This window comes from Eubalaena glacialis, chromosome 5 (genome assembly GCF_028564815.1).
Source record: "Eubalaena glacialis isolate mEubGla1 chromosome 5, mEubGla1.1.hap2.+ XY, whole genome shotgun sequence".
Classification (NCBI taxonomy): domain Eukaryota; kingdom Metazoa; phylum Chordata; class Mammalia; order Artiodactyla; family Balaenidae; genus Eubalaena; species Eubalaena glacialis.
Genome location: NC_083720.1, coordinates 102,641,822 through 103,751,122, shown reverse-complemented (window position 1 = coordinate 103,751,122; position 1,109,301 = coordinate 102,641,822). Strand labels below are relative to the sequence as shown.

Below are 1,109,301 nucleotides of genomic sequence, written 5' to 3'. Positions count from 1 at the left end.
GATTTCCAAAACGTCTCCGAAAATTACTCTGCAAAGTTTAGACATAGGTAAGATGGGTGGGTATTGTGGCTGGGTTGCTTCCTGTTACCTGGTAGTGTTTTGTTAGTACACGTGCAGGGCATTACCTTCAGGGAGAGGGCACCTGGTTTCCATTACCGCCTTGGGTTCCTACTTTGTTTCTGAAAGGTGTTTCCGAATATCTCGACGTGCCCACCCGTGGGCCCAGCAGAGCTCACCGTCAGCCTGTCAATCAGGAATCCCGCGGGGGAGCATTCCTTTAGCTCATCTCCTTCCAATAGTGACAAAGGTAGTTTGCCTCCCACTCATTTCCATCTCTCCGCAGCCCTTCGGCTCCTTGGAAACATTTCGATCAGAGGCGGGTCGTCAGGTAGGCGGTATGGACAATTCCTTTTCCTTGATGCAGGGGCGGGGGTGAGTCAGCCCACAGCAGCAGGCACGTGAAACGTGTGCATGAGCGCCCGCCTCCCAGGCGCCCATCCCAAGCTCTGCGTCTGGGTCTGACCCTGTCCTCACCAACACCAGGGAGCAATGATCATGATACTTCCTCTTTTCTGATGCTTTGGGATAGAATTATTATAAGTAAGTGATCCTGACCTGGAGTTCGTGGATAGGTTTCAGAGGACCTGTGACCTCCTGAAATTGTAAGTGATGTGTATTTGTATGTGTTTTGCTACGGTTTTTTTAATTATTTATTTATTTATTTATTTATTTATTTCTGGCTGTGTTGGGTCTTCGTTTCTGTGCGAGGGCTTTCTCTAGCTGCGGCAAGCGGGGGCCACTCTTCATCGCGGTGCGCGGGCCTCTCACTGTCGCGGGCTCTCTTGTTGCGGAGCACAGGCTCCAGACGCGCAGGCTCAGTAATTGTGGCTCACGGGCCTAGTTGCTCCGCGGCATGTGGGAATCTTCCCAGACCAGGGCTCGAACCCGTGTCCCCTGCATTGACAGGCAGATTCTCAACCACTGCGCCACCAGGGAAGCCCCTGTATTTTTTTCTGAAGAGAAATTCCATATATTTCCTAGAATTCTCAGAAGGACTCATAATTCCTCAATGGCCTGTTAGATGGCTTTCCAGAGAATACCAATCTGGTCCTTCAGACCAGTGAGTTACCTTCTTGGGACCCAACTGTTCCATCTGCTAAAAGGAAAAGATGAAAGTCAACCAACATCCACGGAGCATCATCTCTATGCCAGGCAAGTCCATAAAAAGTGGCTCATCTCATCATCTCAACAACCACACAAGGTCACTACCATTCCCCTGTTCACAGATGGGGGAGTGGAAGGCCACAGAGGTCAAGTAACTTGCCCAACAAAACCTGGCATTCAAGTAAGAACATGCAAACTTCGGAGATATTGCGGGTTTGGTTCCAGACCACTGCAATAAAGTGAATACTGCAATAAAGTGAGTCACACGATTTTTTTCGGTTTCCCAGTGCATATAAAAGTTATCTCTATACTACACTGTAGTTTATTAAGTGTGCAATAGCGTTATGTCTAAAAAAAATCAATGCACATACGTTAATTAAAAAATACTTTATTGCTAAAAAAAATGCTAACCATCATCTGAGCCTTTCAGCAAGGGGTAATCTTTTTGCAGTAGTAACATCAAAGATCACCGATCACAATCACCATAACAAATATAATAATAAAGAAAAAGTTTGAAATACTGCAAGAGTTACCAACATGTGACACAGAGACATGAAGCAAGCAAACGTTGTTGGAAAAATGGGCCCAATTGACTCATTCCATGCAAGGTTGCCACAGACCTTCAATTTTTTAAAAAAAAGAAAGCATTATCTGCAAAGGGCAATACAGCAAAGTGCAATAAAATGAGATATGCCTGTATTCCAGACTCCAAGATGCACACCTCAGCCGCCACCCCCATGCACTGATGATCCGGCATCCCGCTTGGCTTCTTTGTCAACTCTACCTTTATTCTGCTTCTTCAGCCACCCTCTGTTTTGTGAAAATCAACCCATTCTTATCTGGCGGGTGTCTGACCCTTTCCTCACTCATTATTTGCCTACACGCTGGTGGGCCTTGGGTCAAATCTGCCCTGCAGGTATTTTTTATGATGAACACTATTTTACCAATATTTAGGAAGTAGAATAATTCACATAAAAGTTTGGATGCCAGACTGCTTTGGAAAAAAATCAGAAGATCCGGCAACACCAAGCCCATGTTCTCTCCTGATCAGCGCGGGCTGGGGCTGAGTAGACAGGCCAGTGTTCTTCAGTTCACCGCGGTCCCCACCACCCACTCTGGACTCTCCTCCCGGCCAGCGCATCACTCCCCCACGTCATCTGCTGGGGGCCTTCGGCATCTGAGTATTCAACTCTTGTCTTCTCCCTTCTCTTGCTTTCTTCTTCTCCCTCCCTCTGGCTTCCATACTCACCCAGCTATGGGCTCTCCCTCCCCACAGTAAACTCCTGGGTGTCTTTGCCTTTCTCTCTCATGCTCATCTCTGCTGTCTTTCCCCTTCTATCCTAATAAAGAACCACAGACAAAAAGAGAGACAAATGGAGACAATGCTGTCTCTCCACTAGAACGTCTGAGCAAGGCACTAAGTAGGGTGAAATGCCCCAGGGCTTCCCCTGGTCAATTAATATCTCCTTTCTAGTGTTTCCCTTAAAAAGAAAAGGAACAACCTGACACACATGAGCATTTTAGATGCCAGTTTTATCCCAACTGTCTTGCCTCTCAAAACAAACCGAAAAAAAGCAAAATGATCAAATCGCAGGTACTGAGGAAACAACTGCAGGTACATTGATTCCATCTGTGCCTCCCATCTTCTGGACCTTGTCACACACTCAGACATTTGTGGTTTCTTGGCTGCTGAAGGCTTTTTCTGGGATGCTGGGTGTGTGATTGATTTTCAACATTCCACTCTCTGAGTTAAGCTTCTCAAGGCTAATGTGATTGGCTGTGCCACTGCGTAGACTCATTTTATGGAGATTTTCTTTAGTGTTAAGTTATGCTCAAGTTCCAACGTGTCACCTTTTCTCTTTTGCAGATCTGGGAGGCAGGAGATGAGGGGGAAAGATGCCCTGGGGGATGCAGTAGTACTAAGGGTTCCCCTCCGAATGGCAAAAGTGCATTTATCAAGTTCTCTAGGGTCAAAGTTCCTGCTCAGTTAAGGGATGTGAAGAGGGGAAGGTCAGTCCCTCGGGGAGAGAGTGGCACATGTTATTTGTGAAGAAACCCACAAGGCCCTGCTGGTGGCTGTCATCCTTGCCCCTGCCAACTTTACACACAGCGTGGCCTTCAGTGCCCCACTCTTTGTTCAATGGACTTGTCCTAAATTGTATGTCATTGCAATGGGTTTGGTGAATGGAAACCTATTTTCCCATTGGCAGTGGGCATCCCACTTCAGAGACGTTTAATCAGAATCTCTGGCTGATCTTTAGTAGATAGTGGCTCTACCCATACCAATGTCTTCATTACATTTTCCATCGTGGTTACACCTCATACGTTTAATGAAATCAGCTAGTCCCATGACTTTAAACTTGAAGACTAGAGATCCCTGAGGGTAGCTAAGTTAGCGCAGGAGGCCAGGATACTAGCACTGCTGGTACTAGTCTGTACTGACTACTGACGGAATGATGAAGGATGGGCTAAACTGTGTGAGAACACAACAAGGTGGCAGTGGGGCACTGCCCCCAGGTGGAGCTCCCCCTACATACCCTGCACCAGCAGAGGACCCCGTAGGGGAATCCTTTGGCAGCAGCCGCTTCACTATGTCTGCAAAATATCATTGGTGGTATTAATCTGAAGCACTCCTTGTTTTCCCGCTCGTTAGTTTCCAGCGCGGTGTGAAATGGAAGGCCAGTGTATGGAGGAGTAGGTAGGGATAGAGAGTTACCTGTACTGTGGTTTCTTCTCATCTGTCTTAACTCCCTTCTCTTCGCTTGTGGGCCACAGTGGACATCATTCTTTTAGCGAACAAAATGTACCTTCCAGGGCTTCCCTGGTGGCGCAGTTGTTGAGAATCTGCCTGCCAATACAGGGGACACGGGTTCGGGCCCTGGTCTGGGAGGATCCCACATGCCGCGGAGCAACTGGGCCCGTGAGCCACAATTACTGAGCCTGCGCGTCTGGAGCCTGTGCTCCGCAACAAGAGAGGCCGCGATAGTGAGAGGCCCGCGCACCGCGATGAAGAGTGGCCCCCGCTTGCCACAACTAGAGAAAGCCCTCGCACAGAAACGAAGACCCAACATAGCCAAAAATTAATTAATTAATTAATTAATTATTTTAAAAAAGTACCTTCCAGGCATTGTGGAGCCTCTCTCTGCTCTCCTAATGCCTTTGACGGAGGCCCTGATATTGGTGTGTGGTGTGTCCAGGAATCGCATGAGACCTGCTAAGATTTCCAGAAGCCCTGCCATCTGTCTGCTCTCTTCTATCTCCTGATGGACCATTGCCCACTGTGAAATCGTACATTCAGGGAACGCTTTACCTGACCTTGAAGAGCTTATTTAAGGTTCAAGAGTTTTGATTTCAACCTGAGACCTGCCACCAATGTGTCCTATGGCCTCGGACTGTTCATTGGGCTTCTCGAGTTCTCTCTTTCACGCACTCATATGTAGGATTGTTAAACAAAGCGTGTCTTTCTTTTTGGAAAATATTAGCTGCTTCTTTTAAGGAATGTAGTTCAAATATTTCATATATCTACCACATGCATGTAAAACACTATAGTAGATACTGGGGTAGGGGAGGAGATGCAAAGCAAAGAAAGGAACCAAGAACTCTATGATGAGGGTGTTATTCCCATTTTACACATAAGTAAACTGAGGCTTGGAGAAGCTAATTAAATCATAAAAGGGCCACCAACCTTGGAAGCTCTGGCATTCAAACACAAGTAGATTTAATATCAAAGGCTATGCGTGTCCTTCTCATTGTCCCATATTTGCTACAAAAATGATTGAAATATGGCTTCTGTCCCCAAGGGGCTTTCAGTGTAGAATGGGTGATAGTACATAAACAATAGCTACAATTCAAGGAATAGTCTTAAGTTCTGCATAACAGAAAAAGCATACAGCTGTGGGAGAATAGTAAACGCAACAATTACTTAGGGTTATGTTTGGGTCTTTGTTATTGGTAGTGTTGTTACCATAGTTATGGCTTGAACCTTTCTTAGAATTCTGAATTAAAAGCCGCACAGATGTCTATGATGATACTCTGACATTAATGGCTAAATCCGTGCCATAGATGACAGCAAATGCTGGTGTCAAAGATGTTCAGGGAGTGGTAAATGTTCCAACAGCTGTGGGGATCAGGCACTGGTGCGTTCCCCCGACTCCACCCTGCCCTTTCTACCCACGGTTCACAATTTAAGCCTCTTTGCAGCACAGTGATGTAGCCAGCTCCTCTAGGAACCGGGGCTGATCGGAGCTCGCCCTGCCCGTGCTACCTAAGGTGAAGCGAACACCACTCCTCAAACGTGGGAATGAAGGATTTCGAAAGTCCCACTGCAACATTCCATAAGGGACCAAACACTCATGCTCAGCAAAGGTTAAACCCCAGGCCGGATTCCAGATTCTTATCCTCTGAACCTCTAGGAGAGAGTTATTACTGCATTCAGAGAATAAGGATCGGGCCCAATAAAAACAAGCCAAGTTATAACTGTGTGACAGACACATTCTGCTTGTAACTCTCCACTAAGAGGCATTCCGCGCTAGATGTGCAGCCCCGTGACCGTTGTTCCTGTCACACCCAAAGCAGCTTCATCTGATCTTTAGATACGGCATTCTTGGGATCGGACCCACCAGGTTTTGCAGCCCCAGAAGGCTGCTGGGTTTGGAACACCTGTAGCCAGTGCACGGGGATTAAGAAGCACTTGTTCCAGCCCTAAGCCTTGCCAAATGTCTCCACACCACAGAAATGGGATCTGGCCTGTGCGGAGGGCAGAGGGCCCCCGGCTCGCATCACATTCTTCCAGGCTTAATCTACCCAGCAACCAAAGTGGAAACAGCTATCCCCGACCCCGTGGCCAACAGAGTGTACAATAGAGTCTACTGTGGCCACAGAGCAGGTTTCATGGGTGACTGACTCTGCCCTGCATTCCCCCAGAGAGCTTTCTAGAACTCTGCTGAGGGCACGATTTGGGGGACAACAGTTCTTTCACAGGAAGGAGAATAACCTAATATGCATCTGGAAGAAGGTGAAGCTTTGAATGGCAATGACAGTTTAGTTCATGTTTATCTCTAAATTTCTTCTTTGATTCAGTGGAACAGGTAAGACGTTATGGATGTGGCACAATAATACAGAACAGGTGGTTCTGGAACTTCTGTTACAACTATGATCTTGTACCTTCAAGTGGGACCCAGCTGGATGGGCGGACATACAGTGTCTTCAGGGCATCTCTCCGTGACTTTATTCCTCAGAGCAGGAACTGGGCAAGGCAGCTTGGCGCTGACTTCACAAAGTGTGGCCAGGTGAGCTCTCTGAATCGGTTCCAGAAAAGGCAGAGCCCAGATTGTGCTTCAGGTTTTCTTACACCCCTCAGCCAGCTCCCCGGAGGAGGACTTTTCAAAGACAAGAGGCAAGTGTCATCTAGTGTTTGTTTAATAGTTTTGTTCATACTAAATCCATAATTTCCAAAAGTATTTCTAACAAGGGTCCCTTTGTCACCTAACCTGTCTCATTTTCATTTCCTTTATCCTGTCTCTTCTTCCTTCAGAGGGAAGATAATGGAGTATCCTGCAGGAGACTTGGACCTGATTTTTTTCCCCCGAAACTCTGATTGAGGAGAAACCAAGAAAAATGTCATTTAAAATTATTTCAAGTATTTCCTGCCTTATTAGAAATGGGAGGTTGGTTTACCTTTGGGACATACTATCCTTTTGTTCTGGGCAAAACTAAAACAAAGCAGAAATACTTTATTGGTAGACCAGTTTCGTCTTGAAAAGTAGCCGTCGCTGTTCTTGGAAGAAAAACTAAATGCAGTAAAGCAACTGAAAACTGAGAAATGAAATGGTCTGTTGGTAATGCAGTCAGTGAAGGTTAGTAACACTGCCTCTCTTATTTCTTGCTGTATTGTGAATGCTGAGAAGGGGTAGTGTCTGTTGCCCAGCAGGCACTCAATGCATATGTGTTGACTGATGGCCTGACTTGTGGCTACAACTTTAGAAGTTATGGGGGTTCCTTTGTTCCAGATTGGGTGGGTTTCTCATCTTGGACTGCAAGAAGGTGGGCCTTACCTTAAGCAAATGCTATGTGTTTCTCAAATGGTGTCTAACTGGAATTCTTACGAAATAATCATTTAAAATGCACCAGGAAAAAAGCATTTAGAGGACCCCACTGTGAAACTTTTGTGGTGATTATCTTATAAAGATGAAGGTGGAATATGTCTTATTTGTTTGCTTTTGTTTTTTAAAGCAGGCCATGTTTGCAATTCGTTGGGATTACTACCACTGATAGAACTGAGAGTTTCTTTCACCCCAAAAACTCTGTGTTTGTTTTCTTCTTACTTTTTTTTTTTTTCCCGCTGCAAAATTTCCTTTTGGTCTTTATTTTTCATTCTTAAACAAGCCGTCCATCCCACAGGCTACTCTCTGGCCACCTGTGTGTTGCCCGGACTGATGTTCCATCAGCCCGTTGGAAATTTCTTACATACAATTCCTTACATTGTTGGAAATGATTATATCTCACCATATCAATTTCCCTGAATATTCCTGCTGAGGTCTTACAGGAAATCTGTTCTGCATGCGTGCAACTTTTGTTCACTGATGGGGAGGGGTCTCCTTTGTGCCCCTCAGGAACATTGAGAGGGGAAGGTTCTGGAAAGAGACTGTGAGTTTTGGTTTGTTCTGTTCTCCAAATAGCTCCTATATGAGTGTAGTGAGAGGCAGAGGGCAAGTGCATAGCAAACCACTCATAAGTCGGAAAAAAATCATTCAGACCCCCAAGGAAGAGAGGACAAATAAAGATAAAGCCCCAGGACAGCTGAAGTCACCATAAATATTTAAAAAATCGTCGTATTCATGCCTAAAGGATATAATGCATTACTAGGGAATGCACTACAGTCAGATGTACGGCATCTCAATTTAAAAGAAGACAAAGACGAAGAGGAGGAGGAGGGGAAAGAAATCCCACAAGCCAAAACGATAAAATTGGTTGCGTAGTACTTATGGTTGCCTAATGTGTTTTTTGTTTGTTTGTTTGTTTACAAGCCAGTCTTATCTTTATTTAAAACTTTGATAGTTTGCTCATCATGAATTTTTTTGCGTTAACTTTTATTTTTTTATTTTTAAAATTTTTATTTATTCATTTTTTATTGGAGTATAATTGCTTTACAATGTTGTGTTAGTTTCTGCTGTACGATGAAGTGAATCAGCTATATGTATACCTATATTCCCTCCCTCTTCGACCTCCCTCCCACCCGCCACATCCCACCCACCTAGGTCATCAGAGAGCACCGAGCTGAGCTTCTTGTGCTTTATAGCAGGTTCCCGCTAGCTATCTATTTTACGCATGGTAGTGTATATATGTCAATCCTAATCTTGCAGTTTGTTCCACCCTCCCTTTCCCCCTCTGTGTCCACATGTCCGTTCTCTGTGTCTGCATCTCTATTCCTGTCCTGCAAATAGGTTCATCTGTACCATTTTTCTAGATGTCACATATATGCGTTAATATACGGTATTTGTTTTTGTCTTCCTGGCTTACTCCACTCTGTACGACAGACTCTAGGTCCATCCACATCTCTACAAAAGACCCAATTTCGTTCCTTTTTATGGCTGAGTAATATTCCATTGTATAAATGTGTTTGTTTTTAAGCACTATTTGTCTTCAAGTACAGAAGGATCTTCTCATAACAGCTATTGATTATATGGGGTCAATACCTTGCAGGTCTGATGTTTCTGGAATCAGGGCAGCTACAGAGGATGATAGCCTAATGGATCACAGTTGTTAAGCTCCTAGGTTAACTGTGAATCCAGTTCCTTTGTCTGTGGCCTAAAGAGTTTCTACTGTGTCTGTCACTTAAAAATACTAATCTCACAGTTTGGTCCTGCGCCAGCCTCGTGGGCTTCCTCCCTCCACAGCCTGTGAGTGACAGCCCTTCGCTCACACCTGACCGGGCCTCTGGAGTGAGGAGGTGCTGCATGAAAGGAAATCTGAGGCACAGAGAAGTTAACTGCCTGTTTCAAGATCACAAAACTAAGCCGTGTAGCTGACAGGGTCTTGGTGCTCTGACCTGGTGTCAGGCCTGAGCCTCGGAGGTGGGAGAGCCAAGTTCAGGACATTGGTCCACCAGAGACCTCCCGGCTCCACGTAATATCAATCAGTGAGAGCTCTCCCAGAGATCTCCATCTCAACACTAAGACCCAGCTCCACTCAACGACCAGCAAGCTCCAGTGCTGGACACCCCATGCCAAACAACTAGCAAGACAGGAACACAACACCAGCCATTAGCAGAGAGGGTGCCTAAAATCATAATAAGGTCACAGACACCCCAAAACACACCACCAGACTCGGTCCTGCCCACCAGAAAGACAAGATCCAGCCTCATCCACCAGAACACAGGCACCAGTCCCCTCCACCAGGAAGCCTACACAACCCACTGAACCAACCTTACCCACTGGGGGCAGATACCAAAAACAATGGGAACTATGAACCTGCAGCCTGCGAAAAGGAGACCCCAAACACGGTAAGTTAAGCAAAATGAGAAGACAGAGAAATACACAGCAGTTGAAGGAGCAAGTTAAAACCCACCAGACCAAACAAATGAAGAGGAAATAGGCAGTCTACCTGAAAAAGAATTCAGAGTAATGATAGTAAAGATGATCCAAAATCTTGGAAATAGAATGGAGAAAATACAACAAACGTTTAACCAGGACCTAGAAGAACTAAAGAGCAAACAAACAATGATGAACAACACAGTAAATGAAATTAAGGGCTTCCCTGGTGGCGCAGTGGTTGAGAGTCGGCCTGCCGATGCAGGGGACACAGGTTCGAGCCCTGGTTCAGGAGGATCCCACATACCGCGGAGCAGCTGGGCCTGTGCGCCCCAGCTGCTGAGCCTGCGCATCTGGAGCTGTGCTCCGCAACGAGAGGCTGCGACAGTGAGAGGCCCGCACACCGCGATGAAGAGTGGCCCCCGCTCGCCACAACTGGAGAAAGCCCTCACACAGAAACGAAGAACAAACACAGCCAAAAATAAATAAATAAATAAATAAAATTTTTAAAAAAGATGTAAGGTAACATTTAAAAGAAAAAAAAATGAAATTAAAAATTCTCTAGAAGGAATCAATAGCAGAATAACTGAGGCAGAAGAACAGATAAGTGACCTGGAAGATAAAATAGTGGAAATAACTACTGCAGAGCAGAATAAAGAAAAAGAATGAAAAGAATTGAGGACAGTCTCACAGACCTCTGGGACAACATGAAACGCACCATCATTCAAATTATAGGAGTCCCAGAAGAAGAAGAGAAAAAGAAAGGGACTGAGAAAATATTTGAAGAGATTATAGTTGAAAACTTCCCTAATATGGTAAAGGAAATAGTCAATCAAGTCCAGGAAGTGCAGAGAGTCCCATACAGGACAAATCCAAGGAGAAACATGCCACGACACATATTAATCAAACTATCAAAAATTAAAAACAAAGAAAAATATTAAAAGCAGCAAGGGGAAAGCAACAAATTACATAAAAGGGAATCCCCATAAGGTTAACAGGTGATCTTTCAGCACAAACTCTGCAAGCCAGAAGGGAGTGGCAGGGCATATTTAAAGTGATGAAAGGGAAAAACCTACGACCAAGATTACTTTACCCAGCAAGGATCTCATTCAGATTTGACGGAGAAATTAAAACCTTTACAGACAAAGAAAAGCTAAGAGAATTCAGCCCCATCAAACCAGGTTTACAACAAATGCTAAAGGAACTTCTCTAGGCAGGAAACACGAGAGAAGGAAAAGACCTACAATAACAAACCCAAAACAATTAAGAAAATGGTAATAAGAACATACATATTAATAATTACCTTAAATGTAAATGGAGTAAATGCTCCAACCAAAAGACGTAGACTGGCTGAGTCGATACAAAGACAAGACCTATATATATGCTGTCTACAAGAGACCCACTTCAGACCTAGGGACACATACAGACTGAAAGTGAGGGGATGGAAGAAGATATTCCATGCAAATGGAAATCAAAAGAAAGCTGGAGTAGCAATTCTCATATCAGACAAAATAGACTTTAAAATAAAGACTATTACAAGAGACAAAGAAGGACACAACATAATGATCAAGGGATCAATCCAAGAAGAAGATATAACAATTATAAATGTTTATGCACCCAACATAGGAGCACCTCAATACATAAGGCAAATGCTAACAGCCATAAAAGGGGAAATCGACAGTAACACAATCATAGTAGGGGACTTTAACGTCCCACTTTCACCAATGGACTGATCAACCAAAATGAAAATAAATAAGGAAACACAAGCTTTAAATGACACATTAAACAAGATGGACTTAATTGATATTTATAGGACATTTCATCCAAAAACAACAGAACACACTTTCTTCTCAAGTGATCATGGAACATTCTCCAGGAGAAATCATATCTAGGGTCACAAATCAAGCCTTGGTAAATTTAAGAAAATTGAAATCATATCAAGTATCTTTTCCGACCACAATGCTATGAGACTAGATATCAATTACAGGAAAAAATCTGTAAAAAATACAAACACATGGAGGCTAAACAATACAAGACTTAATAACCAAGAGATCACTGAAGAAATCAAAGAGGAAGTAAAAAAATACCTAGAAACAAATGACAATGAAAACACGATGACCCAAAATCTATGGGATGCAGCAAAAGCAGTCCTAAGAGGGAAGTTTATAGCAATACAATCCTACCTCAAGAAACAAAAAAAATCTCAAATAAACAACCTAACCTTACACCTAAAGCAATTAGAGAAAGAAGGAAAGAAAACCCCAAAGTGAGCAGAAGGAAAGAAATCATAAAGATCAGATCAGAAATAAATAAAAAAGAAATGAAGGAAATGATAGCAAAGATCAAAAACTAAAAGCTCGTTCTTTGAGAAGATAAAGAAAATTGATAAACCATTAACCAAACTTATCAAGAAGAAAAGGGAAAACACTCAAATCAACAGAAATAGAAATGAAAAAGGAGAAGTAACAACTGACACTGCAGATTACAAAGGATCATGGGAGATTACTACAAGCAACTATATGCCAATAAAATGGACAACCTGGAAGAAATGGACAAATTCTTAGAAAAGTACAAACTTCTGAGACTGAACCAGGAAGAAAAAAAAATATCAACAGACCAATCACAAGCACTGAAATTGAAACTGTGATTAAAAATCTTCCAACAAAGAGAAGCTCAGGACCAGATGGCTTCACAGACAAATTCTATCAAACATTTACAGAAGAGCTAAAACCTATCCTTCTCAAACTCTTCCAAAATAGAGCAGAGGGAGGCACACTCCCAAACTCATTCTATGAGGCCACCAGTACCCTGATACGAAAACCAGACAAAAATGTCACAAAAAAAGAAAATTACAGGCCAATATCACTGATGAACATAGATGCAAAAATCCTCACCAAAATACTAGCAAACAGAATCCAGCAGCACATTAAAAGGATCATACACCATGATCAAGTGGGGTTCATCCCAGGAATGCAAGGATTCTTCAATATATGCAAAGCTATCAGTGTGATACACCATATTAACAAATTGAAGGATAAGAACCATATGATAATCTCAATAGATGCAGAAAAAGCTATTGACAAAATTCAACACCAATTTATATAAAAACTCTCCAGAAAGTAGGCATGGAGGGAACTTACCTCAACATTATAAAGGCTATATATGACAAACCCACAACCAACTTCGTTCTCAATGGTGAAAAACTGAAACCATTTCCACTAAGATCAGGAACAAGACAAGGCTGCCCACTCTCACCACTATTATTCAACATAGTTTTGGAAGTTTTAGCCACAGCAATCAGAGATGAAAAATAAATAAAAGGAATCCAAATTGGAAAAGAAGAAGTAAAGCTGTCACTGTTGGAAGATGACATGATACTATACATAGAGAATCCTAAAGATGCTACCAGAAAACTACTAGAGCTAATCAATGAATTTGGTAAAGTAGCAGGATACAAAATTAATGCACAGAAATCTCTTGCATTCCTATACACTAATGATGAAAAACCTGAAAGAGAAATTAAGAAAACACTCCCATTTACCACTGCAACAAAAAGAATAAAATACCTGGGAATAAACCTACCTAAGGAGACAAAAGACCTGTATTCAGAAAACTATAAGACACTGATGAAAGAAATTAAAGATGATCCAAACAGATGGAGAGATATACCATGTTCTTGGATTGGAAGAATCAATATTGTGAAAATGACTATACTACCCAAAGCAATCTACAGATTCAATGCAATCCCTTTCAAATTACCAATGGCATTTCTCACAGAACTAGAACAAAAATTTCACAATTTGTATAGAAACACAAAAGACCCAGAATAGACAAAGCAATCTTGAGAAAGAAAAACGGAGCTGGAGGAATCAGGCTCCCAGACTTCAGATTATACTGCAAAGCTACAGTAATCAAGACAGTATGGTACTGGCACAGAAAAAGAAATATAGATCAATGGAACAGGATAGAAAGTCCAGGGATAAACCCACGCACCTATGGTCACCTTATCTTTGATAAAGGAGGTAAGAATATACAATGGAGAAAAGACAGGCTCTTCAATAAGTGGTTCTGAGAAAACTGGACAGGTACATGTAAAAGAATGAAATTAGAACACTCCCTAACACCATACACAAAAATAAACTCAAAATGGATTATAGACCTAAATGGAAGGCCAGACCCTATGAAACTATTAGAGGAAAACATAGGCAGAACTCTCTATGACATAAGTCACAGAAAGATCCTTTTTGACCCACCTCCTAGAGTAATGGAAATAAAAACAAATATAAACAAGTGGAACCTAATGAAAGTTAAAAGCTTTTGCCCAGCAAAGGAAACCATAAAAAAATACGAAAAGACAACCCTCAGAATGGGAAAAAATATTTGCAAAGAAAGCAACTGACAAAGGATTAATCTCCAAAATATACAAGCAGCTCATGCAACTCAATATCAAAAAAAAAAAAAACAACCCAATCCAAAAATGGGCAGAAGACTTAAATACACATTTCTCCAACGAAGATATACAGATTGCCAACAAACACATGAAAGGATGCTCAACATCACTAATCATTAGAGAAATGCAAATCAAAACTACCGTGAGGTATCACCTCACACCGGTCAGAATGGCCATCATCAAAATATCTACAAACAATAAATGCTGGAGAGGGTGTGGAGAAAAGGGAACCCTCTTGCACTGTTGGTGGGAATGTAAATTGATACAGCCACTATGGAGAACAGTATGGAGGTTCCTTAAAAAACTAAAAATAGAACTACCATATGACCCAGCAATCCCACTACTGGTCATATACCCTGAGAAAACCATAATTCAAAAAGAGTCATGTCCCACAGTGTTCATTGCAGTTCTATTTACAATAGCCTGGACATGGAAGCAACCTAAGTGTCCATTGACAGATGAATGGATAAAGAAGATGTGGCACATATATACAATGGAATATTACTCAGTCATAAAAGAAAACAAAATTGAGTTATTTGTAGTGAGCTGGATGGACCTAGAGGGGAGGGGGAAGGTTAAGCTGGGACGAAGTGAGAGAGTGGCATGGACATATATACACTACCAAATGTAAAATAGATAGCTAGTGGGAAGCAGCCACATAGCCCAGGGAGATCAGCTCGGTGCTTTGTGACCACCTAGAGGGGTGGGATAGGGAGGGTGAGAGGGAGATGCAAGAGGGAGGGGAGAAGGTGATATATGTATATGTATGGCCGATTCACTTTGTTATAAAGCAGAAACTAACACACCATTGTAAAGCAGTTATACTCCAATAAAGATGTTAAAAAAAAAAGAAAAAGAAAAATTCTCAGTTCACACAAGCTATAGCTAGCAAAGGGTCCAACAAGGAAGTTGAACAATAGATTGGTTCAATTCCTCGGAGCTCAACATCAGCATGATTTTGGCTGACAGGTAAATACTGACTAAAGCAGACCTGAGAGCTGAGAGGAGGCAGACATGCAGAAAAAAATCCCTTCCTCATTCCTGGGGCAAAGACCACAGTTTTTATTTTTCTTAATGATCAAAGGCTGTTGGAAGTCAAGCATCGCATGGTGATGGCAATGTGCTCCCTTTCACCTCTGTAGGAAATGTAGCTAATTCTGTCACCCTTCTGAGGCTATGACAGGAACTCAAGAAAATAGGCAGAGGGAAAAATCAGGGAGTGTGGTGTAGTGGTTTTAACATGTTATAACAAAGACAAGAGTGGAATAACCGGCCAGAGGCGACTAGAGATATGGATTAGGGTAAATTTTTAAGCCAGAGATGTGGAAAGTTATTTCCAAGATGACCATCCTGTACTCACCCTTAACAAATTTGGTTTTACAAATTCTGCTCCAATATAGCAAAGTGTCTCTCTAATCTGTCAATGAATATGAATTAATTTTAGGGTCTGCTGTAGGAATGATATTAAGTTGATGCAGAAAGTGGGAGAGTAACATTTTACAGCAAATTACTTTATGCTTCTGGAAATGAAGACATGCTTCCCTGACTGAATAATGAATACCAATAATAGAGAGCATTATTCAGCCTGAAAGGCAAATTGAGTATACATATCTAATGAAAATAATAGCTAACATTGATTGCATACTTCTGATATAACATGCATTATTCTAAGTGCACTGCATGGATTATGTCAGTCCCCATCTTGTCCTTTGAGGTCCAGTGGCCGAGGTGGATTCGTCCTCCATGGCGCTGCCATTGTCTCCCATGCCCCCTGGCCTGGTGCTAGCCTGCCTCCCCTTTTAAGTATTGGGGTGCCATCTAACTGGTCTTCTTTCCTTCCCTGTACATGCTGTCTCCCCAGTGATGTTCTTGAAGCCAACACAGGTCTTAGCTGGATTAGAAATGGATACTCGCTTAGAACAGTTTAAGCATCTGAGCTTTCCCAGAAAGTAGAGCTAGCTATTGCAGACCCGTGGTTTTAGGCAAATGAGCAGGACTGAGCCAAAAAGATTCATGAGCGAAGTTGTGGGGGGGGGGGGGCCCGGGTCAGAGCAATATGATGGGAAGTGAAGGAGGTGATTTCCCAGGCCACTCAGGACCGTTGTAGTTTAGATCAAAAAGTGCCTTTCTCACACAGGAGATAAACAGGGGGACAATGCCGGGAGGTGGGTGGACAGAGCATTCAGGAGTCAAGTCTGGCAGAGCTCAGAGCTCTAGATGTCTGAGACCTCGTGTGAGGAGGAGCGAGCCTGAGGTGGGGTCTGCCCTGTGGGTGGGAGATGAGGCGGGCAAGTAAAACGGGCACAGTCCTTTGGCTCCCTTTGCCCACAGGTCTTATTTTTACTTCTGTAGTATCTTTTCATCATGGACGTAAGAATGGTTATGTCAACACATTTCTTCAAACACTTGTTGGGAAGGTCCCACATTGGGCAAATATGCCACTCCCTGGTCCCCACCCCGGGCTGCTTCAGTTCTGACACCTGCAGCCAGACCAGAGAAGGTGGCTCTGTGAATGGTCTGAGGACCCGCCCAGACCTCGCCTAGCATGGCGGCCAAATGCAAATGACCATGGCTGAGAGCATGGCCCAGCCCTGGTCCTGATGGGCGGATGAGAAGGAACCAGAATCTGTGCTTGAAAGGACATGAGCTGAAAACCACTTTGGGCTTCATTAGCACCAGGAACCCATGCTCTGAAACTCATCCACTTCTCTGCTTTTGTGTTTTCCTTTCTTACCTTTGGTTGCTCTTCTACTGTTGTTTTGTAGTGAAATTCTTTTAGAAATATTCTAGTCTTTCCTCAGTTGAACTGAGAGGCTGGGTCCAGGTGAGGTGAAGCCACAGAAAGGGAACTGCTTTGTTATCCCCCAACATGGGTGCTTTCATTCAAATGGAGTCTTGATGGTTAGGGTCAAAGGGAGTCCCTTGTTGGGCATCTAAAACCTTTCAAGAGCACTTTGTCAAACATTAGTGAAGGTAGGTGTTGTATCATCAGTTGGAAAAGATGAGCCAGAGGAGACTGAATAATCTGACTCCTGACCACTTCCTGGGTCAGGGGTCACAAGGAGTCGCTTGCATCTAAATTCAGCCCTTAGGAGTCTGAGTTCAAATTTCAGATCCTTCAACCAGTTTACAAGACACGAGTATCCTGAGGAGAGGAGAGAGCATGAGAAAAGAGGTAAGAGCACGGGCTTAGAGTCAGACACCCCTGGGCAGAAACCCTGCCCTTTTATAGCTGTGTGGCCTTGAAAAAGTCCCTTAATCCCCCTGCCTCAGGTCCCTTGATGGCAAACTGAGGATAAGAAGTCACTGTAGAAACATCTTAACAATTAGATGAGATAATATAAGTAAAATTATCATTAGCACAGACAGTGGCCCATAATAAAATCTCCTAAATGGAAATAGTACTTATTTATCTTGTACCTAATTGAGTGTCTGGAATATTGGAGGTATACAATCATTATTTGTTGAATTTAATTGAATCCAAATTTTTTTTTTTAACTGGACACATTCCAGTGAAGTGAAGTGGCGGAAGTTTAATACAAGGTTCTAGGGACTTCCCTGGTGGTCCAGTGCTTAAGACTCCGTGCTGCCAATGCAGGGGGCACGGGTTCAATCCCTGCATGCTGCGAAGCTTGGCCAAATAAATAAATAAAAATAAATTAAATTTTTTTTCTTTTTTTTACAGTTAGTTTGACTCAGGTTTCAAACAAAGTACACCCATTGCATTGAACTTTAATCCTTTTCAATCGGGAGCAGTTCTTAGTCCATCTTGAATGTCCACATTCTGGATATTTCTGTGTATTTTCTCAATGTATCATTTAACTTGATTCTTTAGTTCCTGTATTTCTTGTAAACTGGAAGTTAGTTTTAATCACATGAAGTTAAACGTTTTTGGGGGTTTGGTGCAAAAGTCCTTTATAGGTGGTACTGTGTAGTTCTGTAGCATCACCATGGAGAGGTATAAGATATCTGGCTGCTCTACTTTGATGGTGATTTAATGTCATCTAACTCGTGTCATAAACTACGGCCCACGGGTCAGATCCCACCTACCACTCACTTTTGTAAACGAGGCGTAACTGGAAGACAGCCACACTCATTCCTTCAAGGATTATCTACGACCGCTTTTGCCCTACGATGGTGGAGCTGAGTAGTTGTGACAGAGATGGTATGGTCCACTGAGCCTAAAATATTTATTATCTGGCCTGTAACAGAAAAGTTTGTTGATCCCTGGTTTAGTGTGGTTATGTCATGACAGACTTATCCTCTAAATGAGGAACCTACGCTCTAAATGCTGAATGGATTTGTCGCACAGGCAGGGAGAGGAGGAAGCAGGGTCCTCCGAGCCTTTTTTCTGTAGATTCTGTCTCTGCTCCTTCCTCCACTCTTTGCCCTCTCAATATCCTAAAAATCAAGTGGTCAGACACCAGTAAAAGTTTCATTCTATCCCTGGCCCATCAGCATTCAAACAGAGCTGGAACCCCGCTATTTGACAATGCCCAGAGAAGGACGTGTAGTCTGATGTTTTTAGCTGTAACAGAAATCTGACTCAAAGTGGCTCAAACAGGAAATGTATTAGCTCTCATAATTTGAAGTTAGTGGTGCCCTCATGGGCCTGGGTTCCTTCTACCCCTCTGCTCTGCTCCGTGCCTATTTCATTTTCAAGTTGGTTCCCCTCGTGGTCTCAGACGGTGGCCAATGGTAATCAAGGCTGCAAGCATCCTTGCCACACGCAGCAGGAGAGAGAGATGAGAAACCTTATACTTTCAGAGATGGTGTATGAGTCCTTTCCTGTAGTCTGATTAAGTACCCCCTGTCCGTCTCTGGAATAATAACAGTAGCCGGAGAATTCATTAATTGACAGAGAATAATCAAGAGTCTCCCTCTAGGGCTAGAAGTGGGGTGAACACTTGAACAGCAATTAAGATTCTGTTCAAAAGAAGGGAGGGGAAAATCAGTTTGAGGGAGAGCTGTAGTTTAGGATCTTTGGGGACTAATAAAACTAAATATTTCCAGGGTGATTAAAGGATGTTAATTGTTAACTAAATTTATTGTCTCCAGCCAATTGTGTTACTGTAAATTAGTTTTTTAGTTCAGAAATTCTGATTTAATCACCTCCCCCCGACCAGGTAATTCTAGCCTACAGTCAGCTTTAGTTGGATCTAAAGACAAGCAAAGACCCCACAGAGGTGCCTTCTCTTCTGGGCCTAGACCTTAGGTCTGGTGTCTAAACCTGAGACCCTAACGGTCATATTTCATTGATTCTAAGAGGCCCTCAGCCTCTGCCCACCTCCACCAAATCTAAATATACAGTCTCTGAAATTGGGACGTAGTCAGCCAGGCTAGGTGCTCAGCCTGCCTGAGCGTGTGCATCATCACCTGTGACAGCAGTTTGGAGGAAGATGCTGGGACCAGTACAGTAAGTCCCCTATATACGAACCTGCAAGTTGCCAACTTTCAAAGATGCAAATGTGAGTTCCATCAATGCCAGGTGTGAGTGGAATTGCAGCTTGTCCTCTGTCTCCTATTGCTGACAATCCTTCAGCTCTACCATCTCCCACCTCCTCTCCCTCCTCCAGTCAGTAACTCTTCTTTCCACTCGATGCCAGCCCCTGGATGCCAGCTGTTGTACTGTACCACTGTACTTTTCAAGGTCTTGTACTGTAAGATTAAAAATGTTTTCTTTATTTTTTGTGTTTGTTTTTTTAATGCATTATTTGTGTGAAAAGTGTTATAAACCTACTACAGTACAGAACTATATAGCCGAATTTGTTAGTTGGGTACCTAGGCTAACTTTGTGGACTTAGCAACAAAGTGGACTTACGAACGTGCTCTCAGAATGGAACTCATTCGTATGTAGGGGACTTACTGTATTGCAGTCCTTTAAGAAATGTGGTATATCATGTGCTGCATGGACTCCCATGACTCTCAGTCAAAAAGTGACTCAGAAAAGTCAATTCTCAAAGAGAGGGAATTTTGGACATTCTTTAACCAGCTTATTTTGCATAGATTTTTCTTTTTAGGCATGCACAAGAGCAATGCATAATAAAATCTGTCCAAACCAATCTAAAAAATCTCTTGCAATAAATATAAAAAGAAAAATTCTAAGTGAGCGGAAAACTTTGGGTCATCATTTAATAGGTAGCAATGTTATCTCCTTTCTTGGTGATATAGAATATAATGGTATATCTTACAACCAATGATATCTTAGATTTCATGAAATATGGTATCAATGTAGTGTTGGAATAAATATATTTTCAAAAGAAAAAAATTATTGATTATAAGATGGACAGCATCAAAGAAACACTCTTATTTCTTTACTCTTCCTCCTGTGGTAACAAGATACTTATTTATTTGAAAATCACCTTCTCCTTTTTATCTCAACAAGGTTGTCTCTGTACTTCAGTCAACATGGGGCTGTCTATCCAGATAGTTTTTCCGACCCTGCTTTCAATATCCTTTGTCAACACTGGTTTAAGGGGGAGTCACTAGCTGCTTTGATGGCATACTTTGAAGGATGCTGAGAAGTTTGTCGTAGACAAAAGCACTATCCCTCAGCAACATCCAGACTTTAATAGACAGAGATTCTTTACTTTGGGTTAAGGCATTATCATTAGATGGTGTTCAATATATGCTTGACAGAGGTAGTACATGAAATACCTCTTTCTCGACTAATAACTTAGTAAATTCACTTATTGGAGTATTTCAAGTGTGTGGTCGTCTGAGGATAGGATTTGAGACGGGAGATGGGAAGGGAGAAATAGTAGAGAGATGTGTCCAAGACACTGGTATGCTGGTATAGGTTTAACAACTGGCTGGATCTCCAGGGAGAAAAAAAGCCCTGACCTGTAGCATTTGCCAATTTCCATGGTGTAAATACTCCCACCATGGCTGATTTCAAGCTACAAAGTGGTCACTGAACATGGAGTCGGGAAGAGACTCACAGGGTCAACACACGTGAGCAGGCAGGAGTTGGTTCCAGCACGCCCCTGGGACACTTGGGGGAAGTCGTTCTGAGAATCCAGGAGATAGAAGAAACACAGGGGAACCTGGGAAAGTTCTTCAAGCAGACAGAAAGATAAAGAGGGCAGAGAGGAGAAGATTTTGTGGCTTCCTCAAGCCATGCTAAAGGAATGTGCCTTCTGCCTCAGGATATGTCCTCAACCTATTTCTCTTTCCCAGTTTTTCAAGTATAATGGACACAGAGTTGTAATCTCACCATTATTTTTTTTAATTAAAAAAATGTATGGGGTGTGCTCATGACGTCATAGTTCAATGGAGCGTGGTTTCTTTCTCCAGCTAACACGTGTAGAATTGAGCTGTAAATCTGTGTGTCTGGCATGTTCAGTTAGCTCCAGTCACATGGCGGACATGCAAGTATTTTTGGCTTTAGATCAAATAAATTAGAAGATTCTCATATTTATGGTCCTCTTGAATGGATATACCCCATTATTTGTGGGGAAAAGGCAGATGCCCAAGTACCAATTAAATCCAAGAAAAAAATATTATGTCATTTTTATCTTATTAGCAGTTATTCCTTAAAAGAGGATGTCTGTTCTGCTTTGCCCTTCAAAAGAGAGGGAATCATTGCGAGGCTTATGAGGTGTCAAACATTTCAAACTTTTGAGAAAAAAAATGAAATAGTAAGTACTTGAAATAGGCATTTTAGACTCTAAAGAAAGAATAAACTTTTCCTAGAAAGAGATGTGGGTTAAAAGCTGCCTTTGGGATTTTTTTCCCTAATTATTTCTAATTAGTTATGTGTTGATGGTATGTGTGTCCCACATCAGTCACTTAGTTCCTCCCCTGAGATCAGGCCCTCAGTCATCAAATGTCAGGATCCTCTGGTCAGGAAGAAACTGAAACGATTTTATTTATAATGACATAGTGGATATAAAAGGCATAATAAAAAAGAAGATTTTATGTAAGAGTTAAAGAAGTATAATATAATCCCTTTACCATTTTCTAGCAGAAAAGGGATTTTAAATCTCTAAATTTATGATTCTACATGAAACTTACATATGGGCTCAGATTCAGAAGAGTAGTTTTTGTCAGGTTTTTCTCATTTAATGCTTTTCCTGTCCTTCCAACTCCCTCCTCTCTCCCAGAAGATGAGGATCTCTGTCTCAGGAGAGGCTCACAGACCACAGACAGTCAGTGAATAAATGCTTTCCGGCACCTTTGCTTTCACTGTAGCGACTTGTTCATTTCACGGTCATTCGGGCCCATCAGAAATGTTTGTTGAACTTAGAAAAGTGTCAGGGTTTGGATGGGTCTCGAAAATAATTGTAATAGCTTTTTTTGCCCTTGTTTTTGTTTTTTTAACAAGAATGGCATGTCTCAGCAGCCATTTAATAGAAAAACAAACATCAATAAAACACCCTGACATATAAATTCTGGTGGAATCCCTAACTTATAGATTATGTGTCCAGTTGAGTAAATCTTTGTTTAGTTAATACAAGTAGAGAAAATTGGACTAGGAGTTTTCAGCAGATAAGACACAATTTATGAATAAATAAAACGAATTGTCACTAGTATCAGAGACAGATGGATATCTTTGTTTCTTTAAGTATATAAATTTTTAAAGATATATTTAAATACATATATGTGTATATTTCCAGCCCTCTGAGTTTTATGAAATGTTTTGTTGGCTGGCTTTGTTGGTGAGCACTCCTTAGCCCCGATCTGCAAGCAGACTGACTTCCTTGTCCTCCATTTGGTAATTTTTGTCAATTCTTTGGAAATATAAATATAGTCCCTTGTAACTCTTCGATTGTGCATGCCTTATGACAACAAAGCAAATCCTTCCCCATGATGGCTGACTTCTAAATTGTTAAGGTTTTCCAATACTATGACTGGGTGAGGAATATACAAACTTCACGGAAGGGTGGCTTTGACTATTCGGGTTCGCCTTTTTGAGCTGGGGTCAGTGTTTGATACTTCTCTTTCTTCCCAGGCCACCTCTTACTCTCTTCTTGAGTTACTAACCGTCTCAGCCACGAGGTCCGTATGCCTCCAAAGTGTTTATGGGGCACCTGCACCTGAGAATTTGATAAGGAATTCCTGCTGTGATAAAAAGTATTCTGAGGTCAAATGTGTAGTGGTAAAATTAATTGTTCTGAGACTGTGTGTCTCAAGCCATCTATAAAAGCCATATTATTTACTGCCTAGGATGCCACCTGTATAATGCAGCCGTCTCAACCGTTTTGCACACATATACACACCCACACACACATACAGATTTACAGATTGAGAGAGAGAGACAGAGACAGAGAGAGAGAGGGAAATTATATTCAAGGGGAGGTTTTATTTGGGTTAAAGCCATACTCTCTGGAGGTTTTGCTTTCCCCTAATTGAAAACACCTACAATACTTCTGCCAGAGAAACCAGAACACGGGTCAACCTGGAGATGGGGCCCTCTCGTCTCTAAACCATGAATCACGGATGATCTTGCCTCATATCTAGGCCCAAGTATTGTCCAAGGTTCTACTTATCAAATAAAAATAGTAGCAAACAGCAGGATCACTGAACTGACAGCTACCTGATTCTCAGCCAAAGAATTGTCATTAGGCTTTCAGTCCCCAAATGTTTCTTGGAAGTAGCTGAAGTGAGGCTAATTTTAAATATCTCAGGGAGCTCAGGGAAAGGTCTTTTCTACTTGTACTCCCTGGTGCATGGTTTGTATTGCCATTTGGAATTTTCTTGCCCTCTGTAGCCCAACTTCCTTTCTTCTTATAGATTTGAATAGTAACAAGGCCTCGTTCAGTTCATTTATCTCTATTAATATATGAATCTCAAGTTAACTTATCTCTGAGATCTAGGGCACAAAGAGAGCAAAGACCATTCCGAGGCCAAAAGAGGGGAGGCTGGAGAGGTTACTGTTTCTTCAGCCTAGATCAGGGCTTGGCAAACTGTAGACCACACGACAAGTCTGACCTTTTGCCTGTGTTTGTAAACAAAGTTGTTTAGAACACAGCCGTGCTTATGTATTTGTGTCTATTGCTGCTCTGTCATAACGCAGAGTTGAGAAGGCGTGACGGTCCACAAAACTGAAGATACTAATTTTCTGGCTCCTTATGGAAGGCATTTGCTGACCCCTGACCACTAGGGGGTTAGTGTTTGAGGACTTTCCTGGGTGTTGGAAACAAGCAAGCAAGTGGCCAAACTCTTGAGCCTGTGAAATAAAGTATAAGAGAAACGTCTGGAAAATGACGGCAGCAGGACAAATCTGCCCTTGGTATACATCAGTGGTGGGCTGTCTGTGAGAACTCACCACCCTGGGTGTATCTAAATGTGGAGAGGATATATGGAATTATGTTTCCCAAGCGTTGTTTCGTAGAACCTTCGTGTCCTTCCAAAGTGAAATCATTTCATGGTGAAGGGACTCCCTTGGGGAAGTAAGTTTATTAAATACTTGGGCTAAACAAAGTTCAAGAGTTTTCTTTACTCCAGGACTTGTAATTCACTCATGTGCTGTGGAACACAAGAGGAGTATAATTTGTACTCAAGTCTTACTTGCCCATAGAAACCTTTCTCTGGGGCATCTAGAGATATCTTATGAGCTACATTTTCTCATGGAACACAGTCTAGGAATCCTCTCCAGGGTCCCAGCACACATGAAATCTGAGTGTTTTCTTTTTTCAGAATTAATTGCTCCAATTCTCTTTTTCAGCTGGTAGCACTGCTATTTGCTAGGCACACAACAGTACCATTTGTCCAGTCGTTAAATGTCTTGAAATACATATCAGTTGGCAAATAACAGCTTCTCTGAGCCCTCAGGTATCTCCTGCAGCCCTGGCTATCCTGGCTCCTTCCCTGAGATTGTCCAGACTTCTGCTCATTCTAATAAATAAAGGTTATCATGTGCAGAGTAGTGGGGGGAAGAGGCTCTAGGACCATGTTCTAACACTACCTGTGAGTGTTCTAACTGGTCACTGCCCACACCCTATGGGCTGTTAAATATTTTGAATATCACTATCCAAATTGCAGCACAAGTGGGTCGATTTTCTACACCACTAAGAAATGTCTTGCCTGCCATGATGTAAATGTCACAGCATTGCTGAAGCCAAACAGATTATGGTGACACATCAAGTTTAGCAACATCAGGACCATTGTATAAGTGAGGAACTGGAAGGTTAGAACAATGGCCTAAATTCTCAAGTAGGCATGTTATTTCTCCCAGCCAAGTAAAAGTGGCATAAGTGGTGTGGAAGATATCGTGGGGATACCAGGAGTATTCTCTAAAGTATCAAAAAAAAAAAAAAAAAAGGTAAAGTTTGGAATTTTAATGATTATTAGTAACAAACTGGTGAGACATCTGAAAAGTAATTAATCCGTATCAGTATGTAAGAAGTGTTGGTCTAATGGGGGACTCAGACCAATAAATGGCTATTGTAATGTGATGGATAAAGGTTGTGCTGGCAAGAAGCACGGAGCTGAGTAGCTCAGTGGCACTTAGGCAGAAGAAATTGATCATAAAATGTTTTCTGGAGGAGGAGACATGTGAGCCAAGTCTTAAGGTAGGAGCTGGTTAGGATGGGAAGGGGGTTGGGGGAGGGTGCTCCAGGTAGAGGGAACAGGGTATCCTGAGCTGAATTCTGTTTCTCATTCTCTTCTGTCCCATTCCTGTCCCAGAACCTACCTGCTGTGAAAAGCTCAGCTCAAATGCTATGTTTGGCTTTAGATTCCCTTACGCCCTCAACCTGGTGGCCCTCTGCTTTGTGCTACTGTAGACCTTGGTATTGCAGGGCAGGAAAAATAATTTTCCCTTTACCCTTCTGAGTTCCTAGTTGAGACCCCTGTAATAAAAGACATGTTAACAAGAGAAAAATAAACAGAAGTTTACTAACCTGTATACCTCATGGGCTACCCAGAGGAAAATGAGTAACTCCCTGAGGTGGCCTCTAATTCAGGATCAAACAGCATCTTATAGGGAAAGCAGAGGGAAGATGTAGGACTCTCAGGGGAGAATAAATGATTTTTAGGAAAGCTGAACGGGCCTTTAGAAGAATAGGTGGGAGGTGTGATAGTTTGTGACAAGGTTAGTCAGGCTGTGGTGTCTACTTCTAGACTCCTCTCCTGTGATGAGAGTCAGTCTTCCCCAGTTGATGAAACTCCCTGGCAGGGGATCTGTGACAATTGAGTATTTGGGGGTGGGGCGAGGGGCGAGGAGGGTCTGTCTTTAGGCAGATAAGGGAAGTTCAGAGAAAGCCTCTCCCTACAAGTGCTGTTTTTCAAATGCCTTCAGCTCAAAGTAATCAATATACCAGAGTGGCATATTTTGGGGTGGCATGTCCTGCTACCCTTCCATACTTCCCTTGTAGTGCATTCCCAGACTTCTTAGTTTGTACTGAATTTGTACTTCTTATTTGGTACACTTGTCTTATCTCGCCTATTAAACTGCAATCTCTTAGAGAGCAGAGTCTCACTATCTTTTTACGTATTCACCAGTACTTTGTATGTTGCACCAGCTTAAAAAAACTATTGTAAAATTAAGTTGGGAAAAGTCCCCATTCATCTGATCTCCTGCTTTTCATTTCTTTTTTCATAACCTGCCAGATTCTCTTGCCACGTTCCTTTTTGGAACTCTTGGAGAGAGCTAGATAATGTCTTTTATGTGTAGGGCACAATGGATGGTACCCTTTAATAGAAGGTAAGTATGTTCTTGAGAGGGAAGTACTATAATCGTCTGCATCTTGAGAATCTGATATAATTTCACAGACTAAAAATATTTTTGGATAATTTTATTATTCACTTATTATATTTTGCCCATATTGTTTGGCTAAACATGAATTTGGAAAACAAGGAAGGGATAAATCCCAAATTGGATGAGTCAACATTTCTCATTGTAAACTCGATTTTATTGTCTTAGAATTTTTATCATCCAAAGATACATCTCCATCAATTGCTTTGGCAAACCCACATCAAACCAGTAAAAATGATGTTTCAGTTCTTTCCTAGAGTTTCCTAACAAGCGTCTTAAAGATTTCTAAGGACTTCACACTCAAGCACATAAAGCGGTTACCAAAAGAGCTAATTACCACGTGTTAGGTGCTATTCTAGGGACATTAAGATATGGTTTTAGTCAAATCTCTTTTGAGTGCTAAGTGATAGAAATCTGCTTCCAACTATTTCACGTGTAAAGGGATTCAATGTGAGCCTATTGAATTAACTCCTGGATATAAGGTCAGGAAGCTAGCAAAATATCATGAAGAACAGGGACTAAGAACTGGACAGCTATCCAGAACCCAGGGGACGTGTTCTCTCATTTTATTTTTTCGTCCCCTTACCTCTTTCTCTTATTCTTTGGGCAGCTTTTCCTGCTTTGGCGATGCACAAGGCTAAATACCACCACCCACATTTTATCTCCTCAGCTCAAGTAACCAACCTAGATTTCCTAGGGTTTCTTATTTCTAGGCCAAGAGTGTGGAAAGATTTGTTTGGATAACTTACTTTCTATTCAGTCTTGGAGATGGGGCTACTGTCACACAGAACAAGTGCAGTTCCTGTGAGCATCTTAGGTCCTATGGGGGTGGAAAAGAGGTGTGAAGCTTGTCTATGATGCTTATGCCACTTAGTATAACAGCAATCCTACGAGGCAGCTCTTATTATTTCCACCTTATTGAAGAGGTAACTGCGGTTCAGAGGGACTAAATGACATCCTCCAATCACAAAGTCAAGATCCCAAATCAAGCATATCTGACCCCAAATCTGTTCTCATCTATTTCCTCTCAGTTCCTGGAGAGAAAACAATTTGTTTCAGACGGGAGACCGTAACATACTTGGGCAAAGTAGACTGAATACTTGTCTGATATGACAGGGGTTGTGATGGTAGGCTAGCCATTCCCCACTTTTATCCCCTTTCTCATCTGAGAGCAGAACCAGAGGAAAACAAAGAGTATTTTCCTGGAACTTGTCTTAAAGGGAGGTGGCAGAGTCTTTGGTCCAGAGTGGCATGGACTTGGGTGATGCTTGAGGCATCCATAATACCTTCTGATTTCAGAAACTACCTGTACTCTCAGAGACTGGCTGAATCATGAATATCTTCAGAAGCACGTAAAAACTATATAGATAGAAATTTTAAAAGATATCTGGAAACCAAGATTCAGAAATCAGCCTGATATTTTTCTTGTCCAATGAAATATATCTTCATACATAGAAAAAGTAGAACTGCTTCGTATTATTCAGCAATGCAAATGGGCTCCTAAGATTGCCTTGATACTCTTCATTCTTCAGTCCCTGAAAAGCCTGAAAACAGGTTTACATGTGGTCTCAATTATGGGTCTCACTCCCTCAAAGGTTTTGCTCCCTTTCACGTAAGCAGGATTTTTCAGCAGGTTTGTGACACTCAGCTAGACAAAGAACTACACCTTCTTGCCTGCCCTCACTTTGCCCTCTCTTTGCCCATATTTCCCCCAGAGGAAGTTCTGCTTATTTTCCCCTCTCTCAAAGGGCAATTTTCTCCTGTTTACTTCTCATCTTTGCAATGTTTTTTCCTTCATTCTTTTTAAAATCCAAGGTGTCATAATGCATTAACTTCCTTAAAAATGTTACACTTAGTTCTTCATCCTTATTTAATTAAAGTTTGTATAAAGCGATTCAGGGATGTAATTTGGCAGTGCCGTTGTTAGGCACGTTTCTTCATTCTCAACTAAGCTCCCAGCCTCCCTGGTGAGGCGTTTCTAAACATCTGTCCCGAAGTTCACATTGGTGAATCCTCCAGTGACACCTCACCACTTCTGTGATACCTCCAGACCCTTCAGCTGCCTTGCAAAGCATGCAGGCAGCACATCACAACCACCCAATGATTGCAAAATGCAGACTTTCATCTGCATGGTCTGGGAATTGTCACTCAACAGCTATTGGTTAAGCACTTGCCTGTATGGCCCTCCACACTGTGTGGAAAGCCCTGGAGACTGGAAAAAAAAAAAGAAGAAGAAGAAGAAAAAAGAATACACAGGTCTTGTTCTGAGGAAGTTTACAGTCTAATAGGGACAATACTAAGTCACACAAAGACAAGTAACAATAAGAGGAAGCAGACAGTAAGTGCCAAAAGAGAGGTGTGGTCATCAGTGGGCTTTAGAGACCAGATGCAGGAGGAGAACACTTCTGCTCAGGGTGGGCAGGGAGGGCACAGGGGAGAGATCGGGAAGAGGGAATTTCAAGACAGAAAAGCTCATAGAACGTGTTAAGCACTTTCTCTAAAATGGAGGGATCGACAATAGTGGGAGACGAAACTGTGAAAGTATTTAGGACAACTTGGGAACAGGACTTAGATATAAAAAAAATAAAATCAGGATTTATCCTAAAGACAACCCCAAATTTAAATTCATGAATATTGTACAGTACGATCTGTCATTCTCCCTCTCTCTGTTCTCTCTCTCTCTCCATTTGTTTATACAGTTGACCCTTGAACAGCATGAGTTTGAATGATGCAAGTCCACTTATATGCAGATTTTTTTCAATAAGTAGTTACCACAGTACTACACGATCCGAAGTTGGTTGAATCTGTGGATGCAGAGCCCCAGGTATGGTGGAACCACGGATATGGAGGGCTAAAAAAAGTTGTACGTGGATTTTTGACCATGTGGAGGGTTGGCACCCCTAACCTCAATCCCACCACCTGCATTGTTCAAGGCTCAGCTGTATATGTATAAAGATATAATATTCATCAAATATTAAAAATATTTATTATCAGGTGGTAAGACTTGGGATCATCTGTGGTTTTCTTTTTTTGTACTTTTCTTTGTTGCTTAAAACTTTTTTTGTCATGAATGTGTATCATTTTTATAAAAACAAAGTCATCATTCTAAAAAATTATAGGTGTAAAGTCACTTGCAAAATGATATCCTAAGTGTCACGTAGAACACAAGTTACAGGGAGGCCATGCGGTCTCATTACACACAATGACTCCAAGTGACAGTGGGGAAGTCCAGGTGAATTCTTTGTGAGAGTTTTTGTTTTTTGTTTTTTTTAACATCTTTATTGGAGTATAATTGCTTCACAATGGTGTGTTAGTTTCTGCTTTATAACAAAGTGAATCAGCTATACATATACATATATCCCCATATCTCCTCCCTCTTGCATCTCCCTCTCACCCTCCCTTTGTGAGAGTTTTTAAACATTTTCATTTCTGAGGCCAAGTCAAATGACTGAACCAGCTGGAAAGTGAACACTGAAGTCTAATTCCTTAACACCAGCAAGTCAAATGGTGTCAATCATCTCAATAATTTTCTAAGCTTTTTAAAACAGGTCTGAGATTCACACATCCAGCAACTTTCCACTTGGTTTCTTTCTATCCAAGTGAGAAATAAAAACAATTAATAGGCAAACACTAAATGATATACACATTTAAAACATTTTTTTTCAAAGTACAAATGGCTTTACTTATAATAGAAAACACATATAATTACACACACATGTAACTTGGTCTTATTAATCAGTTTACAAAATACTAAGTTTTTTTTTTTTTTTAACCAAGGACCACATAAATTGCTAATTGGGGTATGACTCAAAATTGCAACAAAGATAAGAGAAACCAAGCTTATCATCACTCCTTTGAACCTAATATTAAACATGACCACTTTGCTTCAAAATGGAATCTTGATGGCCCCGTATTCTAGGAAGTGGTGTCAGCGGTTTTTCAGTGAGTTTTCAAAAGGAAATCACCTTTTCTGCATATTAGTATCAAAAGAACAGATTCACTGCTTCAATAGAAAATGTATCAATTATATGCATTATAATATCACATTCATATCTTAAACATTATCATTGATCTTTTTATCAAGAAATGTTCTAATTAAATTTGCATTTTATTAATTTTTGACTTAAGACATTTAAAACATTTTTACCAGTATCAATTTATTTGGGATTTTGCCACCTACTCATCCACACTATCTTGCAAATGTGTGAAGAGACCCTGGGCACCCTGATAGTGTGAGGAATGCAGACTTTGAGTGCTCGCCCAACCTCAGGAGAATGAACAAGCACTCGACCATTCAGCCCCAAACTAACAATTGCTGCAGACATTACACTGTGCATTGACTGTTTCAGGTCATAGGGAGAGAGAGGTTAACATAGATTGATGTATAGATGTTAAGTCAGAACTCATCTTAGGATTTTGTTCTAATTATAAGGCATTTACAGTTCAGTTGGTTTTTGAGAAAATATACATTTGCTTACAGCAAAGTCCATTATTGCACAGTCTCATTTACATTGTCAGTCAAACATTTCACCAAAACACGCCTTCATGGATTACTATCTAAGTAAAAGCCTGATATATGTACCACTCTCGACCTACGAGGCTAATTCGTCCTATACCCCAATGCCAGCAATTTGTGGCAGTCTGTAGATTTTTAACACTTGATACTTCCTCTGCTTTTTGATAGATATTTAAATTTGCATTAGTCAAACAACACTTTGGTGATTACAAGATTGAGAAAGAAAAAAAACTGAGACACCTCTGGAGCTCACACAGGATTGTGAAATTTAATTCCCAAAGGGTCAATGTATAGACGGACGAGTGAGTAAATCAGCTGGGTATTACATAAGCTTCATAAGGAGATTTTTTCACTCACTGAAAACTTAATATAAAGAAAAACTCTGACCTTTAAATGATTATCCGGATGCTTGTTTCAATTCTTCAGTGTGCTTTGTTAGAAAAAGAGGCCCAGTTATAGAACAATTGCATTTTAGAACTGGAAAGGACCTAAGAAATGATTTCACTCAACTTTTTGAGGGTGAGAGCAAATGACGCATTATTATCTATGATGCTTTCCCAATTCTTCATTGAGACTTAAAAAATCTTATTTATGATTATCAAGCTATTAGATGCACACTAAAGAAAATTTGATGAGTACAAAGTCTTATTTAAATCTGGTCTATTTCCTTCCAGAATTTTTCCCATATACCTATTACATAATGTCTTATCACAATACCCTTAAAAATGTTTTTAAAATTGTTGGGGGACATTCCATCATGTGGATGAACCATACTTAATTTAATACTTTAGTTACATTTTTGGACACAGATTTTTTTCTGAATTTTTGTTATGATAAAGCTGTGCTTACCTCTCTTTGTGTGCACCTCTGATTATATTTCAGGATTAATTTCTAGAGGTGGAATTCTTGTTGAAAGGTAGGGATTGTTAATCTGCTTTTCAGAAAATACAATAGCAGTAGAGGAAGGTGCCAATTTATCTTTCTTAACTGCAGCACTTTATGCTTTCATAAACGTGCAAATCATGTTGTTTCTGGTGCTATAATTAGTTGAGGACATGCCTACATCATTATAGAGATAAGGAAACCAAGAACCAGATTGTGTGGTTGAATTGCCCAAGTTCACATAATTAGTAGCAGAGCTAAAGTTAGAACCAGACTCTCTTGATTTCCAATCTGGTGCTCTTTTGCTATAATTTTTTACACAGTCTTTAACCAAATATATTTATTATCATTATGGCTCTAACTATATATTTTTATTCATTTTAAAGACATTTATAGGTGGACACTAAGACATCAAGGTACTCAGTGTTTTATGCTGTGCTTTTTCCTTTATTTAGGAAATTTCCTTTTCTCCCCCTCATCCAAGTACCAGAGATTCTAAACTTGCAACATCAGTATCGTCTTGTTAGCTTGTTAGAAAAGTAGAATCTCAGGCCCTATCCAAGTCAATGAATCAGAATCTGCATTTTAACAAGATCCCTGGGTAGTTTACAGGCACATTAAAATTTGAGAAGTATTGTGCTAAAACATGTGGGTTATCTTTCCTGCAAACTAGAAATTTTTTTTAATTGTCATATTAGAAGGAAATAAAAACATGTATTAACACCTTGAATTGAATTGATGGATGATATCTTTCCCCAAAATATGACTAAATAGTTCCTGGACAGACATAAGTCGGGCCATAATAAATAAAACCTTTATTTTCTATAGTGCAATAATAAACTTAAGGATTTGTCCCTGGAAGCCAATTTCTACCATAAAAGCAGCAAATCTGATCACAAAATAAAGAAACATAATATAAAACAGAAATTAAAAATTTTAGACTATTAGGGAAAAAATATTTATTTGGTAAAACCAAGCATCTTTTGCTGTCTTTTGAGGTTACTACTGTAGGGATTGAATTGATGATATATCTTAAAGTACACATCCAGTGAAGTTAGGAACATAATATAGGTTTTTATCCCGGGCAACCGTTTGTATTGCAAACAGAGGTATTCTTCATTGCTCCAGACTTCTAAATTTTATTCAAAATTATGGCAATTGCTCTTAAAAAAGTTCTTGCAAATTTGATGCATATAAATGTTGGAGAAAATCTTTGAATGAGAAATGCCAGGGCAGCGCTGGGGTCCTTTGTTACCTTGTGGTGGCCTCCTGCATTCCGTTCTTTGGTTGCTCATTAAGATGAATTTTGTTTTTCCTTTGGATGGCTTGTGTGTGACAGAAAAACTTGTAAGTGGTTCATAGGGTTTTTTAAGATCTAGATCTCTATTTTGATGCACCTCTAGGGGAGGTCCATTGCCTACTGACTTCGTGGGCAGTTCTCTGAGAAGACTGATCTGCTGGCTGTGATGGGGAGAATGGGAGGCCACTGTAGAGGGTACACCCCTATTCACTAAAAGTCTTCTTAAAACTTTCAAGGAGTCAGAAGAAAATGTTAAATTCAAAGCTTTTGACTTTCAAAGAGTTAGTGTAAAAGGACCCTTGAAATTAAAAACTTAATACAGAAATTATAGCAACTGCCGAAATTTAAGTCACTTTTTTGGGTCACTTTATAAGATTTAATGACAATTTGCTGTAGGATACAAAAACATAGCTGAAAAAAAAAGTTTTACTTTCCAAACATGAGATCCATTAATTTGGACTTTATGAAACCAAAGAACTCATTTGATTATCATCAACTTATCTCCCCCCCCATCACCCCACCCCGACCCCCTAAAAATGTACCGCTAGATATTGATTCAATCTTACTTGCCCTTCTAGAGAGAAACCAGTTAAACTGCTTACCCACAAAAACTGTATCTTTTCCATTTCTGTCCAAACTTCTTTAACTTATGGAATAATAGTTCCACTTTCCAAAATGCTCTCAGAGAAAAAAAAAGAATAATTTTAACATAACTTCTTTTTAAAAATTTATTAGCCAAAAGGGATTTTTCTCCCTCAGTCCCCCTCTTGGTAAAAATTGATTTCTTCTTTACAATGTTGATAATCAATAAAAGCCTTTACTTAAACTCCCCAAAGCACAGGTGGTAACCTAGTCCTTCGATAAATCTAAGGCCTCTCCCAGGGGTTTCCAGGCCAAGCCACCCCACCACTTTTATGATGATATATGGGGGTCAGATCCAGGGACTTACCCCACATCCTTTAAATTAAAAGTCATTGGAGCAGGTAGGTTAAGGAACAGATTTATAACAAGTTTCAAATGAAACAAAGGTATTCCTCACAGCTGTGAGCCATATGCAACCAATTTTCTCATACTCAGTGTTTATTGAAGATAAATATTATCCCCGTACCCATCCCACCCCCTCAAGCACACACAGAGACTCGTATAACATGCCACCCAGAGGAAGCTTAACATTTCCGAAGTGTACAGTTGCTCAGCCTCCCTTTGGCCTTTCTCTTGTAGTTCATATCAATTTCAAATCACTACTACACTTATTACGCAGACCCTTACATTGTTGTTGAGCCTGAATACGCTGGTTGGAAACGTAAGGATCATTTAATTGCCACGAAGTTCACTGCTATGACTGATTATTCAATGTGGTGGTGAGTAATATTAGAATCACAGTCTGGATAATTTCCCATAAGAGTGCAGAGAAAAATAGGGATATAGAGCAAAGTATCCCAGTGGTCCAGAGCAGGGCTTGGATCTGACAGACCTGGGTTAAGGCCTTCTCCTAGCTGTGTAAACTTGGCCTCCATTTTCTCAACTATAACCTGGGGATATGAATAGTACCTGCCTCAGGGTTCTTGGGAAGACTAAATATGATAATGCACGGAAAATGTCCAGAAGGTATTTAGCTTCCAGTAAAGATTAGTTATTATTATCTTTATGAATGATAGTATGTCCAAAGTTACTTTTATTAACCATGATGTCATATAATAAAATATGAAAAAGTGATCAGGTGATCTCTTTGATCTGTCCCCTCATAGCACTGCATCCTACACTACACAGCACAAACTGTGTTTATTCCAGCATTTACTTCCCAAGCTGTCCTTCACAGAACATCAGCATCCCATAAGATGTAACAGCTCCCTCTTTCTCTATTGATAAACAAGATAGAGAAATGCTGGGATGAATACAATCAAATAGTCTTTCCTGCCAGAACTTCACAGAGTCTTTAATATACTGATTGTCTGTCAATTTCAGCATGGTGGTGGTAGCAGCAGTGGCTACTTTAACGGGGGGATGGGGGGGATTACATTTTACATCGTTTTCCAATCTTATTTTACCAAAGAACATTTTTTCATTGTTTGTTTTTCTCAGAATATCCATCTAGGTGGTTTATTAAATGGTCTGAATTTGGGGTGTGTATCTTAGTCTGTTTGGGCTGCTGTAACAAAAATATGGTAGACTGGGAGGTTTAAACACAGAAATCTATTTCTCACAGTTTGGAGGCCGGGAAGTCCAAGATCAAGGTGCCTGCAGATTAGGTGTCTGATGAGAGCCCGTTTCCTGGTTCATAGATAACTGTCTTCTTGCTGTGTCCTCACATAGAAGAAGCTTCAAGGGAGCTCTCTAGAGTGTCTTTTATTAGGGCACTAATCCCCTTCATTAAGGATCCGTCCTCATGACCTAATCACCTAATCACCTCCCAAAGGCCCCACCTCTACATCTCATTGCATTGGAGATTAGGTTTCAACATAGGAATTTTGGGGGGACACAAACATTCGGTCTATAACAGTGTGGTATAAACATGAAATAATTTTTTTTTTAGTTACCTTCTTCAACTACATACCTTGTGCCGAAGTGATACGGTCAGATCGCATAGCTTTCTAGTCAGTCTAGTCCAATCCAGTCCAGTTAAAAACTTCAGTCTCCTTTCCAGTGTGGTACTATACACCATTCTCTTCCCTCAGCACAGGCATTCAAAATAGGGAGGGGGCTTGGTTTGCCCTTTCACCTCTTTTCTCTAACTTCTGGGTTCTATTTTGTCTGTGTTGGGATAGGAAAGAAAAATTAAAGGTTACAAAGAGCAAATGTCCTTTCTGTGTGTGTGTAAATGGAAATGTAATTTAATACACTATTGTGTGTCACTTTGGGGTGACCTGCTGAACTGTGAAACCCTATGTGTGACTTGGCAAGACAGACATTCAAATGCTACTTCTCTCATAGGGCCCTTGTTTACTTTCTCTGAGATGTGGATCTTCACAGCATAATGCACTGATGAGCTCTTGGATTGATCTCTTCCAACATTTCTCAGTTCCCATCTGCATGGTAGACCCTACAGCCTCTTGCTTCTGGGGACCCCTCATCAACTGGCTGCCCTCCCAGGTGGAGCCGTGGCTCAAATCCAGTGATCTTCATGGGAGTGCAGGTTGTTCCACTGCCACGTCTCTCCACCCTGGCTCCTCTCTCTCTGCAACCTAGCTCAGACAGCCACAGATAGTAGAATAGCAGGGACTTAGATGTCTAGCCCTCCTTCTAGAAGGATCTGCCAATTTCTAAAGGCATCTCAACTAGCGCCTTCTTTACTTGGTTTTTGGAGTGAGGAAGCAATCATTCTTTTCAGAGGGAGGAGAGGGAAGAGCTAGAGTACTATGGGGAGAGCTTTGGCACTTCATGCCCTTGAACCTATGCCTTCTCTTCTTCCCTTCCTCCCTCCCTATTCTTCACGCATGGAAAATAGGTTTGGGCTTGGGTGATGATGGCAGTTATTGGAGGTAGTTCAGCTGCCACTTACTAAGCCTAGACATAGTAAGAATCTGGTCTCCAATTGCTTACAATTCTCTTTATCCTTTAGAATAAGGATTATTCCTGACTTTGTGTCCTGTTCAGCAGAAAAGTCTGCTCAACATTTTGCAACCATTATTAAGTTCTTGTAGGACACTGGGGACCTGTGAGACACCGTTCAGCAAATGCTGGATTCCAGGTTTCATGTAGACAGGGTCTGTGATTGTTTTGTTCATTTGCATCCCCCAGTATTTTGTAGGAGCTCAGTAAATGTTTGTTGAATGAACATATTAATGACTAAATGATCAAGCCTAGACATTCTTTAAATTTTAGAATAGAATAAGAATCACTTGTGGAGCTTATTTTAGTACAGATGCCCAGGCTTCAATGGCAGAGATTCTCATTTAATAGGTCTGGGGAGATGGGACACACTTTGAGAATTACTGGTTAGTCCATGCACAGCTTAACCTTGTATGGTTAAACACTTACTGGTTAATGATTGCTTCAACACATGTGTTTAATGCTGATTTCAACAACTTTCTCCTGACTGCATATGAAATAATTTGTATATATCCAGACATGCAGGCACAACTGCACACACATCACACATAGGTAAGAGAGGAGAGGAAATAAGATACGGGATTGATGCCTGACTCAATACTTTGGGACTCATGAACACATAACCTCGAGGAAACTGTCCTTGGAAAACCCTGTAACCATTTCTGACTTTTACAAATGGGTAAAAGTTCCTTACCTAATTGTGATTAAATCACATGTTTGTATGCTGCAAATCAAGATTCCTTAATTCCCAGGATCCTTGTCAGTGGTGAAACCCAGGAAGGAGCCATGGGTGGGGCTGTGGTGCTTCCACTTTACAGGTGGTACCAGTTATAAGAATAAATTATGGTTTCCTTTGCTGTGCAAAAGCTTTTAAGTTTCATTAGGTCCCATTTGTTTATTTTTGTTTTTATTTCCATTTCTCCAGGAGCTGGGTCAAAAAGGATCTTGCTGTGATTTATGTCATAGAGAGTTCTGCCTATGTTTTCCTCTAAGAGTTTGATAGTGTCTGGCCTTCCATTTAGGTCTTTAATCCATTTTGAGTTTATTTTTGTGTATGGTGTTAGGGAGTGTTCTAATTTCATTCTTTTACATGTAGCTGTCCAGTTTTCCCAGCACCACTTATTGAAGAGGCTGTCTCTTCTCCACTGTATATTCTTGCCTCCAACAAAAAGGCAACCCTCAGAATGGGAGAAAATATTTGTAAATGAAGCAACTGACAAAGGATTAATCTCCAAAATTTACAAGCAGCTCATGCAGCTCAATATCAAAAAAACAAACAACCCAATCCAAAAATGGGCAGAAGACTTAAATACACATTTCTCCAACGAAGATATACAGATTGCCAACAAACACATGAAAGAATGCTCAACATCATTAATCATTAGAGAAATGCAAATCAAAACTACAATGAGATATCATCACACACCGGTCAGAATGGCCATCATCAAAAAATCTACAAACAATAAATGCTGGAGAGGGTGTGGAGAAAAGGGAACCCTCTTGCACTGTTGGCGGGAATGTAAATTGATACAGTCACTATGGAGAACAGTATGGAGGTTCCTTAAAAAACTAAAAATAGAACTACCATATGACCCAGCAATCCCACTACTGGGCATATACCCTGAGAAAACCATAATTCGAAAAGAGTCATGTCCCACAATGTTCATTGCAGCTCTATTTACGATAGCCAGGACGTGGAAACAACCTAGGTGTCCATCAACAGATGAATGGATAAAGAAGATGTGGCACATATATACAATGGAATGTTACTCAGCCATAAAAAGAAACAAAATTGAGTTATTTGTAGTGAGGTGGATGGACCTAGAGACTGTCATACAGAGTGAAGTAAGTCAGAAACAGAAAAACAAATACCGTATGCTAACACATATATTTGGAATCTAAAAAACAAACAAAAAAATAGTCGTGAAGAACCTAGGGGCAAGATGGGAATAAAGATGCAGATCTACTAGAGATTGGACTTGAGGACACAGGAATGGGGAAGGGTAAGCTGGCACAAAGTGAGAGAGTGGCATGGACATATATACACTACCAAAGGTAAAATAGATAGCTAGTGGGAAGCAGCCTCATAGCACAGGGAAATTAGCTCGGGGCTTTGTGACCACCTAGAGGGGTGGGATAGGGAGGGTGGGAGGGAGGGAGAGGCAAGAGGGAAGAGATATGGGGATGTATGTATATGTATAACTGATTCACTTTGTTATAAAGCAGAAACTAACACACCATTGTAAAGCAATTATACTCCAATTAAGATGTTAAAAAGAATAAATTATAGATTTGATTCTCTATAGTTTTAAGTACAATGTATTTCATAAGCACAGAATAAAAATTGTAATCCCAGTACTTCCAAAGAGTGGTCATCATCACCATACTTGTAGAAAATCTACTTAAACTATATACCAGGGTTCTATGAATCCCAAAGAATCTGATTTAATTCGGAAAGATTTGAATTGTCAAAGATAAATATTTTTAACAGAAGTGAACTCAAACAGCTACAACTTATTTCATATATTTCTTGTAAAAATTTTTTTATTAAATAAACATACATACAACAAAATGGACTTCATACACTTGCTCTTATTTTCAAGTTGTATAACTGAAATTCTGTTAGAAACAGGATAAATATTCTAAAATATATTTATTATTTGAAATGAAGTTTCAATTATAACCATGGAATACATAGTTGTAGAGGTCCATTTCACCAGATTAGATTATTATTTTGCAAGCCATGCTATTTTCACATGTTTTCTAGAAAGTTAGAGGACATTACATGACATTTTACTATTAGATATAGTTGACATCTCAGAGAAAAATCAGGCAAGATATAAAGTGAAGGAGGTCACAATTTCAAGGGTTTAAAGTGATGAACTTTTCAAAGCAAATGTCAGGAAGTACTTCCAGTCTTCAAGCTTCTGAGTTATGAAGTAGCCCCTTTGCCTCAAAGATACTGCTTAGAATGAGAGCTATGATGATAAGGAGAAAACTCAGGGGGATTGATGCCAAAGCTTTCTTAGATACAAGTAGAGACTCAAAGATTCATGACACGATGTAAATCATGGGATTTAAAAATATGTCTCACCAAGAAATAAATCAGCAAAATTCAAATCTTCTATCGTGAAATGCAACAGGTCATTTGTAGCTGGATATTCTGCTATGCCCTCTCCTCCCCTCCCCTCTGTTTCTTGCCCTTCCCTCCCTCCCTTCCTTCCTTCCTTCCTTCCTTCCTCCCTTCCTTCCTTCCTTCCTCCCTTCCTTCCTTCCATTTTGTTTTGTAACTTCAGATTATTAATTTCTATTTGGACAGACTTAAACTCCTTATAAGGAAGAGGCTACAGTATGACATCTACTCAGGGCAGGCTTGTTTACTTGTCCAAAGCATTCCTGAAGTTTTAATTCCTTTCAACATAGAGCTCTAAGTACTTCTAGAGTGGTCATAGAAAACCTAGTTTGATCTAGACTCCAAGGGTAGACTTCAGACATCAACAGAAAATCTGGATAATCTCTGTAGTGTCTCAGAGAAGAAGCTGGGACAAAGAGAGGTCTAGGAGTCCCCAGAGGGCAGGACATGGCTTCTGGGGTCACTTAACTCTGACTGTAATCCCCAATGGCTCAAGTATTGTCCGAAGCTCAGCACTGTTTACAGACCATAGGGTGTGGCATTTATAGAACCTATGTGGTACATTTTGATCTAACCACTTCCAAAATATGTTATGATTAAAATTGATCTTTTATCTTTTTAAAAAGAATAAGAAAATGCAAAACAAAAACCCAAACCTCTCTGCCTGGACATAATTTCTAACACTGAAACTAGACATATTTGCCACTTCATTACCTGACACTGTGTTCAAAGCCCTGCCAGGACCCCAGCTGGTACTTCAGGAAGGTTTTAGCTTACTGAGCAAGGAAAAACCCAACCTCTTGTGGGATATAAAGCCATAGTTACAAACCTAGAGGATTCTTATATCATGCTGACTGATTTATGGATGTGAAAGTGAAATTTTAAAATGTACTCTATCTTTAGAGCTCTCTGTAACTGTTAGGAATGAAAAAAATTCAGGAGTCTAGTGAAATGTTTTAAAATGTTCTCACTGCTGTTTTTTTTTTTTTCTTTTCTTTTTGCTTTGATTCTTTAATAGAAGTACTCAACAGAAAACATGAAAACACATAAAAATGCATGGCATAATTATGACCTAAAATTACAGTTGTGAGTCACTATTAGGCACACATTTATGCATCCTGCATGATGTTAATAGTTCTCTTGCAATGATACCCAGATACTTTTCTGCTGAACGAACACAAAGGCATCTTGTATTTTACTGTAAAATTTCTTTTTCAAGTGTACTATTCCAATCTATTTCTTTACAAATTTTTATGAATTCACGGTTATAGCTCATTTCCTAGTGGTGTACTGTATGTTGATGATTTTACAACTATTCACAGCCTGGGTTATTCCTCCTCATGATATGTTGGAGGAGTTTCTGCCAATAAAAAAAGAGAGGTGCTGGAAACAGGCTGGGAACTGAAACAAAGATCAAAATTGTCCGTATGATTGGGATTGACATATATACACTATGTATATATGTATAAAATAGATAACTAATAAGAACCTGCTGTATAAAAAAATAAATAAAATTAAAGAAAAAAGTGTCTATATGTCTATGTGTATCTTTTTTTAACTGATATGCATCTCTAAAGTTGATAGCCACATATAAATTATTTTTTGGTTATTCACAATCTGAATCCAACAAACAAAGTGAAATTTTATGACCCAAATAATTAAATGGATACTTGTTATCAAACTGTTTTCTGTCTCTTAAGTGGGCATAGCCCAGCAAGCTAAATTGTGCCCAATTTTCAAATGGATCAAATGCTAACCTTTGATTCTTGCCCCCAAGAATAGCCTTGCCAGTGGAGTTGCTCTATACTGACTTATAGGACAGCTTTGTATATCCCAAGTAAAAACACTGGGCAACTAAAGGAATATTGATAAGCTTCTATAACTTACATGTTTATTTGTAAATATATCTGTGTTATGGTCTGAATATTTATGTTTCCCTCAAAATTCATATGTTGATCATATTTGGATGTGGGACCTTTGGGAGGTGATAAGGTCTAGATTGTATCATGATGATGGGCCCCTTATAATGGGATTAGTGACCTTACAAAAGGAGAAAGAGAGAGAAATCTCATTCTCTCTGTGCTAGCAGGCACTGAGGAAAAGCCATGTGAGGACACAGCAAGAAGGTGGCCATCTGCAAGCCAGGAGAGGGCTTTTATCAGACACAGAATCCTTGGCACCTTGATCTTGGACTTCCAGCTTCCAGAAGTGTGAGAAATAAATTTCTTTTGTTTAAGCCATCAAGTCTACAGTATTTTGTTTTGGTGGCCTGAGCAGACTGAGACAATCTGTTCGGAATGTATTACTCAGCTATAACCAACAGAAAACTCTATGAGAATGGGTGAGTGTAAGCGCCTGCCATTAAGCTTGTGATTGCAGAGGCATCCATTTCAAAAGACATCTACTTTGATGAAGCATATCCCCAGCTGTATGACCCTAGCAGAACAACCAGGTAAGGAACTAGGCCACCCACACCCCTGAAGTTCCCTGTGCCGCCTGGATAACAGACCCTATGTGTGATTCTCCCTCTACTCTCCTGAGCCCTGATTCCCCATCATGCTTCATATTAGCCCATAATGAGTGACCCTGCAAAACCCCAGACACCTCACCCTCGGACCCTAACCAAAGCAGAGCCCAGGTCCCTTCTCTCTGTCTCTCTCTCTCTCTGTCTCTGACTCTCTCCTCGTGATCTCGCTGTGTGGCCCTCGGGTGTGCAGTATACTTTCCAGGATCTCTGAGTAATAAATCTTGTTCCTTAAAGTTCCCTGAATTTTTTTTTTTTTTTTTTTTTTACCGAAGTGTCTCCTATGATCCTAAAAGCACTGCAAGTGTGGGCCTAGACACAACCCTGGGCCCAGATGTGGGCTTGGGAATGTCTGTGGACCTTGCTAGGAGGGACAGGGCCCAGGGCAAGTGCCTCAGGCCTTCCTAGCCCAGAGCATTACCATTAATAGGCTGGGACTGACAGGACAGAACAAGGGACTTAAATATTAGGATTCTTTTGACACACAAAGAAATGTAGGGAAGGGAAGCCAGTCCAAGGCAGGTGTGGTGGCTCAGCAGTACCATCAGTGACCCATTCCAGCATTTTTAACACGTAAGCCATCATTTCCATGCTTGTTGCCTCATAGTCACAAGATAGCTGCTGCACCCCCTAGCCTCCTGTTTGTGTTCCAGGTGTGAGCAAAGGGGTGAAAGAAATTTGAATGTTGTCCTGTCTTACTAATGAGGCCTTGTCTTTTTACTTGGGGAAGGTTGCCCTCACCAGGGACTTCTATCTCTCTTTGGCTAGGTCACATGACCACTCTGACCTTCAGAGAATGTTGTATATCTGTCTATAGATTCAGGGATCCTTTAGTAGGGAAAATGTATTTTACCACTTGTACTCCTTGGACAATCTGCCATCCATCCATACTGTTCTTCACATAAGTGCACTTTATACTGAATGCGTTTCCAGCCTCTCCAAGAGAATAACCCCAAGTTCTCTGCCTGCTGCTGTATTCCTCTTCAAGCTCAGGATGTCTAGCTGATACGTAGGTCTCCCTGGCAGATCTGCGTGTGGCCCCATTGTCCTGGGAGGCTCATCACCCCACATGGGCTGCACTGACCACTGACCTTTGGATTGTACCACGGGGATGAAAATGGGAGGCACCAGTGAATCTACGCATTTGTGTCCTTGATGTCATCTATAATGTTTGCACTGTTTTTGCTGCTTTAGTAATAAAACCTAAGTGAAAGCAACCTTGAACTGAGTCCACGTCCGAATTCTTGCTAACTTAGACTAGACTTTGTGGTCAGGCCTAACTCATGGGGCTGGTTTTGCTGCTCTATGAATCGTCGAAATGACTGGTGTGTTTCGGGGAAGAAAATAATCAGTTAAACCTGTCTGACTGAATCATGGGTTAATTCAGTCAGCCTGGTCAATCTTGTAAACTTATGTAGACACAACTTCAGAGTTTTTGTTTTTCTGATACACAAGCTCCAAAAGGGCCCACAACAAACACAATATCTTGAATACACTCACATCTTTCACCTGTACTTCCTTCTAACATGAGGCTTTTTAGAAAATTATTACCAGCCTCTCCATTCTTCCTGCAAAGGCCCCACTCCTTCCCTCAGAGTCAGATGAAAATGCCAGAATTCCTAGGAAGTGGGCTGCATTCCACATTTATATTTCATTGTAAAAACAACAGTGCCGCCTGATTTACATTCCCTCTGGGACATGTAGAAGGAAGGCCTTGCTTGTTAATTGCCACCGCTGTCTTCTCTGTGCACTTTACAGCTTTTTCCTAGTTTCTGATCAGTGGGGGGAGGAAGACTGAGAAATGCTTCCATACCCGAAGCTGATGAAATGAAGCATGTTTCCTTTGGAAGTGTCTTTCAGTCTTTCTGAACCCATACCCCAATCCTGAGTTACTGGGCAGGGACAGCATGTGGTTGCCCATGTGCCATTTAATACAGGCAGGCAAATTATTTTGAAGAATCCATTGAGTGTAGGGTTGACCCTACGTTTGTATGTCTCTGGGCACCTTAAGAGAGCTTCTGAGCCCCTAAGATGGCTGTTACTGCTTGAGCCGAAGCTGCAATTACTTTAGCCACTAGGGGGCAGCACCGCACAGAAAGTGAGGGGCAGGTAGACGACACTTGTCTGATTTAAAGGATGCGAAGAAGCTTTCTGCGGCCTAGGGCAAGCAAGGAGGGAGTCCCCAAAAAGCAAACAATCAAAAAATAACCCCTACAATTTTTTACCTCGTGTAAAAAATTAAACAGATGTGCAAAGATTGCCACATTTCTTTGGAATTCATGGTGGCACTAGAGAAAAATACACGAATATATTTAGATATTTATCTCCCATACCAGTAATGGAAGAAGGAACCGACTACTCAGTTAAACTGAGGGAAAGGTACCAAAATCAGGAAGAAAGTTTAAAGTATACTTTCACTCATTTTGGGGACATGACACTTTAAAGTATTTACACCTAGGTTTATATGTCATTTTTATCATTTGCTGAGCTTTGTGATGCTGGAAAGTGTTTAATTCTCTAAGCTTCAGTTTGTTCACCTGAGAAATGGGGATAATAACAATAGCTACCTCATAGACGGGTTGTGAGCTTAAATGGAATCATGTATTTGAAGAGATTAACTCAGCTAGTTAGCCCTCATAAATATAGGCTCTGGCTATGATGAAGGTCATCCCACAGCTCATTGTTAGAAATAAACTTTGCCCTTCCCAAGTCTTTTAAATCCCAGATTCAGGCTCCTAAGGGAGATACAGGAGCCAGGAATAAATGGGGCCAGCAGGAGAAGGAGGCAGAGGCGACAAGGCCAGTACTGTGGCCAAGACCCTGGTCCTCCCATGGGCTTGGGCAAGCTGCCGTGCTGCAGGCAGGATGCTGTGGCCACTGGTTGTCTGGCTGTGTCCTCCAGGCTCCTTGCAGGAATGAGCAGGCTGGGAGCTCAGCTCAGGGATGGGCTGGAGGGAATGATAGTGGCTGATTCCTACTCCTCGTATCTTTGCCTTTAAAATGTTCTGCTGAGCTTGAAGCCACAATGACGGGTAAGGCGATGGGATGGGTAGTTAAGGAGCCTGCCCAGCCCAGGGGGAAGCCCCTGCCTCTTTTTCTATTCTTACTACTCTTGGGAACTCTTTTCCTTAGTTCCTTCCTCTCTTGCTTCTTTCAGTCCTGCTCTAAGCTTATCAAACCCTCTGTTCTGCCAACAAGCATCTCCTTTATTTATTCATCTATCCAACAAGAATTTATTGAGGACTGACTGTGTGCCACATATTGGGAATACAGTGCTGAATGGAGGTCAGAACCCTGCTCTAATGAAACTCTTTAGTGGGGAAAACATACAGTAAACAAACAAACAAAAAGTCAGATAATTTTGGAACATGGTTAAGTTTCAGGTAAGGTAAAAGTTGAGGTGCATAAGATCGTTCAGTCAGGGAAGGCTTCTCCGAGGAGGTGACATTAAAGCCAAGGCCTAAATGATGAACACAAGCCACCCAGGCACAGGTCACAGCATTCCAGGCAGGGCGAAGGCCCCAAAGTGGGCTTGTTGCACTGGGGGACAGAACCAAGGCCCCTGGGAGGAGACAGGGAGTGGGGACAGATGACATCAGAGGTCAGCTCAGCATGTCAGCCTGTCAGCCTTTGGAGATCAGGTTAGAGTCTGAATTTGCTTCTAAAGCAAAAGAGGAGTGATTTTTATGTCTTAATAAAGCGTTCCCTCCTTCGATGTCATAGATAATGTCTTATGTTTTCTTCTATCTGTTTTGCAGTTTGGGTTTCTACTCAGTAGAAATGGCCTGGGAAGAAGATTGCTTCCTGTGGGGGGAAGAAAATGATGTGCAGAGAGATTTACAAATCAAAGAAACTTAACCAAAATAATTGGGATCTCCTCTCAAGGCCCCTCCTGAGTGAATAATTATACTCATTCTTGCCTTGCAATTTCCTCGCCTTCTAAAGAGAATGAATGTGGAGACTAACACATGAACGGTCTTCTGGGCAACACTGGGGCTGGCTCAGACATGAGGCGGAGCAACGTGAAAGAGTACTAAGAAGTACAAAGACAGCACGTATGTTATCACTGGCAATTTCCAGCATAGCCCTGCCAAACAACAATCCAAACACTACCTAAAAGAGTGAAGCCAGCTGAAATAACTCAGACGTTCCCCCTGCTTGTAAAGTAAAATACACCACAGTAAACTGGGAAAGATGACATCAAAGTAGTCCGCAAAGCCAGGGTCTTCATGGAATCAAAGACATCCCTAAAGCTTTCAGTCATCTGCTCTGTACCATTGCCTGGGCTCCTCCAGATCTGGCCAGTGTATATCTGGAAAGCACACATCTGGAAACAATGTCAAAAGTACTTCAGAAGTTAATTCTTTCTTTGATAAGAATGTTATTTTCTTCAGGATGAAATAGTGCAGGTTTCCCAGTTAGGCAGATTCTTTATCTCCAAGAATAATAAGTAGTTTCCAGGTATAATCTAAAACAATAGAACAGAGAATAATAATAATTATAATTTCCAACAGAACCAGTTGGAAATTCTCAAATGTCAAAGTCCTTACTCGGACTTGTTTTGATTAAGCCTGTACACGGATGTAAGATCTTCTGACACGTTGTGGGTATGTTCTCCTCATATCTTCTTGGGTCCCTTACCATTTCCATGTACAGTGGCCAATACCTACACTGGGCTGCTAGAACCTGCTTTGCCTATTGAAATGCCTAGGAATTAATGACTCCCTAGGGGCATCCTTACAAATTACTCAAGGGTGGGAATACAAATATCTCAGCTCCCCTGCCCCTTGGCAGGATAACTCAGGTGTGTATGTGTTGATGCCTTTTCCCAGAGCCTCTCGTTGGATTAGGCTCTGGTTGCCCCTGAGGTAGCTGGCTTCATTCTGAGCTCCTATTGGCTGCCTTACTTGTTCTGTCTCATCTAACCCTGAACCTCCCAAATAAACCGTGCATTCAGTCCGCATCTTGGGGTCTGCTTCTCAGAGAAACCCGACTAATACACACCCCTGCTGAAATAATTTCTCTCTCCTTAACATTTATATGGAAAGGAAGCACATCTCCTAAAAAACGAGGGATGCTGCAGGATAAAAATCAGCTGAAGTTTCCTATCATCTGTGCAGCTGCAAACTGGCTGCAGATCCATGAAGACTTTAGGTTACCAGCCCTGCCCTTACTCAATCCCTTCCACCTTCTTGTGCCCAGCTCTTCTTGTAGTGTGGGAGGAATTCAAGTTTAGAATAGACCCCTTAGCATGTCCCTTCCCATCACACGAAGCAATGAGGTTGTGGATACCATGAAATACTCCTGGCTAAAGAAACATAGGGGAGGTGGAACTTTTATGTTAAAACAGGAGGTTCCAAGATGATATATAAAGTGTATATTTATCTGTTTAAGAAAAGTTTGAGGTGTCTATTAAAACTAGATTCCCAGCCTCAAGCCTCAGAAATACTGATTCAGTGGGTCTAGGGTAAAATCTAACGATCTGCTTTTTAAATAAGTGTAGCAGCTTTAAAACATGGCCCCATATTCTTTGACGCTCCTGGCGTTGAGGGCTGAGGTCCATGTCCCCTCTCCTTGACTCTGGCCACCCTCATCACTTGACTGATAGAGCACAGTGGATGGGTTGCTGTGCTGATTTCTGGGCCCAGGACTTAAACCAGTAGCTTTTACTTCCCGCCTCTTGGGATGCTTATTGTTTGAACCCAGCCACCGTGCTGTAAGGAAGCCAAGCAGCTGTATGGCGAGGCTCTTTATAAGTGTTCCAGCTGACCCCCCAGTTGAGCGCTGACACTTAGCCACAACCCCAAGTCACGTGACTGAGCCCGTGTTCTGAAGATTTCAGTCCCTGGATATGGGTCACCTTTAAGCAGTACCTACTGACGTTTTGTGGAGCAGAGACAAGCCAAGCCTGCCATGCTCTGCCCAAATTGAGAAACAATTGTTGTTGTTTGTTAAACAGCAATACTAACCAGAACGACAAATTCTCCAGGTTTACTCATACTCTTTTGAAAAATACTCTTTCCGGCAATCGGCTGTGTTGGGAGATTATGCAGAAGTGAATGGGATTAAAAACTATTAAAGAAAATAGTGGTCAGTAGGGAGATGCAGAGGAAAAATATTTTAATATGAGACCTCCATCCATAACGTGGAGAGCATGAATCTTAGTCTATCTATTCAGATGTATCGGAGAAATAACTTTGAAAAAATTTGATGACACAGCTTAGTTTGTTCATTTCCTCATTCCATTCCTTGGCAGTGCTGAGGTACTGGGGACTTCTGATCTTGGCCACCATGTGGTCACTCTTTAGCATCCACTGATGCCTCCTTGGTCCCATGTCCATCAACAGAGATCACTGCTTGGGTTTCTAGTCTCTAACTCCAACTACAAGGTCCCTCAGCATCCAGATTCTGAGCTACATCTGTCCCTCCTTAGGACGGCACAGCAACACACTGTCTGTAGCCCTCTGGTCACTACTCTGTATCGTGTCGCCTTCCTCGGGCTTCAAGGAGAGAATAAATCGGTGAAGTGGACCAGTTCTAAGACGAAAGAGGCTGCCGTTACTTTGCTCAAGCTAATTGCTGCCATGAGGGAATATGGGCTGCGGTGCCAGACATCCTGGTATTTTGAGAGAGTCCTGAGGTGAGAATTGTTATGTAGGCTCTCCCGATATTAACGGTGTGTAACAAAGACACGATTTAAAAATATACTATAAATGTCAAACAACACTTACCTGTGGGCCAGCCATACAGCCTGGCAGTTTGTATGTTCTGACTTAGTTAATTTTATGTGTGTGGAGCTGTGGAGGACACAAAGAACAAAGCAAAGAATAGAAAGAGATATTGGAACTGAGGTCCTATCTGTGAGTTTAAAACAATATTATTCCAGTAAAGGAGAGGAACTAAGGAACAATATAAAACTGGAAGAAAACGAGATTTCAATCTAGTTTCAAATGGGGGCAGTTTCTTACTACGTGTAAAATAATCAGCCACGCAATGAACAGTGTCCTGCCCAGACTTCAGAGCACAAAGAGCCCAGGGTCTGGAGTATTACGTCTGAAAAGGAAAGGGAAGAGGATAGAGAACTCAGTAGGAGCGGGCTGTGAAGCTCAGAGGAGTCAATTTATAGAGATTTAAGCAAGCAGGCTTTCTGATGGCCATTTTGAGCGTTACGTTCATCCTCAGATTCAAAAGCAGAAGCAATTGAAATTTACAGTCAGTTCCTCATTTTGAATACGATCCCATTCTGAGAGTTATCATGCACCCTCCCACTCAGACATAATCAGAGCTAAGATTTTAGCTCCTGAAACATTAATTAAAACAATATATTAAACTTAGGGGTCCAAAAATGAACAAGGGGCAGAGGAATGCAAAGGTTTGCTAGATGAATATGGGTCAACTGAGATCCAAGGAGGAAGAAGAGCTTAGTACAAATGTCCTGCGTGCAGCCAGGTTCCAAGATCAATCCTGTTGCTTTATTGGGGAAGGTCCAGAAGGAAGATTATATATTAGCTGGGAGATAGACAGAAAATTGGTCTAACGTTCTCCATAATATGGGAGCTCCCTTTCCTTGTGGAAGGCACGGATGAGGGCATTTGGAGAATGCATAAGAGTGAAGGAGCATTTATAGTTAGGACTCTCATTGAAGGTGACAAAACAAAACCTCCACTAGTCTAAAACAAGAAGGAAAATATTTGCTCATAGAACTGACCAGTCCAGGGATAGGACTGGTTTAGCTCTCTCTCCAGGACCTCAAATGATGTTACCAGGACTCAGTTACGCTCTTCTCTTGGCCCTGACTGGACACCAGCCCAGAAGCTCCAGACTAACGTCTGAGGCCCAGGTTCAAGTCCAGTAGAAAAGAGAATATCTCATGCTGGTCGCTGAAGCCCAAGCTCCAAGATTAGCTCTGATTGCACCAAACTGAACTACACACCAACTCTTGAGCCAATCATGTGGTCAAGGGAAGACGAACCCTCTGACTGGCTGGGTCTAGGGCAGGTCACACAATCCAACATCAGAGCTTTTTATTTATTTATTTTTTTTCCCCAGTCCTTTTTCTCTCTATGTTTCAGTTGGGGTCCTTTGCTCTGATCTTTCAGCTGATGAATTTTATCTTCTATTGTGTTCCATCGGCTGTTAAACCAGTCTGTAGAGTTCTTACTTTCATATGTTACATTTTTTTTTCAATTTTAGAATGTCCACTGGATTTTTTTTAATGGATTCACCCAAAGCCATGTACAAGTATGTTTTTAAAAAAGCATTATTTGTAATAGCCAAAACTGAAACCAAAAATAATTTCTATCAAAAGTGAATGGGTGAATAAATGATGTTGTATTCCTAGAATGGGATACCATATACTAGTTAAATGAATGAACCCAACTATAGCCAACAGCAAAAAATAAAGTTGAAAACATAAAATTAAGATAAAGACATCAAATGCAAAATATTGTGTGATCACATTTATATAAAGTAATTAGGGAATACTGTTTAGTTAGTAAAAGTATAAATAAAGGCAAGGAAATAATTACAAATAAAGCCAGTACATGCATTTTTGGGTAGATGTATTATATTTTTCAATAAACAAAGAATTAGATAAAGGAAAGGGGTAACTGTGGGTTTTGAAAAACCCATGAGAACATAAGCAGTTCACCTCTGCCCCTTATCTCTGTGGTCCTCTTCTCCTGCTGCCTCTTTTAAACACCATCACAAGCTTTCCACAATGATGATGAACTTTTGTCCTAGAAAAGTGGTAAATAATATTGTCTCCAGAAGTCTTCTGTTAAAATTAATCTAGCGAGGTAGAAAAGAAGTCAGTGTGTGCTCTAGAAGGAGTTATACCAACTGTCTCTACCATCAATCTGATAGGAGGTAGGTTCCAGGGGCCAACATGAGACAAACCTCAGCTGTAGGAAAGGTGGATTTAAGAGACATGAGATGGTACCCTGGGAGTTAAACTATAAAATCAGATAATGAATTAAAGCAGAGATTTGCAAATTTCTACTAAATAATAGGTAAGATTTATTTAGTATTTACTAAGGCTAATGTGCTAAAAGCTTTACAAGCATAACCCTTCAACAACCTTGCAAGTTAAATGAGATTATGTTCTTAATATTGCAATGGAGGAATGAGGTTTAGGGTATTTTCAATAAAGTCTTCAAGGTCATGTGGCCAAGAAGTGGCAGAACTAAAGTCATCTGGCTCCCAAGTCTCTCTTCTGAACCCCCTTATTATAAGCCCTCAGCTGGAAAGGTCCAGTGGCTCCCAGGCCTGAGCAAAACTGGAGGGTACATGCTCTTATTTAACAGCAGAAGTGTGGAAAATCAGAGCAACTTGAGAGGGCCAAATCAGGCACGCTTCAGGGAGAGCATCTACAATGCCAATAGATTCTGGTTTTCATCATCCCTTTGGTTTAAGGCTGTTTCTACAGTGGGGCTGGGTGTATCAAGTTTACTTAGCCTCATGATATTAAACATTTTAGTTATGCAAATAATCTCGTCTTCTGAGGTCTTTGTTAGCAAGCAGCTTTCTGATGATCATTTGACTTTCCAAAAAGAACCCCTTAGAATTTGGAGTCTGTCAATTTGAGTATGCTGGTGTGTGTGTGACAGTTTTTGTTTTTTTCATTGTCTTCCAATGTATTAGCATTCTTATTTATACATTGGTTTCTTGACTTATGTGAATGTGAATTTTTTTCATTAGAAATTGACTTTGAATGCCGCATCTACAAAAATCTGACTTCTGAGTCTGAAAGACTGAGCACGAAGTTCTGAATTCTGGCAGACTCATCAAAGTAGAGTTATCACAGGAAGTCTTTTGGGCAATAAAAAATTGACCTTTTTCTATTCAGATTTTTTTAAATTTTAATATCCCCTGTATCTTTCTTTCTTCCTTTCTTTTTTCTTTCTTTCTTTCTTTCTTTCTTTCTTTCTTTCTTTCTTTTCTTTCTTTCTTTCTTTCTTTCTTTCTTTCTTTCTTTCTTTCTTTCTTTCTTTCTTTCTTTCTTTCTTTTCTTTCTTTCTTTCTTTCATGTCTTTATTGGAGTATAATTGCTTTACAATGTTGTGTTAGTTTCTGCTGTATAACAAAGTGAATCAGCTATATGTATACATATGTTCCCATATCTCATCCCTCTTGCATCTCCCTCCCTCCCACCCTCCCTATCCCACCCCTCTAGGTGGTCACAAAGCACCGAGCTGATCTCCCTGTGCTATGCGACTGCTTCCCACTAGCTATCTATTTTACATTTGGTAGTGTATATATGTCCATGCCACTCTCTCACTTCTTCCCAGCTTACCCTTCCCCCTCCCTGTGTCCTCAAATCCATTCTCTACGTCTGTGTCTTTACCTGTTGTGGAGTTTAACTTTTAAAACTTAACTTCTCTAAGCATATCAGTTCACTTCACCTGGTGAATGATTGTCGTGCTATAAGGCAGAATAAACCACGAAGCCATTAAATTTCAGTGAATTGATATGGTAAAAGGCGGGTTAGAAGGGTGCTGTGGACTGAATTATTCCCCGCCCCCCATATTTGTATATTGAGGTCCTAATACCCAATGTGATGGTATTTGGAGATGGGACCTTTGGGAGGTAACTAGGTTTAGATGAGGTCATGAAGGTGGGGCTCTCATGATGGGATTAGTGCCTTTATAAGAAGAAACACCAGAGAGCTTGCTTCCTCTCTCTCCTTTACTCCACCCCCCAATCCCCTCTCCATGCAAAAAGAGGTCATGATAATGGCCATCTACAAACCAGGAAGAGAGCTCTCATCAGAACCAGAACACGCTGGCAGCCTGATCATGAACTTCTAGACGCTAGACCGTGAGAAAATACATTTCTGTCGTTTAAACCACCCAGTCTATGGTATTTTGTTATGACACGCTGAGCAGACTAATACTCCTTTCCTAAGTGTTCACTGGAAAACAGGCAGGCAGCTCTTCTTTGAGTGACTGAGAGATGTGATGGCTGAGGCAGGACAGGCTCAAGAAACCTGAAAGGCGAGCCCAAGAATATGAACAACCCAGACAGCATTCTTAAAGAGAAGAAATCTGAAAACCTACCTTTGCTTTTTTTAGTACTGTGTTGCACCTGGTATTCCACACCAGGCCTTTTTTCTGAGATTTTTCTTTGTTTCCCGCTTCTGTTTCATTCAGCAGAAGAGTTGCACTAGTGTCATCAACACTTAGAACATTTTTAGAAATCAAAACATTTGACTCAGGAAAAATGTTTAATTATGTCATATTCCTTCTGCAGATCATTCTTTCCTTTCTGGAAAAGAATCAGGTTATACAACCTTGGAAATGCAGTTAGCAGGACTTTTAAATGGTGTTTGATTTTTTTAAAAGGTTAGGCATCTGACCATGGGTTTTCCAAGTCAAACAGTAGTATAAAAACTTAGAGGCTTGGAAGTCAGAGGCCTGTAATGCTGTGGGGTACTTCTCTGTCTCTCTCCTGAAATAGTAGGTGAGATCAGATGAGAAAATTTGTACAGATACTGTTTGTGTTTCTCTACATAGAAGACCATTTCTTAAGAGTCTGCCTTATAAACCTTACTAAGGTTCTATAATACACTGAGCCACTTTTTGGAAATGTATAAGAAAAAAATTCAGTGTGCTGAGGAAATCTTATTTAACCACACTGTTATTACTTTTTAAAAGTGTCATTTTTTTTCTTTGCTTTTCAAATAATGAATGGAAAGACCCAGAGTTTTGGAAGGCCACATAGCAAGCCATAACTAATCCTGATTTTAAACTCACGAAAATAATCTTTTTATTTTTTAAAGTTGAAGTATAGTTGGTTTACAATGTTGTGTTAATTTCTGCTGTACAACAAAGTGATTCAGTTATAAATATGTATACATCTTTTTTTAAATACTCTTTTCCAGTATGGTTTATCACAGGATATTGAATACAGTTCCCTGTGCTATTCAGTAGGACCTTGCTGTTTATCCATTTTATATATATATAATAGTTTTCATCTGCTAACCCCAAACTCCCACTCCTTCCCTCTCCTACTCCCCTCCCCTTGGCAACCACAAGTCTGTTTGATAGAGGTCTTTTTAAAGAATGCAAAGATCTCAGTAGTAATTCACACGCTACTATATATAAAATAGATAACTAATAAGGACCTACTGTATAGCGCAGAAACTCTACTCAATACTCTGTAATGGCCTATATAGGCAGAATAAACATGAGAAAAGAATCTAAAAAAGAGTGGACATGTGTATATGTATAACTGATTCATTCACTTTGCTGTACACCTGAAACTAACACAACATTGTAAATCAACTGTACTCCAATAAAAATTTTAAGAAAATAATAATAATAGCTTAGAAAGGTACCTTTACATCGTAGCTACAACATGCCAGTCACAAACCTTGTCATCTTGGATTATTTTTCACTGTTGCAGGACGTCAGCAATGAAGATATTTATAGTGGATGAAGAAAGTAAGGTTCAGAGTGGTTAAGTAACTGGACCAAGATACATTACTAGTAAGAGGCTGGGTCAGAACTCTCCAACTTCCTGGCCCTGAAGTCCACATTCTTCACACTACTATGCCATGTGACATCCATAATGATATCTGCATTTCTGGAAAGACCAGATCAATCTATTAATAATTAATTTCTCATCCTAGAGTAGTAGAAAACTCACAATGAGAGTAAAATGGATATTGGTGGTCTAGTGACTTGAAGGTTATTTCATTTCTCTGCTTTTGAAATTCTTCCAAAGCAAAGCTGATTTAAAAATATATAGTGGTAAGAGTGTGCTGGAGAAAGGCCAGAGAGACTGAGGACTGTGCGCGTTACCAGCAGGTTCTAATCATGCCATGATGACAGACCATCAAGGTATCCATCTGCAGAGCTTACAGCGATCATAATAATTCACATTTGTAGAGAACTCTATTTTTAGGCCTGAGATAAATTGTCTAGAAAAAGACAACTAACTGGATCAGAGAAGAAGCTGTGCCATGTAGATTAGATTAGCTTTCTTTGTGGATTGTGGGGGGAACCTTGACTGGATCCAAGTTTCTGTGGAGGAGCTGGGGAATTGTAGGTCGCGAATAGTCTCCAGGGAAGCAGTCTACCTACAAAATACAACAAATAGAAAAGTATGAAATTGCGAATTGGTTTATTATAACAATGGGGGGAATGAAGACGGGTGATGAAGTTGAGGTAGTTACAAACACCCTGAGTAGAAAGAGGACTACCTGCAAAAATAGGGGTGAAAGGGCTTCTTTGTGAGCAGTTTCCTGCACTAAAGAAGGAAGGATGTCTAGTCTGCTCGACAGATCTATTTCTGTAGAGAAGGAAGGGAACTCAGTAGTTTTCCCTATCTTCATGGTAATGTTTCCAGGATCATCTAACTCCTGCAACTCTGATTCTGTATTCTCCAAGCAACCTTCCGATGGTAATTGAGGTTCCCCCAATAGATTTCTCTTCTGGGAAGGAAATGAGTGGACAGACTGACATGACTATCCAATCGTCTTGGCAGTGTGATTTCTCACTGTAAAATTAAGACTCTGGCTCCTGCATGCGGTGTAGTTGGGTGACGTGTGTCAGGTTTTCTTCTGTGGTAGGCTAAGTATCAAGGCCCTAGATATTGCTATTAGAAATGCTAATAGCAACTATTTACATTCATACAGTAATTTACAGTTAATAAAGCCGTGTCATCTCATTTAGCTTCCATAACGTGTCCTTGAGGTAGTTATTATGATCTCTATTTTATTAAGATTTGAAAAGGTTAAGTGAATTTCTCAAGGTCATATAGCTAAAGGCAGACAGGATGCAAAACCCAGGACTTCTGATGATAAATGCAGAACTCCTCCACTACAAGGAACAGGTGAGTACACAAATGTGTGGAGACTAGTGAGATGGAGTTCCCAACAAATTGCAGCCTCACTGATCTTTTGCTACAGCAGAGCCGGTGGGTAGAGGATGAACCTTTTTTTATTAAGCTTCTTTAGTCATCATCCCTGATCTCCCCAACATCTCCAGGCTTAGAAAACCACTGATCTACTTTCTGCCTCTATAGATTTGCCTGTCCTTGACATTCCACGTAAATAGAATCATACAATTATGTGCTCCTTTGTGACTGGCTTCTTTCACTTAGCGTAATGTTTTCAAGGTTCATCCGTGTTGTATCAGTACTTCATTGCTTTTTATTGACAAGTAACATTCCGTTGTAAAGATGTACTACTGCATTTTGGTTATCTATTGTATTTATCAGTTGATGGACATTTGGGTTGTTTCCACTTTTTAACTGTTTTGAATAGTGCTATGAACACTTGCGTACAAGTTTTTGTGTGAACATAGGTTTCCATTTCTCTTGGATATATAACGAGAAGTAGAATTGCTGGATCATATGATAACTGTATGTCTTAATATTTGAAAAACTATCGGACTCTTTTCAAAACAGTGATACCAGTTTATATTCTTACTAGCAGTGTATGAGGCTTTCAATTTCTCCCCCTCCTCACCAGCACTTGTTACTATCTGACTTTTTGATTAGAGTTATCCTAGTGGGCATGCAGTGGTGTCTCACTGTGGTTTTGGTTGACAGTTCTCTAATGTTTAATGATGGTGAACATCTTTTCAATATGCTTATTGACCATTTGCATATTTTCTTTGGAGAAATGTCTATTCAAATCCTTTGTCCATTTTTAAATTGTGTTGTCTTTTTATCATTGAGTTGTAGTAGTTCTTTAGATATTCTAGACACAAGACCCTTAAGAGATGTATGATTTTAAAAAATACTCTCCCACTTTGTGGGTTGCCTTTTCACTCTCTTGATGTCCTTCGCAACACAAAAGTTTTTAATTTTGATGTCCAATTTATCTATTTTTTCTTTCATTGCTTATGCTTTTGGTGTATAGATGAATCATTCTGAATAAGAAGAAAACCTGATTAGATGTCTAAATAATGTTAACTGTTACTGTGATATTAAATATCACAGTTACCGTGCTATTAAAAAAAGAACAGTTTCAGAGGATAGGTATCTGCTTTCATGGAGTTGGCAAGGTGATGAAAAGGAAAACTAAAGAAAGAAAGAAGGTAGAAAACAGTAAAAGAAGGATAGAAAAGGTTTTGGTAAGGGATAAATATTGAAACTGAAAATTCAACAATAGCTTATTCTAGCAATGTTTATTGTCCTGTCTTTTTGTAGTACAAACACATTATATCAGCAAAGTATAGCCCTTAAATAATATATTTTACATTTAGATTCTTGGATGTTTTCCTAGAGGTGGAAACAACCATGGCTGTATTGTACATTTGCCTTCAAAACTAGTATAAGTCAAATGAGTTTTGTCCATATATATTTGTATAAGATTTAAATATGTATTTTATTTTATTTATTTTTTATTTTTTATTTTATTTTTTTTTTTAAACATCTTTATTGAAGTATAATTGCTTTACAATGGTGTGCTAGCTTCTGCTTTACAACAAAGTGAATCAGTTACACATATACATATGTTGCCATATCTCTTCCCTCTTGCATCTCCCTCCCTCCCACCCTCCCTATCCCACCCCTCTAGGTGGTCACAAAGCACCGAGCTGATCTCCCTGTGCTATGCGGCTGCTTCCCACTAGTTATCTATTTTACATTTGGTAGTGTATATATGTCCATGACACTCTCTCACCCTGTCACATCTCACCCCTCCCCCTCCCCATATCCTCAAGTCCATTCTCTAGTAGGTCTGTGTCTTTATTCCCATCTTGCCACTAGGTTCTTCATGACCTCTTTTTTTTTTTTTTTTTTTTTCCCTTAGATTCCATATATATGTGTTAGCATACTGTATTTGTTTTTCTCTTTCTGACTTACTTCACTCTGTATGACAGACTCTAACTCCATCCACCTCATTACAAACACCTCCGTTTCATTTCTTTTTATGGCTGAGTAATATTCCATTGTATATATGTGCCACATCTTCTTTATCCATTCATCCGATGATGGACACCTAGGTTGCTTCCATGTCCTGGCTATTGTAAACAGAGCTGCAATGAATATTTTGGTACATGACTCTTTCTGAATTATGGTTTTCTCAGGGTATATGCCCAGTAGTGGGATTGCTGGGTCATATGGTAGTTCTATTTTTAGTTTTTTAAGGAACCTCCATACTGTTCTCCATAGTGGCTGTATCAATTTACATTCCCACCAACAGTGCAAGAGTGTTCCCTTTTCTCCACACCCTCTCCAGCATTTATTGTTTCTAGATTTTTTGATGATGGCCATTCTGACCGGTGTGAGATGATACCTCATTGTAGTTTTGATTTGCATTTCTCTAATGATTAATGATGTTGAGCATTCTTTCATGTGTCTGTTGGCAATCTGTATCTCTTCTTTGGAGAAATGTCTATTTAGGTCTTCTGCCCATTTTTGGATTGGGTTGTTTGTTTTTTTGTTATTGAGCTGCATGAGCTGCTTGTAAATCTTGGAGATTAATCCTTTGTCCGTTGCTTCATTTGCAAATATTTTCTCCCATTCTGAGGGTTGTCTTTTGGTCTTGTTTATGGTTTCCTTTGCTGTGCAAAAGCTTTTAAGTTTCATTAGGTCCCATTTGTTTATTTGTGTTTTTATTTCCATTTCTCTAGGACCTGGGTCAAAAAGGATCTTGCTGTGACTTATGTCATACAGTGTTCTGCCTATGTTTTCCTCTAAGAGTTTGATAGTGTCTGGCCTTACACTTAGGTCTTTAATCCATTTTGAGTTTATTTTTGTGTATGGTGTTAGGGAGTGTTCTAATTTCATACTTTTACATGTACCTGTCCAATTTTCCCAGCACCACTTATTGAAGAGGCTGTCTTTTCTCCACTGTATATGCTTGCCTCCTTTATCAAAGATAAGGTGACCATATGTGCGTGGGCTTATCTCTGGGCTTTCTATCCTGTTCCATTGATCTATATTTCTGTTTTTGTGCCAGTACCAAACTGTCTTGATTACTGTAGCTTTGTAATATAGTCTGAAGTCAGGGAGCCTGATTCCTCCAGCTCCATTTTTCGTTCTCAAGATTGCTTTGGCTATTCGGGGTCTTTTGTGTTTCCATACAAATTGTGAAATTTTTTGTTCTAGTTCTGTGAAAAATGCCAGTGGTAGTTTGATAGGGATTGCATTGAATCTGTAGATTGCTTTGGGTAGCAGAGTCATTTTCACAATGTTGATTCTTCCAATCCAAGAACATGGTATATCTCTCCATCTGTTTGTATCATCTTTAATTTCTTTCATCAGTGTCCTATAATTTTCTGCATACAGGTCTTTTGTCTCCTTAGGTAGGTTTATTCCTAGGTATTTTATTCTTTTTGTTGCAATGGTAAACGGGAGTGTTTTCTTAATTTCACTTTCAGATTTTTCATCATTAGTATACAGGAATGCAAGAGATTTCTGTGCATTAATTTTGTATCCTGCTACTTTACCAAATTCATTGATTAGCTCTAGTAGTTTTCTGGTAGCATCTTTTGGATTCTCTATGTATAGTATCATGTCATCTGCAAACAGTGACAGCTTTACTTCTTCTTTTCCGATTTGGATTCCTTTTATTTCTTTTTCTTCTCTGATTGCTGTGGCTAACACTTCCAAAACTATGTTGAATAATAGTGGTGAGAGTGGGCAACCTTGTCTTGTTCCTGATCTTAGTGGAAATGGTTTCAGTTTTTCACCATTGAGGACAATGTTGGCTGTGGGTTTGTCATATACGGCCTTTATTATGTTGAGGAGAGTTCCCTCTATGCCTACTTTCTGCAGGACTTTTATCATAAATGGGTGTTGAATTTTGTCGAAAGCTTTCTCTGCATCTATTGAGATGATCATATGGTTTTTCTCCTTCAATTTGTTAATATGATGTATCACGTTGATTGATTTGCGTATATTGAAGAATCCTTGCATTCCTGGAATAAACCCCACTTGATCATGGTGTATGATCCTTTTAATGTGCTGTTGGATTCTGTTTGCTAGTATTTTGTTGAGGATTTTTGCATCTATGTTCATCAGTGATATTGGCCTGTAGTTTTCTTTCTTTGTGACATCTTTGCCTGGTTTTGGTATCAGGGTGATGGTGGCCTCGTAGAATGAGTTGGGGAGTGTTCCTCCCTCTGCAATATTTTGGAAGAGTTTGAGAAGGATAGGTGTTAGCTCTTCTCTAAATGTTTGATAGAATTCGCCTGTGAAGCCATCTGGTCCTGGGCTTTTGTGTGTTGGAAGATTTTTAATCACAGTTTCAATTTCAGTGCTTGTCATTGGTCTGTTCATATTTTCTATTTCTTCCTGGTTCAGTCTCGGCAGGTTGTGCATTTCTAAGAATCTGTCCATTTCTTTCAGGTTGTCCATTTTATTAGCATAGTGTTGCTTGTAGTAATCTCTTATGATCGTTTGTATTTCTGCAGTGTCAGTGGTTACTTCTCCTTTTTCATTTCTAATTCTATTAATTTGAGTCTTCTCCTTTTTTCTCTTGATGAGTCTGGCTAATGGTTTATCAATTTTGTTTATCTTCTCAAAGAACCAGCTTTTAGTTTCATTGATTTTTGCTACTGTTTCCTTCATTTCTTTTTCATTTATTTCTGATCTGATCTTTATGATTTCTTTCCTTCTGCTAGCTTTGGGGTTTTTTTGTTCTTCTTTCTCTAATTGCTTTAGGTGCAAGGTTAGGTTGTTTATTCGAGATGTTTCCTGTTTCTTGATGTAGGCTTGTATTGCTATAAACTTCCCTCTTAGAACTGCTTTTGCTGCATCCCATAGGTTTTGGATCGTCGTGTCTCCATTGTCATTTGTTTCTAGGTATTTTTTGATTTCCCCTTTGATTTCTTCAGTGATCACTTCGTTATTAAGTAGTGTATTGTGTAGCCTCCATGTGTTTGTATTTTTTACAGATCTTTTCCTGTAATTGATATCTAGTCTCATAGCGTTGTGGTCGGAAAAGATACTTGATACGATTTCAATTTTTTTAAATTTACCAAGGCTTGATTTGTGACCCAAGATATGATCTATCCTGGAGAATGTTCCATGAGCACTTGAGAAAAATGTGTATTCTGTTGTTTTTGGGTGGAATGTCCTATAAATATCAATTAAGTCCATCTTGTTTAATGTATCATTTAAAGCTTGTGTTTCCTTATTTATTTTCATTTTGGATGATCTGTCCATTGGTGAAAGTGGGGTGTTAAAGTCCCCTACTATGATTGTGTTACTGTCGATTTCCCCTTTTATGGCTGTTAGTATTTGCCTTATGTATTGAGGTGCTCCTATGTTGGGTGCATAAATATTTACAATTGTTATACCTTCCTCTTGGATCGATCCCTTGATCATTATATAGTGTCCGTCTTTGTCTCTTGTAATTGTCTTTATTTTAAAGTCTATTTTGTCTGATATGAGAATTGCTACTCCAGCTTTCTTTTGATTTCCATTTGCGTGGAATATCTTTTTCCATCCCCTCACTTTCAGTCTGTATGTGTCTCTAGGTCTGAAGTGGGTCTCTTGTAGACAGCATATATATGGGTCTTGTTTTTGTATCCATTCAGCCAGTCTGTGTCTTTTGGTGGGAGCATTTAATCCATTTACATTTAAGGTAATTATCGATATGTATGTTCCTATTCCCATTTTCTTAAATGTTTTGGGTTTGTTATTGTAGGTGTTTTCCTTCTCTTGTGTTTCTTGCCTAGAGAAGTTCCTTTAGCATTTGTTGTAAAGCTGGTTTGGTGGTGCTGAACTCTCTCAGCTTTTGCTTGTCTGTAAAGGTTTTAATTTCTCCATCAAATCTGAATGAGATCCTTGCTGGGTAGAGTAATCTTGGTTGTAGGTTTTTCTCCTTCATCACTTTAAGTATATCCTGCCACTCCCTTCTGGCTTGCAGCGTTTCTGCTGAAAGATCAGCTGTTAACCTTATGGGGATGCCCTTGTGTGTTATCTGTTGTTTTTCCCTTGCTGCTTTTAATATGTTTTCTTTATATTTAATTTTTGATAGTTTGATTAATATGTGTCTTGGTGTGTTTCTCCTTGGATTTATCCTGTATGGGACTCTCTGTGCTTCCAGGACTTGATTAACTATTTCCTTTCCCATATTAGGGAAGTTTTCAACTATAATCTCTTCAAATATTTTCTCAGTCCCTTTCTTTTTCTCTTCTTCCTCTGGGATCCCTATAATTCGAATGTTGGTGCGTTTAATGTTGTCCCAGAGGTCTCTGAGACTGTCCTCAGTTCTTTTCATTCTTTTTTCTTTATTCTGGTCTGCAGTAGTTATTTCCACCATTTTATCTTCCAGGTCACTTATCCGTTCTTCTGCCTCAGTTATTCTGCTATTGATCCCATCTAGAGTATTTTTAATTTCATTTATTGTGCTTGTCATCGTTTCTTGGTTCCTCTTTAGTTCTTCTACGTCCTTGTTAAATGTTTCTTGCATTTTGTCTATTCTATTTCCAAGACTTTGGATCATCCTTACTATCATTATTCTGAATTCTTTTTCAGGTAGACTACCTATTTCCTCTTCATTTGTTAGGTCTGGTGTGTTTTGACCCTGCTCCTTCATCTGCTGTGTGTTTTTCTGTCTTCTCATTTTGCTTATCTTACTGTGTTTGGGGTCTCCTTTTCACAGGCTGCAGGTTCGTAGTTCCCGTTGTTTTTGGTATCTGTCCCCAGTGGCTAAGGTTGGTTCAGTGGGTTGTGTAGGTTTCCTGGTGGAGGGAACTAATGCCTGTGTTCTGGTGGATGAGGCTGGATGTTGTCTTTCTGGTGGGTTCGTCCACGTCTGGTGGTGTGTTTTGGGGTGTCTGTGGCCTTATTATGATTTTAGGCAGCCTCTCTGTTAATGGATGGGGCTGTGTTCCTCTCTTGCTAGTTGTTTGGCATAGGGTGTCCAGCACTGTAGCTTGCTGGTCGTTGAGTGAAGCTGGGTCTTGATGTTGAGATGGAGATCTGTGAGAGATTTTCGCCGTTTGGTATTACGTGGAGCTGGGAGGTCTCTTGTGGACCAGTGTCCTGAAGTTGGCTCTCCCACCTCAGAGGCACAGCCCTGATGCCTGGCTGGAGCACCAAGAGCCTTTCATCCACACGGCTCAGAATAAAAGGGAGAAAAAAATGGAAAGAAAGAAAAAAAGAGGATAAAATAAAATAAAATAAAGCAATTATAATAAAAAATAAGAAAAAAAATTATTAAGAGTAAATTTATTAAGAAAAAAAATTTTTTTTAATTTTTAAAAATAGATTTATTAATTTTTTATACTAAAAATAAGAAAAAAATTATTTAGAAAAAATTTATTAAGAAAAAAATTTTTTAATTTTTTAAAATAAAAAATATGAAAAAACTTATTAAAAATTTTTTAAAAAATAGAAAATAAGGAAAAAATTATTAAGAAAACATTTATTAGGGAAAAAAAAATTTTTAAGCCAAAAAAAAAAAAAAAAACGGACGGACCTAACCCTAGGACTAACGGTGAGAGCAAAGCTATACAGACAAAATCTCACCCAGAAGCATACACATCTACACTCACAAAAAAAAGGAAAAGGGGAAAAGTTAATATATCCTGCTCCCAAAGTCCATCTCCTAAATTTGGGATGATTCGTTGTCTATTCAGGTATTCAACAGATGCAGGCACATCAAGTTGTTTGTGGAGCTTTAATCCGCTGCTTCTGAGGCTGCTGGGAGAGATTTCCCTTTCTCTTCTTTGTTCGTACAGCTCCCGGGGTTCAGCTTTGGATTTGGACCCGCCTCTGCATGTAGGTCCCCTGAGGGCGTCTGTTCCCCGCCCAGACAGAACGGGGTTAAAGGAGCAGCTGATTCGGGGGCTCTGGCTCAGTCAGGCCGGGGGGAGGGAGCGGTACGGAGGAGGCGGGGCGAGCCTGCGGCGGCAGAAGCCGGCGTGACGTTGCAGCAGCCTGAGGCGCGCCGTGCGCTCTCCCGGGGAAGTTGTCCCCGGATTACGGGAGCCTGGCCGTGGCGGGCTGCACAGGCTCCCGGGAGGGGCGGTGTGGAGAATGACCCGCGCTCGCCCACAGGCTGTTTGGTGGCGGCAGCAGCAGCCTTAGCGTCTCATGCCCGTCTCTGGGGTCCGCGCTGATAGCCGCGGCTCGCGCCCGTCTCTGGAGTTCGTTTAAGTGGCGCTCTGAATCCCCTCTCCTTGCACGCCGCGAAACAAAGAGGCAAGAAAAAGTCTCCTGCCTCTTCGGCAGCTGCAGACTTTTTCTCGGGCACCCTCCCGGCTAGTTGTGGTGCGCTAGACCCTTCAGGCTGTGTTCACGCAGCCAACCCCAGTCCTCTCCCTGGGATCCGACCGAAGCCCGCGCCTCAGCTCCCAGCCCCCGCCCGCCCCGGCGGGTGAGCAGACAAGCCTCTCGGGCTGGTGAGTGCTGCTCGGCGCCGAGCCTCTGTGCGGGAATCTCTCCGTTTTTCCCTCTGCGTCCCTGTTGCTGTGGGATCCGCGCTGATAGCCGCGGCTCGCGCCCGTCTCTGGAGCTCGTTTAGGCGGCGCTCTGAATCCCCTCTCCTTGCGCGCCGCGAAACAAAGAGGCAAGAAAAATTCTCTTGCCTCTTTGGCAGCTGCAGTCTTTTTCCCGGACTCCCTCCCGGTTAGCACCGAAGCCCGAGCCCCAGCTCCCAGGCCCCGCCCGCCCCGGCGGCTGAGCAGACAAGCCTCTCGGGCTGGTGAGTGCTGGTCGGCACCGCTCCTCTGTGCGGGAATCTCCGCTTTGCCCTCCGCACCACTGTGGCTGCGCTCTCCTCCGTGGCTCCGAAGCTTCCCCCCTCTGCTACCCGCAGTCTCTGCCCACGAAGGGGCTTCCTAGTGTGTGGAAACCTTTCCTCCTTCACAGCTCCCTCCCACTGGTGCAGGTCCCGTCCCTATTCTTTTGTCTCTGTTATTTCTTTTTTCTTTTGCCCTACCCAAGTACGTGGGGATTTTCTTGCCTTTTGGGAGGTCTGACGTCTTCTGCCAGCGTTCAGTGGGTGTTCTGTAGGAGCAGTTCCACGTGTAGATGTATTTCTCATGTATCTGTGGGGAGGAAGGTGATCTCCGCGTCTTACTCTTCCGCCATCTTGCCCCTCCCTTCCTTAAATATGTATTTTAGACTGACTTACTTTTGTGTCTATATCATTACTAAAACAGCACCTTGGTTTATACAAAAGTCTTAAATTTCCTCTGAAACTCTCATTTAACATAATGTAGCTTCTATCTATGACACAATTAGATTTCCTTCCTGGTCTGTTGACAGGTATTTTATGAGTAACGTCTGTAATATCCAGTAATCTGCTGCAAGAAAAAGTGTTGATTTCATTAGAAAATAATTTGCCTTTCAAAACACTTTTTCATAAACTCTAAGAACTCTCTAATAATGCATCTTAATAATAGATCATCAAGGAAAATTCTGGGAACAGTAAAGAAAAAAATAAGTATATTCAGTTCAGTGTTGAAAGGAAAAGTGAGTGGAGAAACTTTCTTTATCTATGCTTTTGTATGTATATATCATTATGATGGTTATAGTTGCTCTGTACCTACGTTTATGTCTAGGTTTAGGTTTATTAACTCATCAGAGTTAAATTTTGAAGTGCTGGTGAGCTGCAAACTCCAGGAATACTACTATGGTCCTAGAATTCAAACAACAAGGCTTAAGTGCTTAATTAAAGTTTTCACTAAACTGTTATTTAGAAAAACATATCTTCATTAAGGCATTTAAAACCTCAGCAAGAGTCAGCAAACACTGTACTTAAGAATGAACTTCAAGGGTAACTTTGAAATAAACCAAGTGTGGGTCATGATTTCTTACCTTCTCCATTTATTTTCAGTTTTTCTCTTTGAATGAATTCTAATTGCATTCTTATGCACAAATGTTTACCAGAAAGTTCCTCTCTGGTTGACCTTGTTTGTTCAATATGAAATTCAAATCTTCCTAGGTATTGGGCCAGTTTCCCAGATTTGGGGATATTTTTGTAACAAAGTGACTTTAGGATTTTTTTTTCTTCTCACATCTAACTGACGAAAAAAAAAAAATTTAACTCCTTCTGCTGCCAGAAATAAACATATGCACACACACACACATAAAATATTATTTTCATTGTATTATATTATTTAATACTAACATTATATAATAATATATATACTCTACATAAAGTCTGTCTTTTTTAAAAAATAAGCTTTAAAAACATATTAGTGACAACACAGTGTTCAACATTAAAGTATCTTTTTGATGTGTTAAACATCTATAGTGAGGATAGGTAAATAAACTATATTAGATTTAAACAAGGGTGTCAATCCAGAGGAAAGTAAAGAAGAAATCGAGTTGTCATGGTTTACACTCTCAGTTATAAGTGTCAAGTGTTTGAACTACTTTAGAGAGGGCCTCTGATATTTTCCATATCAGGTGACCCTTTTGAAATAATCTGAGCCACAGTGACATCGCAGGGTAGTGTACACTGAAGCAGCTCACAGCATTTTAGGATTAGGAAGGTGTTTTGACTTCTGCAAAAGAGATAAAATCTCCCATTGAGGGAAAGGCACCGCTGGTCCTGCAGATCAGTGCCCGTTCCCTTGCTCACACGCTCTACCCGGTCTTGCTAAGGAATGGCATCAGCAGGAGGGGGGTGAGGCCGCCCACAGGGCAGGGGTGAGCCCAGAGTGGATTTGAGGCTCAGTGAAGTTATGACAGCAAATGGCCAGTCTTCTCACACATGTTTTCTCAGGAAGGGGACTCCGAATGTGCCCATCTACCCATGAGTGTTTTAACTGAAACTCAGCCCTGTGATTCTGTGGCCACAGATACCATGTCTGTGAAACAATGGATGCAGAATTGCTCTGAAAATCTGAAGTCCTATGCATTATCATCCTTCTTCTTATTGTCAATTAGGAGACGGCAGATGGGGGACTTTTCCTTCTGCCGTTCCTCATCAGATTTCAGTATTCCATTTCCCATTTAATGTTTTCCTCCACTCATAAAATTCACTGGGGCTTAGATTAGCAGCCCTCTGTCCACAGGGAAAGCCAGGCAAGCTCTGCAGGAAGGCCACCCCTCACTCTGCGCCCGGGTGTCCAGAGCTCAGCTCAGACACCTGCACACTGGTTTATGATAGCACGAATTTGTGGTTTTATTAACCAGCCCAGCACCCTTCAAGTCTGTTTCTGAGAAGTCTTCAGCCTTTTCTTTCTGAATGGCCTCCTTTCATCTTTCTTGGGACTTTGTCCTTAGTCTCCACCCTTGCCTGGAAGCAGAAGCTCTGTTTTCCCATCACTCTGTCATTTTGGATTTGTTCCATGATCAGAGCTGGCTTCATGGGCGTGTGACAATTACATATGGCCATGTGCTCAGAAGAACCCCCTTCTTGGTTTACTGCTCTACTGTCACTGTCTTGAAATTCTGAATAATTTCTGAACAAGGATCCTGGGTTTTTGTTTTGCACAGGATTCCACAAACTGTGTAGCCTGTCTTGTCCATGACACATGGCCATGAGCCAACCTGGCTCACTCTCATGGTTTCTTTCCCCTGATTCGCTAGCACGGCCTGAGACCCTGTGCAGAGGGAAGCCAGACCGATGGGGATGAGACTCCAAATACTTCTTTCCTTGTCTAAATGGGGACAACTGTACCCATAGCTAAAGGGATTCTGTGACACCAGCTGAGGCTGCCATGGGGAAGCCAGGATTTGAGAGCGTATTTAATAAGCAGATGTTGAAAGCTAGGACTGATTTAATCTTTCCTTCTTTCAGACAATGTTTAATGAAGACCAAAGAGAGAGATAGAGAAGCAGCCAGTGCCCCTCCTCCACCTCCCAATCTTATTGCAAACCTAAAGGAGACCTAAGCTTGTATGGCAGAGATTTAAATTGAATGTGAGTTTGGAGTTATGTGGTTACCATGTAAGATGAACTTTTTACTTATTTAAGAGTGACTTACCATTTAATAGTAACCAGGAGAGCTGTGAGACCTGCCCAGCATTCATCCAGGGTCAGAGAAAGGACCAGTTGAGGGAGTGGGTTCAAAGAGTTAGTGGCAGAAAGAAAAAATTTGCCTTTTGCTTGTACTCTATGGAATCCAGCTTATTTAATAAGCTAGACACAAGAGCCTTACGGCCTTAAGGCCAGTGGGAGAATAAGCAAGCAAATCATGAGGACATAACTTATATTAAACCACAAGTCCTATGCTTTTTATTCATGAGGCTGACCCTGAATTAATGCAGGGACTTATCTAGTCCCTACTAAAATAGTAACTACCAAGTTCTAGCTATTTACTATGTGCCAAGCAAAGTAATAAGCATATTTTAGGTATTATATAATTTCTACCTCACAATGAGGTCTTTTAATAACTACATTACATAAATGAGGAAATTGTATGTTAGAAAAATTAAAGCCACTAAGTCATATAGTGGGTAAGTAAAGGAGCCAGCATCTGAAGGCAGCCCCATATAACTCCAACGCTCATGTTCTGAACCACTAATTTATTCTGCTCTTTTTTTTTTTTAATTGATTTTTTATTTATTTATTTATTTATTTATTTATTTATTTGGCTGTGTTGGGTCTTCGTTTCTGTGCCAGGGCTTTCTCCAGTTGCGGCGAGCGGGGGCCACTCTTCATTGCGGTGCACGGGCCTCTCACTATCGTGGCCTCTCTTGTTGCGGAGCACAAGCTCCAGACACGCAGGCTCAGTAGTTGTGGCTCACGGGCCCAGTTGCTCCGCAGCATGTGGGATCCTCCCAGACCAGGGCTCGAACCCGTGTCCCCTGCATTGGCAGGCAGATTCTCAACCACTGCGCCACCAGGGAAGCCCTATTCTGCTCTTAATGGAGCTAAAAGACTGAGTTATTCAGATTTTTTTTAGCATGCCTTTCTGTACAGTCCATTAAAATAGCATCATTTTCAACCAAACAAAAGCAATGAAATTCCTTTCTCATCCCCCTTTCCCTATTCTCTTGCTCTTTCATAATTATACATATAAACTGTGAAACGAGCAAAAACACCCAAATATATTAATTATATTAATGTTAAAGTTCAGCCATTTGTATAGCTTTTGTAAGTCCTATTCTGCTAAAAACAAAAACAAAAACAAATAAATAAAAAAACCCAGGTCTTATCCTAGTTTCTTGTCGATATCAAGTTTCAGATGATGAAGGAAACCATGAGAATCACTGTTCTAGATCAAAATCTGATCAACAAGAAAGAGGACCTGACTGCCCAAGAAGAGGAGGTTGTCCATGGTCAGAGGTATCCTCAGAGTTCAGCAAAGGGCGCAGAGTTAGGATCTCAGATTTCCAAATGTCTGTGAAGATATGAGGAGAGATGTAGCTGTACAGAATTCTCTCTAAAATCTTGGCTTCATAAAATCAGGAATAAGATGCAAAAGGAGGAATATGCTTGTACCAGGAGTTACAAGAACCTGAAAGAACAATAAGAAATAGGCCACTATTCAGAATAAACAAAGGTTTATGGGACCGCTTGCTAATCCTGGTTTAAGTGCCTTACACATCCAACAAAGATATTTAAAAGACTCTAACTCCACTCTTGGGCTGGGGTTGGAGGAAAGGCTACAGACATTTGGAAAAGGGACAGACCAGGCTCACCTTCCCAGAACCATAAATGACAGTGACAGCAGAGGGACTGTCCCCCCACTTTAGGAAACTTGATCTGGCCCTTCAGTGATTCTCCCACAAACTTCAGGTCATCTGGGCCAGGGAAGGCAGCACCTTCAGAACATAGAATAGGATTTTAATAGTTTTTTTTAACAATTAGAAAACAAGCCTATTTCCCTCCATCTGCATCCTTTCCTCTATAGCATGTGGTAGAAAAAATTGTATTTATCAGAATTTCCTTCTAGCAGAGAATGTCATCTTCAGAGAAAATTTTCAATGAGCCCGTTTCGAGAAGGTGAGATCCCAAAGGACCTGCCAGTGGGGATCTGTTCCCTACCTACTTAGAGGGCTGCTGTGAGCATGAGATGTTAAGTCTCGTAAAGCGGGGGTTCCCAACCCTGGGGCCATGGACTGGTACTGGTTCATGGCCTGTTAGGAACTGGGCTGCACAGCAGGAGGTGAGCGGCAGGCCAGCGAGCAAAGCTTCATCTGTATTTACAGCCGCTCCCCATCGCTCGCATTACCGCCTGAGCTCCACCTCCTGTCAGATCAGCGGCGGCATTAGATTCTCATAGGAGCTTGAGCCCTACTGTGAAGTGTGCATGCGAGGGATCTAGGTTGCGTGCTCCTTATGAGAATCTAAAGCCTGATGATCTGAGGTGGAGCTGAGGCGGTGATGCGAGTCCTGGGGAGTGGCTGCAAATACAGATTATCATTAGCAGAGAGGTTTGATTGAACAGAGACCATAATAAATCATTGCTTGCAGACTCATATCAAAACCCTATCAGTGGGTGTCAAGTGAAAACAAGCTCAGGGTTCCCACTGATTCTGCATTATGGTGAGTTGTATAATTATTTCATTATATATTACAATGTAATAATAATAGAAATAAAATTCACAATAAATTTAATGCGCTTGAATCATCCCCAAACCATTTCCACCACCCCCCGACCAGTCCGTGGAAAAATTGTCTTCCACGAAACCGGTCCCTGGTGCCAAAAAGGTTGGGGACCGCTGTCATAAAGGACTGAGAACAATGTCTGCCATGTGGTAAGTATAATACCACGATTTTTTATTACTACTTTTTTAGAATCTTGCTCTGGGTGAATCTCAAGATAAACAGTCTTTTATCTGCCATAGCTACCTTCTCTTCTTTTTAAAAATGAGGACAACGTTTGCTGATCTCGACATTTCATATCTTTTCTATCTTTTCTTAGAAGACCACCTGTTTTCCTGTAGGTGCTCCATGCTCTTTTCAAGCAGGAGGACATAATGTATGGGGGCTAAGGGAACTTGCACAGCCATTTACAATCTCCTCCACTCTTTTGGACTTTGCTCCAATAATCATCACTTTCATTGATAGAGAAACATAAGTGAAACAGGCAATTGGTAGTTATTCATTATATTATCCATCTCCTCCAAGGACCAGACCTGTGTTTTACTTACTCTTTTTCCTTCTCTAAGGTTTAACATTTTCATAGCTCTTAACACCTTGTATAAAGCTGGCTAGGGCTACGTCCACTCTGCCTGTCACTCTACCGCACCTCTCACCCCCAGGGGGCAGTGAGGGCTTCTGTGAGTCTGAATTTGGGCAATGTCCCTTCATACTCACCCTGAAAGGTGTTTTTTTTTTGAGAAACAAGAAGGTGGGGAGGGAACAAAATGAAGAGTTGAAGGACGATTCCCTCTTGGCTCAGATTCTGACACCAGCCCTTTCCCCAGAGCCCACCTCTGTCTCTGTAGTACCTGAGCCTTCACCCACTGCTGGCAGTTAGAGACATCCCATGGTGACTTAACTCAGGCCAATCCCAAATGAAAGACTGAAATCCACTGAAGAAAGGAGATTTGTGAAAATCAATGAAGAATGTGTGAAGGTAAAAGCTATATGAACACCAAACACAAAAACATCAAACCTTATTTGAAGATAGAAGAAATTCCCCAAGAACATACCCTGGGAAATTCAACCTAACATCCAACTGGCAATGACCACTTGTCCCAGGCCTGCCATGTTCTCATTTCATTAACCTTGTCACAATAACACTCCTATTTTACATGTTTGAAAAAGTTTTTGGAGCTCATTTCTCAATATCATCAGTGGGGTTGGAAGGTATTTGTTAATTTATGGATTGATTAATTTTGCGGGCATGCAGTAATATTCCTACAGCAACGTTGTATTTTCCCTGACGTAACACCTTCTAAGCAATATGTTTACACTTAGAGTTTGTCTTTCCCAGGGACCTCAGAATATGACTAGTGCAATGAAGTGTAGGGGGACAGTGTGTTGCTATGAATCAGCAGCTGGGTTCTACGCTCTGCTTGGCCCATAGTCAGCTGTGTGATCTTGGATCAGTCAAATAATCTCTCGGGTTCTCTATCCTTACTTGTAAAATAAGAGGATTAAACTATGATCTAAGATTTTTTAACTATAGTCATCTCATTGCAATGGCTTTGCCCTTTTTTTCCTATTTATGTACATACCTTGATCTATGAATCACAAAGTTCACATTTTATGGCACTGGTTATAACTAATTACAGAATCTTCTCACTTGGTTCCAGTCTTTCCCATATCTCTTTCCTCTTGGAGGAATGCCTATAATGGCGTTTATATGGTAACAGATGATTTAAAGTCATTCACATCCTGATGTTTATATCATGCTTACGTCATTGACTTTCAAGCTATTTAATGGATATCTATGCACAAAAAGAGTTAACATAGCAGACCTGACTCCTGTCTTATGAATGGCTTGGCTAGCATCTGAGAAATTATATTTTGGGATGGATCATTTTATTCTAACTGGTAAGGGTGGCTCACAGTTTCTAAACTGTTTGTATAAACAATTTGGTTTAGGCTGAACACCTGCTTTCTTCTAGAAGTCTAGAATTTTGGTAAGTGCTAGGCAGAGGATGCCTATGTGCCCATCCCCCAACAAAACTCCTGGACACTGAGTCTCTAATGAGCTTTCTTGGTAGAGAACATTTTGCACATGTTGTTCCATCTTGTTGCTGTCTGACTCCATTGGGAGAGGACTCTTGAAAGTCTGCTCCTGGTTTCCTCCAAACTCTGCTTCATGGGCCTTTTTCCTTCATTGATTTTGCTTTGTATCTTTTGGCTGTAATAATTATAACCATAAGTATTTCTATGTGTTGATCCTGTGAGTCCTCCTAGGGAATCATCAAAACTGAGGATGGTCTTGAGAACCCCTAACCCAGTATCCTTGAAATGTTTCCTTTTCCCTATATCATTTCAGGAACTAGTTCATTTCAGGGACATTTCTGGCAGGAACGTTCTATGTTATATACCAATTTCCAGCCCTGCATAGACTAAATGAATGGGGTAGCCATGTTAATTGACCTAGGATGTAAAAATACTGTCCCCTTTTTATCCAAGTGTTCTCATGAACATAAATGTTATAGAAAAGTGATTTTCAAACTTAATTTTTCAGTCATAGAATCCTTTGGGTATAGAAAGACCTTATGGGAAAGCCAGTGTATGTAACATTTCAAAGTAAGGATGCTTTGATTGAGGAAGGTCTCAGAGCCTTGCCTACTCCCTATGCTTCCCCCTTCCTGATATCAAGCTAGGAAATGTGACTTGGAGGTTACTTTTTTCTTTTTATAATATGTATCATAACTGTGAGTAGTCCACAAGTTTACTTCCTCACAGAGGGGGGGAGCTAGATGATAAAGCAATTGCATTACTTACCAGTGAACTTATTAAGTGGAATGACGCAATTAGGTTATGACAACATCATGTTTAACTCTTTAACCAAAAAAACAAAACCTGAGCACTGGAGGAGTCACAGATGTCATAGCTAAAGGCACAGCTGAAGTCACTTCTGTACCTGACTGTTTTCCCTCAGTATATAAAGAGTAGGGGACTAATTGTTTTTAAACCGTCTGTTATGAACACACTACATACTGTTGCATTTAATTTTTAGAAAACCATTAGAGGTATTTTCCTCTTCATTTTACAGGCCAGGAAGCAATGTCTCACACTGGTGCAGAGTTGGGATTTAAATCTATCCCTGACTCTTTTTGCTGAAGCACATTGCATCCCTAGGTGTCAACCTGTTAGGTTGTCTGCTATTTGGCCCAATAGCCCCGCTCTCTAACCTCATGTGCTGTGTTCCTTTCTCTTGTGGCTGCTGAAATCCTTTTATCTGAATGAAGAGTGGCTGCAAGGCTCTACTTCTGCATGCCCTGAGAAATAGACAGGGAGATTAACAGACTGTCATGTGGCCATACCGCTCACAGAGGCGGTGTTGGAATCTGGATGAGCATTTAGCCAAAAATACCCTCAATGGTCTAGCAGTCCTTGCTAAACTGAGCACACAGGAAATGTTCTTTAATTACCACTGGCCGCAGCTATCTGAAAGATATTTTGCTGTTTTTGACTGCTTCAGCCTGAGTTTCCTAATTGTCTCCAGTTTTTCTGTGTTTTTGAAGTTGTGCTTCAGTGAATCCGGAAAGCATTTCCTTTTCCTTCCCAGCTTGTGATTATCCCACTTCAGCCTGCCATACAACAGCTGTCTGGGATCCAGCTGTCACCCTCCAATGCATGTGAGCAGTCCAGCAGAATGACATTACTCTGTATTCTGGCTTCGCCCCAAGACTGGGGGAGGACATCACTCCCCATGGAGGATGGAGGATTGAAGAACGAAGGAAGTTAGGACAAAACTCATAGTTGTAAACACCCAAGCCATCAGCAAGGTGTGGTCCCAACAGGTGATACAGATTTGAACCGGGGAGACAGTATGTATCCTTATTTTTATTCATTCCCTGTCCTGAGGCTTAAAGACAACATTAAGATAGGGTACGCTTCTCAACACTGGCTATGAAGCATGGTGAGAATAAGGGATTCAGCTCTAGGTAGAAGGTGGGTCACTAGGAAACCAGCCTGTATGGCACGAAGGATGGGATTGTAGGCAATAGAAAGAAGTTCACCACTCATTGGCAAAGAATGAAATAATGCCATTTGCAGCAACATGGATGGACCTGGAGATTATCATAGTAAGTGAAGTAAGTCAGAGGAAGACAAATATCATATGATATCACTTATATGTGGAATCTAAAAATATGATACATGAACTTATTTGCAAAACAGAAATAGACTCACAGACATAGAAAACAAACTTATGGTTACCAAAGGCAAAAGGAGGGGGAGGGATAAATTAGGAAATTGGGATTAATAGATACACACTACTATATATAAAATAGATAACCAACAAGGACCTACTGTATAGCACAGGGAACTATACTCAATATTTTATAATAACCTATAATGGAAAAGAATCTGAAAAAGAATAGATATATATGTGTAACTGAATCATTTTGCTGTACACCTGAAACATCGTAAATCAACTGTACTTCAGTATAGTCTCAGGAACGGGGGGAGGACTGATTCCAGTCCTTTCCTTAGTCTCAGAAGAAAAACAAAAAAACCACATTAACTAAACTAAAAAAAAAAAAAAAAAGACCAAGCAGGAGCAAAACGGTTTCAGTTTGGGTTCAGATTGGGCTCAGGGAGGTCTGTAGAAAAATTACTAAAAGGATTACAAATTTAGTTACTATGGTACATTTTAATCCTTGCAATTTAAGAAGTATGTATCATCAGTACCATTTTATGAATGAGAAAGTCACAGCCCTGAGGGTTTAAAAAATTTGCCCAAGGTAAATATCCTTAGTTCATGGTAGAGCCAGGATATGACCCTGGTTCAGCTGAAGTGAAAGCCCTTGCCTGTCAACCGTGCCACACTGGGATCAAAACCAAGGCAGCAGTATCAAGGTGAAACGCCAAAGATGAACTCTTTATCTTCCTCCAGAAATGAGCCCTCCTTTTTTCACTCCCTATCTTGGTTAAAGGCACCATGATTCATGAGCTTGCCGAGTCTGAAACCCCAGATTCATCTTGGTACCTGCTTCTCCCTTACTCTTCAAGACTCAGCTCATAGGTCTCCTCCTGCACAGGTCTTTCTCAACCTCTTCCAGGATCAACACTCCCTCTGCTATGCACCCACCCCACCCTTAGCATCCTGTAACACTGTATGTGCCTGTCTTCCTCCTCCACTATAACTGGGCATCTCCAGAGGTTAGGAACTGTGTTCTACACCTCTTTATATGCCCAGTGCACAGCAAATGCCTGTCACATGGCTGGTACTTTAAATGAATAAGAGAGAGAATGAATGAAAACCAGGATATCAAGGAAAATATGTTTCCTTTTATTTGTAAGTTTTTTCCCTTTAGCACTAACTGGTAGAGAATATTTCACCCAGGAGTGTTGAATATTATAGTGGGCATCATCTTTGGTGGCAGTGTGCAGGAGGGAAATGACTAGCGCCCAATATGTTTATGGTTTTAATAATCACTAATTAAGCACTTTGGATGGACACCACATATTTTTTAAAAAATGGCTTCTCCAAATTAATTCATCAAACATTCAGTTATGGGAAGCTATTTAGGCATTAAGATTTATATTGACCATCCTTTAGACGTGGCATTCATTCATTCATTTATCTATCTATTTGCTTGACATAGATGCTGGATAAATGTGCATCCTGATTCCTTTCCCTTCATTGTACATAGCTTAGCAGAAGTCAACTGGCAAGTGTAGGGCTAACTGTGAGGCTGATCAGCTCCCCCTGCTGGATCACTGGGCTCTACCCGAGTCCCATGTAGTTGCTACTACATGTTTCACAAGGCTGGGGAATAAATATGGTCATATCTCTTGCATTTTTCCCAACAGTCATTTGAGAAGACCACTTTTCTTATTCATTAGAATAAGAAACACACTTTTAATACTTTCACTAAATTGTCCAACAACCTTGAGGGTATAATTAGTTTGGGGAAGGAGGCTGGGATTAGCCCTGCTTCCAAATGCCAGGTACAAGGAGAATTGGAAAAATAAATCAGTCCGTGGCTGCCGTTGTCTCTGGCCACTACAATCTGGTGTCAGATGGTTGGGGAGTGGCTTGCTGTCTGTCCAAGGACTCACTGGAGCCCTCTGCTTAGAATCCTAGGCTAAGGCTCTTTTTAGCACATACCCATATGGCCAGTGGCTGTTACCAAAAGCACAGCCACTGGGCTAAGCTTCAGAGTAATTTCTGGCTTTGGTTACACCCATGTTGGAACCAGTCCTCCCCCCATTCCTAAGACCTTGTGCTGAATGAAGGTCATCAGAATTGACTTTCCTTGAACAATGGGGAGCCTCTAATGATCTTTGCTGTCAGTAAACCCTAGTCAAAGCCCACTTGGCCCACCAGCTTCTCTAAGTAAGTTACACTCTTAGGTAACCATGAGTTCAATCTTCCTCCCTCCTTGCCCCCAAATTCTTTGCTTCAATATGCAAACAAATCCCACCTTTACCTCAGAAATCAATTCTGCTTTTCAGAATATTTTTGAGAAGGAGCTTGCCTTGTTCCCTTCTCCCAGATAAGTGGGTTTTTCAATAAGAAGGTCAATTCCAGTGCTAAAAATAAATATAACAAATATTTTATAACATATATAAATATATATTTTAAAAATCATTCTGTTTTCCTTCTTCTGTAACTGTCTCATCTATGTATTCTATCATATATATATATAAAACCTCTTACAAATAATTTTCCATTTCTCCATTACTCAAGGGAGGAAAAAAGTCACTAGATGGATCTGTTCACGCCACTGCTCTTTGGCACAGATTCTATCACCAGTATCACTGGTCACAGAAAGAATAGCACCAGAGCCTGAGGATAGATTAAACCATGTTCCTATAATTGCTAGAGAAGCCTGTTAAACTCATTAAACTACAGGTCTACTGTTTATGAGTTGAGCATCCGTGAGAAGAATATTTGTATATGGTAAGGACTGTACTTTTCTTCAACTAGTTATTGTTTATCTTATGGACACTCTGAATGCAACATTTGATTGTATTCTTCTTGGGTTGAAAATTCAGAACTAAATGGATGGGACCTTGTGGTATGCATGTATTTATTCTAATATTCCTCTAATTTATCAAAAATAGTTTAACTATACTTCCATATTAACCCTGCTTTCTTTATTCTATTGAGTGAATACATTTTCTTAATGTATCTTTAAACCTTTAAACATATTTGGATAGAGATTATGTTTAAAAACTGAGGGTGGATTTGTAGTATCTTCTTCCTATGCGAGGGCAATTGTTAGTATTATCTAGATCAGATGCTTTTCAGAAAAATAATCAGTGTGATTTACATCCTGTGCCAATTCTTAGTGTATAATGTAATAATATACCCTAATGGACAAAATCTCATTGAGAAGATAATGAACCTATTTACATCTCTGAGGGAAGCAGACAAGGCCATTTGGATTTAAATATAGAAATATCTTTTGCATTCACTAAAGAATGTATTTAAATGCAGGCTATTTAAAATATGCATTCATCAGAAGATGACAACTGATATGTAATGAAGTTCATTTGTTTAAGCATTTCCTAGAACTGGTCAGGAAGTCATCTCTATGTACAGACAAAATTAAGAACAATTTAACGTCTAGAATTCATCTCTCACATGCAGCATTTGGAGCCTGTCTTGGATTATTACTTGAGATGTTAATTAACTAGTTAAAGGGATAAAAAGACTCTTGGTATTCTATCTGCTACTACTCAAGCAATGTTAAATAAAGAATTGAGTTGCTGTGAAAATTCAATACAAGTTTCCCTCCCAATCCAAATACTAAACCCTGGTTAACTCACTTCATTAGCATATGGTTCATTTAATGTCAAAACCAGGCTCGGTAACTTCAAGGGCCAGATAACTGCATGGAAAGAAATAGCCACAAAAAAAAAAAAAAAAAAAAAAAAAAAGAAATAGCCACAGACTGTGTGCACAGAGCCCCAGGGCGAGGTATGAACAAGGCAGGCACAGAGCTCATGGCCTCGGCCTGTGTTCACCAGATCATATTTCAAAGACAGAATGTTTGTTCACTGGCCTCATCATTTAAGTGCACTTCCAAGAACCAGAAGACCTATCCAGATGTGCCAAGCGCTGTACTAGGGGCTTTACATACATTATCATATTCATTTATGAACTCAGAGCTGAACTAGGAAAAAGACTAGAGGCCAGGGTGGTAAGAAAAATGCAAACTATAGGAACTGATGTAACTTCCTCATGTTATCGGATTTCTTGTTACCTTTTTAGTACCCTCAATTCCCTTAGAATGATAAGAACTTTTTTTTTAGGGGCACAAGAAAATTTGGGGAGCCTTGTGGAGAACAGAGTTCAGGGTTGGAGAAGAAGGTGGCAGCAACAAGAAGATGAAAAACAAGAGAATCCCTGAGGCAGTGGTGAACTGGTAAATGTTTTAAAACTGGCTGTGGTGGTAGGGGAAAGCCCTGATTTGTAACGTTTGTGGATTTGCCAGTTCTCCTGGTGTGAATTTTCTCACCACTGCCAATTTCAATACACTGACATAACGTCACTGAACGTGCAGTTGGGAAGAGCTGCATACACTCAGCTATGTGAGCTGGTTGAGAGCTAGCTCCAGCACGTGCCCGCAAAGAAAAGTGCCAGGAATTCCCTTGAGCCCAGAGATTGGAGCCACCTGGGGTTCATTTTAATGTTCCTGCCTTATCTTCACGCTTCCTAAAGCTAAGACTGTGACCGTTCATCTTTATGTCCTTAACTTCTAGCACAGCATCTGACACATAGCATGCCTGTAAATGGTCTGAAAGACAAGAGTCCAGATTCTAAATTCGGTCTCTATTACTGTTTGAATATTTGTCCTTGAGGATGTCACTTAAACCTCATTTTCCTCATTTGAAATATTGGAATTAAATTTATTTATTTTATTTATTTTTGGCTGCGTCGGGTCTTAATTGCCGCACGTGGGCTTAGTTGCCCCACGGCATGTGGGAACTTAGTTCCCAGACCAGGGATCGAACCGGCATCCCCTGCCTTGGAAGGTGGATTCTTAAGCACTGGACCACCAGGGAAGTCCCTGAAATATTAGAATTTAAAGTAATTCTGTTCCCATGTCATTTCTGGCTCTGAGATGTTATGAAAAAAAGTATTTATTTGAAAAAAGTATTAATTTTCTTCAATCAAGATGCATGTGTACTCACTACTATATACAAAATAGATAACCAACAAGAACCTACTGTATAGCACAGGGATCTATACTCAATATTTTGTAATAATCTGTATGGGAAAAAATCTGAAAAAGATATATATATATATATCTGAATTACTTTGCTGTAGACCTGAAATTAACACAACATTGTAAATCGACCATACTTCAATAAAAAAAGATGCAAGTGTACAATGTTTCCCTGATTTCTCAGATTTTTTTTTTTAATTGAGAAATGGTGTTTAGTTTAATAGGAGTTATAGTTTGTAAACTTCTATGGGCTCTGAGCCATAAATGCTTCTTTTTCTAAGTGCTTAAAAGACAGTGGTATGAATTTTATAAGCCACAGCTTAGCTGTACAAAAACAGAACATTTGTTTTCTAAAACTAAGCTTCACTTCATTGTTGAATTCCAATTCTGCTCTCTAGGAGCAAATGTAATCTTGCAAAATCAAAGAAAACTCCACTGAATTCTGCAATTTCTCAGGCAGTTCAGGGGTTTCCTTCATCTTGACACATCCAGGCTTGTGTGCTATCATTTTCACTTCTGCAAATGGATGATCATTCAGAATTCATAAGAGCAGCATCAATTTGCTCTAAAGGCTCTTTACAAAAACACACGGGAATGGAGCAGGTTATCCTGACATAATCAAGTTAGTGACTCCTGTGATCTCTCTGACAAGAGACCCTGGGCCTTGGTCATATCTCCGGCTGAGGTTGATGGGGTTTTTTTCTAGACTCCAGTGGCAGCCTATCCATCCCACTCCACGAGGAACAACTAGGTTGCTCTTGAAGGGGGTGGTGTCCATTGTCTGCCTCGAGGACCTTGTGTAAGGATTTATATATAGACCAGGAGCCTCACACAGGATGTAGGCAGACAGAGCTAACTCAGATATAATCAGCTTCCTCCCTACTGGGAAGGGAGACAACATGGAAATTTCTAAAGTGCCCCCTAGGGCTTAGAATCAACCTCAAGGAGGAAAGGAAGAGAAAAAACCCTGAGAGAGGGTCTTTCTGAATCATAAACCTAAATGAGAAAATGGCTGAGTTGCATCGAGTTCAACTTAGAAACGAGTAGATTGTTTTCTTTATCAGCTAGAATTGTGGCTGGTAGACAGAAATCAAATTTGATTATTGAGTTGGTAATTGTGAAATTCCGACTTGATAAAATAATAATCTGTTTTAGCATTTTGTTAGAAATTGACACCAAATATGTCTATCTCCTCTTTTTTGGAGTGGCAACTTTTCTACTTCCTGATTCTCAACATTGCCTCTGTTTTCTGTAATTATGCAACAGTTACAAAAATGAGCAATATTCACATTTGCAATTCTCAGTTCTTCAGGAAGGAATTCATCTCTGTCTGGAGATTTGTGTTTATTTAAAGCCACTAAGAGCTTTATTTCCAACTGCTTTCCACTTATCCTGGGTTTCCATTCCCTTGCCATCATGCTTGTTCAAGTTTTTCCAGCCTGAAAATGACTGCTCCTTGTGGATTATAATGTACTTTATACTGAATAGATAGATAACACTTACCGTTAGCATGAGCTGTGGTTGATAGATGAAGGGTTATTATAACTAAGTGAAGCCCTGTAGATCATACAGTTGAAGTGAAGTGGGGAATTAATATAAATATGCAAATGAACTTAGCCAAGAACACTTTTTAATTGATCTACATAATACGGTTTTGCAGCTTCAATTCTTTGGATACTTTAAGTGCTCAGGTTTGTCCCTTTACAGCCCAGTGTAGATGAGGCTCATCTACAAAAAAGAGGCGCTGTGGACAGATCCTTAGACAATTAGAATTTCGATTCCCTCCTGATTGGCCCAAGAAAGTCCAAGTCAAAGAATTAAGGGAAGCTTTTGAGATGCTAATAATTTTTCAATCTTTCTGCAGACTCTTCTCTACCACCCTTTTCATGAAGACAGAGGTAGTTCACCATGATACTGAGGAAGCTTCAATTTCAAGGCCCTGAAGCAGCCCAAGCAATGTTTTCCTACAGACACGTGTTTTTGTAAGTTTCACAAAAGTATAATATTTAACTGTAATCTGTTCAGACATCTGAGTTGTTCTTCTCTGACCTCCTCTCTGTCATATTTACTCTCCTGTCAGGAGGCCTTGGAGTGTCTGTGAACATTTTGGGGACTTGAGATGAGAGCAGATTTAGGTTGGTATTATCTATGGGGTTTACAATCAGTTAAATTATAGCTGGTTTTTCCTCTGTGATGTGGTTTTCAGGTGTGGTGTGCGACACAAAGGTGCAGGAATGGAGGTGTATTGTGATACACCAGTACTTAGCACAGGAAGCAGGTGGGTCCTAAGGAGAAACATATAGACTCAAAAGCTAATTTGTGGAAAATTATTTCAATCACTGGATGTGTACAATTTTAAACAGAGGATTTCATTCTTGTTGATTCCTAGTCAAAATAGAAGTTCTCTCATGTTCAGAATATACTCAATAATGCAACATATACAATTGTCAGCCTACTATGCTGTTAATAGGAGCTGCTGAAATAGAATTTATCAGAATTTATCTGTGTTTATTGGACAAAAAGCTGCACTCATTTTTTACAAACAGGGAGAAGGCCTGTGGCAGGGAGGGGCGGGTCATGTAATTTAATCATCTCAACTATTAATTAAAGAAAACAGATTTCAATTAGTCTTATTAGAAGAATGAATTATCTTTTTGTTCTTTCTATAGATTATTTTTAAAAATTAACATATAAAAAGGTGATAAAGGAGCATGCAACCAAAAACGTAGGGAAAAGCTATTACAGAACTATGTTAACAGTTATTTCAAAAAAACCTTTTTGTTATTTTCTGGATTTTTACAATGTCCTAGGTACTTTTCAGCTTCTTAAAATTTATAATTTGTGGTGATTTATTTTCTCATTCTGAACTAATATTCACTTTACCTAATTTTGATATTGCAGTCTTTTATTCTTTTTCTTAACAATGTCTCCCACAAAACTAAAATCTCCCTTCACAAGCCACCATATTTCCAACTGATAAATTCTTTATCATTCTCACAGAAGAACACAGTTCAAGTATTATTTATTGAGAAATTATGATGTACAAAAGCATTTCATAATTATGGTCTGACTTAGGGAAATTTGCTCAGCCTCCCTGAGCTGAAGATTCTTTATCTATAAAATAGAAAGCACAAGTTGGCTCACAGCATTGCTTTCCAGATTCAGTGAGGTTAAATGATGCACATGGAAATATACTCTAAATTATCAAGCGCTATTTAAACAGTTAGCCTGGCATACAGGCCACTATGAGAATGGACCACCCTCTGTTATGTTCTGGCTCTGCTTTACTAGTGACACTTTCTTGAATCTACTCATCTCTTCACTTGTAAAAATGGGGAAAACATATCCAATTCATAGGGCACTTTGTTATAAGTGTTAAATGGGTAATCACCATTATTATTATTGAATTGGAGCTGTTATTCATTACCAAGATCTATGTCAAATAATGCCTCTAAAGAAATACAGGGAGTTACAGAGAGCTTTTTAAATTAATGTATTGTTTTTTATTAAAATGTATTAATTATTATTTTTGTACTTTTCATTTGTATGAGATTCACTTATTTTGCAGCCATGAATATTATACCAGCTTTTAGTTTTGTAACTGATTTTTTAGCTTGAACAATATAAATAAGAAATACAGCAATACATGTAGCAGAGTCTTAAATATTTGGTCATATCACTTATATTGTGAAGACACATCAGGTCAAAGAACAATAGCAGACACTATTAAATATCCAGGACCTTGTAGGCATCATAAAATGTCATGCATGATTTGGCAAGGCAAATTAATAAAGCATCTTTCTTTTCTACCAGGTTTTTTTTTTTTTTTTAAAGTTACTTTTGATTCTGTTTTTTGTGTTTTTTTAATTAATTTATTTATTAATTTATTTATTTTTGGGTGTGTTGGGTCTTCGTTTCTGTGCGAGGGCTTTCTCTAGTTGCGGCAAGCGGGGGCCACTCTTCATCGCGGTGCGCGGGCCTCTCACTATCGCGGCCTCTCTTGTTGCGGAGCACAGGCTCCAGACGCGCAGGCTCAGTAGTTGTGGCTCACGGGCCTAGTTGCTCCACGGCATGTGGGATCCTCCCAGACCAGGGCTCGAACCCGTGTCCCCTGCACTGGCAGGCAGATTCTCAACCACTGCGCCACCAGGGAAGCCCTCTACCAGGTTTTTAAAAAATATGTTTTTCCTTATTCTTTCACTCCTCTATCATTTATTTCAAAAGAATAGAATTCAAGAGTAACCTTTTCTGGATTTCTTTCTCATTTAGGTCACCACAGAGCATTGAGTAGAGTTCCCCGTGCTATACAGTAGGTTCTCATTAGTTATCTATTTTATACCTAGTATCAATAGTGTATGTATGTCAATCCCAATCTCCCAATTCATCCCCCCCACGTTCCCCCTTGGTATCCATACGTTTGTTCTCTATGTCTGTGTATCTAATAAAAAGTTTTTTAAAAATGAAAAAAAAAGAGTAACCTTTATAAAAAGAGCTTTCCCAAACTTAATGCTCTTTTCATTTCTTACCCCGGAAGGGGAGATTTCTCCTTCTTTCAATTAAAAAATTTCTCCCCACTTATAGCTATATCTCACGTATAGTTAATCAGGGAAATTGTCTTGGAGCCATCTTTGAGGTATCTAGTGTAACATCAGAGATCAGACAACAAGATAGAGCCAGAGGATTAGGAGGAAGATGACAACATTTGCTGGTACTAAAAAGATAAGGATAGGAAATGCTGCATACCTGTACAATAAGCACTTGAGTCTGGTTTCCTGGCAACATCATCTTTCCACGCCCCACCCTCAAACAGTGTGTTTCTTTTTTGCAGTGAATTTCCACCTCTGTGGCTTCCCTGTGGCTCATGTTAAGTGTTCCAGTTACTATTGCTGAAAAACAAACCACCTCTAATTCAGTGGTATAGAACAACAACCATTTTATCATGCTCACAGATTCTGGAGGCCGGGAATTTTGACCGAGCACAGTAGAGACCCTTTTAGCTGCTCCAGAAATCTGAGGCCTCAGTTGGGAAGAGTAGAACAGCTAGTGGTGATTTGAATGGTTGAGAGCTGGAATCATCTGGAAGCTTCTTCACTCACATGTCTGACTTCTGGGCTGCAGGGATTCAAGTTTGGCTTCACCTGCAACCGTTGACCAGAAAGTCTATTTCTGGCCTCTGCATGCGAGTTGGGCCTTCTCTAAACAAGGCAGCCATGGCACTTTAGGATCCCGAGAAACAGCACTCCAGGGAACAAGGTGAAAGATGGGAGCCCTTTTATGACCAACCTCAGAAGCAACATAGTGTCACTTCTGTCATACGCTATTGGTCAAAGCAGTTATAAGCCCACCCAGATGCCAAGAAAGGAAACACAGACCCCACTTCTCAGCTGAAAAGGTGTCAAAAAGTTTTCAGCTCTTTTTAAAGAACTGCCTCAGTATACAACTTCACTTTAACAACTGAGGATCAGGGGTAAATGCACATAATTGATTTCCCTGGACCACACATCTCAAGATAGAAAACTTGGTGAGAAAAGCGAGATGAGATCTTATGCAATCTAAGAGAGGCAATATTCTGTACTAGAAAGGGCTTTGCGTGGAAGGGACTGATGAGTCAAAATCCTGTATTATATGCTTGAGCTTTTTGCCTTCAAGGATCCATTTTCCAGTCAGGGCTAATAAAATGTGTTAACATCCATGGTTAACATGAAAATCCACCGAAATAATGTGAAGACCAATATGTGGCTTTTATTAGCATGCCCTATCTCCAAGGCAAACCTAAGGCAGAAAAAGATCAAAATTCAACAGTCCCTTAAAATCCAGTCTGGATTTAGGTTAATGAATCACAGATTACATCTTGAAGGGAAACTGTGACAACCTGATGAGCATTATAAAGTTCAATTTTATGAGAAGCTTTGTGGCTGGCAATTGGAAGTATGTTTCACTGTTTTAAAGATGTAAGTTACCCTTTAGGCCAATCATGCTTTATGACCACATATCAGATTTATCTATGACACAAAGCCATAATAATATAGCAGCAAACATTTATTAAGAGCTTATTGTGTGCCAAGTATTATGTTAAACAATAGATCGTATTGTTATTATCTGCATGTTAGGATGGAGAAACTGAGGTTTATGGGAATTATGTACTTGATGAAGTTCTGGAAGCATGTAAGATATAGAGATAGAATTTGAATCCAAATAGCATATATTATACTGACTAATGATACAAAGCCTTCTTTTTTGATAGCCCTTTTTGGACTATGCCAACATGACATTAAATTAGGCTCTGTTTCAGTCTAATTAATTTAATTCAATAAATATTTATTAGATAACTCTTCAATCTACCTGAACTAATATTTAATGAGAGGTTAATAGCAAACAGGCACTGGCCCATAGAGTTGACAAGATAAAAACTTCACTTTCAAAGAGAGTGCACAGTTTATTAGAAGAAAAGATTATTGCAGTACTTGAGTGGTAAATCCCTGTCTAGTTTTAAACATTGTGTAAGTGCTACTGAGGCTAGAAAAATTAGCCAGGTACAATATCTGCCCTCAAATACTTGTAATTTACTTGAAGAACTGAATTCTATTAACACAGCCCCATCAGATAATCCAGGCAAATATCCACTCTGGTTCCTGGTTTATGGTTTCTGATGACTATTGGTAGTGTCTTTAGATTTCAAGATAGTGCTTCCTGATGAAACATTCCAATTTGTTATGAATGTAGCCAAAACTGTCAGAAAATAACCAGTGATGCTTTAAATAAAAGAACAACCATCAGTGCTTGGATAGATGACTATAGCACCACACAGAATGACTGTCATTGTGGATGCATTGCCTTCAATTTTCAAAATGTTAGTTACAAAAGAGAAAACCCATCCTTGAGAATTTCTTCTTGAATGGCTAGTGTTTTCAGTTAGTTATGTTTTGATCCATCTATTCATCCATCCATCCATCCATCCATCCATCCATCCATCCATCCATCTAACATTCATTGAACTTCACAAGAGTGTGATGGCATGTTAATGTCATCTGTCAGCTGTGTGCTGAATCTGGCTCACACAGGCTTGTGAGTGACAATTGTTAAATTTCCAGGAATTTGCATGTTTTAAAAACAGCTATTTAAAAAATATTAAATTATATAAATCTACAGTGCAATGAATTACAAATAAAGTTAATAAGTACTCAAAACTCGTCATTTCCTAATAATTTTACTACATTTCAGTATTACCTGTGCTCTTAAGGTTATTTAAATTTCTGATATCTGTTTGGTAGAAATATTAGATAATGGTAAATTGCTTTGCCTCTCTTCTCAACTCCACACTCAGTGATGTCATGTTGGTAGCTTGAAACCAATCATAGTGGGAGTATTTACACTTTGGACACTAGCAAAAGTACCTTCATGGGATAAAAATGGCTGGGTTCAGTGTTTTAAGTAATGGTGAGCTCAGAAGGTGTTGATTTGTTTGTTGTTCATTTATTTTGTAATGAATATCTTTTATTTTATTAAACATTTAAAATAGACTAAATATATATGATAGTTTAAAAAATGAATCATCTGGGGAAGCTTTATAAAGGAAAAAAAAAAACCACAAAACCAGTTGAATACAGTCCTACTCTACATGGCAACTGCTTTTAACTCTTAACTGTTTCATCTGGTGGTTATTTTCATAGTTAGAAACAATATATTTTAAAGTTTAAGATGTACAGCAGAATGATTTTTAAAATTGAGATAGAATTGACCTATAAAATTGTATAAGTTTGTGGTGTACAACTTGTTGATTTGATACATTTATGTATTACAACATGGTTACCACTGTGGTGTTAGCTAACACTTCCATCCTCACATAATTATCATTTCTATTTGGTGAGGACATTTTGCAATCCAGTCTCTTAGCAACTTTGAAGTACACAACATAGTCTTGCTGACTATAACCTCCATGCTATGCACTAGATCTCCAGAACTCATTCCTCTTGTAGTTGCAAGTTTGTACCCTTTGACCAACATGCAATATAAGAAACAATATTCTTAAAATGCATACCATAAAATGATTTCAGAGACCAAGATACCAATCTTATATTGTATTTTTCTGACTCAAAATGATTAAATAATCTTCACTTAAATTTTTTTTCAAATAGAAAATAATTTATATTGACTTCATTTTAGTTAATATTTATAACTAATGATGATTTCATAAACTTGTAAAATTATGTCCCTTCAAATCTACAAAACAAAGATTTACTACAGTGAGCACCTAAAATTCCACAAACCATCTCCATTTGCATTTGATTCTAGAATCTGATGTTGAAATTATTTTCTCTTGGAATTTTGAAGGCACTTGGCCTTTGTTGCCTAGTAGCCCATGTTGCTATTGGGATGTCTGCTTTCTTTTACCTTTGTATTTGATCTTTTCCTCTCTGGAAGTTTTTGGATCTCCTCTTTATTCCTAACATTCTAAAATTTCAAAATAATATTCCTTTGTGTGTTTATTTTCAATTTAATGGGCTGGACATTCATTACACCTTTCATTTTCCTTTAGTTTTGTTACAAGAGAATTTCTTGACTTTATCATCCAACCATGTTATTATTATTTCTTTTAATTTTAAGAACTGTATTTTTAAGTTTTCTGAAATGTGTTTCCAAATTACTTTGTTTTAAATGTATCATATCAACATTTATTGGATTATAGTCTATATCCAGTCTAAGAATCTTTTTGTTATTATAGGTGACTTCTAACCATTTGTTCATTGATGTGACATATATATTCAGTCTTAAATTTACCTTTTTATTTAATGTTATGTTCTTTGCTTTTCATTCATTTTGTTTGGGCACTTGATGGGATTCTTCAAGCTGCAAATCAGAGCCTCATAGACAAATACAGCATGGTATTGGCGTTTGTTAATTTCATAACCTAAGGACTGAATCATCTTTTATTTCTCTAGACCCTTCCCAGCTATAGAATAATGCTGAGTTTATGTTATATATGTAATAGATATTGTCTGTTTGACATTCTACAGTGTATTTACTATATAGAGCTTGTCAGGGACCAAATTTATTTAATTCCCTCCAGTGCTTAGTGTTATTGGGCTTTATAAAAATTATTTATTGAATGACTAAGTGGTAAGATTAACCTATCCAGAGAATAGTTTTTTAAAAAATAACTTGTTTTCTCCAGACTAATTTTTATTTGTTCACTATATGGTGCAAATATGTCAGAAAACCCAAACATGATCTATAGGATAGGAGAAAGACAGTTGTGAGCACTTCTTGGGTTATAGAGTTTTGAAAGAAGCTGCAGTCCTCAGTATTATACTATTATTTTTCTCTGGGAATCCTCCAATTTGTAATAGAAGTCAGTAGGGGAAATTTTCCCTATAGAAACTTACTCTATGATCTAAGTCAATTGAGCCCATCTGTTGTATAAATAACACAATGCCTATAAAAAACAATAACAAATATCCATTACACGATTTTCATACTTATCACATTATTAGATCTCTTTTAAATAAGACAGGCATTCAAATAGTTAAATGACACAGCCTAAAGTATAACCTAAGATTTTCCCAGTTTAGCCCCATTTTGTTTTTTTCTGGCTCCCTTTAATTAGCCTGGTGGAGTGAGTTCAAGATGTTAAGTCTCATGTGAGCCTCGACCAAGTTCCCAGCTCATTAATGTCCAAGTGTATCCAAGTTTCTCACAATTTTCCCCTTAAATGTAATGCATATCAAACTCTATAGAAAGGAGAGCTCTAAGATGATTCAGATTTGGCTTTTCGTGAATCCAAAACGATATGCTCTGTAGAGTTTATTAAGGCTTCTTATGTGAAAGTTGATTAGCACTTGTAACTAACTAGGCAGTTTCTGGGTAAAGTCCCACTCAATTGGCTCCAGGATCAATCTAGAAAATTATCTCTCTCTCTCTCTTTTTAATCCCTTATTTCCTTCTTTCACATTTCCTTCCTTCCTTCATGTTTAGATGAGAAGGAACCTGTCTTAGTCCTTGACAATATTTCCATTAGCCTTTCCTGGTTCTCCTGACATTTGACATAGTCTGAAGAGCAGTAGTGAGAGGCAGGGGAGTTGGCCAGGAGATAAGAGTGAGGAGAGAGGGGTTGGTGTGTGCCAGTTCTCAAAGGGATCATCAGTAGCCTATGCCAGGCCTGGCACACAGTTTATTAGGAATTTAAATGGACATTTCAATGTTGAGATTGCCATCTGGTTCTAACAATAGACTAAAAGAGCTCTGAGAAGACCACATAGCTGATAGCACTGTCTGCCTTCCTTCTTTCCCTTGGAACACCACTGTGTGCCAGAAACCATTCTGGTGAACAAAACACGTAGGAGGAAACTGACAAAGAAACAATATACACACTAGGTAATTTACTTATCTAGGATCTTAGAAGGTGATAAGTGCCAGGAAGAAAAGTGAAGCAGGGAAGGTCACAGGGAGAGCTGGAAACGGGGATTGAAATTATAGGCTCTATCCAAATCTACTGAATCAGAATATTCAACGGTTTGTGGGGCAGGTATCTGAATTATGAACGAGCTCCCCATGGGCTCATTTTGCATTCCAAAGTTTGAGCATCACTGATCTAAATAAAATTCCTTATTAGTGTTGCACTATATGTCATAAGAAAGAACAAATATAAACATTCTTCTCCAAAAGTTTCATAGATTTTGTTGCTTATTGAAGCTTTCTTCATTTGCTTTTCCTCTGAACAATTATTGAAAATTTCAGCATCCTCATGTTCTTTTCCATGGCTCTCATGCTGATCTCTGAAGGTTGGCTTTCAGAGGAGATGGTGAAGGTAAGAACACCAGAAATCTGTGTCTATAGGTAAGACGCACTTATTGGTTTCAATGAAATAACCCAGAGAAGATGATACTTAGACAAGAATGAGTTATCATAACAAAATAATTAACTGTCATATTACTTTATTCAATTACATAGAAGTGCTTTTGTTTGGACTTGAGGATGCAATTCAATTTCCTTTTGCTAAAAGCATGCATGGTCATAAATTTTTATTATCTTTATCTATGGAAACAGGCTACTCTGGATGACTGTAACATCATATGACCTGTTGACTAAACATTTGGACAGCCCAATAAATCTTGATGAACTTTGTCCAGTGTTCTTATTAGTGAAAGATTAAAAACTGAGATATAAAGTAAATGATTTAATAAGTAACACCTGCTCTTCAGAGGCAGTGGGATTAGGGCTTGCTGTAGGGAAATGCAGTGGAGGCATAATTCTTTCCTTTCAGCTTCCCGTAGCAGCCTCAGGTTTCTGTCTTAGTGGATCCTAGTGTCCTCACATGAGCTGGATGTTTGTGCAGGACACAAGGAAATGCTTTTCTCCTGACCTCTATCTCAGCCGTGGGAAATAGGATAAAATGAGGACAGGAAATGAGTAGGACATTTCCCATTCATTTTACAGGGAGAGTGAGTTATTAGTTTAACTCTTTTTCTAAAAAAAATTACTGAACACCAATATTGTTGTATATTTTAAGCATACAACTTGAATACACTCCAATTTAACTTTGGTTCCAAGCAAAGAGGGCATACTGGGATTTTAACTGGTGAAGTAAACATATTCTCTTTTCTGTCTAGAGAGCCTAGTCCTTTACTGAATGATTCTTAACTTTGAATTTGCTGGTATTTTGTTTCAGAGCTTGAGAAGTTAAATAAATGAGAGGCATCTTGATATCGTTGAAAAAAATCTGGCGTTAGGTTTAGAAAACCTGATTTTGAATTCATATTACTACTAATTACCTCTGTAGCCTTCACTTTTCATTGGCAAAAATTGGAGTAATATGTAAATCCTAGGACTGTTGGGAGGATTAAATAAAATAACATGCAAAGGCAGCTGGCATAGTACCTAGCATATAGAATAAGCTCAATTGACGCTAGTTCATATAACGTGATACAACATGGCAGGAGGTTTCATTCAATAATCAATGCATATCATTCAGTTGGTAAAGCTTTCTATACCTGCCTGTAGGAGGACTTTCATATGGGAAATGGTAGGGAATTTAGTATCAATGATTTTAGCAGAAATTTTACACTTGCTGGTAACTTTTGAAAGCTGCAACTGCTGGACAAAATCATGCCAACTAAATGTGAAGAACTCTGGGGCAACATGCCATAAAATAGCATCCATGCATTTTAATAATTTTCTTCATAAAGGGAAGATCTGCTTCAAAAGACAACCCCAGGCTCTTCCCTGGTGGTGCAGTGGTTGAGAATCTGCCTGCCAATGCAGGGGACACGGGTTCGAGCCCTGGTCTGGGAAGATCCCACATGCCGCGGAGCAACTGGGCCCGTGAGCCACAATTACTGAGCCTGCGCGTCTGGAGCCTGTGCTCCGCAACAAGAGAGGCCGCGACAGTGAGAGGCCCGCGCACCGCGATGAAGAGTGGCCCCCGCTTGCCGCAACTGAAGAAAGCCCTCTCACAGGAACTAAGATCCAACACAGCCATAAATTAATAAATAAATAAATAAAATTAAAAAAAAAAAAAAGACAACTCCAAGACTCTGTATGCTTGATTCTGTTGGTTCCCAAGAGAAAAGAAAATGCTGGGCAGTGTGTGCGGGTAGGTAGTGGAAGAGGCTGGGGTGTGTGTGTGTGGAGGGGGTGGAGTGTTTATCAGGACTCTGGATTTAAAGGTTTATAAATATGGGGAGAACTAGAGCAAGATCACAATGCTGACCATGAGAATGTAACTGCTCTGCATTAACTCACTTCTTCAGGTCTGGGAGACTGTTTAGCAACTTGGGACCCTGCCCTAGAGAACAGGAGGATTGCTGTCATTACATCCTTCTAGTTTCTGGCTGCCAGAGTACGTATGACAGCAGCAATGAAGTTTATCTCCATCCTTAAAAAGGCGAGCCTTAACAGCTGTAGTCAGGACTTCTAGACAACATAGAATGGATATGCTGTCTTGCTTTTCCTCCTTATTTGGGAAATATACTTGATCCTGTGACAGAACACTCACTTGATTGTGAGGCAGAAAAATGAAATGCTCGCCTTCCAGACCAACAGAACCTTGGTGTCGCTATTACTATCCAGCCGTGATGCGTGCCTTTCTAGTCTACAGATTGCTAAGCTTGGCACCGCACGTTAGACTAAGAAGACAGAGAGTTTGTAGTGTAAGGTCAATTTACAAATTGTTTTCTTGTACAAAGGACAGTCTCAGAGGGTCTTTCATAAAATACAATTCCTTTTCTTTTAAAGTCCTATGTTTACACAGACTTGAGCCAGGAAACCTCTTTTACAATTAGTCTTTACTTATTAAACATTTCATCAACTCTTTCCAATGTGAGGACATAAACTTCAAAAAATTAGAAGTGGAAAATGAAGTAGTTCAATTCTAAAATAGTAATATTATTCCCAAATCAAATAATTTTTAAGACATCACTATTTTCTTTAGCCCATTAGTAAGACAGTTTTGTCCATTCAGATTTGGTTTTTAATTGCTCCTCAGGAGAAATGTTTGTTACAGTTGGAAACTTTTTCGGAAAATTTGCCCAAGGGGCTAGAATAAAAACTTCCAGTGTCACAGAACCAGTTTGTCGTAAGGCATTTTTCCCTATAAAGGAATATGGTCTTACTCAGTAAAGTGATTTATTTCAAAGCAATTCACTTAAATTGTACACAGGATAAGGCACTGTGGGAGGGGTGATGAAGAAGAGGGGAAAAGTACTAACATAGTCTACGATCTGCTCCATACAGGCTCTCAGACTTATTGAAGAAGGTAATGGGTAAATAGGATGCCATTAAATGGTAAAGCAAGGCCGCACTGCAGGGTTCCTGTGCCAGATGAATTGCATAGGCAGAAAGCGTTCTAGGAATGGAAGTCCAGCCAGCCAGATCAGGCTCATGATATGAGTAGAGTTTACATTACTCCCCCTGAGGCCTTTGGACGTTACTTAAAAGGAAAGAAGGAGGGACTGAAGAAGGATGGAATGAAGCAGGTGGAAAGTGGTGTTTTATAGACTTGAACCTGGCGTAGCAACAGCTCTAGGGCTTGCAGATCCCAAATGCCATGGTGGAAGCTTTTCTTCAGCTAGGCTTAACGCTCCTGAGTCTCCCAGACACCTGATACAGTCCCTCATCTACCTAGGTGGGGATCTTTTTCCTTTAACTAAAGTCAAGTTGGTATAGGTGATGAACTGAATAGTCCAGTGACTTTGTTTCTCTGCCTCATACTATTAATAGGGTGAAATTAATAACTCTGAATCAAGTCATGAAGGCAAGCCATATCGGGTCAGACAGACTTTATTTACTATCTCAGAGAGGATTCTGGGTGTAATGTAGACTCTGCCATTGATTACCATCCATATTTTCTCTTTCCACAGATGATGTTTATTACTGGAACCAAAGCACATACTGGAGACTTGTTTCTGGCACTCATTATAACAAAGTATTATAGTGTTTGGGGTGGATGTGGGGTTAGATCTAAGGATGACTTAAGTTAAAGAGAATTTGTAGAGCAAGTAGGGCAAATAAAATCTTCAATCTCAACCCTTTTCATTAAGGCTCCCTTCACCTTTAAGATTCTTTTTCAAAAACAAGGTTTCATTACAAACTAGGAAAATGATTCCTTGGCGTTTTCCTCCTGTGCCAACCATCTGGCAGTACTATTCTTGGTGACAGAAGCATATTTTCCCTATTATTTGTTAATGTTGGGGTCACATGTCACTATCTTCCAGCATTTGGGGGGATGCACCTGTGAAACAACAGGGCTGATTCTCGTCTCCTCCCATTCCAGGCCTAAAAGCAAGTATGCGAAACCATACAGGGCAGTAGGATGTGAACTAGGCAAAGTCGTGCTCTGACAGAGCCCTTTAAAAGTAAGCAAATCAACCCAAGTTACTGTCAAGGTGAAATGGAAACCTCCCTCACTTCATCTCTTATTCAAAGAAGTTTCCTCAGACCAAATCTGGAAGAAATGCATCATTTTCTTCAACTCTAGAGTCAGTGAAAAAAGGTCTATGATTTGATCCATTTCACTGTTAGAAGTTAAAGCAAATCTATAAGGCGCATGGGATCTGAACAAACTCAAGATTCTGTGGCTCGAACACCTGTGGGTCTTTGAAGACTGCTACTACGTGTGCCCTTCGACAAGGGGCCCTCTGCTCTTTAAGCTGTTGAAAGTTCATTCCTTTTGGCATCTGCATCTCTGGGCTCAGCGACAAAACCAGGGGGCCCAAAACGCTTTGTCAGCTGTTATGTATGGGGTCCCCTGACACCACGTGCGACCGTACGTCTTCCCCGTGTGATTTAGCCATGCCACACGGCGGCTGGTGGCCGTTTCATAGACGAGGTGCGAGAGTGCCTCCCAGCCTGTTCTCAGTGATCTAAAGAGGCATCATTTCTATTTAACCTCTCCGGACTCTTCCTTCTCACTTGTTCTGCCCATAGCCTGGGGCTGCGTTACATGGCTAGCCATCCTGCCTGGTGTTTTTGATAACAATGTATTGATTATTTATATGCCATCTAATACAAAATGTTTTTTGAGATGATTTTGCAATGCTCTAGATCCCTATAAAGGTGGCTTCTGCTGAAAGGAATGGGCAATAGTCCTTTTTTTCCAAACTGATAGAGCTTGCCTTCACCTCAACTCAGGAAAAGGCCACAGATTTTTTTTTTTTTAATAATGTAGGCGTACGTGCTGCAACGAACGTCATTATGGAATAACAGAACAAGGTGACAATGCTCCTAGTCACTAAATAGCAACCGAAACCAATGAGAAGTCCTTCTCAATAAGCTACCCTCCTACAGTAACATAAAAGGCGTGTGGGATCCTAGCTCCCCGACCAGGGATCGAACCCGGGCCCCCTGCAGTGGAAGCGCGGCATCCTGACCACTGGACCACCAGGGAAGTCCCCAGTAACATAAAACTTTTAAACAGAGAAGTCACTATCCCCCTAACAGAGTCTGAAATGCTTTGTGGTTGTTTTGCATTCAGAACTTTCCTTTAAATTCTTCTTATTTTAGACATGGTTTCTATTAGAAAACAGGCCTTTCCAATTTACATTCATATAGTACTTAGTCCAGAGTATAGTAAAGAAAATGTATTACTTTCCTCTGTTTAAATAAAGAGGTCCTCCACCACATGAAGAAAACTGAATAGAGTTCAGTGTTCTATTTGATTGAAATTTTAAAAATATATATGTATTAGAATTCAGAAAGAGGTTTCCTGCAAGTATATTCCATTGCCAAGTTCTAGACGTTTTACTTTGCTCACAAGATTTTGGGTCACCATAAGAGATTTGAAACAAGAAAAAACAAAGAAGAGAGAGAGAAAAAATATATCACTCAGTAAACTGTCGAAAGAAAAATTCCATATTTCACATCTAGTTATGTGAAAAAACACCTATTTTCCCCTGTGGCCCGCTGAAACAAATTGTTGGGAACAGGACCTTGCCTTTGTATGAGGAAAATATACATTCCACACTTTAGGTAGAAGGTGAACATGGTAAACAATGTGTGTGGGGAAGAAGTGGGAAAGATTTTGCTGCTTCAGTAAGAAGGGGATGCATGTCCACGCCACAGATTGAGGGTAGGGGGAGGGAAGTACAAAAACAAAGGAATTCCCTTAGTAAGAGGGGTAAGATGGGCACACAGGGTCAGAGGCATTCCTCGGATCTCTCTCTAAAGACACTTACTGACACAGATAATGATGATGGATATGTTGACTCCATGAGCTGTGCTTCTTGGTGAGTTCAGTAAATGCAGCATTTCTGTATGCATTTGCCGCTAAATTTCTGGAAAGTTTACATCCAGACATTAATGATCCATCACATAATCTGTCAGATCAATGGATTTATTTTTCAGTGACTTGCTAGATGATTCTGATTTAAGTCGTCTACCTAAAAATCCTATTCAAAGAGCCAGATGATTAAGATATAACCACTGCATCCCTAAATGGCTTCATTAGTAGTCTCCATAGAGACAGCCAGGGAGACCCCTTTCCCTTTCTTTGCTTCCTTCTACTGGTACCTCTAAGCGCTCTAGCCAGGCCGTCCAAGGATTGATTCTCTCTTGCAATGATACACAGTCCAACAGACTCAAGGGGCTGTGATACCTCAAACCCTTACCTGTCCATTTTATATTAATAGCATATTAGAATTACTAGTAATTCTATATTATTAGTAATTTTAGTAATTACTAATATTATTAATAACTTTAAATAGTATGTTAGAATTAAAGGTAGCAGGCATATTAGAATTATTAGTAATATATTACTAATATAAAAATATATATAATGTATATATTTTACTGAATACATTATATTTACTGAAAGACTAATCTATTACTAATATAAACAGTAGTAATATATAAACTATAAATATAAATATTAGTAATAGATTAGTCATTCAGTAAATAATTTTTGAATACTCATTTGTCAGACATTCTTTTAGATCTGTAAACAAACTTAACAAAACAGACACAAATCCTTGTGAAGGCAGAAGTTTCCATTCTACTGGGGGAAGAAAATGAACAATAACCGTAATAAATAAGTAAAGTAAATAGTTGATGACTGCTACGGAAAAATAAAAAGTAGAGCAAGACAAGGGAAATCAGTAATGCTGAGGGGAAAGAGGCAATTTTAAATGAGGCAAGAATCACCGCAAAGTTGCGTCTGAGCAAGTCTTGAAGGAGAAGAGGGAATACCTGGGGGACAACAGATCCAGGTAGTAAGACCAGCCAGTGCGAAGGCCATAAGGCAACGAGCTAGTTGGAGTGTTCAACAAACAGCAAAGAGGCTACCGCAGCTGGCACAGAGGGGCCTGGGGAGAGTAAAAGAAGATGAGGTCAAGAACCAAAAAACAATGGGTGCAGAGTGGGAAAGCTGATCATGAGTGCCCCATAGGACATTACAAGGATTGGGGCGCTTACTGTGAGTGAAATTGGAAGCCACAGTAGGGTTTTAAAAAGGGGCGTGACGCGGTCTGATTTACGTTTTAAAAGAATCGCCCTGGCTACATGGGGATAGAGTACAAGGGGGAGAGAAGAGGGGCTGAAAGAGCAGTCAGGAGGATGCTCCGATAATCCGGTACAGGATGAGGTGGCCTGGACCTGCTAGTAGCAGTGACGGTGGTGAGAGCTATTCTGAAGTTACTGCCAACAGGATTTCCTTATGGATTTGATTACATCAGACCCTGCAGGACTCCTGAGTGGCATCCTTTGGGACCACTCCTCTAGTGCTATTTGGCTTTGGGTATGTCTGTCATTAGATCAGATTAGGTAAGACTATAGCCCCATTCCTTTGCTCTCTCCTTCTTCATCTATTTCTAATTAAATATTTGTTGTGCATGTTCTTTCTTTTTTCAAAAATTTTATTATAGTTGATTTACAATGTGTTAATTTCTGCTGTACAGCAAAGTGATTCAGTTATAGATATATACACATTCTTTTTCATGTTCTTTTCCATTATGGTTTATCACAGGATATTGAATATAGTTCCCTCGGCTGTACAGTAGGACTTTGCTGTTTATCCACTCTATATATAACAGTTGTGCATGTTATTTCTTGTTAATTATCTTCTTACTTTGACACTTAAGGAAAAAACAATAAGACATAACATGTGTATAACAACTATATAAATCAGGCCTTGTGCCGGGCACTTTAAATGCATATAATGAATTAGCTAATATTTATTGAGTGATTACTAAATGCCAGGCATTGTGCTAAACACTTTTATACAGATCATCTTATTTAACCCTCTCACCAATCATGTGAAGCTACTATTATTATCTCTTCTTACCAGATGAGGATATTGAGGCTTAATAAAAGGTGAATTACCTGCCTAAGATTATCTCATAAGCAGCAGAGCAAGGAATCAAACCCAACTTTGGAGCACTTAAGTATTTTGCTTTCCATTTAATCCTCATTCTCTAACCCCTAAAAGGCTGTGAGGGAAGAATTATTGTCTCCATGTAAGTATAACAAATTTCCAGTCAATTTACTGTTATTTTTTATTGCTAGCATGCATTATGTATGCACTTGCATATAGAAAAATTGAGTATATGCCATAGCATCAAGTATGACGCCTTGAGCATAGTTAGGGTTGAGTAAATACAAGTTGATTGATTTTTGTGCTGTGTTGTTTCATGACATCATCTTACACCACATGCAGGGTCAGATTCTACTTCTTTATGCCCCCAGAGTGTGCATTACATAGTGTGTGTTCCAGAAATCTTATCCACAGCATATGTTTGTTACTTAATCTATTTCTATCTTTACAATTCTGCTATGACTCTTTCAGTTCTCACTCAGCTATTTTGTCTGCTATGACTCTTATGAGAAGAAACAAACACTATTTTTTTTCTGGAACATTTTTATTGTATTCCCACTTGGGCAGATAAAAATGAATCTGACATCAGGGCTCAAACAACAGCAGTGTTCACATGGACTTATTTTTCCTATCTTTACCAATCTCATGAGATCTGTAAATTTATAGTACTCTTATCTTTTTCAACAGGTCCTGCAGGCAAATTGGAAAGAGATAGACAGCAATTCGAGCCAGGTCAAGGAAACAAGGACAGGTGTCACTGGATAATGTGAAGAAAAGGCATGAGCCTAGCTGCTAATCTAGAGGTCAGAAGCTTAGGTTGGGTTCCTCAAGAACACAGGAGATCTTGTAAAGAATTGTATGTCAGTTACACACTAGCTTCTTGCCTTTCATTGAATAGTCTATTCTCGGGCCATATTGGGGAGCTCCACTTCTGAAAAACAAACAAACAAGTGAACAATAATGGCAAGAAGACATTAAAAAGCACATTCACCTACTACTTATCCTAACTTAAAAACGTTGATTTTCTTCACCCATGATAGGGTCTACATAACAAAATACCATAGACAGGGTGGCTTAAACAATAGACATGTATTTCTCACAGTTCTGGAGGCTGGAAGTCCAAGATCAAGGTGCTGGCTGATTCAGTTCCTGGTGAGGACTCTCTTCCTGGCTTACATTCTTGCTATGTCTTCACATGGCAAAGAGAGAGAGAGAGCTGGTCTCTCTTCCTCTTCTTATAAGGACTCTAATCCTAAAATCCCTTATGACCTCATTCAATCTTAATTGTTTTAGTAATAAAAGTCCTATCTCCAAATACAGTTTCATTGAGGGCTTGAGCTTCAACGTATGAATTTGGGGTGGCCAGAATTCAGCCCATAGTAGGGTCTATCTTTGTGATTTATCTTAAGACTAGGTTCTATTTATTGAATAGTTAAATATAAATTTTCTTTATCTATAGAATAGTGTTCTCACTTGTCATTGTTTTACGAGTGATAGATCTATTTCTGGAAAAGCTGAGTGTTGTATTATTCCTATTTTAAGATGAAATGAACAATAACTTTAACAGCAAAAGCAGACGTTTAAAGCCAGCCTTGGGAGCCTGAATGCTACTCTTATTATTGTGTCATCAGAAAATCTCATTAACAATTTAGAAGGTCTCTAAAATGATGAGACAAATCTATTCTACTATTAGCTCTAGGATACAGATCATCCTTTTCAGGTATACTAATTTCCTTCATTGAGCACTGATCATAAAACAATAATATTCCAAGCTAACTTTTAATATCATGTTGTTAAATACCACCATATCCTTGGCTTTATAATTTACACAAAATAAAATCATGTCATTAAACCAGCAATGTTAGGAGGAAAAAGAATATTGTTGATCCCTGGCTTTAACTTACTAAAACCATCTTCATCTTACTAAAGCCATCTTCACCTCAAAGGTGTCTTCCCCTACTCTGCATGACTACATGACTACTATTACTATGTCTACGTGATTTTCTAAACAACAGACAAGTTTTAGCCAATTTAGGGAAATAGCTAGCCAATATAATGAGAGAAAATCAGAGTAGTCAAATTCATTTTTGGGATCACATACATGTCGTCATGACTGTACTATTTATTATCCCACTTGAGTCAAACATATAAATTGTGATTGTTAAAGGCACTTTTGGAATATGGGCTGCAAAGTTCAGATTCTTTTGAAACAACCCTGAAGAAAAGGAGCTTAAGAGATCTTCCAGCTCAACCTCTTTTTGGTGGCTGAAACAATTATTGCAGAAGGAAGGTAAAAAGATAATAAGAGCCCATACCCAGCAGAACCTCGACTAGAACAAGGGGCCAGGTTTCAACATGTTGTATCAAGCTTCTCACCAATATCACCCCATTCTAGGTTTAGATTATTTTCAGAATACACCTCCATGTTCTTTCTCTGCCCAGTAAAACATTCTTCCACCAGCGATACCTGAAACATTTCCAATGAAAGGGTTTGAGATCCATACGTATTCTTAAAAGAGTATAAGAAGTTGCCTTTCCTTGATTTCCTAAGAACCGTGTGGACATGATGTCTGTAAATTGCCATATTCAGTTTTTTTCTTATAAACTTATAGTTTTAGAAAAGAGTTATAATTTGGGGGATTCAAAGAATGTTCCTGAGAGTCTTAAGTTTTTATTTACTAGTTCCATTCCTTCATCACAACTATTTTGCTTCACATTCCTTTCCTGAAATCGTGAAACTTCGTTTCCCTCTCTCACTAGCCTGTAAGAATCTACTCGTACTAACTAGATTTGGTGATTATTGTGGGTGAGAAAATCATGTGTGCCTATGCGTGTATCTTCAGCAGGAATTGGTGAGTTGTCACCATTTGTTTTTGAAGACTCTAGAAATACGAGAATATATCTGCATATCATACTTTTTAAAACATATTGGAATCATTTCCTATTTCTAAGTGGCATGTGATGTGCAACAGCTGAGATGTTTCAAAAATGGGGCAGATATATTAGAAAACACATGTACGTGAAAGACTTAAATTTAGTATTGGGTTTTGATAAATAGCATGAGAACTTCGGAGAGTCTAAAGATTTTCCAGTGTGTGATAAACTGAGGGTGCTGTCATATTTATGTGGCCGTATGGTCAAACTCAAGCATGAGAAATAGCTTGGTTTTCTCATGTAGAGTGAGTAGAGTCAGATCATTGTGTTGTTGAACTGAATTAAGCTATGGTAGATACTCTCTATATGGACATATATACATATATACATTTACATGCATGAATATGCATTATATAACTAAATATAAGTATACTATAAAACGACATATCAATATATAAATAAGATAACCTATATACAAATCAGGGTGCTAGATTCTGTGAGAACTGCAAAGATGAATAAGAGAGTGTGCTTGGGGAGGGAGGCATGTAAACATTTTAATAACATTGGTTAGAAAATGACCAGGACTCTTACAAAGAATCAGGAGACTTTAGACTCTAGGTAAGGGAGTCCTGAAAAGGTAAGGAGACACTGAGATCAGTGCTTCCCAAACAATGAAGAAACCCTCGGAACAAAACAAACAAAGCAAAACAAAAACAAATCCACCCTGCCTCCTTCACAGTTGTTTCTAGGACCCTTGATGAACCTAGGGAAGGCCAACTCCTAGGAATCTTGAATTCCACAACCAGGTGGCATGGGTTCAAATCCGTGCTCCATCTCTTACTTACTGTGCTACCTGGAAAAATTACTTACCTTCTCTGTGCCTTTGTTTCTTCATCTATAAATTGGAGATGATGATAGTGCATACCTCATGGATCTTCATGAGGATTAAGTGAGTAAATATATGTAGAATACTCAGAAACATGTGATATAACCCAGAGGGTAGGCCTCATCTTAAATACAGGTGTTGGGGAGAATCTGGGGTGAGAAGGGGAAAACAAAGTACTTTCTTTTGCTACTCCCAAGGACAGTATGTAATCTAGCTTTAAAGTCTTTAAAAAAATAGAGTGAGAGATACTATGCTGGTAAAATATCAGGCTTGCAACTTCAAAACTAATAGGCCTTAGGAAATCTGAGCTCGATGGTCATTGTCATAGCCATGTCACAGAGGCTCCAAGTTTGCTTTACTGAAGATGAAAATACAATCATTGTCCAAATCAAATTGCAGAGGAACAGATGAGTTAACATTGTATTCTGGACTTTTCACTTCCTAACATTTGGGTCAGAAAGGAGAAAACACACAACCTTTACTTTATATGTTATTGTCTCCCCTTTATCTGAGAACTACAATATTCCTTCTCGAGTCAGTAGGGATCTCAGAATGTGCAAACTGCTCCCTGGGCTGTTGGATACGTTTAGAAGCAGCATTGAGGTTATTATAGCAAAACACAGTGAGATTTTTTTTTTAACTGATGTGCTTTATAAGTAACTGTCAAAAAATTACTTTCTTTTTAAGATGTAAATTAGACATCTTGGACTGTTTTCCTTTCAATATTTTTCTAGAGTACTTTGAAAGATACAACAAAAGCAACTCAAAACCCTCTCAGTAGTTTCCAGATAAATGCCTCCAGTAATGTTTGTGTTTAGGCCTTTGAGCCTACATCATTAAACTGGCAACTCGTCTCTCCTTCAAGGATGCTAGAGTTTTATTGCTCTGTCTCTCTCTCTCTGTCTCTTCCCCCGCTCCCCACCTTGACATTACAGAGTGAAGCAATAGATACCTTTATGCCCTTTAGGTACTGAAAAGGCATAAATTGTTTCTTTCCCTAGGAAGACATATTTAATTTTCATTGATTAACATTTCCCTGGAAGAAGTTGTTGGGAAGGGGAAAATTTCCCTCTTGAGTAATAATAAAATTGACACAAGACTAACAGTGGAAAAAGAAACAAATTTTAATTCATGCGCATGGAGGTGTCATAGAAATGGGACCTAAGAAGTGGCCAAAGCTGGCAGCTTTTATCCTTTTTAGATAGACAAAATATAAATTTGTGAGAAATTGACAGCACAAAGAAAGGTAGGTTTTGAGTGCTCAATTAGTGAAGAATCTAAACAGAGTTTGGGCTTGAGGTAGTAGATTAAAGAAGTAACAGTGTTTGTTTCTATAAGCTTCTTGGCCCTAATTCCCTGTCTCTGGCAATTAAGGGTGCCCTTCTACCTCCAGATGCAAAGAGTGTACCTTTCACATGAGAGATTTAATTCTTGTTTCAGGGCGATGGAAATGAGGGTCAAGGTGTCCCTCTTGTGTTGGCTATTTCTTAAGTTCCGTTAATTCAAAATAATCACTATGCCATTGAGGTGCATTTGGGGGTGGCCTGCCTTGAACCCCAACAAAGTCTTGGAGGGAGGAAAGGTTGAGTGGACATTTTTACTTTAACTATTAACCAAAATGTAATAGTTAATGTGAATAAACAGTGCGATCTTTCTAAAGTCATAGGACACATAAAATCATTTATCTCATCAGCAAAAAAAAAAAAAAAAAAAACCCAGCAAGATTTGAAGCAACAGTCTCAACTTTTAGTTAACTATGAAGAAATGGGAATTCAGAGGTTTTATATATCAGACTTAGAAAATTTGCTTACTTGATGTTTAACAGAAACAAAGTGATTTGTGATTAAAGTCAATATGAAGAGAAAATGTTTGTACATACTTAAGTGGTTCAAATATTTTTCCTCTTTGATTAATTACCAAATGGTTACTACAACCAAGTGAATTAAATTGAATAGCTTATCAGGGAAACAGTTAGCAATGGTCAAGTTTTCAAAGTGGTTGGTTGCTACCAAAAGTTATTAAAATATGCATGCTTGTGAAGAAGCTAGATTTCTATTAACTATCCTCCATGTGATATCTAATTGCATCCCAGACTCCTAACAGAGTCCAACGGGGGTAGAAAAGGACACGGAGGAGACTGACCAGGCCTTGGCAGCAGTGCAGGTAAGTTTGCCTGAAAGATCAGGTAGACAGGTGAGCCTTGGCTCTTCTAGAAAGAGGCACTCAGTGACTTAGAAGAACTAGAGGGATTAGGGAAAGAGCCCAGGCATAAATGAAAGTGAAAGAGGAAGCCATCAGGAAAGACAGAAATTGACTTTTGTAGTAGACAAGTTACCATTTCCATGCACCCAGGCCTGACTTCTAACTGTTGGCACCATTGGTCCTTGCCTGCAGGCTCTCTGACTGCCAGGAAAGGCTGGAAGTAAAGGGGAATTATTGCCCCTCAAAAAGGGGAGTTACTTCCCTCCAATCACTCATGGGAGTTTGTGGACAAAATGCCCAGCTCCCTGCAGGGAAAACTCTGAGCTGAGTCCTCACTGACTCCTAGAGCTCCCACTGGGGATAAGTGCCACTTGCTTGCGGTGGTAACTGGCTTGATCTTTCCTCTTCACTGGCTTCCTTTTCCCTCTTGTTCTCTTCTCTGCACTCTACAGGGTTTCCTGGCACCACCTCCTAGCTAAACTACTTACACTGGACTCTTGTCTCAGGGTCGGCCTCAGGAGGAATCCAAACTAAGACAACTCAACCCAGCAAGGTACTTGGAGAAGAAGAGGACACTCTTTGTCAGAAGATGGAAAATGGCAATGTCCATACATTTCCTTCTTTCTCTCCACAAAGGCCACCTATGGATACAGATGGGAGCAAATTAATACCATTAACAATTCTTCTAAGCTATAGCAGCCCTTCTAAGTCTCTCCCATTGGAAAAAAAGGACTGATGGTCACTGGTGTCATTCAACTTCTTCCTTCTGTGGTTAGTCGGCTGAGGTATGCTTCAGGTTGCCTGCCTTGCCACCAACCAGGAAACCCACACCTGGCTGCCCCTGTTCCTGCTACCATCTGTGTGATCTACTCCAAGTGCCAGTTTCTGCTTCCTTGAGTGACAGGCAGGCACTAGGCAGGATGTACAGGATTTATGTTGCCATGAGAACAAATGTGCATGTGTGTGCGTCTGTGTTTAGATATTCCCCAGTTTAGCACATCTTTATGAATTACCACTATTATATGTTTTATAGGCCAGCTAACAAATAGCATTCACAAAGGGCCTGCCATTCTGCATTTCCATCAATCTCCCAGGAGATGCTGATGCTGATAGGCCAGGTGCCACACTTTGAGCAGCAAGGCATTGAACTATGTTGTTTCTCACGTCAGCTTCTGGCCTAGATTTCACCAGTAGGTTGTGGTCGTAGCACTCTTGAGACAATGGATTCTTGCTGCCTCATCGAATTGCACTACAGGATTTAAAATTGGACCAGAACCTCCCAGTAACCAAGTGCTGACCCTGCACCAGTGGGCTTTTCAGGCCTTAGTCCCTCCAGGTCTATCTGTTCTGTTGCTGTCAATCCTTATGCCAGGCCACACTAGACGGAATGACTTTTCGATTGTGACATGGCTCTGCATTGTGGCCAAGATGTTCTCCTGTCCTCGTAGGTGGGCTATATTTACAGTGTTTAGTAGAGTTTTAGGCCTTCTGGTAATTCTCAGAAATCTCCATCAGATAAAAGCTTTTAGGAAACTGATTATGTTTGCCATAATCCTTATTAATGGGGAAAGAACTATGTTACTGACATACAAGTAGTCAGTAACACAACGTTAGGTTTATATCCATTCTTATTTTCTTGTTTTGATTTTAATTTTTGTTTTGTTTTGTTTTCTTAAAGCTAACCTCTAAATAAACATGCATTCCTGTTTTAGGTGTCAGCTAGATAGTGGAGGGAAGTTAGGCAAGATTTTAAAATATGGTAGCAATTTAATGCTTAAAGAATGACTCCCCTGTGCACCTGTGTTTGGCAATGGATTATAATAAAAAAGCAGGCAAGGCAAATTCCCAGGACACCAGGTCAGGCAGGACTCTAGCTATTCACTTCGCGCTAGCTATTCACTTAGCACAAAAAAGCTAAGACTCTAATTCATGTCTCTGTTAGTCCACCACGGGTGATGTTGCAAACCTCACAATTTTAGGAGCTCTGATATGCAAGTGGCACAGCATTTCTTGAAGTGTTCCATGGTATGGTGAGAGCTATCATGCAATGAAGGATGAAAGAAACAAAGAAAGGAAAGGTAACTAACTAAATTTTGGGAAAAATTAGACCAAGATTAGACTAAAAATTAGACTAAAGAAAGTTAAACAGAGTTCTTTCATGAAGCACACCCTACAGACTTTAAGATGTCAGGATGCAATAGGAGTAGGAATTAGCTCATGTCTGCCTTTCCCAAACATTTTTTATAGCCAAACTTTTTTTTTTTGGCTTGAATTAGAAAAACATATGGCCTGGGTCAATTCTTTAAAATATGCAACTTCCACTGAATATCTGATGAAAGTCATACAGGTATTTTCAGCTCAGATGTCTCTATGAACTGGGTGAAAGCCTGAGGTGGGTAGAGATAGAGTCTGTGGCAAATTGGGAGATATTTTCCCAATCCAAAAGCATTTAAATTCAAATTTCTAAAAGCATCCTTCTGGCCAGGTATATTAGTTGGCTGTTACTGTGTAACAAATAGTCTTAAGGAAATTAGCATCTTAAAACAACACATGGTACAAGAACCTGGGAACAGCTCAGGGTCTCATAAGATTGTAGTCACAAGGTTGCTGTCATTTGAAGCCTTGACTGGGGCTACAGGATCCCTCCCAAGCCTAGGCATTTGGCTGTTGGCTGGAGGCCTCAGTTTCTTGCCACGTGGACCTTTCCATAGGACGGCTCACAACATGGCATCTGGCTTCCTCCGTAACCAGTGATCCAAGACAGACAAAGAAAAGGCAGAACATTTTGGTGCCTTCTATGTTGTTTCCAATTTTCTGTAATTATAAAATAGACTGCAATGAACATCTTTACAATTAAGTATTTTAGACATTCATAGTTTCCTTAACATATATTTTTAGAGATAGAATTGTGCTCACACTGCCATTATGACTCAAATGTCATCGCCTCTGAGAGGCCTTCCCTAACCAGTCTAAAGTAGACCTCTCTCCTGTCACTGCTTATCCAATTATTCTGTTTTATGTTCTATAGGATTATCACTGTCTGAAAGTATTTTAATAATTTATTAATTTCCTTCTTCTCACAGAGTGTGAGCTCCATGAGGACAAAGATTTTGCTTGATTTGATTGTTACTTTACTATATTTCTGGCACCTGGAATAGTGCTTGGCATGTGTAATGTGTTCAATAAATTTTTAACACATAAATTAATGCATATGAGTCTCCATTTTCCTGCCATCTACCTATCACTATCATTAAGAACAAAATCTTCAAATAAGTAAAAACTGATATCTTGTTGATGGTGTCTTTTATGTCTTTGATCAATGTTTAGTTTGAACTTTTTTTAATATGTTTACTGATGACTGTAGTTCTACTTTTAAAAATTGTTCTTTCATATTCTTTCCCCAGTTCAAAACATTGGGGCATCATTTCTTTTCCTATTGATCAGTAACAGTTCTTTATATTTTGACACTTTGCTTGCCATTTATGTTGCTGGGGCAAATTGTTCCAAATTAATTTCTCTATGCAGGCCAGATCACTTGCAGGCATTGACTTTTCAGTTCCAAGATGACAGTGACGGAGACTGATAGTTTGAATCAGAATGGCTGAAAGGACCCATTCTGTTCCTGGAAGTGCAGTTGCAGCTGCTATTTGCAGAATCTGAGCCTTTTGCCCGCTCTGAGTTTCATGTGTTAGCCTAAGGTCTTTAAAATTACTTTCCCATCAGACCGATGTGACAAAGCTGGGCCTCATCATTTGAAGCTGTGCTTCAAGGAATCCTTAAAATAGTCCTCTTGTCCCATCCTGCTTGTGGCTGCCCTACTTTCACTCACAATTATGAAAGTTCCTTGAGTGTCTGGTGGTCATCTGTTTCCCACATGGGGCCAGTTCCATAAAACTATGCCAAGAAAAATGTCACTGTATTGTTGGAGTCCCTGGCAGGCCATTTCCTGGTCCATAAGTTCACAGGGAATTCCACTGGAAATGCTCAAACAAGAAGTGGCTTCTGAGGTAGGTGCGACTCTCAAAACGTTCAGAGTTGGGCTTTAGTCTTTCAAGTCACACTCTGCCTGCTGCCATCTCAAAGGGCTTAGCCTTGTCTGTTCAGGTTTCTTCTTTGTCAATCTGTGCAATATTGGATTGACAACTTCCTGACACATTTTGGAGATTGCTTCCACCTTTGCATGACTGAAGAAACGCTTTAAAATATGAGTATATTCCTCTGAGGCAGTTTAGCCTATCTTGATCTGCTTTATTTATCTCTTTCTCTCTCTCTCTCTTTCTCTCTCTGTCTCTCTTCTTTCTTTCTCTACCTATCTTTCTATGAAGAAGAGGAGAATGGATTATGACAAGTGGCAAAATGCAAATAAATATGGTCCAGTACCTCTGACCTATTCCTTTGGTGATGAGGGACTAAATTACATTATATATTCCTCGAATGGGTTTTAAATGAAACCATTAAAACAGCCCTTTCTTCGAATTAAAAAAAGCAGGGAAATAGTAAGACCTTTAAACTTCAGCTCCATGCTAAGCTTCCAGTTATTATAAAATGGGATGACTGGCATTGGGCAGGGATGGACCAGGAAGTGAAATAAGGTCTTCATGTTGCCATTTAATTGGGTTGACCTCACGCTGCTCACTGAACTTTATAAGGGCATAATTGGAATGTGTAAATGTAGCACCTCAAAATCAAAGTGAGTCTTCTATAAAAGTTCTGTGTGAAAATTCAGAAACACTTTGCTATGTTTTTTGTTTTTATAGACTTGGCCTCCTCGGTTCAACATGTAATTGAATCAGGCCAGTGATAGAATCTTCTACTCACAGATGATTGCAAAATTGTTCTTCTTGAATTGTTAATGCAGATGTGAAATTGAGGTCATGCTGTTAATTCTCTTGCTTTTTTTGTTTTTGATTGGAAACAGTATGACTTTTTGGTGTTTTCTTCTAAGAAAGAGCGGTGCGAGCCATAATCTTTTCATTTCATTTTCTGAGAGAGCACCTTAATTGGGCCATGGTCATCTTCATCTCCACTTGGGCTACAGCTGAGAATCTGAATGGACGCAGACTACAACTTCAGAGGTCCTGGTAGAAATCTTGTTTTTGAAATTACTGGCTCTAAAGAATCCCTGGGCTTCTGTGGCTTGTTGCTGGTACACCCCTCCATCAGCTTGGGGGAAACAACTCCTTTTTTAGAAAATGAACTCTACTAACTTTTCGACTCTGGTCTTTTCTCCTTTGCAGAGGACAAGGAGCTGTGCCTCCAAGTGTGGCTGACGAGCTAGTACCCCACAGTGTTGAGGTACTTTACGCACCACAGCAGCAAATCCACCAAAAGACCCGTGCTTTAAGATGTGCTGCAGTAGGGGCCATTATGGCAAGAATCTAAAACCAGTGGGACTATTGTTTTGTCTTCTTAAAAACACGATTGGTACATACCATTGCTACGAACGATTAGCTCCTTCATCTAGGAAGGCTTCTCTGAATAGCTGATATTTTTTATGTCCTATATTTCCTTTTCATTCCCATTCTTGCTTGTACTTGAGTACTATAACTATTCTTTCTATGCAATTTGGAACTGTTGGAGGAAGGACATTTAATATAAAATAGAAAGTAACAGTACAATAGCATTTTAATTGGACCCATGGTGCAGATTGTATGGCTCTTACTATCACACTTACCACTTCAGTGGTGTCCTGGAGATGCTTATACTGGCTTCTGAGAGCTACTTTGCTCCTCTCTTCCCAACCCCACATTTAGTGGTGTCACGTTGGTAGCCTGAAATTAACCACGGTGGCGAGTCAGGTGTGATTATACCTTTAAAAATCAGTCGTAGAAAGAAAACTACAGGCCAATATCACTGATCAACATAGATGCAAAAATCCTCAACAAAATACTAGCAAACAGAATCCAACAGCACATTAAAAGGATTATACACCATGATCAAGTGGGGTTTATTCCAGGAATGCAAGGATTCTTCAATATACACAAATCAATCAACGTGATACATCATATTAACAAATTGAAGGAGAAAAACCATATGATCATCTCAATAGATGCAGAGAAAGCTTTCGACAAAATTCAACACCCATTTATGATAAAAGCCCTGCAGAAAGTAGGCATAGAGGGAACTCTCCTCAACATAATAAAGGCCGTATATGACAAACCCACAGCCAACATTGTCCTCAATGGTGAAAAACTGAAACCATTTCCACTAAGATCAGGAACAAGACAAGGTTGCCCACTCTCACCACTATTATTCAACATAGTTTTGGAAGTGTTAGCCACAGCAATCAGAGAAGAAAAAGAAGTAAAAGGAATCCAAATTGGAAAAGAAGAAGTAAAGCTGTCACTGTTTGCAGATGACATGATACTATACATAGAGAATCCAAAAGATGCTACCAGAAAACTACTAGAGCTAATCAATGAATTTGGTAAAGTAGCAGGATACAAAATTAATGCACAGAAATCTCTTGCATTCCTGTATACTAATGATGAAAAATCTGAAAGTGAAATTAAGAAAACACTCCCGTTTACCATTGCAACAAAAAGAATAAAATACCTAGGAATAAACCTACCTAAGGAGACAAAAGATCTGTATGCAGAAAATTATAGGACACTGATGAAAGAAATTAAAGATGATACAAATAGATGAAGAGATATACCATGTTCTTGGATTGGAAGAATCAACATTGTGAAAATGACTCTGCTACCCAAAGCAATCTACAGATTCAATGCAATCCCTATCAAACTACCACTGGCATTTTTCACAGAACTAGAACAAAAAATTTCACAATTTGTATGGAAACACAAAAGACCCCGAATAGCCAAAGCCATCTTGAGAAAGAAAAATGGAGCTGGAGGAATCAGGCTCCCTGACTTCAGACTATATTACAAAGCTACAGTAATCAAGACAGTTTGGTACTGGCACAAAAACAGAAATATAGATCAATGGAACAGGATAGAGAGCCCAGAGATAAGCCCACGCACATATGGTCACCTTATCTTTGATAAAGGAGGCAAGCATATACAGTGGAGAAAAGACAGCCTCTTCAATAAGTGGTGCTGGGAAAACTGGATAGCTACATGTTAGAACACTCCCTAACACCATACACAAAAATAAACTCAAAATGGATTAAAGACCTAAGTGTAAGGCCAGACACTATCAAACTCTTAGAGGAAAACATAGGCAGAACACTCTATGACATAAATCACAGCAAGATCCTTTTTGATCCAGGTCCTAGAGAAATGGAAATAAAAACACAAATAAACAAATGGGACCTAATGAAACTTAAAAGCTTTTGCACAGCAAAGGAAACCATAAACAAGACCAAAAGACAACCCTCAGAATGGGAGAAAATATTTGCAAATGAAGCAACGGACAAAGGATTAATTGCCAAGATTTACAAGCAGCTCATGCAGCTCAATAACAAAAAAACAAACAACCCAATCCAAAAATGGGCAGAAGACCTAAATAGACATTTCTCCAAAGAAGAGATACAGATTGCCAACAGACACATGAAAGAATGCTCAACATCATTAATCATTAGAGAAATGCAAATCAAAACTACAATGAGGTATCATCTCACACCGGTCAGAATGGCCATCATCAAAAAATCTAGAAACAATAAATGCTGGAGAGGGTGTGGAGAAAAGGGAACCCTCTTGCACTGTTGGTGGGAATGTAAATTGATACAGCCACTATGGAGAACAGTATGGAGGTTCCTTAAAAAACTAAAAATAGAACTACCATATGACCCAGCAATCCCACTACTGGGCATATACCCTGAGAAAACCATAATTCAGAAAGAGTCATGTACCAAAATATTCATTGCAGCTCTGTTTACAATAGCCAGGACATGGAAGCAACCTAGGTGTCCATCATCGGATGAATGGATAAAGAAGATGTGGCACATATATACAATGGAATATTACTCAGCCATAAAAAGAAATGAAATGGAGGTGTTTGTAATGAGGTGGATGGAGTTAGAGTCTGTCATACAGAGTGAAGTAAGTCAGAAAGAGAAAAACAAATACAGTATGCTAACACATATATATGGAATCTAAGGAAAAAAAAAAAAGGTCATGAAGAACCTAGTGGCAAGATGGGAATAAAGACACAGACATACTAGAGAATGGACTTGAGGATATGGGGAGGGGGAGGGGTGAGATGTGACAGGGTGAGAGAGTGGCATGGACATATATACGCTACCAAATGTAAAATAGATAGCTAGTGGGAAGCAGCCGCATAGCACAGGGAGATCAGCTCGGTGCTTTGTGACCACCTAGAGGGGTGGGGTAGGGAGGGTGGGAGGGAGGGAGATGCAAGAGGGAAGAGATATGGGAACATATGTATATGTATAACTGATTCACTTTGTTATAAAGCAGAAGCTAACACACCATTGTAAAGCAATTATACTCCAATAAAGATGTTTAAAAAAAAAAAAAAAATCAGTCGTATCTCCCCTCTCCCCCCACCACAGGAGGCCCAGTTGTTAAACATTTCTCAATGCATCTTGGCTAATGGTCCACAAATGAAAGCAGGAGGACAAAGGTGAATCATAAAAATCCACCACTGGACGTTTTCATGATGGTGGGACTATTACAGCTACTTCAGTTATACAACAACCCACGTAAACTGAGACTATTCGGGCTGAGCAGTTCTTTTGAACGAGCACAACAGAATAGGGAGATCTAAATGTGTTTCCTTTCAAAATTCCTACTAGGAAAAATGATGCTGTTTAGCTGTCATTGCTCAAATTAGTTTTGAAGCCTCTTCTCGAAATCAGTTCCAGAGAAATGTTTACGAAGCACGTACACGTTTTATTACTTCCTAGTCTGAGACGTAAGATGCAAAAATGCTGAAATATCTCAGTCCTTACCACACTCTGACGTGCAGCTGGTAACATCAGCTGGCATTCGTCCACTCAGTTCTCTGCCCTTGTGCTGCAGGGGTTCCCAGCAAGATTTCCAGTGTCCCATTTTCCTTGCTTGAGTGGCATTTCAAAGATGAGTCAGCTCAGTTCCTAATCAGATATGTAACCAAAAAATGAATCATCCATCTCCACTTCCCAGTCACCGTAAGCCTCATCAGACTTCTTGTGGGGCTGACCTCCTTTGGATTCAGGGAGGAAAAGTCCTCTCGTCCCAGCAGGGGGAGCTGAAGGGAGGAAATAGTTACTTTGCATCACACACTGTGCTCCCCTAAAAGATGAAGTCTTTCTGGCTCCCATTTCTCCTCTTATATTGTTGAGGGGTGAGAAGAGGGGGAATAGAAATGCCTTGTCCTGACACCTCAAGCCTTGGAGAAATGGTTGGACGCAGCTTCTCACAGTTCTCTTAGAAACTTAGCACCTTTTCTCTCAGCCAGGGCCATAATTGTTTAAAAAACCAAAGTCTCATCCAGCACCTAATACCAGGAATCTGATTGTAAAAATAGTGGGGTTTTTTTTACAGCTTTTATGCTTGGAAACTCAATGTGTGAAAAAATGGAGGCAATGCAACACAGCTTTTTAAACACTACGACAGAATAGTAAATGGTGAGGGTGTGTGTGTGTGTGTGTGTGTGTGTGTGTGTGCAAGCTTGTACATAGAGGAATCAGGACTTTCCTCTTTTTAGCAGCTCACAGAAGTCTCCTCAGGGCTGCTTATATTACTGTTCATTCACTTTTTTGATCTATGATTTTTATCTTTACTCTCTAATCTTTTGAGGAACACTCTATCATATTTCAGAAACTTCTCTTTTAGTAGTCCTCTTGCCACTTGGAAAGAAAATGTGGAAGGTCAAGTAAAGAAGAAAAGCTTTGAGAAACTGTGTCATAAGTAACATCCACTCATTTTTATCCCGTTGGGAGAATCACATTCACTTAATGTATGCCACTGATTCGAAACAGATGGACACAGTTGTAGAAAAATGGTAGGAATGTTAGAAATTTGGTTCTTATCACAATTTCTCCCTCTCTGTGCGGTCAGTATCAGCATCTGAGGTACTGGATGCATTTGACTTAGAACTGACTTGAATTTGGGGATGAGATCAGAGCTGCATGTAGAAAGATTAGAGTCAGGAAAGAATAAGAAAGAAGAGAGAGAGGACCTCTGGAGGATGGCAGTGGCGAAGGCAAGGGCAGGTGAGATGGGCTTGAGGTTCACCTGGATTAATAGGCAGGATGAGTGGAAGAAAGGCACTGCTGGGAGGGAGATATTTAACGAAATCGAATTCTATCGTAGCCAGTCCCTGGGAAGTGCTGACACAGGCTGAAGGATGTGTTTGGGGATGCAAACCACTGTATAAATTATATTCAACGAATAACACATGGGAGAAGTCTTAGATGAGTACCTGATGCATAATGGAAATTCAATTAGTATTAGTTTTCCTTCCCTTCCTGCTGTTGATGATGCTACCAGGTGGCACATAAAACACTTTGTGTGAGTTTGGGTCAAAGCATCATTGTGACAATATTGTCTCAGCAACATTTCCAATGCAGGTAAAAGTTGAACTCAATGTGTGAAATGGCTGAGTGAGAAAAACAGCAGTCACGGATCATGATAGAAATAAAACTGCAGCCTTAGCTGGAGTTGAGAAAGAAATAATAGGGGTCTAGTTTCCCTTGGGGGAAGCAGGACTATCTTATATCCCTAGGGGCCCATCCATGAGCTAGTGACCATGACTCTGAGAGGCAAACTAAGCCTAGGGAAAAATGTTGGGAAGTCATAAAAAATCAGGTGATATGGGAGTCCATAGATAACGAATCTTAGCATTTGGACGCATTCAGGAATTAAATCCATTTTCTATCTAAGGAAGCTAGGATGCACAGGGCAATTAAAGGGGCAGAGATAGGAAGCTGCCTGCGTCTATGTGCCCTCTGGGTAGGGCTTGGAAGTACTGAGGTTGGGCCCTTGGAATCTTCTGCTAGCTAACAGGGGTCTATAGTGTCTCAATTGTTTGAGGTGCCTTTTTAGGGTTCCTTCCAATTATGAAATTTACACCTATTTGAGAAAAAAATCAAAATGAAACTTTTCTTCTTACTATTTAATCAACCCTTCAATCTACATTTAGATACTTCACACACACACTACAAATTAAGTTATTAATTTTCCACTACTCTGAAAGCCCTTCATATCTACTGGATCAGATATCACATTATGAAGCCTTCTCTAACTCCTTCCATTAGGATAGTTAAGCTTTCACAATGCACTGTAACACTGTAAAACTTCAGAAAACTTTGGCTTGTGTAATGGACCTGCAACACACTTTTAAAATAACGCTGATTGAATTATCTTTGTATTCATTTGCAGGATAGTTGTTTATTGTTTTCTGCCACTCACAATCCATCACCTCCTCTTTTTTTGCTAATGGTGCCTTATTTACTTTGGGGGAGAATTATCTCTCTTCCATCGTGTTTGTGATCTTTTCCCCAAAAGAACATGTCCTGCCTTCTTCTAGTTGCAAGGTGGGCATATGAACCACGATGGCCAAGTAGACTCTAATGGAACTCTCTCTAGGTATTTAAGCAGAAGGGGATTTATTACAGAGAACAAGGCTTCCAGGAATTACTGGCAGTACAAGATTGGTGTGCAAAGAGAATGACTCCCATCAGGAAGCTGAGGAATTAGGAAGCCACCATGCCAACTTCTGGTACCCACTGCAACCGTGGGCTCCAGGAATATGCCACCTCAGCTGTGACCTGGGGTTAGAATTCACTGCCAGAATTGGTGGTTCCAGAGCCATGACATCTGCTGGTACTGTACCAACAATATGCAGGAGTTATGCCGTGCCTCTCAACACTTATTAAGCTAGTGGCTGGGTATTGGAACCTTGGCTAGAGATGTTGCAGAAAAATCAAACATCTTGATATCCACGCTCTGGAGTAGAAATTGCAGAAGCGGCACGAGTGTGGTCTCTACCTCACTTCTGCCTTTCCAATCTCACAGAAATGCATGTGACTAGCTGAATAATAATTCTCTTCCAGAACACTGGCTGCAAGGGAGACTGGGGAATACAGTTTTTAGCTTTCTAGCCTTTACCATAAGTGAAGGGATCCTGGAATAGGGCAAAATGAATAGAGAGCATCAATCCATCATGTGAACAATGGACTCTTCTCCACACGTGGACTCTTGAGCCTAGTGACTGAAGGACAGAAGAAAAAAGGTTGGAGCCAGTGCAGGGTCCTGGAGATCTGCCACTTAGATCTCCCCAAAGCCCTAGTTCTTGTCCTCTCAGCCTTCTACTTCTTCAGGTTTCCCCTGTGAGCCCCACCCTGACCTCATCATGATTTCCCTTTCACCTGCAATTAGCCAGAGTTGAGTTCTGGTATTTATAATCAAAGACCGTAAATGATACACATATGAACACTGTTTTGCAGTGTCAACAATCCCCAAATTCTTGCTGAATGCATGCGTTAAACTTTGTATTTAGAGGTGACTCTTGGAATTCTAGTTTCCTAGAACTCAAAAGCCAAAGAAGTCCTCAGAGATCAGCTTATTCAAACTCCTTTTTTTTTTTTTAAGAGATGAAGAATTTGAAGGACAGAGAACAGCTAAACTCATTTCTTTTCTCATCAGACACATTCCCTTATTATTAGCATTATAAGGATTCTTCCTGAAATATTTCATCTATATAACGGCACAGTCCTAATTGTAACAGCACGGAAATATCGTTGGAAGAAAAAGGTAGATAAACGCACTTAAAAAAAATTAAAGTAACATAGGCTTTAGGTTGCTCTTGTCATTAGCTAAGAATTTTATTATAGAATTTGTAGCCAGACTTGTGAAAATCTGTAAACATCTTATAGAAGTTTCTTTGATAAAGAAAATCATGCTCAGTGGAAAGGTTTTTGGGGTTTTTAATGCAGCCATTGATCTCCCCTTCTTAAATTTTAAAACTACAATGAGCCCATCTGTCAAAACCTACTGTAATGTAAACTTTGCCTATGGTCCAGCCACAGTCTTACATCCTATGAAGATTTCAAAATATGCTCCATGTCCTCCCTGCAAAAATACTTTCTGATGAAAAATGTTTAACCAGGTTTTTTATAGTAGTGGCCCAAAGACTTTGAAAAACATCCTCAAGAAGCTACTACAGGAACTTCCAATTTAATGAATTTTAACAGCTGTTCTGTCGCTAGGTCTATAAGTAGAATTTAATTTCCCCTTGCGGCAATTCTATTAATTTGTTTTTATTATTTTAGGATAGCTACTACGCTTTAGCTGGCTGGGTTCTGACACTAGAAACTGTGTGCGTGGCAAGGCAATTCTGGTCCTAATCAGTACTCCTCTGAGGGTTTCCGCTAAAGACCACCCAGACAGTGGACAGTGCAGGGCTGTGGTGTGAGCGGTGCTGAGTTGCCCCATCTGGCACAGAGGGGTGGAACACTTCTGCTAAGCACTCTGGAGAAGTTCTTGGAAGTTTTCAGTGCTATTATATGCCTAAGATGTGGAAATAAAGATGAACACATTTTTAAAAGAAACACTTCTTTGCACTTAACAAAAGTTTTCCTTAGATAGGAATCTAATATTAAGCTTACCTAAAAAATTTGTGCCTTATAGATCATTTCCCTCTCCATACAATGAGGTTGAGATCAGGTTTCTTTTTTTTACAATTTTATTGCAAAGGTGAATTTCAAAGGGAAAGAAGTTAGGATATTTGGATTTTTTTTTTGGCCTCACCGAGTGGCTTGCGGGTCTTAGTTCCCTGACCAGGGATTGAACCCCGGGCCCCCTGCAATGGAAGAGCAGAGTCCTAACCACTGGACTGCCAGGCGATTCCCAGGATATTTCCTTGAAGAATCTGAACAGTTTGGTCAATAGGAATTCTCTGAGTGATTTACTTCTAATTTAATAATTTTAGTCCATTAAAAAAGTCTTTACATGACAGTATAAGGCATAGTTCAGTTCTTTTAGCCAAATTAATTTGTTAGCTTCTAACATAATCATTCAAAGTAAGAATGATGAATTTGAATTGCTAACTAAATGTTCAAATAGTTGAATTAATGCATTTTGGCACAATGACATGGGCTTTGTGTGTAAAATACATACATACATGAGAGTATGTAAGGAAAGAATTGAATCGTACAATTGAATTGGCCCCCTGTGGTTTGTGTTGGGTTAGTTGGGTTACATCTCTATCATAACAAGTCATTGCTTGGGTCTGCCTGACTCATAGCACCAAGCTTTACTCTACAATTGATTGAATTGTGAATGATTTCTCAATGAGTAAAACAACTCTGTTATTTTTATTTTTATTTTGCTCTTTGTAAAGCTGACTTGAGTTTTTGTTTGATTATTGTTGCTGAGTTGTGGAGTAGGCAGTCCTGAAAAGATGTGGATGTGGCTAGAAATTTTTAAAAATAGATTTGTTTTCTAGTTTCAAAAAGTGTACATATTCACTGTAGAAAATGTGGAAAATTCAACAAAGCATGAGCAAGAAAGTAGAAATCACCCAAAATGGCACTGTTCAGAGCCAGCCATTTCTATCATTCTGGCATAATTTTTTCTTCTTTTTATTTCCTATGTATATTTTGGTTTTTAAAATATGTACTACTTTGTGATCTATTTTTTCCTTGACATTAAACATTATTCACTTGTTCACCTGATAAGGATTTACTGTCTCAATTATATGTTTTTAAAGAGCTACAAGAAATTCAATATTGTCCATGTTTTACTATGATTCACAAAAGATGGGAAAGGTATGGCTTTTTTTCTTTCTACTGTGTGTGCTGCCCTGATTCACCTAATTGATGTATCTGAATCATACACCGTTGAATTTCTAAAGACTCTAAAATTTGAAGAACTCCTTAAAATCAGGAATTATTGTCATTGTCTCTGTGAGTTATGAACCATTTTTTTATGTTAATCTTTTTTCAATGTATAGAACTGCTAGCCATCATCACTGACTATGGAAAGAATCTATAGTTCAATAAATAAATACCTAACGGCAAAAACTCTCTCTGTACAATTTAAATAAGCTTAAATCATTAAATATTTTTATTAAAAATGATAAACATTGTATCCACCTTTTCCTTTATATTGGAATAAATTCAACAAATATTTTATAGAATCTATAATACACAGACATTGAGCAAGAGGATACAAGGATAAATATAACATGATCCCTACTCACAAACAGCTCACATTCTAGTTGGGGACCCAGTCATGAATGTAATTATCTAACACTTACTTGGTGTTGTACTATAGATATAAATAAATAAAGTGCTATGGCTGCTTAGAGGAATTAGAGATTAATACTGATTGGGGACTGGGGGAAGTTTCACATAGGAATTAGCATTTTAGTTTGCCTTAGAATTCCCTAGACAAGACCCTGATATCTTAGCATGAGGATTTATGTGCAAGTGGTTTATTAAGGAGGTGCTCCCAGGAGAAACTAGTAAGGAATCTAGGGAAGCAGGACAAGGAGAGAAAGAAGCCAAGCACAAGGGCAAGATTTCAGGCAAAGTCTGGCAGAATGTAGCTTCAACTTGACACTGCAGGGTGCTCAGGAGTGTGTTTTATCTCAGAGTTGGCCTGAGTCAGACAGCTGGGTTTTCATGCTCCTGGACTGGTCAGTCAGAGCCAGAGTGATGCCCTGAGAGTGGGGGATAGGAGGTGAGGCAGGGCATAAACTCCCAAGCTCTCCGACCTCTTCTCCTTTGTGCACAATCTCTCCGGTAATTTCAGGACTGTCTTCTGAAGAGTCCTAAGTACAGGCTATTAGAAGCAACACTATTGAATGTCTAACACTATTGTGTTAGACATTCAAAGGAAAAATGTAGAGTTTCAACAGATTTGGAAATAGGGAAGAACATTCTAGACCTGTGCTATTCAATATATCAGCCTTTAGTCACATGTGGCTAGTAGCTACTGTACTGGTCCATGCAGATATAGAACACTTTGCCAACAGAAAAAGTTCTATTGGACGGTACTCTAACTAGACTGAGAATAGGATGAATAAAATCAAGGAAACTTGGAAGAGCAAATAGTTTAATAGGGCCATAATGAAGATAGATGGCTGGAACACAGGCTGTGTTCAAATTTTAACAAGCTTTGGAAGCACTGATCCTATATCCTATATCACCTCCATATCTGGCCTTATGCTGGGTCTCTTTGTGCCCCTAGCTGAAGACCTGGTCTCTACTTTGGTCTCTCTTTTCCTTTGGCTCCTTCTCCAGCCATTTCTCTGTCACTTGTGCCACTGCCTACTTTCTCAGCTCCGGCTTGAATCTTAAATCCTGATTCAATAGTTTAGAGTACCTACCTAGCATTTTAAATTTCCTCCCTCTCTTATCAACTACTTCCCAGTCAGCTCCAATTTGTATATAAAGCCCACATTATACATATTAAGAACTAGGAAAGATAAGAGGTAGACTGAGGAAAATTGGGTTAATGGATTTAGGAGTCCCAAGCATGTTGGGTAGACTGCATGAAAAGAGCCAGTGGGGATGGAGAAATGAAAGAAACAAGTGACAGGGGAGATAATTAATGGAATAAGAAAACGTTAGAGAACAAGAAAGTTTTAGGAAAACAGTCTTCCTTAATTTCCTGGAAAGAATGTATTTCCTGTCATCACTATCTGCTATAAAATGGAGACCAAGGCTATTGTACTAAGTTCTTGTGGTTCCTCAAGCTTTCTGTATAGAAAAATCTTAATTCCATCCTTTCCTCAAACTACATTTTTTTCTACATATGAATTTATAAGAGGAGAAAATGACAAGGCTACAAACTTAAATCATGGAACATTTTATCTTTAAAAAAATTAATTGTGGTAAAATACACAGCAAAATTTACAGTCTTGACCATTTTTGGTGTACATATGGTTTGATAGTGTTAAGTACATTTACATTGTTGTGCAATCAATCTCCATAATTTTTCATGTCGCAAAACTGAAACTCTGGGGGATTGGTTCAAGATGGCAGAGTAGAAGGACGTGTGCTCACTCCCTCTTGCAAGAGCACCGGAATCACAACTAACTGCTGAACAATCATCAACAGGAAGACACTGGAACTCACCAAAACAGATACCCCACATCCAAAGACGAAGGAGAAGCCGCAGTGAGACAGTAGGAGGGGTGCAATCACAATAAAATCAAATCCCATAGCCGCTGGGTGGGTGACTCACAAACTGGAGAACAATCATACCACAGAAGTCCACCCACTGGAGTGAGGGTTCTGAGCCCCACCTCAGGCTTCCCAACCTGAGGGTCCAGCAACGGGAGGAGGAATTCCCAGAGAATCAGACTTTGAAGGCTAGCGGGATTTGATTGCAGGACTTCAACAAGACTGGGGGAAACAGAGACTCCACTCTTGGAAGGCACACACAAAGTAGTGTGCACATCAGAACCCAGGGGGAGGAGCAGTGACCCCATGGAAGACTGTACCAGGCCTACCTGCTCGTGTTGCAGGGGCGGGGGGTAGCTGTGGCTCACCGTGGGAAAAAGGACACTGGGAGCAGAAGTTCTGGGAAGTAGTCCTTGGGGTGAACCCTCCCAGAGTCCGCCATTAGCTCCACCAAAGAGCTCCAGTGCTGGGTCACCTCAGGCCAAACAACAACCAACAGGGAGGGAACCCAGCCCCACCAATCAGCAGACAAGCGGATTAAAGTTTTACTGAGCTCTGCCCACCGGAGCAACACCCAGCTCTACCCACCACCAGTCCCTCCCATCAGGAAGCTTGCACAAGCCTCTTAGATAGCCTCATCCACCAGAGGGCAGACAGCAGAAGCAAGAAGAACTACAATCCTGCAGCTTGTGGAACGAAAACCACATTCACAGAAAGACAGACAAAATGAAAAGGCAGAGGGCTATGTACCAGATGAAGGAACAATATAAAACCCCAGAAAACAACTAAATGAAGTGGAGATAGGCAACCTTCCAGAACAAGAATTCAGAATAATGACAGTGAAGATGATCCAGGACCTTGGAAAAAGAATGGAGGCAAAGATCGAGAAGATGCAAGAAATGTTTAACAAAGACCTAGAAGAGTTAAAGAACAAACACCTAGAAGAATTAAAGAACAAACAAACAGAGATGAACAATACAATAACTGAAATGAAAATACACTAGAAGGAATCAATAGCAGAATAACTGAGGCAGAAGAACGGATAAGTGACCTGGAAGACAGAATGGTGGAATTCACTGCCATGGAACAGAATAAAGAAAAAAGAATGAAACGAAATGAAGACAACCTAAGAGACCTCGGGGACAACATTAAACGCTCCAACATTCGCATTACAGGGGTCCCAGAAGGAGAAGAGAGAAAGGACCCGAGAAAATATTTGAAGAGATTATAGTCAAAAACTTCCCTAACATGGGAAAGGAAAAAGCCACCCAAGTCCAGGAAGCACAGAGAGTCCCAGGCAGGATAAACTCAAGGAGAAACATGCTGAGACACATAGTAATCAAGTTGACAAAAATTAAAGACAAAGAAAAATTATTAAAAGCAACAAGGGAAAAACGACAAATAACATACAAGGGAACTCCCATAAGGTTTACAGCTGATTTCTCAGCAGAAATTCTACAAGCCAAAAGGGATTGGCATGATATATTTAAAGTGATGAAAGGGAGCAACCTACAACCAAGATTACTGTACCCGGCAAGGATCTCATTCAGATTTGACAGAGAAATCAAAAGCTTTACAGACAAGCAAAAGCTAAGAGAATTCAGCACCACCAAACCAGCTCTACAATAAATGCTAAAGGAACTTCTCTAAGTGGGAAACACAAGAGAAGAAAAGGACCTACAAAAACAAACCCAAAACAATTAAGAAAATGGTCATAGGAACATACATATCGATAATTACCTTAAACGTGAATGGATTAAATGCTCCAACCAAAAGACACAGGCTTGCTGAATGGATACAAAAACAAGATCCATGTATATGCTGTCTACAAGAGAACCACTTCATACCTAGGGACACATTCAGACTGAAAGTGACGGGATGGAAAAAGATATTCGATGCAAATGGAAATCAAAAGAAAGCTGCAGTAGCAATACTCATATCAGATAAAATAGACTTTAAAATAAAGAATGTTACAAGAGACAAGGAAGGACACTACATAATGATCAAGGGATCAATCCAAGAGGAAGATATAACAATTATAAATATATATGCACCCAACATACGAGCACCTCAGTACATAAGGCAAATGCTTATGTATTGAGGTATGTATAAAAGAGAAAATCGACGGTAACACTATAATATTGGGGGACTTTAACACCTCACTTACACCAATGAACAAATCATCCAGACAGAAAATTAATAAGGAAACACAAGCTTTAAATGACACAATAAACCAGATAGATTTAATTGATATTTATAGGACATTCCATCCGAAAACAGCAGATTATACTTTCTTCTCAAGTGCACATGGAACATTCTCCAGGATAGACCACATCTTGGGTCACAAATCAAGCCTCGGTAAATTTAAGAAAATTGAAATCATATCAAGCATGTTTTCCAATCACAATGCTCTGAGATTAGAAATAAATTACAGGGAAAAAAAGGTAAAAAACACAAACACATGGAGGCTAAACAATATGTTACTAAATAATCAAGAGATCACTGGAGAAGTCAAAGAGGAAATCAAAAAATACCTAGAGACAAATGACAATGAAAACACGATGATCCAAAACCTATGGGATACAGCAAAAGCACTTCTAAGAGGGAAGCTTATAGCAATACAAGCCTACCTCAAGAAACAAGAAAAGTCTCAAATAAACAATCTAACCTTACACCTAAAGGAACTAGAGAAAGAAGAACAAATAAAACCCAAAGTTAGTAGAAGGAAAGAAATCATAAAGATCAGAGCAGAAATAAATGAAATAGAAACAAAGAAAATAATAGCAAAGCTCAATAAAACTAAAAGCTGGTTCTTTGAGAAGATAAACAAAATTGATAAACCATTAGCCAGACTCATCAAGAAAAAGAGGGAGAGGCCTCAAATCAATAAAATTAGAAATGAAAAAGGAGAAGTTACAAGGGACACAGCAGAAATACAAAGCATCCTAAGAGACTACTACAAGCAACTCAATGCCAATAAAATGGACAACCTGGAAGAAATGGACAAATTCTTAGAAAGCTATAAGCTTCCAAGACTGAACCAGGAAGAGATAGAAAATATGAACAGACCAATCACAAGTAATGAAATTGAAACTAGGATTAAAAATCTTCCAACAAACAAAAGTCCAGGACCAGATGGCTTCACAGGTGAATTCTATCAAACATTTAGAGAAGAGCTAACACCCATCCTCCTCAAACTCTTCCGAAAAATTATAGAGGAAGGAACACTCCCAAACTCATTCCATGGGGCCACCATCACCCTGATAGGAAAACCAGACAAAGATACTACAAAAAAAGAAAATTACTGACCAATATCACTGATGAATATAGACGCAAAAATCCTCAACAAAATACTAGCAAACAGAATCCAACAACATTAAAAGGATCATACACCATGATCAAGTGGGATTTATCCCAGGGATGCAAGGATTCTTCCATATATGCAAATCAATCAATGTGATACACCATATTGACAAACTGAAGAATAAAAACCATATGATCATCTCAATAGATGCAGAAAAAGCTTCTGACAAAATTCAAAACCCATTTATGATAAAAACTCTCCAGAAAGTGAGCACAGAGGGAACCTACCTCAACATAATAAAGGCCGTATAGGACAAACCCACAGAAAACATCATTCTCAATGGTGAAAAACTGAAAGCATTTCCTCTAAGATCAGAAACAAGACAAGGATGTCCACTCTCGCCACTATTATTCAACATAGTTTTGGAAGTCCTAGCCAGGGCAATCAGAGAAGAAAAAGAAATAAAAGGAATATAAACTGGAAAAGATGAAGTAAAACTGCCCCTGTTTGCAGATGACATGATGCTATACGTAGAGAATCCTAAAGATGTCACCAGAAAACTACTAGAGCTAATCAATGAATTTGGTAAAGTTGCAGGATACAAAATTAATGCATAGAAATCTCTTGCATTCCTATATGCTAACAATGAAAGATCAGAAAGAGAAATTAAGGAAACAATCCCATTCACCATTGCAACAAAAAGTATAAAATACCTAGGAATAAACCTACCTAAGGAGGTAAAAGACCTGTACTCAGAAAACTATGAGACACTGATGAAAGAAATCAAAGATGACACAAACAGATGGAGAGAAATACCATGTTCTTGGATTGGAAGAATCAATATTGTGAAAATGACAATACTACTCAAAGCAATCTACAGATTCAATGCAATCCCTGTCAAATTATCAATGGCATTTTTACAGAACTAGAACAAAAAATCTTAAAATTTGTTTGGAGACACCAAAGACCCCGAATAGCCAAAGCAATCTTGAGGGAAAAAAACGGAGCTGGAGGAATCAGACTGAGTTCAGACTATACTACAAAGCTACAGTAATCAAGACAATGTGGTACTGGCACAAAAACAGAAGTATAGGTCGATGGGACAGGATAGAAAGCCCAGAGGTAAACCCACGTACCTATGTTAACTAATCTATGACAAAGGAAGCAAGGATATACAATGGAGAAAAGACAGTCTCTTCAATAAGTGGTGCTGAGAAAACTGGACAGCTACATGTAAAAGAATGAAATTAGAACACTCCCTAACACCACACACAAAAATAAACTCAAAATGGATTACAGACCTAAATGTAAGACTGGACACTGTAAAACTCTTAGAGGAAAACATAGGAAGAACACTCTTCGACATAAATCACTGCAAGATCTTTTTTACCCACCTCGTAGAGTAATGGAAATAAAAACAAAAATAAACAAATGGGACCTAATGAAACTTCAAAGCTTTTGCACAGCAAAGGAAACTATAAACAAAATGAAAAGACAACCTTCAGAATGGGAGAAAACATTTGCAAACAAATCAACGGGCAAATGATTAATCTCCAAAATATATAAACAGCACATGCAGCTCAATATTAAAGAAACAAACAACCCAATCAAAAAATGGGCAGAAGAGCTAAATAGACATTTCTGCAAAGAAGACATACAGATGGCCAAGAGGCACATGAAAAGCTGCTCAACATCATTAATTATTAGAGAAATGCAAATCAAAACTACAACGAGGTATCATCTCACACTGGTTAGAATGGGCAGCATCAGAAAATCTACAAACAACAAATGCTAGAGAGGGTGTGGAGAAAAGGGAACCCTCTTGCACTGTTGGTGGGAATGTAAATTGATACAGCCACTATGGAGAACAGCATGGAGGTTCCTTAAAAAACTAAAAATAGAACTACCATATGACCCAGCAATCCCACTACTGGGCATATACCCAGAGAAAACCACAATTCAAAAAGACACATGCACCCCAATGTTCATTGCAGCACTATTTACAATAGCCAGGTCATGGAAGCAACCTAAATGCCCATCAACAGACGAATGGATAAAGAAGATGTGGTACATATATACAACGGAATATTAGCCATAAAAAGGAACGAAACTGGGTCATTTGTAGAGAAGTGGATGGACCTAGAGACTGTTATACAGAGTGAAGTAAGTCAGAAAGAGAAAAACAAATATCGTATATTAACGCATATATGTGGAATCTAGAAAAATGGTACAGATGAACTGGCTTTCAAGGCAGAAATAGAGACACAGATGTAGAGAACAAACGTATGGACACCAAGGGGGGAAGTGTGACGGTGGGGGGTTGGGGGGATAAAAGAAAAAGAAAGATAAACTTGTTATTTAATATGGTAATAAAGTGTTTTTATGTGGGAAAAACAAAAAAACTGAAACTCTGTACCAATTAAACAGCAATTCCCCATCACCCCCTGCCCCTACTCTTGGCAATCATCATTCTACTTTCTCTTTCTATAAAATTGACTATGTACTCTCGGTATCTCATGTAAGTAGAATCACACAGTATTTGTCTTTTTGTGACTGGCTTATTTCACTAAGATAATGTCTGCATGGTTCATCCATATTGCAGCATGTGACAGAATTTCCTTCCTTTTTAAGGCTAGATAATATTCCATTGTATGAATAAGGTGAGTAATATTCCATTGTATGTATATATCACATTTTGTTTATCCAATTATCTGTCAATAGATACTTGGTTTGCTCCCATATTCCAGCTATTATGAATCATACTGCTGTGTTCATAAATCATGGAATATTTACAAATAGCTCTTTTAGAATATAGCCTTAGCTTGGTGCCAGTCATCATCTTCTTCAACATCACTTAAAATATATATATTAATAATCATAATGGGAAACTAAAAGCATGGCAAGATACTTAAAGGTATCAGAAGCATTGTTTTGGAGGCCAGATTCCCTATTCAGATATTTCCTTTTATATGTTCTATTTCCAAGGCCCTACATTCATAGTGATTACAAATTCAAAAGGCTACTTTTTAAGATATTTAATATCTTACTCTGTTTTTAGGTTACCATTTTTAAAGAAATAATTCAATTATATTCCGTATACTATGAGTTGCAAAGCAGAGAACACTAGTCTAACACATTAGCATGATTCTCAAAAAATAACATTGAAATAAAAATTGATTATGGGTAACATCTTATCTCACCAGAATATTCACTTAATCAGAACATAGTAAGTAGGTCAATGCTTACTGACTATACTGCAACCATAAAGAATTGTGCTGCAAAGGATGTGAACCCTTGTTTTAATCAAACGTTGAAAGACTAAAAATGGCATTTGTGTGTGGTTAATTTGGGGTAGTATGTCCTCAGCCACATGCAAGAACAGCATTTCAAATAGGTCCTTTCAGGACTGAACTTAACCCCAATACATGAGGCAAATCTTTTTAGAAGGATGAAGAATTCCTCAGCCAATTCAGCCAAGTTTCACCAACCGTAATTTTTACTGTTATGAATGCCTTCTCTCAGGATTTTTGTTCCTTTTTTTGGAATCTGTTAAATTGCACGGTGAGGTGAGGTGTTTTTTGCACCACACACTCACTTGCGGTCCCAAGCCAACTAAAGGCCTTGTAGCACATCTGTGTAGCTGATAAACAAGCTCACAGAACAGTCACAGGGAACAACAGAAAGCCCCGATTTTCTAAGTGACAGTGTTCTCTTCAGTGTGGGAGAAGGAATGTGTGATATTGAATGAAATAGCAAATAACCAGGCATTTAAATGCATCACTTGGGCCAAAAAAAATTTAGTCAATCCGTTAGTTTCATTAACTGAAAGTGAATCACAGTACAGCTTGATTCACAATCTTATTTCTTTAGTCCTTTTTGGCTTGTCAAGGTATCGATATTTATATTCGACTTGTAACACCCCCGTATTTTTTTCTCCATCAAGGAGAAAGTGGTTATTATAATATCCTGATCTTCTACCTCTCTGTTTAAACTTCTCAGTGTGAAAATCAGCAGGGCTGCCTTCCTGGATAAAAAAGACTTGGTTTTATATTTTCTTCATCTCAGCACTCTTTAAAAAGAAGCATGACAGAAACAAGGGACCAAAATTCAAAAATCAGAGCCTGCTGGCAAAGCTTGTGATCATGGCCAGCTAGCGTCCATGGTTTCCTACTAAACCCGTCCTTGAGTGGGTAACATCTGTTCTCTTTCATTCCAGTTCCTTTCCGAGGGATATAATTTTGTCACATGGGCGCTGTCGACCAAACCAGCCCGAACAGACGGTGAGTTGTGTGACTGTGTACATGGGCAAGGGCCTCGGGAGGAATTTGAGGCTGTGGTACACAGTCACCCCAAATGGGGAGAGATTTCCTGGAAACTGAACTTTAGCCGAAACCCAGGAGTTTAAAAAAGGTAAGAAAGTAAATGTCAGCTTATACCACTGGAATAAGTTATTGACAGTGGATTATGGGGAAAAAAATCATAGTAATTATCTACACATCCCTATCAACTATGTCTTTCTTGTAATTTAATAATACTTCTCCTGGGTTTTAAAATGGTTTCTCAATGTTCATATTTGTGTGTGTATGAAAACAGAATATATTTTAAAAAATAAGTGAAAACATAAAATATAAAAAGTTTGATTGTCCAGTTTATTTTCCTGCCTACCTTTTTTGGGTTCACAAATTTCAATGGGAACTCTGTAAACTAATTTGTCACATGATTCTTACTGACTTGAGAACTGCAAAGGAAAGATATTTGCAAAAGATGAAGCATATCATTGTGTTTCTTTCTCCTTTTCTCTACTCTGAAACTATCTACTTGCTTTTAGGAAAGACTTTCTTTCTTGGTTTCACCTTGGCCAATGTAACATATATGGTGGAGACATGTATAACTCCTGGTCTACATACTCTTAAAATTCTTTTCCTGAGAACATTCAGAAGAAAGTAGAGAAGCATGAAAAACTATCATTAGACGCCTTTACTCAGAAGATCTGGGTTCAAGTTCCAGCTCAATTACTTAGCAACTTTGTGATCCTGAGTCTACATTCTAAGAATAATGATACCTGTCTCACAAAGTTATTTTCTGGATTAAATGAGATGATGGATGTAAAGCACTGAGTAAGCTGAAACATACCACACGGATTTAAGACATTATCAATATAAGGTCTAGGTAGGTAAGCTCAAAAGACACCAAGCAAAGAAATTCATATTCTGGCCTTGAAAGCACTGAACTGATATGATATAATATGATATATATATATATAAAATATACACACACACATGAATAATTCCTTGAGAGCCTCTAGATACTGTTCAAAACATGATTTTATTAATCTCCTCTATAATCCTCTGAGGTACTATTCTCCCATTTTACAGATATGGAAAAATGCTTAGCTGGGATACCCTGGTTGTATTTCTAATAGGTGGTAGAATCAGGATTCAACCACTGGTCTTGATGGCCTGCTGTCTAGGCCTCTCTACCAGCTACTTATGATACAGATTGTGTTCCCAAGAACTCTGTGAACTATTTTAAGAACTCCAGAAACCGTCTAATGATACTACCATAGGTTCTTATGGCTCATGTTTGTAACAGATAGATATTCACAGGATTTTTGAGACTCAGAGCAGAAGATAATGAGGCAGCGTGCTTTAAGTACTTTCTGTAAGCCAGACACAGCTCTAAATAATGTTTATGTATTGCTCATTTAATCCTTTTAACCCAACAACGTAAGCTGTGCTTTAAGGCCATCCCCATTTTACAAAGGAGGAAACTGCAGCAAAAAGAGGCTAAGTAACTTGCCCAGAGCTGCACAGCTGGTGAGAGGAAGAAGAGGTCCTTGAACATGCAAAGTCTGGCTCCAGAGGCCAAAGTTCTTAACCACGACACTGTGCCTCTGATGGTCTGTGGAAGTAAAAGCATGGACATAGACTACTTGATTCTCATTATTCGATCCTAAGCAATATAACTTCAATTTTGTTGTCATTCTTTTCAGTCATCATTTACTCTGCAGAAGACATATACATTCAGGGTCTCCATGTTCAATCCCGAGATGCTATCTTACACAACATACTTATCATTTGCCTAAGTTCTAGCACACATGGAAAATAAATCATGTAGGAAATATGATCAAAATAAATCAATCCTATCTCCTTGCCTTTTCTTTTTTTGCTTCTGCTTCTCAGGAATCCAGACAAGTACAGCGGAATAAGCATGGCCTTTGGAAGGGGGTCACAGTGCTGGCTTCAGCGCATCAGTATACTAGCCAGGGTGCGCCGTGACCTCACGCAGGTAGCTTAACATCTCTCTCAAGTCTTAGTTTTCTCATTTATAAAATAGAGATGTAAAATTTACTTAAAGGTTTATTATGAGGAATACAGAGATCATTTTGCAACGTGTCTCACCTAGGGTAAATGAGTAATAAATATTGATTCCTTCCACTTTTGCTTCTTTTGGTATGCATTCTAGTTATCTAAGCATTTTTACCTTCTATTTTTTTTAAAAAAAGCCAAAGCCCACCAATTTATCTGAATTTCTGAGGATATCTGATACCTAAAAAGGTTTTCAAGCCATTTTCAAATATTTAGTGATCTTCGTGTATCTAGCGATACAGGCAGTCCCAGGTGGTATCTGATGCCCCAAAAGGTGACCCCAGGACAAAACCTGCCTTAAGATTATTCTGACCTTCAAAATGACTGATTAGTTTAGCTGACATGAGTTACATTTATCATTAAAACTGTCAGAACCATTTATTTAGATTAATGTTCTATGTCCCGGCCCCTGGAGTCCTAGTGACCACAGACTCAGAAATCTATTTTTCAAATGGTAAATCAGGGGAAGGTAAAGGTACAGTTCTGGCTGCTGTTACTGGATACACATTTTATTTGTTTGTCTGTTTTTAGACGAACTGATATTCCTGGACAGAGAAATATTTCTCTCCAGACCTCTGGAAAATTTGTTGAGTGGGAAAGAAGTATTTTCTGAACAGGGGAAGCTGCTGGAAGTCCTGAAGAGGGGGATTCCAATGGCGATTTTTGCAAGAATACAGACACCAATGTCACTTCAACTCAGAAAGTTCTGGAGAAAAAAAATGTCTAATATGGTCTGGCACATAGACTTTCTGCTCAGGAAGGACGACACCAAGAAATGCTTCCTTGTTGATACTGGCAAAATCAAGGAAATTAGATGAGAAAGAGACCCCTGAAGGAGCTAGAGCATTTCCAGAGTAAGGAAGAAAGCAAAGCAAAATTGGAGAACTCTCATGTCCTCCAATATGCAAATATAAAAAGAAAATTTAAAAAAGAAAAAAGACGGTAGAGTAGTTATTACACTACCAGAGATGAAAGAAAGAGGGCCCCAGCCAAAGAAATGATGATTATATGCCAGACCAACACTGTCCAGCTACAGACTATTAAAATGAAAGGTCAAAGCACAAAAGAATTTCTGGGCAGCCTAATGTTGATGGTAAGGCTCTTATCTGGTATAGTCAATTGGCAAGCATAGATGAAATTATCTAGGATTTACTCTATGTCCATAAGCCACATAAATGCTGTATATTAACAAACTGAATTAGAGCCAGGTAGAAAGTAGCAGACTTCCCGGAACATAGGAAATGGCAGATACCCAGTTAAAGCCAATGCAAAAAGGAAAGCAGTGTAACCCTCAAGGAATGGCAAAACCTAGCCATGTCCCCAGATAGCCACAAGGGGAAAATGTTGACGCTTTGAAGCTGAACGGTAACTAGCCCACAATAGAGCGAGAAACTGTGGTGGTGGGAACATAGTGGTACTTTTGAGAGTAGGAGTGTCAAGAATCCTAAAGAAACTAAGCTTTTACAAAAGTATTTTCAAAATAAAAATTAACTTGCATATAACATTGACTTAGGTTTAAATTGCATTTTAGAGCACCAGTAATGTTCCTTCAACAGCAAAAACATATCAGTTCTCAGCATTTTCCACATAGAGTAGTTGCTAAATTCTTCATGAAGTTGGACAATAACATGTGCAATAGGCATGGAAGGGTTTTTGAGTGAGATTAATCCAGTTAAAATTAGAATCACAAATTATCAGTTTCCCAGCATGAGAAAAGTAAAGCTTCGTAACCAAGTAAAACTTTTAAAACATTTTTTGGTCACATTTTTAGCTGTGCTTAAATATGTAGAAAATATTAAAAGAGGAGAATATGGAACTCTAAGTAAAGGTGAATAAACTAGAAAAACTTCCTGCTAGGTGAAGAAACTGCCCTTCAAAGCAACAGTTGGTTGGGAGATTCATAAGAGCTCTGAGATATTGCCAAAAACATTAGGATACCCTGTGGAATACTGAGTCAAATTTGATGACCAAACACATTTAACACTGTCTGTCAAAAAGGAGAATTGCTCATTTTAATATTTACTCAGTTGGGGAAACATTTCTTACATGCATGAAATTTAACTTCTCAAGACTAAGTTTGGTGAAAATATTGGTATTTAGAGATGAACATTACACATAAAAATAAATAAACCATGCTTTCTATCTATGTGAGGGTGCTATGAGGTGTGATGATTTGATTTTTTTAGAAAATAGGCCTTGTTAAACTTGGTTAAGAACATACCTTGAAGAACATACTTTTGGCAGAGATATCGATAGGAAAGTGCTAAATCTGAGTTTGAAGTGATCACTGCCGTTGGAGCTCACAAAGGATAACCTGAAAGAAAAAATTAACTAGTTGTGGTAAATTACAGCTAGCTCATCCTTGGAGTACTAGAGGGATTTAAGTATGTTTTCAGTGAATGTTTATCACAGTTCGTTTTCCATGTAATCAGCACAGCTGTTGTAACTCACTTAGCGATAGCTGGAAAGTCGACTGCCATAGACTGAATGTTTGTGTTCTCTCCAAATCCACATGTTGAAACCTAATCCCCAAGTGATGGTATCAGGAGGAGGGACCTTTGGAAGGTGATTAGGTCAGAGAGTGGAGCTCTCAGGAATAGAATTAGTTCTCTTACAAAAGAGACCCTAGAGAGCTCCCTCACCCTTTTCCATGGGAAGACACAGGGAGAAGATGGCCATCTTATGAACCAGGAAGACAGCTCTTATCAGACACCAAACCTGCCAATGTCTTGATCTTGTACTTCCTAGCCTCCAGAAATATGAGAAATAAATGTTTGTTGTTTATGCCACCCATCTTTTGTTATAGCAGCTCAAACAGACTGCTATAGTCTACAGTCTTAAAACCAAGTAGTAAATGCACTGAAATTCAATTAAATATGGCTGTGTCAGTTAACCTGTGCTGGGTAACAAACTACTCTAAAATTTAGTAACTTAAAATAACAGCTATTTATTTGGCTCTCTATTTTGTATGTCAGCCATTTGGGCTAGGCTGAGCTGGGCAGTTCTTCCTTTACCAACCTTGGCTAGTGTTACAAGCTGAATTGTGTGATTCCCCCCATGTGGCCACTCAAATGCATATTTGCATATGACTGGTGTCCTTGTAAGAAGAGAAAATTTGGACAGGGATGCATACAGAGGGAAGATGATGCAAAGATACAGGGAGAACACTATGTCAACATGAAGACAGCTGTCTACAAGCCAGGGGGAGAGGCCTGGGACAGATTCTTCCCTCAGAGCCCTCGAAAGGAACCAACCCTGCTAACTTCGACCTCAGACCTTTAGCCTCCAGGACTTTGAGAAAATAAATTTCTGTTGTTTGAGCCATCCAGTCTGTGGTACTTTGCATTTAAAAAAACAATTGAAGCAGAGTTGATGTACAATATTATGGTAGTTTCATGTGTACAACGTAGTGTTTTGACACTTAAATACATTACAAAGTGATCACCATGATAAGTCAAGTCTAATCCCATACAGAGATATTACAATATTATTGACTATTTTCCTTTTGCTGCATATTATATCCCCATGATTCATTTATTTAATAAATGGAAATTTGTACCCCTCAATCCCCTTCACCTATTTTTACCTAACCCCCCTACCTCCATCCCCTCTGGCAACTACTAATTTGTTCTCTGCATCTATGAATCTGTTTCTGTTTTGTTTGTTTCATTTTTTTAGATGCCACATATAAGTGAAATTACACAGTATTTGTGTTTCTCTGTCTGACTTACTTAACATAAACCCTCCAGGTCCATTCCTGTTGTTGCAAATGGCAAGATTTCATTCTTTCTTTATGGCTGAGTTATATTCCATTGTGTGTGTGTGTGTGTGTGTGTGTGTGTGTGTGTATAAGCCCTAGCAGACTAATACAGCTGGGCTTTCTCATGCATCTGCAGGCAGCTGGTGGATTGGCAAGGCCAGCTGATTATGACGGCTTCCGCTGAGGTGTCTGAAAGAACTGGGGTCTCTCTCACTGTGTTCTCACCCTCCAGCAGGCTAGCCGAGTTTGTTCACGTGGCATTTGCAAGTTTCTCAGAGAGTAAGAATGAAGCTATAAGGCCTTTTGAAACGGAGACTTAGAACTGGCACACTATCACTCTTGCCATATTCTATTGAGCAAAATAAGTTCCAGGGCCAGCACAGATTCAACAGTTAGGAAATGGACTCCACTTCTTGGTGGAAGGAGGTACAGGGTCTCGTGGTCATTTTTGCCATTTACCACAATAGCCATTTGACATTATGGCACGAAAGCTTTCCCACAGATCAGAAGTGTAGGCACACATTATGCTCCAATATCAATTCTGGAAACCTCTTGAACAGAACTTTCCATCAAGATTATATTGAGACCAATATCCAAAAACTAAGGACTAGGTTGTTAAACATCATAGATGTTTTTAAGTACATTCTATCCCCATAAACCAAGTTCGTTTCAAGTAGATGCTAACATACAAGACTGGATCCCTGATTTAAAAAAAAAAAAAGAAAATTAAACCTCTATCCAACAGGCTGATTATTAGATCTTAATTTTTATAGATAGAATTAAGCAATTAAAGGGGTTATAGGAAGTCATTACTTGCTGAAACCTGCTTTTCCCCAGTTTAGGTTTTTGAAAGCAGAGTTCATCTGCTTTGTTTTATAACCCAATGGCCTATCTGGACTCTTCAGTATTACCTTTTTAAGTGTCTTCCATTGATGGATAATTATTTAATGCATTTGCTTATGAAATAAATAACGGCAAGGGCCTTATTACTTGCAAGGTCCCAGTAACACATCAGTGAACAAAGTAGACTTGATCTTTGCTCCTGTAGAACTTTAGTAAAGTAGAAGAAGACATTAAGTCAATAAAAGAACACATACAAACATAATTAAAATTTTATATAAATATACATAAAGTGTGTAATAAAGGATTACTCATTCAATCAATATGTAGTGAGTGGCTTATTATGAGCCAGTTAATGTGCTAGGCACCGGGAATACCAATGTGAACGAGTCAGAGACACTTCTTTTTTTAAATGGAGCTCACTTTCAGCCCCAAAGACCAATAAGTTAATTAATTACAAATAAACAAAGACGCAACAATAACTTGTGATAAACGTTATGGGAAAGCAAATGAACAAAGAAAGGGACAAAAGTGAGGCCATCTTTAGAGGCTGTGAGCTGATAAGATTTCCATAGAGAAGGTGATACTTAAGCTGAGATCTGAAGATGAAAGAAGCTGTCATTTTAGGAAGAGGTAGAAAATTTCCAGGCAGAGGAAACAGGAAGTGCAAAGTCTTGAGGGTGAAAGATCATGACCGGAGCAGGAACCTTATGGAAATCCAATGACCAGAGCTGTCGGGGGCTGGGGGGTGGGTGGCAGGAGCCAGATCATGGGGCTTTCATGGGACAGCGAGAGAAGTGGGCATTCTATTCTAATGAAGTGGGAAGCCCCTGAAGGATTTTAAGCAGAGAGTGATCTGACCTATTCTAATAGTCTGCTGCTGTGTGGAGAATGGATTGAAAGGGTTAGAAGTTAGAGTAGTGAGACCAGTGATGCAGCTGCTACAGTAGTCTAGGTAAAGGATGATGGCAGCCCAGACCGGGGCCACGGAAGGGAGGAATAGAGGAGCAAGTGGCATTTTAACAGGAGTGAGGTAGAGCAGGAGGGTCAAGAAGGCTTCCCTAAGTAAGGTTAATGGAAGGTGAGACCCACGGCTGGAAGGTAAGGACACGCCTTCATTCACACAGTGAAAGCAGGATTAAATTAAGACCTAAAGAAGACTTAAATTCTGAAAAGACTATCGTTTTCCTCTTCCCCAAGACACACGTAATAGCGATGTAATTCAAAAGCGAAACAGGACTAAACCACAAAATAGGTGGAAGCAAGTTCCACCAGATTCACTGTTTTTCCACCACGACTAGGTTAGTGTTTTCACTTTTGAAATTTCGAATATTGAATAATTTCAAGACAGTTTTGCTGATCTAGATCTGCTGAGCCTTTTTGTTTAATCTAGCCTGTAACAAAGGCCCTGAGAAGGGAAAGTGTTTGGAGTGTTTTTGACTGAAAGTAGGCTGCCTCCTATTGATGGATCTGCAGACCATGCAGTGACCTGCAAGCTGAACTGGGGACTGGAACTTCAGAACAAAGAAGGAGAAGGTGACGCACCTCGGGGTCCTGCCCGGGTGCGGACAGCGGGATGGAGGCGACCTTGAAGCAGCGCCTGGAGGAAACAGTGAAGAATCCATCCACTGTTGGAGTCCTGTGCACAGGTTCACAAGCACTCGATCTGGGCTGCTGCAGAGCCCTGTCAGATGAGCATGCTGGGGCGATATTTGTTCCAGCCCAGCAAGCAGCTGAGCTGACCTCGGCCCCCACTGATATTCCTATGGTGTGTCTAGAATCAGGGAACATTATCATGATCTAGAAACGCGATGGCATTACAACAGCAGTGCACAAAACGGCCTCTTGACATTTCGTATCCGTTCCCCAGCAGCCCGTCACAGGGACTCAATCATACCTTGTGTTAATTATCTTATAGAACTAGGAGAGTTCCAGTAGTTAGGCCAGTCAAGGAATGTGCATTGGACACTTTTCCATTAATTTTAGAGTAAGCTGCTTTTGGACATTCTATGGATTGACTTATCAAAATACTAGTTAAGAAAATAGCATTTTTTTTTTTTTTTGGTCCAATGAGCTGGAGATCAGAGATTCTTGGCTCTTGTCCCACACCATGGTTACCAATAAGCCATGTATGACCTTGGCTATGTCTCTTCATTTCTCCAGCCAATGAATGAGAGTTTGGAAAGTTCTTTCTAAATCTAAAACACTCTCTTTGTTCTTTTCTTTTTTTTTTTTTTTTAACATCTTTATTGGAGTATAATTGCTTTACAATGGTGTGTTAGTTTCTGCTTTATAACAAAGTGAATCAGCTATACATATACATATATCCCCATATCTCTTCCCTCTTGTGGCTCCCTCCCTCCCTCCCTCCCTATCCCACCCCTCTAGGTGGTCACAAAGCACCGAGCTGATCTCCCTGTGCTATGAGGCTGCTTCCCACTAGCTATCGATTTTACGTTTGGTAGTGTATACATGTCCATGCCACACTTTGTCCCGGCTTACCCTTCCCCCTCCCCGTGTCCTCAAGTCCATTCTCTAGTAGGTCTGCGTCTTTATTCCTGTCCTGCCCCTAGGTTCTTCAGAACCATTTTTTTTTTTTTTTGGTTCCATACATATGTGTTAGCGTACGGTATTAGCATGTTTTGAAGGTATAGGTCACTTTGTAGAGAGAAGTTTGTTATGTTTAATAAATCTGGTTAGAAGGGGGGAAAAAGAACAAAGAAGGCTATTAGAGGGCAAGGGAGGCACAGGGGAGTTCAGACTGGACCTGACGGCACTGACCCCAGGGAGAAATGGGTGTGGCTAGATTACAGGTGCTGATGGCAGTGGCGGAAAAGTTTTCTGTCAGTCAAAAGTCAGGTCAGATGATTCCGGAGGCCAGTTCTGATCAGAAAATGAATATCTTAGCTACTCTACTATTTTTTAAAATACACTTATTTGTATACCATTTCTCTATTTTGACTGGAGCAAAGCAGAGTTGAGAGTTACTTTAGTTGGTGTGAATAAAATGTCAGAGGCAATGTATCGGTCTAGTGACTTCTTCTTCAAAAGAATTGAAAAATGTCATCATTTTTATATTTGGAAATTCACTCTCACTTTGTTCTGTTTTGATCTGTATGGTTTGCCTTAAAGATAATACTGTAGCTACCCTGGCCTGTATGTCTTGCAGTGGCTTTTAACCAAACCCATTAAAATTCTGATCTGTAATAATTCACTTTTGACTGTACCAACTTATTTTTTCTTTCTACATTTTTATTTTCCTTGACTCTCCTATTAGGCGATAAGCTCCTTTTCAATGTTTGAATTATCCAATTCTTTGGTCCACAGGTTTCAGAAACTTGAAGTGAGGAACCCATTCATCTTTGTATCTTGAGCAAAAGGACAGTGCATGAAACAAAACAGATGCCCAGTCTGCTTGTGGAATGGACTTTGGACAGCCCTGCCCTCAGGGAGATTGTGGGTGACCTGCGGAGTCAGTTGCATCAAAAATGACACAGTGCTGTTGTAAGTGGAACAGGGGAAGCATGTCATGATACAGAAGTAGAAGAGAGAAAGAGAGTAAGATGAGTTATGCACGAAAGTGTCAGGGAGAGTATGAAAGGGGAGGGGATTCCATGGGAGCAGCGGGGGAAGGAAACACCATGCAAAGAAGAAGCAAGAAATATTCAGAGATTATAAAGTTCCACAATTCTTAAATGGGCTAAAAGGTGCTGAAGGTGGCACATATAGAAGGAGACAAAGTCTAGAGATAAGCAGGAGCAAAAACATCCAAGGCTTTGTAGGGCATGTTATGGAGTTTGGACCTTGCTTGGCAGGCTGTAAGGCAGGGGGCAGGGAAAGGTCTTAGTGTGGATAAGCTGAGTCTCAGTTAACATGAGACTGCTAAGTCTCACAGCAATAGGATCAGACTCGCATTCTGCAAAGAGCCCTCCGGCTGGGTCATTGGAGTGAGTTCAAGTGCACAGGTGGGTTGACTTGGTAAGGTACTGTGACAATGAAGCAGATGTGAGAGGACTAGAACCTTCAGTGAAGCAGAGGCCACGGAAATGAAGAGGCCAGGTCAATTCAAGAGATGTATAAGATGATGCAAGACTTGATGACTAGATATGAGGATTTGGGGAGAGGGAGGCATGGAGGAAGGTAACAGATTCATGGCTTAAGAGACAGGTAAATGATGGTGCTACCTACCAAGGTAGGGAATACAGGACTGTTTGTGGGGGAGTGAGGCAAGTTGATAGTAAAGGGGACAAACCAATCCGTTGGGTCATTTTGAGTGTGGGGTAACTGCGGACCTTTAGAGTAGAGGACACTGCACCTCAGTGTCCTTGCATAACTGCCCAGACAAAGGCAGTTTTTCACAAATACTTTTAATAACATTCATGCTTTTGTTATCCCTGTAGAGAACCCTCTATATTGCATTGTTATTCACTTCACTTTTTAGAAAATCTGCATTTTCTCCTGTGCTTTCCATCCCCATTAATGGTGACATATTCTCCCCACTTAGCCAAGCTCATCACCTCAGAGTCGATCTCAATTCTTCTGTCTTTCTTACTAGTCACATCCAACAAGTCACTCAGAATGTTCCTAATCACTCCCCTCCTCTCCTCTTTCTGGTCACTGTTTGGTCCAGCATACCTGCCCACTGCCATATACACCTGTATCCCCAGCCCTCCCCAGTCAGTTTCTTTCTCCAGACTCTTGCAGTGATTTTCTAATTGCTATTTCTGCCTCTAAGATTTGCCCTGGAAAATTACTCATTACTCACACTATTGCCAGAGCAACCTTTCTGCAACCAAGTCTACTCATATCACTTTGCTACTTAGAAACAACAATAGCTACTGAGTTCCTAAATGGTTATGTACAAATACCTTGTTATCTCATAATAAGCCCAGACTTATTTTCTAGACATAGCAAATTATTCCTCACTTCACAAATGATACCTAAATTGACTTTAAACATTATGAGTCAAAGGCACTCTTATATATTAGTTTTATGACTCTGTATTATTTCAGGTAGGTGTCGGACAGGTGAAAGAGGGGCTCTGTCTCACTCCACCACCACGGACACACACACACACACACACACACACACACACACACACACTGTTAGATTCAGTTCCAAAATTAATTCACCAAGGATACTGTTATGGGTTGAATTATATTACACTGAAAATACATGTTTGAAGTCCTAATCCCTGGTACCTAAGAATGTGACCTTATGTGGAAACTGGTCTTTGCAGATGGGATCAAGTTAAGATGAGGCCATTAGGGTGGGCTCTAATCCAATATAACCGATGTCCTTATGAAAAGGGGAAGTTTGGACAACAGTCGCAAAGGGAGAATGCTACATGATGATGGAGGTCCTGTAGCTACAAGACGAGGAATGCCAAGGATTGATGGCCACCAGAGAGGCAAAGAAGGATCCTCCCCTTCCAGTTTCAGAGCAAGCATGGGACTGCCAACATCTTGGTGTCAGACTTCTAGTCTCCAAAACTGTGGGATGATGTATTTCTGTTGTTTTAAGGACCTGGTTTGTGGTAGTTTTTGAAGGCAGCCCTGGGGAGCTAATACAGATACGAGATTTCACAGGATGCAGAGTGGCCACAAAGCCTAGCTTCTCCCAGCCTCTAGCATTTCTGGTGGGCACAGCTGCTCTGGCGGCACTGTCCCTGCATGGCAGAGGTGCCTTGGATCTGGAAAAAGTGCCACCACTGCACTTTTGTGTGTAAACTTACAGCACCATCCCTGAAGAATTTACAAACCCTGGCCTTCTGTTCAAGAGAATGTTTACAAACGTGGCATTCTACTGGTTCTTGATCCAGATTCCACGTTGAAAAAGCCACAACTTCATCCAAGGGGAGAAAAGACAGTGAGCGTCAGGAATCTCTTAATCATATCTTTGCCTCTCACTCCCTGGAAAGCCCATTTCCATGCAGACTCACTTTTTGATAAAAACTGTAAAATGTTACCTAGGATTATACTCAGAAAGCTACTCCTATTTGTCTTTTTTTTCAGCATTGTGATTTACTTTATCAAAGGCTTTTGTATCTTATTTTTCTTTGTAGGTGGTGTAGGGAGTGATTTTTGAACAAAAGCAATGAAATCCTGACCTTACCTCAATAAGGACCTTGTGGTATTTTACTTGACCAACTTTATCAATTTTGTTCTATTTCATTTGTTTTCAGGACACGCTATGCTTTTTTTTACATCTCCTGGCTTTTGCATGTGTCATTTTCCTCACCTAGAACATATGCCTGATTCATTTCCAACTAAAGAATGCCATCACTTCGCTAATTATGATAATCAGCACTGTCCTGGGTACTACACAGACATGATCCCATTCGTATTCACAACCTTGTGATTTAGACTGAGAGAGGTTAGAGTGACGAGGAGGTGGCATTGGAACCTGGCTCTTTCGGATCACAGAATCAATGTTCCTGTTTCTTAGCCTCTTGCCAAGCCAGAAATCTTCCTTAACTTTCCTAGCCAAATATTCACTTTCTCCTCCAAGTTCCTGGAGAGTTTTGTACTTACTTTTATTGTGATAAGTCACAATAGTTTATATTTTAATTACTTATTTGTGTTTGTAGCCCCAATTGGTTGAATTCCACAAGACAAGAAATGGCTTTTTGCCCACCTGCTTTAATCATGGCTCATAATAGATGCCCCCCCAAATATTTGCTGAATGGATTAGAGCATGTTGAATAAATGCGCACATGGATTATAAAGTCACAGCATCTTCTATTTGACTGTGAACTTCTAGAAGACAGAGACCTTGCCTTTTTAAATTTTGAATCCCCAAAGTTGAATAAAAGTCTGTTGGCAGAATGAATGATTTAGTCAATGAATGATTTGGCTGAATGAATGGTTATAGCTGACTAGAAGCCCAGCATGTGGCAGTTTTCCCTCCGTGCTTTATAAGATTTAGGAGCAGGACTTCCCTGGTGGTGCAGTGGTTAAGAATCCGCCTGCCAACGCACAGGACACGGGTTCAAGTCCTGGTCCAGGAAGATCCCACATGCCGCGGAGCAACTGAGCCTGTGCGCCACAACTATTGAGCCTGTGCTCTAGAGCCTGTGAGCCACAACTACTGAAGCCCGCACGCCTAGAAGCCCATGCTCCACAACAAGAGAAGCCATCACAGCCAAGAGTAGCCCCTGCTCGCCACAGCTAGAGAAAGCCCACGCACAGCAATGAAGACCCAAAGCAGCCAAAAATAAATAAATAAATAAAAATTAAAAGAAAAAAAAGATTTAGGAGCAAGTGATAAAAGATCATACAAATAGGCAAAAATTTGTCTAATCTCTGATTGAATGCAGCTAATCCAGCTTCATAATGGGGACTACAATCTGATTTTAAGATCAAGAAAATGAAAGTACTAAAATTGAGAAACAGTTTCATATTTTATTCATTTATTCATTCATTCACTTACTCACTTACACTTGGGAATTGAAAAAGCACCCAAGAGCTGAGTAATTCACAGCCGCCTTCTTTTTTTTTTCTCCAAGTGTTGGAAGCCTGAGCTTGGGAAGCCAATTGGGCTGAATCCCAAAGACAGCCACTGTGGTAAGATGCCTTTGGGACCATCCATGACATGTACAGGAGTATGGGGCTTATAAATTAGAACAGTGGTTCTCAAAGTGTGGCCTGGAGACCCATGGGAGTCCCCAAGAGCTTTTCAGGGAGTTACAGATCAGAATTATTAGGACAATACTGAGCTCCTATCTCCCTTTTTAATTCCCATTCAGTGGACTTTCCCAGGCACTACATGGTATGTGGTATAACACCAGACTGAATGTAGAAATCAATATGTAAATCTAGCTATCTTCTATTAAGTCAAACATTAAAAAGATTTGCAAAACCATAAGACAATGCTTCTCTTCACTGTTTTTTGGAAACAGTTATTTCTCATAAAATGATGTCATTTATGTTAATATTTAATGGTGTATAGCAGTTATTTTAAGATAAATACTTACAAACATTTTCTCAGTTTTACTTTTGAACATGATAAATGTTGATAGATATAACCCACATAAACAAAAGTATGTTGGGGTCCTCGATAATTTTAAGACTGTAAAACTCATCTGAGTCCAAAAATGTGAGAACCACTGACTTAGACAAACATGGACTCATAAGAAGTTTCAGACCCACTGCCCTCTCAGGAAGCATTGCCTAGAGAGTGCTTCTTTCTAGCTGGTGTGTAGGTCGGGTGTGAAGGCAGAAGGTGAATCATTTACAAGGATCTGGACACCCACCCCCTTCACTACTTCATTCCTCTGAACCTACTCTCTCCACAAGGGCAATGCTATTTCTGCTTCGCCAGGGATCTGCAACTGGAACCAGATATTTACTCTCTGGTCTGAGGCCAAACTCTGACGTCCATTCTCCCTACTGCAAGTCCCTCAAAGCCATCTTCTTTCAGCACCAGGGAGCCTCAACTCCTACAGAAAATCTGTTCAAGGGCGAGTCATTACAATCAGCTCCTGGAGAGCGTGCTAATTATGTACTTTCTGAAATGTTCTCTCAATAAAGGAGCCGTTCAGTGATGGGGAAAAATAAAATAACTCTTAATCACAGTTGCAGAATTTCTAATAAAAATCTATAATTAAAAAAGAAATTGATCCTCAAGCATTTTCACTTTGATTAAATTGCCAGAAAACAAAGTCGTGTTCACCTCTGGTCTTACAGGAAGGAGCCTAGCAACATGTATACATCCACTCAAGAAATAATGATGGACCACCCATTCTGTGTTAGGGACACTGGGAATGTTTGCAAATACCTGGCTGAGAAGATACTGTGTATCCTATGGCCAGCCCCTGATAAATAGTTATGGAAACTTGGCCTTTATAAAATGAAATAGAGATCAGAACAAATGAAGGAACCTGTTTTAAATGGACCACACTGACAATTAAATTGGTGGTTTACTCCCAATTCGGGTCTCCAAAGGGAAGCTGGACATGTAAATTGCCAAGTCGGTAACAAAGAAGAGCATGGTCAGAGAAAAGGAGAGGGTCACGTAGTTTAGGTTAATCTGTGGTAATCCCGATTGGCCAGATCATGAAATAAACAGTGACATCTGACAGTGTGCTAAGACAGAAGACTACGTAGTCTTGTTTTACCGGCTTCTTCATGCAACATGCCGGCTTGATACAGGCCTGGAGATGATTTATTATTTGCTTTCTTTGAGCAGATGATTCTGCCTGGCATTATGGCATCCAATGAGCTCACTTAGCGGCACACTGTTTACACAGACTAAGCAAAATCTGAAAAACAACTTGACCCTCTGAAGTACTGAAACTGAACAGGGATTTCAGTTACCCTTCTTTCAGGGAAATGTTGTTGCTGGCTGATTAAATGAAACCTTTTGTGTCTGGAGGACTTTCTGAGAGGAAGCATCAGTTACAGGCAGTCTGGGTTTGGGAAATAGGACAACTTTAAATCTCCACTGAGGTCCTAATGGCTTTAGTTCCTCTTGAATGGTTACATGGAAAGATAAATATAGTTCAAGCCAGGTTTTTGCTGTTTAAACGATGGGGTGAGCAAATAATAGCCCATATCCACATGGCACAATACTCTAAAAGAGCCAAATGAAAAACAATAATAACACTCGAGCTGTCTTTATCTATCTTTCATTACTTCGGAAGTTGTCACTATGTCTAATACAATTAACGTATTAATAACAACGACATAAACAACAAATGAAACAAACCAATAACAAAACTCAGCTACTATTAACAAACAGTTTATGATATCCCAGTGTAACTGAAAGTGGGGTCTGGCTGCTTGTCACTCAAAAGCCAATAGAGAGGCAAGGTTGGTGGAAAGGAAAGTTTGCTTTATTTTGGATGTTGGCAGCCGGGGGCGGGGAGGGTGGACGCCTGTCCAAAGGCCGACTCCCCGCTTCCTACAACCAGTGGGCAAGAGCTTTTATAGACGGAGGGAGGGGGCTACATGCAGAAACAGTACAGTTGGCTCTGACAGTCATCTTGAAATTGGTCACTGGTGGTCCGACCAGCATCATCTTGATTGGTTCAGGTACGGTTAATCTTCAGGTCGGTTTGTTTCCATTTCTTTGAGGGCAGTTCTCGGAGTTGTGGCAGCTTATGTCATGGCTACAGCCTGCTCATCATGTAGTTAACTCCTTCCACCTGGTGCGGGCTTCAGTATCTTTAAGACAGCTCACAGGATATGGCTCAGAATATTACCTGTATCCCTTAAGGAGGAACTAAAGGTCCTTGACTATGTTTAATGACTAAACTATTATTATTTGGTCTCCTTTGACTGTTTTCCTTTGTTTCTGTATTTTTTCACTTCTCTGATTAAACTCATTCTTTGGCTAAAGTTTTTCCACAGACAAAAGGCAGGCTGAGGACCGGGGGCGCATAGACCATAGGGTCCTGCTCCATTTCACTAGATATTACTAGATAAGCATGGGTGTTGTTTTTAAATTTATAGCTAGGGCTGCCATTTATAGCACTGTTGCTAAGTGCTATTTCCATTTGTTGGGCATTCGGCAACTGAATGTCAAAACAGCCAACACGTCTCTAGTTACTGTACCCAAGGTTGTCCTGTGGGATGGAATTATTTCCCAGCATTCCAGAACAATGTTGCCTTCTGGCTGGAAGTTACACTTGAGTGGGGATTTAACATCCTTCTTCTATTAATGGACTTCTACTGAATGATTACCTTGAAGAAGAACTCATCTGGGCTGCATAGGAGTTTACAGTTTAATCCTAAAACCGGTACATAAACATAGGATTATAAAACTGCTTGATAAAAGCTGTGACACAGGCAAATCCTCAGCCAGATCCTAGCATTAGGGAAACAGGCTTAGGGGCGGGCCCAGGGCTATGTGAGCGTCCAGAGCACAAGCACACACAAAGGTAAGTGTATTTGCTTCTCCTGCTGTCTCTCCCCTCACATTCAGCTGCAACACTGCATACAGGAAAGCGTCGTGGTGTCTCAGCTTCTAATCCTTAAAATCATCTTCTTCTTCCACAAAAATTTTCCATCAGGTGACAAGCATGTCCTAGCCCTTGAACCTCCAGACCAGTTGAGACGCTGTGGAGCTCTTAGCATGACTGGAGTGGCCAGCAGGAGGCGGCAAGGCTGCCCTCGGGGGTCTTTCCACTCTAAGTGTGACTCGTGGACCAGTAGCAGTGGTGTCACCTGGGAGCTTATGAAAAATGCAACGCGTCTCAGCCTCCTCCCAGACCTACCGAGTCAGCACCTGCATTTGAACAAGCTCCTTGGGTGATCAGGTGCACTGGTCTAGGGCTGCCTAGGAGGCCAGTGTATTCCTTCAATATGGACACCTCCCAAGGCACGCTACAAAATTCAGCCTGATGTGCTGGAAAGCCACATTACAGATTTGAGACTTTAGAGTAAGCGCAGTGGGAAGGCCTTGGAGGTAGAAATGTTTGGGGATTTTTATAGGCCCTATGCACGCTGACTTTTGGAGGCTCCACTTCCACAGCATATTAAGCAAATATATTGGCATCATGAAAATGCAGACGTATTTTTTTTTGAAAAAAATAAAAAAAATTAATAACTTTTAAAGTTGTGTTTTTATATGGCTAAATTATTCCTTTTGTTTTCTGCTTTAAAATTGATTATATATATGTATATACATACAAATATACACATATACTCACACGTACACTTGAATTGCTAGTTAGCATAATGTCATCCTTTGTAGATATTTAATTCAACACTTTGTATTTTTCTCTTTTGTAGCACGGGGGGCAATGATTTTTTTCCAGGTCCCATATAATTCCACAGGTCCTTGCTAACATATGGCTCTAAGCACTGTGGCTATATGCCCATTAGATTAATGGGCTTTGAGCCGAGAAGTGACAAAGTCTGCTTTATGTTCTAAAAAGATCACTTTGACAGCATGTAGGGAATGGGCTAGGGCTTGGTGTGGGAGCAGGAGTGGCCACTGAGAAACGATGAGGTGACTCTCTTGGCAGCTCAGGCAAGAGAAGATGTTGATGGTGGTGACGGAGAGAATCTCCTGAATATTAGAGAGGTGATTGTGGCAGAATTTTCAGGACCTTGGGACACATTTCTTATGGGGATTGAGGGAGAGAAGGAGACAGGGATGACTCCCTAAATTCCAAACCAAGAAATCTAACTGGAAAATAGCTTATTGGTATAAGAGACACTGAAGGAGTCATTAGTTCTTGGGGACAAGATGTTCCTTTACTTTTGGACATGTTGATAACGAGTGACTTGTACCTTGGTCCCTGAGTGGAAATATCACAAAGGTGGCTGAACAATCTGTTCTGGATCACGGAAGAGAAGTGCCACGTGGAAATGGAGATTCGGGAGTCACCAGCACGCAACTAGGGATGGAAACGAGGGGTTCTCTATGCTTCTCCATCTTTACTTCAGAACTGAAAGGGGGCACTACTTTTAAGAGGTCGGTCACTGACAAAGAAGAAAGACAACCTTGCTTAGGGGAGCAAGGACTTCAACATTTATGGTTAGAGACAGAGTCATTGGCAAGGGAGACTGGGAAGGCCGAGTCTACTGTTGTGAAGAAGGAAAGAAACTTGGGAGAATACATGGTCACTGAGGCCACTCCTGTGAGAAGTACCTGCATTCAATGCTGCTGAGAGGTCAACTAAGACACACGTATTTCTAAGGAAACTAGAAATTGGTGACCTCTGGGAAAGTATCTTCGGTAGGGTGGTGGGAAGCCAGATTACTGAGTGCGGTAGGCAAAAGGACAGCTCCCCCAAAGTCCATGCCCTAATCTCTAGAACCTGTGAAGATATTACACTTGCAAAAAAGGACTCTGCAGATGTGATTAAGGTAGGGATCTTGAGATGAGGAGATTATCCTGGATTATCTGGGTGGGCCAATTGTAATGACAAGGGTCCTTATAAGTGAAAGAGGGAGCCAGGAGGGTCAGAGTCAGAGACAGCTTTGAAGATGCTAAGATGCCGGCCTTGAAGATGGAGGGGACCACGAGCCAAGGAACATAAACTTCCAGAAGCCGCAAGAGGCCAGGCAACAGATTCCCTTCCACGGCCTCCAGAAGGAACATGGCCCTGACGACACCTTGATTTTAGCCCAGTGAGACCCACTTCAGAGTTCTGACCTCAAGAACTGTAAGAAAATAAGTGTGTGTTGTTGCTTGGTTTAAGCCACTAAGTTTGTGGTAGCTTGTTACAGCAGCGTTAAGAAACTGATACACTGAAGGTCAAAGGAAAGACGGAGGAAATGAAGACAGTGAATGTGGACGCTGGGAAATTTGAGGAGGAGCTGTGTAAGATATAATAGAAGAAGCCTTTGCTTAAGGTGGGAGAAACTTATAAGCCATAAGGCGAGAGAGACTTCAATTCCTAATGTATATAAATTAGTATATATATATATATATACACTAATGGAAAGATATCAGGAAGAACAGGAAGATGAAAGATTCAGAAGTAGAATCACGAGGTTGAGGAACAAAGAGGGGCAGGGAGGGATAAAGAGCACAGGTGGGATGAAGGACACATCATCCTAAGAGGAAGTGAGGGAGCAAAGGACACATCCTGGTGCAGATGGGTTTCTAAATTTGATGTGGGAATACTGAGGTAGCGCCTTACTGATGAGTTGTACTTATTCTCTCCGTGCCTCAGTTTCCTTATTTAAAATAATAATAGTAAGTAATAATGATAATAATAGTATCTCACAGGGTCTTCATGAGGATTAACTGCCTTAGCACGTGTCAAGTGCAGTGCTCATATGCATTGTATGGGTTCCACACCTGTTAGTTATTATTATTATATTCGTTTTTCTAGGGCTGCTGTCAACAAAGCACCACAAACTGGGTAGCTTAACAACCACCCGGGAGCTTTACTGTCTCCCAGTTCTGGAGGCTGGAAATTTGAAACCAAGGTGTTGGCAGGGTTCGTTCCTTCTGCGGGCTGTGAGGGAAGGGTCTGTTCCAGGCTTCTGTCTTTGGTTTGTAGATGGCCATCTCCCTGGGTCACCTTACATCATCTTCCCTGTATGTGTGTCTGTCTCTGTGTCCAAATTTCCCCTTTTTATAAAGACATCAGTCGTATTGCGTTAGGGCCCACACTGTAGACCTCATATTAATTAACCACATCTACAATGACCCTATTTCCAAATAAGGGCATGTTCTGAGGTACTGGGAGTTAGGACTTCCACATATGAATTTGGAGCGGGGTGGTGGGGGGAACGACACAATTCATTTCATGACAATTATTATTACTCTTTTCTTTGCTAAGAGTCAGTGAGGCTACCCGCCATGAGTAAGAGTGGTGAGAAGAAGGTTTAAAGAAAGAGGAAAAAGTTGGCCATTTTTATTATAATAGAGAGAAAGAGCTGACCAAGTAAATTCAGCAGGATTGCTAGGGAGTCATTAGCAACCAGAAGTGGTTGGTATCAAGAATTTACAGTGGCCAAAACCCCTAACTTTTTATTAGTGCCTCCAGGGCCCTATGCAATCTGACTCCAAGCTTTCCCCCACTGACTTATCCTGCATCACACTCCTCCAAGCTCACATGTTCCAGCCACCATGGCCTTCTTCTTGCCCCTGCACCTCACCAAGCTCCTTGTGGCCTCTTGGCCTTTGCTCTTGCTATCCCCTCTGCCCTGCATGCACTTCCCCTGGAGCATCCTATGGTAGGTTTTATCTCATCACTTAGGCTTCACTCAAATGCTCCCTCTTCAGGGAGGTCTCCTCTGACCACCTCTTGGAAGTCGTCTTCCAAATCCAACCTACGTTCTGTTTTATAGTCTTTATAACACTTGTCAATATTGGAAAATATGTCTCTTAATTCTTTGTTTCTATTCTATCATCTCTCCTTCTCCAGAGTTTTTTCTTTTTGCCTTATTCTTTCCTTTGTTCAAATATTCTACTCCCATTCCCCTTCTCCCACAGAGGCAAATGTTCCAATGTGCTAATTTTGTATCTTTTTATTTGTATGTGTTTTTGCAAATTATTTTATGCATATTTTTGATTTATGCAAAGAGTATTGTGTTATATATATACATATCTCATATTTCTTTCATTTTTCTATTAGATACTATATATTTAAGGTATACCATTTTTCCTTGTGAATATCAAATCTGTTGTTCTAAGTCCTGTATAATATTCTACAGCATATCTCCATGAACAATTTACATATCCATTCTCCTGGAGATGGATACCTAAGTACCTTCCCTAACCACAATAACACAAAAGAAGCTTCAATAAACATCCTTGTACGTGTCCCCATAGGGACCTGTGTGAGAATTTTTCTGGGCTATATAGTATACTCAGAAGCAGAATTGCAAGTGAGCTGTACCTAATCTTAATTTGAGTAAAGATGGCTCTCCAGAATGGCTTTACCAGTCTAATATACTACCATTGACCCAGAACTTAAGTTCCATGAGAACAGGGCTTATATTTACCTTGTTCCACTAGCACTCACTGTCCAAGTATAAGAAAAAGAAAATTAAAAAAGAAAAAGAAGGTGAGAAGTGGGATTCCTCCAGGAAGGGGGCTTCATCTGGCTGTTGCAGAATACATCGTTGTGGAGAAATACCAAGAGTGTGAAATAATGGACTGCACACTAAACTGAGTAAGAAGCAGGGTAAAGACAGGGAGGAAGAAAATAGAGGGTCAAAGAACTAGAGGTCACTTTAAGGTCAAACACACATGAAGAGAAAATAACTGAGCAAATAAGCTTGAAGGATGGAAAGTTGTGGTCGCAGAGTATAAGGGCTTATCTTAGCCTGGGTTCTCTAGGAAACAGAGCCTGAAGCAAAGCTCACGTGCTAATTCTTAATGAGGGGGTGTTATCCTAAGGAAACAGGAGTGAGGGAGAAAGAGAAAATGATGGAGAGGAGAGAAAGCAGATTCAAGGTGTTGCATTACCAATCTGTCACAGCTTCTCTAGAAAATAAAGCTGGTTGCTGAGTCATGCTTGAGTAGCCAGAAGTACAGAACCATTGCATCTCTGAACAGCTCCTGGATGGGCAGGAAGGGTGAGCGATTACCTGCTGGGTTCTTCCTGGCTGTTGTCTCTCAATGGTCAGAGTCAGCTCCACAGCACATTAATTCCACTATATCTCTAGGGTGAGTTTTGGGCCCCACCAGGCAGCAGCTAGGGAAGCCAGAACTTCTGTGGGTCCAGCCAGGTCAGACCTGGGAGCTGGAACCACTGACGCTCCCTCTCCGGTGGGTGTTATGGAGGCCATGCTGGTCTGGTCCTGACTCCAGAGGAGGCTGAGGTCGGTGACAGCGTTCACAGGGGCTTTACAACCACGGGAAAGGCATGAGGCCCTGCTGAGACCACTGTGTCTAAGAAGAAAAGCAAAGGGCTAAAGCCTTGGGGGCAGGGAGGGCCAAGCTGTTCTGGGGTGCACAAGCCTCCATGATTTTAGAGGAGATTCCAGGTCTACCTGTGGCAGTGAATGGCTGAAGCTGAGCGGACATGAAGATTATTGGATACGAGGTCTAAGGAGTTGAGAGGCCAAAGTGCTGGATGGATGGTCCACATGGATTTTGAAATAGTACAGGATGTGGGATGCCAAACACCGTGAGCCTAGTGCATAGTCAGTGCACACTGGCTACACCCGTAACTAGAAAAAAAAAAATCACTATTTAGGAACGTCAGTGCACTAGCGACTAAAACTCAGTATGTGCGGGTAGAAACAGAACATAAAATGTATTTGTATGTTGGCCTTTTTGTAGTAAAATTTACTATTACCTGCTTGCTAATTAGGCAGATTATTAATTTCTAAATTGTGTCATTATTCCAAACAATTGTCTTTATTCCAGAAGGAAAATCAAGAACACATTTCAAATTCTTTCTACAGAATTTCAGAAATCTAAATACAATTCTTCGAGGTAGTAAGTCATAACTCTCTCTATCCCTAGGATTTGGACCTTCAGTGGGTGCTGTGAGAGACACAGCAGAGATGAATCAGATGTGAACCATGCCCTCCAGGTATTTACGGTCAAGTAGAGGAGATAAGCAATGTAGATAGATAACAATAATACAAAGTAGAATGTGATAAATACCACCAGAAGGGCTGAGATAAAGTGCAGCTCTGAAAAAAGGAAGTACACTGATAAGTGATAATTGAAGCTATGAGGAGAGGGGCAGTGGTGAGGGGTGGGGAGAGAGAGAGAGAGAGAGGGAGGAAAGGAAGGGAGGGAGGAAAGGAGGAAGGAAGGGGCTAAGGACAGACTCCTGGGAAAATTTAGAATGAGTGGGAGTGGGGTAGAGGAGGAAGGTCTTTCAAGGAGAACGTGGGCAAGAGACTGGTCAATTCAAAATAGAAGGCACTTGTAGGCTCCGGCTGCTGCCTGGAAGGGCCAGGAGACTACCCTAATGCACTGTGAGTTAATGCACACAGGGCTCACCCTCCTCCCCACCAGGAATCAGCAGGGAGGGATCTGGCAAATGAGAAGCCATTGTCCCCTTGGAGAGACAAAAGTGGAATGAAGAACTCAGTACTACGCCCAGAAGATTGTGTGATGTGCGTAATGGGCTCCCATAGGTTTCTTTCTCAAGTCTCTAGTATCTTGGCAAATAGTTTTTGTGCTTTTTGTTTGTTTTTTAAGAAAACAGAGACAGTAGATTAAAGAGTGGAATTGGGGGGCGTTGTTTTTTGCATTATGAAAAGACTTCAGCTATGTATGTTCTGAAGATATAAGAGTTAAGACAACAACGTCCCTGCTCTGATGTCCAATAAAGGACGGAGACAAGCTGATGAGCCTTTGAGACTTGGGGCAGCACGCTCCTGTGGGGTCACAGAACCACCACTCTGCAGAATCAGGGAGACTTCATGGAAGGAATAAATGGCTTTGAAGTGAAGAAAGGGATGGTGGGCTGCAGGGAGGTTAGACAGCAGGTACACGGTGGTGGAATCAATTGGTCCCATTTCATAAGCATATTGAGGATGCCGGCCCCTGGACAGCAGGAATGCCAACAGCAAATGGTAGTATTTCTCCTGGGTTAAGGTTTGGCAAAGCTGAAGTGAAAGAAGGGCACAGTGACCTAAGGTTCTGGCTTTAGAAATTGAAATGGCTTCTTACGAGGTCAGTCTGGTGAGATAAATAAGCATGCAGACAAATGAAAGAAGACAAGAGAGAAGGGAGCAGAACCAAAGAGACAGGGAGAAACAAGTGGGAACCAGGACGGTGGCTGTGCCCCTCTCGTGTCCTCAGAAGAGCTTCTTCTGGTGACACATAGGAGAGAGCTCAGCTTGCACCCCGGGGTGCTCTGAGCTGGGCTCAAACGTTGTGAGCACAAAGGCTGATCTAATGGGGTGGCCAAGTGCAAGGGCAACTACAGAGTCTCCTGTGAGGGCATTTATCCCAAGAGAATAGTATTCCGTCTAGATGAACGGGAACCAGAACTCAGTTATGCAGGGCTTTGGGAGTCTGAGTTCAGGGGAAGTAACCTGTTCCCAGCTTAGTCCCTTAGATGCATGCCCATGTGAGAAAGAAAGTACGAGAAACAGATTTCTCTAAAACACCAAGGCTGCTTAAGAACTTCTAGGCGTGTTAACACAAAGATGGGCATTTTACTCTCCACATCTCCACAAGCCATCTCTGAGCTTTGACACCATGAGGGCGCTAGCGCTCTGGTGACAGTGCTTGGTGGGGACCATGACACCCAGTGGAGCAGAGGTACACCCAGTACTAGAGGATTTATTCATGAACACGGGTCCTGCACTACCAGTGGGCCCAGAGAAACCTTGCAGAGGGGGCCTGGAGGTGGCGCTCTGTTCCTCAGTCAGCGGCCGGGAAAGGCCAGTGAATTCTGGCTTCTCACCATCTCCATAGAGGCAGAAGCCAAGATTTTAGGCTCTGGAATTAGATTGATTGGCTCTGTGACTTATAAGCTCTGTAAACTGGATCACGTTATTTAACCCTTTGAACTTGCTTCCTCAGGTACACTTACCTTTTTGGGTCGACGTAGTAAATGAGGAATTGCAGGTACACCTTTAACACGCGGCACAGTCAGACCACACACGCGACTCCCTCTGCCTGAAGGTGCGTCCTCCTCACTCCTTGCTGACTGTTACTCATCTTAAGTTTAAATGTCATTTTTTTCAGAGGCGTCATCCCTGAGCTCCTGTAGCAGACTCTGGACTGGCTACCCAGCATCCATTTCCACCTTCTCCTTTCTGTTTAGGTATCGACTCCTCAAAGAATGCAATCCTGAAAAGTTCAAGGGCAAATCCTGAAGAGCCTTGACCAATTACGGTAATCCTCAACTCCCCGCCATCGCCGCCCCCCCCATTCCCAGCATTTAGACGTGCGTGGGTATGTGACTTAGTTTGGATTGATGACGGGTGAGAAGTCTGCTAGAAGCTTCTAAGAAAGATTTTCCGGGGCTTCCCTGGTGGCGCAGTGGTTGAGAGTCTGCCTGCCAATGTAGGGGACGCGGGTTCGAGCCCTGGTCTGGGAAGATCCCACATGCCGCGGAGCAATTAGGCCCGTGAGCCACAACTACTGAGCCTGCGCGTCTGGAGCCTGTGCTCCGCAACAAGAGAGGCCGCGATAGTGAGAGGCCCGCGCACCGTGATGAAGAGTGGCCCCCACTTGCCACAACTAGAGAAAGCCCTTGCAAAAAAAAAAAAAAAAAAAAAAAAAAAAAGAAAAAACTCTTTAAAAAAAAAAAAAAAGATTTTCACACTCTGGAAAAAGGACATACTCTGCTACCATGGGGCATTGTCAGGATTGTCTGTCCTAGCAGGAGCTGCTCTGCCTTCCTGGGACCATGGGTGGGGCAGACCCAGTACCATGCTGGCATGCTGGAGATGGCACGGGGAATAACGGAACCGGCCCTGGGCCTTCCTTGACAGCACTGAGCTGCTGAATTCACCACACAGAGCCTCCTGACCTTGGGACTTCTTGCCATATGAAACAATAAATTTCCTTATCATTGAAGACATTTTAAATTGGGTTACTTATTAATTGTAGCCTCCCTCATCTAAATTATGACACCATCATTTTTGCTCTCATATCGTATTTTCCTTCATAGCATTTATCACATATATAGTTACTTTTGTGTTTATTTGATTGCTTTCTGTTTCCCCCATGGGATTCTAAAGTGCTGAGATCACATGTTGACTTTGCTCACCATTAAATTCCCAGATTTTAGCACCGGGCCTAAGGCATAGAAGCTGCTCAAGCATATTTGTGGAAAGAATGAATAAAGAGCTCAAACATGGTCACTTTTCTCCTCCTCTTCATCACCCTCCTCCTTGTTCTCTATAACTCTGCATTGTTGACAGAGCACAGGATCCCTAGGAAGGAACCTAAGTTCTCCCTCAAACTCTGACTCTGGGCAGCAGCCTGCACTACATCAGTGCCTTTCGAGTTTTACCTCAAGGAACAGTAAGAAAATACATATTACACGGTTGACCCAGTACACACACATTTACATATTTAACCGAAGAGAAAGGTTTATAGAGCATATTTACTTGTACTATGTGTAATATCCCTGATATTTTTATCCTATTCTATTTCATTTAAAAAATGCAAGTTCTGGCCCAATACATCAATTTTTGGACCCATTAATTAGCTACCCACAGCACCACTCCCAGGTACTAAATTAAATGTAAGGACTTCGAAAATCTCTGATTTTCTCTTTTTTTTGTTGTTTAACTGTTCATAAAAATGCAGGCCATTGACTTAAATGTCCATTATTACAGTGACTTAACAATGACTTAATTATTTTCCCTTTTCCTGTGGAATTCTTCTCCATCCCCATCTCCTCTAGTTGGGCTATTTCGAAGGCCTGCGTAAAATGTAAAGACTCTCTCATGTGTTCATGAAAAAGTACTTTGTACTTTTGCTGATTTTTTTCCAGTTAGCACACACACACAAAAACCAGGGCTACATTTTCCCTTCTTTGAAATTGAATGGCCCTATTTAACATATTTTACGTGGGCCTAACTTCTATGTAAGTTTATATATGTACTAGTGCAGACCGGCGTTACATGAGTCCCACTGCCACCCTGTGGTTTAAAACCCAAGGGAGCTGGGTTCTAACATTCTCTAGAGGCACAGTGAATAGACCCTCACTGTAGTTCCCAATCCTCCGCACAGAAACTGCCCTTGTCTTCCGAGGATTTACCAGTGAAATTCCTCTGGAGGCAGGAGAAAAGGGGACAAGCCACACGGAGATCTCACAACTCCAGGGCACAGCAAATAATGCGGTGGGGTATATATATATTTAGAAAACCATAATGCGAGCCTCAGGAAAAAACATGTAATCAAAAGGCGACGGGGAGAGGATTACCAGCTTGGGTGATCAAGAAAGCTCCCTGCCAGAAGACCTACAGATTCCGAAGGTCCCTTGAAACTCGGTTCAAACCACTGCCCCCAGCATCATGTGAACTGGCAAACTCGATGCAAGTTATGGCTCCAGAGTCCGGGAAGAGCGCGTCGCCAAGCTGCTCCAGGGTCACATGTCTTCTAGAAGGGCACCGGTGTGACAGAGGAGAGCACGTCCAGGGTACGTGCGCCTGTTTGCGCTCTGGGACTGAAGGCGAGGTGGGCGAGAGCTTGCAGTGAAAACGGACCTGGGGGCGGGGGCGGGGGCGGGGGCGGGGGCGGGGGGAGAGAAGGAGGGGAAGGAAAAGACGAACACCTCCCTGAACTTTCCTCTAGCCTCGTCCCACACACTTGAAATAGAAACAATAACATGAAAAAAAAACGCTTACAACCACGACGCTATCTCCCTACTTAAGTTGTCTCACTCCGGGGGATGCTGTCGTCGCTAGCGTGTCTCGGGAGTAAAGGCTGGGGCCGGTGCGGGTGCGAGGGCGGGTGACCCCACCTTTAGGGAAGCCGGCTCCCTGTTCTTCCACGCCATCGCCCCGACTGACCCCCGCCCCCCTCCCTTTCGTCCTCGCCTCTCCTCCCTCCTTCCCCCCTCCCTCCCTCTCTCCCAGCGCGTCTCCTCTGCACCGGCCCCCGCGGAGGAGCCAGGCGGCAGCACCGGAGCCGCCGCAGCCTCTGCGCGCAACGCCCTCGCCCGTGCCCCCCGGTCCCACGTAGCCCGAGCGGCGGCGCCGGCAGCCCCGGGCCCGCGCCACGCGCCCCGCGCCCCGCGCCCGGCCTCGCTAAACTGACCTGCGCCCGGCTGGGGCGCCGCGGGCGGCTGGGGAGGGAGGACGGCGAGAAAGCGGACGCGGAGACACAGGGGCGGCGGCGCCGAGGGGACGAGCTGCGCACCTAGAAAGTTACCGGCTCTCTGGTGAGGCTCGCGGGCTGGGGGCTCGGGCACCGAGGGGCGCTGGGGGGCCGCGGCCGGGGTCCGCGCGGTTGTCGGCTGGGCGCGCGGTGCGCCTCCGTTCCACACCCAGCCGCTCTCGTGCCTGTGCTGCTGGCGTGTGGACGTGTGCACGCGGTGCGTTCGCTCGGGGTGGCAGCCAGCCGGGAGCTCCGGGAGGCAGGGGGAGGCTACTGGATTTCCAGAAGCTCGGCTGGGGGCGGGAGGGGCGAGCTCAGCCCGGGTGGGGAGACGTCTGGTTCTCATTCCTTTAGCCCTGGCGGCCGGGGAGACCGCTGCTCCGGGCTAGGGGCTTGGCAGTGCTCTCAGGGCGTGCGCTCCCGGCTTCGCTTCGCCGAGCTCCGGGGAGCTGCTAGGAGACGAGGACTTGTAAACTTGTGTGGGTGTCCTGTGTCACTCTCGGCACCGTGAGGCGCTTTCACATTTCTCGCTCTGTTTTTCCTGGTGAAGAAGCAAGAGTAAACAAACAAACAAAAACGAATCCGTCACTTTGGGGATGAGAGAAAAAACAAGGGGTTCAAGTTTGAGAAGAACTAGGGTACGGATGCATAGCAGTTGAGACCCTGCAAAGACACAACGCAGGCAGAATGAACAGGTAGAAAGGATGACGCTCTGGTCTTCATCTCGTCGCTGAAGTTCCCAGGGGCTTCTCTATAAAGGAAGAGAGCAACATACACCTGCCTGCGCTCCCCACCCCGAACAGTGCCTTAGAAATTGTCTCTTTTCTTTGCAAGTTTCCATTTAACTCTTGGAGAAGGCGATTACCTACATAACATACAGTAGGTGTTGCCAGTACTACTGTTCAGTTTTACGCAGGAGGGTAGGCGCTAATATAGTGGAGAATTATCTTTGGAGCATTAGAGGCCATCTTCTCCATTGGAACATTGTGTGACTAAGAATAAACGACATAAAAAGATGGTACACAGAGATCTTTCTCTTTTACCTGAAATGCTCCATTTCAGTCCTCTGAAATCCTTACAAGTGAGGGCTAATTCACCTCACAGTGAAGGCGTATGTTGCCTGGATGCTGCCCAAGTCTTTTGAGCCCATATTGTCTTGCTTCCTCTAGGCTATTTTCCTATCAATTATCCCCTCTTCTCCTATGTTTTCATTTTCTCTATATTCACTGATTCAGTATTTTGGGCTTACAAATACTCTCAAGTTTTCACTATTCTAAAAATCCACTGCGTGAACCATGGTACCATGTTGAAGTCCCTGCTCTCAGTGTCAGCTCTTCCCACTGTCCTTTGTAATCCGGTTTCTATCCCAACTCTTCTGTGAAAGGCTAAATTCAATATATTTCCCTCATGTGCTTTGATATGTCTCTGGGATGAACTGCAGCTTGCTCACCTCTTGAAAATCTTATCTTTATGGCTTCCAGTGTACTTCTAGATCTCTTATTGTACAACTGTTCCTTCTCTGCTCTTGTTATTTGCATCTCCTCCTCCTCTTCTCCTATGAATAATATCCACAGGTACCATCTAAATGTACATACGTAACCATAGAGGCATTCCTTTCTTTTTTCCCTCAGTGATCTCATCTACTAGTGGGACTTCAGTTCTTACCTATGAAGTGTTCTCTTGCTTTGACCTTTCTTCTTTGCTACCACGTGTTAGACATTTCCACCTTGATGACTCATAGGCACCTCAAACTCAACAATATAAATCCAGACTCATCACTTTTTCCATAAAGCTTGCTTATTCTCTTGACTGTGGTCAGTGTCACAGTGCCTAACCCAACGATGGTGCTCTATTCATTTTTAATGAATGAATGAGTTCATAGTACTGCCTTCCTCCCCGCCTGCCAAGATCAAAACATTGGAATCTTTTCTGACTCCCCTTTTGTGTGCACCCATTTAATTACCACATTTAGAGATTCTGCCTCTGCAGTATTACTCCCACCATCTTGTCTTATACAATTAATCCCTCCACATCCTTTCTCCAACACAATAGCTTCTTCTTACCGTCTCTAGTTTTTCTCTCAAACTTCATATAGACCTAAACACTTTTCTTCTCTTCATTGCCAATCTACTGGGCACTTTTATCTACTTCTTCAGCTTCAACCCTATGATTGCTAGGTATTTTCAGCTCCCCCTTTTTGATTTTCTAGTCCCTTGTTTCTTACTGCCTACTGAACTTCTTGACCTTAAACTTTCCACAGTTTCCTCAAACTGTCCAAAATTAAACTCACTGTCATATCCCTCAAATCTGCTCCTTGGTTCGGTTAATGACATCTTCTCTTACCCAGTTGCCACAATGGAAACTTCCAGATCTTTATCTTTCTTCTTAACGTCACTCAAATTCCATCAGCTACCATCTCTGGACCTACACCTATATAATTACATTTGTGTGTGTTTGCCTCCTTATCTGCTACTATGGCACCGCAAAATAGCTGAATGGAATGCCACTGCATTTGGCAGTGAACATATGGGATATGTGGCATTTATGACTCACTGTAAACATTTTGCGGGGTGTGTGTGTTAGGGCGCCATTGCAAGGAGATAGCCTCAGGAGTAGCTGAAACTTTGGTACAATAAAAGCTCATATGACTGCCTGACAAGAGAGAATTACTCCACAAGTTAAAATGCCATAGACAGAGAAAACAAGCAGTAGATTCAAAACTGAGCCCGAGGTCAACAGTCACAAGGTCAGATGGACAGATGCTTTTAATTGTGGAATCAATATGAAATTGAGCTGTTTCTCACAAGGACAACTCTTTGTGGTTGCTTCAGGGAGGAGCAGCAGGGGTTTATATACTCAGTGATGGTTAATTATTTTCTAAAAGACATTTGGTGAGACAAAGTTAAGAGTAACACCAGATGCATCGGTTTCATATGTACTTAGAAAACTATCTCGAGAAGGCTGTGTAATTCATTTGACTTCAGGCTAACCTGCCCATATCATGAAAAAGAATCTATTCTACTTTTCATGATTTATTGAAGGGAAGGAAATTGCAGAGTTGCCTATAGCCATAGCTTTTGCCAGATCCCCTATGATAGTGTTTTTCTCTTTTGGCTACCATGGAGATGGTTCATTTTTTCTTGAGTTCAAGATATTAGAATAGGGTTGGGACGCTTTCTGATGTTAACTCTGTCCTCATCCTCTCTTACTTGGATTGGTGCAGTAGCCTCTTATAGCCTCTTATTTTGTCTTCCTCTAAGCTCTTTTCACTCCGTTCGATATTTATTGCCAAAAAAAGTTGTTTATTTTTCTAAAGGACAAATCTGACCATATAACTTGAAAAAAACTTGACCTACACTAAAATCCAGACACCGTAAATGGCAAATGAAATTTTTCAGTATCTCATTCTAGTATCTTACTTTTTTAGCTTCACTTCTCATCACTCTCCTTCACCCATCATGCATTTCAGCCTGTTCCTTAAATATGCCATCAGCTTTCTTGAATTCACTCCTAGTACATGTTTTGTTTTGTTTTTAATTCATAGAATTTCTTTTTTAGAGCAGTTTTAGGTTTACAGAAAAATAAAGTGAAAAGTATGGAGAGGTTCCATAGTCTCCCCTCCCCTTCCCTATTCTTAACATCTTGCATCAATGTGATACATTGATGGGCCAATACGGAAAAAATTATTAACTGAAGTCCATAGCTTACGTTAGAGATCACTTTTTTTGTTGTTCAGTTCTATGGGCTTGGACAAATATATAATGACATGTATCCACCATAACAGTATCATACAGCATAGCTTCACTGCCCCAAAATTCCCCTGTACTCCACCTATTCATTCCTTTCTCCCTCCCCAATCTCCTGGAAACCACTAACCTTTTTACTGTCTCCAAGTTTTGTCTTTTCCAGAATGTCATATAGTTGGAACCATAAAGGATGTAGGTTTTACAGATTGGCTTCTTTCACTTTGCAATATACATTTAAAGTTCCTCCATGTCTTTTCAGGTCTTGATAGTTATCACTTTTCATCACCAAATAAGATTCCATTGTCTGGATGTGTCACAGTTTGTTTATCCAGCCATCCACTGAAGGATGTCTTAGTTGCTTCCAAGTTTTGGCAATTATGAGTAAAACTGCTGTAAACCTCTGTGTGGGCCTGTGTTTTCATATCAGTTGGATAAATACCAAGGAGCATGGTATCTCATTGTTTTAATTTGAGATTCTCTAATGACATAGGATATTAAGCATCATTTCATATCCTTATATGCCATGTGTATATCTTTTTGGTGAGGTGGTTGTTTAGATCTTTTGCCCATTTTGCAGCTGGATTGTTCTTTTTCTTGTTGTCGAATGTTAAAGAGTTCCTTGTATATTTTGGATAGTAGTCCTTTATTAGATATGTGTTTTGCAAATTCTTTCTCCCAGTCTGTGGCTTGTTGTTTCATTTACTTAACAGTGTCTTTTACAGAGCAGAAGTTTTTAGTTTTATTGAAGTCCGACATCAGTTTTTCCCTTCATGGATTGTGCTTTCAGTGTTTTATCTAAAAAGTCATCACCAAACTCAAGATCACTTCCATTTTGTCCTATATTGTCTACTAGCAGTTTTATAGTTTGTGTTTTACATTTAGGACTTTGACTCATTTTGAACTAATTTTTGTGAAAGACGTAAAGTCTGTTTCTAGATTCTTTTTTTTTTTTTTTTTTGCATATGGATTTCCAGTTGTTCCAATACAATTTGTTAAAAAGGCTATCTTTTCCCCATTGAATTGTCTTTGCTCCTTTGTAAAAGATCAGTTGACTAAATTTTTGTGGGTCTGTTTTTGGTCTCTCTATTCTGTACCATTGATCTATTTGTCTATTCTTTCACCAATACCACGTTTTCTTGATTGTTGAAGCTTGAAGTCTGGTAGTATCAGCCCTCTAACTTTGTTCTCCTATAATGTCCTGTTGCTTTAGTACATATTTTTTGATCAATAAGTTTTTCCACTAAAATGAGTTGTTTTATTGGCTAAATAATGTTAACAGTAATAGCAATAATATTTAATATTTATTGAACACATACTATACGTCAAGCCCTGTGCTAAATGCTTATCATGGTTTATCTCATTTAACCCCCTAACAATTCTAAATGATATGCAACATTATTTTATCTATCTGTCAATCTATCTATGTGTCTATCCACCTCTTCTATTATTCACATTCATGCCCAATGTCAAGGCCTAGGGCTTATAAATACTAAGTGAAAGTGCTTGGATTGGGACTCTGGCTCTATAACATTAGCCAGCACTATACCATCTCCTGTATTTATAGATATATATATCAGAATCCAGATGGGTAGAGAGAAAAATAGATACTATCTAGATCAGAGCCAAGATTTTGGTTTCAAACTACTTGAGAGCTGGAGGAAAAACAGACAACAAAGGCTAATTCCTCCCACATTGGCTGTCCGGTGTTAATCTGCCTGCAAGAGTGTCCACAGTCAGTTTTGCTTTTCCTGTGTCTTTTCTAGTTACCGCTTGTATATGACATTTCCTAAATCATGGTTAAATTAATGTAATAATAATTTATAACTTTATATAATTTTCCTCTCTTTTGCTAGATGCCACTGCTCATTGTATTCCTCGCTCCTGTCCCTGGCTGCAGAAGAATATCCCCTTCAAAGTGAACCATGTTTTTTGGTTGCCTTTGAAGATAATTAGGTGGGCCCTTTTGGTTTAAGGATTTCAGTGTAATATGTGTAAATAGATAGAGGCTACATGAGGGAATTACAAAGGAGGAGTCTTTGCAGTCCTGGAACCTGGGCTGGGTTGCTTATGAAACTTTCTGGTCTTCATCTTTTGGTGGGGCTTCCCTTAACTGGGAGGGTTTCCCAGGTTGTTTGTTCCAGAATGACTTTTTGTCTTAATGAAGACAGAGTAAGGATACCCCTCTCCCCCACCCCCAATAATTTTCATCTTTAAAGACCTCTTGTCCGGAAGACATCCAGTCTACTAGACTTCTTCCCCACCCAGTAATGATGCCCTCTGGGCATTTCCTCATACCAAGTCACTTAGTGCCTTGCTAGTCACATACTATAAGCGCTACTTGGTGTGTACTACATGCCTGACAATGCACAGGATACCTTACAAACATAATCTTCATAATAAATCTATGAGATGGGCACAATTATATCCACTTTCTAGATTAGAAAACCGAGGATTCTAAGTAATTTATAGAAGGTTACACAGCTGGGAAAAGGCAGATTGTTTTTCTACCCTGGCTGGCTTGACTTCATTGTTTATGTCAAATCCTGACCTTCGTCTCCATGCTCATTTCTTGTTACTTCACTATACTTTGAAAACAAACAAACAAACTCATAGAAAAAGAGGTCAGATTTGTGGTTACCAGAGGTGGTGGTGGGGGGGGGGATTGGATACAGGCAGTCAAAAGGCACAGATGTCCAGTTACAAGACAAATATTAGGGATGTCAAGTACAATATGATACATATAATTAACACTGCTGTGTGTTATATATGAAAGCTGTTAAGAGAGTAAATCCTGAGCTCTCATCACAAGGAAGAATTTTTTTTCTATTTCTTAAATTTTGTATCTATATGAGATGATGAACGTTCACTAACTTGTGGTAATCGTTTCATGATGTGTATACATCAAATTATTTTGCTGTACACCTTAAACTTATACAGTGCTATATGTCAATTATATTTCAATAAAACTGGAAGGAAAACTACCCTGATCTTTATCTCCAAGCTCATTTCTTATTACTTTGCATGCTGTTCTCTGATTACAAGAATGATTCTAAGAACCTATAGTTGCTACATTGATGGAACAAAATCCTGTGTTTCAGTTGTGACTAGCAGTACATATTTGAGAAATAGCTTGTCTCTCTTAGTGACTGATGCAGACAGGAAACAGAGGGAGTCTAATTAGGTTTTATGAAGCCAGACACTCGAAGCCTTGGCTTGAGGGACACCAGAATTGAAAGGGGTGAACGAAGTAAGAAATCAGACTTAGGTATTGAGTCATACGGTAGCCCTTACATATCTTAAATTAGTGACTTGAAAGATGGGTTAGTTACTCTCATTTCATCCCTCTTTAGAATTCTAAATAGCTCGAAAGATTTATTCAGCTTCCAAACTGACTTCATTAAAGTCAGAGAATAGCTGGTGTTTTGGGAGAATTTAACCACCTCTGCCTAATTGTGTTTCAGGTTTGTAAAATTATTGGATTGGTACAGAATGTTTTGACTACCATACATAGAGCAAAAATGATTCTAAGCCTTTTCATATTTAGAATGCTAGAACTCTTCTCTGTGTCGAATTTGACTGCAAATTCATGGAGCTATGCCCCTGGTATAGTACATGACACTTAGTTTGGTCTTAGTAAACAATTGTTCTATGAATAAAGAATGAGTTGCTAGTTTAATATTAGATTTAAAAATGTTTGTGCTTACTTTTGTTCTTTATAAGGCAATTTCTTTTCTTCCACCCATTCCCCTCCCTCTATCCTGCCTTGGATTAGGAATGCTTGTCCATGAACCAAAAAAGCACATCTAGGAGATGTCTCATTGCTGCATGTTAAAAACTTGTGCACACATTAATTTAAGATCCCTTTGGGGGTACCCTTCTCATGCCTGTCATTCAGAATCTCATTCAAGTTTATTCTCAGGTCCCAATCTAAGATCTTCTGAATTGCTTATTCAGGTTACCACGGTGTCCTGGGCCACTTCTTTGAATTCTAGTCTCCTTAACCTTTTTATATATTCCTAATATATAAGAATAGTAAATGCTGCTGAGTCAACAGAAACTTAAAGGTTAGACCTGCCACATCTCTGCAACATATTACGGCAGTTCCCTGGAGGCTAATGTTTATTAACGACTACTGTGAACCTGAATTCTACGAAGAATGTCTGGGTATTGCAAGATTTACTTTTATAAGTGCATTTATTTTCTGTTTCTACCATCCATCTTAGGTGACCTGCATTGATTATTTGGTTGCATCTGTTTGAAACTTAGAGGCTGTTTATGTCTTTGTCTTTGTTGTAAACGTTCATGATGATTCCGGTAGAGCTAGTGAAATCAGTCTAAGCTTTTATTTCTCTCTGAGTTTGAAATTTGGAGAGAGAGAGGGCCAAGAATGTGTGAGATTTATAACTTCAAACTTCCGTCTATCTCTTATTAGATAATAAGTGGTCATTCAAACTTAGTTTACAAGTTTCTTGGGTTATGGCTGTCAAAAATTACACGTGCAAAGGTATGAAATTTAAGTAGCTAGCTTAAAAAGACTTAAACCTTATGATAATTAATCAAAACAGTATTTTCCAAACTTCAGCCTTTCAAGTTCTTTTTGATTTTGCTCGTATGTGCTTATTAACTGCAGATGATTTCTTTTCTATTTTCACTGAATTGACTCAGTAAATCTAACTATCTTACTGAACCTCAAAATTTTGTGGTGCCAATTATTTATATTTCTAATGAATGTTAAAATAAATACATAGCTATTGAACTAAAAACCATTTTTTAAAAAAATAAATTTTATTTATTTATTTTTGGCTGCGTCGGGTCTTTGTTGCTGCGTGCAGGCTTTCTCTAGTTGCAGCGAGCAGGGGCCACTCTTCATTGCGGTGCGCGGGCTTCTCATTGCGGTGGCTTCTCTTGTTGTGGAGCACGGGCTCTAGGCGCGTGGGCTTCAGTAGTTGTGGCTCGCGGGCTCTAGAGCTCAGGCTCAGTAGCTGTGGCGCACGGGCTTAGTTGCTCCGCGGCATGTGGGATCTTCCCGGACCAGGGCTCAAATCCGTGTCCCCTGCATTGGCAGGCAGATTCTTAACCACTGCGCCAGGGAAATCCCTAAAAAACATATTTGAATCAACTAAAATCATGCCACATAATCCCCAGTCCGCCTATTACATCCTGAGACTCACTGGATTAGTAACTACTTTGGGACCTACACTGAGGATATTCTTTACAGGAAAATAATAGAGCATTGTACCATAGGTTGTCATTTTTTGGACAATCTTGGCTTTAGGATATAAAGTAAAGGATGTAGAAGAACCCCCATGCCTCTGTTTTACCTTCTGGTAATTGCCATCCAGAAGTTTGTAACAGCGAGCGTTGTCAGAAAAGCCAAACTTAACAGGCACACACGGCTGGAGAAAAGTGCCAATACAGCAACACCAACTGTGCCTCCTCCTCCCGAAGTGCAGATGTGTCATTTTCTAAACCAGGGGGAGGTTTCTTAGTGTAGCCACTCAGGGAGCTGTGAGAGTTGTGACATTAACAAGCCTCTGCTGCGGTAGCTGCTCGTTGGCGTTTTATCTTTGCCATGCTGACATCCGAATCGCAGTTTTGTTGTGATGCTTTTGACAGCTGTCCGGAGAGAACGACCAAGGAGAAGAGCAGGTAACGCAGGCCGTTTGTGCAAAACGCTTATTAGGTGGGATGCTTGGGCCAGCAAAGGGATGGGGAAGAACGAAGCCAAGTGCCAGCTCCTCCGCATGGAGGGACAAAGGGAATCAATGCGTAGCTTTCCTTCTGGAAGCGTGGGGGAATTGATTGCTTACCAAACAGCGATGAGCGCTGTGTTTCTCTTTATGAAACAGAGCGGATTGAGAGGAGCGGTGCTGGCCGTTGGGAAGTGAAACTCCACTAGGGAATCCCCAATTCTCTGCCCTCTCTCAGGTCCTTGAGCAACATGGGAAATGGTTCCGTGAAACCCAAACATTCCAAGAATCCAGATGGCCACTCCGGGAACCTCACTACCAGCGCCCTCCGGAGCAAGGTGACAGAGCTGGAGAGAGAGCTGAGGAGGAAGGATGCCGAGATCCAGGAGCGGGAGTACCATTTGAAGGAGCTACGGGAGCAGCTGTCCAAGCAGACTGTGGCCATTGCAGAGCTCACGGAGGAGCTCCAGAACAAGTGCATCCAGCTGAACAAGCTTCAGGATGTGGTACACATGCAGGGAGGAAGCCCGCAGCAGGCGTCTCCAGATAAAGTGCCTCTTGAGGTCCACCGCAAGACCTCGGGATTGGTCTCCCTCCATAGCAGGAGGGGAGCGAAGGCTGGTGTGTCTGCTGAGCCCACCACCCGAACCTATGACCTCAACAAACCCCCTGAATTTTCCTTTGAGAAAGCGAGAGTCAGAAAGGACTCCAGGTAAGGACTCCCACCCGCTTTTGGACTCAGGTGGCCTTAAATATTATGAAACATTAGAACGCTATTTATTGAGTCTCCTCCATGGGGAAGCGTGTATTAACCCTTTCAGATTTGGGGATAGAGGGGCTTCTAAAAGGGTTTTGTTTTGCAACAGGGTCTCCCTTTAAGTAGAGCTTCTCTTTAAAGCAGGACTCGTGCTTTACCTGGACTTTGATTTGTGATTTGTATAACTGAGGAGCCGAGTTTACAAAAGTCATTTCTGTTATCTTGAAAACCCTAGGGGAGTGAAGAGGTGGCTTTAGGAAGTCTGCCCTTCTCTCTTCCAAAGAAGTAGACTTAACGGTGTACACAAATCACACTGAATTATGAATATGTATATCAAAAGCCACTTCTCAGCACTTAGTCTGCAAGTGTCATGAAAAAGGGATAAGCTGTTGCCTCTGAGGGGGGTGCATTCATTCATTCATCCCACAGTTTTAGTTAAGCACTGCCTTCTCCCAGCCACTGTGTTAGATGCTAAGTATATATCAGTGAATAAATAGACACAGAGCATTTCCTGTGGGAAAATAGTATACACAGAAACAAGTAAACATTGTGTAATTATTAATTAAGATGAATGGTGTGATGAAACTGACAGTATAGTGGGTGGTGTCTGGGAATTAAGGGGGAGAGAAGGTCAAGGAGGGAACAGAATTGGGATTGTCATGGAGACCTGGTTGAGGAGGTGACCTTTAACTGAGACCCAAAGGAGAAAAAGGAGGACAGACCAGGTAGAAAGGGCACTTACTTCAGGCAGAGGGAACAATTAAAAGCTAGAATTAATTTTAAAAATAAGGATTTTTAAAAGAACGTGTAAATATTTCCCACAGTATTCTTGTGTGTGTGTGTGTGTGTGTGTGTGTGTGGGTACGTTTCTTTTCTGGCTCAAGTTTGAATTTCCTAACCAGGAAAGATCGATTAGAAACATTATGAGTTAGGGTCTCCTTTCTGCGCTATTTTTAAATGAGTAAATATTTATTAGTTGAAATTAGATCTTTTGCCTTGATAATGTCTTGGCTGAGCCTGGATCCTTCTTGCAAAATCCAAGATTTGTGAAATTAAAACAACTTTAATTTATTCACACACATAAATAATATAAATCAAGATAAAACATCTGACTTAAATAAATGATTAATTTTGATAACAGGATTATAAAGGGAGGTTTAATTCATCAACTTGTTGACAGTGCTTGGCACATAGTGAATGAGCAATAAATGTTTGTTAAGGAAACAAGTCATGCCGGTTTATAAACGCATAATACTCTGTGGTTGAAAGAATCTGATTGACGTTAGAGTTCAGAAGACTTTTTTTAAGCCAAGAGTTTATTTATTAGTTGGCTTAGAAAGGTCTTATCTATTCCCATTGCAAAAATAATAATTATTTAATTTTAATGGTGTGAATTCAGAAATTATAAATGTTGCTTACAAACTTACGCTTGTTTTTCAAAAATTGAACATCATAGTGTTCTCTTTTGATGTATAAGAGATATATGCATATATAATAATTGTATTATGCAGTCTCTCTATATACGTACTATACACATACATATGTTATACATACTATATATGTATACATAAAACAATATATTATTTACCCAGAAAAATTCTTTCAAATAACAATGTGCTTATATATCTAGGAGAAGTGCGAGAGAATTTACTAGTAATTCATCTTCTTTGACCCTCTTCCTACATATTCCGCCAGATTTCTCCTCTTGAATGAAGATTATTTTCAATTATTTTTTCCAAAGAGTTATGCCCATCTTGAGGCAAAACACTATTCTCCTGGTGTTAGGTAACAGAACGATCCAAGATAAGTACATTCTTCTGTATTTTTTATTAGCTCTATTATAACGAGGTAAAGGAAATCAATAGCTAAGCACAGTTAGTTTTTGGGCCAAACCACCTGTCTGTAGTGAGTGGGACACAGGAGAGGAAAGATATTATAGCCCTTGTAAGGATGGATGAATAAGGATGAGCAATGATTCCCCTCATGCATCATAAAGGCAGGCCCAGTGGGTGCAAGTTTGTGTTGAGGATACGATGAAGAAATGGGATAACTGATTCCTTAATGATTAAATCCTAAAGAGACCAAATTAGATTATTTATGCCTTCATAATCCCTTTATGCTTTCATAGAGCCTTTTGGTTCTAAATTGAAAAATTAACTAGAATATGGGAACCACTCTTTTTTCATTGACTGGTTTATGTCTTATTTCCCCTTGCAGACATTTGTACCTGAATTTTCCCTGCAATTTCCCTTACAAAATGTCTTTCCCCTTAAGTCTGGAATAAGTGGCTAAACGCAGAGAGCTAACATCAATTCAGAGATTTAAAAATGTCCAGTTCTTTGAAAGTGCCCAATATTACAATTCATTTTCCATTTGCAAATAGTTCCAGTTTTAGAGAAAGTCTGTAAGTAAAGTTTGGATAATTTATCCAAATTTATCCTTTACACAGTCTATCAAAAATTTTGTAAGAAAAAACTTTCTGGAAGTTAGAACATTAGAAAAGATGAGAGCACCATTCACTGATAAAAGGATGATGGACAATGTCCATTGGTTTGGCTACTTTTCCAAGCAGTTCCTGTTAGATATTAAAGAATTTAAGGTAGCAGTCAAAATGGTGCCTTCATTTAGTTTTAGGTTCTCATGATTTATTTGTTTATAAAGTTTATAAAGTTTCCTGGCTGACTTTATGAATAAATTTGTTTTTACTAATACGTGTCAACTACATTTTGGATCAGGTTCCCCCTCCACACTGGATCAGAAAGTCATTGAATGGTTTTTTAGTCTTTTTGTTGAACAGGATGTCTCTGATGAGTACTTAACAATGAGCAAGAAAGTGGGGGGAGATTCCAGCCCTCCTGCAATCAACAGCGTGGGGGAGATATGAAGTACTGAGAGAAACCAGAGAATAACATTTGGGGGGGATGATAGATTTCGAATTTGAGGATTCAGATTCGGTAATTGATGAGAGACTCTCAAACGCATGCCACCCCAGTCTGGGAGTTTGCTGAGGCCCCTGTGCTCAAATGTGTTGTAAATGGCAAGTGAACCTCAGCAACTGCCAGGCAGCCCACTCATGCCATCTTTGTTGTCTTGTACCCAGCAAGTGTACTTGTAAGGTAGGAAGGGGGAGCTTAAATAGTATAGTTGCACCTCCCTGCTTTATTTGGAGGAACTCATATGCTCTGATGGCATTGGAGAACTCTTCTCATTTGTCTCTTGCCAAATTCAAGGGGCTACTTTTTAAGATCAGGTTCTAGAATAACTCAGTGCTGTTCAAGAGGATTTTCTGCAATGATGGAAATGTTCTGTAATCTGTGTTGTCTGATATGGTAGCCAACAGAAGAATGTAGCTGTGGAGCCCTGGAAATGTGGCTAGTGCCACTGAGGAATTGAATTTTTAATTTCAAGTTATTTTAAAATTAAATAGCCACATGTGTCTAATGGCCACTGTATTGGATATTGCAGTTCTAGATTATGTGGCTTTGACTGTAACCGCTATCTTTTGAGGTGGGAATTGTGACCGTAGTAAAGTTTGAGAGAACTTACAGACAAAATAAGACCTGTGTTCGGTATTAGGACAATGTCACAGAAAATGAAAATGAGCCTGTCAGATTGAGGTGGGCAAAATGTGGAATCCCTCTTCAGCTGAATGAAACCTGCAGTCTATCATAGCCTTTTGTAGGGACTTGGCTTTATGCCCACTGACCGTTTTAGATCTTCAGAAGCATACAACCATGTGGGCATGTAGCCCGTTTTATTATAGGTACTCAGCCTTTCTGAAGTATCATAAATCATGATGAGTCAGAGCATTCCAGCTTATCAAATGCTCTGATTTCTGATTTAAATCTATTACAGTAACTATCAGAAGACTTTAGAGCTGGAAGAACCTTGGAGATTGTTTCAGGCTTCTCCCCTATTGGAGAAGTGAGGAAACAGGTTCAGGGGAGTTGCAGAATAGGCCATGGTAGGTGGCAGAGCTAAGATTAGAACCCAAGATTGACTTTGAAACCAGTTCTTTCCCTCTACAATCCCAAAAACGGTTGCCCAAAGTCTGGATTTGCCTCTGGGTAGGTATCAAGCCAAAAGACACTACCAAACCAAAGAGCAGGAGAAGGAAGGATTTATTTCTTGCAGCAAGTAAAGAGAATACCGAAGATATTTCCCAAAGCAGTACGTCCCTGAACAGCAAAATTGGGAAAGTTTTAAGCTAAGGGTGCATGCATATTTATGAAGGAGCTTGGGCAGTGTCTGCATATTCATGGAGGAGAATTCTGTGTAGAAATGGGGCAAAGACTGACAGAGTCCTGGCTCTAGTTGATTGAAATCAATAAAGGTCAGCATGATCATTCCTTAGGTTCCAGTTAGTCTGGTGGTTGAGTGCTTGAGGGGGTTTTGGATCCTGCAGAATAGCTGAAGAATGTGCTTCAGACTGATCTTTATCTTTGAAACAGAACTGGGAGTCTTTACAACTGATTTATTGTCTCCAATATGGTTATTTTCTGGCCTGATCAAGAGCGAGCATTGTGGCCAGACTTAGATCACAAAATGGCTTAGGCCTAAAATGGCTTCTCTTATGTCAAGAAAGATATGTCTGGTTCTCTTCCTCTGGGGGTCCCCGACCCTATCTACCTATACAAGTGTTCTTAACGCACAAAGATCAAAGGGCTCAAGTCAGGTTAGTTTGGGCACCAGTCTGCTTTATTTTGTTACACTGTATTGATTGGTAGGAAGAACAATGCTGCTTCCTGGCTTCTTCCAAGCAGAGTTGAGCAGAGCTTTCCCATTTCATTAATATTCACCAAGTGCTAGATCCTCAGAGCTCAGGCCTGTGTGAAAAGGACACAGAGAATGGATTTGATCCATATGATGGTACAGACTGATATATATGGAGGGGCACGAATGGGTTCTGAAACAAGTACAGAGCTTCTCAGGGCTGAGAACTGAATATCAGTGGCAAATGTAGGCGAGAAAGAGCTCAGATCACATTTCTGTCCATGTCTGACCTGCCTTGAACACCAAGACAGCCATGCCTGCAGAGGTCAGACCTTTTACTGAAATTAAATTTTCTGTTGATGTAGACATTGTTTAGCAAACTTCAGCACCAGGAGAACAAAATTATGAGCTCATGCAGAATGTCTGGTGGAACACAGGCAAATTAATCAGAGACATCTGGCAAGTCACTGGTATGACTTCCTTTCACTGAGAATGCTTTAACTATCATCTGAAACTATTGTTCTTCTTTGAAAAGGAGAGGTAAAACAAAGACTTGCCATCTGACTTCAGATGTTGACTCTAGTTTTAGGAAGGACAATGAGTCTGATTTGTCACTCCCACCCCAGGAGCAGAATAGGTAAAAGTGGAAAATGCTAGTGAGTAACCCATTTAAACAAGATGTGGAAAAACAGCCAGGAAGAAAGAGTATGTTTGTTATTATTTGTTCTTCCTTTCGAAAGCAGTGCCGAGCATTTGAATGTGCATTGTAGAAATACAGCTCTTTTACTGAGCAGAAGTGTTTGCATGGAATAATAATGATAATAGTAATAACAACATTTATACATCGCTAATGATGTGCCAGGCACCACTCTGAGTGCTTCACAAATACTGAATTATTTAATCCTCACAACAAACGCATGAAATAGATATTATTATCACAATCATAATAGATGTGATTATGTGTCATTTTATATATGAAGAATCTGAGGCTTACAGAATTAAATAACTTTGCCTAAGGTTACACAGCTTTTAATATTGGAACCGGGATTCAAAACCAAGAAATCTGCTATCTAAAGTCTGTTCTAAATAAAGACTGACTGTATAGCACAGGGAACTGTATTCATTATCTTGTAATAACCTATAATGGAAAATAATCTGAAAAAGAATACATATATATAACTGAATCACTTTGCTGTATACCTGAAACTAACACAATGTTTAAACCAAGTATACTTCAGTAAAAAGTCTGCTGTAACAACTGCAATATCCCACTATACCAAAATGAAAATTAGAGGAGGATTCTTCATATTTTAGTTGGGAAGCCTTGTAAAACATTAAATAAATAATTAGAAATAGATACAATAGCTCCTTGCTATTGCTGTCAGGATGTTTGAAATCAGAATGTTTTATAGCAATAATGTGCATTTAGACATCGAGATCAGAGCTGGCTACTCAGAGATGGGGTGAGAAAACCAAGTGTTTGGGCAACTGCTAGACGTCTGTTGGGTGCACGACTCCTAGAGCCGGAGCAGCCTGCAAAGTGAATGGCTTCCCTTGGGGTTGGAGAGGGGTGTGGAGGGGATAGGCAGTGCTGTTAAACTTCAGAAAAAGGAGAGGTTAGGAGCGCGGAGGAGTTGAAGAACCTGCCTAGAATTCAGTGGCAGCTGCCTTGACGCCTCAGAGAAGTGAGATAGATTTTGGATTTTCCGAGTCCTGGCACCCAGCGCCCGTGACTTCCTGCCCCTGCCTTTTCTTCTTTCTCTCTAGAAGCCAAAGGGCCTGGGCTCTCTTCACTCTGTACCCCACCTAAGCCCTCTCTCAACCTCTCAAATTACCCTCTGCTTGGTTTATAGTCGCCCTCTGTTCCTTCTCACTTTATCCTCACATCTTCCAGTCTGTGAGTTGCTAGGTGTTAGGAAAAATGTGTAATTAAGCCTCCGGAAACGCTCAGGACTCAAGGACTAATCGTTGTGAAAATCAAAAATCGAAGTGCTTATTTTAAGTTCCCAGCCGACTCGGAACCACTCTTCCCTTGCCTGGTGGTCGGCGTTCCTGAGTTACAGCATGTTCTGTGATGTTTTTATACTACTGCACAATAACCACAGCCATTTTTGACCCCATAGCCTTGGCTAGAAACATTCCCTTTACGCCTTCAGAAGAACACATTCAGTTCAACAAATGTTTATCGAATATTGAATTCTTTAATTTTGTTTTCTTTCCTTTCTTTTCTGTAGTTCTGTCTCCTCTCCCCCATTTCTTTCACTTATATGTTTATTTTGTTTGCTCCTAATTTTCCTCCTCTCTCAGCATCAGACTAGTCAAGGGCCATCAGTACCAATTTCTAGTACCTAGTATAGGCCAGACACAATTTCTAGTACCGAGTATAGGCCGGACACAATTTCTAGTACCGAGTATAGGCCGGACACAATTTCTAGTACCGAGTATAGGCCGGACACAATTTCTAGTACCGAGTAGAGGCCGGACACAATTTCTAGTACCGGGTAGAGGCCGGACACAATTTCTAGTACCGGGTAGAGGCCGGACACAATTTCTAGTACCGGGTAGAGGCCGGACACAATTTCTAGTACCGGGTAGAGGCCGGACACAATTTCTAGTACCGGGTAGAGGCCGGACACAATTTCTAGTACCGGGTAGAGGCCGGACACAATTTCTAGTACCGGGTAGAGGCCGGACACAATTTCTAGTACCGGGTAGAGGCCGGACACAATTTCTAGTACCGGGTAGAGGCCGGACACAATTTCTAGTACCGGGTAGAGGCCGGACACAATTTCTAGTACCGGGTAGAGGCCGGACACAATTTCTAGTACCGGGTAGAGGCCGGACACAAGTTCTAGTACCGGGTAGAGGCCGGACACAAGTTCTAGTACCGGGTAGAGGCCGGACACAAGTTCTAGTACCGGGTAGAGGCCGGACACAATTTCTAGTACCGGGTAGAGGCCGGACACAATTTCTAGTACCGGGTAGAGGCCGGACACAAGTTCTAGTACCGGGTAGAGGCCGGACACAAGTTCTAGTACCGGGTAGAGGCCGGACACAAGTTCTAGTACCGAGTAGAGGCCAGACACACTGAGTTATCTCATTTATTTTCATAACAAACCTACCGGGTGAATATTATTGTATGAGGCTTACCAAGCGTAAGTAACTAGCCCATGGTGGTCCTCAGTAGTGCCTAAAGCTGGGCAACCTCACCTAGATACCGAGACAGCTGCCACTTAATCGGAACAACTCTGAAACCTACACTTATTATATTTTGCCTGCTCTCTTACTACTTTATGGGATATTTATAGCAGTTTGTGGATCTGCTTGCCTCTAAGTAAGTTACTCCAGGTGAATATAGCAGGGCTGGCTTTGAACAGCTGTCCTGGGAGCCTGGGCAGAGCCTCCAGCTCTCCTTACTTATGGCTTTTAAGTGTCCTCTGAAATGGGTTACTCTTTCCTGACCCATTTTTTCCCTCACACACATTTCATGCCATTCTGGACGCTGTCCATTTCCTTGCTAGATTCCCAAGAAAGAGTGTAGTAGAAATACTATGGTTGAGAAGACAGTGACCTTTTCTCCTTGCTTGTCCAATCAGAGGGAGGCATCATCACTGACCTCTGCCAGTGCGGTCAGTTTCCAGGGAGCCTCCCCTTTCTTTGCAAAGCCTGAGCATCTCAGCTCATCACCTGACTTTTTCTAGGGTTTAAACTGCTTCTCAACAAGGGGGAAAAAAATCTAAAGCCAAGGAAAAGCTTTTCAGTTTTTAGACTCTGGAAGTACCTTCTGTGTGAAAGATATATTTGTTGTAATGATCCTTTAACTAAACCTGTTTTCGTTCTTTAAAGTCTCATTTTAAGATAATTTGCTCTCCTCCATGCAGACTTTCCTTAGAAACATTGGTGAGTTGTAGATTTTTCAGTGCAGTCTTGTTTGACAGGTTTTTGTTTTTGTTTTTGAGATCTATGGCCAAGAATCCCCAATTTCCTTTGAATCCTTCCAGGAGTGTTTGTTTGTCATGACAAATTAATTTGAATTAGTAAATTCCAAGCATCAACTTTCGTAGTCTTTTTGGGGTTTACAAATCAAGCTCTGAGAAATATGAAGGAAAGAAAGATCTGTAGCTTCCAGTCTCTTCTCTCCAGATGAGGTGAGAAAAAGGGAGGTAAAAAGTGAGCAGGAGAAGATACTACTTGATAGTCCTTGGAACCAGAAACTCAGGGAAACCCAGGTGTGTTAGTTTTCTATTGTTGGATAACAAGTTACCACAAACTTAGCAGCTTGAAACAATGCATATTTGTTATCTCGGCATTTCTGTGGGTCAGGAGTCTGGGTGAGGCTATTTAGGTCATCTGCTCAGGGTTTCAGCAGGCTGCAGTCAAGGTGTCAACCAGCTGTGTTCCTTTCTAGAGCTTTCTAGTGGAAGAGGTCCTCCTCTAAGCTCAAGTGATTGTTGGCAGAATTCAGTTCCTTGTGGTGGTAGGACTGAGGTCCCCATTTTCTTGCTGGCTGTCAGCCAGGGGCTGCTCTCAGCTCCTAGAGGTCTGCCCAGAGTTCCCTGTCATATGTCCCCCTCATATGACAGGGGCCCTCTCACAACATGGCTGCTTACTGCTTCAGGGCCAGCTGGAGAATCTCTTTACTGTTGGCTAAGATGAAATCTTACACAACATATGCTGGGTGACCCTCCCATCACAGTTGCTATATTCTGTTGTCAAGGAGCAAGTCCCAGGTTCCATCTCCACTCAGGGAGAGGGGATTGTATAAGAGCCTGACACCAGATGGGTAGAGACAGTGGGGCCATCTTAGAATTCTGCACACCATACCGGCCCCTTTGCATCTCTGGTATGAGATTCTCTGACTAAGAATCTGGCCATGCTAGATATGTAAAGCCATATATAAAAAGCCCAGAGTCTTGTACATGCATATTCATAGCATATTCACAAGATGCAAATACTCACTGATGGATGAGTGGGTAAATAAAATGCAGTATATACATACAATGAGATACTATTCAGACTTAAAAAGGAGGGAAAGCCCTTCCTTTTTCATGCTACAATATGAATGAATCTTGATGACTTTATGCTAAGTGAAATAAGTCAGACTCAAATTATTCCACTTTATATTAGGCACCTAGAGCAGTCAAATTTCTAGACACATCAAGTAGAATGGAAGTTTCCAGGGGCTGGGAGGAGCAGGGAATGAGGAATTATTGTTTAATGGGTACAGAGTTTTAGTTTGGGAAGATTAGAAAAGTTCTGGAGATGGGTGGTGGCGATAGGTGCAAAATAATGGGAATATACTTAATGCCACTGAGCTGTGCACTTAACAGTAGTTAAGATGGTACAGTTTATGTTGTGCATTTTACCACAATTGAAAAAAAAAGTCCTGGGGCTGATTTGACAGCATGCCTGTAAGTGCCAGGCTGTTTCAGTTTCCATATAGGATGCTGGAAGGAGGTAGAGTGATGATTTTCTCTTTTTTTATTTTTTTTTCTCTTATTGGTTATCTTGTAAAGGAGAATAAGATACAGCAAAGTCTTGTGACAAATGAACGTCAATTGATTATTGTTAATTAATCAGCCATTAATTACTTAATAGTAATTGATTGATTGCTTGTTGAGCCTTCAATGGAGGCTTGTTCCCAGTGCTGTGGGAAAATAGAGGGAAAGAACAACTTCAAACTCCCTTGTGTTTTCTTGTTTACAGCTGTAATTCTTAAGCTTAAGTGCACATTGTAATCACCAGGGAAGTATTAAAAAATATTGATGTCCTGATACGACCCCGAGGGAGTCTGATTAAATTGGTTTGAGGTAAAGGCCCTGGGTATCAGGATTTACAGAAGGTCCCTTGATGATTCTAATGTGCAGTGACAATTGAGAACCATTTTGTTATAGGAACAGGCTTCCCTGCAGCTGACTCTAGAAATATTCAGTTTGACACTCTAAGAGCAATGCTCATTACAGACATCTAAGAGAACTATTTACCATTTCTACCTAATTACCGTGCAGCGCAATGATGATTATGCATGTCACTGAGTGTGTCAGATTAACTTCCTTATATGTTTTGGTTTTCAACATTTCATTATTAAACTCTGTTCTTTGATGCTCCCGGGAATTGGATCATCTGCACACATTTAAGAAAGGGAGAGAGAAATGTTTGTTGTAAGCATGAAGTAACAGTAAACATGATTCAATTACAACTGTACTTAATTACGTGGGCAATAGGGTAAGAGAGTTGACAGGACAAAGTCATGCTCATTTTCTGATTATTCATGGAATGACCTCATCTTTTCATGCTGATTTCTCAAATTATAAACGTGTGCATTTATTAGCTATTTTTTTCTTGCTGGTTTATTACTCAAAAAATTGGGGGGAGAAGTAAATAGATGTTTATCTTGCTTATTTTCTGTGCCTGTTTAGTGGGTGATGGACATTTCCCACCTCCACTCTTGTCTCTACCCAGGATTTTTAAGCTAGGAGAAGGAACTTGAATGTCCTTTGGTATTAATTTTGTTGAGTCCCTACTTTGTGCCAGGTGCAATTCTGATTTTAGGTAAGAGGATGAAGAAAGTGTTGTCACCCTTGAAGATCTCGGTCTCTTTGGGGAAATTAAAATGTATTGCAGTCTTGTGTGATTGATATTCTAAGAGATGGGTGCATAAAGGAGGGAGGGAGCATCCTGGGCTTGGTGGGATCAGGGACACCTCCATAGATGAGCCGACGTTGAGCTGGGTTTTGAGGAGGAATGGATGGCTGGGAGACAAAGCGGCCTGGCACATGTGGGGACCTGCAAGCAGTTCAGTGGGCCTGGGGCACCCCGAGCACGGGGAGGCTGGCCAGGCGGGGACCTGGATTGTCAGGAGTTTTACTCACATTGTGAAGGAGTCTTCCTTAATAAATAGTGGCGGTTCGCAAGTATAGAGTTTTTAGAGCTATTTTAACTGGAAGGTTTTAAAGTTGCTGGTAATTTGCTGACATATAATAGTACAGCTATTCCTTCTGTAATATATTTTATGTGCCAGGCCATGTTCTCAGTGCTCACTATTGTTAACTAACTTAATTCTCATAGAAATCCTATGACCTGTGGACTGTGTTTATTGTCATTTTATAGCTGAGAAAACTTGAGATTAAGTGACTTGCCCAGAGTTCCACCGTTCGTAAGTGGCAGAATTAGGAATCAGACCCTGGCATTCCAGCTTTAGATCTTGGGCCCTCGACAAATATGCCTTCTAATATACTTTCTATGTGTATATATAATTAAACTATGATATGCCACACAAGTAAAGTTGCCTCGGCCTTTGTGCTCACAGGAAATTCTTGACAGATAAGAAAGTAGGTGGAGGTCCCTGGTCCCTGCTTGGCACTGAGCCCTGTGCAAAGAAGTTTGCAAGACACATGCTTTGTCTGACCTGACAAAAACAAACAGTGAGAACACAGGCTTCTAGTAAACAGGGCCAGAGAAGGAAGATTGAGGGCCCAGCTTAACAAGAACTGTCAGTGGACTTTGACAAGTTAAACTTCCTGAAGCAACTTAGAGGACAGGAATTTATTGCTTCAAAGAACACTGATTATGTAAGTAGGGGGTGTAAAAGGATTATGGCACACTACTACCACTAATGTACATAAATTCGAGATCCAGCCCTACTGGAGGAACTTTGAACTAAGCAGAGAGTCTTGGCAGTGCCTCTTTCTTTCATCGTGGTTTCCAGAACTTTTCATATCCCACCCTTCCCCACAAAAAGCATACCATAACCACTACTATTGCCAACTACTACTATCACTGCCATTTATTAGGCATATTATTAGGCATATCTGAGTTCATGTGCATGGTATCCTTATGACGCAGGTATGATTACTAAGCTCTATTTGCAAAGAAGAAATCTGAGGTTCAGAAAGGTTAAGGTCACACAGCTAGGAAGTGGCAGAGCTGGGATTTGAACCTAGGATCTTCTGCCTCCAAAGCTATGTACACATTTTATATTTTAAATGAATTTTTTATTGACGTGCACAAATCATAACGTGAACACGCCCATGTAACCACCAAACAGATCAGGAAATAGAACCTCACCAGCATCTCAGAAGCCCCTTTTGCTCCCTTCCAATCCCTATCCATTATCTACTTCGAAGGTAACCACTATCTGCACTAGTATTATCATAGATTACTATGCCTATTTTTGAACTTTATGTTAGTGGAATTATAGAGTATGGACTCTACAGACTCTGGCTCCTTTAGTTTATATAGTGAGAGTCATTTATGATATTGTGTGTAGCGATGGTTCATTAATTATCGTTGCTCTATAGTGTCTGTTGTGACTATGCTACAACTTATCAATTCTACTGTTGATGGACGTTTGGTTGATTCTGGTGTTTAGCAATTCTGAATAATGCTGCCATGAACATTTTTGCACTTTTGATTTATATATGATTTATGATAGGTATATAACTAGGAATGGAATTGCTGGGTGGTACATTTTATCTAAGTTCACATTTTTGTTCTATAAATTTATTTGTTTTTTATTTATTTATTTTTGGCTGCGTTGGGTCTTCGTTGCTGCGCACGGGCTTTCTCTAGTTGCGGCGAGCGGGGGCTACTCTTTGTTGCGGTGAGCGGGCTTCTCATTGCGGTGGCTTCTCTTGTTGTGGAGCACGGCCTCTATGCGCGTGGGCCTCAGTAGTTGTGGCACGTGGGCTCAGTAGTTGTGGCTTGTGGGCTCTAGAGCACAGGCTCAATAGTTGGGGCACACAGGCTCAATAGTTGGGGCACACAGGCTCAATAGTTGGGGTGCACAGGCTTAGTTGCTCCGCAGCATGTGGGATCTTCCCAGACCAGGGATTGAACCCGTGTCCCCTGCACTGGCAGGCAGATTCCCAACCACTGTGCCACCAGGGAAGTCCCTAAGTTCACATTTAATATAGATTGCCAAATAGTTTTCCAAAATGGCTGGACGAATATATACCCCCCACCAGCAGTATATGAGTATTGCTACTCTCCATCCTCTCCAGCATTTAGCATTGTCAGTCTTTTTCATTTTAGCCATTCTGGTGGGTATGTTTATGTTGTGGTATCTCATTGTGGTTTTGACTTTCTTTTCCTTGATAATTAACAAGGGTGAACACTTTTTAATTCGTGTGTTTTCCATTGATGTCTGCTTTCCCTCTGTAGCTCTGTAGTACAACCGTTGTCATAAATCAAGTATCTATATATGTTTAGGTGGGTTTTAGTTCTTTCTATTTAGGTCCAAAGGTCATTTTTGTGCATCCTTGTGCCAAGAGTATAGTCTCTCAATTATTTTGATTAATAATAAATTTTTTTTTTGGCCGCGCCGTGTGGCTTGTGGGATCTTAGTTCCCCAACCAGGGATCGAACCCAGGCCCTCGGCAGTGAAAGCGCAGAGCCCTAACCACTGGACCGCCGGGGAATTCCCAATAATAATTCTTGATATCCATTACCTTAAGTCTTCTAGTTTGTTATTGTTCTTCAGTGTTGTGATGGCTATTCTTGGGCCTTCTTATGATTGTAAGAATTTTAGAATTAGCTTGTCAATTTTCATAAAAAATTTTTTAGAATGTCGATTGAGATTTCATTGAACCTGATCAATTTGAATAGAATTGACATCATTAAAAAATTGTCTTCTCATTCATGACTCTGCTATATGCCTCCATTTATTTAGCTATTCTTTCATTTCTCTTAATATTTTGTAATATTGTTTATAGAGGTTTTACACATTTTTGTTATATATAATCTTATATAGTTGATATTTTTGATCTTTTTAAAATGATGTCATTTAAAAATTAGCATTTTCACTTTGATACTGAGATATAGAAATACAATTGAATTTGCTTACTGACCTTGAATCCAGTGAGATTATTGAAATCACCTATTAATTTTGATGGTTTTACCCTGTCCATTCTTGAGTGTTCAATTTACATAATCATGTCTTTTGGAAAGAATGACAATTTTATTTCTTCTTTTACTGTGTTTATATCTTTGATATATTTTTTCCCTTTTGTTTCTTTTTTTCTCAATTTATTAAGTTTACTCAGACTTTTTATTCAGGGTGGAATTGAAGTGTCCCATTTCTGATATCTGGAGGAAAGCTTTCAATATTTAACATGTGATATGATACTTTCTGTTTTTGTTTTGTTTTATAGATTTTTTATCAGGTTAAGGAAATTCCCTTCTATTTCTAATTTACTAAGTGGTTTTTTTTTTAAATTTAAAACTCATATACAGGTGTTTAATTTTATCAAATACTTTTTCCTCATACAATAAGATTTTGCTATGTATTTTTCTCCTTTATTCTTTTCATGTGGTTAATTACATTAATTTTCAATCTGGTCTAGACTTGTTTGTTTTTGACTTTTGTACCTATCTTCATTAGGAATATTAACCTTTAATTTTTCTTTCTTGTAATATGGGTTTTTGTTATTAGGCTATTCTGACACTATAAGTTGGGAAAAATTTCTTTTTTCTATTTTCTGGAAAAGATTATGTAAGATTAATAATTTTTTTCCTTAAATGTCTGGAAAACTTAATGGTAATGTCACCTGGGTCTAGAATTTTCTTTGTGGGATAGTTTTTATTTTTTATTTCTTTATTGCTAATCCGATTTTCTATTTTTTTCTTATATAAGATTTGGTATGCTATATTTTTCTAGGAAATTTTCATTTAATCTAAATTTTTAAAATAGTTATTCATACTGTCCACTCATTTTTCCTATCTGTAATATCTATAGTGATGTCTCTTTTCTCATTTCCAACATTGGTAATTATTCTTTCTCCCCACCCCCCCCATTTGCCATGAATTTTTCAGTTCTATTTGGCTTTTCAAATAACCTATTTTGGGCTCTCTTGATCCTCTTCATTGCACTTTTTTCTTTCTGTGTTATCTGTTTCTATTTTGTTATTTCCTTTTCCCTTTTTTGAGCTCAATTGCTTTTCTTTTTCTAGCTCTTTGAGATAGACAGTCATTCATTTTTAATCTGTTTTCTTTTATGATGTATCTATTTAATACTGTAAGTTTTCCTCTTAGTATTGATTTAACTGCATCCCACAAGTTTTGATAATCACATTTTTATCATTTATTTCAAAATATTTTCTGACTTCCCTATGATTTAATCTTCCTTTGATCAATGAGCTGTTCAGAAATATATTACTCAGTTCTCAAACATTTGAGGATTTTCTGATTATTTTTGTTACTGATTTTGTTATTGATTTCTAGCTTAAATTTTTAGCTTCTATTGTTTTCAAAGAATATACTCTGTATTATGCAATCCTGTGAAATTTGTTAGGTTTGATTTACAGTCCCCTTAAGGTCAGTTTTCGTGAAGGTTCCACGTGTACTTGAAAAGAATGTGTATTCCAAATTGGTTGAATACAACCTTTAAAATAGCTATTAGGTCAAGAGATTAAGTAAAGTTTGATAATCAAGAGTTTAGATCTTCTATCTTCTAACTAATTTTTGTCTGCTTATTCTATTATTTCTTAGAGAGATGTTTTAAATCTCTCAAAGTGATTGTGGATTTGTCTATTTCTTCTTTTAATTTTGTCAGTTTTTTTTTGTCAAGTTGATGGTATCTAACTAGATGGATACACATTTAGAATATACGTATTTTCCTGAACATATCAATATAATATTCCTCTTCATTTCTAGAAATAATGTTTTTCTTTAAAGCCTACTTTCCTGTATCAAGAAAAATTTTCTTTATACAAGCGTACCTTGTTTTATTGTGCTTCACTTTACTGCACTTTAAGGTATTGCATTTTTTACAAATTGAAGGCTTGTGGCAACCCTATGTCCAGCAGATCTATAGGCACCCCATTTTTCTGACAGCATTTGCTCACTTCATGTCTTTGTGTCATGTTTTTGTAATTCTCACAATATTTTAAACATTTTCCATTTTTACTGTATTTGTTATGGTGATCTGTGATCAGTGATCTTTGATGTTACTACTATGACTTGCTGAAGGCTCAGACGATGGTTAGCATTTTTTAGCAAAAAAGTATTTTTTAAAGGTGTGTACATTGCTTTTTAGACATAATGCTATTGCACACTTAATAGTCTACAGTATAGTGTAAACATAACTTTTATATGCATCTGAGAAACCAAACAATTTGTGTGACTCACTTTATTATAATATTTTCTGTATTGTTGGGATCTGGAACTGAACCCAAAATATCTCTGAGGTGTGCCTGTAATTGGTGTTAACATAGTATATCTTTTTCTGCCTTTTTACTTTGAACTTTTCTATATCATTATCTTTAAAGCATACCTCTTATAAGCAACATATACTTGGTATTTTCTTTTTTATTTATTTATTTTATCAGTCTGACAATCTGGTCTTTTAATTGGGGTATTTATTACATTTATATTTAATGTAAATACAAAATATTTGGGTTTAACGTTAACATCTTACTATTTGTTTCTTATTTGTTCCACTTCTTTGGTTTCTTTTTCTCTATTTTCTTTCCATTTTCTTGAATTAATTAAGTACATATTATTATTCCATTTTCTCTTCTAGTTAAACATTCTTTGTCTAATCTTGTAGGGGTTACCCTAAATTGTAACATGCATCCTTAACTTGTTCAATTTCCAATATAGATTAGTGCTTTTAAATTATGTTAACTAACTCCATTTACTGACCATGCAGTTTTGGCTGTTTGTTTTCATACATTTTGTTTATCACATATTTCAAACTCTACAAGGTATTATTATTACTTTTTTATAAAGATGAGCTTCCTTTAGTCACCCACATATTTACTTTTCCCATTCTTTCTTTCTTCTAACATCTACTAGTTTCCATCCAGGATCATTTTCCTTCTCTGTTAAGTCTGTTGCCAACAGAATAACATTTTGAAAATATATTCATTTTGCTTTCATTTTTGAAGGCTGTTTTCACTGGGTAAAGATATTGAAATAGGCACTCTGAAGCACTTTGAAGATATTCCACTGTCTTCTGGTTTCCATTATTTCTGTAATGTAAGTAAGTCAGTCCTGTTGTTGGTCATTTGAAGGTAATATGTCTGTTTTCTCCAGCTGCTTCATAGATCTTTCTTTTTGTATTTGGTTTTCAATAATTTGACTATGATGGGACTAAATATTTTTTTTATGTATATATTTTGTTTGGAGTTTATTGTCTATGGCTTGAAAAATTTTCATTGATTTAAGAAAATTCTTGAATATGATACCTTCATGTATTGTTTCAGACCAATTCTTTCCCTTTCTTTGGGGGTCCAGATTACATATATGCTCAACTTCTCTATCATGCCATATATGTCTCCTATGTTTTGTTTTGTTTTTGTTTTTATTGTTCTATTTTCTATCCTAGATCTTCTACAGTCTTCTATCTGGATATATTCTACCTGACCATATTCAGTTTGTAATCATTTTCAGCTGTGTCTTATCAGATTTTAAACCCATCTGTTGAGGTCCAAGCTTCAGATATTGTATGGTTCAATTCTATAATATCTACTTGATTTTTAAAAAGTTCATGTTCTCTGTTGACATTTTCCATTTTATCCTTGATTTTCTTAAACCTATTATAGTTGTACTAAAGTTTGTGCTTGATACATACAATTTTTTTAATCTACTGTGGGTCTGCTTCTATCGTTTTTTTTCCCTCTTGGTCTTCAGTCATTTGATCTTTTCTCCTGGTATGCCTGGTAGTTTTTGATATCATGCCAGATACTCCTTATGGAAAAATTATAGAGAAAATTTGAGTCCTAGATTTTGTGAACATCCTACAGAAAAGATTCACCTTTGCTTCTCACAGGCAGTTAAACAGGGGCAAATAATTTTAACCAAAATAGGAATAGTTTCAAAGTTGGTTTGGGGCTCTTTTTGCCTGTTTTTTGTTAGTCTTTACTTCTAGTTTACAGCCCTTTAGATATCCCATCTGAAATTCTGGGTGTTTACCAGGATCCTCTTTCATGGTGTGTCTTGAACACTGACTTGTGTCTTCCCAACCCTTTGAGACTGCCAAAACTCTGCTTAATGCTGTCTACAAATCAATAAATGCCTTGAAGGAAAAAGCAGAGGTGAATGTCAAATTCACGTTCTCTTGTTGATCATCATTCATCAAGCTGTTGCTAAGTTGATAGGTCTCCAATGCTGTCAAACAGATTTGTAAATATATATTTTAATCAACTTTTGTACTTGTTTTCTGTGAGCAGGGAGAGTTGTGCTTATAATAGCTGGCCTATATCATAGTTATAGGAGAAGTTGCAAACTTTATACTCTTAATCACTGCTGTATGCAGCTTTGTAAACAGAAAATTACAGACAAGACCCACTCCTCTAAGTATTTATGATTTAGTTTGGAGAAAACCTCATAGAGAGAACTCTTTTCTTTCTTTTCTTTTTTTTTTTTTAATAAATTTATTTATTTATTTATTTGGCTGAGTTGGGTCTTCATTGCTGCACACGGGCTTTTCTCTAGTTGTGGCGAGTGTCGTTGTGGTGTGTGGGCTTCTCATTGTGGTGGCTTCTCTTGTTGCAGAGAGACTCTAGGCACGCGGGCTTCAGTAGTTGTGGCACGTGGGCTCAGTAGTTGTGGCTCATGGGCTCACTAGTTGTGGCTCACGGGATCTAGAGTGCAGGCTCAGTAGTTGTGGTGCACGGGCTTAGTTGTTCCACGGCGTGTGGGATCTTCCCAGACCAGGGCTCGAACCCGTGTCCCCTGCACTGGCAGGTGGATTCTTAACCACTATGCCACCAGGGAAGTACCAAGAACTCTTTTCTAATAGAATACTACAATGTATTTATGGACTAAACTAAGTTAAGAGGATCTGGGAACTCTTTGAGGCTATGGGCCATGCTTTACTAATTTTTATGTCTTAAGTATTTGCTTGATATATTTGGTGAGTTGGATGGACATGAAAACGAGTACTCTAGGAGTTTAGGGTAGAACAGAAGGATTGTGTGATCTACAGTATCCAGGCAGGGTTGAGTAGGTCATAAGGGGTTTCTTGGTAGATGTCTAATGTGTGGGTAGGTTGAGGGGAGAAGAAGCTAAATTCAAGGAGAAAACATGTGCCAAGCCTGAAGGTAAAGCTGGCAAGCATAGGAGACAATGAGGAGACCAGTCTATCTGTAACAAAGGATTTGTGTTAGGGAGTAAGTGCTAGATGGATAGAGTGGAGGCATGTGGTGGGAAATGGGGAATACCAGATTATGGGAAGTTGATTGTCTTCTAGGGCAAAAGGGTTTTCATAATACTTCCATAGAATGTTAATAGAAGTTAAGCCAAAAAAAAGAAATAAATAAAGAAGACACTGAGGTTTGGGAAACATTGGTTTAAACAGATTTGTTTATTGCAAGATTTCTTTGAACCTTTAAACTGTGCATGGTGAATTTCCAAAATTGTTTAAACTCAGCAAACTTTTGATTATAAAGGAACAGTGATTCTTGGAACATATTTTGGGAAATTGGGATATGTGGGCATTGAGGAAACTCTTGCTGGAATGTTACGCTAGCATGAAAGACTCGTGAAATCTGGAACTTTTATGATGTTGTTCACAGTTCTACCCTTGAGAAGAATATCTTGCAAAAGTATTTTTTCGATATATCTTAATTGGATGAATCATTGGTTTTAGCGGATGAAGAATGAGATCAGGGTGAAGTCAAGATGAATTTACCAATGTGAATCTGATAGTGTGGTATAGGATGGACTGCAGGGGGAAGAGGCTAGAAGCTGAAAAACCAAAAAGGAAGCTGTTAAAATTATCCAGACCTAAGATTTTTTCTTGGATGTGGTGACCCTTGAAAATGGAAACTAAAATGGATAACAGTGATATTTTGTAAAGAGGACTGACAAGACATAGTGATAGATTAGATGAAGGAGGAAGGAAGTTCTCAAGGAACCCAGAGAGTTCAGATAGCTCTGAGGTTGATGGAGTAGGGAAGAAGGAATTTCTGTACAAGACTTCGTTCTGTTTCCTTCATGAAGCCTAATGATTTGATAGATAGGATCATAAAGTATCTAATTCCATGAACTTTTACCTTGTGTTTGAGAACTTTTTTTTTTTTTTTTTTAATTTAGCCGCGCCACCTGGCTTGTGGGATCTTAGTTCCCCGACCAGAGGTCGAACCCAGACCCCAACAGTGAAAGCGCCGAGTCCTGAGTCCTAACCACTGGACCACCAGGGAGTTCCCTTGAACACTTTCTGTGTAGAAAAGATCACAAGTTTTTAAGCAGCAAAGCTATGTATGGGAGAGAGTTTGAATGAAAAATACAGGAAAATACCCATATTTTAAAAGAATCACACTGAATTTGAGTGAAAGCAAATATATTGTGCAAAGATTCTGACTTAGGCAACTTTTCTTCCAGCTCGTAATTCTATGATATCTACATATAAAGTATGCTAATTAGAACATCAGAAATTTAAGGTGATGCAGATTAGGCAATTATTTTGAGCTACTTCTTTTCCAAAAGAAACTGGAGTCTTCTAGGATTACCAACAAGTGGGCTTCTGATTTGGGGAATGAATAGGCTGGGAGATTGGAAATGTAAGTTCTGTCTAGTCTAGACATACTAAGAGTCAAAACACAGGCAAACCTGAACTATCACCATCACCCGCTATGTCTGATCAAACCTTATGAGTCGCAAGGGAGCCGACTTCTCCACGTCAGAAGAAGCAACAGTTGGAATGGTAGCAGCACAGACTTCAGACTCACAGACTTAGATTTAAATCCTAGGGGAGAGTAAGTTGCTTCTTAGCTTTTAGTCTACTTATCTATAAAGTCGGAATAGTCATTATCTCACAGGATAGTAGTGAGGATTAAATAAGATATAAAATGACTAGGACCGTAGGAATTAGGCACGCGTGTATACATCAGTGAATGAATACTGTGTTACAGTCCCTTAGATACAGCTTCTACCTACCAACCAGACTGGCTTCCCATCTAAAAATCATACGTCCATTAGTATTGCATCTAGGGACCTTGAAGGATGCTACCTTTGTGATGATGACAATCAGGAGTGATGGTAAAATTGATTTAATAATGATTACCAGAAAAAAATATTCAAAAATGTTTTCAAAGGATTTCCAAGTAAAGTAGGGTAGTTCTAAGGGTCAGGTGTTGGTGGAGCTAGAAAAAATTTTTTCCTTGCTGGAAAAGTTGTAAATACATAGGTAGTAATATCAAGAATAAAAATGAAGTGACTCTAAAGAGCGAATCATGGTTTTCACTAATTGTAACGAACATCTTCCTTCCATTATGCCAGTGAGAAGAAGCTCATTACAGATGCCCTTAATAAAAATCAATTTCTGAAGAGACTGGATCCTCAGCAGATCAAAGACATGGTGGAATGCATGTATGGGAGAAACTACCAGCAAGGGAGTTACATTATTAAGCAAGGAGAACCAGGAAACCATATCTTTGTACTGGCAGGTGGGCTTCACAGATTTTTCCAGTCACCATATAATAAATATTTGCCTATAGTTGAACGATTTTTTGCAAGCATTTATAAAAATGCAAAATTGGTTGCTCTATTTGTAGAAAACATAACAGATTGAGCTCATGAAATAGTAACCTTGTTGATCTAATCATCATGTTGCTAATACTTAATATTTACAGAATGCTTTCTATATGTCCAGCATCCTACTGAGTACTTAATAGAAAGATCTCATTTCAACTCACCGACTCTGTTAGGCAAGTGCTACTGTCTTCATGTTACTATGTGGACTGTGTCACAGAGAGGTTAAGTAACTTACCCAAGGCCACACAGCTCATTAGTGGTGGAGGTAGAATGCAAATTTAAACAATCTGATTAGAGAGTCCATACTTTTAATCACAGTGCCACTCACTCAACATATACAAGAAGGTGTTTCAGAGTATTCAAAACACTGATGCTTGTGTTGACCGTTTTACATTGTTGTACCATGGAAAAGAAAACAATTATTTTTGTGACTTTGTAAAATATTTTCGTTATATACCAGTGATTTCAAAAGACAATTTAGGTACAATTAACCAACAGATAAGTCAAATGGAATGCCTTAAGGTTAAAGCTGGTGTTTTTAGAACCATTTAAATGGCTTCCTCCATACATGATCACTTGAACATGCTTCCATGCTGGGTAGATTATAATGGTTAGATAGGAAAAGGATTTATTTCTCAAATGCTTATCAAATGCATAAATCTTATACTGGAATTCAACAATTTTTTTTTAGATATAGAAACAAGAAATTATCTGAACAGAGCTTACGGTTATTGAATGCCCTGTCAAATTCTGAATTGCCCCAAATTTTTGAGTTTTAGGGAAAAAAGTTAACTGGCTTGCCCAGAGGTAGTGGTAACCTGGGATGTGCTGTGGCCTTTTGTTTTGCACTGTAGGTCCTGACGATCTAAGCAATGCTTTATAAACTTTATAATTTTTTATTGATGGCCAACTATGGTCAAAGCCCAGTGCTGAGTTCTGAGAGAGACACAGGTGAATAAGACATGATTCCCGTGGGAGGTTATATTCTGCTAAGTGGCCTGCAACTTTAGACAAATCCTTGTATAGAAAGGAGGGGTAAAAAGAATCACAGAAACCAAGAAACAAAGTTAAGCAATGCTTTTATGATTCTTGTTTCCTTGAGGCCTTAGGTGTGGAGCAGAAGTTGCCTATCCAAACAAATTAATACACATCTATTGACAGTGTATAAAAGATTGTTTTCTCTATTTTGATTCTTTAAACATGCCAGTTGCATAATTATTAGTGTATTATTTGCCGTATACGTCTTTGTAGACGACCTTAAAACTATAGTCACCCTCAAGTAATTATTCTCCCCAAGAAGTGAATTACAGTCTTAATTTAGCCAGCCTTCAAGTTTTAGGGACAGATGACCCAGAGCAATTTCCCCCTCTTTCAACTCTTCTCTTCGCTCTTTCACTTCTACTTTAGCAACACTAGAACATTCTGGCAAGAGAAGAAGATAGGGCATTAAGTCAACCAATATTTAGGAAACCTGCAAGGAAGGATGAGAAACTCATGTCAGCTCATCTTGTTCTTTGCCAGCAACTCTGATGAAAGGCTTGGGGAGAGAAGGGTTTGAACAGAAGTCAGTATCAATATAGTTATTGAAGTCAGGGCTATAACACACATGGAAATGAAAATTGGACGCTTTCTTATTTGAATTAATTATGATGTTATCTAAGAATTGAATTGTGTGATTTAATTGATCGAGCAAATTAGTTTGTTAATTCAAAATCTCCCCTTTATAAAATACAGCAAGAATAGCAAATAGTAAAAGCATATTTAGCTTAAACTTTTGGTGTTCCATATAATTGTTCAGTGTTGCTCAAGTCCCATGTGCCATAACGAAGTAGAAAAAAACTTGAAATGCATAAAGTTCCATGATACTAACTCAACAGTGCAGCTAAGTAGTTTTGACAGAATAGAATTTAGTTATAATGAGAAATTATTAAATTGCATAACTAATATATAAGATTCGGAGCCAAAACAGAATTTCTTTCTTACTAGAATATAAGTTCTAACAGGATAAATATCTTTTCTGTTTTGTCTACCCTGTCTCTCTTTCACCTGGGCTAGTTCCTGGCACAGCATAGGTATTCATATCAGATGCATTGAATGAGTGGGTGGACAGAGATGACCCAGAGCTACTTAGTGGTGAATTAGGAGAAGGAAAGACCAGTTCTTCAAGGGAAAGAGAAATAACCCCACCATTTTCTTCCTCTAAGAATATAGGTCTTTTTTGCAAATGCTTTTGATTAGCTAAGGTTTTATTTGCATTTGTTTGAAGGGAAAAGAGAAGAGAATTGCCAGGGCAGAAGCATGGTGAGGAAGTTGCCTCTCCCTTCCCCCAAACTCTGCTTAGCCAAAGATTGGTGTCAAGCACTCATCTTTTTCTTTTTTATGACTTTAATTTTTAGAGCAGTTTTAGGTTTACAGCAAAATTGATAGGGCGGAACAGAGATTTCCTATATACCCCTGCCCCCCCCACATCCACAGCCTCTCCTGTTATCAGCATCACTCACCAGCAAGGTACAGTTTTTTTTAAACCAAGGATGAACCTACATTGACACATCGTAATCACTCAACGTCCATACTTGGTATTGTACAGTCTCTAGGTTGCGACAAGTGTATAATGACATATATCCATCATTATAATATCAAGCAGAGTATTTTCACTGCCCTAAAAATCCTCTGTGCTCTGCCTATTCATCTCCTCCCCAACCGCTGGCAACCACTAATCTTTTAATTTTCTCCGTCGTTTTCCCTTTTCCAGAATGTTACATACTTGGAATCATATAGTATTTAGCCTTTCCAGATTGGCTTCTTTCACTTAGTAATATGTATTTAAGGTTCCTCCATGTCTTTTCATGGCTTAGTATCTCATTTCTTTTTAGCACTGAGTAGTATTTCATGGTCTGGTTGTATCACAGTTTATCCATTTACCCACTGAAGGACATCTTGGTAATTTCCAAGTTTTGACAATTATGAATAAAGCTGCTATAAACATCTGTGTGCAGGTTTTTGTGTAAACCTAAGTTTTCAGCACCTTTGGATAAATACTGAGGAGCACAATTGCTGGATTGTATGGTAAGAGTATGTTTAATTTTGTAAGAAACCACCAAACTGTGTTCCAAATTGGCTGCACCATTTAGCATTCCCACCAGCGATGTATGAGATTCCTGTTGCTGCACATCCTCTCCACCATGTGGTGCTGTCAGTGTTCCAGATTTTGGTCATACTGTTAGGTGTGTAGTAGTATCTCGTTGTTTTAATTTGCATTTCCCTGATAAATGTGATGTGGAGCATCTTTTCACATGCTTATTTGCCATCTGTATATCTTCTTTGGTGAGCCTCTGTTAACGTCTTTGGCCACTTTTTAATTAGGTTGTTTTCTTACTGATGAGCTTTAAGAGCTCTTTGTATATTTTGTAAAACAGTTCTTTATCAGATGTGTCTTTTGCAAAAATATTTTCTCTCAGTCTGTGGCTTGTCTTTTAATTCTCTTCCTAGTGACTTCATTTATTAATGCATTTCAATGAATGAGGGGTTAGGCAACAAGCAAGGCATGGTGAAGTAACGTACCCAAGGTCACATGGCCAAAGACTAGTCAGAGCCAGGCAGCCTGACTCCAGGGCCAGCATACTTCTCAGTTATGACGAGTTAGTCCTTCCGCCAGTGTGAACACCTGTGCTGTGTTTTCAAGACATACAGTGATTGTTGTGTTCCTTGTGCAAGAGAAGTAGTTTCGTGTGCTACATTTTTCTTGGGGTAGAATGAATTTTAAATGAAACACTTGCCATCCACTGCTTCAGGAAAGAGCTTTGTAACAATCATAATAATAATAATATGGGATTTTGTTTGTTTGTTTTTGTTTTTTGTGGGTTTTTTTTTGCTGCACTGCACAGCGTGCGGGATGTTAGTTCCCCGACCAGGGATAGAACCTGTGCCCGCCTGCGGTGGAAGCGCAGAATCCTAATCACTGGACCGCCAGGGAATTCCCAATAGCTAACACTTACATGTGCTAGCCATGGATCTGTGATCCTTACCTATAGTAACTTATTTACTTCTCACAACTGTATGAAGTAAATATTATTAATATTATCCCCATTATTGATGAGGAACCCAGGCAGAGTGGGTAACTCTTCAGGCTAATCAGCTAATAGAGAGTGGGCTTCAGTCTGCATTCTTAACCACCTTATTATAATGAGAATCACAAGATATCTTACCTGTATGCTTTGTATACCTTCTGATTGTTTTTTTTAACTTATGGAATCCAGGTGGATTTTGATTACTTGTGTTTTCTTACATTCTACTTGATAGAGGGTCGACTAGAGGTGTTCCAAGGGGAGAAATGGCTATCATCCATTCCTATGTGGACGACGTTTGGGGAACTAGCCATTTTATACAACTGTACAAGAACTGCCTCTGTGAAAGGTAACAGGAGATGAAATGCTGTATTTTTAAAATTGTTACACAACGTTAAAGATAACCTAAGACACTCTTGCATCCTGAGTCTTTTTGTCTGCCATTGTGCCCCATATGCTCTTATTAATAGAAAGGCTATGCTTATAAAAGGATTTATATTGAAGCCCTTGTCTAAATGATTCAAGCTTAAAAAGACCTTTCCGTCAGATACCTGTATATAAAATATGAATATGGCTTTAAACAGAATTGATTCCAGTATTTGCTATCGTTGCCACTTCAATTTTTTATTATGTAGACATTTGCCTTTGGCTCATCCAGCATGTTTGCTTTCTATTCTCCATGAGGTTCTGACCATATTACAAACCAGAAAATTTAATTAAACCAATAAAAGTGTATAAATATCAAAAAGGATATGAATTAATTAATGAGAGTTTTCATGAGTGACTTTTGGGATTAGTTCAATTGCTTCTCCTTAGGGTTCTTGTTTTTATCGACTTTATTCATGGTAATATCGGGTTTTCTTCTGAATTACTTGGATGTGGTGTTTCTCAGAGTTTGGGACGAGGTTATATGTGTCAGCATTGTTGCAGTATTTGATAAAAATGCAGATTCTGAGGCTCCACTCCAAATAATCTCTGACAATGGGGCCCAGGGATCTCTATTTTTAACAAGAATGTCAAAATAATTCTAATTCACTCTAAAGTTTAGTAAACCAGAGATTTTGATTTTGATCTCTTCTGTAGGCTCTCATCACTCCTTTAAAGAATATCTTACTACAATAATTTCATACAGATTTTTTAGAGCTGCTACTTCTGTTCTTCTTCCTTTTTAGATTTTATTCTTGATTTTCATGTCTTTCCTATGAAAAGGTTGTCCCAAAAACTGTCTTGCATAATCTCTTTGAAAATGATTTTATATAGTTTATGTAAAAGTAACCATAGAGATTCTTAAAATATATTGGCTCCCGTTAGCAACAGTGTCTAAACAACATAAAAAGACATAAAAACAGACTCACACGCAGAGATCTTTAACTTTCAATTATCTGCTTGTGAATTCTTCAGTCTCTGGATTAGCTACAGGCTGGCTGGCTTTCTTTTGTATCACAGCACAAATCTAAAATACCTCCTGATGATGTAGTGTGTAATTAGGGATTGCAAACTAATTTTAATATCATCCTAAGCAAAACATAATTAGAATGGAAATCTTTTGCTGCTCACTTTCAAATCATCATTTATTTCAAAGCCAAAAATGATTTTATAAAATTACCTACTCTTTACATCACTACTTCCTTCCATTTGCATGCTTAAATAATGCATTGTCCAAGAAATATCATTTTATGAGAGTACATGAAAAATTTATTGATTAACATGTTGGAATGTTTTCTTAATCTAAGCGCTAAACGATATTTTATTATTTTCTTGATTTTTCTAAAGCTATTACCAATGTTAAAACATGGGCACTAGATCGAGAGGTGTTCCAGAATATAATGAGAAGGACAGCTCAAGCTAGAGATGAACAGTACAGAAACTTCCTCAGAAGGTAAGAATAACACGTTGGTGGCAGAAAGAGCTGAAGGTGGTGTAGCCATATTGTGGATATGTTGGTTTTATCAGAGTAATTATTTTACTACAGTCTTTCTTACTTAAACATTTTCCATATGATTAAGCCAAAGGAACAAAAGTATTCTCTTGCAGTAAATGCCACTATATATATGAAGAATTATGTTTCATTCCCATTAGCCTTGTTCACTGATTTATTTCTTTTGCTAATTTTGCCCTTGTGTTGATGGAGTCATTACACATAGTATAGAATAATGTGCATAAAATCCTAAAATATTCACTTGGGTGGCTCAGTTGACTTTGAAAGATGTCCTATAATTTGGAAGTAGATAACAAAAGATAATAATGCTTTGCTTAGAATAATATTAAAATAAATTATTTTACTATCCTTACTTGCTTTACCTGAGACATTTTTTCTCATTGGCATAGCCACACCATCTTCCAAATTACTATTATTTGCAGCAAATTAACTTGCCAAAAATGTTATTATGCTTGCTATCATGACATGGATCCTTGGAACATACACATTTTGTCAACTGTTCTGAACCCCCAACAACTTGGAAGCATCAAATTACAGAGAAACAAGTACCTATGTAACTGAAAAGGTCAGCTACACATTAAAAACATTTTTTTTGGAAAGTATAAGTTCCTTATTTAAACTATTTCTGTGTCTTTTGTGGGAGATTTGACAGTCTCTGAAACTGCAATACATGCTGTAATGAAATGTAACCTTTGATAAGTGGTAATAACAATAAAATATCCTGTGGTTTCCAAAAATAAATTCTAAGTTCTTTTTAAGTATAGTGACTTTATCTTGCATAACTAGCCTGCAAAGTCAATGATTTTAGGGCTGTGCCGTGCCTAGCATATAGTGAGGACTCAGTGAATACTGAATGAAGGCATTGTTAATCAGTAGAACATTGCAGGCACTGAGGTTTTTCATATGGACTCTTGCTGATTTACTTTCCCGGAAACAATAATGCCTCCTGGAAGAGAGCTGCAGTAATGACAAGAAGGTGCCTTACCTATATGACAATCAGTGCCTTAGCCATCATGTTGTGGGGTCTACCTGAGTATAGGTAATCTCAAAAATCCAGCAACTGAGCAATGCAGGTCAGTATTTAAAGCTAATAAACTGCACTTATGCAAGGGCCAAAAAAGGATGCATAAATAAACCGGTGCCCATGGGTTGCATCACGTCTGAGATAAAACCTGAGCCACTAGGTTTTCCCTTGGAGTCTAGTGTATTCTGCCTTAGTGGAGGGAGCTCAGAGAATTTACTTGTACAGGTTCCTTCCCTCCTTTTCTTCCTTTTGTTATTCATGCATTCGTTCAATGAATACTTATTGCCAGGCGTAAACATTGTGGATTCAGTGATGAACAAGATAAACCTGATCTCTGCCTTCATAGAGGGGAGACAGACAAAAGATTTTTTCTCATATCAATTTCCTCACCAATCCCCAAAGGTGATAGGCTTACAGGAGAGAATTTTCACTAACGCTACAGTGCCCAGTTTGGACCCGAAGTAGAACTTTCATGACGGGCATGTGTTAGTCAATTAAACCAAAGGAATAAAAAGTATTCCCTTTTCTTCTATGTGCCACTATATAGAAAAAAGTTCTGGTTAACCCTTTTACCTTTTCATCCATAAGGAGACATATTAGAGAAATACATTTCTCTTTGTTTCATAATATACAGTAAGCTCTTTTCCATTTACATCTTTTTATCATGAAGTATCTGACATGTATCAAATGATACATAGTACATATGTAAGTTACAATAACATAATAACAAAGTGAGCCCCATTAAGCTACGGCCCAGCCTAAGTAGACAGTTAGCAATGTTGTTGGCATTCTCATTTGCTCCCCTATGTCATTTTCTAGCCTTCCTTGGGGTACCTCCTCTCCTTGGAGTAGTCTGTATTCTGAAGTTTGGTAATCGTAACCTTGCTATTCTTTATTATTTTGCCTGTAGCTTGGTTTAGCCTATTTTTGAACTTTACAAAATTGGTGTTATTTTTGCAAGTCAGTTTTTTCACTCAATACATTTTTTAAGGTTCATCTACTTGGTTAGTGCAGTCATTTCTCCTGTTGTAGAGTTCTGTTATCTGACTCGACCACAGTTCATTTATCTGCTCTCCCATTGGGCATGTTCCAGTGTTTTGCAATTACAAATGATTCAGATGCAGACATTCTTAGACCCAACTCCTGGTGCATGTGTTCAAGAATGAGTCTAGAGCTCTCTTTTCAAAACTCAGATCCAATCATGTATTTATGGAAGAGCATCATTTTTTCCTTAGGGGTGTCAAATTTTAGATGGTAAGAAAGAAGTATCTATCTTATAGAAATTATTTCAACAGTCCTGAGTGAAAATGGGTAAAGTAGAAATTTCTCTAAAAGAACAATTTAATCATACTGATGGGTTAATCATACTGAGTGGAATTTTTTGATTTGTTTCAAACAATTTCAGTATTCTATCATTCTCTGTATATTATTATTATCTGTAAAAATGTTCCTATTACATGCCTCTGGCTATCATTAATTTTAAAAGACAGTACAATATGACTAATAATCAAGATCATTTCCATGCTAATTCCTACATTCCCTCCTGGATTCAGTCTTTACTTAATTACAAGGATTTAGATGAAAATCTGATTCTCCTCTGGAAGCAGAGGTCCTCATCCATGCTAATAAAAGAGATATTGAGATGTGGAACACATTTCTGGATGTGATTCACTTCGAAAGCCAACAACAAATGTAATTTTTTTTTCTCCAAAGAAACAAAATTAGATTTTTTTCCTTTCATGGGGTCTTACTATTTTTATTTATTTACCTGTGATAAATGTCTGCTGTTATATGTGATTATATAATTTCATTGTATCTGAAATTCAGTTATTTATGTGTGATATATTTGGAGGTTTACTTTGGAAAAATTAAAGTGCATTATATTTTTTAAATACATGCATAAATCTATGTAGATGTGTATATTTATAGTTTAATTCAGGATGATAATTAAATAAAGGTTTCTTTTTAATTTTGCAGCGTATCCTTGCTGAAGAATTTACCTGAAGATAAATTAACCAAGATCATTGACTGCTTGGAAGTGGTAAGAAATTTTAAAGTAAAAACTATATTTCATTAAAAGATTATATAATCTAGTCATTATTAGCACTGTAAATGATTAAAAAGGAAAAGATGGTGATCACCAGTCCACAGAGACCAGGAGCCTTTTTCTATTGTGAAAACTCACACTGAATTAAGGGGCTGGGGTGGGGTTCGGGCACTCTTCTGAAATATATAAAAGAAAATTGGATTTGCATGTGTAAAGTGACATTTGATTTACATATTTTAATCTTTTTAGTATATTTTATAAAACTAATCTGCCTCACTCAAGAGGCATTTGATTTTCTGCAATTAACATCACAATCCCTTACAGAGTTTTCGTAGTATGAAGGAGTCAGTGATGCATAATTAGGTAATGGAGTAGAGAAAGGGTATATTGGGACTTTCGTGAACAGGCTTCTGAATCAAGCTATGAAACACTCCATACTTGAACACTCTAGGCTATGAAAAGACATTAAAAAACAAAACAAAACAAAAAAAACCCTGTACTTAAGAAGCACTTTACCTATTTTAACATCTAGGGGAAAATGGCGTATTGGAACGTGTTCAAAAATTCATATTAGGCATCACGCAGATGGTTGGTTCTTGTCCGAGACTAGTCAAGTCATTTTGTGAATAATGCTTTTATGACATGTACCTTGGATTCTAATAATATGCATTATACGAAAACCTCTTCAGAGATTAATATTCAAAGTAAATAACCTCTGTCTAATTTTTTTTTGGTGTGTGTGGGTCAGTTTCATTGAAACCAAATTGCTTTTCGGGAACTTAAAGGAGGTAAGGAATAGTAAAGGAGTCAGATGTAGACTTTAAGATTTTATAAAGCTCTTCTCAGTGGGAGACAAAAAATACCCTGCAAGACTGATTGTTGACAGATTCATGCCTCTGTCAATCTCAATATACAATGTAAACTAATACCTGTTGAGAAGGGAGCACCAACCATTTTATCCTTAAGTGTAAGTGACACCAGGAATGTTTCCATTTACAATTCATGGAACCCATCCAGCGGTTTATCAAGGACAGGCCATGATGACACAGTGCCTGGCCTTGTGTCTCCAGAGCGTTCAGATATGAAGTCATTTTCAAGAGGACTGCTTGCCCTGCATCTCTTGGGATTTTCTCAGTGTAACATAACCCAATCACAGATGTTACAAATTAATAATTCATCCTAATTTCTGAGTGTTTTTTTTAAAGCTGGAGAGGCCCTATATTTTTTTGTTAACCGAGGAAATCTGTTTTTAATATAACACTAATAGAGTAGACTCACCAGGGGGGAATTCCATGCTGACAGAAAATATTAAAATTTAGTATCATTAAAAATAAATGGTAAATTAGACATATTTATAGTAGCCACAGGCAATAGCTACAGAATATATAGATGGGGGCTCCAACCTAGTATTAATTAACACACAATTCGAATTTGAAAGTCTCATCTTTTAAAACACCCTAGAAGGCTTTATTATATATTAGCATTTGCAGACAGCAGCGTGGTTTATAAAGGGCTCTTTATTCATACCTGGCAAACAAATGTGTCTCTGTAATGTGTGAAAATTCACAAATTCGAAAGTGATTAACAAGGGAGTAATGGGATCTATTTAGCGCCTAAGAAAAGCACATAATTTACCAGCATAGCTTGGACTAATGACCCATCAACCGGGTCCTGACCACAGCCAATCACTAATGCATTGGAGTTATGACAGAGCACCTGCTGAGCTCCAGGGCCAGCTGTCCCACAAACTGGCTCCATAATCTTCGAGAAAAACAGGCTGAATCTGGCATGCTATTTAGGAGTTGATTTGGGGTGGTTTTAAGTTTTTGTGCAGGGGGCGGGGAGGGAGTATCAGAATTTCCCATCACCAAGCAGGTGGTCTGATGTGTTTGTTAAGACTTGTTTGTTGAAGTCCTAGACCACATGGCCCGAATGTGCAGTGTTCCAACAGCATTTCTTGCTTTAGCATAAATCACCCAAAGTGTTCAGTTCTGGAGGCAGACATTGCCTTTAAACCTCTTCTCGTGGTTTAATGGGAAAAAGAGGGTGGGAAAAGTAGCAACATATTCACTGGTGCACTTTAAGAGTTAACCAATGAACACCCTAAAGCATAACACAGATTCCAAATGCAGTGTGACTATTAATGATAATGAAAATGACAATGTGACTTCTGTACCTGGCAGTTGTGTAGTACGGAAGACAAGAGTGGGAAGAATTTCTGTTTCTACTCTCAGTGAGAGATCCGGGAAGCCTGGGATTTGACTGTGTGGTGGATAGAAAAGTTACCGAACTCTTTGTTACAAAGATTTGGTATTTGACCCAGTGACCCTCTGCACTGCCACTCTGACATGGCATCTTTCATGAAACTGGAGCTCTAGTGGGAGTGGGGCTAGGGTGGGGAATGTGAAATGTCCTTGTCCTTAATCAGATCACCAGTGATGCTGCTTGAAAGGCAGATTCCCAGATACTACCTCACACTTACTGAATCAGAAACTCTGGGGTAGGGACCCGGAAATCCACATTTTAACATTTTAACAATACGATTCTTCAAGTTTAAAGTTATGAATTGAATACATATATTTAGGGTTTTCCATAGTCTGCCTCCTTTAGTCACAAGTTTTCCATTTTTCATCATTTTTTGAAAGTCTAGTCTTCCTTTCTTATAGTTCCTGCTAACTCTTGCATAAGCCAGAGGGTTTTTCTCATTTTAATGGTTACATCTAGAACCATAAAAAAGTTGAGATAATTGTGGATTTTGCCAGTTTATGGACCTGTTCATTAAAGGGGGGGCAGCTAGGTGTCCTAGGAAGTTAGCTAGTCCAAAGTCTGGAGATTAGGGTTTATGGTCAAGCCTCTGTCCCTCGCAGCTGTCAGTTAATTGTGGTGGGCATCATCTCGTCTATAAAATAAGAGGGTGCTGGCTCACATCTCTACGGGCTGTCTCAGTGTTTCAGTTACAAAATTCTGTACAGTTGGCTCACCCAAATGGAGGAATTTCTGTTGATTTTCATTTTTTAGGCTCCGGTTCCTTAGAAATAAGCAATCAGATACTAAATTATGCTGGAATGGTTGATAGGGTCCACCTGATCCAGGTGTGTTTGCTTTAAATTTTCTAAGGTGTTTTAACTACTGTACTTGGACAAACAAAAATAGCTGGTAACAAACCCCAATAAATGTATACAGTTTTTTAAACAATCAACTTAGGGACATGGTCACATGATGCAGGGTTTGTGTGTGTGTGTGTGTGTGTGTGTGTGTGTGTGATCATACATCTGACTGTGTTTCATCAATTCTTCTTTGTGATGAAGATTTCTAGCCGCACACTAAAGAAACTAAGGAAATCATAGGCTTGCTTCTTTGTCTTCGTCCTCCATCACCTTAGATTTTAATTCTGGTTTCATATATTCTATTTACAGGCACTCAGGCTCTATCTATCATTTTGTTAGCTTCATAGAATGAGCATTTTCTTTACATGAAAAACTCTTTCCATCTTTAGCAGTTGCTGATGTATGGTTTTCTTCTTCTTTTTTTTCCAGTGTATGGTTTACTTTTAACCTCTGTCTCTCAGTCTGCCCTGGAATTGATTTCCTAACTTTCCTTTTTGCCATATACTAAGTACCTACTCTCAGTGTTTCTAGATATCTTCTTTTTCAGACTGTGGGACACAACTCATTAGTAGGTCATGAAATCAATTTAGAGGAACACTTTAAAAAAATATCAGAGTAGTAATCATAAGTATTGTTTAGATATGTTTCAGTTTTATACAAATATGTGTGTGCACGCTCACATGTGTGTATGTGGGTGTATATGTAAAATATATTTCTTACTGTAGGTCAGGGTAAAAACTGCTTGAAAACCATCGCTTCACAGGGTAGGGTCTATGGCTTCTTAGTCCTCTAAGGGACCCCTTTGCAATGTAACCACAGGACAATAAACCACACTGTTTGCAGTTCTCTTTTTGGTCTTGGTGACCACCCTGGCTAGACTGGCTGCACTCCCCAGTTGACAAACACTGGCTAGTCTGGCATCGTAGCCAGTACTTACCACTATATATTTTTGGTCTGATCTACATCCACAGCCTTTTCTGATCTATGAAGTTACCGTCAACACACTGGGAGGTATTATTTATCTTCCTCCCATGGTTTTGGGTGACAAAGACTCATCCCTGGGAAAAATACCACTAGGAAGCTTGCCCCTTAAGGAACAACAAAGCTCTTTCTCAGTGTTCCCTTTCCAGCTTCTGTCTTTTGGCTTATCCGACCGACAGAAATTAAAGCTGCACATCTGCACAGACCAGAGGCTGTATAATAACTGAAGAACAGCCTATAAGCAGTTCAAGAATTCTCCAGATTCCTTCTGCTTCGTATGGGTAATGGGGACTGAGATTGAGATAGGAACAGGAGAGCCTGAGGGGCAGACCGCCTCGCCTGAAACTGGAACGTCTACCGTGACCCTAGCAGTTCTAGTAAAGAGAATTGAACATTAACTATATCATGAAGACTCCTGGACTGCGGTGTCATGGTCACCCACTTAACCTTTGCGGGTCACAGTCATCTCAATGGTAAAATCGCACTTGAATCGAGTGAAGGTTTGTGATAGAGTGATAATGAGAAAAAATAGAGAGTTGGAGTAAGCAGCTTGTGATGTAAAAACTCAAAATATTATTTTCCAAGTAGAACAGAAGCATGTTTCTTGCTCACATAACAGTCCAAGGAGGATGGTCCTAGGTGGCTATGCAGAATCCTTCAGGAACCCAAGCTGATGGCTACTCTGCCATCTTCCACATGGTCCCTCTCCCAAGATTTCTCTGGGACATGCCGTTACAGGGGCACAAGTATGAAGGCACGTGTCTGGAATGGTTCATGGGCCTGGCATGGAAGTGGCATACATGGCTTCTGCTCAGACTCTTTTAGCTAGAAGTTAACCACGTGGCCACAGCTAACAGCAGGGAGGCTGGGGAATGCACTTTACCTGTGGAAGACATTGATGACCAGCTCACAGACTCTTTCACAGGAATTAGCAGTCACCAGGTGACTATCCCACCTAGTCCTCACACATCGTTAGGTGTGGTAGGTCATACCATCTTAATTTTACAGAATAGGAAACCGAGGTCCAGAAGATTTAAGTAACATCTAAGCAAACCATTCTCATCCTCCCCCTTAACATGGCAGTCATTAATTGAGTATTTACTACATTTCAGGTGCTTTTAATGCATCAAAAATTAATTGTCTTTAATTGACTTGGGTTGATAGGCAAAAATGGACCCCCTCCAAAGTGTCCACATCCTAAACCCTGGAATGCATAAATGCGTTATGTTACATGGCAAAAGGATCTCTGCAGATGTAATTAAGGTTTGGGACCTTAAAATAAGGGAGATTATCTTGGACTATCTAGGTGGGTCAAGTATTATTACACGGGCCCTTAAAAGCAGAGAATTTTCTCTGGCTGGAATCAGAGAGATGCAGCAGAAGTGGAAGTCAGAGAGATTCCAAGTGTATGAAGAATTCCATGTGCCCTTACTGGTTCTGAAATATCGGGGGCTCCGTGCGAGGACAGGAGAGAAGTCTCTGGGAGCTAAGGGGGCAGCCCCCAGCTCACAGCCATCAGGGAAATGGGACCTTATCCTACAACCGCAAGGAACTGAATTCTGCCAACAACCTGATTACACTTGAAAGCAATTTTTCCCTGGAGCCTCCAGAAAGGAACACAGCCCTACTGACACCTTGACTTCAGCCTTGAGAGACCCTGAACAGAAATTCAGGTGAACCACGCCGTGCCTGGACTCTCTGACCCACAGAAACTCAGATAATAAATGGGGGTAGTTTCAAGCCACTAAGTGTGTGTGGTTATTTGTTACAGCAGCAATAGAAAACTAATGTGCTTATCTTCTCTCAATCTTTGAGTGTAAATGTTCTTATTTGAATTTTCTGGATTGATGAAAGTGAAATTCAAAGCAGAACTGAGATTTGACTCTAGATTTCTATGGCTTCAAAGTGCTTTTTCCCCTGAGATATTCTGCTTCCTTCCATGAGATGTTGAATGCCTTGTAAAATGTACATAGTGCTATGCAAATAAAAGGTAAGTTTATTAGTATTAAGAGTAATGTTTATTCCATAAATGTAAATATGTTTTAAGAGTAAATGACCAAAAAAGATACTGAACTACAGCAGACACAAAAGTAGTTTTGTTTGGATTTTATTTTCAAGTCTAAAGTAAAAATAAGAGAGAGCTATTGTGTTGTTCTTTATGCCTTTTACGAAAATTAAACAAGCCCATTTTTGTTTGTATAAATAATTAAGAGATCCATTTTAGTTCTATGACTTTGTGGCAATATCAAATTAAAGCAAAGTAGGGATGGAAAGTTTAATCCATCTTTTATTTTCTAAGAGACTGAATTGCTTTTTGGTTTGACAGATGGATGAATTACTTTTCCCTGCCAAGAATTCTCTGATTACACACACCTATATGTGGGAAACGAAGAAATAAGTGACAGTTTAGGATTCCATGAGGTTAAACTTTGTTGAAAAACAGAATTTACATGTAAAAATTCTGATGTCAACCTTTCATGATGATAAATCTTTGGAAAGAATCCATATGAAAGAGCTCCTTACTGTGTATGTAGAATTTTCCCAACCATTGCTCTGAAAGAAATTAGGAATTGAGGCTGATATTCCTCATATCCATTGAGGATGATATTTTCAATTTATTAGATAATGTTTGTCCTTTTTCTAAACTCTAGCGCCAGTTTCAGACTGTTGCAGATCACTGAAGAGTTTATATTTAGATTATTTGGGTGAAGCCCACCTGTGGATCGGTGATAATTGCCTTGCTCTCGTTTCTCTTTGTGTCTTCAGTGTCCATGCTTGAAATTCATTATTCCAGGTGAATTATTTTTTGCCATGAAAGATAAACATAAATGCAGATAAACAAGCAAAAGTCTCCTTACTTTTTCATGGTTTAAGACTACAATGTTTAAGAAGATTACAATTACAATAAGCAAAAAATAACAGAAACAGGTGTGGAATGCTCATTTCTAAGACACCAGGAGTTCTATTTCATTTGTGTCATCCGAACATCTCCGCTGCATCTAACTTTTTCTTTTTCTCTCATCCCCATAGGAATACTATGACAAAGGAGATTACATCATTAGAGAGGGCGAGGAAGGAAGTACCTTTTTCATTTTAGCAGAAGGAAAGGTAACTATTAGTTAAAGCTTACTTAAAGTAAATCAAAGAATCGTATCAAATCTGTTGGCCATAAACGCAGCAGTGTTCTTCATTGCAGCCTAAGCCCTCTGTCTGCAGTGACCAGTTAAAGGAACTTCTGCTCAGAAGAGTCCTGGGGAAGTGGCGGGGGGCGGTCTGAGCACTGGCTTTGGGCCCACAGGAGACTTGTCATGGGTTCCAGCTGATTTAGTAATTTCTTAGTGACCTTAGTCAGGTCACTTGGCTTTCTTTGGATGTCGTTTCATTGTGTATAAAATGACTGGACTATTTCTAATAATCCAATGAGTGTGTGATTCTCAGCCCAAGGGTCTAAGATCAAGGGCTGGAACATTTCCCCATCCCACTGATAGGACAAACAACAGGTGGAAGAGAATGAACTAGACAATTGAGGACAGAATGATCAGGCATCAAGCTGTAGAACAATATGGCTCAGAACTTCAATTTGTACACTATTGCTCAAGTTGACTTAGATGCTGATGAAAATTTTATGCTAATATAGACAATAGATCTTTTTTTTTACCTAGATGTTGAGTGGATAACATGTTGCTGGTTATTCCCAGCTTGACACTTTACAGTGTTCCTCAGAGACAAAAAGCATTTGTGGAATATTGATGGAAAGATAAAATCTTGAGCACCTGTGTCTATAAACTGTCAGATTTTTACAAATGCTCTTTCTTCCATGGAAGAGTTTATCATCAGAGAATCAGACACTGCCCTTTGTAAACTGGTTTGTGGTTGAACTTTGAACTGGGCCCCCAATGATGGAAAAAATGTTTTTAACATAATAGTTTCAGAAACTCTTCAGCACTCAGACCACTTTTTAGCATTTCTCCTCAACCTGGACCTCATGCTTTGAAAGAATTCTGGTTAATAAACAAATTGCATTTATCATTTAAAAATTTTTAAATTTATTGTGATTTCCATAAGCGCTAACCAGAATTTCTAATCAGAATGATGCAGTCCTTCTTACCATGTTGAACTGGAATAATTCTAGCCACAAAAAGGAATATTGAAGTTTTTGTTTGGCTCTGCTCTGGGGGTTCTTGAACCTTCCTGGGCTGTGGATCGCATTGGGACTCTCATAAAAGTTGTGGACCCTCCTCCATATCCACATTTTGCCTTCAGTTTTAGAGGGTACACAGGAATCAACCAGTCAGTCATGGACATGAGATTTAGAACTCTTGATACTGAGTCTTATTCTTGATTGATTTGTCAACTCCATTTGGCTTTTTGAAAAAATAAAGTTCCTACAGGACCATTATTATTTGCTTTGAGCATACTTAGGAAGGAATAACTGGATTCACGTAAAAAATTATAACTTTGAGTGGTGAGGTTTGGATGGAGAAGCTTCCTCTTATAAAAGGTGGATTGTGTTAAATCACAGGATTTTCTAGTCCATCCAAATGAGGTGACTATAGTTAGATTGTCATAACTACTGCAAAATTAAAGCAAAGGCTTTAATTTTTCCTTGTTGAGTCAAGTTTATACAGAACAGGAGGGTCTGGTTGAATGGGTATGTGTTCAGATTTTCCTTATTTTCTTCTCTCTCTCTCTTTTCTTAAATTATTTGACATCATTTAGGTAAAAGTCACCCAGAGTACTGAGGGCCATGATCAACCACAACTGATAAAAACTCTGCAGAAAGGAGAATATTTTGGAGAAAAAGCTCTTATCAGGTGAATCCATGAATTTATATTCCATACTTAAATAATTCTTTGGTTGTTTTGCATGTGCACCTACCCGTTGAGAGTTGTCAAACTGAGCTACCAAATTAATGGCAGCCATTATCCAGGAAATAAACAAAATTTTTAAACTGAATTCTTAAAAAATTCATTGTTAAGCAGGAAATAAGTATACTAATTTTGCACAGGAAATAATTTAGAAAGTCTTAAGTCTGTTGGTGAAAATAAAATTGGTGTTCTCTTAGAATTTTTAGTTTAAAAGAGAAAGAAATTAAAGACATGAAATTTTTAATTTTCCCATAAGAGTGAGTTTTTATATTCTCAAGGTTTGAAATATTGTCCTGTTTTACCCTTTAAGAAATGATCAAATAATGACTTTACGTATTATTTGTGTTTTTAAATCATTATGTCAAAGGTAGTATTTTCTTAAGAATTTTTATTGGCTCATTTTGCAAGCTTTAGAAACAACTCAAAATAGTGTATTTGACATTTCTACCTGAACCTTAGGCCTTTTGAGATATGAGTTTATTTACTGTTGATCTAAGTTATGGAAGAAACATTTGTAAAGATTAATCAAATTGCTTCCTGGAACTCAGAAAACAACCTCAAGTCTGAAAAAAAATTTTCTTAAATATAAATAACTTTATAAAAATTCAAGTTAGAATTTTGAGCAACACACTCTTTTTTGGAGTTACATATGTTTTTAAAGGAATACTTGAAATTAATTAAGAAAGCACTTAAAATTTATGTTATTACTAAATGCTTTTTATTTCATATTTATGCTTATAAAAATGAGTAGTGTGTCTGCTCATTTTTCTTCCTTTTTAATTTTTGTCTGTGAAGCCCTAGTTCTGCTGATTTACATGTCAGGATTACATTTTAAGTACAGAGCAAAGAAAAAGTGTTCATATATTACCTGAAGACAAATTTGATTCTTTAAAAATCATAAAGCTCTTATTTTTTAAAGAAATACTTAAAAAACTACTTAATCCTAGTAAGTTAAGTTATAGCTATTTTGTAAACAATTTAAAAATTGAATTTAAAGACAAGTTGAATTTTTATTTCCCATTTTCTAGCTGGTAATGAACTTGTTTCAATAACAGGGAAATTGTCCTCTTTTGTTTGCTTATTTGTGACAGAATATGAATTTGTTCATGTAATGCAATCATGTAATACCATTATTCAAGACTTTAATGTATTTGTTCTTAACATTAACACATTATTTTTCTCATACCTTCAAGCAAAACTATTAAAGTTTGAAAGTGCAGAGAAATTATTTATAAATGCACTATAGACTCAAAATAGCTCTGGAAAGGAAATATGCTGTCTGGTTATGCTGGATCTGAAATAATTTGTGCTCCCTGTTGCAACCAGCCAATTACAGTGTTTTCCCATGAGAAACATGGGAATTTATATTTGATAAAGACACAACTCCCCAAAGCATTTAAAATGTAAAGCTAAAATCAATGAGGAGGAGAGTTGGATACAAATATTTTTACATTTTTGTGCATTTTTATGCTATCACTTTTTAGGGCCACTGACTGTGACTCAATGTTCCTTATATTCTGTGTATTTTCCATGTATTTCCATTAAATAGTCCCAGGAGTTCTTTCATCATTTTATGTGCAAAAATAAATCCATGGCACTTACACAGTTATTATGAAAGAAACAGATGTGTATTTGTAAACATCTAATACTTGTGCACTGTTTGCAGAGAATATTCCTAGTCAAAATCATGACACTGACAAGTGAAAGGGATGCCATACCTCTTTTTTTTTTTGAACTAACAAAGCAAATAGCTTACCCATATCCAAGATCATATCATATAGATATCTACACACATACAAGTTGAGTGTAAACTACCCAGCTCCCAACTCAAAAGCATATCAAGCTGAAATGTTTCACCAGTGTCTTCTAGCAAGGATCCTGTAAACTCGGGAGGGACTGTAGGTTATGTCAGAAGGTTTCTGGATGCCAGCTATGTGGATGGGGGAACCTCTCTGGAATGAGAGATGGGCTGCCAGGGTTTTCCCTGTCCCATCGCTAAAGGAAGATGAAAGAACTATACTTCTTGTGATGCTGTTTTCGATGAAGTTGCTTAGAGCAGTCTTAATATGATTGCTGCTCCAAGTTACCTTAAATAAATCTCAGAGCACTGAGTACCATATGGATGTACCTTTTTTTCAGGGTCTTTAGTTTGTAACTAATAGAGGGAGACAACTAACATAAATAAAGGTCTCTAAAGAAATACTTTACCTGGTGTTTGACCCGTTGGTATTCATTAGGTAATTAAATTTACCATCATTAGATCATATGCCGTAATTCATTGTATCTAAGGGGATTATTGTAAGATGCACTATTACATTATGTACCCCTGAGAAAGAAAGACAGTGCTATTAATTACACTATGACTCATCGTCAATTGTAAGGCATGCTCTGATTTCAGAGATTTTAGTGGAAAATGTACGTCTTAGACTATGAAATGAAAGATTTTACTATTTCTTTAATTCACTGGGTGATATGACACTAAAAACACTTTCTTAAGGTTTTATTCCTGACTGGTTTGTTAGAAGTTAATTACTTCAATGTTTTTCTTATAAATTTCCTTGATCAGTTCATTTCAATTTTGGCTGCTTATTGATTAGCAATTCCTGTTTGATCAGAGTAAGGCTATCTTATTCGGGCTGACACAGAGCGCAGAATGAAATTCCATACACAGTTGCACTCACTGATTCCTTTACATTCCAGTGCATTTAGCTTCTTCTCCTCTGGATTCCTTGTGTGCATGCCCTTTATTAGGACACATTTCAAATCCTTTTTTTGGGAAGGGGTAGAGTATACATTATGATTTTTAAAAAAAAGCATAATCTTTGGAAGGTTTAAGTGACGGTGTTTCATACCAGTAGCAGATTTCCCTAATAAAAATGGATATTTAATTTCTCACTAGAAAATTGACTTTCCTGTTTTTGTCTGCAGTGAAGATGTCAGATCAGCTAACATTATTGCTGAAGAAAATGATGTTGCATGCCTGGTTATGGATCGTGAGTGAGTATACTGATGTTGTCGGAGAATGCAGGCTACTGCCACCTTTGAAGACTTGGCCTTCTGTTACTACAAGGGCCCATCTGTCTTCCCTTTCATCACCACTTGGAAACGCTGGCCAATCCTCAGCTGCGAGTACATTCTATTAAAATTCATGGGAAGGAACTGGGCCTTCTGATCTGAATCTGTCTGTGGCAGTGGCAGATGCTGGCAGGCTAAATATTTTGTGTGCAGGGTTTGTACATAAATATCAGCAATAGACTGGTTTAAATTCTGCATCTTACGGAGAAATAAGCTTATTAGTACTCTCATGGATTTTTCCCCATACAATGTAGTGAACAATTTCATAATTTATTTGCTAAAATGCTCTAAGCCGTCGAAAACCTCTCTCTCTCAAAATATAAAATGTTCATTAGCTAGATGTATTTCCAGAGACGTTTTAATTTAATGTTTGTAGTAGTTTGCAAAAGATGTGTGTCAATATTAATCTCTAAATGTCTGAGGTTATTTTTCAGAATATTTCATTTTGTGTCCTTAACTCACTTCACATCAAATTTGAATCTGACTCCTTGGATCTCTCATTAATCAGTTGAATATTTATTGACTATCTAGATATAAAAAAGGAAATTCAAATATACCGAAACTAGGCCATTGTCTGACAAAAGCCATGTATAGTCAAAAGAAATAGGGCATACTCGTATGAAATATTAACAAAAAATAGTAAAATGACAATAGGTATCACAAGAGTATGTAGATGATTGCTAATTGAATACAACATTTATTGAACATAGAATCATAGAGATTTAGAGCTGGAAAGAACTTTGGAATATTTTACAAAATCTTTTTATTATGGAAAATTTCAAACATATTAAAAAATAGGATGATATTATGGACCCCATCATGCAAGCTCAAGAATTATCAATTAAAGCCTTATCTATACCACTTCGCCATCCTCTCCCTGCCTTCTACACACTATTTGCAAGCAAATTCCAAACATAAAATTATTTCATCTATGAATTTTAGTAGCATCTCTAAAAGCTAAGTATTATTTATAATACATGACCACAATAACATAACATGCCTAAAAACTTACCAATTCCTTCTTTCTTTATTATTTTTTAATTGAGGTGTAATTGACACATAACATTATATTAGTGTCAGGTGTACAACATAATGATCCAATATATGTATACATTGCAAAATGATCACTACAATAAGTCTAGTTAGCATCCATCACCACACATAGGACAATAATTCTTAGTATCACTTTGAGTTACTTTAATCTTTCCCTTACAGATAAAAAAAGTAAGTTCAGATCAGTTAAAGAATTGCCCCAACAGTGTCATCTGTGATGGAGCAGGGGCTCCTGCCCAGGTCTCCCAGTGCCTTTCAGCAGTCTTTCCACCATGCCATTTGGTTCCCATAGCATGTGTTCAGAAGGGAAGCAATCACAATACTGTGAAGTGGGAAAAGTTTTACTTTATTTTTTAAGTGTGGAAATGGGGCTTAAAATTCACAGGAGTTTTCTAGGCAAAGAGGAAATGTGGAAGTCTCTCCAGGTGAAGTAAACCTTAAAAACAAAGGCATAGGGCTAGGAAGTGCAAAGCTTGTTCAGATGAAGGTAATCTTTGGTGGCAGCTCTCAAATGGAAAATATATTGATATGGTATTGCCCTGGCAATGCATTGTTTTGTATATGAGTTCCTTAAAAATATATGCATGCACTAAATAGCATTAACGGTGTGGTAAAATCTTATAAATTGCTTCAAAATGCAAGGACTAAAAACAGGATAGAAAGGAAGAACCCCTCCCCCTTTTCTTTATTATAATCACATAACCAAATATTTATACAATATCTCATGTATTCATAATCCATGTAAAGGATGCAATGGTTTTTATAGAGTTTATAAATTATTTGGAAGTTTATAATTTTAAAATGCTTAATTTACATGTGCATAGTTGAGATTCTTATAACATAGAGAGTACTGTCCTGTTAGACGCAATGAGACATTAAAAGTTACATGAATTTATTCTGCGCATAAGAGAAACTGAATATCAGGTATGACTGGGTTGATCTACATCCTGGATTTCCTGGGACAGTTCTGATTATTCCAACATGTTTATGATTGGCACTCCCCTTCACTCTGGAAAACATTCAGTTTGAATGATAAATTATATGATCATCGTAGCTATCACTTATAAAGCTAGATTAAGATCCCGTAATAATTCTCCCGTAGTACCCTTACATCATTGTTCACACTTTATTTGATTGCTTTATTTAACATCTGTCTTCCTACTCTTCTGTTTCCTCATGAGGACAGAAACATTTACTTTGTTCTCTGCTGTTGCTGTGCCAGCATTTGACATAGTCCTTGGCATACAGGAAGCGATCCAGATGTTGGCTGAATAAAGGGCACCATCCTTGCAATGAAATATAGTGGCTGAAAGCCTATGGCTCTTTATTTCTTCTTTCCTAATTCATCATTTTAAAAATGCATACTTGAATGTTACGGCTAGAATGTTGTAGCCGTTTAAACTTTAGTTTGTGGAGAATTTCTGTAGACTGTGACACCAGTGTCACATTTAAAAAAAAAAATTTGTTTACAACAATACTTCAATTAGTTTCATAGCAAGCAAGATAATGGTGACATGTAGAATAAATAAAATCAATGGGATAGGGAGGGTGGGAGGGAGACGCAAGAGGGAGGGGATATGGGGATATGTGTATACGTATAGCTGATTCACTTTGTTATACAGCAGAAACTAACACAACATTGTAAAGCAATTATACTCCAATAAAGATGTTTAAAAAAAAATAAATAAAAACCAAAAAATGAAAGAGACAAAAAAAAAAAAAAGCAAAGTACAAGAAGTATTTCCTTTTACTTGAAAATTTCAACCATTGGGAATTTGAAATTGCATGGCAATACTCTTTTGTTTCTCACTACTGTACAGTAAGCAAAGGACGGTCCACAGAGCAGGGCAGAGAAGAGTGCAGAGTAGATCTGAAGGGGGAAATGGAAAATACCCAGCACAGTGCATAAGATATACTTAATAATGTAAGTATAGGTTGGTGGTCAGTTAAACGTGGGTAGAGGTCTTCAGGGCTAGGCAGGCAGTAAGTGCCAACAGTACGCTAATGAGGTGAACTCTGGTTTGTTAGTTTTGAGGTAAATTTTCATTCCTTTCATTTTTTTGTGTCCAGGAGCTTAAGATTTACTGAGGTGATTAAAGCATGGTTTCTAGAAGGATACTGTTTTGTAGTAGGGAAGAGAACTACCCTGAAAATCACGAATCCAGGTAGATTGTCAAGTGTGGGGTGCGGAAAGCACTGGAAGGATAATCCAGAAAATAGGTTTGTTTGGTGAGGAAGGGGATTATTTTTTTCTCATGGGCAGTGCCCTATGTAAGAATTCCCAGAGACAAGGGGCCGGGGACAGGCAGATTGGATGGGACACGTAACAAACCTGTGATCCGTGAGGGTGAGGGAGGTCAGGGGAAGATGCTGGCTAAGCCTCAGACAGGGAACTACTAAGTTAAGGTAAACAATTTGGATTTAATTATGAAGGAATGTGAAATGAGTAGTATTATCTAGAGACAAAGAAGAGATAAACTGTATCCTTGACTTTAAAAATAAATAGCTTAATTAATTTGGTTAAGCAAAGTTAGAAAAATCTGGAACCCATGTAACCTGTTGATTCAGTAAACAGATCATGTAGCCTATTTCCTTTTCACTGTCTTCTTTAAAAAAAAAAAAAAAAAGAACAATATTGGTAAACCTGAACCACAAGGGGGAAAATTACAGAAATGGTGTCTCTTCTCATTGATAGCCTCTTTGCTTTCAGAAACTCAAAGGATTAATTTTATAGCTTCCAATAACTATTCTACAGGTGACAGCAATTTTAATGTAACAAAAATTATTGCAAAACAATTTGCAAAGCTGTGAATAACCATACAAATAGTCTTTTATGAGCTTAAGAAGAATGGCAAGTTGCAATGGTAACTCTCAGTGCTGAGCTTTTTATTTTATCTTATCTTATTCATTTAGAACATTCAACCAAACAGTCGGGACTTTTGAAGAACTCCAAAAATACCTTGAAGGGTATGTGGCAAACCTGAACCGTGATGATGAAAAAAGACATGCGAAGTAAGTGGGGGAATATTTTCCTAAGCCGGATGTGACTTCTGGCAGTTGATAAAGAAGAGGACTGAAGGGTGTGATTTGCTGTGGCGTAACTTTTAGTGTGTTGCCATTAGAAAATTTGGGGGAGTTCTTTTAAATTGTTCTTCCACAAAGAGGATACCATTTGCCTGGTATCCTCTACCAGGATAATAATAGTATGGCTATTATTTTATCAATAAATAGTTTATTTTCGGTGATGAGTAGTAATGTTAGGAAGAAATTTCCTGATAGGGAACCTTGGGAAAGGGATTCTTTACATTGACTGGTGACTTAGTTCAAAAGGACATTAATTCAGAAAGGAAGGCTCTCTTGCCCATGGAAATCAAACAGGAATACCAAGGCATAGCATAGCCCATTCATTCTGATTCCAGGTAAAGAGCTAGGGCTAGAGTCTGGGTTATTTCAAAATATAAGGGAGCTATTATTGCCCATGGTCTTGTGTGTTGGGTTCTAAACGTAGTAATACTGATGAAAATGGTTTTTTGTTTAATAGAAACAATACTTTGTAAAATTAAAATTATTTGAAAATCCTTTGCTAAAACATTTTGTAGAATGAATACTTAAGCATATATTCACCAGATAGTACCATTAAAATTGAAGAGTCAAAAGTTCTAGAAGACCGACCTTTGAGTTAAATTAGAGCATTCAATCAGGACTGCATAAGTTTTTTTTTTTTTTTTTTTTTTCTTGCAGGGAGTATACTTGCAGTTCTTATGCCAAAGGCCTTTTGTAGTGAGAACAATTTATGGATATGTAACCCAGAGCAGTAAACTCTAATTAAAAGAGAATTGAGTATTTCCAAGTAACAATACTTAGACATAAAATATGAACTGTATTTTTCATGTTTCACAAAGCAGTTATTCTGGTTCAGCCAGAGAAATCTTCAAGATCTGACAAAAATAGCAAAATATGGCAAAGATTCTCAGTGTGGAATCCTCCTGTATGTGCAGCAAAGGAAATGGCTCTCTTTTCTGGTTTTATTTCCTCTCACTGATTCTTTGTTTTTTAAACAGCTTTATTGAGATGTATTTCAAATACCACACAATTCACCTGTTTTTACCTCTCATTGATTCAGTTTGACTTTTGTCTATTTTTTATTGTGTGTGAGTATATCTGTTTTTTTACTTGTGTAGTCTATTGTTTTTCTCCCCATATGTAACTGAATCTGATCCTATAAAAGTTGAGATAAGCTCTATGGTAACTATGGGCAGTAATTACTGGCAGAAATAAGACTGTTGTAAGGGTGGAATTTATGTGTGGCATGACCCCTGCTTGCCCAAGGGAGCATATGTAAAGTTTCTCTTATCTCCTACAGGAGATCCATGTCTAGCTGGAAGCTGTCCAAAGCACTCTCTTTGGAGATGATTCAGCTGAAGGAGAAAGTGGCCAGATTTTCCTCATCATCCCCATTCCAGAACCTTGAGATTATCGCAACACTGGGCGTTGGTGGGTTCGGAAGAGTTGAGCTTGTAAGGGGTTTACGTTTCAAGCATCTGAGAGAAGCCTTTTGACTTTCTTTTGTTTTGTATTCCAGTGTATGTCGGAGGAATATATGCATTGTCATTGCTATCTAAACGTTGCTTTGAACAGAAATTGAGAAAGTACACTTTTCACTCTTTATGTTGTATAATAGCAAGTCTGTGCTAGTAACTTATAGTAATATAGCTGCTATTTCAAGCCTCTTACATCACACCCTTTTGTGATTTTTCTTTTTTTCTTGAGGGCAGTTATTGGAGAATGTACCAGTAACCATACCCAAAGGCTACAAAACATAAAATGTGTTTCCTAAGAGCAAAATGTAGGTATACATACGTTCACGATGCATTAACTCTATGCTAAAACAAAGAAGAATGTGTCCAGTGCAAGTGTCATAGAAATGAAATCTTTACTATCATAGCTCCATTTCTTAAACAACTCCCCTGCCATGTCTGTATTTGGCTTTCATTATTCTATTTTTGGGTTGCCAAATTTTCTATCAAAAAAAAAAAAAAAGCTGAATGCAAGGGGATGTTTGAAGAGCAGCCTTCTGTAGTGCTGGTCAGGACAGCTGGGAACTTATGGCCTGATTTCGGCTGCATCTTCCACATCACCACCTCTCTGAGCTTTATAATCAGCTTCCAAAGAGTAGCAGAGCGGTGCTGTCAGATCAAGTGCTCTGAGGAAACGGTAGAATGGAGATCTGTGACCTTACTGAGTAGAGATGGCTCTGAACCCTTGGCAATTACCAAGCCCTTCTTTGCCCAGCAGATTTGTAACAATTCACTGTACATTAACCTTGGGAACTATGCTGGCACTTCCGTCTGCTGGGTGGCCTGGGTGTGAGCAGATCTGAAATGCTGCCAGGAGACTCTGGATAGTACACTTTACACCCAGTCAATACTTGGGTAAGGGGGGAAGAAACGATTTCTTAATAGGCCGAAGAGTATTTGTAGTATTTCTTCTGCCATATGGAGAGATAAGGGAGAGATCCATCTGCTGTATTTTTCATCAAAATCTTGGCAAAAGGATTGAATTAACAATGCTGAGGTTTCTTTTTTATATAGTTAGATAATAATAATTGAAACAATAATTCCACCATTGATTTAAAAGTCATAGGCAGCAGTAAAGGCAACTGTGAGCAAAATGTGGGGTGCAACCATTTCTGCACAGTTTCATTACTTGTCAAATACAGTCTGCTAATGGAGTTTTAAAAGTCTATCTGAATAAATGCTTATTAAATTTTAAAAATTTCCTTTTAAGGGAAAATCCTGTTTGTCCATCTAGAGCATGGTCTCCAATAGAGCTTTCTGTGCTGATGGAAATGTTCAGTATCTGTGTGTCCAGTAGGGTAGCCACTGGCTATACGTGGCTGGAGAGCTTTTGGATCACGCAACTGAGGAACTGAATTTTTAATTTTAATCAATTTAAAATTAAATAACCTTATGCGACTAGTGGCTATTATATTGGATCGTGCAGATATGAATCTTGATTTAATATGTTTTGTTTTGAAACTCAAAGAAGTGACTATTAAGAAAGAACAATTTTTGGCAATTCTGGCCGAAGTTTTTCATGTCACATACTCAAAACTGAAGAGATTTCTAAACATTCAGTCTTCTAACTAGAGTATTTTTCTTGTTTCAATACAAGCATTCTAGAGCCATGTTCCAGATACATGAACTCTTTTGGAAATTACAATGAAAAGGAAGTGTGTACACCTGGATAAAATTCAGTTCCCGGAGGGATAAGTGGTTAAAAGCTTACATGCTATTTAAATGTGAAAGAATTCGAACTCTCATTAGTTAACATGTTTTACCTAGATATTGCAAATCTTTCCTAGTAAGTTCATTTTGAGGGCTTGTTCTCTTCTTCCCTAGGTTAAGGTAAAAAATGAGAATGTTGCTTTTGCAATGAAGTGTATAAAGAAAAGACACATAGTTGACACAAAGCAGCAGGAGCACGTCTACGCAGAAAAGAGGATCCTGGAAGAGCTGTGCTCCCCCTTCGTCGTGAAGTAAGCGAGCGTTTCGCTCCCAGAACTTAGCACCTTAGGCTCTCCTTTTGAGTGTTTCCATGCAAGAGGACAGAGGAGGAAGAGGAGGCCCCGCTCTGAATTCTCCAGCCCAGTCACAGCGATGATACATAAAATGTTAGAAGTTTGAGATCTGAAGTCAAGAGTCCAGATTTTTTTATTCTTGGATAAATCTCAGGAAAGCGTGTGGGGTGTATGTGTGTGTTTGTGTGTGTGCGTGAATATAAAATTATTGTGGCAATAATTTGAACTGCTTATTTAATTCAGACCCAATGCAGAATTTGGGAAGCAAGAATTCATTCAGAACCCCTCAGGGGACGTGCTGCTGTTGAATTTCGACACGAAGTGGCATCTGGACATATTTAGGCTGTTGAGGAGCTGGTCCTAGCAGCGCCTAGATGCCAAAAGGTCCACCTCCTTACAGTCAGTGTTCTTTCTTTAGCTGTCACCAGAGTCTGCAAGAGAAATGCATTATTCTAGGCCATGGCTCTCTTGTGAATTCATGGGTTAGTGGTGTAGGCCAGTTAAGGCATATTTTTTTCTTACCTGTCTTAATGCTCCTGGAGTGTAGCTTTAGAGACTTCTGGGTGATGTAAAGTGCCTCTATAATGAGTAGAATCTATGCTTTTTGATCAAAATGCCTTGAGAGAGTCTTTCTGCCTATCCATATTCTCAGACCCATTTGTTTTCAAGATAAAAAGTGTCTGAACCCAGGCAGTGCTGGCAATAGAGTCATCCAATTATCTTTGTCTGACTCTGTGCCCCTCCCCCCCTTTTTAATCAGTAATTCATTAAAAACTATCATGAGCAGCTTCAGGGCATGGATTAGGTTTTATTCATTTTCTCATTTCCAGCTCTTTGCAAAGTGTCTGGCATAGAGTAGGGCAATAATAATATTAAGAATAAACATTAATGGCAGCACTTACTGTTGAGAAAGTAACATGTGCCAGGCAGTTTTCTAAGCAAAAATTTAAAAAATCTTATATATATTATATATAATATATTTATTTAAAATATGTTGTATTTATATTATAATTTATATTTATTTTATATTATAATATTTATATTGTATATAAAATAAATTAATACATATAATCAATAATATGTAATCAACATGTAATCAAATGAATATATGTATCTCTTATGATCCTCATAATAAAACAGGTAAATGTTATGATTGTCCTCATTTGAACAAAAACAATGAGAAAACTGAGGTTGCTTAGCTAATAAACAGCCAATCAGGGATTCAAGCCTAGGCAGCTTGGATCCAGAGCCCACGCTGAACCACTTACTAGATTACTTCTGCTGTCTGTATGTGATATGGCTGCTCTGCTGTCTGCATTAGCCTGGGCGTGGTGCTAGGGAGATGAGGACATCTCTTGAGTAAGACGCAGAAACTGCTTTCATCCAACGTTGAAATATGGTACCCTGCCCAGATCCCACATCCGCACTGAGGCTTTCATTCCTCCAGCTTTTGGGGGTCTTGCCAGCTGGGGACCCTAGCTCATTCCCTCTCCAGCCGTTGATCTAAGGTGAAGAGAACCACATGGCCCAAGACCATACTGTTTCTCCAGGTACATCCTGCACCCAGTGATGGCAGAGCTCCTTGAAGCTGAGGCTTTTGTAAAATTAGGTTATAGCCCAACTCTCCCTCTGCCCAAGTCTGCTTCCTTCCTCCCCCGTGGATGTTGGTCCCAAGAGCATTCCCCACTAAACTTACTGCTTACAGATTTCTGTCTCAGAGTCTATTTCCTGAGACCAACTAGAGGACATAAGACATGGGCATGAATAAGTGTTAGGCAAGGCAGATCTTAAAGGAGACTATGCAGAGGTCTCTTTGTCTGGGGAGGAAGGAAGGGCCGTATCTAGTAAGTGGGTTAATGAACAGCTTTATCAGGAAGGAGGACCCTGAGCTTGGCCTTGAGGGACGGATAACACTTTTACAGTGAAACTGAGATTAAGAATTCAGTCTGTGGGTAGCGGGAGAGGAGTCCAAGTAAAGGGGTCAACAGGGGCACAAGTACGGGAGGAAGAAAGATCAGAGTGTTCAGGGAGCAGCCCGCTGTAGCCGGAGGATGTTTGGAAGGAGATGAGGACCATCTTCCAAAGTGTTATTGATGATGCTCTGAAGCAACTTGGAAGACGTTTTAAAACTGGGTTTCTAATAATAACTGTGCTTTTCTTTACCTACACAGATTATATCGCACTTTCAAGGACAATAAGTATGTATACATGCTTCTGGAGGCCTGCTTAGGTGGGGAGCTATGGAGTATATTAAGAGACAGGTAATGAAAAAGAATAATAAACAATAACTTTTGTCTCCTCCTGTCTCATCTAAAAGATGCTATGTTCATGATCATTTAAAGAGGCATGAAGAAAGTTATTAAGAAATGAGTCTAAGAACATATTATCACTTGATAAAAAAGTAGTAATAGTGATATTTTCTTAGCTAACATTATAATCATGTAATAGGCACCCTGTAAAGCAGTTATTGTCATTCTCATATTAGGGATTAAAGAAGCCCAGGCTTAGAGTATGAACCCTCCATGTCACATGGTTAGTATGAGGCAGAGAAAGTATAAACCCAGATGTTACTGATTCTGAATCTTGAGAAGAGAGATGATGAAAGGGGTGGAGAGTGGTGAAGCCTGGACTGAAAGGCAGAGTGAAATGTCTGCAAAGATTCAGTTTTACAAAAGGGGTGATTTCCACACAATCAAAACCACAGGTATTTACTAAGCTCCACCTACGTACAAGGCTCCATAGTAGACAGTGTAGGAGTTTTCTAAACAACGTAAACTGTTCTAACCCCTCAAAGTATAACGTTTTCCTCCAATGAGTTTAGATTGTATTTTGGGAGATAATGTAATGTGCAATTCTAAAACATTTCATTATTTAACGTGAAAACCAAATATGGCAAAGAAGTTGGCAGTTTGTAACTAAATGTCCAATGAGTGTTGTGGATAGTGAGCTTGGAGAAGAGGAAAGATAGAAAAATGTGATGGTCAGGGAAGGACTTGAGCTAAACTCTACAGACAAAATTTGGAAAGGCAGAGAGGAAGGCAAACCGCAGGAAAGTTAGGATAGGATTAAGTGTCTTACTTGCTGAGTAAGAGCAGAATTTAAATAGAGGACAAGGGCAGCAGAAAAGGAGATGGGAAGGTGGCTTTGCATTAGGCTGTGGAGGTTAATGCCAGGCCAAACATTTAGACAGCATTCCCTGGCTTAGTGGTTCTCAGCCCTGGCTTCCCGTCACAGTCTCATGGGGAGCTTTTACAAAGTAAAAATGCTGGGCCCTAATGCCAAAGGCTTTGATTTGGTTCAGCTGCAATGGGTCCAGAAAATGATTTTTAACTGCCTTTCAGGCAATTCTAATGTGCATTCATGGTCAAGAATCACCGACCTAGGTAATAAGAGACTTTTGAGCATCTGAGTAGAGATTCATGTGTTGTACTAAGAACATATTGTTGGATGGATCTGAATGGGGGAAACCTGGAAGGGTTGAGGAAACTTGCATGATACCTGCAGAAGCATTTGCGTCTTCCATCTTCCCTTCCATAGACAAATCTTTTTAGAAAATATAAATCTATTTAGAGGTGGGAGTTCCTACTCTAGTGTTAGGCACTTTACCTGATCCATAAAACAGCCTTGTTAAGTCAGTAGTAAACCCATTTTACAGATATGAATCTGAGGCTCAGAACAGCCAAACAACTTGCCTAAGGACGCAGTAAGTGGAAGAAGCAGGAGTCAAAGCCAGTTTCTCTCGTTCCAAAGCCACAGCCTTCTATTATACCATGCAGCAAATCACCACCACATTTTAATAATTCAGTATGTAAACCTACACACAGTACTGACACAGGGCAACTCTAATATCATCAAGGTGCACTAAATAGGAAAGAGTTATGACCCCGTTTCTACATGGGTTATTGTTACGAGCTATACAAACAGGAAATGAAAATGATCACTTGAGTCGTTTTTAGTCAAGCAATCAATTGCAGAAGTCTGGTTCAAGCGCTCCATTGAAATAGTTGCATTTTCCCCAGAGTTTGCCAGAGATGTCTTTGAAAAGTCTTATTTTCTTGTCTTTCCATTTTATATGTTCATATATGATTGCCAGAAACAATTGTTTGGATGTAGACACTTTAATTTTAGTGAAGTGGTTCTTGTTTTCATCAAGTATCCCCCTAAGTTTCTTTATAATCAGTGGTCTAATTCATTGGTAGCATGAAGTATTTTTTAGTGCTAATGCCGTACAAAACATTTATATTGCATAAATTTACTATATAATAATTGACACCTAGAATCTACAACAAGGATGTGTGTCTAGCGTATTAAGAGGGAAAATGATTTCATTGCAGAGGCAGCTTTGATGAACCCACCTCCAAGTTCTGCGTTGCTTGTGTGACAGAAGCATTCGATTACCTGCATCGACTAGGTATCATCTACAGAGACCTGAAACCAGAAAACTTAATTCTAGATGCTGAGGGCTATCTCAAATTGGTAAGACAAATTCTGCAACTTACAGTATCGTATGAGATATTTCTAAACACAAAGCTGTGTTATAGTTGCAATTCTCTTTTAATTTTGGTACATTTGTTATTTTCACTCTGGGGGATATGGCCTTTGAAATCAGCACACTTAACACAGGGAGTGATGCTACAAGTACATTCTTTTTGGCCTAGGCATTGAAGGTTTCAACCATATTTGTGACTTCTACTAAGGATTCAAATAATAGAATGCCTTTAAAATTGGATTTTGTTAGCATTTTTGTATAATTTCAGGTAAGTTTTAATAAATTCCTGCTACATATAGGGATTAGCTATGAGGAATAAGGAAAGAAGATAGTACGGCTTCTGTCCCAAGACAGCCACTGTCTGTAGAGGGAGAAAAGATACACATATGAATGTTGGTAGTTTAAAAAAATATTTGTGAGTGATTCTAAGGTACAACCAGGGTTGATAATCAGAACACAAGACTGTAGTTTCCTTGAGGACAGAGACTTTCCTTGCCATGCATCTTTGTAATGGATAGAATGTCTAACGTGAATCCCCTTGCATGTCACACAACAGAAAAAAATGCTACCAGTCATGTAAACTGCTTTTGGTGCAAAACTATAAGAGAACTGGGCAGTCATAATAGTAGAAAGTGGGCATTTTGGATCTCAGGAGGGAACCTCATCAGGATGGGGAACCCAGGATGAATTTTCCCTGAGTCCATTTTGTCAGGAGCTCAAGGACATTAAACCATCTCTGAACTGAACATTTACAAAGGTATTAGAAGTTTCTCATAACAGAACTTTTTTTATATGGAAATAATAATAGCTACCATTTAAAGTGTAAAGTTGTGCTAAATAAACATTTTGCAGTTAATATATTTAACAATTGATGAGATGGGTTTTATCATCCACATGTTATAGTGTTCAATTTAACCTTAGGAATTAAATTCACAGTGTGTAATTGCTAGGTGATTTCTCTCCATAGTGAAGGAGTAAAGTAAGTCCTTTCATGTGAAATCTGGCTAACTTCCAAGAAACATTTTGATCCATTCAAGCTTTATTTTAGCCATGAAAGACAGCTTTGGGAACTGGTGAGGTACTAACACAAGGCCTTAATCACTTGTCTTCTTCACAATTCCTTCATTGGCTATGCCTCTTACAGCTCTTTAGAAAAACCTTTTGGAATATTCTAGAAGTAAAACCATCATAAAGGATGTAGATTATCCATTAAATGCATTCTTCTTTTTCTATTCAATTATTTTTTTTTTATTGGAGTATAGTTGCTTTACAATGTTGTGTTAGTTTCTGCTGTACAACAAAGTGAATCAGCTATATGTATACATATATCCCCTCCCTCTTGGACCTCTCTCCCACCCCACTCCCATCCCACCCATCTAGGTCATCACAGAGCACCGAGCTGAGCTCCCTGTGCTATACAGCAGGTTCCCACTAGCTATCTGTTTCACATATGGTAGTGTATATATGTCAATCCTAATCTCCCAATTCGTCCCACCCTCCCCTTCCCCACTGTGTCCACATGTCTGTTCTCTACTTCTGCATCTCTATACCTGCCCTGCAAATAAGTTCATCTGTACCATTTGTCTAGATTCCACATATATGCATTAATGTATGATATTTGTTTTTCTCTTTTCATACCTATTTTTAAGAAATCAGGTAGTATATTTAGTATTTATAGGCATAGACGTCCATAACCATCTCTTCTGTTAGCCATTGTTATCCATCAGCTAACTCATTTGACAACCAGCTAAATGAAGAGTAATAACTAAAGCCTTTAGAAATTAAAAAGTAAATGTTGAGTATTTCCATTTCTAGCTATATATCAAACCAGATATATTGAAATTCTCTTACTACAAAATGTCTCAAGTACTGGAGGAAACATGAAAAGCAGTATTATATGCCTGGCTGACTTTATAAGACAACACTGGGAGTCCCCTGAGGCCGAGAACCAAACTTGGGCAGTAGTGAAGGGTGGAACTCAAACATTGAAGCTGCTGTCTTGTGGGCACCCAGCAATCCTAGGTGGCCTAGAGGTTTTATTTTAATTGCTGTACCCTCTGGGAACCGGAGACCAAGTTTTGGACCTGGGCAGTGTGGAAAGTTGAATCAGAGAACATTGTCAAGAGCCAGGAATCATACAGAGAAATAGAAAACAGCGGAAAAATCTAATGTCTAAAGGCAGAGTACATGTAAGAAAACATGCTTTTCTCATTACTGGGCTCTTGGTAGAGGAACAAAAGAGTCTAAGAATACTTGGCCGCAGGCTGGTCTTCATGGGGTTTTGGGTGCCCAGTCTTCAAGGATGGAAAACCCCAAGAAAAAATTTAAATGAAAATGGATCCATGTTGGTATCATGCCCAAGTTTCCATGAATCAATGTATATTCTCTCTGGAAGAATGTTCTCTCAACTCAGGATATAGAGAACTCCCAGAGATAAACTTCCAGGGAATATAAGCTCACATTAAAAAATAATGTTTATATGCATGAGGAAAAAAGGTGCCAGGAGCATTATTTGGCAGGCACATAAAAGTCTCATATATTGCAGTAATCAGATACAAAATGTAAAATAAATACATCTAAGTCTTTTAAAAGTAAGAGAGGGACTAACAAATGAGTAAGGAACAGAGACTCTCAAAAAGGATATAACATGTTTAGAAAAAAAATAACAAATAAAACTTCTATTAAGAAATTAAGAATATAATAATTGAAATTAAATATTCATTGGAAGTTTTCATTAATGGTGGAGTAGCTTGCACTGGACTAATCTTGCTGAGGTTAATTATAATATATGTATAAAAATGTGTGAAAGCGTTGGAGAGCAACAAGAAATAGACATTCAAACCTTGAAAATAGGGAACCACACTGGGTGAAATCCATATTAATACAGCTGTTCATTTCAAAGCACTCTTTATTGTAGAAGGTATGAAGAATAAACTTTAGTTAACATCATACCTGACAGTGAAATATTGAATATTTCCATTTAGATTATGAACAAGATTATTTTCTTTCACTACTTTTTTTCAACATCGTAACAGAGGTCTTAGCAAAAGAAATAGAACACAAAAAAGCAATGAAAGGCCAAAGATTAGAAAGGAAGAAGCTACCTGTCTTTATTTGCAGACAACATGATTGTTTATATAGAAAAGCATGAAGAATCTACCAACAAGTTCTGGAAAGAAAAAGTAAATTAAGCACGATTACAGGTACAAAGTCAATATACAAATAAAATTTTAATTTTTATATACTAGCAGTAAATATATATAAATGAAATTAAAATGCCATTTGTAATATCAAAACATAAAATAAATTAAATGTGTAAAAATGTGTAAGACCTCTACCTTGAAAGCTACAAAGTTTTGTTGACAGAAAAATGACTAAATGGTAAAATACACTATGTTCATAAATCATATAACTCAGTATTTCATAAGATGTTCAGTCTCGTCCAGTTGATCTACAGATTTAAGGCCATTGCAATAAAAATTGGAGCAGCCATTTTTAGAAACTGAGATGTTTATTCTAAAATTTACACAGAAACGCAGTTTAGAAGAGTCAATAACCACTTTGAAAAAAGAAGAACAAAATTGACGGATTTACAATATCTGATGTCAGACTCACTATAAAGCTACAGTAATCAAGGCAGTGTGATAATGGTGTAAGGACAAATTACTTAATCTAACAGAATGAAGTCCAGAAATAGACATACACAGTCAACTGATTTTTAGAAAAAATGGAAAGGCTAGTCTTCTCAACAAGTATTGCTGAAACAATTGGATATATGTGGCCAAAAAAAGGAACATGACTCCCACCCCACACCATATAAAAAAATTAATTCAAGAGGGATCATGGACCTATAAAGCACCCAGAAGTAAGCATAGAGTAATAGCTTCACAACATGGGCTAGGCGGAGATTTCTTAGAACACAAGTAGTAGTAAGCTTGAAAAGGTCAGGCTACTATAGCAAAAATACTATAGACTGGGTGGCTTAAACAACAATTTATTTAGTTCTAGAAGCTGGAAAGTTCAAGGTCAAGGTGCTGGCTGATTTGGTGTCTGGTCAGGGCCAACTTCCTGGCTTATAGAGAGCTGTCTCCTCTTTTCTTCACATGGGAGAGAGACACAGAGAGAGACACACACACAGAGAGGGTTCTCTACTATCTCTTCTTATAAGGGTACTAATTCCATCATGGGGGTTTCACCCTCATGACCCAATTATCTCCCAAAGGCTTTACCTCCAAATTCCATCACACTGGGGATTAGGGTTTCAACATATAAATTTGGGGAGGGGAGATACAAACATGCAGTCCACAATAATTGGACTTCATCAAAATTAAAACATTCTCATCATCAAAATATACTGTTAAGAAAATGAATAGTCATGCCATAAACTGGTAGAAAATATTTGCAATATATCATTACATGACAAAGGACTTGTGTCCAGAAATATATAAAGAACTCAATAATAAAAGATAAACAACCCAGTTTTTAAAAATGATCAAAGATCTTGAAAAATCACTTTACAAGAGAAGACATAGGCATGATCAATAGACAATATCAATAGTCATTAGGAAACACAAATACAAACCACAAAGATGTGACATTTCACACCCACTAGAGTGACTATAATTTAAAAGATTGACAATACCAAGTGTTGGTGAGGAAATTTTCCTAAATTTCGAGTGGGAAAGCAAAATTATAAACTGTTTGAAGAATAATTTGTCAGTTTCTCATAGAGTCAAACATACCCCTATTCTACAACAAGAAATTCCACTCCTTAGTAGAAATTCCACTCCTTGTTATTTATCCAGGAAAATTGAAAACGTGTTTTCAAAATTCTTGGACAAGAATCTTCATAACAACTTTTTCCTGAAAGCCCCGAAATCAGAAAGAGCCCAAATACCCATCATCAATTCAATGTATAAACATATAGTAGTATATTCATCAATGGAACTCTCCTCAACAGTATAAAGCAATGAATTACTACAGGCAACAACATGAATGAAGTTTAAAAACTATGTGGCGCAAAAGGAAGACAGACACGGAAGACTATCCCTCTTTATGATTACATCTATTGTACAATAGATCGTAGAAATTAATGCAACGGTTGCCTCTGGGAGGAGCATTCTACTGGAAAGGGGCATGAGGGAACTTTCTGAGATAATGCAAGTGTCTGTCTCTTGACTATATATGGTGGTTGTGGTTACATGAGTATAATCTGCATCAAAATTCAATGAACTGTACACCAAAACTCTGTGCATTGTATTGCTTATAAATTATACATCGATTTGAAAAATGTAATGGAAAGGTTAAATAGTGGATGATTCACAAGTGAACAGAAAAATCAGTGAATTTAAAGATAAACTAATTTACACAGAATGAAGCATAGAGACACAAAAAGATGGAAAATAAAAGAAATTAGGAAACTTGGGGAATAGAGTGAGAAGTTCTTAAAATGTTCAATTGGAGTCCAAGATAAAAGTATAGAGAATGAGAGAAAAGTATTTAAAGAAAAATGGCTGAGAATTTTCCAGAAGTTATAGAAAATACCAATCATCAGGTAGAGGAACCCCAACAAATCCCAACGGAGACAAATTGTGTTTATTGTAGCTTCTGTCTTTGTGTAACAAATCACTCCAAAATTTAATGGCTTAAAATAACAAGAATCATGGACGATCTCTCACAGTTTCTGCGGGTCAGAGGTTTGGGAGTAGTTCGATTGGTTGGTTCTGACTCAGGGTCTCTCAGGAAGTTCTGTCAAGTGTCGGCTAGGGCTGCAGATCCACATTCAAGGTGACTCACCCCTCTGGCTGGCAAACTGGTGCTGGCTGTTAGTTGGGGGTCTTAATTCTTTTCCATATGAATCTCTTTCTGGGTTGAACGTCCTCATGGCGTGGCAACTTGGCTTCCCTCAGAATGTGTCATTCAAGAGACCGAGGAATAGCTACACTGCCTTCTAAGACTTACTCTCAGAGTCCCACACTGGCGCTTCCACTGTACTCTGTCGGCCACACAGGGCCAGCCCTGATTTGAGAGAGGACACCTCCGAATACCAGGACAAGGGAATCACTGAGGCTGTCTTGGATGTTGGCTATTGTAGTGGCAAAAGTGCAGAACAAAAGCAAAGTCTTAAAAGCTACCAAAGAGAAAGGACAGTTTACATATAAAGGAGTAAAAATTAGGCTTTCAGTTGACATCTCAACAGAACCATAGAAACCAGAATGCAGTGGAATAATAGCTTTAAAATTCCGAGAGAAAATAACAGCAAACTTGAATTATAAATCAAATCCAGAGAAATGATCTTTCAAGAAGGGTGAAATAAAAGCATTTTTAAACAAAGATAAAGAGTGTTAACCACCTACAAAAGGATGTGCTTAAGGGAGATGAAAAATCCCTGATGAAGGGTTTGAGATGCAACAGGGAGTGGTGACTATAGAAAAATGGTAAATATGTGGTTAAATCTTTCAAAATTATGGTATAAAGTAGTAATTCTCACTCTACTATGTAGTATTAAAAGTGAAAAAATGCTAAATAACTGAACAACAGCAGCAGGTAAACTGAGAGTAGGTGTAATTGGAATAAAAGTGGGAGAAGATGTCAATCATTTTAAAAGAAGGCAGCAGAGGAGAACAGGAAACCTAGAAAAAAAAATCAAAGAGAAAACACAAATTGAAAGTAGAAAGAAATTTAAAATATGTAAACAGACTTAACTCTTCAGATAAAAGCCAAACACTGTCAAATAGATTTCAAAAATAAAAATGATGTTTACAAGAGACAGACCTAAAACATGGGGATGCAGAAAGGTTGAAATTAAAAGGATAGAAAAGAATGTGTCTGGGAAATATTCAGCAAATTGAAATGCAGGTTTCATTATGTTGGTATCAGGGAAGAAGTATTACTAAAGATAGAGAGGGTTACCATATGATGATGGAAGGTTCATTTTACCAAGATAATGTAACAATCCTGATCTTTTATTTACCTACCAAAATGCTTCAAAAATAAGAAGCAGAATTTGACAGAACTAGTAAGGAGAAATGGACAACTGTTGGAAATTGTAATACACCTCTTGCAGAAATTGATAGAACTTTCCGACCAAAAATCACTAAAACTTTAGAAGATGTGTACAACACAATTTATAAACTTGATATAATTGGCATGTAGGATATTCCCAATATTTAGAGAATGCACAAAATTTGATCATATGCTAGGTCATTAAGCAAGTTTCAGCAAATATAAAAAAACAAATAGGAATTGGCCTGGCAGCTGGCAGCCTAACAGTGCTCCTGCCTTTGAAGGTTCCTGAGGGGGTCACAGTAGAAGTGAGGGCAGTGAGGATGCCTGGTCCAGCACATCAGGAATGCATGTCTGGGTGATGGACACTGGGCAGTCCAGACTTGGACATGAATGTCCTTGAGGATGAAAGACTCCTTGAAAGGATGACCTTGGTCTCATTCTTCAAATTTTCATAAGTGGTGTTTTCATCTTCCTTTATCATTTCTTGGCAATATCAGTGAGAGGTCAGATATCTAAGGACAACGATAAGGAAAGGCTTTTTTCCCCTCAACAAAGAATAACCAGCAAAAGCCTGGAAAAAAGACCTAAGGAGGAGAAAGGTCCGCATTTTGAAAGTGTCTCTCTAGAGGCTATAGAGGTTTGCTCTTTAGTGATAATTACAGAAGATGCGTTTGTAGTGAGGGATGAAGACTTGATTCTACTCTTCTTCCCCGATTCATGATCGAGAGTGCCAGACTGGTTCAGTCCCACATGGAGCCCACCTGGTCTAAGCCGTCTCCATCAGGAAACATATTAGGTGGAGATGAAGCATTAGCAGATACTACTAAAGGACGATGGATATTCTCACATTACCATCTCTCATCTGCCCATCCAATAATTTCCTAAATTTTTCTTCACTTTCAAGGCCAGGGAGAGCTGATGAAGGCAGTCATGGTTATGAGTCCTCCTTCTGGTTATCATGAATGAATCTGGGGTGATATTAAGATGTAGGACAGTACTTAAAGAGTTAAAAACTGACCTTGTTCTCAACCCAAGCAGAATATATATAGTAGCTAGCCTTCTTGGGGTTGCACAGGAGAAAACTTGGTTGTAATCCAGTAAATCTCAGCCATCACTCATCAATAAATGTTCTATATGACTGTGCTATTAATTCATGTGAGCAATACACCTCATGTGATAACAGAACACCTTAATCTTACATTGAGTATTGTATAAGAAAATACATTAAATGTTGATATTATTGCCTGCTTCTTTATGATCTCTGTGCCCGTCTGTGCTGATAGCCCCATAATGGCAGCAACTGTGCTATGGTATTTACTGCTGGGCATAACACACAGAAGAATGAATGAAAGGTCGATGAGGGGACTTCCCTGGGGGTCCAGTGGATAAAACTTTGTGCCCCCAATGCAGGGGGTGCGGGTTTGATCCTTGGTCGGGGACCTAAGATCCCATATGCTGCACAGCACAGCCAAAAAATAAATAAATGAAAAATATAAAATGACTGAATAAACAATTTGTTAAAAAAAAAAAAGTCATTGAGGTCACGTCCTCTTCACTCGCCAAATATTTAGGAACATAAAGGTTTTGTTCAGTGACATCGAAGTATGTAAGGTAGAAATCAATAACAAAATTTAAAAAACAGGACTCCAATAAAGATGTTAAAAAAAAAAAGAACAGTACAGCTGACTTAAAAATTGCTTCAAAATTTAAAAGGCTAGATCTCATGTTGTGTTCTTACCATAATAAAATTTTAAAAATTTAAAGTAAAAAAATAAATAAATAAAAAACAGGAAGAAATCACTAAAAATTTTTGAATTCATCTCATTGGAATTTAAAGGATATTTCAAAATAACTCAAGGATCAACAAAGAAGAAATTTTAATGAATATTATAAAACAGAGTTGCACAGTAGAGAATACTACATACCAACACATGTGGGTTGCAACTAAAATGATAGTGAGAATAATGTTTATAGCTTTTAATGTTTCAACTAGGAAATAAAGAAGGCCAAAAATTAATGAGATAAGTATTCAACTTAAGAATATGGAAAAGGGGGAAAAAACAAAGAAAAAGAAGGAAAAAATAAAGTTAAGAACATGAATTAATAAAATATAAAAGGATATGAAGTCAGGATGTTTTGAAAAACTAATAAAGCTAACAAACTGTGAAAATATTGATCAAAAGAAAAAGAGAAGCGGTACAGATAAATGCTATAATGAGTGAACACAACTACAGTTATAGTAGAGAGTTACATGATTAGAAAGTATTTGGGCAACTCTACTACTACATATAATATAGTATATAGTATAATATGTATATAAATGGTTGGGCTTGGGTGAGAGCTCTCTTCCTGGTTTGCAGGAGGTTCAGTATTTTATAGGAGGTTCTACCCTATGCAGAAAGATATAGATAAAATTAAAAGAAAGATTGGAACATAAACAACAAAACCTATTTTCCCATGTGATATGATTAACTCTATAGAAATCCAGAATGTAACAGCAAATTATTAGAATTTACTAGAGAGTTCAGTATGGTTGCTGGATGTAAGGTTAAATACCAGAAACATAGTTGATAAATAGGAATACAACTGCTATTTACAAAAAAGCATAAAAATATAATCTATATACTTATATAATATAAATATATTGTATCTAGGAATAAATCTGACAAAAATATGTGAAAGCTTTATTGAGAAACTTATACAAATTTATAGAAAGACATTAAAAACACCTAAATTAGTAGGTTCATTCTCATTTCTTTTGGGCACAGAGCCAGCAAACTTACCCCAGCCTTCTTTGTGGCTAGTTGTGACCATGTGACACAGTTCTAGCTCGTGAAATGTGAGGTGACATGCTTTGCACCACTGTCAGACCTGGGCTGATGGTGATCTGTGCAGCTGATTTCTATGCAGTCTTTCTGGCTTGTGGCCGATGAACACAGCCGATTTGAAGTCGGCAGAACGCTAAGATGGGAGGATCCTGCGTCCCTGAACCACTGCTTGGAGGAGATTTCCCTGCTGCTCAGGAAAACCCATTATGTGAGGAAGAAGTAAATTAATGGAGAGTGTAATCTTCTATACTTTCTTGGATATCTTTGTTGCAGTAGCTAGCATTACTCTAATTAACTCAGAAAAATGTATTAGGCTTAAAAATAGGAAGACTGAACATCCTAAAGGTATCGATACTTTGCAAAATGATCTGCAGATTTGATCCACTTCCAGTGGAATTCCAGGAGAGCTTTCCATGAAGCTTGGCAAGCTGATTCTAAAGCTTATACAGACTGACCAAAGGCCAAGAATAGCCAAGACATTTCTGAGGGCAAACAAGAACATGGGAGGGAACTCTCTCAGATATCAGAACTAATTATAATGCTATAGCTCAAAATAATTGCCAATGGGAGGTTGCAAATTAAAACCACAGTGATTTAATACTTATAGATGGCAAAAAATAAAAGTTGATGTCACTAAAAGATGGTGAGGATGTAGAACAATAGGAACTCTTTACCACTGCTGTTGGTGAAGGGGTTGGTAATATAGGACCTAAGGAAAATAATTTGACAATAAGCAGTGAAGCTCAACATACCATGTCTTTGACCCAGAAATTCTACCTTCTTACACATGTCCAGTAGGCAAGATGGGAAATGATGTTAATAGAAGCTTTTTGTGTGATAACACGCTATTAGATATAAGACAAATTTCCATCAATGGCGTAATGGACAAAAACTTTACACCATTTACAGCATGTTCTTTCAGTGGTGTATGATACAGCAATGTAAATGTACTGCAAAATGGATTAAATTCAAAAATAGGATTTTAAGTGAAAAAAAGCAATTTGCCCAAGAATAGATAAGATTTATCTAAAAATTTTAAAAATGAGAACTATATATCATTTAAGGATATTAGATATGTGGGAAAATTAGAAATGAAGGCAAGCAAATGATAAACACAAAAAGTCAGGGTAATGGTGACCTCTTGGCAAGGGGTAGAAGGACAGTGTGGAAGGAGCACAGAGGACTTCTGCATTGGTTCTGTTCTAATTATTAAACTGGTGGTGGGTACTGGGGTGTTTTTATTCTCATATTTTGTAACTTGCATGTATGTCACATTATTTTATATGTGTCAAGTTTCCTTCACTTGAAAAATAAAAGTAATCATTGACTCTAACTATATTCTTTTTGACAGACCGTTATTAGCTGTACTTATTAAGTGACAATTAAACTTTTCCCACTAACATGCTTTTTCTGTTGCTCCTTTTCCCTTAAAAATCTACTTACTAATGAATTTACCTATAATGCGAAGGTTCCTTTGGAACCTGGTTTCAGTCTCATCTTAAGTCTCCATGACCTTGCTAGACTTTAATTTTGTCATCTTTAACATTGAGATATAGTCCCTAACTCATAAAGTTGTTGTGAAGATTATACATATACATCTTATTGAAACGGATGTTAACAGTTATGTCTTCATTCAGATTCTTTCATCAAACACATGTTGACCATCTGCTGTGCTACAAATGCTGTAGGGGGTACAAAATGAATAGGATGTAATGCCTCTCCTCCAGGAGATAGATTTATTCACACACAACTAGACAGTGCTGCCGTAAGGGAGGTCATTGTGGAATAGAAACTGTTAAAGAACCTCATAAGAGAAAGGAATTGGTTCTGTAAATTCAAGGGAGGCTTCAAGGAGGCGGTGGCCTGTGAGTTGAGCCCCCGACAATCTGATTTTTTTTGTTTGCTCCTGTGTATGCAAAGCTCCCCATCATCGTTCCCAGTTTCCACTAAACACTCTTAAGTATTTCAGGTGAGTCACCACAGTCCCCTAAAGAATGGGGTGTGGCTGTGAAGGCCTCGTCCATCCCATACCTTTGCCTCTCTCACTTGCTGTTGCCTCCAGTGGAAGCCATCCACAGTTGTCCATTTTAGTAGATGGACCTTAGTATCACAGGGACATGAAACCCTCCTTAGTTGTTGGTGGATAGGATAAATAGATTCCACTTTACCTTTGTCTAGACTTGGGCAAAGTAAGGGCCCTAAAAATGCCACATAAATATTTTTTGGGGGAATGTTATGTCTCCATGAATCATCTGGCTTAATTAGACTGGTCATTTTGTATCCTTTTTTTATGTGTCCAAGAGAACCAGTAGCTGACAAATTTACTGACCCAGAGAGAAACTTCTGGGAAAAAGCTAATACTTACTGGATACCGGCTCCAGCAAGCCACAGTGCTAATTTTTCTTTCTGAATGAACCAATCATTGCTTCAGATATAGAAGCATCTTATAACCTTCTGATTTGTTAAAATCTTTGGAGACAATGTTTTTAAGCTTTCAGCATAGTGTAAGCTGTCTTTCATAATGGAAATTTAATAGAGACAAGGGAAAACTGTGTGTAGCTTCTCCAGAGATTCTTCTTGAAAGCTCAGTTCTGCTAGGAAAAAAACATTTTTAAAGGAAGGTGTCTATTTTCTTGTCTTGTAGAATGAGCCCTTTGAAACATTAGTCAGGCCATGCATACCCCTTCTCTTAATCCTCCAGTGGCCTCCTAGAAAACAAATCTGAAACTCTTTCTGTGGTTTACTAGACCACTCCACGATCTGCCCTCACTTCCTGCCACTTCCCCTCACACACTATGGCCCAGACACAGTGGCCTTCTTGCCAATCCTTGATCTTCACCTCACATGTTCCCGAAGGTTAGGGCCTTTGTGCTAGCTCAGAATCATCCTTGCTCAGATTTTTACAAAGCTCTCATTCTTATTTCATGCAGATTTCTGCTCCAATCTGCTCAAATGCTACCTCCTCAGAGAGACTTTTCTGATCACCCCATTTAAAGTACAATTCCTGTTGATCTCAGTACCTAACTGCTGTATGTTTCTCCATTGCATATATCACTATCTGGCAATATTACATATGCTATGATATATTTTTTGATTTTTTTAATGAAGTATAGTTGATTTACAATGTTATGTTACTTTCAGGTGTACAACAAAGTCATTCAGTTATATATATACATAGGTATACATGTATGTATACACACACACACACATATATATATACATTCTTTTTCAGATTCTTTTCCCCTATGGGTAATTACAAAATATCGAGTATAGTTCTCTGTGCTACACAGTAGGTCCTTGTTGGTTATATGATATTATATTTTTTATGCATGTTCTCCTCTTTCTCTTAAATGTAAGCTCTAAGAAGACTGGGGGCTTTGTCTGTATCCTGGTGCTTGGTACATAATGGTTTTCAATAAATATTCATTGAATGAACAAAGGAAAGAACTTACATTTCTATTGACTAGAAGATAAAGGGTTAAAGAAAAGATTGAGGCTTCATGGTGGTATCCATGCTAGTACGAGACAGAGGTAGTGTGAATTTTTATAGAAAATACACAGAACTTCACATCAGAAGATCTGGGACCTTCTATATTTGGCACATCACTTTGAATAGGTCTGAGCATCAATTTCCTCCAACCAAATGGATTAGACTAAAGTTGATAAGATCAAAGGAGATAAAGGAAGTGGTAAGTTTTCATAAATCTTAAAATCTTAATATAATTATTGCCATCTCTTTGGGTCAAATGTAAATACAAAAGCAAAATCAGGTACTCAAATTAAAATTTCTTACTTTCAGAACTAGAAAAGCTCTCCTAAACATCTAATGAACTTCCAGTCATCCTTACATGGAAAACTTAAGTGCAGTTTAAAAAATGAGTTGAAAGGCTCTTACAGAACAACAAAATATAATATTTCCATACATGCATGGATGCAAATGCAATTATAAGCATTGCTTTCTTGTCTCTTAAATTTCAGTCTTTATAAAATTGGCTGAGATTTTCATATTGGTTCTTTATCTGAGGAATAAGTAGATATGCTAATTTCAGCTAGTTACAAATTTTAATTTCATAATATTCCCAGCCATCTCTTAGGTACAATCTTTGCGAGTCATTCTGTGTAGATAAAAGAGTAGAAGCCCACTTCAAATTAGGTTGTTTAAATTCTCTTTTTTCTAATAAGGATATCCTTGCTGTTATGTGATAAATACCAAAAAGCCTTAGTAAAAAGGTAAATTTCTAAGAGATTTTTAAACATATGACAAATATTTTAAATATTAATATTTGAATAAATAAATGAGGGCTGGATTTTATAGTTCGCTGATTCATATTTTTTTAGGTGAGGGCCTATTTTGATGTGTTAACCTGATTTATTTAATTTTTTTAGCCAAGATTATTGCCATATTATTGAGATAGTCCGTGTGTAATGAATCTATTAAAATGTGCATGTTGAAGCCCAGCTATAATTTATGTGTCTGTTTACTTGTGGGAGGTGGAGGGTGGTTTCACTAAAATAATATCTTTATGTATTAGAGATGAAAAGTACATGCTAAATCACCCCTGTGGAAGGAAACCAACCGTTTGTTTTGCAGGGCAGGACTTCAGTCATATACACTGCCTCGATTTAATGAGCGGATCTTCTGTTGCTCCAGCTTTCTTTCCTGTCTTTATTCAGTGCACGGAGTTCATTGAATAGAGTCTCAGAGAAGTGGAAGGGCCTATCCTGAAAAGACAGAAGAGGGTAGCACCCATTCATCACGCTGGGAGGGTTCCTAATCCTCAGTCAGTGCTGAGCTCAGATGTCACTTCTTAATGACGTCTTTCCCCACCATCTTCTCCCTAATGTTCCAGAAGTCTATGTCTTTTGGCTCTTTGAGTTTATACTTTGCATAATCTTCTACTATATCCTGTCTCACATGGCAGTTTTTTAATCACATCTGTTTAAGTATTCCCAGTACTCTGAGCTTCTCCTAGTCAACACTGTATCTGTAGCGAAGCTCAAAGGGCACAAGGGTCTATCACTTCCCCCTTCTCTATCACTTCCCCCTTCTCTCTTCTTGCCAATGAATACCACTATTGATTTGCAAGTTACTTGTCTGCTTGCCCTGAGCTTCACCTTGGTTGTAAGGGTCTCTCCTTGCTAAACCATCCCTCTCGTCCTCTAAGGGTCGTGGGCATAGAGGTGTGTGCATGGAATTTTCTCCAATGTAATGAGATTTACACTTGGCCCTGCAAAAGAATAAATGAGAGGGTCAGTGGAACGTGTGTGTGTGTGTGTGTGTGTGGTGTGAAGGGGAGGATGGAGATGTTGAAAGAAGATTGAAGAAGTTAGAGGAAGACTTAAAGAAGAACGTGAGTTTTATGGTCTCTGAAAATTTCTTTGATCTTCTTTTCCAGGTTGACTTTGGATTTGCTAAGAAAATAGGATCTGGACAGAAAACATGGACTTTCTGTGGAACTCCCGAGTACGTAGCTCCTGAAGTCATTCTCAACAAAGGACATGACTTCAGTGTGGATTTTTGGTCCCTGGGAATTCTAGTGTATGAGCTCCTCACGGGCAAGTAAGTACCTTGTGTTTAGTCTCTTCTTTAGAGAAGTGCAAAAATAACTTACTCATGATAAAAAATATATGATTTAAGAATTTAACATTTTGAAAGTGTTTTTGATTAAGCATGATACCGTTTCCTCTTCACATTATGTCATATATAACGTGCTTGCTAGCTTGTAACATGGTGAAAAGATTCAGGAAGGTGCAGGAAAGGAGTACAAAATTGCTATGGTTTACCTAGAATGGCAAGGTCCGTTATTATAGATAATATATCAAGTGTGTGAAGGTTTGGGGAATCCATCATAAAAATAAGAAAGGAAATTGAAGTTGTGGGCTGTTATTATTTCCTCATATTTTTTTTTGTAGTCGAGAAAATAGCAATCATAGTTCCATTAAATCCATTGATCAATTAAATTTAGCCGTGTTCTTCCATCTTCCCAATAAATCATTAACCAGAAATGCTGAAAGAAGGCAACATTGCTGGATTTAAATTTTAATCCCCTTGTCAACTGCTTTCTAGAGGTGCTAATGAACAGAGACAAGACACAGCAGGGGTTTTACAAGTTAAAATTGGATTGCCATTCCTGAAGCGAGTAAAGGGCTGTATTAATGAGTCCAGGATCCCAAATATTCAACCTGCCTGCACACACATACACACTTATACACACACATGCACACACACATATTACTTCACATTTGTAAAGCCCTTGACAGCTTACAAAGCACTTACATGTGTATTATCTAATTTCGTTTTCACAAGCTTGTATGGAAGTTAAAGCAGGAATTGTTTATTATCTTATGATTTAAATTTGTATTATGATTATTTTATGATTTAAATCTTATAGATTAGAAAACTGGGTCAGAGAGCTACTTGCCTAAGATCAAGGATTTAATCTCAGGTCTCTGACTCTAAATATGACACACTTTTCATTAAACACATGTGCCTTACACATAAGAGTTTTTAATATAATGCATGGCTGTACACACAGGATTCAGATCAGGTAGTTTTCTTTCCGGTTTTCTACCTCCATTTCTCATTAACTGATTTGGTCATTCTTTTAAGCCTTTACAACCAAATATTCTCAGTCTTGATGTCAGGGAGGATTTGCATTTGAAATGGCATAAGAAATGCTGGAATGAGCCCAGTGACGGGGATTCCAGTCTCAACACCTGCGTTACAAAAGGAGAGCTTTGTAGAATCTTCTTGAACTTTTTACACTGCAGATTTCAAAGTTGGGTTACCCATGGCTCCATTCTTTTTCCTTGTCCACATGAAAGATTATTTGATATTATCTGTAATCATTTTCAAATATTCATTGCTTAAGATTTTGAAGTGAATAAGAGAAAAATTTCCAGGTAGTCATTCAGAGGTAAAGTTGCTTAAGGTCTCAGGACACAAGGATTTCTATTTCAAGAGTTTGTTTCCTCATCCCTGGAAAGTTTGTCAGCTGCATTTCTAAGAGATTCATGATGGCTCTTGTAGGTAACTGGAGAATATGCATTTCAGTCTTCATCAGCTGGAATAAATTGTCACAAGAAGTAGGGAAATAAAGTGAGGGAATAAGGAAGGGGAAAAAAGTCCTCAATAACTTGGAGTTGCTGAAGTGGCCTTGAGTTGTCATGAAGAAGGTGCGAAATTGCTGTTATAAAGGCTTTCGGGGTAGGGCGTGAGAAAAGTTCATTTTAAATGCCCTAAAGTCAGGAGGTAAAACAAAAGAACTAAAAAACCAAACCAAAACAAAACACGGCCAACTTGTAAATATATAAATAAGTTGAAGGAATTGTAGCAATGGTTTTTGTTTTCTACCTCATTTTCTTTTCAAGTGAAACATAGATTATTGAAAAGTTGGTGCACCGAACTTGTTTCAGGTTCATTACCAAGAGTGGGAACTCTCGGTATCCAAAGGTCTCAAGCGTGACCAAGATAGAACAGACTCATTCATGAAAATCATCTTTAATTTTCAAAAATTAAATGACACAATAGAATAGGTATGAAAGTGTTTTTAAAAGCAGAGTTCATGCATGAACATGTTATCCAAATCCAGTGGTTAATTTCCAGTGCTTTCTTACTCATCTTAGCAACAGTTGCCTTGAAATTCTCTCTTCGTGGTTTCTAGGACCTCCCTTTCTCTCATTTCTCTTCCCATGCTAGGGGCTCCAACTCAGCGTCTGTTGCTGGATTCTTCTTGTCATCCTGACCTTCTTCAGTGGTCATCGGGCCACTTCAGTCCTTGACCTCTTTCCTACCCACTCACTCCTTGGGTGATAACATCAAGCCCCATGGCCCGTAGATACTGTCTGATGACTCCCCGGAATCATACCTCCAGCCCTAACCTCTTCCCTGAACGTCAGACTCATAAATGCAACTGTCTGCTTAGCATCTCTACTTGGATGTTCAAGATGCAACTCGATTCTCTTCCTCAGAACCTGCTCTGAACCTGCGCACTCCCAGCCTAATCTCCACACCAGTCTTAGTAAACAGTAGTTCCGTTCCATAGGTCAAAACACTTCAGCATCATTCTTGAATCCTTTCTTTCTCCTGCGTACCACATTCACCCCAGTAGCAAATCCTGTTGACTTTATGCCATCGAAATAATCCAGAATCCCACCATTTCTCACCACCTTCACCACTACCGTTTGAGTCCAGGCTACCAGGCCTGCCTTCCCCCCACCGCTAGTACCATCACAGTTTATTTTCAACACATTTTTAAAAAGCTTAGTCTGGCTTCTGTAAATTAGATCACCTGACCTGAGCGTATCCCCAGGTCCTTCCTATAGCCCGCTAGATCGAGATGACCATACTGCCCTCACCTCTTATACTCTCTCCTGCTTACTCACTCCACCAGCAGCACTGCCCTCCTTTCTGTTCCAAGAACAACCCATGTCCACTCCTGACTCCTGGCCTTGTACTTGCTGTCTTGGAATCCCTTGCCTGTGTGGCTCATTCACTCCCACCTCTGCTCAACTGTCAACATATGAGAGATGCTTTTCCTAGCCACTGTGTCTAAAAAAACCACACCTCCTCTCTCTCACTCTGTCCTCCCCTTTATTTTTCTTTTTAGTGATTATCACCACTTGACAGATTACCTCTGTGTGTATGTGTGTGCGTGTGTGTGTGTGTGTATTTTGTTAAGTGATATGAAATTATTTTCTAGCATATATCCAGATTTGCTATAAAACAACTCATGAGAGGGAGGGAGGGAGGGAAAAAAAGAAAAGGAATCTAGTTGTAAATGTGTCTCAGATGCTGGTCCTAGTGTCCTATTTTGGCTTTTCTCTAGCCCACCCTTTTCTGGGATTGACCAAATGATGACCTACAATTTGATTCTCAAAGGAATTGAAAAAATGGATTTTCCCAGAAAGATAACCAGACGACCTGAGGATTTGATTCGGAGGCTTTGCAGGTGAGAATGACTATTAAAAACCCCTTGTTCTTGAGGGAAGATGTGAAGGCTTCTCATTTCTGCTGCCACACATTTTAAAGTTAGGTGTATATTTACTTTTTGTACTTTTTAGGTAGTTAAATTATGTTTAATGAAAATCATTTTCTATTTTGCTGTCTGTGCTAGAAGTTTGAGTTTCCTTCATGTAATACACAGTACCTACTTATAGTTTAAAAGAGATGCAGATTGTTCAGGTTATCTTTGAGAATCATCTTTGTCTGTTAGAGGAAAATAGAACCACAAAACTTAGCTTAATAAAGGAGTAGTTTACAGCCTTGTTATTTTGAGAGAAAATTAATGGCGATGATAAAGTGTTACTATATGTCCTCTTTCAATCTTCATTAAAAAAAAGTACTCCTATTTTAAATTACTCCAAATTTCTACTTACCACTAAAAATAATTTATTGGAGAACAGAAGACTTCTAGAATTTTGTTTAAGCTTCATTTTGTCACAGTTTTCTTGCACACTTGAACTTTTTAAAAAGCTTTAAAATTTAGTAAATTTAGAACATGAAACCTGGCTGTGAGTTGCCCACAGAAATTTCTGCATGCTTCTAAAATTTCAGCTCTGTTATAAACGATTCTCTAAAGCTTTCCCTGGTTTCCTTAGCAGACTTGGTAAGGTGGCATCCTCCTGTTCTTTTAAGCATTTATTCATAGCTCATTTAAAGCACTGGGAGATACCTATATCTATATATCCATATGTATATACCTATATCTATATACTGGAATATATAGATATTGAATACATATATTCATATTCCTGACTGTAATTTGACTGTGGCTCCCCCAGAGAGGGCATGTGTTTTCCATTTCCTTACACTCAGATGTGCCTGGTCTATGAATATTGTTGACAAAATGAATGAATGAATAAAGAAAAATTGTTAAATTTTAATGTAAAATTCACTCAAACATAATTATTATAAATTGACTTAAAATTTTTATTTTAGGCAAAATCCAACAGAAAGACTAGGAAATCTGAAGAATGGAATCAATGACATTAAGAAACACAGGTACATAGTTACTTCTCTGCCCAGAAAAATCTAGAAATTTATTTTTAAAGTGTGGTAATCTTGAAGCTTCTCTCAGTCTGTAAAGATCCCTACACAGATGCTCAAGTTTTCATTTTTGGTGCTTTATTTTTAATTTGTGTTTTACTAGCTGTGATGAAGTTATAAAACAAATTACAAAATCACATATTCAAGTTATAGCAACTTAGCTTTATATCTGCTGCAATCTCCATTATTATTTTTTCATATTAACTTGGATTCTATAAAGGAATCAAGTTCTAATTTTGACGTTTGATTTACAATTAAAGTAGGATAGTTATTGTTCTCAATATTCTAGAGAATGGGTCAGCTAAACCAACTGTTAAATAGTATTCTATTTCAGTTTTAATTAATATTATATATTTATTTTAAATATAATTTTCCTTTGACCAGCTCTCCACATTTTGAAGCTTCCTATCGTATTTTACTTTTGGGGTAAAGTACATTGATTTCCACAAAACCTCAAACAGTGTTTTATCCTTATGTAATAATCTAACAAGCACCTTTTTCAGGTCTGTGAATTTCTAAAGCTGGTCTTTAAAACCATCAATAACTTCCATAATATAAACTCTCTGATTTGTTCCATATGTGGAAGTTCAGGCCTTGGAGTTTTTTTTTTTAAATCTGTGCCTAGCTAAATCCTGCAACCCTTGAGATGTTTTGATTTTGCTTATGATTTACAGAAGTGAAACATCACCTATTGATAGTACAAAAAATAAATTTGAGAATTTCATTACTGAAAACCTTTGAGCACACTGCTGTGTTCACGTTCAGAAAGAAAACACCTCTCAACATTTTATTCCTCTCTGGATATTTTTACTGAAGAATTAGGGGCACATCAACACAGTGTGAAAATAAAGGGAGAGATGCTGCTGAATAGAAACACTATTCGTTTTTCTGAACAGTAGTGGTGCAGCTCAAAAAAAAAAAAATTCCCCAAGCTGCCAGCCCTGCTCTATCTATTCATGAACTTTCTTGAAATAAAGCCATGTATTCAACATTGTAAATTCATATCGGGCTCTGCCATAAGGATATATCAGGACGGGGATGGGGAAGCAGGGAGGGAGGAAGAGATGGAGACAGACAGACACATCTGTGGATTTTATAGACATCAAAATACGTATTTTATTGTTCTTTGTCATCTTTTGGATTGTCTTTAGTGTAAAGCTCATTATTTGTCTTAGATTCCAATTTCTCTCTCTTCCTACGTGCTGTTATCACAGTTTCTTTTCTCATGATAAAATGACACATAAACACACCATTCATATTGAACAAACAAGTGTCCAGTCAATTAAAGTCCCCCTTCCAATGTATTTCCTCTTTTATCTCATTAAAGAAGCGTCTTCATGTTTGCTCTGGGGTAGTTGGGAAATAGAAGTGATAGAATCGTTAACAGGTTCCCGTTTTATCTCTTACTTCTTATTTACCTGAGGCTCATTTAAATATAGCTGTCAAATTGTGATTAGATGTACATGCAAATTCATGCTAAAGGATTTTCTCACTTCAGCATGGTAATGAAGAATTTTGAATTTCCTTCCCCATAGGGATTAATTTGCCCACTCTTCTTAACAGACAGGATGTTCTTTGCCAAGTAGCTGAAGCATACAGCTGAAGCTGCTGTGTGCAGGGCAGAGTTCACTAATAAGATGTACCAAATTTACACAGTGCCTTCCGGTGAGCTCAGGGAGATCAAAAACATTACTTCATCTGATTTTCATAGTGCTTCTTAACATACAAAGATGGGGCACGGGGGTCTGAAAAATAGAACTCTCTTTGCTTTCAAATAGGAGTGTTCTATAACCTTCCATAAGTCTCCAAGGCATATATAGCTTCACTACCCAGTATATTCTTGTAATGTTTTTTAAAAAAACATTCTTTCTAAAATTTGCCATCAGATTTTCCCACTCCTCTCTAAAGTAAAATATCTTGTTTCCTTGGAGAACCATTTACTTCAATTTTGTATTTAAAAACAATACAGTTAAATGTGGCATATTGTTATATGTTTGTCCAGTCTGTGTTAAATCATCTTTCTTAAAAATAGAGTTCCTCCCTCTCCTATTTATAAGTTAACTTATAAACTAGGTACCAGTCATGTCTCCCGACACCTCTCTGAAAAGAGGGATAATATATTTGTAGGGTACAATTAAATCTTTCCTGCTAGGTAGAGGAGTAATTTGTTTCAGGTCTTTTAATGTTACCTTTAATATTTCCAGTCTCTAGAATTTTACTCTCAAGAATAGCTACTACTCTTCTAAAAATGAAGAAGCAATTTATGTACAGTTGCTGCTAATATTTCTTTAGTGAATATTTTTCACACACGACTGCATGCTGGCACTTGGATTACTTAAAATGTGGTTAGTGTCAAAAAGGCCAGGTGTTAAGTGAATAACCACTCATGTTAAGTAAATATTGCCATAAGTCAAATTGTAACAAGTACTCAGCAAGAAACGCATAGGCTCTTTGATTCAGTAGAGTAACAGTAATGATTTTTATTAATATTTATGGAGTAGCATCTGGGTAGAGACCATTGTAAAATATGTGAAAAGGAATTGTGTCAGTCATCGGTGGCAAAAGAAAAGAATCCACAGAACTGTGTGCCTAGAAATCCCTAAAAATGGAGCCTCGGTCTATGCAAAGAAGGTGATGGGTGGATCAAGGAGAGGACTTCTGTGGTTTTGCAGCAAGGACAAGGGAAGTCATACATCTAGGATTGCTGTCTGACTCTCACTCTTTGCTTAGAGACTCAACAGTGTAGACCAAAATGGTACTTTGGGTTAAGAATGGCATCTGAAATGGAATGTACTAAGAGCCCGCTCTCTCTGTTTTTAGTACTTTTTCTCTTGCTAAGCTTAGACTTGCAATGGGAAATCCAGTCAAGGAGTGACCCAAAACCAACTCCATGAGAGGGAGGAGATTGAAAAAGGTAGAAAAGGGTAACTTCGGATACAGTTGACAGGCCGATGAATACGAGGGCCTCCTAAAATCTCCCAGCCTTCATTCTCATACCTCCCACCACCACCCTGACCTATCAAGCCCCCCTGCGGTTATTCTTCACATAGCAGCCAGAATCGTCTTCTGAAAACATATTTAGATTGCATCACTTCCTTACAACTTTCTACTGGCTTCCCGATAAGCATAAAATCTTGATTCCTTGTTGTGTTCTACAAGACCCTATAGGATCTGGCCTCTGGCTGGTTCTCAGACATCATATTTTCCTCTCATTTCCCCTCCACTCACCACACTTCAGCTCATTCCTATCACTTTCTTCCATTCAAAAGATCATTGCCACAAATCTTCCCATGGCTTCTCCCTTCTCTTCCTTCTGGCCTCAATTCAAATATCACTTCTTCAGATAGCACCCTAGCTAAAAGCAGCACCTCCCAACCCATCATTGCCACAAATCTTCCCATGGCTTCTCCCTTCTCTTCCTTCTGGCCTCAATTCAAATATCACTTCTTCAGATAGCACCCTAGCTAAAAGCAGCACCTCCCAACCCATCATTGCCACAAATCTTCCCATGGCTTCTCCCTTCTCTTCCTTCTGGCCTCAATTCAAGTATCACTTCTTCAGACAGCACCCTAGCTAAAAGCAGCACCTCCCAACCCACCCCTATCCCAGTCATCATCCACCATTTTATTCTCTTTTATCTTCCTAGTACTTATTAGTATATGAAATTAATGTAAATGTTCGTATTCTTTACTTTTTTGTTTGATTACTTGTCACCTCCTGCCAAAATAAAAATATCTTAAAAGCAGGGTCTTTGTTGTTTTTGATGCCTGGGACCAAGTTGACTTTCCATAAATTTTTGTTGGCTGGCTGACCTGACCTCAGTGTCCCAATAGAAAAAGATCAGTGGATTTAAACAGTATTATTCCAGGTTCTTTATAAGATTCTGAGAGACAGAGTACATTGTTTCTGTCTGAGAGGAGCAAGTCCTCCACATTTCTGGTGCTGCATTTCCAGCTCACCAAGCCTGATACGTATCCTAAAGACCAGATCAGTCCTTCCTTTTAGATTAATAGTTTGGAAGCAATAAATGAAAGAACTTCATCTGGCCATCAGCCTCCTCTCATTACAGGTAACTGTAAAATACTTTTTATCTTGGAGCCTCTTATATACATTTCACCAATAGCATCACCACCATGGCAGTGTGATACTGTAAGACATGATAGTTAGAGGTCCTATGTAAGGGTGTTCTCTTGTAGAGTCATTCAGTTATTCAACAGACATTTATTGGAGCCCCTGTTTTGTTTTTTTTTTTTTTTTTTTTTTTTTTTAAACATCTTTATTGAAGTATAATTGCTTTACAATGGTGTGCTAGCTTCTGCTTTACAACAAAGTGAATCAGTTACACATATACATATGTTGCCATATCTCTTCCCTCTTGCATCTCCCTCCCTCCCACGCTCCCTATCCCACCCCTCTAGGTGTTCACAAAGCACCGAGCTGATCTCCCTGTGCTATGCGGCTGCTTCCCACTAGTTATCTATTTTACATTTGGTAGTGTATATATGTCCATGACACTCTCTCACCCTGTCACATCTCACCCCTCCCCCTCCCCATATCCTCAAGTCCACTCTCTAGTAGGTCTGTGTCTTTATTCCCATCTTGCCACTAGGTTCTTCATGACCTCTTTTTTTTTTTTTTTTTTTTTCCCTTAGATTCCATATATATGTGTTAGCATACTGTATTTGTTTTTCTCTTTCTGACTTACTTCACTCTGTATGACAGACTCTAACTCCATCCACCTCATTACAAACACCTCCGTTTCATTTCTTTTTATGGCTGAGTAATATTCCATTGTATATATGTGCCACATCTTCTTTATCCATTCATCCGATGATGGACACCTAGGTTGCTTCCATGTCCTGGCTATTGTAAACAGAGCTGCAATGAATATTTTGGTACATGACTCTTTCTGAATTATGGTTTTCTCAGGGTATATGCCCAGTAGTGGGATTGCTGGGTCATATGGTAGTTCTATTTTTAGTTTTTTAAGGAACCTCCATACTGTTCTCCATAGTGGCTGTATCAATTTACATTCCCACCAACAGTGCAAGAGTGTTCCCTTTTCTCCACACCCTCTCCAGCATTTATTGTTTCTAGATTTTTTGATGATGGCCATTCTGACCGGTGTGAGATGATACCTCATTGTAGTTTTGATTTGCATTTCTCTAATGATTAATGATGTTGAGCATTCTTTCATGTGTCTGTTGGCAATCTGTATCTCTTCTTTGGAGAAATGTCTATTTAGGTCTTCTGCCCATTTTTGGATTGGGTTGTTTGTTTTTTTGTTATTGAGCTGCATGAGCTGCTTGTAAATCTTGGAGATTAATCCTTTGTCCGTTGCTTCATTTGCAAATATTTTCTCCCATTCTGAGGGTTGTCTTTTGGTCTTGTTTATGGTTTCCTTTGCTGTGCAAAAGCTTTTAAGTTTCATTAGGTCCCATTTGTTTATTTGTGTTTTTATTTCCATTTCTCTAGGACCTGGGTCAAAAAGGATCTTGCTGTGACTTATGTCATACAGTGTTCTGCCTATGTTTTCCTCTAAGAGTTTGATAGTGTCTGGCCTTACACTTAGGTCTTTAATCCATTTTGAGTTTATTTTTGTGTATGGTGTTAGGGAGTGTTCTAATTTCATACTTTTACATGTACCTGTCCAATTTTCCCAGCACCACTTATTGAAGAGGCTGTCTTTTCTCCACTGTATATGCTTGCCTCCTTTATCAAAGATAAGGTGACCATATGTGCGTGGGCTTATCTCTGGGCTTTCTATCCTGTTCCATTGATCTATATTTCTGTTTTTGTGCCAGTACCAAACTGTCTTGATTACTGTAGCTTTGTAATATAGTCTGAAGTCAGGGAGCCTGATTCCTCCAGCTCCATTTTTCGTTCTCAAGATTGCTTTGGCTATTCGGGGTCTTTTGTGTTTCCATACAAATTGTGAAATTTTTTGTTCTAGTTCTGTGAAAAATGCCAGTGGTAGTTTGATAGGGATTGCATTGAATCTGTAGATTGCTTTGGGTAGCAGAGTCATTTTCACAATGTTGATTCTTCCAATCCAAGAACATGGTATATCTCTCCATCTATTTGTATCATCTTTAATTTCTTTCATCAGTGTCCTATAATTTTCTGCATACAGGTCTTTTGTCTCCTTAGGTAGGTTTATTCCTAGGTATTTTATTCTTTTTGTTGCAATGGTAAACGGGAGTGTTTTCTTAATTTCACTTTCAGATTTTTCATCATTAGTATACAGGAATGCAAGAGATTTCTGTGCATTAATTTTGTATCCTGCTACTTTACCAAATTCATTGATTAGCTCTAGTAGTTTTCTGGTAGCATCTTTTGGATTCTCTATGTATAGTATCATGTCATCTGCAAACAGTGACAGCTTTACTTCTTCTTTTCCGATTTGGATTCCTTTTATTTCTTTTTCGTCTCTGATTGCTGTGGCTAACACTTCCAAAACTATGTTGAATAATAGTGGTGAGAGTGGGCAACCTTGTCTTGTTCCTGATCTTAGTGGAAATGGTTTCAGTTTTTCACCATTGAGGACAATGTTGGCTGTGGGTTTGTCATATACGGCCTTTATTATGTTGAGGAAAGTTCCCTCTATGCCTACTTTCTGCAGGACTTTTATCATAAATGGGTGTTGAATTTTGTCGAAAGCTTTCTCTGCATCTATTGAGATGATCATATGGTTTTTCTCCTTCAATTTGTTAATATGATGTATCACGTTGATTGATTTGTGTATATTGAAGAATCCTTGCATTCCTGGAATAAACCCCACTTGATCATGGTGTATGATCCTTTTAATGTGCTGTTGGATTCTGTTTGCTAGTATTTTGTTGAGGATTTTTGCATCTATGTTCATCAGTGATATTGGCCTGTAGTTTTCTTTCTTTGTGACATCTTTGCCTGGTTTTGGTATCAGGGTGATGGTGGCCTCGTAGAATGAGTTGGGGAGTGTTCCTCCCTCTGCAATATTTTGGAAGAGTTTGAGAAGGATAGGTGTTAGCTCTTCTCTAAATGTTTGATAGAATTCGCCTGTGAAGCCATCTGGTCCTGGGCTTTTGTGTGTTGGAAGATTTTTAATCACAGTTTCAATTTCAGTGCTTGTGATTGGTCTGTTCATATTTTCTATTTCTTCCTGGTTCAGTCTCGGCAGGTTGTGCATTTCTAAGAATCTGTCCATTTCTTCCAGGTTGTCCATTTTATTAGCATAGAGTTGCTTGTAGTAATCTCTTATGATCGTTTGTATTTCTGCAGTGTCAGTGGTTACTTCGCCTTTTTCATTTCTAATTCTATTAATTTGAGTCTTCTCCTTTTTTCTCTTGATGAGTCTGGCTAATGGTTTATCAATTTTGTTTATCTTCTCAAAGAACCAGCTTTTAGTTTCATTGATTTTTGCTATTGTTTCCTTCATTTCTTTTTCATTTATTTCTGATCTGATCTTTATGATTTCTTTCCTTCTGCTAGCTTTGGGGTTTTTTTGTTCTTCTTTCTCTAATTGCTTTAGGTGCAAGGTTAGGTTGTTTATTCGAGATGTTTCCTGTTTCTTGATGTAGGCTTGTATTGCTATAAACTTCCCTCTTAGAACTGCTTTTGCTGCATCCCATAGGTTTTGGATCGTCGTGTCTCCATTGTCATTTGTTTCTAGGTATTTTTTGATTTCCCCTTTGATTTCTTCAGTGATCACTTCGTTATTAAGTAGTGTATTGTGTAGCCTCCATGTGTTTGTATTTTTTACAGATCTTTTCCTGTAATTGATATCTAGTCTCATAGCGTTGTGGTCGGAAAAGATACTTGATACGATTTCAATTTTTTTAAATTTACCAAGGCTTGATTTGTGACCCAAGATATGATCTATCCTGGAGAATGTTCCATGAGCACTTGAGAAAAATGTGTATTCTGTTGTTTTTGGGTGGAATGTCCTATAAATATCAATTAAGTCCATCTTGTTTAATGTATCATTTAAAGCTTGTGTTTCCTTATTTATTTTCATTTTGGATGATCTGTCCATTGGTGAAAGTGGGGTGTTAAAGTCCCCTACTATGATTGTGTTACTGTTGATTTCCCCTTTTATGGCTGTTAGTATTTGCCTTATGTATTGAGGTGCTCCTATGTTGGGTGCATAAATATTTACAATTGTTATACCTTCCTCTTGGATCGATCCCTTGATCATTATATAGTGTCCGTCTTTGTCTCTTGTAATTGTCTTTATTTTAAAGTCTATTTTGTCTGATATGAGAATTGCTACTCCAGCTTTCTTTTGATTTCCATTTGCATGGAATATCTTTTTCCATCCCCTCACTTTCAGTCTGTATGTGTCTCTAGGTCTGAAGTGGGTCTCTTGTAGACAGCATATATATGGGTCTTGTTTTTGTATCCATTCAGCCAGTCTGTGTCTTTTGGTGGGAGCATTTAATCCATTTACATTTAAGGTAATTATCGATATGTATGTTCCTATTCCCATTTTCTTAAATGTTTTGGGTTTGTTATTGTAGGTGTTTTCCTTCTCTTGTGTTTCTTGCCTAGAGAAGTTCCTTTAGCATTTGTTGTAAAGCTGGTTTGGTGGTGCTGAACTCTCTCAGCTTTTGCTTGTCTGTAAAGGTTTTAATTTCTCCATCAAATCTGAATGAGATCCTTGCTGGGTAGAGTAATCTTGGTTGTAGGTTTTTCTCCTTCATCACTTTAAGTATATCCTGCCACTCCCTTCTGGCTTGCAGCGTTTCTGCTGAAAGATCAGCTGTTAACCTTATGGGGATGCCCTTGTGTGTTATCTGTTGTTTTTCCCTTGCTGCTTTTAATATGTTTTCTTTATATTTAATTTTTGATAGTTTGATTAATATGTGTCTTGGTGTGTTTCTCCTTGGATTTATCCTGTATGGGACTCTCTGTGCTTCCAGGACTTGATTAACTATTTCCTTTCCCATATTAGGGAAGTTTTCAACTATAATCTCTTCAAATATTTTCTCAGTCCCTTTCTTTTTCTCTTCTTCTTCTGGGACCCCTATAATTCGAATGTTGGTGCGTTTAATGTTGTCCCAGAGGTCTCTGAGACTGTCCTCAGTTCTTTTCATTCTTTTTTCTTTATTCTGCTCTGCAGTAGTTATTTCCACCATTTTATCTTCCAGGTCACTTATCCGTTCTTCTGCCTCAGTTATTCTGCTATTGATCCCATCTAGAGTATTTTTAATTTCATTTATTGTGTTTTTCATCGTTGCTTGGTTCCTCTTTAGTTCTTCTACGTCCTTGTTAAATGTTTCTTGCGTTTTGTCTATTCTATTTCCAAGACTTTGGATCATCCTTACTATCATTATTCTGAATTCTTTTTCAGGTAGACTACCTATTTCCTCTTCATTTGTTAGGTCTGGTGTGTTTTGACCCTGCTCCTTCATCTGCTGTGTGTTTTTCTGTCTTCTCATTTTGCTTATCTTACTGTGTTTGGGGTCTCCTTTTCACAGGCTGCAGGTTCGTAGTTCCCGTTGTTTTTGGTATCTGTCCCCAGTGGCTAAGGTTGGTTCAGTGGGTTGTGTAGGTTTCCTGGTGGAGGGAACTAGTGCCTGTGTTCTGGTGGATGAGGCTGGATGTTGTCTTTCTGGTGGGTTCGTCCACGTCTGGTGGTGTGTTTTGGGGTGTCTGTGGCCTTATTATGATTTTAGGCAGCCTCTCTGTTAATGGATGGGGCTGTGTTCCTCTCTTGCTAGTTGTTTGGCATAGGGTGTCCAGCACTGTAGCTTGCTGGTCGTTGAGTGAAGCTGGGTCTTGATGTTGAGATGGAGATCTGTGAGAGATTTTCGCCGTTTGGTATTACGTGGAGCTGGGAGGTCTCTTGTGGACCAGTGTCCTGAAGTTGGCTCTCCCACCTCAGAGGCACAGCCCTGATGCCTGGCTGGAGCACCAAGAGCCTTTCATCCACACGGCTCAGAATAAAAGGGAGAAAAAATGGAAAGAAAGAAAAAAAGAGGATAAAATAAAATAAAATAAAGCAATTATAATAAAAAATAAGAAAAAAAATTATTAAGAGTAAATTTATTAAGAAAAAAAATTTTTTTAATTTTTAAAAATAGATTTATTAATTTTTTATACTAAAAATAAGAAAAAAATTATTTAGAAAAAATTTATTAAGAAAAAAAATTTTTTAATTTTTTAAAATAAAAAATATGAAAAAACTTATTAAAAATTTTTTTAAAAATAGAAAATAAGGAAAAAATTATTAAGAAAACATTTATTAGGGAAAAAAAAAATTTTTAAGCCAAAAAAAAAAAAAAAAAAAAAAAAAAAAAAAAACGGACGGACCTAACCCTAGGACTAACGGTGAGAGCAAAGCTATACAGACAAAATCTCACCCAGAAGCATACACATCTACACTCACAAAAAAAAGGAAAAGGGGAAAAGTTAATATATCCTGCTCCCAAAGTCCACCTCCTAAATTTGGGATGATTCGTTGTCTATTCAGGTATTCAACAGATGCAGGCACATCAAGTTGTTTGTGGAGCTTTAATCCGCTGCTTCTGAGGCTGCTGGGAGAGATTTCCCTTTCTCTTCTTTGTTCGTACAGCTCCCGGGGTTCAGCTTTCGATTTGGACCCGCCTCTGCATGTAGGTCCCCTGAGGGCGTCTGTTCCCCGCCCAGACAGAACGGGGTTAAAGGAGCAGCTGATTCGGGGGCTCTGGCTCAGTCAGACCGGGGGGAGGGAGCGGTACGGAGGAGGCGGGGCGAGCCTGCGGCGGCAGAAGCCGGCGTGACGTTGCAGCAGCCTGAGGCGCGCCGTGCGCTCTCCCGGGGAAGTTGTCCCCGGATTACGGGAGCCTGGCCATGGCGGGCTGCACAGGCTCCCGGGAGGGGCGGTGTGGAGAATGACCTGTGCTCGCCCACAGGCTGTTTGGTGGCGGCAGCAGCAGCCTTAGCGTCTCATGCCCGTCTCTGGGGTCCGCGCTGATAGCCGCGGCTCGCGCCCGTCTCTGGAGTTCGTTTAAGTGGCGCTCTGAATCCCCTCTCCTTGCACGCCGCGAAACAAAGAGGCAAGAAAAAGTCTCCTGCCTCTTCGGCAGCTGCAGACTTTTTCTCGTGCACCCTCCCGGCTAGTTGTGGTGCGCTAGACCCTTCAGGCTGTGTTCACGCAGCCAACCCCAGTCCTCTCCCCGGGATCCGACCGAAGCCCGCGCCTCAGCTCCCAGCCCCCGCCCGCCCCGGCGGGTGAGCAGACAAGCCTCTCGGGCTGGTGAGTGCTGCTCGGCGCCGAGCCTCTGTGCGGGAATCTCTCCGTTTTTCCCTCTGCGTCCCTGTTGCTGTGGGATCCGCGCTGATAGCCGCGGCTCGCGCCCGTCTCTGGAGCTCGTTTAGGCGGCGCTCTGAATCCCCTCTCCCCGCGCGCCGCGAAACAAAGAGGCAAGAAAAATTCTCTTGCCTCTTTGGCAGCTGCAGTCTTTTTCCCGGACTCCCTCCCGGCTAGCACCGAAGCCCGAGCCCCAGCTCCCAGGCCCCGCCCGCCCCGGCGGCTGAGCAGACAAGCCTCTCGGGCTGGTGAGTGCTGGTCGGCACCGCTCCTCTGTGCGGGAATCTCCGCTTTGCCCTCCGCACCAATGTGGCTGCGCTCTCCTCCGTGGCTCCAAAGCTTCCCCCCTCTGCTACCCGCAGTCTCTGCCCACGAAGGGGCTTCCTAGTGTGTGGAAACCTTTCCTCCTTCACAGCTCCCTCCCACTGGTGCAGGTCCCGTCCCTATTCTTTTGTCTCTGTTATTTCTTTTTTCTTTTGCCCTACCCAAGTACGTGGGGATTTTCTTGCCTTTTGGGAGGTCTGACGTCTTCTGCCAGCGTTCAGTGGGTGTTCTGTAGGAGCAGTTCCACGTGTAGATGTATTTCTCATGTATCTGTGGGGAGGAAGGTGATCTCCGCGTCTTACTCTTCCGCCATCTTGCCCCTCCCTCCGAGCTAACAAAATCTCATTTTCTTACTGAAGAAGTCTGTTTATCTCTGAGCGTAAACCAGGACCACCCTGCACAGTTGTGCAGTATGTGTACTGCACAATGGCATCTTATGGAGGGAGCCTTCAAGGGTAAAATTTCATCTCTTCTCCCATCACCAAGACACGTGCTCCTCAGCTTAGCCAACTCACCGGAGCCCCTGTTTTGTGTCAAGTACTGTTGCAAGTGTTAGGGACACAGAAGGAAAGGAAACAGACAAAAACCCCTGCCCTCAGGGAGCTTTCATTCTAGTTGGGGAGACAGAAAATAAAGAAAATAATTAAGTCAAGTGTATAGTAGGTATATTAGAAAGCAGTAAGTTATAAGGAGAGAAAATAAAGTATGGAAGGAGGATGGGAAGTACGTGGGGGGGGGGGATGGGGAGGGGTTGCCATGTTAGACTGGATGGCCAACGAAGGCCTCTCTAAGAAGATGACCTTCGAGAAAATACCTGATGGTGTTGAGGAAACAAACCATGTGGAAATCTGGGGAAAGGACAATTCAGCTACAGGGGCTCAAGTGCAAAGGTCTTGAAGTGGGAACATCCCAAGCTTGTTGGAAGAATGTTGAGGAGACAAAGGAGCAAGGGGGAGAGAAAGAGAAAAGTAGGGCAGTGGCAGGGTGGGGGAAGGGTGGTGGTGGAAAGGGTGATAAGGCCTGTGGGTTTTAATAAAGACATGGTAATGACTTTGCCTTTTACACTGAGTGAAATTGGAAGCATTGGACAGTTTTGAACAAAGGCATGATGTGAACAAAGGCTGCAATGGCTGATGGCTTCAGGCAGGCGACATTTAGTGTTTACTGGAATGGCAGGCAACAGGTTTTTTTGTCCGCAGTTGATACAGCGATTAGATTACTCTTTCAAGTTTTCCTCCAAACTTAAAATGTTGGAGGAAACATTTCCTCCAAATGACTTACATTTTAAATGATCACCCTTGCTGCTGGGCTGTTTCCAATGGACAAAAGCAAGAGGACCTGTTAGGATGTTATTATACTAATACAGGCAAGAAATAACTGTGGCTTGGCCCATGCTGGTAGAGTGGAGGTGTTGAGTATTGGCCAGGTTCTGAATACCAACGTATTTTGAACGTAACAGACTAGATTTACATATGGACTGAGATAGGATGTGAGAGAAAGGATAACTCCAAAGTCTTTGGCTTGAGCAACTGGAAGAGTTGAGGGAAGTTTGTTGGGGAAAATTTGGAGCTTCGATGTGGACCTGATACAGCTAGATGCCCGTTAGACATCCAGTGGGGAGATGGTGAATAGTACTTGTAGCTAGCAGCCTGTTAAGCTGTGTGTGTGTGTGTGTGTGTGTGTGTGTGTGTGTGTGTGTGTGTGTGGAGGGGTGCAGGGTGGTGGTGGAAATAGCAGTTTGGGAGTAATCAGTTTATACATGCTATTTAAAGCCACAAGAGTGAATGAGATTTCCTAGAAAGTGGGAGTAGTTGGAAGAAGAAGAGGTCCAAGGACTGAGCCCCAGAGCATGCCAACTTCCTATGGAAATAGCAGTGGAAAATGAGAGAAAGCACCCAAGATGGTAGGAAGAAAGCCAGGACAAGGGCATGTCTCCAGAGCCAAGTGAAGAAAGTATTTCGGGAAGTGTGAGTGATGAACTGTGCTAAGAGTAAGATGAAAACTGAGAATTGAGGGAATTCGCTGGAGTGGAGAGGGTGAAGCCTGATTGCAGTGTGCCCAGGAGAAAATGGGTAGTGTTGACTGAAGAAAAACACACAAGCTAAAAGTTGCAAGTTATGTTTTATTCGGAGACCTTACTGAGGACTATAGCCCAGGAGACAACCTCTCAGCTCTGAGGAACTGCTGCAAAGAGGTAAAGGAGGAATCAGGATATATAAGAGTTTTTGCTTTAAAAACAAAAACATGTAGTAGAATATTGGAAGATTACTGCTGAAGTGAGGAGGGGCCATATAGGGGTAGGGGAATAAGAGGTACAAAGTATTAGGTATAGAATGAGCTACGAGGATATATTGTACAACACAGGAAATATAGCCAATATGTTGTAATAACTATAAATGGAGTGTAAGTTTTAAAAATTGTGCATCACTATATTGTACACCTGTAACTTACATACTGCTGTACAGCAACTGTACTTCAGTTTTAAAAAGAAAAAGAAAAAAAATTTACCGCTAATCACAAATAAAAGACATCTCAAGTCAACGATTTTACTGCTTCTCTATATATGGGAAGATGCAAGAGTTTGGGCTCCTTGAAATTATCCCTTAGATATGCATGTTAACTATCTAGGACCAGTATTCAGTTTTTCTCCATCCTGAATTCCCCATCAGGTGGCTGCAATGGCTGATGGCTTCAGGGCAGGCAACATTTAGTGTTTACCGGAATGGCAGGCAACAGTTTTTTGTCTGCAGTTGATACAGTGATTAGATTACTCTTTCAAGTTTTCGTTCAATGGGAAGAGAGAAATGGAGTGAGAGTTGGAGGGGAGTTCAGGTCAAAGGAGATTGCTTTGTGGTTGGAAGAATTTAAATGTTTCCATATTGATTCGAATGCCCCAGGAGAGACAATGTTAAAAGATTCAGGAGAGAGGAGAATTTAAGGAGCATGTCTCAATAGAGAATGTCTACAAGATCAAATACACAGCAGAGGAGCTGACCTTAGCGAGAAGCAAGGGCAGTTCATTCATGGTACAGGAGAGAAAGGAAACACACAGATGTGGGTACACAGGCAGGTTTGCTGGTGGAAAATTGTAGAAGTTCTCTTTTCTGCTCCTGGTTTCTTAGTGAAATAGGAAGTCAGGCCATCATTTGGGAGGGAAGATGGATAGGAGGTCTGAAAGTTTGAGGAGAGAGGACGAATTATGGATTATGAGTCTAAGGGAGTGTGACGAGGGGAACAACAGGGAAATCTAGACTGACTGCTGGGCAGCATTAAAGGCCCCCCTGAAGGTAGTGGGCATGGATTTAATGTGAGAGACACACATGTGTGTGGGCATGGTTGAGTATTTTCCTCTGATCACTTGCAGCTGTACTGTTGCAGGCAGGGAGCAGGCAACAAAATGGGTGGACAGATAACTTGACATGCTAATAGTTTAACAGATAAGTAATATTTCTCTGTACTTTTCTGATTTCTCAGGTGGTTAAATGGTTTTAATTGGGAAGGACTGAAAGCACGGAACCTTCCATCACCTTTACAAAGAGAGGTATGGTATCTACTATATTACTCTCTTGATTTTTTTCTAAGTATTTGTTTTTGTAAACAGATTTTAGGGGTGTGTGTGTGTGTGTAGAATAGATTAAAAAAAATTTTTAACAGTTTTTAAATTTAAGTGAAAATGTCTTTGCAATTGTGACTATATGGTCTAAATAGTATTACGTATTCAATGGACCTTAGCTCAGCTCTTAAGAATGGATTACATGTAAATCTAAGTCCCAAGGTAGCCAGTGTTGGTCAGGCTGACAGATGGTTCTAAAAATACAATATGAACCTATATGTAATTTAAAATTTTCCAGTAGCCGTATTAAAAAAGGTAAAAAGAAATGGGTGAAATGAATTTTAATTATCATAATACATTAAAATATTATTTCAACATGTAACAAACACAAAATATTAATATATTAATAAAGATGTTACATTAATTTTTTTCATACTAAATTTTCAAAAATCCCAAGTGGATTTTCCACTTTGAGCCATCTCAGTTCCAACTAGCTATATTCCCAGTGCTCAGTCCCCATGCATAGCTGGTTGGACAGCACAGCTCCAGAGAGAGCAGAACATCTGCTAAGTTGGGGAGGGAGGGAGATGGCTCAGGAATAATCCAGCCAACACCCTACAAATGTTATGTTGTGTTCTCTGTAGAGGAATTTTGAGGATCTTTGTCTTTCTTTGTACCTTTTTAGATTGACATCTGAATTTTTATTACACGTCTAAGTCATTGTGGAGAATGTAATTTCTAGTATATTGTAAATATTGACATTTTACAGTAAAACATTACTCTTACTTTGCCCCTTTAAATATATCCAGTGTAATCTAAATGCCATTGAGATATGAAACCCATCAGCCATTTAAAAAATAGACAGAAATATTACGATTACTTATTCTCTCTAAACTCCTATTTTCATATTTCCATTAGATTTTCTCTATAAAATTTCATCCTAATGTAAAAGATTTTTATACTGGATGGTCTTCTATTAATCATTCTTTAAGTGCCTTTCAATTTTAGTTTTATAAAATTAAAAATTTTTGTGAGAATAAAAATTTCGCTGGCAACACAAATATTTCTTCTGGATTCAGTTATAATTACATTTTTGTAGCACGCAGTATCAAACAACACACATATATTATAAATTTTTAAATAATTATTAAACAAAAATGTTTTGAAAAGAAATTATTTGATGTACTTGTGGATGAGTGTTATTTATTAAAAAATGGGATCAGATTCCACATCAATTCTATTTCTTTTTAAAATTATTTTTCTATAGATGAAAGTGCTAAGAGTTGTGTTCACATAAATAAGTAAATGAGAGTGGAGGATTTTATAATAGCAATGTCACTTTGAGCACCTTTTGAGTAGTCTCCTTATCCCCCCAAAAAACTCATTATGATGGATCATAAATAGTATTTTTAGTGATCTATCAGCTGATAATTCAATTAGGTACTAATGAAGATTGTTTGAAAGCAAAGAATTGGAAACCACTTGATTTGCAAAGTAATTTAATACCAGAGTCATTTCACTCTTTCAACAAGGTCACTAATATTTTGAATTGTCCCTTTGTTTGACATTCTGGAGAATTTATATGGGTCAATTAACCCTATAAAAATTCAAGATCAGTGAGAAACTTTATTATAAAGTGGAAGAAGGATTCTGGCAAATTTTGATTTTTTTAATATTTCCTTTTAAAATATTTTCCAATTTGAAAAAAAAGAGAGACATCATTTCTGTCACCTTTTCTTTCAGAAATAATTCCTTAAGCCAGGTAGCTACTACTGCATGTAATTCTGGGACCCAATCCATTTGTTCTAAAGGGGAGATCTCATGAGGCTGAGAGTGTGACTCGAAAATGATAACTGGTAATCTTTTCCTTATATGTACATTACAAGTGGTTGCAGTAGAAAATCAGTGTTCAGGTACAGAAAGCATTCCCCATATGTTCTAGCATGCTTCGTCAACTTTATCCTCACCTTTGGTTTAATCCTTTTTCTCCTAGCTAAGTGGACCCACAGATCACAGCTACTTTGACAAGTATCCTCCCGAGAAGGGGGTGCCTCCTGATGAGCTGTCAGGCTGGGATAAAGACTTCTGACAGAAGAAAAGATGATTACTGCCCTACATACACAAGAGGACTCTAAGGACCAACAATCCAACACTGATTATTTCTCTTCAGAGTATTATACTATCTTTTAGAAGACCATTAGAGAAAAGAAATCCCTGCCCATGAGCTGGGGGTGGGAAATAGTGGGTGCGGAGGCGGTTCTGAATTATAATGTCTCATTTAGATGCTGTGAATTATTCATGTGTTCTGTTCTTTGCTTTTCTTGAATGTTGAAGGCTATCCTATTCCCCTCTCCAAAGTCAGAACCATTTTTTGTCAAAGGGACATCATTTTCTCTGCAATCTGTTGCTCCGTCCCAATTATATTTGTCTCCTTTGAGTCCTAGTAAGGTTTAAAAAGTGTCTTGCCCTTGAGCAACTAAGTCATTCAAATAGAAGGAAGAACAAGGGTGAATTTTGGAAGATTTCCCCCATTCTCAACAATCCCACGTAAGCATTATGGCACCTTGAAGTCATGGCTTGCAGTAAACTTGGTAGTCAACAGAAGTTCTTGATTTTCACCTGTGTTCAACCTAGAAATATATTGATATGCTTCTGAACCTAGTCTGGGGAAAGGCAAATTTGAGTATTAGTCATTGGTACCACTTTCTAACATAGATGAGTTAATTAATCCAGCCAAGTAATTATATTCTATTGGGGAACTTAGAAAAAATAAACAAAGCAAAAAATATTTTTATTCTCCTGTGACCAGCTGTGATACCTCAGAGACTTTTCAGAAGTCTTGTTAAAGGTGGTTATAATGTGTGGTTAATTGATAGGCCTTTGGAAAGGTTTTATCTTATATATTAAATATTTTCACAATCAAATTAGAAAACATGCAGGAACTACATTGTGAATGCTTTTCCTTCCCATTACATATGGAGGAGAAAAAATTCTAAAAGGTATAAATGCTGACTCTTTGAAACTCTGAGATATTTTGGCCAGTTCTGTGATTGTTGCTATTAATAAACCAAGAATATAGAAATAACCCCAGTTAATTTTTAATGGAAATCCCATTGGCAAATATTGATGCATGCCTAATCACTGCTGCATTAATAACTTTAAGGAGACATTTGAGTCATGGGAGTGTTTATAATTCTAGATTGTTAAGGCAGGCAAGCCGCTAGAGAAGTGATGGGACGGTAAAAGGACATCCAGCATCTGTCCCCCTCCTGGCTCCTCCCTGCAGTCTTCCAAATAATGAATAGATTTGTTTCAATAGCATTGGACACGAGTAACCTAAGAACTTTACTAGTAGAATGTTTTTATGTATCGATCATGATCATTCTCCCACCCTCCTTCCCAAATGGATGGGAAACAGATTTTCTCTCTGTCTTTTTGATCTGGCAGAGTAAAAATAACGTTGAAGTTCCTGCATTATTCAAGCTTCTGGTTATACTTTCATATGCTAATGTTCTATAGGAAAAGCATCCTCTGTCCACATCCACCCATATTTTCAGCATTCAGAGAGTCATCTATTTGCTTCTGAAGTGTTAAACCAGATAAATGAGGCCCAACCCAGGAAGGTGCATCCTTAACAAATTAAATTTCCACATTTAGAATCCTTTTGCTGAACCAAAGAATTTTTGTTTCCTGTAGTAGTATTTTTAAAGTTTATGTATTGTACATAGAAGAACCATTTTTAATAGGATCTACATAACCCGCTTAATGAATTTCTAAGATTTTTAAAAGATTTTTATTTGCATTTGGTTTGTAAGCACTGTATGTTTTTCCATGTATATATTTTTAAATTACCCACCTATAAATGTAGGAAATTTATGTATTGGGTGGATATTAGAACTGTACAGTTATACTAGCAATGATATTCTCAAAGGTGATCAATAGTTGTAATTCCAAAAAGACTTACATATATTCAAATAAAAACCAACTTAGGGTACTACAAGTTTATTTTGGCTATGACTGGCCATGTCAATATATAATCCCCACATGTGATTTTATTGTGTTTCCTTTGGAGTACTTTATAAAGATGGAGAAATGAGAGACTGAACCATTAATACAATCCCATTTCTATTTTGTAGCTGGGCGACTTTGGGAAAATGACTTCACTTTTTTGAGTACTAGCTTTCTCACCTGTAGACAAAAGCACAGTAAAATAATACCTACTTTAGGCGCCTGTTTTGGGGAGTAAATTGATACCTAGACAGCCCTTTGCCAATTTCAATGAAATAATGCTGCATAGATGGGAGCTACTGTTACTATCTCTATTAGAATTAAAGGGGCCTTAATAACCGTTTAGTCCTGGACCTTATGTATCATTGGTATCTGTATGCACAATTGTACCAGTTAAATCCAGGATCAATCTTTTCTTTTTCTTTTAAATCATGAAGTAAAGATGGTTAATCAAATTTTAGTGCATTTGATGAAGCGTTAACCCTCACCAAAATGAAGTGCTTTATTAAGAGTTCACTGCTCACCTAAGTTTCTAAGTTTTAACTTTTTATAAATTAAGGATATATATGTATATGTATATGTACATATATATATTCTTAGAAAATACAGAAAATTATCCCCCTATATACAGACCCATCATATTCCTAATCATTAAGTCATTCCTAATCTGTCTTTTCTGGGTGCAAAGTTAATTTTTCATTCTTGAGCCTCTTCTCTGCGGTGCCAACTTTTCACAATGGTAGTTTCCTAATATGTTCTCTAAATATTAAAATGTCTGGAGGGAGGAGAATGTAGTGGTGAAAAGTAAGATTTGGAGTCAAAAATTATGGGTTTCAATTCTTGCTCTGTCCAGGTTTGTGTGACATTGAGTAACAAACCACATCTTTATTCACCTATAACTTAGAGATGGTACAGATAAAGCTTTGGAACACTGGGCCAGAATATTATTACTTGTAGGTCATTGATAATAACCATTTGGAAATACGTCTATTTCTTTTTTGGTATAATAATAAATCCTTGTTTTTTTTATTGCCAGGTATTGTACTAAGAGTATTTACATCCATTATCTCATACACACAAGATTCTAAAATAATTATAAACACACTGACTATTGACTGCCTTCAAAGCTAAATATTGGCCTCAAATATGCCTTTCATTCTCAATTTAGCTGTGATGGTTTTACATAGCTTAGATCCAGTTGCTATAACAATATAACAAATTAACCCACAACTTAGTTGCTTGGAACACCATTTTATTCTTCTGGATTCTGTGGGTCAGGAATTCAGACAGCACATGGCAAAGATGGCTTGTCTCTGCACCACAGAATCTGGGGCATCAGGTGGAAAGATTCAAAGACTGGGGTGACTCAATGGCTGGGAGCTAGAATCACCTGAAGCCTTGTTCACTCATGTATCTGGAGCCTGGGCTGGGACAACTCAAAGACTAGGACTGCTGTTCAGTGTGCCCACACACATTCTCAACATGGTTTGAATTCCTCACATTATGGCATCCTTAAAGTAGACTCCTTTCATGGTGGCTTGGGACTTCAAGAGCAAGTATTCCAGCCAACAAGGAGAAGCTGCACTAAACTTTATGAACCAGCCTTGGAATCACATCATTTCGCTTCTGCCATACTCTATGGGTGGAAGCACAAGCCCACCCAGATTCGTGGGGAGGGAACATAGGCTCCATTTCTTAATGAAGAGAGTTTCAAAGAATTTGCAAGCAAGTTTTAAAACTGCCACAACCCACTTTCTGGCCACAGACTACTTACATTACTGCCATATGCAAAATAAATTCATTCCCTCTCAAGAGTCTCCCTAAAAATATCATCTCATTACATCAGACTCAGGGTCAAGGTCCGGGATCTTGTCATCTAAGTTTAGTTCAGGTGTGGATAAAGACTCCTGAGGTGTAATTCCTTGGATACATTCTTTTAAGTCAGAAAGCCTGTAAACTTAGTTAACAAGTCATCTATCACCACACTCACAACACTGAATGGCGAGATGACCAGTGGATAACCACAACGGATTCTTGCATTCTGAGACGGAGAAGATGAGAGGCACAAAGCAGCACTGGTCCATAGAATTCTGAAATTTGGTGTGACGCGTGTTACCATTTCACTGCTTACGGCTCAGTCCTACTCTCTGTGAGTTGTTCTCTGCAGCTCTTGGCTCCACCATGTAGAATCTGGGTTCTGCCTCTGAGTTAGCCTTTTTGTTTGTTTGTTTTTTCTATAAGATATGGCTGATATTTGCAACTGAGTAGACCTCTTAGCCTGTTTCCTGTAAATGTTTGGCGGTAGAGATGCCTTTTAAAAATTTGTCTCTCTCTCCATTGCAAGCTGACACATTTCTTTTATAAACTTTGTGAATTTCCAATGTATGAATTCCTGATCCACTCCATTAGGCAAACGCTACACTCACAAATCTTCTCTGTGAAGATGCTGTGGAAATGATGATTCTTAGAAGTTCTATTTTCTTAAAAGAGAGGGTGTGTACAGCACGTGCTTAAGATGCTTGGAAGGTCTTTTGCCTTTTGAAAGGCTCTGGTAGTCAGTTTCAAAGATGCCTTCCAATGGTCCTTGCTTATGGTGTCCATGCTCTTTTATAATCCTCTCCTCTTGAGTGTTGACTGAATCTAGTGACGTCCTTCTAACAAATAGAATATAATAAAAGTGATGGGAAGTCACTTCTGAGATTATGTTACAAAGTGAATCTGCTTCTGTCCTGTTCACCTTCTCTTGCTCCCTCATTTGCTTGCTCTGATAGAAGCCAGCTGCCATGATGTGAACTTCTCTATGGAGAGGCTCATGTGGCAAATAACTAAAGGAACCTCTGGCTAACAGCCAATGAGGAAATGAGGCCCCCAGTCCCACAACCTGTGATGAACTGAATCCTGCCAACAACCGCAGGAGTGAGCTTGGAAGTAGATCCTCCTTCACTTGAGCCTCCAGATGAGACTGTAACCTTAGCCAATACTTGGTCAAAGCCCAGTGAGAATCCATGAGCCAGAGGAGCCAGATAAACAACTCCCAGATTCCTGACCTGCAGAAACTGTAAGATAAGAAATGCGTGTTGAATTAAATTACTAGGTTGGGAAGGAAAGACGGACATGAAGTAAGGGAAACAGGAACCAAATGGACACAAGAGAACAAACTGGCAAGCCAGAACCCAAGAAGACAAACTTTTGAATCTGTGTCTGTCTTTCATGGTTGCCAACCTTGGCCATATGGGTGGCTTGCAGGATAAGCTGACACCTTTTACATGTACCTGGCTCGGGATGTGCAGATGCCAGAGGAGCAATCTGGCTGGAGCTAAAGGAACCACAAGCCCGAATGCTGCCCTTCACCACCAAGGTGAGGCAGCAAATCAACAAAAATGTGCATGAGCTCCAACTGTGCCTGGTCTTGTGCCGGCGTCTGGAGTATAAATATGGCTGCTATTCACGTTGGCATTTCAGGTCTCATGCAGATTTCTCTTGTGGCAAAGCCAAACTCAGAAGCACACAGAGAAGAAAAATCTGGGAACATATGTCTGGCTTAGCTGAATTGACACAGTACCAAGTCACTCAATTTCAAATCTATATATGTCATTATTTTTATGTAATTTATTTAGAATTTTTAACTAATGAGATTTGCTTCCTGTCTTTCTACCCACTTTCACTTATCAAAGTGCACATAGAGCACAGGCCACATTACTCAACTGAAACCAGCAATATCAATTTGTCTCAGGTGATTTACAGGCAAGCTCTAAATTGAGTTCGAGCTCGAGCATTTTCAGTTTTGGAAAGTACAAAACCAAGATATTTTTGCTTATTTAATGTTTGTTATAAATTTAAAATGGTGTAATAAAAAGTAACATGAAATTTGTTTTGACAAATATAAACTTCCTCAGTGAGGAAAAACCAAGTGGACATGCATTGGGAAAATAAAAAGCAGAAGAAAATATGATGAGATCAAGGAAGGATACCAGCAATGCATCAATCCTGGAAACCAAGTAGAGCAAATGGGGCAAGGAGAGTTAAAATATTAAGGTATGCCTAGAAATACTTAAAAATTCGATCCATGAGTCAAGGCCAAAGAAAGTAAAGAAAGGCTAGTAAAAATATTAAAATATATATATTTTTTCTTTATCAAAGGGAGTAAGTGGAATCATTCTAAGGAATAGTGAAGGTGAAGAAAAATATTTAATGCATGTCTTAGTAGATTCATTCAACAATTATTAATTGAGCACTGTTCCAGGCACTCTTCTAAGTGCTGAGGATACAGCAGAAGGACAAAAATCACAGTCCTAATATATATTCATACTTATTGGATGACTAAGTGATGAGATCTCCAGGTGGTGTGATCATGGATATTTTCTTCTATCTCTAAGTTTTATACATTGAACTTATATCTTATAATAAAGAACATTCACTTTAAAACATATACTTGCGTCAGAGAGATAGGATAGATACCAGAAAAATTATTGGAAAAAAAAGAAGGACTGGGGAACATCAAGTACAGATTTCACTATATCAAATCACTTTAAAGGCAAGTGACAGACATACCCTCTCAGGCCTCTCCAGCATTAAGCTCTTATTTACTTAAATCTTTGCATCAAACTTTTACAGACTCTTTGTTCCTTACCTCTAAATTCTGACCTATTTCCACAGATGCAAATTAAGGCTTTCACTTGTTAGCAACAGGTGATTTACTTCACTGGGTGTTTTTAGCTGTTTTTGAAAAATATCTAGTTCTGGTTCTGCCAGATCTCCTATGCCTTGTTCCCCCATCTTCTCCATCATCCCCAGGCAGAGTATCTTCTGACACCAAATTCTCTCCTTTACATGCATATGCATAAATTCATTAACTAGCTAATTAACCAACTGATTGATCGATTCCCTCCACAAATATTTGTGTGACTACTCTGTACCAGACCTGGTGTTTAGCAGTGAACAACATAGACAGGACCCCTTCCATCGTGAAACATATGTTCTAATTGCAAGAGGATGACAGTAAATTGTTGAACAAATGGAGGGCATTAAAAAATTTAACTCAACATAAAATCTGGATGTGCATAGATAAAATACAACTTAAAAAAATTATCTGTAGTTTATCTCATCTCCTTTGGGCTTCCACCTACTGGTTAGAGGGAGATACATGAAAAGTCTCATCTAGTTTAAAGTTAATCCAATGAAATAATTTAAACAGTCCTTTTAGGGCAGTGGTTCTCAAATTTTGGTAGATATCAACTTTTGATGGGAACTAGTACAAGTATAAAGGCCTGGGCCCCACTCCACTTCAAGGAGCCTGGGTCACTGTGGGCTTTATAAGCTCCCCAGGAGGTTCTGATAAACCACAGAGTTTGAGAACCATTGCTCTACAAAAGGTTCAGTCTCTCTTAGACAAAATTTCTCAGATTCTCCTTTAGAGAGAATCTAATTACGTCCCTGAGCAAGATGGAGGATGAGTCAAAACTCTAAGGCCAGATATCTACTTGGTTGCTGTGTGTTTGACTGATGTTCCTGGCAGAAGTTTATGGCTGGAGAAGCTCGTCATTTGTCCTCTCTGGGCTGAGACAGGGCCCAAGCCCTCCCTCGATGATTCAGCTTCCCCGTGGTTACTACTGGCACTAAAGACCTTTGGGGATTGACTGTGGTCCCTTCCAGCTCTAGCTGAGACCTGCTCACTGCAAAGCCACCTACTCTCTACTAAGGTGATGCCCTCTGATGAGCGACCTAGCAGACCTTCAGAATTATAGGTCCTGTTTTTACAATGCAGAAGCCTAGGGGACTTAGGATGAAATAGCTCAGAGTCTCGTACTGCAGGCTACGCTGTGTCCCCAAAGTTACTATGCTGACGTTTATTCCAGAGCAGCCTGTCATGAGTCCCAAACATGGGAAGGAGCGCCTTCCTCTCCTCCCTCTTTCCTTCCCTAAGGCTAGAAAAAGGCAGGCTTCCTCCTCTTTCTCGTCTGTCTGGCCTTTCCTTATGTACATAAAATTCTCTGGTCTCTTCCACAAAGCCTGATCCTTTATAAGCTAAAGGAGATAGAGGAATTGAGATAATCCTTTCTCAGGACCAAAGCTTGACTCTTGAATTCCAAAAGCATAATGTCACCTAAGACTTTCTCAGTTCTACCCTACTGGAAGTAATCCTAATCGACAGGTGGATGATTCTAGAAAAGAACCAAGATGTATTCTCAGGAAGGCAAAAACAAGATCACATTAATAATTCAAAAGTAGAATTATTCCCTCTTTGCAAAAATAAATAAGAAATTTTCATCACAGCAATAAACTCTATTAATACAATTAAGTAGGTTAATGTGACAGAGTGAGGCTGAAGAGAGGTGAGAATGGATTTGAATAAGTGGTAAGGAAATGCTTTCCTGAGTAAGTGACATTTGAGATGAGATTTGAATGGTACAAAGGAAACAACCTTGAGACTGTCTAGGAAAAAGTGTTCCAGGCAAAGAAATTAAATGCAAAAGCTGTTGGGGGTATTAATGAATTTGGCATGTTGGAGAAACAGAAGTATTGTAAGTTTCCAGAATAGTGACAGCTCAGAAAGGTAGGCAGGGCCAGATTAGGAGAACCTCATGGACCACAGGCAAGTGTTTGGTTTTTATCCCAAGAGAAATGTGAAGCCTTTTTTTTCTATAGAGCAAGAGAGTGACTTGAGCTGATCTATGTTTTCAAAAGATCACTAGTGACTGTGCTATGAAGGCGCGTAGATGGGGGAGTAAAGGAAGCAGGCAGATCAGTTAGCAGGCAGTTGAAGTGTTTAATTCAGGGGAAAACTAATGGGAACTGGTTCAGACTAGAACGTCAAATGGGTCACATACAAGGAGTGATATTGAGGTTGTGTTTTGGAAAGAGGTGACGGGTGAAAGGACTGGATGCAAAGAATGAGATAACGAGAAGAAGCAACAAGAATGATTCTTGGGATTTTCAAGATTCTAGGTGAGTAAATAGATGTATACAGGTATATCTATATGTGTGTATATATGTATATGTAAGTATATGTGTATATGTATATGTAATTTTTAAAAAAAATTCTTTCTTCTTCTAAGAACTATTTGTGGTCTCAGTTATCGTTCAAGTAGTGTTGCCAGATATTGGTGATTACATTGTTCAAGTTAAAAAAAAAAAAAAAAGGAAAGAGATTAACATTTTCAGCACTTATGTGACAGGCAGTGTGCTAAGTCCATTATAAATTTTATCTCAGTTGAACTTTATACCTCAACTTTATGAAGTAATACTTTCTACTACTTAATAGACGAGGAAATTTTACCCTGGAGGGAAAAGAAACTTACACACTTCAAACATGTATTCAACCAACATTTTTAAAGAAACTTCTGTGTGCATTTTATTCATAGTTGAAGGTCAGTATGGATAAATAACAGCATTCCCATTACTATGACCATCTACTAGGGGAAAAAAAGGTCTTAAATCCTACTCATTGTGTGGTATATTTTCTGGGTGCAAAACTAGTTAAAATGAAAGACCTTGCCTTTCATGTACTAATTTAAACCAGACATAACAGTAGTGCTCAAAAATACTATCAAGCATATGCTGTTCCAGGGTGTCAGTCAAAATATGTATATTATATACAAGTAATGTTGTAGTGGTTTTAGATGGTGGAGTGTTTTAGCTTTTTATCCCTCTTCATGCTAAGTTCAATTTCTACTATCTTTTTAGTTTTTCTTGGAATGAAGCAGAGTTGGGATTCCAGCTGCTCTAACAATCCTCTTCACTTCTTGGATTCATCACTTCTTTCTTTTGTAGGAGTCTACATTCCTCTCTTCTGTGGACTAGATCCAATCCACAGACTCCAATGCAGCTTTCTTAGTTCTCCTTGGTTAGTTTTCTAATTTTTTTCCAACTCAAGCTCAATTCTGGTTATTCCTAGCAGGGTTGTCCCATCAAATTTATCTTCTAGCTTTCACATAAGACTTGATCTTTTTTTTTTTTTGCTTCTATGACTTGCATTCATGATACGCAAGTATGAAAATAAGGAAAAAGATTATTTTTAGTGGGAAGAAGTATATATTCAAAAGATTCTTGGCTACTCAGGGAAGTCACCTATAGAATGATGCTATGAATCAATTTATCCTTTACTCCAACTTCTCTCTACATGGAAAGGGCAACCTAAAGATATACGGAAACACATCAGAAATCCATGCCAGCCAAGTGTAAAAATATAGACTAATAGGAATGATAAGCAATACCATTTTGGTTCAAAATAATGTGTTGCTCTCAAGAGAAGAAATGTACTTTCTTGTAACCCAGGGGATTGCCAAAATTTTTGAAGTGTGTAGCCTCCCAAGGAAATGTCTTTAGGCATGGAGTAAAGTTCTAATATGCTTGCTAAATATTGGGTCATACCACCCTATCCACACCTTCCTCTTCCACTTGCCAGGTTTTATTCATCTTTTAATTTTTTTTACTACCTGAATTAAAGCTCACTGCTACTTCTACTCTTTAGTCAAACTCTGGACATTTATTTACTATATTAGAAGTTTTTGTACTGGTTGCTGAACATATCTAAAACACAATTCCTCTTCTTTCATCCCCCAAATCCTGCTCTTCTCCCCACATCTCTCGAGAGAGGGTCAAAGAGCTGTCAAACTCGGCCTCTGTGGCCTATACAGGCCAACTAGCCTATATAAAGATACAACTATCAATTCAATACTTTGGACTTAATCCTCTATTCAGGACTCTGGTATTCACTTTCTCTTCATTCCTCACAACTGCTCTCTATCAAATCAAACCTTCAACACTTTTCTCAATTCCTTTGGCCCATCACTCCTTACAAATGGCTCCACCTCCTACTTTATATTTACTATTACCTGTGTAACTGTAACTCCAATTTCCTACCTCCAGACCAGACCTTACAGCTGAGCTGCAGGCCAACAGGACTCTGATCGTATCCCCTAAATTTTCTAGCTATCATAAAGTCAGTTCAAAACGTAACTCCTCATTCTACATCTCTCATCTCTGTTCAGCCTAACAGCATCTCTTGCTGAGATTATTTGAACTCTTTAGGATTGTTCTCCTTGCTTCCATTCTACATCTGTATCAGTAACCATTTGTACTTCTGTTAGAGTATTTTTTTCCAAGGCACAAATTTAATGACAGAAAATTACTTTGTCTAAATTCATTTTTCTTAAAAACACTTCAACCAAATTAAAATTGTTATATGTTAAATTAAATTTTAGATAAAGGGTCTTTAGATTTGTCAAAGATGTACTTATTGTGTTCAAAAGTAGATTGGAAAAAACAACCAAGCATGCAAGGCAATAAAACTAGAACCAATAATAGGATAGCTCCCAAACGACTATTGAGTAGGAAATTACTTTTTCTCCAAATGACTCTAAGTTTTAAAGGTGACTTTAAAATATAAAATTTCAAGGTAGAAATTAATAAGAACATGAGTAATACATTTCAAAAACTTGTGAGATATAGTTAAATAGCACTCAGAGGAAAATGTTTATTCTTATGTGAGCTTACTAAACCACTGTAAGAATTGAAAATAAGTAAACTCCATATTCCCCATAAGAGGGTAGAAAAATGAATAAATAAATCCAAGGGAATTAGAAGAAAATATTTTGTTGATTAAAACGCTACCTAATGAAAGGGGAAAAAAGCTGATTTTTTTTGAAAAGATCATTATAATAGGAAAAATATGTAAGATCAACATGGGGGAAAGAGAGAAAACATAAATAAATGATGGTAGGAGTAAGAAAAGGAAAAACTACAGATGTGGATTAATTTAAATGATAAAATAAATTACAAATATAGATAAAAGGATAATTTCCAAGAGCATGTAAATCACTAAAAATCAACTCATGTAGAGGTATAACATCTGAATTGATCAAAATGAAATGGTAACTCCCTACGCCCACCAAGCAATCAGCCCAGATCCTTTACTAGCGTTCAGACCATTCTTTTGATACTTAAACTCTTTCTGTACAAAGAAAGAAAAGTACTTACAAATTCATTCTCTTAGCTAGTAAAACCATGATATCCAATTCTATCAATACTATATAACAACAACAAAAAAAGTGCACCAATCCTATTTATAAAAATAGTTGCCAAGTCTTAAACATCAGCAAATCAAATCCAAAACTATATCAAAAGATTCATTCACTGTAACCAGGTAGAGTTTAACTCTTAACTATTTGGAAATGCATTAATGGAATTTATAAGATAAATAGATTGATGGAAATATATTTAATCATACTGATAAATCATTTTATAAAGATAAAATTTAGATCCAATTTGGAAAAATCTCTTTGTAAAAGAAGCTATATATATTTCTAATGAACTTGGCAAAATGTTTCTGAAGTTGATCTGGAATAGTATATGAAAAAGAATAGGCAAAAAATTTAAAAACAAGAACATGATTACTATCACATATTTGTGAAGAAATTTACAACTTCCAAATCATTGTCATCTGAATTATTAAATTTGATTTGAGATGCCAATAGCACAGGTACTGCTGCCCTCCCCTTTCAAGCCACCATTATCTTTTACATAGATTATTGAAATAGTCGCCTTGCTGGTCTCACAGCTTCTACTTCTGCCCCCATTTTATTAATTCCCAATATGGCAGCCCAAGCGATCCAGTCAAATATAAGCCAGACAAGATCACTTCTCTCTACAAAACCCCATGATGACTTTCATCACATTCAGAGGAAGAACCCAAATCACTCATTTCCTGTAGTCTAACTCACTCCACCTCCATCTCTACAATCTCCCTGACTTCCTGCCCCACTTCTTTTTCCCACTCACTCCACTCCAGTCCCACCAGCCTTCTTGCTCTTCCTCAAACATGGCAGTTCCACTCCCACCTCACGCTCTTTGCACTGGCTCCTCCCTCTGCCGGGAATGTCTTCCCCCCCCCCCATTTGCCTTCTTTGATTTTGACTCAAATCTCACCTTCCAGTGTGTTTTTTCTTGATGACCCTACTTAGCATTGCAAATGCCTTGCTACTCTTTATCCCTATTCCTCTTGTTACTTTGTTCCACAGCACTTACCATCCTCTAATATAATCTACATTTAATATATTTACCTATGTATTTTGCTGATTTTCTCCTTTCCTCCAGTAGAATATAAACTTTATGAAGACTGTGCTCTATCTGGTGTCTAGAATAGTGCTTGGCATATGTAGGCATTTCTTGGATGAATGAATGAATGAATGAATTGTGGGTGAGGTAACTGAGCCCAGAAGATTTATGTAACTTCACTGGTGTTAGCAAAACTATTAGTGCCTCAGTCTTCTGATTCCCTAATCCAATATATTTTTCCAGTATACTCTTTTACCACTATGATATTCATATATTGAATTAAATTTGAATTCGTTTGGTTGTCTGTTACCTTTAAATACTTCCAAATGAATAGGGTTTGTTTTCATTCACAAAAATCTCAGAATTTAAAGCATGGCTTGAATCTGTTGATTTCACAAATACTTTCTTTTTAGAATTCAACTGCTTTTTTAAAAAAATCAAAGCTATAACCTAACACAGACCCTAAAATGTTCAGATTATTATGTTAAATAAAAGAGCACATTAGACCAAGTTGCACAAATATGCCAAATTCTATTTTTATGAATGCAATGAGATGTTGATACATTATCCAGAAATGCCAACATTTACAGTAAATTCAGGGGATGTCATCTTTAAATTTTTATGGACCATCAACATTATCCAACATTCTGACCTTCACATCAAGCTGCAAGACCCAATCCAGCCTCATACATTTTTGCTTGAGAATGTTACTGTTTGTCAGAGAACTAGGAAGAGAGAAAATAGATATTAGATTACTTTTCTGCCTGGAGGGTATATTGTACATTAAGAGAAAACCTACAGAGATAGGAAATAATATATATTTTTTTAAGTAACAAAAATATACCAAGGAGTTTTGTTTTAACCTGAAATCTTCCTCTGTCTTGTAAGTCATACTTACGGTGCTCTATTACTGTCTGGTTAAATGGTTGATTATTTTCCCAAGCCTCTTTTAAATGTCTCAATCATTCTCAAGGTAAGTAATATGAAGGTTGATGCGGGGGTGGGGGGGGCTCTGTCACATTTGTTACCCAGCTTGAGCTGTTTAGAGGGGAACAATATTAGACATATTAGTATAAACCTGTAAGGAGTTATTTTCTCTATTTCTAAATGAGGATTAAGTTAACGGATGGTAAGCCTCCTAGGGAAGCTGGGGCAATCCGTTTTTATACAAATGAAGCAGAATGATTTTGAATTTTAAAAAGCACGAGTGCTCAGGATTAGAACTGCCACTTGGGGTTTTGTTTGCCCTACTTTCAGCCACGTCTGATTTGTGTTTATATTTGATAGGTCAGGGAAATGCAGGTGGCTGTTAAAAATTCTGCAAATTTAAGCAGTATTCAAAGCTTAGAAAAGGATGGCAGTTGCAAAATTTGCCACCTCCTCTCTGAAAACTGATCAAACGATAATGTGACAAAAGGCACTCCTAAGTATCATTTCCTGCAAAGTTGTAATTGAACATGTGCTCAAGAGGAATTCCATTCCAGATCATTTGGCATTTAATCCTTTAGATTACATGAAGGGGTGAAACTATTTCTCGATTTTTTTTTTTTCTTCTTTCAGTGCAGCAATATTCTCTCACCAGGCAAATCTAATAACTCAGAATGCTTTGGGAGCATAAATATCTGACAGAGGACAGATATCTGCCTGAGGGATGCACAGAATACTCTCTCTTTAAAAACAATAAAAAATAAAGGAGAGGGAGGGAGGAGGAGAGGGAGAGGAAGTGGAAGTCTAGGAACATTTAAATGCAAACTCGAAATTCTGCTGAAGAGCCTCACAAAAGGATAATTAATTCACAACAAAGAGAAAGACAAAACACTTTGATCTCCGGACTTATCTAGAATTGTCCCCTTCTGAAGCAAGGGCTGTCACAGAGGCTTCTGCACAGTGGCGGGTCACCTTCTGGATGACCATGGAAGCTGGGATGCCCTTCAACATGCAGTGTTGTCTCGTTCACACTAATAACTGGACTCCATCTAGTGGTCATAATGACAAACCGGGATCTAGCTGCTTCCAGAAAGAGACTTTACACCAAAGCAAACAGACCAGTCCTGATCTTGAGATTTGACTTGCTGCTGTTGTCCGAAGGGGCTGTCATGACCGAATAAAACAACAGCAACAACAAAGCACAAAGCCTTAGGCCTCTGTGTCAGACATTCTGCTACCCTCCTTTTGCAGGTAGGAGACCGTGTGTGTGGGACAGATTCTGCAAGTCTAGGGTGACAGCGTGAGACGCACAGCTTTTCTCCACTCGTCTATTTAGTACCGGCCAGATCCTCTGCTGAGTGCTTTGCGGGACTCAAAAATTTTAAAGTTCAAGAAAGAGATAAGTGTTTAAAGTAAATATCGAGAATACATTCTAGAAGGTACTAAATTCCATAGCAGAAGGCCACAAGAGAGTTCCATGTAGATATCTGAGGGTTAGATAATTATTCATAGGTGTAGGAATGAGGAGGTGCCATGAATATTAAACTGTATCTGTGTCTGCGACTGTCCTTGGCTATATCCTTGTCCATATCTATTCTGTGTGTGTGTATACATATGTAAATATATACACATATAAATATATACACACATACCTCACAGTCGATTTTAAAAATTCACAATCAGCCAAAGACAGATGACCACTCAGGGAAAACATTTGGAACATGAACAACAGATAAAATTTTATATCGTTAATGTATGAAGAATTTTTACCAATGAATAACAATAAAAATAAAACCTCCTTAGAGACAAGAGTAGCAAAGTACATAAACAAGTCATTCTCAGAAAAGAACTACAGATAGTCAAAAATCCGTTAAAAATACATTTAAGCTTACCAAGCAAATAGATAAATTAAATCAACTTTTAAGTAATGAAATTAGCTTTAATTACTATTTAATTATGCAGTTAACTAAAGTTAACTGTTAATAACAATAAATTTTAAAATTCTTGTTAGAGCAACAGAATAATCACTAGTACTGAATGGGCCATGGAGAAAATGTGCTTTCATAGAGTGATGATGGAAGTGTGTATTCTAATCTATATGGATAAAGCCTGACAATATGAATCAAGATGGAAAAGAGTCCACTTTTAGTATATCTAAAAGAAACAACTGGATGGACAGCTACACACAAATGTATTTCTAATAATCTTTGTTGTAGCATTTTGTATAACAGCAAAGGAAATAGAAAAGAACCAGCAACAAGCAACCAACCCTAAATATTTTGCTATTTAGGAATGGTTAAATAATTGGGATAGAGCCACATATTAAACTGTTATACTATAATGAAAATTTTTATAGATCTACATTTATAACATAAAATATTTATAATACGTTAAGGACATCTAGCTTACAAAAGAATATATGTATGTCACAATTTTATTAAAATAGTGAATTATGTATGCACATGAATTACCATGGAAAAATATCCAGCAAGATATAAATTAAAATGCTACTAGTAGTTGTCGCTTGGTGGTGAAATTACAGACAATTTTCACTTTCTTTTTATACCTTTCTCTGTTGTCTGTATTTCTCACAAGTATGATAAATTACTTCTATTATCAGATAGATTAAGCAACTTTTATTGAAGATGGGAATAAAGCCTGAGCAACTGGGGCAAATTTCCACAAAAATCTCTAACTACGCCTTCCACAGTGTTTCCTAATCTGAATGTATAATTTCCTGCTACAGTTTATTGCACTACACAGCTAAATAAAGGAACTAACAAGAGAGATGTATCTTTCACAGACCATAAAAGTTCCATTTCACTGGTAAAAAAATTCTCTCTTCTCATATCCCTTAGGCACGACATTAAGGCTCCATATGGAAGGAGGTAAAAAGGAAACTTGCAAAGACAGAAAGGCGGTCTCTGAAGGAGGCAGGGTAACAAAGAGCTTGCATGGTCAGGACACATCCCTTCTGCCCGCAGTCATCCCCCCACGTGGTGGTGTGTGTGCTGTGGTCAGAATCAGGTGTCAGAGCCGAAGAAATGGCCAGTGAGAGATGAGTGTAGACAAGGGAGTGGTGGGGATGACTGAGGATACAGGCCTTTCCTGGGCTCACTGGTGACCACAGTGGTGACCATCCTGTCTCTATACTTATGGGCCAGGTCCTGATTGTCTCCCATCTAAGCTTCTCTGAGGACAGTCTTCCTCTTTAGTCCTTAATATTGTTGTCAAACTTACTCCATCGGCTGCTACAATGAGCCCAACAGCACTTGTGTTGAAATCCTGGCATTACCATTTAATATCTCTGTGATGCTTGGGCAAGTAACTGAACTCTCCAAAATTTTATTTTCCTCATCTGGAGAGCAGGGGTAATACCACTGCATCTAATTCTTTTTTTTTTTTTTTTTTTTTTTTTTGGTTTATTTATTTATTTATGGCTGTGTTGGGTCTTCGTTTCTGTGCGAGGGCTTTCTCTAGTTGTGGCAAGCGGGGGCCACTCTTCATCGCGGTGCGCGGGCCTCTCACTATCGCGGCCTCTCTTGTTGCGGAGCACAGGCTCCAGACACGCAGGCTCAGTAATTGTGGCGCGCAGGCTCAGTAATTGTGGCTCACGGGCCCAGCTGCTCCGTGGCACGTGGGATCTTCCCAGACCAGAGCTCGAACCCATGTCCCCTGTATTGGCAGGCAGATTCTCAACCACTGCGCCAGCAGGGAAGCCCCGCATCTGATTCTTGTGATGGGTTAGGTGGCGATAGCTGCAAGAACTATGATTGCACATAGTCAGTGTTCCAGAAATGAAAATTAAGCCATTCACTGTGTATTAAAACGAAACAAGTATTAACCTCCATTAGACATAAGGTGGGCAACCATATAATTTATGAGAGTAAAAGGAGATGCTTAATTAAGCCAACACAAGATGTAATTTGGGAACTGACTTGGGCAAATTAAGATGGATGATCATTCTGGATATAAGGTTCTTAATTTGATTCCCTCGAACTGTACCGCGTTCACAATGGCTGGTGTTTTATTATCAGCACCGAATCTGGATGGTTTCCTTATGGGACGTGGGTTGGGAGAATCCGATGGTGCCCTGAGTCCACGTCTATGGTGCATGGATGCCGCATTCCTATCATTTGCTTGCACGTCAGTGTCCCCGTGATGTATTATGTGACTTTTCATCCCTGGTGCCTAGCATATTGTACATGCTTAATAAATGTTTATTGAATTTATGACCAGATGCCCTGGAACAATTAGTCTCAGATGCCAGGAAATGGCTCCTGCATTTTCTGGGTGGTTCCTGGCTGTAAGCCCAGCTTTCTAGCAGTTGGATAATTGTACTGTGATGGCCAGCCTGAGGCAGCAACAATCATCTCTACTGCCTGTCAGGTCAAGAATAGAGGTTGCTGACTGCTGCTCTCCATATGATGTGCTGGGAATTTTTGAGGGGGTAGGACACCACCTGGTATTCTTGGCATCCTGGCGTGTCCTTCTGCTTTGCTGGCTGAATCACCTGTCCACTAGACTGTGAGCACTTTGAGAGCAAGCACCAAGATAATCTTGTTTAAACTTGTGTTCCCAACTTTGACACAGTGCCTGGCACAATGCTCACTGAATAACTGTGGAATGGAGAAATAAATATGGTAATAATGAAATAATTACAAAGTAAGAGAATCAAAAAATAAAAGGTGGAAAGAGTACCGTAACTTGCCATATACATTTAGAAAATATTATCTTTCAGTCTCATTTTTAATATTTATAGAATTGGAGTAATCATATCTCACAGAATGGCATCCTCTTTGTCAGTTGTCATAAGTTGGAAGCACTATTAATAGAGCAAGTCTGTCAGTCGTAATGGCTATGCTGTTAGCTTCGCATTCAGATTTGAATCAGAGTTCAAATGGAATCTATCTACCTTTTCTTAACTGTAAGATCTTTAACATTTACTTACCTTTTCCAAGTCTTGGGTTCTGCTGTTGTAAAGATTAAACTAGATGTTATGAAAAGAAATTAGTATTGTCCATTGCTTAAAAAATGAAAGATACTATGAATATTATTATTCATACTGAGGATCTTAGAATTTTATGACTTTTGTTTTCATTATCTATGTAACACCTGTAAAATAAAAGAGTATTCTTAACATTCTTATTCACACTTAGAAAGTCAGGAAGATTTATTAGGTTTAGGTTATTGGGAATTGAGAATGAATTGATAGATACAATGCATAGAAACCAATAACCACTAAAAGTTATATTGTATTTTATGGTGCACAAAGTATTCCACAACAAAAGGATTCACAACGCTGGAATAAACTATGGGCTGTTGATAGGTTTCCATGAATTACTGTGGATTGCATTTATTCCTCTCCATATTATTTGGGAGTTCCCATGAACACTAAAAGCCATGTGTAACTCATTTACCTGGCTGATTTAAGAGGCGTTTGATAGTTTCCGAAAGTTTCCACTCTCTCTTTCCTAGCCAGAAAATCAGAATGCAGGTGCATCAGAGAGACGGGAGAGAGTTTAATGTAGATTTGTTGAGTGGGGGAGAGTAGTTGGAAAAACACTTTTTGTAACTGTATGTGTGTGTGTGTGTATGTGTGCATAAACCCACTCTGTCTACACACCACAAAAGAGAAAGAATAACGACAGGGGAAGAGCTCTTCCTGCATGAAATGAGAAAAAGACTATGATAAAGAGAAGCATGACAAATTTGTTCTGAGCCATGGAAGAATTTCAAAGCAAGTTCTTTCCTCTCCAGTCTTTCTAAAACTCTCATTTAAATCTACTTAGCTTTGTAAGTAAATAAGTATACTAATTTATGGATTTCTCAATCAGAATTTATGAACACTTCTCAACCTTAACACTTTATATATCCACATGTTATTATATTATCATCTTGATTACCTATCATTGCTCAGCTTCCACTTCAAAAATCTTACTTCAGTTATGAACTTTTTCTCTAAACTGACTAGTAAGCAAGAATGAAAAAACTCAGTGCTCATTTTCATTTACCCATTCATCTCTGTAGATGGGATATTGAGAAAAAAATCCTAGAGCTACCCACACATTTTGAGAACATAACTAAGATATATATTACACACATGATCCCATTCTTAGTCCAGAAACATTAACACTTGCAGTCAGTTGACACAGGCTTGTGTACCCTGGAAAGTTAAACACAATTTTTAAAAAGGGTTTTAGAGGGACATAAGTCCTTCAGAAAACAGAAAGCAAGTATATTCTCTCTGGGTTATAGAGACTGAAGATTTCCCCTCAGCATCACATGGAAAAGAAACTGGCAAGTCTGAAACTGACTGCTTTTGTCTAGTTTATACCCACAACTTTCTATTTTAGCCTGGAAAATGGCTACCTTTAGGACATAATTATTTTTAAATATTTATTACTTATTTTAATAGCAATCAATCTGTCTCAAAGGAAGGAGGACAGACAAGAAATTTGGAGAACCATTTCACCTTTTTATAAGATACAAATATATAATTTTAACAATACTGTGATTTTTTTCTATAACATTTTACATGGTTGTCAAATCATTTGCTTGTAGAAAAATTAATGAGCAGAGTTACTATCAAAAAGGAATTGAGATTACTGTTGATGAAAAACAGGGTGTAATGGTTTAACAGTATTTAATGTATCTATTCACCTATCACCCACACATATCCCAAATGTTCAGAAAGGGCTAAAGACCAATTTCTCACAAAAGTGGACTGAATAACCGGGGACAGATCTAATGTTATCTTACGAAGTTGTTTAGAATCAAGGGAAAGGCGTTGGGAGCTTTCTGTGGGGAGTAGTGTAAGGCCGGAAAGCATAGCACAGCTGGGTTTGGTAATTAACATCTGTATCATAAATAGCACGTGAGTAAAAACTGGATCCAGTGCCAGGAGAAATGACCTGAGGCAGATTTTAGGTTAGAGGGTGATTAACATAGAATCTTAAATAAGTACGGGTTATAAACTACACATTGTAATAGTTTTTTTTTTTTTAATGTTAGTTAGCCAGGAGGGCCCTGCATCTTTTATCGTGTTTCAGAGCCTGCATATTGGCCGAGGATCTCTGTCTTTGATAGTGCACTTTGTCCAAATGAGAGACATAAAACAGACAACATTTTTCTGAAGAGTCAAAGTGAAACTGCTTCCTGTTTATCCCTTAGATTAGCGCTATCCAAGAGAACTTTCTGTGATGATGAAAATGTTCTGTATCTGTGCTGTTCAATAAAGTAGCCACTAGTCACATGAGGCTATTGGGCACTTGAAATGTGGTTTGTTGGACTGAGGAACTGAATTTTTAATTTTATTCAGTTTTAATTAACTTGAAGTTAAACAGCCCTGTATGGCTAGTGACCACCGTATTTGTGCAGCCTTAGATTCAAGCTCTCCTAACTCTTTGGTCCACTGAGGGAATTTTTCTGAATGGTTTAGTATCAGATGCTAGACCTTTAAAACCTGAGCCAAAACTAAAATTTAAGTTTCCTATCATTCAAACTACTGAAGAGCCTCTTATTTAGGGTCCCTCCACTCTCAGCCACTACTATTTATATGGATTAATGAATACATTACTACTCAAGACTGCTTGTCATTGGTCATGTAACACTCTTCAAATTCCCAGTGGTTCAAAACAGACATTTTTATTTTCTTTTTTTGAGTAAGAGGCTTTATAAGCAAAATAATTATTTTTCATCAGTCATAAATGTCTAGGACTTGATGCTGTCATTTTCCCAGAAATACAATAAATGTAAAACAAAATCCTTTCAATCAGTAAATATTGAATGTGTAGATTCAATCATTCTACTTTGCACTTATTTTTTTTTCCTTGTATCCTAATTCAGGTTTATAGACCATCATCTATTATGTGCCTGATAACAATTCTTGGGGCTATTGAGCCTTCTCACAAATTCAGATTTTATTCCAGAAAGCTGCAAGCGGCCTAAGAAAGAATAATAACACAGTCCAATATTCTTTAAGATTTTTAAAAATATAAATAAAGTACAACATTTTAATTTAAATCAATATACTCATGTCTGGGTGATTTCTCCCTTGTTCTCAAACCATGGTGTCATTTTCTTACATGTCTAATAGGTAGTTCAAAGCAGAATGTAGTAGGGGGGTCTGCCTTCTACAAGACGGAAATATCTCATCTCGATGATGAGTTCTAGACCTTAATTCTGTAACTAGTTGGAGTGGGATAGAATTCAAAAACAACTCCCATACATAATAGTTTGCATCTGCTAATCCCAAACTTCTAATATAGAATGGATAAACAACAAAGTTCTACTGTGCAGCACAAGGGTAAGGGTAAGCCATAATGGAAAAGAATATAAAAAAGAATGTATATGTATGTATAATTGAATCACTTTGCTGTACAGCAGAAATTAACACAACATTGTAAATCAACTATACTTCAATAAAAACAAAAACAAAAAACCAAACCAACAAACAAAAAGCAATTCCTATACCACTCTGCTAGCAGAAATGGGAACTACTGATGACTTTAGCGACTTCAAAGTGCTCTCAGCCCAATCTATCAAATCTTAAACTTCGTAATATTTGTTGTTGTCCCTTGGAAGTGTTACAAAGTGAGCTTCAGATCAAAGGAAGTAGAAAGCACAGCTCCAAAGGGCTCCGTTATCTCCTGATGTATGTTCCCTCGCCAGGCAGGCTAGCCACCTCTGCATTGTAAACTGCCCCAAACACTACCAACAGCTCCAAGTTTCCCAACTCATGTTATTGACACCAGAGTATGGGCTCCAGTTTCCATATAGTGTTTGTCTATGTGACTGTTTTCGACTGCCAAAATTTTGATATTGTGTCATTAATTTCTCCCATTTCTAACAAATAAGATGACTTAATGAAATTACATATGCTGGACCCAATTTTAAAAATCCATGCATGTTCAGATGTATGTATGTCAGTGTTTATAGTGATGGAAAATCTCCAGAAAGGAGAGCTGAAGTCCTATAAACACCAAAATGTTTCTCTTAAGTAAGTCCATTTTGGGAAAAGCTCTGTCACATGGTTCTTGCACATAACTGCCTCACCTCTGAACTGCTGCATTCACATCTGGCCTGAGCCCCCTTGAGGTGGGGCTTGCTTTTGCCTGGAACCTGATGGCAGTTTGCCTGTGTTTTGAGCCTGAAAATGCAGTTGGCTAACATTTTGAGTCAAGGGGTTGGAATATAACCATACTTCCCTCCCTGCTTCAGTGACATTGCAGTGGAGCTAGCATCTGTGTGTGTGTGTGTGTGTGTGTGTGTGTGTGTGTGAGAGAGCAAAAGATACTGGGCAAGGGGCTGGGATGAAGGGAATGGGGGGGGAGGAAAAACACCTGCTACTCGCCAATTTAACTTTCTGTGGGACTGGATTTCTTATTGCCCTCACAGCAGTGTTTCAATGCCCCAGATGGAAATGAGGACAAAATGAAAACCAAGTTGTCACAAACTAAAATCGACACCCTTAAGGGTGGGGGCAGGAGTATGCTTCATATTCTCACCTTGTTAATTATCAGCAGCCTCCAATTGTCTCACAGGATAGACATCTCTCTCCCTACAGGCTAGAGCTCAAATACCCAGACAACCTTGGCCTTGAGGCAAATCAAAGATGGGTTTTCTTTTCACATTCCCTGATGGGCCTGGAAAAAATCGGCATAATAAACAGGATAGGGGAATTCTTTTTTTTTAATTTTTTTATTTTTTTGCTGCGTTGGGTCTTTGTTGCTGTGCACAGCTTTCTCTAGTTGCGGCGTCTACTCTGCGGTGCGCGGGCTTCTCATTGCGGTGGCTTCTCGTGTTGCGGAGCACGAGCTCTAGGCGTGCGGGCTTCAGTAGTTGCAGCACACAGGCTCAGTAGTTGTGGCACGCGGGCTCTAGAGCGCAGGCTCAGTAGTTGTGGTGCACGGGCTTAGCTGCTCCAAGGCATGTGGGATCTTCTTGGACCAGGGCTCGAACCCGTGTCCCCTGTATTGGCAGGCGGATTCTTAACCACTGCGCCACCAGGGAAGTCCCCAGGGGAATTCTTAAAAAGCAAATCGTAACAGCTACCTGAAATGATTGCTGTATATTGTGTTTGCTCCTTTTAGGTTGATGACAAATGTTCATTATCATTTAAAAAGTGATGGAAGACAGTTCGGATCACAATGTATGTTAGAGGAGGCACTCTACCCCATTCCTCACCTTTCCATAAATGAGGCTTTACTTCTACCCCACTTGGCAAGAGGGAACATAGCAGAAGACACGTCCTGGGGAGGAGCGGCTTCCCCAGGGGAAGAGGAGCAATGATCCTAGTGGTGACAGAGTCAGAACCGGCCATTCGCCAATTGGTCCCTATTTCTCAGTGGGGACATGTTAAAATGAAAGATTCCAGTCACCTGTGCTCTTGTTCTCTTGGGCTCTCTGAGCTGAAGGGGGTGTAAGGAAGTGCCTCACTTCCCACGTGACTGCGTTACGGGGATTGGAGAAGGAGGCTCTGAGTAACACCCCACCTCCCTCTTGTGTCCCACACAGGGAGCGATGGGTCCTTTGTCCTCTCTGTGAGGGAACAGTGTGGGAGCATCCTTTTTAGTTCCTGTCTCCATCTTTTCTTTTTAAAGGGAGCAACTGATCTGATTGATGTTGTGAAGAAATGGAAATTGAAAGTACACAGTTCAGCCCCTCTCTGACTTTCCCCTTTTCAGAATTATCTGTTCGCAATACACATTTTTCCACGTTCCAGGATCTCAACTCATGGGACTGTCTCTACACCACTTGGAGTTCGGCAGGGAAGTTCAGCTCCAGCGGAAAGGCCTCAGATCCAAACACTCGTCAAGCAAAACTTATTTTTTGCTCCCTATCCAATCCCCTTATTTTCCCCCAATTTGTCAGAACTCCAAGGGAATACATATTCTGATGGCTTTTTTAAAGTAGAGGCGTCTAAAGCAAAGTGGAAAAGAAAAGGACAGGGTGAGTCAACCACTGCTTGAATCTCAGCTCTGAAGCTACCATGGTTCTGACTTCAGTTAAACCAGTGATTCTCCTTGGTCAGTAAAATGAGGATAATCCCTGCGATCCTACATCTCAGGATCAAATGAAGACTCATTCATGGAAATGTATAAAATGCATTTAATAAATCAAAAAGCTGATATTCTAGAACATTTACTTTGTGCTGTAAACATTTCTAAGTGTTGTTGCATGTGTAATAACTCAAGTAATCCTCACAACTCTGTGAGGTAGGTTCTGTGTTTTGTTCTTGTTTTACACATGAGGACATGAAGCACAGAGAGGGTTAATAACTTGCCCCAGGTCACACAGCTAATAAGAGACAGAGTTGGGATTCTAATGCAAATAGTCTGGCTCCAATCCTGAGTCCCTAACTCCCATGCTATCCTCTCTAATTAATGACAGATGAATCTAGTTTCAAAAAATTATTTTCCTATTAAAATGAGAGAATGAGTGCTTTAAGTTAAATACAGGCATGAAAGGTAGAGGCATCTCAAAAGCACCATCATATGATAGAAGTGCGATAGAATCTCTGATCACCTAAGTTGAGGGCAGGTTGACCCCCTTTCCTAGTTCTTTCTCACCTGCTTCCCACTCTCCCTTTCATCAGTACTTTGGCTGTTTCTTCCTAAGACATGATCAGGACAAAAATGCTTGGGAGTTGTGATTTAGTAAGAATGTCTGGATCGTAGAATCTGGTACACTTGAGAAGGAGGGGATTTTAAAGACCATTGAAGAGAAAATTAAGGCCACCAGGAGGTGAAGGAACCTAACAAAGCACACAAGCCCAGAGCTTAGCAATGCCAGGGCCAGAATCCAGGGTTACACCAAATACAACTTAAAAAAATGAATATTATAACCCAATTTAAGTGTGAAAACTCATACCATGATAAGATCCTTTTTTGTGAACATAAGTGCAGGAAGAGAAGACCTGTGGATCCTTAAATTTTGTGTTGTGGATCTAAATGTATAACCCTGTGGCATTGTGGTTTTTCCCACTGTGATAATGTTTTAGCATTACTTGTTGATATTCATTTGATAATAGTTACATATACCTAATTTCCAGTTCTGAGACTGTGGACAACTTAGACATTGATGTTCTATATCATCAAGCACATCTCCGCTAAGATAAGGTTTGTTTTTTTGTTGTTGTTTGTTTGTTTTTGCAGGGACAATGTCATATTTATTTTTACATCCTCTAAACATCTGGCATAGGACCTTCTTCGCACTGAATAGATGCTTACTAGGTGCTTTCTGTTTTATTTTTTCAGTTATATCTATACGCATATAAATGAATAAGCAATATTGCCAAATAGGTATAACATTTTACAATGTTCAAAGAGCTCTCCCACCCATTAGCTTGTTTGATTCCTGCAACATTTCAAAGGTAACTGGTTTTGTGACTTGGCAGCAAGCAAGCCAACAGTAACTTTATTCCAACTCACCACTGTTCCTTTAAACCTAACACTGAAGAATCAGTCTTCTCTGTCGCTGGATGAAATCCCAGAGAGTTCTTGTAGCTTTTCCCACCACTTCAAGATTTTGAAAGCCCCAGTCCAGTCTAATATTAAAGTTTCAAACCCTCTCTCATTATCTAATTTCTCCCCTCCCCGAGCTTGGGTTTGTGCCAGGCTCAAAAACCTACATCGGGGAGTTGGAGGAGCATGGACAATTCAGCTCTGGTTTCGCTTCGCCTCCTTCTGCACTGACCGTTTCTGGCCTCTCCAAAGTCAGGTAAAGGGAAGGAAAAAGAGATAAGAAGGCCAAGGAAAGGTCACTCTTGTAGGCACAGGTGTAATCTGGTGTTACTGCCCCTCCCTGGGTGTGGCAGTTGTTCACACGTGGACTTGATTCTTTCTCTTCCGAGACCGCCTTTTTTAAAAACTTTATTTTATATTGGAGTATAGCTGATTAACAATGTTGTGATAGTTTCAGCTGCACAGCAAAGCAACTCAGCCCTACATATACGTGTATCCATTCTCCCTCAAACTCCCCTCCCATCCAGGCTGCCACCCAAGGGATTAGTCTCCAGAATTTAAAAACAGCTCATGCGGCTTAAGATAGGGTTTTGTACAAGCTGAATAGTCTTTAGGAATACAAACATCCCATGTTTTTACGCTTCGCAGATACTGTGTTTTATTACAAATTGAAATTTTGTGCAACCGTACCAAGAAAGTCTGTCAGCACCATTTTTCCAATAGCTTCTGTTTACTCTGTCTCTGTGTCACATTTTGGTGATTCTAACAATATTTCAAAGTTTTTCATTCTTATTATGTTTGTTACAGTGATCCGTGATCAGTCAACTTTGATGTTACTACTGCAAAAAATCACGATTTGCTGAAGGCTCAGATGATGGTTAGCATTTTTTAGCAATAAACTATTTTTTAATTAAGGTCTGTACATTTTTTTAGAAATAATACCAGTGCACACTTAATAGACTACAGTAGAATGTAAACATAACTTTTATATGTCCTGGAACGCCAAAAAATTTGTATGACTCACTTTATTGCAGTATTTGCTTTATTGTCGTGCTCTGGAACTGACCCCATCTCTGAGGTGTGCCTGTACTAAGTGATTTATAGGATGATATGGATTTGTACTCAGAGGTCTTATTCTCAACCCTTACCTCCACCATATCTTCTGCTGATAGCAACAAAGTCTTATCCTAAGAGGTATTTCAAGGCAATTCCTCTGGCATGAGAACTGAGTCAATGAATTACAGCAGCGACTCTTTTGGAAGTCTTCATGGGTCACAGAACGGACCACCCTGATGGCATGATGACCTGGTTATTATTCCTCAAGGGCACATGTCACCCTGGTAGTAATTGGCAGTGCCAGGATTCTAATGTAAAGATTTTTTGACCTCAAAGGCATTGCTCTCTCATGATGCTCTCTCTCATTCATGATATAACGAAGGGTTCTAACACCAGTTTTCCCAGTAGTTTGTCAGATGACACTGAGCATACTCAACAACTCGATACAGCGTAGTCAAGATTCTTTTGGGGCTTCCCTGGTGGCGCAGTGGTTGAGAACCTGCCTGCTAATGCAGGGGACACGGGTTCGAGCCCTGGTCTGGGAAGATCCCACATGCCGCGGAGCAACTGGGCCCGTGAGCCACAACTACTGAGCCTGCGCGTCTGGAGCCTGTGCTCCGCAACAAGAGAGGCCGCGATAGTGAGAGGCCCGCGCACCGCGATGAAGAGTGGCCCCCGCTCGCCGCAACTAGAGAAAGCCCTCGCACAGAAACGAAGACCCAACACAGCCAAGAATAAATAAATAAATAAATAAATAAATAAAGTAATAAATGTTCAATTGGTGTCTTTAAAAAAAAAAAAGGATAGGGATCCCTATCATTTAAAAAAAAAAAAAAAAAAAGATTCCTTTGGCTGCAATTTGCAGACATGGGCTCAGACCTGCTTATGTAAGAGTGAGCACGTTAGTGAGTCTGCAGGGATATCTCATGTCATCCAAGCACAGAAAGTGCAGTTTCTGAGAGACAGGAGCAGAACTGGAATATCATCAGGAACAAGGCAGCTATTCTCCTTACTCTGTAAGGCTCAGTGTTCTATCTGCGCCACATTCATTCTTCTCTCTCTGAACTGTCAGATGCCCGTCTTTGTTAGTGTCAAGGAACCCATGTCTGTTGGTGGGAGCCAGTTTTCAGAAGAGGGCATGATGAGTAGACAACCAAATAGGTGTAAACCGCAGCATGTCTACATTTCCTCATTTGGAAAATGAGAAGACTGGATTAGATAATCATAATAATTGATAGTAACTAAATCTTTATTCTGCTTCAGGCGCTTGGCAACATAATTTACGTGTATAATCTCTTTAAACCTTGTAACAACCCTATAAGGCAAGAAGTTTATTTTAGATAAGTGAGGCATGGAGAGATTAAGGAACTTGTTCAACATGATCTTTAGAGTGCCTACTAGTTACAAAATGCTATGGTTTTTAATTAAACAACACAGTCTGAATAAATGTAACAGAGGTAGATTAAGTGAGTGAAAATAATATGAAAGTATATTTTGTTTCTTAACCTCAGGTCATTTTTCTTCTTAAAGAGAAAGGTATAGCCTAAACAAAAATGGTGAAATACATCACAATGATCAGATTAATTAAATTAGATGCTTATCATCCTAAAATGGACAGGACATGGTAACAATGACAGATGAAATAAAGTTACTGTCAAATAGCAGGCATCCAGAAAAAATTTTTCTAAGTGGAGTTTGTGGTTAAACAAGAAATGCCGAGAGAGAGAGGGAGAGAGAGAAAGAGAAGGAAAATATGAAACAATTCAAATTGAGTTTCTCAAGTTTGGAAGACATAAGAGTTTTCTTCTTATGGGTATATTTCAATATTGTTTCACAGTATTAATTATGTTTCATGTTATGTTGTTTGTAGGTTGTGATACTCCATTCATGATACCATTTGAAAATGTTCAACTCTGTGCCCAAACTTTATTATCTCTTTTCAAATGCAGCACAGTTTTTCAACTTTTTCAAGTTTTGAAAATGCAGTCTTTCCCAATGATAAGTAGAGGAGAATGGGGAGGCGTTCAGTTAAGCAATTTTATTTCCAAACTGTATAGTGAAAAGCTCTCCATTACTGGAGGAAAGTGATACAAAGCCAGCAAGCTTACACATCAGTAGTGAAGCGTCCTTCACAGTTTCACTGCAATACGCCCCTTTAGCAAATGTACTGAAGAACCAAATGTCATTTTGCATGTAATAATTGTAGTAAAAAGAACTTTTTCTCACCATCTAAGTACGACAATTATTACCATTGTAGATAGGAAGGCAACAGTCATTAAATAAATTAAAAGCATCTTTAAAGTTTTTCCATATACATATATAATATATATTTTCAAAATTGCCATCAACTGTACAAGCATTCAGTTCTCAACTAAAACATTTACAGAAACTACTGTGGAAAGCCAAAGGGAAAGCTTGGTTTTTAGGAAAAGGGGATCATTTAAGCACCTATAAACTACATTAAAATACAATTCTCAAGGGAAAAAAGATATACAGAGAAGTCAGACTTACCCAAGGTATCATATTTAATCTCATATTTAATCTTACACATCAGGTGTGCAAAACTATTTTTTAACCCAGCCTTGATACAACCAAGTCAATATCCAGACATTTCTTACTTGCTAGCACAGAGAAAAGTGAAAGACTAAACTGAATAATGTAATTATATAAAAAATTTTTATAAGCCAGACTGATAATAGTATTATACACATATGATTGTCTATGAAAATAATAAATGGGCAAAAAGGTTTTTTTTTTTTTCAGAACTGTTAAGGTAAAAAATCTTAGCTTAATGAATAAATGATCATCAGTTAATATATAGCTAGGTAAGTGCCAAAATTGATCTGGAATATTGTAGTCCTGAGATCTGGGGAGTCCAATCTTCCAGTTTAAATTCTACAACCCCAAATCCTGTAAATTGCATATTATTTACACAGATTACAACAAAAAACTTTGAAAATACAACATCGACATCAGCAGTCCCTGAATTTGAATTCAAGAGAACAGTTACTGAAAAAAAATTCATTTTTAACTAACTGTGTGTGTGTGTCTCATATGTAGGAATGGGGGTGGGAGGGTGGTTGGAAGAGAAAGAGAGAGGAAGAGAAAGAGGCATGATTTAGGAAATGGCAATATAAATATAATTTCCCTTCTCATTAATGCCACTTTAATATCAAGACATTTATAAAAAGTTTATATAGTAACTATATAGATACTAGTACCTAACAAATTGTGAAATAATCACTCAATTTTCCAACTATTTCATGTAAATTTTTATTAATTAAAATATTAACTCATTTATTTCAACCCCTACTTCAACCCCTTCAACCCCTTGAAAAGTAATCTTCCTTTACTTTGGGGGACTAAACATTTTCCCATTTAAACCATAATATTTGCTCAATATGGTAGAAAATGATGGTTACAAGGTCACCGAGAAATAACTACTGCTCAAACCCTTTCATTGTGTTGTAATTTTGTCATATCAATTGTTCTTAAAGATAAAATATTATTTAGAGAACTTTTTTTTTTGGCCATTGTAGGATTTAATCTGTAACAAGTGGGCATCAATTTAAATGAAGAAAGGTAACAAACAGACATCAGGGTAGAAGAGGGCTGAGAAGTACAACTGGGCATTGCTAGAGGTTTTGGTTGATACATTTCTAGAAAAAACTAAATTAAGAATTTCATCCAATCTACCAATGAAAGAAAAGTTTTCTTTATTGAAAGACACTATGACCAGGATAGGGCAGCCATACACTGCCTCACTTCTATTATATAATTTTGCTTTCAAATTTTTGATAAAATTTAGTAAAAAATAATTTCATCCCTTGTCTCATTTTGAATCTTTAACTTTATGCTACCAGAACAAAAAATGACTGGAAGAAACCATAGTAACTCAGGCACCAAGACTTAATTCATTATTTAGAACAGGTGTGTCTCATTCATGGCGTCAACACACACTCCAGAAGTGTCAAAAACTTCTTTTCATGGTACTTTTTTAATGGGTTTCCAATAAGATAGAAATACTACTTAAACCATGGAGGATGCCATACTCACTCATAAACACTGAAGAGTAGGATGCTTTTTCCTTTGGTTTATGAATAGCTATACTTGCAGTGTTTTTAAGCTCTATTGCTACCATCCATTCAAGGAAGATGTGTGTGACATAGCGAGTACTGTATTGTAAACCCAAGCTTTCGGTGGCAGAAGAGACTTCCAGCTCAACTAGTCAACCTCTTTATTTTACCAGTGAAGACACTGAAGTTAACACATGTCTTTCAGAAAGTAGATGCTCAATTAGTATTTATTAAATTATGAACCACCATAGATAGCTATAGGCAGAGACAGAACAAAACCCCGTGTCTTCTGACACTTCGCAGCCTCTGAAATGGCTTAGTTGACTCTAATCAGGTCAGACTGAACTGAGATAAGGATTAACCACAGATAGAATATCAGCAACAATCCATGGTCTGAAAACATTTCTGTCACACACATAAATATAGTGAGGAAAAGATTTTTGAAACAATTTCTTGAAGGCAAAAGTGTAAGAGGAGATATTTATGACAAATAGAAATGGGAAAACACCAAGAAGTGTCTATATTTGACTCCCATTCTTGTTGGATAATTTTTAGTGAGTTTTGCTAAAATGTAGATTCCCCGTCTGAGCCAAAGGCCTTGATCCATGTGAAAAAGTGCCTGGACCTGCACGTGGCTGAACAACAATATTGAATGTGTGATTGTGATTAGAGTGGTCACTTAAAGAAATCTCCGACATTCCCTCCACTTCTGAGCCTTGGCATCTACTGATTACTTCATAGGAAGTAAAGGCATACCAAGAGAATTAAACATTTAACTGAATTTTTAAGTTCCATTTAAAAGAACAAATGAAAGCACTCATGGAAAATAGATATGGAAGAAAAATTACGTCTGGGTTTTTGAAAATTGGGTTGCTGGTTCCCTTTCCTGGGAGGCCATGAAATGAAAACATCAGTATTTCCAAATAAATGGCTGAGCCAAGTGGTAACTCTCTGCATATGCTTTTGGATCACTCTATTCTTTTTGGTAAAGTTCTCATAACTGAATGGATCTTGCCAGAACATGAAATGAAAAAAAACAAGAATCCTGTGCAGACTGAATTATAAAGCCATGTTAAGCAAACCTTCCTAAAGAGGGCACAGGCCCCTGGCAATGTGCTCACGTCCATCTACACTGACAGCACACACTCTGCACTCAGCTAGTCACACGATGACCTGTAGAGACAAACACAGGTAAACAAGTCTCCACAAATTTTAAGATAAACATCAGAGCTGATTGGATTATTTAGCACTTGCTGCGTTGCTCAGGAATCTAAGGCAATAAGCCCACTTTAAGATATGAAATGGTTCTATTCTCTGTGAGCAGAGATCAATGATAAGCTATTGGGTTTTTCCAATCTATTTTCAAAGCCCATTACAAAAATAAATCAGTGTGTTCTCTAATAGTTCTAAAAACAGTTTGATCACTTTACTTGCGTGATTTTTTTTTTTTTTTTAAAGAAAGAGATGTCCATATGTTCTAAAATCTTGCTTTGAGTTACATTCAGAAACACGTATAGTCCAGTTCTCCCTGGTGGAAATCATCAGTCTATTTACTCATTCTCTTTTGACTATTAAAAAATCTTTTGAAATGAAAGGCATTGGCAGTGCAAAAAAAAAAAAAAAAAAAAAGCCATAAAAATAAACTAATGATTGAATTAAGCATTCAGATGAGTTCTTTGCCGGGTTATCTGCAAGCACAAGACTCTACCGTCATGTTTGGATATACCTTAAGTACCACATTCTTATTTTCATCAAAGAATAAGATGCTGAGCGAGGACATCTTTTCTGGCACACAGCAAGGCTCAGGAATCCCAGGGACGACGCCCACAGCTCTCACTATACTCTGGATGGTAGCATGATTTGATGGCTTCAAAGACTGCAAAAGAAAAGGGAGAACACCAATTAGGTGGAACTGCTTTTCCTCTCTCCAGCCCTCATCGCTAAAATGTATATATTATGAATTTGTTTCAACAGCTTACTAAAGCCCTGGCATCATTACACATTCAACCCAACCTCCAATATCACCATCACCAAAACGGTGACTTGTCATTTACTAAGTGCCGGCTCAGTGCCAGGCGTGTTCTGTGTAGTATTTCTAATCCTTACAACAAAACAACTATCTCGTACATTTTACAGGTAGAGACATAGACTCAGAAAGCTTAAAAGACATGTCTAAAGTCATGTAGACATGTAGATTGAGGATTTTAATCCAGTTTTTAAAGCAAGAATCGTTTAATTAAAAATGACTTACTCCCCAGAGGATTAATACACCCTAGGTTGTTTTGGATAACAGGATTGCAACGGAAACAATTTGATCTTGATCCTATGCTAATCATAAAGAACCCTTAACAAGAACCTATTTAACATAGATATTTTTGCCACTGCTATAGTGAAATTTATACTTTGTTTTAAAAATAACACCGGCGTGTCGAGAGGCATTAATTTATTTAATGATTACCACCAGGATGAATTGATGGTGATTACACAATTGGCCACTGGGGGTCACTGTTGCTCAATGGGTTCTGACTTAAAGGTTGTAGCGTCTTCTAAGTCTGGGGCATATCCTCAGGGAATAATCTAGAGGGCCTGAGGTTATCCCATGGCTGTCAGAAGTTTGACCAAAGAAACCTGGGTAAAAGCTGTTCCCCAGAAATGCCAAATGGGATCATTAACATCCACGGGAGACGTGTGGTTTTATCTAGAGAGTATCATCCAGCTCTGCTAAGCATTGAAGACTGGTCACTCTTCCAGGCCCAGAATGCTTAGGTATTGCCAGAGTGGTAAGAACTTCTTCATGAGCGGTGCCACAGTTTTCAACATTAGTTCTCCCCAATGTCTCTTTTAAGCCGATGAAACCAGTTTTGTTTCAAACAAATTTAAAAACAGGAATTTGGTAACTTGCCAGAGATCATGTGTCAATTCAGGAGTGGGATTTAGGCCAAAACTCTGGTTTTCTAATGTCAAGATTTTGAGCCATGTTTCAGAGGCACCTCTGCCCCCAGTGAATTAATTGGTATTCTAATTTTACACACCTAAAACTCCCAGTATGGGAAACTGGAACAAGTTAAAAGTTTAAGAGTATATACAAGCCAAGGAAGAAGCAAATAATATAGAAAGCTGGCACAGTGTAAAAAAAAAATAGGATTGGGGGAAGGCGGGCAGAAAAAGGGCAAATCTGATTTGTCTCATTTCATCTTTCAATCTTAGTGAAAAAAAATTATCCATACATTAGATTTCAACATTATTGCTAACAGGCACAAATTATTTTAAAATTAGTCTTGATGGTGGCTAGCTGCCTTATTTACTCTTTCTTCCTAGAGATTTTAAGTGTATGTTAAGAAGAGTAGTTAACTTACAATTAAGTAGCATTGCAAAGAAAGGTATTCTCTCCCCTTAAGGATAAGAAGTCTATGTTGCTCTATTTTGCATATCATGTGCCCTGTGGCATCAATACTATCTGTGTAATTGACAAACTGCAATCCATATTGTACAGCAGGGCTCAATGGCCACTGTTTGCTATTTCATTAGTATTGGTGATTTCTAAAGAAAACTTTTGCAGCTACACTTTTCTCTACTAATTTATTTTTAAGATTCCATCATCCAAACAGCATATGATAATGCTCCAAAGGATTTTTTTAAAACCATAGATTTTATGACAATATTCTGTTATTGTTAATGTTTTACTGACTCCTATACTATTTAATTTTCATATAAAGTAGATGTATTTAAGTAGACGAGGACTTGATCCATAAATCCTGCTGTGCAAGGCTAGTCCTGAAGCAGAGCAGGCTCTCTAGGCACTGAATTAATACTTGCCAAATGGATGAAATACTTATAAATAATAACATACCCTCCATTGTACCAATTTCTGTGGAAATAATTCCCATCAACAAAAATAAAAGTTTCTGAGCAAATGACCTGGCGCAGATATGGAAAATATTCATGGGTGTTCCCTAGGAAAATTCCTGTCATTTTTTTTTTTTTTTTTTTTAAGCTCTAACTCGCAAATGATAGATTCAGGAACTATGAGCTGTCTCTGGTGGGCTCACTGGAATCCAGGTGCAAGCCCTTGATTCCCTGCTGGTGTGTCTTATCAGCAACCTCTCTGTTTTCGAGTGAGTTGTCCCCTTTTTTCTCACTGTGAAGATCTCTGATCAAGCTGCCATGACCAGGAATAATTATATCATGCACAAAAGATCCATGCGGTCATTTGCTAGTGTGGAGCATTTGCCAGTTTATCATTTTTGTTTGTTTTTGAGCTCCGATTACATTTCTCAGGACTCTCTTTACGTAGCTTAAGAAACCTAGCGATGACAAATGCAAACCTGTGTTGTTTTTCTCCCCAGTCTCCCTGTTTATTGAAGGTGAAACATGACATCGACATTTGTTTAGGTCATTTTTTAATTTTTTGCTTAGGTAACTCGGTACATCAAGATTTAGGATTTTTAGAGTTCATCTTCATGATCAGAGATTGGAACTGGAAACCTCAGGAAATTAAATGAGGGCACATCATTTTGACCTCATCCATGTGAATTTCTTCTTTATATAGGATGCTTGGTTCAAGGTGTTTAGCTTCTTTGCTCCTTAATTCTGTGTCTTTGCTATTCCCAGCTTTTGCACCATTCCATGCAAGAAGTCCTTCACTCCTCCGATCCTTGCTGGTTCCCTTGGACCTCTGTCAGCAACAATGGCTCAATCATTCTCATCTGAAATCTCTGTTTTCCATCTCTTTTATGGTGGTGAGGGGAGGCAAAAAGCATACGGCTTGGCTAAAGCTACATGGGTATTTCTCATCTCATGGCAGAATGCCAGGGGTCTCTCTCCCTGGGAGGACAGATTGGCTGTAGGGGCTAGAAATCAGAAAAATTCAAGCTGCCGTGTCTGTGAATGAAACCTGCAGTGGTCAGGCCCACACGTGCCAAGCTGTGGATGATGTCCTCGAGTTGAATTTGATTACAAATGCATTAGCAGGGGAGAGTATGTCATCAGCTCCAAGCCTTCATTCCTGACTCAGGCCATGGGGTTTTGCTCTACACTCTTCTAATCCAGCCCACATGGGTGTGATAGCCCAGAAACTATCTAATTGGAATCAGTGAAAGGGCAAAGCCTGGAATTTGGGAAAGGCAGAACACAGCTGTTCTGAATTACAGACAGGTTGTCAACTTTTGCAGACAAAGAACCCGCTCTAGAGAGCAGGCCCTCACTCAGGAGGCCAGAAGGAAGGAGGGCCAGCAGAGGAGTCTGGCCTGGGAGAAATTTTCTCTGGGGCAAAATGTATATCTACAGTCTGAAAGTTCTTTGGCACCTCACTTATTCCACATGTGTTTGTACTGATCTGGTCAGAGACCTTGTTTTCCTCTGTTGCTCAGACTATATTTTTATTGAAATAGTTTACTCTGCTTACCATGCTGGACACTGCTGATAACAGCAACACTGATTAGTTACCCCTGATGTCACAGCTTCACACTGCTTCACGCTTCCCATCCTTTAGGTGACTGTACCATTTGAAAGACACAAAGCCTGGAACACTTAAAGGGAACCACTAAAAAGCTTGAAAAGCAGATCCACACAAGGTGATGAGAGACTGAGAACTCCACATCACAGCCAAACTTCTACTCTCAACTTGGCAGAAGGAAATCTCCAACTCAGAGAGAAAACACCCTTATCCCTGTTAGGTCTCCCTATAGTTCTGATGCCATCTCAAGTTGTGACAAATATTATCATGAGTTCAGTGCTGCAACCAATGCCCTCCTGATTCTGTTACCCTCCAAAGAGGTTATGGACTATTGGACCGAAGGGAGAATCCAGTTTGAAGCTTTGTGATGTTTAAAAAGGGGTAAGAGAGGGCTTCCCTGGTGGCGCAGTGGTTGAGAATCTGCCTGCCAATGCAGGGGACACGGGTTCAAGCCCTGGTCTGGGAAGATCCCACATGCCGCAGAGCAACTGGGCCCGTGAGCCACAACTACTGAGCCTGCGCGTCTGGAGCCTGTGCTCCGCAACAAGAGAGGCCGCGATGGTGAGAGGCCCGCGCACCGCGATGAAGAGTGGCCCCTGCTCGCCGCAACTAGAGGAAGCCCTCGCACAGAAACGAAGACCCAACACAGCCATAAATAAATTAATTAATTAATTAATTAAAAAAAAAAAAAAAAGGGAGTAAGAAACATATACAAAACTTTTTCTTGTCTTACATCTTTTATTCTTTTGATCCTTTTTCCTAAGTGGTTTTTCTTCAGTCCCCTACATTTGATTTTCTATTCTCCTCAGTCCATTGGCCATTAATACAGCAATAATAATAAACAATTGCCATTAATAATCATGTCAATGGCAAAAATTTATTGAGTGCCTACTAAGCACAAGGTGACCTATGATCTCATTTTCCCACTGTTTTCATCATGTAGATACCATGATATTTTTATTTACTGCAGTAACTGTTTCAAAGATGAGAAAACTAACACACAGAAAGTTTGAGTAACTACCCCCCCCAGCAAAAAAAATACAAAAAACACAAAGCTGGTAAGAGGTGGAACCAAGTTTTAAGGCAAAAGAATTTGACGGCTCAAAGTACGATGTGTGAACCAGTAGCACCAGCAACATCTAGGGGCTTGTGAGATACGTAGAATATTAGGCTCGAGCCTCAGAACCACTGCATCAGAACCTACAGATTAACAAGATCCTGAGGCAAATTGCAGGCATCTTAAGGTTAAGAAACCCAGCTATGGGGCTTCCCTGGTGGCGCAGTGGTTGAGAATCTGCCTGCTAATGCAGGGGACACGGGTTCGAGCCCTAGTCCAGGAAGATCCCACATGCCGCGGAGCAACTAGGCCCGTGAGCCACAACTACTGAGCCTGCGCGTCTGGAGCTTGTGCTCCGCAACAAGAGAGGCCGCGATAGTGAGAGGCCCGCGCACCGCGATGAAGAGTGGCCCCCGCTTGCCGCAACTAGAGAAAGCCCTTACACAGAAATGAAGACCCAACACAGCCAAAAATAAATAAATAAATAAATAAATAAAAATAAAGGAATTCCTTAAAAAAAAAAAGTTAAATAAAAAAAATTAAAAAAAAAAAAAAAGAAACCCAGCTATGATCGAGCATGCACATTTAATCATTCTGTTGCACTACCACACTTCTTTCCTTAAACTTATCTCTTCTATTCTTAACTTAACGCTCATAAGTTTTTGAATTATTATTCTTTAGATCACTGAGAGCCACAATGAAGATCTATGGAAGCAAGGTTTTTGAACAGGAAAAGCAAGCGGAGCCAACAGGAAATGGGAGAGGTAAATTGGGGTAATTGTGGAGACCAGGCCAGGTAAGCTAACTGACTAAGTATCTCCACGTTATCATGGCTCCCTGGGTCTTAAAATCTGGAGTCAAGAGGAAAGAGGGAAACTCCTTCCCCAGGCTACCTAGAAGAAACCACAGTTTATGAGAGTGAGAGGAATTATTTGCAAGACTCAGAGACCCACTTAAAATCAGTCATCCCAGGTTTAGAGACAGTTTGAATCCATTTCTGCCTCTCAATGCCACAAAGCAAGCCACACTGTAAAATATTCATCACTGCCTGTTGTATTTGGCATCTTTGTTGTGTGTTTTAAATGCTATCCCAGTTTGACCAAGTTTCGTTTGATCAGTAAAATGTCCTTTATAAATATTTAGACAAGATAAGGCAGTTTATGTCATTATAAATGTATATAATGCTTACTTTGTGTTTGCGTTGACAAAACATGGAATTCACAAGGTCTAGAAAGTGTAGAAAGCTCATCTTCCTGAGACATTGTAACAGGAAAATGGGATTTCAATCAAGGTCCTGGCCCTGAAGCTGACCTGGTCTTGTTCAGTCGGCCCTTTGTTTTATGGGTGTGTTGCCCTTAGCATCCCAATGATCACAGGCCTGTAACATGAACAAGCTGCTTTAAAGATCTGTAAGCAGAAGTTGGTCACTTTTTGAGGCAAAGGGTTTTTTTCCTCCATCAACATACAATAGCAGAAGTTGATTCACTTCAAGTTTTGCAACAAACAAACAAACAAAAACAAAACGAAACAAAAAAACACTCTTATTCTTCCTCTGAATTCTATTTCTAGGAACACTTTTCATTGTATAATTCAAATTGTTACAAGCTAAGAATGAAAGTGCAGCAATAAGCTTAACGGAAGGCAAAGGGGTACAAATATGTTTTATTAACTCTAAATTCAAAGAGAACAGTCACTGGGACTTGCTGTGCAAGACGGAGGTGGGGTTGGGAAGGCTTCTGAGAATATATCTGTCAGGATTCTGAGTACTGATAGGAGGAAGTTCAGTCCACTGATTTTGGAAGAGGCACAGGTAAGCTCTGACCGGATGAAATGGGTCTTAGAAGTCTACAGAGTCATCGTTCTCTATTCTGACTCCTGTTTTGATATTTATCAGAGAAGCAAATGATATAAGCATCTGGTGGATTTCATGAGGCAAGTTTTCCTAGCCCAACCCTGGTGCTAAGCCCCATGACAATTCATCTCACAAGAGACTATCAAAAATGTTCTGAATCAGGGCATCAGTCCAATTAGTCCTTCCTTTTGCTCTCATGACATTCACTCATTCCCTGAATACCCCCTCAAAGATCAGCCTTCTACCATTTGGGGCTTGCTTGTTGTGGACCGGCACAGATTCACATGTGACCAGGTAGCTGAATATGCACTGTGTTTGGAAACAATGCAAAAAACATGTTTTACACATACATTTTTTTCTCATATCCTTCTTCATACCAATATTGACTTCGTATTACTTTAACAACCATTAAAGAAAAACCAAGCATAACCATGTTACCTATTACACTTCAGAAGGCAAGAATAAAGGTCCAGATGGATTTTGTAAATGAAAACACACACTCAACTTGTGCCTTTCTACTCTGTGGAAATAGGAAGGACAGGACAAAGAACAATGGCTACCTTTGGCATGGGGAATTGGCATGTTCCGGAGCAATAATAGGCATCAAAGGACTTGGGGGAGATAATCCATTCACTCCAGCCAATATCTGCAAAGTCCACTTTAAGGTACCGCCTGGCACAATTGCGAGGTTCAATCCATTGCTTTCTTCTCGCCTTCTTCAGGGTCTGTTCATCAAACTGGAGCGTCTGGCTCTTCTGGTGAGGTCCCTTTCTCTGTTTCTTTTTGTTCTTACTCTTTTCAGGGGGCTGAGTCTGAAGAGTCTTGTAAGGTTTTCTCTCCTCCCATACCCCATCCTCCTTATACTGATATTCTGCCCCAGGAAGCTCATTGTTCTGTAGAGGTAGCAGGACCCCAGTAGAGCGCTTCTTCCTCCGTTCAGTAGAAAGGGCAGCCCCGATATGGCTATCCAGTTTGGGCACAGCTCCAGTGGGGAAATTCCGGTGTCCTTGCAAGCTTGATACCACACTCTCGGGCTCAGAAATCGCAATATCGTTGGCATACACCAAGATATAAGGCTCGGGAAAGGGTGTTCTCTTCTTTGGCAGCTGGTGTCCTTTGGAAGTAATGTTAAATCCTATGAGGAACTCCTCATTTTCTTTGGCTTTCCTCAAAAGTTGAGTGATGTCTTTAGACAACCAGGAAACAAAATCTCGATGACGTTTTGCTCCATCTACTGAAAGATGACCCAGGAGTTGACTCTGGTTTCTGGTGGATTTGAGGATCCATGTAGAGAGATCAAACTGAATGTGTTTCCTTTGGGTATGATGTGAGCATCCTTGGGACACAGGACAACTCAGGCTGATATTTATTAGCTCTCCAATATAGAAATACAGTGTGGCAGATAAAATGTTTTCAGACTTGGTTAGAGAAGTCAGGTTAAAAATATGCAGTTTCTCATTTTCAAGGGTCCCTAGGAAGAAAAAAAAAAAAAAGAAAGTAAACAGGAGTAAACGTGATCCCTATCTCACATCATATACAAAAATTAACTCAAAATGAACGAATGACCTAAACATAAGCACTAAAATCATAAAATTCTTAGAAGAAAACATAGGGGTAAAATCTTCATGGCTTTGGATTTGACAGTGGATTTTTATATATGATACCCAAAGTGCAAGTAAGAAAAGAAAATAACATATAAATCAAAAAAGTAGATAAATCCATAAAATTGGTAAACTGGACTTCATCAAAACTTAAAATTATGTGCATCAAAAGACATTATCAAGAGAGTCTGTACAACCTACAGAATGGAGAAAATATTTTCAAATCACATATATGATAAAATCTAGGATTCAGACTATAAAAATAACCCTTACAACTCAAAACAAAAAGACAAACAAACCAATAAAAAATGAGCAAAGGAATCAAATAGACATTTCTCCAAAGAAGACATACAAATAGCCAACAAGCACATGAAAAGATACTCAACATCATTAGTCATCAGAAAAATGTAAATCAAAACCAAAATGAGGTACCATTTGACATATACTAGGCTGGCTATAATAAGAAAAACAAGATAACAAGTGTTAGTGAGGATGTGGAGAAATAGGAACACTTTTACATTGCTGGCTATAATGTAAAATGGTTCAGCTGCTGTGGAAAACAGTTTGACAATTCCTCAAAGTTAAACACAGATATATCACATGACCCCACAATTCTACCCCAGGTATAAACCCAAAGGAATTGAAAACAGGTGTTCAAACAAGTACACGTACATGCATGTTTATAGCAGCACTACTCTTCACAATAGCCAAAAGGTAGAAACAACTCAATGTCCATCAATGGGTGAATGGATAAATAAATGTGGTATAGTCATATAATGGAACATTATTCAGCCATAAAAAGGAATGAGGGACTGATAATACTACAATGTGGATGAACCTTGAAAACATTGTGCTAAATGAAAGAAGTCAGACACAAAATGTCCCATGTTGTACGATTCCATTTACATGAAATATCCAGAACAGGTAAATCCATAGAGACAGAATGCAGACTAGTGTTTGCCAGGGGCTGGATGTGGAGAAATTGCTTAATGGGTAGGGGGCTTTACTTTGGGATTACAGAAATATTTTAGAACTAGATAAACCTGGTGGTTGCACAACACTGTGAAGATACCAAATGCCTCTGAGTTGTTCACTTAAAAATAGCTATGCTTAAATTATGTAATTTTCACCACAATTAAACAAAAGGAGTAATTTTATAAACTGGATGAAGATGAAAGCAAGGATCAGCCATTTTTACTAATTTTCTCTTTCCTTTACTGAAACACACTTGTAAACTTAGTGGTATGAGAGCTGAGAGTTCTGGCTTTTAATTATGAGACTGCCAAGAACTATTCCTGTAATTTTGGCACAGTGTCATGATAGCATCTTATCTGAAGCAACGTCTAGCCTACTGGTTACAAGAATTAGTGGAAGTAAATTCACTTTGATTCAATTCCTGGCTCAGCCACTTATTAACTATGTAACTCAGCCACTTATTAACCATGTAACTAGTGTTCTCATTCATTAAATGGAATAATACTCCTGTCATCAGAATTATGAGATGTGCATAAATCAGTTCAGGGGGTCCAGTAAGTGTTTCTTAAGTATAAATTATTATTGTTATTAGTGCTGGTGTTAACCGTAATACAGGGATTACCCCTTCTTCCATCTTCCTCACAAAGTTAAGGGTGCAGGATGAGGGTGGGTAAGCAAGACCATATAGCTCCATCTTCAGATAACATCTGAAAAAATGAGTCACACATTCGAAAGTGTCATGAAGAATTAGTGCTGTTGTGGAGCTTGTCTAAAGTTTATGACATTACATGAATATAAGAGTTGAATTGCTTCTGTAGAGTGCAACAAAATTATTGAAACTGGGCAATTCATATTTCCAAGTCTTCAGATGCAGAAATGAGAGAGAGTAACAGAATGGGCGATTGATTAGTAAGGGCAGAAATTGGTTCCTGTTCTTGAGATCATCTAATGAGCTAATGGTAAGGCTGAGCTTAGGCTCAAGAATCCCCTGTCCTGGGATCGGTCACCAGAGCCTGGGCCCTCCTCCATACACTTGTTTCATATACATATTTGTTTCAGAAACATACACGCAATCGTGAAATTATGCTCTTGATCAAAAACATATTTTAGTAAAAACATTTTTATAAAGATCTGGAAACTTAAAATGAGTCCATTGAGTCCCCATGAATAAGGGAAGTGCAGTGGGAAACATATTTTACTCATTTCTAACATTGTGTGAGGGAAAAGGAGTAAACTGTCATTTGTGAATGTTTGTATAATCCATGACACCAGCATAATATTTTACAGACCTTTATAACAAAGCCATGGCATCAGGCTTGTTCAGACTCTAGCTTTAATTCATACTTTTAATTCATACATTCAAAGAGCGTGTACTTTTACCCAGATGGAAGTTTTAAATGGAAGGAAGAGAAGTCACTCTGTTCTAAGTATGTGGCAATCAGATGGTTGCCAAACGAACACACTGGCAGGGAAGAAATGAACTCCGAGGGATGTGGGTGGTCGTGTCTTATTGGGGAAACCAATCCTACTCCTTTCCCCTACTTTTTGCTTCAAAATATTTCCTTCTTTCACGCACATTTCCAGACACCTTGTGCCCTGCTGTTAACCAGCCTCCACCTTGTGTCTAATCGTCAATATCGTCTCATAAATGTCACAGAACTCGCCATATTGCCTCTTCTGATGGCTTTAATTTTAATTCAGTGCCTTCGTTTGAAGTCAAAACCCTATGGCCCAGCCTCAGCTCCACCACACCCAAGAGCTGTACTCAGGCAAATTACCTAAACTCTTCAAGTCTCAGTTTGCTCACCTGTAAAATGAACCCAATAGTATCAACGGCTGAGTTGTTGTGAGAATTAATTGAAAGAATGCAGGTAATGCACATACCCTTAGGAAAAAACTCAATGAATGTTAGCTAACTAGACCCGCAATGTCCACTAGGATAGCAACTAGTCACTTAAGTTTGAATTGAGATGTGCCGTAAGTGTAAAATACACACTGTATTTCAAAGCCTTAGTATAAAATATCACATTAATATATTTTATATTGATTACGTGTTGAAATCATAATATTTGGATACACTGGGTTAAATGTTGTGATACTGTGATTTATAATAAGAAATACATATTTGGTCTTCATCTCCGTCTCCGTTTCTGGTCTAGAACTCCGAAAACTCTAGGAATTTCCTAAGTGATGAGAGCCATAAGGTGTCCTTTGTTATGTTAATGAGGTGACTTTTGGAGGTCACCTAAGAATGGGGTCTGGCTGCCTGGGAACCAACCCTGTGATTGGGGGTTTGCACTTTCAGCTCTAATCCCCACCTCTGGGGTGGGGAGAGGGGCTGAGGGTTGAATTAATCACCAATGGCCAATGATTTAATCAGCCATGCCTACATAATGAAGCTGTAACAGGGAAGAGCCAAATCTGACTACATATCTGATCTGTTTCTTTTACTTTAACCTTTGCTTTCTGCTGCTTTTGTTCACTAAAAGGATACTGTCTATACATAATGGCCTGCCTCAGGGAACGCTGCCCCTCTGCCTGAATGTTAAACCAAAGTGCCTTTGTTCAGGGAAGCATCCTGACCCTGTCCACCTGTGGATGGCTGCAAGAAAGAAGAAATTAACACATCCCCTCCCCAAGGCTGGTCATTCCAGGGGATATTTGCAAAACTTTCGGCCTTTTTACTTTACTTCCTCATCTCCTCCCCCTCTCTGTGCTATAAAAGAAACTGGCATCCAAACCCTGATAAGACGGTTTTTCAGAGACACTAGTCTGCCATCTTCTTGGCTTTCCAAATAAAGTCGTATTCCTTGACTCAACACCTCGTCTCCAATTTTTTGTCCTGTCCTGTGGCGAGCAGAGCGAACTTGGACTCGGTAACAAAGCCTCCATAAAAATTTTAAAAAACAAGGTTTGGAGAGCTTCTGGGTTGGTGAACAAATGGAGATTGGGGAGAGTGGAATGCCTAGAGAGGGCATGGAATCTCCAAGCCCTTTCCCCTACCTTGCCCTCTGCATCTCTTTTATCTGGCTGTTCCTGAGTTATATCTTTTTATACTAAACTGGTAATCTAGTGAGTAAATGGGTTTCCTGAGTTCTGTGAGCCACTCTGGCAAATTAACCAAACCCAAGGAGGAGGCTGTGGGAAACTCCAGTCTGTAGCTAGTTTGGTCAGAGGCACAGGAAACAACCTGGGTTTGGGGCTGGCATCTGAAGTGGAAGACAGTCTTGTGGAACTGAGCCCTTTACCTAGGGAATTTGATGCTGTCTTCGGGTAGATGGTGGCAGAATTCAGTTGAATTCTCAGACCCCTTGCTGGTGTTCAAGAATTGCTTTTTGGTGTGGGTGCAGAACATTTAAAATGTAATATATTATTGAAATTAATTCCTCCTTTCGCTTCTCATATTTTTTAATGTGGCTACTAAAATTTAAAAATTACATATGTGGCTCACATCTGTGGTTCAAAGTAAATTTCTCTTGGACAGTGGAATGACCACCATTTTTGTGGTCATATAGTCCAAAAGGAAAGAAAAAAGGCATTGCTTTTCAAAGGCGGTGAGGAATTAGGAATTTGCTAAACATGAATATGCAACCCAAAATGTAAGTTGAGCAAAAGATTATTTTCTTGGAATGCAACACACCTTCCTTTATTAAGGACATATTATATCAAGATAATTTTGGTGAATACTTTTAAATTTTCCCTCCAGCTGTAGCTAATCAGTTCAATCTGCAATCAAAAGTCTAAGACCAACAAACTGCTCTAAAATAGAGTTAAATGGGCAGTTGAGCAACAGGGCTTTATGGCAAAGCAATTATACACATAGCTTCAATTGTGTTATTTGTGTATTACACATATACAACCACTACAACCAACAAAGAACAGGAACTAAAGCAAAACAAATGTTTTACTTTAACAAATATGAATTGAACACCTATTAAGTGCTGGACCCTTGGCTGGGTCCCAGGGCTGCCCAGTGGCCACTGCTGTCCACACCAGGACAAGGGGAAAAGATTAATATGCAGGTAGCTACGCCGTGATGATGCTACTTTCCGTCAAAGGTGTTAACTATGCTTTTGGAGCACAAAGGAGGGAGCAATGAACTTTCCCCATGTATGGGGAAGAGGGACATATGGGGAAGATGCAACCTTTAACCAGACTTTTAAGAATGAGGAGAGAAAGACAAATATCATATGATATCGCTTATATTTGGAATTAAAAAAAAAAAAGATATAAATGTGCCTATATACAAAATAGCAATAGACCCACAGACACAGAAAACAAACTTATGGTTACCAAAGGGGAAGGTGGGGAGGGATAAATTAGGAGGTTGGGATTAACAGATACACACTACTATATATAAAATAGATAACCAACAAGGAACTACTGTACAGGGAACTACACTCAATATTTTCCAATAACCTATAAGGTAAAAGAATCTGAAAAAGAATATATATATATGTATAACTAAATCACTTTGCTGTATACCTGAGACTAACACGGCATTGTAAATCAACTATACTTCAATTAAAAAAAAAATGAGAGGAAAAGGGAGTGTTGAGGAGGAGATAAAAGCAGCACATTCTAGCCACAAGCAGTGCTGGACATCTGGAAGATTTTGCATGAGCAATATTTCCAATATTTAATGGAAACTTATAAAAATATCCCAGATTAACGTAGTTATTCGAAGTCCTTACAGACACCTAAGCTGCCGAAATTCAGAAAAGGAATGGCCAATTCACATTTAGCTCCTAACTAAAGGTGTTGTATGATACGTAGCACTCGATGCCTTTGCTATTTCCACCCAGATGAGGAGACGCATTACCTCTGCTTGTCCTAGATCTCCCTCCTCCCTATGTCTTTCAAAACAATGAGCTAGAAGTCTCAACAGTTCCACAAAACATTCCTTGATTTCTTTAACCCATACTTTATTTTTGCCTTCCCTGACTTTAAACATTTCATTTCCGTGCAAGTCAATGCTCTTTTCCCTAAAGCAAGTCAACAAATAATTAGTCTTTATAAACGGACAAAAAGAGTAGTGAGAGAGCTGCATGGAGTTGAGTAGATGAGTGCAGTAGAGTATATAAGATAAGATAAATACCTCCCTGCAAGTTGAAATATGTGGTAATAATATCTATTCAATTACTCTCGTGCTTTTTTAGATTTTATATTAATTTAACTTTTCAAAAAAGCATCTTCTTGTATACTTAACAACAGGAGTTTTGCAGTAGCCTTCTCTCTCTTCCCCATGAGTAGCAGACTTATCTGTGAAGAAGATATCTATGTTGAAATATCAGTGAATGGAAAATGCTTTCATGTTCACTTTTTCTATTCTTCTGAAATATTCCGATACTTACCTATTTGGAATCGATGAATCCGGAAACGGAGGTATACTTTCTGGTTAATAAGAACAAACATATAATAATAATATTAAAAAGCAATGGCAGATGTTATCAGGTTACAAAACAATAGTTTATGTAATTTAGGCTCTTGGTAGTCTTCAGGTATTAGAGAACGTAACTGTGCCACGCCAATCCAATTCTATCTAGAGTTGCATGCTTAATTCTGGGTGCTCTCATTTTAACTAGTTCATTGATATAAAAGAGAGCAACTAGGAAAGTAACCAAGATGTTGGTCTTAAAGTTATTTCTTACAAATTTGAGTTAAATAGAGAATACGTGCTCTGGAAGAAGAAAAAAAAAGAAGGTTAATCGGTGACGTGAGAATTGTTTGCAAATATTTGAGAGGCTGCAGAGAGATCAGGGTTTTTCTTGTCAGTGTCAAAGATGAGAATTAAGTCTAAAGGTGATAGCTGAATGGAACCAGAATCAAGGTCAACGTAAGTAATGACTTTCTAAGTGTCTAGCCTGAGGGTGAGACCCCTGTGGGACCAGGCAGACAGAAGAGAGATGATCATAATTCAAGACTATTACAGGAGGATCTCTTTATGGTAGGGAAGGTGTGAAAAGTGAACTAGATAACCTCTCAGATCCCTTGCAAGGAACTACGATAGGCTATATTTCCAGCTCTTCCTAAGGAAATGTTTTTGATGCCAAAATATAACTACCAATAGGTGGTGCTGTTTTCTTACTGTTTGCTGGCACTAGCACAAACTTGGATTTTCCTTGCTGAGAATACGTCTACTGTGGTCTAGTTAGATTATCATGCCATTGGCATGATAATCTTATTCTGAATTTTCTAGAGTCATAATACCTGTGAATTGGAAAGGGGTTTAGAAGTCAGGTGAGTTTCGGAACAAGCCATACTTTCCTTTGCACATCTGATAGGATGTTGCGGCTGCTGCCACTTCTCCCTGAAATGCTTTCACCCAACGTAGTTCTCCTTGATTATTATCCGGATTCAATTTTTAAGGCAAAGCAGAGGCAAGCTTGTCACGACAACCCACTCCTTCGGTTCAGACCCCTCCTCTATTACTATTTTCATTATATTGTTATTCCTTCCTAAGACCATAAATTCCTTAAAGACAAGGCTCTGTAGTAATTACATCAGACTCTTCAGTCCCAAGCATGAGGCTTAACTCTTAAGCGGTACTCAATAAATGCTTCTTTTGTGAATAAACAGATTTAGTCCAACCTATTCATTGTAGAAATGTAAAAATGAAGGACCATAAAAGCCAGCCAGCTGGTGAGCATTGATTTTGGAGAGGAACCCAGGTCTTGTACTACCCATATAGACTTTTTTAGGAGTTTGGTTATTAGATAAAGGTAGAAGATCTATTTCTGTTTTCATCTGAAAAGAAAGCACCTGCACCTCATGAAACCAAGGGCTCAGCAAGGAAACTGTGACTTGGGACCAGCTGTACTATTGCGACAGTTCAGTTCCTCTCAGGGAGCAGCCAAGGCAGTGCCCAGGGAGTGGTGAGTGGAAGGTCACCTTCGTGCTGGCCCACACAGAACGTTTTCAAAGGGAAATAGAATATACAATGGAAAGCTTTCTATGTAAAGTCTGATTTTAAAACCAATAGACTAAATGAAATCTTGATGATTTGTTAAATCCCCAGGAAGCAGGGAAAACATTTTAGTCATACAGAAAATATGTAACTAAGAACAACTCTTTTTTTCCTCCTCTTTCTCCAAACAAAGCACAGCTGCTAGAAATGCAGGGGTGCCTAGGACAGGGCCATATACGCCCACGGTCACTGGCTGAATATTTGCTGTAGATTATGGAGTCAAGGCTGCAGTTCCTCTATGCCACCTTCCGTTTCCGGGCAAAGGTGAGATGGAGAGATTCTAAATAGAACACAAAGTCAGAATGTGGTTTTTCTTGCAGGGTTACAGTCAAATGGCTGACTTTTATGCGATCTCAAAACAACCATTCTCTATGTCCAAAGTAAAACATGGCCAAAGATGGTACAATGTATGTTTTTCTAGAACAGCAAAATGTTCACTGATCAGTTTATCTGCTCTTAGCCTCCACCCAAGGGCATTCCTAGACTGTGAGCTCTCGGAGGGTAGACCCACGTCCAGATAAAGTTTTGAACTCCTAGTTCTTTGCACAGTCTGGAGCATTGATATCCTGAAAAATACTTGTCAAATTTGTTGAATGAGCAACGGTATAAACTTACCAGATTCTAAAGTGTTTCCTACTTCACACTAAAGTGAAAAAGCTTTCAAGTGAAAAAACTTTCAAGTCAGCACAAGGCCTTCTTGGGGATAAATACTGTATGGAGTTTCAGTTCATCAGAAAAGAAGCATTACAAGAACAGTGGTCTATAAAATAGAATAGTTTTGCCATTCAACGTATATGTGGTAAAGTGCCTCGTGGGAAATTCTTTCATGGCAAGTTTCTTTTTAAAGGATCCTTTGCCTGGCAAATAGCTTTTCTACTATTTTTTCTTATCTAGTCCTCTGAACATCTAATTCAGGTCAACTGAAATATTTACTGAGTGCCTACTGTGTGGCAAACTATGCCCGGCCTTCAGAATACAAGCATGACATGAGCTACGCTCTTTGCCCTCCAGAGACTTGGCCCCTGCCCCATCATCCTCTTTCTAGCAATCCTATCAGGCCCCAAACTCTCTGCAGCTGTGAAAGAAGGGTAAGACGTCTTTATCTACTTACTTTTGAACTCCTCCCCAGGGTAAAACTGTCATAAAGACATTAATATACCTTCCAAAGTGAAAGAAAGTTACCCTTACATAAATTAATAAACCATTTGTCTGGGGGAAAGGCCCACTAAAAGGACCAGATGAGACCGGAGCTAGAATGTTAATCAATCCTAGATTTCAGACGCTGGTTATAAGATACTCAAAACTCCAGAGACGTGAGCTTAGAACAGAGTGTCTCAAACATGCATCAGAATCACCTTGATGGCCTGTGAAAACAGCGATTTGTGTGCCCCACACTCAGAGTATGATTCAGATGGTTTGGGTGGGCTGGAGAATTTCTAACAATTCCCAGGTGATGTTGTTACTACCAATCCAGGGACCATACTCTGAGAAAAATGAACTTCAAGAAATCACTATAAAAAGGTGCAACTCTGCTGCACGCAGCCACCAAGGTCAGGATAGAAACAGTAATTTCTTGAATGTAGGTTTGGCATAGCATAGACTGTATTACAAGAGGACTACTACCGCTTCGTATTTACATTGCTACCCAGGTATATCCTTTGTGCTACAAACAATTGCAATTATTAATGTTTTACGTAGGTTTAAGGTTTTGTGGGAAGCTAGAGAGAAACAATATCTCCAAATATTAAGAATACCTCATTTATACAGGGCTTCCAAACTTTTAATGCATTTTCACACTCAATTTGTTTCAATTAAGTTGCACCATCTTTCTGTGAGACTAGCACGGTAGGTGTGACTTAAGCCATTTGATAGACGTCAAAACTAGGCCTAGCAATATTAGATAACTTTATTAATTAGCTATTCAGCCAAGATTAGCATTTAGATCTCTTAATGCTTAGCCTCAGGAAATAGAAAAACTGAAACTCTAGGAATTTATTCTCTTCTTGAAAACCATTTATCTTAACCCATGCCTAAGTGCAGCAATTATACTCAATTCAAACAGTCTTTAGATTAATTCCATGCAATTAAATTAAAATTTTCTTTGAAGGAAAAACAAAGAGGATCATGTTGGGCCTCAATAGTTTTAATTGTAAAATCAGAGGACTGGGCAAAGAAGCTTTCATTTCTAAAGCTATTGGATGCAATTATTTTATAAAAGGAATATTTAACACTTACTATAATATTTAATAGGAATATTTAATATTTACTCACTCAATAAAGGAAGAAGAACATACTGAAGTTGGTAATACAGTAGGATCAGTTTGTCCAAACACTTTTACTTACAGTGTGCCCAAATAAAATCAAGGCACTGCATTTACTGTGGTTCTATTGCCAAGAAACGATGGGTCGTAAAGGAAGGTAGATCATTGAAGGAGTCAATAAAACACCATGGTCAATTGGCTTCATGACTTACATGCCGATGTTTCAGATGAATAAAGAGACATTCGTGCCTTTAATAATATCATCCCTGAAAATATTCTAGGACACAGCCACTACTAACATATGAATAGACTAGCAATTTTATGGATTTTTAAATATATTCCATAGATGAGGGCTCTTCGGTCATACTGCCATGGTTTACTATGGTCCAAAGTAGATATTATCCTGGTATACTTGTGTCACTTGATTAATACTATGTCAGTGTTTCCATTACAAAATTCTATTTTCATGTGTTCATAACATAATCCTAAAAATTCACTCTGAATTGAAACTTGGCGTAGGAAAGTTCAAATAGAGACTATTTGTGATGCCAAACTTCTTTCCACCATACCAATGAAATAAAGTTATTAAGATACTGATTACTAGGGTATACACATTGGATATATGAGAAAACCATTAAAATTTTAGGAGAAAATTTCTGACGTAGGAGCACAAAAATCCTGAATAGCGAATACAAAGTATATGCAAAGTTGCTCAATAATTTTCACTAGGCTTTTTGATAGGTATGAGCTTTATTATATCTAATAAATACAGCAAACAAATTGGGATTATATAAGAGATTTGATAGGTATCTATAACCAAGGATTAATTGTGGTAAAACATTAAAGCAGTGATGTGCATGATCTCTAGTGAATTTTTCCACAAATAAAGTAGCTTTTCTTTTAAAAGAATAATACCAGATTAGATGTAAAATAATAAATATTAATCCTATAGAAGAAAACAATGAAGGAGAATTCATAGGGAAACAGGCAAAATAAAATTTAATGACAGAAACTCTAAAATTACATTCAGAGAAGTTTAAGATATTTAATCAGGAAGATGGTAGAGTCGGCCCTTGGTATTCGCAGGGAACTGGTTGCAGGACCCCTGCAGATACCAAAATCCACAGATGTTTAAGTCCCTTATATAAAATGGCATAGTAACTGCATATAACCTACCACATCCTCCCGTACACTTTAAACCATCTCTAGAGTATTTATAATTCAGCAAAATCAAGTTTTGCCTTTGGGAAATTTCTGAAATTTTTCCCCTCAAATATTTTCAATCTGTAGTTGGATCCCTGGTAACCAGGGATGTGGAGGGCCAACTGTACAATGCCAACTGGACTCAAGTCCAAAAACTAACAATGTAAGTAAACATCCTGAATAAACAAATGAGAAACGAGACAGTTTTCAGTCATAATATTCACTTGAATTTTGCATATCTTCTTTCTTGAGAAATTAGGAAGACTCTGAACCAATGTTTCCCCAAATAGATATCTTAGAACCATAATTCTCTAAAATGCTCTCTTGGGGAGAAAGTGATCCACTCTTAAGAGGGTCCACTAACATTTAAAGGACCTGAAAGGTCCCAAAGCAAACTGATCATTTTTCCCAAACTTATTTGACCATGGAACGCAAATTTATGTAACACCTGTTAACATCTTTTAAAGACCCTCTTTTAAAAAATCTTCTCCTAGAAAATAAGATGATTAGAAATCGTAGGTTTTGAGATGAGCTCAGTATGTCTGGCAAATACATCATGATGCCCATTTCTTCTTCCATTTAAGTAAGGGGTTGGTCTTGCTTTCTTCAAAGCCTCTTCCAAATACAAAATTGTATAATTCCAAAATGCTTAAGAGCAGGTTTGACATCTACATCTCTATTTAATTTTTAGAAAAATCTGAACTGGGTCAATCAAGTGCTTATAAATTTCCACTGCTTAGATAAAATGCCTGTAACCCTTTTAATATATTCTTAATTATGTATATATTTTTAATGTACAAATATTCCCCGAGTGAATTATCTGCTTAGGGGATGTTTTTCATTGACGCTCGTGGTCTCTTTGTCTCTTTGAGTATGTCTAAACTATACTTAAAAGCTAAATTTAAATTATTTTCTATGTAATACATTCTCTTTCTCTTTTCCATTAGCATAGATAATCAAGAATTCATGGTATTATGGATTTTTAAATGTCAGAGATTGTAAAGCTGTCTTGCCTATTACAGTAAAAACTTCATTAAGGGCTATCATGTATTCAAAGTAGTGTGTAATTCAAAGCAGCTGCACATCCAGCTCCCCTTCTCCAGATGTACTATTGTTCTTGGAATAAAAACATCAGATAATCTAAGTACGCTTTAATTTCAAGCCTAGTTTCTAGGTGCCAGAAATTTCAAGGTAACTGTGTTTTAATGAAGTTATTACAGCCCCTTGCCATCAAATCCATCAAAAATGATGCTTTCCCACTGGCCCATGCATTTTACAGGACTGGCTCCTATTGGAATGATTGTTTAGCCCTTAATTGTATCTTTTCTAAAGCCTTACATCTTAGACTTGCACTTCAGAAACATGTCACTTTATAGTCCTTCATTTTTAAAGACTTTTGGTTACAGTAGGAAAGACTCTCCCCTTTCTCACTGAAGGAAAATATTCCTTTTTGGGTCTGACTTTCCTCAATTTTCTTTTCTTTTTGTCTATGAAGTCTGTGTGATTTTTTTTTTTAAAGGTGACATAAATCCACTGAAATGCAACCATTTTTGTAGTTACATGTCATAAATTAAAATAATGATAGTTTCCTAATAAGAACATCTGTGCTTTAATTGCTTTCCCTAAAGAGGTTAAATTTATGATTAAGAAAAATAAGATTAAGTGACTATGGAAATGATGAGAAACTAATGAACACAAAGTATGCATCTTAAAGGATCAAGCCAGGAGAAAACCTCATGTAAAACACTCTTCTTTTATTACATAGAAGCCAAGGACAACTTAAGCTAAGATTAAAATAAAAGCTGATTTCATATCCCTCTTGTCTTCCTTTAAGACGGTGTGTTTTTCTAAAGCCGAACTTCTCTGTCATCAATAATTTTGCAAATTACCTTTTACAAAGGGAAAGATAAAACATATCTTTATGTAAACCCTTACACATCACAGAAAGACTTATGAGTTCTCCAAACTTACGGTTTTGGCACACCAACTGCACACCATTGAGGGAGGAGAAAAGGGTTAGCGGAAAGTGTATTTAGGATGAATGCCACCCACCATCAAGTAATGGTTTAAGTAGAAAGTAATCAGAGGGAGACCACAGCAGCTAAATTTCAACCAAAGATATTCTAGGTTTAGAACAATAAATAATTTTAATCAGGTATGTTCCAAGGAGCAAATAGGGATCTAAGGCTATAACTCAGCCTGAATAAGCACTGGGAAAGTCTGCCAGAACAGCAGCCACTTCATAGATACAGCACACACCTGACCTCCCATTAAAATCTGTAACATCCTTGGTACGGGGAAGCCCATACGTTGTGAAACTTAAACACTACGGACTAGAAAAAACATATCTAATTTATTAATGCAGACAGCATCTTTCGCCTGCATCAGAACAGATGTCACAAGATGAAGGATGTTACAGAAATGCTGTTATGGACAAAGGAGAGAGACACACACGAAAACCTTAGCACCTTCCTGGAGCCCTGCCTTATTAAAGCCAGAACTGCCTCATAATAAGGTTCTTCTAGTGTGTTAGTAACTAAACACTCTTGGAAGGGGTCCAAGGCGAACAGTCTCTCCACGAGTCTCCGAGGTAGTAACAGGACACTTGAGCTTCCATAAAAACCAGTGTCTACAGTTGATGAATAAGTCATTAAGACAGTCTCTAGGATGTTAAAGGAATTACTTTTCTTATCAGGGCACGCAGCCTTGTATATATGCTTCAAGCTGCAAGTCATCATTTCAAGGGAACTTCTGGCCTCTGTATCAGAGTTTATCATTTGATGGTATAAGAGTACAGAGAGGCTGATAAGGGACACTCTGAAATTATAATGCATGGAGTGAGTTGGACCCAAAAGGTAAATGGGGCCTGAGTTATTCAAATCCTTATCCATCTCCCACTCATGGTTCCTTCAGTCTAAAACAAACATACAAAAACACTATACAATAGGTGTGAATGAAGCAAACTCACATGCTACCTCCAAACTTCGTGATTCATACTAAAATGAAATTTGCTGATACCAAAAATACTATTCACCTTTTGGGTACCTCAGCTACTCCCTAGGAATAGTACCAAGAAAATGAATATCGAGATAAGAATGATTCAAGTATCTTCGTTATTGCCACCTGCCTTGCCCACCCAACTACCCTTGTTTCTCCCACACTACTTCTTCATTGAGCTCTGCCCTTGGAGTTGCACTAAAGTAAACAGGGCATTCACTGGTGTGGTCAGCTGTCAGGACAGCCTTCTCAAGTGGCTGACACACTGTGGATGAACCAGAGCAGGTTTCTGTTTCCGTAGCAAAGGCCAACTCCTTATAGATCATGCTCGTGGTTTTAAGAAGAAAGTGAAATCTGGTTCAGCTCAGACTATAGCTGAAGACTTCTGCATTAGAAAGCATAATTCACGTTTATTGTAAATGTCATCATGCCTACGAGCTCTAGAGTATATTTACAGTGTCAACCTAGGGCTTTCCTTGATGGATGCTTTCGTGTTCCTCTTTTCCAGGAGTCCTACATATCAAAGCTTTGGGAGATTTCTTTCTAGTGATTCTGACAGAATTGATAGAGCATGAGGCATGGCCCCCTTACTTGAAGTTCTTGGCTATTTTTCAACGGTTCACTGAAGACAGGTCCCTTTATCGTGAATGTAGTGAACAAAAAAGCCTGGTGCATCCTCAAAGCACATAAAGCGTGTTAGTGTCCAGGAAACGTTCCCTCAAGCTGTTAGCACAAGGGAGGCAGGCTGTTAGCATAAGTTATTCGCTTCACCGCAGGGGCCAGGAGAAACCTTGTTAAGCCATGAATTTCAGTCCGCAGTGATCTGTGTGTTGAAAAACGGGATGAGCAGATTTTCATCGGCGGATTCCAAGAGGTGTTTACATCCACGGCTGCTCCCCTCCCTCCCAGCTCCTCCCAAGGTGGGTGGTACAGCCCCTATTTGCCCAGATGGGTTTTAAATAATCAAAACACGCAAGCACCTGGTTTAGTTTGTGTGTTTGCCACCAAGGGACTATCAAGTAGAAAGTGTCAAATATAGTAACACAGAGGACGCGAGTTAAGAGGACGTGCAAGGTCTGGAGAAGCGACTGTCTAAAAGCCCGAGGGAAGGCATCTAGTCCAGGTGTGACTTTTCTCTCTGGTGCCCCCGGGGTTGGCATAAAATGACATCTGCCTCTAGGTAAACACGGCTAAAGCCCAGTCCAAGGGAATTTCCGCTGACCGACTTAAGAAACATCAGCACAAGGTACCCCAGAGAAGCTCCAGACACCAGGGCAGGAGGACCCTGTGGGCGGGGTGGGGGGGGGCAGCCACTTCCCTTCTTTCACGCGCTTCCTCCAGCCGACCCCCTCCAGGGTTCGGCGCCCTTCTCTCCACTTCTCCCTCTCAATTCGGACTCTACCATTGGGCTGACTCACAGGCGGAATGCGGGGTGTGACAGGACCGAGGGGCTCGGAGGGCAGCTGGAGGGCGAGGGAAGGTCTCTAGGTAACACAGGGCAGACGAGGAAGCCGTGGGGGTCCCGGAAGACACCTGGGGCGGGACCGCGGAAAGGGGGCGCCTCGGGCACTCACCTGCTGCTCGAAAGCTGCGAACCGTGTTGCCCTCGCGCAGGGGCTGGGGGAGCAGAGGCGGCGAGCCCCGCTCCGAGGACCCCGGTGTCCGCGCCGCCTCGGCTCTGCCGCCGCCGCTGTACCTGTCGTAGAGCCGCAGCATGTGCTCTGACACCTTGTCGAGCGGCTGCGGGAGGGGGTCTGGGCCGCCACCTGCCGCGCGGTCGCCTGGCACAGGCTCGCGGAGCTCCGGGAAATGCTGCTTGAGTCTCTGTCCGTGCGCCAGGCTCACGCACAAGCAGCCCAGCCATAGATGGAGCAGTCTGCGCGCCCCAGCCATAGCGAGGTCCGCGTCCGCTGCTGCGTCCTGGGGGGTCCCTCTGCGGTGCGCGGGGCCGGCGGCAGAGAGGAAGGTTGAACTCCCAACGGGCTGGGCGAGGGCGCCCGGAGCCCGGACGCTGCCTGAGCAGGACAGCGACCAGCCGCACTTTTTGCGCCGGTCGATCGCGGACCGGCAGGTGGGCTCTTCCCCGGCAGCGGCGCGGACCTCACCAGCGCAGGGCGCTGCCGGCGCAGTCTCCACTCGGACCCCAAGAAAGAGCTGAAGTCGTGGCGTGTGTGGCCGGGGTGTTTTCGGATCTGTCTGTACCCTCCCTCCCCGCTTTATTTTCGGGAACACCCGGCCGAAGTTGCCGCGCTGGGCACGGGGACTAGCGCCGCGTCGGGCGCAGAGACTGAGCGGGGTTGAGTGCCGCGGTCCTGAGGGCGCTCGCTCGCCTTTTGCAAGGATTGGAGCAGCCGCGGTGCGGCCAGTCCGAGTTTTGAGTGTATGCGTGTGTGTGTGTGTGTGTGTGTGTGTGTGTGTGTGTGTGTGTGTGTGTGTGTGTTGTGTGCGAGAGAGAGAGAGAGAGAGAGAGAGACTGCCTTCGTTCTCTGGCTGATCTGTACGGTCCGCAGCCAATCTTGCTGTATCCCTCGCCCTCGCAGACAGCTGGGACCCCGCTATAGCCGGGAGAGAAGGGAAGGGGGAAGTAACTAGCAAACCAGCAGGGGGAGGGAGAGAAGAGGAAGCAGGGTTGGGGGTGGTAGGGGAGAGGAGGGGGGAAAGGAGAAGATCGAGGAAGAAGGAAAGGGTAGGAGGGACGGGGTATTATTTTTTTAATCCCTTCAAGAACATTGGCTATGTCCCGGCCAACAAGAGAGCAGAGGAAAAATAAACTTCTTCCTGGACACTTTCGCTTCTGATTCCAAACAAGATCAAGATGTGAACACCATCCTCGCTTCCTTTCGTGGGCCTCTCGAGACCCAGGTTGCGGACCCTGCACCTGTGCCGGGTTGCCATCTCTCCCTGTCTCTCTGAGAGCTTACCCATCATCGCTCCTTCTCTTCTGCATCTTCACTTTGCATCCACCCCTCCCCACCGCCCCCCAGGAGAAAAATATGTGCGAGTGGAGTCAATCCCGTCTTAAAACAAATAAACAAGCAAACACACTACAAACCCCTCCCCTCCCACCCCCACATTCCCCCTCGAGAGGATTCTCTGCAGGATTGTGAGCGGTGGTGAAACGGAAAGACTTCTGGGACACGCCAGAATCCAGAGCGGGCTCTCAGAGTTAGCACCTCTGAGGTCCTTCCTCACCCTGTCTTTCCTGGCTGTAAAATGGCAATTAAACTACTAGCTAACTAACATTTTACCCCACACTTATCACGCCCTAGGTACTCGCTGTTCTTTTGATTTCAAGTGTATTATCTTTAAAGGATTTTAACGAGAAAGCCCATTTTACCGATGAGGAAACTGAGGCCAAAGGACACTCCTAGATGGCAGACCGGAGCTCCAAACTCAGGGAGTCTGATTCCTGGGCTCAAGCCGTTAATCATCACACTATTGATAATGAAACTAGCATTTATTTTATTTATTTATTTTTAACATCTTTATTAGAGTATAATTGCTTTACAATGGTGTGTCAGTTTCTGCTTTATAACAAAGTGAATTAGTTATACATATACATATGTCCCCATATCTCTTCCCTCTTGCATCTCCCTCCCTCCCACCCTCCCTATCCCACCCCTCTAGGTGGTCACAGAGCACCGAGCTGATCTCCCTGTGCTATGCGGCTGCTTCCCACTAGCTATCTATTTTACCTTTGGTAGTGTATATATGTCCATGCCACTCTCTCACTTTGTCCCAGCTTACCCTTCCCCCTCCCCGTATCCTCAAGTCCATTCTCTAAGAAACTAGCATTTAAACTGAAGTTTCAGGGTGACAATTCAGGTACATGTTCTTAGCACAGTGCCTGGCCTGCTGCAGTAAAGACCTCAGTAAATGTCTGTTGCAGCGTATCTATCTGTTCCCTCGGTGGGAGCAGACTGGGGTTTATGGAGAAGAATATAGGCTGTGGGATCACATTGGGCTTCCAAATCTCCCTTTCTTCTTTGAAGGTGAATAAGGACACATTCCTTTTAGAGTTTTGTTTGGATGACAGTAGAAGACAGTGCTAAAGTGACTGGCACACTGGCTAGCCTCCAGTAGGGGCTCAATCTCTTTGTATCCCAAATTTATCCCAAATGCAGACTACAACCTCCCCACTAAGTCACTTCTCAACCCTTTGTGGTTTGGATTTTGCCCTTGGCCACCCCTGGAACTGTGCTGCAGATAATAACACAAACTTCTAGGCTGGTTGTGAGACTTACGTGAGATTGTGTGTGTGATCTTTGCCTGGCATAAAGAACATAATAGCTTCTGTGATTAATAATGAAGACCCAATTGCAAAATTCAATAGGCCCTGGAAATTCTCTCCCTCTTTGATTTTTCCCTGTGAATCTTTGGTTCTTTCCCTCTGCTTCTTGCTCTCTCTCAGTTCTGTGAGCTGCCTCCTCTTTCTTGTCCTGCCTTCAGTGTTTCTCACATGTTTATAACCTGCCTTGAGAGGATACCAAATTGAGAAAAAAAATCTCCTGCTTTGGCGGTCACCTCTGACCTATAAATATATAGTTCTGGCACTCTCCCAGTCCCAGTCTGCATTGCTTAAATTTCACCTTCCTCCGTTTTGAAACCATCCCCAAGACTTCCCTTCCTTTAGCTCTAGTGCATAGCTCCATTGCTACTTCTGCTACTTCGTACTCGATGTAATTTTTCCAGTGTAGAAGCTGTGCTGTGACTGCTGGAGTTGACCACATGTCTTCAACGTCTACCCTTACTTCTTCCTAGATGTAGATACTTTCCCTTCCTTGTGTTTCCATTTTCTTATTTGAGTCGTAAGTATAAAGTCATAGTTCCTGTTGACAGGGTCGTTGTAAAAAATCATGGGACAGCCCATGTCAAGAGATTAGTACAGTGCCTAGCACATAACAAATGCTTAAGAAGAATCAGCTCTGAGCTAAGAGAGAATTGCTTGTATGTTTTTGTCTAAAGCAGAGGTCAAAAAAAAAAAAAAAAGCAGAGGTCAAGCCATACTCATCTTTATATTTTAGTGACCAGCCATTACATTCAGAGTAAACAAAGTGACAAGGAGATATTAAGCGGGTAGACTAACCCCTACCTGGGACTCTCACCTGTAATTGCAAGACCAGATAAAAAAGTGTGGATAAAAGCTGGCAAACTGAAGAACACTTGTAGCAGCCAGATCCTGGACCAAAAGTGCCTCATTTACAACTAACCTACACCTAACCTTCTTCAATGACAAAGAAATGACACTCATGTCAGACCCTCTGAGTGACCTCCTGAGAAACTGAATTGAAAGCAAATTGAATTGGGAGTAATAGTTCCCTCATCAGAGTACCTAGAGATGCCATCTTATGATACTTCACAACCGTAGCACAATGTTCCTTTTATCAAAGTTCACAGAATCACAGATCTGGATGGTCTAAGTTGTCTCAGAATGCTGGCATCTTTAGATGCCTTCCCCCAAAAGGGATGAAAAGTGGGATTCATAATTCTGGCTGAGCATCTGGCTTACCTGATACTTGGAGGATTTGTAGCTACGCAAAACAAGGAACGTCTGAATTGAATCTAATGGTGGTACATGGTCTGATTTCTTGTTGAGTCTGGTTAATTAAAATCTGTCTTATATTTTAGTAATAGGAGTTTCCTATTTTTATCTTAGCGAGTAGCTGTTACTGTTACCGCCAACCGCTGAATCAGAGGACGCTTACCAGTCTCTTTTCCTAAACACAAGGATGGTTAAAGAAAGACATTTCTGTAATCTAACAGCAAATGCAAATTAGAGATTTTAGTGGATTCCGTTGAGTTGAGCTCTACTTTTGACCACAAAATCATGTCTCTGTGTGTGTGTATATGTATATATATATATGTATATGTATATACATGCATGTATATGTATATACATGTATATATGTGTGTATACATGTCTATATGTATATGTGTGTATGTATGTATATGTATACACATGTATGTATATGTATACATGTATATGTGTATACATGCATGTATATGTATACATGTATGTGTGTATATGTATATACATGTATATGTATGTGTGTATACATGTATATATGTGTGTATACATGTATATATATATATGTGTGTGTATATGTGTGTGTGTGTATATCTATATATATAAAAAATGCATGTCCTCTTATTAGCCTTCTTAAGCACTATATACATTTATTTTCTAAAAACATCCCATGGACAATTTTTATTGAATACTTACATAAGGCTGCAGTAGCAATTGTGGGGAAAATATATAAGAAGATTGTGTCTTAGGCTTGGAGGAGTTTAACCTTCTAGTAGGTGAACCAAAGAAACCCACATGGGACAACTAACAAATAATGGGAGAAGTAGTGTTCAACCATGTTTTGCAGACTGTGTCACAATTTGCTGTGTCAGTCAAAAGGAGGAAATCAATGGGAGATGGAGTAGCCAGAGAAGACTTCCTGGAAAAGGTGTGTCTTTTTTTAGCCTTGAAAAACGAGTAGGACTTTAGACAAGTCAAACATAAAGGGCTTGTAATATAGGAAAGAATAGCAGTAAGAGATGAGTTGCAAAAGTCAGAATGAGCTTGCCCTGTTAATAAGGCTGTGCCTGTTGGGACTAAGGTTGATCTGATTTGAATAGAGCATGTATGCTGGAGAGTACAGGAAACAGAGATGGATTGTTGGCTCGAATGAGTTTATGGAGGACCTTGAATGCTAGATCAAGGGGAAAGTAGGGAACCATAAAATGTTTTTGAGAAGAGAAGCCTTTCTAATGGTCCAAACTCTCCAAAATGGTCTGGAAAGTTTTAATAACTAATAAATTTCCTGCCTCTGGAAGTATGTAAACATAAGGTAGATGACAACTTGGAGAAATTTTAGAACTGATTCAAATATCAGAAGGTTGATTAAAGATATTTAAAGCTTTATTAGTCGCAAATTTACTTGACTGCAAGGATATATATTTATCTATCTGATTCACAGCGGCTTAAACATATAGGGATTTATTCTTCATCCTGTTGTAAGAAATCTGCAGATAAAGAGCTGTTGATATTTATTCAGTGGCTTGACAATGTCATTAGTAATGTTTAGGTGACTCATCTTTTCTCTCTTACTGCCTCAGGGTCACCAGATGGCTCCTGCAACTCCAGCCATCCAGCCCTTGCTCAAGGAAGAAAGAAGGAGGAAAGGGGAGGCACCAGCTATATCTCTTCCTTTTCATCAAGAAAAGCAAACGCTCTCTCAGAGCTCTGGCTGTTATCGCTTATATCTCACTGGTCTAAATCTTATCTCATGGCCATCTTTACCTGCAGCCATTCAAAATTATCTGAATGAGGGGGACTGGAGTATTTTGTCTCAGCCTGGGCACATTGCCATTGCAAATAGAATCTGAGTTCAGCTGTCAAGGAAGAAGGGACAATGGAAAATGTAAAGTAACTAACAGGGTTTGATATAAGGACCCTCCCAATGTTGAGAGTCTATGAATCTTCAATCCATTTATTAGTTATTTTCTATTCTGCCTGTAAACTTGTTTAGTTTTTCTCCATTCTAAAAACAAAAACAAACATCAAAACTCTTTTCCGTATCTATTTCACAAACTATCATCCTCTCACTTTATTTTCTTTGATCTCTGAACTTGTTTAAAAAGTAGTCTACACCTAATATTTCACTTTCTCACTACCTATAATCACGTCACTTCATTTTATTTCTTACCATCTGTAACAAGATCTTTGTACTCTACTGAAACTGTCCTTGTATTAGGCACTAACCTTCTAATCACCAATCCAACTGCCACCCTCCTCCCACCCCAACCCCCAGGCTTCATCCTTATCTGAGTGTTTGACACTATCTACCACCCTCTCCTTGAAACTCTCTTCCTTTTTTATCTTACCTATTCTGGTTTCTTCCTATCTTTTTGATTACACATATTGTTGTTTCATTCATTCAACAAATATTTAGTGTCTACTGTGTTTTATTTATTTATTTTTTGGCTGCGTTGGGTCTTCGTTGCTGTGCGCGGGCTTTCTCTAGTTGTGGCGAGCGGGGGCTACTCTTCGTTGTGGTGCGCGAGCTTCTCATTGCGGTGGCTTCTCTTGTTGTGGAGCACGGGCTCAGTAGTTGTGGCTCGTGGGCTCCAGAGCACAGGCTCAGTAGTTGTGGCACATGGGCTTAGTTGCTCTGTGGCGTGTGGGATCTTCCTGGAGCAGGGCTCAAACCCATGTCCCCTGCATTGGCAGGTGGATTCTTAACCGCTGTGCCACCAGGGAAGTCCTCTTCTGTGTTCCTGATGCTTAGTTTGGTATTGAGAATACAGAGATGGAATGAAATGGTCCCTATCCTCTGGAAACTTCATCTACTGGGGAGATAGGGATATTATCCCTTAAGAAACCTTAAGACAATTTTGAATGGCTGAATAAAGCCAGAAGTGCTACATGGAGGAGATGATACTTGAACTGAGATCTGAAAGTTAAATAAGTGGTTTTCCAGGACAATTTCAGATACGATATTCCAGGCAGAGGAAGTATACAGAACACAGAAGTAGGAGAGGCCTTTCTTCTGGGATCGTCTTCCAACTTCATACCAATCTCTCTCTCTAATTATTTCCTTGGTAGTTAAGTCACTTTAGCTATGTACTTTTATTTACTTTTCAGAAACTACCCAAATGACTTTCCTAACCTACAAAATTTCAGACTCCATTTTTTATAAATTTGTGGATATTCTGTCTGTTGGCATCATAAATTCTGTGCATCTGTAATGAAACTGATCATCACCCTCCCCACCATCTTATTCTTGGTTTCCATTCTTCTGTGAATGGCACCATTATCCTTATAGCCATCTAGGTTCCAAGTCTTAGAGTCACATTTGCCTTCTCTCTCTCTCTGACTACCATATCTAATCATTGCTAAGTCCCATGCAAGCTATCTCTGTGATATCTCTGCCATCTGTCCTCTTTATTTTTATTGCACTCTCTTTCATTTAGTTGCTAATATATTCTAATCTAGATGAGTTGTCTCCCAAATGGCTTCCGGTTCCTCGTCACTCCAACTGTTTTTGATTTCTATTGCTGCATAACAAATTACCACAAACTTAAAGGCATAAAACAACACCCATTTATTATGTCACAGTTCTGTAGGTCAGATCCAGGTGGGTTCATCTGGGTTTCTGCTCAGGGTCTCAGATTGAAGGTGTTGGATGGGTGGTGTTTTTATCTGCTAGCTCTGAGTAAGAATCTTCTTCCAAGCTCATTCATGTGTTGACAGAATCCAGTTCCTTATGGTTGTAGGACTGGGTTCTCATCTTTTTGTTGGTCTTGCTATCAGCTCCCAGAAGCCACTTGCCATTTCTACCATGTGGTTCTCTCCATCTTCGAAGCAGCAATGGAGAATTTCTTGCACGTTTTATACAGTGCTTCTAATCTCTTTCTCCAGAAAGAGTCCCCATCCTTTTAAAGGACTTGCCTGAGGTCAGGCCCACCCACCAAGGATAACCTCCCCTTCTGAAACTCAATTTTGCCATATAGTATAATCACCAAAAGGATATCCCATCCTATCTATAGCTTTCTCTTACGTTGAAGATTGTACAAATGACTGGGAGTCAGTTTAGAATTCTGCCTACCATAGTAATCATCTAAATACTGCTACTAGATTTATCCTCCTAGAACTTACTTCAGTAGTATTATAAGCTTTCTCAAAAACAAATAAGTAGTTGCTCATTACCATCTAAACTTAAGCAAAACAAGATAAATCCTCAGTTTGATACTCATAGCCTTCCACAGTATGTCCTCGGCCCAATTTTCTGGTGTATCTCTATTCTTTCCCACATATTCCCTATGCTCTAGCCAGAGTAGATGGTTCTTTTCCACTTTTTTTCACTTGCAGTCTTCCTTTGCCTGGTTTGTAATCTTCAAGATCCATCTGAAAATGCTACCTTTTCTGTGCAGTGATTCCTAATCAGTCCAATGGCTTGTGAGCTCTTAATCCTTTAAATCTTCATAGCATTTAGTACCTCTTATAACACTTAAGAGATTCTGTCATATGCTGCTTTTGTTTACTTTTATAAAGAAATAGCTGCTTCTCTAATAAAACCCAGCTCCCTCAGTGCTGGCAGCAATGGGAGAACATCCACCTGCGGAAGAAGTGGCTGGACCGCTCGTCTGACTCTTCGTCCCCAGAGATTTTCCATCTGCCCCATCTTTCTCTGGCTGCTTCCTATTTTTATTACTGCACTGCACAAAAGGATTCTGCTACACCTTTCTCTCTCATTCTAGCTAAGCCTGAACACACAACTAATTTAATTTTGGATTTTTGTCACATAGTTGAAGCAAGCCTGGAACTTGCAAACAATAACTGACTAAAGGTTCATGGAAATAAACACACAGATATCAACACACAGCTCCATAATCTGACTTATACCACATTTTGATTTTCTCCTTTTTGGGTCTTCTTCTTCCTGGCTCCTGTCCTACCATCATTTTTGCTAGCAATTATTTAACTGAACATCCATCGTGTATCAGAAATCCCTCTACGGTGCTGGAGAGGCAATGGGAACAACATGGTTTTTTTTTTTTTTTTTAATCTGGGGTCAAGATAGTAAGACCCAGAGAGGCAGAGGCAAGTGTTTCCTCATCTATTCATAAATATTTATTGAGCGTACGTTATAAGCCATACACTATTCTAGAAGTTGGGGATATAGCCACACAAAAGACCACTGAAATCCTACCCTCATGGAGTTTATATTCCAAGAGAAATGGACAATAAAACCAAGCCGAAAATTTAAGAATTTCACAGAAGTATCATGAAGATAATGCAGCAAAGTAACAGGATCTAGAATGGTATGTTTGTCTGGAAGGGGATGCTGGGGTATTCCCGGACGATGAGGTGGTCAAGAGACATCCTCTGAAGACCCAGCATTTGAACTGAGACCTGGAAGTGTCCTTACATTGATCCGACTTCTTATTAGATGCAAAGGCAGGGAGAGTTATTCATCTTTTATGCCCACCGCCTTCCTCTAATTTCCTTACACTTCATTACATGCTTAACATAATATTTGCGGAACAGAATCCAACTGAATAGTGACAAGATGAAGGGGTGTTGCACCAGACATCTCCCACCAAACACATGTGTTTTCCTATGTAAATACATAGAATAAAACATGTTTATCTTCCTACAACACAAAATAATTTGATTTTAGCTGTTGCTTATTCCCTTTTTTTCTGAATTCATTTCAACTGCTTTTCAACTAAGACATTCCTTAAAATTTGAACGATGTGAAAATTAAAGATGACTAAACAAATATAATAAGGAAAAAGAATTAGATCCTTAAGGGCAGAAACAGTATTTTATATACTTTGACATTACCTGTCGTCATAGGACCGAAACAAAACCAAAATTAGCATCTTGGGATATAACTTCTCAGTCTCTCTTCTTCTGTGCCTAGGGCATAGAATATTTCCACGTGTTAATTATATCTTTAGAATCACACAGTATTTTGACTTTTTACTGTTTAATAAAAAAATAAAGAAATTATATTGTGAGGGGACTGGATCCTTTTTTATGCTTGACGATGTTGATTCTGCTTCATAATCAACATATCAGAACCACATGTACACTAAGGTTTTATAACTGACATGCCCAGTCATATTCTCCCTTGTATTATTCAATTCCACCTATACTGAAAATTTCAACTGATAATGATGCTATGAGAATATGCCATTACACCTCCCCCCTCCCCCAAGAAAAAGGAAAGAACTTTACTTATAACAACTGATGTTTTTTTCCTTGGTAGAATGTTTTGTGTCATGCTTGAATCACAGCATGAGAAATTTTGCAAGCCTGTCTCGAAGCTTTCCTTCCACTGGCTGTTCATTTAGTCCTTGTGATTTGATAGTTGGAGTGTCTCCTCAAGTGCTGGTCCTATTGTTTTCCTAGTGCATGTGGAACTCTACCTGCCATCTTAATCAGCTTCTTCCTGCAGGCAGTTCAGGTGGCATCCTTCCTCTGGAATTCGTGTTTTAATTCTTAAGGCCTCCTAAAGATCTTTTTATCAGCAGATTTCTCTCTCTTGGGCTTAGCTGTTTCTGTACATGGCAGTTTACTGCGTTTGATTCTTTTGGGAAAAGCCGTTACTTAAAAAAAAAAAAAAAATCTCCTCTTCTTAGACTTCATCTTTCTGTTCTCCCTCACCCTTTTGGTGATTGTTTCCTAAATTGAGTTTCTAAAAGTATAACAGTTAAATTATTTTGTGCCCTAGCAATTGTTCCATGCACAATTCAGTGAACATTTCCATTCATATGTCCATAGTACTCTCCCAGGTAGTCATGCCTCTAAGCCCCCAGAGGTGAGGATGAGCTGGCAATGCACAAATACATGTGGCTGCCCCATTCCTCTTCTGCTCTCAGGCTTACACCTCTCTCTCTACCTTTTCCCACTCTCTTAATTCTACCTCCTTTTGTCCCTCTTCCTTCCCAACTGGCCCTACCTCTAAATGCAGTCCATATGATGGTTGGCAGTAGGACTGTGGATTGAAAAGGTTACTGACACTCCAGTATCTGGAGGGAGGTGATCTCATTTGTCACCTTGGCAACCCAGGGATCCAATCACTGGCATGGCTGCAACCATCTGCCTTTTCACCCTGCAAATAAATTTCCAGGCATAGCTGCTCAGATGACCCATGTAAAAACCTTACCAGGATCAATTAAAGTTGCTTAGGTATGGTGATGAATCCTTTAAAAATATGGACAGATGGGGGGTGTAGAAATGATAAATATCATCACTGGGAACTAATTTTATTCTCTACTTTCACTTTAGGATTTCCAGGTGTTTTTCTGTCATTTCTTCCTTGAGGGAAGTCATTTCAAACTGCTCCTGGATATCTGCCCACAGAAAAGCAAACAGCTTTCTTTGACCACAAATGATCAGCACCAACAACTCCACCCTGTTTTTCAATTTTTGAACTCTGGGGTAAATTCTTGACTTATAAAATTAAGATCTAGATAACTCTGGCAAGGAGCCAGCCCCTGCAAGCCCGTCTTTGCTAGGCAATGAAGAGTGATTGCATAAATGCTATATAAACGCTTCAGGTATCCATGTCGTCAATCCTGGTAACCATTGCTGAGCTGTAAACAGAGCAGGAGTATCTGGGTAGTGCTGGGCGAGCTAAGTAGGATTTGGCTGGACTGGAATTAACAATGAATGGAAGCTGACAGATCCTGAGCTCAGCAAGACCAAAGGCTGCTTCTTTTGCATCTTTGTCATCCTACATCTATACTAAGTATACATTTTTATTGAAATCCATATTTTGAAGGAAGTATAAATAATTCAAAAGAGATTCGTGATGATCTTTGTAGCTAGTTCAGCATATATTTTTGAATTCTAAGGAATGGACAAGGACTACCCTCAAGGAATATGCTGCTGTCCTATGGCAGCTGTTCCTGCTTTAAAACACTCTGGTGCAAATTTCCTCCTAATGTGACACCCAAGCCAAACCACAATGTGAATCTTCTCCAGATCAGCATACTTCAGATTTTATTTTTTTTCATAAAGCTTTCCTGGATGACTTCAGGCCATTATTATCTGATACATAAACATATGAGAAGTTAACTGACCACATAAAATGGGCATTTGTGTACATTTGCGTCTCTATTTAGAATGCATCCTCCTAAGAACAAGAATCACGTGTAGTGCCTGAGAGAGCTTTTTGACTACAGTAGGTATTCAGTAGCTACCCTTTAGAAAAGTAACTGAAATAAGAACACTGAGGCACAAATAGTGATATCCTAGTTCTGTCACCTAAGATGGCATAAAGATGAAAAAGAGAAGCTTTAAACTTGGGATAGTCTCTTATATCTCCAAACCCCACAGGGCTGTATACAGAGGAAATTCATGTTGATAGCAGAAATGTGTTTCCTTTTTAGAGAAAAGCAGTACTACTCTTCCAGTGATGAAAAGATTGGGAGAAAAATTGTTTTTCAATATTTTTCTCTGTTCATTCAGCACGTATACATAATGTGAGTGTAACTGCCTTCTCCAATATTTGTAAATGACGCATGTCATAAAAGATATGCAAGTGATCATACAGCAAACCTCAGCCCCTGAGTGCCTATTTCCCACTTTCCTTTTGAATCATGTGTAATAGACTGACTATTTGAAACTAATTTAGGAAATCAGATATAAGCTCCAATAAAGGGCAATAGACAACCAGGTATTTTTCTAGTGGTTTCAAATTGTTCCAATTTTTCCCCGTTTAGGTAGGAAAAGGTCTTAAATGTTGCTGATCTTGGAAGTGCTGTGGGAAATGTCTGTCCTGCTAGGTGAAAGAAATCCCAGCTGGTGGCAGTGTTTGGATTGTATTCCCAGCAAATGTCAAGGCACAATTCTCTTACTAACAATATATTCGGGCACAAAGAATGGAGTGACAAAATGTTTTCAGGGATCCTGCTGCTTAATGAGGAGGTGGCTGAGACAGAACCAGATGGGTCCTGATGTCAGAAACTTCTGGGCACAAAGATGATTCTTTTGTTTCCACTTCTGTCCTTCAGACAAAGCAAAACCTCAAAGTATACTGGTTGATGTAGTAGGAGAAGAGGTTTCTCTCTGGAGATGGTCTCTGGGGTGGCAGAGCAGGGGGTGAATGGTCCCCTGGGCAGTACACATTGTGAGCCATGAGAAGGGAACAAACTCTCCATCAGCGGTTCAAAGAGCTCTTCTCCTTGGTTCTTGAAATTCATCCAGGCTTCAAGAGCTCCCTAATAAAAGGTAGGTATCCCCGGGAAGGCTAACACTTTGAGCATTATCAACTGGTATCAGTTAACACCTTGAGGGAAACTTGGGAGAGTTGCCAGAAATTGGTAGAAAAAGAAAGGGAAAATAGAAACAGTCCCTGGGATAAAGTATTATTTACTACCCTCTTTGGTCCAGGATGGGCCCTGCTTTAATCTCCAGAACAAGTGGACTTCTGTCTTACCTCAGTGGCCTTGGGCAAGTCATTCAGCTAAGCTAGTTTTTGCTTTATCTGTTAGGGGAGAGTAATCATTCTTTATCTCATGAAGGGTGTTGGGAGAATTTATGGTCTATAAAACATTTGAGATTTTTCAGTGTGAGGCAATTCATAAGTACAAAGTATTATTAGTGGCTTTATTACAGGACTGTAAACTTGATCTATGTAGTATCATAATGGTAATATTTTGTGGAAGTACTTATCTCTAGTTCTGCAGAGAGGTGGACCTGTTTGTATCCCCTTGCCGGGCCATGGTAGAAGTCCTACTAACCACTGATGAATATAGAAGTCCTGATAGAAAGGAGATGTTGTTGACTTTTATTACCTAACACAGGTGTTTTATAGTATTTCTTATCGGAGAGTGATATCCGAATGCGTAGCTAAGCCCCGTTCAAAGCAGTTTGGATAGATTTTTTTTTTTTTTAATCCCGTGAAAAAGTGGAAGGCCTTCTTTTCCATGTCCACAGTCATTTCTATTCTCCCCCTCTTCCATGGCAGCCACACTCGTCTTCATGCCAGCTTAGAAGAATCGCTTGCTGATGGCCCCTATCTCTGTCCACACAGAAACAGGACAAGAACAGCCGAGGATTTCCTGGTTGCTTCACGTTTCGGGAATCTACAGTGACTGTCCAGGGCCTAACAGAGTTAACACTTGAACTCCTCGGTCCAGAATTCAAGGGCTTCTAACTTCCATCAGCTTCATTTCCATTTCCATTTTTCCATGAACTCAGTACATCCAATCATTTTGCCACTAATGGCTGACCCTCTGTGACAACTCCATGACTCTGAGGACAATTAGAGCCTCAGTACTATGAAAAGCATCTGGTTCATAGTAGCTGTTCAATAAAGAGTTGCTGAATGCGGGAATAAATGATTTAAACCCCGAAACACTTTTCCTTGTTCTTTCTCATAATCTGTGTTGTTGAGTCATCAGGCTCAAAACTCAATTCCTTCAGGCAGCCTTGTAATTCAGTGTGATATATTTGCCAGAATAGGCAAACTCATGGAGGCAGAAAACAGATTAGTGGTTGCCAGGAGCTGGGGAGAGTGACTGCTTAATGAATATGGGATTCTGTTTGGGGTAATGCAAAGATTCTGCAAGTAGCTAGTGGTGATGATTGTACATTGGTATGTGCACCTTTATAATGGTTTAAACGGTAAATTTTGTGTTATGTGTACTTTACCATACACACACGCAAGCTAGTGCAGTGCTAAATTAATATAGTCTGACTTGTGATTGGCTAGATAACTTGTGCCAACAATAATTGGAAAGATCCTGCAAATCTGTGTAACACTAATATTTCTTTTCGCCATGCAATTTACTGCAGGAAGAGACACTTTAATGTAGGATGATCAACTTGTCTTGGTTTGCCCAAGTCTATCCTGGTTTTAGGACTTAAATCTCCATGTCCCATTTAATCTCTCTATCCTGGGCAAACCACGATGGTTGGTCACTGGATTAGTCAGGGTTCTCCTGCTCTCAAGACCTTCAACTAATTGGATGAGGCCCACCCCACTATGGAAAATAATCTGCTCTATTTAAGTTCAACTGATTGTGAAAGCTAATCACATCCACAAATATCTTCACAGCCACATCTAGACTAGTGTTTGATGAAATAGGCACCATAGCCTAGCCAAGTGGGCACATTAAATTAATCATCACAGTCATGTCACTTTAAATGCCTCTTGAAAAATTTGATGTCTACAATAATACAATCTTGAGGAAGCAATGGAAATAAGACATTTCAAAAAGAAATCTCAAAAACTATTGATATTGACAGTATACTTTGCAGGGCACTAAACGTGAAATGAGCTATTTTTTTTTTTTTTATAAAACTGACATAGAATTGTGAATAATACTTCAGAGTGCTGAAATAGTTGCATTTGCATTTACAGAATTTCCAATTTATCTGAAATTGAATCTAGAAGCACAGAGCAGGTGGAAGAGTGTAGCATGTTATGCTATGGTGCACGTCAACCCAGTGAGATAATTGTTCTTCAAATACAGATACTGCAGTGATGGACCAAAGAGACAGTGGGAGGACACATTAAAAACACACTGGTTGGAGTCAAAGAGTTGAATTCAAATCTTGGTTTATACACAGTACTATATATAAAAAATAGATAACACACAAGGACCTACTGTAGAGCACAGGGAAATATACTCAATATTTTGTAATAACCTATGAGGGAAAAGAATCTGAAAAAGGAGATATATATATATATATATATATATATACACACACACACACATATGTATATATGTATACACATACATATCTGAATCATTTTGCTGTACACCTGAAACTAACACAACAATGTAATCAACTATACTTCAATAAAAATAAAACAAAACAAAATAAATCTTAGTTTCTCTACTAATGGCTTAGGGGACTTGAACAGGTTATTAAACCTCCATGAGCCTCAATTTACTCATTTACAAAATTTGTTGTAAGGTTGTTGGAAGGAGTACACAAATACCCTTTTCCTGGTGCAGTGTTTGACTCCGTTGACACTCACTATATGGCAGCTACAGAGAGGGTAAGAGAGCGTTTAAGTGGTTAACAGTCATTTCATACGCTATGAGCTGTACTAGTCATTTTACAGGCATTATTTGTTTAATCCTCACAATCACCAATTATGTAGTGATTGTTATCGGTCCTCATTTTACCAGTGACATAATCAGGCTTGGAGGGGTTAACCAATATCCCAAGGTCAAACACATAGTAAATGGTAGAACTAGGATTTGAACCCAGCCACTGAGATTCTAGAACCTTCTAGCCTAATCCTTCTAGCACATTGACTGTTTGAAAAAATTAGTTAAGGTTAAAGTCCCTAGATGAGGCTAAGTTTGAATAATTGTTGAGCCAGTTATTTCCTAGATGGATGTCCTTGGGCAAATTATTTCAGCTCTATTTCTCTATTGAACAGGAGTAACAATAATTATGGTCAATCCTTATTATGTGAAGATTCTGTATTTGCAAATTCACCCACTTGCTAAAATTTATTTGTATCCTCAAAATCAATATTTGGCACTTTTGCAGGCATTCATGAACATGTGCAGTGTGGTGAAAAATGTGAGTTGTCCACCGTGTACATCCCCAGCTGAAGTTGAACAAGGCAACCCTCTGCTGTCTTACTTTGGCTCTCATACTATAAACAGGTGTCCTTTTCACAGTCTAGCTGATGCCATGGTTTTCACATTTTTGTGCTTTTTGTTGCTGATTTTGCCTCCAATATGGCCCCAAGCATAGTGCTCTAGTGTGTCTAGTGTTCTTAAGCACAAGGCTGTGATGTGCTTTATGGGAAATAAGATAATGTAATGGATTTAATAAGATAATGTAATGTGCTTGACACAAAGTAGAAACTCAGCAAATTATAACTAGATTTTTTTTCTCTTTCAAGATACTGTATCACTTCATTCTAATTTAGAGATTATTTAGTACAAATTTTACTATGTTGTCCTAATATGTCATTTCTAAAAGTTACCTTTAAAAATACATGTTGTAACCCATATCTCAAAGAAACAACAGAAAACATTTTTTGAATATTACAGTAGGAGGCAAAAACTGTTGCCTATTAGACCTACTGTGAATCCTCATGCGTGGATGCACAGAACTATGGGATAGAATCAAGTAATTACTTTTTCAAAAGACAAACTCTTATTGCCTTGATTCTCCCAATCATAAGAATAAAACATTGATTAAAAAAAATCAGGAAGCTTCTATAAATGCTCATACAATTGAACAGAATCCTTTACTTGGCAGGATTTTTTTTCTTTACTAAGGTCTTTTCAGTAGAACAAAGAAGAATGAAACACATCAAAAAACCTGTAAGAACTCATGTACTTTGTAAAAAATATTGAATGAATAGGTCACTATTTTAAAACATTTTTATCTATCTCTGTTAGATTATATGGAAATGTTAATCTTGTTCAGCTGTTTTTGAGACTTTCATAAAATTTCTTAATTTCTCTCAAACAGGATAATTTCTTTACATCCTATTAACCTCTTCTCAAAAGAATATGTATTATTCTCTGGAAAGAAAACCTTTTAAGTTTAAAATTTACAAGATTGGTTTCAAAATCATTTAAATGTCAATACAATGGGTTTTAGTTTTCTGATTACTAGTCAGTTCTTTCTAGTAGGAAAGTCATCCACAGTGGAAACACGTGGCAAACGCTTGTTCGACATTTGAGAGAGTTCAGATTTTACTTCCTTTGTGAAGTCTCTCCATAGCCAAGGGGAACTTTCCAGTCTTCTCTGGAAGCATTCCCAGCACACTGTGTTGTCTTTTGTTTCACTATTAGTACCTTATAATACCTCCTCTGCCGTCCCCCAGGGTGGTGAACAGTGCCTAGTACAAAGAGGATGTTCAATAAAAGCTTGTTGAATGAATAAACGAATGAATCACTGCCACTAACTTCCCAGTGTTGTGTGTGCGTGTGTGTATGTGTGTGTGTGCCCGTGTATGTGTGTGTATTTAGCTACAGCGTGTTTGTTGTTTTTCTTATCCAAGGCACATAGCTAGCAAGTAGCAGGGCAGGGTTAAGAAAAAAAAAGTTCTTCCTGATCCAGTGTTCTTTACACTTTATCCTTAATCTTTACCCTCTAATTTTAAATTTGGGATCCTTGAGACCTAGTGTGTTCTGACAAGGAGGTCTTCTGGTCTGCGAAACGAGGTGAGTTGATAAAGCCACGTCCTTAAGAATAAATAAGAGGTCATTCTCAAATGTGTTTTTCTTCCTCTAGCACTTACCTTTTTTGGTGTAATGCATGATATCTCCACCAACTGTAAAACAAACTTAGCTCTAATGCAGCATATGTTAACATTAAGGATCTTACTGATGAAGTTAAGATAAGAAACCTAGAAATCTAAGAACCACTCTTGACCCCGTGCCTGGAGAGCTGTGAGCATTTTGACACGTCTTATCAGTTACCACCGGTTTGAGGAAAACTTACTGATTTCTTGGTTTTCTATGGTTCTTAGAATGACTTAGCTCATTTATATTAGGAAATTATTCCTTTTCATGTGGAATTTCTCAACCAAAAGCTTCTCATCATTTTGCAATCTTTCCTTCCTCTTTTACCCTCTGTCTCTAATTGTTCTCAAGTTTTGCCAGTTTTTCTGGTAAAGATCTGATCCTTTTAAAAATATTCTCATTGACACCACTCTAGTTTACATTTCTGTGTCCTGAGGACTGTTTATGCAGCAACCTCGCTTTCCCGACCTTTCAAATTCTTGATTCTCCTTCCCATCCATCCATTTTTGCATACAAGTAATGCATCATCTTTCTGCAGTTCAAATTGATTCTGCCTTTTTTTTTTTTTTCTGATAAAAACACATCTAATGGTCCCTTTTGTCCATCTGATTAAGGATAAAAGGCCTGGGTAACTTAGGGGAGCTTCATCATCACTCTTATGTTTCTGTGACCTGGACATAAAGTTTATGCGCTATGCCCATCTTTGCTCACGGCTCTGTCCCAGGACTCAGCAGGGCATGTGGCATAGAGGAAGCACTCATGCCTAATTTTTGATTGAACAAATCAATTTAAAAAAAATGGTGTTTAGGGGCTTCCCTGGTGGCACAGTGGTTGAGAATCTGCCTGCCAATGTAGGGTACACGGGTTCGAGCCCCGGTCTGGGAAGATCCCACATGCCGCGGAGCAACTAGGCCCGTGAGCCACAACTGCTGAGCCTGCGCGTCTGGAGCCTGTGCTCCGCAACAAGAGAGGCCGCGATAGTGAGAGGCCCGCGCACCGCGATGAAGAGTGGCCCACCGCTCGCCGCACCTGGAGAAAGCCCTCGCACAGAAACGAAGACCCAACACAGTCAAAAATAAATAAATAAGTAAATAAAATTTTAAAAAATGGTGTTTAAATTCCATTTGACTTGGGTTTAACCTCTAAATGAAATATGTAGTTCTGTGACATTTCATATTAATGTACATGGACTCACATACAAAGGCACTTTGAGTCTATAGGAGACATAAAGGTATGAATTTAGTTCTAGTTCTTGCTTCCCAGCCCACCTGTATGTATTCAAGTTTCCTTAGCATTTTGCCTTTATGTATTAAATTATCCAGAAATAGCAATAGTTCTTGGATGAGTGATTTTGTCTAAGACTAGTTGTTGTTGTTTTTGTTGTTTTTAGCTGTTGTTTTTATTCATATTCCAGTATGGTTTAAGGTGGGACAGTGATGAAACAATGGGAGTTTGATTATTCAGTTTTTCCCTATTTCTTCCAGACCCATTCCTAATAGTCTTCAATTTTCCTCTCCTATCACCATTTCTGGGTAAAAAAGATTAGTGGGAAATCTCTCCAATAAATATTATGGAAGTTCAGCCTTTTCTGCCTCTTCTCTATTTCATCTCTAGTGATATTGCTATTCTGCTCCATACTTGGGTTCTCTAAGGCTGCTTTATTTCTAAGCCAACTTTTACGCTAAGGAGAGGGGAGATCTGGTCCTTATCATCTCACCAGGAGCAGATGTGTATCATTTCACATTATTAAGGCAGTATAGATCAGCTTGACCATATTTACTTCTAAATACAGGGGGAGAGTGTTTCAATCCTTAGTAGTTGACCACTCTACCCACTAAACCTTGTGAATCCTTTCTTGGATTGTGACAAAGTCTGGGCTCAGCTGTGACTTTTTTATCAGCTTTCATGGGATGTCCACACTGGCCTTTTCTACTTCTTCCTGGCCCTTTTTCCCCTGCCTCTCCTCCCTTCTTCCTGTCCTCTCTGCCTGTTACTGCTCTTGCCCAACATCTGCCCTTGGCCCAGAGGGCAATTTCCAGCTCTGGGTATTGTCTACTTTTTTTCTTTTTTACAACATCTCCTTCAGGGCAATAAACACACATTTGCATTTCAATAGCAACTCCTGGCTATGTTTAAAAAGTACCACCCACAAATAATTAATATTTTAACACAAGAAACCCTGATTCCCCTTTCTGATCTGTCTCCTCTCTGCTTTCAGCAAGGGAGAGGGGGTTGGCCTAAGCTTCTCACACACTGCTTGCTTTGAGTGCAAGTGAAGCTTAAAATAGTCATGCTTGACTAACTGTGCTTTTCACACTTTGAACTTGTGATGACTGTTCGTCCATTTATGGTTGTAACTGCTCTCACCTTTTTCCTTGGGGACTCACCACACCTTGTTTCCTATAAACCATCCAATGTTTGACTTACGGAGGGAAAAAATGGAGACTCCCTTCTCTCATTCACACCTTCTACAGACAATCCCTCTCCATTACGGAGAAAGATGATTGAAGACTCTACAACTTCTTTTGTACAAATGCTCACTTCTCCCTTTCCCACTCTACACTTAATCTCACCCCAACCCCCCCTAGATAATGTAAAGGTAGATTGAAAGGGACAAAATCTGTGGAAACATACCAGGGACTTTTCACTTTTTTCAAGGAAGTGAAATAAAAACTACTTAATTGTGTAGAGCATTTGTAAATTCCAGAGTGCACTCATTTGAAAATTACAATGACCCTTTGGGGTAGGAAGGATTATTCAATTTTAACATTATTACTATATACATTTTCCTAAAGAAGAAACTGAGGTTTAGAGAAGTAGGTTACTTGATCACCATTCTGTCAAAAACCAAACAAATAAAAAAAAAAACAAACCCAAAACCCACAACATATATTAGTCTGCATTTCCTATCCTCTTACAGTCCAAGACCAAACTCATTCATTTATTCATTCATCCAGCTAACATTTCTTGAATTCCTACTATGAATGAGGCTGTGTCGACTGCAAGACTGGGAGGTGCTTATATTAGATGATGTGGTTTAAAGTTGTTCTACAAATGTCTTAATAAACCTCCTCCCCCTCCCGCCCCCCTCCCCCGCTTGGTGCTTTGACACTACTTTAGCACTACACAGTTGATTCTCACATATTATGCCATCCATCCTTCCCGTAGTGGACCCATGGGAACTGGTTTTCTGCAACCTTCAGTTAGAACTTTTGTGATTGTTTATTGTAACATTTACTTCTCAAGAATTAATGGATTCTTATTTGTTGGACTCAGATTCTCCTGCTCATGTGCTTTTCCAGATTATTACTTCTATTTACGTTGTTTTTTGGGGGGAAAAAAATGTCATGTATAAATATTTCTTATCCCAAGTTAACAAAGGTGCCATATAGATATTTCATTTGACAACCTTCTATTAGACATTGAAAATAAGATATATGATTTTTAAAATATGTATCAATGCTTAATAATAGATGAATCAGAAAAGAAAATAGGAAATGAGTATATCTTTGTTGCAATACTTTAAATAATTTGGTCCTGGTGTAACAGGCAGTTCCATTCATTTGAAAATGTATGGAGGCAGGTAATGAGGAAGATGTGCTATTGTCATCCTAAAGGGTTTTTCCTTTAGTGAGCAATTAAAGTAATAACTTATTGGCACTAAAAAATTGACAAAAATATTTTCTCACATTGTAAAGGTACTTATACAACAATACAGTAGTTATACACTATAAATTAAGAGCAAGGTAGAAGGTGAGACAATTTTCTAGGAATGGGTTAAATTATATCAACAAATCCGTAGTACAAATTGTACACCCTTCTTATTGTACAGAGCCATTTTTGAGGTAAGATGGCAATATACTTGTGTTGGCATCATCCAATGGTCAATTAAATTGATTAATAGTCAGCCTAGATAAAATACTGAGTTAACTTTTATTGAGAACTTTGTATGTGCTAAGGACTACTCTAAGAACTTTATGTTGATTACCTTACTAAATTATCTTAACCCAATGAAATGCGTACTATTATTATTCACTTTGCAGATGAGGAACCTAAAGCTTCATGGGGTTAAGTTACATTCCCTAGTTCACACAGCAAGTGAGTAACAAATAGGGACTGTGCTATGAACCCAGGCAATCTGGTTTCAGAAACATGAACTCTTGAAATTAGCTCATTCAAGTCCAAGTTCTATCAGATACATTTTGAAAGGTCAACCTCATAAAGCCCATTGACGATAGAGAAAGCAAAAGTCTATTCTAACCATATTTTCCAAACAAAAAATTAGGACACACAGTTGGACAAACAGTAATATACTCTGTATGGCACAGAGGGGCCACTCAGTAATTGCCTGGGGTGAACATGGCAAGATGTTTGAAATCAAGGTTGTCTTGGAAACCCTTGGGAGATTTGGTGTTGTATACATGCTCTTCAAGGGGCCAACCATAGACCTTATGCATAAGGTGAATATGTGATATTCCTCCTCTAGAATGAAAGACTAGTTGATATTCTTTTTCAAGGTCTGTTGGTATCCATCTAGTCATTCACCTAGAACTGAATCATTTAATCTTTTGTTGACTGGTAATATTTAATCCGTGGTAATTCAGGTATTGATCGAATACTTGACTTACCTGGTAAAGCACGAAGTCTAAAATCTTCTTTGTATTATTTATAATTAACTTTAATCTAGGTTTGATGCAGCATTATAGAATTTTTTCCTGTTCAACTGGGGTAACTTTGCTGGGGTTTTTCTTAAAAATGAAATAGTGTACACTGGTTACTATTTAGCAACCAAACATAAAATCAAAACAAGGGCAGGGAAAAAGAAAGAGGAGAAGTGTTTTCTCCTTTAATTTGTTTATAAAAATAAAACAAACATTTCAAGAAGGAGGATTGTCCAGTTCCTGTAAACTTTAGGAGGTTACAGCTTCCTAAATCACTTTGGAAAATTCCAACAACCCTGTCTCTCTATGAGACAGAGACCCAGCAGCGATATCGGTGAGTACAGAGTGGAAATTTCAGGATACTGTGTTAAGTCAGGTCTTTACATGAAAGAGAAGAAACAGTATAAACAGCTTGTATCTGGCCTGTTATCATTCCTGCAGACCCTCACCTCCTGATGCCATGGAGCTTCAAAAGAATCTTTCAAAAATAAATATAAAAAGTAGGACTTAGTTCAACTGACTTGGAAGACGTCTTCAGCGTCAGCAGGGATGTGGTAATGGTAGTATTATGAAATAGAAGGTGTAATTAACTTGAGTTCTCGTGATCCTGAAATAGCGTATTAGTGAAAACATCTAGACACACATAGGAGGGCTGATAGAACCATAGGAGAGAAGTGATGTATTATTTACATTACACTGTTTCATCCAGTTGGTTTTATATTCCCAGTGACAATTTGTGTGTAGATTTTACATTATGTAATTATACGTTTTTTTAAATTGATTTGTTCAGTCAAAATAATCCCTGAATGGGAATGGGTGCTATGCTTATGGGAAAGATGACAAATGGATATTTATAAAGACAATTGAGTTTTTTTCAGGTATTCTCCTGTGTGTGTGATATATATAATGCTGAGTCACTTGTACCTTTAATTGTTACATTCACAATCTTCTCTTTAAAATGTCACCTGAATGTAGAGGTTTTGTCATCATCAAAGAATAAAAATAGTAAAAATAAGCATGTGAAGTATTCTTAGAAGCAATATATCAGGGTGGATAAGAGAATGAACAGGGGCTCGGCTCCATGTGTTCAAATACCAGTTCTGCTGCTTAGAGCTGTGTGACCCTCAGAAATTTACCTGACCTCTTTGTGTCTCTGTTTCTGCACCTGTAGAATGAGGACAATTAACAGTACTTCCTTCAGAGGGTTGCTTAATTAATTAAGATTCATGAAGATCACACAAGTCAAGTCCTTAGAACACTGTATATATGTGCTAGCTACTTAAATTAACTGCAAATCCATTCCCTGCTGAAGAAATAGTTTGCAAAAGTGTAATCAGGAAAGCGTCCCATTCTAACTGAGGTACCTAAGCTGCTTCTTCAGGAGATAAAAACAAGAACCATAGCCTCATCAATGTCACTGCACACCAACTGATGGTGTGTATCAGTGGAAGATTGGAATTGGTCAGGGGAGACAAGGAGCAAGAATTTATCAGTGCAGACTAGATCTGGCCAAAATAGAGGTTCCCCTGTCAGGTTAGGCCCATTGTAGACCGAGGCATAATGATGTTACTCTTGACTTAATCCAAACCCCTTTGCACCTACTCCATGCTCACTCACCAGAGCCCTTCTGAGAGGAGTTTAGTTTCTCATGCGCTGGGGACAGAATAGACCCAACCAACCCGAGTATTACCATTTTCTTGGCATCTATATTTCTTTTTATAATTCTTTCTATAATTACATTTTGGGTCATATCAGGTTCTGTAAGTTTTACTTCGAAAGGTAACATAGTATTGTGCAGAAGTTCTCAAATTTGAATGGGTAAAACAATCACTTAAAATTTGTTTAAAAAAATTTAGATTTCTGCCCCCCTTCCCCAGCAACACACACACACACACACACACACACACACACACACTCTTTGTGTGGAAGGTCCAGCCTGGGGTCCAGGAACCTACATTATAAACAGACACCCCAAGTGCTTCTCATGCAGGTAGTCTTTGGACCACACTTTGTATTGGCATATCAGGGAAAATTAGCTTCATAATTAGAGAGACCAGGGTTTGAAACCAAGCTCTGCCTCCTACAATTTGTATGATTTGGGGCATTTCTCAACATTTCTGAACTTCAGCTTCCTCATCTTGTATAAGATGGGACTGATAAGGCTCTAGTGAGTACTAAAATACGTATTGTGGGGAAAGTGCCTGACAGGGTCCTTGTGTGGCAGTTATTATTATTTCATCAGTGTGAGGCAGGCTCTAGGAACCTATTCATCTCAAAGAGAAGTGAAGCACCTATTAATATGCTCCAAACCATGAACGCTCGAGACTAGACCAGAGAAAATGTGACCCCACCAAGACGCTACCAACTTAGTGTACTTACTTCAAGCATCTAACCCACTGTGGGTGCTAAATGGAAATCAAACTCTTTCCCTCCTGCATAGACAGGTGGCATCCCTTCTTGAGATCTTTTACTTATATATCCTTTGTTTCAGAATTTCCAAGATGACCAAGCAAAGTTCCAAAGCACACACTGGTACATCACATTTTGTCTGTTTGGGACAAACATCCCCAAAGTTAAAATACTTTATTTTACTTGTAGAATCCCTGAATCTTATCTATGAAGTTAAAAAAGTAAACTACACCCTAAGGGTGCCTTTATTTATGTTATAGAGATTTGAAGCTGGAAACGACCTTAAAATCATCTGGTCCAGATCCTGTCTAATGTAAAGATGAAGAAACTGAGGCCTCTAGACACTCAGAGCCAGGTCTCAATTCCTGTTTCTTGTCCCTTCGGTTCCTCCAGTTTTTAGTGGTTCTCTAGGTAGATGTGTCACAGCTACTCAGAGAGCTCTGTTCCTTGAGTGTGGTTCAGGAGGGGCAGGTTTCTTGGAGGCTGAGTTCTGGTCATTGTAAGGAGGTGGCTGTGTGAGTGACTTTAACAGCTTTGCTTTGCTTCCCAGATGAGAATCTGACAAAGTCCAGGCACTTTGGAGACTGCTGTGTGCTGACAAATGGCTTGACAAATGGGAGACGTGAAGAGGGTGCTGGTGGGTGGGAGAGGGGCTGATTCTTCCCTTGGGAATACTTTAGACCAAAAGCCAAGGGCTACAAAGTGATTTCTGAGTGTGTGGCCTCATTGGATTTAACTGGAAGGCTTCTTTTTGTCATGAGTAGTTTTGAGACTTGATGTGCAATGTCAACTATCAGAGAATTGGTCCTTTTTATTATAAAGGCTAAGTTAGAAATTCATTTTGGTGTTAAACAGTGTATCAGGCAGGTTCATTATGGGAATAAAAGGAAGTGTACTTTGTGCGTTCTTTATAGTACTATAATCTTTTTTCTCTTTAAGATATTAAGATCTGAAAGTTATATGCATGAACATTTAGACCTTAACCTTGGTTTGTACATACTGAGAAGGGTCAAAATTCAGCTGCTTATCCCAGAAATTAATTTTTCACTCCAAACTTTCAATGGGAGTGTTTTATATGCCTCTGGGTAAATTTATTTGACCCTCATAACACACTTTTGTCCACTCCATTAACAGATCCTGACTCTGTGACTACTTTTTTGTATCCTATTTGGCCAAATGACTTTTGCAGGATGAATTATATGTGGTATACATCATTGGTAAACAGTGTCATATATAATTTCAGACTTGATAACCAAAGAGCAATGATAAAATAGTGTTAGGGAAAGAAAGAAATGAGGAAGAGGGGAAGGAAGTAAGAAAGGAGGAAAGAAAGGAGTAAAGAAGGAAGGAAAGAGTGATGGGAGGGACAGAGGGAAGAAATGAGGGAGGGATAAAAATGCAAACTACAGGGAGAAATTCACTGTGTGACTAAGTTAAGGCCTAAAGGAAAGTAGTGTGTTTCTATGAAAATGAAGGGCTTGTAAAAGTAGAGGGAAGATTATGTGCAAAGGCAAAAGCTCTATTCCTGCTCATCCCTCTCTCTTTCTTAGAATCATCACTGTATGCTACCAGATATTTCTCCCCTGTTGAAATATTTTATTGAAGACTTGTCTACTGTGTGACTATTCCTTTGTGTTCTGCTTCCCTACTTCTGGTAGAAGCATCAAGAGACTGAGAAGTGTCTGTGTTCAATGTCCTTAATGCCATCACTTATTGACTCTGTCCAGACAGTCTGCTCTAGCAGGAAAGAATGGAATTTGTAATCTTACATATCAGACTAAAAGCACATGTCTTCAATATATCTACAAGGTGGTCTTGCACAAGTTATAAAACCTCTCTGACTCTCAGTTTCCTCATCTGCTTAATGGGGATAATAGGCTTTTAGAGAGGTGTGCTGGAGGGGTTTGTACCAGCTCCTAAGAGCCTGGTGTGCATAACTCTTCTAACTCTGTGATCAGAGATGTCATATCAGTAGTTTGAAATTGAAATAGTAGTAGCAGAAATATTTACACTAAATAAATTGGCAAAGAGTACACATCAAGGCCCCCTTTTTATTTCAGAGAGCCTATTGTTAAACATTTATCAGTACATCTCTGCTTATGTATAAAATGAGATAATGAATAGGTTCTCATCAATTGTAGGGAGGCAATATGAATTTTCCTTCACCTGAGCCATCCCTATAGAGCACATGTGTCTGAAAATCTTTGATTTCAACATCTCTAGACAAAACAGAATGATAATAGATTTTTACTTGGAAACTTAATTTCATATTATATTATGTGACTCAGTTCTCTACTCTCTGTTTCTCTCTCTCTTTCAACCCAGCTCAGACAAGATCAGAAATTCAGCCTCTTTTCTCTAATTCTCCTTACATATGCCTAATACAGTGTCCCATGGAGATCATTATAATATTGCACTTTGGTGACGGTTTTCAGTGTGGGCATAGATAGTTCAACATCACCTTTAACGGATTAAGAGGCACAAGTTTAACATGCTAAGAGTTATAATGGATTTAACACATAATAAATGTGGAGAAAAGATTTCACTAGGGAGATGGTATTTGTGTTGATTTGCAAAATATGGTAAAATTTCCCTGGGAGAAGGGCGAGAATAAAGGGTAAGATAGGTAAGTGAGAGAAGCCTTAGCTGTATGAGGAAGGGCAGAAACCCAGAATACAGCTGATACAGGTCAGGCTGAGACTACATCTTAAGAGGCAGACAGAGCAGTTTGTACTTCCTTGACTAGATAAGGGAAGGGCTGTGGAGTATGAAATAATCAGAATTTTACAAAGATAAATGAAGTAGTGTGAAAGATGAAATGAGGAGAGGAGAGATTAGAGAGTTGTGGAGAGTATCAGTCTCCCCTAGCTTCAGTTTCTTTGCCCATCAAGTGTGAACAGCAATGTTCTCTTGTAGGGGTTATGATGATGATCAAATGAAGCTTCATCTGTAAATGATGGACATGCACCTGGCACAGGGTAGGTATCAAGAGGGCCCTTCTCTCTTTCCAAATTCCTCTTCTTATAGTTGACTTTCAGTTCCCCAATTTCAATTTGGGGAAATAACAGCATGTTTCAGACAGAACTGGGAGCTGATAACATACAACTGGATGGGAAAGATGCCAGGAATCTATATAGAAGCAGATGGAAACTGTTTTCCTTAAAAAGACTGAAGACAAGAGAAAGATGTGTGAGAGGCAGACAGGCTATAGAAAAACGGTTCTAGTGTGTAGTCTCTGACTCTCAGCATTCACGTAATTAGCACGTCTTGACGGGGGGAGAGCGGCCACCCAGCCTTTCCCTTTGAAGGGCCAGAGGTCATTGACAGCTGCTGCTTGGGCCTTTGGGGGGATGTGCTGCTTGAGACCAGCTGGGGGAAATAGATCCCCAGGAAGAGTGGTCACTCAGTGATGAGAGCTCTGTTCCTTTTTCTTGTGAACAGTGAACACCCTTGAAGGCCCATCTGCACTGCTCCAATACATTTTGCACCTGGGTTTTTGTTTCCTTTGCTGAAGAACAGTTGCCTGGTATGCATCAGGAGTTCCCATCTGTCTCACAGATAGTCATGGAGCTCTTGACTGTGTGCATTTTATCTGAGAATGAGTGACTCAGTTCATTCCCACTCCAAAACAAAATCTCATCCTGGCCCCACATCTCAATATTATGAATGTTTCAGTGGCAGAATAGGATTGTAACATAAAATACAGAATTATATACTTACATAAGACTTAGAAATGATAGACTTCTTGCCTGTCATTTAATGAAAGTCTCGTTCTTCTTCAGACTTCAACTTCAGAATTTTTGGCAAACTGCAGTGTCTGCAAAAAGACTGTTCCTCTGAAAATTCCCAAACACTTTACATTTGTCATTTGGTGAGGAATACTAAAATTTGTATTTTATAAGTTAAAAAGAGCAGGAAATGAAGGAGGAAAATACTTGCCAATACCATTTTTGAAAGCCAGAGAAACAAAAGGGCAGATAATTTTTTTTTAACATCTTTATTGGAGTATAATTGCTTTACAATGGTGTGTTAGTTTCTGCTTTATAACAAAGTGAATCAGTTATACATATACATATGTTCCCATATCTCTTCGCTCTTGCGTCTCCCTCCCTCCCACCCTCCCTATCCCACCCCTCTAGGTGGTCACAAAGCACCGAGCTGATCTCCCTGTGCTATGCGGCTGCTTCCCACTAGCTATCTATTTTACATTTGGTAGTGTATATATGTCCATGCCATTCTCTCACCCTGTCACATCTTACCCTTCCCCCTCCCCATATCCTCAAGTCCATTCTCTAGTAGGTCTGTGTCTTTATTCCCGTCTTGCCACTAGGTTCTTCATGACCTTTTTTTTTTTTCCTTAGATTCCATATATATGTGTTAGCATACTGTATTTGTTTTTCTCTTTCTGACTTACTTCACTCTGTATGACAGACTCTAACTCCATCCACCTCACTACAAATACCCCCATTTCATTTTTTTTTATGGCTGAGTCATATTCCATTGTATATATGTGCCACATCTTCTTTATCCATTCATCCCATGATGGACACTTAGGTTGCTTCCATGTCCTGGCTATTGTAAATAGAGCTGCAATGAACATTTTGGTACATGACTCTTTTTGAATTATGGTTTTCTCAGGGTATATGCCCAGTAGTGGGATTGCTGGGTCGTATGGTAATTCTATTTTTAGTTTTTTAAGGAACCTCCATACTGTTCTCCATAGTGGTTGTATCAATTTTCATTCCCACCAACAGTGCAAGAGTGTTCCCTTTTCTCCACACCCTCTCCACCAATCACAAGCACTGAAATTGAAACTGTGATTAAAAATCTTCCAAGAAACAAAAGCCCAGAACCAGATGGCTTCACAGGCGAATTCTACCAAACATTTAGAGAAGAGCTAACACCTATCCTTCTCAAACTCTTCCAAAATATTGCAGAGGGAGGAACACTCCCCAACTCATTCTATGTGGCCACCATCACCCTGGTACCAAAACCAGAAAAAGACATCACAAAGAAAGAAAATTACAGGCCAATATCCTGATGAACATAGATGCAAAAATCCTCAACAAAATACTAGCAAACAGAATCCAACAGCACATTAAAAGGATCATACACCATGATCAAGTGGGGTTTATTCCAGGAATGCAAAGATTCTTCAATATACGCAAATCAATCAACGTGATACACCATATTAACAAATTGAAGGAGAAAAACCATATGATCATCTCAATAGATGCAGAGAAAGCTTTCGACAAAATTCAACACCCATTTATGATAAAAGCCTTGCAGAAAGTAGGCATAGAGGGAACTTACCTCAACATAATAAAGGCCATATATGACAAACCCACAGCCAACATTGTCCTCAATGGTGAAAAACTGAAACCATTTCCTCTAAGATCAGGAACAAGACAAGGTTGTCACCTCTCACCACTATTATTCAACATAGTTTTGGAAGTGTTAGCCACAGCAATCAGAGAAGAAAAAGAAATAAAAGGAATCCAAATCGGAAAAGAAGAAGTAAAGCTGTCACTGTTTGCAGATGACATGATACTATACATAGAGAATCGTAAAGGTGCTACCAGGAAACTGCTAGAGCTAATCAATGAATTTGGTAAAGTAGCAGGATACAAAATTAATGCACAGAAATCTCTTGCATTCCTATACACTAATGATGAAAAATCTGAAAGTGAAATTAAGAAAACACTCCCATTTACCATTGCAACAAAAAGAATAAAATATCTAGGAATAAACCTACCTAAGGAGACAAAAGACCTGTATGCAGAAAATTATAAGACACTGATGAAAGAAATTAAAGATGATACAAACAGATGGAGAGATATACCATGTTCTTGGATTGGAAGAATCAACATTGTGAAAATGACTCTACTACCCAAAGCAATCTACAGATTCAATGCAATCCCTATCAAACTACCACTGGCATTTTTCACAGAACTAGAACAAAAAATTTCACAATTTGTATGGAAACACAAAAGACCCCGAATAGCCAAAGCAATCTTGAGAACGAAAAATGGAGCTGGAGGAATCAGGCTCCCTGACTTCAGACTATATTACTACAGTAATCAAGACAGTTTGGTACTGGCACAAAAACAGAAACATAGATTAATGGAATAGGATAGAAAGCCCAGAGATAAACCCACACACATATGGTCACCTTATCTTTGATAAAGGAGGCAAGCATATACAGTGGAGAAAAGACAGCCTCTTCAATAAGTGGTGCTGGGAAAACTGGACAGGTACATGTAAAAGTATGAAATTAGAACACTCCCTAACACCATACACAAAAATAAACTCAAAATGGATTAAAGGGCAGATAATTTAGGAATCCAGAAGCACCCAACTTCTAATTCAGAGGACTTCACTACTACGTGGCAGATCCTCTAGATAGGAGTAGGATTCCTATTCCCTCTTCCCGGGTCCTATCAAATTGCGTTCGCTGTGTGAAGTGGAAATCTGGTGGAGTGCCCTCAGCCAAGACACAGTGATGCCAAAGTGCCTCAGGGAGATCAGCTCGGTGGTTTGTGACCACCTAGAGGGGTGGGATAGGGAGGGTGGGAGGGAGGGAGATGCAAGAGGGAAAAGATATGGGAACATATGTATATGTATAACGGATTCACTTTGTTATAAAGCAGAAACTAACACACCATTGTAAAGCAATTATACTCCAATAAAGATGTTAAAAAAACAAAGTGCCTTTTTTACAGTGATGGGGTGCCACTGAAAAACAGTTCAGAACAGGTTTTGGCATTTACTGCCCAGTGTGCTTAGATGAGCAAACTAATTCCACAAAGATATGGATGACAGAACACTTATGTGTGCTTTTGACAGAACTTTATTTGGTTTGTCTCTGTCCAAGGATCTTTACCCTTAAAATGGGGGATAATGTGTAACTTGCAGTGTTGTCTCGAGAGTGAGATGGAATAACCCTTGAAAGGTTACCTGGCACATACTAGTTCCTCCATAAATATTTGTTCAAATAGTGACTGAATTAGTCAACAAGAAAATAGAGGTAGATAGTTTTCCTGAAATGCCCTGAGTTGAACATGGCTTTGTCCAAAGAAAGGGAAACTTAAAAATTATCTTACAAGAAAATAAAGTAGACAACATCTTTTTATAAAATACAAATATATATACATATAAATATGAAATACAAATATATATATAGTTTAAAATACACTCTTCCAGAAATTTCTGCTAAAAGGTGACCTACTGTCTGGTAATACTATGAGAGAAGAGTGGGTTATCACTCTAGGTCCTGGATGAGGGTCTATTCCAAATGCAAGGACCATGGTAATTCACTAATAGTATATCCTTTTTCCTTTGAGCTGCTATTTCTTTGAGGACTCTGTAGTTGCAGATGATGGAAAATAAAGTGTAAACTACTCAGTATTTTTTAGATGTTTAAAAAAATTGTCGACAATAATATAAATCCATGTCTATGTATTTTGAATAATTAAGTAAGTCCATTCTAAGCTTAAGACAGCTTCCAGGATTGACATGGTAAGAAGCTTTCATTCTATCATTTAAAAAGCTATACAAATAGAAAGAGTAGGATATATGATGAATGTACAGTCTTAAAAAAAAATTCTCCAAACTCTGTCATGTTAAGATACTTAGACATGTTCAGACACTTAGACACTAACAAAATCCACTAAAAACAAAATAAACACACACAGTACAGCCCCAACTATCTCAATTCTGCCATGTGATTCATTTTGTAGATGGCATAACTGCAGTATAAGTTTTCATGTATTTCAAAACAAAGTCTCCTAAAACATCTCACGAGTGAGTCAAATTATACACATTTTTTGGGTTTACTTGTTTCTTGGATGATAAGATTCCCTTTCATTTGACTCTTTATTTCATACACTATTTTCACTACATTTCTCTTTTCAACATCCCTGTAAGTTACGTTCATTATGAAGATGAAGACTCTGAGACTCCGAGAGGCTATTTCTCCTCAGCCACACAGCCATTATTACTCAGCAAAAACAGGATTCAAATCCAGATCTTCTGACTACAAGTTCAGTGCTCACTCAGTTAGCAAGGCCGTAGGTTTCTCTGTGGTTTTAGGAAACTGAATTTGGATCTGAATTAAGTGAGTTTTAGCTGTAAAGAGGATTGCTGCTCAAGTCCTATGTCAATTCCAACTGTAGCAAGAGTAAAGGAACTAATACTAGGCAGGTTGGGACAAGAAAAAAAAAAAGAAAAAGAAAAATATTTGTAATAAGATAAAAGATAAAAAAAAAAAAGAAAAATAGAGGAGAAAATGAATGGAGACATGGGGAAGAAAGCCACACATGAGTTTTCAGATCACTTCCTTGGAGTTTGCTCCCTTCCACACCCACAGATCCCATGACACATTTAGTTACTTCTGCCACGTACTTCTACAGAATACTGTATCTCTCAATTATTACCACATTATATTATATTACTTGTTTAATCATTTCCTTGTTATTTAGTAAGCCCCATAGAGGTGGGTGATATCTTTCACACCTTTGAAAGAGGTATGTGATATGCACTTACTAGATGTATTTTGAATGCATTAATAAATAGGTAGGGGATAGTCTAATACCTTGGGCTGCTTGGATGCCACTAAATTTTGCCCATATATATTCTACAGGGAAGGGATCTAGAAGCTGGAATGTTTGCTTGAAAGTGGATCACAAATGGCTGGATCCTTAAGGAGTTGCCGTTTGGACTGACTAATTTGGTATTATTCAAAAAATGTAATGGATATTCAACACTTTAAATACATTGAGAGAACAAGTTCTCCTCTTTTGAATTTTGGATTATTTTCTGAATGAGTGCTGATTACACTCTGTTTCTTTTGGGTAGAGTTTTCAAATTACATAATTGGACATGATTCATGTTATACTCATATTAGAAAGTGAATTTATTCCATACTACCGAATACCATAATTGGGCAGTGGAAAGTTTATTTCTTTTTCTTCACTAATTTGATTAGGAAGCCCCTGTTTCATTCTCTTATAATAATAATGGCTGTAATGTTTTTGATCTGTGCCCGAGGTCATTTATACCTCAAGAGATTTATGCGTCTTCTCTATGTTGTTTCACTTCCTGAGTTTAAGACTGTCTCTATTAAAATATTAGGTAATTAAATAATAGGTAAGGGAAAAATGTCTCTCCAGGAACAAAAACAATTTCTTTAAGTTTTATGTTATAACTAATAAGAAATATTTGAACTTTATAGAACCCTAGAAAAATTCTCTCTCCCTGCTATTTAAATCTTCCTTAAGCTGGAAAATAGGCATGTGTTTTTAGACCACAGAAAATCATAAAATGCAACTCTTCAGCTTACTCTATGTGTTAATTACTTTGATTAATTGTATAATATGGATCGTGTTGTTAACATCAAACTTAAACAAGTAAAGGTTTTGTTTTTTGAAGCTTAGAACTCCTTTAAAATTCTGAGTTTCTGAGACACTAATCCTAATCTATCTGGTGAATAGTTCAGAAATGTCTTGGTTAAGAAGTCTTGAAATTATATTAAGTTTAAGGTCAAATACAGCTGTGTGTATGTGTGAGTGTGTTTATGTGTCCTTTTCTTTGACTATTGCATTTTCAGTTGTAAATATGTCTTTCAATGGGCATATTCTGACTATGCGTGCTAATATAGAGTCCTCTACATGGAGGCAAGGCAATTGCTTAGGCTGGGGACAGGGTCTGGAATTTCTGAAAGGGAAGCAAATTTTATAAATAAGATTATTTGGTTTAGTGTATCTTTTATCAAGAGTTTTAAATCTTTATTTGGTCTAGTGTTGGTTCCTTCCTCCTCCTCCTCTTTCTTTTTTCTTCTTTCTTCTCCTCCTTCACTATCTCCAAGTATTTAGTAAAGGCTATTTAATGTGTTGGCTTATTGCCAGGCATGCCAAGAGCAGGCAAGGGAAGTCATGGATGAACATTGAGGCCACATTGACAAGAGAGCAGTGGCCCTGGATGATGCTGTGCTCTTGGCAGCCATAATTAACAGCCTTTCTCCCATATGGAGGATGCATTTCCAAGGAGACAAAAGTTAAGGTTACAATGCCTACTGACTTTTTCCCATGTGGAGATTATTTTGTATTGCCAACCTTGAAAAAATCTTAATTTATATTCAGTAAATAAAGATAACAGTCCTGTAATTGGGTACTGAGATAATGGTTGGGGAGTATAGAAAGAAGAAGAAAGTGTAGTCCCAAATTTAAAGAATTTGAAATAATAAGAAAAAAATATTAATATTTGCATCCTATGTTAGATTTTACAAGGCACTTCAACACACATATATCATAATTTTGCCATCTTCTTCATTTTACAAATGGAGTGGTCACTTGCCTAAAGTCTCTGGTAGCTCAGCCTGGGTGACAGAGGGTGGCACAGAACAGATTTGCTGTTGTTCTGACTTAGTCAAATGTTTTAAAAACTATTACAGCATCTGGTGTTTTAATTTTTATCTTTTCCTTAAAAATTACAAATTATGAAATATTTATACGTACCAAAACCTCAGAAAATAACACATACATATATACTACTATTAAGTCAAAGAAGATATTCATTTTCCCCCTATATTTGTTTCAGCTTTCTCCTTTTCAAAAACTCTCATTTTGAACAATGTAATACATTTAAAAACCAAACAATTAAAAAAAAATACGTTGAAGAGCATTATTGCAATTCCCATCTATCTCATACCCACCAACTATGGGTAACCACTTCCACTAGCTCCCGTTTTTCTGTCTCTCATTTTTGCTTCAGCAAAGAGCATCTACTAACTGCTTAGTGCCAGTGATACACTAGTAAAAAATACAAACAGTCCTTGGACACTACAGTCTAGAGAGAGAGGCAGACAGTAAAAATATACACAAATAGTGGAAGTATTACAGATTGCAGTAAGTTACTTAAACAAAATAATAGATACTGAGATGTCAGTGGTTCTTAAAACTGAAAGGCACCAGAGCCATCTTGTTTTTTTTAAAACAGAATATGTTAATACATCCACCTTGTAGAAATAAACTACATACAACAAAAAACTATATAGTAAAAAGAATATATATCCCCCAAATGCTTTTCCTCAGAGGTTAAGTTGTAATAATTATATGCATTGCTCAAGTTATTTTATATATTAATTCAAACATATTTATAGGTACATATATAATAAGATGTTAAATATGACTTTTTTATCTCAGAATTTCTGCTGAGGCTCCAAAGCAATAGAGCTATTGCTCCTAGAGCAATAATAGAGGTACCAAGTTCTCCTTACATAGTAAAGCAAGATGCCAGACTGTCTATACAGGATGTATTGAGAAGCCATAAAGCTTGTGTGGCTGCTATTGGCTCATTATCCATCACAAGGCTATAAAAAAAATTGGGAGAACAACATTTTTGGAAAGTCATTTTTCTGCTGTATGGATTCCTTTCCCCAATGAGGGGCACTTGGGTGATCCTTCCTCTTCACATTAGCCCACTTGGGAAAGGATGCTTCAAGAGAATTGCTTAGAGATCTTGCCTTGTGCTATCTGGGGTTTGGAGGACACAGTGACCTTGACTCATGTTTGCAAAGTCAAGGGCAAGAGATTCTTGAGGGACAGAGCAGATTGAGGACTGCAAGTTCCCATTTTCTGAAGGAGAAGATGCAGGGAGAGGCAAATGTAGGTGAGTGGGAGGGATTCTATTGGGAGTCATCTTAAAAGGGATCTTATCTAAGAGGACTGCCTGGAAGGGCCATGTAACCTCAACAAAAGGCTGGACTGTCTGAATCCAGAGGCTGAAAGAATGACCTAAGCAATCAGCCATAGAAGTAGCCAGAGACCATTTGGAGGTCTCCAGCCTGAAAACTCTGACCTCAAAAGAAACCCGTAGGAGAAGAGTTATAGTGACTGAGCAGCCACTGCAGTCATGGGGCACCAATGCCAGGTTACAACTGCACCAGCTACCTAAAGCTGTGTCCTTTCTCCTCACGCTCCTTCCATCTGAAGCCCCACCTTAGAAAGATCAGGAACAGCAGGTGCTGAGTGGCAGAGTAGAACTACGAAAGTAAGAAAGGAGAATAGATAAGATGCTTGTCATGGTTTCCAAGCTAGGTTTCCAAGCCTAAAGCTAGCCACAGTCTTGGGGTTAGGGGAATGGGGTATTATTATATTTTAACTTTTTTACTACTTTACTTTTTAAAAAACTTTTTATTAACATCCGTTTAGTGTAACATTTATGCTTATAGTATAGTGCACAGCCTTGGGGAGGGGGTAGTTTTAAGACAAATTTTATATTATTCTCTTTGACTGGTGTTAGTAAAACTATATCCCCTCCCCCCAATCCTGATTTTTAGCATTCACCAATTTTGTGGTGTAAATACTCCCACGATTGCCAACATCAAGCTACCAAAACTTTAACAACTAGCATGAAAGGTCTCCGAATAGTAGATACATTTTAACCTCAACTGAGTTGGTGCAAACTAGTTGAGATTGTTCTGTGGTAAACAGAGAAGGGAAAAATTATAGGATAAGTTCTTCCTCATGGAGTCTAGGGTGGAGAATTGGTGTGGGTAAGAGAACAGGCCAACAAAATCAGTTTAACAGGGAGTGTTGAGAAAGAATTACATATCTGTATGAGGGTTCTCCAGAGAAACAGAACCAACAGGATATCTTTTTATCTATCTATCCATCTATCAATAGATATCTATCTATCGATCGATCCATCTATCTGTGAAAAGGAATTGTCTCAAACAATTATGGAGGCTGAGAAGTCCCAAGATCTGCAGTCTGAAAGATGGAGACCCAGGAGAACTGATGGGTTACTTCCAGTCTGATTCCAGGTGAGAACCTGGAGAGCCAAAGATAAAAGTTTCAATGCAAGTCCAAGTCAGAAGACAAGAGAAGACCCATGTCCCAGCTCGAAATCAGTCAGGCAGAGAGAGAGAGAGAGAGAGAGAGAGAGAGAATTCTTTCTTACTCATCCTTTTTGTTCTATTCAGTCCTTCAATGGATTGGACGATGCCCACCCACATTGGGGAAGGTAATCTGCTTTGGTGAGTCTATTGATTCTAATGTCAATCTCATCCAAAATCACTCTCAGGGTCACACCAGAAATAACGTTTAACCAAATATCTGGGCACTCCATGGCTAGTCAAGTTAACACATAAAATTAACCATCACAATATTTTTATTATTGAACTCAGCTGACTTGAGTTTAAATATCTGTGGAACAGGGTGTTAAAGCGACTTCCTAAATGTTGGCTAAGGCTGAAAGTGGAAAACAATAAGAGATAAGTATTTCCCTATTCTAAAGAGAATTACTAAATTTATCTCCTCTTTTTGCATGGTGAATGAGCTTGTCTCTTAACTAGCAGGACTCATCTAAAGCATATAGGAAAGAAAATTACAATTTGGAAAAATCAATTTCCTAAAGAAATGTGTCACAGTAGGAAATATTTTGACTTTTCTCTTCCCAGAGAACAGAAGAAGAGGGTACTTCTTTTCTCAGCAAAAGGAGAGTCTCTAAGTCAAGAAACACTTAAGAAGATTGGGCAGGCATGCACCAGATATTGACTAGGCTGAAGCACAGCTATGGGCATGGACCAAAGCATCAGGTATGATCTCAATGCATGTTCTCTAGGGGTCGGGAGTGTATGTAGTTATAGGGATTAGTGGTTGCTTCCCACCTGGAGAATTATGAAAGTGGGAAGCTAGCAAGGTGAGGAAAGCAGGCCACAGTTTGGTAAGCTGCCCATTGGTGGAGAAATAGAGCATGCCATTTCCTGAAGATCAAGGGACATTTCGAATGGTGGCTAGGTCTGAGCTGTCTTGAAAGGAGCCTACCCCAGAGTGCTGCCTGCTGGGCTGGGCCATGGCACCCAACTGAAAGGGGATATTCTCATGATTTCTAATGACAGTATATGAATGTGCCACTTCCTGAGATGTTGATTCATTAGAGCTAGGATGTAGCTTTATTTTTAAAAGACTTTCCCAATTACTGATTCGAGTTTAAGATCCACTGGATTTTTAGATGATAACCTCTGTGAACATCCCTCCACAACCACCTGCCTAACTATCTTCATTGCTGCCTCCTCACAAGTGTAATAAACAATCTAGAAATAGTATACATTCAAACTTTAAAAAAACTGCATATGTAACACGTAAATGCGAATATACATGTAATTAAAAAACGATGTTTTACTTCCCTTACTGCTCAAACAAATGCATACTCTCTTACTTCTAAACAGAATCTTTTTCTTTAGCATATTGCTGTTACGTTGCTGTATACCCAGAAACTGCTAATCGCTACTCAGAGAAGATATAACTATCCTCAGTTCCACCCTGTTTTAGAAATTAGCGGGATTAAAATCCAATAAAATAGATTAGCTTTCTGATATTTTCTTTTTAACCTTAAGATGATTTTGATCCCATATTTCAGCATCTTCTGTAAATTTCAGCAATCTCAGTTAAACTCACATAGAAATCATACTATACAGCAGAAGATAACACTTGAATGATATACACATATTATATGCTTTTTGCATGGGAACAACTTTTTGCTGTTAGTGGTTTTTGTTTATTTTAAGGTATAGTATTTTCCCCCGTGTTTCATAATATCACTTGCACTATAAAGAGAATGACAGCAGAGTTTAGGAGAGCAAGCTGTTATAGATGAGTACACACCTGCTCCTGAAGCAGGTTCAGCTTTGACAGCTGTTCCCAAGAGCTGAGCTTCACCAGGTGCTTTTGGTTATTACCATTTTGAGACACTGGCCAGGGAAATGGCCAAGATCTGTGCTTTTATACACATGGCTGGCTTCAGGAATTTATTTATTAGCTTTGATTTCTAATCTATTGTTAAGATCTAGCTCTGAAAAGTTGGAGAAACTGGGGAATTTTCCTAGAGTATGAACCACCGAGGGACCTGGAGTATGACTTTCTGAAATTGTACAAGTCTGGCTGCAAGTCACATCCTTGAATCTCTCAAAACAAACAAACAAAAAACATTAAAACAAACACCCAGCTCTATATTCCTTCTTTTAGACAGGGAAAGTCTTATACATGCACAGATAAATCAGATAATGAGTCCCTTCTGCCTCATTTCCACATACACTCCTTCTCCTTTTGTCTTAATACCAAACTCCAGCCAACTGACACTGTTCTCCTCATCTCTCCCGCCTCAAGTTTCTAATCTGGTGTTATGCTGCCCCAAACAGATCCATATGATCACAGATTCCCCAATTTTGGAGACGTGAAACATATTCACACCCAGACCACATCCATTTCAGAATATGTTCATCAGACGTGAATGCTGCAGAATTATTGACGCTCACATTTTGCACTGGGGCAGAAATTATTTGAGTGGGTTCAGCTTCTTAATTTCACTATGAGAAAACTTAGCTCTTAGCCTCTTGGAGTTAATTTACTGTGTATATCGTTTCCTTCGTTAAGGATAATATGATTGACCTGTTGCAAGTATTTGGATGGACTGACTGGCAGGTTTAGCCAAATTGGCTTTTCTATTTTCTATTGGCAAAAATACCATACAAGGCTCAGAAAGCCAGAGACTGAATAGGATTTCAGAAATGAAGATTTATCATGTAAACCCGTGTAAGACTGTCCCCAACATAGGGAAGTAGACTAGCCTGTTTATAATATTGCCATCCAGTGTCCAAATGATATATTACAATTTTAACCTTTCACACACCACAAGACCAAATGGGTTACCACTTTACCAAAGATGTACAAAGCTAAGTGCCCTCAAAAGATAAAGTATTATTCTGTCTATGGCCTACCTTTGTGCTCAGAAAAGAAAAGCATTTGCTAGTCTGTGGCCCTGGGCACAGAGAGCCTATAACTTACAAAGTTAAGGTTTAGGCTATAGTTGGAGATGACTACCTCTAAGTTTCCTGAACTTTCCTGGACATCATTTTCTTCAAGTTTTGAGAGTATTAGAGGACATAGTATGCAAAAATACTCTAAAACAGTCCCTGCATATAACAGGTATTTGGCAAATATTAATACCTTTTCCTTTGGCCAAGTAAAATTACATAGAAACGACTCTGAGAGTGGTACAAAAGCCACTTCTGTGCATCTTCTTTACGTATTAATGACATGTTTGGGCAACATTTTAGAAAACATTTTAAATGAAAAATCATACTAAATTATAAACTTTTAGTTCTTGGATAATTTTCAGCTGCTCCATGAAGATGCTGGGCTAATGTGTGCGAGTCAACATAATAAATAAAGCAAGCTTTTCTCCCACCTCCGCCATGAACTCTGTGCCACTTTCACTAGGTTTACTATCGTTTAATGCCATCATCACTTTCCCAGTTTCCCAGGCTGGAGATCACTAGGTCATCTGCAATGTCTTCCTCCCTCATAGCCAATAGGTCTCTAAATCATGTTAATACCACTTCCCCAATATTTCTCACATCTGTTTTCTTCTTTCTAGACCTCTGTCACCCCCTGATGATTCTTTCATGAATTATGGCAAGTGCCTCCTAAGTGACCTTCTTGTCTCTCATCTCTTCAGCTCCAATGTTTCCATTACACTGAGCGGTCCAGTCACATCTCTGCAGAAGCTCAAGAACTAACCAAGCCTCTCTTTTTCTCTCTTCAATCCCATGTCATCTAATCTACAAATTAAAATGCCCCTTCTTCCATTCTGTCTTACCTCAATCCTATTGATATTTCAGGTTTTTCTGTCTAGTTTTCCCAGGTTTGTCAATACAAAATACAAATGCATGGGTAGCAGGTAGGAGACCTTTCATGATCTGGCTGTTGTTCACCTCTCCTTCCCATCTCGCCGGGCACATCCTGCTGCAGACACTTTGTTCCAACAAGCCTCATTTATGCAGAGTTCCTCAAACACATCCTGTTCTCTCTCTAAGTCTTTTCCTGTAGATGTCTCACCTTTGCCTGGGTCTTTCCTCTCCTTCTTTAGGACTTATCTTACGTATCACCTCATCCAGAAAGCTGTCTTGGTGCGTCTTCTTTAGACTATCAAATAATCTTGTGAAAACTTCCGTCATACTCTTTACCCCATTTAATTAAAATCATTTATTTATCTATTCCTACTACTATGTTCTCAGTTCTCAGAAATTCTTAGAATTTCTCAGAAGCAGGTTGATTCACCAAAAGTTGAATCATTGAAAATAAATCATGGAAAGCCCATTAGCCCCTTAGTGAATTAAACAAGTACGAAGTGGCTGAGAATTTAAGCTTCCTGAGGGCAAAGCCTTATATTATTAGCTTTGGTGTCCCCAGTTCCTACTCTAGTGCCCAGCAGAGCAGGCATTCAATACACAATGTCCCCAATATAATTGAATTACTTCTCCCTTTATGTCTCCTAAATGTTGTTAGTTCCAACAACACTGATTTTCTTGTTTCATAGAAATACCATTTTCCAACAGTGCCCTTTTAGAAGTAGAGTCAGTATTATGTAGGAATAATGAAGTTATTTTCTATGTCAAGAAGGTGATTCTCTTATCTGAAAATATTGAACCAGTTTCCTTATCCCTCTGTATGACTCCCACTTCAGCCCATATAATTTGCACTTTCTTTGGCGAAAAAGTCCCAAAGCCAAGGAGGACATTCTTAAAACTTTTATGTGGTTATCGTTTCTGGGAAAATCATTGCCCTGTCATCCATATGTTTGGCACATTTGTCTCACTCTGTCTGCCTAGGGCTCTGGGCTGACATTGCTTAGAGACAAACAACATTGTCATTTTCAAAATATGGAAAAATAAGGAAATCAGAGAATGGAGAAACAAACATTGGAACATCATTAAAGAACCATATCAACCGTAGGGAAATTGTTCAGACTACAAGAATGGTCATGGTCTAAAGATTATCTACAATGTTTATTGCATTGTATGTTACAGAGAGACCCAGATGATACTGTTGTATCAGAAGATTTTTATTATGACTGCCTTCTAAAACTGTAATATGATATTTACTCTTTAGTACCATAAAGATAATTCAATAAAATTAGTTTTAAAAATCTAAAGTGTTCCTTTTAAAGCAGATCAGATATGTTATACCAGTTCTTTAAACTAGTCATGAGGAAATGACATAAATGTATGCATTTTCTACACATTTATTTATTCATTCTTTAATTCTTTTTGTTCAACAAAAAAATTCTTGAGTATTTATTTACAATGACCTGAACTCAGAGCATTAGGGGTTCAAAGATAAAAGTCAAGATTTTTGTTCTTGAAAAGCTCATAGATTTAATAAGGACAAAACAACATTTCTGTATTAAGAAGTTAGAAGGAACTAAAACAAAATTAAGAGACATAAACAGGGTAAAGAAAGCACAGAAGAAAAATGATTCATCTCCTGCTAGAGAAATCAGAAAAGGCCACTTGGAGGAGATGGCAATGGATTTTGAATTTGAAAGACAACTAGAATTTCAGCAAGTGGCGATGAAGAGGAAGCAATTCCAGACAAAAGATGTGCAAAGGCACAGTGGTGGGAAAGTGAAGGATCAATTTGGAGAGTAGCTTATCGACATTTCTTAGGTATGTAATGGTGAAGGGAAATAGTGGAAGATGTCTACAATAAAATTATAAATTCTTTTATATATAATGTTGACTCACTGGAGTTACACTTGACAGGCGAATGGTTGTTACAGAGTCTTGAGCTGGAATAAGAGCGTAGGGATGTTCTTAAATTGATTAAACTAGGAGCACATGAGTATTCATTTTCAATTGCTGCTGTACCAAATTAACACAAATTTAGTGTCTCAACACAAAATTATTTTCTTCTAGTCCTTTATAAAGGTCAGAAGTATGATGTAGGTCTTGCTGGACTAAAATCCAAGTGTCTGCAGGACTGTGTTCCTTTATGGAGACGGTAGGGGAGAATGATTCCCTGCCCTTTTTTATTTTTTGCTCTTTCCAGCTTCAGAGGCTGCTTGCATTCCTTGTCTCTGGCCCCCTCCCTTCATCTTCAAAGCCAGCAACCTTACATCCTCTGACCTTTTCCATTTAGTCACATTGTCCTTGGATCACAGGAGGAAAGCTTCTCTGATTTTAAGAATTTGTGATTAGGTTGGGCCCACCTGAATAATCTGCAATAACCTCCCCATCTCTAGGTCCTTAAACTTAATCACATCTGCAAAGTCCCCTTTTGCTGTGTAAGGTGACAAAGTCACAGGTTCCGGGAATTAGGATGTGGCCATCTTTGGGGGACATTATTCTGTCTTTCACAATGTAGGTGGATTGAAACTGGGAGGAGGCTTGTCTTAGGAATTAATTAGGTGGCTTTTGATCCTCCCTAGGTAAGGAACAGGATGGACTTGGGCCAGGGCAGTGGCACTGAGAATGTAAAGAGGAATTGACACAGGATTGGATATCTACCAGACAGACTTTGAACTAAGTAGAAGTTCTTGGATATCGTAGGATATCAATGGGAATGGAAGTATCAGGAGAAGGACAAAGTTTAGAAAGAAATATTATGAATTCCATTTTGAATTTGTTGAGCTTAATGTGCCATGACTTATTCAGGCAGAAAAATTCAACAGGCAGTTGGTAAAATGCATCTGAGTTTTGGGAGACTGGCTGAGGCACAGAAATGTTATAGTAAAAATATATGTTCCTGTATCAGGGGGCTATGCATACCCCTACTGACTATGTGATATAACAACTTAGATGAAACATCCTTATATAATGTTCATTGTAAAAATAAAAAACAGACTGCATCTTGTCAAATGAATACAATTAATGGAGGAAAATTGGTAGTCCTCAAATTGAATTCTAATCTATAATATTTTCTCATTTTATGTTGTCAGCTTTCAGACTGAAATGCAAGCATTTGACTTGGCATTTAATATTTCCACCCTAAATTTCATTATGTTTAGTAAATTTCTTTGGCATTTTTTAAGTGGGTTGCATCTATTTCAAAGAAACATATCAAAATATCAAGCATTGGAATCTCAGTCTAATATCAGGGTATTGAGGTTTGCATCTCAAAAATGCTAACAGTTGAGATAGAATCATCTGTATTTAATTTGGGGTTTAGCCACCTCTTTCCTGGCCCTGTGCCCGTGTTGTTCTGCCATTGCCTACTGATGCTCTGCTGAAGCTAACAGAACATCAGGATATGTTTTACATTGGGCAACAGGAAGAATTCTACACTTTTGGGTATTTTTGAATTGTTCACTAGCCTTAAAAAGGACAATTAAAAGAAGACATAGCACTGAAAAAGAATGTACTTTTTGAAGATGACTTTAACCTTATAAATATGTTTCTCTTTTTCAATATTTTATTGCAAGGGGTTGTTTCAGGTCTTATATCAGTTAATTCTAACAAAAATGTATATGATTATCGCTTTTTTTCATGTGAGGAATCTGAAGATTGGAAAATTAAATTGTGATTTACTTAAAATAATTCAGCTAAAAAGTGAATAAACTGGCACACAAATGAAGGTCTCTTGAGTCCAAAATCATAGCTCTTTATATTATGCTACAGTTGTTCCTCAATCTTCAAAGCACAGTTGAAAGTTATAGAATAATGCTATCCTTGGCTGTTTCTTTGTCTATTTTCTGTGTTCCTCACTGGAAGGTAAGATCCCTGGGATCAGGGGCTTTGACTATATTGTTTACTGCTTCAGTCCCGGGGCTTAGAAACTTGCCTGGCACATAGTAGGTGCTTAGTATTTCTTGTATGAATAAATAAATAATACACACTTTAACAACGTCATTGCTTAGGTAGTGAATATTTATATTTCTAGGCACTTCACAGTATGTGACAGTGTCAGATGCAGCCCTTCAGGTTGATGCTATGAGGTGCATGCAGACTCTCATCAGGAGATAATTGGAGGAGTGCCCACAGACTCTTCCTAAACCCATATGGGGGGGGGAGGGGCTCTGTACAATATTCTAAACTGTGTTTGACTGCAGTCAAGGAATTATGACACGTGAGAGCTGCACTGCTGAAGAGGGGTCCAGAGCAGTTAAAGAACTTACTCAAGTAAACTGCAGGGGGTAGAATATCAGAAAATGAACTTGGATCTTCTAAGACTAAGGCTGGTGAAGGTTTTTGGGTTGTTGTGGTATGTATGGCGTGGGAGAAGTAAGTAAGGGTACCTTCTTACTTGCATTACAGATATGGCTGGGCAGAGTTACAGTCAACAATAACAGTTGTAGAATTTGGCAAATGTGCGTTTAGGTACAGCAATGCAAAATCATAGGTTTTTATCACTTACATTTCCAGGAGTCTCTTGAAGGTTTTTATTTGTTTGATTCCACGCCGCCACCCCCCCCAACCCTGACATTTGTATCTGATTGTCTAAGTTTTCAGCTTCCTTAGTACACTTTTGGACTTAGACTGGAATTTCTCATCATTATAATAGTTAATCCTTCGTACAGTGATAATTTGAAAGAAACACTGACCAATTTAAAAATAATTGGCAGGAATTCTGGGAAGGACACTGCTCTATACACCGTGCAGCCTCTTGGGAGTTGTAGCCGCGGTCCTGAGGCAACTGGAGAGTGAGCGTGTTGTTTATTTGTCTCTTCAAATCTCAACTCGCAGAAAGGAGGGGGAATGAAAAAGACACTGAAGCCATGTGGCTGACAGGGTCTTGGTGCTCTGGCCGGGTGTCAGGCCTGTGCCTCTGAGGTTGGAGAGCTGAGTTCAGGACATTGGTCCACCAGAGACCTCCTGGCCCTACGAAATATCAAACAGTGAAAGCTCTCCCAGAGATCTCCATCTCAACTCTAAGACCCAGCTCCACTGAACGACCAGCAAGCTACAGTGCTGGACACCCCATGCCAAACAACTAGCAAGACAGGAACATAACCCCACCCATTAGCAGAGGGGCTGCCTAAAATCATAATAAGGTCACAGACACCCCAAAACACACCACCAGATGAGGTCCTGCCCACCAGAAAGACAAGATCCAGCCCCACCCACCAGAACACAGGCACCAGTCCCCTCCACCAGGAAGCCTACACAATCCACTGAACCAACCTTAGCCACTGGGGGCAGACACCAAAAACAAAGGGAACTATGAACCTGCAGTCTGCAAAAAGGAGACCCCCAAACACAGTAAGATAAGCAAAATGACAAGACAGAGAAACACACAACAGATGAAGGAGCAAGGTAAAAACCCATTAGACCCAAATGAAGAGGAAATAGGCAGTCTACCTGAAAAAGATTTCAGAGTAATGATAGTAAACATGATCCAAAATCTTGGAAATAGAATGGAGAAAATACAAGAAATGTTTAACAAGGACCTAGAAGACCAAAGGCAAACAAACAATGATGAACAACACAATAAATGAAATTAAAAATTCTCTAGAAGGAATCAATAGCAGAATAACTGAGACAGAAGAACGGATAAGTGACCTGGAAGATAAAATAGTGGAAATAACTACTGCAGAGCAGAATAAAGAAAAAGAATGAAAAGAATTGAGGACAGTCTTAGAGACCTCTGGGACAACATTAAACGTACCAACATTCAAATTATAGGGGTCCCAGAAGAAGAAGAGAAAAAAAAGGGACTGAGAAAATATTTGAAGAGATTATAGTTGAAAACTTCCGTAATATGGGAAAGGAAATAGTCAATCAAGTCCAGGAAGCACAAAGAGTCCCATACAGGATAAATCCAAGGAGAAATACGCCAGGACACATATTAACCAAACTATCAAAATTAAATACAAAGAAAAAATATTAAAAGCAGCAAGGGAAAAGCATCAAATAACATACAAGGGAATCCCCATAAGGTTAACAGCTGATCTTTCAGCAGAAACTCTGCAAGTCAGAAGGGAGTGGCAAGACATATTTAAAGTGATGAAAGGGAAAAACCTACAATGAAGATTACTCTACCCTGCAAGGATCTCATTCAGATTCAATGGAGAAATTAAAACCTTTACAGACAAGCAAAAGCTAAGAGAATTCAGCACCACCAAACCAGCTTTACAACAAATGCTAAAGGAACTTCTCTACACAAGAAACACAAGATAAGGAAAAGACCTACAATAACAAACCCAAAACAATTAAGAAAATGGTTATAGGAACATACATATCAATAACTACCTTAAATGTAAACAGGTTAAATGCTCCAAGCAAAAGACATAGACTGGCTGAATGCATACAAAAACAAGACCTGTATATATGCTGTCTGCAAGAGACCCACTTCAGACCTAGGGACACATGCAGACTGAAAGTGAGGGGATGGAAAAAGATATTCCATGCAAATGGAAATCAAAAGAAAGCTGGAGTAGCAATTCTCATATCAGACAAAATAGACTTTAAAATAAAGACTATTACAAGAGACAAAGAAGGACACTACATAATGATCAAGGGGTCGATCCAAGAAGAAGATATAACAATTGTAAATATTTATGCACCCAAAATAGGAATACCTCGAAACATAAGGCAAATGTTAACAGCCATAAAAAGGGAAATCGACGGTAACACAATCATAGTAGGGGACTTTAACACCCCACTTTCACCAATGGACAGATCATCCAAAATGAAAATAAATAAGGAAACACAAGCTTTCAATGATACGTTAAACAAGATGGACTTAATGGATATTTATAAGACATTCCATCCAAAAACAACCGAATACACTTTCTTCTCAAGTGTTCATGGAACATTCTCCAGGATAGATCATATCTTCGGTCACAAATCAAGCCTTGGTATATTTAAGAAAATTGAAATCGTATCAAGTATCTTTTCCGACCACAATGCTATGCGACTAGATATCAATTACAGAAAAAAATCTGTAAAAAATACAAACACATGGAGGCTAAACAATACAATACTTAATAACCAAGAGATCACTGAAGAAATCAAAGAGGAAGTCAAAAAATACCTAGAAACAAATGACAATGAAAACACAACGACCCAAAACATATGGGATGCAGCAAAAGCAGTTCTAAGAGGGAAGTTTATAGCAATACAATCCTACCTTAAGAAACAAGAAACATGGGCTTCCCTGGTGGTGCAGTGGTTGAGAATCTGCCTGCCAATGCAGGGGACACGGGTTCGAGCCCTGGTCTGGGAAGATCCCACATGCCGCGGAGCAACTAGGCCTGTGCACCACAACTACTGAGCCTGTGTGTCTGGAGCTTGTGCTCCACAACAAGAGAGGCCGCAACAGTGAGAGGCCTGCACACCACGATGAAGAAGGGCCCCTGCTCGCCGCAACTAGAGAAAGCCCTCGCACAGAAATGAACACCCAACACAGCTAAAAAATAAATAAATTAAAAAAAAAAGGAAACAAGAAACATCTCAAATAAACAACCTAACCTTACACCTAAAGCAATTAGTGAAAGAAGAACAAAAAACCCCCAAAGTTAGCATAAGGAAAGAAGTCATAAAGATCAGATCAGAAATAAATGAAAAAGAAATGAAGGAAACAATAGCAAAGATCAATAAAACTAAAAGCTGGTTTTTGAGAAGATAAAAAAAATTGATAAACCATTAGCCAGACTCATCAAGAAAAAAAGGGAGAAGACTCAAATCAATAGAATTAGAAAGGAAAAAAGGAGAAATAACAACTGACACTGCAGAAATGCAAAAGATCATGAGAGATTACTACAAGCAACTATATGCCAATTAAATGGACAACCTGGAAGAAATGGACAGATTCTTAGAAAAGCACAACCTTCCAAGACTGAACCAGGAAGAAACAGAAAATATAAACAGACCAATCACAAGCACTGAAATTCAGACTGTGATTAAAAATCTTCCAAAAATCAAAAGCCCAGGACCATATGGCTTCACAGGCGAATTCTATCAAACATTTAGAGAAGAACTAACACTTATCCTTCTCAAACTCTTCCAAAATATAGCAGAGGGAGGAATGCTCCCAAACTCCTTCTATGAGGCCACCATCACCCTGATACCAAAACCAGACAAGGATGTCAAAAAAAAAAGAAAACTACAGGCCAATATCACTGATGAACATAGATGAAAAAATCCTCAACAAAATACTAGCAAACAGAATCCAGCAGCACATTAAAAGGATCATACACCATGATCAAGTGGGTTTTATCCCAGGAATGCAAGGATTCTTCAATATATGCAAATCAATCAATGTGATGCACCATATTAACAAATTGAAGCAGAAAAACTATATGATCATCTCAATAGATGCAAAAACAAGCTTTAGACAAAATTCAACACCCATTTATGATAAAAACCCTCCAGAAAGTAGGCATAGAGGGAACTTTCCTCAACATAATAAAGGCCATATATGACAAACTCACAGCCAACATCATTCTCAATGGTGAAAAACTGAAACCATTTCCTCTAAGATCAGGAACAAGATAAGGTTGTCACCTCTCACCACTATTATTCAACATAGTTTTGGAAGTGTTAGCCACAGCAATCAGAGAAGAAAAAGAAATAAAAGGAATACAAATTGGAAAAGAAGAAGCTAAGCTGTCACTATTTGCAGATTACATGATACTATACATAGAGAACCTAAAGATACTTATAGAAAACTACTAGAGCTAATCAATGAATTTGGTAAAGTAGCAGGATACAAAATTAATGCACAGAAATCTCTTGCATTCCTATACACTAATGATGAAAAATCTGAAAGAGAAATTAAAGAAATACTCCCATTTACCATTGCAACTAAAAGAATAAAATACCTAGGAATAAAGCTACCTAAGTAGACAAAAGATCTGTAAGCAGAAAACTATAAGACACTGATGAAAGAAATTAAAGATGATACAAACAGATGGAAAGATATACCATGTTCTTGGATTGGAAGAATCAACATTGTGAAAATGACTATACTACCCAAAGCTATCTACAGATTCAGTGCAATCCCTATCAAACTACCAGTGGCATTTTTCACAGAAATAGAATGAAAAATTTCACAATTTGTATGGAAACACAAACGACCCTGAATAGCCAAAGCAATCTTGAGAAAGAAAAATGGAGCCCAAGGAATCAGGCTCCCGAACTTCAGACTATACTACAAAGCTACAGTCATCAAGACAGTATAGTACTGACACAAAAACAGAAATATTGATCAATGGAACAGGATAGAAAGCCCAGACATAAACCCATGCAAATATGGTCACCTTATTTTTGATAAAGGAGGCAAGAATATACAATGGAGAAAAGACAGCCTCTTCAATAAGTGGTGCTGGGAAAACTGGACAGCTACATGTAAAAGAATGAAATTAGAACATTCCCTAACACCATATAAAGAAGAAGCTCAAAATGGGTTAAAGACCTAAATGTAATGCCAGACACTATAAAACTCTTAGAGGAAAACATAGGCAGAACACTCTATGACATAAATCACAGCAAGATCCTTTTTGACCCAGCTCCTAGAGAAATGGAAATACAAACAAAAATAAACAAATGGGACCTAATGAAACTTAAAAGCTTTTGTACAGCAAAGGAAACCATAAATAAGACCAAAAGACAACCCTCAGAATGGGAGAAAATATTTGCAAATGAAGCAACTGACAAGGTATTAATCTCCAGAATTTACAAGCAGCTCATGCAGCTCAATAACAAAAAAAAAACAACCCAATCAAAAAATGGGCAGAAGACCTAAATAGACATTTCTCCAAAGAAGATATACATATTGCCAACAAACACATGAAAGGATGCTCAACATCACTAATCATTAGAGAAATGCAAATCAAAACTACAATGAGGTATCACCTCACACCGGTCAGAATGGCCATCATCAAAAAATCTACAAACAATAAATGCTGGAAAGGGTGTGGAGAAAAGGACACCCTCTTGCACTGTTGGTGAGAATGCAAACTGATACAGCCACTATGGAGAACACTATGGAGGTTCCTTAAAAAACTAAAAATAGAACTACCATACGACCCAGCAATCCCACTACTGGACATATACCCTGAGAAAACCATAATTCAAAAAGAGTCATGTACCACAATGTTCATTGCAGCCCTATTTACAATAGCCAGGACATGGAAGCAACCTAAGTGTCCATTGACAGATGAATGGATAACAAAGATATGGCACATATACACAATGGAATATTACTCTGCCATAAAAAGAAACGAAATTGAGTTATTTGTAGTGAGGTGGCTGGACCTAGAGTCTGTCATACAGAGTGAAGTAAGTCAGAAAGAGAAAAACAAATGCCGTATGCTAACACATATATATGGAATCTTAAAAAAAAAAAAAAAAATGTTTCTGAAGAACCTAGGGGCAGGACAGGAATAAAGACACAGACGTAGTGAATGGACTTGAGGACTCGGGGAAGGGGAAGGGGAAGCTGGGATGAAGTGAGAGAGTGCCATGGACATATATACACTACCAAATGTAAAATAGATAGCTAGTGGGAAGCAGCCGCATAGCACAGGGAGATCAGCTCGGTGCTTTGTGACCACCTAGAGGGGTGGGATAGGGAGGGTGGGAGGGAGACGCAGGAGGGAGGAGATATCGTGATGTATGTGTATGTATAGCTGACTGACTTTGTTATAAAGCAGAAACTAACACACCATTGTGAAGCAATTATACTCCAATAAAGATGTAAAAAAACTCAAAATTGTCAAACTAAAAACTAAAAATTTGGTTTATAAGCTTACTGACCTTTTGACTTTGACATGTGGTTATAACTTGCATAGTAAGCACATTTTTTCCCCATTATCACATGCCAGCTATGGAATTAATAAACTGCCAAGAAAAAGCAGAAATTATTTTTCAATTTTAAATATTACTTATTACATAATGAGATTAGCAAACACCTACTTATTTGATTTCCTGAAAGAAATAACCACAACACATTACTGGCTGAATGTTCATATTTTTTGGAAGAAAATTATGTCTGAGAAGGGGAAGTCTTTCAAATAATGTTCTTTTTTTCCATTATGAGCCATTTGAAAATGAAATAAAATATCTTTTCTTCAAAATTGACAGTTATGATCTTTAAAAATAGATATTATTAAAATAAGAATCATCAGTGGCAAGGATTGGGAGAAACAAAAGGAAGATTTGAAAGCTGGTAGTATTCACTCAAGTGTTTTCCAAAGTGTAAGAACAGAGCAAATGAAATATTGGAGAAATTGAGGATCCAAACCGGTTCGGTGAGAAAGAAGTGAAAGTAAAATAAAGGCTGATTCAAGGTATCAGTTACCAGGTATCCAATTCTTATGCATGTTTTCATGGGCTACTGGAGGCTGAAACCCACCAATGAGAAGACATTGCTTGATTTATGTTTATTTGCTGTTCATCATTAACTAATAATTTTCTGATTACTATGGCAGTACCATACAATCTAAAGTCTTCAAGGAGGCTGGTATTAAGTGCTATCACACTAGGAGGACTTGATGCAGTTTTCCTAACCTTATAAACACTAAATTACTAAATCTAACAGAGCCTGGAGGGAACCCTTATTAATTAAAGTCTGATAAAATGGATTGAAAAACATAACTTGTTATCAAAAGCAAACTTGTCAAACTGAAGAAAGATATGAGGTGCTTCACACACCCACTATTATGGCCTCAAGATGCAAAGGCATGATCTATACCTGTGGTTCTCAGCTGCTGACGATTTTGCCAACCATGTGAGTTTTGGCAATGTCTGCAGACAATTTCTTCTATTACAAGTGTGTAAGGATTGCTACTAGCTAGAGGCCAAAGCTGTTGCTGTACATCCTACAGCTCACAGAATATCCCCCTCTACAATAAAGAAGCTTGTAGCCCAAAACTTCAGTAGTGCTGATGCTTAGAAACCCTGGTCTATACTACCTAGAGGGTTGGATAGGAGTCTCTCTGCTGTCTTGTCCTCCCCTCCCTAACATTTATTTTAAAAATAATTTCATCATTTGTCCCAGTGAAGTATTTCTTGAAACATAAAGAGCTGTTGTGGCTGAAAATGCACAGCAGTCTTGGAGCTCCATTAGCTCTGCCTTCTATTGCACTTTGAGATGGTCCTTAAGGCTTTTAACCATAACTTCAGGGTTCTGAAGAATACAATTTAAAAACAGCCACTATGGAGAACAGTATGGAGGTTCCTTAAAAGACTAAAACTAGAACTACCATATGACCCAGTAATCCCACTCCTGGGCATATACCTGGAGAAAACCATAACTCGAAAAGAGACATGCACCCCAATGTTCATTGCAGCACTATTTACAATAGCCAGGTCATGGAAGAAACCTAAATGTCCATCAGCAGAGTAATGGACAAAGAAGATGTGGTACATATATACAATGGAATATTATTCAGCCATAAAAAAGAACAAAATAATGCCATTTGCAGCAACATGGATGCACCTAGAGACTGTCATACTGAGTGAAGTGTCAGACACAGAAAGACAAATGTCATATGATATTGCTTATATGTGGAATCTAATTAAAAAAAGGGTACAAATGAACTTATTTACAAAACAGAAGTAGAGTCACAGACGTAGAAAACACACTTATGGTTACCAGGGATAAACTGGGAGATTGGGACTGACATATACACACTACTATATATAAAATAGTTAAGTAATAAGAACTTGCTGTATAGCCCAGGGAACTCTACTCAGTACTCTGTAATGGCCTATATGGGAAAAGAATCTTAAAAAAAAAAAAAAGAGTGTATATATGTATACGTATAACTGATTCACTTTGCTGTACACCGGAAACTAACAGAACATTGTAAATCAACTATACTTCAATAAAAATTAAAAAAAAAAAAAAGCGCTGCTCTCTCACATGTGTACCATTATTTTACCACTCTTAAAATAACTGCACAAGGAGAAGAAGGAATCCTTGCAGTAGTGTGTATGTATGCCCCAGGTACAAGACCCTTGAGCAGATAGGAAGAATCTTGGTAAAAGTGCATGCTGGGAATATCAATTGTCACAGTATCTTTTGGTGCTTGGCATGATGAGCATAGGAGAAAGTCCTAACTCAGCCTAGGACAGATACACAATATAAATGACTGCTAAGGACAGCTGCATGCATTCTGCTGTGGTTGAGGAACATATGTGAGTAGAGAATTCAAGCAACATCCAAGTGCAGAGTGAGTGGAGACAGTGGAAATGTCAGCATCTTCTCAAGGTCTAGATAGATTTTACTTCATTGGACAATTAATTTAAGTGGCTAAAATTTATTGAGTATTTACTATGTGACAGATATTATTCTAAATGCATACATTCCTTATATGCCCTTTTGGAATTTGAAAATGATATTAAAGATAATGTAAAAAAATTATTGTGTGAGCTATAAAAAATGTAATGAAGATGAACTTGCTCTAAAGGACATTAAAAGCTATTATAAGAAAAAAGAAATTAAAGCATGCAATGACCCAGCAATAACATGAGTTAGAGATACTAGAAATGAACTAAAAAATGGGTGAATTTATTATGATAAATTTGGGATTTTAAATTAGTGAAGAAAAAGTGAATTATTTTGAAAAATACTGGGACAAATTAATAGCTATTTGAGAAAAACATTATGTTAAATTTCCTGCATCATCCCTTATATCAAAATAAATCACAAATGTACAAAAATGTACATCTAAACAACGATAAAAGTATCAGAAGAAAATTTTAAATGTTATTACCATCTTGGAGTGGGGAAATCTTTCTGCCATTAAATGCAAAAGCTAAGCACAATTGAACTTGGCTACTTAAAAATTAAATCCTTTTGCCCAACAAATGTTACCATAGAAAATCAAATAACAATAAACTGAGAAAAACATTTGCATCACATATTTCAGAAAAAAAGAATTCTTTATATATCCCAAACTTTGCCAAATCAATTAGAAAATAAAGAACATCAAAATAAGAAGTAGGTAAAAATGCAAAAATACATAAAGGTATTCAATAAATACATAAAAATATGTTTAAACTCACTTATGATTAAATAAATACAATGAAACTACAATGGAAAACAAATATTTACCTATTAGTGAGGCAGATAATGAAAAGATGGCTAAGATGCATTATCAGTGAGGAGAAAGATGCACCTTCATATGCACTTTAGGGTTATGAATTGGTGTACCATTTTGGGATGGCAATTTGATAATACCCAGAAACATTTAGACATACCTTTTGACCCAGCAGTTCTATGTTCAGGAATTTCTCCTACATGTAAATTCACTCCATGGCAGAAAAATACATGAAAAAGGATGTTAACAAAAGTATAGTTTGTGACAACAAATAGTTAAATACCATAAATACCAGACTGGTTAAAAACATTATGGCGCATTTCTACAATGGAACAGCATGTAGTACTTGGGAAAACTGAAATATGTTCACGTTCTCTTGGTCTTTGTCTTGCGTAAATGCCTACAACAGCAGGCATCTTAATATTTATTGAAGTGAGTGGGTGACCTTCATTCTAAGTGTGGAGCAATGAGGAGTGGCATGTAGCAATGATCCCAAGTATTTAGGGGGAAAAAAGCTACACATACATATACATGCAACCACAGACAGTTTCCTGGAAAGAGAGAGAAGAAACCATTAGCAGTAGAGTCTTTTCTAGAGAGGACTGAGTACAAGAAAGCAGAGCCAGACCTACAGTGAGGTGAATGAGGCACCTAGGCTACAGGTTAGAGGAAGCACCCTGAGATTAAGTACCTCCTTAAATTTTGTGCCCAGGCATCTAACTCACTTCACCCTCCCCCTGACCTATGAGGGAGGGGACTTGACTTCCAGTTTTCTATTTTTCAATCCTGTTTGAGTTATTTGCCATGAGAAGGTAAATGTAATTTTGGAATTAAAAAGAAAAGAAATTACTTGATAAAATTAGAATTTAAGAATAGAGATTTCATTCTATAAAAACTTCAGTCCCTTATAAAGGGACTGAAGGTGACATGCAAGCACTTTAAAAACAGAATCGAGAACAACTATCATAAGTATTGCTACAAAACTGATTTTAAATTTCAGTAAATATTATTGAAAGAGAGGCTATATTAAAAATGAAAATAATATAGCCTTATACCTTAAGATTACATTAATAAGTACTGAAAAAGTTGGGAGTGGTAATAAATTGGGCACTTATTTATCAGACAAATAAAAACAGATATAAAGTAGTGTTGGTATTTTAAATTTCAGAAAAAAATAGGATGCAGGTTAAAAAAAAAAAAAGGAAATTGAAGGTTCTTTTCTTTTAGTAAAGGTAAAACCCATGCTGACAATGCCCATGAAGAACAGCAAAAGAAGAGTTTCAAAATTAATTAAACAAAAATTTTTAGATTTACAAGGAATAATAAACACTTTTTAGTAGAAAGCTTGACTATATCTCTGTTAGCCTCTGATAGGCCAAAATATATACATTCATACATATGTACATACATACACAGATATACACATAAAACTAGAGATATAGGTACTTGGATAATATGTTAATAAAGTTTAAATGCATATTAAAACAATACTCAGTTTTTTCAACCATCTGTGGAACACTAAACTAAAAAAATAAAACTAACTGTAAGCTAAGTAACAAAAGAAAATAGCAATAAAATCCCCAAAGTAGGAACTATAAAGGCAAGGTTCTTTGACAACAATGCAGTAATATTAGAAATCATGTTCACAACCTTAGATAAAAGTAATTAGGGTTACTTTGAAATTAAAAAAGGATCCAACAAAAATTTTGTGCTAAAGGCAAGTGCAAATCTACAAGTGTGGAGTACTTATAAAATAAGAAAAATGAGAACACTAATTCTCAAAATTTGTTGATTGTGGCCAAAGCTGTTCGCAGAAGGAAAGATTTTGTGTTAAAAGCTTTCATTATTTTAAAAAACAGAAATAAAAAATAAATGACTAATCACAACTCAAGGAGTTTGGGAAAAACAACAAAACATACCTAAAAAGGCATAAAGAAGGATGTGGTGAAGAATAAAAATAAAAATAAAATTAATCAGAATCAGAATCAATTAAAAAATAAAATGGTAAGTGCTTTAAAACCAAATATCTTATGAATATAATTAAGGGAAAAGGTCAACACAAATTTTAAAAATAGGAATTAGATATTTGATATCACAAAAAAGTATAGAGGAAATATACTATGAAGATATTATATACTATTCTATGAAAATATATTAGAAAATTTCAGTACAGTAGATATTTGAGAAAAATTTAACATTCAAATTGGCTCAAGAAATAAAAAGCATTATTTTCTCTTATCAGAAATAATCAAAAATTTTTTGTGAAAAGCTATGAGCCATGTGGTTTTACTGTTGAGAATTATGTCAAACTTTTTAAAAAAGATAGTCCAAATTCTACATAAAAACTTTTCTCAAATATGGAAAAAGCCAACTTTGATTTTTAAAGAGTCTTTTAAAGATAGTATGAAAAAACTATACTGTATACTTTAAGAGAATGAAAAGAAAAGACACAGATTAGGAAAAAAATATTTGCAAAGCATATCTGGTAAAGGACTTGTGTCCAAAATATACAAAGAACACTTAAAACAATAAGGAAACAGCCCAATTAAAAAGTGGACAGAGGGGAGGGGCAAGATGGCGGAAGAGTAAGACGCGGAGATCACCTTCCTCCCCACAGATACATGAGAAATACATCTACACGTGGAACTGCTCCTACAGAACACCCACTGAACGCGGGCAGAAGACGTCAGACCTCCCAAAAAGCAAGAAAATCCCCACGTACTTGGGTAGGGCAAAAGAAAAAAGAAATAACAGAGACAAAAGAATAGGGACGGGACCTGCACCAGTGGGAGGGAGCTGTGAAGGAGGAAAGGTTTCCACACACTAGGAAGCCCCTTCGTGGGCAGAGACTGCGGGTAGCAGAGGGGGGAAGCTTCGGAGCCACGGAGGAGAGCGCAGCCACATTGGTGCGGAGGGCAAAGCGGAGATTCCCGCACAGAGGAGCGGTGCCGACCAGCACTCACCAGCCCGAGAGGCTTGTCTGCTCAGCCGCCGGGGCGGGCGGGGCCTGGGAGCTGGGGCTCGGGCTTCGGTGCTAGCCGGGAGGGAGTCCGGGAAAAAGACTGCAGCTGCCAAAGAGGCAAGAGAATTTTTCTTGCCTCTTTGTTTCGCGGCGCGCAAGGAGAGGGGATTCAGAGCGCCGCCTGAACGAGCTCCAGAGACGGGCACGAGCCGCGGCTATCAGCGCGGATCCCACAGCAACAGGGACGCAGAGGGAAAAACGGAGAGATTCCCGCACAGAGGCTCAGCGCCGAGCAGCACTCACCAGCCCGAGAGGCTTGTCTGCTCACCCGCCGGGGCGGGCGGGGGCTGGGAGCTGAGGCGCGGGCTTCGGTCGGATCCCAGGGAGAGGACTGGGGTTGGCTGCGTGAACACAGCCTGAAGGGTCTAGCGCACCACAACTAGCCGGGAGGGTGCACGAGAAAAAGTCTGCAGCTGCCGAAGAGGCAGGAGACTTTTTCTTGCCTCTTTGTTTCGCGGCGTGCAAGGAGAGGGGATTCAGAGCGCCACTTAAACGAACTCCAGAGACGGGCGCGAGCCGCGGCTATCAGCGCGGACCCCAGAGACGGGCATGAGACGCTAAGGCTGCTGCTGCCGCCACCAAACAGCCTGTGGGCGAGCACAGGTCATTCTCCACACCGCCCCTCCCGGGAGCCTGTGCAGCCCGCCACGGCCGGGCTCCCGTAATCCGGGGACAACTTCCCCGGGAGAGCGCACGGCGCGCCTCAGGCTGCTGCAACGTCACGCCGGCTTCTGCCGCCGCAGGCTCGCCCCGCCTCCTCCGTACCGCTCCCTCCCCCCGGCCTGACTGACCGGAGCCCCCGAGGCAGCTGCTCCTTTAACCCCGTTCTGTCTGGGCGGGGAGCAGACGCCCTCAGGGGACCTACATGCAGAGGCGGGTCCAAATCCAAAGCTGAACCCCGGGAGCTGTACGAACAAAGAAGAGAAAGGGAAATCTCTCCCAGCAGCCTCAGAAGCAGCGGATTAAAGCTCCACAAACAACTTGATGTGCCTGCATCTGTTGAATACCTGAATAGACAACGAATCATCCCAAATTTAGGAGATGGACTTTGGGAGCAGGATATATTAACTTTTCCCCTTTTCCTTTTTTTTGTGAGTGTAGATGTGTATGCTTCTGGGTGAGATTTTGTCTGTATAGCTTTGCTCTCACCGTTAGTCCTAGGGTTAGGTCCGTCCGTTTTTTTTTTTTTTTTTTTTTTGGCTTAAAAATTTTTTTTTTCCCTAATAAATGTTTTCTTAATAATTTTTTCCTTATTTTCTATTTTTAAAAAAATTTTTAATAAGTTTTTTCATATTTTTTATTTTAAAAAACTAAAAAATTTTTTTTCTTAATAAATTTTTTCTAAATAATTTTTTTCTTATTTTTAGTATAAAAAATTAATAAATCTATTTTTAAAAATTAAAAAAAATTTTTTTTTCTTAATAAATTTACTCTTAATAATTTTTTTTCTTATTTTTTATTATAATTGCTTTATTTTATTTTATTTTATCCTCTTTTTTTCTTTCTTTCCATTTTTTCTCCCTTTTATTCTGAGCCGTGTGGATGAAAGGCTCTTGGTGCTCCAGCCAGGCATCAGGGCTGTGCCTCTGAGGTGGGAGAGCCAACTTCAGGACACTGGTCCACAAGAGACCTCCCAGCTCCACGTAATACCAAACGGCGAAAATCTCTCACAGATCTCCATCTCAACATCAAGACCCAGCTTCACTCAACGACCAGCAAGCTACAGTGCTGGACACCCTATGCCAAACAACTAGCAAGAGAGGAACACAGCCCCATCCATTAACAGAAAGGCTGCCTAAAATCATAATAAGGCCACAGACACCCCAAAACACACCACCAGACGTGGGCGAACCCACCAGAAAGACAACATCCAGCCTCATCCACCAGAACACAGGCACTAGTTCCCTCCACCAGGAAACCTACACAACCCACTGAACCAACCTTAGCCACTGGGGACAGACACCAAAAACAACGGGAACTACGAACCTGCAGCCTGTGAAAAGGAGACCCCAAACACAGTAAGATAAGCAAAATGAGAAGACAGAAAAACACACAGCAGATGAAGGAGCAAGGTCAAAACACACCAGACCTAACAAATGAAGAGGAAATAGGTAGTCTACCTGAAAAAGAATTCAGAATAATGATAGTAAGGATGATCCAAAGTCTTGGAAATAGAATAGACAAAATGCAAGAAACATTTAACAAGGACGTAGAAGAACTAAAGAGGAACCAAGAAACGATGACAAGCACAATAAATGAAATTAAAAATACTCTAGATGGGATCAATAGCAGAATAACTGAGGCAGAAGAACGGATAAGTGACCTGGAAGATAAAATGGTGGAAATAACTACTGCAGACCAGAATAAAGAAAAAAGAATGAAAAGAACTGAGGACAGTCTCAGAGACCTCTGGGACAACATTAAACGCACCAACATTCGAATTATAGGGGTCCCAGAAGAAGAAGAGAAAAAGAAAGGGACTGAGAAAATATTTGAAGAGATTATAGTTGAAAACTTCCCTAATATGGGAAAGGAAATAGTTAATCAAGTCCTGGAAGCACAGAGAGTCCCATACAGGATAAATCCAAGGAGAAACACACCAAGACACATATTAATCAAACTATCAAAAATTAAATATAAAGAAAACATATTAAAAGCATTAAAAGGGAAAAACAACAGATAACACTCAGGGGCATCCCCATAAGGTTAACAGCTGATCTTTCAGCAGAAACGCTGCAAGCCAGAAGGGAGTGGCAGGATATACTTAAAGTGATGAAGGAGAAAAACCTACAACCAAGATTACTCTACCCAGCAAGGATCTCATTCAGATTTGATGGAGAAATTAAAACCTTTACAGACAAGCAAAAGCTGAGAGAGTTCAGCACCACCAAACCAGCTTTACAACAAATGCTAAAGGAACTTCTCTAGGCAAGAAACACAAGAGAAGGAAAACACCTACAATAACAAACCCAAAACATTTAAGAAAATGGGAATAGGAACATACATATCGATAATTACCTTAAATGTAAATGGATTAAATGCTCCCACCAAAAGACACAGACTGGCTGAATGGATACAAAAACAAGACCCATATATATGCTGTCTACAAGAGACCCACTTCAGACCTAGAGACACATACAGACTGAAAGTGAGGGGATGGAAAAAGATATTCCATGCAAATGGAAATCAAAAGAAAGCTGGAGTAGCAATTCTCATATCAGACAAAATAGACTTTAAAATAAAGACAATTACAAGAGACAAAGACGGACACTATATAATGATCAAGGGATCGATCCAAGAGGAAGGTATAACAATTGTAAATATTTATGCACCCAACATAGGAGCACCTCAATACATAAGGCAAATACTAACAGCCATAAAAGGGGAAATCGACAGTAACACAATCATAGTAGGGGACTTTAACACCCCACTTTCACCAATGGACAGATCATCCAAAATGAAAATAAATAAGGAAACACAAGCTTTAAATGATACATTAAACAAGATGGACTTAATTGATATTTATAGGACATTCCACCCAAAAACAACAGAATACACATTTTTCTCAAGTGCTCATGGAACATTCTCCAGGATAGATCATATCTTGGGTCACAAATCAAGCCTTGGTAAATTTAAAAAAATTGAAATCGTATCAAGTATCTTTTCTGACCACAACGCTATGAGACTAGATATCAATTACAGGAAAAGATCTGTAAAAAATACAAACACATGGAGGCTACACAATACACTACTTAATAACGAAGGGATCACTGAAGAAATCAAAGGGGAAATCAAAAAATACCTAGAAACAAATGACAATGGAGACACGACGATCCAAAACCTATGGGATGCAGCAAAAGCAGTTCTAAGAGGGAAGTTTATAGCAATACAAGCCTACATCAAGAAACAGGAAACATCTCGAATAAACAACCTAACCTTGCACCTAAAGCAATTAGAGAAAGAAGAACAAAAAAACCCCAAAGCTAGCAGAAGGAAAGAAATCATAAAGATCAGATCAGAAATAAATGAAAAAGAAATGAAGGAAACAATAGCAAAAATCAATGAAACTAAAAGCTGGTTCTTTGAGAAGATAAACAAAATTGATAAACCATTAGCCAGACTCATCAAGAGAAAAAAGGAGAAGACTCAAATTAATAGAATTAGAAATGAAAAAGGAGAAGTAACCACTGACACTGCAGAAATACAAACGATCATAAGAGATTACTACAAGCAACTCTATGCTAATAAAATGGACAACCTGGAAGAAATGGACAGATTCTTAGAAATGCACAACCTGCCGAGACTGAACCAGGAAGAAATAGAAAATATGAACAGACCAATCACAAGCACTGAAATTGAAACTGTGATTAAAAATCTTCCAACACACAAAAGCCCAGGACCAGATGGCTTCACAGGCGAATTCTATCAAACATTTAGAGAAGAGCTAACACCTATCCTTCTCAAACTCTTCCAAAATATTGCAGAGGGAGGAACACTCCCCAACTCATTCTACGAGGCCACCATCACCCTGATACCAAAACCAGGCAAAGATGTCACAAAGAAAGAAAACTACAGGCCAATATCACTGATGAACATAGATGCAAAAATCCTCAACAAAATACTAGCAAACAGAATCCAACAGCACATTAAAAGGATCATACACCATGATCAAGTGGGGTTTATTCCAGGAATGCAAGGATTCTTCAATATACGCAAATCAATCAACGTGATACATCATATTAACAAATTGAAGGAGAAAAACCATATGATCATCTCAATAGATGCAGAGAAAGCTTTCGACAAAATTCAACACCCATTTATGATAAAAGTCCTGCAGAAAGTAGGCATAGAGGGAACTTTCCTCAACATAATAAAGGCCGTATATGACAAACCCACAGCCAACATTGTCCTCAATGGTGAAAAACTGAAACCATTTCCACTAAGATCAGGAACAAGACAAGGTTGCCCACTCTCACCACTATTATTCAACATAGTTTTGGAAGTGTTAGCCACAGAAATCAGAGAAGAAAAAGAAATAAAAGGAATCCAAATCGGAAAAGAAGAAGTAAAGCTGTCACTGTTTGCAGATGACATGATACTATACATAGAGAATCCAAAAGATGCTACCAGAAAACTACTAGAGCTAATCAATGAATTTGGTAAAGTAGCAGGATACAAAATTAATGCACAGAAATCTCTTGCATTCCTGTATACTAATGATGAAAAATCTGAAAGTGAAATTAAGAAAACACTCCCATTTACCATTGCAACAAAAAGAATAAAATACCTAGGAATAAACCTACCTAAGGAGACAAAAGACCTGTATGCAGAAAATTATAGGACACTGATGAAAGAAATTAAAGATGATACAAATAGATGGAGAGATATACCATGTTCTTGGATTGGAAGAATCAACATTGTGAAAATGACTCTGCTACCCAAAGCAATCTACAGATTCAATGCAATCCCTATCAAACTACCACTGGCATTTTTCACAGAACTAGAACAAAAAATTTCACAATTTGTATGGAAACACAAAAGACCCCGAATAGCCAAAGCAATCTTGAGAACGAAAAATGGAGCTGGAGGAATCAGGCTCCCTGACTTCAGACTATATTACAAAGCTACAGTAATCAAGACAGTTTGGTACTGGCACAAAAACAGAAATATAGATCAATGGAACAGGATAGAAAGCCCAGAGATAAGCCCACGCACATATGGTCACCTTATCTTTGATAAAGGAGGCAAGCATATACAGTGGAGAAAAGACAGCCTCTTCAATAAGTGGTGCTGGGAAAATTGGACAGGTACATGTAAAAGTATGAAATTAGAACACTCCCTAACACCATACACAAAAATAAACTCAAAATGGATTAAAGACCTAAGTGTAAGGCCAGACACTATCAAACTCTTAGAGGAAAACATAGGCAGAACACTGTATGACATAAGTCACAGCAAGATCCTTTTTGACCCAGGTCCTAGAGAAATGGAAATAAAAACACAAATAAACAAATGGGACCTAATGAAACTTAAAAGCTTTTGCACAGCAAAGGAAACCATAAACAAGACCAAAAGACAACCCTCAGAATGGGAGAAAATATTTGCAAATGAAGCAACGGACAAAGGATTAATCTCCAAGATTTACAAGCAGCTCATGCAGCTCAATAACAAAAAAACAAACAAACCAATCCAAAAATGGGCAGAAGACCTAAATAGACATTTCTCCAAAGAAGAGATACAGATTGCCAACAGACACATGAAAGAATGCTCAACATCATTAATCATTAGAGAAATGCAAATCAAAACTACAATGAGGTATCATCTCACACCGGTCAGAATGGCCATCATCAAAAAATCTAGAAACAATAAATGCTGGAGAGGGTGTGGAGAAAAGGGAACACTCTTGCACTGTTGGTGGGAATGTAAATTGATACAGCCACTATGGAGAACAGTATGGAGGTTCCTTAAAAAACTAAAAATAGAACTACCATATGACCCAGCAATCCCACTACTGGGCATATACCCTGAGAAAACCATAATTGAGAAAGAGTCATGTACCAAAATATTCATTGCAGCTCTGTTTACAATAGCCAGGACATGGAAGCAACCTAGGTGTCCATCATCGGATGAATGGATAAAGAAGATGTGGCACATATATACAATGGAATATTACTCAGCCATAAAAAGAAATGAAATGGAGGTGTTTGTAATGAGGTGGATGGAGTTAGAGTCTGTCATACAGAGTGAAGTAAGTCAGAAAGAGAAAAACAAATACAGTATGCTAACACATATATATGGAATCTAAGGGAAAAAGAAAAAAAAAAAGAGGTCATGAAGAACCTAGTGGCAAGATGGGAATAAAGACACAGACCTACTAGGGAATGGACTTCAGGATATGGGGAGGGGGAGGGGTGAGATGGGACAGGGTGAGAGAATGTCATGGACATATATACACTACCAAATGTAAAATAGATAACTAGTGGGAAGCAGCCGCATAGCACAGGGAGATCAGCTCGGTGCTTTGTGACCACCTAGAGGGGTGGGATAGGGAGGGTGGGAGGGAGGGAGATGCAAGAGGGAAGAGATATGGCAACATATGTATATGTGTAACTGATTCACTTTGTTGTAAAGCAGAAGCTAGCACACCATTGTAAAGCAATTATACTTCAATAAAGATGTTTAAAAAAAAAAAAAAAAAAAAAAAAAAGTGGACAAAATATTTGAACAGATACCTGACCAAAGAAGATATACAGATGGAAAATAAGCATATGAAAAGATGCTCAATATCATATGTTATTAGGAAATTGCAAATTAAAACAACTGAAATACTATTACACACGTACTAGAAAGGCCAAAATCCAAAACACTGATAATGCGAAATGCTGACAAGGATATAGAACAATAGGCACTGTCATTCACTGTTGGTGGTATAGCCACTTTGGTAAACAGTTTGACAGTTTCTTGCAAAGCTAAACATAGTCTTACCATATGATCCAGCAATCACAGTCCTAGATATATACCCAAATGAGTTGAAAACCTGTCCACACAGAAACCTGTACATGGCTGTTTATAGCAGATTTATACCATAACTGTCAAAACTTGGAAGCAACCAAGATGCTTCAATAGGTAAGTGGATAAATAAACTGTGGTACATCCAGACAATGGACTATCATTCAGCACTAAAAAGAAATGAGCTCTCAAGCCATGAAAAGACATGGAGGAACTTTAAATGCATATTACTAAGTGAAAGAAGCCACTCTGAAAAGGCTATGTACTACATGATTCCAACTATATGACATTCTGGAAAAGGCAAAACTATACAGACAGTAAAAAGATAAGTGGTTGCCAGAGGTTAAAGGAGATAGAGGGAGAGGGATGAGTACCTGGAGTACAGGAAATATTTAGGGCTCGATATTTGGATATCTGCTTTGATAACTGTTACGGTGGATACAAAACAGTACTTATTTGTCAAAATCCATAGAACTGAATGACAGCACAAAGAGTGATCCCTAATGTAAACTATGGACTTCGTTAATCATTTTTCAATTTGGTTTATTAATTGTAACAAACATAGCACATTAATGCAAGATGTTAATAACAAGGGAAGCCATGTAAGTATGGGGAGAAGAGGTATATGGAAAATATACTATCTGCTCAATTTTTCTGTAAACCTAAAACTTATCCAAGAAAATAAATTAATTAAAAAAGTTACATAAAATTCAATATCCAGTGTCCATAAATAAACTGTTATTGGCAAAGAGGAAAACTACATACATAGAAAGCACTCTCATAAGTAGAATTGCAGAAATCTCAAATAATAGATGAGCAAAACAATTTGGATGATCTATTGAAGAAATAACTCAAGAAGCATTTTTACCTGGAAGACATCTCAAAATTTATACACATAGCACACTGTATAACTTAATTTTATTCATAATAATAATTTCAACTGATGGCAAAACTGCATTTGGAAGGAAACACTGACATCCATTCCTGGTTAAGTCTCAAAGCAGCATTAGGAATAGGAGTATATTTCCCCCCAGATTAAAATATTAATATTAAATCAAGAGTCAACATCACACTAATGGTTTTTAACTAAGTGTGTTGCTAGTTTCAAGAGATTTCATAGTAGATATTTCTTGGGTGTCTTCCCAACTTATGATAATCTCCCCCTCTCTAGAAACAGCCCTTGAGACATAGGGATGAGCTTCTAAGTGTTAGGTCTACCATCTGACCTTAACCATTGCTGACTGATGCAGTGGGGGACACCTGACCCTTCTGTGGCTGATCAGGTTCCATCTCCGAGAATTTGAAATTTGGGATTGGCAGAGACTGGGAAGTAGATGGAGCTCTGCTTTATTTACTGACAGTGTTTGACAGAGAGGCTTCCAGAATTCTTTAGTCTTTCTTTCCTGAGTCTTGGCTTTCAACCATTCCTTGGATTCTAGTATACTCCTATATCTGCTTAAATGTGTGAGGTTTGTTTTTGTGGCTTGCAAACAACAACAGAAAGCCTCCGGTAACTCAGACACTAATAGGTGTTTGATGGTGAAAATGGAGAGGTGTTGATCAGTGGACAATTTGTGTGGGAACTTAAACAAACTTACAGAGCTGTCTTTATTTTGGAACTTCTCAGAGTCAATAAAATGTCACATTGTGAGTCTCTAGGAGAAATCTGTGGTATGCAATTTCTCAGCCTTATTCGACCACAGAAAATTTTATTTTTTGGAAGATACTTTAAAAAGACTAGTGTGCTACAGAACATACTTTGGGAAATACTTCCCTAGTGGTATTCCCAATAAATCAGCATGGTCATCCTCATGACTTCATATGGTTCTGGAAAGTCTTGGCCAATTCATGGAATACCTGTAACAATCTACTGGTAGCTGTAATGAGGAGGAAATCCATCCATAATAGCAGCAGCATCAGCAACAAAAATAAAAGCATAAGATCCCTCAGATTTCTTTTTAATCCAAGCTGGTGAATTTCTTGAGGGAAGCACTTATTCACTACTGTGCCCCTGGAAGAGTATCTGGCTCACAAGAAACAAACAAATGAGTAAGTAGTGTGTCCTCTATAATTAAATAAGTAGATATTTCCTTTTAATTTCCTTGAGATTAAGATAGTTTCTGGTTATTGTCGACTGTTTAAATCATATTATTCTGGAAAATACAATAAAATTTGAGGAGGTTGGTCATAGATCAGGCAGTTTTAATCGTATAAATTCTTATCTTAGAAAGTTGTGTTATAAAGCAGGAATCATACAAAAAGAATATTCATCCAGTCACATTGCCACTGCTGCTTTTCTTGCTTTTGTCACCACCAGTGAAAAGAGGAAGAATGAATTGCTACTCCAATGACTGAGTACCTTAGCATCCCAGACTTCTCCCTTTTCTCTCTCCTACACTCTCTCTCTACTCCATTGAACTGGATGCATTGTTTTGTCACAGAATTACCTGCTTTTCTGAAGATTCTCATTCATTCACAAAATTGTTATAGTTGTAATTAAGGAGAACATAAATCTGCACATCCTGACCATTCTAGATTTTAGTGGGGCTTGGCTCCCGACTGATGCTGAGTCAAGTTTCCCTTCTCTGGGAAAAAAAAAGAGAAGGACTTGGGGAAAAAAGAGAAGGGGGAAGGGAGGGAAGGAGAGAGGGAGGAAGAGAGAGAGGAAGAGGGAGAGGGAGGGAAAGGGGGAGAGGAAGAGAGAGAAAAGTGTGTCTGGAGAAACAGAGAGCCTGTTTTGTTGGAAGAGAATAATGATGCACAGAGAAAAATACAGTAATGAGATAGAGCGGGACGTCTGATAGTGTTCAAGGGTTTGATTATTCCTGGGATGCAGACATATTCCTTTCTTTAGTTCTGGGAGACCCCTCAGTGTTTTTATAATAAAGCTTCAAATTGGATAGCCATCACTTGCAACTAGAGTCTTGGACAATGCGCTTAAACTATCACTTGGAGACAATTACACTTACCTAGCAAGGTTATTCTGTTCATCTGAGGGAGTCTATAAATAGATTAGAAGAACAGCAAGGAGAAATCATAGATGTTTTGGATTTTGAAGGGACCTTCAAGAGCCAGAGTCTGGAGAGATAAAGTGATTTGGCCAATTACCAACATCAGCTTGCCAAACAGTCTGGTTCTTAATGCTCTTTACTCTGTATTGCATTGCTCGATTTCTGGTTTCATTTCCTTTCTGTTGGCTAGCTCATTCTTTGGTCCTGTGTCTTTGGCCTGCTGTTCTGCTGATTCTCACATTCATTTCACATATTCCATTTCCTTGGCCCTGCATTCAACCATTAACTTCAAGTTAAAATTACTTTCTTCGTGTACCCTGGACGCAGGCACAACAGCTTTCTAATTGCTCTCTCTTCTTTACTGGGTAAAAGTCAACCTAATGAGCTTCCATAAAAGGAATTTCCAATTTCTAATAGTTGCATTAGTTTGACCTCAGTACTGCGACCACAGCGCAAGGTAAGATGTGAGAGATAAGCTCGACACGATGGGATGTTATTTAAACATTTATAGGAATTGTGACTCTGTTGACAGAAAGAATATGAAAAAAAAATCAGAAATAGAATGAAACCTTGAATATCAGTCAACCTGGGTGGGTGCTGCAAACTTAAATCAGGCTACAAAACTAGGCAACATGACATCTGAATCCAAGGCCATCCACATTTAAAAGACATGAACCTCAGAAGGAACCCTCACAAGTCTAGACTTGGCTTAGCATTGAACGAGAGGTTCTAATCATGAGAATGTGCTGGGTATTTGTAGTCCACAACCCATGTTATGGGCCGAATTGTGCCCAAATTCATAGCTAAAGGTCCACCCCGCCCCCGCCCCCCGGTACCTCAGAATGTGATTGTACTTTGAGAAAGGGTGTTTAAAGAGGTAACTGAGTTAAAATGATGTCATTATGGTGGACTCTAATCCAATCTGACTGTTGTTCTCACAAGCATAAGAAATTTTGACACATAGACAGACACCAGGGACACCTGCACAGAGGAAAGACCATGCAAAGAACAGCAAGAAGCATGCCATCTGCAAGCCAAGGAGAGAGGCCTCAGAAGAAACCAAACTTGTTGATACCTTGATCTTGGACTTACAGTCTCCAGAAGTGTCAGAACGTAAATCTCTGTTGTTTAAGCCACCCAGTCTGTGGTATTTTGTTATGGCGGCTCAAGCAAACAAAAACATCCCATAACCCAACTCAAATCTCTGTTCAGTATTTACTGTCATTAAATTCAGTTCAGAAGGTAAAGTAAAAATTACTTGTGATGACATAATTAATTTTTGTGTCTTAAACCATGGGACTAAATATAGGAATAATCTGTAAATATACAAAGTATTTTAAATATTTGAAATACCAACACTTAAAAATATTTAAAATAGTTAAAACATTTAAGAAACACCGGCATATTAGAGGATAGAGTATTTAATAGGTAAGCATTATTTTTCCAGTTTAAAATATATACAAAACAGAAACAGACTCACAGACATAGAAAACAAATTCAGTTAAGTCCCCTACACACGAACAAGTTCCGTTCCGAGAGTGCATTTTTAAGTCCAACAAAGTTAGTCTAGGTACCCAACCAACACAACTGGCTATATATTACTGTACTGTAATAGGTTTATAATACTTTTCATACAAATAATACATAAAAAACAAACAAACACAAAAAGTAAAGAAAACATTTTTAATCTCACAGTACAGTACCTTGAAAAGTACAGTAGTACAGTACAACAGCTGGCATCCAGGGGCTGGCATCGAGTGAACAGGCAAGAAGACTTACTGACTGGAGGAGAGAGAGTTGGTGGGAGATGGTAGAGCTGAAGGATCGTCAGCAGTAGGAGATGGAGGGCAACCTGCAATTTCACTCATGCCTGACGTTGATGGCACAGGTTCTGGTTCCTTGCTGGATTCTATTCTTTCTACTCTTTTGAAAAAATGACCCAGTGATGTCTGGATAGTAGCTCTTTTTTTCTCATCATAGATGACACAGTAGCACTGGATTGCATTCTGAACCTTGCAGAAGGTAGCATTGCTTCAACCTTTGTGTACCATTCTACTTTCGGTTCCTGTGCCTCAAAAACTGACAGTGCCTCCTCAAAAACTGACAATGCCTCCTCAAATGAAGAAAATCCCCCGGCCATTTGTTGCATCGTGAATCTCTTCAGTTCTTCAGTTACTTCTTCTTCCTCTTGTCTCTCTTCCTCCTTGCTATGCACAGGAAGTTCCATTGTTATTGCTTGGCGTTTCTTAGCAGTACCAGCTACATCACCACTGCTTTTACGCTTGCTTCTGGACATCCTGGGCTTGAAATAAAGATACTGTACTACTGTACTCTATACAGTTCTGTACAGTAAAGTACACAAAAGCACAACCACTTGTAGAGGATGCACACATATGACAATGTACGCCAGACACGTGAACTAACTTACGTGATTGGAGATGTGAACGTACTTTCACGTCTTTGAAAGTTTGCAACTTGAAGGTTCGAATGTAGGGGGCTTACTGTTTATGGTTACAAAGGGGAAAGGAATGGGGAGGGGAGGGATAAATTAGGAGTATGGGATTAACAGATGCAAACTACTATACATGAAATAGATCAGCAATAGGATTTACTGTATAGCACAGGGAATTATATTCAATATATTGTAATAACCTATAATGGAAAATAATATGAAAAGTATACATAACTGAATCACTTTGCTGTACACCTGAAACTAATGTAACATTGCAAATCAACTATACTTCAATAAAAAAAAAGAAAAAAAATCTAAATTAGATCAGCTGAGAGGCAGATCCTAAAAAAAGGGATTAAGAGAAATTTAAATCTTGATAGAAGTTACTTTTATTTAAAAATAAAATAAAATGTGATATTTGAATAGTTAATTCAGATTATTTTAAATTGAAATTTTATAAATTTGTGAACTATATTGAAACTTTACGAGAACATGAATCATTACAATTTTAATTTATTAAATTTATGACAGCTATTTAAATGTGTATGAAAGCTTATTTGTTACTTGGAAATTTGAAATCATTAGAAAATTGAATATAATGAAGTTCATAAATAAAATGTAAAATGTTTAAAGGAATTTAGTTAACTGAACTATAGAAGAAATAAAAATGATTGCTAAAATTTCATCAAATCTATAGATAGAACAAACTAATTTGTGTACATACTTAAAATATAAGTAGAGTTTTGAATTGATAAATATAATAAATCAAATATTTATTTTATTTCAAAAACAATCTCAGACTTACAGAAAAGCTGCAAGTACAGCACAAATAATTTTTCCCCGTAAAATTTTATAAATAATTTGCTGACATGATGCCCTTTGACTCCCAAATGCTTTAGTGTAATTTCCTACAATCAAGGACATTTTCTAATATAACCACAACAAAATCATCAAAATCAGGACATAAACATTTTTATATTACTACCATCTAATCTTCAGAAATCATTCAATTTTCACCAGTTGTCCCCAAATTCCCTTTATACAGTACGGATGAAACTCAGAGTCTTGTGTTGCATTTGATTATCATGTCTCTCTAGTCTCACTCAATCTGGGACAATTTCTCAGTCTTCTACTTTGATGATCTTGACACTTTTGAAGATGTCAAGCCAGTTATTTTGTTTAATGTCCTTGGATTTGGGTTTGTCTGTGTTTTCTCTTGATTAGATTCATGTTATGCAACTTTGGCAGGATTATTACAAAGGGGATGCTGAGTTCCTCTGTTGCATCTTATTCGGTGGGGAACAAATTCAGTTCACCTCATTACTAATCATATTCTCTTTGATCACTTATGAAAGTGGTGTCTTTCAGGCTTTTCCATTGTTCCCTCTGTAATTAATAAGTATTTTATGTGAGATACTATGTAAATATCCCATTCCTCATCAATTACTCATTTACATAGATCAGTATAGACTCATGGTTTCCTATTTTATGCCTGTTGTTATCACTATTTATTTTGATGCTCAAACTGTCCCAGATTTGGCCAGTGGGAGCCCTTTCAAGGTAGATTCTGTGTCCTTTTGATAAGTCCCCTTCATTTTTCCAGAACTGCTTTGCTTTCTGGCACAGAAAGAGATTCCAGACTCTTTTCTTTTCCCTGCCTCAGCCCTGGAATCAGTCATTTTTCTAAGGATCCCTTCTTCCCTTTGGTAGAAAATGGTGTTGAGAAACTAAGATCTGGGTGCTAGGCGTGCTCACTGATATTGGGTGCTGCTGTTCCAAGGCCCTCTCAGTGGATGGAGTATTGGAATATGCAGACATACACACATTAACATATATTCTGTACCTGTTGTATATATTGAAAATGATGAGATCACACCAATATATTCAATTCTAATTTAACACCACTCTACTCACCTAGACTGAGATCTGACACCTCGTGCCAGACCATCACCTCCACCATGAATACAGCCTTCTCACCCCATTGTATCTGGGGAAGTCCTGCTCCGGGATCTCCCACCCCCATACCCACGCTGAGCAGACTTCTACCTTGCTTGGTTCCACCTAATTGCTTTAGAACTGGATTGTTTAGAAAGGGAAGAAAGACAATGGGAAGGAGAAGAGGAAGAGCCAAATATGAATCTTAAATCACAAATGGCCTCTGAACATCTTTTCTGCACAAAAGCCACCTGCAGGGGCATATTAGGAAAATGTGTTCTTCACTCTTCTGAGGTCCTCATTTCTCTAAAATCTTCCGGTTTCCTTTAGATTTCATTTTCTCAGCTTTATTGTCATGGGGTTCATATTGTCCAGGCACATAAACATATCAAACACTTCAATCATTTTATACATCATCTCATAGGATATTTCAGATTATATTTACTCATGCAGTGCTACTAAAAACCTTGTATTTATATTTCCTTATGCCTGTCCTCCAGTGATTTTGGGAGATAGCACTGCCATGTGGTATAAGGCTTGGCCTGCTATATTTGGCAATAGTAGGACCTAGAACATTTTTGGAACATTTGGAAACATGTGGAAAATCTGAGGTACAAAAGAAGTCACTAATTACTATATCTTTGAAGTAGCAACAAGATTTTCTCCCATGAACTATTGCAATCAGCTTCAGTGTTTAGGGGAAAAAATTTTAGAAAAAGCTCAAATCAGATTAAGAAGTTATTTGCACCACAAAACAGATAGTCAAGATCATGATTTTCTTTCTAATTTCTTTATCAACTTTTATTATTCTGATTTGCCTTATAGCTACAGGACTCGTTTATTATTCTAATTTGCTTCTGTTATAGGAGTCATTTAAATTTAGCAAACCATTAGGAAACCATCTAACATGTTGGTAGTTAAGTCTTTCTTCTGGAAACGTGGTCAAAAATGACAGCTTGTATGTACAGCTTTGTCTGGATAGGGGTTCTAGTAGAGTTGTCACCTGGTTGAGCCTAAAATACATAAATCATAACGTTAATCAGTCCAGTCCATGCAAATAATTAGCATTAAATGAATTTTCTTCATGCTTCAATGTTGTAGCAAACAGAACTAAGAAGGCTGTGGCCATGGAGATATGTTTGTGTTTCCCCCCAGATTCTTTTTCTCAGGAGCGGTAATAATTCCAATCAGGAGCTTTGAGGCCCTGGGTTGTGACATTACTGAAAATATCTAGGATCAAAGCAGTGTTCCCCAGGTTCATGCTTGTCTAGACTCTGCTGAACCCCATGGATCACTAACTCTGCAAAGTTCCCAGGGAAGGGTTTTGTAAACACATGTGATTGCAGGGTAATAAGTCAAAAAGAATGCTATCTCAATTTCAAGTTTGTCAAATAAAAATGTCTCAAGTTTGGAATTGGTTCAGACTAGTGGAACTAACTACCTGTCCCTCGTGGGTTTCATAAAAAACTTCTTATCAGTTTAAAAACTATTTGATCTACTTTTTTTCCCCTTTGTATTGTAATCTGTGAAAAAAGGTTTGGTCCTTTTGCCTTTATTCACGATAGTCTGTCATGCTTACAGGCTCCTAGGGAATGCCTATGGGGGCAAGCGTTCACTAATGTACTGGTAAGAGAGAAAACAGATGCTAAACGAGTCAGACGGTATCTACAATTGCAAAATATTAGTCATTGGGCCTTTTCTATATTTGAAGTACAAAAGAATGATGTTACTCGCTCTCTCTCCTTCTCTTGTAGGAAGAGATGATAAGAAATTTAGATCTGGGACTAGAGAGAAGCTTTGATATTGCCTTTTCCCCATAGTATTCATTTTCTTACACTAGTGAGAAAGAATATATTTGACCCATCTTTGGTTAAATAGAGTTTGTAAAATTGTAAAGATTTTGAAATGGGTTAAACAAAAAGAGTGGGTGTCTCGAGTGGCTTACCCGTCCACATTTTTGCGCCATTTTACAAATCTTTAAGTTGGAGAAAACTGATAATAATGCAATATATTCTTGTCTACAAAGATGCAAATTAATTGCGCCCAGTGGCATGCAATTGATTATTGCCCTGTATTGGGACCTGCTTTGTACCAATTTGTAAATTAATTTTATTTAACTTTGTTGATCCTCTGTTTCTTTACATATTTTCCTTTTCGCTATTTTTGCATTTTGTTTGTGTTTTCAGAACTTTTACAATGAATAAATTATTCCCCATTGGTGACAACAATGATTCAAAATTTGATTTTACGTCTTAACCTTAGTGATCTCTGTAAATAGATTAATAGATCACCGAGATTTATTCTTTCTTGAGGGAGAGATAACAGAGAATCTGATTTGTTAGCATTTTTTCTTTATTTGTTTACTTGTCTACTTTGAAGAAATTAAGAATCCCATGCGCATCAGGAAAGAGGACAACTCTTTGATATATGGACTGGTAACTTCTTTGCATTTACTTTTGAACTGTGGCTAATGTTTAGATTTGAAGCTATAAGTTCCCTACATGTCTGTATGTATATATGCTTAGAATTCAGAAAGGCCTTTACATCTTTATGTGTGAGTATATAATATTTTCCTATCTTTGGAGGAATTCATAAATTAGATTTAAAAGTCTCCTAAATTAAAGAAACTCTGTTCTGATTGGCCTATAGAGTTCTTATACAAATAAGTTCTTATGTAAGTCAAATATTTATAAAATTCCAGGAAAATATGGAAATTAAAGTTTGGATACTTTAAATGTGCTATCCTTAAAAAGTTATTCTCACAGAAATGTTTAAACAACTTAAGGTCATATAATTGAGATAAATATTTGGTAAATCAGACTACTGTAATAATTTTGGTTTAATGCAAACAGCTTGTCCTCTGATTTATCAATGTTAGGTATAACATAAGCATATACATTTTATTCTACTGTACTTGGGTTTATTTTTTTAAACTTATTGAGATATACTGGTCAAATAAGCTAACGTTATTCCGACACAATCTTTAAGATAATGAGAAATGTAAGTCTGTATTCAACAAAATCAAATCATTATTCTGACAACTTTATGTCAATAGTAATTTTGTTTTTTACTACGTCAGCTTGAATATAATTCCCCAGATCTTTAAGTAACATAAAAACTTAGACGGCTATTAGGTTGAATTACATAATGAATATTCATATGATATCCAGATAGTTTCTAATTATGATAGAATACTGAAAATTTGATGCCTAATTATTAGGCATAATTTTAAGTTTATATACTTTGCTTATATCCAATGGAAAGTTCCTATCTTGGGTCATGTTAATGAAATGTTCATTTTGTCTCTTTAAAAAGATCTGTGTGTGGCTGTACAAAGATGTAATATAAACTTTGCTTGTCTGTTAAAATGCTTTTGGGAGAGAGACAGTACTTAGTTATCCACCTCTAGTTTTCTCTATGAAATAGAAGTTACTTTGGTTAAAAATCACAATTAATATGAATGGTTGAGACTACATCATAAGCAATAGGGACAGACTAATACCACTGTCTCTTTGCTTTTGTGTTTCAAAGAGAAAGTAGTTATATCCTATAGTGGAGGCTTTATAACAGTATATAGTAGTAATTATACATATCTATATACACATATAACACATTTATATATAACTTATACATTTATATATTTATAATTTATATATTTATAAATATAATTTATATAAATGTATAATTTATATATGTTTATATATATAAAATCACTATTATAGGAACTTCCCTGGTGGCGCAGTGGATAAGAATCTGCCTGCCAATGCAGGGGACACGGGCTCAATCCTTGGTCCAGGAAGATCCCACATGCTGCGGAACAACTAAGCCCATACACCACAACTACTGAGCCTGTGCTCTAGAGCCCACATGCCATGCCACAACTACTGATCCCACATGCCACAACTATTGAAGCCTGTGCTCCTAGAGCCTGTGCTCTGCAACAAGAGAAGCCACCACAAGGAGAAGCCTGCGCACGGCAACGAAGAGTAGCCCCCGCTCGCTGCAGCTAGAGAAAGCCCATGTGCAGCAACGAAGACCCAACACAGCCAAAAATAAATAAAATTAAATCTCTAAAAAAAAATCACTGCTATACACTGTTATAATTTTTTACACAATATATATTAAACATAACTATATAATGTATATATAGTAGTGCTTTTCAGGTTTTTCTTTTTTTTCTCTTTTGTTCTATCTCAGAACCTCTGTAAAATCTTGGGACTTACTGAAGCCCACAAAGAACTTTTATGTGGATTATAACTGTCAATATTTACCATACTGGAAGTGGAAATTGAGCAAATTTAAAATACTGATTCATTTGATCATAGCTATGATGAATATAATTGAAATGTTAACAGAAATAACATCTTACTATTAATATAAAAATTATTTTCAGTTCATGGATCTCCTGAGAATTGCTGTGATATGAAAAAGCAAAATGAAGGACAAAATTTGGAAGTAAATTTTCCTTTCCTTGGTTTATAGTACTTGAGTCTGAATAGAGGTGATGAAATGTGCTAAAATTTTAGTTAAGTTTGCCCTGTCTTGATGGACTTGATTACTGGCTAATTCCCTTGCCTACTATATGAAAGTCTTTTCTTTTCTTTTCATTTTTTTTTAAACCTTCTGTGTAATCTGTCTAGGTAGCAAATTGTGTCTTACAAGAATAATTTTCTGTGCTTTATGATGAATTTATCACATCCTTGATTGTTTAAGAGAAAGAAAAAATAAGAAACAAATAAAAGAAAGCAAAGAACAAAAATTCCCACTTATAAAGAGCTAAGGTTCTTTACAATCATGTTAATGTAATGTTTATTTTTAAATGTTTAATTAGTTAACTCAGTATTATTTTTTGTAGCACCCTGATGCTATCTTAATCAAGTGTCCAAATATCTTCTGATAATTTTTTTTCCTGATTTTTGACTTTCCATAATTGGATCCTAAGTATAGAAAAAATTAAATAAAACCTTCCAGATATATTTTACACCAGAAACTATATTTGTGATTTCCCAGAGGGCCCCTGGAAAAATCACAAAGATTTATTTTTTCACCTTTGAAAAGAGGTGCCAGAAAGAATTAGATTTTTCTGCAGAATTCTGTGGGAAGAGTGGTTAAATCATAAGAGGTGCTCAGCCTTGCCGAGGTTAGATTTGTATAGGTATAATGTTATTAACATAAATATTTCAGATATTTTGTGTGCTTTTTGGGAAGTCCCTGGAGTTATGTCATTGCCCTTGCTGTCTTATAATATGGTTTTACCCTCAGGGAAAACACTGATTGTAACTCTTAGGAATATTTCCATCAGGTTTTGCTATATTTAGCAGAGTTCTGGTGGTACTGAGCCTGATGATATTAGACAACAGTAGTATAATGTTATCTGTCATAATTTCAGCTCTTGTTTTTAAAGATACAAATGTTTAGGTCTTACTGCAGACTTACTGAACCTCTTACTTGATGTTGCTGGTGTAAACAATTATATCTCAGGATTATTTTACGTCATATCTCAATAGTTCTTCCTCTATAAAATTATTTTCATCCATTTTTCCGAATCAAATACAGCACTCACAAACTTCTTTTAAAATAAATTTAATCATTATCCTTAGATGGTTTGTCATATTTTTTTTGCGGGGGCAGGGAATGGCTTTATCATCTTTGTTTTGTATGCCACAGAAAGCACTAACCATTTTGTTTTCTGCATTATTCTTATTATGAACCCTCATCAGACTGTTCACATTTGAAAATTATTAGTAATAAATCACTCAGCCATTTTAAGTCCCTATCACCTACAGATGGTATTGTTTTACTCTGATGCTTCCTTGAAGTCTCTCTTATAGTTACAGGTGAGAATCTGTGTCTTCAACTAAGAAGAAAAGTGTCAGAATATTGTAGAAAAGAACTATACCAGGTACTTCAATTATTGACACTTCAAAGCTGAGCTGACATAGATTAGACAACTTCCAAACGGCACCGCCGATGGACTGAGTCAGGATTTCCAGGTCCTGTTTTGGCCAAATGAGAGGACTGCATAGGACAGCTAACCAAAGATCCAGTGGAGCAGGAATCAATTATAATAAGACTGAATGAACTAGTAAGAGAAATTATATTGTGGCTATTTGTCTGGAATATTCTTGATATTCTTTTAATGTTCTATTTTCAGATATATAAGAACTACCCTATCTCTCTCTTGTTAAGCAATATGTAACCCATTGCAATTTAGTAAAATCTGCTTTTGTAAGCTGAAGTGAAATATTTTTAAATGATATCTGATTCCCATTTCTCTTCCAGGATTCAGAAATTTATATTGTCTCCTTACTTTCCATGGCCATTTAGTTATTTGCATAGGTTCAATAGTGCTCTGTCATCTATAATTGTACATAATATAATTGTACAAATTATAAAATCAGGGCCTTGCCTAGAATGTCATACTTGAAAATAATGCTTATTTAATCAGGTAGAAACAGCCACTCTTTTCAGGGATTAAGTTTGACTTTACTTATGGAAGCAATGCCTACGAAGCCCTGGCCTATTTCTTGGCTTAAAAAGTCCAAGAATATTATACATTCTGTGTAACTAACTTTAAAATATTTGGGAGACCTAGTGAAGAGAGGAATTTACCCAAATTTATAGGTATTTCAGGTGAAATATGGTAGAGAGCATTCCTTGGGCTTGGTTTCCTAGCCTCAGGTCAACAAATAATAGAGGTTTTTAAAAATCCAATTTGAGAGTTCTTATGAAAATTTCCAAGCACAGTTTAATTTAGTATTTGTTCACAATTGTATGGATTTAGAGTTTACATGGGCAACTTAAGGTGTCCAATATGGTAAAATAAAATTTTTACTTCACCTATGTAAAAAATCAGTCAACTCTAATGAGACCAGCTTTATTTTATAAGAATAATCCTTCTTTGAAATTATTATGATAAAAAGAGGGGAGGAGACTGTCAGGGAAAATTGTGAGAGACTGTGAAAGGGCAAAAAACAAATGGTGACTATCTTGACTACTCACTAATTTAGGTTTTCTCATCTTTGATTGATATTACAACTCTGTAAGTTATAGAAATCTGATAATAACGCAAATACTTCTTGTCTGTATAAATGCAAAGCAGTTGTGTTTGATGGAGTGCAACTGATTTTTGCACGGATTTTGATAGACCTGTTTTGCATCTAGTTGTAAATTCATTTCAGAATTTCTTTTTCCCTTTATATGTCTCTGCTCTGAATTCTTCTTGGAATCCATAGTAACATCTACCAGTTCCTCATTAATTAATGAGTTAAAAATCTTTGATACATGCTCATTTTATATCTATATCCTTAACGATAGATAACAAGAATGCTAGAAATAATCTCACATATACAACAACAAGCAAAGCAGTTGGTTGAGAAAATTCTGCACTTAGAAAACTCCGACTCCAAGTTCACAGCACTGTAAGGAGTTGCTAAAAGACTTCTGCCTGAAGTCACTACTAGGTCCCAGGAGAGATGGGGACTCCAAGCCAAATATAAAATATGAGTAAAACAAGACACTGGGATAAGATCATTGGTTATAAATTACTGAAAAAAGAATAATTGACCAAACAAAGTAAAAAGACTCTAAACTTACTCTACAAAATCTGAGAAAAGTTACAGATTTAAATGTATAAAGGAAACCATAAACCAATCTACAAGAAAATATCATTAAATACTTGCCCATTCTTAGTATGGGAATCTTTTTAAACATAGAAACATGGGAAGAAATCAGAAAGGGGAATCAATAGTTTGGGCTATATAAAATTTAAAATTTGTATGCTAAAAATATCATAAATGTGAAAAGATAGATATCTAAATTGGAAGAAATATGAAAGCCAAAGATTTTCTACCTTTCATACTTTAAATTTAATGAAAAAAAAAAAAAACCCTACTAAAACTCCATAGAAAAGTGTGTAGAGGGCAATATACTAACATGCATGTGAAAGAAATGTTCATCCCTGATAATAATTGAAAATGAAAATCAAAGTGACCCTCAATTAATCTGAACTATAAAATTAACAAAGCTTCAAAAGTATGCAAAATAAATAGAGCATGGTTTGGGGGCAGTCTTAAACAGTTCAGGTATAATTGTAAATTGATATGTGTTAACTGCCAAGTGATTTGACTATATCTCTCTAAAGCTTTACAAAGTATGTATCTTTTGACTAAGCAATTTCCTTTTTAGGAGTCCATCTTAAAGAAAAAAAATCAGAAACTTGGTTATAGAGAGTTGTTATTTAAACCTAGGGAGAAAAACAGAAACCAACCTAAATGTCCATCAGTGGGAAATTCTTACATAAATGATGAGTACTTTATAGGGTAGAATATTGTTTTACAGCTTGCTTTTTCCATTTAATAGTGTAAACAAACATCTATCCATACTAGCACATCAACTTCAATAAGTATAGCTTTAACTCATTTTTAAAGCTGCTTCATACTATTTCACTGTGATGATGTATCATAATTTATTTAATCATTGCCCAGTCATGGACATATGGATTATATCCAGTTTTTAACTATTCCAATAAAAAATGAAATTCCTTTAGAACTTTCATTTTTTTCTAAGTTGATACACCACCAGGAAACAATATCTATTCAATAGCACATTAAACACGTTCTCTCATTTAATCAGCACAACAACCTCGCGTAAAATGGTTGTTTTTTACAGATTTAACAGATGAGAAAACCGAGGTAGAGAAGTGCTCCGAAGGGATTAAGTAATTTGCCCTAATCACGAAGCGGATAAGATCTATTTAACTCCAACTCATTTTACCTATTGCCCCTCTTAAACAGCTTTTCCCTGCCTGAGTCCTGGTGGTTATTCCCCACACTTTCCCACTTGTGTTGTTCTTCTAGCCCCTTTCAATTGATCCCAGGCATTCTGGAGAGCCCTTAGGTCTTCAGTTCTTAAGTGGAATTCATTAAGAGACTTACGCAGGTCTTGTGAATATCCTAAAATATTATTATATTACTCTGTGTGTGGCCCCATGTGTGCATTTTCTTTTCTGAGCAAATCCATAAAATGTATCAGATTGTTAAAATAAGTTGTGTTTCCCTAAAGGTTAAGAACCTATTCCCTGGAGAGCAGCCTCACGTGCTTGTTAAGGTAGTGTTCTGGGTTACCAAGTTGGGGCTGCCATTTGTTTGTTTGTTTTATTGTGTTTTTTAGTCTTGCTTCAGCTATTTGAGGCTATGTGTATCACTGAGGCCACCAATATTTATGCTGAAGACATCCTAAGCAGCAGTAACCATTTAGAAGTTATCAACATGAGATTTTTCTCTCTTGCCAATGGACTTGATCACTACTCATGCTAGTGTGTTCCATGTTCCAATATATTTCAATATCCCTCAACCTGCTTTAGGATTTCAGTGACTCAGAAACTGTAAGCATCTGCTGGGGTGGTGAATGGTTAAGGAGCTGACTACGTGTTCAACTGTTGAGACCCAGAAGAAATCATGCTCTCTTTGAATTAGAAATGATCCATTAACTGTGGTCTTGCACCAACAATGACTCCACGCCTGACTCAGTGTTTCTGGTGCCTGCTTCTCTGTCATTAGTTATCAGTCTTTGAAATCATGAAGGAAACAATTATTTTGTTATTATTTAATCCTTTCATTTAGCCAAGAAACTAACCTTCCACTCTTTCCTTCCTTGTCCTGATTTGTGACAAATTTTGCAAAAAAGTGAGCATGAATTGGGGCTAAAGCTCTCTTCCTCAAATTTCTCCATTCTCATTTCTGTTTTGGTCTGTTTTACCATTGGCATAATGTTTGATTAGGCTGTCCTAGTCAGAGGCTTAAAACAGCAATTTTCCTTTGTCATGTATGTTTTATTGAAATATGTACTTTTCTTTTCACAGCAGATATTCAACTTGGATGGTGAAGGGTTATCATTCATACTTTCATTACTAAGCATTGATATATATATATATATATATATATATACACAATAATTTTAAATTATATATTTAAATTTTTTCTTTGCTCCAGCTCACCTTTTCTGTGCTACATCTTATATATGAGTTCATATATTGGACACTTAACAACAATGTGCTTATCTCTAGGGGTTGTTGCATAATACTGCATAAAAATTAAAATCAGTTTTCCAGGTCGAGAAGAGGTCATCGCATTTAAGTTTTAGGAGTTTTAATTCATAAAAGCCAAGCTCTGTTGTGTAATTTTTAATGTATTCCTCAAGGCCATTGATTTTAGCAGTTAGTTGAGTAAATACTTAACTTATATGCGGTGGACTTTCAGTTCAGGTATACCAGGTGATTGCCCGGGGGAGAAAATGTTTAAAAGCTTCTTAGCATGCAGGTGTTTTAGGGCTATAATCAACCAAACATTCAGTAATTTGGGCAGCAAAACCAGAAAGTTGGCAAGGCCTCAGCTTTACTTAATAACTGTGACTGTGCCACAGTTAAAAAGCAACTTTTACAAGAGCCCTCTGAGGAAAATCCAGGAGCCAAAAAAGTGGCGCTGGCGATTCAGTAAGTGTCCCCTGCCCCATTAATTCAAGTTTGCGTGGAGTTGAGGGAACGCTGTTGGAGACTTTGAAGAAATCATAGCTTCTCTTAAACCTATTCTAGTCAATATGGGTTCTTTTTAAAACTATCCAGTAGGAAATATACCTGGGCCTTGTAAAAAGACAGACCATAAAACTGAGGACCTTCAGTGAGGGTGGAGCTTCAAGAGAATAAATTCGAACCATCTGTGGAAAGGATGTAGGAATGTTATGGGCCACCATTTTGAGAAGAGAAACTTCAGCCTGTGACAGGCTTCAGACGATTTTAACATAGTCATTGAACTGGGAGGCAGCACTAGGAGGCAATTAACACCTTTCCTACTAATAGTAGCAAGTGTTTGGGTGGGGGGTTGCTTGGGAGGAACGGAACAGAGGAGAGAGGAGCTGTGAGGAGGTATTGCTGGAATCGTCCTCTAAATTCAGCAAACAAACAAGCAAAACCCCCCAAAACAAAAACATATGTTTTCATTAGTAGAAGTTATTTTTAATTTTAAACCTTGTTCACCTAGATATTGTTTTGCTCATAGAAAAAGAAAGTAAAATTTGGCTTTTTGATTTTTTGTCTTTTTGCATCTGTATCATATACAATAATGACTATACATTCATTTTAAAAAATAATAAAATACCAAGAACCTAACACAGCGCCATTGCCCTGGACACCTAGAATCAGCACTCCAAAGTTCAGCAAAGGACCCCCAGGGTTAACTCACCTACCAAGGACAGAAAAGCACCAGAGTCAATTACTCTGGCAATTTTCAACTCTTTAAAGATAGCATTAACTCTACATATGTTTCAAATGTCTAAGATCCTAAAATATTTTAAAGTTAACCTCAAAAGTTTCCAGGATATTTTTGGCCCTCCTATTCATTCCTTTAGCAAATATTTAATATTCAGTTTATTCATTCCACAGATGTTTACTAAGCACCTGCCATATGCTAGTACTAGAGACCAGAAAGGGTTTCTGCCCTACATTTCAGTTTATGCTTTATAAGTCTCTGTCATGTATGTTTCATATAAGCCTCTGGGCAAACCTACCTGACAAAATGATTCTTGATGAGGCCATGACAGGAGGAATGAGTACCATCACCCTCATTCTATAATGATCCAAGTAAGTAAGGAAAAATAGCGGTGATTTATCAGTGGAAGCATCTATTGCGGTCATTCATATTACTGTGGAGGTTATCCAGAAGCCTTTGGTGTATGGTTTGTACTTTGTAGTCGGTTTGTGCAGTCTCAGGAATGTGTAATTTAGACTACTTAAAATTAAGACTATTGACTTAAAAGGTGTTTTAGAGGAATGAAGTTTGATTACCTTACATATGGTAAGGTGAAACAATAGCTAATAATATATCACTATGCAAAGCAGTATATATCAAATCCAGCTAATCTTTAAGCTCACCTGAGGAGACATTTAAAAATACTCCTGGGCATATATCTGGAGAAAACCATAATTCAAAAAGATATATGCACCCCAAGTTCACTGCAGCACTATTTACAATAGTCAAGACATGGAAGCAACCTAAATATCCACTGGCTGATGAATGGATAAAGAAGATATGGTATATATATACAATGGAATACTATTCAGCCATAAAAAAGAATGAAATATTGCCATTTGCAGCAACATGGATGGACTTAGAGATTATCATACTAAGTGAAATAAGTCAGACAGAAGACAAATATATGATATCACTTATGTCTGAAATCTAAAAAAATGATACAAATGCACTTATTTACAAAACAGAAATAGACTCACAGGCATAGAAAACAAACCTATGGTTACCAAAGGGGACAGGTAGGGTGGGGCATAAATAAGGAATTTGGGAGTAACATATACACACTACTATAAATAAAACAGATAAACAACAAGGACCTACTGTATAACAAAGGGAACTATACTCAATGTTTTGTAATGACCTATATGGAAAAAGAAAAAAATATATATAAATGTAGAACTGAATCACTTTGCTATACACCTGAAACTAACACAACATTGTAAATCAACTATACTCTAATAAAATAAAATATTAAAAAAATACAAATTCCTGGGCCTTGCCACAGAACGATGCAGTTTGAACCTCTAGGGGGTGGAGCCTAGTGTTCTCTTGATTGGCTGGTGTGAGGAGAGAGGAAAGGGAAATGCTATATAGAAGTGAAGGAAATTCCTACTAATCAAGCCATGGTGGGCTGGATGTTGATGAACAGCTCTTGTGATAACAGTCTGAATTCCAAAGTAGCACATTTTTATGTTTGAACAGTTGTGATTTTTCAAAAAGAGGAGACTGGGTTGGGGAGCGCCTGCTGTATAGACAGGAGTATTGATATGTAAAGAGAAAAGAAATACATCCTGCTAAATCAATGCACAGTCTGCATTGCATAATGTCCAAGTTCTGTGACATTCAGGGTGAACCAGGAAGGTTTATGCTATAATAATGTCTTTTGTTTCAATTTCCTACATCTAATAGAAACCACGCAACTCTAAGATCTTTTAACATTTTTGTTTGTTTGTTTGCTTGTTTTGTTATCAGCTATTTATCAGGGAACTATATTCAAATGCACTCTATTAGACACTAAACAAAGTAACAAAAATGAGCCTCTGTCTTACTGAATTTTACATTTTTCATACAATTGATTTTCTTTTGCACACCAACTGGAGTTTAGCCGACAGAAAAATAACCTCCTTTCAAAATGCCTTAATCATTTTTGTACTCAGAAATTTTGATTCCAAGTCATAACACAAATGGTACAGATTTTCATTGAACTGTGCAGAATGTCAAAAACTCATTAGATTTGGCTTCAACTCTTGGAGTTCAATTTTCTCTCAAAACTTCTCTGCTATTTCTCTCCTTCCTGTACCTTGGTCTCAACCCTGCTTGCAGTTAAGAATCACCTGAGAGCTTTTAAAAAGTATGGATGCCCAGGCCTTCCACCCAGACCAATTAAACTAGAATCTTTGGGGATGAATCTTTGGGCATCAAATATTCTAAAACTTTCTGGGTGATTCTGATGTCTGGCCCATGCTGAGAATGACTCTTCAGCCAAAAGGAGCTCCTCTCCCTTCCCATGTAGCCACATGCTCTGTGCTTCCACACCTTTTATGTGATGTTCCTTCCTATCAGAATACTCCTTGGCTCCAGTCCTCATGTTTTCACCATACTCATCCTTCAAGATCCAGTTCAGATGCTATCTCTTTCATTAACTTTTTTTTGAACGCCTTAGGTCTAAAGTAACTTCTGCTTCCTTTGAATTCTTAGAGCATTTTCTTTCCTCTCAGGTCACTTTCCAGCTTGCCATTTCTGTGCATATTTTATGTTCTCACCCACCCACCAATTAACCTATAAGCTTTTTAGGGCAAGAAACCCACCTTTCTGGTTCACTTTTTATACCTCACAGTGCCCAGTAGTTACTCAGTAAACATCAGATGAGGAACAGGAGGATGGAAGGAAGAATGAAGAGGCGACAGACTGACTAACATCCATCCAGCTCACCTGTTTCTCTATACTCATCCAGCACTAGAACTAACTCTCTTTCTGTTTCCTAAGTGTTGGAGTAAAGTGAGATCTCTCAACCACTTTTTCTTCATTGATATATTCTCTAAGTTTTGTCTTTACCTGGATGGCCAGGTAGTTGCGATATTAAAAACGTAACTCAGAAACATCCTAACTATGGTAGGGCCCCTAATTCTGGTCCTCTTTGCTCTTCACCTGGATTACTGTTATGCTCTCATCTTCTCCAGTCTTTCTCCCTAGTCTGTCATAATCTACACCCTCTAATCTCCTTAAAACACAACTTTCTTCCTGTTATTTCCCTGCACAAGAGCCTGGGCATATTTCTCCATTTCCTGTCAAGTCTACTCCAAGGTCCTCATCAGTCTTGCATTCAAGGCTTTTCATGACCTTTCCATGCTCAATTCCCATTCTGCTCCTTCTCCAAACCAATTCAGCAGCCAAATTGAACTATTTAGGGTTTTCTTTGCCTTTGTTTTACACTCATCAACCTTATCTTTGTTAATAGGTTTCATTCCTGGCATTATCTTCTTCTCCATCTCTATGAGTTCAATTCTTAATCATTCTTCAATTTCAGTTAAAAGATTACCTCCTCTATTAATAATCACCTAATAATCCCCAATGCTGTCCCCTCACCATCCCCTTTCCACTGGCTCCTGCCTCAGATCAAAAGTCATCTCTTCTTCCACTGAATCCCCAAAGCATTTCTCTTTTTTGCAACATATTACTTTCTTCCTTATGTTGCAGTTATATTTTTTACATGCCTGTTTCCTTAAAAATCTTTCAAGCACTTAAAGGGCAAGGGTTGAACCCTTGCTCATCTTTACATTCCCTATGGTGTCTCAAATTTATGTTTAAGCTCCATCACTAGATTCTACTAATGATGGACTCTGTGACATTGAGCAAGTCATTTTACCTGTTTGTGTCAATTTGTTCATAAATCAAAAACATATTCTAATTTAACAGTCTTAATTTGAGACAACTTAAATTACATATTCCTGGGACTGCACAAGAACACTTGAAAGCACATACCAAAATAAAGGTTTCTGCATAACCTCAACAAAGCCTAAAATTACGGCCACACTAGCTGTTTCCACCAATAAGTTCCTGTAATTTGTTTTCTGACTTACTTGGATCAATACAGAGCGGTGTGACTGTACCCTTTCTAGCTATCACTCTTACCTCAAGCATCAGTGACATAATCCACTCCTCAACTTTGAATTACTATAGCATTATATTTGTGTGTTTGGAGGGAATCATTCATTTAATCATTTGTTCCATGAATATTTATTAAGTACCTATTAACCAGACATTTTTCCAGGTGATGGGTTCTCACATTAGTAAATAGAAGAGGGGAGGGGAAAGGAAAAAAGCTGGTGTAACTGTGGAAGATTTTTTCCTATTTTAACCATTTTATACATTCTCTCATCTTATTAGTAGATCATGAAGGTTTTAGACCACCTATGTTAGGCTAAGACTCAAAGCAAACTCTTTCAGGTTAACGTTTCCTAAAAGCAAAAGAAAAATGCCTAGTTTTTCTCATTTGTCCAGATAATGCAGAGGAGTGAGTGCAAAGTGCGTCCCCTCAATCCTTCTAAAGATAATACAATGGAAACATTTTGGTGGGTGTGAATCACTTAGACAAGCATTCTTCACTCAAAAATAGAAACTGACCTTATTTGTTCCAGATGTTATACAGCTGCAAGGAAGTTAAAGCCAGTGGTCCTGTTTTCAGTGCAACCAAACTCTTATTGCATTGGGAATTTCTTAACCAATGAACTCATATTACTTGTTCTAAGACCTGCACAATTTTCTTTTTTCCACTCTTACCATTCACAAACAACTATGTTTCATAGGAACCATGCTTCAGAATTAATGAGTCTACATCTGTGTTGTACAAAGGAAACACATCCTGTTTACCAGTGTTTCCGCTTTTCATTTATCTTGACCCCTTTAATTTTAAGCATAAAATATTTCAAAGAGAGTACTTGAAGGAAACGAAAAGGAGAGTTGAGTTGTATTGTTCTTACAACATTTTATAGCACTTTAACTATGGAGTTATTAGAAGGCGTTCATCTTAGGAAGAATTGTCATCAAAATTATTAAGAAGAATACGGACTATAAAAATGTAACTCGTATCATTGTTTGTAGTTCAAAAAACTTGACATATTAGCTTATTTCTTGACTCTCCTGCAGGCCTGTAAGAGCTGCTATGTGGATGCATGAAATGTAAAAGGATCATGGCTCTTTGACGAGGGTGAAAAAGCTAAGAAATCAGGTAGGTGATGTACATGCTACTTTTATATCTAGTCCATAAAAATGAAAATATATGTGTTATATTTTATTTGAGAACACTTGTGTTTGGGAACAGAGTACCAGATCTCTTGAGATTATTGTGTTTTTATAGATAAGACTTTTTCAAATTGTGGTTCATGGCAATCTACAACAGAATCACACTGGTCACTTATGAAAATATGTACTTCTGGGCCCAGTTGAGTCAGAATCTCTGTGAATCAGCTCTGAGCCTGTAGAGGGACTCCAGAGATCAGAAAACAATGATAACAACAACAAAAACAGACTCTCATCTTCCAGTTGTGAACAGTAACGCCTAGGGAGGTAAAGTGAATTTCTCAAGGCCATGCAGCCAGCTAATAGTAAAGTAAGGCCTAGAATTTTGTTTATTAATGCTGAGACAGACATCTTTTCCAGTAAGTTTTTATCTTTAAAAAGATAAGCTTAAAACAAAATTTAAAGAAATAGAAGTACCCAAATATCATTGGATGTCTCACCCAATAATTCTTTACTTTTATCATTAATTAACCAAATCCTTGTTCATTCTCCAAGATTTTGGAAGTAACTTTCCTTCAGACTCATCATGAATCTTTTGAGTTACAATTAAAATCTTCCAGGAAAAAAGAAGAAGATGTTATATTCCATGGATTGTTGACTAAGTCTTTGAAAGATCATGATTGATTATTTTGTAAATGCGTGTTTTAGTTAAAGTTATTTGAACCAGTCAAGCAGCAGTTTGGATTCAATAATGATTCTTCAAAGACATAGACAAAAACTCTAATGCATGACATACATTCTTGATATATGTATATGGCATCAGTTAAAATAGAGCCCTAAAAGAGTCTGTGTGATGTCATTCAAAACTGATTCAAAAATTTGTTTCATACATATTAATGATGCTATAGATCAATTTATATCTTTTCTTATGTACATAGTTTAGCCTTCTAAAAGGAAAAGACTCTGTGAATGCTATTTATTAAGTTTTCTGTAATTTGCCTCAAATGATAACATTTTGACACCCATCTATGATGAGTATAGAGGCACCACCAGAGAGAAGATGCACTCATAAACTCTGCTATTCATAGATTCATAATAAATATGGCCCTACTGATGTTCAGGTCCAGTCCCTCATCTTACTAATGAGAAACCTGACAACAAAAAAAAAGAGTAGTGTTCTTTTGAAGGAGATAGCATTGTGTCAGAAACTGTCACCATGGTTGTTAACTCTAACTCTCCCCCTCCCCTGAGGGAATGTAAGCTGTGGGGAAGTGTTATCTTTGTCTCACAGGAAACCACCAGAAGAGAAAAACAGGAGGCCACCAGAACTGATTAGAATCGGCCAAATCTATGATGACCTGGTCTTCAGTAGACCTCGAGCCCCATCATACGCTCATTGTAATACACAAGCATGCTAAGTGACATGCCTGCCGGTGGCCATAACAGAAGGAAAAAAAGGAGGTGGCAACCAGTTCCAGGAAGAACCCCGCCTATTCATGGAAAGCCAGTGCATATGCCTCCCTGTCATTAACCTTACCATTAAAAATCTTGCCTAGCTCACTCCCTGACTAGAAGTTGATTTGTGAACTAAGTTCCGGCTTCTCCATTCTCTGGCCATTGAATAAAGCTTGTGTTATTTCAATCTCAGCATCAGTTTTGTTATTGCCTGTGCAAATCTGAACAGGAAAAGAAGCTCCCCTGCCAAGGCAGGAGTCTTCAGCCAGGCTAGGGCACAAGGGTTGGGGGGGGGGTCCATAAGGCCAATCTAGGAACAAAACTGCTAGTTGTCTACCCAAACCTCTCTTCTCCCTTTTGTAGAACTCTTGTTTCTAGCTGGACATATGGCTACCGAAATAAAGATTACATTTCCTAGCCTTCCATGTAGCAAGATATGGCCATGTGACTAAGCTCTTGCCATGGAACATAAGTGACCATGAGTGTGGTAGCTTTGGGGAAACTTCCTTACAAGGCAGTGGGGGCATGTTCTTTGTACCTACTCACCTTCTTCCATACATTCTGTTTAAAAGGTGTTTGTTTTGGCTGGAGATCTATGTTGGCCTAAGAGGATGAGGGCCACCTTGGCCCAGATGACAGTGTAGCTGCCACTCCAACTTTGGACAGCCACTATCTAGACTTACAAGTGGGAGAGAAAGAAGTCTCTGTTCTCTTTAAGCCACCAGCTTGGGGTTTCTTGTATTTGGAGCTGTATCTGATTCAGACAAGAATCTATTTCTTGCTACAAAATTTCCTTTATTCACTTTTTGAGCACATAGTTACTAAGTACTGTTTATGAGCAAAGAACTACATTAAGTGGATATGAAACAAAATATTTTTTGTTTTGAAAAACTTTTTCAAAAGTTTTTAGAATCAGACTCCCCTTTACCTTCGGTCCATCCTTTACCTACCCCAGGCATATCACACAATTTCTATTCTTTCACTATGAAGAACTATTTTTCTTGACTTTGGATTTTAGACTGATACTGTCATGTGAGTAACATGTTTTTCAAAAGTTAAAAAAAAAACCACCGAAGCAATCCAAGCACATACGACTTTTACGTTTCAACATTCGACCCCAGCTATATGACAAATCATGATTAAAAGTCATGATGTAAATGTAGTCTTTGAAAATATGTAAGATGTAAACATTTGTCTTTGAACAAATTCAAAATATCATGGGACATGTTTTTAAAATATTTAAATCAAATGTATTTTCTAAGTTAATACTCAGAAATGCACTAAACACAATACTGTTTTCAGTGTTAGTCACATAAAAAAAGGTACGTGTGTGAGGTGAGAGTCTCTCTTCCCTAAATGACTCATCTCCCCATTCAGAGCAGAAAGTGACTGGACTCCCCAGAATCAGAGCAAACAGATTTGCTGCCACTGGCTCCCTGACCTAATTCTGCTGTCAGGCATGGAGAAGTGTTCCCACATGTGAGTTCCATTTAAATTCCCCCCAAATTCTTCCTTGCTGATTTCTGATAATTTATTGCTTTGAAGTTTTTTTCTTTAAGGACAGTAGATGCTCTAAGTTTCCACATAGCTTTTCACTTCTAAATTTAAAAGCTTAAGATCAAATATTTAATAATTTTTGAATGATGGTAGAGATACAATAAAATTTGAGGAGATACCTAAGTGTAAAAGCAGACTTACCTTAGGGTCCACGTTGAGAATTTTTCTGTCTCTTTTGTATTTGAAAAGTAAGCCTTCTGGATTATCAGCAATCACTTGGTAGTTGGGAGTTGAATTCCAAACAGCAACATGACTGTCCCAGTTGTAAAAACTATAGAAATAAATATTTATTAGGAATTAATATGCATAATGAATTAAATTGACAAATATATTTCAGAAAATATTTGGGGCAGTTCAGCTTCAAAATAAATGGATAGGATCACAGTCTATACAACCATGTAGACCACATGTGTGATTAAAATTCTTGCAGAAAAGATTAGACTGGGTTATTTTCAAATCATTTAGATACATATTTATGACTGTTTTGCATGATTTCCTGGTTTGGACACTCTAGCACCTAGGACCTATTCCAGTATCATATTCCCAGGAAGTCAAGAAGAAAATTGTTGCAATTTAAGGCTATTTCTTCTAGTTCAGACCCTTCAGGATATTGAGTATTCAGGGTATTAAGAGACTGTTTACTGGAAGGAAAGGCAGGCTAAGTCACTTCTTTTCATTCAAAACAAATTAATTCATTCCTTTAAGGTTCTATTTTTCAATAATATGTTTCCCAGGCAGTAAGAAAACTACTTGTGTTTGAGAGGTTACCAGAGGCCAGGCATGATGTGATGTATTCTACAACAACACCCATACTAATTTGCTCTTATTTCACAAACAAGGCAAGGATACTATGGGAGTTCAACTAGCATAGTTAACACCCTGCAACTAATACATCACAGGGCTAATATTTCAACCCAGATCTGTGTGTTTCAAAGCATACGCATGTTCTTTCTACTGTTCAACACTGCCTGTTCAATCCCTTCTTTGGATGTTCGTCTATGGAAACTTTCTATTTTTTTCCACCTCTCATTTTATACCTACTTGTCAAAAACAAATATAATGCTGTTATGTGCATTGGAAGTATCCTCAATACACTTATCTTTACATATCTTATTCCCATTAACATATTTCTAATATTATGTTTGCTTTTAAAATGACAGCCACAGAGATAAGTCATGTAGAGCTCACAGCCCAGTATGCCTCTCAAATATTTGTAATATTTATTTTTAATCATTTTCCCCTTATCCTATTTCTGGGTTGTTTTTCCCTCTATTACTCCTCTTCTTCATCTTGAAAGAGTAGATTTCATTGATTAAACTCACTCTGAATTACATTGTTTTCTGAGGCATCACCTTTTTGCTACTACCTGAAAATGTAATATGTTTGCCCTCAAATTTTTTAATACTCAGAAAAAACTGATTATATAGATCATATATTCATATCTTTGGGGGTGCATATTAGTGAGAACTATTCTCTCTCTTCCCCTCTTACTGCTTCTATGGCCAAGACATAGGAGTGTCTGCCCTTTCTGAGGCACAGAGTTAGGAAAAGTGGTTTTCCAACCATCTCTGTCTGTTTAATCAAGCCTCCACAAGAGAGCAGGAATGACTATCTGATTAGTGAATTGAGAAAAGGAGCTGAACATTCATGGCTTTCTAGGTCCTCACTTTAGCTAGCTTTCATGAGTGAAGTTTATCATGGCAGGCTCAATGCCCAATAGGGTGATGATAGGAGAGCAGCCTATAGTACTGGTGATAAATTCAATCCAGTGGTAAAAGTATTACAAGCCAATTTGACTATGCACCCAAGCTGGGTCCCCCAATTCAGTTTAATTCATAATAAAGGAGATAAATTGACCTCCATCCTCCTGGCTGTTCAGTTAGGAGATTCACAAATTGGAATAGGGGACATGGGTATGATCCTCAACCTTACATATATATATATATATATATATATATATATATATATATGTACACACACACACATACATATATTTCTGAGATATATAGATATACATAATCCCAATAAAATGCTTGAGTCATAGTTATACTCAGAGTGGCAGGGTTTATATCACACATTCTTATCTTGTTGCTCAGACCTCAAATTAAAAGCCTTATTGAAGTACAGGCAGATTTTATATATATACACTTTATCTAAAGAAGTTAATTTGTGTAGCACGTGGTACTTTTGATGAACTGATTTGGATTGTTAGTCAATACTTTTGTTTTCCTAGGCTGGGAAGGGAAACAGGTTTCATTTCACATGCCAATTCTGATAGCTAATAATTATTAGTATTTAATAAAGATAACTAACACTTATTTAATAAGCACCATGTGTTGGGTACTGTTCTGAGACTAATGAATCTATTATCTCATCAACCTTATTGTCAACACCATGAGGTAGGCATAAAACTATCCCCTTTTATACAGGCAGAGCCCAGGTGATCTTGAAGTGTACTTGTGGATGAAGATGAGGGACTGGATTTGAGAAGACACTGAAAAGTGGATTTAATGGTTATGAGAAAGACATCAATGAGATAAGAGTCTAGGATTACTCTTAGATTCTGGTTTGAATACCTAAGTGGATGGAATTATTTACTAGGAAATAAAATACAAGGTAAGGAACAGATTGCAGGAGGTGGGGTGGGGGCGTGTAGCTCAGTTTTAGACGTCTTGAACTTGAAATCCTTAAGAAATATCCAAGAAAATGAAAGCAAGGATCTTGGTTTGTGTTGTTTACTGCCCTATTTCCAATTCCTTTTTTCAGCCCATGCCTCACAATGGTAGATGCTAAATGCATATTAATGGAAGAAATAGATAATGGATGAATTTCTGAAGTTAGAGAGTTTTCTTAGATGGAGTAATGTATCTAGAAGTATCAGCAGTATTTAAATTCAAAGAGGTGACTGAGATGGACAAAGGAGAAGATGGAGATAAGAATGAAATCTGGAACATCAATTTTATCGGGTAGGAAGAGGAATCAGCAAAAGAGAGTAAAAAACAGTGACCTGAAGCATCAGAAAGAACCAGGAAGGAGTTACTTTGTTGCAAAAACTGAAGAGAGGAGAATATATCAAGAAATAGTACTTTAAGAAAGACAATAGTGCCAAATGCCTCATATATTAGATAAGGAATGAAGAGAGTTCATCGAAATTTGCACTTGGAAGGATATTACAGGAAAAGCAGTTGCAGTAAAATGGTGGGAGCAAAATTCAGTTATAGAGAATTTAAGGGAAGATGAGAACAGATTGCTGAATAAAAAATTCCTTTAGTAATTTAGTTATAAAGGAAACAAGAAAACTAGGGCAGCACTGGGGATACAAAAAATTAAAGGTCAGCTTTTTTTTTAAAAAGATGAAATATTCTTGAATATGTTTCCATGGTGTGAAGAGGGAAAAGTAGAGAAAGCAGGATCCTAAAGAGGCAGGAGCTACAAAAAGGCTTTGCCATAAAAAATTCTATATGAGAAGATGTATCTAATATACAACAGAACTATGATATTCCTATATCTATGTAGGTTAATTTGATTTTAGTAAGAACCCTGCATATTATTTATTACTATTCCTATTATATAGACGAGTGAACTGGAGCTAAGAGAAGATAATAAAAAATTTGAAGTTTACATTACTAGTAAGTACTAGAATACGGTCTCAGACCTAGTCTATAGAATCTAAAACAAGTACGTTTTCTAAAAATTTTTATTTTATTGTGGTAAGAACACTTAACAGGAGACTTGCCCTCTTAACAAATTTTTAAGTGTACAATACATCATGTTGACCGTAAGTACGATGCTGTACAGCAGAGCTTTATAGCTTATTCATCTTGTTTAAGTGAAACTTTATGCCTGTTGATTATTAACTCCTCAATTCCCCCTCCTCCCCAGCCCCAGGTAACCACCATTCCATTCTTTGAGTCTATGAATTTGACTATTTTAGATACCTCATATAAGTGAAATCATACAGTATTTGTCTTCCTGTGACTGGCTTATTTCACTTTTCATAATGCCCTCAAGTTTCATTCGTGTTGTCACATATTGCAGAATTTCCTTCTTTTTTAAGGTTGAATAATATTCCATTGTATGTATATACCACATTTTCTTTTTCCATTCATTTGTCAATGGACATTTAGGTAGTTTCCACATCTTGACTATTGTGAATAGTTTCTTTTAGACCACATATAGTTGAGTGTTGTTTTTTAAAATCCATTTAGCCACTCTGTCTTTTGATTGGGGAGTTTAATCCATTTATACTTAAAGCAGTTATTGATAGGGAAGGATTTACTCTTGCCATTTTATTAATTGTCTGTTAGTCTTGGAGTTCCTTTGTCTGTCTTTTCCTCTCTTGCTGTCTTCCTTTTTGTTTTGTTAATTTTTTTATTGATATATTTTGAATACTTGATCTTTTTCTTTTGTGTATCTTCTATAAGTATTTTTTTTGTAGTTACCTTGGGGTTAACATAAAATATCTTAGAGTTGTAAATGTTAATTTTAAGATGATAATAACAAGTTTAATCACATACACAAACTTTACATTTTAACTTCTCCCATCCATGTACTTTATGCTATTGTCAAAATTTATATCTATTCATGCTGTGTATCTTTAACTTTTTTGTTATGATTATTTTTTAATACTTTTGTCTTATAATTTTTATAGTAGAATTAAAAGTGATTTACCCACTGCCATTACAGTAATACACTACTCTGAATTTTTTTATATATTTACCTTTATCAATGAGTCTCATACTTTCTTATGCTATCATGTTTCTTTTTAGCATCCTTTCATTTTAATTTGAAGAACTCCCTTTAGCATTTTTTGTAGGGCAAATCTAGTGGTGGTGAACTTTCTGAGCATATTTTCTGCATGGGAAAGTCTTTATCTCTTCTTCATTATTGAAGGACAGTTTTTCTGGGCATATTACTCTTTGGTAGTAGCTCTTTTCTGTCAGCAGTGTGAGTCTATCATCCCACTCTCTTCTGGCCTGCAAGGTTTCTATTGAAAATCTGTTAATTGTCTTATAAGAAGGGGAGGAGGGTCCATAGAATGTGACAAGTTGCTTTTCTCTTGCTTCTTTCAAAATTCTCTCTTTGTCTTTGATTTTTGGAAATTTAATTATAATGTGTGTCTTGAAGTAGATTTCTTTGATTTATCTGATTGGTGTCCCTTAAGCCTTTTGGATTTGGATGCCCATTTCCTTCCCCAGATTTTGGAAGTTTTCAGTCATTATTTCTGTGAATAAGTTTTCTCATCCTTTATCTCTCCTCATTCTGGGAATCCCATAATGTGTGTATTGGTTCCTTGATGGTGTCCCATAACTCTCTTAAGGTTTTTTCACTCTCTTCCATTGTTTTCTTTTTGCTTCTCTGACTTAATTATTTCCAATGACTGGTCTTTGAGGTCATTGATGTTTTATTCTGCTTAATCTAGTCTGATGTTGAAACACTTTAGTGGGTTTTTTTTTTAAGTTTAATTATTGTCTTTAGCTCTATGATTTCTGTTTTGTACTTTTTAATATTTTTTCTTTGTTGAATTTCTCCCTTTGTTCATGAATTGTTTTCTTGACCTCAGTGAGCACCTTTATGACAGTTATTTTGAATTCTCTTTTAGGTATACTATCAGTACCTCTCTGTAGGGTCAGTATCTGGAGATTTATCTTATTCCTTTTTGGGGGAACATTCTTGCCTGATTCTTGATTTTCCTTGACTTTCTGTGTTGCTGCCTGCATATTAGACAAAGCAGGCACCTCTCTCAGTCTTCATGGACTGGCCTTATACAGGAGAAGACCTCCACCAAGCAACCTGGACAGAGATTCACTGGCCTCTTCTAACTTTTTCCCTCCCCAGGGAGAAGCAGGCAGCTGTGGGTTTTGTCACTTGCTCTGTGATGAGCAGGGAGTAAGATCTATGTATGATGTCTACCAGCCCAAGCTGCTGTCGGCATTTTCCTCCAGGTGCATGGAATGTGCCTGGCCCACCAGAACTCCAAGACTGGCAAAATTGAAGTTAGTCCTCTGGGGACCCCCCTTAGAAGAGCTGGGAGTCTGGATACACAAACCAACCCCTGCCTCCCTTGGGGGAAGCTGAGAGCTAGGGTGTTTCTTTTTCATAGTATGGTGCTATGCTGGCAGTAAGGATTCCAGTAAGAGGGTATCCCAAACCTCTCTACTGGCTTTGGTGAGGCTTGCTTTGCATTTGCCTGGGGGTACAGGGACCTTTCAATTAGTTTCTGGATTTCTCACAAAGGGAATTTGTCTAGGAATTCTTGCTGAATCTGTGTATTTGTGGGAGGAGAGTCCAGGGCTTCCTACTCTGCTATCTTGCTGATGTCACCAATCCAAATGCTCTTTTTAATCTGCTATTTCTTGATTTCTTTTATTTTTAATTAATTTTTATTGGAATACAGTTGCTTTACAATGTTGTGTTAGTTTCTACTGTACAGCAAAGTGAATCAGCTATATGTATACATATATCCCCTCCTTTTTGGATTTCCTTCCCATTTAGGTCACCACAGAGCATTGAGTAGAGTTTCCTGAGCTACACAGTAGGTTCTCATTATTTATCTATTTTATACATAGTATCAATAATGTATTTATGCCAATCCCAATCTCACAATTCATCCCACCCCACCTTTCCCACTTGGTATCCATACATTTGTTCACTATAAAACTTTTCCTAGAACTAACAAACATATAAATTTCAGCTAAACAAGGAAAAGACAGAAAGAAAGAAAAAAAGAGAGGGAGAGAGAAAGAAGTAAAAAAGGAAAGAAAGGAATAAAAAGGGGAAAGGAAAGAAGAGAAAAGAGATTTAAAAACTTCCCCAAACTTAGATTCTCTCCAGGTCATCACACTTTTCTCCTAATATATTATAATTAAATCTATCTTCTCTATGCCAACTTACCCCGACCACTGTTCCATCTCAGTTCTCTCACCTGAGCTGCTTATCCACATGACCTGCTCAATTGTAAATACTTACTGGGATAAATCATAGACTCCTCAATCTCAACATATCAAAAAATGAATTTTTCCCACCTTCCAAACCTGTTTAAATTTGCTGTACTGTCTCTATCAATAAGTGGCACTCAATAAATGTTCATTGACTAAATTAATGATATATGTCCATTCTTATTATTATCCAGTTGATTACAGTATTTTTAATTATTACAGAATTAAAATAAAGAAGTAGCAAGAAAATTTATTTTAAAATGTAATTAAGAGAATTGATCTAGAACATTGATCTGGGACTTAGGAAGTCTAAACCCTCATGCAGTGGTTTCAATTTTATCTTATCTAAAGTTTAGAGGTTGAACTATATATTGCAAAGGCTCTTTACAATGGTAATAGACTGTTATTATGAAAGCCTCCTTTGATTCAATGAGTTCTTACACGTTATTTTAATTTATGTCTAAGTGGTCACATCTAGAAAATACTTGTAGAAAAGTTCAAACATACTGTATCTAAAATAGATAGAAGAACTTAAGGGGTAACTTATGTGAAATTATTTAAGGTTTAGGAATACAAGAACAATTTTCCATTTGCTCCCCATGAAAAACATCCAAGGTTTGGGCATTTTGTTGTATGAGAGTGTACTTATACACAACTTATACAAATAAGTTGGGATAATGAATTGAGATAAATATGTGTAAAATCTGTTCACTAAGTGATAAGAGGGTCCTCATGTATGTTTTTGGAAACAATTACTTGTTTGTCATCTATTTTACATGATAACTCCTGATACCAGAGAAAATATTTTTATGACATTACACGACAACAGAGCGTTGGACCACCAGGGGGAGTAAATTTCAAAGCCGTGTCTCCAGAATACTTTGTTTGCCCTAGTTTTGCTCAATATCTTCCTTCAAATGGAGTGGAAATGGCATATTTAGGGAAATTATGAAAGCACAAAATGGACAAAGCTATCAAAGATTAGAAATATTTGCACATAAAAATACATTTAAAGGCAATCCAAGGCCTTAGGGGTGAATACAGAACAAAAATAATGACTATAACAATTGTAGTCTCCAGTACATAAAGCATAGGGAAAAAATAAGATCACTACCACAAGAACAGGAAATTTGAAATCACAGAGAACACATCACTGAAATAGAAGCTATTACCATCTAAGAGATTTTCCCCATGAATATAACCAATAGTTCATAATGATTAGGAGGGAGTTGTTTCAATCTCTATTAATTATGGAATCTTTTTGGGTTTTAAACAGTTGGACCAGTAGGCATTTACAGTACCTAATACTTGAATATGCTTATAAAGTTAAAAAAACATTTCATTTGAGAGAAAAATAAAGAATATTTATAAGATATAATTTTTAGGACAGAGAGATATTCACATTTAAAGGAAATTTGTAAAAAACAGAAATAAAAACCTACAAAAACGGTTTTTGGGAAATCAAAAGATTTTTATTGAGGGACTTCCCTGGTGGTCCAGTGGTTAAGAATCCACCTTCCATTGAAGGGGACACGTGTTCAACCCCTGGTTGGGGAACTAAGATCCCATATGCCGTGGGGCAACTGGGCCCATGCGCCACAACTAGAGAGCCTGCGTGCTGCAACTACTGAGCTCATGCACTCCGGAGCCCCCATGCTGCAACAAAGAGCCTGCTCGCAGCAGCGAAATATCCCACATACCGCAATGAAGATCCCACGTGCTGCAACTAAGACCTGATGCAGCCAAATAAATAAATAAATAGACACACACACAAAAAACAAAAAAACAACTGACAGTGGTTTACACCAATAGTTCATTTCTTTAAAAAAAAAAAAGATTTTTATTGAAAAATGAACATTCAGGGGATTTTATGAGAGTCATGGGGACATTTAAGCATTAAACATTATTGTCTCCTTTTTAATCTCCGTGTAGACAGTCTGTAAGTAGGATGGCTTTACAATTTTACTGTCCAAACTAGGCTCCTTCTGTGAAAGAAGAAAGCTGCTACTAATTGTGCCAAGACAATAAGAGTAAGCCCAGACGATGCCAGGAAAACTGAGATGTGTGGTCTCTACACCTACAAACCATTTAAACACTGCTGTTTTAGAGCTGATTTATCCAATGTTTGTGCAAAATGTTTCCAAAGTTTTGCCATGGATTTGCCAAAAATATGATAAAGTTGTTTAAAATAATGCTAAAACATGTTTTCTTATGGTTGATACTTTTTATTTTATTTTATTGCTGTGGAAAAATTATATTATATGAAATTGCAATTGTGGTATAGAGACATGAAATTTAATCTAGAATAATAAACACTCCTGTTCTTTTTCTATTTTTCAAATAATATCAAAGCAGTAAAACATTCTATAACAAACTAATTTCCTGAAATATCATATTCCATGTAAAAATATAGGTTTGATCAGTTATTTTTGTTGGTAAGAATATGAAATCTAAAGTTTAGTGTTTCCATAAGTTAGTTAACTTGGCTCCTATTCATGACTATATAATGTATCTCTAACTTCAATCAGCTATTTAATAAATGCATATGCCAGTTGGGAAAATATAAATAACTGTTGAACAACCTACTGTAATTATTAAAATAATTGAGAACATTAAAAGCCCTAGTGACAGGTAGTCAGAAGGGTCATTCAATTCAATTCAGCATGTCAAAAATGCAAACAAAGGATTATAATACAGCATGAAAAATGATACAATAGAAATTTGTGTGAGGTATTTTTGGACTGTAGAGGTCAAAAACAATACATATCTTGCTGAAATATATTTCTAATGAGATTTTCCTGATGCAAAGAAGCAGGGCCAAGCATTCCAGGTAGAAAGGATCGTAAAAGTTAGATTAGATAAGAACTGAAAAATGTTCATAATCAGTGTTAACATTTATGAGAGATATTCAGTAGTTTACTGCTAATGAAGCAGAAAGCAAATTGCTGCGGATTGAGAATTAAATGTGAAATGTGATTATTAACTGTCTTCTACCAAAGTGCAGAAAGTTTGGGTGTGCATTCCCTTTGGGGCCAGAGAGGCTCAGAGCAAAGGAAGCAAGGAGAGCTGGTAAGGTTGGCTTTCCTATCCCTTTAAGGCAGTGGATAGAAGGGAGTGTTCATTGCCAGCAGGCTATTGCTCCTAATTTTCATTTGAGTCAGAAAACAGATGGGCACCTGTCTAGCATGTTCATCATATTATGTGCTCTGAACCCAAAGTGCAATGTCAAGTATATGGACTGGTTATGGAAGGTGCTAAGGGAGAGATGAATGTAATATAATACCTGGGATACTTGACTATTTGTGATAAGTCCCCAACGGTAGAGAATAATGTAACCCTTGTCAAGAGGAACCCTTCTTACAGGGAGAGATTCTGAGGAAGTATTCCATAACTGCTTCCATACTCCTATGCTGGCCTCCTCACTGAAGGCCCTAGCCCTCTGGTGGGATGTCTGGAATGCTTCATTGCTAGCTCCATGCAATGGGAAAGAAGCAGGTGATAATCACAGATGTACTTATAACCATATCTCCCCATAGTAAGGCTATGGAGATAGATTTATGAGTTACACAAAGCTCTTTCTGATTTTGCAATCAGAGCAAGTATTAGAAACATCCTGAGAAGTATTTGAAACTTCTCAGTTGCAAATCATAGAGTGAGAACCTCAAGGTCAAGCAAGAATGCCAGTAGCTAGTCCTATAGTAACTGGGCTCTGTGGCCATTCCTGGTGAAGAGACTGCAAAGGAAGCACTTTCCCAAGGCAGAAACCTGAAGGAATGGTGCAGGGATGGGGTGGGTGTCCCAGAGAGCCCTACCTTAATTTCATTCTCTTTCTGATATTATTACTGAAACAACTGCCACTAATGTTATTTTACATTGGTGTAGTGCTTTGTCATTTACAAAGAGCTTTCACCTATGTACTCTCGTTTAATGTCCAGAATAATGATGTATTAGGTAGGGTATTTATTTATAGCTTATTACAAAATATTGAATATAATTTCCTGTGCTATACAGTAAATCCTTGTTGCTTACCTATTTTATGTATAGTAGTTTGTATCTGTTAATCCCATACTCCTATTTTGTCCCTTCTCCCCTCCCTCTCCCCTTTGGTAACCATAAGTTTGTTTTCTATGTCTGTGAGTCTGTTTCTGTTTTGTTATATGCATTTGTTTGTTTTATTTTTTAGATTCCACACATAAATGATAACATAGAGTATTTGGTTTTCCTGGTCTAACTTATTTCACTAAGCATAATACACTCTAGGTCCAACCACATTGTTGAAAATGGCATAATTTCATTCTTTTTTATGTCTGAGTAATATTCCATTATGTGTGTGTGTGTGTGTGTGTGTGTGTGTGTGTGTATACACCAACTCTTCTTTATCCATTCATCTGTTGATGGACACTTGGGTTGTTTCCAAACCTTGGCTACTGTAAATAGTGCTGCTGTGAACATTGGGGTGTATGTATCTTTTAGAATTAGTGTTTTCATTTTTTTTTTCCATATACACACCCAGGAGTGGAATTGCTGGATCATACGGCATTGTTTTGTGGAACCTCCATACTGTTTTTCACAGTGGCTATATCGATTTATATTCCCACCAACAGTGTACAAGTGTTCCCTTTTCTCCACATCCTCACCAACGTTTGTTATTTGTAGACACATTTTATGTTTTTGATGTCACAGTTTACACTGAGCATACATAAGAGACAAGCCTCAGAAGGAGACAGAGAATTGCATACAAATGTAAGAGGAGTAAGACAGTGCCATGAGAACCAAAAGGAATAGAAGGCATGAAAAAACAATGAGGAGATCCCCCTTGTCAAATGCAAGGAAGGAATGAGAAAATGACCAAAATTTGATGGCTATTATTGGTAACTGTTCTCTTTGGGGTTAGCGAGCATTTATCTTAGGCTAAGGAGATTGTATAGATAAGTAATCTCTGTTGCTTCTACTGGAATTACAAGATTAGAGTTCTGTTACTTAAAAATAACAAACATTCTTTCACTTAACATACTTTTTCTATCTGGAAGGTCTTGACAACTCAAATTTTGTGAATATGAAAATATTTTGAACTACTGCTCCACTCAGCAACCTCACACTCATTTTTACATTATGAATATTGAGATGTTCTTTAGGTTTACTGATCTTTCTATGAGTAGTATGCCAATTCTGCCCTGTAATCACCATAGTTTTCCTTCATATCTGTGGATATATTTCTAGAATTAGAATTTTCTAGTCATGACTATGTGACAAGGCAAGGCTTTTCATTAAAGAAATGTCAGTATATTAGGGAGAGGAAATCATGGTGGGTCTTGGGTCCTAGGGACCAGGGAAAGAAACCAGAGGGGAAAACTGGAGTGTAGGTATGTCGTGAGGGAGACTGGCTACTCCCCCAGGCTCAGGCACTGTAATTGTGCTTTGAGGTAAAATGGCTTTGAATTTGTGTAAACTAAAAGAGATGTGCAATTTAGAACTATATTATAAGTGAGTTTAATGAAACAAGGTTTAGGCAGCATGAAGCTATGATGGAGGAATTTAATGCTGGAGGAGAGAGACTTCCTTCTCTGCTGCTATACTTGGAGACATCGCCCAGATTAGCAGTAGAACCCCAGGTCATTAAAGTACTTTTCTTAAGTGGATAGGAGTTTTACTAGGCATTATCTGCCTGGTATGGTATGTTTGTCTAGGAAATGGGATCATTTGGCAGTACAAGTAAGATGATTTTGAGAACATTAGAGTTTCTGTGCTTAAATCACAATTCTCTAGAAAGGGAAGGCATCTGAGCTTCTAGGTGGCTGGGTTTCAACAGGGACAACGTGTTAAAAGGGGGCTCCTTGGCTACTGAAGATGGTTTTGTGACTTTGTGTCCTTCAAAGGATAGTAACCAAGATTTACTCACTTTGGAACAGGTAGGCTTGGTAGGCAGAATTCAAAATATCTTCTGCGATCTCTGCTCTTTGGGGTTGGATCCGCAATATGTTATGTCACTTGGCAAAAAGGACTTTACTAATTGTTTGACCTTAAAATTGGGAGAAAATCCTAGATTATCCAGACGGGCACAATGTAACCATAAGAGCCCTTAAAAACAGAAAAGGAAGCCAGAAGTCAGAGAAATTCAAAGCATGAGAAGGATTTGATGCACTGTTGCTGGCTTTAAGATGGAGGGACCACGGGGACCTCAGTTCTATAACTAGATAGAACTGAATTCTGCCAACAGTCTAAATGGGCTTGGAGTGTATTCTTCCCCAGAGCATGCAGAAAGGAATGCAGTTCTGCTGACACCTTAATCTCAGTCTTGTGAGACCCTGAACTGAGAATCCAGCCACACTGTGCTGACCTGTGGACGGTGACACGAGTGTTATTTTAAGCTGCTAAATTTGTGGTAATTTGTTACTCAGCATTAGAAAGCTAAGATAGTAGGTGTTGTAAGAGCTTTGGAGTTAGCTTAAGGGAGTATGTTGAGGATGAAATAAACATTTTGTCACAGTTGGGAGGCTGGGATGGATCGGAGGCTCAAAATTTATTTTGAATATTAAAAGGAATGTGACCTCATTTTGTACTCGAGATTGGTGAAGCAGAATATCAGTTATAAATAGAATGTGATCAGGGAGAAATAACAAAAATAACACTGAAACAACACAGATGAAAGCAATGAGAATCCATGTAGTAGAAAAACAACCTTAGGCAGAAAGAGAAGCCAAACACTTCATAGCCTTTGACTTTTCATTGGACAATTTTGTATTTCTGTACATGCTATGGAAAACTATCTTCAAAAAAATGTATGTCTGGGGCTTCCCTGGTGGTGCAATGGTTAAGAATCCACCTGTCAATGCAGGGGACACGGGTTCGATCCTTGGTCTGGGAAGATCCCACATGCCGCCGAGCAACTAAGCCCGTGTGCCACAACTACTGAGCCTGCGTTCTACAGCCCATGCTCTGCAACAAGAGAAGCCACCGCAATGAGAAGCCCGCGCCCCACAATGAAGAGTAACCCTCGCTCGCCGCAACTAGAGAGAGACCACACGCAGCAACGAAGACCCAAAGCAGCCACAAAAAAAAAAAAAAAAAAAAGAGTATGTCTGCCCAACTGTACAGAGCTAAACCAGGAAAAGTTGTGCTGGCTCTTCTGGGACAGAATGAAAATGGGAGCAGCTATTCGTTGGGGCCCATCGTGGTGAAGGTAGTAAGAATTGAGGGGGCAAAACATTAAGTGGAAAGAATCAGAGCTGCTCATTCAGCTCTCCTTCCTCAATGGACATATCTCCTTTGAAGGCCTTCTTTATTTAAATAATGAAGTGTTTAATGATTTATATTTACAAGTGAGACCATTACCTTATACTTGTTCTTTTATACCAGAACTCTTTCTACTATACTACAATGTTACTCAGTCTTTTTCCTGCAAACGATTCTCCTTCTCCTTCCTTTGATATTTTTTAACAGTGAAACAGAAGAAACAATGTCTTATCACGTTTATGAGCCATGATCTGATGAATGTGAGTCATCAGTAAGTGACACTACTACCCACCCTGTCACCCAATCTAGAAATGTGGGTCACCTCAGGCTTTTCCTACTTCCTCACCCTGCATCCTGTCTCCCATCAAGTCTCATAGATGCTATCTCTATAACCTCTCATGTCCACATACTCCTCTCCAAATGCTGCATCATACACCAATTCTTACCTGAATTAATACAATACCTTCACAATCAGTCCCCCTCCCCCTTTTGTCTGCATCCCCTATCATCTATCGTTCTTGCAATCACAGATATCTTTAAAAATATCACATCAGATATTACATCCCTGCTTAAAATATTTTCCTGACACCTATGGCTTTCTAAACACGCTCTGTAGCTTAGCACACAAACTCTCCCAAACCTGGAAGCTGCCTCTCTGGTCGCACCCCACAATCCCAACCCCAGATTTCTCTTAAGCTTTTCCCACTATCTGCATTTCTTTAAACATGTCATTCCAGGCCCTGCCAGTGCCTCTCTACCGTTGGACATGCTGTTTTCTTTGCCTGGACTGTTCTCTCCACATTTCTTTTTCTCACCTAGTTAAGTACTACTCATTCTCCAAATCCGATATCACGCAATACCTCCCAAGGGAACCTCCAACCCTCACCTAGCCTAATTTATATTCCAGTCTCTGGGCTGAATAGTTACCTACTAACAGAAACAAAAGTTCTGTCCTGTAACAATTGATTTACTATTCTGTCTTCTCAATTAGCCTGTGAGCCTCATTAGGGTAGGAATCAGCTTTATCTGACTACTCCTAGAGCTTCTTGTGGTACCTGGCACTTGGTTATTTCCAACAAATGTTTAACCTTTCCCTCCGCTACCACGAGACTGCCATGAGGGGTATGACTTGACTTTCATCTTCAGCATCAGCTTCTCTTTTGCTCTTGGGTCTACTGTCACCTTCTTTGTCCTTTTGTCTTCACTGCTCTGCTAAGAGATTTGAGTCAGGACATTATGAACTACTCATACATTAGCACAAAATAAAATGTGACTTCTTTCATTTGCCAATGTCATGGATCTCTAATTGTCGGGGTGTATGCTCTGTCACTTTTAAGAGGACACATTTTTGTGTGGGAGGTGAGGCAGTTTCCTGACTGTCCTTCAACCACATCACATACTCAGCAACCTCTTTTGTTTATACAAAGCATAACTCTCTTGTCAGTATGACCGGAGCATCAGGCACCCCATTGGAAATTGAATGGCAGAGATCACTATAGTTGGGTAAAACACACTGCATTTAAAAATCCATTGTTTCACCCTTAAGAAAGCTGGTAAGATATGCCTTTGACAAGTATTTGAACTTGATAATAATGACAAAATGTAAAAAGGTAAATTAGCAATATTTTGTTCAGTAAAGATAGAGTAAGAAGACCAAAAGAGACTACATATTGAATGTTATAAAGCTTCCAGAGTATATGAAAGGGAAGACATGTAGGTTACTGTTTATTTGATTGGCACATACCAAGGGATTTCCCAAGCTTAAAAGTAATGGAAGAAATCTTAAAGGAAAAGATAGATCAGTTTAACTTCATAACAATTTAAAATATTTTTATGTCATGAGAAGTCATAAATAAAAATAAAGGCAAACAAAAAATAAGGAAAATATGTGCTATAAATATCCTTAAATTATAAAACTCTCTTATAGAGTAATTTTTAAAATTTCAATGATCCTAACTTTTAACGTTGGGAGAGACCAAGGATAGATAGGTCATGAAAATAAAATAATAACCAAGAAATAATTGAAATGAGCATAAACTTTGCTAATAATAAAAGGAATGTTTTTGACTTTTAAAATGGGGAATAATTAAGAAGCGTGTAATACTTCCTACTAGCAAGGGTGCCATGAGACCAGCATATGCATTGATAGCTTGTGAGAGTGCAAGTTATTACATTTTTGGAAAGCAACTTGGCAATGTGCATAATAAGTCTTGTAAGTATTTATACCACTTGACCCAGCAATTCCACTTCTAGGTACTATAGACAAAGATGTATGTACATAAAGACTCTTCACAGTATTATTTATAATAGTGATGGTTTGAAATCAACTTATGTGGTCCAAACTCTTATTCTAGGCAATCAGGAGGCCAAATTCTTACTTAAACTGGGTCTGCAACTAGTAGTAGCGATGAGGAGTTAGTAGTGGGAAAAGGCAGACTGGGAGGTAGAACATGTAGAGAACAGTGGTTTTTAAACAGCAGCTATTGTGAGTCATTTTTGAATTGCAAAATCAATTTGCTGGGCCACAGTCAGAATGAAAATCCAGAATGGTGTAGAATGGAGTAGAAAATATCGGAGGGCACTTTACTGCATAATTTTTACAAAATGTTTATCTAGAGTATTTATTTAGAGACTCAGGGCATCTCCTCTTCCCCTTTAAAAAATGTTTTTTGAAACATTTCAAACACACCTAAAAGTAGAGACTAGAGTGACAAATCCCCATGTACCCATTATCTAGCATCAATAATTATCCACAAAGTGTCCCTCAGTTTCATCTCTCCCCTCCCACAAACTCACTCTCACCAACCAAATTAGCAAGTTCTGGACTTTATATCATTTCATCTGAAAAAACTTCAGTATGGATTTCTGTGATATTGTGATATAATAAGAAATATATATTTGGTCTTCTTCCCATAAACCCTTGTAATTTCTTGAGCAGTAGGGGTGAGAGGAGAATGTTTTGTTATTCAAAATAAGCCCTTTTCAACCATCCCTGAGTGTATGCTAATGAGCAGACTCTTGGTGGGGCCCTAGATAGCTTCAGGATGGGGGTTGGTTGCCAGAGGAACTGACCTTGTGATTCAAGGGTTAGAACTTTCAGTCCCACCCTTGGACTTCTAGGGAGGGGAGAGGGGCTGGCTGGAGGAGCTAGAGATTGAGCTGATCACCAGTGGCCAATGATTTAATCATTCATGCCTACATGATGGGACTTTTATAAAAACCCCAACCAATGGGGGTTTGGAGAGCTTTTGGGTTGGGGAACACATCTCTGTTCCAGGAAGATGGTGAACCCCAAACTCTATGGGACAGAAACTCCTGCACTCTTGGACCCTTCCAGACCTCACCCTATGAACCTCCTTCTCTGGCTGTTTGTCTGGGTCTTTTATAATATCATTTATGATAAACTGGTAAACATAAGTAAATATTTCCCTGACTTTCATGAGCTGTTCTAGCAAATTATCGAACCAGGTGGGGGAAGTGGGTGGTGGGAACCCCTGACTTTGCAGTCATCTTGGACAGAACCGTGGGTACTTGGGGACCCATTACTTGCAACTAGCATCTGAAGTGAGGGCAGTCTTGTGGGACTGAGACCTTAAACCTGTGTAGTCTGACTCTAACTCTGGGTAGTTAGTGTCAGACTTGCATTAAATTGGAGGAGATCCAGTTGGTGTCCTGAGAGTTGGAAAATTCGTGAGGGGAAACCCCGCACCCCATATCAGGTGTCAGAAGTGTCATAAGTAGAGAAACAGTTTTCCTTTAATCTCTAAAAGATAGCCCTTTTAAAAAATATAACTACCAGTTTTTTATCATACCTTAATATGACAATAATTATTCAATACCACCAAGTACCCAGTTACCATTCAAATTTCACCAATTGTCTTACTAGTTTCTTTTTTACATAGAGTTTGCCGAAGTCAGAATCCAAACAAGGTCCATATTTTGTAGGAGTCATGAGACTTCAACCAATGGAGGACAAAGAGCCTTAGAGGGCACTCAAATTATTTTGAAATAATGCTTAATAATTGAAAATTGGTTAACTAAAGACAGCACCATAAAGTAAGACACTGGCAGCTGTTGTAACTGATATCCATGAAGAATTTTCAGAGAGAAGATAAAGTGCTACTATATAAGATTCAGAGTTGCATATATACAATAAGACAGCAAAAAACACATCCATGAACACACCTACACATACGATTGACTACTTGACAGTCGCCGCCACCTTTGATAGAACTTTTCCCTCTTTATAGTAACATCACAGTAAAAAAGGGCAAATATGTTCTTGAATGCTTACTGGCCCTTAGAGCGACATATATACTATACATACTGTTTTGTATATATCCTGAGAGACTATAATGAAAGGCAAAAGTGAAAGGTTGTAGTGGAAGAGATAGTGGTAGATGTGGTGAGAGGTACACAGTTTGGGACCCAGTTAGATTCAAGTCCAACTCCACAAACAGGTGTGCCTGAGAATGTCTGTAACCCCCTCCCTGATTGGCTAGGGGCAAACTTGTATTAGCAGCAGTCCTTTGAAGGCAAAGCCTGTAACAACCAGGAAGGAAACCCTCCTTGAGCTAGTGATGTTTTCCCTCTTGGAATAGGTTATTTAAGAAAAATGTAAATGTTTTGCTGCTCTTGCTTTTGTTTAGCAAGTAGCAGGCATGTAACTGATTACATGGCACACATTCGACCTACAGTCACCGAACTGAGCAGAATTTTGCCCAATAGCCAATCTTCTATTTCTTCCTAATATATATGTCTGTGTGTCTATGTATGTTATATATACATATGTTATATATGTTATACATGTATGTATATTGTTTATATTTATAACATTTAAAATAATTGTAAAATTTTCTGTTTATAACATTTTAACATTTATAACACTTCAGGATTTTGAGTTAGGAGAGATTTTGATTTTCTCTTTTGTACTTTATATGCTTTTATAGTTTACATGTTTTCCACAATGAGCATACAATATTTTTAAGTCCAAAAAGAGCAAAATGTTTCTTTTTAAATACAGGCAAAAGAAAACTCTTTATTAGAATATGTGTATTAAATAGATAAGTAAAATACGTGGTTTTCTTTTGGTTCCAAGTATGTCTGGATGTGATACGCTTTGCAAGATTATATGAAAAATCTTGAAGTATAAACTGGGGGGCTGATTTTGAGAAAAAGAGTATTCTTGAGTTTTTATCTGGGACACTAAAAATTGACATGAAATCCATCTATAAACAGTAAGTTATTGTTTTATTTTTGAGAAAAATATTTAAAATTACCTCTCAAGCTTTTAGTCATAAAATCATGAAAAAGAGTTGTACCTGTTTCCTTACCTTTTTATATTTTAATTTGAAAGTAAAAGTTAATGATATTTGTCAACTGTCTATCTCAAAACATATGTGCTATTCACATATACACAAAATAATAATAGTCATTCTTCAAAAACAGTAAAAAAAACTGGTACTCCTATAAAAGGAGCATTATCACTGCTAATAGTATAAAGAATGACCTCCTTGGATAACTTCATTTTCTCTCATTGTGTTAGTTACTACTTATATTTTAAAAATTCCACATCCATTTCTCTGCCTGGACATCTCAGAGATTCAGAATTATATATCTATCTACTGTATTTTGGATATTTCACTGGCACTTTAAATGCAACATATCCAGAACTGAGTCCTTGATCTTCTCCTTGAACTACTGTTGCCCTGAATTTTCCTTCTGTCATTTGTTGGTACCTCTGTTTATAGAGACATTCATGTTTTAGATCTGGAATTGGGCTTGACTCTCCTCTCTCCTCTCTGCATAGCCCGTTTCCACTCAGTTCTGCCAGTTTCCCTCCATTAATATTTCTCATATCAGGTCCCTTGTCATCCTGACTTCCTCATTACTGCCCTAATCCAGGCCCTTAGCTTGTCTGTCTCCTTTCTTCCTGTCTTATATCTCTTCAGTCCATCTTCAACACAGCCTCCAGGGTGTTTCTCATACTCAGATTTAACCACGTTGCTTCCCGATGCAAATCCTTTTCAATGACTCACCATCACCTATAGCATAAATTCCAAACTTCTTAATTTGGTTTGCATGGGTCTTCATGTCTTATAGCTCCCAGTTTGAGGTTCATGCTGTAGCAACCTTGAACTGTGAATAGTTTCTTTCCTATGGCATTTGTTGTTTTTTAGTTTTACGCCCTTGTTCATGCTGTTCCCTCTGCCGAAATGCCATTTCCCCATCTTCCATGCCTGGAAACGCCTATGCATTCCTTAAGAATGAGTTCTGTCGGCCCCTCCTCTAGAAAGCCCTGTCTTTTCCCCACATGAATTCTTTCTATATTTTCCTGTATAATTGGATATGCCCTGGGCATATCTATATCTTTCTATTTCTAAACTGTTTTATAATTGTTTCTCTATGTCTCTAACTTTTTATTGGACAACGTGTTCCTTGAGGGAAGGAACTGTATCTTATCTATCTTTTATAAAATCACTTAACGCTATGCCCAATGCATAGTAGGTTCATAAATAGAAATTTAGAAAATAAAATAATAAATGATACATGGAAGGATAAACTAAACTATTTAAAGATTAAGGATATGAGAACTGGGCTTGGTGCTTGCATTTGTCAATTAATATGGGGGAAATAGTGTCATGAAAATTTAGACTGGAAGGAGACAAATGTGCATATTAATAAATAAGAAAATGGCTATTTAATTCATGAGAAATAGAATAAAAGTCAGGTTAATAGAAGTACTTTGTGGGTTTTAGAATGATTAGGTTGAGTAACTCTCGATAGGGAAATAATATTTTATTGGTAAGTTGGGTTTACTTTCAGTTACTTTTAGAAAGTCAGCCACAGCCCAGAATAGAAGTCCTCACCCCTACCTTAACCACATCTCAACCTTTCCTTTCCCAAATCCCCGTGTATACTCCTAAAAGTATTAGAAACTGAGGCCAGAGCTTCTCGCTTCCGGTGGCAGAAAGAAGTCATGGATATTTCGGGGACTTCTGGACATTATTAAAAAGTAACATAAAGAGACTGGAGGCTGAGGCATCACTATTTTGCAGTAAAAGTCACGTATCTTAGGGCAGGCTGGCTCAGAGACATCACACAGAAAGGAGCTAAAAGGAAGATGCATTATGGGAAGAGAAGGTAGGAGAAGGGGCTAGAACTAGAGGGTAAGAGGACATCCAAGTGGCATACCCTCTCAAGACCTAAAGACATCATGTGAAGACATAAGTCATGAATCTTGGCCTCTTCTGCAGTCCAGGAAGCAGGTTAGGTACACTGACACTACAATCTGGCTCCTATTCTATATGACCCCCCCCCTTTGATTTGCTTAGCATTGATTCAATTTGGTTTAGTTAGGAAATACTTTCATCTCCAGTGGGATCCAGTGTGTATTCAAAGGAGAAAAGATAGATGAGTCACATTCAGAGTGAGGAGCTAGGAGTCCAGCTCCATATTCGTTTGATGGATATTGAAAAATTCTGCTTATGACCTTATTTGTCAGGAAGGAATTTTGACCAGGATTATTGGTCTTGCTCTATAAGTTTGAAAGGGTATGTATAATTGTAATTGAAGTAACTTCAGTGCAAAATCCCGGGGTGGGGCTGGAGATGGAGAAGTGCATCACACAAGAGTAGTCTTTTGCATAGAGGAGGTTTTACAAGTCCAAATTTTTACTAAGAATTAAAAAAAAAAAAACAGGTTAGATAATTCTTTAAGAGAGAAGTTATGTTTGTGGCCTGTATTGTGGAGCTGGATGCGGTATCCTAGAAGGCCCATATACACTGGGGCACGTCAAACCCTGCCTATGCAAATGATCTGGGGTAGGCATCCTACTTTTGACACCTGAGGGAGTTAGGTTCATGTAAGAAAATTACAGCTCCCTTTGATTTTATCTGGATGGCGATCTTTGCAATAGTAGTATCTAACATTGGTCTGGAATTATAGACACAATAAATTTTCCTTTAATGAACTTGATGTCCTGATTCTATGTGAACCAGATAAACTTGGACCAAAACAATAGAAAATGATGCCCACCTAGTAATGAAATGATCCAAACATTGAACTTGTGAGTCATGGATTTGGCTCAGAGGGAAAATAGTTTCTCATGTAGCTTGGAAAATGAGAGAACTGCTTAACTTGAAGTAATGGATAATTCAATTTCACCTGAGGATCTCATACTAATAGCTGAAGATGGAAAATATTGCAATAGCCTGAAATTATAACAGAAAATTCTACCCATTTGAATTATAATGTGCTGAGAACTGCAGATGACTGCATTTCTGTCTTAGACATGATTGTGACCTGAGGCTAAATTCTTGAACTTCATGTACCACATTTGTCCAGTAAGTTGAATTAGAGGGTTGCATGGTAATTCAACATGGTTATTAAAACATATGGAGACTAAATACTGATATAATACATTGGATTATAACCTGAATTGTGGAATCTGGAAACCATTCTAACTAGGAATATTCTGTTTTGTAATTTGCTCCTTGTAGTATGCTTTAGGAATTAACATTTAGAACTAAATGTGCATTTACTGAAATAGTAAGAAAATAAATGCAAGTCCTCAGGGTTTTGGGTTCAGTGCCCAATTGTGGAAACTACAGACAGTCCCTGGCTTTTGCCCATACAATTTACAACCAACAGTTACACATGCTATTGTGTGTGGGCTCTTCCTTTACCCTCCTGATTGACAGAAGGGCTTGTGCTGCTGCTGGAGACCTCAGCCACATCACAGTCTACAGATCTTTTACTTCTACTTAGCTTCCTTATAGATGGACACTGTAAATAGAACTTACATCCTCAGAAACCACTTCCCTGAACCCAGAGTTTCCCCTGATTTAGGGGAAGCTGCTATTGAGGCAGCCCAGACACTGCCTGTAAGATTCCATCAGCCTCTCTTCCTTACCTATCCCCCTCTCTTCCTCTACTGGAGCTGGATTGTGACGCTTGTGCCTGAGTAGGGTAGGAAATTTTTTACCTTTAGGGTGGGAAAATTATGTTATTGGATATTATATATTATTAAATTATATTAGATATTATATTAGATATTAGATATAAACATTAGAACTTGTAAAATGTTTTTTACATAAAACCACTACTACAGATAAAAGACAGTTATCAGTTTGCCATTAAAAGTTTACAGACACCCACACACACACAACACACTACAGAAGTAATAGTATCATTGAATAGATCTGACTTCGATATGTAACATTGTTGGAAAAATACAGTAAATGTTTCTAATAGCCAGTTTGCAAACTTCTGGAATATAAATCATTTGTAAATTGGGGTCTACAAGGATAAGCTAGATATGATTAGTCATAAATTAGATTCTATCATTTGTTAGTTTTCCCCACCATTTTAAAGTGGGGGGAAAATTTACTTTGTTATTCATAGCCATGGAAACTAGAAATTTATCTCGTAATTAGAGTCAAGGCATGCAGTAACAAAAGAGATATAGGCAAAATGCTTGTTTTAGATGTGTTGTGAAATCAACTGAATCATCGTAGGTCAATTGGAGATTACCCAGGGTTATCCAGTTGCTTTATGAGTGCAATAGAAAACCAGGGCAATGTAAGATACCGACATTTAAGGTGAATAAATCAAAAAATCATGCTTGACTGGCATCTTCCTATCTTAAGAGAGGCTTTAAAAATATTTGCAAGGAGCAGAGCTAATGGTACAGCATGTAGCACTGAGCAGACATCACATTTAATTCTAGTTCTAACTGTGTCATTAATCTGGACAGGAAAGTATACCATTTCCTACCGACAATTTCTATATCTATATAGGAAAGCATCTGGAGTTGGTGATTTCTAAAGTCCCCTGGAATGCTATAATTTATGTTTTTGTCTAATGATTAATTTAGAGTAACAGTGGTGAATGGATTGCTACCCTAGGAAATTATACAGAACAGAAAATTGTGTGATGTATTCTGGAAGTTGTCTGTATTATGAAATGAGCAAAAGAATCATCTATTGTGTTTTTAGAGCCTATTTATGCTGTATGAAATCCTTCCTCAAAGCACAAAAGGCTCAGATTCTTTGGGAAATGTGCCATGGAAAGGAAATGAAAGCATTAGCCTGGCAACTGCTGGTGGTGACTATTGAACGATTTGGAGGCTTGTTTATCTGAAGGTTAGCCAAAATTCTGGTAAAGAATATGAGCTGGAGTTCCCTCAAACACAACATTTTATGTGAGGCTTCCAATACTTGTGTAAGTAATTACACAGAAGAATAGCTTCCCTTGAATTATTATGATATTTCTAATTCCTTTTCAAATCTAGAAACCAAAAGACATTCAAAATCTAAAACAGAGAAAATATTATTATTAGTTTTTCTTTTACCAAAGCAAGACTGACATGAGGATAGAATTTTGAAGGGTAATGCATTTGAGAAGCGACTAAATTCATCCATACTGACCATGTCATGTTTTGTCTAGACTTAGGTCTCCTGCCCAGATCTATTATCTGTAACACAGTTGTCTTTCAACAGCCTCCAGGACGTGGTTACTTGGATGTGCCACCTTCATCAGGAAACGCAAGTCCAAAACTTGCTCATCTTCTCCTCTTGAAAGCTATTTTTCCTTGCCCATTTCTTTTAGTATCACCCTGGCTAGAAATCTTGGAGTCAGCTTTGACTTTTCCCTTTCCATTCCTAATATCTTATACCCAGTTTGTCACCAGGCCTTTCCTTTCAGATAATTTCTTCCTTCCAAATGTTGCTCATAGTAACCATCTCCTCTCTACTGCTCCACACTTATCACTGTTGGGAAATGCTGGATTCCTTAACTTCCTAGCTGGTCTCCCTATTTCCACACTTTCTTTCCTTGAATACACAACACAAATTACTTCACCCCAGATTTTATTCCCTTGTATTTTATCAGTTACCTTTTCAAAAACCAATAATAGTTCCATCCTTACTCTTGAATTGAGTTGTAACTTGGCTGCTCAGCTAGACTTTCAATGTCTTTTATAACTTATTTTCTCCTAATTATATAATCCCAGCAACCATTATTCCCTTTCTGTTAGAATTTTCTGGAACCTGTCCTGGCTGAATTGAAAAATAAGGAATTTATTAAAGTATCAGAGGAAGAGTTACCAGAACTCACCCAAGGGATGAAAGTAGTTCAGGTTCCCTTCAGCTGGACTGTAGGTATCATAATATCTGGGTTCTTGGGCAGAGTCATTGCTCTGAATCTGCCCAAACACAGCTTGAAAACAAATGTCAGAAGGATCTTACTGATTCCATATAACTTAATTACATTTCAGGATAAAGTGCTACACTCTTTAAAGGAATACAAAAATATCCAGCACCCAAAAATGTAAAATCCACAATACCCAGTTCTAATCAATATACTAGATATACAAAGAAGTAGGAACATGTGATCCACAGCCAGAAGAAAATATCAATTAATGGTAATATACTCAAAAGTGACAAAGATGATGGGCCTAGTTTATAAAAGAGCCAGTATATATGTTTTAAATATGCTTAACAATGTACCTGGTAAAGAGAGAACATGGAAAATATGAAAATAACCCAAATGAAATTTTATAGAGAAAAAATATAGTATTGGAAATAAAAAATAAATTTGATGGAATTAATAGCAGATTAGACATTGCAGAAGGAAAAACAATACCAGTGAACTTGGAGACACGGCAATAGAAGCTATCCAAAAACACTTAACAGAAGCTCAGTGAGCTAACATAGGTGTAATTGGAGTTCTCAAAGGAGGTTAGGAGAGAGAGGGAGGATCCAGAGGGGATAGTAAAGAGGGAATTCAGAAAAAAATACTTGAAAAAATAGAGGCCTAAAATTTTCTAAACTTAGTCAACACTACAAGCCTGCAGCTGTAAGAGGCTCAATGAACTTCAAGTAGAAAACACATTAAAAAAAATATACCAAGGCAGCAATCCACTAAAAATTGTGGAAAATATACCAAATTGTAGAAAATCAGTGATGAAAAGAAAAATCTTAAAAACCAGAGAAAAAGATACATTATGTGCAGATTAAAAAAAGGGATAAGAATGATAGACAATATCTCATCAGAAACTATGTCTGCTAGAGAAAATGAAGTGACATCTTTAAAGTACCTAAGGGAAAAAAAAAAAATCTGTCAACCTAGAATTCTATACACAGTAAAAATATCTTTCAAAAATGAAGATGAAATAAAGATGCTTATAAAGATAATTGAGAGAAATTTCCAAACATTTTAAAACAACCCACAGATCAAAGAAAACAATCGCAAGAGCATTTAAAAAATACTTTAAATGAATAAAAGTGAAAACAAATATATAAAAACTTGTAGGATGAAGCTAAAGCAGTGCTTAGAGAAACAGCAATAAGTACTTATACTGGAAAAGAAAAAAGATCTCAAATCAATGATCTAAGAAAAAAAAGGAAATAATAAAGATAAAAGTGTACTTTTATCAGTAAAATTGAGGACAGAAGAATCACAGAGAGAAAAATCTATGAAATTAAAACCTTGCTCCATGAAAAGATCAATAAAATTGATAAGACTCCAGTTGGCTTGACCAAGAAAAAAGAAAGTAGACATATCCTACAGATAGTAAAGAGGATAATGAAGGACTATTATGAATAACTTTCTGTTAAATAAATTTAACAAATTAGATGAGACTGACAAGTTCCTTAAAAGACACAAACTGTCAGAGCTCAATTGAGGAGACAGGTAACCTGAAGAATCCTATATATATGCTCATTCAGAGATGCTCACGGCCTTCATCATATTCAAGTAGTAAAAAATATAAAGTCAATTGGTAAAATAGATTTGGATTCACAGCCACCACTCTAGATATATGTTTTAAGTAAGTGTTTACAGGTTTTGCATTTGGAAAATTGGGGAGAATTGTGAGAATTAACAGAAACTCCTTCTATAACTCTGGGTTTCAGAACCATTCAGCCTCTGTCAAAATTGGGAAGCCCCCTGCCCAAATAGGAAGCTGCCTCTACAATTCCAGTTCCCTCTACCCCTTTCAGAGCCATAGTTCACGCTCCCAAACTGGATGCTTACCACCCACCTCCCTCTCCATAAACACACATCCAAACTGAAGTAGGGAAACCTATTTCTCAGAGTCTAGCTGTACTGGAGTCTAAGCAATGTGATTTTTAGCTCCAGATTCCATAGCACATTAAGGCATATTAAATGGAAGCTGGAACCAAAAACAAATGAGCCAGTCCAAAGTGTTCACCACAATTCTTCAGCTCACCTTGAAGTAGTGACTGGCTAGTCTCTTCCCTGCTTCTCACATGTAATTTATTTTCTTCTTTCTCATTTGGGATCTCTCTCTTGCTACCTTCCAACCTTTCTCTCTCACTTACTGTCAAGTCCTTCTTTATTCTTATCTGGATCCTTACTATCTTTCCAAGCCTAGCTCCAGCCCTTCTTTCTGACAATACTGCTCCTAGACCCAGGGAAGCAGGGCTTACATATCAGGGGCCCCAATTCTTTGGAGTGCCCTTCTAAAAAAATGTCAAAATACCCTTACAGTGGTACTTAGTGGTGGAGATCAACTGTGGTAGGCAGTGCTGTATGGGTGGAGAATCAGACCACCAAGACCTATGTTTTCCCTGGTCCCCGTTTTCCCCCTTGAAGGTCCTCTCTGACCCTCCCTTATCCCTAACTCATGCTTGTGGGATCCACCAGAAGACTCGAGGAGCTCTAGGCTTCATACTTTCAGAGTCTTCCTAGACCCAGTAGCTGGATCCTCTAGCATGAGATCACAAGAGATTGTGCTGCTAAGACTGGGGATGAAGTTGATTTTGAGTGAGCCTCACTTATGTCTGACACAGGAAGTATTCAGGACACCAGGTTACCCCTGATGGATGTGTCAACTTTCTCTGTCTGTTAGGATTGCAGCCCTGCTCAGGTCTACAGCACGCTATGGCCTCCACAGGTCCCACGCAATGAAGAAGGCAGTGTTCCAGGACTGGTCATGTCTATCCTCTCCAAGGGCTTTCAACACTGTTGCTCAACTGTGCCAATTAGCTTTTCCGATTGATGTTCTCTCTTGACTCTGACTAATAAGATGACATATTGTTCGCCTAGGTCTGTCTTAGGTCATATGGATCTAGGGTTGTACTTTCTTCATTCCCACTGACCATGAGTCCCTTGCCTGTCTCCTGATAAAGACAGGTGTGTGGTGATAATCTGATGCCCAGGTATTCTCTAACTGCAGCCTAAATATTAATTATGCTGGTGGAGGTAGAATAAGTTCTTGGAGAAGTAGCACTGTATCTTACTTTTCTTTTGCATTTTCACTGCATCTAGCTCTATTAGGCACTAGCATGCCATTACTGTTGTATGTTTGTTTGTTTTTTCTCTGACAGATTGAAAGGTCCACAGAATACTTAATCTCAATAAATCAAACATTTCATTCAGGGGATCAAATGCTTAATATTTTCTTTGAAAAAAGAAGCTATTAAATAATGTTGGCATATTGCCTTGAGGTCAGCATTCCTTAAATTAAAAAAAGGAAAATACGCATTTTTTTCTTTAGATAATTCCAGCCAAATTCTGCTTTTGAAATAGAGTTCTATGTCAGTTATGTCACAGACTAAACCATTTTGCATGGTATAAAAAAAGACCGAGTAAATAGACACAGGTTTCTTGAATGTAAAACAAGTGCCTCTTCCTTTTTTTGTAAATCATTTTCCCTTTCAAGAAGTACTTCTTATGGCATTATGTTGATCCTGACAGAAGCAATTCTAATTTCCTTCCTCTGGTATGTGGTATGGTTTTAAAGGTTGGTGTGATGTGCTTTGGTATGACATGAAAGTTATCATGAGATTTATGGAATTGACCAGCATCTTATTGCAGCCAGATTTTTTCCTAACAACCTAAGCGTGACATCAATTTGGATGATGAATGTACTCAACTTAAATTTCTTTTTAGCATACAGACAAATAAATGGTAAAAAAAAAAAAAAAAAAAAAAAAAAAATCTGCCATTTGGAATAGATACCTGGTTCCGAATCTATCCAACACCTGTGTTGGTCATAAAATTAAACCAAAAAATGTTTTGATTCTCTTTCTTCTTTAATCAACACATTCACTAGTATATTTGATATGAAAATTCTTGTAAAACCAATTTGTATTTATGTCAGAATAATGTCTTCAGAAATGAGTTTGGCAGAATAGAATGGGAGGAGTGTATGAGTGAAAAAGATGGGAAAGGTTAGAAAAAAGAGTGATTGCAATAGAAAAGGAGATATTTTATATATAAGATGGCTTAAAAAAAACAAAATAGAGCAAAAACTTTAAATAATGGATCTGACCAGAGGCAGAGAAACAAAAAAGGAACAAACCACTTATGTTTCATTTTATTTAGATACTCTTGAAGTGCTCAATTGTAAATGTATAAATACTTTAAATATAAATACTTATTTTAAGAATAAAATGTTAAGTTTGGGATGAGTCAAAAAACTGAAAGCCAAAGATTAGGAAAAGTTTGTAAGATAAAGTGTTACTGAACATTTATTAAATTATCCAAATTGCTTTTTTTTTTTTAAATTTGGAAGCACTTCTAGTAATCTATCTTGAGGACTAGAGAGGGTGGTACAAATCTTGCAGAGAACTCTGACTTTATATTTCCCAGACTATTTTACTTTTAGAGTAGAAAATGATAAAACTGACCATTTTAGTTAAGTCAATAACTTATGTAAAATAAACTGTCTATTTGGAGATAAAGTTCAGATGTAAATTTTGGTGTGCTAATCTGCTGGGCTAAGAGGACTTTATGTGATCAAACATATATTTAGTTATTCTGAAACTTTTCCTTGCATAGTGAATTTAGATGTAAATATCAATTTGTGGACTTTTTAAAGTATGAATTAATTCAAGCAACTGTTATTAAAAACTTAGTTAATAGCAGGTTGTTTGAATTCCATTTATGGTTTTCAAAAATTCAATTATTTGACTAAATTGAACCATTTAAAAAACCTGTTTTCGTTGCAAGCCTGCTTCAGAAATTGAATAGAGAGTTTAAAGCACGCTGTTTTCTAAATTTTACATAGGCCATTTTTTCCTTTTAAAATCACAGAGATTTTATTTATCGTTTTGGAATACTGAAATGAAATAACTTGTAAAAATGAATAAGAATTTAAAAATTACGGTAATTTCTCTTTCCACTTGAAGTTTAAGAAAGGCAAGGCATAATAAAAAAAACTTTCTCAGAATGAAAAATTTACAGCAGCAAGGCATACAATGTACATCAACTTTAAATGTTTCCTGGGACTCTAAAATACATATTACTGGTATGCATTCCTTTGGAATCATTAGACCATTACATAATAGATTCATTTTTCATATCTGTTTAGAACAGCTAATTATGAATTTATCATTAAGATTGTCACAATTAAATTACAAATTTTAATCTGGTGCCATAGCTGGAAGGAAAGTAAATCTTGTAACAAATATCCAGATAAATTCTAGAAAATACTGAACCCTTTTTTAATGCAACCATGAACTAGCTCAAGCACTTGCTAAAGTTTGGTGACTATTGAACAAAATACAGTTAATTTTTAGTATTCAAGTAGTAAAAAATATAAAGTCAATTGGTAAAATAGATTTGGATTCACAGCCACAACTCTAGATGTATGTTTTAAGTAAGTGTTTACAGGTTTTGCATTTGGAAAATTGGGGAGAATTGTGAGAATTAACGAAGTTGTGTATATATTTGGTAGAGTAAAAAGACTTTACCATGCTATGAGACTTTCCAGAAGTTTGGGTCATAATGTCAGCATCAGGGCATGACTCTCATTACCTGAGGGCTCAAATCAGGTGGGACTAAGGCAGAATGTGAGTTCATATATGTGTTTGTGCGCACACATGCACGTTAATGTGTGTATGTTTAAATTTATATTTATTTATATATTTTTGGCTGTGTTGGGTCTTCGTTTCTGTGCGAGAGCTTTCTCTAGTTGCGGCAAGTGCGGCCACTCTTCATCGCGGTGCGCGGGCCTCTCACTATCGTGGCCTCTCTTTTTGCGGAGCACAGGCTCCAGACGCGCAGGCTCAGTAGTTGTGGCTCACGGGCCTAGTTGCTCCGCGGCATGTGGGATCTTCCCAGACCAGGGCTCGAACCCGTGTCCCCTGCATTAGCAGGCAGATTCTCAACCACTGCGCCACCAGGGAAGCCCTGTGTGTATGTTTAAAATGCATTTTCAAACATTTGCATTAGATCCAGTTATATTTTTGGTATAGATCATGCACAAGAGTAAAGTGGTGATGAAAGAGGTGAGCATTAACACCTAAAGATAACTTCAATGAACTTGCAAACTGCTTCAGAAAATATGTCAATTGACAATCTGAACAACCTTAGTGATATTACACAAGGTATAGTACACCAATACCAACAAGGCAATTTGGCTTGCACACTTACTTCCAAAGGACATTTTAATCTGGAGATGTAATGAGAATCAGCCCTTAAAGAAATGCTTTCTCTCTCCTGAGTCTAATGTGTAGGGGCAGGTGCATCACCAAAGCAAAGTATGGAAAAATAAAATCCTGGCATGGGAGCAACTCTATCTTGGATCACTTCTCCACTAATTTTTCCCAAACCTTGTTACTTAAGCAGGTAGGAATGTCATGCTAAACCCATATTCTCAAAATATTAAACAAAGAAGCGGTGGAGAACAAAACTTGAACTCAAAAAATATTCTTAAAGTTTAAACTCTATGGGACATCCTATCAGCAAAATAAATTAAGCGTACTTTGTGTTTTGCGGCTGTTTTCACAGCGTTGATAAATGTAACCCGCAGGATTTGTCCACTACCTGCAGTCAAGTCATCGTCATGTTTCAGTTGAGACACTTTACATCTGTATAAGTGTCTCAACTGAAACACCAGAGTTCATTACACACTCGCTAACAGTGACTACTGGGGACCATTGAAAAAGTAGTAGAAGCGTTTGTGAGAACTGAGAAATTCCAACACCAATGAACAAGACACTTCAGGCTCCCTGAAGCAAAGTTTGAAACCATTTTGCATTTGCCTGTTAATCTCAAGATGAAAAAGCATGATGAAAAATTGCAAGGACGAGCCCTTTGCCACAGGGAAACTGCATTGAAAGCTAACGGTAACTAAAAGAACCGTTTCTCCACTGCAGCAACAAGGTGATGGGGCATGAGCTCCCTTAAGCCTCCTGGCAGGTTTCTCCTGGTGAACTTGATGCATTTTTGGCAACCTTTCTGGGTGAGGGAGATTCAGTGTAAAAACACTGTCAGGAGATTTTCTTTGAGTACTAAGAATATTACTGCCGTGTACATCCAAGTCTTTAGAATTTTAGTCTTTTTAAAAAAGATATATTTTCTGGTTAAAAACTATTTTAGTGATTAGAAGGAACAATGGAAAGCAGCCCAGCAGTCTCCGTTGAGGAGCGGGAATTAGATGGCAGTCCTTATCTATGGGCAAACTCACCAGTAAGTTTGGTTTAATAGCTGTTTTCCTTTATTCCTGGCTTTTTTCACTGAACGGACTAGATTCAAATATAGTAACCATTAACTTGATGGACTGAAATGATCAAATAATTGAAATGATAAAAGTTGGTTGGCAAGTAGTACATAGGTTTGCATTGTAACCAAGGAGTGTTCTTTTAGTGTAATTAAGCATTTCCATTTATTCCCAATTTAAAGAAATGGGGAACTTTAATTTAAAAAGTATGGGGAGTGGGAGTACTGTGTCTTTTAAAAATTGTTTCAACTTATAAAATTTTGATCATGTCTTTATTACAAACTCATGTAGAATTTCATTATCTCACACATACTTTTAAAATATCATAAAGCTGGATATTCTAACAACAGCCTATCATATTGCAAAACCATTTTGTATTCATCTCCCACCGTACAATGCTTTTTTCCTCATATTTAGCAGACAGCTTTTATCACCTGTGACAAAGGCTTAAGATACTCATGTTTGCTTCTTATGACACATATCACCTCACCGGCTTCCCTGAGGATCAATATCGGTTTTACTGCGTATCAAAAGATTCACTTCTTCTCACTAAGATGTATACGTGGATGATTTTTATTATTAGGCTTTTGTCCCAAATTCCAGTGCATTCTCTTGAGAGCTAGGCTGAACCATGGATGGCTTTCCTAGACCAGGTTGACTTAAGGCCTATAAAAAACATGCTGAACAGCCTCCTTGTTCCTTTTATCTTGGCCTGGTCTCCAATATAGGTTTCTCCAGATATTGCCACACCAATTGTGAGGAAAGGCAAAGCCCAAGGAAAAGTCCTTCAAGGAAAATGAGGGGGAAAAGAGCATTCCCTTAACTAGGGTATGAAACAAAAAGATGAAATTATCCAATGTAGAGCTTCTTAAAGCGTTCCCCATAGCATCCAAGCAAAAGGACCCTACCTGCCAATCTGACCAGGACCTTGGGGTGGGATGGGGTGGAGAGAGGCAGGTGTCTTTATGTCGTTACTGCAGCAGGCCTCACTCATTGACTTGCCAATATGCACTCCACAACTCTAAAAATAGTTGAAGCTGTTCCCACCTGACTTTGAACCATGTTCTGAGATGAATTGCTTGGATTCAGGGTTCCTCAGACCAAACATGTCATTCCTCCAATTGAATTGCAGGATTAAGCCAGATAACACTTAGCATCATGCTTGGCAGAGAGCAATGAAGGCAACATTTCCAAAAACGATACACTTGAAACTGCGAAACCTTCAATTTTACTTTAAATCCATAGATAATTAGCTAACTGCATTGCACATGTATTGCTCTAAGTAGAATCTAAAGCACACAAGTATGTCATATGAATCATTTCAAAATAATATTACCTCTATGAAGTGTATTGCCAAATAAAAAGTGATAGAGTTTCTACTAAGTAAATGTGTCTTTGGGCAATTCAGAAATGTCTCTCTATGCTCCTGATTAAGTATAAATTTAAGTTTAACTTTATTTTTCTATGAATCCCTGTATAAGTGCAGGGAATAATAAAAATTTCTTGAGACTAATGACTATGTGTTACACTGCTGTGTATGTTACAGATAATCAAAATTATTTAATGGGTTTCACTGAATTGACTGATAGATGCCTCTCAGATATATGTTTGAGGAACTTCCTTACAACAAATGAAATAATTACAAACAGTCCCCAACTTAACGATGCTTTAACTTACAAGTTTTCGACTTTATAATGGTGTGAAAGTGACACGCATTCTGCAGAAACTGTACTTTGAATTCTGAATTTGGATCTTTTCTTGGGCTGGTGATATGCAGTATGATACTCTCTCATAATGCTGGGCATTGGCAGTGGCAGCAGCCACAGCTCCCCGTCAGCCATGTGGTCACAAGTACATATGGATAAACCACCCATATGCTTACAATCATTCTGTACCCATACAACCATTATTTTTCACTTTCAGTATAGTATTCGATAAATTATGTGAGATATTTGACACTTTATCATAAAATAGGCTCTCTGATAGATGATTTTGCCCAACTGTAGGCTACTGTTAAATCAGCAGTCCCCAACCTTTTTGGCACCAGGGGCCGGTTTTGTGGAAGACAGTCTTTCCACAGACCAGGGTGGGGGATGGTTTCAGGATGATTCAAGTGCATTACATGTATTGTGCACTTTATTTCTATTATTATTATTACATTGTAATATATAATGAAATAATTATATAACTCATCATAATGCAGCATCAGTGGGAGCCCTGAGCTTGTTTTCACTTGCCACTCACTGATAGGGTTTTGATATGAGTCTGCAAGCAATTGATTTATTATGGTCTTTGTGCAGTCAAACCTCTCTGCTAATGATAATCTATATTTCCAGCCACTCCCCAGCGCTAGCATCACTGCCTCAGTTCCAGCTCACATCAGACATTAGATTCGCATAAGGAGCACACCACCTAGATCCCTCATATGTGCAGTTCACAGTAGGATTTGCACTCCTATGAGAATCTAATGCCGCCGCTGATCTGACAGGAGGCGGAGCTCAGGCAGTAATACGAACAATGGGGAGCGGCTGTAAATACAGGTGAAGCTTTGCTTCCTCGCTTGCCACTCACCTCCTGCTGTGTGGCCCAGGGGTTGGGGGCCCCCTGTGTTAAATGTTTTGAGCAGTTTAAGGTAGGCTAGGCTAAGCCATAATGTTTGGTAGGTTAGGTGTATTGATGCATTTTTAATTACAATATTTTTAATTTACGATTGGTTTATGGGGATATAACCACATTATAAGTTGAGGAAGATCTGTGCTCTAAAAAAGAATTTACTAGAGCAATTGAAATAATCTTGTATGACAGCATTATTCAAATTTTGAAAATACCTGTATTAGGATCTACATAATTATGTGTACCTATATTGATATCAATTTTGCTATTGCTAATTATATATCTTCACAGATAAAGGAATACTAGAAGGAAATATCAAAATAATAACAGTAATATCTTGGAGTGATAAAATTATGGATGATTTTAACTTTCTTTATACTTTTGTATACTATTTGTCTTCACTAAAGGTAAATTATCTTTATAATTACAACCAAAATAAGGGTTATGATAAGAACACTTATGAAAATAAGGGTTACGATAAGAACACCTAGGAAAAGTTCTTTGTATTTGATTTTAATTTTTTTTCTATGTAACTGTGATAGAACTAGAAATCTGCCTTCTGGATAATAAATAGAGGTAAACTTCTCCCTTTTCCGTTCCCCAATTTCTCTTGAATTTTAGGTTCTTTGTTGGACCACTAGGAAAAATCTCTCCTTTGGCTATGCAGACCAATGATATACGGTCATGGGCAACACCAACACTGAGGATTTCTTACCCTTGACACATCTGCAGACAGACATGTGATTTGAATTCTGAGGTCTGGGTGTCCCAGTGGGGCAACAGCTGTCAAAATGAAAGATGTTTTGTAACATTCCATAGTCTCCTCTATCCAAAAATGTAGGAACTTTCAATATCATCTCACCAAAGATTTAGGTTTTCCCACTTAGTCTTTGTCAATAAATTCATTTAAAAGGCTTATCTTTGACTGAAGATTCCTAAGAGTCTAGTAAATCATGATGACCTGGTTATAGTGTAATGCTTTATATGAAATTATGCCAAAATATTGAAATAATCTCAATTTATTTGAAGCATAATATTCACTGATGATTATTTATAATATGTATACATAAATGGCATATTTATGTGTAAATGTAATTCAATAATCCATTACCATAATGTCCTATATACAGGTATAGCTCAGAGATATTTCAAGTTTGGTTCCAGACCATCAAAATAAAGCAAATATCACAATAAAGCAAGTTATATAAATTTTTTGATTTCCCAGGGCATATAAAAGTTATGTTTATACTATACTGTATTCTATTAAGTGTGCAATAGCATGTCTTCAAAAAGTGTGTCTTCAAAGTGTGCATAAAACAACGTACATACCTTAATTTAAAAATATTTTTTTGCTAATGCTCATAGCAGCACTATTTACAAGAGCCAAGACATGGAAACAACCCAAGTGTGCATCAACAGATGACTGGCTTAAGATGTGGTACATATATATACAATGGAATATTACTCAGCCATAAAAGAGAATGAAATATTGCCATTTGTGGCAACATGGATGATCTTAGAGAATATTATACTTAGTGAAATAAATCAGAGAATACAAATACTATATGATATCATTTATATGTGGAATCTAAAAAAAGAATAAAAATGAATCTACATACAAAACAGAAACAGACTCAGAGACATAGAAAACAAACTTATGGTTACCAAAGGGGAGAGGGAAAGGAGAGGGGCAAATTAGGAGTATGGCATTAACACATACAAACTACTATACATAAAATAGATGAGGAACAAGGATTTATTGTATAGCACAGCGAACTATATTCAATAACTTGTAATAACCTATAACGGAATATAATCAGGAAAAAAACCCTGAAACACTTCGTTGTATACCTGAAACTAACACAACATTGTAAATCAACTATACTTCAATAAAAAGTAAATAAATAAAGTAGTAGGATTTTTAAAAAAATGTTTTTTGCCTAAAAATGCTATCATCCATCTAAGCCTTCGGCAAGTTGTAATCATTTTGCAACAGTAACATCAAAAACCACTGATCACAGATCACCATAACAAATATAAAAATAATGAAAAAGTTTGATATATTGTGAGAATTACCAAACTGTGACACAGAGACACGAAGTGAGCACATACTGTTGGGAAAATGGTGTTAATTGACACGGTGGGTACAGTGTTGCCATAAAACTTATATTTGTAAAAAATGCAATAGCTGCAAAGCACAACAAAATGAGGTATGGAGATTGGTTCAAGATGGCAGAGTAGAAGGACGTGTGCTCTCTCCCTCTTGCGAGAGCACCAGAATCACAACTAACTGCTGAAAAATCATTGACAGGAAGACACTGGAACTCACCAAAAAAGATACCCCAAATCAAAAGACAAAGAAGCTGCAAAGAGACAGTAGGAGGGGTGCAATCACAATAAAATCAAATCCCATAACCACTGGGTGGGTGACTCACAAACTGGAGAACAATTATACCACAGAAATCCACCCACTGGAGTGAAGGTTCTGAGCCCCACCTCAGGCTTCCCAACCTGGGGGTCCAGCAATGGGAGAAGGAATTCCCAGAGAATCAGACTTTGAAGGCCAGCAGAATTTGAATGCAGGACTTCGACAGGACTGGGGGAAACAGAGACTCCACTCTTGGAGGGCACACACAAAGTAGTGTATGCATGAGGACCCAGGGGGAAGGAGCAGTGACCCCATAGGAGACTGAACCAGACCTACCTGCTGGTGTTGGAGGGTCTCCTGCAGAGGCAAGGGGTGGCTGTGGCTCACCGCAGGGACAGGGACACTGGCAGTGGAGATTCTGGGAGGTGCTCCTTGGCATAAGCTTTCTTGGAGTCTGCCATTGGCCCCACTGAGGAGCCTCTATTCTCTAAGGCTGGGTCACTTCAGGCCAAAGAGGGAGGGAACTCAGACCCACCCATCAGCAGGAAAGTGGATTAAAGTTTTATTGAGCTCTGCACACAGGAGCAACACCCAGCTCTACCCACCACCAGTCCCTCCCATCAGGAAGCTTGCACAGGCCTCTTAGATAGCCTCATCCACTAGAGGGCAGACAGCAGAAACAAGAAGAACTACAATCCTGCAGCCTGTGGAATGAAAAACACATTCACAGAAAGATAGACAAGATGAAAAGGCAGAGGGCTATGTACCAGATGAAGGAACAAGATAAAACCCCAGAAAAACAACTAAATGAAGTGGAGATAGGCAACCTTCCAGAAAAAGAATTCAGAATAATGATAGTGAAGATGATCCAGGACCTCGGAAAAAGAATGGAAGCAAAGATGGAGAAGATGCAAGAAATGTTTAACAAAGACCTGGAAGAATTAAAGAACAAACACCTAGAAGAGTTAAAGAACAAACAAACAGACATGAATACAATAACTGAAATGAAGAATACACTAGAAGGAATCAGTAGCAGAATAGCTGAGGCAGAAGAACGGATAAGTGACCTGGAAGACAGAATGGTGGAATTCACTGCCGTGGAAAAGAATAAAGGAAAAAGAATGAAACGAAATGAAGGCAGCCTAAGAGAACTCTGGGATAACATTAAACACATGAACATTCACATTATAGGGGTCCCAGAAGGAGAAGGGAAAGAGAAAGAACCCAAGAAAATATTTGAAGAGATTACAGTCGAAAACTTCCCTAACATGGGAAAGGAAATAGCCACCCAAGTCCAGGAAGTGCAGAGACTCCCAGGCAGGATAAACCCAAGGATAAACACACTGAGACACATAGGAATAAGGTTGACAAAAAGTAAAGACAAAGAAAAATTATTAAAAGCAATGAGGGAAAAATGACAAATAACATACAAGGGAACTCCCATAAGGTTAAGAGCTGATTTCTCATCAGAAACTCTATAAGCCAGAAGGGAGTGGCACGATATATTTAAAGTGATGAAAGGGAAGAACCTAAAACTAAGATTACTCTACCCAGCAAGGATCTCATTCAGATTTGATGGAGAAATCAAAAGCTGTACAGACAAGCAAAAGCTAAGAAAATTCAGCACCACCAAACCAGCTCTATAACAAATGCTAAAGGAACTTCTCTAAATGGGAAAAGCAAGAGAAGAAAAGGACCTACAAAAACAAACCCAAAACAATTAAGAAAATGGTCATAGGAACATACATATCGATTATTACCTTAAATGTGAATGGATTAAATGCTCCAACCAAAAGACACAGGCTCACTGAATGGATACAAAAACAATACTCATATATATGCTGTCCACAAGAGACCCACTTTAGACCTATGGACACATATAGACAGAAAGTGAGGGTATGGAAAAAGATATTCCATGCAAATGGAAATCAAAAGAAAGCTGGAGTAGCAATACTCATATCAGATAAAATAGACTTTAATATCTTTAATATAAAGAACGTTACAAAAAATAAGGAAGGACACTACATAATGATCAAGGAATCAACCGAAGAAGATGATATAACAATTATAAATATACATGCAACCAACATGGGAGCACCTCAATACATAAGGCAAATGCTAACATCTATAAAAGAGGAAATTGCCAGTAACATAATAATTGTAGGGACTTTAACACCCCATTTACACCATTGGACAGATCACCCAGGCAGAAAATTGATACGGAAACACAAGCTTTAAATGACACAATAGACCAGATAGATATAATTAATATTTATAGGACATTCCATCCAAAAACAGCAGATTACACTTTCTTCTCAAGTGCACACAGAACTTTCTCCAGGATAGATCACATCTTGGGTCAAATATCAAGCCTCAGTAAATTTAAGAAAACTGAAATCATATCAAGCATCTTTTCCGACCACAACGCTATGAGATTAGAAATCAATTACAGGGAAAAAAAAGTAAAAAACACAAACACACGGAGGCTAAACAACACATTACTAAATAACCAAGAGATCACTGAAGAAATCAAAGAGGAAACCAAAAAAATACCTAGAAACAAATGAAAATGAAAACACGACAACTCAAAACCTATGGGATGCAGCAAAAGTGGTTCTAAGAGGGAAGTTTATAGCAATATAATCCTACCTCAAAAAACAAGAAAAATCTCAAATAAAAAATCTAACCTTATTGGGGCTTCCCTGGTGGCGCAGTGGTTGAGAATCTGCCTGCTAATGCAAGGGACACGGGTTCGAGCCCTGGTCTGGGAAGATCCCACATGCCGCGGAGCAACTAGGCCCGTGAGCCACAACTACTGAGCCTGCGCATCTGGAGCTTGTGCTCCGCAACAAGAGAGGCTGCGATAGTGAAGAGGCCCGCGCACCGCGATGAGGAGTGGTCCCCGCTTGCCACAACTAGAGAAGGCCCTCGCACAGAAATGAAGACCCAACACGCCAAAAATAAATATAAAAATAAATAAATAAATAAGACCCGGCACAACCAAATAAATAAATAAATATTAAAAAAGAGGAGGTTTGGGGCAGAAGGTGCTCTGTCTCATTTAAAAAAAAGAAAAAAAATCTAACCTTACACCTAAAGGAACTAAAGAAAGAAGAACAAACAAAACCAAAAGTTAGTAGAAGGAAAGAATTCATAAAGATCAGAGCAGAAATAAATGAAATAGAAACAAAGAAAACAGTAGCAAAGATAAATAAAACTAAAAGCTGGTTGTTTTTTTTAAATTAAAAAAATTTTTTTTAAGTTTGTTTTGCTTATTTCTTTTTCCTTATTTTTTTTATTATTTTTTTAATAAATAGGTTTTTTCTATTTTTTTTTATACAGCAGGATCTTATTAGTCATCAATTTTATACACATCAGTGTATACATGTCAATCCCAATCGCCCAATTCATCACACCACCAACACCACCGCCCCGCGGCTTTCCCACCTTGGTGTCCATACGTTTGTTCTCTACATCTGTGTCTCAATTTCTGCCCTGCAAACCAGTTCATCTGTACCATTTTTCTAGGTTCCACATATATGCATTAATATATGATATTTGTTTTTCTCTTTTTGACTTCACTCTGTATGACAGTCTCTAGATCCATCCACGTCTCAAAAAATGACCCAATTTTGTTCCTTTTTATGGCTGAGTAATATTCCATTGTATATATGTACCACATCTTTTTTTTTTTTTAAGTAACAATTCTTTTTTTTTTTAAGAGAGGGGTTGTTTATTTATTTATTTATTTATTTATTTATTTATTTGTGACTGTGTTGGGTCTTCGTTTCTGTGCGAGGGCCTTCTCTAGTTGTGGCAAGCAGGGGCCACTCCTCATCGCGGTGCGCGGGCCTCTCACTGTCGTGGCTTCTCTTATTGCGGAGCACAGGCTCCAGACGCAAAGGCTCAGTATTTGTGGCTCACAGGCCCAGCTGCTCCGTGGCATGTGGGATCTTCCCAGACCAGGGCTTGAACCCGTGCCCCCTGCATTGGCAGGTGGATTCTCAACCACTGCGCCACCAGGGAAGCCCAGTACCACATCTTCTTTATCCATTCGTCTGTCGATGGGCATTTACTTTGCTTCCATGACCTGGCTATTGTAAATAGTGCTGCAATTAATTTTAGGGTGTATGTGTCTTTTTAAATTGTGGTTTTCTCTGGGTATATGCCCAGTAGTGGGATTGCTGGATCATATGGTAATTCTATTTTTACTTTTTAAAGGAACCTCCATACTATTCTCCATAGTGGCTGTATCAGTTTATATTCCCACCAATAGTGCAAGAGGGTTCGCTTTTCTCCACACCTTCTCCAGCATTTGTTCCTTGTAGATTTTCCGATGAAGCCCATTCTAACTGGTGTGAGGTGATACCTCATTGTAGTTTTGATTTGCATTTCTCTAATAATTAGTGATGTTGAGCAGCTTCTCATGTGCTTCTTGGCCATCTGTAAGCCTTCTTTGGAGAAATGTCTATTTAGGTCTTCTGCCCATTTTTGGATTGGGTTGTCTGTTCTTTTAATATTGAGCTGCATGAGCTGTTTATATATTTTGGAGATTAATCCTTTGTCAGTTGATTCATTTGCAAATATTTACTCCCATTCTGAGGGTTGTCTTTTCATCTTGTTTATGGTTTCCTTTGCTGTGCAAAAGCTTCTAAGATTCATTAGGTCCCACCTGTTTATTTTTCTTTTTATTTCCATTACTCTAGGAGGTGGATCAAAAAAGATCTTGCTGTGATTTATGTCAAAGAGTGTTCTTCCTTGGTTTTCCTCTAAGAGTTTTATAGTGTCTGGTCTTATATTTAGGTCTCTAATCCATTTTGAGTTTATTTTTGTGTATGGTGTTAGGGAGTGTTCTAATTTCATTCTTTTACATGTAGCTGCCCAGTTTTCCCAGCACCGCTTATTGAAGAGACTGTCTTTTCTCCACTGTATATCCTTGCTTCCTTTGTCATAGATTATTTGACCATAGGTGCGGGGGTTTACCTCTGGGCTTTCTATCTTGTTCCATTGATCTATGTTTCTGTTTTTGTGCAAGTACCATATTGTCTTGATTACTGTAGCTTTGTAGTATAGTCTGAAGTCAGGGAGTCTGATTCCTCCAGCTCCGTTTTTTTCCCTGAACACTGCTTTGGCTATTCAGGGTCTTTTGTGTCTCCATACAAATTTTAAGATTTTTTGTTCTATTTCCATAAAAAATGCCATTGGTAATTTGATAGGGATTGCACTGAATCTGTAGATTGCGTTGGGTAGTATAGTCATTTTCACAATTTTGATTCTTCCAATCCAAGAACATGGTATATCTCTCCATCTGCTGGTATCATCTTTAATTTCTTTCAATAGTGTCTTATACTTTTCTGAGCACAGGTCTTTTACCTCCTTAGGTAGGTTTATTCCTAGGTATTTTATTCTTTTTGTTGCAACAGTAAATGGGAGTGTTCCCTTAATTTCTCTTTCAGATTTTTCATCATTAGTGTATAGGAATACATGAGATTTCTGTGCATTAATTTTGTATCCTGCAACTTTACCTAATTCATTGATTAGCTCTAGTAGTTTTCTGGTGGCATGTTTAGGATTCTCTATGTATAGTATCATGTCATCTGCAAACAGTGACAGTTTTACTTCTTCTTTTCCATTTGTATTCCTTTTATTTCTTGTTCTTCTCTGATTGCCAAGGCTAAGACTTCCAAAACTATGTTGAACAATAGCGGTGAGAGTGGACATCCTTGTCTTTTTCCTGATCTTAGAGGAAATGCTTTCAGTTTTTCACCATTGAGAATAATGTTTGCTGTGGGTTTGTCGTATATGGCCTTTATTATGTTGAGGTAGGTTCCCTCTATGCCCAATTTCTGGAGAGTTTTTATCCTAAATGGGTGTTGAATTTTGTCAAAAGTTTTTCTGCATCTATTGAGATGATCATATGGTTTTTATTCAATTTGTTAATATGGTGTATCACATTGATTGATTTGTGTATATTGAGGAATCCTTGCATTCCTGGGATAAATGCCACTTGATCATGGTGTATGATCCTTTTAATGTGTTGTAGGGTTCTGTTTGCTAGTGTTTTGTTGAGGATTTTTGCATCTATATTCATCAGTGATAATGGTCTGTAAGTTTCTTTTTTTGAAGTATCTTTGGTTTTGGTATCAGGGTGATGGTGGTTTCATAGAATGAGTTTGGGAGTGTTCCTTCTTCTGCAATTTTTTGCAAGAGTTTGAGAAGGATGGGTGTTAGCTCTTCTCTAAATGTTTGATAGAATTCACCTGTGAAGCCATCTGGTCCTGGACTTTTGTTTGTTGGAAGATTTTTAATCACAGTTTCAATTTCATTACTTGTGATTGGTCTCTTCATATTTTCTATTTCTTCCTGGTTCAGTCTTGGAAGCTTATGCCTTTCTAAGAATTTGTCCATTTCTTCCACGTTGTCCATTTTATTGGCATAGAGTTGCTTGTAGTAGTCTCTTAGGATGCTTTGTATTTCTGCGGTGTCTGTTGTAACTTCTCCTTTTTCATTTCTGATTTTATTGATTTGAGTCCTCTCCCTCTTTTTATTGATGAGTCTGGCTAATGGTTTATCAATTTTGTTTATCTTCTCAAAGAACCAGCTTTTAGTTTTATTGATCTTTGCTATTGTTTTCTTTGTTTCTATTTCATTTATTTCTGCTCTGATCTTTATGATTTCTTTCCTTCTGCTAACGTTGGGTTTTGTTTGTTTTTCTATCTCTAGTGCCTTTAGGTGTAAGGTTAGATTATTTATTTGAGATTTTTCTTGTTTCTTGAGGTAGGCTTTTATAGCTATAAACTTCCCTCTTAGAACTGCTTTTGCTGCATCCCATAGGTTTTGGATTGTTGTGTTTTCATTGTCATTTGTCTCTAGGTATTTTTTGATTTCCTCTTTGATTTCTTCAGTGGTCTCTTCATTATTTAGTAATGTAGTGTTTAGCCTCCACGTGTTTGGTTTTTTTTACGTTTTTTCCCCTGTAATTCATTTTTAATCTCATAGAGTTGTGGTTAGAAAAGATGCTTGAAATGATTTCAATTTTCTTAAATTTACTGAGGCTTGATTTGTAACCCAAGATGTGATCTATCCTGGAGAATGTTCTGTGCAAACTTGAGAAGAAAATGTAGTCTGCTGTTTTTGCATGGAATGTCCTATAAATATCAATTAAATCTATCCGGTCTATTGTGTCATTTAGAGCTTCTGTTTCCTTATTTATTTTCATTTTGGATGATCTTTCCATTGGTGTAAGTGAGGTGTTATTAAAGTTCCCCACTACTATTGTGTTACTGTTGATTTCCTCTTTTATAGCTGTTAGCAGTTGCCTTATGTATTGAGGTGCTCCTATGTTGGGTGCATATATATTTAAAATTGTTATATCTTCTTCTTGGATTGATTCCTTGATCATTATGTAGTGTCCTTCCTTGTCTCTTGTAACATTCTTTATTTTAAAGTCTATTTTATCTGATATGAGTATTGCTACTCCAGCTTTCTTTTGATTTCCATTTGCATGGAATATCTTTTTCCATCCCCTCACTTTCACTCTGTATGTGTCCCTAGGTCTAAAGTGGGTCTCTTGTGGACAGCATATATATCAGTATTGTTTTTGTATCCATTCAGCTAGCCTGTGTCTTTTGGTTGGACCATTTAATCCATTCACATTTAAGGTAATAATCGATATGTATGTTCCTATGACCATTTTCTTAATTGTTTTGGGTTTGTTTTTGTAGGTCCTTTTCTTCTCTTGTGTTTCCCGCTTAGAGAAGTTCCTTTAGTGTTTGTTGTAGAGCTGGTTTGGTGGTGCTGAATTCTCTTAGCTTTTGCTTGTCTGTACAGCTTTTGATTTCTCCATCGAATCTGAATGAGATCCTTGCCGGGTAGAGTAATCTTGGTTGTAGGTTCTTCCCTTTCATCACTTTAAGTATATCATGCCACTCCCTTCTGGTTTGTAGACTTTCTGCTGAGAAATCAGCTGTTAAGCTTATGGGGGTTCCCTTGTATGTTATTTGTTATTTTTCCCTTGCTGCTTTCAATTATTTTTCTTTGCCTTTAATTTTTGCCAATTTGATTACTATGTGTCTCGGCATGTTTCTCCGTAGGTTTATCTTGTATTCGACTTGCTGTGCTTCCTGGACTTGGGTGGCTATTTCCTTTCTCATGTTAGGGAATTTTTCGATTATAATCTCTTCAAATATTTTCTCTGGTCCTTTCCCTCTCTCTCCTCCTTCTGGGACCCCTATAATGTGAATGTTGGTGCATTTAATTTTGTCCCAGAGGTCTCTTAGGCTGTCTTCATTTCTTTTCATTCTTTTTTCTTTATTCTGTTCTGCAGCAGTGAATTCCACCATTCTGTCTTCCAGGTCACGTATCCGTTCTTCTGCCTCAGTTATTCTGCTATTGATTCCTTCTAGTGTAGTTTTCATTTCAGTTATTGTATTGTTCGTCTCTGTTTGTTTGTTGTTTAATTCTTCTCAGTCTTTGTTAAACATTTCTTCCATCTTCTCGATCTTTGCCTCCATTCTTTTTCTGAAGTCCTGGATCATCTTCACTATCATTATTCTGAATTCTTTTTCTGGAAGGTTGCCTATCTCCACTTCATTTAGTTGTTTTTCTGGGGTTTTTATCTTGTTCCTTTATCTGCTACATAGCCCTCTGCCTTTTCACCTTGTCTGTCTTTCTGTGAATGTGGTTTTTGTTCCACAGGCTGCAGGATTGTAGTTCTGCTTGCTTCTGCTGTCTGCCCTCTGGTGGATGAGTCTATCTCAAAGCTGGTTCTTTGAGAAGATAAACAAAATTGATAAACCATTAGCCAGACTCATCAAGGAAAAAAGGGAGAGGACTCAAATCAATAAAATTAGAAATGAAAAAGGAGAAGTTACAACGGACACCACAGAAATACAAAGCATCCTAAGAGACTGCTACAAGCAACTCTATGCCAATAAAATGGACAACGTGGAAGAAATGGACAAATTCTTAGAAAGGCATAAGCTTCCAAGACTGAACCAGGAAGAAATAGAAAATATGAAGAGACCAATCACAAGTAATGAAATTGAAACTGTGATTAAAAATCTTCCAACAAACAAAAGTCCAGGACCAGATGGCTTCACAGGTGAATTCTATCAAACATTTAGAGAAGCGCTAACACCCATCCTTCTTAAACTCTTGCAAAAAATTGCAGAGAAAGGAACACTCCCAAACTCATTCTATGAGACCACCATCACCCTGTTACCAAAACCAGACAAAGATATTACAAAAAAAGAAACTTACAGACCAATATCACTGAGGAAAATAGATGGAAAAATCCTGAACAAAATACTAGCAAACAGAATTCAACAACACATTAAAAGGATCATACACCATGATCAAGTGGCATTTATCCCAGGAATGCAAGGATTCTTCAATATACACAAATCAATCAATGTGATACACCATATTAACAAATTGAAGAAGAAAAACCATATGATCATCTCAATAGATGCAGAAACAGCTTTAAACAAAATTCAATACCGATTTATGATAAAAACTCTCCAGAAAGTGGGCATAGAGGGAACCTACCTCAACATAATAAAAGCTAAATACAACAAACCCACAGCAAACATCATTCTCAATGGTGAAAAACTGAAGGCATTTCCTCTAAGATCAGGAACAAGACAAGGATGTCCACTCTCACTGTTATTATTCAACATAATTTTAGAAGTCCTAGCCATGGCAATCAGAGAAGAAAAAGAAATAAAAGGAATACAAATTGGAAAAGAAGAAGTAAAACTGTCACTGTTCGCAGATGACATGACACTATACATAGAGAATCTTAAAGATGCCACCAGAAAACTACTAGAGCTAATCAATGAATTAGGTAAAGTTGCAGGATACAAAATTAATGCGCAGAAATCTCTTCCATTCCTATACACTAACAATGAAAGATCAGAAAGAGAAATTAAGGAAACAATCACATTCACCACTGCAACAAAAAGAATAAAATACCTAGGAATAAACCTACCTAAGGAGGTAAAAGACCTGTGCTCATAAAAGTATAAGACACTGATGAAAGAAATCAAAGATAGCACAAACAGATGGAGAGATATACCATGTCCTTGGATTGGAAGAATCAATATTGTGAAAATGACTATACTATTCAAAGCAATCTACAGATTCAATGAATCCCTATCAAATTACCAATGGCATTTTTACAGAGCTAGAACAAAAAATCTTAAAATTTGTATGCAGACACAAAAGACCCCGATTAACCAAAGCAATCTTGAGGGAAAAAAACGGAGGTGGAGCAATCAGACTCCCTGATTTCAGACTACACTACAAAGCTACAGTAATCAAGACAATATAGTACTGGCACAAAAACAGAAGTATAGATCAATGGAACTGGATAGAAAGCCCAGAGATAAACCCATGCACCTATGGTCAACTGATCTATCACAAAGGAGGCAAGGATACACAGTGGAGAAAAGACAGTCTCTTCAATAAGTGGTGCTGGGAAAACTGGACAGCTACATGTAAAAGAATGAAATTAGAACACTCCTTAACACCATACACAAAAATAAACTCAAAATGGATTAAAGACCTAAATGTAAGACCGGAAACTATAAATCTCTTAGAGGAAAACATAAGCAGAACACTCTATGACATAAATCACAGCAAGATCTTTGTTGACCCACCTCCTAGAGTAATGGAAATAAAAACAAAAATAAACAAATGGGACGTAATGAAACTTAAAACTTTTGCACAGCAAAGGAGACTATAAACAAGATGAAAAGACAACCCTCAGAATGGGAGTAAATATTTGCAAACAAATCAACGGGCAAAGGATTAATCTCCAAAATATATAAACAGCACATGCAGCTCAATATTAGAAAAAAAAATAACTAACCCACTCAAAAAATGGGCAGAAGACCTAAATAGACATTTCTCCAAAGAAGACATACAGATGGCCAAGAGGCACATGAAAAGATGCTCAACATCACTAATTATTAGAGAAATGCAAATCAAAACTATAATGGGGTGTCACCTCACACCGGTTAGAATGGGCATCATCAGAAAATCTACAAAGAACAAATGCTGGAGAGGGTGTGGAGAAAATGGAACCCTCTTGCACTATTGGTGGGAATGTAAACTGATACAACCTCTATGGAGAATAGTATGGATGTTCCTTAAAATACTAAGAATAGAACTACCATATGACCCAGCAATCCCACTACTGGGCATATACCCAGAGAAAACCATAATTCAAAAAGACACATGCACCCCAATGTTAATTGCAGAACTATTTACAATAGCCAGGTCATGGAAGCAACCTAAAGGCCCATCAACAGATAAATGGATAAAGAAGATGTGGTACATATATATAATGTAATATAAATAGGAACAAAACTGGGTCATTTGTAGAGATGTGGATCGACCTAGAGACTGTCATACAGAGTGAAGTATGTCAGAAAGAGAAAAACAAATATCGTATATTAACACATATATGTGGAATCTAGAAAAATGGTACAGATGAACCGGTTTGCAAGGCAGAAATAGAGACACTGATATAGAGGACAAACGTATGGACACCAAGGGGGGAAAGCGGGTGGGGTGGTGGTGGTGGTGGGATGAATTGGGAGATTGGGATTGACATATATACACCAATATCTATAAAATAGATAACTAATAAGAACCTGCTGTATAAAAAGATAAAATAAAATTCAATAAAATAAAATGAGGTGTGTCTGTATACCATTTTACTCTGTAAAAATAACTTACTCTTGTATTTGAACAGTTATAAAATCTAATTGGAAGTAAAAAGTTGTTTATCAACTTCTTTAAAAATTACTTCCAGAAATCTGCATTTATAAAAAGTAATGTTCTCTTGAAACCGTTTCTTCTGTGGTTAGCAAACCAACCACCCTTTTTTTTTTTTTTTAACCAAAGGCTGATGATGTACAGTCATCCCTCATCCACATCCTGGAGATAACAAAATCTAGGGATGCTCAAGCCCTTTATATAAAATGTAGTAGTGCAGTATTTGCATATAACCTATGCACATCCTCATGTATATTTTAAATCATCTCGATTCCATATAATACCTAATACAATGTAAATACTACGTAAATAATTGTAAATACAATCTAAATGCTATGCAAATTGTGGCCAGAGTATGAAAAATTCAAGCTTCACTTTTTGGAACTTTCTGGGGTTTTTTTTTCTGAATACTTTTGATCCACAATTAGTTAAATCCATGGATGTGGAAACTGCTGATATTGAGGGCTGACTGTACTGCAGTCCTAACTAGAGATTACCTAAATCAGATTTGAAAAAAAAGAACAGTACTGAAAACCAGGAGCCATCTTCTGCCACATATTTATTGTAGATATGCAGATGGTTGAGACAGCTCTTACTTCCATCCTGGCCCCAGAGAAAGAAAAGGCTCTCTGGGTTACATGTTCTGCAGCTTCTCCTTCCTTAGGGAAATTATTCAAACTTTTCTCACAGAGAAATGTAACTTCAGGGCATCTCACAATGAGAAAGAGGGAGGAACCTGACTCAGATGAAAAATATCACAGTTTTACTATTGAAAGTGCCACTCTTGAATATGTGTAAAAGTGTGTAACTTTAGAGATGGGGAGATCAAAGTATGGGGAGAGGGAAAGCAAACATTAGCCTAAGGCAAAAACTTATTGGCCAACTCAGGAAGAAGGGGGAGAATTTACCTGGCAATCTTTGAGAAGGAAAAAGGAAAACTATTCTAAAACTTTGAAAGAAGATTAATTTAGAGTTCTCTTTGGAAACTGTCGGCTTAATAAGCCTCTAGTCATATTTAAGCTAAACTAGGTATCCATATCTGAAAGAAATGAGAGGGTTGGACAAATAGCTGACAGTGATTGAGCCAAGAGGATAATATGTTAATAATTATTAAATCTGTAGTCCAGAAACCTGTCATTCTAGACAGTGGAATAAGATGAATATTTGCACAGTGACCCAATTTCAGTGGGTTTTAAAGTTCCAAGCAGATAAAACAAGCTGTCATATACCTGTGGCAATACCTAAGGACCATAAGCATCTTAGAATTGACAAAGTGAAGCCAAACATCTTTCTTGAAAATGTTTGCTATGATGGAATATGAGAGCAAATAATTTCTGTTCTTTTTTCACCCTCAGAAAGACCCAGAATGTTTAATAAGAATATCCAGTAACATCCATTAAATAATTATACTGCTTCATCCAAGGGAGAAGACAATGTCTCTAGCAGATCCTGAGGGCTGCTAAAAAAAATCAACCCTTTGATAAAGCAATGGATTTCAAAAATTAAAATTGCTTAATATGTAATGTGTTCGTGTGTGTGTGTGTGTGCACGCACATGTGTGCATGTTCTAGTCTATGCTACAGATTCTATACTTGAAACTGTTTTATTCTGCATTGGGCATATTTTGTTTACCCTTCCACATTCCTTCTCCACCCCTTCATGCCCCAAGGGAGAGTCCTGCCTCAATACGCAACCTTGCCGTCTGATTTGTGCATAGTTGCTTACTATGGTGGTGACTTGTGATTTTTCTCATGCTGTTTCACAACTGTCCATTTTCCAGTTTTAGAACCAAAATTATTCTAGCACTTCATGTATTTTTCTCAAAGTATATTCCACATGATAGGTGGTCTATGAAATTTACATTGTTACTGGCCTTTATAAATTCCTTTTAATCCCACATTTTTTAAACCAACTTCACTACTCATTGACACTCAGCACTTAATGAAATAATTAACAATGCCTTAATATATTAAGCATCTCCTATGGGTTAGTTTTCATGCTAGGTACTTTACATGCGATACCATATGATCATATGATCCTCTATCATTTGAGGAAGATATTATTTATCAACTTTTATAAGATGTAGAAGCTAAGGGTCATAGAAGTCAAATGCTTGTCCAAGATGACAGAACCAGAATTAGAAATGAAGGTTGAGTGATTCCAAAGCCCAGGCTCTTTAAATATAAGGCATATAACCAGACAAGGACATTGCTATTTTAATACCTCCCTATTATAATCATTGTGTAGTTATAGGAAATGGGCATGTATACATATAACAGAAAAATATAAAAGAATTGATTTAGAATGACATAGGATGGGATGATTTGAATGTCATTCCGTTTCCTTTTTGCTTTTCTATCTTGTCCTAAAGAACTTTTTTAGTTCTCATATCTCTCTTCCTTGATTGACTACTATTCTCATCTATCCCTACCAACACACACACACACACACACACCCCTGCAATTTCTTCCACTTTGATTTCTTTTCTCATCGAACTTCTAGAGTTTTCTACTCATGCTGTTTCTCTTTCTCCACCGCCAAGTCGCCTTTCAATCCACTACAATACAGTTTTCACAATACCACCACCATGTGACAGAAACTGTTCTTATAAAGTTCACTAATGTTCTCCACATTTCCAGACACAATGGACTTTTTAAAATGCTCATCTTAATCAATAGATGGCACTTCTTCATTCTTTTTTCCCTAGCTTTACTGAATTATAATTGACATATAACATTGTATAACTTTAAGGTATATACTGTGTTGATTTGATACCCTTATATACTGCAAAATGATTACCACCAGTGTTAGCTAATACCTGAATCACATCACATAATTAATATTTCTTTTTTTGTGATGACATTTAAGCTCTACTCTCTTAGCAACTTTCAAGTATATGAGTGTTATTAACTATAATCACTGTGCTGAATTCCATCATATGATTGGGCTCTGCTTTTCCTTCTATGCCACTGTACCTTCCTTCTGTTTAGTTTACTGGGTTCTTTTCCCTTCCCAACATCTAAAATTTGGCATTTTCACATTATATCTCTTCTATTCTTTTCCCTAGTTAGCAACATTCCTTCCCAGAGATTTAAATACTAATTTTCTGTTGAATACTTTCAAATTTGTATCTCTAGACCTATCTCATAGATAACTCAGACTTAACATGTTGGAAAAGTTAATGATAATGACAACCATTTTTACTGTACATATTATGTGTCAGTCACTTTTGTAAGTGCTTTACACACACTAAATCATACAATCCTCACAGTAACCTTCTTTGGTAGGTATTATTATTATCTTTGTTTTATAAAGAAGAATAACGAGAGAGTTTGAGTAATTTGCCCAAGATCATAAAGTAAGCAAGAGGCAGAGAAAGTTTTTGACCCAGTTTGGTTCTAGAGATCTCACTCTTTACTAGGCTCTATATATCTCTTTGCCTAAAATCATCTTTCCTCACTCTTCATGTGGAAAGTTAGGAAGCACTCTCCTCTTTTAGGAATAAGCCTACATTTTACCTATTCAGAAAAGCTGTCCTTACTCATCCTATCTAGAGCAACTCCTGCCTGCTTGTTCTCTCTTAGCCTCCTATTTATTTCTTTGAAATTATTTATTACAAATTGTAAGTCATGCAATTTACTCATCACTTTTGTCAGATAACATGGATTGTTTTGCTCAATACCCATTCTAATCCCTTTCTGGTGTGCCTTTCTGAACTGCTGAGGTGGGAGGCCTAAAATCTACTTTTCTAAAATTACCTTGCAGCTGGGTTTTTCCGTGTGATTTAGTTTCCACCAATTAGAAGCTCTCACAGGGGTAATTAATTTAGAACTAAGTTATGTGGGGAGAGACAAAGGCCACAAGGAAGAGTTTTGCTCAAACAGATTTTGGCAGAAAAGGCACAGTTCTAGAAGTGGCAGGTGTGGCAGAAAATTCAAGATACTGCAGCTCCTGATTGTTGCAGAACCAGCATGGTTCTGGAGCTGTCAACAGTGGTAGAAGCTTCTTGATAATGTAGTTTCCTGATTGTGGTGGAAGTTGCAGCTTTTTGTCAGCTCAGTTCTGCAGTGTGACTTAAGTGTAGAAACTCAATCTGGAGTCTGTTTCTTCAGTCCTCCAAATGATTTTGTGAACTATTTATAGTCTTATTAAATCTCTTTGTGCTTAAAGCAGCTTTAGTAGACTCTGTTGTCTGCAACTAAGAACCTTGGTCATTATATCTAATAATTTTTGTTTCTGTCTTATCTGCCAGAATATAAGCACTTCAAGAGAAGTTAGCCTTTTACTGTTGATTGCTGAATTCCCACCATCAAGTAGAGTTTAGCTCATAGTAGGTGTTAATATATTATTACTGAATTTCATGACAAAGATTTAAAAATGTTTAATTTCTTCTACAATTATAGAAACTGCTTTGGAATACCAGCTAAAAAACTTCCTGCCAGCTACTTTCCTCTTTCTCTATGTGTATTATATTTCATTTCAGCTTGGTCCTAGAATATGATGTATCAAGGAGACCAAGATTGCTGAATAGGTATCAGTTACTCACTGTTCCTAAAATTTGTCATGGTCTCTCATGAGCTTTTGCTCCTATTTGGAATACCCTATCCTCCACTTTTCTACTACATAGACTCCTACTTGTTTTTCAAGGACAAGCCAAATTATTTTCTTGCAGCAGCCTCTCCTGTACTTCCCCCAAGTGATTAATTAATCACACCTTAATCTGTGTTCTTGTAATACATTGTAGATATTTTATTATAGTATTTATAACATTTTAATATTATATGTTATTAATAATAATAACATTTTATTATTCTGAGTCGTGTTATAATTACTAGGTGAAATAAAATGTATGGGTGATTTTAAAACAACAAAATGCTTGTGAAAATGTGCTATAGGCTCACAAATGTAAGTTATTTTTTCTTTCCATGTGACCAAATAGGGTTTATTCCAATAGCACACTCTCAGGAACTCTAACAACATAATTTTTATTCTTTCTCATTTGAAATCATGTCAAACTCACAGAACAGTACAAGAACAGTACAAAGAACTCTCATGTACCCTTTACCCAGAGACATTATTCAAGTTTTGCCAACTCTCCCAGTAACGTTCTTTAGGAAAGGGATCCATCCAGGATCATGTGTTGCAACTAGCTTTGTCTAGTCTCTGGGAACAGGTCCTCAGCCCTCCCTTGACCCTCATGACCTTAATATTTCAAAAGATCACAGACCAGTTATTTTGTAGACTCCACAAGTTTGTGCTTGTCGGATGTGTCTTCACAATAACATGAAGATTATGTGTATTGGGCAGGAACTACATATTGATAGAACGATGTGTGATGCTGCATCCCCTTGAGGGGCACTTGAAGTTGATTTGCCCCATGCCTGGTAGTTTGCTCACTAGAGTAAGGTGGCATTGCCCAGATGTCTCCACTATAAAGTTTCTGTTTTTCCCTTTGTAAATAATAAGTATTTTTGTGGGAATATACTTTGACAATAGTAAATATCCTGTCCCCTGTCCAACTTTCACTCCCTAGTTTCTTTTTTTTTTTTTTAACATCTTTATTGGAGTATAATTGCTTTACAATGTTGTGTTAGTTTCTGCTGTGTAACAAAATGAATCAGCTATATGTATACATATATCCCCATATCCCATCCCTCTGGTGCTTCCCTCCCACCCTCCCTATCCCACCCCTCTAGGTGGTCACAAAGCACTGAGCTAATCTTCCTGTGCTATGCAGCTGCTTCCCACTAGCTATCTATTTTACATTTGGTAGTGTATATATGTCAATGCTACTCTCTCACTTTGTCCCAGCTTACCTTTCCCCCTCCCCATGTCCTCAAGTCCATTCCCTACATCTGCATCTTTATTCCTGTCCTGCCCCTAGGTTCATCAGAACCAATTATTTTTTAGATTCCATATATATGTGTTAGTATACGGTATTTGTTTTTCTCTTTCTGACTTACTTCACTCTGTATGACAGACTCTAGGTCTATCCACCTCACTACAAATAACTCAATTTCATTTCTTTTTATGGCTGAGTAATATTCCATTGTATATATGTGCCACATCTTCTTTATCCATTCATCTGTTGATGGACCCTTAGGTTGCTTCCATGTCCTGGCTATTGTAAATAGTGCTGCGATGAACATTGTGGTACATGTCTCTTTCACAAATGTAAGTTATTATCTTTATTTTTACATGCAGAAGCAGAGGAAAGTTATTGCTCAATTTCACTTATTTCTCTTTCCAGGTAGGTAGACCTCCAATTTATTCCATTTATCTTCTTTTTGTGGACTGACTTACACATAACCTGACTTTTGGAAGCCCAAGAAAGAAGGGCCAGAAAGCCTTTGGCATACACATGCTAATTTGTATGGTTGACTTGAAGTGTAGAAGCCTCCCTCAGAGTAATTCCTCAGAAAATTAAGAAACAATTCAGTTTGGAGCTAGTTCATTCCTGCATACAAAACATTATAATACTGTCCTCAAACAGATAAACACAAGTGAATCATTTTTACTTTCTTTGTTCCTTTTAAATGATTTACACTCACTTTCAAAATCATGCTGTTTTGCAAGTATACCAAAATGACTACTTCTCTGGTCGTTTAGAGAATTTTCTTTCATAGCATTTAATATATTAGGTGACTCATATTCAAACAATAAAAAGGTTTATTATTTCCAATATTTTCAATTTTCTTTTTAGCGGCTTTTGTTAGCACATGTTAGAAAACAGGTATTATTTTGTATTTTGAATATTTTATTTGAAATATCTAGCATTTGTAATATTAATACATCTCTCCACTGATTTTTATTTTATTTTTGTTAATAAACAAAAATTTACATCAAAAATAAAGTAAAAAATCAAAGAGGTAATATTTACAATATTAAACATAAGCCAGATGTGGAAGCATGCTTTTCCAGATTAAACATTTACTGAGTTGGCAGAAAAAGACTTTCTTCCTCATTCATCCAAGTTAAGTTTTGTTTGAATGGATTCTAATTTCTTATTCCTTTACCCTTTTCACCATCTTTCTGTTGCTTTGTTTACCTAATAGTGATTTTTCCTTACCACTGTCTTCCACAGTTCTGTACAGCTGCTTCCCAGATGAGCTAAATAGCTCATTTTCATCTTTATACAAGTCTAAACTATGGTTTAATCCTACATGGCTTTCACAGGCACAGTGACTGAAATCTCTTTGTGACAGTTCTCATATATACATGTATGTTTTTATTTTCTGCAGGTATTCAAGTAAACTTGACTATAAAAAAGCACCGAACATCATTATCTGGTTCTGCATCCTTCAAATCTTACGTATTCTTTGAAAACTATGGGAGACAAGGTCTCAAATTATGAAGAACATAAAGTATGCATTTGGAAATAAAGAAAATGGACGTTTCCAGCAAATTGAGAAAGTTTCTAATTTTGTTCTTTTCTACTAAAGGTTGATTAACTAATTTCTACAGAGTATTTCACCCAAATGCCTTTAAAGTGGCTTCAATCAACATGAGCTGATGAACTAAAGCAATAATTTCTTTTCCTTTCTTTTCTGTGTTCATTTTTCTGCACTTTCTTGACAGTTCATCACAGACAAAGGACTTAAGCACCAGCATACTCTCCAACTTAAACAGTAAAATCCCAAGGATCGGACATGCAGGCTTCCATTCAGATGGATGATAATGGATAGAGCTTATGGGAACTAATAAGAAGGATTGTTGGCATTCCCAATGACTTGCCTTTTCATGTTGGACTTTTTATTGCTTTCCTTATTTGAAGGTAAGGGAGGGAAATGAGAGGTTGAATTCTGGGTTATGACTAAAGACGCTAAACCATTTAAAGTGCCATTATTCCATTTCATTAAATTTTGGCACAGAAGTGCATGTACATGTTACCGGATTGTAAGGTGTGTTCATGAATCAGAATTACACAGCGTGAGGGCTTATCTGGCTCACATTCTTTCTCGAAAAATGATTATGTAAGAATAAGTAAAAATCAAATATAAATGTAGATATAAAGTAAAGATCCTGAGAGTTAAAAGAATAAAAATGTTGGTACGGAATTTGTAGATGCATGTCATCGAGTTAACTTCCCTTCTGTTGTGCCTTTACAAATTTATGTGTGATGGAACATAAATGACTCAGAATATGAATGTGTTAACAAGCCTTTACAATATTTGTGTGTGTGAGAGTTTGAATATATATACTGTATTGTTTCCATAGCTAAATAACATCTAATTGTGCTAATGTGGGAAAGTCAGGAAATCAAAGAATTATATTAATTGTTCCTGAATTCAAATGCTCAGGCAAACTGCAGTTGGGTTTGCCTTCTTCAGCTGAGTGTGCCTAGGGCGAGGTGTGAAATCTTTGTATGTTCCTGGATCCTCTTATAGAAATAGACAAAGGTAAGACACAAGTGAATCAGGATTTTGATTTCATTCTTCTCACTTGCTCATGAAAACAAATTGAGAAGTCAGCAAATTGAACTGAATTATTTAATTCTTTTAAAATAAGCAGCCTTACTCCTAAAAGTAGGGGTAGGGAAAATAAAAAATAACACACAGAGTGTTCTCTTTACAACAAAATCTTTAAGATCAGCTTGATTTTTCAAATTGTTGTTCTGGTTTTGAAATTTATGTGAAAAATTTTGTAACATTTGAAAATGAAATCATATATTGTTTAAAGAAACTGTTCTCACATTGCTCCATTCAATTTCATAAATTAGTAGAACTGGAATGAATTTTATTTTATAAGTAATTTGGCAGTTCAAGTTCTAAATTTTATACGCTCTTGTATCCCAACTTATTGCCCAACACACTCCTTTTATGTAACAAAGTAGAACCAAATGGAAATTTGATAATATAAAGGAAATCATTTCTATACAAAAACCAGAAGGAAATTCAGACACTTTGTACATATCACACTCTATATTCTTGGATATTTATGAAAACAGTGAAAGATTATACTAAAATTTTAATTAGTTTTTGAATAAAAGAGGCAAGAGTGGGCATCCTTGTCTTGTTCCTGATCTTAGAGGAAATGCTTTCAGTTTTTCACCATTGAGAATGATGTTAGCTGTGGGTTTGTCATATACGGTCTTTATTATGTTCCATCTATGCCCACTTTCTGAAGAGTTTTTATCATAAATCAATGTTGAATTTCAACAAAAGCTTTTTCTGCATCTATTGAGATGATCATATGGTTTTTATTCTTCAATTTGTTAATGCAGTGTATCACATTGATTGATTTGTGGATATTGAAAAATCCTTGCATCACTGGGGTACATCCCACTTGCTCATGGTATATGATACTTTTAATGTATTATTGGAGTCGGTTTGCTGGTCTTTGTTGAGGAGTTTTGCATCTATGTTCATCAGTGATATTGGCCTGTAATTTTCTTTTTTGTGTGTTATCTTTTTCTGGTTTTGGTATCAGGGTGACGGTGGCCTCATAGAATGGTTCTGAAGTGTTCCTTCCTCTTTAATTTTTGGAATAGTTTCGGAAGGATAGGTGTCAACTCTTCTCTAAATGGTAGAATTCACCCTGAAGCCATCTGGCCCTTGACTTTTGCTTGTTGGGAGTTTTTAAATTACTGAATTAATTTCAGTACTGGTAATTGGTCTGTTCATATTTTCTATTTCTTCCCAGTTCAGTCTTGGGAGATTGTACCTTTCTAAGAATTTGTCCATTTCTTCTAGGTTGTCCCTTTTATTGGTGTATAGTTGTTTGTAGTAGTTTCTTATGATCCTTTTTATTTCTATAGTGTTGGTTGTAACTTCTCCTTTTTCATTTATGATTGTATGATTTGAGCCCTCTCCCTTTTTTTCTTGATGAGTCTGGCTAAAGGTTTATCAATTTTGTTTATCTTTTCAAAGAACTAGCTTTTAGTTTCATTGATCTTTTCTACTGTTTTTTTGTTTCTACTTCATTTATTTCTGCTCTGATATTTATGATTTCTTTTCTTCTACTAACTTTCTTCTACTAACTTCTACTAACAAACCAAACTTTTGGGTTTTGTTTGTTCTTCTTTCTCTAGCTGCTTTAGGCATAACGTTACGTTGTTTATTTGAGATTTTTCTTGTTTCCTGAGGTAAGATTGTATCACTATAAACTTCCCTCTTAGAACTGCTTCTGCTACATCGCATAGGTTTTGGATCATTGTGTTTTCATTTTCATTTGGCTCTAGGTAATATTTTATTTCCTCTTTGATTTCTTCAGTGATCCATTGGTTGTTTAGTAGCATATTGTTTAGCCTCCACATGTTTGTGTTTTTTGCAGTTTTTTTTTTCTTGTAGATGATTTCTAGCATCACAGTCTTGTGCTTGGAAAAGATGCTTGATATGATTTAAGTTTTCTTAAATTTACTGAGGGCTGCTTTGTGGTCCAGCATGTGATCTATCCTGGAGAATGTTCCAAGTGAACATTGAAAAGAATGTGCACATTGAAAAGAATGTGCATTCTGCTGCTTTTGGATGGAATGCTCTATAAATATTAAGTCCATCTGGTCTAATGTGTCATTTTAAGGCCTGTGTTTCCTTATCAATTTTCTGTCTGGATGATCTGTGCATTGATGTAAGTGGGGTGTTGAAGTCCCCCACTATTAATGTGTTACTGTCAAGTTCTCCTTTTATATCTGTTAACATTTGCCTTATATATTGAGGTGCTCCTATATTGGCTGCATATATATTTACAATTGTTATATCTTGTTCTTGGATTGATCTTTTGATCAGTATGTAGTGTCCTTCTTTGTCTCTTGTAACAGTCTTTATTTTAAAGTCTATTTTGTTTGATATGAGAATTGCCACTCCAGCTTTCTTTTGATTTCCATTTGCGTGGAATACCTTTTTCCAACCCCTCACTTTCAGTCTGTATGTGTCTCTAGATCTGAAGTGAGTTTCTTGTAGGCAGCAAATATACGGGTCTTGTTTTTGTATCCATTCAGCCAGTCTCTGTCTTTTGGTTGGAAATTTAGTCCATTTACGTTTAAGGTAATTATCGATATGTACATTCTATGGCCTTTTTGTTAATTGTTTTGGATTTGCTTTTGTAGCTCTTTTTTTCCTCTTTCTTCTTTTGTTCTCGTCTCTTGTGATATGATGACTATCTTTAGTGTTATGTTTGGGTTCCTTTTTCTTTTTTGTGTGTATATCTATTACAGATTTTTGTTTTGTGGTTACCATGAGAATTTTGTATAGGACTCTGTATTTATAAATGCTTGTTTTAAGTTGCTGATCTCTTAATTTCAAATGCATTTTAGATACCCTGCATTTGTACTCTCCTCCCCCCATGATTACCATTTTTGATTTTATATTTTACATCTAATTGTTTTGAGTATTCCTTAACTGTTTATTGTGGATACAAATGATTTTTACCACTCTTGTCTTTTAACCTCCCTATTAGCTTTGTGTGTGGATGATTTCCTACCTTTATTGTATGTTTGCCTTTACCAGTGAGCTTTTCCATTTTGTAACTTTCTTGTGTCTAGTTGTGACTTTTTCTTTTCTGCCTAGAGAAGATCCTTTAGCATTTGTTGGAAAGCTGGTTTGGTGGTGCTGAATTCTTTTAGCTTTTGCTTGTTTGTAAAGCTTTTGATTTCGCCATCAAATCTGAATGAGAGCCTTGCTGGGTAGAGTATTCTTGGTTGTAGATTTTTCTCTTTCATCACTTTAAGTATATATAATAAGTATATCATGCAACTCCCTTCTGGCCTGCAGAGTTTCTACTGAAAATCAGCTGATAGCCTTATGGGAGTTCCCTTATATGTTATTTGTTGCTTTTTCCTTGTTGTTTTTAGTATTCTCTCTTTATCTTTAATTTTTGTCATTTTGATTACGATGTGTCATGGTGTATTCCTCTGCGGGTTAATCCTGTAGGAGAATCTCTGTGCTTCTTGGACTTGGGTGACTGTTTCCTTCCCCAGATTAGGGGAGTTTTCAGCTATTGTCTCTTCATATATTTTCTCAAGCTATTTCTCTCTTCTCCTTCTGGGACTCCTGTAATGTGAATATTAGCATGCTTGATGTTGTCCTACAGGTTTCTTAAACTGTCCTAATTTCTTTTCATTCTTTTTGCTTTTTTTCTGTTTGACAGCAGTGATTTCCATTACTCTGTCTTCCAGCTCACTGATCCGTTCTTCTGCCTCATTTAGTCTACTATTGATTCCTTCTAGTGTATTTTTCATTTCAGTTACTGTATTCTTTAATTCTGTCTGGTTGTTCTTTATATTTTCTAATTCTTTGTTAAAAACTTCTAATTTCTCACTATATGCAACCATTCTTGCCACTTTTATTCAACACAGTTTTGTTAGTCCTAGCCACAACAATCAGAGAAGAAAAAGAAATAAAAGGAATCCAAATTGGAAAAGAAGAAGTAAAACTGTCACTGTTTGCTATGCAGATCCAGCTTTTCCTCAGGCAGCCCTGATGCCTGGCATTGACAGGGGGAAGTAGAGGCATCCTCTAGACCAGTGGTTCTTAAAGGGTGGTGCCTGGACTAGCAGCATCGGCATCACTTGAGGATTTATTAGTAATACAATTTCTCAGGTCCTACTTTAATTTTACTAAGTTAAAAGCTCTGGGAGTAGGGTCCAGAAATCTGGTTTTAACAAGTCTTCTATGTGATTCATGTGTATGCTGAAGTTTCAGAACCCATGATTAGACCAACTTTAACAGAAAACCCAGTGTATGGAATTACTGGACTACCATTGAGAAAGTTGACATTTTAGATCCAGTAGCCTCTGTTTTTCTCTGCTTCTATCTTTACTCTCTCTATAGTTTCCTCTTAATTCTATAGACAGCATGATCATGTAAAAATTTAATTCACATCACTTCTACTACATTTACTCTTTTGTGCTTAAGCAAGCCATTAATCTTCTTCTCACTTGTGAGATTTACACTTAAGTATCCTTAGATATTTAGATTTTCAATCATCACCAGATTGATAGTGTTCCCCAAGTTATGAATGTTGGACTTTTGAACAGAATCTACCCAGAATGTATTGATTTACATGTATTCAAAGAATAGGAACTGATCTTGCCTACTACTCCAGAGAGCAAGATGTGTTCCCTGAAGCATGTTACCTTCCTTTTTTGATTCCATGATGGTCACAGATATGTTATCTGAAGGAAGATTATCATGGTGTGTCCCTATTTATTTAATTAACCCAAATGGGATGGTCACCATATACGTGAAGCAGGGAACTTGCAAAAGGGTGGAGACATTTATTTGCTGTCACAGAGTTTCTTCTTGTTACATAAAACAAAATTAAATTTTCAAAAGAAATAATGGGTTTGGCATTTTGTGAGTTGACCTAGGAAATGGACTGATAGTTTCTCTAGGAAAATGGTTCTGAGTTCCATAAACAAGTGCAGTTTTGGTGCACAGTTTATCTACATATTGGAAATTGTTTATGATTTCTGACAGCTCTACAGTATAACTTTATTTGAATTCTGTTATAACAAATACTGTCTTTTATTCTGATTTAGAAAATTAAATGAAAAAACTCTGGCTATCAAGGTTAATTTGCTACTAATAGTCTTTCTTTTAAAAAACATAGATTTTAAATAGGAAATAAACAAATACATAAATGTTAGTTCATACTAGTTTGGCTACTATAAAATTTTCCCAAGGAAAATAAAATGTAGCTTTTCAGAAGAAATATTTAACACTTCTTCTTTAACTAAGGGGTCAAATTGAGCATCACTAACTATAAGACAACTTGACATTAAGCACCTTCTGATATGATGCAATACATAGTTGTCACCAATAAAGAATTCTTACTGAAAAAATTTTTACACTTAATACAATCAAGCTTTTAGACTTATCTCCCAGTTTAAAGAAAATACAGATATGAGAGAAGCAAATCAAATAATACTCCAAGGAAACAATCAGACAAATCCAGAATACAGGACAATGTAAAAGGCAACTGGCCTTATCTCTTTAAAAAAACAATGTCACGACCAAGAAAAAAATACCTTGTTGGAAAGTAGGGGAGAAGGTGCTATCTTAGAATAAAAGAGAGTCAAAATACATAAGCAATGCAATTTTTGTACACTGTTTGGATGATGGTTCACAAAACCAGCTACAAAACACTTTTTAGAACAATTAGGAAAATTTGAATATGAGCTGGATATTAGATAATAATAGGAAATAATTATTAATTTTCTTATATATGATAATGGTAATGTTATATAGGAGAATGTTCTTATTCTTAGGACATGAATGGTGAAACATTTAGGGGTAAAATCTGCAAGCTACTTTAAAATGGTACACACACACATACACACACACCAACATACTAAAGAGAGTTAAAGCACATTTGGAAAAATGTTAACAGTTGTTTAGTGTAGGTTGTGAGTATATTGGCATTTACTGTACTGTTATTCAAACTTTTCAAAAATTTTTAAAATTTTGTAATAAAAGTCGGAAGAGTTGCACAGTTTGAATGTACTTAATGCCACTGGACAGTACACTTAAAAATGGTTAAAATGGTAAATTTTATGCTATGTATATTTTACCAAATTTTTTTAAATGCTGGAAAAAATCTTGTGTAAAGAATAATACTGTCACAACCACAGTAAATGTTGTCAGTGAACTAGAGGTTGTCTCAGATCTCTAATTATTCACTTAAGGTTTACCCAGAGACATAATCTTCAGGGAAACACATTCTAGACAATTAAAGATACTACCAGATAATTGTTCTGGGATTCTGACTTTTTTTTAAGGCAATGAGCCAAACAGCCTAGATAGAATTCTACCATAGAATAATGTAGACAGATATTTCAGTAGGAATTCAGTAGGAACTATTCTAGTATATTTGGGTTTTATAGACCAACAGAAGGAGGTCCATCTTTCAGATCTCTCTTCTGCATCCTTGAGTCTTCCATGAGAGATAGTAGTTAATGTTTACCTTTGGATAAGGAAAAACTAAAATGAGTTAAGTATTGGAAAATTAAGTTTATTTGTAAAAGAATTCCATGTAAATATTACAAAAATTATGTGAACCACAGTTCAGAGGATATGAATAGATTCTAAAAGTATCCTGGAACATAACTGAGGTTCAACAAGTCAGGGCCAATTTTTCCCTAAAGATTTTTAGGCTGAAGCCACAATTAAAGGCCACTTTAAATTCTGTCCCGAGCTCTTCCACACACAAAGCTGTGGGGCACTATAATTCTTAGTCATAGTGACTGAAAATAAAAGCCTGGTCAAGTACAAAGAGTTGTTTTCTGCCAAGCTCAGTGAAAGGAGGAAGTGGCAAGGGTGGGTACAGGATGGCTGAAATTCCCCAGTCTTAACCATGGATAGCAGAATTGCTTAAAGTTCTGAAAAACAACCCCAAATTAGGTCTTGTCAAGTCAGATACACATCTGCAAAAGAAATATATGACCTGACAATGACTAGGATATGGATATAAGACCAAAGGGGAAAATATCTTTTCATGACAAAGTCCTAAAGTAGAATCATGTAGCATCGATTAAAAAAAATCATGGCATCTGGGGTTCCACAGATCTCTATTTGGTCCTGGATTGTGAGTGCAACTGTCTATGTGTAACTTTGGTTAAGCCAGTTAACACCACTATGATGCATGTTCTTTGATGTTAAAATGTGAAAAATATTCCTAACCCATAAGGTTGTTGTAAAGAGTAAGTGAAATGATGTATATAAATTATTTAGCACAGTGCCTTGTGCCCGGTAAGCTCTCAGTTAATTTTTATCAGCATCATAATCATCTCAGGCTTTGACTCAGACCAGTCACAGTGGTATGGAACAACCTGAGAGAGCCCAAGGGCTGAAGTTAAACCCACCCAGAGGGGTCGAGCAAAGGAGATCATGACTGGGCTAACGGCAAATATGACTTTAAAAACCTAAGGTGGGAATTTAGACCTGAAGTCACAAACTCAAATGCCTAGAAGAATCTGATAGGTGTTATATGAATGAGTGACTCAAGGATGACAGTGCAGTTATCAATAAGTATGAGTGGGCAAGTCTTTGTTAATCTGGTGAGAACATACCCCATCTCACGGAGCAGCTTCTATTTAATTCAAGATCATGGCTGGAATGAGAGAATGCAGGCTCAGTGTGGCCTTAAAACTAAAACCTTATTAGTTTTTAGGAGAATCTGCAACTCAAAGATATTTTATGTGACATTTCCTGTTTCTAGAACATTTACATTGACACAACTTTTCAATATATTGTGCAGGCCAAATAAAACATGCCTGCAGCCAGACACTATTAAATGGTGATCTCTGGTTTATGACTTCTTGTATCACACCTACCTAAGATCAGTATTGGTCCTAAAGATCAGGATGGGAGTGAACCTCTGGGTTGGGGACCAGCAGACCAGAACAGTGCTGTGTGTGTGTGTGTGTGTGTGTGTGTGTGTGTGTGTATAATATGAGCCATAAACATGAGCCATATATGTCATTTTGAATTTCCTAGTAGCCACACTAAAAACAAGTAAGAAGAAATATGTGAAAATAATTTTAATAATATATCTCATTTAACTCAATATATCTAGCATATTATTATTTTAACACATAGTGAATGTAAATTTATTAATAACTTATTTTATATTTTTATGATGTCTTCAAAATCAGGTGTGTATTTTACACTTACAGCACATCTTAATTCAGGGTTAGTTACACTGAAAGTACTCAATAGCCATATATGGCTAGTGGCGACCCTACTGGACAGCACAGGTCTAGAGTATGCTTCTCAAACTTTAATATGCATATTGAAATTTGGGGGATCATGTTAAAATGCCATTTCTGCTTCACTGGTTGGAATAGAGCCTGAGATCCTTCACTTCTTACAGGCTCTCAGGTGGTGTCCGTGCTCCTGGTCCATGGACCACACGTTGAATATCTAGGAGCTAGATGGCTATGGCAAGTCTCCTTCCATCAGCACTTTCCCCTCCAAAGCACTCCCTTCTCTTTAAAATTTAGCAAATATCAGTTGAAGAGACTAAATTGATATTCTAATGTTTGGTCACCATATTTAGATGTGGAATAATATTAATAACTTTAAAATAGGCAATATTTTATATACCACTTGTAGAAGCACTGAGTCATTTACTCCCTTTTTTTTTAAACTTTAGAACCTGCCAATATGTTACCAGATGCTTTTATGAGAATGCGTTTAAGCACAGGATAAGTGCAACTTTATAGTTCTAACTTCAGAGATTTGGCACGTTCAACGTTTTAATAAAACAGACAATGGGACGGGAAGGGAAATTTGACAATAATACCTCTCTAAGCTTTAGTATTTAGGGGCATTCCTCGGTCAAGGGTATGAATATTTCATGGACTCTCCAAAGAGAAACACAAAGAGAACTTTTTCATTTCCTCCTGACCATTCTATTTGAGGGATGGGTAGAGCTCAACAGGCAGACCTTAGACCTTTGTTCAACAATACATAAATACAGAAATTTAAGCAGCTAAATGTGGGGCAGAATGTAACTCAAGGATTCTACATAGTGCAAATGTCCTCAGGATACAAACACTTTTAAACCTAGAAGAGTGTTTTGGAAGTGAGCAGTGAGCAATTCCTAAGAACTTGTTCTCACTTATCACTGTTTCACTTGTGAACTTTAGCAAGTGATTTATCCTCTTTTATCCTCCCTCGGATGTTAAGTATAATGCTTGTTGAACCTATTTCACAAAGTTGTTCTAGGGAAGTGTAAAGGAACTTGGTAAACGGTAACATGCTATTTGCTTATAGTTTATTCACAATCATGCCCAAAGGAAGGTACTGAATTGTAAACACATAGTCAAGATGAAGTCTGAATTGACAAGATGATCAAGCTCTCGGCCCTTTCTACTGCTGCATTTCATAACAGTTGCAGCTGTCTGCTCATATTTATGTTTTCCACAGTAAAAATGCAAGGCAGGATTCTAATCTCAGAACTACTGTCTCTTCCTACACAGAATAAAACAGCATGTCAAAAGATAAGTAAATAGAAAGGGACGTTTTGAAAGCTTTAAAAAGTCTTTGTTTTAGTTCTGAATCAAACTAAGTGTGGAATTATGGATACCAAAGATATTTTTTTCCTCTAGTAATAACTGTTTTAAGTCATTTAATGGCATGAAATCTCTTGAGTGAAAAATCTGAAGTCTGATTCTGATGGATGGCTTAAATTAAACTCAACATGGTCAAATTTTACAGTAGGGTCTTCGTAATAGAGCTAATTTTGTTTGAAAGCTCAGAAATTATCTGGCACTGAGGAGGAAAAAAACCCCAAAATGACAAAACTCTCTAATTGAGAAAATTATAAAATATTATTAAAAGACATTAAAGAGGGCATAAATCAATGTAAATAAATAAATGGAAGACTTAATACCATAAAGATGTCAATCAGTGGTACATTGGTCATAACTTGACAGCAATTCCAATCAAAATTACACCATTTTTTGTGTGTGAATATTTGAAGTTGACTAAAATTTATATGACAGAGTAAAGGACAAGCATAGACTAGATACTCTTGACAAAGAAAAACCAGAGGGAGAAATTGCCCTTCTTTATATTAAGAATTATTATGAACATATAACAAATGAGTAAGATTTTATTATTTTAAGGAGAGACCAGTAAAACAAAAGAGTGAGCCCAGAAACAACCCAGCACATACAGAACTCAAATTTTGACACAAATGGTGTTGCAGATGTGGGAGAAGGGATAGTGGACTTTTCTTTTTTTTTTTTTTTTTTTTTTTTTTTTTTTAAAACATCTTTATTGAAGTATAATTGCTTTACAATGGTGTGCTAGCTTCTGCTTTACAACAAAGTGAATCAGTTACACATATACATATGTTGCCATATCTCTTCCCTCTTGCATCTCCCTCCCTCCCACCCTCCCTATCCCACCCCTCTAGGTGGTCACAAAGCACCGAGCTGATCTCCCTGTGCTATGCGGCTGCTTCCCACTAGTTATCTATTTTACATTTGGTAGTGTATATATGTCCATGACACTCTCTCACCCTGTCACATCTCACCCCTCCCCCTCCCCATATCCTCAAGTCCATTCTCTAGTAGGTCTGTGTCTTTATTCCCATCTTGCCACTAGGTTCTTCATGACCTCTTTTTTTTTTTTTCCCTTAGATTCCATATATATGTGTTAGCATACTGTATTTGTTTTTCTCTTTCTGACTTACTTCACTCTGTATGACAGACTCTAACTCCATCCACCTCATTACAAACACCTCCATTTCATTTCTTTTTATGGCTGAGTAATATTCCATTGTATATATGTGCCACATCTTCTTTATCCATTCATCCGATGATGGACACCTAGGTTGCTTCCATGTCCTGGCTATTGTAAACAGAGCTGCAATGAATATTTTGGTACATGACTCTTTCTGAATTATGGTTTTCTCAGGGTATATGCCCAGTAGTGGGATTGCTGGGTCATATGGTAGTTCTATTTTTAGTTTTTTAAGGAACCTCCATACTGTTCTCCATAGTGGCTGTATCAATTTACATTCCCACCAACAGTGCAAGAGTGTTCCCTTTTCTCCACACCCTCTCCAGCATTTATTGTTTCTAGATTTTTTGATGATGGCCATTCTGACCGGTGTGAGATGATACCTCATTGTAGTTTTGATTTGCATTTCTCTAATGATTAATGATGTTGAGCATTCTTTCATGTGTCTGTTGGCAATCTGTATCTCTTCTTTGGAGAAATGTCTATTTAGGTCTTCTGCCCATTTTTGGATTGGGTTGTTTGTTTTTTTGTTATTGAGCTGCATGAGCTGCTTGTAAATCTTGGAGATTAATCCTTTGTCCGTTGCTTCATTTGCAAATATTTTCTCCCATTCTGAGGGTTGTCTTTTGGTCTTGTTTATGGTTTCCTTTGCTGTGCAAAAGCTTTTAAGTTTCATTAGGTCCCATTTGTTTATTTGTGTTTTTATTTCCATTTCTCTAGGACCTGGGTCAAAAAGGATCTTGCTGTGACTTATGTCATACAGTGTTCTGCCTATGTTTTCCTCTAAGAGTTTGATAGTGTCTGGCCTTACACTTAGGTCTTTAATCCATTTTGAGTTTATTTTTGTGTATGGTGTTAGGGAGTGTTCTAATTTCATACTTTTACATGTACCTGTCCAATTTTCCCAGCACCACTTATTGAAGAGGCTGTCTTTTCTCCACTGTATATGCTTGCCTCCTTTATCAAAGATAAGGTGACCATATGTGCGTGGGCTTATCTCTGGGCTTTCTATCCTGTTCCATTGATCTATATTTCTGTTTTTGTGCCAGTACCAAACTGTCTTGATTACTGTAGCTTTGTAATATAGTCTGAAGTCAGGGAGCCTGATTCCTCCAGCTCCATTTTTCGTTCTCAAGATTGCTTTGGCTATTCAGGGTCTTTTGTGTTTCCATACAAATTGTGAAATTTTTTGTTCTAGTTCTGTGAAAAATGCCAGTGGTAGTTTGATAGGGATTGCATTGAATCTGTAGATTGCTTTGGGTAGCAGAGTCATTTTCACAATGTTGATTCTTCCAATCCAAGAACATGGTATATCTCTCCATCTATTTGTATCATCTTTAATTTCTTTCATCAGTGTCCTATAATTTTCTGCATACAGGTCTTTTGTCTCCTTAGGTAGGTTTATTCCTAGGTATTTTATTCTTTTTGTTGCAATGGTAAACGGGAGTGTTTTCTTAATTTCACTTTCAGATTTTTCATCATTAGTATACAGGAATGCAAGAGATTTCTGTGCATTAATTTTGTATCCTGCTACTTTACCAAATTCATTGATTAGCTCTACTAGTTTTCTGGTAGCATCTTTTGGATTCTCTATGTATAGTATCATGTCATCTGCAAACAGTGACAGCTTTACTTCTTCTTTTCCGATTTGGATTCCTTTTATTTCTTTTTCGTCTCTGATTGCTGTGGCTAACACTTCCAAAACTATGTTGAATAATAGTGGTGAGAGTGGGCAACCTTGTCTTGTTCCTGATCTTAGTGGAAATGGTTTCAGTTTTTCACCATTGAGGACAATGTTGGCTGTGGGTTTGTCATATACGGCCTTTATTATGTTGAGGAAAGTTCCCTCTATGCCTACTTTCTGCAGGACTTTTATCATAAATGGGTGTTGAATTTTGTCGAAAGCTTTCTCTGCATCTATTGAGATGATCATACGGTTTTTCTCCTTCAATTTGTTAATATGATGTATCACGTTGATTGATTTGCGTATATTGAAGAATCCTTGCATTCCTGGAATAAACCCCACTTGATCATGGTGTATGATCCTTTTAATGTGCTGTTGGATTCTGTTTGCTAGTATTTTGTTGAGGATTTTTGCATCTATGTTCATCAGTGATATTGGCCTGTAGTTTTCTTTCTTTGTGACATCTTTGCCTGGTTTTGGTATCAGGGTGATGGTGGCCTCGTAGAATGAGTTGGGGAGTGTTCCTCCCTCTGCAATATTTTGGAAGAGTTTGAGAAGGATAGGTGTTAGCTCTTCTCTAAATGTTTGATAGAATTCGCCTGTGAAGCCATCTGGTCCTGGGCTTTTGTGTGTTGGAAGATTTTTAATCACAGTTTCAATTTCAGTGCTTGTGATTGGTCTGTTCATATTTTCTATTTCTTCCTGGTTCAGTCTCGGCAGGTTGTGCATTTCTAAGAATCTGTCCATTTCTTCCAGGTTGTCCATTTTATTAGCATAGAGTTGCTTGTAGTAATCTCTTATGATCGTTTGTATTTCTGCAGTGTCAGTGGTTACTTCTCCTTTTTCATTTCTAATTCTATTAATTTGAGTCTTCTCCTTTTTTCTCTTGATGAGTCTGGCTAATGGTTTATCAATTTTGTTTATCTTCTCAAAGAACCAGCTTTTAGTTTCATTGATTTTTGCTACTGTTTCCTTCATTTCTTTTTCATTTATTTCTGATCTGATCTTTATGATTTCTTTCCTTCTGCTAGCTTTGGGGTTTTTTTGTTCTTCTTTCTCTAATTGCTTTAGGTGCAAGGTTAGGTTGTTTATTCGAGATGTTTCCTGTTTCTTGATGTAGGCTTGTATTGCTATAAACTTCCCTCTTAGAACTGCTTTTGCTGCATCCCATAGGTTTTGGATCGTCGTGTCTCCATTGTCATTTGTTTCTAGGTATTTTTTGATTTCCCCTTTGATTTCTTCAGTGGTCACTTCGTTATTAAGTAGTGTATTGTGTAGCCTCCATGTGTTTGTATTTTTTACAGATCTTTTCCTGTAATTGATATCTAGTCTCATAGCGTTGTGGTCGGAAAAGATACTTGATACGATTTCAATTTTTTAAAATTTACCAAGGCTTGATTTGTGACCCAAGATATGATCTATCCTGGAGAATGTTCCATGAGCACTTGAGAAAAATGTGTATTCTGTTGTTTTTGGGTGGAATGTCCTATAAATATCAATTAAGTCCATCTTGTTTAATGTATCATTTAAAGCTTGTGTTTCCTTATTTATTTTCATTTTGGATGATCTGTCCATTGGTGAAAGTGGGGTGTTAAAGTCCCCTACTATGATTGTGTTACTGTCGATTGCCCCTTTTATGGCTGTTAGTATTTGCCTTATGTATTGAGGTGCTCCTATGTTGGGTGCATAAATATTTACAATTGTTATACCTTCCTCTTGGATCGATCCCTTGATCATTATATAGTGTCCGTCTTTGTCTCTTGTAATTGTCTTTATTTTAAAGTCTATTTTGTCTGATATGAGAATTGCTACTCCAGCTTTCTTTTGATTTCCATTTGCATGGAATATCTTTTTCCATCCCCTCACTTTCAGTCTGTATGTGTCTCTAGGTCTGAAGTGGGTCTCTTGTAGACAGCATATATATGGGTCTTGTTTTTGTATCCATTCAGCCAGTCTGTGTCTTTTGGTGGGAGCATTTAATCCATTTACATTTAAGGTAATTATCGATATGTATGTTCCTATTCCCATTTTCTTAAATGTTTTGGGTTTGTTATTGTAGGTGTTTTCCTTCTCTTGTGTTTCTTGCCTAGAGAAGTTCCTTTAGCATTTGTTGTAAAGCTGGTTTGGTGGTGCTGAACTCTCTCAGCTTTTGCTTGTCTGTAAAGGTTTTAATTTCTCCATCAAATCTGAATGAGATCCTTGCTGGGTAGAGTAATCTTGGTTGTAGGTTTTTCTCCTTCATCACTTTAAGTATATCCTGCCACTCCCTTCTGGCTTGCAGCGTTTCTGCTGAAAGATCAGCTGTTAACCTTATGGGGATGCCCTTGTGTGTTATCTGTTGTTTTTCCCTTGCTGCTTTTAATATGTTTTCTTTATATTTAATTTTTGATAGTTTGATTAATATGTGTCTTGGTGTGTTTCTCCTTGGATTTATCCTGTATGGGACTCTCTGTGCTTCCAGGACTTGAATAACTATTTCCTTTCCCATATTAGGGAAGTTTTCAACTATAATCTCTTCAAATATTTTCTCAGTCCCTTTCTTTTTCTCTTCTTCTTCTGGGACCCCTATGATTCGAATGTTGGTGCGTTTAATGTTGTCCCAGAGGTCTCTGAGACTGTCCTCAGTTCTTTTCATTCTTTTTTCTTTATTCTGGTCTGCAGTAGTTATTTCCACCATTTTATCTTCCAGGTCACTTATCCGTTCTTCTGCCTCAGTTATTCTGCTATTGATCCCATCTAGAGTATTTTTAATTTCATTTATTGTGCTTGTCATCGTTTCTTGGTTCCTCTTTAGTTCTTCTACGTCCTTGTTAAATGTTTCTTGCATTTTGTCTATTCTATTTCCAAGACTTTGGATCATCCTTACTATCATTATTCTGAATTCTTTTTCAGGTAGACTACCTATTTCCTCTTCATTTGTTAGGTCTGGTGTGTTTTGACCCTGCTCCTTCATCTGCTGTGTGTTTTTCTGTCTTCTCATTTTGCTTATCTTACTGTGTTTGGGGTCTCCTTTTCACAGGCTGCAGGTTCGTAGTTCCTGTTGTTTTTGGTATCTGTCCCCAGTGGCTAAGGTTGGTTCAGTGGGTTGTGTAGGTTTCCTGGTGGAGGGAACTAGTGCCTGTGTTCTGGTGGATGAGGCTGGATGTTGTCTTTCTGGTGGGTTCGTCCACGTCTGGTGGTGTGTTTTGGGGTGTCTGTGGCCTTATTATGATTTTAGGCAGCCTCTCTGTTAATGGATGGGGCTGTGTTCCTCTCTTGCTAGTTGTTTGGCATAGGGTGTCCAGCACTGTAGCTTGCTGGTCATTGAGTGAAGCTGGGTCTTGATGTTGAGATGGAGATCTGTGAGAGATTTTCGCCGTTTGGTATTACGTGGAGCTGGGAGGTCTCTTGTGGACCAGTGTCCTGAAGTTGGCTCTCCCACCTCAGAGGCACAGCCCTGATGCCTGGCTGGAGCACCAAGAGCCTTTCATCCACACAGCTCAGAATAAAAGGGAGAAAAAATGGAAAGAAAGAAAAAAAGAGGATAAAATAAAATAAAATAAAGCAATTATAATAAAAAATAAGAAAAAAAATTATTAAGAGTAAATTTATTAAGAAAAAAAATTTTTTTTTAATTTTTAAAAATAGATTTATTAATTTTTTATACTAAAAATAAGAAAAAAATTATTTAGAAAAAATTTATTAAGAAAAAAAATTTTTTAATTTTTTAAAATAAAAAATATGAAAAAACTTATTAAAAATTTTTTTAAAAATAGAAAATAAGGAAAAAATTATTAAGAAAACATTTATTAGGGAACAAAAAATTTTTAAGCCAAAAAAAAAAAAAAAAAAAGAAAACGGACGGACCTAACCCTAGGACTAACGGTGAGAGCAAATCTATACAGACAAAATCTCACCCAGAAGCATACACATCTACACTCACAAAAAAAAGGAAAAGGGGAAAAGTTAATATATCCTGCTCCCAAAGTCCATCTCCTAAATTTGGGATGATTCGTTGTCTATTCAGGTATTCAACAGATGCAGGCACATCAAGTTGTTTGTGGAGCTTTAATCCGCTGCTTCTGAGGCTGCTGGGAGAGATTTCCCTTTCTCTTCTTTGTTCGTACAGCTCCCGGGGTTCAGCTTTGGATTTGGACCCGCCTCTGCATGTAGGTCCCCTGAGGGCGTCTGTTCCCCGCCCAGACAGAACGGGGTTAAAGGAGCAGCTGATTCGGGGGCTCTGGCTCAGTCAGGCCGGGGGGAGGGAGCGGTACGGAGGAGGCGGGGCGAGCCTGCGGCGGCAGAAGCCGGCGCGACGCCGCAGCAGCCCGAGGCGCGCCGCGCGCTCCCCCGGGGAAGTTGTCCCCGGATTACGGGAGCCCGGCCGTGGCGGGCTGCACAGGCTCCCGGGAGGGGCGGCGCGGAGAATGACCCGTGCTCGCCCACAGGCCGTTTGGTGGCGGCAGCAGCAGCCTTAGCGCCCCACGCCCGTCTCTGGGGTCCGCGCTGACAGCCGCAGCCCGCGCCCGTCCCTGGAGTCCGTTTAAGTGGCGCTCTGAATCCCGCCTCCCCGCACGCCGCGAAACAAAGAGGCAAGAAAAAGTCTCCTGCCTCCTCGGCAGCTGCAGACCTCCTCTCGTGCACCCTCCCGGCTAGTTGTGGTGCGCTAGACCCTTCAGGCTGTGTTCACGCAGCCAACCCCAGTCCTCTCCCTGGGATCCGACCGAAGCCCGCGCCTCAGCTCCCAGCCCCCGCCCGCCCCGGCGGGTGAGCAGACAAGCCTCTCGGGCTGGTGAGTGCTGCTCGGCGCCGAGCCTCTGTGCGGGAATCTCTCCGTTTTTCCCTCTGCGTCCCTGTTGCTGTGGGATCCGCGCTGATAGCCGCGGCTCGCGCCCGTCTCCGGAGCCCGCCTAGGCGGCGCCCCGAATCCCCTCTCCTCGCGCGCCGCGAAACAAAGAGGCAAGAAAAATTCTCCTGCCTCTTCGGCAGCTGCAGTCCTTTTCCTGGACTCCCTCCCGGCCAGCACCGAAGCCCGAGCCCCAGCTCCCAGGCCCCGCCCGCCCCGGCGGCTGAGCAGACAAGCCTCTCGGGCTGGTGAGTGCTGGTCGGCACCGCTCCTCTGTGCGGGAATCTCCGCTTTGCCCTCCGCACCAATGTGGCTGCGCTCTCCTCCGTGGCTCCGAAGCTTCCCCCCTCTGCTACCCGCAGTCTCTGCCCACGAAGGGGCTTCCTAGTGTGTGGAAACCTTTCCTCCTTCACAGCTCCCTCCCACTGGTGCAGGTCCCGTCCCTATTCTTTTGTCTCTGTTATTTCTTTTTTCTTTTGCCCTACCCAAGTACGTGGGGATTTTCTTGCCTTTTGGGAGGTCTGACGTCTTCTGCCAGCGTTCAGTGGGTGTTCTGTAGGAGCAGTTCCACGTGTAGATGTATTTCTCATGTATCTGTGGGGAGGAAGGTGATCTCCGCGTCTTACTCTTCCGCCATCTTGCCCCTCCCTCGGACTTTTCAATAAATGTTGCTAGGACACATTATTAGTCATATGGAAGACAAAAACAGAAAGTGCACCCTTACCTAACCACCATATACAGTCTTAAATTTGGGTAGGTTAAAGATATAAAATAAAAAGCAAAACTACAGTACTTTATAGGACAATATCTTTATGACTTCCAGAAAGGTAGGAATTTGTTAAACAAAACACAAAAAATGCAAACCTCTGAGGAAAAGATTAATAGAATGAACTAATCTATCAAAACTTCTGACTTCTGACCATCAAAAGTCCATGTAAAGGAAGTGAAAGGAGAATCACATACTGGAAGATTATATTTTTCAATATATATAAGAGGCAAAGGATTAATCAATATTCAAAAAAATAAAAGGAACTCCTGCAATTTATAAGAAAAGGAAGAATAAATAACCAATAGAAGAAATGAGGAAAAGTCTTAATAGATACTTCAAAGAAAGGAAATCTGAACAACCAATAAAAGATGCCCAATCTGACTAGTAAACACAAAAATAAACATTAAGACCACCATGAGAGATCAATTATAACTTAGCACAGTGGAAAAAGAAGTTTGTAGATGTCATGTGTTGGTAAGAATGAGGGCTAATGAGAGCACTGATATAGTATTTTTGGTGGATATAAAATAGCATAACCACTTTGAAAACAATTTGGCACTATCTGTATACTCTTGTGCTTTCGGCTTTGCATTTTTTCATAAACTTAGGAAAATAATAAAACATTTATTTTGTCTTTCTGCATGAATTGAATTCTATTTCAGGGCAATCAAATAAACAATGAGGAAAAGTTATTCTCTGTGGAAGAATTCTAGCTAAAAAATGCAGAATGAATGATAGAATTAGAAAATCACCATTATACAAACCTTAGGAAAAACATTTAGGTAGCCTTCGTTATTGTATGCTAAAACCACTGGGTGAAATTTGATGGGAACTTTATGATAGAGTCATCAGACTGACACCACCTGAACCCACTGATCAAACTCACAGAGTTTCACATTTAAAAAAATCTTACCAAAAAAAAATTGAAACTGAATTTCATCAAGCCAGTTGACAGGAAATAGGAGGATAGAGGGAGTGTGTAACAAACAACAGCATCAGCACGATCAGTCACATTTAGAATATGACATTTCTTAGGACAAATGACCTAGTTTCTCCAACAAATCACAGCATAAAAGATAAAAAGAAGGAAGGGGGCTGTTATAAAGTAAAAGAATAACACAGTATTATTTGGATTTTGATTTGGTCAAACCAGCTATGGAAAGATAACTTTAAGATAGTCAATGAAGTATGAATAAAGACTAACTAAGTATTAGATGATATTAAGGAATTATTTTGTTAGGTATAATGTCATGATGGTTTCATTTAAAATGTTATCACATGAAGATTCATACTGAAGTGTTTACAAGTGAAATGACATATTTTATATTTGCTTTAATATAAACAAAGCTGTTAAGATAACAGAATCTAGTATTTTTAGTAAATCATTAGTTATAGAGGTGGTGGTGATGGAGAGGAAGAGGTCTAGGATAACATTTGGATTTTGCATTGGGTTACCAGGGTGGTACTATTTGCCAAGAAAGGGGACACAGAAGCAACAGTAGGTTTTACAGATAAAAATGATTTTAATTTTGAAAATAAGTTTTAGATGCTAATGGGATACCCAGAAGGTTCTCAAGTGAGCAATAAGATAATTGAGTCTTAAATAAAGAAGAGATCTGTGCTGGGGTTATAGTTTCAAAGACAACTCCACTCCAGAAAAGTGATCAAATCACTCAAGAGAATGCATATGATAAGAAAAGAAGTCCAAGGATGAACCCTGGTGATTACCAACATGCATGAAATAAACAAGGGGAGAGTTCAATGAGAGATTCTGACATAAAATGTTAGAATATTTGAATAGTTTTGAGAAGAAAGAATTAATCAGCATAAGGATTAATCAACAGTAATTAAATAATGTAGAGAAGTTAAATAGGATGAGAAATAAAAATAGTGCATAAGATTTTGAAATTGGCAGTCACTGGTGATTTTAGTAGGAGTTGTTTCATTTGAATAATGGTGGCAGAGGGCTAATTACAATGGGTTAGCACCTACATGAGAAGTGAGAGTTGGAGACACTTGTTCTTTTGAGGAGCTTAGCTGGAAACTGTAAGAGAGGTAGAGGATTTCTTTTCTTTAATATAGAAATGGTTCCAGCATGTTTAGAGGCAAGATAAAAGAGCCAGTTGGGAGAGTCAGTTTGAGAATGTATATAAAAAAAAGAGAGAACAATAAATGAAGTATGGTTTCAGTGAAAAGAAGGGTGAAAAGGATAAAAAACAAGTTGAATAAATTAGCTCTAACCAAGTCAAGGAGTCTTTTTCTCTCTGAATCTGGAAAAATGTGGTGAGAGTAGATGCATGTATAAAGGAATATTTCACTTAATAAAAAATGAACTACTAATTTTTTTTCCAGAAAAAAATTGTTTCAAAAAGTAGAGAGTGCAGCCACTTATTTTATTTCAGAAATGTCACCAGAAAAGCCTGAGTCACTCTGAGGGCATATACACCCTCGTGGTCTTTGTGGAAGCCTAAGCCTTGCTGTGTTGGGGGAATGTGGACAAGTGTGCAGCAAATTGGGCCTCTGAGAGGTGGGCTGAGGGAAGGAGGGCATGTGGTGTTCTAAGAGTTAGGGGCGGATGTGTTCTGAACATAGATGGTGGCCCAGGGGCCAGTAGCAGCCAGAATGGAATTGTGATTGGGAATAATCAGAAGGGCACTCTGAGGGGGGCGCCAGCTAGTGAGGAAGCTGATTTTGGTTGACAGAGAGACAGACAGATCAGGTGTTGGTTTCTATGTTTAGACTCAATGTTCTCTGTGAAATGTGAGGCAAATATGGACAGGAGTCAGGGTCAGCAGTTGAGAACAATGGTTTTGAGAGAGTGGTGAAGCTTCAGAATATTTTGGGGGGAGAATGGTGAAACTAAGAATTGAGAAACAGCAAATAAATGGGTGGCTGAGGGCCAAAAAGGGGCTGGCTGAGTTTGGAGACCATAAATTATTGGTAGCAGCCATCCACACCTTTGTGAAATTTCTTAAAATTTCCTTCTGCGTTACGCAGGGGTCAAGCTAATGGTGCAAGCAAGAGGATAATTGGGTCAATCTGCTTTTGAGGGTTATCAGGACAGATACAACCAAAGCACAAAAAGACATGGGCAGCTGGGATTATTTGTTGCAAGAGGCAAGTTAAATGATTTTTCTACGCATCTAGGTTGGATAGGAAAAGGGGTATGTCCATGAAATGGTGATGGGTTATGAAGTCTTTAGATAATAGCAAGAAGGATGGACACAAGAGGGCAGGAATGTCAGAGGAATAGTGTTGTTAAAAGTGTCAAATAATCTGCTGTACAGTGAAGTGGAGTTCCCTGTGCCATACAGCAGGTTCTCATTAATACCCTAATTTAAAAAAGTGTTAAATAATCTGGATACAGCAGTGGAGAGTTAAAGCAGAATGCTGCTACTACTTTTGTGTTCTATGATAAGTGAGAGGTGTAGAATAAAAAGTTTAGCTTGAGAGCTATTCAGGAGGTGGTAGAAGGATCGGGATCTATAAATATGTTGACTTTGTAGAGTAGATCCTATGTGGTGGTATAAGGGTTACAGAGGAAAGGATAGGGGTCAATAGTAAAAAGAATCATGAGTAGAAGAAATCCCCAAATAGGCCAAAAAAACAAACAAACAAACAAAAAAAAACGGGAGGAGAATGTGTTCCATGGACTGCTCTTGAGGCTTCTAGACAGACGAAGTCCCAAGTGGTGCAAGAGCCATGTGAGAGTAGCAAATTTTAGGCTCTACTTATCATTTAAAAGTAATGTCACTGAGAATTTACTTATCTCATCTCTGAAGAGTTCCCTTCCTCAGGCTGTTAATGGAAAATATGCATCTACGTTCATTCCTCGTTTTAAAATGTATTTACCTTTTATTCAAACCACTCTTACCACATTCTTGCTATATATACATTAGTGTTCCAGAAAATAAAATAAAAATCCTTATCTTTACCTCTGAGAAGCTTGTTCTCTTACTGAAGGTGTGAGAAATGTGCACAACTTACCTCATATCTGTGGGTCTTGGAAGAAGTCTTTTTTTTCCACTAAAGTAGACTTCAAAATCTTCAATCTTTAGCCTGTGGGCATAGTCAATGTATCCTGATACCTCCTGCCCATGAGAATTTCTGTCACGAATAAAGATCACAGACTAGTACACAGAAAAATAGAGAATGGAGAGAGTAAATGAACAAAACTCATTTCAGTAAATTTTACATGATAATAAAATCCACAGTTATTGAGTGATACGTGTGTTATATCCTATTCTAAGTGCTTTACGCTTCATACTTACCATGATCCTATGGGGTAGGTATTATTATTTTCTCCTGGCAGTGAAGAAATTTATGAAAAGTTAACTGAACACGCATATAATGTTTATATATAGTAATTGTATATAACATTATCAATAAATAACTCATAGAAGTCTTCCTAAGGACAGACATTATTTTCAGTATTTGAAATACATTATTTACTTTTTTCCCAGTCCCATTGTCTTCTCTTTGTCATCATTTTGCAAGTTAAAAAACTGAAAAACAGAGAGGTTGAGTACCTCACACAGCTAGTAAATTGAGAAGCTCAGATTAAAACCCAGGCTATGTGTTTGTCCTTCTAATTGTTACATTCTTTTTCCATTTAAAAACCTATATATTTTATGTTATATATAGAGAAATGGGGTCCCTTCTTTTTATTATCATAAGAGTCAAAAAAGTCTCTACAAAATTAAAATCTCTTTGCAAATTAAAATCTCTTGGGACTTCCCTGGTGGTCCAGTGGTTAAGACTCTGTGCTTCTATTGCAGGGGGTGCAGGTTTGATCCCTGTTCAGGGAACTAAGATCCGCATGCTGCACAGCATGACCAATAAATAAATAGTTAAAAAAAAAAATGAACCACTTAAAAATCTCTTTACAAATTAAAATCTCTTTACAAAATTAATTCTATAGGTCAAACCTATACAGAAAGTACATATTTCTCCTTTGTATCAATTCCTTCACAAATATCTTTGAGCAGCTACTACATGTGAGACACTGTTGAATGTGCCAAGGATACAGTGATAAGCAAGACAGTAAAGGTCCTGATCTCTTGGAACTTATGTTTAGGTAAGCAGAGACAGACAATAGACATGAAAAGAAAACAATACTTACAGTGAGGGATAAGTGTTATAAAGCAAATAAAGAAGATGGTTGGCTAGAGGAGTTGGTGGTGGTGAAGGCTACTTTAGGTAGAGTAATCAGAAAAGACCTTGAGGAGGTCTTCAAGCCAAGACTTGAAGGCTAAGAAGAGGTAAGCCTTGTAAGATCTAGAATAGGAGCCTATCAGGCAAAGGGAACAGCTGGTAGAAAGGCCCTAAAGTGGAAACAAGGTAATGCAAACAGAAGAATTGTAGTCTTTTCCTGCTCAAGCCAATAGACATTGATCTCAAGTTCTAGGAGGAAAAAAAGAAAAAGAAAAAAACCCTAAGTATAATTGGAAAAGCTCATAATGTATTCATTTCCAAATCTAGATCAAAATGTAGAATTTCATGGAGAAGTTCTATATTTGGAAGAACCTGTAAACAAGCCTTCCTGCTCCTCTTGAGCAATTACTGGATTGTTACTTGTTGGGTCTTTGTGTAGTCAATTATAGGGAGCACTAACACAGGTCACCTTAGATAGCAGAGTTTCCAAAAGGGTGAAGTTAGAAAATTGAAATAATTCTTTTTCCTGCTACACCTATGAAAACAGGTTGCTAACAATATGCCAACGGAAAAATGGAGGAACAGAGACACAATTTACAATTATTTGTTATTCTGCTGATGCTTCATCTTCCAGCTTACTATGGAACAGCATTGGGTGCTGAGAAGACTGTGCTAAGAAGAATCCTGAGGCACTTTCTTAGCTCAAGGGGAGGGAGGGTTGTGCTGGATTAGTGATGTTTCCTATAGATATGCCTGGATGAACTAATAGTCATTGTTATTCCTGTGCCCAGTTGTGTATAAACTCAATCCATAGTCCTTCTCGTTTCCCCCATGTAACTCCCAGTTAAATTTATATAGATTTCTCCATGCTTTTAGTCACCTAGTTTTTAGTTTATACAGCACAAAATTTAAATGGATAGTAACTTAGACTTCTTGAGATTCTCACACAACTAAACCAATAACTAACTTTGCTGTCCCTACTTAAACAAGGCCATAAGCTATACATATTTCATATGTAATACGAAAGGTGCTTGTAATCTTTATTCAATCAAGGCTGCTCCTGATGTAAGGCAAATCATGCAGGGACAGAGAGGGGGAGAAAGATCCAAAATAAGTCCTTTACTTTCAAAATGGAACTCTATTAACAGAAAAGAAAGCTCCTCTGTCTCTGTCTGTCTCTGCTTTTGTCTCCGTTTCTCTGTCTTTCTCTCTTTAAATGAGAGATGGACCAGCCTTATTCTTCCAGCAGAATAGCATACCAGATATTGTAACTGACCTTCCTGCTGAAAACAAATACGAAATCTGGATAAAATCTAAAAAATAACTTGTAACATGCATTGAGACACTGGCAAGAAAATGATGAATACTCCAAGTCCAAAAAATAAATGAAAGCAGGAGCCCAGAGAGGAAAGCAGAACCCTAAAGTCATCCTTGTCTTGCAGGTATTGCCCAACCTTAGAGAATCTCAGCAAAGATTTCATGATTATGTCAGGTGGGGGTGACAGGAAACAAAATCCAGTCTTTCAGATAGAGAGACTAACAGGACATATTGCAGCAACATAAAGCTGAGAAACAAAAAAAGAATGAAAAAATATCTCCACTGTGTTCAGAGAAAAGAAGAAGAATCATTCCAGAGTTACATCTAGAGAAAACACTTTTATGGTGAACAATATACAGATTTTTTAGACCAAATAAATAAATAAGAGACTTGGCTAACAACAGCCTCTTGCTCAAAGAAATTCTGCAGGATGTACTTCAGGCAAAAGAATGTGACTCCAGCTGGCAAGTTAGAGATAAAGAGTAGAATAATAAGAAAAAATAGAATAGATAAGGAATATAATCAAATATTATAAATATATAGGTAAATATTAAAAAATGTTGACTGTGTTAAATAGTAACAGTATCTTCTGTAATAAAAATAACAGTATGCCTAAAATTTTTTATATAAATGTATGTTTGGAGAAAGTTGTCAGAGTTAAAGTTGGAGTGTCTAAACTTTTTAGAATGAGGGCAGCTATACTGATTAATTTTAGAATTTGCTAAATATGTATGTATAAATTTGGGTCACAACAGGAGATAGTGTATATCATCTTTAAATTATTAGAGGATAAAACAAAGTGAGGAAAAAGCAATCAATCAATGAAACAGAAGGCAAGAAGGAAGAGGAAAAATTTGGAAGAGGCAGGACAAATAAAATACACAAATGTAATGATAGTATTATGGGCTGTATTGTGTTCCCTCAGAATCCATATGTTGAAACCTAACCCTGAGTACCTCAGAGAATGTTTTAGACAAAGGACCTTTAAAGAGTTAATTAAGTAAAAATGAGCCCATTAGGGTAGGCCCTAATGCAATCTGACTTTATAAGAAGAGGAAATTTGGACACATAGAGAGACATTGGGGGGTTGTGTGCACGGAGAAAAGACCATGTGAAGACACAGTGAGAGGAATCATCTGCAAACAAGGAGAAAGGCCTCAGAAGAAACCAAATCTGCCAACACCTTGATCTGTTTTGGACTTCTAGCCTTGAGAACTATGAGAAAATAAATTTCTGTTATTTAAGCTACCCAGTCTATGGTATTTTGTTATGGCAGCTCTAGCAAATTAATACAATAATAATAAATTAAAATAATTAAGTAATTACAATAAATGTAAATGGCCAAATGTTTAAGTTAAAAGACAAAGATTATTAGAGTGAATACAAAAATATGAAGTAAAATATAAGGTTGAAAATTAAATAATCAAAGAATACACATAAGAAAGTTCCTATCCAAAAGAGAGCTGGTATTGGCATATTAATATTAGGCAAAATGGACTTTAAGGCAAAAAGCATTACTCGAGATGGAGAGTCACTAGATAATGATGAAAGATTCCATTTACAGAAAGATACAATAATTCTAAACTTGAATAAACCTTTGAAAAGATAGCCTTAAAATATCTAAAGCAAAAATTGATAGAAGTGTAGAATAAGTCATCATCACTGTGGTAAATTTATCTCTCTCATTAAGTTCTAGATCCAAGAGAATAAATACTTAAATATTATAGAATAAATATAGATTGTAAAGAATTAAAAAATACAAGCTTGACTGTTCAGTTTTTAACTTAGTCAAGTACCTAAACATCTTTAGTCTTTAATGTTCTTGTGGATAAAATGACTGATTGTCTAAAATGATATATATTTGACCATAATTTCACTATTTTACATTATTATATATATATCCTTCCCATGTGTGTTAAAGCCCTCTGTCCATGGAAATCTGAATAAATTTCAAATCTCACTTCTCTAGTCTTGTGAGAGTTAAGTGCCTGCTCTGTGATTTTTGTGAATCCTGAGATTTTGGGGTTTTCTGAAGCTAGATAACTTCAAGTAAGGCCAAACTGGGTATAAGTGTGATTCCCGCCATGTTCACTGTGTGTCTTTGGGTGGGTTGTTCAAACTCTTAATGCCTCTCTATATTCATAAGTCCTATGGCCTTAAGTAGGTTCCTGCAAAATCCAGCAAGTCTCTACACCAAACCAAACTGAACACCCCCCAAAACAAAACAAAACACACCAAAATAAACAAGAGGCCAAAATCCTGCTTGGACCTAAGCATTTAGTTACTTAAGCCTCCTCTTTCTTTTTTCTTTTTCTTTTTCATTGAAGTATAGCTGACTGATTCTGTATATTTTCACTTACATGTGAAATCTAAAAAATAAAACAAATATATCAAAAACCAGAAACAGACTCACAGATACAGAGAATAAACTAGTGGTTACCAGAGGGGAGTGGGGTGGGGGAGGGGCAAAATAGATGAAGGGGATGGGATTAAGAGGTATAAACCACTAGGTATAAAATAAATAAATTACAAGGATGTAATATACAGCACAGGGAACATAGTCAATGTTTTGTTATGACTTTGTATGGAGTATAATCTAAAAATATGGAATTACTATGTGGTACACCTGAAGTTGATATAACATTGTGGTTAAGCCTTCTTGCAACCTCTCCCTTCTACCTGTTTGTCTTTCCACTCTACAGAGTAACAGAATAATCTCTTCCTTTTGTCTTGCATGAAACTGCTAAATTCACATTTAGGTGCTGTCAAAGCCTTACCTTCTGCCCTATTCACCCAATTTGTAAACAACATGCAAATACTGTTTATTTCCCAACAGGAATTCTGGTGATCATTGTATCAATGATTCCTTTTATTTTCAATAAAAACAAAATGTTCAACTAAAATTTATATAATTTTAGACCTAGGAAAATAATCAGAAGGAGCTGTTTTCACAAAAATCTGTACAGACCAAATGAAAATTACTTTATTCATATCTTTCCAAGTATGGTTACATATGTGTAAAAGTATATTTTTAAAAAAACTTTTTAGTAAAATTTAAAAAAAAATTGCTAAAATGAAAAATCTTCCTAATGAAAAACATGCTTTATGAAATTATTTTAAAAATCTGATTAGAACTGTTGATGTATAGTAGTAATTGGTGATAGTCAGGAAATCACAAATTTCACTTTAGAAATGCATCATTGAAAAAGCACAGTGGGGCTTCCCTGGTGGTGCAGTGGTTGAGAATCCACCTGCCAATGCAGGGGACACGGGTTCGAGCCCCCGTCTGGGAAGATCCCATATGCCGCGGAGCAACTGGGCCCGTGAGCCACAACTACTGAGCCTGCGTGTCTGGAGCCTATGCTCCACAACAAGAGAGGCCACGATAGTGAGAGGCCCGTACACCGCGATGAAGAGTGGCCCCCGCTTGCCGCAGCTAGAGAAAGCCCTCGCACAGAAACGAAGACCCAACACAGCCAAAAATAAATAAATAAATAAATTAATTAAAAAAAAAAAAAAAGCACAGTGTAGGGACTTCCCTGGTGGCGCAGTGGTTAAGAATCTGCCTGCCAATGCAGGGGATATGGGCTTGAGCCCCGGTCCAGGAAGATCCCACATGCTGCAGAGCAACTAAGCCCGTGTGCCACAACTTCTGAGTCTGCGCTCTAGAGCCCGCAAGTCATAACTACTGAGCCCGCGTGCCACGACTACTGAAGCCTGTGTGCCTAGAGCCCGTGCTCTGCAACAAAGATGAGCCACCGCAATGAGAAACCCGTGCACCGCAGCGAAGAGTAGCTCCCGGCTCGCTGCAACTAGAGAAAGACCGCACGCAGCAACGAAGACCCAGCACAGCCAAAAATTAATTAATTAATTAATTAATTAATTTAAAAAAAAAGCACAGTGTAGGGTAGTAGAAAAACAGTGAGATAGAAGAGGTGAGAGGTAGAGAATTAGAATGAAGTTAACTAATGCTCTTGATTAATTAATTTAATGTGTTCATTTATAAAATGTGTATTTTCCTCCAACGTGAATACTAATTACTCCTACCATTAATACTACTATCTATCATCTATTAAGAACCCACTATGTTTTGAGCAAAATATTAGCTTTATATTTATCATCTTATTTAATTCTCTAAAATATATATATAATGGCTAGATAGCATTATTATCCTCATTTTATAAATGTAGGACCTCAAAGCATTGAGAGTTTGAGGAATCTCCCAAAGGACATGCAGCTAGAGAGTGGGGCACACACACTCACACATCTACTTCCCATGAAGCCCATGCTCCTAACCACCATGCAGTGGACACACAGACCTGGATCCAAATGCTGACCCTGCCACCTACTTACTTTGTGACATTGGTAAGTTAGTTATCCTTTTTAAGATTCAGTTTCCTCTATTACGAAATGGTCATAACACTTGCCTCTTAGGGTTGCTGTGTGAATTAAATAAGACTATTTTTGCTAAGCACATAACAATGCCTAGTACATGATAAAACCTCAGTAAATATTACCTATTGCTTAAAAAAATTTTTACTATATTGTCACTACTGTAGTCATACTGTGTTAAGAGTTTTGTCAGTTCCTTTGGGATAAGGCAATGGAACGATCATATCAGAATTCCATTACCTAAGTATTGTATTATGTTTAGGTTGCAGTACATGGTTCAATTCATTTGTTAAATTCAGTCATCCTCAGTTAAAACTTTGGATGTATTTTGAAGTTAAAATTTAAACAATCTTCCCAGGTATTATACAGGATGGGCCTAATTGACAGTAAAATCATGATTCTGGCATCCAGAATGGATACAATAGGTTAATGGAGCCCCTTTGAAGAATCAGGTTTATTTCAGCTTGAGTGTGACATATTTTAGTAATTGAAAACTTTCTTATTTGGACACCTCTGTCATTTCAATAGGAATTAGAAAATGTTATAAATAATTGTTTTAAACTTCTCTACTAACCTTTCTTTTTCTTTTAAAAAATATAATAGCTTTATTGAGGTATAGTTTATGTAACATAAAATTTATCCTAAAGTTTTAAGTGTATAATTCAATGACTTTTAGTAAATTTCTAGAGCTGTGCAACACAATGTAGCTTTAGAATATTTTCATCACCCCAAAGAGATCCCTTGTGTCCATTTGCAGTTATCCCTGTTCCCAGCCCCAGTCCCAGGCAATCACTAATCTACTTTGTATCTCTATAGACTTTCCTTTTCTGGATTTTTTTTTCATATAAATGGAATCATACAATATATGGTCTTATTCATTCTAATAACTTTTTAATCACAGTTAATTTCCCAAAAGACACATGAAAACTCTATACTTTAATCGAAGGGCTCTTTTAAATGATGATGTTATGTTTATAAAAGGAAAACTTCCAAAATGCTCATTGTCCTTAGATAAGACCCTTTAATCTTTTCTAGAATAATTAAAGTTACAACCAACACAAGTATTTCAGTAAATCAAATGATACTCATTTGAAACCATGAATAACAGTCTACATTTATTTGCAACCTAAGCAAAAGACACAAATTTTTTTTAAGTAACGAAAACAACAATGAAAAGCACAAGAACAAGCTATTGATCAATATCAAGATACAGGCATTCCTGATATTGAAGTGGGGGGTCAGACACCAAGGAGCATGTGGAACCTGAGATTTTACTGAGATGGTCTGTGACCGCAAGTGTGAATCAAAAGACTTATGGAATGCTTAGTTAGGTCCTCATTACTTCTCACGTGTTGGGAAAAGATGAATTAAAGTACAATTTAGACCATTAATATATCATTTGGATCTCTGGCTGCTTGTCTTTTCCCAGAAGTGGATTAAAATACAAATTCATAAACTTGTTATGAGTTGAGTACATGTGTTGCCTGATTTTTCTTGCCAAACACTAATGAGGAGGCATAAACCTGATACATCGAAATGGGACTTTTTCAACCGTGAAGCCAAAGTCAGTTAAACAAAAAGCGCACTAAGCAGTATGTTGCTGCACAAAAACTGAAACATCCATTTCAGGGTATGAAAGCTGTCAGACAAGCTAAGTACTGGTGACTATCCCCCTGAGACTGTCAGCATGCCCCCTGATAAAGACAAATGAAGAAATAATTTTATCTCCTAGAATTTTAAGACTCTGGAATGCCTTTATGAATCATTAGTTTTGGGGAATTGTTTTGTTTTGGAAGAGAAATGATTTTGCAAATGGAGTCTAAGTTTGGACAAACAATTGTTTTCTAACATTTCAAAAGGTCTGTCATTATAAATTTCTCTGATACAAGTTATTTTACAAATTTTTTACGCTGATAATTATTTCAAAATTCTGTATCTTCTTATTCATTTGCAATTAGACATATCTTTTCACTATTCACACACTTCTCAGGGTTATGTGAAAGACAGCTTTTGTCCTCCCTGTTGGAGGCTTATTCTCAGAACCAGCAGACTTTTCCTTCCACATCCTGTTGCACAAAGCAGGTCACAAGCCAGCTGAGATTCAAGAGGCAGGCAGAGTGACTTCTCTTCTTGATGGGAGCACCTGCCAAGTGTCATTGCAAAGGGGCATGGATAAAAGACAAAGTGAAGAATGGTGGCTAGTTTTTGCAATCTATAAGTATTTACCATAAAGAACCTAAGAGTTTTGCTCATTTTTCGACAGTTGGAGATTTGATTTCTGAAGGGAATCATTGACTTTATTAATTTTTTTTCTCTCCCAGCTTACAAAAATGTCCATATTTAAAAAGGTTTTTCTTTGCATTACCAGTGAGGTTAAGAGCTTAGGAACATCTGATCTCACTGTTAGTATCCAAAACGTTCTGGAAATTTTAATGAATGAAAATAATATTAAAAGTATATATAAGCTCTAAATACTGGAAAGGAGAAAAAATATCATATTTGTATATAGACTGATAATTTACTTAGAAAATCAGAGACAGCTAACTGAAACCAGTACAAAATATCTATACAAAAAAATAATAGCTTGGTTTCACACTAAACTATTAGCTATTGTTCATGCAATCTTTATTTGCATTATGCTTTTTAAAAATTATAACATTCTTCCAAACATTTTTTATGAAAAACTTTTCTAAAATAACATAAAAACTAAACAAAGACGCTACATTGTTGAAGGAAATATATTATTATAAAATAAATGTATTAAAATTTTAAGCAAAATACCAATGGGGTACTTTTGATTCCTTAGAATTTTACCTTGAAGATCGTGGCTAACATTATCTAAGATAATTTTGAAAAGGAAGAATAAACAGCAGAACTTGCATTATTAGATATGAAGTTACAATAATTAAATCTTATATCATTGGTACAGTGCTAGATGGATAATGGAAAGTAATAACTTCAGAAACACACCCTTACACACAAATGTGTATGCCCATAGTGTATATGTTTTTCTATAGCACGATATTTTCTAAATTTTCTATAATGAATGTCTACTCTTCTTTAACTACATGATTCCAAAATCTTTTCTCCAAACATACCACTCTCTGAACCTCCACTTCCTCTTTTTCTAGCTCCCATAATCTGGAAGCTCTTTCAGATCTTTGGAACTGCTGATCCATTAAACTACCATGTTTCAATGTTTACTACCCTCTTTATATACTCATTTTCCGCTTTATACAGCTAAGATTCCATGGTGGAGCATCATAATTGTTCACTTGCATATCTCTTCAAATTCCTTGCACATATCCTGTTACACTCATTGAAAAAATTCCAGTACGGTTTCGACCCAACTTTCCTTTTATTGTTTTTGCATAGCTATGACTGAGTTTGGCAAGAAAAGAAGAAAACTATAATGACTCGTCTCACAAATATTAATGACCATAAACTCCTTTGGACCTATAACACTTGCATAATAATTGTCTATGATAAGCTCTTCCTCTCTCCCACACTCTCATTTTTTTATATCTTCTCTCCTCAAACTTTCAACAATACCCTTTTTTTCCCCTCACATTCAATGATCTTTCCCTCTGAAAATAGAAGCATCTTGGGAATTTCCTTTGCTTGTTACCTGAGCTCCCATAACAGTTTTAAAAATATTTTTCTTTTTGCACTTACTATTTTATATTGTAGTGTTCAAGGTCCTTGGAGACTGGAGACTATATCTTTATCTAACTTTGTATGCTTAATATCTCCCCTGGCCCTTGGTTCAAAGAAGGTGTATAACCAACATGGTTTTGGATTTGAGGTGATTAAACAAAGTCCAACAAGATAAACTGCCAGCGTGCTATTTATTTAATCATGCTTCACAGAAAGTGTCACCACGTAACAAAATAATACTAGTGCTAAGAGCTAACTTTTGAAGAGTGTTTACTAAGTGCCAACATTTCTCTCATTTAATCCTAACACAAGTCCCATAATGTAGGTAACATTATTAATCTTATTTTACAGATAAGAAAACTAAAGCAAGAGGAGGCGCTAGGGCCCAGGCTTATATGGTTAGTGTGTCAGTCAGAATTCCAACAGAAAACAATGGCAACATTTGTGTATGTACGCAGGGATTAATGGATGGCATATAGGGTCATCACAAGGGATACTGCATGAAGCCAGGGCTACTAGTACTGAAACTGACACTATCCCTACCACAGGCCTCTCCCTCATCCCCAAGTGGGAGAGTTTATCAGAACCCAAGAGGGAAGGAGAGATGCACAGGCTGAGAGCATGCTGGAGAAGAGCAGATAATTGATGTCAAAGGACATAGATAGCAGTAGGTAATCTCACAGAAGGAGGATCAAGAGAATTAATACCTTCCTGCTGGAGCCTCATATTGGTCAAATCTAACTGGGTCCAGATCCCTGATACCATGCATGTTCCCCATAGAAGCAGCCTCCCTAGGTAGAGAGTATGGTGGAGAGAAGAATGGAAGAGGCTATGAAGAAACAAAACCAATGTATGTGGAATAGTTAGTGATAATACTGGAAGCCTCTGCTATGCTCGTGGGGTGGCAGGCAGGAAGGGAGGTTTCATTTTCAATTCAGATTCCAAAAACAAAGTGATTCTTATGAACAAAGGGATTTTTACTTCCTTTCCACCATTAACATTGATGGAACATTCATTTTGCAGGGATAATACAATTGCTTAGGAGAATAAGAGACAATCTGGGAATAAGAGAAAAATGACTATGACATCACATATAGATTCTTTTTAGCAAGCTGATGGGCACTTAGAATTTTGCATGGTGTTATTGGTTTGGATCAAAGGGCTTCAGGCATGATCGAAGACTGAGAAATCAGAAATAAGAGAGGCTGACAGAACGTGGTCATCCCAGTGGGATAACTGCATCCTGACAATGAAGATATGACAAAGCCAGAACATAGTCTCTTCAATTAACAAGACTAATTGTGGGTTAAAACCACTTCCTTAGTGAGGAGAAACTATAAATTGATACCTGAACTCATTATATAGTGAGGTTTTATAATTCATTGAATATGAATGTGTAGTAAATTATTTATCATTCTCATTATAGACTGGATTCTGTCAACCTCAAAAATTTTTTTCATTGTCTCCATACAATTCGAAGTTAAAAAACTCATCTATATCTTTTAATATAGGCTTCTGAACAGAGTTAATCATACTTTGCTTTGGAGGGGTTCATTCAAATATACTTATTGAAAGACCAGTGTGCACCGGGCGCTGTCCTAGGTGCTGGAGATACAATACTGAATGAAATAAGAACCTGACCTCATGGAGTTCACAGTCTAATGAAGAAGACAGGCAACTTCTCCATATGGAAATCTGGAAGGAACTTCTTCTCCTTTACCATCTGGGCATTTTCTCTTATTCTTAGAACTCATTTTCTTGAAGGATTTTGTGGACCCACCCCCCTGCCCCTATGCAGTATCCCCACAGAACCCATTTCTTAGCTCTCCTCTCAACTATCATACTGTATCTTATTGGTCTCTTGACTGTCCCCCTGTTAGACTGTAAGCTGCTTGTGAACAGGGATGTTACCATCATGTACCTTTGTTCCTCCACAGTCAAGCCTCATGCCCAGCACAGAGAAGACATATGATAATGTTTATTGATTAAATGCATAACTGAACAAAAGAGAGAAGAAAAATATCTTTCTTCTACCCACTTTCCAAACATTAACCTCAAAATGGGCATGGGTCATATGCACACTTGGTGGTGAGAAGTATAAGAGTCACAATTTATTGATAGTCCTCTATGTGACAGGGGCTTTACTTGCATTTCTATTAAGTAAGTTAGGCATTTCTATTTTCATTTTTTTAATCACATAAGAAAAATATTATATTTTGCCCAAGGACTCACAGCTAGTAAATGGCCGAGTTGGAACTCTGAATGAAGGTTTCCAAACTCAAGTCTTTGCTCTCTCCAACACCACACTACATCCCAGAAAGCATGGAAGAATGTCTCAAAATTAGTTGTAAATTGTTGCTATGACAATGAGCACATTCTCTAGTAAGATGTCCTCAACCCTATGTATAAATTAGGAACATGGTGGGATTGTAAAAACTCACACTGCCATACTTTGCCTTCTATACAAGATTGTGCATGGTCTAAAGGATATTGCCAATCAACATTGCCTGGAAGTGAGTACCTTCTGGAGGAAACAAGGGCTTATCCAAGGGTTTAGTAAGTGTCCACCTCTCCGTCCTCAGCCCCCAAAGAGAGGTGATGGTGCCCCACCCAGCAATCAGTAAGCTAATGAACAAAGGAAGCCTGTGCAGCATTACCTGGAATGTGAAATGCAGGGTGACCATGTGGACCAGCGGTCCCCAACCTTTTTGGCACCAGGGACCGGTTTTGTGGAAGACAATTTTCCACGGACGGTGGGGGGCAGGGTGGTCCAGGCGGTAATGCGAGCGATGGGGGGGGATGGTGCAGGCGGTAATGCAAGCGAGCAATGGGGAGCGGCAGATGAAGCTTTGCTCACTCGCCCACCGCTCACCTCCTGCTGTGCGGCCCGGTTCCTAACAGGCCAGGGGGTTGGGGACCCCTGATGCGGAGAGTTAAAGGGATTAGGTAAAAGCTAACTGATATAAAAGTAGCAAAGTCCTAAACAATATTACTCAATGCTGAATACATTTCAGAGGTATGGGACGGGGAGTCAGTGGAGACGAGACTACTACCAAAGAAAGATTTCAGGTCATTCATTCATTCATTCTCACGTTTAATGAATATTTATTGAGAATCCATAAGCAAATCACTGTTCTAAACACTGATAATAAATGGTGAATAAGATAAGGTCCCTGCTCTCACTACAATGCTTTTCAGTAGAGAAAGAAGAATCATAAATACGTAAACAAATAATTGTAGGTATAGATACTGTGCTGTGAGAACAATGAAGTTGATATTAATTGGAAAGGACCTAGCTACTTTAGATAGTGAGGTTGAATCAGGCCTCTCTGAGAAGGAAATGTTTTAATTGAAACTTGAATAATAAAAAAGCCATGGGAAGATGCTAGGTAATAACATACCAGGCAGAAGGAATAGCAAATGCAATGGTCCTCTTACAGGAAATCGCCTGGCTTGTTCAAAAAAATAGAAAGAAGGTCATTGTGTCTGGATTACTGTGAGAACAGAGAAGTGGGTGGGGAAGGGATGACATGAGATAAATTTTAGGATTAAGTAGGACTCAAATTTTGTAAGCTAAGTGGGCTCTAAGAATGGCTTTCAATTTGATTTAAATGCGATAGGTCTGCGTCTTTATTCCTGCCCTGCCACTAGGTTCATCAGTACCATTTTTCTAGATTCCACATATATGCGTTAGCATACGGTATTTCTTTTTCTCATTCTGACTTACTTCACTCTGTATGACAGACTCTAGGTCCATCCACCTCACTGGGGAGGCTGGGACGAAGTGAGAGAGTAGCACTGACATATAGACAATACCAAATATAAAATAGATAGCTAGTGGGAAGCTGCTGCATAGCACAGGGAGATGAGCTTGGTGCTCTGTGACGAACTAGAGCGGTGGGATAGGGAGGGTGGGAGGGAGGCTCAAGAGGGAGGGGATATGGGCATATATGTATATGTATAGCTGATTCACTTTGTTGTACAGCAGAAACTAACACAACACTGTAAAGCAATTATACTCCAATAAAGATGGGAAAAAAATGCAATAGGAAGTCACTGAGTAGATTCATGTAACAGAGCACCATGAATTTTAATTTAAAGACGTCGCTGGAGAATTTAAAAGGTCTCCTGGAGAGGAAAGTATGGGCTGGAGCAGACGGTGCTGTGATAAGAATTGAGGATGGAACAGAAAAGACAACTGAGATGTATAAGACTTTGTCCCAACCTTCAGGACTAGAAGGCTGCTGCAACCAGTATGAACACAACAGCCATAAATTCTAGTTAGTCATGTTTTAGGCAGTAAATTGGCATTTAACTTATATTATTGTTGAAGAAGTGATAGTAAGATTGGATTTAGCAAGAATACCCCAGACCCTCAAACCCTATCCACTACCCACTCCTGCAAAGAGTCTGAAGGAAATGAAGACTTAAGGCTAGTGAACATTCATGATTACTCAGAAGTTCTGTTGGCAATACCTGGTGTCATAGCCTAAGGATTTAGGCTGAATCACGTGAAAGGGCAACTAAGACTAAGATTAAGGTGGCTACGTCTAAGTCTAAGATTATAGGTGGCTGAAAGGCATCCTCTTCCCACATCCCATTTAAGCTCACATCCAAGCTTCGGCTATTGTTATTAAAATCTAATATTTATTAAACGATCAAACTGGGTCATGCACTGTGTAGACTGGGCCATGCACTGTGCTAAACACTTCACATGCATTATTTCATCTAGTACTCACAATGAACTTACTAAACAAGCACACTTATCACCTCCACTTTACTGATTAGAAAACTGTGACTTGAGAGAAGTAATTTCCCCAAGTTATAGCTATATGTGACAGAGCTAGAATTAGAAGCCAAGAGCTTCCTCTGGTTTGTTTTCTTGCCAAGATTTTCTCATTAGCCTGGTAAACAAAGAATTACAGAAGATGGCTTGGGTGGAAAGGAGACAAGAAGTTTCTCTGAGTCTATTTCAAGTGTTTTGGGTCACTTCGGACAAAATCTAGTACAGACAAAAAGGCATCCTTCGTGTGGTTTAGTTTCGCTCATCATGGGATTTGGGACAAAAGTCTCATTTTAAAAGAGGGTACCCATTTGCCTGGATTATTATCTTAGCATTCTATTGGGGAAGTTTGTTGTCACACAAGTTTTAGTTGTCTGGGGATCAAATATAATTTTTTGGATTCAGATTGAAATATAACTGTAATACTACCTTAGATGTACCTTACATTACCAAGCATAATTTTATAATATTTTAATTACTTTCTTGGTTTCTAAAAATCTTGTTTAAGGAGTATATTATAATAGAAATTTCTGAGCCTGTGTGGATTTGTCTGCTCATCTGGGCAGCAGAACAATACAGTAAGGGACCGTGTTGGAACATCAACTTGGGGGCGCTGTAAAATGTTATTTGCACAGGGACGTTTGTATGGTCACTTTGAGCATTAAGATCTTCAAGACCAGTGCTCTAGAGGTTATTTCCTTCTAGAGAGGAAGAGTTTGTGATCTTTATTGCCTATGAGACCACAAAATCGAGGCTAATTGAACAGCTAGGCTTCAATTAAGATGCCTACCTCAGCCAAAGACGATGCACTGATTCCACTGCTATGTGATAGAGCAAAATGAGCACTGGTCAGCACCTCCACTATTCAGTGTATGTTTATAAAGTGTTTATTGTTATTGTGTGCTAGGCACATGGATGAACAGGACACCATCTTTGCCATCAATCTTCCTCCATTCTAATGTGTAATGACATATTTATCCTTCTTGGAAACATTTAGTTGTCATGAGTGGCAGTTTGGGATAGTGGAAAGAGTCTAGACTGGGTAGGAGGGAAAGCATCAAGGGCTCTTCTAATTTCTGCCTTTAACCAGCTATATGACCAGAGATAAGCAACTTAAGCATTTTGTGACTTATTTTCCTCACATGTAAAAGGAAAGTGGCAGGAATGATTAGACATCTGAATCTAAAAATCTAAGAGGTAAACATTTTTTTGGAGGCTATTTTAGTTTGGTGTTTTCCAAAAAATTCTGGAATAACTTGTATGCTTAATAAATATTAAATAAAAATCAGATCATCTTGATCCTCTTCTTCCTTTGCTCATAAGTCCAGAGGATCTTTAAAGAACATAAAACTCTTATGTATCATGCTAGAGAAAAAAAATCAAAACAAACTCTGAGAATAAGCATAAGATAAAAAGAACTGCCCTTAATCCTAAACTCTCTGAAATTCAAAACATGCAGGATGTGGTTTAAGGGTAATGTGCAAATACAACATTGTGATCTCAAGATTAAAAAAATAATAAATGTGTGTTTATCTTTGTTATCTGCCCATTTAAAATCCTTTTGTTTTTAACCATGATAATTATGCCAAAATAACCCAATAGCATCTACTTTTAAAACAAAATACCAACTTGTTTACTTATATTTACATCATTTAAAAATATCAAGTCATCCAAGTCCTTTCTGTCTGTATGATTTGTTTAGGCACTTTAAGGCTATCAAACATGTAAACATTTTTGATAGTCATAGCCATAGAAATAGTTGATGCTATTTATTAATGAAGATTAACTAATGAAGATTAAAGCATAACATACAGCATCTAGTTCAAATCACATATTTTGATTATGAGAAACATGAATTTGAATGTGGATCACTCAAATCTGAAATGTCAGATTTGTTAATTTTTAATAAACATGAAGTTATTAACATCAGCAAAGCAGATAGATTAATAGATGAACTTTTTAAATTTTCCTGAGTTAAGCACCTAAAAACAATGTTTTGCATAATCGTTTTCACAAAAATTTACTCGTTTGCAACTCACAACAATCCTGTAAGGCAGTTTCATCATCTGTAGAATGAGTACAATCTGTAGAGTGGGTACAACAATAACACTTCAGATAAATTAGGCTTCAGCATGGGCTGGGGTTTTCCTTGCTGGGACCTTGATCATTTCTTGGACGTTTCCAGAAACTTCAAGGTCTCAGAAGCAAGGAAGGCAAGTAAATTGCTCTAGTGTGGAGCCACAGAGCAGAGGAGGGGCTTTTATTACCTTGAAACACATTCAGGGGATTTTTAAAATGCGAATTCCACAGAGAATGTCTTTTAAAAACCATTTATCCCCTTGGGAATTCCCATTTGAGAATGTGATTTTAAGATGACAATGAAAGAGAATTTGGTTTTTATGAGAAATATACCTTTTTAAAATAAATTATCTTCTATTTTTTAAATATACCCACAGTATAGCCTAGTGGTATATATAGGAAAGAAATTGCTACAGGGGCAAGTTTGTAGGATGAGGAAACAGCACAATGGCCAAGATAACTTAACTTGCCTAGAGTTAGGCTGCTAGTGAAGGTCTGAAGGAGTAGGAGGCAGATCTCCTGATTTTTTTTTAATCCCTTAAAATGTTCATTAGATCACACAGCCTTTTTGTGCTCATAACTGGCCCATGAATTCACCAGTACAAGACAGTATTTCCTTTCCTGTGTATGATGCAAGAAAAACATGGGTTAAGCATTTCTGAGGACATTCTTTGCTGTTCTAGACAATGACTTGTCATTTTCTCAGTAAATGCTTACTGATGATGCTGATAATGATGATGACGATGGGGATGTGATACTGCTGACCAACGAACAAATGTGCTATAATTACCTACAATGGGCAGAACAGTATGATAAGCACAAGAGGAATATGAAGAAACATAAAGAATATCATTTGCCACCAAGTAGTTCACAATTCATTTGGAAGAAAATGTTTATCCATAGAAAAAGTAATGCATAATTCAAGACAGCTCACATGTACCAAATGAACAATATACCAAAGAAACAGTTTAAATCTTTGGAAGAGCCATATCACTGCGGACTGGGATAATCAGGGTAGGCTCATTGGAAGAGAGGGATATGAATACATTTTGATGAATTTGTGGATTTGAGACAGGCAGAAATGTCCACATACCTAAAAAAAAAAATAGGCAGATGAGAGTCTGCTAGTTTTCTCTAATGTTTAGGCAACACATTCAGTTATCGTGTTAGAAAAACACAGTGAATCAATAACTTGGTTACAATGGAATTTAAAGAACCACAAAAAGGATTATAGGTAAAATATTTGTGACCTTTCATTTTAGCTCTATTTTTCCCTTTTGATAGGCACTGGTAAAATCAATATCTCCATCTCAGCTTGCTAATTTATAAAAATAGGATAATTCTTGTCTTTCACTTCAAGAAAGATCATCTAACAAGTAACTAAACAATATATTTTAAATAGTACTACTAAAATTATTATATATCTCTAATTTAGGAAAAATAATAATTCCAGTATAAAAACTACTCTAACGGGCTTCCCTGGTGGCGCAGTGGTTGAGAATCTGCTTGCCAATGCAGGGGACACGGGTTCGAGCCCTGGTCTGGGAAGATCCCACATGCCGCGGAGCAACTGGGCCCGTGAGCCACAACTGCTGAGCCTGCGCGTCTGGAGCTTGTGCTCCGCAGCAAGAGAGGCCGCGGCAGTGAGAGGTCCGCGCACCGCGATGAAGAGTGGCCCCCTCTCGCCACAACTAGAGAAAGCCCTCGCACAGAAACGAAGACCCAACACAGCCAAAAATAAATAAATAAATTAATTAATTAAAAAAAAAACTACTCTAACAATAATGATTCTCAAAATGGCTGAAAGCCTGGCATTGTATTTAGCAGCACTATACAAAGATAAAATATTTGGATGAGTAATGTTTTAAGTAAGTATTTTACTTAAAGTGAGTGACTTTAGAAAATAGTTAAGATTAAAAAATCAAAAAGGCTCTTTTATTTTCTAAAAGTAAGATGAAATATTAAAATCTCCTACATCATCAGAATTAGGTTGTGGAACTAGAAAGGCTAGATCATGGACCCCAAGGATATCCATGTCTTAGTCTCCGGAACCTGTAAATATGTTGCTTTACATAGCAAAGGGACTTTGAATATGTAATTAAGGTTAAGAACCTAGAAATAGAGAGGTTAGCCTAGATCATCTGGGTCAACCCAATGTATTCGCAAGGGTCCTGAAAAGAGGAAAACGTTTCCCACTGTGATCAGGGGAGAGCTGTGACTCTTGAAGAAGGGTCATCAGATAGACACAACACTGCTGCATTGAGTAGAAAGGAAGGGGGCCATGGGCCAAGGAATGTGGGCAACCTCTAGAAGCTAGATAAGAAAACTAATTCTCTCTATAAATCTGCAGAAAGGAACTCAGCCCTGCTGCCACTTTGATTTTAGCCTGATAAAACTCATGTCAGACTTTCGAACTATAAACTGTAAGATAATAAATTGTGTTGTTTTAAGCTTCTAACTTTGTGGTAATTTGTTATAAGTTGCATAGAAAACAATGCAGCAAGAAATTTAGACTACTTACTTTGCTTTTACATTAGAAGGGGTTATTCAATTATTAGCTACAACCAGGGATTATTTAGAAAAATCAAATCCTATCATTAATTATACACAGGCTGAGGGTAAAAGTGCTAAATCAATTTAAGAACTACAATAATTAAGAACTAAGTAAATAGGGCCAGTAACTGAGATACAGAAATTTCTCAATGCTAAATATGTAACCGTATCTGAAATTGAAAAGTAAAATGGAAAAAAAATGAGCAAGTTATGTCATTCAGTAATATGAAGATATCAGACAGGGACTTTTCACTCATTTTGTTCAGGTTCCCTAAAAAGTGTTCTCAGAAAAGTATATGAGTCTTAATGGCACCAAAGGATGAGAGATATTTCATTTAAAAAAGAATTAAAGCTGGTATATTTATTTCCCTCTTGCGGCTATGAAAATTACCATAGACTTGGTGGCTGAAAGCAACAGTTGTTTAATTCAATCTCAGTTCTGGAGGCTGTTAAGTCCCAAATAAAGGTGTCGGCAGGTCTTCACTTCCTCTGGAGGCTCTAGGGGGAGAATCTGTTCCTTGCCTCTTTAAACTTCTTGTGACTAAATTCCTTGGCTTGTGGCTACATCACTCCAATCTCTGCCTCTGTCTTCACATGGCCTTCTTTGTGTGTGTTTAATCCCTCCGTCTCTCTCTTATAACACTTGTGATGGCATTTAGAGGCTGCTTGCTTAATTCAGGACAATTTTGTTTCATTTCAAGGATCTACTATAATTATATCTACAGAAACTTTACAATATATGGTAACATTCACAGGTTTCCAGGATTAGGACTTGATAGTTTTGGGATCACCATTCAGCCCACTACAGCTGATTTCTGGAGTGCTGGTAATAATGTTTTTTTTGTTTTTGTTTTTTAATCTGGATGCTATACTAAGTTGCATTTAGTTTATGAAATATGTCTGACCCTAAGTCTTACCGAAATCTGCATTTTAACAAAATCCTCAGTTGATTTCTATGCACATTAAAATTTGAGAAGCACTATTCAATAAATAGTTGAAGGTGACATTGTCAGAACTTGAAAAGTGATTGGCTGGCAGTGAAGAGAAGTAAGGAGTAAGTAAGAAGGCAGTATGTAAGACTTTAGCCAAACTTTTATATTTTAAAGGAATAAAGTTTTAGGCTAAAGGAACAATGATTTTTGGTTCTGATGAACACATTTCCAAAATGAGAGAAGAATGGCAGAGATATTTGAGTCAGTCTGTCACTGAAGTCTCTGAAATTATTCTCTGTAGGTGGAGGCCCATTGTCCAGAGGTGCAAGTCTCTCCTGTAAGTACTGATGACAGCCTCCAGGCTCATCCAAAATGTTCCACAGCTAACATCATACTCAGTGACAAAAAGCTGAAAGCATTTCCTTTAAGATCAGGAATAAGACAAGGATGTCCACTCTCACCACTATTATTCAACATAGTTTTGGAAGTTCTAGCCACAGCAATCAGAGGAGAAAAAGAAATAAAAGGAATCCAAATTGGAAAGGAAGAAGTAAAACTGTAAGAGGCCATCAGAAAACTACTAGAGCTCATCAATGAATTCAGTAAAGTTGCAGGATACAAAATTAATATACAGAAATCTGTTGCATTTCTATATGCTAACAACAAAATATCAGACAGAGAAATTAAGGAAACAGTCTCATTTACCATCGCATCAAAAAGAATAAAATACCTAAGAATAAACCTACCTAAGGAGGTAAAAGACCTGTACTCAGAAAACTACAATACACTGATGAAAGAAATTGAAGATGACACAAACAGAAGGAATGATACACCGCGTTCTTGGACTGGAAGAATTAATATTGTTAAAATGACCATACTACCCAAGGCTATCTGCAGATTCAATGAAATTCCTATCAAAATACCAATGGCATTTTTCACAGAACTAGTGAAAATTCTTTTAGTCATAAAATTCAGAGCTTCCAAAACACTTTGGCCTCACATGAAGCATCAGCCATTGTAGCACTGGTAACAACATAATTGATACTTGCAACCATTAAGGGCTTATTTGATGCCTGGCACTCTCTCTGAAAGAGCTTTATGGTCTCAAATAATGTTTACAGCAACCCATGAAGTAAGGGAGGCACTTCGCAGATGAGGAGACTATGGCCTTTCTTGTACATCTGGCCCCCGGTTGCTTCAGGATGCCTCTAGCTCACTGGCAAAGTGTCTTCAATCACAAGTGAGTATTAGAAATACTCACTAGTTCATTCATTCAGAAAATATTTATTGAGTGCTAGGTAATGTGAATGAGCTGGGGTATACATGCACTCTGAGGACAAAACAAAAACCAGAAAACCAAAAAACTGAGCTTCTTTAGATGCATATACAGTTAGGGAACAGCAACTATTTTCCGTATGAAATAACTAAAAGAGCTTTACCTTTTTACTCCTCTATAACTGTGAACTTGCAAACTTATCACTTCTATCTACTATCTAATATACCACTGATTTGGGACGTTCTTAGCTGGCTTCCATTTCTTACTCTACTCTGGGTCAAAAATTAATCCCTGGAATTCACTGAGAAGGTTGATATGGGGTTGTCTGTGTATCACTGTATCAGTAATGTTAACGCTAGAGAGACCATATGTTATTTCACATCTACCAAGGAAGATTTTTCCTTCATTAGAATAGGCACAGTCTGGTAGACAGTTTTCCATGCAGGGTAGGTTCCACTGTTTGCTTGCATTTGAAATTACTTATTCATTAAAATATCTCCAATAATCAAGCAGTCATACTATTGGGGGAGAATGAATGGATGTATGAAATACAGAGAAAAATCTTTAAACATACTTTTAATCAATAATATCATGTATTTCCTTATTAAGCTTATTAGAATTGCCAAGTGGTAATAAAATTGTCTCATTTATGTTTTGCCTCTTTTCCTTCCCTCCTGATTTCCTAAAAGTACCTGCCTCACACACTGTGTGGCACATAGTAGGTCCAGTACATGGTGTTTCTCTCCCTCCTCACAGAACTGTTGATAATGCTATAAATTAACGATGAAGCAGGTAGCTGGGGAGGGCAAGATTATTGTTACGGGGGTCTCATGGGTTCTCAGTTCCCAAATAAGCAAATGTTGATTTTAACTGTCAATATTCAATATACTTTCAGGTTTAAGAACATGAATATATTTGTCTTCACTACAGCACTCTGAAATTAAACTGATAGTACTTCATAGAATAGGTTTATGGGCTTGTAAATTATGCCTTTTATTATCTGAAATATTTGACCCACTTTTGGTTACTATGTTCAGTAAATACTGCAAAGTCTGTTTTGCATAATCACATGTTAATTGAGTAAAGTAAAATATCATTAAAATATATGGTTAAGAAAACATAATTACTATAAACTCACAAAAGTTCAAGTATAATACTCTCTTCCAGGTATGAATATTTCAGGTTTAGACTCTTTTATAATACTTGGATTTAGAAGATTAAGAAAGCAAACAACAAGAGTAAAAGAGATATGCCTGATTTTTTTTTTAAGAATAAGAATTTTTTAAAACTAGGTATCTCTAAATGGTAATAATTATGTCAAATTTCTTGAAATTTTGAGATATGCTATCTTCTTGCTTCTAATGTAAATGTAAAGTGAAAATGTTAATATTTGAATCTCTGATAAAAACATTTACTTAATCATTATATGTCTGTAATAGAAAAACACATTCTCTAAGTGGGGCCTCAGGCTTTGTGATAACAAACACTATTGCTTTGCGAATGAATTTAAAAAGCAGTTTATTGTTTACATAAGCAGTCAAGATTAAAATAAACAATCTTAAAGCTTTATATTTTAAATTAAAGCCAAATTAAGTAAAAATTAAAACTTTACTTTAAAATTTAATATTTTTGAAAAATTGTATGAAATTTTTTTAACTAGCTGCAACAGTTTTTTATAATTTTTTAAACCAAATTATCAATGATCTTATTTTTGGTGAGTACATGTCTTACTTTTATTTACCAATGTACTTTCGAGCTATTTTAGTCTAAATGTACATGTACCATTTCAAGTAAAGGACATATTTCCCAATGTGATGCCATAGAAAATAGTAAAATAAGACTTAATTTAGAATTTAAAAATTTCTTTGGGATTTAATTACTGCCTCTGAGAGTTGTCACCATGTTGCACATCATAGACCATAGTATGTATGCATGGTGTCCCCTGGAGTTGTGCAGTGCACATCCTGCATCACTGTACATGACAGCCCTAACTAATAGACACACACACACACATGGGAAGCCAATTCCTGGGGAGATTCAAAGCCCATTAGCATTAAACAACAAATATTTTGAATCATCAGAGGAGTAAAAATCCATTCCTATTGTGCTCTTTGTTCTGACACAGAAAAACAAATCTGACATGTTTTCTGTGGAAGTGTTATTTGGAAACAGCTCCTGTAACCTTGCCGTGGCCTAGATTTATTATGAATGGGCATAGTACAGTTCTGACATGCAAAATTATTTGGAACACCATTATGGAGTACCAGTTCCTACTGATTCAAGGATTTGTGTTCTCTCTTTCACACAACAGTGACTGATTTGGGAATGATTGGAAATGGAGTATTATACTTTTAAAAAGTAAACAAAGAGGAACAGAGAATTATTAGATGCTAAAATGGTATGTCCTCAATATATAGTTACACATTTGGAAGATTAATGGTATAGCTTTTATTATTAAAATACCTCTGTAATATGAATGCAGATAAATACCACATACTATTAGTTGTCAAAATTTATGGTACATAACTGTCTCTTTTTTTTTTAAACTTTGCGTTTATTTATTTATTTATTTATTTATTTATTTATGGCTGTGTTGGGTCTTCGTTTCTGTGTGAGGGCTTTCTCTAGTTGCGACAAGTGGGGGCCACTCTTCATCGCGGTGTGCGGGCCTCTCATTATCGCGGCCTCTCTTGTTGCAGAGCACAGGCTCCAGACACGCAGGCTCAGTAATTGTGGCTCACGGGCCTAGCTGCTCCACGGCATGTGGGATCTTCCCAGACCAGGGCTCGAAACCGTGTCCCCTGCATTGGCAGGCAGATTCTCAAACACTGCGCCACCAAGGAAGCCCCATAACTGTCTCTTAAGAAGCCAGTTAAACTGTAGTTTCTGAGCCACACTCCCAGAGATCCTATATAGAAGCATGGGAGGGGACCTAGGATTTGCATTTTTAAGAAGTACTCATGAATTCCTAATGCCAGCAGTCTTGCTCTCCCATTTTGGAAAACACTGCCATAAATTGTATATAATGGCGGTTCTCAGCCCTGGCATCTCTGAGAAGTTTTAGAAAAACACAGATACATCTCCATATATTTATTCCATGGGGTGAAGTCCAGATATGCCTTGATTTTAAAAATGCTAAAGGTGGGAGGTTGGGAGGGAGGGAGATGCAAGAGGGATGAGATATGGGGATATATGTATATGTATAGCTGATTCACTTCGTTATAAAGCAGAAACTAACACACCATTGTAAAGCAATTATACTCCAATAAAGATGTTAAAAAAATTAAAAAAATAAAAATGCTAAAGGTGATTCTGACTCGCGGCTAGGCTGAGAAACAATGGGGTAAATAGAATTAACTTCTATTGGCTGTTCATTATTAAATGCTTTTAATATTTGACCTGTTTAGCTTAAGAGAAATAGTAAAACTTCTTTTGATATTTAGATCATGAAACTAATAAATTATATATAACATCCATTTCCATTAAAGTGTTTAAAAAATATTTTCATTATCTTGACCCCCTTCCCCAATACACCCTCTCCCATCATTCTTCAGTAAATGGCCATACCTTCTACCCAGTTGGCGAGAGACTGCCTAGATAGTGGTTATGAGCATGGGTTTGGGAGTGAACCGTCCTTGATTGCAGCCCTAATTCTGCTATTTCCAATCTGTGCAACACTGCACACGTTACCCAGCATTTCTAAATTAGTAAATACCTCATAGAGTATTGAGAGAATTAAGTGAGATGATTTATGTAAAGTGCTTAATACAATGCCTGGGCCATGATGAGCTTTTTTAAAACTCAGTTGTTGGGAATTCCCTGGGGGTCCAGTGATTGAGTCTGCGCTTTCACAGCCGTGGGCCAGGGTTTGATCCCTGGTTGAGGAATTAAAATAATCCCACAAGTCGTGCGGCGCAGCCAAAAAAAAAAAAAAAAAGTCAGCTGTTATTATCATTCTTAATTCCTTGTTCTTCTCATAGGTAGTCACCATTTTCTGACTCTTTCACTTGTTAATCAGCTTGAATATTGTCCACTTGTATCCACTCTTGTTGCAATTACCCTAGTCCAGCCTATATCACCTCTTACCTGGATTACTACCATAATTTCCGGCCATAATGAACATTTTCATTCCTGGTATGTGCTAGATTCTCTTTTGCTTCTGGGTCTATGTACATATATTTCCTCTGTCCAAAGCACATATCCATCTCTCCTCATCTTCTCCTCATTCCTCTGGAGGGTTATCCTTCCCTTCAACTAGGCTTGATCACTTTTCTATGGATTTGCCCCCTTCATAATACACATGGTATTTTATTGTGATTATTTGTTCATTTGAGTGCTTTTCATGCTGGGATATGGGAATCTGGATGGTCTTCACATGCATTATTTGACAACTGTGAATCCTATAACAAATTAAAAAATTTGATGACTATCTATAAAAATAAAATAAGCATGTTCTGGAATAGCTGGATGACTATGCATTTTAGTGTCTGTATTTATTTTCAATTTTTTTAAATTGTAAAATACATATAACATAAAGTTTGTTATGTTAACCACTTTTAAGTGTACAGTTCAGTGGTGTTACATATATTCATATTGGTAAGTAACCATCACCATCATCCATCTCCAGAACTCTTTTCATCTTGCAAAACGGAAACTCTATATCATTCCCTCTTCCCTCCAGCCTGTGGTAACCACCATTCTACTTTCTGTCTCTATGATTTTTCAATACTCTAGGTACCTCATATAAGAGGAATCATATAATATTTGTCCTTTTGTGATTGACATTTCATTTAGCACATCTACAAGGTTCATCCATTTGTGGCATATGTCAGAATTTCCTTCCTTTTTAAGGATAATAATATTGCATTGTATATACATGCAACATTTTGCTTATCCATTCATCCATTGATAGACACTTGGGTTGCTTCAACATTTTAACTGTTGTGAAAAATGCTGCTATGATCATAGGTGTACAAGTACATTTTTTTGAGACTCTACTTTCAATTCTTTTGGGTATATGTTCAGAAGTGGCATTGGTAGATTGTATGGTAATTCTATTTAAAAAATTTTTGGAACTGCCATATTGTTTTCTATAGAACCTATACCATTTAATTTCCATCAGCAGTGCACATGGGTCCAATTTCTCTACATCCTTCTCAGCATCTGTTATTTTCTGGGTTTTCTTTTTTTTTTTTTTTGATAGTAGCCATCTTAATGGTGTGAGATGGTATCTCACTGCAGTTTTGATTTGCATCTCCCTAATGATTAGTAATGTTGAGGGTATTTTTTTGTTTTTGTTTTCACGTGCTTGTTGGCCATTTGTATATCTTCTTTGGAGAAATGTCTATTCAAGTCTTCTGTTGATTTTTGAATCTGGTTGTTTGGTTTTTGTTGTTGAGTTTTAAGAGTTCTCTATATATTCTGGATATTAATCCCTTATCAAATATGTGAATTGCAAATACTTTCTCTCATTCTGTAGGTTGCCTTTTTAATTCTGTTCATAGACTCTTTTAATGAAAAAATGGTTTAATTTTCATGAAATCCAATTTGTCTATTTTTTCTTTTGTTGCCTGTGACTTTAGTGTCATATCCAAAAAATCACTGCCAAACTGATTTTCACTGCCATAATGTCATGTCATGAAGCTTTTGTCCTATGTTTTCTTCTGAGAGTTTTATAGTTTCAGCTTTTACATTTATGACTTTAATCCATTTTGAGTTAATTTTTGTATATGGTGGTAGGTAAGGGTCTAATTTCATTCTTTTGCATGTGGATATCTAGTTTCACCAGTACCATTTATTGACAAGACTGTCCTTTCCCCCATTGAATGGCCTTGGCACCCTTGTTGAAAATCATTTGTCCTTATATGTGAGGGTTTATTTCTGGGCTCTCTATTCTATTCCATTGATCTATATGTCTGTCTTTGTACCACACTGTTTTGATTACTAGAGCTTTGTAGTAATCGGTTTTGAAATCGGAGAGTTTTCCAACTCCACTCTTTTTCAAGATTGTTCTGGCTGTTTGAGGTCCTTTGAGATTCCATACGAATTTTAGGATGGATTTCTCTATTTCTTTAAAAACTTCATTGGGATTTTTACAGAGATTGCATAAAATCTGTAGATCACTCTTGGTAGTAAGCACACTTTAACAATATTAAATTTTCTAATTCATGAACATGGAAAGTGTTTCTACTTACTTATGTCTTCTATAATTTCTTTCAGCAATGTTTTACAATTTTCAGCATACAAACTTTTTACCTCCTTGATTAAGTTAATTTCTGAGTATTTTGTTCTTTGTGATGCTACTGTAAATGAAACTGTTTTCTTAAATTCCTTTTCAGATTGTTCATTGTTAGCATATAGAAATGTGATTGAGTTTTGTGTGTTGACTTTGTATCCTGATCTTTTGCTAAATTAATTTATTAGCTCTAAGAGTTTTTTTTGTGGAATTTTTAGGGTTCTCTACATATAAGATTGTATCATGAACAGACATAATCTTACTTCTTCTTTTCCAATATGGGTGCCTTTTATTTCTTTTTCTTGCCTAATTGTTCTCAGTAGGATTTCCAGTACTATGCAGAATAGGAGTGGTGAGAGTGGGCATTTTTACTTTCTTCCTGTTATTACAGGAAAAGCTTTCAGTTTTTCACCATTGAGTGTGATGTCCACTGTGGGTTTTTCATATATGGCTTTTATTATGTTGAGGTTGTTTCCATATATTCTCAGCTTGTTGAGTCTTTTTATAATGAAAGAATGTTGAATTTTGCCAAATGCTTTTTCTGCATCAATTGAAATAATCATGTAACTTTTTTCTCCTCCACTTTGTTAATATGGTGTATTACATTAATCTATTTTCATATGTTGAACCATCCTTGCATTCAGTAATAAATCCCACTTAGTCATGATGTATAATTCCTTTAGCATGCTGTTGAATTCAGTTTGATAGTATTGTGTGAAGATTTTAGCATCAGTGTGTATGTTTACACTTACTGAGATCTTTATTTCCTCATATGGCTTCAAATTACTGTATAGTGTCTTTTCATTTTAACTTGCAGAATGCCTGAGCATTTCTTACAGGGCAGTTCCAGTGGTCATGAACTTCCTCAGCTTTGTTTATCTGCGAGTGTCTTAATTTTGCATTAGTGTTCATAATGTAGCTCCAAATATCGAATATCAAATGAGTCACAATATGATATATCAAGGAAAGCTTCATGGAAATGAAACTAGAAGTGATTTTACTCTTGACATTTTATTATGAAAATTTACAAACATGCAGAAAAGGTGAAATAATTATACAGTGACTCCTCACATACTTGGTGCCTAGATCCTATAATTAACATTTTTGAAAGCAACTCTATTCAAATATTAATTCTATAACTTCTTAGCTGGGTAACCTTGGGCAAGTTAGTTAACCTCTTTGAACTTCAGTTTCCTTATCTAGAAAAGGGGGATAATGACAGTACTTACTTTATGCATTGCTGCAAAGTTTAAATGTTATGATCTGTGCAGAATATTTAACACACTATCAGGCACAAATAGATATATGCAGTCAGTGAAAGCTCTATAGTATTTGTTGAATAAATGAATGAACAAATGAATGAATGAATGAATAAACAAAGGCATAATAAATTTCCTGAATCTTCTAAAGGAACTTTAATATCTATATTTCAGCTGCTGGATGTACAAAAGTGGTGAATCTATTTAAGAATAAGCATTCTGAAGAATATGAATATGGAAATTTTTTTTCTTTTTTTGTTTTTGGAAATTGTTTCTTAATAGCTGAAACAATGTACCTAAATAAGCATTGTACCAGCCAAGTTATTTATTATTTAAATTCTGGTTACATGCAGTGAAAGAAAGTCCCCAATATATCCCTTGGATTTCTTTCATAAAAACAATAAAAAGACAATATGAGGGAATTGCTACAGTTTCTGATTTATTAATATGTAGCAGTGATTGACTACTGGCTATTCTGAGTTTCAATTATCTGCTGGAGCAAAGAGGAGAGGTATGGGAAACAGGAAATGGAAGGGTCCTGGGAGCAATCTTGGCAACACAAACCAAGCCTCTTGCTCTCTCCAGGTTTCATTCCTGTCCCTGAGGAGTCCAAGGGCATGTGTTTAGGGTTAGGGCAAGGGAGGAGGTGCTAAGTAGGTCCAGGTGGAATTTTTTAAGGCAAACTGGCTTTTCTCCAGCTTCAGGTTTTGCTCACATACTTTCTACAGCTGCATTGCTCTTAAACCGCAGCTGGTGCGTTCGCTCTGGTCCAAGAATGGTTTTGACTATTCCTAAGATTGATGTAAGTTATTTTAAAGACCATCAGAGAGATTGTTAGTGAGAAAAAAATGAGACAAAACCAAAAGATTTCAATTTGCTAGAATCTCTAAACAATTTGAGATAGTACCCAATTTTTTACTCATTTTTTTTTACAGAAAATTACTGTACCATTGACAAATACCAAAGGAAGACATGCACAAGATAGGCTGTACAATATTCTAGAAAGAGTATATTGTATTAGAAGTTTGAAATCTAGTTTCCATGCTAACTCTGTGCCCCTTCTTATGTGGCCCTTGGTTATGTTATGATACATCTTTGGGTGCAATAATTTTCTATTTTTATGTCCTCTCATAAATACTATCCAGTTTAAAAATATTATAAGTGAATTGAATCTTAGGTTTTTGAAGCCAAATAATTATAAAAATTAGCTTTCCTTTATTTCTCCTGTCATGAATAAGCATTAATCAAAAGCATTGAGTGTACTGAATATTTAAAATACCAAGCAGGCTCCTTAAAGATATTAATTATTGTATTTGAATATATTTGAAATATTTCTTTCATAACATGATAAATGTTACTACATATATTCCTCTTTATTCATTACCAACTTAAATCATATTTTTTGAATTATTTAGAAAAATATTTCAAACTCGAATTCATAGAAGAAAAAAAGACCTTTGTTGTCAATTCCAGGAAATCCAGTTCTGAAAAGTTTTCAAATGTTAGTGAAGGCTTTTCAGGTTACGTGAATGCACCTGCTTGATCAGACCTTCAACTAAGTATTTTCATTGGCAAATATGTAATTTATGAATAAATAAGAAGTTGGATCCTGAGAAAGTGGAATAATAAGCTCCACGCCTTCAAGTCTTTGTGTAAACTCTTGCATGCAGTTTCTACCCAACTTCTGCAAAATTAATTTCAGCAAGTCCAAGTGCTTGGGATACAAGGGGATGACTGCATACAGAGGCCTTTTCACACATGGCTCTTCACAGTCAGTGGTTCTTTTCTATTAGCCCTCTTGGCAGGCCAGCAAGCCCTCAGGAGGGTCCTTGGTAAACTTCTTTCAGGTGTGTGTGTGTGCATGTGTGCGTGTGTGTGTGTGTACTGAGCCAGAAGATGGTTACCCATCCACCCTCAGTCCAAATGTTCCCCCTTGGATGAACAATCCTCCACTGTGAGTGTTCTGCAGGTGTCTCTGGTGTCAGCCGGCCTCTGTTTATTATTGGTGTGCTGTGTACAGGGAGGCCTAGTGGGCCATCAGTAACAACTCTTGGCAAATGGGTCAAGGAAATGAAAATAAAGCCTGTGCAGCAGGAACTTCTAACGTCTGGGGTTTTGCTGGCAAGCTCTGCCTGAGTTCCTCTTTAGGTGCTACTTTAAAATTGCTACTTGTTTGACTTGGACGAGACTTCACATGGCGAGGCCGTGTGAGATATGTGACGGGGGGACCAGCTGCGAGCAGGTGTGCTGCTTTTCCATTTTAGCTTTCACCAGAACACATCCTCTGCTTGGTCCTGAGGCAGTTCTCTTCTTCAGAAGTTTGTTTGTATAATTTGCTTTCCAAAAGTGAGGGAGGGGGGGTTACTATTAAAAGAGCTAAGAATCATTCACATGATTTTGAACTATTTTATTTTTCAAATCTATTATGCACAGTTGAATAAAAAGAAATAAACATCTTTTCAAATAGGAAACCTTTTCCTCCTCAAGTTACATTTTCAGAGACCCAAAACTAAGAATGGAGCTTCTTACTGTGATTGTTCCGTGATGAATTTCCAAATGCCCCTTCATACATGGGAAGGTTACTGGTTTATTTTCTAGGCTCACTCAAAGTAAAGTGTATGAGGTTTACTCTCTTAATTACAATATTTAAAACCAATTTCTTCTGAAGGAATTGCTAATTTGTAGAAATTACTTAGCATAATTGTTTTATGATAATTCAGTTCTGTGATCCTCTTTGCCATCTTTCCCCATAACTACTCTAATAATATTGTGGACCCTATTCACCACATTTAAAGGGATGTGGTAAAGTTAAAAGTGGCTCAGGATTATTAGGCTGGGAATCTTTTAACTGGTTCTCAGTGCTTAAAATATTCCTCTCTGTCTAATGACCTCTATTATTCCAAATGACAGCTTATATCACTTGAGAAGTTGCTATTTATTATATTCATAAAATCTATCATCAGTCATAAATATCTTCATTCATTCATTTACTCACTCAGTGAACACTGACTGAACCATCAATGTGTGCCAGGCAATGTGCCCGGCAAGGCAAAGTGAAACAAAGAGAATGATGGTGTCTTTCCAGCCCCTTCTCTGCCCGCCCATCACACTGAACCATAGCGTCCACAGGTACCCTTTAAAAACATGAGTCAGATCACATCGCCCCTCTGCCTAAAACTGAGCTACACCTCTAAGGCTAGCACCTCACTCCCTCCCACCTCATGCCCTGTCCCACTCCTGCCCTTAGTCTGCTCCAGCAGCAATGGCCTTCTTGCTGTTCCTCAAACACACTGCCCCCAACTTCCTGTTCTACAAATTGTAGCTGCATATTTCTTTATTAACTCCATGGTATTTATCTCCTGATCTGATCCTGTTCTCATTAATCTCTAGCTTTGGTCTGATCTCTTATTCAAGTTTCACGAGGTTAGAGTTTTTTGTTGTTTCCCTCTTGTATACCCTGGGTCTGGAACAGTCCTTCCTATAGTACAATTTCAATAAATATTTGTTCAATAACTGAATGAATGCATCAATACGTGGTCTTTAGGCTACTTAGAGATATGTGAAAAAAGAACCCTAATATATCACCATAAATCTTTAGTGTTATCATATAAGATGTTATAGTGATCATATACCAGTCTATATTTCTTAAAATGGAAATTTACTAAAGTGTAAATCCACATGCTACTAAAGAAGTGTTTAGAAGTCAAGGAAAGCATCATTTGTTTCAAGCTTTATTATATTACTAACATTTCTTTCGGCTACTGTGATACAGCTACTTTCATCTGTAATTCTCTTATCACTTCTCAAATTGTCTCGAGGCCAAAAAAAGAAAAAAAGGAAAAAAAAGAAAAGAAAGAAGGAAGGAAAGAAAAAAAGGAGGGAGGGAGGAAGGGAGAGAGGAAGGAAAGAAGGAAGGGAGGGAGGGAGGGAGGGAGGGAGGAAGGAAGGAAGAAAGAAAAGCTACTTTCCGAAAATTTTCAGCTGGTTCTCAAGAACTTTGGCTAGTTAGACTTTCGAGTTAGTCTTACGAAAACTCATCACACTTTGACTGTCCATGACAATGGAGCCTTTTAAAAGGTCTCTAAAATAGTAGGAGCCTGGTGTTGACAACATTGTTGTATTTGTTTTTGTCAGTTTTATATTAAGACTCTCACAGTACTTACTCACGCTAAAAGCTTTTTTGGATTTTATGAGTTGGGATGTTTCCCAATAGACTTTTTTTAGATTAGGTAATTAGAAAAGAAATGGACATCGTTCCTGTAGCCTGGAAATGAATAATTCTATTGTTCTCTTACTTATCCTTATTGAGATTGTAAGTTACAGCAATTTCCTCCTCTATACCAGTTAGCTGCTTTTTTATTTCTTTTTATTTGTCTAGACATCAAGTTAATTTTGACCACTTCCCTGGATTACTTGACCTGGAAACTTGTTTCTTGTGGACTTGGTTGGCTCATTAGTACAACTTTTGTGTGAAGCCATTCTCAACAGTCTCCAAAATCTACCAGGTGGTTTGATCTCTTTTTTCAACTAACACTCTTAACACTCCTAACCGTAAGTCTTAGGCTGCCTGCACTCCCTGATGTGGCTTGCCTTTCGTCAGTATTTTTACACCAAGACTGTTCTAAAGACCTCCTGTGACTTTTCTGAAGCCCACAGACAGTTCGTTTTTACTCTCTGAAATTTTTCTCACATACTTGAAGCCCTCATAAATCCTACACAGCTGCTTCTCCTAGCTGAGGAGTGACTGCTCAAATGTTATCATTTTCAGCTTTCTCTTGCCACACATGAAATCAGTTTCATATACAATGACTTCCTAATATACCTAAGTCAAAGAAAATCACATTCCTCCAGTTCTCCTTGTATTGCACGTGTCCACCAATTCATATAAGCAGTCATTTGTCTCACTCTGAGTTACATGTATACACTTTCCAAACCTGGTTTATAACACTATGAAGTGAAACTATTTTCGTTCCCCTCCCGGGTTATTTTCTGTTGAGAGAGAACCTCTCAGCTTACCTCCCCTTCAGTGTGCTCCAGTAATTTAGGTGTTACTTTCCCTTCTTTCTTTTTTATTTTTTCTAAGATTTTTAGTGAGTGAGTTTTATTTAATTCAATTGAATCATACCATAATGACTTAATAGCAGAAATCTTAAAGATGGGGTAAAAGGACAGCATTTCAAATAGGCAATATGAAGCCTGAGGGAGGGGGAGAAGCAGAGAGAACGGATGGTCCACCAGCCACCATTTTACCAGGACAGTATATTATCCTGTTTGGTTTGACGGAAGAGGTTTTTATGGGTAATATATTTCCCAATCCCAAATCAGGGACTACTAGTTTGTTGTTATTGTTGTTTTTGTTTCAGTAAAAATCATATGTACTTAAGGTATACCATATGATTTTATATACATATACACAGTGAAATGATGACATCTACATCACATTTTAATGTGAAACTCATTGTTTTTAGTTCCTTATGTCAAAGTGTTACCAAGGCTCTCCAAATCTCTATTCTAATAGTTCTCTTTGATCTGCTTTTTCCAATTTCAGCAAATTATTGTACATCTAGATTATTTTTTTTGGTGGGTGAAGGTGACTTGATACAACAGCTCCTTATATTTCCTTGAGAGAATGTAAAAGAATCTAATGATATGTTAAAGAGAAGAGTAATGATGCATTCACAGTTGAACTTTAATATTCTACTACCAGCTAAGATGTTGTAAGATAGAGCAATGGAACCAAACATAATATAGTAGACATAAGTACATATAAAATAATTTAGTATATGAAAAAGTAGTGTTTTGAAACAGTGGTAAAAGAACAGTTTATTCAATAAAACCTATTGGAAAAAGAATTGGCAAACTATTTGGATCCAAACAAAAGAAAATTTTTAAAAATTATTTTCTAAAATCAAAATAGATTGCATATCAATTAAAGATGATTAAAACATAAAAGGAAGACTATGTAAGCACTAGAAGAAAAATAATAGCACTAGAAGAAAGTTGGGATGATGATGAACATACCGAACAGGCCACCAAAGCCATAAATTTAAAAAAATTATTCCATGATAAAAAGTTTTTTTAAAACCTTGATTTTAAAACACAGATAAAATTAAGAGGCAAAGAAAAGTTTGGGAAAAAATATTTGAACTTACCTATAAAAATGTTTTTGAACAAGAAATAATACTAATTACATACTACGTGTCAGATTTGTCCTATATGTGAATCACTGATGGCCCTTGCTCTCATAAAGTTTCTAGTCTAGTGGAATTAAACATATTTTATTATATTAAACAAATATCCACATGGGTGAATATACAGTTAGAATCTATGACAAGATCTGTGAGGAAAAATTGCATGATGGTATAAAAAAATAATACCAAGGCAATCTAATTTGTATTTTGGGGTCAAGAAGGCCACATTAAGGTAGCTGGATTTGTAATGTAATTTTAGTATATTCATATTAATACTTTAAAGCCAATTAATTTTAATTTATTCATATATCAATACTTACAAAATATATAAACTGTGAATATATACATGTAAATTATATTATCATTTATATATCAGTCTGTATATTAATATACTATATATTATATTCCATGTATTCTCATCACTTGATGAGAAGAAAGGGAATGGATTCACATTAACACAATTCATAAGAATGATATGCATATCAAAACTCCAATCTATTAATTTTCACAGAGTATATAACTGACATGAGGACCAAAATATTTGTCTTGGCTGACAGTTGAAAAAAATCTCCTTGTGAAAAGAAACTGACACCAGAATGTTTCTTGATTTGTATTGTATCAGGGAAAAAAAGTGATGGTACTAAAAGATACCTGCTTTCAAATCGAAATAGTCCCATTATACCATTTTCTATATTAGAAGGATGCATTTTCCTTTACTGTTGAAGGTACAATGATACATTTTTTTTGCAGACTTAATGTAGATTCTACACTTTATTTTATCTTTCTTATAGTTTATTTATTTTGTTCTAAATTTGGAAGAATCTTATCCACAACCATTCACAAATCATTTGCAGCATGAGTTGCTCCTGGGGAAATTTTGCATATATTTTATATGAATTATTATCCTAAAGAGGGTGACTTTTTTAAAAACCTTATTCTCTAATTCTGATGTACTCTACTAATTCATTGACTTTACGAGTGTCTTTGTAGAAATGGTTTGTCAGATAGGAGTTATATGATTATGTCGTAATAATTTTTTTCTGATTTCAAAATGTTTTTATTGATACAATTATCTTTGGAAAGTAGCAAAATATTTCTTATTTTCAATGTTACAAGTATTGTAAAAATATTTTATTGGTAAAAAATATTCACTGCAGTTTTCCATCACCACTCCCAACCCTAGTTCAATTCCTACTCAGAGGGAAACAATGTTAAAAATTTGACATATACCTTTCTAACACTTTACCTATGCACTCACATTTAATCATATGCACTATACACAATGTTCAAACATAATTGTGGTCACAATTTACACATTGTTCTGCCACTTGCTATATTTTATTTTTATGATTGACTTGGAGAACGTTTTAGGGCTCTACAGTATGCTTATAACAAATTGATGGCTATAGTACCTATTTTAATAGATAATTGTTATTAATTAATGTTTATTGTGATTAGCAATGTCTGCTACCTTATTTTTCCTGCCATCTTATTAATTTTTAAACAAATGCCTCATCACTCAATACCACTGTTTATTTAGTTTGATGTCTTCCTCTTTGTTGAGTTTTTTCATGTTTATTATTTAAACCTTCTTATATATTAAATATAATTAGAACAGAAAGGGTCTGTAGTTAGTGACTTTCTGAGACCTGACTCTGAAAATTATTTTCAATATTGGGAGTTTCTTTTATTTCTTTATTTCTTTCATTGCATTTTCTCAGTCCTATCCTTCTAGAACTCCTATTAGACAAATAGTGGAAATCGCAAATTTATATTTTGTGCTTTGGCTTTTCTTTCACATTTTCCATCTCCAGGTCCTTTTGTGTTACATTTTAGAGATTACTTTATTTTGATCTTCCAGCTCATCAATTCAATCTTCAAAATGCATCTATTTTGTGCTTCAACCCATATATATATGAAGCTGTATTATTTAGATTATCACATATATCAATCAGGCTTCCAGTTGCCCTCTGGCTAGATTAGGTAGAAAAAATTTAATAGATTAAATTAGATGTTTACAAAATCATCTGAAGGTCAGGAGGAGCAGTCCATAATTGGGAAGCCCTGGAACAACTCCCAGAGCATGATAGAACTGGCCAGGCTGAGGGCTTGTGCTACTGCGAAGAATCTGCCACCACAACTGCTGGCTCCATGTCTAAGTGCCTCAGTCCCAGCTCAGGGATAAGGTGTCATTACGTTACATCTCTGCTGGCTACAGAACATGCAGCCTCAGCCCTGACATGTACCAGTAAACAGATGTCACATGCTGCTTCTGAATGCCCCTGAAGCCAGAGGACAGACACTTGGACCTCTGCTATAGCTGCCTCAGAAAAGCCAAATGCCTCCCTGACTGTACTTGCCAGCAGACACAACAAAAGCAGCTCAAGTGTGGCCTCCACCTCAGCATGTTCACGTCTGCCTTCCAAACTTCACACATTGCATTCTCCTTTTAAGAATCCATCTAGGTCCCACGCAGATCCCTAGACGGAAAGGAGTTTGAGAAATACAGACTTCCCAGTCTCTAGCACGCAATAGGGTATGTTACAAAGGGGTTGGAACAGAGTTGAGAAAGGAAATCTGCTGCATTTGCCACCTCATAGTTTTAATTTTACAAAGGTTTATTTCTCTTTCTGAGTAGCTTAATTTTATTTTATAGATGCAATATCTTCTCAACTCTAAGTACATTAAATGCCAATTTTAAAGTTTTTCTCTGTTTGGTTGCTAATTCTTCTGTTGAGTTTGGCACTTCTCTTCGGCTATTGGTTTTCATCAAATGTTTGGCAAGTTTGTTTATTTGTTCATATTTGTACTCAATAATTCCAGTTTGCCTTTGGGCAATGTAGGTGCTGACTGCATTGGCCAACTTCTTCTGACTGGTGTGTGTGTGTACATTTGTATGTGTGTATGTATACGTGTTGCATAGAACATGTATCCATTTGAGATGTATGGGTGGCATGTCTTCTAGATTTTATATGTCTTGGGTGGCACGTCTTCTAGATTTTATGTGTCTCGGAGCACTATCCTGATACCTGGGTCAGAATTTTCAATGCAAACTTTATCCTAGGAGCAAATTTTATTCTTTATTTTATTTTTTCTCCTTTACTGTCCTTATGCAGATAAGAGGTTACCTCAGGCTTTGCCCGGCTTACTTTTCTAGCATCAATATTCACTAGGGACTTCCTCTCAGCCAAGCTGTTTAATTTGTTAAGAAAGAAAATGAAGATTATTTTTAACCTTCATTTTAAATTAATAGCTGAAAGCAAGTAAAAAGAACTCTTTTTGCTAAATACTCCAAGGAAGTATTTTAAATCACGTATGTAGAGCTTAAACTAGTTGGAGACATTAAAATGACCCCCAAATTACAAAGAATCTTAGAAAAAAATCATATGAACACAAAACTCACTGGGGAGTTGATTTCTTGCATATTTTTCTGTGGAATGTGTGTTCTGGCACAAGTATTCCCCTTTCACTGAAACTATCTAAAGGCCTTCAAAATCCACTATAAACATGAAAAAAATGCCTCTCTATGGGTTTACTAATGACATGATGACACTCATGTCCATCTGGGTTTGATACCAAATGCCAACATCAAGTACACTTCCAGAGCATGAAACAGGCACGTGCTTTTAACAAGTTTGGGGGTTCCTGAGGAACACGTGTGGATGTCTCAACAACATTTTAAAAGGAAGGAACATCATTAGCTTACTTGTTTAAGGGAAGTGATGAAGTGTAATTGAATTCAACTTATTCAAACACACTTTACAAAGCTTTGAGCAGTAGAAGTCTGCTTCTTAAAGTTCTGGGATAGCGCAATGACAAAAGACAGAGAAAGAAAAATAGTTGTGCTAAATAAAACTTTCCAGTACTTTTGAGAGATAGCTAACATATATGAAATCACAGCAGATTGTAATATGTAGAATAATGTACACCAACTTTTAAAAACATAATTAATTAGAAAAGAGAAAATAAACACAATTAAATGCAACCTGTCTTTACTTAGCAATGATAATAAATTCAGACAAACTGACCAAACTGATTTTACAATAAGCTAAGGACTTTTCCAATACGCCTTCAAATTTGATTTTTTTTTTCTGGGTAAGAAATTATACCAAATTTTTGGCTGCATTGGGTTTGGCTTCATATCTATACTTATATTTCTGACAATGATTTTTGTCAGAGTGATGATGTTATTTTCATTTATTTGTTAGTTTCATAAACCCATTATGGCTACTCCACATATCCCCTCCCCACCCAATAGATGTTTAAATAAACTCCGGTTTCCTAAACTTCTGAATTCTGTGTGAATTAAATCAAAGTCTTGATTCATGTAAGTCTGTCTCATTTGGTACAGATTTAGTTGATGAGCCACAGGTTTTATTGACAAGCCCAGAAGACTTATTATTTGGAACAGATACCTACTGCCAATAAATATACTAGGATAAAAAGAAGAAGATGTCCTTCCTGTAAATACATATAGAGAGCCACTTTGCCTCATTGCTTGCTATCCTATATACAACGCTCCTTGATTTTCACAAAAAAATCCTTTGAAGAATTTAATATAGTTTTAAGAATAAACCTTTAAACTCCAGAAACATTCCTTTGTTCATGGAAACCTACCTTTCATAAACCTAGTTGTTGAGTGATAGAAAACTGCTTCTCAGTTTATGTCAAAGACCCAGTATAATAATTTTCCTCATCTATTTAATGACAATCTGAACTTTGGTAATATAAACTTTTTCTTCTGTGTTAATAAGTATACTTTAAGCATGTGGATTTTTACTTGCTTATCAACATTCGTGCATACAGGTAGAATAAGCATTTATATGGATCCTATAATTTATTATGTGATGAGAGGTTTTCATATTAGTCTTATATTATGAAGTGTTCAGTTAAAATATTTTAAAGTTTTAAAGCAACACAGTTTTCTCCTCTAATTTAACATTTTCTGAAAGTTAATAGAACACTAAAATAGAAAATAACACTTCATGTGAAAAGTCAATAATCTCTTAAAGAAATGCCTGCAGACTTTAATGGGTATGCTTGTAAATAAATATATTAGTGATATTGTTAGATCCAAATGTGAAATATGGAACCAACATACATTGTAATGATTAATACAGAAGTCTCAACCATATTGTAGCCAGTCTTTAGGATAAAGTGATCTGAAAATTGTTCATGTAAATTATGATTAACCGAAGTGTTTCCTCTATAGCCATTCCATTTTTAACACAAATGCTCTATTTTTCCTAGGTGAATGTTTTATTGGTTTGAAAGCAATGTAAAAACTATTCCTGCTAATTTGACCATATTGGTTGTCTGCACTGGACTGCAAGGTCCAGATTAGGTTGTAAAGCTCTAAAGGTTTTTCAAGCCCTCTGCAGTGCCTTGAAAATAGTAGGTGGTTCAATAAGTACTTACTAACTAAATAAATGGAATAAATGCAAGCTACTTTTCATGATAAATTTTAGTGTTTCCACCACTTTTTAGAGCCTCCTTCTTCAGTTTAAGTGCCATTTCATCTTGGAAGCTTTCCTTGCTCAATTCCAAAACAAAGGAGGGGACTCTTTTATGTAATGTGTAATCCCACTACATACAAATTTCTATCAAAACATTTGTCACCTGTACTTTAATAGTGTCAGTACATCCAACCACCTCTGCAATCTTGCGGAAGGTAGGGACTATGTGTGCAGAGAAGCTTATGGCACCTAACAGGTGATCAATAAATGCTGAAGCAAAAAAAAAAAAAAAAAATCAAGGCAATCAGAAAACCGTTCCTTCCAGCTATGACTCATTGGTCAACTCAGCTTACTGGGTACAGATGATAGACACATACTAGCCGCCATTTTTACAAGCTTAACTTTTGGAATTTTGGAATGTATAAATACATTACTGACTCATTAAAAAGAGACTTTATCTCCCACTGTTGAAACTATGTGGCTGCTATTGCAATCCCCTTTCACATAACTTTGTTGTTCTTCAGCTACTTCATACATTGCATTTTTATGTATTTATGACCTCCCATAATCCTGCTTTATTCTAGCTTTTTTTGATTCCCTGATTCTTTCCAAATTTCTGCCTTTGTGTTTTGTTCTGCTTTTACACCTGCTCTCCTTTTCATCCATTTTTGGCTCTGGGCCTTCAGTTTACAGCAAGATTAACCTCTCAAGTCTAAAGTGCCAGATGCCTTATCTTCAATCTTTGATGCCCTTTACAACCAGCTCTCCAGTAATGCAGCTTCTCAACTCACTGCCCTTTGAACACAAAGTGGACACATCTGACCCAGTGTCACAAATTTTTGAGTCAGCCAGCTGTGGTAAAGGGGACAGTCTGTAGCTGCAAAACTAAGTAGGCCATAAGGAGATAAAACCCATGGCCTTAGTTACGGTCTGTGAAGCAGTAACTATGAACAACTCAATGAAACAGTCACTAATACATCTGTCATATTAACTTACATGGCAAATTTGGATTACATGTTTTCAAGCATGCAAACATTTTCATCTAAAGAATTTACATGAGAAACAAATTATTATCATAGCTGATCACAATGTATACAATTAAGTCATATGTTAAAGAATAGCTACACCGTGATGGCCATATACTATATATAATATTTGTATTTGTTTTGGGAATATATCATATTTTTTGCAATTGATGATGGATACATATGCTTCTGGCTATCAATGTGACATGTATCACTGAAAAGGTATTTAAATATACATTTTGTATATTTTAAATATATAATTTGTATACTAACAATATCTTGATAAAAGATGATTGCAATTTAAATGAATTGTTTTTACTGGCAGATTTTCCAATAAATTTAGAGAATCATATTATTCATAAAGTTCAGAGGTGATTTGGATCAATCAATTAACATTTATCACAGCCTATGGCATTAAAATTGCTCTAAGGGGTATAAAAATGTGTAGGGATAAGATTTCAACCTTACACGGTTTATAGTCCTTCATGTGCAAAGGCAAAAAGGGAAGACAAGATAGGAACCAAATGAGTAGGGCTGATGGCCTTTCAGTGAAGGTTCAGAACAGACAGTGTTTGTGTCAGGCTGGAGTGATTTAATCAGAGAAGGTTTCACCACATCGGGAGGAATTGAACAGACTTGAAAGCTGGATAAAATGATGCTTACATATTGGCTTCCTGAGGCTATCATAACAAATTACCACAAACTGATGGCTTAAAATAACAGAAATTGATCACAGTTCTGGAGCCCAGAAGTCTAAAATCAAGGTGTGGGCAGGGTTAGTTCCTTCTGGCAGCTCTAAGTGAGAAAGCATCCCATGCTTCCCCCTAGGCTCTGGTGTTGCAACAATCCTTGGTGTTCCTTGGCTTGCAGATGCATCCCTCTAATCATTACCTCTGCCTTCACATGATTTTCTTTTCAGTGTCTTTCTGTGTCCTCTCTTCTTAGAAGGACACCAGACAAGAGATTTAGGGTTCACTGTAAATCCAGGATGATTTAGCCTCAAGATTCTTAAATAATTACATCTTCAAAGCTGCTATTTCCAAATAAGGTCATATTCTGAGGTTCTGGATGAACATGAATTTTGGAGGGACACTATTCAACCCACTGCAGATGGCTAGGTAGTGCTCACAGAGGTAGGGGACTCTTATTATATTTCTTCAAGGACTTGGAAGTAACAAGTAAGTTACTAGACATCAAGATCAGTCTAAAAAATTGCAAATTCAAAAAATAATTAAAACATGGCTTGTCAGATAATATACTTCTGGAGGAAAGATTTAGCCAGAGGATACCTGGTGTGTATTCTCCAATAAACAACAATAGCAATAAAAATAGCTCTCAATTTGAGAGTGCTTACTATATGCCAGGCACTGTTCTAAGTGTTTGACATGTTGATTAGTATTTGGAATTTTCACCAAGACCCTAAAATGCGGATGAAATTATTAGAGCCACTTCGATGAAGATATTGAGCCCCCGAGTTGTTACATCACTGGCCCCCAGTCATGCAGCTGGTCAGTAATGTGACTAGACCTCAAACCTGGACAATCTGAATTCAGTAGGCCATGGGCATTTCCAAACACAATATTGATGTAGCCCTATAGGAAGGGATACACCAAGAAGAGGAGTTTGGGAACAGCTTTGGAAGTTTGTGAAAGCCAGGTATGGGAAGTTCTGCAAGGAACAGAGTCACTGAAGTTTTTGAGAGGATGCATAACATGATAGAAACAAGGAAATGGGAAGATTGTGCCAATGGTTAGTGTCTGGGAGAGACTGAAGAATGAGGATCTTGATGTAATCTGTTAGGAGCCACTTGCACTAAGAATCCTTGCAATCAACAGTCAAGAACTAATAAGGGCCTGAACTAGGGCAGTGGTAATTGACTCATTTCAAATATACACTTGGAGGGAATAATCCTGGCTGTGTAGAGATCTCTCATTCCCCTTCTCTCTTTCTCTTTCATAGAATTTAAAGAGTCTCTCTATGAAGTTAAGAAAAAGTATGAAACATTATCGTAGAACACTTTCATGGTTTATTCTGTGGACAATTTTACTTCCTTAAAAGTTGCACCTAGATCGAAACAATGCAATCGTCCTGTTTCCACCCAAAGGATTTAGCTATAATACACTATCAACAAAATCATGAGTGATCCCTTCCCATATAATTACAGGGTGTGCCACGGTACAGATGTATCCATGCAAAGCAGGAGTAGCCTGCAATTAGTCAGAATTCTGCAGCAAATGTGGTTAGAGGCAAAAGGTTTACTCTAAATTTGACAGCTTGAGCTATAGCTATAAATAGTTTGTTGGGTTAAAATTTTTTTTTTTTTTGGTCTTTGTCAGGACATTTTTGCTTCATCTGAGCATTTTCTTCAAAATAGTGAGTGTTACAGCTATGGATGCCATATGTAAAAGCTGTTTTTGCTTTGGATTGTTTTTCTCCCCCCACTCAAAATGGTCTGAATAATCCATTATGAAAACGTCTTTGCATTTTCCCTGCATCTGGAAGGTATGCGTATGAATTTACAACGCTTATGTGAGGCATAAGTTAGTGGCTAATCCATCTGATTGTAAATCCTGTGACTATGTACCATGACCACATTAAAACTTAACCACAAATAAAAAGGGAGAATGGGCTCTAACTTATAATTGTGGCTCTTAGAATCAAGACTTTTACAAGCGTTTAGTCCTAAATGTGTCACATGTAAGAGATGCTTGAAAAATCATATTCGTTAATGTCTAACATGTGCAGCACATGAAGTGACAGGTTAGCAGCTTTTGTAATGCTTATGTTATGGAAAGAGAGAAAAGGATCACTACATACTCAGTGCAAAGGCAGTAGGGTTGACTACATAACATATACTGAAATCAAAGATCTTTACTTCACAAAACTCAATAAATTCCCTGCACGTCAGAATTAACACTGTATTTTAGAGTAATGTGGAGTATACATTTGAATTCAGAGTTAAGTGTAACAATTTTTTTTCATGACATCACAGTGCGATTCTGCAGGAAAATAACTTAAAATACAGACTGACAACACATCACTATGTTTGGTATTTCACGTTAAACTAATGCTTCCACTGTTGTGCATGCAAATGCCTTCACAAAGGTCATCCAAGGTAGCAGCATATTATGATCTATGAATGCCAAATTCCTTCTTCAAATAGAATTTTGATTAGTAACCGGCGAATCTGGTTTTGTCATAATGATAAACATATGGATCTTAGAAAATTTTAACAGCCAAATTAATTGGTTTGACTCTTCAGTATTTCAGTATCAAAATGGAAATACTGAAATATAATCTTGTGAACTTTTGAATATTTATATACGGAATCCTTTGATTTATGCATAATATTTTTTAAAGTTCCATATTAAAAAATTAAATGCTTGTGTCCCCCTTTGTTTTCTTTGCTCCTGACGAACAGGGTTTAAATCGCTCACAGTCCCTAGGCAGGTTCTCTTCCTGGTTTTTCCTGTTCGTGACGTCTGCACGCAAAGTTTTGAAATAGGGCGATTCAACCAATGAGGTCCCCTCACCCACCTCCCACCCTCAACCCTGACTTTTAATTATGACACAGTGAAATGGGTTATGTTTTCATTTTAACTCCAAGATCCACCATTACTGAACTGAGGCTCCCTAGCATGTAAGCTTTGAACTGTCTGAAAAATGTTATTCGTCAGGAGAATATAATAAATTACTATCAGAATTTTTTTTTAATGCATGCTCTTTGTCATGGTTATTGAATGTGAAAGCCCTTCTTTAAACCACTTAGAGCAAAAGAACAGCATCTTTTCAGTTCATTGTGCCATAACCTAGGATTGATACCCAGGGACCTTTATTAAAGATCAGATTTTAAGAGTGTATTTTCCTACTAAAGTCCTTTTATTAAAAATTAAATCATTTTTATGTATTGTACCTGAGTCACTGAATTTTTTGAAGGATGAAATAAATGTCTCGAATACTTTCTGATTTTTCTCTGGTGCTTCTTTGTGACGAGCACAACCTAAAATGTGCATGTTATTGCGTAGTTCAATATCTATTAGTTACTTCGCAACTGGCAGATATATTTATTAATTTTGAATTTAAACAAAATTAACTCCAAAAATTGCAATGTAATTCTATGTTTTGATTCGTGAGATGGTTATGCATTTACAGCATACATATATTTCACTGTAAAGATAACTTTTCTTTAAAAATTTTGGCTTTATCTGTAGGCAAAATGGAGGACCAAAGTGTTTTATATTTATTCATCACCTGCATTATAAAAAAGTTTATATATATATATATATTTTTTGGCTGCAATGGATCTTTGTTGCTGCACGCGGGCTTTCTCTAGTTGCAGCGAGCGGGGGCTACTCCTCTTTGCGGTGCGCGGGCTTCTCGTTGCGGAGGCTTCTCTTGTTGCAGAGCACAGGCTCTAGGAGCGTGGGCTTCAGTAGTTGCAGTGCGCGGGCTTCAGTAGTTGTAGCACGTGGGCTCAGTGGTTGTGGCTTGCGGGCTTAGTTGCTCTGCGGCATGTGGGATCTTCCTGAACCAGGGATCGAACCCGTGTCCCCTGCATTGGCAGGCGGATTCTTAACCATTGCACCACCAGGGAAGTCCCAGTTTATATATTTAAACAAAAAAATCAGTCTTTAAAATAGAGAACACTGTTTAAGGGGGATAATTTACTTCTAAGAGAAGAAGCACAACGTTACTTCTATAAACTGCCAGCCTTCCTTCAGTTGACAAGTTTGACACCTCATGAATAGGTCCCAGGGTAATTCTTTCTTATCTTCAAAGCATACTTAATATGACTCAGCCTATACTTTTACAATTATTAACAGAGAAACTGATGTCTTCAGATGATTAAAAATCAACAAGATACACCCTAGAGATATTCTGGCATTTTCTACCATCTAATAGGTTTTAGATTTCCTTAATATATTATCATCTAAGAGGAAGTGAGTGCTGTGTGTGAACAGATACCTTGGAAGCCCTGTCTCCCTCAGGACCTTTGAAAGCCTTCAACTTCCATTAGCGATGTCTGACACCTCCTTGTTAACCCAGCAAATTCCAGTTCATCCTTCAAAGCCTACCCTAAATGTCCAGGCCCTCTGTAGTTTCTACTGACTCTTCTCAATCACTGGAATTAATTATCTCTTCATTGCAGGTCCAATTGCACTGGAAAATGAACTCCACAGGGCAGGGATTTTTGCTGGTTTTGCTTGTAATGTATCTCCAGTGGTACACCTCTAGAACATTGCCAGGTTCATGATAGGAGTTCAATAAAATTTGTTGAATGAACCTCTCTTTGTAAATTCCTTAGTATTTTCACATTATATTTTGGTTCTGTATCTGACTGCCATAGGAAAGTTTTTCAAGGACATCTTTACAACTCCAGACCCTAGCACAGGGCCTGCTACATAGTAGATGTTCAATAAATACCTAATGGATTAAAGTTTAGTAACACGGTTTTAGAAAGCAAGCAAAGGGTCTTCTTCTGAAAACATAAACAGAGGCAGAAGATGCGGAATTATGAATTAACCTCTTTAACAGGACTTGATGTTAAATGATAACATCGGCAGTGTGCTCATCAATGACTGGCACATAGAATATATTCAAGAAATTGTGCATTTTCAATCATTAAATCAATCAGCATGATTTGACTTGCCTCATTTTTAAGAATGTGCAAAGAGAAGTGAGTCCACAACCTCCCTTAGTTGCTATTTAGTAGTTTACTGTTCTGGAATTTAAGACCTCCTTCTTATATCTGATTTATTATTATTTTACATGTTATTAATTACTATAGTTCTCCCCAAGTATGTTATAGGATTCTTGAGTGCAGAGATTATTACATTTGTTTGTATTCTCAGAGCTTTTAGCACATTACCATGCTCTGGATAGCTATTCAAAGATTATTTGCTAAAAGTATTTTTGCTTTAATCTAAAATCACTTATTTTATGAATTAAAGAGATATAGTCCCTGCTTTTGTGAAGCATTATAATTCAGTGGGAAGACCTTACTTACATCACTTTCCTCTGAAGGTTTGTGGTTCTTTTTTGTTTTTAAATGTGTGGTGACAAAAACTGCACTCTGATAAGCGTTAGAGTTACAGAGAATAGTGAAAACTTGCAAGTGTTATTTTTGTATCTTTTAATATCATCTATAACAGACGCCATTCTCAAAATTTCTTTAACTTAAACACTGCACCCTGAAGTTTCTCTTGTGTTCCCAAAATGAAAATTTTAATAATGAAAATATAAAGTTAACTTCTCTGTACCTTACTTTCTTTTATCTGTAAAATGGAAATGATAATAATGGGATGACTGCAAAAATTAAGTGATAATATAGTAAATTCTCAAACATGGCAACACTCATTTCTTTACATCATATTTTCTGTAAGTTTGACTATTCTCAATTTGTCAAGGTCATCTGGAATTTAATAGTACTCTGACATAGTATCATTCCAGAGATCAAGTATATGAATAAAGACGATAAGGAGCATGTATAATAATAGCAAATCAGTAGAAATAGTATCTAGAGAGTAGAGAAGAATGAAAGAGGCAATGGTTAAATGCTTAAATTTATGTACTATCTGCATGAAAATTTCACAAACCACAACAGAAGTCTGTGTAACTATATGGATAAGAATAAAGTAAATTTTCTTAAGTTCAGTCACGTTTGCTAATATACTGACAATATGTATGCCTCCATTATACTCACAAGTTGATTTACGATACCATTTTAGAGGTATTTTTCCTAATATTTCTAATGATTCCACTGTTAGATGTAAAGGTAAAAAACAAATCAGCAAATTCTCATTTATCTAGATGGGTTGTGGGTGTTCCAGTTAATTGAATATTTTGGTTATAAGAGTGTTATTACCTCATAATTTATACATAAATGATCAATTTTCAAGAGATTAAAGTTATAGCTGACACATAATTTAATAGTTCACTAACCACTGCTCTAAATGCTTTACATTTATTAACTCAGCTAATCCTCACAACAACCCTCAATTACAGTTTAAGTAACTTGTCCAAAGACTCACTACTAGTAAGTGTTCGAGACAGGATTCACACCCAAGAAGACTGACTACAGAGTCATGGCTCTTAACCCTTACATTATGTTGCACAGAGTCAAGTATAAAACACTTAGGTTAAGAAGACAATCAACTAAGACCTTTCTAGAACAGAAACTATGCGTCATTCTTGGAACCTCCTGCTCCCTCATACCCACTATCAAGTTGATAATGTCCATTCAGTTCTACTATCAATCCCCCTTTCCATGGCACCCCCATGATCACCACTTTAGTTCAAAACCTCAAAACCTCCTTACAGGGACTACTGCAATAACTTCTCAGTTAGTCTGTTTGCTTCCAATCTGTCCACCTTAATCCATCTTTCAAACTGCCAACAGAGTGACACAATTTGGTCATATTATTCCCCTGCTTAAAATATTTCTTATTGTCTATAGCTGGATCAGTCACTGTGGTGGCTCTGTGGCTATTAAAGCATTTGAAATGTGGTTAGTCCTAATTAAGATGTGCCATGAGAGTAAAATACACATGGGAATTTGACAACTTAGTATAAAAAGTGTAAAATATCTCATTAGTAATTTTTATTTTGATGATATTGAAAGGTAATAATTAGCCATATTGAGTTAAATAAAAAATATTTTATATATTATGTATAAAATGCAATGTATTATATTCTGTACATTAAGTATCACTAAAATTAATTTACCAGCTTTTTTCCTTCTTAATATGGCTACTAGAAAATTTTAAATTACATATGTAACTGGTGTTGTTTTCTACTGGACAGAACTGACCCATAGGATAGGATAAATGTAAGCCTCCCCTTGCTCCGGTTTCCACCTTCCTCTCCAAACCCTTAGCTGATCATTGAATCAGCCCATGGTCCAGGCTGTGATCCAGTTTGGTATACACTCTGTGACCCAGCCTGTGATACTTTTACATTCATTCAGACTTCTAAATACCCTAATCTCTTTGATGGAAAGCCTTTCCATTTTTTTATTCCCTTGGTGAAATCCTAGTAACCTTGCAAAACTTATTTCAATGCTTTTCTCTACGAGATCTTCTCTGATCTATCCAGCTAACATTGACCACTTACTTCTTCATTGATGATGTTCCCATATCTATATGTATGTTAATAATTCCCTTATTGTACTATATTGTAATCATTGGTATACACCTATCTCCTGTAACAGGCTGAGAGTTCTCCCACAAACTCTAGATGCACTTAATAAGTCTTCATAGGATAAAAGAACATAAATGAAATTTGGAGTAAAAAATTATTTTGAATTATGTCCTCAACACTGATAACATGGGTGAATTTTAAACTTTTATTTAAATTCTAATATGCAGATAATGTAAGAGATTGAGCTGAATCTGTTAATTATTCGATTTTATGCCATTTGGCACGCCTTTAAAAAATATATCCTTTATATCAACTTCCTTGTCATTAACTTTTTTTCAATAAAGGATATTTCCAGGTTCTATAAATAAAGATGTTTCCAGGTTTTGGCTTAAGGTTAATGAGAGATTTCAGTATAAAAGAGTTACCGAAATCATACAGATTAATAATGCAATAATGCATAATTTAGAATGGCAATTTGTTACATATTGTATTTTTTTAACCTTAGGAAATTCATTATAGTTAAATGAACAAAAATTGCTTGTATAGAAGCAAGGCCAAGTGAAAGACAATATAATCTTTTCAAATTATACCAAGTGAGGGAGATGGAAAGAAATGAAAGAAGGCATGGTGGGGCTCATTTCAAATATTGACCTTTTTCCCAGAATTTCTTCTAAACACTGGAGGTTTCAAATATCAAAGACTGTTTTTGATGGCAGAAAAAGTGGCGTGCATCTGGGAGCTTCTAAGATGGTGGAGGGAAAATCTGGGGTGGTCATAGATGACCACTAATGAACCGACATCATAGCAGCTAATAATAAAACCAAGTTGAAGGCATGTATTAGAGAACCCATAATTCTATTATTCTTTTAAAATGAAATATGATAGAATGAGAATAAGAAATGAAAAATAAACAATACCACAATCATATATACCACAAATCAAAGCACTCACCCACTTCTAAAAACATATATCTTGAGTAAATCCAGGCCTCAAAACGGATAGGCTTAAGTGTTCTAAAACCTCTGTCCCACTGCATTCAAAATACATTTAAAATTAGTTATTTACTCCCTCTTTCCATTCCTACATTCCCTACATCTAGTCTTTCTGTTGTAAAAGAAGACAGGTGTTGGAGATAAGAATGTTTCCAAATCCTTTAATTAAAATGATGAATAAAACAATCCTATTTTGAAAGTTTTAGGCTAATTCATTTTGAACATTTAAATCATGTTTTGAAAAATACAGTGTTTTGTTCTTTATGCTAATTTGTAACTTCCTGCTTCAGCAAAAATGGCTTTATAGAAACACACAACATGCTTCTCTGACATAAAAAAGTGCTTGCAAAACATTGTTGTGCTGAATTAGTTGAAAATGAATCAGAAACATAAGAATTGCATTTCTACTGAACGTCACAGGAGCTTGAATGTGAGAAAGCAAAGAGTGCTTTGGGCAGAATGGTTTTGAGACTTTAGTTAACCCATTCTTGTGAAAGTCAGAGACATCTTTTACTGCACAAAGGTTTGCCTATTCCAATTTGATGGACAATCTACTTTGCTCTCTTTCGTCCTTCCCAGTTGATGCTATAACTCTACAGAGCTTGAGAAGAATCTGAAAACAATCCACCAGTGATAAGTGGAACATGACTGACACCCCTTCATAATTTCTTCTGCTAACCATGAGTAATAAGAAGCAAGATTCTGACTTAATTCATAAAACTGATTTGGAACAAATGCTTTAAAATGCAGCCTTTATTCTCTCTTATATATGTAAATTTAATGAACAGCCTATCAACTTCTTGTCAACCATTTTTTTAAGTAATGACTAACAATACATTTTTCTCTTTATTTGGATTTCACTTCACAGAAAATTACTCACAAAAAATTTTAGAGTAAAGGGATAAAAATCAATACATTACTTATATTTGTTAGTCAAGAATTTTATTTCATAATGCTTTTTTGGGGGGAGGAATGACTATTGCAGGTAGAAAATTCTCAAAAGCATTGTTTCAAAAATTAATCATTGAGCATAAAGAAAATAATTTTTGAAGCTCAAAATTCATTGTTTTTGTTGTTGAACAAGAAATAGGTGTTCCTCAATTACGTGGTCAGGAAATAAGCAAATTGGATATCATTAGTTCCCTACTTTCAGATAAATATTATGGGAGGACCAAGCTCAGAATCTCCCTTTGATCCATAGCTAAATATGCCCAAAACATAAGATGACCAAGTTTTTAGTTAGACCTAAGAGTTGTACATGGATATATGTTGATCTTGCAAAATTCAAATTGCTTACACAAATTGGGTTGTGGAAGGGATAAATGCAGAAAATCTATCTGAACAAACGTTTCAAAATACAGATTTTGTTTATGTAGGGATATAAAGAAAAGAAATTCCAAGTGTGGTTTACTTAACAACCTTCAACTATTTGCCTAACAATACTGTCTCAAACCCACAGCCACTGAAAAATATAACATTTTCATGATTAAATAAATAACATTACACTTAAAATTCATAATCACTATAATGACAGCATCATATATTAACACTATGATTCATCCAGAATTTCTAGAGTTGTAACGCATTTCTACATTTTCTAAAGGTTGTTTAATTCTTTCAATATCGCTAGGAGGCATTTTCCTACTTACTTGTCTGGTCTATCACTCATGGTTTATGAATTTAATCCAAAAGAATACTAAATCCTACTGCAACTCAGTCAGAAAATTCAACTTTCTTATGAGACCAAATCAACCCAGATATAATTTTGCTGTACAGTACTACCAGATGCCTACAAAAGCTTTACTAAGTCAATAGTGTGAAACAGAGATCACATTCTGTTTTTTTGTTATTGAATATCCAACTTGGTGCCACTGAGATTAGATCTTTTATTTAACTTTAAATAAATATTAATTTTAATAGTCACATGTAGTAGATGACCATATTGGAAAATTATTACCTGATAAAAATTTCAAGCTACAGATATAAAATTATAGATAACAATTTGATAACACTATATAAATTTTCAGATCAAATTTATTGTAACATCCAGTTATTAATTTCAACGATTTGGTGTGTTTTCTGTTTAGTAGCTCTTGGTCAAAGTTGTTTATATTTGATAACCCTGCTCCTTGATGTTGTCCGCCATGATTCTAAGAACATGTAGATAATTAAGATTTTACGCATTTTAAATATATATTTGTCAATATTTCCTTGAGAGGGAATATGGTCTCAATTTCCTTTTTCAGTGAGCTTCTATAGTTTATATTGATCATTTATGTAGGCAACAATACACCTTAACTCCTTGAAATCTTTACTCATTGGTCATTATGTCCAGGCTCGTTTTCTTTCTAAAGTCAGCTCGCACCTATTTAAGGGTTTGCAAAAGTGCAGTAAAGCGAAGACTGGGGGGAGGGGCGGAGTCAAGATGGCGGACTAGAAGGACGTGGAATTCACATCTCCACACAACTAGGGCACCTATCAGGCACTGGTGGGGGAACATGGACACCTAAGGGGACGTGAGGAACCCCCAGCGACCAGGTAGGATGTGGGACATGGGAGGGAGTGAGAGGGAGTGAGAGGGGGAGGAGAAGTGGAGGCAGGAGGGGACTGGCGCCCCTGAGGGGTGGCTGGGGGAGGGGAAGGGATCCCATGCCTGAAGGGGGAAATTGGGGGACCATTGGGAGGGCAGAGGATCAAAAGGGAGTGTGGCGAGGTTTCCCCTGCCCACTTGGGCCCCCCGGGAACCTGCTGAGATCCCGGGCCTGATCCTCTGTCCACCAAAGCCCCCTCCAGCTGCCCACATCCTGAGGGAGGGAAGGGGAAGCAAAAGTAAAGGCCAGACCTATGGGACCGGCACCTGTGAGGGGTGGCTGGGGGAGGGGAGGAGTTCCTATACCCCGTGGGACCCACCCATGGTTAGGGGTCGAGCAGGGATGGGGGAGACCCTGGGTGGGGGGGTTGCAGAGGAGCAGAATGTGGCCAGTGATTTCCCTGTCCACTTATGCACTGGGGAACCTGTTGGGCTCCCAGGCCTAATCCTCTGCCCTCAGAGCCTCCCTCCTACCATTCAGAGCCCAAGCCCTGCCCCTACACCCCCACCCAGGGCCCTACCTCTACATTCGGAGAACCACTCTGAGACCCCCTCCAACCGTGCTGGGCCTAACCCCCACCCACACACCCTCACCCAGGGCCTTACCTCCAAACTCCAGAACTCCACATTCCAGAGGCCCCCCCTTTAGACATGCTGCCTCTCCCCTTCCACACACATCCTAAGCAGAGGCCCTGCTCTGCACTTGAACGTAGCCCTGCCTAGGCCCCGCCCCCAAGGCTTTTTCCAGCTGCATGGGTCCTGAGCCAAGGCCCCACCCAGCCGCCTAGGTCCTGCCCTACCCTAAACCCCACCCCTGCCTAAGTTCCACCCCTGCCTAAACTCTGCTCCCATACCCAAGGCTTTTTTTTTTCTTCTTTTAGGTTGGGGTTCTTTTTCCCTTGTTGTCATTGATTCATTTATATTTTTATTTTTTCTAATAAATCTTCTATTGTTCTAATTTTATTTTATTCTTTATACTTTGTTATTGTTCTGCTTCTTTCGGCTTGTGCCCACCCCCACTTTTTTTTTCTTTTTTCTGTTGTGGTTTTGTTTTACCTTGTTGCAGTTGTTTCAATTATATTTTTATTTTTCCTAATATATTTTTTATCTTTCTAATTTTATTTTATTTTTATTCTTTGTTATTGTACTGCTCCCTTTTATTCTTTTTTTTTTTTTTTTTTGCCGTGCCACACAGCTTGTGGGATATTGGTTCCCAGGCCAGAGGTCGGCCAGAGCTCCTGTGGTGGGAGCACAGAGTACAAACCACTTGACTAACAGAGAACCTCAGACCCCAGGGAATATTAATCAGAGTGAGGCCTCCCAGAGGTCCTCATCTCAGCACCAAGACCTGGCTTTACCCAACTGCCCGCAAACTCCAGTGCTGCACACCTCAGGCCAAACAACCAGTAAGACAGGAACACAGCCCCATCCATCAAAAAATAAAATGAAATGACAAAAAAATATGTTACAGACGAAGAAGCAAGGTAAAAACCTACAAGATCAAATGAATGAAGATGGAATAGGCAACCTACCTGAAAAAGAATTCAGAGTAATGATAGTAAAGATGATCTAAAATCTCAGAAACAGAATGGAGAAAATACAAGAAATGTTTAACAAGGATCTAGAAGAACGAAAGAGCAAACAAACAGTGATGAACAACACAGTAACAAATTAAAAATATTCTAGAAGGAATCAATAGCAGAATAACTGAGGCAGAAGCATGGATAAGTGAGCTGGAATAAAATGGATAAAATGGAAGAAATAACTGCTGGGGAGCAGAATAAAGAAAAAAGAATGAAAAGAATTGAGGACAGTCTCAGAGACCTCTGGGACAACATTAAATGCACCAACATTCGAATTATAGGGGTCCCAGAAGAAGAAGAGAAAAATAAAGGGTCTGAGAAAATATTTGAAGACATTATGGTCAAAAAATTCCCTAACATGGGAAAGGAAAGAGTCAATCAAGTCTAGGAAGCACAAAGAGTCCAATACAGGATAAACCCAAAGAGAAGCATGCCGAGACACGTATTGATCAAATTATCAAAAATTAAATACAAATAAAAAATATTAAAAGCAGCAAGGGAAAAACATCAAATAACGTACTTGATGGAATGTTAAGGGAATCCCCATAAGCTTAACAGCTGATCTTTCTGCAGAAACTCTGCAAGCCAGAAGGGAGTGGCAAGACATATTTAAAGAGATGAAAGGGAAAAACCTACAACCCAGATTACTCTACCTGGCAAGGATCTCATTCAGATTTGACAGAGAAATCAAAAGCTTTACAGAAAAGCAAAAGCTACGAGAATTCAGCACCACCAAACCAGCTTCACAACGAATGCTAAAGGAACTTCTCTAAGCGGAAAACACAAGAGAAGAAAAAGACCAACAAAAACCAGCCCAAATCAATTAAGAAAATGGTAATAGGAACATACATATCAATAATCACCTTGAAGGTAAATGGATTAAATGCTCCCACCAAAAGACACAGACTGGCTGAATGGATACAAAAACAAGACCCTTATACACGCTGTCTACAAGAAACCCACTTCAGACCTAGGCACACGTACAGACTGAAAGTGAGGAGATGGAAAAAATATATTCTATGCAAATGGAAATCACAAGAAAGCTGGAGTAGCAATACTCATTATCAGATGACTTTAAAAAAAAGAGTGTTACAAGAGATAAGGAAGGACACTGCATAATGATCAAGGGATCATTCCAAGAAGAAAACATAACAATTATAAATATTTATGCACATAACATAGGAGCAATACATAAGGCAAATACAAACAGCCATAAAAGGAGAAATTGACAGTAACACAATAATAGTGCGGGACTTTAACACCCCACTTACACCAATAGACAGATCACCCAGAAAGAAAATAAATAAGGAAACACAAGCTTTAAATGACACAATAGACCAGATAGACATAACTGATATTTTTAGGACATTCCACCAGAAAGCGGCAAAATACACTTTCTTTTCAAGTGCACACGTAATGTTCTCCAGAATAGATCACATCCTGGGTCACAAATCAAGCCTCAGTAAACTTAAGAAAACTGAAATCATATCAAGCATCTTTTCCAACCACAACGCTATGAGACTAGATATCAATTACAGAAAAAACTGTAAAAAATACAAACAATGGAGGCAAACAGTGCACTGCTAAATAACCAAGAGATCACTGAAGAAATCAAAGAAGAAATTAAAAAATACCTAGAAACAAATGACAATGAAAGCATGACGATCCAAAAACCTATGAGACGCAGCAAAAGCAGTTCTAAGAGGGAAGTTCATAGCAATTCAAGCTCACCTCAAGAAACAAGAAAAATCTCAAATAAACAATCTAACCTTACATCTAAAGCAACTAGAAAAAGAGGAACAAAGAAAACCCAAAGTTAGTAGAAGGAAAGAAATCATAAAGATCAGAGCAGAGATGAATGAAATAGAAATGAAGAAAACAATAGCAAAGATCAATAAAACTAAAAATTGGTTCTTTGAGAAGATAAACAAAATTGATAAACCTTTAGCCAGACTCATCAAGAAAAAAAGAGAGAGGACTCAAATCCATAAAATTAGAAATGAAAAAGGAGAGATTACAGCTGACACCGCAGAAATACAAAAGCCCATAAGAGATTACTACAAGCAACTATATGCCAATAAAATGGACAATCTGGAAGAAACGGACAAATTCTTGGAAAAGTACAACCTTCCAAGACTGAACCAGGAAGAATTAGAAAATATGAACAGACCAATCACAGGTAATGAAATTGAAACTGTCAATAAAAACCTTCCAACAAACAAGAGTCCAGGACCAGATGGCTTCACAAGCAAATTCTGGCAAACATTTAGAGAAGAGTTAACATCTATCCTTCTCAAACTCTTCCAAAAAATTTCAGAGGGAGGAACACTCCCAAACTCGTTCTATGAGGCCACCATCACCCTGACACCAAAACCAGACAAAGATATCACAAAAAAAGAAAATTATAGACCAATATCATGGGTGAACATAGATGCAAAAATCCTCAACACAATACTAGCAACCAGAATCCAACAACACATTGAAAGGATCACGCACCATAATCAAGTGGGATTTTTCCCAGGGATGAAAGGATTCTTCAATGTATGCAAATCAATCAGTGTGATACACCATGTTAACAAATTGAAGGATAAAAACCATATGATCATCTCAATAGATGCAGAAAAAGCTTTTGACAAAATTCAACACCGTTTATGATAAAGAGTCTCCAGAAAGTGGGCACAGAGGGAACCTACCTCAACATAATAAAAGCCATATATGACAAACCCACAGCCAACATCATTCTCAATGGTGAAAAACTGAAACCATTTCCTCTAAGATCAGGAACAAGACAAGGATGTCCACTCTCGCCACTATTATTCAACATAGTATTGGAAGTTCTAGCCACAGCAATCAGAGAAGAAAAAGAAATAAAAGCAAAACACATTGAAAAAGAAGAAGTAAAACTGTCACTGTTTGCCAGTGACATGATACTATACATAGAAAATCCTAAAGTTGCCACCAGAAAATTACTAGAACTAATCAATAACTTTGGTAAGGTTACAGGATACAAAATTAAGGCACAGAAATCTCTGGCATTCCAATACACTAACAATGAAAGATCAGAAAGAGAAATTAAGGAAACAATCCCATTTACCATCACAACAACAACAAAAAATACCTAGGAATAAACCTACCTAAGGAGGCAAAAGACCTGTACTGAAAAAACTATAAAACACTTATGAAAGAAATCAAAGATGACACAAACAGATGGAGAGATATACCATGTTCTTGGATTGGAAGAATCAATATTGTGAAAATGACTATACTACCCAAAGCAATCTACAGATTCAATGCAATCCCTATCAAATTACCAATGGCAATTTTCACAGAACTAGAACAAGAAATTTTACAATTTGTATGGAAACATAAAAGACCCCGAATAGCCAAAGCAATCTTAAGAAAGAAAAACGGAGCTGGAGGAATCAGGCTCCTTGACTTCAGACTATATTAGAAAACTACAGTAATCAAGACAGTATGTACTGGAATAAAAACAGAAATATAGATCAATGGAACAGGATAGAAAGCCCAGAGATAAACCCCCTCACATATGGTCACCTTATCTTTGACAAATGAGGCAAAAATATACAATGGAGAAAAGACAGCCTCTTCAATAAGTGCTGCTGGGAAAAATGGATAGATACATGTAAAAGAATGAAATTAGAACACACCCTAACACCTAACAAAAATAAACTCAAAATGTATTAAAGACCTAAATGTAAGGCCAGACACTATAAAACTCTTAGAGAAAAACATTGGCAGAACACTCTATGACTTAAAATCACAGCAAGATCCTGTTGACCCACCTCCTAGAGTAATGGAAATAAAAATAAACAAATGGGACCTACTGAAACTTAAAAGCTTTTGCACAGCAAAGGAAACCATAAACAAGATGAAAAGACAACCCTCAGAATGGGAGAAAATATTTGCCAACAAAGCGACTGACAAAGGATTAATCTCCAAAATATACAAGCAGCTCATGCAGCTCAATATTACAAAAACAAACAGCCCAATCCCAAAATGGGTGGAAGACCTAAATAAACATTTCTCTAAAGAAGACATACAGATGGCCAACAAATACGTGAAAAGATGCTCAACATCACTAATCATTAGAGAAATGCAAATCAAAACCACTATGAGGTATCACCTCACACCAGTCAGAATGGCCATCATCAAAAAATCTAGAAACAATAAATGCTGGAGAGGGTGTGGAGAAAAGGGAAACCTCCTGCACTGTTGGTGGGAATGTAAATTGATATAGCCACTATGAGAACAGAATGGAGGTTTCTTAAAAAACTAAAAATAGAACTACCATATGACCTAGCAATCCCACTACTGGGCATATACCCTGAGAAAACCATAATTCAAAAAGATACATGTACTACAATGTTCACTGCAGCACTATTTACAATAGCCAGGACATGGAAGCAACCTAAGTGTCCATCAACAGATGAATGGATAAAGAAGATGTGGCACATATATACAATGGAATATTACTCAGCCTTTAGAGCAACGAAATGTAGTTATTGTAGTGAGGTGGCTGGAGCTAGAATCTGTCATACAGAGTGAAAACAAATACCGTATGCTAATGCATATATATGGAATTTTTAAAAGCGGTACTGATGAACCTAGTGGCAGGGCAGGAATAAAGATGCAGGTGTAGAGAACAGACTTGAGGACATGGGGAGGGGGAAGTGGAAGCTGGGATGAAGTGAGAGAGAATCATTGACATATATACACTACCAAATGTAAAATGGATAGCTAGTGGGAAGCTGCCTCATAGCACAAGGAGATCAACCTGATGCTTTGTGACGACATAGAGGGGTGGCATAGGGATGGTGGGAGGGAGGCTCAAGAGGGAGGGGATATGGGCATATATGTATACATATAGCTGATTAACTTTGTTGTACAGCAGAAACTAACACAACATTGAAAAGCATTTATACTCCAATAAAGATGTGAAAAAAAATGCAGTAAAACACGTGTTATTTTACTTCTCCTTCACCAATAATGTATTCATTCTCTGATTTCAGTATTAGGTTCTAATGTGCATGAAGGGTTAACTTCTAACTTATCAAAATATGTACCACATCTCAGTAATTGTTGTAACTGCTAATATATATTGAAGACCTCCCATGTGCAAGAATGGTACTAAATACTTTCTGTGGATTATCTCACTTAATCCTCTCTACTGTTCTTGAAAGTAGGTATCATTATCCCCATGGTTATCCCCTCGTCTAAGAGTCAATGAGGTTAAATATTTGTCCAAGTTCACACAGTTAGGAGACAACAGAGCTAGGAATCAAATCCAGTCTGTCTGACTTTAAAGCCCACAGACTTAAATTGTTTTTTCCCCTGAAACTCTCATCCGTAACAGGGAAATTTTATCTTTTATGTTCATGAAACAAAAGACTTGCTAAGTAATGTATTTCCTTTCTCTAGAATAATCATGAAAATTGCAACCAGTCAGAAAATTCAACTTCAAACTTTGTTAATGCTAAGATCTAGTTAAGATTTAGTCATTGAAAATTTAAGAGTTTTTTGGTTTTTTGTTTTTCTTCCCCTGAGGGAGAAGGCATGCATGTTTGGCACTATATCATTAGAAATTGCAAAACCTCACTTATATAGTTCATGGTTTGAGATATATTCAAAAATAAGTGTCCCATTAGAATTTTAACATGGGAACCATTTCTGCTATTTAGGATTTTGGATGGAATATTACTAATCTCATCCTTAATTAAATGTTCTTTGCTCACATGTGATAGTTGTGATATCTTTAGCAGGTAAATCTCCTAGTTTATCATCTGTATGCTGATTGTGGTTCAAGATGAATCCCAGTGTCTATGAAAAAGAAAATCATACTGTGACAATTAAGACAGGGACTTCCAAACCTTTTGGAGTTTGCGAAATCTGTGTTGTACTGCAAAGTGGTAGTGTGAACTAGAAAACAATGGAGAACATCCTTTGGCCACAGGTAAATTCATATTTCAAGGAAACCTATGCATTTAAAATGCAACCTGGTGGTTTTCAAACTCGTAAATAGTAAATGAGAATAATGCTTCAATAAAAATGATAACACTTGATCCTACTTTATGCACAAAAGAACTATAACAGGACTTTGCATGGAAATGCAAAAAAAAAATGGATTTGTGGGGAGAGAATATAGTGATGTAGACTCTGAGTTATTTGATGGATGATCTTGAGCAAGTCTCCTACTGATTCCTACTAAGGAAATAAAATACTGGTATATTAGTACCTACCTTACCTAGCCATTATGAGTAGAATATGTGAGGGTAGAAAACACATTTTCATTTTTTCGAAAGCAAATTAACTCTTAGGTGAGGGGTCTATATCAGCAAAATAATTGGATGGCTAACATACAGAGAAAGTTAATGCAGTTTTAAAATGTGTGAACAGGTGAATAGATTTTCATCCTTGATGAGGAGGATTTAGCTGAAATGTAGTAAATTCTAGATTTGCAGTCAGGAACTGGTCCCACATCTGCTTACTAAGAGTTATTTTCTTGGGCAAATCTCTCTTATTTAGAGGTTCTGTTTGTTCATCTCCAGGCCAGTGATAAACATCAGCCATGTGAAGAATAAACGCATGTCAAAGAGCCTAAACATAGTATACGCTTAATAATGTTTGGTTTTTCATTCACAGATGGTGAAAGTAACTGTGCACTGATTTATAAGGATATTTAGGATAGAATGATTTATCAGCGTTTTAACAAACTCATAATAATCCTATATCAGGTAATTTTCTATTAGTATTAACTTTTACCCAAGTTAATGAAGTTATTTAAAGTAAGTAGAGTAGATTAGGTTCTAACTGAAATCAATTCCAAAAGTTCATTCTGCTTTCCTCGCAAACCCCCGCCTAAGTATACTAAGAAATCAGTTTGGCACTGAAGTCACTCCAACATAGGAGTAAGATATTTCTCAGTTTTCAGGATTTTGGTTTTAAGAATAGCTTCAATGACATTCTAAAGACCTGACAGACTGAAGCACCTTCCTTCCTGCCCAACCCTGGTCAGAACAGGCCAGTTGTATATTTCAATCAGATGATAGCTGTTCACCTATACTTCCTAGAATTTGAGACTTTCTCTTAGTCAAAATCCCTTCGTGTTTTAGTGTACACACATGCAAAATCTCCAGATGGAAAACTAACCTCACACTATATGTTAATCATTATTCAAGAACTGTATTTCAGCAACCCTCAAGTGACTTGGCAATGTGCCAAGGAGAGCAGATATAGGAGATGAAGAAAGTATTAGATGTTTATGTTAAGTTAACCACATTTAATTTAAAGGCTTATCCATTCCAATGAAAACCAAAGCTTTGAAAATTCAAGAACATATTGTCTAACCCTAAACCACTTTTTAATAAACAAGGACTTTCCAGTTACCACAGAAAATCATGTTTCAGAGACCTATCATGTGTCCTCTTGTCCTCTATGTAATAGCTTTTTTCGTCCTCTTGCTTCCACTGCTCACCCCCACCCCTCCATAGAAGCTGACCAGTACAAACTGTGCAGTTAATATGGTTAGTATCCAGAAGAGAGAGACTTTTCAAACAAATTTATTCATAATTCTAATAAGATACTACTTACTAAGTACTTAAGATGCACTAGCAATGAGCTCATCACTACACATACACACACACACACACACTTCAAAACCAATAGAGAGGATTATATCAAACATATATTTATATATGTAACATACATCAATACATTTCATTTAATAAAATAACCAGATATGGGGTATCCTAGTTTTTAATTCTTAAATATAGATGAGGAAACTGAAGGCTTGACAGCTAAAATTAGATACCCAAGTTACCAAACAGCTAGTTCAGCTAGTTGCTGGTATAATAAGATGCATTTCTGCCTCTCTCCCAAGTCTATAAGATTTTATTTCTCAGTACTGATTGCTTACTGAGTGTCAGGCACTGTGCTCAGGTACTGAAAGTACATACAGTTGCCCCTTGGTATCTGCAGGGGGATAGGTTCTAGGGCCCCCTCGGATACAAAAATCCCTGGATGCTCAAGTCTCTTATATAAAATGGCTTAGTACATTAGGCTCTCCTCATCTATGAGTTCTGCATGCACGGGTTCTAAACCAAGTCCTTTGCCTTCAAAGAGTTCACAGTTGAGTTGGGGAAACCCTACATTGTCTTATCATTTTCTATGTTTGACTAGAACCTGGAACAGTGAGTCTCAAAGTGTATCCCTACATTACCAGTATCAACTTCTCCTAGAGACTTGTTAGAAATTCAAAATTTCAGGCCCCACTTCAGATCTACTGAAACAGAAACTCAGGAATCTGAACTGCAACGAGGCCTCCAGGTTTTGGTGCACACTGACGTTTGAGGGCCTAAATACACAGGGATTAGAAAGAAACACACGGGAGAAAAGGGAACCCTCCTACACTGTTGGTGGCAATGTAAATTGGTGCAGCCACTATGAAAAACAGTATGGAGGTTCCTCAAAAACTAAAAATAGAGTTGCCATATGATCCAGCAACCTCACTCCTGGGCATATATCTGGACAAAATTATAGTTCAAAAAGATACATGCACTCCAATGTTCATAGCAGCACTATTTACAATAGCTAAGACATGGAAACAACCTAAATGTCCATTGACAGATGAATGGATAAAGAAGATGTGGTACATATATACAATGGAATACTACTCAGCCATAAAAAAGAATGAAATAATGCCATTTGCAGTAACATGGATGGGCCTAGAAATTATCATACTAAAAGTGAAGTTAAGTCAGAAAGAGAAAGACAAATACCATATGATATCACTTATACGTGGAATTGAAAATATGACACAAATGAACTTATCTACCAGACAGAAACAGACTCACAGACATAAAGAACAGACTTGTGGTTGCCAAGGGGGAGGGCGGGTGGCAGAGGGATGGATTGAGAGTTTGGGATTCACAGATGCAAACTATTATATACAGAATGGATAAACAAGGTCCTACTGTCTAGCACAGGGAACTATATTCAATATCCTGAGATAAACCATAATGGAAAAGAATATGAAAAAGAATGTATATATGTGTATAACTGAATCACTTTGTTGTACAGCAGAAATTAATATTGTAAATCAACTATAGTTCAAGAAAATAAATTAAAAAAAAAAGAAACACAGATGTTAACTTGGAGGTTAACTGATACTTGAGCTGTGGGGAGGATTTATAAATTTTTTTCCAGGCAGAATGGACAACATTAACAAAAGCAGAGAGGAAAGAATGCCATTTGTTTGACATTCCTAGAAATTGAAAGTAAGAGGCAGGGGATGGTAATAGATACACTGGAATTGGAGTGTATGTGTATGCCTTAAATATTGCAGGTCTTGTCTCATACAGTGATTGGTGTAAGGGCTGGAGCAAATAACTTCAGGGACCCACTGTGAAAAGGACCTGGAATTGATGTAAGATTTGGGTTTCCTGTTTGCCATCTGTTACAGACCATGGCTTTCCGGAGCTTCCTCAGGATGCTCTTAGGCAGTGTGAGGAAGACACTTTGCTGTCCAGTGCTGGGAGAGAAGGAAAGAATCAGAAGAAGGGAGGGAGCCTCAGACTCAGGTGTTTTCATATAGGTGCAGAAGCTCATGGACCCAGCTGGGCTGTGACAGACGTAAGCAAAGGTGACTGAGCTGGAGTAAAGAGAGGGAAGAAAAGGGGTGGAAGGATAGCATAAAGTGCTTTTAACTAAAGTTCCCTTTATTCTAAATAAAACAGACACACACAACAATAACAGAAACAACATAGGGGGAATTTAATTAACCACATAGATATGTATGGCTATTATATAGTTACTATAGATAGTTCACAGACCAGGAGATAGAACATTATCTGTACTTCATCATTATCTAAGATACTATTGACGATGACAGGGTCAAGCATCAGCTCTGCACACTTTCATTTATTCCTTCTGCTAGTTTCCCAGCAATCTGTTATTTACAAGTTTGGGAGTGTTATTTTATAATCATCAAGCCCATTTTATAGGGACAGTCTCTGAATATCTTACCTGTCCATTTTATTGATCCAGTGTGTCAGAGGGACAAACTTCTTAGCACAAACGGTATAAACATTTTGAGCAGCGAGGGATTACATTTAAAGTGAATATTTTGTATCAATCACTGGGGAATCTGAGTTACAAAATGTGGCTGACTTGAGAATTGGTAGCACTGCAGCAACCCAAAAGCACTTTCGAACTCTGGGGCCTCCAGTGGCTGAGGCACAGCTACAAATTTAGCATTCCCTCATTTTAAGCATTCCAAAATATTTTAGTGATTGTCTTGATAGGATTCCAGTAAAAAACAGCTGTCAAAATGTATCATATATTTGCAAACCTCCTACACAGCACTGTTACTATAATTGGTTGAGGGTTTTTTGTTTTTGTTTTTTGACTTTAAAAAGGTTGGGGAAAGCGTAATTTAGGTTTGGTCAAACTTTTATTAATGTTCACTGGAGGACTATAGTCCATAATTAGATTTCAGTTTTTAAGTATTTCATATTTGAAAAGTAAGCAAGCATAGAGGTGGCAATTTTTCTTTACAGCTTCATTAATCTGAAAGTCAAACCCTCTTGGACTGTAGTATGTACATACTATTGCAAATCACCACTTTTTAATCAGATGTATCTGCTCCATCAAAGAGCCAACGTAATTTGGTCAGCAGTGTTTTCATTGGTTTTAATATCTCCTTCCCCACCCCCTTTCCACTCCAAACTATGACTTAATTGCACTAGGGTTATCCTTTTAAAGCCCTGACATTAAAATAGCCTGGAGTACTATAGTTCTTTCTGCAGAAACCATAGTCCACTAAACAGAGGGTCTATTTCACCAGCCACATGTCTATCACGAGGTCTTAGAGTTTAGGGTAACTAGTTTACTGGTTAAATCAGAGCCAAAGACAATAGCAATTCCAGATTGCAAGATTTCTAGAAAATATGTGGAGGTCCTTTCTGACATTGAAAGAAAAAAAATTAAAACTTATGAGGGGTTTTTTTTTCATTATTCCGTTCTGCTTGGCCCTGAGCATTGAGCTTTATTGCCAGACTCAAGAAGCGTACCTCAAAAATATTATTTTAGTGCTCTGAGTTACTTTAACTGTGTTTTGAAGCAAGGCACGTTCCTACATTGATGAAACCAATTATAGACTCTTTCAGTTAAAAAAAAAAAGTTACACTGTGAAGAATATTAACTCTAGTAATCACTGGGAAAAATATCTATTCATATGGCTTCAACAAGCAGCTCTATATGCCTCATGATCAAAACTTCTATCCTGACTTTTTATGCTCCATGTGGTCTAATGACTCTTACTATCTACAGACGTTGCTGTGTCATCATTATCCAAAACAAGTGTGTTTATATAAGACTCCATAATTTCATATTTTCACTTTAGTAAATGAATGTTTGGTGCATTTAATGCATGAGCCCAGCAGAGTGTTACTGGGGTGATTAGAATATGGATTGAAATTTTGACCATGGAAATGGAAAGAAAATGGTGATCCTAGGGATGCTCTGCAAGAAAAATTCTAGACATGATGGAGAAGAAAACACCTTAGCTCAAGGACAGAAGTACGTGGGATACCATTGGTAAAGGTGGGAAAGTAGGGCACCATATATAGATATCCCTGAAAGTATAAACTTTTGTTTTCATCAGGAAACTTTTAACACATGTAAATAAGAATCTTAGCTTTAAATAAATAAATAGTGACAAGCTAAAGATGAAGTGCTAAAGCCACAGTGACATGGAAAAAGAGGTTTCTTTTTGTCGTTAGGGTATTCACAAATACTTTCTCAAAGAAAAATGATACTAAAATTTGGCAAAATGTATCAGCCAACTTGATTCTGTTAAAATAATGTTTTAAATAAAATTATTGGATACAACTTGTCTTCTTTATCAATCACAAAGCATTTACCTGTTCTGTAATACGGAACATGCCATATGAACAGCAGAGCATAAGGGTATTTGTACAGTCATTCAACTCTTGACTTTATGAACTGGGTAAAGCCTTCTAAACATACTGTTGGTCCAAAAAAAATTCAATATGAAAGGATGAGGAAAAACAGGCTATTTAAAACAAGAAGAAAGAAGGAATATGGATGAAATATTAACCATTCAGAACATTTTGGTGAGCTAAAATTTTCTGGAAAATCCCCTAAAACTGTGCTCTACATAGGGTTAATTTTTCACTTTACTTACAATTTGCTTCTTTCCAAGTAAGTTATTTACTAATTAAAGGTGTAGGGATGTTGGGCTTGTAATTCTCTGTTTGCCTCAGTGGAACTTCTTTGCCCATTTCTGCCTGGCTCCATTCCCTGAAGACGGATCCTGAGAAGTGCACTCAAGGCTCCCAAACTGGCTGGCTTCTGTTTGGGTTTGGCCAATGGAGATGCCAGGAAAGTTGTTCCAAATGCCTTAATATACATGAAATCTCTTTGAAACAGCCTTTTGCAAAGATATATTATTTTAAGCCTCACTAATATTTACTATAGTTTTAAAACAAAGACATGTTTCAACATTAAAGTGAGAGAGACATTGTTTTACATTCTATAGTTTTACATCCATTTATGAAGGAAAATGAGTTGCTGAACACATTATAATTAAGTAATAAAGGATAACTTTTACTGAGACAGTTAACTAAAAAGCATTGCATTGTGATTAAGAGAGCAGATTCTGGAAAAAGACTGGATAAGTCCCAAATCTTGGGTTTTTTTGGGTTTTTTTTAAGTTTTTAAAAAATTAATTAATTAATTTTTGGCTGTGTTGGGTCTTCGTTGCTGCGTGCGGGCTTCCTCTAGTTGCAGCGAGCGGCGATACTCTTCGTTGTAGTGTGCAGGCTTCTCATTGCCGTGGCTTCTCTTGTTGCAGAGCACGGGCTCTAGGCGTGCGGGCTTCAGTAGTTGTGGCACGTGGGCACAGTAGTTGTGGCTCATGGGCTCTAGAGCGCAGGCTCAGTAGTTGTGGCGCATGGGCTTAGTTGTTCCGCGGCATGTGGGATCTTCCCGGACCAGGGCTCGAACCCGTGTCCCCTGCGTTGGCAGGCGGATTCTTAACCACTGCACAACCAGGGAAGTCCCCAAGTCATGTTTTATCACTTAATAGCTATGTGACCTTGGACAAATTACTTAAATATTCTGTCTTAATTTCTTCATATTTAAAATAGAGATAATAACATACTCTTGTGTGGTTAGCTAGTCTCCAAGGTGGCCCCTGATGGTCCCTGCCTCCTGGTATTCACGTCCTTGTGTAGTCGCCTCCTACACTGAATAGGGATAACTTGTGTAAGCAATAGGATGATATGCGAGTGGCAGAGTGTCACTTCCAATACTCAATCATGAAAGATAGTGAAGCTTCTGTCTCTATCGGATCATTTACTTTTCTCTCTTCAAAGTGGATCCTCCAGCCCCAGTCAAGTCTTCGGGCATCTGTAATCCCAACTGGCATTTTAACTGAAACCTCAAGAGAGACTATGAGTCAGACTAGCATCAAATAAGCTGAGTCCAAACTCCTGACTTACAGAAACTATGAAACAATGAATGTTAAGCTTTGGTGTAATTTATTATGCTGCAATAGGTAACTAATATACCCTGCCTGATAGGTTGTAAGATTAAATGAGATAATTATGTGAAGCCAACAGAATAGTATCTAGAATATAATGAATACACAGAAGTGTTTGTAATATTCCTGAGCACCAGTGTGTTTTAGAAACTGGGAGATATATATATATATGTATATATAGATAGATAGATATCTCCTATCCTCTATCCTAGTTCATATATATATACATATGTATTGTCTCATTTAAATCTCATATGGTTAGCATTCTTTATGTTTCAGGTGTCCAAAGACCCAACTCAAACTGGCTTAACTGAACCCCCCTCCCCTCATAAAATAAGGACTTTTTTGGTTGGAGTAACTAAAAAGACAAGGCAAGAGCGTCTTTCACAAATTGCTAGATTCAGGGGCTTAAACAATGCCACCTTGTCTCTCTCCATCCTTGCGCTTTGCCTTCTTCCCATGTTATTTTAGTTCTCAACCTCTTCCCAGCAAAGGCTCCCAGCAGCTTCAGCCCTACATTCTTCTCGGTTCCAGTCCAGTAGGAAAGAAAATGCCTCTCTCTCCCAACAATCCCAGCAAAATTCTCATTGTATCACTGTTGCTCTGACTGGACAACGTAAATGTCTCTGACCAAATCACAGAGCCAGGGGAAGGACACCATAATTGGTCAGGTTAAATCACATACTTCCTCTGACGAACATAGGTTAAAAGTAGGGGAGGGGTGGCTGCCAGAGGAAAACAAGGGTACTAGGGTCTCATGATTAGAAGAACGGTAAATGGATACTGGGCAAAAATAATAAATATCTCCCATACCTCACAACAATTATATGAAGTAGTTGATATGATTATTACATTCCACAGGGGACACTGAAGTACAGAGCTTGAGTGGCTTGCCTGGAATTGCACAGCCACACCTGGAAGGGCCAGTCAGATTCCTGATTCCCTGTGCTACACCACATTATTATATTACCTCTCTAAGTGATCCTATGAATTATTATTTTGGCTTGGTGATTATTGTGGCTTGGTGATTTGAGTTATTCAGACACTACACCTGTTCCACTCCCTCTCTTCTAAATTATACTCCTACCCTGTATAATCTGGTCAATGTCTTCAATTATCCTATATACTCAGCTATGAAACCTAAATTTTTGAGTCATGGTCTGGGCTATAGAAAATCAGTGTACAATCTTGTTAATTAAACCTTCCCTTGTGGTTACTGGATGAACAAGTCTTAATAATTTCCCCTCAGGCCTTGCAAATGGTCTTATTCTAGCTTTCAGCAAACCAAGATCAAGGGCTGTGACAGGCAAGTTTTTATTGGCTATCTTTTCTGCTCTTTATGTAATCTAACCCTTGAAGATTAAATCTCAAAAACAATCTACCGTTCTAGAATATTATACAAAGATATAGGTGCTTACCTATTCCTCTTCATTTAACATATCAATATTGCATATATCTGTTTTATTTGACATTCACTCTTATCCCAGGCTCTTTTGAAGTACCACTTTAATATTGCTACTGATTATTAAAACCATTCTTAAGTTTTTCAAGATCAACGATATTAATCAAACAGTTCTGCTGATGATAAAACAATTGCCCTCTTTGTCACTTTCCCTGAAACAAAGAAAATAGTATGACTTTTCCCCCAAAATAGGATTCTTTAAACTACTCAACAATAGCAGATATTTGAAGGCATCAGAATTTTCTTCTTCCCTTCCTTAATATCTCATACTATGACTTTTTGAACTTGATTAATTATAAATCTCCTTTAAAGAAAACAATATGGTATGATAATGTCTAAATATGAAAAGTATACAATTATGAATGTGATAATTATGTAATACACATTTTATATAAATTTCTTATGGCTGAAGTTTGTCACAAAGAATCAGCATAAGCATGAAAATACATGGGTTTGGGGTCCAACTCATAGGCATAACATATTTAGAGAAAAAAATTAACTTAACCCTTTTTTATTTACACCAACTGTATTTCTACCATAAACATAGATTTTTATTTATACATACCAACTGTATTTCTACCATAAACATAGACTGTGTGTATTTAGTCACTGACTGTGCAATCACTGACAGGCTTAGATATTATTTTTACATATGTTTCTTTCCCAGATTCAGTTGTATAGGCATATAAGCAAAACTATTTGAATTTTCATTAGTATAAGTCATTAGGAATAACTCTATGCATATGATCAAAGACAAACATTTTTCTAACTAAAAGTCTGTAGCAACAGATTTGAATGGGATTATTGGTTTTAAGTGAACTATGAGGCCAATGAGAATCATTTGCTTGTTTCTAAGGTATTTAAATATTTTCCTTAAACACTGTGTACCTCATATAATTTCTATACCCCAAGCTATGATGTTGTAAACATTTCAGTTATTCATTTAACGAAAAATGTCTCTGTAGGCCTTATATGTAGTATGCTGTGCTAATTACTATGGGAATGCAAAGAAGTACTTTGCCTGATTATGTAGTGGCAAAGATGGGATTCTGAGAAAGTTGCACTGCCATTCAAGAACTTGTAATTGCACAAAGAGACCATCAGAAGTCATAAATCCCAACATAAGCCAACATATTATTAAATGCCAAAAGGATGCACTGGTACAGGCAATAGCAGCCAAAGAGATGCTGGGGAGCAAAACAAGGAATGGGAGTGGAGTGAGAAAAGGAGGCAGTGTCTTAGACAGAGTTTGTTTGGAGAATTAATAAGAATTGCAAATGTGGAGGGAAGGAAAGAGAACATTTCAGGTAAGGATAAAAAAGTATGAATCAAAGCAAACAATGAATAACCATGGCAACAAAAATGGAAATGTGGAGAAGAGGAGAGGAAGGTCCAGAGGGGTGGAATGAGTTGTATGAAATAATGTAAAGGTGGAATAAATAAAAGCACAGGTGTTTTTAAGCTGTGTTCCACAGAGCCTGGAGCTTTTATTCAATGGGATTCTGGAGACATTTTTTTTTTTTTCAATACCTATTACATACTGGAATTTCACATATGCTTTCTTCAAAGAAGAGTACTACTCTTCTCACAAATAAATAAATAAATAGAAACTGACAGCCAAAGATTGAGAAGAAGACACTACAATGCTGAGTAGGGGAGTGACAAGGTGAAGATTTAGGAAATGATGTGCCAGCTGGATGAGAAGAAGAAGAAGTGTCATTGTGGTGGGTGAAGAGCGGAGGCAGGGCTGCGAGAGGCCAGAGGAAATAAAAAGGCTACAGTCTGTTACAGTATATATATGAACAGTGTCTGAATATCTTAATTTATTATCTTGAGGAATTCCGGTGTGTAATGACAGGGTCTGGACCCAGCTGTGGTGAAATGAAGAAGGAATAACAGATTCAAAGGGAAAGAAGGCAAAAAATTCTTGTTATTATCTCTCCAACACTGTGCTAGACAGTTGACTTTCTGGGTCTCATTTAATCCTCATGCCACTCCAGTAAAGTAGGATAGATAGCTAGCTAGGTGCTGGGCCGGCTGTGACCTGAACTTAGAGTCACAAAAAATAACTTTTCTGTCTCAGAACTAGATGACATATTGAAATAGAGATGTTGGCTCAAAAAATTCTCAATTAGTAAGCCCATTTAGAAAGTATGGAAGAGCTGAAAAATGAACTAATTTGTCAGGGTAAATCATACAGTGTAAAGATTAAGAGCACAGACACTGGATCAGAATGCCTAGCTCAAGTTTGCGCTTTCCCCCTGGTTTGCTATGTGACACAGGAGTGAAGTACTTAAACACTCTGTGCCTCAGTTTTTTCATTTTTAAAATGGAGAGAATAAATAGTGCCTACTTTCTAAGTTTGTTCTGAGTACTAAGTGAGTTAATATATGTAGGGTGCTTAGAACACTGTTGGGCATATATTAAATACTGTATGTGTTAGTTATTTTTATGATGGTTCAGTTAACACATGGTATCTGTACAAAAGCATACAAGTGAAAATGTGTGGGTTAACCTATACATGCAGCAAAACTGCAAAAACCAAGTACATATACACAAATAAGTACAAATAAAATTGAGGAAATCTGGATAAGATTGATGGGTTGTATCAATATCAATTTACTCGTTGTGATAGTGTACTATAGTTTGTAGGATGTTAGCAATGGGGAAAACTATGCAAGAAGATATTTCCTACAACTGCATGTGAATCTACAAGTACTCAGAGTATAATTTAAAGAAGGTGTGGGTTGTTCTCTATCCCTTTATAAATCTGTGGAAGAATGGCTGTGTTGCAGTGCACTGGTTTATGTGAAGGGGAGGATTTCATGTAATATGGAGAGAACAGTCATCTTTTAAGGCCTTAAAAGCAGTCTGCACCAGCAGTGTGAAAGAAGGTGGTAGAAAACCAGTGAGAGGAGGAGGGGGTACTTAATCAGTAATTTTCTACGAAAAAAAAAAAATCAGTTTGAAAAGCAGAGCCTGGATGATGGAGAAAATATTCCATAATCCCAAGCCTGTCTCAAGAACTTGTTTAATTTGTTCATTAAAGAATAATGCCCAGCTGAGGGATCAGCAAAGGCTGAAACCCAGATCCCAAACAAGTGGCCTCCACTAGGACCTTTTTTCTAATTCACACAAAGGACCTCTAAGGACCAGTACAGGTATACAGTAAGACTTGCTCCTCTCCAAATTGGTGTATAAAGCACATTCTGTACAGGTGGTTTATAAATATCTGTTGCATTTTAGCTAGGAAGTCTTGAAGCAGTGTCTACATCACAAATTTGAAAGAAAGAAGAAAAATTTTTTAAATGATTCTAAACCTCTATAAAAGGACTGAAACTTTGGAATCTAGAATTGTTGCTTTGACTTTTTGTGTTTCTGAGGAAATACCTGGGACTTAGGTATAATAAAATAATTCCACAGATATGCCTTTTTAAAATATCAATTGTAATCTCATTTTGTTCAACTCAAATAGCTAAAAGTAATTTCTTTCTCTTTTTAAAGTTTTGGCTTTTTTATTATAGAAATGTTCTAAAACACAAATATAGGTATAGTAGTATGATAGATTTCCTATATTCATCAACAAGCTTCAAAAATTATCAACATGGTAGGACTTCTCTGGTGGTGCAGTGGTTAAGAATCCTCCTGCCAATGCAGGGGACACAGGTTCGAGCCCTGGTCCAGGAAGATCCCACATGCCGCGGAACAAATAAGCCCATGCGCCACAACTACTGAGCCTGCGCTCTAGAGCCTGCGAGCCACAACTACTGGGCCCACGAGCCACACCTACTGAAGCCCATGCGTCTAGAGCGCCTGCTCTGCAACAAGAGAAGACACCGCAATGAGAAGCTCGTGCACCGCAACGAAGAGTAGCCCCCGCTTGCCACAACTAGAGAAAGCCCGCATGCAGCAACGAAGACCCAACACAGCCAAAAATAAATAAAATAAATAAATTAAAAAAAAATCATCAACGTGGTAAATCTTAAATCTTAATTCTCCACTGAATTCTATTAAAGTAAGTCATGAATATCATATTATTGTGTTTGTAGTTTGGTACATGTCTCTAAGAGTTAAGGGCTTTAAAAAAACATATCCAAAATAGAATTATCACACCTACAATTCCCCAATTGTTTCACAAATGTCTTTTTTCAGTTTATTAAAATCAGGATACATGCAAAGTTCCAGCACTGCATTAGATTAATATGCATTCAAGATAATTTCTCCTTCTCCTCTCCCTCCCCCTCCCCTTCCCCCTCCTCTTCCTCTTTTTCTTCTTCTTCTTCCTTCTCCTCCTCCTACTTTTCTCCTCTCCACTTCTCCTCTTCTCATTCTCCTCTTTGTTCTTCTATGTGTCTCATGCAGAAACTATATGCCATTAGAATTTTCGACATTCTGGATTTGGCTGACTTCTTACCTGATGACATTTAACATGATCTTCTATATCCTTATGGCTTTTGTAGTAATATTTATAACTTTGATCAGATTCATCTTGTTTCCATAGTTTCTGGTTCATAGTTAGGTGTTAGTCTTACTACAGCTGCATTGAGGGAAATGTTTTTTTTTTTTTTCTTTCTCTCTCTGGCTGTTTTTACAATATTTTCCTGTCTTAAATTTTCAGAAGATTTTTTTATGGGATACACAGGTGTGGGTTCTTTTCATTCATAGTCTTTAGGATTAATAAGGTTTTATTAATTTGTGATGACATCTTTAGTTTATTATTTTTTTAAAACTAGTATCTCTTCAAATTGTACTTCCACCTCATTATCTCTCTCCTGTATATTAGAACACCTGTGACAGGTATATTAGGCTTTTTCACTGGGTCCCATGTCTCTTACATTTTTTTTTTTATGTACCTTCCATCCTGCTTTCTTTCACTGCTTTAGTATAGTTTTTATCTGCTGCTAAACATATCTATTGTGCTCTTAATTTCATTAATTGTATTTTTCACTTTCAGAATTTTCAATTTTTGCATACATTATGACTGTGGCGAGTTATCAATACTGTCATTTATTTTCTTAAATATATTAATCAGTTGTTTTAAAGTCTACACCTGGTAACTTCATTATCTTGACACTTTCAGGTTCCCTTTTTATAATTTGTTTTCTTCTCTTGCTTTTCACTTGTCTTTGTCTCCTGACATTTCTGGTAGTTATTGATTAAATGTCAGGCATTGAGTATGAAAAATTATAGAAGTTTTGGATAAAGTTATGTTCTTCCAGAGAGGCTTTACTGCTCTTCAAGTTGTCAAGAAGAGTTGGTAAAAATCAAGGACTTTGATCCAATCAAGGGCCGAGAGGTATCAAAGATGGGAGCTAGGTTTTATGGAGTCTTTCTATTTTGAGTTTGCTCTTAGTCATAGAGCATAGTCTTTCTGAGGTCTCAACTGAAAAACATGTATTTTCCAGGGCTCTTTGATACTTTTAGGTTTCCTTTCTATTATGGCACTGGCAGCCCTAAAATCCAATATTTGTCCCTCCATTTCTGTGAGAGAGACATAAAGTCATGTCTGCTTTACAGGTTAGACAGTCTCTGAGAAAACCACTCAACTCTGCCCTTGTCCTGCAGAGCAGCCACAGACATTATGTAATCCAATGAGCATGGTGTGTACAACAGGCCAGATCTGGCCCTCGGGTAGCAGTTTGCTGACCCCTGCTTTAGGTTATTGTTTTCTGTTGCACCTCAGTGCTGTGACTAAAATTTGGCTAATATTCCATGGGGAAAATGGCAAAGAAAGTTGAGTCACCTAAATTTCTTTCTGGAATGTGGAGCCCTCAAATGCTGGCTGCTTTGTTTGTTGTCCACTGATTAACTTTAAAACATTGTATTTATTTATCTATTAATTTTTTTATCCTGCCTTTATAATTATACTCAGTAGAAGGGATGGTCTGATGATAGAGATTACTCCATAGTAGACAGAAATAGAAGTTTCATTTACCTATCATTTTTCTTTTTGATTATGAAACTGTCTTCCACACAACGCTGGTATTCTTTGAGAGCTTCCTTGATTTCTAGCATGTCAGGATATTCTAGGTTTATTTCCTATGTTTGGAGGAGGGCAAGTGTTGCAATCCTGACAGGCTGGCTCCACTTGAAAAATAAAGACATGAAGTAGGAGATAAGAAATAAGAAATATGTTTTTAACTGGGGGATGGGGGAGGGAAGCAGGGAGCAATCCAGCTAAAGTGAACAGCAAATCAAAAGCCCTGAAATGGAAGTTTGTGTGGAATGTTTTAGGAACAGTAAGAAAGTCAGCATGGATAAAGCTGAAGAATAAGTGGCGGGGGTGTGGACAATAGTAGAATACGTTAAAGGGTAGAGGGATGCATAGGGTATAAGGCCTAAAATTTGCTAAGCATTTACTGAACATTGTTCAGTTTTCTACATGTATATAATATAATAAAAATATAAACGCTGTTAAAAATTGAATGTAGAAAAGATGGAAAGAAGAAAGCTGTTCTAGAAAAATATGTAGAGATAATCTTTTCTAATTCTTATAACACTATGAATTGGATATTAATATTTCCATTTTATAGAGGAAGAACTTGATGCTTTGAAATGTTAGATAAAAGGTCCAAGATCACACAACTAATAAGAGATAGAACTAAGAATCAAACTTCAGTGTTTAACATCTGTCTGACTTGTATTTCTCCATACGCCATGCTGGAAAATGTAGAAGCGTTAGTTAAGATCAGCACTGATGTAATTAAAGAGAACCTTGCCTAGTCTGAATGAAAAGTCAAAGCAAGCACATGAGTGACTTAACAGAAGGTGAGGCCAAACAATCAAATGTCCTAGTGATAGAAAAGAGTAGATGAAGTAGGTGTGGGGGCTGGAGTAGAAATGGGGGATATGCAATTTCATTATACTTTATGGAATTGTAGCAAATATTACATCTGAATACATGAAAAATTATTTGATTTTCAAAGATGAAAAACATTTGTTATGGCTCCCTCCCAAAGGTAAGCATTTCTCTATTAATATAAGATGAGGGTACAGAATAGGAGGAGGATTAATCCTCTTTGGTGTGTGTGGTTTAGATCGCACCTGAAATTTGCAAGCTGGGAACCACACTTGAAGAAGCAATAAATGATCAAAGTGGAGTATGTATTAAAGAGAGTGGACATGGTGATGGGGCAACCAGTCTTCAGAAAGGAAATGTTTAAGAAAATAAGAGTGTTTAGAGTGGAGGAGATTTTAGGAGTAAATTGTGAATTATTTGTTCTATTAAAGGGTTATAATCAGCTCAAATGACTAGACTTATTCTGTTTTGTCCCAGAATGAATATGTGTGTGTGTGTATTTTTTAAGTACTTGATCTATTTGAAAATGTAATCAGCAACCTCTGCAATGGTTTTTAATTCTTTTGAGGATGCTGACATTTTTGGCAACTTAAGATATGAAAAATAACACATTTGCATGTAACTTCAAGGTGTTATATGATCCCTAAAACTCGTTTAGGTACTCCTATGGCATTTGTGACCCCAAGTTAAGAACCTGGGAGAGATTGAGAGTTCTCTGTTCTAGAAACATTTAAGTAGAGGCTCAGCAACCACTGTGGCCTGACATTGTAGAGAAGCATGCTTTGTTGAACTTCTGGCTACGGTCCTAAAATAAGTGTGAAAATTGCCAAATTAGCATGATATATCTGTATGTTCCCTCTCTTGATCACCTGCACAAGGGTATCCTTGTATCCTAAACAGTCATAAAAGCCTCATTACCTTGAAGCATTTCATCCATTGCACCTTTTAAATTATTTCCATGGTGTTAGAATTGGCAAGAGAATACTTTGAACCTAGTGGCAACGATCTCAATCCAGGGGGACAAAAAAAGTAAGAGATGCAACCTGAGCCAGAACCACCATCTACTCTACAAGACAATTTCTTTTATAAAATGCCAATATCCTCAAATGGCATCAAATTGTCATATTTATTTTGTTGACTCAGTCCCTAAATTGCAATTCAAATCACTTACTGGAATATTCCAATGTGTTAAAAATAATATCGAAGCAAACAAAGACTCATGCGTTTCTCACTTCATACAACCATTTTGTTTATGAATTTACATCCCAGACAAACTTGTTTTATTTGGATGGCCAGTGTTTCAGAAATATTCTCCAAAATTCTCCCAAGCCCAAGATTTTAAACTTTTATACAAACATATTTGCACTGATTTTTTTTTTCACTTTTAGTGTTCTGGTGCTTCTTTTAGTTAATTTTCAAATTATTTCTTGTTTTGCAGTGTAGTCTCAGTCAAAGAATGCTTGGTTGGAATTTGGAAGACTGTGCTCTAATTTCATTCCCTAAACTGATGAACTAGATGATCTAAAATTACACCAACTAAACAGAGCCAAATAGCAAGAAAATAAATATGGTGTGTTACAAATGGAAGAGGCCTAGTCATGAATTAGTGAATAAAATGAATGAATGAATATATAAAATTGAATATCCCTTATTTTTGTTATTAAACTTTATATAAGTAATGTATTATGTATAATTATTAAAGTAATGCATAACCATTGAGGAAAACCTGGATATACAGAGAGGCATAAGGAAAATATATTTTAAAGTCTAGCAACCTGAGATATTGAAATTATGTTGTAATACTTTCTTGTCTTCTTTTATACCTTACAAATATATCTCTCTATATTACATATTCATTTTGATTAGAAGCATATTTATACATAGGTTTATAGCTTAGTATTCCACTAAGCAATATCCTCATGAAATTGTTCTGAAACAAAGTTTTTAATAGCTACATCATAGTTCACCAAATGAAGACAACTTTTTAATGAGTCTTTTCTTTGGATGTTTAGTTTTATCCAATTTTTTAAAAAATATGACTGTGATGAATATCCTTGCCTGTAAATATTTTGAAACAGAACCAATAGATCAAAGAATGTGGATGTTCTAAGCATTATGACATATATCACCAAGGTATCTGCCAGAGAGTCTGCCTGTTTTCCGATTCATTTTACCAGGACACCATTACCCTGATACCAAAATCAGACAAAGACACTACAAAAAAAGAAAATTACAGGCCAATATCTTTGATGAATAGAGACGTAAAAATCCTCAACAATGTATTAGTAAATTGAATCCAGCAATATATAAAAAGTATCATATAACATGATCAAGTGGGATTTATTCTAGGAATGCAAGGATGGTTCAGTATCTGCAATCAATCAATCAATGTGATATGCCACATTAAGAAAAGAAAGAATAAAAATCACATGATCACCTGAACAGACACATAAAAAGCACTTGATAAAATTCAACATCCATTCCTGGTAAAAACTCTCTTCAAAGTTGGTATAGAGGGAACATATCTCGACATAATAAAGGCCATTTATGACAAACCCACAGCTAACATTATATTCAACAGTGAAAAGCTGAAAGCTTTTCCTTTAAATAAGGAACAAGACAAGGATGCTCACTCTTGCCATTTTTGTCTAACATAGTATTATTGGAAGTCCTAATCACAGCAACCAGACAAGAAAAAGAAATAAAAGGCATCAGAATTGGAAGGGAAGAAGTAAAATTGTCACTATTTACAGATGACATGACGCTATATATAGAAACCCTAAAGTCTCCACCAAAAAACTATTAGAACTAATAATGAATTTAATAACATAGCAAAATACAAGCTTAATATACAGAAATCTGTTGCTTTTCTAAATATATACTAATAATGAACTATCAGAAAGAGAAAGCAAGAAAATAATCTGTTTAAAAATCACATCAAAAATGTCTAGGAATAAACTTAATCAAGGAGGTGGAAGACCTATATTCTGAAAACTATAGAACACTCATGAAGGAAATTGAAGATGATACAAAGAAATGGAAAGATATCCCGTGTTCACAGATTGAAGAATTAATGTTGTTAAAATATACATATTACCTAAGGCAATCTACAGACTTAATACAATCCTATCAAAATATCCATGACATTTTTCACAGAACTAGAACAAATAATCCTAAAATTTATGTGGAACACAAAAGACCTCAAATAGCCAAAGCAATCTTGAGTAAAAAAGAACAAAGCTGGAAGTATCACGCTCCATGACTGCAGACTATACTACAAAGCTACAGTAATCAAAACAGCATGGTACTGGCACAAAAACAGACACATTGATCAATTGAAGAGAATAGAGAGCCCAGAAATAAACCCACACAAACCCACACACTTATGGTCATTAATCTATGATAAAGGAGACAAGAATATACAATGGGGAAAAGACAGTCTCTTCAATGAGTGGTGCTGGGAAAAACTGGACAGCTACATGTAAAAGAATGAATTTGGAACATTTTCTCTCACCAAATATAAAAGTAAACTCAAAATTGATTAAATACCTAAATGTAAGTCTGGAAACCATAAAACTCTTAGGAGAAAACATAGGCAGAATACTCTTTGACATAAATCGTAGCAAAATTTTTTTGGATCTGTCTCCTAAGGCAAAGAAAACAAAAGCAAAAATAGACAAATGGGACCTAATTAAACTTAAAAGCTTTTGCACAGCAAAGGAAACCATTGCCCAATCAAAAAAACAACCTACTGTATGGGAGAAAATATTTGCAAATGATATGACTAATGAGGGGTTAATATCCAAAATATATAAACAGCTCATACAAATCAGTGTCAAAAAACAATCTAATTAAAGGATGATATGAATAGACATTTTTCCAAAGAAGACATACAGATGGCCAACAGGCACATGAAAAGATGTTCAAAATCACTAATCATCAGAAAAATGCAAATCAAAACCACAATGAGGTATTATGTCATACCTATCAGAATAGCTATCATAAAAAAGACCACAAATAACAAATGTTGGTGAGGATATGGAGAACAGAGACCCTAGTACACTGTTGGTGGGAATGACATTGGTGAAGGCACTATGGAAACAGTATGGACATTCCTCAAAAAACTAAAAATAGACCTACCATATGATCCAGCAATTCCACTTCCGGGCATATATATGAGGAAAATGAAAACACTAATTTGAAAAGATACATGAACCTCAATGTTCATAGTAGCATTATTTACAATAGCCAAGACATGCAAGCAACCTAATTGTCCATCGACAGGTGAATGGATAAAGTTATGTATACTACTCAGCCATAAAAAAAGAGTGAAATTTTGCCATTTGCAACAACATGGATGGACCTACTGAGTAATAAGCTTACTAAAATAAATCAGAGGAAGAGAGACACTATATGTTTTCACTTATATGTGGAATCTAAAAAATAAAACAAATGAACGAATATAACAAAATAGAAATGGACTCACAAATATAGAGAATGAACTAATGGTTACCAGAGGGGAGTGGGAAGTGGAGAGGGACAACATAGGTATAAGGGATTAAGAAACACAAACTACTATTTATAAAATAAATAAGCTATAAGGATATATTGTACAGCACAGGGAATATAGCCAATATTTTATAATAACTTAAAATGGAATGTAGTCTATAAAATATTGAATCACTATGTTGTACACCTGAAATTAATATAAATTGTAAATCAACTATACTTCAATAAAAAATCTTTGTCCAAAGAAATGTGTTTTACTCAAAAAAAGAGAAAATAAACTTTAACTGCTTATACATATAAATGTATGTATTTATATTAGCAGAGAAAAAAATGTGAAAGGATATATGCTGCTGGAAGAGAATGTTTAGAAGTGCACAAAGATACTTAGTTTTTTGTTGTTTTTTTTTTTTTTTACTGGGAAAACTTTTAATTAAAAAAATTTTTTTTCACATCTTTATTGGAGTATAAATGCTTTACAATGTTGTGTTAGTTTCTGCTGTACAACAAAGTGAATCAGCTATATGTATACATATATCCCCATATCCCCTCCCTCTTGAGCCTCCCTCCCACCCTCCCTATCCCATCCCTCTAGGTGGGCACAAAGCATTGAGTTGATCTCCTTGTGCTATGAGGCAGCTTCCCACTAGCCATCCATTTTACATTTGGTAGTGTATATATGTCAATGTTACTCTCTCACTTCATCCCAGGTTCCCCTTCCCCCTGTGCCCTCAAGTCCGTTCTCTATGCCTGTGTCTTTATTCCTGCCCTGCCCCTAGGTTCATCAGTACGGCTTTTTAAAATTCCAAATATATGTGTTAGCATATGGTTTTTGTTTTTCTCTTTCTGACTTCACTCTGTATGACAGATTCTAGGTCCATCCACCTCACTACAAGTAACTCAATTTCATTCCTTTTTATGGCTAATATTCCATTGTATATATGTGCCACATCTTCTTTATCCAATCATCTGTTGATGGACATTTAGGTTGCTTCCATGTCCTGGCTATTGTAAATAGTGCTGCAATGAACACTGCGGTACATGTAAAAGATACTTAGTTTTTATATGCACTTTTGTTTTGTTTAAATTGGTATTACTCTTATTTTTCAAAATATAAGTATTACTATCCTTCCCCCTAAGAAAGTATTTGTCTGTGTCAAATTTTGGTGACTGTGAGGTTAACTCTTGTGCCTGGAAAAATTAATTATAGCTATTTGGATTCTTTAAATACTAAATTTAATAAATTCACAAAATCACAGATCTATTTTACCTAAGACTTTAACTTCAAATTTTAAATTATCTTATATTTTTCTTCATTATTCTTTTCATAAATTGAGTAAATTTTAACAATATCTTTCAAGAGAGCCTTTGATTAATGTTTAACCAGTCTAATATAAACAAACTGAAATTTCTTAACAATCTCTACCATTTACAAACTTAATTAAATTTCTTGAAACACTTTCAACTACAGCTCATGTATAAATTTGTGATTAACTTTCTTTTGAAGTAATTCAGTTATTCCAAGTTAGCAGTTTGCTAGAGTACTTAAATAACTTTAGTAACCCAAATATATTAAACTCTGAAGTATGACACCTAAGACTCACTAATAACATGAAAAATTCTTTTATAACTTTTGACCTACAAATTGCAAATCTCAAAAAATTACTCAGGTACACATTTAATTGAAATCTAAGGCTCACCTGCTAAATATCACTTCCAATTTCCTTATTAAAATATTTAAAATATCAAATAAAGTGACTGATAAAATTATTAACAAAAATCTGCATTTCTAGATTTAACAAAAACATAATAAGGCCATGCTTACAATTTACTCTTTATCACTTATATTTGCAATTCTAATACTTCTGGAGTTTTAAAGAAAATTATCCACCAAGGAAAAATGAAAATTGGGATCACCATTTTTTTGCAGAATGAAAGAAAAAATGGACTGCAGACAGCCAGAAGGATTTTTTCCCTTGCCAATGAGGGACACATTGGGCCACTAGTCACTATAACAACCATGGATTCAAGTCCATACCTTCCACATGGTGCTGGCTAACATCAACTCAGGGCTCTCAACTCAGGAAACTTTAGCAAAGAATATCTTCTGTCTGGTTTGAGTCATACCCTACTCACTTTAATACTTACTAGGATTCCATGAATCTATCCCCTGCTTCATGCTATTCTGAATTTGTTTCATATTCTTACAGTATGCCAGGTCACAATTCTTAAAGGATATTTAAATGATATCCGATTATATTCCCTATATCTGAGCTATGCTGGTTCTGTGGTTATATCATTAAATTCATACTAATGACAGTTATAAAGAAAAGAGTTCATATTAGGAAAATGTGCTTTCTCAAGTGGTTATAGACAAATATTAACCTAATTGTATGTGAGATTTTAATGATTTATATAGAGTCACTATTTTATCCAGCCTAGAGATGAGTTCCCTGAAATGGGAACATCCTCTGAATAGAGCTGAATGAAATTAATAGCACTTATTCCCCCACACAATTGTGTTCCATGTCTTTATATGTCAGTCATATCCTCTTTTCCTCACAACCTCTGAAGCAATCAGATGCCTGCACCACACGTTTTTCTGGCAACTCTTGACATTTTTGCCACGTTTCTTCAGGCTCCATTGATGTTTATAATGTCCTTTGTAAAGGAAAAAATTTCTACTAATTTCTTATTGACCACTGATTTTTACCATTTATTTGGTTACTATCTTAAATGTGCTTCTCTGCCCAGAGTCAGTAAAACCTTAGATTTTCACATCCTATGTGATTTGCCTACCACTGGTTAGCCAGAAATGATAGGTCAAAACCAGTCATAACAACCTGAAGTACTGGCCAACAACACTCAGGGCAGCAATTACAAAATATGTGTCAGTCACTGCTAATGGTCCTCTGATCTTCATTTTCCTTTTTTCTATGATAATAAAAAATTTTGGCTGAATCTGTCATTGTTCATCAAAGACTAAATTTCTTAGAGTCCTTTGCAGCTAGGAATGGCCATTTGACTAGGCTCTATAAAAAATGGGATGTGAGAGAAAGCAACTGTTAGTCATTCTCTTAAATAAAAATGCCCATGGACATGCCCTCTCTGTTCTTCCCCTTGTCCATGTTAGCTAGAGTTACAGCAGGGGTCAGAGGAGCCACCTTAGAGTACATAATGGACATAATGGAAGACATGTTTTTAGGATGGTTGAGCAACAACATGGAAGGGGCATGGGTCTCTACCATATAAGACCTAGTTGCTTATAGTTAGCCTAATACTTAAGTGAGATTAAAAAAATCTATCTTATACTTTACCATTTATTAGTACTTGAATAGACTTCTAACTAATAATATAAGCTGAAAAGATGAAAACAAAAGTGCCAAAGCAGTTTTTATTGGTTGAGATCGTGTAATAGATTTTATTCAATTGAATTGACTGGGTATGAGAACAAATTTAGTTATATTAACTGTACTAACCAGTATTGTAATTAATGTTTATATATGTAAGGTGTTTCTGTATCAAATACCTATACTTCTGAGCAAATATGGATTTATCTTTTTATGGGTGGGAGGTAAATAAATTTGGTCTGTGCCTGATACTTTGAAAAAGCATGTACATCTATCCTGGCTTTAACATATTAAATTATGAAATATGCTTCAAAATAACTCTAGGAGATGGCAGTATAAACTAATATTAAAAGAAGGAGCTTTAGAGTAAAAGAGGTCTGGATTTAGATTATGGCTATTTCAAGAGATTAAGAGTTGTCTCACACACTTCAATCAAACTAGAGGACCTCTAAGAAGAGGAGCCAAAGAGAAAGGAGTTATCTCACAAAGATTTGTGAGTATGGCTTTGCCTAATGGAGTGAATATCATGGAAATCCATGGAAGGCCCAAAAAGTCCTTGAAAAAATTCTATTAGTACAAACATCTCAAGCTTGGCCTGAAAAGGACAGAGGAAGTACAAAATGAAAGGAGGCTGTCAGACTGCTCCTCCCCCACCCCCGCCCCAAAATTCTACTGCCAGGAAGCAGGCAGATAAACTACTCAACTGCAAACTACTTTTCACAAAGAGAAAGGATGACTCAGAGGGTGAAACCTAGAGCCCAGAGGGTGGAATGAAGAGCCACAGAGAATTATTCACAGCCTTTACAAAGTAATCAAGAAACTCTGGATTATAGAACTGTTTTGGACCAGTGACTCCTTTTGACCTTCCATTTCTCTGCTTTTGAACCAGAATGTTTATAATCTGATATGCCTGTCTCACCTTGTATGTTGGGAATGTTGTGAACAAACTACTTTTCTGTTTAATTTTATAGATCTACAGATGGAGGGGAAGTGTGCTCCAAGAGTTGTATTTATGGATTATGGTAGGAGCCTCATCTATACCCCATTAAGATGATTTGGATGATGAAATGTTTTTACTTTAAGCTAAGGAGATTTATGATACAATTTTGGACTTGACCTGAATGGATTATGAAATTTTTGTTTAGATGATGAGATTTTGGACTACAGCTGTTGGTGTGATGGGATGAGTCTTTGGGGGACTTCAGAAGGGGAGTGAATGTATTTTGCATTTGTAAGGGCAGACAGCTCTGAGAGGGCCGCCAAGATTTTGGTCCCCTGGTGTATCCACCTTGTATAGTCACCTCCTTTCAAATGTGGGTGGAATCTGTGAATATGATGGAATAGTCACTCATTTTCAGGTTAAGTTTTATGCCAAACGGTGATAGGATTGTCACTCAGTGATTACTTTGCATTATATAAGACTCCATCATAACAATCTATAAAGGTATTTAGAAGTCAGAGGGATCAGTTTCTCCTGGCCTGGAAGAAAGCAAACACTCACACTGTGAACTTCTTATGGGCGTCAGCTGGAAAGGAACTGTGGGCAGCCTCTAGTTGCTAAGAGCAGTCCCCTGCCAACAGCCAGCAAGAAGACAGGGACCTTAGTCACAGCCACAAGGAAATGAATCATGCCAACAACAGATAAGCTTGTAGGAGGTTCTTGAGCTTCAGATAAGAATCACAGGCTTGGTGAGACCCTGAACAGGGGACTGGGCTAACCTGGACCTGTACTTCTGACCTATAGGACTATGAGATAATAAATGGGAATTGTTTTTAGCCACTAAGTTTATGGTAATTTGTTGCACAGCAATATAAATCTAATATAGCTACGAATAAGCTATGCCACACTCAGTAAAATTCTATAACAGACTCACTAATCCTGAGTTAGAGAATCAGGAAAATAGGATAGTAATACCTCTGTCATACTACTGTGTATTGAATGAAATAATTCTCTTTAAGCCAAAGCAAAATGTCCGGCACCTAGCAAACAATTAACAATATATATATATATCATTATTTCCAAGAAAATTATAAAAACCTTAAATTTTTCTTTCAACTGACTATATTGACTTCTATCAAACGCTTAACCTAAGGTTATCCAATCTGCTCTGCTTACCTACTTATTCTCCATCTTTAGAAAGTATTGCTGTACATCACAGATCAAATTAATATCTCTTGCTGCCTAAAGCATTACTTGAATCCTCTCAGACAGCATTAATCAGTCCATCCTTGGAGCAACCACAGTATTTGTTATTTGTAGTTCTATTTAAGGCATACTTTATCCTACCCTCTATCTGGATGTTTGCATGTCTATATTCCCCTTAAATGGCAGACTGTTTGAAATGTTTTATTCGTCCTGGTATCTCTGTCTTCAACCCTTGACCCCAGAATCTAACAAAGCATCTGGTACACAGTAGAAGCTTAATCAATATGTACTGAATTAAAATGAATCATCAGAAGGAAATTCTACATGATGTATTCAGTTAATAAAACACTTTGAATTTCCCATAACAAAAAAAAATGGTGATTTTCTGTATACTTGTGATGGTTAAATATTGGACCTACTTAGGCAAAGCAATAGAATAGGCCTGCTGAATAATAAATTTATTTTCTTGTTGCAAATATGAATCTATCTTTAACATTGCTAGTAATTACATCCTAGTCTTTATATAGTATGGAACAGCCAGAAAATTTATAAAGTCCAGTTAAAATCAAATGTTTTGTTCAGTAGATATGAATAAAATATCATCTGGATAGATTGGATTTTTTATATTTCCACTGATTTTTTTTCTCATTAGAGATTGTTGAACAATCTCTATCTCCTTGACTTTAGGGTAAGCCATTATACTTAAAATAGTAAACAGATACAATTTACTATTAGGTGATGCCTTCTTACTTCTCAGGTGTATGCATCGTACGACTTCTTGATAACATCTGTGGAAACCTCTACACTTTTTAAAAGCTGTGTTTTAGAATCTTAGGTAGCATTTTTAAAGTTTGGTTACTGATGATTCAGCCTTCCTGAAAGGGGAAAAAATGGGTGCTAATAATGTTGACGGCACTCTGGACCTCACTTATTAAAATGCTCTCACTTGCAAAACTGAAACACTAAATATATTTTCAAGTCCGAAGCAAACATATTGTGTATAACTAGAAATAATACATTTTACTAGAAATTATAGCACTAGTTTTAAAACATCAATGCTAATATTAATTTATTTGACAAAGATGTACATAGGGTAATTAAAAGGAAATGATAATTAACTAGTGGAACAAAAAATAGAGATTCTACTTTGATGAAGGAGAGTTGTATTCGATAAATAATAAATGGAAAAATCAACTTAAGTTCTTCAAAAGAATGAAAGTCATCCAATAATAGAGCAATAAGTCAGGTGATAAAAGTCATAAGAAGGAGATAATTGAATACTGAAAATAATACTAAGTCTGTTATTGTCCTTATTACATCATTCAGGGCTTAACAGAAATGCAACAAGACTCATATCTGCTTAAAACTAAAATCTACTCCTTTAAAACACATACACATACACACAATCACACACAGTTTTTAACAAGTTGACTCTCCACTTAAGATTCTTAAATCAAGAGGTTAAATAGGAATGAGGAAATGGCTTTATAGCAATTTGCAAAGCAAAATTTGATGAGATCTGGCAAAATTTCAGTTACTTAGACCTCAAATACAAAACGTCATTTCTAGCATGTTATCTGGCACTCACAAAATCCCAACTTTCATGATAGTTCTTTTTTTGTTGTTTTTTGGTTGCTTGGTTGGTTTTAATTTGTGTGGCATAATAAAGAGAGCGAAGGAATGGGTCAAAAACGTCTGAAGAAGTCTCAAAGTATTTTAGAACCTCAGTCTCACTCTCTGTAAAAGAGAAATGGTACTCCTGTCTGATTTAACTCTGTGTGTGTGTGTGTGTGTGTGTGTGTGTGTGTGTGTGTGTATGTATGTCTGAGGGCTATGTAGAAATGTTGTCAAAGTGTTGTATTAGCTGAAAAGACCCCATAAATGATATAAAACTAGTCTTTGGCCATTGCTAATGATTTCATATTGCAACTGTGTAGAGAGGATAAAATTCAATTATCTTAAGTGCTTAAAAATGAGCAAATTATTTCCTGTATATATTACACATCTGTATAAGTAGAATCTTTTACCTAAACAACAGTTTAGATTCTAGTGTAACATTTATTGTCCTTGTGAAAGTTGAAGCTATTTTCTCATTGTCTTTTGATTTCTATTGTTGTTGATGTTTCATACTATTGTGTACATTTTAACTTGTCAATCTGTTTTTCTTTGGTAGATGACCTGGAGTTTTTCTATAGTTATTTTGAGTATTTTCTCTTTGTTCTTGGTGTTATACATTTCACTATGTTCTGTCTAGGTGATGGTTTATTTTTATTTATCCTGCTGTTAACTCATTATGCTTCTCAAGTCTTAAGGTTCATGACTTTCATCTATTCAAAAAAATTGGGGACTATTGTTTTTTTAAATTTATTTAAAATTTTTTTTACTTTTAAAAAATTGAAGTATACTTTAATTTACAATACTATATTAGTTTCAGGTGTACAACATAGTGATTCAAAATTTTTATAGATTATACTCCTTTTATAGTTATTATAAAATATTGGCTATATTGCCTGTGCTGTACAATATATTCTTGTAGCTTATTTATCTTATACATAGTAGTTTGTACCTCTTAATCCCTTACCGCTCTCTTGCCCCTCCTGGCTACTGTTTTTTCAAGTACTGCTTCACTGCCATTTTCTCTGTTCTGTCCTTCTGAAACTTATAGTAGATGTGTGGTCCAACATCTCATTTTATCATTTGTGTGTCATAACCTCTTTGTTAATTACAAAATATTATATCTCTATACTGCATTCTGGGTAATTTATTTAATTCTATATTCTGAATTACTAATTTTCTCTTCTATTTCTTTAATGTTATTTAATCTGTCCATTGAGGTTTTCCCCTCCTTTAATTATAATACAATGTTTTTATTACATTTTAGAAGTTCACATTAGTTCTTTTAAAATTTAACATTTTCATAGTGTCTTGTTCTTTCTGATGACCTATTTATTTTATTTTTTTAATCTATTCATTTAAAAACACTAATTTTATTTTATTTTATTTTATTTTATTTTATTATTTTTTTTTTTTAAACATCTTTATTGAAGTATAATTGCTTTACAATGGTGTGCTAGCTTCTGCTTTGCAACAAAGTGAATCAGTTACACATATACATATGTTGCCATATCTCTTCCCTCTTGCATCTCCCTCCCTCCCACCCTCCCTATCCCACCCCTCTAGGTGGTCACAAAGCACCGAGCTGATCTCCCTGTGCTATGCGGCTGCTTCCCACTAGTTATCTATTTTACATTTGGTAGTGTATATATGTCCATGACACTCTCTCACCCTGTCACATCTCACCCCTCCCCCTCCCCATATCCTCAAGTCCATTCTCTAGTAGGTCTGTGTCTTTATTCCCATCTTGCCACTAGGTTCTTCATGACCTCTTTTTTTTTTTTTTTTTTTCCCTTAGATTCCATATATATGTGTTAGCATACTGTATTTGTTTTTCTCTTTCTGACTTACTTCACTCTGTATGACAGACTCTAACTCCATCCACCTCATTACAAACACCTCCATTTCATTTCTTTTTATGGCTGAGTAATATTCCATTGTATATATGTGCCACATCTTCTTTATCCATTCATCCGATGATGGACACCTAGGTTGCTTCCATGTCCTGGCTATTGTAAACAGAGCTGCAATGAATATTTTGGTACATGACTCTTTCTGAATTATGGTTTTCTCAGGGTATATGCCCAGTAGTGGGATTGCTGGGTCATATGGTAGTTCTATTTTTAGTTTTTTAAGGAACCTCCATACTGTTCTCCATAGTGGCTGTATCAGTTTACATTCCCACCAACAGTGCAAGAGTGTTCCCTTTTCTCCACACCCTCTCCAGCATTTATTGTTTCTAGATTTTTTGATGATGGCCATTCTGACCGGTGTGAGATGATACCTCATTGTAGTTTTGATTTGCATTTCTCTAATGATTAATGATGTTGAGCATTCTTTCATGTGTCTGTTGGCAATCTGTATCTCTTCTTTGGAGAAATGTTTATTTAGGTCTTCTGCCCATTTTTGGATTGGGTTGTTTGTTTTTTTGTTATTGAGCTGCATGAGCTGCTTGTAAATCTTGGAGATTAATCCTTTGTCCGTTGCTTCATTTGCAAATATTTTCTCCCATTCTGAGGGTTGTCTTTTGGTCTTGTTTATGGTTTCCTTTGCTGTGCAAAAGCTTTTAAGTTTCATTAGGTCCCATTTGTTTATTTGTGTTTTTATTTCCATTTCTCTAGGACCTGGGTCAAAAAGGATCTTGCTGTGACTTATGTCATACAGTGTTCTGCCTATGTTTTCCTCTAAGAGTTTGATAGTGTCTGGCCTTACACTTAGGTCTTTAATCCATTTTGAGTTTATTTTTGTGTATGGTGTTAGGGAGTGTTCTAATTTCATACTTTTACATGTACCTGTCCAATTTTCCCAGCACCACTTATTGAAGAGGCTGTCTTTTCTCCACTGTATATGCTTGCCTCCTTTATCAAAGATAAGGTGACCATATGTGCGTGGGCTTATCTCTGGGCTTTCTATCCTGTTCCATTGATCTATATTTCTGTTTTTGTGCCAGTACCAAACTGTCTTGATTACTGTAGCTTTGTAATATAGTCTGAAGTCAGGGAGCCTGATTCCTCCAGCTCCATTTTTTGTTCTCAAGATTGCTTTGGCTATTCGGGGTCTTTTGTGTTTCCATACAAATTGTGAAATTTTTTGTTCTAGTTCTGTGAAAAATGCCAGTGGTAGTTTGATAGGGATTGCATTGAATCTGTAGATTGCTTTGGGTAGCAGAGTCATTTTCACAATGTTTATTCTTCCAATCCAAGAACATGGTATATCTCTCCATCTATAGGCATAGAGGGAACTTTCCTCAACATAATAAAGGCCGTATATGACAAACCCACAGCCAACATTGTCCTCAATGGTGAAAAACTGAAACCATTTCCACTAAGATCAGGAACAAGACAAGGTTGCCCACTCTCACCACTATTATTCAACATAGTTTTGGAAGTGTTAGCCACAGCAATCAGAGACGAAAAAGAAATAAAAGGAATCCAAATCGGAAAAGAAGAAGTAAAGCTGTCACTGTTTGCAGATGACATGATACTATACATAGAGAATCCAAAAGATGCTACCAGAAAACTACTAGAGCTAATCAATGAATTTGGTAAAGTAGCAGGATACAAAATTAATGCACAGAAATCTCTTGCATTCCTGTATACTAATGATGAAAAATCTGAAAGTGAAATTAAGAAAACACTCCCGTTTACCATTGCAACAAAAAGAATAAAATACCTAGGAATAAACCTACCTAAGGAGACAAAAGACCTGTATGCAGAAAATTATAGGACACTGATGAAAGAAATTAAAGATGATAAAAACACTAATTTTAAATTCTCAATCTAATTATCTTAAATTCTTGAAACTCTAGTTCTTTAGTATATTTATGTCTACCAATTAATATAAAGTGAATTTTCTTGATATGTTTTATAAAGCATAAGGCTTCCTGAACCATGTGGGTAGAGTAAATTTGGACCTCAGCGTGGGCTAGGCCCACATCCAGCAGTTAGACTTCTCAAATAGTCTTTTTTTTCCCTTCCTATGCAGTATCTTGGAAAAACAGATAGCCCTCCTGTGCCATTAGGCAGGTTACCTGTAGTCCACTCTTTCACCAAGTGTACATGTCACGGATTGGGTTCTCTGAAATACAGACTGAAAAAGAGTTTAGTGTTCAAGCCATTTGTTAGGAATGCTCTTGGGATTAACACCTCTGGAAGGAAAAGAAAGGAAATAAGATTGGACAATGGAAGAAGTTAAGCTGTATGCAATTACATTAAATGCCTCTGCTGACCTTATGTGTGGCTTTGGAGTTGGGATGGCCCTTTATAGTTGTTTCTCACTGAGGAAACAGGGCCAGGTCTTGCCCTGGGAAAGGGGCATGGCTCTGGTGAAATAGCTCTCTTTAGCTGAGGCAATTTCCAAAGGGGGCTGGTAGCAAAGGACTGTCTGCCAGGCACTCCTAACAACTGGAATAATAAGTATTTTATTGAAAGGGGATCTAGAAGTATGTCATTCACTACAGTACAGACTTTAAGGGCCCCAACTCCCCTCCTCTGGTGGGCTCAAGACCACATCTCCTATTCCTACATGAGCATTAAACTTATGCTCTAACTTACTGACATCAAAACTACAAACTCAATTCTCACCATATTCCATCCCCCACACCAGGACCAGGTGCATTAACAGTTCATGAGCTTCTAGTTCCTGTTTACAATTAGTGGAGTCATCCAAACCAAGATATTTTTGGAAGTCCACTTACACTTGGACGGCAGGACTGTCCCAGGCAAAAGGAAAAGTATATCATTTATTTCATGTATCTTTCTTTCTTGTGATTTTTATCCACGAGATCAACATTTTTATATTTCATCCCCAGCATTTCTATGTATATGTGGGAAGTTTTTGATGTTATCTTAGTCCATCAACTTGCAAGAAAAGAAACGTAGGTTTTCAATTTTTAAAACTTAACCTGAATTTATCAGAATTGCATCAAATTAATATGTTCATATACTGTTATATTTTATACCAAGTTAAAATCCAGCACCATATATGGAATAATTAATCATTTTCTATTGATTTAAAATGATACTTTATTATATTTGAACCCCAAACACACATAAACCTGCACAAAGATATTCAACCACATTTCTGTTCTTGTGTTTTCTATTCATCTCCATTAATCTGCTTATCTACTTCTGTACCAATATCACATTACTAGATATTTGTATATTCATATTTTTTTTTTACTATACAGGATTCTCTTATGCTCTCCTAACATAGGTTGACTATTACTTAAAAGAAATATTAAAATCGCCTTTGAAACCACATAAACTTGCATTGGAAATTTGATCAGAGCTTATTAACATTATTTAAAGTCTGAATTTTTTTGTTAAGCTATTTCTCTAGTTATTGTCTAATTATTTTATATTTATTATTAATTTTTGTCCTTTACAGAGTTGGCTGTTGTAGATATAGAGGAAATCTTTTGCCTTTTTTTCTGTATACATTGTGTAGGCATCTACTTTATTGATATATATTTTAGGTTTTTTTTTAATAAATTTATTTTTATTTATTTATTTTTGGCTGCGTTGGGTCTTCGTTGCTGCACGCGGGCTTTCTCCAGTTGCGGTAAGCAGGGGCTACTCATTATTGCGGTGCGCGTGCTTCTCATTGCGGTGGCTTCTCTTGTTGCCGAGCATGGGCTCTAGGCACGTGGGCTTCTGTAGTTGTGGCTCGTGGGCTCTAGAGCGCAGGCTCAGTAGTTGTGGTGCACGGGCTTAGTTGCTCCGCGGCATGTGGGATCTTCCTGGACCAGGGCTCGAACCCGTCTCCCTTGCATTGGCAGGCGGATTCTTAATCACTGTGCCACCAGGGAAGTCCCTATATATTAGTTTTTATAGCCTGGGTATTTGAATCTAAGGTGAAGCATTCTCTCTTTTCCCCCGATATTGATACAAACATATAAATTTTTCAGTTTTGAATAGTGCCGCGCATCATTGTAACTAGAGATTGACTATGCTGATAACAACAGGAAGTAATGCACCCATGATTGTGGTTTCTTTAGTAGTCTAATTCTAAGCAAAGTTCCACTGTGGTTTAGTTTACAGGAGAGTCCTCTTATATTTTCCTTTGGAAAAACAAAGACCACCAATAGTGACCACCCAGAAGTAAAGGACTTGTTGCTAAGAGGATACGGAGAGAGAAAAAAACGTTTTCTTAAACACATGTTCTTGTTTATATTATACTTTTAGACAAATTTAAATTGAGATTTTTAAAATAAAATGCAGTTTCTATCTGATATAATTATTTCTAAAACATCTGCTGTGAGACAATAATACCAACTAAAGCACACTCTTATCTAGGATCAGAAGAACTTTTAAATGACAATCCTCAGATAACTGAATTACTATCAAAATGAGTATGGGGACAGGAAAAAATTAAATATATTTATAACAGTTTACCAAAGAAACAGCAATGTGTTCATCACAGGTTATGCAGTCCTCCTGGGGACTCAGCATTCTATTGATAGTTATCCTGAACTTTTTTCAGTTCTCCCAAGACACCATGATATCTCTTGGTTCTGGGGCATTTCACATGTTACATTCCTTCCTCTACTTCTCTCCCCCATCATCCATCACATCTGTTCATCCATCAGGTATTAGTTTAGATGTCTCATTGCCCAGGAAGTCTTCTCTGGTGAACTCTTTTCGAAAGGCCTCTGCCGTTCCCATTTTTACCGGTACTTCTTGTTACACTTTTATTTTGTTTCTTACATTTTTGTCCCTGAAAAAAGTTGAATTTTGAGGAGAAGTGGCATTCTTGTTTAGAACTGTATCTTCAACAACTAACAAGGGGCTTGGAAACTTGTAAGTGCTTATTAAATAACCGTAAAATAAGTGAAAGTATATATAAATGATTTTTTAAAAAGAGCAGTGTGGTAGTTTTGTACTATGTCAACTTAGCTAAGCTGAAACTGTTTCTCAGAATCCCCTTCCCTGGATAGTTCCTGGCTAAAGTTAGGCAAAAGAGAAATTTGCACAGGGTTTGGAAATTGGAAATTACCCAGTGGCCATTGTGCTTTGAATGTCATTGTGGTTAGATATGGTGGAAATAGATGCAGAGGGGGTAGTGGGTCTCAGTTTGTTCTATCTCTCCCTTGCTCTATGTCCAGCTCTTCTTCCTTCCAGACATCTAAATTATTCCCCAACTTCTTGCACAGCTATGTAAGATCCAGTTCCTACAATGGGTCCATTATTCCATAATGTTCATAGTAGAGTAGTTCTGCTTTGTGATGAAACCCTGATTGATACAAAAAGTAATAACCACTCTTTCTCTCTCTTTCAGGTTATCTCATACTTTGTTAAACATGCTAAAGATCAAAATTCAGGTTAGTGATTTCCTAGTAGATGTTCATTGCAGAAATAAATTGAACCAATATGAAAATTTTAAAAAGACAGTCTAGCTTTGTGAAGAGTTTATGAAAGCCATAAAGTTGACTAAATCAGGGTAAGCTAAATAAAGATTTTTCTCCGTCCTTGGACATATTTCTTAGACTTGTAAAAAGGTTGTCTGCAGCTATGGGCAAACTTACCCATAACACAATCCCAAATAAAAAACTGCTGTGATAAGATCTAGAGGATTTTTTTAATATATAAGAAAAAAAAGAAGCTTAAGGAGAGTAAGTCCATATTGAGGTGAATAAAGCTATGGAAAATCAGGAATAAAATATGGAATAAAGTTATGGAATTAATTAAGTTAGTAAATAAATTCAGTGTAAAAGTTATGTAAATCATCATTATTTCTATTTTTGTTAAATCCCTGTAACATTGACATCAAATAGTTCTGGTTTTCTATGTTTATGGAAGTCTGTCCTATACTCTAACAACAAGAACAATAAAATAATTCCACAAAAAAACTATAATAATTCCACAAACAAATGAAATAATGGTGGTGTCAAAATTGCCATGGATATACAATAGTCAATACTATTAATTTGATATTTTTTCCCATTTCTTAACATAGGTCAGAATAGTTGTTAAAAGGAGCAACATAAAACAACAAAACCAAACATATAAAAAAAAAGACAACTTTGCTCACATTTTTCTTCTATGGTTTTTAAGCACAACTATAATCATAACTACCCTCTACTCAAAAGTTTTTAACGAGTACAAATGAAGTTCAAAGTATAACCATGGTATTCAAGTTTTTCCCTTTAATAGGATCTCAGACTACCACTTTAAATCTTTTTTCTCATAACCTTATCTGATACACATCTGGCCATGTAGGAATTGTCCAAATTCTACATCAACTGTTGGACTGTGAGTACCTGGAGAATCAGTCTACATACTGACCAAGTTTATATCCTCCTTCAGAGCCTAACACAGTGCCTGGCACATAGAGGCATTCAAAAAGATTTACTGAAATAAAGTGATTCACTAAAACCACACTAAAAAAAGAAATAGGAAGTTTTAAGCACGAATATTACATAAATCAAGTTTTATGTCTTTTTGTGGTCATGACTTTTATTTTTTATAAAAATATAAATATATTTTTCAAAGTAATTTGAGTGAGCTTCACCACTTCTTTTCCAGAGTTAATTTTAAGAATAAGAATCCAGGACAGTACAAAAAACATTAATAATGCTTTCCTGCTGTTTTAATATTTAGAAGATGGTAGGAATTCTTTTTGGCCAATACAATTTACCCTGATTTTATCCATATTTGAGGAAGTTTACTTCTGCTTTCTGGACATCTTTGAGACATAATTCTCTCTGTTTTGCTAGCCTTAGAAAATATACCATCTTTACATGCCTGACATACATTTTTTTTGCAATCAATTTAATAAAAACTTTGAAAAGGGCAATATTATTATATCTGTATTAATATCATTTAGGTCCACAAAGTTATGTCCTTTAGAAATTCTTTATTATCCTTTATTGTTTATATAATGCATATGTTATAAAACATAGGTCCAGGAGGAAACATCAGTTTAATTCAACTTAGATTGGGAAAATTAAAAAAGTGATTTTGTGGAAAAGGTAGAACTAATGTTTAACAATGAAAAAATGTCTACATTAACTTGCTAATATCTAATACTAAGCTAGCAATATGAATAAGGGAATCTTAGCTCTGGTAAGAAACTATAGAAGCTTTCAAGATAAAGGTGACAAACCCAATTGTTTGTAGTCATGAGAAATACAATTTTAAAATTATTTTTTACTGAATTTTGAATCTTAAACAAACCTTTGATTAATAATATATTTTTAAAATTGAACTTTCAGTAGTTATCAAATATCCGATATTTTACTTCTAATTATAATTTTGCTTTCTCTTTTTAAAAGATTCTGTCCAATGTCTCATATAAACTAATGAAGAGAGATTATAAAAACTGACTTACCAGAACATAAGAAAAACCAAACATTGATGTGTTATGAGAATAGAAAAATAGTACTGATTTCTAGGTGTGGTTTGAGTGATTATTTTCATTATTTTAAAACTGATTAAAACCCCAACCATGGTGTGGGCATTCTTGGGGAGGAATCAGTATTAGCTGCATGTAACCACAAATATCAACTACATTATTTTGTAAAAATCCAATACATTTTAGGACGTCATGAATTCTAGGTAATGATAACAATGATAACTCCTTTGCGTCATCTACTGTTTGGCACACTTCTTTCTCCTAGAAATATTCTTGATCTTGATCAATCTAGATACTTTATAGACAGCACAGGCCAACAAACATTTCCTGTTAATTGGCAGATCAGTATTTTAGGCTTTGTGGGCCATACAGTTCTGTGGCAACTACTCAACTCTGCTCTCATAGCAGAAAGCAGCCATAAATATTTCAAAGACAAATGGGTGCGGCCGTTCCAATAAATTTTTGAAAAATACTAAGCAAATAAAGTTCTAATAAAACTCGATTTATGGACATTGAAATTCGAATGGCATAATTTTCATGTGTCGTAAAATATTACCCTTCTAATGATGTTATTTTAAAAATAATTTAAAAAATATGAAAACCATCCTTAGCTCCTGAGTGTACAAAACAAGTGATGGGCCGGATTTGGCCTGTGGGCCATAGTTTGCCAACTCTTGACACTGAGTACTGAGGAGCCTGTCAACTGAGCTCAGCTGTGGGATAACAATCTTAAGACCACTGACGGTGGTCATACATAGGAAAATAATCACAGGTTTTCATACTTAGAGAGTAAACTGTAATATATTTGTATGAAGACAAATAGATGCAGTGACACTGTGCAAAGGCAACCAGCCAAATATCTAAACCATACTTTCTTCAAAGAAAGAAAAAAATGAAAAACTTGGGGCACAGAAAACAAAACTAATGAAGCCTCACAGATTAATCTAACATGCTATTTGATTGTCTAGTTGGAGAACTACTACAATTGATTCAAAGTAGGCACAGTATTTTCTATATTAAAACTACCTAAATTGCAAAGCAGAAGTACATGGGCTCCCTCTGAAAATGAGACAGGCTGGGACCTGGGACCTGGGACCCTTTGCTGCAGTGATTGCATCTAGACAAACGTCTCTTCGAGCAACAGAATACAAAGAAAAGATAAGGGACTAAAAACAACATACTGAGTTGGAGCAAATTATGAACAACACGATACAGAAAGACCAAAACCCAAGTGCCACTTGTGAGATGTTGGGGGCAAAAGCAGGGTCCTGCGTAGGATCCCTGCACACAGCGCCACCAAGTGGGTGAGCAGGACACCCAGGCCACCCCTCCTGCCTGACCCCAGGACCTGCCCTTACCCTCACCCTACTTAAGGGACCAGCTTGCCCCCCACTCAGGGAGTAAGCAAGGGAACCTGTTACCTGTTTTCACTCCCTCGTGTTGCAGCATGAGTCCCAAGAAAGCCTTGCCTGAATATCTTGTCTGGCCTCTTATCAATTTCTATTGATTAAGGAATCCAAGAACCCTGGTCAGTGACAAAAAGATGAAATTTTGAGGGACAACAAGGGGTCTAATGGAGGACGTGTTTTTCCCTTCATTTCACGAACTTGGGTAACATGTTTTCTTGAAGGTGGAGAGAGCAGAGTCCACACAATATAGCTCTCAGATATCTCTAATGAGAGAGACCATGGGCAGGATGGGAGGGCTGTCCTAAAACTGACACTAGCCCTTTGTTACCAAAAGCACCAAAGGAAAGAAACAGGCCTGATTGAACCAGTCTTTTTTATTTATTTATGTAGAAGTACAAAAATACTTGCTAGTAAAATGAACTAAGCAGATGTTTCTGCTGGCCACAGAGTTCTAATGAAAACTTCACTGCTCACTGCACAAGAATTAGAAAGGGAGCCCTTGAGTTTCTCAAGCATTGACAAAGACCTATCTAGGACCTATCTTGGATTATGTTGGATTTCCACTTCCCATTTAGCTCAACTTCTACTTTCATTATTCATTATCACCCTGAAGAGTAAAGGGTGAACTTAATAATTTAATGAAATCATTTTCTACACAATCTTTTAAGTATTTGTTCTACATGATTTATGGTCCTTTAATTTCATTCTCAAAGTATTTTGTCATAATATATAATTGAGAAAACATTGAAGAATGGTTTCAAAATCAATCAAATGAAATGGAAAGTACTAGATTTTAATGTCTTACAAAGAGTTCAGCATTTTTCACCCATGATTTGTTTGGTTGTTTCTTTTCTTTTGTTAGATCTGACTCCAGAGCAGGCAATTTTGTATTTAGCCTAATGCCTATTGGTTCTACTCACCTCTCTCAAAGAGCAGACCAAACAATGGTACATTATGACTCTTTCTATAAAACTATCAGGCAACAATAGTAGAGAAATAAAACCACTGCCCATGTATCTATCTCTTCCCTCTTCACCCCGTCCATAGACTCGGCTCTATCTCATTTGGTTACTATCGACTTAGAAAACCTCAGACTGCCTGGACCTCTAAGACTAAGATCCTTGTTGCCGATTGGCCACTAATGACATAGAAATGAACACCTGGTTCCACACAGGAGGTAGACAATACTACAATACCTTCGACAACCTGCAAACACAACTTTTCTTGAACTCATCAGAGTTGAAGTCACAAACTAACTAACGTGAAGTCTAAGGAAAGGCAGGCATCTCCACAGACAGAATACAAGTTTTCTTGCTTACCTAGAGTGGATCCCAGTAAACATCTGGAAGAATTCAGCTAAAAATTTTAACAAACTGCTGAAGGCTGACTGTGGACAGCAAGAGAATATAGAACACGTGAGAACCACAAACACAAGGGAAATTCACACAAGCACTCAAGTTCTTCCTGCAAAAAAAAAGACCAATGAGAGTCATGAGAAAGTATATGTAAGGCACATGCCTAGGGGAGTTGAAGAGTGACCACTTTTAGAAAAGGCGCAACACCTGACCAGATCTTCCTCTCATTTCCCTAGGGGGAAAAAAGGCCTTAAAATGGTGGGGGAATGCCCAAAAACACTGTCACCCTTAGGGACCTCCTGAAAACTCACTGCAACTAGAAGAATGGAACTAAGAAAAAGTCCACTTTGCCCCTGAAGGAGGAGAGAGGAGGGGGATACATGTATGACCCAGACCTGAATCCGGGATTGGGACAGAGTCACTGAGAATGCCCTATTTCAATACCCATTGACAAAGTGCTTACCTACACCTAGTTCTTAATCAAGAAAAAATGCCCCTGTCCCCCACCCCAGCAGGATGGCAAGCACTGGGTAACAGCAGTCTTCTTACTCTTGGGAGAGGGACAAGAGGTGGTAGGAAGACAGTCTAAGGCACTATGCAAAGGGAAGACCTAAAGTTCAAGGTGGAGCAGCCTAAAATACGTATATTAGAACAGAAAAAAAAAAAGAAGAAGAAAATCAATAGTCCCTAAGTATTCATCTCAGAGAGACAGAAAAACAATAAAAAATAAATGAAGAAAAATACAATGAGGGGAATATAAAAGATAAAAGCAATAGAGTGGAATCTCATAGAGAAATTTAGATCTTTGATAATAATAATAAAAATGTCACCTGGTGATACTGACTGTTCAAAAAAAGAGAGAGAGCGAGAAAGCATAATCAATTCCAAGAATGAAAAAGGAACATTACTTCAGGTCATACAGACTTTAAAAAGGTCGAGCTTGGTCTGGGCAAGATGGCGGAAGAGTAAGACGCAGAGATCACCTTCCTTCCCACAGATACAGTAGAAATACATCTACACGTGGAACTGCTCCTACAGAACACCCACTGAACGCTGGCAGAAGACGTCAGACCTCCCAAAAGGCAAGAAAATCCCCACGTACTTGGGTAGGGCAAAAGAAAAAAGAAATAACAGAGACAAAAGAATAGGGACGGGATCTGCACCAGTGGGAGGGAGCTGTGAAGGAGGAAAGGTTTCCACACACTAGGAAGCCCCTTCACGGGCGGAGACTGCGGGTGGCAGAGGGGGGAAGCTTCGGAGCCACGGAGGAGAGCGCAGCCACAGGGGTGCGGAGGGCAAAGCGGAGAGATTCCCGCACAGAGGATCGGCGCTGAGCAGCACTCACCAGGCGGAGAGGCTTGTCTGCTCAGCCACCGGGGCGGGCGGGGGCTGGGAGCTGAGGCGCGGGCTTCGGTGCTAGCCGGGAGGGAGTCCGGGAAAAAGACTGCAGCTGCCGAAGAGGCAAGAGACTTTTTCTTGCCTCTTTGTTTCGCGGCGCGCAAGGAGAGTGGATTCAGAGCGCCGCCTAAACGAGCTCCAGAGACGGGCGCGAGCCGCGGCTATCAGCGCAGATCCCACAGCAACAGGGGCGCAGAGGGAAAAACGGAGAGATTCCCGCACAGAGGCTCGGCGTCGAGCAGCACTCACCAGCCCGAGAGGCTTGTCTGCTCACCTGCTTGGGCAGGCGGGGGCTGGGAGCTGAGGCTCGCGCTTCGGTCGGATCCCAGGGAGAGGACTGGGGTTGGCTGCGTGAACACAGCTTGAAGGGGTTAGCGCACCACAGCTAGCCGGGAGGGAGCCTGAGAAAAAGTCTGCAGCTGCCAAAGAGACAAGAGACTTTTTCTTGCCTCTTTGTTTCGCGGCGCGCAAGGAGAGGGGATTCAGAGCGCCACTTAAACGAACTCCAGAGACGGGCGCGAGCCGCGGCTATCAGCGCGGACCCCAGAGACGGGCATGAGACGCTAAGGCTGCTTCTGCTGCCACCAAAAACCCTGTGTGCGAGCACAGGTCACTCTCCACACCGCCCCTCCCGGGAGCCAGTGCAGCCCGCCACGGCCAGGCTCCCGTGATCTGGGGACAACTTGCCTGGGAGAACACACGGCGCGCCTCAGGCTGCTGCAACATCACACTGGCTTCTGCCGCCGCAGGCTCGCCCCGCCTCCTCTGTACCGCTCCCTCCCCCCCGGCCTGACTGAGCCAGAGCCCCCGAATCAGCTGCTCCTTTAACCCCATTCTGTCTGGGCGGGGAACAGACGCCCGCAGGCGACCTACATGCAGAGGCAGGTCCAAATCCAAAGCCAAACCCTGGGAGCTGTATGAACAAAGAAGAAAAAGGGAAATCTCTCCCAGCAGCCTCAGAAGCAGTGGATTAAAGCTCCACAAACAACTTGATGTGCCTGCATCTGTTGAATACATGAATAGACAACGAATCATCCCAAATTTAGGAGGTGGACTTGGGGACCAGGATATATTAATTTTTCCCCTTTTCCTTTTTTTGTGAGTGTATATGTGTATGCTTCTGGGTGAGATTTTGTCTGTATAGCTTTGCTCTCACCGTTAGTCCTAGGGTTAGGTCCGTCCGTTTTTTTTTTTTAACTTAAAAAAAATTTTTCCCCCTAATAAATGTTTTCTTAATAATTTTTTCCTTATTTTCTATTTTTAAAAATTTAAAAAAAATTTTTAATAAGTTTTTTCATAGTTTTTATTTTAAAAAATTAAATTTTTTTTTCTTAATAAATTTTTTTCTTAGTAACTTTTTTCTTCTTTTTTATTATAAAAAATTAATAAATCTATTTTTAAAAATTAAAAATTTTTTCCTTAATAAATTTATTCTTAATAATTTTTTTCTTATTTTTTATTATAATAGCTTTATTTTATTTTATTTTATCCTCTTTCTTTCTTTCTTTCTTCCTATTTTTTCTCCCTTTTATTCTGAGCCGTGTGGATGAAAGGCTCTTGGTGCTCCAGCCAGGCATCAGGGCTGTGCCTCTGAGGTGGGAGAGGCAACTTCAGGACAGTGGTCCACAAGAGACCTCCCAGCTCCACGTAATACCAAATGGCGAAAATCTCTCAGAGATCTCCATTTCAACATCAAGACCCAGCTTCACTCAACGACCAGCAAGCTACAGTGCTGGACACCCTATGCCAAACAACTAGCAAGACAGGAACACAGCCCCATCCATTAACAGAGAGGCTGCCTAAAATCATAATAAGGCCACAGACACCCCAAAACACACCACCAGACGTGGACATGCCCACCAGAAAGACAAGATCCAGCCTCATCCACCAGAACACAGGCACTAGTCCCCTCCACCAGGAAGCCTACACAACCCACTGAACCAACCTTAGCCACTGGGGACAGATACCAAAAACAACGGGAACTACGAACCTGCAGCCTGTGAAAAGGAGACCCCAAACACAGTAAGATAAGCAAAATGAGAAGACAAAAAACACACAGCTGGTGAAGGAGCAGGGTCAAAACACACCAGACCTAACAAATGAAGAGGAAATAGGCAGTCTACCTGAAAAAGAATTCAGAATAATGATAGTAAAGATGATCCAAAATCTTGGAAATAGAATAGACAAAATGCAAGAAACATTTAACAAGGACGTAGAAGAACTAAAGAGGAACTAAGCAACGATGAAAAACACAATAAATGAAATTAAAAATACTCTAGACGGGATCAATAGAATAACTGAGGCAGAAGAACGGATAAGTGACCTGGAAGATAAAATAGTGGAAATAACTACTGCAGACCAGAATAAAGAAAAAAGAATGAAAAGAACTGAGGACAGTCTCAGAGACCTCTGGGACAACATTAAATGCACCAACATTCGAATCATAGGGGTCCCAGAAGAAGAAGAGAAAAAGAAAGGGACTGAGAAAATATTTGAAGAGATTATAGTTGAAAACTTCCCTAATATGGGAAAGGAAATAGTTAATCAAGTCCTGGAAGCACAGAGAGTCCCATACAGGATAAATCCAAGGAGAAACACACCAAGACATATTAATCAAACTATCAAAAATTAAATATAAAGAAAACATATTAAAAGCAGCAAGGGAAAAACAACAAATAACACACAAAGGAATCCCCATAAGGTTAACAGCTGATCTTTCAGCAGCAACTCTGCAAGCCAGAAGGGAGTGGCAGGATATACTTAAAGTGATGAAGGAGAAAAACCTACAACCAAGGTTACTCTACTCAGCAAGGATCTCATTCAGATTTGATGGAGAAATTAAAACCTTTACAGACAAGCAAAAGCTGAGAGAGTTCAGCACCACCAAACCAGCTTTACAACAAATGCTAAAGGAACTTCTCTAGGCAAGAAACACAAGAGAAGGAAAACACCTACAATAACAAACCCAAAACATTTAAGAAAATGGGAATAGGAACATACATATCGATAATCACCTTAAATGTAAATGGATTAAATGCTCCCACCAAAAGACACAGACTGGCTGAATGGATACAAAAACAAGACCCATATATATGCTGTCCACAAGAGACCCACTTCAGACCTAGAGACACATACAGACTGAAAGTGAGGGGATGGAAAAAGATGTTCCATGCAAATGGAAATCAAAAGAAAGTTGGAGTAGCAATTCTCGTATCAGACAAAATAGACTTTAAAATAAAGACTATTACAAGAGACAAAGAAGGACACTATATAATGATCAAGGGATCGATCCAAGAGGAAGGTATAACAATTGTAAATATTTATGCACCCAACATAGGAGCACCTCAATACATAAGGCAAATACTAACAGCCATAAAAGGGGCAATCGACAGTAACACAATCATAGTAGGGGACTTTAACACCCCACTTTCACCAATGGACAGATCAGCCAAAATGAAAATAAATAAGGAAGCACAAGCTTTAAATGATACATTAAACAAGATGGACTTAATTGATATTTATAGGACATTCCACCCAAAAACAACAGAATACACATTTTTCTCAAGTGCTCATGGAACATTCTCCAGGATAGATCATATCTTGGGTCACAAATCAAGCCTTGGTAAATTTAAGAAAATTGAAATCGTATCAAGTATCTTTTCTGACCACAATGCTATGAGACTAGATATCAATTACAGGAAAAGATCTGTAAAAAATACAAACACATGGAGGCTACACAATACACTACTTAATAACGAAGTGATCACTGAAGAAATCAAAGGGGAAATCAAAAAATACCTAGAAACAAATGACAATGGAGACACGATGACCCAAAATCTATGGGATGCAGCAAAAGCAGTTCTAAGAGGGAAGTTTATAGCAATACAATCCTACCTCAAGAAACAGGAAACATCTCGAATAAACAACCTAACCTTGCACCTAAAGCAATTAGAGAAAGAAGAACAAAAAAACCCCAAAGCTAGCAGAAGGAAAGAAATCATAAAGATCAGATCAGAAATAAATGAAAAAGAAATGAAGGAAACAATAGCAAAAATCAATGAAACTAAAAGCTGGTTCTTTGAGAAGATAAACAAAATTGATAAACCATTAGCCAGACTCATCAAGAGAAAAAGGGAGAAGACTCAAATCAATAGAATTAGAAATGAAAAAGGAGAAGTAACCACTGACACTGCAGAAATACAAAGGATCATGAGAGATTACTACAAGCAACTCTATGCCAATAAAATGGACAACCTGGATGAAATGGACAGATTCTTAGAAATGCACAACCTGCCGAGACTGAACCAGGAAGAAATAGAAAATATGAACAGACCAATCACAAGCACTGAAATTGAAACTGTGATTAAAAATTTTCCAACACACAAAAGCCCAGGACCAGATGGCTTCACAGGCGAATTCTATCAAACATTTAGAGAAGAGTTAACACCTATCCTTCTCAAACTCTTCCAAAATATTGCAGAGGGAGGAACACTCCCCAACTCATTCTACGAGGCCACCATCACCCAGATACCAAAACCAGACAAAGATGTCACAAAGAAAGAAAACTACAGGCCAATATCACTGATGAACATAGATGCAAAAATCCTCAACAAAATACTAGCAAACAGAATCCAACAGCACATTAAAAGGATCATACACCATGATCAAGTGGGGTTTATTCCAGGAATGCAAGGATTCTTCAATATACGCAAATCAATCAACGTGATACATCATATTAACAAATTGAAGGAGAAAAACCATATGATCATCTCAATAGATGCAGAGAAAGCTTTCGACAAAATTCAACACCCATTTATGATAAAAGCCCTGCAGAAAGTAGGCATAGAGGGAACTTTCCTCAACATAATAAAGGCCATATATGACAAACCCACAGCCAACATTGTCCTCAATGGTGAAAAACTGAAACCATTTCCACTAAGATCAGGAACAAGACAAGGTTGCCCACTCTCACCACTATTATTCAACATAGTTTTGGAAGTGTTAGCCACAGCAATCAGAGACGAAAAAGAAATAAAAGGAATCCAAATCAGAAAAGAAGAAGTAAAGCTGTCACTGTTTGCAGATGACATGATACTATACATAGAGAATCCTAAAGATGCTACCAGAAAACTACTAGAGCTAATCAATGAATTTGGTAAAGTAGCAGGATACACAATTATTGCACAGAAATCTCTTGCATTCCTATACAATAATGATGAAAAATCTGAAAGTGAAATTAAGAAAACACTCCCGTTTACCATTGCAACAAAAAGAATAAAATATCTAGGAATAAACCTACCTAAGGAGACAAAAGACCTGTATGTGGAAAATTATAGGACACTGATGAAAGAAATTAAAGATGATACAAATAGATGGAGAGATATACCATGTTCTTGGATTGGAAGAATCAACATTGTGAAAATGACTCTGCTACCCAAAGCAATCTATAGATTCAATGCAATCCCTATCAAACTACCACTGGCATTTTTCACAGAACTAGAACAAAAAATTTCACAATTTGTATGGAAACACAAAAGACCCTGAATAGCCAAAGCAATCTTGAGAACGAAAAATGGAGCTGGAGGAATCAGGCTCCCTGACTTCAGACTATATTACAAAGCTACAGTAATCAAGACAGTTTGGTACTGGCACAAAAACAGAAATATAGATCAATGGAACAGGATAGAAAGCCCAGAGATAAGCCCACGCACATATGGTCACCTTATCTTTGATAAAGGAGGCAAGCATATACAGTGGAGAAAAGACAGCCTCTTCAATAAGTGGTGCTGGGAAAATTGGACAGGTACATGTAAAAGTATGAAATTAGAACACTCCCTGACACCATACACAAAAATAAACTCAAAATGGATTAAAGACCTAAGTGTAAGGCCAGACACTATCAAACTCTTAGAGGAAAACATAGGCAGAACACTCTATGACATAAATCACAGCAAGATCCTTTTTCACCCAGGTCCTAGAGAAATGGAAATAAAAACACAAATAAACAAATGGGACCTAATGAAACTTAAAAGCTTTTGCACAGCAAAGGAAACCATAAACAAGACCAAAAGACAACCCTCAGAATGGGAGAAAATATTTGCAAATGATGCAACTGACAAAGGATTAATCTCCAAGATTTACAAGCAGCTCATGCAGCTCAATAACAAAAAAACAAATAACCCAATCCAAAAATGGGCAGAAAACCTAAATAGACATTTCTCCAAAGAAGATATACAGATTGCCAACAGACACATGAAAGAATGCTCAACATCATTAATCATTAGAGAAATGCAAATCAAAACTACAATGAGATATCATCTCACACCAGTCAGAATGGCCGTCATCAAAAAATCTAGAAACAATAAATGCTGGAGAGGGTGTGGAGAAAAGGGAACACTCTTGCACTGTTGGTGGGAATGTAAATTGATACAGCCACTATGGAGAACAGTATGGAGGTTCCTTAAAAAACTAAAAATAGAACTACCATACGACCCAGCAATCCCACTACTGGGCATATACCCTGAGAAAACCATAATTCAGAAAGAGTCATGTACCAAAATATTCATTGCAGCTCTGTTTACAATAGCCAGGACATGGAAGCAACCTAGGTGTCCATCATCGGATGAATGGATAAAGAAGATGTGGCACATATATACAATGGAATATCACTCAGCCATAAAAAGAAATGAAATGGAGGTATTTGTAATGAAGTGGATGGAGTTAGAGTCTGTCATACAGAGTGAAGTAAGTCAGAAAGAGAAAAACAAATACAGTATGCTAACACATATATATGGAATCTAAGGAAAAAAAAAAAAAAAAAGGTCATGAAGAACCTAGTGGCAAGATGGGAATAAAGACACAGACCTACTAGAGAATGGACTTGAGGATATGGGGAGGGGGAGGGGTGAGATGTGACAGGGTGAGAGAGTGTCATGGACATATATACACTACCAAATGTAAAATAGATAGCTAGTGGGAATCAGCCGCATAGCACAGGGAGATCAGCTCTGTGGTTTGTGACCACCTAGAGGGGTGGGATAGGGAGGGTGGGAGGGAGGGAGATGCAAGACGGAAGAGATATGGGAACATATGTATATGTATAACTGATTCACTTTGTTATAAAGCAGAAACTAACACATCATTGTAAAGCAATTATACTTCAATAAAGATGTTTAAAAAAAAAAAAAAGTTCAGAAAAGAATTTTACAAAGCTTATGCAAACAAATTGGAAAGTCTGTGAAGATATAAAATTCCTAGAAAAGCACATCCCACTACATTGACATAAGAAGAAATAATTACATTGAATACATAAATAAAAATCTTTCTTACAACAAAACTCTAGTTCAGATAGTTTCATCAGTAAGTTTTATTAACCACTTAAGGAAGAAACAATGTTAATCTTGTAAAAACTCTTCCAGAATACTGAAAAAGAGAAAATACATCCAAATTTGTTTTATGGGGCTAAGATAATCTTGATGCCAAAATCTGAAAAGAACATTACAGGAAGAGAAAATTACATGCCGATCTCGTCGATGAATATAGCTACAAATATTTATGTTCAAAATATTAACAAATGAGGGAATCCGCCTTCCAATGCAGGGGACACGAGTTCCAGCCCTGGTCCGGGAAGATTCCACATGCCATGAAGCAACTAAGCCCGTGCACCACAACTACTGAGCCTGCGCTCTAGAGCCCGTGAGCCACAACTACTGAAGCCCGCACTCCTAGAGCCCGTGCTCCGCAACAAGAGAAGCCACCGCAATGAGAGGCCCGTGCACCGCAATGAAGAGTAGCCCCCGCTTGCCGCAACTAGAGAAAGCCCGCGTGCAGCAACAAAAACCCAACATGGCCAAAAATAAATAAATAAAATTCTATTTAAAAAAAAGAAATTGACAAACGAATTTTAGTCATATATAAAAAAAATCCGTCATTGCCAGGTTAGGTTTATTAATATTAGAAAATCAGTTGAGGTAATTCAACACATTAAGCAGAATAAAGGGGGGGGGGGAATAAAATTATTCTCTCAAATAACATCCAGAACGAAGCATGTGTAAATTTGTAATTTAAAATATCTCAGCAAAATTAAAATTAGAAGGGAATATTCTTAATTTTATTAAAAAATCAACAAAAAAATCTAAGCAAATCTCATACTTAGTGGTAAATCTTTCCTTCTGACACCAGGGGAAAAAAATGGATGCCTGCTATTAGCAATTCTATTCAAATTGTAGTGGAAAGCCTCATCAATGAAATTTAAAAAAAGGAGAAAAGAAAAAAAAGCAACATCTATGAGTTTTAAAAGAAAAAAAATAATAGTTTATTTGTATATAATATGATTGTGTATATAGAAAATGCAAAAGATTTTCTTAGAGTAAATGAGTTTAACCATTTGGCTTGACAGAAAGTTAATATTTTTAAAAATCAATCATATTTCTATTTAAGAGCCACAAAGAGTTAAGAACATGACATTTTCAAGTTATCATTTATGATAATAACATCAAACACTTAGAAATAAATCTAGTAAAAATTTTAAAACATTATCTTGAAAAATGAATAGAAGGAAATATCATATTCAAGAATTGAAAAGGTCATTTTTTTACAGGCTCCCGATTTTCTCAAAATGGTTTATGAGTCAATAAAATTCAAAATTCCATCCAATATTTTTGTGAAAATTGACAAAATGACTGTAAAACAGTTATGGACGTGCAAAGGTCAAATAGCTAAGACAACCTTGAAGAATAACAAGATGGGAGAACTTATTCTGCTTAACATCAAGGTGTGTTTGTGCAAGTACAGACAAATAGATCAATGGAACAGAGACAAAAGTAGAGACAGTTCTATGGAATCAATCATCTCATTTACAAGAAAGGTGCCTCTGAAGGGTAGAGCGGAAAGGACAGTTGTTTCAATAAATGGTCCCAAATCCAAGGGATATCCATACAGGGGAAAAAAATAAAACCTGACTTCCCTACCTCATTTTATGTACAAAAACCCATTCTAAGTGTTTGGTAAACATAAATATGCAAGATAAAATGGGATAACATGGGAGAGTATCTTCATGTCATTAGGACAGGGAAATATTTCTTAAACATGGTAAGAAAAAGGCATTAACCATAAGAAAGAGATCCATAAATTGGAGTACATTCATTTTGGGAGCTTCTCTTCATCAAAGACACCATTCAAAGAATGAAAATGCAAGCTATACGGCAGAGATGATATGTGAAACCCATGTGTATTAGTTTCTAAAGCTTCTCTAACTGATTACCAAAAACCAATACAACAGAAAGGTATTCTCTCACACTTCTGGGTGACTGAGGTCTGAAATCAACATCACTGGGTCAAAATCAAATTGTCAGCAGGCCCTAGAGGGAGAATCTCTTCCTTGCCTCTTCAGGCTTCTAAGGCTGCGTCGACAAGGCTCTAAGTCCTTGTTGCGTTATCTTCTATGTCTTCGCCAAATCTCCCTCTGCCGCCCCCCCCCGAAAATGATATTTATGATTGCATTTACAGTCCATCCAGATAATCCAGGGTCATCTCTCCATCGCAATATCCTTAATTAATCACTTCTGTGAAATTTTTGTCACATAAAGTAACATTTATAGGTTCCAGAGATTTGGACCTGATATATCTAGAGGGCTGTTATTCAGCCTACTGCACCGTGTAACCAACAGAGGGCTCAAATCTAAACAATATAAAGAACCCTTACAAATCAACAAGAGAAAGGCCAAGACAATAAAATATGAAGCACACAACTTCACAAAAGAAGATATCTAAATGGCCAATAAAGATTAAAAAAAAAAGTAAACTCTATATTAGAGTTTGCAGGGAAATGCAACTCACTAGAATGGCTAAAAAAGAGACAGAGAGATCTCAAATTTTGCTGAGGCTCTTGAGCAGCTGGAAGTCTCACACATTCCTGATGGGGATGTGTTAAAACTACTATGGAGAACTGCTAATATTTTGTACTACACGAGGAGCTAACGACAAAGCAATTCCACTGCTAGGTCTATTTCCTATATTGATGTACAGAATGTATAGACAAGTATAGAAGTATAGATGTATAGAGAAGTCCACCAAAAGACAAGTCAAAGAATGTTCAAAGCAGCATTATTCATAATAGCCAAGGGTTGGAAACCAACCCAAATGTCTGTCAACCGTATAATGGATACATAAATCCTAGTGTATTTATACAATGGTATATTATTTGTAACAGATCTTCAGCGCTCCATCCGTATGTCCTTGAACTCCTTTGCCATCTTCCTTGGTGTACTTTCATTTTCAGCAGCCAACACCTGTACCTAGATCAGAAGGCTGTCTTTAGACTACAGGAACCTAATTTATTGTGCACCCAGAGAGCCAGAAGTGCCTGAAAATTTATGTACCTTATGGGCAACCCTTAACCAATGAGTGACAGGTGCAAGAGTCTAAGTTTCCCAACTCCTCTAGCCCCAATCCAGACAACTCTGACTTCAAGTTACACTCTGCACAGGGCTCCCCTGTGATATTGGGCACAATTCCTCCTGGCAACTTTGCTTTATATTGTACTTACCTTGCTTGGCCTCTAACCTTCTCTATCCCCCTCCCACAGTCCCCTACCATTTTTTCCCTTGGGATTTTATTAGGAACGATAAAATCAGTTTAACATAATCTGTTATCCCAGGTTTTGCTTCTGGGGAACATAATCTAAGACATTTTCAAACATGAAAATGAATAAACTATTGCTACACACAACAACATAAATCCCACAATAATAATACTGAGCAAAATAAGCCAAACACAGAAGAATACATCCTGCATGGTTTATTTACATAAAATTCAATACCAGGAAAAACTAATCTATATAGCTATAAGTCAGGATATTGGTTTGCTTTACGGAGGAGAATAAAAAGGAGGAATAATGCATCGGTGATGAAAGAGATAAAGGAGGGCTTCTGGGATGCTGGCAATGTTTTATTTCCTGATCTTGGTGGTATTTATGTGGGTGTGTTAACTTTGTGATAATACCTTGAACCACAGCTTGTGATTTGTGTCTTTTTTTACATTGAATAGAATATTTAAATAAAGGTTTAAAAAATTAACAACCGCATACGTAACTATCATAATAGCTATAGCATGGTCTAAGCTATCAATGAATCCTCTATTTCTAATTTATGTTACAGCAGAAATAAATTTCAAATTTAAAAATATGTAGAATGAATTATTTAATATATGACCAAGAAATTGGATCATGTCTCAATCATAAGTAATTATTCAAATCAAAATAATAAGCTGGATGCATATATAAACTCTGTGATATAAAAGACCAATTTTAGGTAATGGTGTAATTTAAATACACTTATTTTGCTAGCCTACCATTTTGCCTAAAATTAACCTTAATAATAACTCTTAGAAAGTTCTTCTTAATACCAATTTCAGTTACACTGAGAATTATCTTGGTAGTGTAGCAGAATTGAGAGGTAGATAATATATTTAGATGTAGAGAAAGTATAGATTTTGAGAACCAGGTGCTAGATAATGGACTTTCAAAAATGTTTAGCATTGCCTGTTTCCTCTGGACCAAAAGTGATAAAGGGGAATCAAAGACAATTTCCAGCTACTTAATAATTTTGGTTATTCATCACCATTATCATCCTTGTCCTAATTTTCAACTTTGTCATAAGTAAGTACTTCTACTTCATATTCTTAAGTAAAGGCTCCATAAATCACAGTCTGCATTATTTTAAGAACGTATTTGATTTCATCTATTGAGATTTTTCTTATTTAAAAATGCTGAAATGGCTTTTTCCCCCCTAATGACAGATGCATTTCTTGAAGTTGTTCTTGGTATCCAACTTTACAGAGACATTGTCTGTAATACCACAGACTGGATGGCATATAGACAACATAAATTTATTTCTCACAGTTCTGGAGGCTGGGATGACTAATATCAAAGTGCTGAAAGATTCAGTGTCTGGTGAGAACCTGCTTTCTGGTTCACAGATGGCTAGCTTCTTACTATGTCCTCATATGGTGGAAGGGAGAAAGGAGCTCTCTGGGTCTCTTTTATAAGGGCACTGATCACTTTGATGAGGTCTCTGTCCTCAGGATATAACCACCTCCCAAAGGCCCTACCCTACTTCCAAATACCATCACACTGAGGATTAGGTTTCAACATATGAATTGGGGCGGGGGCTCAAGCATTTGGTCTATAGAAGACATATTAAATTAGTATGTGGAAAAAGTAATAGTAATTATATTGCAAATAGAATGCTTCATCTTTTCAGTATAGGAATAGTTGCAAACAATAGAAATGTAAGCTGAACTTAAACCAGTCTGATAATGTTTTACAAAAATATAACACCATTTCTTTCAAAAGAAGATTTAATATTTAACAAAAAGAAGACAACTCAAATTAAGATGTCTGCATACCTTTATAAATTTTCACTTCCTGGTTTACAACTTGTTAATTTTTTAAAACTTAAATTTAATTAAAAAATGGTCTTTTTTCCCCTTTTAAACTAAATATACCTAACTCTTTTTCGTTTCAGATTTTTATTCCAGAGTGATAGCAAAGAGGTAAAACTATAGGGAAACGTATTAGGGCACATACACTTGGAAATAATTTTGGAAAACAGACCATGTATACACTTATAACTAAAACAATCTTTAATATAGACTATTTCTTTGAATTGAATGTTAATGCAGAGGGCTTGGAATGTTTCAACATTTCTCTTGCATAAATAGCAGCTAAGGACATTATACTTACTTTGCTCCCTGAAAAATTAATCCTACTCATGCATACAATATTATTATATTCAATATACTAAGTATTTATTGAAAATGACTATAGCCCTAAAATTCAAACCTGTCATCATGTGATATGTATGTGAATTTAAGAATATATATTCCCTCTACCATGAAACTTTCCCAAATTTCTTTGGCTGGAATTAATTGTTCTACTCTTTTTGTATTCTAATTTGCTCAAAAGCATACTATAGAGATGTATATTGTGTTCCCCAAAATTCACACGTTGAAGTCCTAACCCTCAGAATGAGTGGATTTGGAAATTGAGCTTTAAAGAGGTAATTAAGGTAAAATGAGGTCATGTGGGCTGACCCTAATCCAATATGACTAGTGTCTTTACAAGGAGAGGCAATTATGACACAGAAATACACAGAGGGAAGACCATGTGAAAACACCAGAAGAAGAAGGCCATCTACAAGCCAAGCTCAAGAGGCACCTTAGAAGAAGTCAAACCTGCTGACACCTGGATCTTGGACTTCTAGCCTCCAGACTGTGAAAAAAAAAAAAAATTTCTGTTGTTTGAAGCCACCCAGTGTGTGGTATTTTGTTAAGGCAGCCCTAGCAAACTAATAGAGTACATAATTTTACTCTTTAGTTAGAGATAATTGTACAGGTGAATATTTTAGACATTGGAGAGCAGGGATCTCATCCCTTTCCTCTTGTTCTGCTTCCTCTTCCTGTCTTTTCTTTGTCTTCTTGCCATTCCTTCCCATCTTCTTCTTCTTCTACTCCTTCTTCATGGTATTTCTTACAGTCCCTGTTTATTTGTCAGTTAAATTTTTAATAAATAAAAATTGGTGAGCAGCAACTCTGATATTCAGAGAAGGCAGAGTAGAGAAAATCATGGAAACACTTTTGGAAAAATGAAAGTAATAACACTAACCTGAAATTTTCAAAGAATAAACTTTAAAAGATAAGAAAATTGGAAAGACAATTCTCTCTTTTGAACAGAGCTCCTCACTTCCTTCAACTTTTACTACTCTGAAGGCATGTACTTGATAAGACTTTGTGTTTGGAAATTTATCATGCTGTCTGGAATCCATGCTTTCCTTTTCTTCCCTCCTTTCTCAGGCCTACATTATAAGTTGACAAGTAAAAGGTGAACCAAACTTCTGAAACTCTGAACATGGTATTAACTTGCAGCATTCTTTATGATTTTGTCTTTCTTAAAGAATAGTTTAAGCAGAGCCTGACATAATCCAAAGCAAGTTTTGTTTCTGATGTCGTCATAACATGATCAAACCATGATATTGCGAAAGTAACTCACACAGGGGCTGCGGCTTTTAACATGACTTAAACACAAAGAATTCTCTTCCCATTTAAGTATGCAAAGCACTTAACAATGATCTAGATGTGTCAAGCACATTATGAATACTTTAAAGTGATATCCTTTAATTTTTTAAAATACTACTTTCAAATGTAATTCAACAAGGGTGGCAGAGAGACTTTTCATTATAATACCATTTTAAACAGTTTAAATGAGTTGTCATGGATTTGTATAACTTATTCATACAATATTAGAAATTTTACATTAGAAAAAATAAGTATTGGCATGTGTCATATTTTAAAATATATTTTACAGTATAAGCAATAATTTAAGACAAAAGATTTATCTTCTTAAGTTTTACTTTAGTAATTGCTAAGATTTATTAATTGCTTACAAAGTGCTAGGTACTGTGATAAATGTTTCTTTTTTAATCCTCACAACAGCCCTATAAGATGAGATTTTATTTCCATGTTATACATAAGGAAACCAAAACAAGTAGCTTGAACAGCTCCTATGTGGTGCAATGAAGATTCAAAACCAGATTGTACATTCCAAAACCTTGTACCTCATACTCAGTATTACCTCCACGCATTGAACACCATGTAGCATTATTATTCATGATTCCCTAACGATTCAATAAATGTTTTAAAATAAGTGGATGAATGTTCTTTTTCTATTTAATGACATGAAAATAGAGCCCTACCATATATGTCTGCACAAATGTTTCCTATTAACTAGTGAATGTGAAATGGTTAAAGAGAAAAAAATCATATCATTCTATAGAGAAAGAGAAAATTAAGAGAGTTGTTAATTAGGAAGTAGTATGGTAGTCATGCTGCTGTATTGTATATATGGGCAGAAGTTTACTTTTAATATTGGACCCCAAGTGTTTACCAAAAAGAAAGAATGAACCCCATCCATTGTTGCAGTGTGGCAAAAAATACACAGTCTGAACACATGGGCAAATAATCAGAATGTACAATCCTTCCAAGAGGGCAAAGCCAGTCCCAGGTCTATAAGCAAATGGTGGCAGAGCATATGGATGAGAAGAGATCGTCTAAGGGTTATGATGAATAAAGACACTGTATTAAAATCAATTTGAGCAAATTCACAAACAGCAATAACATCTAAAACCAAAAAAGGGATATTCCAGCATAAATGAGAATGTGGAAAACACCATGATACATTCTATCCATTCAAGAAAAATATACTAAATAGTTACTAAGTGTCAAAAAAGAAAAAACAGTTACGTTTTCCTGGAGTTTACAATCTAGTAGGGAAAACAGACACTCATCTAGGACAGTGAAAAGAGATGAGGTTGAATAAGTCAACAAGATGAAATTATGCCCGATTGTTTAAGCTACTTTAAGGGATATAGGGATTTTTATTACCCAAAAAGCATGGGAAATCACTGAAGGGGGTTAAACAAGGGAATGACAACTTAATATTTGAATTCTATCTTTTTTTTTTTTTTTTGGCTGAGCCTCGAGGCATGTGGGATCTTAGTTCCCTGACCAGGGATCAAACAGACTGTGCCCACTGCAGAAGTGTGGAGTCCTAACCACTGGACCACCAGGGAATTCCCCTGCATCCTAAATAGATTACTCTTCAATGTGAAAAAGGCACTGGGGCTACAGGGTAAATGTAAGGGTACTAATTAGAGAGCTGTTGGTGTAATCTATGACTTGATAGTGGCAGAAAAGAGAAATATTTAATAAATAGAAGGCATGATTATGCAGGCAACAGTACATAACAGTTGAAAAAGAAAAGGTGGGTATAAAGGATGATTCCCTAGAACTTGGACAATAGGTGTGATTTACCTAACAAGAGAACATTGGAGAGTTGTAGAAAGTTCATGAGTTCATTTTTGGACATATTTGATTTCAAGTGCCTGTAAGCTGATAAATCAGGAGTTCAGGAAAAATGTTTGATCTGAAGACATAAATGTGTAAGTTTTCAGCATATAGCCATGAATACAGATAAGAGCACCTGACATAGAATAAACAGTGAGAAAAGAAGAAAGTTTATGAGTGAGAGCTCTATGAATTTTACCATTTCAAGTTGGATATCATAGAATTAGACAAAAAAGACTGAGAGTAACAAAAAATCAGCTAAGTACTAGCTATGTCAGGGCAGACAAAGGAAACTGCTAATTGAGTAAAACTAGCATGCAGTCAACTATGCGGAATGCTACCAAGACATTATAGAAAGTGAGAATGTAAATAACACAAAAAGAAATCATAGAAAATCCTAAAGATGCCACCAGAAAAATACTAGAACTAATCAATGAATTTGGTAAGGCTGCCAGACACAAAATTAATGCACAGAAATCTCTGGCATTCCTATATACTAACAATGAAAAATCAGAAAGAGAAATTAAGAAAACAATCCCTTTTACCGTCACAACAAAAAGAATAAAATACCTAGAAATAAACCTACCTAAGGAGGCGAAAGACTTGTACTCAGAAAACGATAAAACACTGCTGAAAGAAATCAAAGATGTTATAAACAGATGGAGAAATATACCATGTTCTTGGATTGGAAGAATCAATATTGTGAAAATGACTATACTACCCAAGGCAATCTACAGATTCAATGCAATCCCTAACAAACTACAAATGGTATGCTTCAGAGAATTAGAACAAAAAATTTTACAATTTGTATGGAAACACAAAAGACCCTGAATAGCCAAAGCAAGCTTGAGAAAGAAAAACGGAGCTGGAGGAGTCAGGCTCCCCAACTTCAAGCTATACTACAAAGCTACAGTAATCAAGACAGTATGGTACTGGCACAAAAACAGAAATATAGATCAATGGTACAGGATAGAAAGCCCAGAGATAAACCCATGCACATATGGTCACCTAATTTATGACAAAGGAGGCAAAAACACACAATGGAGAAAAGACAGCTTCTTCAATAAGTGGTGCTGGGAAAACTGCACAGCTACATGTAAAACAATGAAATTAGAACACTACCTAACTCCATACAAAAAATAAAGTCAAAATGTATTAAAGACTTGAATTTAAGACCAGACATTATAAAACTCTTAGAGGAAAATATAGGAAAAACACTCTTTGACATAAACCACAGCAAGACCTTTTTTGACCCACCTCCTAGAGAAATGGAAATAAAAACAAAAATAAACAAATGGGACCTAATGAAACTTCAAAGCTTTTGGACAGCAAAGGAAACCATAAAAAAGATGAAAAGACAACCCTCAGAATGGGAGAAAATATTTGCAAATGAAACAATGGAAAATGGATTAATCTCCAAAATATACAAACAGCTCATGGAGCTCAATATCAAAAAAACAAACAACTCAATTAAAAAAATGGGTGGAAGCCCTAAATAGACATTTCACCAAAGAAGACATACAGATGGCCAAGAGGCACTTGAAAAGATGCTCAACATCACTAATTATTAGAGAAATGCAAATCAAAACTACAATGAGGTATCACCTCACACTGGTCAGAATGGCCATTCTCAAAAAATCCAGAAACAATAAATGCTGGAAAGGGTGTGGTGAAAAGGGAACCCTCCTGCACTGTTGGTGGGAATGTAAATTGATACAACCACTATGGAGAACAGTATGGAGGTTTCTTAAAAAACTAAAACTAGAACTGCCATAGGACCCAGCAATCCCACTACTGGGCATATACCCTGACAAAACCATAATTCAAAAAGAGACATGCACCACAATGTTCATTGCAGCACTATTAACAATAGCTAAGGGGGAGACCTTCAAGATGGCAGAAGAGTAAGATGTGGAGATCACCTTCCTCCCCACAAATACATCAGAAATACATCTACATGTGGAACAACTCCTACAGAACACCTACTGAACGCTGAAAGAAGACCTCAGACTTCCCAAAAGGCAAAAAACGCCCCATGTACCTGGGTAGGGCAAAAGAAAAAAGAAAAAAACAGAGACAAAAGAATAGGGACGGGACCTGCACCTCAGGGAGGGAGCTGTGAAGGAGGAAAAGTTTCCACACACTAGGAAGCCCCTTCACTGGTGGAGATGGGGGGTGGCGGTGGGGAAGCTTTGGAGCCAAGGAGGAGAGCACAGCAAGAGGGGTGCAGAGGGCAAAGCAGAGAGATTCCCACACAGAGAATCGGTGCCGACTAGCACTCAACAGCCTGAGAGCCTTGTCTACTCACCTGCCGGGATGGGTAGGGGCTGGGAGCTGAGGTTCCGGCTTCCGAGTTCAGACCTCAGGGAGAGGACTGGGGTTGGCTGTGTCAACACAGCCTGAAGGGGGCTAGTGCACCACAGCTAGCTGGGAGGGAGTCCGGGGAAAAGTCTGGAACTGCAGAAGAGGCAAGAGACCATTGTTTTGGGGTGTGCGAGGAGAGGGGATACAGAGCACTGCCTAAACGAGCTCCAGAGGCAGGTGCGAGCTGCAGCTATCAGCACGGACACCAGAGATGGGCATGAAGTGCTGAGGCTATTGCTGCAGCCACCAAGAAGCCTGTGTGCAAGCACAGGTCACTATCCACACCTTCCCTCCCAGGAGCCTATGCAGCCCACCACTGCCAGGATCCCATGATCCAGAGACAACTTCCTCGGGAGAACACACGGTGTGCCTCAGGCTGTTGCAATGTTATGCTGGCCTCTGCCACCGCAGGCTTGCCCCGCATTCCATACCCCTCCCTCCCCCTGGTCTGAGTGAGCCAGAGCCCCATAATCAGCTGCTACTTTAACCCCGTCCTGTCTGAGCAAAGAACAGATGCCCTCAGGTGACCTACATGAAGAGGTGGGGCCAAATCCAAAGCTGAACCCCAGGAGCTGTGTGAACAAAGAAGAGAAAGGGAAATCTCTCCCAGCAGCCTCAGGAGCAGCAGAGTAATCTCCACAATCAACTTGATGTACCCTGCAGCTGTGGAATACCTGAATAGACAACGAATTCATCCCAAAATTGAGGCGGTGGACTTTGGGAGCAACGATATATATATTTTTTTCCTTTTTCTCTTTTTGTGAGAGTGTCTGTTTATGCTTCTTTGAGTGATTTTGTCTGCATAGCTTTGCTTTTACCATTTGTCCTAGGGTTCTGTCTGTCCATTTTTTTTTTTTTGGTTTTTTTTTAGTATAGTTTTTAGTGCTTGTTATCATTCGTGGAATTGTTTTTTTGTTTGGTTGCTCTCTTTCTTTTTTGTTTCTTTTTCATTACTTATAAATTTTTAAATTTTTAATAAGTTTTTTATTTTAATAACTTTATTTTATTTTTTTCTTTCTTTCTTTCTCCCTTTTCTTCTGAGCCACGTGGCTGACAGGGTCTTGGTGCTCTGGCCGGGTGTCAGGTCTCTGCCTCTGAAGTGGGAGAGCCGAGTCCAGGACATTGGTCCACCAGAGATGTCCCGGCTCCATGTAATATCAAATGGTGAAAGCTCTCCTAGAGATCTCCAACTCAAAGCTAAGACCCAGTTCCACTCAATGACCAGCAATCTACAGTGCTGGACACCCTATGCCAAACAAGTAGAAAGACAGGAACACAACCCCACCCATTAGCAGAGAGGTTTCCTAAAATCATAATAAGGTCACAGACACCCCAAAACACACCACCAGAAACAGACCTGCCCACCAGAAAGACAAGATCCAGCCTCATCCAGCAGAACACAGGCACCAGTCCCCTCCACCAGGAAGCATCACAACCCACTGAACCAAACTTAGCCACTAGGGGCAGACACCAAAAAAAACAGGAACTACGAACCTGCAGCCTGTGAAAAGGAGACCCCAAACACAGTAAGTTAAGCAAAATGAAAAGACAGAGAAACAAACAGCAGATGAAAGAGCAAGGTAAAAACCCACCAGACCAAACAAATGAAGAGGAAATAGGCAGTCTACTTGAAAAAGAATTCAGAGTAATGATAGTAAAAATGATCCAAAATCTTGGAAATAGATTGGAGAAAATACAAGAAACGTTCAACAAGGACCTAGAAGAACTAAAGAGCAAACAAACAATGATGAACAACACAATAAATGAAATTGAAAATTCTCTAGAAAGAATCAATAGCAGAATAACAAAGGCAGAAGAACGGATAAGTGACCTGGAAGATAAAATAATGGAAATAACTACTGCAGAGTAGAATAAAGAAAGAAGAATGAAAAGAATTGAGGACAGACTCAGAAAACTCTGGGACAACATTAAATGCACCAACATTTGGATTATATGGGTCCCAGAAGAAAAAGAGAAAAAGAAAAGGACTGAGAAAATATTTGAAGAGATTACAGATGAAAAGTTCCCAAATATGGGAAAGGAAATAGTCAATCAAGTCCAGGAAGCACAGAGAGTCCCATACAGTATAAATCCAAGGAGAAACACACCAAGACATGTAATAATCAAACTATCAAAAACTAAATACAAAGAAAAAATATTAAAAACAGCAAGGGAAAAACAACAAATGACATACAAGGGAATCCCCATAAGGTGATAAGCTGATCGTTCAACAGAAAATCTACAGGCAACAAGGGACTGCAAGATATATTTAAAGTGATGAAAGGGAAAAGCCGACAACCATGATTACTCTACCCAGCAAGGATCTCATTCAGACTCGACAGAGAAATTAAAAACTTTACAGACAAGCAAAAGCTAAGAGAATCCAGCAATACCAAACCAGCTTTACAACAAATGCTAAAGGAACTTCTCTGGGCAGGAGACACAAGGAAAAGTCCTACAATAACAAACCAAAAACAATTAAGAAAATGGTAATAGGAACATACATATCAATAATTACCTGAAATGTAAATGCAGTAAATGCTCCCACCAAAAGACACAGACTGGCTAAATGGATATAAAAACAAGACCCATATATATGCTGTCTACAAGAGACCCACTTCAGACTTAGGGACTCATACAGACTGAAAGTGAGGGGATGGAGAAAGATATTACATGCAAATGGAAATCAAAAGAAAGCTGGAGTAGCAATTCTCGTATCAGACAAACCAGACTTTAAAATAAAGATTATTACAAGAGACAAAGAAGGACACTACATAATGATCAAGGTATCAATCCAAGAAGAAGATATAACAGTTGTAAATATTCATGCACCCAACATAGGAGCACCTCAATATATAAGGCAAATGCTAACAGCCATAAACGGGGAAATTGACAGTAACACAGTCATAATAGGGGACTTTAACACCCCACTTTCACCAATGGGCAGATCTACCAAAATGAAAATAAATAAGGAAACACAAGCTTTAAATGATACATTAAACAAGATGGACTTAATTGATAGTTACAGGACATTCCATCCAAAAACAACAGAATATACTTTCTTCTCAAGCGCTCATGGAACATTCTCCAGGATAGATCATATCTTAGGTCACAAGTCAAGCCTTGGTAAGTTTAAGAAAATTGAAATTGTATCAAGTATCTTTTCCAACCACAACGCTATGAGACTAGATATCAATTACAGGATAAAATGTGTAAAAAATACAAACACAGGGAGGCTAAACAATACACTACTTAATAACCAGGAGAGCACTGAAGAAATCAAAGAGGAAATAAAAAAATACCTACAAACAAATGACAATGAAAACACGACAACCAAAAACCTATGGGATGCAAACAGCAAAAGCAGTTCTAAGAGGGAAGTTTGTAGCAATACAATCCAACCTCAAGAAACAAGAAACATCTCAAATATACAACCTAACCTTACACCTAAAGCAATTAGCAAAAGAAGAACAAAAAAACCGCAAAGTTAGCAGAAGGAAAGAAATCATAAACATCAGATCAGAAATAAATGAAAAAGAAATGAAGGAAACAATAGCAAAGATCAATAAAACTAAAATCTGGGTTTTGAAAAGATAAAAAAATTGATAAACCATTAGCCAGACTCATCAAGAAAAAAAGGGAGAAGACTCAAACCAATAGAATTAGAAAGGAAAAAGCAGAAGGAACAACTGACACGGCAGAAATACAAAGGATCATGAGAGATTACTACAAGCAACTATATGCCAATAAAATGGACAATCTTGCAGATATGGACAAATTCTGAGAAAAGCACAACCTTCTGAGACTGAACCAGGAAGAAACAGAAATTATAAACAGACCAATCACAAGCACTGAAATTGAAACTGTGATTAAAAATCTTCCAACAAACAAAGCCCAGAACAAGATGGCTTCACAGGCGAATTCTATCAAACATTTAGAGAAGAGCTATGCCTATCGTTCTCAAACTCTTCCAAAATATAGCAGAGGGAGGAACACTCCCAGACTCATTCTATGAGGCCACCATCACCCTGATACCAAAACCAGACAAAGATGTCACAAAGAAAGAAAACTACAGGCCAATATCACTGATGAACATAGATGCAAAAATCCTCAACAAAATACTAGCAAACAGAATCCAACAGCACATTAAGAGGATCATACACCATGATCAAGTGGGGTTTATCACAGGAATGCAAGGATTCTTCAATATACGCAAATCAATCAATGTGATACACCACATTAACAAATTGAAGGAGAAAAACCATATGATCATCTCAATAGATGCAGAAGCAGCTTTTGACAAAATTCAACACGATTTATGATAAAAACCCTCCAGAAAGTAGGCATAGAGGGAACTTACCTCAATATATTAAAGGCTATATACGACAAACCTACAGCCAACATCGTTCTCAATGGTGAAAAACTGAAACCATTTCCACTAAGATCAGGAACAAGACAAGGTTGCCCACTATCACCACTATTATTCAACATAGTTTTGGAAGTTTTAGCCAGAGCAATCAGAGAAGAAAAAGATATAAAAGGAATCCAAACTGTAAAAGAAGAAGCTGTCACTGTTTGCAGATGACATGATACTATACATAGAGAATGCTAAAAATGTTACCAGAAAACTACTAGAGCTAATCAATGAATTTGGTAAAGTAGCAGGATACAAAATTAATGCACAGAAATCTCTTGCATTCCTATACACTAATGATGAAAAATTTGAAAGAGAAATTAAGGAAACACTCCCATTTACCTTTGTAACAACAAAAAAAAAATACCTAGGAATAAACCTACCTAAGGAGACAAAAGACCTGTATGCAGAAAACTATAATACACTGATAAAGAAATTGAAGATGATACCAACAGATGGAAGGATATACCATGTTCTTGGATTGGAAGAATCAATATTGTGAAAATGACAATACTACCCAAAGCAATCTACAGATTCCACGCAATCCCTATTAAACTACCAATGGCATTTTTCACACAACTAGAACAAAAAATTGCAAAATTTGTATGGAAACACAAAAGACCCCGAATAGCCAAAGCAATCTTGAGAAAGAAAAACGGAGATGGAGGTATCAGACTCCCTGAATTCATACTATACTACAAAGCTACAGCCATCAAGACAGTATGGTACTGGCACAAAAACAGAAATATAGATCAATGGAACAGAATAGAAAGCCCAGAGATAAACCCATGCACATATGGTCACCTTATTTTTGATAAAGGAGGCAAGAATATACAATGGAGAAAAGACAGCCTCTTCAATAAGTGGTGCTGGGAAAACTGGACAGCTACATGTAAAAGAATGAAATTAGAACACTCCAAAACAGCATACACAAAAATAAACTCAAAATGGATTAAAGACCTAAATGTAAGGCCAGACACTATCAAATTCTTAGAGGAAAATATAGGCAGAACACTCTATGACATAAATCACAGCAAGATCCTTTTTGATCCACCTCCTAGAGAAATGGAAATATAAACAAATGGGACCTAATGAAACTTAAAAGCTTTTGCACAGCAGAAGAAACCATAAACAAGACGAAAAGACAACCCTCAGAATGGTAGAAAATATTTGCAAATGAAGCAACTGACAAAGGATTAATCTCCAAAATTTACAAGCAGCTCATGCAGCTCAATATCAAAAAAACAAACAACCCAATCCAAAAATGGGCAGAAGACCTAAATAGACATTTCTCCAAAGAAGATATACAGATTGCCAACAAACATATGAAAGGATGCTCAGCATCAGTAATCATTAGAGAAATGCAAATCAAAACTACAATGACGTAACACCTCACACTAGTCAGAATGGCTATCATCAAAAAATCTACAAACAATAAATGCTGGAGAGGGTTTGGAGACAAGGGAACCCTCTTGCACTGTTGGTGGGAATATAAATTGATACAGCCACTATGGAGAACAGTATGGAGGTCCCTTAAAAAACTAAAAATAGAACTACCATACGACCCAGCAATCCCACTATTGGGCATATACCCTGAGAAAACCATAATTCAAAAAGAGTCATGTACCACAATGTTCATTGCAGCTCTATTTACAATAGCCAGGACATGGAAGCAACCAAAGTGTCCATTGACAGATGAATGGATAAAGAAGATGTGGCACATATATACAACGGAATATTACTCAGCCTTAAAAGGAAACGAAACTTAGTTATTTGTAGTTAGGTGGATGGACGTAAAGTCGGTCATATAGAGTGAAGTAAGTCAGAATGAGAAAAATACCGTATGTTATCACATATATATGGAGCCTACAAAAAAAAAAAAGGTTATGAAGAACCTAGTGGCAAGATAGGAATAAAGATGCAGACATAGAGAATGGACTTGAGGACACAGGGAGGGGGAAGGGTAAGCTGGGACGAAGTGAGAGAGTGGCATGGACTTATATATACTACCAAATGTAAAATAGATAGCTGGTGAGAAGCAGCTGCATAGCACAGGGAGATCAGCTTGGTGCTTTGTGACCACCTAGAGGGGTGGGATTGGGAGGGTGGGAGGGAGACGCAAGAGGGAGGAGACATGGGGATATATGTATATGTATGACTGATTCACTTTGTTATAAAGCAGAAACTAACACAACATCGTAAAGCAATTATACTCCAATAAAGATGTTAAAAAAAAAAAAATAGCCAGGACATGGAAGCAACCTAAGTGTCCATTGACAGATGAATGGATAAAGAAGATGTGGCACATATATACAATGGAATATTACTCAGCCATAAAAGGAAACGAAATGGAGTTATTTGTAGTGAGGTGGATGGACCTAGAGACTGTCATACAGAGTGAAGTAAGTCAGAAAGAAAAAAACAAAGACCGTATCCTAACACATATATATGGAATCTGTACAACAGAAACTAACACAGTCTTGTGAAGCAATTATACTCCAAAAAAGATCTATTTAAAAAAAAATAAAATTATTGCTTAAAAATGCTGAAAAAAAAAAAAAAGAAAAGAAATCATAGCCAGGATTATTCTTATTGTCCATGGCTGCCGACAAGATAGTCAAGAAAGGGAAGTGAAAATTGGCTTCAGAACTCTACTATATAACTATTTTATATATACCTATAGTCTCATGAAGAAGAAGATTAACAAACTGGACTACATTCATATTGGGAGTGTCTGCTCACTGACAGCCCATTAAGGAAATAAATGTAAAGGCACGGTATAGAGTGAGAAATCATGTTTACAATCCATGTAATGGACAGAAGCCTCAATACAAAGTATGTAAAGAACACTTACAAATCAACAAGCAAAAGACAAACCAATAAAAAATTCACAATTGCTTCCACAACCTCACCAAAGAGATATCTAAGTGGCCAGTAAACATATGAAAAAAATTGTCAACTCCATTAGAAATCAAGAAAATGCACATTTATAACACAATGTGGCACCTCTATAAACTCACCAGAATGGCTATAAAAGGTCAACAATCCCATGTTTTGGTGAGGTTGCAGACAAACTGCAAGTCTCACACACCAGTAGGCACATAAACTGTTAAAACTACTATGGACACCTGTTAATATTTTCTACTAAATGTGGGCCTAAAAACAACCTATGGCCCAGCAATTCTACTGCTAGTTCATACACACACACAAACACGTATATATATATATATGTATATTTCCTATAGTAATGTTTGCACAAGTCCACCATAAAAGAATGTTCACACCAGCATTATTCGTGATAGCCCAAAACAGAAACAACTCAAATGTCTGGCGTTTGTTTCCTCTGTCTGTTATTGACCCTAATCTTTCTCTTACAAAGTTCTGCCCAATTTTAAATCATATTTCCTAAGAACTATGTCAACTCTCATATATATCACATCAAACTCACTGAAATTAAGGAATCTCCCTATCCATATCAGAAATAATTTTAATTAGGTAAAATTTGTGTCCCAGTGGAACAGACACATGCACATAGAAACAAAATCATCACTGGTTGGCTAATAGCTGCCTCTTGCTATCCCAAGACAAACTACAGGGCTGAAACCTGTGGAAATCTGGGAAGTGTCATTATAAGAATGAAGCAAAGAGATGTGGAAAAAGGGAAAGAGAAAGAACATGATAGACATCAATCTTTGCTTGGAATATTGATTTTTAAGAAATCCAGACAAGGGCAGTTAAATCCCAGCAACTCTATTCAATGTGATAAATCTTTATCACTCCATTAATATGATGTGTACCTACTAACTGCTGGGTGCTAAAGAGCAGCTCCCCTTAAACCACTGATAATCCCAATAAGCAGATTAGAAAGCCCTCAGCTAACAATTCCATAGCTATGAAGGCATACCACTGTGCTTAAGGTTAAGTACCAACAGTCTTGGCACCCTCCTTTTTTTTTTTTTTTTTTTTTTTAAAGTGACTTCTCCTTGTCAAAGTAATTTGATTAGTTGTGAAATCACAGACTCTGACGGTTTAGAACTACTGCCTTGCTTTAGGGAAACAGAGCTGGATGCTTGGGATATTGTCCATAGATATGCTAATGGCATCTGTAATGGAAGAAGAAAACTGACTCATCTGTAAGCCAGCTGAGCTCTAAACACAAGGTTGCCATTTGTTTGCTCACTGATTAATTTCATTGAGGCTTTCTAGTTCCACTATGCTCCTCCTTAAAAAAAATTAAAATAAAATAAAGCTTGGACGCAAGAATATTTCTTTTTTGTGCATGTAGCCATTCTTTTTTTCCCAACTTTGCAAAATGTGTTCAGAAATATTGGCTATATTGAGAGCCTCAAAGTTCATTAATTTTAATGTTGTTTTGTTCTCTCAAAGCAGTAAACAATTAGACTACCAAATGAGTCTGTATTTCCTATGATTATAATTATAATTATTATCTACAAATATGTTCAGTGTGAAGGCTGTTGAATGTGTTAACTTGGGAAGAGCACATGCCTTTAACAGAGACAATAATATTTGCTTTCGATGGCATTTTACAATTTTCTAAGTGTTTTCATTTGGAGCCTATACCAGATTCAATTAATCTGCACCACAATGTTATTTACAGACAAAACAATTCCAACTTATAGATGGTCCCAACATGAAAATGTTTGTTAAAAAATAGAGATTTTGGGCTTCCCTGGTGGCGCAGTGGTTGAGAATCTGCCTGCCAATGCAGGGGACACGGGTTCGAGCCCTGGTCCGGGAAGATCCCACATGCCCAGAGCAGCTGGGCCCGTGAGCCACAATTACTGAGCCTGCGTGTCTGGAGCCTGTGCTCTGCAACAAGAGAGGCTGCGATAGTGAGAGGCCCACGCATCGCGATGAAGAGTGGCCCTCGCTTGCCACAACTAGAGAAAGCCCTCGCAAAGAAATGAAGACCCAACACAGCCATAAATAAATAAATAATAATAAAAAACACATCTGGGATTAACTAAGATGGCGGAGTAGAAGGACGTGCTCTCACTCCCTCTTGCGAAAGCACCAGAATCACAACTGGCTGCTGGACAATCATCGACAGGAAGACACTGGACTTCACCAAGGAGGATACCCCACGTCCAAGGACAGAGGGGAAGCCACAGTGAGACGGTAGGAGGGGTGCAATCAGAGTAAAATCAAATCCCATAACTGCTGGGTGGGTGACTCACAGACTGGCGAACACTTATACCACAGAAGTCCACCCACTGGAGTGAAGGTTCTAAACCCCACGTCAGGCTTCCCAACCTGGGGGTCCTGCAACAGGAGGAGGAATTCATAGAGAATCAGACTTTGAAGCCTAGTGAGAATTGATTGCACGGCTTCGACAGGACTGGGGGAAACAGAGACCCCACTCTTGGAGGGCGCACACAGAATACTGTGTGCATCGGGACCCGGGGGAAGGAGCAGTGACCCTGGGGGAGACTGAACCAGACTTACCTGCTAGTGCTAGAGGGTCTCCTGCAGAGGCAGGGGGTGGCTCTGTTTCACCGTGGGGACAAGGACACTGGCAGCGGAGGTTCTGGGAAGTACTCCTTGGCGTGAGCCCTCCCAGAGTCTGCCATTAGCCCCACCAAAGAGCCCAGGTAGGCTCCAGTGTTGGGTTGCCTCAGGCAAAACAACCAGCAGGGAGGGAACCCAGCCCCACACATCAACAGTCAAGTGGATTAAAGTTTTACGGACCTCTGACCGCCACAGCAACAGTCAGCTCTACCCACCACCAGAGCCTCCCATCAAGCCTCTTAGATAGCCTCAACCACCAGAGGGCAGACAGCAGAAGCAAGAAAAACTACAATCCTGCAGCCTGTGGAACAAAAACCACATTTACAGAAAGATAGACAAGATGAAAAGGCAGAGGGCTATATACCAGGTGAAGGAACAAGAAAAAAACCCAGAAAAACAACTAAATGAACTGGAGATAGGCAACCTTCCAGAAAAAGAATTCAGAATAATGATAGTGAAGATGATCCAGGACCTCGGAATAAGAATGGAGGCAAAGATTGAGAAGATGCAAGAAATGATTAACAAAGACCTAGAAGAATTAAAGAACAAACAGAGATGACCAATACAATAACTGAAATGAAAACTACACTAGAAGGAATCAATAGCAGAATAACTGAGGCAGAAGAACGGATAAGTGACCTGGAAGACAGAATGGTGGAATTCACTGCTGCGGAACAGACTAAAGAAAAAAGAATGAAAAGAAATGAAGACAGCCTAAGAGACCTCTGGGACAACATTAAACACAACAACATTTGCATTATAGGGGTCCCAGAAGGAGAAGAGAGATAGAAAGGACCAGAGAAAATATTTGAAGAGATTATAGTCGAAAACTTCCCTAACATGGGAAAGGAAATAGCCACCCAAGTCGAGGAAGCGCAGAGAGTCCCATACAGGATAAACCCAAGGAGAAACACGCCGAGACACATAGTAATCAAAGTGGCAAAAATTAAAGACAAAGAAAAATTATTGAAAGCAGCAAGGGAAAAACGACAAATAACATACAAGGGAATTCCCATAAGGTTAACAGCTGATTTCTCAGCAGAAACTCTACAAGCCAGAAGCGAGTGGCATGATATACTTAAAGTGATGAAAGGGAAGAACCTACAACCAAGATTACTCTACCCGGCAAGGATCTCATTTAGAGTTGATGGAGAAATCAAAAGCTTTACAGACAAGCAAAAGCTAAGAGAATTCAGCACCACCAAACTACTACAACAAATGCTAAAGAAACTTCTCTAAGTGGGAAACACAAGAGAAGAAAAGGACCTACAAAAACAAACCCAAAACAATTAAGAAAATGGTCATAGGAACACACATATCGATAATTACCTTAAACGTGAATGGATTAAATGCTCCCACCAAAAGACACAGGCTGGCTGAATGGATACAAAAACAAGACCCATATATATGCTGTCTACAAGAGACCCACTTTAGACCTAGGGACACATACAGACTGAAAGTGAGGGGATGGAAAAAGATATTCCATGCAAATGGAAATCAAAAGAAAGCTGGAGTAGAAATACTCATATCAGATAAAATAGACTTTAAAATAAAGAATGTTACAAGAGACAAGGAAGGACACTACATAATAATCAATGGATCAATCCAAGAAGAAGATATAACAATTATAAATATATATGCACCCAACATAAGAGCACCTCAATACATAAGGCAACTGCTAACAGCTATAAAAGAGGAAATTGACAGTAACACAATAATAGTGGGGGACTTTAACACCTCACTTACACCAATGGACAGATCATCCAAAATGAAAATAAATAAGGAAACAGAAGCTTTAAATGACGCAATAGACCAGATAGATTTAATTGATATTTATAGGACATTCCATCCAAAAACAGCAGATTACACGTTCTTCTCAAGTGCGCACGGAACATTCTCCAGGATAGATCACATCTTGGGTCACAAATCAAGCATCAGTAAATTTAAGAAAATTGAAATCATATCAAGCATCTTTTCTGACTACAACGCTTTGAGATTAGAAATGAATTACAGGGAAAAAAACGTAAAAAACACAAACACATGGAGGCTAAACAATACGTTACTAAATAACCAAGAGATCACTGAAGAAATCAAAGTGGAAATCAAAAAATACCTAGAGACAAATGACAATGAAAACACGATGACCCAAAACCTATGGGATGCAGCAAAAGCAGTTCTAAGAGGGAAGTTTATAGCTATACAAGCCTACCTAAAGAAAGAAGAAAAATCTCAAGTAAACTATCTAACCTTACACGTAAAGAAACTAGAGAAAGAAGAACAAACAAAACCTAAAGTTAGCAGAAGGAAAGAAACCATAAAGACCAGAGCGGAAATAAATGAAATAGAAACAAAGAAAACAATAGCAAAGATCAATAAAACTAAAAGCTGGTTCTTTGAGAAGATAAACAAAATTGATAAACCATTAGGCAGACTCATCAAGAAAAAGAGGGAGAGGACTCAAATCAATAAAATCAGAAATGAAAAAGGAGAAGTTACAACAGACACCGCAGAAATACAAAGCATCCTAAGAGACTACTACAAGCAACTTTATGCCAATAAAATGGACAACCTGGAAGAAATGGACAAATTCTTAGAAAGGTATAACCTTCCAAGACTGAACCAGGAAGAAACAGAAAATATGAACAGACCAATCACAAGTAATGAAATTGAAACTGTGCTTAAAAATCTTCCAACAAACAAAAGTCCAGGACCAGATGGTTTCACAGGTGAATTCTATCAAACATTTAGAGAAGAGCTAACACCTATCCTTCTCAATCTCTTCCAAAAAATTGCAGAGGAAGGAACACTCCCAAACTCATTCTATGAGGTCACCATCACCCTGCTACCAAAATTAGACAAAGATATTGCAAAAAAAAGAGAAAATTACAGACCAATATCACTGATGAATATAGATGCAAAAATCCTCAACAAAATACTAGCAAACAGAATCCAACAACACATTAAAAGGATCATACACCACGATCAAGTGGGATTTATCCCAGGGATGCAAGGATTCTTCAATATATGCAAATCAATCAATGTGATACACCAAATTGACAAACTGAAGAATGAAAACCATATGATCATCTCAATAGATGCAGAAAAAGCTTTTGACAAAATTCAAAACCCATTTATGATAAAAACTCTCCAGAAAGTGGGCATAGAGGGAACCTACCTCAACATAATAAAGGCCATATAGGACAAACCCACAGCAAACATCATTCTCAACGGTGAAAAACTGAAAGCATTTCCTCTAAGATCAGGAACGAGACAAGGATGTCCACTCTCACCACTATTATTCAACATAGTTCTGGAAGTCCTAGCCACGGCAATCAGAGAAGAAAAAGAAATAAAAGGAATACAAATTGGAAAAGAAGAAGTAAAACTGTCACTGTTTGCAGATGACATGATAGTATACATAGAGAATCCTAAAACTGCCACCAGAAAACTGCTAGAGCTAATTAATGAATATGGTAAAGTTGCAGGATACAAAATTAATGCATAGAAATCTCTTGCATTCCTATACACTAATGATGAAAAATCTGAAAGAGAAATTGAGGAAACACTCCCATTTACCACTGCAACAAAAAGAATAAAATACCTAGGAATAAACCTACCTAGGGAGACAAAAGACCTGTATGCAGAAAAGTATAAGACACTGATGAAAGAAATTAAAGATGATACCAACAGATGGAGAGATATACCATGTTCTTGGATTGGAAGAATCAACATTGTAAAAATGACTATACTACCCAAAGCAATCTACAGATTCAATGCAATCCCTATCAAATTACCAATGGCATTTTTTACGGAGCTAGAACAAATCATCTTAAAATTTGTATGGAGACACAAAAGACCCCAAATAGCCAAAGCAGTCTTGAAGGAAAAAAACGGAGCTGGAGGAATCAGACTCCCTGACTTCAGACTATACTACAAAGCTACAGTAATCAAGACAATATGGTACTGGCACAAAAACAGAAACAGAGATCAATGGAACAAGATAGAAAGCCCAGAGATAAACCCACGCACCTATGGTCAACTAATCTACGACAAAGGAGGCAAAGATATACAACAGAGAAAAGACAGTCTCTTCAATAAATGGTGCTGGGAAAACTGGACAGCTACATGTAAAAGAATGAAATTAGAACACTCCCTAACACCATACACAAAAATAAACTCAAAATGGATTAGAGACCTAAATGTAAGACTGGACACTATAAAACTCTTAGAGGAAAACATAGGAAGAACACTCTTTGACATAAATCACAGCAAGATCTTTTTTGACCCACCTCCTAGAGTAATGGTAATAAAAACAAAAATAAACAAATGGAACCTAATGAAACTTAAAAGCTTTTGCACAGCAAAGGAAACCATAAACAAGACAAAAAGACAACCCTCAGAATGGGAGAAAATATTTGCAAATGAATCAACGGACAAAGGATTAATCTCCAAAATATATAAACAGCTCATTCAGCTCAATATTAAGGAAACAAACACCCCAATCCAAAAATGGGCAGAAGACCTAAATAGACATTTCTCCAAAGAAGACATACAGACGGCCACGAAGCACATGAAAAGATGTTCAACATCACTAATTATTAGAGAAATGCAAATCAAATCTACAATGAGGTATCACCTCACACCAGTTAGAATGGGCATCATCAGAAAATCTACAAACAACAAATGCTGGAGAGGGTGTGGAGAAAAGGGAACCCTCTTGCACTGTTGGTGGTAATGTAAATTGATACAGCCACTATGGAGAACAATATGGAGGTTCCTTAAAAAACTAAAAATAGAATTACCATATGACCCAGCAATCCCACTAATGGGCATATACCCAGAGAAAACCGTAATTCAAAAAGACACATGCACCCGAATGTTCATTGCAGCACTATTTACAATAGCCAGGTCATGGAAACAACCTAAATGCCCATCAACAGACGAATAGATAAAGAAGTTGTGGTACATATATACAATGGAATATTACTCAGCCATAAAAAGGAACGAAATTGAGTCATTTGTTGCAACGTGGATGGATCTAGAGACTGTCATACAGAGTGAAGTAAGTCAGAAAGAGAAAAACAAACATCGTATATTAACGCATGCATGTGGAACCTAGAAAAATGGTACAGATGAGCCAGTTTGCAGGGCAGAAGTTGAGACACAGATGTAGAGAACAGACATATGGACACCAAGGGGGGAAAACTGTGGTGGGGTGGGGATGGTGGTGTGCTGAATTGGGCGATTGGGATTGACATGTATACAGTGATGTGTATAAAATTGATGACTAATAAGAACCTGCAGTATAAAAAAACAAACAAAACAACTAATACTAAATTTTCATTGGGTTATTTGTATGGAAATATGTTAATATAAATGTTTCAGACATTACATGAAGTTTCTAAAAATCTTATATGTTCTGGTATAATGTTATGTCATAATCCTAGTTATTACTTTAAAATGTATATCTCAGAAATAACTAATTTTCTTGTCAACTGCATTATTATGAACTTTCATCAAATCTTTAACCGTGGTCATTTTTAAGTCTTTTGTCATTTACAGACAGTTCTGGGTGTACTCTGATGCTTTTGCAAATATGTTCCTATAAAAGGGTTTCATCTTCAAGAAATTCATGGAAAAGACTCTGACAAGTACAGGTTTCTGGTAACTGACTGTACTGCTGAACTGTATGAATAAGCATTTTCAGAACTCTAATGAAAAACTGATGAACTCATAAAAGTGCTAACAAAAGATCAAGATGAAAAAAAAATTTAATTACATGGGACTGAGTAAACTGATGAGGATGAGTATAATTTTTGTGACTTTCTGTTTGAATTAAAAAAAAAAAAATCCCACAAGGACTCAGAGGCAAAGAATATACAAATCAATTTTCACTGCAAAGTAAAGGAGCTGTTACAGTGGAGGATTACTGGACTGAATGTCAATATTATGACATAGTATGAGTGTGTTTCATGTTTGGTAATTGCAATCATTGTTGCTTTTGTTGTGGTCATCCATGTACAATGCTTGGTGTCAGTCTATTTATCTCTTGTAAAAATAAAATACAGTGTGTGTGTGTGTGTGTGTGTGTGTGTGTGTGTGTGGAAAAAAATAAATAAATAAAATAAAACCCTAAAAAAAAAAAAAAAAAGACACATGCACCCCCCCCAAAAAAAATAAATAAAATTAAATTTAAAAAAAAATTGAGATTTTAAGCAACAAATCTAGCTGGAACTCAGGATTCTGGTCAAAATACCTTTTTCTCCAGTTTCAATTTTTATTTTGTATTTAATAGTGATACTTTTAATGTGCCAAACTGCATTCTTTAGAGCTTAATTATATAATCAACTCATTAGGATATAATAAGCATCACCTTAGCATCACTCGATTATTCAGTTTATTAATTGCATATCTTCTTTGTTATTTTTGGTTCCTCTTATTCTATTTGTGAGAGCTCTTCCACTCAAAAACGGCAACCCCAGTCCCTAGAGCTGGAAAGGAATTATTTTGTGCATCATCTACTTATGTTCTAAAATTTCATGAATTTAATTAATTGTTGATTTGAGATATTCTGCCAATTGTTTCAATCGATTTACTTCTGAGTCCACCTTAGGCTTTGGTGTCTGGAATTGATGTGATAATTATGATGCCCTTTGCTTAAAACAGAATTTGACTACATTTAGTAAAATTAAGATCACTATCAAGCTAGCATTTACATTTATTGAAAACTTAAAGAGCCGTGGAGTAAGTTCATTTGTAAATTTCTTAGTCATGTACTGTGTATATATTAAACTATAAAGTTTCTTCCATACCTGATATATTCTGAAACTTTACTTAGTAAAATCTTAAAGAACGTTTAACCATAGTACACATGTACAAATAACTTCTATATACTGCTTGGAGCAAATAAATTTATATTCCTACTGGATGTATTATTTCTAAGTCCTCTTTATATTTAGATATACTTTACAAATATATGGAACCTATTTCATGGAACTGTTGTCTAGAAAATCAAACTATTCCAGTGCTTTTTTGAGATTAATACAATTCTCTTACAATAATGGAGGACAGATTAGCTAAACTATGAAACAAAAACAATCAAATATCCAGCTCACCCAGGCAAAAGCTATAAATCTCCTTTATATTACAGAGCATCAAATTCTATCTGCAAAGATTTCGACGGTCTCTCTGACATACACCAGTGGCGCCCTCTCCTTTTTTTCCTGTATCTTTCTCTGCTTCTCCATCTCAGTAGGCTTAAAACCATCTTCCACCTGCTTCAGATAAACTTAAAATTGGTCTGTAAATAGAGATTTCTTCCAAAACCAAATTAAATAGAAAGCAGAAAGAAGAAGCAGAGAACATTAAATTTCCTTTAGGCTCCTTGCCTAATTCTTCTTGGGCTCAGAGCCCAATTTCCATTGAGGCCATTCTGGTTTCTTTAAAGCCGTGGATACAAAGGCCAGTAGTTATTATCATGATCACTCAGTCTTACCCAGCTTGTCATATTCTGACGACCATTTCCTAGTTTCTAGTTTGTTTTTCTAATGGCCTTATTTGTGCACACAAACTTTGAATGGGCTTGATTAGGTTACTTTTTACAGGCTAAATAAAAAATGCATTTCAGTTAGACTATATACTATCTTTTTTCTATTTTCACTATCCACTTGAATAGAAGTCTATAAAAACAGCCGTCTATCCCAATACTAGATTATTTTCACTATAGAATTAACTCTTGTTTGACTATGAATGTAATTTTAATCATTAGTTACTCAAGGGTGATTAGACACTAAGGAGCTGACCTATCTCTGCTCCTGAAGGAAGTCACGACAACCTGACTGATATCAACCTCTAAATTTGATGAACAACGAAATTTTGGTACCCTAAAAGCTGAATAGATTCTAGTGAAACCAAGTGCAAAAAATGTTACTTCCCTTAGTATAACAGTATATATTTCCAAATTAAATATTTTCACAAATTAAGTAGGTTTACTTCTCAAGTCACTCATTTTTAATAGATTCTTATAAAGCCCTGTGCTGTGCCCAACTCTTTACATGTGGTATCTAATAATATTTTTAAAGCTACTACTTATTAATAACATTATGTCAAGGAACTATATCAGAAATGTAGCATGCTTCATTTATTTTAATCCTTAGAACATCCTCTAAAGTGGAAGGTGGCCCTTTACTGATGAGTAAACTGGCTCTAGGAGATTAATTTATTTGCCTCAGTACAAAAATCTAATGAGTGGTCGAACCAAGACTCAGGCATAGGTCCTTTTTGTTTTCTGTGATATTTCCAATTTTTCACTTGCAGAAAAGCTCCAGGTCCTAAATTGCTTGTACCTTGGGTTTTTACAACATGTCTACCTCAACTCAGATAGGATTGATAGCCAGAAGATTCTAGGAAATTGGGGTAGAATTTGAATTCCTTGGGAAATTTCTTAGCTCAAGACACATATCAGGCAAATGAAAACACAATCACACAAATCCCTACTGAGGGATGTTCTGACCAGTATGCCTCAAAATTGTCAAGTCTTCAAAAACAGAGAAGCCAAGAAGAGCCTAAGGAAACATGATGATTAAATCTAATGCAATATCCTAGATGGGACCGTGGAGGAGAAAAAGGACCTTTGGTAAAAACTAAGGAAATCTGAATAAAGCAGGGACTTTAGTCAATAATAATGAATCAATATTGGTTCATTAATTCTGATAAATGTTTCAAACTGATGTAAGACATTAATAGTAGTGTAAACTGGGTATGTGGTATATGGGAATTCTATATTACCATCACAAATTTTCTGTAAATCTAAATCTATTTTAAAATAAAAAGTTTACTAAAGAAGTTACAAAAATGCTACCCTATACTTCATTTTTACTAAATGAGACCTATAAACACAATTCTCAAACTGAATGCAATCTTTTTGAAGACTTACTAGAAACATATAAAGGAAATTTTATTTGGCGCATCATACCCACATGCAATATTACAACCTGTAACTTAATTAATTAAGGTTTGGTTCATATTATGTTGGATCTGCTGGTCACTTTAGTAATATTATTTTTATACAAACTATGTCATTAATTTCATACATACCATCAAGGCATAACCTTTCACAAACTCCTTAATTCATCTCATTCTGTTTCTTTTTTTTTTTAACATCTTTATTGGAGTGTAATTGCTTTACAATGTTGTGTTAGTTTCTGCTATATAACAAAGTGAATCAGCTATATGCATATGTATATCCCCATATCCCCTCCCTCTTGCGTCTCCCTCCCACCCTCCTTACCCTATCCCTCTAGGTGGTCGCAAAGCACCAAGCTGATCTCCCTGTGCTATGCAGCTGCTTCCCACTAGCTATTTTATATTTGGTAGTGTATGTATGTCAATGTTACTCTCTTACTTCATCCCAGATTACCATTCCCCCTCCCCATGTCCTCAAGTCCATTCTCTACATCTGTGTCTTTATACCTGTCCTGCCCCTAGTTTCATCAGAACTATTTTTTTTTTTTTTTTTTAGATTCCATACATATGTGCTGGCATATGGCATTTGTGTTTCTCTTTCTGACTTATTGCGCTCTGTACGACTGACTCTAGGTCCATCCACCTCACTACAAATAACTCAATTTTGTTTCTTTTTATGGTTGAGTAATATTCCATTGTATATATGTGCCACATCTTCTTTATCCATTCATCCGATGATGGACATTTAGGTTGCTTCCATGTCCTGGCTATTGTAAATAGAGCTGCAATGAACATTGTGGTACATGACTCTTTTTGAATTATGATTTTCTCAGGGAATATGCCCAGTAGTGGGATTGCTGGGTCATATGGTAGTTCTATTTTTAGTTTTTAAAGGAACCTCAATACTGTTCTCCATAGTGGCTATATCAATTTACATTCCCACCAACAGTGCAGAGGGTTCCCTTTTCTCCACACCCTCTCCAGCATTTATTGTTTGTACATTTTTTGATGATGGCCATTCTAACTGGTGTGAGGTGATACATCATTGTAGTTTTGATTTGCATTTCACTAATGATTAGTGATGCTGAGCATCTTTTCATATGTTTGTTGGCAATCTGTATATTTTCTTTGGAGAAATGTCTATTTAGGTCTTCTGCCCATTTTTGGATTGGGTTGTTTGTTTTTCTGATATTGAGCTGCATGAGCTGCTTATATATTTTGGAGATTAATCTTTTGTCAGTGCTTTGTTTGCAAATATTTTCTCCCATTCTGAGGGTTGTCTTTTCATCTTGTTTATGGTTTCCTTTGCTGTGCAAAAGCTTTTAAGTGTCATTAGGTCCCATTTGTTTATTTTTGTTTTTATTTCCATTTCTCTAGGAGGTGGGTCAAAAAGAATCTTGCTGTGATTTATGTGATAGGCTGTTCTGCCTATGTTTTTTCCTCTAAGATTTTTATAGTGTCTGGCCTTACATTTAGGTCTTTAATCCATTTTGAGTTTATTTTTGTGTATGGAGTTAGGAAGTGTTTTAATTTTGTTCTCTTACATGTGGCTGTCATTTTCCCAGCACCACTTATTGAAGAGGCTGTCTTTCCTCCATTGTATACTCTTGCCTCTTTTATCAAAGATGAGGTGATCATATGTGTTTGGGTTTATCTCTGGGCTTTCTATCCTGTTCCATTGATCTATATTTCTGTTTTTGTGCCAGTCCATACTGTATTGATTACTGTAGCTTTGTAGTATAGTCTGAAGTGTGGGAGCCTGATTCCTCCAGCTCCGTTTTGCTTTCTCAAGATTGCTTTGGCTATTCGGGGTCTTTTGTTGTTTCCATACAAATTGTGAAATTTTTTGTTCTTGTTCTGTGAAAAATGCCACTGGTAGTTTGATAGGGATTGCATTGAATCTGTAGATTGCTTTGGGTAGTATAGTCATTTTCACGATATTGATTCTTCCAATCCAAGAACATGGTATATCTCTGCATCTGTTTGTATCATCTTTAATTTCTTTCATCAATGTCTTACAGTTTTCTGCATACAGGTCTTTTGTCTCCTTAGGTAGGTTTATTCCTAGGTATCTTATTCTTTTTGTTGCAATGGTAAATGGGAGTGTTTCCTCAATTTCTCTTCCAGATTTTTCATCATTAGTGTATAGGAATATAAGAGATTTCTGTCCATTAATTTTGTATCCTGCTACTCTACCAAATTCATTGATTAGCTCTAGTAGATTTCTGGTAGTATCTTTAGGATTCTCTAAGTATAGTATGTCATCTGCAAACAGTGACAGTTTTACTTCTTCTTTTCTGATTTGGATTCGTTTTATTTCTTTTTCTTTTCTGATTGCTGTGGCTAAAACTTCCAAAACTATTTTGAGTAATAGTGGTGAGAGTGGGCAGCCTTGTCTTGCTCCTGATCTTAGTGGAAATTGTTTCAGTTTTTCACCATTGAGAACGATGTTGGCTGAGGGTTTGTCATATATGGCCTTTATTATGTTGAGGTAGGTTCCCTCTATGCCTACTTTACAGACGGTTTTTACCATAAATGGGGGTTGAATTTTGTCAACAGCTTTTTCTGCATCTATTGAGATTATCATATGGTTTTTATCCTTCAATTTGTTAATATGGTGTATCACATTGATTGATTTGCGTATATTGAAGAATTCTTGCATTCTTGGGATAAACCCCACTTGATCATGGTGTATGATCCTTTTAATGTGCTGTTGGATTCTGTTTGTTAGTATTTTGTTGAAGATTTTTGCATCTATGTTCATCACTGATATTGGCCTGTAGTTTTCTTTTTCTTGGGACATCTTTGTCTGGTTTTGGTATCAGGGTGATTGTCACCTGGTAGAATGAGTTTGGGAGCATTCCTCCCTCTGCTATATTTTGGAAGAGTTTGAGAAGGATAGGTTTTAGGTCTTCTCTAAATGTTTGATAGAATTCGCCTGTGAAGCCATCTGGTCCTGGGCTTTTGTTTGTTGGAAGATTTTTAAACACAGTTTCAATTTTAGTGCTTGTGATTGGTCTGTTTATATTTTCTATTTCTTCCTGGTTCAGTCTCGGAAAGTTGTGCTTTTTTAAGAATTTGTCCATTTCTTCCAGGTTGTCCATTTTATTGGCATATAGTTGCTTGTAGTAATCTCTCATGGTCCTTTGTATTTCCGCAGTATCAGTTGTTACTTCTCCTTTTTCATTTCTAATTCTATTGATTTAAGTCTTCTCCTTTTTTCCCCTGATGAGTCTGGCTAATGGTTTATCAATTTTGTTTATCTTCTCAAAAAACAAGCGTTTAGTTTTATTGATATTTGCTACTGTTTCCTTCATTTCATTTTCATTTACTTCTGATCTTATCTTTATGGTTTCTTTCCTTCTGCTAATTTTGGGGGGTTTTGTTCTTCTTTCTCTAATTGCTTCAGGTGTAAGTTTAGGTTGTTTATTTGAGATGTTTGTTGTTTCTTGAGGTAGGATTGTATTGCTATAAACTTCCCTCTTAGAACTGCTTTTGCTGCATCCCATAGATTTTGGGTTGTCATGTTTTCATTGTCATTTGTTTCTTGGTATTTTTTGATTTCCTCTTTGATTTCTTCAGTGATCTCTTGGTTATTTAGTAGCATGTTGTTTATTCTCCATGTGTTTATATTCTTTACAGATTTTTTCCTGTAATTGATATCTACTCTCATAGCATTGTGGTTGGAAAAGATACTTGATATGATTTCAATTTTCTTAAATTTACCAAGGCTTGATTTGTGACCCAAGATGTGATCTATCCTGGATAATATTCCATGAGCACTTGAGAAGAAAGTGTATCTGTTGTTTTTGGATGGAATGTCCCATAAATATCAATTAAGTCCATCTTGGTTAATGTCTCATTTACAGCTCATGTTTCCTTATTTATTTTCATTTTGGATGATCTGTCCATTGGTGAAAGTGGGGTGTTAAAGTCCCCTATTATGACTGTGTTACTATTGATTTCCCCTTTTATGGCTGTTAGCATTTGCCTTATGTATTGAGGTGCTCCTATGTTGGGTGCATAAATATTTACAATTGTTATATCTTCTTCTTGGATTGATACCTTGATCATTATGTAGTGTCATTCTTTATTGCTTATAATAGTCTTTATTTTAAAGTGTATTTTGTGATATGAGAATTGCTACTCCAGCTTTCTTTTGTTTTCCATTTGCATGGAATATCTTTTTCCATCCCCTCACTTTCCGTCTGTATGTGTCCCTAGGTCTGAAGTGGATCTCTTGTAGACAGCATATGTACGGGTCTTGTTTTTGTATCCATTCAGCCAGTCTATGTCTTTTGGTTGGAGCATTTAATCCATTTACATTTAAGGTAGTTATCAATTTGTATGTTCCTATTACTATTTTCTCAATTGTTTTTGGTTTGCTTTTGTAAGCCTTTTCCTTCTCTTGTGTTTCCTGCCTTTAGCATTTGTTGTAAAGCATGTTTGGTGGTGCTGAATTCTCTTAACTTTTGCTTATCTGTAACGGTTTTAATTTCTTCATCGAATCTGAATGAGATCCTTGCTGGGTAGAGTAATCATGGTTGTAGGTTCTTCCCTTTCATCACTTTAAATATGTTTTGCCATTCCCTTCTGGCTTGCAGAGTTTCTGCTGAAAGATCAGCTGTTAACCTTATGGGGATTCCCTTGCATGTTATTTGTTGCTTTTCCCTTGCTGCTTTTAATATTTTTTCTTTGTATTTAATTCTTTATAGTTTGATTAATATGTGTCTCGGTGTGTTTCTCTTTGGGTTTATCCTGTATGGTACTCTCTGTGCTTCCTGGACTTGACTATTACCTATCCCATGTTAGGTAAGTTTTTGACTATAATCTCTTCAAATATTTTTTCAGATGCTTTCTTTTTCTCTTCTTCTTCTGGGACCCCTATAATTCGAATGTTGGTGTGTTCAACGTTGTCTCAGAGGTGTCTGAGACTGTCCTCAATTTTTTTCATTCTTTTTTCTTTATTCTGCTCCCTGGCCGTTATTTCCACCATTTTATCTTCCTGCTCACTTACCATTCTTCTGCCTCAGTTATTCTGCTATTGATTCCTTCTAGAGTATTTTTAATTTTTGTTATTGTGTTGTTCATCACTGTTTGCTCTTTAGTTCTTCTAGATCCTTGTTAAATGTTTCTTTCATTTTCTCCATTCTGTTTCCGAGATTTTGGATCATCTTTACTATCATTACTCTGAATTCTTTTTCAGGTAGACTGCCTATTTCATCTTCATTTATTTGGTATTGTAGGTTTTTACCTTGCTCATTCGTCTGTAACTTTTTTTTGTCATTTCTTTTTTTTTTTTTTTGATGGGTTGCTGTACTCCTTTCTTACTGGTTGTTTGTCCTGAGACGTCCAGCACTGGAGTTTGCAGGCAGTTGGATAGAGCTGGGTCTTGGTGCTGAGATGAGGACCTCCAGGAGGCCTCACTCAGATTAATATTCCCTGGGGTCTGAGGTGCCCTGTTAGTCCAGTGGTTTGGACTTGGAGCTCCCACCACAGGAGCTTGGGCCTGACCTCTGGCCTGGGAACCAAGATCTTGCAAGCTTTTTTTTTTCCTTTCCTTTGTGCTTAGTCTGGTTTCACTTGCTCACAGGGTGCTGTGTGCAGAGGCTTTGCTCCCAGCACCTCAGACCAGAGTTCCTGGTGTGACGTGGCTGTGCCTGTCACTTCAGCTTCAGGACCATGGGCAGAAGTTGCAGACAACACCCAATTCAAGACGGCAGTCTCTCATTCTGTTTCTTTGTGTGTAAAGTGGGGATAACAACTGATAACTCACAGGATTGCAGTTGGGATGAAGTGAGATAATGATATCCATACTAGCAGTACAGATGAACCTATTTCCAGGGCAGGAATAGAGACGCAGATGTAGAGAACGGACATGTGGACACAGTGGGGGGAGGAGAGGGTGGGATGAATTGGGAGATTAGATTTGACATAAATACACTACCATGTGTAAAATAGATAGCTAGTGGGAACCTGTGGTATAGCACAGGGAGCTCAGCTCGGTGATCTGTGATGACCTACAGGGGCGAGATAGGGATGGGGGGAATGGGAAGGGAGGTCCAAGAGGGAGGGGATATATGTATACATATAGCTGATTCATTTTGTTGTACAGCAGAAAGTAACACAACATTGTAGAGCAATACTCCCCAAAAAAGACTAGTGGAAGATCTTTATATGTTAGCTCTTAAAATATATTGCACTCTATTCAAACATTATTTTTGTTGAGTATAGGACATCATATTTTGCTTCCTTGCCTGTAACCATCTGAACACTTTCAGAGGGCATGTGGAGCAGATTAGAAATATCCCTTTGAGATTTCACTACAAGATGGGCTAAGGCACATGGCTTCTGGATGAATCACCAAACGTGAGTATTGAGGTGTTACAACACAGTGATGTGCAGTCACCATTTCTGAAGATTTGCTGTGTCACTGCTTCGAGGTCATGTCCTTCTCTGTGACTTAATGACTGCCTACACTGTGGAGTTAGCTTAGACACTTTGTATGTTTATGATCTTCATTTTAAAGTCAGTGTTTATCTGTCTTTTTCAATTTTTTTTGGCCAGATGAGTCATTTGGCTTTGTCTTGGTTGAAACAAATAATACATTGGAAATTCCTCTTTGGTAGAGTAAGCCTTAGTTCAGAATGCTTTTATTCATCTATCAGAAATGTTTTCTTATCCCTCACTGCCACATATAAGGTGACCAACCCAACTTCCCAACCAGTGGAGTAGTATTTTGCATAATTTTTGAAGTGATCCGTATCTGAGATGATTTGGATTTCTTTCAATCATGGAATTCACTTTCTCAAGTTGAGGAGAAATTTGAGGCTTATTATTATAAAAGGTGGTCAAATTCTTTAAAAATCAATGTACTTCCTGTAAACTATATAAATGCATAAAGGAATAATTTATATGCTGGGTAGATCTTGTGTGTTAATAGGAATTAATAAAGTGAACAGCCTTTAAAAAGGAAAACAAGAAAACCATAAAAGGTAAGAGAAAGGAGGTGCTCATAGGCAGGGAAGCAGGATTATTTGCCAAAAATGGTGCCCTAACATGCAAAATGTCAGGGCTGACCTGCATTAGTAAAATATGTATATCAAGTTTTTCAAAAGTGAAAATAAGTGCCTATTCATCTATTTTCCACTATTTTCCCCCTGTTCTTATGAACTATAGTAAACATCTCTGAGTTGGCTGGTCAGGGTTACAAACAGAGACACAGACGTAGCAGGGATTACAACTAGGACCTAAATGAGGCACAGTGTCCTTGGATTCTTTCTAGGACATCTGGACAATGGAAAGACAGCAATAGCACTTCTTATAAGGTCATTATATTGCTGTCTTTAAAATGAGATGTCTCTGTTGTGAAGAAACTGCCATCTTATTTTCCTACCCTTTTCTTCTATTATCTTCTTTCACAAAAAAATCATGAACATTCAGTCCTAACCTGAATTACTTAAGTAATGTTATCGTATACCTTTTAGAGATAAATGAAATAATCTAACTTACAGTTTGTAGCAAAATACAAAGATATTATCTTTATGGAAAACTCACATCTGTAAAGAGTTGAAAACAGATTGAACTAAATTTCCCAAGGAACAGCCTGGGTCCATATTTACAATCTGGCAATAATCATATTTACTATAAATGATGAAAAAGACCACTTGTGTTATACATGTAGGCATGAAAGACCTTTAGATACATTTGCTTTTATGGCTTCTGACATGTGGCAAATTAAGTCATATTTTATAGATTTCAATTCTACTCATTCTCAAATACCACTGAGAAGCTGAATAGTCTCTTTTAAAGATCCCTACTTAGGCTAACCCAGAAAATAGTTCATGAAAACCAAGTCATTATATATTGTAGACTCAAAATTCAATTTAACATTATTTTATATTTATAAACATTTATATGCATGTATTAATGGCTATCATAAAATGCATTTCCTATTTTATCAGAGGTCAAAAGCTAACCACGGGATCAGATGAACCTGTGTGTGTGTGTGTGTGTGTGTGTGTGTTTGTGTGTATGTATGTGTGTGTATATATAGAAAATAGTATAAATAAATATAAATTATCTAAAGAATTAGGTTGGGTTATGATGTTTAAAATTTTCCTTCCTTTTTTGTCATTTCTAGCAACACGTTATATGTGTATAAGTCATAGTTCTACAAATACTTTTTGCTGAATATTTCTGTGCTGGTTTGAGATTGTTCCTTTACCATTTACATTCCAAGTTACAGGATTAGCATAGGAAATTCAAGGAATTATGGACCAAGAGTGAGCATTGCTCAATGTGGAATGAAGCTTGGCTTCTGACCACACATGACAGTACATTAACTTTTTGAAATCAAGTGTATTTTATGAATTTAAATGCATATTTATCAGTTATTTTTATGATTTTTTGGTCAAGGATTTAGATCTCCTCTATAAGGAAGAAATAAGCATTGTTTTATCTATCTAGATATATTCTTTCAAAACCTATTTCCTTGTGTAATCAATATCTCACTAAATGGGAGTAAAACAGTTTGATTTAATTTTAGGGGCAATACATTCTCTCAGATCCAACTCCTAACGGCTGATGAAGAGAACAAAATTCTATCTTGTCTGAAAATGTTACCAGCTACCTGAACTTGAAAAAGAAACCAATGACTTCAACCTAACTTCTTCCTAGAGATAAAAATCATACCCGACTGTTTGCTATTAACTAATTACCTGCCAACATACCTCAAAGAAACCCTAATAATTTAATGATCATTTACAAAATAAGTTTGAAAAGTTGCTTGAACCTTGTTATGAATGAAACACAGTATTATATAACAGACACATTGGGTGTGTAAACACACACTATATATATAATCACACAATGTTTCAATGACATATAAAATAAATATCAAATTTGACAACAAGCTACACAATCAGGTTGAGTCAAATACAGAAGTTGTTAGATGCATATATTCTTCAAAATTATCTCACTTGTAGAAAACCTTTTCAGATCCTGATATCATCATTCTGATAAAGAGCTCTCCTCTTACCACCTATCAAAATAGCCCACTCATTCTCTGACCCGTCAGTTTTCTTCATAGCACTTATCAGAGGCTGACATTATTCTTTCTATCTGTCTGTCTGTCTATCTATCTGTGTCTCTTTATCATTAGTATATGATAGATTTGTTTATGGTCTGTCTCCACCACTACAATTTCACCTCCCTGAGGGTAGGGAATTTGTTTTCTCTCCTGCTACAGCTTAGAACTAGAATGGTGCCTGGCGCTTTTTAGAAACTCAATAATTATTTCATGAATGACTAAGGAAATGAATACATAAATTTAATGACTTGTATTAGAAACTGCCTTATTTTTCCTATAAGAGCTCTATCTATACACTTCTTATTTTATTCCCTTTCTAATGCCCTATGTTAAGCTGAGACAAAATTAGCTGTTCATTAAAATTGGCATAAGTTCAAAAAGTAACTTGGTAGTTCATTAAACATTTATTTGCATGCCTTTACAAGTGTTAATTTATATTTAATACCCATTCATAGATTTTCAGTTATAGTTCAGGCTAGTAGATTTATGTAAACTTCAAAATTATTATATGCAGAACTTAATATATTATTGTCTCAAAATTATAGACACATGCAGATGATAAGCAACCATAATCACATTACTGATGTGGGCCCAATTAATACTGATTTAGTAGTATACGTGTATATTCCAGGGAGTTTTAAAAGTAACCCAGGCCAAGTGCTTCAATAAGGCTTATAATTCATCAAGAGTTAGAAAACAATGCTAAATTTATTGTCATAGCTCTTGGCAAACAATGAAAAATTTATCCTGAAGTTCGTTCTTGCTGCCTTTCCTCAAAATATTTGTTGAGAGTCTATTATGTAACAGACTCTTTTCTAACATGAGGAATACAGAGAAGAATGAGTCAAAGTCTAGAGTAAACAGAAAAGAATACTGCAATGTGACAATTACTCAGCATGGGGACTCAGGAAAGGGTATCAGAGAATACTTTTCTCAAGTTGATCTTGAAGTTAGAAGAGGAATTCGTGGGGAAAAAGGAGAATAATGACCCTTAGGGACAAATGCTACTCTGCATCTAAAAGTTGATTGGAACAGTAATAATTAAATATTACAGTGTTGCAAAATTATTCTTCTACAGTTGCTGTTTCTTTTCTTTATTGGCTAAGTAGATGAAAACTCGTATGCATGTCTTAACTAACCCTTGTATGTGGTCTCACTGTGTTCTGTATTTCCAGTCAAAAGGGAAGATAATTTCTTAATTATTGAAAAGCTGAGGAAGCAAGGTTAATGTGTAATCGAAGAATAAGCAGCAGGTCATTCTATGCATCTGGAAACAGCAAGGAGAGCTAATAGGTCAAGGTGTGTGATTCTTAAAGCAAATTCCCAGAGTATCTATGGCTTTCCTCCAAGTAAACAGCAAGATTTATGAAGGAAAACCATGAAACTGAATGCTTTCTTTCAAATATTACAACCTTCCTGGAACGCTTCCAATCAGATTGGTCTGTTTCCTGCTTTCAGTGTCTACACTCAAAACATACAATATATATTTTTTTAATGCAGGGAAATATTTGCACAGCATTTTAAAGGAGAAATCACATAACAAAAAGAAAAGTTTATGAAAGCTTTCAGAAATGAGGCAATTTGGGGTTATAGCATGGCAAACACATGAGAAGCTGATAAGAAAAATTATGAATTATAGAAATAAATCAGTAAAGAACCACACTGAGGGTTGATGAGAATTTAAAAAGTCAGGGATTTTTTAGAATTCTATACCTAGGAAATGAACTGGTCATAATCGTGACATTCATTATGAGAAAACGCATGAAAAGCTGATGAAAATCAACTTGGCCAAAGGCTTCTATAGTTTTAGGCCAATGAACTTAGCAATACAAGGTCACTCACTACTAGATTATGGTGAAATCAAGGAACTTTTTTCCTTTCCATTGGTAAACTGAGCTAGCCAAGGCAGTGCTAAATGAGTGAACGATGAGGGCGAACAGATGGATTGGGCGCTGGGGTAACAGCCAGTGATAACGGGATTAAGTAAAAACAAAAACATGTTAAGAACCAACCACACCTGCACCCATTAAAGCTTGGTAATGGTCACTGGGCCCTGACAGAAACCAGAACGTTTGACTTCTTGTAATTTGAAAGCTACTTTACAAGCCATTATTGTGCATTTCCTCATGCATGCCTTCCTTTTTATTGTCAGTGGAGGTTTCTAGGAAAATTGCCACTGGGCATTTTCAAAATGCAGAAGATATGGTGATTTTACTGTGTCTGTTTTTTTTACCCATATAGTCTAACTTAACGTTTATTCCAACAATGTGGAACTACCTTGTACCTGCTTCAATATGTGATTTGATTGGCATTTTGAAGCTTTCAAAAATTAAAAAAATAAATAAATAAACCAGGGACCTACTACTCTCACAAAGGTTTTACTTTATATGTTCCAAGAGGAAAAGTAGGTGTCATCTTTAAACACACACACAGAGAAAAGAGGCACACAGAATTAGGTTATATGTTTATGAGTCAGAAGATCTCTCAAATCATTACAATAGAAAGTCAACAGTAGGTACAAAGCATAGAAATAATAGAGAGGAAGTGCTATGTAAGTTTACCATCTCAGGAATCTCAGAGTAAGACTAGAAAACAAGTGAAGATGAAGGGCAGATAGGAAGAAGAAAGGCATGTGAAAAGGAGGGAAGAAATGAAACAACTCGGTGTGTATGGGAATTTCTAAAGTCGTTCAGTACTTTAGCAGTGTAATTAAGCTAATGGCAGCCAATGCATTGCATGGAGGTGAGACAGTTGTAAGGAACAGTGTATTGGTTATTTACTGCTCAAATGACCCCTAAAATTTAGCAGCTTAAAATAACAAACATTTATTATTTTACAGTTTTTGTGAGCTAAGAATCTGGTCCCAGCCAAACTGTGTGCCTCTGTCTCAGGGTCTCTCAGGAGACTGTAGTCAAGCTGTTGACCAGGGCTACAGTCATCTCAAGGCTTGACTGAAATAAAGGATTAATTCCCAAGTTCACTCAAGTGGGTTTCTTCCCAGGACCGCTCAAACCATGTCAGCTTGCTTCCCCCAGAATGAGCCATCTAAGAGAGAGTGCTCAAGAAGGAAACCACAGTCTTTTTATAACCCGATTTCAAGAGTGACATACCATAATCTCTGCTGTATTCTATTTGTTAAAAGTGAGTCATAAAGTCCAACTTATTCGAGGGAAGGAGGTAGCATACGTGCACGAATATCAGGAGGAGAGGACCATTGGGAGCTACCTGCCTAAGAGGCTGCCGATCACAAACATATGTAAATTTCCTTCCAGGCAAGCTTAAGGTGGCATTGCTGAGGCTGAGGGGTCAGCAACCTATAAAAGCTCTGAGGTGGCATTGGTGTAAGCCAAAGCTTTCACACAGAACCTTATATACTGTTCTGCCTGTGAGACCAAACTGGTGGCCTCAGTTCCACTGATGACTAGGAAATCTGTGAAAGCTTTGTGGCAGCACCCAGAGTAGACACTTATTAGGATAAAGATGCGTCTACCTTCCATTCTTTTGTGTAATCTCAATCTCATCATTAAAGGGGGACAGCCTACAACAGCAATCTGCAATCTTTTTTTTCCATCTATCTAAGAAACTTTGTCTTGGTTAATCGAACTCACTTTTCCTGATCACAGGAAAAAGGAGTAGATCTCTTTTGGTTGTATGTGGGTTGGGGGGAGCAAAAGCATCCTTTAAAAACTGAGTGTACATTGGTGCAAAGGTCAAAGCAAGATACTGAATAGGTAGGCAGGAACCAGCAAAAGTAGGCTTTATCTCTCACCCTAAAAAGCCTAGATTTGTCCTATGGGCAATGTGTGACTTCTGAAGGTATTACGTTTTATAGAGATCACATTGACAGTAACGTGGAAAGAGTGGGTTTGAAGGCTATGTTTCAAGGATGATTATTTCTTCAAGTCCTCATATTTGGGACTGGTACAGGAACAAAGATGGGGACAGAAAAGACAGAGAGAGAATGGAATTGAGAGATTTTTTAAAAGCAAAATGAATGAGATGATGATTGATTGAATGCAGAGTATATGGAAGAAGGAAGGATTTAGGTTAGTTCCCAGTCTCCTAGTTTACTTGATGAGATCAATTGGGCAGACAGAAGGAAATGTAAGTTTGAAAGAAATTATAACAGGAAAAGATAAATATAGAATATGGCTCTGAATAGTTTCATAAATCTGAGGTCAAAAGCAAATGAAGAAAGAACTAAAATAAGTGTTGCTCCTGGAAAAAGAGTATTTTTTTAAAGAAAACAGAATCTATAGTAACATTCTTCAGTCTACTGTTTTTTGTTTTTCCACAATATTTTTAGCCTATTACTCCACTGTCATTGTAATATGTGGAAAGTGCTAAGCCAAAGTTTTTTAGACTCAGAATTAAAGAGAAAATCACTAAGATTAGAGGAAATAATATTCTACAGGTTTGGAAAAATAAGGGGATAAAAAAAGAATATCACTATTGTGCAATAAATCATATCAGTTTTAAGATTACTTACTGAGGTTTGAATATGGAGATATTAAGGATAGTTTCCTTTCCAAAACCAACTGGAACTTTGTTATTGCTATTAATTTTTAAATTGTAATATGTTCTGAAGGAAAATCCCTGACATTCATGGTTTTAGACATAGCAATTGTTCTTTTTTTATTCATTAAATGCATAATTGACTTGAGCTTTTCTTAGACTGCCAATTAACAGTTGCAAAAAGAAATTCTATTTATAAATTTATTAATATTGCTGTCACTTCAAAATAGGGTGATGAATTTCCTAACATATTTTACCAGTAAGTTCACATTTGTTTTCTATACCATTTTCTGAAATATATTTTGCTTGTCAATGGAAGCCTAGGAAGTCAGGACTCAAGACCTAAAGATCTGTCCCAAATCTAACAACAGAATATTCTTGGGCAACATCTTAAAATGATCTTCCTTGATTTGGTAATAATGATAATAATAATAATATTGTTACTAGTTTATGATAATAATGACAATACATAACATTTATTGAGTTTTTACTAAGTAACTGGCCCTATGTAATGTTTTTTATGTCTTACCTTTCTTTAAATTTCTTAACATTTTTATGTGGTACTATTATTAGCCTTATTTTTAAAATGAGAACATCAAGGGCCATGCTTCCACAAGACAATAAGTGGTGGAAACAAGATCTGAACTCAGGTAGTCTGGCTTAAGAGTCCATTACTCTTAACCACCTCTACATATTTTTCCAGGCATTTGTTGTCCTTAAAGCAATAACACATGATAGTGTATGTAAGTTAATACAATTCATATTTTACATTCTTTATCCTCTTGGAGGAGTAAAGTGAAGTACAGCCTAGTTAAATAATTTTCAGAAGATATTCTAGCTATTTTAAAATATTATAGCAGTAAAGTAGTAAATAAAATGTTCCAGAAGGAAAATAAGAACATGTAGATACCTTCGTTAAATGACCTGGAATGCTGACTATGTCATATTTTACTAGCGAGCTGAAATAAAAATATTTTTTCTAGAAAGGATACATAGACGTTCTTTCACACTGAAAGTAAATATTTTCCTTAAAATATCTAAATGTTATCTTGGAACATATAGGACATTGCCCTAACTCATGGCGATCTATTTTCTTTTATTTATTTTTTACTTTATTTTTCCTGGAAGGCTGGGGGTGGGGTGTGGAAAGAAGAAACCTTTAGATTTTCTCTGAGGGAAATTACTGAACAGAAAGAAAAACAATACAATCATGAAAAGTATTCCTAGATGAGAAAAGACCAACTGATAAACACATATCTGCATCCAACTGATTATATAATACCTCAAGGGTGTTGTGGTAATACTGTCAAAACATGGTTTGTATCTTTGAAATATCAGATTTAATTTAAATCAATTTCAAGCCAACTACTTTATTCCACCATTGGTGAGTAATACAGCCAGTCCCCACAATGTTTAAGTTAGTGAAGAAATGGAAAATCAGGAAAAGAACATATGCTAGTTTTGATCTGCTATGAATGTGAAGTGCCAAAAGCATTACAAAGAAAGATAGCTCATAACACATTTTAACACCAGTGAAGTGTGGGGAAAAAAAGTTAATCTTCTTGATACATTTTGTTTTTTCTTTCCTTTTAATTCTCATTATTTGATAATTACTTATTCAACTTTGAACACAGGTTGTATAAATATATTTGTTTTATTTTTAAGTATATTTAAAGTAAGTATACTTTAAATATACCTACATATTTAAAGTAAGTATACTTTAAATATACCTATATATTTAAAGTAAGTATACTTTAAATATACCTACATATTTAAAGTAAGTATACTTTAAATATACCTATATATTTAAAGTAAGTATACTTTAAATATACCTAAAATAAGTATAAAAAATTTATTTGGAGTCTTTTTAAGAGACATTTTCTTCTCTCGTCTAAGTTAAACTTACCAAGTATTAGTGATCACCTAATGGGACAGTTTTTTAAAAATGCAAAAGAAAACCCACCCAAACACTTGAAAATTACAGACAGCTTCAGTATATAAATTTTAATGTTATTATTCTAATTATGTCATACAGGAAGAGTCTTATACATACAAGCTTCTGGTTAAATTTGACAGATTGAACACACTCATTTACCTCTGCTCCCTCTGGAAAGCCTAATGAAACAACAGTAAAAGGATACAGATTGCATACACTCACAAGAGCAAAGACGATTAGGGAGGAAATGAGTGACAAAGAGAGAAATCCACAAAACCACAGAAGATATCAAGCAGATTCTTGAGCACTGGTTAACAGCAGAAGAGGTTGATGCCCAAGTGTTCTCTGCAGAGGGGAAAGAAAATTAGAGGCACTAGGTGTAAGAAGGTTCCTGTGGGAATGGGGCAGAAATCAAAATGACGTGAAAGCCTAAATGGATACCACTTAGAACTATCTTCCATCCCCTCCCTAGGTTTGGCAGCCAGGAAAGTGTCTCTCCTTCCCTTACCAATGCAAGAGTTCAGAGAAGTTGAAAAACACAGGGTCTCTGGAACTCAGAGATCAGTCAAGCAGGAGGATCAGAAGCCACAGTTAAAACAGGATCATGAAGTGAAAGACAACAAACCAGAAAGTCTGAATAAGAGGACGCCAGCCCCTTGTTCTTAACTCTCAGGTTAGCAGTGAAGTCTACAGTTGCCCCCTTTTTAATCTCCATTGTGGGCAGAAGATTAGAGAAGTCCTCGCTGGTGCTGACCTCTGGAGAGAAAGAATCTGAGTTGGGGTAGGGCTCCCATAACTAATTAGGTTCTTCTCCACTCAATACCTCCATGGTGAGATCTACTTTTGTACCTTTGGAAAAACTCAGCCACAGGGATAGAGACTTTCCAAATGGCCTTTTCAGTGCATTTTCTTAAATATAAGTAAACCAAGGATCTCCAGACACTGGAGGGAAGTTTCTAACATAAAACAAAGGTGATAAAAAAGACAAACTGAAAATGAGACTCAGGGGAAATATAGTCTCTTCATGCTAATGAAGAAAGCAAAATAAAAACCTCAAAATATATAAAATTAATATCCTCAAAGAGTTAAAAGAAAGAAGTTCATCCATGATATAAAAAAGAAACATTCAGAGAATAAGGCAAATCTTTTGGGAATTAGAAAAATAATGAAAATAAACTATTCAATAGGAAATATTAAGAAAGTAGTTGGATGTAGTTGTGTATCAAGGGTGGGATGATGGAAATGGTCTTACCTGGGTACAGGCAAGAAAGGGGTGCACTGTGTGTAGAAAATTTTAAAAGAATAAAACCAACTAAAAGTAGTCTGCTTTTTATTAGTATCATGAGCCAACAATTCTAAACTGTGTCAGTGATAAAATAGTCTTACCCATAACAAGTTTGTGTGCATCTAACTTCTAAACAGTTGTTGCAGTTGCTGTTGAGTCTATGAAGAAATGAACTCAAGGAAACAAAGATATGGACGGTACTAAAATTTCTGGAATTTATTGTGAAATGAAATGAGATATTTATGTTTTAACAGAGATTTATGTATTATCATTTCTTACCTTGTATAATTTTCCTTCCCTTCCCTTTTTCCTTACGAAATTAGCTGGTGGTTTGTCTATTTTCTTAGGTATTTTTTGTAACAACAAGGTTTTGAATTATTAGTTAGGTAGGTTATTTTTCCATTGTCTACTTCATTATCTCTACTTTTATATTTAATAATTCCTCCTTTGAGCTTCCTTTGATTTGTTGTTTTTTATCTAGTTTTTTTGGGGGGGGGGGCTGTAGGTATTCAATCCATTTATTCATTTTATTTTTATATTTTAATAGGTACCATTGACATACATTAAAATATGCACACATATAAAGTGTACTATTTATGTTTTACCTGTGTAAAATCTGTAAAACTATCCTGACAATATGGATAATGAACATACCCATTACCCACAAAAGTTGTCTTGTTGCCTTCCATACCCTTCTTCCTACTTCTCCCCAACCTCTCATCCCGAGACAATCACAGATTTGCTTTCTTACACTGTAGATTAGTTTGCATTTTTAGAATTTTGTATAAATGGAATCATCTATGGACCCTTTTATCTGGTTTCTTTCACTCAGCATAATCATTTTGGGATTCATCCATGTTGTAACATGTATCAGCAATTCATTCCTTTTTTGCTAAGTAGTATTCCTCTGTATGTCTATACTACTGCTTTTTTATCCTTCAGCCTGTTAATGGATATATGGGTTGTTCCCAGCTTGTGACTGTTATGAATCATGCTCCAACCATTCATGTACAAGTCTTTGTATGAGGATATCTTTTTGATAACTGACTAGGAGAATAAGTCATATAGTAGGTGTATGTTTAACAGTTAAGAAACTGCCAAAAGAGTTCTCCAAAGTGATTGTACCATTTTTCATTCCCACTATAGAGTACGAGAGTTCCGCATCCTTGCCAACAGATGGTATAATCAGTCTTGTTTATTTTAGACATATTAATAGGTGTAAAGTGGTATCCCGTTACAGTTTTAATTTGCATTTCCCTAGTGAGATTAGTAACATTGAACATTTTTTCAAGTGTTTATTTGCCATCCATGTATTGTTTTTGGTAAGGTATTTGTTCAAGTCATTTGCCTGCTTTTATTGTTGCATTGTTTGTACTCTAATAATTGAGTTTTGAGAGTTCTTTATATATTCTGGATACAAGTCTTTTATCAGATATATGCTTTAAAAGTATTTTTCCCAGTCTGTGGCTTGTCTTTTCATTCTACTAAGAGCATCATTTGAAGAATAACATTCTAAAGTTCTATAAAATACAATTCATCAATTTTCCTTTTATGGATTATGCTTGTACATATGTTAGAAAACCCACAACTTGTCATTATTTTTGCTTTAAACAGTTCATTATATTTTAAATATATTTAAATAAATTTAAAAATCTATTTACCAATGTACTTATCATTTCTGGTGTCCTTCATTCCTTTGTGTAGATCCAGGATTCTATCTGGTGTAATTCTCCTTCTGCTTAAATGACTTCCTTTAACATTTCTTGTAGTACTGGTCTGCTAGCGATGAATTATTCCAGCTCTTCTATGTTTCAAAATGTCTTTATTTTGCTAGTTTCTTGAATAATTATTTTGTTGGGTAAAAAGCTCTAGTTTGACAGTTTTTTCTTTCAGTTGTTTAAGGACATTTCTCCACTGTCTTCCCACTTGCATTGTTTCCTACCAGAAATATGCTGTCTCCCTTATCTTTGTTTCTTTGAATATAATGTATCTTCTCTCTCCTCCCCTTCTTCCTGCTGCTTTTAAGATTTTTATCTCTGATTTTTATCTCTATCACTTGCTTTAAGGAATTTGATTGTGTTGTGCCTTAGTGTAATTTTCTTCATACTTCTTAGACTTGGGGTTCATTGATCTTTTTGGAACTGTGGGTTTATAGATTCCATCAAATTTGGAATTTTTCAGCCATTATTTCTTCTCATTTTTTTTCTCTATCCCTGTCTTTTCTTTGTGAACTACAATTGTATATATATTAGGTTGTTTGAAGTTATCCCTCAGCTTTCAAAATTGCTATATTTTTTTTCATTTTTCTTTCTGTGTTTAATTTTGGATAGATTCTGTCATTAATTCAACAACTGCATCTTTTTTGTTAATATTTTTTCCTCAATGTCTAATTTACTATTAACCCTATCCAGTAAATTTTTCATTTCAACTGCTATAGCTTTTATCACTAGAAGTTCAATTTGGGTCATTTAAAAAATATCTTCCAACTCTTTTTTTTTTGCATTGTACTCGGTATTCTTTTTTTTTTTCTTTTCTTTTTTTTTAACATCTTTATTGGAGTATAATTGCTTTACATTGTTGTGTCAGTTTCTGCTTTATAACAAAGTGAATCAGTTATACATATACGTATGTCCCCATATTTCTTCTGTCTTGCGTCTCCCTCCGTCCCACCCTCCCTATCCCACCCCTCTAGGTGGTCACAAAGCACGGAGCTGATCTCCCTGTGCTATGCGGCTGCTTCCCACTAGATATCTATTTTACATTTGGTAGTGTATATATATATGTCGATGCCACTCTCTCACTCTTTACTTAACATGTCCAGTCTTTTCTCTAATTTCTTGAACATATGGAATACAGTTATAATAACTATTTTAGTATCTTTGACTATTAATTCTATCATCTGTATCAATTCTGAGTCCGTTTTGTTGGTTGATTTTTCTCCTCATTCAATAGAATCTATTATGTGTAGTATTTTTCTGTTTCTTTGTATTTTTGGTAATTTCTATTAGATGCCTGAGATTGTGAATTTTACCTTTTGGAGTGCTGGATATTTCTGTATACCTATAAATATTCTTGAGCTTTATTCTGGAAAGTTGTCTAATTACTTGGAATTAGTTTCATCCATTCAGTTTTGTTTTTAAGGTTTGTTAAGTGGGGCCAGAGCAACATTTAGTCTAGGGTTAATTTTTCCTGTTACTGAGGCAAACCCCTTCTGAGTACTTTACCTAATGCTCTGTGAATTGTGAGGTTTTCCACTCAAGTTAGTGGTCCTGTGTTGGCTTTAAAGATTGTTCTTTCTCACCCTTTCAGGAAATTAATTCCCCCCAACTCCAGACAAGTTGTTCACATGCATCACTAATACTCAGCTGATTGCTTGAGACAGACCCTCTACAGATCTCAGATGTTGTCTCTCTGTGTAGCTTGCTCTTCTCCAGTCAACTGCTCGGTGAACCATAGCTGCCTTGGCCTCCCCAGGTTACCAATTTCATCTCTTCATCTCATGGAGACTTCTGGGCTCTGCCTGGTTTCCCCCTCCCTGCATTGCAACCTACACACTTTCTCCAGGCAGTAACCTGGGAAAATTGCAGGGCTCATTTCATTTATTTTCCATTTTCAGGGGTAACTGCCCTTTGTTTTCTTGATATCCAATGGCAGGACAACTGTTTTTTCATACATTTTAATCAATTTCTTTAGTTGTTTCATGAAGAAGGTAAATCTGGTCCCCATTACCCCACAATAGTCAGATATGAAAATATCTTAACTATTTGTAAACTATCCAGGGCTGGTATCTCATTCACCTGCTTCTCCCCCACTTCTCCACCTATGCACTAAGATGGTAGCAGCAAAGGTCTTAATTCAATAAGTTTTTGGATTTTCTTCTGATTACTGTTTAAATATATGCCATTGGTCCTGATATGTAGTATTTTTAATTATTATTACTGTTTGCAAATTCTGTTAGATCAGTTTATTTTTCCCTTTTTATCTGAAAGTTGTTTAATAGAAGATTTTATTTTTAATTTACAGATGGAAGGACCTTTTTGGTCTTTATTTTATGAATAATTTCTAATTTTATTGCCTTGTGATTGAAGAATATTTTTTGTAATATTTTTACATCAGGATACTTACTGATGTTTTATTTGTGACCTAATATATAATTGACTTTTAAAATACAAATATGTTTTTAGAATTATTTTATCTTTTGTTCTTATTTTCAGTACTTTTAAAACCTTCTCTTCCATTAAATTCCTAAAGTCTCCCTACCATCAATTGTTTACTTGTTTTTTTTTTTTTTTGGCTGTGCTGTGTGGCATGCAGGATCTTAGTTCCCTGACCAGGGATCGAACCTGTGCCCCCTGCACTGGGAGCACAGAGTCTTAACATTTGGACCACTGGGTAAGTTCCCAATTATTTACTCTTGACAACTGTTCCAAAATACTATACAGAGAAACTGCTACTGTATGTTTGCATGAATGAAAATAACTGTTTTAAGCACATTCCTTATTGAAGAGATCCTTTCCCCCTCCACCTGTATATTCAATTCACAGAAACAGTGACAACTGTTCCAAAATACTAAACAGAGACATGGCTCCTATATGTTTGTGTTGATGAAAATAACCATTTTAAACACATTCCTTATTGACGAGATTCTTTCCTCTCCATCTGTATATTGTTACTTTTATTTTTTTTAATTTTTTAATTTAATTTTTATCTTATATTGGAGTATAGTTGATTTACAGTGTTGTGTTAGTTTCAGACCACCTGTATATTCTTCAGTTCACCAAAAAATTGAGCATAATGTGGGTACCACAGATACCAAGTTGAAGACTTGGTCCCTGTCCCAGAGGAAGCATGGTAATCTGCCATGTCTTTTTTTCTCCTTGAGTTTTGCTAGAATCACTCATGGTTTTGTTCCATATTTTTAGGTACAATGTTCCAAAGAGTTAGTACTGCCATGTAATGTTACTCAAATTATTGTAGAGTCTATCTAGAAAAACTATATTAATGATCACTATAGCAATATTGTGTATCATCTTCACCTCTTCATGTTCTCGCTTACCCTTCCCTGAGTTATAAAGACTCTGGCTTCAACAATTAGTAGGGCATTACTATTACCAAGTGTAAAATTAAAGGAGAGGGCATAGAAAAATAATACATACTGGAGAATTAATACACAGTTAAAATTATAAAACTAAAAATGGTCAAAAATTTATAGTGATTAATAATAAGAAGGTATTTGTGAAATGGGGAAAGTCAAATGCTTTAGCTAGCACACAGTTGCACATGTAATATTTTATAAAAGTAAGATTTCATGATTAATAGAATAAGAATTAGACAAACTGCACCTCAATTTTTATTTGCACAGTATGTTGATAAAAATATCAACTTATGGGGTTGTTGATAAGATCAGAACTAATGAATGCAAAAGCTTTCTTGACACACAGCAGGCGCTAGATATATGGTAGTTCTCGTTTTCATTATTAGTGCATTCTTATATAAACATAGACATTTAAAAAAATTTTTTAAACAGTGATCCTGAGACATCAATAACTTAAAGGCCTTTCCAGAATACATTTTGGGGGAATTTAGATATTTTGTCTACCAGTAGTTGGAAAGAAAGAGTAGTAGTCATATGTGATTTCTGCTGACCTGAGTTTATTTCCAGTAACACACAGTGGTCACAACAAAGCATTCAAATATGACTTTGTATATCTCAAATGTCATGGGAGAAGCTGGAACTACACAGAACAAAATCATTGCCAGACTTCCTGGTTCTCTTCTCTCATTTAAAACAGCTAACTCAACTCATCCTTCGGTTTTCTGCTTAAACATGCTCACTTCCTTAGTGAAGCCATTCCCTTTAGGCTAGACTCCTCTAAGTGTCCTAACCTCAAATCCCCGTATCATAACATTCATTGCATTTTTTCATAGTTATTTTTTAGCTGTATATCTTCTCAATATATTGCAAACTCCATAAAAAGAAGAGGCCTGTCTGTCTTATTCATTGTTGTTGCCTCAGCACTACACAGACTGTTTGGCACAATGTTGGCAACTCATTATTTATTGAGTAAATGAATAAATTCCCTAACAGACATGGAAATTTCAATGTACAGCCAGAGATAGTTCTAGAATCTGGGTCTGAAGCAAACACCAGAGAACATGCAAGCACACTCCTCCAAACGTCTTGATAGAATGAGAAAATTTTATCTGCATCCCCAGGGTAACTTCTCTATCATTGATAATGATGGCAGACCTTCAGAGACCTTCTGGATTGGCATTGCTTTGGAACCAGCAAAGATTCCTTAATCCACAGCTATGTGTTGATTGCTTACATATTCAGATTCAACTAAACTAGATTGTAGAGAACTAGCTATGTACTAGGCTAAGAGCTGTGTGCTTTATCATGCCATTTTACTCAATGGCACAAACTATAAGGGCGTAGGATGATCATTTCTATTATAAATAAGTAAACTGGCCACAAAATATGTCATAACTGATCAAAGTCACGTAGCTTGGTAGTAGAAGAACCGGGATACATATACAAGATGTAAGCTTACATGTTGGGAGTGAATGTTTTAAGGTAAGACACAGTGAAGTGATTACATTCAAGTTGTTTTTGCATGGGTGTAGCAGGTGCACATGTCACCAATGGACTCAACTGAAGCTCAAATTAACGTAGTTATATCATATATTAGGAGCCAGAGTTATCCTTATGACATTCACTTGCTGTCAGACATTAGATATTTTAGCTTTCTAAGCTTCTTTTCCTTATCTGCAAAGTGAAACTATGTGCCTTGTTTCTCTCACAGGATCGGGAGGAACAAATAAGACATCCATATAGAAGCCACATTGTGTTAACATATCACTTCAAAGTTTTAAAGGGATTGTTAACACACCTATCATATTGATTTTCTTACTCTATTTTACTGAACAAGGTCTGCTTTCTTCCTTATTTCCATTTGGAGTTTTATAGCGTTATAGGTTACAACTCCTGCATTCTTTCAGTACCATGAACATTATCCTAGTAAGTTTACAAATAGGAGAATTATTTTCAGTTTCTGACATAATGAAAATCAAATCAGGGTCCCAGAAAAATAACAATTGCTTACACTAAAGGTTTGCTATCTCTTAGTTACACCAAAATGGGTACAAATTCAAGGTTTGATGGAAACACTGGACATGACTTTTAAACATAACTCTGCATTCATTATCATTGCAAGCATTAGTTTGAAATCCTTGACAATAAAATGGGGATAATAAACTCTAAACTTCTTAAAATCATCAAATGCCATCAAATTTTCTTTGATATTTGAATTTTATTTAATTTATTTTTTATACAGCAGGTTCTTATTAGTTATCCATTTAATACATATTAGTGTATACAGGTCAGTCCCAAACTCCCAATTCATGACACCACCCCCCCTCCCTCCCGGCACTTTCCCCCCTTGGTGTCCATACGTTTGTTCTCTATGTCTGTGTCTCAATTTCTGCCCTGCAAACCGGTTCATCTGTACCATTTTTCTAGGTTCCACATGCATGCGTTAATATACGATATTTGTTTTTCTCATACTGACTTACTTCACTCTGTATGACAGTCTCTAGATCCATCCACGTCTCAACAAATGACCCAATTTCGTTCCTTTTTATGGTTGAGTAATATTCCATTGTACATATGTACCACATCTTCTTTATCCATTCATCTGTGGATGGGAATTTAGGTTGCTTCCATATCCCGGCTATTGTAATAGTGCTGCAATGAACATTGGGGTGCATGTGTCTTTTTGAATTATGGTTTTCTCTGGGTATATGCCCAGTAGTGGGATTGCTGGGTCATATGGTAATTCTATTAATAGTTTTACAGGGAACCTCCATACTGTTCTCCATAGTGGCTGTATCAATTTACATTCCCACCAAAAGTGCAAGAGGGTTCCCTTTTCTCCACACCCTCTCCAGCATTGGTTGTTTGTAGATTTTCTGATGATACCCATTCTAACTGGTGTGAGGTGATATCTCATTGTAGTTTTGATTTTCATTTCTCTAATAATTAGTGCTGTTGAGCAGCTTTTCATGTGTTTATTGGCCATCTGTATGTCTTCTTTGGAGAAATGTCTATTTAGGTCTTCTGCCCATTTTTGGATTGGGTTTTTTTTTTTTTTAATATTGAGCTGCATAAGCTGTTTATATATTTTGGAGATTAATCCTTTGTCCATTGATTCATTTGCAAATATTTTCTCCCATTCTGAGGGTTGTCTTTTCGTCTTGTTTGTAGTTGCCTTTGCTGTGCAAAAATTTTTAAGTTTCATTAGGTTCCATTTGTTTATTTTTGTTTTTATTTCCATTACTCTAGGAGGTGGACCAAAAAAGATCTTGCTGTGACTTATGTCAAAGAATGTTCTTCCTATGTTTTCCGCTAAGAGTTTTATAGTGTCCGGTCTTACATTTAGGTCTCTAATCCATCTTGAGTTTATTTTTGTGTATGGTTTTAGGGAGTGTTCTAATTTCATTCTTTTACATGTAGCTGTTCAGTTTTCCCAGCACCACTTATTGAAGAGACTGTCTTTTCTCCATTGCATATCCTTGCCTCCTTTGTCATAGATTAGTTGACCATAGGTGTGTGGGTTAATCTCTGGGCTTTCTATCCTGTTCCATTGATCTATATTTCTGTTTTTGTGCCAGTACCATATTGTCTTGATTACTGTAGCTTTGTAGTGTAGTCTGAAATCAGGGAGTCCGATTCTTCCAGCTCCGTTTTTTTCCCTCAGGACAGATTTGGCTATTCGGGGTCTTTTGTGTCTCCATACAAATTTTAAGATTTTTGTTCTAGTTCTGTAAAAAATGCCATTGGTAGTTTGATAGGGATTGCATTGAATCTGTAGATTGCTTTGGGTAGTATAGTCATTTTCACAATATTGATTATTCCAATCCAAAAACATGGTATATCTCTCCATCTGCTGGTATCGTCTTTAATTTCTTTCAACAGTGTCTTATAGTTTTCTGCATACAGGTAGGTTTATTCCTAGGTGTTTTATTCTTTTTTGTTGCAATGGTAAATGGGAGTGTTTCCTTAATTTCTTTCATATTTTTCATGATTAGTGTATAGGAATGCAAGAGATTTCTATGCATTAATTTTGTATCCTGCAACTTTACCAAATTCATTGATTAGCTCTAGTAGTTTTCTGGTGGCATGTTTAGGATTCTCTATGTATAGTATCATGTCATCTGCAAACAGTGACAGTTTTACTTCATCTTTTCCAATTTCTATTCCTTTTATTTCTTTTTCTTCTCTGATTGCTATGGTTAAAACTTCCAAAACTATGTTGAATAATATAGGCAAGAGTGGACATCCTTGTCTTCTTCCTGATCTTATAGGAAATATTTTCAGTTTTTCACCATTGAGAATGATGTTTGCTGTGGGTTTGTCATATATGGCCTTTATTATGTTGAGGCAGGTTCCCTCTAGGCCTACTTTCTGTTTTCATCATAAATCGGTGTTGAATTTTGTCAAAAGCTTTTTCTGCATCTATTGAGATGATTATATAGTTTCTATTCTTCAAACTGTTAATATGGTGTATCACATTGATTGATTTGTGTATATTGAAGAATCCTTGCATCCCTGGGATAAATCCCACTTGATTATGATGTATGATCCTTTAAATGTGTTGTTGGATTCTGTTTGCTAGTATTTTGTTGAGGATTTTTGCATCTATATTCATCAGTGATTTTGGTCTGTAATTTTCTCTTTTTTTTGCAATATCTTTGTCTGATTTTGGTATCAGGGTGATGGTGGCCTCATAGAATGAGTTTGGGAGTGTTCCTTCCTCTGAAATTTTTTGGAAGAGTTTGAGAAGGATGGGTGTTATCTCCTCTCTAAATGTTTGATAGAATTCACCTGTGAAGCCATCTGGTCCTGGACTTTTGCTGGTTGGAAGACTGTTAACCACAGTTTCAATTTCATTACTTGTGATTGGTCTCTTCATATTTTCTATTTCTTCCTGGTTCAGTCTTGGAAGGTTATACCTTTCTAAGAATTTGTCCACTTCTTCCAGGTTGTCCATTTTATTGGCATAGAGTTGTTTTAGTAGTCTCTTAGGATGCTTTGTATTTCTGCAGTGTCTTTTGAAACTACTCCTTTTTCATTTCTAATTTTATTGATTTGAGTCCTCTCCCTCTTTTTCTTGATGAGTCTGGCTAATGGTTTATCAATTTTGTTTCTCTTCTCAAAGAACCAGCTTTTAGTTTTATTGATCTTTGCTATTGTTTTCTTTGTTTCTATTTCATTTATTTCTGCTCTGATCTTTATGATTTCTTTCCTTCTGCTAACTTTGGGGGTTTTTTGTTCTTCTTTCACTAATTGCTTTAGGTGTAAGGTTAGGTTGTTTATTTGAGATGTTTCTAGTTTCTTAAGGTAGGATTGTATTGCTATAAACTTCCCTCTTAGAACTGATTTTGCTGTGTCCCATAGGTTTTGGATCATCGTGTTTCCATTGTAATTTGTCTCTAGGTATTTTTTGATATCCTCTTTGATTTCTTCAGTGACCTCTTGGTTATTTAGTAACGTATTGTTTAGCCTCCATGTGTTTGTGTTTTTTACATTTTTTCCCCGTCACTGATATCCAATCTCATAGTGTTGTGGTCAGAAAAGATGCTTGATATGATTTCAGTTCTCTTAAATTTACTGAGGCTTGATATGTGACCCAAGATGTGAACTATCCTGGAGAATGTTCCGTGTGCACTTGAGAAGAAAGTGTAATCTGCTGGTTTTGGATGGAATGTCCTTTAAATATCAATTAAATCTATCTGGTCTATTGTGTCATTTAAAGCTTGTGTTTCCTTATTAATTTTTTGTTTGGATGATCTGTCCATTGGTGTAAGTGAGGTGTTAAAGTTCCCCACTATTATTGTGCTACTGTCAACTTCCTCTTTTATAGCTGTTAGCAGTTAACTTATGTATTGAGGTGCTCCTATGTTGGGTGCATATATATTTATAATTGTTATATCTTATTCCTGGATTGATCCCTTGATCATTATGTAGTGTCCTTCCTTGTCTTTTGTAACATTCTTTATTTTAAAGTCTATTTTATCTGATATGAGTATTGCTACTCCAGCTTTCTTTTCATTACCATTTGCATGGAATATCTTTTTCCATCCCCTCACTTTCAGTCTGTATGTGTCCCTAGGTCTGAAGTGGGTCTCTTGTGGACAGCATATATATGGGTCTTGTTTTTGTATCTGCTCATAGAGCCTGTGTCTTTTGGTTGGAGCATTTAATCCATTCACGTTTAAGGTAGTTATCGATATGTATGTTCCTATTACCATTTTCTTAATTATTTTATGTTTGTTTTTGTAGGTCCTTTTCTTCTCTTGTGTCTCCCACTTAGAGAAGTTCCTTTAGCATTTGTTGTAGAGCTGGTTTGGTGGTGCTGAATTATTTCAGCTTTTGCTTGTCTGTAAAGCTTTTGATTTCTCCATCAAATCTGAATGAGATCCTTGCAGGGTAGAGTAATCTTGGGTGTAGGTTCTTCCCTTTCATCACTTTAAATATGTCCTGCCACTCCCTTCTGGCTTGTAGAGTTTCTGCTGAGAAATTAGCTGTTAACCTTATGGGAGTTTCCTTGTATGTTATTTGTCATTTTTTCCCTTGCTGCTTTTAATAATTTTTCCTTGTCTTTAATTTTTGCCAATTTGATTACTATGTGCCTCGACGTGTTTCTCCTTGGGTTTGTCTTGGGTGGGACTCGCTGAGCTTCCTGGACTTGGGTGGCTATTTCCTTTCCCATGTTAAGGAATTTTTCGACAATAATCATATATTTTCTCAGATCCTTTCTCTCTCTCTTCTCCTTCTGGGACCCCTATAATGTGAATGTTTAATGTTTAATGTTTAATGCTGTCCCAGAGGTCTGTTAGGCTGTCTTCATTTCTTTTCATTCCTTTTTCTTTATTTTGTTCTGCAGCAGTGAATTCCAACATTCTGTCTTCCAGGTCACTTATCCGTTCTTCTGCCTCAGTTATTCTGCTATTGATTCCTTTTAGTGCATTTTTCATTTCAGTTATTGTATTGGTCATCTCTGTTTGTTTGTTCTTTAATTCTTCTAGGTCTTTGTTAAATATTTCTTGCATCTTCTCGATCTTTGTCTCCATTCTTATTCCGAGGTCCTGGATCATCTTCACTATCATTATTCTGAATTCTTTTTCTGTAAGGTTGCCTATCTCCACTTTATTTATTTGTTTTTCTGGGGTTTTATCTTGTTCCTTCATCTGGTACATAACCCTCTGCCTTTTCATCTTGTCTGTCTTTCTGTGAATGTGGTTTGTTTTCCACAGGCTGCAGGATTGTAGTTCTTCTTGCTTCTGCTGTCTGCCCTCTCACAATCAAATTTTAAATAGCAATGTTATTAAAAAAAAGTATGTAAGGAAGACATCCATTCAAGGGAAAAATATGTATTTTTTATATTTAGAAGCAATTTTTCTTTTTTAAAAGACAAATGCTTTATTTCTGAAAAGCACTTACCCATAATGTTAACTAAACTGATGAACAATGGAATATATTTCTTTGACATCACTCTGTAGGCTCATTTAGGTGTTTCAGAAGTGCAATATTTATGACAAGCCTCAGAAAATTAAAAGGTATGCTATTTCTAGATGAGAAACAAGAAAAATAATTTATGCCATCACAAAACAAAGCTTTTTGTGGAAAATATTTCTTGATCTGTTATTATCAACAGCAACCAGACCTAAGTATTGCCAGGCTTCGCAGGGATATCAAAATATATCTGTGGTAAGCCAACTTGCCTTTTTTTTTTCTCCTCTCTTAAAGTTTGGGTCATACAGAGGCAGCAAAATGTTTTGTGTTTCTTTTTCTGTGTTCTACCTAAATCATACATCCAAGTTTCAGTACTATTATGTTTATATAGTGAACTTCAAATACCTATTTCCTAATTTGGATTGATCAGAACATCTTCAAAACATCTGCCCAACTTGGTACACTGCCCAGGAAGTCTAATGACTTTTGAGAAGAGAAAATGAGATTTATTGGCTAAGACAGGGAACTACCTGGAAAATTATGAGGTTTTAGTAAGACTATCAGTACTACTAAGTTTGCCAAGAGTCAGCCATGTGGAATGCAGTAAGAACTCTAGGCAGCCTTAAAATAAACTCTTTGATTAAATGCAATTATAAAAAATTGTCAGCTGTCAGAATTGATATTTTTCCTTGGAATAATGTAAGAAGTCATGAATGTCGGAAGTATGATTAGTAGATTTCTAAAACGGGCTCAATTTTCCTACATGATATGGTCTGGAGGTAATGGAAAAGCCAGCTTTCTCAGAACTCTATCTCCCTCCCAAGTCCTAAGATGGAGATGCTTACAATTTGAGTTTCTAAACAGATCTTGTAAAACTTTCCAAAGGGAAGGGACATATAGCCAAGTAAGGGTGTAACATAGGAAGACAATCTGGATTATTGCCAAAGAGCATTAAAAGAGAGCATTTTCCTTGATGGAGTCACCATTACTCCAAGCCTATCCTCAGTGTGTCAGACTTAGAATTTGATCTGGGAGCATTCTGCAAATGGATTTGCATCTCAGAAACTGACTCACATTAACCAAAGGTGATAGACATGTAACAGATAAAACCAGCTGCTATTTTAAGGATTAAAATTGAGAACTATAACAGACTGTGTATCCAGGTACTTCACCTTTACTCAGAGCACCCTCTCCAGGCAGTCCAACCACAGTGAAAGTCATATTATAATCAGACGTTTGCTTTGAAGGACAGAATCTGAATACGGATTTTTTTACTATGTAATTTGCATGCTTATATTCATCATATAGGATGAGTATTTTAAAATTAGAGTTAGTCCTTCTAGGAAGCAACCCATTCCAAGTACTTCTGAAACCTCTCTCTTTACCTTCTATCCTTGTATAGCCCACTCTTCATATAAAAACATCTTCTAGGAGAAATATCCCACTGAGTCACTAACAATCACAGATGTTAAAATCAGTTTCTCAGATAACTTTTATCCCAAGAGGTGGGAAAGACAGCATTAAATCACAGATAACCTAGTGAAGAGGATAAAAGTCAACAAGAGCTGCTTGTAAATTTTGGAGATTAATTCTTTGTCAAACAACCCAATCCAAAAATGGGCAGAAAACCTAAATGGACATTTCTCCAAAGAAGATATACAGATTGCCAACAAACACATGAAAGAATGCTCAACATCATTAATCATTAGAGAAATGCAAATCAAGACTACAATGCAATATCATCTCACACCGGTCAGAATGGCCATCATCAAAAAATCTACAAACAATAAATGCTGGAGAGGGTGTGGAGAAAAGGGAACCCTCTTGCACTGTTGGTGGGAATGTAAATTGATACAGCCACTATGGAGAACAGTATGGAGGTTCCTTAAAAAACTAAAAATAGAACTACCATATGACCCAGCAATCCCACTACTGGGCATATACCCAGAGAAAACCATAATTCAAAAAGACACATGCACCCCAATGTTCATTGCAGCACTATTACAATAGCCGGGATATGGAAGCAACCTAAATTCCCATCAACAGATGAATGGATAAAGAAGATGTGGCACATATATACAATGGAATATTACTCAGCCATAAAAAGAAACAAAATTGAGTTATTTGTAGTGAGGTGGATGGACCTAGAGTCTGTCATACAGAGTGAAGTAAATCAGAAAGAGAAAAACAAATACCATATGCTAACACATATATATGGAATTTAAAAAAAAAAAAAAATGGAGAACCTAGGGGCAAGACGGGAATAAAGACACAGACCTTCTAGAGAATGGACTTGAGGATATCAGGAGGGGGAAGGGTAAGCTGGGACAAAGTGAGAGAGTGGCATGGACATATATACACTACCAAATGTAAAACAGATAGCTAGTGGGAAGCAGCCGCATAGCACAGGGAGATCAGCTCGGTGCTTTGTGACCACCTAGAGGGGTGGGATAGGGACGGTGGGAGCGAGGGAGATGCAAGAGGGAAGAAATATGGGGACATATCTATATGTACAACTGATTCACTTTGTTATAAAGCAGAAACTAACACACCATTGTAAAGCAATTATACTCCAATAAAGATGTTTTAAAAAAAAAAGTCAACAAGAAATAAGGGTGAAGAGACAAGAAGGGCTGAAGATATATTGTACTACTTCATAAATTTAATAGGGCCTGCTTTGCAGCTTACTTCTGTTTGGGTATGAGCAGACTCCTCTGGAGTTTAAGCACCTGTCAAAATGACTGCAAACTTGGAAGTTAAATGCCTCTTTGAAGCGTGGGCAAAAGCAGTCACAAAGCCCACTTACTTGACTACTTTAGTAGACAAATTTATTTAGTTTTTATTCTGAAAGTCATTAGTATTTTATGCAAACTTAAAGTTATAAATAAAATAAGCTTGGTTGCATAGCATAGTAGTTAAGACCATAGCTCTAAAAAAGATCTGGCTTTGAGTCTCAGTTCACCCAATTCCTAGCTGTGTGACCTTCTCTCAACATGGAGATAATGAGTACTTAACTCAAAAAGTCACAGTAAGGATTGCGCTGGAGCATATAAAGTCTTGGCAGAGTGCCTGGCACCAAGTAAGCTCTCCATAAATTCTGGTTGCTACTGTTGTTGCCACTGATGTTACCGTTGTTGCTATTGGTGGTGTCTTTGTGGGATTCTTCTGATATCCTTGAATTCTTCCTACATTCTAGAGAACGATTTATTTTCTATGGAACAAGAACAGCCTACTTCAGACCATCATCATCTCTTGCTTGGCCTCTTGCCTTAAAGTCTGATAGTTCTCTTTTCAAAATTGCACACAGCTGCCTGTTGCACAGCTGGATATGCAATTCTTCTGACTTCAGCTCTTCAGTGGCCTCCCTTCAGGGGCTCAAACCCGTTAACAGAATCCTTGTAGCCAAGGTTTTGCCCAACTCTCCAGCCTCTTCTTTTTACTTTATGCTCCATAAACACCATTAACCTTTAGTCCTTTATACTTCGTGCTGTCTCTCTCCTCCATGCCTCTGCTCCAGTCTCTCTGCTCTCTTGGAATGCACTCTCATGCCCCATCCATCAGGTTAACTCCTGCATATTCTGAAATAGTCAGTTCTTACACCTTCTCCTAGGCTCCCAACTCAATGGTTGGCTCACCACTATTCCCTAGCACCCAGAACAGTGCTTGGCACACTGTTGGCTCTCAAAGAATGAATGGATGAAAGGATACCCCTCTGATAGGGTACCTCCCCCCCGTACAGAGAGATGACGAAATGGAGGCATACCAAAGCTTCTGTTTGCAGGTTCAAAGTACAATATTGTTCAGAGTGTACAAAACAGTCTTCATGTATATGAACATAGCAGAACCTTTAGTACCATTTTGTTAAATCTAAAGGTCAACAGATCATTTTTGGACTAACTATTCACTGATTTGTTGAATTAATCAAGTTATTATGGAAAGACAAACGATTCCAAATCATTTCTATATCTGATTTTTAAAAAGTCTTTGGCTCTATTGTAATACATTTGGTTGTTGATTTGAAAGTTTACAGTTTACTCATTTTAGTGAAGAAAATAATTAAAAATTGTTAAGTATGGATCATACAATTAGTCATCATTACTGACTTACAATTTTAATTTGTTCAAGTCAAAATGAGATTTTTTTTGTACAGCCAGCACTGCAAGCTCAAGCTAGTAGCTAAGAAACGAAGATTGCCATTGTTAGCTGGTCTTCGTCATACTTTATGTTATCACATATAACCTAGATTCTGGACTTAGTACTTATCTGAAGTTTTTGTTGATACATGAGGTTAAATGAAGCCAATCTACTCTATCCTGGCTGTACTGGCTTTGCAATATTAACAGTGGTACAGATGTAGGGTTTTCTTCTCAGTATGCTAAACAGTCATAATTCAGATAGTACTTAAGGATCAGATGTTAGGAGATAATGGTTCACAGGGCAGTATGGCTGTTGAGAAGTAACCAAATGCATTAAATACATAAAGGGGGCATGTTGTCAGACACCTGTACCTTTAGCTTTCAAGAAGTATGGTTACCTCATAACCACAGCCTCAGCACGTGTGAACTTACCAGAAGTTTGGCTTCATTAAACTTTTGAGGACTTTTTGAACAACATTTTAAACTAGATAACTATTGCCTCTTCATTACTAACATGAAAATTTAATTTTAGTAAAATTAACATTACAGAATATCCTGCATTTTAGAAATGCAAGCAAAATATAACTTTAAACATTGGGATGATAACTGCAACTTTACATTTTGATCTGCTCTAAGAGAACAGAATCAATTCTTAGAATTTGTGTTCTACAATGCCTGGTCAAAGAAGTATCTCTTAAGCCTACTGGGAGGGTCTATCTTGAAGTAACCTTATTTGATGAAAGACAGCAACTCATTTTTACAGCATAATTAGAAAATATGTCACTCTGGATGAGAACATCTCCAAGATGACTAAATACTTCCACTTTTTAGGTTCATAATTTAAAAAATAGCAATAGTGAACAATAGTTTAAGGAAGTATGGTACAATGGGAAGACCTTCAATCTTGGTTCCAGTTAGGTGAGAATTAGGACCGTGGCCCTGCTACTCACAAGGTATGTGGCCTCAGACAAGTCATTAGCATCCCTTAGGCTCAATTTCATCATCTGTAAAATAAACATAATGTTACTGACCCTATAAGGTGGTTCTGAGGGTCACTGTCAAGCACATAAAAGGAGGCCAAAAACTAGCCAGTATTACTGTTCATTCTATCATTATCTGCAGAGATTGATGAAATTTTAGAGCCAACAAAAAACAAAAAAAACCAACAGCAGAAGACAATACAAAGAGAAGTAGAGAGGCTTCATATTCAAACACTGTCAAGGGCAAAGCAAGTGCTTGAGCAAGGAGGACAAAGAGTAGAGGAGGGGAGTCCTGGTAGAATCAGGAAATGTATAAAAGCCTCTTTAAGGCTTTAGATTCAAATCTTTTAAACATCATGGACAAAAAGTCTCACTTCAGTTCTTCAAATTAGAGACCAGGCCAGCAATCTGTAATGCATGATATTCCAACATAATTATTTTAAAAGTAAGAAAGTCAATGCTCAGAGAGACTGTTACTTGTCTTAATCACCCAGCAGCTTAGCAGAAGAGTTAGAATTAGAACTTGCTTCCCTGGTAGGTTTACTTGAGCTTCTTTCTCTCAATCCCAAGTTTGTCCCTTTTTGGCATCCGTAAAAAAATCTAATTTCCTTTTCTGTTTTCTGTATGTTGCTTTCCTTAAACAAAGGAAACCTTTTTTTCTCAATCATCCTTGCCAATGAGAAGACTTCACCTACCTCCACATTGGGTCTCAAATAATGAAGCTCAGATAAAATGCTCTCCCAGTTCACATTCTTCTGATTTTTTGACCTTGAAGATAGCTGGCTACAGAGCTTCCTTCCCTCTTTGAGCCCCAATTTTTAATCCCATAAAAATTTGTTCAGCTACTCTATTAATCACCACGGCCTTATATAATTCAATCTTGATTTATCATTCTCATCATTCTGAGATCAATTTCTCCAGCTGGCATTCAAATAAATTTGATAGTTTCCTAATAGCCATTGATTTTTATTGGTTATCAGAGATATGAGAAGTCAATCAATTGTGCACTACTTACTGTATATGCATAGCTGTAAATATTAAGTATATGTGTCATAGTGTGCTCTGGCTGAATAACTGTGATAGTTGTTAACATTCATTATGTGCTTAATAATTGTCATAGGGACTTTAAAGTTAAAATAATTTTAAAGAAAATGAGAGTCCCTGTTATCTACTGGCCCAAGCTCCCTCCTTATCTTCCTACCTTTCTTCCCCAGATATGTCTTGAGCTCCTACAATGTTGAAGCAATGTGTTTAAGCAAAAACCAAGATTTTTCCACACTGCCACCAACATGAGTGAAATCTAGATCACTGTATAAGTGTTGACTTAGCAAAACACACTTCTTGTTCAACCAGTCTGATCAACCCTGTGCCTGATGACCCAAAGGAACCAGGCTGTGTTTGTGTTGCATTTTATCTAGCTTACAGATGACGGAACACCATGGGCCTCTACTGAAACACACTGTCCAGCATCTGAACTACTAGAGGGTAGGTGAAGCACTAAAACACTCAGATTGAAGAAGAAATTTAAACTTGGGAAGAAACTTGCTCAATAATTGTTCTTAATCATAGGGGTAGCGATTTATATCAAAATATAAATGAGGATAGCAGCAATATATAACAGTGCTTCTGACAACCGTGATATTTAACCCAGATTACATATACGTTTTACAGGCTTATACTTGTTTGCAACCTTGGCAAATTTTTCTTTTGTCTTTATACTTTACAACAGCATCATTGACTTTCATATACCCATACAACAGAGAGGCTGTAAGTTAAAACGTCTTTCAAAGAAGCCACATCCTTTAACAAATGTAAAACATGTGGAAGAATCAAACAGCTAAAGTCCAAAAAGAAAAATGGATTTTTCTAGCTACTGACCGATATCTAAACGCAAAGGCTATAAGAATATATTTGCCTTCGTTATAACGTTTACTGGGCTCACTTTGGTTTGGTACACTTTTTCCAGCTATTGAAAAAAAAGCAAAAGTGTTAATAGCTATAGTATTTATAATAGTAAAAACAGAGCTGACATTTATTTTGTGTGACTTTTACAGGTTTAAGACTGATACTCTACAGATCAGATGTCAAATTAACCATACCCTGATTCCCTCTTTAAATATAGTTTTTCTTTACATTTAAAACAATGCATATAGTCATCTATTTTAATATTTTAAGTTGTGCTCTTGGTTATTAGTAACTAAAAGTTCAAATTCAAGGGCATTTTCTTATGATTTATAGTCCTTACATGTTATTTGCTTTTTAACCACATTATTATTGCCTAAGTGACTCTCTCCACTGAAAAAGCTATTTGAACACGTCCATATGTACTTCTCTCAGTATGTTAAAAATACTAACATCAAAGGCATTGTTTCATAAATATTTTACACTAATTTAAAATAGAATCCTAGCAAACCTTGTAAGAAAACTACCAACTGACAGCCTTTCCCAATTGAATATCTCTATAAAGAGAATAATTTGAACTGTAAATAGTACATCAAACCCAATAAAGAAAATGCCAGACATCAGGTGGAATGTTGGACTCACTTTCACTTATATTCAGTAAAGTAAAAAGAATCTGGAGTACATTCACATAAAGAGCAAAAAGGTTAAAAAAAAAATCTATTTCCTACTAGGATTGGATTCTTTTCTAGGTGGTCTGCAAAGACAACAAGAATGTAAAAGCACATAAATAAGTCACAGGATGTTATAAAAACAGAGGAAATACAGTGAATAATATTGTAACAACTAGTGATGGATGATAACTGGTCTTACTGCAGCAATCATTTCATAACATATGAAAATATTGATTCACTATGGTGTACCACTGAAACTAATATAATATTATATACTAATTATAACTCAATAAAAAAGTGTAAAAGCATAAAGCATAAATTTGATCAGTCCTTTTTTTCCTAGCCAGCTCAAAAGGAGAACTGGTTGAAATCTAACAAGAAAACATGGTGCAAGCATCAAATGATCAAACTGTGAAAATCATATCAAGTGAAACAATTTAAGTGAAAAACTTGCCCACAGTTGGGTCTGCTGGTAAGAAGCTATCGCTCAGATATACTAGTAAAGTTAACATTCCTGATTGCTATTGATACTGGGTCCAGATTTCCTGATTTGAAACCAATAGTGTCAAGATTAAACTATCTGTCCCTCATGGATGAAAATAATTGAAAGCTCCTGATTTGTATTGCTTAGACCTTCAGATAGTCCCTCATCAGATTCCTGAAATTTTCCTTCCTCCGAAGACCACTTTCTCTAATTCATCACGGCGAAAGTGGTGGTGGCAAATAGCCACATGTACAATGATACTTTCTTGAACTAGAAGAAAATGCTCATTTACTACAATTTTGTGTTTGCTGCACAGATAGTTAAAATTTAGTAACATGTGTGACTCACTCAATGAAGTTTTAAATATTCAAAGTTGGAAATAATGGGATTACTGTCCAGAAAAGAGACAGAAATAAACTTGAATGAAACATTTGGAACTTTAGAATTTATTTGCAATGCCTAGAACAGGAAGAGTGGAAATTAAGAAGTGTTGTGAAATAAATAAATACTTGGCAGGTTGAGCTATTGATCTGTAGTAATGGTGAGGTTGTGTATGCCCTAGAAGTTACACAATTCTAATACACAAAATAAATGATAATTAGGGCATGGACTAAAGTAAAGGTGATCTAAACATCAAAGTGAAGAAGTACATTATTGGTGATTATAAAGATTACCAGGAGAGAAAGATACAATGAGGTTGTGTTAGTTGAGAGACTGATAAAATGGCTGATTAACCAATGTAGCTAAAAGAAGGAAACAAGCTGCATAAGAATGAAACTGAAGACACGATACACTGGTGAGGAAAAACTGGAGGCTGCTATGGCAAGGTAACCATAAATAATGAATGAGAATGAGGGGAAGTTGAAAATATTGGAGTTTCTTGTTTTATAAATTTGATAATGCTGGACATGAGCAGTTTTGAATGACACATGAAGCAGTCTTGCAAGTGGATAACTGCCATGCTGTACCAATGAAACTTAAAAGAGCCAGGAAAGATGAGAAACTGTAAGATCAGAACATTAAGACAGTCATTATGTAAATGTTGAAGTTACTAAAAGTAAATATAACTAATGGGTAAAAGAAAAAAGTGTGAGTTTGCTATTAATATACTTGAGGAGGATAAATTCATTCGCTCTTTCATATAACCATCTAACATTTATTGAGTTCCTTCTGCTTTTCAATGACACTGAATCAAGTGCAAGAAATTACATATTTTTTTATCTTAGAGATAAAGGTGGGAACCAAATTTATATGGGAGTAACATGAATATCAAAAGAAACTCAAAAGAACTTAATTCTTCTTTCATCAATACTAAACCAACCCTAAAAGAAATGTTAAAGAGCCTTCTCTAAGTGGAAAAGAAGTAAAAATCTATAGGAAAGAGAAAATCCCACAGGAAAAGCAAATATATAATAAGGACTGAGGATCAAACACTTAAGCCAGTATAAAGATTGTAAAAGACAAAAAATTGTAAAAGCAACTACAACTACAATAAACAGTTAAGGTATAACCATGAAGATGTAAAATATAACACCAAAAACACAAAATGTAGGGGGAGGGAGTAAAAAATTGTAGATCTTTTAGAATGTGTTTGAATTTAAATGACTACCAGTTTAAAACAAATAGATATAGTTATAGGTCAAGGTATATGAACCCCATGCTAACCACAAATTAAAACCCACAATGGGTACAAAACTAAAAAGAAAGGAACACAAGCATGCTAACAAAAATCATCAAACCACAAGGAAAGAAACACAAAGAAATGAACAATGAAGAACTACAAAACAACCAGAAAACAAGTAATAAAATTGTTACTTGCAGTAGGTAAATACTTATCAAAAATTACTTTAAATGTCAATGGACCAAATGCTCCAATCAAAAAACATAGGGTGGCTGATTGGATAAAACAAACAAACAAACAAACAAAACCAGGACCATTCAATATGCTGCCTGCAAGAGACTCACTTCAGGGCTAAAGACACACACTGACTGAAAGTAAGGGGATGGAAAGAGATGTTTCATGCAAATGGAAACAACAAGATAGTTGGGGTAGCAATACACATATCAGACAAAATAGTCTTTAAAACAAAGGGTATAACAAAAGACAAAGAAGGGCATTACAGAATGATAAAGGGATCAATACAAGAGACATTAAGCTCATTAACATATATGCATTCAATACAGGAGAATCTAAATATACAAAGCAAATACCAACAGACATGAGGGAGAAACTGACAATAATACAATAATAGTAAGGGATTTTAACACCATACTGACATCAATGGACAGATCATCCAGACAGAAAATCAATAAGGCAACAGTGGTCTTAAATGACGCAATAGACCAGTTGTACTTAATAGATATCTGTAGGACATTACATCCAAAACAGCAGAATACACATTCTTTTCAAGTGCACATGGAACATTCTCCAAGATGGGTTACATAATAGGCCACAAAATAAGCCTCAACAAATTTAAAAGGATAGAAATTATATCAAGCATTTTTTCCAACCATGAAGATATGAAACTAGAAATCAATTACAGAAAGAAAAAGGGGAAAATAACAAACACATGGAGACTAAACAACATGCTACAAAAAAAAAAAAACAAAACAATGGGTGATACTAAACAACATGCTACTAAAAAACCAATGGGTGAATAAAGAAATCAAAGGGGAAATCAGAAAATACCTTGAGACAAATGAAAATGGAAATACAACACTCCAAAATCTATGGGATGCAGCAAAAACCGTTCAAAGAAGGAAGTTTATAGCAATACAGGCCTTCCTCAAGAAACAAGAAAAATCTCAAATAAACAACTTAAACTACCACCTAAAGGAATTAGAAAAAGAACAAAGCCCAAAGTCAGCAGAAGGAAAGAAATAATAAAGACCAGAGAGGGAATAAATAAAATAGACATCAAAAAAAAAAAAAAAGAAAAGATCAATAAAACCAAGAGTTGGTTTTTGGAAAAGATAAACAAAATTGAAAAATCTTTAGCCCAGCTCACCAGGAAGAAAGTAGAGAGGACGTAAATAAAAAAATAAGAAATGAAAGAGGAGAAATAACAGCTGATACCAATTGGACAACCTAGAAGAAAGAGCAAATTTCTAGAAAGATTCAACCTGATGAGACTGAGTTAAAAAGAAACAGACAATTTAAACAGACCAATCACTAGCAGTAAAGTTAAATTTGTAATAAAAGCACTCACAGCAAAGAAAAGTCCAGGACTGGAGGGCTGCATGGGATAATTCTATCAAACATATAAAGAGGAGCTAATACCTATCCTTCTCAAACTATTCCAAAAAATTGAAGAGGACAGAAAACTCCCAAATTCATTCTACCAGGCCACCATTACCCTGAAATCAAACTAGACAAACACTACAAAAAAAGAAAATTACAGGGCAATGTCTTCGATGAATATAGAAGCAAAAATCCTCAACAACATATTAAAAAACTGAATCCAGCAATATATAAAAGGATCATACACCATGATGATCCTTGGAATTTATTCCAAGGAGGCAAGGATGATTCTATATTCACAAATCAATCAATGTGATATATCACATTAACAAAGAAAGAATAACAATTACATTATCATCTCAATAGACAGAGAGAAAGTATCTGACAAAATGCAGCATCCATTCATGATAAAAATGCTCATCAAAGTGGGTATAGAGGGAACATATCTCAACATAATAAAGGCCATTTATGACAAAGCCACAGCCAGCATCATACTCAATGGTGAAAAGATGAGAGCCTCTCCTTTAAAATCAGGAACAAGAGAAGGATGCCCACTCTCTCCACTTCTATTTAACAGAGAATTAGAAGTCCAGCCACAGCAATCAGACAAGAAAAAGAAATAAAAGACATCCAAATTGGAAGGTAAGAATAAAACTGTCACTAGTTACAGACGACATGATACTTTATATAGAAAACCCTAAAGTCTCCACCATAAAACTATTAGAACTAGTGAATTTAGCAAAGTTGCAGGACACAAGATTGACATACAGAAATGTGCTGCTTCTCTATACACTAATAATTAACTATCAGAAAGAGAAAGTAAAAAAAAAAAGAATCTTGTTTAAAATTGCATCAAAAAAAAGTAAAATACCTAGGAATTAACTTAATCAAGGAAGTGAAAGACCTATACTCTAGGAACTACAGAACACTGATGAAGGAAATTGAAGTTGATACAAAGGAATGGAAAGATATCCTGTGCTCTTGAACTGGAAGAGTTAATATTGTTTAAATGTCCATACTACCCAAAGCAATCTACAGATTTAATGCAATCCTTATCAAAATATCCATGACATTTTTCACAGAACTAGAACAAACAATCCCAAAAGTCATATGGAACCACAAAAGGTCCCAAATTGCCAAAGCAACCTTGAGAAAAAAGAACAAAGCTGGAGATATCATCGTCCCAGACTTCAAATTATACTACAAAGCTACAGAAATCAAAACAGCATGGTACTGGCACAAAAGCAGACACATAGATCAATGTAACAGAATAGAGAGCCCAAAAATAAACATACACACCTATGGTCAATTAGTCTATGAAAAAAGTGGCAAGAATATACAATGGGGAAAAGACACCCTCTTCAATAAGTGGGGCTGGGAAAACTGGACAGCTACATGTAAAACAGTGAGATTAGAACATTTCCTCACACCGTATACAAAGATACACTCAAATGGACTAAATACCCAAATATAAGACCTGAAACCATAAAACTCTTAGAAGAGAACATAGGCCAAACACTCTTTGACATAAATCATAGCAATATATTTTTCGATCTATCTCTCAAGGCCAAAGAAATAAAAGCAAAAGTAAGCCAGTGGGACCTAATCAAACTTAAAAGCTTTTGCACAGCAAAGGAAACCATTGACAGAACAAAAAGACAATGTATGAAATGGGAGAAAATATTTGCAAATGATGTAACTGACATGGGGTTAATATCCAAAATAGTTAAACAGTTCATACAACTCAATATCAAAAAAACAAACAACCCAATCAAAAAGTGGGCAGAAGACCTGAATAGACATTTTTCCAAAGAAGACATACAGATAGCTAAAAGGCACATGAAAAGATACTCAACATCGTTAATTATTAGAGAAATGCAAATCAAAAACCACAATGAGGTATCACCTCACACCTGTCAGAATGGCTATCATCCAAAAGTCTACAAATAACAAATGTTGGTGAGGATGTGGAGAAAAGGAAACCCTTGTACACTGTTGGTGGGTATGTAAATTGGTGCAGCCATTATGGAAAATAGCATGGAGATTCCTCAAAAAACTAAAAACAGAACAACATATGATCCAGCAGTTCCACTTCTGGGTATACGTCTGGAAAAAACGAAAACACTAATCCAAAAAGATACACACACCCCAATGTTCAGAGCGGCACTATTTACAATAGCCAAGATATGGAAGCAACCCAAGTGTCCATCAGTAGATGAATGGATAAAGAAAAGGTGGTATATATATATATATATATATATATAATGGAATATTATTATTTATGTATAATGGAATATACATATAATGTATATAATATATATACATTATATATATATATAATGGAATATTACTCAGTTGTAAAAAAGAATGAAAAGTCTGCCATTTGCAGCATCGTGAATGGGTCTAAAAAATATTATGCTTAGTGAAATAAGTCAGACAGAGAAAGACAAACACCATATGATATCACTTATATTACGTGGAATCTAAAAATGAAACAAATGAATGTATATAGCAAAACAGAAACAGACTCACAAATACAGAAAACAAACTAGTGGTTACCAGTGGGGAGAGGGAAGGGGCAAGGGGCAGGACAGAGGTATGGGATTAATGGACACAAACTACTATGAATAAAATAGAAAAGCAATAAAGATATATTGTATAGTACAGGGAACTATAGCCATTATCTTGTTATCTTGTAATAACTTTTAATGGCATGTAAGCTGTAAAAATGCTGAATCACTATGCTGTACACCAGAAACTAACATAATATTGTAAATCAATGTACTTCAATAAAAATCTTAATTCTTATAACTCTTAATTTGATACAGAATTTTATTTTATAACATCACCTATTTTTCTTATGTTTTTATTTTAAAATAAATACATCAGATATTTACCACCCCCAGTCCTTGACCTTTATGAAATATCATCTTATTTACAGCAGAATTGCTGGACTGATTCAGTATTTTTAAAAACATAATCTGAATTGGAATCTAAACTCAGTATTTTCCTCTTTTTCTATCCAAATACACTTATCCAAATTTTGATGACCACAACAGTGAAATTTTTATAAATTTTAAATTTTATAAATTTTATAAGTTTTTATAAATTTTAAATTTTTATAAATTTTTATAAATCCACCAGAGAGCCTCCTGGAAATTACAGTTGCTATTAAAAAGTAATATTAACTAAACCTTATATTAGAAGATAAAATGTTTCATGGTTTTCTTTATTCAGTCAACATTTTCTGAATACCTACTATGTTGCAAGCACAGTGGAAGAAGAAGATAGAAACATAAGTAAGATTTGAAGCCTGTATTTGGAAAATTCATGTTAAAGTCATTGGAGACAAATGCTAACATGTAATATAGAATACAATAATATCAAAGCTATAAAGAACCTGCTGGGGTGGGAACAACTAAATCTGTTAGGAGAGTGAGGAAAGGCTTCAAAGAATAGTTAGTAATGAAGCTGTGTCATGGAATGCTGATAGGGCACAAAATGTTTAGGGAATGACGTTAAATGTAGTTTGGTTAGACCACTGAGTGAAGGAGAGGATCACATGCGGTGGTGGTGAGTGGGAATGATGTAGTAAATTACTTTCTCAAAACATGCATGTATGATTTTATCCTTCACTTAAAACTCTTTTATGGCTTACCCTTCACTTTGAATAAATCTAATTCCTTTTAAAGTGTGAAATACCTTGAATAATGTCTTTCCCTCCATCTTATGCCACTCTTTTCCTCACATGCTATGCTACACCCCACAAAAACAAATTTAGAAACATATTTACTGAGACCTACTGGGTGCTGGGGGTGCTGATGACCAAAACAGGCTCTGTCTCAGGATCTTTGCACACATTGTTCCCTTAATTAGAACACTCTTCCTTTCATTCTTTGTAAGAACAGCTCTTATCATTTAGGTTCACCACAGAAAAGGATTCCCAATTCTTCGATATAATGGCGACTGATCATTTATTCTTTTTCAATTCTTGCTTGTTTCTTCTACTAGAATGTAAACTCCATTAGTAAAAGGATTTTTGACTATTTTTTTTTTTTCTCCAGTAAATCTACAGTGCCTAGAATAGTGCCTGGCTCAGAGAAAGGAACTCAGTAAGTATTCTAAATGAATGAATGAATAGCATTAGCTACACTTTATAAATATTTCACACATTTATTTTTTACTTTATTTTACTTAATTTTATTTTATTTTTGTTCTGCTATCTAAACTAGAGTGAAAACCCATGAAAGCAGGAATTAAGCCTGTCATTCACCCTGTACCTTCTCACCAAGACTAACACAGCACCTGACACCTAATAGGTGCTAAATATTTATTAGATTAATAAATGGAAAGAAATGAAGGAGTTGAGGAGGTTGAGTTTAGTAACTGCAAAGATGTAAATCATAGAGACATTCTTGATGAAGGTGCTGTATAGCCAATACTATATACGACATCACTTAGAAGCACACACCAAAACAGACATCACTATCATCATTGACCCACAGATAGCTGCACGATTCTAAAGCAAGGAAACTTTTCCTTTAAAAGGACAGATAGTAAATATTTTAGATTTTTGTTGGTCAAGACACAAAATTGAGGAAATTATGTACTTATGTAATTATAACAATAAACATTTTATTGATGAAATTCAAACAATAGTAATGATAAAATTCAACTTTTTATAAGACAAGCCTATTACCAAAAATTGAATTCCTTGTTTTTTTTAAATAATAGTTTACTTAATTAGAGTTCAAATATATTGTTCAAATCAATTGCAAATGCTCATCTGTTAATGCTGATCTTCGATGAGATTTTATGTATTTCATATTTGAGAATGTCTTTTCACAAGACAGGTATTGCCAACTACTGATATCAATCTATAAAAATATGATTTTAATTGAGCATATTCATTCCTTGGAAGGAATTTGTTTAATTCTACTACATTAATCTTTTGATATTTTCCCTTAAGCATGTTATTACACTGCAGATGAATCACTTCTAATTGAGAGTTATGTCAAAGCTTCTCAATGGCACAGTTAAATGGATTTTTAATTATTGAAATTTTCTTTGTACTTACATAGAGGTCTGAAAAACACTACTGGATCTATAGTTTGAGTTCAGAAAATATACCCATTGCAAATTTGTGTGGAAATGGAGATCTTGCTTTTCATTTTACCATTCAACAGCAATGGAAGTGCATAAACCACCTTGACATCACTAATGTGTGGTAGGCAGAATTCTAAGACGACTCCCAATATCCCCACCCTCTGTGTACACACCCTGTATAATCTCTGAGACTGTGAGGGGATGGAATTTACTCTCATGATTAGGCCTGACCACAGGAGCCTTTCAAACCTGTTCTAGAGGTCAGAGATAGAGGAAGTCTGAGATTCTAAGAATGAAAAGGATTTGATGCACCTTGCTGGCTTGAAAATGGAGAGTACCATGTGGAAAGAAATGTGGGCAGTCTCTAGATGTTGAGAGTGGTTCTTTGATGAAGCCGTCAAGGAAATGATTTTTTTTTTGTCCTAAGACTAAACGGAATTGAATTCTGCCAACAAAAAGAATGAGCTTGGAAGTGGGTTTTTCCCTAGAGCGCCCTTAGGAGAACTCAGCCTGGCTGACATCTTGATTTCAGCATACAGAACTGTGAGTTAATAAATAGGTTTTGCTTTAAGCTGCCTACTTTGTAATAATTTGTTACACACCAATAGAAAAGTAATATATTTAATTCAAACAACATAAGTCATTGTTGAAATGACTTTACTGCAATAAAAATTGCACATATAAGCACTGTTTTGCTTATAAGTTTAGGTTGAATCCATTAAGAAACATTATCAAGTCTGAAGCAAAGCTAATTTCCAAAATCATTTAATATTCAAAAATAGTCATTAAAGGTTGTTCTTCCTATTCAGAAAAATTTCAATCTCAGCCTTGAGTTAAAAAAGAAAACTATAATAAAACTTGACCACTGTTACACCATTGAACTGCCACATGGTGGGGCAACTCAAGATATTCAGTCTCTATTTCTGACAAAAAATGCCTGGAACTGACAGTGGTTAAAGCCACAAGAGTGAACGAAGTTCACCACTAACACAATTAGCTCAATAATACACTATAGATTCAAATATTTTCCACAAAGTCCCTGGTGATGAATAATAGTTTAAACACCTTTTCATTTTCACAAACTTTGTAAATTTGTATAACTAATCCTTCTCTACTCGATACATATCTTCAACACTATTATAACGTCTTAGCTGATTCTGCTTCAGGTTGTACTGAATTAGTGTTTTTTCAACTTCTTTACAAATTAATTGCCTATGGTCTATTCATAGGGGCTAATTCTTCTGTTACTTTACACTTGGAATTGACTGCTCAAATTAACAGCAGTATCAGCAACATTCGTGGGCTGATCAACAGCCAAGGAAATCACTTGTTTTGTTTTTCAGTTGACTATTGATGTTCCTCCCAACATCCTCAATTCTTTCAGCAACTGTTCTTACAAAAAAGCTAATAGTCTTAAACAAGTTTATTTTCTCCCGATAAATTTCTTCAACTATGGCAATCAAACATGACTTAACTCAACATCAGCAAATGACTTTCCTTGTTTAACAAATGAATGATTCAGAAACTTACTATGGTTGCATCTTCATTCTCATTTTTATTTTTGTGAAGGAATTCTGCTATGGTGAGAAATTCCATTTTAATTTTCTAATTTTTTGACTATTTTCTTATCAATTGGGAATATTACTAGTGAGTGCTTAATTTGGTGATGTTGAAATATTTTATTATTTTAGCACAACCACAGTGCCACTGCTTTGCCAATGATGTGATATGACCATACGTGTGGCACTTGAAAGACTACACAGAATTATAACTGTGTCATTGTGATTTGAAGTGCACTGAACAGCAATGCAAAGTGATGAGAGCATACCATACAGTGGTTGCTACTTAATTTTGTCATTATAGTGTATGAACTGCCATAGGTGATATGTAAACAGATGAGCATAAATAAAACTAAAAAAGCTTTATTTTATGGGCACTGAAATTTGAATATAATTTTCACGCATCATGAAATATTCTTTTGATTTTTTTAAACCATTTCTAAATGTAAAAACCACTGAGCTTATAGGCCCAACAAAAACAGACAGGCTAGATTTGGCTCACAAGCCATAGTTTCCCAGCCCCTGTTCTACAGCTTAGATATTTCATGTTCAAAGGGAAACTGGGTGGGTTATTAATCAGGAACTTCATGTGTCACTACAGAATTCAGGTTAAATATGGGTGGCACAAAATATTCATTTCAGAAACATCATTTTGCATAAGGCTTGATGTAAGATGCATGATAAAGGAGTTGAACATTGAAATATTCCTTGAGTCACTCCTTAAGGCAGTGTTTCTTTTTTTAGTTTTTAACATCTTTATTGGAGTATAATTGCTTTACATTGTTGTGTTAGTTTCTGCTGTATAACAAAGTGAATCAGCTATACGTATACTTATATCCCCACTCCCCTCCCTCTTGTGTCTCCCTCCCACCCTCCCTATCTCACCCCTCTAGGTGGTCACAGAGCACCAAGCTGAACTCCCTGTGCTATGCGGTTGCTTCCCACTAGCTATCTATTTTACATATGCGTTGACATATATACACTACCCAAGGCAGTGTTTCTTGACATGTGATCCATGGAGCAAGCACCTTGGAGGGGGTGCTTATAATAAATGCATATTCGTGCCCTTCTAATTTTATTTCATTAGAAATCTACACTTCTATTAAGCTATCCAGTTAATTTTTGTGTATACTTAAGTTCAAGAACAACTTTCTTGATATGGAGATACTTTGGTAGGTATTATTTAAGTGATGAAATCAATGTTTCATGCTTATTACTGAAACCAGAGAAGCCCATATGTCTATCTAATTATCCATAGAAATGTTGTCAAAACTGACTGTAGCATAAAACTATTCAGTAAATCTCACTCTAACGAATTGGTATGAGAGCAAAGGGAAACTGGAAAACTCAGTCTTACATGCATGCTAAACATACACACATGGTACACACACAGAGACATACACATTGCCACACAATCTTCTGTCCCATAGCAGGAAGAAATTCAATGTACCTACGAAATTTTTATAAATTTCTCCTTACAATTATTCAGGCTATAATTCCATATATGATTTCATTAATGATTATTAGGAATTTGTATATTTGCATGTTGGGAGGGTATTAGGAGAGAAGAGAATAATAATTTCAAATATGATTTGAATTCATGTTTTTCCCAGAAACCTTTCTTTTTTGGGAAAACCTTTATTCTCTGAAACTTTGAAGCTTGTGCTAACTAGTGAGGCCAAGACTTAATATAAGTAAATTTTCCTTTAATCCTTAGACAATATAGGGATTATGGAATATTCTCATTTGTTTTAATTAAAATTTTTAACATTTTAAGATATGTTCACACAAACCCAACTCCCAAATATGAGAAAAAATAAACAATATTTTCTTAAGACATAGCACAGACCACAAAGTAACAAAGGCCAATAATCATGACAATTTTTTAAGGAATGCATCTGGGCATACTTGCTAATGAGAGCCTACATTCAAAGTCAAGTTAAGATTATAAGAGAATTATAATCTGAATTTTGAAAATTCCATAGTAGGCTTTTAAACATAACATATACATTAACATAACATAGGCACTTAAACACATTTGAGAAACTTGTACTCACCATTTAAAAAGCAAGAGTTTTTATTTATTGCGTAAACAGTATTGAGGCAATAGCAGACATTTTTAAATGAAAAAAAAATTATGTAAAACCCAACTACTTTAACAAATGAATATTATCATCCTCTTTAGTCAAAATGCACTCATTATTTTTACAGTTGCCAATCACAGTGGGGATAAGACTTTGTGTCCTTGGAAAAATAAGAATTTTCCACATTGCCTCATCATCAAGGGTCATGTATAGTAATGGCACTGAGCAGGTGAATTCTAAAACTATTCAACAGTTTTCAAATGTTGGATAATGAGGTTAATTGCTGATTTCTTAATTTTTAAAATGTATTCAAACAAGGTCTAACTAGAAGGAAACCAGCCACGTGTTCCCAAACATTAAGTGGAGATTAGCGTTAGGTAAGAGATAACCTTCCATATTACATTAATGTACCAGTTACTGTTGTCACAATGCCTACTAAGCAGTTAGCATGGCACCAACTGTGAGTTGTTCTACACCCCTTTTCCTCTTCTCCTAGGCACACAACTAGATTACATTCTCAGCTTCCCTTACAATTAGGTTTGGCCACATGACAAAGTTCTGGATAATAGAACAAAATTTAGCACAATCAACGTGCTACACTTCTATATTGGCCCATCAGACTTCCCAGAAGCCAATATCCAGGATCTTTCTCATTCTTTTATTGGAAGGAGACTATACAACCTTGGAAGCCATGTCTTGAGTATGATAGAGACTCCATTAACCTGGGTTCCTGAATGACTAAGCGGAATGAAACATTCCTTACTTTCCACTAAACTGGAATAGCTCAGGACTGTTTTGTGAGCAAGAAATAAACTAGTTGTTTAAGCAATTATAAATGTTGTGGCACATTTTTTATAGCAGTTACTATTACCCTATTATTATGTAATTGGGGATATAGGCAAAGAGGAGGTTACATTTTCTCTCTTTCTTCTTTCCAAGACAAAACTGCTAGCACTCCTTTCAAAAAAAATTAAAAAAAGAAGAAGAACACTGCTAGCACTCTTGTCCCTCCAATGCCTGTCAAGCACTTCTGACTTCATTGTCATTACCATCTCTAGTTTCTACTTGAACCTGTAGTAGAGTCTAAAGCCAATGGTTCTATGATCTCCTATTTATACAAAAACTGGGTGAGCCTTACCCAATTACTATCATCGAATCTAAAATGGCAAAATAACCATTTAATCCTGTAGTCTTAGTTCTTCTTAACTGACAGCTCCAGTAATGTAAAACCATGTATATCAACATTCTATAAAACAGAATTTTATATTTATTAGAATTGACTGAAACCTCCATAAGTGCTTGGTACATCTGCAGATATAGTTCTATCTAGGACAGGCTGGTATTACGTTAGATTATTTTAGCAACCAATAGTTATCCATTTTGTTAATATTAAAGGCTTGAAGAAAGGCATGCTGCTTCTGCAATTTCAGGAATGTCTGATCTTTTGCCAACAATAACACTGACATGTAATTATGCCTTTTATCTGCTATGTCTATCAGGAACCTAATCATAAAATGTAACTGTACTGCATCATGCCTTATTCTTAGAAATGAACAAAATATGAGATTCCTTAATTGCAACTTGCATCATCTTTATATGTATCTAATCTCAACTAGGTCTTCAATTTAACTTTGCATTCCTTAAATTCAGCTGACAACCTATCTTATTTCCTATGATAGCCCTTCCAGAACTTTTCTACTCTTCTTAAGTGTCCATCATCTCCAACCCTGCATTTCTCATTTTCAGCAGTTATGTTACTGAGAAGATGCAGGCCATCATAATGAGTTCACTCAAATTCTTCACCTTTCACCTATCTATATCTTTATATATATATTCCTCCTTACTTCCTAAAGCAATAAATAACTCTCCAGCATCTCTTTGAAGCCTTATCATGCACTACCTCCTAGACTCTAGATACAGCCCCATCTTTACTCTTGATTCAGTTTATTTTCATCTCCTCCAGGTTTTCTCTATCAAGCTTCCTCATTTTCCCAGGACATACAATTTTCTCTTCTTCTCTATTAATTTTCTCAGTCTAAAGCAAAATTCTAGGGACAAAAAGAAAAGAGAAAGGAAATCTTCCTCAGGGACTCACAACATTATTTCACCTTTCTCCTTTTTACTAACAAACTTTTAAAAGGATAACCTACATTTTCTGCTTCTTTTCCTTTCCCAGCTGTTGGTTTCTTATCGGTTTTAATCTAGATTTATGAGGAAGTGGGCTGGATATTGTCCACTGAAGATGGACTAAGATAGGCATAGAAATAGAAGAGCAAAGTTGAGACAAAAAGACAACGTTTTTGGAGGGAAATATATTTATCTTGTTGGGTGGTTGCAGAGAAAGAAAGGGAGAAAGGGCTGAGAAAGTAGACTATGATAGAGTGTAGAGGGTCCTGAATATCAACATCTATGTAGCATATTCAGCAGTTTCATTATAGTTATTTTTAAGCAAATAAATATTTCATAACCTCTAAAACCGCCAAAATATGAGAATACACTTTAAATTCAGGAAAATGGGTAAGTAAGGAAATTTAGCTACTCTTCTTGGTCCCAAATCCTTGTATTTTGCTACCTCCTATCACTTATTCCTTGCTATTATATTCTTCTGCCTTTAGACCAAATCTATCTACGTCCTTATCACATTACAACAATTCACAGCTTTCTTTGCCACTATCAGAACTGACATTTTCATATTTTATATTTCACATAATAAATGAAATACAGTGAAGAGAAATCTGAGTGTGTAAATAAGCCATTAACACAGGATATTCTGGTTAAAAAATGAGGAATAACTAACCGTTTACCATCACTTCCAGTATTTCTTATGGGCTTTTTGAGATATGATTCTTTCACAAGATTGCTGTGACTATAATGGGGAACTTATTGAACCACTAATTTAGTCTTACAAATAGATTTACTCTTTCAGGAATATATACAATTGTCACTGTTCCTTCTAAGCTTTCTCATAGAGTTATGGTGTGTAATGGGTTTTGGGTGCCTGCTGAAGCAAAGTCCATGGGCTGACCTGATATGTGCATAACTACTTACAGGAATTGATTTATTGATTGTTGACTTGTTGATATTTTCTGTGTTCCATACACTGTTCCATATGCTTTACATTTATTAACTTAATTTTTTTTAAAAAAGAAAGGTGGCTCGGAGAAGCCAAGGGTTTGAGTTAAAGTAGAAGAGACAAGATCTGCCCAGGTAGATGAGTCGGTGGCCCACGCTCTTTTCATCACATAGCTGGGACTTTTCCTAAGGCACCAAAAGCTGCTACTGCTATGTACAACCTTTCCCAAGTCCCAGTAAAAATAGTTCATACAGACAACAAAGGCAAGGAGTGTTTTCACAAAAATATCACAATTTAAGGGAAAGTGACCTGAGAAAGAGATGTTCTATTTTCTCCCAATTACAAGCAAACTTGTGTGCATCAGTTTACCTGGTTTTCAGATTAGATATTGCTCTGTAATAATTAAATAGAAATTTGATTATTTTTCTGTATGGAAGTGAAGGGTCAAGATTATTTATTCACTGTTGATTACAGAAGGACAAATGGGCAGTAACAGAGAAGACAGGGGCAAAGACCAGAGAGAATTCTGTAGATATTTCTAAAAATTTCTATAGATATTTCAATTTTGTTTATAGGTCTTAATTTCCCAGGGTTCAAGTCTTACTGTTTAAAATTTTCATCCTTGGTCACAAGAAAGTTGCTGTTATTCTGTACAGAGGACAAAAGATATGCTGATATATTAACACTTCATTGTCTTTAAGGAGATATATAGGGCAAGCTAGACTGTTCCTTCCTTAGGTCTTCAAAAATTGACATTTCCTCTAAGGTCATAGGGTGTTAGTTACAGACAGCAGTAGGTCAGTAGATCCAGGTCCAATCAAAGACAGTCTTCGATCACAAAGATTTCAGTTTAATGAATAAGAAAACTACAAATGTTAATTGGGGTTAACCTGAAGCAACCAAGACCTATTAACTTCTTTATTAAGAAGACATGTGCTATGTTTGTGTTAAGGGGCAGGAGTAGATTCCCCTCCAGTCCCACTAAGACAAAACAGGTCATGGAAGGTGAAATAGACGTAAGTAGGAAGAAGACAGCTGAGTATATGTCGAGCTGGAGGTTGATCTAACTATGAAGGATGGCATTAGCACAGTTTATTTCCATAATATCTTTCCAGAAAGTTAAGCATTTTTTCTTCCATTATGTCAATTTTTCCAAGGATAGTTCTGAAATGCTCCATGAATCAGAATACAGACTCAATTGGAATAGTTTCCAGTTTATCTGATGAGGCTTATTTGTTATATGATACAAGATTTTAAACCCCATTAGCAGTTAACTAGCATGAAATACTTAATATAGGCAAACTTAATTGAGACTTCATATGTTTATTTTTAAAAATATAAAATGTAAAATATTTGCAGATTCATTTCTTTCTTACTTAGCAGATGTTGTGAGGCAAAATGGCCAGGAAAAAAATATTCAATGAAATTCCAGAATTTACCCAAATAGCAAAAACTTTAAAAAGGGACAAATAAAAGTAGTTGTATGGTCTTATCTGAGTACAGTTTTCTAGAATGACCTAATATCCATCACAGACATGCAGATTAGCTTGTACCGATGCCAACATTTCAGACATTTGGTAAGATATTTATCGCCATTCCACTAAGGAACAGCTTAGTGCTGTATATTAAAGCAGAAAAATAAATTATTTCTGCAGCATTTCCAAGAGAAATTTTCTGTGCCATAAGTTTTTTTAATTGATAAATGTCTTTTAAACAGATGGGAAAAATGCAATAAACCAAGTATGGATTCGTGAAATGTATGGAAAAAGAGTTTCTGAAAAATGAATATTTACAAACATTGAAATACATCTTCTACATTGTGTTAAGCAAAAGAAAATACAAGGTAATGAGTATTGAGAATGAGAATGAGAACGTCCTAACCTTGGGATTAACTTGAGTAACTGAAAAGGGCTGAGAAGATTTTTGAAAGGCCATTATAAAAATAAATCTATTTATGCATCTCCTCAAGCATCACTGTAGAGTTTTTCCACTCCACCTCATTCTCCCACCTGTTTGGAAAGATATGTCCTGGCAGTGTGTCTAGAACCTAATATCATTCCTAACCACATACAAATTGAATTCCAGCCTCATAGCATCAAATCTCTGGGGAATAAAATCTGGCCACATACAAAGAACACAAACTGTTCCTTAACAAGATGGCAGGTATTTGGCACATGATTTGGGTTTTGTTTAAACAAGCTGATTAGCAGTATCACGTTGGCAAGTTCATTGTTTATAATCATTCTATTTCATTTGCCTATTAAAAGTAGAAGCACACATTCTGTTTTATAAGCCTGGTATGAATCAGTACGGATTTTTTTTCCCCTCAAGTAAATACTGCATAGATAAAATAAGGAGGAAAAAGATAATTTAAGTACAAGGGATTTTAAAGCCCACCAACATTGCTGTAAGGAAAAGGTTTCTGCTAACAATTACCCCATTAACAACATTCAAACTATTGTGGAAAAAAAATAGACAAATAGACACACCAGTAAATCTCACTGTATTTCCTGCCTAAAATCAGTTTAGGTAAATGGACTCATATCTAGGATTATTATTTTTAAATATCACTTTCAAATCCTTCTTGCCAAAGGAGTCTTAGCACTTCCTCAAGAGAACCAACAGATTTAGGTATTCTGGAAAAAGCAGTAAGTTCGTTAAACTTGTTTGATGACTGGTGTTTGACAACTGAATATTAGGATTTAGACATTTTTAATATAAATAATATTTCTGTTTTCACAGTGTCCAAGGTATGAGAAATCTGTTCTCTATATCCTCTCACTCGTTTAATATCTTCCTTTCTAACACAACCCAAAGATTCTTCAATCATATCCTCAACTATTTGATGCTCTTGATTTATCCATTTTTTAAAAACAATTATTGAAATATAGTCGATTTACAGTGTTGTGTTAGTCTCAGGTGTACAGTAAAGTGATTCAGTTATATACATATATATAAATATATATATTCTTTTTTTACATTCTCTTCTATTATAGGTTATTACATTGACTTTTCCATTTTTGTTCTCAATTCTAACCCCTACTCTTGTTTTTAGGATCACTGTCCATTATCCCTTTTATTCCAAGTATGGGAAGCAAAATAGTACAGTGCTTAGAGACAATAACTTTAGTAACAGGTAGTCCTGGGTTCAAGGCCACACAGTCCAGCTTAGCCTCTCAAACTCCAAGCTTCCTCATCCAGTACCCATCTTGCTTGGTTCTGAGGGTCCAGTGGGATAATGCATGTAAGTACTTAGAGCGGTGGCTGACACAAAATAAGTATGCCTTTTCATTAGTAAATAATTAATATTAGTTTTTATTTTGATTTTTATTAAGCATTTTCCTTTCCTTGCTATCTTCTGGCTTTGTATAAACTCAGTCTATAAATATATTAAATCTATTTTTTTATTTAAAATATTTTAAGATTTTATTTTTAAAAACTTTATTAAAAAATTCTTCCTCTCTCTGACTACTGCCATACATATTTTTCTCTCATCTACAACTTCTTGAAAGAAAATGCTAGACATCCTATCATCACATTCTCATTTTATTTATTCCTGAACAAATTGGTTTCTGTTTAGTTCCCAAACTCTAGCACGGTTTTTTAGAAGGCAATCTTACCTACTCACATTCTTCTAGCCAGACCCCTTGCTAGAACTGCAGGCTCATCTTCTGGTAGTACGTTGCTACCTGAACATATGACTGGCACCCCAGACTCAATAAGTCTAAATTAAAACATTACCTTAGTTTTCAAGTATACTTTGCCTCTTCTATTGCCTATTCCAATTAGTGGCACCATTACCATCCATTTGATAAAATAATAAGTATTATATTAACTACAAACTATAACAGCAATAACTAAAGCTATCTGAATGTTTACTGTGTGCCAAGCACTGTTCTAAGTATTTACAAATATTAACTCACTAGTGGTCCAAAAAATCCTAGGAAGCAATTACTACCATAGCTGATGAAAAGCAGGCTTAAGTAACTTGCCCAAGGTTACACAGCTAGTAAGTAGTAAAACCAAGTATTCTGCATTTGGAGACTGCATATTTAACCACTTTGCTATACTGACCTCAGCTTAGAAGACAGAAAGATGAAAGTCACCTTCAACTTCTCAATTTCCTTCACCTCTTTATTGGACTAGTATACCAAATTCTACACATTCTAGCTCCTATATACCTAACAAATAGATTGTTTCAGATTCTCATTTTATCTCACCTATATGGTTACTACATTCTTTGCTTCTAGTTCTTTCCAATCCATCTACCCTAATCCTGCCAAAAGGATCTGTCGAATATTAAATCCTGATGAGTTACTTCTCTGCTTCAATGGTTCCCAATAACTTTGAGGATAAAAACTAAGTTTCACTATACAGATACTGCCTACCTCTTCAACGCCAACTCTTGTCATTTTTATCCACACATATAACTAGGGATCCCAAGTTGAGTATAGACTGTGTCCAGAGTGGAAGTTCAGGCATGTGTGATAACCTAGCAGTCTATTGAGTCAGGGACTTAGGAACTTTCTGAGAGAATTTAAACCCAGGGACAAAAAAACAAACAAACCCAGTAAACCAAGAACTAGCCGAAAAAAATGGGACAGGAGATTAGGATTCACGGTAAGTTTGAAAGGTAACATAATGAGTTAAATTTTTGAAATATTGAGTTTGAAGAGCCAGTGGCATATCCATATGGCAATGTACAATAAACTAGTGTAAACTTGCACTAACAAAGCCCTGGTTATCAGAGGTAAGGAGTTATTTCATATATAGCCATTGACCATGTCTTCAACTGTTCTCTGGAACTTGACTACCTGTAACAATTGAAGAAGCCGTAAAATATTAGCTAACAGCATTTCTCAGGCAACTCTAATAAGGTATAAGTCAGAGGAAAGTCACCTTCCTATTGTCCATTTTGCCACAGATTGCTTCCCATCTTGGGCACTATGGGGATTCAGAGTGTTTCTGGTACTGTCTGGTGGAATAATAAGTATGCTTTCTGCATCTGGGGAAAATGTGGCAGGTGGTTGGGAATTATGAGGTCTGGAAAAGCAGCCATAGATAACATGGTATCTGTTGGAGCAGCAATGAAGTTGTAGAGTGAAATGTTGACAGGCAACCCATAGCGCAGCAGAGAGCCTGTCCTGCCCAACAGAGCAAATGCAGAACCTATTTGGAACAAAGCTTTTTTTATAAACACGTCTGAGATAATACTGACTAGTCTCAGACAAAACTAAGTTGCTGGGGTGAAGGGATGTATCAGTTATACCCCTTTGGGGTCTGCGAGCTTAAGGCACTTACTGCAAAGAAAGAAGTTGCAAAATTTAATTATCACTGTTAAGTGATTTCTTTGGCACCAGTAAGCTTATGAGGACTGAGGAAATTCAAATTGTGCCAGAAATATTAAACATTTAGTAATTTTCCAAATAAGCTTAACATGCTTAGGATTCTAATTCTTATCTGTGTTGGAATTATTTTGTGGCATATGTTGTGAAGTCTTTGAAGGCAATGATCATCTAACTAAGAGAGTGCTTAATATGTAGTAGGCACCTAAAAAATATTTACTGGATTGAACAAAAGTTGAGAAAGAAATCCAATTAATTTAACTTATTAAGAAATTCAATTGCAGTAGAGTCATTCATGTATTCATCCATTCTTTTATTTATTCAAAAACATTCATTGACCACCAGGCCACTGGGCTAGATTCTAGAGATGTAAATGTACTAAAGAAAATATTTGTCCTCAAGGAGCCTATGGTGATAGAAAACAGTAATGGCAACTGCTAATTTGGGGGTACTTACTATAGGACAGACACTATGTTAGTGTCTGTAAATGAATTATTTCATTTAATTCTCACAAAAATAATGATGAAATTTGGAATATTCCCCCCATTTTATAAGAAGTGGTCCCTCAAAGATTAAAGTGATTTGCCAAAGTCATACATTTAGGAAGTCAAAGCACCAGAATTTCAATTTTGGTATCTATGTTAGGTCAAGGCTACCATTCCTCAATCTTCCATCGTTCAGCTATGATGTTGACAATTTTTGTCATATAAGGTACTATTTCCATTTAAATATTACCTGTCTAAAGCAATATTGTCTACAAAATCCTTAGTTTGATTTGTTATAGTTCTTTTCTTCATAATATTCATTAAAATAAATATATTTCTAACAAAATTAAAAGTTTGTCCTCATACAACCACAAGTTATCTTGACTGCCACTTTGTATGGACACATCTTGAGACATACTGCCCCATGTCATGCATGGTAAATTGGAGGGCTAAAGTGAAGCTGAGTAGTAGCATCCATAAATCTTGCTCTTGTCCACTTCCATTGTGAGAAATCTAAATGTTATGATCACGCTTACCTTTCACCCTGGTCCAAAGCCACAATTCTACAAATCTAAGAGGTTTCCATGACCCTTCCCAGGGAGTGGTCCCTAACACTGTCACCTGATGTCACTGCTGAGGTTTAGCCTAAATTGTGTAGGTTCATAACACCAAGTCCAAAAGGCCAGGAGCCACTTGATTCTTGTTTCAGTCTGTCTTTTGCAGTTGTGGTTTATTCTGTTTATTTATTCATTTGTTTGGAGATGAGGCTAGTCGTGGCTCCTGTACTTGATTGAATAGACTTGGAAAGCTGAGGCAATAGGGTTCTATTATGAGAGTGACAGCAATTAAAAAGACAATAAAAACAGTGATTGCACAAACACAATTTGCTTCTAAAATTACCCCCAAACCTTAGGCTATCCTATAAAGAAATTCATCCTCCTCAAGGTCCCCTTTAACCAGGATCTCCATTTCTGAGATAGATAATTTTCTTGGTAACTAGAAATAACTGCTTTAAGGAATGTTTAATTTTTAAAGATTTAAGTACTTTGATTAAAATCTTTTTAAAAGCATCAGTCTTTATATGGTCTCAAATATACTGAACTTCATTTTTTTCCACTGACACAACAGAATATAATCCAAATTGCTTCTCTTCACAAAAGGTCACATGTGATTTGTGTCTGACTACCTCTTGCCACCCTCATCTCATACCACTCTTCTCAGCGCTTACATAGTCCAAGTATACTGGCCTTCTTACTGTTCTTCATGCACGTTAAATTCATTTATGCCTCAAGGTCTTCACATTTACTATTCCTTCTGCCTGGAACACTTTCATCAGTTCTTCCTTTTGCTCTTCCAGCCGTTCAGCCCTCCTCTCAAATGTCACTGTCTCAGATAAGCCTTTCATAACCACCCTTTGAAAGTCTTTATCATGCCTTGTTTTTATTCCCATTTGTATTTTTCCCATGAAATGATCAAGTTTATTTTTATTTATGTGTGTCCCCACATAGAACATAAATTACATAGAAAGAGGAGCTTTGTCTGTTTTATCCTCTGTTCTACATTTTCAGTGTCCATATCCTTACTCGCTGTTCTATATCCTTATTCACCATTCTGTATCCTTACTATATAGAACACAGAAGACAGTAATTATTAAAGAAAGAAGCATTTTAGAGACCAGGTGATGAAGTCTGTAGATTCACTGTACTTTCACAGATCATGTGCTGCTTTCTTTATTTTTCTGTCTCTTATCTTGGTATTTGATTGTCATTTGTCACTTTGAACTGCTGTCAGGAGGTTCTCCTCTCACATGGTGCAGGAAAACCATACTATTCTTCATAAATCCAGCTTCTCCTCTTTCCTATATGTCCACTGAACAAATGACTCATTTTAAATTAGTAAATTTAAGACATAGTGACTCAAATTTTTCTTCTATAGTTTTAAAAATCCTATATACATGAGGGTTTTGTCTATTTATGCCCAAGTTTTTGTACCATTTAAGATGATAAAAATGTGGTTTGCACTGGTGGATTTCTGATACAGTCAACTCTAGCTTTATGAAAGGAGAGGAACATTTGAGGATGTGGTGGTGGGGAGTAACACAAACAAAATTTATACAGGTGCTCACATCCATTTGAGCCATATTTTCATTCTGAAAAAAAAAAAAAAAAACCAAAACACGTGGACGGATAGAATACAGCTTGTCCCATCTGGGTAGTGAAGGTACCTGCCAAGGATGGCAACTAGACCTCACTGCATGTGAGGAAGCTGTCCCTGGAATAAGGTAAGTGGGAAGAAGCTAGGTGATAAAAAGCAAAAACAAAATCAAAAACAACAACCAAAAAAACCCAAGAAGGTTCTAGCAGTCCATATATTATCACTAGACTTAACTGGTAAGATATGCTAATGAAATCAGTTTTATAATATACCTAGGATTATCCAGAATAGTCCACACTGCCTATTAGTTAACAACACATCAAATATTTCCCCAAATGAATGATGAGGTATGGATGTGCTATTGAAATATTATCCTGTGCCTAAACAAGAAAACCATGTGCACATTCATATTAATGTGGCTCTCATCACATATACGTGTATACTTAGTTTGTTTAATGATGCTATTTTGAGACATTTCCAAACACTACAGAGTGTATAGGGTTTGTTAGCAAACCTAAATGGTGTGATAACCACTAGAACAATTTTAGCACCCCAAATTTGGCCCCTGCATCTAAAAAAACGTCAAGTTATGGAGACTCATCAAAGCTAAACAAATGAAGCTTTCGTTTCTGCTTTGGACTCTAAACCTTATAATGCATTTGTTCTGCACAATTAAATCACAGTAGTTTTTCTTTATGTTACTTTAAAAAGTGTCAAATTCAAGACACAATGAAAACAATTTCAACTAAATACGTGTTGTAAATAATCTGAGATTTCTTAAAAATAGTAAACATGTTTTCCACCCACAATTGACATTTATGAATAATAAACAACAATTTCTAATGAAAGTGAAACTTTTTAAAGAGCTATTGCCAAGTTAGAATTCAAAATATCAATTAAATATTCATTATTCTGGCAAGTAATAATTAAATTCACAAACACTATGCAGATACTGGCAACTCTTTTGCACACCTGTTTTTACATATTACAATGAAATTTAAATATTCATTGTATTTGGCAAGTCATCTACTTTGAAGCTATGTTGGTAGATAAAGTTGAGAGCAGTATATAGATATACCCTGTTCCTTCCTACTGAGAAAACATTACCATATATAAAACTACTGGTGACCAGCATCTGGTCTTGCAAAATAAGAATAAAAAACACAGACTCCTCCACTCTCAGTCAGGTGGCACGAGTGCTGAGCTTTTTGCTTTTCATTAGAACCTGCAGGAAAGAGCTGAAGAACGCCTGTCTTGTGAGACATATGTATTGACCTCAAAGGGTGAAATGCAGGGCACTATTTATTCAGGTGAAAAAATACAAAGCTTTGCGTGTTGTTCAGCAGTGATCAAACAAAGAAGATTCCAAAGAATGTACTCCATGTGTGACTTTCAGAACTCAACTGTTGTATTTCCAATATTAAGTGGTGAGGCAGAAACACCAGTTCTTAGGGCAGTGACAATTTTATTCATAGTAAACTTTAAAATGGAAGTTTTAAAATAATTTTTATGTATAAATAGTAAATACTAGGAATGACTCCCTCTATGATTAAATTTAGCTGTTTATGACAGCTATAAGGGCATTAATCTGCTGAGATGAAAGAATGATTTTTACAAATTATTGTGTTGGCCAAAAAGATCATTTGGATTTTTCCGTAAGATGTTACAGAAAAACCTGAGCGAACTTTTTGGCCAACCTAATATTTTTGTTGCAAAGTTTCTAATGATGGAAGCCAATACTCTACATTTTGGATAGCCTTTAGATGATGAAAAGTGGTCACTGTTTTCTAGCATGTAAATCTGATCAGGATGTCATCATCAAATTATTTACAAAGCACCCGTTACATACTTGCTAGGTGATGGGTATGAGACCCAAACTCTGATCTCAAAGAATTTACAATTGTGATGCCCACCCACCACCCACCCCCTGCCCCAGGGATAAATCCTTCCTCTGTGTATCTTTAAAGCTTTCTTCAATAGCAAGCTATTAATTTTATCTTCCATGGCTCTCAGTTTTCTTACTTATAAAATGAGCTTATTAAAATAGGTCACTTATAAAGCTCCCTTTAGGTATGAAAATTCTGAGATCCTACAATAACTAATTTCAAGAGTTTTGAGGCTGAGGAGATCAAGGGTGGTAGAGCTGGAGTTTGAGATAAGAATGTGAAATATGGAGGTTTAATAAATAGAGAGGAGGGAGGAGCACATTCCAGGGAAACGGAATTGGGTGAGCACAGATTAGAGGAGAGTTGACATAATAGTTTCAAAAGTCCAGTGATGGGTCAGATTTGTTCAAGTGAAGACACACTGGAGGGTGGCAGGAGAGAAAGTTGACTGGTAAGTTGGGCCAGATGGCGTAATGACTTAATTATCCAGCTCAGGTTCAGGATTTATTTTAGAAGCAAGAATGTTTTCTAAGGAGAAGGGGTAACTTTTGCAAAGTACATTTTATAGAGATTTATGAAACTGATATGTGTGGGTATTTTAGAGGTGATAAGTCCAATTAGCAAGCTATAGGGATATAGAAACAAGTATATAAGGAGCATAACTCAGGGGGTTTCAGCTGGAAGTGTAAAGAGAAAAACAGAAATGTTATACCATGCACATGGTCTCCAAATCACTGCACTGTAGAGTGGAGATCAGTTTTACATGCAACTTTGGAGGAAATTAGTCCATATTTTCATTTGGCAGGGCAGATGCTTCACATTGCGGTAGAAATCTAGGCTCAGGAAAGGCCATATCCTGGTTAAGTGCCAAAGATATGATCAAAAATTATATTCTCTGGAAATCTTCTTGCTCCTCAGAATTAAGAATGGCATCTATGTGTTGCCACTGTACCATAAACCTTGCCATTGTGCAATAGCAATAAGACCCATGAAATAGTGAGACCTGGGGCAGCATTTCTGTATCCAGTAGGGTGACAAAATTTTTCTTCACATGCATTTGTATGATCATAATGAACTCAAAAATTACTCAGCTCTAACGATTCTTTTAGGAAGAGAATAATATTTGCAATGCAAATAAAAGGATTTTTATAACATAATCTCAAAAAGGAGCAAGAAGAAAGTACAAAAAAGCTAGAGAGGCATATGAGCAACTGGAGGGCAGAAGGTTGCAAAATGTGGATTTCACTAGATAGGTCAACAATCTAAAAAGTTCTCTTAGGAGTTGATCCTAATAGCATTCAAATGAAATTTTCACCAAAGTTCTCATGGATTTATTTAATCCTCAATATGTAGGCTATATTTGGTTGGTTTGGGCAAATTTGCAATTAAATTGTGAAAATGGTTCTTAGCATGTTACCTCTGGGGTCCTTTTTTCTAACTTAGTTCCCACAAGAAGATGAAAAATATTAAGAACCTGAATCACTCAGTAATACTTGTGCCAGATATACTATGTAGATCCCATGGCAGGCATACTTAATGAGGGAGTCAGTTGCTGCCTCAGTTCTAATTTGGCCTTTCCCAGTGTCCAATATGTTTCTCTCAGATGAACTGGTCCACTGGGAGCTTCAAAAAGTCAGGGTGTATGAAGAGAAGGAACAGGAAAAATTTCAGCATTATGACAGTTTTCTGCAAGCTTTATTTTTTACAGAGTTATGTTAATTGATTTCCATGTTTAAATTAACCAGAGCATAGGCACCTTAATTAATCAAAAAATCCCCCTTAATATCAATTCACACACATGCTACCATTCCACTGTAGAGTAACATATTTCTTCATTGTCCTACATATGGTCCAAATTAGCACCTGCATAGTTCAGTTATTAAATGAAAAACAGCCCTTTACTTGACCTAGAGAGTTCTTGTATACAAGAACCTATCCAACAGCATTATGTCTTCCCTTATCAGATGTGTGTGGTATGACATAATGAATGTAACACTTCAGTGCAATTGGCAAGATTTCAATTCCCAAGCATGGGGTCACATTTCCCTGCTCATTGTTTTGAAAGCAGACATTATGTGTTGGGTAGCTAATGGTGACGCACTGGAGTTTTCCCCTCAGAGATCTCAAACCAAATCTAAGAAACTAGTAACCTAAATTTAATAACATTTTGAAAATTCATTTGCTGAACAAGAGCTTCTTAGAATAAGTGATGAAAACTACAGAGAAATGTTAGCTGAATGTGTGAGGCCAGCCCCAAAGTCTCTTTTATCTGAAAATTTTAAAGGACAATAGCATTGTATAGAGTATTCAATTCTGGCTTTGTGGATAAGTTTCCTATTTTTGTCGCCTTGATAAAGCAACATCCAGACACGAATTTTAAATAATTTTCTAATATCATTTAAATTGTGTATAATTACACAAATAATACATATCGATATCATTGTACTGTTTATATGAACTTTAGTATTTTACCATTTCTATTTTTAAAATTTTTTCTGAGGCGTTATTGGGACAGACATAATATACATGTATGTGTGAAGTGCCTAGGCTTCAATGGAAGAGAAACAGTTTTGAGACTGTGTAAACAGACATAATAGAATCTACAGAAAGATGTACTTTTACTCAGAAAAAGAAAAGTGTGAAGGTAATTGTAATAAGAGTTTTTAATAATGTAAAGCCTAGTAGTCCTGGGTAAGAGTGGCTAAACCTTATCCACTGGGTGAAGAACAAGAAAAATGGAATTCATTTCAAAGAGAAGGGGTCTAGTTTAGATAATATTAATGACTTCCTGATTCTAAAGAATTAAACCGGGGGCTTCCCTGGTGGCGCAGTGGTTGGGAGTCTGCCTGCTAATGCAGGGGACACGGGTTCGAGCCCTGGTCTGGGAAGATCCCACATGCCGCGGAGCAGCTGGGACCGTGAGCCACAAATACTGAGCCTGCGCGACTGGAGCCTGTGCTCCGCAACAAGAGAGGCCACAATAGTGAGAGGCCCGCGCACCGCAGTGAAGAGTGGCCCCCGCTTGCCGCAACTGGAGAAAGCCCTCGCACAGAGGCAAAGACCCAACACAGCCAAAAGTAAATAAATAAATAAATAAATAATAAATAAAAATGTTAAAAAAAAAAAAAAGAATTATTCCAGCATATAATAGTTAGAAAGATTAAAAAATAGATATCTCAGGATAAATGACAGAAATAAAACAAAGAAAAACATCTTAAGATGCCCTGGAACAACAGATAATGGTCACTCATACCTAGAAGCTTACATTCTGATTAATCAGTTGTGGAACAGAGAAGATACAACTACTCTGGCAAAGATTCAGAAATGGACAACTGCAATTAGCAAGGATGGTATGTAGCTCTCATACAAGATTATATTAGAAACAACTGGGACTCCAGTTTAGAAAGTGAAATTTAAAAATAGATATGATTAAAGTCTATAAAATCCTAAAACTTATAAAAATGGACTACTCCCCCAAATATTAAGACTAGAACTAATGTGCACTCCTTGACACTCAAAGAAAGACATTTTATAATACAGAAAAGAAAATACATGAGATTTCCATAACACAAAAGCTCTTTAAATAAATACTTATTGAGCACCTGTTATGGATAAGGCACTGTGTAAATAGTATGTACTCAATAAATATCTCATAAATTTTGTGCTATTCCTATTTTTCAAAACTAAAATTATAAAAAAGTTCTAAAATACTTATTTTAGGCAGTTCAGTAGTAAACATATGGAACTCATTAACCTTAAAAGTAAAGCTAAAAATACAAATATGTTCAAGAGATATTTCATTAAATTCAATGTGGATAGATCCACATTAGGTTAGTTAAAAGAAAATGGAGATTTTCCAGGTAATCCTGTAGGTTTTATGTTATAAAATAAATACCAGTCTCCTCTATTAAACATCTTTTGGTAATGATAAAATAAGAAAATATTAGATAGAATGGTCAAGGGGAACTTCTGTAAGACTTTTGAGTTTATGAAAATTTAGACATCAGGCACTAGGTTTTGTTACTAAGAAGCATGAGGACTTATAGATATTTAAGAAATAAATAATATAATTATTAATGTATTTGCATGGAGCAGAATGTATTGGGAGACCCCGTGAGATATTTTCACTTTGTGAACTTAAAAATAATAGTTTATAGAGGCTTCATATTTACACTGTATTCTGCCCACCACCATCACCACATCAGCCCATAGAACAGCAAATTCATTCTCATATTATCTATAAGATAAAGGTGTTATACTAGAGAAGAAAAAAGAATTTGACAAAACCTGTGGACCAGGTTTTAAAAAATGGGCTGAATGAGAGTTAGTTCACAACCTGTAAACCAGCAGCCTGCATAGAACATTGAAGGATGAATTGATACAACGTAAGAACTGCTCTCTGGCAGATGACCTCAGGGCTCTGCTCTTGGTACCAATCTGTTCAACCATCTTATCAACAATTGGGATGATGACGGGGAAGGTTTTATCCATTGGCAGCCTTCAAGAGCTAGGAGAAAGGGGTAGGATGTCAGAAACATTGGAAGGATCTCAACGGGCCAGATTTGATAGAGTGAAACTTGAAAAATGAAATCTAAGTGATATGCATAAAATGCTGCCTTAGTGGGGAAGATCTAGCCTAAAAGCAGTGAAAATATGACCTTTGAGAAAGGGACTTCACCTTCTCAGTCTCAGTTCCCTCATTTATGTGATGGAGGCAATAATATGGTTGTCACAAAGAATAAACGTGCTATGCACATAGAATGCACAGCTTAGCACTCAAATTTTAGCTATTCTTCTTCTTATTCAAAAGAATATGAAATAAACAACAAAACAGATCACAGTTCCCTACCCCAAATGTAAGGTGAGACCTTATCTGATAATAATAATTGTGCATTAGACTAAAAGTTTGATTTAGACTGGACTGGACTTTTAAAAACTGAAAGTGAATTTGAATTAACCGTAAGACTATTTTTAGTGGGGAAAAAAATAGAAAACTAAGCCTGTGATATTGTCCAGGGAAAAGGAAGGCAGATTCCACAGGACAAATCTAAAAGCAGTGGTTGGAGAAGAATAAAATTGACCTTTTTTGTATATCCCACTGAAATCAGCCCATTCAACAGCTAATTTCTCCCTTTTCTCTTTCACTTATATTCCAATATCATCTTGTATCTCTTTTCTCCACCAGTTTCTAAACTTGTAAGTTTCCAAGGCCTTCCCCAAAGTTCTGGGAACTTTTGGTGGTCTAATAGTCTCCAAGTTCTTGAATTCAAGGGCTGCCTTTGAATTGGGCTACATGGATGCAGGCATGAGAATTAGCCCTTTGGCAGTTTAAACACACCAAAATGTTTCTCACACAAAGCATTCATGAGCTTAGGGGACTTTATTGAATATTTTGTAGTTACTGGTCAGGATCACAATTATGCATCTTACACATCTTGCCATCTGTTAAATTACCTTTGGCTAATGCTATGCTACATTACATTCTCTTTCTAATTTAACACAGTTTTTATTCTTCACCCTTCCCTTTCAACACGTCAGGAAGAGTTCTCTCCTTTTCTCTGCTTCTATATCTCTAGGTCCCTGGGCAACTAAAGATGTGGGTAGTCCTAATTCTAGTTCAGATGCGTAAGTGGAAATGTCCTCTACTGCCCCAGTTTCCAGCATTCCAGTCCCAAACTTTCCAGTTCTACAAGCTTCCCACCTCCTTTCCTCCACTGGCCTCTCCTAATTGTTTGCTTCTGGTGCTAACCCTTTGTGATTTTTTCTTGTTTACCCAACTTACTCCTTTCTGCACACCTGGCTACAAGTTGTCTTTCATCCTTTGTTAAACTTCCACCTCATCAACCTCCTGATTGATGGGGCATTAACAAACATATGCATGTACAGAATTCACAAGAGATTTCCCTTTGCCACAGGAAGGGCTACACATACATTCGATAGAGAGAAGGACTATTTTTCGTAATCATAATATTAGCTAGGAGTAGGTAGGGAAAGGAACTAAAATGCTATCATGCAGAATTTCCAAAGATTATATTTTTCACAAAAATTTCAGAGTTAGAACACATCTAGATGTAATCCATTTCAATACCCTCAGTATAAGGATAAAGAAACTGAGGCCCAGATGGATTAAATAGCTTGCTGATGACCACATAGCTAGTTAGAGGTAAGAACCAGAATTTCTCAACTTCTCAACTGCTATCCAAGGTTGTTTCCATTACACAATAATGTCTTCTTTGTATTCTAATGGTTCAGGTATTATTAATATCCAAAAATATGCAATATTCTCCTGCACTAAAAAAACTGATGGAATACTAATTGCTTTTATTCTATGCCCATTTGTGTGGCTGAGCAAAAAGAGGACAAAAAAATGTGGTTGATAACTAAAATTCATATGAAATTTCAAGGCACCCCAAATAGTCAAAACAACCTTGAAAAAGAACAAAGTTGGAGGTCTCACATTTCCTGATTTCAAAACTTACTACAAAGTAATCAGTGTGGTACCAGCATAAAGAGACGTATAGACCAAGAGAATGGAATATAGAACCCAGAAATAAACCCTCACATGTATTCTCAAATGATTTTCAACAAGGGTGCCAAGACCTTTCAACAGAGAAAGAATAGTCTTTTCAAATGGTGTTGAGAAAACTGGATATCCACATGTAGAAGAACAAAGTTAGACTCTTACCTTAGAGCATAATCAAAAAATGAACTCAAAATGGATCAAAGACCTAAACATAAGATCTAAAACTATAGAACTCTTAGAAGAAACAAAAGGGGAAAAATCTTCATAACACTGGTTTTGGCAATGATTTCTTAACTATGACACTAAAAGCACAGACAAAGAAATGTAGATAAATTGGACTTTATCAGAATTACAAATTTTTATGCATCAAAGGATATTATCAACAGAGTGAAAAGACAGTCCACAAAATGGAAAATATTTTCAAAACATATATCTGATAAGGGATTAATATCCAGAATATATAAAAGAACTTCTATAACTCAACAGCAAAAAAACAAACAACCCTATTAACAAATAAGGCAAAGGACTTGAATAAACATTTTTCCAAGGAAGACATACAAATGGCCAATAAGCACATGAAAAGATGCTCAACATCCCTAATCATTAGGGCAATTAAATCAAAACCACAAAGAGACACCACTTCACACTCACTAGGATGGCTACTATCAAAAAGCAAGCAAACAAACAGAAAATAACAAGCATTGGCAAAGATATGGAGAAATTATAGCATTGCTTGTGGGAATTTAAAATGGTATAGCCACAATGAAAAACAGTAGAGCAGTGCCTCAAAAAGTTATATATAGAATTGCCATATGATCCAGCAATTCCACTTCTGGATATATGCCCAAGATAATTGAAAGCAAGGACTTGAACAGATATGTTTACACCCATGTTCACAGCAGCATATTCACAACAGCCAAAAGGTGGAAGCAACCCAAATGTACATTGACAGATGAATGGATAAACAAAATGTGGTATATACATACAATGGAACACTACTCAGTTTTAAAAAGGGATGAAATTCTGACCATGTGACAACCTGGATTAACCTTAAGGACAGTATGTAAGTGAAATAAACAGTCACAAAAGGAAAAATACTGTGTGATTTTACTTGCATGAGGTACCTAGAGTAGTCAAATTCATAGAGGCAGAAAGCAGAAGAGTGGTTCTGTGGGGCAGGGGCTAGCTATTGTAGAATGGGAAGTTTTGGTTTAATGGGTACAAAGTTACTGTTCGGAAAGATGAAAAAGTCCGGAGATGGATGGTGCTAATAGTTGCACAGCCATCTGAATATACTTAATGCCATTTGACTGTACAGTTTAAAAAAGTAAAATAGCAAAATTTATGCTATGTGTATTTTACCACAATATAAAATGTTGGTCAGTAATTCCATTCATATCTCAGTAATCCTTAATCAAAACCATGCATACACTCAAAATATTTAAATATTCAAGGTCTAAAAACTGAAAGCTAAAAGCTGTGGGGATACAAAGAAAAAAACATAAACTGTTTCTTAAAGAAAATTACAAAAGAGGAGAACAGAAAAAAATCATCATGTAAATAAATGAATTCCAATGCATAAAATGATAAGAGAATAGAATTTGAGTGATCTAGGAACTGGAAGATTACATTTGTAGGGGTGAGGTTAGGGCCGATTATGGGAAGAAAATGCAGAATAAAGGCTTGACCACAGGAAATTCTGGTTTAGGTATGAATAACAAAAGCAGTCCTGTTTGTCTGTAGTACAGAGTAATGGAAGGACAAAACGAAAATAAAAGTAGATGAGCTGATCTTGGAGAGCCTTGAATGCCAGACTATGGAAATTGAAGGCAAGTCAGTCATAAGAAATGTTCAATCACTCTTCATCCCTTGGGAACTTTGATGTTAGGGTTTCTGCTTCAGCTGTCCAAAATAATCAGATGGTACCATCAAGGTTTGACAGAAGATATGGTGCTTGGTGAGTGTGACTACTGAATCTTCTTGCTTAGCTCCTCCCTATTTGGAGGTATCTATGTCACAAGTAGAAATCTAGTTGCAAGACAGTCTAGAAATATGTAATTTTATTATTTTCCAGCATCTAGAATTTGAGAAGTCAAAATAGAAAGGGGGGGCTTCCCTGGTGGCGCAGTGGTTAAGAATCTGCCTGCCAATGCAGGGGACACGGGTTCGAGCCCTGGTCTGGGAAGATCCCACATGCCGCGGAGCAACTAGGCCCGTGAGCCACAACTACTGAGCCTGCGCGTCTGGAGCCTGTGCTCCGCAACAAGAGAGGCCGCGATAGTGAGAGGCCCGCGCACCGCGATGAAGAGTGGCCCCCGCTTGCCGCAACTAGAGAAAACCCTCGCACAGAAACGAAGACCCAACACAGCCTAAAATAAATAAATAAATAAATAAATAAATAAAGGAGTTCCTTAAAAAAAATAGAAAGGGGCTGGAATGGCTGTTGAATGAGATACTCTGCTATCGGTATTGAAAAGCTAAAATTGATAAGCCTTGATGAGTATTGTGGGAGATTAGGTAAGAAGGAAGATATTATCTATAGGATGATGTCCATGCTCCTGGCCTTTTCAAGTAGTAGTGGGGAAACACGGGGCTTGGAATAGGGGGAAATGAAAAATAATAAGTTCTGTTTTGGAGAAACTGAGTTTAAAGTGTCTGTAGAACAACTCAGTGGAGATTTCCAGCAGCACTTGATGATATGGTTCTGGAGTTCATAGGAGAGAGCTGAGATGAAGAAAGATCTGTTAGCCTTGAGCATGAGGTGAAAACTTGGGGAAAAAAAGAAGTACCCAGGGTAGAGTAAGTTTAATAAGAAAGGAATATACAAACATGAATAAAATTCAGACATATTTAAGAGGCTAACAGTGACATGAGATGCTGCTATGAAAAAGTACCAGGTCTGGAGTAGGAGGGAGAGTTAGAAAAAGGCAAAAAGCTTGGATGACTAATACTATCAAATGCTGAAAGAGAATTCAATCAAGTCTTAGAAGTGAGCAACAGATTTAGCCACGGTAAACAATTCTAACCCCAGATGTCTCATAATTTTGAGACATACAAGTAGTATTTTAAAAAAATATTTTAATGATACTTTTGCATTATCAATATTTAGAAAATATTTTTAAAATATTGATAATAATTCAAAATCATTTTTCACTTCAAAATTCATAATAATGGGTATCAAAACTATTTTTATGCTTTAAGTGTTAACTTTCCTTCCAAGGAATCCTTTAGCATTTAGAATCTTCATGGAATAAACAAGATTACTATAGATGAAAGTTACATGTTTTCAGCATTAGTTTAAATAGTAGATGCTGACCCCAAATACAAATGCTAATCAACATTTTTCTTTTTGTTTGGAGATTCTTTATGAAAAAATCCAAAGCTATTTTATAAATAAGAAATTAAAATTTAAGTTAATAATAACGTATGCTCAGAGAGGTAACATTTTCAAAACGTTAAAAATTTTAAAAAATTAAAAAAGAAATAATTTAAAAATAGAAGAAATGTATGGCTGGACAGACACAAGAATTGAATAAAAAAGTGAAAGCTAATGAAAAGTCACAAAGTTCTAGCTTTGTCCTAATAACAAGAAATATATGGCAGGGAGCACATTAGTTATTTCACATGGCTTTGATAAAAGCAAATGACTATCTTCAATAACCCAAAATTGTATTAATAATTTTGAGGGGTAATCATAAAAAAAAACTAAATAGAATTTTTTGGAAACTTTGAAAAGGAAAAATTTCTCTAGCTTTTGTCAAAGAATTTTCTAAAAATTTTCAAAGTGTACATTAAGTAACTTAAAATATATCTCAAAGGCCCCATAACAATAAGAGTCCATTTTGTACAGTATCAAAATGCAACAATAATAGTTCTGCCTTAAAAATGTTCAATGCAAACTGAAATAGCCAAGAAAATAAAGTCACACTTTCTCTTTAATCAGAGCTGAGCATTGGTCTACGCATATTCAAAATGATGTTGCACAATTTAGTGCAGCTGCTTGTTTTGAGCAGCTGAGAGGAAATCATTAAAGCAACTTCAAACCACCTGACTTCCACCTTCAAATAGAAGAAGTACGTGGTAGAGAGCAGGGAGATGGTTTACATGTCAGCAAAGGGAAGAGGGTGACAAAATGTAAATTTCTTTGTGATATCTGCAAATGTTTTCATAAAACGCAGCTGGCAGCTTTCCAGCTTTCCTTGAAGGGTCCCCACGTTTATAATTTCAGTAGCTAAAATCCACATAATTACAATTTCAATTTCACTTTGAGGATATTGTTGGGCTTCTTTTGCGCCTGATCAACTGAACAGCTGTATCTTCAAGTTGAAGTGTCTACTCACTGTTTCAAACATTTTAAGGAAATAAAATGAAGATAATATTTGGGACTATTATTAAAAGGAAAAAAATATTCTCATGCCCTTGGAAGATGAGGGGACTGCTTTATTATTCGCTCTTCAAGAATGACACATGCAAAGCATTTGTGAAGCCAACACAGCTGCAGGACCCACTTACCATACCAAGTGTGTCTACCCAGTATCCTTTCTAGCTTTTATATAGGTTCAAATTTAAGACACATGAAATGTATTTCCTGCCATGATTCCAGAATATTGGTTTTTAAAATAAGCATTTCAGTGATATTGTATCAGGCACCAATGGAAGATAGTTTATCTTAGTACTTTTCAGTGTCACCTTTACTTCATAGTAAATCCTTCCTTTCTATCCACTATGCTAGAGAGACTGTTTAGCAAATAATTACTGGCAATGATAAATGGACAACTGATATGTTATCAATAATTTAATGGAAAAAACCTATTCAAGTTAATCAGTTTCACTGAAAACCTTCACTGTCTTTCATTAATTCTGTGCAGAATACAAACTCCTAGGATATTATTTTTATAAATAAAAGTAATAAGTTAATATTGATAATTAGGTGGCATTGCCTAGAATTCACCCTTAATGTCTTTTATGAAAATATTCCCTTGGTTGGGGGGGCTCTGACTAAAGGGACTAGGAAACAGAAGTCTTGGAATATTTCTTACTTATATAAGTGGAAGTATCTATTATTTTTTAAAAACAATATTTAGAATAATGAATATAAAATGGCACAAATTAATAAATCAGTGCAATATAGGCGGTGTATCTGTGAACACTCTTACAGTTGTGTGCTTACTTTAAATTTCTATTGACATTTTATCCCCGGATAATCATTCATTTACGTCAGAAAAACGTCACAATGAGATTAATCAGACCTGAAACACAGCGTGACCAAAAAGCTGAAAAAAGGAAAGAAACCAAGAACCATAAACACATTATTTAGTATAGAGTCTGACAAGACCTAATAAGAACTATCAGGTCTTTGGAGCACTGCAGAATTTAAGAAAATTCCATGAGTCATCTACACTGACCAGTAAATACCACCTAAATACTTGCCATCTAACTTTATGCCTTTTTTTTGTGCCTCTCTTTATCCTAAGAACATAATGAATCACTAAATATGCTTCATCTTCCTTGAACATCAGCAATTAGAAAGATACACATGAACCCAATAATGTATTAATATTGTTGATCTTCTTAATCAGCTTTCAGAAGATGCCTATCATTCCCCAGTACTCCAACATCATGGAGCTTTATAATCAGGTTAGCCACAATTTGAAGCAAATCTTATACCTGAAATGGAGTAATTGCAACGAGTGAGCATCTGAAAAAAAAACAATCAGCTTAATGCTTGCCTATTGCATTCGTATATAAAAATGAATTCTCCTTAATTAGCACACTATGCATACCCACATCTACATAACAGACATTACTAGTATGTGAAAAAATTGGACACAGACTTCATGGCAGTGAATAATTTCATAAAACACTCACATGAAATGTCCAGCAAGAAAAGAACACTACATGGCTGTCTAATTTATTGAGAAAAAGTATCTTAGACTATGAAAAAATTTCAATACTGGAGTGTAATAATTCAAGTGATAAACTTCAAATAATTTTAGTGAAAATCAAAACCATTTTAATATAAAAATGAAGTGTTTCTTGATACCATCATGAATATCCATCTTGTATTATGTAAAGTATTATACAACTGAGTAACCACTTTTGAGATAGTTCTTAATTTTCCCTTTGCTTTCAGGATGTCAGCTGTCTCCTCACATTTTTTTTGCCCGTGCCTACCTCACAAGTACTTTCCTCTAGGAGAACTGGGAAACCAGATAGTGAAATTTATTATACACTATATTTAAATTAGATGGTCAGGATTATGAATAGCCCTATTTATCTTGTCAAAACTTTTAATTTTACTTTTATCCTGCCTTTCCTAAATAGCATATATTCCATAACTATCCTAAATTTATGCTATTTTATTAACCTTTTAAAGAATATGCACTATAAGTAAAAATAAAACACAGTATTTTAAGTTTGTGACTTTTTTGTTTATTATAAATAGATAAATATATACATATATATTTATTACTTTACTAACATGGATGTATGTTTAAACACACATCAAATATATTTTTTAAAGGATGCAATAGAGATGAAATATAGAACTTTTTTTAACATCTTTATTGGAGTATAATTGCTTTACAATGATGTGTTAGTTTCTGCTTTATAACAAAGTCAATCAGCTATACATATACGTATATCCCCATTTCTCCTCCCTCTTGCATCTCCCTCCCACCCTCCCTATCCCACCCCTCTAGGTGGTCACAAAGCACCGAGCTGATCTCCCTGTGCCATGCAGCTGCTTCCCACTAGGTATCTATTTTACATTTCGTAGTGTATATATGTCCATGCCACTCTCTCACTTTGTCCCAGCTTACCCTTCCCCCTCCCTGTGTCCTCAAGTCCATTCTCTAGTGGGTCTGCGTCTTTATTCCCGTCCTGCCCCTAGGTTTTTCATGACCTTTTTTTTTAGATTCCATATATATGTGTTAGCATATGGTATTTGTCTTTCTCTTTCTGACTTACTTCACTCTGTATGACCGACTCTAGGTCCATCCACCTCACTACAAAAAATTCAATTTCATTTCTTTTTATGGCTGAGTAATATTCCATTGTATATATATGTGCCACATCTTCTTTATCCATTCATCCCATGATGGACACTTAGGTTGCTTCCATGTCCTGGCTATTGTAAATAGAGCTGCAATGAACATTTTGGTACATGACTCTTTTTGAATTATGGTTTTCTCAGGGTATATGCCCAGTAGTGGGATTGCTGGGTCATATGGTAGTTCTATTTTTAGTTTACAATATTTTTTAAATAAACATGCTTCATTCCCCACCCCCCAAATTTACATCTAACACTTTGTAAAATAGTGCTTTAAAAATCTGGTTCTAAATTTGGATTAGCTGCCCACTTGCTCTTGATGTCTGTCAGAAACAAAAAAAGATAACTCACAAACTTACTTAGATGCAAGTAGAAAAGTTACAAACCAAGATGCACTCACTAAATCATGACACTCATTTTTCAATTACATCCACAAATTAAACAATTTTTTTGGTTAAAATTCAGCTAGCAAATCTTCATCTTCTCTAATGTTATTTTTTTTTCCAGACAAATTAATTGAAAGATATTAGATATTACAGTTTTTATTTATTTTTTAAATGTCTTTTATTTAATCTAGTCTCCCTAAAGGAAGATTTTCCTCACTTAGAAAATTTATTCAATAACGTGTGGGAAAGACAGTGTTTAAAGAATACAGTTTTTATTTTCAACAAATAGTTCCCGAAAATCACAAAAACCTCTTCATTTAAAAACAATCGAAAAGATTTAAAGATTTATTTTCTAAAATTTTAAATGCATAGATGATTATTTGGAATTGTCCTAAAATTATTTTCAGCAATGAAATAATATAATAGTGGAACATATTCAAATCAGTTTTCAAATGTTCTCTCCTATAGCAAGCAAGAGTTTGCTTCAAAAATTGGTTTGTCTTCAGGTTCTAGGTCCTTGACTTGGCAAATCGTTGGAGCCTCATATTTTCATTACTAATAGCTGAAGCCTCAGTATATACTTCCAGTAAGATTTACTGTTAAAGATAGTGGCTGTAAATCCACATTTCCAACTGTCTTCTTTCTAAAATCTAATTTAATTTAAAATTTAATTTAGTTTGGCCAACTTCTTATTCTAATTAGCTCACCACTGTTTTTATCTCCAATGTGAATTATTTGAGTTTGTACCACATGTAGAAGGGTCAGCTCTGCCACTTGCAAATTATTACTTGTGTGTTCATCATTAGTATTATTCCTAATCAGCAGGCTTTCTTTCTTTCCCACCCTCACTTTCTCCTTTCTTCCATCCTCCCAACCTCCCTCCCTCCCTCCTTTCCTTCCTGCCTTCCTCTCCCCTCTCCCTTTCTCCCTCTCTCCTTTTCTTTCATTTTGCAGAAATATTTGTTCATTTCTTGTCCATTTTCTGAAGGTTAGTTTAATTAAAACTAGATATTATAATCAGTAAATCCAATTAACTTGGCACACATGAACTGCAATACGTTAATATATGCTGAAAGGAAGAAAATAAGTAAAGGTACCACTAGCCAATTGGTAGAGTTTTTAAATTCCCACTTGCTCCTCAATATATCTTGTTACTGTTCATAACCAATGGCCATAGACTATATAGATTGAATGAAAAAAAAAAAAACAGTGCCAATCCAGCCAATACATATTTTAATACTAATAAAGATTAATTTCTTCCTAATTTTATATATTCACAACAAACACAAAATGTTCTCAGCACAAAAAAGAAATTATAATTATGTGATGTGATAGAGGCATTAGCTAAAGCTACAGTCTTAATCATATTGCAATATATAAACGTATCAAATCGACTTGTGGTACACCTTAAACTTACACAATGTTATATTGTCAATTATACCTCAATAAAAAATAAATAAAAAACCAAATATAAATATAAGTGTTAATGTTTTCTTCCTGCACTACACTGGTTTGTCTTGCCCACCCTTAAGGTTTGCACTTTGGAGACCACTGATACAGACATTGAGGAGAAATGGTTTTTGAACAGGAGGATGATATTGATAGATCGATGTTCTAGGATGTTCACTCTGTGTAGAGAATAAATTTGAGTAGGCAATATGATAGGTCAATAAGGAGGTCATTTGTAATTTTTAATTTGTTACTACATACATAATCTAGCTGAGTAAAAATGAAGCCCTAAAACTATAGCAGTGAGAGGGAAGGAGGAAAGGAAACAGATGGCCCGGGTGGAGTCACTGGAAATGAATGGGGGCACAAGTTCAGGGTGCCTCCTATGACTCTTATCTGCACCATTTGGCAGCAGCCCTGCAATTCATCAACACACAGCACAGGAGGAGGAGGTTTAGGGTAAGTGTGAGGAATTATGCATCCACTTTATTATATGTTTGCTATACAAGTAGGGCATGCAGCTGAATATAGAAAGTGGAGCTGAGAAAAGAGGTTTGGGATAAAAATTAAACATCATTTCACAGTTTTAAGTGGACAGCAGAAGCGTGGGCCATTGTCTCTGAAGGCCATCGATAACATGCAACAAAGGAGAGAAGAGGCTCTATGTCTTTTATTAACAATTTTCATATAGTATTAATGTTTTAGACTTTTCAATTCACCATTTGGAAAACATGGGGGCCTGAATCTGAGACTCTATGGCAATAGGGCACATGTAAGATAAGTAACTTGGAAGTGAGTCAGGTTTAGAAGCTCAAGCTCATTAATATGCTTCTTGGGGAGAACTTACCCAAGGTATTCTGGCAGAGAAAACTGAACAGCCATATCAGGAGGGCATCCACCAGAGAGCAGTGAGAGAGCACCAGAGGCAGAACAGAAAAGCAAGACAGGTAGGAAGGAGGTCAATACAGTGTGGAAACGTGATGGGGGAAGGTGAACCAGACATGAGGGAAGTACCTGGCACACAGGACACATTCAGAAGTATTGACTATCATTGTATTTATTTTAGATATTTTTGTGACTTCAAAAATTATTAAAATATTTTAATAGCTTCTTCAAACAAAGCCTAGGCATAATGTATACATAAGGGATAATAATGATAATAACAACTTGTGTAACCACCACCACTTTGAACATTCTCAGTAACTTGTTGCCCCTATTTACCCTATTCACACTCCCTTTCCTCTCTCCCAAAGGTAACTACTAACCTAAAATTTATGTTTTTCATTTTTTACTTTTCTCTATAGTTTTGCCAAATATATAAATACATATTTTCTAAAATATTGTTCATAAAATTTTTGTACTTGGTGAAATTTAACCGCATGCAGAGAATTCACTTGATGAAATATTTTTGGCACTGTTGAAGTTCTATATACATTAACAACAGTATTTCATCATCTAAAATGTACAGTGTCCCTTCTAATGGGAAACATTTATTGGCAACCATGCACTGAGTTTCAAGTTCTCATCAGATGAAAATTTCATTGTGACAATCACAGCCTAATTTGTCTTGAGTGTTTTGAGAGACTTAATCATACCACTGACTTTTTATCCCCTAGAGTAAGTGTAGATTTTCATCTTCATAGGAATTCTCTCTTCTGTTCTATTCTCAAAACCACCCAAGTACACTAATTTTGAGTAGAGTATGTCCTAGATTGTAAGAGCATTATCTTTCTTTTAGAGAGAATTCATTAGCCCCAGAACATTTTTAAGGCCTTAACCTTGCAACTTAAGTGAATCCTCAAATTCATAAATATATGGACTATTTAAATAGGCTTTGACTTTGTCCTGAATGAAATTGAATAATATGTAGTAGATTAATACTTCAAAATTTATCTGAGTGCTTTTTCCTTTTATGTGCCCATTTACAGCCCCATACCACACACAGACCGAGACACACACACACACACACACACACGTGCATGCACCTAACAGCCTAGACAAGGAAGCAATATATTTAGACTAGACTAATCAAATTATAAATATCTGCATTTCAAAAATGCCATAAACAAAATATCAAAGCAAGGGACAGGAGGAGGAAAATATTGGCAACCTAAATGACAAAAGGTACCATATAAATTCACAGAAAAGTACATTAATGTGCAATTCACAAAAATATAAATAGCCAATAAATGTAAAACATGTTCAATACCAAAGACATGATTTTTAAGCAGAAAACTACAAAGAATAAAAATAACAAAAATAATGATGCTACCTAGGATGGGAGAGTTTAGAGAAAGTAGGCATTTAAATTGGATAGCCGTTTCACACTACGAATCAAAAGCCTTAAGACTCTTACTGCCTACATCCTTGTACTGTCCTCTAAGAGATGGGCACAAATATTTAGGTCTCAGGTAGTTCACCTTCATGGTTACATTAGAGGCAACATGAACAGTGTAAATGCCCACCACAGATGACTGACTAAATAAAATATGATATATCAATATGATAACATTTGTGTAAGCCTTAAGATCCCGTTCTTAAAAACTGATTTAGAATATCAAAAAGATGTTAACGGGATATGCTAAGTAAAGAATTGAAGTTTAAAAAATGATATATCAATATAATTTTTGTAAGAAAACAGTAAAAAAAAAAATAGGTTACATAGTTTTATGTAACCATAAAAGATATATCCTACAAAGTATTTTGGGGGGATGGTAGGATAAAAAGTAATTTTTTTTGTCTTACTGATGTTTCTAAAAAGTTTTTCATTGAGTATTAATTTAAAATTGTTATTTTAAAAATAAATACCTAATACACAAAAATTACAGCTCTCAATATGTGAATACTATGAATTCTGCAAACGCTTGCAAATATTAACCTTCCCAACATATTTTTAAATGATTCTATATATGAACTGTATTCATATTTCTTATACCACATGTATTATATAAGGCATTTCTGTATTATGAAGCTATTTTGTCACTATTTTGCTTATTTACCAGCTAACCTCTCAAATGAAAGCCCGTACAGCACTGAAAAAAAAAAAGACACAATTGTACTTCTTTCCCTTATTAATCATGAATAAAACTGAAAGTCCATTTCACAAGGAACATATTTTTCAGTGATTTATGAAAGGAAACTCCTTAATGCCTAAACAAACATGAAACTGAACCATATGACAACAATTAGGAATCTTTCAAAAACATTTAAAATCCAATTTTAGTGGTCTTTTAATAATAATACAATTTGAGCAAACATTTCATTTTTCTACACAATAAAATTGTATTTTCATTTTATATTTCATTTTATTTAGAAATAATGATCAGTTTTGATCTAAAGGTTTTTTAAATTAATTTTTCACTTCAGTCAAATACCTCCAAGATACTTAGTGGTGGACTTTCTGAATGTAAGAGAAAAGGACAAATAAAGCAGAAGGAAATGATAATTTCTTAATTTAAATTCTGCTAATTTGGAATTTATTTTTAAACTTCAACAGTAATTACCTTAAAATGAAGGGAAATTGTTTGACTAAAGTTATAAATTATTTTCCATTGCACCATATCAGTATCACTGTCTCTGCCTCTGGTCTCTACCTCCTTCAAATTATGCCCAGTAAGTAGATCCGAAATATGGATTCATCAAGTTAAAATGAAGTGTCATCTCCTCTACGAAGAAGATTCCCTACAGGAAGAATTAGTCATCGTTTCACAGTTTCTCCCATATTACTTCATACCCTTCTTAACAGATGTTCCATAAATTAACAATCAGTGTCATTTTCAGACTCAGGCAACGTCAGTGGCTCAAAAAAGACACTTACTTAAAAGGTCCAATGCCTTGGCCTTCAGGCAGCTCCCTCCCTCCCCTGATTCCAGGACCAATTGCTTCTACCCTTCTTTATAAGTACTTTGCACTTCTCTTGTACCATCCTTTGCTGAGTTTCCTCTCTGCATTTACCTTTCCCTCTATCTGCCAGAAATTTTTAAGGCTGAGTTTAAACTTACTTCCTATGTGAAGTCTCCCCTATTCCCTTACTGGGAAGGAAGCCCACCATCCACTGATTTCCTTTGTATCAATCTGATATTGTCCTGTTCTTACTCTTCTTTCTAGAGAGCCCAGGCAGGATCTGAATCACTTTTGAACACTCTAAAATAGAGTATTTGAAGCATATTTTGATAAAGAAATACTATTTTGATGAAAACTTACATAAATCTCCCAATATATTAAAATGTGCTTTAGAATTTCTTGTTTATGTTTGCATTTATGATCTTTACTTATTTTGTAGTTAATCAGTGAAAACAATGAGGCTGTTTTGAGAGACATTTGAAAAGAGAAGCTGAGTAACATTTATTTTCATGCCTAACAGCTGTACTTTTTCACTTATTTCTGAATTTTCTCTAGGTTGTACAATATCAAAAAATCATGACTCACACAATTAAGTTGCAAATGGTAATAGATTTTTAACTCCTTATTTTTCAGTCTCAAGATCTTTCAATAACATTGCCCCAAAAGCATGAAAGAGGAATAAAAGGAAATGTCAAAATTGAATTATGGTAGAAGGCCTCTTCACTGACACAGTTAGACTGGTAAGTAGTCTGTATGTCAAAAAAACAGTTAAGGAGAGGATTATGAAAGGATACAAACAATTTAATTTTTCATGTAAAACATACAAAGGTCCACATAGTGGCCGTTCAAAAAAATTTTTTATTGCGGTATAGTTGATTTACAATGTCATATTAGTTTCAGGTGTACAGCAAAGTGAATCTGTTATACATATACATATATCCACTCTTTTTTAGATTCTTTTAGATTCTTTTCCTATTAGAGTATTTAGTAGAGTTCCCTGTGCTATACAGTAGGTCCTTATTAGTTATTTATTTTATATATAGTAGTGTGTATGTGTCAATCCCAATCTTCCAATTTATCCCATTTTAAAACTATGGATAAGCCTTTTCTAAGTAAGCAGCTGCTCCTCAGAGCTTCTTATGCATCATCTATAAAGTCTAGTATCTGTTTCTTTAAAACATGACAGGAACTCAAAGATATTTAGAAGCAACTGGCACATGAAAATCATCTAGATTTTTATGACTCTTTTTCCAATAATTTATAATTATTTTTTCTACACCTAATGTAACTGTGATTTTAACCAAAACTTTCCAAAGCATTTACCTTACTTTTCTTAGAAACAACATTTCTTTTTGCTCCCGTATTTCATCTCCTTACGTAACATTCAATTACGTGAACAATTAAATACTAAATTTAATGTAATAGTAAATAAGAGAACAACTAGCATACACAGGTAGGGAAACAAAAATAAATGGCTCATGATTAGGATACAGCACAGCTAGGGGGAGCAGGAGTGCACAGGGCTGCAGCCAAGTATTTCACTAACTTTGAACACCCATCCTACCATGGGCTTTCATAGTCCAGTGAGTCATGAAACGTAGATTTAGAGGCTTTCTACTGTACTAGTTGCTTAACAATATTTGGAATCCCTGTTAGAAATATAAAATAGAGAGGAAACATAAAATACATGTGAAATCTATCTGTAATACCATTTTAGTACTTGCCATTAAAACATTATTTGACGTTATTCAACTGACAACAAAGATAAGAGCATCCACCAAACAAATGTATCTGAGACTTAACTGATTTTTAATTGAGTTCTATGCAAGTGAGTTGAATTGATTAATTAATGTTCATTGACTCCCAAAACATGCAATAAACTGTGCTCAGTTCAAGAAATATACTGATAAAAAGATCCATTCCTTTATAGAACCTATATTCTTGAGTTGTAGTCTCTAAACTTATTGTTCACACATCTCTACCAGTAAAAATATTTGAGGATTATCTATATCTCTTTATTTATAAATATATGCTTATCCATATACTTATCTATGTACATATATGCATATATACACATATATGCATATTTATATATGTATATTTATAAATTATATGATGTACATCTGTACATATTATGCTTTATGAAATATTCACAGTCAACTTTGGATTCCATGGTTCTTAATGTAGGAAAATTATTTGTTACTTCCACCATTTTACATAAGGGGACATGCACAGAAGTGAGTTTTTCTTTTTAACATGACCAGTGCAAAGATACAGTCATCCATTTGATAAAAAATTTATCAGATGAGCCAACTGCACCATGATTGAGAGTTTATTCCATGGTCTACACCAGGGGCCCCAACCCCGGGGTCATGGAGTGGTACTGGTCCACAGCCTATTAGGAACCTGGCACACAGCAGGAGGTGAGCGGCGGGCGAGCGAGCAAAGGTTCATCTGCCCACCTGCCGCCCCCCATTGCTCGCATTACTGCCTGAACCATCCCCCCTACCAGCCCCGTCCATGGAAAAATTGTCTTCCACGAAACTGGTCCCTGGTGCCAAAAAGGTTGGGGACCGCGGGTCTACACCAGAAATAAATACACCTGTCTTCATAAGTAAACAAACTGGTGGACCTAAAAAATTTTACAATGCACATGAGAGTTTTTTAAATTATATTTTAGGGAATGTTCAGAGAGTTTCTGTGAAACCCTAGCATTCACTAGCACATGGTTTGAAGGACACTGCTCTCTGGTCTGGGGCACGCAGGTCCACTGTCTGGCACAGATGCTCTCTCCATAATATTTATTATTAGACACGTTATTTTAAGGAGAATTGTTCATATACTTTAATAACAAACTATTCTTGCACTTCATTTTCCAGCGCTTGGAAATATTTATATATTCAAAAAACTGAAAAACCTAATTGAAATCCAATTTCAAGTCTTTTTTTTTCACTCTATATATTTCAAAATCACAGTGCCAGATTGGAGAATATAATATAAAACCAAAACATTATTAAATATTATTACATAATAATATTTAATATTATTAAATGTAATTATTTATATTTTTAAATATTATTAACCCATTCTGCATTGATATTACTTTATTAGCACACAAAATATGGCTTATAGTTTGGAAGGAGAAAAAAGAGGGAGAGGGAAGAGACAGGGGCAGGGAGAAAAGGGAAGGTGGAAAGAAGAATAAAACAATATCAAGAATTTCCACGTTATCTGGAGTCTAGGATTTAGAGAAGACAGTGACTATCACCAGTCAAAATGCATTGTTTTCCAGGAATGAATATGATAAAAGTGTGACACATGACCTTGTTTTCTGATAAAACTTTCAAAATGATTTAGATTGCTTTTTTTCTAACCTTTCAAAACACTCAAAAATTAAAGTGGCTCACACAGGAGATAATTAATTAAATGTAGAATTTGTAAACATGAAACTGAGAATAAGACTTTTTTTGGAATAAACTGCAGCACTCATATTCTGGACAGTAGATCTATTGTAATCAGCTGATGAGAAATTAGGATAATAAGTCACCAGCAATCAACAATTTAAATTGGATGCAGGAAGCCAGCACTGGCATGGTGCTGTTTGGTGACAGGAAAGACATCATGGAAAAATGTCCAGGCTGACTAAATATCACATCTGGGTGAAGCATGTCCACTCCTTTCTTTTTCTTTTTTTTTTTAACAAATATTGCATGGGATGAAGGAATGTCAAGGCGAAACTTTCTAATACAGATGCAGAACACATGCATCTGTGCCAGCTCAAAGCAAGATTACAGACACTGGCGGCACTGTTGTGGTTTGGCAGTTGAAATCATCCATTTTCATTAACTTGTGGTTCAAAGATACGACCACGTTTAGGAAAGGATGCTGCCTTTTTGGTGACTGTGTGTTAAAAGCTCAGTCCTAAAAGCTAAAGAGTGAAACAACCACATGTTTGGAGATCATGCTAAATTTCAAATATTTTGGACTGAAAGCAATTCAACCACAGTAAAAACACAGGTTCTAAACAAAAATTCTTTGCAGATAATGTCTACCAAGCACTTTCCTCATTTTTACTTGCTGTTGTTTGTGAGAAAAGGCACAACCAGCACTTAAACTTCCGAGTCATGAAGGCCTTGGAAAATATGCCAAGTAATAGAAAGAACCCCACACAGTAGAAGCCAAATGTCTCTTCCCCACCTCAAAAATAATCCAAGTGATGGGAAGACATTTCAAGCACCCAGAGAGCTATTAGTTCTCCCTTTTTTCCTAGTTATTTTACATTTCATAAGTTAGATGACTTGCAACTGACTGTTGCAGGGTGACCTAAAGAAATAATTAATTCAGCTTCTGAATATAACATTAATTTAAATCAGCTATAATTCTAGGCAGTTACTTGCATTATATAAAGTCAAACCTCTTGCTCTCAATGTCGTCTACTTGGATAATGGCATTCTAATCTTTCAAGGCAAAATAAAAGTCAGACTACCTCTGCAATATAGAGGGGAGTTTTCCCTGGCAATATGATTTTTGACTAGTATGGACCATAAAAATCATAGGGTTGGGGAAGTGGAAGAGAATTTTTCATTTTCTAGTTGGGGACACAGGTCATAATTTGCCAAAGAAAGGGAGCTAATTAAAGGTGGGGGCACCACTCTGCTGTGGGATGCTTCCCAACTGCATAGCTCCAGCCACACTGAACAAGTGTGGCATCAGGAGATTCACTGTCACAAGTGGCCTAGACATGGGGGAAAAAATAAGCACTAATTATGTCCAATAACCAATTTATTTTATTCTCTTAAGTCTCCTGTGTTTCCAAACTCATACACTAAACTCTTACTGTACAAGTGTGATTTTATTGGAACACCTAAGAACACATCAGAAGAAAGGATATTCCTGACCCCGTAGCCTCATGCTACTCATATCATGTTTGCTTTCACATTCTCTCACTCCAATTACTATATAAATACTTGACACCCCACTCTACTCTCTTTTTGTTGTGTGTGCGTCTAATTTGTATACATTTTCTAGGGTGAACCCATGTGTTAGGTAGAATAGTGGCCCCAAAAGACACTCACATCCTAATCTATAGAACTCAAGAATATGTTGGTTACTTGGCAAGGGGGAATTAAGGTTAGAGATGGAATTAAGTTTGCTAATCAGCTGACTTTGAGATGGGAAGATTAGCCTGGGTTATCTGGGTGGGTCCAATGCAATCATAAGGGTCTTTATAAGTGGAAGAGAGAGGCAGAAGAAAGTAAACACAAGAGATGCAGCATGGGAAAGATGCAGCCCAACATTGAGAGAGGGATCACAAACCAAGGAATGCAGGTGGCCACCCTAAGCTGGAGATGGCAAGGAAACAGATTCTACCCTTGAAACTCCAGAAGGAATGCAGCCCAGCCAACACCTTCATTTTACCCCAGTGATACCTGTTTCAAGCTTCTGACCTCCAGCATTTTAGAATCATGAATTTGTGTTGTTTTAAGTCACTAAGTTTGTGGTAAGTTGTTACAGCAGCGAAAGGAAACTAATACAGTTGGAAATAGAAAAGACCAAAGTGGATAAAAGATGCTAAATATCGGACTTTCTGAAGGCTCAAACTGGGGAGAATCCACTTCCAAGCTCATTCTCACAGCTTCTGGCAGGATGAGATGAAGTAATTCATGGGCTATTGGACTGTGGGCCTCACCTCTTTGCTTGCTGTTGAAGTACATCTCCACAACTGAATAAATGATAGATATCTCTCTGGTTCCCCCTCTTCTGCCTGTTCTTATAAGAACTATAAGTATTTTAAGGATGCTCAACATTTGTTGAGATGGCAAACATTGGAGAACAGTGATGGGAAAGATGGGGAATTCAGCCTGAGCAATGTCACGTTTCCAGTTTTGATCTAATGAAGAGCATCTGTATGTAAAGTAGGTACTCTGGAACTCAGGGAGGAAGTCTGAGCTGGAAGACATAAATGGGGTAAGATTTCTGTGGGAGAATGTTGTGTCACAGAAGCTAGGTTAATAAAGTCTTTCAAGAAGGAAAGCTTGACTAAAAGCAACAAACACTGAAGAAAGATCAGTGAGAGTGGAGGTGAAAAATACTTCTGCGTCTAATATCCTTTTTTCTTTTTTTGCTCACAGTTTTGCTATGAATTAGGCATTTTAAAAATTATTTCAGGGGCTTCCCTGGTGGTGCAGTGGTTGAGAATCTGCCTGCCAATGCAGGGGACACGGGTTCGAGCCCTGGTCTGGGAAGATCCCACATGCCGCGGAGCAACTGTGGCCCGTGAGCCACAACTACTGAGCCTGCGCGTCTGGAGCCTGTGCTCCGCAACAAGGGAGGCCGCGACAGTGAGAGGCCCGCGCACCGCGATGAAGAGTGGCCCCCGCTTGCCACGACTAGAGAAAGCCCTCGCACAGAAACGAAGACCCAACACAGCTAAAAATAAATAAATAAATAATTTTTTAAAAAAATTTCATTTCATAATGAAGCATGAGAAATATTGCCCTGTGAAGTTAGGCAACAGACCCAGAGTCATACATAAGCCCATTATAGGGACAGCAGCTGCCTCAGGCATAAAATTCTTCCAAATAGGGTGCAAAATTCACTCAAGGAACAGAAGTTGGCATTCTCTAAACTTCTGAATTAGGCTTCATAGAACACTTAGACAAATACTTATTATTGTCTCCTTCAACCCAATTAGCAACCGATCTGTAATTCCATGGGGATACAGGAAGAAGAAAATAGGATAGTAGTATGAAAAGTCCAAAATATGAAAAAAGTCAATATAGCTTTTTTTCATAAGAAGAACCATAAAATGGAATTGTTAAGTTTGGTTTCTGGTGTTGGGTGTGTTACTGAAGGATGATATTGAATAATTCACAGTCTCTACACCTGTTTGCCCTTTAATTTTTAATTAAAGTATATTCATTATCATCAGTGAAACAGTGAAAAGATATGTAAAAATAAAGCTATTAATCCCTCCATCACTCTTTCACTCTCACTCCCCAAAAGTCAATTAATGCTAATAGCTTACTATGTATCCTTTTGCATTGCTTTTTCAGATTAATAACATGATATACAAAAATATACACAAGACACATGTTTTGTTTTTATAAAATCTGGGATCATAATAACTACATTACCCTGTAACTGGCTTTTCTCACCTGACAAAGATATATTGGCAATACCTCTAGTCTAGTAGCTGTAGAGCTAACAAATTTATTTTCTAATAACTACACAGTATTCTCTAGTGTGGATGTACCATAATGCATTCAACTACTTCCCTATTGATGGACATTAGAGCTATTGACACTATATCTTAGAATTTGCATGATGCAAAAATCAATATCTCATACAGATACTAAAGCAGCCTGTACTGCCTAATGTTACAAATATCTTTCAAAAAGACATATTACATTGTAACATGAAAATTTTCTCTTTTTTCCTTTAAATCTATTATAAAATAATATGTTTCTGATTATTGATGAGAGTTACACAAAAAACTCATTCTCAGCTAATTTCCTTTATTCTTATTTTTCTGAAGCAAAGAGAACTGAAGCAGTAAGAACAGAACTTCCATATGTTCCCTCAATCATACCTACCAATCCCTTCATCTGGACCCCAAAACTCTGTTTTCCCTTATCATGCAGGATGAATCATCCATCTTCCTACCCAAGAGCCAACTCTCCAACTTGCATGCTGGATGCCACTGCCTCTCACCTATTCAAAGACATTGCTCTAGAATTCTTCTCTTTACTTACTTTATCATCATGTTTCCTTCTCTAGTGGATTTTCCCATCAATAAACAAATATCCTACAATTTCATCCACTTCAAAACAGACAAGCCAATGACTCCATGACCCCTCTTTCCTCTCTAGCCACTGGCCTCTTTCTATATTCTTCATTATGGCAAAGCCTTCTGATAAATGGTAGGGTCTTTCACACTCATCCCCTCTTCTTCTTCTTTTTATTGGTCCCACTCCACTCAGGTGTCTATCCTCATCCTTCTCTTCAAAGCAGTTCTTCATGAAGTCACCAACAACTTTCATCTTGCCAAATCTAATGACCATTTGTTTGTCTTCCCCTTCCTCTACCAGCAGCATTTGACCCAGTAGGTCACTCTCTCCTTCTTTAAACAATTCCTTTACTTCTACTCCAGTTTAGCCTCTCTCTGGATTTTCCTCCTATTTCATTCAAGTGTCCTTAGCTGTTTTTCTACCACTAAAATGTAAGCTCCATGACAGGAGGGTCTTAGTTTCTGTCCCTTTTATTAACTGCTTAATATCCCAGCACTTAAAGTAGGGTCTGGCATGTTGTAGCCCATGTAGTAGGTCTATGGTATGCTTGCACAACTATTGACTTTTCACCAAATTACCAAGGTAGATACTGGTAATTTTGGCACAGTGAACCTCAAGAGTTCCTACTAATTTGTAAAATGCCTAAACAATTGATTATATTCTCTCATAAATCAACTTTTCTCCTGACTTTCCTAGTTCAGTTAATAATGCCAACATTCACTTCCCTGGCTGGCTAGATTATTCAGAACAGTACTTAAATCCAAATTTAGTCAGTTGCCAACTCCTATGAGGTTTTATGTTTACCGTATCCCTTCCAACTGGATCCCTTGGCCTCTATCCTTCCATAGTTTAAATTACTCTTCACACTGTTAATAGATTAATTCTCCTAGACAGAAGATTTAGAATGATACTTTGCAATTTACAAATTTTTTAACTCCCTAAAAACAACAGATTAAGCACAAACTCCTCAGACTGGCCTTTAAAGGCCCTATTAAATGCAAACCCATCCCCCCTCCATTAGCTTCATTTAGTTACCCCTAAATATCCATGAAACAGAACCATCCCTTTTTCCTGAAGTAGGTACCTGTCATTGATTTTACAAGTTCCTTGCTACCCTGAATGACCCCTTCATTAAGTACTTGCCGAATTGTACTTTGCTTGATTTCAGCTTACACAGATTCTCCCTATCCCATTTGCTTAACTCATATGATACCTTTTCCTGTTCAGCTCAATGATATGTGAATGTCCCCCACTGTGTGGCCATAACCATGTGATGCCCTTTCTACTCTTTCTTGTTACAATCATTTGTACTCTCATATGAAATGTAAGCTGCGGGTAGATTTCTTATTCATGATTAAATTCTGTATAGCACCTAGCACAATACCTTGTACAAAGTATATACTTAATTTTAAAAGTAATTAAACTAAGGTGATAAATAGGGCAAAATGTTGTGCAATCTCTGGATAAATACCACTGTGATATTGGATTTAAAAGAGAAACTGTTTATGTAGCCAAATATGCTATGATGAATACATTAACTTTGCAGAAATGACTTTTAAGTTATAGATATGACGATGTTATATCTGCATAACTATACTGATTTAGTTTTTAAAATGCTTTGATGATCAAAAAATCATCTTTCAAAATAATACTCTGTATAATAAAATTTTTCAAATTCATGTAATTCATCTGATATCATATTTAGCAGTTATTAAATTTTTCTATCTATAGTGACAGACTTACCCAGAAAATTTAGCTAATGGACATAGCATATTTATTTACATATCCCATTAATACCTGCATGGAAATGTAAAATATTTTCATCTAGATTTTGTTGAGCAAAGTATGGATGATATTCCCTAATGATTAACTGCAGAGGTTGTCACTTTCTATGCACAGGGGGCCACTAATTAATCTTGCGTAACCCGCTGAGACACAGAATGTAAGCAATGTGCACACAGGAGGAAAACAATAATTCACCAGAAAATAGACACAGAGAAAAAACAGACTACATTTAAACAAATACAATGAGTATTACGGGTGATATCTAGTGTCACTACTGGAGTTCACTTTGGGGGAATTATAAAATTCCCAGGACTAATCCTGAAACATGATTACATGTGTTTCCTAGCACTCCATGGAGGAAAATATGTGAAGATGAATTGGGGCTGCTGCTTAACTAACCACTGGCAATGGGAATACTCTGAGTACTGCTCTGTTTTCACAGGCTAATCAGTATTAAGCTCTGAACTTGAGATAGGGTTACTGTGCCCAAGGGCACAAGACCTGAACAAAACAGGTGGCTAATTATGAGGAAAGAAGGGTAAACCTCATTGGGTAGGCAAGCAATGCTACGGGCCAAAATGACCTGGTCTCAGTCTACTGCTCCAGGTCTCATCTCCTCTCAGCCCTGACACACCCACATATATGCCTCTGGCATTCGAGCAGATCTAAGGACTCAGCATTTTCCTAGCTGCTGCAAATCAGAGCTGGATTCATGGGCATACCTCCCAGCTGTCACATAGTGCCCTGGACTCAGAAAAGCCCCACACTTGGTTTATTTTTTTATTGTGGTAAAATAGACATAACAAAATTTACCATTTTAATCATTTTTAAGTGTACAGTCCAGTGGCATTAAGTACATTTACATTGTTGTGCAACTGTCACTGCCATCCACTGCCAAAACTTTTTCATCATCCCAAACAGAAACTCTGTATCCCTTAAAAAGTAGCTTCCCATTCTCCCCTTCCTCAACCCCTATAGCCACTTGTCTACTTTCTCTTTGAATTTGTCTATTCTAGGTACTCCCATATAAATGGAATCATACAGTATTTGTCCTTTTGTCCATACTTGAATACTTCACTGTCACTGCCTTGAAATTCTTAATAATTTTAGAACAAGAGCCCCTCCAGTTTCATTTCGTACTGGTCCTCTCACTAGTTATGTAGCTAGTCCTTCTGTGAATAATTGTAATTGCCTCCGTCTTCTTCACACCAAAATCATCTCCATGTCCTTCTGAGCTTGACTTAAATTTCATCTCTTCTATGAGATGAATAACAGATGATACAGCCCACTACACTCCTTAGAGTGTTTGTATTTACTCACTGATGGCACTCTTCACATTGTATTGTGATCCTTTCTTCTTAAATCTGTCTTCCCTGCTAGAGGAAATGTCTTACTTATCCCTGTATCCTTCACGCCTGGTGTAGCTCCTGAATTGTGCCCCGTCCCAAAATGCATATGTCGAAGCCCTAATCCCCAGTATGATAATATTTGGAGATGGGGCCCTTGGGAGGTAATCAGGTTTAGATGAAGTCGTGGTAGGGGGTTACTGCACTCATGATGGGAATACTATCCTTATGAGAAAAGACACCAGAGAGCTTGTCCTTGTTCTTTCTGTTGTGTGAAGACACATTCAGAAAGTGGACATATGCAAGTCAGGAAGAGAGTCCTTATCAGAAATTGACCATGCCAGCACCCTAATCTCAGACTTCCAGTCTCCAGAAAATGTGAGAAAATAAATTTCTGTTGTTTAAGTCACCTACTCCATGATATTTTCTTATGGAAGCTCAAGCAGACTAAGACAATCTGATACAAACGGAGTGCTCTAATATGTTCACAGAATATAAGAATGGCTGCATGCGCCCATAATGGATCACAATTGGCATTGTTATAGGACTTTAAATTTAGTAAGAACTGATGGGGAAACGATAGAACACTGGGAAATGTGATAGCTTTGGTGTCCAGAAACTCTAGTCAGGGACTTGGTCTAGTCACTGAAATTGTGAGCTGTAACCTCGCACTTATATTCTCAGGAAAGTGTGATCCAAGTCTTAGACTCCATGTGTTAGTCATCCAATAGGCGTGCCCTAGTGCTTCTGATTCTGGAAGTCTCTAGCTCCCTTTTTTTTGGAATAAAAAATAAGAATAAGGTTACCTTACCTGTTTGTATCTTTCATGTCCACCTTGTATTCTCATCTGGGGACCTATGACTAGACCTAAAAAGGATGGCTAAATAGGTTTCAAAGCTTATAGGACCACAAGCACACGTATCAGTAAAGTGCACGATAATATTTAAATGTTGAAGGAAATGTCCTCAAATTGGATCCCTTTGGCATAACTTAACTCCTTGCCACACCTCAACAGATAAACTGAATAAAAGTTCTCCAAGTAGGGAATTAAAGTGGTACTGTGCAGAGTCTATGACAGAAGGTTGGTGTCATTTGTTTCTAGTCTACCAGCCACACTCTTACACATTGTGTAGCTCTGGAAATAAGGCTCTCTGAGCCTCAGTTTCCTTATCTGTCAACACAAGAGGGTTTGGTGAGGTGAATCTCCCTGAACTCTAAACACTACAAAAGTCACCAGTTTCCCTCCCATCTATATAAGTGCAAGTAGAAAGTTAAAAAAGCATTGTCTTTATTGCTAGAAATCAACCATGATACTATAAATTAAATATTATTTTAAGAGAGTCAACTATGTGTGACAAAAGAAACACATTGTACTGACTCTTTACCAGTGGCTTTTCCAGTGAAGACTGGGAAGTCAGGCACCATGACCTTTGGTTGAACTGCTGCTTGGACATGTTATTTTTTTAAAGGACATGATAGAGATTACAGACTTTTGTTAATTACTCTTTTGTCATTCTTTTAAGTCATCTAATCGGCTCATTCTAGTGTTTCTGTTAGCTCCTTTTCTATGGAATGAGACTACCTTACTTGTTTGTATCTTTCATGTCAACCTTATATTCTCATTTGGGGACGTATGACAAGTAAACGAGCCTGGCTGGTGAAGAGCTTTACATAAAACGAAATGCTATAGTGCTGGGAATTCTTCTTTAATTTTAACTTTAAACTCGATCTTTCGGTTGCATGACTGACCACCTTATTATTACCTGTACTGAAAAAGGTCCCATCAATACTGAATGTCTTAGGTCCACAGACCAAAGACAAATGCTGCCATTGTGCACCATGGTATAATCTGTCAAGGAAATGCACAGGCATTGACAACCATTTCTTTCCAAAGTAAGGGAGTTTCACAAGAATGAAAATGCACGTCTATCACTTCTCCTTTTTACTGTACATTATATCTATTATACCTTGCTGACAATGACTTTTTTTCTCATTTACCCTCTATTTTGTTGGAATACAATTTAGAGAATATTATCCATACCTTTTATATAGCCTTTCCATACTAACATTTTATGTTCATTAAACATAATACAATGGGTTTTAGATTCTTGATCTCTAAAAAAGGAACAAAAGTAATTTATGAAAGACCCAGGCTTTATAACATCCATGGATGGCTATAATCTTTATTTTTGATTGGAGATTCAGAGTAAAGTTTCAAACTATTTTTTGATAGGCACATTGAACAACACTTTTTAAAACACTGCAATTGTTCTCTTTTCTAGCACACACTCATACCTTAGTTCTCTATACCAGGGGTTGGTGAACTTTTTCTGTAATGAACCAAATAGTATGTACTCTATACTTTGGGAATCATACAGTCTGTGTTATAATTAGTTAACTTTGTTGTCTAGCACAAAAGCAGCCATAAACAATATGTTATTGAATGAGCATAGATGTGCTTCAATAAAATTTTATTTACAAAAAAAAAACAGGCTGCATTTGGCCCACAGGCCATAGTTACTGACTCCTGCTCTATCCTATGCTATATATGGTGTTGTGCAAATCATAAATATAGGATGCCAAGATATGTTCATTTAGAACAAGCTTTTTCATCAACTATGTCACTTTGGGCATGTCTCTTAGCCTCTCTGAGCTCCCTAATTTGTAATGTGAAGGTGTCTGGTCGAGGTGAATGTTAACAAACCCTAACATTTCAATAGTCACTTGAGCATCCCATTCACTACTCGTGGACAAATGCTAAAGAAGCTAAATGCTACAACTTGTGAACAGTTTTTTTTTAATCTTAAAAAAATTCCTTTTTGCAAAATATTTTATTTTTTATTGCTTTCCTTTGAAAAGTAAACTTTTAGAACCACTCAATAAAATTTCTGAGTGGTTATAAATGAAACGCTCCATTCATCCATAACTGAACTTTTAATATTGAAAAGGAAGGGTCTGAGAAGGATCTGGCTGTGACGTCTGATACTGCTCGAATGGCCAAGGCTAAGGCTGCTGTTCTGTCCTCTTTCTCCCTCTCAAATTGCTGTCTGTACCCCTGAAGAAGAGAGTGAGCTTTCAGGAGAAGGAGGGGCCTTTATTTTCTGAACTTTCTGAGGAATATTAGTGACCATGATCCATGACAACTGCAGTAGTATCCAAAAGGTTTGTCATTTTGGTAATAATATAGTACTCCTATTAACTAGCCGAAATGCTGATACGACTTGCTTTTCATGGTACATTTACTTTGGGTATTAGTGAATTTATGTGAAGTTTCTTCCAAGAAACATATAATTTATAATTCTATCAGAATGTAAAACTATCCAATTATCAGTGGGCCATATTTAACAAAAGATCTAAGATCTCCAAATTTTCTGCAGTTGCCTAAGGTAGTAAAGTTGAATAAGTGAGGGCCCATGGTTGTTAGAACACTACAAATTGACAGATGAATGCCTGCTGCTACTTTCAATACTAACATGGGTCATAAAAATCCACTTCCTAGCAAATTACTGCTGTATTACCTGAGGGGAATCTGACGGCAGCTGTGAAAACGTAAATGAGCATGTAAAATAATGAAATAACCTGCTTATTTTACCTTTACATTTCTCTTTTATTAATTTCAATTCTAAGTTACAGATAAAGAGTAAATAGCAGTCACTAACATACATTAAATTTATGAGCAATTTTGTTTCAGAGAATTTACCTTAGCTTTTAATAAAATGCTGTACTTTAACAAAATTCAAAATGTAAATCTATTTTCTTTTAGTATTATTTATTTTGTCTAAATGTAATGGAAGTAAAGTAGGAAAGTGAAAGCGGCTGTTAGTTATAGGATGGCTGTTTGCAGCAGGAAGAAAAAAGGAGAAGGAAAAGCAGATTCTAGATCTTTACTTCATGGTAGGGAGATTGCATTCCAGATTCAGTATTCTGGGGGGGAAGTTCTCTCTCATGAAACACACTTCCTGTGGGGAAAGCTGCATATGACAATCACTTTTTCAGCTATTTTCAGCTTAGTTCCATGTATGTTAAACGTCAACATGAGCTAAAATGTTATAAATGAAAATTTTCCATAAACATGTATGAAATTCATTTCCTACTTTATAATTATAAGTAGATCTTGCCCAAGAAGTTGACAGCAGAGCTCATTTGAAGTGAGCTTAATCTGGCTCTAACCCCTTCACCTCTACTCTTCACCATTATTCTGTGCTATCTCATGAGTTTTCCTCTCAGTGAGCAAGAGTTTACACTCAGTTTTTTGTTTTAATAGTTTCATGGTTCTCATTCTCTGCATATGTATAACTGATTCACTTTGTTATAAAGCAGAAACTAACACACCATTGTAAAGCAATTATACTCCAATAAAGACATTAAAAAAATAAAAATGTTTAAAGAGGGAAAAAAATTAAACCATGAAGAAAAAAATCTGTAATTAAGACTAATTATTTTCAGGAAACATTGCTTCTCATACATTAATGCAGTTGGTATTAGTGTACAAATTTGAGTAAAGTAAATAATCAGTACAGTTCAAAATAAACTATTCTCCCGTGAAATTCAGAAACAAAGGAGCAAGATTTAATTTTTTAATGGTAGTTATAATCTTAATTAGACTCAAAGAAAATTCAAGAAAGAAAGTATCTACATTCCTGATAGTATCCTGCCATATATAAAACCCTAAAGCCATGGCATAATCTAATAAAATGTGTCCTAAGAACAAAAAATTAAACCAAGTAATAAGGTCTATTAAAATTAGCAAAGTAATTTTTAAACTCTAATTTAAAAAGTTAAGTAGTCATGTTCACGTTTTGAAAAAAGAAGATTCTACTACCATAATGTATATGATTTACAAGTTTCCCAATTTTAGGAAGTGTTAAGATAAACATTTAATTTTTTTCAAAAATGGCATTTTAAAGAGATGAAAGATAATCATGATTAATATATGCCCTTTCAGCAAATTTTTATGTCTTAATTGTTATATCAAATAAAAGTCACTCATATAAAATTTTTTATTCATCATATTGTGAGTTTTCAACACAATATGGATTGTGCTTATTAAAATTACGTTGTTCACATAGATTATTTTTACGCTCTTTTCTCTCTTCTTTTACAAATCAGGTAAATGGGTTTAAAAAATTTCCACTAGTGAGAGCTTAGGAGATATTTAAATTTCTATTTACTTGATAATACATTTTCTCTAGTTCAATTATCATTGTGTTGAATATATACAAAGAAACTTGCAAAAAGGCACCTCCTCACCAAAAAATGATTTTACTTCTCATTATATGCATGAAAAGTGATAAGTGTATGTATTCTCATAAGCATGTATATGTAAATTAGTCTGCCCCACATAAGTCATTATTCTTGTTCTTTGTTTTCTTCATAGTATTGTAGTTACCACTCTACATTTACTTATTGTTTATTGTCTATCTCTCCTAGGGAGCATTAATTTCCACGATATCCAGGGACTTGTCAAGTTTTATCACCAGCAGCTAGCATTTGCTAAGCACATAAAAGATGCTGAATAAACGTAGATTCATTGAATGAATGAATAAATGGATTAACTAATATGGAGAAAAGAATAAATAAATAACTCAGTGCTAATAATAACCAGGAGTATTTGGCCTTTGTGAAAAGAAAGTCATATTGTTATAAAAACAATTTTGATACAAGAAAATGATTTTTTATTACAAAATGTTCATATCATAATGAAATAAATCAATAAAATGAACTACAAAATGAAACCTCAGATAATGTTCTGAATAACTCTAATTTTCCAAAATGCTTTTACTATTGTTAACATGACAAAAGCAATCATAATCCATGATGATATGGGTTAAAAAGAAAAAAATTTGAAAGAAATTTTATGCAAATTGATTTGAAAACAATACATACAGTCAGAATTATTCTAGTATTTGAACATTGCAAGAGGCAAAGTGAAGTGCCTTCTCATTTTCAAAATGGAACAGATAAATACTTGAACACCTGAGCTACTAGGATTATAATATACCAAAAAGCATAAAGGAAAGGATGCTAACTTAATGGAAAATTATTAAAAGGGAAGAAATGCATATGGCCAGGAATCCCACCATATATATTTTTCTTTTTTAATGTTTAATCTTATCAACTACTAATTTCCAGCCCTAGTGTTTAATTCATAATTTGTGCTTCATACTTATATGAGCATCTATTTTAAGTATTTGCGTTAAATCTTATGATGTTTATATAATTTATCACTTAATAATGTATATGCGAATATAATTAACAAAGCATATATTACATAATACAATATCAACAGATATTTCATATAAAATCAATTATAAAATAACAATGCAGCTTACTATTCATACCTACTAATCTGATAACATTCAATAATCACAAAATCAACACTTTTATTGTGTTTTCTTTATTAAAGTACCGTTGTATCTTTTATTAAAGTTAAAAAGATAATCCTAGTGACTATACCAGTTTAACATATCAAAGACTGGGCCAATTGATGTGAACACAATGTTAGTTTATAGTTAATTTAAACAACACTATTCTCTAATACAGGAAGTAACTGTATTTTATGAATAGCCCTACAACTGATCATACTTCTCTTATACTTTCTAATTTTAATATTTTAACAGTCTAAATGGCATCTTCCTGTCATTAAGGGGATTTGGTGAGGGTCTATTCTCATATTAGACCTAATTAATCTCTAAAATATGTTGTGCTAAAGTAATATGTTAACATAACTCTTAAGTATGCTTGAGTGAAAAAAATAATTTACAAGTCTGCCTATATTTGGCATTGATTTCATGGAAAATCTACCATGAATCAAGTAATATCATTTAAGTTCTTATAAAAAAATATCATGCAGCTATGGTCAATATATTACTTAATAATAAATGGATCATTAATTTCCATCTATAGTACTAACATGTAATGAATAAATAATTTAAATGTCATGTACTAAATAATTAAGTGTATATGCTGAAAACTTTATCATCATAACTTTGTCCTTCTTTGAATGAGTCCCATGGCCCTAAAGCAATGCATTTTCCAGGTCCCTGGGCTATTTCAAACTTTTGACAAGTTTATCCAAGTAGAAGAAAAATGAAAGATTTTCAAGGAAGAAAATCAAAATACAGAACTATTTCTGTTTCTAAAATATAAAGACAATTGATATTTTCAAATACTATACCAAGGAAACTACTTTATAAGTTGTAAAGTTTTAGGAAACTAGTGAAGATACATTTATAAGCAAGCCCTTAAAAGAAAATAAGAATCCTGAGATATTGATTTATAGTTGTGATATAGTGTGTGTGTGTATATCATATATCTTAGCAAAACTGGTACATTTACAATTGCATTATTAATATGGTCTCAAAATTTCAACATATTGCATCACCTAATTTGGTGGTTTTTTAAATTTTCTAAGAAATTGTGTAATTTGGAATGTGTTTAGAGTCAGGATTATGATCACCAACTATCACTGAACTGTAGATCTAGTGAAGTGGTGGTTATCAAAGCTTTTGCTATTAAAAAATAAGCTTATGTCTTTCATTTGCCTTGAACAAAATATGACTAGAATAATATCAATGTTATAGTTGCCACTAAGGTCTTTTCTAAAGCATTCCAAAACATAATACTTCTTAAGTTTATTATCTCATAATTTATTTAAAAATTGCACTCTTCTAAATTTAGTTATCACTCAAGCTACAGTTTTTAAAACAATGGTATTCACCAATTTACAAAGTAGAAGACAAATTTAGAGCATGCTGCAAATTTTCATTTTAAGATATCTTTAAAGACAGGACTTTTCTGATAACTGCTATAATGTCTGGCACATGCAACTTTCACAGATGCAGAGTGATGAGGTTGAATTTGAAATAATTTTACTCTACCATTATTCAGTGTTTTCCTTTTCTCTGCCACAAAAAAAAAAAAAAAACAGACAAATAACAAATATTGCTTTTGTTCCATTACTGCCATTAACTGCTGGAAGTCCTATTGAAAATATGTTGAGCCTCTCAATCTATCCTCCATATCTCTTGGTTGTTTTATATTTCCCATCTCTCTGCCTCTCTGTGCTACATTCTGGGTGAGTTCCTGAGTCCAGTCATCCAGTTCACTAATTTTCTCTTAGATGATGTTCAATCTAGAATTTATTCCATCTAATACTTTTATTAACTTCAATAAAAATAGTTGTATTTCCAAAACTGTAACTTGGCTCTATTCATATCTAATTATTTTTATTTCCTTTCTGCCTTTTTTGTTTCTTAATTTTTGTCATGAATATTATTATCAGACTATTCCTTAAAATTAATTTCATCTTGGGTGCATTCTTGTGAACATTTACCTAGTTTGTTGGCTGTGTTTCTTAACATTAAGTTTGCTCATATACTTTGGAATCTTGGCTTGCAAGTTCATTTGAATGAAAGGAATCCCCTCTCTCCTCCACCTTTTCTTTCTCACTTCTCTCTCTCTCACCTATTATAAGCCCTTCTTATTCTTCTGTATTTTAGTTGTTTCCACTTAGGCTCCTAATGAGTTAAGTCCAGAATCAGACAATAAAATAGGTCTTTCTTTGTGGTATATCAGTGATAACACAGGCTTTAACCACTAAGCCAATGAGCAACTTGGCTCATTTTCAATTAAAAAAAAAAAAAAGTGATGTATTGTTATTCTTGCCTACTTTGACCTACAGTGTCTTATAATGCCATAGTCCCAGGCTCACAATCACAACCATAATTCTAACCTCCTTTCCTGAGTGGCACCAGAATAAGCAAGAGTCATTCCCATCCCAGACATGAAGCAGTAAGCCCACTCTCTCTAGTTTCAAGTATTACATAGAGATTTTTAGACCATGTGACTCAAACCATGTTTTGGGTCTATAGAGATACTGATCTTGCTTTTGAGCCCAGCTATATCTTTTAGATATTCTTTATTTTCATCTTTCACTGCTATTTTTTGAAGCAGAGGTGGTGCTTTAAATATGAATTCACTGTGCTATCCCAACCTGAAATGCAAGTTATTGTTAAAAACATATCTATAAGAAAAATTATAAAGACTGGCAAAGTTAACATATTACGAGACAAGATGGTTTTAGAAAACATGCCTATGTAAAAGTCTTTATCTAAGAAAGAACATTTTGGCATACTGAGATTTGAAACAGAATGCTGATCAACATTCTCTGATCTAACTCATCTGAGAATGGCCTGATCCAGATAGTAGGGCCATGGTGCAGGCAAAATCATTCCATGTTGATGTGAAGAAGAAAACAGAAGCTCCCCCGTATAGGTCACAGTACACCTGGACTGTTGTATTCCTATTCAATGCCCTTCCTCATCTTACATCCCCTCTCACCTGACTATTGCCACAGTCTCCCAATTAGTCTCCCACTATCAGTTTCTCCTCTTCCATGACCAGAAGAATTACTATTCTAATAAAAATGATCATGGCAGATCTTTGTTTTAAAGAACCCAATTGTTCCCCAATCTTACAGGAAAAAGACTGACTTTCTAAGCATGACACTCAAGGCCTTTAGCATCTGACCCCAACTTACTTCTGCATTCTCAGCTTGTAGTATTGAACTTTAAGTGCCTTCTTTGTCCACAAAAACATTCCTAACACAATGCTTCACTCTAAGACTATAAAAGTGTTTTTCCTTAATACATTCCCCTCAGCAGCCCACACTTCCCCCAATGTCCTAGAAAATTCTCACTTCCTTAAAGATCCAGGCCAAATATCTGCCTGTTCTGCATGCCCCAGCACTGGGTTGACACCTCATTTGAAGCACTTATCATACTGTATTAATTATTTATAAGCAAATAATTACAACTAAGATCTTCTAGAAAGAGTCCTTATCTCCTTCACCCCAGGATCTTCAATGTTTGTCTAACTATTAGTTGAGCTTTTTACTCAGTGAGTCCAAAAGCAATTTTTTTAGAATCTGGTATTTAATCTTTCATAAGTCTTCATAATGTAACTACTCTCTTAAACAGGTTCCAAGCTTACTCTTTGGGAAAAGGGAAGAAGTCATCTTCAAGTGGCAACATTCACAGCACACATTTCAAAGCATCTTGGATAAAACTGATGTGGCTTCAGACCCATAACTGGATCCCGGAAAAAAATATTTTTCATAATATACCAAATATTTAAGGCAATAATTGAAGGAGGGAAGCTCTCCACTGGAAATACTCACGGGGACCACTAGAAAAGGGTGTCAGTGACTTTACTAAAGGTCACTCACTTGATGAAGTAGATAGAGCTGTTGAGACAGTTCCAGAGCCTGGAAGTAGCAGTCACAGAAATAGCTCCAATTTACCTAAACAATGTAGGCCAAGTGCTCTAAATACTTGTGTCATTTAGTCTTCATCACAACCCAACCCCCAAAGGCAGACATCATTTTTCTTATTTTATATACTAGGAAAGTAAGGTTTATAGAGGATAAATAGCCAAAAATCTCACAGCTAGAAAGTAGCTAGGCCAAAATTTGAACCCAGATCTACTTTGCTGTAAAGCCAGGGCTCTGACTTCCTACAGGGCACAGATTTAAGGATACAAAAGAGACAGGAGAGACTATCAGTCAGTCAGTGTAAAGTTGATTAAACATGACCTCAAAGAACTAATTAAATCAAGGGATGAGAATGATGACAGGAATGAGGAGTCCAGCCTGAATTTATCAGTATGGCATCAGGAATAAAGCCATCCCCCTGAAGCAATAGTAACGTAGTCTAAGTTCACTCAATCGTAGATCAAACAGAAAATACAAATGAAAGATTTATTAAATTCATTTCAAAACTGTTTTATGAACATCTTTGAATAAAGTCACAATAGCTCTCAATCACAAAGCCCTTTCAGAAGTCTTCCTGTGCTATCTCTGAGAGTAGAACAACACCTCCTTCATTACCAAGACATCCCTGGCACCTCTGTAGTCACCCCTTTTTCAACAAATTGTTCTTTTCATTCTTCTCTGGAGTCATCCACTGATAAGCCACCCATAAAAAAAGTTATACATTGTATTACTGCCCTTATCAATAAGCAAGGGTAATGGCAAACATTCAACTCCAAAGATTCTTATCTATAAATTCACTGCACAGCCTTGACCACTGAACTCTGCCTACAGGTGTTGAGACAAGTGTGTACTGTTGCATGGATTTTTTTGTATCTTTTTTCATAAATGTAACTCGTGAAAATACATAGCATTCAACCTAAGAACAATAACAGTAACAAAATGCTTTGTATTTTATATCACATATTTTAAAATTGTTTCCACAACTCTATAGTATCTCATTCTCTCAATGCTTTTGACCACTAATGGCATTTTTCATTAATATATCAAACTGTTTATATGGAAATTGGAAAACAATAAGTTTACAGATCATTTAGTCATTTTTATAGTAGAAAATGGACTGCTAACAGCACCATGACAAATTCTCTCAACCTCAGCTTAGCCCATTGCAATAGAGAAAAAATATTACAAAATCATTGTATTAGACGCAATCGCCCTGGAATATATGCCTAAACATAAAATGCATATGTGGACAGATATTTTACGTCAGCAAATCAAATCAACTGTCACAGAGAGTGATAGGAGCTTAGAGAGTGAGAGGTTTAATAGGTGCTTAGTAAAGATCTGTTTGCACTGTGTTTTGAGATGAAGGAAAATATACTGTATTTCAGTCCTTCAGGAGTACTAAATATCTGCTGAATATTTAACTACATTCTAGATACATAATATGTGTAAGGCATCTAGTTGGGTGGCTGGCACATTAAATATAATATTTTCTTCTTTCTTTCTTTTAGGATTGAAGAAGATAATAAAGGTTAAGGAAATGAGTAATTAAATGTTTTCCAACATTAAATGTATTCAGAAAATGCCATGTGTCTAAACAGGAAGTTCAATTATCGAAAAATACAAGATAGAAATAGAATGTCAACTCTAAAGGGCCTTCAGTGCCCTCTGAAAGGCCACTGCCTTGAGCAGGCCACTGCAACCTTGTGGCATTTTGATTCAACGAGTTTTGATAAGCGATGTATCCCTAACATATCACAATGAAGTGTAAACTGGAGTAGGGATCTTTCCCAATTATTTCCTTTGGTGGTAAACTGATTCTCACTGGATTTTAATGCTGTATAGGTAATTCTTTTCATATCTAGTTTGTATTTTCACAGGTTCAAACAAGTCAATCAATTACCTTCTAATAAAATATTCAACAACTTAAAATTGTCCCTGAGTTCTGAATGACTTTACAAAACTGAAAGGTAACCAAAGATCACTTTAGTAATTGTGATATCATGATTTATAAGAAATAAACATAGACTTGGTCATTCAGATGACCAAAATATATTTCTCATATATATTTGATCTTCACCCACGGTTCCTGGCTCACAGCTCCCAAAACACCTGGAATTTCCTAAGCAATAGGAAGAATAAGAACAACTTTTATGACAATATTTGGTCTCCTATCCTCAGTCCCTGAAAGTGCCTCAGAGCCACAAAGATGAAATGGGTGTTTTGTTATTCTTGACAAACCCCTTTCCATCACAATTGAGTCTACATTCATATTATGGAAGGTGAGTTTTGGAAAGTACTAAGGATGAGGGCTGGTAGACAGGAGAACCAGCCATGTGATTAGAGGGTTGAAAATTTCAGTTCCCCCCCATGATTTCCAGGGAGGAGAGAGGAGCTTGAGGTTGAATCAATCACCAATGGCCAATGAGTTAATCAATCATGCCTATGTAATGAAGCTTTCATAAAAACCCAAAAGGAGGGGGTTCAGAGAGCCTTCAGGCTGGGGAACCAGATCACTTCCAGGTGTCACTATGCCAGGCCCCAAGCTCCACGAGCATGGAAACTCTTTTGCCTGAGACCTCACCCTATATATCTCTTCATCTGACTGTTGATCCATATCCTGTAATATCCTTTGTAATAAATCAGGACTCTAGTGAGTAAACGGGTTTTCCTGAATTCTGTGAGCTGTTCCAGTAAATTAACCAAACCCAAGGAAGGGGTCATGTGAACCACTGATTTATATAGTCAGTGGGTCAGAAGTACAGGTAACAAACTGGACTCGTAATTGGCATCTGAAGTGAAGAGTGGTCTTGTGTGACTGAGCCCTTTACCTGTGTAATCTGATGCTATCTCCAAGTAGATAGGTCAGAATTAAGTCAAGTTCTTGGACATGTACTGGTGTCCAAGAATTGCTCATTGGTGTGAGGAAGCCTACACACACACACAGACACACACACATGCTGGAATTGGGTCCTCCTGGAATAATAAATTGGGTCCCCCAAAAGAGTAATAAGTATTACATATATAGATGTCACACTTCCTCTATTTTTAATAAATAATTTTTATTATGAGTTTCACCTGTGTTTTAAATAAAAATTTTATTTCATTTCTGCTATTAGAAGGTACTTATTTTAAGCCCTTAACTAGTAGTTTGTTCTATTTATAATATAGTAAACCCTACTCTAACTACAATAAGTAAAAATCTACTTGTTATTAGCTATCTCCTCTTCAATTGAATGGGGAAAAATTCATATTTTTTTTAGTTTATTAGTAATAAAAATCATGGAAATAATCAGAGTTCATGTGACTGATCTGGCTGCAAGACCCTTCAGAAAGAACTCCCTTCCTGCTACTTCAACTATTTTTATATGATTTTGGTTTGTGCTTCCATTTTATCTTCTAAGACTTCATGGATATTTACCTAATATGATTTCACCTCTAAATTACTTTTATATATCTCTAATTCTTTTCTAACACAGCAGAGGTCCTTAACTTTTTTGTATCCATGGTACAATTTTGAATATAAGAACACTTGATCACAAACTTGAAAGACTTAATATTTAACTATTATCAAATTACCTATTTGCTTGGTTGTCCTTCAGTTCTGTGTCTGTTTAAGAAAAACGGTTTACTCTCTTTACTTACATGCTCATGAGATAAAAATCTTACATGTTGCAGATAATACTTTTTTCTTTAAATATAACTTGACTTCATACAATACCTCCTACCTCTTAATTCCAAGAGTAAACCTTGCTCGACCTCTTATTTTTTCTTCAAAAACCTGAAAGAGTAAAAGCTTATTTTTTCCAGGCTTGACCTTCATTAATATAACAATAAGATGCTTATAGGTTATAACAGATTCTTAACCCTTCATTGTAATTTTTTATGTTTGGGGGCAGCCAGAAGGCTAGGGCTCACAAAAAAGAGCTACTTTGGCCTGGTTCCAGTCTTCACACCCAAAATGAATAGTTTACAGTTTACCTGGGAAGACACACAAACAAAACTTACATGAAAATAGAATATGATACAACATAATACAATACAATGTGATATTTGTTATAATTTTACGTGAGGTTAACTCTTAGACATCTGAGGTTGTATTAACCAATCAGAGGAAATAGCTCCCCTTTCCTGGAGAGGGTTAGTAACTAAGCAGTGGATAATTAAGGCTAATTACCAGCTCCCAAGCAGCTGAAGGAATGGCATTGAGAGAAACCCCCAGACTGCTCTACTTTGAAGGAGATAGTGAGGGCCCAGATACCCACCCACCTAAACCTACTCTACTCCATGCCCACAGCAATAATGTGGTTTTTTCAATAATGTCCTTCAGGTCTTGTAAAGGTTGCTGAGTGAAACAGGGGAGACAGAAATTACTTCTAAGCTAACATTGCTGAAAATACCAAGATGCATGCCCACCTAGGGTGAATCAGTGGTGTCAGTTTTCTATTCTAAAGTAGACACATTGCAGTTAGGCATTAAAGTATTCCTAAAGATTTACTTTGTAAAGAAGTTTGACTTCCAATAACCCATAATACTTTGTAATAAATAGATGGAAATATTAGAAAAAAGTAAACACATTGTTATTTACTTTGCACTTGTACAAGTTTGCTTCCATATCATTATTTACCTAGCCAATGAACAATGTTTGACCAGTAAATAGTCAATGATTTCTAAATTCTGCACTCTGTTTACAGTTCCCTAAGCTCAAATCAGGATTTCTAAAGCCTAGTACAATAATTTGTTCATATTAGTAAATATTAGCAATTTCAGTTCTCAGTATTAGCCAAAATTTGACTACACAGAGAGAAGGAAAGGGTTAACGAAATAAAAATACAGAGATTTTCAAGTAGAGTATACTATTAAAATACAAATGAACTTTTAATACTCTTTACCATTGAGGAAATCCATAATAGAATATGGTATTTAAAATATAATTAGTTGATAAACATTTAAATATATTAATAAAGAAATGGGAAACTTGAGGCTATAGTTAAAAATAGTTCATAAAGTTTTGATACAAGTGGAAGCAAATGTGTCTTCTTCTTGTTGACCTTAAAATCATGTTTTTCTCTTCTGATCAGAAAATATTTCAAAACATGTCAATGTCAAACAACAATTTAATAGCATGCGTATGCAATGCTTTTTCAAAACTTTTGGTAAATGGGACTAACTCATCTACTTTTTTATAGGCAGGGTATAACTAGAAATTTTATTATTTAGTTTTGAAGTAAAGATCTATTAATGCTGAAATCCAGGTAACTGACATTCAATGCAATAAGATAACACATTACTGAAGTATAGCTGAGTTACAATATTACATTAGTTTCAGGTGTACAGCATAGTGATTCAGTATTTTTACAGACTATGCTCCATTAAAACTTATTACAAGATAATGGCCATAATTCCCTGTGCTATGCAATATATCCTTGTTGCTTACTTATTTTATAGATAGTAGTTTGTATCTCTTAATCCCAAACCCCTAATTTGCCCCTAACTCATTTAAATTTGACTTGTAACCACATTTAAAAAGAGCCACATTGCCAGAAATTGACAGCATTTATTCTTACAAGTTAAAAAAAAAAAAAAAAAAGCATTGTCCCATATTACCTAACTTCTCTGTCAAACAAACTACATGAACTTTGCCTCCTAACTTTTCAGGAGTGCAGCTAGGCTTCCAAGGACACAGTGACACATGCTTTTCCAGCAGAAGACCTGACCCCAGTTCTTCCCCATCACCCACATCAAATCAGAGCCATTTTCTCTAATTAGAGTATCTGTGATATCTGCTACATCAAGATCTCCTTTTTCAGTAGAAGTGCCTTTAATTTAGAGACAATGCCTCCCCACTGCCATGTACCTCTGTCATCTGTATTAAGTATAGAGCTACAGGGACCTGGTCACTATTAGTCATACAAATGCACTTCCTAGGACACTTTCTGTCAGGAACACTCTATGTGTTTTGAATCACCCCTTGAGACTTAAAATATTCTAAGATAGCAGTTAATTTTAATCAAAACTCTTCTCATTAAGAGAGGAAGAATATCATAATTTCAGTGTAAACTGACATTAACAATCTGTTGGGGTAAACCTAACTTGTAAATGGATGATTTGTTATATATACAGAGAGAAAAAATGGAATACAGATTACAACTGTACTTAACAAATAAGACAGGGGCCCATTAATAATAGCATCAATTAACAAAACCCAATTCCATACTAATTGGGAAACAACAGTAATAACTTAAAATAATTGGAGAGAATGAATCAAATATGTTCCGGCCTGCTTTTTTTGGCAAAGGAATAGGAAGAGAATGGCCAACCGTGTTCGGAGTTATAAACCAAAGACAGACATTTGTTTTCCCCATCACTTCTGTTTCAGTTAACAGCGTTTTGGGCAAGCATTAGTCTTTGTAGGTGTAGATGGATTGTAAAATGCAGTCAGTGCAAAACACCACCATCGTATGTACATAGGGAAATGATGTTGAACTGAAAGACAGTGGTTCTCAGATTTAAGTGCCTAAGCCCCCATCCCTGATGACCTAATTTAGCTTTCTACAAAGAGCAACACAGGTGATTCTCATAGAGGTGACCTGTGGATTGCATTTTGTAAAATACTGCTACATGGTAGGGGTGCATATCAGTAAAACATAAAAGCCAGCTGAAATGGGGCAGGAGACAAGTGCTTCTGTTTATCCTGATTGGCATTATGTATGTGACTGAGTTTTGGAGAGAGAGTGAAGGAAATAATGTAATTTGGGATTATAATGAATTGAGTTTAAGGAACTGAGTTATTTAAATTTATTTGAGACACCCGAGGGGCCACATCAGTTTTAGAGTTAAATGATTCAGGCAATGACAAAAAAAATATGTAAAATAATGTATTAATTATCTTTAGAAAATGAGAGGTTCCACAAAAGACATGATACCAATGACTTCAAAGCTCTGCATATTTTAACCATTTCTATGGATCTCCCTAAAATGAATTCTCTACTTCTTGCTCTGACAAACACTAGACAACATTTACACTCACTGTATAGGTGACTTATGTCATCCTTCTGACTTTTCCCCACTGGTTTAAGGTAAAATATCCTGAGTTAATATACCAATTCTGTTGCTTACTATCCTTGAGGAAAATTGCATGTCTTATGCCTTAGCCTACTTATTTGTGAAATAAGTAATGTACCTCATGTACTTATTTGTGAAATAAGTAATGTACCTCATGTAAGGTTGTGAGCATTAAATGTGAAAGAGCCTAATAAAATGTCTAGCACGACATTGTTATTTTCCTTTCTCTCCTTCGCAGTTAGTTTTTACTTTCTCGCTATTGTACTTAATTGTTTTGTGTTGGTGCTTCTTATCTTCTAAAGGTGAATAAAACAGAAAAACAAGCTTCTTAAGAACCATGCATTAAATGGAAGAAGACATGGAGTGATAGCCCAAGGCCGCAATGTTAGGGTTTGGGGTGTTCAGAGGCAATTTGCACCTAATTGAGAGGATTGTTCAATAGCTATTTAAGTGGAAATAGTATTAGAACACTTTAAACCACAGAGAATTATTTAGTATAAGGATTATCTGGGTAAAGAAACAGGAATAACTCAATTTTCACAAATTATTTATATAGATAAAGAGATTCCACAGAACACAATACATTTTTTTGGAAGTCCTAGCCACGGCAATCAGAAAAGAAAAAGAAATAAAAGGAATCCAATTGGAAAAGAAGAAGTAAAACTGTCACTGGTGGCAGATGACATGATACTGTATACAGAAAATCCTACATATGCTACCAGAAAACTACTAGAGCTCATCAATGAATTCAGTAAAGTTGCAGGATACAAAATTAATACATGGAAATCTGTTGCATTTCTATACATATAACAATGAAAGACAATAAAAATAAATTAAGGAAACAATCCTATTTACCATAGCATCAAAAAGAATAAGATACCTAGGAATAAACCGACCTTAGGAGGCAAAAGCCCTGTACTCAGAAAACTATAAGATACTGGTGAAAGAAATCAAAGATGACACACACAGATGGAGAGATATACCATGTTCTTGGATTTGAAGAATCAATATTGTGAAAATGACTATACTACCCAAAGCAATCTACAGATTCAATGCAATCCCTATCAAATTACCAATGGTATTTTTTTGCAGATCTAGAACAAAAAAATCTTAAAATTTGTGTGGAAACACAAAAGACCCTGAAAAGCCAAAGCAACCATGAGAAAGAAAAACAAAGCTGGAGAAATCAGGCTCCCTGACTTCAGACTATACTATAAAACTACACTAATCAAAACAGTATGGTACTGGCACAAAGACAGATTTATAGATCAATGGAACAGGAAAGAAAGCCCAGAAGTAAACCCACATACTTATGGTCAACTAATCTACAAAGGAGGCAAGAATATACAATGGAGAAAGACAGTCTCTTCATTAAGTGGTGCTGGAAAAACTGGACTGCTACATTAAAAGAATGAAATTAGAACATTCTTTAATACCATACCCAAAAATAAACTCAAAATGGATTAAAGATCTAAATATAAGACCGGATACTATAAAACTCTTAGAGGAAAACATAGGCAGAACACTCTGACATAAATCGCAGCAATGTCTTTTTGGATCCACCTCCTAGAGTAGTGAAAATAAAATCAAAAATAAACAAATGGGACTAATTAAACGTAAAAGCTTTTGCACATCAAAGGAAACCATAAACAAAATGAAAAGACAACCTACAGAATGGGAGAAAATATTTGCAAATGAAGCACCCAACAAAGGATTAACCTCCAAAATATACAAACAGCTTGTGCAGCTCTATATCAAAACGACATACAACCCAATTAAAAAAAAAATTAGCAGAAATCTAAATAGACATTTCTCCAAAGAAGACTTACAGATGGCCAAAAAGCACATGAAAAGATGTTCAACGTCGCAAATTACTAGAGAAATGCAAATCAACACTACTATGAGGTATCATCTCACATGGGTCAGAATGGCCGTCATCAAAAAGTCTACAAACAATAAATGCTGGAGAGCATGTGGAGAAAAGGGAACCCTCCTACAATATTGGTGGGAATGTATATTGGTACAGCCACTATGGAGAACAGTATGTAGGTTCCTTTAAAAAATAAAAATAGCGCTACCATACGATCCAGAAATCCCACTCCTGGGCATATATCCGGAGAAAACCATAATTCAAAAAGATACGTGCACCACAGTGTTCATTGCTGCACTATTTACAATAGCCAACACATGGAAGCAACCTACAGATAAACAGAAGCAATTGACAGAGGAATGGATAAAAAAGATGCGGTACATATATACAATGGAATATTACTCAGCCATAAAAAGAATGAAATAATGCCATTTGCAGCAACATGCATGGACCTAGAGATTACCATACTAACTGAAGTAAGTTAGACAGAAAAAGAGAAATATCATATGATATCACTTATATGTGGAGTCTAGAAAAATGATACAAATGAACTTATTTACAAAACAGAAATAGACTCACAGACTTAGAAAACAAACTTATGGTTACTGAAGGGGAAACATCGGGAGGGAGGGATAAATTAGGAGTTTGGGATTAACATGTATATGCTACTATATATAAAACAGATAATCAACAAGGGCCTACTGTATAGCACAAGGAACTCTACTCAATATTCTGTAATAACCTATATGGGAAAAGAATCTGAAAGAGAATAGATACATGTATATGTATAACTGAATCACTTTGCTGTACACCTGAAACTGACACAATATTGTAAATCAGCTATACTCCAATAGAGAATAAAAATTTTAAAAAGAATCAAAAAACACATCACATTAAATAATAGTAATTCATTTTTAGCCTTATATGTGGTTGAGGTTGTTTCTATAAATAGGATATTAGTTGATAAAGCTTCAAATAGATACTTCAGATTTTTTCTCATCAGAATCTAATGTAATCATTTCCAGACAAATTAAATTTGCATTGTGCCTTTGGCATAAATTTTTTAGATTAGTAACATGCTGAGTCAATCCACCCTTTTGACTAAGTTTTAGGTTCTGCTTTTTAATTTACTGTGTTTTTTTTCTCCTTAGGGGAAATAAGAAAATGGACAACACAGGGTAAGAAACAAGGTACAGAGACAGAAGAATTATATATTTCCTTTGTCTTCTGAAAAAAGTAAAATACAATTTTTTGCTAATAATTGTGGTGGATAACTGTATTCGTGTCTTCTTCACAGTATCACTAATCTAAGAACAACTGGCACATACTTTCTCCTTGACGGATAACAACAACTACAACAAAAACTCTTTACAGTATGACCATTATCAGTGACTTGTGAAGTTCACACAATATTCATTCATTTACCTAGTTGAGTTTTAGGACATTGACCCAAACTGTTTCCCTCACCCTCATGTACATCAGACCAAATAGACTTGTATTTCAAGAATTCTCTACCTGGGACAGTGTATGGAGTTCATGGTACGGGCAATAATGACACAATTCGGTTTTTCTCATTGCTTAGATCCAGACCTACCATAGAGAGTGGTAGCACTACGAGTAATATATTCAGTCTCCCGGCTTCCCTTTCATCCTTCAGTCAATGGGGAGTTAAGAGACCAAGTCCTCAGAACTTTCAAGAGAACTCAAGAGAGTTTGCTCAATGGAGTTCAAATATCAGGCTGAAAGCAAGTTGCTATTTTGACTTGAACCCTGCTTCCTACTAATGTCTCAACCCAGGTGTGACCTGCATTTGATAAAACATTAACTTTGTTCTCTATGTAAATAAAATGGTGGCTGTCCAGGTGCACCTGCTGTATGGTATTACGGGCAAACACAAAGTTATCAGAGGGTAAGGTAGAAAAAATAAACAGAACAAGTGTGCTAAGGGACACATTTAGATTGCCGTTGTAGATTATGTATACAGTTAAATCTTTCTGTAAAATAAGTTTAATGCAGTTACTGAATATAATGTATAGCTCACATGGAAGCTGATTTCCTCAAGGTTCCCCGATTTAGGGGAATATTTTTAAAACCATCTTACGTGAGAATGTTTTAAATTCTCTCAACAATTACATAACTGGAAGGTATTGAAAAGTACTGTGGAGAAACGAAAAAAGTGTTGCTAACTGAATTTGGAATAAGCTATGCTTCCTTTTAATATCTTTTGTGAAATGACAGAATGATAGAGAGTACTGGGCACATTTATTACTGACAGGTGTAATTTCACCCCTACTTGAAAGGCCATGACTTTAAAAGGAGATGAAAGCCTCCAGCTGATGAATGAGGGAAGAAAAGTCTGACAGGAATAACATGACTGTCTCAAGGGAATTGAGTCATGTGGTCCTGTGGTTTACCATTTGGCCATGAAGTTACAAAGATTTACAGTGTGCTCTGAAGGGGTTTGGAACCCGTTTATTTGCATTTACTTCTGGAGAGCTGATAGAACAACTTAGTGAACCTACAAATAGTGTGACCAGCTCATCCTGCAGCTGATAATGACATAATGCTTATAGGCCACCCAGAGCAACTGAACCATGACTGATGAAACCCTCCTGCCAGCAAGTTTCTGGGCTAATCACAAGATTTAAGACAGGGACCTGGGTATAAAAAGCCTTTATAATTATCACTGAACACAAACCATGGGTTTACATTTAGAAAGGATCTTATGTCACTTTTTTAGATCATATAGTATTGAGAATAAGGTCCCAAAGGACTTTTTAGCTTTAAGTCCATTCTGATAAAAGGTCTTTAAATTGTATTGATTAATTAGACCAACATACATTCTGTACTATTATCATTAAGGCACTGGGCTTAGCAACAGTGAGTTTAAGAAAAATTTTAAATGTGAAGGAGAGAAGATGTAAGTGCAAATTACTATAATGTAAGGAAGAATGTAATGAGTGTCACAGGAAAGACATGGGATAGAATGGGAGACAAAAACAAGAAGTGGCTATTTCTCTTTAGATATCAAATTAGCCTACCATTTTGTTAGAATTTACTCTTTGGGGAGAAAAATAATTTCAAACTATATATCTGATAAGAAGTTCATACCCAAATTATATGAGGAGCTCATGCAACTCAACAGCGAAAAAACAAATTATCCTGTTAAAAAAAATGGGCAAACAATCTGAACAGACATTTTTTAAAACAAACATACAAATGGCCAACAGGTATATGAAAAGGTGCTGAACATCACTAACCATCAGGAAATGCAAATCAAAACCACAATAAGCTATCACCTCACACCTGTTCAAATGGCTATTATCAAAAAGTTAAGAGATAAGTGTTGGAGAGGATATGGAGAAAAGGGAACCCTTCTACACTGCTGATGGGAATGCTGTATATATATATATATATATATATATGTGTATATATATATATATATATATAATTATTCAGACATAAAATTATAATTATGAAATATTATTAAGCCATAAAATAGAAGGAAATTCTGCCATGTGCAACAATATGGATGAACCCTGGGAACATTACACTAAAAGAAATGAGCCAGACACAGAAACACAAGTACTGTATGATCTCACTTATATGTGAAATCTTAATTAAAATAGCCAAACTCACAGAAGCAAAGAGTAGAATCGTGGTTCTAGGGGCCGTGGAGTGGGGGGTGAGGGAGGAATGGGGAGATATTAGTCATAGAGTATAAGACAAATAGTTATAAGATGAATAGATTCTGGGGATCTAATGTACAGCATGATGACTATAGTTAACAATACTGTATAGTATACTTGAAATTTGCTATGAGAATAGATCTTGTGCTCTCATCAAAAAAGTATGTGAGGTGATGGACATGGTAATTAGCTTGATTGTGGTAATGATTTCATAATATATATGTAGATCAAATCATCATATTTTACATTTAAATAGATATGATTTTTATTTGTCAATTATATCTCAATAAAACTGGAAAAAATTGCTCTCTTTTCCTTAAATGTGCATCTTTTTACTACTTCAGCACTATGTCCAGTTGGGGTGGATTGGGGGTTCAGATGAGTTCAGGGGTATTCATTCCCGTGAAACCAGTGTAATGTCTTCTGTGAACAGAGAGCAGACTCTCATTTCCCTCTGCATCTTGCTGATGTTATTTATTTTTATTAGAGCTTCTATTAAATCAAAGAAGTTAATGTGATCAGAAAGAGGCACTACAAAGGGGAACTGAAATCTCTTCAATTAATAAATTAGAACTACCTCATAAAATATAAAGATTAAATAAATATGCAAATTACCTGAAAATCCACAGATATTAATGAGTATTATTCTGCCTTTTGTAAAGTTTCAAGAAACTTCCCATGGGTAAAATGTTGGCTGGATATGATTCAAAGAAGGAAATAACTACTAAAATGCATTTGGTTTGTTCAAAGACAGTTTAGAATTTTTGGCTTCTTTTCACTTTATCATTTTGAGGGTCATTTATGAACTATTAAAACAAAAGCATTATTTTACCAGACAAAAATCCACTAGTGGCACAGGGATACAGTCACAAAAAGTCACAGAAGGTAGCATACAAACAGGCAAATATATAGACAGGCTAGGTATCACTGAAAATTTACCAAAACATACTCTTATACATAAAATAGAAATTATAAAAAATTCCACTAATGCCATATAAACAAAAAATAGGGAAAGTTGTAAACATTCAAAGCACCATTAAAAAATCATCAGACCACTCCTTGATATTTACCCAAAGAACTGAATGCTTACATCCACAGAAAAACCTGCACACAGATGCTTGCAGCAGCTTTATTCACAACTACTAAAACTTGGAAGCAACCAAGATATCCTCCGGTAGGTAAATGGATAAATGAACTGTGGGATATTAGTCAGTACTAAAAAGAAATGAGCTATCAAGCCATGAAAAGGTGTGGAAGAAACTTAAATTCATATTGCTAAGTGAAAAAAGCCAATCTGAAAAGGCTACATACTATATGATACCAACTATATGACATTCTGGAAGAGGCAAAACTATGGAGACAGTGAAAAGATCAGTAGTTGCCAGAGGTTGGGGGGCAGTGGAGAGTGATGAAAAGGCAGAGAACAGAGGATTTTTAGGGCAGTGAAAATACTCTGTATGATACTATAATGATGGGTACATGTCATTATACATTTGTCCAAACCCATAGAATGCACACCACCAAGAGTTAACCATAATGCAAAATATGGACTTTGGGTGATCACAGTGTGTCAATGAGGTTCATCAATTGTAACAAATGAACCACTCTGTTGAGGGATATTGATAATGGGGAAGGCCATGCATGTGTGGAGGAAGGGGACATATGGGGAGAAAGTAATAACTATGAATATTGTTCAGATTTCACTGTAAAGTTTTGCTAGTATAAATAATTATACACAAGGCAAGAGTCCTATTGATTTACAAAGTCATGTTATATAACAAAATGTAAACTTTTTTTTCCCCCAAAACAACCTTAAGTTTCTGGATATAGTAAGGTGCTCAAATAGCAAAGAGTATAGTTATACAAAAAGCCCTTGGAAACTTTTCCAAGAAATTCATCCCTACATATCTTTATATTGAGTTATAAGCCCTAATTTAAAAGTCTCACACACTTTGTGAAACTCAAACAATTGAAATAAACTTAAATGTAGGTAATCCCAAATCATTTGTAGAATTAAATTTTATCATGAAATATTTTCACACGACGTTTCCTTATTTTCATCATCCACTCCCTCTCAACCTCTCTCTCTTTCTTTCTCTCTCTCTTTCTGCATACATGCCCACAGATACACACACACACACACACACACACACACACTGTTAGCTTTACTCAGTTGTATATAAGAATTCTAACCCTTTTCTGACCCTCAACTTGATTATTCTAACTATTATTCCTCATTAAACCTCCTGGCTTCATCCCATTAGGTAACACCGGCTTTCTATCAATGCCAAGAAAGACAGGTTCTTTAAATAAACTTTCTTTACAAAATAAGAATAAAAATGTAGGAGTTGTATGGATCTTTAAAAAGTAGAAATCTAGGTTCTTTTATTACATCCAAAATGAGTTTTTCTATATGAAAGCCCTCCATTTACTTCATGAAAATTGTGGAAAACAACAACATCTGTGTATTGCAATAAAAGCACTACTTGTAACTGCCATTCATCAAGCCAGTGAGTAATTTGGAAAACGGTAGCAGTAGGCCTTGGAGTGTAGTATATGTAGGATGAAGCCAAAATGTTTTCCTAACTTGTAAAGGAAACTTTTCCACGAGCACTACTTTCTGCCAGTTGCTTCTTCAAGGTATGAGCAGCATCAGCCTCCTGTTGATTTAACTCCAATAAATTGAGAGGAAATCCAAATGAGGCATGTTCCATAGGTTAACAAATGGTCCTATTAGAGTATAATTTGAATCTCACCTTCTGTTATTGTTGGCATCAGTCATCAATCAGGCATATTGATAAGTATGAGAATACTGATAAGTAAAATGAACAAAAAATGTGCAACCTGCTATTAATCATTTAAATATTTCATTTATTTTCCTTTCAAGAACCCACTTTCCAATGTTGGTGAAAACAGACATATGGCCCCAAAAAAGGAGAGTGAAACAGAAAAAGCAAGAAGCTTATAAATTGAATAATCTACTTCCTAATTTTTTAGGTTTAACAACACTTATGAATGGTATTAAATTTAAGATGGTTCATTTGTGAATGTGAATGTCTCTATGCATTATAATTATATTTTGTATGTATATATAGACATAAAGAAATACAGATAAAGAGCTATATAATTATAATGTAGTAGATTCAAGAAGAAATTTCAGCTAGGAAATGTTTTATAAATGTCTCCACTACATTACACTCTAATCTAAAATAAAAATAAGCAAAACTACCTCATATAACCTTCACACTCTTACATTACATGAGCTTTGAGTCCAGTGCAATTTCCAAGTGGCCCCTCTATGATGGATTCATGATCGTAATTATATTCCTATTCCCACAGCATTAGGAATAGAAAGCAGATATTTCACCTTTACAGTGTTACCTTTCCCAGTTCTCTTTGCACCACTTCATGGAAAAACAAGTCCTCCAAACAATCCTTCTCATTCTGGACCTTCCAACACTCATAGCTTTCACTCTGCAGTCAGAAACCAAGCTATGGTCAACTCCTTTGGTTTGCTGAAAAATGACCCAGTGTTTCCCGATTCTAGTCACAAAATACTGAGATTCTTATATCTGTGAGTTTTTCCTTTCTTACTATTCATTTTTACCTATTTCTCCCATATTTACAGCTCTAACTCCTGGCATCATCAACCTTCTCATCTCCCTCCTCTCCTCCCTCCCTCCATCGCTCCTTCCCTTCCTTCCTTTCTCTCTCTCTATTTCTCTCTCTCTGTGTCCATTTCTCCCTATCTCTCTGTCTCCCTCTCTCTACTTCTCTCCTCCCCGCCACCTTTTTGCTTGTAACAAACACTGAACACCTAGACATCCTCAGGTAGAGAATACACTGACAAACAAGACAGACACGGCCTCCATCCTTATGGTGCTTTTTGCTTCTGATCTAAGGAGACAGACATTGAAAGAAAATGCAAGTGTGATGAAGAAGTTTAGGGTATGACAGGACCATACAATAAAAATATTTAACATTCTATTTGTTATATTCTTCCTGAGAAAGTAAGAGTCAAGCTGGCCTCTGAAAGATATAAAAATTACATAATATTTTTAAAGTATGCAAATACAAAGATATAAAGCATAGTAGAAAACTTGTAAGTAAAGGCAATCATAATCTTGTCTGAAAGGTCCCTCTTCTTCTTCACTTAGGTAAAGGAAACTGTCCCCAAGAGACTAGCCTTCTTTACTTCTTTCCCTCCTTTTCTACCTCCTTCCCTCCCTTCCTTCTACAAATATTTACTGAATGCATACTGTGTTCCAAACACAAGAAATACCAAATAACCATTATCAAAATTATTTAACAATTATTATCACAATTTAAATGCACAAATACCCTGCTAGAAGTTTATTTTACGGAAACTCAGTTAAGATAAGGATATTTGTTAGTTCTGTAACAGCAAAAGGTAAAAAGAAAAAAATTAAATACTTATCATTTGTAGTATGGATTAAAAAATTATGGCATATACACACAATGAAATATTATGCAGCTTTTAAAAAGATTGAGGCAGATCTATATGGCCTAATATCACAAGCTAATTCAGATATATTGCTACGTGGAAAGAGCAAGCTGCAGAAGAGTATATACAGTATAATCTCATTAGACTATATATGGAAAAGGATTTCTAAATCTATATCTGTAATTCCACTTACAAGTGTATTTATAATTCTATATATGCCTATAACTATTGGGTTGGCCAAAAAGTTAGTTTGGGTTTTTCCATAACATCTTGCAGAAAAACCCAAACTAACTTTTTGGCCAACCCAATATACACCTATTGCTATAGTGATGGCCATGCATCTTTGTACATCCGTAGAATTTTTCTGGAAAGATTTACCAGATACTTTTAGTTGCAGAAGGAGTAGTGAGATTGGAAAATGGGACTTTCACTTCTAAAATTTATACCTATTGTTAAGACTTATTTACTTGCTAACACATTTATTTATTTATTGTTTTTTAATTTATTCAATAGGTAGAATAGTTGGGAGCTTCACTGACTCTTCTTTCAACAAGTGGAGTGGCCCCTCTTAGAATTACAAAAGAAAGGCAATTTGGCTCCTGTTGCCCTAAGAGGACTTGTGTGGACTGGCTAGAGCTGTCCTTCCTGGAAGCAGGGATGCTGCCCATGAAACACACAAAACAATGCAGCATGACTAACTTTTGTTTAAGTACTCAATATATTAAAATTTTGAAAAGTGTCATTAAAAATGATAGGTAACAATAGGTGAATCTGGGTAAAAGGTATACAGATGCTGTCTGTATTATTCTTGTGTCTTTTCTATAGTTTGACATTATTTCTCAAGAAAAAGATTCAAAAACAAAAAAAGAAAGCTGGCATAATGAAGTATTATCAAGCAGGTGACAAAACAAATGGTTTTTGGGTTTCTATAAAAACAAATAAATGTCCTCTTTTCATTTCATTTGTAGGTTATGTTTAGAGCCAGAATGAAATACCACAAGCATAAAGCTCATTCTTGAAAGAACATTCCTAACATTTGTTTCTATTTCTTTTATTTAAAAGGTAATGTAGTAAATCAGTAGGAGTATTTCATAATGTTATTTCCTCTTGGCTATATAATCTAGTTTTTCAGTTTTCCAGTCTGTATCTAGAGTTAGATGTATTAGTGTAACTTCTTTTATGTTTAAGGAAAAATTATTATGAAAACACATTAGGAAAATCATTCTGGTATTTTTCTTCTCCCATTAGGCCACTTTTTACCCTTGGAAAATAAAGTCACAGATATACTTACTAAGCATTTGTTTGAAAAGTAAATGTTGTTCAAAAGAAAATGTATTTGCACAGAAGTATCTCTTCAATGAAAATCATCTAACTCCCACTTTTTAAAATATGAATAAATTATCTTAACATGACCTCAAGTAGGATACAAATAACAATTTCTCTTTTAATTGAGGTATGAATTTTACATAACTCAGCTATGAAAAATGAAGCTTTAAGTTTCTTTCTGTATAACTGAACTTACCTTGTGAGTCCCCATTTCAACTGGTGGCAGAATATGTAATTGTGCCAGTGTAAAATAAACTCAGTTACTTTAAACACACTTTCTCTGAGAAAAATATTCTGACGGCTGAGAATTCTCCTCCTCCCTGTTCTCTTTTTGATCCTCCCAGGGTTAAATTTTTCCTTCTGGTATCACACTGGCCTCGGGGAACATGTGTCCAATCCAAGGTCACTGACATCTACCCATTCTGCCTTTCTGATGTGATGTGCAATTCATACTTTTGTACGACACATACTTTGATTATTGATTGCTTTCCTGTGTTCACCTTGAAACATGGGTGTCCCTCTTTGCTTCCCAGTTGACAGTCATGGGCAAACGCCACCAACACTTTACAGTGCAGACAGAACATGGGGATTATCAAGAGAAAACTGACACGCAGAGAAGCAGTAGAACGCACAGCATTCCCAACCCTCAACTCTCATCATCCACTGCTCATATCCATGTGCACATGGCCAATGTTCCAGCAGAGTGGAAGTTCGCGTCAGTAACACCGCACATATTTGTAAGGCTAAGGATCAGGGAAATCTATGGGATCCGTATCAGTAGAAACCTCCTCATCAGGGGATGGCCCTGTTAGAAAGGGGTTGCCTCTGGACCCCAGTGACTGTTCTTCTGTTGAACTAACTTACACCTTCTGAGCCAGTTCTCTGCTAAGCAACCAAGAGAGGAAAAGAGGTTAGTCACCAGGGCTGCTGGATTTGTCTCTCATCAACCTAAATCTAATGATTAATTACTTTTTATATTTAAATTTTTATCCTGGAATTCTCTGGCAGAAGGCAAAGATCTGATATTTGGTCTTCTTACCTAGTAGTTTCAATAATTTTTCATTTAGTTCTCTTGAACTTTGAAAAAAATGACATCATTGTCCACTATTGAGTCTTTGAATTCTTCCTTTCCATGTTTACATATATGTTTTTTATTTCATTAGGTTATTTCTTAAGCTAGAGCCTTTAGGATAATGATAATCTTACACAACTGCAGTGACTGCCAACATTCTTGCCAGGTAGTTCAACTTTAATAGGCCTGCATCTAGGGTTTCATCCCTGCATTCTCCTCATCTACACTTACTTGGAACCTCTTGATTTTTAAGAAAACTGCCTTGTTCTACCTCTTACTCCTCCCTACAGAAATGGACAAGTTAGTAATCCTTGTTTCTCTCAGCTAGGTGGAGCTAAAAAAGCTGTAACTGTGAAGTGGTGTAGTGATCCTAGGTAAATGAAAACTCCACTCTGTAGAGCGAACTTTCCCTTTAGGCTAGTTGCTCCAAAATCTATCTTGGGAAAAAGAAAAGCAATGGCAAGCCCATTTGCTTTCATCCTAAGCCACCCATTCAATATACATTTATTTATCTGTTTGAAGATCAATATCATTTTCCCATTCTGTCTGATTTTAGGATCTTCTCTCAATCAAATCCAAATGTAGGTGAGGAACAGAGAAATCATATATAATGTCCTCGAACTCCAACAGTATTTATTGTTTATTTATTCATACCACTTACATCTCAAAATGCACAAAATACGGTATATTTTCCATTAAGGAAATTTCATCAAATGAACAATTTTAAGTATCCAAATCAGATAAACTCAAAATTTAGGCAAAAGTTAAGTTATACTAGCACAAATTTCCACTTTAAATAATGCTGTATGATAAAACAGTGAGATTAAAAGTTTAACCTCTTCAATTTACCTTGTTAGGTAATTAAGATAGCTATAATAACCTGTCACATCTGAGTCTCAGTTTCATCACCTGTAAACAAAAGGTAACTGAACCTTATTAATCTTTCCTAATGATGCCATTCTTCAACCCTCTGGAAAGGTCACTACTTTATATAATAATCTTGTGTGTAAATCTTAATAATAACTAATATTTATTTATTGAGCACTCACTAAGCACATCACACAGTCTATCTCATTTAAAGCATTCCGTAATCCAATGACTGAGAGCCACTATCATCCTTATTCCATAACTGAGGAAACTGAGGTACAGAAAGGGCATATCATTTTTCCCAAAGTGCTCAAACTAGTAAATATCAGAGCTCAGCTATAAATCTAAAACCCTGAGTCCAGCACCTACTATTTTTTTTTTTAATCACAGAATAAGTCTAAATCCATTTATTAGAAAACTTCTTCCTTATATTTTGGAAACCCAGAACCATTCCTTTAGGAGCTGTCCATTCCCATGGAAAAACATCTTAATTTTTCAATGATGAAAAGAAAATAATCAGCCACAGTATTTAATAACTGTCATGAGAGCTATAGTACAGACTTGATGAAGCAGTCTTAATTTTGCCACTTTTTGCAGCTATAAAAGACTTTAAGACAAAAGCTTATTTTTTGTTTCAAAACAGCACAGGGAGGCCAGTCTGTATTATCATACATTTGCATTTGGAAAATAAATTTACACTGTCAAAGGAGAAAACCGACAAACAGAAGCTGATTAAATACTTGAAAATAATTCAAGTCACTATACCACTGAAGTGATTCCAAAAAGTGACATGGATGTAATATAAGATCCTGAACTACATCAGAACTTCAAGAATTAGCAAAAGGGTAAGAGGGGAGTTCATTCACATAGAGGAAGAGAAAATTTTCTTTGGACTAGTTATATCAGATAATATGTTTGTTTAAGGAAAAATAAACAGGTGGGAAAAAGTTCTGCGTGCCTAACATGGAAGGAAAGCATACTTGTGCCTAATATATTGCAGAAACTGTTTTAGTACAGCTCATTCTTTCAAAAATACTGCTCCCATACAGTGGCCAAGGTCAGTTTGAATTTAGGTAATCTGCTATATATAAGTGCGGATCATATATGTTAAACTGATCTCAGAGGTATTCTGACACCCTACCTTTTAAAAATATTTTCTCTGTTTATTATTCATGGATTACTAATTTTTCTCTTTGAGATCTGGTCATCTTTAGCTTTTTGTTTTGTTTTGTATCCCAATTTCAAGTGTATAACATCCAAGTTTCCAACTGATAATCAACAACCTTTATTCCTTCATCACTAAAGGCACATATTATGATTTGGTCACATGCCTTATAAAAACACTACTGTAAATGTTTCAGGAGTAAATGATCCCTTGTAATCTAAACACAAGTTTCAGACCTCAAAGATTTCCTAGGAGTGTAACAGTAGTAGCATGCAAGATCAGGAGCGGCAGTACCTCATTTTACATGAAATTCACAACAACACGGTCATGAGGTACACCCAAGAGAGTTTTGAGTCTGTATTCATTGTTAATAAGGGTCCTTAAATTCAATGCCTCTGCAATTCTGAAGTCCCACTTTGTGGACTAGTGAAAAAAGAATAGAACTGGACATGAGGGCATTTATTTTCTAGACCCCGCTGGCCACAAACTACATGATATAACCTCTGAAAGACTCAGTGTCCTTATTTCTCATTACCAATCCTCTGTATGACAGTAGAGAATCAAAGGATAGGAATATTAGGCATGTGGCTGTAAAGAGTCAAATACTGCCATTGCTGGAAAGAACTTAGAAAAGCGCCTTGTAACAAAGAGGTGTCTCAAAGAAGCAATGATATCACAGGAAACGATCTGGGAACAAATTACGTGGAAAATGAAGAAAATTATAGAGTTGTGGACTCACTAGCAATATAAGTGACAGACCTCTAAATTAGATATATGGTGTGATGGCAGGGATCCATAATTCATGTTACACTCTTCATAACATCTAAAACAGTGCATTGCACAAAACAGGCACTTCGTAAATGTTGCAACTGAAATGAATGCATGCTCAGGGACTTTTTCTTCTTGAATTTGGCTGAATAAAAGCTACTCTGCACAGTTTTTACTTTCACACTGTTGTAGGTTGCTAGAGGCCAAATGTGACATTTGGGCATGCATCATACCATCTTGTGGATATTCCTTCTTGCAGAGGTGAAATAAATTGACACCGGAAGTAATTTACTCTGACAAGAACGTAGGCAAGATTTCAGCATTAGGTGCCCCACTCAAGACTACCTAAAGTGAGAATTCAAACAAAGATGGCTTCTCTCAAGATTTCCTTCCCAGAAAAGCTGAGGAAATATGATCTGGATGACAGTAAGTTAGACATAGTTGAACAGTTTTGCTCAAACAAGGTTTGAGATTGGGAGCAATGTCAGCTAGAGGAGGAACGTTTCTAGTGTACCAAAGATTTCAAGATATGATCCTATAGTATCCAATATTCCCTATTAGTCCCTTGCTTATCAAATCTATAAATGTTGAATGTCTGTATGTATGACAGATAGCTAACATGTTGGATTAATTATTTAGAATTCCAAAATATCCTGATAGGTTGAGACAAACAACCTGGATAACATGAAAACCTCATAAAATGCTCAAGAAAAAAATATAAATTGTTGCTTTTATATGCCAACTAATTAACTCCATTAGTGCAGAATGAAGCATTTGGCTTAACAGTTCATATTAAAAAATATGACATTCTGGCTTGCCGTAACATTGAACTAAGTTTATGTTCTGCCTTGACTGTGGCATAAGCCAACACAATCATGGGATGCACTACTGAAGGTGGTATCCAGATGGCCAGAATCAATAGTACACTCTGCCCTATGTTAGTATGCTATACTCCACACTAACATGTAGCAGAGTACTGAATGTAATTTTAGGTGACGTGTTGGCATGCCCCTGGGCTCTGTCTTCAGGCTTCTTCTCAATCTATGCTCATTTCTCTAGCAACAGCAATCAATCTCATAACTTTAAGCAGAATCTTGCACACTGAACACTCCTAAAACTTTAACTTCAATGCAGACCTCCACTTGGAAATCCAAATTTTATATCTATGCCTGCTTGGCATCTTTGTTAGGATGTACAATAGGTATCTCAGTGGAACTTGACCTCTACTTCACACCATATTTGAAAAAGTAATTGCAGGTAAGATATACATCTAACGTAAACATTAAACAATAAAACTACTAGAAGGTAACATAGGAATATATATTTATGATCTTGGAATAGCATAGATATCTTAAACAGGATAAAAAAAAAAGCTCTAGCCATAAAGGAAATGATTAATAAATTAGACTACATTAAAACCAGGAACTTTCATTAAGAGAGCAAAAAGTCAAGGTACGGAGTGGGAGAAGATATTTCCAGCACAAACAATCAACAAAGACTTTTTATCCTGAATATATGGAAAATGCCTTAAATCAATTAGAAAAAGGCAAAAATATACAGTAGAAAAATGGAAGAGTCTTGAACAGACACTTCTCAGAAGACCAATGAACATATGGAAGACCTCATCAATAATCAGAGAAATGCAAATTTAAACCACAATGAGATAACATCACACACTTATTAGAATTTCTAAAATCAAAAATTAAAATAAATGAATGTTAATGAGACTGAGGCAATAGGGACTCTCATACACGGTTGCTGGGAATGTAAATTGGCTCAATCACTTTGGAAAGTGTTTGGCATTATCTACTAAAGCTAAACATATATATAACTTATGACCTGAAAATTTCATTTATAAGTATATATCCAATAGAAATAGAAATGTTCATGCACATATGCACACAAAGGCATGTGCAAGAATGTTCATAGCACCATCATTCTTAGCAGCCCCAAATTGTAAACAATCCACAGTCCATAACAGTAAAATAGAAAAATAAATTGTGTTATCATACAGTGAAAAACCACAGAAATGAAATACTATATACTACAACTACACACAACAACATGGATGAGTCTCACAACAACATATTGAGTGAAAGAACTCAGACAATCTCGTTTTATTTACATAAAATTTCAAAAATGACAAAACTGTTCAATGGTGTTAGAAATCAGAATATGATTATATTTGGGGGTAGGAGAGTAGTGAATAAATGGGCACAGAGGGGGCTTTTTTGATATCTGTAATGTTCTTTTTCTTATTCGGGGTATTGATCAAAGGGTTTGTTCATTTATGGTAATTTATGAAGCTGCACATTTACAAGTTGTGTACTTTTATATGTACATTATAATTCAATTTTAAGAAGTTTGTTAAGGGACAGTGAAAATCAGGGAGTTTCAAGAAAAAATCAATCAGAATACTGAATGTTCAAATAAAGAGTGATTGAAGGAAATAAAAAATTTAACTTAAAAAGGCCAGAAAATGTAAAAGAAAAAAATGAAAGCTATCCTCAAAAATCAGTGTGGCAGCAGCATTATTTTATATTGTTCCAGAAGACAAGTAACTAAGAGGAGGCAGATTTTTCCCAGCTCTATCTGTTAGACTCTGAAATGTAAATGACAACCTACAGAGAAATGAGCTCCCAGCCAATGAAAGTATTTAAACTATTCTGTCAGAGAAGCTGAAAAAGGGATTTCCATATTGCAAAAGGGCTGAACAAGATGCACTCTGCTCCCTTCATTTCTAAGATGCTATGGTTCATGATGAAATTGGTGTCAAATGTGTCTTGTCTTTCTCTCCTCCCTCCCTCCCTTCTCTTTGTCCTCCTTCCACAATCCCTCTCTGTCCCCCTGACTCCAAAAAGATAACAATAGAAAATGAGATCTTTTGTTTTCCTAATTCTATTTCCTTCAGGTGAATCACACAAAGACTGGTAAGTGTGATGGGAGCCCTCACCACGGGCCAGATGTAGAGTGCTACATAGTCCATGCCCTGCCAACTTCGCTTCTCCCAAAAGAGAAAATATTTTGGAACTGGATGTTTCTTCTCCCCAAATATTACACCAAGAATCTTTAAGAACTCCACTACCTCAGAAAATACTCAAGTAAATACATACATAATAAATATTTCAAACCTGACTACAGATGCCAAAATGGTATGCAGCATTCTTTCAACAATACCTTATCCTTTAGGTCTTCAGAACAACAGCATTTGGTTGAATTTTATATTCATTTCAGCATATTAGTTCTCAAATAATTGAGATGTCATTTTATTTTTAACCCCAATCCAATAAGGTAGAAAGCATTTAATTAAGAAGTCATCTTAGTTCTGGCCTATCAAATGATGCAAAGCCACACATACACACAAAGTGTTGAACAAGCCCCCTCAACATAACGCCCAAAGAGTTCCTATATCACTTGGTGCATATATTACATTTCTTAGTATTCCTAGAAATCTTTAAAATATGGGAAAATCTGCTTTACCAAAAATTACATTAATAAATGAACAGAACATTTTCTTGTATAATTTATAAATTATACATCTATATGGGCACACTATGCTCATATCAAACGTTAGATTCTTGGTGATGAGGATACAATGGCATAATTCTGTTTTAAAAACTAAAGCTCTGTAACTATCAAGGATTAAAATATACCTGTCATTATTAAGAAAAGAGAAGCAGGTATAACTGGGCCTATTCACAAAGGAGGAAAGGAAGAATGGATGGCAGGAGGGAGTGGGGAGAGGACTGCATCCAAGTAGGAAACCAGTTTTATCAGCCAAGCCTTGGAGAAGCTCAGAACTCAGAGATTCCACTTACATAAGTGTCAAAGGCTAAGAAGTGAGCTAGAAACAAGAAAGCCAATCAAAATATACTCCACCTGCATGAACAGAATTATCAGTAGCTAGACAGTCATGACCCTCAAACACCCAGACAAAGAATTGAAGACTAATATCTAAAGAAACTGCACAAAGTCCCTGGGGAGAATCAGAACCGCCATGGAACAAAGTCTTCCATATATAAGAGGGCTCCTGCACTACGGTAAGCTCCTTGACCAATCACAGGTTAACGCAAAACCCATCAGAGCTCACAGTCAGTTTTTTTTTTTTTTTTTTTTTTTATTTATTTTTGGCTGTGTTGGGTCTTCGTTTCTGTGCGAGGGCTTTCTCTAGTTGCGGCAAGCAGGGGCCACTCTTCATCGTGGTGTGCAGGCCTCTCACTATCATGGCCTCTCTTGTTGCGGAGCACAGGCTCCAGACGTGCAGGCTCAGTAGTTGTGGCTCACGGGCCTAATTGCTCCGCGGCATGTGGGATCTTCCCAGACCAGGGCTCGAACCCGTGTCCCCTGCATTGGCAGGCAGATTCTCAACCACTGCGCCACCAGGGAAGCCCTCACAGTCAGCTTTTATGCTGCCTTTTTCTTAAACATGAATGAAGAATCTTGCAACATGACAGACAAAAATACATACAAAATGATTTCTCCCAGAGGACAAAGAAGTAATTTAGGCAACAGAGAAAATTAACAAACAAAAAACCAAAACCTCTAGTCTCCTAAGGGATCACATAAGAACACAATATTAGGATGAAAGAACATCAGCTAGAACAGTGATATATTAGCCTGTTGATCTCAAATGATAAGACCATGGCAGTAAAGGAAGAAGAGGCATAGGTAATCAAAGTTAATAAATTAATCTTAGACCTTGGGGCAATCTTAGAAGCTGGAAAATACCCAAATATTTGGAAACTAAATAATAACTTTTAGATAACTCATGGGTCAAAAAGAAATCCAAAGGGAAATCAGAAAGTAATTTGTACTGCATATCAAATGAATTGCATGAAAACGAAAACATGACCTATCAAAATATCTGCTGGAGCTAAAGCAGTGCTTAGAGAGTAATATATAGCACGAAAACACCTGTATTAGAAAAGAAAAAAAAAAATCTCAAATCAATGACTTAAACTTTCATCTTAAGAAACTAGAAAAAGAACGAATTAAACCCAAAGTAAGCAGGAGAAACAAAATAATAAAGGGCAGATATCAATGGCATAAACAATACAAAATTAATAAAGAAAATCAATGAAGCAAATAACTGGTTCTATAAGGAGACCAATAATATTGATAAACTTCAGGGCCAGACAGCTCAGGAAAAAAGAGAAGACACAAATTACCAATAACAGGAATGAAAGTAGATATCACTATAGATCTTACAGATGATAAAATAATCAAGGAATATTATGAATAACTTTATGCTAATAATTTTGATAAATTACAAGTGCCAACAAAAAGTGAACATTCAATAAAAGACAATTATCTTAATTGTAATTGTAATTTGTAAACACTGCAAAGGCTCTATGTTGATCAAATATGAAGAGGAATAGAGATTTCTAAAAAAAAAAAAAGTGACAGATAAAATGATCCTTCTGAGATTTTTCTTCCATCTCTCAAGAACTAAAGCTGAGTAAAAATGTATTTGGCCCCTTACCATGCCAAAGGAAGCAGGTATTCTTGCTATCTTGAGTTTAATGAAGACATTGGTACAAATCTGGTCCCTCCCCTGGAACCTCTCTACCCAAGATTAGTAAATATAGAGACCAGCAATGGTCAGACATGTAGAACTGGTCCAAAGAAAGGCACCCGGCAACACTACACTGTTTTTCTCATCTAAAGGAACACAATCTTGTCATGTGTTTACAGCTATAATATATACCTTTCCTTGGACTGGAGAACGTGGGAAAAAAGAAGAGCACTTAATTAATTCACCACATTCTGGAGTTAAAGAGGAAAAGAGAAATCAACATGGTTGCTAAGTTTCTGTTTGTGATCCAGACCTTGCTAAGAACATATCTACTAATCTCTTAAAGTTCTAAGTTATATTCAATTGAAAAATCAAAAGAAAAAATCTTTTGAATATGATATAAATAATTTTTTCCTAACACCACAAACATTAAATTAGAATTATTAAGTATTACAACTTTCTGTCAAATTCACCATCACGTTTTGCAAATTAGGTTGAGCAAAAGTGTTAATAAATTTTAAAGAGCAATCTTTGTTATATCCCTCTATTGTTCTGAAGGTCAGCTCTATTATTTATTATAGTAAACAGCTAATTTTCAGTAGAAACTTCTTTATGAGATCCTCTGTTAATTTCAGGAAGTGAAACTATCTGTTGACAGAAGAGCTAGTTAATTCATTCATTTCTAAGAGCATATTTTATGTATCAAGAAATTTTTTTTTCCTGTTGTTTTTGTATCACTCACTTTATGAAAATCATCGTGTTTGTTAACATTAAGCAGCCAGAAGTTTTTTCTTAAAATTTATGGATTTGAAGAAAGAAATATTACTATATGTTGCATCAGTGGTCAAACAGCCTCATGAATATACTGGGCCTCCACTGCACATGTCCAAATACAAAACAATCTGTAAATGTTTCCTCACTTATATAGAGTATCAGATGTATAATTTAATTAACATATAACATTTAAAAAATAAAAGCCCTTGTGTATATCACCACAATTGGCACATCCATTAATTTTACATTTCACTGGACTCACAGCATTTTGCATTGCATCTCTCCAAAATTTGTTTCAATTAACCTTTGAATTGCTGTGTGAGAAGTAAGTACACAGAACTGGGATTAGAGGAAGCAATAGGTTTCTTAGATTCACATGGAGCATGAATCCATAGATTCCAACTCTACCAATGCTTTTGGAGGTTTCTTCTGGATGAAATTGGAAATATTATATTCCCACAAAAGGATTCTGCTAAATGATTATCCCCTCTCTATCAGAGATAAACTTTACTAATTTTAAGATTGTAGGTTCCCTTGCTGTAAGCCAGGAATTGGACTCTAATTTAAGCAAAATGGAGGTTTTATTGGAACAGTCCTGCAATATCTCCCAGATTCAAAGGCAGGATTGAATGTTCAAAACATAAGAGTAGATATATAGGCAGCTCAGATAACTCAGCAGTTGGAGTCCATGGACCATTTCTCTTAGAGTCAATGACTTCTTGGTTGTGTATCTCAGCATTTCTAATGTCACTTCCCACCGGAGAACATCCTATTGGCCCAACATGAATCAGTCATCTGGATGGAAAGGGGAAAGCAGGACACCTGTGGCCTCTGGAGGCCCTCTTCTGGATCTGGGTTCCATTCTCAGAGGAAAAAGAATTGTGAGCTGTCACCCCAAAGTTTGCTCTGTGTGTTTGACCTCTTGGCTGCATTTTTTGTTTATTTCCTTATAAAAATTTAAACTCACTCATTTCAAATTTTTTCCAAAAATATTATAATCTGTTTTTCCTTCCATTTATGACTATGAAATATTTCAAACATAAAGAAAATTACAAAAAAATTAACATGAATAATACTTATTAATATAACTACCATAACTAATACACCTTAGCCAACATCCAGCTAAGCAACTTGCTTAAATCTTTACATTCTCCCATACTGGCATCATAAATTTTAGAGAAATAAAACATTACATAAAAGCCTGTTTTTCAATTCTATTCTTTTCCCCTCTTTCCTTTCCAACCTCTTCTTACCTTGCACAATATAACCACTTTCCAAAATCTGGTGTATATTGACCCCACGAAGTTTTTATACAATTAGAACATGAGTATATCCGTAAAAAATGATCAGTGACTTTGTATGTTTTTAAAGCTTATGTAAATGTTTTTAATAATGGTATTTGTTGAGAATTTACTGTGCTCCAAATAGAGTTCCAAGCACTTTGCTTGTGTTAGTTCTTTTAAACTTCACACCCATCCTACTAACTTCATACTGTGATTAGGTCAATAGGCAGATAAGGAAACTGAGACATAGAAAGGAACAGAGCTTGTCAGTGACTGAGGGAGGGTCATCCTGCACATGTCATTCTGAAACACACTTTTTTTTCTTTTAACTTAAAATGATGTTTTTAAGATGACTCCATGTTGATATACAGAATACACCTAGCTTTTCACATTGACTGCTGTACAATATCCCACTCCATAAATAGACTACAACTTGTTCTCATGTTTATGAACATTTAGGTTATTTTGCTATTCTAAGCAATGCTATAATGCACTTACTTGTAATTATCTTCTTATATATATGATCGACAGTTTCTCTTAGATATATATCTACTAGTTTAAAGATTGTGTACATATTTCTTTCAACCAGATATTGCCATATTGCTCTCTGAAGTGCACTTAACAATGCACTCTCCTGCCATCTCTGAACATGGTTTCCTACTTCTTCACATCCTCACCTGCATTTGGAAAGATCAGTCTTTTTAATTTTTGCCGATCTTATGGGCATGAACTGTAACTCATTTTAATTTTCATTTCTCTGATTACTAGCATAGTTGAGCGTTCTATCTTTTCACGCTCCAGTACCATATTGACTTAGTAATGATAGATTTTTAATGTGTATTATTATCTGGTAAAACTGGTTACCCACACCATTATTCTTCTTTTTCAGAGTTTGCCCATTATTTTTAGAAATGTAAACGTCATTCATTTACTAAAGATCACTGATGGCCTTAATTAAAAAATAATTTTTCTGTGAATAAACATTTTGGGAATATGACACAACAATATATATATATATAATATAATGTGTACATATGCGTATGTGGCAGATCCCAGGAACACCTAGGAGCTCATCAATCACATTTCCTTTTCCTCCTGTCACTCAGCTAGACTGCATTTCCCAGTCACCCCAATTAGGTGAGGCCATGTGACTGAGTCCTAAGCACAAGAAGTGGGACAGAGTACTGTAAACAACACGTCCAGGCTTGACCCATAAAGAAACGTCTGCATGATTCTCCTCTCTCTCTTCCCTGAGCGGATTCTCAGTATCAAGAGCATTTTCAGAAGCTATATAATGAAGATAATAGAGCACATCCATCAATATAGGTTCCTGAATGAATGCAAGAAACAGGAAAAACACTACTGTGAGTTTAACTTGGACAAGAGACTGAGCATAAAATGAGAGAGCAATAAATTTTTGTCGTATTAAACCACTAAGATGTGTTTTGTTTTCTTATACAGCTCACTGCACCATAATTAATACTTTGTATTATATGTATACAGGTTCATAACTTTTATCTGAAATCTCTGGAGCTAGACTTGTTTTAGAATTCAGAATATATGGACTTTGGTAAGGTAGCATGGTGGATATTCAAATATCAATCCACATTCCCACATAAGCCTAGGACAGCATCCATTAACCTAACGCATTAATTTTTCTGTGATGAACTAAAAGGATAGTCTCACTAAATGAGATAAACTCCATAAATAGCCTCATGTCAGGTCAGGTTTCAATGCCAATTTACTTGATTTCAAACTTTAAAAGTCCTTTGGTTTTCAGAACTTTGTGGATTTTAGATTGGTGGTTAAGGGACTGTGGACTTGGAAATTCACAAAATCTTTCATATCAGGGCACTTGCTGTCAGTAAACTGGCGCTTTTTTAAAAAACATTTTTAGCTCTATTTTCATTTATGGAGAAAAGTGATGCATTCTTAGGATATTCAGACCTTCGTTAATATCTAAACAATTCTACTACATTTCACCATTAGACAAAGAACCAAGGTAACTGGTTTGCACAGAACATTGGGAATATAATTACTCCATAATGTGGCAAAGAGATTCATTTTCAAATTTTGGTAACCATATATCAACTTTACTCTTTTTCATATCCCACAAGCAACCAAAAGCATCCAAAAATATTGTACTAGATCTGAAAATGCATTGTGCTTAGCAGGTAATAAACTGTATCTCCATTCCTTATGATGACTTTATTTCTTACTATATTCACAAACATATCTTTGGTGAATGCACTTGAACGTGAGGTTGGTTGCTCACTCATGAGTAGAGCCACTAGTCATTGATTCTGTCAATCCTAACAAAACATTCTATCTATATGGGGACATGTACTAGTGGAAATAAGACTTAAATGGAAAAACTTATTAATATATGCAAAATTTCTGGACCTGAAAACCATGTTTGAACTTCTGATTATTTGTGAATGAAGAGGCCTTTGCAGTATAATACATTTTATTTTAATTCAAATGATTATGGAAAGGTAACACTAAAGAAATAACTTTTTGTATAAAAGTGATTGATAAATTTAAATATTTTAAAAATATTTTTTGTCTATAAGATTACATTATTGAAAGAGGGGCATTCTTTTCTTTCAAAAATGGCTGAAACTAAGCTTTTGCATCTGAAGAATATGTTGGTGGGGTCCCTCCTAGATCCCCTTTCCCAGGCTGGTACACTCAGTTCCAGATGCTGCAGGTGTTAATGGCTAATGGTTCACACTTGTACTCCCTTCAGAAAGGATTGTCCTTTGGTGACTGGAGCCACTTTCCCTCCTCTCCCAACCCCTGTGGCAGCTGAGAATTAACTGATGGAGACAGGAAAGGGGACAGAGAGTGTATATAAGCACATCCCCCTTACCTCAAGGCAGAACGAATCTGATAAGATTCATGCTCCAGAGCCCCCTGTGTGATCAGACTGAGGCTAGATTTCCACTGAAACCACATCTCTGCCTACCTTTTTCTTCTATACAATCATGTATCCCTCATTCCCTTAACAGGTTTCACATGAGAAAACTTTCTCACATAATCACTTGCACTAAAATCTGCATCTTAGACTCTGCTTCTAGAGGACCTGAACTAACACAACACATACTATTTATAATTTATTAAACACCTACTAAGGATTAGGCTTATTTGTGCTTTAAACATGGTATAATTTTATTCTAGAAGTATCTGAACTATATGAAAATTATGATCCCCATATGGTTGGTGGGGAAACTCAGATTGTAGAGTTGAAGAACTTAGTGTATAATAAATGGGAAATCCAAGAATCAAACTCAGCTGAATATGGCTCCATAATCCCTACTCTTTAGAATTTCTCGCTGCCTCTGTATCATATTTTTATCCAGGAAATAAAAAATTAAAGATCTACTTGACTATACTTTTTTTTAGTGAAATGGAAGTTGATGTGCATTCTATTTTCCAAACATTGATGTAATTTGTTCAAAATGAAGGTAAGATTGTATGAGTCATATAATTTCCATAGGGTTTATTAGTGGACAAGTATGGATTCAATTAAAAAGGAAATAAACATCTGTATAATACCTTCATTTTCTTGAAAGGGAACATTTTATGTAAGTTGGAAAACAGCAAGGAGGGAAAAGATCATGTCAGCACAATGTTACTGGTCATATACAACGCAATCTTATGTTTCATAGAGATTTCAACACAGGAAATGGGTATATTAGGAACTGCCTAATTCATAGGTTTTCCTGCCCCACATACAGTAGTTTCTTTGAATGACTCTGAAGGAAAACCTGTAAGCAGTGCTTTTATACCAGCTTCAATAATGCATACTTCAAAGCCCAAACTAGTCAGCCATGTAACTGTTTACACAGTCAACATTCAGTGGGAAAATAAGTGTCAACAGGTTCTGTTTTCCCAACCCATAACAGCTGTGACCCTTCATTTCAATCTTCATCAGTCTCTGATTAGGAAGGGACTTTTTACTTTTGTTTCCATGGAATCAATAAATGCAGGATTCTTTGTTTACTACCATCTGAAATATAACAACTCCCCTCACCCGCCCCTACCCAGCCCCTTAGCTGCTTAAAAAAGTTATGTAATCCTATCACACTAGAAACCCTGTAGGGAAGGCCTGTGTCTTTTTAGTCTTTGGAAAACAGCAAATATTATGGCAAAGAGCAAAGTGGTTTGCATGGAGCAGAAAACTAATGAAAGGGACTGTGGTTTCCTATATGGTTTCCTATAACATTAAAAAAAATCCATAACATAAAGGCTTTTTAAAAATACTCTGATTGCTATAATATCTTGCCAATGACCAACAATCTTTAGATCTCTAATAAAATCTATAAGTATCTATGGTCTCAAGGAACCCTTTCTACGATCTTTTCTAAAAAAGGATTAAAAACTATTCAACAGCTAGCCGGGAGGGAGCCCGAGAAAAAGTCTGCAGCTGCCGAAGGGGCAAGAGACTTTTTCTTGCCTCTTTGTTTCGTGGCGTGCAAGGAGAGGGGATTCAGAGCGCCACTTAAACGAACTCCGGAGACGGGCGCGAGCCGCGGCTATCAGCGCGGACCCCAGAGACGGGCATGAGACGCTGAGGCTGCTGCTGCCGCCACCAAGGAGCCTGTGGGCGAGCACGGGTCATTCTCCACACCGCCCCTCCCGGGAGCCTGTGCAGCCCGCCACGGCCAGGCTCCCGTAATCCGGGGACAACTTCCCCGGGAGAGCGCACGGCGCGCCTCAGGCTGCTGCAACGTCACGCCGGCTTCTGCCGCCGCAGGCTCGCCCCGCCTCCTCCGTACCGCTCCTTCCCCCCAGCCTCACTGAGCCAGAGCCCCCGAAGCAGCTGCTCCTTTAACCCCGTTCTGTCTGGGCAGGGAACAGACGCCCTCAGGCGACCTACATGTAGAGGCGGGTCCAAATCCAAAGCTGAACCCCGGGAGCTGTACGAACAAAGCAGAGAAAGGGAAATCTCTCCCAGCAGCCTCAGAAGCAGCGGATTAAAGCTCCACAAACAACTTGATTTGCCTGCATCTGTTGAATACCTGAATAGACAACGAATCATCCCAAATTTAGGAGGTGGACTTTGGGAGCAGGATATATTAACTTTTCCCCTTTTCCTTTTTTTGTGAGTGTATATGCTTCTGGGTGAGATTTTGTCTGTATGGCTTTGCTCTCACCGTTAGTCCTAGGGTTAGGTCCGTCGGTTTTTTTTTTTTTTTTTACTTAAAAAAATTTTTTTTCCCTAATAAATGTTTTCTTAATAATTTTTTCCTTATTTTCTATTTTAAAAAAATTAAAAAAAATTTTTTCTTAATAAATTTTTTCTTATTTTTAGTATAAAAAATTAATAAATCTATTTTTAAAAATTAAAAAAAAAATTTTTTTCTTAATAAATTTATTCTTAATAATTTTTTTCTTATTTTTTTTATTATAATTGCTTTATTTTATTTTCTTTTATCCTTTTTCTTTCTTTCTTTACATTTTTTCTCCCTTTTATTCTGAGCCGTGTGGATGAAAGGCTCTTGGTGCTCCAGCCAGGCATCAGGGCTGTGCCTCTGAGGTGGGAGAGCCAACTTCAGGACACTGGTCCACAAGAGACCTCCCAGCTCCACGTAATACCAAACAGCAAAAATCTCTCAGAGATCTCCATCTCAACATCAAGACCCAGCTTCACTCAACGACCAGCAAGCTACAGTGCTGGACACCCTATGCCAAACAACTAGCAAGACATTAACAGAGAGACTGCCTAAAATCATAATAAGGCCACAGTCACCCCAAAACACACCACCAGACGTGGACGAGCCCACCAGAAAGACAACATCCAGCCTCATCCACCAGAACACAGGCACTAGTTCCCTCCACCAGGAAACCTACACAACCCACTGAACCAACCTTAGCCACTGGGGACAGATACCAAAAACAACGGGAACTACGAACCTGCAGCCTGTGAAAAGGAGACCCCAAACACAGTAAGATAAGCAAAATGAGAAGACAGAAAAACACACAGCAGATGAAGGAGCAGGGTCAAAACACACCAGACCTAACAAATGAAGAGGAAATAGGTAGTCTACCTGAAAAAGAATTCAGAATAATGATAGTAAGGATGATCCAAAATCTTGGAAATAGAATAGACAAAATGCAAGAAACATTGAACAAGGACGTAGAAGAACTAAAGAGGAACCAAGCAACGATGAAAAGCACAATAAATGAAATTAAAAATACTCTAGATGGGATCAATAGCAGAATAACTGAGGCAGAAGAACGGATAAGTGACCTGGAAGATAAAATGGTGGAAATAACTACTGCAGAGCAGAATAAAGAAAAAAGAATGAAAAGAACTGAGGACAGTCTCAGAGACCTCTGGGACAACATTAAACGCACCAACATTCGAATTATAGGGGTCCCAGAAGAAGAAGAGAAAAAGAAAGGGACTGAGAAAGTATTTGAAGAGATTATAGTTGAAAACTTCCCTAATATGGGAAAGGAAATAGTTAATCAAGTCCTGGAAGCACAGAGTCCCATACAGGATAAATCCAAGGAGAAACACACCAAGACACATATTAATCAAACTATCAAAAATTAAATATAAAGAAAACATATTAAAAGCAGCAAGGGAAAAACAACAAATAACACACAAGGGCATCCCCATAAGGTTAACAGCTGATCTTTCAGCAGAAACTCTGCAAGCCAGAAGGGAGTGGCAGGATATACTTAAAGTGATGAAGGAGAAAAACCTACAACCAAGATTACTCTACCCAGCAAGGATCTCATTCAGATTTGATGGAGAAATTAAAACCTTTACAGACAAGCAAAAGCTGAGAGAGTTTAGCACCACCAAACCAGCTTTACAACAAATGCTAAAGGAACTTCTCTAGGCAAGAAACACAAGAGAAGGAAAACACCTACAATAACAAACCCAAAACATTTAAGAAAATGGGAATAGGAACATACATATCGATAATTACCTTAAATGTAAATGGATTAAATGCTCCCACCAAAAGACACAGACTGGCTGAATGGATACAAAAACAAGACCCATATATATGCTGTCTACAAGAGACCCACTTCAGACCGAGAGACACATACAGACTGAAAGTGAGGGGATGGAAAAAGATATTCCATGCAAATGGAAATCAAAAGAAAGCTGGAGTAGCAATTCTCATATCAGACAAAATAGACTTTAAAATAAAGACTATTACAAGAGACAAAGAAGGACACTATATAATGATCAAGGGATCGATCCAAGAGGAAGGTATAACAATTGTAAATATTTATGCACCCAACATAGGAGCACCTCAATACATAAGGCAAATACTAACAGCCATAAAAGGGGCAATCGACAGTAACACAATCATAGTAGGGGACTTTAACACCCCACTTTCACCAATGGACAGATCATCCAAAATGAAAATGAATAAGGAAACACAAGCTTTAAATGATACATTAAACAAGATGGACTTAATTGATATTTATAGGACATTCCACCCAAAAACAACAGAATACACATTTTTCTCAAGTGCTCATGGAACATTCTCCAGGATAGATCATATCTTGGGTCACAAATCAAGCCTTGGTAAATTTAAGAAAATTGAAATCGTATCAAGTATCTTTTCCGACCACAACGCTATGAGACTAGATATCAATTACAGGAAAAGATCTGTAAAAAATACAAACACATGGAGGCTACACAATACACTACTTAATAACGAAGTGATCACTGAAGAAATCAAAGGGGAAATCAAAAAATACCTAGAAACAAATGACAATGGAGACACGACGATCCAAAACCTATGGGATGCAGCAAAAGCAGTTCTAAGAGGGAAGTTTATAGCAATACAAGCCTACATCAAGAAACAGGAAACATCTCGAATAAACAACCTAACCTTGCACCTAAAGCAATTAGAGAAAGAAGAACAAAAAAACCCCAAAGCTAGCAGAAGGAAAGAAATCATAAAGATCAGATCAGAAATAAATGAAAAAGAAATGAAGGAAACAATAGCAAAAATCAATGAAACTAAAAGCTGGTTCTTTGAGAAGATAAACAAAATTGATAAACCATTAGCCAGACTCATCAAAAGAAAAAGGGAGAAGACTCAAATTAACAGAATTAGAAATGAAAAAGGAGAAGTAACCACTGACACTGCAGAAATACAAACGATCATGAGAGATTACTACAAGCAACTCTATGCCAATAAAATGGACAACCTGGAAGAAATGGACAGATTCTTAGAAATGCACAACCTGCCAAGACTGAACCAGGAAGAAATAGAAAATATGAACAGACCAATCACAAGCACTGAAATTGAAACTGTGATTAAAAATCTTCCAACACACAAAAGCACAGGACCAGATGGCTTCACAGGCGAATTCTATCAAACATTTAGAGAAGAGCTAACACCTATCCTTCTCAAACTCTTCCAAAATATTGCAGAGGGAGGAACACTCCCCAACTCATTCTACGAGGCCACCATCACCCTGATACCAAAACCAGACAAAGATGTCACAAAGAAAGAAAACTACAGGCCAATATCACTGATGAACATAGATGCAAAAATCCTCAACAAAATACTAGCAAACAGAATCCAACAGCACATTAAAAGGATCATACACCATGATCAAGTGGGGTTTATTCCAGGAATGCAAGGATTCTTCAATATACGCAAATCAATCAACGTGAGACATCATATTAACAAATTGAAGGAGAAAAACCATATGATCATCTCAATAGATGCAGAGAAAGCTTTCGACAAAATTCAACACCCATTTATGATAAAAGTCCTGCAGAAAGTAGGCATAGAGGGAACTTTCCTCAACATAATAAAGGCCGTATATGACAAACCCACAGCCAACATTGTCCTCAATGGTGAAAAACTGAAACCATTTCCACTAAGATCAGGAACAAAACAAGGTTGCCCACTCTCACCACTATTATTCAACATAGTTTTGGAAGTGTTAGCCACAGCAATCAGAGAAGAAAAAGAAATAAAAGGAATCCAAATCGGAAAAGAAGAAGTAAAGCTGTCACTGTTTGCAGATGACATGATACTATACATAGAGAATCCAAAAGATGCTACCAGAAAACTACTAGAGCTAATCAATGAATTTGGTAAAGTAGCAGGATACAAAATTAATGCACAGAAATCTCTTGCATTCCTGTATACTAATGATGAAAAATCTGAAAGTGAAATTAAGAAAACACTCCCGTTTACCATTGCAACAAAAAGAATAAAATATCTAGGAATAAACCTACCTAAGGAGACAAAAGACCTGTATGCAGAAAATTATAGGACACTGATGAAAGAAATTAAAGATGATACAAATAGATGGAGAGATATACCATGTTCTTGGATTGGAAGAATCAACATTGTGAAAATGACTCTGCTACCCAAAGCAATCTACAGATTCAATGCAATCCCTATCAAACTACCACTGGCATTTTTCACAGAACTAGAACAAAAAATTTCACAATTTGTATGGAAACACAAAAGACCCCGAATAGCCAAAGCAATCTTGAGAACGAAAAATGGAGCCGGAGGAATCAGGCTCCCTGACTTCAGACTATATTACAAAGCTACAGTAATCAAGACAGTTTGGTACTGGCACAAAAACAGAAATATAGATCAATGGAACAGGATAGAAAGCCCAGAGATAAGCCCATGCACATATGATCACCTTATCTTTGATAAAGGAGGCAAGCATATACAGTGGAGAAAAGACAGCCTCTTCAATAAGTGGTGCTGGGAAAACTGGACAGGTACATGTAAAAGTATGAAATTAGAACACTCCCTGACACCATACACAAAAATAAACTCAAAATGGATTAAAGACCTAAGTGTAAGGCCAGACACTATCAAACTCTTAGAGGAAAACATAGGCAGAACACTCTATGACATAAATCACAGCAAGATCCTTTTTGACCCAGGTCCTAGAGAAATGGAAATAAAAACACAAATAAAAAAATGGGACCTAATGAAACTTAAAAGCTTTTGCACAGCAAAGGAAACCATAAACAAGACGAAAAGACAACCCTAAGAATGGGAGAAAATATTTGCAAATGAAGCAACTGACAAAGGATTAATCTCCAAGATTTACAAGCAGCTCATGCAGCTCAATAACAAAAAAACGAACAACCCAATCCAAAAATGGGCAGAAGACCTAAATAGACATTTCTCCAAAGAAGATATACAGATTGCCAACAGACACATGAAAGAATGCTCAACATCATTAATCATTAGAGAAATGCAAATCAAAACTACAATGAGGTATCATCTCACACCGGTCAGAATGGCCATCATCAAAAAATCTAGAAACAATAAATGCTGGAGAGGGTGTGGAGAAAAGGGAACACTCTTGCACTGTTGGTGGGAATGTAAATTGATACAGCCACTATGGAGAACAGTATGGAGGTTCCTTAAAAAACTAAAAATAGAACTACCATATGACCCAGCAATCCCACTACTGGGCATATACCCTGAGAAAACCATAATTCAGAAAGAGTCATGTACCAAAATATTCATTGCAGCTCTGTTTACAATAGCCAGGACATGGAAGCAACCTAGGTGTCCATCATCGGATGAATGGATAAAGAAGATGTGGCACATATATACAATGGAATATTACTCAGCCATAAAAAGAAATGAAATGGAGGTATTTGTAATGAGGTGGATGGAGTTAGAGTCTGTCATACAGAGTGAAGTAAGTCAGAAAGAGAAAAAGAAATACAGTATGCTAACACATATATATGGAATCTAAGGAAAAAAAAATTAAAAAAAAAGGTCATGAAGAACCTAGTGGCAAGATGGGAATAAAGACACAGACCTACTAGAGAATGGACTTGAGGATATGGGGAGGGGGAGGGGTGAGATGTGACAGGGTGAGAGAGTGTCATGGACATATATACACTACCAAATGTGAAATAGATAGCTAGTGGGAAGCAGCCGCATAGCACAGGGAGATCAGCTCGGTGCTTTGTGACCACCTAGAGGGGTGGGATAGGGAGGGTGGGAGGGAGGGAGGGATACGCAAGAGGGAAGAGATATGGGAACATATGTATATGTATAACTGATTCACTTTGTTATAAAGCAGAAGCTAACACACCATTGTAAAGCAATTATACTTCAATAAAGATGTTTAAAAAAAAAAACTATTCAATGCTTACCTTAAAAACTATAAACAAAAGTATTGCATACTTTCTACAATTTCTATTTCATTTACAGTTTTAGCTTTAGCAATGCTATATTTTCTTTTACTGCAGAAATCACATTATTTATTTATTTCTATTTTATTTATTTTTTTATACAGCAGGTTCTTGTTAGTTATCCATATTATACACATCAGTGTATACATGTCAATCCCAATCGCCCAATCCCTCACACCACCACCCCCACCCCGCCACTTTCCCCCCTTGGTGTCCATACGTTTGTTATCTACATCTGTGTCTCAATTTGTGCCCTGCAAACTGGTTCATCTGTACCATTTTTCTAGGTTCCACATATATGCATTAATATACGATATTTGTTTTTCTCTTTCTGACTTACTTCACTCTGTATGACAGTCTCTAGATTCATCCACGTCTCTACAAATGACCCAATTTCGTTCCTTTTTATGGCTGAGTAATATTCCATTGAATATATGTACCACAACTTCTTTATCCATTCATCTGTCGATGGGCATTTAGGTTGCTTCCATGACCTGGCTATTGTAAACAGTGCTGCAATGAACATTGGGGTGCATGTGTCTTTTTGAATTATGGTTTTCTCTCGGTATATGCCCAGTAGTGGGATTGCTGGGTCATATGGTAATTCTATTTTTAGTTTTTTAAGGAACCTCCATAATGTTCTCCATAGTGGCTGTATCAATTTACATTCACACCAACAGTGCAAGTGGGTTCCCTTTTCTCCACACCCTCTCCAGCATTTGTTGTTTGTAGATTTTCGGATGATGCCCATTCTAACTGGTATGAGGTGATACCTCATTGTAGTTTTGATTTGCATTTCTCTAATAATTAGTGATGTTGAGCAGCTTTTCACGTGCTTCTTGGCCATCTGTATGTCTTTGTTTGAGAAATATCTATTTAGGTCTTCTGCCCATTTTTTGATTGGGTTGTTTGCTTTTTTAATATTGTGAGCTGCATGAGTTGTTTATATATTTTGGAAATTAATCCTTTGTCCATTGATTCGTTTGCAAATATTTTCTCCCAGTCTGAGGGATGTCTTTTCGTCTTGCTTGTACTTTCTTTTGCTTTGCAAAAGGTTTTAAGTTTCAGTAGGTCCCATTTGTTTATTTTTGCTTTTATTTCCATTACTCTAGGAGGTGGATCAAAAAAGATCTTGCTGTGATTTATGTCAAAGAGTGTTGTTCCTTGGTTTTCCTCTAAGAGTTTTATAGTGTCCGGTCTTACATTGAGGTCTCTAATCCATTTTGAGTTTATTTTTGTGTATGGTGTTAGGGAGTGTTCTAATTTCATTCTTTTACATGGAGCTGTCCAGTTTTCCCACACCACTTATTGAAGAGACTCTCTTTTTTCCATTGTATATCCTTGCCTCCTTTGTCATAGATTAGTTGACCATAGGTGCATGGGTTTATCTCTGGGCTTTCTATCCTGTTCCATTGATCTATATCTCTGTCTTTGTGCCAGTACCATATTGTCTTGATTACTGTAGCTTTGTAGTATAGTCTGAAGTCAGGGAGTCTGATTCCTCCAGCTCCGTTTTTTCCCCTCAAAACCACTTTGGCTATTCGGGGTTTTAGTGTCTCCATAAAAAATTTAAGATATTTTGTTCTAGTTCTGTAAAAAATGCCATTGGTAATTTGATAGGGATTACATTGAATCTGTAGATTGCTTTGGGTAGTATAGTCATTTTCACAATATTTATTCTTCCAATCTAAGAACATGGTATATCTCTCCATCTGTTCGTATCATCTTTAATTTCTTTCATCACTGTCTTATAGTTTTCTGCATACAGGTCTTTTGTCTCCCTAGGTAGGTTTATTCCTAGGTATTTTATTCTTTTTGTTGCAATGGTAAATGGGACTGTTTCCTTAATTTCTCTTTCAGATTTTTCATCATTAATGTATAGGAATGCAAGAGATTTCTGTGCATTAATTTTGTATCCTGCTACTTTACCAAATTCATTGACTAGCACTAGTAGTTTTCTGGTGGCATCTTTAGGATTATCTATGTATAGTAACATGTCACCTGCAAACAGTGACAGTTTTACTTCTTCTTTTCCAATTTGTATTCCTTTTATTTCTTTTTCTTCTCTGATTGCCAACACTAGGACATCCAAAACTATGTTGAATAATACTGGTAAGCGTGGACATCCTTGTCTTGTTCCTGATCTTAGAGGAAATGCTTTCAGTTTTTCACCATTGAGAATGATGTTTGCTGTGGGTTTATTGTATATGGCCTTTATTATGTTGAGGTAGGTTCACTCTATGCCCACTTTCTGGAGAGGTTTTATCATAAATCGGTATTGAATTTTGTCAAAAGCTTTTTCTGCTTCTATTGAGATGATCATATGGTTTTTCTTCTTCAGTTTGTTCATATGGTGTATCACATTGATTGATTTGCGTATATTGAAGAATCCTTGCATCCCTGGGATAAATCCCACTTGATCATGGTGTATGACCCTTTTAATGTGTTGTCGGATTCTGTTTGTTAGTATTTTGTTGAGGATTTTTACATCTATATTCATCAGTGATATTGGTCTGTAATTTTCTTTTTTTGTAGTATCTTTGTCTGGTTTTGGTATCAGGGTGATGGTGGCCTCATAGAACGAGTTTGGGAGTGTTCCTTCCTCTGCAATTTTTTGGAAGAGTTTGAGAAGGATGGGTGTTAGCTCTTCTCTAAATGTTTGATAGAATTCGCCTGTGAAGCCATCTGGTCCTGGACTTTTGCTGGTTGGAAGATTGTTAATCACAGTTTCAATTTCATTACTTGTGATTGGTCTGTTCATATTTTCTATTTCTTCCTGGTTCAGTCTTGGAAGGTTATACCTTTCTAAGAATTTGTCCACTTCTTCCAGGTTGTCCATTTTATTGGCATAGAGTTGCTTGTAGTAGTCTCTTAGGATGGTTTCTATTTCTGCAGTGTCTGTTGTAACGTCTCCTTTTTCATTTCTAATTTTATTGATTTGAGTCCTCTCACTCTTTTTCTTGATGAGTCTGGCTAATGGTTTATCAATTTTGTTTATCTTCCCAAAGAACAAGCTTTTAGATTTATTGATCTTTGCTATTGTTTTCTTTGTTTCTATTTCATTTATTTCTGCTCTGATCTTTATGATTTCTTTCCTTCTGCTAACTTTGGGTTTTGTTTGTTCTTCTTTCTCTAGTTCCTTTAGGTGTAAGGTTAGATTGTTTATTTGAGATTTTTCTTGTTTCTTGAGGTAGGCTGGCATTGCTATACACTTCCCTCTTAGAACTGCTTTTGCTGCATCCCATAGGTTTTGGATCATCGTGTTTTTGTTGTCATTTGTCTCTAGGTATTTTTTGATTTCCACTTTGATTTCTTCAGTGATCTCTTGGTTGTTTAGTCACGTATTGTTTAGCCTCCATATGTTTGTGTTTTTTACATTTTTTTCCCTGCAATTTATTTCTAATCTCATAGTGTTGTGTTCAGAAAAGATGCTTGATATGATTTCAATTTTCTTAAATTTACTGAGGCTTGATTTGTGACCCGAGATGTGATCTATCCTGGAGAATGCTCCGTGCACACTTGAGAAGAAAGTGTAATCTGCTGTTTATGGATAGAATGTCCTATAAATATCAATTAAATCTATCTGGTCTATTGTGCCATTTAAAGCTTCTGTTTCCTTATTTATTTTCATTTTGGATGATCTGTCCATTGGTGTAAGTGAGGTATTAAAGTCCCCCACTATTATTGTATTACTGTTGATTTCCTCTTTTATAGCTGTTAGCAGTTGCCTTATGTATTGAGGTGCTCCTATGTTGGGTGCATATATATTTATAATTGTTATATCTTCTTCCTGGATTGATCCCTTGATCATTATGTAGTGTCCTTCCTTTTCTGTTGTAACATTCTTTATTTTAGAGTCTATTTTATCTGATATGAGTATTGCTACTCTAGCTTTCTTTTGATTTCCATTTGCATGGAATATCTTTTTCCATCCCCTCACTTTCAGTCTCTATGTGCCCCGAGGTCTGAAGTGGGTCTCTTATAAACAGCATATATATGGGTCTTGTTTTTGTATTCATTCAGCGAGCCTGTGTCTTTTGGTTGGAGCATTTATTCCATTCATGTTTAAGGTAATTATTGATATCTATGTTCCTATTACCATTTTTTTAATTCTTTTGGGTTTGTTTTTGTAGGTCTTTTTCTTCTCTTGTGTTTCCCACTTAGAGAAGTTCCATTAGCATTTGTTGTAGAGCTGGTTGGGTGGTGCTGAATTCTCTTAGCTTTTGCTTGTCTGTAAAGCTTTTGATTTCTCCATCGAATCTGGATGAGATCCTTGCCAGGTAGAGTAATCTTGGCTGTAGGTTCCTCCTTTTCATCACTTTAAATATGTCATGTCACTCCCTTCTGGCTTTTAGAGTTTCCACTGAGAAATCAGCTGTTAACCTTATGGGAGTTCCCTTGTATATTATTTGTCATTTTTCCCTTGTTGCTTTCAATAATTTTTCTTTGTCTTTAATTTTTGTCAACTTGATTACTATGTGTCTCAGCATGTTCCTCCTTGGGTTTATCCTTCCTGGGACTCTCCGTGCTTCCTAGACTTGGGTGGCTATTTCCTTTCCCATGTTAGGGAAATCTTCGACTATAATCTCTTCAAATATTCTCTTGGGTCCTTTCTCTCTCTCTTCTCCTTCTGGGACCCCTATAATGTGAATGTTGTTGTGTTTAATGTTGTTCCAGACGTCTCTTATGCTGTCTCATTTCTTTTCATTCTTTTTGTTTATTCTTTTCCATGGCAGTGAATTCCACCATTCTGTCTTCCAGGTCACTTATCCGTTCTTCTCCCTCAGTTCTGCTATTGATTCCTTCTAGTGTATTTTTCATTTCAGTTGTTTTGTCATCTCTGTTTGTTTGTTCTTTAACTCTTCTAGGTGTTTGTTCTTTAATTCTTCTAGGCCTTTGTTAAACATTTTTTGCATCTTCTCGATCTTTGCTTCCATTCTTTTTCCGAGGTCCTGGATCATCTTCACTATCATTATTCTGAATTCTTTTTCTGGAAGGTTGCCTATCTCCACTTCATTTAGTTGTTTTACTGGGGTTTTATCTTGTTCCTTCATCTGGTACATAGCCCTCTGCCTTTTCATCTTGTCTATCTTTCTGTGAATGTGGTTTTTTACCCCACAGGCTGCAGGATTGTAGTTCTTCTTGTTTCTGCTGTCTGCCCTCTGGTGGATGAGGCTATCTAAGCGGCTTGAGCAAGTTTCCTGATGGGAGGGACTGGTCCACATTATTTATTAAATACTTGTCATGTATCATGCAGTGTGCCAAGTGTTTAACCTTTATTTTCTTTTCAATACTCAATCAGTATTAGGATGAGGGTATCCTTTTAATCTCTACATTACTGAGCAGGATATTGTGGTTTAGGGAAAACTAGCATAGTCCTTTAGAAATTTGTAATACTGGGTAAATAGTAAATCTGGAACTTTAGACTAGTTACTGTCTACTCCAACTTCTCTAAAACTACACTAAATCCTCTAAAGCCAGGATCACACTTCTCTTCCCATAAATAAAATTATTGTCAGCTGTTTATATGCTCCATTGAATCCCCCAAACTGAAATACATAAACAGTATTCAAAACTTCCTCTCACCATTTCCTTATCAAAAAAACAAAGTTATCTCCTGAATTACACATATCCATCCTTTCCCACCACTCAGTCTGTCATTTCTTTATCCCAGCCTTTTATTATCTACCTGAAATGTTACAGTGTCCTCTCAGTTGATCTCCCTGTCTCATATCTCATCTCCTATCTCTATAGACACATGCTTTTCCTTACATCCTGCCCCCGATGTACTCTTAAAATACACATTGGATCACATGGACCATTTGTCTAAATTCTTTCATGGATAGCCATCATCTTCAGGGCATTACCCACGGTACTGAGCACACCAAAACAGAGCCCTCCGAGCTGTCTGTCGCCCACCGCTTTGGCTTTCTTGTCACCTCTCCCACATTTATTTGAGACATATTTACAAGGTAGAGTTGACCAGGTTTGGTCACCAACTGGGTGTGATAACTGAGGAACAGAAGAGGAACAGAAATTTGAATTAGCTATAGATTAAATGTAAGTATCTGAGGTATAGCAATGTGGAGATAAACATTGGAATAGAGTTTAGATCTTCTTCTCCAGCTCTCTACTTAACACCTCAACAACTTCTTTCGTCAAAGACAACTCAAACTCAGTATGTCCAAAATCAGACCCATGATCTCTGTACCCCATTCCCCTATCTTTCACTGTCCCATGTCTCAAAGAGTAGCAGCACATTCTATCCAGCTGTGAAGGCCAATTATCCATGGCCACTCCCTTTGCCTCAGCCCCCTCCGTAGCCATATCCTGTCACCAATTCCTGCCCAGTTTACCTTCTAAATAACTCTCAAATCTTCTTTATTTTCCCTATCATCTTTCTCATCCAGGCTACCATCTCATCTTCTCTTATCAGATCTTGCAATGCATTTATTGCATTGCAAAAAATAAAGCATCTGCTTTATGCTTTCTATAAATTATTCTCTATATTGATAGCACACTGATTTTTTTGTCTAAAAATCTGATTATATCATCTCTCAACCTACTTAAACGCAATCAGAACTTTTTGTGTTTTTCATTCATAGCACTTATCACAGTTGCAGTTTTACTTTATCTGTATATTTACTTGATCATACACTTTCTTTTCCAAGCAACTCTAAGCTCTGTAAGGCACTTGCCGTCCACTGTATCCCCAGAAGCTCATACAATGCCTTGTACAGAACCAGTTATCACAATTTACTAAATAAGTGAATAAATTAATAAATAGATGGACAGCAAAGAGCTAAGCCTCTGTTTTGGTAGAAAGAAGCACACAGTTAGTGAGTTCATGGGTCTGGGTGATTCACCAAGGGAAAATGTGTATAGTGGAAGAGATGCAGGTCAAATGGAGGTATATGGTGGTCAGCCCAAGAAAGAGACTGAGATCAAAATCAGAAGAAAGTTGGAAAACTATAAGATAATCATGTCATAGACACCACGATAGGAGAGAAAAAAAGATGAATCAACTATATAAAAAATTCAGAGCAGTTTAGAAAGAAATTGGAAACTATTGTCTCGGAAGAACTCATTTTACCTCTTCACTCTGTTGTCTATCTAGTCTTTTCTTTATACAATCATCACATCTTGACCTCAAATATTTTCCTTAGTCTCTATCATGAACATGAAATGCTCTCAGGATGTAACATCTTCATTCAAGCATCCTCTGTAATTCAACCATTTCTATTAAGACATTTCTGGAAATTGTAAAAAAAAAAAAAATTACCTTTAATCTCACTCTCATTTAAATATTTAATTATTTAACATTTCCACTGATTTTTCTGAGAAAATGCATTTTGCACTATCTCATATGTTCACACAATGTGTTCAGTTCTCTGTGAATATTTTTATGTCCACTAGCATCACTATGATTTGCCTCTGATCTGAGTTTCTGGATGTCTAGAACCAGACCTGTTTAATGTGCTTTTCCAAGCACTTGTTATAAACATACACTTAATAAATGGCTCATTGTGGTGGCAGTGTTAAACACTTCATAGAATGAGCAATCAGAAAACTATGCTTTCCCAGGAAACAAATCTGCTTACCAATGAGAAGAAAATGGTTAGTCATTTTAGTCTTTTAAAAAGTTTTAAATCTGAAATACATGAGTCATGAGGTAGAAATGTTTTCTTACATGAATAGCTCACATTTGAAATAAAATTAAATAGTTATATTACTAGGAAAAAATACTCATTGTAGCTGTCATTTGAAGTACTACACAATTAATCCTTTCAAACATTTTTGTACATGAATTACACATAAGGCTCAATGTTTTGTCTAAACAAAATTCATGGAGCATCATAGTAATTTAAAACAGAGTATTTTGGAAAAGATGTAAAAAAAGAAATGTGTGCTTATACATACATATATATATATGCTTATATATAGTGCTTGTATATGTGTATATATATGTTATATATACATATTCATATATTATACATACACATTATTTTGTATACACTATATACAAAATTCAGAGGCAATCATGAAATAATACTAATTCTTGAATTAAATTGAGTTACCTCTGGCTTACTACAAGCTTCTTAAAAAAGGGACTTATCTAAACAATATCTATATCTAGAACATCTGACCCACTGAGCCACTGAAAGCCTTAAAGGAAGTATATTTTCAAGAATTTTTACTCTTTAAATGGCAGCTATATAAATTTCTAATTTTCATAAAACCCTATTCTCTCCCAGGGCATAGCCCAAGACTACACACCCAAGCAGCAGCTTTGTGGGAATGGTATAAATGTATATAATAAGCAAATAATCCTATAACTTGCACATTGAAAATATTAGGGTGGAGGCCCCTGGAGATGGGAGACAGAGAGGAGTGCTGTTTTCCTAAGCTCCAGGCTCTATAGCAGAGTAAATTCAAAGCCTAAGTGGAGAAAACTAATAAATCACATTTGCAATTAGTTGACCAGAGGGAGAAAGAGGACACTCAGAACAAGATCCAATTACACTAAATAGCATTTGAAACCTGGGATCACCAAACTTAAAAATAAAATAAAAAGTTATGAGTGTGGGAAAGTAAATCCAATCTTCTTCTAACTTCCTAGCTACATTTAAAGAAAATTACCTAGGAAAATTGCTATGAAATTAGCCCTTCAAACCTTATTAGGCCATGGAGGTCAATTCAACTACATCAGTTCTAAAACTCTAACATAATTTTTTCTAGTACGTACTTTCAATAAGATGGATCAAAAAGAGTAGCAAATGTGCCTCTGGGTTGAAGTTCTCCATTTATTTTGCACCTACACATTATGTAGAGAAATCTCAATGCTCAGGAAATAGTCATTTCCCTCAGAGAGTTCAGACCTCATAAAATTCACATATAATTTCTGCTGACATTAAATTAATATAGATTCAAATCTCATGAATATTGTATATTTTATAGGACTACTTCTTAAAAAGCATATCCAGTTAGTAAATGGCTTTTAAAGTAAGCCCATGATCCTAATAATTAGATCTTTCTAAAATATGTTGTATTCTGCTGTAAATTGTTTGCTCTAAATCTATTTGGAGTCTTCATTAAGACAAGACTAGGATATAGAAAATTAAGTCTTAAATGCCACCCTTGATACAATGATATGTAGTCTGCTGATTATAATAGTATCACAAATTCAAAGGCCCAAATAAATGACCATATGTTATTTTCAAAGTCACCAAGCAAGCTATGAATCTAAAAAAGATGCTTGTTTCCAAATCAATGACAACCTACCCAACATTAAATGACTCAAAAAAAGTTAAATTTATATTTTCTAAGGGGAGAAAAACCATAAAAATGTAATTAAAGGTCATTTGGAGCAGCAATGTAGAAAAAAATAAACTCACAGCAGAGCTATCTCATCTTCCCAAATCTAAATCCACCAACCTATTTGGCAGATGTGCCTATATACTCTTTCTTCCCTCCTGCTAGTGGCTTCTGCCCCTCTCAGAGACAAACCCTTTCCTGGTGCTCTGAATCCCAGCAAAGATCCCCTTTGTCCACTGTGCCATCAATATCCCTCTCTCTACTGGGTCATTCCCGTTAACATAAACTTGGTTAATATTATCCATCTTAAAACAAACTTCCTAGACCCCCAGCCCTGTACCAGCTGTCATTCAAGGTCTAAGTTAGACTTCACTGCAAAAATCCTCAAAAACAGTTGACCTCCTTATCTTCACTTACACACTTTCTTCTTTTCTATACATACTCCAACAAAACATTTAACCACAGCCCTCCACTGAAACAGCCCTCATCAACATACTCAATTATATTTACTTAGCCAAAAACAATAGCAAACTTTTCATCATTTGTATGTCCCCCCCACCCCCGCTCCAAAAGATATGTTGAGATCTTAACACTTGGTACCTGTGAAAATAACCTTATTTGGAAATAGGCTTTTTGTAGATGTAATGGAATTAATATTAAGTCGTATTCAACCAGGGGAGGGGGTGCTAATCCAATGACTGGTGTCTTTATAAGAAAAGAAGACAGAGACACAGATACATAAGGAGAATGCCATGTGATGATGGAGGCAGAGGTTAGAGTGATGTCTCTACAAACCAAAGAACACCAATGACTCTCAGACACACCAGAAGCTAAGGGAAAGGCATGGAATAGAGTCTCCCCTAGACGCTTCAGAATGGTTCCGCTGACACCTTGATTTCAGACTTCTGGCCTCCAGAAGAACTGTGAGAGAACAAATTTCTGTTGTTTCAAGCCACTCAGTTTGTGATAACTTGTTATGGCAGCCATGAGAAACTAATAGATCATCTTATTTAACCTCTCAGCAGCATTTGACATGGTGAGCATTCCTGCCTTTGAAATTTTTTCTTTTCCCATGTCTATAGCATGGCTCTCACCTGATTTTTCTCCTACCTGTTACTTCTCAGGTTCCTTAGCTAGTTCTTTCACACATTTCAGATCTCAAAATGTTGGAGTGTCCTAAAATCTGTCATAGAACCTCACTCTCTCTACCCACACTCTCTGCCTGGTAAACTTTTGCAAGCCCATGACTTTACATACCATTTAGATGTTGATAGCTTTCAGATTTATATCCTAGCCAAAACTTCTCCCAAGTTCCAAACCAATAAATAACCAATCAACTTCTCCACTTGGATATTTAATAGGAATCACAAAATTAATATAGCCAAAACAGAGCTACTTCATTATTGATTCCTGAAATAAGTTTCCCTGTCACAGTAAGTGCCACCATCATCCCCACCTGTTCAAACTAAAAACCTAGAAGTCATCCTAATTTCCTCTTTTTTAATATTCCACATCCAATCCATCAGTGAGTCCTGTCTGCTTTGCCTCCAAAACATAGACACAATTCAGTAACTTCCCTCCATCTCAACTACAACCATGCTGTTTTGAGAGTTTCATCTCTTGTTGGTTGATTACAAGAGCTCCCTAACTTATCTCCTTGCTTCTGGCTCTAGACTTCTTCACCACATTCTCCTACCCCACACAGCAACAATGAGATCAATCTTTCTAAAGTGTAAACCAGATAGGGTCACTTCTCTGCTAAAGATATCTGTCCATCAACTTTCTATCACAATAATAAAAGAATAAATATAAAAATTTAAAAAGAATAAAATCAAAATTCCTTAAAACCTACATGATCTGGCTGCTGACCTCCTCTCTGATCTCATCTGTCTTTCTAATTCCCTTCAATAGCTGCCTTCCAGCCATTCTGGTCTTCTTACCATCTCTTGAATATGCCATGATTGCTGTTATCTCAGGAGATTTTAATACATGTTCCTTCTTCTTGGGATATCTCTCCCTCTCAAATATTTATCTCTTTGGGGTACCTCACCCTTCAAACTCCATGGCTATCTTCCTCATTTCATTCAAGTCTCAACAGATGTCACCTCCTTAAAGTAATTTTTCCTGTATACAGTAGATAAAGCAACCAACCACTGTCTATTCAATCTCTCTATATTCCATATTCTAATTCTATGTTCTTCATAGCACCTATACAGAGCTGAAATTAATTGTTCCATTTTTATTTTGTTTACTAATTTTTTATCTCCCTCTCTAAAATATAAACACTTTAAGGTCATAGATTCTGCAGTGCCCCAGTGTCCCAGCGACTAAAACAGTTCCAGGCTTGAGCAGGTACACAAGAAATATATGTTGAGTGATTGGAAAGTGGATGGGAGTTGGCCAAGAAAATACACAGGTGTATCATTTAGGAGGCTGTTAGAGTAATATATTTAAGATATGATGGGTGTTTGAATCTAGATGAGAGAATAAAGAGTTTATTATGGGATTTCCCCAGTGGGCCAGTGGTTAAGACTTCACCTCCAATGCAGGGGGTGCAGGTTCGATCCCTGGTCGGGGAGCTAGATCCCACGTGTCTCGTGGCCAAAAAACCGAAACATAAAAAACAGAAGCAATATTGTAACAAATTCAATAAAGACTTAAAAAAAAAAAGTTTATTATAACTGACATACTTCCGATCTGGGTAAATGAGTGGATGATGCCATCATTCATTGTTAAAGGAAATACCAATAGGATAGAAAGGTTAAAAAGACATTTTTGAGAGGAAGTACACCATTGCAGTAAAAAAAAACATGGGCCTAGCGTCTCTAACACTGTTTGTGTTTGTTGATGCTACTGTTTAACCATGGGCCATTTTTTTTTCAACCCTAAGAAAACTTATTTCTATCCTTCCTATGAATGGAATTTGTTCATGTCAAATTTTGTTTTTCTTTTAAATGTGCATGTTCCCAAATACAACAGATCCTTTTTCAGTTCTTATCCTGCTTGATCACTGATGATCGTTTGTTCCTTCTTGAAAGTCCTTACCATGGATTCCTATGTCACCACATTTTTCTGCCTTTCTTCCTACCTTTCTAGCTGCTCCTTATATTAATGGTCAGGTAAATTCCAAACTTTTCTGTTGTGATTGACAAAGTCCTCTAAGTCTAGTCCCCACCCATATTTCCAACCTCACTCAGCCCACTTCCACCAAGAAACTTTCCCTGCTTTCAAGTCCAGGATCATTCTATACAATTCTCTAACGAAGGCATGCTTTTTTTTTTTTCTTTCTGAAGAACACTGAGGATTTTATCTGCATGTGAAATTTTCAAGGGACATGATAGTGAGAAAAATGCCAACTTTTTTATTGAGAAAATTTTGGTAAAAATAGACATCCTTATAACATATTTTTCTGTTGCTCTAAATTTTTCATTGTACTACTTCTGATTATTTTTCTGTAATTCACTATTACAGTTTCAGCATGAATATTTGTCTATTTTTATCCTTAACTTGGAACATTTTGAGACTTTCAGAAGACTGTTATCACCAATATTATATTAGCAAAGAATGAAAGCAAATATTCCAAATAATATTAGCAATTTTAAATATTTGATCTAGCACATATTTTAATAACGCAAGAGCATGCTCTCCTTGTATGATTCAAAATCATATCTCTCCATTACGTGGTTTCTATCACACCTCCTCAGATAGGACGACTATAGGGCAGACTCTATCTTCTATAGGTAGCGCGAAATCAGGTAGGTGGGGGAAAACCTTGGGGATGAGTGGATGACATGATTTGAAGAAGTGCAGTAGGAGCTTGGGTTGAAAAGACGCAGGAAGTTTCAACATAGGAGTAGCACAGAGTTGGAGATGACAACCAGTCTGCCAAATACAGTCATTTTCTCCACAACAAATACATAGAATACTACTAACATTTTTCATCATTTGGCTACTTCTACAGATGTAAATTGGAAGAAATTTTTTTCTACATATATTCTTATAATATATAAATAATAAAGAGCTATATTACATCCCTCATGAATTACCTTTCAGAGACAGTAGTAAAAGTTATATTATTAACTAACTATATATTATATACTAACTGTGCCTTTAAGGTATACATTTTTAGCCTTTGAATGAAATGTACTCACGCTCACTATTCCACTGCGATTGTCTTCTTCTCTCACTGCCAGAGCCTTCAGAAAATTATCATGCAGGTCTTTACCAGCACTTGTTAATGTCCTGTAAAAAGCAGGTCTTCAGTTATAATATATCAGATAAACAAATATGCTGAAAATACTCTGGGTACAAAAAACAATGCTTCTTTATTCCAAGTGACAATTCCTTTAACACTAAAACTATATATACACATTATACAAAATCATTATAAACCATACACAATTATTATAATCTATTAGATTCTTCAATTTAATTTCAAACAGTTATACAGTCTTTATTTACAAATAATTGGAATCAAGTTTATAAATAATGTCAATACTCACACCAGATACAGTTAATTCCATTTATGTGCCCATTTTATTCTTTTTATCACGCCATGAAAATTCAATATATTTATTCCCCTCACTACAAACAATAATTTTAAATTGCCTGTAATTTAAGTATAATTTATTAATTCAATATAAGAAAACTAAAATATTAGCCACTTAAGCCAATTCAGTTATTGGAACAGAGCACTATTTTAGTTTTATGAGTGGAGATAATCAAAGCAAGATAGGAAACTAGGTTATCTTTGCCAGATAAAAGAAAGCATTAAGCATTCAAGAGAGAAAGGGCTTTCTCTGGAAATAAATTTTAAAGAAAATTTATCACAGCGATCTTGATCAAGCAACACTGAACCACAAAATAAAGAGTGAGTTCAAGAGTGATTTGCGAAATAATAATCATTTCTTTATTTAGCAATTTTCTATATATTGAACAAACATTTCTATTGCATGTCTATTATGTACCAGGAACGGTACTAGGGACAAAGATGAATGAGACATAATTCCTGCTTTCAAGTTGCCTGTGGTCCCATAGAGGTGAACAGATACAGGAACATTATAATATCATACCATGTGATAAGTGTAATAATAGAGATATGGATGGATATTGAATCATAAAGAAATATCCTACCTATTCAAGGAAAAGTCACTTAATCTTTCTTTTTTTTCACACACACACACTGTATTTTATTTTTACAAGAGATAAATAAGTCACTTACTCTTAAGTTTTAAAGCCATCGTTGAACTAAATGTTAAAAGATGAGACAGCATTAGCCAGTTTGGGGGTGAGGGTGGTGGGAGAGGGAAAGAGTTACGAGTAACATCAAAGGAATTAAAGAACAGAGATGAAAAACTGCCAGGTGCCCTTGGGTAACTGCAAAACAGTCAGAAAGTAAGCACAGGAAGTGAAGGAGAAACCATACAATATTAATAAAAGCTAACATTTTTACAGACATACTGTTGTAAATATTTAGTTAAGGCCACTCAGCTAATCGGAGCAGACCTGTTTTCAAACTCAGGCAGTCTGGTTCTAAAACTCATTCTCATAACCACTAGGCCATGCTGCCTTTCCAGGAAGGCCTTGTATGCTACATTAAGGAGCTTGAGCCTTATCTTCTAGGAGATGTTGAACCACAAGGGTCGTATGCGAGGAAATAAGATGGTCAATTTTGTGTTTCAGTAATACTATCCAGGCATTGTGATAAACATAGCCTGGAGGAGAGCCACACTGGAAAGATTAATTAGGGGGCTTTAGTAAGAGATGATGAAGACCCGAGTCAAAGAAGTGGTGGTAAGACTAAGAGGGGATAGATTAACGAAATATTTAAGAGGGAAATAGACCTGGTGATTTCTTTTTGCGAGGAGTTAAAGAGAGATTACTACCAGGTTTCTTTAAATCAATATAGGCATGTACAATATGTAACCTACTGATTACTTTGTTGAACTATAAATTCAACTCGTTAAGTTGATCACAGCTTGTCAGCTTTTCCTTTTCTAGTTTTATGTGCCTTGGCTTATAGTATCAATATCAACTAATAATCAAAATATCTAAATATACATAAACTACTCATTGCTACCAATGCAGAGAATCAGATATTTGAGAAACTCCTCAATTTATTGTTCCATTCAAAAGTGAGTCTTCCATATTATAATATACCTATGCACTGCTCTGACATTAAATCTCCAAAATATCAAATTTATTTTGTCAGAAGCTTGCCCAGAAAACATGTATTGTTTCTCCATTGCTCACAGGTTAATCTTTTCATCACTGGTCACTTTCTACCTAATTTCCTGCTTATGGTCTATATTTAAAACCAGAACGAGTTAGAAATTCTTTGTGAAGTTTGAACAGAGAATTAGTTTTACAAGTGTATCAATCAGGACTGGTTAGGTTATACTATAGTAACAAGTGGCCCAAATGTCTGTGGTTTATAATTATAAAGGATTATTTCTCAATAATATTATGCATCAATAGCAGGTTGATTGTGGCTCTTCATCTTGAAGGGGTGAACTGGGAGGCTCATGAAATAGCCTCTATCTGAAACATCTTTGGTTATTGTGCAGAGGGAACATGGTCGCACACTGGCTCTTAGAGCATCTGCTTGTAAGAGACTCATGTCACGTCCACTCACATTTGATTGGCCAAAGTAAGTGCCATGCCTGAAATCAATGGGATGGAAAAGTATAATCCTGCCCAGGGAAGAGTAGCAAATATCTGTAAACAGTACCCTATGTACCCCTTGCTTCTATAGCATAACCAAACAAAGGCTGAGAGTAGATAGCTCATTAAACAAGAGCAATAAAGAAAACAATTTCTGAGTAAAATTTAAAGGTATACAAAATGTGTTAAATAATGTGGTTCAGGGGGTCTGGGCAAGACGGCGGAAGAGTAAGACGCGGAGATCACCTTCCTTCCCACAGATACATCAGAAATACATCTACACGTGGAACTGATCCTACAGAACACCCACTGAACGCTGGCAGAAAACGTCAGACCTCCCAAAAGGCAAGAAAATCCCCACGTACCTGGGTAGGGCAAAAGAAAAAAGAAATAACAGAGACAAAAGAATAGGGACGGGACCTGCACCAGTGGGAGGGAGCTGTGAAGGAGGAAAGGTTTCCACACACTAGGAAGCCCCTTCGCAGGCGGAGACTGTGGGTGGCAGAGGAGGGAAGCTTCGGAGCCACGGAGGAGAGCGCAGCCACAGGGGTGCGGAGGGCAAAGCAGAGAGATTCCCGAACAGAGGTTCGGCGCCGAGCAGCACTCACCAGCTGGAGAGGCTTCTCTGCTCACCCGCAGGGGCGGGCGGGGGCTGGGAGCTGAGGCTCGGGCTTCGGAGGTCAGATCCCAGGGAGAGGACTGGGGTTGGCTGCGTGAACACAGCCTGAAGGGGTTAGCGCACCACAGCTAGCCTGGAGGGAGTCCGGGAAAAAGTCTGCAGCTGCTGAAGAGGCAAGAGACTTTTTCTTGCCTCTTTGTTTCGCGGCGCGCAAGGAGAAGGGGATTCAGAGCGCCGCCTAAATGAGCTCCAGAGACGGGCGTGAGCCATGGCTATCAGCGCAGACCCCAGAGACGGGCATGAGACACTAAGGCTGCTGCTGCCACCACCAAGAAGCCTGTGTGCAAGCACAGGTCACTCTCCACACCGCCCCTCCCGGGAGCCTGTGCAGCCCGCCACTGCCAGGCTCCGTGATCCGGGGACAACTTCCCCAGGAGAACGCACGGCGCACCTCAGGCTGCTGCAACGTCACGCCAGCCTCTGCCGCCGCAGGCTCGCCCCGCCTCCTCCGTAGCCCTCCCTCCCCCCAGCCTGAGTGAGCCAGAGCCCTGGAAGCAGCTGCCCCTTTAACCCCGTCCTGTGTGAGCGAAGAACAGACGCCCTCAAGCGACCTACACGCAGAGGCGGGTCCAAATCCAAAGCTGAATCCCGGGAGCTGTACAAACAAAGAAGAGAAAGCGAAATTTCTCCCAGCAGCCTCAGAAGCAGCGGATTAAAGCTCCACAAACAACTTGATGTACCTGCATCTGTTGAATACCTGAATACACAACGAATCATCCCAAATTCAGGAGGTGGACTTTGGGAGCAGGATATATTAATTTTTCCCCTTTCCCTTTTTTTGTGAGTGTATATGTATATGCTTCTGGGTGAGATTTTGTCTGTATAGCTTTGCTTTCACCATTTGTCCTAGGGTTCGGTCCGTCCATTTTTGTTTTTGTTTTTTACTTAAAAATTTTTTTTTCTTAATAATTTTTTCCTTATTTTTTATTTTAAAAAATTAAAAAAATTTTTTTAATAATTTTTTTCTTAATAATTTTTTCTTACTTTTTATTATAAAAATTAATAAATTTATTTTTTTAAATTTAAAAAAATTTTTCTTAATAAATTTTTTCTTAATAACTTTTTTCTTATTTTTTATTATAATAGCTTAACTTTATTTTATTTTATCCTCTTTCTTTCTTTCTTTCTATTTTTTCTCCCTTTTATTCTGAGCCGTGTGGATGAAAGGCTCTTGGTGCTCCAGCCAGGCATCAGGGCTGTGCCTCTGAGGTGGGAGAGCCAACTTCAGGACACTGGTCCACAAGAGACCTCCCAGCTCCACGTAATACCAAACGGCGAAAATCTCTCAGAGATCTCCATCTCAACATCAAGACCCAGCTTCACTAAACGACCAGCAAGCTACAGTGCTGGACACCCTATGCCAAACAACTAGCAAGACAGGAACACAGCCCCATCCATTAGCAGAGAGGCTGCCTAAAATCATAATAAGGTCACAGAAACCCCAAAACACACCACCAGACGTGGACATGCCCACCAGAAAGACAAGATCCAGCCTCATCCACCAGAACACAGGCACTAGTCCCCCCCACCAGGAAGCCTACACAACCCACTGAACCAACCTTAGCCACTGGGGACAGATACCAAAAACAACGGGAACTACGAACCAGCAGCCTGTGAAAAGGAGACCCCAAACACAGTAAGATAAGCAAAATGAGACGACAGAAAAACACACAGCAGATGAAGGAGCAGGGTCAAAACACACCAGACCTAAGAAATGAAGAGGAAATAGGCAGTCTACCTGAAAAAGAATTCAGAATAATGATAGTAAAGATGATCCAAAATCTTGGAAATAGAATAGACAAAATGCAAGAAACATATTACAAGGACGTAGAAGAACTAAAGAGGAACCAAGCAACGATGAAAAACACAATAAATGAAATTAAAAATACTCTAGAAGGGATCAATAGCAGAATAACAGAGGCAGAAGAACGGGTAAGTGACCTGGAAGATAAAATAGTGAAAATAACTACTGCAGAGAAGAATAAAGAAAAAAGAATGAAGAGAACTGAGGACAGTCTCAGAGACCTCTGGGAGAACATTAAACGCACCAACATTTGAATTATAGGGTTCCCAGAAGAAGAAGAGAAAAAGTAAGGGACTGAGAAAATATTTGAAGAGATTATAGTTGAAAACTTCCCTAATATGGGAAAGGAAATAGTTAATCAAGTCCTGGAAGCACAGAGAGTCCCATATAGGATAAATCCAAGGAGAAACACACCAAGACACATATTAATCAAACTATCAAAAATTAAATATAAAGAAAACATATTAAAAGCAGCAAGGGAAAAACAACAAATAACACACAAGGGAATCCCCATAAGGTTAACAGCTGATCTTTCAGCAGAAACTCTGCAAGCCAGAAGGGAGTGGCAGGATATACTTAAAGTGATGAAGGAGAAAAACCTACAACCAAGATTACTCTACCCAGCAAGGATCTCATTCAGATTTGATGGAGAAATTAAAACCTTTACAGACAAGCAAAAGCTGAGAGAGTTCAGCACCACCAAACCAGCTTTACAACAAATGCTAAAGGAACTTCTCTAGGCAAGAAACACAAGAGAAGGAAAACACCTACAATAACAAACCCAAAACATTTAAGAAAATGGGAATAGGAACATACATATCGATAATTACCTTAAATGTAAATGGATTAAATGCTCCCACCAAAAGACACAGACTGGCTGAATGGATACAAAAAAAAGACCCATACATATGCTGTCTACAAGAGACCCACTTCAGACCTAGGGACACATACAGACTGAAAGTGAGGGGATGGAAAAAGATATTCCATGCCAATGGAAAACAAAAGAAAGCTGGAGTAGCAATTCTCATATCAGATAAAATAGACTTTAAAATAAAGACTATTACAAGAGACAAAGAAGGACACTATATAATGATCAAGGGATCGATCCAAGAAGCAGATATAACAATTGTAAATATTTATGCACCCAACATAGGAGCACCTCAATACATAAGACAAATACTAACAGCCATAAAAGGGGAAATCAACAGTAACACAATCATAGTAGGGGACTTTAACACCCCACTTTCACCAATGGACAGATCATCCAAAATGAAAATAAGTAAGGAAACACAAGCTTTAAATGATACATTAAACAAGATGGACTTAATTGATATTTATAGGACATTCCACCCAAAAACAACAGATTACACATTTTTCTCAAGTGCTCATGGAACATTCTCCAGGATAGATCATGTCTTGGGTCACAAATCAAGCTTGGTAAATTTAAGAAAATTGAAATCGTATCAAGTATCTTTTCCGACCACAACGCTATGAGACTAGATATCAATTATAGGAAAAGATCTGTAAAAAATACAAACACATGGAGGCTACACAATACACTACTTAATAACGAAGTGATCGCTGAAGAAATCAAAGGGGAAATCAAAAAATACCTGTAAACAAATGACAATGGAGACACGACGACCCAAAACCTATGGGATGCAGCAAAAGCAGTTCTAAGAGGGAAGTTTACAGCAACACAAGCCTACATCAAGAAACAGGAAACATCTCGAATAAACAACCTAACCTTGCACCTAAAGCAATTAGAGAAAGAAGAACCAAAAAACCCCAAAGCTAGCAGAAGGAAAGAAATCATAAAGATCAGATCAGAAATAAATGAAAAAGAAATGAAGGAGACAATAGAAAAGATCAATAAAACTAAAATCTGGTTCTTTGAGAAGATAAACGAAATTGATAAACCATTAGCCAGACTCATCAAGAGAAAAAGGGAGAAGACTCAAATTACTAGAATTAGAAATGAAAAAGGAGAAGTAACCACTGACACTGCAGAAATACAAACGATCATGAGAGATTACTACAAGCAACTCTATGCCAATAAAATGGACAACCTGGAAGAAATGGACAAATTCTTAGAAATGCACAACCTGCCGAGACTGAACCAGGAAGAAATAGAAAATATGAACAGACCAATCACAAGCACTGAAATTGAAACTGTGATTAAAAATCTTCCAACACACAAAAGCCCAGGACCAAATGGCTTCACAGGCGAATTCTATCAAACATTTAGAGAAAAGCTAACACCGATCCTTCTGAAACTCTTCCAAAATATTGCAGAGGGAGGAACACTCCCCAACTCATTCTACGAGGCCACCATCACCCTGATACCAAAACCAGACAAAGATGTCACAAAGAAAGAAAACTACAGGCCAATATCACTGATGAACATAGATGCAAAAATCCTCAACAAAATACTAGCAAACAGAATCCAACAGCACATTAAAAGGATCATACACCATGATCAAGTGGGGTTTATTCCAGGAATGCAAGGATTCTTCAATATACACAAATCAATCAACGTGAGACATCATATTAACAAATTGAAGGAGAAAAACCGTATGATCATCTCAATAGATGCAGAGAAAGCTTTCGACAAAATTCAACACCCATTTATGATAAAAGCCCTGCAGAAAGTCGGCATAGAGGGAACTTACCTCAACATAATAAAGGCCATATATGACAAACCCACAGCCAACATTGTCCTCAATGGTGAAAAACTGAAACCATTTCCACTAAGATCAGGAACAAGACAAGGTTGCCCACTCTCACCACTATTATTCAACATGGTTTTGGAAGTGTTAGCCACAGCAATCAGAGAAGAATCAGAAATAAAAGGAATCCAAATCGGAAAAGAAGAAGTAAAGCTGTCACTGTTTGCAGATGACATGATACTATACATAGAGAATCTTAAAGATGCTACCAGAAAACTACCAGAGCTAATCAATGAATTTGGTAAAGTAGCAGGATACAAAATTAATGCACAGAAATCTCTTGCATTCCTATACAATAATGATGAAAAATCTGAAAGTGAAATTAAGAAAACACTCCCGTTTACCATTGCAACAAAAAGAATAAAATATCTAGGAATAAACCTACCTAAGGAGACAAAAGACCTGTATGCAGAAAATTATAAGACACTGATGAAAGAAATTAAAGATGATACAAATAGATGGAGAGATATACCATGCTCTTGGATTGGAAGAATCAACATTGTGAAAATGACTCTACTATCCAAAGCAATCTACAGATTCAATGCAATCCCTATCAAACTACCACTGGCATTTTTCACAGAACTAGAACAAAAAATTTCACAATTTGTATGGAAACACAAAAGACCCCGAATAGCCAAAGCAATCTTGAGAACGAAAAATGGAGCTGGAGGAATCAGGCTCCCTGACTTCAGACTATATTACAAAGCTACAGTAATCAAGACAGTTTGGTACTGGCACAAAAACAGAAACATAGATCAATGGAACAGGATAGAAAGCCCAGAGATAAACCCATGCACATATGGTCACCTTATCTTTGATAAAGGAGGCAAGCATATACAATGGAGAAAAGACAGCCTCTTCAATAAGTGGTGCTGGGAAAACTGGACAGGTACATGTAAAAGTATGAAATTAGAACACTCCCTGACACCATACACAAAAATAAACTCAAAATGGATTAAAGACCTAAATGTAAGGCCAGACACTATCAAACTCTTAGAGGAAAACATAGGCAGAACACTCTATGACATAAATCACAGCAAGATCCTTTTTGACCCAACTCCTAGAGAAATGGAAATAAAAACAGAAATAAACAAATGGGACCTAATGAAACTTAAAAGCTTTTGCACAGCAAAGGAAACCATAAACAAGACCAAAAGACAACCCTCAGAATGGGAGAAAATATTTGCAAATGAAGCAACTGACAAAGGATTAATCTCCAAGATTTACAAGCAGCTCATGCAGCTCAATAACAAAAAAACAAACAACCCAATCCAAAAATGGGCAGAAGACCTAAATAGACATTTCTCCAAAGAAGATATACAGATTGCCAACAGACACATGAAAGAATGCTCAACATCATTAATCATTAGAGAAATGCAAATCAAAACTACAATGAGATATCATCTCACACCGGTCAGAATGGCCATCATCAAAAAATCTAGAAACAATAAATGCTGGAGAGGGTGTGGAGAAAAGGGAACACTCTTGCACTGTTGGTGGGAATGTAAATTGATACAGCCACTATGGAGAACAGTATGGAGGTTCCTTAAAAAACTAAAAATAGAACTGCCATATGACCCAGCAATCCCACTACTGGGCACATACCCTGAGAAAACCATAATTCAAAAAGAGTCATGTACCAAAATGTTCATTGCAGCTCTATTTACAATAGCCAGGGCATGGAAGCAACCTAAGTGTCCATCATCGGATGAATGGATATAGAAGATGTGGCACATATATACAATGGAATATTATTCAGCCATAAAAAGAAATGAAATGGAGGTATTTTTAGTGAGGTGGATGGAGTTAGAGTCTGTCATACAGAGTGAAGTAAGTCAGAAAGAGAAAAACAAATACAGTATGCTAACACATATATATGGAATCTAAGGGAAAAAAAAAAAAGGTCATGAAGAACCTAGTGGCAAGACGGGAATAAAGACACAGAACTACTAGAGAATGGACTTGAGGATATGGGGAGGGGGAGGGGTAAGATGTGACAGGGTGAGAGAGTGGCATGGACATATATACACTATCAAATGTAAAATAGATAGCTAGTGGGAAGCAGTCGCATAGCACAGGGAGATCAGCTCGGTGCTTTGTCACCACCTAGAGGGGTGGGATAGGGAGGGTGGGAAGGAGGGAGGGATACGCAAGAGGGAAGAGATATGGGAACATATGTATATGTATAAGTGATTCACTTTGTTATAAAGCAGAAACTAACACACCATTGTAAAGCAATTATATTCCAATAAAGATGTTAAAAAAAAAAATAGTGTGGTTCATTGCAATTTAACCAAATAAAGATGCTTTTGGAAATTAAGATCACTAATCTTAGCTCCAAAGCATAATATTTTCCCACAGACCCACAAAACTTCTAAAAATTATGGTTGAAGGAATGAAATAGACTTTGGTATGTGGTCTTCTGTGATAGTCATAGACACCTGTTGGTTTTGCCTCCCTGACATCCCTTCCCACTTTTGATAACAGAACCTAATTTTTATTTGGAAAATTGTCCCTCCCACCTTCTATGCTTTGGTAACACAGTCATTTAAGGTACCCACTCACTCACAACTCTTACCTCCCAAATCCCAGTGAATGAATATGCCTCAAGCTTAACCAATATCACTTAACCTCAAGAGAACGTACATCATAAACAGAGAGACACAAGGATGAAAAGCAACTGGAATTCCTACTACATAACCTCATCATTCAACTGTTTCTTCAAATCTATGATAACCAGTGCTCCTCCAATAAATCTCTTTTTTATTTAATTCATTAGAATTGGTTTCTATCGCTCACAACCAAAACCTATAATTGATACGATGGTTATCTAGCTAAGATACTGCAGAGCTCCTAAAGGTTTCCATATAGTAAGTCTACTCCTCACTCCTCCCACCTCCCCAAATACACCTTACTTTGCTGTAAATCTTTAGAACATTACAGATAAGTTAAAGTCCAATTTGATCACCAACCCCAGCCTCAAAACATCAAAGGTAACCATCATTATCATTTCTGCATGCATCCTTCAAGGTTATTGTCTATTGTTTACATATATACTTGTGTACCCATAAAAGCATATATAGTATCATTTGGTGAGTTGTTCATTTTATCACATATTTTTCAACTTACTGTTTTGTTGCATTTTTGTTATTGTTCCTGGGAGTAGATGTTTATGAGAGTGCCAAGGAAGATCAAAATTATTCCCAAGTTTATCAGACATGAAAAGTCAGAAGAATAGATTTCTAGGTACCATTCACTAGCAGGGAAGGAACTCCTAATATTCTGCCAGGCCTAGCTCACTTGCAAACAGCTGAGGTTTTTAGCAGGTATCTGGGCAGGGCAGGAAAAGGAAATAATTGCAGTAGAATTTTTTGCTGTCCCTGGACACTTACTTTGACCCACACTGTTTTCCCTTTTTCCATAAAAATAAAACCCCGGTTTTCACCTGAGCATGTAGCTTCCTGGAATAAAGACTACATTTTCTAGGCTTTTTTGCAGCTATTTATGCCCATATGACTAATTTTTGCACAATGGTATCCAAGTGAAAATTACATACAACTTCTGTACTTAAAGGGGGTGGGTGCCATTTTGCATGTAGTTGGAATGCCATATAATGACTGTTGCTCCAGCTGCCATCTTGACTTAAGTGGGAGGCCACTTTTATGGAGAAACAAGAGAAAGAAGGAGAGTCCCTGACACCCTGGAGGACCAACCCAGCCTTGATTGACACCATCTGGACATCTGGAATATGAGACTAAAAAGGGTTTATATTTGGTTTCAGCCACTGTCATTTTGGGTTTTTCTATTATTTTTAACTAAACTTAATCTAAACAGATACGTTCACCATATGAAATTGCTCACCCTTCCGACAAAGATGCTGTTGTGGGATTGGCTTGGTGATCAAACTAGACTTTAACCTTATCCGTAATATTCTGAGGATATCACAGGAGACTGTATTACTTATTAATTAAAATGAATTGTTTTTTAAACAGTCAAAATGTTAAGTATTTTAAATGGAAGCATGAGATAATGGAAATTAAACTGAAATATAAGATGGGACATCAGTCTTTAATTCTTATCCATTTACCAACTGATTAGTCCAAGTCGTCATGTTTTTCTGAACCTGGGTTTCATGACGGGCTAAATAATCTCTAAGCCCCCTAGCAGCTGTACAACTTGTAATGTAAAATGATCATACTCTATCATCAATCACCAAACATCATTAATTTAAGAAATGTGACTGTCACACTGACAATACATTAAGAGCATATTGTTCAAGTCTTACATACACAGACTTACATCATTTCTTATAACCTCTATGAAGAAGATAAAAGTATTTTTGTTATATAAATTGGGAACAGAGAGGATACAGTCTATATCCTCTAAGCTATTTGCAGCAGAGCAATAAAAAGTTATATAAATAATCAATTATTATAACATGCTACATCTGAGAACCTGAAACTTCTCAGCAAGGAGAAATATTGGAAAAGAAAGGTAATACCGAGTGTGTGGTAAGGAATTCTTAAATCTTTAACATGCATTACTCTTACTTAACTAGATTTATTTAACAGCCAGTGACCTGAGAAACCTTGCTTAAGTAAATATTACAAAAGGAGTCACTTCCTCAAGAAGTGAAGTAGTTCTGTTACAGAATCTGAGGGTTATAAGTTTTATAAAGGCAAATACTCCATCTTTGTTGTTTACACTCCACCACACTTTCAAAATGGCATAAAAATCATACGGATGAGTTAATTTTTACCAACCTTGTTTAATCATTAGCTAAACGTATTTATATAATTCTACATGAATGACTCTAAATATATTCTTAATCCTCAAAAATTAGGCTACTGGCTTTATGATTTAATTACATTGCTTATATATCCCACATTCACATTTCATATTTCTAGAATTTACATTCAACTCATTAGCACTTGTTTCAATATGTAATTCAACCTCTCTGTGCCTCAGTTTCTTTAAAAGGATTTTTAGTAACTCACTTTGGAAAAATTAAATGGAGAGTATAGTAAAAAATAAAGTAAAAAATAGTAAATGAGTAAAAAATTTATTATAAAAGCTCTATAATATTATCTTCTTAAGAAACAAGCACACTTTTATGAAAAAGTAGTTTTCATAAACAGCTTTATTTCCCATGATGAGTTTACTGACAAAACTATTTGTATGTATGTGTATTTGTACGGTCTCAAATAATATAATTTTGATTTTTTTCGAGGCCAAAATGGAAAAAATTGTTTTCAAAGTTGATAAAAAAATATATAATTTTAGTTAAAACAATGTGTGAATTTTTAGATAAGTCATTTGAGTGTTTGAGTATGAAACAGGGAGATATGTTTTTATAGTCCTTTATCACAGGGCATCTGTTGCTTTGTCAGAGAGTGATGATCTTGCACATTTTTTCCAGGACAACATGATACCTTTTGTTTTGTCCTTTACATAAATTAGGAGGAAAAAAATCTTATTTTTCCCCCAATAAAATGTTTTATAAATATCTTTAAATTGGTAAATCTTCACATTCCTTTTCTTAATTTGTCATTGTATATTTGTTCTGTATTAATCAGCTCAGGCTGCCATAGTAAAATACCATAGTATTTTATTATGCCCATAGACTGGGTGGCTTCAATAACAGAAATTTATTTATCACAGTTCTGGACATTGGAAGTCTGAGGTTAGGGTACCAGCATGTTCTGTTTCTCTTTAGCTTGCAGCTGGCTGCCTTCTCGCTGTGTCCTCACAGGGCAGAGAGAGAACAAGAGCAAACTCTCTGGTATCTCTTCTTATATGAGCACTAAACCCATCACGAAGGCCCTACCATCATAATCTCATCTAAACCCAACTACCTGCCAAAGGCCAGTCTCCAAATACCATCCCACTGGGGGTTAGGGTTTCAGAATATGAATTTGGCAGGGTGGGAGTGGGGTGAGAGGTGCACACAATTCTATTCATAGCATATTCTTTCTCCCTTCAGAACTCATTTCCCACATTTTATTTTTTTCTTGCAATATTCTGTCTTGCTTGCCCTATCACTTCTTTGGTACAACTTTGATATTTCAAATTCTCTTTTATCATGTGGGGTAACTTAGCAAGTTTTTACCTCTTGAGATATGCTAGATTAAGTTACTGCAGTCAGCTATTTGTTCCTCTCCAGCTATCCTTAGCAAGGTGCAAACAATTTCAAGCCAGATAACCACAGAAAAACTCCAAATGCCAGACCATAGGAATTTGCCTCAAATAGCATAGAGAAAAACTTCCTGTTCCTTATCTTGAATGTGAATTTAGATGAAAATAATACACGCATTATAGGACTATTTTAACTTTTATATGTGTGGAATATAACTAACATACATAAAAGCAGCATAAAACTTAGAGTTAGTTAATCCGTTAGGACAAAGCCAACCCCTGTAACTCATCACTTAGTCAAGAAACAGAACAATGATGACACTCCAGGACCCCCGCTTACTCCTTCCTGCTCACAACTCCATCTCCCACCACCATCATCACCACAGGTAACCACTTTCTTACTCTCATGAAATCCACTCCCATGCTTTTCCCTTATCTGTCTTCAACTTTCATGATCATCATTACCCTTTATCACTTAAGTATGTATCCCCAAACAATATAGCTTACTTTGCCTGTTTTTGAACTTTCTACAAATGGGATCATGAAGTGTGTATTTTTAACATACTGTTTCTTTCATTAATATTTTTGATGTACATTTTTGCATACATGCTGATACATGGGGCTGTACCTCACTTTCACTGAATTCTTTTACATGAATATACAATTATTTATTTATCCTTTTTATTAACATAGACCTCAAAGTTGTTTCTCATTTGGGTGTATTATAAACATGCTGCTAGAATTTCCTGTACATGTGTCCTGAGCCTAAATTTCTCTAAGATATGTAGCTAGCAATGGAACAGCTGTGTTGTAGGATACTTGTAACTTTAACTTTACAAAATAATGCCAGCTTCTTTCCAAAATGGTTGAACCAATTTACACTCCTACTACCAGAACATGAGAGTTCTTTTTGCTCCATATCATTCCCAAAATGTTGCATTTTAGGACTTTTTAATATTAAGCAACTCAGTGTATTTGTACTAGTATCTCATCATGCCTTTAATTTGCATTTCCCTGATTACTTTTATGTTTTGTATGTACATACTTTTATGTCTGATTTGTATGTCCTCTGAATACCACCAGAATGAATACCAGACATTGTGTAGAAGGAAAAAAGCAACTAGTGAACAATTTCAAGTCCTTTCCTTTGAGCATAAATCCACCTTTAATACTGGAGGGATGATTTTTTGAAGATCCAAGAGGAAAAAAATAGTGGAGCTAAATCCAGTGTGTGGTTTTTGAGTCTCCTGTCTTTTCGTGTAAGCTATTCTTGGTGGCTTTTCTTTCTTTCTTTTCTTAAAATGTAATTGAAACAATGTTCCTTAGGAGTCAAATCAGTCAGGAATACATTTGGAGACATTTAAGGTTTAGGAACTTTTATACCATACACTGTGATTCCCACAGACTTTCCAGGAGGTCATCAGTTTATATTCTAATAAATTTCAGAAAAGGAGACTACTTGAGAAATGAGATTCATTTATTGGTGAGAAGGAATGAGAATCAAATTTCCATTAAGAAGATGAATGGCACCACCTTCCCCACCCTTTTCTGTGTGAAAGAGTTTTTAAATTATCAAATGTACAGTAAAGCTATCAACATCTCTGGGAAAAAACTTCAACTGTCAGAAGCACACGGACGAAAGACAAGAAGTGCTAACATGCACACTGGACAGCTGTTTCTTTTCATTTTCTATTTTGAGAAAAACCCAAGTGGGAGTCCTGAAAAATCTGCTGTATCTTCCATCAGTCAAACTCCACTTCGCCTGGATGAAAATTTGTGCTTTTCTTTGAGGGAACAAAATGGTTTGGCTTCTGTGTGAGAAAGTGTCAATGAACTCCTCAGTTTTTGGTACATTTGGCAAGTTTCTCTAGTTAATTCTTAAATATGGTAGGTTAAGATGTTCTCACACTTTGAGGAGAAAAAAAGTTGCTTAGAGAGAAAATAAATGCTCTTAGTTTCTGAACGTGTTTGCTTTTATTCTGTAAACACATTAATATATAACTTTACTTTTACTCTCCTCTGAGAGGTAGCTAAATCTTTTATCTGGTTTGAAGTATATTCCCTCATCTTCTGGTTATATTTATACAGTGAGAGCCAGTGAGAAAATAGAAAGCAAGGAAAGTATCCCCTGGTTTGATATGCTTGCCTCCAAACTCCTCTCTATCTGTGGGAATCAGCCTTATTGCTCCATAGAACGCCGAGGTTGTCATGCACATGAGGCTTTAGAAAGCTGAAGGTCTTGAGGTTCAACATCTTTATGCTATTTATACCTAGTCTTTATGTGTGTGTCTCTTGTTAATAATTTTTGAAAGATTCTATATAAGGAGGAAGACAATATGATACAATGAAATTCCAGGGGGCAATTCCTCACCAGAGAAAAGCAGTCTAAGCAGAAGCCCACACTGTACTTCTCAACAACTGTATGAGGCAGTAAGGTCTGTCACGTATTGGCAATAGTGGACATATGGGTGCTCAGAGCAGAAGAGTATACAGACGAGGGGGGTGCTGTATGGGAGGAGAGGGGTATCCATGTGGGACCTTAAGGAGAAAGATACCTAAAGAAGGCTGTTAGGAAGGTTTGCTGCCTGATGTCCTCTGTATGAACCCGTGTTAGCCCTTTAATAAAAGTTGCACTACTGTGATGCAAGTCTGACCCTTAGTGATAAAGAGAGTTTAGGAAAGATGGGACAATATTAGAAAGAGGAGACAGAAAGAGAGACCTAAACTGCTATGCTTAGGAAGGTTCAGCTAAGCTCTACGTATGTCCTTGAACCAAAGTCAGCCAATAAAGAGTTACAGCCCCCAGAAATGGATCCACCCTTAATATCCCTGCCACACTCAGTCGCTGAGGGAAAGCAGCCTATGGGAGGTGTGGCCTGGGTGCAAATGCACAATAGGTTTCAAAACCATCTGATGGGGCCCTCAGTTAATTACACTCCTTATGTGAGGTACATTCTCCTAACAACCACGATCTCCTTTCATCCAAAACAAAAATCTGAGGTTCAAAATCACCAACACAATAATTCACTTGCCTTATCACAAATAGAGTCTCAAAATAAAATTGCCAATATTATCATCAACAATATGCTTTGAAAAAACTGTAAGACTTTTTGCAGATCTTTTTTTCCTTAGGGTATATCCCAGTAGGGATGCATGACCACGTTACTGTGTTGTAAAGTCACCACACTTGAAAAAGATCCCTTCTTTATAGCTATGATTCCAGCTAGATACATAATTAGGTTCATTTATTAATTTTATTTCAGTTTTTAAGCTATTTTAAAATTTGCCTTATAATTATAGAAAATATTCTTAGAATTCTAAAGTCAAATCTACAATTTAGAGATTTAAAGAAGTCTAGCTTGTATCTCCCCCAGTTCCCTCTATCCTGTTCTATTACCTCCCTTCTATATAGATCATCATTTTAAACATAAGGATTAGTTTTATATTGCCTTTTTTACTGTTATTTTTTAAAATATAAGCAAATCTATCTATCATCTAGCTAGCTAGCTCTATATTTATTTTGTAAATAGTAGCATCCTATACTCATTTATCTCAACCTTGCTTTTTCACTTAGCATTACATTCAGGGAATTATGCTATAGCAGTAAGAGACATTTTCACTCCTTTTTTAGTTGCATAGTACTCTATTATAATATAGTCACTTAGCTACTTATGGTCATTTGGGTTGTTCTCTGTTATTTGTTATGACAAGTATTGCTTATAGCTTTGGGCATAGGTCATTTCATATTTTTCACCAGTATATTTTTGGAATAAATTCCTCGGTGCAGAATTCCTGGTCAAAGAGTGCATGAGTATTTTATTTTGTTAAATATTATCAAATTCTCCTTCAAGGGGTTGGGCTATTTTGCAGTCCTCCCTGTCATTTATAAGAGTACCATTTATAAGTTTCTGCACAGACTCGCCAAAAAAGTATGTTCCAAAGCTTTTAGATTTTTGCTGATTTGATAGGTGAGAAACTATCTCAGTACACTTTTTGTATTTATATTATTTTTTTTTAAAGTGAACATATTTTCATATGTTTAGACTATTTGCATTTCTTTTTCTGTGAACTATATGTCGATACCTCATTTTTCTATAATATTCTTGGCCTCTTTTCTATTTTCTTCTTTAAACATGAAGAATTTTAGCTATTCTCTGTGATATGAATTGCAAATATTTTCCCAGTTTTTCATTTGTCATCCTACTCTGCTTAGAGTGCATTTTACCAAGAAAATGTTTTATTTGTGTTATCAAATTATCAATCTTTCCCTTCCTGACTATGGATTTTGAATCACTTACAAATTATGGAGGAATTCATGTTGTTTTCTTCTAGAACTTGAATGGTTTCTTTTTTTATTCGTTTTAACATTTATATTTCTAATTCCTTGGAATGTACCATAATTGTCTGTGTGATAAATTGATCTACTTCTAACTTTTTCCATTTGCCTATTCCCAACACCATTTACTTAAAAGTCCACCTTTGTTTTCTACACTGATATGAGATGATGTCTTTATCAAATAATGAATTTCCATATATGCCTGAGTCTATTCCTATGTTTTATGTCTTGCTCAGTTGCTTTGTCTGTTCGTGCATTAGTACCACACTATCTTGATTACAGAAACTATATCTTTTAATATCTGGTAAAGTTACCCCCTCTCACTGCTATTCTTTTTCAGGGTTTTTGTAGATATTCCCGCTTATTTGCTTTTTCCAAAGCAAATAACTTTTTAATTTTATAATTAAATTGTCTAGTTCCCAAAAACCCTCAAAAACTGATGATCATTTACCAGGATTACTTTAAATTTCTAAATGTCATAGCTTATGTTTCTAAAGATGGTTGCAACAATATCCCCCATCTCATGCATTCTTTTTTAATTTTATAACATGAGTTTTGCTCTCTCTAAGAGGTAGAATCTACTCCTCTCTTTGACCTATACAATATAGCAGAAGCGACATTAAGAAATGACATTAAAAAGGCCAGAAAGCTTCCACTTTTGCACTTTGGGGAAGCCAGCCACCATGTGTAAGAAGTCCTGCTACTCTGAATCTGTCCTATTATATGAAATCCCAAGCTAACTACTTGGAGAGTCCACATGAAGAGAGGGGGATGTTTGGCCAGCCCACAGCTGTCCCAGATGAGAAGACATGTAACTGAAGAAGCCATCTTGGATATTCTAGTTCCAACAGATGTCACACAGAGTAAAGATAAGCTATCCCCACTAAAATATGCCCAAATTGCAGAATCATGAGCAAATAAATAAATGATTACTATTAACTACTGAGTTTTAGGTGGTTTGATTTGTAGTAATAAATAACCAAAATAGAAATGATCAAGATTTTTTGCCTTAGCATTGTTTATATGATGGATTTTATTGTTTCCTATCTACTTCTATTGAATCACCCCTGTATTCTTAGGATAAACTGCACTTAATCATGATGTATTATTTTTTGATGCACTGTAGTATTTTATTTAAGATTTTTGTATCATATTCATAAGCAAAGTTAGTAGATATCTCGTTACATATAAGCTTTGTAAGGTTTGTGAATCAATGTTAAACACACTTCATAAAATGAATTTATAAGTTTTCCTTCTTTTTCAGTGTTCTGAAGTAGTCTAATACCTGGGACTATTTGATATTTAAAAGGTTGGTGGAATTCCTGTGACACCACTGTGACTGGAACTCTTTTTTGGTGCAGCTCCTTAACTAGTCTGAATCATACTAGTTAGCCATAAAAAAGAACACAATTTTGCTATTTGTAGCAACATGGATGGACTTGGAGGGCATTACGCTAAGTGAAATATGTCAGAGAGAAAGATAAACACTGTCTGATATCACTTATATGTGGAATCTAAAAAATACAACAAACTAGTGAATACAACAAAAAATAAGCAGACTCACAGATATAGGGAACAAACTAGTGGTTACCAGTGGAGAGAGGGAAGGGGGAGGGGCAATATAGGGGGAGGGGAATAGAGGTACAAACTATTAGGTATAAAATAAACTACAAGGATGTATTGTACAACACGGGGAGTATAGCCAATATTTTATAATAACTATAAATGGAGTATAACCTTTAGAAATTGTGAATCACTATATTATATACTTATAACATATAATATTTTACAGAATTATGCTTCAATTAAAAAAAAAAAAGTTAATTTCAGGCCTGTGTCAATCCAGGCCTGCCTAAGAGAACAATCTCTAATCCATTTGCACGGCACTGTTTTCTTTAGAACTACAGAATGGAGATAGATATGGAATTTCTGTCTGCTCATCTGCTGTGTGGGACTGCACTGAATTGAGGGAGCTTTAAATTGAAATGTAGGCCTTGACTAGAACAGTGTAAAAGATTGGCATGAAACTAGAATCGCAGCTTCTCTGTGTCATGGTTATCCACATGTATCCTGGCTCCTGTAGATGCTGTGTACCTGAATTATTGCTATGCCTTTCAAAGTGAGTAAAATGCTCCACTGTTTTATCTCCAGTTCTATATTTTCCATTAATCCAATAAATGTAATATTAGATTAAAACCATGTGTTTTCATGAGTCTGATCACCAAACTGAACTCATAAATACTATCATACTGTGCACCATCTACTTCATTTCTGTCTATAATAATTGATCTATTCACACAGTTAATCTCTTCCGTAACCAATTTTGGATAGTTGTGTTTTTCTAGAAAAATTTATCTATTTCTTCTCTTGTTTACAAATATAAAGTAGCCTCTACTGATTTTTTTAAAGTCTTTTGTTTTAATAGTTAAAACCCCCTACCATTTCTCATTTTATGTACTTGTATTTTCTCCCTTTTGTCTTAGTTGGGTTAGCTAGTTGTTTGACTATTCTGTTAATTTTTTTTTCAAAGAACTGGCATTTGGATTTATTATTAATTCTACATTTTTCTCACTTATTTGGATTTTTTAATTAATGTCTTCCTTTTACTTTTGTGGGTACTCTGTAGTCCTTTTTCTACCTTTTGAATTGGGTACCTAGTTCATTTGTTTTTATTGATAGAGATATTTAATGTTATACATTTTTCTCTGAAAACTGCTTTAACCGTATCTGTAGATTCTGATAGTTGTATTTTCACTATTTTTATTTTGAAGAAATTCTGCTATTTCATTTTCTGTTTCCCCTTTGACCCAAGAGTTCTTTAATAATATGATTTTCAAAGTCTCACTTTAAAGTCGTTTTTATTGTTGTTACTATTAATGTCATTTAATTGAATTGTGGTCTGATAATGCTCTTTGTAGTAATCAAGGGAGTGAAATTTATTAAGGGGATTTTTTTTTTTTTGGGTGCACATGTGTGGCAAGATATAGTTCAATTTGGAGAATGTTCCATGTAGACTTGAAGAGGTGAAGTCTTTGTTATCAGAGTTCAGAGTTTACTATATACTAATAAAAATGGACTTATTAATTACATTGTCTTTCATCCCTCTAGTAAATATTTGTCTGCTTGTTCTGATTTGGATTGAGATAAATGTGCTAAAGACTCCTATTATTAGTGTGTTTCTGCCATTTATCATTTCCTCTGCTGTGTTTCTGCTCTATCAATTTGTGTTCTTGGGTAATTAATTGGATAATATTAACTCATAGCTACAATTGTGAATTATAGCTTTAAGCACTATACTTTGTCCTTCATTGTCTGCTAATGCTTTTCTATTTTAATACTAATTTGTTATATGTCAAAATTATAACTCTTTTATTTGTGTCTGGAGTATTTGCATTTTTTTTATTTTTACATTTCTGTATTTCTCTAATTTATATATTTTATATAAAATATGGACCATTTTGTTTTTATAGTTGAATTAAGTTCATTTACATATACTGATGTAATGATAAATTTGGCCTTAGTTTGTGTCATAATGCTTTGTATTATAATATGTCATACTGATTCGTATTGCATATAGCACACACACACACACACGGTTTTTCCACTATGAAGATACATCTTTTTTTCTATGTATTCCCTGGCATTATGAAGGGCCTGTATTTTGTTCAAATGATTACCTTTATATGAACACTTTTATATAAAACTCTTGCCCATCTCTTTTTCTCTTTAGCTAATGTTCATTGTTCCTACTATGAAAAATATTGAAATTAGCTAGCAGCATTTTTTTCTCCCACTCTTTCCTATCTCTAAACATCTAATCTGGAATCATATGCCTTTTCCCCTCAGTTAATACCTATAAGGCAGTTAGTGAATTTACTTTATTCTTTGTATACTTTCCCTTATTTTTGATAGCTAATTCTATCTGTATTGCCAGTGTATACAACAATGTTATACTATACTCCCTCACTTATATTCCATTTAGTCTTAGTTTTACAGATAAATATATATTTATTGTTGACCATGAGTCCTTTGGTTTATCTTTCTGGTCATCTTGGTGGTCTGAGGTGTCTTCTTTAGTTAATTCCTCAGGAAGGCTCATGGGAAAAATATTCCTGAATTTCTGCATGCCCAGGAAAGCGTGTTTGCAGCTTTTGTACATGAAGTTTAGGTTGGCCGGAAAAAAAATCCCTGGCTCATAATTTCTTTCTTTGAGTCTCTTAAACGTTCTCCATTATTTGCTGCATAAAACACTGAAAAGTCTGATGACAATCTGAGATGCTTTCCCTAAGAAGTCTTCTTTGCCCATATATCCAGAGGCATTTTTTTTCTTTTTCCTTAAATTCTATTTTACATGTTTTATAGGCTATTCTGTTTTTTCCTGGAAAAGTAATGTGTCCTTCCAGTCTTTTATTTCCAAAAATTTCCTTAAAGTATAATGCTTAGTTCTAATATTATGTTGTTGTTTTGTTTTTTTTCTTCTCCAGGCACTCCTACAACGTATGTGTATATGTATATGTATATTTGTTATTCATGTTCTTTATCCTTGTTGTGTTAGCTCTTTAATTTTATAATAATGGGAAACCAACATGCCTGTTTTTCTTATTAACATTATCTATAAGATAGAACTATATATCTTACTCTGCTTGGTGAACTCACTCTGATTGACATAACCAAGTTAAAAAAAAAAAAAGTAAAAGACATTAGACAAATGCAACATTGATAAAAATGTCTGCTGCCTGTTAGCAATTCTTGGCAGCCCAGAATGAAACTAGAATGAAAAAAGATCGTTGATAATAACAGTATATAATGCAGTAGTATTGCTGTGGGCTCTAAGATAATTTATGCAAGGCCCTTAGTACATTGCATGGCACATAGTAAGTGCTCAGTAAATAAAACTCTTTTTGTTATCATTATGATTATTATTGCCATCATTTGATGGAGGATCAAAACGGAGAAAGAGATAGCTGGTATAGTAAAGTTATACTTTAACATTTAAATTTTGAGTCTCTTTTCTCTTCACCTGCCTCTCTCTATGATCCAATCAAGGAGATATGTGAGCTTTCCAAATAGGTAAATCATAAAGTATCCATCTAGACCACTGCTTTTTAAAAGATTTATTGGACATTGTGTTAGACTGTATTTTTCAAAATGGCAGCAATAGTATCTCCCATCCTACATACTCGTATGCATTGCACTCATGCCATCCCTCCCAGCAGAAGGAGTAGTCTTTTTTTCTCCACCTCCTTGAATCCGATTATTTTGAACAACAGAATATAGGGAAATAACACTGTACCAGTTCTAAACCCAGCTTGTACTTGAATTGGCATCTTTTCTCCTTCTCTCTTGGAACATACTGTCTCAGAAGCCAACTGCCATGTAAGCTAGCTACACTGAGACAACATCCATGCTGTGAAAAGCCCAAGCCACAAGAAAAAAACCCTGGAGAGGGAGCTGTCACTTGGAGAGAAGGAGAGGGACAGACAGACAGACAGACACTGGTAGACAGAGTACTGAGGCCACAGACATATCAGTGAAGAGGCCATGTTGGAATTGGACCCTCCAGCTCCAGCCCCCTCAGAGTCTACTGAGCAAAGACCAGCTTTCCAGACAAGCCCTTCCTGAAGTCCTGACTCACAGAACTATGAGCAAAACAAAACAGATATCTAAAGCTGTGGTGTGTTTTGCAAAAGAAGGGATAACCAGAACAAATATTTATTTAGAAGATGTAGAATGAAGTTTATTTCCTATGGGAAAAATATTATAAACCTTCATGTTTATGTTCAAAATAAATGATTCTCACATTCAATGAATGGAAAACCACATTTTAATTTATCTTTCGTTTCATAAATTTGTCTACCATTCATAACTGGCTATTCATTCACATATGTTCTAAGAATAAAGCTTCTAGATGTAGTAATAAACTCTTGTTCAAAATATATTTAAATCTTTGTAAAGTCAGCTTTCATGTTAGCAAAATATTTCCCTTTTTCTTTTCCTCTCTACGGCTTCCTTTGTAATATTCTAGACCATATAAATACATAGGAGACATATTAGAAGACTTTAAAGTCTAGATAATTAAATATACCACTCACTTCTAATAAAAAGCACTATGGCCCATGCTGTTCTGGTTGGGAATTTCACCTGGCTGGCTCAGAGTTGGTGGCACAATTATACATACGTTACGAAAGCATTTTACAGGTCAGGGCCAGGGAACAGACATTTTTCTTTTTCATTTCCTTTTGATGGCACTTTCTACTTCATCAAAAGCAGAATCTATTTCTATTTCCCCAAATACAAAAGCAATCAAGTTGGTCACCTGTGTTACCAGCACCATATTCCAATTTAAACCAGCAATATTTTAATACCTTTTATTAACTGATGTTCCAAGCAGCATGTACTTGTTAGGTTGCCCCAATAAGGAAAACAAACAAGAGTCTATTATTTAAGTGGTTATTTGTATCTAAATACTACCTTGAAAGGCAAAGAATTTTATTACGTTCTTATCTTAAGTAAATAAAATGGTTTCAGCTCCTTTAAAAACATTAGTAGATACATAACTTACATGAAAATCTTTTATACACCAAATTTCAAGTATTAGTCATCGGAAGAAATCTTAGATTTAATATTGGAGGAATTGTACACATAAATTTCCATGTATAAAACTAAAACCCACTCCAAGGGAAAAAAGTTTTAACACATGATATTACTTATAGTACAATTAGTTGATATCTGGACTTAGAATATATATGAATTAGAAATAACAATGTATATGTTGTCAGAATAAACATATTTTATTTATGTGTACCCTATCTTTCTATCATGTATTTTATTTCTAAGTTAAAGATACGTTTAAAATGTGCTATCCTTTATAAGAAATAATTGGATTAGGAAGTCAATTTTTAAAGCTTAGACTGTTAGTCATTTTGACATTGTTGGCATGTTGTCAGCTGAAAATTCTACCATAAAAATTTGATTGCTACTTACATAATCTAATGTACAGGAAATGCCTTTGTAAGGATCTTAATACCGCATTTTTATTGTTTAATAAAATGAACAAGTAATTGTAAAAACTACACTTAGTATATGATATTTGAAACTCCACAGAGTAAACGATTTAAAAAATATTATTATTGCTCACATACTTCAGTTGAACAGTTTCCATGCTTATGGGAGTTTTGGCTTACACTGGAAGTCCACACCTGACCAAATATTGGCACAAATGTTTCAAACAGTTAACAGAGCTACCAGCAGCATGTCCCATGTCACTTACCCAGCGTTAACAACATATATATATATATATATATATATATATATATATAAAATTTCTTTATCAGCTTTCTGCTAAGTTTGTAAAACCCACCACTTCCAGAAAGGGGAAAAAATTATAACTGAGAAGCTCTTCTTATGTGGTTATAGCATAGCCCAGTATATGTGAAGAGGTAATTTTTGCCCTTCATATTTCATATTTAGAAGTGTGTGTCTGTGTGTGTATCTGTGTGTATTTGTGCATGTGTGTGTTTTGAGTGATACTTTTAAATATTTAAAAAATATTCTAAGTTATATACGTTGCTCTGAATCATATGAGACGTTAAGTTAGGAACAATGTTAATTTTAGGATAAGAATGGTAGGGATTAAAAGAAGAGGGATCAGGGTCAAACTCTAACTTCATTTTCCATATGAATAATTAATAATAGTAAATAATAAAACAGAACCTATTTTGAAGCCACTTAAGAAGATGATATTACCCAGTCAAAAATCTAAAGACATTTTTTTTCTTAACATCTTTATTGGAGTATAATTGTTTTACAATGGTGTGTTAGTTTCTGCTTTATAACAAAGTGAATCAGCTATACTTATACATATGTCCCCATATCCCCTCCATCTTGCGTCTCCCTCCCACCCTCCCTATCCCACCCCTCTAGGTGGTCACAAAGCACCGAGCTCATCTCCCTGTGCTATGCGCTGCTTCCCACTAGCTATCTAAAAAATCTAAAGACATTTGAGCCTTAAATTGAGACATGGCTATGAAAAAGTAAAATTTGCCCATATCAGATCAGCCCAACTTATGTGGATAAATGTGTACTTAAATGTAGGAAAGAAAGAGTTGGATATGGTGACTCAGGATTCAGATGATTCAATTAAAATATAAAGGGATACTAGCACTTAATATCAATCAATAAATATTAACATTGGCTAATTTTTTACAAGACATAATTTTCATGTCTTATTTATAATTTTATATGCAATACATGCCTAATATAATATTTAGCTCAATAAATGATTGTTGAATAGACAAATAAAATCTCCTGTGATAGATTAATGCTATATTGTGTAAAATTTTAAGTAGCTGCATGTTTTTAATTTCTACAATCACATATAATAATTATAAAATATTAATTAGAATGGCATTTTGTAGATAGTTAAATTTTGCATAATATAAAAATAAATATGTTATTTAATGAACTGGTAAAGTTTAAGGAGTTTGAATGAACAGAGGAAAATTTTGACAAAGGATAATTTCCGTAGATAAATTTTCATTTTTTCCTCTTACTTTGCAGCAATGATAAAGTGCATTTATAACATACAAACTTTTTTCTGTCTAATAAACTTATCAAACATTATATTCTGCTTTCAATGGTTTTTCTAAAATCCCTTTTTTTCTCAATTCCTAACACACATAAATATTCTTAATCAGCTAAAAGAAAAATTTATTAAAATTCAGAATTTAATATGAACAATTAAATATGTTTCTATGAGAGCTCATTTACTCCTTTAAGCAGCAAATCACAAAGAATGTTCAGGAAAAGACTAAGTCTACAAGAATTTCATCAAATACAAGAGTTTTTATTGTCACCCTGCTGAAAATCCACAGTGCACATTAGTGTATTAAAGACATGGAAAACTCTTATAGTAATCTTTTTAACTTTGCCTAAACTCAGTATTTCCAAAATTCATTTGACCACAGAATGAGTTTTTGTCATTTCACAGAACATCTATTAATATATGTGTAACAAGTATATATATAAACATATAAAATATGTTTTTGGAAACATTGTAAACATTTCAATAGTTTAATCATGTGGTGTCCTTCCCTCTCACTCTTCACCAAGTCTTGCTAAGTCTCCCTCTATAATATATCTAGAATCCATTCAACTTCCTCTGTCTTCTTTGCCACTATCCTAAATCCAACCCATAGTCATCACTTATGTTCAAAATTACAATAGCCTCTTAGCTGGCATCTCTAAGTTTACTCTCCAGTCAATTTTCCTCATTGAAGCCAGAGTACCCTAAAAATAGGTGTGTCTGTATGTGTGTGCATGTGTGTGTTGCTTGCTTGATTAAACCCTTCTAATTAATTGTTTCCTGCAGAACTTAGAATAAAATATAAAAATCACAAACCTGGCCTGAAAAGCGTTGCAAGATTTTTCTTGCCACTCTCTTCCTCTCACTACTTTGACCGTACTGGTCGTGTACAGTTCTTGAAACATGTAATGCTGTTTCCCATCTCAGGTCTCCCTACAAGATGTTTCCTTTGCTGAAAATACTATTTGGAATATTCTTTTGTCTCTCTAATTCCTGCTTATCTATAATATATCAGCTTAAATGTCACATCTGCAGAGAGCCCTCCCTGACCTCCTTTCTAATTTAGGCAGTTACACAATTTCAATGAAAGATAATTACAGCACTTGAAAATACAACAGATTAAAACTAAGGTTTTATTACAAAAGAAAGTACTACTAAGGGGAAAATGAGTTCAGCAAACCATCATATCCTGATCAGAGCCTTAATTCACACAAACTCACACAGAGTGAGGAGATTGGTAGGGCCACAGTTTCCCTCACAGGGAAAAGACAAAACACACTGCAGTCATACAAACTGAATTTCTCATATCTTAGAGTTTTCATAATTAATTATGTAGATGGATATTTCTAGCCTAGCTCTCATGTTTTACAATGGCTTTTTCTTATTTTTCTTGTGAATATGCCTTCAAACTTGATTCCCTTGCCAATCCTTGGCCAATGGCTCAGTAGTGGCCTAGTACCATGATAATAAATAAACTACTTGGAATTCCTGCCACATTATTTTACAGTTCCCACAAATTCACACGGAATCCTTTTCTTTTTCTTTATAGCGCTTATAACATTTATTTTTGTGTTGAATTGGGAAATGTCTATTATCCTCACTGGGCTGAAGCTGGTGAGACCAAGAATCTTACCTACCTTGCTTAACTCTGCATACCCAATGAGCAGCAGAGTGCTTCAATAAATGTCTGTGAACTGAGTGAATTATTATATGAATTACCTACTGTATCAGTTACTTTGATTAAAACTAGAAGAAGAAATGTGATAATATAGCCTTCTCTTAAAAAGTTATAAATGCAATAGAAGAAGACAGAATATTAAACAGAGAATTAGAAGTTTGATAAAACCTATGAGGTACAACGAGTGCCAAATAAACCTGTAGAAATGGCATATAACACTACATCAAAAATATCCTAACGTTCTCTTAACTAATGTAAAATGTTAAGAAGAAAAATATTCATAATATGCATATGTAAATATATATATATATATATATATATATATATTTAATGCATTTATAACTTTGATTGAACTAACCCAACTGTCTCTTGGAAGAAATGTTTAATCCTTATAATGGTCAAAACTACCAACCACAGTGAAGCAACATGAAAACAAAGTGTTCAAATAAACATAACCATGTTTATGTGGAATACACATAAACAGAGAAATTATATTTCTGCAATGTCTAAGGAAAGTTAGAAAAAATAGTATGTATATTATTTCTCACAATAATCTTTCCTGTCATACGAAACATTTATTTTCTGTTCATATTATGTCTAAATCACATAAAATAATATCTCCATCATGTTTCTTGGAAAAAGCAACATACATTACTAAATGTCTTAGAGGAAGCAAATTTCTTTTTTGTAACAAGGTTTTAATTTGACTAGGACACAAAGATCAGAGCAAGAAGTGAATCATCTGCTTCTCTGATCCTTCTCTGTGGTTAGCAGCTCTGATAATTATCAAGAATAAAAATCTCCATCAAAGAAACATATGAGAGTTTTGCAAGAATTGAAAAAAATTGTTAGATAGCCCCCTGCTAATCACTACAAAGGTTTCTTATATGACATAGGAAAAAAATTACTTGGGGCCATTTCTGGCACATTAAGAACTCTTCATTTTTTGTAAGTTTCAAGTATACATTATCTACTTTACATCATGGAAATAAAACCTACATATACAGAAAATACACACTTCATCCTTCTTATTTGAACCAGAGGTTTTTAGCTTGCTATCCATGGGTAGGGGTGTGCTGAACATCCTGACGTATGATCGCCAACTCTGTCTTTCCTCTCTCTGTTCCACATAAACAGACTTTGTTTTGGTTTCTAACTAAAGTTGTTCATTGTAAAGAGTTGTTTGCCTCTAAATCTCTTTGTGTCATCAAAATAGTCATAAAAGTCTGTATTTACAACTGAAGTTTACAAGTTAATTTGCCTACTTTTTATTTCCTGTCATTGTTTGCGGTATTGGAATTACACAATCTTGCAACATATTATTTGTTTAACCCACTTACAATTTCTCCCTTTCATCATATGGTTCAGTAGATACTTAAGTTTCAAGCCATAATTATTTTATTGATATTCATGTTTAATTAAAACAGTTAAACATATTTTCAACTATTCATGTCTGGATTCTCTATTTATTAAAAGAAAATTCAGGAAAATGTAGACTCCTAGAAAGTCACTGTATATCTCAATGTTCTTAGTTGCAAACAACAGAATTCACTCTGGCTAGGTTAAGCATAAATCAAATTTAATCAAAGGATCTTAAGGAGATCACATAACTTTGAAAAAGGGCAGAAATCCAGAAACAAAAGCTACTCAATTACTTTGAATTGATAGCTTTAGCAAAAACACTTAGCCTCTGCACTTAGCCAAGACATTGTGCTTTTATAGACTCCATAGCTCATATCAAAAATACTAAGACTAGATTCCAGAAGATTCCCCACTGCAGGCCCCAAGAACTAGATGCTTTACTCGCCAAAAAAATGTATTCCCAATGTCTTGATTCCCTCACCTTGGACACCTCCAAATACAGATCTCTTGCAAATCAAGAGATTTGTAAGTTGAAGTCACATGTTCATGCCCTAGAAGCAAGAGAGGCTAGGATAATGATCCTGGCTTCTACTTTGAGGAAGCATTCTGTGTTTTGTTTTGTTTTGTTTTAATTCTGTATTGGTCTATTTGGCACTGAATAATCACAGAGCTAAATTAACAGCTAAAATTGTTTATATCTCCCTTGCAATCCAGCTTTTGCAGGTATATGAAGATGATATTATAAACCCTCCAGCCAATCAAGACTCCATACTCCCAACCAACTCCTTTACCTAACTCTCACACACCAAGCCAATATTCTTCTTGTCCTAAATCACCCAGAGCCAGGTACCAAACAACTAGAGACTACCCCTATTGCCCAGAGCCGGCTGACATTATTCAAACTAGCCAACCCTAAGTTATTTCCCTTGCCCTGCCTTGCCTTTCCCACAGAAAACATGATAAAGGCTCTCAGCCACACTCTCTCCCTCACTCCTGCTTCTGCCTCCTGACAAAACCTGGTGTTTCTCCATGTGGCCCTCTGGGGCATGGCATGTCCTTTCTCTTAGAAAATGTAAGTAATAAATTCTTTTTTCAAAGGCAGATGTCTCCTTGCCTGTCACCTTACCATATCTAATTAAAACAAAATCCAGGGTACAAATCTTAAACCATGAGTCCAAGGCATATAATCTGAAGAACTATCTAAATACAGAACAGGTGTTTCAAAGATGGTGCAAAGCCACAAATATGATAAATGACCAGTACATCTAATAAGTAAATGAGATCATTTTATTAGTAGAAAGTTTTCCAGTTAATTAAATTTAGTGAGAGAAATTATAGACAAATTTCAATTTAGGATACTTCCCTGGAAAACCACCAATATGTCCTTTAAACTTGTCCTTAATTTGAAGATGTCTTTAGCACTGTGAGACAAGTAAAAGCCTACTAAGGAAGTCACAGTGTAGAAATGTGAACCCTATTGTTTATACGACACATTTTAAAGTACCTTAATCTAAGAGTTGTGGATGATGTAGCACTCTTCTATGAGTTTTTGTTAATGAAATAATATTCATCTAATGAATCTCAGAGTAGTATAATTAAAAGATCTTTAAATGATACATGTATTTCATGACTTAGAGTTACCTAGTGGAATAATTATGCAGATTTGTTTATGTAGAACAAAACTAGAGTCATAAAATCAGAGAATCTAAGGATTCCTACCCAGTGTAGGAATCCACTTAGTGACATCCTCGAAAGGCAGTAATTTGGATTCTGCAGCAATATTTTCCACAGCAGGAAATTTCTAAAGGTCAGCTATCCCATTGTTGAGCAGTTCTAATGATTAGAAAATGGTTCCTTACACTGAGTTGAAATTTTCCTCGCTGTAATTACTACCTACTGCTTCTAGTTTTGTTTTCCTAAGCCTCAAAATTATGCCATCCATCAGGCATACATTTAACTATTTGAGGATAGCTTTTCTGTGACCACCTTATGCCTCACCTCTTTATGCTAAATATTACCAGTTCCTTAACAACTTCAACACACATGGTTCTAGAGCTCTCATTAGTTGACGACCCTTCTCTGAATAACCTCCAATTTTAAAGTATTTCCTATAAAATAAAGTTCCCACAATTCAGAACTATACTCTGCAGGTGGTTAACTGAGAGTACAATGGGGAAGCATTTCTGCTCTACACTTGTAAGCACTTACATCATGCTGTTGACACAGACTGATTTTAACAAATCTTAAAGTCACTTTTATCTAATTGCCCAAGGTATTTGCAAGGTTCAGTCATACACCATTAAAGCTCAAGGCTAAAAGAATGACTATCAACCTAGTAAATTTATCAAAACAGGAAAAGAGTTTGTTAAAATTCCTATTCCTAAGAATCAAGGTTCTCTTCTAGTGTTAATATCGCCCCTTCACTAAGTGTTCACAATCAGTTGTCTATTTATATGTTCCAAAACAGGGCTAGGGATTGACATGAAGCTCCTCAGTCTACAGTCTCTGAAACTGAATTCTTTTCCCATTTGGAAAACTAAAGTAGGGTCCCCTGTAAGGTCTCTCATTTTTAGAAATGACTCTGAAAACAAAATGGCTACTCTATTCTACTCCTAACATGTGAGTTCTGGGGGCTAAAAAATGGGACTTAGAAAATATGATTCACGCTTAACTTTTTATACGTTTATGGTATGTGCTTTGCCCTACCCAGGTTGAAAATGATTCTCCTTAACGAAACAGGCACACACACAAATTAGCTAAACTATGAGTCTCTTTCCTCTGTCATGTAGTTATAGCCCATTATCTCACCCAGAACTGGCATGAGTGGGACGAAAGTTCTCTTTTAATCCTTACTATTTTTATTGTTCAGAAATCAGGTAAAAAAAAAACCCTGTGGAATCTAGAATTCTTAGAAGACTTCTTGATAGTCTTACAAATTTCTCTCTGGTTATTCCTATCATCCAAAGGTTTCAATCATTCCTACATTTAAAAAAAGAAGGGAAAAAAAATCCATGTCCAATTAAAAATACTGATGAATAATGAAATCCATTTATTTTTTTTAAATTGGAGATTGTCATTCATAAACTTCCCAGCATGATCCTTAAAATATCTTTGTCCTATAAATGTGTTAGTAAAAGAAAATGTCTTTATTTTAATAACAGGAGCCCATGGCTTACTTTCTTTCTGGTTTTTCTGTTTGTTTTGTTTTTGTTTTTGTTTTGTTTTGTTTTAATTTTTCTTGGAGTATAGTCGCTTTACAATGTTGTGTTAGCTTCTGCTGTACAGCAAAGTGAATCAGTTATACGTATACATATACCCACTCTTTTTCAGACTTCTTTCTCATTTGCCCATGGCTTACTTTCTGAAACAAGAAGAAAATGTCTTTATATTCCCGACATAAAACTATAAATTAAAAACCTTATTTTTTATATTCAACTGATTACCAACCGTGGAAGTAACCAGATAAGGCACAAGACGGGCTAGCGCATGCTAAGCCCCATATCAGCAAACCCAAACTTATCTATGTACCTATGCTTGACTCTCTCAGAAAGGGAAAGACTGAGTCAACCACTCAACACCTGCCAGCTCAGCACAAGTGACGTGACCCGGCTCTAATACTTCCCGTTGCTCCACCCAAGGAAAGTAACCCTGCTTTAACTAATCAGCAAATGCCCAGTGTAAATTCCTTCTTCTTGCTCACTTTGGTCTATAAAACCCTCTCGCCTTATACAACTCTTTGAAACACGATTGTATTTTCTCGGCTAGATGCTTCTTGATTCACTAAATAAAAGCCAACCGGATCAGTAAATTGTCTGTGGAAAATTTTCTTTTAACACCACAGTAAATCATTTTGTTTCTGTGGATAAATAGAACAAAAGTTAAACTTGTTAAACCCTAAGAAAATCATCGAAATCTTAAGAGATAATTTTCTATTTCTAATCATCAAGATTAATTGTGTGTTGTACTTAAAGTACATTTAACTACTGAGACCAGGCCAGCATACATTGCCAATGGAATCACCTCACATAGAAATGTTATAAAAGTTATTTGAACTTTCTAAACCTTAACAAAAATATATCAGAAAAATTTTGGTTCATTTCTTTATGAGTTTTATGTTTAATTTGCAGATAATTTGCTTTTAAGGAAAGAGTCATAAAAAAATGTTTTTGAGCTTTTTTTAATGTTATAAAATAACAAAGTCATTTCTCAAAGGTTCAAAAATCAGAGATAAACAAAAATAGAAAAATAAAATAACCTTTAATCCACCTCCCAGAAATGATCACTTTTACTGTTTGGGGCAAGAATTTTAAATATATAGCATCCTTTTCTTTACCTATGGCAGTTATCAATAATTAATCTTAGTATTCTCTCCCAGTGATGATAATGTTTGCCTCATAATTATTGTGAGCACAGTGCTGGATCTAATCAACATTTATGTGTATTCCCATTATTTTTACATAATACAATGCAATGTATCTGGGGTTTTATTTCTTACTTAAGAAGTCAAGAACATATTCCTAGGTTATAAAACAGTTTTTTTTTTTTTTACAATATTACTTTAAAGGACAACTTAGTATTCAATTGTATGTGGGTTCCACATTTTACTGTAGAAAGCTTCCCCGGTTTTGTCTTATAAATCTCCCTATGATGAACATCCTTGGACCATGTGTGCGTGTGATGTGAATTCATTGACATTAAAATGCTTCTGATATGTATTGCTAAATTGTTGTTAGAAGGTTTTTTGATTTTGTTTTTGTTTTGTTTCAGATATTGAAACACTGTGAGAAATGGCTGGACCTTACATATTTAGTTCATAGAATCAGCCACAATCCTTTTTTAAAGTTTCCCCGAGGCCGGAAACCCAGTAGCTTTGTTTTGCCAACTGTTAAGGCTCTTCTATAATTAAAATTGCAAAAGGTACCCACCCTGAAAGGAAAAAAGTATTTAGTGGCAAAAACTTCCTTTCTAGCTAGAGGAGTCAAAAATAAGGTTTAACGAAGAGACTGCGACATTCCAGTAAAAGAATTTATAAATAGGAATCCTAGAATTCCACACCTGTGCATACTAATAAATGTTAACAACATTCACTAAAGTTTGTAAAGACTAAAAGGTAGACAGCTTTAGGGAACCATGCTTGAATACCGTGTTTTTATCTTTTGTGTTTGGCCAGGTAACCACTGACAGCTTCAATTACCCAGCTACTATTATGCAAATGAAATTGAAGCCAGAAGTCGTGCACCTGTGCTTGCCTCTGGATTTAATATTTCTAATGAGTTCTTAAATCCTGTTCCACAGACAAGCATGTGAGATTGCTCAACTCAGATTACAGTAAAGCAGGTAAAAAGCTTTTTAAAGGAAGACAATACTTTCAAGGAATTCAATAAGGCATAGTACACATAAGGTTTAGACATTGTCAGATGAAAAACAGACACAACAAGAATATAATAAATTATTAAGTTTTTTAGTATTGAGATGCTTGGCCCAGTGACATTAAAGTAATGGGAAGAAAAAGGTAAAGAACAGTACTTAGCTATCCACTAGGTTTCTCCTTGTAGGAGGTCCTTTGTACTCGCTTGGCAGACAACTTTGGTGTAACTATATCATATCTGTGGTCTCTCTAGCTTTGTGGAGTTTTCTTTCTGCTTTATAAACAATGTGTTCAACTTAAAGTTTATTTGCCAAATTTTTTACTGTGTTACTCAAGTAACATATAGATTTCCAAATATCAATGAAATAACAACAATAATAGTAGCAGTTAACATGTAATTAGCTCTTACCATGTGCCAGACATAGGCTGCGGAATTTCATAGGATTTACAAAATTTACCAATATTATGCCATTTAATCCTCACAACAAATTAATCAGAAAATAACTATTAATCTTATTTTACAAACCAGGAAACTGAACCTTAGCCGACCCATAATGATTAAGGGACAGAGCAGAAGACAATTCTAAATCTACCTGACACTACAGAGAATGGGCAAGATAAATATGGCTTTCCAATCTTACATTCCATGTTACAGAGAAATGATCAAAAAAGTCAAGAAGTTTATAATGGACTAATAACTATTTTTAAATATCTTGTTCCCTTCTAACAAACCTTTTCCCAACACTTAGCAGTAAATATCTAGAAAAGTGTCACATTCTTCCTTATGCTTATTTCTGTTATTTAAAAAAAATAGAAGTATTAAACTGTGATAAGATATTCCCAAAATAGCCAGGTCTCCAAGATACTCAATTGAGATTTTAAGATAGCTCAAAGTAGGAAGAAGAAGAAAAGGCAGTAGGAAGAAGCACCGTGTCATCTTCGTCTTTATACCTTAAAAAATCTTTCCCAGAGTCTCATCACCTGTGCTTGCCTCTTACATTTTAATGGTCAAAAATGGGTCACATGGCCATGTCTAGTTGCCAGGGAGGCTGAGAAAGCAAGTATATTTAGCTGGGCACATTTCCACCTTGAACTAAATCAGAGATCTCTCTTTAATGAAGAAAAGAACGGATATTCAATAGGTCACTATCAGTTGCTTCTCACAGACTAAAATAGTCTTTCTGGTTTTTTTTCTGTAGATTTTCAAAGATGATAAAAGACTATAATTTAGTATTATAATTAAAATATTAATTCTAAATTGGAAAATTGTATCAGTTGCAGGTGGAGTAACATTTGAAAACAAATCTTTGAGCCACAAGCTAAAATAATAAAAACTAGTAAAATTATCAAGCACTTCATTTTGCACCTTAAGAATTATTTAAAATTATGTTCTAAACATTAAAAAGCAATGTTTAAATTGAAATATAAAGGTAGGTAACAAAACTATAATTTGAAAAGATACATGTACCCCTATGTTCATAGCAGCACTATTTACAGTAGCCAAGACATGGAAGCAACCTAAATATCCATTGACAGATGAATGGATAAGTAAGATGCAGTATATATATATAAATACACAATGGAATATTACTCAGCCATAAAAAAAGAATGAAATAATGCCATTAGCAGCAACATGGATGGACCTAGAGATTATCATACAAAGCAAATTAAGTCAGAAAGAGAAAGACAAATACCATATGATATCACTTATATGTGGAATCTAAAATACGATACAAATCAACATATCTACGAAACAAAAACAGACTCACAGATATAGAGAACAAACTTGTGGTTGCCAAGGGGGACGGGCAGAGGCAAACTATTATATATAGGATGGATAAACAACAAGGTCCTACTGTGTAGCACAAGGAACTATATTCAATATCTTGTGACAAACCATAATGGAAAAGAATATGAAAAAGATTATATATATATCTATATCTGAGTCACTTTGCTGTATAGAAGAAATTAATACATTGTAAAAAAAAAACTACACTTCAATAAAATTTTTAAAAATGATAAAAAAGAAATATAAAGGTAAAAAAATTTAAATAATTCACGATTTCTTTCTTTCACTCACATTTCACATCTAAGACATCAGGAAGTTTTTTGAAAGCTACCTTCAAAATATATCTGGAACCTGGCCATGGTTTCCTATTTCCACCCTCTTACCATCATGGTCAAGCTATCCTCAACTCTTGCCTAGATTATAAAACTAGACTTTTAACTGGTCTTCCCACTTCCTCCTTTGCCTCTCAACACAGCAGCCACAGTCATATTCTAAAATGTAAACCATTTTTGCCTCTGCTTTTAACCATCTAAAAGATTCCAATCTTTTTCCGAAACAAAACTTCAAGTTTGTATGTTGACATACAAACTTGATCACAAGGCCCTATGTGATCTGTGCCATCACCCACTCCCACATCACAGATCTTGAATCTCATTTCCTATCGGCTCTACTACTTATCCACTGTAGCCACTCCTGGAAGCACACGTTCACCTCAAGCTCTTTGTACATGCTTTCACTCTGCCTGGAGCATTTTCTCCCCCAAATTTGCTTGGCTTTCTTCCTCAATTTCCTTTCTTCTCTTCTTCACTCTCATCATATTGATTAGGCATTGCTGGGGGACACTATGAAAAATGGCAGCCCAGCCCCTCTCCTCCAGCATTCCGTATCCTACCTCTTCTGCTTTCTTTTTCTTCTCTGCATTTATCATCCTTGTAACATACAATACATTGTCTTGTTACTTATTTATTGTCTCTCTTCCCTCCACAGAGTAGCCTCTATCAAAGTAGGGACTTTACTTTTTGTTAACTGATGAACCCTTGTGCCTGAACATTGTTGGCACATAGGAGATACTCCATAAATACTTGTTGAATGGCTTGATAGACATCATTATTTAATAAAAAAGAAGAAATGCCTTATAGATCAGAAATAGAAAAAGAAAACTAGATTACAGCTTAATTAAATGACTCTTTTTTGCATAAGATTTCTACAAATGATATTCTCTAGAAAATATCAACTTGGTAGCAGGGTACCCATATTATCTTAAAAACATTTCACTTGACTGTTTCAGGAAGTATTTATATCTTACAAATAAAATCTATACTATTTCTGAAAGAAATCACCAATATTAACATGATATATTTTGCTACTATTGGCATTTCAAATTTTGAAACACTATGATCACAGTTTCAGACATATTTTCAAATATATTGTGATGTCATTGCAATCACATTCCAAAGCAAACATCTAGAAGTTGAAACCCCTTGTGTATTTCACATAAATATTCTCACCATACTAGTGAACGTGTGACTTGCTTTGCTAACTCACATGCATTTTAAAAATTAGTATTTATAGTCTGTTAGGAAAATATTTCAACTTGGTGATTTATACAATTTCTTCCCTCAGGTCACATTCTTTTTCCCTCATTGTGTTCAAATACTGCTTTCAAAACAAGAGATTAAGTGTTTAAAAATTTTGCACCATATTAGAAAAAGGAAAATCTGCTGTCTTTTAATTCAGTTAATTTGTATGTAATTCACTGTCCTTCCTTTGGGTCCACAGGTCCCCTCACCTCCCTGGGTTTTTCTTACAACCTACCTTGTTTGCCAATGAAAGGAAGGCCCTGTGTCTAAACAGGGAGTTAGCAAGTACAGGTGAGCAAGAAGTCCTTAGACTCTCTCTATGCACACAGAAAAGAAAAACAAAAACTAAAACTAAACACAGCAGTTCCAAAATAGCTCTTTAAAATGTTTCTCTGCTAAAGTTCAGGATAAAAATGTGTTCATGTGAAATACATGACTGTATTCCAGCAACGATTAAACCACATTAGGGTGACCCAAATGGCCAACTAATTTTACTGTAAATGAGTGAAACTATCAGCACAGATTGAGAGGAAATAAACAATCCAACACAGAGATACAAAAGCATTGAGTACTGTTTTGAAAATTCAATTATGCTAGTTCATGTTTAGAAAATAAGAACATTATTTGTCTTATACAATGCAGTATACTATAAAAATGAACCAGGAAAGGTTTCTCAAACTGTTCACATGACTAAACTGAGACCTGAGACATGAGTCATATCTATTCTCAGGAAGGAATTGGAAGAGAGCCTATGAGCAGAGAACACAGCACATGCAAAGGGCTGGATGTAAGAGAATATGGTTCAGGCAAAGGTGTAAGAGACCGGGGCTTGAAGAATCCAGCAAGAGAGAAGAAGACTGTTGCCAGATCACAGAAGTCACTGAAATGTTTCATTGAGTTTGAGAAAGATTGTTTTGGCTACATGCAGAGAGTAGATTGAAATGAAGATATTCTGAAGGCAGATAGAGAAAGTTTGTGGGAGTAATCCAAACAAGGTAGTTCCATGGCCTGAAATAAGATAGTGAGTGAATAGAAGTGAATGTATTTGATATCAGTAAGGTATATCAGTAAGGTAGTAAAAGTGGCAGGATTTAGGAATTGTTTGGGTGGACCAAGAAAGGAGTAAAAAGTGGTCAGAATAAGCAAGAGATATTGGGACACTGAAATTTAAATACCAGAATGAGAGCTGGAATGAATAAGATGAGTTTAGTTTTGAATACACTGTCTTTAAGGTTACTGTAGAATATTCAAAGCCAAAATCCAGGAGGAACCCTTGTCTCTTCTCATCTAGTCCATGAGCAAAGCCTACAGGCTCTAACTTCAAAATATATCCAGAATCTGATCTGACCATTGCTCACCATTTGCTCTTCTCTTATCCTAGTCCAAGATAAGGACTCTCTTGGGATTATTGCAACAGTCTCTTAATTGGCTTCCTTGTCCCCTTATAACTGATTTTCAATATAGCAGCCAGAGTGAACCCTTTAAATTTAAGTCAGATTGTGTCATTGCTTGGCTCAGAACCCTCCAAAGACCTCCCATCTCACACAGAATGAAATCAAAAATCTTTAGATATGACCTTGGGCATAGCCTCCAAGGTCATGCCCCTCCAACTAGCCTCTCTGATCACATCTGTAACTATGCTGTCACCGTTCTCCTTGCCATTTCTCAAACAAGCCAAGCACACTCCCATCTCAAGGCTCTGTACATGTTCCTCTTTCTGCCTGGAACACTCTGCCATCAGATATCCGCATAGCTCGCTGCTATACTCATTCACTTTATTAGGAAGGTCTTCCCTGATGAACCCATCCTGAGCCTATCTAAAATATCACCCTGCCCCTTTCTAACTGTTTAAACATTCTTATTTTTCTTCATAATATAGTACTCATCACTACCTGAAATTATACTCTGCATTTATTTATGTGTCGATCATCTATATCCTTGTATGGAATGGAAAATACATGAAAAAAACTGGTCTGTTTTGATCACTATTCCTATCACTTAGAAAAGTTCCTGGTCATAGTAGGTGCTCAATAAATAAATTTTTAATGGATTCAAGAGGAGATATCTAATAGGCAGTTGGATATATGGGCATGAAAAGACCCTAGTCAACTTGAAATAAAGCTTTGGTGGTCCTTAGTTACAGTAATTAAGGACATGAGAGTAAATGTTTCCCAAGGAGAAGGAACTCTAGCATTTAATTGCCAAACAATCACAGAACAAAAGTGCTAATACATGTCTCCCAGATCTGGATGCGGGGGTTCCACCTTTCTTTTACAGGTTTTATTCTCCTATTTCTTTGATTCTTCTAGATATCTCTACCTGACTATCACACAAGTGTACCGATAGATAGCTCCTTTCTTTCCCACAGGCCCACAGTTATGAAGCTTTATCAAATCTAGTGCCTAAATTATCTCTTGATTCTCTCTCCTTCTCTCCTCTGCCACTGCATTCATTCATCCACTCATTCAAAAAACATTTATTAGCTATTACACTCTAGATACCATACTAAGAGCTGGGAATGCCAAGATAAATAAATCAAGAAACACACAGTTTAATGAAGATGATAGGAATGTAAATAATTATAATACAATGCGGAACATTGTGATTAAAAACACAATGTTGCACAAGAGAGAATGCAAATTCACATTTTTGGAAGTGGGTTGGCAGTGATTGTGATCTGGGTCTGGAAGATAATGAGAACTGCAATGCAATGTGGGAGAGATGTGGCATTTCTGAAGGGAAAACAAAGGGCAAGTTCAAAGCCAGGGAGTGGGAGGTGTGAAACAGCCTGAGATGTTTCTGGAACATGAGATGCTGTTAACTGTGTAAGGCTCTAGTTTAGGGTGTAAGGTAGTGAAGTGACAGGAACAGCAGAACTTAATAACTATCAGCAGAAAACAGGAAAGATTTTTTTCTAGAAGAAAGGAATATTGCCAAGAGTAGTAGGTTGAATTCTCTGAGAATCAGACTTTGAGCTTCTAGGATTATGTGTATGAGGCTTATTGGTGAGTGTTCTCATCATTGCTGTAAAGGAATGTGCAAGGGGAAAAGTTTAACTATACTGCGGTTGCAAAAGGGGTCTCACAGAGACGTTATAGCTCTTCAGAGTTATTCCAATTCAAGGCAAGAAGACCAGACATTTATATCCTGACATCAACTGGTTATTGGATGTGGGCTGTGCGTGAGGTCTGGGTAGTAGGCCTGGGAGGTGAGCCAGGCAGCGTCCTTCTGTAAGGGCAATTCCTGGAGAGGAGCTCAACTGTGAGGCTATAGCAGCCAATAATCTCCCCGCAGCTGGAGAAGAAGGGCCTTGATCTGAAAGGGGGTTGCTATAGACAAATGTTTATGTTCCCCCCAAATTCATATGTTGACATCTAATCCCCAGTGTGATGGTATTAGGAGGTAGGGTTTTGAGGAAGTGATTAGGTCATAAGACTGAAGCCCTCAGGAATGGTATTAGTGCCCTTATGAAAGAGACCCCAGAGAACTCCCTCGCTCCTTCTGCCATGTGAGGACAAAGTGAGAGACAGCCTTCTATGAACCAGGAAGCAGGTTCTCATCAGACACTGAATCCGCACAGCCTTGATTTTGGACTTGCCAGCCTCCAGAACTGTGAGAAATAAATTTCTGTTGTTTGCAAGTCACCCAGTCTACGGCATTTTTGTTATAGCAGAGTGAACAGAATAAGACAGGGATCTAACCATCTCTCCATGATGTCCACTACAAATGGAAACACTTAGACATTAGACTCAGAAGGTTCCATGAACCATGACTCTAAAGAAAAATGGCTGGAAGGAGACACAGGAAAGTACTTGCCTTTTTCTTTTCAAACAAAGTGGCATAAGCATGTTGTAGGGAAAGATCCAGTAGCAGAATGAGGTTGCAAATATAGGAGAGAGGGTCTAATGGGCTCAAAAGAGGGCTAGAGGAATTCTAAGGATTGGCATTAAATTCAAATATGGAAGGGCTTCCAGTAAGATGAAAACTATCGAGCAGCTTCCGATGTATCTCCTTCCATTTATTTATGAGAATAACACACAACAAAGTGAAAAATGCAGCCACACGAGAAACCAGAAATCTTAATAAATAATCTACCAGACTGCAAGAATTGTCCATTAACCAAAATGTAGAAGGGGCTCTGAATCAGGAAATAGGAGAAGGAAGTTAGGGGTGATAGCCACCCCCAGCTGCTTGCAAGCCTAATGCAGAGATCACAAAATTTGTCAACCAAGAAGACAACAATCATTCTCTTCTTCAAGGTCTGAGATGGCTAAGTTCTTTAACCACCCTTCTCCAACAGTTCTTTTCTTTATATAACAACATCACAGAGTATCCCTTCTTTTCAAGCATACACACAATGTTGGCAAAAGCAATCATAAGAAGCCATAAAGACTTAATAAACTCTGAAACAGAGGGGGCACACCAGGAAAGGAAAGGGCATGAATGGCAGTGCAGATGTGAGAATGGTTATGCAGTTCCAGTGAAATGGAGAGCAGACCAATCCTGCTAGGGCAGCATGTACAAGAGAAAGAGGAATCACTGGCGAAAGATGGGGAAGGCCTGATTATAGAGGGACCTTCACTCTCTGATTTTGGCTTTGCACACTGTCCTCTAGACAACAGAAAGTCGTTAAGGGCATTTGTAAAAGGTGGATAAATGAAAAAAGTGGTATTTTAGGAATACAAATAAGGCCCTATGCCCTTCTTTTGCTTCTTCATTGCCAACACCTACATAGGCAAACATTGTGAGGAAAGATGCAATAAACAGAAAAAGGTCACAGACAAATTCTTATAAAACCCTCCAAGTCTCTTCCTATGCTAATCTGTCATGAAAACTGCTTCTAATCTGAGTAGGATAATATTTTTTACAGAAACAAATGTTACTGTTAAGATTAAAAATTTTTACTAGCAAGTCCCCAATGATTCCATGACAAGCAAGCATGATGTAGCACTGAGGAGCACATTTCTGAAAGATGATGATGAATTTATATAAAGAGCAAATAACAACTGCTAATATTACCTGAATATGTTTAGTATGAACTAGGCATTCTATTAAGCACTTGTGTGCTTTATCTCATTTGATCCTCGCAATAATAAATGAGGTAGGTACTGGATGAGGAAAATGTAGCTTGAAAAATTTAAGTAACTGCCCCAAGGCCACACAGCTGATATCTTGCCCTCGTACACTGTAATTTGGAAAGAGATGGAAAAAGTTCAAAGTGCACTTTTTGTCTAATTAATTGTAACATCTCAAAATAAAGGCCTTATATACGTGTTTATTCAAAAACTAGATATTAGGCTCTTAGGATGCATACAGTGCTGGCTAGACTGGGAACTAAAAGGGATATAAGACTCTTCTATGCAATAGAAGAGCTAAGTAAATCCATTCTGCTTGTCTATTTGTCTATTTGTTTATGTTTGTTGGTCAGTTTTAATTAGAATCACAGTACATACCTTACAGACTGTAGAATAACCTTATTTACTAAAACAACAAAGTACCAAGAGAGCCCATTAAAAAATGGCAATACCTCATTTGATTTTAAAGTTATAAATTACAATTGTAGGATTGTACTAATGCAAAAAATCTATACTCATTATTAAAAATCATTAGAATATTTAGAAGGTTTCACTTCCCCTTTAATTGCTAAGACAGAATGATACTGAAGAGATGACACAGGTTTTTAATTTAAATTTGCTCTTTAATAAATATACATTAGCATAAATAGTAGAAACTATGTCACTAGTCTCTAGAGATTTATGATTTTTGATTTACTATGTATTAGTCGAATTTGCATGAAAGACTTTTTTAACTGGGCAGTAGAAAGATTTGGGGCCCTAAAGGAATAAAAAGTTATTTTTCACTTTGAACTTCTGTTCAATATTATATAATGAATTTTCTATTTTCTATGCCAAAATGTAGTCTTTCAAGCTACTTTCCAAATGAATACATTTTCTTAATTTCTTGATTAAAATTGCTGAGCAATTCATCTCAGTTGAAGTTTTCAGAGTATTTAATTGCAGTCTATCTTAGTCCATTCGGGCTGCTGTAACAAAATACCACAGATTGGGTAGTTTATAAACAACAGAAATGTATTTCTCATAGTTCTGGAGGCTGAAAGTTCAAGATGAAGACACCAGCATGGCTGCATTCTCTGGAGAGGGCTGTCTTCCTGGTTCATAGCCAGCATTTTCTCTCTGTGTCCTCACATGGTAGAAAGGGCCAGAGATCTCTCTGGAGCCTCTTTTTATCAGGCACTAATCCCATACATGAGGGCTCCATCCTTATGACCTAAGCACCTCCCAAAGGCCCCACTTCCTAATACCATCATCTTTGGAGGTTAGGACTTCAACATATGAATGGGGGGTAGGGTATAAAACAATCAAATCACAGCACATCCCAAGCAGAGGACCCAGCTGAGCTATGCCCGGACTCCTGACCCTCAAAAACTGTTAGATATATGACTGCTAAGTAGTACATGTATATACTGTTCTCATTCTAGAATCAGCTGATATTAAAAACCAAACAAAGTATCCATATCTCCTATATGATTGCAATTTCCTGAATTATCTCTCTGATCAACTATTCATCTACTAAAACAAAAAAAAATTTAAATGCCTATCATGTGTCCATCAACAGAGGAAGGAATGGATAAAGAAGATGTGGTATGTATATACAATAGAATATTACTCAGCCATAAAAAGGAATGAAACTGGGTCATTTGTACAGACATGGATGGACCTAGAGACTGTCATACAGAGTGAAGTAAGTCAGAAAGAGAAAAACAAATATCGTATATTAACACATATACGTGGAATTTAGAAAAATGGTATAGATGATCTTATTTGCAAAGCAGAAATAGAGACACAGAGGTAGAGAATAAACGTATGGACACCAAGGAGGAAAGAGGTGGGGTGGGAGGAATTGGGAGACTGTGATTGACACATATACACTATTGACACTATGTATAAAATAGACAACTAATGAGAACATACTGTATAGCGCAGGGAACTCTACTTAATGCACTGTGGTGACCTAAGTGGGAAGGAAATCCAAAAAAGCGGGGATATATGTATATGTATAGTTGATTCACTTTGCTGTACAGTAGAAACTAGCACAACATTGTAAGCAGCTATACTCCAATAAAAATTGATTATTAAAAAAAACAATAAATGTCTATTATATGTCAGACCTAGTACTTCATGCAGAGGCTAAAAAGTAAGCAAAATCAGACACAGTCCCTGCCTTCATAAAGCTTATTGTCTAGTGGAAGAGAGAGACATTATTCAATTAACCATAAACTCATTTATAACATTGAGACCGCTATAAACTCCAAGAGGAGGAATTTGTCATAAGAAGAGTTTATATACATAGAGGTCAGAAAGTTTCTCTGAGGAAGTGAGCTGGGTGATGGATGATGAGAGGTAAAATCTTTCTAGGTGAAGGAAGAAAATGTATACAGAGATCCTGTGGCAGGAGGAAGAAAAGGATCTGAAAAAAGCTGAAATGACTGGAGCAGACACAGTGAAGGGGAGCAGTGAGGGAGGAGACCAGGGATCTTGATAGGAATGACCAGTTAGCAGGAGCCCTGGAAGTTTTGATAAGGAGTTTTATCCATCAAGAATTCTTGAAAGCCTTTGGAAAGCTTTAAGCAAAAGGGGGACATGAACATATTTGCATTTCAAAGAGATCACATTGGCTATATGGTAGAGAATGGATTGGAGAAGACCAGAGTGGATGTAGACAAACTCATTAAAGAAGACACTGCAACAGTCCAGATAAATGATGACGATACACTGGAACAGGTTCATAAGAAAGGCTGAGGAGGAGACAGATGGAAGCTGGTAGATATAGATAAACATGTTAAGATAAAATTCACGTGTTGGTAATGGACTGATTTTCTAGGGAGGCAATAACACCCTAAGATGACCCCCAATGAGTCATGTTCTTATATAATCCCCTATCCTTGAATACAGGTGGGACCTGTGACTTGATTCTAACGAATAGAATATGGCAAAGGTAGTGGGATTTTACTCTTGATTACATTATGTCATAGAAGGCTGTCTTAACAGACTGGAGAGAGATTCTTTTTCTGGCCTTGAAGAAGCAAATACCATCATCTGTGGCTTATTGTCTGCCCAGAATTACAATAATCCTATATTTGTGACATCTTAATCACCTCCACAGCAACCAATTGTGAGGGTAGAAGCAGAGGATTAAAACTTCAAGTGGGAAATAAAAAGGTGGAATTGATGAGCTCTTAAAAATCAGGTGTTTTTTTTTTTTTCAAAATAAATATCCTGAGGAAAAAGAAAATATTTTCAAACAAGGACTATAAAAAATATAGAGAAAATACAGCAGAACTGTTTATCAAAGTTTCCCTTGGTATGTCAGCAGGTCCTTTAGAACTGACAGTGCTGATCTAAATGTTTTGATAATAATAGAAGTGTTAACAGTGACAGGAACAAATAATATTAAACGCTGTAGACTATAACATTTCATTTTCACTGGCCTGATGTCACTGCTGCAAAGAAGAAGGAAATGAGAAGAAAGAGACTTAGCTATTGAGTCATTGGAAATAAGGCTCTAGTAACAATATTGGCAAAGGTCATGTGGACGTTAAAAAGGAAAAAAAAAAAGGAAAGAAAAGAAGGAAAGAAAGGGGTGAAGGAAAGGATGGAAGAAGGAATGAAGGAAGGAAAAAAGGAACCCAGTCATGATCTCTGACTGTAATAGTAACTGTAAATTTTTTTATGGGATATATAGAAACAAATGTGTAGTAGAGAAAAAAATTATGTTTTAATATTATTTAAAAAGACAATCTTCTTACAAATGCATAGGAACTAGATGTTGATCTTTTAATGTCAGCCCCATCTCCATCTCATTACCATGAACAACAACAACAAAAAAAAACCCAGTCTATTTACTGAAGAGAAATATGAGGCCTTGGAACTGGATTTCTCAGCCTTATCCTAGGGGAACATACGTTATTCACATAAACTTAGCATAATTGATTGTTCAAGAACAATACATTTGCTCATTAAATATTTAAGTCAATTGTGATATTACATTCCACTGTAATATCCATTATGAAAGTGTATATTGTTACAAAGCCCATAAATAGTTAAATTGTAATATTTGTCTTGATGTCATTATGGTATTCCACAATTAAAGTAGAATATAAAAACATATGTAGTATCAAGAATCAAAGATATGCTCCCAAATATATGGATGTAAGATTTTCACTAATTTTTCAATGGGATAATCAAATAAATGATGCTTTGTGCCACTTTCAATATGTAAACTTTCAAGATATAGATTAAACAGTGAAATATTTTATGTATATTAACTTTATTAATTTAGGTACATGCACCTATTTGTACTCTAGTAATTCAGACATACATTTACCACCCTTCAAATTTCAAACATTTTGTTTTCTTAAATTACAAAGTCACCATCATCCCACACATCTATTGAGACATCTAGCATATTATTCATATTATTTAAGATAAAATACTTTTTGAATTCAAGTATGTTCTCCTAGAAATTTTATCCTAAACCACAAGTACGTGATTATAAGCATTAAACAATTATTAAAATAAAAAAAAAAAAAAGAAGCAAATACCAGATACCATGAACTGCTTATCGAGACGATCATAGAGCAGGGAACTGTGGGTAACCTCTAGGACCTGAGGACAGCCTCCAAACAACAGCCAGCAAACAGTCAGGGCCCTCAGTCACACAGTCACAAGGAAATGAACTTCAACAACAACCAAAAGGAACTTGAAGTACATTTTTACCTAGTCAAGCCCTCAAACGAGAATAAAGCCCTGCTGCGGACTTCCCCGGTGGCGCAGTGGTTAAGGATCCGCCTGCCAATGCAGGGGATACAGTTCTATCCCTGGTCCAGGAAGATCCCACATGCTGCAGAGCAACTTAGCCCGTGGGCCACAACTACTGAGCCTGCGCACCACAACTACTGAAGCCCGCACACCTAGAGCCCGTGCTCCACAACAAGAGAAGCTACCACAGTGAGGATCCCACGCACCACAACAAAGAGTAGCTCCCACTCACTGCAACTACAGAAAACCCACACACAGCAATGAAGACCCAATGCAGCCAAAAATAAATAAATAAAATAAATAAATTTATTAAAAAAAAAATAAAGCCCTGCTGCCACTTTGATCACAGCCTTGTAAGATCCTCAGCAGAGGAGTCAGCTAAGCTGTGTGCGGACTCCTCCTGACTCACAGAAACTGTGACATAATAAATGTGTGCTGTTTTAAGCCACTAAATTTGTGGTAATTTGTTACACATCAGTAGATAACGAATACATCTAGAAAAAGAGAGATATCTAGGTTCTGGCTTGCATAGCCAGAGGGTGTGGTGCTTTTCATTGAGTAAGCAAGGATTGGTAAACACCCAGGTTTAGAGACAGGAGTTCCACAATTAGTTTTGTTTGGGGCATGTTGAATTTGAGGCTCCTTGAAACACTCAAGAGGCATGGTAATTAGATATTTGTATATATGGGGCTAAAAGAAGCCTTAGGCTAGATCAACGGTGATTTTGCCCCTCAGGAACATTTGACAATGTCTAGAAACATTTTTGATAGCTACAAATGGGGGTTACTACTGGCATCTAGTGGGAGAAGCCAAGAATTCTGCCAAACATCCTAAAATGCACAGGATAGATCTCCAAGCCAAAAAAAAAAAACACCCAAATTATCGATCATGCTAAGGTTGAGGAACTCTGGGCTAGATATATAAATGTATACATAGGTGTGTGAATAATGTATGAATCAATGGACATGGTATTAGATTATCCAGAAAAAAAGCATAAAGTGAAAAGTTGAGACAATTTAGAACTGAGCCTTCAGTAAGGTCAACATTTTATGGCTGGAAAGAGAAAGATTAACCTGCAAAGGAAACAAAGATGGAGTTGCAAGAAAAGTAGAAGAGAGTACTATATTAAATAGAAGTTTGAGTTCTTCCAGAGTTTGTCCTAGGTATTTCCCCTTCTAGGCTGTATTCTCCTTCAATGATCTCACCCACTATTGCGTTTCAAGAGAAGTGAGTGTTCCAGGGTTAATTCCAAGGTTTGGCTGTTGTAAAACTCAGTGGTATATGACTTGATTCCTATGTTCTCAGATACCTGTGGATTAGTGTAAAAAAAAATCACCCAAGTCCATTTCCATTCTTAACTAACAGGCCTGCCCAATCAAAGCATTCACCCAATAATGAACACATTATAACATTTCATCAGAGTGAGGAAGTTTATGTTCAATTTATCATAGTGTCCACGGTCTTAGAAATTTAAGTCAATTCTTCTCTCAGTCTTTCCTTGTCCAATATGAATCCAAAATATTTCATCTGTTCTCAAATAAATATCTACACATCACTCTTCTTTCATGCCTTAGAGGGTGTTTGAACATGATCTTCTAGGCATAGATAAAAAGAAAGTCTCCTGGAGGTCAAAAGACATCCTTGAATTTTAGTGGTCTTAATTAATGATTACAGTAATTTGAAAATCGTTGATCAATTTTCTTGTCATGAATAAATATGTGAAAAGTTGCTCAACATCACTCATTAATAAGTACGGTTGACCCTAAAACAACGTGGTTAAGGATGCCAACTTCCCCCAGCGTAGTTGAAAAATCAGGGTTTAAGTTCATAGTCAGCCCTCCAGCCCTCCTTATCGGTAGTTCTCCATCCACAGATTCAACCAACCGCAAGTCTTGTAATACTGCAGTACATATTTATTGAAAAAAAAAATCCACATATAACTGGACCCACACAGTTCAAACCTGTGTAGTTCAAGGGTCAAATGTACAGGTAAAAATATAGTGGGGTATCATTTTTCATTTGGGAATTTGAAAAGATAAAAAAGAAGTTTGATAATAGCCTGTGGTAGCTGAGTACAGTAAATCTCATAGCCCATTTTTAGGAATGTAAGTTGGTAAAATTTGGGGAGGACTATTTGGAAATATCTATTAAAATTTAAAATATACATAGTTTAGCCCAAGGATCCACTTCTCAGAATTTACTATACTAATACACTAATAAAAGAAAGCAAATATATTAATATATTCACTGTAACATTTTTAAAATTTATTTTTTATTGAAGTATAGTTGATTTATAATGTGTTTGTTAGTTTCTAGTGTACAGCAAAGTAATTCAGATATATATATCTGAATGGTTTATCTCAGGATATTGAATATAGCTCCCTGTGTTATACAGTAGGACGTTGTTGTTTATCCATCCTATATATAATAGTCTGTATCTGCTAATCCCCAAATCCCAACCCATCCCTCCTCCACCTCCCCCCACCTTGTCAACCACAAGTCTATTCTCTATGTCTGTGAGTCTGTTTCTGTTTCATAAATAAGTTCATTTGTATCACATTTAAGATTACACATATAAGAGTACACATATATTTGTCTTTCTCTTTCTGACTTACTTCACTTAGTATGATAATCTCTGGGTCTATCCATGTTGCTGCAAATGGCATTATTTCATTCTTTTTTTATGGCTGAGTAATATTTCATTGTATATATATACCACATCTTCTTTATCCATTCACCTGTCAGTGGACATTTAGGTTGCATCCATGTTTTGGCTATTGTAAATAGTGCTGTTATGAACATAGGGGTCCATGTATCATTTCAAGTTATAGTTTTGTCCAGACATATGCACATGACTGGGACTGCTGGATCATATGGTAGCTCTATGTTTAGTTTTTAAGGAACCTCCATACTGTTTTTCATAATGACTGCACCAATTTACATTCCCACCAACAGTGCAGGAGGGTTCCCTTTTCCCCACACCACCTGCAGCATTTATTTGTAGACTTTTTAATGATGGCCATTCTGACAGGGGTGAGATGATACTTCATTGTAGTTTTGATTTGCATTTCTCTAATAATTATCAATGCTGAGCATCTTTTCATGTGTTTTGGCCCTCTGTATGTCTTCTTTGGAGAAATATATATTTAGGTCTTCTGCCCATTTTTTGATTGGGTTGTTTGTTTTTTGATATTGAGTTGTATGTAATGATTATATATTTTGGAAATTAAGCCCTCATCATTCACATTATTTGCAAATATTTTCTCCCAGTCCATAGGTTGTCTTTTTGTTTTGTTTGTGGTTTCCTTTGCTGTGCAAACACTGTAGCATTTTGATAAAGGTAAATAATTGGGAAAAATCTAAATGTCCATCAATAGGAACCTGGTTAAATAAATTATAGGACATCCATATATTAAAGTAAAGAGGTAAATCTATATCCACCAAGTGAAGTGATATTTAAAATATATTGATAAATGATTAAAAAGGTCACAATATATTATTCCATTTATATGTAGAAAGTACATGTATGTGTACATATATAAAAATCATATTCATTTTCTATTAAAAAATGTCTGAAAGAATGACTACCATAATATTTTTAGTAGCTTACTCCAAGGAGTGTATTAAGGATACAGACAGAGAGACTTTTGCTTTTTATTTCACACAATTTTATTTTTTAACTTTTTAAATAAATATATATTGTTTTGTAATAAAAATATTTTAGAAAAACTATAATACAAAAACTTTCAATAAAAAATAGCAATAACTTCAACCTGAAAAATTCTAGTAAATAGTGCTAGTTTCAAAAAAAGATTAATTATATTCTCTCTACATATATGTATATATCTAAAATTCTCCTCAAAAATAGATTTAATAACATAAAATAAACTTTCCAGTATGAATGACATATAGAAAATAATATAGAAAATTTAATGTATTTTTAAAATATTTCCCTTAAAAGGACTTGAATATGGTTGAAGGACAAACTGGATAAAAGTCAGAATAAAGAAAAGAGATTTAGAAGAATGCAATATGATTTTTTTTTTTAAATAAAGGGATGCTTATGGGGTAGTTTGGGGAGGAGGATCCTAAGGGCCTGAATTACATAGACAGAATGTGGAAAAATAAAGGAGGTCAGAACAGTGGTAAAGAAGAGTGCAAATAGGGAAATGGCATTGAAGATGGATAGGAAAAAAACGCGTTCTGGATATATTTATGAGGTAAAATAGGTAGATGTTAGCAATTGACCAGAAATTGGGAGCAAGACTATGGGAGGAGTCCAAGATGACTCCCAGTTTCATGGGAGATGAGAGTGAACTCAAATAATGTAATGAATATTGAAGAATCTATTTCAAGCAGGACATACAGTCATTTTTTAATGGATTTAAATATTAAAGTAAAGGAAAATTTGGGGGATTCAGTAAATAAATTCTGGGAACACTGGGCAGGTGGTAGGTGATCATCCTGGGGTAAGTGATCATCAATGAGAGTCTTAATAATATTACCAAAGTTCTGGCAGACAGTCAGGCAGCAATCGCTGGTGGGAAAACTTAGTAAGTTCTAGTAAGCAACAAGCTTTAAGATCCAGGGTTCCAGGGCTGGCATCCTATCTTTGGCCACATAAAGCAGGACCTTAGGTTGAGAGAAATGAATACTGAGAAGGATATCACATAGCACTCTAGCTTTCAGAATCTGTTTTATGTGCTTTTCTGTTCTTCAAGGTCATATTCTTCCTCCCATTACCCCAAGATTCTTCACTTGCTAGGACACCAAAAATTAATACTAGAAAATCATTAGATCTGAAGATGTTAAATTTCCAAGACATTTGTGTTTAATGATTAAACTGCCATTTAACTCTTAATAACATAAAAGCCTTTGAGACATAAAGTGATAGTGAGGGAGATATTTTTGAGTAAAAGGTATCTCTTGGCAGTCTTCAGCTCATATACTAGCAGTAAAAACTTACTTTGTCTACTTAAAAAACTCTTCATACTTAAATTCCCCCTTCTCCAACTCCTCCTTCTTCCTGAGCTTGCTTTAAGTCTCATTTTAATACATTTGTATTAGTCTAATTTCTGCTATTAGACTGTGAGCTCCTTGAAGGCTGGGAATACGTCACCTATAATTTTATTTTTGGCACTGAAAATAGCACAGTGTTTTGAAGCAGACATTTATTAAATATTTGTTGAATGAATGGATTGGTTTTCAAGGTACCACTGTCTAATAAATAAAAGACTGGGTCAGCAAATTATCTGATGTCTTATTCATTTTGGATGAATTTCAGCTGCTTCTACAGTGACTTAGGGCAATCCTTGAAGTTTACTTAAAATGATAAAAAATCTCTAGTTTAAATACCATAATGGGTATTTTTATCATTCTCTCTTTTGAAAATATCATCTCATGTAAGGCAAGATGGATTTCTATTGTATGAGCATAAATTACAGTACAGATAGTCCAGATTTGTTCAAGAGCATACTGTGATAAAAATCAGAAGTGGGTATGAGATTCAAAATTACAGGTTCCTGTTCTGCAACCACTAGACTACTTATGAAAAATGTCCCCTTAATTTATTGTATCATTTACTTCTTGTATTTACCTTTTATTTCAGGGAAATTTCTGAAAGTGGTAAAATAACTCTTTAATATTTTAGTTAAGTAATTTACTATTTTCAGAAAAGTGTATAAAACATTTGGCACAGAACAAGACATTTTATGCCTGTTAAAATAAAACCATTCTCTTACTTTTGTCATAGCCAAAGACTACTTGTCATAACATTCAAGTATAAAAACATTAGTTTCAATATAACAGAAATAGAAACCACTTCAATTTAAATCAAGGAGTAAAATATTCAGGTGAACATCAATTTTGTGATAGTCATATAATAATTAGAATAAAATTTATCTCTTATTGTGCCTAGGGAAAATCTGTACCAAATCTGATATCATTTGGTGAAAGTTTTACTTAGAACAATACATACAAGAACTGGTTTTTGTCAGTTTAATCCTTCAGGAATGAACCTAAAATCTCCATCATTTCAGTTATTAATATCTAATTTTTTGTACTATTTTTAAGTTTTCAAGTGATCCTAAGACTTTCTTTTGTCTACATATTTGGTGTCAGTGCTCTTATGGCAAAAGTTTTCTCTATTTCTTTACGTACATAATTCCTTTGTCCTATGAGTTCATCTTTTTTTTCATTTTTATTTTTTATACAATTTTTAAAGTTTACTTTTCATTTACCATTTATTACAAAATATGGGCTATATTTCCTATGTTGTACAATACATCCTTGAGCCTATCTTACACCCAATAGTTTGTACCTAGCACTCCCCCACGCCTATATTGCCCCTCCCCCTTCCACACTGGCAACCACTAGTTTGTTCTCTATGTCTGTGAGTCTGCTTCTCTTTTTTTCACTGACTGATAAAAAACTTAAATTGGTGGCCCACTATTCACAAGCATGGCACACTGTGGTATGTGTTTTCATAGACATCATAACCCTAGCTCCATATATCTTTATTTTTTCTTCATTTTCTTTTTTGTTTCTAAATTATATCTGCTTGCTATAAGGTACCTTAAATTATTTGTAGGATAAGTTAGAACATAATTTATAGTTTTTTAAAAACCACCATAAAGTCTTCTTAACCACAGTTTTAATTTTTAAAAATGTGTCTACTATCTTTAAAGTCACTTTTCTGAAAGTATATATGACTTGGGTGTTTTCTGCTAGCACAACCACTTACGCGTGAGTAGATATGAATCATCAAGGTCTTATCTTCTCACGTACAAGGCTGATCTCAGTACCTTGAACTTGCACACTAGTGGGGCATAATTTGGTGAAGGTGTATTATAGCTGAGCTACTGCTTGTAGGGAATGTTTAGTGATGATCCATGGGAAACTTTTTCCCACATTTATTGGGATGTAATTGACATATAACATTGTGTACATTTAAAATGTACCAGCTGTTCATTTGATACACTTACATATTGCAAAATGATTACCACTGTAGCATAAACTAACACCACCATCACATCACGTAATTACCATTTCCTTTTTGTGAGGAACACATTTCAGATATACTCTCTTATTTTTCAAGTATATAATACAGTACTGTTAACTATAGACACCATGCTGTACACCAGATCCCTCAAATTTATGCATCTTCTAACTGGAAATTTCTACCCTTTGGCCAACATCCCTCCATTTCCCCCAGCTCTCAGGCCCCGGTAACCACCATTCTACTCTCTGTTTCCACAAGTTTGGCTTTTTAAAATTCCACATATAAGTGATATCATACACTTATTTATCTTTCATGTCTGACATTTCACTTAGCATAATGCCTTCAGCTGCATCCATGTTGTCCCAAATGGCAGAATTTCCTTCTTTCGCATGGCTGAATAATATTCCATTATATATGTACATACCACAACTTCTTTATCCATTTGTCCTTGATGGACACTTAGGTTGTTTCCAAATTTTGGCTATTGTGAATAATGCTGCAATAAACATGGGAGTGCAGATACTTCATTGGGATTCTGCTTTCATTTCCTTTGGCTATGTACCCAGAAGTGGGATTTCTGAATCATATGATATTTCTATTTTTAATTTTTTGTAGAACCTTTATACTATTTTCCATAAATGCATCAATTTACATTCTCATCAACAGTGTACAGAGGTTCCCTTTGTTCTGTATCCTTGCCAACACTTGTTATTTCTTGTCTTTTGGATAAGACAGGTTTGAGGTGCTATCTCACTGTGGTTTTAATTTGCATTTCCCTGATGTTAGTGATGTTGAGCACCTTTTCATGCACCTTTTAGCCATCTGTATGTTGTTTTTAGAAAAATGTCTATTCAGATCCTCTGCCCAATTTTTATTCAGATTGTTTTTGTTATTGAGTTGTATGAGTTACCCTTTTATCATATATATGGTTTGCAAATAATTTCTTCCATTCCATAGGTTACTGTTTCATTTTGGTTTTTTTTTTTTCTGTTAAAAACTTTGATTTGTGTAGGGAGGTATCTTATTGCTCTTGAACAATGGGGCTGTCATATGAAAATGAAGATACATTTCAGAATACACTTTTAATAAATTTACTGATACTTCACGTGTACTAGATAATGTTCTAAATTATTGAATAATAATGCTTGAAATAGGTCATTACTACTTATCCTCATTTTATAGTTTAAGAAGCTGAGGTTATGTAATTGCCCCAGTTACAGAGCTAATAAATATTAAAGCGGGGCATCTGAAGATAAGCATTTACTATGTGATAATATCTGCTTGTAGTGAGAAAACACATACCCCTAAAAGAATGCAGCAGTATTTTTAAATTAATTTTTATTGGAGTATAGTTGATTTACAATGTTGTGTTAGTTTCTGCTGTACAGCAAAGTGAATCATATCCACTCTTTTTTGGATTCTTTTCCCATATAGGTCGTTACAGAGTACTGAGTAGAGTTCCCTGTGCTATACAGTAGGTTCTTATTAGTTATCTATTTTATATATAGTAATGTGTATAAGTTAATCCCAGTCTCCCAATTTATCCCTCCCCCCCTTTCCCCTTGGTAATCATTTCCTTTGTTTTCCTCTGACTGGTTATTTTCAAAATTCCTATCTTCTAAGGCACAGATCTTTTTCTATTTGGTCTATTCTGTGGTTGATGCTTTCTATTGCATTTTTTTATTTCATTCACCAAATTCTTCAGCTCCAAAATTTCTGTTTGGTTCCTTTTAGGACTTCTATCTCTCTGTTAAATTTCTCATTGTGTTAATGATTTCATTGAATTGTCTTTCTGTGTTTTATTGTAGTTCATTGAGTTTCCTTAAAACAACTTTTTAGAATTCTTTATTGGGTAAATCATAGCTCTCCATGTCTTTGGCTTCAGTTACTGGAAGATTATTGTGATCTTTCATAATGTTTCCTTGATTTTTCCTGTTCACTGGAGTTTTGTATTGCTGTCTTCACCTTTGAGTTAGCAGTCACCTCCTCCAATCTTTATTAACTGACTTCAGTGTAACAATACCTTCCATCAGTCCTGGTAGACATTGTGAGGCTTTCTCAGACCTTGTATGACTACGCCTGCTCCATACTTCTTGCCCCCACTGTGGCATAATTCTTAAGCTTGTATGTCTTCTCTCAGTCCTACAGTGCACCAGGCTGGTTGCTGATAGCCTCTCTTTGTTTTCCTGAATGTAGCCCTACCATGGGACTTTTTAGTGGTTTCCCTGTGGCCCACAGAACCTGGCCTGCTTTCTGTGCATGCTTACTAGCCTCCTACCAAAGCTCACTCTCCCTGCTTTCTGGAGTGACCATAAGGAGCCAGCAGCAGAGTAGGGGGAAGTGGGCGAAGGCATGCAGGGACTGCAGGTACCCACGGGCCAGTTGGGGGAATGCACGCATGAGGCTTCCCCAGTGGCTCATGGGCAAGCTTCCTAATGGAGTCCACTATGCAGCCATCAGAAACTGCATCCCTTTAATACCCTCTCAGAATCATATCTGCCTCTTTCCCAATCTCCTTCTTCCTCCCAGTCATGAAGCTCTCAGTTTAGGACTCTGGATGCTGGAAGAGAGAAATGAGTCTCTTTGGCAGCATCCCACACAGCTGAAGAAGCCTCACATTCATTCACCAGTTCTCTCTTCTCCCATGGGAGACATCTCAGGCCAAATGGATCTCATTTAGGCCTAAGCTGTGCCACCTGGGGGATGGGTGATGTGGGCAAAGTCAAGTTATTCTCCTTATCCACTCCAATTCATCCAAACTCATATTTTTTTCTCTCCAGCAGAGTGCTACAACTTCTTCTCTGGAAACCTAGACTCCCACAAAGCCTCTCTTGTCCCTCCATGGGTAACTGCCCAGGTCAGTGTTCTCCAGGTGCTCTGGACCACTGCCGAGAGGGCTGGAACTGGTTCACAGGCTACTGCAGGGTCCACAGCTGGTACTGAGGTCTGTCAGTCTATTACCCGATGCACAGGTGGGCGAGACTCTTTCCAGGTCCCTTGGCATATGGTACTGGATCCCACAACTCCCACAGAGGTACTTTTATTTATGGACGAATAAACACCAAATTTTTGTTGTTATGGGGGGGACAAAAACGAGGAATGTCTTATGATACTGTGATGGTGATGTCACTACCATCTTGGGAAATGTTTTGACAATTCCATATTAAAGGTAAAGGTAAAGGAGGAAATTTTAAGGAAAAAATTCTTAAACAATCAGTAGATTCTTTTGGCAGATCAAAGTATAGCCCTCCCTAATGTGTCAGAGAAGGTAATCAGAAAAAATGCTCATAGAGAACAGGACCAAGTGAACTAACTCTAAGGTATGCTGCTAAATATACCCCAGCTAGCTGGTAAAAGTCAACATTTTGGTGCTCAGAGGAGATAAAATGAGTTAAGGAATGCCCCTCCCAGAACAATGTTTTAGATAGGCTTATTTCTCTCTGGTTGTGTCACATGATACAATTAAACATACTAAGTACTCAAAACAGAGTGAACACAGAGAAAATTAAATAAAGAACTTTTAAAGAGCTTTAAAAGTCAACATGCGCTTCTTTCATACTGTCTTCAAAGATCTGTTGGCAGCTCTCCAGTGAGACCCCCAGACTCGTGGTTGCCTAGAATGGAGATGGGGAGGCAGGCAAAGAGTAGAAAGCCTGTATCTCTTTCTGCCCTGGCCCATCCCAATGCTCACTACCTATAGTTCTTACACTATATGAATCATAAAATTATGTGCTCAGAACTCAAAACAATGCTCCAGGTATGGACTAACTTGTAGGTTTCTGGGCTCTTACCCACTTTGCTTTTGTAACTTCTAGTGAGCGACATATATTTGGGGATCCATGATTTGGGTCCTTAGTATGGCAGTGTTGACACATATTTGGCTATGGTCAGTTAAAGCCCCTACATTTTCCAGTCCTAAACTGCTCTTCAGCTCGGCTTACCACCACACCACCACACCATTCTGCACTTAGTTGGTTGACTTCTTGAACATGAGGCTAAAATTGTATATTGGTCCCGATATTAAATTACACCTTAATGTTTTTGGCCCATTCCAGTCTGTTCTCAATTTTTTTTGAAATCTCATTCAAATGTGTTGATTCCTCAAAGCTTTAGGTAACTGCAAATGTATTTGTTCAACAAATAGTAACAGAGTGCTTTCTATGTGTTAGTAACTATGCTAGGAAGTGAGGTTACAGAGATGAGAAAGACAAAAATAGTTTTTATTTAATCACCAGTATTGATAAAACTTTTTTACTCCTTTACAATCGAGCCTTATGGTCTACTACTCCTGCCCACATACGCTGTGGCTCTATCCATACTGAACTTTACAGCATTCACTTCACTTGAAAAGTACTTTCATAGTTGTATTTCTTAGTGTGTGCTATTCCTTCTGCCTGTTACAGCTTCCCATGCTTTTTTTCTAAGCAAAGTCCTACTCACTTCGTCAAAACCTAGCTTAAATGCCAAACTAGGCCATCGGTGACTGTTCTGAGCAAGCTGAGGGTCTCACAATCCCATTCACCAGGGCAGGAAATCTGATGCATGTTAAGTCAGCATGCCTCTCTCAGTCCTGTTATCTTTCCACCCAAGGTGTAACCTTCGTCGGCCATTTTCTCTCTCTTAAATTCATATCTCCATACATTTCTGTAATTCCTCTCATCTGACCAAACATTGGTTTTCCTCCCTCTAAAAACAGAGTAGTCCCAAAAAAGTATTTCATGAAGAACAAAGAGACATGCATTCTGAACATTTTCACTGAATATCTTTTCTATGTCCTTGCCTTGATTCAAACCTGGTTTTCCCATATAGAACTCATGGGTAAAATCCGCTCATTTCCTCATATTCTGTTTTACGTTAGAGTCAAGATGACTAGTTATCATAATCCCAGATCCTCAGTGATGCCTCTAGATCTTTATGCCTACAGAATTCCATGAGAACCTTTGATCTTTAAAGGCTTAGGCTGCATTCCAGCTTTCTACCCTCTAAATCTCCTTGTTACTACTTATCTATCAATCTCTTAGCCATTGTCCCACATTCACTGAAGGCGTCGCGCTTCTCTCAGCATTATCTCCTGTACACCAATTGCTAATATCACCTTGAGTATCTTCAAAGTCCAAAAGCACAAGCTTAATCTCTCATGCTTCCTCATCTTCAGTGAACCTCACTTCTACTCCACTTTACCATCCAACTCTTTTTTCTGCATCCTGGTTCTTTTCATAACCTGCAACTGGTCCACTGCCAAACTCTGAAACTCAAACAACCACACCTGTCCATTATCCTAGCTCTATAACTCAGCTTTTCTCCCCCTTGCACCAGGTCTTAGATCTTAGTAAGGCACCCAATTTCTAATGCTTCTACTTTCTCCCTCTCAAATACACTAATCATATCTCTACTTTATCTCCTCTCATATTCAACTCCATAGTGCACCGTATCAATTGCTCTTACTATGTCCTCAACTCCCTCGCTTATCCCTATAATACACCCTCACTGATTTAAACTGAATGCCTTCCTTCTAAACCTGCAAAGCTGTACCTTGCTAGAGAAAATAAGTAATGCATGTCAGAGTCACTAAATATCTGTGGCCTCCAATATCAACAGCTCACTCTGCTGTCTAGGACACTTCTAGGTATCACTAGCAAATGCTCTCTTTCCAGTCCTCATGCAGCCTTTTCAAAAAAATCTCCACTCATCTCAAAACTCTGGCTATACCCTTGCTCAATATAAAATAATAACCTTAGCATTACACAACAAAAATTAAAGCCAACAGCCTCCCCTCAATTTTCTGCCATCAGACCTACAAACTTAGCTGCATCAACATGCATGTTTTCTGTCTTCTCTCCTGTTACAGTGGGAGAGGGGTTTGGCCCCCCAGTAAGGGCAATTTTTTACTTATTCCAGCAATTTCAATATGTAGTTATTGAACTTTGAAGCAACTATGCTTTTATCTCCAATAGATTGTTTTTTTCTTAAAAAAGGACATAAAATGATACTCTTTTTTAACAACTAAAAGAGGTAGATGAAACTAAGAGAAAGGAGTGAGAAAGGTAGGGAAAAAATCACCAGGTATACAAAAATGTGGTTAGGAATGAAAAGAGGATATAGAGCTTAGTGCTTTGATGGGATTCAATTGCAACATCAAGGGACTAGTGGGCTTCAAACAATCATTTTAATTTGATAGTGGCTTGCCGGTCACCTTTTGGTAATTCATCTGAATTAGCCCATTTTTATGCCAATAATTCTCTTCCAATTGACTTGAAGAATTAAAAACTTTTAAAACTCTGATCCACTCTGATCCTTTCTTTTCCCATCACATGCTATTACAGACACTTATAGTTTATTGTAATTATTGACTACCTCTTAGTTTAATTGTAAAATTGGCTTAAGTGTTATTAAATTCCTGAAAGATTAATAGCATGATCAAAGAGCAAAGCCCATTCCTTAAAGTGCAGTTCTCAAACTCTGCTTTCAAATTACCGGCCGAAAAGTTCACGGCCTACTGATGTCCCAAGCTTTCCTCCTCTGTAATATGGTGTATTTTTTAAATTGATGTTAGGCTGAAATCACAAGCCATCTCTCTGAACATGAAAGAAATTTGTAACATAACATGGAAAGTATATTTTTAAGGGGCTCCAGAATAATTATTGATAAGCTTCCAACAGCAAGTCTGAAGAAATTCATGGGACCACCATTCACCATGACAAGAAATTCAATTATTTCATGGGTACTCTCCCCTCCACATTGTTTTTTTCTTCTTTCATATTTAAACATATATGGGTTAAAGTTTCTCAGTTAATATCTCACTTGGGGTAATTTAGTTAATTCTCCTTTAGTGTAACCTAATAAATGTGGATACTAGTGACTGGCAATTTTTCAAATAAGAATTTTATTATTTGCATTGTAGCTTGGATGACTTGAAAAATAATGCCATTAACTTAAAATAAATTAATATATTTTTAAAGTTTAGAAAACTATCATTGCTACTCATTCATTCATTTAACAGATATCTATTAGGTGCCTACTGCATAGCAGACAATTATGCTACATCCAGGATGATGTTTCCAGAAGCCAAGAGTTTACCTGAGGATGAAGTTGACTAATGAAGCTATAGCTTCCAAAAGATCTTTCCTCTACTGAATAATAACACAAACTCCTAAGTACTGCACAAATGAAAATATTAACATGTTAGATATGTTAATATGTTAGGGGAAAAAGTGGACTTGCATTTTTGAATGTTTTCAATAAAACATGTTAGAAAGGAGTAATACTTTTTTACTTTAAAGAACATGGCAAAATATTTGGAGGAATGCCTCATAAAGCAGCATTGGTAAGAATGACCAGGCAGAAGAACTGATGTTTATTATGACTGGAAACAATTTGCACCACTACATGTGAATCACAGCCTGAAAAGTTCCAGAATTTTTTAGATTATAAAAGCACATCACAAACAAATTATCTCTACTAGGTAGGATGTACATATGCTGTATCAATCAAAGCACAATATTGTTGAGAGTCAAAGACAGTGTTATGAATTATTATGCTGGGACAACTGACACAATCTGAAACTATCCATACAAAGTCACAAGCAAAAATGGTCTCCTTAATATCAGGGGACCAAAGAATGAATGTATAATTCTTCCATACATTTTTATTTAAATGGAAATTCAGCGAAGTTTAAAAATTTGAACTCAGCTTGGGGTATAATTGGAAATATTATTGATCTACTATTTATTTTATGCCTTCAACAAAATTTAAAACATGTAATTTATTTTAATTATTATCAGTGATCATTTATGTGGAGACAGAAAGAAAAATTCTAAAAATGTCAAATATGGTACTAGATGTAATTGAAGTTAATCCTCTAGAGACAAGTACAAAGTATTGTTTTCCTCAATATTATTATCACTTAGTCATCAAATACATTTTTTACATTTAAACTTTCTTGGTCTTCACATCCAGAGATTATTCTTGCACAAAGGCTCTAATGTAATTTCTCTGCAGCTGGATAATGAGAAGTTACTTAACACATTGGTTGAGAACTGATTAAAGGTGCTTATCAGGTTACATTACAACTGTTTGAAATCATTTATTTATTGATTTATTTAAATATTATTGCCCAACTACTTCCCCCTAAAATGGTTCTTGTTGTGAGGTTATATTCTGAGTACTCTTCAAAGGAGCTGTGGGTATTTCCTAGGTCTGGCTATCCCAGAGAAGGTCAATGAAACACCTCTGAGAGAGGAAAACTGGTTAAAACCCATTTGTATTGCTCTGGCTTTGCTACCACTTAAAGCTGTGTTAGCATCTTTTGTGCATTCCCTTCAGGCTCTCTCTAGGCCCCAGGAATAATGTCGCTGCAATTGGTGTATATGTGTATTTTAATAGGGTTGAAAATGCAGAGTTGTGTTTGAATAGGTTTTAAAAACTTCTCTATTCATTATCAATTTTCATTTAAAATTCACAAAAATTCAATTTTTATTTTTTAAAAAAATGTCTGTTGAGGCAAGTAAGCCAAGAAGATGTCAAAAGGAAATAGGCCCATTCCTATTTCTTGTAGTCAACATGCATTTATTGAGCATCTACCCTAGGAGATACAGTGGGTAAACAAGACCCACAATATCTGTGTTCTCATGTCTCCCCTTCTCAAAGTTATTCAAATACACAAGACAATTTTAGATAGTGGCTTAGGAGCTGTAAAGGAAATAAATAGTACTCTAAGTAAGTGAATGAAACAGAGTGACTCTAAATAAAGACTGCTTATGTTTACCTACCTTAGTTTCTAGATTCTTCTCTTTACCTTTCCATGACACTTACTTTCACTAAATATTAGCACCGAGGCTATCTACTTCTCTTTACAGTTAGCTTCACCCCAAGGGTGTCAGCCACCTCTCCAATCACTCATACCCACTAATACAAATCAAAATGCAAAATTCTAATTTCACTACTCCAGTGCAGGGGCACAGATTTTTTTCCGTCAGAGGAAGGGAGCCACAGGTAAGGCTATTAGTAGGTCACACCTTAGTGTGTATTTGCCAGTGGGTGTGGTCTCAAGTGCTGATTACGTAAGAAAAAAGTTTTGAATTGATGGGAAGGGGCAAGAGGGTAAGAAGTTATTATTTTAACACTTTGTGATAAGGCAGACACAAGAAAAGCACTAGAGAAATGGACTTTAGAAAACCAGTGTGGGCAGCTTAAAGGCATTATTTTTTAAGAGTGGCTAAAAAGAGAATATTGAATACTGGAAAAGAGACAAGAGTGCAGAAGGGGAGATGGAATGCTATAAAAAAACAAATTTCAACAGTTTCATTATTTTTCCCAGGCCAGGCGAGTAAAGGTGTTATTGAAAAGTCTGATTTCTCTCCCCTTATACCTAGAGAAAGGCAGCAAGAGTAACAATGGTTTAGGAGAAAGCCAAATACAGGGACATGGAAATTCTTCAGCTATATATTTTCTATATACATATAATATATATAGACACACACACTCATATATATACACACTTGTGTATATATGTGTGTGTCTATTATATAGAGAGACACCTTATATATATATACATACAATATATACAGAATATATACATTCTGTAATCCTCACAGAAACCCTATGAAGTGGGTACTGTACTAGCATAATTTTTTCACAGACGAGGAAAATGAGGCACAGAGAGGCTAAATAATTTCCCCAAAGTCAAAGTCACACCGCCAGCAGGGATATGAGCTGGGATTTGAACTCATGCAGCCTGTCCTTTCTGTTTGGACTCTTGACCACTATGATATCCAATATTGGGACTAGTGTCGGGGGCTGTGGGAAAGGTACAGTTGGTTACAATATGTTAGCACTAAAGTCTAAAATTTAATTTTCAAATTTGTACTTTGTAAACTATAACTTCAAATGCTCCCTGATTGAACTTAATAAAAATTTTAATTACACTGAATGTTCTTTATCTAAGCATGCAAGTTTTTAAATAAAAATATGAAGTACAAATCAACCAATTTTGCACTGTATTTTCACAAGCTGGCTTTCAGCATGGATTTAAACACTAGAATTGTGTTAGAATGTAAATATGGCCTTACTTCTGTGCTTTCAAACTTATGTATCCTTCCATTACAGTGGCTCTGGTGAGCTAAATATTTGTGATTGTATTTAGGTTAAAAAATCTGCAATGGCTTTGAAGCTATATGTTAAAGATTCATAGCATCTGGTTCCTATTTACCATCTTTCAGTCTTCCAGGATACATTAATGAGGAACACAATGAGGTAAATTGGATTTTTACAGAGTTATGCTTATTGATAAACATTCTCCCTGATGTAGACAGACATGACCATACCTAAAAATTATATGGATTACAAAATATTTCAAATTCCATACTTTTAAATAATGTAATGATAAGCATAGAAAACAGGTACCAAAGGGCAAGGAATCCTGAAATATGTTAACAGTACTAATCACTACAAAGTAGAAATCAAATAGGAAAGTTTTTTTCTTAAATTCTCTACAAAATTTATTACTAAATTGCCAAATAATAAAATTAAAAATAGTCAGCATTTATTGAGTGATTATTAAGTACTAGGCATTGTTCTAAGAATAATACTTACTCCTTATAATAACTCCATCAGGTAGTTATTATTATTCCCACGTTTCAGATGAGAATACAGAGACAGTAAGAAGTTAAGCAACTTACACAAAGCCCCACAGCTGCTAAACAGTAGAGCTGGGGATTTGAACTGAGGCAGTCTGATCTCTTGAGTTTAACTGGTAGCTTCTATCCTATAGTACCCCACTACTAAATGGCTCTAGTTGTCTTGTTGGGCAGCTCACACATATAATATATAACTTACTCAATAAAAGCCTTGAGGACTGCATCCTCATCTGGGTCCAAAATATGTGTCACTATACTGAGTAGTGCCATTTAGAGCTGTTCTCCATGTGTGCTCCATAAGCATACTGCTGCTCTATAAGCTGTTCGTTAGAAGTTGAGTACAATTTTCTCTTGCAAGACACAGCTCTTCCTAGCATAGCAAGTTGCATCACTTTCTCCTATTTTCTTCCAATTAGTAGATATCGAGGTAATCAATCAGGGAGATGGCTGATGGGAAAAGATGTGCTCTATTTTATACATACATAAAAAACTCCCAAGGTACTAGTATATAGTGTGTAAAATGTGTGCCTGCCATCTCTAATAAACAGAATTGACCTTTTTATTATTTTCCTCTTCTATGGTTGTACTTCATCTTCATTTTAATCTGATTTCACACATATAAAAGTGTTGGGAGTTAGAGCTGAACAATTTGGTTTGTCCCAGGTCCTAAAAAAACTGAAGGGGGCTGAGGGAACACTCTCTTAAAAAAAAAAAAACTTATATATGTTGATCAATAATTAAACTTAAGAATTTTTAAAAATCAACTTCTAGGCCTCTATGAATCTCTCAGGATTTCATATGAAATCTTAGCCTCAATCCTTACAATGATCCTAAGAGAAATTAGCATTAAGGCAATTCCTGAGTTAATATAACTTTAAAGAGAAGAGGACCTGTTATTTTATGCTTGGTTTGACTACAGTTATTGGACATACCATTAAGATATATAAAGATTCTCTTCAGTCAATCTTTAGGTCATATGATGGGCCTGGGGTCAGTAGCTTTATAAATGTTGCAATATGGTTTGTCTGAAGATTTCGGTCTTTAATAAATTCAAGAAAAAGAAATACACCCTAAGTGCTGCACAATGACTAATTTCATTATCACATCCATAGCCACTAACTTCATTGTTAGTAACTACTGACTTACCAAAAACCAGATATTAAAATATCAGTCTCTTCACTTTAGTGTAAAAATATGAACCGGTAGTTTTGAATACTTCAATATATTAGTTATATTAAACCATTATCTTATTTCTTCATAGAAAATATTAGCCAAATTAAGATATTAGTCATTTTATCAATTAAGGAAAAATCATTTACAAATCAGTATTGACTATAGCTGTAATATACTCAAACATAAATTATCAAATGCTATGGGCATCTCCTGTATTTCATGTCAAAAGTAACAATCACCAACATCAATAGAATGTTTCCTATGTGTCCTCAGTTCTAATCATTTTATACGTACTTAGTTTATTCACGAAGTAGGTACTTCTACTATAGTTACGGAGAGGCACAAAGAGGTTAAGTAGATTGCCCAAGATAATATACAGATAAGTGAAGCGGAACTTGAACTCAGTCCAACTTGAGCAACCATGATCTTAGCTTCAGGATGGGGGCTGGCTGCCAGAAGAACCAACCATGTGATTAGAGGGCTGGAACTTTCAGCCCCACCCCCAGAACTCCAGGGAGCGGAAAGAGGCTAGAGGTTGAGTTTTATTACCAACAGCCGATTTAATCAATCATGCCTGCATGATGGAACCTCCATAAAAATCCCTAAATGATGTAGTTTAGAGAGTTTCTGGGTTGGTGAACACATTGAGGTGCTGGGAGGATGGTGTGGTCTGAGGGGGCATGGAAGCTCTGCACACACACACACCCCTCCCCCCATACCTTTCCCTGTGCATCTCTTCCATCTGGCTATAATTTTCCTGGGTTCTGTGAATTGTCCTAGTGAATTATCAAACCTGAGGGTAGGTCATAGGAACCCCTGAATTTGTACTCAACCATGCAGAAATGTGGGTCTCCTGCGCACCTCACTTGCAACTGGTGTCTGAAGTGGAGAAAATCTTGGGACGGAGTCCATAAACCCGAGGAGACTGACACTAATTACATATAGTTAATATCAGAATAAAGCTGTAGGACATTTGGTTGGTGTCAGGAAGGAAAAAAAAAATAGAATAGGACACACATTTAAAAAGTATCAGCAGGTCCATTTCATCAAGGAATTTTATAATTATAAAAATATCCAATATATTTTATTATTTTTTTGAATTTTATTTATTTTTTATACAGCAGGCTATTATTAGTCATGTATTTTATATGTATTAGTGTATATATGTCAATCCCAATCTCACAATTCATCCCACCACCACCACCAACCACCCCCGCTTTCCCCCCTTGGTGTCCATACGTGTGTTCTCTACATCTGTGTCTCTGTTTCTGCCTTGCAAACCAGCTCATCTGTACCATTTTTCTAGATTCCACACATATGCATTAAAAAGTGATATTTATTTTTCTCTTTCTGGCTTACTTCACTCTGTATGACAGTCTCTAGGTCCTTCCATGACACTACAAATGACCCAACATCGTTCCTTTTTTATGGCTGAGTAATATTCCATTGTGTATATGTACCACATCTTCTTTATCCATTCGTCTGTTGATGGGCATTTAAGTTGCTTCCATGACTTGGCTATTATAAACAGTGCTGCAATGAATAATAGGGTGTATGTGTCTTTTTTTTTTTAACATCTCTATTGGAGTATAATTGCTTTACAATGGTGTGTTAGTTTCTGCTGTATAACAAACTGAATCAGCTATATGTATACATATATTCCCATATCCACTCCTTCTTGCCTCTCCCTCCTACCCTCCCTATCCCACCCCTCTAGGTGGTCACAAAGCACCAAGCTGATCTCCCTGTGCTATGCAGCTGCTTCCCACTAGCTATCTATTTTACATTTAGTAGTGTATATATGTCAATGCTACTTTCTCACTTTGTCCCAGCTTAACTTCCCCGTCCCAGGGTCTTCAAGTACATTCTCTACGTCTACGTCTTTATTCCTGTCCTGTCCCTAGGTTCATCAGAAACATTTTTTTTTCAGATTCCATATATATGTGTTAGCATATGGTATTTGTTTTTCTCTTTCTGACTTACTTCACTCTGTATGACAGACTCTAACTCCATCCTCCTCATTACAAATAGCTCAATTTCATTTCTTTTTATAGCTGAGTAATATTCCATTGCATATATATGCCACATCTTCTTTATCCATTCATCTGTCGATGGACACTTAGGTTGCTTCCATGTCCTGGCTATTTTAAATAGTGTTGCAATGAACATTGTGGTACATGTCTCCTTTTGAATTATGGTTTTCTCAGGGTATGTGCCCAGTAGCGGGATTGCTGGGTCATATGGTAGTTCTATATTTAGTTTTTTAAGGAACCTCCATACTGTTCTCCATAGTGGTTGTATCAATTTACATTCCCACCAACAGTGCAAGAGGGTTCCCTTTTCTCCACACCCTCTCCAGCATTTAATGTTTGTAGATTTTTTGATGATGGCCATTCTGACCAGTGTGAGGTGATACCTCACTGTAGTTTTGATTTGCATTTCTCTAATGATTAGTGATGTTGAGCATCCTTTCATGTGTTTGTTGGCAATCTGCATATCTTCTTTGGAGAAATGATTGTTTAGGTCTTCTGCCCATTTTTGGATTGGGTTGTTTATTTTTTTTGATATTGAGCTGCATGAGCTGCTTGCATATTTTGGAGATTAATCCTTTGTCAGTTGCTTCATTTGCAAATATTTTCTCCCATTCTGAGGGTTGTCTTTTGTTTATGGTTTCCTTTGCTGTGCAAAAGATTTTAAGTTTCATTAGGTCCCATTAGTTTATTTTTCTTTTTATTTCCATTTCTCTAGGAGGTGGGTCAAAAAGGATCTTACTGTGATTTATGTCAGAGAGTGTTCTGCCTATGTTTTCCACTAAGAGTTTGATAGTGTCTGGCCTTACATTTAGGTCTTTAATCCATTTTGAGTTTATTTTTATGTATGGTGTTAGGAAGTATTCTAATTTCATTCTTTTACATGTAGCTGTCCAGTTTTCCCAGCACCACTTATTGAAGAGGCTGTCTTTCCTCCATTGTACATTCTTGCCTTCTTTATCAAAGATAAGGTGACCATGTATGTGGATTTATCTCTGGGTTTTCTATCCTGTTCCATTGATCTATATTTCTGTTTTTGTGCAAGTACCATACTGTCTTGATTACTGTAGCTTTGTAGTATAGTCTGAAGTCCAGGAGTCTGATTCCTCCAGCTCCGTTTTTCTTTCTCAAGATTGCTTTGGCTATTCGGGGTCTTTTGTGTTTCCATACAAATTGTGAAATTTTTTGTTCTAGTTCTGTGAAAAATGCCAGTGGTAGTTTGATAGGGATTGCATTGAATCTGTAGATTGCTTTGGGTAGTAGAGTCATTTTCATAATGTTGATTCTTCCAATCCAAGAACATGGTATATCTCTCCATCTATTTGTATCATCTTTAATTTCTTTCATCAGTGTCTTATAATTTTCTGCATACAGGTCTTTTGTCTCCTTAGGTAGGTTTATTCCTAGGTGTTTTATTCTTTTTGTTGCAATGGTAAATGGGAGTGTTTTCTTAATTTCACTTTCCAATTTTTCATCATTAGTGTATAGGAATGCAAGAGATTTCTGTGCATTAATTTTGTATCCTGCTACTTTACCAAATTCATTGATTAACTCTAGTAGTTTTCTGGTAGCATCTTTAGGATTCTCTATGTATAGTATCATGTCATCGGCAAACAGTGACAGTTTTACTTCTTCTTTTCTGATTTGGGTTCCTTTTATTTCTTTTTCTTCTCTGATTGCTGTGGCTAAAACTTCCAAAACTATGCTGAATAATAGTGGTGAGAGTGGGCAACCTTGTCTTGTTCCTGATCTTAGAGGAAATGGTTTCAGTTTTTCACCATTGAGAATGATGTGGGTTTGTCATATATGGCCTTTATTATGTTGAGGTAGGTTCCCTCTATGCCTACATTCTGGAGAGCTTTTATCATAAATGGTTGTTGAATTCTGTCAAAAGCTTTTTCTGCATCTACTGAGATTATCATATGGTTTTTATTCTTCAATTTGTTAATATGGTGTATCACATTGATTGATTTGCATATGTTGAAGAATCCTTACCTTCCTGAGATAAACCCCACTTGATCATGGTGTATGATCCTTTTAATGTGCTGTTGGATTCTGTTTCCTAGTATTTTGTTGAGGATTTTTGCATCTATGTTCATCAGTGATACTCGCCTGTAGTTTCCTTTTTTGGTGACATCTTTGTCTGGTTTTGGTATCAGGGTGATGGTGGCCTCATAGAATGAGTTTGGGAGTGTTCCTCCCTCTGCTATATTTTGGAAGAGTTTGAGAAGGATAGGTGTTAGCTCTTCTCTAAATGTTTGATAGAATTCGCCTGTGAAGCCATCTGGTCCTGGGTTTTTGTTTGTTGGAAGATTTTTAATCACAGTCTGAATTTCAGTGCTTGTGATTGGTCTGTTTATATTTTCTATTTCTTCCTGGTTCAGTCTCGGAAGGTTGTGCTTTTCTAAGAATTTGTCCATTTCTTCCAGGTTGTCCATTTTATTGGCATATAGTTGCTTGTAGTAATCTCTCATGATCCTTTGTATTTCTGCAGTGTCAGTTGTTACTTCTCCTTTTTCATTTCTATTTTTATTGATTTGAGTCTTCTCCCTATTTTTCTTGATGAGTCTGGCTAATGTTATATCAATTTTGTTTATCTTCTCAAAAAAACAGGTTTTGGTTTTATTGATCTTTGCTATTGTTTTCTTCATTTCTTTTTCATATTGTCTAATGTGTCATTTAAAGCCTGTGTTTCCTTATTTATTTTTATTTTGGATGATCTGTCCATTGGTGAAAGTGGGGTGTTAAAGTCCCCTACTATTATTGTGTTACTTTCAAGTTTCCCTTTTATGGCTGTTAGCATTTGCCTTATGTATTGAGGTACTCCTATGTTGGGTGTGTAAATATGTACAATTGTTATACCTTCTTCTTGGATTGATCCCTTGATCATTATGTAGTGTCCTTCTTTGTCTCTTGTAAGAGTCTTTATTTTAAAGTCTATTTTGTCTGATATGAGAATTGCTACTCCAGCTTTCTTTTGATTTCCATTTGCATGGAATATCTTTTTCCATCCCCTCACTTTCAGTCTGCATTTGTCTCTAGGTCTGAAGTGGGTCTCTTTCAGACAGCACATATACAGGTCTTGTTTTTGTATCCATTCAGCCAGTCTATGTCTTTTGGTTGGAGCATTTAATCCATTTACATTTAAGGTAATTATTGATATGTATGTTCCTATTACCATTTTCTTAATTGTTTTGGGTTTCTTATTGTAGGTCTTTTCCTTCTCTTGTGTTTCCTGCCTAGAGAAGTTCCTTTAGCATTTGTTGTAAAGCTGGTTTGGTGGTGCTGAATTCTCTTAACTTTTGCTTGTCTGTAAAGGTTTTAATTTCTCCATCAAATCTGAAGGAGATCCTTGTTGGGTAGATTAATCTTGGTTGTAGGTTTTTCCCTTTCATCACTTTAAATATATCCTGCCACTCCCTTCTGGCTTGCAGAGTTTCTGCTGAAAGATCAGCTGTTAACCTTTGGGGATTCCCTTGTATGTTATTTGTTACTTTTCCCTTGCTGCTTTTAATATTTTTTCTTAGTATTTAATTTTTGATAGTTTGGTTAATATGTGTCTTGGCATGTTTCTCCTTGGATTTATCCTGTATGAGACTCTCTGCGCTTCCTGGACTTGATTGACTATTTCCTTTCCCATGTTAGGGAAGTTTTCAACTATAATCTCCTCAAATATTTTCTCAGACCCTTTCCATTTTCTCATCTTCTTCTGTGACCCCTATAATTCGAATATTGGTGCATTTAATCTTGTCCCAGAGGTCTCTGAAACTGTCCTCAATTCTTTTCATTCCTTTTTCTTTATTCTGCTCTGCAGTAGTTATTTCCACTATTTTATCTTCCAGGTCACTTATCCATTCTTCTGCCTCAGTTATTCTGCTAATGATTCCTTGTAGACAATTTTTAATTTCATTTATTGTGTTGTTCATCAACATTTGTTTGCTCTTTGGTTCTTCTTGGTCCTTGTTAAACATTTCTTGTATTTTCTCCATCCTATTTCCAAGATTTTGGATCATCTTTACTATCATTACTCTGAATTCTTTTTCAGGTAGATTGCCTATTTCCTCTTCATTTGTTTGGTCTGGTGTGTTTTTACCTTGCTCCTTCATCTGCTGCATATTTCTCTGTCTTCTCATTTTGTTTAACTTACTGTGTTTGGGGTCTCTTTTGCAGGTTGCAGATTCATAGTTCCCATTGTTTTTGGTGTCTGCCCCCAGTGGGTGAAGATGGTTCAGTGTCTTGTGTAGGTTTCCTAGTAGAGGGAACTGGTGCCTGTGTTCTGGTGGGTGGGGCTGTATCTTGTCTTTCTGGTAAGCAGGGCCGTGTCAGGTGGTGTGTTTTGGGGTGTCTGTGAACTTAATGTGATTTTAGGCAGCCTCTCTGCTAATGGGTAGGGTTGTGTTCCTGTCTTGCTAGTTGTTTGGTATGGGGGGTGCAGCACTGGAGCTTGCTGGCCTTTGGGTGGAGCTGGGTCTTAGCATTGAGATGGAGATCTCTGGGAGAGCCCTCATCGATTGATATTACGTGGGCCGGGAGGTCTCTGGTGGACCAATGTCCTGAACTCAGCTTTCCCACCTCGGAGGCTCAGGCCTGACACCAGCCTGGAGCATCAAGATCCTGTCGGCCACACAGCTCAGAAGAAAAGGGAGAAAAAAAGAAAGAAAAAAATAATAACAACAAAAAAATTTTTTTAATAAATAATAAATTACTAAAATTAAAAAAATAATAATAAAAAACAAAGAGAGCAACAAAACCAATAAACAAATCCACAAATGATAACAAGCACTAAAAATTAAACTAAGATAAACATAAAAATCAAAAACAAATTAGTCACAGACAGCAAACCCCAAGTCTACAGTTGCTCCCAAAGTCCACCGCCTCAATTTTAGGTTGATTCATTGTCTATTCAGGTATTCCACAGATGCAGGGTACATCAAGTTGATTGTGGGGATTTAATCCGCTGCTCCTGAGGTTGCATGGAGAGATTTCCCTTTCTCTTCTTTGTTCGCACAGCTCCTGGGGTTCAGCTTTGGATTTGGACCCGCCTGTGCGTGTAGGCCACCCTCAGGCATGTGTTCCCCGCCCAGACAGGAGGAGGGTTAAAGCAGCGGCTGATTAGGGCACTCTTGCTCTCTCAGGCTGGGGGTGGGGAGGGGTACAGTAGTCATAATTGGAATGTGGGGTGAGCCTGCAGCGGCAGAGGCCAGCGTGACATTGCAACAGCCTGAGGTGTGCCATGTGTTCTCCTGCGGAAGCTGTCCCTGGATCACGGGACCCTAGCAGTGGTGGGCTGCAGAGGTTCCCAGGGAGTGGGAGGGGTTGTGTGGATAGTGACCTGTGATCGCACAGAGGATTCTTGGTGGCTGCTGCAGCAGCATTAGCGTTTCATGTCCATATCTAGAGTCTGAGCTGATAGCCACGGCTCGCACCCGTCTCTGGAGCTCGTGTAGGCAGTGCTCTGCCTTCTGTGGGCACACAGGAAAGGAATCCCCTCTCCTCGCACACCCCAAAACAATGGTCTCTTACCTCTTCAGCAGCTCCAGACTTTTTCCCGGACTCCCTCCCGGCTAGCTGTGGTGCACTGGCTCCCTCAGGCTGTCTTCATGCAGCCAACCCCAGTCCTCTCCCTGGGATCTGACCTCCGAAGCCCAAGCCTCTGCTCCCAGACCCCACCCGTCCCAGTGGGTGAGCAGACAAGCCTCTCGGGCTGGTGAGTGCTGCTCGGCACCGATCCTCTGTGTGGGAATCTCTCCGCTTTGCACTCCACACCCCTGTGGCTGCACCCTCCTCCGTGGCTCTGAAGCTTCCCCCCCACTACCCCCCGTCTCTGCCAGTGAAGGGGCTTCCTAGTGTGTGGAAACTTTTCCTCCTTCAGAGCTCCCTCCCAGAGGTACAGGCCCCATCCCTATTCTTTTGTCTCTGTTTTTTTCTTTTTTCTTTTGCCCTACCCAGGTACGTGGGGAGTTTCTTGCCTTTTGGGAAGTCCGAGGTCTTCTGGAGTGTTCAGTTGGTGTTCTGCAGGAGTTGTCCCACATGTAGATGTATTTTTGATGTATCTGTGAGGAGGAAGCTGATCTCCATGTCTTACTCCTCCGCCATCTTGAAGGTCCCCCCCTCCAATATATTTTATATCTTAGAACTGGCTGTACATGAATAACTATCTTATAACAAAGTGTGAACATAAAGTTCCCACATGAAAAATGAACTCTATAGGCAATTAATAAATTAGACATTAACACTGCCCGTATACTGAATAAGACTTTAAACAAAAATATTTAAATTTATAATTAAAGTTACCATTCTTTGAATTTCTTCTGGCTTATTATTGAGATAACTTTTTATTAATTATTGACTTTTCACTTGAGAAAATTGTAGGTTCACATGCTGTTAAGAGATGTAATACAGAAAGATCCCTTGTACACATTTTCCAGTTTCCCCCAATGGTAGCATGGTACTATAATACCATTATAGTATAAAATCCTAATCAGAATATCAATATTGATACAATCCACCAATATTATTCAATTTTCCCATTTTATTTGTACTCAGGTATGTGTGTGTGGATTTGGTAGTATACAATTTTATCCTATGTGTAGCTTCCTGTATGTACCACCTAGCCAAGATACTGAGTTCCATCACCATAAGAATCCCTCCTGTTGCCCTTTTGTAACCACATTCATCTCCCTCCCACCTCCAACCTTCCCTTGTTCCTAACCTCTGATATCCACTAATCTGTCCTACATTTCTAAAATTTTGTCATTTAAAAAATGCTATAACTTGGAGGGTATTACGCTAAGTGAAATAAGTCAGACAGAGAAAGACAAAAACTCTATGATATCACTTATATGTGGAATCTAAAAAATACAACAAACTAGTAACTATAACAAAAAAAAAGCAGACTTACAGATATAGAGAACAAGCTATTGGTTACCAGTGGCAAGAGCGCAGGGGAGAGGGGCAATATAGGGGTAGGGGATTAAGAGGTACAAACTATTATGTATATAATAAACTACAAGGATATATTGTATAACACAGAGAATATAGCCAATAGTTTATAATAACTATAAATGGAATATAACCTTTAAAATTTTGAATCACTATATCATACATCTGTAACATAATATTGTACATCAACTACACTTCAATTTTTTTAAATGCTCTATAAATGGAATCAAGGTATGTAACTTTTGGTGATTGGCTGTTTTTCACTCAGCATAATTCCCTGGAGATTCACCCAATTTGTTGTATGAATCAGGTCCTTTCTTTTTATTGCTGAGTAGTAGTCCATGATATATATGTACCACAGTTTGTTTAACCATTTATCTGTTGAAGGGCATTGGGGGTCATTTCAGCTGTCGGCTATTCCAAAGAAAGCTGCTATGAACATTGTACAGGAGTTTAAGTGACCATAAGTTTTCATTTCTCTGGGATAAATGCCTAGGAGTATAATTATTGGATCATATGGCAATTGCATGTCTAGTTTTATAAGAAACTGCCAATTTGTTTTCCAAAGAGGCTGTACCATTTTACATTCCCACCAGTGACAGACCTAGTTTCTCCACATCCTCTCGAGCACTTGGTATGGTCACTATTTTTTTTTCACTTTTGCCCTTCTGATAGCTGTGCAGTAAAAACTCACAGAGGTTTTAATTTGTGTTTCTTTGATGCTGAACATATTTCCATGTGCTTATTAGCCATCTGTATATCCTTTTCATTGAAATGCCTCTTCATGTTGATTTTCTATTTTCTGTTTAGACTATATTTTACTGTTGAGTTTTGAGAGTTCCTTATATACTCTACATTTTAGTCTTCTCTTGATAAATAGCCTGCAAATATTTCCTCCCAATCTGTAGCTTTTTTCATCCTTTTGACATAGACTTTCACATAGCAAAAGTTTTAAATTTGGATGAAATCAAATTTACCCAGTTACCTTCTATGGGTCTTCGTTGCTGCTGGCAGGCTTTCTCTAGTTACGGCAAGTGGGGGCTACTCTTTGTTGCGGTGCGCGGGCTTCTCATTGAGGTGGCTTTTCTTGTTGCAGAGCACAGGCTCTGGGCACGTGGGCTTCAGCAATTGTAGCACACAGCCTCAGTAGTTGTGGCTCACAGGCTCCAGAGCGCAGGCTCAGCAGCTGTGGTGCACAGGCCCAGCTGCTCTGCGGCATGTGGGATCTTCCTGGACCAGGGCTCGAACCCATGTCCCCTGAATTGGCAGGCAGGCTCTCAACCACTGCAATCCTGCATTTTTTAAGTTAATATTTTCAGGTATACCTTTTTCTGTCTTTTACTTTCAACCTAACTATGTCATTGAATTTGAAACAGCACATGGTTGTGTTATATTTTTAAGCCACTCTGCCAATTTGTCTTTTGATTGGTATATTTTGATTGGTATCATTGAGGTGTCAATGCTCTAGAACTTAAGTCTTCCGTTTTTATTAAATTTTTTTCTGTTTCTTTCTCCTGGAACTCATTCTTCTGTTTCTCTTTTCTTGCCTTTCTGTGGGTTAACTGAATATTTTTTAGGATTCCAGCTTGATTGATTTATAGTGTTTTTGACTGTATCTCTTTGCATAGTTTTCATAGTGTTGCTCAGAGAATTACAGTATACACATGTGACTTATAATACTTTACTGGTATCATCATTTTTACCACTCCTATTTAAGTGTGGACACTTCACTTCCATTTAAGTCCCTTTACTTTCCTCACTTTTAAATATCATTGTCTTGTGTACCAGATGGTTACATCTGATAATTTATAATTTTGTTATGATCATCAGAATAGGATTTATAAAGCACAGGAGAAAAAGGATAGCCCATTATATGTAACCACACCTCTGATCTTTTCATTGTTTCTTTTCTTCTTGCTTCCTGAACATCTGAGATTTTTTCTTTTACAATTTCCTTTCTGGATATTCTGTAAGGCTTCTCTCATTCTAATATTCTATGAATTCAAAACTTTTCCAAAGAAACTGAGTTTAAAATAGGCAATCAAAGAAATAAACATTTTAGAAGTCTGAGATTGGAGTCAGAGATGGTCTAGAGCTGAGGCCCTTACTGGAAAGACCACACCAGGAAGCTAGAGGGAAGTATATATCTATGAAGGAAGATTAATTTATACCCTCCACAATTATGTCTTGGACAATACTAAAGTAAAAGAAATTTACCACTAAAATAAACCATCCTAGAAAGGCCTTTCATTCAAACATTATAGAACACCTATAATGTGTCAAGAACTGTGCAAGGTGGTGGAGATGCAGAGATGAGTAATAAATGGTCCCTGTCCTAATCAGTGATTGACTCAGACAGAGGTACCTAGCAGCAAAGCCTGAGTCAGGGATTCGGGTACTTTTGTACTGTTAAGGGACTGCTCAGAGGAGAAAAGCAGTGAGGGAAGCAGGATAAGTCAGAGGACAGAGGATGATCAGGGAATCAGTTTTGTGATAAATCCATGTTTTTTCTAGGGAACTTTATCATTACTCACCTCAATGAAACAAAATGTTCAATCTTCAAAATGTATGGTGATTTTCTGTTGCTGATTAGTTAATTCTAACATCAGTAATAGTCAATTCTATGTGAAGAAAGAATAATTACGTATCCCTAATGTATATGGCCTAATAAATTCTGTTGCTAGTTACTATTTTTTTCAGAAATAGGCAACTTTATAAGATCACAATATAGAGTTCCAATGTTCATACTTAAAGGTCAAGATTGAAGGTTTGACTAAGGAAAACTGCTATGAGTGTATATAACAATATATTTTTGACTACAAGCCACATTCACACGTGTTTATTCACACATAACAAAAGATTTGGTGTTTACTCAGCTTTCATTTCATTTTAAGTAAAAGCCTACTTCATGTGAAAGCAAATACATCTTAAAACTTTGTTTCCGGGCTTCCCTGGTGGCACAGTGGTTCAGAGTCCACCTGCTGGGCTTCCCTGGTGGCAGCAGTGGTTGAGAATCTGCCTGCCAATGAAGAGGACACGGGTTCGAGCCCTGGTCTGGGAAGATCCCACATGCTGCGGAGCAACTGGGCCCGTGAGCCACAACTACTGAGCCTGCGTGTCTGGAGCTGTGCTCCGCAACAAGAGAGGCCACAACAGTGAGAGGCCCGCGCACTGCAATGAAGAGTGGCCCCCGCTCGCCGCAACTGGAGAAAGCCCTGGCACAGAAACGAAGACCCAACACAGCCAAAAATAAATAAATAAATTTATTTTAAAAAAAAAGAGTCCACCTGCCAATGCAGGGGTAACGGGTTTGATCCCTGGTCCGGGAAGATCCCACATGCCGCGGAGCAACTAAGCCCATGCACCACAATTACCAAGCCTGCGCTCTATAGCCCGCGAGCCACAATTATTGAGCCTACGTGCCACAAGTACTGAGCCCACGTGCCACAACTACTGAGCCCACATGCTGCAACTACTGAAGCCCGCGTGCTGCAACTACTGAAGCCTGTGCACCTAGAGCCCATGCTCTGCAACAAGACAAGCCACCGCAATGAGAAGCCCATGCACCACAACAAAGAGTAGCCCCCGGTCACTGCAACTAGAGAAAGCCCATGCACAGCAATGAAGATCCAATGCAGCCAAAAATAAATAAATCAAACAAATAAATTTTAAAAATCTTTTTTGTTTCCTCTGTGTGCAGAGTACTACTGTCTATAAATACTCACATTTAATTCCACCTCCTCTACTCAAGCTTGTTCTAAAATGCTTTCACATAAATTCAAGATTTAACAATATATTTTAGCATGCTATAGACTAATAAAAATAAAGGGTGCCATGCTGTTACTTTTTATAAGTTGTTTAAAACAAAAATTACATAATTTCACATATTTAGAGTACATGAGCAAATGTGTTTATTATTTAATTTATATAAGCCATAATTAGGTATTTAATTCCAACCATACCATATCCTGTGGTTTAAACATCTTCCCTCATTCCCTTCATTAGTCACCAAGATCATCATGGAAACACCTGGGGTCAGGAAGTTATCTTCCAGATTTATAGTCAAGAAAGGCTAAACTTCTAGAGCTGAACTCCAGTTCTAGAAGTTTGTGGTTCTCTGTCTAAAATGTAACCTCAACCGTTTCCCATATTGCTCTGTTGGCAAATTGTCATTTGGCCTGTTCTGGTGTCTGGAGAGCTGTGTTCCAGAGAAAACCTGTAAACACTGAGGAGAGGAGGCAATTCACCATGAACTTGGAAATTACTCAGTGTTGGATCTGGAAACCTGAAAATCTCTGAGGGTGGCTTTTATTTACTTATTCTTAAGCACAACAGATAAGAACTTATTTACCCATGGTGCTTTTGTATATATGATGTAGAGTATCTGGATTCTCCTCTTGTATAGATCTCAAATGTTCGCAAGGTCAGGGCAACCCCTATTCTACAGCTGTGTAGAAGATATTTTTGCCAATCAGAGCTGTATAAAGAGCTCCATATACCAGCCGAATGCCCACTGAAATGTAGGTAAGAAAGCAATTCTCCACTGTCATCATATGAACTGTGGTTGTCTATTGAGTTAAGGATACATATTAGTTAAAACTTTCAGTATATTTGAAAAAAGAGATGTTTGAAGTAGGTATGAAGCTCTACCCACATATTCAGTTGTAAGGGAAAACAAAACCTTTATTTTTCTATAACAATTTAATTTCTGAACTCACCCAAACTCCAGCTATTTTGCTTAGGATTGAGTCTACATTAGACCCATTAGATTGGGTCTAATGTAGTATTAAAACATAGGGTTGGGAGTGTTCCTTGGTGACACCTGCCCAGGCTCACACGTTCTGAATCTTACCTAATCTGTGGTCTGGTCCTTGGAAGTCAGCCTACTGAGGTTACAATTCTGTCAAACCTAATTCTTATTCATTGGATCTTATCCAGAAATTCTCTCATTTATTTTCATGACCCTTCTGGGTGCCTGAGGATTTTTAGTCAGTGCAGAGAATGGTGGTCCATGGGAAAACTATGGGTTAACCTCAGGCCAGTCTGCTTAGACGTGTTATGTAGCCATCTCTACTCGCCAGGTCTCCAGGTCCCAGGCCCTTCCATAAGGGTAAGGTCTAGGTCTCCTCTGCTCTGGGATCTCAATTGAGATCTCTATTGATCTTCACCTGGGGCTCGACTATTAGAGGGAGGCAATCAGGGTACATGACTCTTTTCTCAAGGATCCCCCAGACTGAGATAAAGCCTTTATCAATTCTCCTTTGAATTTCTCCCCAGCCCCATTCCTATACCCTCCTGAAGCAAGACATTCTCTTGCTTTTCCCTTTATTCTCAACTTTTTTCTGAGTATTCCCTTCTCTGGAGAAATGAATAAAGACTTCCCCAGCATACTGAATAGCAGATGAACCAAGATCCACCAAAAATCTGGGAAAGAAAAGTGGAATATACTTTAAAATACTATCGGCTACAAATGATTTCATTTAATGTTTATAGGTTGATTCACAGTTATTTATTTTTAATAAAGGACTGTTGAGCCTAACTCTTAAAATGGATGTAACTTGCATATAATACCTTCTTAAAACGATTACACTTAGGTTAATTTTTTCATGTGTATCACATAATTAATTAGAATAAAAGTGTAAAATGACATCTCCTGTACCCAACATAATCTAGAAATTATAGCTTTATTTATACACATTTTTCAGACAGCCAAGTGACTATAAGCATTTACAAATCAAGTTTATTTTAACAATTTTATGAAGGTCTTCTAACATATATATTTTTACTCCTCCTTAAATAAGGAATAAGACTAGACATGAAGACGCCTTCTAAATTTTTTTTCCAAATACCCATGTTGCTTCAAAATGTTTAATATCTTGATAATTTATTATAAAGTTTAATCTCTGAACAATACATATGGTGCTGACTGTAGGACTGACATTGCTATTCCAGGCTATCAACCTTCCAACAAATTTATGCAATGTGTGGTGGTCTATTTGGAGACTTTATGAGACTTTTAAAAATATCTGAAAATGTGAAACAACTGGACTTTGTTAAAATGATATTCTGTTGTATATGGTGTCAGGAATAAAATAAAAATTAATTCTTACTTTGTTTTAAACTTTACCAAAAGTATAGTCAACATTTGGTTTTCATTATTACACCTAAGTTCTAAATGAAGCCAGTTAGCTCTTAAGGAACTGTTATAAGAAGTTAGATTCATCTAAAGCAACTTACTTGACCTCTTTCCTTCCTTCAAAGAGAAGCAAGATGTTAAAATACAGATCATATACAGCAAAGGAAACCCTAAACAAAATGAAAAGAGAACCCACAGAATGGGAGAAAATGTTTGCAAACGAAGCCACCAACAAGGGATTAATCTCCAAAATATACAAACAGCTCGTGCAGCTCTATCAAAAAAACAAATAACCCAATTTTAAAAAATGAGCAGAAGATCTAAATAGACATTTCTCCAAAAAAGACATACAGATGGCCAAAAAGCACATGAAAAGATTCTCAGCATCACAAATTATCACAGGAATGCAAATCAAAACTACTTTGAGGTATCACCTCACACCAGTCAAAATGACCATCATCAAAAAGTCTATGAACAATAAATGCTGGAAAGGATGTGAAGAAAAGGGAACCCTCCTACACTGTTGGTGGGAATGTAAATTGGTACAGCCACTATGAAGAACAGTATGGAGGTTCCTTAAAAAACTAAAAATAGAACTACCATGTGATCCAGCAATCCTACTCCTAGGCATATATCTGGAGAAAACCGTAATTCGAAAAGGTACATGCACCCTAGTGTTCACTGCAGCACTATTTACAATAGCCAAGACACGGAAGCAACCTAAATGTCCATTAACAGAGGAATGGATAAAGAAGATGTGGTATATATATACAATGGAATACTACTCAGCCGTAAAAATAGAATGAAATAATGCCATCTGCAGCAACACGGATGGACCTAGAAGTTATCACACTAAGTGGAGTAAGTCAGACAGAAAAAGACAAATATCATATGATATCACTCATATGTGGAATCTAATTTTAAAAATGATACAAACGAACTTATTTACAAAACAGAAACAGATTTACAGATATCAAAAACAAACTTATGGTTTTTACCCTTACAGAAGGGAAATGTGGGTGGGGGGGATAAATCAGGAGCTTGGGATTAATATACACACACTGCTATATATAAGATAGATAACCAACAAGGACCTGCTGTATAGCACAGGGAACTTTATATTCTGTGATAACCTATATGAGGAAAGAATCTGGAAAAGAATGAACATATGTATATGTATAACTGAATCACTTTGCTGTACACCTGAAACTAACACCACATTGTAAATCAACTACACTCCAATAAAATTTTAAAAATAAAATAAAATAAAAACAGATCCTAACACTAATAAAGATTATTGAAGACACTGAACTTGGATTTTATCTAGGATTTCAATCTGATAATGGGCAATAAATCAACACAATTCCCCGAGAGAGAAAATACGGTTTAAAAATTAATCAAAGAGTAATGAGGGTATTATTTAAAACATTTACTAATGAATAGTCAAGTTGTCAAGGTTGCCAACAGTATGTTTTAAAATTTAATTCAAAAGGTACCCATGTACTATTCATTTAAGAAGAAGTTTGAAAGCATCAAACAAATCTTAGCATACAATAAAGATAATTATTAGATATACAACAAATACTATTTCTGCGACACTGGTAGAATCCCAATAGAGAATATATATGTGATTCATTTATTCAACAAATAATTATTTGAATACCTATTATGATACAGTTACTGAATGTGTAGTGGTAAACACTTGGTATTTGCCCTCCATGACGGCACATATGAAAATAGGCAGGGTGATAAGGTGCAAAAATATGGCTTAGTATAGGATGCAATGACTGCAGCTAAGAGGTGCAGCTAATTCACTCTTGACATGGGGGCAGGAGGGGAAATAAAGCCTTCCCAAAGGATGTAAAGTATAAAATAAGATTTGAAGAATGAATAAAATTACAGGGTGAAGATGGAGAACATTTGCATTGTGTTTCATTCATTCATTCATTTAATAAGCATTGTTATAACCCAGCCAGGCACTGTTCTAGGCACTTGAAAATCAGCAGGGAGAAAACTAGACTAAAATCCCTATCCTCCTGGAGCTTATATTCCAATGTGGAGATAGACTATGACCACATAAGCAAGTAAATATATATGCAGTCATATGGTAGGTGGTAGGGTTGGCCTCACTGAGAAGGTCATGCATAAGCAAAGGTGCAAAGGAGGTAAGGGTGTGACTCACGAGGAAGGGTATGATCTGGAAGAAGAGTGTTCTAGGCAACAGGAATAGCAAGAGCAGGGTCCTTGAGTTAGGAGTTGCGTTAAGGTCAGTGCGGCTTCTGTGAAGTAAGTAATGGGGAGACTGGTAAGAAGTAAGGTCAGAAAGGTGAAGAGAAGCCAGTTTGGGTAGGGCTTTGTAAGCCATCATGCAGACTTTGGCTTGTACAGTGAAGGAAAAGAATATGTACTGAAAGTTTGGGGTAGAGAACTAAACTGATCTAAATTAATATGATCATTCTGACTATTGAGTTGAGAAAAGAAAGTGGTGGGGAAGTAGGAAGGGCACAGAATCAAGCAGACCAGTTAAGAGGCTATTGTATGGTATATATATTCCAGGCTAGAAATGGTGGTGTGTAGACCAGAAAGGTAGTAGTGGAGCTAGTGAGTAATGATTCAATTCTGGATATATTGTAGAGGTAGATCTTACATGATTTGCCGACAGATTTGATTTGGGGTGAGGTAGGAAGAGAAGGATCAAGGTAACTCAAATATTTTTTGGTCTGAGCAACTGGATGGATGGATCTTCCACTTCCTGATATGGGAAAGCCTGTGGGAAAAGAAGGTTTGGAGATGGAGTGAGAGGTCAGAAGTTCAGCTTTGGACACAGTAAATTTAAGTTGCCTGGTAGACATCTAAGTAGAGATGTCCAATAGGCATCTGAATATAAAAGTCTGGAGTTTATGGGAGAAGTCTGGAAGTAACAACATGTAAGTGGATATGAAGAGGTCAAGATCTTAGCTCTAGAATACTCAAGCATTTATAACTATGGAATATTAAAAGTAACCAGTCAGTGAGACTGAGCAGGAATTACCAATGAGGTAGGAAGGAAACTAGAGGAATATGGTGTCCTGAAAGAGTCTTAGAAACCAAGCGGAGACGTTGTTTCAAGAAGAATAAAGTGATTGTCTCTGTCAGACCAGGACTGAGGATCAGCCATTGGAAAAAACAACATGGAGATCAGTGGTGACCTGAGCAAGAGTAGATTAAGTGGAGAGAGGTGGGGATGGAAGGAAGCCTGGTAGAGCAGGTTCAAGAAGAAAAGCATTGCAACTTTATGATAGCAAAAACACTGGTATGTGTTTCAAGTCATAGCATCCTGCAGTAAGACCATACCAGAGAGCATTGCTAATAAACTATCTTTCTTGCTAGTGAATATAGTCCCTCCAAGATAAAATGGTAATTATCATGTCACAAAGGTAGGTACAAAATACCCCATGAATTTTTTAAAAAGTGAAATGTCACATTTAAGTATCTTTTCATTAGGAATTTTAAAAAGGGAGACTACTTAATAGCCATGTTTTTAAGATGATAGAAAGCAAAAAGGTTTTAATAATATTAAATGTAAAAATTATATAAAACTCACTGGTTCAAGAAATCATAAAAGAATAGAACAGATTTTGTACACTACATGATGCTAATCAATAAATCTGAATACAATTTTTTCTAAGGTGAGAAATAATAAGAGGAGAAGACTTGGATGCAGAAAGTATAAATAACTATCTCAAGTAGTTTTGCTGTAAAGAGAAACAGAGAGATGGTATGATATCTAGAGTGAAATATGGACTAAAGATTGGGATTTATGAGATGAGAAAAATTACAGTAAAATTTTCCACTGACATGAATGACCTAATAGTGAGAGAAAAGTTTATGTTGAAAGAAGAGAGGGTGCCTGGAGAGATGTCCTTAAGTTGGCAAGAGGGGACTGGCTCTAGTATATCAGTGTGTGTGTGTGTCACCGTATTGTTTTTCCAGTAAATTTACTTTAGATAGTCAATAGAGCTGATTAGAATTGAAGAGATAAAGGGAATCTGAAGACAACACCTACTTGATACAGGATAGAGTCATTACAGGGTTTATACAACTAAGTGCTTACTGCAAAAGTTTCTTCCTTATTTTGTTTATTACATTAGACAGAAAACAAATCAAAACAAAAAATTGCTTTTACGGGACCATCTGTTCCATAGAATTGGTTGAATCAGAAAAAAAATTATACCTTTCTACCACATGATAAAAAAATAATTGTTATACCGAACTATATCACAGAATAATATCTTTACACAGTCCTTCTCTGTGAAGAAAGTTATTACATGGATGGTCAATTTATTTGGATATTAATATTAAAAAGGAAGAAGTGTGGAAATTTCAGAATATAGGTAAATGAGTAGAAAAAAATCAAATTCATACTAACTGCTTCCTCTAAAGAAATAACACCTTTCTCAGTATAATCTAAATATAGGTTTTAAAAATTTTTTTTTCCTAGGGTGCAGTAGACATGACATAATTTTAAGGTCTCAATTATGTATTATTCTTGTATACCAGCTGAGACCAATTTTAAAAATGTGTCTAGCTAGTATAATTAAAGTTATTCTGGTCTAATTATAGTGTACAGTATAAAGACAAAACTGACACAAAAGTGTCATCTGTCTTTATATGGAAATCAGTTGTAATTTATTGTTTTTGAATCAAGAAAAGATAACATAAATCCCCAAAAAGTGAAGCTTCTGGAACCTGAGTCCATTACGAAAGTTCCTAAGGCTTAGAGTTTGGCACCTGTAATGTGTTTCTGCTGTAAAAGCATCAGACAGGGGGCTTGTAGAGAAGAAGAGCCAAACTGCAAGCACCCAGACCAGGTAGGAGGCCAATGTGGTGGTTTTCTACGGCGGAAATGATGTGACTGGACCAGGACAGTGGCAGTGAAAACTGGCAGATGTCAATAAATTTAAGATCTCTTTTTGAACTGGGAGCAACATAATTTGGTGATCGATTAGATTTTAATTAAAAGTCAATCTTCCAAAAGAATACTTGTGAAAGATCCAAGAAAGTAATGCTTCTAAAGCTAGTATTATAAAATTAATGCAACACTCTGAATGTAATACTTAGAAAATTGCCTCAACTCCTGTTATAGGATATAGTTCCGAAGGCTCCCAAACACATTAACAATATTTTCAAATAAGTATAATCAGGATCTACCTTAGGAGCAGATGGAGTGGGAAGACCATGTGATGCTCCAAAGAATGCCCCTCCCATCACATTGCCCAAGGCTTGTTACTCTGAAGTTTAACTATTAACAATGCCTTCAGGAATCTGTGGCAACATGATGACCTAAGATGATAAGGACAGCTCCTTTCCCCAACTACTGACATAAAAACACATATATGTTTCTTATGAACATGAAGAAATAAACCTCCGTAAAAGAATGTGAGCAGATATGAGATACAGGAGAATCAAAAACTCTAGAACTGGAAATAATAGGACAATCTGATACTGAGTTTTAAATGACTAAGAGATGGATTCTTTGAAGTAAATTCAGTTCTCCATTAAAATGCAAATAACTCTGGAAAGTACTGTAGCCTTATCATCTAAAAATGGAAAATATTGTTAGATAGACTTTAGTTCATAGAATTGGATTAATCACCATGGGCCATGTATGATCAACTTTTCTTTTTTTCTGTATTTTATACTGAACTTCCATGAACTGAACAACCAACTCTGGAACTAGAACACTGACAACAATTCACACCAATCTATGTGTTATTTTCTTATATCCCACTGCTTTTGAGACGCTTATCAGGTAATTGAGAGTTGAAGTTTATGAGGCAGATAAAGAATGCTAGGAATAGCTAGGAGATTAGGAATAGGAGAAGAGCTTTGGGGAACTAATTCAGGAAAAAAGGACAAACTTTGTCCAGTTCACAATTCAGTCAAGGGCTTCCTGAGTATTTTTTTAATTTATTTTTTTATTTTATATTGTAGCATAGTTGATTAATAATGTTGTGTTAGTTTCATGCATACAGCAAAGTGATTCAGTTATACATATACTGAGTACTTCATATCAAGACATCAGTCAATATATTGACACTCATTCAAGTGACAGAGAAATTAGTTTGTTACCCTAATTCTGTTTCCCTACAAAACCATGAACAGATATAAAAACAAAGGTGGTAGTAAAAATTTCATTCGAAGAATTTCATAGAAATAGCAAACCACAGACTTTCATTTAGCTAGTCTAGCCTCAGTGAGATTTCCCCTCTGACAAGTACACTTTCTCACTATAGTATTATTATCTCTGCATGTACACAACCTCCATGGATTCCAATAGTCACATTACTATAAAAAAGAATATTTCCCACATCTAGAAATCTCTTTACGTAAATATGTGTCTCAAACAGTCTCACCTGGATTTACTACAACCAAAAATTCTTAAAATGAGGACTGATGTTAAAAATGTATCTATCTACCATAACTCAGTCTAGAGATTTATGAATAGTAGAATTTTACATTTAAAGTCACAAGAAATTCAATGTCATTTTTATCACTTACATCTAAATGTCATCTCCCACACCGAGTCAAGAAAAAAGCATAAAATAAGTACATTCAAATTTATCCACAAGCACAAAATGCCAAGCAGACATTAAACAAAACAAAACAAAAAAAACCCCACAAAGGCATGACCCATAGGATTTCCTTTTGAGGTAATAAAAAATATCTTTTCTTCATATATAATAGACTTTAACCCTTCAGAAAAAGTATCTTCACATGTATTACTATACATACTTATATCTTAATAAGCACCCTTCTTATATCACTTAATATCTAAGTGTCTTGGGAAATAGGCTAGGAAAATAAGAGGTAGTTGAACTTATTTTTCGTAATGATATTCACATTTTATACGACTTCCACTTTTAAATTTTTTACAGTAATAGTCATTTTCATATTGTCATTTTTAACAGTTTTATTGTATCATTCCTAGCCTCTGTCAAAACAAATACAACTGCACAGGAAAATGATAAAAGCTTATGTCACTCCCCTGTAATAAAAGGATATCATTTCATACATCAATTAGCACCTACACAAGCGAATTAATGGAGAAAAGAGCATTGCTTTAAAATGTAACAAGTTTATTCCTCCATTCAGAAAATAACTGGATTAAATTTTGGTCACTAGACATATAACTTAGCAGTACAGTTCAATATTTCAAAGAATATAAAAGAAATAAAAGTTGCAAATCATAAATACTAAATATATTACTACTCTAGAAAAAAATTGTGAAAAGATGTATTTCCATCTCTTTTATATATATATGTGTATATATATATATACACATACATATGCCTTCTTCATCATATATGTATCCTATATACATATATATCCTTTCATATATATGTGTGTATATATATAGATATATATACATATATACATACATACACACACACACACATATATATATAGAGAGAGAGAGAGAGAAAGAAAGAGAAATCCTTTCATATATGCCCTTCTTCATCTTCCTCTTCACTCCTGTTCCTTTTAGCCTTAGTAACCACATGCTACCCTTTTCTCAGCCCACTTGCCTTGACCTTGCCAAAAAGTGCCATGTAATCTCTCATTTCTAAAGTGCCTTCTTATCCTCTATTTTCCACAAACTCCCCAAAATCTTAGAAATTGAGGTCTTAATAAACAAAAACTAAAATAATTTAATGTATTTCCTTCCCAGTAGTGCATATGTTTTTAAAAGGGAAGCTTCATTTTATTCTCTGAATGGAATTTTAGAGAGATGATCCATTCCAAAGGAAAAAAATCTATAATGCTGGGATTTTAAGTACAATTTAAGTAAATATTTAAGTAAAAATAAAAAGGTAAGTTAAAAAAAATCATAAAGTACAAAATTTTAGTAAAAATGCTGGGTAGCTGGCTACTTTGCTACTTTGTATGTTTTTTAAGGCTTTCCTTGGACATGAGCTCCAGGAAGGACTACCATGTATGTGATACCATCTCTTTGTTTTTTCAAATCCATCCAAGTCTCTCCATCTTCCTAACGTTACTTAATCATCATCAAACTAATGGAAACATCTCATCATCGTCCTAAGATATCAATTTAGATCCTTTCTAGGCCTATCCATCTGCTCTTCACATTGCTGGCAGAGAATTAGTTTTTTTTAAGTGCAAAACTGATAACACCCAGTATTTAAAATGGTTTCCCGTTATTCTCACAATACAAAACAAACTCCTACTCTACAAAGACCTACCTCTATTGTGCCATCTCCTACCATGTTCTCCCTTGCTCTCTCTGTCCCAGACACACTGGCATCTTTCCCCCATGCTTACCAGGTTCTCTCTACCACCAACTTGATCATCCATCCCATCTCAGAACATCTATCAATTCCTCAGGGAAGCCATTCATAACTACCTAAATCAAGTCAACCTCCCCCCGATGATAAGCACAAGAAATGCCACATACCACCCCTTCATAGCACTAGACAGTTTGAATTATATATCTATTTGCATGATTATTTGTTTAGTATCTTTCTTAACCACCATCTATAAAATTCACAAAGGCATGAACCTTGTTTCTTTGCTCACCATCTCATCTCTAGTTCCTAGCAGTGTGCCTGGCACAGAGTAGGCTATCCATAAATATTTGCTGAATGAATGAATGGTTCTGATGCATAATAGGAAATACCACCCGATCAACTAACTAAAGCCTGAACTTTAATGCCGTGGCATCCCTTTCAACTCAGTCTTACAAATATCTATTTTTTCATTTATTTTGTGGCCAGCACAAAGGTGAATAAGACAGCTTCTGCCCCCAAAAGGCTTGTCATTTGAACATACAGGTTGATATATAATAAAAAAGTGACAACTAAGAAAGTGACTGCTTAATACAAGTCAGCCACTGTTCTAAGAAATAAATACCTACATAGTGGACAAGTAAGTTCTTTATATGAAATATCTAGTCTTTCTAGAAATTTAGAAATGCTTGATGTATTTAAAAGTAGAAGTAGTGGAATAATGCTTCTTGTAAATAGCTTATAAAAACTGATGGGAAATACTGTCTTTGGAAATGGAATTGTTAAACCTCCTCTCTGAACAATATACTCTGTGCTTGTTCATTGGGTTGAGGGAGGTGGGAGGGAAGACTGCAAAAGGCGTTTTGCTAGTGTGTACTAGAACATTTCAACTTATCTATTGCTCTATATGTTACATGCATTTTGTTTAACTTTATGTATTACGTATATATTGGACAAATGGGTCCCAATTTTATAATATCTAGTCTCTAGATATTAAAAAGGTTGCCAATGTATGAGAAAAGTAGAGTCAGTAAACTAACACATTTTGTACACTTTGTGTTAAAATTCATTGGAAGGCCGTCTTCTGAAAAGACCTTTGGAAGTGAAATTGTAAATCACATCTAAGCGACACACGTGCCTGTACTCGCCCACTGTTGGATGGATGGCGGAATGGAGGAATTGGGAGAAATGAAGGGTTCTAGACTAGAATGTTCCCATGTAGAAGACACTTTCAGATATAACCATTGTTATGTGTGTAGTTTATTCAACACTACCGTGTATACAGTGGATACACTTAAGTCCTTATTTAAAACATCTAGTCTTTCTAGATGTTTAGAAGTGCACAAAGTATGTTAAAAGTAGAGGTAGTGAAATTGCACATTTCATAGATATGTCCTTTTGTTAAAATTCATATGAAATACTGTCTTCTAGAAATGGAAAGATCAAAATGACCAAACCACCTCTGTGAGCAGTACACATTATTTTATTTGTGCTGGTTCAGGGAGAAAAAAGAAGGTGCAAAGGGCTTTATACTAGTATGTTTATAGTTAGGCAAGATTAACCATTGTCCTGTATGTCTCTGCATTTTGTTTTACTTAGCTGTGTATACAGTGTACATAAAGGACAAACGTCCAAATTTACAACATCTAGTCTTCCTAGATGTTAAAGAGGTGGGCAGTGTATGACAAAAATAGCAAATAAATACACTGTGCACACTTTTGTGTTAAGATTCATAGGAAAGACTTCTGAAAACAACTGGAAGAAGTGAAATTGTTAAAATCCTCTCTAAGCATTACAGGTGCTCATTACACTTGTCCACGGGGTTGACAGAGATGAGAAGGGGAAGGGTTCTAGGCCAGAGTGTTCCTGTTTAGAAGACACTTTGAGATTATAGCTTTCGTGTGCAGTTCATTCAATGCTACTACGTGTATGTGTAGTGGATAAACTTAAATCCTTATTTGACATATCTAGTCTTTCTAGATGTGTAAAAGTGCACAACATTAAGTTGAAAGTAGTGAGTTAAAGTAACACCTTTTAAGTATTTTTTTCTGTTAATTCATAGGAGTGGTTGTATTTGGGGAGTGGAATTATTAAACTTGAGTCTTGGAGAGTAAGCTGTTTACTGGGTAGTGGGGGAGAGGAGAGGGGACAGGGAAGGAAGTACAGAGAGAAGGGTTCTGTGCCCATGAGTCTTTAGACAAGTTCAGATTGTCTAACCATTGTTCTATTCATGCATTTTAGTTAATATTGCTATGTAGTAAAGAATAAGCAAGTCCTAATGCCCAAAGTATATTAAAAGTAGAGGTAGTAAAATAATCCCTTAATAAATGTCCTTTTGTTGGTTTTTAGGAAGGGCTGTGTCTTCTGGGAGTGTCTATGTTAATCCACCTCTTAGAGCTAGATACAGTCCTGTACTTAGTCACTGGCTGATGTGCTGGAGGCGGGGTAAGAGGAAGAGTGAAGGGAAGGGCTCTTGGCTAATATCTCCATATCTAGAAGACAGTTTTAGGTTATAAACATAGGTCTATATGTGTATTTTTGTAAAGTACCTATCTTTATTATAGCCAAGGTTCATTCTTTATTTTGCAACATCTAGGCTTTTTAGATGTTCTGAGGTGACTATGTATTATAAAAAGTAGAGCTAGTGAATTAACTAATTTGTAAATATCTTTGTTATAATTGATAAAAAAAGCAGTATCTTGGACATGGAATTGTTAAACCATCTCTGAGAAATGTACATCAGGACTTGCTCATTAGGTTGGCAGCAGAGGGCAGTATAAAGGGAGGGATGTATGTGGATGTGCTCGTATTTATATTTTGATGATAACCACTGATGTGTGTGCATCTCTTGGCTGTACTATAGGAATACATTATTAAGTAATTCAATGGAAACATACATCATTGCTAATACTTTAATAGTTTAGATCAGATAATGAATCCTCTTAGAAGCATTATACTTTGTGTACTCTGTTGCTTTATGTCTCATTTTTAATTGAACTTTAAGGGAATGTAGTATTTTAATCATAACTCTGCCAATATCTTTATCTAGAAGCCCATTGCCATTTTTGTCTTTTATGAAATTTTTGTCACCAAGAAAGGCAGGATTACATTTTTTCCTTCCAGATTGAGTTGGTGTAGTGTATTCTTGGTTATCAAAATACTCATAGCTTTGGGACTTTGAAATGGTAAACATTCATGATGTGTGAAAAAACATGATACATAACTGTATGATTTTAATTACATACAAATGGATGCTTACTTGTATAGATACACAAACGAGACCTGGAAGGACACATCAAACAGTAACTGCTTGTGATTATGGATGACTTTGTTTTTTGCTTCTTGTGTTTTTTGGTTTCCTATTATGCACATGCTAACTTTTAAGAACAAATGTTATTTTAAAAACCTTAAGAAAAAAAAAAAAGAGATACCTATGGCCCTTACAACAACCCTATGAAGTACTATCATAAACATGTACAAGATCACACAGGTAACAATCAGAGGAATCAGGATACTGATTCCAGGCAGTCTGTGACCTGGGTCATTGCTCTTAGCATCAATACAACACTGCCTCTTGTGAGCATGATACAATGGGAACATAATAAAGTCACATAAAAAGTTCTATGAAAACCCGTTGTGTAGGAAACTTGCAGAGGCGCAATATTTCATTGGACTTTGAATGATGAGTAAGAGATGCTCACCAGGAACAAAATGTGGAAGAAAAATGACAATCTAGGTAAAGAAAACAGTGGAAAACAAATGACAAAGTATTAGGTGTACATTTATGTTTAGGGACCAACCAAGTAGATCAGAGGGAGTTCTAGAAATTAGATGAAAATTAACTTGAGATATGAGGGACTTCAAGTCCTAGACTGAAGGGTTTTAACCTTATTTTGTAGATGATAAGATAACACTGAAGGATTTTAGTCAGGTATCGTTACCATGAGAATGATGTTTGGCAAATTCAGTTTTAGACAGGATGCAAGAATCTTGCTTGTTCTTCTACCTCTTCATGACATCATTTCCACCACTGCCTTCAAATTCCACCTCAATTATCAGTTCCTCCGGGAAGTCTTCCCTCACCACCCTTTCCCCAATGGGTCAGATTCTTCCTTTTATTTTTCTAAATTATTTGTTTATTCTCATAGCTCTAATGGAGCTTTATTCTAACACCTACCACAGCTTGTAATTTTATGTTTCATGGGTGATCCAGGCTCATGAGCTAAGAAAGGGTTTGTATGCATATAAAACTGGGAGTCATCAGTAGTTGAAGCCATAGGAATAAATGAGATGGACAAAGTAAAACATGCCAAAAGGAGGACAAAAAAGCATATGTGAGAAACCTAACTAGTAAAGTTAGGTAGAAGAAGTAGATCTGGGGAAATAGCCCAAAAAAGGATCCCAGAAGGCAGAAGATAAATTAAGAGAGAAGTGTGACATGGTAGTAAGAGAGAAGTGTGACATGGTAGGCAGAAGCTGAGATATTATCGAGGAGGTGTTGGTCTCAGTGACAAATGCTATCAAGAGATTGGGTAAGATGAAGATAAAAAACAGTAGTGGACTTAGATTTTTCCAGAAGAACTCACAAAATGCTGGGAGGAAATCAGATTGAGATTTAAGGACTGAGAAGTAAAAGCAGTGAATACAGACTTATATCTTCAAGACATTCTGTGGTAAAAATAACCATAAGGATGTCTTGGCGAAATCAAGAGTTGAGAGTAAGCTTGTTCAGACATTAAAGGACAAAAATCTCAGTTTGCCAGTTCCATGTAATTCCTTCGGTTTTCTGTGATAACTCAGTTTAATAATTCCTACCATGGAGGGCAGATGTTCTTTCAAAATCCTAGAGATCTTTGGATCTCACACTTTCTCTCACATGCCCTTCAGGAAATTAACAACACGTTTCTACCCTTCCCTACCCTTGTCCACTTCCCTACCTAAACTTTTACTCCCCTCTAGAGTTTGATCAATTGTGCACCAGATTAAATTCTCAGTAAATGAAAAGCGTTTAGTCAGGATCTCTTATTTGCCAGTTTCTATCTGGAACCACCTGAGTAAAGGAAATTTGCAAATTTAATTTACTTGATAAGTGGGTACGTGGGGCAAAATTAAAGAAAGCATCAAATTTGACTCATTCATCTAAGCATTTCATAAAATAAAAGTAGTAGGAGAGGGATTATATCATGGCCTTTTATAAAATCAGTCTTCTCGATCAAGAATAATTAAAATGGACCACCCAAAACATAAAAGTATTTCAAATTATTTACCGTGGGGTAAAATATTGGGCAGTTGGGCAGAACTGAGCAGAACCAAGACACTGAATTATAACCTTAGTAAAATGATCAGAATAATTAAAATTCATCCTAAAAAATGAAAAACCATATCTTCCAAACTACTAAACTTTATATGTTTCATTTCCTCTATTATGTTATAAACAAGAAAAAATAAAGAGAATAAATATTACATCAAACATAGTGCCATCTGTGAACACCGTAGAAATATTTTTCTGGGTTCAAAACTGTGGAGACAAGTTCAAACTGTTAAGACAACTCTTAGAAACCTACTCAGTTACATGAATAGAATTTTTTTATTTTAAGATTAATTTTAATAAATTAATTGCAACATGTTTATATATTTATATACTATAAATATACACTTATTTCTATTTATATATAAATAGAAATTAATAAAGAATACATTATTTTAATTACAAAAGAAAGTGCCTCCTGAGAAAAATTGAGTCCACTATTAAGCACAATGTACCAATTCCATTTTTAGTACTTTTGTTCTCATTTAAAATAATTTCAATTTCAATAAACAATAACTCATATTGTAAATACAAATGTCCAAGAGCAGTGATAAGGTAAGCTAGAGTTATGAAGGCCCATGTTACCTTACAAATTATCAGGAAGGTTGACCATTAATGTACCAGTCTGTACGTCCTGTGACCACACATTTTACAAGCTTCAGTGGGCTTTATTAAAACCCCCAGTTTCAGAAGAATCAGACTTAGACAGCTATCATTTTAGTTATATGTCCACATTTTATTTAAGTAAATAAGATTGCCTTCCACTTGGTTATTCCAGTAATTTTGAGTACTTAGAAGATCCAGGAAATCTAAAGTGCCACAATGAGCACGTAGGCGGCCTGCTGGAAGGGAAAAAAGGTTTTAAAAAAAGAACTAAAATCACTTCCTGTGGTTAACGTTTTAGAACCTAGTCCAGAACAGTCTGTACCAATATTGTGGGTTTGTTGGTATCTTATTTATGAGCATCGGAAACAGACTTGCACTGGTGCCATACTCTGAGTAGGATGCACGTGTAAGACAGATGGAACTTGTATTTCTAACAGATATAATTAAAGACTTGTTGAATATAGTGCCAAATACCACAAATATTAAAACATTTTAGAATAAATTTACCATTGCTTTGGCAGCAGTTTCAACAAAATAGCTGGTTATTCCAACAAATGAGAAATTGGGTATATGGAAATAGCGAAATTATTGCAATTTAAAATATGGTAGCTTGGTATAGTCTAATTTTACTAATACTGTACAATCTACACAGATTTAAATGTAAGGATTTTATTATAATAAAATATATCAGGCTCTTGTATGTGAAAAATTAGGAAACAACTTTTAAATGAGCTCTCCCAAGGAGAAATTAATAATCAGAAGAGAACAAACTCAAAGACTAAACACTGAATGAAACTACTTTCCATACATGGAAGAAGGCGACCCAAAGGAGACTGCTCATTAAGACACTACTCTCTCACAGTTTCTCACCATATTTTTCTGGGAACCCCTTTTCAATAATGCCAAAAGCATCAGAGAGTTTAATTAGGATAGCAGTATGAAATGACCAATGGATTGATTAACTAGAAGTCACTGGTGATGCTGACAAGGGCAATTTTAGTTGAGATGGGAGTTCAATCCAGATTGCAGTGGTCTGAGGACTAAATGGGAGTGTAGGTAATATTCCCCCTGACCAAAAAAATCAAGTGTTAACATTTCAAAATGCAAATGCATAGGCCTGTCATAAAAAAAGAGCAACAACAACAAAATGAACTCAATAAAATAAGTAGGTTTCTAAATTCCTTAGAGCTAGGCTGGCTATTAATGGCTATTTTATGTAAATAAAATATGAGATTTAAAATGGCAAGGCTTAATTAGAAGTTATGAGACATTTTACCATCATACTCTAGAATGTGGGCTTTAATCAGAGAAATATTGACTTTATGTTTATTATTAAACTTAGAAAAAGAGCTATCAAAAGGAGGTAGAGGAAACAACCTAAGTATGCATTGATGGACGAATGGATAAAGAAAATGTGTGTTTGTGTGTGTGTGTGTGTATATACTCAGCAATAAAAAAATGAAATCTTGCCATTTTTGACAACACAGATAGACACTGAGGGCATTAGGCTAAGTGAAATAAGTCAGACAGAGAAAGACAAATATCATATGATCTCACTTATATGTGGAATTTAAACAACAACAAACCTCATGGATATGGAGACCAGATTGGTGGTTACCAGAGGCAGGGGATGAGGAGTGGATGAAACAGGTGAAGGGAGTTAAAAGATAAAAACTTCCAGTTATAAAATAAATAAGTCATGGGGAGGTAATGTACAGCGTGGTGAATATAACTAATAATACTATAATAAATATTTGAAAGCTACTGTTAGAGTAAATCTGAAAAGGTCTTATCACAAGAAAAAAAATTTTTGTAACTATTATACATATGGTGATGGATGTTAACTAGACTTATTGCAGTGATCATTTCGCAATATATGCAAATATCATATCATTATGTTGTACACATGAAACAAATATAATGTTATATGTCAATTATACCTCAATTAAAAAAAGAGGAGATAGAACTAAAATGGCTGAAGTAGCTCATGGACGTATACTGCACCCACCCACTAAAATTAACACAAATTAAACAAAAATATTGAAAGTAGGCTAAAATCTCTTCTTAACTATCAGAGATTTTCCACCCAGATGAATATATTTTTTAAAAAAATACGTGCACACTGTTAACAAGAGACATACCTATATCAAAATTCCAAAAAAAAAAAAAAAAGGTAAAAATTAAAGGGATGAAAAAAGTACATGGGGCAAATGCTAGTGGTATGTACAATAATGCAGAAATGTTAATGTCAGAAACATTAGATTCAAGGTTAAATCATTACATGGTAAAAATAATATCTATTAGTGTTCTAGTAAGCAAATTCAAGTTTGAAGCATATTATCATTATTTTATTATATTACAAGAAAAGAATAATGTGAAATATAAAGTGCAATAAAAATCCTAAACTTGGTACATCCATCTTATGATATTGCCATTAAAAATTATATTACATGAAATCACTATCTTGAAGAGTTATTTGTGCTCGCATGTTCAATGAAGCATTATTTATCTTATCCAAGGTATAGAAACAACCTAAGTGTCCTTTAACAAATGAATGGATAAAGAAAATGTGGTTTACATATACAATGGGATATTATCGTGTTAAAAAAAAATCCTGGCATTTGCAACAACATGGATGAACCTGGAGGGAATTATGCTAAGTGAAGTAAACCAGACAAAGAAAGATAAATACAACTGTCCCTTGGTATCCATGAGATATTGGTTCCAAAACCCCCCACAGATAAACAAAATCCACGGATGCTCAAGTCCTTATATAAAACGGTGTCATATTTGCATATAGCCTATGCACATCTTCCTGTATAATATAAATCATCTCTAGGTTACTTATAATACCTCATACAATGTAAATGCTATGTAAATAATTGTAAATAAAATATAAATGCTATGTAAATAGTTGCTGGTGTGAGGCAAATTGAAGTTCTGGTTTTTGGAGCTTTCTGGAATTTTCTTTTTCAAATATTTACCATCCGTGGTTGGTTGAATATGCAGATGCAGAACAGATAGGGAGGGCAGACTGTACTACATGGTCTCACTTACATGCAAAATCTTAAAATACAAAACAAAAAAACTAGAACTCATAGAAACAGAGTAGAAATGGTGGTTGCCAGGGGCTGGGGTGTGGGGGAAGTAGGGAGAGGCTAGTTAAAGGGTAAAAACTTTCTGTTATAAGATAAATGTGTAACATGGTGACTACAGTTGATAATGCTGCATTGTATAATTGAAATTTGCTAACAGAGTAGTACTGAAGTGTTCTCACCAAAAACTAAAAAATAAAAAAGTTAAATATGTGAGGTCATGGATGTGTTAATTAACAGTGGGTATCCAGAAATCCTTTCACAATGCATATGTATACCAAAGCTTCACGTTGTATGCCTTAAATATATAAATTTTTATTAAAAATATATTTATAAATAAATAAACAATAAGTTACAAAAAAATATGCAATGATTTTGAACATTGCCCATAATATACTATTAAGTTAAAAAGCAAGTTTCAAAATGGAATGTATAGCATGATCCAAATTTTAAATAATATATAAAATATAGATTCACATATATATATAAATAAAGGGAAAGAAATATATCAACATACCAAAACAAGGTGACAGAATTACAGGCAATCTTTATCATTTTTGCTTATTTTTTAATTTTCTATATTGAATATCATTTTTATAAAAGGTTACTTTTAGAGTAACAAGTATTGACTTTATTTTATTTGATACTCTATTCCTTACCTTTTAAATTAACATATTTCTGTTTTACTTCAAGAGTCTCATTTATCAAAGCCACTTAAGGAAATCTACGTCAAAAGAAATGACAGCAAACTACTGGTTCCCAGTGCGGGGCGGGGCGCGATACAGGGTTGGGGAAGTGGGAGGTACAAACTACTGGGTGTAAGATAGGCTCAAGGATGTGCTGTACAACACAAGGAATATAGTCAATATTTTGTAATAACTGTAAATGGAAAGTAACCTTTAAAAATTGTATAAAAATAAATTTTTTTAAAAAGTAAAAAGAAGAAATGGCTAAAGTCACTTATTAACTAACGAAACTTGCATTACTGCTTTAAGAAAATTAAACAAAAAAATTGATATGAATTGTATAATTACTTTGGTAGAAATTAAAGAAAATTTTCTTCTAAATAAAGAAAAACTATAATTTTTTTACCCACATTAAAAATTGCATGATAACCAAAAATTGACAGCTAAATGTGTCTGTGATGTTTATATGATTTCTTAAAATGATATGTTAAATATATAGGTAAAATTTGTTCTTGCTGCAGATGCTTTTCTGCTAGTAAAGTAAGTGATATAAGGATACATTTCAAGAAGGAAATTAGAGTTTCAGCCAAATTAAATAGTTTTTCCTTCTCCTTCCTCTTGCTACCTTCATTGTAAAATGTAAGCTAATACTGAATTTTCACATTGTGGACGAACACCAAATCCATAAAATCTAGCCTACCTTTATATGCCTTAACAAAACAAAATAAAATTTAGCATATAAGTTGTGATGATTTTCCTTTAAAACATGAGGTAAAACAGAGACATCTCTCTTTAGATTATAATTCAGAAATTGCTGGACTTGGAGTCAAATATACCGGAATTAAGACTCTTAATTGCCACAGATGATCACTTTGATTTTTCTGAGTCTACCATATATATTAATATATTGCTTTATTCCACAAATATTGACTATGTGTATATTCTAGTCACTAAAACATAAGGGTGATATTAGAGCAATGGGAAAGAGAAAGAGACTGGGTCTCAGCCATCTTGAGGGTTTCAATTCAGTGGAGTAAAAGACAATAAATAGCTGAATAACTAAACATAATTATAAATTGTAATTTTTTTAAAAATGCTGTGAAGGAAATAAAATTGACATAGGGTTAAGGAGCAGAGGATGGGTTAGTTAATTCAAGTGATCAAGGAAGACTGCTTAACATAACTGCCATAGGAGCCCAGACCAGAAGGATGAAGAGTCATACATGTAGAACATGTAGCAGAGCAATCCAAACAGAGGAAATACAAGTAAGGGAAACAAGAATGCACTTGGGGTGTGATGAATGGAAAGGAGGCTATCATAGCCAGAAGGTCATGAGCACATGAGCACAGGTAGAGTGTATGAAATACAGATAGAAAGCCAGGCAACTGTCAAATCATGTAGGGACTGATAAGCCACAGTAAGGAGTTTAGATTTTACTCTCTATTTAAAGGGAAGCCAAGCAAGGGAGTTACCTGATCAGATGTATGTTTAAAAAAAAAAAAAAAAAATCGTACTGCCTATTATGTGAAGTACTACAGGAGAGCAAAACATGGGAACAGTTAGGGTACTTTGATAATGACTTGGTCTAACATAGTGGAGTTGGGGATAATGGGAAGAGGAGCAGTTTGGGATGAAGGATGGGTTTGGAAATCAAACAAAATGTTAACTTCAAGAATATAATATAACCAGGTATGAGATGTTGATGACACAGTTCAGGCTCAAGTTCAAAGAGAGGCCAGAGCTAGATATAAATTGAGTCATTAGCATATAAGGAATTTTAAAGGCATGAGAATGTGTGAAGCATGCAGTTAGATGAAATAAATTGTAAATACTATATCGACCTTAAAGGTTGATGAGAGACTTGTATTAAGCATCTCTTTATTCTGATGCTGTGACAACTGGGGCCTCGCTGACCCTGAAGAGTTGGCCCCTCCTTGGGCTAGCCAATTTCCTAGAGACAGTAAAGGACTCTTCTCTCCATATACCTTTCATGTATAAACCAATTGATTCAAAGCCCCAACTATATATATTCCCAACCATACCTTTTATCAGGCTCTCACACCCCAAGCTACTATCATCCTGCCCCAATCACCAATCCCAGGTACCATACAACTAGAGACAGCCTTATATATACTCCAGAGCCTGTTGAAACTATTTAAACTAGCAACTAGCATTATACTATACCAAGGTGTATTTCTTCCTGACTCCTTTACACATACTTGCAAGTCCCTCCACTTTATCCTACATAAAACCTCTCTGCCTTTGACCTCCTATTGGTTACAACTATTTTCCCTGCATCCCCCAAAGAACTAGTTTATCATGAGTCACTACACGCTTATTTACTTTTACAAACATCTCTATCGTTAACCCTTCTTGACACTGGATTGTCAAAAATATTAACTCATGAAATCAGGTGAGAATGAACAGAAAAGTAGAAGTTTTTCAGTTACTACACACAGATATGGGCTGTATAATATCGTGTTTACCTGACTACAACAAAACATTTCCTTAACTAAAGAAAGAAAATGGCTATATTACTCTTATGTCCTATTTATGAACGTTAACTATGGTATCTGTATGCATATCATATGTGTTGTCCTGTATAACATATTTTCCAGATGAGTTCTTTTTTAAAGTCTGAGCAAAACTCATTATTGTTTAAGTGCTTTTATCAAATGGCATTCAGAATTCTAAGTTTAATTTTCTACCTCTATTTTTATGAACATATGAAACTTACAAAAAATCTGGTATCCAGCCTATATTAATTCTATTTTTAAACCATGAAATTATCCTTAGAATTCTTTTTAAATCTTGCTCATTAAAATAATCGTTACATAAAACGTGTGGTCTTTCCTGAAAAGCAAATTACAATTATTTTCATTAGAGTTAAATAATTTTGATCCACAGCTTAATGACATCCATATTAGACAAAATTAAACATATTAAAAAAGCATTTCATGTCAGAATATTTTTACTCTTGGCAAACACTGTTAAATGCTAAATTGAACGTTTTGCTGGGAGAATGACAAGCTACTCAGGCACTGTTAAAACAAAAGATTTGCCTTTCGTAAAATGGAGATGCAAACAAGATTAATTAACCAAGAAAAACATCCTCTTTATAGAAATACTAGAGAAAATGAAATTTATATAATAAAAAGTTATGAGTAAAATTGTCTTTAAAAAGGCAGTAAGCCCTTCTGTAGAATATTTTACTGAATTATTGGAAAGTTGTAAGGGTTTAAATTTTATACATAATGACTATTTAATGCACTGGATTTAAAACTATGAGATCTCAAAACAAATGTGTTTGATTTTTTTAAGTGCTAATTTAAACCAAAAAAAAAAAAAAAAAAAAAAATCCAGGAAAGTTTTGTTAAATGTGAAGAACGTAATTGGGAATTTCCAGAATATATAAATTATATTACTTCTAGAAGAAGAAAAATCGTATAAAGAGGCACTTGGTTCAGCATTTATATAATATCTAACCTCTGTTATAATCCAGGAACAACTCAGGGTATTAGTGAATGAGGCAGAAGAGGTTTCTGCACCCATTGGTCTTATACTCTATAGGGTGGACATTGATAAAGTAGAACAAAAGTAGATGGTGACTTGTTAAATCAAAGTCAGGAGGCTTTGTAAGAGAGGCAATATAGGCAGGCTGAAACAGAGAACTGAAACAAAGAAAGACCAAGTACCAAAGAAGCTAAGGTTTAGAAGAGTCAAAGTCAGGAGGCATAGGTAAGTATTCTGAAACCCTCCGCTGACACAGCCTTGAGAGGCTTTACCTAAGGCAAAAAGATCCATATATTCACCACGTGAAAAACAGTAGTGAGAGGATGAAGAGACCCTTATAGACTTGTCCAGGATCCCCTGAGTTGGGTAGATTATGTTAAATTTCACAGAGCGATATTCAGTAGAACAGAAAGAGATATGTCAGGGAAAAAAAGAATGTACATTACTATTTTTAAAAACCTAAGTCATCATAGTTGACAAAGATCACTGTTGATAAAGTAAACGTTTTTTTTTAATTTTATTGAATGAAAGATTCTTTAAATTCTACAGTGCTTTCCAGTCTTCAAAAGTTTCACACACATGATTTCATATAATCCCATAATAACCCTTTTTCAAAATCCCCTATTCCTATATTGCCCCTCTCCTCTTCCCTCTCCCCACTGGTAACCACTAGTTTGTTCTCTAGATCTTTGAGTGTTATGTTGCCCTATTTTTATTTTTATTTTATTTATTTTTTTGTTTTTTAAGTTCTTTTTTTTTTCACACACACACTGTATTTTACTTTTACAAGAGATAAATAAACTGACACCAAGCATTGTAAATGGATGACCACAACAAAAGCAACAATGATTGCAATTACCAAACATGAAACACACTCATACTATGTCATAATATTGACATTCAGTCCAGTAATCCTCCACTGTAACAGCTCCTGATAAACATTTTTTAAAAAATTAAATGCATCTTCCATTATTGCTAAAATAATGTACTAAATAATAGTTTGGAATTACCAAATTTATTTTTTGCATGCCTTTGGTGATACAAGTTCTGTACATTTTCCCAAAGTATTGACATAATTGAAATAATGCTACACTACAGCAGCACCTAGAAATGGGGAGAAAACAAGCCAACCTATATAAAGTGCCCAAATACACTTGGGACTTGACATTCAAGAAGAAAGTTCTGCTTACTATAATGTTATAGTCTACAGGAGATAGTATAGATCTAGAAAAATATAAAGTCAAGTTGCAATGAGGACTCCAAATGTCTGAAGCAGTTGGCTGATCACACAGGCAGGTTGTCACATGTAAACAGGCTCAGGGGATACTGATTTCTGCTAACCAAATCCCCAAGAGATTGCTATAAAACCAGACAGCTAATCTGCATTGGGAACTGTAACTGCCAAAAAGAAATTCTACAAAGAAAGCATATTTAAAATCAGAAGGTGGCTTCAATGGTCATGGATTCCAACAAGAGCAGATAGTTGAATAATCTTAATGGTCAATAAAAATAAAGTTATAATTCGTAGCCTGATAGATCATAACTTTAGGATATATTTGCCAAGTAGTCTGACAAGTTTGAATGCTATGGTAGAATCATCAAAGGAACTTGTTTCAAAACTTCTTATACAAAAGCAGTACCTTATTACAGTTAGGTAGGTCGAAAGGTGGGAAAATGAACTCTGATTCCTAGCACCAGAGATAAAGAGGAGGTCAGCTGTCTGAAATAAAGTAGGTTTTTATATGTAACCATGGTTACTTGTACCTCTCCAGCTAGACGAATATCCCAATGCCTTACATGACAGCCCAGCTAGATGAAGGGCCATCTTTGCTTTCTACATTTGCCTTCCTTAGCTTCCATATTATCTCTTGTCTTCTTGTGACACTGACTGAAGTTGAAACTTCATCTAGTAACAGACTCTTAATTTTCATGCTGCCCAAAGACCAATTGCTGGTACATTCAACCCTACCTCCCTCCTTGGTCAGCAATTGAAGAGAACTGCCAACTTCAGGGCTTACCAAGATGAGCCAATAAGTGAGCAGCGGCCATCTGAATGGCAGCTCCCAATTCAACAAAAGGATACATGAAATCGTTTTTAAAATAATAGTAAAAATACCTTTAGATGCGCCTTGTTGGAGAAATCTATGTTGTCCAACTAGCAGGAATCTAACTCTGGACCCATCTCCAAGAAGAAACAGAAAAAGTAGAGAAGAAACATTCAGGGAGGCCACAACACCTTTGGCTCCAGCTGACCCTTTCTGTTAAATCTAAATAAATATCATTGTTCTTTGAAGACAAGGAAAATGGAGTAATTACTTTTGTTTCAGGCAACCATTAAGGTGAATCTGGGCAGTGCCAAGAAACACATTGACATAAGCTTGCCATCTGATTCCAGATTCCGTGCTGAGCATCTCCTTTTCTTTCAACAGAGTTTTTCCTTTGCAAAAGATATAATAATATATTCAGTTGATTAAGAGCCGTTACCATGGTATTTTGTTTGTTGCTCTTTTACCTAGCACAGAGCCTGCTGCATAGTAAGGTACAGTCAATAACCACTAGTGAATAAATGAATGGATGGTTTTAAAATTTCTCAGCTGCAACCACAATCCAGCTCTACCTTTCTGAGACAACATTCCAGTATACTTGATTGGGATTTGTACGTGTTTCCAAAACTCCTCAGGATACATTTACACCCACTCTCCTGGGTTACTTCTGCAGGGAGTTGTTCCAGTTAAGTCTTCATTTTACTACTTAAACATACAAAGGCTCAAAGTATTTTAACATTCTTAGAGATCTCTTCACAGGTTCATCTATATACCAATTGGAAATAGTATTTTGTCTAAAATTATTATTTTATATTTTATGTATACTAGTAAATTATATTGGTATTCTGTCCAAAATTATTACTATTAACTTTTTAGTGTCAAGCTTATTTGAAGTCAAGATATTTAAAAATTAGCAGGCATAAGAGTTTGAAGTTGCTATAAGCTATATCATTTTCCAACAGAGATACAGAAAACAGACAAGATACTGAACCATTACTACTTTACCATCTATTGCACTTTCCCATGGATGAATAATTAGAAGACAATGTCAGTCCTCAAATAATGTCATTTTTTTCCCCCAAATGTTTCTACAGGTATTACAGGAAAGTAAATTTGCTTACATAATTATAATTACTACACTTAACAAAATTCCATTAATATCATTTAATATCATTCCTATTAAATTTATCCCAATCATCTTCAAAAATATCTTTTAATAGTTGGCTTATTAAAGTTGGGATCCTAACAAAATCCACACATTTAATTTAGTTTTTTAATTTTCTTGTAAATAAGAACCACCCCATTCCACCCACCTATCCATGCCATTGACTTGTTGGAGAAATTGGGTTGGTTGTCCTGAGAATACTCCATGTTCTGAATTTTTCTGATTGCTTCCTCTTTTATAATTCAGCTCGTTCCTTTATCCTCCATATCTCATAGAAATTGTACTTAGAGCTAAAGGCTATATTAGTCAACTTCAACTTTTTTAGCAAGACTACATCATAGATGGTGCTGTGAAATATATACAGCATCGTATGAGGAAACACATAATGTCTCATTGCCTCCATTTAGTGATGCTAAGCCCAGGTGATTACAGCCCGGTCCTTCCATTACAAACTTCCTTGTCACTCTTTCTCCTAATGGTTTAAGCATTCATCGCTGCTACTAATTCATTTATTTCAATAGGATTGCAAAATGTAATTTGCTAATGCTGTCATTCCTTCTATGGTTCTTAGCTGGAATTTTCCTATAAAAAATGTTCTCTCATCAACTAGGGCCATTTCTACCCTGAAATATAATTTGTATAGGACAAATAGGAAATTTTTTTTTTCCTTTATCTCAGCTATATAAAAACATATGCACTAAAAAAGAGCAGGAACACTTACAGTGACTGGGTTAGTAGGTGCTGAAATTTGCAATAATTTTTCTTTATATTTAAAATTTTTTATAATAAAATTGCATTCATAATGGTAAATTAAAACTAAAATTTGTTATACAAATGTTTCTGATGGAGGAAGGCAAATCGTATAAGAAAAAAATGTTTAGCTTGTAGTCCTGTACTTTAAACAATTTCTGCCATCAGTATTCACTTCATTTATACTCATTCAGATAAAAATATTATTAAGTTACAGTTATCAAATACATTTATTTTAACACAACAGTGCATCTTGTTAGGTATCTTTAGTGAATATGATTTAGATGTTTTTAGTAGAAATCAATTTTTTATATTTGATCTCTTAAATTATTCATTTTATTGAGGCATTACAGTTATAGAGAAACTGAAATTAATAATATTTAGCAGACAAAGTTTGTTTACAAAGCTACATTTCACTAAGACCAAAAAAGCAGGCAAAGAGAAAGGTAAACATATGCAAGTTGAAAGCAAGTCATTTATTATTTTAAAAATCACTATACTATTTCAATACCTCTTCCATATTTGAATAAAATGATCTTTTCTCTACCATGTTTAGCATTAAGAATTTGCTCTTTTAAAGAAAATTTTTGAGACTGTTATAAAAACTAATGCTTTCAATACGATTGCCAAAAAATCAGGTATTACAAGTGGTATAGAACAAAACAACAATTTGAACATTCAAGTATCCTAATTATTTAATTGTAAAAGAAAATGTTTTAACAAGAGATTCGAAGTTTACTTAAATAATTAACAGCAACAACAAGAGTCTAGGTCTTTGATTCACAAAGGTGTTTGGGACAAAAGGAAGAAGGAAGGAGGAAAGTTTTAAGAACACTACTTTTAAAATATTTTTAACATTTGATGTACACAGTTTTGAACTGACTACTACAAACTACTCCTGAAGGTTTTTTAATATTTTCATTCAGATTTTTAAAAATTGACCCCATACTTCATCTAGTTATAACTATACTTTAATCTTGCTTAAACACATTTTAAAAGACTATGGAGAAACTTAGTATATAATGAAGATAAAATTGAGAACGACAAAAAGATTTTTAAAAATATTTGTATCTATAATCCAATGAAGAGAATAAAAAATAGGAAATCATCAATGTAACTCATCATAATTAGAAAGAAAGAGAACGCTAAAACTGCACCTGGTGTATTAGTTTTCTATTGATGCTATAACAAATTACCACAAACTTCGTGATGTAAAACAAAATATATGTATTATAGTTCTGTAAATTAGGGCTCTAGGGGAGAACCCATTTCATTGTCTTTTTCACATTCTAGAATGCACCTGCATTCCTAGATTGTGGCCTTCTTCAATCTTCAAAGCCAGAAAGCAGGTCGAATCCTTCTCACATAGGATGCTGTGATCACATGACTTCCTCTTCTGCCTCTCTCAGCCACTTTCAAACACCCCTGGGATTACAGTGGGCCCACCAGGATAATCTAAAATAATCTCCCTACGTTAATGTGAGCTGATTAGCAATCTTACTTCCATCTACAGCTTTATTTCCCCTTTGTCAGACAGGTAACATTCACAAATTCCAGGGATTAGGACATGGACATCTTCGGAGGTGCATTATTCTGTCTACCTCAGTTCTCTTTGAAGTCCCTTCTTTGGAATTTACATATACACTAATAAGTATATTTAAAAGGCAAAAGTTGAGGCGACATTATCATTCACCAAGAGCTAGTGTTCAGAGAGACACCTGATTCAAATTTCAGCTTCAGCATTTAATGGCTATTTGATTTAACATATTTTTGAAATTATCTGGGCAATGCTTTCCTTATCTAACAAAATGAGACAAAAAATATCTCATAGGATTATTGTGAGGATAAAGGTAAATTAGGTAAAAGATTGGACACAATACCTGACTTAGTATAATCAGTCCTTCAAAAACACTAGTTGATATTCTTAGATTATTGAAAACAATATACTATTTGCTACCTCCTCAAATTTCTGCCCAGAGTTAAGACTTTTTTCCTTAATTTATTCTCTACTGCTTTGTTCTTTATTGTTTTACTAACTTCAACAATTGCTAAAATGCATATGTCATGAAAGCCTGAATGCCAAGATATTTTATTAAGTGCATGTGCTAAAACTTTCTTATTTCTTAGATGACTTAATAAGAGATTTCTTAGTAGTGTTACAATCTTGAGTGGTATTTTAATCTTTCCAAAAGGAATACTTTATGGGTAATATTATTATTAAACAAATGATAGAAATATCATCTAGACAAAAGTGACAGTCCATGAGACTTCACTCTGAATTTCCTCTCATGCTCTAATGTCGCTTCATGGTCAGAGAAAAGAGAAAGGGCAGTTAGAGCCAGTACCGATATTACTACAAACAGTAATATGTACTTTCTTATTGATCTAGTACACATTTCTGGTAAAAGAATTTCAAGCATCATAAAATCTTTCCTTAAATTCTATATTCCCAGATAGAGTTGCCACCTGTGCAGTTACAGAACCATTTTACACTTCCACTTCTTTTATTATTATCCAGTTTTAGATAGTAAGCCTTTCTCATATATTCACTGAAAACATGTGTGTTCCCATATTTTCAAATAATGCCATATATACCAGAACACAAAATATTTTGTCTTTCCACTTCTTGGAATAGGATTTCTAATTAAATGTGTGATACTGAGCATTAGCCATGTACCAGGTCCTAAATATAAGCCAGGCAAAATTCTTAGAGGAACAGAATATAAATGGGGGAAAAAAATACATGGTAGCACCGCTATCACCATATGTTAACTGGTAACAATAAATACATACTCGTTCAATTATATTTTCTATTTTCAGCTTAGAAGTAGGAACACCTGTATTTTAGCCCCAGCTCTGCTACCAATCAGCATGAAATTTTTAAACAAGTCACTTTTAAGCCCTCAGGGTCAGGCATGGTTTCCTCAACCTGTAAAATAAGGAAATAAAGACTAGATCTCCAAGTTTCCTTCTAGTTTTAAAATTTTATCCACATTTAGTGGCTACAGTCAGTAATCAAAATTCTCTAAAGAAAACAAAATTCATATTAGCAAAATTATTTCATATGTACTTTGCAAAGCCAGTAAAATAGGTGAATTTACTCTTTCAACAGAGTTTTTTAAAATGCCTTAAGCTGAGTGCAGTCTCTACAGTGAGTTTCAATTTTGTTAACTTAAAAAAATCAATAGCTTACTAATACACATAGATCTTAAAATATGTTATTTTCTATGCCTTTGGGGGGATTTAAGTGGTGGTAATTAATCATTTTAGCACATTATTTTGTTTTTGTGGCATAAAGAGATTTTTCAGAAACAACCAGCTACGAAATTCACAAGAGCATCTTCATTTCAGTGAAGTACTGGCTGGCATCCTTGTCTAGACTATTTGTCTTTACAAGTCAGACCCAGAATCCTCAGAACATCTGTTGGCTGCCTCTACTGATACTAAGCCTTTTCAACAAAGCGCTGCCTCTTCTTAGAAGTATCTATGACTATGCTTTCCCATCTGCCATACATGACGATGTCATTGTCTTTGAACGTGCCATTTCTGCTTTCATGGCTTAAAGAGACTAATAGTCTAAAAATATGTCTTTGGGGCATTTTGATACTTTTCCAGGGATAATGATTGACTTTCTGGCCATCAGTTGATCTTTAACAATAGCACATACTTGTTCAGATAATTTATTAGCTAAATTAATATAGAATGATTTTTTAAAAAAATACTTCATGGACAAATGCATATTTTATTGCACTCTGTAAATTGAGTAGAGCTATGAATAATAAGAACAAATCCAATACCAGAACTTCAGAGGTTTTTCTACACATACTGTAATTGGAAATTTATTTTGATTGGAAATACTATCTTGAAAATGTAATTCTTTGAAACAATCCATCAAATAAACAACCAGAAGCATCTTTACAATATCCACTTAGACACTTTTATCCTTGGAGTACTATGCAATCGATAAGGAAGCATGGGGATAATACTTGAACAAAGAACACAGTTAAAAGTTTTGTATTAATTTGTTTTTAAGGAAAATGCCCTAGTACATTAAGGGAAAGAATAAATCAAATAGGTACTGACCAGGTTCACATTTAATTGTTATAGCTGGGTATAACCATTAAAAAGAAAATCTGGATACAACGATTAGCAGATATTTGGCCAGCATAAATCAGAACACGTTTTAGCTCTATGGCAATAGGCTGTGAGCTTTCTGTCACTTGGTTCTCTTAAGGCTTCCCAAAATGTGTTAATGTTCCAGGTGTCCACTTAATTCAGTTAGTACTGAATAAGTACAATATAAAGATTTTTCAAGATGTAGTCTAAATTTACTGAACTAACCAATTTCATTGGACTAAAGTGATGTAGCACTTTCTAACGCTGCAGTAAGTTCTACATGACCACTTAACATTAAAATATCTAATTTGAATTTTTTAACTAATGGATTTTTTTACAATGCCATTATTCCAAATAGACCAGTTTTCATAATAAATAATTCATTACTTTATCAGTCTGGGGCAAATATTTGCACTTTTGACCAGAAATATGTCCTAGTCTTACCTCACAGTTGTAAAAACCAATTAATGATAGAAACATTTATTTAAAGTCTAATTTGGTGTTTTCCCAGAGTGTGTTCCACCAAATATAAAAGTATTTATCTGCTTTTCTTATGCATGTTAGCATATTAAATGATCTGAGAAATCTGGCAAAAAAGAAATCCGTTTGATTTTCTTTAACTCGGCATTTCCCAAATTTATTTGACTATGGAATCCTTATATCCGATAAAAGATATTAACTTCATGCAGAGAGTACTTTAAAAGGCTTGGGATAGAAAAGATACCTCCAAGTTTTCTTTGCGTACTTCATTTCTAATTCTTAAATAATTTGTTTTCAAGTCTTTCAAATCTATATTTTTTTACTTTGAGCCCCCTATGTCTCATTCTTTTTTTTGTTTTAATACAGGCTATTGATAAACTGGCAACCTTAAACTCAACTTTTACATAATCCAACTCAATGCAGTAAATATTCACCAAGGTACTGTGCTTGGCATTGTAAAATTGTTATATCGCTCCTTAGTTTTCACTTTGGTAGACTAAATAGACCAAAGTTCTACTATTTCTTTTTTCCTTATAAATCACAATTTATACCCATTTGACCATTCTTCTGGAACCCTACCTTTTCAAAAATATCTACAATCATTTTGAATTGTGATGATCGACACTAGGCATATCAATCTAATGAAGACAGCATACTCCAAGAATCAGGAACCACTTTACACATCGAGACCTGTCTGATATTACTGCTGCACATTCCCTTTTTAAAGTAGGCTTCTTTGAAAATTTTATGTGAAATCACCACATCAACACCCTCCACTCCCACCCTCATCCCCCAAAATATGGCTTTTTTTTGCCAGGGCACTCCACTACAGCCATGTCTTTCTAAGCAAGGATTTTAAATTTCATAAATAAATGATAATAAATTAAATGATAATAAATATATTAAGACAGGGAGTTAAACTTTCAATCTAAGGAACATGCAAGGAAATAGAATCAACTCACACCCAACTATTGCATTCAGAAACAAAATGGTTTCATTTGGGTGCATGTATTTATTGGTGCTTAAAAATTGTCAGTCTCTTTTGACACTGAACTTCCAGTAATTTTTTTTTTTAGGCTTATTATTGTTTTATGAAATACATAAAAGATTATTTATTTGATCAGCTACTTACTAAAAATATTTGTACTGATAATAATCCATTAACTACTTTAGAGGCTAGAGGACTATGCTAATGGAATACAAAGAATTTGTAAATTTTTATTTATAGGCATTGTTATTCCAGATAAGTATGATAGGGGCATAAATGAAAGGCTATCAAACACAAAGAAAAATTCATTAGAACAAAATAAAATTCTGTAGGGTAAGTAGAATGGAATTAAAGTCAAACATTAGTGACAAACATTTTGAATTGTTATGGAACAACTTGTCTGGGTTTTTAAATGGGAAATAGTGGACATATCTGCTATGGCATTTAGTTCCCATTGGATACATTTTAAAAGGTGGCATACAATATACCAGGCGTGACATCCTTTGTAATAATTTAAATTATGGTGAAAATATTAGATATAAACTTAAAAAATACATGAGGAGTGTAGAGTTTTTCAAAATTCTTCTAGGAGTAAATGAACATTATGTTTGAAGACTACTGATTTAGGAAAGTGGGGGAGTAAACAAATGCACTAGGGAAATATTGTAGGATTGCGTGAGCACTAAGGGTTCATGTAGGTTAGTTCTTAAGAATTCAAAAAAAGACCAGTCACTTTTGCAGGATTTTCTCCAGCTATGTTCAGGTCTGCAAGTGCAGGTGTGGGGGGAGAGGAGAGTTGGATTTAACCAGAGTTGGAGTTTTGCCAAGCAACAATAATAAAGCAAAAAATAGAAGCAAGTGAGTTGACAATGTCTGCAAGGGAGGGATTATAATGATGCACTATGGAATTCAAACTAACTTGGGAGGGAAATGGGAGAATAGGGACTTAAGGGATAGTTTTTAAAAGGTGTAGGAACAGTGGGCTATAGGGCTCATGAGAGACAAAGAATAAATCTAGAGAACTAAAGAGAGACCTGTGGAAATGTTAGTGGTGGTGTTGAGAAAATGAGATAATTGAAATCGAGATTATGGAGGGACTGCAGATATCCGTAATGCAAGATCTAGGGTCTGATGGTGGGATGAGATGGATAAGGTTTCATTGGTGCACAAGCTCATTGGAGGAGAAAAGAGCCAGGATCTGAGTAGCCAGACTGAAAGGTTTATCTCCATGCTTATTGAATCCCCAAGAGTATGATGGGCATGGGGATTGTTAAGTTATTTAAACAACAGGCCGTTTGACTGAGGTGACTCTAATGTCTTAGAGGCCTATATAAGTAAGCAAACCAAAATCTAAGCCATAAATTCCGCAAGGTTACAAAATCGAAACCTAAGGACAACCTATCAGAAATAGCCAGCAAGGCTTTAAGCTGTAGTCAATAAATAATTTCCCTGCTTTGCTTCTGCCTTTTCTCTATAAAAGTCCCTCCCTGAGCTCCTGTTGGTGGAGCTCTCCTAACCACTTCTGGTTTGGTGTTGCCTGACTAAAATCGTTTTTTGCTCAAATAAACTCCTGAAATTTTTCATAGGCTTCAGTTTATCTTTTAACAGTTCGAAAAGACTGACAGATCCAAGAGGTTAAACTGAAGTTTGTAGAGAACATCAAGAAGCAGGGGTGGTAGATGATATAGTCTGAAGACTTTTCAAAATCTGTCTCCCAGATTTTCAAAGCTGGGAGACTGGAGCAGGCAAAGGAAAATTGTCCAGAAACAGCAGTCCCAGGGGTATGAAAGTGTAAAATTCATCATCATTCAAGAGGGCTGCAGGGGAGATAGTGTCCTTGAGGAAGAGCCAGTAGGCAGTGAAGAGAGTGATCAGACAAGAGCTCCAGAGAGCACAGTGAAAGGGATCCAAAACTTGGAAAGAAATGGAAGATAGAGTCAGAAAAGGAGATGCATAAATGGAATGAGATTCCAGGGGATAAGGACTCCTGGAAATCTTGAGTGTCTGTATAACTGACAGTGAAACAGAACATGAGATTAATCCTGATGCCATTATGGGAGAACCACTTGGACCCCAAGAGTTGGTATAAAAATTAATTTAAGTGAAAACATTTGAACTATAGAAGATGCAGAAAGAAATATTATTTGAATTTCATCTATCTGACCTGAAGTAGAGTCTCCCAAAAATACAGCTACTTTTAAACCCCCTCCAAGGGAGTTTCCTATGAATTCAGCTACCATGAAGACAGACTACTCATTCCCGTTAGCATCAAAAAGCCCAACAAAACTTTCCATACCTTCCCAGTGAAACCCTAACCCAACACCCCACCCTTGTGAAGTTTGGTATATAAACCTTTTATCTCTGGCTACTGAGTTACTCATCACTGAACACCCCGCATATACCCCATACCTGTGAATGTACAAATGAACCTTGTCTTTTCTCCTGTTAATCTTTCTATCGTCAATTTACTTGCAGGTCCCCAAACACTAGACCCAAGTTGGAAGAGGACAAGTGTTCATCCCAACACTATCAAGGCAGACAGAAGTGGTTGGTGAAGTTGTGAGTGTTAAGAAAGAAGGGATCTTTCCAGGAGCTTGGAGATTCAAGAGCTCCTTCATTACTCCTGCCATTGATGCTTTAGTGGTTGGAGGAGGGACAGCCTTATTACAGCACTTCATCCATTAAAAAAACAGACCACTTGGTCTCACCAGGGACCAGTAAGAGTTTAGCAGCCTCTGTCAACTAAAGAATGTCACTCGCCATCTGGCTCCACAAGGATTGAGTCATTAGCCACTGCATTCGCTGACCTTCAACACATCCTGAAAGGAGTTCAGGACAGAAATCAGGAATGAGGCACTCTGTGCTCTGGGAAAACCGCCAGAACACGTCTTCAGACAGATATTTTCAGGAGAAAATTTTGTGAACCCAATTTCTTGCATCTTCTCATACTTAGAAAAGCACTAAAATCATTAAGTAAGATATCTGTGCCTTGTGACTAGCAGTAACCTTCTACCAAGATGTGTGCTTGATTGAATGTACCCCTTTTCTCTAAAGGTACTCTTCACATATATGCTGACCTCCCCGCTTACCTCTTTGGAGCAGTTCCTCAGAGCTGTCTGAGAGGCTGTATCCTGGGCTATAGTGCTCAGTAAGTCCCCAGTAAAACGGAACCTCACAGCTCTCACGTTGTGCAGTTTTATTTCAGTCAACACCTCTTTCTTTACTGACCTCTGGGACAGCACATTCTCCTGGCTTCCACCCTGCCTCACTGACTCTCTTTCTCAGTGTCCTTGCTAGATCATCCTCCTCTCCTAATGTCTAAATTTTGAAGTGGTCTAGGACTCTGTCCTTGGCCTTCTTTACTTCTATCACTTTCCCTGGAGGCTCTCAATTAGGCCCACTAAGTTCGCTTTAAACACCTGTGTTCTCATCACTGAACACCCCGCATATACCCCATACCCGTGAACGTTCATTTGTCCGTTCATTTGTACTGCATCACCTCAAGTCAGCCCAGGCACCGTGTTCTGCTTCATTTCCTCATACTATCAATTAACACTTAAACCTGGATTTCAAATTGATTTGTTTACTTCCTCACTAGAATATAAACCCCATGAACACAGGCACCATGCATGTCTTTTTCATCTCTGTATCCCCAAAACCTTGAATGATAGTTCCATGACCAAATAATATTGCTGAAAGAATTGAGGAATAAATGAATGGTCAATTTATAAATATATTCTTTACATTCTCATTTTTTTTTTTTTTGCTTTATATACTAAATCTCAAATTCTACTGACTTATACGACTCAGTTTAATTCTTCTTTGTATTCTGCAAAATATTTCTAACCTGACCCATTTCCTGCATCCCATTATATGATATAAAGCCATATTTAAATAGTTGTCATAGTATATTGATGGTGAGATGCAGGGATTTTTCTTTCCTTTTTATAACTGAAGTATAATTGACATATAACTTTATATTAGTGTCAGGTGGGCAACATGATGATTCAATATTTGTATACACTGCAAAATGATCACAATAAGTCTAGTTACCATCTGTCAAGATGCAAAATAACAAAAATTCTTCTTCTTGTGATAAGAACTTTTTAAGGTTTACTCTCTTAGCAACTTTCAAGTTGTTTGTTTTTCTTGTTGAGTTGTATGAGTTTTTTATATAGTTTAGATCTTAATCCCTTATTGAATATATGCTTTGCAAATATCTTCTCCCACTCTGTACCTTCGCTTTTTCATTTTGTTGATAGCTGCCTTTGCTGTGCAGAGCTTTTTAGTTTGATGTTGTCCCACTTGTTTATTTTTGCTTTTGTTGCCATTGCTTTTGGTGTTAAATATGAAAAATCACTGTGAAGACCAATGTCAAGGAGCTTGCCATCTGTATTTTCTTCTAGGAGTTTTATGGTTTCGGTTCTTACATTCAAATCTTTGATCCATTTTTAGTTGATCTTTGTGCATGGTATAAGATAGTAGCCTAATTTCACCTTTTTGTGGCTGTCCAGTTTTCCCAATACTATTTACTGAAAAGACTGTCCCTTCCCCATGGTGTATTCTTGACTCCTCTGTTGGAAATTAATTGAGATTATATATGTATAAGTTTATTTCTGGGTTCTCCATTCTCTTACAGTAATCTATGTGTCCATTTTTATGCCAATACCATACTGCTTTGATTACTATAGCTTTGTAATATAGTTTGAAATCAGGACGTGTAATGCCTCCAGCTTTGTTCTTCTTTCTCAAGATTGCTTTGGCTACTTAGGATCATTTGTGGTTCCATACACATTTTAGGTTTATTTGTTCTATTTCTTTGAAAAATGACATTGGAATTTGATTGGGATTGCACTGAGTCTATAGATCACTTTGGGTAATAGGGACATTTTAACAATATTTATTCTTCCAATCTATGAGCACAAAATATCCTTCCATTTATTTGCATCACCCTCAATTACTTTCATCAATGTGTTATATTTTTCAGTGTACAGGTTTTTCACCTTATTGCTTAAATTTATCCCTAGGTATTTTATTCTTTTTGATGCAATAGTAAATGGCATTGTTTTCTTAATTTCTCTTGCTGATAGTTCAATGTTACTGTATAAAAACACAACAGATATCTGTATATTGATTTTGTACCTGCAACTTTACTGAAATTTTTTTATTAATTCTAACAGTTTTTTTTTTTATGTACTCGTTAGGCTTTCTATATATAAATAATTTCATTTGCAAATAATGACAATTTTACTTCATCCTTTCCAATTTAAATGTCTTTCATTTATTTTTCTTGCCTAATTGCTCTGGCTAGGATTTCCAATATAATGTGGAATTAAGGTAGTGAGAGTGGGCATCCCTGTCTTATACTTCATCTTAGAGGAAAGATTTCAGCTTTTCACCATTGAGTATGATGTTAGCTGTGGGTTTGTCATATATAGCCTTTACTATGTTGAGGTATGTTTCCTCTATGCTCACTTTATTGAAAGTTTTTTTTTATCATAACTGGATGCTGAATTCTGTCAAATATTTCTTCTGCATCAATGAAGATTATCATATGATTTTTTATTCTTCATTTTATTAATGTAGTGTATCATGGTAATCGATTTGCAGATGTTAAACAATCCCTGCATCCCTGGAATAAATCCACTTGATCATAGTATATGATCCTTTTAATATATTGTTTAATTTGGTTTGCTAATATTTTGCTGAGGATATTTGCATCTAGGGTCACCTGGGATATTGGCCTATAATTTTCCTTTTGTGTGGTGTACTTCTCTGATTTAAGTATCAGTAATGCTGGCCTTGTAAAATTAGTTTGGAAGCATTCCCTCCTCTTCAACTTTCTGGAAGAGTTTAAGAAGAATAGGTAATAAATCTTTGAAAGTTTGGTAGAATTCACCAGTGAAGCCATCTGGTTCTGGACTTTCATTTGGGGAGAGATTTTTGATCAGTGGTTTAATCTCCTTACTAATAATTAGTCTATTCAGATTTTCTGTTTCTTCATGATTAAGTTTTGGAAGAGTGTATGTTTCTAGGAATTTATCCATTTATTCTAGGTTGTCCAATTGGTTAGTGTATAATTATTCATGGTAGTCTATTATGATCCTTTGTATTTCTTTGGTACACGTTGTAACTTCTCTTTCATTTCTAATTTTATTTATTTGGGTCCTCTCTTTTTTGTTCTTAGTGAGTCTAGCTAAAGGTTTGTAAATTTTGTTCATCTTTTCAAAGAACCAGCTATTAGTTTCATTGATCTTTTCTACTGCATTTTAGTCTCTTTTGTGTATGTCCACTCTGATCTTTCTTATTCCCTTCCCTCAACTAACTTTGGGCTTCATTTGTTCCTCTTTATGTAGTTCTTTTAAGTGTAAAGTTAGATTGTTTATTTGAAAAATTTCTTGTTTCTTGAGTTAGGTCTGTATCACTATGAATTTTCCTCTTAGAACTGCTTTTGCTGCATCTCATAAGTTTTGGTACGTGTATTTCCATTTTCATTTGTCTCAAGGTATTTTTTTTTATTTCTCCTTTGATTCCTTCACTGACCCATTGGTTGTCCGGTACCATGTTGTTTAATCTCCACATATTTGTAATTGTTCCAGTGTTCTTATGGATTTCTAGTTTCATACCATTGTGGTTAGAAAAGATGCCTGATATGATTTCAATCTTCTTAAATTTATTGAGACTTGTGTGGCCTAACATATGATCCTTCCTGGATAATGTTGCATGTGCACTTGGGAAGAATGTAGTCTACCTTTTTTGGAAGGAATATTCTGTATATATCTATTAAGTCTATCTTGTCCAATATTTCATTTAAGGCCAATGCTTCCTTATTGATTTGCTGTCTGGATGACCTATACATTGATGTAACTGGGGTGGTAAAATCCTCCACTACGGCATTGCTGTCAGTTTCTCCATTTAGGTCTATTAATATTTGCTTTATATATTTAGGTGATCCTATGCTGTGTGAATAAATATTTACAAATGTTATATCTTCTTGTTGGATTGACCCCTTTTCATTATGTAATGCCCATCTTTGTCTTTTATTACAGTCTTTGTTTTAAGGTCTATTTTGCCTGATATAAGTATAGCTACCTCAGCTTCCTTTTGGTCTCCATCTACATGAAAAATCTTTTTCCATGCTTTCACTTTCAGTCTGTGTGTGCTTACATCTACAGTGAGTCATTTATAGGCAGCAGATAGAGGGGTCTTGTTTTTTATCCATTTGGCCACTCCACATCTTTTTTTTTTTTAATTTGATTTTATTTATTTACTATTTATACAGCAGGTTCTTATTAGTTATCTATATGATACATATTAGTGTATATATGTCAATCTCAATCTCTCAATTCATCCCACCACCAACACCCCCACCCTGCTTTCCCCGCTTGGTGTCCATACATTTGTTCTCTACATCTGTGTCTCTATTTCTGCCCTGCAAACCGGTTCATCTGCACGAGTTTTCTAGATTCCACATATATGTGTTAGTACACGTATTTGCTTTTTGCTTTCTGACTTACTTCACTCTGTATGACAGTCTCTACGTCCATCCACATCTCTACAAAAAACCCAATTTTGTTCCTTTTTACGGCTGAGTAATATTCCACTGTATATATGTACCATATTTTCTTTACCCATTCATCTGTCGATGGGCATTTAGGTTGCTTCCATGACCTGGCTATTGTAAATAGGGCTGCAATGAACATTGGGGTGCATGTGTCTTTTTGAATTATGGTTTTCTCTGGGTATATGCCCAGTAGTGGGATTGCTGGGTCATTAGGTAATTATGTTTTTAGGTTTTAAAGGAACCGCCATACTGTTCTCCAAAGTGGTTGTATAAATTTACGTTCCCACTAACAGTGCAAGAGGGTTCCCTTTTCTCCACACCTCCCAGCATTTGTTGTTTGTAGATTTTGTTGATGCCCATTCTAACTGGTGTGAGGTGATACCTCATTGTAGTTTTGATTTGCATTTCTCTAATAATTAGTGATGTTGAGCAGATTTTCATGTGCCTCTTGGCCATCTGCATATCTTCTTTGGAGAAAGGTCTATTTAGGTCTTCTGGCCATTTTTTGATTGGGTTTTTTTTTTAATATTGAGCTGCATGAGCTGCTTATATATTTTGGAAATCAATCATTTGTCCATTAATTAGTTTGCAAATATTTTTTTTTTCCCATTCTGAGGGTTGTCTTTTCATCTTATTTATAGTTTCCTTTGCTGTGCAAAAGCATTTAAGTTTCATTAGGTCCCATTTGTTTATTTTTGTTTTTATTTCCATTACTCTAGGAGGTGAGTCAAAAAAGATCCTGCTGTGATTTATGTCAAAGAGTGTTCTTCCTATGTTTCCTGCTAAGAGTTTTATAGTGTCTGGTTTTACACTTAGGTCTTTAATCCATTTTGAGTTTATTTTTGTGTATGATGTTAGGGAGTGTTCTAATTTCATTCTTTTACATGTAGCTGTCCAGTTTTCCCAGCACCACTTCTTGAAGAGACTCTCTTCTCCAATGTATATCCTTGCCTCCTTTGTCGTAGATTAGTTGACCAAGGAGCATGGGTTTATCTCTGGGCTTTCTATCCTGTTCCATTGATCTATATTTCTGTTTTGGTGCCAGTAACATATTGTCTTGATTACCATAGTTTTGTAGTATAGTCTGAAGTCAGGGAGTCTGATTCCTCCAGCTCCGTTTTTCTTTCTCAAGATTGCTTTGGCTATTCAGGGTCTTTTGAGTCTCCACACAAATTTTAAGATTTTTTGTTCCAGGTCTGTAAAAAATGCCATTGGTAATTTGATAGGGAATGCATTGAATCTGTAGATTGCTTTGGGTAGTAGAGCCATTTTCATGATATTGATTATTCCAATCCAAGAACATGGTATATTTCTCCATCTGTTTGTGTCATCTTTGATTTCTTTCATCAGTGTCTTACAGTTTTCTGAGTACAGGTCTTTTACCTCCTTAGGTAGGTTTATTCCTAGGTATTTTATTCTTTATGTTGCAATGGTGAATGGGATTCTTTCCTTAATTTCTCTCTCTGATCTTTCATTGTTAGTGTATAGGAATGCAAGAGATTTCTGTGCATTAATTTTGTATCCTGCAACTTTACCAAATTCATTGATTAGCTCTAGTCGTTTTCTGGTGGCATCTTTAGGATTCTCTACATATAATGCCATGTGATCTGCAAACAGTGACAGTTTTACTCCTTCTTTTCCAATTTGTATTCCTTTTATTTCTTTTTCTTCTCTGACTGCCGTGGCTAGGACTTCCAAAACTATGTTGAATAACAGCGGCGAGAGTGGACATCCTTGTCTTGTTCCTGATCTTGGAGGAAATGGTTTCAGTTTTTCACCATGGAGAATGATGTTTGCTGTGGGTTTGTTGTATATGGCCTTTATTATGTTGAGGTAGGTTCACTCTATGCCTACTTTTTTTTTATCATAAATGGGTGTTGAATTTTGTCAGAAGCTTTTTCTGCATCTATTGAGGTGATCATATGGTTTCTAGTCTTCAATCTGTTAATATGGTGTAGCACATTGATTGATTTGCATATATTGAAGAATCCTTGCATCCCTGGGATAAATCCCACTTGATCATGGTGTATGATCCTTTTAATGTGTTGTTGGATTCTGTTTGTTAGTATTTTGTTGAGGATTTTTGCATCTATATTCATCAGTGATATTGGTCTGTAATTTTCCTTTTTTTTTTTTTTTGTAGTATCTTTGTCTGGTTTTGGTGTCAGGGTGACGGTGGCCTCAGAGAATGAGTTTGGGAGTGTTCCTTCCTCTGCAATTTTTTGGAAGAGTTTGAGAAGGATGGGTGTTAGCTCTTCTCTAAATGTTTGATAGAATTCACCTGTGAAGCCATCTGGTCCTGGACTTTTGTTTGTTGCAAGATTGTTAATCACAGTTTCAATTTCATTACTTGTGATTGGTCTGTTCATATTTTCTATTTCTTCCTGGTTCAGTCTTGGAAGGTTATACCTTTCTAAGAATTTGTCCATTTCTTCCAGATTGTCCATTTTATCGGCACAGAGTTGCCTGTAGTAGCCTCTTAGGATGCTTTGTATTTCTGCGGTGTCCATTGTAAGTTCTCCTTTTTCATTTCTAATTTTATTGATTTGAGTCCTCTCCCTCTTTTTCTTGATGAGTCTGGCTAATGGTTTATCAATTTTGTTCATCTTCTCAAAGAACCAGCTTTTAGTTTTACTGATATTTGCTACTGCTTTTTTTTCTTTCTATTTCATTTATTCCTGCTCTGATCTTTATGACTTTTTTCCTTCTAGTAACTCTGGGTTTTGTTTGTTCTTCTTTCTCTAGTCTCTTTGGGTGTAAGGTTAGATTGTTATTTGAGACTTTTCTTGTTTCTTGAGGTAGGATTATATTGCTATAAACTTCCCCTTTAGAACTGCTTTTGCTGCATCCCATAGGTTTTGGATTGTCATGTGTTCATCATCATTTGTCTCTCTAGGTTTTTTGATTTCCTCTTTGATTTCTTCAGTGATGTCTTGGTTATTTAGTAACTTATTGTTTAGTCTCCATACGTTTGTGTTTTTTATGGGGTTTTTTTCCATGTAATTTATTTCTAATCTCATAGTGTTGTGGTCAGAAAAAATGCTTGAAATGATTTCAAATTTCTTAAATTTACCGAGGCTTGATTTGTTACCCAAGATGTGATCTATCTTGGAGAATGTTCCATGTGCACTTGAGAAGAAAATGTAATCTGCTGTTTTTGGATGGAATTTCCTATAAATATCAATCAAATCTATCTGGTCTACTGTGTCATTTAAAGCTTGTGTTTCCTTATTAATTTTCTGTCTGGATGATCTGTCCATTGTGTAAGTGAGGTGTTAAAGTCCTCCACTATTATTGTGTTACTGTTGATTTTCTCTTTTATAGCTGTTATGTATTGAGGCGCTCCTACGTTGGGTGCATATATATTTATAATTGTTATATCTTTTTCTTGGATTGATCTCTTGATCATTATGTAGTGTCCTTCCTTGTCTCTTATAACATTATTTTAAAGTCTATTTTATCTGATATGAATATTGCTACTCCAGCTTTCTTTTGGTTTACATTTTCATGGAATATCACTTTCAGTGTGTATGTGTCCCTAGGTCTGAAATGGGTCTCCTGTAGACAGCATATATATGGGTCTTGTTTTTGTATCTAATCAGGGAGCCTGTGTCTTTTGGTTGGAGCATTTAATGTGTTCACATTTAAGGTAATTATCAATATGGATGTTCCTATTAACATTTTCTTATTGTTTTGGATTTGTTTTTGTAGGTCCTTTTCTTCTCTTGTGTTTCCCACTTAGAGAAGTTCCTTTATCATTTGTTGTACAGCTGGTTTGGTAGTGCTGAATTCTCTTAGCTTTTGCTTGTCTGTAAAGCTTTTGATTTCTCCATCGAATCTGAATGAGATCCTTGCTGGGTAGAGTAATCTTGGTTGTAGATTCTTCCCTTTCATCACTTTAAATATATCGTGCCACTCCCTTTTGGCTTGTAGAGTTTCTGCTGAGAAATCTACTCTTAACCTTATGGGAGTTCCCTTGCATGTTATTTGTTGTTTTTCCCTTGTTACTTTTAATAATTTTTCTTTGTCTTAAATTTTTGTCAACTTGATTACTATGTGTCTCGGCATGTTCCTCCTTGGGTTTATCCTGCCTGGGACTCTCTGAGCTTCTTGGACTTGGGTGGCTCTTTCCTTTCCCATGTTAGGGAAGTTTTTGACTATAATCTCTTCAAATATTTTCTTGGGTCCTTTCTCTCTCTCTTTTCCTTCTGGGACCCTTACAATGAAAATGTTGGTGTGTTTAATGTTGTCCCAGAGGTCTCTTAGGCTGTCTTCATTTCTTTTCATTCTTTTTTCTTTATTCTGTTCTGCAGCAGTGAATTCCATCATTCTGCCTTCCAGGTCACTTATCTTTTCTTCTGCCTCAGTTATTCTACTATTGATTCCTTCTAGTGTATTTTTCATTTCAGTTATTGTATTGTTCATCTCTGTTTGTTCTTTAATTCTTCTAGGTGTTTGTTCTTTAATTCTCCTAGGTCCTTGTTAAACATTTCTTGTATCTTCTCGATCTTTGCCTCCATTCTTTTTCCAAGATCCTGGATCATCTTCACTATCATTATTCTGAATTCTTTTTCTGGAAGGTTGCCTATCTCCACTTCATTTAGTTGTTTTTCTGGGGTTTTACCTTTTTCCTTCATCTGGTACATAGTCCTCTGCCTTTTCATTTTGTCTATCTTTCTGTGAATGTGGTTTTCATTCCAGGATTGTAGTTCTTCTTGCTTCTGCTGTCTGCCCTCTGGTGGATGAGGCTATCTACGAGGCTTGTTCAAGCTTCCTGATGGGAGAGACTGGTGGTGGGTAGAGCTGGGTGTTGCTCTGGTGACCAGAGCTCAGTAAATCTTTAATCCGCTTGTCTGCTGATGGGTGGGGCTGAGTTCCCTCCCTGTTGGTTGTTTGGCCTGAGGTGACCCAACACTGGAGCCTACAGGCTCTTTGGTGGGGCTAATGGCAGACTCCAGGAGGGCTCATGCCAAGGAGTACTTCACAGAACTTCTGCTGCCAGTGTCGTCCCTGTGGTGAGCCACAGCTACCCCCAACCTCTGCAGGAGACCCTCCAACACCAGCAGGCAGGTCTGGTTCAGTATCCCACAGGGTCACCACTCCTTCCTGATGAGTCCCGATGCACACACCACTCTGTGTGCACCCTCCAAGAGTGGAGTCTCCGCTTCCCCCAGTCCTGTCAAAGTCCTGCAATCAAATCCTGCTATCCCTCAAAGTCCAATTCTCTGGGAATTCCTCCTCCCTTTGCTGACCCCCAGGTTGGTAAGTCCAATGTGGGGGCCCAGAACCCTCACTCCAGTGGGTGGACCTCTGTGGCACAACTGTTCTCCAGTTTGTGAGTCACCCACCCAGCAGCCATGGGACTTGATTTCACTGTGATTGTACCCCTCCTACCATCTCACTGCAGCCTCTCCCTTGTCCTGGGATGTGGGGCATCTTCCTTGGTGAGTTCCAGGGTCTTCCTGTCAATGACTGCCCAGCAGGTAATTGTGATTCTGGCACTCTTGCAAGAGGGAGTGAGCGCCTTCTACTCCACCATCTTGAACCCGCCACTCCACATCTTTTGATTGGAGAATTTAGTCCATTTACATTTAAAGTAAGTTTGATAGATATGTACTTATTGCCTTTTTGTTAGTTGTTTTCTGGCTGTTTTGTAGTTCCTCTCTGTTTCTTCTTCTCTTGCTCTCTTCCCTTATGGTTTGATGACTTACTTTAGTGTTATGCTTAGATCCCATTCTCATTATCTTTTGTTTATCTACTGTTCATTTTTTAGGTGTGGTTATATGAGGCTCACATATAATAGCCTATGTATGTATATTTGTGTATGTATAGTAAGTTATTTACATATGAACGAGTTCTGTTCCAAGAGCACATTCATAAGTCCAACTTGTTCATAAGTCCAACAAAGTTAGTTTAGGTACCCAACTAACACAATTGGCTATATCGTACTCTACTGTAATAGGTTTATAATACTTTTCACACAAATAATACATAAAAAACAAACACAAAAAAAGAAACATTTTAAATTTTACAGTACAGTACCTCGAAAAGTACAGTAGTACAGTACAACAGCTGGCATATAGGGGCTGGCACTGAGTGAACAGGCAAGAAGAGTTACTTACTGGAAGAGGGAGGGGAGGTGAGGGATATAGCTGAAGGACTGTCAACAATAAGAGATGAAGGGCAAGCTGCAATTTCACTCATGCCTGATATTGATGGCACAGGTTCTGGTTCCTTGCTGGATTCAATTCTATCTACTGTCTTGAAAAAACGATCTAGTGATGTAGTACTAGGTACTACTGTACCAGCTACATTATCACTGTTTTTACACTTGCTTCCGAACATCCTGGGCTTGAAATAAAGATACTGTACTACTGTACTCTATTCAGTACTGTAAAGTACACAAAAGCACAACCACTTGTAGAGGATGCATGCACGTGACAATGTATATCAGACATGTGAACTATCTTATGTGATTGGACATGCGAATGCACATTCGCATCTTTGAAAGTTTGCAACTTGAAGGTTCATATGTAGGGGACTTACTGTATATATATCATTCTATTTTAAGTTGTAGCAATTTAAGTTTGAACACATTCTAAAACACTACACTTTTATTCCCCCTTCCCCACATTTTATGTTTTTGACGTCACATTTTACATCTTTTTATTCTGTGTAACTAATTATTGTAGTTATACTTATTTTTACTACTTTTGTCTTTTAATCTTCATACTAGCTTTATAAGTGATTAATCCCCTACCTTTACTGTATATTTACCTTTACCAGTGAGATATTTATAATCATATGTTTTCTTGTTACTAATTAGTGCCCTTAATTTTCACCTTAAAGAAGTCCCTTTAACATTTCTTGTAAGGCCAGTTTAGTGGTGATGAACTCCTTTACTTTTTGCTTGTCTGGAAAACTATCTTTCCTTCAATTCTGAATGATAATCTTGCCAGGTAGAGTATTCTTGCTTGAAAGTTTTCCCTTTCAGCACTTTGAATATATCATGCCACTCCTTTCTGGCCTGCAAAATTTCTGCTGAAAATCTGCTAATAGTCTTATGGAGATTCCTTTGTATATAACAAGTGTTTTTTCTCTTGCTCTTTTAAGATTCTCTCTTTATCTTTAACTTCCACATTTTACTTATAATGTGTCTTGGTGTGAATCTCTCTGGGTTCCTCTTATTTGGAACTCTCTGAGCTTCCTGGATCTGGATGTCTATTTCCTTCCCCATGTTAGGGAAATTTTCAGCTATTATTTCTTCAGATAAGTTTTCTGCCCCTTTCTCTCTCTCTTCTCCTCCTGGGACCCCTACAATGCAAATGTTGTTCTGCTTTATGTCGTCCCATAGGTCCCTTAAGCTACCTTCACTTTTTTAAATTCTTTTTTCTTTTTGCTATTCTGTTTGGGTGAGTTCCACTGGCCAGCCTTCCAGACCACTGATCCTTTCTGCTTCTTCATCTAGTCTGCTGTTGAACTCCTCCAGTGTATTTTTCAGTTCATTTATTATATTCTTATTCTTATTCAACCACAACCTCCGTTTGCTACTTTCTTGTATTTTCTATCTCTTTGTTGAAGTTCTCATCTTTATGACCATGACTTTGAACTCTTTATCAGCTAAATTACTTATCTGCGTTTCATTAAGTTCCCCCCCCCACCCCGGGGATTTATCTTGTTTTTTCATTTGGAACATATTCCTCTGTTTCCTCATTTGCTTGACTCTCCATGTTTGTTTCTATGTATTGGGCAAAAAAGCTCACTCTTCCAGATTTGAAGGAGTGGTCTTACATAAGAAATGAAACTTATCATTCAACCTTGCCCTAGTTCTTAGTTGTCTCTCAAACCTTTGTGATTGTTTAAGCAGCCTGATTTATTCTTGATAGGTCCCAGTTACTGAGGGTGTGCCAAGATCTGTCAGCATTCCAGAGGGAAGGATCTCAGTCAGCACAAGTTTCAGGCTGAATGGAAGCCAGACCCTCAGGCAGCAGCTTTTAAAGTATGCACACATATACAGTCCTGTGGGACCTCAATCATAAACCCTGCTGGCCTCCATACCATGTGATCTGGAGGTGTCCTCTTGATGAAAGTTACAAAAATCAGGGGTCCAGACAAGTGTATAAGCTCCTTTCTGGGAAGTACTGGCAAGTTGTAGCAAGGCCAAGGGAGAGTGCAAAGATGGTTCCCCTGGCCCACATACCCTGAGAGCACCTCAGTAGGCTCTAGATGTATGAAGTCTGTTGCTCAGGCTGAAGCTCCAGGACAAGTAAATAGGCCTTTTTCACAGGATGACTAGGGATGTGTTTCAGTCTACTGTCTGTGCAAAGCCTGCCAAGAACTGTCTCTCTGATTGTTGTCAGTTCTGCAGGGGACAGAAATGCACAACCTGATGGCAACAAGCATCACCAGCTGCATGGACTGTGTGTTCCCACGAGCTTTAGCAGAGTGACAGGACAGTGTGAGGCCAGTGTGCTCCTGTTGACTTTAGCAGGTCCACAGGTGAGCACGAGGCTGGGGCACACCTACCAGCTTTTGTGGGACTGTAGGAGAGTCTGGGGCCAGGGCATGCCCACTGTTGCTAGCAAGGTAGATGGTGAACACAGAAATGGCACCCAACAGCACCTCTTTTCCCAGAGAGAGTGCCAACAGGCTCCTGCCACTCCAACAGATGCTTTAAGATTAGCAAATGAATCTCCTTCACATATGATCTATGTGCTTTTCAAACTGCTGCTTTTGTGCTGGTTCCCAGGGTGAATGACTCTGTGTGTGAGTCCTTCAGGAGTGAAATCTCTGTTCCCTATAGCCCATTGGGTCTCTTGGATGTAAGTCCCTTTGGTTTTCAAAGCCAGACATTTTGGGGGCTCCTCTTTCCAGTGCAGTTCCCAAGGGTTGGGATGCTTGACGTGGGGCATGAACCCCTCACTCCTCAGTAAGAAGCTCTGTATTTGTGAGATCCCTCCTGACTGTGGGAGGGTCGAATGTTTGGTGAGACCACGTCTCTGCCTCTCCTACCATCTCAATGTGGCCCTTTTATCCTTTATTGGGGAGGAGCCATTCAGCTAGTTTTCAGGTCTTTTTCAGAAGGAATTGCTCCAAACGTAGAACAATTGGTTCTACACAAACAATTTGTGTGTCCATGGGAGGGGGTGAGTCTTCAGGATCTTCCTACACTGCCATCTTGAATTGCCCCTCAGAAAATTGTTTTAAAGTCATATTTGAACATATATACTCTTCATCCCACCCTACCATGTCAAAGAAGAAAACTGAATTTGTTTTAGATTGCTTGCTTTTTATAGATGAACAGGGAATTATTCAATACCTCACTAACCTTAAGTGTTCCAAAACTGACTTTATTGTCCCATCCAGGAAATTTCTAGGTGGATAAAACATTTTCTAATTACAATCACTTTCTTACTTCCATTTTAAAAATAAGGAGTATTATTTGTCAGATCTGTAAACTCACTGCTCAGCTTTTTGAAAAGAGTCATAATTCGGTAAGTTAAAACTATATATAAAATCATATTTACCAGATAAATTATGTACCCAAACATTATTGTTCAAATAAACACATTTTTCTTATTCTATTATTCAGCATGTTCCTTTGCTTAATGAAAATGCTGATAATACAAGATTGGAGAAACCTGAGACACAGCCATAATGTGATGAAAACAAATTTTTTTCCAGCTCCCTTGAAATATATAATTGAATATTAATGTTATGTAAGTTTAAGGTGTACATGTTGATTTAATATACTTAATATTGCAAAATGATCACCACCATAGTGTTAGCTAACACCTGCATTATGTCACATATTTCCATTTCTTTTTTGTGGTGAGAACATTTAAGATCTACTCTCACAGCAACTTTCAAGTATATAATACAGCATTACAAACTGTAATCACTATACTGTACCTGAGAGCCCCAGAACTTATTCATTAAATTTCCATTTTAATTTCAACATATTCATTAAATTATTCAATTAAATTAAATTTATAATTTAACTTTATTCATTAAATTAATTTAATTTCAATTTTAAAATCATAATTTTAAATGGTTAAAACATATTTAAATAGTAAAAAGAATGATTTATAATAAACTTTTTTAATAGTGGAAATTTTTTAATAGCAAAAAGATTTTTAGTTTTAATGTAGTTTATAATCAACCTCTTTTTGGTAATTCATGGACTGAAACAAAATTTCTAATTTTTTTGAACAGGCTGTGCTCTTTCTATTTTACTCCCAAAGGGCACAAAATATATAAATAAAAGAGATATTCCCTGAGAGACAGTCCACCTCCCTAAAAAAAGTAGCCCCTTGGAATTTTTTTTTTTTTAAAGCATGGGATTATTTAAGCCTATCGAAAACTATAAATTTAAAATTAAACCTTAGAACCACTTGGGAAGGATTAATGATACTGGCCTCAGACTCATTTTACTGAATTTGTTTTGTAGAAATATGTTTTTGGTTTTGGGGATTCATACATCTCTACCTTCTGCCTAGAATATTCTTTACCCAGATCCTTACCTGGCTGGCCTCTACTCACCTGTCAGGTCTCAACTTGGCTGTATCCCCCTCTGTGTACAGGCTTTCCTGGTCCCACAGCATCTGGGTTAGGGGTCCCTCCTGTGGATTTCCAGGACATCCTGCACTTCTCTTCTTATTTATTCTTATTGTAATGGTCTATTTGCTTGTCTCTAACCCTTAAACAAGTTGAAGCTCCTTGTGGGCAGAAGCTGATTATCTTCTTCAGCAATGAACTTTTGGAAAGCATAGTTTGTTTCATGAATCAATTAATCACATCAGTCACATTCACTGTAGTTGAATATAGCCACAGTACCTGCTATTTCCCAAGAAATCTGGAGGTCAATGCACTCCACTCACTATTCATTCATCAGGTTCTGAGAGCAGTGGCATATATTTTGATGAAAAGATTAACTATGCATCAAATTTTTCATGAAAAGTAACATCTAAAAATTTTAACCATCACTGCAGAGTTGTATTGTTATAGATTTCTTCTGCTTTAATATCTTGTACCTGAAACCTAAGAAGCCTCAAAGAAACATTATCCCCCTCCTGTCTTGCTATCTATTTTGCTAAATAACTAACTCATTTTAAGTCCATGATCCCTATTTTTCAAGAGTTGCAAATGGAGAGAAATATCTTAAGTCCATATAGAAGCAAAAAGTTACATGAAAACAACTCCCCCCGCCCACTCCCTTTTTAAAGTTCAACAGTATTTTCAAGACATAATCAATTCCAGTTTAGGATTTTAGAAAATGTCTGTGTAGCATTCTAAAATGAGTGAGATTCAACAAACTGATTTATATGAAATTCCAAGCTTAGGACTCCTGAGTCAACATTCTAACAGTGCTAGCTAGTGAAAGTGCAGGGACAGTGCGGCCTGCCATGGCTGAAAGCAAACCGAAAGCTGTGAGTGAGGGATGGCTGCGGGTCATGTGCTGCCAAGGCCTCAATGTAAACACAGGTGTGTGGGAAGGCGCGCAGGGCTCTCCCATGTAGCAGCTAAAGAAACACTGGTGGTCACGCTGTGGAGTCTGAATGTGAAATTCTGAAAATAGACCGTCTTTGTAAAATTGCTACATCTTAATGTGCAGGTTAATACATCCTCAACTTAAAGGGTTCATGAAGCACACCTGAACCTCATATCATTGTTTTACATTGAAAATTTTAAGAGATGGAAAGCAGATCTTTTTTTTTCCCCTGCTGAGCATCTCCCTGCTGAGTAAAGTAGTTTGAAGTTATTACCACCTCATTTGCTGGCATTTAGCAAGGATTCTTTTTATGGTTGCATGGAATTAATGCCACAAGAGGATTGTTCTTGCCAAAGTCTGTTAAATGGCATAGCAGTGCTTTTTAAAAATATATTAGGACTATGCCATACATTACCAATAAATGTATCAATAAAAATAACATTTGTTAATAGGTTTGGGTTTGGGGTTTCTTTTCTTTCAGTTTTTAGGGTTTTGCTTTTTTGAAGTTGTTTTGGTTTTATTTGGGGTTTTTTTGGGGGGGAAGGGGTGGGTTTAGTTTTCTGATATCTCTGTCTGTTGTTATCAAAAATAGTGTTAAAATAGTGTAAAATAACTTTTAGGGTAGCCAATGGTTATAAATATAGGTTGTAACACACCATTTGCAAAGCAATTATACTCCAATAAAGATGTTAAAAATATATATATATATAGGTTGTGAAGGCAGACAGTCTCAGTTCATATTTTAGCTGAACAACCTATGAGGCTAGAGCAGATTATGTAAATTCTCAAGCCTCAGGTCTTCCTTTACAAAATGGAGATAAGTGTGATAGCTCCCTGTAGGGGGTTATTTTGTTGGTTATACAGTGCCTGGTAATAGTGTAAAACAACTATTAATCTCATTATTACCACTTTTTAATAATATCAACGTATTTCATTTAGAATTTAACTTCATTTGATATGGTTCCCAAACTGCTTGATTGTATGAAATGATTGACTATAAAATGCAAATAAATAAGTCTGTAATTAACTTCTCTGCTAAAATATAATCTCTCTCCCCTATTCTATTCTATTTTCTCAGTTTTGAACATTTCTCTTGAGTCAATTTTCTGCTGTATGAAAGATGGCACTTTGGTAAGAACTGTCAAAATGCATCCCAGGATTTCATTAACAACATGTCATGCTATTATTCCTGATTCACAAAATAACTGACAAATTTTAAGTCAACATGAAACTGAGACTACTGTCATATCCACAACTGAATCTAAAGAAAATAAAAACAAGTACGGGCTATTAAATGACATCAAGTGACTCAGTAACAATACATATAATAACAATTACAGTTGTATAAGGTACTTAAAAGTATCACATTTCCATTTGAGGTGATATCTACATGAACTGAATACCATGTTCTTAATGACAAAATGAATTTCATTTATTAAAACATTGCCCTAAACTTTGTTCTGGAAGCCAGTATACTCAGGCACAGCAATAGAAAGAGAGGGAAAGAGAAGAAGGCAGATGCCGAATCAATTCATTCACTGTTTCTCCATTCATTTAACAAATGGTATCTATGTGACCAAAATTTTGTATACATCAGCTTCAACTTGTGTAGAGCTTTGTTATTTACCAAGCATTTTTACACAGATTTTCTTATTTGATCTACATAATCCATTTAAGAGATGAGGGAACTGAATATATGACATGTACAAGGTAGCAGAGGCTTGTGGTTGGTTTTCCTGAATACTGGCTAGTGCTCTTTTCACTATGTGGTACCGGAAAATCATTTTTCATTATGCAGAGGAGAGACTGAGCATGAGAAAGCTTATGACCACAGAAAGAACACAGAGGCATTCCTTCAGTATGGAGACTTTTCCTGGTATTCCTAGCATTCTTAAGTAAAGTTATTTTACTAAATCAAATGATACTCTTAGGTTTTTCCTTTTTCTCTTCTATTTTTTACTAAGACAAAAAAAAGTAAGTGTGAAGGAACTTATAATTAGGGACTTATACAAAATAAGGTGAATTTAAAAAAAAATAGAACCAAGGAACTAAGGGAAGTAAATGTATTATACAAGAAGTCTTGAGTAATTGATGGGATTGAGTATCAAATTGGGCCCTGAGCATCTTAGCAACCAAAGTAAAAATGAACACATGAAAAATTATATAATTCTCATTAGCAGAAATGAACAAGGGCACTTATTTCTTGGGGAAAAATAAAATATTTTTCCTGCCATTAAACCTTTAAAGGAAATTTCTCACCTGTTTTCTTTGATTGGACACCCACAGATAATATATTAAATGATGCCCTTTCCTAACATCCTAACCCAGCATCCTCCTATATATTGTTAGCTATTGTTAATACTATTATTATTAATATTAAATGTATAATAATGCCAAATTTTTATGTGTTTTCACACAGAATATCTTTTGAATTAGGTACTGTCATTATCCCCACTTAATGGATGAGAAAACCTTTGTACACATGAGAAAACTTAGTAGCTTGCCCCAGGTCACATAAATAGTAAATACTCATGCATTTCATCATAAACACTTATGCACATCCTGTTACTCCAAATCCCATGTTCTCCTTCAGATAAAAAGACAGCACCACATTGGCAGTCAACTCTGTGGCCACAGCCCAGAAGAGTGGTTCTCAAAACCAGCAGGCATCAATCACCTGGAGGGCTTGTGAAAAACACAGATCACAGCCCCCCCACCCCCCCACTCCCCCCACCCCTCCCCCCCTCCCCCACCATCAGAGTTTCTGATTCAGTAGACTTGAGGTGTGGCCAAGAGAATTTGCATTTCTAACGAGTTCCCACATGATACTGATGTTGCTTGGTCAGAGACCACTTACTGGGAACCACTGGCCTAGAATTTTAAAGCTTCTAAATATATACCTCACTGAGATAAAGAATAATGATAGAGGAGTATCAAGAAATAACATCCCTTTCTTTTTTTTTTTTCAATTAGGGTATTTTTTTATTGTGGTAAAATAAACATAACATAAAATATGCTATTTTAACCATTTTTAAGTGCACGATTTAGTGGTATTAATTATTCACAGTGTTGCGCACCATTACCACCATTTACAAAACTTTCCATTATCCCAAACAGAAACTCTGGACCCATCAAGCAATAACTTCCCATTGCCCCTCTCTCCAGCCCCTGGTAAACATTAATCTACCTTCTGTCTCTATGTATTTCCTATGATATTTGTCCTTTTGTGCCTGGCTTACGTCAAGGTTCATCCATGTTGTAATATGTATCAGAACTTCATGCCATGTAATGGCTGGATATTATTCTATTGTAATTAACATCCCTTTCTAAACCACATTTACCTACGAGTTTTCTAAAGCTAACAAAGGAACCATTGTTCACTTTGGTTCTCACTATCTTCTTTTATTAAAGACATTTACAATGGTCACATTTCTTTTGTTCAATCTTATTTTATAAGAGAAAAATCTGGATTACATATAAGGGCAAAAAAACAAACAAGCAAAAGACAGGTAACACAATGCCTATGTAGTATCAACTTTTTCTTTCTCTCATCCACACTTGTATCATATCACTTAGCATTAAGATCTACATTATTTAGTCTCTACTACATATTCCAGCGTTGGAGGGCACATGAAAGGAAAAGATTCTCCCACATGTTGAATAAGAGGGATGCAGGTGCAGGCAAAGTTGTGGACTTAGAAGCCTGCCAGACTGAGACAAGGCAAAGAATTGGGGAACTCTCTGGGAAGAGATTCAGGAGGCAGATGATTTTACAAGAAAGGGAGAATGGGAAAAGTTGGAGAGGGGAAGTGGATTAGTCTGGAGAGGAAATCTAGAGCAAAATGAAGATGAGAAAAAAGCAGAAAAACGAAGCAAGGGTTGCATTTTAGGAAGTGGTTAAGACAGTGGTACCACCAAGGCATTGGCTTAGAATGGCTTTAGCTGCTCTGCTCCAATCACTATCAATATCCCCAAACCTGGCTGGGGTGGGGTAAAGGAGGGACAGAGGCCCTGATTGATAGCATTTGCCAGTATGAATGGTGTAAAGGTGTAAACACTCCCACCTTGGCCAATTTCAAGCTACCAACTGATGGCCTATCTGGGAAGAGAAGTGCCCAATGGTCTTGCTAGTTTGTGAAAGCTGGCTCCAGCACACCCCTGCCCCAAACCCACACAGGAAAACACAACCTAAGAGAAAATCAGTGGACCCACTATTCAAACACACCTTCCAGACAATAGCTCTACAGCCTTCTCCACAGCCCTCTGCTAGAATGTTGACCCTAAAGTCCGCGGTAGAATGGAGAACTATCTCTTCTCTGTAATTGAGAGAGAGGCATGGGATTACCTTCTTCCAAGTTTCTAAACAAAGCCTTAGCCTGCAGATATTTCATCTTTTGGTACTGACATACATCTCTAGTTGCTCTCATTGTACATATACCCTGCAGTGCAAGGGTCTGAGGTGATGCAAGACTGCAGCAGCCTGGGGTGACAGAGCATTTGACGGGGTGGTAACGATTACTTGCGGTCAGCTTCAGGGGCTAGATCAGTGAAAACAGAATTCAAGAGCTGAGGGATGAAAAATGCTGCCTTCAGCTGACTCTCTGTGATGTGGGGTGGGCTGGTAAGGGGAATAAGGCTCTCTACCACAGTTGGCTTCAAAGTAACTAGAAGGAAAGCAATCGTCCAGGAGTAGAAGGCCTCCATGACCACCTACCATAGTTCTAGTGCTGGTCAACAGTCCATAACAGGGACCATACCTCCAAACTGAGCCTTCAGGTTAAACATTTTGAAATATGGTTCTAAATGCTTTGTACCTATTTTAGATTTTTAGGCATATTTATTTTAAAAATACTTTGAGAGAAACTGTCGCATATTTCGTTTCTTCCAACGTTGATAAGCAATTCACAGAGAATTTTTAAAACCTTAAAATACTTGGTTCCTTTTGTTTGAAGGAACATAACAATGACTATCCTGGTGGTATTTCCATGACTTATACTTGTTATTCCTTTTTTCAGAAAGGGTCTAGAAAGATTTGGGCTCAAAAAGGGCTTCTAATTTGCACTTTGTGCCATTTTTTTTGTACGTTAAGTCGATGCCATTCCGGTCTGAGATGACATTACATAAAAACTAGATACTTTTCCCTTGATTATTAGCTCATATACATTTTAAATTACTAGAAAATTATTTGAGTTTTTTAAGGTACCCTGAATTATTTTCAGGCATCCTCATTTAAATTAGAAAATTGCAACTGGGGACCTCAAAAACTGGAAATTCTGTGCTCCTCTGAACGTGTGCGAGGATCGGTTTCTTCCCAGAAGTTATGGCCGCTGAATGAAAGAGGAGTTTACATTCGTCTGTGTGTGAAATACAGCTTGAGTTGCCCGGCTGCAATCCTCAGGGTTGTGAACATTAATCACACAAAGTGTTTATTCATTAGGCACTCCTTTTTTGTTTTCTTTGGGACTGCCAGTCTCAGGAGCCTTGCTCATGTATGTCCAAGGAAAGAATAGTCTTCAGAGGGTGAAAACATGAAGGAAAAGCTCCAAAACGTGTCGAAAGGCTGTGATTTGTTAGTTTGTGTGTTGGCTGGGTTTGTTTTTTTCATTCTGTGTCACTCACTCCATTTCTTCCCTTGGTTTCTTTCTCTTTCACTCTCCCAAGGGGAGAGAGGGAGGGACAGGGATCTATTTTAATTTCCTCATAATATAGCAACAGTTTTTAGGGTGTGGAAGGGATGGAAGGGCAGTGATGGATATAGAAAACTGAAGTATTTGGTTCCCTCACTCCAGTCCCGATGCATAATCTCAGGTTGCTCCCGGGATCTGTGGGGCATTTTGGAATCTTTGTCTCTGCGACCCTCTACCACCTCTTTTCTAATGCAGTCCACTTTGAACCTTCCTGTCTCTCCTTTCACAGGGAATTATGACCTCCCAACATCACCACCCTCCTCCCCTGTCACCTTAGTCTGTTATCTCTGGCATTTTTGTTATCTAAATTAGGGTACCATATAAAACAGAAATGTCAAATTCTATTTTTGTCTTTTCTTGACTTATGTCTGCTGGAAAATAAGGTCCAGTACATACAATGCATGGTAATTTAATAAAATAATCCAGATCATTTAGGTTACACACACACCCAGGAATTGTAATTTTTATTGCATTATTAATTATAAATCAAATTTGATCAATACCTGAAAGCCACTTAGCCATGGGAAAATCATTTTTACATGGAATTATGAACTAATTTATAATTTTAATGCCATTCTTAATAAAAAAGTTTAGGCTCATCATAGAAGAGAAAAAAATACTAGCTAGTTTTATCTTGCCAGAGTAGAAAATTAAATAACTGAAAAAGTAAAAGACATAAAAGTGTTCTCTGCAGTTCACAGGATCCTTGTTTTTCTATTAATCAATAATATGCCAGGTACCTTTTTAATATGAAGCTCACTAGAAGATGTCAAAATATTATGAGAAGGTAGAAGAAACTATAAAATCTCTGGAATTTACATTTTTATGTCATTTGGTACAACTCACAGAAAGTTTAGCCCATTTAAAATTTATTAAAAATGAATTATTTCAGTACTACTAACTTTATCTGCAAATGGCAAATGCAAGAAAAAGTGTGTTTAAAAGGAAAGGTTACAAAAATAATGGAAGTAAACCAAAAACAAAAAGTTTGCTAGTTTTGCAGTTTATTTTTTAAGCCTTTGAAGTTTGGAATCCTGGACGATATACCTCATCTGTAAAGCTCTAAAATGTTAGGAGCAAAGTTTTAAATATTGGAAAATTGAAAGACAGTGCTTTTAAAGTTCTGCATCACACACTATGGGTGTACCATTTAGCACTGCAACATTTTGAGTGGCCAATGAATGTTACCTTTTTCACTGCTTAGGTAAAAATCATCATTTTCTTAGTGGATGTTGAAAAAAGTAAAATGCACAGAAAACACAGCATATAGTTTCATGTGTCTTGAATTAAGCAGCCACATTCAGTTTCCTTTAGCTTAAGGACTAGTAATGTAAGTAAATGTTACAGTAAGCAATTGGCAGCACAGTAATGTTAAGGTTCTAGCAAACGTCTACGTTTTAGGGAGTTATAATTTGGTTTTAACATTGGCTCCGGGCTTAAACTTGGCATGGAAGTTCTTCACTAGAGTGTGCAATTTTTTTTTTTTTCTTTTACCTTACAAAATAAAGTCAAAATTAGTTTTCTTGTTATTTAGTCAAAGGTGGCCAAAAATAACATGATCTTGGCTAGAATTTAGATACTTTTATGCATCTCTAATTTAAAGTCAGTTTTAACTTTAAACATGAAATGTTGCAGACATTTGTAGATAATGAAGACCAGGTCTGACTGGCAGAGCTTTAACGTTTGTGCACATGAGTCTATGCCATGGGAGTAATAATATTACCTAGTAAGCAAAATATCACTTCAGTGAACCTCTACTGTGTTTAGTATAATGTTATGAACTGAATTGTGTCCCCCTAAAATTCATATGTTGAACCCCTAATGCCCAATGTGACTGTATTTGGAGATAGGGCCTTTAGAGAGATAATTAACATTAAATGAGGTCATAAGAGCGGGACCCTAACATGATAGGGTTGGTGTACTCATAAGAAGATATGTTTAATCTCTTTAAGGTCATTTCCTTTTGTTCGTGAAATTCTTCAGAGCAGTTTCTTGATCATACCTCATGTTCTTTCTTCATATAATTTATAGCATTCATTCCTAATTGGTTCATTCCTATGATAGTGTTTCTAAAATAGCCATTTGCTATACATGATTTTCACAAGTTTTGCTTTTCTTCTGAGTGTTTAGTCCCCTGTTTCTTTTCCTCTGTTATATAAAAGTTTTAATAAGTCTTGTGTTAAAAAGATTTTTTTTAATATTTAATCATTTTATTCTGACTTACTGTTGCCAAAAGATAGATTTTGAAGATTTTTCCTGTCCCACTCACTATCTGAGGGGAGCAGGTGATTTCTTTTCTCAGATGCACAACTTCAAAACAACCTGACGTGCATACCTTCCTCTTCTACTTCCCGTTTTGCTCAGATATTCACCTGGTCCTATTCTGTCATCCTTAGGAGTCAACTTCTCCTGCCCTCACAACCTCATCCTCCAATACTCTAGACTGAAGTGGTATGTTGAAGAAAAAAAGAACTAAAACTTCCAGTATAGGCTGTTATTAGGACTCTGTTATCATTGAAAAGGGAAATTTAGGAACAGGAGGAAGTTTCCCTGGGTGATAGGTTGATGCGTGCACTTTGAGACATGTTGAGTTTGAAGCATCTGTGGATCATCCAGTGAATAGTTGAATAAACAGATCTGAAACTGGGCAGAGGTTGGGACTGTTGTAAACTGGGAAAGCATGGGTAGGAAGAGATCACTTAGAGTCTATAAAGAGAGAAGAAAGCAAATCAGTACCACCAGCATGAATAGATAAATTGATGGTGGGAGGGCAAGAGCAGAGAGATAGGAAGAAAACCAAAACTATGTGTCAAGGGAACATGTTGTGGTGGGGGTAGGGGAGTGACAACAGTGTGAAATCCAGCAGAGAAATCAAGGAAACTAAGACAAGAAGAGTGCTGATGTACTTTTAATTTAAGAACTACAAAGTCTTGCTTAACAAACAAGCGAAACAGCTTAGTGAAGCGATGGAGACAGAAGTCTAGCTATGGTGGGCTGAGGAGGAGAAGAGTTATGTAGATAGCTCTCCCAGAAAGGATGCTCATAAAAGAGAAACAGAGCAGGAGTTTGAGGAGTTTAAAGGTTGAGGAAGTTTCGTTTACTTCTATTTGTTTTTCATAGGGACAGAATCGACTATATGCTGAGGAGGAAAAGTATCAGTAGAGAGGATGATGTTGAAAATACAATAAAGAAAATACAATTATTTTCTCACTCAAGAAATTTGTTTTGAACACCCACTATGTATCATGTACCATGCTTCATGTTGGGGATCCAAGGATGGGTTAAATTAGCATGGCTGCTGCCCTGTTGAGATTCCCAGATGGACCAAAGGCTCTAAGAAGGTAAATGAGATGAATATCCAAATGGAGCCATTAGCCTCAAGGAGAAAGAGAATCAATTCTTTCATAGAACTAGGGTAAAGTGATGAATGCAGGCATGTTTGTAGATGGAGGGAAGAGCGGGATAGGAGTTGGGTAGGAGTTTGAAAAAGTTCATACATCAAGGTCTTTCCTATTTCTATAATACAGGATGCAAATCATATACCCAAATGAGGATGTTCATAGTAAAATAAATAAAATAATTATTGAATGAAATGAGAAAAAGAAGAAATATGATACACAGGGTGATCGAGCACAACTGACAATCCAGCTAAAGTTGAAGGTGGTAGATTTTGGTACAAATCCACACGATGGTGAGAATTTCTCCAGTACCAATCAGTGACAGAACAAATGTGGGGAAGAAAAAAAAGGCAGAGGTGTGGATCTATCTTTGGTTATGATAACACCAAATGCTATAACAGATTAACTTAGAAATTTCAATTGTTTAACACAATAGAAGCTTATTTCTCATTCATTTGAAATTATGTAGAATAGGAGTAGGGATTTATTCATGAAGTCATTTAGGGAGTCAAGCTAGTGAAGGCTCACCCATCTTCAACATGCGACTTCCAAGAACACCTTGAGTGTTGTCACCCAACCAGCAGATGGGACTGGGGGAGAGATGAAGGGTCATGCCAGAGGTTTATTTATAGACCAGGCCTAGAAGTGGCACACATTATTTCCACTCACAGCCTATTGGCTAGACCTCAGACACATGCTAAAACCTAACTGGATGCCTGTGTGCTAGAAAGAAATTAAAAAAAAGGTTTTCAGTGAAGAGCTAGCCAAGTTGCTGACATAAGGGGTAGGTTTCAGTAAGTTAGGATGGATGGATAGATGGATAGATAGATAGATAAAAAGAAAGATAAAGAGGAAGATATAGATGAAGGAAGGAAGAAAGGAAGGGAGGGAGGGAAAAGTAAAGAGGGAAAGACAGAGACAAGCTAAGAAGTTGAGAACACAAGCAAAGGAAGATTTAAGTAGTAAGAGAAAAATGAAGTTAAGACAAAAGGGGAAGGAGAGATGGAGTATAAGCAGTTAAGGAACTGGAGATTAAGATTACCAAGTAGGGAAGAGAAAGCTAGAAATATTAGAGATTGTGACTAGAAGTAAAGATAGTAGAATTTTGGAGTCCAAAGAAAGAGGAGTACTGGAAATGAGAGGTTCCAGGATGTAGCCACCTGGCAGGTTATCGTAAGAACTGTGAACTTGCAGAGCTGTGTGAGCCACAGGAAGAAATGGTAAAAAATGAAGGCACTTGGAATGACAAGTAAAATTTTGACCTAGGTGCCAAAGTCCTTGACTAACACAAGAGATGGATTAATATGTCACAGAAGGATGGAGATGGATGTCAGGAATAAGTCTCAAAGTAGAAGGAGGATTTTTACTGGAAGATGCAGGAAATGGTATAGAAAATCAACAGGGAACTACAAGCTCTGTGAAACACAGGATGGATAAACAGTCTCTCTTGCAGATGGCTGCCAGAAAAATCATATCCTCAGCAGGGGCGCCTAGTTTCAGTTAGGGCAAAAGTGAAGTGTTGTATGAAGCAGTCTATGAAAAATGAGTGTTAAAGTAGAATGTAGTTAAAGAAGGCCTGGAAGGCATTTGAAAATGACCCATGGGGCAGGGAAGAACCAGCAAAGTTAGGGTTGGCTCAGGAGAAAAGCTATGACTAAAAAACCTTAAATTTTTGAGCAGTAGCCTATGAATCAAGGGCAAAAATGAGATGGTACTGTATGATGGTACTATACGGAACTCTTGCACATAAATTTGTTCCAGTGCCACCTGAAGATCACAGAAGAATGACGTTTGTTGCCTCTAGCCACAGAGGCCCTGGAAGCTGAAGGTTTCCCCTGTGTCACACCTGGTATGGCTAGGACCCTCCATTCTTGGGGACCAGGCTCCCTAGGCCCACGTTGAAAGGTACTGCTCTAAGGTGGGAATGGATTCCCTCCTACTCAAAAGATCTGACAGCCTCTATCCTACTGAGTCAGGAAGAAAATCTGTTCTGTACCTCTCCTTACTTTCAAAGATTGGGCTCTCTCTGCCCTTCAGGACTCCAAGCAGAAGCTCTAGGAAAATATCAATAAATGAGGGAAGGAAATGCAAAGGACCAACAAATAATATCTCAACAAGTTAACATATATTGCTGTATCAATATTTATAATAAATGAAGTATTAACAGCACTCTAGGCACCCAAAGAATATATTAAAAGCAAGAACTTTTCCTGCTACCCTGCCAATGCATCCAAGCCAAAGCGATTCAGTGGTTAAACATCTATCACTCCATTTAATTTTGCGTAAGTGAGAAAACTCAAAGAATATGTTTTAAAATACCACAAACAGGGTAGCCTCTTTGACTCTCTTCTCCAAACTAGGGAAATTACCAAAAACAACTTTCCAACATGGCCCAATAATGATTTCAGGTTTCAGAGATGCTATCAGGGCATAGGCAAATAACAAAGACAGTTACTCAATGTCCCATGTGATTTATTGGGGGGTTGGGAGGGAATGCTGCCTGTGGATCATCAAATAGTGTAACCCTTCCCTTTCAATTTAGTGGTTAACTCAATAATTTACTTCTACTCTGCTTACTTCAAAGTTGTATTTGAAGTGGCTACTTTTTGGTATAGTGTAAACTACTTGCACAGTATAACTCTCCCATTTTCACTTATTCTCATAGCCTCATAAAATAAGAAGAACACTATCACTACCCATTTGCAGATGAAAACATTTTTATAAAAGCATTTGGAATGACTGACTACTGCCTCCTCCTCAAAATACTTTCCTCTCTCGGTATCCAGAACACCATACTCCCTTTGGTCTCTTCCTGGCTAACCCTTCTCTGTCTCTGCTAGGAAGTTCTTCCTCATCACACGGACCTCTACGTGTTGGCATGTGGCAGGGCTCATTCCCTGTAACTCTTCTTTATCTTATCCATTCACATGACTGTAAATACTACTATACTTGAATGACTCACAAATTAATATCTCCAGCCCAGACCTCTCCACTGAACTCCAAAATGATTACCCAACTGCCCTCTCCATCTCCACTTGGATTTCTACATGGCATCTTTAACTTGATATGTCTGAAACACAAACTCTATAGATTCCAACCCTACATAAAATCCTCCTCCCAACCCCACACCCAGCAGCACCTTTCCTATCTCCTTTACCTGCTTTATTTTTTTCCAAAGTACTTATGACCATTTATCATACTATATATTTTTGGTTTTTGTTTATTGTCTATCTTTCCCAACAAAAACATAAGCTCTGTGGATACAGAAATTTTTGTACGTTTTGATCACTGTGTCAATCACTACTTGGTACTTAGAGTAATGATAGGCAAATAGTAGATGCTCAATCAATACCAGATAATGAATGAACAAAGGATAATTCATTGATGTGTGAATCACTGAATATTGTATACTGGTGACTGTCAAAATTTATATCTGAAAATAGTAACTTAAAAAATTTAAAGGCATTTCAAGGAGGTGCTTATTCCCTTGGGCTATATGTTATAAAATGAAATAGGTCAGTCAGTGTATTTTTTTCCTGCTCTCTAGGAATTTTCCTCAACTTTACTGGTCCTACATTTGAAATCTTTTATTGTGCCTATATTTTTTAAAAAATCTTTCTTGTTCTCCAAGTGTTGTTTTCACACAGCATTGTATCCTTGTTTTTAAGAATACTGAATAGAGTGTGAAAGTGTGTATGAGTGTGTGGTGGGAGAATTCACTAAAATCCCCATATAATTTGAATAAGTATCTGTTTCATTTGTGACTGTGTGTGCATTTGTAGGCATTTTTTAATATGTTTACCTTAGTTTTTCTTTCTTATGTTTCAAGTTTTCCTCAAATATCTGTTGAACCTTAGTCATCTTTTCACACTTAGGAATGAGGCAATAAAAACCTAAATAACGTGGCAATGTGTGCACGGATGCTGGTGGAATTTTTCAGTGATGAGCTGGTCCTTATGCTTGAGAACTCCTACCTCCCAGAACGCTGAGGTCTTTGATCTGGGCACCAACTCCCACACCAGCTGTCCACATCCATTCAGACAGTCACTTATTTCTAAAAGAAGGAATCTTCCAATATTTTGCTTAAGTGGGTTGATGGTCATTGTTGGTATTCTGTCCACCATGTGAAGTATAAGATTATTGTGACCTTCCATATATAGATCTTAATGGTCTTGTTTTTTCAACTCACTCTTCACTCCTGTTGTTCATCAGAACTGGCATTCCAGAATCTTGAGGCTCTCCAGGATTCAGCAGGGTAGATCAACCGCCTTCCAGGTCCTGGCCCCCTCTATCCTGGTTCTTCCAGTAGCTCTCCCCAAATTGCTTTCTGTCTGCCAGAAAATTGCTGAAAATTGTCAACCACTAATGGTCACCTCCTATTATCTTCAAAATGATGTATTTATATGTTTTAATCCCTTTGAGGTGTCTGAAATGGTAAAGGACACAGTACCATGTGATTAGTGTGCCATCATGAACCAAAAATCTTCTCTGACCTTTAAAGCTCCTGTAAAGCTAAAATGCTAGGAAAATAGCTAGTTGGGTAAAAATGAACATCAGGCTTGTGGGATTATTTTTAAGGAATAATTTGAGGATTAGGTATATGTGAATTTTTTTAAATTATTCTTTAGAGCATTTCTAAAGCTTGTTAAAAATTTAGATTACTGGGCCAAAATACTGACTAATTACATTAAGATGTATAGGACAGGATACATGCACACTAAAATTTGGGAACAAATGAATTAAAGGGATGATATATGAGAACACACCTCTTAGTATGAGTACTCTTTTTTTTTTTTTTAACCTGGAATTAAGGGGGGAAATTCTCAGCCATTAAGATACCAATTTCATTTTTTTTTTTAATTGTGTTGGGTGTGATAATGGTATTGTGGTATGTAGGAGAATGACTTTCTTTTTTTCTTTTTTTAATTAATTAATTAATTATTTTTGGCTGTGTTGGGTCTTCACTTCTGTGCAAGGGCTTTCTCCAGTTGCGGCGAGCTGGGGCCACTCTTCATCGGAGTGCGGGGGCCTCTCACTATCGCGGCCTCTCTTGTTGCGGAGCACAGGCTCCAGACGCGCAGGCTCAGTAGTTGTGGCTCACGGGCCCAGTTGCTCCGCGGCATGTGGGATCTTCCCAGACCAGGGCCCGAACCCGTGTCCCCTGCATTGGCAGGCAGATTCTCAACCACTGCGCCACCAGGGAAGCCCTATGAGTACTCTTAAAGGAGTGTAAATGCCTCTGCCTGAATGCTCAGAGAAAACTGTTGTCTATTAAAAATTGGAGTGTTTGTGATACGCAAGGTTCATTAGACAAAAGCATGATCTCTCCTAATAGTTTTTATGATTTTAAAACCTTTTCTTAAACATAAATAAATAAAAGGGATTGAGTTCTCACTGCTTACTCTATAGCCTTGTAGAATAATAGGTGAGTGCATGCTATACCAATCATATGAAACTTGATAAGATTGCAGTTTCTATGAGACTCTACTCAGGGCTTACGTTGACTCCTGAGTCAGGCATTTTAATAACCTGTGCCAATTTTAGTTTCTCCTCTGCTCTCAAACCCTATGCAAACACCAGGGGCTGCTTTAATGTAAACATTCTAACTACCAAATACATCATCATGGCCATGTGCTTTTACTACCATTTCTCACGGTGTCTCTGACTTCAACTAATAATGCAAACATCATTTTCAAATTAATCATCAGCAGAGTAGTGTGAATTAAGTTAAATTAACATCTCTGAAGATGACTAATGGAAAACACCAGTGTGGACAGATGTTTTCATTTGGAGAAATGTGTTATATCCTTTCAAACAAATCCCATAATCTAACCCCACAACTCCTACTGCTTAACAAGTAATCAAGTAAAATACAATAATTTAATTACCTTATTTTTCAGACTTATTGTTGTTGTACCATATTGTTCTCATTCAGCTTGGTTTGATGGCCCTTTTAACGTTAGTAGTATTAACAATAATAGTTTTAGCTCCAAAAGGCATTAAATTTCTGTCATCTAAAATCAATCACGAGATGTATTTTACAATAGTCTTTACAGCAGCATGTTAACATAACTCAGCTAGTTCCATATAGGATACCCAAGGCCTTTACAAACCTGAGAGACCAACAATTCTCAGAAGAAATTACAAAAGTAATTTTATCCACTTCTCTTTCCCAGAAATGACAGTAGCCAGAAGAAAACTAATTTGGATTCACATATCCTGTAACTTATTCTGCTGGGCGTTCCTCTGTATCAAGAGGAACAAGTGGGGAATGAAATGAATAGCTGAGGGCCTGTTTGCCCCAACAGGATGATATAACTGACTAAAATATACCCACAGAGCCATGCAAGGACTAAATTGCTCCTTTAAAGTAAGGAAAGAATTCAGGTTATGACATACAGCTTACTGTATGCACCAATCATGACGTGGCAGCACTCCCAGGCAGAGGGCAGGCTTGCCTGCCTCAAGCCGCCAGCAAACATTTATCAGCAGGGTCATGTCTCTTCAGGGTGAAGACCTCCTAAGGCCTTCTGGAAGTTACTTGTATATTTCTTCCAGTGTGTTTATATTTTTACCGTCACCAACTGTTCTTGTACCCATGAGGCACAAGTTAACAGGTAACATCCCTAGCATTTTTCTGAGCGTTTACTGCAGGACCTAAGTGTTTACTGGTGCACCATCACTTTTCTAGGAACAATTTTCCAGTTAACAGGCTCAGGATTTAGATATGACGGGATCTAGTCTTTCACTGAGTAATTATCAGATCAATATAGACAGTCTTAAATGAGGCTCCATCTTCTCAGTAGCATAGTTTGTTAGAGTAATGGGCAAAGGTGAGGAGGAGACTAAATTAATCTGAGCCATCTATCACTGACATTTCTAGCCTTTGTATAATGTTTTGTATAACTGTTGTCAAAGAGGAAAGGAAATGAATGGATTATATTGTCAAAAGATTGAAAACAAACACTAAATCAAGCATTAAAAAAAAAGTTTAAATGAAAGCAGTTATTTCTGTAGATAATTAACTATATTAATTGTATACCTGACAGAACTATGTTTCCTTTATCATTACGGAATATCATGAAAATCATTCCTACACTGAAAGATATTAACTCAAATTTTTAAAAATGAGCTCTTACAGAGTCTCAATTGCATTGCTGGACCCCTATTATGGGCTGAATTGTATCCCCCTAAAATTCATATGTGAAAATCCCAAGCCCCAGTACCCCAGAGCATGATTATACTTGGAGATACACTGTATAGGCAGACCCTATTCCAATCTGACTGGTGTCCTTATAACAAGAGGAAATTTAGACACACAAAGAGACACCAAGGATGCTTGTGCACTACAAGAAAGCAGCCACCAGTAAGCCAAGGACAGAAGCTTCAGAAGAAGCTAACCCTGCCAACATTTTGATCTTGGACTTCCATCCTCTAGAACTGTGAGAAAATGAATTTCTATCGTTTAAGCCAGCCACCGAGTCTGTGATACTTTGTAACAGCAGCCCGAGCAAACTAATACAACCCCCATTCACTCAACAAATATTACCTGAGCACCATCATGGGCTGGGAGGGCGCTAGCTGCTGGGCTGGGTACAGCACTGGGAGACTGGTCCCATCCCAGCTGCTCAGTGCATTACAGAAACACTTCACATAATTGAGAAGCACAGTTACTAAAACACTGTATAAAAATCGACAAAGATCGTCGTGTCTCCATTGTCATTTGTTTCTAGGTATTTTTTGATTTCCCCTTTGATTTCTTCAGTGACCACTTCGTTATTAAGTAGTGTATTGTGTAGCCTCCATGTGTTTGTATTTTTTACAGATCATTTCCTGTAATTGATATCTAGTCTCATAGCGTTGTGGTCGGAAAAGATACTTGATACGATTTCAATTTTCTTAAATTTACCAAGGCTTGATTTGTGACCCAAGATATGATCTATCCTGGAGAATGTTCCATGAGCACTTGAGAAAAATGTGTATTCTGTTGTTTTTGGGTGGAATGTCCTATAAATATCAATTAAGTCCATCTTGTTTAATGTATCACTTAAAGCTTGTGTTTCCTTATTTATTTTCATTTTGGATGATCTGTCCATTGCTGAAAGTGGGGTGTTAAAGTCCCCTACTATGATTATGTTACTGTCGATTTCCCCTTTTATGGCTGTTAGTATTTGCCTTATGTATTGAGGTGCTCCTATGTTGGGTGCATAAATATTTACAATTGTTATATCTTCTTCTTGGATCGATCCCATGATCATTATGTAGTGTCCTTCTTTGTCTCTTGTAATTGTCTTTATTTTAAAGTCTATTTTGTCTGATATGAGAATTGCTACTCCAGCTTTCTTTTGATTTCCATTTGCATGGAATATCTTTTTCCATCCACTCACTTTCAGTGTTTATGTGTCCCTAGGTCTGAAGTGGGTCTCTTGTAGACAGCATATATATGGGTCTTGTTTTTGTATCCATTCAGCCAGTCTATGTCTTTTGGTGGGAGCATTTAATCCATTTACATTTAAGGTAATTATCAATATGTATGTTCCTATTCCCATTTTCTTAAATGTTTTGGGTTTGTTATTGTAGGTGTTTTCCTTCTCTTGTGGTTCATTGCAGCTCTATTTACAATAGCCAGGACATGGAAGCAACCTAAGTGTCCATCATCGGATGAATGGATAAAGAAGATGTGGTACGTATATACAATGGAATATTACTCAGGCGTAAAAAGAAACGGAATTGAGTTATTTGTAGTGAGGTGGATGGAGTCAGAGTATGTCATACAGAGTGAAGTAAGTCAGAAAGAGAAAAACAAATACAGTATGCTAACACATATATATGGAATCTAAGGGGAAAAAAAAAAAAAAGGTCATGAAGAACCTAGTGGCAAGACGGGAATAAAGACACAGACCTACTAGAGAATGGACTTGAGGATATAGGGAGGGGGAAGGGTAGGCTGTGACAAAGTGAGAGAGTGGCATGGACATATATACACTACCAAATGTAAAATAGATAGCTAGTGGGAAGCAACTGCATAGCACAGGGAGATCAGCTCTGTGCTTTGTGACCACCTAGAGGGGTGGGATAGGGAGGGTGGGAGGGAGGGAGATGCAAGAGGGAAGAGATATGGGAACATATGTATATGTATAACTGATTCACTTTGTTATAAAGCAGAAACTAACACACCATTGTAAAGAAATTATACTGCAATAAAGATGTTAAAAAAAAAAAAATCGACAGTTTTCAACTTCCCAAGAACAGTTATCTTCCCTAATCTACTTTAGCTTTACCTCATTTGTTTTTTTATTCTGATGAAAATTATCTAACTCATTTAGTCCAATCTTTTAAACCACTACCATCTTCACTGCCTGTTTTCAAAGATGCTGCTTTTTTCAGCCCTGATAATTTCACCAGTTATTGACTCACTATTCTCCCTTGTTGCATTATAAAGAAGTGACTCACAGCCTTTTTTTCATGACACACATAGAAATAAAATTTTCACAAAACTGACTCTGGGAGCATCTATATAAGACTTAGAGGAAAGAAATATTACATTGCCTTTGCATTTTATGATTATAATATAAATAAAATACAAAGTATTAGGGAAGATTTAAAATATCGACTATAAATGCACTTTCCAAAAAATGTTTTCTAACTTTTAATAAGAAACATGAAATTTCTTCTATGGACATAATGCTTTAGTATACGGTTTTACGTTCGAAATAGCTATACACAAATCCTTATCAAAACTTTTTAATGATGATCTCCTTAAATTTTTCATAGTGATATTAATGACAAATTTTGTTCACACAAGTAGGTGGTATCAAATGAATATACGTTGCTTGTATTTAAATTGCTTTCTTACAAAATTACCAGAATTCAGATAATTCTGTTTAAATTATATCAATATTTCATGGGAGCAATCAGTCCTTTAAAATGTCTTCCCTCTTTTTTGTGTGTGACAAATTTAACAGTGAACAGTCTGGTGGTAATGCTGACTTTAAACCTTCAAGTATTTAAAAATATTAAAGATTTTCCTCAATCCTACACAGATGTTGCTTTGCTCATCTTAAATGTTTAGGATTCAGATTTTTCCATTAACTCTATCAGTACCTGTTAAAGTACATTAATTAAGCTCCTTGGAAGCTGAAAAAATACAAAGTGCACTATTTTGAAAGCCAACAACAATGGCTTTTAAAAATATGCAAAGTAAGAAACCAGCCCCTCCTCTTCCTTATACTCCTTCATCTCTCTCTCTCTCTCTTTCTCACACACACACACACACACACACACAAAATTCGTCAATAATTTTATAAATTCTTGCGTAACTCTCCTTGAAGAACCAATGCACTTCAGTATGAAATTGTGTTCTGATCACCTTTCTTTGAATAAAGATGAAAAAGATATTTTAACAGCTTGGATTTAATTACCATTATATATATATTACCCTCATTTTTTATTACCAATCACCATTTTAATAACATCTTTTAATATGCACTGTAAATCTATGGACAAACACTGACAAATGTAAATATATCTAATGTTAATTAAATAATGTATTTTTGAATTCTAGGCTTTAAAAAGAACTTTTGATGTAAATCTCATACGTTTTCCTACAACCTAACATAACCTTCAATGCCCAAAGATATTTTGGTGAGTGCTTCCTTAGTATGTTATTGGTTTCAAGTATCCCTTTACCACTTTGAACATTTTATTCCCAGATGTTTGATATAGAGCTTCTTTGGAACAAATAATATTCTTCCAAGCATTTCTCTTCAGGGATTCCAAGCTGTGTGATATTAGTAAGTATATTACTTCTGTGGAATCATCCACGTGTAATGAAACTTTATGATGTACTATTCTTCTGGATTCATGTTGTCTCTCTCATATTTGATATGAATGTCAACGTATTTACTAATAGCATTGTTTGAAAAGGCAACTTTTTTATTCTCTTCCCCTCTTTGGTATCAAATACAGTATTGATAAGTTTTTATATAGGCTGGTAAAATTAAAGGTTTGCAGTTATGTGAGGAGTCTTTTTTCCTAGCACTAGGACTTAATTCTAAAACTAGCTTCTTGGGCTTGATTTGTTGTTATAAGCAATCTCAAAATAATGTTTTTTTTTTAATTTTGTGCCAGCATAATGTACTTTGCTCCACTGCTTTATTGCATATCTTTTCCAGGCAAGTAAGACAGGTGGGAAGAGGAAGAGAGAAGAGAAGAGGAAGAGAGAAATTATTGGGGAACCAAAAAGCTATTTGAATTAGTAACAAGGTAGTCTACCTTATGAATCAGTAACTTTCTAGCTTTGAGAAAGAAGTTGTACATTTTGGTGAAAAATTAATATCTATAAGTATTGAACTGAATTAAAAATAAAGTACTGAAGGAGACTGTGGGACTTTCTAGCTTCAGAAGATAAGTTTGTCAGTGCTTTTTAGATGTTGGCATTCTTAGAAATTAAACAAAACAAAATGGATTGAAAACTTGATAGTTAAGCACATGGTTAGCAAAGTAGAAAATATTATAAATTATTTAATTTCATTGTAATCCTGGAAAATTCAAAAAATATAATTATCAATTATGATCATTATTTTAAATGTTTTTAAAAAATAGATTTCTGAATCCAGTAAGACACACAATCATGTTTAATAAAATTATTAAATTATTTTCATTTATTTGCTTTTAGAAGTAAACCTTTTCTACCTCTACATGAAAAAAATTATGAAATTGCATCAAGAATCAGGCTTGGCTAATTGTTAATATCAGTAGCCAATAAGGAAAACAAGAATGAAGCTAGAGATAATTTAAAAAGTAATTCTGTTTTTATCATAAAAATAATCAAATTAAGCATGAAACAATTTCATTGTGAAAATTCAGAGCAAAATAAATCTTAAGAAAAACTGAATATTTTACTTGTACCCACAAAACAAAGAACTTTACTGATAAACATCATGACTTAAATAATAATCAGACTATGGTAGGAAAGTGAGTGGGATAGTCTCCATGCCATCATGCAAACTTTGACTAAAAATCAAAACAAAATAGAAAAATGCAGGTGGTATATCTTCGCCCCATTGGGATATAAGACCATCTGCAAAATGACTCTATACTTTGTAGACTGTACCAGAGGAATATGTGGATCTTCTTGTCTTGACCTAAATCTCCAATAAGTATATTAAGCTGCTTTGCCTGATGTTTTTAATTTAGCTCTATCCAGGGGAAGACAGAAGATTAGATGATCACTTGGGGTATGTTTCTGTCACAGGATCAGTAACTGCCTCATCATTGTTATATACGCAAAGCCCAGAACACCAAAACTCTCACTTAGAAATATGTTTGATAACTTTCTATACTTTCTATACTGGATATGTCATAATTTCATTAGAATAATAAACAAAATAACTGAAACTTGAATTCTAAGAATTACCTGAGGCTGACAATAAAGCATATTAACTGTTAAAATTGGGTCCGGAGATGTGTATTTCTCTATCATGTTCAATGTTACTAACACCTAAACACAATTGAAAAAAAAAAGGCCTAAGTATAAACCCAATAACCAAAAAGACACATTATTGTACCTTAAAGATCTATTAAGGAGTATAAAAGAATATTTAAATAAATTAATAAACAAATCACATTCTTGTATGGGATGACTCAGGTGCCATATTCATTTATCTATTTATCTATCTGTCATGTATTAAGTGCAATATAAATTAAAATACCAAGAAAATGTTGAAATCAGACATAGGGATTATACATTTCAATTGGAAAAATAAGGAGGAAAGTCTAGAAATTTCTAAAAAAAGTCATATAATTAAAATAGCTTCTTAATGAATTTTAAAAATTGATAGATGAATGCAACAGAAGAAAGTAAAAAAAAAAGCATAATTCAGATAAGAATTTATTTTAATTCTTTAAATGACAAAGGTAACGTTTCAAATCAATGGAGAAAGAAAAAGATTACTCAATAAATTATCTTAGAAAAACTAGACAACCTTTTGGAAAATTCTCTACCTTAACTCTTACAAATGGATGAAGCATGTCTCTCTCTCTCTCACACACACACACATACACTCACACACATAAAACCATAAATTTGTAGAAGAAAAAAAAAATTAAGTTTATATTGTCAGAGTTAGGATGACCTTTGGAAGCTGAACAATAAACGGATAAGTAATAGGACACTTCCTGCTATTCCTCAGACACACGAGGCCTACTATGGGCTCAAGGCCTTGCATTTCCTGTTGGCTTTTCCTAGATCTCTTCCATCCACCCTCAAATAGGGCTCAAACAGCCTCAAGGTTTGCTCACTTATTTCAGATTTTTATTCAAATGTTACTTTCTCAGAAAAGCCTTTGTTCTCAAATGGCAATCCACTGGAATCTTCCTATTCCTCTATTCCTTTACCTTGCATTAATTTTCTCCTTAGTACTTGCCACCACCTAAAATATTATATATCATTTAATTTATCTCACTTATTATCTGACCTCCCCTACTAGACTGCAAGTTTCATGAAAGCAAAGGTGCTTTTTTTGTATTATTCCTTCTCAGTGCCTACAAGACTACCTGAAGCATATGAAGTGCTCAAAACATATTTGATAAATGAAGAAAAAATGAATAAAAAGTCAAGGGAGTAAGAAGAAAGCCTAGAGAAAATGGTGTAATTAAACCAGAATGGGTAAAATGACAATAGAGCCGCAAGCTGTAAGAGATCAAGTTAGATAAGCAGACAAAAGTACACGTTAGAACAAAAATTAGAATGTCACTAATGACTTTGGCAAAAGCAGTTTGGGAGACAATTCTCCATGGATCTCTCATTTCTACACCTGTTGCTAGTAGGGATACTGACTGTCCTTTATTCCAGAAGATCGTTTCAAGTATGTTTGTATCGTGAACAGCCTTGGAAGATGTGGTATTTACTCCGCAGTAAGAGACACATTTGTTTACAACTTTGGAAGATAAAGATATTGTCTCCCCTCTGTAGCAAAAGGCAGGATGCTTACTACCCATTATTAAAAATTCTGGGCTCTGTATGCTCTGGATTCTTCTCCTGTAATGCAACCCATAGAGTGTGCAGGTATCAGCTCACCCTCTTTGTGTTTCCTTATGGGAGCTGGAGCCCAGAAAACAGGTGCAAAAAAATGCTGATTTTCTGGTTGCTGCTAATGTTGTGAATAATAAATTGTTCATCATCTCTGACCCAAGAGTCTTGTCTCCCGTCAGCATCTATAAAACTATAGCAGGCTAACTTATTAGTGTGCAAGTAGGGTAAAATCCCAGGCCTTTTTACAGTTCTAGAGAGATGGCAAAATAACAGAATTTTTGTATAGCTACACTAGCATTAGCACTGATATAGTAATTTACTTCCACTCAATACAGTACTAAATTACACCTTCAAAACTCAAAACCATCATTCAACTTCTCTTTCACCTACATGATATTCATAAATGCATAATAGTTCACTATTATGTAGGAAAGTTCACTACAGTCATTTATCTGGCTCTCATAACTCTTAGCTACAAACAGTATACACACTCATATGATCTTAGGAGAAGTAGGAGAATATGAAGCAGAATTTACCATTCTACCTGAAGTATGAAACAGAACTGTTCCAACCAATTCATGAGCAAGAAATAAATGATTATTTTTGTATGCCACTGAAATTTTTATATTGTTTGTTATGCAGCAATAGCTGACTGATACAAGACCCAAATATCAACCCTCTTAATGTAATAAAAGTTTACTTCTCCCTTGTGAAATATTCTTAAGGGGAGCAATACAGAACTAGTATGGGAGCTCTGCTACACAAAGCTACCCAAGGACAAAATCTCCTTCTATCTTATTGGTCTACCTTTCCCTCAAAATCATCCTTAGTTCTTGTTCCAAGATAGCTCACTACCTCATTTGTGTTCGAAAAAATGGGATAGAGGAAGGGTGACAGGAATGCAACACACTTACCTTTTAAAAACATCCCAGATTCTGCACCCACAAAGTCTCCTTACATCCATTAGTCATGTGGCCACACCTAACTACAAGGAAGGTAAAAAAACTTTATTTTTGGCAGTCCTGCACATAGCCAAAAATCAGGGGCTTTACAGGCATACCTTGTTTTGTTGTGCTTCTCTTTATTACACTTCACAGTTATGGTGTTTTCTACAAATTGAAGGTTTGTGGCAACCCCGTATGGAGCAAGTCTATTGGTGCCACTTTTCCAACAGTATTTGCTCACTTCATGTCTCTGTGTCACAGTTTGGTTAACTCTCACAATATTTCAAAATTTTTCATTATTATTATATTTGTTGTGATAATCTGAAATCAGTGATCTTTAATGTAACTACTATGACTCAACTGAAGGCTCAGATGATGGTTAGCATTTTTTAGCAATAAAGTATTTTTAATTAAGGCATGAACGTTGTTTTCTTAGACACAATGCTATTCCACATTTAATACACTACGGTATGGTATAAACGTAACTCTTATATACACTGGGAAACAAAAATAAATTGTGTATCTCACTTAATTGTGATACTCACTTTATTGTGGTGGTTTAAAATTGAACATGCAACATCTCAGAGGTATGCCTGTGTCTCTGTTAAAGGAGAGAATGGACATTTAAATACAACTAGCATTATTTGCCACAGTCTATTCATGTGGCAACCCAAATATCCATCAAAATCTCTCTCCTTCACATAGAATACATTGATTACCTCCACAAGGGAGAAAATTCCAAAGTCCCACTAGTTACTGTACCCAGCTAAAAGTGTCTCCTCTCTGGATGATGTATAGCTCTTTCCCTTCATTAATCATGGATGTGGAGCCTCATGATTTGGCAACCTACAAACTAAAACAAGTTTATCTGTCCCCATACACTCAATACACACGGCTTGTGAAGAAGTAGATATTGCAAACTAAACTGCCCCTATTGAGCAAAGAGGGATTGGGAAATTTATAGCAGTCACTGGGCCATGGCAATAATCAAATCCTACTAAGTAGGCGTTACAAATATTCCATGAACCAACAATGGATTAGTCTCATCTGGAAGGCCCTGATTCTGCTTTCCTGGAAGAAATGTGCGCTTTCTTCCAAAGCCTTTGGTTCTACCCCCTGGCGGGTGCTTTCCTATCTTTTGTCCTCCCTTGCCATGAATCAAGCAGGTGGTACAAAGATTGCTCTTCTTGGAGACTGTGATATTTTTGTAGCCTTCTCCTTGCTGGTCCAGATTTGGCGGCCCAGGAATTTTCTAAAGGGTTGAACAATTACAGGCTTTTGCAGGCTATGTTGTTGTTCTGTAGCCATACAATTCCCTCAAAACCTTAGCTAGCTTCCAGGCAATTTGTTTTGGAGTAGTTCCATATGTAAGTAACTATAGCCAAAGATTTAATCTAGATGTACTCTTTAAGCTTAAAGATGCTTGTCTTTTCCTTATTACCCTGTGTGCTTTCCTTACCCCCTTCTCTGGATGGAAGCTACATCCAGGCTATCTAAACCATTTTGTTTGGGTGGAAAAGCAATACTCTTAATTTGATTTTGCTTCTTGTCTGGCTCCCAAATCTGGCAGGACATTGAATTTATCTCCTACTAAGGCAGTGGCTTTGAAGCTACCAGTTATAATTGCTTTGGTTTGGAATACAGGAGTTGACTTTTTCAACCCTCAAAGGCCTCAAATTATAGGACTCTCAGTGAAATTATTTTGCTAACCTGGCACAAAGAGCCTTTCTTAACAGAACTATATGCCCTTCCACCTTTGCTTGCAGACTGGTTAACTCTAGCCTGAGTTCATCTCTGTCATAGGATTTTGCTGGAAGAGCAAGAAGCTGCCAACACACATGAAGATCCTGCAGCTTTCCAGTGATTTCCCCTAATGTTATATATGGCCTCCGTCACCATTTAATCTGCCTTCTAAAATACTGTAATCAACAGTTATATCAATGCTTTGCCTCAGCATATCAGGGATCAACCAGCTTTTCAACTTCCATTATCTGTGTCTGTGCTTCCTGCCTCCCAAGTGCTAAACATATTATGCCACAGATCTAGGTTATGCCACTTCATGCACCCCATTTCTGGTACCAAATTCTGTCTTAGGAAATGCATAACAGAGATTCAAATACAGTCCATAAAGAAAACAGAGGTTTATTCCTTTCACATTACAGTATGGAAATGATAGTCTAGGGATTTTATGGAGGACCCAGGCTTTTTCTATCACATAGCTCTGTCATCCCTCAGATACTGCTCTTATCCACATGGTACAAGATGATCCATCACCACAAACACTTTTCAAAGCAGCAGGATGGGGAAAAGATGGCAGAGGGCCAGCTCTTCGTCCTTTAAGGAAAATCTGGAAACCGCACACATCACCTCCAAGAGAGCTTAGAAAATGTAGTGCTTACTCTGTAGCCACATGTCCTGCTACAAAACAACAGTCCTTTCATTATAGGAGAAGAGGATCATTGATATCAGGGAGCAAAAAATGTCCTTGCTACAGCCTTAAAATAAGTGACATTATTGGGATCTAACATGGTGTTTTGTGAACCAGTATTTATAACAATAAGAACTAAGGTGAATAGAACATTATTTTAAGAATAACTGCTCACCTAATGATATTTATAGAATATTTTCCAAGGTATAACCTCCAAAATATAAATTTTGATATAAATAAATGTAAATTTACAGTTTACCTTTTGCATTAAATATCTGATACATAATAGGCATTTGATAAATAATTGTTGAATGAAAGAATTAATGAACTGACTAAGTAACAAGTATTTACTGAATCCCTGCAATGAGGCCATGACTGTGTAGACACCAAAGACATATTAAAAAAGGTATGACATATGGAAGGGGTTGGCAGCATTTTACTTGATGATACTGGCAACGTGAAGAGCTATACACATCTAATAAACATATAAAATAATAATAATATATAAATAATAAATATAATAAAGAAATTTTCTACACAATTCCCAATGATTAAACAGAAAAATAAAACTTCCTAAATTAAATTTTTCTTAAAATAATTTTATAATTTCAAATAAGATAAAAAATTGGGTATCCTTTTTTCAACTCACTCTGAGTAAGAAGGTTACTCTAAGAGCAACTGAATTAATTGGTATTTATTTATGTAATTTTTATATTATACTGAATCTTACACTTAAGATTTTAGTAAAAAGTAACAACATATTTAGCATGAAATTGTGACATGTAATTATTTGCTTAAAATTGGAATGGTTTTCAAGTAATTTAAATCAATGACACATACATGAACTATTTCTTTATAACCATCAAAGCTATTTGTGCTTACATACAAAGAATAAAATAATTCATTTGTAGTTCTGACAAACAGAGAAAAGAAGAACTTGAACCAGTACTTTCAATGAGGTAAACTGTTCCTCTCATTTTTTCACAAATCTTTCTCTTTTCTATTCTTCCATTCCTAGAAGCAGCATTTAGTTATCACCATGGATTATTTTTAGGAATGCATTGCTATAGACTATTGGGATATATTATTTAGAAGGTTGTGCACACATTAAGGGAAATGACCTGTTTACAAACATATTTAAAATGTTTGTTTTATAATCACTCAGGTACATGACACACCCAGATGTTTCTACAGAATAACACCTCAGGAGAAATCACATATCTTTAGCCTTTTATAACTTTTTTTCTCTGTAGTTTTGCGTATTTGGGAATGAAGAGATGAACAGAAAAAATTAAGGACAATAGGTGCAGGAAAACAACTGCTCAATACCTGCCTTGTCACACAAAGAACAGATTTTTTTTTAAGTCTCCTTGATGAGAATAAATTTTTGTTCTTTGAGAGTGGACAAAGTCATTTATTGCTCTATCAAGCATATAAGGTGAGTAAAAAAGCTGAGAAGTATTTTTCATTACAACACATTTACTAAAAAACATAAACATTGGTGAAAATATTCTGGGAAAGATGGCAAGCTAGGCACACTTATTCCTCTTCATCCAGCTCCAGATTCCCGTTAACATGAATGAAAGTATATAAAAAAAATAGGGTGTACACTGTATAAGAACTGGAAACATTGTGCCAAAAAACAACAAAGACTTTTTTTAGAAATAGCATAGATAAAACAAATGAAAGAAAAAACTATGTGCTTATTACCAATATTTTATCATCATAAAATAGTTTCCATCTTTATTTGTTTTTAGATTTTTCTATCTATAAGTGAAATTTAGACATTCCTTCCTTTATTCAACAAATATTTATTTTCATGACCAAGGCAGTGTCCTAGATCTTGCTATTCAAAAAATGTTCCTATTCTCATAGAGCTTACAATTTACTGTCATGGAGAACAATAAATGAGTCTGTGAATGTAGCACAGTATCATAGGAGGTACTAAAGGAGGGTTATCCAGAGCCACGATGGTGGGCAGCAGCTCGGACACTCACTAGAAGAACAAGCCACTCCCCAAACAGAACTTTTGCAGCCACATATCAATGGCATTCAATGACTGCTGAGCTGCCAGGAGCAGAATTCAAATTATAGGGTTAATAGGCTGTGACCCTGATAGATGCGCCACGGCTTCAGTAGGGACCGCTCCTCTCTAAGGGTCTGAGCCACGCCACCGCAGAATTCAAAGTATAGGGTTAATAGGCTGTGACCCTGATAGATGTGCCACGACTTCAGTAGGGACCGCTCCTCTCTAAGGGTCTGAGCCTCGCCAGCCTCTCCCCCAGGAGACCGTTGCAGTCAGCCAGCCGCTGCTCTTTGGTAACCATGTGTGACCGAAAGGCCGAGATCAAAAATGCCGATATGGTGGAGGAGATGCAACAGGATTCGGTGGAGTGTGCTACTCAGGCATTGGAGAAATACAGAGAAGGACACTGTTGCCCATATCAAGAAGGAGTTTGACAAGAAGTAGAACCCCATCTGGCACTGCATTGTGGGGAGGAACTTCGGTACTTATGTGACACATGAAACCAAACACTTCATCTACTTCTACCTGGGCCAAGTGGCCATTCTCCTGTTCAAATCTGGTTAAAAGCATGGACTGTGTCACACACCCAGTGATCCATCCAAAAACAAGGACTGTAGCCTAAATTCCAAATACCACAGACTGAAATCTTCAGCCTTGCCCAAGGGAACACCTCGATCTTTATTGTGTTGCTTTGTACAGGGCATACTCTGTACTAGTTTGTTGTGGTTATAAAGCAATTAGCAAAACAAAACTACAAAAAAAACAGGCCATGACCCTGAAGATGAAGAGGCTTCTATGATGTCCAGGCAGCCCACACCTCAGGAAGACTAGGCATGGATTTCCCACATAACCAAGTGACTGCCAATCCAAACAGAGAGCCAGAAATAGAAAACTGGCTTTAACTCAGCAGCTTCTCCAAGCCTATTAAGAACAATGAAGAAAGAGGAGGAAGAGGAAGGGGGCCGGGCAAGGGAGGAAGGAAGGGAGAGAAAGAGGGAAGGAAGAAGGGAAGGAGGGGAAATGGTGAGGGAAGAAGGAGGGAGGGAAACCCTGCAGAGATGTGGTTCCTCTGCTCTGGAGCCCCACATTCCACTGAGGACTTACCGCATGCCAGATACCATTCCAGGTACAGAGCAAAACATGAAATTTCCTGCCCATGGAGCTCACATTCTAGCAGGAGAGGAGCTAGCAAAAGTACAAAGGAAGTAAAATACATAGTATGTTAGACAGGAATAAATGCAATAAAGAAAAACTTAGTAAGGAACATAAATAAGGGGTGTATAATTTTTCAATAGATAGGTCAGGGAAGGTTTCACAGAAGTGAGTTTGGGAACAAACCTGAAGGACGTGAGGGAGTGTGCAATGAGTAAATCTGGGAGATGAGATTTCCAGCAGAAGTCCCTCGGGCTGAACCATATACGGTGTACTGGAGGAACAGCACGGAGGCTAGAATGGCTGGAGTTGGGAAAATGAGGGGTAATGAGATCAAAAAGACAATGGACTAGAGATGTGTTAGAAGAGAAAGAGAAGTGAGCGATAGCTCTTAGATTTTTGGCTGGGGTTACCATTTACTAAAATGGAAAAGCCTGCAGGACAAGCCAATCCAGAAGGTACAGTCAGGACTTTATGTGTATCAGATATTAAAGAAGATATATGGAGTGAACAATTCCATACTGAACCTGGAGATCAAGGGAGAGGTCTAAGTTGGAGACTAATGAGTAGGCAGTTGTCAGAGTAGAGAGTGTATTTAAAGCCATGCTCATAAATACAATCATCAAGGATGCAAAGAAGACAAGGAGAAGAAGTTCAAGGACAGCCCTGGAGCATGTCAATATTAAGAAATCAAGAAGATAAGGAGGAACCAGCAAAGGAAATAGAGAATGAACAGACAGAGAAGAAAACCTGGGGAAATCCCAAAACTAAGTAAAGAAAGTGTTGCAAAGTATTGAAAAAGATCAGCTGTGTTGAATGCTGCTGTAAGTCAACTAAGATGAGAACTAAGAATTAGCCATTGGATTTGTTTGTTTATTGTCTTCTCTCCTGCTATAATGTAAACATCATTATGGTAGGAAGTTTTATCCTGTCTTAGTCATTAGTAAATTCTGAGGGACTAGAACATTGTCTGGTACATAATTCATGTTCAATAAATGCATATTAATAAATGAATGAATCTCTGTTGTGAATATAAACATAAAAATAAAAAATAAAATGAAAAATGTTTTATGATGGTGAAATGCTTGTAAACATTGTTAGATAGAAAAAAGTAGAACTTTGCTATAAAGCTTCAGGTTCTACATAGCACCAATTTAACTACAAAATGCAGAGAGAGTTGAGAGTATACAGGAAGGAAAACTTGGAAATAAAACAAAAATTTGCATCCCTAATTTTTGCTTTAGCATCCAAATTACTTATTTTACCTAAACCTTGCATGTTTACAAACATGGCCATTTTACATAATGTTTTGCAATGACACATTACAAATTACAGCTCTTAATCCCAAATCAACTTCTTTCAAAAAGCAATATTTAATTCTATTGGAAGACACTGAAGAACTCCACTAGAATTACATTAGTTGTTCAACATTTCACAGCCTGCTTGAAATCAAGCAGGACCCTGTGGGGCCCTCCCAGGTACAAAAGCCTTTTCATGTCCCCACTTTCATTTGTAGGGAAAAGACTTCAGCCTCCTAAACCTTTCCTGAGTTTCAAAGGTCAGATTCAAACAGTTACTAAGCAGGGAAGTGAAGGAATGCAGAAACAAAGGAAAAGCAGTCAAACAATAGTGCAGCAATAAGGTCCTAGCTCCTCCTCAAGGGATGTACCTAACTATCTTTGAGTTCTTCTGCAGGAAGTAAGGACTCCACCCAGATGGAGGATGGTAACTTCAGGCTGAGCACAAGATCCCTGGAGCACCGCCCTGTTACCTCACTGCCAACCAATCAGAAGAAAATCACACACCCTACAGTCCGCACCCCAAATTCTGCCTTTAAAACCTCTTTCCTGAAAACCATCATGGAGTTCGGGCTTTTTTAGCATGAGTTGCCTGTTCTCCTTGCTTGGCCCTCACAATAAACCTTTCTCAGCTCCAAATTCTGGCATTTCAGTTTGTTTGGCCTTACTGTGCATCAGTCGCACAAACTTGGATTCAGCAACATGCTCACACTCTTAAAATCAAATTTTAGACTCACACTATAATAGCTAATCTGAGTCTATACTCTCTGAATACCACTATAATATTTTCCATGAGGCAGAGTCTATAGTTCAAAATGACATAAAATTTCAGCACTATAGCCACCAAAAGAAATTAACAAGTGAAAATGTTGATGGCATAGTAAGAGTTCAACAGTAACATGTCATTAAATGAAGTCAGAGCAGAAACATTTCTAAGAAGTTCCTACTTAGATTTTATCCTGAGATATATAGATATTTCTATAACTTACCAATAATATAATTATCATATTATCAAAGATACAAATTCAACGTATATTTTCTCACCAATTTTTAGGCAAAAGAATATTTGAGTCTTTCAATTAAATGTGTCCTATTGTTTCAACAAGTCTAATGGAGAGTCATCTTATTCAGATAAATAACTCTAGAGCAATTAGTTAGTCCCAGCTGATGACTGATTTTATAATATTAGTTGAATATTGGGTGGGATGCAAGGAAACCTACCAGAATTTTCCTAGGCAATTTGCCAGAGAGAATTCTTGTCAAGAAAAACAGTGTTGTGATTTCAACTTTGAACCCTGAACTGTACATTGTGTGAACATGTCAAATACTCATCCCCCAAATAACCTCATGCTCTTTCTGAAAATCTTGCCAAATGCAATGAATCTGATTTAGTGGAAAAAAAATTTTAAGGCCAAGAAAAATATACACGTTGTATATGGAGTGTCAGTAATTCCGGAAATATTAGTTTACCTCTATTTATGATTTCAATTCAAAAGAATGCAGTGTTGTTTCTGCTGAAAATTTTTTACCATAATTAATTCATTTTTCTCCCAAGGAAACATTTTCTTCATATGTTACTACATTTGTACATTATTTTCTTAGAGTAATTAATTCAGCTTTTTCAAACATGATGCTATTAAGGTCAAGGTTTCACATTTTGCACCCTCAGCCATTCCCCATTCCCAGGCGGATCACTTAAATTATTAAAATTACACGCTGGGACCTAAATCCTGCCCACATCACTTTATAGAATACAGATAAAAAATGGTCCCTTCCTGTTTTCAATACAAAATAGACTTTTTATAAAAAGATGTTGGATGGATAGGAATAGTGGAAGAATGAAAATAGAAATTTTATGGAATTAAGAATCAAACTAGAAATAAAAGGACAGTCATTAATGGGAAGTTCTGTGATACAGAGCCAAGGAATAGCATCAGAACAGGTGTCTGAAGTAACAAAACAGGAGTAAGTTTGGCTGTTCAACAAACTGCTAAAAATGCATCCCTTCAATTTCTGTTGTTTTTGGGGGAGGAGGGGGGAAACACCTGCAATGGCCTGCTCTCTAGCATATTAACCTTACTAATTATTGTCCAAGAAATGTAAAGTTCAAATGAAGACTTATCCTTTAAAATCACCTGATGATTCTTATTTTTATTTCATAATATCTAATATATGGCAACTAGTCGCTATTTAATAACCATCTGTGAATAAATATAAACAGACAAAAAAAACACATCAGGAAACTAAAGCAACAATGAAAAATAAAATTTGAATCTGCTATTTAATATAAAAACATAAAGAGTGTGACTTCCCTTGCCCTTTTATACAAGTTATAATCATTATAGGTAGTTGAAATAAAAACAAAATGTCCTAAATGCCTTCACCCACATATTATAATGTATCTTTATATCTTGTTTAGATACCTAAATTGCTGTTTAATGCAGTACCTTGAATTGGGAAAGGAAAAACTACACAAATGGTGGCAACCACCTCCTATAGAAGAGTAGGTCTTAATCTTACAAGGGTCACAAACTCTTTGAAGACTGAATTTTAAAACAATGAGCCTTTCTACAGAAATGTGCACATCTTACACAAAATACCATACCCAATTTGAGGACTGCTCATGCCATTCATTGGAACCTGAAAAGGTCCATTAGATGCAGACTAAGAGAACTTTCTATAGAGGAGATGACAGTAAAGTTACAGATTTGTTATTAACTTTAAAAAGCCAAGAAAGATTAATTATATCAGTGCATAGTATAACATCCCACATATTGTATAAACCAAATAAATTATTTTTAACTTATATTTCCCAAGCTAAAATTGGTTTTAATAGGCATTAATAGACTATAACTTATTAATTGGTGATATGCAAAGTAAAATAAAATGAAATATATTGGAGAGGAATTATGTAGTTAAATAAATTTGGATTATTTAATTATGTAGAATTATATAGTTAAATGCTAGATTAAACAAAGTTAAGCAAGAAGTTCTTTACTACATAACTTTTGAGAGTTGTTACTATATAAATATACAAAAATGGGATAGATTATGTACCATTTTCTCAACTTATTTTGACCATGAAGTCCCCTTTTCCTCAAAACACCTGTTACCTGTTGCTGGAAATTACTTACGACGGGTATGGTAAGAGCTACAATTGTTTTTATTAATACTGAATTTTGAATAGAAATAAATCTACATTTAATTTACATTTTATTCCTCTTGAAAGAAACCAAGATAACAGAATAAAAGAAAAATAATATATCTGAGCAGATTTCTTAGAAAATTTCCTTAGATCAAAACATGAGAGAAATTCAGAGAGGTAAGGCAGGGTCACAGGTAACAGTGAGGCAGGTTGAGCCCAGCAGAGAGGGACCCTGCTAAGAGGGTGAGGGTAGAAAATTCAGCCCACATATTGTGGGGCTAGAGCAGCCTTAAAAATGGCACCTTTTTACAATTCTTCCCCCAGTGGGAGTATTTTCCTCTACTTTTCACAGACACTGTGTGTATTAGCAGGAACCCTGAAGCAAGGATACAGATATTGAGAAACAAAAACTAATTTTTTAAATGTTATATTTGGTTTTGGAACACATTTTGCACTTCTTTCAATAAGCATTCCAAATTTCTTACCATTAATAACTGAAACAAAATGAGAAAGAAACTTAATGAAAACAAAAATGACAAGAACTAAAATATTGCCCTACTGGCCAATGAACTTGACCCTACTCCCATACCTTACACCTGAATGAAGATGGAGACTATTTTGTAGTTCCTGTGCTCAGCAGAGTGGCACTGATATTACCCCCATCTACAGCACTTTATCTCTGATTTATATTTTATAAGTAATAAGTGGGGCAGATGAGTGGTAGTTAAGCTAGAATGAAACAAGGAAGAGGTAAATGAACTATTAGGTAACTGATGTTGAAGTAAAAATTGTAACACTGTCTGATTGATTAAATGCATGCAGAGGAGAGGTTTAAAACAATTATGTTATAAACAAAGGAAAATAAAAGGATTAAATGGTAGGTAAGGCTTCTATATTTAACTCAAATGAGAAAAACGATAATAGCAGCAGATTGTGATAAATTACGTATATATCAATATAATTAATCTAGAGCAACCACCAAAAAGCTATGCAAAAAGACACACTCAAAAACAATAAAGATGCTGGACACCCTATGCCAAACAACAGGCAAGACAGGAACACAACCCCACCCATTAGCAGAGAGGCTCCCTAAACTCATAATAAGGTCACAGACACCCCAAAACACACCATCAGATGTGGACCTGCCCACCAGAAAGACAAGATCCAGCCTCATCCACCAGAACACAGGTACCAGTCCCCTCCACCAGGAAGCATACACAACCCACTGAACCAACCTTAGCCACTAGGGGCAGACACCAAAAACAACGGGAACTATGAACCTGCAGCCTGTGAAAAGGAGACCCCAAACAGAGTAAGTTAAGCAAAATGAGAAGACAAAGAAACAAACAGCAGATGAAGGAGCAAGGTAAAAACCCACCAGACCTAACAAATGAAGAGGAAATAGAGAGTCTACCTGAAAAAGAATTCAGAATAATGATAGTAAAGATGATCTAAAATCTTGGAAATAGAATGGAGAAAATACAAGAAACGTTTAACAAGGATCTAGAAGAACTAAAGAGCAAACAAACAATCATGAACAACACAATAAATGAAATTTAAAATTCTCTAGAAGGGATCAATAGCAGAATAACTGAGGCAGAAGAACGGATAAGTGACCTGGAAGATAAAATAGTGGAAATAACTACTGCAGAGCAGAATAAACAAATATGAATGAAAAGAATTGATGACAGTCTCAGAGACTGCTGTGACAATATTAAATGCACCAACATTCGAATTATAGGGGTCCCAAAAGAAGAAGAGAAAAAGAAAGGGACTGAGAAAATATTTGAAGAGATTATAGTTGAAAACTTCCCTAATATGGGAAAGGAAATAGTTAATCAAGTCCAGGAAGCACAGAGAGTGCCATACAGGATAAATCCAAGGAGAAACACGCCAAGACACATATTAATCAAACTATCAAAAATTAAATACAAAGAAAAAATATTAAAAGCAGTAAGGGAAAAACAACAAATAACACACAAGGGAATCCCCATAAGGTTAACAGATGATCTTTCAGCAGAAACTCTGCAAGCCAGAAGGGAGTGGCAGGATATACTTAAAGTGATGAAGGAGAAAAACCTACAACCAAGATTACTCTACCCAGCAAGGATCTCACTCAGATTTGACAGAGAAATTAAAACCTTTGCAGACAAGCCAGAGCTAAGAGAATTCAGCACCACCAAACCAGCTTTACAACAAATGCTAAAGGAACTTCTCAAGGCAGGAAATACAAGAGAAAGAAAAGACTTGCTATAACAAACCCAAAACAATTAAGAAAATGGTAATAGGAACATACATATCAATAATTACCTTAAATGTAAATGGATTAAATGCTCCCACCAAAAGACACAGACTGGCTGAATGGATACAAAAACAAGACCCATATATATGCTGTCTACAAGAGACCCACTTCAGACCTAGAGACACATACAGACTGAAAGTGAGGGGATGGAAAAAGATATTCCATGCAAATGGAAATCAAAAGAAAGCTGCAGTAGCAATTCTCATATCAGACAAAATAGACTTTAAAATAAAGACCATTACAAGAGACAAAGAAGGACACTACATAATGATCAAGGGATCAATCCAAGAAGAAGGTATAACAATTGTAAATATTTATGCATCCAACATAGGAGCACCTCAATACATAAGGCACATACTAACAGCCATAAAAGGGGAAATCGACAGTAACACAATCAGAGTAGGGGACTTTAACACCACACTTTCACCAATGGACAGATCATCCAAAATGAAAATAAATGAGGAAACACAAGTTTTAAGTGATACATTAAACAAGATGGATTTAATTGATATTTATAGGACATTCCATCTAAAATCAACAGGATAAACTTTCTTCTCAAGTGCTCATGGAACATTCTCCAGGATAGATCATATCTTGGGTCACAAGTCAAGCTTTGGTAAATTTAAGAAAATTGAAATCATAACAAGTATCTTTTCTGACCACAATGCTATGAGACTAGATATCAATTACAGGAAAAAATCTGTAAAAAATACAAACACATGGAGGCTAAACAATACACTACTTAATAACCAAGAGATCACTGAAGAAATCAAAGAGGAAATCAAAAAATATCTAGAAACAAATGACAATGAAAACATGATGACCCAAAACCTATGGGATGCAGCAAAAGCAGTTCTAAGAGGGAAGTTTATAGCAATACAATCCTACCTTAAGAAACAAGAAACATCTCAAATAAACAACCTAACCTTACAGCTAAAGCAATTAGAGAAAGAAGAAAAAAAAAACCCCAAAGTTAGCAGAAGGAAAGAAATCTTAAAGATCAGATCAGAAATTAATGACAGAGAAATGAAGGAAATGATAGCAAAGATCAATAAAACTAAAAGCTGGTTCTTTGAGAAGATAAACAAAATTGATAAACCATTAGCCAGACTCATCAAGAAAAAAGGGAGAAGACTCAAATCAATAGAATTAGAAATGAAAAAGGGGAAGTAAGAACTGACACAGCAGAAATACAAAGGATCATGAGAGATTACTTCAAGCAACTATATGCCAATAAAATGGACAACCTGGAAGAAATGGACAAATTCTTAGAAATGCACAACCTTCCGAGACTGAACCAGGAAGAAATAGAAAATATGAAGAGACCAATCACAAGCACTGAAATTGAGAATGTGATTAGAAATCTTCCAACAAACAAAAGACCAGGACCAGATGGCTTCACAGGTGAATTCTACCAAACATTCAGCGAAAAGCTAACACCTATCCTTCTCAAACTCCTCCAAAAAATTGCAGAGGAGGGAACACTCCCAAACTCATTCTACGAGGCCACCATCACCCTGATACCAAAACCAGACAAAGATGTCACAAAAAAAGAAAACTACAGACCAATATCACTGATGAACATAGATGCAAAAATCCTCAACAGAATACTAGCAAACAGAATCCAACAGCACATTAAAAGGATCATACACCATGATCAAGTGGGGTTTACCCTAGGAATGCAAGGATTCTTTAATATATGCAAATCAATCAATTTGATACACCATATTAACAAACTGAAGGAGAAAAACCATATGATCATCTCAATAGATGCAGAGAAAGCTTTCGACAAAATCCAACATCCATTTATGATAAAAAATACTCTAGAAAGTAGGCATAGAGGGAACTTACCTCAACATAATAAAGGCCATATATGACAAACCCACAGCCAACATCATCCTCAATGGTGAAAAACTGAAACCATTTCCACTAAGATCAGGAACAAGACAAGGTTGCCCACCCTCATCACTATTATTCAACATAGTTTTGGAAGTTTTAGCCACAGCAATCAGAGAAGAAAAAGAAATTAAAGGAATCCAAATCAGAAAAGAGGAAGTAAAGCTGTCACTGTTGGAAGATGACATGATACTATACATAGAGAATCCTAAAGATGCTACCAGAAAACTACTAGAGCTAATCAATGAATTTGGTAAAGTAGCAGGATACAAAATTAATGCACAGAAATCTCTTGCATTCCTATACACTAATGATGAAAAATCTGAAAGTGAAATTAAGAAAACACTCACATTTACCATTGCAACAAAAAGAATAAAATACCTAGGAATAAACCTACCTAAGGAGACAAAAGACCTGTATGTAGAAAATTATAAGACACAGATGAAAGAACTTAAAGATGATACAAATAGATGGAGAGATATACCATGTTCTTAGACTGGAAGAATCAACACTGTGAAAATGACTATACTACCCAAAGCAATCTACAGATTCAGTGCAATCCCTATCAAACCACCACTGGCATTTTTCACAGAACTAGAACAAAAAGTTTCACAATTTGTATGGAAACACAAAAGACCCCAAGCAGCCAAAGCAATCTTGAGAAAGAAAAATGGAGGTGGAGGAATCAGGCTCCTGGACTTCAAACTATACTACAAAGCTACAGTAATCAAGACAGTATCGTACTGGCACAAAAACAGAAATATAGATCAGTGGAACAGGATAGAAAGCCCAGAGATAAACCCATACACATATGGTCACCTTATCTTTGATAAAGGAGCCAAGAGTATACGATGGAGAAAAGACAGCCTCTTCAATAAGTGGTGCTGGGAAAATTGGACAGGTACATGTAAAAGTATGAAATTAGAACACTCCCTAACACCATACACAAAAATAAACTCAAAATGGATTAAAGACCTAAGTGTAAGGCCAGACACTATCAAACTCTTAGAGGAAAACATAGGCAGAACACTGTATGACATAAGTCACAGCAAGATCCTTTTTGACCCAGGTCCTAGAGAAATGGAAATAAAAACACAAATAAACAAATGGGACCTAATGAAACTTAAAAGCTTTTGCACAGCAAAGGAAACCATAAACAAGACCAAAAGACAACCCTCAGAATGGGAGGAAATACTTGCAAATGAAGCAACTGACAAAGGATTAATTTCCAAAATTTACAAGCAGCTCACGCAGCTCAATAACAAAAAAACAAACAACCCAATCCAAAAATGGGCAGAAGACCTAAATAGACATTTCTCCAAAGAAGATATACAGATTGCCAACAAACACATGAAAGGAGGCTCAACATCATTAATCATTAGAGAAATGCAAATCAAAACTACAATGAGATATCATCTCACACTGGTCAGAATGGCCATCATCAAAAAATCTACAAACAATAAATGCTGGAGAGGGTGTGGAGAAAAGGGAACTTTCTTGCACTGTTGGTGGGAATGTAAATTGATACAGCCACTATGGAGAACAGTATGGAGGGTCCTTAAGAAACTAAAAATAGAACTACCATATGACCCAGCCATCCCACTACTGGGCATATACCCTGAGAAAACCATAATTCAAAAAGACTCATGTACCACAATGTTCATTGCAGCTCTATTTACAATAGCCAGGACATGGAAGAAACCTAAGTGTCCATCGACAGATGAATGGATAAAGAAGATGTGGCACATATATACAATGGAATATTACTCAGCCATAAAAAGAAACAAAATTGAGTTATTTGTAGTGAGGTGGATGGACCTAGGGCCTGTCATACAGAGTGAAGTAAGTCAGAAAGAGATAAACAAATACCGTATGCTGACACATATATATGGAATCTAAAAAAAAAAAAAAAAAGGTCATGAAGAACCTAGGGGCAAGACAGGAATAAAGACGCAGACCTACTAGAGAATGGACTTGGGGACACAGGGAGGGGGAAGGGTAAGCTGGGACAAAATGTGAGAGTGGTAGTGTATATATGGACATATATACACTACCAAATGTAAAATAGCTAGCGGGAAGTAGTCGCATAGCACAGGGAGATCAGCTCTGTGCTTTGTGACCAGCTACAAGGGTGGGATGTTGAGGGTGGGAGGGAGACGCAAGAGGGAAGAGATATGGGGATATATGTATATGTATAACTGATTCACTTTGTTATAAGCAAAAAGTAACACACACACACACACACACAACAATACAGATAAATCAAAATCAAGTTCTAAAACAGGTTTAAGAAATACATAGGAATATAGGCAAAAGAAAACAAGAAACAAAAAATAAAATGGCAGACTTAAACCCTAACATATCAATACATACATTATATGAAATGGCCTAATATACTTATTAAAAGACAAAGATTGGCAGAGTGAATTAAACACCATGGACTAACTATACGTTGTCTAAAGAAACTCACTTTAAATGTAACCATATAGGTCAGCTGGAAGTAAAAGGATTAAAAAAGATGTATCATGTAAACATTAATCAAAGGCAAATAGGAGTGGCTCTATTAATATCACATAAAATAGACTTTAGAGCAAAGAAAATTACCAGAAACAGAGAGACACATTATCTAGTTATAAAAGGGTAAATCGACCATGAAGACATAACAATCCTAAATGAGTATGAACCAAATAACAGAGCTGCAAATTATGTGAATCCCAAACTGCTAGAACTGAAAAGAAAAAGAAGTAAATTTCAAAGTATACTTGTAGACTTCAACACTCCTCTCTCAACAATTGATAAAACAATCACCAAACAGAAAATCAGCAAGGACATAGAACTTGACAACATTATCAACCAACAGAATCTCAACATTTATAGAACAGTTCACCCAACAACAGCATAATACACCTTCTTTTCAACTGCCCAAGAAATATACTCCAAGATAGACTATATTCTGGGCCATAAAACAAGTCTTAACAATTTAAAAGAATTCAAATCACATGCAGTGTGTTCTCCAAAAAGAGATTAAGCTAGAAATCAACAAGAAAGATAATGGGAAAATCTACCTACACTTAGGAATTAAACAACACACTTCTAAATAGTAAATGGATAAAAAAAGAAAGGTTCAAGAGAAATTAAAAATACATTGAACAGGATGAAAATGAAAATACATCATCAATTTGTGGGAGACTGCTAATAGTGCTGAGAGAAAAAATTTATAGCGTGAACTTAATGTAGTAGAAATGGGGAAAATTCTCAAATCAATAATTTAAGCTCCCACCTCAAGAACCTTGAAAAAGAAGAACAAAATAAACCCTGAGCAAGCAGAAGGATGAAAAAAAGTAGAGAGCAGAAATCAATGAAATTGAAACAGCACAGAGAAGCCAGAATGGGCCCACACAAATATAACCAATTGATTTTTGACAGAAGTTCAAAAGCACTTCAATGTAAAAAATTCACCTTTTCCATAAACAACGCTGGACAATTAAACATCCATAAACCAAAAAATAAAACTCACCTAAGTCTCATTCTTTATACAAAAATTAGCTCAAAATAGACCACAGATTAAATGTAAAATATAAAACTATAAAACTTTTGGAAGGAAAAAAAAATCCTGAAGATCTAGGACTAAGCAAAGTGCTCTTAGTCAACACCAAAAAGAAAAAATGATAAATTGGAACTTATCAAAATTAAAATCTTTTGTTCTGCAAGAGATCATATGATAAATGTAAAAAGACAAGCTATAGTCCAGGAGAAAACATTTACAAACCACATATTTACCAAAGGACTAGCCTAAAATATCTAAAGAACTCTCAAAACTCAACAGTTAAAAAAAAAATCCAATTAGAAAATGGGAAAAAGACATGAAGAGACATGTCAACAAAGAAGATATACAGATGGCAAATAACTACAAAAAAATATGTCCAGCATCATTAGCCAGTAACAATGCCTTAAAACCACAATGAGATACACCTGCAAGAATGGCTGAAATAAAAACAAGTAACACACCCACATGCTGGCAAGGATACAGAAACTCTGGATCTCTCATACTTTGCTGTTGGGAACGTAAAAATGATACAGATACTCTAAAAAGTGTGGCACATTCTTTAAAAACTTAAATGTGACTACCATATAACCCAGCAATTGCACTGCTGGGCATATATCCCAGAGAAATAAAAAATTACATTCACCAAAAAACCTGTACACCCATGTTTATAACAGCCTTACTCATAACAGCCAAAACAACCCAGATATCCATCAATGGGTAAATGATTAAACAAACTGTGGTACATCCATACCATGAATAACCACCAAGCAATAAAAAGGAATGAACTTTTGATACACACAATGACCTCAATGAAGCTTCAGAGAATTACGCTGAGTGAAAAAAAGCCAATCCCAAGGTTACATATTGTATTACTCTAGTTACAAAACATTCTTGAAATGACAAAATTATAGAAATGAAGAACACATTTGTGGTTGTCAAGGGTTATAAGGAAGGAGTGGTAGTGAGTGGGAGTGGCCATGGCTATAAAAGGGCATCAGGAGGGATCCTTGTAGTGATGGAAATGTTCTGTATCTTGACTACATCAGTGTCAATGTCAAGGCTATGGTGTGTTACAGTTTTGTAGAATGTTGCCATTGAGGGAGAATGCGTAAAGGGTACATGGGATCTCTGTATTATTTCATACAACTGCAAATAAATCTACAAATATCTCAAAATAAAAATTTTAACTGAAGAACATTTACATAAAGAACAATAAATACGCTACCAATCTTTATTACCAACAGAAAATTAAGAGATGCTTGTGGAAATTAATACAAGAACCTTAGTTTCTTTATTCAGCTCCATCACCTGTCTTGATTTTATCTGGGTTTTACCTCTGAATTTCGTCTAAAACCAACCTCTTCTGCCAAAGGTCCAGACCAATTCTGTGCTTCTAGCTGGCTGTATTCCACATCGTCTCCCAGCAATGCAATGTGGTCCAGAAAGAAAGCAAGAAATTTATGAGCTTTTTAAGTATTTGCTGCCCTTTATCTTCTATGCAAAGGTACTATTCTGAATCTTTTTTAAATCCAGTGAATCATGAGTACAGACCTGTCAGAATGGACACCAGACCATGAAAGCCTAGGTAAATATTTAGCAAACAGCTCTGGGGTGGGGGTGGGGGAGATGGTTGGGGAAGTTTGTGGAGTTTACCAACTTGTGAACATTCCTGCTACGTTCTATTTCAAGCTACCAATGAACCTGGAAGAGATATGCAGAATTGCCTCTTTTGAGTGAATATATGATACCAAGGATTGAAAAACGAATACTAAAATCCCTAAGATTTTGACCTTCAACCTTTAAAACTTGCAATGAAACTAGGAGGTATGCGTGAATTGAAGTAAACTTACGTGGTGTTAAATTAAGTAAACAAAGAAGCCATCAGACTGCGGTGGTACTAATGTCTGGGTGGCCTATGTAAGCAAGCCAAAATCTCAGCCTGTAAATGCCTCATGGTTTTGAAATCAAAATGCTAAGCACAACCAATCACAAACAGTCAGCAGGGCTTTAAGCTATAGCCAATCAATAATTTCCTTTCTTTGCTTCTTCATCCTCTCTAGGTAAGTCTTTCCCCTGGCTCCTGTCCAAGGAGTGCTTCTTCATCCTCTCTAGGTAAGTCTTTCCCCTGGCTCCTGTCCAAGGAGTGCTCCTAACCACTTCTGGTTTGGCACTGCCCAATTCAAATCAATTTTTGCTCAAAAACACTTTTAAAATCTTTAATATGTCTCAGTTTATCTTTTAACAGTGGTCACTCAAAATTGGTCACATTTTTTTTTCTGAGTATCTCTTGCTTAGTAGCTTTAATGATCAAAGGCAGGTGAGTGCTGCAAGTGTCCTTTTCTACAACTCACCACCAGAATATGTGAAAAACAAAGTTAGCTTCACAGTGAATTCCGCCACATGTATAAACATTTATAGCAAGGAGGCACAAACCCAGGTCTGTAAGCGAGATGAAGTCCTCACTTGCCCTTGGGCTCTCCAGGAAGAGCCTCATATTAAAGATTCAGAGACAAACACAGCATTCTGTGGGCAGGATGAGCTGATCTGAGTGCCTAGCTGAATCACACAATGGCCCATCCTTTAAGTGCTGGGATAAAGGACTGAAGGAAAGTCAACATATCTGTATCAATCCAAAGGGATCAAGCTGATGGATGCTCCTAATTTTTCTACCCCAACCATGCAAAAGTGGTGGTGCTTTATAGTATCTACCCAATCCACGTAAATTGAAAGCTCCCATTTAATCAATGAAAATTTTTGTCTAAAATCACTTATGCTAGTTAATAAACCCTCTCTTGCAGATTCAGATAATTGTCTCTTTGAATGCTAACTAACTTCCTTTAGCCCGTGGATTCCTGATTAGGTCATTTCAAATGTTAACAGTTGTGGTTTAAAAACAATTTACAGGACTTTCCTGGTGGTGCAGTGGTTAAGAATCCGCCTGCCAATGCAGGGGACATGGGTTTGAGCCTTGGTCCGGGAAGATCCCACATGCCGCAGAGCAGCTAAGCCCACGCGCCACAACTACTGAGCCTGCGCTCTAGAGCCCTCGAGCCACAACTACTGAGCCCGCGTGCCGCAACTACTGCAGCCCGCATACCTAGAGCCTGTGCTCCACAACAAGAGAAGCCACCTCAATGAGAAGCCCGCACACCACAACGAAGAGTAGCCCCCGCTCGCCGCAACTAGAGAAAGCCCGCGCGCAGCAACGAAGACCCAACGTGGCCAATAAATAAATAAATTTATTTAAAAAAAAAAAATTTACGCATATATATCACACTTTCTATGCATAAGTATTTAAAAGTAACTTACAGACAATACAACAAAAACCACCTTTTAGATCTGTTGCAACATTTTACTTCAGGAAAATGCTGTATTTTTTAAAATGCCAGAATATATGTGGCATAAATGTGCCTTTTTGTTAGGGAAAAGCTCAAAAGACTGAATTAGCTTCAAAGAGCTGAAAATAGCATTTTGGTTCATTTGATTCTCACATTAAATAGCAACCAACTTATTTAAATAATCAGTGTATTTCATAATTTCTTTGAGAAAATTTATTTGAATATGTACTAAATATTATACTACAAATGATAGTAGCTAATATTTATTGAACGTTTACCTAGTGCCAGGCCTTCTACTAAATACCTGACACAATTTACCATCTCATTTAATCCATACAGCAACCCTCTTAGTAGGCATTACCACTTCCCCCATTTTATGTATGAGAAAACTGAGGCTTAGAACTTTTAGTACCTTCTCCATGAATAACCTGTTAAAAAATGATGAAATCAAGGTTCTAACTCAGATATTCTAGTCCCAAACACCTGCTCTTAACCACGACCCAATGTTTTGTATGTTAAACAAGCACTCCAGGCCCTCTCCCTGGAGATTCTGATTCTGCAGGCCTGGGGGACCTAAGAATCTACATTAGCAAGAAGTCCTCCTGTAAGCAGATGTGATAGGGGGTCCCTGGAGAAAGAGAACCAGGCATGGCTTTCTTGACATAAGAGAAGCTATTTTGGGCCTGAGCCATTTTGTGATCTAAGCCGGGCCACAGTGCTTGTCCTTGAACAGATCTCAGTAATTAATGATCCTTAGGGAAGTGAGGGAATTCAGGAACAAAGGAAAAGCAGTCAAGAAACAACAGATCAGTGATAAAACAGAGTCCTAGTTCCTCCTCAGGGATATAACATAACAATCTGATACATATATTTGAGTTCTGCAGGAACTAAGGTCCTCACCCAGGTTAAGAATGAATGATGATGTTGACCTTTCCTGACTTCAGTCAAGCTAGAGCTTGGCCTCTGAAGACCTTTGCCCCACTTCTATGCTGAATTCTCCTCTGCTGAAACCCCTTCATGAATATGCATGATGTTTAGTTTAAAACTTCCCCAATTTTGCTGTTCAGGAAGACATTACTTTGGGAAATATCCCTGGTGTTCTCCTTACTACTGCAAGTAATAAATACTTCTGCCTCCTGATCTTTGGCTTGGTTGTGCCTTTTGTCTTGACACTCACCAAGGTGACACACCCAGATTCTTATGAACAAGCAAGTTTGGGAAATCCCCCACTATGTTATGCTGAATCTCTGAAAATTCTAACATATACGTAACCTAATTTCTGACATATATTAACCTAAATTCATACATTTTATTTGTTTTCTTTACATCTTTATTGGATTATAATTGTTTTACAATGTTGTGTTAGTTTCTACTGTACAACCAAGTGAATCAGCTATATGTATACATATATCCCCATATCACTTCCCTCTTGAGCCTCCCTCCCACCCTCCCCATCCCATGCCTCTAGGTCATCACAAAGCACGGAGCTGATCTCCCCGTGCTATATGGAAGCTTCCCACTAGCTAGCTATTTTACACATGGTAGTGTATATGTCACATATATGTCAATGCTACTCTCTCAATTCGTCCCACCCTCCCCTTCCCCACCTGTGTCTACAAGTCCGCTCTCTACCTCTGCGTCTCTATTCCTGCCCTGCCACTAGGTTCATCAGTACCACTAAATTCATACATTTTAGGTTTTTTGTGTACTTTTTTACCTGAGGATGAAGAACAGCAGATACTTTTTCATCTTTATATATTCTCCACCTTTTGAGAAAAACTCCATATTAGAGAACTCCATATTCCAATATAAAGAAAATATCTAGAGTCTTTCAGAAAACATAGAAAAACATAATGCATTGATCATATTAAAATATACAGTAAAAAAATAAAGGCTAATAACTTTTTTCCGTTTCATAATTCCTTTTAAAAAATAACTGAAATAATCTCTATTAAATAAGCATTGAATATGTTCAGGTAAATAAATGTGGAAACAGTCAACATGAAACAAGTCTAATATTTTTAAAAAGTCAAGTAACAAGAAGAAAACTGACAGCCCTAGGAACTCTGTTAAACTGTCTTTGGTTGTGTTGGGGAGGAAGTATCATTTACCCTCCACCTTTCCAGGTTCTCAATTGAGATCACCTATAATAAAAGACAGATTAACAGGAGAAAACAAACAGAAGCTTAATACTATGTATACCTTTTATAAATATGGGAGATACCCAGGAAAACTGAGTACCCAGGAAATGGCCCAAGCACTGCCTTAAATACCATCTCCACCTAAAGACAAAAATGTTGGGGTAGGGGAACCAGTTATGGGAAATCATCAGGCAAAGCACAATAAACAAGGCTAATGCTGCTATACAGATTTAAGTCATAGCTTTCTCCATTGATAAGTTTCTAGAGATTTGGTCATCCTCCTCCTCCTGTTACAGCAGGGAGACACCCTTACAAATGGAGATTTCCCTTATAACTGTCAACATCTCTTACTTCTATTCAGTTTTTGAAGCTTTTCTGTTTCTGCTGTTTCTTAAAAAATAACCAGGTAAAGATAACCCTTATGCCAAACAGGCATATTTTGGGGTGGCAAAATCTGCTCCCCTTCCCTTCAGTGGTCAATTTTATTAAATATATTGATGTTATCAAAATTTTAATATACATAGCTGTTGACTAAATGATCCTTTTCTGTGTGTTTAGATAAAAATCCAACTTCATCTATAACTTTAAATACACACACACACTTGAAGCATTTCTAGTGAGCACAGCTTTCATCAAGCATTTTTACTAGTTTTTTTCACTTTAACCTAAGAGTCTGATATTTTTACACAAGACTGTAATCATTCCCCAGTGTAAAATCACTCCCCAGGCCATTCAGTGGTTTAACTGGCAATACCGCCTTTTTACTAACAACTCCACAGTAAAAGAAATGTTTTTAAACAGTGAATATGTAACAAGGCAGCATGTGATTAAAATTCAATACATTATCTCTCTCGAATTTTATCACTGCAGGTGCAAAAAACAACTGTTCAGAGGCTTGCTAAGGGCAAGGTTCCCTTTCATTGAAAACAATTCTATTTATACACCTGTTTTACAAGGATTCTAAATGAAAAGACCTAGGAACAGATAATGGAACAAGAAAACACTAAACATTTTCTTCACAAAGCCTGAATCAGTTCTCCCCAAGGACAAGAAAGGGTGAGAATAATCCTTGGTCTAGCAAAGGTATCCCCAGAGCTATGTAAGTATGTTCTCAGAAATTTATCTGTAGTAGTAAATGACAGGAAAATATTTTTTATTACCCCCCAATGGAGAAATAATTACCAGGAGTAACAGCTAAGCATTTTCTCTGTGCCATTTGTTATACACTTATCCTTTTCAATTCAACAGGTATGTATTAAGCAGTTATTATTCATTCAACAAATATTTATTGAGAGCCTACCATATGTCCTCAGTGTACAATGTGAAAAAAAAAATCATGTGAGAAACTATGGGCTAGGCCTTGCAAGAGGTAAAAAATGACTAATAAATAAAACAGTCTCCAGGAACAGATGGTACCATTCCTTCCAAACAATCCATGGACAAAGTGCTGATTCTGGCTAGGCTGCCCCTAGAGTGTGTAGGGTCCCTGTCTATATAAACTAGTTGATTAAATAATGTATTTTAAAAATTCATGAATCTATATGCTGTCTAGTGATTGATAACAATTTAGTAAAATGGGTAGAAAACAGGTACTTAAGTATTTTTGTATTGTCCAATCAGTGTATGTGAAACCAAGTACCCCTAAAACCGAGTTTCTCTGTCAGGTTTACGATTAACTTCTTTATCCAAAACTTTATTCTCTTTCTTGCCCTGTCGTCTGTTCCCATCAGGATTGAGAAATATCAAAGAAAAAGAAGGGTTGAAACCAAGCAGGACCATGCGGGGCCTTCCCAGGTATAAAAGCCCCTCTTTGTCCCCAGTTTTTTATTTGTAGAAAAAAGCTTTAGTCTCCTAGGCCTCCCCTGAATTCCAAAGAGCAGACTCAAGCAGTTACTAATTAGGGAAGTGAGGGAATGCAGAAACAAAGAAAAAGCAGTTAAGCAAGAAAAGTAGCTTAAACAATAATTCAGTGATAAAACAGAGTCCTACTCCTCCCCAAGGGATATACATAACAATCTGATGCATGTTTTTGAATTGTTCTACAGAAACTAAGATCCCCCTGCCACCCAGGTGGAGGTCAGGACACACTGACCACAAGCACCAGATCCTAAACTGGTTAGAACCAGAAGGTTGATGGTTAAGATTCCTAAAACATCACCCTGTTACCTCACCACCAATGAATCAGAAGAAAGTCCATGAGCTGCAACTCTCACCCCAAATGTTGCCTTTAAAACACCCTTCCCTGAAAGCCATCAGGGAGTTCAGGTCGTTTGAGTATCAGCCACCCATTCTCCTTGCTTGGTGCCTGCAATAAATGCTATACTCTCCTTCACCACAACCCAGTGGTGTCAGTAGACTTGCTTGGCTGCGTGGTGGGCAAGCAGACCCAAGTTCAGTCCAGTAACAGATGTGACAATTCCTCCTATTGTCTAGGTAGCATCCCCTCTTGAACAAGTCCGGGAACTATCTCTTTGTGTTCTTTATTATCAAGTGTGCTATTCTTGGTTAATTTCCTATCCCCTTCAGCAAGAAAAAGTTAGCAGCACTATTATTACTCATAATGCCATGACTCTTTGGCACTTGTTTGTATTGAAACAATATACACCTTCTTGCCTCTGCACTTCCCTAATACCAGTTCTTTCATGCTAATTACATCATTCCTTAGGAACCTGCCTCATCCCTCATGCCACTCGTGAATGCTGGCATCCAGTGACACTCAAAAGATTTTACTTGCTTTACTGATGATAACCACAAAAGCAAGTCTTACCCAGAGCATGCAGGAAAGTGTGAATGATAATTCCTTTTCTGGTCATGTTAAATTTACCTTTGGATTTTTATAACACAGAACAAACATCTTTCAATAGTGCCTCTTCCTGAAGTCTTCTGGTTATAATCACTGCATTCATAGAATGTGGATTCTTTTGAAACCACAACCCTGCCTCCCACACACTGCCACTAGTGTCCTGGTTAGGGGAAGAGCCATGGTCCGCAAGAGAAGAGTCCCACCAGAGTAAGGAATGTTCCTCTTTTCCGACATGGTTTAAGATTGACCAGGAGAACATGCATCTACATAGATCAGAGACAAGAGAGGATATCAATCAGTAGGGCCCACTGGTGTTGAGAGTAATGATTTCTAAAGTTCTCAGAGGCAGGGGCATGCCCACTTTGGAGGAACACCTGCAGAGAGGTGGGTGGCTGCCCTGGATGCCAGCAGTGGGAGGGGTGGGCGGGGGTGGGTAGTGCTGAGAGTAGACTCAAGGCAGCACCACAGTTGGAATACACTGACAATGCCTACACCTGCCCAAGTGGTTCAAGCACAAGGTTCTTTCAGTCTCCCAGAGCCCTGAATCTGTTCACTGACCTGCATGGGTGAGTCACCAATAATCTGTATGTCAGTACCATTCTTGTGACTCAATCTTGCCCAATCAGAGAAAGAATTACTGCACCAGTGAGAAGAGGGATCTTCCCAGCAGACTGCCCCCCAGAACCCCAGCCCAGCCATGGTGGGCTGAAGTGACCCCAAAAGCTCAAGTCCCAGAGCTCCCGTGACATCTAATTGGCTTCATCCTCAAGGTAGAGAGTTGGAGAGCTCCCCCAGCAGGAAACACAGGGACTGCAGCCCACACAGTCCAGAACTTGCCAGGTTCTGCTCCAGAACCCACCACTGGTCTTAACAGGTCCCAGGAACCAGAAGAGAACTCCAAACATTTGAGGAAAGGGCTTCTGGCAACCAAACTTAGCTGGGTGTCCTATATTTTTATTTGTTAAATCTGGCAATCCCAACTATATCAGGCTATTCTAGGGATCACCAATAGTCCAGTTATTATGCCATGATTTCTCCATTATTAATTTTGATTAATTTTTGTCATCTAGAATATTTTTTTGATGGTCTGAATATTTTTCGTTGCATTTGATCCCAGAAGTTCTGAAATCCAGCCCATCATAATCCAGTTAAATTTTCAGAGTTCCTTTTCTCCTTTCTGTCCATTTATTCAGGAAACATTTATTGAGAGACTATTCTTGCCTGGCACTGTGCTCTCTTCTTTTTCCACTGTTTTCTTATTGTCATTTTTACCCCCAGTTTTATTGACATATAATTGACACACAGCACTGTATAAGTTTAAGGTGTACAGTGTAACAGCTTGAATCACATATATCATGAAATGATTATCACAGCAATTTAACATCCATCATCTCATATAGATACAAAAAAAAAAGAAAAAGAAAAAGAAAAAAACACTTGTCTCCTTGTGATAAGAACTCTCAGGATTTACTCTCTTAACAACTTTCAAATATATAACACAGCAGTGTTAGCTGTAGTCATCGTATCGTACATCACATTCCCAGGACTTATTTATAACTGGAAGTTTGTACCTTTTGACCACTTTCCTCCAATTCCCCCTCCCACTTCCACCCAGCTCTGGCAACCACAAATCTGATCTCTTATACTATGAGTTTGCATTTCTTCTTTTTCTTTTTCCTTTTTTTTTTTTTTTTTTGGTTTTAGATATAAGTGAAATTATACAGTATTTGTCTTTCTCTGTCTGCTTATTTCATTTAGCATAATGTCCTCTAGGTCCATCCATCTTGTCACAAAAGGCAGGATTTCCTTCTTCTTAATGGCTGAATAATATTCCATTATATATAACACTTTTCATTTCCTTTGAACATACTCCCAGATATGGAATTGCTGGATCATGATAGTTCTATTTTTAATTTTTTGAGGAATCTCCATACTGTTTTCCGTAGTGGCTGTACCAGTTTACAATCTCACCAATATTTCACGGGGGTTCTCCTTTTCTCCACATTCTCACTAGCATTTGTTATCTCTTTTTGGTGACAGCCATTCTAAGTGGCATGAGCTGATATCGCATTGTGGTATTTATTTACATTTCCCTAATAATTAGTGATGCTGAGCACCTTTTCTTATACCTGTTGACCATTCATATAGCTTCTTTGGAAAATGTCTGTTCAGGTCCTTTGCCTATTTTTAATTAGATTATTATCATTTCCTTTTATTTTTTGCTATTGAGTTGCATGAGTTTTTTATATATTTTGTATATTAACACCCTATCAAATATATGATTTGCAAATATTTTTCCCATTCTGTAGGTTGTCATTTTATTTTGTTGATAATTCCTTTTGCTGTGCAGAAGCTTTTTAGTTTGATGTAGTCTCACTTGTTTATTTTTTATTTTGTTGCTTGTGCTTTAGGTGTCATATCCAAAAAATCATTGCAAAGACTTAAGAAGCTTTTTTCTTATGTTTTCTTACTTGGAGTTTCATGATTTCAGACCTTACATTTAAGTCTTTAATACATTTCCAATTCATTTTTGTGAGTGGTATGATACAGGAGTATCCAGTTACGTTCTTTTACATGTAAATATCCAGTTTTCCCAGCACCGTCTATTGAAGAGATTGTCTTTTTTTTTTTTTTTTAAGGCTTTATTGAATTTGTTACAATATTCCTTCTGTTCTATATTTTGGTTTTTTGACTGCGAGGCATGTGGGATCTTAGCTCCCCGACCAGGGATCGAACCCACACCCCTTGCATTGGAAGGTGAAGTCTCAACCACTGGACTGCCAGGTAAGTCCCAAAGAGAGTATCTTTTCTCCATTGAGTATTCTTGGCTCCCTTGTCAAAAATTAGTTCACAATATAGAATATTTCTTAAAATAATGTTTTCAAGAAGGGCACATAGGTAAGAATGTGTTAGTAGATGATCAGTATGTTTGTCTGGTATACATATACAGTACAAGTATCCAGGCAGAAAAAAATAGGTTCTCTACATGAAAATGTATAAATGACTGTGAAGGCTATTTTACATACATTTTAATGCATATAAAATGTATATTGATCATCTACTAATACTTTATCCTATCTAATTACCCACATGGCCAGGGCAGGGTATTGGCTGCCTGAAGACTATATCTTACTTATCAGTAAGTAAGATACCTGGTGCTCAGTTCTGGTACAGGGTACTTACTCAATAAAAACTGGTGGAATAAATAATTGAGTTAACTCCTTTTAAGGAAAAAATAACAGGATGAGGAAAAGTAAAAAGCTGAAAAAGTGCAAGGCCCTGCAAGTAATCTCATTTGTAAGAAACTTAGGTTCTATGTATGAAGGTCCTGGGAGATGCAGTTAGAAATGCAGCTCACTAACCATGCTGTGGAGGGCTAAGCTGAAGATTTTTTTCTTAATTTGGGTAGCACTGGAAAAACCAATGCTTTTAGATTAGTAAGGAGGAAAACTATTTATTTCCTAAACTACAGAGGACTTTTCCATCAGGTATGTAATACCATTGACTTTATAGGATACTGAATTATGGTGGATAGTTATGAGTACAAATTCAATGGAATGAGAGTGTCATTCCAGAATCATTGCATTCTCTGTTTCCTTAAACCTCGGCCAGCTTTAAGCAAGGCAGCATTTTTTCACTCTTTTAGTATTTAGGGAACAAATCACATGCTCTTTCATAATAGTACACCAGCCCTTGGGACTGCTGTATTCACATTTTTGTATCTTATCTCATTAAGAGAGGAAAAAAAATGACTTTGGCATTCACTTCTCTAAGTCTTACTAATGAATGGTCTCTTAGTGAACTATACTAAATAACTGTTCTTATCACGTGGACTTTTGCTGACAACCATAATGTCTAAAACTAATTTATACATAGAATTTAGTTTCCAAAAACCCTTTCATATATAGTGACCTTTTTTGAAATGCCGGGATAAAGTAGAAGGATGAAGAAGACTAATTAGAATGGTGGGGTTCTTTGTTCTTATTGTTGTTGTTTTGTTTTGCTTTTGTGTAAAAGATGCCTTTGAGAATTGGATAAAAACTACTGACTCACCCACAACAAGATCTGCATATAATATCATGGAGTTCCCAGACCCTCTAAAGGCCATTCATCGAATCCCCTCTTTAAGGAGTTTGGGGAACACAGTTTCAAAACCTGATTTGGTCTACATTAAATTATTTTCTTTTTTTTTTCTTACTTATCTTTCTTATCCAAACATTTTAAATAAGAGAAAGACAAGACAGAGGGAAATAAAAATTCATGGGACTATAAGATAAGTAATCAGTAAGTGCTAATTATTTAGAAAGCTACTGTACCAAGACCACAAAATGTCATAAAGTAGATATATCAGTCTCCTAATTTCTCAACACGGAAATCAGTTTGAATTAAAACTGGTCTAAAATCTAATTTCTGTTATTTATTCCGCAAATGCCTATGACAATCTACAAAGTACCACGCTAGGGCTTATGGAGAAAGCAAAAGGACTAAAACATAGTCTATGTCCTCAAGGAGACTATAATCTAATAGAAGCTCTAAAAGCCTTACATAAGTAATGATAATGCAAGACTGAATGTGATTTGTCATGAGCAAAATACAGATAATGTGACAATATGTCATAAGCTCCCAGAAGAAGAGAAGAATAGGGCTATCAAGGTATATCATGGAAGATTTCATGAAGTGTCGCAGTTGGGCTTTGAATAATGGATAGGATTCTACAGCATATGAGGAGGTTAAGAAAGACAGGTGCCTGGCACGAAGCAGCCCCAACACATGGTTATTCAACAAACAAAGGAATATGAAAAGGCAAAGAAGCAGGGCAGTCCAAGGCCTGTGTGAGCCATAAGAAGCATCTTATCTTGGTGAAAGTAAATAGCAAGAGGAGAGGTGAGGAATTAGATAGGAAAAGTAAGTTGGAACAATGAGTGAAGGGAAGCTGTTAAAGGGTTTTGACCTAGAGCGAAGCAAAACCAGAGCTCCGTTTTAGTGAGAGGAGAGTAGGATATAAGATCTAAGGGCAGAGATGAGGGCTGGGAGCCACAGAATCATGGGGCACATCATAACCAACCCCTTGTCAAAACCTCCCTAAAACATAGCAAGGCATCACCCGGCATCTTAGGTGCAAAGCTCTGGAAACACTCTTCAGTGTAATGAAATATAGAATATAATTGGATTTCAAATTGCCACCCAATAGTGAAACTAATCCTTCTGTAATAGTAAAAATGACCTAGTATTGCCAAAATAGAAACACAACATGCTGAGTACCACCTCAAGGAAAGAGCCACCAGCACAACATCTGAGCATTTATTCTTGATCTCACATGCAGAATGGGGCTATCTTACTGTTGGTGAGCTGTTGTGATAGAACTCCTGCCACGGTGCCCTCCTTTTCTGAATGTCAATGTTATGCGCCTTTACCAAATCCCCAGGTTTCAACATCTATACACGGGAGATCATTTTAAATTAATTTTTAAGTCAGTAATTATAACACAATGATGCAATTTATAAAGTAACTTCATGTATTTGGTTTGCTCATTATAATAGCATCTTTTGAGAACTGTCCTCATTTTACTCAAATCAGTGAATGGTAGGATGAAGTTTATGGAAATGTCATAGAGAAACTTGCTATATTTCTTTTATTTCTGACGAGCAGGAATGTGTGGATTTACAAGTTCAGACAAATAAGTAGTGCTGCCATTTACACCTATGGTGAGATACAGACTATGCAGACAATGAAATAATCAGCACTCAAAAGAAATGAACTATCAAGCCATGAAGACATGGAGGAAACTTAAGTGCATATTTTACTAAATGTAAAAACCAATCTGAAAAGGCTGCATACTGTATGATTACAAAGATACGATATTCAGGAAAAGGTAAAACTGTGGAGACAGTGAAAAGATCAGGGATTGATAGGGGAGGAATGAATAGATGGAACACAGAGGATGTTTAGGCAGTGAAAATACTCCATATGATACCATAATAATGGATACATGTCATTATACATTTGTCCAAATCCACTGAATGGACAACATCAAGAGTGAACCATCTGTAAGCTATGAATTTGGGGTGATTACAATGTGTCAATGTCAGGTCATCAATTATAACAAATGTACCCCTCTGGTAGGGGATGTTGATAATGGGAAAGGCTATGCATGTGTGGGAAGGAGGCATATGGGAAATCTCTATACCTCCCTCTCAATTGTGCTGTGAACCTAGAACTCCTTTAAAACGTAAAGTCTTAATTAAAATATTTAAATATATATACACATATATAAAACAAAATTCAAAAATTTATTTCACTCAGATTCAATGTGTTGAGGTAGGATTATACACAAATTAATAATCCACTATACAAGTGGCAGTAATTTTTATGCAAGTGGTAAATGTTTGCAAGAGTATTTTTTTTATTTGACCTCCTTTACAGTATAGAATATTTTGGGGGGAAAAACTCAGAAATGGAAAATTAGTAACAACTTTTAAGCCTCCTAAGTCATTTTTTTAGGCCTGAACCACACCTTAGTTAATCCAGAAAGACTGGCAAATTTTCACTAGATATGTTATCACAGCCACAACTGTAATACTACCAAGCAGCATTAGATAGAGGTTCTATTTTTATTTTTAAGTTGACTTAATTAAGCGAATATTTATTGCACAACTACTAGACTTTTGTTAGGTGAATGGCTTTTACAGTGTGACATGGTCCCTATCTTTATCATTTTATTAATTTATCTATATTCATTCAATACAACTATGGCTTCAGCACATCTGTGTTACAGCCAGGGGTCTGGGTTGGTAGGGTCACCCTGGTGAACCTAAAAAGTTCAACAGTCCCTTCAAGGTCCCTAACATAAACGTATATGAAACTATTCACATAGAATGCACATGCGAAAATGAAGAGTATGTATAATTAAGAAGTATGTATAATTAAATACATATGTATAAAAAAATACAATTAAATAAGAGTATATATAATTAAAATAAATATGTCAAGAAAGATGAAATTCCTCTATGGTACACCAAGGGTAGTTTCATGTGGATGCTGGACATGGAAAAGGGTCTAGAAATAGAAGATGGAACCTATTAGGATATAACATATATTTCAGAGAATGGGGCCACGAGGGTTCCATGTCCCTTGACAATACTTCTGCCACAGCACTCCACCCACATCTGTTCTATCTTGTGGAGTTGCACATGAGATTTCATTTGCAAAAAGATTCTGCTGAAGGAAAAACAAAAAAACAAAAAAATTTGAAAATCACTGACCTATTTACTATGCTTCATTTTGTTCCTTAAACTTGATGAAAAACTACTTTAGAACTATGTAAAAATCCTTTGATTATCATGGATAAAGTTTTGAACTGGTTTCTATTAAAAAATTAGATTTGGAATAATATTCTTCTCTAGCTGCGTTTTCCAGACATATCCCACTACACCAGAAATGCCCATCCATTTCCTGCATGGCCTTCACACCCCACTCCAAGACAATGACTGGGTCTGCTTTTCAGAGAAGATATTCATGCTTGTTAAGAGGACAATGGACCATAGACTTTGCTCCCTTAGCCAGAAGTGACTGGACCTGGGTCAATCACACTTTTTGCTCCTAGAAATTTGCAGTTGTGACTCACGACTTTTATGAGTTTCTGATTGCTTGAACAGAAAGATATATAAGGCTGCATCCATCATTTTATGGCATAAACACAGAAATAGAGAAGCAGGTTTGTAGCTAAAGACAGAAAAGAATGACACAGATAGGCAGACAAAAGCAGAAGTGAGTGACCATGAGACACTGGAGAGGCAGAGAAAGAAAACTTCATTCCTGACTTTTTAGTTCCTGGGTTCTGGTGCCTTATGAGACCCAGCCATAAAATGGGCTTCTGTTCCTTTCATCCAGAATTCTAAGGCACCCACCACTCTCCACAGTTCCTCCAGTTTCTTGGTCCCTTCATTGTCCCAGACTTTTCTTCCTCTTTTTTTACTCTTGTAGAGTGAGTTTCAGACTCAGAAGTCTGTATATTACAAACAGGGTTTTACTAAAGGTAATAAGCTACATTTGCAGGTGTTAGCCCCTGTCTGCATAGCTGCAAGCAACTCCAGCTCCTGAATCTCACCTTGGGAGGTGTCACAGGTGAGCTCATGCACAGTCTTGTCATCTTTCCCCACTCTGGTCCCTCTCAGGAAGCCTGCTACTTGTACAATCATTTAAGGGTAAGACTTCAAAGCTGTGGCCAGCACCACAGTCAACACCTAAGTAATGACACTAATGTCTGGGTCTATACTTGGGTCTATGCTTGCTGTCCAATTCCACTCCTCCCATTCTCTCTTAAACCCATTCCAATTAGACTTTTACCCCTATAATCGATGTCATCACACAGGCAGTTTTGGGATACAAACGTAACATCTTTTCTAGCCTTTTAAACTCTGCTGATAAATCTTAGTTATAAGCCTAGAAATTTTTAAGGGTCTGTTTAAGCAGTCTTTGATTGACATTTTGTTCCATTTTTAAAATTAAAAACCTTCAAACATATTAAAGTGCATTCATAAATTCAATATAATCAATTTCCTTTTTAAATACTTCAATTGTCTTATTGGAAAAAAAACTTTCCAAAGTATTTAAGTATTTTTTATATATTTAGTAAATTAAACATATAAAAAGGGTAATCTTAAGTTCTCTTAAATGTTCTAATACAACATATAAATTTAGAAATATTTATACATAAAACCACAAGTTGAAACTACTTACTCAATTATACATTTTAATTTGAAGCTACTAGGTTATCATTTTAAAAGCTTGAGATCTGCTCATTTTAAGCAAACATGATGCTAATTATGAAGATTCTTCCTTAACACAGAGATATTAATGCTCTAAAATTTTGAGTCTTAAACACTTTTACACTCATTTTAAATCTTCTTGAGGTTGAAAAAATGCATACTTATTAAGGAAGACAATCACCATCCCAATTAACTGATATTACTTTAACCAGAGATTTGATAAAAGAGTGAATAGCCAGATGGATGGATATGTGTGTGTGTCAAAGTGCCATTTCTGATGTTCATAATCCAGCAAATAATTGAGAGATATATCTACACATTGCTGCATTTCCCCCAGTCCTCAACGGGCATAAGCTGCTGGAAAGAATGTCTCTCTTTCCCGTACTGCACATCATCTGTGCCCACATGTCTCGTAGTTACCCTGTTTAATACATATCCTTTAGCTCTCTCTCCCTGTAGCAAGCTCCATGGCACTACACTTGCCAAATGAGAATGAATCTCTCCCTCCTCTGTGCTTCTGGAATATGTTGTTTATACTTCTCTTATACCAGTTAGCACATTCTGCTTCAAGCAATATATTTAATTGAATTTATGTGTTAATCTCTCTGAACTATAAGTTCCTTAACAAAACAAAAAGAGCTTTTTCATGCTTAACTTTTATCCTAAAATATGTCATGCAAAACGCATTCATTTTAGTCATAGCTTAGAAGAAACAAATATTTATTTGAATTGTAAAGGTTTTATGATTAGTGTTTAATAAGCAAAAAAATAAAAACACTATGTTGATTCAAACTATTAATTAGAAATAAGGTACAGAAAGCTTGGACTATTGAAATGACGGTTATGAGATTTTCCATAGACAAGTGGTCTCAAAAAGACAGGCAGCACGGTATGAGGCCAAAAGCATGGTCACTAGATTGCCTGAGTATGAATCCTTACTCTTCCATTTACTAGCTGGGTGACCTGAGTCATTAGCTAACCTCTTTGCGACTGTAGTCTACATACCACATACTCTGTTTCTTATTCCACAAGAGGAGCCTAATCAAAGTCCCATTCATAGGATGAGTATCAGGATTAGATGAGATAATACCTGCAGAGCATTTAGATGATTACCTGTCATACAAAAAAGAAACCACTGCATAGACTGTACCATAGATGGTGCCCTCTGTGGCACTGACAGTAACTGTTCAATAAATGTTATTTACTATCTTTCTTTCTCTTTACTAGGAAGTAAAAGAAATCTAAATTATGGAATACAAAAGAGAACTTGGGCAAAGAGAAATCTTATCCTAGAAAATAATATTCAAGTGCTCTTAACATTATTTGCCTGATAAGCTTCCCAAGAATCACAGCAATGAAACAGTAACAAAACAGGGTGAAAGACTTCACATTTCTACTACCCTAACAAATTAAGACTGCATAGTACATAGCCGCAGGTTCTTTAAAGTTTATCATTGGATAGATTAATGAGAAAGGTATTATTTTTTCTAAAAACAAGATAAATACTGTAGTATGTTAATTGCTAACTTTTTAATTTAAAAAATAGATTATTTATATCCCTTTTATCTATTTGGATTTTCCCAGAAGTATTTTTTACTAGAAATACAAAGAGTCAGATTAAGTTAACTCTAAACAAACTTTAGGCAGTGATAAAATTAAATGAGGTATTGATTGAGGACCACTAAGAATTAGTAAATCAAACATCAAATTAAACATATACCATTTGATTTATTTAAATTTCCTCTATAATAGTTATATTATCATTTTGTGTTTAACTTAATGGTGGAAGTTTGCAATATCCCATGCCACTCATGTCTTTAGGAAGTATAGATGCTCAAACTTCAAAGCTTATTTGAATTGTAAAGTTTTTATGATTCATGAGGCCACTATTCAATTGTCCTAACTATAGATCAAATAGCCAAAGTAAATAATCATCTTTGGTTACATAAAGTGCTGCTTTAGTGAAGGGGAGCAACTTAATTATGACATATATCACAAAACATCACAAATTTTACTTCAAATCTAAGTCTGGGTCATCATTCATTCAACACATATTTCCTTATATTCTCCTAATGATGATTATTACTTTTGTACCCACATTCTATTCTTAATAATAACAGAAGCTGCCATTATCAATGAAGAACACATCTAAATGTGTCTAACCTCTCATTAGAACAGAGACAAACAAGAAGTCCGAACAAGAATTCTGCCTTTGTCACTAACTCATTGAAGGACCTTAAGCTAATGACTAAATTCTTTAAGTCTTGGTTTCCTTATCTGTGAAAGGAGAAACACACCACCTGCCTGTGACTGAGATAATTTAGTGCAATGCCTGACCTTCCATATCACAGTAGCTAGCACAATCCCTGAATTACCATTGCATATTCAGAAAGCTCTGGGAAGAAAGAACATATATACTATAGTTCTACAAATGAACAGGTTAAGAAATACTTTCTTGGGCTTCCCTGGTGGCGCAGTGGTTGAGAATCTGCCTGCTAATGCAGGGGACACGGGTTCGGGCCCTGGTCTGGGAAGATCCCACATGCCGCGGAGCAACTAGGCCCGTGAGCCACAACTACTGAGCCTGCGCGTCTGGAGCCTGTGCTCCACAACAAGAGAGGCCGCGATAGTGAAGAGGCCCGCGCACCGCGATGAAGAGCGGCCCCCGCTTGCCACAACTAGAGAAAGCCCTCGCACAGAAACGAAGACCCAACACAGCCAAAAATAAATATAAAAATAAATATAAAAATAAATAAATAAATAAATAAAAGATTACTATTTAAAAAAAAAAAGTTAAAAAAAAAAGAAATACTTTCTCCTCTCTGGTCCAGTCACTAATACCTATGTAGTTAGAAGGAGATCAGAGATACTCAGGGGAGCACCGGGTAGCCCTTGATCTCTGCCTTTGCTGAATTCTAGCTTCTATCCTGGGATAGATACTACTAACTGACTATCTTCCAGGTAACTCTGAAAGAGTAGAAACAACATGCATAGAATCTCAAAGTGGGAAGAGTTTCAAAAAGAGAAACAGGGTAGCTCCCTGCACTGAGGTGGAAGACACTTAAACCATCCTAGGCAGATGGCTGTCTATTCCTAGTTTTAAAGATCTCTAAGGACTGGATTTCCCTATACTCCTTGGTTACCTGTTTCAATGTTTAATCCCTTCTTCATAGTTATGTCCATCCTTATGACCAACTGAACTTTTTCTCTGGCTACAATTTAAAACTATTTCCTTTTATTTGCTCTCCTGTGGAAGTAAAGAACATCTGTTCTGCATCTTCCATATAATAACCTTTCAAATACTTGAAGACAGTTAAATCACCCCTTAGTCTTCCCTTCTCCAAGTTAAACAGTCCTGATCCCACTGAGCCCTCTCTTAGGAGCTAGTCCCCGCTCCTTACATCACTTTTGCTGATCTTCGCTGGACCTTCTCCAGAGTCTCCATGTACTTTGCCAAATGCAAAGACCAAAATCGAACACAGCAATAATGCCAAATAAAGCAAAAGGATTACTTTTCACTTCTGTATCCCTCTCTTGATAAAACATTCCAAGCGGTGTGCTTGCCCTTTTTTCCAAAAATATATTGCTCTTTCTAATCCTCCTTGCTTTGTAATCATGTATGCTATCATCTTGTGGTAACATCCTCCAAGGCTCAGATCAGATTTCGGGTGCTTCAAATAATTCCTCCCTGTCAGTAAGGACCAAATTTAGAAGCACACAGCTTCAGAACATTTTTCTACCTTCTATCAAAGCTAAAGTAGAAAAGCTGTGAAAACAAAATCAAAATTCACACAATCCATGAAATAACCATCAACATTTACATCTTGATGACATTTAAGAAATATGTTCTCTTCACATGTATGTAGAAATCCATTTTCTTCTAATTTAAGATGACATATTCTGACAGATTTTATAGGAGTAACTTGTAAACAAGTAATAACAACACCAGAAACAAAAAGGTTAAAATTTACAGATGAATTTGTCAATAAATTTGTAAATAATGGTGAGGTCAGCACATTTTAAACCTGATTTGAGTTTCATAATTTTAATCTAGACCCCATCTTTTAATGATATACATTAAGCATTTTCAGACATATATTGCTTTAAATGTTTGAATGTATTTATCAAGGGATACATTTCAGAGGGTGTTAAGAGTTGCCAGTAACTCTAATTTTTTATTTTGAACTATTATAAATAAATATACTTGAAACCAGCTAATATTTCTCATGTTTTTTCTGTTTACCTTCATGAAGCTACCAAACTGTGTACAAATTCTCACTTCACAAACATGTTAAGCCAGAATTATACAGTTCCCTAACACATATATTTATCAGTTGTTTATATTTTTAAGACATCACTTGACCACTTTATTGTTTAGGAATACTAAAACTGAAAGACGTAAAAAGAAAAGCATTACAATGATTTGAAGAAAAACAGTAAAGGCAATGTTTTCATTTTAGAAATTAATTTTTTAAATAGGGAATTTTCTTCCCAATTTGTTCCATATTTTCAGAGCCTCTTCTGGGTGCCTGCCATTCTTAACCATTCCCTCAAACAGCAGTACACAATCTAAGGAATGTATGGAAGAGAGGACAATATGCATCTCTGTTTTGTGTGTGACAATGCAAATGTATAACTCACTCCATGACTCTTCATAACCTCACAGCCAAATTAATTTCATATTCCGACTATCAAAAGACACCTTAAACTAAGGGAGAAGACAAATTACAGACTAGAAGGAACTACTTGAAGTATACAATGCTGAAACAAGTATAAATAAAATATTCCTGCAAGAAAATAAGAAAAGCACAAAAGAGAAACCTATATGGCCGATAAACATATTGGTATTTTCAATTCAATTTCTTTCGTGATTAGGGAACACAAAACTACATTGAGAAGTCACTTTAAAAACATTCAAGTGACAAAAATAAAACAAAATTCTGACCATACAAGTATTGGGTGGGATGGAGAGCCAAAAGATATTTTATTAATTGGTAGTAGGAAGGCAAATTGGCTCAACTACTTTGGAAGTAAAATTAAACATTCACATACTCTACAACTGATATATTCCAGTGTGTGGGATATGCCCAGGAGAAACATGCATTAAGAGATATGTTCACAACAGCAAGACCTATAAGCAACCCAAATTCCTATCAACAAGGATGTTTAAGACTCAGTGCTGATACCATCAAAAGAATGCAAAAAAATAAAATAAAATATAGCAACACACAACAACATGAATTATTCTTAGTAATAAAATATTATGTGAAAAAGTAAATCCCAAAAGAGGATATTTAGCAATACCATCCTTTGTAAAGTCAAAACAATTAAAATTAAAAATTTACTTTTTAGGAACACATATAGATATAAAATTATATTAAAAGGAAAGCAAGAGGATAGTGCATGCAGAATTCAGAATGTTGGTTAATTTGTGATAATAGAAATGAATCAAATTATTACAAAAATGGGCTCAATCTTTCATACCTCTCCCTACAACTACTCCCTTTGCAATATCATTTTGCACCTTCTTCCATCAAGAGGCAGAGTCTGTTTTTCCATCCCGTGAGTCTGGACTGGCCTTGGGACTCACTTTGGTGAATAGGATGGTACAGAAATGATAGTGTGCTGGTTCCAAGTCTGGGTCTCTCTCCCTTAGATCCCTGCCTCCGCCAGGAGAACATGCCCAGGACCCGTGCTTCTAATATTTTGGAAGCAAATATACAAGATCATTAAATAATGTGTGCTGAATATATCGACATCCCTATGCCTCTTTAAAATTATTCCTCTTGGGTCTTTCCTGTGTGTGATTTACCTTTTTTATTTTTCAGTTAAGACATGGCATATCCTGATGGGTAGGTATAATAAAAAATATCACCCATAATTCTGCAGTTTTTGATCAGCCTATTTAAAAAAAGCATGTGAGTTGATAATAATTATTGTCAAGGCTAAATATAATAACTATATCCAGGATATAGTTAATACTTTTTCAGGAGCTGAAAAAAGACTAAAATGAAAAAAATAATAATATGCTCTTCAGAAAATGACAAAGGAAATTCTGACACATGCTACAACATGGATGAACCTTGCAGGACATCATGTTAAGTGAAATAAACCAGTCATAAAACAGAGAATACAGCAGGATTCCACTTACATGAGGTATCTTAGAGTAGTCAAATTCAGAGACAGAAAATAGGTTGCCAGGAGCTGGGGGGAAGGGGAAACATAGGGAGTTTTGTTTAACAGGTATAGAGTTTCAGTTTTGCAAGACCAAAAAGTTCTGGAGATTGGCTGCACAATAATGTGAGTATACATTTCTGAATTGTACACTTTAAAATGGTTAGGATGGTAAATCTTATGTGTATTTATACCACAAATATAGAATTTATATTATATATATTTATATATTATATATGTTATATATTACATATAATTGTTACTTAACCGTTGACTTGTTAATCATTGCCATTGATTCACAATCTAAATTAGGAGCAATTTGCCTAAGTACCTAATTGCACATAGACGTAAGTTTTTAAAAGATATATGGAGGTATAGGTTTTGGCAGTGTGATTTATTTTAATAATGTAGGTTCAAAGTGCATGTGTTAAGTTACTGAACTCGGGTGAAGCTCTTGGGTGCCATATCTGGGACTCCACTGTCAATGCTGGATAAACATTAGTGTTGCAAACTGAATGACAAACCGTTTTAATGCTACCTTGTCCATAATACATCCAGCACCTGGCACTCTCAAGTCCTGAATCAAAAAGTCATTTATTCAACTAGTAGTTGAGAACCTACTATTTATCAGGCACTAAGGTTGACTTTGGTGAGACAGTGGTGAGCAAAAGAAAGACACCTGTTCATACAGAGCTTACATGTAGCTGAGGAGAAAGACTGCATATTATCAATCAATACAAACAAAAACCTATGAAGTTTGTTTTTTTTTTTTAATTTATTTTTATTTATTTATTTTTGGCTGCATTGGGTCTTCATTGCTGCACGCAGGCTTTCTCTAGTTGCGGCGAGAGGGGGCTACTCTTCGTTGCAGGGCGCCAGCTTCTCATTGCGGTGGCTTGCCTTGTTGCAGAGCACGGGCTCTAGGCGCGCAGGCTTCAGTTGTTGTGGCACACGGGCTCAGTAGTTGTGGCTCGTGGGCTCTAGAGCGCAGGCTCAGTAGTTGTGGCGCACGGGCTGAGTTGCTCTGCGGCATGTGGGATCTTCCCGGACTAGGGCTCAAACCCATGTCCCCTGCATTGGCAGGTGGATTCTTACCCACTGGGCCACCAGGGAAGTCCAACCTATGAAGTTTTTGACCTCAGAGAAGAATAAAATAGAGCAATGTTGAAGCAAATGACTGTGGCCAGATTAGATTGACAGTCTGGGGATACCTCTATTGAGATATTGAGATATGGACTGTGCTCTGAATAACATAAAGAAGCCAGCCACATAATGATCAATCAGGCAGAAGAGTTTTCCAAACAAAAAGAACAGCTAGTGCAGAGGCTATATCAGGAACAAGCTTTATGGTCACAAAAGAAGCAAATCAAAACTGTCAGTTAATATTGAAACACAAGCGGAAAAGGATTCAAAAGAGCAGGATCCTTTTAAACCTATGCGTAACAGCTTTGGACTCCACAAATTACTGCCTCCAGCCCCTTTTGCTTGAAGATTATTAACTTATTGCAAGTAGAAACAATCCCTATTAAAAGGAAATGTTTTGTTGCACCTATGTAAACAAATTTTATTTATTTATTGCTGCAGGGTTTTCCAAAATTATTTAGATTTAGACTATTTTTCAATCATAGAAAAAAAATTTTAAGGAGTCCAAATTTATTCTTAGGCTGAGAAAGTCTGTTATCGCTGTCCAAATCCAGGTGCAAAAACATTTTTGCTAATGTTACAAATTCACTACTAAGAGAGAAAAGCTACCCAAACACACCTGCACCTTTTCAGAACTGATTTAATATTGTGTTAAAGTAAACATATTAAGGACATGAAGTTTAGTCATCAAAAAGCTCTACTGCCCAACCTGCTACTTAAAGTGAATTAAACAAGCTACTTGGATTCTGATAAAGATAAACCTTCGCATTTCGTGACTTCCGTTTCAAATCCAATATTATCAGGTGGTACTTGGTGCTTATAATTTCACTTTAGTATTACCTTGGTCATAAGACATACATGATTAAGAATACACAGAGTAATGTACTGAATATAAGGAAGAGGCTATGTACTGAGGATATGGCATTTAATGACATATTTCATTACATGAGGCAAGGAGTGTAGTAGTTAAGAATCCAGGCTCTAACACAAGACTGCTTGTGCTTTCATCCTACATCTGCCTCTTAATGGTTGTTTAAACTTGTATATAAACTCTATGTACTGAGTTTTTCCACTGTAAAATGGAGATAATTATACTTATATCCACGAAGGTGGTTGTGAACATTAAATAAGTTAAAACACATAAAATGATCTATGGTGCCTGGCACATATCAGCAAATGATAGCTACAATACTACTAATTATTATTATTATATTATACACAAAATACACTCAGATCACTATACTGTCAAACTATTCACTGCCATGAAAGTTTGTTTCTAAATATATATATATGTATATATTGTTGTTCTATGATATATGGATATATCATTCAACATACAGACATAAAGAAAAAGATAATATATAAAGTCCAAAATTAAAAAGTCATAACATTAGCCCAACAAATAGGGAAATTAAATTTTAATGTTAAGAATCTAGTAGCTTTATGATGATAATTTGTTTCAAGGATGTGCCATACAATCATTTAATGTTATGGCAAAAACAAACAAAAAACCCCTCTGGTTTAAAAGAACATCTATGTTTTCTAGAATGTATAAGTTGTGTCAAGTAAAGAAATTAGCTCACATCTGGAAATTATTTCAACATTTTAATTAAAAAAGATCACTTACAATCATCTTGATTGGGATAATTCTACTACTAGGATTCTGTACACTTGAAAAAACTTAATGCTTACTACCTGTCTCTAAAATTAATACTGAGGCTAATAAAACTCATAGTATAAAATTTTAGAAATCATTATCTGAATATCATATATATGAAATGTTTTATATATATATATAAAACATATATTTTATTTTCTCAATGAATGTTTGCAATTACCCTTGAAAATATGTTTGAGGAAAACAAGGGTGTTTACGATATACTGAACTGACTCATGAGAAACTGGAAGAAACTCTGTTTACCCCGCTCCTGACACCTCTCCTTATTATACACTGATTACTGGAAATGAACATCTCTAACTCTAAGTAGACCAAAGGACCATTGTAGTGAGGTTTTGCTATCCTTCTCTCAGATCAAATATATGGTTTGATGGTTATAAAGAATTTTCCCATCAAATAAAAACTAAAACAAAAAAGAAAAATAATTTGTCAACTAAGCAAACTAGTTAATCGAATATGCTAAAAAACTTGAGCGCAACATATAGCAACGTGGAAAGTATCTATTGTTCCGTTTACTTATTTTCCCTCAGTAGTGACTCTAAACACATTAAAAGAGAAAGGGAGAGGAAGAAAAGGGAAAGAGAGAATACGTGTGTGTGTGTAGAACATAAGCATTTTTTAGGATCTCCAGGCTCAATCTTAATACCATTTCAATGTTAACCTATTATAATAAATACAGTAACCAGGGGTTAAAGGAATTAATAGATCGTTAACATAGTAAATTATTCAATGACTTGATAAAAAATGAACACTTTCATGGGCTTGAATTTAGTTTTAAAACTTCATTCAAATTGATAAAGATAGCAAAAAGCTACATGCCACAGGTTTATTTAAATCATTCCATTTCTTTTTTCAAAACTTTTACCTAATAACTTGTAATAATCAGGTTAAGACTCATTAAACTTCTCACTTAAGGCATGATACTTAGAAAATGTTTTAAAATCTCTAGTAATCAATTCTTAAACTAGAAAACCACTGTGGGCTCTGGCCTAGATTTAAATCTTCAGCTACATACCAACTGAAGGACTTTGGCCATGTTTCTTGATTTCTCTGTGCCCAATTTCATCATCCATGAAATGGTTTTAATAAGTAAATACTAATAAAAGCATTTTAGTACTAAATATATGAATGTTATTACGGGTTCAATAATGTTAGCTATTTTCATTATCAATTAAACAATGGAGGCATAAAGTAAAAATGCCTCTAACTAGCTCAGTTAGCCAATGAGTTACCCAGGTAGTAGATCTTGATTTCTTAATGACAGAATCAAGCTCCTGTCTTCAAATAAACATTTTCTGCCAAAGTCTTATCATTCTACTCATCCCTGTTCCCCTGGTGCAGTTAAAAGCAAAAAGTATTCTATTTATCCTTCATCCCTCAGATACCATTGATTTTCTGCTCTGGTTTTTTGTCCTTTCCAAGCACAGGTCCCTTGCCTGGACTACAGATTTAGAAACAGCTGGGGACTGCCTTGTTTTTTAGTTCCATGAGGACCAGACCTATGTTAATTAAGTGTGTTTTTAAAAAATCCTTAGACTCTTAAAATGGGGCTTATAAAAGATTGATTTAACCCCAGAGGGGAGAGGTAGGGGAATGAATTAGGGAGATGGTTAGAAGGTAAAGCCCTGAAGAGAAGAGTTAGTTTGTTATGGTGATACCAAATAAAGTGATTAGCAGGTAATATTGGTAGAAAAATCCAAGAGACAATCCAGATAAGTTACTATTATCTGAGTCCAAAAATGAATAATAAACATGACCATCTTAAGTTTATACCAGGAATGCAAGGATAGCTCAGTATTAGAAAAACCGTAAGTATCTTTCTCTACTTTAATAAAGGGGAAAAAAACCATATGATCGTCTATCTCAGTAAACTGCATATAGAAGGGAACTTTCCAGGTCAAACACATACAAACACACACATGTGCACACACACACACGCGCACACACACACCACTATAAACAGGGAAATAGTAGACACCATCCCTTTAAAATCAGGAACAATATAAGAAAGCCCACTATCAACATTCCCATTGACCCATGTACTTGAGTGCCTTACAAGGACAATTAAAAAAAGAAAAACAAATTAAGCAAAATAATTGGAAGAAACAATATGATATCATTATTTGCAAATGATATGATTACCTACATTGAAATCCCACTGCCCCAAATAAACTACTAACAAATTATAAGAAATATAGTATATATAGTGCAATTCATATTTCTGCAAAAATTTAAACATGATTTTTCTAGAAAGCACACATTTAAATGTATGAAAGGAAGAAAGCAAGGGAAATAAATTAAATATTCTAGGGTAGGTATATTAGGAGGAAGAGAAGTTCAATTGAAAATGGGGGATAAAGAAGGAAAATTTTTTCATTAAAGAGGAGCCTAGTAAGGACTCATGGAAATAGCATGCAATGGAAAGAAGAGCACAATCAGATAAACTCTGTGTTCTGAGGTCCTTAAATTAAAAAGGGACTGGGAAGCATGACATCAGCTTTGCTTTCTGAAACAAATACCTTCAATGTTCTTGGTATTGTTTTTTAATTTTTATTGAAATATAGTTGATTTACAATGTTGTGTAAGTTTCAGGTGTACAGCAAAGTGATTCAGATATATATATATATGAATATATAATTTTTTTTTACATTCTCTTCCATTATAGGTCATTACAAGATATTGAGTATAGTTTCTTGTGCTATACCGTAGGTCCTTGTTCGTTATCTATTTTATATATAGTAGTGTGTATATGTTAATCCCAAACTCCTAATTTATCTCTCCCCCACCTTTGGCAACCATCAGTTTGTTTTCTATGTCTGTGAGTCTATTTGTTTGGTAAATAAGTTCATTTGTATCTTTTTCTTTAGATTCCACAAAAATATAAGTGATATCATATGATATTCCTTTTTCTCTGTCTGACTTACTTCACTCAGTATGACAATCTCTAGGTACATCCATGTTGCTGCAAATGGCTTTATTCCATTGTTTTTTATGGCTGAGTAATATTCCACTGTGTGTGTGTGTGTGTGTGTGTGTGTATATATATATATATATATATATATATATATATATATATATATATACTACATCTTCTTTATCCATTCATCTGTCAACAGACATTTAGGTTGCTTCAATGTCTTGGCTATTGTAAATGGTGCTGCTATAAACACTGGGATGTATGTATCTTTTCGAATGATGTTTTTCTCTGGATATATGCCCAGGAGTGGAACTGCAAGATTATATGGTAGCTCTATTTTCAGTTTTTTAAGGAACCTCCATACTGTTCTCCATAGTGGCTGTACCAATTTACATTCTCACCAACAGTGTAGGAGGGTTTCTTTTCCCTCACACCCTCTTCAGCATTTATTATTTGTAGACTTTTTGATGTTGGCCATTCTGACCAGTGTGAGGTGATACCTCATTGTAGTTCTGATTTGCATTTCTCTAATAATTAGTGATCTTTTCATGTGCCTCTTGGCCATCTGTATGTCTTCTTTGGAGAAATGTCTTTTTAGATCTTCTTCCCATGTTTTGATTGGGTTGTTTGGTTTTGATATTGAGCTGTATGAGCTGTTTGTATATTTTGGAGATTAATCCCTTGTCAGTCACAGTGTTTGCAAATATTTTCTCCCACTCTGTAGGCTGGCTTTTCTTGTTTGTTTATGATTTCCTTTGCTGTGCAAAAGCTTTTAAGTTTAGTTAGGGCCAGTTTGTTTATTTTTGTTTTTCTTTCCATTACTCTAGGAGTCAAATCCAAAAAGATATTGTTGTGATTTATGTCAAAGGGTGTTCTGCCTATGTTTTCCTCTAAGAATTTTGTAGTATTCAGTCTTACAGTTAGGTCTTTAATCCATTTTGAGTTTATTTTTGTGTATGGTGTTAGAAAATGTTCTAATTTCATTCTTTTACATGTAGCTGTCCAGTTTTCCCAGCACACTTACTGAAAAGACTGTTTTTTCTTCATTGCCTCCTTTGTCATGGATTAATTGACCATAGGTGCATGGGTTTATCTCTGGGCTTTCGACGCTGTCCCATTGATCTATATTTCTGTTTTTGTGCCAGTACCATACTATTTGATTACTGTAGCAATGTAGTATAGTCTGAAGTCAGGGAGCCTGATTCCTCCAGCTCCGTTTTTTTTTTTTTTTCTCAAGATTGCTTTGGCTATTTGGGGTCTTTTGTGTTTCTACACAAATTTTAAAATTTTTTGTTCTAGTTTTGTGAAAAATGCTACTGACAGTTTGATAGGGATTGTGTTGAATCTCTAGATTGCCTTGGGTAGTATAATCACTTTGACAATATTGATTCTTCCAATCCAAGAACATGGTGTATCTTTCTATTTGTTTGTGTCATCTTTGATTTCTTTCATTAGCATCTTATAGTTTCAGAGGACAGGTCTTTTGCCTCCTTAGGTAGGTTTATTCCTAGGTATTTTATTCTTTTTGATGCAAAGGTAAATAGGATTGTTTCCTTAATTTCTCTTTCTGACCTTTTATTGTTAGTGTATAGAAATGCAACAGATTTCTGTATATTAATTTTGCATCCTGCAATTTTACTGAATTCATTGATGAGCTCTAGTAGTTTTCTGGTAGAGTCTTTAGGATTTTCTATGTATAGTATCACGTCATCTGCAAACAGTGACAGTTTTACTTCCTCTTCTTTTCCAATTTGGACTCCTTTTATTTCTTTTTCTTCTCTGATTGCTGTGGCTAAGACTCCCAAAACTATGTTGAATAAAAGTGGAGAGAGAGTAGACATCCATGTCTTGTTCGTGATCTTAGAGGAAATGGTTTCAGCTTTTCACCATTAAGTATGATGTTAGCTGTGAGTTTGTCATATATGGCCTTTACCATGTTGAGGTAGGTTCCCTCTATGCCCACTTTCTGGAGAGTTTTTATCATAAATGGATGTTGAATTTTATCAAAAGCTTTTTCTGCATCTATTGAGATGATCATATGGCTTTCATTCTTCAGTTTGTTAATGTGGTGTATCACACTGATTGATTTGCAGATACTGAACAATCCTCGCTTCTCTGAGGACAAAGAAATGCCAAGAAGAATCCTAACAAACAGACCTTGCTAAGTTTCCCCCAATTTACTATAATTACCTCATACTCCTTAACCTGTTATATTCCTTGATAACTGTCCACTTTTCATCAAACCTAGTATAAAATACTCAGGTCTGTTTCTTTAGGTCTTTATTTCCTCTTGAAGGATCCTGTATCATGTAAAACTTATATTAAGTAAATTTGTATCCTTTTCTCCTGCTAATGTGTTTGTCAATTCAATTTTCAGATGCATCCAGGGACCCTAAGTGGGTCGAGGAAATTTTTTCCTTCCCTACAGCTCTCAGAACCAGGAATATCTACACTTTTTGTCAATGGTTTTGTTGCTCCAGGTGTACATAATGAATTATGTAATGTAAATATTTACCTCTTTGCATTATCTTCCCAAATCTGGCATACATTTTGGGCACTAAGCTCAACCTCAGCTTCACTGCATTTCTTCCACCTTTACTTTTTCTTCTCTACCTTTTAAAGTCTTGTTGCTATGAGATATTTCCCTTGTAAACTCATATTCATACCTCATATTCTTTTGTAGAGATGAAGATTTAGATGCTGATAGAAAGAGGAAGGAATGGAATGAGGAAGGGACAGGATGAAAGAGATGTTTTGAAAGCTGTTTCACAGACGTATGATCTGGCACCATGGTATTAGAGAATGAAGAAAGTTGAGATTGAGCAATCAGGTAAGACATCGCAATAAAAGTCAATCTGAAGAAAAATTGGATTAGCAACATGTAAGTAGAGTGAAAAATGTATGAACGTAGGAGCAAATCTGAACAAAGGAGTCAACAGAAATCCATTGTTAATTGCCTTTTAGAATTGCTCACAAGTAGACTTTGAAGATATTGTAAAATATAACACCTATAGAGTTTTTTAAAAAATGGTATTACCAGCATTAAAAAATGGAATTTTTGTATGGGGAGTGGATCTGTAAGAGAACAATAATGAGACTTTTTTACTATTTTGTTATTGGTTTGACAAAACAGTATTAAAACAAACATGGAGTTAAAAGCCCAGGAAAGAAGTCAGGATTGGAGATCTGATGCAGGAAAACTGGAAACATAAAAGTGGTTGATATATGAAAATAGTGGAGTATAAAAAGGGTGAAAAAAAACAAAGAACTGACCTTTGGGAGAGATCCAAATTAGTGAGAAGGAAGAAGATACAGCAAAGATAGTGGACAACAGCAAACAGAAGAAAATGGGAGGTTAAAGGTAATAAAAGTCAAAGATAGGGAACATTTCAAGAAATGGATAATTCCAAATTGCTGTTAAAGGAATCAGTAGACGTCAACTAAGCAAAGTGAATCTGAGAAGAAATCCTTGAATTTGCCTACAAAGGGACTATGAATGAGTATTGAATGAATCAACACAATTTAAACCAAGAGCTAAATTAAGAATAAAAAACAAACAAATCTAAATAATATTCTGAAGAAAAGGGCTATAACATTTTTAAACATGTGAATTTCATTTGCTTTTGATTAATCATTAGCTGAACTATCATCAATATTGGATTTTGTCTACATAGTTTTCTCTGTGACTATTTTTAGATTTATTTTAAGCTCAAAGAGGCTAAGATCTATAAATGTGGCAATGTTAACAACTTGCCAAATACAAAAATAATCAATTCATCTAAGCAATGGGTCCATTTACTCTCTGAGATAGAATTAATTGCACTTATGAGCACGTTCATATAAGTACTCAACTAAAGAATAATATGGATACACCTGTAGATAGATAGATAGATAGATAGATAGATAGATAGATAGATAGATAGATAGATAGATAGATAGATAGATATAGATAGATAGATAGATAGATACACATAATATGATGTTCCTTGAAAAGATCAACACCATCTGTAATTACTTGCTTGTTGGAGAGAGAGGGAGGGAGGGAGAGAGAAAGAGAAGGAAAAAAAGGGTGAAAGAGAGGCAGAGGGAAGGAGGGAGGAAAGGAGGAAAAATTCAGTGTGTAATCTCAGTGATGTTACAATATCCAACTAGTTGAGAGTGAGCATTTACCAATACCATATATTGCAGACTCAGAGGTGGAGCTAAACCTCAAGAATCCAGGGACTTGTAATTATTATAAAGACCAACAAGCTCAGAGTCAAGGACCCTAACTTTGAAAGTCATGAAGTTGGTTTACTGAACACGACATCCCTTGAGGCAAAATAGATAGGCGGTCAACAAAGGAACTACTCAATCTGTATCACAACAAGAAATCAAAGTTAATTATCTGAGGTTGAAGGCAGCCATCACAATAGAAAGTCAGGATGTCTTGCCCAGTATCTCTACCTGATCCAGTTCTCAGACTAGGAACCTGCTGACTAAAGAAGTTACCCTGTCCTAGAGGAATAGACCTGTAACACTATATCAATTATCCATTGCAATGATTCCCTCTGTTCTTCCCCCAAGGGATCTTTAACCATTTACTTAAATGAGTAGACACTAAGGAAAGGAGAATAGCCAGATAGTTGATAGAGTATTGGGTGCAGGATCATAGCTGAGATTGGTATCTGGAGATCCAAAGCATCATCACGGTCCCACTATTAGAGTGAAGGCATAGGAGGGTAAGATAACACATGGAATCCTGGCCAAGGGTTGGTTTATAATAGGTCCACTGTGTCCATGGATCTACCCAGGGATCATTGATCCGAATATCTGCAATGATCTTATTCCCAAATCAGGTCACATGCTAGGGTACTGGCGATTAGGATTTCAACATACCTTTGCTGGAGAACACACTTCAACCCATAAAATTCAAGGATGGCCTTAAATTACAGTAGGGAAGAAAAACTTTCCCAAATGGGCAGAACTTCAGGTGACACATCTGATCATCCACTTTGTGTAGAAGGATAAAGAAAAAGAAATGTCCCAAAGATTAGAAGAGACTCATAAGCAATGGTGAATGGTCTGGCTGGCTGGGCAGGAAACTGTGAAGAAAAAAGGTGGAGACTAGGAATGTCTGAGTCACGTGGATGGACATAGGGGAATGAGTACAAGTGTGAAGATTTTTATAACACCCGCCAAAAATGATGCACTAAACAACCCAAACAGACAAAAAGGCTCAGCCAGTTGATGTCAGCCAGGCTTGTCAGCAGTCTTCTCAATACTGGCATGACTGACACATGAACAAAGTAGAGCAGATGAAGGCTATCCAAGGACCCAACAGCATAGACTCCCACTTGCCAAGGCCAATCTAGCTACTTCTACTTCTCCATGTCCAATTTGCCAGCAACAGGGACCAATGTTGAGCCCCTGGTAGGTCATTATTCCTCAAGGAGAACAATGGACTCAATTTGACTACACTGGGTCCTTTTTATAAACCAAGAAGGGACAACAGTTCATTCCCACAGGAATACTTACCTATTCCAGATATGAGTGTGCCTTTTCTGCCTCCTTGGTCTTAGTTGGCCCCACTATCTGGATGCTTACAAAATGCCTGATCCACAGGCATGGAATCCAACACAACATAGCACCCCAACCAGGGAACCCGCTGTACAACAAAAAAGGTGTGGGAGAGAGCTCATGACCATGGGATCTTCTGGCCATATCACACAGTGCCCCATCAGAAGCTGTCAGCCTGAAAGTGTTGGAATGGTCCACTTAAGGCACAGCTGAATCACCAGCTTAGAGGCAACATTGTTCAAGGATAGGGCGCCATCTTTTAGAACACTCTCACCAGGGAAAACGGCAAGTGTCTCACTGAACTACAAACTATGGCTGCCACGTGAGCACTTTGGGCTTCTTGTGCCCAGGGAACAGCAGGCAAGACAGAGAGACACTATCTTGTGAAGAGTAATTGCTGCTGATCAGCAAGAGAGATAGGACTGTTGTTACAGAATGGGGGTAGAGAGTAACAAGTGACAAACTCGAGTGTCCCACCCAACTACCTCTTGGTACGCCCTTATAGAATTTTAAATGAGAATGAGAAATGCAACAACCCCAGCCTAAGGACAGTAGGATTACCAGGGCCTCCACCATCTTATGATTGAGACTCAGAGAGGTGACAGCTGAAGGCAGAGCATTTAGGATGGATAATGGAAGAAGGAGATGATGAGAACCACCTCTGGCCCCCAAACCAACAGCAGTGATGGGGACTAACTTTCCTCTTCTGAGTATCCTGCCCAGGAGAAAGGCCCTCGGTGCTCTGGAAGAACTGCTCCCTGCATGCACAAAATGGATCTGTATGTCACAAGGGGCAAACTGTGGCAGGCATGTGGACACATCACTCAGATACCCCTTGGAGGAAGGCCTCTCTGCCTGGCTGTGAGGAGTTGCTGAGCTGACAGCCTCCAGCTGTGAACCTTTCCAGGGTCTGCCTCAGTTTCAAGCTGAGATCACACTTTTGGGGGCAGCCCTCAGGCAATGACTGGGCACAGAAGAGGTACCAGGGCCTGAACATTTCACCCAATGTGGGACTTCTTTAATGGACAACCTTTACCCTGGAGCTTTCCACTGTGCTGGGAGAGTCTCTGTAACTTCGGCATCAAGATTCTGACCCTGCTTAGTCCTGTTTCCTCACTTTTCCTTTCACAGGTGTTACGTCCCCATCAAACCTTCTGCACTCTTAACCCTCACTGTCTGCTTCCTGGAGCAGCTAGTCTGCGACAAGCCACAACTCCACATTTTTTGTTTAAGAGCTATAAAATGTATGAGAATAACTTTTAAAACATAAAATATTTGAAACAAAGCAAAAAGTTGAAACCATTTCACAGAAGTCAGATTTTATCTAGCAGAACATTTTAAACTTACAGAAATTCATTTAATTCACTAGCATATGGTATTCACTTTTGATCATAAAGTGAATGGAGTAAAGTCATTTTACATGAAACAAATTTTGGCCTTTTATCCAACTTCATCTTCATAAAATTAAAAGAGCATATTATCAATTAATAGATACTTCCAACTCCTATTTTTAAAAACAAATTGAAGAAGAATACTCCAATCATACCAGAAATAATTGACAGTTGATAAACTGACTAGATTGGCTAGAATAAAAAAGGTTGGGGACTTGTCCAACTTTTTAAATTTAGTCCCAGATATACCAGAGGATAAAAGGACACAAGAGCCTTCTCCTTAATCACCACAGATATCCTCTTCATTTCAGCAAAAAAGATCACAGGGATCCCTATATATTCAGCATCTGAGACTCCTGTCAAGCTCACTTTACAAGAATTCCCAAAGGCTCATCACAAAGTCTCTTGAGAAGATAGCAACAGCCAAGCAGTATAATTATCAGTTCCACCAGGGCTGCCATTTATTCCATCTATGTTTCAGATTCTGTGTTTCAGTAAAATAAGGTCATTATCTCAGAAGCAGTTTTAAGAAGAGCTAATTCATCTCCTAAAAAGATAAGCTGACCCAAAGTGAAGAGGCCAATGGTCTTACAAGCTCATCCAGGAAAGTGTTCCGCCTGAGAGATGACTCAGTTATAACTACTAACTAGATCCCAAGAACCCAATATTCAACTTCTGTGCAAACAGTCAAAGTCTATCTCTCCATCACCCATAGAAATCAACTGAACTTCTCACTGCAAATAGAAATTCTCCAGGACTTATGATGGGAGCTACCTCAGTAACCACCAGCTAAACTTATCCCATCCCTTCTTTCCAAACTTTATAGTCTCTGCCTTGTGGCTACTAAACCCAGCTGGCATGAATCTCAGGGGAAGAGAGATGAGAGATGCTGTTTATGTGATAGTGAAGCAGAGATGGCTTTGAAGCAAAGCTTCAAGAAGCTAGGAGAATGCAGAGCCCACCTACCACCACCACTGCCACCACCACCAATCCAGTACATGTGGAAATGAGTGGCTTCTAGCTGGCACAACTTTAGGGGGGAAAAAAGTCTTAGCAAGGGAATAGGCACAAGTTAAAACAAAGAGGTAGAGAGAATGATTTGTGAAGAAGAAAAATTTATCATAGAATTGAGGCAAAGTAAATGTGTCCATCTTCATACCCTTGTTTGCCTGCTTGGCTCCTACTTATCCTTTGAAGGTAAATTTAGCAGTCATGCCTTAAGAAGAGCATTCCCTGTTCTCCACATCCTTCAAATCTTGACTTAGTACTACTTTAGGGTGTTGCCACAACACCTATGATAGCGTATGTTATCTTCCGTTGTAACTGCCTTTTTTAATTGAGATATAATTCACATACCATAAAATTCAAACTTTTAAGGTATACAATTCAATGGCTCTTAGTATAGTCACAAAGTTGTGCAGTCATCACCAATATTTAATTCCAGAACATTCTATCAGCCCAGAAAGAAACTCCATACCCATTAGCAATCATTCTTCTTTCACTCTTCCTTCTAGCCCTTGGCCACCACAAATCTACTTTCTGTCCATATGGATTTACCTATTCCGAACATTTTATATAAATGGGACTATACAATTTACAATCTTTTTGTCTGCCTTCTTTTGCTAAGCCTAATGTTTTCAAGGTTTATCCATGTTGTAGCAGGTAAGAGTACTTCACTCCTTTTTATGACTAAATAATATTCCATTTTATCTATGTACCACATTTTTTTATCCATTCATCAGTTGATGGATATTTGGGTTGTTGCCCCCTTATGGCTACTATGAATAACGTTGCTAGGAACACTGGTTTTTAAGTGGACCTCTGTTTTCAATTCCCTTGGATATACATCTAAGAGTGGAATTATTGGGTCATATGGTAACTCTATGTTTAACTATTTGAAGAATTGCCAAACTATTTTCCATTGTATACTCCCACCAACAATGTAATTGTCTTTCATTTATCTAACCCTCAAATTTCTTGAGGTCAGGGACTAAGTCTTATATTCTATCGTACCCCCAGCACCTAGCATAGTGCCTAATGGAGTATGGTTGTCTATGAGTATTTGTGAAGTTAATGACTAAATAAAGGGTCAAAATAATTCTTTTCACTTTATGCCTTCTTCTGGCAAAATACTTATCAAAATACCCCCTCCCAATATCTTTAACCAGACTCTTTTTATCTATGAAACTATTCTAAGTAAGTGACATACTCTTAGGTGCCAGCACTTCTTGAAACGGGTGCTCTATGATTGCTAGTGAAGAGGATTGTGATCTACTTGGGGCTGCTCACCCACACATTAGAGAAGTCAATGTAAGATAATCTGATAGTAGAATCACATGTTTCCAAGTTGGTACCAGTTGGCGGGCAGTCACATGTTCATGCATATTTTCAAAGTGATCCTCAAGCAAATATAAGCACAGGACATATTTGGTGTCCACACTCTGCTGGCCCTGCTGCCAATAACACTACAATGGACCTGGCAGGGAAGGAAAGAGGAAACATATGGGGCCCACCCCACTACAAAGGCAGATGAGAAGATGCGCAGATGAAAAGGCTTTCCGATTCTAGCAGCTCTGGGTGGGGATTAGTCTCCCAAGACTGGCACTTAAGTAGTCTGATGACTTCCAGCTCTGGCCAGTTAAAGAGACTATCGATAGAATAAATACTCATTTTGAGCCAAACACAAAATGGACATGTACATGGATAGAATTTATATGACCAACATGACCAACTCCTCTTGATATAAAATAGGATACAACTCTAATAAAATATGAATATACATTAATTCCTTATAAAACCTCACAAAAATCTCTATACTTCTGCTCCTGACTGATAAACATTTATTGATTAAAAACAGAAAGAGAAGACTCCCCTGATGTTTTATATGACACATCACATGTACACATATATTTTGCATCATTTCAATTTTCTACAAATAGAAGCCAAGTATACTTGTGTTGCATAAACTAGTGAAGTTTTATATAAATTTACCTTTGGTAAGAAGAATGGCCCCTTCAAAGATCCCCATGCCTAATCCTATTAGTATGTTACAGTACATGACAGAAGGGACTTTGCAGATGTAATGAAGGTTATAGACCTTAAAATAGGGAGATTATCCTAGATTATCTAGATGGACCCAGTGTGATCACATGAGCCCTGAGAAGGAGAGATCTTTCTGTGGCTGGAGTCAGGGAAGACTTGCATAAGGAGAAGTCAGAGAGATTTAAAGGTTGGCAGGATCTTGACCCATTCTTGCTGGCGGGCGGCCACATGGAAAGCATGAGAAGGAATGTGGGCAGCCTACAGGAGCAAAGAGGAGTCCCCAGATTGACGGGTGACAGGGAAATGAGACCTCAGTCCTATAATCACAAGGAACTGAATTTGGCCTGAATGAGGGTGGAAGCAGACTCATCCACAGAGAGTCCAGAAAAGAACTCAGTCCAGCCAACAACAGGATTTTAACTTTGTGATATATGTAGCAGAGAATCCAGCTGAGCCACTGTACTCTGATTTCTGACCTACAGAACTATGAATAAATACGTTTGTGTTGTGTTCAGCGACTACGTTTGTGGTAATGTGTTATGACAGCAATAGAAAACTAGTATATTACTGAATGTTACTGTATTAAATGACAGTATTCTAGGGTTCTGAAATACAAGAACCACTAGAACAATCAATTAAAATTGCACATTCCCAGAACCAATTCACATTCCACTACCAAATGTTATTTTTATAATAAATACATGGGAGACTTCTACTCATAATTACTGGATATTTTTTAAAATGTTATCTAAGAACAATATACCAATTTCTAAGTAATTTTTCTCACCAACATTTACAACTTTAGCATTCATTTTTAAAAAGTAAATAGATAATTACTTTGTCAAGTCTTTTTCAGTTTGTCTTAGTTTGATACGGTTCACTTTAGGTGTACATCTCTTTCCTAACATACTTTATTAGATTCATATTTTATATAACCACATATGAGTCATATTAACAAAAGCCAGTGATCGTTAATAGAGGTCAATGAATCAATGTTTGCAAAAATGTGAGAACATAAATGAAGCCAAAGATTTACAGGCCTCAAAAGTACAAAGAACTCTAAGACAAAAGTCACTCATACTTTTAGTATATAAATGTGTAAAGCCAATAATATTGAGCTATGTGTAAACAGAACTTTATTGGTATGATGGCCATATTTTGGTATTTATATTTTTTAATTTGTAGCTCACAGTTGCATGTGGCTTTATCGCAACCATATCACAGTTCCTCCAGTTCCTGATCTGCAGAACACATGCTTAGAATATTCCAAGTTCTACCTGCTCCAACCAATGTTTCTAAATTACAACAATGCCAACAAAATTGGATTTTTCCAGAGACTCTACAATATAATATAAAATCCATTTGGAACATGGACACTTACTTTTTCTGAGTTCTTTCAGCCAACCTTGCAATCTCTATCGCTGCCTTCCTTGCTTCGAAATCTTCCCTTTTCACCACCTCTCCAGTCCCGCGGTAGCCTAGCTCCACCAACTGGCGGGCCAGGCCTTCATCCTAAAAAGAAAATCAATTGTTACATTTGTGGATTAATGAGACATCTTATTTTATCTAATGTACACTGAATAATTGTTTTAAATGAAAAATCAAATGGAATATTTAAATATGAGACAAGATCTATTAGATATGAAAAGTTAGAATTCTTTCTAACAATAATTTTATAAACATCTGATTTGTCATCTCTTTCCCAGAGATGTAAGATGAAAAAGTAATAACATCAAGCACTAAATTTTCTCTAAGGGATTGCAGGACAAAAGTCTGTAATGTTTTTAATCAATTTATGAGAACAGCTTTAGATAATAAAGTATCTTTAAAACAATAAAACTATAGACAATAGTATTTATACAAGAAAGACTTTTTAAAAACCAACTGCACAAAAAGAAAATTGGGTTGCTTTCAGCAAGTTCAACATTTCAGAGACTTACTTCCTTGAAGTCAATTAACTGATGACACAGAGCATTATAACTTCAAATACAAAACAAAGGACAGATGAATTTCCTATTTGAGTAGAAAGATATTGTTTCCATATAATGTTGGTACCAATAAAAGCAGAGAAGTAGAAACCCAAGAAGATGACAAGAAGCTTCAAACTGAAAAAATAAAAATTTCCCCACAGTCCTTTAGACCTTTTATATTTCAGTTACTTTAAGAACTGTCACACACATTTTTGTCACTTGCATAGCATATTCAAAAAAGAACAGCATTTCCCCAAAACTTGAATAGGTGACGTTTTACTTGAAGTTACTAATATAAAGGCTTATGTATTACATAAAAATATGTATATTAACATATTATATTATCCTTACATTAAACATGAAATGTCTGAAATATAGACAAAACAGCATATATTTTATTGTTACAGACCCTTACTTACTACATCACTGCTGAATGCAAGAACTGTCTAACACAATTAAATAAGAAAACTTAAGATTTGTGGTTAATAATCTATACAACCCATGGTGGTTATTTTAAAGTTCCAACTATTCTAACAAAAAAATTTAGACACCATCAACTTAGAAAACTTTGCTACTTTGCTTTGCTAAACACTAAAAGCAAATGCTGAACTCTGTGTAGCAACATGGATACATTTGCCAAGTTAAGGCAAAGTACCAGGCTTTACACAAGGGCGCTTTGCCTTCTTTCTGACTTGTTCCCCTGCTCACTATACTTGCTATCCCAGGTTGCTTTAGTGCAAACAACAAAACTGAGCAAATGCCTCCACCTAGTGGAGTTAATATTTAAATGAAAAAGCGATGCAGATTTCCGGTTTGATTTACAAAAGTGGAATGATTTGAGTGTAAATCTTCTTAAATACGTTACTTAAAGTGAGTTTATGGGAAGAACTCGCAGTGAGCTCTGCTGAGACTGTGGGGTTCTTCTAGTGGAATATAAGTTGCTTGTGGTCAACAGAGTATTTTACATAATAAAGACCATTAAAAAGTTGCTGTACTAACTTTGTATATGGAATGAATTATGCATTTCTGTGTGCCTTACCTGAGCCACACAGAATCATTTGGCTAGTTCTGCACTCACTGACACTCATGTATATTGCAAAAAATGACAAGATCAAGTACAAAGTTGAAGTTGTTGCCCCACTTAACCATTACCATGTTTTAACTGGTGGAATTACAAGCCATCTCTCTACTGTAAATGGTCAATAATCTTTAAAGAATTATCTTTAAAGAAACTGAGAAATAAAATACTTTTATTTATTCACATATTTAACATTTCTGGTGATTTTCATTCCTTTGTATAGACCTAAGTTTCCTACTAATATATGATTTTCCTTCTACCTAAAAATCTTCAACAATTCTTATAGTAAAGGTCTGCTAACAACAGAAGTATCGTGGCTTTTGTTTTACTGAAAAAAATATTGATTTCACCTTAATTTTTTTCTTCCAGTTTTACTGAGATATAATTGACTTATAGACATCACGAAATGATTACCTTAGTAAGTTTAGTGAACATCTATCATCTCATATAGATACAAAATTAAAGAAATAGAAATATATATATATTTTTCCCTTGGGATGAGAACTCTTAGGATTTACTTTCATATATAACATAAAGCAGTGTTAATTATATTTATCATGCTGTACATTAGATCCCTAGTACTTATTTCTCTTATAATTGGCAGTTCAATACCTTTTCAATGCCTTCATTCAATTCCGCCTCCCTCCACACCCCAACCTCTGGTAACCACAAATCTGATCTGTTTTTCTATGAGTATGTTTGTTTGTTTGTTTTTGAAGTATAATTGACCTACAACACTGTTAGGTCCTATCACACAACATAGTGATTCCATATTTCTATACATTGCAAGATGATCACCACGATATCTAGTTAATAAATATGTCACCATACAAAGATATTACATAGTTATTGACTATATTCCCCACACTGTACATTTCATACCTGTGACTCATTTACTTCTGTGCAACTGGAAGTTTGTACCTCTTAATCTCCCTCACCTATTTCTCTCCTCGCTCCAATTCCCTCCCCTTTGGCAACCACCTGCTTGTTCTCTGTATCTCTGACTCTATTTCTGCTTTGTTATATTTGTTCATTTGTTTTGATTTTTTTGATTCTACATATAAGTGAGATCATACAGTATCTGTCTTTCTCTGTCTGACTTATTTTACTAAGCGTAATGCCCTTTAGGTCCATCCATGTTGTCAGAAATGGTATGATTTCATTCTTTTTTATGGCTGAGTAATATGCTATTGCAACCACATCTTCTTTATCTAATCATCCGTGGATGGGTGCTTAGGTTCCTTCTATATCTTGCCTATTGTAAATAATGCTATGATGAAAATAGGGGTGCATGTCTTTTCAAATTAGTGTTTTTATTTTCTTTGGATAAATACCCAAGAGTAGAACTGCTGGATTGTATGGTAGTTCTGGTTTTAATTTTTTGAGGAATCTCCATACTCTTTTCCACAGTGGCTGCAGCAATTTACATTCCCACCAACAGTACATGAAGGTTCCCTTTTCTCCACATCCTCGCCAATACTTGTTATTTGTTGTCTTTTTGATAATAGCCATTCTGAAAGTTGTGAGGTGATATCTCATTGTGGTTTTGATTTGCATTTTCCTGATGACTAGTGATATTGAGCATCTTTTCATATGCTTCTTGGCCATCTGTGTATCTTCTGTGGAAAAATGTCTATTCAGATTCTCTGCCATTTCTTTAATCAGGTTGCTTGGGGGTTTTTTGATGTTGAGCTGTATGAGTTCTTTGTATATTTTGGATATTAACCCCTTCTCAGATATATCATTTGCAAATATCTTCTCCCATTCAGTACGTGGCCTTTTTGTTTTGTTGATAGTTTCCGTTGTTGTGCAAAAGCTTTTTAGCTTGATGTAATCCCATTTGTTTATTTTTGCTTTTGTTTTCCTTGCCTGGGGAGATATATCCAAAAATATATTACCCAGACCAATGTCAGAGAGTACACTGCCTATGCTTTCTTCTAGAAGTTTCATGGTTACAGGTCTTACATTGATGTCTTTAAAACATTTTGAATTTATTTTGGTGCATGGTGTGAGAAGGTAGTCCAGTTTGACCCTTTTGCATACAGCTGTCTAGTTTTCCCAACAGCATTTATTAAAGAGGTTGTCTTTTTCCCATTGTATATTCTTGTCTGCTTTGTCAAAGATTAATGTCCCATTAAAGTGTGGGTTCATTTCTGGGCTCTCTATTCTGTTCCATTGATCTATGTGTCTGTTTTTGTGCCAGTACCATGTTTTTTTGATTACCATAGCTTTGTATTATAGTTTGAAATCCAGCTTTGTTTCTTTATCAAGATTGTTTTGGCTATTTGAAGTCTTCTGTGTTTCCATACAAATCTTAGAATTTGTTCTAGTTCTATGAAAAAATCCCATTGGTATTTTTATAGGGATTGCATTGAATCTGTAGATTGCCTTGGGTAGTATGGTCATTTTAACAATATTAATTCCTCCAATCCATGAGCACTGTATATCTTTCCATCTGTTTGTGTCATCTTCACTTTTCTTCATCAGTGTCTTAAGTTTCTCCAAGTACAGGTCTTCTACCTCCTTAGTTAGATTTATTCCTAACTATTTTATTCTTTTTGATGCAATTGCAAAGAGGATTGTTTTCTTAGTTTCCCTTTCTCATAGTTCATCATTAGCAAATAGAAAAGCAACAGGTTTCTGTATATTAATTTTGTATACTGCAACTTTACCAAATCCCTTGATGAGTCCTAGTAGTTTTTTGATGACAACTTTAGGATTTATTATGTATAGTATCATGTCATCTGCAAACAGTGACAATTTTACTTCTTCCTTTCCAATTTGGATTCCTTTTATTTCTTTTTCTTGGATTTACAATTCTATGTTGAACAAAAGTGGCATGTGTGGGCATCCTTGTCTTATTCCTGATCTCAGAGGAAATGCTTTCAGCCTTCCACTGTTGAGTATGATGTTACCTGTGGGCTTGTCATATATGGCCTTTATTATATTGAGGTATGTTTCCTTTATACCCACTTTGATGAGAGTTTTTATCATAAATGGATATTGAATTTTGTCAAAAGCTTTTACTGCATCTATCGAAATGATCATATGATTTTCATTCATCAATTTGTTAATATGGTGTATCACTTTGATTGATTTGTGGATATTGAGCCATCCTTGCATCTCTGGGTTAAATCTCACTTGATCATGCTGCATGATCCTTTCAATATATTGTTGAATTCAGTTTGCTAATATTTTGGTGAGGATTTTTGAGGCTATTGGGCTGTAATTTTCTTTTTTGGTCTGATTTTGTCTGGTTTTGGTATCTGGGTGATGCTGGCTTTGTAGAATGGGTTTGGAAGCATTATTTCTGCCTTAATTTTTTGAAGTGTTTGAAAGGTACAGGTGTTAACTCTTCTCTAAATATTTAGTAGAATTCACCTGAGAAGCCATCTGGTCCTGGGCTTTTGTTTGTTGGGAGTTTGTTTATTACTGATTCAATTTCATTACTGGTAATTGGTCTGTTCATATTTTCTATTTCTTCCTGGTTCATTTTTAGGACATTGTACATTTCTAGGAATTTGTCCATTTCTTCTAGGTTGTCCATTTTATTGGCATATAGATGTTCATAGTAGTCTCTTATGATCCTTTGTATTTTTGTGGTGTCAGTTGTAACTTCTCCTTTTTCATTTCTGATTTTATTTGTTTGGGCCCTCTTTTTTCTTTGATGAGACTGGCTAAAGGTTTATCAACTTTATCTTTTCAAAGAAACAGCTCCTAGCTTCATTGATCTTTTCTATTGTTTTTCTAGTCTCTACATCATTTATTTCTGCTCTGATTATGATTTCTTTCTATTTACTCACTTTGGGTTATGTTTGTTCTTCTTTTTCTAGTTCCTTTAGGTGTAAGATTAGATTGTTTATTTGAGATTTTTCTTGTTTCTTGAAAAGCTTCTTTCATTACACACTTCCCTCTTAGACCTGCTTTTGCTTCATCCCCTAGATTTTGGATTGTTGGGTTTTCTTTTTCATTTTTCTCCAGGAATTTTTTTAAATTTTCTCTTTGATTTCTTCAGTTATTTCACCTTAATTTTTGAAAGACATTTTTGCTGGATTAGTGTTCCAGGATGACTTTTTACCTTTCAGCACTTTAGAGATGTCATCCCATTGTCCCATGACTTGTATTATTTCTGATGAGAAGTTCAATCTTTCCTGTCTGAACTAATTCTTGCATTCCTATGATAAATCACACTACTTAAGAGTAGTATTTAGTAGTCTTTGATCTATTATTTCTTAATATAGTCCTAGATTCATTTTTCACTTCTTTTCATCCAGTTCATAAGTAAAATTAGTCTTTAGCTTTCCATTTTGTGCTATCCTTCTCTAGATTGATGTCAGGGTTACACAAGTCCTATAAAATGATTTAAGAATACATTCTGGGGTTTCCCCAGTGACGCAGTGGTTGAGAATCTGCCTGCCAATGCAGGGGACATGGGTTTGAGCCCTGGTCTGGGAGGATCCCACATGCCGCGGAGCAACTAGGCCCGTGAGCCACAAGTGCTGAGCCTGCGCATCTGGAGCCTGTGCTCTGCAACAAGAGAGGCCACGATAGTGAGAGGCCCGCGCACCGTGATGAAGAGTGGCCCCCACTTGCCGCAACAGGAGAAGGCCCTCGCACAGAAACGAAGACCCAATACAGCCAAAAATAAATAAATTTAAAAAAAAGAATACATTATCCTTGTGAAAAAATTAACATGTGGTAGATGTAGTGAATTTGTATTCTGTCAACTTAGCTAAGCTGGAGCTTTGTTTCCATAATTTTTCTTCCTTAGATAGTTACAGGTTAGATTGGGCCACAAGAGACATTTGCGATAGATTTGGAAGACAGCAAAGGAGAAGCCATATTGTTCTAGCTCTTATAGAAGCTTCTCCTTTACCTCCTCCAACTCCTGGGACAAGTGCATGAGTATGTTAAGCTCTATGACTAAAGGTGTCAGCTTCTTCTGCAGATCTCTTCTACCATCAAAGATGGAGGTGTGAAAGAGGTGAGGGCCTGATCCAAGTTCCAGTTTGTCCTTATGAATTCTAGCTCATCCTTGCAGGTCTGTTTGCCCTTGTTTCCCACAATTCTCATGTACGTTTCCTTCCTGGCTGTCTGTCCTAATGACTTCAGGTTCCAGCACCAGACACCAAAGAAACAGCCTTTCATTGACCATTTAAACAGTTCTCATAATTGTGTAGGGGCAAATCTTTATAAAAAAGTAAATACATGTGACACACATATATCTACATCTACATCTACATATATATGTATGTGTGTGTGTTCTGCTTCTCTGACGGAACCCTGAATGAGTCACAATTAGCTACTGGCAATGGTTCCAGAGGAATAGAAATTTAAGGGTGGGTTCTCTGAATTGGTTCTGGGTTACCTAGAATTGGTTCTCTGATCTTATTAAAAGTATTACAAGCCCTGTTTACAGTAGAAAAGATTATACTGTAGTCAGTGAAATGCAGAGGCCAAGTTATTTATTACCTTTAGAAACGTGCAATGAAAACAGAGCTTTAGGTAACCAAGTGTTTGCTGCCAGAGGACAATTTAGTGACAATAAGAAACATAACGGTATTGGTTGTTTCCAAGTGTGTTGAAGGTCTTGGGAAAAGAAAATGAGAAGCTCACAGTTTGGGGATTAGCCAGCCATTTGGTGGCAGGTTAGTTACACAGGACTACCCACATCATGAAAGGGGCAAATATTTGACATAGTTTCATGATTTTTAAAAGCTTTTTTCCATAAATTATATTATGCCATATATATACAACTTTTCATATAATTATTATTTTTTAGCGTCCATATAAGAATTAGCGGTTTGTTAAATTTGTTCATTTTTCTATTGGATTTTATTTATTTATTATTGATTTATAAAGCTATATTCTATACAGCAAGTCCTTGTTGAGTATACATTTTGCAAATATTTATTCTCAGGTAGTTGCTTATCTTTTGATTTATGATATATTTTGTCATACAGAGTTTAAAAATTTTGGAAAGGAAATTGTATATGAAACCTTAATAAAGTACACAGAAAAACTGCATCAGTGCATTTAATAGAAAAAAGAAAGCTTGAAAATAAACAGCTAACCATTCAACTAGAGAAAGAATAACAAAATACACCAAAATGATATAGAAGGAAAGAATTAAAACAACAGGAAAATGAATAAAATAGAAATTAAAATATACAAACCCAGTCAGCTTTAATTGTCTAATGAAAGCCAAGAGCTTATTCTGTTTTTTTAAAATTGAAGTATAGTTGATTTCAAGAGCTTCCTCTTTTTTTTTTTTTTTTAATATTTACTTATTTATTTATTTGGCTGCACTGGGCCTTAGTTGTGGCACACGGGATCTTCATTGCAGCACATAGGATCTTTAGTTGCGGCATGCGGGATCTTTAGGTGTGGCATGCGGGATCTTTAATTGTGGCATGTCGATCTAGTTCCTTGACCAGGGATCAAACCCGGGCCCCCTGCACTGGTAGTGCAAAGTCTTAGCCACTGGACCACCAGGGAAGTCCCTCAAGAGCTTATTCTTTTAAAAGATCAATAAAATAGATAACATTTGGCAAGATTTATGGTAGAAAAGAAGGAATACACAAACAATTTTAGAAATCAGAAAAGAGCCATAACAACACATAAAAGAAAACTACATACAAGTTTATAGTAATAATTTGAAAATCTGTGTAAAAATATATGAAGCATTTGCTCAAGTTATGAATTCAGAAGAGATCTGTCAGTGGTTTTATGAGTCCTTGATTTTCCCCAAAAAAAGTCTTCATTTTGCATTCCCATTTGAATATTAGTTTATTTAGTCAGAGTCCAGGCAGGAAATAGATGATGTATTTAAATGGAGTAACTGAAGGAAACTTGAATGGCTGAGTTAATTTACAAAGGTATTCACCAGGTTAAGAGAAATCCAAGTGGGACAATGAAATACCCTGCAGCTAGCAACAGCAGTAAGCTACTGTATTAGTAGCTATTAACCTATGCAAATGAGGTAAGGGGAGGGAGCAACTAATAGGACACAGGGAGACGGCTGTAGGACAGTGTTATCAGACCCTGAGTTTTGGCTTGGTGGAAGAAAATATCGACTGCTAACCTGCAGCACAGTATGGAAGGAGTCTGAAAAAAAATGCCCAGCCTCCTGGCTTCAAATTTCTTACTGGTGCCTCTTATTGGCTGAACCCAACTGGCCAAATGTAAAGGGAGTCCAGTTGAAGTAGTCAACAGAAATCAACCTCTTGGGGCACACAGCACAGAGCACGTTGGGGTAGGATAGAACTCAGGGTAAGACAGAATCTCAGGGGCCAAACAGGGACAGAATATAGCCAGGGACAGAATTCTAGGCTCAAAGTAAAATCTCCTAAGAAGTTTAAAGATATTACTCCATTTTCTTCTAGGAATCACTCTTAGGAATGCAAAGTCTAAGATCAAGCTGATTCCCATTTACAGGTTATTTGCTGACACCCTGAATTATTTTTTAAATTGTGGTAAAATATACATGACATAAAACCATTTTAAGTGTACAGTACAGTGGTATTAAGTACATTCATGTTATTATGACGTTATCATCACTACCATCCATCACCACAACTCTTTTTATCTTACAAAACTGAAACTATGTGCCAGTTAAACAGTAGCTCCCCATCTTCCCTTCCCCCAAGACCCTGGCAATGACCATTCTACTTTCTGTCTCCATGAATTTGACTACCCTAGGCACCTCATATAAGTGGAATTACACAGTATTTGTCTTTTTGTGGCTACTTATTTTGCTTAGAATAATGTCCTCAAGACTTCCATGTTGTAGCATGTTTCAGAATTTCCTTCATTTTAAAGGCTTAATAATATTCCATTGTAGATATATACGACATTCTGTTTATGCATTCATCCATCAGTAGACACTTGTGTTGCTTCTACCTTTGGCAATTGTGAATAATGCTGCTATCAACATGAGTGAGTATACAAATATCTGTTCAAGTTCCTGCTTTCAATTCTTTTGGCTACATAGTATCCAGAAATGGAATTTCTAGATCATATAGTAATTTTCTTTCTAATTTTTTGAGGAGCTGCCATACTGTTTCCACAATGGCTGCACCATTTTACATTCCCACCAGCAGTGTACAGTGTTCCAGTCTCTCCACATCCTCACCAATACTTGTCATTTTCTGTTTTTTTGATAATAGCTATCCTAATGGGTGTGAAGTGATATGCCATTGTGGTTTTGACTTGCATTTCCCTAATGATTAATGATGTTGACACCTTTTTATGTGCTTATTGGTCATTTGTGTACGTTCTTTGGAGAAACATCTTTTCAAGTTCTTTGCCCAATTTGTAATTGGATTATTTGCTTTTGTGTTGTTCAACTGTAGTTTTTTTTGTTTTTTTTTTTAATATTTCAGCTTACTTTTTTTTTTTTTAAACTTTGGGTTTATTTATTTATTTTTATTTATTTATTTATGGCTGTGTTGGGTCTTCGTTTCTGTGCGAGGGCTTTCTCTAGTTGTGGCAAGTGGGGGCCACTCTTCATCGCGGTGCGCGGGCCTCTCACTATTGCGGCCTCTCTTGTTGCGGAGCACAGGCTCCAGACGCGGAGGCTCAGTAATTGTGACTCACGGGCCTAGTTGCTCTGCGGCATGTGGGATCTTCCCAGACCAGGGCTCGAACCCGTGTCCCCTGCATTGGCAGGCAGATTCTCAACCACTGCGCCACCAGGGAAGCCCTCAACTGTAGTTTTTTCCATATTCTGTATATTAACCCCTATCAGATATATAATTTGCAAATATTTCCTCCCATTCTATGGGTTGCCTTTTGACTCTATTGATGGTGTCTTTCAATACACAAAAGTTTTTAATTTTGATGTCATGCAATTTGAATTATTTTTGAACTATCATTTTATTCTCAGAGTTCCGTAATTCTACCACTATCTGCCAAGGTGTGGCTCTTTTTCATTCATCCTACTAAGCAACTGATTGTAAGATGGGCACTTACAATCTTGCACTTATCTCCAACACAGAGAATTTTTGTTGTTGTTGTTATTTCATTGATTATTTTATCCCCCTCATTTTCTGTATAATTTCTTTCTGGAATGTCTATTAGATAAATATTGAGCCTCCTGGAATTATTTGTTCATACTTTCTTTCATATAATTGTTATTTTCCTCATTTTTTTTTTTTTACTGCATTCTGGGTAATTACATCAACTTTAACTTCCAGATCATTAAATTGTCCTTTAAAAGTGCCATTGTCCTTCCATTAGTTAGCTCTTTTAAAAAATGTCATCAAGTTTTTAATTTCTAAGAATTCTTTCTTGCTCTCTGATTGCTCCCTTTTCATACCAGTCTATTATTTTGCGTACATTATTATTTTGTATGTAATTATACATATTAAAATGCCTGTAAGGTAGAAAATTGGAATTTATTTAAAGTTGCCTCAGGGTTTTGAATGTTTTGTTTTGTCTGACATTACTTGTTCTCCTTATTCATCTTAGGCCCTCTCTTTCATGCTCCTGTGTTCCCTCAAACATCTGGGAATACATAGTTATGAATAGAGAACTGGGTAATTAGCAAAGTCATTAGCATGGATTCCCTCTATAGTCGTACAGATCTGATTCCCTAACTGGTTTCTCCTCTGAATAGATGAACTGAGGAAGTTATGTGTAAAAGAGCAGAGTATAGCAATGTACAGACTCCACCTGAGGATGCGGACATGAAGAAGGAAGGCGGTCTGGGGTAAATCCCACCCTCTCCAACCTAATTACCAAAATAAGAAGGACTTGGTAATAAGTGTAACTCTCTCCAGATTTTCTTCTCCTCTCCAACATCTATTCTGGACTTCTAGCACTATCTAGCTACTTCACACTTAGTTTTGATGATCTCTCAAGCCCCTTTACCTGCTCCAGGACTCCTTGCTAGGCACTATTTTTAGACAGCAGTTCTCTCATTTATCCTTGGGTTAAACATTGTAGGTATATGCTGGGGATAGGATACACCTCTGGCTTAGCTATGCAGAATTAACTTCTTTAATCAATTATAGGTTCTCTCTTGCTCTTTGTATTATTGTTACCTCTGACTTTTCTCTAAATCTGCTTTACCTTCCCAACACTGTTCATATTTATTCATTTTGGGCTATGGTTTTCTCTATCTTGTCAATCTCTAACTTATCAGAAATAAGCACAATTTCTGATCCTGTATAGTAGCATCCTTTCATGTCTCCTAGTGCTATTATAGATTTATTCTATTTCATATTTACAAGGAAAATGGATAGACAGATGACGGGTAGGAAGGAAAGGAAGGAGGGAGGAAGGGGGGAGGGTGAGAGGGAGGGAAGGAAGGAAGGAAGCAAGCAAGCAAGCTTGATTATATCCAGGGCTCTACAAGTCCACAGTGTCTACTTCAGCCACAACTTTTTCTTTTTTTAATATACCTAAAAAGCTTCAGAAAAAAATCTTCTTGCCTCTAGTTGTAAAACAATCCAATCCATCCTTCCAATGGAAGACTGAATGATTAAACCAGAAAGTGTCCATTGGATTTAGTGACACATCCCTCATTTGTCACCATGGCAAGAACAATTTCTACTGAATGTGAAGATGGGAGCCAGCTAGCAGTGGGTTGAAAAACGGAAGATGGAGGAAATAAAGATTAAGGATTTTACAATTCATTCAAGAAGGATAACTGTGAAAAAGGAAGAAAAGACAGATATGGAGGGGAGAATGGGAGATACCTCATTGAGCACAGAAGGGACTGTTGGAATTAAAGGTGAGAGGAGCTAATCAATAGAGGTAGTTCGCTAAATACATGAAGCGAAAGGGTAGAGAATGCAAGTGACCATCATCGATCAAGCCTATTAGTTGCAAACAGCAGGGTTTACTGTAGCCAGTCCAAGCATAAAAAGGAATTATTAAAATACAATAGCTCAAAAGATCCCTGGGAAAGTGAAATTTGAAGCCTACACAGCCAGAAACAATACTCTAAGCCATACAAACTATTTCAGCAAATATCCCTCACTGCCACCACTGAAAACATATACTGCAACTCACCATGTTGACCTAGGACATTACACGCCCGAACTTCTGCCACTGCGTCAACTGAAAGTCAAGAGCCTCAACCACCTCATTCAATACAAAATGGATTCTACATGGTGCTTTCTTCCTCATGTCACTCTTTTCCTATACAGCAGTCTCATGTAGGTGTATATGATTGGCAGTGCCTAAGTCACACAAAGATACACTAGCAGCAAGGAAAACTGAGAAGATGAATTTCTGCCTCTACCTTAGGGAGGTAGGACTCAGAGTTGGGAAAATTCCCAAAACATTATAATGATAATGGGTGTTCAAATGCCAGATTCAGTATATTCAGATAGGCACCATGCATGGTAGACACCATTAACACAGGTGGGAAGGAAGAGAGGATGGGCAGAAATTAAGGTGGTTTTATAAGTTTCATGGTAGAAAACTGAAGAGGGTTCCAGCCTGATGGACTCTTTTTGTTGATTTGGAGAGATGAAGTCATCCACTAAGAGCCTGAAGAGAGGAAAGAAAGTTTGAAAAACAAGCTGGGGGGGGGGGGCGGGGGAGGGAATCAAGGAAGAGCAATAGGCAATTCGCAAAAGAAATGCAAATGGCCAGGAAAAATTTAAAAGATGGTCAACCTCACTAATAATCAGAGAAATTAAAATTAAAACCACGAGTTTTTTTTCACATATGATTTGACAAAAAATAAAAGGGTTGACAATATCAAGTGCTGGTGACTGTCTGAGAGAAAAGGTGTCTCATACATGCTGGTGGGAGAGTAAATGACTACTCCGGAGGACACTTTGACCATGTTTATTATGACCCATCAATTCTACTTTTTGATACATTTACAACTGCACACAAAGAGGATGTACAAAAGATGCTCATTTCACTGTTGTTTGGGATATTGCAATAAGGAAAATGAACTTCCAAAGGACCAACCTAAGTAAACAATGGATTCAATGTAGCAACTTATAAAGAATAGGAAGATCTATATAGAGTGACATTAAACGGCCTCCAAGATTTAATGTCGATTTTTTTTGTTACAGAGATATATAAATATTACCTTTTGTGTAGAAAATATAAATGGAGAATAATATATATATTTACATATAATGAAAATATTTATGTAGTATAATACTGAAGCCCATGTGCCCTGGAGCCCACGCTCCGCAACAGGAGAAGCCACGGCAATGAGAAGCCCCCATCCACCACAACTAGAGAAAGCCCGTGTGCAGCAACGAAGACCCAACGCAGCCATAAATAAATAAATAAATAAATAAATAAAATTTATTAAAAATATATATATTTTTGAAGACTACTCAGATGTATGCAAGAAGAAAGATACTGGGGTAAACTTCAGCCCTTGTTGCTGCAGCTTGACTCAGAACCACACAAATACCATCTCCTACCTCTGCCACCTAGTCTAGATTGCTCTCACCCTCAACTAACACCTCTACTGGTCTTGGTAGCATATCAAGTGGTGTGAGCCAGACCCATTCCTAAGGGCTCTGAACCCCTGGTCACCATGCCCTTTTCAAGTCTGGGTTGCTGCCCTTGTACATTTACCACCACAACTGAGAAAGAGATTACCAAGAGGCATCCAAGTGAGTCACCAGAATTCCAAACACATTCTTTCATGACTGATTTTATAAGTCCTAACTTTTCCTGACAGTAAAGCTCAATTATGCTTGCCGAGATGGTGGCTCTCTTCTTGCCTCCTGATTCCTAGACAAGGAGCCTGAAGATTCCAGGCAAGAGTTATAACTTCTAATTCAACTGACTCTCACCAAGTCACTCGATGGCATGTTCCCCCATTTAGTAACAGGACAATTAACCCGCAGAGCCCCCAGTGAGGAAAGAAAGTCCAAACTCTTTGGGTTAGGTGCTTTAACCTCTTAGTTCCCAGAAAAAGGGAACAAAGCTCAGTGCAAAGATCTTGGATGCTAAGTATATGCTGTATCATGGTGGATGGCACCCATTCTCTGAAACTATCATCTCCAAATTGGCACTTCATTTATGCTTTTAGCAACCCATTCCAATGGTCTATCTGCTGGCAGCTCTGAATGTTTCTGAATATATTATGAAAAGTGAACCACATGCTCAGGTCCTTACTCCCACAGCTCCTCTGTTGTAGCCTAGGTCCCTAGTCTGACACAGTGGTAAATGGGACCCTGTGCCTGTGGATGAAATAGTCATTCCGTAAGACCCCATCTATAGATGCTATGCAATTCCCATCAAGATTTTAATGACTTTTTTTTTACAGAAGTAGAAAAAAAATCCTAAAATTTATGTGGAACCACAAAAGACCCCAGACAGTCAAAGTAATCTTGGAAAAGAACAACAAACTGGGAGGCATCACAATTCCTGATTTCAAGCTATATTAGGAAGTTATAGTAATCAAAACAATATGGTAATGGCATAAAACAGACACATAGGCCAATGGAACATAATTGAGAGCCCAGAAATAAACCCATGCATATGGTCAACTAACATTTGACAAGGGAACCAAGAATATTCAATTGAGAAAAGACAGTCTTTTCCATAAGCGGTGCTAGGAAAATTTGATAGTAACATATAAAATAATGAAACTAGACCCATATCTTACATGACTCACAAAAATTAACTTGAAATGGATTAAAGACTTAAATGTAAAACCTGAAACCGTATAACTCATAAAAGAAAACAGGAAAAAAGCTCATTGAAGGGTCTAGGCAATGATTTTTTGGATTTGACACCAAAAGCATAAGCAACAAAATCAAAAGTAAATAAGTGGGACTACATCAAACTAAAAAGTATCTGCACAGCAAAATGATCAACAAAATGAAAAGGCCACCTATGGAATGGAAATCATATATCTGATAAGGAGTTAAAATCCAAAATATAAAAAAAAGAAAAACTCATACAACTCAATAGCAGAAAAATAAACAATCTAATTTAAAAATGGACAAAGAACCTGAATAGACATATTGTCCCAAGAAGATATTCAAATGGCCAACAGGTACATGACAAGGTGCTCAACATCACTAATCAGTAGGGTGAAAATCAAAATCACAGTGAGATACTACCACAGCCTGTTAGAATGGCTATCATCAAAAAGACAAGAGATAACAAATGCTAGTGAGGATATGTAGAAAAGGAAATGCTTGCAGCCACTATGGAAAATAATATGAAGTTCCTCAAAAAATTACAAATAGAACTACCATACAAGCCAGCAATTCCACTTCTGGGAATACATCCATAGGAAACAGGAGCACTATGTTGAAGAGATATCTGCACCCCCATGTTCATTATAGCATTATTTACAACTGCCAAGACATGGAAACAACAACGTAAGAGTCCATCAACAGATCAATGGATAAAGAAAAGTGGTGTACCATTCAGCCATACGGAATACTATTCAGCCATGAAAAAGAAGGAAATTCTGCCATCAACAACGACATGGATGGACCTTGAGGACATTATGCTAAGTGAAATAAGTCAGACTAAGAAAGACAAATACTGTATCTCACTTATATGTGGAATCTAAAAACAAACAAACAAACACACAAAAAAACAAACTCAAAGAGATCAGATATGTGGTTACCAGATGAAGGGATTGGATGCCCGTGGTCAAAAGGTAAAAAACTTCCAGGTATAAATTAGGACTGGAGATGTAATGCACAATCTGACGACTACGGCTACCACTGCTGGGTGGTAGAGCTGAACGTTGCCAAGAGAGTAAATCCTAAAAGTTCTCATCACAAGGAAAACACCATTTTTTCTTTTTTTCTTTTTTTTCTTTTTTTCTCTTTCATCTACATGAGATGACAGATGTTAACTTATTGTAGTAATCATTTTGCAAAATATGTAAGTTAAGTCATTATGCTCTATACCTTAAACTTAGGCAGTGCAATATGTCAATGAGATCTCAATAAAACCAAGAGAAAAAAATATTCCATTAGGTGGCAAAGCAGTGTTATGACTATAGCCAGAAGAGGCAAACCCATTACTACCAAATGTGTCTGTTCCTATCACACTGAATTGCTGACCCTTCCAAAGTTGAAGGGGCCCAGTGCTTTTAGTTGCCACCAAGTGGCTAGTTGGTTTCCTTGAGAAATGGTGCTATATCGGAGGCATTCGACTTGCTTGCTGACAGTTGAATGCCTGTCATCCAAGCTGGACATTCTGAGGTAGCGGTAGCTACATCAGCCTTGGCAAGTGGGAGCCCACCCTATTGGGCCCATGTGTAGCCTCCATCTTCCTCCCTGTGCCCATCATGCCAGCACTAAGGTGGCCAATGAAAGAGGCTGGCTGACAGCAACTGGCTTAACTAATGCCAAATTTAAAAGTAAATATCTTTACCTTTCGCCTAAACATAGTCACCATTTCCCATTTTGCAGACCTTTAAAATTCTGATTGATGAAACACAAAGTATTAATTTCTCACTCCTAATCAACGTTAATGCTTTTAGTTTCTAATTCACATGAAAAAAAAAAAACTCTGCCTTTAAAAAAATTGAAACCCTTCTTAAGGATATCAAGCTTAAGCTTGGCAATTTTCCACAAGTGCTACAAAGATGATTATAGCCTATTGGGATATTTATTGTCTATATTTCATTCTTGTTTATTTAGATATTCAAAACCTTAGATGCAAACATTGTTTGGCACCACTACTATTTCCCCTTCATTGCAATGACTTCCATGAAAGGCATAAAACGGAACCTTCATGATTTTAAACATGTTATCTGTATAAAATATTAAAAAGCTTGTTTTTGAAATCAGAAGATATGTTGGAAATACCACCTGGTTTTTTTTAACAGTTAATTCCAGAAAGATCAAATTATCTGTCCAAGGTCACACAACTTGTTCTTAGCAGAGATAGGACTAAAATTAGATGATTCTAGTTCCTTAAAATTATGTTCCTATCTAGAACATGAATGTGTTTTGGAGGATAAGCACTTTTCAGACCTTGGAATCCACACTGAAGTAAAATCTCACTTTGAACACGATCATTGGAGTCCAAAAATTTCAGTCCCCTAAACGGCTGAATCACGTTGTTGCGGATAAGGAGTTTGGGGATTGGCTGCAGGATACAAATCCTTCTCAGACTCAGGTGTGGTGTGACGCCAAACAGAGGCCCTTGTTCTTTCTGGCCTAAATAGAGAGGGGCAATTGGCGGCTCTGTGGCATGGCTCCAGGACAGGAGAATCCAAGTCAGTGCCCATTTAGTCGGCCTGGTCTGGGAATACGCCAGGGCTCTAGGAACCACCGTCCACCTCCTGCTTCTCAGGACACATAGTCCATAATTTTCCCCGCTCAACTTGGTTCTCCTCGAAGAGGACAAGAACTCCATCCCTCCGCGGCCCCCCGCCCCCTACCAGCTTCCCACCCATCCCCACACCTTTAAGAAGCAGGTCGGAGGATGGCTGCAGAGAGGAAGACAGTAGCCAATCCCAATTACGTCCCGTTTTTCTGTGTTGCAGGCTTTTTTTTTTTTAACTATCAACAATAGTTGTGAACAATCAACTCGATAAAAATGAATCAGCTCATGCCTGCAATGCCAGGGAGCTGTAACGTGTACCCGTAATTAAAGGGCTTTCTGAGTCAACTAGCTTGGGGTGGAAGTTCATGGAACCAAATGCCCAGTATATACTAGATACACCTGGAAGGATACTGTCTTCCGTTCTTTAGTACAAACTGGCAAAGAGAAACAGAGTCAGACCTGAATTGCAGCCCCCGGAAGGGTCTCAGCGGGCCTCGGAATCCAGCCCCGTTCCTCAAAGGAGCAGGACTTTGGAAGCGGCACGGGCCAGGAGGGGGGCGACGGAGGCCGCCATACAGACATTCCAGGCCCCGCAGCGAGTGTACGTGCGCGCGCGTGCGCGCGTGCGTGGGTCCGTGCCGGGTTACGGACGCCAGGGGCCCGAATTCTGTACGGACCCAGGCCCCGCCGTACAGCAGTCGGGAAACTGCGGGGCCTGCCGTTCCCGCGGTCCACCGCCAGGGGGCGAACACCCCACGACGCGGGGGCTCGGGAGGGACCGAGGAACGCGAAGCTGTGGCCCCCCTGCGGGGCTACCGCCCTTACCTCCAGGTAGTACATGTCTAGTGTAGTGATCTGCGAGTCCAGGAAATCTTCATAGGTGTTGAACTGCGTGACTATATTGTCCACGGTGGTCGACCCCTCTTGCTGATCCATTGCGGTTGCCTTGGTCGGAGCGTCCCCAGCGACGGAGGCGGGGGGGGGGGGGGCGGGCAGGGTCAGAAGGTTCCACCCACTTCGTCCCTTCCAATCAGTTGGGAACCGGTGCGGAGCTTTGGACGTTAATCCCACCCCCGTGTCCTGCTAGCGTTTCAGGCTTCCTTCTAACTCCTAGGAACGCCGTCTCAAATTACCCACTCCAAGTTCAGGTCTGACACCGTCAACTGACTCGGACTTCGGCGAAGCATGCAGCCACGGGAGAGATGCAAATTGCAATCCAAAATTTAAAAGAATATGTAGACAAAATACTATAGATCAGAGCTTCTAATCTTGTTCTAAAACGATGCTGTGAAGGACAAAAATATAAGGGTTAGTTCTCAAGTAACTGAAGATCCATTTTTGCAGGGAGAGTATCTCAAAACAAGTTTCTGGAAATGGTCTTGTGAACAAATCCGATAACAAAATACATTAATGATTGTGTTATTTCAAAAATTTTGGATACAAGGAAGAATTTGTGAATTTCCCAAAGGAAAGAAACTCAACGAAATATCTTTGAAGACCTCTTTTGGCCCCAAGTGCTTGTTTTTAATTTTTTTTTTTTCTTTTTACTTTTTAAGTTTCAGTAAGCACACAAGGAAAGACCTTGGCTTGTTGAAGCTGCCTTTTTCAAAGGGTACAATATCTGTGGAAACTTAGACAGTAAAGGTTTTTACTAAAGACTTTTCCTTTAGAACAGTTTTGCATTTTTAAAACATGGATTTAAAGTAATCCAACCTGGCAGCTGGCAAAACTTTTCAGAATCCATTTCTGGATTTTAACGTTCTATAAATCGTCCTTAGGAATTAACACATAGTACAACACTTGAGCCTGAGGTAGTTGCTCTGTAGGTACTTACTGAATTGATTTTGAAGATTTTCACAGAAGTGCAAAAACATTTTTTAATGAAAACATCTGGTAAGATACTTCACCTTGAGTTAGCTTTCTTAATTTAAAAAGTCATCTCAAAATTAGGATGTCATGAATGTACAAATTTTAAGTGATGTAAACAATAATCTCTAGGATATTACTGACTTGTCTTTTAATTAATATATTCTGAAATGTTTTAAAAGGCACTTTGGACATTACTTTTAAATGCAATGTAATCATTTAATTTAGGAGAACAGAAAGAAAGGAGAGAGAAACCCTGGACACATAATAACAACAACAACATTAATAATAATAATACCATTTATTGAGTGCACCCTGCATACCAGGCACTGTCCTAAGTGCCAACAATGAATTACATCTTTAACTAGTATTTATGCTAAAATTAACAACCACCAACACTTTGATATCATCTAATCTAAAAAGATTATCATGTCTAAAAAGACTTGAAAATTCAAACAGCCCAAGGATGAGAAGAAATCCATGTGACTTAAGACATTCTAATTGATAAGAGACACAGGTCTCAGTATTCTCAATTATCCAGAGAGTTCTATAAATGCCTCCTGAAAGAGGCATTATTCTGGATGAACTGAGCATAAGGAAAGGCTTAGAAAAGTTCTAGCCACTTACTAGGTACAGAAAATATATATTTGTTTCAGTATGATAATATTTATTAAAACTTTACCATGTGCCAGCCCTGTTCTAAATACATACTTTACATGCATTATCTTGTTTAATCATGACCTCAAATCCACCAGAAAAGTAGCACTAACGTTATCCATAATATAGAGACAGAATGAATCTTAGTGGATTGGCCAAAGTCTTAAAGATAAAAATAGCCACATAACTAATTACTCCTGATTTCCCAGAAAGAGAAAGCAGAGGTGAATAGAGGTTTGAAAGGCCACATGGAATTAACTATGAAAGTTGGTTTTTTGTGTTTATTAGAAAAATAAGTCCAATTGTGAGAGGGAATACGGGTCAGTGCAAATAAAGGAGCAAAAGGTGATGGCATATTCCGAGACGTGGAGGCAAGGAAGATTGTGTAGGGAAGAGCTGCACATCGATCCGACAGTTGTGAGGGATCCAGTAAGGAGAGCAGAGGAAAGGAAGCTGACTAAGGAGGAAAACTGGTAGGGAGGTTTTGAGTGCTTGGATGAATCGCTTGCAGAGATAGTAATCGTGCAAGAAGAGAGGGTAAAATGAAAATGACTGTGAGTGATGATCACGTACCACTGAACAAAACGTGTCTTACTCTTAAAGCCTCCAGAGTGCTTATATTTATTATATTAGCTTTGAAGTCCTCCTCCATCACAATCTCATCGCTTTCGAGAAACTGTAAAGCATCTAGGGAATCTTTGGGTTCATTAAACTATGGCAGTTTGATTACAAGGACCTATATGTTAGTAAAATGTGAGGTTATCGTTTGCCTGTATATCGTTCTATTATCTATTATCCATGGTGACTATGCATTTTCAATGGAAACCTCATTAAATCAACAGCTCTTTGGTGAAGTAATCTCTGAAACATCTAAATTTAAACAATCATGAAAGTATTTTCAGTCAATGAATCTAGTAATGTGTTCCAACTCAAAACACTGAGGATGATTTTCAACAAATTAGTTTCTCTATGAATAGTGAAAAAAAAAATGAAAATGTGTAAACATAGGCTTGGTTCCCACAGAAAGGCTTGCATGATAGTAGGCCTAATTCAATTGTATTTTGCTTAACTTTCAATTTAAGTTCAAAAGCAGTTTCAAACCTGTGCCTGAGAAATCGCGTGAAAGAAATTGCATGACATAGCACAGAGAGATCAGCTTGGTGCTTTGTGACCACCTAGAGCGGTGGGATAGGGAGGGTGGGAGGGAGGGAGATGCAAGAGGAAAGAGATATGGGGACATATGTATATGGATAACTGATTCACTTTGTTATAAAGCAGAAACTGACACACCATTGTAAAGCAATTATACTCTAATAAAGATGTTTAAGAAAAAAAATTGCGTGAAAGAAATTAACAAGCTTCAGCAGGTCTCTATTTCCTATTGCAAAGTCTTTGTTATGATCGGGAAATACTTTATTTTGGATAACATGAATTCTTACTTAAAGTTGAGGATTTTTAAAGATTGAAGTCTGAATTTAGCACCCAATCCCAGATATTCCATTTTTTTGCAAGAGGACCAGCAAGGATTATGTATATTCACAACAAAACTCCAAAAGATAAGAGAAAAGAAACACGTGCTATGTAAGAGTAACAAAATATATACCGTATTTAGCTTAGTTTACTGAGTTTAAAAAAATGACACAATATCAAAATAAAAATCATAGGACTGTACGCAAAATCTAAGCATCATTATCTCTTTGAAATAAAAAGGCTTTGGTATTATACTTACCTGGTGAAAGTATATGAAAAAATTTCAAATTAAACTCTATGCTTTTCTATGTCCAATATACCATGAAATCTGGGAAAGTGAATAGAAAACATACTTTTGATATTTTGACGTGCTAAGAAGGGGAATGCCCTGCTTATTATGTTAATAAGATGCTAAACACTCTAAGAACTTGAAGCCCTATTAAAATGGACTTAATACATTACCATATTGTAAGAAAGAAAAACATATACTCACGCTAAAAAGATAAGAGATTTGTGTCTGATGTTGCCCAATTGCTTGTAAAGTTTCTGTGGATTACAGATGAGGACTATGCTTAATCATCAGCCGAAGAGAGATCTTTTGTGCTTTATAATAATGACGACACTGAATTTATTTAAGATATTTGTTGTGATGAGGTCACTGGACTTCCACACCGTCTTAATTATTAAAGGTGCTGGAGTTCTGGTTCCACAGCTTCTCGGTCATGGAGACATGATGGGTTCGGGTGTCATAACTCCAGAGTTTTCTCCTTGCCTGTATCTGACAGTGTAAAAGGAAGGATCCAGAATACAGAAAGACAAGTGTAAGAGGGAACTGCTCCCAGGAGTGGAGATGACAGGTGTCAGAAGCTAATAAAGGTTTGAAAGTTGTGGTGCTGTGGGATAGATGATGGATACGGTAGCCTCAACCATCTCCTTGGAACAGAAGAAAACTTGGGCTCTCAGTGACTCTATAAGATTTTCCTAACAATTTCACTGAAAATTCCCTCACCCTCCTTGCCTACATGGAAATCAGGCTGTACCCTGAAACGCCACTTCCCCTGAGTGGCCAAACACTCTCAAAAGACATCACCCATGAATAGACAGTCACCACGATCAATGCAGAGCTGCCAGTTTCAAATGGCTGCTCAGCACTGCCCCCGATCTTTACTATGTTTTTTCCCTTCAATTCTCTCTTATTTCCTACAATGACTTTTCCTACTCTCTCTTCTCTCTTTAATCCTATATCCTCCCGTCTCAAAGAAGACAATCTTAACTCCTACATCACAAGGGAAGTAAAGGTCATCAGATTAGATATCCTGTAGTCAAATATACAAGCTTACTCACATATCAATCCTTTACTTCTTCCCTTTTGTTTCAAGGGAAGACATTCATGTGCTCTTAGACCTTCATTCTACACTGGTTCTCTCCTTCTGCCTTCTCAGGATTTCTTATTTTCATTATCCCTTCTCACTACTGTATCATTATCTCTCTTCCTCTCTCTTTCCCTTCCTCTCTCTCTCTCTCTCTCTCGTACTTCCTTTCCCATTTTTAAAACAAGAAAATGAACCCCAAAACAACCCCCCGTCAACCCCACAGCCTGCTTCAGCTATAGGCTCTCTCATCTTTCACAGCAAGGCTTCTTGAAAGAGTTAGCAACAATCCCTATCCCCATTTTCTTACCTTCCACTTTCTGCCCAACACATTCCAATCTAGTGTTACACACTTTTCCATGAAACTATCTTCACCAATATGATCTCCTAGGCATTTTTTCTGTCCTCATAGTACTTGACTCTCAGGGGCATTTGAGTCTGTGACCACTCCCTTCTCTTCAAAACTCTCCCATAGCTTCCACCACATTACTTTGCCCTAAGGCTAGTTGGTTGGTTGACTGGTTGGTTGGTTTTCCATTAGCTGAGTTTTTTTCTGTCTCCTTTGTTGTCTCCTCTTCCCCTTAACTAGCTTTTAAAAACTGGAGAGTCTCAGGGTTCTCTCATAGGCCTTTTTCTGCTTCTACATTCTCTGACTTTGAGACTAAATCCACATCCATAACTTATATCCTACATGCGTACGGTTCCGAGGTTTATGCAACTAGCAGGGTCACTCTCCTGAGCTTCAGCCCAAATAACCAACTGCCTACAATACATCACCAGATGATAACGTGTATAAAATTGAATTTTTTTCTCTTCCCATGCTTCCTAAACTTGCTCCTCCCCATGTGTTCCCTCCTTCAGTATACAACTTTCTTTCTCCTCTCCGTGGTTCATGGAAGAAACCTGGAAGACAGTTGTGATCCTTGCCTCTCCTTTACCCTTGAAATATATGACCTGTTATTTCAGTCTCCCAAATACATCACTTGAAGGCTTCAATTTCTCTCCAATCTCATTGCCTTTGCTTTTTTGCCTAAGCCAGAGACTGACATCTAGACTTCAAAGATAGCCCCTTTTCTGGTTTCCTTAGATCCCATAGGCACCCTTTCTATTCCACTCTTCACAACGGAGTCAAAGTGTTTATTTAAAAACACTGATCTCATTTCATCACACTCCTCTGTAAACCTCCACAGGCTTCCCATTGTCTTCAGAGTAAATTTTCTTTCATTTTTTTTTTTTTTAACATGGCTGACAAGGCCATCCACATTCTTTCATCTGACAATCTCTATCCTCCATCTCACACATTACACCTAGGAGAGATGGATTCTAGAAACCTTTGGGGAAGAAACTGTATAGAGGAGCAACTGATTTCAAGTTCGATACACACTTTTTACCCTCAAATAAGATTCAGAGAATTTTCATTTCAGATCAAACTTTTGCCTGCTCAAAATAAGAAATACAGTGATGTGGTTGGTTTTTAATGAAACCTTGCAACTACTTAATAAACTCAAATAATGAGGCACTGACGTGAAGGTAAAAAAAATTCAGATGAAATTTCTGGAGAAAATAAAAAGTGACACTTTTAAAACTCCAGAGACAACGTGGAAACAAGCTGCTTCTCTGAGGAGTATATTTAGCACCTCTAAAATACGCACTGACCTCTATAGAATTCATCAGAGGGGAAGCTTGATCTATTTTAAACCAACATCTTCTATCTAACCTCTGAGTACAGTGTCAGGGCTCATCAGGTACTAAAGTGTTTTTGCAGCCATGGTAATAATACAACCCCAATCACAACTAAGCCAATACAAAAAAGGGAAAAAGATCACTAGACTTCTTTAATCGCTCTAGAAGAAGCATTAAAGGAAGGGATGCCAATTCCATTAAGAGGAAATTCACTCATTGAACTTGGCTCTAATTCTCCAGGATATCAAACATTCTCTGACTACAAATAAATTAATCACAGTAATTATAATAAAAGATGTGTTAGTCCATCTTTCCCACTGACACTTACTTATCAAAGCAATAAACTTAATCACTCAGCAATAATTTAACATAACCAGATCAGGCACTGTGCTAGGCCCTGAAAGTGCAACAAAAAATAAAACCTGGTCCTTTACATCTTCAAGGATATTATAATTTAGGCATGGGAGATAGAGGGCCTGAACTGGTAGTTGGTTGAGTGAAGGAAAAGAAGGAGATGAACTAAGCAGAATTGGAAAACACATTTTTAAATAAATGAGGAAACAAAAAATTTATAGGAGTTATGATAAAAATATTTACAGTGTACAGAGTGGGATATAGGTGAGAAAAATTGGTTCTGTGTGTGAAGGACATACTTAATAGAAAGAATGCAAGAATGTTGTATTTTAAGAAGTCAAAAAATAATTTTGTCTTCTCTAAGAGAACTAGATGATCTGTGAGATCACATCTAGCTTCAAAATTCTGTGATACCCTAACATAACATAATGTTTATTAAGTGTTTGGATTTAACCCAAAGAGAGTCTCTGAAAAGAGGGGGAAAGAGTAGAATTGCTCCCCTATAATGGGTTTTGCCTTAAGAAAAACACATATTGTACTAAATTATTTTATGACCACAAATCTCAGCACTCTGGCAAGACTATCATATTGTCTTAGTGTGTCCAAAAAATGTGAATTTACAATCTTCTCTCTTATTCAAAATTGTCTCTTTCCTTCTCCCTCCCTCCACCACTACTACCCACCCAATATTGACATCTACACAGCAATTTAATTTGTGAATATGAAAACAGATAAGATGAATATTATTTTTAGGAAAATTCAGACAGATAAAGCTAACCCTAGCCAAATAGTCTGAACACAAAATATATTAATATCTTAGAATATATTTATGAAGAAAAATGAAAAGCTTATGTAAATAGACACTGTTACCACTTGCCAAAATGATGTGGTTAACTTTAGCCAAAGGCACACAAAAATATGAATTTCAATAATGAAGAGTGAATATCTCTAGCAACTACAGTGTTTCAGCAATACGCACATTAAATGTGAAGTTATTTTAATGAACATAACACGAATGTGTTATTGTGTGACCGTGTTAAAAGATCCCCAGCTGCCATCTTTTCTATCCGGACCTCATTGACACTTTTATTTCTCAGATTCCTTTTACCTTTCTCCTCAGACTTCTCCTTTTCCATGTCCATTCAGAATATCTACTGTCATATATAATTACTGGCCCACATTTTCTTTTTCAAAATTGTTGCTATTCTCAGAATTTCAAATTTCTTTAAAACTTGTTTTCTTCCAGGACACATTAGTGTTAGTATCTCTGATTTGCATTATAGAACATTGAGACAGATGAGGTGATGGCAACAACACAACTGAAATGGCTGTGAGTGAGTCTGTGATAAAGTTTTGTCACATAAAATGTGGCTCTATATGCATACCTATCAATAACCAAATGCATTAATAATGATAACTTAGGCGTCTGTTTATGATACCATGTGTAATACACTATGCTTCTAATTTTTTCCCTTTCCATTTACTATTTAGTTTATGAGTCAGTTACTGGATTTTGAGGGTTTTTGTAAAGGGCTGATAATAAAAATTGATTGCAAAGTACTCTGAGAGCCTTTCATGATAACCACTCCGGGAGAAAAACAGTTTTTTTACTTTGTGTTCTTTCATAATGTTTCCCAGTAGATTACATATTCCAGAAAGAGTGTGCATGTAGTATAAATTCCTGAATTTTTAAAAAATGTAGTTTAAGAATATTGTCCCTTACTTTAATTAAAAATCTAGTATTTGCCTTAAAGTATTACTGCAATGGCAGCTATCAAGAACATGTTACTATACAAAGCTATAGTAATCAAGATAGTATGGTACTGGCAGAAAAACAGAAATATAGACCAGTGGAACAGGATAGAAAGCCCAGAGATAAGCCCACACACCTATGGTCACCTAATCTATGACAAAGGAGGCTAAAAAAATACACAATGAAGAAAAGACAGCCTCTCGAATAAGTTGTGCTGGGAAAACTGGACAGCTACATGTAAAAGAATAAAATTAGAACACTCCCTAATGCCATACACAAAAATAAATTCAAAATGGATTAAAGACCTAAATGTAAGGCCAGACACTATAAAACTCTTAGATGAAAACATAGGCAGAACACTCTTTGACATAAATCACAGCAAGATCTTTTTTGACCCACCTCCTAGAGTAATGAAAATAAAAACAAAAATAAACAAATGGGACCTAATGAAACTTAAAAACTTTTGCACAGCAAAGGAAACCATAAAAAAGATAAAATGGGATGAAAGTTAACCACATCATTTTGGCATCATTCTCCTCAGAATGGGAGAAAATATTTGCAAACAAAGCAACTGACAAAGGATTAATCTCCAAAATATACAAGCAGCTCATGCAGCTCAGTATCAAAAAAACAAACAACCCAATCCAAAAGTGGGCAGAAGACCTAAATAGACATTTCTCCAAAGAAGAAATCCATACAGATGGCCAAGAAACACATGAAAAGATGCTCAACATCACTAATTATTAGAGAAATGCAAATCAAAACTATAATGAGGTATCACCTCACACCAGTCAGAATGGCCATCTTCAAAACACCTGGAAACAATAAATGCTGGAGAGGGTGTGAAGAAAAGGGAACCCTCATGCACTGTTGGTGGGAATGTAAATCTATACAGCCCCTATGGAAAACAGTACAGAGGTTCCTTAAAAAACTGAAAATAGAACTACCATATGACCCAGCAATCCCACTACTGGGCATGTACCCAGAGAAAACCATAATTCAAAAAGACAGATGTACTCCAATGTTCATTGCAACACTATTTTCAATAGCCAGGACATGGAAGCAACCTAAATGTCTGTCAACAGAGGAATGGATAAAGAAGATGTGGTACATATATACAATGGAATATTACTCAGCCATAAAAAGGAACGAAGTTGGGTTATTTGTAGAGACATGGATGGACCTAGAGAGTGTCATACAGAGTGAAGTAAGAAAGAGAAAAACAAAATATCATATAGTAATGCATATATGTGGAATCTAGAAAAATGGTATAGTTGATCTTATTTGCAAAGCTGAAATAGAGACACAGACGTAGAGAACAGAGGTATGGATACCAAGGGGGAAAGTGGGGGGGAGGACCTGGGAGATTGGGATTGACACATATACACTATTGATGCTATGTATAAAACAGACAGCAAATGAGAGCATACTGTATAGCACAGGGAACTCTATTTAATGCACTGTGGTGACCTAAATGGGAAGGAAATCCAAAAAAAGGGGGATATATGTATATGTATAGCTGATTCATTTTGCTGTACAGTAGAAACTAACACAACATTGTAAAGCAACTATACTCCAATAAAAATTAATTTAAAAAAAGAAAGAAAAAAATGCCTTTTGCCAATCATTCTGATTAACCTAAGTCACTCAATGTTTCCAAATAATTATTAATACACAGGAGGAAATCTAATTTTTAATTTAAAACAAACTAAAAATATACTAAGTAATTTTAAAATAGAATTAACGCTTCTACTGATTTCTGAAAGTTTGGCCTGCATAATTATTCAAGAGTAAAGAATGATATTATTTTTATGAAATATTTGCACACTTTCTATTATAGGCCTATATAATTTATTGACCATTATAATATACATGATTACATAACTAATTTGTTCCTCCACATGCTAATCAATCTTAATCAATAGCTTTTTTAGGCTTTTTTAGGCATAATTTTTATGTAGGTCTTTGGATACTAACAGAAAAACAAGTAATTAAACCTTTTGTTGGGTCAAGAAAAAACTATTTAAGACAGTTTTCCTGAGAAGCCAGCATTTAACATATCGTGTTGGTTTAGGTTCTAAAAAATCGAGGCCCAATTATGTTTATTTAGTTGGGAACCGTAGTCAAATCCTATAAATCCTTTATATCTTACTTTATTGAGAGACAGTGATAATTACAGCTTCAAGTCATAGTTAAACAGTGAAGTTAATTAAGAGAAATGAGCTACATAAAACAGAGACCATGTTTTCTTCCTTTTTTTTTTTAAGTCATGAGCCCTTCAATCCATAAACTCTGCACCCAAGACATTAGATGACAGCTAGCTTCTAATCACTATTCAAGGTTCTTGGTCCAGAACCAATTGCCCTGATTTATGCACTGTGTTCCAACCAGTTTCTGACCTCTCTATTACTGATGAAGTTTGTTACTCTTCCATTTACAATCTGACTTTGCCTTTCCGCCCCATATTTTGCCCTACTTCCCCAGTTATGACCTTGGCCATTGCTTCTGGCCTGGAGATGGATTTTTCTTCTAGGTTGCTTCGTCTTTCCCTGAGTAATGCATTTATTCCAACTTCCTGTGGGTGGCGCTCCCGCCCGAGTCTCCCCAACCTGAAAGCATGATGCAATGGTTACTTCTGTGTCTGCCAATGGTGCCCTTCAGGAACAGCTTTACCTACGGGTGAAAGCTGTAATACGGTGTGGTTTGAAGGGCATCGGGCCTGTCAGCCAAAAACTCCGCGGGAAGCCTACCTGAAATTCCAGCCAAGGATCATTAGTGTTGCTCCTTAAAATAACTTTGTTGTTTTGACTCTGAATCCTTCTTGCCCCAACTCCTACCTTTTCCTCTTTGAAATAATTGTTTCCCTACATGATTATTGAGAACTCAAGGTTTCCTAAGATTTCAACAATTGCGTTATAGCAGAACAGACAGTGCTTGGTAAGCAAGATTTTTACGTTTCTCGTAATCCTTTTATTCTACTTTAGTATTTAGAAAGGAAAAAGAAAAAGTGTTAAAAATAAGTTTGCCTAAAGACAAGAGATTGTACGCACATAAGAAGAGAGCGGCCTGGGGGTGATGGTAACAGAAGTAATGGAAACTGTAACCAGAATGAGAAAAATCCAAGCAAACACAGATACTCAGGGAACTTTCCTCACCAGATGATTCTACTTCCTAAAACAGGAGAAGTTCTGAGTTTTCCTTTCCCTGTGGAGGTTATTTTCCTTATAAATGCCTTCTGAGCAGAAGTAGATTTTAACAAGATTAAGCCTTTTGTTGCCTGGAACAAAGAACACGTTAATTAGTAAATGGATCATTAAAGATACATTTAATTAATTAATTAAGCTGCTTACAACAGCACAGTACTTCCTGGAACAAACGCAGACCTAGCCATGTTGATTTGGGGTAGGGAGGGATGAGGAATCAAAGGAGTGAGCTTGGTCCAGGTGAGGTAACCTGTTTGGTAGAGGTTTAAGAGCAGTCAGTGATAAACATGTGGGAATACAGGGTGATGGGGTGTTGGGAAGGAATCACCAACATGACTGAGAGATGCATAAAGGAGGGACAGAGGAAACCAAAGGATCTTTTTTTTTTCTAAAGCTTTAAAAAATTTTTCTTTATTGAAAATTGTAACACACCAAAAGAAAAATACCCAGAATGATTTATATCAAAGTGAATACCCATATTAATTCCCCCAAGGACGAGAAATATTACCAGTATCCTCCCAAATCCTTTTTTCTCCTTCTACTTGCTATTCTCTCTCTCCCCTACTAAAATGTTACAGTTATACTGATTTTTGCACCAATCTCTCCTCCCCCAAAGGGAGATCTTAACCAAGTTTACCATTCTGCCCAGGGTTTAGAGTTAAATTGTTCTGAAAATGTGTGCTCCTTGCAGAAAAGAGGGAGTAACCATGGAAACGTACACATAGGAGAATGTCTTAGAAAGAGTAGTTAATATCTCCTCTCAGGCCCAGCCCCAATATTTACATGGCCTGGAGCCCAATTCTCCCCTCTCCTCTCATCCCTGATGCACATGCAAAGGTTTATTCTGGCTCCATGCCTAGCCTGACCACCCTTCAGGCAGGGTCCGTGCACCTGCAGTGTGGAGGCTCTGTTAACAGAGAATTCTGGAATCCCAGTACCAAAAGCCCAGTCTAAAAGGAAAGGATCCAGATCTGAGTGGACTTGTGCTTTTAACCACTTAACTCTTCAAATTGGGAGGGGCATGGCAGGAAAAGGAGGGTACCCTTAAAAATACAGAGCCCAGGCTTCAGCGTCCTCCTCGTCATCCCCCATCATGAGAAAGCAGATTGATTGGGAGCAGGGCTGAAGCACCAAAGGGCAGTTTATAAAGTGGCCCGTATCCCATAATGTGACTTGCGACTAAGAACACTTGCTAGCCCCTACTGGGCTACAGCTACACTGGTCCTCATTGCATTTGGTCATTTTTTTTTTCCTTGAAAAGGGGGAGAAAAATAAAGGAGAAAGTGGAGTAGAATCCAGCAGTTTTTCAAGACTAACAAAATATCTTGTCATTCCTCCTTGTTCAGACTGGAGGGAATCTCAAGTCATTTAAAATTGTGACACCACCCCATAAGTTGCCCAATGTCACATTTCCACTGCTGACTTTCCTGTCAGGTTGTATGCACGCACACAATTTTCATTTAAAGTGACTTTCAAAATTTAGTTTAAGGCATGTACAAGACTTTATTAACATCACTTAGAATAGAGGGAGCTTCCCTATGAGTGAGAAATCATGGTGTACCAATATGGGTAAAATTTCTGATTTCCTTAGAACAAAGGTCAAATGTGTTAACCTCTGCTCTCTGGATCATAGGAGAATAATCCACTTTACAGCTTAAAAATCATGTTTCATTTTACAGATGAGGAAACTGAAATCCTATGAGTGTAGACATCTAGACCGTACTTTGTGCATTCACAGTATGTGCTTATAAGTATTTGTTGGATGATGGAAATATTACCCAAAGGCAGAGTTAGTGACAGAGCCAGTGTTAGAAGCCAGAAGGACTCCTAGTTCCTGGTCAGTTGTTCTGGCACTATTCATCCTCACATTTTCCCTAGCCATAGTCAGCAATGCAATAAGACATAATTGTAGTCATGTAGGTCTGAAATCCAGTAAGGGAAAGAATGTACTCCCAATCACAGAAATGCATCTTTGTATACTTCTAGTTAAACGAAACATAATGCCTATCCTTTTAAAGGGCAGAACAAAATGTCCTTGCCTGATGCTCCATGGGCACAAGACCCTGGCAAAAAGGAAGCTATTCTAACCTTCTGCGCAAATGAGGTTCCAAGAAGTGTTTTAACTTCTTTAGCCCAGATGCACCAAAAAAAAAAAAGTTTTGAAGTATATCCAAATGTACCTAAAACTCTTTCTTCTAAAGAATTACTAGACTAAAATCTGGCCTACGATAACTTCCTAGGTACCTTAGCAAATGGCCAGTGCTGATTTTATTTTACAGTATTGAATATTTTAACACAATAGTTACTTGAGACAGAGAACTGGATTCAATGAGTCCTTTATTAATAGTCTATTGTTTTTAAAAATACTACAACTACAGGGGACTTTCCTGGCGGTCCAGTGGTTAAGACTCCATGCTTCCACTGCAGGGGGCATGGGTTCGATCCCTGGTCAGGGAACTAAAATCCCCACATGCCACAGCGAGGCCAAAAAATAAATAAATAAAAATACTACAATTACAGATCTGCTAAAAGCATGGAGTCATTCCCTACTAAACCCATAATTCCAAATGTAATTCCATCTGCTTGATACTTTGACATTTTAGGTCTGGAAAAGCACAGGGTGAAAGATGGCAAAGAGCGGGGAAATTTTAATTCAGAAGCGCAACAGCCCACTTAGAAGAGAGCTTTAGGAAAGCAGAATCCAAAACCACTGTGACTAATACATTTTTCAGATTTATTAAGTAGAAAGGCTCAGAGGCAAAAGAGAGACAAGAGGCAAACAGAATTGGCTCTTGCGCCAGCTCTTCAGGATTCTGGTGCGATGCCCTAAGATTATTTTTGTAGCTGGGCAAGAATGACAGGTTGTAAACGTATAACTCGTTGGCAAGACAATACTTTCTGAAAATAGTCTTTTCTACTGAGATATCAACAAAAAAGATGGATATAGGGGTTACACCAACTGTTTCTCTGGATATGGTGCACCTGTTAAAAAAGAAAAAAGTCTAAAGAATTTGTTCTCCTATTTCACATCCTTTGACCTTTTCAACTATAACTTCACAATGCTAGTAAGCATTGTGACATACCAAAGTTTAAATGAATCTGCATTTTCGAAGTATATTGGATGTTTCTTCATCCAGACCAAATAAAGTTCTCTTCAGAAATGTTTCCTTATTTTGCACAGGTATAACTGGAAAACCCATGTTGAAAGGGCTGGATACTTAATATTAAAAGTGTGTGATTGTTGCCTCAGAAATAATGCTTTTCTTGGTCACAGCTGTATTGAAATATAATTCACATACCATATAATTCACAAATTTAGAGTGTATAACTCAATGGTTTTTAGTCTATTAAAAGAGTTGTGCAATCATTAACACAATTAGTTTTACAACATTCTATCACTCCCCAAAGAAACCCTGTACCCTTTAGTTATTCCCAGCCAGCCAGACTCCCACCCCCAGTCCTAGGCAACCACTAGTTTACTTTCTGTCTCTGTAGATTTGCCTATCCTGAATAATTTATGTAAATGGAATCTCAAAATACATGGTATTTTGTGATTGACTTCTTTCTCTTAGCATCTGGTTCATCTATGTTATAGCATGTATACACACTTCATACCTATTTTTAGCCAAAAAATATTCCATTTTATGGATATACCACATTTTGTTTATCCATTCATTAGTTGATGGACATTTGGGTTGTTTCTACCCTTTGGCTATTATGAATAATGCTGCTATGAAAATTAATGTACATGTCTTTGTATGTATATGTTTTCATTTCTTTTGAATATATACCTGGAATTAGAATTCTTGGGCCATATAGTAACTCCATGTGTGACTTTTTGAGGAACTGCCACACTGCTTTGCAAAGTGGCTGTACCGTTTTACATTCCCACCAGCAGTGTATGAGGATTCCAATTTCTTCACATTCTCATCAACCCTTGTTACCTGACTTTTTGATTATAGCCACCCTAATGAATGGAAAAATGGTATCTCATTGTGGCTTTGATTTGCACTTCTCTGATTAAAAATGATATTGAACATCTTTTCATGAACCTATTGACCATTTGTATATGTTCTTGAGAGAAATGTCTGTTCATATCCTTTGCCTATTTTTTAACTGGGTTACTTGTCTTTTCAGTATTGAATCATAGGAATCCTTTCTATATTCTAGATACAATCCCCTTATCAGATACATGATTTGCAAATAATTTCTCTCATTCTGACAGTTGTCTTTTCACTCTTTTGGTAGTGTCCTTTGAAGCACAGAAGTTGTAAATTTTTATAAAGTCCAGTCAATCTTTTTCTTTTGTTGCTCTTGTCTTTGGTAGCGTATCTAAGAAATCATTGCTAAATCCAAGGTCATGAGGATTTATCCCTATGTTTTCTTTTAAGAATTTTATAGTTTTAGAGTTTCCATTTAACAAATTTCAAGTTAATTTTCACTTGGAGTATGCGGTAGTAGTCCAACTTTTTTTTTTCAAGGTGGTTATTCAGTTGTCCTATTGACATTTGTTGAAAAGACTCTTTCCTCATTGAATGGTCTTGGCACCCTTATTGAAAATCAACTGACGATAGAGATGTTGATTCTCTTCTATAGATCTATATGTCTATCCTTATGCCAATACTATGCTGTCTTAATTACTGTTGCTTTGTAGTAGTGAGCTTTGAAATTGGGAAATTCAATTTCTCCAACTTTGTTCTTTTTCAAAATTGCTTTGGTTATTTTGGGTGCTCTGAATTTCTATATGCATTTTAGGATCAGCATGTCAGTTTCTACAAAGAAGCCAGTTGGGATTCTGATAGGGATTGTGTTGAATCTATAGATCAGTTTGGGGAATATTGCCATCTTAACAGTATTAAGATTTCTAATCCATGAACACAGGATGTCTTTCTATTTACTTAGATGATTAGTTTCTTTCAACAATATTTTATAGTTTTCAGAGTATTAGTTTCATACTCTTTTGTTAAATTTACTCCTAAGCGTTTTATTCTTTTTGATGCTATTATATGAATGAAATTGTTTTAGATTTCATTTTTGGATTTTTCACTGCAAGAGTACACAATATATACTCTTATATGTATATACAATATAGATTTTTATATATTTATCTTATATGCTGCAACCTGGCTGAATTTGTCCATTACCTCTAATGGTTTTTTAGTTGATTCCTTAGTTTTTTCTACATACAAGTTCATGTCATCTCAAATAGAGATAGTTTTACTTCCTAGTAATGCCTTTAAAATAATAATTTACCACATTTTATCCTTAAATGAAATCATTGAGTATACTAAGTCCAAATGTAAGAATTTACACATGGATTTTTCATTTTTGTCAAATCTACTTTTCACTAATATATGATACTCTGATAAATATTCCTTTTCTTCCCTTTTTTTTCTGTTCTTAAATATATGCTTGGACAGTTGTTTCCTCTGACCACTTTACTTCCCCATAGTAGAACTGTTACCTTTCTGCAAAAAATAAAGATGTTATTACCATTTATTTTGAAAGGATTATGTTATCTAACCAATCGCAGGGTCAGTAGTATTTGATTCAATAAAATAAGACAAATTTCTTTAGGATAGAGTTTTACACAGCAATCAAAAGTACAGAAGAACAATGTCACATCACTAGGGCAGTAAATTTGTAGTAATATAAATAAGACAATAGAACATCTGCCCACAAGAGGCCAATTAAAATTTTGATGTATGTGTCCCCTACATCACAAAACATAAATACCTGCCACTTATGGCTAATTTCCCCTCTACCTAAAAAAACCGCCCCTGCAATCACTTTGTAACACATTGAATTAAAAAAAAAAAAAATCTACCAGCATTTGGCACAAGACTAATAGCAAAGCAATAAAAATTAGTCAAGAATTATATAACTGATTCTGGGAACACTGTGAAGCTTTCAACATGTCTCTCTGTCTCTGTCCAAACTCCATCTATCACCCACATATGGCTGTCTTCATTAGAATTATGTTTCTGAGGCACTCATTAAGGAGATCAGCTGATGGGTTACTGTGTTACCAAAGAGGGTACTGAGTTCAGGAGCAACCTCCTGACCCCAGGATGTGGGGTGATCCCAGAACCAATGTATATTGTAAGGAATATGGCCATGAAATTTCTGAGAAAATATCTCTTTTAAGGAGTTTTATCTAGAAGTTAGGAGAGTGACACACAGAAAAAGATGCTGCATTTAGAATGAGGTTAAAATCCTTAATCAGAAGGAAATAGATTAATCTGTGATAGAACTTCAGCTCTGTTCTGAGATATTTTGTATTATATGCTTCTAGAAGTGAAATATATATAATCACAGGAAAGGTTTAGGTAATTAGTCTTCTAGTCTGGCTGGCTATATTTCATATTTTTAACCGTTGCCACTCATACATTTTTTTAAGACCAAGCTTTAACTGTTATAAAAACAGTTATCGAACATATATTAAAATTTGGCAGAGTTGATAGCCTCAGTTATTATTAATTCATAACAAAACAAACCGCGAGAATGCTTACTTACAAGTGACTTATCCGAACATGCCTCCACAAACTGTACTTAAATGCTGTTGATTTCAATCTCAGTGAAAACACTGGAGCATCCCTATTAGTAAAGAGGTAGGAAAGACAGTCTAGAATTGACTCCAGAGCCTTAGCTATTAACCAGAATAATCTGAATTGTAGTCTTGGATCTACCCTTTTGTGGCTGTGTCATATTGGGTAAATCACAAAATCTCTCCTAAGCCTGCTCTCTTCTTTGTAAACTGAAAGTAATGGGACTACTTAGCTGAAGAGTTATCTTAAAAGATGAAATGAGAATATGTACATTGAAAAATTTAGCACAATGCTTGGCACATGGTAAGTTCTCATATAGACTTTGAATTCTATTCCTTTCTTTGCCTACTAATCTGAAAATCTTAACTAATAATTTGTCTTACACTCACGTTTATTTTAATTATAATTGAGAGCTAATAAGAATATACTATAATTTCCTTTTATAACATATACATTGATATTGTCTACTATTAATATTACTGGAACACTTTAAATTTAAAAGATAAATATATAACATATCATATATATACCATATATGCTGTATATAAAGCATATATATTTATGTATAAAGTATATATATGCTATATATATTATATATTTAATTTTCCAACTTTTGTACCTTAGCATTCACTTTATTATCTCCTTTACTTCCAGGAAGGCAGTATTCCCTGGATGCAGGACTAGAAGATAACAAACCACAGCCTGCATTGAACCATATGCCCTCATTAATTCAACAGCTGCTGTTATGTCTAGGGTGTATCTTTTTCAGAGGCACTAGGCACACAATAGATGAGATATGACAAGCCTATTTCATCTATGTATCACCTAGAGGTCTTAGTATTGTACCTAGGAAATAGTAGGAGTTCAAAAAGTGTTCAATGAACAAAAACTACATCCTGTACCTGGTGAAAGATAGGGGGGAGATGATAAGGTAGATTAAAAACTCAACAATACAAAAAAAGTCCTCTTGGATATGCTATAGCATATATTTATATGCTATAAAACAATATAAAAATATTTACTCTGTTTTGATACATATTACTGATAATTATATATTGGTACAATAGTACTTTATGCAATTTATAAATAAAGACATAAAATTTGGGGTTTGGGTCCAAATAGTCTTTTATTAATAGGGTTAATTTTAAAAGGTATGGAGACTTTGGCGGGGGGTGCTGAAATAGCTTTCACTCATCTACCTATACATCTATCTACCTATTGATCCATCCATCTTTTTTTTTTCAGCTTGAAACTTCTCTCACCTGAAATTCTTGTTTAAATCCAGATATGATGGAAGGGAAAACAGGAGGTACGATTGATCATCAGTGGTTATAAAATGGATTATGAAAAGTCTCTTAACATCTAATTACCCAAGCCTCATAGGTACCACACACATCATAGCATCCAAGAAACTCTACTTGTCAAACTCTTAATATGTATTAGAAATATTTCACAACTCATAGTTGTTGTCTTGATATACAGCTTGCATCTCTCTTGCTGAATTAAAACAATCACCTTCTTATAAGTCCTCAATAAGATTTGTAGGGGTTTTGGATTGTTATTTTTGGTTTGTCTGTTTGTTTTCATAAAAGAACTATAATTGCCTTTGTTTGTGGATGAACCCAATACTCTAATTCACCCACTTAGGGATCTTTTTCATTACTGATTCTCTGTAATAGATTGTCCCCTATATAGGTGACCTTCCCTTATAAACATAAAAAATGAATAGGTAATACATATTTATATCATGTTTGTGTTATAAACATATATGAAATTGAAATTGAAAAGGATGAGATAAAATGTAATTCATAAAGTTTTAAATAATTTTTGTTATTTACCAATAGTTCAAATAATTTTTCTCTCACTAATATTAATATTCTAATTAAGAGCAAAACGATTTAGTGTCTTGTAATGTTTTTAACTTGATTTAACCCTTTGTGGTACAGCAATTCAAAGCTATGGGTCTAAATTCAGCATGTTTCAATACATGATTTTAAATAGCTGTTGTAACTGAAAAGTATTCTTCCTAAGCTTCATAGACCCATATGGGAGAGGTGCAACGTAGGCACTGCTTATTGAATCACAATAGCATTTTTCAATCTCATCTGCCAATTAGGTAAAAGAGTTTTGTTGAAATTCAGCAAATATAGCTCTGTCTTCCCTGATAACAATCTTTCTTGCTAGTTAGAAAGTACTGTGCATCTTTAACTAGAAGAGGTCTCATTTCCTCCAGTTCAGTACTTCCTGGTTCAACCTCTAGCTCTGGCCCATGTGACTGCCTCCAAGACCATGTTTTGGTTAAAGAGAAGGGAATAGTTTTGCTATTAAGGCTGCAAATGTGTGTGTGCAAATGTGTGTGTGCACACGTGCTCATGTGCACACATGCACACATGCACACACATGTATCCATAGGCACATATGTATTTTGAGATTTGTTAAAAGCATGTGAATGAAAATTGGCATTTATCAATTGACCTATGCCTCAACAAAAATGAAAGTTTACATGAACCTCCTAAGTGAACTTTTCTGACTTAATAATACTTGGAGGTACGTTAGAGTAAGAGGGCGAAAGGGAAGGTAGGGAGAGAGAGAAAGAGATGGGAAAAGAGTCCTTTTATGCTACAGCAGAACGAATATTTACAATATTAATATGTAAGAAGGATAGAGTATAGGAGCAATAAAGCCAGAGGCCATATCTGTCTCCTTCCTAAGTACTCCATTTAGAATCTGATCTTTGTACGGTTTCCAAATCCAGCGGTTGAAACCAACCATGATGAATGGACCGTAATAATTATATGATACGCTTCATATGGTACCTGTCAGAATCACATACTATCTGGAGCATCATTTATGAGAGGACAGGAATGTGCTGCACTCAAACCCTTCTCAGCTTATAAGTTGACTTGATAATAAAAAAGAATCATGAAATCAAATTTAAGCACATCTAATCGCAGCTTTTTTAAAAAGGCAGCCAGAGAAGCTTCTTATTTTCTATAGCCAATTCCATTCCTTTCATGAAAACTTGATTTTACAGGTACCTGAATGGATTGCTTTCAACTGATTCTACAGTTGAAAGAGGTAAAGTGGACACTCTCAGTTCATAGTGTGAACTTAATTCCAGCAATTTCTGTGTTTCCCTTAGAGCATCAACCTAATTTATCAAAAGGGGAAAGGTTAACTCTAATAAATGAAAGAGCCAAAGGAGTAAGACTCAAGGCTTGAGATCTGTGATGCATCAGACCATGTTGTCCCTTAATAGGTAAACGTACAAATATCCGCTTTGCATGAAACTAAAGAAGCTGGAGGAAGGGTATTGAGTAGCACAGACAAGGAAACAGGTGCAGAGTACTTAAGTTATTTGACCTCATTGTAGAGCTTGTTAGTGGTGAGGCAGGTGCTCCAGTGTAGATTTTCTCCCTCTGAGACCAAGTTCTTTCCATGAGCCTCACTACTTTCCCCTCACACAGAGCACAGTTGCAAAAGGGGCAGTGGGCTCTGTTCAGGGGTGTACAACTCTACTTGTGCATGTGTCCAGCAGCCTGCAAAGGCTGCTGACAGATCAGACTAGGAACAACGGCAGTGGCCTTGCAATCTAGACAGTCTCCAATTGTGACAGGAGCTCTGATAACTCAGCCAACTGGTGGCTCTTATCATCCAGTACTTAAATTGTGTTTTTAAGGAAATATCACTAACTTTCTCTTATGGTATTTTAAGTTCCAAACTTCAGGTCTCTACAACAGTGATTCTCAACCCAGGCCACCACATTAGTCATCTGAGCGAGCCTTAAAAATATGGAAGCCTGGGACCCCACCTCAAGGAAAATGCAATTGCTAGGATGTAGCCCAGAGTGGAGTTTTTTCATTTGGTTGGTTGGTTTTTTTGGTGGTTGGTGGTATTTTTTTAAAGTGCCCCCAAGTGATTCTAATGTGCAGCCATGAGTTGAGAATCACCTTTCTCCTGCTCCACTGTTAAATTGTCCTTATGAAAGACTCTACTGTGAGTGACAGACCAAAGTCACAGCTAATATCCTAGGTCAATGTATTTTCTACCCTTTTGAGCCTTTCTTTAGGAAAATTGTTCTAAGACTGTGTTCTCAAGCTTTCCTATTCATGAGGATCCTCTGGAGAGCTTGCTAAAACACAGATTTCTGTGCCCTCGCCCAAGGTTTCTACTTCAATAGGTCTAGGATGAGACCAGAGGATTTGTATTTCACAGGGGATGCTGTTGCTGCTGGTCTAGGGACCACACTTTAAGAACCACTACTCTGAACAGTTGATAAAAGCCCACCAGCTTCCTTCTTCCTTAATGATCTTTTCCCACAGAACGCAAGATTCTTTGACAACTAACTGCCAAGTCCCCTTCTGATCAGCACCTAACCTCTCGCAAATGTACTTCCCTCTCAGTAGCTTCAGTAAGCTTCTAGCAGATTTTATCAGCTAGACTCTGCCATTTACTTTTAGTTCTTAAGGAACAATTCTCTTTCCCTCAAAATATTTCTAATACATTTGAAGAGTAACCTTCTAAAGACATGATCTTTTTCCACAAATGCAGCACAGCTGTGATCACACTACACTGTCTCTTGTCCGTGCCAGGTAGATTTTGCTTCTTCATGAAGTACAAATAAGTGGGTAAAAATACCCCTGATTTTCCTTCTAAATGCATTAATTCAGGAAACCTTCTGTTGGTTAATAGGAAACATATTCAAAGTCTGGGGAACATCAAGGTAAACATAAATTGGGAAGATATGAGGATCATTTAAAATGTAGACTAAAAAAGAAACTAACATTTATTGAGTGCCTACTAGGAGCCAGAACATTACACATTTTTAATTCACAAGATGGTCATCTGTGTTTTAGCAAGTGCGCCAGGTAATTCTTACGCAGACTAACATTGGAGAACCATTAATCTAAATAAATAAATATTTGAATGTTGGTATTTTAGGGAAAAAAAAAACACTTTGGCATTTTAACAGGTCTGGTGAGGTCTCCCCTGAAAGAGAAACATTTAATGAGAAAACAAGACAGCTGGGAACTTGGGGAGATTACTGGGGGCGGGCAGGAGCAATGTATAGAGAAGAAACAGAGCTGTCATCTGTTTCAAGCAATCCATGTGTGTGCCCTACTGCCTTACTATGGGGTACTCGCAGAATATGCTAGGGGATCCCTTTTGGTGAGGTGGAAGAGGGAGCTTTTATTTTATTTTATTTTAAATTATAGTTGATTTACAATGTTGTGTTAATTTCTGCTGTACAGCAAAGTGATTCCGAGATATATATATACGCACACATATATATTTTTTTCAGATTCTTTTCCATCATAGGTTATTACAAGGTATTGCGTATAGTTCCCTGTGCTATACAGTAGGTTCTTGTTGTTTATCCATTTTATATATAATCGTTTGCATCTGCTAACCCCAAACTCCCAATCCTTCTCTCCCCCTTGGCAACCACAAGTCTGTTCAAAGAGTGATGTTTTAGACATAGCCTGACTCAGTGACTTTCAGGATGCCTCTCACACCCGGGATTCCACCATTCTGAATGTTCACAGGACGGCCTCACAAGCATGTCAAAAATATAGATGGAGTTAAGAAAGAAATCGGACTTGTGGGGAGGGGTGGGCGATACAAAGCAGGGGAAGGAGGGAAAATGCTGCCTGAGTCACATTCAGACTTAATTCCGAAAGTCACTTCCTAGCTGGTGATCTCAGGCAAATTACTTAATCTAACTCAGGTTCTGTCCTTATCTGTAAAAGGGGATAATCATACCTACCTCAGAGAATTGTTGAGAAGATTACAAGAGATAACGACATGCTTGGTACCCAGTAGGAACTCAATTGTCCAAAGGCAGCTGGCAGACCCACACTCCCTCCGGCATAATGGAAGTAGTCCTACCTTTTTTCTTAAGCTGAAGCTTTTCTAGGTGGGTTTTTGCTTTTCATTTTCTGCTTTGTCTTGTGTGAATAGAAATGACCAAGAGAAAGAGCTTCATCCTCCCCTGCAGTAGGTGGGAACTGGTTACGTAGCAACTTGTTCTCTCATCCTCCTCCCAACATTTCCAGTCATTCCCTCGGGGGGGGGGGGGGGGGGGGCGGTGAGACGGGGGGAGGGAGACGGGGGGAGGGGGAGGGATGGGATGCCACCACAGGCGTGTCTATGTACTCTTCCAACACTCAGCCAGCTCTGCTCAGAGACTCAGCCTTAATTAGTCATTTACCTAGCATAACTCAGCAAATCTGTGTTCTCAGTAGAACTATCCTATATAAAACATAATTTGTCTATTTCCCATTTTGCCTCAAAAAGGAGGAGGAGAATGGAGAAGGAGAGGCAGAATGGAGGAGGCTTAGGTCTTATTTTTTCTTCAATGTGCCTGGTTTGGATTGGGGAATTTTAAAGTAAATACTTATGATTCATAGATGAATTCTGCATGCCAGCTACCTGTCAAGTGTAGCAAGTCCTCAGCCAGCTACTGCATTAGGTTTTGGTTTAAAGCCACTCTAAATGATTTATTGTTTTTAAATTATTTACATGGTATTGTTCCTTTCTTGTAAAATGCAATAGTGCTCTCAGGAACAGCACAGCAGCAAGGTTATGAATGGAACTACAAGTAAATCAAGGTAATTAGAAGCTACCAGTTGCAAATACTCACAAGTTCTCCACCAGCCAGCCACCACTTCACTGATGATAATAAAATTTGCATGATTTCCTGACATTATACTCACCACATATTTTCATTGCATGCTCACTGTAATTACTTAGGTCATGATCTCACGCTCATGGCAAGCAGAACTTTCACTGAACCCAGCCGTGACTATTACAGATGCTTAGAAATGAAGCAGGTGGAATTAAGGGAAGAGTTCCCTACATAGTTTTAGGGATCTGTGATGTATCAACTGAATTTTGACAGCTAAGAAAAAGGGAAATATTCTCAACTACTCCTCAGCTACAATCAGGTCAAATTTTAACGAGACAAATGTATCTCAAAGACAGGATTTGGGTCCTGAGTTTTGTGATGATTGATTCCTACCATTTGTTTTCTGGTTCTTTGATGTAAAAATGCTTTAAATTGAAGGTGATATTAATCCCTGATATGTAGGTGTAACAACAGAAAGAAAAATTGTATGTTATTCATCAAAAATCAGAATGGACAAGTAAAAAGGATTCAATACCTTAAAAGATCCGTGGGCATCTCCAGATGTATAGGGTGACATACATGTCATTCAATACCCATAATCTTTATCCAACCAGTCATTTGGTTATTTCTCAGAGCTTGGTGCATCTCTCCTGTATACCAACACACAGATTCATAAACTCTCCACGTGCAGGCTCAGAAAACCGAATTTACATCTGACCATTTGCTCTTCTTTTCTAAACCCTAGATCCCCCCTGCACCCTACCCCCCATAGCTGTCTCAATAGAGAAGGTAACATTTAGGTTTTGAACGATGTAATATATAACAGAGTTTCAAGGATGAACTCACTGCTTTTAAGCTAAAACTTGGGGAACACAGGGGCAAAAAACAAACCCGATTTGATTCTCAGTTCTGCCCTGTGATCCTAGAAGACTTAATCCCTCAGCCTCAGTTTCATCAGCCTGAGAAGGGAGAAATTACTCATTCACCTGCAGTGGTTGTGAGGGCTAAAGATATAGGATGAAAGCACTGAGCACTGTACCTGGCCTATTAGAAGTAATGGTCGATTATGGATGAAAAAATAGAGCTAATTATCTGGAAATGGCCTTATTTCATAGGTCTTTTAGCAAGTCCACATAGAATGGAAAGTTTTACTATGGAAAGTTAGTGTCTGAGTTAAGAGAAAACTATGAGACAGCAAGAAAAGGAGCCTTACTTTCTAGAATTTAATAACACTCCACCAGACCTGAACAAAAAAGGAGAATTTTATAAATGAATCCTCTCTCCCCCAACCATGGAAAGCAACTTGTGGCATAGCAATAAAAGCAACTTAATGTTGAGACAATTGTATCTTAGGAAGTTATCACCCCAAATCACAGTACTCCCAAACCCAAAGGTATGTACTGGTAAATCTCTGAAGTAGTGAAATTCATGAAGGATCCCCAGACCTTAGCAGGGCTCTGGTCAAAGTGACAACCATAGTTACTGGATTTACCTCCTCTAGAACTGTTACAATGCAGATATCTCTTTGCTTTGTGTGAATATATTGGGGGAGGGGTTGCTTTTGTAATGCTAAGGTATATGAGCTTGTAGTAACATACATGCAATCTTTAGAAAAGTGGAATAAAAGTCCATTGTAAATAGTTTGTGTTAATTACCATAAAAGATTACATCAAGCTCTGCGGTAGGTTTACTCATCTTTAATTATATCCATTTTTAGACCAGTAGTAACTTATGAGATTTCTGGAATGTGTTTAGTAATCCACTGAGGAGACTGACTCAGTCACAGAAGAAAGATTTTCGGAGTGTCCAATTGCCATGACTGTTGACTTCTATCACTTGCTACCCACACTTTTACATGAATAGAGAATGCATCAAAAGTACAGAGTTCAATTAACACAATAGCAAGCATGATGCTATTATGTAGATAGGACATATTTTTTATTGGATCATATGAGTGGTCGTAACTTCTGCTAAAAATATGTGTCATTTTCCTTAAAGTGCCCTTTCCTTTGCCCCCTACTGTATTCTGATGACAAAACAGACTATCTTTTGTAGAACTCAGCCATCCATTCATTTTCTTGTTGTTGTTGATAACAAGAGTGTTCTCATTTCTCCCACTCAAGATATGTGGAAAATGAATCTTAACTCTCTCAGAGACAAGATCAGAAGCTTGGTTTAAAGCCACTCTAAATGATTTATTGTTTTTAAATTATTTACATGGTATTGTTCCTTTCTTGTAAAATGAGTACCTCACTACTAGAATGTATGGCTTATCACTGAAATATTTAAGCACATCTTAAGGTCAGTTGCTATGAGGGCTATTACCATGGTTTTCCACTTCAGTGAGATTTTCAAAAGATGACTTATATTATAATTAATGTAGCAGCTGGTCAATCAACATATCTAAAACTAGTGAGTTTTATGTAATTTTAAAAGCTTAAATTTGGATAGTGCCTTAGAAGCAATTTAAGATGCAACTTCCTACATCTTACTATAAACATTTCTATCTTTGTCTTGTTTTTTGTCACATTTGTGTTTATAACTGTAAGATTTTCTCTCTCTCTCTCTAATTTGGAAAATATTCACTGTAAGAAAGGAAAACAAGTCTTAAAAGAGAATTGAGTTTCTATGTCAATAGATTAACGGGAGCTACATTAGGAAGTGTGACTTATTTTGGGAAAGTCAAGTTGAAAACAAGATTTAAATCTAGTAGGAGAGTTTAAAAGTTTTGGTTACCTCTAAATTGAAATAATCTCATTAACTCCTTCTACCCCAGAGTGGAATGTTATTAAAAGACTCGAGAGTTGGCCTACACCAACAAAGAAAGTAGTAATCTTTGTTAATTTTTTCATTCATTCAATTAACTGTACTGATTAAACTAACCATGTCTTATTGGTATCCTCTCCCCCTTCTCCCCCTGTAGTCTGTAATTATTAAGGAGATCATTTCTGAGGGCACCATGTTCCAAAGTTTGAAGGACTCTGTGTTCTTACAGAAGACTTTGTCTTATTCCTATTCATCCACTAAGGTCTTCCTAAAGGAAGCTTACAGAGGTCTGTGGAGTTTTGGTGGAAGAACAAAGAGTTCTCCACAATATCATTTACAGCCTAAACAGAGGTTCAGCCCTAAATGCAGCCAATTTGGAAGCTGGACTGGAGGGAAAACAGCAGAAAACCCAGCTGTGATGGTGAATTTTATGTGTCAACTTGACTGGACTAAGGCATGCCCAGATAACTGGCAAAACATTATTTCTAAATGTGTTTGGGAGAATGTTTCCAGGAGAGATTACCATTTGAATGGGTAGACTGAGTAAAGAAGATCACCCTCCCCGATGTGCTTGGGCATCCTTCAATCCACTGAGGGCTTATATAGAATAAAAAGATGGAGGGAGGGTAAATTTATTTTCTCTGTTTGAGCTGCGGCATCCATCTTTTCCTGCCCTCAGACATCAGTGTTCCTGGTTCTAGGCCTTTGGACTCAGACTGAATTATACCATTGGCTTTCCTGGTTCTCCAGCTTGCAGATGACAGATGGGGGGACTCTCAGACTCCATAATCATACAAATCAATTCCTATATAAATTGCCTCTTTAGATAGATAGATAGATGATAGTTACATAGACAGACAGATAGATCCATCCTATTGGTTCTGTTTCTCTAGAGAACCCTGACTAATTCACCAGCTCACGTTGCTGGGGAACTTTACAAATCATCAAGTTAATCCCCATTAAGATGTCCAACCCCTTCCAGTTAATTCATGGCAGGGCTAAGGTCAGGACACTGACTCACATCTGCCAATTGCAGCTTTTTCTATAATAAGCAGTTCACCCAATGGCTCCCCACCTTGGAGAATGCACCCAGTAAATGGAACAACTAACAGAAGAAGTCTTCTTTAGTCATTTTTACAGATTTGTACATAGTTCGTGTTTGATAAATATTATCTGATAATAAAATGCATGGCTTCTTAAAACTGTAATAAAATGATTGTTTATATATTAATCTGCTTTATATTTTTATTTGCTGCTGACCTGTGTGATTTGAAACTGATATTATTTAATAATAAATGTATATTTGACCTACAAAATGAAATAAAGCATGAATCAAACAATTGTCAACTTGTTTGAATCCAGTAATAAGGGTATACCATGTAAAATTTCAACCTGTCCAGCATTGTCAATGAAACACTTTGGACTTACGTTATCTAAGCCATATCCTCATGTCTTTTGCCAAGGCAAATATCATCATAAAAAGACAATGCATTTCAAAGCTGATCAGATTAAAGATGGTTGCTAATGTTTAAAAATGAAGGTTAATGTCAGAAAATACAAGACAGAAGCTTGCCTGGCACACTAAAGAATACGTTATGACTTATGCCTAAGGCTTCAATTCTTTGCTTCGTCTATAAAGTAAGGATACATTTTTTGCTATATATTTGTTATATATATATATATATAACATATCTGTATAGTTGTATATATTTATATTTACACAAATATATGGATATATTTGTTTCTATAACCCAACATATGTATTTCTAAAAATTCACTGCAATACACAAAATTATGCAATAAAAACCACAGGAGAAAACTGGGGGGGAGTTAGGAATACAACACTCAAAACTTCCTCAGGTGACCCATTAAAAAGGGATAGAAACCTAATAAAAATGACAGCACAGATTATACATGTTAAATGGTTAAGAAATATATACATATGTATAGATATAAATATAAATATGCCATTTTACCTTTTCAAAAGTCTTAAGTTTGCTTATACTTAAGTTTCCAGTATAAGTAACAGAGAAAGAAAGCGATAGAAAAAAAGTGAGACAATACTTTTATAATAAAAGAGCACTAAAGAGAGGAAAAGAACAGAGATGAAAAAAATACCAAAAAGGCTAAGAGGAGAAAGGGGGAAATTAAAAGGAGGGAGGGTACCAGACTGTGTGACCAGGGTGGCTGTAGGGAGGGGTGTGGCTTGTGAGTTATTGCCAAGTGGTTTGTACCAGTCTGCTGCGGCTGCCGTCACCAAAACCTACAGAATGGACGGCTTGAACAACAGAAATTTATTTCCTCCAGTTCTGGAGGCTGGAAGTCCCAGACTGAGGTTCCAGTAGACAGTTTCTGGCAAGGGTTCTCCTCCGGGCTCTCAGATAACTGCCTGCTCTCTGTGTCCTCACGGGGCCTTTTTCCTCTGTTGCATGAACCTGTGCATCAGTGCGAGGGTAGAGGGTGCTCTCTGCTGCCTCTTACTCTTCTTATAAGGACACCAATCCTAGCCAATCTATCAAATTAGGGCCCCACTCTTATACACTTGGTTAACCTTAATTATCTCCTTAAAGGTCCTATCTTCAAATACATGGGGGATAGAACTTGAACATATGAATTTGTGGGAGACACAATTCAGTCCATAAAATGGTTGAAGGAGGGTTGTCTAAATCAAGTGGAAAGTTGTAAAACCAGATGTGGACAGGTGTGGCTCGCTGACTTCATGAGAAGTGTGCAGTATATATTGTGTATGTCTATGCAGTTTGGTTTATCTGAAATGCATAATATTTCTCATGGATGAAATTTCATATAAGCAAACACGAATTCTCATTTTGTTCAAGTTGTTCCTTTACATATCAATCAAGTTGGAACAAATTAGCATTTTCAAAAGAAGCATCGCAACAAAACTGACCATATTCATTCATTCAATCAATAAATATTGGGTGCCTCCTACGTGCCAGGCACATTGCTTGGTGCCTGAGATACTGCAATGAATAAACCAAACAAGGTGGCTTCCCTCAAGGAGCTTACATTCTACTGGGAGGAGACAGACTACTTACATTCCCCTGGGGAAACCAGTAAACACAGAAGGATGTAAGATAATTAAGGAGTGTGTAAGAGGCGCTAAAGAAAATAAAGAGAGGATGAGATGGAGTTAACTTGGGGAAGAGGCTTTAAACAGAGCTATCAGAGAAGGCATCTCTGAGGAGAGAGAGAGAGTGCAGTTGGTGGAGAACTGGAGGGAAGGCATTCCAGGCCATTGTGTTTGGAGCAGAGGAAGTGAGGTTGATGGAGAGTGGGAGATGTGATGGGAGAGTGAAGAAGGGACCAGGTCCATTCTAGTGGGCAGAGAAGGAACTAAAGTGTTCTGAGCAGGACTTTGACATGATTTAAGTTTTGAAAATTTTACTCTGATTTCTCTGTAAAATCCACTCTTGTGAGAAGAGAGACAAGTTGGGAGGCTGTAGCAATAAATGGAGCGAGAAATGAGGGTGGCTTGGACTGAGGTATGGAGCAGAGAGAGCGGATTCAGGATTTGTTTCAAAGGTTTGGGCAAAAGGAGTTACTGGTACGTTGGATGAGGGTTATGAAAGAAAGAGGAGGCACAAGAATGATTCCTATTAGATTTTTGGCTCATGTCACTAAATACATCATCATGCTGTTTATTAAACTGTGGAAGTCTGGACACTTCAGCTGTTTCGGAACAAGAGTTGAGTTTTGGACAGTCTGGAGCTCAAATTCCTGTTAGAAATCCAAGGAGCAATGTCGAGTAGGCAGCTGATTATGTGAACCTGGAGATCTGGGAGAGGTTGAGGCTGGAGATTTAAATTGGAGAGTCATCAGCATACAAATAGTATTTAAAGCAGAGATGAAGTCACACAGAGAGTGAGTTTTGAGAGAGTTGAAAAGAGCCGAAAACTGAGCCCTGGGGTCCTGCAAGATTTAGAGGTCAGCTGCAAGAGGGGTAGCCCAAGAGATGAGGAAGGAACGGCTCATAAGTGTCACAGCACTGAAGAGGGAATCTGCACAGAGCTAGGCACTGAGCTGGCAGGAAGACCAAGAGCGTGTGGCACTTTGGAAAATAACTAAAACATGCGGTTCACGAAGGCGGGAGTGACCAACTTTTTAAGAGACTTTCAGAAATGTTAGTGGTAAGTCACAAAATTATTACATTCCTTGCATAATTTTAGGAAAATACAGTCCAAATGCTTTGGTATTATAACACATACAAACACATAGACTGACAGCCAATATCTTGGTGGAGTGAAGTGTTGATGCCTTAAGATCACACGTTGGATAAAAAGTAATTTAGGGGTTGTATAGCCACTGAAACTTCTGAATTTGGCATTGCTTATGAGTATAATGGTCTTTATGCCCATGAAAATGTTGAAATACGTCCCCCCAAATGTGGAAGGAGAAACTTCTAGATCCTATTCTTGTTCCTCTCTCAGTTTTCATTGGCAATCCAAGGTAACCCTTGGTGTTTAGTGCCCATAGTACCTTTTCCTGGAGAATGGATTCCCTGGAAACAATCTGTGGCTGACAGTAGCACACAGACGGTTTATTGGGGAGTACGCTCGAGAGTAACTTCCCTAAGTATGGTTGCCAAACTTAGCAAATAAAAATACAGGGAGCCCATGCAACGTCTGAATACACTAATACTAAAACATTATTTGGTTTATACCTGGAATTTTAATTAAACTGAAAGTGTTGTATTTTATCTGCATCCTTACCTGTAAGGAGGTGAAAAAGGCAGGTTAGAAGGAGGTGATCCTCTTGTATGATTACAACGAAGGCCTCAGATGATCCTGGGGGCACTTTGAAGCTAGCGTGGTCCTCCTTATTTATTGCAAATTGTGTCAAGTGGGCTAGGCCATTGAATCTCTGAATGAGCCAATCACTGGCCTCATGATGCCCCTGGGAGTGGGTATAATCTTGGACAGGACTGTTCTCTAAGGGCCAAGGGCCACAGCCTTGAGTAGGTGCATTTCTGGCAGCTGGGGAATGAGTGTCACAGCACTGAAGAGGGAATCTGCACGGAGCACCACAGGGTTCAAGGTTCAAATGCCAACACTTTAGAAACTATTCATTTCCTTCAAAGCGTTTTAACTATATATCTAATTAGGTAAGGTAGCTAAATATATTCTGAAAACCAAAAGTGCTAAGTTAAAACCAAAAAGCACTGTTCCAATATAAGGTAGTAGTAGTAATTAGAGTAGTCAAGTTCTGATACTAATATTATTGCCTACCTGGCCCAACCCCTCCACTATAGCATGTATAGGGCTTATTTGCTGAATTGTCCACCTTCCCATCTAGACTAGAAGCTTCTTGACAGAAGAAACCATGTCTTATCTCTGTGTACCCAATACTTGGTACCGTATTAGGTATACAGTAGGTACTCAACCAGTGTCAATGGAAAATAAAGAGGCAGGAGATGAATAAGTAAGCCATCCAAATGATGGTTTACAACAACTAGACCCACCCTCCATTAGGGTGCAAGGAAGGTGATATTAGGCCCCAAAATCAAAGTGAGACTTCATTTTCATTTTTCCTTATATTTTCTTCAGCGATACAAAACTGGTTCTACCCTCTCTGGCCTTTGAGTTTCTTTATTAGGCAATCAGAACCTTGACCATATCCTGAATCATTCGGTTTATTAGATATTCACTTAATGCATTACTGTTTCAATGCACCATTCATGACAGGTTTTAAAGAGGTAAGGAGACAATAACCCTTTCCCATTTGTGTGCCTGCCTTTGGGAAATTTTGAGAGTTTCCTTCCTAAATGGAAGGTGACACTGTACATTACCTCAACAGTGAAAGCCCTGGTGAGAAGTCCAAGAGGTCTCTATTTCTCTCTTAACCTGCAACCTCACCTCTTATGAATGCTTCCTTCCATTACCCCTTGAGTGAGTCACACTGATGCTTGATGATAATCCTCTGGTGGACATACTTCTCCTCCCAGAATGAGTGTTGACATGAAGAAGTCTCCAGATTCCCTACAGCCAGACCAGTGATCCCAAATTTTAACCACATTGGATCTTGCCTGCACATCCTGCCTCTGGCTCCACACCCACCTTTCCTCCCACAGCATGACCATGACCACAGAGGCAGACACTTGCAGGGTGGTCCTCTGAGCACACCCTGGGGGCGAGAGACATGAAATACTTATTGACTGCAGGCCAACGTTACAGGAACGCTGGCCGAAAGCACTGCAAGGGTGCCTCTGTAACACTCAAGGTAGACACTGCAATATTTGCCAACCCCCTCACATGTCCTGGGGGAGGTTGGTTTGCAGTAATCTTAGCAACCCCCGAAGCAACAGCTGTTCTCAAAGGGAGTCTGATATAATCCTTTGTTTAAGACCAACAGTGGGAGGTAGTTGTTTTTTTTTTTTAAGTTCTAAATTGTTAACAATTTTTCCAGCTTCCTGCAAACAGTTGAAAAGAGCTGAAAAGTTAGGCAAGACTCAGGGCCATGGTCACATCTTGATTTTTTACCCACACACTTGTTCCTATCCTATGGACATCTTTGTCGTGGGAAAAAAATCAGACTCTGGGAAGCACAAGTCCGTTTTTCCCATTTCTAAGCAATACTGAAATTAGTTGGCCATTGATCTTCCAATCCCGGCTATCAGGTCAGTGTTATAAAAGATAGAATTAGAGGTCTCCATAGAAAAATGTACGACCCATTTTCCCATGCTCTATTGTCTTCCTAATTGTCTTTCAATGAGTGTAGAATAATTTTCCATCTTTTCCAATAACCAATAGAAAATATGCTATGAATTTCCAAAGGGAGCACCAAAGAATTTTGTGAAGTACTTCCAAAGTTATAATGTAACCTACAGCTTATGCTTTGGGGTCTATTGTGGTAAATAGTATCCTAACATATTACATTCCTTTGGCAAGAATAAGTGTCATTTTTAACTAACTGAGAACTGGATAAAACACTCAAAAGAAATAATCCACTACCCTGACAATAGAAGCAAGAATGTAAGTTTCCTCCCAAACAGGCGCTATGTTTAGTTCTATCCCTAGAACCCCAGCACTATGCCAGTGTCTTGTAAGGGGTTAAATGAACATTGAATATTTTTATTAGAAACTTATTAGAGATTTCTGCCATAAATTATTAGCAGCCAAGAAATCATTACCCTTTTAGTTTGAGTAGGTTCCTTTGGACCTTGGAGTTTGCTGGACAGACTTGATTTCTCATCATTAAATGTTAAACTCCCTTAACTAGTAGAGACATCTTGTGGTTTGTGCTCTGTACCAGCACATCGGGCTCTGTCTTTTTCTTATTTGCTCTCTTGCTCTCCAGACGGTAAAGGCTGAGAATCTCAGGTAGCATGATTTCCAAGGTGAAAGCAAACTCTCACTCAGAGCTGACTCAATTTTATAACCCAGTGATATAATAAATGTGGCAACATAAATGGGCATAGCTTTCCCTCCTCATCATCATTTACAGGAACTGCAGGTCTCAGAGGAGATTTATAGTAGTCATTGCCATGACTGTAATTCTTTCATTACCTAAACAGAAAACATGTTTTCGCCCTTTTGTAATGCATCTTGTATGCGAAGGGAGAGAGAGAGAGAGAGAGAGAGAGAGAGAATAGACAGAGAACATACAACTTTTGACTGCTTTTCGCTTCTAGACTTTAAACTCGTCCTGTCCCATTCTCCATTAGGATGTTGACTATTAGGGAGGTCTTTGTATCTTCTTCTGGTGCATTTAATATTCTAGGATATTTCCACTTGCTCTCAGGAACTTTTTATGGAGAAGAATGTAGAACAACTAGCAAACTTTTAAAAATGTAAATATATAACCTGTGTCAAAGTATGGTTATGGAATGCACACATCCCACAAAGAGAGCCCTATGGAAAACGAAGCAGGGCTGTGGCAGCAGAATGATAATTGCACTCCGGAGAGTAAAAGACATTGTGTTGCCTCCTCAGCAGAAATTCACCGCCCTGTATGAAAATCTGTTAAATTTTCCAGTTTCCCACAGAGGGAATGACAGAGAATTTAATGAGAAACACATTGGAACCGGACCTGTCACTGTGTGATTATGCATTCACTAATCTCTCTGTAGGGTACAGAAAAAGGCAATCTTCTCTGAGAGAGTTTATCTGACAAAAGGGAAAAAAACACGTCTAGAAACAAATTACCAAAAAGTAATGTCTTCACCCTCCCACTGATACCTACTGACATCCCACTGGACTGCTTATTTGGCCTGCAAACAGCAAAATCATCGGGATTTGCACAGTCACCTATTTTTCTGATTGTCAATGAAACTGAAGTTTCGTACGACGACTAATTTATTGATATTTAAATGCAGCTTGCAAGCGCCTGATATTTCTAGTCTGGACTTGGGATTTGTGTGTGAGAAATCCAAGTACAGTGAGGGAAGCAGCCGGTGTTCTGACTCTTGTTGTTGGAGCCATTTTGTATCTCACAGGAATTCTCTTAACCATCATCATCCTCTTCATCAAGTAAATCTTATTCAGCGCTAATATCCATCCTACAAGCTTTTTTTTTGAGTACCTAACATATTCCATATAGAGACCTATAGATATAAGTATATAGCCAGTACTCTGAATAAATAGAATGTCCAATAGCCTCCACGAAGTGTTTAAGTCAGAGGAACACATCATTCAAAATTGCTATATCAGCTAAGAGCATTTCTTAAGAAGTTCCTTTTATTAGCCTGAACTTGGGTTGGGCAACGTGAGAGAGCAGCTATATTCCCTGCAGGAGTTCAAAATCTAAGACTATGTTGATGTCAACCTCTACAAGGAACATACTGAACAAGTATTGAGCAAACGAAGAACTGTTTCACTAGCTGAGTGTCTTGGCGAAGCAGGATCTCAGAAAATACTGAATTATTGGGATAGTAAGGGAATGGTTGTGGAATGTCATGAGTTATACATATTTGAAGGAGTGGTGTCAAGATGAGATTACTCATATTTCTTCATGAATTTCTAGAAGGCTTCATGGAGAAAGTGCGATTTTGGTCAAAACAGAGATGTTCAATAATTACATGTTTAGTTAAGGTCATGAACTATGTATTATCAACAGTGTTGCTACTCTGACCGTTCCTATCCGGATTAATAGGAAATTTAATTTAATTAATAGGAAATTAATGCAAATTTGCAAAGTCCCTCATGAAAAGGTAAGCCCAGGGAAATTCCCTGGTGGTCGGTTGGTTAGGACTCAGCGCTTTCACTGCCAAGGGCCCGGGTTCAATCCCTGGTCGGGGAACTAAGATCCCACAAGCTTCTTGGCAGGGCAAAAGAAAAAAAAAAAAAAAAGAAAAAAAAAGTAAGCCCAGAATTGATCCCCATTTTTTAAATGTCTTGATCCAATCTCACACTCAGTTTATTTTTTTTCTTAATCTAAGACAAGGCCTTTTTAAAATATCTGTTTATTATTTCTTTGACAATTCTTTTCATGTGTTTGTCCAATTTCAACTGGACATAGACTTTTAGTTTTGCCTGAAGAGGAACCATGTCCTCTTTTTGGTACATCAACATTTTAAGACTCAAACAATCACTGATGACAAAGCTGGAAATGACGTTTGAGATAGCATGGGTGAAACAAGGCCTAGAGATTGACCTCTGATAATCACATGTCAGAGTCAGGACAAAAGACAACTTAATAAAATTAAAAGTATGTAAGAGCTATTGCTTCCTAATCTAGTATTTTTATTACATAAAATTGCTTGAATACTGATGGATGATTTGTAGCTGAGTTGTCTGATGGTATCTCTGAATGTTGTATGTGATTCTTAGATGTAAAAAATGCCTCCACTGTCTCAGGCTGGGTTCTCCTCCTTTCTCTCCTGTGGAATGAGATAAAGGAGGTAACGCTTTTCTTGGACTAATGCCTAATCATATGATAATCTTATTTCAAAAACCAACTAGTACAATTAGATGACTTACAAAAGAAAAATAGAGGAGTCATGTTCACTTACCTAAAAGTCTCTTTCAGGCTTCCCTGGTGGTGCAGTGGTTAAGAATCCGCCTGCCAATGCAGGGGACACGGGTTCGAGCCCTGGTCCGGGAAGATCCCACATGTCACGGAGCAGCTAAGCCCATGCGCCACAACTACTGAGACTGCGCTCTAGAGCCCACGAAGCACTACTGAGCCCGTGTGCCACAACTACTGAAGCCTGCGCGGCTAGAGCCGGTGCTCCACAACAAGAGAAGCCACTGCAATGAGAAGCCCGCGCACCGCAACGAAGAGTGGCCCCCGCTCGCCTCAACTAGAGAAAGCCCGTGTGCAGCAACGAAGACCCAACGCAGCCAAAAATAAATAAATAAATAAAATTTAAATAAATAAAGAAAAGTTTCTTTCAAAATGTGCAAAAAAGATGATTGTCTTAAAAAAAGATTTTAAGTGATCAAAATTTAGTTGTAGCAATGAAATAAATCTTCAAGAAGGTGTAGAATTCCTTGGACAAGATATTTTTGTTTTCTTCCCATTGCAGCATTGTCTACAACACTGTTTTTATTTTTAAAATTAACTGTACAGGAAATTTTCTGTAGCTGTAAAAATCGTGCCAGAATTCAAGTTTTTGGTTAGTGCAGTATTTTCATTTCGTGATTGAAAATGTGGGAAGTTATAGTTTAATTCCTCTCTCCTTTGGAAGGGTAAAAATGTTAATGTGAGACAATTGTTCAGTTTTCTATTTCAAGATCAACTTTATAGAAAATTTACCTACTAGATTTATGGTGTTTTATTTTCAAGTACAATAAATAAAAGCATCTAAGATGATATAACTGTTAAATTTGGAAATAACTTTTGTCAGTGTCCTTTATCACCGTCACACAGTTTTGTACAGCTGAGTCACTATAACTCAGCTAAAAGAACTAAGATAATTTATACATACCCACACTCTCAAATTAGTTTCTTGAGAAGGAAGTGACGGTATATTTTGTGAAATAAAAACCATGATATTATTACATCTTATTGAAAACCTCTATTTACCTCTACAGATGCTCCAAATAAAGATTATCTTAAATTAAATTAAACGTAATATAATTAATAAAACTGAAATGTCATTCTGAAGGTGTTTGTCATCTCTCTTCTAGACAAATGAGGTTTCGAAATTGTAATGTAAAATTCATTGACATTTTTAGGTGAACACAATCTCAATTAAACAATTTTATTTAATATTAGATAGGTCTAGTTACTTCAAAATCACCAAAACTACATAAGCAAGGACCCCTTTAAAAAGTGCTAGGTATTGGTAAGGAATTATATTTATACATATTTTCTCTACATGAGTTCTTTCAATTAATTAATTTAGGTAACTTTTTGCTTCAGTGAGCTTTAATTAAATATAATTGTGTATGGCCAGTAAACTAAAGAGAAGTGTAATTTAAAGTTTTTTGTTTTTAATTTTAGCTTGGCTTTAAATTTTGAAATTAATGAGTCTTGACTTGCATAATATATTTTGGTAGCTATTCTACTTTAACTTCCATATGCTAATCAAATCAAACTAGGAGTACAAGATAAGGTAATTTTTTTAGTTTAACATAAATTACCAGCAACATTTGTCCAATATAATATATACATTAATTTAGTTTGTTGTTAATCATCATTAAAGTCATCTTTTCCTTGCCCATTTAGGGACATATGTCTACTGTTCTCCTGTTCTGCAATTTTATTTCTCATGTGTAGTAAGAACTTGATATACAGTGCACAATTTTTAACAATATATTAAAATAAACTAGAGAATTATTTTTAGCTTTATACCATGTATATATGTGATATGCCAATTAGATAAGAGTTAGACACATCTGTGTTGGCAAAATTTCATTTCATTTAATCCAGGAGATTTTTAATGTATAAATTAGTTAAAACTATTGTAGCATTTTATTTTGTTTTAAAAAAATCATGTATTAAGGGATGTCCCTGGTGGTCCAGTTGTTAAGACTCCACGCTTCCACCTTAGGGGGCACGGGTTCCATCCCTGGTCGGGGAACTAGGATCCCACATGCCTCGTGGTGCAGCAAAAATAATAATAATAATAATAAATTTTAAAAATAAAAAATTATGCATTAAATGCAAACAATGTTTAATCATATTATTAGTTTTATAATAAAACACCATACTAGAGTATATGTGTGATGTTTTAGTTGATGGATGGATTTTATATATATTGTATATAATATATATGTGTATAGTTTCCATTAAAACAAAGCAGTCTGCTTAAATGGTAGTAAGTTCAATTTTGCTGAGTTTCTATTTTGCATTTGTGCATCAAAATAAACCATACTTTGTTTTTAAAAGAAGTTTAGCAATATTCTCTAAAAGAAAAGAAACATGCTTAAATACAAACCATACACTTTCTGTGAATGCTTTTGCTCTTCCTATGAGACATACTTTTAAACATTAGCTTTACCATTTTTATTGCCACATTTCTGAAGATAAACACTTATGTTTCATAGAACTCCATAAAAATGATTACCCAAGAAAATAAATTATGTAAATTCTTTTAAGTTAAATTTTCTGTGATTTATGCCCATCATCCAGTATTTGGGTTGACAATTAAGTGCCATTTTCAACTCATCAAATTCCCAAATTAAGTTTCCCATATCGCACAGTCAACTTTTTAAAAACATACATCAGAAATTTTCCTTATAAAAGGGCAGATCTATTCACTGGGATGGTTACCTTTAAGATAGGAAACTCAAAGTGTGTTTGAGTAATAAAAATATTTTTTGACAATGGGACTTGACATGGGTAACTGTTACATGATTCATCTCCTTCAGTTCTCTGTGTTTTTCCACTAAGTGGGTTGCTCCCTGTGGATCTATAGAGTGGAGATAGCAGAGGGTCATAAAAGAGGTATTTTAAGCACTCTGGTTTCATAGTGTATGCTTGATGGACAGAATAAAATGTATTCCTCCAGCTGTTAAAGAATGAGGGCAGGGTAGATAAAAGGAGAAGTGAAGGCGAGGCAGAATTGGATATCAGTAAATGCTGCAAACTCAGTGTACTTGTACCTCTAATCCTTTTCCTTATCTCCAACTTTTAATTCCACCAAAAAAGTCCTTATATTTTCTCCTTACTTCCCCCTCATTGTAGCCCAGCCACCAAAGAGACAGGATTCCATATAATAGTATGAATTTATACACACACACACACACACACACACACATACAAACCCAAGCTCAACATTGGGTGCTGTTGAAGAGAATTTAAACATTTTAAGATGCAAGACTAAACTTACATTATCTGAGGTATGGTAAAAAAAAAAATTATCACAATAAAAATTAAAAGTGCAATGAATAAGAAAAATGAAAAAGAAATCCACATGTTATAAATGGGCTATAAACACATTTATAATCCATAAATTGCATTAAAATGGCTGTTTTATGTCTTATTAATTAAAAATAACAAAAGTAAGAAAATATGCTCGATGCAAGGTACTTTAAAAAAAAAACAAAAAACAAACGTTAATAAAATACTTTTATCTGCATCAAAATAGTCTTTGGAAACCAAAAATAAAAATGTATCGTATGCTTTTTCAGGTTGATCTGTAAAAGTCAGAAAAATACATAATCCCTACCATTTAACTTTCTGGAAACGGAGTCCCAGTATGCACCAAACATAAAGCAAAAGGCTTTATGTCATACTGAACTAAAGCAGTGAGCTCCCTATATTGGTACAAGGAATTCCAGTTTAGTTCCTATGGGGAGACATTTTTGTTTCAGCCAAACTGAAACAAATGTCCTGACTTCAGTACAGTGTACTGTAACTGAAGCTGTGTCCAAAAAGTTGTCTTCAGAGCGCAAAGACACCTACAGAAACTCCTGAGGGGAAGGCGTGGTTTCTCACAAGGCCAAGATGAATATCATCCAAAGCGAAACTTGAGTCTGTATTTCACTGTGTTGGGACTTCTCCGAGGTGCGGAAAGGGGAACCTTTGGCTTGATGGGATTAGGTGGCTTTTTCTTTTCAGGAACAGTAACTGTGAAAGAAAGTTCTGGCTGCTCTGATTGCTTGAATCTTGGCAGAAAGTGGGTAGAGATGTGCTGAGGTTTAACACGGGGACTGCAGCCCCGTTTAGCTTTCCCTCTCTTGTTCAGGGCCACGTACCACTCCCGCCCCGTTTTTTCAGTTCTGTGTATTGCTGAGGCATAGGTATTATAGCTGTTTTCTTGAAATCGCTCCCTGAACTTGCAGTCATCTGTAAATTTGGCCTGGGGAATAAAAGAAGAAGAGGAAATTCAAGTAGTGATAATATTTTCAGCATGTAATAAAATGAGGTCTTTTACTGTAAAGAAAAACCAAGAATTCCATTGACCCCTGCCCTCCTACTCCATTCTCTTTTATAAAGACACATTTGCTTCTTTTAGAGTTGCTTTAAAATTACTATTTTCGTTTCTATATTCCTACTTTATTCATCTTTGTAATGCTGATTTTTGTTTACTATGTACAATCGTGAAATAATATCAATGTATATAAAAATGATAACAGGAACTCAGTATATTTAAATTCTATTACTCTTTTTAATTACTTTGAAATTTTTAGTTAAAAATTTAACTTATAAGATTTTCCCCCTCTTAAGCCATCAAGAAAATAAATAGTACTATATTATTAAGAAACAATTGCTGGGTAAAACATGAATTCATTCAGAGAAATGGGGTCATATTATCCTTTGAAACAAGAATACATTTTTCAATCTTATCAGTGTGCTTCATGGTGCTGAGAAAGGGGTAGCATATGGCCCTATTAATATTGCATATGTTAGAGTTCTTTAGGAAAGAATGTATCTTCACACAGTGATACAGGAGAGTATATTTGATGGCAGGAAGAAAAAAATTACCTTTGGAGTCACTAACAATACTTCAGCCAGATCTCTCTCTCTCTCTCCACACACACACACACACACACACACACACGCACAACTCTGCCCTTGAAATGCTCACAGAACAGTGGATTAAGCAAAGAAGTAGACATCCATCACAATGCAGCTTGATAAATGGAATTATGACAGCGGTATGCAGAGGATACAATGATAGCATAGAGGAAGGGCATCTGAGAGGATGGAGGTAGCAGGGAAGAGGGCAGGAAGTCTTCCTAGAAAAGATGACTTCTGAGCTGAGTCTTCAAGTCCAACAAGGTGTGAGCAAGGCAGGTGACGTGAGAAAGGATTTCAGGGAGCAGAAATGGTGTGTTCACAGGTCAGCAGGACACCACTATAAGTAGTTCAGTGTGACTTCCACTTAGGACGCACGGAGAAAGGAAGAAGAGATGAGGATGACCAAGCAGGCCACAACAAGCTCTGAAAAGGCTGAGTTTGCCGTATTGAGGAAATTGAACGACTACAGTATAGGGGAAGCAAGTGAGAATGTGTCAGACAGACATGCGATCAACTGCCAATCCTGCCAATTGAGTTCTTAGCTTTAGGCTCTTTAGCCACAATCCTTGCAACTGTAGGGCTATTGTGAGAATCAAAATATTTTTCTAAGGAAAGGATCTGGAGCTTTCATCAAATACAGGAGTCCGTAGCCCCCAAAGAATTCAAATTCCTAACCTGGACTAGACCAACATGTTTCACAATTTCAGGGAGCACCATTTGTATAAACGTCCTGGGCTTGGAAATACCAAATATCTTGACCCCTATATATAAGAACACTACACACACACACACACACACACACACAGATATCATACCAAGAGGTTCTATAATGGAATTAAAAGTCCTTTAATTCCCTTGCTTTTCTAATAATGCCAAACTTTCTTCTGCAATACAGATCCCAACACTGTAATCTAGAAGTCTGAACATTGCAAGGCAGTCTACACAGAACTACTGTTGATGGCCACATGGAATTTTTGACTTGTGCAAGGTACTGACAATATCAGAAGACAACCAGTTTCAGAGTATTTCCAGCAGCACATTTATCTTATGTACGACAGTCTATCCAGGTTATTTACATTCGAGTGTAGTTCAATCAATAAAGCTCTTTATTTGGAGGCTATAAGCTATATATAAGCACTTGTCTACTGACGATTCCCTGGACTGGGTCTCTAGCAGGCTATAAGCCGCTATTTTAAAGAACCACTGCCAATGGCTTTCTCTCATCCCATCATAACCTACAAGCCCATGACCAGGACAAGGGTGCTATGTTGCCATTCCTTTAGAAGAGCACACATTTATTGTTCCTTTTTTTTTTAATTAAAAAGTCTTTCTTACACGTCAAACATAGATTTGTCTGCTTAGCTTTTAAAAGGACTTCAATGCTCTCCCATTCAATTAGATAATCCCAAAGTTTTATTTTAAAATAAAAGCTATAACCATCTGGAATATTTTCTGCTACAGAAAAGAACAAGCATTTTAGAAAGGTGTGGGAGATTTCATTAAAAAGGGTAGCAGGTATATTTACCCTGCCTCAGATTTTTTTCTTAAAATTTATTGGAATAACATTTTTAATGTATAATACATTATAGACCTGACTTCTACCCTTGTTTCACACACAAAATAATCATTTTCCTGAAATAAAGATAGCAGTGATTGCTTTATTCAATTTTGACAGTTAGATTTTTTTAAGTGTACTGCATAATTTAACCTTATTTTTTCCTTAATGGTGTCAAAAAAAATAAAGAAGGAGCATTTCTTTTTTAATTGATGTGGCCAACAGACACATGCGTGTGCATGCACACACACACACACACACACACGGTATATTAACCTATAGCAATTCCATCTTACCGTCTTTCATGGGGTGAAAACATACCGACACCACCCCCGAAAATTATTCCATCTGAAAACTTTCTCTTTTCCCCCTCAAGGTTCATGTTCTAAGTTCTTTCTTAAGAGAAGACTTAAAGAGGATGGCTGTTCAGGCTCTAGATTTTTCAAGGGTCACCTAACTGTCACATGGGGTAGAGATGTTCACAATTCTGAGGACCCACACACTACTTACTGGCCCTCAGCCATTCCAAACCCCACATTAAAACAGAAGTGAAGGCAGTCAGACTGTTTTGGATTTCTTAATTGACTTCTAATTTAATATTTTGTCTGAAAAATTCTACCAGCTACCATGGAACAGAACCATTTGAAACAAACATAGTGAGTTTTTCATCAGGAGATCTGGTTTCTTCTGGAGGGATGGACTATTCCTGTCGGTATTCCCGGCCCTGTTCAGACAACACGGCGACGCTAAGCAGTTCATCTCTGTCCCTAATGTTACGCATGAAGCATCTTCACAACAGACTCACCAAGCAGCAGAGCCATTTAAGTATATTTACCATTTACCATTACACAATTTTAGATAATAAACTTTCCAGGTTACTTTTAATTTTTGAAATCTCCTTTGAATTATAAAAAGTGCTTTAGCAATATATATATACTTTTAAAACAATAGAACTGGATTATTTCCCTAGAAAATGGGAAGTGGACGTAAAGACTTTATCTACAGTTCAGCTGTGAAGTAGAGAGGTAAATCTAATTTCAAATAAGCTATTTAAATCAGGACCCCCATAATCTCCACCCTACCACCATCAGCCACTACAACAAACGCATTCATTAAAATGTTCGTAAAGAGCCCCTATCTTTGTTTCAAACTCAGTTTTTTGTGGATTTATTCCACAGATATTTATCGACTGTATATCACATGCCAGACACTGTGCTGGTTGTCACTTTTACAATGAAAAACAATATAGCCATGGTCCTGCCCATGTTCTTTGTTGACTTAAATTATCTATGTTTTTCTCTATAATTTCTCCTTGGTCTTGCAAGTGTAAAAATAAGTTGTAGTCAACAAGCCATAATTGCAAAACTAACCTGTTTAAATTGGCTGATTTCTATGTAATTTAATGGAGTCTTAACTGAAAAAAACAGATGAAAATTAAATTAAACTACTTTTGCTTGAATATGCAAATTATTCAGAGGTGGGGCAATATAGTGCTATTAAATAAAACAAGAATTTTTGGCTTAGGAGGATACTTTACCTGGATTCTACTCATCTCCTCGCGTGATGGGGGCACACAGTGAATATTTAAAAGAAAGATCAAATTCAGTTCAAAGAAAGTAAAACTTTGACTGTGATATTCCAGAAAAGACTAATTCTGCTTAATTAAAATCTGAAGGTCAATTAAACCAAACAGAGAATTCTTTCTGAAGCAATATTTTAGAAAACTTTCTAAAACCTCTTAACATAGTTTTGTTCCTTAGTAAATATGCTCTATGATGATTGAGAATCTTGTAGCAAATGAGTTGGGGCTATGCCTACAAGTCCCGATTCTCATTACGTGTGACTGAAGAAGTAAATATGCATTGTATGAAAGACGTATGTAAAGAGGATTGAATTTGGACTAACAGCAGTGCAAACCCTGGTGTCTGCAGGCTATTTAATCATTTAATCAACTTTAATTCTTTATTTCACTTTGTTTTCTTTGATTTGCCTCTTCCTCTTGAAAAACTTTATAAAGTTAAGAAATAATTAAATATAAGTAACTAAAATGCTATTATAGACTATATAATATTATTAAACAATTAAACTCTTATTATAGACTGTAATGAAAACAATTAAAGACCAAATTGTGCTCTAAGCAAAGTTTTCTTGCTGCCTGCATCCCTACACTTCTGGTTCCCTTGCCTCCTTTCAAGGCATTTTGGTTCCCACCCCTAGTCCCACCAATGGGACTGCCGGGGTCAGGTCCCCTAAGCCCAGGCTGTTTTGTATGGTTGTGTAGGATGTTCCCAGCACAAAATCACCCACCTTTGGTGGTGAGTGAAGGCTGAAAGCCAGACCCTGCTCCAACTGCTTCCAAGCAGAGAACCCCAGAACAGGGCAGCATGCACGCACAGGAGCTGCCTCTTTCTCTTTACAACAAGCCTCATATGGGTCAGTTGATGTATGACCACCTCCAGAGCATGGTCATACTTCCTGCTTGACACTAGGTATCTGGTCATTCTGTGTCTCAGTTCTTCATGCAACCAAGGGAATATACAAGTTGGATTTAAATCAACCTGAGGTAAGGTAGTGAAGAATGCTAGCCACATGATTTCTCCTCCTCTGAACCTCTTGAGTTTGACTTCAAATTACTCAGGGAGCCAGGTCAAAACGCAGACTCCCCAGGCCCTATCTCCAGAGATTGTTTTAGTAAGTCTGAGCTGAGACCCTGGAATCACATCATTAACCAGCATCCTGTGTGATCTTGATGCAGGTGAGGTGAGAACCACACTTGGAGAAACATGGTAAAAGATAGTTCACTGTCTGATGCTCTTAATAGCTCAAAAAAGCTGGGCTATTGAGGGCTACCATGTGCCAGGTGTTTTACATATATTATTTCATTCTTGCTATAATTCCATGACTATTAGGATGCTATTACCTGATTTTCCAGACAGAAGAGTAAAGAAAAGGATTCGTCTAAAGCCCCACATTTATCACATGCCAGGGTAGGCCTGTGACTTAAATCTCATCTACTGATTCCTAGATTCAAGCTCTTTCGGTAACACTGTACAAACCCAAGGCATCTCCTAGGCTTCTATATAGTCCTACTTGCCCTGAAGTTGCTCCATATTAAAATACTGATGAAAAGCAAGTGCCATTCCCCCAACCATCTAAGACGTAGAACACCATCTCTCACTTTAGGCTGAAATGGCTCTCTGAAATTACAAGTCGATTCATCACAGGCAGATTTCCTCAATAAAATAAGCCCTCTAACCAGATTTACATCGTGTGAAATTAAGAGAAAACTGACATTTACTGCGAAGGTAGAACACTGAACCCATTTTTTAGCCTGAATGACTAGCTATTCAATTCTACTCTGTAAATTGAAAGCTCTTAGAGGGCAAGGCGAGTTTCTCTTCAATGCCTTTATATAGCTCAGGGTCTTGACTGCAAGAGTGGAGTGCTTAATAACTTATTTTTTTAATGATGATGATAACCATTACTCAAGCCTCTGTTTCCCCTTTCAATAAACATGCCCAGCTTTAGGGGCTGCGGACTCCTCCTCATCTGTCCCCAGCTCAGGAAGTCCAGTCCAGACTCTCATCCCGGGCAAGCCAGCTGGCACCCTCTGAAACCAGGAAAGGAGGCTGTTCTAGTCCTTGCTTAGGGCTGATCAAGTACACATTCCACGCCTATTTCGTAAACTCTGCAATTAGCTTTCCTTCCAAACATGATTCCCTAAAACCCTGAGAAACAAAAATAATTCCACCACGTGCTTCTTTCTGTATCTTTAAAATGAGCTCAAATGTTTTCTCCCAACAGGCAATAAGTGATCATGCATACTTTATGAAAAGACTGAAGAATTCATGATAACCACCTTTTTCAAGACTTAGATTTTTTAAGGGGAAAAACACGATGTACAAGAAGGATCTTAAAAAATTATGAGATTATGACCATTGGAAATCCTTGCCTCTTTAAGATATTGAACCTGGGAATTTTGCTTTCAAATTAGGTTCCTTGGAAAAAGGAAAACCCAGGAGAAAAGGGACTACTGTATGCAAGACGAGTTTGGACCTAACAAAAAAAGAGGCCAATAATAAATGGGATTTGCGGCTGGTCTAAATATCTGAGGGGGTCACAGCTGCCTGACCCCAAAATCAGAAAGTATTCTGAGAGGAGATAGAGGATCATCAAACAGCTGCCTGAGAGCAAATTCAGGAAGATCTGTTCTAACATTAAATGCTGAATACTTTCCAGGAACTATTCTAAGTGTTTTATATGTATTATCTCATTTAAAATGCTCAACTATCACCATGCATTTTTATTTTAATTTTCTTCCATTTGTAGCTGATAAAACCAAGGAATAGAAAGATTAAGTAAAATGACACAGTGTATCTTAAGTAGAATGACACAATTGAACTGTGCTCTTCACCACCACAGTCAACACCTTTTACTCTTACATCTGGACCCACCTCAGATAAATCCAGAAAGGCTCCCTATGCAACTTTGGATAAAGACAATAAACCTGAAGAGAGAGCAAGAACAGAGGAGGAACACGAACAGACAGGCAGGCAGAGATAGAGACCAAAAGAGAAGGGGGCTCAGCCCCACAAAGCACCTCAGTCTGGGAATAAGTTGAGAAAGAGGATACAGGCCACAGTGAAGGCTCTGACTAAACCTCATGGCCCTTGGGGAAGCAATTACCTGCTCTTACTCTCAGTGATTCCCAAGGCATCTTGAGAAGAAGACCAGACACCTTCATCCTTGTAAAGAATGCTGAAAAAAACCTGCACGGTAGGAATTTAAATGCATTGTCTACTTAGGGTCTATCAGTCAAGGTCTTAAAGAGAGCTGCATGGAGATTAATATGAGTACGTAGGTTGACTGAGTGCATGAGCAGAGCACACCGAGATGGCTGAAGTTCAATGAAAACTTCTCTTACTGAATTAACAAACTTAGCACACAAAGGAAATCAGCATATATGTTACCTAAGTTTAACCTTTCTGGCCTGATAAGAGTGTTTACCATCTTCCTGTCCACTGACAATGAAGCATTTTCTAAATGAAAGTTTCTGTGAACAAAACAGATCTCTTTTCTGTTCTGAAAGTACATCCTAAAAGGGGTTCCCTATGCAACTCATCTTCACACTGAATAACCAACATTTATAAAACTGTGTGACAAGTTTTGTAGTGCACACATCCCCCCCTTTCTAGACTTTAAAATCAAGTAGGAGACACAGAAGTAGATGGGAAAAAAAGATCCTCCAAAACGGTTTGGAATGAGAGAGAGAGAGAGAGAGAGAGAGAGAGAGAGAAACAAGCAAAAATATTCTAAGGATGAACCACAGTATTCATTCTTTAAAACGTAATACAAAAATATTATTAAAACATGCAATTATTAATTCCTATAAAATAATAGCTGAAAACAGTGTAAATAGTTCCAAATGAAACAAAATATCTTCTTTCAAGCTAACTTTTCCCTACCAAGTATTATAGCATTTAAAGGGAGAGAGAATTTTTGAAGTATGTAATTCTGGTTCAATCGTTAACTGTGGTAACTTGGGAAAATATTTCACATCTCTGAGACTATTTCCTCACCTAACTATGTAATGAGATAATGTGAATGAAAGAGATTTTAAAGAAATATGCAAATCTTTTACCTCTGCCAAGTAGCTAATTTTTAATAGTCTGATTGTTACTATAAAAACGAAGTTGAAAATCTCCTTTTATCCATGAGTATTTCTCGATACGCTATGGGTTTACTTTCCCCAGAATTATATGAATACTTTAGATTTATAGTTCTCATTTACTTTGTAAGTAAAACCCTAAAGTTACTCTTTATTTATTTAAAAATTTTTTTCCAGTTTTATTGAGATATAATTGACATACGACATTGTGTAAGTTTAAGATGCACAACGCAGTTTTATATACATATATTTTTGAAATGATTATAAAGGTACTCTTTAAATGCCTCTGCACAATTATTAATTTAAAGCAACTCACTAATCCTAAGCAACATTTAATCCTAAAAGTATAAGGGGTTTTAGCCTTTTTAGTGGTGATGAAATTTTGTAAAAACCAAAACTAAATCAAATAATTATATTTAAAGCTAGCTATAAGAAAACATTTTCAACATGTTTAACTAGAAACTGAAAAGAGGAAAGAAACCATCTAGCATAAAACTAATAATGGTTAGAATTAATACTATTTCTAAATTCAACTTCCTTAAAAATAAATCACTTTATAATTTAATTAGGTTTCCATCTAGAGAAAAAGTGCTAATAAATGCTAAGAGAAAGTAGGCTTGGACAAATGGTTTAGAAAGACTCCACATAATCGTAGGGCTTAATTTTTTATCTACAATTCAGCTCAAAGTCATCAGAATGACTTTTATATCAAAGCGCTTCAGTGAGTGACAAGAGCAAGGCTTGCTTTTGTACTGTTTAAAAGTCATTATTCCATGAAATAACTTTAGCCTGCCAAGATGAGAAAGAATAACAGATGCTGTTTTTGCATTATCTGCATTATTTCGGCCAGCTATCCTTAGACATTTGGGTCAAGTTTCTGGAAATTTGTTACTTGCATTTGACAGAGGAATCATGTAACCTAACCTTTCAGTTTGACCTTTCTAATTGGCATCCATTTGTAGTACTTCGCTTTCTGTTGCAATTATCCTTAAGCTGCCCCAAGGTAGTCTATTTTTTTGCATGTACTAAAGCATGAATCAGAATATTTAAAAAATTAAGATTTTCACCCAAAACAAGCAAACCAATAGAGAATTTCTTTTTAGGCATTGCATATTATTATGATGCTTAGATTTTGAAGGTGTTTTAATCTTTTACCACCTTAAAGTAGATCAAGGAAAAGTTATTCAGTGTAGATGCATTTGATCATTGCTTTTTATTTTGTATGTGGATTTTTAAAAATCAAATATTTTTTAAAAATAAAATGGCATGTCCTACTTTTCCACAGCAATGAAGAACTTTTTCCCTTAAGATATGTAATAAATCAAAGAGCAATTATTTTATGAACACTATATTGTGGTTTACTAGAATATAGTAACCAGCTCAGAAGATGAAATAAGTAAATCTGGTTATAATTCTTGTAATGGATGATCAAAGAGGTTACCAAAGATTTCCCATCTATCTTAATAAACTGAGATTTTAGTAGTTTATTATATTTAGATTATATTTAAATTATCATTCAATAATAGGTAATATTTACTGAGTACTTACAAGGTATCTAATACTGTTCTAACAAGCTTTATATATATTATCTCATTTAATCCTCAAATAACTGTAGAAATCCCTTGAATTCTACTGTCTCCTCCAGGAGATATTAACAAACCACCTTTAGATGCTAGAGAAAGGAAAATTGAAAGTCTTAAACATTAAACCAAGTGAAATTCTCATTCAATTTTTTAAAGGTCTGTAAAGAAGAAGTCATAATTAGCAAGTTCCAATTGATTGCACTCAATTAAAACTTCCTATATACTTTGAAAACTGGAAAAGTGATATTTCTCCAATTTGTTTAATAAGAATTAAAGTGAATAAGGATTCAAGGAGTAGCTTTAAAGAAGAATTGCTTTTTAAAATGATTTAATATGACAAAACTCAGTACACTACAGAAAAAGCATAGATCACTTTTAAGGGCTGTGCATACTACTAATACTAATAAACAGAATCTGTGAGCGGGAAAACTAAGCTAAATATATTTTATCTTTAAAACATTTTAATGCTTCCCAAGTAATGAGCATTTTCAGAACAAAGCATAGAAATCTATAATTTGTAAATTGATTACAAACTGTGTTAAGTGGGCTGAAGAAATTTTTGAGTGCAAAATTAGTCTTCATAGTTTCAAGAAGTGTTTTTGATGAAACAAAAAAACAAGATGAAAATTTCTCAAATGAATCAAATTAAATTTCTCTATTAAAGGTCAAAGTCTTCTCACTATTGGTTTCTTCCCTCCATACTTATTAATATTTATATACGTTATATTACTTAGACTCCATTTTTGATATCATGAGTAGCTTTTAAAATTAAGAACATGATCTACTGAACACACACACAATCACCATAAACATGTAAATTAAAAATACAGTATTTCCATAACATTTCTCCTCACTTGGACCACTTTTAAGAAATAAATAATGGCAATCACTTAGAGAATGCTGTTTTCAAATACACTTACCCTTAAAACTTTTTGTGGATTCTATATTATCTTCTCAAGTAAATAAAATATTTAAACGACCACTTACAAAAACACATACAATTCTCTTGGTTTAATGTACATATAATTTTACAAAAACAAAAAAACATTAAGTTCTCTGGGCAAATTGTCCTATCTATCAATTTGGAAAATCACTTCATTCCATTTTACAAATGTAAAATCTCTATAACACCTTTAACAAATATAAAGTGGTTCTACTTACACTTGCATGGAGTTTTCCTTTTTTTGACATCGCTAAAAATTTGTTGCTGAAAACTCCTCGTATTCCTACAATCCCCTGAGACACAGCAAATATTTCCAAAATACCTAGGATGACAGAAATCCCAAAATAAAACACAGACTCTTCTATATACCATTGTGAAGAATTAAATTTCTACGTAGATTGTCTCCATTCTTTATCACTGTGATTTTTTAAAAAAGTATTTAACATCCTTATTTTTTGTGACATTTATTATGTAAAAGAAATAAAAATGTCTAGCACTCAAGTATTCATTTAAAATGATAAATTTCAAGGTTCAAAAATTTGTGCTTCATTAGTAATTCTTTTTCTTCTTACAAATGACAAGTCACTTTTAGTAATCAATGTCTGACAGTAGAATCTTTTCAAGTTCTAAAGGAATGGCAAAGACTTTTTTAAATGTTTTACAAAACAGTTCTCATGCATTGTTTTTCTGTCAGAGATAATACAGTACTTTTAATATTGAAGCACAGAAGACGGTACTCAAGATTAGTATAAATCATTGGAAGCCTTGAAAATAATACTTATTTACATAAAAGAATCCCTCTTCTCAAATGATCATAATACAAATCGATAAATCAATATATATCACACTCTATCATTTAGTGAGTTGCTCATTTAAAGATTATACATAAGATACTGAAAGCAATATAAATAATCCGAGACTATTGGCTCAGTGAAGTGTTTGATGGATTATGGTTTGAGACATCTTGCATTTTGAGTGAATTTTCTGGAAAAAATTTAATGAGGTATTTATTATGTTATTGTTTATATTTGGCATTTAGTAGTCAGAATTATCAAGTCGATGTCCCTCTGTCTCCTTTAATAATTTGAAAGTCCACATCCACTGGGTCAAGAGAGTCACACACCACAGTTTACAGTATTTTAAGAAGATGAAACTCATAGTTTGTATATAATTGGGATTCCTGCCTGTTTACCATAAACTTGTATGTAATGTTATATGAACAGAAGAAAAGCATAGAGCTTTTTAATTGCCTACAACAAAATGCAAAAAAAAAGGACAAAATAATATGGTCCACTAAAGCTAAAAAAGGACTTGTCCTGGAAGAAAGAAAGGAAGCAAGCAAGGATGGGAGGGAGGAGGGAAAAAACATCTCAACATTTCAATCTGTAATATTTTGAGTACATATTCTAATTAGAATATGTCAATAGGACCATGACGAATAGAGAAATTCACCAGATTTTCTTAAAATAGCAGTCTCCCCCTGCAGTATTTGAAGTACATATAAAATTATTCAACTTACCAAATGCAGTGTATTGTGGATACACATATATATAATACATGTAAACACATATATGAATATCTTTATAGAGCACTTATGTTGAACAATGTGACCTAATACCTATAATTGTAGCAAATACTGTCGCTTATTTATTCAACCTGATTTCTTAAAAATACTTGATCAGAAAGTTCATGAAGGAACTATTGTTCTTGTGATAAGCATTCTTAGCCTAGAGTAAATAAAACACATCTCAAGAAAACTGCAGCTACCACCTTATTAGTGGATGTCTCTTTAAAACAAACCAAAAAAATCTAAAAACTGTTGGAAAGGAACTACTTCTGCTTCTAGGAAGAAACGCCTAAAAACAAACTGTCTCAAAAAATTCTTTCCTTCAAAATGTTTTCAAAATGCTATTTACAATAGATTTTGCTATGCAAATTATTTGACTATGATGCATACCCAAAAAAGATTTAAAAGCATTATCATTTTATCAAATAGTAACAAAGCACACAGAATCCTTTGTAAAGATTAATTTACTACACAATGTAGTGCTGTAATAATATTATTAATAAAACATGAATAGAACATCAGATAAAAAGTTATATTTCTATCAAAATTACAGAATGATATTGAAAAACAGCATTAATGATTTTGGATATTTCAGAGATGGGGGATGTTACTGTGAATACTGTGTAAATGTCTGTTAAAAAATGAGACAGGGAGAACATGAGAAATCATCTATGTGTAGAATGACAGCCACAAAAGCGACAATGTGGAGTTGGTAGAAAAGGAGACTTGACTATATGTTTCCCCCAATTTACTCCTGGTTCTGCATTGTTAAAGGTTTTTTATACCATTGTCTGGAAAATTACCTGGTTTTGTAAATGTAAATCTATTGTGTATTAGTGGAAAAAAAAATACATGGTAGCATAAAAGATAAAATTCTCATTAAGCATATATGTTTGCAGGCTATCATTTAAGAGGTCAAGACAAAAGGACTCTGTAAATACTTCTTTAATGGGAGCACTGCTTTGCTTATGTAAACTATTGGTTTCTGACAACATATTCTATTTTTAAGAAAGACCCATTTTGACTCAACTTGTTTCCCAACACACTGTACATTCCGCATGTATATGTTATATAAATTTGCATTGTAATAAATTTTAAATATGGGGAAGATGAAATAATATATGTGAAAGTGTTATTTTATTACATACTACATGGTTTCTTTTCTTGTAAGTTCTGGTATAAAAAATGATATAATGCTTGAGAATGAAAAGATTTTATAATATTAAGAAAATTATATTTAATTGAAAGCTTAGAAACATACTTTTACATACATCATTCTATTTAAAATTATGAAGAATGCAGGAAAGAAAAAAGATGAGATTAGATGAAATAATTGTTTTTTCAAATAGGCAACTTTGGTATGATGTTCTAAATAATGCAATTATGGTGTAATATTAGGAACCTTGTTAAGATCATAGTTTCCAAAGCAATTTCAACAGCAATTTCATGATGTCTTTTTTCCTAGAATATAGGAGCAGATTCCACAAGCCCCACAATTCAACCTCCTGCCCCCGCACCCCGAAAAGATCACAGGCCTATTGATTTTTCATGCCAAATCTCAGTAACTCATTAAAGAATTCTAAGTATTTTAAACCCATGTGCATTAAATCACACGTATATAAATTCCAGAAAACATTTCTCTAAAACTGATTTTTTTTTCAATTTCAGTAATTTCCTCTTAGGAGTCAGTAATAATAAATTTGATGGTAATTTACAATTCACGTGGAAGCCCAGATGGTATCCCTAAGCAAAATTGTGGAAGGCCAAGTGTGTCTCACAGATCATAGATAGTCAATGAATGTTTGCTAAATTGGATTGTTTCTTTGACCTTCTCACTACCTTTCTTCCTTTCCAGGACACCCCATGTGTACACATGTATGGACACATGTCTTAGTACTCTCCTGCTATTTTGGCCCTCTACTGCTGGGGGAGTGGGGCAGGGAGAGAGTTAAAGTGCAAGTGACAATGTGTTATCTTTCCTAGGGTGTTCACATTTAAGAGGATCAAAAGAAAAAAGCAGTGCTTAACTGAAGGAGTTATTCTCTCTTGGTGGAATTTTGCGATTGACATCTAGGTTGAAGGATGCAAGAATTCAGTGTCTCTCAGATTATACACTGTTTAATCCACTTACTTACAAGCATAAGTATGCGTTACAAAGTAAAATTATTCCGGATATAGATTTTCTTACTTAGTCCCCTCTAGAATTTTCAATACATTAGGACTCTATCAATGATGGTTGATACAATTATGTAGACTTCTCCTTTTTCTCTCTTTTCTCAGTGAATGAGAAAGATATACAGATATTCCATGTATTCAGAAGCTTTCAACAGCCCATCTGAAAAATCCTCAAAGAAAAATCATTTAAAACTGAAGTTTCTCTACTTGTGCTCACACAGCAACAAATATGCCATGTCTTTATCAAATCTGAGTCTTGAAATATCCAGTTTAGTAGTCTTCATTGATTAAGTTAGCAACATAGAAATTTCCTACTTGAGTTTTTCCATACAGAAGATAGAGATTCTGGTTCATTTAGGCTTTGGGGACTATATAAAGGTTGACTCTACATTAACATCAAAATTGACAGTGAATTCAGATTTTTAAAAGTTAGTAAAACTGAGGGTTTGGTTTAGCCAAAATACATAACTGGAATTTCTATATTTTATGTGAACAATTTGGCTTTGTGTAGCTATAGCCTTAAGCTTTTGCTCCCTAAATTGACAATTACTTGATTGCCTATTCTTCAATGGCCCAAGATAAGCCAACAGAAGCATTGTTTTGGAACTAAACTTGAAAGCATAGAAATTAAAACAAAGTCTTTGTTTCTATTCAGTAGTGGGATTTTATCATCTATCTTGTCTTGCCCATCTTTCTTCACCCTTCCCTAGTATTTCCTCATAATAAGAGTTTATGTGCAATGAGCTTGATTCTTTTACCTGTCTTCAAAACCTGGGATAACTACTGTATAAGAGAAGCTAAGAATATATTAAGTGGTATTCCTTAACTAAACAAATTATGTTTCAAATCTATGTCCAGTGTACTTCTGATAGCCAAACTAGAAAATATTCACAGTTTGCAAAAATTTTAATGTCAAAAGATAGTTGTGAAACATATATTCCAACACATATTTGTTTCTTCTGACAAACATTACAGAAAATTATTGAGTTTAAAAGAACCTGTTAGACTGTTTGGCATGGCAAAGTTTTGACTCTTTACAGAAGTAGCAAGCTGTGACAAAATAATGTAAGTTTTCTATCACTGCTAACTCACAGACCGTAGAATTAGATCATGAGGTAAAACTCTGATGTATTCTCCATTATCCTCATGGTCCAAGCTCGTTCAGTTTCTCTTGAGAGACTTGGACAAATGGTTCCTCATCTACTCTAACCAACATTCCATAAACAACTCCTGAGTTTACATTATGTATCAGGAAACCATCAAGCGCTATCTACAAAGTGGTATATGACCAACTGCAATTAGCAGGGCCTGTTTCTCTTTCACACCTACTTAAAGACAGAGATTCATTTTAAACTTCCAAATTACTTGCTATCCTTTTAAACATGACGTATTTCATAAATTCTTCATGGATCTAAGGTAGCAAAATCTTATGATATATTATTGGACATTCCAGACATCACAAAGCTGAAAATCACCATGATTTAAACACTTAAATTATACTTTCCTCTGTGAGAAAAACCTATGGAAGGCAAAGGAAAAAAAAAAATCCCAACTAACCCAAAAGTAACCAAAATAAAAAGCTTGGTGAGCTAGGTATCCTATGCTGGGTACATGAATAAATGGATGAATGAATAAGTGAATGATTGCAAGCCAAGTGAAAGACACAGACTAAACTCTGAAAGGCTGTTATAAGCTGAAATGAATTAGGAAAGTGTTCGTTAAATTAAGAAAGTTTTATTTAGGCACTTCAGTTTTGTTTAAGAAACAAAGCAGTGTTTTGTGTCTGTTCTTTGTTAGATATCTTTCAAAGTAGATTTTAAAATAAAATGTACCTTGGAAATAAATACTGGCCAATGTCTTCTTTAGTTGAATGTGTTCTTTGTTGATCTGTTCTCATTTTCCTTTCTATCCTTTTCTACAATTTCCCCTCCACAAGGCCTAAGCTGCAAAAATCTTTGTCTCTTATGGTTTCTTCCAAGAGAAGAGGGTGAATATCTTGGGAATAAGTCTGGTTTTCAGAGATCCCTAGCACACCGAAACCCACCTCCCACACATCCTTTTACCCCCCTGGGGTCCAACCTGCCCTCCTTGCAGGCTAACTTTGGATGTTCCCTTGGGAACACAGAAGTTATCCTCTGTTGAGGCTGATTTTTTGGATAAACTGCAAGAAGAACAGAGTAGAAACAGTGTTCATGTAAGTGAAAGGGGAAAATATTACTAGAAGTGGGGAATGAGCTCTGATGGCTGGTGGAGGAAAAGAGTTTGGTGGGACAAAATGAGGACAAATGGAAATACTGAACTAGACACAACTCTTGCTTACCCTTAAATCTCAGGAAATTCCCCTTCGCCCTAATTGACCTTGCCTTTTATCACCGAAGATGGTCAGTTGCTTAGTGAGTGTAATGAACCTTAAAACATAAAAGCAGACACCTCTAAGGAGCGTGTGGGAGGGCCTGGGACTCGCTGGGGCAGACACGGAAGGCCCTCTCTCGGGTTTGGTGCTCCAGGCCACCTCGCCACGTGCAACACAGACAACTGGAGTGGCGGAGCTCGAAAGACCAGTCAGGGGCAGGAGGCTGGCGTGGACCCGCTCCCATTCCGGCGCGAACCGCCAGCTCTTCCACTTCCAGCCTCCTGAATCCCCCAGAGGAAGCTTGCCGGCCGGCCATCCCACAGACGTGCACACCTCCAACCCTTGTTGGGGGCGGGTGCCAGATGCCAGCCCCGCTGTGGAGCCCGCGCTCCTCCGGAGCTTGGGTAAGAAGAAACCCGTGGGGTCATTGGTTTGAGACGGAGAAAGTTAAGTACACCTGGGAGCCACCAGGCTGACACTCCGGAGCCGGGTGACCGTGTGCGCATCGGTATCTCCTGGCCATGTTTCCGCTCTCCCTGGGTCCCTCTGAGGCCCGAGCTGTGCTTCTGTCTGTTGGACTAACCCCGGCTGGAAGACCATCTGGCCCTACGGAGGAAAATGCCCGCAGAGATCTCCCCAGTCCCGCGTACCACCGCAAATCATCTCTCCCCTCTGCTGCCTAGAGGGGCAGTGAGAGGAATCAGAGGAGTGGCAGTGATGGTCTGAAAACTCAGATGGGGTGGAAGGGAGGAGAAGATGAGAAAGGAGGGAAAGAGAGAGAGCTAAACTCAGAAAGAAAATTTAAAACTTGGCTTAAAAAAAAAAACTACAAAATTTTCACCTGTACCGAATTGAACCGTCTCTGAATTTCTTCTAAAATAAAGAACTTTCCCCTAATTGTCCTTGGGGACCAAAGGCGGGCCACTCTTCCTCACAAGGTCTGGTCATGGTTTCAAGATACTAAAAGCTGCTAAACCCAACTCTGCAATTAATAATTCTAATGTCCATCACGTCTCCCTCTCTAAACGTGTCCGGTTTTCTAGATCACTGTCTTCTTCCAAACAGGGAATGTCTGGTCTCCCGTATAATATACATATATATTCTATATGTATATAATGTGTAAATATGTACTTATCTACAATAGACATATCCGTATACACATATGTATATATACATTATATATAATATTAATTTGGGGTTATGGTAGCCGTTGTGAGGGGCAGTATGTGAGATTTGATTATTCTAAATAAAACTGTTCAGTTATGGGCAGGGAAAAGGGGTGCACTTTGATGCCCAGTGAAAAATGCGAGTCTGGTAAACAGAAGCAGAAGGTAAACAGAAGCAGAAGGTAAACAGAAGCTAAACGAGGAGAAAGGAGATTTTTGGTTTTTCTCCAGGCACAGGCTGGAGCTCCTCTTCGGGACCAGGGCAAACTGGAAACAAGGTGCCTGTCTGCACCAGCCTCCGGGTAGTCTATACCTCAGTAATCGCCATTCCTCGTACCCACGAGAGGGGAAAGTGTGTGCCCGCCACGTAGACGCATCTCCACCCACCCCGCCCAGCTGTTTCGAGGGCCGGCTGGATCCCAGTGGCCGGGGCTCCGGAAGGTGGGCTTGCAGACCAGGGAATGACCAGCTGTCCCCTCCCGAGACTCCCGCCGCCCGCTTAGGACAGGTTTTGTAGGAGAGCAGGCAACTTACTTAACGTATTGGCTTCGTGGGAGCCATTGACTTTGCCATCCGGGTAGATCTGCAGATGGAAACCGATGCCCACTCTGCAGTAGAGGCTGCCGGTCCGGCGCCCCGAGGGGCTCCACTGGAAACTGCTCTGCTCCAAGCCACTTCCTTGACTGCCCAGAGAAGCCCCGGGGGAGGAGGAGGCAGAGGAAGAAGAGGAAGACTTCGTGCTACTGCTGCTTCGGCTGCTGCTGGCTCCTCCGGGGTTCCTACCCGTGGCAGCCGGTCCGGGTTGCCCTTTGGGTGCGAGGCGCTTCTCCCCTTGAGCCCAGGCGCTGAGGATCAGGTGGCTGAGGAAGAGCAGGAGGAGGAAGGACAAGCTCATTCTTCCAGCCGCGGGGGTCCTAAGTGCATTTTGCAGGGCTGGTTCTGGGCTCTGTAGCCCGCGCGCGGCTGTGTGCCTCTGGCGCTGCCCCCCTCGCCGCACCGGGTGGACATAGCCTTGGGGAAGAGAGAGGGAGAGGGCGAGAGGGAGAGAGCCCACCCGAACGGATCTCGGCGCTGGCACTGGGATATTTATAACGCCAGTGATCTCACTGCTCGGTGCACGCCTGCGAGGCTTCCCCTCACCCGCCGCTTTGTGTACTCTCCGGCCGGTGCGGGGAGGGAGCCTCGCCGTCCCGGGGGCGGGGGTGTGGAGGAGGGAGGAGACGGGAGAGGGTGAGTGGGAGGAGAAGCCAGGCGGAGAGAAGCTGCACCCCGACGCTGGGCGCGCGCACACCGAGGCCACGCACCCCAGCACTTCTCACGCGCCACACGGCCACCCTCCACTCGAGCCAACGCTGCGCGGAACTCAGCTCCCCGCGAGCCCTTGAGTCCTCCTGGGGCAGCCACGGGAATGGGAGGGCGAAACGTGGGAGTGAGTTCTCGTCTCTCGCACCTCTGCCGCAGGCTTGCGTCCCAGCAATGCGCTCTCGCCTACCCAGGACACAGTTTCCAGGTTCCCTTCCCTTTGCCCAGCAGACCCGACTGGTACAACCCCTGACCCGGGGATCTCTGGGGAACCGCGTCCCGCCGAGGGATCCCACCGCTGCAAGTGTTCGCAGCGCAACTTGGAAGGCTTTGGTGTGGCGCGGTGGGGAGAAGGCTTTTGTTGTTGCTACTGATTTACTGAAGAGCTAATGAATGGATTTACTCAGCGTTTAGAGAGCCGCCCTAAGCCTTTACGCCAGGGCTCGAGCTGCTTTCCTGTTGGGAAACTCTTGGTCGCGCTAAGCATAATGCCACCGTATTTGTTTTTCCTTCTGGGAGGCTCTAGGTCTGCGCCCGGGAGGGGGAGCGCACACGCACACCGTGCTCGGAGCCGGGCGAGAGGGGTAGGGTCTGGGCACCAGCACATGTGACTAACTGTCCAGTTGTCCTCTCTCGCCCCAGGATCCCCGTGGCAGGAAGGATTAGCTAACGGCTCGCTTCAGCTTACTGAGAGCTGCCATTGACTGAAGGGCCGACTCCAATGAATGATTAATGATGCGCGCGCTGGATTTCAGGAAACCTGAGAACGGAGAATTCCCGTGTATGCAATGCCCCTACTGTCATTTATCTGAGAAATATACCTGGCTTGCATTCTTGAAATATTTCCATCTGAAAACATATTTGAAGCTTTAAACTACACTCTGGTACATTATTCATTGCTCATTTTAATGAAAAGGCTGTGATTTGGACCGATAAGGTCAATTCATATAAGCCAAGGTTGATGTTAAGAGGTGGCTTTCTCCATTTTTGAGTACCCACTTAAGGATTCCTATCTCAATAATGAAAAGCATATAAAACATATGTTTATTTTTCAGGATTGGAAATCTCCCATGGCTAGAATACTTAACATCAAGGCAGCTGTAAACAGAAAATCACCTGGACAACTTAGTGAAGCCACGGGGTGGGGGTGGGGGGGAGTGAGCGAGGGGGAAGAAAGGGCTCATCACACATAGATGTGCATGGCCTGGGCACTATATAAGATGCTGCCCTGGGCTGAACACCCCTTCTTTTTCCGCTGTGCTAGGCTCAAGCTTTATGCTTCTGGTTTAACCACCATAGGTAAGCAGACCCTTGCAAGGCAATCCTGAAAGTGGACATTGAGGACGGGTGGTCCCTCGGGACTATCCACTTGACTGACATTGCCTCTTTCCGGGGTGAATGATTGTGGAATGCTGGGCCTGGGCACTGTGCCTTCTGCAAGTGATGTCCTTGAGTCTCTAAAAAAGCTGTCAGGGTTTAAGACCCATTGGTGGTGCTGGATGCCATCACTAAGTTCCCCTGTGTGTCACCCATTCCTCAAGTGACAAAGATTTTCCAAAGTAAATCCAGTTGCTTGTGTCTCACCCTTCCTCTTCCCTAGGAGTCTGCTGAAAGAGCAGGAGAGTGGCTGGCCTTAGAGGCACTATCAGCCTCCTTCCCAAACCCAGGAGGTCAAAACCACTCTGGGGCTGAGCCTCTGGAACTGAGATTACGTCTTTTCTTTTCTTCTTTCTTTCAGCTCCTCAAGCCCCACCCCCAGTGAAACAACCATTCTCGTATCCCTCTCCTGTCCTGCAAGATTCCAGCTGGGGATCAAACTCTTGTCTAGGGATGACCCAGGAAGGCCAAGACACCTGCTCATGTTTTAGCCCAGCTCAGCCTGGAGGGTGGCAAGGTGCACTCCGACCTCCTCTGGGGTCCGAGCTTGAAACTTTCGGAAAAGCAGAGCATTCCGTAAGTGGAGAGCAGTGACCAGCTCTTGTGACTGAGTTTGGCAAACTAGACCCCAGGTTCCTTCTCAACTCTCCTGGATGCTAGGAGGCTTTTTTAAAAAGTGCGCCCTTAAAACTGAATCGGTATGGTGTTCGTGAGCAAGTAGGGTGGGTGCCAGTAACCTTTTAAAAATCTACAAGAGGGTTGAACATGTATTTGGGTCTTTTTTTGTTTGTTTTAATGTAAAGACCTGCAAAAACTGAACAGTGAAAGAAGACAGCCCTGCGCCTGTCCCGTGCGCTGAAGAGCCAAGCTCCCTCTCTCCGCAGCTCCGCCGAGAGAGGAGCCAGTCGCCCTGTGCTCCCGGCTGCGCCCTCCCTGGCCCGCGCGCTGCGTCACTCTCGGCGCAGCAGATCCGCGGAGCCTGTGTCCACCGCAAATCTGCGGTCGGAAAAATTCTCATTTCACGGTCTTGGCTAGCCGGGCTCTACTCCCATAAATTCCACTCAAAAGAGAGTGCAAGCCTGTACCACTTTTTTTTTTTTTTTTTCCTGGTTATTTTCTGGATCATCAAAAGCCCCCTGGCTGGAGACGATCCCTCAGTCCACTCACAGGCCAGTGAGCCTGGTCAAGGGCGCCAGGGCATAGGCGGAGACGCACCCGCGGCCGCTGCGCCGTGCTGTTCTTGATTCATGCGCTCTCCCTGCCGCGGAAGCAAGGTCGGGGAGACGGTGCAGGCTCCTGGCTACCTGCAGAGATAAAGGCTAGTTTCCACTCATCTCCACTGGACGGGGCACCAAAAAACAGGTGAATGGGTCCCACCAGTCGTCTAGGCATCAGCTCTGGTCCCCATCTCTTCGGGTTTACCTTCCTCAGCTGTTCAACCCCTCGGCCTCACGTTCTGTAGCCTCACCACCTCAGGTTCACCTTTCCTAGCCCCAGCACCTGAACTTTCTTTCCAGGCCTCCCCTAGTTCTGTGTGGGAACCAAAGGATGAATTTCTCGTAGGTCTTTTGTAGCTATAGCTATGATCCAGTTACTAGCAACAGGAGTCAATTCAAAGCAAGATACAATGACTTGTATCCTCAGGCTGGCACTTAAAAGTATAGGAAGAAAGAGATCAGGGCAAAGACAAGCTTCCCTTCACCCGAGGGACAAGCTTACTAATTACAACCTTCCTCTGGTTGTAAACAGATGTTGGAGGTCTCTGAGACCAGGGCTCCAGAGGAGAGGCCAAAGCCTGGTCCGTCCTACAGTGCATCACACTGTGATGGAGGGAAGGACCAGAGATAGATGGTGGGATAGGATGAGCAACCCTGGGCAGTGCAAACCACAGTGCCCGGAAGGCTCTCCAACCCACGAACGAGGCTGCCAGGGTCCCCGCGGACCTCGCACAGGCTTCTGTTCAGAGCAAGTCAGTCTCTCCTCATCTCTTCTGCTGGAGGTGCCCACAAACTATGAGGTTTGCCTAGTCTGGTTTGTTGCAGTGCAAGGCAAGGACTGGTTTTCTTTGCTTGATTCAAGCAGACAAAAGCCCAGAGGATTTCAGCAATTTTTCCTAAATGAAGGGCTTGAACCTGGCCCTCCCTCTCCAACCCTGCCGCCCTTCCACACACTCAGAGGCTGAATCCAGACAGCAGCACCACTTTTTGCTAACCAGGTCCCTGGTGACCCCACAATGACTTCTAGTTCCATAGGATTTTTGTCGGAGGCACAGTTGCATTGTGGGAGGACTCAGGCGCTGACCCTGTTGGGGCCGTCAGTCCGCGTTCTTGCCAGGACCCTCTATTTCCTCCAGGCCTGGCTTCTCACCAGCCAAGTTGGCAGCAATTACAGGAACAAATAGCCTGTGGCGAAAGGAGCCCTGAGCAGGCTGAGAAGGGTGGGAAGGGCTGGCTGTGCGGGAAGGAAACAGAGAGCGAGGGCGCACAGGCAGGGTGCTGACAGAGTGATTAGGCACTCTGCAGGTCCGGAGGTTAGATCTCTTCTTCTTTCTCCAGGGTCTATTACTTCTTGCTGAAGAGGCAGCTGTTTTGAAATGGCCACAAGCAGCTGGTCTTCTCCATATCTGTGGAGTCAGAAAGCAAAGCAGCCCTTGCTAGTAGAAAGAGATCTTTTGTGAAGTGACTCAATGAAATCCGTTACTTTTTCTCATAAAGCACATTTCTAGTGCTTTCCAACTAACCTGGTGACTAGTTTTGCTTTAGTTTCTGGTACATCCATGCACTGAGTCCCAAAGCACTACAGGCCCCCAGTTATCTCAGCACACAATATCCAATTGCAGGAAATAACTGCTCTTAAAGTACTAGAAGCCCCTTATCCTGTCCAGGGCCAGCCATTGAAGATGGAGGATGTATTTCCTTGTGCTGGCTACATATGTGTACAAAAGTCGTGATTTGAGATCATGCCACCATCCCCTGCCCCAAACAGAGCCCACTTTGCCTTTATGATGGGTTTTGTTCCCGGCACAATCTGTATCTAATAATGTCTAGAGAGGTCGTTCTGAGCATAGGAGGAGAGGCTTGGTACTTCCAGTCTTAATTTTCAGTAAGAAGTGGGTCAGGTAGCAAAAAGAGTGAGGAATCAGAGACTTTTCTCATCTCTCATCTTTATCATGAGAGATAAAGAGGGTGAATTAGAGTTGCTGCTATTGGAATAGCTTTAGCATTCTGGATGTTTGGTTTGTATCCAGAGAGACAGGCCATAAGCAAATGGGCACTCATTCAAGAAAAATGAGGGCGGGGGGATGAAGAGAAAGGAAGCACAGTGTCCTCTTCTAGGACATCCCTTTTGTGCCAAATGAGACAGGAGGAAGAGAACAGAAGTGAGACCAAGCCTGGTACCAGTGATAAACAGATAGGAAGCTGCTGAAACCCAGGACACATGGGCTATCTTTTCACCGACCCAGTCAAAGGCCATTTGTTCAGAAAGTAATTTGATCAAAGCTGATTTCTCAGACTAAGTCTGAGAGCCATTCCACACAGACAGTTTTTTTTTTTTCCCATAATAAGATGCTTATTTTTCTTCAGTTGTTAAAGCAGTATGGGGACCAAAATTGAAGATGCAACTGTTGGCAGGGAAGTACACAGAATTTGAAAGATATCTTCAACAATACCAAGTGGATGTTTTGCTTTGGTTTAGTTTTTTTCCCAATAAAACTTTAGACATCACATTCTAGAGAAATACTCCTTTCATACTTTTTTTATAATCAAGAACTTTCTGAGAAGCCCAAAAATTTTTTTCGGCTTAACCAAAAGCTGTTAAAAAAAAAAAAAAAAAAGCAAAAAAGCATCCCATTCTTGTGTCCTCTAGAAGAATTATTTGTGAACTGCCTTTTTTATTTCTTTCAATGTGAAAAATCCAGGACCGTTCTTTCGGCAATCACAGTATAAAAGTATTTAATAATCGCAGTATGTAAGTTATTTATTACTCTATTTTAGTGAATCATAATACATTACTTATCCCTTTAATAATTATAGAAAACTGAAATAAAATATGATCTTACTATGTAATACACTAAGAAAATCAAAATAAAAGGCATAAAAATTTTAAACTTGGCTAGAGAGTTGGGAGAGGGGAATATAAAGGCCTACAAAATTGAAAATTGTATAATTGTATAATTATATTGTATAATTGTATAATATAAAGGCCTACAAAATTGAAAATTGTATAATTGTATAATTATAAATGTATAATTATTATTCATCATATATGATGAATAATAATTATATTGTTTACTGGAAAAAAAGAATATCTATAAGGTTTCCACTTCTGTAAATTTGTTAAAATAAAGAAGCTCCTGATGGCAAAAATAATAGTAATCACAGTATGCAACAGCTAGAATTGAACTACCCACATGCCTCCCTTCAGCTCCCATGTAAACATATAAAAAAAGATTGAAAATGGAGCAGAGGGTCTTAACAGTTATAGTTTATTTTGCATATTGTGATCATATATGCATAATATGAAAATCATATTGATAAAGTCCATGACGTCTTCTGACCTGTGTCCTCACCCTTGGTGCATTCCACCCTTTGCTTTTCATTCCACTAGCCCACTCAGATCAGAGCAGTGAGAGGATCCTTAGCTCCTGAAACACAAATGAGTGACTGATGTATGTTCACAGATTTTTTTAAAAAGAAATATTTCCCTTATGCACACCATTCTGCTATCTGCCCTAGCTCTGAAGCTCATGTATGCTTCCTAGGGGAGGAATTGAGGAGCACACAGCATATTACTATCAAGACTTTTCCTGGTTGTAAATGAGGCAATTTCCTGCTGGGAGGCCGTGGGGCACACAGTGGTACTTGCTGTAATGAGGGTCACCACCAAACGTATTGTGATTTGAGTATTGCTTAGCTGTTTCACTTTTCTTATGGATATATATGGGGCTCTCAAGTAAATCATAAGCCCCTCAAAGGCAGTCTCCTTCAGCATACACTGCCTTGTAATCCCCCAAATGCACAATGACATAAATTCTAAATGAGGATCCTTAAGAGGGATGCAAAAGATGCCTTAATAATCGTTTCAATCTCTCCCCAAAAGAAGCGAGAACTTTAGCATTTAAATGTATATCGTAATGCTGGGTGATCTGTTGTCTGTCATTTCCTCTATCCAGGGGAATGGAGAATTTGGGAGAGTGTAAGTGCGAATGTGTATGAGTTTTCATCGTTTGCATTACCATAGCTCTTAATTACAGTAATCATTTTCACAAATGGGCCTTGTTTTCTACTCTGGCTCCTTGGCTTTTGGCAGGCTGCACTGGGCAAACACCTGTTGTCTGGTTATACAGAGAAACACCTGTCAGTGGAGTCAGTAAGTACTAATGTAGAGACTGTCATCTGGGGTCTTGGGAACCTTTGCTATTGTCAGAAGAAAGGAAAGAGCACCTGCTTAGGGCCCGGGAGGGCTGAATAATAGCTTACTGACTTCTGACAGAAGATGTCGATGAATCCCTTCCCTCTACCTACTCCCCAGAAATGCAGCCTGGGGCCGCAACATCTGTTAATGAGTGAATGAATGTGGTCAGGTTTGAGGAAAATTCCTTTCTAAAGGAGACTGTAGTTTAACAGATATGAGGGCTTTGAGGCATCAAACTATAAATGGCTTTTATGTATGAATATCCAGCTGCTAAGAGTGGATGAAGGGAAGCAAGAAGAAAAGAGAGAGGATGGGAAGAAATGTTGGGAGAGCAAGAAAAATGGGACAAAGAAGATTTTTTCCATATGACAACCTCCTTCAGAAAATCACCGTTTGGAGTGCATTCGTGGTACTGGGCTGGTTCTATGTAGAGACAGGTATAACTAGCTTAATGGACTTCTCTGGAAAAAGTCAGTGTCAGTTCCTGAACTTATCAATTATTCTTTGACAGTTTAGCTATTAGACACAGTTTATGTCCACACATGGAGAAGGAAGAAAATAAAATGATGCAAAGGTTTGGGAAGGAGAGAGAGGAGATTAAAAGCCTACATTTTTCAAAGATAGATTTTAGCACCAATATTTATTTTTAGGTTTCCTAACCTTTTGCTCCCCATAATCAAGATATATAGAAATCCATACCAGCTCAGAGAAACGTCTTGATCCTGCCTCATCTGGTTAAAGATAACCCACAGAGCTAGGGAGTGTAAGAATGGGGCCATCAAGCCTTTCCATTTGTAACTCTGTCCAGTTGGAACTGTTTTCCACTATATTCTGTGGGAGGAGCTGCCAGCTTGAAATTCCTCCTCCAGATGGATTTTGCTTCTCTCTTCTGTCCCACTGTCTCCTTTCCCTACGTCACGATTTTTCCTAGGCTCAGAGCTCTCTTGGCATTAGATAAAAAGAGGAAACGGGGGTGCATGAATAAAATTGTAGGTAAGGAGAGCAGAGAGGAGAAATCATTAAGAGAACTTTTAATCTTGGATTCACTCTTGATTTTTCTCTTTCCTGCACCCACTATATGCAATCTGTCAGGAGCTCCTTTTGGCTTTATCTTCCAAATATATGCAGAATCCACACACTTCATACCATTTCCATTGTAACCACCCAGGTATAAGCCATCATCACTTCCCAAAAGACCTTGCTTTTGGTCTTTCCACCCTTTCAATTTATTTTCAATGCAGCATAGTAATCTTTTTCAAAAGAAAAGTCAGTGTATGCCACTCCTCTCCTTAAAACTACCAATCACTTCTCATTTCACACCTAAAATAAAAGCTAAACTCCTCCCAGTGGCCTTCCAGCCCCTAATTGAACCCCAGGCTCACTTCTTTCAAGCCAGACTGGTTCCCTGGCAGTTCTCAAAACTTAGCAGCCACTAGCTCATCTTAGGACATTCACCAAGGTCACTTCCTCTGTTTGGACTACTCTTCTCAATATATTTGTCTAACTCTTTCACCTCTTTCAAGGTTTTGCTCATATGTTTCCTTCCCAAACATTACCTGCCCACCCTATAAAAAACTACAGGCTCCACACTCCCTAACTTTCATGCTGCTTTTCTTTTTAATTTTTTTCCACAGCAGCTATTTGTTTAATAAACAGTTATGTGGCTCTTACTATCAATCAGGCATTCTTACCAGGTATTAATTCATCAAATGCACATAGCAACCTTATGGAGTAGGCCCTATTGTCTTGTCTATTTTATAGTCATAAGAAAACTGGGGCACAGAGAGGGTAAGTAACTTACCCAAATCACACAGCTAGGGAGTGGTAGAGCTGAGGTTCAGACTCAGTCTGATTCTAGGAGCAATACCCTCACAAATGTGCTCGAAGTACTTATCACTTTCTAATATACTATAGGATATACTTGTTATTGTATTTATTGTTTATTGTCTGTTTCACTCTGCTAGCATGTAAGCTCCACGATAGTAAGGATCTTTCTTCTGTTCACAAATATTTATCATTCACCTAGAATGATGCTTGACATATATTGTGGGTGCCCAATAATTATTTGTTGAATGAATAAATAAACTGGATGATTGAGAGTCGGCTCCCCAGCTTGAGATACATTATTTTGGGTTCATTACCAAAACATCCACTTCTCAGTTTATCCTCCAGGGACTTCAGGTAGAATAAGAACAAGGAGAAACAGTATTCTAGTTCAGATATTTTATTTCACCCTATAATTTTTGAATGAGAGAAACTGCCTCAGAGATGCTGCTGTTATTTCCCTCTAATTTGTTTTCACTGTAAGTTTCCTTTACAACTCCACCCACTCCTCTCCACCCTATATTTGGAGTGGGTAGGTGTGAGAAGAGAGAAGTAAGGAAAGAAGTGAGGGTCACACACACATACTAAACACCAGTTAGCCTTTAAACCTTACTTCCTCTAAGAATTCTGTAGTGATGACAACACGAAGACAGACGAATCTGGAGCCAGAAAATGGGGATGGACTATGTGATAGCAATGGAGCTGGTTCTTTGTGGTACCCACACTTGCCAAACAAAACAAAGCAAACCTCCTGCATCCAGATTTTTAAAAATTCCAGAGTGGAAGCCTGCAGTGCTTCACAACTCAGTTCATTTTGTAAAGACAGCAGAGGCAATGGTGGAAAAGATCCCTAACGAGAACCAATATACCTGAATTCTAATTCCACAGCTCACCTCTACACATAAACACACATGCAGTCACTGTGTGGTGACTCAAACCTTAGAGTCTCATTTTCATTCTCTGTAAAAATAGGGGTAATAATTTCTGTTTTGGTGTTCTTTGTTTTGAGGAGCACAGGTGTGACAATAAATGTGAAATTATCACACACATTTAATTTATAATTAAAATTATATAATTATAAAAATTATAGTTGTTCCTGTTAAATTTGTCAGAATAATGCACTTCCTTCATATACAAAAAATCTAACAATGTATGAGTATAAAAATATTTTAATCGGTTCACCTTGCCTTTGGAGAAATGTAGACAGTAAAATAAATAAATTTAATGTGCTGGTGTGTCATAATTTGTGACAGAAGAGCTCGGTCCAGCAACTTCTTACAAGGTTGGATTGTGATTCCCTATAGGTACTTCAGCAGCTGAAAGACAATCACAATGAACATTTGTGAATTATAAGATGAAGGAGATTTATCGGCCTTATTTTGAGGAAAACTAAAGGAAAGGAAGATAATCGAAGTAAAGAAGCCCAATCTGCATTTGCAACTGTCTTCTTCAAATAGTGATCCTAATACGGCTAGCACTTCTAAAAGCAGCAAGAGTCACTGATGTGTCGTCTTTTCTGACTCTAAGGCCTTTAGCAGGTACAGCAGTTTGCAGAGTAGGAGAATTTATCCAGATAAGTTGTCCTTTGAAAGAAAAGGAGTTCTGGTCAGATTTCCATGTGGGAATACCTTGGTAGCAGACACATTGACGCCATGGTAGTGAAAGCTACTTGTCTTAAAATCAAACAAATAATTTCCGCAGACTGCGTTGAATAACTTCACAGTGTCTGAGGTGCCAGAGGAGAGCACTTGCAACAAACTCTAACCTGTTTTCACCGCATTTTCTCCATGAGTAAAACTGAGACACAAACGTGTCAGTTTTAAGAGTTTTCCTTATATATGATTAATTTTCAAAGTTTTTTTAGAAAGTATTTTAGGACCTCTTACTTCATTAAGCTTCATCTGTAATGTGTTTTGATTTGTTCGGAGAAAGATGAGCAACAAGACTGTAGGTTTACTATAACAAGGCCTCATAGGGACAATTGGGGGGCATGTCTAAGATTTAAAAAGAGGTCAATGTGTTTTAAGAAAAAAAAGAATAAAAAAGAAACTATTTCAGTGGCAAAGACCGCTGTTGGTTTGTTACCAAGGTAAAGCATTTTGAAACATTTGAAATTGTTATTAAAAATATTACCTTTGGGGGCTTCCCTGGTGGCGCAGTGGTTGACAATCTGCCTGCCAATGCAGGGGACACGGGTTCGAGCCCTGGTCTGGGAAGATCCCACATGCCGCGGAGCAACTGGGCCCGTGAGCCACAACTACTGAGCCTGCGCGTCTGGAGCCTGCGCTCCGCAACAAGAGAGGCCGCGATAGTGAGAGGCCCGCGCACCGCGATGAAGAGTGGCCCCCACTTGCCGCAACTAGAGAAAGCCCTCGCACAGAAATGAAGACCCAACACAGCCATAAATAAATAAATAAATAAAATATTACCTTTGCATTGATTAATAAGGAGGTAGGAAACTCTTGCACTCTCCATTGAAATTGTTTCACACCTAATCTATTGACATTGAAAGCAGGACTGTTAACAAAGCAAAATCTGGGGGACACTTTGGTTACAGCTTCTTAAAGGGAATCACAGGAAACTAACGTCTATGTAAATTCTGGGAACCAGGAAGTACGGTACTGAGATCTTAATATAAATTGAAACAAGATGCAGGCCCAACAAGAAGAAATCAGCACCTGAACATGAGCATTAGAGGCTGATTGGATGAATTATGCAGCATTACTCCTCTCCACAAACACACCTGACCTTGGCACATGAAAGGCACACTCAATCTTCTGCACAGGCATAATACTCCTAGCTCTGCAACCTGGACCAACTTTCTTAACCTCTCTGAATCACTCTCCTCACTGGTAAAATGGAACTGGTGATAACCTCTGTCTCCAAGTGCTGTTTTGATTATTGTTGTAAAAGCTAAGGAACTAATGCACATAAAAGAAGCAGTACTATCCTTTCCTAGCATGTTGGGTGCCTCAATACTGTTAACCATCAAAATGCAATCCCTCTTTTCCACCCACTTATTTTGGGGGAAATCATTTTGGAAGAGAGAGGGCTTCACATTTTGATGCAAGTTAACAAATGCATCTAAATGGACCTTCCTTTTCTTAGTCAGATTTCTTCAATTCTGTGAAAGGAAAAGTAAATGCTCTTTATCCTGATGGGTAAAAATCACAAGGGATTTCCTTTGTCATAAATATCAGAAACAATGTCATCAGATGACACGTAGAGAAGTGACAGGCCTCCAATTTACCAACAATAGTACACAAGTTTTGCAGGCTATGGAATAATGATCACCCATGTCTTCCCATTACTGGAGTGATGATGTTCAGGCACCTATATCATGGGTTCTCCCAGTGCGGGTAGCATATCTTTTCTAGGTAGCAAAGACACCTGCACGTAATGCCAGAATAAAGCCTTCAAATGACACTCCATTTGTCACGTCCGTATGTCACAAAAAGTATTCTTCTTGCAGGGATTTTCCTAGCCAGTCCACATATTAGAGGCATAATAAAGAGTCCTTCCTGTATTAGAAAAATGAAACATAAAACACTCAAATAAAAACAAGTACAAACAGTCCAGGGTAAGATTAGAGTTTCCAGGAAGCACACATTTATTTCTGTGTTACTTGCTGCTTCTTTACATGAAGCCCAAGGAGCAACTGGACAACAGTAGTCAATGCTCTACTTTATTTCCATTTTGTTTATTTTGTTTTTCTTTCTTTTAAAAATTTACATATAGTAAAATTCATTCTTTTTTGGTGTACTGATCTCAGTTTTACAAATGCATAGATATGTAACCATCGCCACAATCAAGACCTTCATTTGGTTGTAATTGGCCCTAAGATATATGTAACACAATATAAATACAAAGTGTAAGTGATTCAGTCCTTTAAATGGAAAACACAAAGAATGGGGGGAAATGTTAGAAGAAAGGTACATGGGTTTCTGTCTTCTGAAATAAGCCCTCCACTTCCCACAATTTTTCTTAATTAATTTCTTCTCTTTTGTTCCTTTTTTAAAAAAAAGATCTCAGCTTAAAAGCTATTTCCTCTCAAGTGCCTTCCCTGACTCATCTCCCACCCCAAATCTAGATTAGGTCCTCCCTTGATGTCTTTTCAATGTATCCCATTCTTTATAAAGTATTCCTACTCGCCACAATTGTATCTATACAGCTTTATCCTACACAGCTTTTTATGGGATAATTAACCAAAGTCCATCTCCCACAACACCTAAGCTGAAAAAGGAGTTGAGAATACAATTGGTCCTGCTAGTCTCTCCAAAAATGGTATTTTTTTCAACAATTTTTTCAGGCTCAAGGGTAAAACAAGCCTAATACTATCAAATTCTTTTTTTATCTGTTTTATTTATTTTTTAAAATTGAAGTATAGTTTACAATGTTGTATTAGTTTCAGGTGTATAGCAAAGTGATTCAATTATATATATATGTATATGTATGTATATATTATTTTTCAGATTCTTTTCCATCATAGGTTATTGCAAGATATTGAGTATAGTTCCGTATGCTATATGGTAGGTCCTTGTTGGTTATCTATTTTTTTTTTATTTTTATTTTTAAATTTTTCTTGGAGCATAGTTGATTTACAATGTTGTGTTCATTTCAGGTGTACAGCGAAGTGAATCAGTTATATGTGTACATATATCCACTCTTTTTTTTTTTATTTTTAGATTCTTTTCCCATATAGGCCGTTACAGAACATTGAGTAGAGTTCCCTGTGCTATACAACAGGTTCTTATTAGTTATCTATTTTATATATAGTAGTGTGTATATGTTAATCCCAAACTCCTAATTTATCCCTTCCCCCTCTTCCACTTTGGTAACCATAAGTTTGTTTTCTATATCTGTGAGTCTATTTCTGTTTTGTAAATAAATTCATTTGTATCATTTTTTTAGATTCTGCATATAAGTGACATTATATGATATTTGTCTTTCTCTGTCTGGCTTACTTTACTTAGTGTGATAATCTCTAGGGCCATCCATGTTGCTGCAAATAGCAATATTTCATTCTTTTTAATGGCTGAGTAATATTCCATTGTGTGTATATGTATGTGTGTATATATATATATATATATATATATATATATATATATATATCACATCTTCTTTATCCATTCATTTGTCAATGGACATTTAGGTTGCTTCTATGTCTTGGTTATTGTAAACAGTGCTGCAATGAGCATGCATCTTTTTGAATTATAGTTTTCTCCAGATATATGCTCAGGAGTGGGACCATACCATACCAACCTTTCTCTAATGGTTGGGTAAAAACTGTGTGAAAGTAAAGATCAGTGTGTACAGCTGAAAATCGGCATTAGGGTTTATAAAGTACATAAATGAAGTTAAATGTGGAGGCTTGCTTGTTTGAACTTGTTTCCAACCAACCAATGGCATGAGACCTACCACCAGTCTCTCTCCTCTTAGGGTTAGACTCTATAGTCAGCTACACTTTTCAGTAGCTTTCAATGGACAATCAGCTCTAAGCCAGGCTGGCCCACAAAGGTTGATCTAGGTTCAAATACTAGTAAGAAAGGCAACCAAAATGCTAACAAAGGTTTCTTTCACTTTGTCTTACTACAGAACCAGCAGTCATATAGAGTATGGCTTACGCATAGAAAGATCTTAGAAGGGAGTGCTCGTGACTTATCATTTCTCCTTAGTTCTTCACGCTACAGTGTGCAAAGTGTTGCATTGGTTTATTCAGTCCTTTAAATAACTGACCAATAAAAGGAGACAAAAAACCATAAGCCTACTGCCTTTTATACTATTTTTTTTTCCATTACTCTAGGAGGTGGATCAAAAAAAGATCTTGCTGTGATTTATGTCAAAGAGTGTTCTTCCTATGTTTTCCTCTAAGAGTTTTATAGTGTCCAGTCTTACATTTAGGTTTCTAATCCATTTTGAGTTTATTTTTGTGTATGGTATTAGGGAGTGTTCTAATTTCATTCTTTTACATGTAGCTGTCCAGTTTTCCCAGCACCACTTATTGAAGAGACTGTCTTTTCTCCATTGTATATCCTTGCCTCCTTTGTCATAGATTAGTTGATCACAGGTGCGTGGGTTTATCTCTGGGCTTTCTATCCTGTTCCATTGATCTATCTTTCTGTTTTTGTGGCAGTACCATATTGTCTTGTTTACTGTAGCTTTGTAGTATAGTCTGAAGTCAGGGAGTCTGATTCCTCCAGCTCTGTTTTTTTCCCTCAAGACTGCTTTGGCTATTCAGGGTCTTCTGTGTCTCCATACAAATTTTAAGATTTTTTGTTCTAGTTCTATAAAAAATGCCATTGGTAATTTGATAGGGATTGCATTGAATCTGATTGCTTTGGGTAATATAGTCATTTTCACAATATTGATTCTTCCAATCTAAGAACATGGTATATCTCTCCATCTGTTGGTATCATCTTTAATTTCTTTCATCAGTGTCTTATAGTTTTCTGCATACAGGTCTTTTGTCTCCCTAGGTAGGTTTATTCCTAGGTATTTTATTCTTTTTGTTGCAGTGGTAAATGGGAGTGTTTCCTTAATTTCTCTTTCAGATTTTTCATCATTAGTGTATAGGAATGCAAGAGATTTCTGTGCATTAATTTTGTATCCTGCAACTTTACCAAATTCATTGATTAGCTCTAGTAGTTTTCTGGTGGCATCTTTAGGATTCTCTACATATAATACCATGTGATCTGCAAACAGTGACAGTTTTACTTCTTCTTTTCCAATTTGTATTCCTTTTATTTCTTTTTCTTCTCTGACTGCTGTGGCTAGGACTTCCAAAACTATGTTGAATAATAGTGGCGAGAGTGGACATCCTTGTCTTGTTGTTGATCTTAGAGGAAATGCTTTCAGTTTTTCACCATTGAGAATGATGTTTACTGTGGGTTTGTCATATATGGCCTTTATTATGTTGAGGTAGGTTCCCTCTGTGCTCACTTTCTGGAGAGTTTTTATCATAAACGGGTGTTGAATTTTGTCAAAAGCTTTTTCTGCATCTATTGAGATGATCATATAGTTTTTACTCTTCAATTTGTTAATATGGTGTATCACATTGATTGATTTGAGTGTATTGAAGAATCCTTGCATCCCTGGGATAAATCCCACTTGATCATGGTGTATGATCTTTTTAATGTGTTGTTGGATTCTGTTTGCTAGTATTGTGTCGAGGATTTTTGCATCTATATTCATCAGTGATATTGGTCTGTAATTTTCTTTTTTTGTGGTATCTTTGTCTGGTTTTGGTATCAGGGTGATGGTGGCCTCATAAAATGAGTTGGGGAGTGTTCCTTCCTCTGCCATTTTTTGGAAGAGTTTGAGAAGGATGGGTGTTCGGTCTTCTCTAAATATTTGATAGAATTCACCTGTGAAGCCATCTGGTCCTGGACTTTTGTTTGTTGGAAAATTTTTAATCATAGTTTCAATTTCATTCCTTGTGATTGGTCTGTTCACATTTTCTATTTCTTCCTGGCTCAGTCTTGGAGGTTATACCTTTCTAAGAATTTGTCCATTTCTTCCAGGTTGTACATTTTATTGGCATAGAGTTGCTTGTAGTAGTCTCTTAGGATGCTTTGTATTTCTGCAGTGTCTGTTGTAACTTCTCCTTTTTCATTTCTAATTTTATTGATTTGACTCTTCTCCCTCTTTTTCTTGATGAGTCTGGCTAATGGTTTATCAATTTTGTTTATCTTCTCAAAGAACCAGATTTTAGTTTTATTGATCTTTGCTATTGTTTTCTTTGTTTCTATTTCATTTATTTCTGCTCTGATCTTTATGATTTCTTTCCTTCTACTAACTTTGGGTTTTATTTGTTCTTCTTTCTCTAGTTCCTTTAGGTGTAAGTTTAGATTGTTTATTTGAGATTTTTCTTGTTTCCTGAGGTAGGCTTGTATTGCTATAAACTTCCCTCTTAGAACTGCTTTTGCTGCATCCCATAGGATTTGGATAGTCATGTTTTCATTGTAATTTGTCTCTACGTATTTTTCGATTTCCTTTGATTTCTTCAGTGGTCTCTTGGTTATTTAGTAACATATTGTTTAACCTCCATGTGTTTGTGTTTTTTACGTTTTTTCCCCTGTAATTGATTTCTAATCTCATAGTGTTGTGGTCAGAAAAGATGCTTGATATGATCTCAGTTTTCTTAAATTTACTGAGGCTTGATTTCTGACCCAAGATGTGATCTATCCTGGAGAATGTTCCATGTGCACTTGAGAAGAAAGTGTACTCTGTTGTTTTTGGATGGAATATCCTATAAATATCAATTAAATCCATCTGGTCTATTGTGTCATTTAAAGCTTGTGTTTCCTCATTAATTTTGCTTGGTTGATCTGTCCATTGGTGTAAGTGAGATGTTAAAGTCCCCCACTATTATTGTGTTACTGTCGATTTCCTCTTTTATAGCTGTTAGCAGTTGCCTTATGTATTGAGGTGCTCCTATGTTGGGTGCATATAGATTTATAATTGTTATATCTTCTTCTTGGATTGATCCATTGATCATTACATAGTGTCCTTCCTTGTCTCTTGTAACATTCTTTATTTTAAAGTCTACTTTATCTGATATGAGTATTGCTACTCCAGCTTTCTTTTGATTTCCATTTGCATGGAATATCTTTTTCTATCCCCTCACTTTCAGTCTGTATGTGTCCCTAGGTTTGAAGTGGGTCTCTTGTAGGCAGCATATATATGGGTCTTGTTTTTGTATCCATTCAGCAAGCCTGTGTCTTTTGCTTGGAGCATTTAATCAATTCACGTTTAAGGTAATTATCGATATGTATGTTCCTATGACCATTTTCTTAATTGTTTTGGGTTTGTTTTTGTAGGTCCTTTTCTTCTCTTGTGTTTCCCACTTAGAGAAGTCCCTTCAGCATTTGTGGTAGAGCTGGTTTGGTGGTGCTGAATTCTCTTAGCTTTTACTTCTCTGTAAAGCTTTTGATTTCTCCGTCAAATCTGAATGTGATCCTTGCCAGGTAGAGTAATCTTGGTTGTACGTTCTTCCCTTTCATCACTTTAAATATATCATGCCACTCCCTTCTGGCTTGTAGAGTTTCTGCTGAGAAATCAGCTGTTAACCTTATGGGAGTTCCCTTGTATGTTATTTGTCGTTTTTCCCTTGTTGCCTTCAATAATTTTTCTTTGTCTTTAATTTTTGTCAGTTTGATTACTATGTGTCTCAGTGTGTTTCTCCTTGGGTTTATTCTTCCTGGGACTCTCTGCACTTCCTAGACTTGGGTGGCTCTTTCCTTTCTCATATTAGGGAAGTTTTTGACTATAATCTCTTCACATATTCTCTTGGCTCCTTTCTCTCTCTCTTCTCCTTCTGGGACCCCTATAATGTGAATGTTGTTGTGTTTAATGTTGTCCCAGAGGTCTCTTAGACTGTCTTCATTTCTTTTCATTCTTTTTTCTTTATTCTGTTCCACGGCAGTGAATTCCACCCTTCTGTCTTCCAGGTCACTTATCCGTTCTTCTGCCTCAGTTATTCTGCTATTGATTCCTTCTAGTGTATTTTTTATTTCGGTTATTGTTTTGTCATCTCTGTTTGTTTGTTCTTTAATTCTTCTAGGTCTTTGTTACACATTTCTTGCATCTTCTTGATCGTTGCTTCCATTCTTTTTCTGAGGTCCTGGATCATCTTCACTATCATTATTTTGAATTCTTTTTCTGGAAGGTTGCCTATCTCTACTTCATTTAGTTGTTTTTCTGGGGTTTTATCTTCTTCCTTCATCTGGTACATAGCCCTCTGTCTTTTCATCTTGTCGATCTTTCTGTCGCCTTTTATAGTTTTAGGCAGGGGGAATAGGCCACACCAGCAGCTAAGATCCTATCAATGAGGAATTCTTGTTACTCCACAATTAAATATTCCCAAGTTCTCTTTCTCATGTCACCATTGGATCTATAGCAGCCCAGCCATGGTCTCCATGGTCATGAACTCCATTACAGCAGGAACTGTGTTTATTTTGGTCACTAGTTGAATCCACATGATGCCAGCAACTGAGAATGCTCTCAGGAAATATTTGTTGCTGAGTGAAAAAATGAATGAGTGAATGCATCAATGGGTTCTGGTTCTGTCTCTGTCATTGATTAACCATGTGGTTGCCAACTTCTTTATTTTCTCCCTACATCAGGTTTTCCTCAACAGTAACATGTAAAATCTGAAAAGCAATTCGATTAGATAATCACTAAGAGTCTTAAAAAACCAGACAGATGTTATAAACACAGGATCAACAGAAAAAGTCACTTATCTCTACCTTATTTCGGGTTTTATAGACCACATTGCAGCCTATTTCAATTAAACTACATTAAATTACATTAAGAGTATATCTTCCGTGATGAAGAGTGGTCCCCACTTGCCGCAACTAGAGAAAGCCCTCACACAGAAACGAAGACCCAACACAGTCAAAAATAAATAAATAAATAAACCCAAAGTTAAAAAAAAAAAAAAGAGTATATCTTAGTCCTGGCAAGACTGATTATTGGTATGTGGTTTTGCATATTATATACACTGCATGGACCTTCATTTTCTTATATACAAACTTAGGAGAAGAATCAGGATATTTCTGACCATTTTTATCACCAGCATTTGATTATTCTAGTTTTTTAAATATTTTTTTTGTTTAAAGTTACTCTTTTTTTGTGAAAATTCTTGAATTAGTGTCTTTTAAATGCCTAATTTCCAATGATTTTCTTTAAGCTTGTCAAACTAACAAGTTCTCTAAACCTTATAAAGACAATAAATATTGTAGAAAACAGTTACTTCTGAAAAAGACAATAGAGTACATACAAAACTAGGAGAAACAAAGCATAGAGGAAAAGTGATATCCCAGGAGATGGGGATCACTGTGCTTGCAGAAGGATTAGGATAAGGAAATATGATCACAGCATCCTTGCCACGAGAAGAGTACTCTAACTTACAAGAGTGGATTAACATCATTTCATCTTCCAAACTCTTCACTTTTTGTTCTCTTTGAAACAACAATTTTGATTCAAGCAGAACACTTTTACTTTTCCCAGACACAAACAGCTTTCATTATTGCAAGGATTTCTTTTAGCCTTTGGAAAAGTGCCAAAGATCCAGGATTTCTCCAGATTTTAACCACATTTCTGACACTGTGCATCCAATAAGATATGACACATGGACATAACAGGTTCCTAGAGATTTTTTAAAAGAAAATAAAACTCACTTTGTTATAATACTAAACCTCTCTTAGACTGACAAGACCAAGCATGATCAACATATCTTTTATTATGTTCTTTCCCATTGTTTTTAATGACACTGCTTTGCATTTGATGAAATAAAGGCACACAGAAGGGAACATGCCCTTATTTAGAGCAATTAGATTTAGGAAAAAATTAGGTGTGGTCCCAGGGCCAGAAACTCAAGAGAGACCAAAGATTCTCTGAAAAGAAGCTAGACCTGTATATCGTCACATATGATCCATTTGAGGAAGAAAAAGGTGAGGCATTTTAAACAAAATTTCTGTTCAGTAAACTTTCTTAAGATCTCAGACTTTAAAAATAAAAACAGTAAAATAGGAGAAGGGGCACAGAACAATGATAAATGTAAAGAAGGGGCAGAAAGAAAAAATTTTGAAAGGGTGAAGAGCAAAATGGATCAAGACAATGGAAAGACTCTATTTTTGAGATGTCAGTAATTAATTTTTAACTTTCTAACAGACATCTTCAATGAGTCTCCCAAAGACTCATAAAACTTTATCATGTCCTAAATATCATTCATTATCTTTATCTTAGATTTGATCAGAGCCTGAGACAAAGATTGGGTGTAGATAGTTTATTTGGAAGATAAACTTCGGAAGCAGACAAGAGAAATGAGAGAATGAAACCAGAAATGAGGAGAGAGCCAAAAAAAAAAAAAAAAAAAAGGATAGATTATTGAACTGGTTTCCAGCATCAGTAACTGGGGCACAGACCCACAGGGGACATGCTGGGCACCTCGTAGAAACTGGCTCAGAATTGTCTCATAGAAGGATGGGGAAGTTGGAGCAATTATCCATTGATTCCTCTTCCTCCCACTTCCAGGCTACATCTACGTGCTGGATGAGGGTACTGTCACCTTAGAAGAAAGCCCTGTGGTAGAAAAGTAGAGAGGTACATTTCCTGTTTGAGATGGGACCCTGGTGATACACAAGGAACTGCTTACTACAGCAAGGATGAAATATTTGGGCAAAGGAGAGATGGTGCAGAGCACCACAGCATCTATTAATATCTTCACTCCAAACTGCTCCTCTTCATACATATTCACTTTTTCCATTAATGCAATAACCCTCTACCAAGTTGCTCCAAGCCAGAATACTTTGAGTGATCATATTCTTCCCCATCCACCATATCTAATATTGAAGTTTGCTCTTTTCACACTTTTTTATAGTTGTGGTAAACACACACATAACATAAAACTTACCATGTTAACCATTTTTAAGTAGTGTTAGTTCAGCAGTGTTAAGTACCGTCACACTGTTGTGAAACAGACTTCCAGAACTTTTTCATCCTGCAAAACTAAAATTTATTCCCCTTAAACAACAGCTCCCCTTTTCCCTTTTGCCTTTATCCTTTTAAGTCAGGAAACAGGCCACATCAGCACCCAAGATCCTATCAACTAGGCACTCTTGCTTCTCCACAATTAAATGTTCCCAAGGTCTTTTTCTTATATCATCATCAGATATATAGCAGTTTGTTCAAACAAACAAGATGAAGGTTATTTTAATTTTTGTATTTAAAAGAATATAACTTTTCATTGAAATACCATTAAAGAGAATTAGAAAGCTATCAGAAGGGGGTGGGAGGACAAATCACTTATGATTCTAACCCCTAACCATACTTGCAGTCGATAATTTTGATCTGTTTATTTTCTTTTTCACTTCTTTTAACAAGTAGTGTATTTTTCACATAGTTTTAGTCACACCATATGTACAATTTAGTTCCTGTTTAAATTTTAACATGGTGAACACAGTCAATGTGAAAATGGATAATGATAAAGCCCTACATGTAGGCTTAAAAAAAATCAATTGCTCAGGTACAAGATAGATGGGGCAGAGAATCTAACATAGTTTGTGTTAAAACATTCACAAGTACAACACAGGTAAAAGACCTTGGGACTGTTAGTTTGCCACAATCTCAATGTAAATCTCTATTGAGACAAGACTTCTCAAAATCAATTGCAGTATTGGGATACTTTAGAATAGATATGGATGGGACTTCCCTGGTGGTCCAGTGGTGAAGACTCCATGCTTCCACTGCAGAGGGCACGTGTTCCATCACTGGTCGGGGAACTAAGATCTGCACGTGCGGTGCGGCAGGGCCAAAAAAAAAGAAGAAGATATGGAAAACTGTTTCCAAAGCAGTGTGACATATTTTAAAATAAGACCAGAGAATTACAGACAATACAGTATAAAAGATTTGATAATATTAGTATTTGATTGAATGATCAGAGGATGCTTATCATAGAAAATAGAATTGGAAGGACTCTACCTCTTTTTGGAGTTATAACTCTTCTACATTTACTTGGTTGTATTCCCAATTTCAATCAAAATATAAAAGTGAGGACTTAAAATAAAACAGAGGCCTTATTGCCATAACTATTTGAGTTGAACAATGATTAACAGGATCCTTAATGACTCATGTATGGAAACCAAGAGTCTCTTAGGTATAAATTTGTCACTGTGACTGGGAAAAGTAGTGTATAATTTCTACACCAGAAGAAATTCCAAAAGCAACTTCAATTTCATGTATAGTTATAGATCAGCATAGATTGAGATTTACTTTTAAAATTATGTTTTATATTTTTAGATATTAGTTTAAATTTAAAAAAGAATGCAAACATTCAAATAAAAGGGACCTATATATTTTTTTAAATTAGGGTATAGTTGCTTTACAGTGTTGTGCTAGTTTCTGCTGTACGATGAAGTGAATCAGCTATGTGTATACATATATACAGATCCTCCTGGATCTTCCTCCCATCCCTCCATCCCACTCATCTAGGTCACCACAGAACATGGAGCTGAGCTCCCTGTGCTATACAGCAGGTTCCCACTAGCTAGCTATTTTACACATGGTAGTGTATATATGTCAATCCCAATCTCCCAATTCCATCCCACTCCCCCTTCCCCCCACCCATGTCCACACATCCTCTCTCTACATCTGCATCTCAATTCCTGCCTGCCAATAGGTTCATCTGTACCACTTTTCTAGATTTCACAAATATGCATTAATATACGATATTTGTTTTTCTCTTTCTGATTTACTTCACTCTGTATGACAGACTCTAGGTACATCCACATCTCTATAAATGACCCAATTTCGTTCCTGTTTATGGCTGAGTAATATTCCATTGTATATATGTACCACATCTTCTTTATCCATTCATCTGTTGAAGGACATTTAGGTTGCTTCCATGTCCTGGTTATTGTAAACAGTGCTGCGATGAACACTGGGGTGCATGTATCTTTTTGAATTATGTTTTCTCAAGGTATATGCCCAGTAGTGGAATTGCTGGGTCATGTGGTAGTTCTATTTTTAGTTTTTTAAGGAACCTCTATACTATTTTTTTATAGTGGCTATATCAATTTGCATTCCCACCAACAGTGCAAGAGGGTTCCCTTTTCTCCACACCCTTTCCAGCATTTATTGTTTCTAGATTTTTTTGATGATGGCCTTTCTGACCGGTGTGAGGTGGTACCTCATTGTAGTTTTGATTTGCATTTCTCTAACAGTGATGTTGAGCATCTTTTCATGTGCCTCTTGGCCATCTGTGTATGTCTTCTTTGGAGAAATGTCTATTTAGGTCTTCCACACATTTTTTGATTGGGTTTTCTGTTTTTCTGATGTTGAGCTGCATGAGCTGCTTGTATATTTTGGAGATTAATTCCTTGTCAGTTGGTTCATTTGCAAATATTTTCTCCCATTCTGAGGGTTGTCTTTTCATCTCGTTTATGGTTTTCTTTGCTGTGCAAAAGCTTTTAAGTTTCATTAGGTCCCATTTGTTTATTTTTGTTTTTATTTTCATTACTCTAAGAAGTGGGTCAAAAAAGATCTTGCCATTTGATTTACATCAAAGAGTGTTTTTTTAAAATGTAATCAATGTTGGTTAGTAGTATGTTCCTCCATGCCTTTTTCTGTGCTATTTCAAACACATATCCCCAAATATATATATTTGGGTTTTTTGTTTGTTTGTTTTAAGAAATGAGATCATATAATACACATGGTTGTGCTTCCCTCGTATAAAAATATGCCAAAGGTGGCCTTCTTAGACTAGATCAGTACATATGAATCTAATTCATTCTCTTAAATAATTGCTCTATGTTCCATAGAATCATATACAATAAATATATATTCTTTCACCATTACTTAAGTTGTTTCCAGTATTTTTTAACCATAGTTACTTAGAATGCAAAACTTTCAAATGTACCTTTGATTTTATTTCTGTGGGATAGATTCCCAAAACTGGGATAGCTGGGTCAAAGGTTATGAGCAATTTTTATTTGAATAAATATTGCCAGATTACTTGTCAAAAAGCTATATATCTCTCCACAGACCCCCTCCACAATGCACAAAACTCTTGGTTTTTCACTTTTATGGAAACATAGATATTCTGGACTTTACACTTACATCTTCAATTGTTTTAAAAGATTTGCTAATGAGATTGGGCTCTTTTGTATCATTCTAGAACGTAGAACTAGTGTAAGTGAAATTAGTTTTTGGCTTGGTGTAATTTTTCTAGCAGTGAGAGCTGTTCATAAATGAAATAGACTGCCTTTTTAAGAGATCAGTTTACTGTTTCTAGCTGTGCTTTCGAAATAACCTCCTTAAAAATAATCCTTATATTTGCATAATAGTTAATTGCTTACATAGCACATTCTTATCATTTGATTTCTATTGATCTTTGGATCTGCATTAATCTATTATTCTATAGAAATGTAGGTTTTTAAGAAATCTTGTTTTCTGAAAATGTATATTAACCTCTAACATACTCTCATTTTCCCTCTCTCTCCCTCTCCCACCCCCAAGTTTTCTCTTTGGCATTTTGGAAAAAAACCCAGAATATTATGGGGCACATCATTCACCTGGATGTATGTGGCATAGTCATCAATATCCTAATTATGTATCTTTTACAGATCGTATACCAACTTAATATTCACCTTAAAATCTAAAAGTTTAATTCACACTTACCTGTAAACGTAATAGGGCTCTTTGATTTCGACTTATCTCTATCACCTTAGCTAACATCAGTGATGCTGAAACCAAACTTTTGCAAAATATCCCTCCCTTCGTCTCCCCATAACTAAATTTTGATATGACAATCAAAGGAGAAGACTTTAAACACAAGCTGAATGGAGTAGTTTTCATTAACAGTTGGATTTTATTTTGGTAGAGGTTGCAGTTCTTAGAAAGCTGGGGAGTGGAGGAGTGGGGAGTGTTCTTAGAACAGTAAACACCACAGACCTCAGAACTTGGTGGTTAAATATCTAGGCAACAAAGAGAGTGAGTACACCAGCTCAAGGACAGATAACATGATATTTCCCAGATGTCACTGTTTAGTTGTGTCACTGTCCAGCAGCAGCCACCAATTAAAACCCTTTTCCCCTGAAGGAGCATTACCAGCACTGAAGGCAGTAGGGGAGATGTTGGCAAGGTACCGGAACAGGTGGCAGCAGCAGGTGTGATAGGCGAGAGATGACAAGGGCACAGAGTGTGTTGTTGGCAAGCTGTCGGTAACCAGAGTTCAGGAACTACTGATAGCAGAGAAAGAGCAGAGATGGTGGCACGGGGATAGAGGAGCAGGGCAGAACAGACTGTCATAGCAGGATGACAGGTACCCCCTGAACAAACAGGAAATGTGATGAGAGTGGAAGTGGTAGCCTGCAGCCCCAAATTGGCTTGGGAGGATCACACCATGATGACAGGGAAGCCTGCAGTACCCCAGCAGACATGCGAGTCACCCAGAGCTCCCATGCCAGGAGGCATTCCACACACTGCAGCCACATGGAGAGAGGAAAACAAAGAGAAAAGAGCCTTAGTGATATTTCTTTTTTTTCATCTATTGTTGATGATTTGCTTTTTCTCCACTCAAAGAACCATGATCTGAGAGGAACATCTGGGTGTCCCCAAATACTCTAAGAACCCAGAGTTCTTAGATTGAGATTAGATATCTTGTTATAGCCCCAATTCTATCTACTTGATAGCTGTGTTGAGACCACATATCAACATGGCTAATTACAGATGATTGTAAAACACTTCTCTCATACAATTCAATTGAGTAAATATTTACTGATGCTAGATTACTGCATTAAAAGTCCTATAAAATAAGGAGTCACTGAGGATTGCTACTATGCTGCATTTGGATACTGCCTTGTCACTATGCAACTATATGATTACATACATAATTCACTGTGATAGAATTGCATCAATATTTTATTATGTTTGTTTTGACAAGTTGTCTCACATAAGAAGATATTCTTCCAGGATTCCAAAGTGTCAATCTTGCCGAGGGGAGAGTTGAGTTACAAAGCAGAGTTTAATTTCAGTACCTTGGTGTATATTAT

The 1,109,301-nt window shown here is 37.2% G+C and overlaps 5 protein-coding genes, 1 non-coding gene and 1 pseudogene across 7 annotated transcripts; 4 read left to right on the top strand and 3 right to left on the bottom strand.

Annotated features, from left to right (window-relative positions):
* The first annotated feature begins 138,027 nt into the window (after positions 1-138,027).
* On the top strand, positions 138,028-138,255 carry LOC133092281 (ragulator complex protein LAMTOR5-like). Its single transcript, XM_061191525.1, has one exon. The coding sequence runs from the start codon at positions 138,028-138,030 to the stop codon at positions 138,253-138,255; it is 228 nt and encodes a 75-aa protein (XP_061047508.1).
* A 20,320-nt stretch (positions 138,256-158,575) lies between these two features.
* On the top strand, positions 158,576-261,584 carry PRKG2 (protein kinase cGMP-dependent 2). Its single transcript, XM_061191524.1, has 19 exons — positions 158,576-158,679; positions 168,290-168,763; positions 190,745-190,911; positions 195,299-195,412; positions 196,837-196,942; positions 200,004-200,067; positions 207,192-207,269; positions 208,881-208,975; positions 211,958-212,026; positions 216,071-216,169; positions 217,521-217,674; positions 219,559-219,695; positions 221,909-221,998; positions 224,072-224,213; positions 239,459-239,622; positions 242,891-243,013; positions 244,003-244,065; positions 259,181-259,247; positions 261,253-261,584. The coding sequence occupies exons 2-19, from the start codon at positions 168,303-168,305 to the stop codon at positions 261,346-261,348; spliced, it is 2,289 nt and encodes a 762-aa protein (XP_061047507.1). The 5' UTR covers positions 158,576-158,679; positions 168,290-168,302; the 3' UTR covers positions 261,349-261,584.
* A 32,903-nt stretch (positions 261,585-294,487) lies between these two features.
* BMP3 (bone morphogenetic protein 3) lies at positions 294,488-319,109 on the bottom strand. The gene is made up of 3 exons (XM_061191523.1): positions 318,785-319,109; positions 301,773-302,683; positions 294,488-294,724 (listed from the first exon to the last, which is right to left on the bottom strand). The coding sequence occupies exons 1-3, from the start codon at positions 319,107-319,109 to the stop codon at positions 294,533-294,535; spliced, it is 1,428 nt and encodes a 475-aa protein (XP_061047506.1). The 3' UTR covers positions 294,488-294,532.
* A 74,591-nt stretch (positions 319,110-393,700) lies between these two features.
* Positions 393,701-1,022,591, bottom strand: CFAP299 (cilia and flagella associated protein 299). 2 transcript variants are annotated; one of them, XM_061191521.1, is made up of 7 exons: positions 1,022,481-1,022,591; positions 1,003,753-1,003,883; positions 789,157-789,247; positions 749,877-749,948; positions 491,984-492,126; positions 412,259-412,388; positions 393,701-393,796 (listed from the first exon to the last, which is right to left on the bottom strand). In XM_061191521.1, the coding sequence occupies exons 1-7, from the start codon at positions 1,022,589-1,022,591 to the stop codon at positions 393,701-393,703; spliced, it is 774 nt and encodes a 257-aa protein (XP_061047504.1). The 2 variants fall into 2 exon arrangements, with proteins under 2 accessions (XP_061047504.1, XP_061047505.1); XM_061191522.1 differs by lacking the exon at positions 749,877-749,948.
* Positions 492,732-492,804, top strand: TRNAR-UCU (transfer RNA arginine (anticodon UCU)). Its single transcript has one exon. It is a non-coding gene; the product is annotated as a tRNA-Arg (tRNA).
* LOC133092276 (dynein light chain 1, cytoplasmic-like) lies at positions 950,361-950,685 on the top strand (annotated as a pseudogene).
* A 41,220-nt stretch (positions 1,022,592-1,063,811) lies between the features above and the next one.
* FGF5 (fibroblast growth factor 5) lies at positions 1,063,812-1,082,726 on the bottom strand. The gene is made up of 3 exons (XM_061191519.1): positions 1,082,366-1,082,726; positions 1,074,789-1,074,892; positions 1,063,812-1,064,159 (listed from the first exon to the last, which is right to left on the bottom strand). Exons 1-3 carry the CDS (start codon positions 1,082,724-1,082,726, stop codon positions 1,063,812-1,063,814), a joined length of 813 nt encoding a protein of 270 aa, XP_061047502.1.
* Positions 1,082,727-1,109,301: the final 26,575 nt, after the last annotated feature.

What these genes read in the sequence shown, in the direction of transcription:
- LOC133092281 (XM_061191525.1), top strand. Translation starts at nt 138,028, where the DNA reads ATGGAGGCGACCTTGAAGCAGCGCCTGGAGGAAACAGTGAAGAATCCA.
- PRKG2 (XM_061191524.1), top strand. Translation starts at nt 168,303, where the DNA reads ATGGGAAATGGTTCCGTGAAACCCAAACATTCCAAGAATCCAGATGGC. An exon ending in TCATTGACTGCTTGGAAGTG is followed by an intron (nt 200,068 to 207,191) that starts GTAAGAAATTTT and finishes TCATCCCCATAG; the next exon opens with GAATACTATGACAAAGGAGA. An exon ending in GGTTCGGAAGAGTTGAGCTT is followed by an intron (nt 217,675 to 219,558) that starts GTAAGGGGTTTA and finishes CTTCTTCCCTAG; the next exon opens with GTTAAGGTAAAAAATGAGAA.
- BMP3 (XM_061191523.1), bottom strand. Translation starts at nt 319,109, where the DNA reads ATGGCTGGGGCGCGCAGACTGCTCCATCTATGGCTGGGCTGCTTGTGC. An exon ending in CTTTCGAGCAGCAGGTGAGT is followed by an intron (nt 302,684 to 318,784) that starts GCCCGAGGCGCC and finishes TTTTCTTCCTAG; the next exon opens with GGACCCTTGAAAATGAGAAA. An exon ending in GCCAATTCCCCATGCCAAAG is followed by an intron (nt 294,725 to 301,772) that starts GTAGCCATTGTT and finishes TTTCTTTTGCAG; the next exon opens with TCTTTGAAGCCATCAAATCA.
- CFAP299 (XM_061191521.1), bottom strand. Translation starts at nt 1,022,591, where the DNA reads ATGGATCAGCAAGAGGGGTCGACCACCGTGGACAATATAGTCACGCAG. An exon ending in TAGACATGTACTACCTGGAG is followed by an intron (nt 1,003,884 to 1,022,480) that starts GTAAGGGCGGTA and finishes TTTTCTTTTTAG; the next exon opens with GATGAAGGCCTGGCCCGCCA. An exon ending in AAAGTAGTGCTCGTGGAAAA is followed by an intron (nt 492,127 to 749,876) that starts GTTTCCTTTACA and finishes TCTGTGTACTAG; the next exon opens with TCTGTGATCTTTATTCGTGA.
- FGF5 (XM_061191519.1), bottom strand. Translation starts at nt 1,082,726, where the DNA reads ATGAGCTTGTCCTTCCTCCTCCTGCTCTTCCTCAGCCACCTGATCCTC. An exon ending in CCACGAAGCCAATACGTTAA is followed by an intron (nt 1,074,893 to 1,082,365) that starts GTAAGTTGCCTG and finishes CTGTCATCCTAG; the next exon opens with GTATTTTGGAAATATTTGCT. An exon ending in AAGGAAAACTCCATGCAAGT is followed by an intron (nt 1,064,160 to 1,074,788) that starts GTAAGTAGAACC and finishes TTTATTCCCCAG; the next exon opens with GCCAAATTTACAGATGACTG.